Here is a 1,149,796-nt window from a genome sequence, read left to right as displayed (position 1 = left end):
GGAGTCTTCGAAGCGTGATGTCATTTAAGTTTATTAATATTCCCGGTTCGGGAATAGTTTCAGGAGGCCGTCGTGCCACGTATGCCGGGAAAATACAAATCGATGTCTTACGCTTTTTAGGTAACTACTAAAAATACCCCCAATCTTAAAGCCGCTGTCTAGAAGTGCCTATTGCAACGATAGGCTATCATATGCATCATAACCCACAACTCTTCTTGGTGGTACGACCTCTTGTCAGCAGTGAAGCAGTAGTGCGTTTCGGTTTGAAGGGCGGGGCAGCTGTTGTAGCTATACTGAGACCTTAGAACTGATATCTCAAGGTGGGTGGCGGCATTTACGTTGTAGATGTCTATGGGCTCCGGTAACCATTTAACACCAGGTGGGCTGTGAGCTCGTCCACCCACCTATGCAATAGAAAAAATAAAATAAAATAAAAACTGTCGGACTCATAGTATACAGAACACAAACATAAAAAAAATACGTATAACTAGTCTATTATTTTCTGCTCTAAGTTGTTCTGAAGCAGTCCTTATATATCTAAATATATAATTGGGCGAAGACAAAATTAATATATTAGGTACATTTAGGTATCATCCACTCTACTGTTTGTCAATGAATTTATTATCGTCTACCTACTAAAGAGCTTTCATGTTATTAATGAAATATTTGGAATCAATTTTATTTTACATAAAGTTAATGAGAAGAGAATAAATAAATTTTGTTTTTCACTACCTATTTGCTGGTAGCCTAATAGGCTACTCTACTTTCTCGTGGATGGGTTGAGCTCACAGGCTCAACCTGAGACAATTTGCTTTCACTAGTCCTAGCCAAAGCAGTGCTTCGCAGAATCTACCACCGGGTCGGAAACGTCACCCACCGAGATGATCTGGCGAGAATATATAGGTAGACATACAATCAATCTAAATTAGGTGTAAGAACCTTTGCTTCGCGGACAGTAGAGGTGGTATAGCGCCTATTTGTGGTAGGACGTCTTCTGCCCCGAAGCCGCCATGCATTCCAGTTTGAAGGGTGGGGCAGCTGTTTTATTTTAGAACTGCGATATAGAACTGATGTCTCGAGACAACAACTACAAGGTAGCAACTTAACAGCAGCAACCGACAGTTCCCGTCTAAGCAAAACGTAAAGCAGCTTAAATAAATGTATTTTTATTAAGAGACTAGCTGACCCGGCAGACTTCATAGTGCCTCAATCGGTAAATAAAATACCTAAACTTTTGTATAAAATAAACTTAAAACAAACAAAAGGAATCCGTCCGACGGGGGGGGACATCAAAGGATAAACAAAATTGTTATTTATATTTCATCCCGAGCATTTATTTATCTACCTTTTAAACCTTCTCTGGATTTCCACAAATAATTCAAGACTAAAATTAGCCAAATCGGTCCAGACGTTCTCGAGTTTTAGTGAGACTAACGAACAGTAGATACTCGTATATAATAGATTTAATCATTCTTTTCACTGTTAATCTGCAGCCTTATTTCACTTTGTTTGCTTAATTCATTTGTCATAATCTTATATTCTTATACAATCTAACAGAGTCCCGCTTGTTACATAGCACGCAGTCGGCACAAGTAATTTTGTTAGCATTTTAATTACCTAAAATTAATTTAAATTTTTCATCAACTGTTACTCTGCTAAATATTATAAAAGCATACGAATTTTCTTATTATTACATAAAAAATATACAGTTGTATTAATTAATTATAATTGTTTTCAAATGAAAAATAATAATTATAAAATAATTCGCGGAAAGATAACTCAATTAATTTTCTTGTTTTCACTTGAACTTCAGGGATGCTACGCATTTATATAGTTCACAAGTGTCTATGTAGACAGCCACTAATAATTTTACTTTGAAACTATATCCGACTTGTGGTTAGATCGAGCCCACACACCCACACACTCACACACCCACACGTACACACGTAAATACAAACTACACAATGTGTTCGTAACAATGTATCGTGCCAGACAATGTTATCGATCGGTCGGGCCGCACACCACTCTCGTATAAATACCACTGTGTATCGTTTTAACCGACTTACGGATTACTGCGCGACTGTCGGCCAACATTGATACAAGCTACATAGATTAGTATCTTCTTTATACATAATTGAGACGTACTTACTTCTCAATGTTGTTGTTTCTGTCGATTTTCGTGACCAACCTTGAGTTTTGGGGTCGATATCTGAATCAACTCCCCTCCACGGTGTTTTCCGAGCGCTATGAAATTTTTTTTTTTTTTTTATGATTGAAGGATTACTAGTGGCCCGGAGTCCTTTCCAGTTTCACCAGGACAGGTGGGCGAGCAAAAGCTCAGCCAGAAGCGGTGGGAATTCGCTATGACATGTTCTTCTTCAAACGAGGCTTGCGGAGAGTACTTAATGGTAGGCAGCGGTGACCACTTACCATCAGGTGGGCCGTATGCTCGTCTGCCTACAAAGGCAACAAAAGAATTATATTTTAGCTAATGTATTTTAGTAGTGTAGATTGGAGTGTGGTACCCAGATATGGATGGATGTAAAGCTCTTTTTTAAGCGACACTTCGCTTGATACGCTAAATTTATCTTTGTAATTAAAGGTCCGCTTTATTTGGTATTAGCATCAACAATTATTTTAAGTTTACTCCACTGATATAGCTGAAGACGTTTCTTAGTTACATTTTTTCCAAATTTTCAAGTTTGTAAGGCTCTCCTGTAAAATTGCCTAGTTATATGTTCCGGTACCCATTTAATATCAGGTAGGCCGTCAGCACGTTAAGCCTTTTAAGCAATAAAATAATTATAGTTTTACTATAAATTTTATTATTGATAGCTGAGTCCCGCGATGTTACCCGCGGTTATTGTCGTACCGTGGGTGACGCCGCGGGGTGAAGTTAATCTAAAAAAGTAGTGTAACTTACCCCTTATGTCATCAGCTACCTATCAGTGAAAGTCTCGTCAAAATCGGTCCAGCCGTTCCAGAGATCAGCCGGAACAAACAAACAGACAGACAAAAATTGAAAAAATAATATTTTGGTATATTATGTAGGTACTGTGTTATACATACTTACGGATTTAGTAAAAAGTGGTTTTTTTATTATTACAAACAGACACTCCAATTTTATTTATTTGTATAGATTAAATGTACGTATGCTTTAGTTGTCTCGAGCTATTGTATTATTCCTAAAATCAACTGGTGGTAAGCCCGTGACAAGCTCACAGAGCTTTTCTATTAGAAGAGTACGACAGTTTTGATAGAGAGTTTAATTTCAAGTTTTTAATAGATTCCGAGGTAGGAACTCTTGTGAGTTCACATGGGTAGATACCACCACCCAGCCTATTTCTGCAATGAAGCAGTAGTGCATTTCGGTTTGAAGGGTGGGGCAGCCGTTGTACTGTTAAAAGTGAGACCTTATAACTTATGTCTCAAGGTGGGCGGCGCATTTACGTTGTAGATGTCTATGGGCTCCAGTAACCACTGAACACCAGGTGGGCTGTGAACTCATCCACACATCTAAGCAATAAAAAAAGGTACGCTTCATAGCAGAAGTGTCGCGATTACACGGGCAACGCGTTCCCAATGGATCTTAACAGCTTAGTTCTAAACAAGTAGGTGTAGGTACGTGAATCACGACAAGTTAATTTTACAAGACAGTGTGTGCAACAAACAACAAAATCCAAACACAATGCTCTGTGTGCATTTTGTACAGTCGCGCACAGAATCGACCAGCCGATATATTTAAACTTAACAAAGCTTCGTATCAAGTTACGTAACCACATACAACAACCGGTCGCACCCACACACGCGAAGGACCTATAAAAACATCTGCTCGATAAAATCCGAAGCAATTGAAGCTTTATCCGATAAACTATAAAGGTTAAGTTTGTGTGGATGCTTATACGTAACGATGACTGTTTGATTTTTTTTTCGCCGACATTCCTTCGAACGGCGGGTGGTCAAGTAGCCGCGTGTGGTTTTCGACCAATCGAAAACGTCTTGCAGGCGATGAAACAATGCCGATTTTGTTGTGGGCGGAGCTTCCTTTGTGCGGGACAATGGGATGACGGCGGCTCCCTTTGTGTCTATTGTTCGGCCTATTGTGCCGCTCCGACGTGTATGTAAGCGAGTGCTGGTAGCGAATTGCCGTTCGGAGGTGTGGCTGTGTAAGAAGCGCGCTGAAACAAAAATCGGTTTTTAGCTCAAATTTAACATTGTTCGCTTTGTTCACGTTAGAGAGAGAGAGAGAGAGACAGAGAAGAGAGAATACACTTTATCGCACACCAAAACACAATTTACATTCAAAAAACAATCAAAAAAGCAGATATCCATTGTACAATATGTGGTATTATCGCTAAAAAAGATATCTACAAGATAGCCGTTTAATTTACAGAAATTCTGGAAAATATAAAAATATAACTTGACGTTAGGTACTTAATATTTTACGAGCAACAAAAGTACTTTAAGTACTAAAAGCTTTTTACTGGTGGTAGGACCTCTTGTGAGACCGCGCGGGTAGGTACCATAATCTTGCCTATTTCTGCCGTGAAGCAGTAATGCGTTTCGGTTTGGAGGGTGGGGCAGCCGTTGTAACTATACTTGAGACCTTAGAACTTATATCTCAAGGTGAGTGGCGCATTTACGTCCTGGATTTCTATGGGCTCCAGTAACCACTTAACACCAGGTGGGCTGTAAGCTCATCCACCCATTCAAGCAATAAAAAAAAGGTTATAACGAAATTATACGTAACAATTAAAATATATAGAAGGTTATAATTGAGAAGATCTCCCACCGAAATACTTTATCGAATGACTTTAGCGCTTTCAAGTTTTTCAAAGCTTTCGAAGCAAATTTCACACAAAGACTTTGTTAATTGGATTAATACATAAGATATACTTTATTGCAACAAACAACATGACCCAGACGACGTCGGGTATGTCTGCTGTACCTACATATATATAATAATAATAAAAAAACAAAATGTGTGCAATTCACACGTGATAGAAGTGAAACCTTTCAAAATTAAAATACAATTATCCTAAACGTCTTAAGTATATGTAAAATTTTGTCATTAGTAAATAATTGTAAGGTAGCGCCCTCTGTGAATTGATATTTTAATTTCACGTATAATCCTAAATTAAAATTCACTACAAGAGCTTTCATACACACGTTAGTATTAAAAAATCTCACAGATGGCGCTGTATTAAATAGTATGTATATTTCTGTCTCATTCTTTGCTGGCTTCATCCTACACATTTTCGTATTTGTGTCTCTTACCTGTCGTTTTTTTCGTTGCATCCGGTTTGAAATCACAACGATTCTAAAGAAGTTTTCACTTCAACAAAATATATCTACCGTTTTTGTGCTTATCTGAAAACAATTAAATGTCGCTCCTTCTTATAAAACGTTGGATTGAACAGTATGGTTTTTCATGACTACCACTAAAACGCCTTTTTTATTTATTTTAAGACTTAGGTATCCTAGTGGCCTATACTTAAACTAGGTTCGCCCTCTTTGGTTTTTAATGTATGTTTTTGTGTTATAGGTCTTTTAGATTCAAGGTGTGTTTCGCATTTACGTTGTGGATGTCTATGGGCTCCAGTAACCACTTAACACCAGGTGGGCTGTGAGCTCGTCCACACATCTAAGCAATAAAAAAAATAAAAAAAAATATATACTAGATTCAAGCTCAGTAATTTAAGATTCGTCTATTCCAAAGTCTACTAGATATTACGGTGCCTTAAAAACAGAAATCGACATAATGTCTGGTGACTTACATGACAGCAAAGCGTAAATGGTAGCCGCTACTGGTAATGGTCACAACGTTTTGTGACCTGAGATCTTAGTTTCAATGGTATACTAATATAGATTGTTCCAAGAACAGGCTTCATTTTGAACAGCCCGCCATTTTAACAGCTCTCATGAGTCAATCACCACTGACCACTTCACAGATGACAAGTGAAAATTACGTCATTAATAAAAGCAAAACGATATAGCTACCCACACTTCAAGACCTTATTGCAAATTAGCGAAAATCACTTCACAAATGAAATGGTGTAAAAATTTCGCGTTCGCAGTAGGTACTACATACGCAAAAATCAAGAATTTTTGGGTAAAGCTCAAGCATTTTTGGTTTCATCGAAAAGTGCTTTCTAGGCCAGAAATTATAGAGCTGGAGGTAAATTTTTAGCTGTCGGAACAAGTTGGTGACGTGAAGAAAAGAACTGGTCGATACCTATCGCTCAAGGGCATCTTAAAATGTTGCTTTTGTAGCCTATATTGTTGAGGAAAACCCAGTTTTGTCCATATCTCGTCGATCTTTTGGGCATTCCACAACGTATTTTGCGTAAAGACCCTAAAGAGGTTAGGTACTCATAATTGGTTTACAATAAGAATCACAATCAGCTAAACAGTTTTTGAACTTAGCTCGGGATTTGACAAAGCAAGAAGATATTTCTTCTTGTAAGCTACGTGCTTAAATGCACTAATCAAGTCACTAATTACGTCCATGACATAGTTTCAATTGATTCCAAATCGACTGAAATTAGCCTTCCCTAACTCCGTAAAGATGTTTAGGACGAATTCTTCTAAGGAAATAAACACACTAGAGCGATAGGGCAGTACTCGAGATTGGCAAGTTGTCAGCAGTAAGAGGCAAACAGGCCAAGTGTTTCCCGGTTAGGGCAAATTGCCACTCAAAACGGTCCGGGTTCGACTCACGACGCTGTGAAATTGCCTTATGATTTTCGAGTCTCAAGTGGCTACACGTTCTACTATTAGGTATTAGGATTTGAAGATTGTTTCAGGAGAAATAATTATTTCAGAGGAATCATAATGTTGAAGGGAAAACTTCTTTAGCATCGTTGTGACTCGAAAGTCGATGAAACAAAAAAGCGACAGTAAAAAGAGATAGACACATAAATTCAAAAGATTTAACGTAGGAGAAAATGAGATAGAAAGAAATGAGTATATCAGAGGAATGGTGAAATTAGCCCCGGTAATTAACAAATTAAAGAGCTGACGGTTAGCGTGGTATGGAGATGCGATGCGTAGAGAGAAGATGCATGTGACTAGGAGATGTATGGAAATGGTAGTGTAAGGTAGAGGGGGAAGAGGTCGACCGAAGCAGACATGGATGGAGTGTGTGAATGACGATATGAAAGAGAGATAGGAGTGAGTGTTGAGATGATGGCCGATAGAAGAGAATCGTATAGAAAAATTCGCTGTGCTGAACCCACGTAGTGGGATAAGGTAGAGGAAAAGAAGAAAATGAGATAGGAAGCATTATACAGTGTTTCTTATATTCCTGGTTCTCTTTGTGTTCTGCTTCGTACCTAATATTCGTGCTTAATACGTTCTGAATAAATTTATGTACCTAATAGATAGGTACGCATAAAATGTAAAATAATTATCAAACTTTGTATCACTATGATCATTACTAAAACATACAATTATCCTCTTCCCGAAAATTTACATTCGTCTCATTATCTTAAAGCCAAATTTTTTTAAGGTTTCACTTTCACACATGATTTTTTTAGTGCACGCTGATGTGCGTAACATAAATAAATTCATGGTGGAAGGCCATTCAGACGTGAGCGCATTGAGATGTGTTACGGTTTGAAGTGAGAAAGAAAGGTAAGAATGAAGACTTCGACCTAGTATCTTGGTAGATAGCGTCATCACTCGGTAATTTTCGTAAGTTTTGTTAAGTATTTATTTAGTAATAAGAATTGATAAGAATTTGATAGATTGTTTGCCTAACTATAGCCACATTGTAAACTCTGTATCGAGTTTCATATTAGTGGTTCGTGAGATTACTACCTTCAGTTATGAGTACTAAAGTCTCAGTTTTTACAGTACAACGGCTGCCCCAGCCTTCAAGCCGAAACACATTACTGTTTCACGGCAGAAATAAGCAGGGTGGTGGAACCTACCCGTGCGGACTCACAAGACGTCCTACCACCAGTAATTACGCAAATTATAATTTCGTCAGCATTAATTTTATACGAAAAATTGAAAATAAGTAAATTTGAAAAATGACCTCACGTTTGGCCTGATGTCAAGCAGCCATCGGCGTCTATGCCTATAAAATCAATGAAGTGGGTAAATGCCATCGCCCACATCATGTCATTTTTAAGGCGAGCATCGAGGAAACAATTTGAGACGAGAACTAGGCGGTACGTTGGTACAAACCAAGAAGCTGGTTTTGGTTGGGATGTCCATAACGCATCCTAAAAGTTAAAGACTAAGGTAGCTTTAAAACAGAACAGGGAATATCTACATATTTGTGAAGTACGTACTGAGTTTTGATGAGGAAGTAGTAGCATTAGCAGCCTGGGATGACAAAATGGTCACATACTTCTCCAGATAAATTGTCGGATAGCCTATTGATCCAAGACTTGAATAAAATTTAAAACCGATTTGGGCGAAAACCTCAAACGCGCGCCATCTATTGATGTATTTGATAACCATGCAGCGCCATCTATTGATAAATTTGAGAACTACGCAGCGTCATCTAACGCCAACATTCATTGACTAGTTTTATTCGTTAAAGTCTTCAAAAACTTGTAGAGGTGGCGCTGATAGCAAAAATGTTTATTTAATGTTTATCAGAGTAAGTAAACATTAGATTTCGCAGATTTTTCACTAAATACTACACCTTTTTCGGTAAGTAATACAGGCTTTTATTGGTCTATTTAAATATTATATTTCTGGACTATCGATGTAGACTTTGTTGTGTTCTTAGAATATATGTTAGAGTTTTGGTGGTATAAAAATTAATAAACGAATTTTTACGATTATTTTATTTGTGTGACGAAAAACTTCAAGTCAGTTAAAATTAGATTCTCATTCTTTTATTAATCTATAAATAATATTGTGGATCGATAAAATTTAGGTACTAAACAATAAATTCATTATACTTACTAAGGACCGTGTGGCCTAATGGATAAGGCGTCGGACTTCGGATCCGAAGATTGCAGGTTCGAGTCCTGTCACGGTCGATTAATCTCTTTTGTTTTGAATGAAGAACTTTTAATTTTTTTAAGTACTTATAAATTGTAAATAGAAAAAACACAGCACACTAGAAGAATTTCAGGACAACGTTTTTTTTATTAGTTTGATGGGGATGGACGAGCTCACAGAACACCTGCACTAGCACGCGTGCGAAGTCGCAAGAGGTTTTACTTTTATTGCCCTTGTAGGCAGACGAGCATACGGCCTACCTGATCATGAGTGGTTACCGTCACCCATGGACTTCAGCAGCAATGCCAGGGGCAGAGCCAAGCCGCTGCCTACTGCCACCAGTAAAAAACTCGTCCTACCGTCACTAAAAAAAGATTTCTCGAATTCCTTTTTTCTGTTGATCGGTTTTATATTATTTTTGTTTAGTAACCATGGACGAACTTTAGGGTTATCGTTAAATCAGTTTTAGTTATGGAAATAGGTATTTATTTAGTTCCAAAATAATTGTATCTAACGCGAATATACCTCTTTTCATTTTCTTTCTTTTTTTCCTGCCTAATCTGATGGTCTAGAAAGACCATTTCAACATTACAGGACTAGAAGGAGAGCTCACGGTGCTCAAACCTCACGATGTTGCTAACACGAACCCTAGCAAGAGCCGTGCTTCGCAGAATCTACCGCCGGCTCAGGAACGCGACCCCAGTCACAGTGGGTAGAAGTAGTCAGTAGAAGATCCGGCGAGAAACTCAGTGGGCTGTGTCTGGGGGTTAATTTACTCGTCAAGCTCTTCGTCGCAAGCGACGGGTTCGACGAGACGGATGACCGGTGCTTGAGGTACCTAAAAGCACCGTTGATGGATCGGGAGGATCCGAAATGACGTGTTTTGTGCGACGTCGACTGCTCACCATTCGGTCCGCAGGATCGGGAATTTAGTTACCGGCGGACACGATGAGAGGGTTCTCGTGTCGTGCCGCTTTATCGAAATGAACTTTTTTGTGATAGCGTCGACGGTTATGCCAGCTTCACAGAACGAGTAGGAGAGCTCACGGGGCTCTGGCCTGACGAGTTGCTAACACTAGACCCAGCAAGAGCATGGAATCTATGCTTCCATGCTCTTGCTAGGTCATATGCAGCTCGTGCTTCATGGAATCTACTGCCGTATTGGAAACGGACGCATTGAGAAAATCCGGCGAGAAACTGGGATCTGTCTGAGGGTTCGCGAATGTACAAAGTGAATCTAAGCCTGCAGAAAATATTGTTGAGTTTCGACCACCACAAGAAGTCTATAGCCTTAAAATTATTTGAATATGAGAATTTATAAAATTGGGGAACAGAATAGACTCGTATCGTACTTAATGATAGTTAAAATTTAAATAAACATTAATATAAAATACATATTTGAATTTTATACAAATTCTATTACAGTGCCATCTATCAATATTAGTGTAAACTACATACCCGTCAATTTAAAATATAGTCCGAGTTTTATCAGACTTTCTTTTACTTACTATTACTTTTATGAGATGGCACTGTATTCAACTTTTTTATTTGAATTTGAATGAAGAATTTCTGAATGAATTCAATGAATTGTCAAAAAACATTTAGAAATAAATATTTATAAGGCAGTGCTAAAAATAGCCTTATATCTAAATTTCAAATACGTATTAAAAAAAGCTCTTGGAGGACGATTTTTCATTATGTATATACTCTAGTCTACGACAAGGAAGCATTTTGAACAATATAATTATTGTATTATGTATTTTCAAACCAAATTAAAACTGACTTTGACGTTTGAATTTATAACTTTCCCAATAAACAAACGATTGGTTGTAAAATGTGGTCATGAAGACTCGCGAGCCTATTATTATCGAATTATAAGATCTTTACAGACCAAAAAATAATTCACAATAATTAATTAATTCTAAATTCTGTTAGGTACGAAAAAAAAATTTACAGCTTTAGTACCAAAAAGGTGTTGCGACCTACGCGTAGTGTCTACGTTCTCCGATTACCACTTAACACGAGGTGAGTCGTGGGCTCGTTCACCCATCCCGGCGTAGCTGGAACAGTCTCTTAGGCTACCAGCGAATAAGTAGGTGTAAAAAAAAGGTGTGTGGTGTCGTGAGAGACCGGATCGGAACGAAGTTCCTTATTATAAAAATATTAATGTTAAGTTCTATTCAAGGTATAAAGAAAATAAAACTGGAGGTTTCGCAACAACCCACGGTCATTCGGTAACGTGCAAACTTATTGTGGTACACTTCATTCACGGTTGTTTGCATAAGAGTTAGTGTATCTATTGCGCAAACGAACGCTCTGAGATCGTGGTCAATGAATGATAAAGAAATATGTTATTTTTTGCACGTTATTACAAAGTGAAGTTGTACACTGTGTGCATTACCTACTAATAAAAATCTTACGTTACGGAGGTTTTTCCCGGTTAGGGTACCCCTCCGCATCGTCCCCTAAGGAACTTTGTTCCAAAAAAACCGCCCATACAAGGCCAACATTTTTTTTATGAATATGTTAGTGGAAATGTATGTAATCCGTCATTGTATACAATTCCTAGGAAATGTATGTAATTCCTAAAATCGCACGGAAATGTGTGAAATAAATTATATTATACTTACACATTACACATTTCCTAGGAAATCTATACATTTCCTAAATAGCAATCGGAAATGTAAAACATTTAAGATATTGGTGGGTACGCGGGGACAGCGGGACGAGTCTTGCACTACGGTCAGTTGCCAACTTGCAATCCACTGGAACCGGCCAGGGATTTAAGAAGTGCCTTTGCAAGAAAAACTGTGCTACATCAAGATGTCTGTGTTTTAAAAATAAACTATTATGTACTTCCAAATGCCATTCGAGCTTACCCTGCAAAAATAAATAGCTATATGGACTGACAAAGTATTATAATATAAAGATTTACTTTTGTACTTTGACATTTATAATTACTTAATTATCAGACTGATTACTTGCCAAATGAAAATTTGATTTTATAAGAATAAATATAAGTTGATTTTGTGATACGTTAAAAGTTAATAGATAGTTGATTTTAGAAGTTTTAATTAGTAAGATAATATGAATATATTATTATTATTTTACAGTATGACTGTTACCCGATTGTCTCAATAAGTGTTATAATAATAAAATATTATTAATAACGTGTTTTATTACAGAAAGCATTTACTTTATACATTTCCTAATACGATATTGGAATTATATACAATTCCGAGGAAATTTATACATTTCCTAGGATATCTATGCATTAAATAGTTTTTCAAACAATATTTTATACATTTCCTAAATAGTATCGGAATTGTACACATTTCCTAGGATTTGTATACAATTCCTTGATTTCATACATTTCCGGTAACAAATACACCAAATTTATAAACGATTTTTAGATTACAAAATTATTCTTTATTCTTTTATCTGCGAACACAATCTGACCGGTTCTGACAGGAGGCGGCCGTCTGACCGGATAACCGGTTTCGCCGCCTATTCCGGTTGTTCAGTCGATTTGTTACAGGAATCACGATACGGACACACGAGCCCGAATGAATATGACTCCCGAATGAGCTTTTCACTGACTTTTCATGATTCACTAAGCTTTTTTTTGTGTATTTACACGAAACATATTTGGTGCTTTGTGTAATGGTTTAATTCTTAAATCGGTGAATTTACGTAATGTGGATGTGTTTTTTAAAAATCATTTTTGTAGAATTGGGATCCTGGCGTATGTATAAAATAAAATAAATCTATTCCACCGTTGCAATATAATTGTTCTCTTGAAAAATCTACTCTGGTATTCTAATAAAAAAATTAATTGACCCTTTTTTAAGCCTTGTTCATTCAATCGTCTGCGCCATCTTGCTTTTCTCTGTCCTTCTCTTTTCCCGTTCTTACAGTTTTCTCTCACTCACATCTTAGCGTTACCACTCTCTTTTCATACGTTCTGTTCTTACCAACCCTGCATACAGACCCCTTTCCCTCCCAGATAGTCCTTGTTCAATAGTAAGTTTATTTATTTATTAATCACGTATTTTATTTAATAACCATATTTGTTAATACACATAACAAAATTAAACGTATAATATTCTAAGTTATATAAATTAGATTATGAGTAATCTATACATATAAATAAAATTGAAGTGTCTGTTTGTAATATTAAAATAACCGCTTTTTACAACATGCATATTATGAATTTATATACGTTACATATACCAAAATAACTTTTATTACAATTTTTGTCTGTCTGTCTGTCTGTTTGTTCCGGCTATTCTCTGAAACGGCTGGACCGATTTTGACGGGACTTTCACTGGGAGATAGCTAATGTAATAAGGAGTAAGTTAAGCTAAGTACTTATATCTTAGAAAAAGATCTGAAATTATTTTCAAATAGAATAATGCTTTCTTAAATCCCACGCGGACAAAGTGGCGGGCACAGCTAGTATATAATATATTTAATAAAAATTTATATCTAATAATTAGCAGCAAACGAGACGTTTTGAAGATAGTGTCTTTTTTTTTTTTTTTTGCTACCTAAGCTGATAGCCTTGAGAGGCTATGTCAGCGTAACCCTAACTTTAGTAGGTGAGCTCACGGGGCTCAACCTGACGATGTTGCTAACACGAACCCTAGCAAGAGCCGTGCTTCGCAGAATCTACCACCGGATCGGAAACGCGACCCACTGAGAAGATCCGGCGAGAAACTCAGTGGGCTGTGTCTGAGAGTTAGTTTACTCGTCGAGCCCTTCGTCGCAAGCGACGGGTTCGACGAGAACGGTGACCGGTGCTTGAAGTACCTAAAAGCACCGTTAGTGGATCGGGAGGATCCGAGATGACGTGTTTTGAGCGACGTCGACTGCTTTCCATTCTGTCTGCAGGATCGGGAATGTAGTTACCGGCGGCCACGATGAGAGGGTTCTCGTGTCGTGCCGCTTTATCGAAGTGGAGATAGTGTCGTTGGACGAGGATGGTATGAAGACCAAAAGAAGATACTAGTTCAAAAAATTCCCAAAATACCAAGAGCACTGTCCATGGACAAATGTTAACATCGTAGTTTCTCCTTAGTCCGACGATGTGCCCCGTCGCGTAATTTTCCTCACAGTAGCTCTATTCGTAGCTTCTATGATAGTCATGACGTAGTTTTATCCAAAGCATATACGATATGGTCATTCCATCCCCTCGTTCACAAATGAACGAGACTGCATCTGTAAAATAATAATAATAATTAAAAATATTTACAATTTTTATTTTTTCCTACCTAAGCTGATGATAGCCTTAAAAGGCTATTTCAGCGGAACCTTAACTAGTAGGTGAGCTCACGGGGCTCAAACCTGAGGACGTTGCTAACACGAACCCTAGCAAGAGCCGTGCTTCGCAGAATCTACCGCCGGATCGAAAACGCGACCTACTGAGAAGATCCGGCGAGAAACTCAGTGGGCTGTGTTTGAGAGTTAATTTACTCGTCGAGCCCTTGGTCGCAAGCGACGGGTTCGACAAGAACGGTGACCGGTGCTTTAGTTACCTAAAAGCACCGTTAGTGGATCGGGAGGACTAACGATCACGTCACGCTAACTGGTCCCGTGTTAAGTTCGTAAAGAACTTGTGTTACAGGTACCAGATAACGGAAATAAATATAGGATTTTTATTATACACATACATATATTTAATATACATCCATAGCCCTGGAAAAGACATTTCATATTTATCATACAAATATCTCTCCTTGGCTGGATTCGAACCCGCGATCCCCTTGTGTAGTGACCATGTCAATTACCACTACACCAGACGGCCGTTAATATGTATGAAACGTGTGAAACTTCCTCACAAAGTCCATAAATCAAGGTGAGAAGACTATAACTATAACGTGTAGTCATTTGGAAGACGACGTATCATCACGCAGCTTCCCCTGGGGGTGATCAGGGACAACTCAAGATTTGCATGCAAATGTGTTACTCTGTCCCCTACTATGAGTCGTTGTTAGCGCGATGACTGTAGTTACTAGTTTCATTGGGGACAATTTACTTCCTGAATGGCCTTGCCTTTATCAAAGTAGAATAAGATGCAAATTTTAAATGATTTCGTATTAAATCATCAGCATTTGAAAATTTCGATTTTGAAAGCGAAACTCTTATAACATCGTCTCAATCTTTTTTGTCTGTGTGTCGCATGTCGCGTGACGGTCGGCCGCGGAGTAGGGATAAAGTGAAAGGCGCTCGTCAGAGCAGGCAAGGCCAATATGGCGGGGCCTATAGTTCGCAGCAGCTGACCGTGTAGTGTATAGACTATTACTCATTTGTGCCAGTGCTCTACGCTATTTTGTTTGTTTTTGTCAGTATTTAATGTAAGTGTTATTTGTCAGAGTTAAATGTCTATAATGTGAAAAAAAGTTTAACTTTTACCGTGGTTTCATAAAACCACACAATCTTTTTTTATTGTCCTCATAGGCAGACGAGTATAGTTACTGCCGCGTCAGTACCACGGGCAGATCCAAGCTGCTACCCACCCCTAGAAGTCTAAGCAAGCCTCCTTTGAAGGACATGTCATAGCGCTCTACAATTAATCCTGATGATTAATTAGCTCTTTTAACGCAGCAAACTTTGAGGATTATCGATTCTAGTATAATTTCGTAACGTAACAACGTGAATTTAACGTTATTTATACGTATTTGCGGCTGTCTCAAAGCTTAGCCCATACCCTTTTAATGTTTATAGTCGAATCGATGACTGCTTGTAAGCATTATGACTGTCGGTACTTGAACCATGTACCATGGCTCACTTGCGGACTAAATAATAATAATAATAATGGTTGGTTCGAAGTAAGTATCAGTTGAATGGAATATTTGAAATGTATTCAACTGATAATTACTTTTAATAAATGTATCTTTTTTATTTGATTGGTTTTGTTAATTTTGAGTATGTTTCAATGATACTATGTACACATATGGACTTATTGTTGTCTGAAAAAAAAATAAAAAAAAAATCATTCATTAACATCGAATTGAACATCTGTTTTTAAGTGTAACCTCACCTGTTGCAATTATATAAAGTTGTCACAAAAAAAAACTTCATTGTTTCAGTAAAGAAATATGACTATAGTAATGCCGGAGCTTACCTGTCTTCAATCCCGGGATGTCATGCATAAAATTATGGTATTTTTGAATAGCATATGCGTAATCACCCACAGTTGGCTTCACTCGAAAGAAACAAAAGTTATAACTTCTTTGACATAAGTTTCTTATGCAAATTACATTATTACGCATGCATGAAGTTAACATACTTTTTGAGAATTTGAGGACATGTTTTTTAAATCAAAGCTTATTAGGTAGTACGTTGAATTATTCATACAGAAAAGGTTACTGGTGGTAGGACCTCTTGTGAGTCCGCGCGAGAGGGTACCACCACCCTGCCTATTTCTGCCGTGAAACAGTAATGCGTTTCGGTTTGAAAGGCGGGGCAACCGTTGTAACTATACTTGAGACCTTAGAATTTATATCTCAAGGTGGGTGGCGCATTAACGTTGTAGATGTCTATGGGCTCCAGTGACCACTTAACACCAGGTGGGCTGTGAGCTCGTCCTCCTATCTAAGAAATAAAAAAAATAAAAAATGGTTAATTACTTCGAATAAGACTAGAATTTTGAAGACATTGAGATTTGTGTAGTATTGTTTTTTTTTGTCAAAACTATTCTGGCGGTCGCATTTTGAATTTTATTGCTATTGACATATAATACTTTACTGTTTGTAGGGCATCTTATGAGCCCCCACTGGTATATACCACCACGCTACCTATATGTGCCGTGAAGCAGTAATGCGTTTCGGTTTGAAGGCTGGGGCAGTCATTTTACTATAAGAACTAACATTTAGAACTCATGTCTCAAAATGAGACGTGGGATTGACTTTGTTAATGTCTATATTCTCCGGTAACCACTTAACATCCCATAGACATATTGAGGGTCTCACCGGATCTTCTCAGGGGGTAGGGATTTCTATCTGCTGCTAGATTCAGCGAAGCACTGCTCTTGCTAGGGCTAGTGTTAGTAAGTTGTTAGTGTTTTGAAGTCGTCGTGGCCTAAAGGATAAGACGTCCGGTGCATTCGTATATAGCGATGCACCGGTGTTCGAATCCCGCAGGCGGGTACCAATTTTTCTAATGAAATACGTACTTAACAAATGCTCACGATTGACTTCCACGGTGAAGGAATAACATCGTGTAATAAAAATCAAACCCGCAAAATTATAATTTGCGTAATTACTGGTGGTAGGACCTCTTGTGAGTCCGCACGGGTAGGTACCACCGCCCCGCTTATTTCTGCCGTGAAGCAGTAATGCGTTTCGGTTTGAAGGGTGGGGCAGCCGTTGTGACTATACTGAGACCTTAGAACTTATATCTCAAGGTGTGTGGCGCATTTACGTAGTAGATGTGTATGAGCTCCAGTAACCACTTAACACCAGGTGGGCTGTGAGTTCGTCCACACGTATAAGCAATAAAAAAAAAAAAAAAAAAATTCCTCCCAGTTTGAGTTCCGTGAATTCACCTACTAAGCCATGTGCGATTGCAATGGGACGAGGCTACTAATATTTATGTAGGGAAAATAAACTAAACGCTAAACCAGGGGTTTCTCAAACTTATTGTGTCTACTGCCCACTTTGACAATAAATTATTTTTTAGCGTGCCCATTTTTTCGCGTACTTAAAAACCACTATAGCAAGAGCTCAGTTGGTATCTAAGAGCCTCCTAGATGAAATTACAAATCGCCTCCCAATCCTCTACACAACGCCCCCTTTTTTTTTGGGTCTGTTACCGTCTCCTTTTAGGCCTGCAGCACCCATAAGGGGGCGTTATCGCCCACTTTGGGAAAGGCTGCACTAAACTAAACTAAGCACTGTGACATTTTCTGTTGAAGCTAAACAATGTCCTGAACGATGTTCCTTAATACATCGTGATTAATTCAAATAGGTGAAAGTGTGTTCTGTTTGTATAAAAGCAAAGATGGCTTTGTTATTAAAATAATGAACATAATGTTTTCTTTAGATTTCGACCGTCACAGGCCAGGCATAAATACAAAATACTTATAAGGTTTAATCTTGTTATTATTACGTTCTAGTATTTCCAAAACTTCGAGCGCTTTACAGTTTTCATGGACGACTAAATTTAATGTATTATTTGTCGTCATTCGAATGAGTTATATATATAATATATTCTAATTAAAATAATAATAGATAACTGCATAGCTCAAATGCTTAGATACGGGTTCAATCGTTTACTTTGAATATAATGTTAGAGCTTAAGTTGAAATTAAATTAGCATAGCTTTTGATTTAAAACCAATGAAGTCGTTGTTTTCCTTTGAAGTTTCATTACTAGTCGATTTTCTGAATGGCGTAAGAAATTAAAATGGTTTTTGTTTTATTCCATGTTCGGTTAATTGAGCACATGGTTTAACTTGTTATATGTGGTTGCCTATGGACATCACATCACTGGCCGTACAAATTTAATATAACGTGACCCTGAGTCGTATGTCTAACCAAAAAAAAAAAAAGAAAAAAACATATGACATCTCAAATTCAACTGACAGAGAGAAAATCCTAAACAAATATCGATGACAAGAGAATACCTCCGAGATATCGGCAATATTACCTATATATCGCGTTAACAATAGGCGGTGTCGGTAACAAAACGCGGTAACCCCGAATATTACTGAATTCGGGCACGTTCCGCCCGAAAATTCGGCTTCCTCGGATCAACAAGAGATCTGCGCGAAAATCATCGAAGCGAAAAAACACACTGGATTCCGTGGTTTTAGTTTGGTCCGATTTATAAGAGTAGCGATTAGCAATTAACAGATTTTTGAAGTGAAACTTCTTTAGAATCATTGTGATTTCAAACTCGATGAAACGAAATGAAACGAAACGAAAAAATAAGTGTGCCGCGATTGGCTTGCCGAAGCGGCTCCGAGCGGCGCCGACAAATCACGAAGCGCTCCACACGGTCTCGCGTCCCCGACTTGTTCAGTGTCTTTTTGACGTTCGTGCACGCTGTCGTGGCTCTCGGAGCGCCCTGAGATACTTTTATTTCTATTTAGTTTGTTATCAACAGATGTCACTGCACGTAAATTCAACAATTCCTGAATCGCGGTGACGAGATGTTACACAGTTGATAGACGTTCTCGTATTTCTCTTGCTTAATAATACTTATCTGGCGGAGGGACGCCGTGATCATGCAGGCGGTTTCCTAAGTTTCTTTAAGGTGAGGCTGCTCAGTTGCACCGCGGAGTGCGGAGTGGTTGACCCTTGCTATTATTTTTATTCTTTATAGGTTTCACTTTTACAGTGTGTGACTTGCACGCACGCACGCGCACACACACACACACACACATGATTTTTAATTCCACCTGGCATTAAATTAGCTGTGCCGTAGACATTAAAATGAGAATACCGTCACTCATCTTAAGATTTGATGTAAAAGTATGTATTTCAAAGACCAGCAAAGGATGTAGCCCTTATTTCTTCTTTATACATCATAAAACAAGTTTTTTTTTTTTTTTTTATTGCTTAGCTGTGTGGACGAGCTCACAGCCCACCTGATGTTAAGTGGTTACTGGAGCCCATAGACATCTACAACGTAAATGCGCCACACACCTTGAGATATAGTTCTAAGGTCTCAGTATAGTCACAACGGCTGCCCCACCCTTCAAACCGAAACGCATTACTGCTTCACGGCAGAAATAGGCGGGGCGGTGGTACCTACCCGTGTGGACTCACAAGAGGTCCTACCACCAGTAATTACGCAAATTATAATTTTGCGGGTTTCATTTTTATTACACGATGTTATTCCTTCACCGTGGAAGTCAATCGTGAACATTTGTTGAGTACGTATTTCATTAGAAAAATTGGTACCCGCCTGCGGGATTCGAACACCGGTGCATCGCTTCAACACGAATGCACCGGACGTCTTATCCGTTAGGCCACGACGACCACAATTAATGATGTATGCAGTATAAGGCTATTTAATTAGATTGTATCTTATAGCAAATAGTGGTAGCATCAATTAGAACCAAAGATACACAATTTAAATCAGCAGCTGGTTCTATATTAGAATAATAATCGATACTTTAGATCTGAATTACTTCGTTTTTTTTGCTGGTAGTCTAAGGGGCTATTCCAGCTTCGCGAGGACGGGTAGCCCAACCTGAGAGAATTCCTAACACTAGCCCTAGCAAGAGCAGTGCTTTGCAGAATCTACCACCGGATCGTAATCGCGATATGTAATTTTGTATAGGACTTAGCGTACAAACATAAAACACTTAATTTTGTAAATAATAATTTTTCATATCAGTGTTTTCGTAACGATAGCGAAAGTACCTACAGTTGGCATCATTGCGCCACTTTGAGAAGGCGGCACGACATGAGAACCCTCTTGTCGTGGCCGCTGGAAACTACATACCCGATACTGTAGACCGAATGGTAAACAGTAGACGTCGCCCAAAACACGCCATTACGGATCCTCCCGATCCATTAACGGTGCTTTTAGGTACCACAATCACCGGTCACCGTCCTCGTCGAGCCCATCGCTTGCGACGAGGGGCTCCACGAGAGAATTAACACATAGACACAGCCCACTGAGTTTCTCGCCGGATCTTCTCAGTGGGTCGCGTTTCCGATCCGGTGGTAGATTCTGCGAAGCACGGCTCTTGCTAAGGTACGTGTTAGCAACGTCATCAGGTTTGAGCCCGTGAGCTCACCTACACGTTAGGGTGAAGCTGAAATAGCCTCTCAAGGCTATCAGCGTAGGTAGGAAGAAAAAACATTTATAACTAATAGACTCAGAATGGAGAATACATCGCTCTGATTGCTCGAAGCAATTATATCTGGCTGGCCAATATTCATGTTACACTTATATAAATTGAGACATTTTTGCAAGGCGTGAATACGGAATAACAAAGTTACAACTCTAGAATCTTTTTCTCCGATCCTTAGAGTATCTTTGCAGCACAGTATATATTTGTTGTATACACAATACGAATAAACGAAGCTTACGACTTGCACCGTAAAGTTTCATTCGCGTCACGTCTGCAAAGGTATCCCGGTCAAAAAGTTAACTCGTGCGTTCGGCTGGCTTGACAAACATCCCTCTGAGAAATCATAGGCTTTTTTTACTTATGCTCCTCGTGTGCCTGCCGCCCTGCGATGTTCTGTTTGCACGCTAAATTGTGGATAGGCTTTAGAATTGTAATTTTCGCGCGCGCGCGCGTGTGTGCGTGTGTGCGTGTGCGTGTGTGCGTGTGCGTGTGTGCGTGTGTGCGTGTGTGCGTGTGTGCGTGTGTGCGTGTGCAAAAATAGGTTTTTTTCTTGTTACAAAAATACGGTTTTACCTAAAAAATCTATTCTGATATATAAATCTACAGTGGTTTTTACGGATGTTCCGTTATAACTACTGAACCATGCATCCGATTAACTTGAAACTTGGTATCCATATAGAAAATACATGTACTTAATGGATAGGCTAATATTTATATGACTATTGGAATCCCTACACCAGTTGCGGTGGCGTTAATGATGATAATCTTTGTGAGGATGAGAAATAATAATGTTAATTTTAAATGCCCAACGAAACGGGCGGGTACAGCTAGTAATTTATAAAACCAATACGTCAGTCTGACGTACATGCATAGTGACTACTGGATGAAGAGGTCGGCGTAGGCTCCATCACGTATTTTGTCATTTTTTAGACATGGTGGGCATTCGATCGATCGCCTGGCGGTACAATTAGACTATGGATGGTGGACTAACCAGATAAGAGCTGCAACAGATTGCCTCCTGCAATGGAGGTGTGGAGCTTGTAAAACTCGTCACTAAAAACATGACGGCCACAACCACTCTGTTAACAGTGCCGTCGCGCAGACGAAAAAAATGCGCAGAAATGTTCATGACCCAATCACTGCATATGTACCTATCAAAATTTTCAATCCCAACAGTTTATATTTAAACATGTAATGACAAAACAGTTGAGTATCACTGCCTTCACTGTTTGCCAACCGTTTTTTTTTTTTATTCCGCTTCGCTTTCGCGAGTTTTAGTTGTCATCAATAATTTGATTTTGGAAATAGTTTTGTTTTTTTGAAACTGACAATAACATAGCAATAGAGGAAATGTTATAGATAAAGTTAATTCAAAATCGCGCGTATTAGCATTTTAAAGCTTAAGTAGTATTCATAGAAACTATTTTTTTATCAGTGTTAGCAGTAGTAGAAGTAGTAGTAGTATTAACAGTAGTACCTGGTATTCGAGGCATAATTTAAACTGTTCAAATGGTAGCTTCTTAAAGGTTTAGAACCATACAAATAGAACTAAAGTACTGAGTCTAAGCACAAAAACAAATATAGTTGACACCGACAAAATTACGTGCACCAGAAACTCACTTACCAGGCGTGATCGCGAACTAATCTGACTTAAAGTGGCTACTTACTTCGGGCCGCAGTAGATCAGCGGTGAGAACTTATTGTGGCAAATATATCCGGTACGAAACTAAGCCTACACTCACTAATGAATCTTTGCGCCACGTCGGCCGCCAAGTAAAAACATAATTTAAACTTAAAATTCCATCATATTTTAATCAAAACTTTATCATGAACTCGGCTCGTGTAAATTTTAATTAAATTATAAGAGAAATTCGTTACTCGTCTCCCTTAATTCGGGATGCCGGGTAGGTAGGTAGGTACGTGTCTGAAGGTTATCGCTGACTAAGCAAATGTTAAAGATTGGGCTTGGATTTCATGATTTAATTCACAGTTTTCAAGGGTGTGTATTTTGATTGACTCGGCCGTACATTAGTTAGCGCTTTTGACTGCTAGACTAGACCCGAGGGTCATGGGTTCGATTCTCATATCGGGCAAACATTCACCGTGTGTACATACCTATTAAATTTTTGTTTGCTCTTTGTCTGGATTTTTTTTTTTGAACTGTAGGCAGCTGCTTGGCTCTGCTCCTGGCGTTGCTGACGTCCATGGGCGACGTTAACCACTCACCATCAATAAGGTAGGCTGTATGCTCCTTTGCCTAAAAAAAATATGTTATTTTTATTTAAATATCTTTTCATTCAGAGTTGTCCCCGATTAGTATTATTATATCATACAAATTTATTTATATAAATGATATAATATATTCGTAGACGTACAAACGATTTTCTTCTCCACCATTAGATTGTTGCCGTCGGCGAGAGTCGACGATTGATCTAACTTAAACATCAGCATGCTGAGTTTCTCGCCGGGTCTTCTCAGCGGGTCGCGATTCCGATCCGGTAGTAGATTCATTCGCGAAGCAGTTACTCTTGAGTTGTTAGGTCTCCTTTGGAGGCGCTCGGGTAGCTGTTAGCCAATCCCACCCTTCCTGGCTGAGCCCTTGCTCTACCCGCCGTGGTAAAACTGGAAAGGCCATCAGTAATCTCTCACACATAAAAAAAAACGATCGACGACTCTACGTCGGCAGTCTCGGTACGGTAAGTGACGGTAACCCATCAGGCCGCCCCAGACGGTGACCTTGGTGTCCCGTAATACCACGCTGGATCAGAACCATCTTGCCGGGTGACAACGTCGAATTTCTGTCACTGTCAGAGTGACAAAGACCGCGCCTGTTATGACAAAGACCTGATCAATACTTGTACTTAATTCGTCTGTAAATAAAAAGTGTTCATATGAATATGTATTGATATTCAGCATAGAAATCTGTAGTCTTTAAATTTACTTGCTGTAGTATTGTATCTTCTGAGAAGCTTCGAATAGAGTCCCTTCTTTATTTCACGTGAAAGTCGTGTTTTTCGATCAACTTTTAATTAGCACCACAATCGAAGTAATAGCAGCTTTATTTTTGTAACAGCTTACACGGATAAAGTTCTTTTCATTTCTTTGTTTTTTTATCGGTAATTATAATAATGTCACAGACTATCTCCCTACCAACATGTCGTGCGTTCCGGAACACGCATCATAAAGATGTGCGTACTTAAACGCCACACTTTAATTAATATTCTTACAGAAACATACTATTACTTACGAAAAACAAAATAAATTTAAAACGTGCAACCCAACAAATGAGGGTAGTCGACATAACTAAGCAGGCGGTCGGTAACGCGGCCGAAACCCATCAGTCTCCGTTCGACCGCCAAAGCGAACGGACCTACGGGCTGCGGAGAATTTAAAATTAACACCCGTGAGCCGTTCCACCTAAGAATTTATAGGTGGCCGCGTTGTTTATGTTCGTCGGATGCTTTTAGGTGATTAGTACAGTTTTAAAGTATGCGAAGGTTTCGCATTCTAACGATAGGAAACGAAAAGTGAGTCTCGAGCTTGGAGTAAAATATTTTATATCTACTTTGCAATGTATGATAAACAAGGAGATTTTTGTTAATCAACAAGTTTTCTTTATGAACAATATCTGTCTTGACCTATTCGTTTAATAACATAGGCAAGGAGATAGAAAACCAGTCTTTTACGTTATGTAGGCAGTCCATTAGCAAAGTCCATGAAAATCTTAAATATATTATTATACTAGGAAACTTCCGACTGCGATACACTTTACGATTTGTAGGTATACCTAATTCATTCATTTTTCACTTGTGACGATAAAAGGAGTCCATAGACATCACAACGTGACTACCACAGCCCGTATTGTATAATAGATTGAAGACACAATTTGAATGAAATAACGATTACCCAAGGCTTCAAGCCTAAACGGAGTTTGACGAAATTAACGGTAATTTGCATTTTTTGGTTACCGCCCACTAGTTGGTGAGTAGATATCGTCAGTTAAGGTCATCAGCAATGCCAAATTTACAGCCGAAACACCAGCTAATGATTTCCTTCAACCTCGTTTGAGGAAAGATGGCAAAGTATTCGGAATATACCGTGGCAGTGATTTCATTTCAAAGCTAAATGGAACTTTTCTGTAAATGTATTGTGACTGAACATGACCGCATACCTTATAATTAATAATCGGTTAACGATTAGTCTATTTATCTTAAAAGAGCTATAGATCTCGTACGTAGAGTCTTGCCACTTTTTGCGAGAGACAATTGAACCGTACTCTTGCGAAAGGTTCAATGGAAAAAAAATCCGCATCAAGCAAATAAAAACTAGTTTTCATTTATCATTGTCACCTCTTAGCCTAAGGTCGGGCGGCCGCGCGGCGCAATATCCGGCCGTTGAACGACTCGGGCCCATATTCGGCCGGAAATTTCATCAAATCTGTCCAAACGCGCTATTTGATAACTTATCTAGGTAATATGTTGGATCGATGTGATGCATTCGATGAATTAATGTAAGCGCATTTAATTGTACAACACATATGGGATCTTTTTGCTGAATAGAGAAAAGTAGGACACGTTGCTTTGTTATTTTTTTATTAGTAACCCGTAACTGTTTGTTTTATTGCCCTTGTAGGCAGACGATCATAAGACGCACGTTTTTTGAAGTGAAACTTCTTTAGAATCGTTGTGATTTAAAACTAGATGAAACGAAAAAATAAGTCCATAGAGACACAAACACATAAATGTATAGGATTCAGCCGGCGAGAGAATGAGATAGAACACATTAGACGTTCTCGGTCTCCTCTTTGTGCGACTCTTCGTAGCATCCTCACTGTCGTCTATTAAATGTTGTCCATATGTATGCTCCTGTGTAGTGGGATAATCAGTATATCTATATCTTATTTATAAGTTTCACTTCTACCGTGTGTGACTTACACACCCACTTTTTTATTACTGGTGGTAGGACCTCTTGTGAGTCCGCACGGGTAGGTACCATCACCCTGGCCATTTCTGTAGTGAAGCAGTAATGCGTTTTGGTCTGAAGGGTGGGGAAGCCGTTGAAACTATACTGAGACATTAGAACTCGTATCTCAAGGTGGGTGGTGCCATTTACGTTGCAGATATCTATGGGCTCCAGTCACCACTTAACACCAGGTGGGCTGTGAGTTCCTCCACTGACTTAGCAATAAAAAAAACCGTAACCTTGAGTGGTTATTGTCATGGACATCAGCAATGCCAAAAGCAGAGCCAACCTGCTGCCTACCGTTAATTATAAATAACCAAGTGAAAATTAGCTATGCGTCGCTGTCCTCCGTGGTCCCTGTGGTCATAAGATTCAATTACTTATTCATACTCACCGTGTGCCAGTTACCCAAAACTCAAATTAGTCATTAGAAACTGACTATCGCGGAAACCAAAACAGCTATTTCGCTTTTCAGATCGAATCAAATTTTTAATGATTACATATTCTTATTTGGCAAGTTGTGAGTTAAAAAAAAATGTAATTCTCAAGTGTATTAAACACTTATCCAAGCGACTATGCTTCAGCTCGCATAGTTACGTCTTTATTTAATGATAAAGGTAAACGAAGCATTACTACCTCTTGTCGCCTTCAAGACTTATGTATCCGTAATAACATTTAATACCACTACTGCGTACACCCTATAATCAAATTTCGATGTTAATCACAGAAATTTTTGAATTTAGTTTCATTTTAGCTACGATTTATATTTCGTACGAAATCGGACTATTTAAAAAAACTAAGAGGGAGAAAAGGAAATCGTTTGATAAACACAGGAGAAAATGCTACCTACGTAAGCGATTTAAAAAAAACCGAACCATTTTCTTCAAAATATTCAACAAAAGTTTTTATAAAGATAAACAATTATGGAGTTATACTTAACAGTGTATATATGAATTTATAAGATACTAGATTACGTGATCATTTTTTTCAAACCGAGCATTTTACTTCGTTTAGTACTGAGTTTATTTACATATTTTGCAGAAATTCCCAAAGAACTGTTGAGATAAAGCACCTTATAAAAACTTTAACACGTCCGGACAGGTCGATACCTAATATCTTTAATGAAACTGCTCAATAGTCGGTATTCCGACGCTCCACGCTTTATGCGCATTAACAGAGAGTCGATCTATCGACGGCTCACGTCCTAAGGGTAAACTGTAAATGAGTAAACAAAAAACAAAGAACAAATTATGGAATCACTAAACGAAAATTCACGCACTAAGAAGAATACCTAAAAATGTAACCAAAGTCTAATTCACGAGTGAACACGACAAAGCCATTTCGTTCGAGACTTTACGTTCTGACGTGTCAATATTGATTCTTTGGGCCCTTAAAGGTACAGAACGAAGGCTTTCGCCGGCAGCGTAACATAAAACGTGGATAGGCGTTTTGTAGGCGTAAAAAAAAACGTGAACCAATTTCACTCGCCCGTCCGCGTCGCGCCATGAATATTTACCAATTTGGGGCACAACCATCGAATAGATGGACTAGAAAACTCATTATTGGGTCATCGTAAATTAAATCAATTAATCGTAAATTAAATCAATTAAACACGCTATATATTTTATAAACATTAACAAAATCAAATCATTAACTGTCCCCTTCAATTATTATACGTTGATCGCGCTGTCATTGTGAGTAGTCTACCCGGTTGTGGCATACCAGCTGGCGTCGAAATATCCGCTTCTGATTATAAGAAAAATATGGCTTTTTTTCAGAATTTTCCGAGATGAAAACGGTTGCCTGAAAACGTTCTATTTTTTAGAGATAAGATCTCCTATCGTATAATTATAACCAGTCTGTTGACTGCTTATAGTGTTCAATTTTAATAGTGTTTTGGTGAGCTCTTTCTTTCTCTACCTATCTCTCTCTCTCTTTTTCTCTTGAAAATTTTCTTGTCAATATGTTTCATCAAGAACAATGCTAAATCTATGAAAACGACTTTGTTTAGTTTTGAACATAAAAGTAATCAAGTTCATTTCACGTCGTACTTCGCAACGCAGGATATTTCAATCAGTCGAATGGAACGAGTGTCCTCTGCACGTAGGGTGACAATGATGTGTTTGCATTACAACGTCACAATAGAAAAAAAAATGCATTGATTTTTACAAAGTAATTAGTAAAAGCTTTAATTTGTTTAAATTATTACGTCTGCCAGTTTTAGAGAGGAGGTATTATGCAAACTCATATGACTACTACTATTATCGTTCGGTAATGCGACTGGTGCTTGATGTGGGAATCGAACCCATGAACCTCGAAGCAATAATCACTGCTAACTGCAGGGGCTAACTACTGCACCATCGAGTTAATGTCATAACTGGACGGGTGGTTTTGTTTTAGAAAACTTTAAATTAGATTAGTATGCGTTATTCCTAAATTTTAAAAGCCATAGTCACATTAATTGATACCAATTCACATATGCAAATTGTTCATCAGCTATTCAGTGTTTGGACATTCGTTATGCGAGTCCGGCGTGAGGCCTGTTACGCGGTGCCTGCGTGCGTGTGTGCCCTAATACGTAAAATGTAGAGGTTATTAAATAATTTTTAATACGCTTTTATTAGCTTCAGACGTATGTATGTAACAGAATCTTTGAACATGATTTAGACCCCCTTTAAAACGTCGGAATTTGGTATACTTATTAAGGACCGATGACAATTCAATATTAAAATATAAAATTGAAAAAAAATATTGAAAGAATTGAAATTCACCTAAAAAATAAAAATAAATAATAGTTTAAAAGAACTAATAAAATACATTTTTATGGAAAATCGAATTAAAAAATAGAAAATAAATTTAAAAAAAATATAATTAAAAAAGTGTAAGAAAAAATTATTTTATTGTAAAAAAACCGTGGGGTGCTTTTCAGGATATTATTAAAATAACCCTTCTGCTCATATCTATTCATCCAATATTTATAACTACTGATTCCATGCACCCCACGCTTTTTTTACAATAAAATCATTTTTTCTTACACTTTTTAATTCAAATTTATTAAGATTTATTTTCTGAATTTTAGTTGGATTTTCTATAAAAGCGTATTTTGTTAGTTTTTTTAAACTATTATTTATTTAATTAGAAAAGGCAATAGCAGATGGCACGAATGACTGGTGGCAAGGTCAAGCCGTAAAATTGGCGTCGTTTTGTGCCTGGCGACAGCCTAACAATACCACAGCAATGTATTCACAATCAATGTATTCACTTACTCTGCTCAGAGAAACGCTCTGAGTAGTCCTGTTGTTGTTGTGTGTAATATTATACATGAAAAGACATTGAGATGTTAAAAACAGGTTCAATTCTGATTTCTGATTTGATTTATTGGTGGTAGGACGTCTTGTGAGTCCGCACGGGTAGATACCACCACCCTCCCTATTTCTGCCGTGAAGCAGTAATGCGTTTGGGCTTGAAGGGTGGGCAGCCGTTGTACTATAGTGCGACTTTAGAACTCATATCTCAAGGTGGTTGGCGGCATTTTCGTTGTAGATGTCTATGGGCTCTGGTAATAACTTAACATCTTTAACCTTACTTAACCTTTAACGTTAACACCTTACCTCACGTGTCCACCATCTAAGCGATAAATAAAAAAAGATAAATCACTGGCCAATGGTTATGATGATCCAGGCGCTTTTGTTACTATTTCTATTAGAAACATTGGTACAGTAAGCTGGTACAAAAGAGGTCAGTTCAGTTTTTTAGGATACGACGAGATACCTCCGAATGCTTCATATCCACAAGCTCGCGTTTCACTATATTTCTTTTATTTTTATTATTCTGAAAAACTTCCAAATCGCTGCAACTCAACATTTGCACCAAACAATACGTTCTAAATCGGAATGTTCTATATCGTGCGCTTCAAACAAGCCACGGTCTGCGATTGGCAGATTTTGTTTAGATTTATTGACTTTTTTGTATGTAAAATGCTAATCTAAACCAACGGCGAATGTGAAGAATTCGGAGACTACAATAATCTAAATTTCACGTACATTTGACAGATTTTTTTATTAGGTTATATTTTTTATGACATACATTATTTATTTATTTATTAGAGTTAGCTTTCTCGATATTAGCGTGGGGTGCTTTTCAGGATATTATCAAAATAATCCTTCAACTCATATCTGTTCATAAAATATTTATAACTACTGATACCATGCACCCCACGCTTTTTTTACAATAAAATATTTTTTTCTTACACTATTTTTAATTCAATTTTTTTTAGTAGGATTTTCTATAAATGCGCATTTTGTTAGTTTTTTTTTAAACTATTTTTTTTCATTTTTTAGTTGAATTTCAATTTTTTATAATTTTTTTTTTAAGTATTGAGTTGTCAGCGTTCCTGAATAAGTAAACCAAATTTCGAGTTAATCTGACGTTTTGAAGGGGGTCAAAATGATGTTCAAAGATTTCGTTACATACTAAAATACATAATAAACTAACATACATACGTCTGAAGCTAAAAAACGCATATTAATAAATTAATAGCCTAGAATACCTAGATCGTGGCATCTACCTATCTGAACTCGTTGAGTTCGATGTAGAAGAGTTCGACGAGCGAACTAACCCATAGACACAGCCCACTGAGTTTCTCTCCGGATCTTCTCAGTGGGTCGCGCTTCTGATCTGCTGGTAGATTCTGCGAAACACTGCTCTTGCTAGGGCAAGTGTTAGCAACGTCCCAGGTTAGAGCCCTGTGAGCTCACTTACTAGTTCGGTGAATCTAGCAGAATTTGCTACCCGAAGGTTCTTGGTTACTTTGGTCATATTGCTCGGCGGCCACCAGAAAACCTTGAAAGATTGATTGTGGTGGGCAAGGTAGAAGGGAAAAGACCCGCCGGCCGGCCACCAAGCCGTTGGTCGGATCAGATAACTGCGCTCACTGGACTCTGTGTTGCGAACGCCCTGAGAGAAGCCGAAATCCGAAGCAAATGGAAGCTGAGGGTACAAAGAGCCACGAAGGGCTTTCAAGGACACGACCTTCAGCAATGAAGTATTCGACTAAGAAGAAGAAGAATCTAGCATGACCCTTCGAGGTCGCTAGTATAGGTAGGAAAATAAAAACGGTGATTCTAAGATTGTTTTACTTTCAGATAACAAAGAAAAGTGTTGTTATCTATCTTCTATCTATATATATAAAAATGAATTGCCGTTCGTTAGTTTCGCTAAAACTCGAGAACGGCTGGATCGATTTGGCTAATTTAGGTCTTGAATTATTTGTGGAAGTCCAGAGAAGGTTTAAAAGATAGATAAATATGAAAATACTAGGAATTAAATAAAAATAAAAATTTTGTTTTTCCTTAGATGTGTCCCCCGTCGGACAAGGATTCCTTTTGTTTGTTTTAAGTTTATTTTATACAAAAATGTAGGTCTTTTATTTATTGACTGAGGCACTACGAAGTCTGCCGGGTCAGTTAGTTATAAAGAAAAACACTTTTCATTTATATTAAAATTATATCATGCTCTATGCAAGCCGTTAAATATATAAACCCCTGACAATATTATTACGAGTGTTTCAGAGGAACTCTTTAAAAATCTTCAAATTATTTGTGGACGTTTCACCAGATGTCGTCACACCGTGTCGTCGTCACGTGCGACACTCGCTTCACTGATCCAGAATCTCGCGCGTTTATCTGAAATTTGCGCGAAATTCTGGATTAGAATTTTTATCTCGATCTCTTCCGTTTTTTGTTGTTGTTGAAGTTGAGTTGTTTTTTTTTTTTTATTTTTATTTTTAAAAATTTTAGTTATTGTGATTTTCCGAAAGAATTTCAAAGATCTTCTTGTTTTAAAGCTATTTTTGCGTGCACAATTGTTGTACATATACCTATAGCTTATGTAGAGTAAAGTTATACAAAAATCAAATTATCTGAATATAGCGCACTGAATGAAAAATCTTGAAAAGTATATTCATTCATATCATGGTATGGGGTTTGAATATTTGCCATGAAGAGCGACGGGGCTGAATATTCGTTTCTCATAGCCTCAATTTTTTTTTTATTAGTGGGTGGACGAGCTCACGGCCGACCTGATGTTAAGTGGTTACTGGAGCCCATAGACATCTACAACGTAAATGCGCCATCCATCTTGAGGTTCTAAGGTCTCTGTATAGTTACAACAGCTACCCCACCCTTCAAACCGAAACGCAATACTGCTTCACGGCAGAAATAGGCAGGATGGTGGTACCTACCCGTGCGAACTCACAAGACGTTCTACCACCATTAAACATGTGGGGCGAAGAATCGGCGATTCATTCCCCAGCATATAAAGAAACCTTATCACTTTTTTAAATTCATTGAAATTTTTTAATTGGTATCATCATACATAGGCATAATATATGTAATGCAATTACTAAGAAACGGTCCTTAATGAATTTGTTTTACCTGCTCCTTTCAAGTTTTTTATCTGTGGTTAAAACTGATTCTAAAGAGAGCCGAAATCGACAAAAAATCAGCGAGTTTTATCTTCACTATCATTATAGATTTAGCGCCAATTAACATCTGTTCAGGGTAAAAGTATCTAATTTTAATACAATGAAACGGTCTGGTGCGGATGTTTTGTTTCGCGCCGTGGGATAATTTATTTAACAATGGATGTAATTTGTTTGAAATCAACAACAAAAAACAAGACAGGCACATTATTATTACAATTTTTTTGTTGAGCTGTACTTATCATTTAGTCTCAGTCGCGTCGGTAAGAGGCACATTTTTCTGTCAGATAACAGCGGGGTAAAGACAAAATAATGACGTACGAAGCCAACATTTTGAAAGTTAGGAATTGTCTCTGGGAAGTCATCAACGGTTGCTTCTACCGCGATGCCCGACTTTTTAGGCAAAATTTGCTTTATCACCCCGTGTACATGTATTTATACCGCATCCGGGTTGTCTTCTCACCGTGATATCTTCAATGTTGACGGCATTGGCGATTAATCATGACTTGCTTCTCATAAAGAAGAGTTAATCGTGTAAACTTACCACCTGGGTCATGTGTGGGGACATATATGACGGTCGAATGTAATATGTGTTGTAAAATAACTATAATATCAAATTTAGCATTATAAAATTAAAACAATTTATTGATTGCTATATGGCAACACTGTTTGTGGGAGAAAGGGCAGTAGTAAGGACGAGGCATATTAAAAAGGGCGGAGAACGAAGTAAAGTGGGTACGCCCCTCTGCGGTCATCTCGAGGATGCAGAGGTTATTGGACTTGCTGCCCCAGTGGCTGGACCGATGGAGGGTCGCAGTCAACGTGGGGAAGACCGCGGCAATCCTCTTCAGTCCGGTCCGTACAAAAGTCGTCCCGGGACAGCTCAGTCTCTGTGGCGTCAATGTTGAGTTTGGATCCAGCGTCCGGTACCTGGGTGTTGATATCGACCGGAGTTTGAGGATGACCGCCCACGCCACGTCGGCATTAGCAGCCGCTCGCTACGTGAGGTTTTTCCTACGGCCGGTGTTGTCCTCCAGGTTGCCGGTCAGGACCAAGCTCACCATTTATAAGACGTATGTCGGTTCCCGTATTACGTACACAGCTGCGGCCTGGTATCACCTCATCCCGTAGCGTATGCGGGAGAGGTTGCAGGACCAGCAAAATCTGGCTCTTCACGCGATAACAGGAGCAGGGCGTTACGTCAGAAATGACGTAATCGCGACGTCGCTCGCGACGGGATCTAGATGTGGAGTCGCTCGAGGAGTTCATCCGGAGGCTAGCTCGTAATCTTTACGAGCGGGCCGACGGTGGACCACACGAGCATCTCCGCAATACAGCTCCTTGCACGCCAGACCACCTTATGGTCAGGCGCTACCAAGGGAGCTACTGGAATCCCCTGCTATGGCAAGATAGTCTGCTTAACCGGAGAGATATGGGAGTGGTCATATGGGAGTAGTCATAGCTGTTCACATTCAACGTTCCCCCCACTTGTTGGGGTGCCCCCTTATGGGGACCCATTGCACCACCCCCGTGGGTGGACCACTCCCCCGTCAGGGGAGTGTTTTAAGTCGGTTTCTCCCGGCTTCGATCTTCCCCTTCTGGGGAGCCCAGAGCGGGTGAGCGCCTAAATTAGTACACGGCTCCCCCTCTATTTTGTAGAGGTGGGGCGCGGCATGGGCCCGGTGGCGGGCCCCGGTCTTTTTGGTGACTGTTGTCCATCTGCCTTGTAAATAGTAGTTTGTAGTTCGGTTTAATTAGTTGTAAGGCAGACCTGTGTGGCAGGGAGCTTCTCGGGTAGTGGGGTCCTCCCCAAGGTACGTTACGTGCCCCCGTAAGGGGGTACGACGACCCCAGTAAGTAAGTAAGTAAAGTGGGTTCATACCCAATCCTGTGGACCGAATAGTAAACAGTCGAAGTCGCCCTAAACACGTCATTACGGATCCTACCGATCCATGAACGGTGTTTATAGGTACCTCAAGCACCGGCCCCCATCCTCACTGAAAGACGAAACGCTCGGCGAGTATATTAACCCATAGACACAGCCCACTGAGTTTCTCGCCGGATCTTCTCAGTGAGTTGCGTTTCCGATCCGATGGTAGATTCTGCGACGCACTGTTCTTGCTAGGGCCAGTATTAGCAACACCTCTGGTTTGAGCTCCGACAGCTCACCTACGTTAGGGTAACGCTGATATAGCCTCTCAAGGCTATAAACATAGGTAGGGAAAAAAATAAAAAGAAAAAACGTGGAACGAGAATGAAACGTGTACTGTGTAGTGAGCACGCATCTAAATATGTATTTGTAAAAGTGGAATTGCGAATAAAGCGGTACAGAATTAAGTAAACTACTACAGTCCATGTACATATTATTTCCTGTCTGGTGGAAGCGAAGTTTACAATTGCGTTTAATAATAAAAATATTTCATTTTTTTCATTTGTCTTTAATTTTTTTACGGTTTATTTTTCGTGACTCTCTGAAAGCTATTTTGTGTTTAGTTGGCTATTTATCAACTTAAGTCTCGTTAGACGTGGTCATTCGGGCCGCTGTTCATTGTCCTTTATGTGCTATAAATACCGCGATTTATTACGGCAAATATCCAAGAACACGTACCAACAATTATTTGGAACTAAAGAGTCATGTTTTGTGCCCGGATCGTAGAAACGAGACTATGATCTGCAAAATATGGACAGTATGAGCACGTTCTGAAACTTTGCTGTTCGCGCGCTCCTGCTTAGCTATGTACAGGACAAAGAATAAGTAGACATTACAGATAAAAATAATTAAACTATTGTGGAATTTTGTTTTGTTTTTAAGCTATTTATTGCATAGCTTTTATCGCGGGCATGAGCACGGCCACCGAATCATGAAATTCCGTAACGAAAAAACCTTCCACCCCTCACTCCGCCTACCATGTAGCTCGCGTTCAACACATTCACACGTTGCGCTTATGTAGTGTTTGTGAATAAGCGCGTGGCGTGACGTCACACTGCATGCGAATCATGAAAAGTCTGCCCATCCCTCTCTCGCGCGGTCTAGCTTATGAGTGTGAAGGGGACAGTTAAGGTTTTGCTTTTATTAATGTTTAATATAGTGTGGTCTTGTTTTACTATTGTTTTAATATTAAATTCTTATTGTCTAATTATAATTGCATAAGTTGATAAAAAATGCTATGCAATAGCTTTACCGCGGCAGTTCCCGAGCGCCACACGTTTTTTTTTATATTGTGTAGGACGACCCAGAGGAAGATCTAAGACAAGGTGGAAATATTTAGTGCTAAAGGACAAGATGGAATGCAATATTACCGGCGAGAATGTCGAAAACAGAACGAAGTGGAGTAGTAGAATAAGGAAAGTTGATCCCACCACCATATGGTAGCTACGAAGAGAAAGAGAGAGAGAGAGAGAGAGAGAGAAAAGAGATCTCTCTCTCTTTTCTCAAACTATTGTGGAATATAATTTTTAATGTAATACTTGTCACTCGAAAACTCTTTAAATTATTTTCGCATGTGAATACGTACTAGAACGCCGCGTTACTTCTGTGTTTAGTTGTCTAATTGAGAATGGAAATCATAGTTAGTGCCTCTTTATTTTAATATGGCTTTCAGGTATTACATTACCGTTACAAATGATGTATGAAAAATGTATTGAAGAAACTTTTTCCATAATTATTGATCACGTCTCATATAATGTTCAAACGAAGTTCCTTTCCTGATATTTCCTCAACACAGAACAAATGCGGCTTCAGAACATTTCCTAGAGATCAACTCGACAGCGTTCGCGAAATTACAGATGATCGTAATCTGGTATCGGTTTTCTTTTCGACGAATCTATACGATTGCCAAGTCTATATGGCCTCCGAATGAGACAAGCCAGTAACTGCGACACACACATATCTCTGTGTAAAAATCCGAAGGCACAGACTAAAGGCCTTTGTAAAGTTAAAGTACAATGTTGCAGGCGTGTCAATTTACTGCCTTTGTTGGAATACGATACATCGTTGATTCGACGGTATAATTTAGAAGGGAATTTAAGTTCTGTTTGTTGGATTGAAATGTTTTATCCTATTGTATTTTGTTTTCAGGAGCGTTGTATTGTATGGCTATGTGAGACACATGGCTTCGCGAAGATTCTTCTACGATCTTCGATCTACGATTCTTTCTACGATCAATCGACAGGGTATAATTTCGAGAATCGCGGTTTTATAATTTGTTGAACATAAATGATCACTAATGCACCGGTCGTGACCTATGAAAGTGTAGTTTTGAGCACTCTCCAAATTATTCAATTCCGCTTTTGCAGGATAGCCGTCGGAGTACCGTGGTACTAGACAAACGTAGGTCTCCACGGCGATTTCGAATTGGAACCGATATGTAAGTGTCTCAAACTAGCGTCGGAACGCTGCTTCGACAAAATGGCGCCGCACGATAATGTAATGGCCACCGGCAACCACATACCTGAGGACCAAATGGTAAGCAGTAGCCGTCGCCCAAAATACGTCACTTCCGACCCTCCCGATCTACTATCAGTGCTTTTAGGCATTCCAAGCACCGGTCACTGGTCTTGTCGAACACGTCAAATGTGACAACGGGTTCGGTGTGGAAACTAACCCACAGACACAGCCCGCTGGGTTTCTCGCCGGATCTTTTCAGTGGGTCATGATTGCGATCCGGCGGGAGATTCGGTGAACTACTGCCATTGCTAGGGCTAGTGTTAGCAAATTCGTCAAACTGAGCCCCGTGAGCTCACCTATACGTTCGTTGAAGCTAGTATAACCTCTCAAAGTGACTAATATAATTATATTGTACATACACAAAGTAATGATTATATAAAAAAAACAAAATTATTCATCACCTTTAAGTCCGGCTTGCAGACGAGCAATTCTTACTTCCAACGGAAATCAGCGGCGACGACATGAGCACAATGTCGTGTAGAATTCGGTGTAATTATAGATTGGTTGAACTAATTCTTTAATTGGGTCAAGTAAAGGAAATGATGACTTTTCAATAATTTATGCATTTTCTGCTCTCTTGATCCAATTTCTTACTGACCACCCTTCGATTGGCATTGGCAGACCTATATCCTATAGACCTATAGCAATGGACGAGTGCGGGCTGATGATAATGCTGGTGATGTGATAATCCTTTGGAGCTTCTCAAATTACTTTGATTTGAATTCATACTTTCTGAACTTAAAGGATCAAAAAGAATCTTCTTCTTTTATTTATTGAGAAAACATTTTAAAACAAACTCAACGGGCAGCCGTCTCCAATGACTCTGAAAACTCGTGAAGAAATTCCAACTCGCGTTAAAAGCACAGTATAATTTCATTCCAGCAGGCTAACTCTATATTTTTAGCTTAGGTTAAATCGCATCTAATGATATTATAATTATGTGAAATCTGATTGCACTTCTTAATGAGGGGTGAATTCCGCAAAAGCATATCATTACAAATAAAAATTAATGTCTGTTTATTTATCCTATCGGCGTTTGTTCAGCTACAATAACAGTGATGTGTGACCGGCTTAATTTTTTTTTTAATAATAATAATAATTTATTCTAAGCAATAACTAGGAAAAATCAAACAAATCGAAGTAACAAAATATAAAATAAAAAAGGAAACTAGTACTTAGAAAAGGTTACCGGCTCAGCAATGTATAACGGAAGCAACTCAATCGCCACTGCGATGCTGATCTTTCGCCGGGACCTGCCAAATAAAGTCGAATTTATGCCCATATATGCCACTGCCAAAGGTACTTTTCATGACGTGCCAGCAACAACTTGGAGGTAGGGGGTCTGGTGAGCCGGCCCGGATAGATTCCACTACCCTTCCATTTCTGCGGCGAAGTTAATTCAGCTGTTTAAGCAACAAAAAATGTGTATGATAAAAAGTTTCAAAGAATTTTACAGGTGGCATTCTATAAATATACGCCTTACGAAACGTGGCTTCATTACGACTCTGGGTGATGAGAGACGGTCGGGCACTAGAACTGACATGCAGTAAGGCGTTCTCTTTGCTTTAATGGAAAGGTACAGCTATAAGGAGATCCTACGCAGAAGTGAATATACGGATTTGTGCAAGGAGATCGTGTCGATAATAACGAAAAGGCAACGTTTGGGTCGACGTATCTGTCCAGGTGTTTACTGGTGGTAGGACCTCTTGAGTCCGCACGGGTAGGTACCACCGCCCTCCATATTTCTGCCGTGAAGCTGTCATGCGTTTCGGTTTGAAGGGTGGAGCAGCCGTTGTAACTATACTGAGACCTTAGAACTTATATCTCAAAGTGGGAGGCACATTTACGTTGTAGATGTCTATGGGCTCCAGTGACCACTTAAAACCAGGTCGGCTGTGAGCTCGTTCACCCAACTAAGCAATAAAAAAAAACATGTATCTCAAGGTGGGTGACGCATCTTCGTTGTAGATGTCTATAGGCTCCAGTAACCACTTAGCGCCAGGTGGGCTGTGAGCTCGTCCACCCATCTAAGCAATAAATAAAAATAATCTAGTATTTGCAGTTGAGCAAGTGTACCGTGTCTTTATTGCGCTGTGTCCGAAGGCCGAAAAAAGTAATTCAAGTGGTAACACTTAGGCGGGTGGAATGAAAAAACTTCATTCATCCGGGAGCCAGGCTGTTTGCCGAGAACTCCAGGGCAGGGCGAGGCGAGCCGGCTCTTACGACGCCTCATTATGTATTTCGTGGGATGCCGAGTGTTTATTTGCGACGCAATACAAAAAGAATAGCGTGTGAGGACGGCTCAGAATTTCTCCTTTTATCCTTACAGCGTTTTTACGTTTAGCGTCGATAAGAAAAAAAAAATTAGCAGTTTAATTTAATACGCAAGAAAAACAATGTTTTTATATTAATCATTATCATATATCATAATCATTGTGTTAAATACAAAATTAAATGATTTTCAAGTGAAATTTTCAACTCGACATTAAAACGTTGTAATTAATTTAAAGTTGATTGTAACACTTACGGGTTGTTATTTTTTATTCGCCCTAGAAACTACACATACGCATGCATACTGTTTTCTTACTATTAAACTTTTCTTATTGCTTATAGTCTGTGGTCAAATTGAGAATAGATTAAATATTGTTTGTCTTTATTAATTTGTCTAATGTATAGCCTTAGCTCTTAGCGAAATCTGTGATTATAGAAGTATGTATAGTCTTTGACAATAGAACCAATAGTAAATCTAAATACAGAATGTTGTGAGGCCGCTCCGGCGCCGAATGAAAGACTACGTTAACCTGACTGAAATACAATATAAATTTGCTTAGCATTGATGTAGCTTAGCATAAACACTCGTAGTTTATTGGTAGCTAGCAATCGTAAGCATTCGTAAAACATCATTTATGTTATAATAAAACAACGGTGTCTGCCTAGTATCGAACCTGCGACCTCTCGCATGATTGAAAGAAGAAAGAAAGAAAGTGCAAGCAGTGCAAGATATTATGATATTATATAATTTACCATTCATTCATACATAATTCAAATAATAATTAAGAAATCCATTTATTTTCAATGTCGTCCCTAAGAAAATCATTTATGTGATAATAATTTACAATAATAAGATTATCTTTTAGTTTTTTCTTAAAATGAAAATCGTCTAGGTCTCTTAGTTTCTTGGGTAGTTTATTAAATATATTAACGCTCATACCTAGTATACTATTAGTCTTTAATGTAGTTTTGGATCTCGGAAAACATAGTTTATCGTCGCGTCGATTGTGTGTGTGAGTGTGAATGCGATACCACTGAACCAAGAGAGCTAAATGTGGATTTAATTTTCGAAGTCAGTAACCGAAGCTGTTCATTAGTTATTAATTAAGGCTAACTGTAAGAGAGCGATCCCAGCTCATTAATTCAGCGCACCGTCTGTGGCCAACCTTAACAAGACGTAGTGTACATAGGGTTAATGGATTCTATCTCGAAAAATTATCCACATTATTGCTTTTAAACGGATCATACGTATATGTTTAAGATTCTGAATATATGTGTAGATAGTATACCTCATATAACATTTACATTTTAACAACTAACCCGCAACGAATAATACATAATATATATTTCAAAAAAATATCGAAACTTTGAAGAAACTAATACAAAGAAGAATGAGATAATAAGTAAGTTTCTTTTTATTGCTGAGATGGGTGGACGAGCTCACAGCCCACCTGGTGTTAAGTGGTTAATGGAGCCCACAGACATCTACAACGTTAATGCCCCACCCACCTTGAGATATAAGTTCTAAGGTCTCAGTATAGTTACAACGGCTGCCTCACCCTTCAAACCGAAACGCATTACTGCTTCACGGCAGAAATAGGCAGGGCGGTGGTACCTATCCGCGCGGACTCACAAGAGGTCCTACCACCAGTAATGACGCAAATTATAATTTTACGAATTTGATTTTTAATACACGATGTTATTCCTACACCGTGGAAGTCAATCGTGAACATTTGGTGAGTACGTATTTCATTAGAGAAATTGGTACCCGCCTGAAATTCGAACACCGGTGCATCGCTCAACACGAATGCACCGGGAGTCTTATCCTTTAGGCCACGACTACTTGAAAATATAATTATAACTTTTTAGTCTCTTGTCAAAAAAATTCTTCAAATCTACGCCTCGGACTACAGTTATTTTCAACACGACAAAAAAGGTTATCAACTATCGTCCCCCTGAATTTTTCGTTTCGTATTAAATCTTTTAAGTTCAGAAGCGAGAGAAAACTTTTCGACGATGTGCGGCGGCCTTAGAAAATAAAGCGGGTCTCTCACTTAATCTTAAGATTTCATGATCCGTTCTCTACGAAAAGCTTGGCTTACACAAAGCTCGGCTTTGGGAGCTGTTTTTAAACTGAGGTTACAAAGAAAAATAGTCGTATAAATTACGTGATTCCCCGATTTAAGTGGTGGGGTGGCGTAATGTGTGTAGATTTCCCCGTTTATTTTCCACCTACGAATGTATTTGGTGAAGATGACAAAAATTGGCTGGTTAATTAATAATGAATACTGGATAGTTATGGTTAGTAAATAATACTTTAAATTAAATTAAATTAATATTAATTTATTGACTTTAATGAAATTAAAACCAAATTACGGTTTGATCTCGCCTTTTTATAGTCGTATCCTTGATATCTACGCTTCTTTTCACATATCATTTTGTTTAATTATCTTCTATAACCACCGTAGCATTCAATGACATGCAACTTATCCAAAGGTAATAATATCTGCTCTGTGAATCATGGAAATCGTCATTGCTAGGGGCACAGCCAAAACTGCTAAAAGCTCTCTTCAAATCCCGTTTTTTTTATTGCTTGGATGGATGGACACACCTGGTGTTAAGTGGTTACTGGAGCCCATAGACATCTACAACGTAAATGCGCCACCCACCTTGAGATATAAGTCCTTAGGTCTAAGTATAGTTACAACGGCTGCCCCACCCTTCAAACCGAAACGCATTACTGCTTCACGGCAGAAATAGGCAGAGTGGTGGAACATACCTGTGCAGATATATAAGACGTCCTACCAGTAATTACGCAAACTATAATTTTGCGGGTTTGATTTACAATGAGCGTCATAGTGCTCGGGTATCACTGAGGAAGGAAATTCATTCCAAGATCGAATGGTATAGGCCATTCTATTTTGTCCAAAAATCTACCGCAATCACTTCATTTGCAGCAAAGATAGAATATCCGCTTGAAGGTATGCCGGATAAGTCAGCAAAGAATATTTCTTGAATTAAAACCATCTTGTGTTTAAGAATAGGTGATGTGACCTAAAAATTCCGAGACACTTTTCGAGACGAAGCCACGTAGATTCAAATTTGACCCTGAAGGCCACTAACCCTTTTTCTCACGTCTGCTAAAACTTTTACAACCTAAAAGACTTATTCGTAAAAAAATTAGGTCTCGAAAAAACTTCTGACAAAGTAACGTTCCTTGAACTATGTTTAAAGGAGTAGCCATTTCGAACTAACTTAGGGTTAGTTTGTTTAAATAAAATATACATAAAAACATATAATGGAAAAAAGCTTTTTAAATTAGATTTTTTTTTGGGATAGAAATGAAATTGATTTTTTTTTATTATCCTTATAGGCAGAGGAGCATACGGCCCAGATTTTGAATGATTACCGTCACTAAGTGACTTCAAACAATCTCTGCTGTGAAGCAGTATGGCGTTTCGGCTTGAAGGCTGGGGCAGACATTGTATTGTAAGAATTAAGACTTAGAACTCATGCCTCAAGGAGGGTGACGGCATTTACTTTATTTATATTTATTGGTTCCGGTAACCACTTAATACAAGGTGGGCCGTGAACTTGTTCATGCATCCGAGCAGTAAAAAAATGTTTATTGTTCATGCATCCGAGCAGTAAAATTATGTTAATTACCGGCCGTCTGGTGTTGTGGTAGGCAGCTGCTTGGCTTTGCCCTTGGCATTGCTGAAGTCCATGGGCGACATAAATATTTTGTATTTTGGGGAGATATATACGACAAAGGGAAGATCTTCCACCGAGCGGTGACATTGCTCGGTAGACCGACGGTCCAAATGTTGTTGTTCGGAACTTGTATATATGCGCTTTATCTTGAAAATGTCGTAAGCGAGATTCAGGCATCTGTCAATTATCTTGCGTTGTATGATGGCTACCCGCCACATCACTCCCCTCCGAGACTGGAGGTCGTGTCATTTTTAGATATCGTTGTCCGTGCTGAGATTAGCTTGCAAGTGCCAGTGCTGCTCGAAGTTTGCGGTGAGTCGAAACTGAGCTTGAATGCTGCGTGATTGTCGCCAGTGCTGCTCGAAGTCTGCGGTGAGTCGAGACTGAGCTTGAATGCTGCGTGCGTGTCGCCAGTAGTCCATGTGTGCCGAGCTGCCACGCCGGAGATGTGTGACCCCAAGCGTTGATGATCCGGTCGTGGGCTGCGATGCGACAAAGGGAAGATCTTCCACCGAGCGGTGACATTGCTCGGTAGACCGACGGTCCAAATGTTGTTGTTCGGAACTTGTATATATGCGCTTTATCTTGAAAATGTCGTAAGCGAGATTCAGGCATCTGTCAATTATCTTGCGTTGTATGATGGCTACCCGCCACAGTATGATAAATATAAAAAATGTCTTTTCTAGGGTTATGGATGTATATTAAATATAATATGTATAATAAAAAAGTTACATTTATTTCCGTTATTTGGTACCTGTAACACAAGTTCTTTACGAAGTTATCACGGGATCAGTTAACGTGGCTTGATTGTTAGTAAATATTTATTTATTTATTTATTTATTTATTATGGCAGCGTCTTAAAATAATGAAGAACAGCTTAAATAAATGTGATGTGATTTATGTCGTTATGTTGTGTAGCGAGGCTTTGATAAGTTCGATAATGATGTGAATGGGATATTAAATTATGAAGAAGTAAAAGAAAAAATGACAGCTACCTAAAATTAAAATATTTTAAATTTAAGGAAGATTTGAACCTTCATGGAAATTTTAATAGTTCCCACAGAGATGACGTTACAAGAGAATATGCTATAAATTTCAGCTATGTTTGAAATAGAGCACATTAACAGTAAAATACTCAAAGCTGAGCTTTATCATGAAATTCAGTAATATTCTATAGCATTAATTCGTCAATTAATAGCGGGTTTATTTATAAATCAAGATATGTACGTACGGAGCGAACGCGATTTTTGCTAAAAGCCCGCAGCTCGGCTAAAAGCTGCAACGTTACGTATTAGCCTGCGGTCGCGTTGCTTAACGGCAAAAGCTTCTCCACGCCGAATGAGGAGTTTTATAAATTTATTCGTGTTAACAACTACATTTTTCGGTATGATTATAAATGATAATGGATTCTGAGCTTTCGTATTAATAAATTTTTCTAAATATGTATTTAGTTTTATTAATGTACAGTTCCCGTCATTCTATATTCGGTTACTGTAAAATAGATTTTTACTTATCACCAAAACTAAGAATCGGGTTTTTTTTTTTAAATAAATAAATATTTACTTACAATCACGCCACGTTAACCGGGCCCGTGATAAGTTCGTAAAGAACTTGTGTTACAGGTAGGTACCAGATAACGGAAATAAATGTAAGATTTTTATTATACACATACATATATTTAATATACATCTATAACCCTGGAAAAGACATTTATATTTGTCATACAAATATCTTCCCTTGGCGGGATTCGAACCCGCGACCCCCTTGTGTAGTGACCATGTCGCTTACCACTACACCAGACGGCCGTTAAATTATCCCATAGTGGATATTTGTAGCGTATTCATTTTTTCAATACATGGCTATCTATATGCCATATTAATGCCAAACAAAAAGTCATAAATACAAATTGTTGATTTGTCAGTACACATTGAATTTTTGTAAAGCAATAAATTATTTTCAATCGACTTCAAAAAAGGAGGAGGTTCTCGATTCGACTGTATGTTTTTTTATTTTCGTTGCCTCATAATTTTTGACTATGTGAATCGATTTTGATGATTCTTTATTTATTAGAAAGCGATGCTTTCCGTGTGATCCCATTTCAATTTATTCCAGTTCTAATAATGGTATCCACGAGAAAAGCATATAAGACTTAACTTTGCATTAAGTCACGCCACCCGATTTTCGATGATTGTTTTAAGTGTATATTCATTTGTTTTGAAATTATTATTTTTCTATTTGAAGTTGGTTTTTGTTAAAGCATGTCTATTTACAATTATACCTGTGTCCAATAATACTTAAAATCGTATACCACACATTATACTTCGCGTAAAGACGAAGTCACTGCGAGACCGACCAGAACACAGAGATCCATCAGTGAACGCGTAATGAATGACAGTGGAGTGGGAGAACCAAATTGCAGACTCATTCTTCGCTCACAAAGCGAAACTTAAGCAGTCATCCATTTTAAAATCTCTGCGGATCACTAAAACTACCGTGTGTATGAACTTGGACATTCACTTTCAAGAAAAACGTTTTTCTAATATTGAACTGACATTGGCTATGATGAAATAAAATTGCCGTCTCTCTCTTCTTAGTCGCATAGTTCATTACTGAAGGTAGTGTCCCTGAAAGCCTTTCGTGGCTCTTTGTACCATCAGGTTCCATTTCCTTCGGTTTTCGGGTTCTCTCAGGGCGGTCGCAACAGAGAGTCCAGTGAGCGCAGTTATCTGATCTGACCAACGGTTTAGTGGCCGGCCAGCGGGTCTTTTCCCTTCTACCTTGCCCACCACAGACAAATTTTCAAGGTTGTCTGGTGGCTGCCGAGCATTGTGACCAAAGCAATCAAGAAAAAGTTAAAGAAATTGCGGTCTAATTATCGTATTTTATGTAGAGCGAAGTTGCTTATGAATCATGTCACACATTAGAGATTATGTCAGATAAATTTATTTATAGTATTATAACACAACTTCGGCGACAGGTTGAATTTACAAAAAAATCCTCATTTAGCTCCTGATTAAGACGAATTATTCTTGAGCCTGAATACTTTAGCCGTATAGTTCTTTGTTACAGATACGTATAACATTTACTGGTGGTAGGACCTCGTGTGAGTCCGCGCGGGTAGGTACCACCACCCTGCCTATTTCTGCCGTGAAGCAGTAATGCGTTTCGGTTTGAAGGGTAGGGCAGCCGTTGTAACTATACTTGAGACCTCAGAGCTTATATCTCAAGGTGGGTGGGGCATTTACGTTGTAGATGTCTATGGGCTCCAGTAACCACTTAACACCAGGTGGGCTGTGAGCTCGACCACCCATCTAAGCAATAAAAAAAAACATCGATGTAACATGAATATACGATATTTTATATTCACAATTCGTTTGATCTTGAGAGTTTCCTCTTAAAGTACATCTTTTGTCGATTCTTTTTGAATATCAGAATAATGGTTTGTGTGAGCGTCCGTCTCTTAAATTACTTGTCACAAGTTTATTAATCTCACAATTTTTTTGTATCTGGTTGATAGCACAAAACTCTGTAGCTATAAGACTAAGTATTATGCGGATGGATGACATATAATTAAAAGAATGATCTTCTCGTAGAAAGTTTCTTCAAATAATGTTCTGCCAAAATCAAAAAATGTTTTTTTTTGTTTAGGTGGGTGGACGAACTTACGGCCCCTGTTGCTAAGTGGTTATGGAGCCCATAAACATCTACAACGTAAATGCGCCATCCACTTTGAGACTTAAGTTGTAAGGTCTCAAGTATAGTTACAACGGCTGCCCTTCCCTTCAAACCGAAACGCATTACTGCTTCACTGCAGAAATAGGCAGAGCAGTGGAACATACCCGTGCAGATATATAAGACGTCCTACCAGTAATTACGCAAATTATAATTTTGCGGGTTCGATTTTTATTACACGATGTTATTCTTTCACCTTGGAAGTCAATCGTGAGCATTTGTTAAGTACGTATTTTATTAGAAAAATTGGTACTTACCTGCAGGATTCGAACACGGCGCATTGCTAGATACGAATGCACCGGACGACTTATCCTTTAGGCCACGACGACTTATCAAAATATAATATGCAATATTATGTCTTATGTTCAAGCATAACGTAGTCCCGTTTGGACTTGACTATGATTTGTGGAACCGTGCAAATGGGTTACGGTGACAGCTTCCATGCAATTGTGTCAACGCTATTATACATAATGCACCAGCCCTTGAACTTAAAGCTCAAAGACGAGCTTTATCGACAAATATATGTAACCTCTATATGATTTATGACATAAATCTGAAAAGAGGTTAATAGGTTATAAAGGTGACATAATTGATAATTTGAATATTGAAACATTAGAAGAAGGAACATTAGAAATATAAAAACATTTCTGAATATTGAAATATAAAAAACATAAAAACTGGCGAAGCAATAGCTTTAAATGTTGTTTCTCTTTATAGAACAACTCAGTTTGTCCTATAGTTTTACTAGGCTAAACTTTATTTTGATGTGAATAAAGTAATACATTATATATACGTTATATGTAATAGTATTTGCGATCCCTAACAGTATTGAAGAGAACATTATAATACTATTAAGAACTACTATATATTTTTGACTACGAAAACTCTAAGCCATTGCAGCTATTCACATTCCAAAGGTTTCGAGCTAGTATGAAATATTATAAAGGTGAAGAAACGTACCATAGTCTGAATGACTCCGACCGCCAATTGAATACAGAGCCCCTCTAGTGGTCAAACTGTTTCGCAAATAAAATGTGTAAGCCGCTTCTTTTTAGGATAGCCATTTTCTTAATGATGTGACCGAAACTCGTGCTGACTATTTTTATGATATTGAAGCAAAAACTTTATAAACATTTTTACGAAAATCACGCGGACCGAGAAATATGAAATTTCCCACACTTATAGAGAATATAGAGGAGTGTAGAATGCTAATATTTAAAAAAAATGCTGTGAAAATAAATTAAATCAATAAAAAAAAAACATTACACACACTACCATGTATTTTACACACACATAATAGCATATATTTTATTGTCAAACTTTTGTTATTACTTAAAGTCTGTGGTCAAATTGAGAATAGATTAATATTGCTAATTTTTAATATTGTTTGTCTATAGTGTAGTCTTGGCGAAATCTGTAATTATAGAAGTATTAAGTCTTTGACAATAGAACCTTATTAATGTTCAAATATAATTTCAATTAATTTTAGTCGTATTTCGACTACTGCGGTACCGCTAATTAACTTAAATGCATGAAAAAGGGTTGAATATAAATATTTAAACTCAAAGTTGTAAAATGTACCCGCAAATTGAACAAAATCTTCAAACAGCCACACATGAGCGGCAGACATCAAAGGACTCTATGCAGAGTGGTGGTCGGTACGTATTTATGTGTCGTGCCGGGTGCGAATTGACTTGTGCATGATATAACAGCTCTGGGCGTCGCGACGGTCTGATTCGACAGGGGTAAATAACTTTTGAATTACGTTATAAGTTTAATTTATATATTATTTTTTGTATTATTCAGTTTGAAAGAAAAATATCGAAGATTCAAATGTTGTGAATTGAAATTTTTTTAAGCCCTACTACGGATTCAATTTGTTATTTCTAAGGCGAAATAAATCTATGTATGATATATAATTTATGATCTTGGGCTCTTTGGTTAATGTTTTATTCATAACGATTGAAGCTTTTACTCATCATATTTTATGGCAATAATATATGTGACGTTTTTCTAACTTAGTTACTCCAACATGTCTTTTTTTATAAACTAGCACGCTTTTTTGTTGCTTAGATGGGTGGACGAGGTCACAGTCCACCTGGTATTAAGTGGTTACTGAGGCCCATAGACATCTAAAACCTAAATGCGCCACCCACCTTAAGATATAAGTTCTAAGTTCTCAGTATAGTTACAATACCCTTCAAACCGAAACGCATTATCCGCACCGGACGTTTTATCCGTTAGGCCATGACGACCTACAATATTTGATTCATTGTCAGATACTTTTAAATTAATTCATTATCAACTAGTTATGGAAAGTGATTTTGAGAAATACATTGTAGATGCATTTTAGTAATTACAATTAACAGTTAAAAAAAATATCCAAAATACAATCGACACATAAAACGCGTAAATTTTAAAGGATTTGTATTTAGAGAAGTGATACGTCAAATTATTCAATAGAATTTAAAAAAAAAAGTATTATAAATTTTAACAAACTAATCATAATTAAATTAAAAAATGTTCGCAGCCCCTGCCTCGTGTCCGAGTCCACTTGACCATTCAAATTTATGTGTTGTCGTCGCCCTACGTAAGCCTGCACAAACCGGCTTAAATCTTGTTGTTTATTGAAATAGATAGATCAGCTCAGTTACGTCAATTCAATGTTTGCTAGCTTTCGAATATTTCAATGTATAAAATTATTTGAAATTAAATGAAAACATTTTTATATGTAAACTTTTGTCTATATCTATACTAATATTATAAAGAGGAAAGATTTGTTTGTTTGTTTGTTTCGAATAGGCTCCGAAACTACTGGACCGATTTGAAAAATTCTTTTTCCATTAGAAGCCGACATTGTCCCTGATGAACATAGGCTACTTTTTTATTATAATTTTTTTTTTGTTTCATGTGTGTTTTAATGTTTCCGAAGCGAAGCGAGGGCGGGTCGCTAGTCTGTAAATAAAAACAGGGTTGTTATGTCTAAATAGCTACCGGACTCCTATAGTTCATAGCTTGAATTGCTTTATCTACCTCGAAGATCTAAAATAGGAAACATTAACGTAAATGATAACTTCATTTCCTTCTTTTTTGAAATGTTTGTATAAAATAAAAAAACAAATTTTCTATGGAACTTAAATAACGTAGCATTCGTCTACGTCGTAGTACTTAACACAGATACGCCTACGCCGTAGATCCATCCAGCTTTCTTTAAATAAATCCACAATTGAAATGATGTAAGTACACCAATTGATTTGCATAGGTAAGGCAATATTTACTTATATTTCCATGAATGACGTCCAAAATAATAATTTTCGATTGTTAATTGGCTTTAAATTCCATAGTTTAATTTTAGTCCTTTGACTGCATTCCATTGTGTTGATATATACAGCTTAATGCAAGGAAATAGCTCAATAAAATGATTAAATACAATCGCTGTGACTTCACTCGTTAACTAAAAAAATTCTTATTGAGAATATAATCACAAAAGTGACTTTGCTTGTCGCGATTTCACTTCTTAACAACTCAACTGATTGATCATCTTGGCATTTCGCGTACAAGTTGAAAGGGGTTAAAAATAAGAACACACTTTTCATTTAAACAAGAGGTAGCTAGTCTATGGAATATAGTTTATAAGTCGACTAGCAAAGCCGCGCGTGAAAGCTATTAATAAAATTAGAGCTTATACCAATTTAAACTATTTACAGCAAGCACAATGTTTAAATTCGAATAACAACTTAATCATCCATCATTTTTTTAGTTGGGCCGTTGGCCGAACGTCATACGAGGTCCCTGCGCCTAGGAGGCACGCGGGGTATAAGGGACTTTACGATCTGCAGGTGTTGGGCCCAAGGAGTTTTAGGGGCCTACCGCACTAAACGACTCCCCTGCACTCTTACACCCGACGTCCGATCTCCGTCCGGGGTCAGAACCCGGTCAGAGTAGGGGAGTTCCCGGGGTCAACACTACAACCAGACTCGCGGCACCACCAACCGTCACCACGAAAACTGTTAAGTACTCGAAACGTCCATAATAATAAAATTAAAATAATAAATGTGTGATTAAACTGTAAAAGCAGTTTCCATTATATTCAAGACTCAACAGAAATTTGAAAATAATAAATAATAATAATAAATAAATATTTACTAATAATCACGCCACGTTAACTGGTCCCGTGATAAGTTCGTAAAGAACTTGTGTTACAGGTACCAGATAACGGAAATAAATGTAAGATTTTTATTATACACATACATATATTTTAATATACATCCATAACCTTGGAAAAGACATTTATGTTTATCATATAAATATCTTCCCTTGGCGGGATTCGAACCCGCGACCCCCTTGTGTAGTGACCATGTCACTTACCACTACACCAGACGGCCGTTAATAACTACATAGTATAAAACAAAGTCGTTTTCTCTGTCCCTATATCTGTCAGTCCCTATGTATGCTTAAATCTTTAAATACGCAACGGATTTTGATGCGTTTTTCTTTAATATATAGAGTGATTGAAGAGGAAGGTTTATATGTATAATTAAATCCATTAAATAGTGGAGAAATCAATAATAAATTACAGTTTCCGAAGCGAAGCGAGGACGGGTCGCTAGTACTATTATAAAAGCTAATAATTTAATCTTTTATCTAGTCGTTGTTATCATTAATAAGAATTAAATTTGAAAGTCCATAGTGAATAAATATTTTAAAACTCCTGGCAGGATGAGGCTTAAAAATGAAAGCTGTTAAGCTAATGGCGCTCCCATTTAAAGTGTGAGATGAGCTTAAAGATAACACGGTGCATGCATATTTTTTTGCGTGAATTTCAGTGTAAAATACTACTTTGTGTTTATGATAAAATTTCTAACGTGCTCACGGTCTAATAGCATCTCATTTTTGTCACGTTTAGGCATAATATTATCCATATTAAGCCTAAAACTTAACATTGCTAACAGTCTCTTTTATTTATTTATATGTATATTTTTTATTATATTATATTATAAATTTAATTTAATTGTAATTAAAATCTTAATTAGGACATGAATTAGAGAAGCTCATAACTTTGGGTCGCATAGAAGGCAGGCGCGCCGTGGGTCCACCAGCCAAATGGTCATATCTGGTCAAGAAGGAGGTTGGTGGTGGTCTATACTACGCGGTCCACGCCACCCATGAAAGAACCCTGGAGGCAAATCACATGTGGTCACGATCCTCAGCGGCGAGGGAGCGATGAAGAAGAATCTTAATTATTTCTAAGCATTCAATTTGTCAAATACGACTTGACGTAACTTAAAAAATGGAAAGGGATGTATTATCTCAACATTTTAAAGGGATATAACCAATGCTGGTGTTGCGGTAGAGTTTTGAAGGTGAAATTCATTAGTTAACGACTAAAAACCGCCAGAACCCACAAGTACCTTTTTCCAACAGGGAAGATCAGCAGGGTTGTGGGATCAATGACCGCCGGCACAGCGTCCTGTATAGATTGGGTGATGAGCTTAAACTCTCCGCGTTAAAACTGCTACGTTGTCGGGCGAGGACTACTTCGGTATAATTTTAATTCGAAGCTCAGACGGTAGTAGTTAAGCGAAAGGGAGATTCAGTCTATTTGACTCCAACATCGCTCGCCTACTTATCATCAGTCAGACCAGACTAGACAAATCTTCTGTCTTTCACTGACATTGGATTTTAAGCCACGAAAATATTTAATACATTCCAACTTTTCACACTTTTATGTTATTAAAATATTTCCTCTCATATTCGCAGCTCGAGAACACAATGTACACAGTACAGTGGCGTACATATGCACTTAAGTTTATTAAAAATTCAAAAGGAAAAGCCTTTATAGCCGCAAGACCGAGGTGAAGCCTCGACTGTGTTTTCGCTTTATAGAAACTTGTACAGAAAAATTGTGGAAGGATGTAAGAGCATTATTAAAAATTTGTTCCAATCTTGTACAGTCGCCGACACAATTGATTCACTTGAGCGTCGTTTTGGTAGTCGAAGTTATTTTCAGAATTTATTTTCATTCGATTCACATTTTTGGGGTGCATATTCTCATTGTAATATTTAAATAATGAATCCGGAAATTTCAGGTGAGCAAGGCAAGTTTAGCATAGATAGAGATAAAGGCAAATTACGTGAATTGTCTAAAGTCTCAAATCTATTGTTTCTTTGAGATCGAAACGCAAGATTTTTCGCGGCAGAATTAGGCAAAATCATCTTTTTTATCTGTCTACATTGCGTTTTATGATCAGAATTACTTTTGAAATCAAGACATTTGATAAATTTGTTGATAACCCTAAACAAAGACGAGTAATTTTGCATAATATCGCATTTAAGTTTCCACGTTAGATGACGTACTGCCTGTGCAAACCTTGCCTTAGCAGATAGCTGGGACTTACGAACTCTGAGCAAACAAGCAGATCAGACTCTGAGCTTGGCATACACATTACAGATTTCAATTTGGCTTGTATTTTTTTACTAGTCTCTTGCCAAAGATAGAATGTATTAAACAGCACATTAAAAGACGAGCTTATTTACTTCACTAAAATAATTCTTCCAAGACGCGGTTGAACCAAAGCTGAATAAAAAATCAGTTTTAGAAAAAAAAAATGTGAATTTTCTTTCAATTGAGAAACAGAGCGCACTTATTGTACGATGACGTCAAAGCTCAAGAGCCCGATGCAATTTCTATCCCAACCCCATACCCGATCCTGTAGACCGAATGGTCGACAGTCGACGTCGCCCATAACACGTCATTATAGATCCTCCAGATCCATTAACGGTGCTTTTAGGTACCTCGAGCACCAGTCCCTGTTCTTCAAGGGTTCGGCGAGTAAGCTAACTTATAGGCACAGTCCACTGAGTTTCTCGTCGGATCTTCTCAGTGGGTTGCGTTTCCATCCAGTGGTAGATTCTGCGAGGTACTGCTCTTGCTAGGGCCAGTGTTAGCAACACTCCGGTTTGAGCCCCGAGAACTCACCTACACGTTAGGGTAACGCTGATATAGCCTCTCAAGGCTATCAGCTTAGTAGAAAATAAAATCCCAAAACTCTTATTAGGGAAAGGAACGACTGCTCTCAATTCTCATGAAAATCGACAAACGCTTATATATTTAATTATGTAATTTTTTCGATTATTCACGTATTCAATTAAAATATTTTTGATATTCCTGAGTAAGTCTTTTAATTAAACACGACTACATTCGATCAGTCATTTCATGTATATCTATTTCGATATTTGAAATTTTGATACCTTGTTTTTGGAAGGAAGTTCCTTATGGGACGATGCGGAGGGGTACCCTAACTGGGAAAAAACGTCCGTAACGTAAGATTTTTCTATTTAGTTTTGTTATCAAGAGATGTCGCTGCACGTATTATAAATTCAACAATTCCTGAATCGCGGTGACGAGATGTTACACAGTTGATAGTCGTTCTCGTATTTCCCTTGCTAAACCATACTTACCTGGCGTAGAGGAATACCGTGATCATGCAGGTGGTTCCCCCAGGGCGAGGCTGCTCCATTGCACTGCGGAGTGGTTGACCCTTGCGATTATTTTTATTTTAATCAATAAAAAAATCATAATAAAAAATGTATACCCGAATAATTATTTTCTTTATACCTCGAATAGAACTTAAAATTAATATTTTTATAATATGGAACTTCGTTCCTATCCGGTGTCCCACGTTACTACACATCTTTTTTTTATTTTAATTCAGTTTGTTATTTTAATTTAATTCATTCGCCCTTTCGGACGATAAAAAAGAAGATTTACTCAAAATCGCTCTAATGGATTTGACAGGGTGTTTGCTTAAAGCTTCAATTAATACGTTCAATCTACACTACACATCAAGTGAAGCCATTAACGCCGCGTATACAGTACGTTAAGTACACAGTAATAATATGTCAGTACTATCAAAACGGATAACAAGCAAACTATTCACTAACGGAATACGTAACGAGATGCTGTAAATTTTTCGGTTTCTTTTACATTAATAAACGAAACGCGATTTAAATATTTTAAGAGACGCTTTCGGTGGCAGAAAAAGATAAGTATAAATAAATTGTAACTTCATATTAAATACTGCCTTGAAAAATATGTAAAATAAATATATCTAGGTTCAGGTTTCCATGAAACTCCGTTTTATTGTAAGCTATAAAGGTACCTGCAAGGGCTTACAAAGGCTTTCATTAAAATTAGTCAAATCGCTTAGAAAAAAATTCATGACCTGAAAGTCATGTTCCGCTGCGACTATCGTTAAGCGTATGAAAATTTTTGTCTAAATTTTACAATCCGTTGTTGTCTTTGACACAATACCTTTTCCTGACGATTGCTACACATACATGTTGGTATTGCATTAGTATTATTAGATGTTTATAGACGTACAAAGCTCATAACATAGCTACCTTAACTTGAATATTCGTGGCCATCGTGAAATAAGAAACTAATGTACTTTTTATCGTATATCGAAGGCAGATGAACATAACATAAGCTTAAAGTTTACTTTCAAACTTAGATTGAAAACCGATTTTTTCAGTCTTTACTTTTTTTGGTCGTATGCCGAACTTCCTAGGAGGTCCCCGTACCTTGCTGGCGCGTGGGGTATGTGGAACTGGACGATCCGCAGACGTTAGGAGCGAACCACGGGCCCGAGGATGACCTTTAGGGCCCAACCCACTAAACGACTCTCTTGCATTGTCCATTTGTCCATTGCTTCATATGTTTTTTCTTTCGTATATTGCTAATTTTTTTTTATTGCTTAGATGGGTGGAGGAGTCCACCTGGTGTTAGGTGGTTACTGGAGCCCATAGACATCTACAACGTAAATGCGCCACCCACCTTGAGAGATAAGTTCTAAGATCTCAGTATAGTTACAACGGCTGCCCCATCCTTCAAACCGAAACGCATTACTGCTTCACGGCAGAAATAGGCGGGGTGGTGATACCTACCCGTGCGGACTCACAAGAGGTCCTACCACCAGTAAGCTATTGGCAGTACATTGTTTGTTGGAAATGTTGGTGATTTCTGCAATCGCTCCCGCTTCCTCTCATCACAGAGCTAGAGCAGACAGAATGGAGCGACGATGGTGCGCGATAAACGGAAATCGAGCAATCGCTCTGATACGTTTATTGAGATTGAATGCTGCCGCGGAATCGTTACATTAGACCGTCATCTAAAATTTGGATCGAAAGCCTTCAATTTTCCAGACAAACAGACGAGTATGGGAGTGAATGAAGCTTAAATAAAATCACGCCCTGCACTGGTTTGAGCCGACTACAGGAGTCTACAGAGACAAAAACACGAACACCGCTATCTACTTCAGGAAACGATTGAGTCGTAATGACATTAGTACAATAATGACTGTCTAATTCTTTAAAGCTGATAGCGGAATTAAATTTCGTCAAAAAAAAAAAAAAACTGTCGCTACTATCCATAGGGTATAGCGCAAAAGTTTTTCATTTTGTTAAATTATCAGGGCGATCGTGATTACCAGTTTGGTTCGTTTGTATTTAAAAAAAATTGTATCTACTGCCATACGAGTATTTACATTAGTGAGAGTTAACAAAGTATAGATGCATTTAAATTTCTCATTAGGTTAAGATTGGTACTTAGTATTTTTTGTTTAACTGTTGAAATCACCACATAAAAGTGTCTAGCATCCGCAAATCAAATATGGAGTAAATTTAGATTAAAAAAGCTAAACAACGCTAAGAATGAACATTATCTTTTTATTTAACCGAAAGATTGTTCAGGGTACTGAGCCAGATAATAAAATTATAAAAATCATCATTGATCCTATTATATGACACGTGTGTATATTATTATTTTCAAGTTAATCAGACGTCTTTAAACAAATCTTGGTCATAAGCATGAACGTTTACCTCTGATTTTGGGAGTCCTTGACCTAACTAAAACTACCTTTACGTCTTCATCGATGAGTCCATTCGTCCGTGACCACAACAAATGCAAAGCAATCGAAACTTCGAAAACAATATAACGGCCGTCTGGTGTAGTGGTAAGTGACATGGTCACTACACAAGGGAGTCGCGGGTTCGAATCCCGCCAAGGAAAGATGTTTGTATGATAAATATATAATGTATTTTCCAGTGTTATGGATGTGTATTATATATATATATATTTAAATCGATGAAGACTTCTTGCGTCTTTTCATAGTCGAACCCTGTTGCATCCACCTTTTCCAATGGGTTTTAAACTATTATTCGTGCGAATATAGTTACATTGGTGTCGTGTGAATTCTATTACCGACAATAAATTTTATTTAAATTCGAAAATAAGATATTCAATTTGAAATAATTTTCGCTGGTTTTTTGCATCCGTTCATGATGGAAATCATGGGTCACATTGTATATTTCTGTATTTGTTCCATACATTTCATCAGTTTTTCGAAATCCATCCAAATGTATGGATATATCGGTTCCGTATATTGTCCTGTATTTATTCTATGCATTCCACTAATTACATGACTACTTTCTATATTTGAGATTATATTGGTACCGAATATTTTTTCTGTATGTACTCCATAAATTGTTTTGAGGTTGCTGCTTCCTCCTAAACTTATAGTAATATCGATACCGTATACTTTTTGGAGTGCTGCCGTCTTCGATTAATGTAATAAATAATAGATCCCAATGAACCAATCCCAAGAACCAGCTCCTTTTATGAAGTCAATTAAAATAAAATTTATGTAGCTTTGGGTTTGGATGCCGGCTTTTTTTCCTATTCGCCGGTAGCTTAGGAGACTATTTCAGTTACGACCTTACGGGTAGGTGAGCTCATGGCTTCAACCTGAGAGAATTTGCTAACACCAGCCCTAACAAGAGCTGTGCCTCGCTGAATCTATCACCGAAACGGAATTGCGACCCACTGAGAGGGCAATGGTTTATTGATAGCGAACACACTCTTCAAACAACATCCACGCAGGCTTTACACTTGAACTTCACCTCAATACCGAAATCAAATTGACTATATACTTATAAAATCAAGGTGGAGTGGTGGAGCCGACTACGGATCCGATCCTCGTCTCTAAATTCCAACTTAAACTTCAGGTTGCAAGGAAAATTAATGAATGCGAAATAATTGCTCCTCATGACACCCAAAATTTTTTTGTATCTTTCGAAAGTTGAAAAGAAATGCAAATTGAACGGCATGATCAACTGACGGCTGAAGAATTTTGGAATAGAACAAAAGCAATGATTTGAGAAGCAGTGAAAATATCTAAACCTGCCAAATCTGAAACCAAAAAACATCAGCACTGGATGAGTGCTGAAGCTTTACCGTTGGTGGAAGAGAGACGACACAAAAAAGCACAGGGAGTTGAAGTGCAAAACTGAACAAACTGGTGCTAACATTCAAAGAGCCTGTAGGAGGGATAAAAATAACTTTCTGAGAGAGATCTGCTCGAAAGTTGAAGCGCATGTTGAAAAACACGAAGCAAGAGATTTGTACCGGAAAATTAGTGTAATCACCAAGACTTTAAGTGTTAGACCTGGGCTGTTGAGAAATCGGATGGAGGTGTAGTAGTAACAGAGTTAGAAGACTTTCAGACCGATGAAAAGAATATTGCCAAGCTCTCTTCTTTGACCCCGACTGCAAAATTTTCCCCCCAACGACATCAGATATCCAAGAACGCGAACCAGAAATACTGAAAGAAGAAGTTCGTCATGCCATCAAACACCTTAAAACTGGAAAAGCAGTAGGAAGTGATAACATCCCAATCTAGACAGTTAAAGATTTTGGCCAGAGTGGTGTCGAAATCTTCCATGCAATTTGTAACAAGATATGGAAATCTGGCACCTGGCTTACAGAATGGACACACTCCCTTTTTATTTCTTTGCATAAGAAAGGTTCGACAAGGAAGTGTAGCAATTATCGTCTTATTGCCCTGATATCAATCACACTGTAGCAAAATTCTACATATTCTTAATGAACGTTTAAAAAGCTGTTTAGCAACACAAATAGCCCCAGAGCAAGCTGGCTTTGTAAAGGGGAAGGGAACAAGAGAACCGATCTTGATTGTGCGACAAATAATAGAGAAGCCGAGAGAGTTCAACATGCAAACGTTCATTTGCTTTGTTGACTTTCAAACAGCATTTGACTCTTAAATGGCCACATTTATGGAAAACCCTCGAAAATATTGGAGTGCCAAAACATTATACATTCAGTAAAGCTGGACAACGTTGCCTCATAACCTCTGCGTCCTAGCGCTGGAGTCCAGCAAGGGTGTATCTTGTCACCTCTCTTGTTTAACATTTACACTGAGGCAATTATGAGAATCGCTCTAGATGACTGGACTGATGGTGTGCCCATTGGTGGCAAAAACATATGCAGTTTTCGTGATGCTGACGATACTAATCTGCTGGCTTGTAACCAATTGGCAATCAGATCTTTGCTACAAGCAAAAGAATTGCTAAATCGCGTCGAAACAGTTGCCTTGGTCTCCGAATCAACAGGCACAAAACCAAAATTATTATAGTGGACAAGCAATAACAATACCCCGGAGATTACCGAGATTGCAAGCTGTGAGGTCGTTTCATCTTATACCTACCTAGGTTCACTAGTGACTAACAGTGGTGGTTCGGAGGAAGAAATTAAGCGGCGCATAATCATAACGCGATCGGCCTTATATAAACTCGGCTTGTAAGGACCGGAATATCACCAAGACCATCAATTTCCGATTGGTAAGGGCACTGGTGTTCCCCATCTTTTTATATGAGGTTGAGACCTGGACTGTGAAAGAAAGAAGGATCGATGCATTCGCTAGCGACCGGGTTTTATCGTTAATTGACACGCTAAAAAGAAGCGGGGAGAGAGCGGAGCCTTGCGGAACTCCGGCCGAGATATCGAGTTCCCTCGACCCGATACGGAAACGAATGGCTCCACAAGAAGTCTCGTATGATGAGCACGAGACTGTCTGGCACGCCTATTTTATACAGTCTGTAAATTAAACCGTTGCGCCAGACTTTGTCGAATGCCTTCGCGATTTCGAAGAAGAGGGCCCTCGTGGAGAGGGGTCTACGCTATTTATCCCTACTAAGATGTGGTCTGTGAGGCAGTACGTTTGCTGAATACTAGGCTGCACTAAAAGTATCGGGAATGGAATATTTCCACTGTTCCTGTCATATTAAAATCTTTTTAATTGAAAACTCCTTGGTTTTAAAAATCGAATACCATTTATTTATTTAAAAAAAGATTCTCGGTCTTGTCACGAGGTTTTGTCAAACTTGTTTAGTCGTTGAGAAAATGGAATTGACTCGAGAAAATTCAAGAGCGATGATTTATTATGACTTTCGAAGTGGTTTAACACAAAAACAGTGTGTTGACCGGATGATTTCTGCATTTGGTGATGAAGCCCCATCCAAAACCACAATTTATCGCTGGTTTGCTGAGTTTCAACGTGAACGTGTCAAGCTCAGTGATGATCCCCGTCAAGGTCATCCAAAAACTGCAGTCACCCAAGAAAACGTTGATGCTGTGCGTAAGCTGATTGAGGAAGATCGACATGTGACATACCGCGAAATTCAGGCAACTTTAGACATTGGCATAAGTCAAATACAAATAATCTTGCATGAACAATTAGGTGTAAAAAAGTTGTTTTCCCGATGGATACCGCATTCGCTCTGTGAAGAGCAAAAAGCGACTCGCGTTACTTGGTGCGTCAGAACTCTCGAAAGATTCCACGCAGGATCCTCAAATGCTGTATACAACATTGTATTAGGTGACGAATCCTGGATATACGCTTACGAACCCGAAACAAAAAACCAGTCACGAGTTTGGGTGTTCGAAAATGAGTTAAAGCCAACAAAAATTGTTTGTTCACGGAGTGTTGCAAAAAAAAATGGTGGCTACGTTTGTCTCCAAAACCGGCCATGTTACGACTATTCCTCTTGAGGGACAAAGAACGGTTAATGCAGAATGGTATGCTAGCATTTGTTTGCCACAGGTCGTTTCTGAACTCCGTAAAGAGAACTGCAACCGCCGCATCATCCTCCATCACGACAATGCGAGTTCTCACACCGCGCACAGAACAAAAGAGTTTTTAGAGCAAGAAAACATAGAATTATTAGACCATCCGCCGTACAGCCCCGACCTAAGCCCTAATGATTTCTATACTTTCCCTAAAATAAAGAATAAATTGCGTTGACAGAGATTTTCATCACCTGAAGAAGCTGTGGACGCCTACAAAACGGCCAGACCCCAACTTCCGAATGGAATGGTTGCTTCAATGATTGGTTCCATCGTATGGAAAAATGTGTCAAATTTCGCGGAGAATACTTCGAAAAGCAATAAATACATTTTCAAATAATAATGTTGTGTCACTTCGTTAATTCCTGAAATTTTCAGTGCCGCCCTCGTACACGAGCCCTTTGCGTGGAATCCGAACTTTTCGTCGATCAGGATGCCTTTCTAGGAGATGAAGTCCCAGAGGCGTTTGCGTAATAGTCGCACGTATAATTTGCCTAACACTGGGAGGATGCTGATCGGGTTGTACCTCGCGGATTCGTTTTTAGGTTTTCCAGGTTTGTGTATGCCGATAACGTTCTTTCTACACCCCGGGAAAGATGCAGTTCATTATAGCGGCATTTAAAATAGAAACTAACATGATTATTAGTTGGGGGGGGGGGGGGGGATACATTTTTTAAAACGCGGCATTTGTTTCTGGTGGAGCCGGGGGCTTTCCTTTGTTGGAAGTTCGCGATTTTTTCTTTTACTCCGTTAATGGTAATGTGGGGTAACGCGTCTGAGGGTTTTTGGGAAGCTCTGGGTTCGACCTCCCTAGCAATTAACTCGGTTTGTTCGGGGTCCACGGCTTGAGCACTGACGGTGCACTGCTCCTGCAGAGCATCGGCTAATAACACTACCTTTTCATCGTTATCGAAAGCCGAGGGTTGGCCTGAGAGGCTTACGAAGGAATGTATATTGGCGATAGTTTCCAGTTTGAGGGTCCTAGCTAGTTGCCAGTACGCTTGGTGAGAGGGCGCGAATCCTTCTAAATAACTTATCCACCTTCGGGTTTTCTTTAGGCGAGATTAGACATCTTTCTCTCATCTTTCTCAGCTTTCTTCCAATTAGGTTTATGTGTTAGTACATTATTTATATGAGTGTCATTTTCTCGACAGTACTATCAAGTTTTATTACACGCTTTATATTAGCTTCACTTGTATGTATGTTTGTAACTGACTCCTTGAGACGCGATTTTGATCCACTTTAAACGGCCAGATTTCATTCAAAGTTTGTAGATTTATCGAGGACCGATGACAATTCAATATTGGAAAAAAATATGAAAAAATTGAAATTCAACTAAAAAATGAATGAATGAATGAAAAAAAAATTTTTTTAAAAAAAAATGCGTGGTGTGCTTTTTAACATATTATTCAAATAACAATTCTTCATATCTGTCAGAAAAATATTTATAACTAATAACACCATGCACCCTACGCTTTTTTTACAATAAAATATATATTTACACTATTTTCAATTAAAATTTATTAAAATTTATTTTATATTTTTTAGTTGAATTTTATATAAAGCGAGTTTTTTAGTTTTTTTAAACTATTATTTATTTTTACAAATTAAGTGCATTTAAAACCATAATTATATAATTAAATAACAAGTGTCGACAAAAAAGAACAAAAAACATTGCGAAAATTGAACATGAAAGGAGATTGCCATAGCAATTAAGATTAAGAATAAGAATTATTTAAAAACGACTAGTTAGAGTAGTTTATTTTATCATTGGCTATAACTGAATAAACTTATGTAATGCGTATGTAAGCAACACTAGTTTGCATCCGCGGCTCCGCTCACGTGATTCGTTGATAAAAAGTATTATTATACATTCTCTAAAATACTGATATTCACACTATAGGCGTCGTTGCGTCCGCGCCGGCCGGAAAAGAATTGCAAACAAAATCACGGCGCTTGCATGGCGCATGCTAACTCCGCCCCCTCACCCCTGTTGTTCCCGCGTTTCTCTTGGAACGGTGTCATTTTGTGTGACGTAATTAAATCACAAATTGGAATTGATAAAAACTTTTTTTATATACAGAAGCCAAATTATCGGTGCAATATACGTAAACAAAATATCCAATATACGCTACCGATATACATCGCGGAGAAGCGACCTCCAAAATTCGCGTGCCAAACAGCGGAACTAAGAAATACGCTGAGAATCAATCCGGTGACAAAATAACGTCCATGCCAATATTTTACCCACGCATTGTACGGATCTTTCGGCTACCTCTGGCTGAATTTGAGAAATGGACAATCTTGCGTCCATATACAGGACGCAATAAGTCGGTCGGATGCAATATCATCGGTAAAAACCGCCATATAGGACGTAACATGAACTCTCGGATGGAAATATATATATATATATATATATAATAAAAATCTTACATTTATTTCCGTTATCTGGTACCTGTACCACAAGTTCTTTACGAACTTAGCACTGGACCAGTTAACGTTGCGTGATAATTAGTAAATAATTATAAAAAAAAAAAATATGATGCTTTTTATATGCTCAGAGCCTTAATCAGTCAATCCTAACGCATTTCGATGTGAGCAGACACATTTCATGCCTAGTGAATGAAACAAAAAACAAATACGACCCTAAACCGTCAAAGCAGTTTCAATTATAATAAGAGAGCGAGCTAATAACTCACGCAATTCCACAAGAATCATGACCGACACAAAACAATATGAAAACCAACGTCTACAATTAACGTGAATTAACATATCCGCTAACAAAATTATCCAATTAGGAAACAAAGTGTAAGCGAGGAGGGTGTTAGGGACAAAACGCGCGTGATCACCGCGAACTAGCTGGAATGACAAGCGTAATGATAACAAATGAAGGGAGTGCGGCCCTTAAGAGTCCCTAGAAGCGAACAGCCCTCAGGTAAGCCGGTACGTACGGGAGCCCAGTATGTCTAGCTTCATTTTAATATTGTTACGCGCTGGGGCTCGATTAAAAGGTTTTACCGAAGTACAAATTAAAACTATATAATATTAACGGCCGTCTGGTGTAGTGGTAAGTGACATGGTCACTACACAAGGGGGTCGCGGGTTCGAATCCCGCCAAGGGAAGATATTTGTATGATAAATATAAATGTCTTTTCCAGGGTTATGGATGTATGTTAAATATATGTATGTGTATAATAAATATCTTACATTTATTTCCTATATCTGGTACCTGTAACACAAGTTCTTTACGAACTTATCACGGGACCAGTTAACGTGGCGTGATTGTTAGTAAGGTATTTATTATTATATTATTATTATTATTATATTTACAACTGAGAACACTTAAGGAGCACATTTCAAATTGCAATTCACTTCTTCCGCTTCGCTTCGGGTGATCCGTTCGCTGTTTCGCTTCGAGTAGAACCGATTACTAACTGCCTTCATGTCGTCTCTGGACCGTTTTTACAGTCTATACGAGATCTCTACAATTATCGAGAACATTCCCGGCAAAACCAGTCGTTTCGATTTGTATTTCTGCTATTTGATAATAGATGGTGTTGCACTTCTCGAGAGTTCTTGGTTTTAGTAGTTCTTTTGACATTGGTTTCTGCTATTTGACGACAGATGGCGTTACTCTTAGCCGCGTAACAATACTATACAATTAAAATATAGAGATCAAGGCTCAAGATGGATCACATTGTGTCGCTACACCACACGAAAAGTTTACAATTATCGAGAGTATTCCCGGTAGGATTAGTCGTTTCGATATGTGCTTCCCTTATTTAACAATAGATGGCGTTGCACTTTTCGATCGTTCTCGATTTTACTAGTTCTTTTGATATTCGTTTCTGCTGTTCGATCACAGATGGCGTTACTCTTACCGGCGTAACAATATCGTTGCCATAACTAAGAAGGACGGTAAGAAATGAATGATGGAGATGAAGTACAAGCACTTTTACTTTGGAGACTCGACTTCTATACCAGGTATAACTTATAGATCAATTATTAGAATCTGTGCCAGTAGATATTATGACATAGAAGAAATCCGACAAAAGACACATACGGCATTTTGAAGATTATCTCACATGTTTCATTATGAAAATAAAAGTTTCGAACGGTAACAATTGGATCGCCGGTCTACTTATCAATTAATCCGATTCTCAATTTATCGTTACCGATATGTCTAATTAAATAGTCGTATTTTAATTATATTTTGAAGAAGCATTATAAGCTTGCGACTTTAGGTATCTACTGTTGATTGTTATGCTTTACTTTATGGTATTTTTCAACAATGAGAACCGAAACATTGGCAATTAATTACCTTCCTTAAAGTCGTTCGCAGAATTGTGAAGCGGTGTGTCACGCATTAAGATAAATTGGCGGTTTCTACATAATAATCGGCATAAGTCAGCCCCGGGGCAACGCCGTCAGATCGGCTCTATTGTAATTTTACGGACTTAGTTGTAAGGGCTCAGTGTCTTCTAGAAAACAATGATAGTTATCGCTGAGGGTTTATGGACCGTGCCTTCGGTTAGAGATAAATAGGAACGTGGCATCACTTTATTACTTTATCAGTTGTTATGTTTTCATGAAACTTTATATGATTTGTATTCCCTTCAATCCCCCTGGGACTCTCTGAAAATACTTATATCAATAAAATTATTTCATTGCATCCTAAGGCACATAAGGAACTTACGGCCTTTTTAGATGGTTTGACGAGCTTATAGTCTAGCTGATCTTCAGTGGCTTGGAGTCCATAGACATCACAATCTGAACGCTTCCATTCATCTTGAGACTTGTAGTCTATATTTTAATTGTATAGTACTACTAGTCGTCGTCGTCGTCGTGAAGTCGTCGTGGCCTAAAGGATAAGACGTGCATTCGTATCGAGCGATGCACCGGTGTTCGAATCACGCTGGCGGGTACCAATTTTTCTAATGAAATACGTACTCAGCAAATGTTCACGATTGACTTCCACGGTGAAGGAATAACATCGTGCAATAAAAATCAAACCCGCAAAATTATAATTCGCGTAATTACTGGTGGTAGAACCTCTTGTGAGTCCGCACGGGTAGGTACCACCGCCCCACCTATTTCTGCCGTGAAGCAGTAATGCGTTTCGGTTTGAAGGGTGGGGCAGCCGTTGTGACTATACTGAGACCTTAGAACTATATCTCAAGGTGTGTGGCGCATTTACGTTGTAGATGTCTATGGGCTCCAGTAACTACTTAACACCAGGTGGGCTGTGAGCTCGTCCACACACGTAAGCAATAAAAAAAAAAAATACTGGATTACTTCTGAGGATTCTTTTCAAACCTAGTTTCAAGGTGGACTGGTCATAGCGTTAATAAAACCACCGTAGAGGGTTAAAACCACTGCTATTTAAGATCTGGGCGATGCGTGACAAAAATGTGCCTGGAAAAGCACTGTGGATATATTTTTTTTTTTCCTACCTATGCTGATAGCCTTGAGAGGCTATTTCAGCTTACCCTAGCTTGTGTAGGTGAGCTCACGGGGCTCAAACCGGAGAATTGCTAACATGCTTCGCAGAATCTACCACCGGGTCGGAAGCGTGACCCACTGAGAAGATCCGGCGAGAAACTCAGTGCGCTGTGTCTGTGGGTTAATTCGCTCGTCGAGCCCTTCGTCGGGTTCGACGAGGACGGTGACCGGTGCTTGTATTGCCTAAAAGCACCGTTAATGGATCAGGAGGATCCGTGATGACGTGCTTTGGGTGAGTCGACGGTTTACCATTCGGTCTACAGGATCGGGTATGTAGTTTCCAGCGGCCACGACAAGAGGGTTCTCATGTCGTGCCGTCTTCCCAAAGTGGCGCAGCGATGCCGACTGTAGATACTTACTGACGGGGTCGAGCTCCAGGTCATCGTGGAGGTCCACGTTCCTCTGGAACCATGGTGCTCCGACGGCTATCCTGCAGAATCGGGATTGTATAACCTGAAGGGGTCTCAAGTTGGTGCGGGCCGCGTGAGCGAACACTACGCTTGCATACGTCATGACGGGGCGTATGCAAGTTTTGTAGAGGGTTACCTTGTTACGGAGGGACAGTTTGCTTCGTCTACAAAGCATCAGGTAGAGTCGTCCTAGTATAAACGCGGCGCGATCGCGTACCGTTTTTACGTGGGGACGGAATGTCATCCCTCTGTCGAGGGTGACGCCTAGGTATTTGACCTTCGAGGCCCACGGTATGGGCTGGTCAAAGAGACTGATGGGGCTAACGGCGGAGGTGTTTGCGCGCCTATTGGGGAGTGGGATGCTCGAAGTGGTATTCGGAGGGCGACCCCTTTTGAATAGCACCGCTGTGCTTTTCGTGGGGTTGATGTCTATTCGCCACTTCCGGAACCACTGTCCCATGGTGGTTACTGCGATCTGGAGTCACCGATGAAGCAATGACATCTTCCTACACGAGTAGTAGATAGCCGTGTCATCGGCGAAGAGCGCTAGATGGGTCTCCGGAGACTGGGGTATATCGTTGATATACAAACTAAATAGTAACGGGGAGAGTGCGGAGCCTTGCGGGACTCCGGCAGTCAGATGACGGGGACGAGAACGAGTTCCCTATACTCGATATCGAAACGAACGGTTCGACAAGAAGTCTCGTATGATGAGCACGAGTCTGTCTGGCACTCCCATGTTGTACAGTTTGTAAATCAAACCGTTGTGCCAGACTTTGTCGAACGCCTTCGCTACATCGAAGAAGAGGGCGCCGGTCGGGATTTGTTTACGCCTATTTAGCCCTATTAAGATGTGCTCCGTGAGGCGGTGCACTTGTTGTACGCACGAGTGTTTGGCGCGGAATCCAAACTGCTCGTCTATTAGAATTTTATTCGCGGTAACGAAGTCCCAGAGGCGTTTCCGAAGGAGCCGTTCGTAAATTTTGCCTATCGCTGGGAGGAGACTAATCGGACGGTAACTAGTGGTTTCATTATTCGGTTTGCCCGGCTTGTGTATACCGATAACGTCCGCTTCTTTCCATACCGCCGGAAAGATGCAGTGCGTCATAGCGGCATTTAAGATGGTAGCCAACATTGTTATCAGCTGGACTGGTAAGAGTTTTAACGCGCGGTTGCGGATGCCGTCGGAGCCGGGTGCCTTTTTAGGTTGAAGGTTATCTATCGCTTCTCTAACTTCGTCAGAGGTAATGGGGGGTAACGCGTCCGAGGGTGCCAGGGAAGCTCTGCGCTCGACCTCCCTGTCGACTGCCTCGGTGTGTTCGGGGTCCGCGTATTGAGTGCTGGTGGTGCACTGCTCTTGCAGTGCATCGGCCAGCAGCTCTGTCTTGTCATCGTCATCGAAAGCCGGTGGTTGGCCTGAAGGGCGTACGAGAGGAGGCATAGTAGCGGTAGTTTCGGATTTGAGAGTCCTTGCTAGTCGCCAGTATGCTTGATGAGAGGGCGCGAGTTCTTCTAAATAACTATCCCAATTCTCATTTCGGGCGTCGCTTAGGCGAGATTTTACATCCCGCTGTAGACGACGCATCCGAATCCGGTTTGAGTGTGTGGGAAGTTGATCGTAGGCCCGAATTGCCACGTTTCTAACTCTTAGGAGGTTCCTAAGTTCGGGGGACAGTCTGATGCGGTAAAAGCTATCCTCCACATCGACTTCTTTTGAGGATCTTATGATTGCGGAAGAGATGTGATCCGTGATGATGCTTATGGACTGTGGATACGCGCACCAGTTCCAAGTATGACTCTGCTCTAGTGGCCTTGTAACCGATGGCAAAAAAAGTACAGAGAATCATCTCAAATATTTCCTTAGCTTTTAATCTAATTATATGAAAGCACTCACGCCCCTTTTATTCCCATATGGCGGAATTGTACTCAGAACTTAAGGTAGTGCTAAGCTAAGTGGAATTTAAGATGATTACAGATTATAATAATACGCAAATTTCATATTGAAAAGTGTCTGGCGTCTGGATGCTTTAATACGCCTCAAGTGGAACCACAGATATTTATGGCGTTTTGACCGCTGGGTGTTATATATATTGCTTAGATGGGTGGATGAGCTCACAGCCTACCTGGTGTTAAGTGGTTACTGGAGCACTGGACATTTACAACGTAAATGCGCCACCCACCTTGAGATATAAGTTCTAAGGTCCCAGTATATTTACAACGGCTGCCCTACCCTTCAAACCGAAACGCATTACTGCTTCACAGTAGAAATAGGCAGGGTGGTTGTACCTACCCGCGCGGACTCACAAGTGGTCCTACCACCAGTAATTACGCAAATTATAATTTTGCGAGTTTGATTTTTATTACACGATGTTATTCCTTCACCGTGGAAGTCAATCGTGAACGTTTGTTGAGTACGTATTTCATTAGAAAAATTGGTATCAGCCAGCATACATCAAAGAGCAGATTTGCGTTATATCGAAATTTGCCTATATACGATCTCTCCTCTAAGCTTTGGGATCACTTATTTAAATAGTCCGAAACCTAAAATAAAAAAAAAATCAAATAGCACTTAACATACATTTAAATATACAGGTTCATCGCGTTTTTAAAACTATTCTGCATTCTCCTTAGCCCCAAACGACGGTGGCCACACTGTGATACGTGTTTCAGTATGAAATATGTTGGAGGGTCGCGTGGTTACACGAAAGTTTCATCATAAAATGAAATTTTAAACAGAGATACGCCATTAGCGTCATGGTAACGCGGCGAGTACCCTCTCCGGCATTTTGCGTGAATAACGTCAACATTACAACAGTTGATGTTGTTGAATCTTAATTTAGAATTAAAAATCTTTTTAAATTCCGAATTTTGAAATAAATTAAGCACGTTTTCTAACAGAATCAAATTAGTGTTTCTTTTACTGGTACTTTAGAGAGAGGCCCATACAAAACACCTGATGGTGAGTATCACTGTTGCTAATGTATATTAGTAATACCCAGTGCATAGCCAAACCGCTACTTTCGCTACGCTATTACGTTTACATTAGTAAAGTTATATAGTTGGAAAAATGAAGTTAAAGTTATATAGTAGGAAAAATAAAGGAAAATTTAGCCTCGAAGCTGCAATTGCAATTAATGAAAAACACGCATGAAACCGTTAATGTCAGAATAAGAACCAAATTATAATTCATTAAAGTATATGAATAAATAAATAAATAAAGATTTACTAATAATCACGCCACGTTAACCGGCCCCGTGATAAGTTCGTAAAGAACTTGTGTTACAGGTACCAGATAACGGATATAAATGTAAGATTTTTATTATACACATACATATATTTAATAGACATCCATAACCCTGGAAAATACATTTATATTTATCATACAAATATCTTCCCTTGGCGGGATTCGAACCCGCGACCCCCCTGTGTAGTGACCATGTCACTTACCACTACACCAGACGGCCGTTAAATGGTTCTTCTATTCTGCTATAACTCCCGCGTTTGATGTGATTTGATTTATAAAGCTATTTTTCTATTCAATTTTTATTGACTTCGATTATACTTGTCAAATATTAAAAAAAACAAGATTATTGAATAAAAAAAAAATTGAATTTCGTGCAACCGTAAAACGATATCTTACTTTCTTTAGAATGCTTCTAGAATAAATACCCGAAAACCAACATCAAACTCTTCTTTACTAAACCTTAAGCCCTCGACGTAAAGTCTCTATTCGTACACACAAAAATAAAATGAAATATGTCAAATACACTGGCGTGCAATCGAAAGTGCCGACTTTACGACCGTTCGGCGTAATCGATCGTATACGTGACGAGTTTACGAAGTGCACACAGGGCTCCAAGTGTAAATTTTATGGCCATTTTAAAATTCCATCAGCGCGTAATAAAAATAAAACTATCATACAGTCAACGTAGAACGGGGTTTAACAGATAACGTGTTGAAGACTATGCATTTATGATAAAATATCACCTTTTTTTTCTGAAATTTAATCTGACTAAGATATTTTCGTAAATTCGATTAAAGGCATTTTCGACCCATTCTTTTTATGTTAATTTATTTACTTAAAAACTGGGTGTAAGTGAACAGACTCTTGAAAAGGAGAACAAAAGTCGAAGAACTAGTCCGTGGCCTTATTTTACTTTTCCCCCTACTCTAAACGTCAACATCTAGACTTTTTTACTGGTGGTAGAACCTCTTGTGAGTCCGCGCGGATAGGTACCACCACCCTGCCTATTTCTGCCGTAAAGCAGTAATGCTTTTCGGTTTGAAGGGTGGGGCAGCCGTTGTAACTATACTGAGACCTTAGAACTAGTATCTCAAGGTGGGTCGCGCATCAGTAGTAGGAAGAACTACATTGAGGATATAATATCATTATGTTATATAAATCGGATCTGTGAAATGTATTAAGCGCAATGATTGGGTTATTGTGAATACACAGGTAAGAATTAATATCCTGTTTATTGCTTTCGCAAAGCATTCTACCGTTCTGAAAAGTGGTAGATTCATTTTACAAAAAATAGACATTTTGACCCCAGGCTTAGAGGCAGTTTTATACGCAGCGGCTCAGCTCTGCCCTCGGTATTGCTGATGTCCGTGAGTGACGGTAATCACTCACCATGAGGTGGGCCGTATGCTCGTTTGTCTACAAGGGCAATAAAAAAGGCGGCACATAGATTTGTGACATCTATGGGCTTATTACCTCTTAAAAGCTGTGTAGAGCGTGGACTGTATTTTGTACTGGTCGCTTCCATAAAGCTATATTCAGAGTGAAGGTTATTTTTATTTTGTTTTAAGGTACATACGTGCACGTACGACTAGAATTTTTTATTGTCTTACACTGACTGTGTGGCCACACTTATTAGTGTGTTCCCACATTCAAAAACAGTCATACAAAACTTCATGTTTAGGATTGCCCTAAACAGTGCACCGTTTGCTCATCTAACTATCCAGTCTCATAAAAATAACGAGTCAATTTTGACACGAAAAGTGAAAGAATAATAACAAGAATTTATTATATTATTATAACTCCAGTCCCATGCCTTCGGTTACTTCAAACAACTTAATACTCTAGAGCAATACGTGACGCACAAACAAACTTGCTGATCTAATTAATGTATTGCTCGTATATTTACGTAATCTTAAGTTTGTATTAATTCATTTATTATTTTATTAGTGCAGTGTGTGCAAATGTACCTTATACTTGACTTTAACTGGCTGCGCTTAGAGACATCACAGCATGAAGATCGAATAGCTTAGTCTATTGCGCGGCAGAATATCTGGGTACCTGGTATGGTACCTGGTACCATCTGGATGGGTGACGAATGGTACCTTATGATATGTTGTTGAGAGCCTTTTTATTTTTAACACGCTGTTAATAATTGTTGTTGGTTATGTATGTTTGTTTCTATGTAAGTAATTGAATCTTTGGACGTAATCTTCATTGACTTGAGGATTAACATAGAAACCTGCTCACGTATTATGGCTCGATGATAATACATTAATTTTATAATATCGCGTTAATATTTCGACCGGTATCAACAAGATAGAAAGAATTGTTGTGAAATATATTGTTAGTTCGGTTTGTTGTTTAAGTGTGTTTTTTTAGTTTTTCTCCTACATAAGTTTTTAATATAAACACAGCCATTTGGACTCATAATATTACCTTACTAATAAGTACACCATTTTTTTTGCTTATAAACAGCCAATGACCGAGCTAAGTTATTATGGTAACTTTTTTTTTTCTTTCCTACCTATGCTGATAGCCTTGAGAGGCTATTTCAGCTTCACCCTAACGTTTGTAGGTGAGGTCACGGGGCTCAAACCCGAGATTATGGTAACTAAGTAAGCTATAAAACAAACAACTTCAAAACTAAACTGACAAAAGAAAACATAAATATATCATCCCGAAGCGTTCGTCTATACTAATATTATAAAGAGGAAAGATTTGTTTGTTTGTTTGTTTCGAATAGGCTCCGAAACTACTGGACCGATTTGAAAAATTCTTTTTCCATTAGAAGCCGACATTGTCCCTCATGAACATAGCCTACTTTTTTTAAATTTTTTATTTATTTATTTATTTTGGTTTCATGTGTGTTTTAATGTTTCCGTAGCGAAGCGAGGGCGGGTCGCTATATTACATAAACCAGTTTGCAATTCAGATGGCTTTCGCTGCAATGCAAATACTAATAGATGCACGCCATTGTACGCGTACACTGGCGAGCAAAAACACTGCCGGCCATTGCAAATTGAATTTTCATAGATCCGGCACTGCCGACGGCTTGCTCGACAATGGCTTTATAATATGTGCCCAATTATCTACATATAGTGCGAACTTCTTTTCGTAAACGGCAAGCATACAGACGACAAGAAAAAGGTTAAGGTATGAATATCACAAAGTCAATGCTACTGCACTTGAATTTTTTAACTATCGAAGCCTATTTCGTCTGGGGTAAACTTTTTTTTAATTTTCTTTATTGCTTATTTGTGTGGACGAGCTCACAGCCCACCTGGTGTTAAGTGGTTACTGGAGCCCATAGACATCTACAACGTAAATGCGCCACCCACCTTGAGATTTAAGTGCTATAGTCTCAGTATAGTTACAACGGCTGCCCCGCCCTTCGAACCGAAACGCATTACTGCTTCACGGCAGAAATAGGCAGGGTGGTGGTACCTACCCGTGCGGACTCAGACGAGGTCCTACCACCAGTAATACGTCGATTTTTAGAAGAATTTTTAACTATCGAAGCCTATTTCTTCTGGGGTATACTTAACGGCCTCCTTAAAAGTGAACTGAAAAACTCGAATTAATCTTTCGGTCGTAATTACATCTAAAAGTAGAACATGAACAAACATTACATTGCATTGAAAGGACGATTTTGTTCAAACAAATATAAATTTGTTAGTTCCAAAATAATTAGGGCTAAACAAGCATTTATATGTTTTAATATAAGCCATTAATTTTAATAATTCTAGGGAGAGGTCGTTAAGGTCATAAAAGTATTGTAACGATATTGATTACTCTGCAAACTAATGTTTATAGAAGTGAAACTTCTTTAGGCGCGTCGAGAGTAAATTTTAACTTGTGACTGAATTGTTACGGCTAGAGCGATAAGATACAACGTAAGACGAGCGAGAGTGAGAAAATAGACAGAGCGACTCGCGAATCACTCGACTTTGGAGAGAGGGAGAAAGCGAGCTAGGTTGTTTCATTTATACATATTTTCTTTATGGGCGTCGGCCACTAGATGCATTGTTATTAGTTTCTCATTGCTCCTGATGGCAGTAACATATTAACTATTTTTATGTTATTATTATTTAAAAAAAAATATTTTTCTATATCTCATTTATAATTATAATGGTCAAGGGGTCAATAAATGGTCAAGAGGTCGTTTCTCTTATACACAGCGTTTCCTATTGCAAGAAAAATTTGCTTCAAGGATGAAAAACAAAGAAAACCACAATGCTGCACACCAATGCTGCACACTGAATTTTTTTTCCTACCTAAGCTGATGGCCTTGAAAGTTCATTTCGGCGTAGCCCTAACAACCAGGTGAGCTCGCGGGGCTTAAACCTGACGACGTTGCTAACACTAACCCTAGCAAGAGCAGTACTTTGCAGAATTTACCACCGGATCGGAAACGCGACCCACTGAGAAGATCCGGTGAGAAACTCAGTGGGCTGTGTCTGTGGGTTAACTTACTCGCCGAGCTCTTTGTCGCAAGCGACGGGTTCGGCGAGAACGATGACCAATGCTTGAGGTATCTAAAAGCACCGTGAGTGGATTGGGAGGATCAAAAATGACGTGTTTTGGGTGACGGCGACTGTTTACCATTCGGTCCGCAGGATCGGGAAAGTAGTTTCCGGCGACTACGATGATAGGGTTCTCGTGTCGTGCCAAGAAAAAAATAAAAAAGCTTTCTCGAAATCGTATTTAGATAGTCCTGACCTTCTAAAGATACGTGTATAAATTTGACAGCTGTCGTATAATTAATTTAGACCTCATGCGTTCTAGACGTTACACAATTGATACTTCGACGTCATGTCTCAAAGTGTGTGACGGCATTCGCGTTGTTATCTAGGAGCTCCAGTGAGCACATAGCATCAGGTGGTCCATGAAATCGTTCACCTATCCATGCAAAAATATATTTAGCCATACAAACAACACACTAATATTACCTCTACTTAGTAATATTAATGGCGTTAATTACTGCTTCATTTTAATGTTCAATCCATTCGCTTTTGCTACTCACTGTACACAAAATCCCGTATACAGGATAAGTTATCACACAACAATAACTTACAAGCTTGGACGTGGAGGTGACAATTGTATTGATTATTCTGTCCTTCAAATCATAACGCCAGATTGGGACTGGTATTGGAACGAGATGTGAAATCAACCCTTGCAGATCTGCATAATGTCATACTAACTAAAAGCGCGATAGAACAAAAGCATTGCTTATTTAACACGTCACGTTCCGTTGACCGTGTGGCCTAATGGATAAGGCGTCGGACTTCGGATCCGAAGATTGCAGGTTCGAGTCCTGTCACGGTCGTTTCCTTCACATTTTGCATAATACGATTTGTCTTTGAAATTTTTCGGACAAAGTTTTAATATGGTATTAATATTATTTCAAAAATAATCACCCCTTTAATTATTTTTTTATTGCTTAGATGAGTGGATGAGCTCACGGCCCACCTGGTGTTAAATGGTTACCGGAGCCCATACATATACAACGTAAATGCCGCCATCCGCCTTGAGATATGAGTTCTAGGTCTCAGTATAGTTACAACGGCTGCCCCGCCCTTCAAACCGAAACGCATTACTACAAATGGCTGTAGAGGTGCTTATCTTTATAACAATTAAAACTCGTACATTTTTAAGAGTTCATTCTCATTCTCACAAGATAGAGGAGGAATAGATCGACCGAAGAAGATATGGACGGAGTGTGTGAATGACGATATGAGAAAAAGAGAAGTGAGTGTTGACGGCTGATAGAAGAGAATGGAATCGAAAAATTTGCTATGGGACCCCACCTAGTGGGATAAGGTAGAGACAAAGAAGAAGAAAACTCGTAAATTCTTTGATATTTTTACGCAAAAAATAAAGCACAGCTTTATACCCGTGTGCAGGAATCCATACTCAATGCCAGTGTTCAAAATCAAATTGTATCCACTGCATTTCCATCATATATCCGCACTAATAATTTCTCATGTATCTTCCTATTTAACTCCCTAATCCTTCCTCGGATTTAGCGAGTCGTAGACAATAATCAGAGCAACTTTCACGGTTTATTCTCGCGCTGAATCCTTATCTATATGAAATAATTACAGTTTGCGGAGAGTGTGACTAGACTGAATGCAACAGTCATCCTATCTCTACTATTTCTGCAGTGAAATTATCAAGAGCTCTCTTTTAAGGAGTACGTCAACTCCAATTGAAATTTAATTTTTATTTTTCAAGGAGGAACGCGATGGATATGGCTTTTTGAGTTCCAGCACCTAACTAACGTATGCAGCTTTTTCTTTCCTACCTATGCTGATAGCTTTAAGATGCTATATTAGCGTGTAGGTGAGCTCTCGAGATTCAAGCCAGGAGGCGTTGCTAGCACTGGCCCTAGCAAGAGCAGTGCTTCGCGGAATCTACCACCGGATCGGAAACGCGACACACTGAGATGATCCAGCGAGAAACTCAGTGGGCTGTGTCTATGGGTTAGTTAACTCGCCAAACCAGGTGAGGCGAGCACGGTAACCGGTGCTTGAGGTACCTAAAAGCACCGTTAGTGGATCGGGAGGATCCGAAATTACATGCGCTACTTTGTAGATTTATGTTTAGGCATCTTAGAATGTTTTTTTTTTTTATTTTCGGGCCTACTATACGCCACTGATAAAAACCAAAAACAATTCTCATTTGTTTTACTCGACAGCAAGATTTTCTTTCGTATGCAATAAAAAACATTCTTTAATAGAATACGTCATGTAACCACTACACACTCGATTGTTCCCACATCCAGGAGCTCCCCTGTTTAATTTAATATAAATAACGTCTCATTCCTTCCCTTCTCTTACAAAACAGGTCGGTATGTGAAACGGGGGCCTGCAAATTCTAACATATCACATGGAGATGATGCTACGAAACATTTAAATAATAGCAGAAATGAATAATTATTTGTTTCGTTTCTGACTAACAAATTAAAATTGTTACGACATAGTTTGTGAAACAAGATATCAAAGCTCAGTAAGTAATTTGGCTGAAGTTTTCACGTCACTCTTTTGGGTTTTTTTTTTGTTGTTTTTGCATATATTTTTTGCTTCATGCTCATATATACCTAGGCGGCACTGAAAATTTCGGGAATTAACGAAGTGACACAACATAACTATTTAAAAATGTATTTATTGCTTTTCGAAGTATTCTCCGCGAAATTTGACACATTTTTCCATACGATGGAACCAATAATTAAAGCAACCATTCCATTCGGAAGTTGGGGTCTCCAAAATGGCCGTTTTGTAGGCGTCCACAGCTTCTTCAGGTGATGAAAATCTCTGTCCCCGCAATTTATTCTTTATTTTAGGGAAAGTATAGAAATCATTAGGTCTTAGGTCGGGGCTGTACGGCGGATAGTCTAATAATTCTATGTTTTCTTGCTCTAAAAACTCTTTTGTTCTGTGCGCGGTGTGAGAACTCGCATTGTCGTGATGGAGGATGGTGCGGCGGTTGCAGTTCTCTTTACGGAGTTCAGAAACGACCTGTGGCAAACAAATGCTAGCATACCATTCTGCATTAACCGTTCTTTGTCCCTCAAGAGCAATAGTCGTAACATGGCCGGTTTTGGAGACAAACGTGGCCACCATTTTTTTTGCAACACTTTTTTTTTTTTTTTTTTCCTACCTATGCTGATAGCCTTGAGAGGCTATTTCAGCTTCGCCCTAACGTTAGTAGGTGAGCTCGCGGGGCTCAACCGGAGAGTTGCTAACACTGACCCTAGCAAGAGCAGTGCTTCGCAGAATCTACCACCGGATCGGAAACGCGACCCACTGAGAAGATCCGGCGAGAAACTCAGTGGGCTGTGTCTATGGGTTAGTTCGCTCGTCGAACCCTTCGTCGCAAGCGACGGGTTCGACGAGGACGGTGACCGGTGCTTGTGGTGCCTAAAAGCACCGTTAATGGATCAGGAGGATCCGTAATGACGTGCTTTGGGCGACGTCGACGGTTTACCATTCGGTCTACTGGGTCGGGTATGTAATTTCCAGCGGTTACGATGAGAGGGTTCTCATGTCGTGCCGCCTTCTCAAAATGGCGCAGCGATGCCGACTGTAGATACTTACTAAGGGAGTCGAGCTCCAGGTCGTCGTGGAGATCCACATTCCTAAGGAACCAAGGCGCTCCGACGGCTATCCTGCAGAATCGTGATTGAATAACCTGAAGGGATTTCAAGTTGGTGCGGGCTGCGTGAGCGAACACTACGCTTGCATACGTCATGACGGGGCGTATACAAGTTTTGTAGAGAGTTACCTTATTACGGAGGGACAGTTTGCTTCGACTACAAAGCATTGGATAGAGTCGTCCTAGAATAAACGCGGCGCGGTCGCGTACTGTTTTTATATGGGGACGGAATGTCATCCCTCTGTCGAGGATGACGCCTAGATATTTGACCTTCGAGACCCACGGAATGGGCTGGCCAAAGAGAGTGATGGGACTAACGGCGGAGGTGTTTGCGCGCCTACTACGGAGTGGGATGCTCGAAGTGATGTTCGGAGGGCGACCCCTTTTGAAGAGCACCGCTGCGCTTTTCGTGGGATTGATGTCTATTCGCCACTTCCGGAACCACTGTCCCAGGGTGGCTACTGCGATCTGGAGTCGCCGATGAAGCAGCGACATCTTCCTACACGAGTAGTAGATAGCCGTGTCATCGGCGAAGAGCGCTAGATGGGTCTCCGGAGACCGGGGTATATCATTGATATACAAACTAAATAATAACGGGGAGAGCGCGGAGCCTTGCGGGACTCCGGCGGTCAGTTGACGGGGACGAGAACGAGTTCCCTCTACTCGATATCGAAACGAACGGTTCGACAAGAAGTCTCGTATGATGAGCACGAGTCTGTCTGGCACTCCCATGTTGTACAGTTTATAAATTAAACCGTTGTGCCAGACTTTGTCGAACGCCTTCGCGATGTCGAAGAAGAGGGCGCCGGTCGGGATTTGTTTACGCCTATTTAGTCCTATCAGAATGTGCTCCGTGAGGCGGTGCACTTGTTGTACGCACGAGTGTTTTGAGCGGAATCCGAACTGTTCGTCAATGAGAATTTTGTTCGCGGTAACAAAATCCCAGAGGCGTTTCCTAAGGAGCCGTTCGTAAATTTTTCCTATCGTCGAGAGGAGACTAATCGGACGGTAACTAGAAGTTTCGTTTGTCGGTTTGCCCGGCTTATGTATACCGATAACGTCCGCTTCTTTCCACACCGCGGGAAAGATGCAGTGCGTCATAGCGGCATTTAAAATTGTAGCTAACATTGCTATCAGTTGGACTGGCAAAAATTTTAGCGCGCGGTTGTGGATGCCATCGGAGCCGGGTGCCTTCCTAGGTTGGAGGTTGTGGATCGCGTCTCTAACTTCGTCAGTGGTAATGGGGGGTAACGCGTCCGAGGGCGGCAGGGAAGCTCTGCGCTCGACCTCCCTGTCGACTAACTCGGTGTGTTCGGGGTCCGCGTGTTGAGTGCTGGTGGTGCACTGCTCTTGCAGTGCATCGGCCAGCAGCTCAGCCTTGTCATCGTCATCGAATGCCGGTGGTTGGCCTGAAGGGCGTATGAGGGGAGGCATAGTAGCGGTAGTTTCGGATTTGAAAGTCCTAGCTAGTCGCCAGTATGCTTGGTGGGAGGGCGCGAGTTGTTCTAGATAAATATGCCAATTATCGTTACGCGCGTCGCTTAAGCGGGAGTGGACTTCGCGTTGTAGACGACGCATCCGAATCCGGTTTGAATGCGTGGGAAGACGATCGTAGGCCCGGATTGCCGCGTTCCTAACTCTTAAGAGATTCCTAAGATCGGGGGACAGTCTGATGCGGTGGAAGCTGTCCTCCACATCGACTTCTTTTGAAGATCTAATGATCGCGGAAGAGATGTGATCGGTAATGATGTTTATGGATTCGACGGTGTCCTCGGGGGATGGATTCGAATCCGGGCCGCAAGGGAGGATTGGCGGAGCGGCGTCGGCTAGGCACGTGCCCAGCTTATTCCAATCCACCATGGTCCTCGTAACAGTGACTGGGTTGTGAGGGTGACCGAGCTGCATAACGACAGGTCGGTGGTCTGAGTCGAGCTCTGACATTGCTTCGATGGAACGTAAGCGCAGAGTTACGTTCCTAAGCAATGCCAGGTCTATAGTGCTCGGACGGAGCGCGATGTTATACGGATAACATGTTGGAGTTGGGGGACCGACTATTTCAAAGGTGAGGTCGTCTATAAACGCGTCGAGACGCCTACCGTTGACGTTTGTACGATGACAGTTCCACCTAGTGTGGTGGCAATTTAGATCGCCTGCCAGGATGACAGAGTCTCCCATGCCGAACAGTGACTCGATGTCACTGCTCAGAAGGGGCTTGTCCGGGGGGAGATAAACGGATGCGATGACGATCGGCTGGTGTCCCGTCAGCGAGATACGGCACACTGACGCCTCGATATGTAAGAGCGAGGGAGTATCGAGAGGGACAACGTGCAGGGCCCGTCTATAGTAAATGGCAGTCCCGCCTTTGGAGGCGGTGAGTCTGTCATTCCTAACCATGACGTAGTTCGCGACTTTCGGGTCGCGACGCGAGGGCTTCAGACAGGTTTCCTGCACTAATAGAATATCTACAAGATTATCGCGGAGGAATTCAAAAATTTGATCGCGTTGCCGCGCGAGTCCGTTAGCATTATAGAATGCTAACGTAAGGGAATACGGTTTTTCTCTACCTTTTTGCGCCATTGATTATCGGTAAAGATTTTATAACGTACGCGACACGGACTCGTAGACGTCCATGTGATCGAAAGCGGCCGCGAGCCGCTGTTCGGGGGTTACCGACCTACGTATCGCGTCTGCGAACGATCGCAGACGGTCGAAGTTGACTGCGGTGACGAAGTCACGCACGAGCGCGAAGTCGTTGACGGCAGAGGGTTGCGGGGGACGGAACGCGGGCGCGGGGCGAGGTGCGAGCAGGGGCTGGGGCGCGGGGCGTGTCACGAGCGGGGGCGGGGGTGCGGTTTCCGTTCCCGCCTTCGTATACGGCAGCGGTTTTTTCCACGCCGACACCGTGGGTTCCGCAGCCGGCACGAAGGCGGGTTTCGGCACTGAAGGCGCCGAAGTCTTTGGGCCGACGGTTCGGGGGGCTGGGTGGGTCGGACGTTTTCGCGGAGCCCTAGGACATCCACGGTAGTTCGCGGGGTGCCCTTGCTTAAGGCATAGGACACAGCTTGGAGGTTCGGTCGCGGTTTCCCTAACACGCGAGCAATCTAGTGTGGCGTGGTCGCCGAGGCACTTTACGCAGCGGGGGCGCGCGTGGCAATTACGAGCCGAGTGGCCGTAAAGCTGGCATCTGTAGCACTGCCCGGGAGTGCCACGTCTATGGGGGGCTTCAATTGAGATCCCGGATAGGCCGCAAATTGTCGTGAGACATGCGATCTTCTTTTTGGCCTCCGGGGTGGGTTCTAGCGCTACTAGAATCATGTTGTAGGGCTGTTTGCCCCGCCCACTGTGCATCCGGTGCACACTAACTAGCGGGAGGGACTGAGCGGTCAGATCATCCTTAATGTACTCGATATCTAGCTCTTTTGGGACTCCGCGTATTACTACGCGGAGCTCGCGGTCCTCCTGAAGAGCATAGGTGTGAAAACCTATGTTCTCCTTTCGGAGGTATGAAGAGAGGGCCCTATGGTCGCCCGGCGTTGCGACCTTTATCTGAATCCCATGCGCGACGTTACGCGCATGGGTATAATTAATTTTATTTGCCTGAAGGGCCTGGGAAACGCGGTTCCACGCAGTTTTTTCCTGGAGAATCAGCGGGGGCGGGGCAGCTACTTTAGGAGCGGGCGCGGGTTTGGGATGCGGCGGTGGGGTTACACGGCGAGCGGAGTCCGACTCCGGTGTCACGACTACCTGCGGGCGGGAGGCGGTCGCGGATTTAGTCTGCTTCGTCGTGGAGCTCCGGGACTCCACGGCGCGAGTACGCTTTTTACCGCGCGTTACGGTTTGGAACCCATCCGAAGTTCCAGGCTGAGGGCTTGACGCGGATTCGAAATCCATCTCCGATTCGGTATCGGAGCCTGAACTCGAAACGATCGAGGTCGCGACGGACGAGACGCGCGATGACGTAGTCGACGCGGGCGCGGGGGTGGGGGTAGCGCTAGGCGCTTCTTGAGTCGCATCGTCGGAACGTGCGCTCGAACTTAACGCGGCGGCGGAGGGCGCGCGGCGTGCCTCCGAGGCACGTTTGAAATACGTTGCAACACTCCGTGAACGAACAATTTTTGTTGGCTTTAACTCATTTTCGAACACCCAAACTCGTGACTGGTTTTTTGTTTCGGGTTCGTACGCGTATATCCAGGATTCGTCACCTGATACAATGTTGTACACAGCATTTGAGGATCCTGCGTGGAATCTTTCGAGAGTTCTGACGCACCAAGTAACGCGAGCCGCTTTTTGCTCTTCACAGAGCGAATGTGGTATCCATCGGGAAAACAATTTTTTTACACCTAATTGTTCATGCAAGATTATTTGTATTTGACTCATGCCAATGTCTAAAGTTGCCTGAATTTCGCGGTATGTCACATGTCGATCTTCCTCAATCAGCTTACGCACAGCATCAACGTTTTCTTGGGTGACTGCAGTTTGTGGACGACCTTGACGGGGATCATCACTGAGCATCACACGTCCACGTTGAAACTCAGCAAACCAGCGATAAATTGTGGTTTTGGATGGGGCTTCATCACCAAATGCAGAAATCATCCGGTCAACACACTGTTTTTGTGTTAAACCACTTCGAAAGTCATAAGAAATCATCGCTCTTGAATTTTCTCGAGTCAATTCTATTTTCTCAATGACTAATCAAGTTTGACAAAACCTCGTGACAAGACCGAGAATCTTTTTTTAAATAAATAAATGGTATTCGATTTTTAAAACCAAGGAGTTTTCAATTAAAAAGATTTTAATATGACAGGAACAGTGGAAATATTCCATTCCCGATACTTTTAGTGCAGCCCTCGTAATCATAACGTTGTAAGACAAAAATAATATTCCACTAGTTTTATAAACAGAAAAGCATTAGACGAATTAAACTACAGTAGTAGTAATATTACAAAATTAGATGTCTCGCTGGTGACAAATCCAACGCTAGAAATTTGTGATTTCATTATTATCTGAGCGTACCTATATACTATCATATCATCAATCCAAAGTCATTAGATACACAAATACACAAAATATAGTGAACCGATTTTTAAAAAAACATTTGAGTTGAATTCAACATTTAAATGCCATACTATTTTATCTAACTATAATAACGGGAGGTGGTGACTGTTTTTAAATATTTTTTTAATGCTTTTATGGGTGGACGATCTCACAGCCCACCTGGTGCTAAGTGGTTACTGGAGCCTATAGATATCTACAACGCAAATGCGCCGTCCACCTTGAGATATAAGTTCTAAGGTCTTAGTATAGTTACATCGGCTGTCCCACCCTTCAAACCGAAACGCATTACTGCTTCACGGCAGAAATAGGCGGACTCACAAGAGGTCCAACCACCAGTAATTATGCATATTATAATTTTTGCGGGTTTCATTTTTATTACATTACAAACTACATTACTATTACAATGTAATTATTAACAACATTGGAATCTCAATCTGATGTCTCAAGGTACTTACGATGTGATAGCTTTGCTCTTACAAAATCTCACTAAAACGATAACATGTGACACCCGAACCTCTCATAGTGATATGCAACTTTTTCGTAGAACCAACCCTCATGGTGCCCCGCTCGAGGGTTGACAAACATCATATCTCCTTCCGACCGTTCGGTGCAGACACGTTAAACACAGAAAGCTATAAAAATTGCGCAAAAACGATAAATTTTCCTGTAATATTCAATTAAGGTGACATTTCTGTGGGGCTACCGCTCACCATAGAAGCGTTGTCGCTATTATTGAGCTCAGTTTTGGACATGTGACATTAATATGTGGAAAATTTTTCATTTCACGTTCGTTGAATATATTTTATTAAATTTTACCCACAGACACAGCCCACTGAGTTTCTCGCCGGATCTTCTCAGTGGGTCGCGTTTCCGATCCGGTGGTTGATTCTGCGAAGCACGGCTTTCGTTAGGGTTCGCGTTTGCAACGTCGTCAGGAGCCCTGTGAGCTCACCTACTAATGAAGGTTACGCTGAAACAGCCTCTCAAGGCTATCAGGTTAAGTAGGAAAAAAAAATCTAATAGATTTTGGATCATATAGCTATGCAGTTAATGAGCTAATATCTTCTTCCTTGTCGAATCACTCTTGTCAGAGAGGTCGTGGTCGTCATTCAGTATCATTGCTGTGGGCAAGATGTTATGCGTATCACGAGCAATCACCACTTCCTCCGGTTTGTGGTGAGCCTGGTACACTCGTGCAGCAACCGCCAACTACCGACTTGACTTGGTCGCTTCATCGCATTGTGTTTTAAAAGCGTTGAGTTATTTTCAAATGAAGATCAGTGAACGAGTCCAGGATGAAATTCATTCAAGAAGATCATCTTAAATCGTGACAGGATGATTTAAAATATCACTACAGTTAATTATTAGTATCGGAAGCATAGGTGGTAGGACCTCTTGTATTTTATATTTATTTATATTTATATATTTTTTTATATTTTATATTTTATATTTCTACCGCCCCTATTTCTGCCCTGAAGCAGTAATGCGCTTCGGTTTGTAGGGCGGGGCAGCCGTTGTAACTATACTGAAACCTTAGAACTTATATCTCAAGGTGGGTGGCGCATTTACGTTGTGAATGTCTATGGGCTCCAATAACCACTTAATACCAGGTGGGCTGTGAGCTAACCATCACCCACCTAAGCAATAAAAAATAAAAAAAACTTATATGATCTGTCTGGAGGGCGACGAATATTATATGCAAATGATGTTTCACTGTTTCGATGAGATCGTAATCAACATACTTCAGATATGAAATTGCAGTGTACAAACTTATAATTTCAATCAATTATAGCCGAATTTCGACTACTGAGGGATCACTAGTTACTACAATTTCACATGGGCTTCGCTTTATTTAAAGTAGATACGTAAAATGCTTTGTCCGGTGCACCTCTACTGGCGGTAGGACCTCTCGTGACTCCGCGCTGGTAAGTACCACTACCTTGCCTATTTCTGCCGTGAAGCAGTCGGTTTGAAGCGTGGGGCAGCTGTTGTAATTATACTTGAGACCTTAGAACTTATGTCTCAAGGTGGGTGGCGCATTTACGTTGTAGATGTCTATGGGCTCCAGTAACCACTCAACACCACGCGGGCTGTGAGCTCCTCCAATACAAAAACTAAGCAATAAAAAAAAAATACTTCGAGAAAACGTCCTGTTTCTGCCCTCTCTCAATCAGTAATGACCATATTTACGTGCGTAGCGTTTTTGTCTGAACGGAAGCGAACAAAAGCTTACGATAGTCATGAAACTAGTATAATATTTAAGTCATGAAATATTCTACAAAGCAATGATCTGACTATTTTTTTTAATATTTATAATAATACTTATTATACAAGGAACATCAACTCTAAATAAAAATATATTAATCACACTTTAAAAAAAAAGTTCTTATTAATTTTACGTATGTATTTACAGTATTACAGTTTAAATAAAATGATGCTTACAGTTTCATGGTTGTGGTGTAGGAATGAAATCAGCAACTTATTTACAATAATGTTTTAGCTCTATATATTTAAATTACGTTAATAAAATTAATGTTTTTAACATAATTCCCACATTCCCCGTGTAACACATGCAAGCCGTGAGCCATGTATTAACTATACGAATTGATCTCAATATGAGAATCAATCAATCTCAATTGAATCAAAATAGCATGTGATGATCTTCTGTAAGGCTTTTGTGTTTGTTAGTCCTAAGACAGAGCGGTTTTGTATACAAGATTTAATTTAGCTTAGAGTAAATCCTTATTTTTATATATTTATAAATAAATAATTGGTATAAAGACGGTATTTGTATGTATAAAAATAGATAAATAAATGGTACACGTTGTGCTATATTTTTGTAAGAGCCATTCTTTCGTAATGTATAGTTATCTGTGATTCGATACGTAATTTAATGTTGAGTTACTAATCATTTGTCGACAATGGCGGAAACGTGACGTCATCATTCATGGGAATTCCTCTGCGGTGTATTTGTCACGCAGCTCAGCCGCACTTGCCGTCCATACGTCATTGCTCTAGTAGTGGACAAGGTGTCATAGAGTAGACACACAAACCTTATACCTTTAAACGAGCAATTCTTGTATATATTTATAATCTGAATCTCAGAAACGGCTCCAACGATTTTCATAAAATTTAGTATACAGGGGATTTCGGGGGCGATAAATCGATCTAGCTACGATTTATTTTCAGAAAATGTTGTTTTATTCGTGTTTTCAATAATCAATTTTATCGATAATCAACTTTGTGACTCTTCCCGACATCTATTGGCGAATAATAATACTATTTTCTGCTTTAAAGACACAACAAGCGATATAAAAAAAAACAGAGCAAAGCTCGCTCATCGTCTAGTAATATTAAAAGAGGAAATTTTGTTTCTGAAACTGAGTTTCTCGACGGATCTTCTCAGTGGGTTGCGCTTCCGATCCGGTGGTAGATTCTGCGAAGCACTGCCCTTGTTAGGGTCAGTGTTAGCATCACTCCGGTTTGAGCCCCGTGAGCTCACCTACTTAGTTAAGGTTACGCTGAAATAGCCTCTCAAGGCTATCAGCTTAGCTAGGAAAAAAAGTTAGTAAATAATAATTGTAAATTTCATGGAATTACGCGTTCGGTGGATCTAGCATAAGCCTAGCAAGTTCTAGGCAGGCAGAAGAAAAGAAATAAAATTGTACTGAAAACTGTAAAAAGCATTACAGTTGGTGAATTAAAAAGTATATGAATCCAAAATGTTATCTGAAGAGTAAGATCTTTAGTCTCATTAATTTTGTCTCGACTTTACTATACTTACTTTGATTTCGTAAATTAAATCAGTTTCATTAAAAAATAACTAACTGTATGAAAATTTGAATAGGTATTTTTGTTAAGTAAATAATTTTCTACCTCAGTACTACACTTTAAATAACGTGTTCGGAGATATGTGCTCAGCCGTGGGATAAAATTATCCTAAGCATTATTTTCTCATAGCGGATTTCGTAAAAATCAATTCAATAATAGCTTTTGCGTAAAAAGTTAACCAAGAGACATACTTAATTTCGTATATTAATAAAATGTAACTATGTAACTTCTATCATATAGTATAACATAACAAAAGTATAAACGTTAATTATAAGTTTTATAATTTTTGAGGGTTTTTCATTTTTTGCAACGTTACATTAAAATTAAATTATATTAAAATTTAAATTTAAAAAAATGCTAAAATACAACAAATCCTATTTTCTGGATTGAGGAAGTTGGAATCGAATCAGCGCAACGGTCAGGGTAGCTAACTTCATCATCAACAACAGTCAATCATAAATCAGCAAAATATCAGTAAATCAGTAAATCAATCAGCATGAAATTCAATAAGTCTCTTTAAGCGCAATTCACGAAAACCTCAGAAACTGTCACATAATAGATTATCCGTTCTAGAGCTATTATTCTTTGTCAATTCTCAAGCATCTGTTAGGTATCCGATTATTGGTCTGGCACCGGCGTCGTACCGCCTTAAAATATTACCACGCATTACCGGACGCGTGTCGAATATTACTCGTTATTACGGGTTATTACTCGCGTAATATTCGAGTGTGCAGTACAATCGCCGTGTTTAATGTCGGCACTTGTTACTGTGGTGATAGTATTGTTTGGTTGAAAGAATGTAATATTGAATAGCGGCTAAAGTTAGTGAAGAATAAAGTTAAAATACTGTTAGCTATATTAATGCTGGTTTGTCTGAAGCTTATGAAGAAATGATTGGTCTAGAACAGATTAAAACGCATGTATAATATCGCATCTTCTTTTTGTAATCAAGTTCATATTGAATTTGAGGAACTTTAGATAGACGCATAGAGGCATTTGAGATATGGTGCTGGCGGCGCATGTCGCGCATACCTTGGACGGCTTTCCGGACGAACGCTTCCATCCTCGACGAGCCAAAATTTGACCACAGGCTATCCACGATATGCCTATATAGAGTGCTCTAATATTATGGTCATATAGCAAGAAAACCCTCTAACAACCTGGAGAAACTCATAGTGATGGATAAAGTGGATGAAAGACGATCCAGAGGTTGGAGCCAAAAAAGATGGTGTGACCAAGTGTCCGAGTGTTTGGACACGACACTGTCCCTCGCACTTCACTGCGCCACTGACCGATATAAGTGGCTACAAATTACAAAAAAAGGAAGAGATGTTTTCGGTAAATCATGAATATATTCTAGTATATTCTTATATTATATTAAATAAGTACAAATATTTCTCGGTGGTGCAGTAGTTAGCGGTCCTGACAATAGTCAGGGTCGAGGGACGCCGAGGGTCGTGGGTTCGATTCCCGCAGCGGACAAACATTCGTGGGATGAACAGGTTTGTTTGCTCTTTGTCTGGGTGCTTATTCTCTGTATATGCATATAATATTTAAAAGTATAAGTATATCCATGTGTATGCCAGTCTCTGGTACCCACAACACAGGAAACCGGGGCTGGATGACCATGCGTGATTTTTTTCCAGTTATTTATTATCTAGTATGATATGTTGGAAGCGAAAAAATATGCCTTTGATGGTAAATAGTTGATCGAATGAACAAAATATGTCCTTTTTTTCCCTACCTATGCTTATAGTCTGGAGAGGCTATTTCAGCTTCGCCCTAACATGTTGTGTCTATGGGTTAATTCGCTAACGGTGGATAAGGACGGTGACCGGTGCTTGTGGTACCTAAAAGCACCGTTAATGGATCCGCAGGATCCGTAATGACGTGTTTTGGGCAAATATGTACGTAATTTGGTCCTTAGAGCCGGATAAGATAACCTAAGCAAATGACGTACAAAAATTCCCATCTGATTTATATTTGATGGCAGTTCTAAACAGCTAAAGGGCTTTGGAAATAACATTAATATTTACACAACAAGAAACAGACGGCTCCAGAGGCATTAAACCTCACAACTACAAAAGTATAATTTTATCGCAATCGACATTCTGAAGTCGAATCGTCTCTTTAAGTGACCAAGTTTCGACAAGTTTTCGCATAAATTACGAGAGATAAGAGAACAACATTGTCTTTTGTCGATGGGAGGGATTTAGAGATGGTGGGGACTTGAAGTTCAAAATAAAATATTGTTTTCAATATTCGAAAAAAAAAATCAGATTTCGCCTTCTAGTGCGAAATTATTTTCAACTCACCACGGAAGTCACTCGTGAGGACGTGTAAGCTATGTACTAATTTTTTTTTTACTATTTATATATGTACACATAAAAATGAAGACATAGTACAGAGTAATAGGAAAATTATGTACAAGGGCACTGCTTATTTCTTTAAGAAATCTCTTCCAGCAGACCTGCGAGAGGATTATGAGAATAATAATTAAAAGTGATGAGTGTGTGTAGAACAGCTAAAATAACAAATACAACATTGTATTTAGCTTATTATTGTATTAACTTAGCATTTATTGTATTTAGCTCAAAATTTTCAGATATGCTTACTATTTATAACTAATATAAGTTTATCCCAAGTCCATGTCTGAGCGGCGGCATATTTTCAAAGTATCTTCACCACGAGATAATAACTTTTGGCAAGTTCAGTCCGTGTAGGTCGATTACGGACGATTCTACCAATATGTCAGTACGTGTGATTTTATGGGCTTACCTAATACAGCATCGGTGCTCTTATTACTTGTCTGGTCGATAAAGTAATAGGACAATTGAAGTGATTCTATTAGATTTTTAAAATTGTGTACGATTTGGAACGCTGGCATTTTCTAGTCCAGTGAAGTATTCAAGAATATAAACTGAGCCAAATAGAGTCCGTTACATCACTAAATGGGTTAATAATGCAAGCGATGTAACTAATACGAGTGCCGTTACTTTTACGATTAGCCCGGAGAATGGACCCACTCGAATCGTCAAATGGTATCCTACCGAATAAATGCCAGTTAGCGATTGTAATGCGCTGATATAAAACTCAAAGTACGTTACTGCCTATTCGCCGTTGAATCGATGGCCCATAAGAATACTCACAGAAAGACATAGGCGATGTTATTCCAGACCGATACCATCCAGCCAAAATACTGTGAAATAAAATGTATGCTGTATACCCAAATTATATTTTCATTATCGGTAAGAGCCTACTTTAGTTCACTTTTGAACATAGGCCTCTCTCAAGGCATGATGGGCGACCTGATTTGGGGCCTCTCGACTCCATCGCTCCACCTTGGCGCCTTGCACTACGTTTACTGGTACGCGGTCTCCACTCCAAAACTCGTCTACCCCAACGGATGAAGGTTCTTCAACAAATAGGACCAGCCCCTTGCCATGTTGTCTTGCTTATATTGAGTTATGTCGTTAACTCTGGTTCTCTGATGCATAACTTGATTCCTGATATGATTCCTTACAGAGGCATCGAGCATAGCTCGTTCCATAAGTGACTTTTGAGCTTTTGAACCGGCACTGCCTTAGTGCCCACGTCTCGTCTTCTTAGATCATTACTTGTAGGACATACTGGTTGTAGGCTTTTATCTTTAGGATTTTAGGCTTTGCGGAATGAAGGACTAGAAAACTCGACGAAGCTTACCAAAGTCTGCCCAGCCCAGCTGAATTCTTCTAGCAGCTTCACTCTCAAAGCTGTTTTTACGCAGACCTATTGTCTGTCCTAGGTGAACATATTATTTGAAAACTTCGAAAAAGAAATCATTTAGTATTTAAATTTAAATTATCAAGTCAGACAAATAAGCCTTGGAGCATATATGAGGTACTGTCTCTTAAAGTCTAGTTAAAAGAAGGTCTGTTCACAACATTGTAATATGTTTATGAATGATATCCCAATAAAATAGGCAAACATTTTTTTGTTTGGTACAAGCGAAGCGCGGTAATGCATTAAACTCCGTATAATGCAAGTGACAGAACACAATGCGCCGCGCGCGACTCTATTTCACGCACAAACGGATTGCGAGCACACTGTGTGCTCGTTCGTGCCCATACCCAAAACGATCTGTATGTGATAGAGAGCTTGGAAAATATCGAAGCTTTAGTTTAAACTTTATTTTTGTTTGCCGCTTACCCCGCCTATTGGATGTAGAGTACATACATGGTTATCATAACACGCACTACCACCGCTATCGAAGATTAGAGATAGAGAACTAGTTTTTTATTGCCCATTTGATGGCAAGTAAGTATCGTCACTCCTGGGCAGAGCCAGTGGCCCAGTCAAACCACTGTTAACGCAAAGTAGTAATAGCAGGATGAGCAAAAGTGGAATACCTTTCTACCTTCTAATAAAAAGCCGAAAAGATTATTACCGTGACTATAATAATGCTAAGGCATAAATAAAAATATTAAATATCTATTAAACTTCTTCGAGACTTTTATTTTAATTTATGATTTATTTCACTATTTAACAGTTTTTTATATTTAATAAATTTTTTAATTATCTAAAATGAATATGAATTATAAATAATCTATTCACATTCGTCGTTTATTTGTTTATTTACAAATACAATGATAACAACCTATTGATGATTTATGTTGTTATTAAGTTAATGAATACACATTTAGTCATACATTTAAAAATAATTTTGTTCTAACAATAAAATAGAAAAGATATTGAATAGAATCGCTTTATATGAAAAACTACATGATTTCCCTTGCCCAAGCCGATCATATTTCAGTCCGACTTGCATTTCCGCAGCCCAAGCTACGCTCCACAATTTATACAACGTTTTAGGAAATTGACTGGGTTTCTCTTCTATAAGTCCTTGATTCCCGAAGCGGATTGATTGGTTCAAATATTTTGCCTTTTCTATACTTATATATAAATCTACAGTAGTTTTTACGGATGTTCCGTTATAACTACTGAACCATGCATCCGATTGACTTGGTATCCATGTAGAAAATACATGTACTTGATGGATAGGCTAATATTTGTATGAGTGTTGGAGTCACTACACCAGTTACGGGGACGTTGATGATGAGAGTTTTGTAGGGGTGAGAAATAATGATGTTAATTTTATATGCTCAGCGAAGCGGACGGGTACAGCTAGTATATTATATTTATGTTAGTAATCAGTTAAAGTTAGTACATAAAAATGTTTTTGATTAGACAAGCCAATTATAATTAGATAACATTGTGTTGTGGATGCACTTGCAAATAAATACGTTAATTTTAAGTGACTAAATGTCTGTGTGCCAGCCAATATACTCGAATAGCAAACAAATAGTAATAATGAAGATCTATGTTAACAATATATGTCTTAGCGAAGATCTATTTTCTGATAAATAAAACACGTGACCATGAGGACTACACAATCCAAGCGTGTAGTTTTGTCAAGGATTGTAAAATAAATGAAATAAACGCAAAGTTACCATGAACCACATAAAGTTCAATTTCCACATTGGAAAAAGACAAAAACAAATCACTTAACGGTGAAAAGTAGGAGTATTTATACATGACTAGAGGTCCCGCAGTAGTCGAAATTCGACTATAATTAATTGGAATTGTAAGTTTGTACACTATTATGATTGTATTTTATACTTTTAGAATCACAAATTTCACCAAGACAACACTATAAAAAATATTAACAAAGACAAACAACATTTAATCTATTCTCAATTTGACAACAGACGTCAAGAACAAAAGTTTGGCAATAAATAGTATGCATGCGTGTGTGCGTCAAATACATGGTACGTAGTGTGTGTAACGTTTTCTTTACTGATTTAATGTAATTTTGATGAATTATTTAAAAAAAATATTAGCATTGTGCACTTCTTCTCTATATTCTTTATAAATGTGGAAAATTTCATACTCCTCCGTTCGCACGTTTTTCGTAAAAAGGGATACAAAGTTTTTGCTTCACGTTTTAATATACAGATAAATTGACATAAGGAACACAACTGTATTGAAATCTGACCTTATATGGGTATTCGCGACTAACAACAATAATAAATTTTGCTAAAATAGAGTTTCCTCTCTGAGCTATCCCTAAAATAATCCATCGAAAATTCCAGAAACTCGGTTCATATAAAATGACCCTCATTACGAAGGAATCGCCTTTCGACTTTGACAAACAGCTTCCGATGAAAAAGATGTATTTTTTCTACGATAAAATTGGAGGTGACAGCTTACTATAAATTTCATCGCAAGCGCTCCAATTCAAGCTGATTGACGTGAAAAGTTTGGGAACGTGAATCTTGTTTTTAAATTTCGATTAGAAGTTTTATTTGGTAATGATCATGATATTAAATATTATTTGGTTAGATGCTTAGGTGCATCGGAGCCTTGAAGAGTAGGTAATGTTTTATTGCATAAAGGTGATAAATAATAAACAAAATGCTAAGAAAACAACAAAATACCTACAGCAGTCAGTCTTATCATATATATTTTTACGGTATATATGACTAGTCCATTGTCACTTTTATTTGCTAACTCTATATGTACACCGTGTATATTTGTTAGTGAAGAAACAGTTTCAATATATTAGCTAAGTCCATTTATATCTTACAAAATGGAGGATCTCAGACTAGATATATTTTTATGCAAATGATGCAACCTGTATAATCCTGTGATAACACCTACATAATCTTTTATGATCTTCAACGCTCGAATCTAACTGTAATATAGTATATTAATTCAGGGATTTTTTCCAAAACAGCTTAGAATAAATATGGTTACATATTATATATACATATATTTGATAAAAAAGGAATCATAACACTCAATTTGGAAATTTTTGCTGCTGTAATGTCGAGCCATAAATGTCTGAAACTGTAAAATGTAGACACCATAGGTCTAGCAGAGCATTACATTCCCCCGACGTTGACCGTGATTGGTATTGACCAACGTAAATTGAGACTCCGATATTCTGTCTTCGTGGGCATTAATAAAACCGAAATCGTTCAACAAAGCTTAATATTTTTATTCGACAAATAAAATAGAATTTAATCTTGTAGAATGCTCCTCAGAAATTGTTTCTAAGATATTATTTCTTATTGCACATTGGCGAGTATGCGATCAATTTCAATTTACTGTTGTCATCGCTATAAAATTCGCACGTGATCACATCTAGACAAATAAATAAACCGCTTGCTTACCAATTTTATTGACGTAACTGGACTTAAGTGTGTGTGTGTGTCACGCCTGTTGGATATAGTATCCTCATTTTCTGCAATCGCTTTCGTGATTTCAGAGTACAAAACACTGTCGATACTGTTCATATCAGAATGAGTATCAGATATACGGTCAAAGTGAAATTCTTATTTAATAAGATTTAAATGACTTTATTTTCTGACACATCAGTTACTGATACTTAACAAATCACCTTCTTTGAGAACTAATTAGAATCGAGAACTGGTAATTTCACCCATAATACAAATTAAACAATGTTCAAAATTCACTTTACATAGTTTTTGAAGCTTTAAAACAAAAGCAACCTTGACTGAAATTGCAATTTCGCGACCCCACATAATCCATAATTTAAGGGTAAGAGCCTCAAGCCCCCATATTCCTTGAACAATGAGCAAATTGCGTTTTCAATAGTTTTACTATAATTCACTTTCTATTTGCGCACTTCTCGTCTAATCAAAGAATATTGAGTTTTTAGATGTGATTTTTTTAGATGTGACAGCACGTCGCACCAACGTGTCGGTCCTCCAAGAGCTCCAGATAAGACGAGGCTTTCTGCTTTCGTAGAGTTCTGGATTACTTTAGCCACATTGCAAGAAAGGATAACGACAGTTAGGAGAAGCTAATGGTGACTGGCAAGGTGGACGGAAGAAGACCACGAGGTAGAGGCCCGACACGTTGGACTGATCAGATCCGCACTACCCTTGACACCACAGTTCACGATGCTCTACACTCGACGTGGAATGATCCGGAATAGACTCTTGTTTCGAGGAGGCGGTCACGACCCTCAGTATTGAGGAAACTGAAGCGAGAAAAAGATGTGATTTAGAATTAAAGTATTTGTTAAAATGACAGACAATTGTAAATTTTATTCTCAGCAGTCTACAGGCTATTATTATTCATTCAATATGGTATTTTATTGGTTCACACTCTCGCAGTCCCTGTGCGCTGGTAAACAGGATACAGTGGCTTAGAGATCAGCTGAAGTGTCCGTGGAAATACTATTAAATTTAAATCCCAGACTCTGACCTTATAAAAGGCTCGTAATCTTTAATTGAGCTCAGTCTTTTATTCGAATTTAAAGGAGTTACAAAAGAAATTATCTAAAAAAAATCCTGAAAATCTACGATTTTTTGTTACTGATTTTATTTATTATCCTAATGAATCAATGAATACGAAATACGATGGTAGCATCTATGGCATAATAGGTAAGATGCCTGGTTAACAACAAACGATATTAGCACTCATCTTAACCGTAAATAAGTCATGTGCTAATTTGATATTGAATTTGATATAGTTGAAATTGATCATATCACGAAGATCAGTTTTTAAACCTAGCTGGAAATTTTATTCGATATTTGTGCTACCAACGCTTGTGAACTTTTCCACGAAATATGTTTCTCAATAAACAAATTACATTCCTTTTAAACAATTATTGAACGAAATAAGAAGTGAGAGGACCAAAATAATTCAATTTGATTGTTATCCTTTCATAATCTTTGAAACATCGATTCTCATATCCCTTCACGTCCACGACCTTGGGCAGTCAAAGGGCGCTGGTGCGAAATCAACAGATGCTGTTAACGCAATTTAGATAATCGTTTCCGTAAATAAATAGTTGTCGAAACTCAATTAGGGCGGCACTATTCGCCTATTCGAGCCTTTAATGGCCTTTGGCCTCTGGGAAGCGGCATTTGTAAGCCATCTGTCGCAAATTATTGTATTATTTTCTAAACACGTTGTGCAATGTATCGCAGTTAATTGTATGTTTATGTTCGTGTTTTGAGTGTTATATTGATTCAGCCCTATGCCTATTCTAGTATAGATGATTAATTGATTCGCGTAATCAAGATTTTAGTGGTTACCATTTCTTTGCATTACTTTATTCATTCAAAAATAGGCAAGGCGCACGCCGTACGTATACTGGGCTGCACTAAAAGTATCGGGAATGGAATATTTCCACTGTTCCTGTCATATTAAAATCTTTTTAATTGAAAACTCCTTGGTTTTAACAATCGACCAAAATACCATTTATTTATTTAAGAAAAGATTCTCGGTCTTGTCACGAGGTTTTGTCAAACTTGTTTAGTCTTTGAGAAAATGGAATTGACTCGAGAAAATTCAAGAGCGATGATTTATTATGACTTTCGAAGTGGTTTAACACAAAAACCGTGTGTAGACCGGATGATTTCTGCATTTGGTGATGAAGCCCCATCCAAAACCACAATTTATCGCTGGTTTGCTGAGTTTCAACGTGGACGTGTCAAGCTCAGTGATGATCCCCGTCAAGGTCGTCCAAAAACTGCAGTCACCAAGAAAACGTTGATGCTGTGCGTAAGCTGATTGAGGAAGATCGACATGTGACATACCGCGAAATTCAGGCAACTTTAGACATTGGCATGAGTCAAATACAAATAATCCTGCATGAACAATTAGGTGTAAAAAAGTTGTTTTACCGATGGATACTGCATTCGCTCTGTGAAGAGCAAAAAGCGGCTCGCGTTACTTGGTGCGTCAGAACTCTCGAAAGATTCCACGCAGGATCCTCAAATGCTGTATACAACATTGATTCAGGTGACGAATCCTGGATATACGCGTACGAACCCGAAATATAAAACCAGTCACGAGTTTGGGTGTTCGAAAATGAGTTAAAGCCAACAAAAATTGTTCGCTCACGGAGTGTTGCAAAAAAAATGGTGGCCACATTTGTCTCCAAAACCGGCCATGTTACGACTATTCCTCTTGAGGGACAAAGAACGGTTAATGCAGAATGGTATGCTAGCATTTGTTTGCCACAGGTCGTTTCTAATCTCCGTAAAGAGAACTGCAACCGCCGCATCATCCTCCATCACGACAATGCGAGTTCTCACACCGCGCACAGAACTAAAAAGAGTTTTTAGAGCAAGAAAACATAGAATTATTAGACCATCCGCCGTACAGCCCCAACCTAAGCCCTAATGATTTCTATACTTTCCCTAAAATAAAGAATAAATTGCGTGGACAGAGATTTTCATCACCTGAAGAAGCTGTGAACGCCTACAAAACGGCGATTTTGGAGACCCCAACTTCCGAATGGAATGGTTGCTTCAATGATTGGTTCCATCGTATGGAAAAATGTGTCAAATTTCGCGGAGAATACTTCGAAAAGCAATAAATACATTTTTAAATAGTAATGTTGTGTCACTTCGTTAATTCCCGAAATTTTCAGTGCCACCCTCGTTACTACACCCTAACCTAGTTATTACGTAAAAATAAATGTTTTGCAGGTTTGATTTTTATTGTTATATATACAAAATGTTTCCGTATTTGTGGAAATCATTGTGAAAAAGTTTTAATTAGGCAAGTATTTCCCTAAGTTTTATTTACATGTTGCGGGCTTGGTATGAGTAATCAGACGTCCTATCTATTAGGCCAAAAACACTTTAAAGTTCTGAGCCTCTTAAAAATAATATGGTTACAAATTTTGTGTTCCGGAAATGGAAATAAAAAATAAATTTGAATGTTTGAATGAACTCAAAACCTAGAATTGGCGTATACCAAAGTTGCGCCGCGTTACATTTGATGTCAATAATCAGTAATAAAAATTTACTGCGAAATCAACTTGTATTGGTTACTTACTCACTTGATTCTAACTATGTAATAATATCGCACGTTTTTTTTTAATAATGAGCAGTATTACTGTCAATACGATTGATCTTAACTAAGAAATTGGTGACGATCAATTGACATTGTGAATTCCTTTTAGTATAATAATATTTAAAGTAGATAATAAAACTCATGAAACTATAAGATTTAAACAAGTAAGATAAGAGTGGATGACAGAGTGCTCTTAATTTGTCGTGCGTAGCAATCTTCGCTTATCACCGACGGGTGAGGTTTGGGAGTGGGAAAAATCCGATTTTATTCTAACAAAAAAAAAAGAACAGTTTCATCTGATAATTTCGAACAAGAACTCCATCGTTATCGTAAAAAACTCAGCCACACAATCAGGTTATCGTGGTTCCTTTAAAGTCGAGAAAAAGTTACTTAGTGGAGGAAAACTTCGGTTCCGTTCATTTATTTTTGTGAAACAGCAATCTATTAAGGGTGCGATAAACGCGGCTCGCGTTAAAATAAATTGATTTTATTCAAATTTCTATTAAGGCACCGTTCGCTGTGTTTCTTGAGATTGCTACGGGACCAGATAACGTGGAGTAACGAAGTGTTTTGGAAGGGGCAGAGAAGTGTTTGGTGGCGACAGGCAGAGGAGATATCAAGACTTGTTTTTTATATTCACCAAGTGGAAAATGTGATGTTTTGAGATACGCAAAATCAAGTTCTCTGACATAGTGTAGAGTAAAATAAGTAAGGTGGACATTACTGCCACTATAGATATACTGCTATAACTATAGGCGTTGGATGCTAGAATTGATACCTGCGGATCAAAGAACTCAATGAACTCTAATATTTAAAATTTTGGGAAGTATTTACGGTAACAATCAAACCTGATCTCAAAGATAGGTCACAAAATTTATGCTATGTATATAGCAATTTGTTGTAGACAGATGAATATAGGTAGGTCGTTGTTGCCCACGGACATACACATTGCCAAGGGCGTAGCCAAGTCGCCGCCTACTGCTGAGATCACTACTAAATCTTAGTATATATGTAGAGAAGGATATGTCATAGTGCTCGGGTAATACCGTTGAGGGGAATTCATCTCACAGTCTGATGATATATAGCAGAAAAGATCTCTGCAGTTGTTCCAGATAGCGCTAAAGACTTTTGCTCCAATTTCCCTTAAAAAAATAAGTAAAATATCATCATTGTTTTCAAGAGTAAATGCCATGTCCGAAAATTCGTACGTTTGAGCCGATTCCCCATTCCAAGTTTGTAATTGAAAAGTTTGCTAGCGAAGAGATGTAAAGTGATTTATAAGACAGACGGACTGACGGACCGACGACCCTTTTTATACGGCTAAATCTGATTACAATGGATCGTGAGCCGGTTGAAAAGGACATTGTGTAATTTCAATTTAATCGCATTGCATTCTGAGTGGTCTTTTGTGCACGTCCAAAAAGTTTTTCGTGGCTTTGTGGCGTGACGAGTTTGAGTGAGTTTCAATACTGTTTGAATGTTATGTTTGATGTTTGAAATCGTTGTTCTTTATGTGGTTTGCTACATCGAAGAAGATCGTTTGATGATTTCAAAAAATAAATTGTTTACAATTTGCCTTTATTTTATATTTTTATTCTTCGTAACTATGATGTGCACCTAAGCTCACTGTCTAGTTGATATTAAGAGTTAGATACCATATTGTGATTTGTTTACTGGTGGTAGGACCTCTTGTGAGTCCGCGCGGGTAGGTACCACCGCCCTGCCTATTTCTGCCGCGAAGCAGTAATGCGTTTCGGTTTGAAGGGTGGGGCAACCGTTGTAACTATACTGAGACCTTAGAACTTATATCTCAAGTTGGGTGGCGCATTTACGTCCTAGATGTCTATGGGCTCCAGAAACCACTTAACACCAGGTGGGCTATGAGCTCGTTCTGTTCACCCTGTTTTTTCCAACTCCTAAAACCGTCACTAGAGAGCGCTGTAATACGCAAATCCGTTGTCATGATACCCTTGTCAAAAGTGACACTGAATCCGTAGATTATTGATTTTTTATTGAATATACAAGTTTTTCTAATCCAAGTTTATTTTCATAATCACCCCTCGGAAAGTCGAACATGGTCCTTCGAGCCGGATAAGAAAACAACTAATGATAAACAACAATTTTAAGTGCAAAAGAACGTTACAAACCGTAATTAACACAAAACTATTTCGTTGCTAAGTACTAGTGAATGTGAAGAATGGGCCCGGAAAGTTATATTAAATTACAAACCGATGTTCAAAATAAGATATTTAAGGCACAGGTTAATTTCAAAAAGTCACCTGCGTCTAGAATAACAAGGGAATATATCGAAACGAGATTGCAATTATCGGAACAACATTGGTTAAAGTTTGAAGAAAATCACCAGAATGTTATATTGCGATGCGAAAGTAACGATTATAGCTATTAAACAAAAGGTACAATAACAAACGTTACATCGCGAACTGCATTCTGGCCAGGCTGGTTGGGCAAAAGGGCTTTATCTTCAGAGTCATCCAACGGTGTCAAACAAATATTCGATACGACAAATGATTGCTTGCACGCTTTATCTAACCTTGGTATACCTGTATCGACATGGGACATCTTGATTATATATCTCATCACAATAAAATTGGATAATGAATCCCAGAAACAATGGGAACAAAAACTAAGCGAACAGGCTGATCGATTGCCTACACTAAGCGAGTTCCAATCATTCCTGGAATCAAGATATCGAGCACTCGAGTTTTTAGAACCAAACCAAAGAAGAGAGTCTAGAGGCAAAGATGCAGTGGATAAACCGAAGGTGTTCAGCGTGACGACGTCTGTATCCTGCCCATTCTGTTCGGAAGATCACTTGCTTTATCAATGCAAGAAATTTGTACAAGAAGCAATCGAGAATCGCCGGGAGTTCATCCAGAAGGGAAAACTGTGTTTCAATTGCTTCGGAGCTAACCATTCGGTAACACAGTGCAAACGACGCACGGCTTGTCGGCGCTGTGGCCGACGTCATCACTCGCTGCTGCACCAGGAAGGCGGCACACACAATCCGGCCCTGGCGGGCCCTAGTCAGCCCGCTAATTAACAGCGGGAGCCAGCACAAGAACCGCAGGCGGCGGATCACGTGGAGCGTGTTGTCAGCCATTTTTCTAACAGTGAAATGAGATCAAGTAGTCAAGTAATGTTAGCTACCGCATTAGTTAATGTATCCAGCAAGGGTATGTATCACACACTTAGGACATTGTTGGATCAGGGCTCTCAAGCCTCGTTTATTAGTGAACACGCAGTTCAACTTTTGCAGCTTTGAAGGTTGCCAGTTCGAAGTACCATATCTGGTTTAGGAGGAGAAAAATCTAGTATTTCAGTAAAACATATGGTTCAATTTAAAGTACAGTCCACATATAACTCTTTTAGCTATCCCGTTCAAGCCTATGTTTTAAACTGCCTAACATCCACTCTTCCTTCACAGCAAATTCAATTACAGGATTGACCGGAATTGTTGCAATTGCAGATGGCTGATCCAGGATATGGTACACCAAGCAATATAGATCTTCTACTGGGCGCTGATGTGTATGGTCAGGTTTTGTCAGAAGGCATATTGAGAAATCCATCTGGAATCTTGACAGCTCAAAATACACAGCTGGGATGGATCCTGTCGGGACGAGTTTAAGTTAGTGGGGATACTCCTTACATTATTAGCGCACATACCCATGACAACTCAATCAATGATTTGCTGCGTCAGTTCTGGGAGATTGAAACTGACTATCATCATCCACTTTTATCCAAGGAAAAAGAATCCTGTGAAAGATACTTTGAATCCACTACAACTAGGGACAGTTTGGGTCGTTATGTTGTAGGTCTTCCTTTTCGCGACAACAATCCACTTGCTCAAGAAGAAACTTGAAAATAATCCAGTCTTGAAGCAAGAATAATCCAAGGTAATAAATGTAGCCACCTGGCTATGAATCATATAGAAGTAATTAATGACAAACAAGAAGCTGCTAAGCCAGGATGCGTTTATCTACCTCATCATGCAGTTGGTTGTTCGCGAGGACAAAAGTACAACGAAGGTCGGCGTTGTTTTCGACGCTTCGTGTAAGGGTACCAGCGGCAAGTCATTGAACAATGATTTATTGGTAGGTCCAAGACTTCAACCAGAGTTACGACACATAATTATGAAATGGCGTACTTATCCTATATGTTTCGCAGCGGACATAGTTAAGATGTATCGAATGGTCAAGGTCGTACCAGAGCATACTGACTTCCAGATAATGTCACAAGGGTACTATCAAATGTAAGAAATCTAAAATTGTAAGACCAGTCTCCAAACTTTGCATTTTGCCTATCGCTTTTTAACATTACTTACCTGAATAACTGTAGATATTTCATGCAATGTATACTTAAATGTATCTTTGGATGCATCAGCTATTAAGTATTTTGTTATTGTTTAGTTGTAAGTAAGTACGAACTGTTTAAAAGCAACCCTTGACTGAACTTTGTCGTTATTATGGTTTCTTTAATGTGTAAGTTTATATTTAGTTCATGTTGAGCAGTTCTTTATTGATTACTATTAGGTTAAAATGTTACGGTTTCATGGAGATGTTAATTGTACATGTAAAATTTGATGGCCTCATTGTTGGCTATGTACTTTTGTATTTCATGGTGGGCGGAATGTTCACCCTGTTTTTTCCAACTCCTAAAACCGTCACTAGAGAGCGCTGTAATACGCAAATCCGTTGTCATGATACCCTTGTCAAAAGTGACACTGAATCCGTAGATTATTGATTTTTTATTGAATATACAAGTTTTTCTAATCCAAGTTTATTTTCATAATCATCCCTCGGAAAGTCGAACACGTTCACTCATCTAAGCAATAAAAAATAAATTCTAGACGGTGGCAGAATTTTGTGCGTGTTAATTGTTAAATGTGTTAATAGTTAGTTGTAGTATTGTGTTATTTCTATCTCATCTTTTTCTGAGACCTTATTCCACTTGGTGGGGTCGGTACAGCAATTTTTTCTATGCCTTTATTTTATTTCGATCTCATTGTGCATTATAATGTTTGTAGCTTTCGATAATCACTCGACAACTCGTCTGTCCGATAAGTTTAAATGTTAATAAAAAAAAAACAGTTTGTAAACTAAAGTTGAAACAGCGTAAAATCGCATCCGCATTGCAAACAACCCGGCAGCTATTAATGAAACGATAATAAATTGACATAATGAAATCAAAACTCCGCGAGCGGACGGGATGCGTTTAAAAGTTCCTATCGTAAATCATTCGAGAATTTTATTAAAGCCGTTTACTTAATAAATCATATTAAGCGAAAATTTCACGGGATTTCGTGAAACGGGTCATGGAGGTAAATTTAAAATTTGCACGATCAATAACACTTTTATGACTTAATCTCGTGTCGATTTTCCTATAATTAAATCTGGCATTAAAGTAATTATTCAACAAGTAACATTATTTTAGTTTACATTACTGTAACAAAGGCTATACAAACAAAAACGGATGGTTCAAATGCGATTTAGGCCTAAAAGTGAAATATACGGTAGGCTTTACTGGTGGTAGGACCACTTGTGAGTCCGCGCGCGTAGGTATCACCACCCCGCCTATTTCTGCTGTGGAGCAATAATGCGTTTCGGTTTGAAGGGGGGCAGCCGTTGTAACTATACTAAGACCTTAGAACTATATCTCAAGGTGTGTGGCACATTTACGTTGTAGATGTCTATGGAGTCCGGTAACTACTTAACCTGCCCACCTGAGTAGGCTGTGAGCTCGCCCACCCATAAGTACACCATAAGCAATAAAAAAAAAAAAGCAGCTACTTGGCTCTGCCCCTGGCATTGCTGAAGTCTATGGACGACGGTAACTCACCATCGGGTGGGCCGTATGCTCGTCTGCCTACAAGGGCTAAAGCAGCGTGTAGCTTAAAACTAATAAAACACACCTAAATAGTAAATCGAACCAATAATAATTATTTTTTTACTCTTGTTAAGTATTAGAACGAAGTCATATTTTAATTGTATTCTCATCAATCAATCCTTGATGTGTATGCAAATTTTCAAATTAGCCATACGTGTTGAAGTCAGTCCGTTACGTACAAATAAACACACAAGAAACTAATAAAAACTATTTAAAGTGGGTATGTGTGTTTTCAAAACGTCCTGAAAAAGCTGTGAATACCGTAAGATCTATTGTCGGAGCGACTTATCGAGTTTCACTGGTAATACAAATTAAAAAGTTAGGTTTAAATCAACTTGATGAGTGAACGAGCTCACTGCGAATTCAGTTTTAAGTGTTTATCGGATGAGGTAATACCTAAAAAAATTATAGCCAACGTATAATGACAGAAATTGTTGCGAATTAATAATGATCTTTTTTTTTTAAATAAACAAAAAATATTTCATCACTTTTGTGCTATGATTTAAAGAAACATTTCGTTTAGTTAATTAAGCAAGTAATTAACTTTTCCATTAGAACGACAAAATTAGGGGCTTAAGGGCGTGATATGATTATGGTTTTTCCTCAACTTATCTGATCACAAGTTAATTTTCCTTAAAATAAAGATAAATTATTTATGAGATTGCTTCGTACAATTGTTTACGAGGTGACTGAGGAAATGGTGCAAAGTAATTAGTTTTTTACGATAAAAAAAAAACAAACAACAACAAAAAACAGTAACAATAAACAGACTGTCAAAATAAAACAGGAAATCGAAAAGAAGTGAGATCGTCCCGACACGTTCTCCGAATACAAACATACGAATTTATAAAACGTATTCCGTTTGTATTGTTAACCTTGAACGAGATTTGCTTTGTAGCTATTGATCCTGGGATAATGATATACTCGTGATAAGGGTAAGATGTGGTATTAAGGAAAGATGATTCAATTTTATTGATACAGGATTGAGTGAAAACCCAAAATTGGGTTAATAAAATGTAAAAGAATATTTTGGTTTTACGGGCAAAGGTGGACAGAAAGGGTACACGGGCCTTTCGTGTGAGAGATGAGAGCTGTGTATTGCCGTCTGTGTTGCGACATGAGGATGAGTTCTCGATTTTATTAAAAGTTTATTATTATATGTAATGTATATAGAATATTATTCTTTCCTTCTTTTTTTAGGATTAAGGGATTATTGGTGGCCTGGAGGTCTTTCCAGTTTCACCAGGACAGGTGGGCGAGCAAAGGCTCAGCCAGGAGGGGTGGGATTTGCTAACCGCTGCCCGAGCACCTCCGAAGGAAACTCAGCAACTCAATAGCAGCTGCTTCGCGAATGAATCTACTAGCGGGCCATAATTGCGACCCGCTGAGAAGATCCGGCGAAAAAATCAGCGGGCTGATGCATGGGTTACGATGTTCTTTCAACATACCAATTAAATTTCCCGTGATCATGACGCTTCTAAAGTAATATTACTAAATAATGCTTAAAGTGTGTTATACACGGTTGTTTAGGCTTATAACATTTTTTTATTTTGGTACTTTATCTTTTGTCTTTATCATTATTGTACTTTTTTATGTAAATTTCGATTCTTATTAGGAAGCCGTTCCAGCCAGCAATCAGAAGAGCTTTTACGGCCTAATCTCGCCTCTATGATTTTCATTTCATTGGCTCACGATTAAGGTGCTATTTGTCGGCATTCGAATATTGCGCAAACTACTGCTATTTTTTAGTGAAAATGAAAAGTTCAATGGCTAAGCCGTAGAAGTTGTTACAATTATATCTGCAACTAGCGACAATTCAATGAAATATTAGGAGGCAGCGTCTATAGTATAACAATAATCGTAAGTACCAAAGTAATCTTTATTACTGGTGGTAGGACCACGACTTGTGAGTCACTAATGCGTTTCGGCTTGAAGGGTGGGGTAGCCGTTGTAACTATACTTAGAACTAGTATTTTTTTTTATTGCCCTTGTAGACAGACGAGCATACCGTCCACCTGATGGTGAGTGGTTACCGTCGCCCATGGACTCCAGCAATGCCAGGGGCAGAGTCAAGCCGCTGCCTACCGCACTAGGTGGGTGGCGCATTTACATTGTAGATGTCTATGAGCTCCAGTAACCACTCAACACCAGGTGGGCTGTGAGCTCGTCCACCCATCACACAATAAAAAAAAAGAAAAAAAGCCACCCGTCCCACGTGGATTCTTTTGTAACGACTCTAAGATATTTCCTTAACACGATAAACATAATAATATATCATGTTCGTTCTTCACGGAAAAGCGTGTTGCTTATTTGTGTAGGTTTCAGTAAGTGTACTACGGGCTTTATCACCTGAGCCACTTTCACGTTCGCGAAAAATGTTGCTGTGCATCCATCATTTTAGTGAGAGTTTTTTTGCGTATTTTTTTTTTTGTTATCCTCAATGTTACTCACGTAATCTTTTTTCGTAAGGAATAACAGTTGGGTGAGTTACTTTTAAGTTTAGATTGCAGAATGCTCTGAGGAATTGTTCGAGATGATACCATCGCACCGACCGCCACCGGAGTAGATTTTCATACATACTACCTGGAGCCACTACGTTTATCCATAGTGGGTGTAGGGACACGTAAGCGCTTGCGCATGCAGTTATTGCATTACACTGCACCAGTTGCCCGGCGCCGGTCTTTATGTAAACACATGTACCATCTCTTGGTTGCTCTGTCCAAAATTCTGGTATACGTGTCGATAGCGAGATCGCCATAATGTCCGCTGAAGTTTGCGACAATGCTAGTTGAGTTGCCGGAACTGCTGGTGTCGTCATTATTAATTACAATTTTCGTTTCATATAAATCACGTCGGGGTCACCAGTTTTGGATCACTACTGTAGATGTTGTTACCAATTGTGACTTCAGTAATAAAGAACTAATACACAGTAATGAAAACACCGTTTATTCCGTAAGATGGTACATGTGTTTACATAAAGACCGGCGCCGGGCAACTGGTGCAGTGTAATGCAATAACTGCAAGCGCAAGCGCTTACGTGACCCTACAGTGAGCTTACAGAGATCTTTTTTACCACGTACCGTCCGGCTTTGGAATGAGCTCCCCTCCACGCTGTTTCCCGAGCGCTATGGACATGTCCTTCTTCAGACGAGGCTTGTGGAGAGTATTAAGTGGTAGGCAGCGGCTTGGCTCTGCCCCTGGCGTTACTGTCGTCCTTGAGCGACGGTAACCACTTACCATCAGATGGGCCGTATGCTCGTCTGCCTATACAGTATTAAAAAAAGAATTGGAATAGTTATACTTTAACCCCACTCTTTGGCTCCGTAGCGAAGAGGCAACAGAATTGAAACAGTGTTGGTTTTAAATTTTTCTAGTTTTCGAGGTGTTATTATAAAAGAAAAGTGCGCTCTGCCACAAAAATATCCCATTGAATCTAAATTATTGTCAAAAATTCAATTGCAGTTACCTAAATGTTTACGATTGACTTCCACGGTGAAGGAATAACATCGTGTATTAAGAAACAAACCCGCAAAATTATAATTTGCGTAATTACTGGTGGTAGGACCTCTTGTGAGTCCGCACGGGTAGGTAACACCACCCTGCCTATCTCTGCCGTGAAGCAGTAATGCATTTCGGTTTGAAGAGCGAGGCAGTCGTTGTAACTATACTGAGACCTTAGAACTCGGTGGGTGGCGCATTTACGTTGTAGATGTCTATGGGTTCCAGTAACCACTTAACATCAGGTGGACTGTGAGCTCGTCCACCCATCTAAGCAATAAAAAAAAGCCAAAATTCGTTTAATTCATTAAAATTTCTATGTCTAAAATTCTTTTCAGTTCAAGCAACAAATTGTGTATCGTTTACCAGCTGTAGTTGGTAAACGAATTATGCTCTAAGTATAGTTTAGACTCTGAGCTTAATTTATTTGAGCCGCATCAACCCAGTATCTATATATTAATACGTGAAGCAAAAACTTTGTATCCCTTTTTACGAAAATTGCGCGGACGGAGGAGTATAAATTTTCCACACTTATAGAGAATATAGAGAAGAAGTGCACAATGCTAATATTTTTTTAAAATAATGGATAAAAGATACATTAAATCAATAAAGAAAACATTACACACACTACATACCATGTAGTTGACGCACACACGCATGTATACTATTTATTGTCAAACTTTTGTTCTTGACGTCTGTTGTCAAATTGAGAATAGATTAAATATTGTTTGTCTTTGTTAATATTTTTTATAGTGTAGTCTTGGCGAAATTTGTGATCATAGAAGTATAAAATACAATCATAATAGTGTACAAACTTACAATTCCAATTAATTATAGTCGATTTTCGACTACTGCGGGATCTCTAGTATATTATAACATGCAAAACTAATGACCCACAAACTAAGAGCGGATTGCATTTATATTCACAAATTATAGCCTCTGAATGAAGCTGAAAGGATGGTCGGTAGCTTCCTCTAAAAATAGCGCAAACATTAACAAGTGCTCGAACTAAAACATATGCAGCTCATACATCCTTATACCTGCAGCTTAAGGTTAAGTTTCCTGTGATATCTATGTTGTTTTAAATAGTGTTATGTCGAAGGAGGCTCCGAGTTTTACAAAAGAACATATTCATAGAGCCCGTATGAAAAAGTTGGTACAATGCTACTCGTCGTTAGAATACGACGGGAGGAACCCTTTCAAAACTTGTGCTATATTCCTTTCAATGGTATAATTTGTAGATAAATACATAGTTACGGGTTGAGGCTTAGACGGGAAACGTAGGAAAAACAGTAGGTCAGGTTAGAATGTAGGATGTGTTGATTCAAACATGATTCGGCAACTAGGATTATAGCAAGATGAGCATTTGTCGAATAACTTCTCTAAATTAAAAATAAGGAAATGAATGTACGAATTTAAGCCTGATGAAATTAAACAAAAGAGAGTTTTAAGTTTGTGTTTCTTTTTTTTATTTCCTGATATCAAACTTTCACATTAATGCTAAAGTATAATTTCTAAGAGACCGTTCTAATTTATCAGTATGTATATTCAATCGTCAATTTCATTTTTTAATGTAAATATCGGAGAAGACAGACAGACGGAGTCTAAAACAACCGGATAAAAAAAATGCAAGTTATAATGTATCAATGTTATTTGATGGGATACAAATTGTGTAGTTATCCTCCTCCTTCTCGCGTCGTTTCCTCACTGCTGAGGGTCGTGACCATTATAATTCGACATGATTTTACTCCTTGTAATGTTCCGCCAGCGCTTCCGATCATTGGCCACATGAAGGGCGTCGTGGAATGGGATATCTAGTGTGGTGCGGATTTGGTCGAACCACCTTGTCGGACTGCGCCCGCGCGGTCTCTTTCCCTCGATCTTCCCTGTCACGAATAGTCTTTCTAAGCTATCCGGTGTTTTCCGAGCAATATGACGTTGTATGTGTAGTTGTATAATGTACTAAATACTGTTACTAATAAATAGGCAACATTTTTTTTTTACCTAAGCTGATGATCTAGAGAGACCATATCGGCGTAACCTTAACTAGTAGGTGAGCTCACGGGGTTCAAGCCTGACGATGTTGCTAACACGAACTGTAGCAAGAACCGTGCTTCGCAGAATCTACCACAGGATGGAAAACGCGACCAACTGAGAAGATCCGGCGAGAAACTCAGTGGGTTGTGTCTGTGGGTTAATTTACTCGTCGAGCCCTTCGTCGATGAGAACGATAACCGGTGCTTGGTACCTAAAAGCACCGTTAGTGGATATGGAGGATCCGAAATGACGTGTTTTGGGCAACGTCGACTGTTTACCATTTGGTCCGCAGGATCGGCTATGTAGTTTCCGGCGGCCACGATGAGCTGTTCTCGTGTCGTGCCCCTTTATCGAAGTGGTGGGTGGATAGCGCCACTATTTCATTACCTAAGATTAAAATTTGTTGCAGTATAAATCAAATAATAAGCCATTTCATAAACAAACTTTATCGCAGACAATTTTGAAACGCAGCGCAGTTTTATTTACAGAAAATACGCAGTCGACTTTCGAGTGGTCCTGATTAAAACCATCTTCAGGAAATATTGGAGCGAAACGAAATGAACTTAGTTTTTGAAATTTCACGTATCGGAGTACACGTGAGTCAGTGGAATTTATTGGAGTGGCCGTACTTGATTTTGCGTTGAGAGAAATGGACTGATTTTACCCATAGAGGCGCTTTATAATTGTAGTCAACGTTAGGGCTAGTCTGGGAATCTTTGACAGTTTCGGAATAGAAGATACGTTTTAAGAACTTCTGGATGTAGATGTAGATGTAGATATGGATATAGATATATATATAGATATAGATATAGAGATATAGATATAGATATAGATATAGATATAGATATAGATATAGATATAGATATAGATATATATCTCTCTCTCTCTCTCTTCGATCGGTTCCTCACTGCTGAGGATCGTGACTCCGTCCGATTTCGTCAACCAACTGTCTCCATCGATCCCGCCCTGCAGCCCGATGGAGTGCGTCGCTGATAGGTATCCCCAGTTCCTTCGCTATTTGGTCCGACCATCGTTTGGGACCTCTACTCCTAGGCTTTTTATATATACAGATATAGATACAGATATAGATAGCGAACAAAGGCTACAGTTGCCCGAGCACCACCAAAGAAAAAATAAGATCTAACAACTCAAGACCAGCTGCTTCGCGAATGAATCTAATACCGGATCGGAATCGCAACCCGCTGAGAAAATCCGGCCAGAAACTCAGCGGGCTGATGCATGGGTTAGGTTGCACGACAAACCCCTTGCCGAGCTCGACGAGTATGGTCACCAGGGTCCCTAAGTCAGCTCCTAATCCGGCCGGATCTGATAGATTCGTAAGGACATGTCTAGGGCGTCGACGGTGACTTCACGCGACCTCTCTCTTTAATACACACTTATTTCTCACGAACATTATAGACAGGGGAGGTAGTTAAATTTGATTTGCTTGGAACGACAAAAAACTTTTCTCAAAACTGAAAACCCCTAATGGTGTTCGCCATTAAGCATTCATCGATTCCTAATCTATCTTCCCCATTTAATTGCTCTTTTCTTTTCGTTGTTTTTTCTGTAAAAAAAATCGAGAGTTCGTTTTTCTCCAGATTTATTTAATCGATTATAACGAATCGTAAATCTTATAGATAGTCGTGGCTTGAATGTGATTTATTTGAAAGTGATAGTGAATTTTCAAAGTTTCGTTCCAAAATTTAAAATATTATAAATGAAAAAAAAAGCCGTTTTGCTGTTTCTTGTTTAATGTCTTAAGACTTTCAGTTCAGGGGGAGGGCTTGAACATTATTTCGTTATCGCAATCGGTATTGAGCTGCGGGTCTAGCTTCGGTCCAGGTCTCGGTCAGTTGTTTCTATCTTTGCTGCCACACGCAGCTAGGTCTGCTTGAGATGACCCACTTTTCGTTTGTCCTAGGGGTTTAAAAGTCCATTTTAGGTCAGAAATACAAAAGCAAGAAATACAATTAGTACTATGTACTTACCAGATTATTATATTGCAATTAAGGATCTTCTATATATCTACTTATAAGTGTATGTGAGTAACAAATGCAGTATTCACATCTCTTTCAGACAATTTGTGTTATAAAATTGTTCAAAAAGTTCTTAACCACGTAATGAAGTGTCATTTTGACGTTATTTTCGGAAATATTTCGAAATTTGACAGTGAGGCCTCTTATATAAAAAAATACAAATTTCAAATTAATGGATGGATATGCGTATCCTTATCCCGGGTCGTTTCCACCCATGCCACCCATGGAGGGCAACTATCCCGACCATGGGGATGGAATGGGGGTATACTATGACAATATGAATGATGGAGCTGAAAGGAGGTTAGTTTATATATTGCTCTAGTATCATATCGTATTTGCCATCACCAAGCTTAAGACATTTTAATTTCCACTTTTGGAAAAACTTAAACTATTTGAAATGTAAAAACACAATCAGTAATCAACCGAATATTTCAAGTTTGCATCAAATTTTTAAACAGAATAAGTAGTTTTTTTAAGGCCAGTATTGGCGTACCTAAATCTAATTTCTCCAAATAAAGTACAACAACAAACAAACATAACAATTATGCTTTACAATTCTAAGCGTTAAAACTGCAATAAAAATTATTAAATAGTAGCATTATACATATAAGCCTATTGAAAACTAAACTAATTGTTTCCAGAGATAATGAGATATTCAAAGAATCAGTGTATTCTCAGTCACAATTGAATTAAATTGAATTAAACGATTACTTTTTCGAGTTGAAAATGGGAGGTAGATCACAATTATCCAAGCTACTAGATAAATATTTCTAAAAACTAGTAAAACCTCTACAGGCGCAGTCGTTCAAAGCATCGGTCACGCAAACGCCAGACGGATAGATCTAGAAGCAGCCAGAGATCGAAATGTCGTTCCAAATCACGATCCCAATCGAACTCTAGGTCTCGGTCGTTATCGCGAACGAGAACGGTCAGCAGGAGTGCATCGGGAAGCAAGAAGGATTTGAAACTGAACCAACCTGGATTCTGGGATGCGTTCAAAGTTTTGTATTTAACACGTGAGTTTTTTTTAATACTCTTTTATTAGCTTCAGACGTATGTACATATATGTTTGTAACGGAATCTTTGAACATGATTCTGACCCCCTTCAAAACGTCGGATTAACTCAAAATTTGGTATGCTTATTAAGGGACAATGCAATATATAAATATTTATATATATATATATTTATATTTATAAATACTGATACCATGCACTCCACGGTTTTTTACAATAAAAACATTTTTTTCTTACACTATTTATAATTCAAATTTATTAAAATTTATTTTAAATTTTTTAGTTGGATTTTCTTTAAAGGCGTATTTTGTAAGTTTTTTTAAACTACTGTTTATATTTGGTTTATTTATTTATTGCTTAAATGGGCGGAGCTATGAACCAATAATGCGTTTCAGTTTGAAGGGTGGGGCAGCCGTTTTAATAACTGAAACTTAGAACTCACATATCAAGGTTGGTGAGAACATTTACGTTGTTGATGTCTACGGGCTCCAATAACCACCTAGCATCAACCGGGCCGTGTGAGTTCGTCCAAGCAATTATGCAAAACAAAAAATGTACTTTCGAAATCAGCCCATGGATTCAAGTGGATTTTGGAGACTTAAATAAACCACGATGTGAACAATTCTGATGGTAGAGGCGTTGACGTGACAGAATAACTCATTATGCTGGTATAAAAAATACTAGGAACATTCAAACTTGAACGAACCGATATAATAGTGGCGAGATCTTGAATTCAATAAATTCAGATATATGTTCATTCTTCCCAAAAAATCTCTTAATACGATTTTACTTTTGCGATATCATTGTAGCGAGCAAGCACAAAAACAACACGCCGAAATACTTGGCAACGAAGAAACGCCAGGACCGCATCAAGGAGCTGATGAAGAAGGACGGACTGGGCTCAAAGCGATGGTTACTGTACCCTCGGAACGCGATTCGCAGCGAGCAGGACGTGGTCTGCCGCGAAAACTGCGACCAGAGAATCAAAGTTGACGGTGATTACTTGAGGAAATGCAAGAAGAAGAAGAAAATCGATCGCGACGCGCCAATAGCGAAGCTGAAAAGATGGGAACTGCTGTTTTATGAGAAATTGGGATTCATTCAAGCAGTTTAACGTTCGTAAATGCTTTGTATGTTTGTAAGTTGTTAATTATATATTTGTAGTAAATGTATTCTTCTTGTTTTCGTAACAAACGTTTTACCGGAAGTGTGTTTTAATTGATTTGAAAACAGCTCATCGCTGTTTTGGTTGTAAAACTGAAGGCCATAAATGAAAAACAATATGCTGACATCTATTCTGGAAGCCCTTCCGTTACGTAATTAGTCAGCTGATGTTGAGAATATGTGATTAATACTTCAAAATAATTCGTCAGCACTACTGGTGTGCTCACCCAACATAATACAAACTAAAGGCAATATTGCACATAAAACTTACTCTATTTGAGGGTCCTGAGTGAATGAGGGTGAGCTCTGAGAATGTAGTGAGTTAAGTGAACCCCAAAGTAAAGATCTAGGTATAATAAAAATAAAGAGCGTGCAATGTAACCCAATTAACACGTTGTTTCTTAACCAAGTCTCACAGCGCCAAAACAACTAGCTTTCCCTAAAAAATAACAATAACACAACGAGTCGTTGATAACCAATAAACAAACAAAAAAAGAATATCGGATGGCAAGCATTGGTGGAAGAGCTTACTGAATTATTTTTTCTCTACCTCTAAACACGTGTACAGAGGAATATTTTTCGCTTGTGTTAAGGCGAATTCTTTCGAAGCCGGAGACAATTTTGAGCCCTGTTTACCTAAATACGTGTCTGTTTTCTTTCGCGTCGCCGTCGATTTTCCGCGCGATAACGCCACAATTCGGTGCTAATTTAAAAGTTTTTCCCTCGAATGTTTAGAACGCACCATTTGATCGGTTCTCTTACACTCTACTTTCTAACGGTTGGTTCGATTTCAGATTTATTACTTTCGGTATTATTTTGTGATTGTAAGATAAAGGATATTGTATTTATCAAAATGTAAGAAACAAAAAAATTCTCAAAATGTAATGTGGTAGGAGCTCTTGTGAGTCCGCACGGGTAGGCACCACCACCCTGCTTATTTCTGCCGTGAAGCAATAATGCGTTTCGATTTGAAGGGCGGGGCAGCCGTTGTAACTATACTGAGAACTTAGAGCTTATATCTTAAGGTGGGTGGCGCATGTACGTTGTAGATGTCTATGGGCTCCAGTAACTACTTAACATAAGGTGAGCTCGTTAAAAAAATATGGGAAATCCAGGGCATGTTATTATGGCGAATCTTGCAGGAGGCCTATATGTGATCTATCGGTCTCATGATGAGGATGATGAAAGGGTTTTTGGTGGAGTTGTTACATTTGTTATATTAGAGAATACATTGCAGCAACTGAGAGTCTTTTCACGGACTATGACAGCGTGAATACCGCCAATCACCTTTTTGTTTTGGAATGAAAGGGTAGCTGTTGGGTCGAAGGCTTTTGGAACGAAGTACCTTATGGGACGATACAAATTAGTACAGTGTACGACTTAACTTTGTAATGACGTACGTTTTTTTATCATTCATTGACCACGATCTCAGAGCGTTCGTTTGCGCAATACACTAACTCTTATGCAAACAACCGTGAATGAAGTGTACCACAATAAGTTCACACGCTACCGAATGCGCGTGGGTTGTTGCGAAACCTCCAGTTTTATTTTATTCATACCTCGAATAGAACTTAAAATTAATATTTTTATAATATGGAACTTCGTTCCTATCCGGTGTCCCAGGACACTACACATCTTTTCTTCAGAATCGCTAGATCAGGTGGGCGAGCACGGGCTCAATCAGGAGGAGTGGGAATCCGAATAAGGTCTAGTAACTAAAGTGCAGCTGCTTCGCGAGCATGTCCATCGGTGGCTTGAACCCGTGGCCAGCTGAGAAGATCTGGCGGGAGGCTTATGTGGCTAATGTTAAGTGAGATCTCCATTCATCTTGAGACATGCGGGCGGAAGACTTATTTAAGCCGTTTAAAAACTGTTCTTTAATTACATTTCAGTTTTTAATTATGATCTACAAATTATGACGTCACTTATGACGTCACTCTTCCAACGTGTACACAATACGTACAAACTTATAATGCATTTTTAAAAATCAAAACACGACCGTCCCCGTTTTATACTTAACAAAACTAACAACCAATAAAACATTTTGTTTTAGGCTGACTATATCTGTTAGCACAAAAAATTGCGTGCGAGTAGAAAAAAAATGAATTAAGCCAACAATAACTCATTATTAAAGAGGATACATTAACGAATATAGCTTTATCCAAATTATCGGGGCGCGAAATGATTCAATGGGCAAACAAAAAGTAAATGTAATTGGGGTGTGGCTGAATACATATATTTTTCTTACACTTTGCTGGAGAATTAGGTTTTGCATTGAGTTTTATTTTTATTTTATTACACTAGGCAGTTGTATGGGCTAACAACCTAAGTTACGTAAAATTTTACAATATACATTACACATTTAATACCTGTCAACCACCTTGAGATATGAGGTTTATGGGTCCCACCTTTGAATGTATATTATCCTCTTGCCTATCTGTTTCTCTATTCTATCGTACATACCAGGATACGACAGCTAGTTTACCAACACACCGAGGTCTCATGTCTTTATGTGGGTAGCGGCATTTGTGCTGTTACATCCATGGGCTTGAAACCATATACCTTCAGGCGGACAGTCATCTTCTTCCATCCATTTTAGTCGCTGAGAAATAAAGTTGCAGTTTTGATTGTTCATTATGAATTAACTAACTTAAAGGTAAACTCTATGCGATATCAAGAACATGTCTTGTATGTCTCTAAGTATGTTCACAGATCAACTGTTGAATTTTTTTTTTTTTTGCACACAGATTTTGTTATCTTTGTGAAGGCTATTTTGTATTCTCTGCGACTCGACCGTACTCTACGGGAAAAGAACAAGATGGCGACTGTTTTAAAAACATTTTCTTACGTCGCCAGTGGAATTGATGCTGAATAGATTCGTCTGACGCATTACGTTTGTAATAATTTTAATTCAACCCCCCCGCTCTCATTCCCAGCGGGGCAGTGCCTTTATGTTTGTACTCTGCTCCGACGTGCTGGGGGTCGAGTTTTTAAGTAATTGCTTGCATTTTATTATTTTTGTTTGGTTTATACTCCATGTCTTTAAATTTTTAATGTATTGTATGTATATGGTACACATTCGTTGTTATATTGTGCGTTCGTTTTTCGTTCACAATGGGCCTTATTGGATGGTTCCAAACACCTAAAGCAATACCCGTGTTCGGAGTTTTCCTGTGCAATCGAATCAGGAATGAGGAGATTAACAGGAAAAGCATGGTAGCCGACGTAGCTCGAATGATTGTGAGGTCACTTACAGTGCGAAGGCCGTATTGCTCGAAAGGGAATGTCCGCTGTGGTTAAGCAGTGGCAATAGCGCACCGAAAGGCGTGGCATGGGGAGCCTCCCAGGAAATGACGAACCTTGGGACAGGCCTTTATCCCGGGATGTCCCCGGATGGCCCGGATGTCTATTTATATAATGCCCTGACGTGACCTTAGAAGAAGCTGCGCCGACGCCTTGATCGTGTTATCCCTGAAATCTCTTTAAGTACGTAGTTGGAAAGAGATAGAAAGAGTATACCTTATCCATAACACTAAACTAGACAACAGGAATGTTTGATTCATACAATAAGAGGTACAATCGGTATTCTGAAAAAGATGCGTCTTTGTCTTGTTGTCTTGTTATTACCAATCATAATAATGTAAAATTTTGAATCTCATAACACTGATGTAGTGTTAGATGTAGTGCTGAAGGATAAGATGAATTGGAATGGTGTTGACGATGATATCGAAGACAGAGCGAAGTGGATGAGAAAAATAAAAAAGCTGACCCCACCATGTCGGAAGAAAGAGAGAGATAGAGAACACTATGCCGTAGATTTTATCCGCAATCAATTGTCAAAGACTTTTTTTTGTTTTGGAGTTAAAATTATCCAGTGTTACTCTCTGGTATTATTGCAGAATCATGGCTGTAGCGGGTAGCCATCATTCAACGCAAGATAATTGACAGATGCCTGAATCTCGCTTACGACATTTTCAAGATAAAACGCATATATACAAGTTCCGAACAATAACATTCGGACCGTCGGTCTACCGAGCAATATCGTCCGCTCGGTGGAAGATCTTCCTTTCGTCGTTAAACATTCCAAACTGGTGACCTGCGACGAGATGTGAACACGCAACCTTCTGATTCATCTTCAGCGCATCAAGAACTCCGGCTACCAAAATCCCCGCATTCTCGCAGATAAAAGCACGTCATTGACAGTCGTCTCACAGCAAGCCAGCATCGCAGCCTCAACAGGACCATCGCAGCCGACTCACCGCGCTTCCTGGTCCTACGGCACGCAACTTCACTGCCTCATCACGCCGCTACAGTTCATCGCAGCCCACGACCGGATCATCAACGCTTGGGGTCACACATCTCCGGCGTGGCAGCTCTGCATCACATGGACTACGCATGACACGCACGCAACATTCAAGCTCAGTCTCGACTCACTGCAAACTTCGAGCAACACTGGCGACACGAACGCAGCATTCAAGCTCAGCCTCGACTCACCGCAGGTTTCGAGCAGCACTGGCCCTTGCAAGCTAATCTCAGCACGGACAACGCTAACTAAAAATGACACGACCTCCAGTCTCGGAGGGGAGTGATGTAGCGGGTAGCCATCATTCAACGCAAGATAATTGACAGATGCCTGAATCTCGCTTACGACATTTTCAAGATAAAACGCATATATACAAGTTCCGAACAATAACATTCGGACCGTCGGTCTACCGAGCAATATCGTCCGCTCGGTGGAAGATCTTCCTTTCGTCGTTAAACATCCCAAAATGGCAATCCGTTGTTTTTGATTAAAATATAGATAGTATTACAAATACACATTTTTTACATTTATGACACTGTATCGTTGTTACCTATAGCTAGGTATTTATAATTAGTGGATTAAAAATCACCCTTCGACTTATTTAGCAATAGAAAAGAAGTCATTTCATGTGAGTGCGTGGTCCTTGAGGCACCCTTTTGCTGATGCGTTGAATTTAAGGAGCCATAAAATCGCATTGGATACGTAAAAAAAGTATTAGGATATTTTGAAATCATAGCCGTGTGAGTTGTGTAATTTTAATTTTTTTTTATTGCTTAGATGGGTGGACGGGCTCACAGCCCACCTGGTGTTAAGTGGTTATTGGAGCCCATAGACATCTACAACGTAAGCGCGCCACCTACCTTGAGATATAAGTTTTAAGGTCTCAAGGTGGCTGCCCCACCCTTCAAACCGAAACGCATTACTGCTTCCTGGTCCTACCACCAGTAAACTCCGCCTCCTATACTTGATGTGAAAGTCTCAATAGTATTGTTGAAGACTATCATCTTATTTAATCCGGAATGTGTGTCTCTGTGGCGGGTAGCTATCATAGAAGACAAGATATTTGACTAATGCAAGCATCTCGCTAACGATATTTTCAAAGTAAGCTAGCCGACAAGTTCCGATTCTGACTGTCGTCGGTCTACCGAGCAATATCACCCCATCGTTGGAAGATATTCTCTTTGTCTCTAGATTCAAAAGTTTTTTGCGGCCAAAATACGTGGGACGGTGGAATCTACTCGTGCGGGCACACAATACGTCCTACAACCAGTAAGAGAATAATCACTACTCCATTGCAGCAGATTCTACCTCCAAGTTTTAAGTACAGCGACAGAATTCAATTCGTGGTGTGAGATTGAAAGATAAATCTTTTCCAAAAAAAAACTGAAGCAAGTTCATTCGCATAGCACCTATCAATTTTTGAATAGCAAACTCCTTTGTATAGCGTTGCTTCAAACAAAATTGCATTTCTTTAGATTCGTACTTATACATATTCTTTTAGATTAAAACGAAAAGCATTTATTAGCATTATACGCTGTAATAAATTTAGCGCTGTTTGCTAGATTAACACAGGATTCTGACTCGGCGAATAAATGAAGGAATGACGTTCGTTTTTTATCTTCAATTTATTTAGCAATTTCTCGAGAATTTTTTAACTGGGGGCGTGGGGTTTGCAAACTAAATAGGCTCTTAACGTGATTATGATGATCGATAGACTGTGACAGGACCCGAATTTAATTGATAGACTTGTAATAATTGTAGATGCTTAATGTTATTTACATGTAATTGTGAATTAAGCAGAAATTATCTCAATCGAACAGGGGCTTCGGTAGAAAAATTATTGTTTTATTATACAGCGTATAGTTAGGCAGCGGTTTGGCTGTGCCTTTGGCATTGCTGACGTTCATGAGCAACCACTTAACATCAAGTAGATCGTATGCTCGCCCGAAAACTAGAGCAATAATAAAAAATAGTATTACTGATGGTAGGATCTCTTGTGAGTCCGCACGGGTAGGTACCACTACCCCGCCTATTTCTGCCGTGAAGCAGTAATGCGTTGTAACTATACTTGAGACCTCAGAACTTATATCTCAAGGTGGGTGGCGCATTTACGTCATAGATGTCTATGGGCTCCAGTAACCACTTAACACCAGGTGGCCTGTAGCTCGTCCACCCATCTAAGCAATAAAAAAAAATAAAAAAAAGTAGATAAGTCATCAATTATCGACGTGATGGTAAATGTTTATCAAGGACCATTCGAGGGTCGAATGACGGTGGAACCTAGCCGAACATACCTCAACACTACTTCCTCAAACATATGAAAGCAATTATTAAACGTTCAACTCCAATAACCCTCGTGCAATCTATCATGCCCCCACTAATTTCAAATACCTTACTATTACAACAATTCTGTACAATATAACGTATTTCACCCCGAAGCAACGAGGGGAGTGATATATGTCTAAGATTAGTATAATTTTGAGTAGTTATCGAAATATTTATACGCCCCATTATTCATGTTTGTGGGGGGAAATTAAAAAATATTGTTGGGTATTTTTAGGGTTAAACAGGCAAGGTTTACTTGTCGGTGAGAACAGTTAACAATTAGCAGAAGGCGTGTATAATCTTCAGCCATTTGTGCGATTGCTCTTTATTTGTTTTGGTGATAGTATTTGCTAATCGTACATAATAAAGATCACAACACGTAATGTGTCATTCATCTTGAATTCAAAATATGCATGTAGAGAGAAGAGGTGGTTTATGACCCATCTGATGGTGAATAGTCCTCGTCGCTTACGTCAGCGTCGCGAGGGTTATAAGAAAACCGCTGCCTAATGTTGAAAGCTCTCGTCCATCTTTAATTGAAGAAGAACATGCCGTAGCACTAGTAAATACCACGGAAAGAAGATGGTTTTAATGTATGGTGGTAATACATCTTTAGTGAGATCCCTGGAACGCACTGTGAATGCAAGCATTTAAAAAAATACGATCTGGAATGACATTTTTTGATTGTCAATATACCTAATAAGAAGATATAAAAACTCATAAAACAAGAAACACATAAAGAAGATATAAAAACTTTTCTTTTTTCTTTTTTTTTATTGCTTAGTTGGGTGGACTCCCAGCCTACCTGGTGTTAAGTGCTTACTGGAGCCCATGGACATCTGCAACGTAAACGCGCCACCTACCTTGAGATACAAGTTCTAAGGTCTCAGTATAGTTACAACGGCTACCCCACCCTTCAAGCCGAAACGCGTTACTGCTTCACGGAAGAAATAGGCGCGGTTAATTGAAGACAGAAAAAACCTTAAAAATAATATGTACAACAACATTTAGAATAATATTAGTTTGAAAGAATATTCACGAATAAAACCAAACTATCTTTGTTCATTCAAATTTAGAATTCGACAAACGATCGCACCATATTTTTGAACATGGAACGTCATCAATTAAATTACCTCGTTCTCTGTTCGTCTTTTTGTAAAACGATTATTATAATGTGCTTTATTGCTTCGACTTAAAGACTGTTTTCTCTATATTTTTTGCCCGTAGGGGGAATCGCGGTAGCACGTATATTCCCTCGTTCGGCTCGTTCTTGACGAAGGGAAATGTACTACAAGATAAAGATAACAGTAACACATTTAAATCTATTCATCTAAACTTATACGAGTATGTTGTATATCAGTCTCTGCTTCCCATAGTCCATAGAGGGAGTGTATGTTAATCTGAAGTCAGATGGCAATGTGTGTTCTGCCCTTAATTATATTTCTAACATTTGGCAAAATTATTTACTAATATTTCTATTATGCGCTCGAGATAGGCTTGAAAAAGGTAACTTTGATTTCGTTTGCGTATAACGAGATTGAAAAGATTTAAAATGTAAAACTTTAGTCACCCGTAAAACTTGCGCAGATTTGAAAATGATCGGTGAGAATCATAAAAATAACTGTGTTAGGATGTGTAAGTTTGTATAACATAGGATCGTTTCATGGTCGCTTGGTTGTCTTCAGATGTTGTTCCGAAGCATCGCTCCATTATAATTAAGCCATACTCTCTACACACCGAATTATTTCCGTGTCTATACACTTTAATAGGTCAATGTGTTTATTCGAGTTTTTTAACGTTCTCGAAAGCGTAAAACTTAACTCAAATTTGTATGCAGTTAGAATAGCGCTCCTAGCGTCCAACGTAGGCAAGCGTTCCAATTCCATAGAAATTTGAGCTAACTTTTACGCTATCGAGAACGTTACAAAACTCGCACTAAACACACAGACGATGTTTGGCGTAACATAGAAGCAAACAAGTTTACAAACGCTGATGAATTTTAATTTTCAACTGAACCGAACAGTTTCCCTACTGTTTTCTCTGCATTGTGTCGCCAAGTAGGTCCCGCGGGAGCAGTTCTTGCAATCGTGCCTCTTGCGTCCCGTCTGCTTGTTCACAACTCTAAGGGGAGACTAGTATTGACCGTGTAGCTACTGCAGACGACTATTTGAATAATACAACGATCTTTATTGGTATACGATCGATATAAGAGAATGTTCATGCATTTTTAAACGACCTCGTGGCGTGGTGTTTTATGGTGATACCACTTTTTTTTTTAAGTCAATGGATCAACTCGTATGGTATAATCAAAAACTGCCACGCTTAGGAAGGTGTGAATATTACACTTGAAGCCAGATTTAAAGCGTTATTAAAATAGTTTTGATGAAAAAAATAAAACGAATTTAAGTAGGCATAGTTTAATAATATCGTTTTCATAGAATTCATTATGATATTTGTGATAGTAAATATGCCCATTTTTTTTTTCCTACTTAAGCTGATAGCCTTGAGAGGCTATTTCAGCGTAACCGTAGCTAGTAGGTGAGCTCATGAGGCTCAAACCGGAGTGATGCTAACACTGACTCTAGCAAGAGCAGTGGTTCGCAGAATTTACCATCGGATCGGAAACGCGACCCATTGAGAAGATCCGGCGAGAAACTGAGTGGGCTCTGTCTATGGGTTAATTCTCTCGTCGAGCCCTTCGTCGTAAGAGATGGTGCTTGTGGTACCTAATAGCACCGTTAATGGATCAGGAGGATCCGTAATGACGTGTTTTGGGCTATGCCCGTCTATTATTATTTTTTTTTCTACCTAAGCTGATATCCTTGAGAGGCTATTTCAGCGGTACCTTAACTAGTAGGTGAGCTCACGGGGCTCAAACCTGATGACGTTGCTAACACGAACCCTAGCAAGAGCCGTGCTTCGCAGAATCGACCCACTGAGAAGATCCGGTTCGAGAACGGTGACCGGTGCTTGAGGTTGCCCATCTCAGGAAAATTACATAAAATATATATGGAGTGCACGCTCTAGAGTTAAGTATAGTAGTAAAGGTAAGCACATACTCTTCGTATGAAACAGTGTTTGTCGAAAAGTGACTAATTAGGGTGGCGCCACTGTAGCTAGTAGTGACATTTCAAAGATAGCGCGAAAAATTACGTTAATTTTTTAAACTTGGTACAGTGCATTCCGTTTACAAATGCTACATTCATATCACACGATAGGCAAAGCTAGCGCGATTCAGGATTTTTGAGTTGTAATTTTCTCTTCACAGCCAGACGCTTTTTCAACTGGTCCCCTTTTTGACAGTTCCCTTTAACTCTACCCTCCGCAACGTCAAAATATAAGATTCCATACAGATTATCATTACACGTACAGTACCAGAACAATCTTCTAACACTGTGTTTTATTTTTCCCTCGGGAGCACGCAATGTGCGCCCCAGTAAAAGTGACGTCACCGCACGCAAGATGGCGCACGCGATCGTTTTACGGCGCCTTGTAAAACGCGTGAGTCATCGGAAAATTAACTTATTCTAACGAGTACTGTGCTTACGTCACTCTAACAAATTGTTCTGGTATGTTCTAAGGTAACAAGGCTGCAGATTAACATGATGCTCTTGACAAAGAAACCGATGTGAGTTGTTACCACGAATCGGGGCCTTGCGCTTTGTAAGTTATGACAAAATTAACACGCATTAAACTTGAAGAATAACGTGAGGTGTTTTCGTAAATTTTTGGATATTAGCCTCTTCAGGGAAATTATGTGAATGAATGAATACATATGTGTATTTTTTTTAAAGCTATTTATGTATTATTAATTAGTATTTAATTCTACGCTTAATTGTTCAGATATGTGGACTGTTTAATGTATTATAAGTCAGTATTTTTTATTTTATTTCACTTTCACTTATTGCTTAGATGGGCGGACGAGCTCACAGCCCCCCCTTTCAAAGCAAAACTCAGTACTGCTTCACGGCAGAAATAGGCGGGTTGGTGGTACCTACCCGTGCGGGTCCTAGGGTGGGGTAGCCGTTGTAACTATACTGAGACCTTAGAACTTATATCTCAAATCTAAAGTTTAAGTTGTATGGACAAGTACTCTAGCGCTCCTCCGCATTTACAAAAGCCCCCAAAAGATCCTTTGAAACGAGTTATTCCAATTATAAGCAAACAAATATGAAATATGTCTCTAGTAATTCGTACTAAAAGTTCACTAGCCTGGGGGCTTGCCAAAGTTTCTCTCGTAAAACGATCAATCACAATCCGATGAACAATTCGAGGCGAGATAATACCGGCCGGCATTACAATGACGAAAAACTGGCGGACTGTGTATACAAATTTAGGAGCGGTGTGTACTCAGAGTTATTTTACGAGGGGCTACTCTATTAGATTTGTAGTTCTATGGCCGATGTGCGCAAATCTTGTGTTTAGCCTTATATTTGGATTCCAAGAATGAAAACCGACATCGACAACATAAAATGAGAATATCAGTATGTAGTGTAGTCGAAGTCCACTAAATATTTGAAATTATTAGCATATACTCGTACAATATGCATTATTATTAATATATGCAAGGATAATTAAAAAACTACTGGACAGATTTTGAATCTAAATGGGAACATATGAGAAGTATCCGCTTTCAGAAATAAAAAGTATCTTCAAATATCGGATCACTTCGAAAAAGCTCTGAGGTAAGACACATAACAAATAAAAACCTTCTCTTTTATTTAAGTCGGTTAAAAATGAGAGATTTTGTTACTTTAAGAAAATCATAGAGCAGCAATGATATTTTCATTTGATAAAAAATCTTAATTTCCTCGAGTACTCTTCAAGCTCTGTTCGAAGAAGGAAGTAGAGATTGATTGGGAGTTAGTAAGTAGGTGGCAAAAATTCTCTCTGGAAATTAACTGTTGATACCTCTTCTCTAGGACTAGGTTGTGAGGATAGACTTTGTTCCAGTGAACAGTGGTGGGATGTCACCTCAGAGAGTTTGTGAGAGCAAAATAATAGTTGTGTAGTAGTTGACGCACACACGCATGTATACTATTTATTGTCGAACCTTTGTTCTTGACGTCTGTGGTCAAATTGGGAATAGATTAAATATTGTTTGTCTTTATTAATATTTTTTTTATAGAGTAGCCTTGGCGAAATTTGTGATTGTAGAAGTATAAAATACAATCATAATAGTGTACAAACTTACAATTCCAATTAATTATAGTCGAATTTCGACTACTGCGGGACCTATAGTTTTTTTTTTTTTTTTTTTTTTTCCTACCTATGCTGATAGCCTTGAGAGGCTATTTCAGCTTCACCCTAACGTTTGTAGGTGAGCTCGCGGGGCTCAACCGGAGAGTTGCTAACACTGACCCTAGCAAGAGCAGTGCTTCGCAGAATCTACCACCGGATCGGAAACGCGACCCACTGAGAAGATCCGGCGAGAAACTCAGTGGGCTGTGTCTATGGGCTAGTTCGCTCGTCGAGCCCTTCGTCGCAAGCGACGGGTTCGACGAGGACGGTGACCGGTGCTTGTGGTGCCTAAAAGCACCGTTAATGGATCAGGAGGATCCGTAATGACGTGCTTTGGGCGACGTCGACGGTTTACCATTCGGTCTACTGGGTCGGGTATGTAATTTCCAGCGGCTACGATGAGAGGGTTCTCATGTCGTGCCGCCTTCTCAAAATGGCGCAGCGATGCCGACTGTAGATACTTATTAAATGAGTCGAGCTCCAGGTCATCGTGGAGATCCACATTCCTAAGGAACCATGGCGCTCCGACGGCTATCCTGCAGAATCGTGATTGAATAACCTGAAGGGATTTCAAGTGGGTGCGGGCTGAGTGAGCGAACACTACGCTTGCATACGTCATGACGGGGCGTATACAAGTTTTGTAGAGAGTTACCTTATTACGGAGGGACAGTTTGCTTCGACTACAAAGCATTGGATAGAGTCGTCCTAGAATAAACGCGGCGCGGTCGCGTACCGTTTTTATATGGGGACGGAATGTCATCCCTCTGTCGAGGGTGACGCCTAGATATTTGACCTTCGAGACCCACGGTATGGGCTGGCCAAAGAGAGTGGGGACCTCTAGTTCATAAAAAAACCCCAAGTTATACCACGAGTACGGTCCGTGTCGAATTCCAAACACGTCATTTGTCATTCGCTCAGTTGCCGTCGCATTTACAAAAGGGTTAAAAAATCACTTGCCATTAATCTGTGAGTTATCAGCTTAAATGACCCACGGCGTTCTGCGGGTTAAGCGTTGTTTGTCAAACGCTGTTCTTCAATGTCACCGGTAGATGGAGTCACTGGACGTTAGTTAGCTTGATAGCAGTCTTGAAACATTAAAGAGTGCACATAGATGCACTAGATCATACATAATTGTTGTATTCCAAGTTCCAAGTATTTAATGTACGTTGGGACGACTCTATTTTTTTAATTACGACTTATTTGTTGATAAGTGTTTATTGACACCACGACCTGAATTACGCCACCCCCCTGAGATTTGAGGAACCACTTGACAGCTTCATTAGTTGGTCTATAATGACAATAGATTGAAGTAAAAAGAAGGTAGCATTGACATTTTCAATGTTAAACTTCATTCGTCTTAAATAAATCAGTCAAGTTATCAGTGCGCCTGATCTTAATCGCCATTACTTCATACACTGATGAAGGAAACACACAGAAAAAATAAATTTTATAGATTAATTAAAACACGAAAGATAAATTTATAAAGGTCTTCGAAGTCAATCGGTCTGACTAATGCGAGAGAACAATCTGGAATCGAACGAAGCGATTTCTTATTCTACAGCGCGATGGGAAATGCTTGCGACTTTAATTTCCGATCTTTAAGGGGGATGCTGCCGGTCGATGTTGCACTAACTATCCAAGAATATTCTTTAACATTGATTAAGATTTTCTTTGAAATGGTTTTGGTATTTATAAAAGTATCACTTAATGATGAGTGCTCGCATTCGCTCATGACCATTATCTAATGCGACAAGTTCTATTAAACTGCTCATGTAAGACATGTCAAAGTGGAAATACCGTCGCCATTCTAGAGCCCGATGGTATGTAACAAGAAATATCTCTGGAAGCGCACTATAGATGGACAACAAAATTATTTATAATGACAATAGGGTTATAGCCTCTTAATAATATCCATCATTATTCAAATACCACGACCAATCACCATCAAGGAGGACTGAGAGGCTTCTTGTTGCTGTAAAAATCACAAACGATAGCTAATGGCTTATTCTATCCGATGATTTGCATGCGCAGTAAATTGTCCCTTCGTAATAAGGTGACACTCTACAAAGCTTGCAAACTCCCGGTCATGACCTATGCAAGTGTAATGTTTACTCACGCGGGCCGCACAAACTTGAAACCCCTTCATCATTCAATCCAGCTTTTGCAGGACAGCCGTGGTTCATGAGGAACCTGGATCTCCATGATGATCTGGAGCTCGATTTCATCAGTAAATATCTTCAGTCAGCATCAGTACGCCACCTCGAGACGGCGGCACGACACGAAAACTCTCTTGTCGTGGCCGCGGAAACTACATACCCGATCCTGCGGACCGAATGGTAAACAGTCGACGTCGCCCTAAGCAAGTCGTTTTGGATCCTACCGATCCACTAACGGGGCTTTTAGATACCTCAAACACCGGTTACCATTCTCGTCGAACCAGCTGGCGAGTAAACTAACCCATAGACACAGCCCACTGAGTTTCTCGCCGGATCTTCTTAGTGAGTCGCGATTCCGATCCGGTGGTAGATTCTGCAAAGCACTGCCCTTACTAGGGCTATTATTAGCAACGTCCTCAGGTTAGAGCCCCTTGAGCTCACCTACTCGCCCGAGGAATCTAATATAACCCCTCGAGGTTACAAGAATAGATAGGGAAAAAAAAGTCTTACTGAAAACATCCTATTCTGATTATTTTTAAAGATTTTCTCGATTGGAAAGTTATTCTTAATGATACGTAACGTTTACGCTTTGTTCAAAAGTATTCAAGGCTCGAAGATTCAATGATCTGTTCACTTCACATCAGTAAGCATATTTTAATAGTTAAATAGATAGTTTTTTTTGTTTGTTTTTTTGCTTAAATAATTATAAAAAAGAATGTCTTATTTTTATAATAGCTATTTACAAATACTTTATTGAGAATTCGATTTTCCATTTACGATTTCTCCTCTTCTTAAGTCATTGTCTAGAAAACGAGCGTTTAATATAATTGTGCTTTCTGATTGATCGGGAGCGAACAGTCTTCGATTAAATTATCGGTTACCATTTTTTCATATCAGTTTTTGTGTTTTTTTAATTAGTTTGAGGGATTTTGTTGCTCAAAAGGGGTTTGTGCACGCTTCATTTTGAGTGGTTACAGTGTGCTTAGTGAGAGTTTTTTAATTTGTATGGAATTGGAACGTTTGCCTACGTTTGCCGCTAGGGGCGCTGTTCCAACTGCATACAAATTTGAGTTAACTTTTACGCTATCGAGAACGTTAAGAAACTCGCACTAAGCACATAGGAGTTCGTGAACATTGCAATCTGAACTCCACTACCAACCTCAAGGCACAAATTCGATATTTTAACTGTAATTTAGAAGGGCTTTTCTCTAAGCATTCAATGAGGAACGCATTAATATTACGCAAATACCCGCAGCTATTCACAGTAACCCTATCACTAGTACCACTCGACTGTAAAGTATTTGAAATGTTGATAATCTTAAGATGAAAAATAGCAAAACACCTGAAACAATCGTATAATTAAAAATATCAATGATTATTGTTAAAATTTAATTAAATAGTTTCTTACTTGCTATGAGACTCTTACTTTAATGATTTGTACTCTTTTAATAAATATTATAATAGTGTCCTAAGTAATCAAGTTAGTTGAACTGGCCGAGTGGTAGAAATCCGCGAAATAGCCATACTCCTATTTTGAGTATGGACTAGCTGCTACTGCTGTCTAAATGAAAAGTCGATCTCTCCTTCAAGTCTGGCATCGGAATTCACACCTTAATACTTTAAAATACCAACTTGATACCTTAGCCTGTGTGTGTTAAATGAAGACTTAAGGCTTCGGGCATATCGATTGAAGGCCTGTATTCAAAATCACGGAGGTCATTTCGAATAAACTTTAGTGTCATAAGAATCTATGTTTTTTTAAGTTCATTTTGGTATATGAATGGTTATATAATGAATAAACTTGTTTCAATTATTTTACATTAAGCATGTGACAGAATTTATGACCTGACTAGGTATATAAATAAATGAGTGCACCAAATTTTATGTAACGTTAGAACATTTTTATGTTCCTCAAAACGCGGTAAAAATAAGAAGGACGCTTCCTGACAGACGACTGTTTGACCGTTAACGTTAAGATCCATTTCCAGCGCGTTCATTATAATAACACAGTATATGGATAATATAGAACAGACAAGGCTGTATGGGTTTAGATCCCTTTGCTTTTCCTAATAAGGAAAAACTGTACCAAAAAAAAGTCTATGGATAAAGAAATATTCATTTGCCCTCCAATGACGCTCCTAATTTGGTAACGTACCACTGACTTCTCGTCTGCTACTGTTATTCTAGGCCAAAATGGAAAATACCCTCATTCGGTCGAATTGCCAGTTTCGTTCGGATTGAGCTAGGTGTATGTATGCGCGCACATTCCTCGTGTTGGTAGAACGATAAAAATTTTGCCGAGCCATTGGTTATTCCTAATTTCGTGCGTGCTATGGTTCAAATTACAAGAGAAAGCTTGTTGAATTCGGTTTTTATTTAGTTCGTTACCACAGTGTTTCCTGCGTTTATCTTCAAGCAACGATCGAACAGAATTATTTACACTAGCCAAGGTTTATTAGTGTCTCTGGAATTGCTTAAAGCCATTAAAGGGTACGAACTACGATTAATGTAAGTCAGGTTTGTCTCACCGCTCCGCCAAGCTGCCACATCCTCCTAACGCCAGTTTAAAGAGAAGACTCAAAACACAGCTAGCGATGGCTTATTTGCACTATCTGGGTATTTTTCCACTCTTCAAACTGAAACGACTGTTTCGCGGTAGAATGGTGGTAGCTACCAGTGCGCCTTACAATACATCCTACTATGGTTGTGAGTAGTAGTACCTGAATGATTATTTTCGTCTACGCGACCCGCATGCACATAAACTTTCTCCAGGTGATCCGATCCCATTTCTGCAGGTTAGCCGTCGCAGCACCATGGTACATGAGGAATGTCGACCTTCACGACGATCTAAATTTAGAACCAATAGGTAAGTATTTTAAGGTAGCGTCAGAACGCTACTTCGACAAAGCAGCCCGACACGATAACACTCTAACTAGCTCATAGACACAGCCCACTGAGTTTCTCTCTGGGTCTTCTCAGTAGTACTTAGTAGATTATGTGAAGATCTGCTTTTGCTAGGGCTATTGTTAGCATATTCTCGTAAGTTGAGCCCGTGAGGTTACCTACCCGTGGGGGCGTAGCTGAAATAGCCCTTACCTTAGGCTATATCAGGCTACCAGCGAATAGGTAGAGAAAACAAAACAAATAAGTGAAGTCGTCGTGGCCTAACGGATAAGACGTCCGATGTATTCGTGTTGAGCGATGCACCGGTGTTCGAATCTCAGGCGGGTACCAATTTTTCTAATGAAATACGTACTCAAAAAATGTTCACGATAGACTTCCACGGTGAAGGAATAACTTCGTGTAATAAAAATGAAACCCGCAAAATTATAATTTGCATAATTACTGGTGGTAGGACCTCTTGTGAGTCCGCGCGGGTGGGTGCCACCACCCTACCTATTTCTGCCGTGAAGCAGTGATGTGTTTCGGTTAGAAGGGTGGGGCAGCCGTTGTAACTATACTTGAGACCTTGGAACTTATATTTCAAGGTGGGTGTCGCGTATTTACGTTGTGGATGTCTGTGGGCTCCAGTAACCACTTGACACCTGGTGGGCTGTGAGCTCGTCCACCCATCTAAGCACTGGGGTTCGGGATAAATAAATGTTCCACCAAAGTACAACTTAAAACTCTATTGATCACTTAGAACACTCAAAACACTTCACAAATACCTTAAAATTCTCAATTCGCTTCTTCCGCTTTGCTTCAGGTGATCTGTTCGCTGTTTTACTTCGAGTAGTTCCGATTACTAACTGACTGCGTGCCATCTCTGCAACGCTTTTATAGTCGATACGACATCCCTAGAATTATCGAGAATATTCCACAAAGTCTAGTATTGTGTGTTTCCGCTATCTGACAATAGATGGCGTTGTACTTATCGAGCGTTCTAGGTGCTATTAAATCCTTCGATATTCGTTCGACTATTTGGCGATAGATGGCGTTACTCTTACAGGCGTAACAATACTAAAGCGTGTGGCTTGTGCCTAATCCTAGTCATTCCAACGGTAACTCAGCGTTCCGAACGATTAACCAAACTCAAATGTAGTGAGAGAGGGTTAATGAAGTAGGCCCGATAACCGAACGCGACCGTCAGTTGGACGCCTGTTGTTTTCACATCGATATTAGTACAGCGTCATAACAACATATTCGATTTGGAAATCATTTGTGTTATTGATGAATAAATTTCAAATAAACATGCTCCTTTCGTGGACTTTCTCTTGTATTGTTGGTACGGACACGTTTACCACGGGAAAAACATTTATACCTAGAACCGAAATCCTAGTTGGTTTGTATGTAATGCGGTAGAGTCTCGTATGTCTGTGTATTGAACAATATCAATCAAAAATAGAATGAGAGTAACTAAAGAGAATAATATATTTTATATACCTAATTAATTATAGAACAGAAACCAGCGATTTCTAGAATTATTATCTCCGCAGCTAAGTTCAGTGGTAGACTAAATCACGCCAATAAAATTTTAAATAAACGGATTCCGACATTTGGACCAAACGCAGAAAAAAACGTTGGGTGGAATCTCTTTCCTACCTTTAAAACAACATAGAATCTGTTGATTGATAATAATATGGTGATTTCGAAATTCGAGACTTAAGACGATGTTTTGCTTCTAATATTTGCGTTCAATTGCGACGGAAGTCTTTTTTGGGATAGAGGGGGATGCCAGATTGTCAAAAAAAAAGAGACGTAATTATTGTAGTGATCTAAAATACTAGTGAAAGTGATTCAACAGATACCACAAAAGTCAATTAACCTCTCAGGAATCCGCACAATAAACACCGTCACGTTTCCATTGATATCACGAATGGGATAATCCCGATAATCTTCGCTCGCTGAACCGGGGTACAAAAACAGAATCGTTCCAATTAAAAGTACACAGAACACGCGGTAACATCGTTCATTCGCCGGGATCCGACGGCCAAGCGTTCACCCGATTAGCCCTCCCAATAAACAATGGAACGGTATACGGTATTAATTTTCGATTCGTTCTAGAATTTTTCGAATGTTTGAACAATCGAAAATTCGTGAATGCTCGTGAAAATGACGTTTCGATTAACCGTTTTTGTGTCATGGAATTATTATTTTTTTGGTGTTGAATTAACTTTACTTGTCTATGATTATCATTGTAGGATTTTTTATTTTTATTGCTTAGTTGGGTGGACGAGCTCACAGCCCACCAGTTAAGTGGTTACTGGAGCCCATACACATCTACAACGTAAATGCGCCACCCACCTTGAGATATAAGTTCTAAGGGTCTCAGTATAGTTACAACGGCTGCCCCACCCTTCAAACCGGAACGCATTGCTACTTCACGGCAGAAATAGGCGAAGTGGTGGTACCTACCCGTGCGGACTCACAAGAGGTACCACCAGTTAAAATAGTCAGATCAAAATAAGATTATAGGATCGAAAAAAAAACTTAGAATACTATTAGAAAAAAAGGAGTAATAAATAATAGTTTATAAATTTATTGTCAATAAACAGATTTTGACACAGATCTTTTTACACTTTAATAGTAGCATCGGTTTTCCGTGTTTTTTATCAATGTTTCCTTCGTTTCATAGACCTTTCCAACTGTTTCCTTTCTCTTCTATTATTTACCCAGCCTTGTGCAGATTGCGGCTGTTGCTCTTGCATTTTTCCAATTGACGCTGCCACTTTGTTAAATTTTTTATCGGTTTAGTTCGCTATATGTTGTCATGTCACGGTTTATTTATCGTCACCTCAATTGTTTAATTTTAACCTTGGTTTCAAATCTTATTTCCCTGACTCCTTTACCTTTTTTTCTTCCTTTTTAGCCTGAGAAAAAACTTTTCATACTTCTGTCCATTCTTCTGCAAGAATACAATCAACTTTAAGTCATAATGAAAAAATTTCGGGCTTTTTGAAAATTATTTTTTTATTCATTGTATTTTTTTATTCATTGTATTTTTTTTTTTTTTTTTCTAGATGTGTGGACGAGCTCACAGCCCACCTGGTGTTAAGTGGTTACTGGAGCCCATAGACATCTACGATGTAAATGCGCCACCCACCTTGAGATATAAGTTCTAAGGTCTCGAGTATAGTTACAACGGCTGCCCCACCTTTCAAACCGAAACGCATTACTGCTTCACGGCAGAAATAGGCAGGGCAGTGGTACCTACCCGCGCGGACTCACAAGAGGTCCTACCACCAGTAAAATGTGTCAGTCAGTATGGGTGGGTACCACACTTTTTTCTAATTCTACAAAGAATCAATCACGTGTTTTAACTTGAAGGGAAAAACAGCTGTTAATTTATAATAAAACTAAAATTTCAATCCATATTACGTTCTTAAAATGATAGTAGTCATTTACAATGGATTTTCAGAACTCACTTTTCCCGGCCTTAAAAGATCTTAACAAGGTTCCCGGATAAGTATTGATTTAGTTGTGTCGATGGAGTTACTGAAAAATCTACAGGTAACGGTAACAAACGTGACACACTGCGATTCACTAATTCGCAAATTTGAACCATTCATTTTTCGACTTGGGTCCGATTTTAACTATTTCAATTTCTAGAAAACGTATAACCGATTTACTGTTATTTCATAAATTATTTGACATTTCGAAACTTTAGAATTACGGGGAGATTTCAGTGCATGACTTCCTTCTAACACTTCCTGGTTAAAAATTACCGTATACAGTTCAGTATTCAGTTAAAGGTGATACACTGAAGAAAGGTTTGAATAGCATTACTACGGTGGTATGGGATATGGGGACAAGTAGGTACTTTAATAGTAGTGAATAGGTACGTCAATATTGGTCATGCTTAAAGTGGAGACTTCGTCAATGTGAAAATCGTCACCCAATTTGAAAGACGAGAACGAATTGAATCTAATTGTATTGTAGACTATATCACCATTCAAAATAGACGGGTTATTGATACGTAGCAGAAACAGGCAGAACGATTCCAATCTATATAGGCTAACATTATGCTGTACAACCAAAAATTATGTCAATTATTATTTTTTCGTTTTTGTTTTTTATTACACAGTAATATTCATAATTAAAACTATTTACTGTTTTCGTAAACACGTTTCAAAACTTCAGAAATAATTTAATGATTATAACAAATACGAGATTCAATCGTGCAAGTAGTACATATTTATTATGTCTATTACTTGCGAAGGACTGAAGAAAATACGACATTATGCCTTTATCGCTGGTGAGCACATATGCTGCTGCTAACGATCTGCGAACTCGTATGAGAGTACATACAACGGGTGTTTTGTCCACTAGGAAATGGACGCTTGTAATTCAGCTTTTATTAAATTAGCCATTGCCGCAACTGTGAGTTGATTATTATCCGAGAATATCATGGGAACAATAGAGCGATTGAAATGGTGACTAAAAGGTCACAATGATAATGGTGGTAGGACCTCTTGTGAATCCGCACGGGTAGGTACCACTACCCTACCTATTTCTGCCGTGAAGCAGTAATGCGTTCGGTTTGAAGGGTGGGGCAGCCGCTATAACTATACATGAGACTTTAGAACTTATATCTCAAGGTGGTTGGCGCATTTACGTCGTAGATTTCTATGGGCTCCAGTAACTAGTAGCAGTAATATCCTCCCCAAAATTAATACTTACTTCTGTTGTCCAGCTCCCTGCTTCCGTGAAAAACCGTAAAAGTATGTGGCAAGCTCGTATGGATCAATAATACCACCGAAAATTATTCAAACGCAAAGGAATCCCAGCTTCCAGATTTAAGGGAAGCTCAATCGTGGACTACAGCAATTTGGACGAATCTGATAAATTTCTTCTTGGCATAACGCCATCTTCATCAAGAATTAAGCGGATTTGGATTATCTGATTAGGCTGCGGCCTCGTGGTCTTCGTCGATTGATCTTCTCAGTAAACATCAGGCTTGCTTGAGGCTGTGTCCGTTTTTTTTGGGTGATGTGATCAAAAAACGTCAAAATCCTGCGGAGGCATGTATTGAAGATGTCTTTTAGCTTGAGTTCTCTTTGAATACACAAGTTCGTCCGTATCTCTTGTAGATGGAGCACGTAAATTGAATTAATTGTGAGGTCAAATATATGAAACGATATATGGCTTGTAAAATTACATTCACAGCGCGTTTCACAGAAAATGCTTATCAAGTGTAGCTGTATCATGGTTCCCGGAGGAAAAATCTTTGTACAGGACCGTAGTCAGCAGTTTTTGTTAACTGCTGTAAATATAATTTTGCACGTTAGCCTTTTTTATATAAGTCGAATATTTGTCATAAAAATCAATAAGCGTTAAATTGACCTATAATTTTTCTGAAATTAAGCTTTTTGAACATTTCTAAATGGTTATAGCTTTTATGATTCTGTCGAGCTATCTACTAGCATATCTATCAGAACTTCTTCTTCATATCTTCCTTGTACCTGGTAGCAATCTCAGTACACTATCGCTTAGTCAAATTGCTCAATCATGTGGCATTAGTAGAAGTAAGGGCCCACGATGGAACAACAGAATCCGGTAGTACATATAGACTATGTGAATTTAGTAATTTAACAAAAAAAAATTAATATAATAATTTAATTTAATTTAGTCTGGTAATTTTGTAAGTCAAATCTAGAAACTTATCCACCGCCATTTAGCTCTAGTCGATTGTTTTTGTGTAACGTTTCCCTGATGACGTGCATCATTATAAACCCCTAAAATAAAAACCAAGAAATCCTCGTAAAGTACGGACCAGCGCAGCATTTTGATTGGCCGCATCTAACAAACAACCCGGAGCCATTTCATCTGCACCACACTTCTCTCTCTAGAATGTTATTATTTTAAACCAACAAACCATGCATGCAGTGTATGTTGCGATCGCTTAAATATTTAAATCAAACTATACTGGGTGTTAGGAGACAGCTTCCGGAAACGAAGACAGACGATAGTACTAATGACACCTTTGATTAGGGACGGAATAAAAAAATCGATCCTTATTTTAGTAAAGTAACGTATTTTTTATAAAACTATCGTTTCATTTAGGTGTACTAGACTGAGATTGCTAAAAGAATATATTTAATAGAAAGTATTGCACGGTTAATTATAAAGTAAATAAATCGAGTGTCTAATTATTAATCACTTCACAAAAGGGTACGGAGTTAATTTTAAACACATCTATTTGAGAGTTCACCAAGAGCTCTGTCTTCAGTCTATACGTGTGTGTAAATAAATCACAATGTAAATCAGTCCACAAGACAATATTTAACCCAAAACTTGAAGGAGGACTTCGGACGAATGTAAAACATGGTTACTCTCGTATAGGCTCGTATTTATGTGAAGGAAAGGTAGTTATTATGTTTTGCTAAAGCGATTGTGATCGCAATTCTACTTTCACGATAGAAATTACTTTACTTGAATAATAAAAGCTCATTTATGAAATGTTCGTATTAAAAATGTAATTACTGATACTGATAAAATTTTAAATTTCGTTCATAATTGAAGCATGACAGGAAACTATTGTAAAAAAAGACAAGATTTTTAGAAGAGGAAAGATTCTTATGCCTACTTTTTGCATTAACGATACATAATAATGATACATAATAAAAGTACCGAGAGGAATTAGTTAAAAATATTCTGTCATCACCGTTAAACCACACACCGTCAAAATAGATTTCTACCCTATTAATCACTGACCCTGCGGCAGAGTAGTACTAGCAGGATTCGGTTTTACTTTAGACTGACTTTTGTGTGGAGAACAGGTTTATTGGCTTTTTATCTAGGTGTTTTATAATATGTAAATATATAAAACGTCTAAAAGTATGTGTGTTACTCTTTGTTCTCCATAGTACAGGGAATCCTAGTTTCGGACCAAGTAGCCGCATGTAGGACCAAGTAGCCGATTTATCCATGACTATTTATTAATTTACTACTTGGAATCGTAACGTAATCCGTATTTCTATTCCAGAGTTCATTTTTGCTCTGTACCATTTTCCTCTGTCTAGTTGTGTCTGTTGTTTTTTGCAGCGATAGCTAGTTCTCCCCTCTAATTTAGTGATGTCTTAATCGAGTGCCACGAAAACCTCCATTGTCAACTCTATTGTCATTAAATGCTGGGAAGGCGGAGGATCTTTAATAGTGGCGGACTATGGGAGAGGCCATCCAGCAGTGGAGAGATGCAGGCTGATGATGAATAATTTAAAGAATATATTGTCAAGAAAAACGGTGTATATATGAATGTAATTTATTTTTCAATTCATAATCAAGATAATATATTATCATTCAAAATTATCTCACTCCACAATCTCAAGATTACCTTCACGATTGTCATGGGCCATCGTCATCGCGTCACGTAATATGCCGTGCGTTAGCGTACGTTCGTTAGCAGATACAACTGTGAACTCGAAGCTTTTAATTCGGTTAAGCAGGAAGTTGTTCCACGACCGGAACTGACGCCTTCGTTATTTATTCGCTGAAGTTGGCACCACTGAGTCACCTTGTCGTGTTCTAAACTTTCAAAATTTAATTATCAACGTTTGCTCGGGCTCTTAGTTTTTTTTTTGTTGATTTAAACTTATAATTTTTAAAACCAGACCTGTTCCTATTGGTCAGCAGACAGTCAAAGATTCAATAGTACTATCATTATTGAAGCTTGAAGATTTTCTTCTTATTTTTTTGTCACTTAGATCTTGAAATTATTCAGTATCCTTCCATGGCTATTTTGCTTTTGAAACAGTTGTAAAGTGAATTGTGCGGCTGAAGAAACGGGCAATACCATCCAGCCTATTTCTATCGCAAAGTAGTACATTCCTCTATTGTGGGTAGATTACTCGATAAACATAATATAATATATATCTACTTCAACTTTCAAAGTGGCAGCGTTGTATTGTCTATAAATTCTATGAACGTATGGCCACGGGTTTCTCTTGCCATCGACACTTGAAGTATAAAAGTTAAAAAAAACAAGAAAATTTTTCATCGATTGCCTTTCTGCCAAATCACAACTGTCTATCCAAAAAGCGCTCATATAAAAGAGTATTAGGCAACTTTCGTCCATTCATCATGGCTCCGGGATCAGCCGAGTCAAGGTCGCTAAACTTTTCCTATCTAGATGAAATATGACCCGAAATATTAACATTAGATGACGCATATCGTCTTGAGTAAGAGAAACAAATACACGTCCAAGATTAGAGCGATTATATTTGCTTGGTGATTTATCCCAAAGTAACAGTGACATAATTCAAAGCTACATCATAAAATATAATTCGTAATTAAATATTTGTTTATGTCCACGCTCGGGACAAGTAGTAAGTCGGTCTTGTGGCAGTGATGTTATATATTTTTAGTCCGACAACAATAATTAGATAAAGTATTTGCAAATTTATAAAAAGGCACCAAGGTCGTGATTGAGTGAAAAATGAACAGATAATATAAAAAATGAGGATATGCGTTTCGTTTCACGCTATGAAGATCTTGAACAGCTTACATAACTTACATATGTATCACAATTTTACAGAAAAAAGGCAATCTCGTCGTTTCTACAAAATTAACATTTTATAAAAATAATTGCCTTACCAATCAATACTCCCTTGGGATTCATAAATATCTTCTTTACATCACTACCACTTCTACTAATTAGTAAATAAGTGATAAACATATTGGATATAGATGAATACGATAAACATCCATTTGAGGTTCAAATTCGAACGAAAATTGAATTCAAACCCATATAACCTACATAGCAATTAGAACGACTAGATATTCAATCGACGAGTCAACGTGTTTTGAAATGCAACAAAAGCGGCCTTTATCAGCTCTCGTCATTGGAAAATTAAGTCGTGAGGATTACTTTGAAACACAAGCATCGAGCTAAGTATTTGCTAAACACTGAATTTCTTTCATCGATATCTGTGACTGAGGTCTTTTTAGCGATCTGACTACCGATACCAATGTTCTTGTTTAATTTGTTACCAGTAGGTATAATACCTCAAAAATCAAATATTCTCAGCAAACTTCTATTCGATATTTCATTCCGTCGAATATAACATCTGTAGTGAGTCATAAAAGATAAAGTATTGGCGATCCATCTGTTTCCATTACTGCTTCCATCCACCATGTAATAATTTAACAAATGGTCAGGATCCGTCGAAGCGTGCACTGGCACCAGTAGGCGTGTGATTACCGATTTCCTTAGCTCAGCCACCTGACGCTCTGCTACGCACCATTTCTCTTGCAAGACACATCTTATTTCTCACTAGTTTAAATATGATGTCATACTTTTAATTTTTTTTTATTGCTTAGATGGGTGGACGAGCTCACAGCCCACCTAGTGTTAAGTGGTTACTGGAGCCCATAGATATTTAAAACGTAAATGCGCCACCCACCTTGAGATATAAGTTCTGAGGTCTCAGTTTAGTTACAACGGCTGCCCCGCCCTTCAAACCGAAACGCATTACTGCTTCACGACAGAAAGAGGCGGGGTGGTGGTACCTACCCGTGCGGACTCATAAGAGGTCCTACCACCAATAACGAGTAATTACGCAAATTATAATTTTTCGAGTTTGATTTTTATTACACGATGTTATTCCTTCACCGTGGAAGTCAATTGTGAACATTTGTTAAGCACCTACATTTTTTATTAAAAAAAATGGTAGTTGCCTGCGGGATTCGAACACCGTTGCATCGCTACAATACGACTGCACCGGACGTCTTATTCTTTAGGCCACGACGACTTCGAATGTGCGAATGTATCGGCCGAGGGGAATAATAAAGTTATATAAAATCTAAAACAAAATTTAAAAAATCCTCTTGAGATTTATAATATATACCTAACAGTAATAAAATGTGAGAAACTTGAATTTCAATTAACCAATGATCCACGGGTTATACTATCCACTAAAAACATTTGTCCTCCTTGCATCGTGTTCCTCAATACTGAGGGTCGTGACCTTTATGGAGCAGTTTTGTTTCTTACTGTCCTCAGCGTAGTGGATAGCGACATGGATGTTGAAGTCTAATGCCATCTTAATTTGATTGGACCAGCGCACGACATAGCACATTACAAAGACTAAGAGTAACCACCCTTCCATAGATCTTTGTTAGAGCCATATTCAAGTTCAATACAAATGCCCTCATATTGTAATTCACACATTGCATCAATTTTTGGCCTTCCTCCTTAAGTTTTATAATATTTTAAAAAAAATATCGTATCCATACATAATATTTCCTCCCTACTTTAATAAAACAAGACTTTTGTTTTTAACGAAAGACTAATGTTACATTATGACTACAGCTGAATGTCGCCGTTATGTCATAAGTCCCGAATTTATCTTGTGACGAGCTCTCCGTACAATGTCTGGCACCATTGAGGTAATATCACAAATGAGATATTTATATAATGTGTGTGTGTGTGTGTGGAACACAGAGCTTGCCTAACAAAACAAGACAAACTGGGAAATTTCTGGAAAGCTTCAAAATTCCTTTTTTAAATTCGTAATTTTATCATATTACGCGTCAGAGTTGTAAAAAATGTAAGAATATATTTAATTACCAAATTGAAATAGAAAAAACCAAACTTAATTTATTTTTATCAAAAAAAGTTTTTTTTTATTGCTTAGATGAGCTCACAGCCCACCTGGTGTTAAGTGGTTACCGAAGCCCATAGACAATCACAAGCGTAAATGTCGCCACCCAGCTTGAGACAATATTACTAAAGTCTCAGTTATAAGAGTACGACGGCTGCCCCACCCTTCAAGCCAAAACGCATTGTGGGTGACTCACATGTATTTATTTATATTATAATATTTTATTATAATTACACTACACAACAACACATACATACTTTATTTTATTTCAACACATTCATTTATCACACAATCATACAAAACATTATTTACACTAAACAAAATAAAATTCACAAGCAAAGTCAGGCGATAACTGAAGTATAGCGGCGGCGATATATTTCGCTAGTACATCGGTCGCATTTTTACCGACCACCGCCACCAGTCGAAATCTGACTTGCGAGCGCGCATCCCGTATTATCTTTTCTGTTCTACGCCTTTTATAATTTTTGCTTTTTGTTTCGTGTACTGCTTGTGTTGCTTGGACTATCTGTTTCTTGTTACTTTCTCCTTCTTTCTTTATATTTGTGTTCGTCTTAAATAAAAACTTTCTTTGTGTACTTTTGTGTTTGCAAAGACATTATATTACAACCCAAGACGACTAAACTGGTGACCCCGACGTGATCGTATCGCTGCCGCCCCGTCGTCTCGCCCCAGATAAACTGAGAATCGCCAAACAGGAGTTCGATGCCATGCTACGTAACGGCACGGCACGCCCTTCCTGCAGCCCATGGGCATCACCACTTCATCTGGTGTCAAAAAAAAAAGACGACGGCTGGCGTCCATGTGGTGACTACAGATCATTAAATGCACGAACCATACCCGACAAATATCCTATTCGTCATATACATGACTTTTCACATTGTTTGTCCGGATGCACACTTTTCTCTGTTGTCGATTTATAAAAAGCTTATAATCAGATACCAGTAGCTAAGGACGACATTTTAAAGACAGCGATCACAACACCTTTTGGATTGTTCGAATTTCCGTATATGACGTTCGGGCTGCGCAATGCGGCGCAAACTTTTCAAAGATTCGCTGACGAGATGACGCGAGGATTGGACTTTACCTTTCCTTATATCGATGATTTTTTAATTTTTAGCAGGTCAGCCCAGGAGCACGAAGACCACCTGCACCAACTCTTCACACGCATGAAAGAGTATGGCGTTTTGGTTAATACTACCAAATGTGTCTTCGGCCTCCCAGAAGTCACGTTTTTGGGTTACCAAATCTCCGAAAAGGGTACTAAGCCTCTGGTAAGCAAGGTCGAAGCAATCGCAAATTTTCCTGTCCCGAAAACCGTCAGAGAACTCCGGCGATTTTTGGGCATGATTAATTTTTATCGCCGATTCCTACCCAATGCTGCCCAGATACAAGCGCCTCTCAACGCATTGCTGGTTGGTTCCGTAAAAGGTGCACAACCCGTAGTTATCGAGGGAAAGTCATTGCAAGCCTTCCAAGACTGCAAAACCAGCCTATGCAATGCAGCTCTCCTAGCCCATCCCGATACTCAAGCAAAGTTGAGTCTCGTGACAGACACTTCGGACTCTGCAATAGGTGGAGTACTCCAGCAGCTTAAAGGTGGAGATTGGCAGCCGTTAGCATTTTTCTCTCGAAAATTGAGCCCTTCGCAGTCAAAATACTCGCCGTACGACCGAGAGCTTCTCGCCATATATGAGAGCATAAAATACTTCCGGCATATGCTTGAAGCAACAAACTTTACTGTGTATACTGACCACAAACCTTTATGTTATGCATTTCAGCAGCCGAAGCATAACTGTTCGCCGCGTCAGTACAGACATCTGGACTTTATCTCCCAGTTCACCACGGACATAAGGTTTGTTTCGGGCAAAGACAACCTTGTCGCTGACACCTTGTCTCGCATCTGTGAACTGCAGATGCCTGTTGACTTGGAAGAAATGGCCAAGTTACAAACCACAGATCCGGAGCTGGCAGAACATTTATCGGGTGGAACATCTTTACGCCTGACTAAGATGAGCGTCCCTGGAAGTCAAGCTGTTTTGTACTGCGACGTCAGTACGTAGATGCCCAGGCCGTTCGTCCCACGAGAGATGCGTCAGAAGGTATTTCAGTGCCTTCATTCACTCAGCCACCCCGGTCCCAACGCTTCAGCCAAACTCGTTGCACAACGATTCGTTTGGCCACTAATGCGGAAAAATTGCCGTGAATGGTCTAAGGCATGTTTGAATTGCCAGCGCTCGAAGGTCACAAGACACGTCACCGCCCCTGTGGGCAGGCATGACCTACCTTCAGCACGATTCAAACATGTCCACCTAGACTTGATCGGACCCCTACCGCCAGCAGGTGATTATCGGTACTGCCTTACAGCCGTCGATCGCTTTACGCGATGGGCAGAAGCTGTACCTCTAACCGACATCACCGCCAAAACAGTGGCCACAGCATTCATTTCTTGTTGGGTGTCCCGATACGGTTGTCCTGTCGAGGTTGTCACCGACCGCGGCAGACAATTCGAGTCGGATCTATTTCAACGGTTGTCCAAGTCCATCGGCTTTGATCACCGTAGAACAACAGCATATCACCCACAGTGCAACGGTTTGGTTGAACGTTTTCACCGGCAGCTGAAAGCTGCGATAACTTGCCACGCAGACGCAAACTGGACTGAGACCTTGCCACTCGTCCTTCTCGGTATAAGGACTGCTTTCAAGGAAGACCTCCAAACGTCATCGGCAGAGCTGGTATACGGTGAACCTCTTCGCCTACCTGGTGAATTCTTCGGTCACAATGTCACTCATCACACTACCGACGTCACCGACTTCTTGGCACGTATGAGGTCCTTTGCAGAGAAGATACGCCCAGTCCCTCCTCAACACCATTCGACACAAAAAACATTCGTTTTTAAAGACCTCGCCACTTGTAGTCATGTATTCCTCCGAGAAGACTTGTTACGTGGCTCACTTCAACCTACATATACAGGGCCGCATGAAGTGCTTAAAAGAGGCGATAAATATTTTTCTATTCTTGTCAAAAACAAAGCTGTGACGGTAAGTATAGATCGCCTTAAGCCGGCATATATACTGTGCAATGATACTGGCACGACCTCAAACCACACATCTCCACCAAATACACCACCCACTGTACCAGATACACCACCCACTCCACCACACCAACACCTCCCAGTAAGAACAACACGTTCAGGCAGGAGAGTACACTTTCCTGATTATTATCGCCCGTAGGCACGGTCTCCGGAGGGGAGTGATGTGGGTGACTCACATGTATTTATTTATATTATAATATTTTATTATAATTACACTACACAACAACACATACATACTTTATTTTATTTCAACACATTCATTTATCACACAATCATACAAAACATTATTTACACTAAACAAAATAAAATTCACAAGCAAAGTCAGGCGATAACTGAAGTATAGCGGCGGCGATATATTTCGCTAGTACATCGGTCGCATTTTTACCGACCACCGCCACCAGTCGAAATCTGACTTGCGAGCGCGCATCCCGTATTATCTTTTCTGTTCTACGCCTTTTATAATTTTTGCTTTTTGTTTCGTGTACTGCTTGTGTTGCTTGGACTATCTGTTTCTTGTTACTTTCTCCTTCTTTCTTTATATTTGTGTTCGTCTTAAATAAAAACTTTCTTTGTGTACTTTTGTGTTTGCAAAGACATTATATTACAACCCAAGACGACTAAACGCATTACTGCTTCACGGCAGAAATAAGCAGGGTGGTGGTGCCTGCCCGTGCGAACTCACAAGACGCCCTACCACCAGTAATTATGCAAATTATAATTTTGCAAGTTTGATTTTTATTACACGATGTTATTCCTTCTCCGTAGAAGTCAGTCGTAGACATTTCTTAAGTACGTATTTAATTAGCCATACTAGTCTATAAGGACTGAAAACATTTCGAGATGAGAAGATAAATAAGAGAATACTACCCCTATACAGGAAATTAGAATTTAGTAGTACTGTTGCAATAAAAGTAGTGAGACTCGCGTATTCGTGACCTCTGATGAATGGCCAGACAGATTTTTATAAGTACAGGATGTTCAGACGTCAATGGTATACAAAATTCCTATCTCTTAGACGTATATTGCATCCATGTAAGCGAAATAAGTTGATTACGGGCCCGTCTCGACGGCTACGTCTCGTTATTTGCACTCAGACGAATTCCTCCTAATTACTTGCAAGAATAATAATTTGCTGAACACTCCTTGCTACTGGTTTGAATGCATTGTATGTTGAAAATGCTATGTTTCTGTTGATACCCGATTTGAATAGAGATGTTTCTCAACTGTTTTTATTTTTATTTACTATAGATGGGCAAACGATCTACCTTGTTTTTTTTTTCTTTATTAATCAGGGATTACTGTTTGCCTAGAGGCCTTTCCAGTTTCACCAGGATAGGTGGGTGAGCAAAGGCTCAGCCAGGAGTAGTGGGATTTGCTGACAGCTGCTCGAGCGCCTTCAAAGAAGACCTAACAACTCAAGAGCAGCTGCTTCGCGAATGAATCTACTACCGGATCGCAATCGCGACCCGCTGAGAAGAGCCGGCGAGAAACTCAGCGGGCTGATGCATGGGTTAGGTTGCACGTCGACTTCTTTGCCTAGTTCGACGAGTAGGGTTACCAGGGCTTATAAGTCTGCTGATCTACCTAGTATTGAGTCTTTACGCTCTTATAACCCGTTTGCCAAATGAGATAGAAGACTTTATTTATTTCAAAGTAACATCTGTCTTTACACTTTAAAATGTATTTCACGTACTTCTTCTCTGAAGTAAGCTACATATAAGTTGGCTATAGTACCAACCAACTTACCGCCGGTGACTTTATTTTTTATTGTCTAGCCACATTTGATTGCACAGCTATTGGTGGTCTGTGACCAGAATTAGTACTACTAGAATCTGTTAATCAGAAGAGAGAAGAGAGAAAGGTCTCATTAAGCCATTTCTTTAAATCCCGGAATAAAGTTTTTATGAATTTTCGTGCCCACGCTTGGAATCCTGAAACCTTGTCTTATCCTTTAACCTTTATCTATAATGTTATTGATTGTAGGGCACGCTGTTAATATGCATAGGTTCCGGTTTCAAGGAGACATCTATTGTACCAATTTGAAACTAGATTTAAAACCAGTTTGAAATTAGGTTGTTCATTAGTTCGTCTACGCGTGTTAACAATTTTTTCTAAATATTTGCCCAAAATAGATATATGATCGAATGCATAACATCTAAACAAAATTTAGACAGACTCAAAATCCAAGGTCCGAGAAGATCAGTCTAATTTCATTCGCAATTATTTTATGTGTTCATTTTTCTGTACTTATCCGCGAAAAATATACAAATTTCCATGATCAATGATCAATTTTCAGTCAACTCTGATTTCAAGCTAAATAAAATAGGTACCGTGCTATTATGAAAATTCAAATTATAAATTCCGTTTTCGCAATTAAGTAATTCCCGAAGTAATCAGTCTTCATCATCAACTAATTAGCGTAACTCATAAAGTACAGTCGGCGAATACCAAAGCGTACAGACAAACATTCTCCGAGTTTATGAAGGATCGTCCAAAACAGTTTTCAGTCAATTTAATTAGAGCAGAAACTTAGCATTCGCCGCGTCAATATCAATCATTTTCCATTTTCAAGAAGATTCCACGTTTTTTTTTTTTTTTTTTTTTTTCCTACCTATGCTGATAGCCTTGAGAGGCTATTTCAGCTTCGCCCTAACGTTAGTAGGTGAGCTCGCGGGGCTCAACCGGACAGTTGCTAACACTGACCCTAGCAAGAGCAGTGCTTCGCAGAATCTACCACCGGATCGGAAACGCGACCCACTGAGAAGATCCGGCGAGAAACTCAGTGGGCTGTGTCTATGGGTTAGTTCACTCGTCGAACCCTTCGTCGCAAGCGACGGGTTCGACGAGGACGGTGACCGGTGCTTGTGGTGCCTAAAAGCACCGTTAATGGATCAGGAGGATCCGTAATGACGTGCTTTGGGCGACGTCGACGGTTTACCATTCGGTCTACTGGGTCGGGTATGTAATTTCCAGCGGCTACGATGAGAGGGTTCTCATGTCGTGCCGCCTTCTCAAAATGGCGCAGCGATGCCGACTGTAGATACTTACTAAGGGAGTCGAGCTCCAGGTCGTCGTGGAGATCCACATTCCTAAGGAACCAAGGCGCTCCGACGGCTATCCTGCAGAATCGTGATTGAATAACCTGAAGGGATTTCAAGTTGGTGCGGGCTGCGTGAGCGAACACTACGCTTGCATACGTCATGACGGGGCGTATACAAGTTTTGTAGAGAGTTACCTTATTACGGAGGGACAGTTTGCTTCGACTACAAAGCATTGGATAGAGTCGTCCTAGAATAAACGCGGCGCGGTCGCGTACCGTTTTTATATGGGGACGGAATGTCATCCCTCTGTCGAGGGTGACGCCTAGATATTTGACCTTCGAGACCCACGGAATGGGCTGGCCAAAGAGAGTGATGGGACTAACGGCGGAGGTGTTTGCGCGCCTACTACGGAGTGGGATGCTCGAAGTGATGTTCGGAGGGCGACCCCTTTTGAAGAGCACCGCTGCGCTTTTCGTGGGGTTGATGTCTATTCGCCACTTCCGGAACCACTGTCCCAGGGTGGCTACTGCGATCTGGAGTCGCCGATGAAGCAGCGACATCTTCCTACACGAGTAGTAGATAGCCGTGTCATCGGCGAAGAGCGCTAGATGGGTCTCCGGAGACCGGGGTATATCATTGATATACAAACTAAATAATAACGGGGAGAGCGCGGAGCCTTGCGGGACTCCGGCGGTCAGTTGACGGGGACGAGAACGAGTTCCCTCTACTCGATATCGAAACGAACGGTTCGACAAGAAGTCTCGTATGATGAGCACGAGTCTGTCTGGCACTCCCATGTTGTACAGTTTATAAATTAAACCGTTGTGCCAGACTTTGTCGAACGCCTTCGCGATGTCGAAGAAGAGGGCGCCGGTCGGGATTTGTTTACGCCTATTTAGTCCTATCAGAATGTGCTCCGTGAGGCGGTGCACTTGTTGTACGCACGAGTGTTTTGAGCGGAATCCGAACTGTTCGTCAATGAGAATTTTGTTCGCGGTAACAAAATCCCAGAGGCGTTTCCTAAGGAGCCGTTCGTAAATTTTTCCTATCGTCGAGAGGAGACTAATCGGACGGTAACTAGAAGTTTCGTTTGTCGGTTTGCCCGGCTTATGTATACCGATAACGTCCGCTTCTTTCCACACCGCGGGAAAGATGCAGTGCGTCATAGCGGCATTTAAAATTGTAGCCAACATTGCTATCAGTTGGACTGGCAAAAATTTTAGCGCGCGGTTGTGGATGCCGTCGGAGCCGGGTGCCTTCCTAGGTTGTAGGTTGTGGATCGCGTCTCTAACTTCGTCAGTGGTAATGGGGGGTAACGCGTCCGAGGGCGGCAGGGAAGCTCTGCGCTCGACCTCCCTGTCGACTAACTCGGTGTGTTCGGGGTCCGCGTGTTGAGTGCTGGTGGTGCACTGCTCTTGCAGTGCATCGGCCAGCAGCTCAGCCTTGTCATCGTCATCGAATGCCGGTGGTTGGCCTGAAGGGCGTACGAGGGGAGGCATAGTAGCGATAGTTTCGGATTTGAGAGTCCTAGCTAGTCGCCAGTATGCTTGGTGGGAGGGCGCGAGTTGTTCTAAATAACTATGCCAATTATCGTTACGCGCGTCGCTTAAGCGGGAGTGGACTTCGCGTTGTAGACGACGCATCCGAATCCGGTTTGAATGCGTGGGAAGACGATCGTAGGCCCGGATTGCCGCGTTCCTAACTCTTAAGAGATTCCTAAGATCGGGGGACAGTCTGATGCGGTGGAAGCTGTCCTCCACATCGACTTCTTTAGAAGATCTAATAATCGCGGAAGATATGTGATCGGTAATGATGTTTATGGATTCGACGGTGTCCTCGGGGGATAGATTCGAATCCGGGCCGTAAGGGAGGATTGGCGGAGCGGTGTCGGCTAGGCACGTGCCCAGCTTATTCCAATCCACCATGGTCCTCGTAACAGTGACTGGGTTGTGGGGGCGACCGAGCTGCATAACGACAGGTCGGTGGTCTGAGTCGAGCTCTGACATTGCTTCGATGGAACGCAAGCGCAGAGTTACGTTCCTAAGCAATGCCAGGTCTATAGTGCTCGGACGGAGCGCGATGTTATACGGATAACATGTTGGAGTTGGGGGACCGACTATTTCAAAGGTGAGGTCGTCTATAAACGCGTCGAGACGCCTACCGTTGACGTTTGTACGATGGCAGTTCCACCTAGTGTGGTGGCAATTTAGATCGCCTGCCAGGATGACAGAGTCTCCCATGCCGAACAGTGACTCGATGTCACTGCTCAGAAGGGGCTTGTCCGGGGGGAGATAAGCGGATGCGATGACGATCGGCTGGTGTCCCGTCAGCGAGATACGGCACACTGACGCCTCGATATGTAAGAGCGAGGGAGTATCGAGAGGGACAACGTGCAGGGCCCGTCTATAGTAAATGGCAGTCCCGCCTTTGGAGGCGGTGAGTCTGTCATTCCTAACCATGACGTAGTTCGCGACTTTCGGGTCGCGACGCGAGGGCTTCAGACAGGTTTCCTGCACTAGTAGAATATCTACAAGATTATCGCGGAGGAATTCGAAAATTTGATCGCGTTGCCGCGCGAGTCCGTTAGCATTGTAGAATGCTAACGTAAGGGAATACGGTTTTTCTCTACCTTTTTGCGCCATTGATTACCGGTAAAGATTTTTATAAAGTGCGGGACACGGACTCGTATACGTCCATGTGATCGAACGCGGCGGCGAGTCTCTGTTCGGGGGTTACCGACCTACGTATCGCGTCTGCGAACGATCGCAGACGGTCGAAGTTAACAGCGGTGACGAAGTCGCGCACGAGCGCGAAGTCGTTGACGGCAGAGGGTTGCGGGGGGCGGAACGCGGGCGCGGGGCGAGGTGCGAGCAGGGGCTGGGGCGCGGGGCGTGTCGCGAGCGGGGGCGGGGGTGCGGTTTGCGTTCCCGCCTTCGTATACGGCAGCGGCTTTTTCCACGCTGAAACCGTGGGAACTGCAGCCGGCACGAAGGCAGGTTTCGGCACTGAGGGTGCCGAAGTCTTTGGGCCGACGGTTCGCGGAGCTGGGAGGGTTGAACGCTTGCGCGGAGCCCTAGGACATCCACGGTAGTTCGCGGGGTGCCCTTGCTTAAGGCATAGGACACAGCTTGGAGGTTCGGTCGCGGTTTCCCTAACTCGCGAACAATCTAATGTGGCGTGATCGCCGAGGCACTTTACGCAGCGGGGGCGCGCGTGGCAATTACGAGCCGAGTGGCCGTAAAGCTGGCATCTGTAGCACTGCCCGGGAGTGCCACGTTTATGGGGGGCTTCGATGGAGACCCCGGATAGGCCGCAAACTGTCGAGAGGCATGAGATTTTCTTTTTTGCCTCCGGGGTTGGCTCCAACGCGACGAGAATCATATTATAGGGCTGCTTGCCCCGCCCACTGTGCATCCGATGCACACTAACTATAGGGAGTGACTGAGCGGTCAGATCCTCCTTTATGTAGTCAATGTCTAACTCCTTGGGGACTCCGCGTATCACTACGCGGAGCTCGCGGTCCTCCTGAAGAGCATAGGTGTGAAAACCTATGTTCTCCTTTCGGAGGTATGAAGAGAGGGCCCTATGGTCGCCCGGCGTTGCGACCTTTATCTGAATCCCATGCGCGACGTTACGCGCATGGGTGTAATTAATTTTGTTGGCCTGAAGGGCCTGGGACACGCGATTCCACGCTGTCTTCTCTTGAAGTATCAGCGGGGGCGGGGCAGCTACTTTAGGAGCGGGCGCGGGCTTGGGACGCGGCGGTGGAGTTACGCGGCGAGCGGAGTCCGACTCCGGTGTTACGACTACCTGCGGGCGGGAGGCGGTCGCGGATTTAGTCTGCTTCGTCGTGGAGCTCCGGGACTCCACGGCGCGAGAACGCTTTTTACCGCGCGTTACGGTTTGGAACCCATCCGAGGTTCCAGGCTGAGGGCTTGACGCGGATTCGAAATCCATCTCCGATTCGGTATCGGAGCCTGGACTCGAAACGATCGAGGTCGCGACGGACGAAGCGCGCGATGACGTAAACGACGCGGGCGCGGGGGTGGGGGTAGCGTTAGGCGCTATGTGAGCCGCATCGTCGGAACGTGCGCTCGAACTTAACGCGGCGGCGGGGGGCGCGCGGCGTGCCTCCGAGGCACGGTTGAGAAACGCGGCGACGGACGCGGGGGGGGAGGGATTGCCACGAGAGGCCCTATACCTAAGATACTCGGCCCTAATTGTCGGGTACCTTTCCCGGAGGAACCCGACAAAATCACTGTCACTAACACTTTCACTATTGTCTTCCATGCTTCGGTCTTCTTGCCCGGGGGGGGCGGCCCCGGGACTTTTGTTGAACTCGCCGAAAGGCGAGGCCCCGGATAGGATTTGTAACCCCCCTGTGCTGCAGGACAGCAAGGAGCAGGGGGGGGGAATGCCTATGCCGTGAAAACGGCAATCGGCGGGGAAAAGGAAAGGAACCCGCTCGGGCTGTATAGTGCTACAGCAGGCAGAATCGCGAGCGGGGGTCTAGTCTTGAAAAAGACTGTTGTTTTTGGGAAGGGTTAGGAAATCGCTAGCCTGTGAGTGCCACAGGAAGCTGAACGTAGCGATTGGTTTTGCCTTGAAAAAGGCAGTTGGTAAGGGTGGGTTCGCGGTTACAAAACTTTAGCGCACAAAAATGGACCTCGATACGCAGATCGCAAGCGACCAACGGATCGGCACGTCCGCACTACTGAATTGTACGCACGATGTATTCACGGTCACTACACTGTCGAGCACAACTGTGAGTTCAGAGACGCAGCTCGCAAGCGGGCCACGGATCGGAAAGCACGTCCGCGCACGACCGAGTCGTGAGCGAGAATGCTTTTGATTCCACGTTAACAAAAGTACTGGAATATCTTCATGTTTCAAATAGGGTGTTTGAGCGTAGAAAAAAATATTTAAGCAGTAGGTAGATATTAAATTTCTAGTAAATCATTATATTTTAAAATGTTTGTAATTGCATCGATCATCGATTGCAATATCAAATCGAATTAACAGCTAAGTTAATAATTTATATTCTTGTTGTTACTTGTCAGGAAATCGAAACCACCTTATAAAAATATTGTATTTTCATCGAACCTTGATGCGTGTGCAAATTTTCAAAGAAGTCTGGATGTCGGTGATAATTACGTTAAAAAATTCCACTACGTACTTACCAAAAGGTATTAAAAGAGCACCATTGTTTGTTCTTGAAATTTATTTAATAATACAAATAAAACAAAACCAGCTGGAGTTTTCTTTGTTTTACAATTTACATATTTAAAATAATTTTCCATTTCGCAACAGACACGCATTACATTATATTGTGTTGACATGACAACGCTTCTAGACGCTCCGGAGAATCGGCCTGTATTACGATTTCGTTTATTTAAGTTAAGTTTTTTTTTTTTATTGCTTAGATGTGTGGCCGAGCTCACAGCCCACCTGGTGTTAAGTGGTTACTGGAGCCCATAGACATCTACAACGTAAATGCGCCACCCACCTTGAGATATAAGTTGTAAGGTCTCAGTATAGTTACAACAGCTGTCCCGCCCTTCAAGCCGAAACGCATTACTGCTTCACGGCAGAAATAGGCAGGGCGGTGGTACCTATCCGCGCGGACTCACAAGAGGTCCTGCCACCAGTAATTACGCAAAGTATAATTTTGCGGGTTTAAATTTTATTAAACGATGTTATTCCTTCACCGTGGAAGTCAATCGTGAACATTTGTTGAGTACGTAATTCATTAGAAAAAGATTCGAACACTGGCGCATCGCTCAACACGAATGCACCGGACGTCTTATCTCTAAGGCCACGACGACTATCTGAAATGTACTTTGGTGTGCAATAAAGTATATTCTCACTCTCTCTCTCTCTCTCTCTTTCTCTCTATTTTAAGCACCTCGTTTCATAAAACACTATCTCTCCGAATTCAAAAACAAGACATCGACAATCGCATACGATCCGATTACATTCGTAACAACGTATAACAACAACACAAAAAGCATTCCCATTCAATATTTATGTGACAAATACAGCACATTCAAACAAATAAACGTAAAGCCAAACATGAAATATCCATAACGGTTATAACAGAATCGTGATAACTTTTTATGACGTTTGACATTCCAAAATATAATGAAGCTTTTACAGAATGAGATCATTGTTACAGTTCAAATACAAACAGAAGTTTCAACAAAATGCATACAATATCAAAAAAGATACGAATTTGATTTTTGATTAAACTTCGAATTTGAATTTCGTTCGTCGAGAATAAACTGTTTGAATTTAAAGAGGCCAAAACACAAATATAAAATTCCGATATTTTTTTTAAATAAAATATGGTTTTCATTCTATTCTTTAATTTTAAATAGTAATTCTATTTAAATACGCGATACATGACAATTGTTTTTATCTTTGACATTTCAATATCACATCAATGTTAAAATAATCTCGATTCTGTGATAAATTATAATTTGGATTATCCCAAGTAATTGTCTTTTTTTTTACTTCATTAAAATCACTTTAGCTCAGCCTTTCCCAAAGTGGGCGACAGCGCCCTCTTGTGGGCGCTGAAGGCCTAAAGAGACTCAGAAAAAAATGGGGGCAATGTATAGAGGCTTAGGAGGTAATTTGTCATTTCATCTAGGAGGACTCGTAAAAATCGAGTGAGCTATAGTGGTTTTTAAGTAGGTGAAAAAACGGGAATGCTCCAAATTATTTATTCTCAAAGTGGGCAGTAGACAAAATAAATTTGGGAACCTCTGCTTTAGCTTTTGACTAACAATTAAATACCTAACTTTTTTGCTTCATTCTTTTCTTAAAATCTTTATAATATCAAGTTGAATCGCTGCAACGTCCAGGAACTGAACCAATATGATGCAGACGTTAGAAATATTTATGATAATAATCTTATACAACACGTTACTATTATTATGTTTTTTTTTTAACAAAAACCTGTTATTTTAATGAAACATTTAAGCATCTCTTTAATAATTTTATAGTTTTGTCGTTTAATAAGACCACTTCACTTCTTATCGTCTTAACGACATTCGAATTATGTGTGTAGTGACTGGATTAAAAGTGGTCGAAATATCATTATTTTACGATTATTTATGGTGATTATTGATATGTAAACTATATTTTATCTAGTTGTTGGTGGAAAAATATGGAGATTGAAAGCGACTTTATTTGAATTGAATATAATAGCGAATGTAACAGTAGGTATGTTCTAAATTTACACTAAGGGTAGGAGCCCTTTTTATTTTTAAATAGCTGACCCGGCAGACTTCGTAGTGCCTCAATCGATAAATAAAAGACCTAAACTTTGGTATAAAATAACCTTAAAACAAAAAAAAGGAATCCGTCCGACAGGGGACACAGCAAAGGAAAAACAAAATTATTTGTTTTTATATAATTCCGAGCATTTTCATATACTTAGTCTGGCCATGAATACTGTTACAATCAAAAATAAACAAAATATTACATTTGAATTTGGAATCTGTCATTTTTATATGATTGCTCATTGAGTTTTCTCATTTTGGCGCCAATACATTGTACAATATTTTGCGATATTAAAATGAAGAGGGGTGATAAAGAGAACCGAATCGCTGTGATTGCATTACACAAAGTAGGTATGGAGCCAAATGCAATTTGTAAAACTCTCCATACGCTTGGTATTAGTAAAATGTTTGTGTACCGGGCTATTAATAGGTGCAATGAGACCTCCTCTGTTTGTGACAGAAAAAGATCTGACCGTCCACGTAGTGTTCATATGAAAAAGGTGGTCAAAGCAGTAAGGGGAAGAAATCCTGTACAAAACAAAAGATTTTGTCTCGGGAGATGAAGATAGCACATAGAACCATGCCGCGTATTTTAAAAGATGACTTAGGACTTGCAGCCTATACTTAAGAGACGTACTGGTCATTTTTTAACTGATAATTTAAAAGAGAATAGGGTGGTGAAATCGAAACAACTACTGAAGCGGTACGCAAAGGGAGGTCATAGAAAAATTTTGTTTACGGATGAGAAAATTTTTACAATTGAGCAACATTTTAACAAACAAAATGACCGTATTTATGCTCAAAACTCTAAGGAAGCAATCCCAATTAGTCTACAGAGTGCAACGTGGGCATTATCCGACTTCAGTGATGGTTTTGTAGGGTATTAGCTATGAAGGAGTGACTGGGCCATACTTTTGTGAAAAAGGTATCAAAACATCGGCACAAGTGTATTAAGATACCATTCTTGAGAAGGGGGTGAAGCCCCTTAACAACACTATTTTCAATAATCAAGAATGGTCCTTCCAGCAAGACTCGGCGCCAGGTCATAAAGCTCGGTCTACGCAGTCTTGGTTGGAAACGAACGTTTCGGACTTCATCAGAGCTGAAGACTGGGCGTCGTCTAGTCCCGATCTTAATCCGCTGGATTATGATTTATGGTCAGTTTTAGAGAGTACGGCTTGCTCTAAACGCCAACAGAATTTCATCAAAATCAGTTCACCGATTTGAATGTGAACCGTAACAGACTATTTCGTATTTCGTGTTACGAAAATTATTTGTTGCGTAATTTCTAACATAAATCTTCAAATGAAGATAACTTGTTTGCAACATGCGATTTTAATGACACAAATTCTATTTTCTGCTCCGAAATTAAAATATGCCTATCTGTGGAAATTACATGAAAACTCTTTCAGTGCTCAGTGGAGATATGCGCAAACAAAAAGAAATGTTACAGACCGACAATAACGCTGGAATTAGTTTGTGGAATTAGTGTGTTCAATTAATCTTATCATATTTCTAATTTTTAATTACTTGAATGTACAGAAACACTTTATTCCACCTTTTTATGAAATGTATCATTAATATTGATGGAACTTGAAAGAAATGTATGCCTTTGACTGTGTTGTAGGTCACCGGTTCCCTACGCGGCGCTCTGAACTAATTATGTCGTCTTCTGTTACCAAGGCATCTGGTTTGCCTAATTTTTTTACTGGTGGTAGGACCTCTTGTGATTCCGCACGGGTAGGTACCACCACCCCGCCTATTTCTGCCGTGAAGCAGTAATGCGTTTCGGCTTGAAGGGTGGGGCAGCCGTTGTAACTATACTGAGAACTTATAACTTACATCTCAAGGTGGATGGCGCATTCACGTTGTAAATGTCTATGGGCTCCAGTAACTACTTAACACCAGATGGGTTGTGAGCCCGTCCACCCATCTAAGGAATAAAAAAAAATTTTGCCTTCTTTTATTTTTTAATGTATGTTTTAGTCTTTTAGGTCTCTTAGATATAGATTCATTCTCGGTATCGTCGGATTCGTCTGTCCCAGTCTACTAGAGATTCTGGCGCCTTAGTAAGAAGTTCGAAGACATATCTTGACATAATTAGTTCAGTGCGCCGCGTAGGGCACCGGTGACCTACATGTCAATCAAAGGAATATCTATACTATATATTAAGTATACAGTGGTTTTTACGATCCGGTTGACTTGAAACTTGGTATCTATCTAGAAAATACATGTACTTAATTGATAGGCTAATATATGAGTGTTGGACTCCCTAACAATAATGACAATAATAATAATGTTAATTTCAAACGCCCAGTGAAGCGGGCGAGTACGGCTAGTACATAATATATTCACGCGACAGATTGCAATGGCATTCTCGCTCACGACTCGGTCGTGCGCGGACGTGCTTTCCGTTCCGTGGCCCGCTTGCGAGCTGCGTCTCTGAACTCACAGCTGTGCTCGACAGTGTAGTGACCGTGAATATATCGTGCTTACAATTCGGTAGTGCGGACGTTCCGATCCGTTGGTTGCTTGCGATCTGCGTCTCGGAGTCCATTTTTGTGCGCTAAACTGTTGTAACCGCGAACCCACCCTTTACCAACTGCCTTTTTCAAGGCAAAACCAATCACTACGATCAGGCTTCCTGTGGCACTCACAGGCTAGCGATTTCCTAACCCTTCCCAAAACAACAGTCTTTTTCAAGACTAGACCCCCGCTCGCGATTCTGCCTGCTGTAGCATTATACAGCCCGAGCGGGTTCCTTTCCTTTTCCCCGCCGATTGCCGTTTTCACGGCATAGGCATTCCCCCCCCCCCTGCTCCTTGCTGTCCTGCAGCACAGGGGGGTTACAAATCCTATCCGGGGCCTCGCCTTTTGGCGAGTTCAACAAAAGTCCCGGGGCCGCCTCCCCCGGGCAAGAAGACCGAAGAATGGAGCAAGAAGATGTTAGGGATATTGTCGGGTTCCTCCGGGATAGGTACCCATCAATTAGGGCCGAGTACTTAGAGTACAGGGCCGCCCGTGGCAATCCCTCCCCCCCCGCGTCCGTCGCCGCGTATTTCAAACGTGCCCCGGGGGCACGCCGCGCGCCCCCCGCCGCCGCGTCAAGTTCGAGCGCACGTTCCGACGTAGCGACTCACGAAGCGCCTAGCGCTACCCCCACCCCCGCGCCCGCGTCGTTTACGTCATCGCGCGCTTCGTCCGTCGCGACCTCGATCGTTTCGAGTTCAGGCTCCGATACCGAATCGGAGATGGATTTCGAATCCGCGTCAAGCCCTCAGCCTGGAACTTCGGATGGGTTCCAAACCGTAACGCGCGGTAAAAAGCGTACTCGCGCCGTGGAGTCCCGGAGCTCCACGACGAAGCAGACAAAATCCGCGACCGCCTCCCGCCCGCAGGTAGTCGTGACACCGGAGTCGGACTCCGCTCGCCGCGTAACCCCGCCGCCGCGTCCCAAGCCCGCGCCCGCTCCTAAAGTAGCTGCCCCGCCCCCGCTGATACTTCAAGAGAAGACAGCGTGGAATCGAGTATCCCAGGCCCTTCAGGCAAACAAAATTAACTACACCCATGCGCGTAACGTCGCGCATGGGATTCAGATAAAGGTCGCAACGCCGGGCGACCATAGGGCCCTCTCTTCATACCTCCGAAAGGAGAACATAGGTTTCCACACCTATGCTCTTCAGGAGGACCGCGAGCTCCACGTAGTAATACGCGGAGTCCCCAAGGAGTTGGACATAGACTACGTTAAGGAGGACCTGATCGCTCAGTCACTCCCTATAGTTAGTGTGCATCGGATGCACAGTGGGCGGGGCAAGCAGCCCTACAACATGATACTCGTCGCGTTGGAGCCAACCCCGGAGGCCAAAAAGAAAATCTCATGCCTCTCGAAAGTTTGCGGCTTATCCGGGGTCTCCATCGAAGCCCCCCATAAACGTGGCACTCCCGGGCAGTGCTACAGATGCCAGCTATATGGCCACTCGGCGCGTAATTGCCACGCGCGTCCCCGCTGCGTGAAGTGCCTCGGCGATCACGCTACGTTAGATTGCGTTAGAGATAGGGAAACCGCGACCGAACCCCCAAGTTGTGTCCTATGCCTTAAGCAAGGGCACCCCGCGAACTACCGTGGATGTCCTAGGGCTTCGCGCAAGCGTTCAACCCTCCCAGCTCCGCGAACCGTCGGCCCAAAGACTTCGGCACCCTCAGTGCCGAAACCTGCCTTCGTGCCGGCTGCAGTTCCCACGGTTTCAGCGTGGAAAAAGCCGCTGCCGTATACGAAGGCGGGAACGCAAACCGCACCCCCGCCCCCGCTCGCGACACGCCCCGCGCCCCAGCCCCTGCTCGCACCTCGCCCCGCGCCCGCGTTCCGTTCCCCGCAACCCTCTGCCGCCAACGACTTCGCGCTCGTGCGCGACTTCGTCACCGCGGTGAACTTCGACCGTCTGCGATCGTTCGCTGACGCTATCCGTAGGTCGGTAACCCCCGAACAGCGGCTCGCGGCCGCTTTCGATCACATGGACGTTTACGAGTCCGTGTCGCGTACGTTATAAAATCTTTACCGGTAATCAATGGCGCAAAAAGGTAGAGAAAAACCGTATTCCCTTACGTTAGCATTCTACAATGCTAACGGACTCGCGCGGCGACGCGATCACATTTTCGAATTCCTCCGCGACAATCTTATAGATATCTTGTTAGTGCAGGAGACCTGTCTGAAGCCCTCGCGTCGCGACCCGAAAGTCGCGAACTACGTCATGGTTAGGAATGACAGACTCACCGCCTCCAAAGGCGGGACTGCCATTTACTATAGACGGGCCCTGCACGTTGTCCCTCTCGATACTCCCTCGCTCTTACATATCGAGGCGTCAGTGTGCCGTATCTCGCTGACGGGACACCAGCCGATCGTCATCGCATCCGTTTATCTCCCCCCGGACAAGCCTCTCCTGAGCAGTGACATCGAGTCACTGTTCGGCATGGGAGACTCCGTCATCCTGGCAGGCGATTTAAATTGCCACCACACTAGGTGGAACTGCCATCCTACAAACGTTAACGGTAGGCGTCTCGACGCGTTTATAGACGACCTCACCTTCGAAATAGTCGGTCCCCCAACTCCAACATGTTATCCGTATAACATCGCGCTCCGTCCGAGCACTATAGACCTGGCATTGCTTAGGAACGTAACTCAGCGCTTGCGTTCCATCGAAGCAATGTCAGAGCTCGACTCCGACCACCGACCTGTCGTTATGCAGCTCGGTCGCCCTCACAACCCAGTCACTGTTACGAGGACCATGGTGGATTGGAATAAGCTGGGACGTGCCTAGCCGACGCCGCTCCGCCAATCCTCCCTTACGGCCCGGATTCGAATCTATCCCCCGAGGACACCGTCGAATCCATAAACATCATTACCGAACACATCTCTTCCGCAATCATTAAATCTTCAAAAGAAGTCGATGTGGAGGACAGCTTCCACCGCATCAGACTGTCCCCCGATCTTAGGAATCTCTTAAGAGTTAGGAACGCGGCAATCCGGGCCTACGATCGTCTTCCCACGCATTCAAACCGGATTCGGATGCGTCGTCTACAACGCGAAGTCCACTCCCGCTTAAGCGACGCGCGTAACGATAATTGGCACAGTTATTTAGAACAACTCGCGCCCTCCCACCAAGCATACTGGCGACTAGCTAGGACTCTCAAATCCGAAACTACCGCTACTATGCCTCCCCTCGTACGCCCTTCAGGCCAACCACCGGCATTCGATGACGATGACAAGGCTGAGCTGCTGGCCGATGCACTGCAAGAGCAGTGCACCACCAGCACTCAACACGCGGACCCCGAACACACCGAGTTAGTCGACAGGGAGGTCGAGCGCAGAGCTTCCCTGCCGCCCTCGGACGCGTTACCCCCCATTACCACTGACGAAGTTAGAGACGCGATCCACAACCTCCAACCTAGGAAGGCACCCGGCTCCGACGGCATCCGCAACCGCGCGCTAAAACTCTTGCCAGTCCAACTGATAGCAATGTTGGCTACAATTTTAAATGCCGCTATGACGCACTGCATCTTTCCCGCGGTGTGGAAAGAAGCGGACGTTATCGGTATACATAAGCCGGGCAAACCGACAAACGAAACTTCTAGTTACCGTCCGATTAGTCTCCTCCCGACGATAGGAAAAATTTACGAACGGCTCCTTAGGAAACGCCTCTGGGATTTTGTTACCGCGAACAAAATTCTCATAGACGAACAGTTCGGATTCCGCTCTAAACACTCGTGCGTACAAGAAGTGCACCGCCTCACGGAGCACATTCTGATAGGACTAAATAGGCGTAAACAAATCCCGACCGGCGCCCTCTTCTTCGACATCGCGAAGGCGTTCGACAAATTCTGGCACAACGGTTTAATTTACAAACTGTACAACATGGGAGTGCCAGACAGACTCGTGCTCATCATACGAGACTTCTTGTCGAACCGTTCGTTTCGATATCGAGTAGAGGGAACTCGTTCTCGTCCCCGTCAACTGACTGCCGGAGTCCCGCAAGGCTCCGCGCTCTCCCCGTTATTATTTAGTTTGTATATCAATGATATACCCCGGTCTCCGGAGACCCATCTAGCGCTCTTCGCCGATGACACGGCTATCTACTACTCGTGTAGGAAGATGTCGCTGCTTCATCGGCGACTCCAGATCGCAGTAGCCACCATGGGACAGTGGTTCCGGAAGTGGCGAATTGACATCAACCCCACGAAAAGCGCAGCGGTGCTCTTCAAAAGGGGTCGCCCTCCGAACATCACTTCGAGCATCCCACTCCGTAGTAGGCGCGCAAAAACCTCCGCCGTTAGTCCCATCACTCTCTTTGGCCAGCCCATACCGTGGGTCTCGAAGGTCAAATATCTAGGCGTCACCCTCGACAGAGGGATGACATTCCGTCCCCATATAAAAACGGTACGCGACCGCGCCGCGTTTATTCTAGGATGACTCTATCCAATGCTTTGTAGTCGAAGCAAACTGTCCCTCCGTAATAAGGTAACTCTCTACAAAACTTGTATACGCCCCGTCATGACGTATGCAAGCGTAGTGTTCGCTCACTCAGCCCGCACCCACTTGAAATCCCTTCAGGTTATTCAATCACGATTCTGCAGGATAGCCGTCGGAGCGCCTTGGTTCCTTAGGAATGTGGATCTCCACGACGACCTGGAGCTCGACTCTTTTAGTAAGTATCTACAGTCGGCATCGCTGCGCCATTTTGAGAAGGCGGCACGGCATGAGAACCCTCTCATCGTAGCCGCTGGAAATTACATACCCGACCCAGTAGACCGAATGGTAAACCGTCGACGTCGCCCAAAGCACGTCATTACGGATCCTCCTGATCCATGAACGGTGCTTTTAGGCACCACAAGTACCGGTCACCGTCCTCGTCGAACCCGTCGCTTGCGACGAAGGGCTCGACGAGCGAACTAACCCATAGACACAGCCCACTGAGTTTCTCGCCGGATCTTCTCAGTGGGTCGCGTTTCCGATCCGGTGGTAGATTCTGCGAAGCACTGCTCTTGCTAGGGTCAGTGTTAGCAACTCTCCGGTTGAGCCCCGCGAGCTCACCTACTAACGTTAGGGCGAAGCTGAAATAGCCTCTCAAGGCTATTAGCATAGGTAGGGAAAAAAAAAAAAAAAAAAAAAAAAAAAAAAAAAAAAAAAAAAAAAAAAAAAAAAAAAAAAAAAAATTATCTTAATCTCTAGCAAGATAAATCGTATAGCATTATATAAATATCACAAATGTGGAAAAATGAAACAAAGCCACTGGACGCAGCTTCCCGGGATCCAATCTAGTCTCAATAAATAATCACCATATTAATGAGCATTTATATCATCACATCTCTATCACCTTTCATTTCATTTCATTCCAACTGATTAAAGTCTCAAATTGATCGACTTCACATCATTTTTATTTATTTATATAACAGAATATAAGAAGAAAATATAAGACTTGGCTTATACATCTCGTTACCAGGCAATAATATTTTTCAAAAAAAAAAAAAAACGAAGAAAAATCTAAATTTCAAATCTGCAGTTAGCAAAAATCCAACTATTTCAATTATAGCTTCGGCGTTCCGCTTTCAAAAGTTGCTCTGGAACGTTCTTGAAGTCGTTTCGCTGGTGTTCCATGGCATTTTCCGCTTTGGCTACACGGTCCCAACACGTTTCGAGCTTTTATCGAGTATTACCGAACACGCTACGGTAATACAGTAATAGCTTATTATCGTAATATCGCGGTAATAGAATGCTGGTTTCTTATTGCGGGGTATTTGGAAAGATAATCGGCATGTTTATTTTTGTCCGCGCATAGCTTTATAGGTAGAAATAACGTGTAAACTACCGACTAAGTCAAAGCATAACATCTGCAATCCTATCCTATCCTATCATATCTTAAAAAACAAATTAGACGATTGCTATGCGTTCGAAAAAGAAGTCTATAAATCGTAATAACTGGTAAGTAAGGCGTACTGTGAACTCGAAACATTAAGTACCTACTATCGTTTTGTTTATATTTACCGCAAAGCCGTAATGCTTTCCACTTTGAAGGGCGCGACATCCCTTAAACACCAGGAGGGCCGTGATCTCTGTTATCCTTTTTTTATCCTGTGTCTTTTGTAAAAAAATAGTATATATTACATGTGATTTAAATAATAATTGAACAATTTTGATTTTGTTAATTTAGTGTTTTTTCGGGTTTAAACGCATAATGGCTTCAAAATCAATTTCATCTCATTTCACAAACATATTATTGTATGTAACGTGTATTTAAATATAATTTTAATATGTTTATAAAATCGACACTGGCAGCAATGGAATCGCAAGAAACCAATTGACATACTTAAAAAAAGGAAGAACATGATAACGGAATAAATTTCAATGAAATAGAGTGGAATTAAACACGTCAAGATAAAAGAACACCTTTGGCATTGGATGAGTTGATATGTAATAAATAACCTATCAGTAAAATGGGTATTCTATAAAACTCCAATGGATGTTTCCTATGAACCCAAAAAGCTACGTCGAGCAATTTTGTTACAATATAGGTAATCACAAAGAATAAATAAAAAGAGCTACTTTTTTTACTTTCGGTAAAGAGTTCTCTCTCTACTCAACAACATTGTAGGTGCCGTACTGTTTCACGTAGAAGTTTCTCGAAAGAAATATGAAACAAGTTTCAGCATAAAATATAACTTTTAGCGGAACCTGTCGGCTCTCTAAAAAAGTACGTGTTTATTAAGAACACGAAAACGTGCGTGCGTACGTTACTTTTTATTAGTATTAATGGTGAAAACAGACTTGAAATGTTTTCTGTTCAAAACTGGAGATCGTAAAAGAAATATCAAACTTACTTTTGGGATATTCGTAAAGTGCGAATTGTCGTTGGTACCGGTATGCGCAGCGTTGGGGATCCCCCTGCCTGGCACACCGATGGGACATGACAGGCTATCGCGTGGGAAGAGATTCATTCATTAGGAAGAGGTTCACTATGGCGGAATATGGGAGAGGCCTACATCTAACAGTGGAGAGATACAGGCTGATGATGAATTGTTGCTGTAATAGACAGCAACATTGCTTTTCATCAGCCATCACTAACATCCTCTGTCCTCTGAGATGATGAACTTGAAACAATAACAGCGATGTATCAGCAAGATTCTCGGATATAATGAAACAGCAACCTCCTGTAATTAGCAACATATATTTAGTAACATTAGGTCGGGTTCTTCAATAAAATACTGATGATATATTAGGCATTTATTGCACACCTTGCTTAGCTGGCGGTAGGCGAACGACTGCCCTCGCAGGAGGGTCGCCCGACATCGCGTCATATTGCAATATGCAACATTGCATATTATCTACACTACATAAATATATTATTATTATTTTATTGCTTCGACGGGTGGACGAGCTCACAGCCCACCTGGTGTTAAGTGGTTACTGGAGCCAATAGACATCTATAGCGTAAATGCGCCACCCACCTTGAGATATAAGTTCTAAGGTCTCAAGTATAGTTACAACGGCTGCCCCACCCTTCAAACTGAAACGCATTCCTGCTTCACGACAGAAATAGGTAGGGTGGTGGTACCTACCCGAGTGGACTCATAAGAGGTCCTCTACCACCAGTAAATGCTACCACTAGTATATGCTACACCCGTGATTTTGGATATCTACTATATATTTATCAATAACAATGCATCCAATTACACAATAAATAAATAAATAAATAAATATTTACTAACAATCACGCCACGTTAACTGGTCCTGTGATAAGTTCGTAAAGAACTTGTGTTACAGGTACCAGATAACGGAAATAAATATAATATTTTTATTATACACATACATATATTTAATATAAACCCATAACCCTGGAAAGACATTTATATTTATCATACAAATATCTTCCCTTGGCGGGATTCGAACCCGCGACCCCCTTGTGCAGTGACCATGTCACTTACCACTACACCAGACGGCCGTTTATGCTTAGTATAAGTTTATATAGTAATAGTACTTAATGTGTTTCTGACTCACTCATTATTAAGCTGAAGAACGAATAAGGGTGAGATGTAACTTAGAAAATGGATTATGAATATATTTTCTATTGATGATATAAAATTGCTCTTCTTAACCAGATAATTACCTTGTCTATGTTTATATCGTCAATGACTGGTATTGTAAGCCCGCTCTAGAAGGTAAGCACAGTCTCACCTATTTTAGGCGCGAAGCAGTGTATTTTAAATTTCGTAAATATTGTCCATAAGCGTACAATAAACTTAATATTTTTTTTAAAGAATTGGTATTACGTGTCTTCCTCCTACACTTCCTGATTAATAAAAAAAAAAACATTTATAACCAAATACGTAATAAACATAACTTCGAAGCAAACATTATTTTACAAAATGAAAAAGAAACAAATATAAAAATATATATTTACGAGGCACTTAAGTTGCTTTCGAAGGCGAGAATCAAAACTATTGGTTTGGGTATTAATAACTTTAATTTGAATGTATAATGTAATTTAATGACTATTCAACGAATTGAATTACGCTGCAGTGACAGACTCAAGTAATTGTAAGTACGTTTATAGGCTACTTTAAAAATGACTCTTATCTCTAATAAATATAGAAGCTGTTTCAGCTTTCATCGTGTGACAACGTTCACTGTTTAAGCCTCAGGACTAAATATGAAATTATTTAGAAATTACGAGAATTAGAAATGTATGTAAATGGATATTACGGTATGCTTAAGTTATGATATGTTTCGCGTGTCACGTTAATGTGAAACATAAGAGTTCACAGGTTACAAAGACAGTACTGAATGCTATTAGTGATGATAATTGGTCGCCGACCTCTCGTAGACATTTGACTTGAAATCTGATTGCTGTTATTGGTATAGCTGATAGAAACTTTTTAGAATATCATTGCTTAGCTGATCTACTGTTATTAAGAGAGAAGAATAAGAAGAAGAGAGTAGTAGGTATTAAAATTAGTACTGTTCTAAAATATTAAAAAATTTAAAAAAAATTGCTGTTTTCTTGTGCTTACTGTCAGTTTCTAAGCATTTCTGTGACGTTGAGGGTTTTTTTTTTGGTCAGGAGGAAATCGCCGGGCTCCCACCCTCGACTGGGGATGGCGGGCGGGGTATGACGGAGTCGAACCGACTATAACCTCCTGTCGCTCAACACCCCACGTCCGAGCCTCGCATGAGACATAACTCATGAAAAGGCAAAGGGGGAAGAGTGAAGCGCTTAGTGCGGAGCACATCTCTCCCATCACCCTCCCCCTACGTTGAGGGTAGATCATTTAAGTTTTTTTTTATACAATTTCAGTGATCTAAGCTCCACAATGGCCATGAAAGCATTAGCTATCACTTCCTAAGAGCATTGCGGAGGAATTTTCGACTCCAATAGGTACTAATTCAGTTTATGTCTGGTTCGTGCAGATGACGGCGAATAGTTTCAAAAGATGTCATGTAATGTTAAAACAAGTTTGTCTTTCAAAGTACACTTTAAGCACTAGACACAGAAAATTAAATAACAGCCTTAAATTACATCAGAATTGTTTCAGAATTGTTCACTGAAACATGAAATCAACACAATATTTTTTGAAATATTAATTGAAATGTAAATGAACGTCTCCTTCAAAGGACATAAAAATATTTCTATTAGAGATACCTAACAAATAAATATTTTTTTGTATTCGTAAAATTGGATACTTTTCACGCAATTTCAGGCATTTTAACACAATCTGTGTATTTTTTATGACCTCTGTTTTCAGATGTGAATATGATGGAGAATGCTTGCCATTACTCATGGGCAACAGCAATGCCAGGGGCACAGCCAAATCACTCTTTGCCGCTGAGTACGTAAGCTCCGTTTGAAGAAGGATATGTCAGGATTCCAGTCAGATGGTAGGTACGTGGCAAAAATTACCGTTTGATATTCAAACTGTATAACATGGGAGTGCCAGACAGACTCGTGCTCATCATACGAGACTACTTGTCGAACCGTTCGTTCCGATATCGAGTCGAGGGAACGCGTTCCCGGCCCCGTCACGTCACAGCCGGAGTCCCGCAAGGCTCCGCCCTCTCCCCGTTACTATTCAGTTTGTATATCAACGATATACCCCGGTCTCCGGAGACCCATCTGGCGCTCTTCGCCGATGACACCGCCATCTACTACTCGTGTAGGAAGAAGGCGTTGCTCCATCGACGACTTCAGACCGCAGCTACCACCATGGGACAGTGGTTCCGGAAGTGGCGCATCGACATTAACCCCACGAAAAGCACAGCGGTGCTCTTCAAAAGGGGTCGCCCTCCGAACACCACGCTGAGCATCCCCCTCCCGACTAGGCGCGTCAATACCCCCGCCCCCGCCGTTCGCCCGATCACGTTGTTCGACCAGCCCATACCGTGGGCCCCGAAGGTCAAATATTTAGGCGTCACCCTCGACAGTAGGATGACATTCCGCCCCCACATCAAGACGGTACGCGATCGTGCCGCCTTCATTCTAGGACGTCTCTACCCGATGATATGTAGGCGAAGTAAAATGTCCCTTAGAAATAAGGTGACACTCTACAAAACTTGCATACGCCCCGTCATGACCTATGCAAGTGTAGTGTTCGCTCACGCGGCCCGCATACACCTAAAAACATTTCAAATTATTCAATCCCGTTTTTGCAGGATAGCCGTCGGAGCCCCGTGGTTCGTCAGGAACGTCGACCTCCATGACGACCTGGACTTAGAGTCCATCAGTAAGTATCTTCAGTCGGCGTCCATGCGCCACTTCGATAAAGCGGCACGACACGAGAACCCTCTCATCGTGGCCGCCGGTAACTACATTCCCGATCCTGCGGACAGAATGGAAAGCAGTCGACGTCGCCCAAAACACGTTATCTCGGATCCTCCCGATCCACTAACGGTGCTTTTAGGTACTTCAAGCACCGGTCACCGTTCTCGTCGAACCCGTCGCTTGCGACGAAGGGCTCGACGAGTAAATTAACTCTCAGACACAGCCCACTGAGTTTCTCGCCGGATCTTCTCAGTGGGTCGCGTTTCCGATCCGGTGGTAGATTCTGCGAAGCACGACTCTTGCTAGGGTTCGTGTTAGCAACATCGTCAGGTTTGAGCCCCGTGAGCTCACCTACTAAAGTTAGGGTTACGCTGACATAGCCTCTCAAGGCTCTCAGCTTAGGTAGGAAAAAAAAAAAAAAAAAAGGCAAAAATTACCTCTGGATTTGCACTGTCGATAAACGCAGTGGTTTCAAATAGGGAGGCGCGATAGTAAAAACGAGATGGAGGGATCATCTGGAACAATCTCGCAAAGTACTCTCCATGAAACATACGGTCAAAGCACTTTTTTTTTATTCCTTAGATGGGTGGACGAGCGATGCAACGTAAATGCGCCACTTACCTTCAGATATAATTTCTGAGGTCTCAGTATAGTTACAATGGCTGCCCCACCCTTCAAACCGAAACGCATTACTGCTTCACGGCAAAAATAGGCAGATTGGTGGTACCTATCCGTGCGGACTCACAAGAGGTACGCCAGTAAATACATCACACCACAATGAGAACCGAAGTCTCTCTTCATAAGCCCAAAAGATCCAAGCCGAGTTATTTCAAAACATCATTTGAAAGCACGAGCTGTCCGCTAATGTACCAGGCGCGCAGAAACTAAAGAAGTTCTCACGAAAGAGATGAATTTAAAATTCGAAGGCGTTATTAAGAGCGCGGTCTCGGCAAGGCTTTTACGTCGCCGGTACATAAGGGCGGCAAAGCAAGTGTCTAATTTAAGTGAGACGCTCTAAGTTTGTTCATTAACTTTAACAAGATTTCGTTGCGTTCACCCTTTGAGACCGGGTGCGCTACATCGCTGAAATATTAAGAGCAATTTATGTTAGGAGATACAGTTTTTTTTTTTGTTTTGTTGTTGAAATTGATTCCGAAAATTTGGAGACATCGATGAGTTCCTTTGATGTTCTTATTATAAAACGCGATCCTTTATTTATTTTTATTACTGTAATAAAATGTTTGAAACGTATCGTAGTCCTAATAACTAAATAGTAATTGCCTGTTACAAAGCGAAAGGTTTACAATCTTAAAGAGGCTAATGTCGCGCATGGACTTTGGCAATGTCTAGGGCATAGTCAACTCATCATTGCCCGAAGGCCTAAACAGAGCATGTTATGGTACTTAGATATCAGGATAGTTAACTCCAAAGCTGTTTGGTACGTGGCAAAAATGATTAAGAATTAGAACGTCGTGGTAAAGTGATTTTTTATGAAGTTTAAAAATGGTCTTTAAAAAAACGTTATTAAAGCACCAATTAGTTATTAACGAAACGAATTCCACATTGAAAAACTCAAAGGGACATTTTAACGAACATCCTTTGGAACTATCGGTCGGTGGTATCAGAAGAAGTTCTTTAGGAATATCGAGAGCGGAAATATTTAATTGCATTATTTTACAAGACGCTTCCAAGTCGAGTCCCTATTTTAAATTATCAAAGTGAAATTATCTATACTAATATTATAAAGAGGAAAGATTTGTTTGTTTGTTTGTATTGAATAGGCTCCGAAACTACTGAACAGATTTGGAAAATTCTTTCACTATTTAGAAGCTACACTATTCCCGAGTGACATATGCTATAATCTTTTTTGAAAAAAATTAGGGATTCTTACTAAAACCCCAATAATGTAATCCAAGGTGTAAAAAAAAAATTACCTAAAATATTATTTACATCGCGTGCCCTGCGAAAATTATTCATGATAGAATAAAATAATGTACTACGACTTTGTAGAACACATTATTAATTACAAAAAGTGTCGTGACAGCATATGTCTAACTGTTATAGTTATGCCGCAATAAGTTTTATTTTATTTAAAAAAATAAAACAACGTCAAATATCGGTGAAATTTTTATTAAAGACCCGAGCGGAGCCGGAGCTAGCCGCTAGTGTATTAATATTTGTTGTAAAGTTTTTCCTTTGTAGAATGGATTGCGTCCAGGCGAGTTTGAAACGACCGTTAGTTTTAATGTAAACATACATAATTTATGTATACATCCGTACAAATAAATTGAAGTTGAATTGTGTGTCTGTGACTCCGAAACAGATAAATCAAAATCATATGGGCATTTGTACGTGATTAGAACTGTGAGGGTCGTATTTTTTCGTCTCATCTGATTGTTTGCTTGACCGTACGGATCTCCTTAAGTTAGGTTAATTTTCAGTTTGCATTATGAATTTCAAATTAAAACTTGATATACCATCTGACTAACGCATAATACTTAATTCACACCCAAACCAAAATACACTTGTTGCCAAAAAACTTGTAAAATTTAAATTCAATTACCGCTAGCCCGCATCGTGTTTATGATCTCGAACAACTACGAAAAATCCTTAACACTGCCAAGAATCGATTCCAAAATATAGATATTGAAATATTCGGTAATCCCCTTAAGCCCTACACAGTCGTCCGTGATATATTGGCAGCGAGTAATTGTACTGACGCATAAAATTCATGGGATTGTCGCCTCTATTCAGTTTGGTTTCGGTCTATTCTGGCATGTTGAGATCAAACCAAAAATTGTACAGTCGGACAATGTACATCGGAGTCGAGAATTGTTCGAATATTAAAAATCATTCGAGCATTATTCAATTGCTCTTTGCTATTAATTTAGGGTATGGTCGCATTGCAAACGATAAATATTTTAAACGCGTGAAAGCATTGGCGAAAAAAAAATCTTCAAATCTGTTCTCTTCGAAAAGAGTTCTGAGCTAACGAATGTAGAAAAAAAACGTAACGATTTAGCATATCTTTCTTTTTTGAAGTTTGTTAATAATAGTAAAAGTTTTCTCACAGTATTAGTATAGAATGTGAATTCGTAAGGGAGTCCAAAGCTTAAAAGTTTCTTAACTTACAGTCAATTTTTAGAATTCCCATTCTTTCATTTACGAACTCGTTTTGAAAACGCCATCGCTAGTACTCCAACTTTAGCCGTAGCTGCGAAGTTTCCATAAAGTGGCTCCGCTTCAAACGATAATGGCTTAAAAGTACCCTCGCCTTGCATTTCGGCTATACGCGCAGCCCTACAATGGCTCGTATTAATGAAAAAAAAAACCTCCTTTGTAATCTGTAATAATCGAGGGCTCATTCAATAACATCTGTCTTGACGTTTGAGTGATCGATTTTCGGAATTTAAATCGATATAAAAACAATTGATCCATTCTCATTGTTTGCTTACGTATTAATATTGATTGTTATAATCGATTATATCAAATTATAAATTCATAATAATAAAAGGTGTAGAAATAGGCAAAGGCAAAACAGTCAAGTCCCATGTCCTCTGCATCTCCACCGATATTTTTTGGTACTTTTCACTATTGTCCTATCCAAATTGTCTTATACGAGGTCTCAAGAAAGTACTCAGTAATAGGAGTTGTTGCCGTCCATGAGGGACCTTGGCCACTCACCACCAGATAGATAGTAGGCTCGTCTGCCTTAAAATGCAAAAAAATATGTTGTTAGCAAAGCCTACCTCTCCTGGGTGAGCCCGTATTCACCCAACCGTCTGTTCCCCGCTGGGAAAGCTTCCTGGCCACGAACAACAAATAAATATTCTGTCTCAAAAAAATTACGTTTTTTTTGTCTAGCACAGGTAACATAATAAGGCCGGCGTCAATAAATTCCAATATTTAATTTACCAAATTACGGAGTCTCTGTATGACAACCGATGGATGTTTCATTATAGTGTTACTACAAATTGTTATTCTTTCCCTTTTTTTCCTACCTAAGCTGAGAGCCTTGAGAGGCTATTTCAGCCTAACCTTAACTAGTAGGTAAACTCGCGGGGCTCAAACCTGACGACGTTGCTAACACGAACCCTAGCAACAGCCGTGCTTCGCAGAATCTACCACCGGATCGGAAACGCGACCCACTGAGAAGATCCGGCGAGAAACTCCGTGGGCTGTGTCTGTGGGTTAATTTACTCGTCAAGCCCTTCGTCGCAAGCGACGGGTTCGACAAGAACGATGAGGTATCATTCCCGTTGCTCTCACTTTCAACTGGTTAGGCGGCAGATTGGTATAGATTCGTCCACAGATCTAGGCCAAAGTTAACATATTGCTATCATTTTATATGCAGTTTTAACCGACTTCAAAAAATGAGGAGGTTCTCAATTCGACTGTATGTTTTTTTATGTTTGTTACCTCATAGCTGTCGACTGGGACAATCGATTTTGGTGATTCTTTCCTTCCCATGTGGTCCCATTTCAATTTAGTCCAGTTCTGACAATGGTATCCATGAGAAAACCATATAAGTCTTAAATTTGCATTAAGTACATGCGCAACAAATATATGAATAACTTAATATCACGCCAACCGATTTCGATGATTATTGTTTTTAGTGTATATTAATTTGTTTTGGAATATCTTTTTTTTTCTATCTGAAGTCGGTTTTTGTTAAAGCATGTCTGTTTATAACGGTCACGTCCATTCTAATAGTCAAGTGTCATGTGGGTGATTCAAAAATCGTCTCGAATTCACACGGAAAGAATAAAAAAGAGTAAATAGAAAAGGAACAGGAAACGACCCCATAAACATATTCAACGGTGTTCGTAATATTACCGCGGAAAGTAGTATTCGACGTGAAAAAAAAAATATTGTTCCTGAAAATTCTAGAAGACGAGATTGAAGGCGCATCTGGAACACCTAAAGTGTGTCTTCTTAGACAAACTCGTGAACTAGTTCGTATCAAATACAGCAACATTGACTGTTGTCGATATGCTAACTTTTTCATTCTTAAATTTTTCATTCTTCATTCTTCATTTTTCATTCCTAAATTTTTCACTCTTCTTAGAATGAAAAAGGAATATTTTCTAATTAAAGGAATATTTTCTAGTTTTCTAATTAAAATTAAAATCTAAATATTAATTAAAATCAAATTTTTCATCCTTCTTAGAATGAAAAATTTAGCATATCGACAACAGTCAATGTCAGAATGTATTTGATTCGGACGAGTTCACGAATTATGTAGTAAAAGGGCATCATGCTGAATTGTGTCGTTGTTCAATGCAAGATACAGACATCAACATTACATCAAATGGTAGGACCTCTTGTGAGTCCGCACGGGTAGGTACCTACCACCGCCCTGCTTATTTCTGCCGTGAAGCAGTAATGCGTTTTGGTTTAAAGGATGGGGAGGCCGTTGTAGCTATACTGAGACCTTAGAACTCATATCACAAGGTGGATGGCGGCATTTACGTTGTAGATGTCTATGGGCTCCGGTAACCCCTTAACACCAGATGGGCTGTGAGTTCGTGCAAACATACGACATAACAGTACATAAACATTTGTTTTTTTATATATACAATATTAGGGCCACGAAAAGATTGATTTTGCGAGCATATTGTTGCCGTGTTCCATGTTTCACCATGGCACGCTCTGACTTGCGTTGGTCGATTAGTAACTATTATCCAGTAGTATTGCTACAAAATGCACCTGCCCTGTTAGGCAGAGGGGTTTGGTTTGGATGGAGGGAAGATCCTGTACCCCCTGTAAAGGAACACGACGACTAAACGGATCTGGATCGGTGGTAGTTTGATTTGAAGCAGTGGTTGGCTCAGTCTTCACATAATACGACCTTTTGCTCCAGTCTCCAATTGTGACATGAACCTCTAGAGTCCTACGACAATATCGGCTTCACTTTACATCCACAGAACGCTCCTGCGGCTTTTGTTATTTCGCGAATATATCGCCGCAGTAAACATTTTATAGCGTTTAAAAGCACCGAGGGATGCCTTAATAATAACAACGGTGATCTATAAACTGTTACGTGTTTCGGGGCGTCCATTCATCCGATTTACGACAAAGGTGGTAAAAGTATGTGTTCTCCAAAAAAAATCTAGATATTCCTTAGTTGTTTTTGTATGATAAATGAACGTAGGGTAGTAAATAAGTGAGTAAAACATGTAAACATGAATCTTAATATTATGTATTCTTTTCTTTTTTGTTTGATTAGGTTGGTGGATGAGGTCACAGCCCACCTGGTGTTAAGTGGTTACCGGAGCCCATAGACATCTACAACGTAAATATCGCCACCCAACTTGGGATATCAGTTCTAAGGTCTCAGTATAGTTACAACGGCGGCCCCATCCTTCAAGCCGAATTATTGCTTCACGGTAGTAATAAGCAGGGTGGTGGTACCTACCCGTGCGCACTCACAATAGGTCCTACCACCAGTAAAAAGTAAAGAAGTTTAATTTTTAAAGAAAACTAATCTAGAAGTATGTGTTTAATATCGGACACATCAGCTATTATTCTACATGATCAGCAATCGTTCTACAAGACGTGCCGATACTCTACGACAGATCAACAACATGATGCATCCTACGTAACATATTCCGCATTACTGCCCCGCATTAAAACATTCGAATAACAAACGCAGTTAGTGTAATCCTCGGAGTCGCAACATGCAGCTTAATTACGACAACGCAATATTAACTTTGGGCAAAAGCGCAGGTTAGGAGATTTTAATTATAATTTACATTGCACACGGGATTGCGCATTTTTGACTTTATTATAATTAATGCGCAACATACATTTCGTTTTGTTAGTAAATATAAATAGAAATACATAATATTATTATGTGGGTACATACGCATGAATGTTTGTGGATATTTTTGTTTCGTAAGACAAAAAAATAAAATTTGAGTATCATTTGAAACTTTTTTGTTTGACGTTTTGCTGTAGACGAGCTTTCTAAAGCAGTTTTTTAATGGGTAATGAGGAGCCATTACTCATATAGACAGTTGTGCTTTCACCTCGCGGTAAGTAATTGCATAGCTAAATCATTTTTGCGTGAATAAATAGAGTAATGTGACATGCGTGTTTTATATTAAATTAGTTAATTATATTTTTACTGGTGGTAGGACCTCTTGCGAGTTCGCACGGGTGGTACCACCACCCCGCCTATATCTGCCGTGAAGCAGTAATGCGTTTCGGTTTGAAGGGTGGGGTAGCCGTTGTAACTACACTGAGACCTTAGAACTTGTAGATGTCTATGGGCTTCAGTAACCACTTAACACCGGGAGGGCTGCGAGCTCGTCCAACCATCCTAGAAAAAAAACTCATTACATATCTCAAAACATCTCGAAACGTTTGATTCGAATACAGATCTTCGATCTCATATGCTGGTGGTAGGGCATCCACTGGTGGTTCTTCGTCTTATCAGCCCGTACAGGTAGGCAACACAACCCTGTCTATTTCTGCCGTGAAGCAGTAATGCGTTCCCGGTTGTAGGGTGGGGCAGCTGTAGTACCATAGAACTGAGACTTGGAACTCATGTCTCATAGGTGATGGTGTTTACATTTACGTTGTTAAGTCATAAGCTAGTTCGCCTGTCTAAGCAATAAAAAAAATATCTCCAGATAGACTATAGCATTCTCATACTCACAGGATCTGGCAACAACCAATTATAAGATGTACGATAAATTTTAGACTTCGTATCAACAAATTCACCGAACAAAAACAATTTACTTTTACTACAATCTAACGTTCCCATCAGGACGCAAAAAAATATGGTTTGTCGTGTTGAATTATCTCCACTAAAGCCATTTTATAGTAGTCGATGCACGACGGCACATGTCATACATAAATTCTTGAAATGCGCACACATTAATATTGAGTGAAACTATAAAACCGGAGGCCCGCTGGTTACAACCACCGTGACTCCATCCGCTGGGACACATTTATCTCTAAGATGATCGAATTTTAAACGTAAACGTCTTGTATTCTGATCGTATATTTAATTTTATATTTTAATTTTCTATGACTCACTGAATGTAGGAATGAAAGAAAGTCAAAGTGGGTATATTTAAAGTAGACTTTTTTTTTATTGCCATACTGGCTGACCCGGCAGCCTTCTTAGTGCCTCAATCGATAAATAAAATACCTAAACTCGTGTATAAAATAAATTTAAAAACTTGGTTACTTTGGTCATATTGCTCGGCGGCCACCAGAAAACCTTGAAATATTGATTGTGGTGGGCAAGGTAGAAGGGAAAAGACCCGCCGGCCGGCCACCAAACCGTTGGTCGGATCAGATAACTGCGCTCACTGGACTCTCTGTTAGGAACGCCCTGACAGAAGCCGAAAACCGAAGCAAATGGAAGCTGAGGGTACAAAGAGCCACGAAGGGCTTTCAAGGACAAGACCTTCAGCAATAAAGTATTCGACTAAGAAGAAGAAAAACAAAATTGTTATTTTTATTAAATTCCAAGCATTTTCATATTTATCTACCTTTTAAACCTTCTCTGGACTTCCACAAGTAATTCAAGACCAAAATTAGCCAAATCGGTCCAGCCGTTCTCGAGTTTTAGCGAGACTAACGAACAGCAATTCATTTTTATATATATAAGATAGGCAGACGAGCAGTCGGTCTGATGGTGAGTGGTTACCGTCGCTCGCAGACGTCAGCAATGTCAGGAGCAGAGCCAAGCCGCTGCTTACCGTTAAGTACTCTCCACAAGCCTCGTTTGAAGAAGGACATGTCATAGCGCTCGGGAAACACCGTGGAGGGGAGTTCAATCCAAAGCCGGATGGTACGTGGCAAAAAAAGATCTCTGGAAATGCACTGTGGCTAAACGTAGTGGCTTCAGGTAGTATGGATGAACTCTACTCCGATGGCGTGCGGTGCGATGGTAAAAACGAGACGATGATATCGTCTCAAAAAATTCCTCAGAGCACTCCCCATGGAACATACATTCCACCAGAGCTTCTCCTTCGTAGGCTACACTTGTTCAGGCGTAAGGTCACATTCAGAAAAAGGATGAAATGGCCTATATTCTTTTCAATTTTCGAAGCTAATTTGAGATGTTGGGTTTTGATTGAACTTGATTGATTCTTCATGGAGCATCCTTGTCAGCGTTTGGGATCTTTCTACATTGGATATTCTCTTTTACGTGCTTTAAGTAACTATAACACAGAACAGAAATACAGTAAGTAGTATGTAATAGGAAAGAGATACTCCGGTATCCGCAAGACTCCGGATACGCATTGTGGATTAATGAAGTGATTCTAGTATGGGTGAACTCTATTCCGGTACCTAAGAGTGCTTCAAGGCAAATTAATGACTCCATCACCGATCCAAAATGTAGTTTCAATTATTTTGAAAAGCACCTTTATTTCTTAGATGGGTGGACGAGTTCACAGCACACCTGGTGTTAAGTAGTTACTGAAGCCCATATATATCTACAATGTAAATGCGCCACCCACCTTGAGATGTAACTATTAGTTACAACGGCTGCCCCACCCTTCAAATCGAAACGCATTACTTCTTCGCGGCAGAAATAGGCGGGGTGGTGGTGGACCCACATGAGGTCCTACCACCAGTAATCTACATAAAATATTATATGTGAGTTCCAATACCAGGTAAAATCTCTCAGGGATCTTCAATACCGCGTTTCAAACATGTGGCAGACTACCTATTTATATTCACAATCAAATGAATTTCAACATCTCTGTCGCACGGAACATAAAAATTTAACGAGCATTACACGTCTTAGTAAATTTTGCTCGGTCCCATTGTATTAACGAAACATAATGATTTTCATATTAATACGGAACCATAAAATGTACCCCGTTGTTTTATTGAATTTCACTGGCTACCTATTACCAAACAACAACATTGGTCAATTTTTAAATGCATAAACGTCGCTTCAGATAATAAATTTTGAAATCTAGAGTACCTTTATAACGCATGTATATTACAAGTACAGTACAGTCTAATCTTACTTACTGTAATACCGGTCACTCACATTCGCACGAATACGCAAACCCGCAAGTGTAGGACGACATTTGCAAATGATTATGCAAAGTCTTCGCTGCATTCGTGGTTTTCAAAGCTGTGTCGCTTTTTTAACAGATACATCAAAGCACGCGTGCCGCGGTCCTTCGCGTAGTCTCCCACACATTCGTGTGACCAGTTGCGCCCAGGATTGCGAAGGTAACGGACGTTTCGCTATTTTCATAGATCGTGACGTCTACTGTGTAGCGTATCTTCATCAAAAGAAATCCCATAAAAACAGCATGGCTGTTAATGATGTCTGGGAAAGAATTCAAAACTCTTTTTCTCTTCAATGTTAACAGTTCTATTGACGAATTAAAAAGGAGGAGAATTTCGTGAGACATTCGTAAACAAGTGTAGGAGGAAGCGCAAACGGGTTCGCAAATTGAGTACCGAACCCATTTGCACAGCCGCTAAGTTTGCGAATGAATGTTTGACGGCCCTTCACACTGTACGAATATTTGCGCGCATGGGAGTGGCCGGCATAATACTAAGTCGCAAGTGTCCGTATTCTAATATGTAATAGAGGTATAGGTAGGATACTGAGGCTAGTTTTTATTTCAAATTATTTTTTTCACTAAGTGTTATATTCGCAATTCAGCGCAAAAAATTGAATGCCGATGGTCAAACCAGACACATCAATTACACAAAACCTAATTTCTTCAAGCCACTGGGCATAATTGTTTAGTGGAAGAAATTAGTAGAATACTGAACATGTACCGACTCTCGACACGTATGATTACCGATATTTAAGGCAGGACAAGTCAGGATTTTAAAAGATTAAGAGTTATAGATTTAAACAGAAACATTTGCATAGAAATTGTCACAACGAGTGGATGAAAAGACATATTGATATCTGTCACTTCCACAAAAAGCCCTGGGTATAAAAGCATATTAAAGAAAGACGGTAATGAGAGGACAGGGAGTCCTAAAAAGAGACTTGGCTGGACTGTGTGAAAGAGGATATGCCAGAGAAGGATCTGAGTGCAGAAATTACGTATAATAGCACAAAGATGACATTCTGCATTGAACTCACATAGTTGGGTTCTTATTATTATTTTTAGTGCTTAGTTAATAAGGAAAGATAATATTGATATGATAAGAGCAAGTAGAAGAAGAAGATTTGTCAGCTCCACGCTGGCGATCTCAAATTGAGCGACGCATGATCCTTTAAAGATCACCTAAAACCCAGATATTGAGAACAAACATTTTTTGAAACCCTGAATTTTAAGGCTACTAATTTAATAATTATTTTCAAAAAGAGATCTAAAGACTTATTAGTTCAGTAAGTAAGCTACTATAGTGTTTATTTAATGCATTGTTTTTAATGATTGCAATGATTTCAAGTGGTCGGTGTTCAATGCCAAATTTAATAGCAAATTTCTAAAAAAGCCTAATAAATAAATTTAAACGTTCATCTATATTTTTTAAGATGTGAAAAGCCTACGCTATTTTCTACATATAATTACGACGGAGCTTGATTCTTTTTAACTGTTATTTAAGTTTTTTTTTTATTGCCCTTGTAGGCAAACGAGCATACGGCCCACCTGATGGTGAGTGGTTACCGTCGCCCATGGATTTCAGCAATGCCAGGGGCAGAGCCAAGCCGCTGCCTACCGCTTAATACTCTCCACAAGCCTCGTTTGAAGAAGGACATGTCATAGCGTACTAAGCATGAACAGTCAAACTATAACCCTCACTCAGATCAGTTCACACTTTGGTTATTTCGAACAATATGACACTGTATCTTCTCCATCGGTGATTTAAAAAACAAAAAAAAAAACAACAAACCTTGAACAAAACAGAAGCGCATACAAAAAATATGATGACACTGTAGGTATTCAATAAAAAATTACAAAAACAAACGCCGCTATGACGGGTCCATCGAAATTTAATTAAACACTTAACAATTCGTTAACATAACGCGTAGTTAAATATTGTTGTTTGTTTAAACTGTTGACTTCGAATGTCGAACTACACAATAAATGCGTTCTATTTGTTTTCTGAATTCGTAAATTTTGTTTTTGTCGACTGATTGGCGTTATTGTGTTTTAACCGGCGACATTCGGAATGTTTAATAGAAGACTTGTTTGTGTTCACTGCCGTTATGACGTAGAATCTGTGGTTACTATGTATAAGCGAAACTACTGACAGTGCACGCAAGAGCTATGAAGTCATTTAGAAATTTACTAGTTGCTTTTTTCTTCCTACCTAAGCTGAGAGCCTTGAGAGGCTATATTAGCGTAATCTTAACCAGTAGGTGAGCTCATGAAGCTCAAACGTTGCTAAAGCGAACCCTAGCAGGAGCCGTGCTTCGTAGAATCTACCACCGGATCGGAAACGCGACCCACTGAAAAGATCCGGCGAGAAACTCAGTGGGCTGTGTCTGACGGTTAATTTACTCGTCGGGCCCTTCGTCGCAAGCGACGTGTTCGACGAGAACGATGACCGGTGCTTGAGGTACCTAGAAGCACCGTTAGTGGATCCGAAATGACGTGGAGATCCTAGTTGCAAAACCTACTTCCAATATGACGTAGTGTAAGGGAACGATTGCTCAAAAGTATGAACACAGGAAGAAGTCGTCGTGGCCTAAAGGATAAGACGTCCGGTGCATTCGTATCTAGCTAGCGATGCAACGGTGTTCGAATCCCGCAGGCGGGTACCAATTTTTCTAATGAAATACATACTCAACAAATGTTCACGATTGACTTCCACGGTGAAGGAATATAATCGTGTAATAAAAATCAAACCCGCAAAAATTATAATTTGCATAATTACTGGTGGTAGGACCTCTTGTGAGTCCGCACGGGTAGGTACCACCACCCTGCCTATTTCTGCCGTGAAGCAGTAATGCGTTTCGGTTTGAAGGGTGGGGCAGCCGCTGTAACTATACTTGAGACCTTAGAATTTATATCTCAAGATGGGTGGCGCATTTACGTTGTAGATGTCAATGGGCTCCAGTAACCACTTAACACCAGGTGGGCTGTGAGCTCGTCCAACCATCTAAGCAATAAAAAAAGAAGGAATCGTGATACTCTTGTTAAAGTATTTACGAGAGTATCACGATTTATTATTATACTATTGAAATACGGTTATCATTTTGAGCGAATTGAAGGCCATGATTGACATTTGTTCTATGCGATATATGTAGGTACATACACACCTATTAGTCAAATATGTTATTTTACGAAAATCTATATAACATAATCCGAATGAGTACTACTACCATAAACAATAAATGAAAAGGGGAAAGCCATAAATTGCTTTGTTTTTTTTAAATTAATTTCTCATCTACTAAACTTAGTGATTTTAATCTACAATTAAGTGAATTAATCTTTTCGAAATGACAGAATAATTAAAGACTAATTAGTGACTATATTCGTCTTTGCATCTCTTTTTAAACTATAGACTAAGATAGAGACAATTACCTGTTTTAAAGGAACGTATTATCAACATGCCTGGGATGTGAAACTACATATAATAATGTTATTGTGGGCTTAACTTGTTAATTACTGCTGTCTCCCTTTCCTGTTAGCTGTGTTAGACAGAGATAAAAATCTTCCCTAGTGTTTTAGTATCGGTAGCAGCTAGAAGAGCCCCGCATTAATTAATTCAATGTTCCGTTAATAGTTGTGTTTGAAAAACACTTCGTATATAAAACTAACTAACTAATAAAATATAACTCTATTAAGGTATTTTCGACCGCTATTTCTTTATTAATTATGACAAGTCGATTCGATCATTTGCCCTTATCGACATTACGGTTCTTTTGCGTAATTGTGACAAAATCATATTGCATAAAAAATATATATTAAAAAAAATGTAGTAATAGCAAATTTGTGAATTGTTTTTTTCTCTAAGCGCCAAGTACAAAGCAAAAGACAAAAAAAAGATTAATTACGAAAAAGAAACTAAGACGGTAGTTGAATTTCGATCGTTGTGTGAGTAAAAATAATCGAAAAAAATTGTAAATTTATTATAAAAAAAGTAGACAAAAAACGCGCCCCCGGGTGGGCTCGAACCACCAACCTTTCGGTTAACAGCCGAACGCGCTAACCAATTGCGCCACGGAGGCGATGGTGCAGAGTCTGAAATTAGCGTACGGTTTATTATAGAAGAAATTAAATACATTTTGTCACTGATAAGAGAGTTTTGATAATAGCCGATTGAAGTAAAAAATACTGTGATCAAATAGAAAAATCAAATAAATGTATAATCAATGGACATTCTATTCAAGTCTTTTACAGAAACGTTTTGATGCCAAAATAAATTTAATCTCAAAGTAGTTAAGAGCTCCACATTGAATCTGTCTTTATTGGAAAAGTTGTAGCTTGTACCGAGCGTCCGAAGCACTAGAATCCGGACTTCTTAGTCAGTAGTACAACTTTCATTAATGTTAATTGTTTTCAGTTAAGTTGTACCGATTTCTAGACTCACTTTGATGCTCTCTCGGTCTGTCTTATCATGTTAAATACGGACAGCATGGATTTAAGAGCTTAGGGTTTCATTTATTTATTTTTTATTGCTTAGATGGGTGGACGAGCTCACGGTCCACCTGGTGTTAAGTGGTTACTGGAACCAATAGACATCTACAACGTAAATGCGCCACCCACCTTCAGATATAAGTTCTAACGTCTCAGTATAGTTACAACGGCTGCTTCACCCTTCAAACCGAAACGCGTTACTGCTTCACGGCAGAAATAGGCAGGGTCGTGGTACCTACCCGTGCGGACTCACAAGAGGTCCTACCACCAGTAAAAGAGGGCACCTATGGTATGAATGTGGATTCATTTTGATCTCAATTTGAAACGCCTCTTAGATTCGAAAAATGGGACACAATAACATCGCATAGAAAAATCTTGCATCCGAATTATTTAAATTATAGACTTACTGACGGTGATGATTTTAACTATGAATGTGGAAGGTTTTTGAGTTCTACTATGGATGTCGAAGGCTTTAGAGGAAGATGTAGACCTAAGAAAAAATGGATGGATTACGTGATAGGCGATATTTGTAAGAGGGGAGTGAGCAAAAAAATGATATATGAAAGAGGAGTATGGAAGGAGAAAACACGTTGCGCCGACCCCAAGTGACTAGGAGAAGGGCAGGACAATGATGACTCACTGATGGCGCAACACGTATGTAGCTGCTTAGAGATCTGATCGGCCCTAATATAGCAATGGCAGAGATAAAAAACGTAATTACTGGCGGTAGGGCGTCTTGTGAACCCGCACGTTAAGGTTCCACCATCCTGCCTATTTCTGCTGTGAAGCAGTAATGCGTTTCGCTTTGAAGAGTGGGGCAGCTGTTCTACTATTGCAATAACACTTAGAAGTCATGTCTCAAGATGGGTGGTGGCATTTACGCTGTCGATGTCTATGGGATCTGGTAATCACTTAGCACCGTTGAGACATCTTGACAATACAGAAGGCAGTCGTAGACATAGTTACTATTACGGTTTAATCACGCACTTATTTTAATCATTAAATTATCTACGGCGTTTAGAATTCCTGACAGTTTTGATGGATGGACGAGTCGTCCGTAATGATAAAACGAAGACACCAAACACAAATTAAATCGTAAAATTAGTTTTAAATGACGACATTAAACATTCACATCGCAATGCCTCTCTAAAGGTGATAAAAAATCTACAATTTAAAGTCGTACAATTTTGATAGCCGACCTGCAGTCTATAACTCAGGTGCTGGGTCAAAGCCAAAGCTGAAACGATTTTTGATTGCGACAGCTACAGTTGGCAGACACGGAGATTATTCTAGAACCCATCGACTTTGAGTTATTTTGAAAGTAATGTGAATAAATACAATGATGTCTCATTAGTAAATTTATTTGAAAATCTACATCATTTTGTTTTGTTTTTATGTTTATCACGCGCGATGCTCTTTTATAAGTAAGTTAATAATATACTCGAGATTAAGCCGAAAAATTAATTTTATCTATAATATATTAATACGTGAAGGTAAACTTTGTATCCCTTTTTACGAAAATTGCGCGCCCGGAGGGGTATGAAATTTCCCACACTTATAGAGAATATTATTATAGAGAAGGAGTGCAGAATGTTAATATTTTTTTTAATTATGTCTAAAAAATACGTTAAATCAATAAATAAAAACATTACACACACTACCATGCATTTGACGCACACACGCATGTATACTATTTATTTATTGTCAAACTTTTGTCCTTGACGTCTGTGGTCAAATTGAGAATAGAGTAAATATTGTTTGTCTTTATTAATATTTTTCTATAGTGTAGTCTTGGTGAAATTTGTAATTATAGAAGTAATGGTATTTGAAAATAGAATAATAATATTGTACAAACTTACAATTTCAATTAATTATAGTCGAATTTCGACTACTGCGGGACCGCTTGTATATATTATTTTCTATCAGTCATTGTTGATATGACGGCTGATAGAAGAGAATGGAATAGAAAAATTCGCTGTACTGAACCCACTTAGTGGGGTAAGGTGGAGACAAAGAAGAAGAAGTCATTATTATTGTTCCAAACGACAACTTGCGTGGTACAAGCAATGGCCTAGCCTAGATGGTTTTCTCCTTGGATATTGAGTAATGAAACCTAAGTCACAATTCTCTCAAACATTAATAGTATATCGGCTGTCTCTTCCACTCACGAATTACAGCATTGCGGCAAAACTGTCAGGCGGCAGTACTTCCTCGTACCAGCTGACAAGCATGGGTTATTTATAGCATAAATTAATTTTTTTCACACATTTTTATCAGCCGATATTATGGCTCCGTCGTGGGAGTCATCAACGAATCTGCGTCGAATGCGTATTTGATTAGAGGAATAAGTTTTTTTTTATGATTGAAGGATTATTAAGGCCCGCAGGCCTTTCCAGTTTCACCAGGACAGGTGGGTGAGCAAAGGCTCAGCCAGAAGGGGTGGGATTTGCTAACAGCTGATCGAGCGCCTCCAAAGGAGACCTAACAACTCAAGAGCAACTGTTTCGCGAATGATCTACTACCGGACCGGATTCGCGACCCGCTGAGAAGATCCGGCGAGAAAATCAGCGAGATGATGCATGGGTCAGGTTGCACGTCGACCTCTTTGTCGAGTTCGACGAGTACAGATAACGGGGCTTCTACGCCTGCTCCTAGTGTTAGAGCTGAAGGCGTCTAATGCAAAGGTTAAAAGGTTATTGAATTTAAAGAGAAATATTCAAGTTAATCCACTCCGCCTGCGGGAAGATTAAAACATAAAAAAAAAAACTCGAATTTGTAAAATAGTTATTATTATAATCTCAGTCTGTCTTAATTACCTATGGAACCCCAAATTCTCCTAGGAGCACATAAAAGAAATGAAGTTGGCATGTCCATTGATGCTTTTGTTGTGTTTTTAATTAAATTCAGTCCCAGCATAATTATTTATTTTTCACAATAAAAGTGAACGAAGCTTTCCGTTTAAAACTTCTAAAACACAATTAACTCGTACACCATAAACTCATCCCGAATTACCCGGCGCTTTAATTAATTTTGTAACTTCTTAAAAGAAATCCGATTTCATTTTGCTACCAAAATTTTGTACAAAGTCATCGCAGCCAGCCCCTTACAATGCAGCTTCGTTTATAAACGAGCTACTGCTGTAAAGGAGTGGTTTATTTTAACAACCCTCTTTCTTTCGAAGGTGTAAATAAGGTGCCATAATGAGTTTCATAAGTCTGAGCATAATAAGGCAAAAATTGTTATCTGAAGCTTAGTCTTTGAACTCATATTGTAATTTATTAGATTTATTTATTTATTTAAATCTTATGTTAAGTTCATTTTACTCATTATTACCATATTATTATGGTTTAGTATTTTCTGAGCTGTACGAGTACTTTAGGAAATAAATGGCTTATTTGTGATCAGAATAATCTAAAGAGCAATATTTAGTTATTATTTTTGTTTTCGCGTCTCAGATATTTTGCACAGCCACTTTTCAAATGTACCGCCTTAGTGATAATTAGAAGTCCAACAAATGTTGGTCCATCTAGTGTCCATTGGTAATCGGACTGCATTGAAACATCACAATTTGAATGGCGCTACACATCGTTAGAGAACCATAAACACTATTCATGCGATGACGTCACAAATGGTACTTACTCGCTGCCTCAGACTAAGTTCAACCACGTATAAGTTAAACTTCTTACTGGTGTTAGGACCTCTTGTGAGTCCGCGCAGGTAGGTACCACCATCCCGCCTAATTTCTGCCGTGAAGCAGTAATGCGTTCCGGTTTGTAGGGCGAGACAGCCGTTGTAACTATACTGAGACCTCAGAACTGATATCTTGTCATGGTGGGTGGCGCATTTACGTCGTAGATGTCTATGGGCTCCAGTAACCACCTAACAGTAGGTAGGCTGTGAGTTCCTCCAAACATCTAAGCAATAAATAAAAACTAACACATCAATAAAATCGACGCACTCACGGTAAAGTACAATCTTCGCTTTCGCTAAATCATCAAGGCCCGTCACGCGACAAAGACTTTCCATCCAAAGAATAGTTTTTATAAGGTCCAATAACGTTCTTGATCCGACATTCGAGTCGGCCGATAATCATTTGGCGATGACTCGCCGATCGTGAAGCTTTTGATCGCCCCGTCACCTGTCATAACGGCCGGCCCCAATGAGCCCTTAATATTTCCCTTTTTTATTTATTTATTGTTGCCTTATTTATTTTGGAAGAACGACCTTAATCGAGTGAGGCTATGGATCTGCGGTCATTGTGTATTTTTTCTTTGATTCTATTAGGGGGTATTGTTGGAAAGTTTCTTGGTAACGGGAAAGTGATAAAGGTGGCGAGCTAATATTGGTGGGGAGAATTTTAACGGATCAATTTATTTGATAAGTTGGCTTGTGGATTGGAATTTTTAATAGTGATATTGGTTCGGTATACATAAAAAGATATTTTGGGGACTGACTGACTAAAAAAATCAAAGGAGTATTTTGAGGCTTGTAATATGTAAAACAATGGTGATTATCTCTGACGGCTTAAGAGAATTATGTCTTTAAGCATCCGAATGCAGTATCTTTTTTATGTATATCTTGTGTATTCTGTATCTTTAGTAAAACCTTGTCATTGAAAAACAATAAGTTATAACGCAAAATGTTAGCAGGGACGTTTAGTATCTGTCCTTCAAAAGTATATGGGCGAGACGAAAATTAATATTGTTTGGCTAATGAGGAAATCTACACACTTTTGCCCACCTAAGTTTTACCTACCTAAATTTCTCTAACTGAAATAAGTTTTATTTTTTGTTTTAAAATTTTGTATGTCTGAAATTAGAAATAAATTGGCTTATAACTATATATATCTAAACTGTTTCTGTTATTCATCAAATCGCCTATGTACTTGGAAAAGCATTGTTTAGAATTGGTTAGAAATTGGTGTACCTACATCTATAAGTACATATTAGTGTTTATATTTATATTCTAATATATATTTATAAGGAATTATGATACTATTAGTTTGTAGCATTCTTATATAAGTGGCCACAGTTACTTCTTCTTTTACTTTCGTATTCATAATTATTTGGCTTTATTTTTTGTTTCTCCTATAATTTAACTTGTTTTATTGATGAGAATCTTTAATTGGCTTTCTATTTCTTATTTGTTTCTATCCTAATACTTATAAGGATCCTAATCTAAGAATTGGTCTTTCTTGAAATAAATGTAACCCCAATTGACTATTCTTTCCATTAAACTAGTATCAAAATAATACGCATAAAAAAAGTTCAAAGTAAAGGGCTGCACAAGATAGGGCTCTATTTAATGTTTTCTGCTTCATCATTACGTTTTCATTTAAGGACACGAACTGACATGTAATCTGGGATTAATGATGTACTGAAATTGATTACGGTTCGCCGATAAACTTTTTATCAATCCAACAAAATAATTAGTGCATTCAAGATTTTTAAATTATATGTCAGAGAAGACAAATGGCGTATATAGTTTTAAACTAACTGGAGCCCATGGACATCAATAAAGCTGATGACATCACCCACCTTAAGATATGAGGATGTAATCTCAACTGTCTTGTTTCACATTTCAAATCACGGCTGTCCCATCCTTGAACTTTGTCCGCACGTGTAGGTACCACCGCCCTGCCTATTTCGGTCGTGAAGCAGTAATGTGTTTCGGTTTGAAGGGAGGGGCAGCCGTTGTAACTATACTGAGACCTTAGAACTCAAATCCCAAGGTGGGTGGCGCATTTACGTTGTAGATCTCTATGGGCTCCAGTAACCACTTAACAGCAGGTGGGCTGTGAGCTCGTACTACCCGCTAAGCAATAAAAAAATTAAAAAAGCCGAACATGATCGATTATTTGCTGACGCGCTAAATATATATTTTTTTAATCTATCACGCTCATCTCGTGCTCACAATGCCAGTAATTCGGCAAAGCAATAGATCTACATCGGCGATCTTACTCAATAGACCATGATCTTTCAAAACTAAATTATTTTTGTTGACCCACTACGACTTTACCCGAGCTTTTAAATACCAAAGCCCCATTTAAAGGAGTTCGTCCGTTGTTCACTCTATGATCTTTCACATATTGAGTTGTTTCAACATCTCATATCTGTAAGATAAATCTTGAGATAGCAGTCCCCGTACTGGGGTCTCGTTCACAAATTGCCTGCGTGACTAATCGGATTCCGACAATAGCTGTCTGATGGGGAGTGTTTGTTTTTTCGGAGAGCAATTTAAGTTGTCCATTTTTTTTTTGCTTCTGGACCTTAGCGTGCCTCAATGTACTGATCACATCTTCCTGCTTTTGGAAGCGGGACTACTGACCATCTACTGTTTTAATACATCCCTGCTTCAACTGCTGCTAAATACAACTAATACACATCTACTGATGTAAGTTAGTAGTCTGTGATTAATTTTTATTGTAGATTATTAACACACATGCATTTTCTAAAAATTCGAACTTCTTGTATTACTTTAAAAGAATTAAAATAAATTAGCTATTGTACCCCATTCTATGAGTTCAAGGTAGAATTTTCATACATTTTAAAAGCATTAGAACACACAAGCTAAGAACCAATATATCGAGATCTCAAATTACAAATTCCAGGTTTAATTTAAATCTGGAATCACTATTAAACCTACCAATCACTAAATATGTATCTTAAGGCTAAATGAGGGTAGTTAAATGAGGTAGGTTAAGGTATGGTCTTTCAAAATTTAATTCAAATTTCAAACAATAAGAGCCCATTATAAATTAATAAACAAACAAACATAAGCGGAAATGAAAGCCAATGAAAACGTTTTCAATTAACGCGCCCCCAACCTCCGGGGGTAGACAGGGCAACGACAGATGACGTGGGTACACTGTATTCTTACTGTAATACGCAACAATAAATCAAAACTTTCACGAATTGCGTTGTATCTACATAAATTTCTCGTTTCTTGTTACGTTTCGTGTAAATTAAGTAATTTTTTTACTGGTGGTAGGACCTCTTGTGAGTCCGCGCGGATAGGTACCACCGCCCTGCTTATTTCTGCCGTGAAGCAATAATGCGTTTCGGTTTGAAGGGTGGGGTAGCCGTTGTAACTATACTGAGATTTTAGAACTTGTATCTCAAGGTGGGTGGCGCGTCTACGTTGTAGATGTCTATGGGCTCCAGTAACCACTTAACATCAGGTGGGCTGTGAGCTCGTCCACCCATCTACGCAATAAAAAAAAAAAAAAAACGCGTACGGATTTCGTCAAGCCAATTCTGAATCGATAAAAAGGTGATTTTCATTGATCGAAGCTATAATTTTAATTTTATTTATTCAAATAAATCCGAGATTTATTTTATTATAGATATATTTTAGTTTTATTTTTATTTTTATTATTTTTATTGTTATTGTGTATGGTATCAATAAGTAAATTGATTAAATTGTACTCATCTACCCACTCATGTAAAGCTTTCCTTCTTTACGTACGGTCAACTGGTAGATAACTCAATTGTTGAGTTAAGCTCGCCATTTTTCATATCTTATCGCAATTATCGTATTATATTAACTGTCTGTACAAATAAATAATAATAATAATAATAATTTATTTATCGAGAACCTAATTACTAATTAGCGTCCGACTGTACTACAAAGATGTCAGGCTTCTATTAAGGCAACAATAAATGTTCTAAGTTTCATGACAATTGGACCGGTGGCTTAGTAACGCGAATCGGAGTTTCGTGTTCCAAAGACTCAGTTCTTCAGACTAAATCCAACTAGGTTTCCTTTTATGAGATTACATATTAACATACACTACTCTAGAATATCACGTTCCTTTTGTAACTAATTAGAAAACTTGTTTAAAATTCATAATGAACTTTTGATTTTGAAGACCTTAATACAGTTTCGCATTTACAATGTCTTTTTCGGCATAAGCTGTTAATACAGAAATTTAATTTAGGATAATATATGTCGCCGCAACGATTTTTAGAAACTTGATTCTAAGTTTATTCGTTATAAAATCATTGTTTAAATTATTTAATGACGATTTGTTGATTTGTGAACAATGTCGCAATGTCAATGTCGTTAATAATTAGGCGTTGTTTTACTACGAGGCTGAATTCCTAACTACTTCCATTTTTGTTGAAATGGTGGTAGTCACATTTATTGTGACTGGTCAATTCTAGACATGAATTACTTTCGCTGATAGATTATTCTAGTGCTAATATTTTAAAATCAATTGTAATAAAATCAAATCAATTTAACAAAGTAAAACTCCATCGATTACCTTACTAATTATTTTTGTAAAAATATTGTAGGTAACTTAAAATGTTATGGTGTCGAACAAATGGTATAAAAAGGGAGTGACCTGCGTCACACCTACAACACGTCATTTCGGATCCTCCCGATCCACTAACGGTGCTTCTAGGTACTTCAAACACCGGTCACCGTTCTCATCGAACCCGTCGCTTTCGACGAAGGGCTCGACGAGTAAATTAACTCCCAGACACAGCCCACTGAGTTTCTCGCCGGATCTTCTCAGTGGGTCGCGTTTCCGATCCGGTGGTAGATTCTGGGAAGCACGGCTTTTGCTAGGGTTCGTGTTAGCAACGTCATCAGGTTTGAGCCCCGTGAGCTCACAAACGTTAGGGTTACGCTGGAATAGCCTCTCAAGGCTACCAGCTTAGGTTTAAAAAAAAAAAAAAACACACCGACACTTTTGCTCCAGCTCTCGGAAAGGAAACATTGTGAGTACAATCTATGTCAGTTTGCATTTAAAATGTTCAACTAGCTAATTCTAGTGTGTTCATAATTATAAGTTGTGAAATAATTGAGTTATTTCTCATTAATAAGATTCATTTGCATACTTTCCTTCCAAGCCACAATTTACTCGTTTGTATTTCATGTAAATTACATACACTGAAGTCACGCTTCCCCTTTTATTTACACCCATAACCTCACTTTTTCGACATATATATCTTAAAAGCGTGATACAGTATTGTTTGCAGTTTAACCATTACCTTAGAGATGGTTTTTGTTTTTTTATTTCGAATTCATGTTTTATGTTATATTAATCTTGGCATGTAACACAAAACATTCATTGTATGTAACGGAAGCTTCGCACCTCATTTTACCGACTCCAAGACTGATTAACATGAAAATTTGTACACTAGTCAAGGACTTATGACAAAACATTAAATATACGGAGCCAGCGGCATGGCTCTGCCCCTGGCATTGCTGAAGTCCATGGGCGACGGTAACCACTCACCATCAGGTGGGCCATATGCTCGTCTGCCTACAAGGGCAATAAAAAAAAATATATATAATTTCTCTCTGATTTCACAAATATTAACAGAAAAAAAACGATTGAATCAACAGTTAGTTCACTTTGCTATTTGAATGTGCTGTGTTGATTTTTTAAACTATTTATTTAATTATTTGCGGCTTGGCTTGTACTGCCTTCTCTAGGTTACCATAGAGTTTGGTTCGACTTTTAGTACCGCTGATGTTCCTTCATCCTGCTCTTTGTAGCGGTCTCGATAATTCAATGACGCAGTATTTCACCGAATATTAATGTATTTTATCGAGTGTATTAGCTTGATCAAATATAATGCAGTAACTACACAATGTTATTGAACGAATGCTTAGCACAAACACGTTTCCCTTATTCCGCAAGGCGACAAGGCTACTATCGCCACGAACCGCCGTTAATATTGGAAATATGTGTAATGATTTATAATGGTTGTTTGTTGCGGACCTTACAACGATGCAACCGACTTGTGGTGTATTGGCCTGTTGTTTTTTTTGATTTTTCTAAATTGAAATTTAAAATAGGAACTGTCAATCATCAGCGTATCGCACATTCGGTTAATGCGGAAAAAAATGCGTGTGGCACTCGAGGACTGCCGCGCTAAAGCTATTGCATACCATTTTTTATCAACTTATGTAATTATAATTAGACAATAATAATTTAATATTAAAACAATAATAAAATAAGACCACGCTATATTTATAAATATTAACAAAAGTAAGACATTAACTTTCCCCATCAAACTCATAAGCTAGACCGCGCGAGAGAGAGATGGGAACCCTTTTTATGATGCGCGCGCAGTGCGACGTCACGTCGCGCGCTTATTCACAAACACACACAAGCACAACGTGTGAATGTGTTGAACGCAAGCTATATGGCAGGCGGATAGGGGGGTGTTAGGTTTTATTTTCGTGACGGAATTTCTTGATTCGGTCGCCCCGCTCAAAGCCCGCGGAAAAAGTTATGGAATAGCTTAAAAGAATACGCTAATACATTGTTTTAAGCGGTAGATTGTTTTGTACGTTAAAAGAAAGGGAGATAGAGTATTCCTAGACTTGAATACATTTTTTTACATAAAGAAATATTAACTCAGACAACAGTAATTAACGCGCTATAGCACTATTATTATTTATTTCCGAAAGCATTACACGTGTGCACTGTCAAATGTTCACGTCTGCTATTGAAAATTTATTTGCGTTGCTTATATTAACACATCCTTGAAGCTAAGTTTAAAAAGCCTACTTCGAAGTAGGCAGCGTTGATAACCTTCACATTAATCAAGTTTTTATTGACATAAAATGCTCTTGGCAATACTCATTAAGCCGATAATACTGAAACGCAAATAATGTGAAATAAAATAAAGGGCTGTGCAGACGGAAAGCGCGCGGCTTTCAGCGGAGATTAGGTTGTATCAAGTTCTTACTGTCGGGACGTTTGTGTACGGGGGACGTCGCATTGTTTGTGTACTTACCCTTATATTACATTGTATATAGTTTGATTCTTTGAGCTCCTGCGTTATGAATGTGGAATTAAAAGAGATTTTCTGACGGTGTTGACTGCCGCGGAGCTTTGTGGAGGGCGTGATACATTATTTTAGGGCGATTGTGTGAATTCCATGTCTTCAAGGTCGATGCTATTCGCAGCCCTTTCTGGCTGACCTCTTATTCATTGACACATCCTAACTAATGAATAATGAAACTAGAAAGGCTTTCGGGCTACCAGTAACATATCCTTCCAAGAAAAAAGCTAATCACAATATTAGTCATTGAATTTAAAGACGTAAAATATGTATCTCCGCTATCACGTTTTGTCATCAATAATAATAACCATAGTGACATAGACATAACCATAGACATAATCATAGACATAACCATAGACATAATCATAGACATAACCATATACATAAACATAGATATAAAGGTATTATTAGGTACTCCAAGTGCCTGGACAAGTGAATTCTAAATTACAAATCCCTTTACTGTTTTGATTGATGAGATGACGAGGGTGTAGTTTCTCTGGTCTCAAGTAGTTACTCTTATTGGTGCTAGTAAAATGGTTATCCAAACCCTCAAATCGTTTGATTTAACAAATGGGGTTGAATTATGGCAACTTGGAGCTCAAAAAATATCATCATCATCATCATCGGCCCACGGTCGCCCATAGCTGGACATAAGACTCCCAATCCATATGAACCACTGAGCCCGGTCTTCGGCTTGCCTCACCCACTTCTTGCCAGTCACCTGTACCAGTAAATACTTTATTTATTACACCACGGATGGATCAAACTCATTCGTACATATTACATCCAGATCGAAAGCATGTAAAAAGATTTACCGACAGCAGGCGGTCCGATTACGGCATCAATCGAATTCATAAAAAAATGCTTTAATTTTTTTATAAAGCCTTCAAAAATTTTGGAACCTATAAAATACCTCGCTTTTTATGCCCAATAAAACGCCGTGTACTATTCAATAACAACGTTTCTTGACATCGCTTCAATAGATGAATTTGCCTATTGTTGTCGTGGGATGTTCGCCTCTGTCGATGTTCGTCAAAGTCTAGAACACAGAGCTTTGGAAAACGACCTTTATTCTGGACACATCGATAGTAGCGAAACCGGTTGATATCGACACTCGGAATAGGTAGTAAATAAAAAAAAAAGTCTGTTGTATTCTTTTTATAAATTTTGTCGTAGTTTGAAGCTAGCTCGGAATTTTTGTGAGTAATTAAGAAGATGAAAGATTAGGTACCTATGTTATTAATAATATTGGGTAGTAAGATCAAGCCTGTCAGTTAGTATTTAAAGTACGTGAACCAAGCGAACTGGCGAGGCTGGATAATCATAGCCATTAACAATCGGAATAACGTTCAAAGTGTAGTGGATTTTTGTTTTTATTAATCTCTATTTCGATATCGTTTCTTGATACTTGATAACACACAAAGTAGGTGCGTAAACTAATTAAGAGTACCGCCACGTATTCAAGTATCAAGTGGTCAATGAAGTAAAATTATAAAAAAAAAAACACGTGTGGCACTCAGGGACTGCCGCGGTAAAGCATTTTTTGTCAACTTATGCAATTATAATTAGACAATAATTTAATATTAAAACAGTAATAAAATAAGACCACGCTATACGAGTATTTATAAACATTAACAAAAGCAAAACATTTTTCATGATGCGCATGCAGTGCGACGTCACGTCGCGCGCTTATTCACAGACACTACACAAGCGCAACGTGTGAATGTGTTGAACGCGAGCTACATGGTAGGCAGAGTGGGAAGTGTTAGGTTTTATTTTCGTTACGGAATTTCTTGATTCAGTCGCCGCGTTCAAAGCCCGTGATAAATGCTATGCAATAGCAAGAATTTTTTTTTGTGATATGTGTTAAAAGGCTTCAGTGTTGATGAAGGTACTTACCAGAGTTGATTTATGTTACAACGTATGTACGAGTACCTAGGACTGCGTGACGGTAGTCTCAATAGGACTGAAATAACTGCTTATCTATCCTTAAAATCGAAATACACACTTCGCGATACGCAGCGGATTAGCTATGCCCCTGGCATTGCTAACGTCTATGGGCGACGGTAACCACTCACCATCAAGTAAGCCATATGTATAAAGGCAATAAACAAAAAGAAACCGACCGAAATTTTATTTAAAGCGTGTTTAAAATGGTATTCTCTATAGCATTTGAGAATAGGTCACCAAGTTCGTGTTTAGTGGCGGCCCGTGTTCGACTTGTCTGCCCGGGGCGCGTTTAGCTGACAACATCTCTATCGAGAAATATATTACAATAAAAGTTAGATCCTGTAAAGCCTTTGAACTCTATTATCAAGAGTATAAAAGCGAAAATCAGCTACTACCTGAAATTATACTGATGTCTAGCTTTTCATCAGGGGATACGGGCAGGCGATCTAGAACGTTTCTAGCCTTTGTTTTTGCGATTACTTCATATATCCGCAGTAGCTGTATCCTTTCCTCATTTCACATCACACTACATTGAGTAAAATTTTTTAAAAAATTATTCTGGAACAACTTTTGAACCACTTCAATTCCAATAACCTGCTTCATAACAAACAATATGGATTCACTAGAGGTCGGTCAACTATTGATGCAGGTGTAGATCTCATTAAAAATATTTTTCAGGCTTGGGAAGAGTCGCATAATGCCCTTGGAGTTTTCTGCGACTTATCTAAAGCTTTTGATTGTGTTGAGCATAATACATTGTTGAGGAAATTACACCATTATGGTATTAGGGGCGTTTCATTAGAGCTTATTAAATCTTATTTATCCGGAAGAATCCAAAAGGTAGACGTTAAAGGAACGAGATCTTCCGGTGTCTTACTTAATATGGGTGTTCCTCAGGGTTCCATATTGGGCCCCTTCCTATTTCTTGTATATATCAATGATTTACCTAAGTTTATTGAAACCCGTCACGGGGTCGTATTATTCGCTGATGATACATCATTATTGTTTAAAATTAAACGACATTTGGAAGATTATGACGATGTGAATGATGCTATCTCGCGCGTGGTACATTGGTTTAGTGTTAATAATCTGTTATTAAATAACAAAAAAACAAAATGTATAAAATTTACCACACCTAATGTTAGACAAGTTGACACTAATATTACTGTAAGTGGAGAGACACTGGAGCTTGTGGATTCGACAGTTTTTCTTGGTATAACAGTTGATTCCAAGCTGCAGTGGGGTCCTCACATATGCAAGTTAGCGAGTAGGCGTAGTTCTGCAGCGTTTGCGGTAAAAAAAATACGAATGTATATTAATGAAGATACGGCACGCCTGGTTTATTTTAGTTATTTTCATAGTGTTATGTCCTATGGCATTTTGCTATGGGGCAATGCTGCCGATGTCGAAATGATTTTCATCCTGCAGAAGAGGGCTATTCGTGCTATTTATAATATGCACCCGAGGGAATCCTTGAGGGACAAGTTTAAGGAAATCAAAATTCTAACTTTAGCGTCCCAATACCTTTTTGAAAATTTATTGTACGTGCGTAAAAACATTGAAGAAAACCCCAGAGTCTGCGATTTGCACAATGTGAACACTAGGAACAAACATAGGCTTGCATTGCCGGCGGCTCGAATTAAGAAAATAAGTAACTCTTTTAGGGGGCTGGGTGTACAGCTTTTCAACAAGATCCCACTAAACGTTCAACTACTACCTGTTCATAGATTTAAGAAAACTGTTAAGGAACGTTTGTGCAACAAGGCATATTATAAAGTTAAGGATTATTTACTAGATGGCACTACATGGTAATGAGGCGCTCGCTCCTGGCCTTTTCATTTTTCATTAATATTATTATTATTTTAATTGTATTTTTTTGACTTGTTTTTTCTTTTATTGTGAATATTTCTATTTATTTAAAAAAAAGAAAATATTTCAGAAAAAACAAAAAAAAAAAGAGCCCGCTGAGTTTGTTTCGCCGGTTCTTCTCAGGACTGTGGCTTTTTTTGGAACCGGTGGTAGAGTTAACATTGTTATTTGTATTTTGACATTCAACAAGTGTGTCATACTGACATCTAAGTTGAAATAAATGATTTTGAATTTGAACTGAATTTGAATTTACCCTACCCAGCCCAACTTCTTCATGCGCCTGACTATTAAGTGTATTTCTGCGTTCAAGCAGTCATACATTCTAATTTGGTCTTATAAAGGAATATTACAATAATTTACATAGATATCCACTATACGTCTTAGCTACATCATACGAGATTAGTCTACTTAACTAAATAAAACTGAACATACATTGTATTAATGTTCACAGAAACATCACCGTCTATATTACCATCAACAACACGTCTATATTATTCGGTATTGACAACGATTACACAATTAATAAAAAAAAAAATAGAAAATTCCATAATTAAGCAAACAACAAACAAACACTCATTCTTGTGTGTAACTAAATAAAAGGCTCACAATGTTTCAGAGCGGTGCATTTAAATTATTTTCTTCTCTTAGTATTTTGTTTGTCCGTCTGTGTGTGTAGGAAAAACAGATTAAAATGGCCTCGAGCTGAAAGGAGTCGAGTTGTGAAGGCATGCAGATTAAAAACAGCGGAAAACTTCCCGGTTTTTTTTTCTGCAACAACGAACAAAAGTACACAATCACTGCGCTCTGCCTTTCGCAGTGATTTTAAAATAAATTAATTATTAACAATTATAATTCGTTAAATTCGAACAATTATAATCGGTAATGAGAAACGTCTGTCTTCGAGTACGTTAACACTGGATGGTGGTGATTCACTGGTGGTAGGTTCTCTTGTGAGTCCGCACGGGTAGGTACCACCACGTTTCGGTTTGAAGGGTGGGGTAGCCATTGTAACTATACTGAGATCTCAGAACGTATGTCTCAAGGTGGGTGGCGCATTTACGTTGTAGATCATTTACGTTGTAGATGTCTATGGGCTCCAGTAACCATTGAACACCAGATAGACTGTGAATTCATCCACCCATCTAAGCAATAAAAAATATTATACTTTAATCAAATTACCAAAACCATAAGCACGCGAAAAGCGGATTCTAAGACTAGGCAAATTAAAAAGACTAGAACCTTACAACTACGCGCATTTGGTGTTGAAAAATTAACAATTGTAATGATAATAATAATAATAATAACAAAATCACTTTTTATCAAATACCAAACTTTGAATAACGTTACATAGCAGTTCATTCGTAATGAGAGCTCATTGGAACGTTTAGTGGTTCAAGGAAGAGTAGACGGTCAACGTTCTCGCGGCCGATCATCCACAAGGTGGACAGACTTGATTAAGTTATCTACGAAGTGTTCCCTTACTGAATGTACACGTACCGCCACAAATAGAGAGAGATGGAGAAGTCTCCAGAAAGAAAGTCTCCAAAAGCCGCAACCAAACATTAAGACACGTAACCACGACCACTCCGCCAGGAGTGTACGACTGAGAAGAAGAACATAGCAGCTGTAATGAAAATTTTTAATAGACTATCTAATTCGTATTATATATTTTAAGTACGTATCAACCGCTGAATTTCTAAACAGTATTAGTATTGAGTGCGGGCACTACATATTTGGTATTTAGAATTTGACTGTGCATTGATTTCCCTAAAATATTTTTGCAAACATAAAAAAAATGGGTGTCATTAAAAACACATACTTTGTAAATTCAAAGAATACGAAATTTATTCAAGTGGAATATAAAAACGGAACCGATTTATGAGCATCGAAATCAATTACCTAATTGTCCACAGTGAGGTCGAATAGGTCCAGCGTTGTTTTCACGCCATCGCAGGGTTAACTCGGGGTGAAATAGAACGCTACGTGAGAATAAGTAGGACGATGTAGAGAGAACAGTACTGTTAACATGAAAGCTATTATTGCTCTACATGTCTAGAGATGCTGCCATTTTTTTTATTGCTTAAGAGGGTGGAGGGGCTCACAGCCCACCTGTGTTAAGTGGTTACTGAAGCTCATAGTTTTTGTTATTACCCTTGTAGGCAGACGAGCATATGGCCCACCTGATGGTGAGTGGTTACCGTCACCCATGGACTTCAGCAATGCCAGGGGCAGAGCCAAGCCGCTGCGTACCGATTATTATGCTGCTATTAACAACGAAAATGCACCATCCACCTTGAGATATAACTTTTAAGGTCTCAGTATAGTTACAACGGCTGCCCCACCCTTCAAACCGAAACGCATTACTTCTTCACGGCAGAAATAGGCAGGGTGGTGGTATCCACCCCTGCGGACCCACAAGATGTCCTACCACCAGTAATTACGCAAATTATAGTATTGCGGGTTGATTTTGATTACACGATGTTATTCCTTCACCGTGAAAGTCACTCGTGAACATTTGTTAAGTACGTATTTCATTAGAAAAATTAGTACCTACCCGCCTGCGGGATTCGAACACCGTTGCATCTCTAGATACCATTTGCTTTGGACCACACGGTAAATTTTTCGATTGTATTTACTGCGTAGCAGTTGTCATATTTTCGACCATGCCAAATTGCTTTGTCGCAGAAATACGGTGGTGATTCTTAAGCCAGTTGCGGGTTTTGGTTTTATTACATGATTTTATACTTCACAATGGGAGTCGATAATGTGTTAGCCTGTTTTCTTAACCCATCGTCGCGTACAGACACATAACAGTGTGGGCATTCACAGTTCTGTCTATATATTTTCGTAATCGCTTACCATCCAATGAGCTCATCTAGCATTACAGCTATAAAATAGTTAGATAATACCCCAGATTCTTCAAAAAAGCTCCAATGTATAGTAAATTCATTTAAACAATTACCATGCAACCATATTTGCAGTTAATCATCGAAGTTATCGTATTGTTTTCCTTTACAACACAAACCGATCTCATTCTCACGACACAGCAGCACGAAATTCATTTGCATTCGACAGAACAATAATATCGAACGATCTTCAACGGCTCCCGGGTAATATAATGTCAAGGGAATCCGAAACGCATTTAAATTAGGGAACGAAACGCTTTAGTTCTGTAAGGGCATTTCTATGGAAAATAAATAGCTGTGGATGCTATTTAATAATTTTACGATAGGTCATGCCATTCGACCATGGAAGGTAGTAACCAAACTCCATCAGATGGGACGAATGATTTAAAGATTACTGGTGGCCCGAATGCCTTTCCAGTTTCACCAGGACAGGTGGGCGAGCAAAGGCTCAGCCAGGAGGGGTGGGATTTGTTAACAACTGCCCGAGCGCCTCCGAAGGAGACCTAAAAACACAAGTGCAATTGCTTCGCGAATGAATCTACTGCCAGATCGGAATCGCGACCCGCTGAGAAGATCCGGCGAGAAACTCAGCGGATTGATGCATGGGTTAGATTGCACGTCGATCTCTTTGTCGAGTACGGTTACCGGGGTCCCTAAGCCTGCTCCTAGTGCTGAAGGCGCTATGACGAAAGCTCGGCTGCTATTGATAGCAATTGTGGAACCTCCAAAATCATTATCTTTCTATCTCGTTCTCTCGCAGACAAAATCCTATACATGTGTATAGTATGTTTGGTTTTGTTTCCAATAAGTGTTTTTTTTTCCCTAGCTATTCGCTGGTAACCTAAGGGGCTATTCCAGCTAAGCGCGGATGAGTGGGTGAGCTCACGGGCTCAACCTGAGAGAATTTGCTAACACTAGCCCTAGCAAGAGCAGTGCTTCGCAGAATCTACCACCGGATCGGAATCGCGACCCACTGAGAAGATCCGCCGAGAAACTCAGTGCGCTGTGTCTGTGGGTTACTTCGCTCATCGAACTCTTCGTCGAATAAGTGTCACTTCGAGAGTTTCATATCAGTGCTAAATAAGTTTTCACTTCAACAAATGTTTTTTGGTTTCAGAAAAAGGTTTCTTTTTTATATTGCCTTTATCGGCAGACCAACATTCGGCCCACCTAATGATGAGTGGTTACCGTCGGCTATGGAAACTAACAATACCAGGAGCACAGCCAACCCGCTGCTTACCGCGATTTTGTGGTTAAAAAAGTACGTGTGCTGTTTAGGTCCTATTAGATGTTAAGCTTTTGCAAGAGTCTTATCAATAGATAGATATAAAACTGAAAGTTTTGCTGCTTAACTATGGATGCTTCACCCATGGATTTATTTTTCATTGCTTAGATGGGTGGACGAGCTTACGGCCCACCTAGTGGTAAATTGTTACTGTAGCCCATAGACATCAACAGCGTAAATCCCGCCCCCCATCTTGAAACATTAGTTCTAGTCTCAGTTTTCAACGGCTGCTTCATCCTTTAACTCGAAACATATTACTACTTCACAGCAAAAATAGACGGATTGTCGGTACCTACCCGTGTAGGCTCAGAAGACGTCCTACAACACGCAATTTCATTGTACCATTCCTCTAACATTGCCGATGTACATGCCGCTGCCACTGACGCTCAGACGATTCTATGGGTCGTCTTCCAGCTTGGATAACCAGCAAAATATCTAGTACCTGCACAAACGACACGAAAAACATACGTGTTTTTCAGTTTAGTATTTAAATAACAAAGGTTTCGCATATTATCGGCCATGACCGATCCTGTAGACCGAATGGTAAACAGCCGACGCCCAAAACACGTCGGATCCTCTCGATTCATTAACGGTGCTTTTAGGTACCACAAGCACCGGTCACCGTCCTCGCCGAACCCGTCGCTTGCGACGAAGGGCTCGAAGAGCGAATTAACCCACAGACACAGCCCACTGAGTTTCTCGCCGGATCTTCTCAGTGGGTCGCGTTTCCGATCCGGTGGTAGATTCTGCGAAGCACTGCTCTTGCTAGGGCCAGTGTTAGCACCACTCCGGCATGAACCCCGTGAGCTCACCTACATGTTAGGGCGAAGCTGAACTAGCCTCTCAAAGCATAGGTAGAAAGAAAAAAATATCATCGGCTGGCGATCACAAAATATAAATTTGAACATTATTCAGTTTTCCACGTAATCCACCGATTCATCAGATAAGCTGAAACCGTAGATAAGGACCGAGAAAAATCTCGAATGTGCGTATAAAGTTACAGAGCGTACGTGTTGTTTTACGTTATGAGTGGATATGTCATACGTGACCACGTCTGGGTGCCGCCATTTTACGGAGAATGAATAAAAAATTGACTCCGACAACGATTTATGTACATACGCGTTTATATTTTACGACTGCGTTACAATAATTTCGAAGCTTTTTCTTGAAGCTAGAGTTAAAAGCTGCTCAAAAAAGGACCTAAAGTTTAGTTCAAGCTTTCAAAGAACAGTGATGTACTTGACTGTAAAGGTACTGCCACTCGATCAAGAAGACAATTCGTAATGCAAGTGATTCTGTATTTGTACCCTTTCTAAAAACGCTATTAAAAAACTATTTCTATACTAATATTATAAAGAGGAAAGATTTGTTTGTTTGTTTGTTTCGAATAGGCTCCGAAACTACTGGACCGATTTGAAAAATTATTTTGCCATTAGAAGCCGACATTGTCCCTGATGAACATAGGCTACTTTATCTTATTTTTTTTAAATTTTATTTTTTTGGTTTCATGTGTGTTTTAATGTTTCCGAAGCGAAGCGAGGGCGGGTCGCTAGTTATTAATAAAGTGCTTATACTTTATACAAAACAAGAAAACAAAAAAAAACTCTCGCTTATAAGTTAATTATGGGATTGCTGTAGTGCTATTGTGCTGGTCGATTCAAGCATTCAAAATTTCCTTGACCTTATAGCTCAAAACAGCTGGCCACATGGTCATCGAAAAGTGTGGAGTGTAGAGTAACGAGAATGGATAGAATACGGAATGAATATCTTTGAGGAAGTCTGAAAGTGGCATCTGTGACAGAGAAGTTGAAAGGTGCGCGTTTGGAAGGGTTTGGACATGTGATGAGACGAAATGAAAATGAGGTCTGTAAGAGAGTTTTAACTGTGAATTTGGAAGGCTTTAGAGTAGTTTAGAGGAAGAGGTAGACCTAATAAGAAATGGAAGGATTGCGCGAAAGACGACATGTGTAAGAAGGGAGCGAGCGAAGAAATGGTATATGATAGAGGAGTATGGAAGCAGAAAACATGTTCCGCCGGCCCCGGGTGACTGGGAGAAGGGCAGGAGAATGACGATGATGACGGTCATTGAAAACAACGTAACACTTTGGGTACCTAAAAAAAGTCGTGACACGCTTCTTTGATTTCACTCATTCAACTAAAACTAAAATACCAACAGTGAAACATCAATAAAAATATTAGAAGTAATTCCTACGCACTTTCCAAGAAACTATTACGTTAATTAACATTCAAATTGCTATACGGGATTAATGTACTTTAAAAAAAATAAAAAACAACACGAAACGTGGTGTATCTTTTGATACAATCAGCCGTTACACTCTAAATAAGCACGGTAACGAATTCATTATGGATCCAAACACGAATCCAATTTGATTCACAGCTTGTTCATAACAATCTTATTTACGTATACAGGTAAGTAACGGATATGAGCGCTCGGCCGAGAGACCGCCGGGCACCCTGCTAAGCTTCCCTGTTTTAATATAAAACACGAACTAATGACACATAGTAAAATTCCTTTTACACGGAGCGAGCATCAATTTTATAAATTGAGTCCAACAAAGAACATTCCACTGTTTTCGTTTGCAACAATATTTTGTTATATCTCTTATCCGTCTTTCTTTTTAGCGTGAATCAATAAATTTTGTGTTTTTATTTTATTTTTCATTGCATACTAGCCGTACTCGCCTGCTTCGCTGGGCATTTAAAATTAACATTATTATTTATTGTCATTATTATTAGTGAGTCCAACACTCATATAAATATTAGCCTATCCATTAAGTACATGTATTTTCTACATGGATATCAAGTTTCAAGTCAATCGGATGCTTGGTTCGGTAGTTATAACAGAGCATCCGTAAAACCACTGTAGATTTATATATTAGTATAGATATGGATGGACGAGCTCACAGCCTACCTGGTGTTAAGTGGTTATCGGAGCCCATAGACATCTACAACGTTAATACCGCCACTCACCTTGAGATATGAGTTCTAAGGTCTCAGTGGTTAGGTTCAAAGTTCATTAGCTTCGTTTATATTTCAGACTAGCTGATCCGGCAGACTTCGTAGTGCCTCAATGGATAAATAAAAGACCTAAACTTTTGTATAAAATAAACTTAATACAAACCAAAGGAATCCGTCCGACGGGGGACACGTCAAAGGGTAAACAAAATTGTTATTTTTATTTAGTTCCGAGAAATTTCATATCTATCTACCTTTTAAACCTTCTCTGGACTTCCAGACCAAAATTAGCCAAATCGGTTCAGCCGTTCTCAAGTTTTAGCGAGACTAACGAACAGCAATTCATTTTTATATATAGAGATTGCGTCTCCGGTCACCGCTTAACATCGTATAGGCGTAGATTCGAAAGCTTCCTGCGTAATTAACTAAAATAACCGTTAATTCATCATCTTCGTGATACAGGGAAGTCGTTACTCATTTTTTATCATCTATGGAAGGGGTGAAATACTTCTTCATCGTTTTGTTTTGGTTTACAATCAATCAATCATCGTTCAGTGAAGCAAAAACTGTTAACAAGACCATTTGAAGATATGCGCTTGTCTATTTATGTGTGTAATCAGTTTTTTTTTTGGGTTCTGTATTAGAATGAAGAGACTTAGGTCACTACAACAAGATGGATAAAGTTTATAGTAAGTTTATGTCTTGACTAAAAGAGTATGATAACCAATTATTCGTGAATGAATCAGATAAAGATTGTAATTTAGTTACAGGCTATCTTATTCTTTAAGCCGCATCAATACCATATAACAAGCTAATAGGTACGTGAATAGCCAAGTTTTGCGGTTTTAATTTAAAGGATGCTATTCCTATGTCATAGTACTTGTTTTTGACCACTTCATATTTAAGTGTTTGGATGCCGCCTTGGGTTCTGGAAGCGGAGACGCTCGCCGCTGACTATCAGTGGCGGGCTGACCTTCGTGCCCGGGGCGTGGCGCGTCCCAGCCCCAGTGTGGTCAGAGCGCGGAGGGCTCAATCTCGGCGGTCCGTGCTGGAGTCATGGTCCAGACGGCTGGCTGATCCTTCGGCCGGTCGTAGCACCGTCGAGGCGATTCGCCCGGTCCTTGTGGATTGGGTGAATCGTGACAGAAGACGCCTCACTTTCTGGCTCACGCAGGTGCTCACTGGGCATGGTTGCTTCGGTGAGTTCCTGCACCGGATCGGAGCCGTGCTGACGGCGGAGCGCCACCATTGTGGTTGCGACTTGGACACGGCGGAGCACACGCTCGTTGCCTGCCCCGCATGGGAGGGGTGGCGCTGTGTCCTCGTCGCAAAAATAGGAAACGACTTGTCGTTGTCGAGTGTTGTGGCATCGATTCTCAGCGACAACGAGTCGTGGAAGGCGATGCTCGACTTCTGCGAGTGCACCATCTCGCAGAAGGAGGCGGCGGGGCACGTGAGAGACGAACAATCCCGCCGCCGTCGAGCGGGGGCCAGGGAGGCGGATCTCGCCCAAGCCCTGGCCCTCTAAGTGTTTCGGGTCCCCCTCACCTTGGTTTAATCTCGCATTTTTTATCGTCACTATATTGTTTCCGAAACGTAGAACCGAAAGCGAAAACCGAAAAAAATTATTTTAAATAAAATCCATCATAATATCGTCTCAGAAGTATGTTAATTTTTGACAACGACACGAATAGAAATGAAATTATGAATGGTTACCCTCCTTTACCGTGTATTTGTCGACACGTGGTGTTAATTAGAGAATGTTAAAAAAATATTTTCTAACACGCCACGAAAAGTTTGAACTTGTATTTTTTACTCATAAAAACCTTTGTTATAATTTTAGTAGTTCATTGTAGATGACTATTGAATATGTAACTATTTTGGCGATCGAATGTAATATGTTTAAGGTAAGTTTTTGGCACCCCGAAATATATTTTAATTTATTGACCTAAAAACGACGAAGGATTCTGTGTCAGTTTTGTATGAAGATATATCGTTTATTTAGGATATAATACTGCTTTTTTTTCTTTTACTTAATGGCTCCTAGCTTCACGGGGCTAATTCCAGCAACGCCCGATTTAAGAGCTGAGCTCACGGGGGTAAGTCAAGGAAAAAATTCTAACACTAACCTTAGCTAACGCAGTACTTCGCTAAATCTACCACCGGATCGGAATCGCGACCCACTGAGAAGACCCGGCGAGAAACACAGTGGGTTGTGTCTGTGGGTTAAATTTAAGTTGCCCTTTGAACCTTTCGTTGCATTCGATGAGTTCGATATGACTAAAAGCACCGGGAATGGATCGGGAGGATCCGAAATTATATGTTCAGGGCATTCGCTTTTGAGGGTGGAAGAACCTTCACCATTATAATAAGCTCTTTAACCTCATGTCTAATGGTGGCCACAGTCAAATTGTGATTCTCAGGTAACCACGGAATACTGATGGGAAAAAAATTATTAGAATCTATAATATATCCAGAAAGGGATACTAATAACATTAAATCAGCCCGTGTACAATTTCATTTATATTTATAATTCAACTAGCGACCCGCCCTCGCTTCGCTTCGGAAACATTAAATTTTATTATTGATAGCTGAGTCCCGCGATGTAACCCGCGGTTATTGTCGTATCGCGGGTGACGCCGCGAGGTGAAGCTAGTCTAAAAAGTAGCCTAAGCTACTACTTATATCATCAGCAACCTCTATCAGTGAGTCTCGTCAAAATCGGTCCAGCCGTTCTAGAGATTAGCCGGAACAAACAGACACACAGACAAAAATTGTAAAAAATATTATTTTGGTGTGTGTACCGTATATAATTATATTCATATGCATTTAGTAAAAAGCGGTTATTTCAATGTTACAAGCAGACGCTCCAATTTTATTTATATGTACAGATGAATTAAAATGTAGTTACATAATTAGATTCACTAACAGCTTCATTAACATTCTAACGTAAACTCAAGTTACAGAAGTAATTCTAAGAATGAATTTAAGCTTCGAACTATTAACACAACGAATCCAATGCACAGTACCCTGAAAGCCGAAGGTTCAAAGTGATCGTGTCCCTACAGACTGCCAGTTGTCACCAGTTTAAATTAGTTACAGACAAACAGTGGATGGAGTAGAGCTATCCTGTTCCGCTAATTAACGGTACTTACATGTACCTATATTCCACACTAGCGGCCCGCTCCGGCTCCGCTCGGGTCTTTAACAAAAAATTCACCGATATTTGACGTTGTTTTATTTTTAAAAATCTTTTCTCGCCGGATCTTCTCAGTGGGTCGCGTTTCCGATCCGGTGGTAGATTCTGCGAAGCACTGCTCTTGCTAGGGTCAGTGTTAGCAACTCTCCGGTTTGAGCCCCGTGAGCTCACCTACACACGTTAGGGTGAAGCTGAAATAGCCTCGCAAGGCTATCAGCATAGGCAGGGAAAAAAAAAAAAAAAAAATTTAAAAATAAAAGAACACTTAGTGTGGTTTAACTCTATAATAGTTAGACAAATGCTGTCGCGATACTTTTTGTAAATAATAATGTGCTCTACAAAGTCGCATTACATTATTTTATTCTATCATCAATACTTTTCGCAGGGCACGCGATGTAAATAATATTTTAGGTAATTTTTTTACTTCTTTGGTTACATTATTGGAGTTTTAGTAAGGATCCCTAATTTTTTAGTGTAGCTTCCAAGCAGTGAAAGAACTTTTCAATTCGATTCAGTAGTTTCGGTGTGTATGCAATACAAACAAACAAACGAATCTTTCCTCTTTATAATATTAGTATAGATAACTTTATCTCACAGTTACTGACGTCATTGAATTTGTACCCTTATATTGTATCGGCGTCGATATTTCGAAGTATATTGTATTGCATACCAAGCAAATAATATAATATAATAATAACACTCGGAGATAGTCACACAATGTCATTTAATTTTGGTCCTAAATATGGAATCCCGGGACCTGAAACCAGATACATACATATTATACATATACATATTTATGTACGTTTGAAAGAGATACGTATGTCTGTACAAATAAATAAAATTGGAGTGTCTGTTTGTTATAATAAAATAACCACTTTTTACTAAATGCGTAAGTATTTATACATAGTACATAATAATATACCAAAATAACTTTTTTTTGTCTGTCTGTCTGTCTGTTTGTTCCGGCTAATCTCTGGAATGACTGGAGCGATTTTGACGGGACTTTCATGATAGGTAGCTGATGATATAAGGAGTAACTTAGGCTACTTTTTTTTAGATTCGCTTCGACAATAACAACGGGTAATATCGCGGGACTTAGCTAGTGGTTAATAAACACTCAAACAACAAGCATATAAAAATATGTAGGTGAAGGAATAACATCGTGTAATAAAATTCAAGCCGGCAAAATTATAATTTACATAATTACTGGTGGTAGGACCTCTTGTGAGTCCGCGCGGTTAGGTACCACCACCCCGCTTATTTCTGCTGTGAAGCAGTAATGCGTTTCGGTCTGAAGGGTAGGGCAGCCGTTGTAACTATATGGGACCTTAGAACTTATATCTCAAGGTGGGTGCGTTTACGTTGTAGATGTCTATGGGCTTTAATAACCACTCAACACCATGTGGGCTGTGAGCTTGTCCACCCATCTAAGCAATAAGTAAATAATTCACACGCACATTCACAGTTTATTTAAATATATATAACATAAAAGCTCTCCTAAACAATTCAAAAGTAGCTAAATAATGAAGCTACTTTCTAACACCAATGTGAAAACACTTTAAAATATCATTCCCTATAAATCATAGACCGTGGACGGGAGGAACTCGTGTCTCGAACAGATAGTATACACCTTATAATTTTAATTACCACTCAAACGATTTATTATCAGTCGAATGACATTTCAACTTCCACGGGGCGTATTATAATTTTGATAAAACATTCCAGTTTCTTTTGATACTTGTCTGCAATAAAATAGGCTGCATTTAGGGGTCAGGAAACGTTGAGTTGCCTTTATTTAAGTTTTGTTTATAAATTTTAATTAGATTGTTAGTTTGTGGAGTTTTTAATCCGCTGATGTTGTATGTGAGGAAAATGTTTACGTACTACTGTGACTTATCACTATCAATTTAATTTTTACGACGCTTTATTAGCTTGTAGCTGACGATATTTATTATATCTTTGGATTTGGTTTACATTGGTTTTGATTTTAAAGTATCTAAATTGAAAATTGTAACACTGAAGGAAGATGGAGTAGTGTGCAAATTTCTGTTTATTCTCATTTAAAAATTTGTTGCACTCTTCTTAGTCGAATACTACATTGCTGAAGGTCGTTTCCTTGAAAGCCCTTCGTGGCTCTTTGTACCCTCAGCTTCCATTTGCATCGGTTTTCGGCTTCTCTCAGGGCGTTCCTAACAGAGAGTCCAGTGAGCGCAGTTATCTGATCCGACCAACGGCTTGGTGGCCGGCCGGCGGGTCTTTTCCCTTCTACCTTGCCCACCACAATCAATCTTTCAAGGTTGTCTGGTGGCCGCCGAGAAATATGACCAAAGTAACCAAGAACCTTCTGGCGGAACCTTCTTTTGTTGCACATTTCTATTTAATACGTGGCAAAAAAAAGTTATTTAAATGATTGGAAGCTAGTGAAATAAATTCCTAATAATGATGTATTATGTGTATGTAAGTATATTAGTATGTATTGTATGTAAGTATGTATATTGGTATGTAAATATTGGTATATATTTCATATTATATGTAAAGGGTATATATTTTGTTTATTGTATGTATATATTTTCTATAATAATGTATTGTCTATAGCAACATACCTGCTATATTTTTACATTTCCTAGAATTACTGTAAATTAAACAGTTGTCTGGAAGAGGTCGCTTTTAGCGATAAGACTGCCTATTGTACAAATGTATCTGCTTTTTTTGATTGTTTTTTGAATGTAAATTGTTTTTTTTTTTTTTTTTTTTTTTATGATTGAAAGTTTACTGGTGGCCCGAAGGCCTTTCCAGTTTCACCAGGACAGGTGGGCGAGCAAAGGCTCAGCCAGGAGGGGTGGGATTTGCTAACAGCTACCCGAGCGCCTCCGAAGGAGACCTAACAACTCAAGAGCAATTGTTTCGCGAATGAATCTACTACCGGATCGGAATCGCGACCCGCTGAGAAGATCCGGCGAGAAACTCAGCGGGCTGATGCATGGGTTAGGTTGCACGTCGACCTCTTTGTCGAGTTCGACGAGTACGGTTACCGGGGTCCCTAAGCCTGCCCCTAGTATTAGAGCTGAAGGCATCTAATGCAAAGGTTATTGGATCTGATGGATCCGTAAGGACGTGTCTAGGGCGTCGACGGTGACTGGCTCCTGCATGATCAGGATTCGGGGAGTAGTCAGCGGCGGCAACGATAAGGCGATTATCATGACGCATAGCCTTATCGAAGTATCGTTCCGACGCTGACTTCATGTATTTCCGAATTGATTCGAGGCCCAGGTCGTCGTGTAGGTCAACGTTCCTCACGAACCACGGAGCCCCGACAGCTAACCTGCAAAAGCGGGATTGTAGGGATTGGAGGGTGTCTATGTGTGTGCGGGCCGCGTGAGCGAACACCACACTCGCGTAAGTCATGACGGGCCTTATGCAAGTTTTGTAAAGTGTCACCTTGTTCCGAAGGGACATTTTACTCCGCTTACAGATCATGGGGTAGAGTCTACCGAGAATAAACGCGGCACGGTCACGGACTGATTTTATATGCGGGCGGAATGTCATCGATGCATCCAGGGTAACGCCCAGGTACTTGACCTTCCTGGCCCAGGGTATGGGTTGTCTAAAGAGAGTAATCGGGGGTGTGAGATTCCTCCTCCTAATCCGGGAGGAAATCCGTGTGGAGCTTCCCCTCTGAAATAGCACCGCAGTACTTTTCGCTGGGTTGATGTCTATGCGCCATTTTCGGAACCACTGTCCTAGGGCTAGGGCTGCGCTCTGAAGCTTCTTCGCGATTAGGGACTTATTTCTACTAGAATAGTAAACAGTCGTGTCGTCGGCGAATAAAGCTAAATGGGTCGGCGGCGACCGGGGAATATCGTTGACGAATAAGCTAAATAGGAGGGGTGAGAGGACAGAGCCTTGCGGGACTCCAGCTGTGAGAGGTCGTGGGGAGGAGCGGGTTCCCTCGACTCGATATCGAAAAGAGCGGTTCGACAAGAAGTCCCGTATGATGAGCACGAGACTATCCGGCACGCCCATGTTGAATAGTTTGAAAATCAAACCATTGTGCCAGACTTTGTCGAACGCTTTTGCGACGTCGAAGAAGAGAGCTCCCGTGTATAACGGTTTTGGTCGATTAAGCCCCACAAGAATGTGCTCCGTGAGGCGGTGCACCTGTTGAACGCATGAGTGATTTGTACGGAATCCGAATTGTTCATCGATAAGAATGCCCTTGGATGAGACGAAGTCTCTGAGGCGTTTGTAGAGCAGACGCTCATACAGTTTGCCTAGAGACATGAGGAGGCTAATCGGGCGGTAGCTCGTCGGATGATTTTTTGGTTTACCGGGTTTATGTATGCCGATAACGTCCGCTTCTTTCCACACCGCGGGAAAGATACAGTTCGCCATAGCGGCATTGAAAATAGATGCCAACATCACGATGAGTTGGACGGGTAGAAGTTTAATAACGCGGTTAGATATACAGTCGGAACCGGGAGCCTTGCGAGAACGTAGGTCTTTGATCAAGTCTTTAACTTCTATCGGGGTGACGGGTGGTAACGCATCCGATGGTGGCAAGGAGGCTCTGCGTTCTACCTCACTGTCTACTAATTCTACATGAACAGGGTCCACGGATTGAGTGCTGGGCGTGCACTGGGTTTGCAATGTATCGGCCAGCAGCTCTGCTTTTTCGTCATCATCGAACGCCGCGAGTCGGCCTGAGGGGCCTACGAGGGGGGCATAGTTACTACCGTATCCGATTTGAGAGTACGAGCTAAGCGGTAGTAAGACCTTTGGGAGGGCGCGAGTCCTTCTAAGAAATCAGACCATCTGGCATCTCGGACTTCGGCGATGCGAGACTTTACGTCGCGTTGTAGGGCACGCATTCGAATACGATTTTCCGCGGTAGGATACCTGTCGTAGGCGCGTATCGAGGCGTTCTTAGCTCTAAGGAGTTCCCTAATATCGTCGGACAATTTGAAGCGGTGAAGGAAGTCCTCCGCTACAACTTGTTTCGATGACCTATCTAATGTCGAGGTGATGTGTGACGTTAAGATGTCTATGGCTTCAGCGGTATCCTGAGGAGACGGGATAGAGTCCGGGTTAAACGGGAGCGATGGTGGATCAGATTCAGCCAGGCTGATGCCCAGCGTGTGCCAATCCACCACAGTCCTCGTGACGGGAACGGAATCGGGAGCGCGACCGAGCTTCATAACGACGGGACGGTGGTCTGAATCTAACTCTGAAACTACTTCGATCGAGTGTAAGCGCAGAGTTACGTTTTTTAATAACGCTATGTCGAGTATATCCGGGCGATGCGCGATATTTAGCGGGTAGTGAGTCGGGGTTAGCGGAGCGACGATATCGAAGGCGAGATCATCGACTAACGCGTCAAGCCGCCTGCCATTCGGGGTTGTGGTGTGTGAGTTCCACCTGATGTGTTTACAATTTAGGTCGCCCGCCAGAATGACAGAGCTCCCCATACCGAGCAGCGCCTCGATATCACTGCTTAGAACGATCTTATCCGGTGGAAGATAAACGGACGCGATAACGATCGGCGCGTGTCCCGTCAGTGAGATTCGGCACACTGATGCTTCGATATTAGCGAGCGCGGGAGGATCGAGCGGGACGCAATGCAGGGCTCTTCTATAGTAAATGACGGTACCACCACCACGGGCAGAGAGCCTGTCGTTCCTGACCATGTTATAGTTCGCGATTTTAGGGTCACGGCGCGTGGGCTTAAGTAGGGTCTCCTGCACTAAAAAGATATCAATTTGGTGGTCACGCAAAAAGTCAGAAACCTGATCACGTTGATTTGCGAGACCGTAAGCGTTAAAAAATCCTATCGTTACGGATAGGGGCTTTATTCTACTTATATACGCCATTGATTACCGGCGGAGTGAGGGGAGGACGTACGTATTTAATGACGCGTATACGTCGGCGTATTCCTGCACAACGGCGATAAAGTGTTGTGCAGTGGAGGCAGCGCGAATGGCGTCGCCCAAAGCGTTAACGCGCTCAAAGTTGATCGACTGAAAGAAGTCGATCGCTAAAGCGAGATTATCGGACGCGGTCGGAGGGCAAGTCGCGGGAGAGGGACGAGTCGCGGGGGCGGGACGAATCGCGGAGGAGGGAGTTGTAGCCGTGTTCGTGTACGGCAGCGGTTTTGCCCAGGCCGAGACACTGGGCACCGCCGCCGGAACGAACGCTGGCTTAGCCTGCGACGCAGAGGGTGCCGAGGCTTTGATGTCTGGGCCGGAAGCTCGGAGGCGGTTTTGGCGGGCGACGCGGCGATTTATTTTAGGGGCTCGGGGGCAACCACGGTAATTCGCGGGGTGACCCTGTGTTCGACACAGGACGCAGCTAGGCGGTTCCGTCGCGGTTTTTTGGTCGCGAGCGCAGAGGGCCGTGGCGTGATCGCCCAAACACTTAACACATCGGGGGCGCGCGTGACAGTTACGGGAAGAGTGCCCGTACAATTGACAGTTATGGCACTGGCTAGGAGTGCCTTTTTTATGGGGGGCTTCGACAGCGATACCAGAGAGCCTACAGACGGTCTGTGTGTTAAAGATTTTCTTACCCTCGGGGGTAGGCTGGAGAGCGACTAGAACCATATTATATGGCTCCCTACCGCGACCGGTGTGCATACGGTGCACAGAATTCACTGGTAGGCCTTGTTCTAACAGGTCGGCTTTTACGAGCTCTACATCTAACTCTTTAGGGATTCCGCGTATTACAACGCGGAGTTCGCGCTCCTCCTGGAGCGTATACGTATGGAAACTTATACGCTCCTTACGGAGGTAAGAAGAGAGGGCCCTATGGTCGTCGGGTGTTTGAACCTTAATTTGAATGCCGTTCGCGAGGTTACGGGCATTCGTGAAATTTATATTTTTGGCCTTAAGGGCCAGGCAAACTCGATCCCAAGCTGCCTTCTCCTGAAGGATAACCGGGGGAGGGGTCTGGGTTTTATTTTGTGCCACCGGACGCGGCGACGGAGTGGCACGGGCTGGGGGCGCAACGGGAGTCTGAGGGCGGGGGCGCGACGCGTTCACGGCTTTGCTAATTTTAGCAGCCGCGGGAGCTCGAGACTCCGCGGCACGCTTCTTACCCTTCTGTACCAGGGTGAATCCATCCGTCGATGAGGCGGGGGCGAGGTCGACCTCCATGTCCGAGTCAGAGTCGGAGCACGAGGAGGCGGGTGCAGGCGACCTACGAGCAAGTGTAGGTGTTTTAGAGGGCGCGACGGAGGCCGCGGATGATCGCTCAGCTGAAACGATGGTCACGGCGGACGACGCAGCAGCTTTTCTCGCCAGTATAGGCGACACGGGAGCGGCAGGCACGACAGAGGCTGCGGTGCTCAATGCAGAAGCTCTGCACGCAGGTACAGGCGACGCAGGAGCAGCGAGCGCGGCGGAGTCCTCGAGAGGGCTCGCAGTGTGATTGGCCTTGAAGGCCAAAAACTCCGAGGCGAGCTGTGGGTGGCGAAGTCGGAGGAATTCCGCGAATACAGCGTCCATGATCGCTGAGTACCCAGGTGGGGCGGCCCCGGGTCTTGAAAACACTCGCCTTGCGGCGAGGCCCCAACTTCTCGGACCTGAGCGGTTCTATTGAACACAGGTGGCAATGCGGCGCGATTACTACAGGACAAAGAAAAAGCACAACAATACAGAAATTACGAAAAGAAACAAAACAAATAAATACTTGCAGGAAACCACTTTGTCGGCAGATGTACCACGAACACAGAAACAACAAAAGGAAACAAAACAAATAAAAACTTCCAGAAAGAGCACTTAGTCGGCAGATGTACCACGAACACAGGCCGCGCGAACAATGGCCGGGCTAACAAAAGCCGGGCGAACAAAGACCGGGCGATCGAGTGGACGATGAGCACGTCCGCACGTGACGGGTGCCTCTATCGGAATGCTTCCGAATACAAAGATGTAAATTGTGTTTTGGTGTGCAATAAAGTGTATTCTCTCTCTCTCTCTCTCTCTCGCTCTCTCTCTCGCTCTCTCTCTCGCTCTCCCTCTCTCCCTTCCTTACATTGATTCACAGCGTCATAGAATACATGCGAACCCAATTATTTTTATAAACATGTTTAAAACCCCACAACTTCTACTTTGACTATGAACAGAATATAGATCAGAATGTTGTCTCTATATATTCTGATTGGAACAAAACAGTTGACGTTTCGTTAATTTATGAAGCCGTACTCGGAAACCGAGATGCGTATCTCTTTATGAGTGGCTCGTTCGATTAGATTTTAGAGCATGTTCGATTCCTGGAGATATTCCGAGAGATGATACAAGCAATTCTTTTTTAAATGAAAAAGCAATATCATTATCACTGATGTGATTTAAAATTCGATTAAATGAAAACATATGACATATCCTCATTGATATAGAACGCGCCCAAACAGGAAAGGTAATGAGTTGTATGTTAGTATTAATTACCTAGCCCTGGATTTTCTTGACGGTTTGCTTATTATATTCACTATCCTATTATTGTTAAGCGTATATATCTTTCTACCTAACCCACCTGGTGTTAAGTGATTACTGGAGCCCATAGACGTCTACAACGTAAATGCACCACCCACCTCGAGATATAAGTTTTAAGATCTCAGTATAGTTACAACGGCTACCCCACCCTTCGAACCGAAACGCATTACTGCTTCACGGCGGAAATAGGCGGGGTGGTGGTACCTACCTGTGTGGACTCCCAAGAGGTCCTACCACCAGTGATTACGCAAATTATAATTTTGCGGGTTTGATTTTTATTACACGATGTTATTCCTTCACCGTGGAAGTCAATCGTGAACATTTGTTGAGTACGTATTTTATTAGAAAAATTGGTACCCGCCTGCAGGATTATCTTACGTCTTATCCTTTAGGCCACAACGACTTAAACATTTTGAGATATGCTTCACTGATTAAATGAGAAATGGAAACTTATAGTATAAGAGAATCTGAACTGAAAACATAAGTACGTTCATGTTATATGATTACTTTACTTGTCGAACTTATCGAATAGTTTAAAATTAATCTTAAGCCGTAATATTGGTCTGATGTCTTTCTCGTCAATTGTCCTCAGAGGGCCTCGATTGTGATCCGATGGTAGACGCATTCGCGAAGCAGCTGCCCTTAAGCTGTTAGAACTTTCTTTGGGTAGCTGTAAACAGCTTCTCCTCCTGGCTGAAAGAGCTGAGCTATGCCCATGGTTCCTGACTATGTGTCAAGTGCATTAGGGAATCCGCGATTCTTCCATTAAAAAAAGGTATAAGTCTACGCACACAATCTATTAAAATTAATCAGCAGTTGTTTCATTTAACATTGTCTTCTACAGAACCGATTTTCTTCACAGAAATTCCACATCGTATGCATCCATACGAGGGCGGCACTGAAAATTTCGGGAATTAACGAAGTGACACAACATTACTATTTAAAAATGTATTTATTGCTTTTCGAAGTATTCTCCGCGAAATTTGACACATTTTTCCATACGATGGAACCAATCATTGAAGCAACCATTCCATTCGGAAGTTGGGGTCTCCAAAATGGCCGTTTTGTAATCGTCCACAGCTTCTTCAGGTAATGAAAATCTCTGTCCACGCAATTTATTCTTTATTTTAGGGAAAGTTTAGAAATCATTAGGGCTTAGGTCGGGGCTGTACGGCAGATGGTCTAATAATTCTATGTTTTCTTGCTCTAAAAACTCTTTTATTCTGTGCGCGGTGTGAGAACTCGCATTGTCGTGATGGAGGATGATGCGGCGGTTGCAGTTCTCTTTACGGAGTTCAGAAACGACCTGTGGCAAACAAATGCTAGCATACCATTCTGCATTAACCGTTCTTTGTCCCTCAAAAGGAATAGTCGTAACATGACCGGTTTTGGAGACAAACGTGGCCACCATTTTTTTTGCAACACTCCGTGAACGAATATTTTTTGTTGGCTTTAACTCATTTTCGAACACCCAAACTCGTGACTGGTTTTTTGTTTCGGGTTCGTACTGTTATGAGCCACAGGATATTTAGCTTTTTAAAAAAAAATACTTTATATGATTTTGGACGACCGTCTTGGATGAGGAGATCAAGGAGACTGACTCACTGACGTGAGCCCGATATTGGTGTATTATGAAGAGTGTTGAGGTAGCGGGACAGAGTGCATAGTTAGCAAGAAGGAGTGCAACGGGAAGGATATAACACCTCCCGGGGGTAGACTAAACATCGGGGTTACTTCCGCGATGTTTGGGAAAGAAAGTTATACATTTGTTCTGATAGTGGGAGCCGGAGTGTTTTCCGGTTGAGGGTTGTGCGTCCGGATTTTCAGTGGAGTAACGGGTTCAGTGGTTTCAGTTTGATTCGTGGTAGGAGGGTTTGAGGTTGGACGGTGGAATGTGGGAAAACGATGGATAAGACGGTTGTGCGATTTAATTATAGAAACACACTTAATAATACAGAATAGAAAAACAATAATAGAAATTAAACTAATTACGATAGAGTAAGGAGTCTCGTATTTTATGATAGGATGGTCTGCCAGGATTTCGTCAGCTTTGACTGACATTGAATTTAATTTGGACCGAGTTTCAGCGGTAAAGAAGTCTAAATCAACGTTTTGCAGTTTTAACGGAGGCTCGTTACTCATTACATTTGTAAACTTATCTAAATTACAGCAAGAGTCATTAATTATATTAAAATCTGAGTGGCTTACAGAAACATTTATCTTTACTGGGGTAGACTTAGGTATTAGTTTTGTGCCTTTACAGAAGGCTATACAATTTTCTGGGATTCTCAGGATACCCGTACCAATTATGTTCAGGTCTATTATTTTCTGATCACGACACTCGACGTAGAGTTTATTGGTTTTGGATTGTACAAAAATCCAAGCGTTATTTTTAAGTGATTTCCATAGGTCTAATTGTCCATGGATAAAGTCTGTTTTACACTGCACTGGTAAAGTATTTACTATATTTGACAATAGTTCACTTTCGCAACTTGGGTTTGCACTAGTCGGGAACACTGTTGTAATATCACAAATGTATTCATGCGAGTTGATTGCGATGCATTCCTTCGGTGAGTCTAAATTACAGTATTCTGTTTTGTCCATGGTCATTGCTATATATTTGTTTGAAGGTATAATATAACTGAACGAGTTAGGTTTAATACTGTTGTGTGGAGTAGGTAGTGCTATAACGTGATACAAATTGTATTCTGTAGGGGATACGAGGGGTAATCTTAATATAAAATTAACTTTATTACTAGAACTATAACATATTAAACTAGATGAATTCATTAAACTATACATATTGCTTAAAGTTAAATGTGTAGGTAGCCTAAGGTTGGCAGGTATATGTCTAAAGTTATTGACAATTTCTTGGTATAGTTGTTCGGGCGACAATACGGCTGGATGTAGGATGTTTTGACTGCAAAACATTATCGCGTTGGTTAAGTCTTCTAATCGGAATGATAAAACTAATAGGGATGCCTCTAAACTATTTCGTATCGAATTGATATCTGATTTTATTGAAAGTTCGTGTGAGATAGCTGAGATGTTTTTTAGTTGTGCGGAGAAATTGTCAATAGCTTGGTTAAGGTTAGCTTCATTAATTTTTATTTTGTAAATTGTTTCATTGAATTTTGACAGAGTGGTCGAAGTGATTAAAATATTTTCTTTCATTAATGTAGCTAGCCTTTTTTCATTATTTTGCATATTTTGTATAGCCTCATTATATCTAATACCATCATTTTCGTCCAGAGTGCCGAAAATAGTTTTGGAGAGAGAGCCAATGCCACTTATCCACGCCCCTCGTTTAAATCGCTTTTCTGTTAAGTGAGCTGTGGCTGAATACTCTGAGACGATGTCGTTGTATCTTACTGTTAGTGGTTCTAGTAAATTGTAACATTCTAGATTACTTTGCATTTTAATTTGCATTTGATTACATATAAATCTAAGGGTGCCCATGACTGAATTTAAATTCTGGATATGCGGCTTAATATAAGAGATATCTATAAATGTAACTATATCTAAGTGGCTTGTACGAATTCTGAGTTCGCCGATTGGATCAAAATATATACCGGAACTCTTGTTAATTTGTTCAACAAATTCCGCGTTACCCGTAGCCGATATGCTGCAAGAGAGAGACTTGTGTAAATTCTTTGTCGTAAATTAATAATATATAGGATATGTAAAGATGTAAATATGGATTTTGTAAATATGTTTTGTATAATAAAAAGATTTTGTATAATAATAATACCTATAACTAGTTTCCTTAACTAATAAAATAATGATTATAATAATGGTAGAAATAACTTGTTAGGAGGTTATATTCTCTCGCACATCAGCGAGTTTAATTTCATCGAAATGATGTTTCACGTGGCGCCTATTGATGAGTAGTGTTACCGTATGGTTTCCATGTACTTTAATTACTTTATAAGGCCCTTTCCACATGGGCGATAGTGCTTTGCGTAAGCGGAGATGATTTTTTAGGAAAACTTGGTCGCCGACTTTGTAAGTCACAGGGCGAGTACGTGTGTCATAGTAATTTTTTGAATTGATTTTGGATTTGTGAATATACTCAATTGCTATATCTCGTGCGTGTTTCAAGCGGTGTTGGAGTAGTTTGACATAGTCTGGGTAAGTGGTATCGGAATTATCGTCATATACAGAGTCTGGTATACGAGGTTTGTGTCCGAACAGTAATTCGAATGGTGAGTAGTGTGTTGTAGAATGGACTGCTGTGTTATATGCTAGCATTGACGTGTATACGTATTTCGGCCAATTGTTTTGGTTTTCGTTCACGTAAGATTTTAGATACTCTTTGAGAGTGGAGTGTGACCTTTCTAAGGCACCTTGGGTCTGCGGATGGTATGGCGATGACCATAACTGCTTGATTTTTAAAAATTCACATGTCTTTTTAAAGAGCTCGGCTGTGAAGTTCGTCCCTTGATCGGTCAGGATATGTTTAGGGATGCCGAACAACGAGATGAAGTGTAGGAGACATTCACTCGTTTCTTCCGCAGTGTTACTGCGAAGAGGATATGCTAGAGAGAATTTAGTAAGGTCGTCCTGCATGGTTAGTATGTATTTAAGTTTAGCAGTGCCGGATTCGGGTAAGGGACCTACTATATCGAGAGCTAGTCGCTCGAACGGAGATGTGGATGTGGAAGTTATTACCATGGGAGCTCGATTTATTTGTCGTAGTGCTTTGTTGGTTTGACAAGATGGGCATTGCTTAATATAGTTCTCAATGTCACTACGCATGTTTTTCCATGAGAATCTTTCTTTGATGCGGCTAAACATTCTTGCGGATCCTAAATGTCCAGCAATAGGGATATCATGGTTTTCTTTGAGTATTTTGGGTATTTCGCTAAGAGATGGGTATATTATGTTACTGTGGTATATGTGTATTTTGATATTAGTACCATCGAAGAGATAAGCTAGCATATTATAAATTTTGATAAAGGAATGTCTATCGAATGGATTCCTAAAGTCGGATATTCTAATTTCGTAGATTGTAGAATAGGACATCATTATTTCGTCGCGGGCATACTTTAGACTTTTGAATATGTCAGGATAAGAATTATCATCGAAGTGATGTACTTTAGTGAACAGGAAGAGGTAGGTTTTATTTTCAATAGTAAGAGGGGAAACAGTATGTAGGGATCTTTCTTTCTTTAGGAATTCGTCGCGTTGTGGGTTAGGACAGTTGTTAATGATGTCTTGGATATAGGGTAAGGATTCGTCCATATCTATAGACGTAGGTATTATTATTAATTTTTGAGAACATTTTAGTAAGTCTTCGTTGTGTTCTAGGATAATTGTATCATGCGTCTTAGTAGGGGATTTTAGGAATTTATTGTAATTGTCGTCGGGTAATGGTGATGTATCGGGGACGACAGGACAATTAGCATTGTCGGAAATGGGAGACAACGGAGTTTTAGGATTTGGTTTTGATACGAGTGGGACAGGATCGACGCGATCGGGTGACTTTTCAGGAATCGGAGGTGCTGGATTTATGGGTGCTGGAGTGGATTCTTGTATAGGATCTTGATGATTTGGAGATTCTGGGAAGGTTAGAGGTTCTGATTCATTCATGGGATCTAGGAAACTAAAGTCGAAGTCTACATCATTCAATGGGCTAAAGTCAGTTCTAATAAGTTCGTCAAGTGTTGCTTGAGGAATTTCGAGCGGTGATGAGTTAGGTGAGGATATATTAGTAGGGTTTTGATTGGATTCGGCGTTATGACTTTGATTACTTTCAGCAATGGGGTCTTCGTTAGATTCTACAATAGGATTTGGATTTAGATCATCTTTATTCGTAGGATATACGGGATTTACAGGATACCTTGAGAGTGCATCTGCTGCGGAGTTTAATTTTCCTTTACGATATACGATTTCGTATTCGTACTCTTCTAATTTTAGCCTCCAGCGTTGGAGTTTACTGCCGGGGTCTTTGTGGTTAAACAGCCATTTTAATGGTCTGTGATCGGTTACGATTTGGAATTTATTTCCGTAGAGATAAGGACGGAAGGTTTTACATCCATAGAGTATGGCTAATAATTCTTTCTCTGTTGTACTATAGTTGCATTCGCTTTTGTTTAAGGTGCGAGACGCAAAAGCTACTGGTTGGTCTTTGCCGATTTGTCCCTGAGAGAGGACAGCACCCACAGCATAATTCGAAGCATCACAAGTGAGGATGAACGGTTTTGTGAAGTCAGGGTAGATTAGTAGTGGAGCGGATGTTAATTTTCTTTTTAAGATTTCGAAGGCAAGCTGATGTTGGTTTTCCCAAATGAACGCAGTGTCTTTCTTCAAGAGGTTAGTAAGAGGTTTAGCAGTTTGGGAAAATTCTGGGATAAATCGTCTGTAGTACGAAACTAGACCGAGAAAGGATTTTATGTCTTTTGGTGATTTAGGAACTGGATATTCTGTAACGGCTTTTATTTTGTCTGGGTTCGGCTTTACTCCTTGTTCGGTTATATATATCGGTTATAACATGGCCTAGGTAACCCACTTCACGTCTAAGGAATTCGCACTTATCTGGCTGCAACTTTAGGTTGAATTGACGGATTCTTTGGAAAATAGAAGTTAGATTGAGGATATGGGATTTGATGTCATAGGAATAGCAGACAATGTCATCTAAGTATACAAAGCATCTTGTACCTTGGAGTCCCGATAGGGCGGAGTTCATGAGCCTCTGGAATGTGCTCGGCGCGTTCTTTAATCCAAATGGCATTCTTAAGAATTGGAAATGTCCTTCGGGCACATTGAAGGCTGTTTTGACTTTGTCGGCTTCGTTTAACTTGATTTGATGAAATCCTGAGGCTAAGTCCAAAGTGGAAAAGTATTTACTATTTCCAAGTTGATCGAGAATTTCTGTTATTTGTGGAATAGGATATGTGTCGCCTATGGTTACGTCATTGAGCCTGCGATAGTCGATAACCACTCGCCATTTTTGGGTGTTGGATGCATCAAGTTTCTTTGGGACGACCCAAATAGGCGATGACCAGAGGGACTCGGAAGGCTCTATTATGTTTTGTTCCAGCATTTTATCGATTTGATTTTTGACTTCTGCTTTATGCACTTCTGGAAATCTATAAGTTTTGGTGTGTATTGGTATGTCGGATGTTGTTTTGATTTCATGTTTAAGGGCATTAGTGCAGGAAAGATGTTCACCAGGAAGATGGAAAATGTCGGAGAAATCAGAACATAATTGTAAAAGAGCTTGAGCTTCTTCAGCATTAAGATGAGAGATACGTAATTGTTTAAATACTTCCTCAGTACGTTTAAGGCTGTTGGTTGAGATGTTCGTATGAATTACAGGATGATTTTGGAATTCTAAAGGATCTATAGGTTGTAATTTTAAACTTAGATTCGAGTTCACGACAATAGGTTCTTCGGAAGTGTTTACGACGGATAAATTGACTCTGTTATTTTGTTTAACTCGTACTATACAATTTGCAATTATCAAGCTGTCTGAGAGTTTTTGGTCTAGAATCATTCCTTCTTTTAAATTAGGATTGGTAATGGAGCATTCAATTACAGTTTCGGTTCTTGCTGGAATTATATACGCTGGATCATTAAAATGTAATTTGAGAGATAGCTTCCCAATATGGAGTAAGTCGTTGGTATAATTTATATTACAGCTATACGCATTAAGTAAATCGGACCCTATAATGCCGTCGTAAGGTAGATGTATTTTATCGACGACGTGGAACTTATGTGTTATTTTTTTTTGCTTATCGACGTATATTTTTAATTGGAAGTGACCCTTTGTGTTAATGGGTTCATCTTCAGAATCTATTCCTTTTAATTTAATCATTTCTGATTCTAATTTAGGATGCTTTTCGATGCACGAGTATTTAATTAGGCTGACAGACGATCCTGAGTCGACTAATAAAGAAAGTGGAATGTTCGATACAGAGGATTCGACTAGGACATGAGGTAGAAGGGTTTTGGCTGGGTTACTCGTTATTTCAAATACATTGGGCTTAGGAGGGTTAGGATTAGTATTCTTAGATAAATTGGATTTTGTATTTGTGTTTTTATTAGTGCTTAAGGATTCAGTGGATTTAGGCGACCTCGTTTCTCTGAATGGTCGCTCGGATACAGTGGATACAGTATTTTTTGGCAATCCTACTTCTTTGAGTGGTTGCATGGATACAGTGGATTTGGATGGACAATCATGTAGCGATGTCCTTTCGATGTTTAGATTCTTTTTTAAAATTGAGGCGTAACTTCCATGTAGCGGTGTTGCCTTGGATATAGGATTAGATCTGATGCCGGTTTTTATTCTACTTTGTCCCGTACGACATCGGGGCGAGACGATTACTCGTTTTTTGGATGATCGTTGTCGACCGTATCATAGCCTTCAGCTTGATCGGCTTGTTCTACGTAATTTACCCTTTGGGCGACACCGGTTTGGTTTTGGTTAAATTTGAACTTGTTGTTGTTGAACTCGCGTTTGCGGCATTGTTCCAAGGTGTGCCCTGGTGTTTTGCAATATCTACAAAATATGGTATTAGAATCATAGCTATTCGCGGGTCTAGTTGGATAATTGTTTGGTCTAGGATAATAGTTGTTAGTAGGGAATTGGCGGTTCACATCTCTACGAAAGGGTTGGGCAAAAGCTGGTCTTGCGATGTTTGGTCTGGAAGTTGGCCGACTCTCTTGACGATAACCGGAGGGGTTTTGTTTAAATAGGAATTGTTGGATTTTTTCCTCAGATATAGCTATGTTCACCGCTTCATTCAGGGTTTTAGGAGATTTACAACGAATGATGTTAGAGATGCGAGGAATAAGTCCCATTTGGAACTGATGGAGGGCTAATTCTTCCATGGCGGCTGTCCGCCCTACCATTTCCTTACTTTTGTGACCATGAGAGATAGATATCTCGGTTAATAGCTGGGACAAACACGTCTCTATCCTAAGAGCATATTGGCTAACGTTTTCGTTTGTTTGTTGTTTACATTCTTGTAGATCTGTCAATAGGTGAGCATAATGCTTCCTCTCGCTGAACTGGACCTTAAGAAAGTCTTTGAGTTGATGCCAATTAGAGAACTCTTTAATGGAACAAGCGGTTTCCGCTTTGTCCTGTAATTGGCAAAGTATGTACTTAAACAGTATATCTTTTTGTACGTCAGACGCTAGCTCGTAAGCGTTGTTACAGTTCACAAGAAATGAGTTTAGCGTTTCTCTACAGCCATTGTATGGTTTTATAAATTTCAGCAAAGTTGAGAGATCGATTTCGGGCTTTTGAATCATCACAGCTCTCTTTTTCGCGACAGACCGCGTTTGTGGGGGAAGAAGATGGCCTTGGCCCTCCTCCTCGGTGTCTGTTACCGCGAAATCGGTTTTTTCGTATTTTGGGCTCTGAGACCTTTCCGCCATTTTCTTATACGATACAATTACAAATTCTTATAAAATTAACTGGTGAACACGGTTATTAAACGAAAATAGAATACAAAAGTTTGAACTGGTGTCTAATATAGCAATGACCAAAACAATTTAATAAATTGATAAAGAGCTCACAGGAATGCAGACAGCACGATAAGGGCGTTCATTCTCGGAACTCGGCGATGAGGCGATCCGTGAGTTGCGTTTCTGTGTTTCGTCGGATACCGGTCGCGGCACGCAGGAGCAGTTATCCGTGACAGTGGGTATGATACTGTGATGCCGGCTACAGCATTCAAGTAGAATGCGCAGCAGTGGGCTTTCAGCGGTCGACGAGCACAACACAAATGCACAAATTATTAGTAAAAACGGTGGAATTCACGATCACAAGTATTAATTCTATGATTCACTGAATTTTAGAGTTCACTGGATATTGAGACGTACCAGGGACTTTTCAAAATCCCTTTACGCTGCCACCAAAATGTTATGAGCCACAGGATATTTAGCTTTTTAAAAAAAAATACTTTATATGATTTTGGACGACCGTCTTGGATGAGGAGATCAAGGAGACTGACTCACTGACGTGAGCCCGATATTGGTGTATTATGAAGAGTGTTGAGGTAGCGGGACAGAGTGCATAGTTAGCAAGAAGGAGTGCAACGGGAAGGATATAACAGTACGCGTATATCCAGGATTCGTCACCTGATACAATGTCGTATACAGCTGTTGAGGATCCTGCGTGGAATCTTTCGAGAGTTCTGACGCACCAAGTAACGCGAGCCGCTTTTTGCTCTTCACAGAGCGAATGCGGTATCCATCGGGAAAACAACTTTTTTACACCTAATTGTTCATGCAAGATTATTTGTATTTGACTCATGCCAATGTCTAAAGTTGCCTGAATTTCGCGGTATGTCACATGTCGATCTTCCTCAATCAGATTACGCACAGCATCAACATTTTCTTGGGTGACTGCAGTTTTTGGACGACCTTGACGGGGATCATCACTGAGTTTGACACGTCCACGTTGAAACTCAGTAAACCAGCGATAAATTGTGGTTTTGGATGGGGCTTCATCACCAAATGCAGAAATCATCCGGTCAACACACTGTTTTTGTGTTAAACCACTTCGAAAGTCATAATAAATCATCGCTCTTGAATTTTCTCGAGTCAATTCCATTTTCTCAACGACTAAACAAGTTTGTCAAAACCTCGTGACAAGACCGAGAATCTTTTTTTAAATAAATAAATGGTATTCGATTTTTAAAACCAAGGAGTTTTCAATTAAAAAGATTTTAATATGACAGGAACAGTGGAAATATTCCATTCCCGATACTTTTAGTGCAGCCTAGTATCCATACTAATGATATAAATGTGTGTTTTTTTTTGTTTCTGCATCGCTTTGACTTCTGAACGAAACAATGGATTGACCTGTTTTAATCTCATTACCAACTGACATTGACACTTTTCCATAAACACGTGAGCGAAACCTCGAGTAGTAGCTAGTATATTATGTTATAAGATTTTTAAGTATTTATTACGTTTTCAAAACATTATAACATTCAAATATTCTGCTTATGAACAAAATGAATAATTTTAAAGTTGCAACAGCTCCATACTGATCCGATGCACATGTTACACCTTGCTCACCGTGTCACACGCAATCAGTACAATGTTAAAACCGTAAAGCCATCACGGCTTATATTAACAACCCATACAATTTGTACGACAGACGTATTAATAACTTTAGGATCATTCGAATCCGTAGACAAAATAATACGATCAGATTTTAATAATCATTTTTCATTTTGTTTTTATTAGCTGAACTTGCTTAAGCCCGTTAAGCTACATGTAAACGGATCTCATAGATATTAAAGCGCCACTACTTAGTGTTTTGAGACAGTATTTTATTTGCGTTAGTGTCACAGCTACTTTTGGTGAATACGCCGCAGAATTGGACTGGATAGCAGTACCCAGGCGTGTGATAAATAAGGACATTCCTTTTTTACTTTTTTGAAATATTTACCAGCATTAACGGTAGACAGCGACTTGGCTCTGCTCTTGGCATTGCTAGTGCCCAACAATAGTAATAGCAATAGTATATTTTATATAACCGCATTAAAACTAAGGAATGGTTAACAGTTTATATGTAAATGTGGAGATACTTATATTATTTATTCAACTTGTTATTTGATTACTTCTTTGTATCGTCTTAAAATATTACACTCTATATATGGTACTAGCGACCCGCCCTCGCTTCGCTTCGGAAACATTAAAACACACATGAAACCAAAAAAAAAAAAAAAAAAAAAAAAGTAGCCTATGTTCATCAGGGACAATGTCGGCTTCTAATGGAAAAAGAATTTTTCAAATCGGTCCAGTAGTTTCGGAGCCTATTCGAAACAAACAAACAAACAAATCTTTCCTCTTTATAATATTATAGTATAGATGAATGTGATACTATCATTGACGCCCTGTATACACAATGTAAGCACACTACACCAATAAATGTTTAACTGCAAAACTCTTATGACGATCAGCAGTTTGCAATGCTATTAACCGCCCAAATTAGATGCTACACTGACCCGGAGTACATTGTAACACAAAATAAAGCATTGTTACATGACAATGTAATGTTACAATGCAGTTCGCGGACTGTAAAGTTGTCGTAAGCCTTTATAGATGTCGTAAAGACTGTAATGAGATACTTGAAAAGCTGAATATGCTGGCCAGGGCTCGGCCGTGTTTGCTTATGAAAATTATGGAAACTGGTTTGAAATTTTTTACGGTATATTGAAGTCGTTGTGGCCTAAAGGATAAAACATCCGGTGCGTTTGTATTGAGCGATGCGATGCACCGGTGTTCGAATATCAGGCGGGTACCAATTTTTCTAATGAAATACATACTCAACAAATTTAATGTTCATGATTCACTTCCACGGTGAAGGAATAACGCCGTGTAATAAAAATGAAACCCGCAAAATTATAATTTGCGTAATTACTGGTGGTAGGAGCTCTTGTGAGTTCGCGCGGGTAGGTACCACCACCCTGCCTATTTCTCCCGTGAACAGTCATGCGTTTCAGTTTGAAGGGTGGCGCATTTACGTTGTAGATGGGCTCCAGTAACACCACGAGGGCTGTGAGCTCGTCCACAAATTTAAGCTAAAAAAAAAAGTATAATTATGTTAATTCTTCTTTTTTTATTGCCTTTGTAGGCATACGAGCATACGGCCTATCTGATGGTAAGTGGTTACTGTCGCTCATAGACGTGTCAGCAGTGCCAGGGTACAGTAAAGCCGCTGCCTAAATATGTATATTTGTGATTAACTATTTAATGCTAATTTTTCAAATACATATTAAACAACGATTTGAGAATTATTAACAAAAATCAATTCTTCAAAATCTCAGTATCAGTTCGAATGAATGTGAGTATATCCCGTGGGTTGCATAAAAAGCGACTATTATATTTGCCCAGATCTGCCGCGTTGTCTTCAAACATTCCAGTCGTTATACAATGCAAGTGAGACCTTGAGCTCATGCGCCAAGATGGGGGGCGAATTCCACTTTGTCATGTCCATCCTCTAAATGAACCGTGAGCTTACTCATCCATCTACGAAATAAATAAATAAAGCTGTTGTAAACTGATTTTAAAAGCAAAATTTCAAGACGAATTCGAAGTCTCTAAGATAGTTTACTTCTATTTACGTTTCACTTCAAAACCAGATGTCATTGATCGAATCTCCATCGACCTCATCCGTCTTTGATCTCAGTAAACTTGTGTAAGTTTAACTTGTGGCTTTTCAGTATTCGAGAAATGCCTAAGATGAAATTTTGCTATAAACAACTTCTCAGTATAGTGACAACCCTACTTACTTAGCTTACGGAAGTAAGTTTCATTGATGCGAATGTTGTAGAGATTTTATTATTTAACCGGTTTGAGAACCGGTTTTATTGTTGTGTGAAAATATAATACGTTTGATCGCTGCAGCTGTTTTTGCGATTTAGTCGGTTTCATAAATAAATCCTTTGCACTGTTATTTAACAAAAGCATCAAAGGATAAATTTAGAAGATGGCATTTGAAAAGTTGTTGATGATTAAGGATCGTTATGTTTTGCATTTTGCTCTTAAATATTTCTAGGTACACTTGGACTCAAGTCGTGGTCGAGGCGGTTGGCCAACTCCACGTGGGGTCTACGTACCGTCGAGGCGGTTTATCCGATCTTTGATGACTGGGTGAATCGTGGCGGAGGACGCCTCATCTTTCGTCTGGTGCAAGAATGCTTCGGAAAGTAGCTGAGCCGATGACGAGGTGCCACCATTGTGGTCACGACCTGGACACGGCGGAGCATACGCTCGTTATCTGCCCCGCTTAGGAGGTGCAGCGCCGTGTCCTAGTCGCAAAGATAGGACCGGACTTGTCGCTGCCTGATGTCGTGACGTCGATGCTTGGGGGCGACGAGTCCTGGAGACTATGCCGACTTCTGAAAGTGTACCATCTCGTGGAAGGAGGCGGCGGGGCCAGTGAGGCAAAACTCTCCTCACTACGCAGAAATCCGCTGCCGCCGAGCAGGGGGGGTCGGGACCGGGGTCACATCGCTGTCCCAGCCCCCTAAGAGCTTCGGGCTTTTGGTGACATTCAACTCTCACATACGAGGATACGGAGATTTTCTCCTGTACAAAAAAAAGGTACACTTGGAAGATCTAGGTTGAAATGATCGAATTTTTTTGCAATTCTCACAATATACAACGATCAAAGCTTGACGACCCTTCACTAAGCGACATAAAAACGGTCATTCCAATCCGCGCTCAGTATTCACACATGAAAACTCATGAACGAATATTGGCATACGTTTCACTGAACAATCTTGATAGCAATTAAACATTTTTTAGTTCGCCCGCGCGGCGCTCCAATTTGTACCGTTCCGCGGACAACATATAAAATCGTTCGAATGAATCGTTTTTTTTTCCAGAAAATTCTATCGTTACTTTTCGATTAAAACATTTTAACCGGGTTTCGGGTTACTATGTTTTTTTTTTGTCAAGACTGTCGTTTCGCTGCGGTTTTGTTTTTGTATAATATTTGGTCGTCAACCTGCGAATGGATACTATAATCTATTACATATTGATTGGTATGTCAAATATTTAATTTGAGGCCATAAATAACTATAAGTAACTTTTTTTTTATTGCTTTGATGGTTGGACGAGCTCACAGCCCACCTGGTGTTAAGTGGTTACTTAAGAGCCCATAGACATCCACAACGTAAATGCCCCACCCACCTTGAGATATAAGTTCTAAGGTCTCAAGTATAGTTACAACGGCTGCCCCACCCTTCAAACCGAAATGCATTACTGCTTCACGGCAGAAATAGGCAGGGCGGTGGTACCCACCCGCGCGGACTCACAAGAGATCCTACCACCAGTAATTAAACAGAGAGTTAAAAAAAACCAAACAGCTTACTGGTGGTAAGACGTCTTGTGAATCCGCACTGTTTCGGCTTGAATGGTGGGGCAGCCGTTGTACTCTTAAAATTGAGACTTAGAACTCATGTCTCAGGTGGGTGGCTGCATTTACGTTGTAGATGTCTATGGGCTTCGAAAACCACATGACCCCATGGGCCGTGAGCTCGTCCACCCATCGAAGCAATAAAATAAAAAAAGCTCCCAAGCCAGTGCTATTACAGACTAAAAAAAACGACAACTACAAATTCAAATGCTGTTCTAAATTCAAAAGCCATTAATAAATGTGAGCTCGTACCGAGTCAATTAAGGAGGGGGACGTTGCTAGTGTCCTAACCGCCGCCATTTGTATGTAACGTATTGGTCCCTTGGGCCCCGCTCTATTTGTGTCGCTCCGGCCCACGCGACCTATAGTTTAGGATCGGTAAATAAATGCCGCCTGAGTATTTAAAATCTTTCGTTTTATCTAACAACAAATATTGAGTTCGGCGTGGTGGCTTAGCGCGATCAAACGATCTAACAGGTCTCGTGTTTGTTGTAGATGCTTCGAGACTTGTTGTTGTTGTTGTTGAGACTCTTTCGATTGTTTCGTGAAGATGTTGTTCGCGTTTGTAGTTTTTTTATTTTTTATGTCTTAAGTGGGTGGACGAGCTCAACTGGTGTTGAGTGGTTACTGGAGCCTATAGGCATCTATAACGTAAATGCCACCACCCACCCTGAGATTTAAGTTCTAAGGTCTCAGTATAGTTACAACGGCTGCCCCACCCTTCAAACCGAAACGTATTTCTGCTTCACGCCAGAAATAGGCGGGGTAGTGGTACCTCTCTCGTGAATCTATCACTATCTATCTATTGAAAGTCGTCGTGGCCTAAAGGATAAGACGTCGGATGCATTGGTGGTATCTAGCGATGGAACCGTGTTTGAATCCCGCAGGCGGGTATCAATTTTTCTAATGAAATACGTACTTAACAAATGTTCACGATTGATTTCCACGGTGAAGGAATAATATCGTGTAATAAAAATCAAACCCGCAAAATTATAATTTGCGTAATTACTCGTGGTAAGAGGTCTTGTGAATAGAATAGGGTAGGTACAATCAGTGGTCAGGGTCCTGAAAACATCCTTGGGCCCGCGGTCTTGCAGTCGCGGACCAGTCCCACACACACCGCGCGCCCTCTAGGCGCGGCCACCTCGCAGGAGGTTCAGCCCCGGCCTGAAAAAACAGGCGCGGCATCAAGCCTAAATCTATCACTGGTCGTATAGATTGTATCTGTACAATATTATGTTCTGTGTTATTGTATGTATTTATGTTCTTATTGGTATTCCATGGTAGGTGGTCTTAATAAATTAGCAGAAATTTAAAGGTAAGTAATTTCTCTTTGGATTTATTACACTATATTCTATCAATTTTAGATATATTTATAGCACATAAAATCCGAATTGAGGGATTACGTAATATAATTTTACGAATGTGAGATAATAATTAATTAAATGAATAACTTGGTCACTACAATAAAATCGTGCAAATCATTAACGCGTGTTCGAACAATGCGAGCTCGGGAATTTGTGCGTTCAATTAAATTTTCGGATGTACATATTAAAAGGGTTTTTATGTTTAATGCGATTAATACACTCATCTGAACTATTAGCAGTACATAGAGATTACCTACTCTGCTTCGGAAATTATTAATGCTAGAACTGTTATTTCAAATGATAAAAATATGTAGAAAAAATTATTAAAATTTAGTATTCATTTGATATAAAAGACGATTGTTAGTGAGTCCACTGAGTTTCTCGCCGGATCTTCTCAGCGGGTCACGATTCCAATCCGGTAGTAGATTCATTCACGAAGCAGCTGCTCTTGAGTTGTCAGGTCTCCTTCGGAGGCGCTCAGACAGCTATTAGTAAATCCCACTCCTCTTGGCTGAGCCTTTGCTTGCCCACCTGTCTTGGTGAAACTGGAAAGGCCGCCGGGCCAACAGTAATCCTTCAATCCTAAAAAAACTTGCGAGGCACCGGTGTTCGAATCCCGCAGGCAAGTAGCAAGTTTTGTAATGAAATACTTACGTGCTTAACAAAATATGTTCACAATTGACTTCCAAGGTAAAAGAATAACATTGTGTGATAAAAATCAAACCCCCAAATTATAATTCGCGGGTGGTACCACCACCCTGCCTATTTCTGCCGTGAAGCAGAAATACGTTTTGGTATGAAGGTTGGGGCAGCCGTTGTAGCTATACTGAGACCTTAGAACTTATTAGAACTTATATCTCAAGGTAGGTGGTGGCATTTATGTTGTAGATGTCTATGGGTTCCGGTAGCCACTTAAAATCAGGTGGGCCGTAAGCTCGTTCACTCCATGAAGCTATAAAAAAAATATAAAAAATCAACTTGCAAAAATAAACGAGGACTAATTTTTTTTTATCACGTAAGAATTATAATTTTATATTCACGAATAATTTATGAAGAATTACCATCCGCGGGTATTCCCGCGCGGTCGGTGTGAGAGATTACTTATCTTTGCGCACGTTTGCCGAATTTTAAGCACACATTTTATGATACGTTGTGAATTTCTAGAGTTCGAATCGATTTATGCGGAATTGAAGACCTTAATTTATCGTATCCTATTCTAATGAAATGTAATTTATTTTAGTACTTTTCTGTCTCACAAATATATATATATATAAATTTATTTATTTTATTGCTTACATGTGTGGACGAGCTCACAGCCCACCTGATGTTAAGCGGTTACTGGAGCCCATAGACATCTACAACGCAAATGCGCCACCCACTTTGAAATATAAGTTCTAAGGTCTCAGTATAGTTACAACGACTGTCTCGCTTTGACTTTGACTTGTAACAAACATCCCACAATCTTCGAACGCATTTTACACTGGTGCTAGGACCTCTTGTGAGTCCGCACGGGTAGGTACCACCACCCCGCCTATTTCTGCCGTGAAGCAATGCGTTGCGAGTTGAAGGGTGGGGTAGCCGTTGTAACTATACTTGAGACCTTAGAACTTATATCTCAAGGTGGGTGGCGCATTTACGTTGTAGATGTCTATGGGCCAGTAACCACTTAACACCAGGTGGGCTGTGAGCTTACAGCCTTCGCAAAACTGGTTATTATGGCCATCTTTATGACAAGCCAATCTATATTCAGTAGTATATGTCCTTAGCCTGAAAAGAAAGTCCGTTCCGAATTTCCAGTTCACCACGAATTTATTTATTAATTTTAAATCAACTGATGAAAATCCACGCAAATAGAGATTATGGTAAGAGAAATACATTGCTAATCTTGTGGCACACTGGAATTACTATAACGTCCGCCTTCCAGCTTTAATATATCAATGGAAACAAGTAGAAAGAGAGAGAGAGAGAGAGAGAGAGAGAGAGAGAGAGAGAGAGAGAGAGAGAGAGAGAGAGAGAGAGAGTATTCTTTATTGTACACCAAAAAAACAAATAAACAGTGCGATACATTAAACACAAAAAAGTCCAATTGGCAGTCTTATCGCTAAGAGCGATCTCTTCCAGACAACCATCAGGTGGACAAGAATCATTTGGAAATGAACTAGAAACAGATACTGTAGCGGTAATTTCAAGATCAAGTCCACTCCCCACAAATAAATTCTATGTACCCAAAAAACAAACGCAGCATAGAATAATTAAGGGTGATCCGACCCTTGAATTTAAATTTTACATTAGCAGTTCCACCCCTCTATTGTGTGTCGCATCGCAACGGTATAATCGAGCGTATAATATTAATAACTCTATTAATATTGTCACATACTAAGCCGCCACTTAATTGGAATGAGTATGATCTGCTAAAGCCCGGGCGGAAGGTACGTAAGCGAATTTTGGACTTTGTTGAGTTGACAATTCAGACTTGTGGTAGGAAGCAAGCAAGCAAACAAGCTTTCTTTAAAAGAGGCTTGCGGATAGTACTAAGCGGTAGGCAGCGGCTTGGCTCTGCCCCTGGCATTGCTGAAGTCCATGGGCGACGGTAACCACTCACCATCAGGTGGGCCGTATGCTCGTCTGCCTTCAAGGGCAATAAAAAAAAGCCGACACGAAAGTACCATTTTCTTATCAATTTCCATTGAGAAACAGCCATTTTAGGGCTGAAGTGTTTTTTTAGCTGTGAAACCCACTTAAAAATTATACAAATATAGTCAGCTAAAATATCTCACCAGATTTCCAGAGCATTTGCCTATCTCGGATTTTAATTTGGCCTATAGTTTACGACCTGACGCCTCACTTCGAACTTCTTTTGGAGCTGGTGAGTGAATTAAAGGAGTTTTTCATGAGTAGGTTAAAGTTCTGACTATGGTACTACTATAGAATGGAAATGGGGAAGCATCACGTATCTTCGGTATAATTTATAGAAAAATTGTAACAGTCGCTCGCTAGAGTAGCATGCCTGTACTTCTTGATGCTTGAACAGGTTATTGGAATGTTAATCTTTTTTCTGACAGCTCTTATTTATGCATACACTCACATAAAGAAGAGTTACTTGTTTTTTTTATTTATTGCTTAGATGGATGGACGAGCTCACAGCCCACTTGGTGCTAAGTGGTTACTGGAGCCCATAGACATCTACAACGTAAATGCGCCACCCACCTTGAGATATAAGTTCTAAGATCTCAGTATAATTACAACGGCTGCCCTACCCTTCAGACCGAAACGCATTACTGCTTCGCGGCAGAAATAGGCTGGGCGGTGGTACCTACCCGTGCGGACTCTCAAGAGGTCCTACCACCTGTGATAAAATAAACGGTAAAAGATTGAGTGCATTTTAAAACATCTGCTGTGTGGTCATTGTATCCTGAACATGTAAAGAGCGTGTAACTGTTGTAAGGAGCCCTATACAGAAATATCTTTTACAAACAAAAACCGCTCAAAGGAGTAACAATTTGAAATGTTCACAAGCCTTTACCAGCTAAGCGGAAGCAGTAGAAAAACTAATTGTCTTATCCACACGAGGGTACAATTAAACTTTTTGCGGGTTCCCCTTGGCGCTACCGTTTTTCAGCTCTTTCAAAGAATTGAAACGATTAAAAGTTTTCAGGAAAAACCGAAACACAATTGAGGGAACGAGATTAAAATACAAGCTAAAATATCATTTGAAACTTCAAACAAGACAAAATCGAGTTATTAAGTCGTCGTGGTCTAAAGGATAAGACGTCCTGTGCATTCGTATCCAGCGATGCACCGGTGTTCGAATCCCGCAGGCGGATACCAATTTTTCTAATGAAATAAGTACTTAACAAATGTTCACGATTGACTTCCACGGTTAAGGAATAACATTGTGTAATAAAAATCAAACCTGTAAAATTATAATTTGCGTAATTACTGGTGGTAGGACCTCTTGTGAGTCCGCACGGGTAGGTACCACCGCCCTGCCTATTTACGCCGTGAAGCAGTAATGCGCTTCGATTTGAAGGGCGGGGCAGCCGTTATAACTATACTAAGACCTTAGAACTTATATCTCAAGGTGGGTGGCGCATTTACGTTGTAGATGTCTATGGGCTCCAGTAACCACTTAACACCAGGTGGGCTGTGAGCTCGTCCACCCATCTGACCAATAAAAAGAACAATTTTATCTTTAGGGAAGGAAGGCTGTGTAGAAACGGGTAGAAATAGGTAGGGTTGTCTTGCATACTCGGGTGAACTCATAATACGTCAGCTGATCTAAAAGTTGAACGCGTTCAGTTTCTAAGCATGACAAGCAACATTATCTACCAGTAATGGATATTAAAAACATATTCAACTGTGGCACAAAATAAGTTCAGAGGAGTACATTTTTAAAATTATTTTTAAAATACAATTCGTGAAAACATGTAAATTAAGGGTCCCTCCAAGCCCACCGTATCCATGAGACCGAAACGTTTCGTTATAATATCCAGCGTTTCTAACCAAAGCCATTGTTTTGAAATAATATTTTTTTTATAAAATTGCTGTTTTCTCGAATAATACGGGAGGGAATATAACCGTATAAAAAAGCTACTCAATAATTGTAGAATAAATCTTGATATTTAAATACATTTGTTTCTTAACAGTACATATTATTTTTAAATTTTATTTTTCACTAGCGACCCGCCCTCGCTTCGCTTCGGAAACATTAAATTTTATTAATGATAGCTGAGTCCCGCGATGTATCCTGCGGTTATTGTCGTACCGCGGGTGACGCCGCGAGGCGAAGGTAGTCTTAAAAAAAGTAGCCTAAGTTACTCCTTATACCATCAGCTACCTATCAGTGAAAGTCCCGTCAAAATCGGTCCAGCCGTTCCAGAGATTAGCCGGAACAAACAGACAGACAGACAAAAATTGTAAAATATGCATGTAGTAAAAAGCGGCTATTTTAATATTACAAACAGACATACCAATGTTATTTATATGTATAGATTTATATTCTAACTTCGATTTATGGTAATGAGCGCTGTAGTTCGCGCAATTACAATTTTAGTGAAAAATAATTAAATGAATGAAATCCACTTTTGCTCAGTGAAAGAGGCAGACTTGAATTTCGTTTTTATACATGGTTACCGTGTGTTACGAAAACTGTATTCCAACACACCATCACCCTACCTATTTCTGTCGTGAAGCAATAATTTTGGTTGGATAGGTAGGACAGCAATTGCACTGTCAAAACGGAGACATAAAAACTCATATCTCAAGATAAGTGGCATGTACGCAGTCAATGGCTATGGGCTCCAGTAACCACTTAATACCAGGTGGGCCGTGAGTTTATCTAAACAATAAAAAAATTAAAATTTAACCTTCAATTAGTCCGCCTAAGACTTATCAATCATACAACTCTTTGTGTTGAGGCTATAAAAATTTAGCCTTCAAATAGTCCGCCTGAGACTTATCAATCATACAACTCTTTGTGTTGAGGCTATAAAAATTTAACCTTCAAATAGTCCGCCTAAGACTTATCAATCATACAACTCTTTGTGTTAAGGCTATAAAAATTTAACCTTCAAATAGTCCGCCTAAGACTTATCAATCATACAACTCTTTGTGTTGAGGCTATAAAAATTTAACCTTCAAATAGTCCGCCTAAGGCTTATCAATCATACAACTCTTTGTGTTGAAGCTATAAAAATTTTACCTTCAAATAGTCTGCCTAAGACTTATCAATCATACAACTCTCTGTGTTGAAACTCTCCAACTCCCCTTCTGAGCTGTATGCATAATAATTCTCGTTTCCCTTTAATCGTCATTGTATGCAGAAACATTTAATTAAAACGGCAAACATTAAAATCCGTTGACTAGCAAATAAACATTAAAGTCCAACCCCCCACTGCGGTCGGGATCGAAATCACCCTTCCAATTAAATGAAATTACGTCTTAAAAACAAGAAAAGGACACGCGTCGGAGATCTTTTGACTTCGTTCATTTAATTAATAGTGTTGTGTTATTTTATGTGAGAGCCTCGGGGTGGACGTATTCAGTTGTAAAGAAAATTTAAAAAGTAGTTAAAAGAAAATTTAAAGAGTACGGTTAAATAATTTAAAATACGTAATGTATTGAGAGTTTCGTTATGAATTACTGGCGGTAGGACGTCTTGTGAGTCCACACGGGTAGGTGCCATCATCCTGCCTATTTCTACCGTGAAGTAAGATCGGTTCCAGTAATCGCTTGATACCAAATCATAATTTGTGTACTTAATGGTGGTAGGGTATCTTGTAAGCCTGCAAGTGTAGGTACCCTGCGTGCCCCAGGTAGGTAGGCTGTGATCTCTTCAACCAATCTAAAAACTAAAAAAAGATGTGTGGTGTCGTGGGACACCGGATAGGAACGAAGTTCCTTATTATAAAAATATTAATTTTAAGTTCTATTCGAGGTATCAAGAAAATAAAACTGGAGATTTCGCAACAACCCACGGTCATTCGGTAACATGCGAACTTATTGTGGTACACTAAACTTCATTCACGGTTGTTTGCATAAGAGTTAGTGTATTGCGCAAACGAACGCTCTGAAATCGTGGTCAATTAAAGATAAAAAAATATGTTATTTTTTGTACGTTATTACAAAGTTAAGTCGTACACTGTGTGCTTTACTAATAAAAATCTTACGTTACGGACGTTTTTTCCCGGTTAGGGTACCCCTCCGCATCGTCCCATAAGGAACTTCGTTCCAAAAAAAATAAACAAATTTGAATCCTCATTTTTTGGATTTAGAGTTCTTATTAAATGACAAAAAAAAATTTAAATCCGGAACCAATACAGAGAAGTATCGTTATAAAGACATTTTCACAAAGCGTGCAAATGTTGCGAGACTGCCGACCGATTTAATTTCACTTAGTCGCGCTAACCAGCTGTTTCACTTGTAAAAAGTTAGCGAAGTGGGATTTTTAGGAGCAATGTGGGTTCAGTATTCGTCGGCCATTATTGAGACTGAAAGGTTTTCTCATTGAATCACAGTATCGAAAACAGACTTTTTTTTGTGTGTTGACTGAACAAGCTCGCTGTCCACTTGGTTCTATGTGGTTAGCATAGCCACCATTGAGATTTGGACTCGGGATCCAAGGCTTAAAAGATTAAAATTATATTTTGTACCTTTTACTTATCAAACTTTTTTATTAAGTTCCAAGCGTTCCACCTCCTGAGATTAAACTAACTAATATTGGGAAGTATTGTGTAAACATTTCACAATAATTATGTGATTAGTTGGACATTGCGAACAGTTTAAGTAATCTACACTTTAAAAAACTACTTTATTTCCGCCTATGAACATTTCACTTATGCGAAATCGTGTGATTCCATTGTTGCTGCAATTATAGGACATATTTGCGTTTATAAACAATTTTCATTTTATTTTGTTGATCCTGATGTTCTTAGGAAACCGTGTTACAAATGTTACTACATATTGAATTTTTTACCATCTAACTACACGGCATTTTCAAAGATTACACAACCTTTTGTCAAATCCACAGCAGCAATACTAACTCAATTGCCATGTTGAACATAAAAATCTAAAATTATCTCGTCATTTTGAACAAACAAAAAAAGCCTAAACAATCCAAAAACGGCCAAACTCGACAGCACAATAAAGCATTATACCATACCATTTAAATCTTATTCACGCCCTAAATCCCAAAGCCCTTGCTCGTTGTACCCTAAAAAATAAAGTCGCCAAATGTCGTGGTTTTCGGATCGCGCCAGCTAATTTGCATTAATATCGGGTTCTTTTGTAAATGTCCCTTTTCCTCTTGAATGAGTTATTTTTGGTTGCACGAACGGACCTAAAGGGATCTTATTGCCTTCATTGTTTGAATTGGTCGAAAAGGAATGTGGGTAATTAAAAAAATCTGCAACCATTATTTAATTATACTTAAGATAAAAATAGTGATATTCATTGTCTGGTAAAGTCTAGCTTAATTGCAAATATAAAAAAAACAATAATACAAAAAATATATAAATAGACAAATAATCAATCTATCAACGAATGTACCTGACAATGATGGGTTTGTCTTCCACATTTTTTAAAGAAACACATGTAATACGGTTACTATGTCATTGATAAGAGATACTGAAAAAGAAAAAAAGAATGAATCGGTTTCCTATTTCAGTTGATGATTTATTATTATGTGAATATTTTTAGTTTTTAGTGTACCTGGCCATGCTTACTGTAGCTATCATTGATTAAAAAAAGTTGTTGATATTATATTGATATTAAGATAGGGGTAATGCGACTTCAGCTTTTTGATCTACTGCAACTAATTTCCTATAAAACACTTATACAGATCAAACTGTACCAATCGGTATTGGTACCAATCAGACCATTTCTACGGCGAACCAATCATTTACGACTTTATTTCATATCATATTGAATGTTAAAATAACTAAAGGATCCGCTGCTGTCAACATAAACTCAAAAAACCTGTCTCTTTATAAATTATCTTATTTATTTTTACTTAAATTGCCAGACGGATCTGAAATATTTCCACTAGAATTTTAAAGATGCGACACTTTTAATCACAACAGCACGTATTTCACAAACTAAAGAAAATTTCCTGCGGATCCCGTACTACGTTTTATTCAAGCTAACGGTCCCTCTGAGGACAATAGATCCGTTCCTCTAAGGTTAAGATGATCACCCTCAGAGGGCTTGGCAGCACATAAACAATGCCACTTCGGAAGCTGTTAGTTAAACGTATTGAAGGAACGCCTTTTGTTTACCGTTTTCATTCATGTTCTCAATTGTACGTATTAAATTTGAAATTGTCTCGTGGTAACTTTGTAACGTACTATGCGAACTAGATTTTAATTAGTTAAAATATTTCAAAGTTTGTCTAGTTTTTGGCGTTTGGAATAAGAACGGGAATCATGTATGAGATTTTTTTTTTTATCACTATAGTTGTCACTGTATTTAATGTCAAAAATTCTGCAGTCACACTGAAATGCGAGATCGATAGCTCAGTTGCACGGCGAGAAATGGGTCGAACGTTGGTACCGATCCGTGTGTGCTCAGAAGCTTAAGCCAATACTAATGATAGATATAGAGATAAACTAATAGACTAACTAAATAGAGGCTCCTCCCACCTGGAGCTAATTGGTTACCGGAACCTTCAGATATTACATAGTGAATAATAATATTGCTATTTTGGGGCATGAAGTGGGAGACTTGGCTATACAAATACTGATATACTGCACTTCAGAACTGAACGTATAACTAATTAGCGTTTGAAATCCAGACGTCCCATACTTGTACCAACCGACCGACCGTTTTCATTTGGTTACAGCAATATGATCGCACAATACTCAAAGAACGTTGCTACTGATTTTCCTGTGAATCTCTCAGTCACTACATCCGCTTTACCACGACAATTGTTGGGATGACACCATTCTCTCAAGTCTCGTCTTGGTAATCTACATTTATATAAACATAAATTTTGTTTTAAAGATCGTTTCAAAATTTAACAACATTTATCACCTCAAAAATCATTTGGACACAAATTGTCCAAATGTTTTGGTATTTCTAATTGAATTATACTATAGTTTCGGTGCCAAGTACTGAAGCTATCGATCGATCAATAAAACTGACCATAAACATTAGATAGGCCGTCATTTAGACAATATAAGCATTAAACGATAAATTAAACTGATCGCTACACAGGCCAGTCGTTAAGTTGTAAACCACACTCGTCGGTTGTAAAAGAGTTTTGTATTTAAACTATAGACATTACGGCTTTCAGTTTACTTTTTTCTTGAAAGATTTATCTGTTGAATAATGTATAATTCTTCTTCTTGTTTCGCTTTTCTCAAAACTGAGGGTCGTGACGACCTCCTCGCAACAAGAGTTTATTCCGGATCATTTCACGCCATTTGCTTCTATCTGCCGGCGAGTGTAGAGCATCGTGAACTGTCGAGGGTAGTGCGGATCTGGTCAGTAATATGTATAATTAAACATTACATTACTGCATGTCGCTATGTGATTTTACATTTTATTACCTACGTCTGTTGGGATTATCATGTTCAGTTTGATAAAAAATGAGTGTAACATAATATATTCAACAGTATAAAACTATAATTGTCTTCGGTGTTATGAGTAAAGGGTATGTCCCAAATAGTATATAATAATCACAATGATACTAACTCCAATTAGAAATCGAATCATTTCAAGCCACGCTTTATCTCAAATTATGGAACAAATAGAAATATTTCAGAACTTCCAACAAGTACCAGTGGAAAAGTATACTTTATAATAGCGCAGATAATTTTCAACCATACAGTTGATGCTATGGCCTTTTTTCCTACCTAAGCTGATAGCCTTGAGAGGCTTTCTCAGCGTAACTCTAACGTGTAGGTGAGCTCTCGGGGCTCAAACCTGGACGCTTTGCTAACACTAGCTCTAGCAAGAGCAATGCTTCGCAGAATCTACCACCGGATCAGAAAAGGAACCCACTGAGAAGATCCGGCGAGAAACTCAGTAGGCTGCGTATGGGTTAGTTTTCGACGAGAACAGTGACCGGTGCTTGAGATATGCTATGGCCACATGTTTTAAGGTGATATATAGAGTGAGTCAAGGTATGATGTGTAGGAAGAATCTCTATCCATCTATTACAAAAAAGCTGGTTTGTATCCAAGTGAGTTTGGAATCAGTTTCGCCCATCACTCAAAAGGGATACAGCGTATCTAATACGTACACCATCAGTAAACATAATCACTAAGCAGTGTCGAAGTAACCTTTGTATTTTGAATGCATTAATTATATTAGATTATTATAAGCTTTTGTATGGATGAGATATTACAATAAATCACCTGTTTGAATTTGTGTTCAGCTTAGTGTGCATCCGACCACAAATATTAAACACAATCTTGGTTGTAACATTTATTAATCAATCACCAATCACAATCCAATATCAATAAATACTAATTTAAATTGAATGAAAATTTGTTTAAATAAAATAAAAACAACAATGCCAGCTTAATTGTACTGACGCTCAATTTTTCTTTCATATTTTTAAATTACTTCACAATTTGTATTGCTGCAACTGTTCAGGCCACTAATTAATAGTGTTTGTTGCAATACAACATTACCGAGACACGCCTTTACGTCCTGCCTTAAGGGCTCGCTAGGGGGACTTAAGGGCAAGCTGGTTTATATTTAATCGTAGCTATTTTTAGTTCTGAGTAAGTAAACTATATCTGCCTACATAGGCCAGCTAAAAATACCCGCGCTATAATTTATATTGGATAAATCTGATACAAAAACGAATGATTCGCAATACCTTTTTTTGGGTCAGAAGGAAATCGTCCAGCTTCCACGTATGCTTTCTGGTCTAAGGCCATCTGGCTCTATGCATCAGCGTTGAATTGTACAAAGCCCCACGTCGCTGAAAAATACATGGCTGAGCCTGGATATAGCTGAAGTCATCCGTGGCAGACTGGGGGCTAGGCGAAACATTTCACGCAGAGCATGTCTCCATGACACCTTGCTCCCACTTTATGTCAAATTAGCAATTTTCGGCGCCAAGATCACTGGACCTCTCGGCGCACTATCCTCCCAAATGGCACCGCTAATTCGTACCTTCTGAATATCTCGTTGACAAACAACCAACGTGGAACGGAGAACACGGTTGTCCGTCAGTCAGCTGCTCTTTTGCAAGAGCTTAGCTCCAGTCCCCAGATTGGCATACTGAAAGGAGACCCAGAATTGGGTTGAGATGCCAATACCCGGCCTGATTGGCCCTTTTGCTCGACTTCGATGCGTTGGTGCGCAATGAGAAAAGCTGTCTTTGTTAAGTGCCACTGCCAAAACAAATATTATTTGGAGTTTGTGCTAAGTTGATATAATTAAGCAGTCCGGATTTGAAAATGGTGTTCTTCCTTAATAATCTTCTGGGTAGCATACTTCAACTGTGAATGCGACATGTAGAGGTATTAGGTTAATTAGTCAAAAAATAAGGAGGATTTTTCAAGAGACGGTCGAACGTAACATTCCATTAAATTAAGATATGTTCTTATTACCAGTAATTTACAAGAGATAACAGAAAGGAGAGAGCTTCGCTATCTTTTATGAATAAAAACAAATCCAAACTATTCACACAGCAACGGAACAACTTTTTTGAAATCTTAATAAAGCATTATATTAGCCTTAACTAAAGGAATAGTTTTTTTAATCGATCATTCAAAGCCACATATTAGTAAAATAACAAGTTACTGCACATAAACGTTTTCCATGGGAAACTGCACTTTATTTTACTTCTTTCTTTTGTACAATGTCTCTGAATCGAGTATGCAATTGTTTTAATGATTAATTGTTCGATACGACCAACTAGATGATTACAGACCTCAAGTCTCCAAGCTGGAAAGAAGTGACAGTAGAAAAAACAGCGATGATGGCATTGCAAATAAATCGTTTTTTTGTTTGTTGCTTAGATGGGTGGACGAGCTCACAGCCCAAGGTGTTAAGTGGTTATTGGAGCCCATAGACATGAATACGCCACCCACTTTGAGATATAAGTTCTAAGGTCTCAAGTATAGTTACATGTTCGTTACACAGTCGGATGTTTGCATACTAACATATTAGGGTACAAAAACTAATCATTACGATATATTTTAAGAAGAAATAAACGAATTAAAATCGATCGATGAAGATCTTTGGCGTTGAAATAAATCGTCAGTCTGCCCGCATCCGGAGTCCGGACCAAATTGTTATAAATTGCATACCACACTCCCCCTTCACGAACAGAAATAGTTCGTTTAATAGTTTTGCTGCTAAATAGTCTGGTTGAAAGATATATTTGCTAAGGAATCAATATCTAAAGTAATTTAGAATAACTAAGTCCATTTCAAGATGATAATTAGGATAATTACATGCACAATTATTACGTTTAATCAACACAAACATGTCATATAAATTTCAAATTAACGGCCGTCTGGTGTAGTGGTAAGTGACATGGTCACTACACTAGAGGGTCGCGGGTTCGAATCCCGCCAAGGGAAGATATTTGTATAATAAATATAAATGTCTTTTCCAGGGTTATGGATGTATATTAAATATATGTATGTGTATAATAAAAATCTTACATTTATTTCCGATATCTGGTACCTGTAACACAAGTTCTTTACGAAGATTATCACGGGACTAGTTAACGTGGCGTGATTGTTAGTAAAATATTTATTTATTTATTATATTAATTATTACTGTCTGGTCCAATATTATGATAGTGCATATTTCGATAGTGACGTCATTACGACCCCACGCAACTTATATATATAAAGTTGACCAAAAATACTTAATCATCGATTCAAAATAAGAAAAAAAGGTTGACCGTAAAGACGAATGGGCATTCATAATTCGTATTTCGAACGTTGATAAAAACCAAAATGGCTGCCTTCCGTGGTACAGGCATTTATTAACCCTCTGTAATCCCGTGATAAATACAGGACTCCCTTAACTTTCGAGGTTCGTTCAAACCTAAAGATTAAATATTGTCTATTTTAATTGAAACGGAGTCATACGATTTGCTATCAAGTGCTGCAGACACAAATAAACCAAAAATATTAAATAATTAAATGGAATCGTAATAAACTGATATACTTTCTTAGTTTTTATTTAAATATTATAATGGTGGTATGACCTCTTGTGAGTTCGCACGGGTAGGTACCACCACCCCGCCTATTTCTGCCGTGAAGCAGTAATACGTTTCGGTTTGAAGAGTGGGGCAGCCGTTGTAAATTGTAACTATACTGAGACCCTAAAACTTATATTATCTTAAGGTGGGTGACGCATTTGCGTTTTAGATGTCTATGGACTCCAGTAACTACTTAACACTAGGTAGGTTGTGAGCTCGTCCACCCATTTAAGCAATAAAAAAAAAGTTGATATGTTTGGTCTTGGTGGGTCCTTTACAGACGCCAATTATATGAACAATCTTAAACAGGTCATTGTTTTTTTAAATAGTTTAATTTACGAGTATGGCTTTCAGATACGATTTGTAATTACAAATAGGCATATATAATTAAAAAAAATGTAATCTATTTCAACTATAATATTATAATGGGGTTACGATTTTAAAAAATCGTCACTGAAACGCCTCGGGCCCATTTAAATTCCCTTTAACCCGTACGTCATTATGGCATTTAAATAATTCGGGACCGGGTTGTGATTTATGATAGCAACCGTGACGGGGGTTTAATTCGTCTAAGTATGATAGGATGATAGGAGCGTGACGAGATATCAGACGGTTATGAATATCCCTCGAAAAACTGCAATTTATAATATGAAAATTAACTGATTTTTTTTTAACGACCTTACAATTCGGCTGTTCTAAAGCGAATACTCAATCTATGTATAATCTAATTGAGGCTTTGGCTACAAGTCTTATGATGGGTAATTGAATTCATGTTGTCTATGGGCTGCAGTAACAAAAACAACATGAAGCCAAGCCTGTTGCTTTTGCGCAGAGTACTAAGCAGTCGACCGTGGCTTGGCTCTGCCTATGGTATTGCTGACATCCTTGAGCAATGGTAACCACTCACCATCAGGAACTCGTCTGCTTACAAGGCCAATAAAAAATAGTTACGCAAATTATCTGAAATCTCACAGATTCATTAGTTTCAAATGAAAATATTTCCCCGGGCTACGGCGACAGTTCGATGGGTAGTATAGAACTTGATACGTGGGTATCAAGTGGTGGGCGTGAAGGTACGGTGTACGAAAAACACGACATTTCATAATTAAAAATTATAATAATCTTTATCTAGCGTGCGTTAGCGTGGTATGGACGTAGAGAAGATGTGTGTGACTAGGAGATGTATAGAAATGTTAGTGCAAGGTAGACCAAAGAAGACATGGATGGAGTGTGTGAATGACGATATGAGAGAGAGAGGAGTGATTGTTGAGATGACGGCTGATAGAAGAGAATGGAAGAGAAAAAATAGCTGTGCCGACCCCACCCAGTGGGATAAGGTGGAGAAAAAGAAAGAATAATCTTTGTCTAATATGTGTTAAAGGAAACATTTAATAGCTGGCACTTAGATAACAATCGCCACTCATGGCGTGGGTAGGTGTACGGAGTCCCCGTATCCTGCAAGAAAATTGGCATTGGGCAGACTGGATATAATAATAGTATGCTGAGTCAGGTCCGATACATAAGGAGAATGGATACCAAGCGTAGCAAAAAGGAACAAAAATGTAATATCCGCAGATTTGCTACGACGGTTTTCGCTAAAAAAAGAGAAAAAAAACTTGTTATAGTTGATGATGTTCAAGAAATAAATACTCAAGCCTTCGATCTATTAATTTTATTGCAAAAATTACGTTTTAGCAAAATAAATATTTCTTCTTCTCAGTCGCACACTCCTGGCAGAGTGATCGTGGTTATGTAAGTTTTAATGCTTGGTTGCGGCTTTTGAGAGATTTCTCCATCTCTCTCTATTTGTGGCGGTAGGTGTACATTTAATAAGAGTACATTTAGTAGATGACTTAATCGAGTAAATATATATAGTTAATAAATGTAAATTAATAAATGAATAATAAATAAAATGCCGTAATTAAAACTCCTTTTATTTCATGAACCACGAAAGCTGCAAGCTGCTGCTGTCGTTATATCTACCAATCCGGTAAATCTAAGAAAATACTTTAAAGCAACGCCATTTATAAATAGTGTATAGCTATAAAAGCATTGAAGCTAAAGGCAAAAGTGCAACAAATTTTAAACGAACAAGTAACTTGTAATCCCGTCACGTAAAGAAAAATAACTGTCTGCGGATTCTTGCACCTTGCAGAAGATGTTTAGTATCTTGAATATACATTTTGTTGTGATGTTATTTTTGTATTTTAGATTTTGTCTCATTCGATAAATGATAGTTGTTTGTGGACATTGACGTTGAGTTACAGCCGAGAGATCTGAGGGTTGCGGCAAGGAGTCATGTGGGTCACAGTTCGGCGAAATTTCCGGTGGTGCTCTCATCAAACCTCGCTTGAAGGCGTATTGCGTACCACTAAGGATTACGAAAATCCCATCAATTCTTCTTCCTAGTCATACACTCTTGACAGAGTGGTCGTGGTCATGTATCAATCGAATCCTGCGACGCTCTCGCGATGCGACGCCATGTGGCACGATTATTTATGATGGAATGAGTCACAGATTTCATGAGGTCGCTTCAACGTGTTGGAGATCGTCCGCGAGAGCTTTTGCCCTCGACTCTCCTTTGCACCACCAACCGCTCAATGAAGTCCTCATTACGAGTGATGTGCCCGAAGAACTTGAGGATTCGTATTTGGACCGTTGGATATCCTATCAACAGTCACATCATAATAAGTCTTTATTATGTAGGTATAAAAGTAGCAAATATATAAACTAACCTAAGCGATACATCAAACATTTTACTCTACAGATCACAAATTACTTAGACTAAAAAAAAATCCTAGAGAAAACAAGCATGTACTTGTTTCTTCCAATAAACATTTCTTCACCAGGACACTTTTAAACTATTGTCTTCTTCAAATACTCTAATAAAGTTTATATCTTCCTGAGACCGATTTATAACTAAAGAAAAAATTGTAAATAAATTAATAAATCAAACCAGACCCTAACGAGAATGTCCCCAAAAAAAATAAACTAACAAAAACTAGTTGACGTTGGTTTTGTTTGTTCATTGTTTGGATATTTCATTTTATTCGCCGTACTTTAGAAAAGCCAGTAGTAGCTTTAAAGGACTATGGCATGAATCATATATTATTACGCTAACGATGACTTCAAATACTTGAATACTAATGCTAACACTTAAATGTAAATTCTGTAACAAATGAATGGTCTGGTTCCGTGACTGAAGACTGGTAGCCAAAATCAAGATTATCTTCTAAAACCTAAATGATAGATTTAAAAGTATTGAAGAAAGAAGTCACAACAACCGCGTGTTATTAGTGAAATTCAATAAATTCTTCTACAAAAAATGCGAAGGGCGGTAAAAAACCGGTGTATAGCCAAACAAGGGTTTATTGAGATATCAAACGAAAGGGTTTGATTTCTGCAGCTATTAAAGGTTCCGTACCTATTGTTTGTAACAATAATTTTTATGAGCAATTTTTTTGAAGAATTATCGCTGCAATTTTAGAAATCACTGTTTTTGGGATTGAGACGTTTTAGTCATCATCATCATCATCTCAGCCTGTCCATTGTCCACTGCTGAACATAGGCCTGTCCAAGTGATCTCCAGTGCGGCCGGTCCGTTGCCACCTGCATCCAACGTGACCCAGCGGTTCTTACCAGGTCGTCGGTCCATCTCGTAGGTGGCCGTCCCACACTGCGCTTGCCAGTAACGTGGTCTCCACTCGAGGATCTTTATTTTGTTATATTATTATTTTTTATTATCTTGTTTTAGTAAAACAACGCAATTATAATGCGTGTTATATTTATCGTCAAATATCAATATTTATACAGCATTTACATTTAGAATATTAAGAGTGTAATTTTACATGTTGACGTTTTGGCGGGTTTTCTGTATCTCTACCACAGACTATATCAATGCGCGTCGAGAACGCTGCCAGTTGCTGTAGGTACAATACATTTACAATCCGCGCTAATCATAATGAAACTCAAAACCAACAGATTAATAAACTTTGAAGATGCAAAATAATAATTTTTGTCAAAGGAGGTGACCTCATGCCGTACTTCGATAAAAAAACGGCACAAATTACTCACGGTCTAGCAATACACGGTATATGAACACTGTTCTTCACTTATTCCCGATTTCGTTAGTAAATCTAAGCACTGTTCCTATCGGAGTCATCGTCTTCATCAAATATCCAGCTATCAGAGGCCGTTTTCCAATTACAGCACAAGAGCGCATTATGCGGCATAATGCTCAACTAAGCTTCAGCACAATTCGGCATTGTGCGTCACTGAGTCGCATTATGCTCTGTAATTAACCATTACTTAATGGTACTTTTCCAATTAAAGAGCATAATGCGACTCAGTGACGCACAATGCCGAATTATGCTGAAGCTTAGTTGAGCAATATGCCACATAATGCGCTCTTGTGTTGTAATTGGAAAACGGCCAGAGTATCATTGTATTTCTCAAATTATAGATACCAGAAACGCAAATTACGCAATTACCTATGTACCTTCTCAAGAACACCAGTAAAAACGTGTTTCAATATTATAATGAAATACAAACATGGTTGATCAAAATAATTTAATTAAAAATTTTGTGTACATAATATATTCTAGATTTTTAGATATCTATGGTACCCTAAAAATCAGCGGTGTACGGAACAGCTAACAAGCCCTCAACAATACTCCTCGATTTACCTCAGGTTTATTGTACAATGTTATTTATACGTCACTGTACCCTAGACGATACAATCCGATTTTAGGTCGCATCCAAAAACGACGTAAGGCCGTAACCAGGTAAGAAATTTTCAACTTTATTTATACGTGCAGGAAATATCAAAATTATTTAAACAATCTCGATACGTACGTCAAAATTGCTATCGCAATACAGTTCTATTTCTCATTCGCAAACGTTATACCAACCAATATTTGACGAGTCAGTTATACTTTGACATTTAAAGCATAAAGTTTAGTTTACATTGATTTGTTTTTGGAGCTGAAGTCAAAAGACTCCCGCTAAAGAATTTTACGAAAGCATTTTATTAAGAATTGTGAGCGTATCTCGATTCTTGTGCTATTTGATTGGGAATATGCTTATGGCTACATTGGCTGTATTGGATTAACTTCTGCAACGGTTGATTGGTGCAAGGGCTCTGTGTCTATACGCCTCGGGTTATAAAACAAACAGTAAAATTTTGTATATTTCGTTTGAGTCAATGAAATTATCTGTTGCCTTGACTGAAAATTCGATATCTTGTTATTATGTACTTATGTGATAATATGTATAACAAGAATCGAAACCTTATAAGGCTATAGACAATTCCCATAAGATTTAAGATTTTACGACTTACATATCAGGGAAGTTTATTAAATCTAGCACATTTTTTTGTTTTCCACTGTATGCGTTATTAAAATTTCAGGATGAAGACCACTATGAAGCATTTTTGTACCTTAATTTCGCAATTGAATAAAAACTGTACTTGCTTCGGTTGATTAAATAAACTAGTGGTCCCGCAGTAGTCGAAATTCGACTATAATTAATTGGAATTGTAAGTTTGTACACTAATAAGATTCTATTTTCAAAGACTATTTATTATACTTCTATAATCACAAATTTCGCCAAGACTACACTATAAAAATATTAATAAAGACAAACAGTATTTAATCTATTCTCAATTTGACCACAGACGTCAAGAACAAAAGTTTGATAATAAATAAATAGTGTGCATGCGTGAGTGCGTCAAATACATGGTAGTGTGTGTAATGTTTTTTTTATTGATTTAAAAAAATATTAACATTGTGCACTCCTTCTCTATATTTTCTATAAGTGTGGGAAATTTCATACTCCTACGTCCACGTAATTTTCGTAAAAAGGGATACAAAGTTTTTGCTTCACGTATTAATATATAGATAAATACATTCTAAGCAACGGCATGTAGAGATCACTAGTTTATAGGGGACGGCAAAGGTTTGAAGAAGTTTTTAGTAGGCTATTGCTCAGTAGACCGATGGCAGGAAGCTTCTTTAGTACTTGTAAAAAATCTTGTAAAAAATGATAGCGCGATGCAGGTCTTTGCTGTTTTTTTTTAAATTCGACAATAGCTACCGCATGTATAAAACGTATTCAATAACATTTTTCACAAAGACGAAATAAGTTACTGTAATAAAAGTCAATCCCGTAAATTGTAACATACGATTATGGACTCTACCACCTGCGTCTCAAGGTCGGTGTTGGCATTAGTGTAGGCATTACACTTGTGGGTTCCGGTAACGTCGTCCCATAGAGGTGGAGGGCTAAAAAAAAATTACCACACCATTTCATTAAAATTTCATTCATTTCATTCACTGCTAGCTAAAGTCAAATTCAATTAAAAGTGATACTACGTTTTCCACAATAATAAGTCCTGCCGGTGACAAATAAAAGTCTTTGTTTTTAAAGTAATGAAAAGGTAAAGGCGAGTTCATAAGCAAAATAAATCAATTACGCTTTTTTTTAAATGCGATTTGAATATTTTATTAAACGTGCATTGATTAGGTTTTTTTTTATAATACTTAAACAAGTTCACAGACCACGTCACAAACCGTGTGACGTACCCACAGTCCAAGAAAACCTCAAACGCGAATGAGCACACATTCGGCCTAAATTTTGAGATATTACTCTGATTTCTCTTGCATAGCGACTGTCCTAGCCTTCAACCAAAAGGCACAATTGTTTCGCGACAGAAATTCACGGAAAGGTATTTCTAACTACGCATGCGAATGTAATATGCTTTAAAGCCAACTGTAGCGCCACTTACCTTGAAACACGAGGTCATAGTGTCAATGGTCTTCGAATGACATCAGTTTTACCTGCATAACCCATGACTGTTCTACGGAAAAAAAAGCAGGATTATCCGGGTCCATATCATGCCCGGTCATTGACTGGTTAATTGAACCAATAAGAAGAGTTTCAACACAATAATTTAAATATTATAGAGTTTCAATTTTTGTTTTGATGCTAAGTGGTTACCGGAGCCTATAGACATCTACAACGCAAATGTCGCCACTCACCTTGAAACATGAGTTCTAAAGTATCGCTTTTAACAGTACGACGGCTGCCCCACCCTTGAAACCGAAATACATTATTGCTTCACGGCAGAAATAGGCAGGGCGGTGGTATCTACCTGTGCGGACTTACAAGACGTCCTACCCCCAGTAATAAATAAAAAATAATCGCAATTTATTCAATGGAAACACAGATACGAGATTTTTTTAAACACCACCTGTAAATCAAGCACCCTGTATCTTCTTCCTCAAAGATTGTGACAGAGCTATGATATTTACCTTTTAAAGATAAAGAGTCCGATCAGTAATCGAATGCGGCCTAGGTTATCCATTATTTAACCAACTGTTTACGCATCAACTCCTCTTTCGCAAAGTCGGGAAAGACGCAGGCAGCGCAGCGAGGGAGGGGGCGGCAAACCGACGGAACGGCGAGCTCCGCGACGCGTAGAAAACACACAACCAACTTCACTTCTGAACGGGACTCAACAGCTACAATACTTGCAATATTATGTACAATATTATCTTCACATTAAAACCTAAAATAATTAAGAGTATTTCGTAATTTAACGGCATAAGTCACAAACCTCCTAAGAAATCACAAAGGAAATACAGTCTGAAATTCACAATCAAGAACACCAACAAAGCGATCAACGGCAGTATGTAGTATCTGCTATGTTAAGGCAATAATTCAAAATATGAAGGTAGATAAAAACCTCCGCATCGCATCCTTGTAAAAGCACCTTTAGTTCGCTCATTCGAAAATCGCATCAAAGGAGTAATCCGAACGCAATCGGCAAATCAATTTGTGCACGCGCTTGCTGCACAAATTTAATTTTACCTCATAATTAAAACTACTTTTACCGTTTAATCTTTCAATCGCGAGTTCACGATTGAACAAATGCTCACGATTGATTTCCACGGTGAAGGAATAACATCGTGTAATAAAAATGAAACCCGCAAAATTATAATTTGCGTAATTACTGGTGGTAGGACCTCTTGTGAGTCCGCACGGGTAGGTACCACCACCCTGCCTATTTCTGCCGTGAAGCAGTAATGCGTTTCGGTTTGAAAGGTGGGGCAGCCGTTGTAACTATATCTGAGACCTTAGAACTTATATCTCAAGGTGGGTGGCGCATTTACGTTGTGGATGTCTATGGGCTCCAGTAACCACTTAACACCAGGTGGGCTGTGAGCTCGTCAACCCACCTAAGCAATATAAAAAAAAAAAAAAAAAAAGAGTTCGTTCGCGACCACGAAATATCGTAAAGTGTATAAAAATAGTGACATTAAAAATGCGAGTCTAAACCGTAAAAGTAGCTTTAATTATGTTTAAGACTCGCAAAAATCGAATAAACTAACCGTAATGACATCGCCACATTTTTTTTTATTGCCCGTGTAGGCAGACGAGCATACGGCCCACCTGATGGTGAGTTATTACAGCTGCCCATGGACTTCAGGAATGCCAGGGGCAGAGCCAAGTCGCTGCCTGCCTATGCCTATTTTAATGTTTACTTCAACTAATTGCTTTAATATTAAGGATTATTTTATTTCAATAGGACGTAACAACGTGTGATAATTTAGTGGTAGTTTAGAAGCAACTGGTAACAACTAACTGGTAAGCAAAGTATACGGAAGAAGGCCCAAAGGCAGAAGTCCAATGCCCTGGTCGGACCAGATACGCTCCTCTTCCAACATTTCAGTCCACGTTGCTATCCACACAGCCACATAGGAAGGAATGGCGCAGGACAATCCAGGATAATGTTTTAGAGAAGGCCAAGACCATCAGCATTGAGGATTATCGACCCAAAGAGGAGGACGTATCAGAAGTAGTTATTTTAACAAAACATCGAAATGCTTACTGCATAAACATATCAGTATGCATAGAATATTCTCGATACCACAATACGATTTCAGCTTCGATACAGAATCGCATTCCATAAAATGTTATAGTAAATCTATTTAAAATAATGCATTTGGTACACATAATAATAATCGAGATAAATCTTTGAAATCCATGAATATAGAATGTTTGTTTAAAAACGCAATCATCTTTTACTTGTTAGCTGAGATCAGAACAAGGCGCATTTCCACTCCTGTACATAAGCGAAGCTTTCTTTTTATGCCAATAAATATCTTGGCTCGGCAAACTCGGCTCTTCTTTCATAGTACTAGTTTGTATGAATCATATTCTTCTTCTGAGTCGGTCTCTTCATTACTGAAGGTCGTGTCTAATCTAAAATGTGGACCACTCGATGCACAATGCTTCCCCACGTCTTCCTGTCCTCGGCGGTCTTTATAGCCTCGGTTATTGGCAGGCCGGTGAGCGTCTTAACCAGATCAGACCAGCGGATAGGTGAGCGTCCGCGTGATCTTCTCCCGTCAACCTGACCAACTACCATCAGCTTCGCTAAGTTATCGGGGCCTCTACGAGCGAATCCTATTAAAAAGGTTAATTCAAACAGAAAAGGAAGTGAAAATTAACACTCAACTCACTCACAAAACGCCCTAACACAAGTAAATGCAAAAATGATTTTTGGTTTATATACTATAATAGAGTATTTACTTTGACAGTACAATTTTTTTTCTTTGCTCTCTATTTCCACATTTCGATTAGGGAGGTCGGATCTAGTGGGCTGATGAAAAAAAAATTTACCAGAAATGTTAATTATGGAAGTTCAGCTGCAACCGTTAACATTCGCGATCAACTTTCTATAACTTGTTCAAATTTCAATTAGAACTTCAGTGGATCTGCACGGTAATGTTTAAAGTTCACGGGGTAAAAGGAATTATTGAAAATTTACTTGCAAACTGTTTCTAAGTTGATGTAAGCGCCGTGTAGTTCTGATTGAATTTTTGTTATTTTAATTGAAAATGTTTTTTTTCTTAAACTTTCATTCGCTATTGTTAATTTATGAAATAGTTTTACGTGGTCATGAACGACTCGTATATTGTTTGTCGGAAATTGAACAACTGAGGGGTAATTTATAAAAGGATTTTTTTATTGCTTAGATGGGTGGACGAGCTCACAGCCCACCTGGTGTTTAGTGGTTACTGGGGCCCATAGACATCCACAATGTTAATGCCGCCACCCACTTTGAGATATGAGTTCTAAGGTCCCAGTATAAATAGAACGACTGCCCCACCCTTCGAACCGAAACGCATTACTGCTTCACGGCAGAAATAGGGGTGGTGGTACCTACCCGTGTGAACTCACAAGAGGTCCTACCACCAGTAAAAGCAAAGCCAGTCATCGTTGTAACTAACATAAAATTGTGTTCAAAAGAGATTAGACTGAAACTCGTTTGTATTGAAGAAGAATAGTTATGGTATCAGCTTCTCCCTCCATGCACTTAACGCCTACACGTAATCAAATGGACCGTCAAAGGCAATCGTCTTATTTTGATGACAATTTTTTAGCGCATTTTTATTTTCATAAATAACTCACGATCCGCCCGTTTCCAGATATTAAATTAAAGTTTCAATTCAATTTAATTTATGGTATAATGTGTGACTGCTTCATGGCAAAAACAGGTAACGTTGGACTCACCTGATAAACCTAAACTAGAGGCGGAACCTCTAGTAGTCGAAATTCGACAATAATTAATTGGAATTGTAAGTTTGTACACTACTATGATTGTATTTTATACTTCTATAATCACAAATTTAGCCACTACACTATCAAAAATATTAACAAATGCAAACAATATTTAATTTTAATCTATTCTCAATTTGACAACAGACGTCAAGAACAAAAGTTTGACAATAAATATTATGCGTGCGTGTGTGCGTCAAATACATGGAATGTAGTGTGGGTAATGTTTTCTTTATTGATTCAATGTATATTTTATGCATTATTTTAAATAAATATTAGCATTCTGCACTTCTTCTCTATATTCTCTATAAGTGTGGAAAATTTCATACTCCTCCGTCCGCGCAATTTTCTTAAAAAGGGATAAAAAGTTTTTGCTCCACGTATTAATATATCCTCTCCCGTGTTGAACGAGATAAACCCAAAATCACTTATGAACTCGCTTTCCTAATGATTTTTTTTTATTACTTAATATTCAGTACGCTAATTCCGAAACATCAACTTTCGCGTATTTTCAACTCCTCGTTGCAAGCCGCACAAGTTTTGGTGAAGTTGCAATTGTAAGCTGTTCAAGTTAAACCAACGTAATTAGCGTTTAGTCGGATTCGATTTTGTTTTATTCTTTGAAAATTCCATGCCCTAGCTACCTTAAGAGTTTCCTTCGTTATATTTCAAAGTTTTACGCTTTTCAATGAGATTTTTTCCTGACGGCTTTTTAGTTTTTCTCGGGTACATTCATAAACATTTATATGCTAATTCTAAAACAAAACGGACATGGCATAATGATCCTCAGATAACAGGACGTGAGGCTAGGCGTAGCTACAGCTAGTTCATGACGGGATAACAAAATCTATATATTAATACGTGAAGCAAAAATTTGTACCCCTTTTTACGAAAATTGCGCGGACGGAGGAGTATGAAATTTTCCACACTTATAGAGAATATAGAGACGGAGTGCAGAATGTTAATTTTATTTTAAAATTACACACAAAAAATACACTAAACAAATGAAGAAAAAATTACACACACTAACATGTATTTGACACACTTACGCATATAAAATATACAATTTTGTTTATTGTTAAAGTCTGTGGTCAAGTTGAGCATAGATTCAATATTATTTGTCTTTATTAATATTATTCTAAAGTTGGCGAAATCTGTCATTATAGAAGTATAATGGTCTTGGACAATATAATCATAATAGTGTACAAACTTATAATTTCAATTAACTGTGGTCGAATTTCGACTACTGGGAGACCAATAGTTTAATTTTCAATGTTATTGTTTTATCGTGAAGTCGATAGTGAACACTTGTAAGAAATGCATTTTATCATATTATCAATCAGCACTGGAATAGCCGCACTATTCCATATGAGAACTCCAAACATTTTTCTTTCACACTATGAAAAATGTTACTTTCAATTAAACTAGTGGTCCCGCAGTAGTCGAAATACGACCATAATTAATTCGAATTGTAAGTTTGTACACTATTATGATTGTCTTTTATACTTCTATAATCACAAATTTCGCCAAGACTACACTATGAAAAATATTAACAAAGACAAACAATATTTAATCTATTCTCAATTTGACAACAGACGTCAAGAACAAAAGTTTGTCAATAAATAGTATGCATGCGTGTGTGCGTCAAATGCATGGTATGTAGTGTGTGTAATGTTTTCTTTATTGATTTAATGTATTTTTTATGCATTATTTAAAAAAAATATTAGCATTGTGCACTTCTTCTCTATATTCTATATGAGTGTGGAAAATTTCATACTCCTCCGTCCACGCAATTTTCGTAAAAAGAGATACGAAATTTTTGCCACACGTATTAATATATAGATTAACTAATAGATTAAATACGTTTGACGTAACCGTAGCAAATGAAATTTATATGCAGTACGCTATCGCCCTGATTATTTTCACTGAAAATTTAAAAATTACTATCTAAAAAAACCAGAATTTTCAATAAAAATACATTATCCATTACAATTTTAGATACAACTGAATTAATTGTGCATGTCCGTAAAATAATTTAAGTCGAAGATGAGACTATAAATTACTCGTGAACGAAGAGCTTATGTATTAGAGGTTATATAGGGCCCTGAAAATGTTTCATGTGCCTGAAAACGAACCACGTTCCGGCAAACTGCGACCACATGATCTGCTGTGTTCCATTTGAAACCGTTGTGTTAGGTGCATTTATTTTAAAATATTTTTTATAAAAATGATCTACCCTTTGATTGATGATTACTCGCGGTAGGACGTCTTGCGAGTCTGCACCGGTAGGTATCTAGGGAGAATAGGTAGATATTATAGGTAGTAGCCTATTTATGCCGTGAAGCAGTAATGCGTTTCGGATTGAAGACCGATGTACTGTAAAAAATGAGACCTTAGAATTCATGTCTCAAAATGGGTGGCGGCGTTTAAGTTGTAGGTTGTAGATGACTATGGGCTCCGAAAATCAATTCACGCTAAGTGGGCCGTGAGCTCGTCCACCCATCTAAGTAATAAAAAAAAACATTTTCTAGTTTTGTTTAAATAAGGAATGCTTGACACCGTAGGCCGGTCACCGTCCTCGTGGAACCCGTCGCTTGCGACGAAGGGCTCGACGAGCGAATTAACCCATAGACACATCCCACTGAGTTTCTCGCCGGATCTTCTCAGTGAGTCGCGTTTCCGATCCGGTGGTAGATTCTGCGAAGCACTGCTCTTGCTAGGGTCAGTGTTAGCAACTCTCCGGTTTGAGCCCGTGAACTCACCTACAAACGTTAGGGTGAAGCTGAAATAGCCTCTAGAAATAAGCTATCAGCATAATATGTAGGGAAAAAAAAGACTCCGTAGGAATGGTACATATCAGAATCGTATAAACATATTTTCGATAAATCCGTGGTCGAATTAGCAAGACGTCCTGTACTTATGTTCAAAAAATTATGTGGTTATACGATCCAGATGAAAATTGAGTTATATAATTTAAATCCTCACACTCGTTCTCTATTAATTTTAACGGTTTAGAAACATTGTGCCACAGATTTGAATGATATATATTATAATTTGACCTAATTTGATGGTAATCATATGTGCTTATAGATTTGGACCATATGCCTAACATATCATCATCATCATCAGCCTGCGACAGTCCACTGCTGGCCATAGACCTCTCCCAATCTACACCACTGAGCTCGGTCTACGGCTCTCCTCATCTACTTCTTGCCGGCCACATATACTTAGTCTGGCCATAAATACTGTTACAATTAAAAATAAACAAAATATTACATTTGAATTCGGAATCTGTCATTTTTATATCATTGCTCATTGAGTTTTCTCATTTTGGCGCCAATACATTGTACAAGATTTTGCGATATTAAAATGGAGTGGGGTGATAAAGAGAACCGAATCGCTGTGATTGCATTACACAAAATAGGTATGGAGCCAAATGCAGCCAATCGAGACCACTTCGAATAAGCTTTTTATACTTTTTTTTTTTTTTTTTCCTACCTATGCTGATAGCCTTGAGAGGCTATTTCAGCTTCGCCCTAACGTTTGTAGGTGAGCTCGCGGGGCTCAACCGGAGTGTTGCTAACACTGACCCTAGCAAGAGCAGTGCTTCGCAGAATCTACCACCGGATCGGAAACGCGACCCACTGAGAAGATCCGGCGAGAAACTCAGTGGGCTGTGTCTATGGGTTAGTTCGCTCGTCGAGCCCTTCGTCGCAAGCGACGGGTTCGACGAGGACGGTGACCGGTGCTTGTGGTGCCTAAAAGCACCGTTAATGAATCAGGAGGATCCGTAATGGCGTGCTTTGGGCGACGTCGACGGTTTACCATTCGGTCTACTGGGTCGGGTATGTAATTTCCAGCGGCTACGATGAGAGGGTTCTCATGTCGTACCGCCTTCTCAAAATGGCGCAGCGATGCCGACTGTAGATACTTACTAAATGAGTCGAGCTCCAGGTCATCGTGGAGATCCACATTCCTAAGGAACCATGGCGCTCCGACGGCTATCCTGCAGAATCGTGATTGAATAACCTGAAGGGATTTCAAGTGGGTGCGGGCTGCGTGAGCGAACACTACGCTTGCATACGTCATGACGGGGCGTATACAAGTTTTGTAGAGAGTTACCTTATTGCGGAGGGACAGTTTGCTTCGACTACAAAGCATTGGATAGAGTCGTCCTAGAATAAACGCGGCGCGGTCGCGTACCGTTTTTATATGGGGACGGAATGTCATCCCTCTGTCGAGGGTGACGCCTAGATATTTGACCTTCGAGACCCACGGTATGGGCTGGCCAAAGAGAGTTATGGGACTAACGGTGGAGGTGTTTGCGCGCCTACTACGGAGTGGGATGCTCGAAGTGATGTTCGGAGGGCGACCCCTTTTGAAGAGCACCGCTGCGCTTTTCGTGGGGTTGATGTCTATTCGCCACTTCCGGAACCACTGTCCCATGGTGGCTACTGCGATCTGGAGTCGCCGACGAAGCAGCGACATCTTCCTACACGAGTAGTAGATAGCCGTGTCATCGGCGAAGAGCGCTAGATGGGTCTCCGGAGACCGGGGTATATCATTGATATACAAACTAAATAATAACGGGGAGAGCGCGGAGCCTTGCGGGACTCCGGCAGTCAGTTGACGGGGACGAGAACGAGTTCCCTCTACTCGATATCGAAACGAACGGTTCGACAAGAAGTCTCGTATGATGAGCACGAGTCTGTCTGGCACTCCCATGTTGTACAGTTTGTAAATTAAACCGTTGTGCCAGACTTTGTCGAACGCCTTCGCGATGTCGAAGAAGAGGGCGCCGGTCGGGATTTGTTTACGCCTATTTAGTCCTATCAGAATGTGCTCCGTGAGGCGGTGCACTCGTTGTACGCACGAGTGTTTAGAGCGGAATCCGAACTGTTCGTCTATGAGAATTTTGTTCGCGGTAACAAAATCCCAGAGGCGTTTCCTAAGGAGCCGTTCGTAAATTTTTCCTATCGTCGGGAGGAGACTAATCGGACGGTAACTAGAAGTTTCGTTTGTCGGTTTGCCCGGCTTATGTATACCGATAACGTCCGCTTCTTTCCACACCGCGGGAAAGATGCAGTGCGTCATAGCGGCATTTAAAATCGTAGCCAACATTGCTATCAGTTGGACTGGCAAGAGTTTTAGCGCGCGGTTGCGGATGCCGTCGGAGCCGGGTGCCTTCCTAGGTTGGAGGTTGTGGATCGCGTCTCTAACTTCGTCAGTGGTAATGGGGGGTAACGCGTCCGAGGGCGGCAGGGAAGCTCTGCGCTCGACCTCCCTGTCGACTAACTCGGTGTGTTCGGGGTCCGCGTGTTGAGTGCTGGTGGTGCACTGCTCTTGCAGTGCATCGGCCAGCAGCTCAGCCTTGTCATCGTCATCGAATGCCGGTGGTTGGCCTGAGGGGCGTACGAGGGGAGGCATAGTAGCGGTAGTTTCGGATTTGAGAGTCCTAGCTAGTCGCCAGTATGCTTGGTGGGAGGGCGCGAGTTGTTCTAAATAACTATGCCAATTATCGTTACGCGCGTCGCTTAAGCGGGAGTGGACTTCGCGTTGTAGACGACGCATCCGAATCCGGTTTGAATGCGTGGGAAGACGATCGTAGGCCCGGATTGCCGCGTTCCTAACTCTTAAGAGATTCCTAAGATCGGGGGACAGTCTGATGCGATGGAAGCTGTCCTCCACATCGACTTCTTTTGAAGATCTAATGATCGCGGAAGAGATGTGATCGGTAATGATGTTTATGGATTCGACGGTGTCCTCGGGGGATAGATTCGAATCCGGGCCGTAAGGGAGGATTGGCGGAGCGGCTTCGGCTAGGCACGTGCCCAGCTTATTCCAATCCACCATGGTCCTCGTAACAGTGACTGGGTTGTGAGGGCGACCGAGCTGCATAACGACAGGTCGGTGGTCTGAGTCGAGCTCTGACAGTGCTTCGATGGAACGCAAGCGCAGAGTTACGTTCCTAAGCAATGCCAGGTCTATAGTGCTCGGACGGAGCGCGATGTTATACGGATAACATGTTGGAGTTGAGGGACCGACTACTTCAAAGGTGAGGTCGTCTATAAACGCGTCGAGACGCCTACCGTTAACGTTCGTACGATGGCAGTTCCACCTAGTGTGGTGGCAATTTAAATCGCCTGCCAGGATGACAGAGTCTCCCATGCCGAACAGTGACTCGATGTCACTGCTCAGAAGGGGCTTGTCCGGGGGGAGATAAACGGATGCGATGACGATCGGCTGGTGTCCCGTCAGCGAGATACGGCACACTGACGCCTCGATATGTGAGAGCGAGGGAGTATCGAGAGGGACAACGTGCAGGGCCCGCCTATAGTAAATGGCAGTCCCGCCTTTGGAGGCGGTGAGTCTGTCATTCCTAACCATGACGTAATTCGCGACTTTCGGGTCACGACGCGAGGGCTTCAGACAGGTTTCCTGCACTAATAGAATATCTACAAGATTGTCGCGGAGGAATTCAAAAATTTGATCGCGTTGCCGCGCGAGTCCGTTAGCATTATAGAATGCTAACGTAAGGGAATACGGTTTTTCTCTACCTTTTTGCGCCATTGGTTACCGGTAAAGATTTTTATAACGTGCGGGACACGGACTCGTAGACGTCCATGTGGTCGAAAGCGGCCGCGAGCCGCTGTTCGGGGGTTACCGACCTACGTATCGCGTCTGCGAACGATCGCAGACGGTCGAAGTTGACCGCGGTGACGAAGTCGCGCACGAGCGCGAAGTCGTTGGCGGCAGAGGGTTGCGGGGGACGGAACGCGGGCGCGGGGCGAGGTGCGAGCAGGGGCTGGGGCGCGGGGTGTGTCACGAGCGGGGGCGGGGGTGCGGTTTCCGTTCCCGCCTTCGTATACGGCAGCGGCTTTTTCCACGCCGAGACCGTGGGAACTGCAGCCGGCACGAAGGCGGGTTTCGGCACTGAAGGTGCCGAAGTCTTTGGGCCGACGGTTCGCGGAGCCGGGTGGGTTGGACGTTTTCGCGGAGCCCTAGGACATCCACGGTAGTTCGCGGGGTGCCCTTGCTTAAGGCATAGGACACAACTTGGAGGTTCGGTCGCGGTTTCCCTAACTCGCGAACAATCTAATGTGGCGTGATCGCCGAGGCACTTTACGCAGCGGGGGCGCGCGTGGCAATTACGAGCCGAGTGGCCGTAAAGCTGGCATCTGTAGCACTGCCCGGGAGTGCCACGTTTATGGGGGGCTTCGATGGAGACCCCGGATAGGCCGCAAACTGTCGAGAGGCATGAGATTTTCTTTTTTGCCTCCGGGGTTGGCTCCAACGCGACGAGGATCATATTATAGGGCTGCTTGCCCCGCCCACTGTGCATCCGGTGCACGCTAACTAACGGGAGGGACTGAGCGGTCAGATCCTCCTTTATGTAATCAATATCTAACTCCTTGGGGACTCCGCGTATCACTACGCGGAGCTCGCGGTCCTCCTGAAGAGCATAGGTGTGAAAACCTATGTTCTCCTTTCGGAGGTATGAAGAGAGGGCCCTATGGTCGCCCGGCGTTGCGACCTTTATCTGGATCCCATGCGCGACGTTACGCGCATGGGTGTAATTAATTTTGTTGGCCTGAAGGGCCTGGGACACGCGATTCCACGCTGTCTTCTCTTGAAGTATCAGCGGGGGCGGGGCAGCTACTTTAGGAGCGGGCGCGGGCTTGGGACGCGGCGGCGGGGTTACGCGGCGAGCGGAGTCCGACTCCGGTGTCACGACTACCTGCGGGCGGGAGGCGGTCGCGGATTTAGTCTGTTTCATCGTGGAGCTCCGGGACTCCACGGCGCGAGTACGCTTTTTGCCGCGCGTTACGGTTTGGAACCCATCCGAAGTTCCAGGCTGAGGGCTTGACGCGGATTCGAAATCCATCTCCGATTCGGTATCGGAGCCTGAACTCGAAACGATCGAGGTCGCGACGGACGAAGCGCGCGATGACGTAAACGACGCGGGCGCGGGGGTGGGGGTAGCGCTAGGCGCTTCGTGAGTCGCATCGTGGGAACGTGCGCTCGAACTTAACGCGGCGGCGGGGGGCGCGCGGCGTGCCTCCGAGGCACGGTTGAGAAACGCGGCGACGGACGCGGGGGGGAGGGATTGCCACGAGCGGCCCTATAGCTGAGATACTCGGCCCTAATTGACGGGTACCTATCCCGGAGGAACCCGACAATGTCCCTAGCACTTTCACTGTCACACACAAAATCTTCGCTCATCTTCGGTCTTCTTGCCCGGGGGGGGCGGCCCCGGGACTTTTGTTGAATTCGCCGAAAGGCGAGGCCCCGGATAGGATTTGTAACCCCCCTGTGCTGCAGGACAGCAAGGAGCAGGGGGGGGGGGAATGCCTATGCCGTGAAAACGGCAATCGGCGGGGAAAAGGAAAGGAACCCGATCGGGCTGTATAATGCTACAGCAGGCAGAATGGCGAGCGGGGGTCTAGTCTTGAAAAAGACTGTTGTTTTGGGAAGGGTTAGGAAATCGCTAGCCTGTGAGTGCCACAGGAAGCCTGATCGTAGCGATTGGTTTTGCCTTGAAAAAGACAGTTGGTGAAGGGTGGGTTCGCGGTTACAACACTTTAGCGCACAAAAATGGACTCCGAGACGCAGATCGCAAGCGACCAACGGATCGGAACGTCCGCACTACCGAATTGTAAGCACGATGTATTCACAGTCACTACACTGTCGAGCACAACTGTGAGTTCAGAGACGCGGCTCGCAAGCGGGCCACGGATCGGAAAGCACGTCCGCGCACGACCGAGTCGTGAGCGAGAATATTTATACTTTAAATTGTTTTTATATTTATGTATTAAACTAACACACTGTAAAAGTAATAAATGTTTTTTGCAATAGAATTTTTTTTATTTTTTATTCTAACAGTATTTATGGCCAGACTAAGTATATATCGATACACCTAGCATATAACTAAATTATAAAATATGATGCGTCTTTTAAAAAAAAAGAATATTTAAATGGGAATCTGCTACTGAACTAACCATCTAATTAAAAGATAAAAACTAATAATATTGTTTTAGTCTATCTAATTTAACAGAACCGTAATATTTCTTATCAACATATAAAAAACACTATTAATTGCCATTGCAAGCTTAAATACGGAGCTAATGAGCTTTAATTTTAACTAGGGAAAATACCTGAGAATTATTAACCAAGTTTTTTTAATTCTGGGAAACCTTAAAATAATAATCTGGGTTCAATACGGATAACGCCAAGGAATCTTGGTGCGGCAAGCTTTTAAATATTTCCCCGCCCTTGATTTATTGTTCGCCTTATAAAAGCCTCCCGCTGGGCCGTACAGCCTTCCACTGAGCGCTTTCCGGCATATTTTTTTTTTGCTTTAATAAAAATCGCGTTCAGTTCTCTTCGGGGAAATTTTAATTTTTCACGTCAGTCCAATATTCTTGTAACGAACGTCGGGATCGGTCACTGTGAAATTAACATTTTCGGTTGTATTAAATCGTTGTAAGTGGAATATACTTGTGTCCTAAATTCATCTATATATTAATTAATACGCGAAGTATTTTTTCACTGGTGGTAGGACCTCTTGTGGGTTCGCTCGGGTAGGTACTACCACCCCGCCTATTTCTGCCGTGAAGCAGTAATGCGTTTCGGTTTGAAGGGTGGGGCAGCCGTTGTAACTAAACTTGAGACCTCAGAACTTATATCTCATGGTGGGTGGCGTAAACGTGTATGGGCTCCAGTAACCAATTAACAACAGGTGGGTTGCGAGCTCGTCCATCCATCTAAGCAATAAAAAAAATAAAAATAAACTTTGCACCCCTTTTTACGAAAATGACGCGGACGGAGGAGTATGAAATTTTTCACACTTATAGAGAATATAGAGACGGAGTGCAGAATGTTAATTTTATTTGCGTAAAATGTACATTAAATCAATAAATAAATAAAACGTTATTCAACCTCCATGTATTCGACATACATACACGACATACACACACACAATTTGTTTATTGTCAAACTTTTCTTATTGCTTAAAGTCTGTGGTCAAATTGAGAATAGATTAATAATGTTTGTCTTTGATATTATTTGTCTAAAAAGTGTAGTCTTGGCGAAATCTGTGATTATAGAAGTATAATAGTTTTTGACAATAGAAGTAGTTGAGTGAAGTTTGATAGTAGTGTACAAACTTATAATTTCAATTAATTATAGTCGAATTTCGACTACCTAGTTTATATAATTTTTCTGTGAAGATTATAATGGCCCCTTAGGGATTAGTTATTGGCATAATATTTTCAATGAATCAATAGAATGTCTACATAATGTTATTAGTCACGGGACTCAGTGGCAGTCTTTTATAAGCTATGGTATAACATAAATCGGATGTGCTTGTCCTTAGAAACTTCGTCTCATAATAAAGTTGGTACAATGAATCATTAATCGAAAACAATATGAACTAGCTCTAGGAAGGGCACAAACAAAAGAGTCCGCACAATACAGACGTCACGTAACCGTAACGTCACCGGCTCGGTCCCGACCCTTGTCTCATAGAACACTATTAATCACAGACAGTATTAAGAGTACATCGAATAATAAAACAATAAATTTTGTTTGATGTGGTATCGAAGTTTTTGCATAATAAAGAAGGTCGTTTTCGTCGTACTTAAGAAATCTATTACTTTGTTTTTTATTTGTATGATAACAAATTTAGATGACTTTTTTGTTGTTCTAAATGGGGCGAGCTCAAGGTTCACGTGGTGGTCAGCAGTTAACGGAGACATCTCAACGTGAGTACTGCCACCCGTCTTGGTATTGCTTTTCATCGGATGCTGGCTTCGTGACAAAAATAGGTAATATCAAGTAGTAGAATCAGATTTGCTAGCTCAGAATACGCCCTACCTCTTAAATTTATAACGATAAAAACGTATCTGAAGATTAGTTTTAATTCACTATTGAACTGTACAATTACAATTTTTTTTAATTGCCCTTGTAGCCAAACGAGCATACGGCCCACCTGATAATGAGTGGTTACCAAAGCCCATGGACCTGTAAATGCTACCGCCCCCTTGAGCCGTCATGTAGAAATCTCATTTTGATTAAAATAACATTCACAACAGAATACACTCATGTGGTGGTTATACCAACACATGCGAGCTCATTACATATTCTACCAAAAACTGTTATAATCTGCCGAAAATCTGCCGAAGGATTATACCACATCCAAAACCTAATGAATCCGTGTACAATACAAACTTAAAGGCTCTCGAACACTTATTTAAGTAAGTCAGAGCGCACTGAGCTACGATCTGTGTACACATTTATAGAATAGGACCTGTACGCATCGTACTTAATCCCATCGTGGCGGCGTTTGCTTAAACATTACAAAACTTTTAGCCTTCTTGATTTATGTCTAGAGCGATTTGATTTCGGTTTGTTGCTTTGAGCTTAGTCTTCTAATACTTGTGAGATACCTAGTGCTGTTCCAAGCCTCTGGTATATTTTCATGGTTATTTTTATTAGTGTAATGGGGAAAAAAATTTACCATCCCTAAAAAAATCCAAATTATTCTGCGTTCACGTTTCTCTTTTCTTCTTCTTTTTTAGCCTACCTATTCGCTGGTAGCCTAAGGGGCTAATTCAGTAACTCCCGGACGGGTAGGTGAGCTCACGGACTCAACTTGAAAGAATTTGATAACACTAGCCCTAGCAAGAGCATTGCTCCGTAGAGTTTACTACCGGATCGAAATCGCAACCCTCTGAGAAGATCCGGCAAGAAACTCAGTGGGATCAATTTCTCTTTATTATGACAGTAGACACATTCTGCTGCAGAATAAAAGGAAAACAGTAGTTCAAATAAATAATCTATACATATAAATAAAATTGGAGTGTCTGTTTGTAATATTGAAATAGCCTCTTTTTACTACATGCATATGTATATATATACGGTACATACACCAAAATAACATTTTTTACAATTTTTGTCTGTCTGTCTGTTTGTTCCGGCTAATCTCTGGAACGGCTGGACCGATTTTGACGGAACTTTCACTGATAGGTAACTGATTATATACGGAGTAACTTAGGCTGCTTTTTTAGACTAGCTAAACCCCGCGACTTCACCCGCGGTACGACAATAACCGCGGGTAACATTGCGGGACTCAGCTATCAATAATAAAATTTAATGTATTCGAAGCGGAGCGAGGGCAGGTCGCTAGTATTAAAATAAAACATAGATGTGCACATTAATAACATACCAATTAAAATAGCCGAACACATTTCACTGACGTAATTTCAAAGGTTTCAGGCAGCTAGAAACGAAGCGAACGTAATGAAAAAGGAAAAAAAAAGAACTTCGAAGCGGTGTATAAATTCAGCTGTATTGAATGATCTATGAAGTAATTAGCGGACGGTAGATTATTTATGTCGCCCTTTGAAAGACCGGGCGACGGGAGCCAAGTGCTTTCGTGTCGCTTACTCGCGCGAAATGTGGCCATGCTTTGAGAATTTAATTGGAATTTTCATCATCATAATAGTTACGTGAATACTAGCAATATAAACTAAAACGGTATAGCCAAGCAGTCGTATATCGGTAAGGACATTTCTAGATTAATTTAAAAATAGTATATTATAGTGTGAAGTGGAGACTCCAATAAATATAAAAATTAGTCATTATCTGTGGCACAATGTCTCTTGTTCATGCAAAATGTCTATTGTATCGATTGCGGATACAAAATAATATAAAGAACGAGATTTTTTTCTCTACCGAGTTTTATTAACTTTCATCATCACAAACATTCTACAAGCCCATAAATCATCACATATAGCACTCTGAAAATTTAGGATAGCAAAATTAAAATATCCTCAAGCAATTCCTTAGAACATGGAATTTACTATTACTGAACATAAGCATCTCTTATTTCCGAATAAATGATGATATCACCTGATTAATTGCCTACATGCGGTTTCGAAGGGTTCGGTTTTCAACGAAAAATGTCTGTTATTCTGTACAGTACACCAGAATATGTTAATAGTATATATAATCGGACTGATTGTCTAAATTAGAAAATGATCAATGCATACGAATTATCGTTTTCCAGCTTATTAGACTAATAAAAGTAGCGTGACGCGTTCACAAAATAATTTAAACAGAAATTGTCACTATTTTGAAATTGATAATCGCGAGGCTAAGCAGTTATATTATTAAAATTAGTAGGTTAGAATAATTCGAAAATTATAATGTTTTATTTTATTTTATATGTTCTTCGTAAATTCTACCATATTCACTAGCCACACTAAAATGTTATTTTTGAAAGTTTCAGTTTGTTATCAAATTCGGTAACCCTACACAATTGGACAGAGATAAATGGATGTCAAAACAGTGTGATGGAGCGAGAGAGATGAAGGCGGTTCGTCGCGTGTTTATCGTTAGTATGACGCTGCCATAGATTAGGCCACAATAGCGCAGGAGGTCGAAACTTTATTGGCTGTAGTATTAAATTTCATTAAAATTCAGAGATATAGTCCGAAATCGGAAACTAGACAGATGAGACATGTTTGACGATGCGGAGGGGTACCCTAATCGGGAAAAAACGTCCGTAACGTAAGATTTTTATTAGTAATGCACACAGTGTACGACTTAACTTTGTAATAACGTACATATTAGTAATGCACACAGTGTATGACTAAACTTTGTAATAACGTACAAAAAATATCATTTTTTTACATTCATTGACCACGATCTCAGAGCGTTCGCTTGCGCAATACACTAACTCTTATGCACACAACCGTGAATGAAGTGTACCACAATAAGTTCCCACGTTACCGAATGACCGTGGGTTGTTTCGAAACCTCCAGTTTTATTTTCTTTATACCTCGAATAGAACTTAAAATTAATATTTTTATAATAAGGAACTTCGTTCATATCCGGTGCTCCACGACACCACACATCTTTTTTCTACCTCCTAGCCTACTTTATCAGTGACAACACGCTTCAGGCCCACTCTCCCCATCAAAACTGATGGAAAGCGTTTCCCCAGCTAAGTTCTTCGCCATAAAAGTTAATAGTTAATACTCTACTTTAACGAAGTCGTCGTGGCCTAAAAGATAAGACGTCCGGTGCAACAGTGTTGAAGCGATGCACCGGTGTTCGAATCCCGCAGGCGGGTACCAATTTTTCTAATGAAATACGTACTCAACAAATGTTCACGATTGACTTCCACGGTGAAGGAATAACATCGTGTAATAAAAGTGAAACCCGCAAAATTATAATTTGCGTAATTACTGGTGGTAGGACCTGTTGTGAGTCCGCGCGGGGGTAGGTACCACCGCCCTGCCTATTTCTGCCGTGAAGCAGTAATGCGTTTCGGTTTGACGGGTGGGGCAGCCGTTGTAACTATACTGAGACCTTACAACTTATATCTCAAGGTGGGTGGCGCATTTACGTTGTAGATGTCTATGGGCTCCAGTAACCACTTAACATCAGGTGGGCTGTGAGCTCGTCCACCCATATAAGCAATAAAATAAAAAAAACATCATACATTACCTATTTTTGCTTCATTACCGTGTTTGTTCACAGCTTTAAGATTGCAACACAAACATATTGTATACGAATAGATAACAACATAGATACATACAGATAGCACAGATATAACAATTTAAAAAATGAGCAATGAGTATTAAATACGAATTGTTACGATTGGCGAGGCCTAAAGGTATATTTCTACACATCGAGGGGTAAAAGGATATTTGTTTTAAGCGATTATTATTACTACGGATTTCTTTTTTATTGCTTAGATGGGTGGACGAGCTCGCAGCCCACCTGGTGTTAAGTGGTTACTGGAGCCCATGGGCATCTACAACGTAAATGCGCCACCCACCTTGAGATATAAGTTCTAAGATCTCAGTATAGTTACAACGGCTGCTCCACCCTTCAAGCCGAAACGCATTACTGCTTCACGGCAGAAATAGGCAGGGCGGTGGTACCTACCCGCGCGGACTCACAAGAGGTCCTACCACCAGTAAATGTGTAGTCGCTTTCTTTCCTAAATAATATTAAAATCGTACCACTACACATGTACTAAAATTCTTTAATATAATTGACAGCTAGAACTTCCCACCTGGAATAGCTTAAGTCTTCACGGTACCCAAGACTGATAGAATAACAATATCAATTGCGAATGTTTTAGGTAATTTACCAAAATTTTTATTTAATTTAAATCATTATTTGCTGTATTTTATGTTTGGGTTGCTTGTTACTGGTGCTTTGATAAGATCTGTGATGTTCCTTGACAAATGAGTGACGTATCTTCAGAACAGCCTCTGGCTGTAGCGCTACACACGGACATAAAGGTTATTTCCAACTAGAAATAGTTTAATATTATTATATCTTACTTTTTCACGCAAAAACTACCGACTGGATTTTGATCAAAATTTACAATAATATAACTTATATAGCAGATTGACACGCAGGCTATAATTTATAAAGATGTATTGTGAATCACCCAAAACATAACAATAAGCGTCAATTAAGTAGGTAAAAAATCTGCCATCCTATTTTTTTTTTTTTTATTGCCCTTGTAGGCAGACGAGCATACGGCCCACCTGATGGTGAGTGGTTACCGTCGCCCATGGACTTCAGCAATGTCAGGGGCAGAGCCAAGGCGCTGCCTACCGCTTTCGTAATCAATAATAAATTAAATGTTCCCAAAGCGAAGCGAGGGCAGGTCACTAGTAATTAATTATTCGATATAACATAACGTAGATTCTATTCTTTTAAATGGTTCTATTCTTATTACTATGATTTCCGTAATCTTCTTCTGCTTCTTTTCCTTATCCCACATTGTCTGAGATTGGCGCAGGAAATCCTCTTATCATACTACATAGGGATTTGGTATGAGTTTTACGACCAGCTCCCTGGCTGATGTTAACCATCATTTGATAATATCTCTATACATCCATACCTGTGTTCCACAGGGAAGGGTTTTTCTGTTTCCTCGTTTGGTGTTTCTTTTACTTCATTCATATTTTTTTTACTATAAATATTGAAATTGAAATTTAGAATTCCAAACACCAAAATACAAAAATATAAAATTTTATTTGTTTAACTTTATTTAGATGTTCCTTTTGATCTTATAGCCTTCTGTTATTCCTATTCTCTTCTACCCTTCAGACTCATTGTGTTATTAGCCGATGTGCTGGTTGCATAAGAGTTACAGTATTGAAATCTAGCTTAAGTATTTCCTTGTCAGTATCGTTTAATTAAAATACAAAAGTAGATTTGACGTTTAAGACTAGACATAGAAATTTCATTAAATTGTACAACCAAAAAACCTTTTTTGTTGCTTTCACTAAAGGCCTGTCACATTGTAAATCCTCTTTAAAGAATTACATCTAGCGCTGCTCTCGTTTCTTTTTCTCCACAATTATTATCAGCACCGTGCTCTCAAACCATAATATGCTCACAACAAACTTACAATACGTCAAGCGATTTAAATTTGTAAGTGTATTAGAGATTAAGAAAGAAAACTTTTTGTTGAAATGCTGCAATGGGACTGGATTAATTTAAGTATAAGGAGACTCATGGCGTTTGTTATTTTTTTAAATTAATAAGAAACCAAAAATAAACATTAACACCAAAGATTTTTTCAATGGAATTCATAAACAAGGCAAATCTTATCTCATACGTTCGAGAATAAAAAAATATTGTATTCTATTTTAATTATCAACGAACATCAAATAAGCTTTCTTAAAGGACTGTAAACTCGTCACTTACCTACTATTGAACATAAGTTTTTAAGAATTTTTGTTTATAAAATTTTCGACTCTCCTCTTTAGTTTCTAACACAATAAATCACTAAGTCTAGTACTGCATAAGCCAAGTAGTAGAACGTATTTGCAATTTTAAGGTAAGTAGTATAGGGTTACGATCTTTGAAAATAAGAGAACGGTCGATGACATAATATTGTTAATTGCAAAAATTTTTACGTTACTATCCTGTTGCTGTAATTTATTTTTATTTTTTTATTGCTTATGTGGGTGGACGAGCTACCAGCCCACCTGGTGTTAAGTGGTTACTGGAACCCATAGAAATTTACAACGTAAATGCGCCACCCACCTTGAGATATAAGTTCTAAGGTCTCAGTATAGTTACAACGGCTGCCCCACCCTTCAAACCGAAATGCATTACTGCTTCACGGCAGAAATAGGCAGGGTGGTGGTACCTACCCGCGCGGACTTACAAGAGGTCCTATTACCAGTAATACACCAGTAATACCACCAGTAATACCACCAGTACTACTCCATTTGCGGTCTAAAGCTCTCTTAGATATCCTGTTCAAACTATAACCAAGCGAAAGCATCGCGGCATGACGTATGCTTAAATTACCTCGATCCACAAGGCAAATCCTACTTCGATGTGAAAGTAATAAATCGCTGGTTATATTTTATTCGGGCCTACTTAACGTGGCCATAAATTCTTGCCCGAAATGGTGATTGGGAACATCTAGGTGCATTAACTGAACCAGAAGCCGGGACATTTGTTTGGCACCCTAATCTGCAATTGAGTTTGATGCCTCATTAATATGGATGGGCGATTCACGATGTTTAAGTGGATTAATTCTTCGTATTTAGACGAAAACCGTTTTGTTCTGGCTGAAGTAGTTTGGTACGCCGGTGCTCCTTGGGTGATAAGAATTCATTTGGAATTTCTGGTTGTTTGTAGTATGGTATTGACCATTTTCTTTAGAATTATCAAGTTCTCAATAATATGCACAAGCTTAGATAGCCATAACTCACTGCTGCACTGCATTGCTGCTTCAATTATCAAGCTGAGAATCTAATCTAATAACGTAATCTTCAATAATATCATAGACTATAAAGTATATTATGTAGAGTTTACAATAGTATACCACAGATTATTCAAAGTATAGGAGAGAGCGGGAGAAGTAGGTTCCCTCGCGTACCTTTAAATATTTAATGAAAAGTATATCGCAAGTAGCATCAAATGATTATGAAAAGAACAATTTACTTAACTCATAACAAAGTGTACGGTGTCCAGGATGAAAGATTCGTGATATCAAAAATTGAGCAATTTTCGTTAACACAAGTTAATAACAATTTTAATTTGCATATTATTATCTCTGTAAATAACTTTTAAGTTGGTTCATATTTCGTGAATTGAACTCAGCTGATGGATCCACCCCGGGATCGAACCATAGGCTTGCATGTTAGCTGTTATAATGGCAACAATTTTGATCCTAAAATGTTTAAGCTAAATGTTTTTATCGGCTACAACAAAGATAATGTAAAGTACGTTGTCTAAAAATGTATATTATTTTAAATTGAGATAAGTTTTTTTTTATTCCTTAGATTGATGGACGAGCTCACAGCCCACGTGGTGTTAAGTGGTTACTGGAGGCCATAGACATCTACTTAAATAAGATAAATATAAATGTTGCGAAATACAAATAATGTTAGACTAATAAACTATCTGAACAGACAATAAGTCTTGTCTCAGCAACGAATACTGAGTACTATTAATACACTATGTACCTATTGTTTACATTGTAGCTTTTCTAAAACCGCAAAAGTTTCGAGCGAAACTTTTAACAATGGGTTAGGTTACATGAAATTTAGTTTGACCACAAAACCCTTTTGAAAATGAGACCCTTTAAATACTTTACGAGAGAAAACGATTGTTTTCAGCTACAAGACAACTTAATAAAGTGCCTGAGTATGAAAGCAATACGACAAAGCGTACCGAATGCGACTGTACTTGACCTAAGCTCGCAAACAATAACGAAAGCTTCGTCAAGAAAAACGCGAAACGGACAACGATTCTCTTGATGTGTATCTGAAGATAAAGTTTTCTTTTTTTCTTTCTTTCGTTCTTTTTTTTCTTTTCTTCCCTTTGAAAGAGAGGCGGTGACAGGCCGCTAATGGAACGTTACAGGGTAACGATTCGCTTTCCTGCATTGCGATACTGTTGTAGTGGATGCGTGATGCTATAAATATTTTTACTTTTAGTATTTTTTTAATTTTTTTTATTGCTTAGATGGTTGGACGAGCTCACAGCCCACCTGGTTTAAAGTGGTTACTGGAGCCCATAGACATCTACAACGTAAATGCGCCACCCATCTTGAGATGTAAGTTCTAAGGTCTCAGTATAGCTACAACGGCTGGCCCACGCTTCAAGCCGAAACGCATTACTGCTTCACGGCAGAAATAGGCAGGGTGGTGGTACCTACCCGCGCGACACACAAGAGGTCCTACCACCAGTAGTAATGTAGTATGCGATTTACGTTGCGATTGCGTATGTAAAAATGCTATCATAAAACTAAAGATATTTTGACAGATGCCTGAATCACGCTAATGTCATTTTCAAGATTTTCATGTACAAGTTTCGAATATCAACATTTCAATCGTCGGCCGTTGTTAAAATGATCATAAGTATGCATTTTTTTTATAAATTTTGTGTTCATATACTTTTGTAATAATTTGCAAAATGTTCGCTTTTTATGTGTATCACCTTTTAACTGCTTTGGCGATATTCTTGTTGCTATAAATAGATAGCAATCGAAGTCATCGCCTCCAATTTGTACTGATGCTAAGTTGTATATTATTTATAATTAAATTTTGTAACCATAGCTTCGTTTAGGACAGTTCCTTAATATTGAGAAATGAAATGTAGTTGTTCTTTTATTGCTCGTGCTTTCCTACAATTGTTGTTATTTGGTGCGATTTGTTCTGGTTTTCCAGAAATTTGATTATAATACATTCTAATATTGATCTTTAGCGATTTTTGGAAACTATATCATAAACTAACTTAAATATTATTAATACGATCCCACGATTAGCTGACAAGTTGCAACTGTAGAAATAATTGATCATACATCACTGATTTAATAGATCAAACTTATCGTGGAATTCGTTCGTGAGCTCTTCTTAACTACGTATTAAAATTTCATTAGATGTCCTTCTTCAAACGAGGCTTGTGGAGAGTACTCAACGATAGGCAGCGGCTTGGCTCTGCCCCTGGCATTGCTGAAGTCCATGGGCGATGGTAACCACTCACCATCAGGTAGGCAGTATGCTCGTTTGCCTACAAGACTATTATAAGAAAAGAATAGATCTGCCAGTGGGATTCGAACACTGATGTCGCATCGCCTGATACGAATCCCTTGCATTTAATGCTATAGACCGCTATTAATTCTTTAACTAATACATTACTAATCTACACAAACAGTTGTCTAATCTCATATCAAACTCTCATATCAAGTTGAAAAAAAAATCTACGACCATGAAATTAATATATCTAGCAATAAATTTGCGTAAAAACAAGCTGAGCTCCCACATTTGCATGCTGCAATTGTAAAGCACTGAAAACATTCAGTCCCATTCCGCCCGCCTCACTGAGCGCACGTTGGGCGGAAAAGCCTCCTTTATCCAACTAATACACGTAACAAAATATCTAAATAAACACTATAAACCTACTATTTCAAATCTTTAACAATAAACATAGCTTCCGAATCGAAAATAAAAGAAACTAAACTTTGTTGTTGTTCTTCTAAATTAAGTTTGAATTTTTCATGAACTTTTGAATTCTTCTGTGTGTGTGTGTGTGTGTTTTGTAAAACTGTATAGGTTTATTTTGGCTGATTTCGAGGTACGTATCCGTAATTTGTATTTAGAAATCGATTCCTTTTTTTTATTGCCTTTGTAGGCAGACGAGCGTACGGTCCACCTGATGGTGAGTGGTTACCGTCGCCCATGGACTTCAACAATGCCAGGGCAGACCTAAGCCGCTGCCTACCGTAAATCGGGCTACATTTAAGAGGTAATTATGATCAAATTCGCACTACTAATACATTTGATGCGTGAAAGATGAATAGTGGTATTCACGTAGTGATGTCTATGGGCTCCAATGAGCACTTCAAATAGGCAGGGAGCTTGTTCACCCGTCTACATATAAAAACATACAAGACTAACTACTTATTCATCTACATATAAATAAGTTTTGAAGTAACGTGGATACAATCATAAAAGGAAAACCTATCAAATTCACACTATCGAATTATTCAAGAGCTTCTGGTAGTAAACGATGACTGGAGGTCATAGACATTACGAAGTAAGCACCGGCGCCCACTTTGAGACACGGCGTCAAAATCGCACTTGCGTCCCATCCTTCAAGTCGGAACGCACGACTGCTTCCCGACAAAAATAGCTTCGGCTCTCAATAAGCTCTACCTTCAGTAAATCAAGTACATCCGAATAAAATGTATGCTGCGTTCTAATCAAACGAACTACTATCGATCAGACATTTTTGATGTGAAACATCTATAGCCGCACGTAAAACCAATTTCTGGCGTGGCGACGCATGCCGTGGCGACGCGTTGCCACGCTATATATGCAGTAGTGTGTACGGTGTGGCGACGCGTCGCCATGCGCAATCGACTGTGCGATTCTCTCCCACTCGATCCGGCGTTAAGCCATCTCTCTCGCTCGGACACTGAGCTCGGATACCTATAGTGTATACTCCGTACTCCGTAGTGTATACAGTGTTGTTTACTACAGTACACATAACCTGTGTTTTACTTGAAAACAAATTATTTTTTCGTAATATTTTATTTCATCATTATGACATATTTAGTTCCTATCACAATCTGTTCTTTTCTGCATACTACTTTTACAAAATAATGTCCATGTTTCACATCTGCCAGGGGCCCCTGACGGCTCACTTTTTTTTTTCTTTGGAAATCTAATTTTCTTTGGAAATTCCAATCTGCGTACACGAATTACAAGAACAATGTTTATGATTTAACGAGATTACGTCACTGCTGTTTGAAGTCAAACAATTCGTAAAATTTAATGAAAATTTAATATGACTGGCTCCGACTCGATTCTGTGTTATGATTAAAATTTTGACTATAGCTTCATTAACGTGTAATTAATTTCTTGATTGTTAGACGAAATAAGCGATCGGCAGATTTCCTTTGGATTATTAACAATCAATATGTTTTATTGATAAAGAATCACGGGGGAACTGAACGCACTTCTAATATGTTTATTCGTGTTTTTGGTGGATTGCTAGGACTTCTATAAAAGAACATTATTTTTTAATAAATGCTATAAATCTGAGTAACTAGTATTACTGGCCTGATAGATTATTGGCGATTTTTAAATATTGTAAAATTAAGATTTATTGCATTAAAATGGTTGGTGGTGTTCACACTTTCGTCATTCTTCGGTACCAACTTTACTTAGGGTAGACCATGAACTCCCACTCTTCAAATAACACTATAGGCTAGAATGACATCTCAATGTTATCTGGGTAATAACTCGGGCAAGAATTTTGGATTCATTTCACTTTAATTGACGATTTTGACGACTGATTGGTCTTGAAGGGGACCGCTCCTGTTGGGTATCTTCATTTATTGTCAATTGTTTTTATTAAATCGTTTCATTTTCTTAAGTTCAAATTAGGGTCTACTGTCTTTTGGGCGCAAAACATACGTAACGCGTAAAAAAACAGGTCAGACAGGTCCCGATACTGACGGGCACTTACTGAAAATCAAAACCGGACTATCGGAATAATGAGTTACTAATTCTCTCAATCTTATAGCTTGTGCCCAGTTAAAGGGATAATCTCGTTTATAAACAGAAATTCCAAAATATAACAATGAAAAGATTTAGTCCCATTTAATTCCAATTCGGACCAATTAAATTGACGACGTAAATATTATCTGAAAACTGAGGATCACGGAAAGTATCTCGTTACATCATTATTGCTGAAAATAATATTTTCCTATTGACCCAAATACAACCTTTATTGCCCAGCTTTCGGGTAACAACTAATCGAAAAGACCTCCGTTTGTACACTTCGTAAACATCAGAGGGGGCTCTACAGAAATTGGATTGTTTTGGTAAGATAAAGTTTTAAGTCCAAATATAAATAAAAACAAGTATAGACTGAATTGCTTTAAAAATATTAGAACCACTAAAATTCGTTTAGAATTCAAAATTTTGATTTTACTTCATAATAATATTTTCTTCGTGCTTACCTTACCTGATGGTTAATACTCTTCGCCTATACACTTCAACAAGGCCAGGAGCCTAGTCAAGTCAAAGACAACTGACTATACGTCATAGCTGAATTGTAAATGGTAATATGATATATTATGTTTATGGTTTACTAGAGGTCCCGCAGTAGTTGAAATTCGACTCTAATTAATTGGAATTGTAAGTTTGTACACTATTATGATTGTATTTTATACTTCTATAATCACAAATTTTGCCAAGGCTTCACTATAAAAAAATATTAATAAAGACAAACAATATTTAATCTATTCTCAATTTGACCACAGAGCCACAGACGTCAAGAACAAAAGTTTGACAATATGTATGCATGCGTGTGTGCGTCAAATACATGATATGTAGTGTGTGTAATGTTTTCTTTATTGATTTAATGTATCTTTTATGCATTATTTTTAAAAAATATCAGCATTGAGCACTTCTTCTCTATATTCTCTATAAGTCTGGAAAATTTCATACTCCTCCATCCGCGCAATTTTCGTAAAAAGGGATACAAAATTTTTGCTTCACGTATTAATACCTATATAGATAACATTGAATTTCTAGCTTTAATTTTATGTAATATAATCAATAAAAAATGTGTTAGGGCTGTTTGCTTGTAAGTAAATATAAAAAAAATTGATATTAGAGATAAAATAATTTATTTAATTTTAAATTAACTACGCGCGTACAACATTAATTTTATTAACACTACACTATTCTTCAAACTGGATCTTTTTTATAGTTAGTTGAATAGTTGATTTAATACGTTAGGATTCCTGAGCTCCAAAAACAGTAAACCAACAACCCTGAGGACATGAGGTCAGAGTCTCAATTATATTGTAATAGCAGCTGTTTTATTGTTCGTATAAAACGCATTTTCTTCGTGGCAGAAATACACAGCATAGCGGTTGAATACCAAATATCTGCATTAATTTAATTAATTCGTAAAAAAAAATCAGCCCAATGGTAATTTGCTCTACATCATAAAATAATTGTATTGAATCGGTACATGAAAAGCTTCGTGAAAAGCCCAACATAATATTGTATTCAAAATTTATTGTTAAACTTCAAACATTAACCCGACTACTAACCCGAATATCGACGTTCACTTGTCATGTGGGATTGCCCGTGCTCCCAGCTGGCATGTTGGTTGTCACCTGTCAATTGTGACTAGCTACGCGAGCGAAATATCGATGGGTGCGTTTAGGAAAGCGCTGACGCTACTAATAGGTATTTCATCATAAATTTTACACTCCTGACATTTTATTGCGTAAATGGACGAACGTGCAGACGGCTCAACTGATGTAAAGTGATTATAGGAGTAAAAAATCATAACGTGGCATAGACAAAGACATAAAAATGCTGCTACTCTACATTGGAGGTCGGTATCTCAATTGTATTTTTTTAATAATTGCCTTCTCTTATAAATTGACTATTAAACAGCCTACTTGATGGTAAACAGGAAAAAAACCTTGTCAACAAAAAAATTAACACACCATAATATTCCCACACTAAAATCGAATTAGAAAATTAAAATTTATTAATCGTCACATTTTTGGAATCTCATTGTCAAATGGTCATATACGATATACGACACTATATGAAAAAGGCTATACGATCGTATTTCAGCCACAGTTCCCGGAATACTCTCGGATTCCGGAAAATTTTCATTTCGAATCTCTGCTGGAATTCTGCGTAAACCAAAACCACCATGAATGCTTGCTTCATTATAAAAAAAAATTACGACTTTAGTTTACTATATATATTATATAATACATTATTATACATACATACATACATACTTACATATTATACATAGATATTGTACATACATAATAATAATATATATTACATTATATAATACGATTTTAATTTCCATTAATCCCGTCTCTATGCACGGCATATAGTGAACTGCAGGCGGAGTCCTTTTAATTGCAGTTATAAAAATGTTACCTGCATATTTACTGCGCGTTTTACGCTCTTTCATGACAACGAAAACAATTACTCTGGACCATCTTGAGCATTAATTGCGCGGCCGTAAAAATAATTTAAGTAACATTAATTTATTAATTTTAGTCTTCAAATTCATTTAACTAGTTATTTATTATGATAATAGCTTGACGATAATTTGGTTTCTTCAACAAATTAAAGTGTTGTCGGTGCTTGAAAAAAGCACTTAAAATGATTCTGAAGCTTTAGATCGACAAGTGGATTTTGACACAGAAACGATAAGTTTAGTTACAACATTACTGATGAAATATTAAATTATGATCCTCATGTCAGTTTTATATTGTCAGGTCTTGTATTAATACCTACAGGTATATTACGAGAACTATAATGAGATGCATATCGTGCAATGTGCAGCGCATTCCATCGCTGATGTCTATAAGCGGCAATCACCACTTAATAACGAGCAAGCTACCTGCTCCTTTGTCTTCGCTAAAAGAAAGGGAACCACAAGCATTCACGATTTTTTTAATTAATCATCACTACAAAGTATAAAACAAAGTCGCTTTCTCTGTCCCTATATCCTTATGTATGCTTAAATCTTTAAAACTACGCAACAGATTTTGATGCGGTTTTTTTAATAAATAGAGTGGTTAAAGAGGAAGGTTTTTATGTATCATAACATCCATTAAATAGTGGAGAAATCAATAATAAACTACAGTTTCCGAAGCGAACGAGGGCGGGTCGCTAGTGAAATATAAATTGCATAATATTGCCCAATGAAACACAAATCAACTTTTTTCGTATAATAAACCTTACCAGTCACAAGTAATCATTAATACACTTAATTATAAATGACCAACAAGTTCTTTCAGCAATGAATTGCATAAAATTCAAAAAAAAACCTGTCTTAATATCAAACATCGAACCTTGTTTACTACTGACTCAAGTAACAAACATGTTTCATACAATTACCGCACATACTACTCAGGAGATTAGTCTTTTAATTCCTTGACTTACGTCGAATGCTAACGCTTGGTGATTTGCTTTAGTTTCAAATTATTGCGACAGGGCACGAGCAGCCCCTTTTGTTTTAAAAATGAACGAAATTTTGATTGGATTTTTGCTTAATTAACCGGGAAGTAGAGAATATTTACACTGCGTACGGTGTCCTATATCAACGACAGACTTAACAGGGCTTATAAATTATTATATGCTGAGCTTGGGCTACTTTTGACATTACACCTTTGGCTATTTATAATTCTACATTATAGAAGCAGTTCCCAAGAAGTTTTGTTTTCTAGGCTGAAAGCTTATTTTGGGTAAGCTTGGGAATCTAATAGCGGACGGGGTATTCTTATGCATTTAAAAAAAAGCTGATACTTAATATCAAAATACCAAATTTTAAATTACGAATACACAACAAAATGAAGTCCACAACCCAACAAAGCAATATTTGTCTTTTAAAAATAATAATTCCAACACATCCACCAAAAGTTGTCGATTTAAACCCGAATCCGCAAATCGGTAGACAAAACAAAGGGCATCAAAGAGAATTAGAAAGGAAAAGGCCCATTTCCGATTAGCGAGGGCCGAGAGTGCGCAAGACACAGGTGTATATAATCACAGAATAACAGAGTTTGGCTATTATGAAATAACTCTTGTTGATAGCAAATCTTTTTTTTTCCAATTTTTTTTTCCATTATTTTAGCGTATAGAAATTTGGAGATAGAAACAAAACCAAAAAAAAGCACTATTATTATTAAAAAGAATATAAATGCAACACAAAACGCAGAGAGAGAGATAGCTTGGCGTTAATTTTTATGGTCAACCTAGTATTACTATGGAATAACTATAATATAACAATGTGAGTTCCATCACTCCATATTAGGTTTACCACAAGGTGAGTCCAGGACCTGCTAAAAGTCGTGAAAATCTGCTGAATGCAGGCTGCAGGGCCGATCATTGTATTCAACCTTGAAGAGGTACATGTCCAGTAGTGGACGACTGTGGGCTGATGATGTTGATGTAGTACCTAATATCTTATCGTCAAAGTCTATATTTTATTGGTGTTATTGTGAACCTGTACATATTAGTAGATCCTCCATCCTGCTTATTTCTCCCTCGTGCATTCCAGATTGAAGATGCTATTGAGAGTTCAACCTTATGCCTAGCTGTGGGTGGGGGCATTTATGTTGTAGCATCTATGAGATCTATTAATTGCTTAAGATCACATGAGAACTAATTATATTGTCGTGGAACAGGCCACGAAAGTGTATCTGAATTAGCTTGCTTCAAGAAAGCCCGGTCTCTAACAGATATATCACCTCGCGTGTCCAGACCCGCGGAATTGTTGGATAGACCAATTTGCATGTTAACACAGGAGTTAGACAATCCGGTAATTGAATGCGAAGGCTTCGGATGTAATCTATTCCGGTTTGTCAATCCCTTTGAGGGTTCGTTATTAATCCGGTCAGGTACATTTTAAAATACTGGCTTTGTTTTCGAACTGAATTTGTAGTAGAAAATTTTGTATTAAAAGGTTGTACAACGACACAAATATTTTTTTAAATTAAAAACAAAACGAAGAAGACAGTCGTACAGAGCAGTCAAAGGAATATTAAATAAAATATATAGTGTATAAAACAGTCACTGATTCTAGGACATAACAAAGAAGAGATCTTCCATTGAATGAGCGGTAATGCTCGGTAGACTGGCGGTCCAAGCGTTACCTGGAACTTGTATACTTACAAACTTATCTTGGAAATGCAATCCAGGCCTTTTGTACAGTATCTATCTCTAAATAACGAAAGCTTTAAAGTATTCGCAATGTCGGAAAATTTAATTTATTTGAGGAGAGTTTTTGGGCTTTTGGGATTTGGCTATATCCCTGGCATTACCTACGACCATGATGAACGGTGACAATACACTATTGCAACTAATTTAATCTACAAACGCGGTAAAATAATCTAAATAAAGTCAAAACAATGATCATGATATAACATTCTAAAAGTAGCTTTAACTGATCTCAGATCTTAGATCTCAGGTCCACAGCCGTGTTCACGATCACCAGCTCCGATACACACTCAACAATAGGTGTGCAGTGAACTTGTTGCCCTTCTCAAAAATAATAAAGAGAAAATAAAATAAATAATATTAATCTCTAAAACTAAATTAAATGTGCAGATCTCCCAATAGTCCTCATATCATTAGTATTATAGAAAAACCTACAACGAAACCTCCATAAACCAATAAAAATAAACTCAAATGACCCCAATAAATAAACCGTACAGTCCATAATTAATCCAGTAATTACATCGAGGTATATCCTGTCGCTTCTATGAAATTCAATTAATACTAAAGCGAGTCTTTTGTAACGTCCCTACTGTTGGTAACATAATTAATCAGCTCAACCCTATACAAAGGTTTTTCTGTTGCAATGTTTTTTATATTTAACTAAATTGATGGCCGAGATCGCGGGTCACTTAATGTTAGTATGTACCAGTGTCCATAGACATCTTGAATGCCACTCACTTCGAGGTATGAATTTATTCTGTACAACGGCTGCCGTCCCACTATTCAAAACTTTATCAAATCTAAATCCATTCCAAATTTCACTTGGTTCACATATTATGGCTCATAAGCTCATCGTCCCAGCGACAAAAACAAACACTTAACAGCATCTAATGAAGATTATCGGAAACCATTCTAACAGCTAAACAATGGTATGAAAGCCAAGTTGTAATATACTGGTTAAAGTTTGGACGTGGCGAGTGCTCGCAAGCTGTGCCTTGATTTACGGCTTATTTCAAAGGCTGTGAGGTGTGAAGATTGAAATGAACACTAAAGAGAATTTGTTCTTTTTCCTTCTTTTTAGTCGCTCTCTCATGGTTGATGATCGTGATTCTTCTTCTCACTGTTTCTCTCCACCTATTTTTATTGGACTTCAACCTCTGGGCCTTTTGCCTTCTATTTTATCGGTAACAATGAGCCTTCCCAGGCTATCGCTTTTTTCTAATAAGTTTGTATTATTTATACCTCACTCTCTTTTGCCCTTTGATCAATAGATGCTTCTAAATTTGTTATGCCCTAAGTTACGTTAGAAAACTGACCTTCTAACCTCCTTTGTGACCAAATTACGTGACTGTTTTGAGGAAAACATAATAAAAACCATGGCATTTATAGCCATAACACTTCTGTATAGTATTAAAAGTCTCTGTTACATAGTTTTACATTTAATGGGTCTGTGTATTCATGTTTATTTTCTATAACTGATTCCTTACGTTTAGCGTGCTTTCTCTAACAACCGCGTATGCACTCGACATACTGAAAATATTTCGAGATCAGCGCTCTCAAGAAACTCTCGGCTCGGGTCGCAATGACCTAAGAATTTTAATAAGGACCCGCGCGGGTCACTAAGTTGCGATAGTACATTGCTAAGCCATGCCACTGATCCACTTTACAGATACTGTCAGAAGGACCAAGAAACTGTCAAACGCTTCGAAAAGTTCTAGAATATCTGAAGAAGGAAATCTGTTCAGTTCATGTTAGATTTTGGTCTGGGTTAACATATTTATACTTAGAGGTAAAAAACTATAAAAATCTGAAAAAAAAACATTTTTTTAATTGTAACTAGATTGTTCTTGTTCAAATTTGTAATTGCTCTTGAGTGACGACATTTCAGAATAATCTTTATGTCTAGCGAGGAAATAAAATCCACTTAAACTGCTAATTCTTGGAATTATTTCTATTTCGTTTTCAACAACCAGCTGCATTTCTACTTAGCATTATTATAGAAACAATAAAACAGATATCACCAACGCGCAGTTTATTGTTCGCAATTCAATTAAAGTAAATTGTCTTTCATGACTTGGGCATTAGACAAGATACTCTCTCCTGCATCTATTAATAGAATAATTCTATTAATATATAATATTTTTAGCAACGGCTTAATAATTTAAATAAATAAAAAAAAATACAAAAGTGGGTAGGAACGATCGACACATAATATTAAATCTAATACAAGTGAACGCTGCGCACGCTGCTAGCAAAAAAGTGATCCGAGGTGGCGTGATGTCCCCGCTGGTCGGTCGGTTGCCCCTCCAGATGACGTCACGAGTCCACGTGAGTGCTCGTCATCAATGGCTCCGCCCATCGACTTTGACTTAAGAGGAAGTCGCCTCTAATACGGCCTCTCCTGACTGGTGGACGTCCACGTTCACCTCGATGTCATGACCGTCTTCAATCTCTGACTATGCAGGACTCACTGCGTGCACAGCGTTTCTATCTGGGTGTTCTATGATATCGTCATAGAAATAGATTGTTTGCATTACCATCATGATTTCTGTACCATGAACCATTAGTAAAAGTTAGTAGTTTTTGTGAGCATTTTACATCACATTTCAGTGTGTTCATGTATAGTAAGTAGGCTCTTGTTGAGTTACGTTAGATGTACTGACGACATGGCACTGTTACCATATCGGGTGTATAATATACTGTGAGAGTAAAGTCTGGTTGACATGGCCAAGTTAACATGTCAAGCCAATACACTCGTAACGTGAACTGCGTTACCACGTCACACCTTTACGTGAACTTTGTTACCACGTCACAACATATACGTGAACTATGTTACCACGTTACAACATCTACGTGAACTATGTTACCACGTTACAACATCTACGTGAACTATGTTACCACGTAATTCTCTGCGTGAACTATGTTACCACGGTACAACATCTACGTGAACAATGTTACCACGTAAATCTCTGCGTGAACTATGTTACCACGTAAATCTCTGCGTGAACTATGTTACCACGGTACAACATCTACGTGAACTATGTTACCACGTAAATCTCTGGAAGCATGCAGTCAACCCCAAGAATGTTTGACATTACGCGTCACTGGTGACTCAACTAGTGCCTGAACCCTACGAGGACTCGGCCTTACCTGACCTCCACCAAAAATTAAATCAAATCGTGAATCTGTAGACTAGCGTTCGCGAGTCAACCAGAGGGCCCATTATGCCCCGTATCATTATTAAAGTTCCGAGTTTGTCAGTCAGACCTCTGACCATCTTAAGACAGAGCAACGATCTCCTGGCCCACTCGACGTATGATGCAAAGCAATCTGATGCTAATTGCATAGCATTATAAAGAATATTGGCATAGTCTAACTTTTGCGGACCCAACGGCTTAAAGTCTTTTACGAAATTACCCCACGTCCGGTCACTAGACAATCACACGTGTAACCAAGTACGCTCATCATTCTTAAGACAGCCCAAAACTCGTGACAAATACTCGGTGCCTTCCCAGTTAAGGATCTAGCCCGTTCTACTTCCTTACACAATGTGTCTATGTATTGCACGGCAGGGTAAAACTTAGAAATAAGGTAACCATGAGTTCGATCTGAATTTACGAATCTAATGGATTCGGTTAACATCCGTGCTGATGTGGTAGTTGCCTCTTTATTGTCACAACGCGTGGTGGAACTATTTTACATCTATTCTCAAACGCGGGTACAATCGACACGGCGATGGAACAAGACGGCATCCCGTTTACATGATCACCGACTTGGACAGTCGGACTGTTGTCTAATTGACGTATTGATGGAGTGTGTTGCCGACTAGTAACATTTTGAACCCTTCGAATGTTATTTCCACCCATCGAAACTGAGCATTCAGTCTCGAGCATGTTCTATCGCGTCAATAAAAATAGACCGTAAGGTCGGTTGTGATAAAGTCGTTGACCTAGTTACTTGGTGATTTATTACATTTGATAAGAGGGTATCCGACAAAAATCTACTTCGCACCAAGAATCGATATCATGGGATCAAAATTAGAAATATAAAAATGTTTCGACCTTACTTTGGACAGTGCACTTAATGCTCCGATGATCCTGTCTGTAGCGTCGTACGCGCGGGACTCTGACGGCGGCGGTGATGTGATTCCCAACGCCACCACGGGTCCGGCGCCACCACCGTCCGCGGTCGAGGGACGTGCGTCTTCTATCTGCGACCCTAGCGGGCTCGACTCACGCGCAACGTTCACATTTGAGTTTTAAGCAATTAAACGAGCCAATATTATTCCTAATTGGTCTCGAACTTTCGGCGAATGCGAGCGTCCTCCTACCCTGCTTCCAGTTACACGTATATCGGTCATTACGTTGTTAATTTAATGCAAATTTTAAAAACAAACTGTACGCCAGGATAACCCAAAAGCGGATAGGGCACAAGCCCTATCCCACTTCTGATTTTAGCAACGGCTTAATAATTTAAAAAAATAAAAAAAAATACAAAAGTGGGTAGGAACGATCGACACAGAATATTAAATCTAATACAAGTGAACGCTGCGCACGCTGCTAGCAAAAAAGTGATCCGAGGTGGCGTGATGTCCCCGCTGGTCGGTCGGTTGCCCCTCCAGATGACGTCACGAGTCCACGTGAGTGCTCGTCATCAATGGCTCCGCCCATCGACTTTGACTTAAGAGGAAGTCGCCTCTAATAATATAATATAAAAAATATGTTAGGATTAATTATTAATCCTAACATATTTTTTCTGTGCATTAACATCTCTGTAGAAAAAATCTGAAAGAGATACCTCTTTGCGATAAATTGGCTAATTATTAGACATAAATATTTCAAAGATTTGCAGCAAATTTTTAAACACTTAAAAAAGAGTTTTCTATCAATTTAAAATTTATAACAGCCTTACAGGTTAATAAACATGAGCTAACCTAAACAATGTGTGCTTATTACGAAAGAGCGACACACGTGAACCGAGACTCCTAACTCGATACAACTTCCGCGCAGGTTTCGTAATTAATTGAATTACAACCGAGTATCGAAGTTCCGGGATCTGCGCTCGTCACTGTACGCTGTAAATAACTTCAGTTGGTTTTATATATTCAACGAGATTGCAGTTGAGTTCTAGGTACGTTCATTTGTAAGTGGATGGAATTAAATTTAATCGTCGGATAGGATTTTAATAAAATATTAACTAAACTGTTTAAATTGCCGTTACAGTTATAATAACGTTACGTTATAATAACAGTTGCCCGTACACAAAAATTTGTTTTTCAATTTTGTGTACTTGGCAACTGTTGTTATTTCGTTACTTTTTTTCCTACCTATGCTGATAGCCTTGAGAGGCTATATCAGCTTCTCATTGATGTGTAGGTGAGTTTACGGGGCTCAAACTGGAGTGATGCTAACACTGACCCTAGCAAAAGCAGTGCTTCGCAGAATCTACCACCGGATCGGAAACGCGACCCACTGAGAAGATCCCTCGAGAAACTCAGTGGGCTAGTTCGTTACAACCACAACACGTAGTCATTAAAACAGCCGCTCAACTTGATTTCTACCTCAAATTAGCTGATGCACTGGAATTGTCTTTTGAATTCATCATCAGCTTATAGCAGTCCACGGCTGGACATAGACTGCACACCACTGAGCACTAATTATTATTAACAATAACCAAATACCACCAATTAACACTATCTTATACTCGTATTACGTATTCAATCTTTGGGCGGTCCTGATGCGTGTAGTAAAAATCAAACCCGCAAAATTATAATTTGCATAATTACTGGTGGTAGGACCTCTTGTGAGTCCGCGTGGATAATAGATTAATATGGTGTGTCTTTAATATTATTTGTCTATAATGTAGTTTTGGCGAAATCTGTGAGTACAGAATTATAATAATCTTTGACAATAGAATCATAATCATGTTCAAAATTATAATTTCAATAATTTTAGTCGAATTTCGGCTACTGCGGGACCACTAGTTTATTTAATTTTGTTAATTACTCTGTGTCGCATCTTATACATTTTAGCAATGTTTGTAGGTTTTGAACTTCTTTCCAGTGGAACGAAAGAACGAGTAGTCAAACAAATTTTTATAAAAAAATTCATAAGAATGTCATATAAATTATTCCGTATCTTCTTCTTAAAATTTAATTACTATCTTATTTATCTTATTATTCAAAAACATAGTAACATTAACATAGTTAAACAAAAAATCAACAAAATTACATCCTATTCTAATTTATTGCTCAATTATGAATGAATGAATGAATGATTTATTTTATTTCAGACAACAATAAGTCCATATGTGTACATAGTATCATTGAAATATACTTAATGTATTATGTGTGTTCGTGTATGTATGTGTGTGTGTGTACGGGCCGAGCTTACATTTTGTTCTTAATTATAATCTGATTCTCATTTTAATAAGAGATAATAGGTAATTTCAGTAGAATCCGCTCAATTATTGAAAAAAAAAAGAACTTTATGTATCTCGTTTCGGTTTGAGGGCAAAAACAGAAGCGTATTAAGGCTACATCAAAAATATAATTTATTTAATAATAAATTATTATCAGTGTAAATAATATACTATTCGATATTGTTATAATGGGGTACCATTATGTACAAAATCTGCGTCGATTTATTACAATATGATGAATCCCCACTTTTATAATGATTCTAATTAAAATCTGTTAATTGTAACTAAATTACCAAATCATTCCGGCCTTCGAAACCTGAACAAGTAGGTACCTTTTTGCTTAACTCAATTTACGTACGTAATTTTAATGTACCTACGTAAGGAATAACAATATTATATAAAGTATAATAAAAATGAAACTCTCATAAAATTTAAATTTTATGTAACGTTAAAAACGTTTAAGCCTAAAGGACCAAGGTACTCATTACAAGCGTTGCAATCAAATACCCGTGTTCAAATCCCGCAAGCAGGTACTATATTTCTCTAAAACCATACATACTTAACACATGTTCACAAATGACTTCCACTATGAAAGAATACAAGAATACTATCAAGTAATTCCTGGATTTGGACCACCATCTTAAGTAATTATGTTGCAAAGCGCCTTCCAATTGTAGTGGTTTAACAGCGAGTCTACAATACGATTGAGACTGCAAAACGACAGCTGTTGTCGTGCTGTCGCTGACCTAAAGCAATAAGAAAAACCGTGACCTCAAAACGCCTACTAGAATACCTCCCTACGAACATGCTAATACCATAACAGAGATAGCCAAAGTTTTACTTATAAACGAAATAAAATGTACGTTTTGTTAGGAATAAAGTTACGCAGATAAGAAATACGAACAAAGTTTTATGTTTTTAATTTTAATAAACGTCGGCCGGAGATAACCGTAATCTGAGAGCAAAATTTAATTCGCTTACGATTATTTTCGAACGAATTTCAATAAATTTCGTTCAAAATCAATTTTCATTTCATTAATGAAATATCGTTCGAAAATAACAAAGAGCCTTTTGAATATACTAGTGGTCCCGCAGTAGTCGAAATTCGACTATAATTAATTGGAATTGTAAGTTTGTACACTATTATGATTGTCTTTTATACTTCTATAATCACAAATTTCGCCAAGACTACACTATAAAAAATATTAACAAAGACAGACAATAGTTACTCTATTCTCAATTTGACCACAGAAGTCAAGAACAAAAGTTTGACAATAAACAGTATGCATGCGTGTGTGCGTCAAATACATATTGATTTAATGTATCTTTTATGCATTATTTAAAAAAAAAATTAGCATTGTGCACTTCTTCTCTATATTCTCTATAAGTGTGGAAATTTTCATACTCCTCCGTCCGCGCAATTATCGTAAAAAGGGATACAAAGTTTTTGCTTCACGTATTAATATATAGATATAATAGTATTATTCTTAGTATTGCGCTAGACATTTGGACGAGGTCACGCTTCATCTCGTGTTATACGGTTACCCAAATATGAACCTTAACCCTAATATTCGCATTACTAGATTTGAATACACCGTGCTTTGTACAATATAATTGAGACGTTGACCTCAAGCCTAAAGACGAGTGGCGTCATACACGGTGAGACGTGCTGTGAGCTCATCCTCCGATGTAGATAATAAATAAAACACGTCTGTCATAGGAACACTGTATTATGGCTTAGAAGATATGATGGCCGTTGACATAACGCTTTATTAGTGCCAGTACCTTTTGCCTATTTCGATAAGCGACCATAACAATAATTAAGATTACACCTTACATCTGTAACTTTTTCGCCTCATCTCACCACGAGCAACATTTTTTTCTCTATCCTTTAGCTGTTTAGAGCTTACGCCTACTTTTAGAGATTCCCGGATCCTATAGGCAACATGAAAGTCCTCAGCGTGATATGAGCTTTTATTCGATATTGTTACTGGTGGTAGGACCTTGGAGTTCGGACGGGTAGCTACCACCACCCTGCCTATTTCTGCCGTGAAGCAGTAATGCGTTTCGGTTTGAAGTGTGAGGCAGCCATTGTAACTATACTGAGACGTTAGAATTTATATTTCAAGGTGTGTGGCGCATTTACGTTGTAGATGTGTATGGGCTCCAGTAACCACTTAACACCAGGTGGATTGTGAGCTCATCCACCCATCTAAGCAACAAAAAAAAAAAAACAAAAAAAAAAACAGTTGCGAGATTGCTGAAATACGAAAAATAATTTAGTCGTCCATTCGTCAGCCTTACCTTTGACTTTATTTGACTTGAAAAACCTAACTGATAATAAGAATTCTTTCACTTCGAGAACAAAAAGTGTATCTAAATTCGTGGTACGAATTCAATTAGATAAAACTTATACAAAACAATTCAACTGATAAGGTCGAAGTAACGAAGCCAGATAACATCTCGGAATATGCATACAAAAGGCACTGGGTTTGGATTGTACTGTGGAACAGAATAGAGAAAATATAGACTGAGAGATTAAGATGCTTTGTTTTACGTCTTATCGTGAAAACAGTTTCGGGGACATTTTAAAATCAATTTGAATGTATTATTAAACTAGTCAGTTAATTAACATAAGAAACAAAAAACATTTTTTTTTATTGCTTATATGAGTGGACGAGTTCACAGCCCACTTGGTGTTAAGCGGTTACTGGAGCCCATAGACATCTCCAACGAAAATGCGCCACCCACCTTGAGATATAAGTTCTAAGGTCTCAGTATAGTTACAACGGCTGCCCCACCCGTCAAACCGAAACGAAATATTGCTTCACGGCAGAAATAGAAATATTTTTATTAAAACAATTGCATTTTTTGTGCACGTAATTTACTGAAATAAAATCAACCATTGCACTGAGTATTCCGGCCAGAAGGTCGCTTATTGCTTGTCTAGGTGCAATTTAAAAAAATAGGAATGTGTAAAAACGACTTTATTATGCTTAGAGTTTGGCTTTTATATTTATCTTGTTATTACTATGGATGGTAGATGAGCTTACGGCCCTAGTTAGCGTAGACCATGGACATTAACAAAAATGGCATGAATGTCACCTACCCACCAACTTGAGCCAATTGGCATAGTGGCTAAGTGTCAATAGATTTTTTTTAAATAATGACTGATTCCGTGTTTTTGATTGCATTAATTCAACCCACCATCACTTTTGTTAGCCTTTAGGTAGTTTTTAGCTACATTTAAAGATGTTTAAAATCTATTTAAAAAATTAAATATAATTTTTCATAATAATTCTGAAAACAATGAATTATTAAATTTAACAATCCTTCATCAAAAATTCCATCACTCCCTCTCAGACACAGTTTAACATACACTGCTGATTTTGTAACCGCATTTAAAACGCCAAACACAATATAAACGACAATGAACAGGCAATACGTGCAAAATTTTAAAATAAACGCGCGATAATTGCGATCGTCGATGTTAATGTGCAAAATAAATTTTAAATAATTGGACGCTCGCTGCGAAATTGTTTTCGCCAACAATGGCGATGATTGGGACACTGAAGTGTATTCTGTTTAAATGCGATTTGGTTGTTTTGTGCTGAATTGCGGTGCTTTCAGCACTGGAAAAGGCTGGGTCAGCTACGACACTACTTCTCGGCTAAATAAATAACGTAATTAAAATTATAAAGACAAGAAATAATAATTTCAATCTGGAATAAAAATTCAATAACATAAAATTATTTCTAATTAGCCATAATTAAACATACTTCGCAATTGCCGGATCTACCAAATCATAATTTAATGAATTTAGCAAAGTAATACATATCAAAGATGCGTTCGCAACGAATCTTAGACCAATGAGTTTCTCGCCGGATCTTCTCAGTGGGTCGTGTAGGGCAGGGTTAGCAAATTTGAGTCCCGTGAGCTCACCTACTAGCTCGGTGAATCTAGAATAAGCCCTCGAGGTTACTAAAATAGGTAGACAAAAAAACGAATTAGTTATTTGAATATTTTTTATTAATCCATTTTGAGAAGATGAAAACGGTGTATAAGGAATATCTTTTTAACTTCTTAACATACCAAGTCCTAGGGTCAGTTTTTCCATTTAGTCGTTCTATTCAGAAAAGTTGCTTAAGAACGGAGACCTATTCTTCATAAATCTCGGCACTCGCGTTTCCATTTATGCCCATCCTTTGTTAACTTCTACCCAAGAATATCGATAACACTTTCAAATTAAACAAATTCAAACCACAAATTCGGTGCCAATAAACTATCGAAATATCCCGACTTCACTGAACTGAAGGAAACGTCTCAAACAAATTGAACTTTAACCGAGTTCGATTCTTTCTGCGCTCATAAATAACTCGGTTGAGATTAATGTCGAAATCCGATATTTCGGTCGTTCGATCGTTATCGATAATAAATCGAGTAACCTTTAATCGATTGGTGTTGTCGCGAGGTCGTGAAGCGATCTGAAGCACGATTTTTAAAATTCAAAGGAAATAATGAATTCGCTCCGTGGCATTGTGGATTTCCAGTTACGTATGATTATTTTTGTTCTATTTAAGTGCTCTAGTAATAACGATCATCCAAGTTGATTTTGCTACGGCGACTGGCTTCTGTCTTTGAATCAGAAAAGCTTTAATAGCGTCTCTTGTGTGACTTAAAAAGTTTATTTTTGCGATAAAAAATCACAGCTGACACAGCTGAGCTTCTTCTCATTTCTCAGTTGAGTAGTTCTCCGTTGAATAGTATGTTATCGTTATATGATGTCCTGCATTAAATCTCTTTCTTTTATTACTCTCGTAGGCAGACGAGTATACTGCCCACCTGATGGTGAGTGGTTACTGTCGCCCATGGACTTCAGCAATGCCAGGAGCAGAGCCAAGCCGCTACCTACCGCTTAATACTCTCCACAAGCCTCGTTTGAAGAAGGACCTGTCATAGCGCTCGGGAAACACCGAGGAGGGGAGTTCATTCCATAGCCGGATGGTACGTGGCAAAAAAGATCTCTGGAAACGCACTGTCGATGAACGCAGCGGTTCCAGATAATATGGTCTCTGCTCTAGTAATCAAAGTAATATGCACTTAAATGTTTGTTGTTACTTATCTAACTTCTATCTATCTTATCTAATGTAACCTTAGGTAATGAGTAAGAGTTTAAGTCTCAACCCTCACCAATAACATCCCAGTGTCAATAGATATTGCAATACTGTATACAGATTAGTTCAAATTGTAATTCATGTCAACACCACCCTAACAAAGTTATCACGGGCTCCGATATGACAAATAGGATAGCTATTTGTTCTACGCTACTGAGATTACGAACTGGTGTATCAAAGGAGACATTCGCGATGTAGACTTTATGTTCTGAAGTAAATGATTATCATCTTAATGTTGCACAAGGAACAGTTGAAACACCTGTACTATACGGTTTTTCTTCTCCTTGTCAACTTCTACTAATTGATTATGCTGTTATTATCCCGCTTTGAAAGATGGTGCACCATTACATGTATTCACATTGTGTTGTCTAGGTACTCTTATAAGTTGTATAGTCCGCCTGTCACTTTCAAATTACAGCAAGAAGTTTTCGTCTCTATTTCTTTATACTCTGTCATTTAAGTGACTTCACAGACGTTGGTAGATTCTAGAATTTATTTATGTCATTAGAAAGAAGTTTAAATTATTCTAATATATCTCTCGGAAATACTGATTTCAACAATATATATGTGCATCCAAAAATCGAGTTCATATTAACGATTATCTCTCATTTGTAAATCAAACCCAGAGTAAAATAAGCAGGGTCACTAACCTCGTTGAGTTTTTAGATGAGCGAACATTATTAACTCGTAAAATCATAAATCTACGTAACGTTATAGGTACCTGCGTACTTTTTCTCGCGTGTAAATTAAAAAGTATCTAAACAGCGACCGTTTCGCTCCCTCCTCACGTTCGGGGTGTATGTAAAAACGTGAATTATACCACGGAGTCGACGCTAGAGTACTTGCGTGCGAGTTGCGCAGGGCTGTCTGTTATTATGTTTATTTTTAACGTCTTCAATAAAGGAGAGAGTCTCTCGATTTAGCTGGTTTTTTATTATCCACTTTCCTTCACAAGTTTTTTTTTGCATCTAGACTATATTAACGACTAGCTGACCCGGCAGACTTCGTAGTACCTCAATCGATAAATAAAAGACTTAAGCTTTTGTATAAAATAAACTGAAAACAAACAAAAGGAATCCGTCCGACGGAGGGGACATCGAAGGAAAAACAAAATTGTTTATTTAATTTAATTTTGAGCATTTTCATATTTATTTACCTTTTAAACCTTCTCTGGAATTCCACAAATAATTCAAGACAAAAATTCAAGAGCAGCAATTCATTTTTATATATATAGATAGTCTAACTATTGATCAGAAGCCTTAGAAATATAATCCTGACTGCATCGAGCTAGTTCTGTTTTAGTAATTGTCTTGACACTATTCTTTAACCTAATTTTTCTCTTGATACATATAGTAACTGAAGGCATGTTTTATGTTGTTTGTTCGTTTTGGCGATCAGCAAAATGCCAAATTTACTTGAAAATAAATTAGATACAGGTCACTGAGTTTATTTTTCTGATTATTCTCAAGATTGTCTTTTTATTTCGGGATCCATTACAGATATTAATTTAATGCCTCTGCATTACATCCAACTCGAAATTTTTTTTTTTGTATTTTACATTTGAATCGCAATCGGAAAGCAATGAGTATTTCTTATAGGAAGTAATTTGTATAAGCATTTTAATAGTGATATAAGACTTTTTTTTTTTTTAATGTAATTCAGTACGAAAATTGCACTGTATATTGTTTATATATTTGAAGTCGAAAAAAAGCTTAACAGGAAAGTGAAAACACCTTAATTTATTTAAAATTTAGTGCGATTTAATATTTTTAATAATTATTCGTATATTGTCGGTGACAATTCTAATAATAATAAAATAAACGAGCTATTCATTTATTATTATTGATTTTCATCATGACTGGGAAAACAAAAAACAATCTTAGTTTTAAATAATTACTGTTTTTCATTCTATCGATAAATCAAAAAAAATCAACGTTAAAGTATATGAAAATTTTGAAACTTTAATTAGAATTAAATATATCTCTATGCGAGTATTTTTAGAATAAAACAATTTTAAGCAATTGATCTGAAATCACACGTCGACCCCAAAAATCTAATTACATGATTTTATAAGATAAGTAAATAAACTAGCAGAATTCATAAACCATAATACCGTCACTGATCTTTATAAAAAAGGTCAAAATCCCTGTAGTGTTGTATCAAAAACCACACACAAATTAAAATCTTTGTTATAAATAGAAGATACGTCTCTTTTTTTTTATTGCTTAGTTGGGTGGACGAGCTCACAGCCCACCTGATGTTAAGTGGTTACTGGAGCCCATGGACATCTACGACATAAATGCGCCACCCACCTTGAGATATAAGTTCTAAGATCTCAGTATAGTTACAACGGCTGCCCCACCCTTCAAACCGAAACGCATTACTGCTTCACGGCAGAAATAGGCAGGGCGGTGGTACCTACCCGCGCGGACTCACAAGAGGTCCTACCACCAGTAAAAACAAATTTAACAAAATTAGTAAGTTTTCATTGTGACACACACAGCCCTATCCATAAGTATATAGAACTAGGTCAATTGACTTCACGTTGTGCTGTTGCGTTGCATAAAATTGGGCTCGGTTTTTTTTTATGGCATAACCAAAATCTACAGAAGCACGTGATTCAAAAGTACATCTGGAATGTTTACGTTCAATTCAAATCATATCAAATCAAATCCAAAAAAATTTATTCAACATAAATGAAAGTACATACTTGTTGAACGTCAAAAGAACAACCGCCAATTTACAAGAACTAGCCTCCGTCCTGACAAGAATTGGCAAGAAACTCAGCGGGCATGTTTTTTTTTTTTTAAATATTAGATTTTTTTTAAATATTCATTTTTACAATGAGTATTATAACGTAACAATTATTACAATATTGAAATGCCCCGAGCGAGCAACTCATTCCCACTTTGTGCAATCTTCTAGATAATCCATTGACTTTAAAGTACGCTTTTTTGCACAGATGTTCTTTAATAGTTTTCTTAAACCTATGCATATGTAGGTTCTGAACATCTTGTGGGATTTTGTTGTAATTGAAGAATGAGTACCATTATTTACTGAAATTTCACATATGCTAGATTTCGAAACAAAAGACATATGTGGAGAGGAGAAATGGATGTGCAACGGATAGTGACTGACTAGGTGGTTCAGTAATTAGCGGCTTTGACTATTGCGCTGGGGGTCATTGGTTCGATGCCCATATTGGGAAAACTTTGTATGAAAAGCAGATGTGTTTGCTCTTTGTCTGGGTGCTTATATATATATGTATTTAAATGTATATGTGTTTGTCACTCTCGTATACCCATAACACATGGAATCCTAAATTTCGTCCAAATGACCATGCAAAATTCGTTTCCAATTCTTATTATTATAGTGAGAGAACAGTCTTTAAACAAGACAAGATCTTTAGAAGAAGAAGTTCCTGAAATAAGTTGTTAAAGTTTGAATACAGTACGTTTTAGACTTCGAATTGATTACGAGATTGAACATTGGTGAAACTGTTTTGATAGTTGAAGCGCTGGGTGTCGAGTGATACAATCCGGTAGACGATTCAAATTCTTAGCCAGATGAAACTTTTTAGGGTAATCACAGTTCAGAAACGACGTGCAGCAAAAATGAATAACGTCCTATTAAAGAAATGAAATAGGTAAAATAATAAATAGGCGAAATTGCTAGTGGTTTATAATAGGTACCGTCGCTATATTTGTTTCTGCATCAAATGGAGTCTGGCTTGAGGAACAAGTTAGCCACTGGGCACCACAATTTAGACTGAGACCTCGTGGTTTAAGACGAATGGCAGATTGCAGCATTCACGATGCTGACTCACACTCAGGTGCACTCACACTCAGGTCCAATAAAACTATAAGTTAGACTTGAGTCAACACAAAATAAGAGATATTTTTCTCCTTTTGTATTGCTGGTGAAAGCAGACTACCCCTGATGCTAAAGCAGAAATACTTGTTTTATAGCCTGCTACCTGATGGTGAGATGGCTGACTACCTGATGGTGAGTAGATACCGTCACTCATAGACATCAGCAATGCCAGGGGCACAGACAAATCGCTGCCCAGTATCATCGCTATTATCGGTATCATATTTTTTTTATTGCTTAGTTCGGTGAACGAGCTCACAGCCCACCTGGTGTTAAGTGATTACTGGAGCCCATAGACATCTACAACGTAAATGCGCCACTTACCTTGAGATACAAGCTATAAGGTCTCAATATAGTTACAACGGCTACCCTACCCTTCAAACCGAAACGAATTACTGCTTCACGGCAGAAATAGGCAGAGCGGTTGTACTTACCCGTGCGGACTCAAGAGGTCCTAACACCAGTAAAATCATACTCCCTATCATCGGTAAAAAACTAAAACAAGTTATGTGACTTGATTTTTCAAGTTTCCCTAAAAGCCTTATAAGTCTTTATTGCACAATTTGTACACAAGATTAAAATAAGTGTTTTCTAAAATAGCATACTCTACTTCGAATTGCAATTTAAAATCCAGTACTAAAGCACCGCAAGCTTAGTTGAATACAAACCGAATTCGCCAGCGTAAGCTTCAAGAGATAGTTGGCGTGCTTTCTTTGACAGTTCGAAAATAAGCTTTCGCGTAGTTTAAGCTCTGTTTAAGATGTATTCGAGTCAGTTAACTGTTCACGAATCGAGCTTGCACAAGTTAATAGTTGTGAATACTCTTGTGTTCCTCGAGATACTGTATCAGTAATGCAGTTAGTAATACAACAATAATTACTGGTACAGTTTGTTGTGATTAATAATAAATAGCTTTTCCGGTGTTCCAAGTCATCTTTTTTATAGTTCTGGGGACCCTGAGATATGTACCAGTAGGTCAGGGTTGGATTAAATTAGGCAGTATCAATATCTTTATAAATCTATACATATAAAAATGAATTGTTGTTCGTTAGTCTCGTCAAAACTCGAGAACGGCTGAACCGATTTGGCTAATTTTGGTCTTGAATTATTTGCAGAAGTCCAGAGAAGGTTTAAAAGGTAGACAAATATGAAAATGCTCGGAATTAAATAAAACAAATTAAATAAAAATAACAATTTTGTTCTTCATTTAACGTGTTCCCCGTCGGACATATTCCTTTTGTTTGTTTTAAGTTTATTTAATACAAAAGTTTAGGTATTTTATTTATCGATTGAGGCACTACGAAGTCTGCCGGGTCAGCTAGTATAGTTATAATTCTACTGTGCGTGTGTATGGCACTGAACTCTTCCTAAGCGGCTGGATCGAATTGAGTGAATTTTTGTGTTTGCATTTATTCATTCATTTCATTCATTTTGTGTATGCAGGACAACGTTTGTCGGGTCCGCTAGTTTATACATAAATAGGAAAAAAATAAAACAATTTAGTACATTTTTTACTTCTGTTTATCAAAAGATTTCATTATTTTTGTATAGTAGCTATTTAAGATCTTTAACTATTATTAACCAAACATTTTTAGATCAGTTTACATATTTCCACCAATTCAAGAAAAAACTAAATTTCAAAAACAAAATACAGAATGTATTATATAAAATGAATATCAAACTTTAAGTGTCAGTGATTACGGTCGACTTTCGAGCACTGGTGCTTATTAGATACATTTGTTGTTTACTAAACAGTAAGACTTCGAAATCCAGTATTCGATTTCAGATAAAGCATTTTTTGGATAGCAGAAAAAAATATGCTACTAATAGGGACGCTACAAATATACTCTATCACTAGTCAGTTATTCAGCTGATATTTATCAACTACCTGTTATTATGTTTTTTGAAGTTTTCGTTGCGTAATCATTAAATTCCGTGAATTTCTAATATGCTGTTGAATCAAATAAAAATATAGAGGTTTTGCTTTACAAAACGTAGTTTTATTGGAGGGAGTTCTGTCATTGACCAGGAATCACAGACTTACTTATTTACTACAGACTTATTATATCACTGGTGGTAGGACCTCTTGTGAGTCCGCGCTGGTAGGTACTCTGCCTATTTCTGCCGTGAAGCAGAAATGCGTTTCGGTTTGAAGGATGGGGCTGCCGTTGTAACTATACTGAGACCTTAGAACTTATATTATCTCAAGGTGGGTGACGCATTTACGTTGAAAATGTCTATGGGCTCCAGTAACCACTTAACGCCAGGTGGGCTGTGAGCTCGTCCATTCATCTAAGTAATAAAAATTACTGAGACCTTAGAACTTATATCTCAAAGTAGGTGACGCATTTATGTTGTAAATGTCTATTGGCTCCAGTAGCCACTTAACACCAGGTGGGCTGTGAGCTCGTCCACCCGTTTAAGCAATAAAAAAAAACTTACATAGATTATATTAAAGTACTAGCGACCCGCCCTCGCTTCACTTCGGAAACATTAAAACACACATGAAACCAAAAAAAAAAAAAAAAGTAGCCTATTCATCAGGGACAATGTCGGCTTCTAATGGAAAAAGAATTTTTCAAATCGGTCCAGTAGTTTCGGAGCCTATTCGAAACAAACAAACAAACAAATCTTTTCTCTTTATAATATTAGTATAGATATAGATAAAATAGAGATGTACTCATTACAACATGAGTCTAAAAAGTGGGGTTCAATTTTCTAATTTCAACATATGCCTTGTTTTAAAGAAAGAAGCATTCAAACATTTTGTAAGTATATTCAGCGATTTCATCGTTATTTGTGGAGCGTTTTTTTGTAGTCGTACTATTGCACTGGTCTCATTGTAAATATTAATTTATGTATACTTTAAAAGGGGTTTCCATTATTTTCAAATCGTTTAACTGGCCTTAATTAGCTTAACCTGTATCTGTCTATCTTTGTAACGGAATCTTTCACAGGTATTTTTCTCAGCTTCAAGATGATCAAATATCTGATGATCTGATGATCTGATCAAATAATATGCATATGACCAACCGATGACATTACAATAATAATTACTTTGGCCTAAATGTGACCAAAATCCCATCGCGCAAGACATTGCTCATCGGAAATGGCGTTGGATAGGACACACTCTACGGCGCAGCGGAGTCAACGCAGCATCAATCGCATTTGAGTGGCAACCGCTTGGCAGGAGAAGACCTGATCGCCCTGTACACACACTTGGCGACGCGCCGTAGAGAATGAGATGAGGACTGTCAACGTGACCTGGAGTGATTTCAAGGAGCAAGCGCAAGACAGGGTAAAGTGGAGACAACTTGTGAGGGCCCTATGTATCAGCGGGGTACCCTAGGACTACAACAACAACAAAAAAAAATTACTTATTAAAATGTTATTTTACGTTTTAGCCAATCTAGGTTAATTTTTTGTTGAACATTTTCTGCACGCATACTCAATATTTAATAAAAAAGACACCACTTTATCTCCATCTTCTCTAATATAAATCTATTAATCGTATAATATTATATAAAGCCGTAAAACAAAATCTATTGTCGAGCTATAACAAGAGAAGCAGTTCAAAGCGTTTCTGTTTATAGTTAAACACAAAAGCTTAGAACCTCTGAGAATTGCAGTCATAAAGCTTAACAATAAGCTTTTCTGAATTGTTCATATTAAAAAATCACTTCAAGTGCCTTAATAAAAGTTATATTCGCTTATACGAATGCTAGCACGAAAAATCCTTGGATGAAATCACTTTCATGCACTAGCCTGACAGGCAATCGGCCAACCTAATGTTAATTGGTCACCGAAGCTCATAAATATCATTCACTCACCTAGAGCAGATATGAAGATTGTTTCCAATTTAAATAGATGCCTTTTTACTTGGGGTCTTAATATTGAACTTGAATTGAATTTGAATTTAATTAAATCTAAACTGGGGCCGTTAAATATTGAAACTTTTTTGGAATATGTTTGATTATCTATATCTATACTAATATTATAAAGAGGAAAGATTTGTTTGTTTGTTTGTTTCGAATAGGCTCCGAAACTACTGGACCGATTTGAAAAATTCTTTTTCCATTAGAAGCCGACATTGTCCCTGATGAACATAGGCTACTTTTTTTTTTTTTTTTTTCATATATGTTTTAATGTTTCCATAGCGAAGCGAGGGCGGGTCGCTAGTATGTATATAAAAATGAATTGCTGTTCGTTAGTCTCGCTAAAACTCTAGAACGGCTGGACCGATTTGACTAATTTTAGTCTTGAATTATTTTTGGAAGTCCAAAGAAGGTTTAAAAGATACATAAATACGAAAATGCTCGGAATTAAATAAAAATAACAATTTTGGTTTCCCTTTGATGTGTGTTGGATTCCTTTTGTTTGTTTTATGTTTAGTTTACACAAAAGTTTAGGTCTTTTATTTATCGATTGAGGCACTACAAAGTCTGCCGGGTCAGCTAGTATTTACTTAGTATTTATTGGGTAAATCAGAAGCTCAACCATTACACGCCAAAAAGCTCTTTAAAAGTACGCAATCAATAACCGACGCAGTCCGGAATAGCTTGACATCACATCGACTAAATATAAATCACAAAGAAGACATAACATATTCTCACACGCCGACCGCGTCTCATCATATTACACGGACGATTTCCAAAACAAGCGTTAAGATGAGAGATTACCAAGCGGTGTTGAGTTACGTTAGCTCGTTTTGATTGCGTTGAATCGGATGATGTAGGCCTAATGTGTTTCGGTTTGAGCTCGGTGTCAATTTCTTTATTTCTACACGAGTGAACGAGTTCATGATCCACCAGATATTAATTGACTGTATCCTGTAGATGTCATAAAGTCGTCACCTATCATATGAATTGGATAACGACTGTTTCACTCTTGAACTTAGCCGTGTGGTCTCAGAATACGCTCTGCGACTAAAATTATGAAATATTTCCGAATTCTGCGGGCATCTTCATATTTTAAATGTTAATTGTGTTTTGATGAGCAGTAAAGTGCATTATCTCTCTCTCTCTCGTCCTTTACTACGTGATAATATTCCTTCATCGTATTAAATTAGATTTTTTTAGCTGTTTACGGAATTAAATCACCGACACAGTCGTATAACCTAATACGAGGACACAGGTCGTCTTATTCTTCGGATCATCTCGATTTTTATAAATCTTAGTTTTATTTAAATAACTATCGATTTGTTTATTCTGGCGTTGGGCAAAAAAAAAACTAAATCGCAATTATAAATCGAGCATGTTAAAACATGCTTCATCATCATCATCATCATTTCAGCCTATCGCCGTCCACTGCTGAACATAGGCCTCTCCAATAGATTTCCAGTGCGACCGGTCCATTGCCACCTGCATCCAACGAGACCCAGCGCTTTTTACTAGGTCGTCATAAACATGCTTAATAATAAATTATTAGCAAAAAATGAATTTCAAAATATACACTGCAAATATTTCTTCAATATTCATTTATGTATTGCCACTTTAATTTCGTTCCTTCCGTCTCTTCCTATAGCAGTTTCTACAGCACTAGAGATAAGGTATATGTTGGGAGGTACATGTTAAAAATTAATCATATAATTTGGTTTAAAGAATAAAATAGGTATTTTAAAAACAAATGAAAGTCGTGAAAGTTTGTAAACAAATCAAGTTAACATCACTGGTGGTAGGACCTCTTGAGAGTTTGCACGGGTAGGTACCACCACCCCGCCTATTTCCGCCGTGAAGCAGTAATGCGTTTCGGTTCGAAGGGTGGGGTAGCCGTCGTAACTATACTGAGACCTTAGAACTTATATCTCGAGGTGGGTGGCGCATTTACGTTGTAGATGTCTATGGGCTCCAGTAACCACTTAACATCATGTGGGCTGTGAGCTCGTCCATCCATTTAAGCAATAAATAAAAAAAAAATCTACAGCGGTCTTGTTCATAATTTTTCGTTTAAAATACACACCAAGCCTTCGAGAATTCATAAATAATTAAATCAAACAATTCGTTTCAATAGTTATTTCATGACATCTTATTAATTACAATGGACGCTACGATGAAAATTCTCCGAAGCGCCGTATCGAATAGAGTTATTCTGCTTTGAAAATGTAAGCAAAAATTTTGATTATTACGAATGTAAAGGTAAATTAAGAGCGACCGGCCGTGTTGACTCGGATTCCAATTTAATTTGTACATTTTGTCTGAAGAATACCAAATAGATTTTTGTTGGATAAGAAATTTACTGGAACAGCTACTAGCTACTTTTTTATTTTTTTTCATTGGACGACCTCACAGTTCACATCAGGCTGAGCTCGTACACATCACGATGTATTGGCAAATATAATTACATTACAATAATGCCTTTGCTTAAAATCAAATGTATGTATAGAGTGCCCTTCGTGGAATATACTACTATAATCGACGCTTGAAAGGCAAACGTGAATAAGCTACAATGAGTGATATTTACAGTAGACTAATTTAAAGTTGAAATACCTGAAAAAAATTATATTTTAACGAGTCTAGCTGTAGTATTGAAATGATTTTAATAGACCTAGAAATATATTTTTTTTGCGCGTCGAATACGGTTATTGCCTATCATTTATGTACAAAGCAGTTATTGTCGCTTAGTCACGTTTGCCTTTCAAGCTTCGATATATTTACAAATGCCTACAGGATTTCTGGCTCTACCACATAGTATGCACGTTTTAATTGTCATTTATCATTAGACATCGCCTAATTTTTTTATAATTTTCGACAAAGGCCAGAAAAAAGTCTGTTAATATTATAAATATATATAATAAGTAATTGTATGCAGATACATGATTTAATATTTTTAATTAAATAAATTTCAATCCAAATGGACTATCCGTGTATCATAGCCTCAAATCAGTTACATTAATAAAGATATTTAAATCGAACATGTCTTATCTAGATCGCGAACGATGATCTACATCTCAGAATTCGAATATTTAAGGGAACTCTTGAGTAAATTTAATTTGCTGATTAAGTTTGCACTTTAATTCCTACGATGGATAGATCTTAATCGTCTGTACCTTGAATTACGAATTGACTGAAGTAATTCTTTGTATCAATGTTAATCTTTCTTACAATTACGTCAAGTCAAAGGAAGGCCATAAATTATATACTTTTACTATTATGAATTTTCTAGAAAGAATTTAATTATGTTTTTTTACTAACTTGAAAATCAGATTATTTTTTTCAATACGTGTTAGAAATAATACTTACATGCTTATATATTTATATACTGTATATATTTATGAAATTTATAATTAAATTGAAAATTATAATTTGCGTAATTACTGGTGGTAGGACCTCTTGTGAGTCCGCACGGGTAGGTACCACCGCCCCGCCTATTTCTGCCGTGAAGCAGTAATGCGTTTCGGTTTGAAAGGTAGGGCAGCCGTTGTAGCTATACTGAGACCTTAGAACTTATATCTCAAGGTGTGTCGCGCATTTACGTTGCAGATGTCTATGGGCTCCACCTATGGGTAACCACTTAACACCAGGTGGGCTGTGAAAAAAATACTTGATTCCACCGTGATTTTCTTTTCAGTACATAATAATATAGTATAATAATAAACTTCTTTAAATTAATTACTGACTTAATTCAAATACGATATTTTTCTAATAACATCGTATTTGTGCTTAATGCAATAAACTCTTATTTTATTTTTAATGTTAATAGTAGTTAAGACATACTTCGATGTATTCAATAGTTTAGTAAAATCTATATATTATATAAAAATGAATTGCTGTTCGTTAGTCTCGCTAAAACTCGAGAACGGCTGGACCGATTTAAAAGGTACATGAATATGAAAATGCTGGGAATTAAATAAAAATAACAATATTGTTTTTTCTTTGATGTGTATGATTTAAGTTTATTTTATAGAAAAGTTTAGGTCTTTTATTTATCGATTGAGGCACTACGAAGTCTGCCGGGTCAGCTAGTAAAACATAAAGTTTGATTATGTATTAGAGTTTTGTATTAACTGAGACTGGTAGACAAAATTGTGGCCCACCTACCAGAGTCTATGCCACTTTACGCTTTGAAACACATGATCATTTTCTCTCTGTTAGTATGTACAGCCTCTACCTCACCCTATAAAATGGAACGAATAGCTTCCCGACAGAAACGGGAAAATACAGGTGATTCTCGCGCGGACTTTCCACGTACTACTTGAAAAAATAACAGACTACCGTCAGCTTAGCTTACTACATCATTTTCTACTCAACTCTATGTTCGACTTTGTGTATATTCAAGTTTTATTTATTTGTTGCTTATATGGGTGGAGGAGATCAAGGCCCACCTGATGTTATGTGGTTACCGGAGCCCATTACAACGTAAATTAAACAAGGCAAAACTTACCTTGAGATTTGAGTTCTAAGGTCTCACTTTTAACTGCGATTGCCCTACCCGTCAAGCCGAAACGCTTTTTTATGATTAAAGGATTACTGGTGGCCCGGAGGCCTTTCCAGTTTCACCAGGACAAGTAGGCGAGCAAAGGCTCAGCCAGGAGGGGTGGGATTTACTAACAGCTGTCCGAGCGCCTCCGAAAGAGACCTAACAACTCAAGAGCAACTGCTTCGCGAATGAATCTACTACCGGATCGGAATCGCAACCCGCTGAGAAGATCCGGCGACAAACTCAGCGGGCTGATGCATAGGTTAGGTTGCATGTCGACCTCTTTGTCGAGTTCAACGAGTACGGCTACCGGGGTCCCTAATCTTGCTCCTAGTGTTAGAGCTGAAGGCGTCTAATTCAAAGGTTATTGATTCTGATGGATCTATAAGTGCCTAGGGTGTCGATGGCGACTGGCTCCTGCGAACCGAAACGCATTTCTGCTTCACGGCAGACAGACATACAGACAGAATAGGCAAAGTGGTGGTACCTACCCGTGCGGACTCACAAGACGTCCTACCACCAGTAATAACCTACCTAACGTACACATTTATTGATGCCGTATACAGTCCGATCGACTACTGCACTTATTAACCAGAACATAATTCGGTGTACGCATTTTGTCCCTTCGTAGAATGTGGTAATTATACGGTCTTGTCCCAAAACGGCGACTTGTTCGTTTGGTCAAATCATCAAACGTTTGAAGTCACGAAATGCGTTCCTTTTTTCATCACATTATACAAAGGGGATTTTCTCAATAAATTAGAAAAATTTAAGGATTTGTTTTCTAATTAAATTAAAGTAGATAATAAAGGTATTATAAGTTTACAAAGAGTAGATTCCAAGGAATTTTGAAAATGGTAAAATTTTGGATTTCGTCACTAGTCTTTAATATAACTCCTACAATAACAAGAACGAAATAATTGCGACATAAGCTACCAAATCCATTTTTACCACCTTGTTTTTACCGTTTCTCAATTTGTACGAACATTACACATAGTCTGTTAAATTGATTTTGTTGAATCATTATAAAGCCTTTAAAAGTTTTTATTTTTAAACTGATAATTATTCATTCATAGTCGCTACAATGACGGGAATAAGATATATATAACCACAGAGCTTTGAGTCATAATAATGCTATTTATTCCAAAAATAACAAGAGAGGAATCGCGTGGATAACCTAGTATAGCTCATTTTTTTCCCTACCTATTCGCCGATAGTTTAAGGGCTTATTCGAGCTTAGCGCGGAAGGATAGGTGAGCTAACGAACTCAACTTAAGATAATTTGCTAACACTAGCCCTACCATGAATAGTGCTTCGCACAATCTTCCGCTGGATCGGAATCGCGACCCACTGAGAGAATTCAGCAATAAACTCTGTGGGGTTATACTTAATCTATGCAATACTAAGTCACATTTAGATGTGAAGTTAAAAATTTTAAATATATCCACAGAATAACAAAACATAATATACTTATATATTACTATAAAACACGTTTTTTTTTTTTTTTTTTTTTTTTTTCCTACCTAAGCTGAGAGCCTTGAGAGGCTATGTCAGCGTAACCCTAACTTTAGTAGGTGAGCTCACGGGGCTCAAACCTGACGATGTTGCTAACACGAACCCTAGCAAGAGTCGTGCTTCGCAGAATCTACCACCGGATCGGAAACGCGACCCACTGAGAAGATCCGGCGAGAAACTCAGTGGGCTGTGTCTGAGAGTTAATTTACTCGTCGAGCCCTTCGTCGCAAGCGACGGGTTCGACGAGAACGGTGACCGGTGCTTGAAGTACCTAGAAGCACCGTTAGTGGATCGGGCGGATCCGAGATGACGTGTTTTGGGCGACGTCGACTGCTTTCCATTCTGTCCGCAGGATCGGGAATGTAGTTACCGGCGGCCACGATGAGAGGGTTCTCGTGTCGTGCCGCTTTATCGAAGTGGCGCATGGACGCCGACTGCAGATACTTACTGATGGACTCTAAGTCCAGGTCGTCATGGAGGTCGACGTTCCTGACGAACCACGGGGCTCCGACGGCTATCCTGCAAAAACGGGATTGAATAATTTGGAATGATTTCAAGTGTATAAACACGCGTATTTATACGTTATAATAATGTGTATTATGTTTATAAGCAGCATAATACACATTACCAAACGCATTGTTCTCGAATGGGGATCGAACCCCGATAAGGCGGCACGCATGACCGCCAACTCCGTTGGTAATACTCGTATCTTAGTTAACATCACCCCTCTTAATAAAATTCTGTCGCGTGTCATGATTCATTGCTGTACCTAATTTATTACGAAGTTCCGTTTCACTTTCTATTTGGACTTTATTCTGTTGTGGACACGAAAAGCGCTTTAAATTCGATCTAATCTACAATTCGATCACAGAGATCTTAATCGTAGTGCTCCAAGCATTTCTTCGGAAAAGCAATCATACGGTCCTGTAGAAAAAAGAAGGGATTGAATTCAATACGAACCTGATGAGTTCATATAGTTAGGATCTTGAAACCGAAGGAATATGTATTTTATTAAAAAAGGGCGATTTTTAAATTTCATAGCCTGTTTCAAAACTGTTTTTTTTTATTACATTAAGGATTTTTTTTAAGCAAAAACGTTTTATTATTCTTATTTATTTATTTATTTATTTATTATTTACTTTTTAATATTACGAGTTAAAGGAGCATTAACAATTACCGTGTGGTATATTGGTTACTGGAACATAGTACGGTAAATCATATTTCAAAAAATCGTCTAAACAAACCTATGCACTAAAATTGTAACAAAAGAGTTCCAATTTGAATAGCAATGATACGATCAAACAGAACACGTACGTTATATACAGGCTTTTCAGGCCACAAACATAGTTTCATTGTCGTAATTCCTAGACAATTTGCTTAAGACAACAGTGTCAGTATCGGAGAGTGTTTTCAATGTTATACGGATACACATGCACGGTTTATATGCATTGAAATTTATCTACATAAAGCTTCTCTCTTCTATATCGTTCCCACACTACTGAGGATCGCGACCACATGCGATGTACTTCCAATGCGCCCGATCATGGGTGGCATGGACTGCATGGTACCACCGAGTGCTTCTCTTGCTAGATCTGACCATCTGGCTGGTGTTCTGCCCACGGCGCGCTTGCCTTCTATTCGACCCGTAATTATGAGCTTCACTAATTCATGTCTGGGAGACCGCATGATGTGTCCGAAGAAGCTCATAACACGTTCCCGGCAGATGGAAGAGAGCCTTTTTCGGATGTCTAGCTGCCTTAGAATGGACTCGTTTGTTCGCATGGCAGTCCACGGTATTCGCAGCATCCTCCGCCACACCCACATTTCACACCTACATAAAGCAACTTATCTATAAACTTGCTATATTATGTTGAAGTATCAGTTTTAAGATGTATTTGTGGCAAAACTTGGCAAAACTCTACAAACAGTTTGTTGGGTTATCGTAGAAAAACGGTTCGTAATTTTTAGAATGGTAAATAGTTTGAGAGTTCCTTGCGACTTCAAGCGCTTCACACTTAAAGTGTAACAGTTTTTGACGAAATTATAATTTTGATGATTATTCCTTTAAATGATCCTTTGTGAGCATGTCTCTTATATACGTCATCTATTTAGAAACTCAGCTTGCAAAAAGGCTATTTACTGGAGCCCATAGATATCTACAATGTAAATGCCCCCACCCACCATGAGATAATAATATGAGTTATAATGTCTCAGAATAGTTACAACGGCTGCCCCAGCCAAAGCCAAACCAAAATGCATTACTGCTTCACGGCAGAACTAGGCAGGGTGTTGTACCTACTCGTGCGGACCACAAGAGGTCCTGCCAACAGTAATTACGCAAATTAAAATATTGCGGGTTTGATTTTTTATTACACGATGCTATTCCTTTACCGTGGAAGACAATCGTGAACATTTGTTAAGTACGTATTTCATTCGAAAAATTGGTATCCGCCTGCCAGATTCGAACTCTGGTGCATCGCTACATACGAATGCATCGGACGTCTTATTCTTTAGGCCACGGAGACTTCACTTAATCTTAAAATAAATAATTATTTCTAAGGTCACAAGTTGCAGCTTTACAGTTTTTGTAGTCACTGACGACTTTGATGGTAAAAGAATAGATTCTCGTGTCGTAGAAAGCAATGGAAACGAACATTAAAAACACAGATCGGTGTGCGCTGCGTGTTTACTGAAGGTTTCTCGGTTGCACCAAAATTCTAACCGCATCGTCTATATTGTTACTGCAAACGTTTATTTAAGAAACTGAATAAATAGAAGAAATTATTGATTACAAATATACTCGTAATGTTGCAAGTTAATTTGTTGTAGAAACAACTGAAGGCTCTGTGTGAGTAAAACTAATAAAATATAAGTATAATCCGTATAGGCCCAGTCAAAGCTTACTTCAGTTTTTTTTATTGCTTATGTTTGTGGACGAGCTCACGGCCAACCTGGTGTTAAGCGGCTACCGGAGTTTTTTTATTGCTTAGATGGGTGAACGAGCTCACAGCCCACCTGGTGTTAAGTGGTTACTGGAGCACATAGACATCTACGACGTAAATGCGCCACCCACCTTGAGATATAAGTTCTAAGGTCTCAAGTATAGTTTCAACGGCTGCCCCACCCTTCAAACCGAAACTCATTACTGCTTCACGACAGAAATAGGCAGGGTGGTGGTACCCACCCGCGCAGACTCACAAGAGGTCCTACCAGTAATTACGCAAATTATAATTTTGCGGGTTTCATTTTTACTACACGATGTTATTCCTTCACCGTGGAAGTCAATCGTGAACAAGTACGTATTTCATTAGAAAAATTGGTACCCGCCGGCGGGATTCGAAACCTACCTTTACATCGTTACACACGAATGCACCGGACGTCTTAAGCTTTAGGCCACGACGACGTATATATATCAGTTACTTTAAAAAAGCGTCACGTTGTACAAGCTACGCTTAGAAGAATTTATATATGGTAAGAGTCAGTATTATAATTAGTTGCTTGTTGGTGCAGTAGTTAGCGCTTCTGTTGCGCGGAGGTTCGTGGGTTTGAATCTAGCATCGTGCAAATATTTGTTTGAAGGACACGTATGTTTTGCTCTTTGTTTGGACGTTTATTATTTATATATGTAGGTACTTAAATGTATATAGGAATGTAATTCAGTCTCTGGTGTCCATAACACAGGGAATCCTATTTTGGGGCCGAATCACCATGCGTGATTTGTTCTCTGTTATTTATTGTTTAGTTGTTATTTTAAAAATAAAACCTTTAAATTCTTAGTTCTTCTTCCTCTTAAAATACTTTTTTTTCTACCTATTCTAGTAACCTTGAGGGGTTATTCTAGATTCACCGAACTCAAACCGGAAGTGTTGCTAAAACTGGCCCTAGGAAGAGCAGTGCTTCGCAGAATCTACCACCGGATCGGAAACGGGACCCACTAAGAAGATCCGGCGAAAAACTCAGTAGGCTGTGTCTGTGGGTTTATTTACTCGTCGAGCCCTTTGTCGCAAGCAACGGGTTCGGCAAGGACGGTGTTTGAGATACCTAAAAGCACCGTTAATGGATCAGGAGGCGTCCGTCATTATTAAAATACTAAAGAACAATCGAAACTATAAAGAACCCCGTCAACAACGAAAACGAGCGAACAATATTTCGTTCAGTAAAATATCCAAACCAATTTCTTTACAAATATATGTGAAATAGTTTCAGCATCACACCGCATTTATGACCGCCGGATACCTTATACGATATATGGATAATAGGGTAGTGTAACCGCAGTGATCGACCACCTGCCGAGGTCCTGTCACCGTCAGACCAGCCCCGGCACTGACTAGCTTTTGTACTCCATATATCGGGTAAAAATAATATTTGTATGTTGGTTATTTTGTAGTGACAATTCCGTTTCAAAATTTTATTTCATGTAAAAATAGGTAGGAATAACGCCGCGCATAAAATATAGTCGTAATTAAAAAGCACAGGCATGTGAACCAGCTCACGGATCTGCTTGTATTAAGTGGCTACTGAAGTCTATCGATTTCGATATTCGATAGGCAGCGGCTTGGCTCTGCTCCTGGCATTGCTGAAGTCCATGGGCGACGGTAACCACTTAAGTGGGCCGTACGCTCGTCTGCCTACAAAGGCAATAAAAAAAAGTCATAAATTAAATACTGTCGTGACATTTGACATTTGCGTCAATTGTATAAGAATTACGCAAATTATAATGTGTTGCTGGTACTTTTATTATTCCTTCAGTCTTTGAAACTATTTTTCGTAAGATACATAATATGTATAATCTTAATTGTCGAGTTTTTTAGGCTTAGGCATGTAAACCAGCTCACGACCCAGCTAGTATTAAGTGGCTATTAAATCCCATAGAGATCACAAATTAAATACCGCCGTGACATTTGACATTTGCGTCAATTGTATAAGAATTACACAAATTATAATGTGTTGCTGGTACTATTATTATTCCTTCAGTCTTCGAAACTATTTTTCGTAAGATACATATGTATAATCGTAACTGTCGAGTTTTTTATGCTTAGTGCTTGTGAACCAGCTCACGGCTCAGCTTTAATTGAGTGGCTATTGAATTCCATAGAGATTACAAATTAAATACCGCCGTGACACTTGACATCTGCGTCAATTGTATAAGAATTACGCAAATTATAATGTTTTGCTAGTTCGATTGTTATTCATTCAGTCTTCGAAACTATTTTTCGTGAGTTCAAGCCGAGGTGACTTATAGTGCTTACAATCTTCTAATAATTCATGGAATAAATCGGATTTAAGATGAAACCGTAAAAATTCAACTGTGTGTGTGTTATGATAGTCTTCAACTTTAATTGAATAAAATACTTTATATATGCTCCTTTTCTCGTAAAACCCTGTATCGTTCGCTGGCGACATGCTCATTTTATTTTTATGTCGAGAATAGCGTGATACACTGTGTAGTGAGACTGACATGCTTTATGATGCTTCAGACTCTGTGGGTGTAGCATGAGACATTGGAAAAATATAGTTTTTTTGCACAAAAGGGCATCGTATTTTTGTCTCAAACTAAAATATTGACTAGACGCTCAACTTCTATGAGAACACGATATCGAAAAAAAATAGTTGTTTTCTCAGCCCACGCTGAACTTTTCCACTGTCCGTTTAGTTGTTGTTTTTGGAATATTCTTAAAAGAATTGGAATCACTTTAGCCTTGATAAGTAATGAAATCGAAAATTAAATAAAAAGCGTTTGGTTTTTCGTTAAAAAAAATAATAGACTCATCTCATGGCACTTAATTTCAAAGTATTTTGTATCCGAATGTCACGCCCTACGCAGGTGCTTAGTAAAATGTCTATTTCACGTTATTGTTTATTTCGCGATTCCGATCCAATGGTAGATTCAGCAAAGCACTGCTCTTGTTAGGGCAGTTTTTAGCAAAATTTCCCGGGTAGATTTCGTCAGCTCACCTAGACTTTCAGTGCAGCTGGCAACCGAGATTACTAGCAATAGGTAGGCAAAAGGGTTCACCACATATTACTATTTATATCGTACGTGTGTCAATATTTAGTAAAGGTTCATTATACTGCATGAATAATTAGCAGCGTTAAAAATACTCCTTTCATTCATTCGGTTAATGTTAACGCTAAATAGAATACCTCAAATTTAAATAACTTTTTGTGACACATTATTACAAGAATAACCTGACGACGAATAACACATGTTTTATATTTGATTCTCGTGATTGAAGTAAAATATCAAATATATAATTAATATTCTAAATATGAATAGTAGTATCCACTTACTTTCAGTATAATGAGTACCGTCTTTATTTATTCCTTCAGTTTACTATATATTTAATGACATCTCACTTTACTCATAAAAGCTTGTAAATAAATAGGTATAATAAATGTAAATCTTGTTTGACAAGAGCTACAGTAACAACTTGGTTCTATCTCGGGCATTATCGATTTCTCTGAGCCCCATCCGAAAGTTTTTGTTATAAAAGAAACATATGGACATACAAAAAAGCTCTTAAACAAATCTAATTTCAGTGCTATTTCGACGTAACATTTTTGTTCGCAACTGTCCAGACCTCGTGTTTTCATCGGATTAGCGCGCTCCATTTTCCTGCACCATTGTACTTCCAGAGAATGATTTATGGTCTGGAATTGCTGAAAACGTATTTCATAGAATCAACAACGTGTATCTGTTATAATTTTTGTATTGTTCTTTCACTTAATTTTCTTTTCTTGTGCGCTATATTTTCGAAATACATTTTACTATCTCTTTCGATTATGGGGTGTAGTCTGAATGGACACACTCACAACTCAGGTTAGCTCAAGATACCGTTGGAAATGTTCAGAAATGTTGTTATCACCCTGTAAACTTTAGTTCCAAGTCAACCCATATAAGCAGCAAGCATTTCATTTATTTCCACGTAAAAGTCTTCTGCACTAACAATAATTTCCATTGAGACATTATTGTTTCACAAAAGACTCATTTCCCTTAACTACCATTCAAGAGGGTTTGTATGGTTTTGTTGGACAATTTGTTAATAAATTAATGTCCCAAGCTCAGCCGTCAAGTCTGTTTAAGACGTAATTCATAACGAGTTAATTTTTTAAGCGAAAAATTGTAAGTATATTTAAATGGAGAATGTAATTTAAATTAGGAAATCCGTTCTTTCGTTTCCTATTTCGTAACACTTTTTAAAATACTGATATTAGGATAACGAGTGTGCTTAGTTTTAATTTCTGGAACCACTTAGCGTGATGAACATAATAAATTCTATAAATACACTTTGAATACTTTTTTTATTGCCCTTGTAGGCAAATGTGCATATGGTCCACCTGATGGTGAGTGGTTACCGTCGCCCATGGATGTCAGCAATGCCAGGGGCACAGCCAAGCCGCTGCCTACCATGATGTACTCTCCACAGGCCTCGTTTGAAGAAGGACATGTCATAGCGCTCGGGAAACACCGTGGAGGGGAGCTTATTCCAAAGCCGGATGGTACGTGGCAAAAAAGATCTCTGGAAACGCACTGTGAATGAACGCAGTGGCTCCAGGTAGTATGGATGAACTCTGCTATTTGTTAGCTTATAAACTCATACATTTCTACTAGTATTGCTTAAATAGCTGAACGAACTCACGGAACCTCTAATAAAAAGTCGTTACAGGAGCCCATGGACATCATAAAATGAATTAATGAAAAGCTCGACCCACATTGAGATCATATCGGGGGGTGAAAAGCTGCTTAGTTTAATCGAAATTTCGCTTAATACGCGAGATTTATCTTCATAATTAAAGGCGCGCTTTATTTCGATGCCTCCAATGATCACCACACTAACTCCAAATTCGTAGGGTTTACAGGAGGAGCGTTTAAACGAAAAACGTTGATAAAATCTTTGTTATTGCAGATATATTTATGGTTTTTTTTTTGTGTAACTAGCTGATTTACTTTTGCTTCGAACCCCATCAATAATGATTTGTAATACTTTTAAAATAGTGAAACGATTTGCGTGAAAAACGAAAATTTCAAGCTTTTGAGTTAGAGTAGTGTTCATTGGAGGCATCGATTTGATATTAGCATTAACAGCTCGATGATTTTAACTGAACTTCAATAAAGTTTAATCCATTCAAGTAGCTGATGAAGTTTTTTTTGTTATGATATGCATTCCATTCTTACTGGTGGTAGGACCTCTTGTGAGTCCGCGCGGGTAGGTACCACCATCCTGCCTATTTCTAGCGTGAAGCAGTAATGCGTTTCGGTTTGAAGGGTGGGGCAGCCGTTGTAACCATACTTGAGACCTTAGAACTTATATCTCAAGGTGGGTGGCGCATTTACGTTGTAGATGACTATGGGCTCCAGTAACCACTTAACACCAGGTCGGCTGTGAGCTCATCCACCCATCTAAGCAATAAAATATATTCTGTAAAATTACAAAAATGTCACTTAAACTAATAAACCTTTCCACCTTCGATATGGCCACAGTCTCGAAATCCCAACACATTATTCTGTAAATCTGATCATAGAATAACGACAGACAGCAAGTCAAACTAGCTAACTAGCTAAACTTTGCCCTCGACTCTTTCACAACAACCTTAATCGCAGTTTGACTGCAACCAGTACAACTTCGAACAAGCCACGTTACGAGATAAACATATTTATCATACTTTCGAGTTCGTTGTATTTCAACAACGACCGCGTTACCAAACTTATCTTTAAAGCTCGGTGTGACTTTCAAGTTTCATGAATAAAAGCTAGTTGAATTCATCCTTTCTCTGTGTGAAAGGTCTCAAACGATCCTCCTGTTTCTCTGTGAACTAGATTGCATCGAAACTGTTTATTTTTCTGTTAACAGACTGACTGTTTTCATAGCTGTGTATAAAAATGACTCAACGATATAGTACATCTGGTATTAAGAGGACTTCCTTGTGTGAAATCGAATTGTCAAAAGTATTGTGTAATATTTGTGTCTTCAGAGTGAGGTCTTTGACGACTTGGCGAACTTACAATACCTACTCTCTATCAGCAATTACGCCTGCGTTTTTGTTGCTTATTCATTCACTTTATGATCATATTCCTCTTGTTTTATACACACGCGTGTTTGGTAAAGTATTTTAATTTTAGGTACTCTCTTAAATATCTTCTAATATGTTGTAGTGTAAAGATATTATTATATTTGGAAGAAAATGTGAGCCGTCACGGGACGCCTGGCAGATGTGAAACATCGACATTATTTTGTAAAAGTAATATGCAGAAAAGAACAGAATATTGTGATAGGAACTAAATATGTCATAATGATAAAATAAAATATTACGAAAAAATAATTTGTTTTCAAGCAAAACACAGGTTATGTGTACTGTAGTAAACAACACTGTATACACTACGGAGTATACACTATAGGTATCTGAGCTCAGTGTACAGAGAGACGGCTTAATGCCGGATCGAGTGGGAGAGAATCGCACAGTCGATTGCACATGGCGACGCGTCGCCACACCGTACACACTACTGCACATAGACTGTATATTTATACCATCATATAGCGAGGCGTCGCCTCGCCACGGCATGCGTCGCCACGCCAGAAATCGGTTTTACGTGCGGCTATAGATGTTTCACATCAAAAAAACTAAAAATTTCTTGCATATTCTTTTCATGCACAGAACTGTATCTGAATGAGCAATTCAGTCAAGATAAATTGAAATCGACTTTGAAGACGCACTTGAATGAGTTTTTCATTTCTTTTCTTTTGATTCGGTGCTAAACGTTGATCATAGTCTAGTATAGCTTCGACAGATGAGGGTACTTCATACATTTTCTAATAGCCACAGTAAGGTATCAATGGATTTAATAGGTAAACAAACAAGATAGAATCACATTCGCCAGGCACCGATATGAATCATAAGTCGTATATCCTATTTATCATGACAAAATTCAAATTCAACAAATTGACTGTCACCGATAAAAGAGGTAAGATTAAACATTGACGGAGAACAAAAATATACTTCCCACGTACTCGAGCAAGTATCGGTAGCGTTCTACTGTATATGCGACGATAAATCATACGACGGCTAAGGTATAAGGCACGGGCATGGGAATAGAGCAAAAGCGTTTTGTGAAAAGATTAACTATGCTACTTGTTTTTTTCCTTCTATGATATGTTTTTTTAAATTATAGATGTACCGAGGAGCTTAAAGTTTGTTTGAAATTGTAAATCGAACCTATAAAAATAACAGCGTAAACATCGCAACCCACCTCGACTTGTGGTTGAAGTGTCAATTATATAGGTAGTATACGTGCATAGGTGATTAATTTTATTTTTTGTGTATAACTATATATACTAATAATATTTTTGAGCTATTGCATAGCTTTTATCGCGGCGACCGAATCAAGAAATTCCGTAACAAAAATAAAACCTAACACCCCCACTCCGCCTACCATATAGCTCGCGTTCAACACATTCACACGTTGCGCTTGTGTAGTGTTTGTGAATAAGCGCGCGACGTGACGTCGCAGTGCATGCGCATCATAAAAAGACTGCCCATCTCTCTCTCGCGCGGTCTAGTTTATGAATGTGAAGAGGACAGTTAATGTTTTGCTTTTGTTAATGTTTATAAATATAGCGTGGTCTTATTTTATTATTGTCTAATTATAATTACATAAGTTGATAAAAAATGCTATGCAAAAGCTTTACGGCGGCAGTCCCCGAGTGCCACACGTGTTTTTTTAATTTGCATCTTCCTTATTTCAACATTCCATTATGTACGCTTAAATTTGACAATTCATTTCCACATATTAAAATAATAATTTATCATTTATGAACATGCACACTATTTTTGTCAATCGATTGGCTTTTACTTTATTTAAGAACTAGACAAATTTAATGAATTTTAGGGTTTGTAATGATGTCTTTTTGTACAATCTGTTTTGGTTTTTTAAATTTACATTAACAATCACAACTAAAAAAAGGTAATACATAAAATAAATCTAAATGTGTCAGTCAGTCAGATTATTTTACACTTATGATACAAATTAATGGATCTCTGGACCCACGGCACCGATTCAGAACTTGTATTAAATGTGTTTAAATTTACTTCAATTTAAATAAAATTGCGGTTTCGAATTTTTTCATCTTAACGCTTAAAAACTTAACAAGCTATTAGATAAAATCAACCAACTGTTTTGTAACCATCCACATAGTCGCTGGAAAAAATATCATGTGTTTCGTTTTTTCTATCTTAATAAAACCGCAGCCTTAAAGCATAGCTCCCCGCGTCTGATATAAGGACATTTTTCATACACCAACCGGTGTTTACAGTACGATACATTGTTTTATAACGGTACGTGCACTACAGGGCTTATATTAATGGATATTGAACGGGTTGCTATTAACTGCAAACAGATTTAACTATAAATTCACATAGAGGGACTATTGAGGTACAAGGGACCAATAACTCGTGGTTAAGTGGCTACCAAGCGTCAGGTGGTAGGCAGCGGCTTGGCTCTGCCCCTGGCATTGCTGAAGTCCATGGGCGACCGTAACCACTCACCATCAAGTGGGCCGAATGCCCGTCTGCGTACAAAGGCAACAAAAAAAAAAGGTGACTACCAGAAGCCATAGACATGGTAAGGGAAGTACAAATCTGAGGAGTTATTTGAGAAAATCCCGCCATCTCTCCACCTTCTACTGGAGAAATAGTTTTAGACAGAACTTGGGCGTTTATCCACATTGTGTTTGAAGAGATAATTTGTTTACATACCGTCTGGCTTTGAGACGAGCTACCATAGCATATTTCATTTTATGACTAAGTTTTATCTAAGCGCAACGGATCTAGAAATTATCCGGTGTGATTTACGTTAGCAATATACCAATAATAATTCAGCAATTATCCGAAATACCCGGGCTCTTTGTCTGGCCAGAGCAATTTTTCACCGGAGCCCCATAGTTCGCACTCCTCATACGTATAAATCTCACCAGGCTGCGACCGAAGCCTCGAAACTAAATTAATCCATCCAATACACAATGCACGATGTACTGCAAACATATTTCACAAGCTTCCAGAGTTCTCGACTACGAATAAGAACAGAGATAAAAAGCTGTTTTTTTTTTTTATTGCTTAGATGGGTGGACGAGCTCACCTCCCACCTGGTGTTAAGTAGTTACTGGAGCCCATAGACATCTACAACGTTAATGCGCCACCCACCTTGAGATACAAGTTCTAAGGTCTCAAGTATAGTTACAACGGCTGCCCCGCCCTTCAAACCGAGACGCATTACTGCTTCACGCCAGAAATAGGCAGGCTGGTGGTACCTACCCGCGCGGACTCACAAGAGGTCCTACCACTAGTAATTATCAAGGTTTCCTAGTACTTTATATTATTCTGAGACTGTATCTAACTGGTTAATGGTCTAATTTTAGTGGTGACAGGAAGTATTATGAGGACGCTCGGATATGTACTTCAATTATCTTTATTTAAATATTATGAATGGATATTCATTAAACATAGAATCTAAAGGATCGACCTCACTACTGACAGTGCGTAGTGCGTCAGCCATTCGCGTTTTTGTGTCTATGGGATCCGATAACCGCTTAACAATAAAATTGAGTTGTGGTATTATTCACCAATCATTTTTTTTTTAATTATCTCGCACAATTTCTTTTAAAACAAACGAAATAGAATTGGAAATGCGAATTCAATGTTTATGTGCGTAGTGATTTCAACAGAATAAACAAAATACTAAAATAATTAGAATTAATAGTACGTTTGAATAGAATCATACTAACAATTCTGACATATACCTTTATAGATAACACAATAAACAATTAAAATTTTTATCATGTTACAATCAGTACAATTTAAATTATCATCTAAATTTGAATACTGAAAACATTTTTCAACGTAAGAAACATTCGACCGATATATTATTACGGGTTTTTCTAAAAGAAAATCTGTTCTTATTTCTCAGTCGTTAATAATAGATTCAGAAAAAATATTGCCAATTCGAATTCGGTTAGTGAAAATGAATTTTGTAAATTCAATTTGTTTTGTTAGACGCAGCTTCTACGACGGTGGCTATAGTTGTCGCTGAGTCCGCATTAGTTGCATTCATCGCTTCTCGGGCACTCGTCGCATTACCTTGAGATTCGCTCACTGTTGCATTCCCTTCATCTGTTCCTGCAACAGTCGTCTCTTGAAGACCAGACTCCGTAACAGCGGTAGTTTCTTTGAACTGCTCTAGACCCATGATATTTGCTTCATTAAGATTCAGTTCCTGATGATAGGCGTGGGCCATGGCTCGTACACTGAAGATGCAGCTGGTAATGCATTCGTGTTCATCTTGAAACATGTTCGGGTTCGGGAAGCAGCCCCGCCACATTCCGACCTCACACCTGGATCCAGGCTTCCAATAGTACATGACCGGCACTGGAGGTTTACCGCAGTCATCCCATCGAAACTCCGCAAAACAGGCTTCTGGTGGAACTGTTGGATATTAATTACAATAGATCTTTAAGCCATTTTTATTTTATTTTAATGAAAGTTTTTACGTATGTACATGACTCATGTTCAAAAATGACATTCAAGATAAAGAAATAACAAAAATGAAATACACAAAAAATATGATTTGCGTAATCACTAAGCAAATATAGGTCCCAAGTTTCAAGGCAGGTGACATTATTCACGTCTATGAGTAGGAATAATCACTTAAAACCTGGTGGGCCGTGACCTCGTTCACCCATTTACGCAATAATTAAATAAAAATATTAGATATGAAAGCAAACATACCCGCTTTAACGATCTCTAGAATACAGATTATAAAAACAAAACCATATATCGCGGCGACCATCCTGGAGTATTGAACGAAAACCAATCAATTAATTATCTTTATGGGAACATAATCGGTTTCATTAATTAAGATAAGTGAAAATTGTTTTCGCGCGAACGACAAAGTAAATGTGAATTTTTATTTGCAGTGTAGATCTTGTATGAGAATGATATGATACGTTAGTTCGCATAATCCGTAGGACCGACGACCCTCGCTCAACATAATTCAGATTTTTCGACATATTCGTACCTTTATTCAAGGTGGTTTTTTTTTAAGTACTCTCTATAAGCCTCGTTTGAAGTAAGATATGTCATAGCGCTCAGGAAACACCATGGAGGGGAGCTCATTCCAAAGCCGGATGGTACGTGGCAAAAAAGATCTCTGGAAACGCACTGTGGATGAACGCAGTGGTTCCAGGTACTATGGATGAACTCTACTGCGGTGGCGGGCGGTGCGATGATGAAAACGAGATGATGGTATCATCTCAAACAATTCCTCAGAGCACTCCCCATGGAACATACAGTGCCAAATACAGAGGGAACCGCAGACCCAGAGGTTCCAAAGGATCCGCGAGAGTGGGATTATCGACAATCCAAACGGTCCCCTTCTGCATGGAGTCAAATGGAAGAAGCTGGTATTTAGGAGCCACGGCCACAGATGGGAGCAGTATTCCACGCGAGGCCGGACTTGTGCTTTATAAAGCAAAACGTGTTTATAAAGCAAAACGCGCTGGGTCTCTCACGAATGGTGTATAATAAATATACCCGAATTTAAAATAGGATAATGCACAACCACTGCTTTAAGAATAAAACGCCCGAGGCACTTTATTAAGCAATGCGATGCCAGTGTCTAAATTCGGCATATACTGATTTTACTATGGAAACTCATATGTGACATTTCCTAATGATGGTAGGACATCTTGAGTCCGCAAGGGTAGGTACCAACCATCACCCGCCTATTTCTACCGTGAAGCAGTAATCCGTTTTGGTTTGAAGGGTAAGGCAGCCGTTAAAACGTTAACTGTTAAAACTGAGACTTAGAACTTATGTCTCGAGGCGGGTGGTGGCATTTGGGTGGTAGGTGTCTATGGGCTCCGGTAACCACTTAACACCAGGTGGGCCGTGAGTTTGCGCACCCACCCAAACAATCAAGAAATAAAAAAATGTGAACTCAAAAAAAATAATGAACGGTAATCTATATAATATATATAAAAATGAATTGCTGTTCGTTAGTCTCGCTAAAACTCGAGAACGGCTGGACCGATTTGGCTAATTTTGGTCTTGAATTATTTGTGGAAGTCCAGAGAAGGTTTAAAAGAAAATATAAAAAAAAACTCGGAATTATATAAAAACAAACAATTTTGTTTTTCCTTTGATGTGTCCCCTTGATGTGTCTTTTATATATCGAATGAGGCACTACGAAGACTGCCGGGTCAGCTAATTAGTATGAAAGATTATTCAAATTTAATCTATGCACTCAAATTTCAATGGAAAGCTACTGCTAGTGCTCTTTCTCCTTTATGTTACATTATGTGTTGTACAATCATAAAATATAAAATTTCCGAAAAAGCAATTAGATATAGTCTTGAAAATATCAATAGCACTGCGCAACTATGTCATTTTTAGGAACGTTTTAAAACCACTCTGTATAACAAACCTTCACGTCCCTATTGTTCGGGCTGGGTAAATGATTAAAAAAAGAATCTGTATCTTATAACATAGAGTTGTTATTAGCGAAAAAAAAAAATGGCACATCCGTCTTTTGGTTCTGTATTACGGTAATTAATCTCGAATCGTTCTGTGTTCGGATTATTTTGGGATACCTATTTGTCTACGGTTTCCCTTATTTCCGTTCGGATTTCGGTTCGACTAACTAAATTACATCGGCAATCGGAAATGATTTTTTGATTGGTTTACTTTAGTAATTGAAGCCGTAGTTTTATTTCCGCTTAAATTTATTCGTGTGGTTTTTGTTTTGTAACAGTTAGGGCACGCGTTAAGTATAGCGAGGGTAGATTTAATTTTATTAATATAAGTTTTCAATGAGCTGATAATTTAGTGTAATAGGATTATTTCTACTTTTTTTAAGGAATTTTATGACCTGGTTACTAAGACCTTTATGTCATGTCATATTTTAATTAATATTCTTATTTTTATGAAAAATGATATTAAGGAGTAAAATGAAATGAAGATGATTAATTTGAGACATTAATCAACTGGGATGAAATTAAATGAAATGAGATGATATGGGATGAAATATAATCTTAGTAAAATGGTGGTCATTTACAGAGATTTTTTCAGTGGACTTTTTGGAGAATCCCGAGAAGTTACGTCCAGTGGCTTTGTTTCATTTTGCCACATTTGTGTACTTTCACAGATATAAAATAGTTAATAAACCACCGTTAATACACATTTAAACCTGAAGAAACACTAAATAGACAAAATAAAACAAGTCACACAACTTCACTCCTCACGTTCCCGCCACAAAGTCCGATTATTTCTACTACTACTAAAGTATGACCAATCTAGCATTATTATATTATGGCAGATCTCAAATGTCATACTAGAGAATTGACTTGCGTTCGTAGCACAGTTATTACGTTATATGGCTATATCGTTTCAAAGTAGATTATCACGATGCTAATTATTATACTTTACCACTGCAATTTATTTGCGTAATCACAGGATATCTCGAAGTTGTCGGTGACGCATCTCAATCGTTCTTAGTGACATATAAATTCTATTACATGTAGATTTTGATGTCTTTAATTTTGTGATGAATGTTACCCTTTTTCAAATTGAAGTAGATGAATAGATAACGATTCATCTCAAAGTTCATCTGCTATGCCCAATCGCCATCCGAATTTGCAATGGAAACTCCTATATTTTGATTTAGCTTCACAGTGGAACGATATAGAAACTTTTAATTCTATACCCTTTCCTTAATGCGTATCAACCAGGAATAACTATTGATGATGATCTACACAGTGAACTGAACTACTTAATATAGATTGCTTTGGAACCTGGAGAAAATGTTTTTGGAAAAGAAAAAAAACGAAAAAAAATTAAGCACGAAAAATCCAGATATGTCTTATAATCCAAATTAGACTTCACAAAAATAATTCGAATTAATGGAACGTAACAATTATTGAATTATCTAAATAATGGTTAAGTTAATGAATTTAATAAAACTAATGTAACTGAAGTTAGAGCGATAGTCAAAGTTATCAAACAGAAGTAATCCACTTTGAAAACTTCTGAAGTTATACAAATGTTAACAATCGTGTACTTCTGTCAAAAAAACATAAGTATTATGAATTTTATTCAATATTTTCTACTAATTGGACTCTCAAGAACTATTTTTATTGGAGTCGATGCAGACGCGACTAATGTTCACAAAGAACTTAAAGATTTAGTAGTTTAACTTTTTCTATTTTTTTTAATTGCCACCAGAACGTGAATAATTATAAAAAACTTAAAATTTAACATTACAGTAAAGCCAACTAAAAGTTTCCACAGACAAGTTTCAAAAAGGTCTCAAATGAGTGTTTTTACTTAATGGAAAGTATATGGAGTGGTAGTTATAACACTCAACATTTTCTTAAATTTTACATTTCGTTCTTCCCAAGTCATGACATTTCCTTGATTAATTAATGCAGAGTTTCCTAAGTCGTTGGGCTAAAAGTGTATACGGAATCAAACTGTAACATGAAAATGATTTATAGTACCGAACCTAATCAGAACAAGAAAAGGAAGACGAAGTCAAAATTAAAAAGAAACATCGTTGACCTTGATATCTATAGAGATTTAAATATTTGCCTTCTAGATCTACATCTTCTAGATCTTCTACTTCTAGATCTTCTAGGTCTAATAGGCATGCAAAACTCAAATCGTTTTGTGCGTTTTCGTTAAAAATTGAGGCAGTATATGGTTTATATTTAGTAAGCCCATCATCTGATGGCTTTAATTAAAAATATCCGACTTTATTTTGTTACATTGAAACTTTCAAATGTAAATTTGTCAGCGAACATAAATAATTCACGAGGGTGATTTTACAAGAAGATTATTTGTGACAACTACAAGTATTTTAGCTTTGCTCGATGTCTGAAACTTTAATTAGTGGAATAACTTTTGCGGATAGTCATTGTCATAAGAAAACTCATTAAAGTTTGCATTAATTTAAATTAAAGTTGTTCTCAGTTTCGAAAGAAGCGTCAAGCTGTTTTAATCAAACGAGTTAGAGTGGAGTTAATAATAATAGATCAGTACCGCATGATGGTTCGTCCCCGGAATCAAGTAGCGTAAGATTTTGGTATGTAATTTTTAACTGTTTATCTTTTGCGGTAGGTAGCGGCTTGGCTCTGCCCCTGGCGTTGCTGAAGTCCATGGGCGACGGTAACCACTCATCACCTGGTGGGCCGTATGCTCGTCTGCCTACAAGGGCATTAAAAAAAATGTGTTCTATTAGGTATATAGTTACTAGAGCCGATATACCTATACATCACAGTTCAAATAATGCCACCCACCTTTAGACTTGAGGTTGATGTCTCAACCTCAAATCGAAACTTACGGCCGAAGTGGTGTTAAGTATTCACTGGAAGACAAAGTCATCAAAAACGTAATCATCGACCTTAAGACATCAGTTCTAATATCTCAGTTTTATGTCGACGACTGTCCCAACCAACAAATGTAAACGCATCCTTCCATACATCCCTTATAACCGCCAGAACGAGATAATTCCTCCCGTGTGACAGTTTTCATAAAATCTGGAGTTTTCCGACAAATGCTCACAGTGGAATGTCAACCTATTTTCTTTTATACTCAACGTAATATAATTGTAGGCAGCCGCTTGGCTCTGCCCCTGGCATTACTGAAGTCCATGGGCGACGGTAACCACTCACCATTAGGTGGGCCGTATGCTCGTCTGCCTACAAGGGCATTAAAAAAAAATGTGTTCTATTAGGTATATAGTTACTAGAGCCGATACTAGAGTCAAATACCGTCACCCACCTTGATACATGAGGTTGATGTCTCAACCTTCAAATCGAAACTTACGGCCGAAGTGATGTTAAGTATTCACTGGAAGACATAGTCATCAAAAACGTAATCATCGCCCTTAAGACATTAGTTCTAATATCTCAGTTTTATGTCGACGACTGTCCCAACCAACAAATGTAAACGCATCCTTCCATACATCCCTTATAACCGCCAGAACGAGATAATTCCTCCCGTGTGACAGTTTTCATAAAATCTGGAGTTTTCCGACAAATGCTCACAGCGGAATGTCAACCTATTTTCTTTTATACTCAACGCATTATAAATGTTCAAACAGTTTAAAATTATTGTTAACGGATTTTATAGAATTTAACAAGGCTTTGGCTTTTTCCGTACCGATGATAAATATTATTCTGATATTCAATAAGCTGTTACGTGATATTCGAGTCACAATAAAAGACTTTGAATTTATTCATTGACTCGGCATAAGTAGTTATTGTTCGTGGTAGTTCACAATAGTTAGTGAACTTTAAAAACTTAATCGAATACAATAGAGAAGCTTCCCCCTACGTGATCTGAGAGTTGTGATTGTCTGTGTTTTTAAGTAAACAGCGCGCATTCTAAAACATTAACATCATCAACTCAATCAATAACAACAAGCAAAATATAAAAATAAATAAATAAATGGATATAAATAAATAAAACATCTAAGATAGCGTACATCATGACAATATAGCACGCAACATTGCAGTGCCTCTTATCGAATCTGATTCGATATCGAAAGATAAATAATAAACACTAATAAATTCATCAGAATAATTTGCTAAGTCTAGTTGTTTAAAAGGAGCTTAATGACAAACACCTCAGAGGCTTATTAAAGGCCTACTATAAAATGATTATTTTGTATAATTGTTATAGAAAGAAAATTTCGGTTTCTAGAAAAGTGATGCCCCTACACGTAGATGCAAACAACAAGGCTAGGGGAAGAAAAATATGGATTCATTGTATATAATATCGTTATAAATGTAACCGAAGTAAATATGATTAAGCATAGAGATGAATGGAAAAGTAAGATATATTAAGGCAACCCTTGAAAAAGGGAAAGAGTAAGAAAATAAATAAATAATGATCAATTAAAAAAAAATTATCACTCGTACCTCAATCATACAATATAGAAATTGATTCGATACAACATAAATATAATTATTTACAGATTCGAAATTTGTTGTTCGAAAGAAATTAAATTTCGTAATTTATAACTTTAGAAAATTTTACATATTCATGAACTTTAATACTGATTTGAAAAAGCTCACGGCGGGGTACGTCTGTGTGCTCAACCAATATGAGGATAATTGATTTTTAATCTGCTTCGGTAGGGGTTGGTCACTACGTTGAATTTTATAAAGACTGGGAGGCTTGTTTATTTTTGTAGCACTTAAACATATTTCCGACAACCGTGTCGCTAAGAAAATTTTAGGTCTTGACTGTTGAGCGTGGAACGTTGACTAATCAATATAAACGTGGTACAACTCCAATCCTAGATTACGCTCTTTATTCGCACTTGTTTGAAGCTGAAAACAAGTCGTATTTTTAACCCATGCATATAGTCATCAGTATCTTCGCAGCTATGCGTTTCGCCTTAAAGTGTGTGACAGTTGTTATAGACAAACAATTGGCAAATCCGTGAGTTCGTTCTACGCAATAAAGATTAAAAAAAAGCGTGTGGCACTCGGGGACTACCGCGGTAAAGCTGCTGCAGCTATTGCATGGCATTTTTTATCAACTTATGCAATTATAATTAAACAATAATAATTTTATATTAAAACAACAATAATAAAATAAGACCACGCTATATTTATAAACATTAACAAAAGCAAAACATTAACTGTCCCCTTCACACTCATAAGCTAGACCGAGCGAGAGAGAGATGGGCAGTCTTTTTAAGATGCGCATGCAGTGCGACGTCACGCCGCGCGCTTATTCACAAACACTACACAAGCGCAACGTGTGAATCTGCTGAACGTGAGCTACATGGTAGGCGGAGTGGGGGTGTTAGGTTTTATTTTTGTTACGGAATTTCTTGATTCAGTCGAAGCGTAAAACCTATGCAATAGTTTAAAAAATTATCGAACATTACCTTTGTTAATGAGACCAAATTAAGCAAAAATTGAAACTCTCATTATCTATATATTAATACGTGAAGCAAAAACTTTGTATCCCTGTTTACGAAAATTGCGCGGACGGAGTAATATGAAATTTCCCACACTTATAGAGAATACAGAGAAGGAGTGCACAAAATTTGTGATTATAGAAGTATAAAATACAATCGTAATAGTGTACAAACTTACAATTCCAATTAATTATAGACGAATTTCGACTACTGCGGGACTTCTAGTACTAATTTACTTCTTCAAAAACAATTTAACGAAGCTTTCGTAGCTAAGCGAAACAAAAGATTTCGAAATTAATTCGGAAGTGCATTTTTATCGAGCACCCAAAGGGTTGTACTACTTGTTTGGCTTACGAACCGATGAAATTCAATCGGAATTTAAATTTTCCAAGTGATTTTAAGGGGTGCTTTATTCGATTTTAATAGAATCGCGTCTGGTCTGGCCTTTATTCGATTATATTCAACGAAATCGAATCATATGCAAATTTCTCTCTAAGTGCTACGGTTTTGTCAGCCGTTATTAGAAAATCTTTTGATTATAAATGTTACAAGATATTCAAATAGAAATACAAATTAGATTTTAGATTACATTTTCAATCTAAGTTTTCGTCTCTAGGTCGCATGTACGTAAGTACGTACGTACGTACTAATAACCAATTTGTGTGTGTGTGTGTGTTTTTTTTTAATGTCTATATTAGGGTGGTCTTTATTTAGGGTTTGTTCGAGATTATCAAACATTGATTAATAATAATTTTCATCTGATGACATGATGGCATGTTTGCTTCCTTACCTATTGACAACATTATCTTTTATTCACACAAGTGCTTTTGAGCCTTATAGTACCATAAGGTACATCCATATTAAATATAAGTATGCAATTTTTTCTTTAGCTATTTTGATAAAATTTATAATTTAGCATAATAAAATGTTAACATTATCAGATAAACACAGTTAATAGGGTGTACAGTTTTTTTGTTAAGGCGAATCATTCCCATTTCAAACTCATCTCAATCGAAAATCGAAATTATCCACAATATCCCTGGTAGGTACTTAGAACTATAATTTAACTACAGTTAATTCGGAATCGCAGTCTCGCTTATTAGTCGGCCGGTGAAGTTTTCATTGTTCACACGCGCCGCCACCAAGTTCCGCCGTCGCCGCGTCGCCGCCGAAGACGAACTTCGCATCAATGGCGACCACCGGGAATCGTGGAAGTCGACGCGATTCTGTACTACTGAGAAGTGATGGAGAATTATGTTGTGCATAGGGCATGAATCTTGTATGAGTATAAAAAGATTCTCCATCGAGCGTCTTTGTAAGAAGTGTCACTCGATCGACTCTAAGCTTGTTGCAGGATTTTGATCCTTAACGCCAACGTGAAACTGAAGAAAAATAGCCAAAATAACTATTGGGAAGCAAAAGAGCACATGGACCATTTCGTCAGCTATCACAGTCCTCTCCACTAACTGCCAGTGGCGTCGAGGAGTTTCTCGCTTCACCTTGGTTGATTGGTGAGCCCACGGGACTCAGCCTGAAATCATTGCTAACATTTGGATACCATAGAAGTCATCACCACGTAGTACTTGCATTAAGTTCGAAGGGCTAAACCTTAGGTCTTAAAGTGAATTGGAACATTCAACAACAACTGTAGTCTATAGGTTACAGTATCTACACCAATTCTCTGGTACTATAATTACAAAAATAATCGGACACACAGCTTAAGTATCCTACCTAGCTCGGACTTAGCAGATCCTATGTGGGGACTAGCTTTTCACCCGCAGATTCGCCAGCGTGGAACATTATTTATTTCCTGTAGATGAAGACACGTGCGCAGTGAGACGAACCTCGCCAGTATTTTGTGTGCAAAAACGTAAGAGTCTGTCAACGTCGCATTTATAATTCTAGCATACATTTGCATAATCAAAATATAAAAAATTCTATATATTTAAGATTTCGTTATTAATATGTCAACATATCTCATTATCATCGAATACGCTGTAATAATCGTTAACATTGTTTATCTCAGCGAGCATGTAAATTATCAAGCTCATGAAATGTAGTACAGTAACCTTTTCGGCCCAGTAATTGTACCGGATTTCACTTGACATTTTAAAATTGCCATACTTTATCGATCTTAATCGTGTCTTTAAATAAATGTAAATTGTATGGTCCGTTAATTAAATTGTGAAACTTTAAGATGTTAAATTAAAGGAATGCTCGTTAAATGATGATCGAGATTTACAATTTACTAGCGGCTCGCTCCGGCTCCGCTCGGGTCTTTAACAAAAAATTCAATGATATTTGACGTTGTATTATTTTTTTAAATAAAAGAACACTTATTGCGGCGTAACTATAATAGTGAGACATAAGCTGTTGCGACACTTTTTGTAAATAATAAAGTGTTCTACAAAGTCGTAGTACATTAATTTATTCTATCATCAATAGTTTTCGCAGGCACGCGATGTAAAGAATATTTTAGGTAATTTTTTTACACCTTGGGTTACATTATTGGAGTTTTAATAAGGATCCCTAATTTTTGTTCAAAAAAGATTATACCCTATGTCACCGAGAATAGCTTCCAAACAGTGAAAGAATTTTTCAAATTGGTTCGTAGTTTCGGAGCCAATACAAACAAACAAACAAATCTTTCCTCTTTAAAATATTAGTATAGATTAATCTACAGTATTTTAACTGTAAAGTTAGTTGTGGCCTAAATGACAAGATGCGATTTATTCGTGTAGGTTAATATCCTGTTAATAAAGTCCAATTCCCGCAGAAAAATACTAATTTTTGTAAAGAATTACGTACATAGCACCTTTCTACGCTAAAAGTATAAATAAGGTAGAATTCAAACCAAATACGCATTTTTGTTTATTTACGTATATTTGCTAGCATTAGAAAACAGCGAAAAATAATTGTGTACGTGCGTTTTAGTTTTTACGATCGAATGGTCGTTTTCAATTTGCAATTCAATTTAAGACCTCATGTATCAAAGTCGGTGGCGCATCGTGTTGTCTATAAACTGTAACAATTTTTTTCCCTACCTATGCTAATAGCCTTGAGAGGCTATTTCAGCTTCCCTTTGGTGAGGTGAGCTCACGGGGCTCAAACCGGGAGTGTTGCTAACACTGGCTCTAGCAAGAGCAGTGCTTCGCAGAATCTACCACCGGATCGGAAACGCGACCCACTGAGCAGATCCGGCGAGAAACTTAGTGGGCTGTGTCTATGGGTTAATTTGCTCGTCGAGCCCTTCGTCGCAAGCGACGGGTTCGGCGAGGACAGTGATCGGTGCTTGAGGTACCTGTAACTACTAAACGCTAGCTCATCGTGAGCACGTTCACTGTTTAAAAACAAGACTAACTGCAGATCATGATAACGTTTTTTTGCCTCTATTTGGCAAGTCTCAATCTGAGCAGGTAACAAGATCACTTTTTTTGAGTTTCGCTAAAACTGAGCAGAAGATTAGCCGCTATCTGCAATATATACTCGTAGAATAGAATAAATAAATCATTTTACTTTTGTAACGGTTATGGTAAATAGTTCCTGAGTATGAAAGAAATAAAACTGTCATAACTGGTACGCAACGTATTTTTCAGCAACAATTAGTCAACATTCACATTAGCTTTACTGTGACAAGTTCGGTTTACAATATTATGGTTATCCAGATCTATTTTGGGTATGGAAATTCAGACATGCTTCAAGAATCAGCTTAAATTTGTTAGAGATTTTTTTTTTTTTAAAACAATATCTCTCATCTGTCGACTTTCAAAACTTCATCAAGTAAAAAACGTCGAGAACAGTTCACGTAAGCATAAAATTCAAAAGATATTTCTCCATTACCCGTCAAACTAGTGAAGCCGTAACGCGGGAATGCACTCCGGAATCGCGAATTTTCCGCATTGACCTGATAAATGGATATGGACCTAGAAGTGGCCGTAACCGGAATCTTCGTTCGGGGGGATTTTAGAGCATTTACGTCTAATTAAAATTAGTTCTACTTTTTAACGGACAACAGCCATATTATAATTTAAGTATTTTCAACATATTATTTCAAATTATATCCAAACCAGCCTTTAGGTTAAGGTAGTTTTGATGTAAATTTTCAGTTATGTTTTATTATTATTATTATTTTATTTTTTGTTTTAATTAATATTATTATTGATTTTGTTTTAGGCCGAGATTGTAGTTATTATTTTTATTTAATTCTAGTATAAATGAAATGTTAATGAGTGTAATATGGATGCAAAATCTGATGTAAATGAAATAAATAAAAAAAAAGAATATATTGAAAATATTGAGTGCGAGATTTATCCGGCAAAGTAGTTTTAATTTAGCTACGATTCCGGAAACCGAAGAAAATGCAAAATATAAAAAACGTTAAAAGAACAAAGAAGTAACTACTACGCTATAATAGAAACCCAAACTAAAATTACCAAATGAAATTAAAATGTTAATTTCAATTACGACAGCCAAATCTCCAAAATATTATGGGAAAGTACTAACGTCCATATCGTTGTATCGTCATCGGTCTTTGACACCTGTCAATATTTTTTCCAATGTGGCAAAAATTATGTATAAAGATTCTGTTAAACAAGCTAATAAAAATGCATTAAAAATACATTAATTCCCATCGAAAACCAAACCTGGATTCGTGTTGCACTAATAACAGATCGGTGGTCGAAGATCGTCGAACTAAGGCTCAAGTTAATCGGATTAACGTCTATCCTTTCAAAGTAGTCTATAGCAATCGAACTTGTACGTCTTGGTACAAAATACAGGCCTACTAGTCCAATCCCAATCAAATTATTAAAACTCTACAAACTAAATATTACACATATAGAGTTACGCCTACTTGCTCGCATTTCGTAAACTTTGCTCTATAAATTCAAGTACACACTCCGGACCCCCACAGCCTTGTTCACCTCCCTCTCTGCGTCCGTTACACGGGCCAGCTGTTTACAAGATGAAAAAAATTGCTATTCCTCTCGATACGAACTCAGAACGCGATGTTAAGTGCCCTTCGTCTGAGATTAATGAAGATTCGGATCGCTTTAATGTGAGTTTTCAGGGTCGCACGTTTTGTTGCCCGTTTTTTTTATAGCGCCCGAAGAGACTTTAATTTTCACTGACATCCTTACGGAAAGTCCTTAAAAGAGTCAGGATTGCATTAATAGAATCCTTAGTATATAGAATTCATTCAATATATTAAAAACGGTCGTCTGGTGTAGTGGTAAGTGACATGGTCATTACACAAGGGGGTGGCGGGTTCGAATCCCGCCAAGGGAAGATATTTGTATGATAAATATAAATGTCTTTTCCAGGGTTATGGCTGTATATTAAATTTAAGTATGTGTATAATAAAAATTTTACATTTATTTCCGTTATCTGGTACCTGTAACACAAGTTCTTTACGAACTTATCACGGGACCAGTTGATGTGGTGTGATTGTTAGTAAGTATTTATTTATTTATTTTATTCATCTTCAATACGCATCAAGAAATAATTTTTACCACATAGATTTTTGAATGAGATTTTCCTCACGCTTTGTTCCGACGCTATAGATTCTCTGAAAAAGAACTTTATAGTTGCCGCTTACGTTCTCGTGACTACTACTAGTATTTCTAATAAACCTTCACCTGTAAATATAATATAATGGGGTTCTAATATAAAAATATTACATCTCACTAAAACTAAGTTATGTACTTTCTGAATGTTGTAAGTCTCACAAGGAAAATAAAATTTTTTGGGTTTTTTTTATGATCCGCAAGTTCACCTGCTACAAACTCGTTACCAATAGCTACTTACTACTAGCATTTTAAGACTAGAGGTCTGAACCTCAATCGTATTGTATAACAGATATTCCACTCTTCAAATTGGAATTACTGTTTTGCAGCAGAATTAGGTAGGATAGTGGATTCTACCTGTGGGGGTTTACAATATCCTTTAACACCAGTGCCATTTAGCAATATAGTGATTAATTGCTGGTTATCAGTTACGTGTCTACCTTGCTTTGTATGTTATTAACGCTAAAAGTTGTGATGTCTGTGGAGTATTTTCTAATGGGCAATATCAAGCCATGTTGTTCTGTTCTCGGTGGCACGAATTTGGAGCAAAAACTTTTTCTTACACTATTTTCAATTCAAATTTATTAAAATTTATTTTCTATTTTTTAGTTGAATTTTCTGTAAAAGCGTATTTTGTCAGTTTTTTTTTAAATTACTATTTATGTTTCATTGCTTAGTTGAGATTCAATATTTTTAATCTTTTTTTTTTTTTATATTGTATTGCCATCGGTCCATAATAAGTATACCAAATTTCGAGTTAATCCGACTTCTTGAAGGGGATCAAAATCTTGTTCAAAGATTCCGTTACATACTAAAATACATATATCCGAAGTAAATAATAAAAGCGTATTAATAACCAATTCAAATATTCAAATGTTCAAAATCGATTATAGGTTCGATTTAAAACATTCAGTCGCAACATGAGAACCCACAGAATGAGCACATTTAATATTCCTCATGTAAATCGATTAAACAAATGTTCGCGAATAGCCACGTCCTTCGCTCTTTGTTAGTTTACAATTAAAAGTTTAATTTAGTTCTACCCGTCCTGACACTATTGCCGTGACGGAAATTGAATTAAAACGTAACATTTCTTAAGGAACAAAAGCAGCTGTCCATTTACGTCGAGCGAGCTATATAAATAATGTTCATTATTTTGTACAGAAAAACTGGTACTAAGGTTTTATGTCTTCCCACCATAAATGTCTATTGGTTTTGTCTCATATTTTCATAATTGTATAAATGTTATTATTAAACTGAAATCAGAAACAGAACGAGATTATCTTTGTTCATAACACTTACAATATCACAATTGAAAAACCGTGCATACAGAGAAGTTATACACAGACATTAACTTCGAAATAAATTGAATACGACTTTGTATTGCTTGGATAGATTGATGAATTCACACCCACCTAAAAACATGCAGTCGATGTCATTGGAACTAATTGCAGAGCGGCAATCTCAATAATTCGTATCTAAGTTCCACGAATAGAAATAGACTGAATAATACAATACTAGTGGTCCCCCGGTGGTCGAAATTCGACTATAATTCACTGAAATTATAAGTTTGTTCACTATTATGATTCTATTGTCAAAGACTATTTATTATACTTATATAATCACAGATTTCGCTAAGACTACACTCTAGATAGACAAATATTATTAAAAAGACAAACAATATTTATCTATTCCCAATTTGACTACAGTCTATAAGCAATAAGAAAAGTTTAACAATAAACCAATAGTATGCATGCATATGTATGTCAAATACATAGTAGTGTGTTTAATGTTTTTTATTTATTGATTTTATGCATAAATTAAAAAAGTATTAACGTTCTGCACTCCTTCTCTATATTCTCTATAGGTGCGGGAAATTTCATACTCCTCCGTCCGCGCAATTTTCTTAAAAAGGGGTACAAAGTTTTTGCTTCACGTATTAATATATTATAACTGTACTAGAGGTCCCGCAGTAGTCGAAATTAGACTATAATTAATTGGAAATAATTTATTAGAAAAATAAATTGTAAGTTTGTACACTATTATGATTGTATTTTATACTTCTATTATCACAAATTTCGCCGAGACTATACTATAAAAAAATATTAACAAACAAAAACAATATTTAATCTCAATTTGACAACAGACGTCAAGAACAAAAGTTTGACAATACATAGTATGCATGCGTGTGTGCGTCAAATACATGGTATGTAGTGTGTGTAATGTTCTCTTTATTGATTTAATGTATCTTTTTTGCATTATTTTAAAAAAAATATTATCATTGTGCACTTCTTCTCTATATTCTCTATAAGTGTTGAAAATTTCATACTCCTCCGTCCGCGCAATTTTCGTAAAAAGGGATACAAAGTTTTTGCTTCACGTATTAATAAATAGATAAGTAGATAATATCTACCCGTGCGGATTGACAATACGCATCTAAATCAACTGCTTTTTGTATTTTTCACGACAAGTTCTTGTGGCTTACGTCACACCAGCGAAATAGGAGGAGGTGCCGAGAATGCACGTAAATCTTCTAGAGCAGTATATCTTTATAAACAAGCATCTATAACCATTTGTCACGCGTGTACAGATGCTCGCATTGATAATGAAGATAGGGATGAAGTAACGGCGTGATACCAGAATATTTGGTTCGATTTGAATTTGTGACTCATATTTTAACCAGTTATTTAGATCCGGAATCAAATTTGTTTATTTTATTATATTAGGTTGATTATAATTATTACTGGGATGATTATTTTTGTACTCCAGCCCAACGCTTTGAGTAGGTACGAAACGTATCATAGGCCTTAGGCGTGTCGGTTTGAACGGTGGGGGAACCGTTGTATTGTAAAACTGAGACTTAGAACTCATGTTTCAAGAGGGGTTTTTGATGTCTACGGGCTCAGGTAAACAATGAACATCAGGTGGGCCGTAAGTTCATTCATCCACCTAAGACTAAAAAGATATATCCAAGTGCTATTGATGCTACTCTCTCTACTTATTGTCGAGTGGCTAGACTAATTCTTATCCCGATTTTTCAATACAAAACTTCAGCAAAGGTTTTTTTTTTTTCAATACTTACCATACCTTTCATTAGTATTACTTATAGTCTATATTAATAACTTAAAAACCTAATTTATCTGATTATTCATTTCTTTTTTTTGCATTTCAACTACAATTTTGATATGTTTGATTTAATAGCGTCTATTTCAGGATACCGCAGGTATATAAAAGTATCATGTCTGTTTATGCCGTGATGTCGTCATGCTTTTGAAGAATACGACAGATATTCAATTGACTCGAATAACACTTAATGACAGGGGGCCGTAAACTCGCGTACTTACTTACTAACAATACAATATAAACGACGCACAATTATCCAATAAACAAAAAATACCATAAATAGTGATCCGAATACGAATAAAATAATAAGAAAACGATAAACAAGATCCTTATTTTTCTTAACGCACGTGCTCTGAATATTTGTAACTCACAAAAATGTCTAGCACGTATTTTACGGAATACGCAGCCCCCGAGAGCTTTCACTAAAATTTGTGTTTCATATGAAAATATTATTACTCGCAAATTAAAAAAAAATCTATTAAGATTTGGTCAAGGAACTGAAGATGGCTTAATTTTTTAATGTACAAAGAATGATACACATCTGTGGAGATCAATGGTCATGTCACCGACTACCGTTTTTCCGGTATCCCATGGCATGGCGACGATGTTTTACGCAAGGTAGCAATCCCGCCCTTACTGCCCATTTTTAATCGCTGGGGTACCCATTTAAGGTTACCCGGCCGAGGGAGGGTAATAGATCGAGTTATGCCAGATTCCAGCACCTCCAGAGAAGAAGAGGGAGAAGAGGAAGACCGAGGTCTTCCTCCTTTACTTCCAATTCCTCCCAAGAGACTACGCTTTGAGAATGGTACCGCAAAAAGCGTGTTGAAAGTCCGCCTTCGCCGGTACCTGTCCTTCCTAGTTACCAATAAGGATTCCTTATTGATCCTTATTGGTTCCAACTATTAGATATTTCGTTTCAAACATCAATATTTAACTTTAAATCGATTGATATTTATCATGGTGGACGAAACTTTTTACTTGTGTTTTAAAAGAATGCCTTGAAACTGAAACAATACGTTCCAACCTAATATACTTATATATTCATTTATGATATATCTTTGTTACAGGTGATCAATAAAAACATGAACTTTATTTTATAAAAGGTAAAGTATAGAATTGTTGTAATTATTATTAACTTCTGCCGTGAACCAGTTAGGAAAGGTGGGACAGCCGTTCTATAATAGGATTGAAGCTTTGACCTCATGTCTGAAGATGGTTTGCGGGGTGATGGACTATTGGTAGCTAGTTAACACTGATTAGGTTAAGAGATCCTTCACCGATCTTTGCAAAAAATATTCGCTTTCAAAAATATTCTATATCGTCAAGTATATTTTCTTTTCCAAAGGGACTAGTAGATTAAAATATCCAGGTGTGTTTCATAACGTTACGGTCGGACCGCTGCTGACGAGGGTACGCGAGTCACATGCTGACTGATCACACCTGACTTCATTTTATTACTAAATCACAATATGGTTTGTTGTATTTACGACATTTTCCTCTTTCCTATTCAGTTTGAATTGAGCTGTACAAATATTTTATATTATGAAGCATACTGCTATCTCGTATTATTATTATATATTGTTTAATTGAATAATATAATATAACATATAATATAATTGACGCTATTATTTGGACGGACAAGATGAAAAAATACTGAAAAGTAAGATAATTGATAAATTATATTATATATCCACCAATCAACGAATTGCTCTCATTTAGCAAATTTTGGTTAACAAAATGAATTCATAAATTAGTTAGTTAATCAATAATAAAAGTTTAATTAATAAATAAACTATTTTCATAGCAGAAGCTTGTTATTAAAAAAAAAAAGAGCAAGTTCCGATCTAAACAAGCAATTACAATTTGGTACTGCTAAAATATTGAAGGTCGTCAGTGCGGCATTTGTGGGATGCTTGAATTTTATTGTTACAATTTAATAGTCATCATCATCACCGACCTGTTTGATCATAATAATGATAACTAACAACAACATCCTTCTATGGTCTCTGTCTATACAATTACAATAGGAAATGAGCAACAAAGTCAGTATTCTTAAGACTTGATTCACATCAATTGCCAATACAAAAAGTAAACCGCTCTCAACGGATCTGAAGTGTATTTCCCAATAAATCCAGAAGAACATTTATCACTCATATTTAATTTCCCCTGTTGAGTAGCTGTACAGAGCCCGACGTTTCACAAGAATCATAACTCATAGTTAGGGTTTGACGCAAAATCCCTTGTCAACAGAGCGTCTAGTCACCGAAAAATTAAACGTGTGGACTTTGGGTATTGAGTATTTGTTTTGCCTATAAAAGGGGAGAAACAAGTTGGAACACGAAATTTTTTTACAAACTTTTATGCTTGAATAAAAAGACACCGTCTGGCTTTTCCGATGCCGGTGCAATCAAAATGCCTTTGCTATCTGCACGTATTCTTATGATTTCATGGTACTCTCCAAGGTTGATGACTTTAACGTCGTAGTGTCAAACACTATTGTTTTGATCGTGGTTGGCTCCATAGGTTATTTTGTCTGAGTTAAAAAAAACACTTCAAAATACATCATTACCACATCAAGACCATTTGTTTACCAATACACAGAGTCTTTAATATCCCGCAAAATAATTGTTAAACTTGGTACTCATTCGCTATTTCTTGAAAATTTGTATGAAAAATATAAAGATAGCTTTTTTAGATTCGAATATGCTTAATTAAGTTATATGAGTTCGTCAATTGCGATACAATGGTGAGAATACAACTCTTTCACAGCAGAGGAGGGGCAGAAAAGATTTAGTCGGCCGGTTACCACTTTCAAAAGATCGTACAGTCCTAAGAGTAGCATGCAATAACAGAGAACAGAGAGTAATAGCAGTTGATAATATCAGATATCAAATCTTTTAAGGTTACCGAACCACTATAATATTGAAGTAATTCATGTGGCGTGCTTTATATTCTGAGTTTTAGATATCAAAAACGGATATATCAATCCCACATTTGATCCATAAGACGACGACATTCACTTATTTGCCCTTTGGTCCTTAATAACCGCTCAAGATCAGTTTGGTCATGCGCTAATCTGCGCATCTAAGACAGCAGAAATACTAAAAACAAATCTAATTTTGGCTAAATTTATTTAATTTATCATGCACGTTCAAAATCCTCTCGTAGTACTCATATTCCGAAAATATTTTGAGATTGTTCTTTGCATGTTGTTAACTTTGAATACAGCATTCCTTTCAGCGGTGCACAATTACGGTAATAAGCCAAAATTATGGTTCTGCCTTAAAAGGGTCGGAAATGTTAGCAAAACCTTCGTTGTGGGCCGAACATTAAATAACCCTTCCATTAGCCATGTAGTAGTAATTTGAAGGTCCTCTGAAAAATTATAGTTTCTTTGTTTCTAAAAATATGCGTTAGGGTTTTAATGAAAAAGCCTATTTTTTATTTAATTTAAAGGCACGTGATTAAGTTTTCGATGGTCACGATTGTCGGCAATATCAAGAACATAGCGACGCCACTAAGAGCTATTTTCGAAACTTTTAACGGAAGACTGCCTATTTCTACCGTGAAGCAGTAATGCGTTTCGGTTTGAAGGATGGGGCAGCCGTTGTAACTATACTGAGACCTTAGAACTTATATCTCAAGGTGGGTGGCGCATTTACGTTGTAAATGTCTACAGTCTCCAGTAACCACACCGGGTGGGGTGTGAGCTCGTCCACCCAGCTAAGCAATAAAAAAAGGATATTTCCTAAAGCTACGAGAATAGTTCATACAATTCACGGCAAAAATAAATTGTTGAAACGCATTATGAATAAACAGAGCGGTTCCATGGAGCAGGAGTCTGATCCAGTGGCGTGACAGTTCTTAGAATCACCTCAAATAACAACTTTGTGTTATCCTTGCTGTTCCTCTCAAAAGCATTTTCTTCAAAGTGTCAATACGTAATCAACGAACCAAATATTCATTTCAAATATGTACTAGGTTTGAGGAAAATTAATGTTTGTATCACAATTTGTTCGTGTCATTACGGATATATGGGTTGACAACCAATATCCACCCATCAGTTAGTTCGACTAACCTAGTCATATTCGTGACGTCACGCTCACAAATCTCTTCTCAAATGATCAGCGACGCGCCTAATCTCATTGTCTGTTAGTGTTATCCAATCCGAACTCTCCGATTGATTTACATTCATTGACTTCGACCAGTGAACGACTTAAGCCAATGTCAGATTAATGGCGAATGCTGCCTATTGTTGGGTACAATACGCAGTCAACGGAGCGAAGGTTCGTGTAACAAGCCACAGGCTGTAGCGATTTTATATAAAGGGTATATATCTATGTTAAAGGAAGGAGGTCTATTCTTAAACCTCAACTATACATTTAAAGCAATCCTAAGTTCAGCGCTACGGGAGTTTCTTTTAGCACTATATGCGGTCTAGAAACAATAAAAGCTACATTGCTAAAGAGTCAAGTGACCTTAATATATGCCGCCGATAAGAGATTGGGAAGTCACGATCACAGCCAATTTCGGTCGATAATAGGTGCACTGGATTAAATGCTATCAAAAGCTAGACTTGTTGTATATCAGAATATTCAAAGAGCTTTACAGTACAGTAGCCTTCATCTACAAAACAGAACTTGAAGAGCACTGGAAGATTTTGGTAGGCATGCACGTCTTCAGTAGGGAGTCATTTCTTATCTTTTATGATCCGGTTGGGAAGTAGGTATTACTTGCGTTTTTTTCTAAACACCCACAGTGACCGGCTAACTGCAGCTTATAATATATTCTATACCTACAACATACAGCTCAACATATAGTTTGCAATAACAAACATTTTTCCTTGCTTCGATGGTAGATATGAACTAAATACTAATGAATTTGGTATGGCTTTAGTGCGTCACTTAACCATCAAACGACACAACACCAATAAAACAATTCTGAACAGGCTTTAATTATTACGTAAATGTTTTTGTATATTCCCGCTGAATCCCACAACTTCGGCCATTATTTAATGGTTATGCACCACTCTGATGGTGCATTTAGTGAACACAGTCTCTCAATTCTAATTATTAACACTCACCACATGAGAAGAAATAGACTTGATTTTGAGATGTACGAAATTTAAATCCCTGTAAATTTAACGGAGTAAATTAAATTAAAAAAAGAATATAGACATCAAAATGAAGACTTTTTGCTTTATATCATATTTCCTTTGGTTCTTATACTACCTAATTTTTTTCAGCTTTACCCGAATAATTTCTATATTCCATATTCCTCCACTTGTTGAAGAACATATCGCTGATGTTAAGATAGTTTCTTCAAGACCTCACCTCACTGGTGACTCCCATTAAGACTTCCAAAAACATGAAATCTTTCAAAGCCGTTAGCTCTAACTTACTGATTCGAGAATGTTCCAGAGTGCTATGACATCTTTATCGTCAGAAGTTTTAAATGATCCGTAGCAATGTGCAGCTTGCTCTAGATAATATCCAGCTATGGTGACTACTTCCAATCTTGTGGATGGTCTGTCTTAGATGGTAGTATACAAATTCTGATTGTTTTAAATATTTTTATTCCATAACCGAGTCAACGAGCTCAAGATCTTTCTGGCGTGTAGTGGTTATCGGAATCACAAGGCATCGCATTGTGACTGTCGCCATTTACTTTTATTTTATTTTTTTAAGATCTTTCTGGCGTGAAATGGTTATCGGAGTCATGAGACATCGCAATGTGACTGCCACCATTTACCTTTATTTTTTTCCTACCTATGCTGATAGCCTTGAGAGGCTATTTCAGTTTCACCCTAACGTGTAGGTGAGCTCACGGGTACAAACCGGAGTGTTGCTAACGCTGGCCCTAGCAAGAGCAGTGCTTCGCAGAATCTACCACCGGATTGGAAACGCGGCCCACTGAGAAAATCCGGCGAGAAACTTAGTGGGCTCATTTACCTTGAGAAGTACTTGTAATTTAAATAACATGGTGTAACGGCTGCTCCACTCTTCCAACAGGCACGTGCGATTGCTTTACGGCGGAAACTGGCAAGATTGTGGTACGATTCGCCTAACTACCAGCAACTATGAAAACTTAAAGATTTTGTAGCTCATATTTCAGTACTAAATAATTTTAATCCTTCATTATTAAAGTCATTCATAAGCACATGTTAGTTGATATTTCCTTAGTAGAACATTTCGCTACACCACAACAAATTCAAAACTCTAATAAACATAGCATGACGGTATTCTTTTATTAGACAGTAAAGAATCCCTTAAATTATTACTATAAAAATTACGTATTTATAATTTGGGTCGCCTTTTGCCACCGACTTTATTGTTATATTCAAATTGTGTTAAAAGAGAACAGTCGACAATGGAGCGACGGGTGGTCGTCTGAATGACGTTTCGCTTTTTGGGGTTCGATTTCAAACATAAAATCCAGATGCTTTATGCATTATTATAATACCTAAATTGCCAAAGGGATCGAGGACTGAAATTAAAAACACTCTTCTTTCTTTCTATAGTATAATTTGGAACTGGTAAATTTAATATTTTTTTTATTTCTTTGTTTTGTTTGCCGTCGGAGGCAGACGTACATATGGTCCACCTCATGGTGAGTGGTTACCATCGCTCAAGGACGTCAGCAATGCCAGGGACAGAACCAAGCCGCTGCCTACCGTTAAGTACTTTCTACAAGCCTCGTTTGAAAAAGGACATGTCATAGCGCTCAGGAAACACCGTAGAAGAGAGCTCATTCCAAAGCCGGATGGTACGTGGCAAAGAAGGTCTCTGGAAACGCTTTGTGGATGAGCGCAGTGGTTCTGGGTAGTATGGATGGTCTCTACTCCGGTTTCGGGCCTTGCGATGGTAAAAACGAGATGATGGGATCACCTCAAGCAATTCCTCAATGGAACATACGGTAAACACAGAGAGAACTAAAGTCCCTCCGCAGAACCAGAGGTTGTGAGAATGGGACATATCGACAATCCGAACGGCCCTCTCCTGTATGGAGTCAAATGGAAGTACCTGGTATTTGGGAGCCTCTGCCCAGAGGCGGGAGCAGTACTCCACGTGAGGCCGTATCTATATATTCGATTTGATGACTGACGACTGGTGACGACTAGTGGTAGGGCGTATTGTGAACCCGCAGGGACAGGTACCACCACTTTGCCTAATTGTTTATCTACTCTACTTCCGCCTTCAACTTTATATGAACTAAATTATTTTATAAACAAGCAAAACCAAAAACCAAAAAATCTGCTAATTGTTTTGAAATATTATCTTTTAATTCATATGTAAATACGAAATTACTTTCAACACGTTCATGTTTACAATCGCGTTGTTCAGAAACAGCTCTAGGGTATACAGTCCCTATATTCCTAAACATTTCATCTCTTTCCCTCTAACCTACATTCTACTTAAAAATAAAACATCTGTCCCCTTTTAGCACGCAGCCGTTTAAGATAAAATGGATAGTGTTAACATGAAACGCTACTTATCTTCCCACTCCCCAAGGTCGAAAACTCTGAACCTACGTCGTCTAACATCGTGATAGGATTCATTTGTTTTTATTACTAAATTGTTATTTCTCTATTTTAATTAGTCTAACGAGTATTTGTAAATCGTTCTAAAGAAGATTTGTCTGACTTAGAGTAGAGCTTACTTTATAGCACATCAATACAAACCTAATGAATAATGCAAAAGTATAACAGACTGTCTTTTAGCTCAAAGAGATTTTTTCTAGAGAGGCAGTGAGCAAAATAAGAATCATTATAAATGAAAAGCTTGCATGGCAACAAAATATACTATATATTTATAATCGTAAAGCCACTTATTAGTATAATTGTATCTAAAATAATTTGGTAAATTAATTAATAAATTAAGTATGTCGTACTGACTCGCTGAGTGTATAAACCTTTTTTCTCACTAAATGTTTCAAGCAATCATGATTTCGCGTCACGAATTTGAGCTGTCCTCATACTGCTAGAAGCTATTAAAATAAATTTCTCTAGTTTTTCTGTAGTATTTTCACTGTTTCTCCACATATTCCTATCTCGTACCTGATGGAGAGTTTAATTGACCGGCATTTTTAGCTGCTGAGGTACGTGGTCATATTATCTTCAGCTTCGGCCTTCGGGTCTTTTGCCTCCTATTTTTCTAGTAACGATGAGCCTTTCCAGATTATCACGGATCCCGCGGGCTATGTGACCAAAATATTGCCGAACACGATGGCAATATATGGTTGACAGCCTGTGTTTCTATAATCTATGTTGACAGCGTCTATCATTGGAACTCTTTAGATCTTTTAATATTGAGACATTTGTTTGAAACGCTGCCCAAGAAATTCTTAATATTCGGCGCCGACATCACGTTTCAAAAGCTTCATTCGATGCCTGTAAGTAGCTTTCAGGGTTAAAGGTTTCTGAGTCATAAAGCAGGACAGGAAAGACAAATGTTCGAACTCGACAAATGTACGTTAGTTCGTCTTTTTATGTTGCTCTCTTTCCCCCCTTTATTCAACTGAACCATTACCGTTTTTACCATTCCAATGGCTCGATAAATTTGGCAAGGTTTGCAATCATCCAATAGACCAATCTAGTTATTATTAAAATTAAAATGTAGGAAATATAAAATGGAAATTTCATCAAAGTGTTGTTATTTTTCTTTATGAAATTATCTCTACATTCCGTTTTATTATTAGTTTAAGTAAATTATGAAATACATTACCAACTTTTAGTTTTCTCCCGACACTCCTAAATAGAAAGGATGTTACCTTAACGGATATTCTCCGTGTCAAAAAAAGGATTACCTGCTTGTTCAACTCCTTATTTTTGGCTAAGGAAGGTTGCCTCGTAAGCATCTGCTATCTCTTTCTTTTCTTAGTTTGTAGCGTAACCAAGTTCTCAACTTGAATAGTCAAAGCAAAAGATTTAAAACAATAATCTAAAATTAGAGACAACAGAAATTCAGAAACTAAAAAAAGAGAAAAGTTAAAGAACAAAAGTTCACGGCAAAAGGTGTACTAAACTACGGCCACAGCGAACCGCCCCGGAAAGTAACAAGTTTTCCAATAAATAATATTACTGTATAAAGAAAGGGTACATGAAGTCATTTAGATCATACGATGCGATGTTGTTGTATCATAAAACGTAAGGATGTTGATATATTTAGATCACTGTTTTCTGCACAATTTGTTTACAGATAACATGTTACTGGTGGTAGGACCTCTTGTGAGTTCGTGCGGGTGGGTACCACCACTCTGCCCATTTCTGCCGTGAAGCAGTAATGCGTTTCTGTTTGAAGGGTGGGGCAGCCGTTGTAACTATACTTGAGACCTTAGAACTTATTCTCAAGGTGGGTGGCGCATTTACGTTGTGGATGTCTATGGGCTCCAGTAACCACTTAACACCAGGTGGGCTGTGAGCTCGTCCACCCATCTAAGCAATAAAAAAATAAAAATATGCGATTTGCAAATTGCTAAGAATTTTTCTCCCAGGTTAAGCCCCAGGAGCTCACCTACTAACGATTTCTTACCAACAAACATTCATTGTTCAATATGTTAGTATAAAATGATACATACACCGATTAACTTTCGATATTCAAAATAAAAAATAGGAATAGTTCTTTTCGCTGCCAATTTTCTTTCAAATCTGTCAGATCAAGCAACACTATCTTTGTTACTGTATTCTTTATTAATCGTATCAGTAAATCGTGTCCGTGATCGTACAGTCCACGATACCGTAGGCAAAGTGTTTTACGAAGTTATGATATTTTTTTAGGGATGTCAAAAAAAATCGTAGCTCCTCTAACTGATTTTTTTTTAATAAAAATATCCTGTCTACTTTTCTAGTTTAGAATTCCAACTCACGGCTAACCCGATGCTATATGACGAATATAATCGGAATCTAGTGACATTACACTCCTAATATAGCTTGGGACGTAAGATCGTCTCAAATTGGAAAAACCTGGATCTTTCAAACTAGAAAGTATGATTGCGTTTTGCGGAAATCAATTATTGTATATTAAAACATAACTAGTATCCGCTCACAACATCCTCACGGTTTTTTTATTTATTGCTTAGATGGGTGGACGAGCTCACAGCTGCTCACCTGGTGCTAAGTGGTTACTGGAGCCCATATACATTTACAACGTAAATACGCCACCCACCTTGAGATGTAAGTTCTAAGGTCTTAGTATAGTTACAACGGCTGCAATATAGTTCAAGCCGAAGCGCATTACTGCTTCACGGCAGAAATAGGCGGGGTGGTGGTATTTACCCGCGTGGACCACCTACCAGTAAATACGCAAATTATAATTAAATAAAAATCAATTATAATTAAATAATAAAATTATTTTCACGGCGCAGAAATATCACCGTGTAATAAAAATTATTTCCAAAAATGTGGAAATCCGCAGTAACTGCTCGTGGCTGGGCCTGTTGTCAGCTTATTTCCGTCGCGCGCCAGCTATGCGATCCTGTTTAAGAGATGCCAAAATATTATGATACCTATCGTCTCCGAAGCCCACTCAAAACACGGATGAGCCAAGAGCTCACCCACTTACCAAGAACAATATAAATAAATAATTTGTAAGGTGAATTGGGTCTTTTGCAGTGGTAGTAATTTTTGTTCTTTTATCATATTTATTCACTTTTTATAAAATTTAACTCATTAATATCAGATACTTTAGTTTACTGCTGATAATTCTCCATAGAGATTTCTTAAATTGTAAGTTAGCAATTATTACCTCATGATAAGAGGTTGCAATTTCGCGACGTTGAGTTAACCAAGATTATATTGTCTCATTCGCAAGCTCGCCCTAGATAATTCTCCACTTCAGACACCTGTATCAAGGTTTTTAAACAGGTTATAAGCATTTCTAATAAAAAGTGAATAAATATGATAAAACAAAAACAATAGAATAAAAATTAGCAAATAGAACCTAATTCACCTTAAAAATTATTTTTATTATTTATTTTAATAAGGCAGGAAATATATATAATCCTTAGAGGGCTATGTCAGCGTCACCGAGCGAGTAGGTGAGCTCACAACGCTCTAACCTGAGGACGTTGCTAACGTTAGCCCTAGCAAGAGCAGTGCTTCGCAGAATCTACCACCGGATCGGAAATGCGACCCACTGAGAAGATCCGGCGAGAAACTCAGTGCGCTGTATCTGTGAGTTAATTTACTTGCCGAACCCTTCGACGGGTTCGACGAGAAAGTATACAGATCTCGTCGAAGAATAGCACGCTAAAAGTTCTTAAATATCATCATGGTTACACCGCAGCCACTTTTGCTTTTTCAATAAGCCTTATAATTAAAATTGGTGAAATAAAATATTTTCTTTAGGCAACCAGCCCTACCTACTTGTTCGATAAATGTTTATGCTAATTCTCGTATAGTTTATGGATTACGCGTACGGTATTTATCGGTCGATGTAAAAATATCAATATTAAGTACATCCATCCGACCTCGGCTTTATGCGATATTCATATTATTTATGTATTCGGAATTTCTTTCTGTTTTAACCGGAAAAAAAGACTGGCTGTAAACAATATTACTACGATTGACAGAAAGAAATTCAAGATATCAATCTGAGCCTCTTTATAATAAATATGTTCTATTTCTTCTAAGTTATTGTTATTACATTAACACTTGATGTATCAACGAGTTTTTTTTTTTGTTTTGTTGCTTAAATGAATTAGATGGTGATAACGGAGCCCATAGACATCTACAATGTAAATGTTGCCACACACACAAGTACAATGGCTGCCCTATCCTTCGAACCGAAATGCATTATTACTTCACGGCAGAAATAGGCAGGCACAACCACCCGTGCGGTTTCACAAGACGTCCTACCACCAGTAATCAGTTTACTGTCCTCTTGGTGTTAACTGATTAACGAAGCTAAAAATATCGCATTCACGATTTTTTACAGCGATACTCACTCTGCTAAGAACGCATGTCTGCTTTATGCCATTCATAGGCCTCCTAGCTCCTAGCTCTCTCTCTCTCCTACGCGGCCCACCAGGTCCATGGCCATCAACAACGTAATAATATAATACCACGGTAACCTACCCGAGCGGACTCGCAAAACTGTCTTTTTAGGGTTGGAGGCTTTACCTCGTACGAGATCCCCGCGCTTGCGTTGGGTGCGGATCGTGGGCCCAAGGGTGGTATTTGGATCCTACCCACTAAACGACTCTCCTGCACTCTCGCCCAAACGTGGACTACCGCGGTCAGCCCAGCCAACGTTCGCGATACTCCCTATTACCACTTTTTTCTAAAACAGTGTTATCATTCCGATCAATATATTTTTCTAAACTATTATATATTTTACTTTTATACTATCGGGCTATAATTTACTTGATAGATAACTCTTTCTGATGATTACAACCCATAAAGGAATGCGGCTATTAAGTATACTAGTCAAAAACACAACACTAAAAGCCAATAAATTCTACTCAAAAAAAAGAGTTCGAATTATTTTTAAGGAACCATTCTTATTATTCAAGGCACAGCATCCGCCACTCAGAAGTCGGATTGCGTTAAGATGCGGCCACGTGTAGCCGATTTTGATTAACTGAAGCTCGGGGTTTAATTAACGTTGTCTTATCTCGGATGCTGCAGCGAGACGTAATGGAACAATATCTTGTGCTCGGTTGTGTGCCGTTTGATTTGCGAGCAGAGAGACGGGTAGCATCAGAATGAGTTATGAGCTGTGAGATGATTGTGTGCAATTGAGTTGTATTGTCAGTTGTAGTGTAGACTGACAAAATATGTTTCTTGGGTCTACGGACTGCTCCCAATATCTGCAGACCGTCATGACCCATATAAGCCACGTGCTCCCTAAGCGCGGACACCTCGTAAGAGGTAGGCCTACCCGCAACAAAGACAAAAAAAAAAAAATGTGACGAGTCAATTTGGCAGAAGCCTAATCCAGCAATGGACGTCTATATTTGGATGTCGATGTTTAAAAACTGCAATGGCTAAATGATTTGCATAATATTAGAGCATTAACAATGTTTAAAATAATTTCGCAAGTTGAGTTTATTATTCACCTTTTAAGATGATTCACAGGGTTTTGAAATAGTGTTGTTCTGTTTTGAACCAAAGAATGAATAAAATTTTACTAATTTGGTATTAACGATTGCAAAAATAGTTTTTTTTTCGTTTCACATCTCAAAAGTCTTTCTTGGAAGGATATAAAGTTTTAAATACAGTTACTCATCCTTGCTGAAAGTGATTTATTTGTGCAATTTACGATTCCCGACAAACATTGGACATAGTCAACCGATGACTGTAGTGGGAATCGTAAGCCGCGGTTTGAAGATTTATTTCGTTCTCATTTATGTTTTATGAGAACGATTATCATGGAAACCAAGATTGACCGAACCAGTCCTGTTTTTGAATTAACTCACAAAGATAAATATGTCTTAGGCATGTAACTCCAGAGTTCATTTTTATTGTTTCGTACGGTGATAGCTACGACTTTTTGTAGTAGATCAAATATAATGTCATGAGCTATGTAGATTACATTAAAAGCTTAGGAATCATTTTTGATTTTATTGGTTCACAATCTAAGTCCTAACTCGGTGCCAATGTCTAAGTAGATAGGATCGGGAAAGCATGTCAAACGACTAAGGTCAGCTAGTCGGGACTGGAATCAGTGGTAAGGTACACAATCGGATTTTTGACAAGTCATAAAAAAAATGACGTTTATGCTACGAAGTTATTTGTTCTCACTGTGTTTTATATAGAGAATACTCTGAAGAATAATGGATGATCCGGTCATTTTAGTTTCATCGGCGTACCACCTGCTACCATAGCAAGTATTGCTACTGAAAGCGCTGCATTTATCAGCAGTGCTTTTCCAGATTTTTTTTTATCACTTATCAATTGGCTATGGGATAAACGCCCCTCCCCAGTTCCCTAGCATCATCATCATCATTAATTCCTATTACCCTCTGCTGGGGTGCAGGGCTTGCATCAAATCCTTCCATTTACAACGATCTTGGGCAATCTGCTCTAGCTTCCAGTTTCCCTAACACCGTAAAAAAATATTTTTTCAAACCAGACGCGATAAAATTAGTTAGCTGTAGGCAGCGGTTTGGTGCTTATGATGAATGTCGGTGACCATTTAACAAGAACTGTCTCTATAGATCCACTTAAATGCGAAATTTAGAGGCAACACACGCACAGTTTTTCTCAAATTTAAAGTAAACATTTATTCTTAATTTAATAATATCCTGAATTCTTAAACTACTTTTCACTATTTTTCGGTCGTAGTAATTTGGTGTTGACTATTTTAAGTGTTACTTAATTATTCTTTTTTAATATTGCTCAGTTGGGTGGACGAGCTCACAGCCCACCTGGTGTTAAGTGGTTGCTAGAGCCCATAGACATCTACAACGTAAATGCGCCACCCACCTTTAGATGTAAGTTCTAAGGTCTCAGTATAGCTACAACGGTTGCCCCACTCTTCAAGCCGAAGCGCATTACTGCTTTACGGCTGAAATAGGCAGGGAGGTGGTACCTACCCGTGCGGACTCACAAGAGGTCCTGCCACCAGTAAATCTTTCTAATTCCATGTAAAACTTAGTGATTCTACGGTATAACAAATCATTAAAAGTCGGACAACGGAAATATTTGTGTCAAGTGATCAATATTGTTAAACGAAATTTACTCTTTAACCTAATTTACAAACTCCTCGACTTTAATCAATTGCTTTGCAGCAAATCAGCTAAATGTTCATTCATAAACACAATTTAACTTTCAAAGGTCGCTAAATGATGCTTAAATACCTGTCAAAATGAAAGAGGTCTAATCTAGTTTAAGGATTATTTGAATGTTGAAGAGGCAAAATGGATCGTATTGGAATCAGCTAGTCGTCTTGTCAGATCACTATAGGGGTGGGTCAATTTGTTCACCGCTAGTGAAAAAGCAATACCTCATTTCCTCACTAACACTCAATGAACTGTAAAACCTTACCCAAATAACTTTTTTATTTTTATTTTCTTAATTATATGACCCGGGCAACGTTGGATATAATATAATCCTTCGAAGAGATCCACTTTTTTCTAAGTCTCAGCAAATTTGGCATTCGCGCTATTGTATGTTAAGCGACATCTTATAAGATATTAGGAAAAGAAAACGTGGCAGTAACGCTAATTTGTAATGACAACAGGATATACAAAGACAGTTCGTTGCTGAGATATTGTTGTAAATTCTCTGTGGCGTTTTATGACGCCCTTGATTTCTTTGAAATTTACAATAGAAAATACAATATGTCAAACGAGAACTGTATGCAACTAGAACGAAGAAAACAAACATTAAACCATTAAATACGTCACGTCACATCATCTTGTAATAAATTCTTAATTATATCTAAAATTCATTCATTACAAATTGAATCTCACATTACATACCTGTTGACTGTTAAAACTAATTCTACTAGCGGTAACAAAGCTTAGTGTTAAAATAATAAAATCGAGATGGCCAAGAGCGAACACATCATGCCCACGAATCTATTTACTTAAAAGAGATTTCTTAAATTTATGTACAACAACTTTGACTATTGATGGGGTCTTGTTGAAAAGATACACGTAGATTAATTACTTCTACACATCGGAAGGCAAAATCACGGTAGAAATATGACAGATGGAGAAACGGGCTTACAATTTAAGCTATCACCAGCAACGAACCTAGCAATTTCGACTAATAATTAGAATCAAGCAGGGAACTCAGGGAAATTTCAACTTAATTAGAGAAGCAAGACTGAAGAGACGAAGATTAGGATTATTCGGTCACTTATCAATATTCGAATTTGAAAGAATCTGTTGCCGAAAAGAAACAAAGAATTAGAGCTAAAAACTCAGCAAAACAACATCCAGTTAAACAGGGACAACAGTTTTAAAGACTGAATACAAAATACTAAATTATAGTCTTAACGGGAGCTTCATGTCAGTAATTATAGGTTGAATTCTGTTATGATGTCCAACTTTTTATTCCTGGAATCCAATATATAATTTTATAAGGACTTCTCTATAGGGTAGCTTTTATTATTGTTGGCGCATCGTTGCCATGGGCGGTTTAAATAGCTACGTTACTTGATATTATCTGCCTGTTTTATCCTAAAAGTAATTATAAATCAATAAGGCAATTATTTTTTGCTATAATGTTGAGACGTATATCTCGAATATGTGCTTGCCGTGTTAAGCTTGCTATGTTAAAAGTCCTTGTAAGTATATTAATTATCCTTAGTTCAAGAAACGCATCATCATCATCATCATCTCAGCCTGTCCACTGTCCACTGCTGAACATAGGCCTCTCCAAGTGATCTCCAGTGCAGCCGATCCAGTGCCACCTGCATCCAATAATCCAATCCAATCCAGAAACGCATAAAACCGCATTTTCTTGTTTATTGTTTCGAGTTAATCTGATAGAATTATTGTATTGTCGGTTATCGGTCCTTGATAATTGTGTAAATTTTCAAGTTCAGCCTCAATTCGGACGACGGGGCTCATGTTGAGATATCCTGGGCTGCGGTAAGTCTTTTACACCAGATAGGCTGTACGCGTTCATAGGTTATAGTTTAAAGGGCGAACTGTTAGGTAATTATAATGAAACTGAGACCTAATCTTCTTCTTCACTATATATAAAAATGAATTGCTGTTCGTTAGTCTCGCTACAACTCAAGAACGGCTGGACCGATTTGGCTAATTTTGGTCTTGAATTATTTGCGGAAGTCCAGGGAAGGTTTAAAAGGTAGATAAATATGAAAGTGCTCGGATTTGAATAAAAATAACAATTTTGTTTTTCCATTACTGTGTCCTCCGTCGGACGGATTCCTTTTGTTTGTTTTAAGTTTATTTTATACAAAAGTTTAGGTCTTTTATTTATCGATTAAGGTACTACAAAGTCTGCCGGGTCAGCTAGTCTCTCATAAATAAAGCGCTCGCGTTGTCGTCTATTGAGTCGGGTAACCGCATATTTTCGCTAGTACGTAACGTGTACACACGACTTTACAATTGTGTCGTGTCACTTAAAACTAGTCTACGATTAACTTGTCAAACATGACAGATTAGTAAATCGGTCTCCATTCGATATTTTAATTTGAGAATCTATCAAGTAGATAGACAGATAAGTACGGTCAATCCTGTTTTCCTTTGAGGCGTTTAGGTTGAAGTTTAAAATGTCTTGGATTACTTAGGGCTTCGAGCGTTGTTCAACAATTCGAGTAGTAAGGAAGGAAGGACAGCAATTATCGTCAGAAAGATAGTCACGGCCCACCTAGAATTAAGAGGTTACCGGAGACCACATAACTCAAAACGTGGATGCTACCCATACCAAAACAAGAGGTCTGAAGTCTCAATGTTAATATATAACGGCTAAGCTATCCTTCAAACCGAAACTAAGTGCATCAATCAGGATGACGGTACCGATCTGTCCAAGCTCACAATATGCCTCTAGCAAAAATGAGAAGAGCTCGACGTGATACTCATAAAGGCTACCAGTTATTCTCCAATGGAATTCTTAATCGTATTTTCCAAAGCCTTCGGAAAATATTGGCTTTACTATTCAAGATCACATAGTTAATTATATCCTTACAATGTAAGAAAATGACAGACATATTTTCTTTAGATGTTTTTTTGAAAACAGACATCGAGACTCTTTGTTGAAAGATTATTGCCAATGTATTCTAGTTCGGCATGATTAAAACCGGTTTTACAATATAACTTCGCGTTTTTATTGTTATTATTATATCATTTTCAACGCTTCGAATGCTTTTATAGCTTACTAGCGACCCGCCCTCGCTTCGCTTCGGAAACATTAAAACTCACAAAAACCAAAAAAAAATTAATAAAAATAAAATAAAAAAAGTAGCCTATGTTCATCAGGGACAATGTCGGCTTCTAATGGAAAAATAATTTTTCAAATCGGTCCAGTAGTTTCGGAGCCTATTCGAAACAAACAAACAAACAAATCTTTCCTCTTTATAATATTAGTATAGACGTGGGTTTTCTGTAAAATTGACGGTAGTTAGAATAATATTAAAATGTCGACGTATTTCGCCTTAGTCGTCCATATCCTATCAAATATTATTTTTATAACCAAGCGGCAGTTAATATAAAATAGACAGACAATAAAAGGCTCGAGAATAAACAGTAAAAGTAGTTTTAATTTTGTTTACAACTCGCGAAAACCGACGAAAATACAGTTAGCTGTTTATTTATTTTTTTATTTTATTTTTTAGATTATTTTATATTATAGCTGTATAGTTGTGTAGGGATATACGACAAAGGGAAGATCTTCCACCGAGCGGGTGATATTGCTCGGTAGACCGACGGTCCAAATGTTGTTGTTCGGAACTTGTATATATGCGCTTTATCTTGAAAATGTCGTAAGCGAGATTCAGGCATCTGTCAATTATCTTGCGTTGTATGATGGCTACCCGCCATAGTTGTTTTATTTATTTGTGTGTAAAAAGATTGTACTGCTGAATCATGACGCCGCCTATTGAGACTCTGGTGTATATAGTAACGCTTGTGACAAAAGCCGCTCATAATAAAAACTCGCTGTAAAGCATAGGACGTGAGATCAAGCAATACAATTACAGATATTTTTCAACATTTACGTCACAATTTAAATTTTCTACAAAATTATAGTTATCCAAACCTTTAATACACGAAAAACTTCGCGAATATAACAGTTGGGTGCCCGCAGAAACTACCCGCTAACCGCTGGCATCTGTCGGTGCCATTGCATTCGTGTTCTGCAACGCAATTATTAATATTTGAGTTTTCATCCTTTCAATTTAGCCCATCAAATGCCGCAAGCTGACATTGCTCCACAATATGTTTGTAGGTATATGTGATATTTTACATTATTTGTTGTTGTGGTACAAGTTCAATTTATAAATTTAGTCTTTTAAATTTAAATAATTAATAAAAACATTATTTCTTATCATATATAACATATTATGAGAGATTTATTATTAGTATATTTTATGGAAGTATTTACATAGGTCAATGACCTCTTCGAAATACGCGTGCTACAACGTGCGTTAAACAAAATCAGTGGGTATTCTTAAATATTTTGGTGTGCGGCCAGACAAAATAATATTATCATATCTCCCCTTTATTTACTTTATGATTCCAATACCCACATTTTTATTCACATTATTATAACAATGTTAACATAACAGTAACTAATTAATATACATAGATCAATGTCTCGAAAATCTTAGAGGTAACAAGTTTGATACTGAATACACTTCGATATACATACAGAATGAATGTTAACAGACGTTATGATTTAGATGATTAGGATAGGGCGCATTTTGTCTTTCGTCTATCTGATCTCAAAACCGTCGGATCCTCGCGTTCCCTTACGGGGGCGTGGATCGGGCCTTGGGGCAATCCCCTTTGCCCGGGTGCAGGCTCCCTACCTGACGAGGCAGGATGATGAAATTGCTGGGATGCGTCCTATGCTCTGGAATGAGTTTAGTTGTTCCTCCTTATTCAATTCTTCTTTCTTCCTTCTTCTCTCTTCTTTCTTCTCAAATTCCGCAGGCGGCCGCTTCTCTCCTCAATTTTTTTTTTGATCGCAAAAAACATTAATATTCATTTCATGCATCAATGTATACATTATGTCCACTACAATATATTCCCAACACTAAAATCGCTAACCGTCTATCCACAACTCGATTGGCCAAACTAATTGAAAACATTCATACGAACCAGACATTAGTTCGTTGGTCAAATGGAATGAAAATATCATTGAATAACTTAAACAGCGATTTGTGGTCGGAAATGCAGGCTACCTGTTAGCTAAAATTTAGAGTATTTATGTTGATTATCATTGAATATTCTTTTATTTGAACGAGTTGTTGGATGTTAACTTTTGTGATTTTATCAAACAACTGGTGGTAGGACCTCTTGTGAGTCCGCACGGGTAGGTACCACCACCCTGCCTATTTCTGCCGTGAAGCAGTAATGCGTTTCGGTTTGAAGGGCGGGGCAGCCGTTGTAAATATACTGAAACCTTAGAACTTATATCTCAAGGTGGCTGGCGCATTTACGTTGTAGACGACACTTAACACCAGGTGGGCTGTGAGCTCGTCCACTCATCTCAGCAAATATATATATATATATATATATAGTAGCCTCTCGGCCTCCTTGTGGTAATATGCTTTCTTTGATGTTACTCTGCCTTGACCTCTTTGACTCTGCCTTTAATTTCTAGCTAATCTGGTGATAGGATTAGTTTTAGGCGCTCCGGTTGGTACCATCGCCCTCCTGCACTACCATTTCATTCCTTGAAATGTATTGGCATATTCACTAATACAATTGCGACATTCACGTCTCCTAGCTGCCAATAGGACTAACCTTAAAGTGCCTTTAGATTCAATTTGAGGCTGACAGAACACGATTAGACACCACAGTAGGATTAGCTGAAGTGGCACTGGGCAGGCCCCAGCGCGAAGATCGGATGCCCGGTGAGGCAGAAAGATTATTGAGTGGAGACCACGTACTGTCAAGCGCAGTGTGGGACCTACCAGATGGACCAACGAACTAGTGAAAATTGCTGGGTCACTTTTTTTTCTACCTATTCTAATAACTTCTAGGGGCTATTCTAGATTCACCGAACTAGTAAGTAAGCTCACGGTGCTCAAACCAGGAGTGTTACTAGCACTGGCCCTAGCAAGAGCAGTGCTTCGCAGAATCTACCACTGAATCGGAAATGCGACGCACCGAGAAGATCCGGCGAGAAATTCAGTGGGCTAGGTCATGTTGATCGTTGATTGCAACTGACCGGCCGCACTAGAGATCGATTGGACAGACCTATGTTGAGCAGTGGACAGCTATAAGCTGAGATAATGGTGCTAATGAAAATACGTATAATGTATTATTTGATTCACATCAAAATACAGTTTAGTGTAGTAAAACTATAGCACAAACTGAGTTGTTCTATAAAGAGAAACAACATTTAAAGCTATTGCTTCACCAGTTTTTATGTTTTTTTTATTATTTTATTAATCAAGAAATGTTTTAATATTTCTAATGTTCCTTCTTATAATGTTTCAATATTCAAATAAACACTTATATCACCTGTATAACATATTAACCTCTTTTAAAATTTATGTCAGATCGTATATATTGGCTATTTATGGTATTTATTAACTAATACTTACCATCGCGTACAGTTCGTACAATGTTTTACGTTTTCACCAATTTAATCTTGTTATTGTAATCTATAAATTTGTCAGAGATGTCAAATATGTAAATTTATTATGCTTGTTAACATCGTGTACGATTAATATGTACAAACGGATGGATATACACGCTCTTGACTTTGCAAAAGTGATTCTTGCGTTAAAATTGATCATAGCCTCTTCTAGACTTGTTTTTTATATTAATTATCGACTTGTATTTTAGAAAACAATAATTATAATTACTTGTTACCGTCACTTTAACTTAAGCTTACAATACGATTATCTAACAAATTTACATCGATGATTTAAGCAGAACTAAAGTCGATATTAGTTTCGATTAATAATTTCATCATAAAATTACCCACATCATTTTTGTCACCACAGTTGCCTTTTAAAAATTCTTTATAACCACCTATTTTCACTGTATAAAATCGGATATCAAAAACATTTATTTACACTAAAATTCACATGTTATTTGTCGGTACACATTATGTAGAAACTGTCGAACGTGTACTAACGAAGAGTTACTTCAACATTATGATGTAAGAAACAAAGAACTTACCTCCAACAACCCCAAACTCGCAATAAATGGTATTTCCATTTATTACGAGTTTGGGGTTACGTAATTGTTTTTCAAATTTAATTTTTATCTATTATAAAAATAAAAATAAAACTTTTAATTAAAATTAATTCATATTATGGATCCAAAATGTTTTTTTTTTTCTTTCGAAAACCTAATTTTACCATAACGCTCTTTTAAAACAGCCGCCTAAATAAATATGACAAAGAAGTTAAGAAAGTACAATACCGTAAAATAAAATAAACATTTTGCTTTCGTTATCAGACTCCACGATCTGAAATCCCGTTTAAGAACAACTCTTATTTCCGGAGGAAATTAAAATCTGACCTAGGGTCTTTCAATTTTGCTGATCTAGCTTTTATGGTGCAGCAGAAAATATGAAATTAGAATTTTAAATTTATAACATATGACGTAGTGACATTTTGATTTAGTCTCTTTTTATACAATGCATTTACGTAGTATTATTTTCCGATATATATGATTTTAAAGTAGATATATATAATATCTGTAGCGTGACTCTCGGTAAGAACTATGCGGTTGTATATTCGTACGTGACCTATGACTACAATTATCGACGTAACCCTCATACTAGCATTGACGACCAGATAATGCCACACATAATGAAATTTGCATTCTTCTAACGAGTTTTTTGCAACTTAATTTGCAATTTAAAATCTGACTACCCTATCTACTCGCAATATGTGATCGACCTTAAATTTATCATTTCTAAAGCATTAGGCCGTACTGTCATAGTTTTATCGATAATTTTTGGATTTTCTTCATTCATAATTTAAAGTTTAATCAAGTAACATGTTTTAACATTCAACAAGTACCTATATTTAATTTATATTTAAGTTGGAATACCACACTTTTCCTCATTAATATATTCTTAACCAATAACAAGAATTAACAATAATATTGAAGTGAGTACTGTTCCACAACGTCGATCGGTATGTGGAATTTCAGTAGTCATCCACTCCTCTCTCACTCCTCTACACTCTGTTTCGAGCGTCAGATACTTGCCCGAGAGAGAACCCGGGAGAGATAGGAAGAGCGATCACTGCGATCGGACCTCCTATGAGGTCCCCGCGCTTAGGGGGGCGTGGGGTATATGGGACTAGTCCGCGATTGCGAGCCGCGGGCCCAAGGGTATTTTAAGGGCCCTACCGCACTAAACGACTCCCCTGCACTCTTACACCCGACATCCGATCTCCGTCCGAGGTCAGAACCCGGTCAGAGTGAGGGGTTTCCTGCGATTAACACTACAACCAGACTTGAGGCCCCAACCCTAGGATGCCAACGGCGGCGACCAACGATGCCGATCTCCGCGGTACGGCGGCCTTATCAGGCGGGCCGGGCGATGCTGCTGGTGTTTCAGGTTACCCCGCAGGTTCGGAACCAGTCTGCCGAGTTGGAACGCCATACACCGCCAACCAGGTTGCTCTTCCACAATATGTTCGGCGACGACAACGATGACGGCAATGCGAACCGCATCGCGAACGGCAGCTGACGACCATCCTCCACCCACTCTTCTCTATAGAGAACTCTAGGGAGCTAATAGTAGCACGCTTTGCTGGGGCTCGACCCTTCCCGAAACTATTGCCTGGAAGGCCGCCTGTTACAATTGAGTGCTAAATATTATATCTAAAGCTTATTTATACTTCTCTACTATTAAAGTCTACATGTCAGCTAATATTTCCCAAAAATTAGTTGGAAGCTAACCGCAAGCGCACTAAACAACTTTTATATCCTAGATGATATTTGTACATAGATACGGTACATCGGGTAAGCGTGCAAGTTTAAAAATTTCGTCTATAAAATTCCCGGGGAAAATGGCGCCGTCGGTGTATTAAGCCGTGACATACGGCGCTGTGAAACTGAGCTCCTACCACGAGTTTTGCAGGATAAATATAATCATTTATTCAAGAATAACTGTTACGCCGAAGCCGTGAGCTCGTTCACCCTCTTATCCCCGGACTGTCTTCTTCATCACTGAGGGTCACGATTTCACCGATAAGAGATTAATTTCTCACCTGGGTCTATCTTGGCGTCATGGGGAGCACATCACATAGCTTAATATTTAGAGTAGTATATTTATTTCTATTTATATAGAGAGTATATTTATTTTGAGTAGATTTGATGTGACCTGATTGGGATTGATGAATTCATAATATTGGGCTGCGACATCTTCGTCGACGTCTTCTTCCATCGATCTTCCAATTTCGTAGTTCAATGCAACAAAAAAAAATGTGAAAAAGTTTTAATTTTTTTATTATTATTATAAAAAATACGAGTGTCTTATAAATATCAAATAATAGAAGCGATAATAACAGTTCAAACAATTATTTTTAAAAAACACATCTTATTTAAACTACTTACAATAGCTGCAAGATTAAACCGTAAAAGATATTTTCATATTAATTTATCGATTCGCGAAAATCGAAGAAAATAGTAATTACGACTATATTTTCCCATGCTTTTCCCTATTTTTCTGTAGCATGCAACCGCATCGGAATTCTGCATGATATATTACAAGAGTTATACCTTGGAAAGCACCGAAAATGTGTATTTCGTTCTAGAACGAATTCGATAACAAATAGTAAGGCCTCGCAATACGTTAGAAATATCATCATTCCGTCTCCGAACTAGCTGTTAAGAGCTTTCCTGCACCTGCAATACTACAGAGGAGTGAGAACGAAACTTGTACAACTAAATTTAAGAACTCTTCATAAAACCACCTCTTATTATAAATAAGTTTGCAGCGAATTTCGAAATTTTGCGTTGATGAAATACGAATGCTTTGAAACGGACTTATTATATTAAATCCTAGTTTTGCGACAGGAAAGCTTGGGCTGCTTGACTATGGGATATTAAACTTAGTAATATTCTTCATTTTTTTCAAAAAAGTAAGTTAACTGTGTTCTTTTAGCTATTTAATACAGTTGATATAATTATTTTGATGGGTCCAATCGTCACACGCTATCTTAAAGTTCAAAGATGTGATTTTCATTGGCCAACTAGTCAAATCAGCATTAATTATGTTTGAACTGTATTAATCACTTCTATTTGATGACTTGTACGAAATTAGAAATAATTAGAATATAGTAAAAATGATGGTCAACAAAGCAGCTTACATTCGAAAATTTTAAATCTGAAATATACTAACGGCAAACAACTAAACTTCTGTTAAATAAAACTCATCAACGAAACCGGTTTTCCGTGACCGCCGTTCAGATCTAGATTATAATCAAAGCTCCGTGCGTCTAAGTATGAAACCTGCAGATCCGCTTAGCAAGCCATCCCTCGTCCGCACCGCAATGCCCAGTCATTAAACACTAAATTCCTTCGTAAATACGGTGACCATGATTTTTTTTAAATTAAAATATGATCCTATTAATTGTGGTTTCATTTCTGGTCATCCACAAATTGATTTAACTTGATCTTAAACAATAAAAATTTGACAAATCAAGTATATTTTTATGTTTAACGAAATATTTTCTAGCGCTTTTTATAGAAGGTTTGGCAACTGATATTCGACTAAGGATTACTTCTACTTAATTTATAACCTCACGATTTTTAAAGTCGAAATAATTGTGTTTTATCCTTTAATAGCGACCCGCCCTCGCTTCGCTTCGAAAAGTGTAATTTATTATTGATTTCTCCACTATTTAATGGATTTTATAATACATATAAACCTTCCTCTTCAATCACTCTATTTAAAAAAAACCGCGTCAAAATCCGTTGCGTAGTTTTAAAGATTTAAGCATACATAGGGATATAGGGACAGAGAATGCGACTTTGTTTTATACTGTGTAGTAATACGAAACGATAAACTATTACTGAATTGCTGTGCGTATCGCTGAAATTCCCGGCAACAATCGTCACGGCATGGTCACATTATTAAAGGCTGACTGAGTATGCCCCGAGCGGACCCTTTGAGTCGACCGCACGAATGCACTGAATACCTACCTCTAGACTCCTTAAAATGCTCTCATTTCAGGGTTCAAGTCGTAAAATTTAAATGGACGGAGAATTTCTCAAATTGCTGTGTTCTCAAACTCTTTAACGTGCATTTTACAGAGTATATGCATATATTTTACCGATTAGAGTTTTAATCGTTTTATAGTTGGTGCTACAATGGTAAGGTGAAACGAGAATAGATAGAATGCGGAATGAATATGTTAGACGAAGTCTGAAAGTGGCACTTGTGACATAGAAGCTGAGAAGTGCGCGTTTGGGATGGTATGGACATGTGATGAGACGAAATGAAAATGAGGTTGGTAAGAGAGTGTTAACTATGAATGTGGAAGGATATAGAGGAAGAGGTAGACCTAAGAAGAAATGGATGGATTGCGTGAAAGACATTTTTTACTGGTGATAGGACCTCTTGTGAGTCCGTGCGGGTAGGTACCACCGCCCTGCCTATTTTTGCCGTGACGCAATAATGCGTTTCGGTCTGAAGGGTAGGATAGCCGTTGTAACTATACTGAGATCTTAGAACTTATATCTCAAGGTGGGTGGCGCATTTACGTTGTAGATGTCTATGGGCTTCCGTAACCACTTAACACCGGGTGGGCTGTGAGCTCGTCCATCCATCTAAGCAATAAAAAAAAAGACGTAATGGGTAAGAGGGGAGTGAGCGAAGAAATGGTATACGATAGAAGAGTATGGAAGGAGAAAACATGTTGCGCCGACCCCAGGTGACTGGGAGAAGGGCAGGATAATGATGATGATGACAATGGTAAGGTGGAAGTCAATTTTGAACGTACACAAAAGAATCTAATTAAAGATACACTATACTCGCAGGAGGAGTACCATAACTTCTTGACAGGGATAAGGTGCGGCATTGTGGAAGCTTTATAGGCTACAATTATTTTTATTTCTTAGATGGATGGGATATCTAAATGGGAAACTGATGGCCCACGGTGGTTAACTATGCTCATAGAAATCATCAATACGCGAACTCCACTCAACCCGAGATATTTATTTATTTATTTAGTACAGTCTACTTATAGACTAACATGAAGACTGTCCAAGTTTTTGGGACAGAAACAGATGACTGCTTTATAGCAGAAATTGGCAGGATAACGGTACCCACCAGTTTTGGGCCAATAATATCCTTTAGTTAAAATAAATGCCAGTGTGGGATCCCAATACCCCGGTATATACGGACGGTTCTTGGGTGAATCTCTCGCCATTTATGATTCCTAAGGCAGAGACATTGATGATGTTTTCTATGCCGACACCTAACAGAAATGTACGCTAATAAGGCCCAAATAACCTTTAAAAACAATAACCAGCAATATATAAGTCACGCCTTAAGTGCCTTCGTAGAAATATAAATTAAAAAACTGCGTATTCACTAGACTCATGCGTTAGTTATTAAACACACCGCGACCCCCATAAACCAGAAAACGTACACGTATGAAAGACGTGAAAACGTGTAAATTTCGCCACATCCACCTCAAAGGCTACATGAATAAGTTGAGCAAAACGAGACATTGTCCAAGTTCTTTTTTTCTTTCCCGGCCACTTGTTCGTCGTCTATAAATTAACAAGTTTAGTGTCCGTCCCTTTGTCTGGAAGGGTTGTGTCGTTTGCATTTATTCGCAAAAACTTTCGTTGCCTTGCTCTCAGTTATTTATGTGTGAAGCGGTGTTTTATCTTCGGGCCTTTGTTTAAATTGCTGTAGCCCGTGATGGTGAAACTTTATCAATGGCTGGTTGTATGAGGAGTTATGGTTCGAGTTTTAATTGGCTTTAAAATTGTAACGATTCCGGTCGTGGATAATGGACGCCGGAAGTGGAGTTAACTTGGATGTTACACTAGATGTCTTTTTACGAAAGAAAGTTGCGCCAGAAAAGCCTACTGTCTACTAATGCTAGGTTCATTCAATGATACCTCTTTATCTACAGTAGTATCGCTATCGCTATTTGTTAAGGTAGGTAGGTAGGTAAAATTCATCATATTTTTGCGAGTTCATCATATCGCAGAAAGATGCAGCAGAATGAAAGTGGCTGGTTTTAATCCAGTGGGGTATTCCGGGACAACAGCGGCACTGCCTTGGGCGGTCTGACGAGCTATCATCCGAGACGGCCGACGTAGAGACGTCGATTATCGACTCAACGACCCTTCGGTCGGGCGTCCTAAGAATGGCGCTGCGGTCTAGTTCTAGTGTTGACCGCGGAACCCCCCTACCCTGACCGAGTTCTGACTCTGGGCAGAGATCGGACGTCGGGTGAGAGAGTACAAGGGGAGTCGTAACTAAAAACGTTTAAGGTAGTCATCGGCATAGCTCTGTCCTTAGCACTGCAGATTTCCATGGGCGAACCACTCACCATCAGGTGGGCCGTATGCTTATCTTCCTATAAGGGCAATAAAAATGACATCTTTTGGCCAGCGGTTTGCTCCCTACATCTGCAGACTATCAAGTCCCACATACTCTGCGTATCTCATACTGTTGAAGGCATGATTTCTAAGCCTTCATTGACTTAATTACCTTGCTGTGGAAGATAAGCAATTGTAATATGGTCAACTCTTGATAGAATCCACAAAAACTAATCCTAATGACATTGCTCGTAATCGATAAATATTTACCCATATCAATGTTAATTGTCGTTCAGATTAATGTACCTAGTTGTTTTTTATTAAGGAACAGTCTCATTAGATCGCCTAGAAGTTTAAAATCTATTCATAGAACAATCTCCTTCCTTAATTAAACATCATTTAATTAATACTGACCTGATCCTACACGTTTAGATTTAAAAAAAAAAAAACTTTAATTCCCTCAATTTATTACAAAGATAACCTCGTATTATTTATGTCCAACGGCAGTTGACTCCCTAATTTTTTGATACAACAAAACAAAACAAAATTACGAACGGTATCTTTTTTGTGAGGCCGATAGGGCTACCTGGACGGCAGGTAAGCGGTAAAGTTAAAAGCTCAAAATGTTTATCATTGGATCCGGCAATGGAATACGTAAAAGATTATTGTTTTTAATGCAGCTTTACAAATTGCTGTTTTTATTTTAAATACATTTACACAATTTATGTCTAGAGTTGGATTTATTTTTATAACACATCGTTGTAAGTGTGTGCGATTGAATATCACTGGTGTGTTATTCATACATCTCTACATAAATGCTTTATTGCGTAAACCGTTGTGCTTACGATCCAACTGGTCTAAAGTGGTTACCGAAGCCTACATATATCAGAATGCCACACCTTCCAAAAGAAATGAAATGACCAGAACAGGAGTTCAGCTTAAATAAATATATAAGTAAATATATTAAAAAAAACTTTTTTAAATTTAGGAATAGCCGACGCATTGGGTCGAGATTCAAAGCGCTTAGCTTACCTCGTATGCCATAACAAAACAACGTTTCAAATGGAAATAGCCTGACTGTAAACTATGAAAATAAAACCATTAGTTTAGTGTTACTGCTAATAGAGTCGGGATTACAGGGGATCGCATTAAATAGTCATCTGATATCTCTAAATGTACAGTATCGTACTAATTTAGCATTCAAACTCGAAAATTTTAATGGGGGATTAGCTTGACTTGTTCTTACTACGTCATATTATAGAAGTAAATAATAAAAAATAATAAAAAAAATCTTTGTTTTTTTAAATGTAATGAAAGCTTTTTTTGTATCTAAATATTAGACGATCTTAATGACATTACAACTTAGATGCTGCCACCCATATTCGGAGATGAGGTCAATATCGCAAGATTTCCGTACAAAGAAATATTCTCTTCCACCACTAATACAATTATACATACCTATTTACGAATGAAGTAATGTAAAATTTCAATTTTATTTATTTACTAGCTGACCCGGGAGACTTCGTAGTGCCTCAATCTTCTATAAATAAAAGACATAAACTTTTGTATAAAATAAACTTAAAACAAACAAAAGGAATCCGTCCAACGGGGGGGACACATCAAATGGGAAAAAAATGTTTATTTAATCCCGAGCATTTTAATATTTATCTACTTTTTAAACCTTTTCTGGACTTCCACAAATAATTCAAGACCAAAATTTGCCAAATCGGTTCAGCCGTTCTCGTGTTTTAGCGAGACTAATGAACAGCAATTAATTTTTATATATATAGATTTCCCTTGTAGGCAAAAGAGAATACAACCAACTTTCTTTAATTCGCTCGAATTCGTTTCGTATAGGATCGAATGACATCAAACAACGTCCTTTTTCAAACAATATTTGGAGACTGTCTTCGACAGATGAAGCCACGGCCTACCTGATCCGCTTCTGCAACCCATAAACACTACGACGGAAATCCCGCTGCTTTAACTAATACAAAAAAGTTGAAGTTCGACACAGTGGCATAACATAATACGAAAACATCAGTCGTTTCGCTCATTAACCCGCAAACCCTGACATCACCTACGCAATCGTTAATCAAAATAATCAGGACAGTATCGACACGTACAGACAAAAAGTACATCTAATAACAATATTGTTTTTCTTTAAACTCAAAAACATTATATATAAAACTCATTAAGCTAGCTAGTCTCAGCCGTTTTTGAAATAAAGTTTATCCTACCCTCCGAACTAGCAGATTTTTTTTTCCTACCTAAGCTGAGAGCCTTGAGAGGTTATTTCAGCGTAACCTTAACTAGTAGTTGAGCTCACGGGGCTCAAACCTGACGATGTTGCTAACACGAACCCTAGCAAGAGCCGTGCTTCGCAGAGTAGATTCGGCCGTGCTGCCACCGGATCGGAAACGCGACCCACTGAAAAGATCCGGCGAGAAACTCAGTGGGCTGTGTCTGAGGGTTCTATCAGATATAACTATCTCTAGATATATATAGACAGGGTAATTTGAGCGCACTGACTATTTCGCGCTCACATGTTAAAGCATTTGGCTAACTAAAATAAGTCATAATTTGCCACACCCACCTGTTTAACAATTATCCGAACTACACTCAGCTCCCCACAACTGTTTTCCCGTCATTTGTATCAATTAAAGTCGGCCACAATAAACATATAGTGTCGACACAAATTAATGACATTATTCTACTAATTTACTTGCCTCGCCAACAAAATTACTTCACTAAATATTCACCCGTGTGTTTAAAAACTGTTTTCAATAGATATGACGTTACGACAAGTCAAAAATTTGAAATTTTATTACGTCAAGTAACCATTTATTTTTTTGTGGATAAATATTTTATTGTCAATAGACAAACAAGCTCACAGCCTATCTGGTGCTCTGTATAATTATCAATCCTTATGAAAACTTGGGTCGGGGACCTAGCCTCCAACGAGATCCCGCGCCTAGGGGGCGCGCGGAGTAAGTCTCCGTATCTAGCACAACCAAGAGTTACCCGACGCTTGCTAAATTTAAAGTAAAATTTTTTTCGTATTTCGCGAGTTGTACACTTTTTTATTGCCCTTGTAGGCAGACGAGCACACGACCCACCTGATGGCGTGTGGTTATCTTCACATAATTACCTATATATTCGCATTCGCATTCATTTCATATAATTTTATTGGAATATTAGTGAAAAAAATAATCACTGTTTTATTATTTATTATAAATATATAAAATATTTTATAACCCGCAAACAAAACGTACGATAAGGAACTCCGTTCCAAATACAATGGAAACCAAAAATTAAAGTGGCGAAGGTCAGAAGTACTCTTTGCTGGGCTGCTAATAATTACAAGGGAATTATCTTTAAATCGTTCCCTCTTAGTTAAAGCGTTATCTTAACTGAATCGGTGAATTTACAGACACAGATAAATATTGATGATTTGTTTATTGCTGTCAATGACAGACAATCTTACTGTGAAGACGCCTTGTTCGAAGGAAAACAAAAAAATGTATTGTATCTTTTTTATTTATTATTTAGAGGAATAAACAATCTCACGGCCCATCTCCTGTTAAGTAATTACCGCAGTACACATAGGTAACCATGCCAACTCCGCTATCCACCATGTCTAATGTAGCTCTAATGGCTCTAGCTATCGGTGTTATTGGTAGCTGTAGCCGTAGTAGGCTATTGCCCATCAAAGCAAATAACCATCCTTTAGCCAGGTTTCAGTTCAGCTCCAAACCCTTTATTCTCCACTATATTTTGAACTTGTAACCAATAAAATTGAGTTTTATTAGCCACGTCTCCATCATGGACTCCGATCAATATCATTTTCGAAGTATAACGGTAATGGTATAATTTTACATGGTCATTAAATACATAAAAGAAAACTGAATTCGTCAAAATAAATTAATAAGAAAATATCATCAATGTAGCTGAAGTAAATTATTATTAAGGCCTGGTCAGATCTTGATAAAATTTCAATGAGACCATAAATGACCGGTGGTAGGACCTCTTGTGAGTCCGCACGGGTAGGTACCACCGCTCTGCCTATTTCTGCCGTGACGCAGTAATGCGTTTCGGTTTGAAGGGTGGGTCAGTCATTGTAACTATACTGAGACCTTAGAACTTATATCTCAAGGTGGGTGGCGCATTTACGTTGTAGATGTCCATGGGCTCCAGTAACCACTTAACACCAGGTGGGCTGTGAGCTCATCCACCCATTAACGCAATAAAATAAAAGACAAACACCCCTTTTCCAAACAATACAATAATCAAAATCAGTTAAACCAGAAGGATAACAAAACACACACAACTTTCACTCCTTTTTGAAGTCGTGTAAAAAAGAAAAACTATTTAATTTCGAAAATGACCAATAGTCATTCTCCCAATTCATATGACCGACGATTACGACAATGGTTTAATTGGGCCCCAATAAATTTCATAATTAGTTCGGCAGTTATGGGATGGTTAATGTCGGGCTAGGGACAAACGATTCTTTGCGTACCGAAATTATTTTAAGGCTTCGTCAAACAGAACGCGTACTTGGCGCGCGTCAGAGCGCTAAACTAACGCCGCGCTATGACGCGCGCTAATTACGCGTTCGTTTTGACGAAGGCTTTAAGTTGCATACGCGTATCGTTGCATGTAACGGGTTCGTGCGTATTTTCTATCTCTGTTGTGTCTGCAGACGAAACTGAAATAAACATAATCGTAGTACTTAACTATATGGTCTTGTGGATGATAGTGTGGTTAATGGGGTATGCTATTTGTATTTGTTTATGTGAGACCTTGAGACAAGGGTGGAAATCTCTTTGTTCTTATTTTTTTCCACCTTATCCCACTAGGTGGGGTCGGCACAGCTAATTTTTCTTTTCCATTCTCTGCTATCAACCGTCATCTCAACACTCACTCCTCTCTCTCTCATATCTGCGGAGGGACTTCGGTTCCCTCTGTATTTTGTACCGTATGTTCCATGGGGAGTGCTCTGAGGAATTGTTCGAGATGATACCGGCATCTCGTTTTTACCATCGCACCGCCCGCCACCGGAGTAGAGTTCATCCATACTACCTGGAGCCTCTGCGGTCATCCACAGTGCGTTTCCAGAGATCTTTTTTGCCACGTACCATCCGGCTATGGAATGAGCTCCCCTCCACGGTGTTTCCTGAGCGCTATGACATGTCCTTCTTCAAACGAGGCTTGTGGAGAGTATTAAGCAGTAGGCAGCGGCTTGGCTCTGCCCCTGGCATTGCTGAAGTCCATGGGCGACGGTAACCACTCACCATCAGGTGGGCCGTATGCTCGTCTGCCTACAAGGGCAATAAAAAAAAAAAAAAAAAAAAAAATTTCGTTTCACACACATTATCCATGTCTTCTTCGATCGACTTCTTCCCTCTCTACCTTGCACTACCATTTCCATAAATCCAAGGGTGAAAATCTTTCTATTTAAATTTGTTTGCCAGGGCGGTTAAGGAATACACGATCCATGATATGATAAGTCATTACCGGGGTCCATAAATAGCACAACGTAAGTGTTGTTATCCACCTCGAAACATGCATCTAAGTCTCAAATAACTATATCTAATAGTTTAACGGCTGCTTCACCCTTTAAGCTGGAACACATTACTCCCTTGAGGCAGAAATAAGCAGAACGGTAGTAGCAATTCATGCGAGCTCATAAGACGATCTACTGCCGGGAATAGTCACAATTATATAGCGGCAGAAGTAGGCAGAACTTGATTTGGGCTATTGCCGCCTTCCAATATGTTCTATTACAAAAGCTCATACAATTTTTTTGGAGTGTAATTTTATTACACAAAGCTATTCTTTCATGGTGAAAATCTTTTAGGTGCGGCTTTCTTAAGTTCCGTTTCACGGGGATTTTGTGCACGATTTGAATATATATGACATATAGTGTGGTGGTTGGATTAGTTTCTGGATTTAAAAAACACACTTCAAACAGCTATGATTTTTTTCTACACGCTAAAATTGTCACGTAATACGAACCGGGCAAAAATTGCAAACTGTTTCTACCGCAACCCTAAGAATTTATACAAAAAGGTATAGTAGGTATCTTTAAAAACATTTATGGCGTGTGTGTACACTATTCGCAAGCTTTCTCGACTACTCTAACCTTAAAATACGCGCCAATTCATCCCAAATATAACCGTTACAAGCTCAGTGATGGGTATAAACGACCCGTGTCGTATGAGGCATTTCATTTATCTTACGTTAGGGAGTAACAAAGGTTAAGGGTTTATAGAAATAATGAAGAGATAGTGGATGGTTTAAGTCGTCAAAATTTTTTTTTTAGAAGCATTGCGGAGTGCGATGCAACGTAATGCTTGTTCAATGGTGGTGAATGGCAATGTACCTTAAATCAAACTGATCGTTTTAATTCTCGGAATATTTTAGGTTAAACCTATATATTAATACGTGAAGCAAAAACTTTGTATCCCTTTTTACGAAAATTGAGCGGACGGAGGAGTACGAAATTTTCAACACTTATAGAGAATATAGAGAAGAAGTGCACGATGCTAATATTTTTTTTTAAATAATGCATAAAAGATACATTAAATCAATAAAGAAAACATTACACACACTACATATCATGTATTTGACGCACACACGCATGCATACTATTTATTGTCAAACTTTTGTTCTTGACGTCTGTTGTCGAATTGAGAATAGATTAAATATTGTTTATCTTTGTTAATATATTTTATAGTGTAGTCTTGGCGAAATTTGTGATTATAGAAGTATAAAATACAATCATAATAGTGTACAAACTTACAATTACAATTAATTATAGTCGAATTTCGACTACTGCGGGACCACTAGTTTTAGGTTAAATTCCGTTTTCAACCTTATAATTCTTCTAAGCATGCTGTCGACGTTTGACGCGATCAGTGACCAGTGATCAGTGATTCCAAAGAAAAAATAAATAAGTTAAAGTATTTTGCGTATGAAACGATTCACATTTTTGATTGCACTATTTATTTCTCTGGAGGCTTCTTAGCGCGGCTTGCGGTAGGAGTTGACCCGTAAAAATCATCCTGTAAGGAAAAGCGGTTGGTTAGTTAATTGTCTTTGACTAAGAAAACTGTCCAATAGTCGAAACGTCGCGAAAAATATAATAACAATAAAAAACGTGCGTTTTTTTTTTTTTTTTGCCTTTGTAGGCAGACGGGCATATGGCAAACCTGATGGTGAGTGGTTACCGTCGCCCATGGACTTCAGCAATGCCAGGGACAGAGCCAAGCCGCTGCCTACAAAGTTTACAAGTGGTTTTCATTATGATCATATATTTATTTAGTTTTTAATTAATTTCTTAACTATTTTTATACCTTTATGATAGTAAAGAAGTATTGTTATTGTTGGGAATGCCACAAGCGTATGCCGTTTTGTTTGTTATGGCCAAATTAATGACCAAATTACTATAAGTATTTTTAAGGGCGTTATAACCGTGGTTCGTTCTAAAGAAATCCTATAACTGTCTCGTAAATGTCCTAAGATGTGGTATCAGGCGGGCTTCGGATAGCCTGCCGACCGAGAGGGCTGGTAGTCGTGGCGCTGACGACCGCCAGTCCGGCGTCCCGAGGGGGAGGGTGATGGGAGAGATGTGCTCCGCACTAAACGCTTCACTTTCCCCCCTTTGCCTTGTCATGAGTTTTGTCTCATGCGAGGTTTGGACGTTGGTTGTTGAGAGACAGGAGGTTTTAGTCGGTTCGACTCCGATATGTCCCGCCCTCCATCCCCAGTGAAGGGCGGAAGTCCGGCGATTGCCTCCTGAAAAAAAAAAAAAAAAAAAAAAAAAAAAAAAAAAAAAAAAAATTTATTTGCATAGTCTATGTTCTGTCTATAAAAATATAAACTATTGCACCAATTAGTCCTATTCTGATCATATTCGGCATGAGGCACTAGAACTACAAGTGAGGAAAGAATTTAAGCGGAATTCCGAAAGAGTGATGTTCGTAAAAAATTAGTAAGATTAGCAACTAGCAAACTAGCAAACTTGTTTGGTATCGCGGGTCTGCCCGTACCATTGTGAAGAAAAGCTTCAAGATATGGTTTTGGAATTGTAAGCTGTATTATTCTTCTTGTATATGATTACTATGCTACTTCTCCAGTTGTGCTCTTCAGGTCAGAGGGTCATGATCATCCCCATACATAACTTTTGCCCTCACGACGTTATGCTATCTCTTCCTGTCTTCGGCTAAGTAGCCGCTTTCTAAGTGGAAAGCGTTGCAGCTGGAAAAATCAAAGCATTGAGCTGTGGCGCCGCGATCTTTATCTTCTACTTTGCCATTAATCACATATAAAATATGATTTATATAGTAAAATATAAATGGTATAATGGAGGCATCAATTAAATATGTGAATAGTTTGGCGCCGTTTAAATCAAATGTTTTTTGCCTTCGAAGGCACATGAGCGTACGATCCGTCTGAAGGTCACTCAAGGGCACAGCGAAGCCTCTATCTGTCTAACTGTGTCCCCATTAGTCCAAACTTACTTAAGATTTACTTATATATCAGACATTATCTGTCTACTTCAGTACAATAGGCATGACATCATACATGCGACAGTAAATTAAGAACTCCAAATATTTCCCAGTCAAGGCCATCGATTGTCTAGCTTCCTTTTCTATACGAAAAAAAATGAATTAGCATTTGGTTTTGTAACGTACGCGTTTTTTGTTTGCCGAAATGAATAATAATATGACGTAATGTATACTTATATATAGAACATTTTGGCTATAAGTACACAGTAAGAAATTGAACTGCTATCTCATAGTTATTTTGCTTTTAAGTGTATACGCAGGTGTCAAGGACTTGTAATGGCTATTTTTTTTTATTTATTGCTTAAACGGGTGAACATTCTCGTGATGAAATTTATCATAGCGAATAATGTCCGCGATTAACTGACATTAAATACATAGTGTATGGTTTTGTTTCCGGAATTATGTATTAGAACGTCAATATCAACGCATCTTTAATTAATTTTAAAAATGTATTGATAATTCGTTTATTGCTTTGGCAGAGAGACGAGCTTACTTGCTAATGAGTGATCTAAGTCGTTCTTGGACATCATCAGGGTCACAGCGAAGCGGTTGCGTATTTTTTTCTTTTATTGCTTAGATGGATGTACGAGCTCACAGCCCACCTGGTGTTAAGTGGTTACTGGACCTCATAGACATCTACTACGTAAATGCGCCACCCATCTTGAGATGTAAGTTTTAAGGTCTCAGTAGAGTTACAACGGCTGCCCCACCCTTCAAACCGAAACGCATTACCGCATCACGGCAGAAATAGGCGGGGTGGTGGTACCTACCCGCGCGGACTTACAAGAGGTCCTACCACCAGTAACCAGTAAACCAGTTGAAAATTAGAAAGGTAGACGGGTAGAGACCATCATTCTGTCAAACACTGTATTACTCACTCTATTACTGTTAAACAGCAATGAGTCCCGGTGTGAAGGGTGGGGCAGCCTTTGAACTAGAGAACTTAGAACTCATGCTAAATAGTGGGTGGCTGTATTTGCGTTGCTAATTACTGTGAGCTCCTGTGAGTATTTAACAGCAGGTGGGCCGTGAGCTTCTGCACCCATCAAAGCAATAAATAAAAAATAAAAAATTCGCTTATAGTCTCCTCCAAGTTTCTTTATAAATCAGAATGAAAAAGATAGAATACGACGAAAACAAAAGAAAAAAAAATCCTATTCAAGGTAACACACGTACCGTATCAATAGACATTTAAGAAAAACGTGCCTGAGAATAACCATGACTTACAAGCGAAATACATTTTTATTCAGAGTTGTTGTTTTTCCACAGCCTATTCAGCCAATTATTCACACTCTTGATGTTTTTACCTCATTATCTATATATTAATACGTGAAGCAAAAACTTTGTATCCCTTTTTACGAAAATTGAGCGGACGGAGGAGTACGAAATTTTCCACACTTATAGAGAATATAGAGAATAAGTGCGCAATGCTAATATTTTTTTTAAATAATGCATAAAAGATACATTAAATCAATAAAAAAAACATTACACACACTACATACCATGTATTTGACGCACACACGCATGCATACTATTTCTTGTCAAACTTTTGTTCTTGACGTCTGTTGTCAAATTGAGAATAGATTAAATATTGTTTGTTTTTGTTAATATTTTTTATAGTGTGGTCTTGGCGAAATTTGTGATTATAGAAGTATAAAATACAATCATAATAGTGTACAAACTTACAATTACAATTAATTATAGTCGAATTTCGACTACTGCGGGACCTCTAGTATTTTTAATAGGCAAATATTTAGATAGCATTTGCGTAATTGTACGGCAATATACCTAATAAAATTTAGACATCTCTTCACTCATCTTTAATTTATTAATATTTTATTAGCTCAGTTGTAGAGCTATAAGCTCCACGAAAATAGCGCCACCTTAAGACCGGGCTAGTCAAGCTGGCCCTTCAACATTACATCATCCTTTATATTCTAATTACAAGCATCAAATTTAAAGTAGGGCTTATCCATATTTTTTGGCCCAGAACTATCTCTCGAGAACGTAACAACATTGAACCTATTTACAACAAATGTAAATATGAGACTACACGACAATAATACATCTCGAAATTATCTCAACTTCACGAATCAAGATCCAAAATATAGTACGAACACGTATTTCCCGGGGCATTCAAGATTCATCACAACGTTATTCCACAGCTCAGCATTTCAGCGTTCCGCTCATTTCCATTTCTAAGCAGTCCGGTTTCCTCCCGGGAACATAAACCGGACTGGACCGGCCCCCGAACGTTATACGTCATTTGACGGGTTAAAGGATCGCCGAATGGCCGATGTACACGATATCACGGAATCCTTTTTTCTCGCCCCCTATTTTTCGGAGATAAACTCGGAAATTATTGTCGCTTTTACGGGCACCGTTCGACAAGGAAAATCCTTTTGAATTAAGACGTTTAATTTTTTTCTTTTTCTTTGGAACTTTTCGGCCAGTTTATTTCGGTTTTAAGCCACTAAATATTGTTTCCGGATAGTGTTTACTATTGCGATGAAAGCATTTGATAAAAAGTCTACCAAAAATGTTATTCTTTTTTTTATTACTTTGATGGGTAAACGAGCTCACCTCCTATCTGGTGTTAAGGGGTTACCAGAGTCCATAGACATCAATAACTTTAATGACGTCACCAACTTGAAATATGAGTTATAAGTCTCGGTTTTATAGTACAAGAGCTGCCAAGACCTTCAAACGGAAACGCATTACTACTTCACGGAAGAAATAGACGGAATTAGGATATCTACCCGTGCAGACACACCATACCACCAACATTTACGCAAATTATACATTTTCGGGTTTGGTTTTTATTTTAGCTTATTATTTTAGTAGAAAAATTGGCACCTGTCTGCAGGATTCGAACACCAACACATTCGCGTTGGTCGATAAGAATGTACCGGCCACCTTATCCCTTTTCTTTTTCCTACCTAAGCTGAGAGCCTTGAGAGGCTATATCAGCGTAACCCTAACTTTAGTAGGTGAGCTCACGGGGCTCAAACCTGACGATGTTGCTAACACGAACCCTAGCAAGAGTCGTGCTTCGCAGAATCTACCACCGGATCGGAAACGCGACCCACTGAGAAGATCCGGCGAGAAACTCAGTGGGCTGTGTCTGAGAGTTAATTTACTCGTCGAGCCCTTCGTCGCAAGCGACGGGTTCGACGAGAACGGTGACCGGTGCTTGAAGTACCTAAAAGCACCGTTAGTGGATCGGGAGGATCCGAGATAACGTGTTTTGGGCGACGTCGACTGCTTTCCATTCTGTCCGCAGGATCGGGAATGTAGTTACCGGCGGCCACGATGAGAGGGTTCTCGTGTCGTGCCGCTTTATCGAAGTGGCGCATGGACGCCGACTGAAGATACTTACTGATGGACTCTAAGTCCAGGTCGTCATGGAGGTCGACGTTCCTGACGAACCACGGGGCTCCGACGGCTATCCTGCAAAAACGGGATTGAATAATTTGAAATGTTTTTAGGTGTATGCGGGCCGCGTGAGCGAACACTACACTTGCATAGGTCATGACGGGGCGTATGCAAGTTTTGTAGAGTGTCACCTTATTTCTAAGGGACATTTTACTTCGCCTACATATCATCGGGTAGAGACGTCCTAGAATGAAGGCGGCACGGTCGCGTACCGTCTTAATGTGGGGGCGGAATGTCATCCTACTGTCGAGGGTGACGCCTAAATATTTGACCTTCGGGGCCCACGGTATGGGCTGGTCGAACATCGTGATCGGCACCTTATCCCGCAAGCCACGACGACTTATATCGTGTGACCACTTGGTTGAGTAGTCACCGTTCTCGTTGAACCCGTCGCTTGCGACGAAGGGCTCGATGAGTAAATTAACTCTCAGACACAGCCCACTGAGTTTCTCGCCGGATCTTCTCAGTGGGTCGCGTTTCCGATCCAGTGGTAGATTCTGCGAAGCACGGCTCTTGCTAGGGTTCGTGTTAGCAACGTCATCAGGTTTGAGCCCCGTGAGCTCACCTACTAGCCACGTTTACGCTGAAATAGCCTCTAAGGCTATCAGCTTAGGTAGGAAAAAAAAAGGTTGAGTACCACTGTACCACGAAGATATTAAATAATACAAATGTGATATCTATGGACTCTTTAACATTAAGATTACGGCTCACAAAACAAGTAAGCCATATTTTCAAGAATGATCTTGTTGGATTACAACTTATAATTATTTAACAAGATATTCTAACATTTTTTGGATTCACCTCGAGTAAGGTAGCAAGCACGCTCGGGGACCAATGCACTATCAAAACTGTACGTGCCCGTTCCGACTCAAGGCGAATGGTTAGTTTGCGCAATGAATGGCTAGATTGTGACGTCATGGAAGCGTCTTGAAATATGAATACTGCGGGTTGAGAATTTGTGATAAATCTTTCGAGTTGCAGAATGAAGGTGTTGAGTCTTTTAGGTTTTAATTCGGTTGAGGGTATAACGAATTTTTTTTGCATGCAAAGCAGCTGTTCTGAAAATTTATGGTCTCAAAATACAATATTTTATTTATAGACTTATAAGTTATTATTAACTTGTTATAAGACTATATTGTTCTACTTAATCAAATGCGTGATTTGTTCAGTACACAATAACGTCTGATTTTGTAATGCGTAGCTATTGTAGTCGAGAAGAATATAGAAGATAAGAAGAACATTTTAGTTCAGACAGCTATTAAAGTACTGAATCATATTTACAAGACAAGTTTGCATGAAATCAAGTTCTGAAAACAACAACATATTGGTTTATTTTTTTAATTTTTTTATTTACTAGCGTTCCGTTCCGGCTCCGCTCGGGTCTTTAACAAAAATTTCAACGATATTTGACGTTGTTTTATTTTTTTAAATAAAAGAACACTTATTGCGGCATAACTATAATAGTTAGACATATGCTGTCGCGACACTTTTTGTAAATAATAATGTGTTCTAAAAAGTCGTACTACATTATTTTATTCTATCATCAATAGTTTTCGCTGGGCACGCGATGTAAATAATATTTTAGGTAATTTTTTTACACCTTGGTTTACATTGTTGAAGTTTTAGTAAGGATTCCTAATTTTTTTCAGAAAATGTTTTGGCCTGCTTTAGCTTTAGCCACACGGGAATAGTGTAGCTTCCAAACGGTGAAAGATTTTTTTAAATCGGTTCAGTAGTTTCGAAGCCTTTTCAATACAAACAAACAAACAAATATTTCCTCTTTATAATATTAGTATAGATTGCATTGATGTGTATGCAAGCTTGTGACCCCATTGGTGTTAAGAATTTACCGGAGCCTACAGATGTCACAACACGAATGCCTCCACATATATTTAGATTGAAGATCGAAGTCGCAATTCCATTATTTAGCGAACGTCCCATGCTTCAAACAGGAACGCAAGACTGCTTTGTGGCATAAATAAGTTGGATGTAATTTACTCCCGTGCCGGCCTAAGCTGCAATACTATTCCTGACAAGTAATACTACATTATGTTATTACATTTTAATTTAATTACACAAAAAACGTTTACTAATTTATATTTGATGAGTGCGAAAGTGTACATGGAATTAACACAGTTACTAAACTAGAAGAAGGTGGCCAAGAATGAGTAAGTGAGAGAAAGAAATCGAATTTACTAATGCTATGCTCCACGTTATTAATTGATGATGTGAGATGAGAGATAGCAGTAAGGTTTTTTTATTGACGTAAATGAGAAGAAGACCTTATCAGCCTTATGTTAGGGAGTTTTCAAATCCAGTCTACTGCTCTTGATACACGACGTCTCACTCTCAAATACATTTGCTTTGGATTAACATTTATTATTCAAAGTTTTTGTACTAAATATTCAAGCGGCCGCATGGCTAACAAGTTTCCAATCAGCAATAAGAAACATAAGTAGGTAGATTTAGCATGAACGAAAAATGTGGTTCATAGCGAATTATTTTAATTCGGTTGGTTCGGTCCGATGAGATTTGGGATAGGAAATATTATTTCACTGTATTGGTTAATCATAAGGGTTTTTCATTAAATATCGAAATACAAGTTTGTACTCGCCTCTGAACTAAAATGAAGAGGCCGGAAATTGGTATCATATTAATGAAATTTTCTAAATGGCTGCCATCTTATTAATTTCAATATAGGTAATCATATGCGTAGCATGGCTAATAATTGGGAATTTGAAAAAAAACATTAAAAATTATCGATTTTTTAATTGTATTTTAAAACTTTATTATTAATAATATGGATATTTAATACAAAAAAACTAAAAAAAATCAATTATTTATAACGAATTAAAAATTGATAGAATTAAAAAAAAACACGTGACTTATAAACGCGCCATGATTGGTCACCATAGTTGTGACGTCATAATGTTATAGCTATTTAATAACAGTACAGCGTTTACGGCTAATACACGTGACTAGACAATAATATTGAAAATTTATTGCTAAAAAACGAGTTGTTAGTTGGTTACGATTTGCCATGTGTGATAAAGGATTTATTAAGGCAAAGTCTGAAGTTTTAGGATTATCACGGTGCACAGCTTGAAACCATTTAATTCGACGTTTGTCATCTTGGGAAACATTTAAAAACATTTTTTCAGGAGTTGTTTTTGTAGATTCATGAATAATGGTACAAAACAAGAACGATAACTTTTCAGGTTCGACATTTTCGAATATAAATATTTGAATATTTAACAATGACAACAAAATTAAATAGATCAAAACACTGTACTTATTATTTCTATATGAACTGCAATGAGGGAAAACTAACATGATGACGTCACACGCGCTCGGGTTTGATCGGCAGCTGTCGGCGTGTCTTCGGTGCTGGATTCGAAAATTAATTTTTATTTTGAAATGACTTTTGAATTATTGAGAAAAAAATAAAAAAAATTGTTTTGTTATAAAATTAAAATATTATGACCTTTTCATTTATCACAAAAAAATTTTTTTTTTCAAAACCCAATTGCGTTAATGCCCTCTTTTGTTGCACTGTAAGCACCAAATTTCAAATCCATTTGGCTAGGTGGTTCCTGAAACCCACATAATAATATCGGAACGATAGTGCAGCAACCCGTCTTGCAACGTAACTTAAAAGTCACAGTTATCGTCTATCCTACCCACCTAAGCACTTTGGAATAGAAATAGGTGTAGCGGTAATGTGGGTACAGACTGAAAATACGCCCTACGGGTCTAGCAATTATCAGAACACATTTGGATCTATGAATATTACAGTGAAATTCCAAATAAAAATATTAGTATTTATTGTATTTTAAAAATTTTTCTTCAAGCAAAGCTTTATAGATAAAATCTTTCAAAATTTGAACATAATTAAACCAAGAAGAATTATGTACTATGAACCCTTGTCAAATATAGTAGTTGAAGGGTAGCAAATGTTTCCTTAATAAAACGAAAGTCAATTAGTTTGAACTTGTAATTGGGTTAAAGTATTTCATTGCTCCCACGGCACCTTAAAGTTCTCATGATTTTGGGATAAATTTCTCTAAAGATACAAATAGAGTGGGCACAACTTTAATATAATACAATATTGGGCTTTCCAAGCAATTAAGAAGTGATACAGTGGGCGTAGATGTTATTAGTATCCCTATTGATTTCTAAACCGCAATACAAAATAATCACAAATATTTTTTTGCATGACAAGTTTCAAGAAAAAAGACAATACATCCACAATAATTGAATTAAAAAAAAACATTAACTTCTACATGAAAACTGTAGAAGGAAAAGTTAATGATAAACAAGAACATTATAAGATTGCAAGAGACATAGGGATAAAAAGAATTCGAAAATTGTAATAATTGATATAATATAACTGAATACTAAACAAATTTTCTTTGAAAGAGGTGAGCACTGAGGTGACATAAAAGAAAATTGTATAATGCTTAAATGTTTCCAGGTCCTATACGAATATAACAACCCATCCTGAGATATGATGTGATCCAATTTTGTCAATGATATTGCTGCCCAAATCTAAATATTGTAGCTATTACCTGATCCAATCATAAATCAGCTATACAATTTATCTAATTTATAAAACGTGTTTTGTAAGCAATGATTAAATTTTCAATAATTAAAAGCCAATCTTTATTTTAACCTATAATAATTCTTAACATACCTATTTGACTTGTAAATTGTCACAGCTATAAAATTTCCCCTATTCAAGGTCACGTAACTCATCAATCGTATTGTCTCTCAATTCAGTGTAGTTCTATCGTAATATCTTAAGAAAACGGGAAGAAACGTCCTCCCGAACGTACGGTTGTATAGGCAGCTAATTTCCCGGCCCAATAGATAATTTAGTCCAGGGATAATCGTATTATTTTCGCTTATTCGCCAGGGCAAATCCGAAATCCGCCCTGTTCCTGGGATCACATCACGTACGAAGATGAATTATATTGTTTCAGATAAAGAAAACAGTTTTACGAGGTTTCTAGTAGACTGTTTTACCTGGAAAAATAGAAGATTTATATTAAGCTCATTTTAGTATTTATAGTATAGTATTTATAGTATATCATTAAGTTGTATTTTTAAATACCCTTATTTTGGTCTGCTTTTATACAATAGATTAAATAGCAGATTTCATATTCCTATGTCTCTATGATCCGGTAAATAATAGAAACCTTGTGGACCGCTTAAAAACTTAGGGTTCGAGCTATTTTCAACCATAATATACTTTTTAGAGGTTTGAAAACGATTCAATCTAAGCCTATTATTGATATACAGTTGTGCTGCACCAAATCTTTTTAAATCTGTAATTCTTTGAATGCTTTTCCAAATAAATGAGCCATAGAATGTTGCATTTCTCTTTTTTAAAAGATCGAAAGCGTAGGTTTAGCGCATTCAGCGTCATCGCATAGAACTCCAATTGTATATAAGTTTTATAATTTTGTTTTAAGCGTTCTCGGCTTACACGTACTACGGCTTTAGAAACACTAATATTTAACGGGTTTTTAGGGAGTTACTGATATTTAGGCGCTAAAGCAAGCAAACGCAATAATGACAGCTACATCGATGACATCATATTTATTATTTCTTCAGTGATTATTTCGAAAGCACGGGGAGCCAAATGCCAAATTCGTCAAATGTCAATTTCGTTTCACGAAAATTTCACGAATACAAAAAAGTCGTCGTGGCCTAAAGGATAAGACGTCCGATGCATTCGTATCGAGCGATGCACCGGTGTTCGAATCACGCAGGCGGGTACCAATTTTTCTAATGAAATACGTACTTAACAAATGTTCACGATTGACTTCCACGGTGAAGGAATAACATCGTGCAATAAAAATCAAACCCGCAAATTTATAATTTACGTAATTACTGGTGGTAGGACCTCTTGTGAGTCCGCACGGGTGGGTACCACCGCCCCGCCTATTTCTGCCGTGAAGCAGTAATGCGTTTCGGTTTGAAGGGTGGGGTAGCCGTTGTGACTATACTGAGACCTTAGAACTATATCTCAAGGTGTGCGGCGCATTTACGTTGTAGATGTCTATGGGCTCCAGTAACCACTTAACACCAGGTGGCTGTGAGCTCGTCCACACATCTAACCAATAAAAAATATGTAAAATGTGGTGTCGTGGGACATCAGGTAGGAACGAAGTTCCTTCGGCTAATGTAGAATCGACAAAATTTGCAAAAAAAAAATCGTACTCAATTTTATGTTGGTTTTCTTGATTTTTCTCTTAAATTTTGCTGATTAGTTTTTATTTAAGTACAGGAAAGTATTTAGGAAATTCAGTATTTTAGGAAATAATAAATTACGTAAAATAAAAATAAAATCGTAATTCAAATTATCAATTAAAATAACAAAATATGTATTTTTATTTTTGTTTGACAACATAAAATTACATAGAAATAGAAATAATTACAAAATAGAGAGAGAAGGGATGAGAGAACGAAAAGAAAGAGGGAGAAAGAGAAAGGTATTATACACTACTCGCTTGTGTATACGACTGACGCGCCTGCGCACGTCTCATTTAACGGTTTTATTCCCCGCACCTTTTTCCACGGATTTTTTCTTACGGTTTTACTATCACATTTTTTTCAGTTCGGTCGCGCAGCAAAATCCCTATCCCCTCCAAGCCTGCCGTAAGGAACTTCGTTCCAAAAAAAAATTTGCAAATTGAAATGCTGCCTAATTTTCGGTAATAAGCAAAAACAAAAAACTACAAACTAAAAAAAAACAAGTCTCCCATAATATTCCAATACACAGACCTTGAAGTCTGCAATTCATCGAAAGACTATTTTCCAGCAGAACAAACAACTACTGCGCTATTAAATTCCTAGATACATATATGAGTTTCAATCATCGTCTAACGTGCAACCATCGGAGAAGTTTAAAAATGTTTGAAATATTGCGTATGTATTGTAGATGTATATAGTGCATCCCCAGTCAGAAGCGGTAGCTGGGATAGTTTAGTTTCATCAATATTAAGAGTCAGCCTTGATTAATTAACTTATGTTATTAAAATTAAAAAAAAAATAACAAAATAATAGGAAAACTCAGTGCGAAATACTACTCGTAAAGTGATTCAATTTTTATATGATAAATTAATTTTCAGTGATAACTAACAAAATGCAACACGTCTGTTTTTTTTTGGTGAAAAGGCGTATTGTGGATCCGCATAGATAAATATTACAATCTTATTTTTATTTTATTTTTATTGCTTAGATGGGTGGACGAGCTCACAGCCCACCTGGTGTTAAGTGGTTACTGGAGCCCATAGACATCTACAACGTAAATGCGCCACCCACCTTGAGATATAAGTTCTAAGGTCTCAGTAGTTACAACGGCTGCCCCACCCTTCAAACCGAAACGCATTACTGCTTCACGGCAGAAATAGGCAGGGCGGTGGTACCTACCCGTGCGGACTCACTATAGGTCCTACCACCAATCCAATACATATTACCAATATGTCTGCCACAAAATAGTCATGCATTGGCTTAGATGAGTGGACGAGCTCACAGCCCACCTGGTCTTAAGTGGTTACTGGAGCCCATAGACATCTACAACGTAAGTGCGCCACCCACCTTGATAATAATATATAAGTTCTAAGGTCTCAAGTATAGTTACAACGGCTGCCCCGCCCTTCAAATCGAAAGGCATTACTGCTTCACGGCAGAAATAGGCCTGGTGGTGGTACCTATCCGTGCGGACTCACAAGAGGTCCTACCACCAGTGTTAAATTATGTAAATTATGTTAATTTCTATAGGAAGATGGCAAAAGTCGAGTTATGATTCTTTTTGGGTTCCTCTAACCACTTATTATCCGGTTAGCCTTAAGCCCTTCTGCCCATTTGGTACAAAAACATGATTTATTAGTGATGTACTATGTGCCTGGTACTAATTAATTGTCAGTTACTATACAAACCATATTCTAAATGCAAATTCTATTATTTTCATTTTGTGATGAACATAAGTGACAAGCACCGTGCAATAGGAAGTGATTTAAGTTTTAAATCAACTCGCTATCAGCTTATAGCTTATAAAGCAAGTATGAAAGCCGAAACTGGGAATCTCTCATATCGGCGCCGGGCATCGATGGGCTAGGATCATCCCGATTTTTACGAGCGTCCAACCGGGATATAGAACGAAAAAACCCTGAAAATATACGTGAATATCAGGAAATACGACCTACAGGCTATGAATTGAGTTCTGTTTTATAATTTTACTGGTACACTTCATGATTATTCTAGGATTTTAACTTTGAAAGCGTTTTTAAGCGTCATTTTTATCACGTGTGGTACGCTCACCCGGTTATGGGACAAACTCTACATGTCTACATACATACCACCTCTTTTAACATGTATTTTTGCTAACGGCACTAGAAAGGATACTGTGGTAATCTCTTGTACATATATATATTTGCTTATTTTCCACGAGCTGTAGATATATAATTAAAGCTACTTTTACCGCCTAATATATTACAGTTTTGGTGTTCGATCTCTAATCAAAATCTTTTAAATAAGTTAAAAAATACAAATGTTGAAAATTTTAAATGTTTCAATGTCACTTTTGCAATCTGAATATATGTAAATGATCAATATGTAAATCATGACCATAATCTGAGATATATTTCGTTGCTTAGTGGTACTTTGATTATAATGTTTAACATATTTGCAAATAATAAATACATTGTTTTAATAATAATTATCTTTTTGTATTCATAGGTAAGCATCAGTACAGTATATCACTGCAGCTTTGTAATTGGGAGCAAAGGTTGGATGGAGGTGAGTATTTTTAGATATATCATAAAAGCTTTCAATTCAGGAGTCTTAAAATAAGATAAAAAGTAACCAGTTTTCTCAAATTTTTACAAATATACCGTAAGGCTAGAATAGTGTAGGCCAAAACTATTGACAAAAACTTTTTTTTTATTGCTTTTTTATTGCTTAGATGGGTGGACGAGCTCACAGCCCACCTGGTGTTAAGTTGTTACCTGAGCCCATAGACATCTACAATGTTAATACGCCACCCACCTTGAGATATAAGTTCTAAGGTCTCAGTACAGTTACAACGGCTGCCTCACCCTTCAAACCGAAACGCATTACTGCTTTACGGCAGAAATAGACAGGGTGGTGGTAACTACCCGTGCGGACTCACAAGAGGTCCTACCACAATGTTATTCCTTCACCGTGGAAGTCAGTTGTGAACATTGGTTAAGTACGTATTTCATTAGATAAATTGGTACCCACCTGCGAGATTCGAACATCGTTGCATCGCTCCACACAAATGCACCGGACGTCTTATCCTTTAGGCCACGACGACTGTTAATATCCAATGGTGGTCGAATTAAAGTAATTAAATCAATCAATCAATACAGTGGGCTTCACTCGGCGTGCATCAGCTGTGCCCGTTCACAGGCGGTTGCGTAGAACCTTTTTAGCTACGTTCAATCATAGTCTAGAATGAAGTACTGTCAATATTCCTGTAGACACGAGCTGACTTATTTCAAAATGTATCTATAACTTGAAGTGTATCTATAGGAACTAGTCGTGGCCTAATAGTCAAAATTCGACCATAATTACTAATTTAAATATTAAGTTTGAACATTATTGTGGCTCTATTGTCAACGAATATAATCACAGATATCGCCAAGACTACACTATGGATAAATAATAATAAAGACAAACAATATTAATCTATTTTCAATTTGACGAGAGACTTTTGAAATAAAATAAAGAGTATATTATGTATAATAAATAATATACGTGTGTGTCAAATACATGGTAGTGTGTGTAATGTTTTTTTTATTGGTTTAATGTTTTTCTTTGCATAATTAAAAAAAATTAGCATTTTGCACTCCTTCTCTATATTCTGTATAAATGTGGAAAATTTCATACTCCTCCGACCGCGCAGTTTTCGTAAAAATGGGTACAAAGTTTTTGCTTTACGTATTAATATATAGACAATAGATAAACATGATATTAGTGAAGTTTTTTCATTACTTTATAGTTATATGGACATTATAAATGTTTAAGTGGCACTACGGAGACATGTGAATGCAATCTCGATTATAATGGTTATCACACCCTTAAACGAGAACACATGACTGCTTCGTGACAAACAAACAGGATTCTTCTCGCCGGATCTTCTCAGCGGGTCGCTGATCAAGTAGCAGATTCATTCGCGAAGCAGTTACTCTTGAGTTTTAGGTCTCCTTTGGAGGCGCTCGGGCAGCTGTTAGCAAATCCCACACCTGACGTCCTTGCTCATCCACCTGTCCTGTTGAAACAGAAAGGCTTCCGGACCACAAGTAATCCCTCAATAAAAAATAAAAACAGAATTGCGATCTATTCGTGCGGGTTGGTAACACGATTTATATACAATCAATACATGATTGCTAATTTTATCAATTTAATTTATGATAAATGAACTTATTACTTCATTATGGAAACCTGTTATAAGTGTATTTTTGATACGTACTTCTTTAGACAACTTCTTGCCTGTCTGCGGAGTTGAGTCCCGCATTACATAAAACTTATCTAAAATACCGGTATTTTGTTGTCTATATCTCGTATTGGAGAACAAAAATAGTAACTTTCCATTAAAACCACACCCAACACTATTTGGTCACACATCTAAATTTATAACATTCAATATGTATTTTGAATAACTGCGTACATACGATCTATTTAGAAGCTTATACCTGAAAACAGAAAGGTGATTTTTATTCAGTGTATGATAATAAAATTTTATTAGCGGTCAGCTCTAGGATGTGTCAATTCTTTTTTATTATCGATAGTTTTATATTGTTCACAAAGAAGGCATGTGAGGGAAAAATATATTATTTATTTGTTTATCGCATTAGTCGCTGAATAAGCTCTCGGCTCATCTGGCGTTAGGCGTTTACCGGAATCCATAGACGTCACAACCAGAATGTCACTACCCACCTTGACACATGAGGTCGAGGTCTGAATTGTAGCATTATAATAATTATTATTATTAGTTTTATTAGTAATTAGTAGATTAGTAATTAAATGTAACTTAGAGAAGCCAATGATAGTTGGTCAGGGTGACGGGAGAAGATCACGCGGACGCTCACCTACCCGCTGGTCAGATCTGGTAAAAATGCTCACCGGCCTGCCAATAAGCGAGGCTATAAAGACCGCCGTGGATAGGAAGACGTAAGAAAGCATAGTGCATCGAGTCATCAACATTCCAAGCTAGACACGACCTTCAGCAATGAAGAGACCGACTCTGAAGAAGAAGAAGAAAGACTTGTAGTAATACAAGTAATAACATTTTTATAAGAGGACGCAATTCTTTCACCGTAGAAATCGTTCGTGAGCACGTGTAATATAGGAATTAAATTAGAAAAATTGTTGCCTACAACTGTTGTTGGATTTTAAACTACGCCGGCATGATCGCATCGCTCGATACGAGGAAAAGGGAGCTTAAAGCAGAGCTCATTGACGCAAAACTAACTGAAACTTCAACTTCTATTCAAATAAGGCATTAGCTAAAGCTATCAACTTAAAAATATCAATATAAAAATGAATTGCTGTTCGTTAGCCTCGCTAAAACTCGAGAACGGCTGGACCGATTTGGCTAATTTTGTTCTTGAATTATTTGCGGAAATCCAGAGAAGGTTTAAAAGGTAGATAAATATGAAAATGCTCAGATTTTAATAAAAATAACAATTTTGTTTTTCCTTTGCTGTGTCCTCCGTCGGACGGTTTCCTTTTGTTTTTTTTTTGTTTTTTTTATACAAAAGCTTAGGTCTTTTATTTATCGATTGAGGCACTACGAAGTTTGCCAAGTCAGCTAGTAATCGATAAGAATTTTATCGCTATCCGCTTAGTCTCATACCCGCGAGCCCTTAACACAGTACATCTATTTCAATAGTACTATAATAAGAGTTTGTTACTCCGGCAAATACTTGAACTGAGTAAATGCTTTGAAAAAACACATACCCATCTTTATGATGACTGCCCATCCCGTTAAAGAAACAGCTTGATGATAGGAAACATCATGGGAACATAAACAAGACGCATCGCATTTTGTAACATCGCTAACAACTCTTCAACTCGACCACAAAGACAGTTACTGTTTGATCTCACGCCGAAACGGTTTGAGCGGTAAAAAACCTTAATCTTTTAAGATAAAGCTCAAAATCACACGAACGCCACAAGTAACTTTGTAAATCTATTGACACCTTACTTGCGAGGTTTAGCCGAGCACCCTACAAAAATAAGTTTGCGGCTGGTTTATTTGGTTTTTCTTTGAGATTCGTGTACGATGACAGCACATATGAATTTGTAGGTATTTGCTTGACTGTACAGTGACAAGTTAAGGCTCTTACTTGCGAGGGTTTGACCTACATAGAGGAATGCCGGTGGGAAATTTTGGTGTCGTAAAATGGTTTACGTGGATCACACTAATTCCTGAGACGCAGTGTCTTGTGGGTTTTCCTTAACAATTTAACTACGCGCGTAAGCAGTTGTGTTCTGATAATATAATTATCGAGTATATTTTTCGATTTGACGATCTACTGATCCACCTAATGTTAAATTATTAGCTACCGGTATTCGTAGACATGATCAATTAGCTACATAAGATCAGTCTTAATTGTCTCATTGAAATAGGCAAAATAATGGCTACCACCATTAAGACTGCGTCAATATGTCGCACATATCAGTGCTACATAGAAAACCAGAACATTTTTAACAATTTTTTTGTTACTTGGTTTAAAGACCAAAACTTTCCTTCATTATCGTAGATGCTCTGAAGATAGCTATTGTCTTCGGATATCGTGAATGTTTCCACGATGCCCGGAAAATAAGGTTAAATCTTAATGTGCCTCTTCCAAAATGTACTACATAAATATTTTTAGACAGAAATTGACTGGACTGTTTACGGTCATAGAATTCAGACGAGCTTATAGCCCACTTAATCTTCAATGTTTGCTGTTGTTGTTAATTAAAATCGACGAATAGTCAAGCGCCTGAAAACAGCCGACGCAGATGATATCTACCATGGAACGTAGACATTCTGATGGATCAGGACCTCTAAATTATGTTCCAATCTTCCCCGCATCGTCAACAACATTGAATTTATGGTTTCTGAATTTTATTTCGATACCTCAGCTCCAAACAATTCAGAAGAATGTGATTTTGTGATTCTAAAGAAATTATATTGCACCATTTGGAACCTCTGGGTCTGCGGAGGGACTTCAGTTCCCTCTGTATTTTGTACCGTATGTTCCATGGGGAGTGCTCTGAGGAATTGTTCGAGATGATACCGGCATCTCGTTTTTACCATCGCACCGCTCACCACTGGAGTAGAGTTCATCCAAACTACCTGGAGCCACTACGGTCATCCACAGTGCGTTTCCAGAGATCTTTTTTGCCACGTACCATCCGGCTATGGAATGAGCTCCCCTCCACGGTGTTTCCCGAGCGAATGTCCTTCTTCAAACGAGACTTGTGGAGAGTATTAAGCGGTAAGCAGCGGCTTGGCTCTGCCCCTGGCATTGCTGAAGTCCATGGGCGACGGTAACCACTCACCATCAGGTGGGCCGTATGCCCGTCTGCCTACAAAGGCAATAAAAAAAAAAATCCAATCCATTCCATTTTTGGGGGTAGATGACGAACGACATTAGACAGGTGCTAAGTAATAAAAGTGAGACTTCTAGCTAATACTTGATGATTACTGACGGCCTGAACCTTGCGATTTAAATGAGCATAGGTAACTAAGCTGTCGTGTGGAAATATTGGATCGATTTTTCAATCCACTGAGTTTCTCGCCGGATCTTCTCAGTGTGTCGCGTTTCCGATCCGATGGTAGATTCTGCGAAGCACTGCTCTTGCTACGGCTAGTGTTAGCAACGTCCTCAGGTTAGAACCCCGTGAGCTCACTTACTCGCCCGGTTACGATAAGACGTAACGGGTATTACCGGAACACTCATCAGTGCTATCGAAGCTTAGCTAAAATATAAAAACTGTTAACGTCCATAATCAGTGCGACAATAAACAGTTTTAATTAAACGTATCATCTCAAAACAATGCGGTCGATTGTTAAATACCGGCCGGATTCATAACCAGTGTATTACGAACGTCGAATCAATTATAATTCGATAGAAATCGATTAATCGGACCGCGGTACGAACGATACGAATTTCATATTTCATTAAATCGAAATATCATTCGATTGTTGCATCAAATTCAGTTTCGATTCGGAGTAATGACGGTGTGTTTGTTTGTGCGTAAGCATAAAATTTCGTATAGATTATAATTTGTATTGAAATCGAACTAACTTCAAACCCAAAGTTGTCTCTGAATTTTTCTGTGAAATTAGGTAACCCTGAATTGTACTAATAGGGTTTATTGGAATAAAGGATATTTGTTTGAATTCGGAACGTCAAAAGTGTCAATGATCTTTTTGCCACGTACCATCCGGCTATGGAATGAGCTCCCCTCCACGGTGTTTCCCGAGCGCTATGACATGTGCTTCTTCAAACGAGGCTTGTGGAGAGTATTAAGCGGTAGGCAGCGGCTCGGCTCTGCCCCTGGCATTGCTGAAGTCCATGGGCGACGGTAACCACTCACCATCAGGTGGGCCGTATGCTCGTCTGCCGAAAAAGGCAAAAAGGCAATAAAAAAAATTAAAAAAAACGAGCGACTTCCGCTATGACGCTTTATCCCTTTTCATTTCCAGCCGCCAAGGGCGACACATCTGTTTCATATTTCTTATATTCATATATCTTTAATTTATCACTTATGGACTAATAAAGATATCTAAACCAATAAATACAGTCCACTTTCATTCACCATAACGCAACAATATTTCATAGACATAAAGTAAGGGCCGCATTTCTTATCTACTAACTCTACGTTTATTTCTTAGGGTATGTTTTATTTCGCACAGATTGGAATGACAAATCTTCCTGTTTCGCTTCCAACCATGTATTAAGTCAGCAATTAAGCTTTCGATCTGCCGTCCCAAGGAAGGATGTTCACGTACATCTGTTACCACTTAACGCCAGATATGCCGTGACCACATCTGCATATCTGCATACTAAATAAGAGCAAGAACAATAACCTAAAAATGTGCATCCCTAAATCCGATCGAACGTAACAGTTTAAACCGGTCCAAAGATAAAAGCAACTAACAGGCAATTTAAGTTTTTCTCGAAACTTTCAGGAAGCTCTATTAGGTACATACGAAGTAAAACTTTTCCTTGGTATGCAGTAAACTATGCGGATGAGCTTTAACGTACTTTTAGCATGTGGAACTTACGCAACCGATTTTTTTCTTTTTTCGATTTAGATCAGCGAACAAGCTGACACAGCACCTGATGTGAAGTGGTTACCAGACCGCAAAGACGATACAAAATAATTACTTTCAGCCCCTTTGAATGTCAAAAGGATTGACTTAGTGTGTTGATACAATAGCTTTAACTAGAGGTCCCGTAGTAGTCGAAATTCGACTATAATTATTTGGAATTGTAAGTTTGTACACTATTATGATTGTATTTCAGACTTCTATAATCACAAATTTCGCCAAGACTACACTATAAAAAATGTTAACAAAGACAAACAATATTTAAGCTATTCTCAATTTGACAACAGACGTCAAGAACAGAAGCTTGACAATAAATAGTATGCATGCGTGTGTGCGTCAAATACATGGTACGTAGTGTGTGTAATGTTTTCTTTATTGATTTAATGTATCTTTTATGCATTATTTTAAAAAAATATTAGCGTTGTGCACTTCTTCTCTATATTCTCTATAAGTGTGGAAAATTTCATACTCCTCCGTCCGCACAATTTTCGTAAAAAGGGATACAAAGTTTTTGCTTCACGTATTAATATATAGATAACAATGACAGTGAAATGAAAATTACAGTTTCAATTATGCCATGCAAAATCGGGGTTCTTACCGAAGCGAGCTCAATTGATTGCCAGCTATTTTATTGCAAGGGAACCGTCTTCACCGATACACTATTCCGTGAATATAATTGTTATATTAATGTTATGACCTGAACGATCGGTTCGTTCTTTTTCGTCTATTTCATGTATGTCTTTTAGGAAGGCCATAGAAAAATCACAACTCGTCTTCTCGCATTAAAACTGTATAACCTCAAAACTTACAAAATTTTACAGGAGAGTGTTTTAAATGATATTTTTAATATTAATCATCTTTGAAACATTTATTTTTTAGTTTTTACCAGTTACATTATCTGTCTTTTAAAGTAAGATAAAATTTTGCATGATTTTTTTAGTTTTTACATTGTCTGTCTTTTGAAGTAAGATAAAATTATGTATTATAATTTTGTTAATAGTAGTCAAAAAATAGGTAGACTAAAAAAAAAATCAAATCAAATCAAATCAAAATCAAATCAAAAAATTTTTATTCAACATAAATGAAAGTACATACTTGTTGAACGTCAAAAGAACTACCGCCAATTCACAATAATTAGCCTCCGTCCTGAGAAGAATTGGCAAGAAACTCAGCCGGCATTTTTTTTTTTAAATATTAGATATTTTTTTTAATATTAGATTTTTTTTAAATATTCATTTTTACATGAGTATTATAACAAAAAAAAAAACTAAAACTAAACTACGCTCTTTTGACAGTATTTATGAGAAAAATACTGGTGATACCAAATGATTCTATACATTAACTCAATTTCGAATATTTTTGGAAATTGTACATTTTTAATGCGAAAAGACGAACTGCCCGTGAACGGTCGTTTTGGTGCCATTGGATTTTTTCTTCTTTTTTTTAAGGGATTTTATGACCTGGCTGACTTTAGGTCAAGTCTTATTTTAATTTTAATGAAAACTGCAGCATTTTAATATTAAATTGTTTTTATACTGTTTTTAATATATGTATATATTGGTTTGTAAGTGTTTATGTATTTATATATTATACGTAAAGCAAAAACTTTGTATCCCTTTTTACGAAATTTGCGCGGACGGAGGAGTATGAAATTTTCCACACTTACAGAGAATATAGAGAAGAAGTGCACAATGCTAATATTTTTTTTAAATAATGCATAAAACATACATAAATCAATAAAGAAAACATTACACACACTACATACACACGCATGCATACTATTTATTGTCAAACTTTTGTTCTTGACGTCTGTTGTCAAATTGAGATTAAATATTGTTTGTCTTTGATAATATTTTTTATAGTGTAGCCTTGGCGAAATTTGTTATTATAGAAGTATAAAATACAATCATAATAGTGTACAAACTTACAATTCCAATTAATTATAGTCGAATTTCGACTACTGCAGGACCTCTAGTTTTAATAACTAAGCCACATTGACAAATCTGTCATAAAAAACTTTACGAAGACAAAACTTATCTATCAATCGTCATACAAAAATCATGTTTATTTTCGGATCACACTTGTCAAGTCTCTCTCTTTGTCTAGTCATTGTACGTCGTATGTCCTGTCAAAAAGGTTGCACGCTAAGACAATGTCATACATCCAACCACGCCTTACCACAAACACACCCCCTTGTGTATTTCAGGATGCCCTTAAAGCCTCAAACTAAATCGAATTTATCGGAGCCAAGAACTGCAATTGCATACGTGGTATTCTCGCCTCGCCTCTCACGAAAATGAAAACCAAACATTCACCCTCATTATCACCTAATCCACGAGACCTAGAGCGCACCGGTAAAATATTCATTTATACGTCGTGGCTGCACTTGCCAAAGAATAAGTCGGACTAGAGCTGCCCTTTATATTTCTCTTCATTATAAAGATATTATAACTGATTTATTTTGCTTAAGATAAGATGCACCCAGCATGGTTTCATTGTTCCTTTTGCGTAATGTTGTATGAAAAATAAACAAGTTTATTGAAACCACTTGCGCTCCACCTACCTTCAGTTAATGGTACTATGACAAGACCCTTTCCTAAAGTGCACGATAAAATGGTATAAATTTGCTACTGGATCAGATAAATGACGCGCGAAAACATAAAACACGAAACATAAAGAAATCTTTAAGTTTTCATTTTTTGTTGGACTACCTACGAAAGTCTATGCTTGTGACACGCATGTTTCAGTTATATAAAATTTACTTGACTTTGTAATAATATTTTATATAAGGAACAAATATCCTTATGTAACAAATAATACTTGTAAACGCATACCAATTTCATTCTTATGGTTTGAAAACATCTAAGAAATTTCTGATAATTCTATAAATTTTTAACTATCATAACAATCAATAGAGTACAGCTGTTATCCACTGCGGGATACTGTGCCTAATTACTATTAATAGAATTCTCAATAAATACAAGAAATATCGTAATTCTCAAAAAAAAAAAACCAATTGCCTCCTTTTTAGACTCTATTTATTAGCTCTAATAGCAGATCACTGAAATAAGAAACAAAAAACTCATTCAAGCAAAAGAAGAATACAAATCAAATATTCACGAAAAAGTTAAGATGGCATTTTAAATGCCTATTTCTGCCGTGAAGCAGTAATGCGTTTCGGCTTGAAGGGTGGGGCAGCCGTTGTAGCTATACTGAGACCTTAGAACTTATATCTCAAGTTGGGTGGCGCATTTACGTTGTAGATGTCTATGGGCTCCAGTAACCACTTAACATCAGGTGGGCTATGAGGTCGGCCATCCATCTAAGCAATAAAAAAAAATTCACGACAACATAATATTCGTTCACAGACAATTGAACGCCACAAAGCAAAGATCCCTCTGCGCCAATCTAATCTATAGCACTTCGATCGAAGTTCTTGAGCTAAATCGGAAGTTTCCGAACTCGATTGTATTACTAATGAAGATCTGATTCTAAAGGATTTTATGCAGAAATTGAAAATGTTCTGGAATTGCTTAGAGGAGCAGCATTCCTTCATTCAGATTAATTGAACTGACTGTTTGAACTGTCTGGACATTATTTGATCTGCATTTAATTTTAATATTGATTGGGAGAATGAAATAATTTATGCAGCGAAATACATTTCTTTCCTCAAATGGAAGTCTTTGGAAGAATTTGAAGTCGTCGTGGCCTAACGGATAAGACGTCCGGTGCATTCGTGTTGAAGCGATGCACCGGTGTTCGAATCCCGCAGGCGGGTACCAATTTTTCTAATGAAATACGTACTCAACAAATGTTCACGATTGACTTCCACGGTGAAGGAATAACATCGTGTAATAAAAATGAAACCCGCAAAATTATAATTTGCGTAATTACTGGTGGTAGGACCTCTTGTGAGTCCGCACGGGTAGGTACCACCGCCCCGCCTATTTCTGCCGTGAAGCAGTAATGCGTTTCGGTTTGAAGGGTGGGGCAGCCGTTGTGACTATACTGAGACCTTAGAACTATATGTCAAGGTGTGTGGCGTATTTACGTTGTAGATGTCTATGGGCTCCAGTAACCACTTAACATCAGGTGGGCTGTGAGCTCGTCCACACAGCTAAGCAATAAAAAAAAAAAAAAAGTCGACGGAATGTATCCATCAAAAAGTATAGGTAATAGTGCCACTAAAATATTGCAGTTTTGGAACTCAATCACGTTTGATAGGCGAATTAAATGCTGCCGGATTATTAGATAAGGAGATAAACTGATTATTATTAATTTTCTTTTGAACGATTGCCGTAGTCAACAGATATTTTAATATCAATTCCACTTACCTATTCAGCTTAAGACATCGAAGATGATCCATGAAATTTGAAATCAATCGATCAGGTTCAAATCGAGTCGATAAGAATGTACAAACATCGCTGCGTTCATTCAAGGTGGGTTTCCAGGGATTTTTTTTCACGGCCTCGTCCGGCATTTCTGGTGATATTTAGTGTGCACAAAGCACGTGCTCTTTCAAACTATATTTGAATATGATCATATACGCTGACGTTCATAATCAACAAAAACAAAGAAAAACAAATTCCCCACAGAATGGTCGTGTTTTAAATGATCGTCCTAAAAATAGCAGCCCAAGAAATTACTCACCAATTGTCTAAGCAGCAACGATGTCGAGTTGCGAAATAGAATTAAAACGACTAGTTTCCCACATTAATTGTAAAAGTTTTTATTAACAAAAAAAAAAGGAAAATAGAAGAACGAAATCTCGATCGATATCTTATTATCGGACACTGAATACAAAGTGGAAGTCAGGGTTGAGTGGTACGGCACATCTTCAACCCTTCGAATTCGAAAGAATGAGGCTTCACGTGATAACGTGAGATATTACGTAAAAGTTACAATGGTACTGCAATCTTTGCTATCACTTACACTGAAATCAGGAATGCTACGTAACAAAAACAACTATAGTGCCCATAGATCGTACAGACAACACAATACACACTATAATTTGTAAAATTAAAATTTATAAGCAGACACATCTGAAAAAAAACTGCGTAAAGCAGTAATGTTTTTGGTTTGAAGGGTGGGGCAGCTGTTGTAACTATACTGAGACATTAGAACTTATATCTCAACGTGGGTGGCGCATTTACGTTGTGAATGTCTATGGGCTCCAGTAACCACTTAACACCAGATGAGCTGTGAGCTAGTCCACCCATCTAAGCAATAAAAAAAAAGAACATTTATATAGATCTTACAATTAAAATTCAGTTTTAATTCTCTTAGCTGCTACTAATTATGCGATGTTATGTTAATTACTACTGGCATCGTTCTGCCTATTTCTGCCGCGTCTTCATCATCAGTCATCACGTTAAGATGGGCGACGGAATTCACATTGTGAGTTCTATAGATTTTGATTAATATTTTACAGCAGATGACTTCTAAACTCATTCCAAGCAACCCATAAAACTTTAATTTTGAGCAATAGCCTATTTTATGCCTGTATTATAAAGATTTATCCGAAATTTTAATTTTTACGAGATCAATAAATTATTATACGACAATTTAATATTGAATCGCTTCAAAGATATTTACCAGCTCTCACCAAGTACATGAGGGTAGAGAATCCCGAGTTCTGATATATGATAATGATGATAATTACAATGGCATCAATTTTCGGAAGATATTCCGTTTGGTGAAAACTAATTTAATAATATCAACAACAGATAGACAACCTTTTGATACACTAATTAGAGCTATAAGTATAGTTACCTTGTTGGTGTAGTGATTAATGACCGTGTTTTTTTTATTTCTATTTTTTTTTATTGCGTAGATGGGTGGACGAGCTCACAGCCCACCTGGTGATAAGTGGTTACTGGAGCCCATAGACATCCACAATGTAAATGCGCCACCCACCTTGAGATATAAGCTCTAAGGTCTCAAGTACAGTTACAACAGCTGCCCCACCCTTCATACCGAAACGCATTACTGCTTCACGACAGAAATAGGCGAGGTGGTGGTACCTACCCGTGCGGACTCACAAGAGGTCCTACCACCAGTAAAACTACTGCAGTCTAATTTACTACCGTTTTCAGGTTCGAATACCTCTCGGAAACTTTTTCTTGTGTCATGTTTCCGATTTTGTACTACACAGCAGCCAATCTTCAACTACAGCGAGTGAATGTGGGGCGTTCGTAAAAGAGACATTACCGAAAAATTTGGCTCGCACTAAACACACGGACCATTCTACAAATTTTTCCCCGTGTTTGTCCACAACTTTTTTGGGCCTATCTCGAGGAACATCTCTAAGGGCTCCATCAATTCAGAGGTCGCGTATTTGCATAAGGGCAGTCGTGATCGCTCGGCCGGGACGATCAGACGAGTTGCCGCCGGCGATGCGCAGTGTTCGCTACCCTATAAGGCAGGCAGACTGTGTCCAATATCACAATAAAATTCAAACATTACCAGAATATTATTAAGAATGAAAACTGAAAACCAATTTAATTTGATTGGTCAATAGAATGTTTAACTTTATCGTTTTACCCAACGATATTTTAACTGGTCGTAAGACGTAAACAATTGGTACATCATATTTTTATAAAAAACCTTGGTTTTTTCATCTTTTAGCAATTAATCGTTTAGTAAGATAGCTCCAGTAAACACTAATGATTATAAAATGAATAAGTCGGAATGTTTTTTTTTTTCATATCACAAGACAGAAAAATATAAAATTAGTGTCATTGAAAACAAAGTTTAATTTGCTTTGACAATGGCACCTACCAGTAATAAATACCTAATACGCAGAAAGTAAATTTTGAGTACTAGTTATGTTTGGCAATAGACCAATTACAGGCAAACAAAATGAGTACATTCATCAGAATTAAAAACTCCGAAGTCTGTGTTCCGATAGTGGTGGAAAGGCGTCTTGTGAGCCCGCATGAGTATATACCACCAACCTTCTTATAATTGCCGTGAAGCAGTAATGGGTTTCAGTTTGATGGCGGGGTATCCGCTGTACCTACTATAGAATCGAGACTTACAACTCTTGTTTCAAGGTGAATAGCGCTGTTTATTTGGCGATGCGTATGGGCTCCGGTTACCATTTAACAGCAAGTGGATCGTAAGCTTTTCACCCGTCTAAGCAATAAAAAAATAGGAAAGTATCAATTTAATTTGAGATTAATGCAAATCGTGTCAGATCATATGAAAATCCGATTGCCGAGCATTTCGAAATCACGATTCTTCAATCAGATTAGACAATGGAAACAGGCGATTCCTCAGTCCAGCCGGGGGCCATCGTGCAGTACTAATAACGCCTCCAAATCATTCGCATCATACCATCATTTCACGAGCGATAAACTATTATTTATCATATGCGATCAAAATTTCCTACATGAATAAACAATATATTCTTTATCATACAAATGTGTGTTTTTTGATGTGAAACATCTATAGCCGCACGTAAAACCGATTTCTGGGGTGGCGACGCATGCCGTGGCGACGCGTCGCCATGCGCAATCGACTGTGCGATTCTCTCCCACTCGAACCGGCGTTAAGCCATCTCTCTCGCTACACTGAGCTCGGATACCTATAGTGTATACTCCGTACTCCGTAGTGTATACACTGTTGTTTACTACAGTACACATAACCTGTTTTACTTGAAAACAAATTATTTTTTCGTAATATTTTATTTTATCATTATGACATATTTAGTTCCTATCACAATCTGTTTGTAATGTCATTGTTTCACATGTGCCAGGCGTCCCGTGACGGCTCACACTTTTTTATTTTTTTTATTGCTTATATGGTTGGACGAGCTCACGGCTTACCTGGTGTTAAGTGGTTACCGGAGCCCATAGACATCTACAACGTAAATACCGCCAACCACCTTGAGATATGAGTTCTAAGGTCTTAGTGTAGTTACAACGACTGCCCCACCCTTCAAACCGAAACGCATTACTGCTTCACGACTGAAATAGGCAGGGTGATGATACCTACCGTGCGGACTCACACGACCTCCCACCAGTCTTCACGGCAGAAATAGGCAGTATGCTATGTGTGGAAATTGACTGTTAAATGTAATACAGATGATAATTATAATTTAGACTATGACTGTAGCTAAATGTATGAACAGATATATTTGGGTATGCGTTTTGGTTTTAAGGGTCGGATAACCGTTAAACATCAAGTTACGGCTTTAACTTCATATCTTTATGTGGGTGGCGACATTATCTTTGTTGTGCCAATGAGCTCCACTTAACACCAGGTAATCTCTGAACTTATCTATGCAATAACAATTGTACATATGAAGAATTTATTAAGTCGTCGTGGCCTAACGGATAAGACGTCCGGTGCGTTCGTGTTGAGCGATGCACCAGTGTTCGAATCTCAGGCGGGAACCAATTTTTCTAATGAAATACGTATTCCACAAATCTTCACGATTGACTTCCACGGTGAAGGAATAACATCGTGTAATAAAAATCAAACCCGCAAAATTATAATTTGCGTATTTACTGGTCTTCTTGTGAGTCCGTACGGGTTGCTACCATCACCCTGCCTATATCTGTCGTGAAGCAGTAATGCGTTTCGGTTTGAAGGGTAGGGCAGCCGTTGTAAAAAAAAGTAGACAGGAATAAGTATGCTCAGATTCCGAAAATTTTTACAAGGACACGAACTGGAGTTTGATCAGAAATGAAATCCAAATCTTGAGCCACAGCAGACAGATCCACCGATAAACAGATCGAGGAAGCGATCAAATTATTAGCTTATTTTGGAGTGGGTTTCGACTTCTTTACTGGTGTTAGGACTTCTTGTGAGTCCACACGGGTAGGTACCGTCACCCTGCCTATTCCTGCCGTGAAGCAGTAATGCGTTTCGGTTTGAAGGGTGGGGTAGCCGTTGTAACTATACTGAGACTCATATCTAAAGGTGGGTGGTGGCGTTTACGTTGTAGATGTCTATTGGCTTCTGTAACCATTTAACACCAGGTGGGCTGTGAGCTCGTCCACCCATATATGCAATTTAAAAAAGCGTTAACATAAACTATTATTAGGCAACAAGTCTCAGAAATACTACCCGATATTTAGTTTCACGACCAAGCAAATACTAAGTACGACAAATCAAGTCCATTGTGATCCCTGCTTAGTGCTTCACGGTAAATAAATATCTGCATAATATTCATATCCGAACAAATAAATAGACGTAGCCCGCAAAGATGATATCAAGAGCCTTCAGGCACTCACGATGGATCCGAGTTATGACTGCGAGACTCTCGCGAGACCGTGAAGCATGAACCGTACGTACCAAATGGAACGGTTAGGAAGCCCGATTGAACGATGTTTTCGTTCGGCTTAGAAATACGATATCAGATTGGATTCGTTCTTTAAGATGATTTGAATGTCGACAGATAATCGTAAAAGTTTATGTCGTATGCTCCGGGCTGCTTAGGCGATTTGTTTGATCGTATTCTGAAACAGCGTCCGTTGTCTAATAGGAAGACGGCGTATTCATATCAAATGATACAACTATGCCGTGGTTTGATTTAGAAGCTTTGGGAAGCTTAAACGACAAAGGGAAGATCTTCCACCGAGCGGGTGATATTTGCTCGGTAGACCGACGGTCCAAATGTTGTTGTTCGGAGCTTGTATATATGCGAGCTTATCTTGAAATTGTCGTAGGCGAGAATTAGGCATCTCTGAAATATCTTGCGTTGTATGATGGCTACCCGCCATAAAAGCTAGCACTCAATGTACGAAAAACAGTGTAATTAAAATCGAACCCGTATTTTTTTTTCAATTAACTAATCTCTGGAGGCATTATGATTACATCTACATACATTTTTTTGCATAGATGGATAAACTAGCCGGACTGATGTTAAGTGGTTACCGAAGCTGATCACAACATAAATGTCGCCACCCGTAATTATAATAACTAGTGGTCCCGCAGTAGTCGAAATTCGACTATAATTAATTGGAATTGTAAGTTTGTACACTAGTATGATTGTCTATATCTATATCAATATTATAAAGAGGAAAGATTTGTTTGTTTGTTTGTTTCGAATAGGCTCCGAAACTACTGGACCGATTTGAAAAATTCTTTTTCCATTAGAAGCCGACATTGTCCCTGATGAACATAGGCTACTTTTTTAAAAATTTTTTTATTTTATTTTTTTGGTTTCGTGTGTGTTTTAATGTTTCCGAAGCGAAGCGAGGGCGGGTCGCTAGTATTTTATACTTCTATAATCACAAATTTCGCCAAGACTACACTATAAAAATATTAACAAAGACAAACAATATTTAATATATTCTCAATTTGACAACAGACGTCAAGAACAAAAGTTTGACAATAAATAGTATGCATGCGTGTGTGCGTCAAATACATGGTATGTAGTGTGTGTAATGTTTTCTTTATTGATTTAATGTATCATTTATGCATTATTTAAAAAAAATATTAGCATTGTGCACATCTTCTCTATATTCTCTATAAGTGTGGAAAATGTCATACTCCTCCGTCCGCGCAATTTTCGTAAAAAGGGATACAAAGTTTTGCTTCACGTATTAATATATAGATAAACTAATACACTGCCTATTTGTGTTACAAAGCAAGCTCGCGTTCTTTACAGGATGGGTCACTTGTTAAACATACTATGTAATAAAAAGAAATAAAATCAGATTGAGTCATAATGACGTCACTGAGGTTATCTTCAACTCCGCCAACGAATGTTAATATCAGGCACATCAGAATAAATTTATTACCATACAAAAAATTTATTTAATTGGACAGTGACTTGTAAGTGAATAATTGTTGACTTTTTATTTAGTGGCATAATTATAATCTTATAACCAGCCACCGAAAAAAATCAGTCGTGCTAATAATTATTATTATCATAGCAATGGAATGCCACGGTCTTCGTGTTGTCCTTATCACACTATGTGGATTCAGAGCAGTATGTCCTTTTTTCCCCATCAAACTTATCACACGTCATCTCTGCCATGAAACCGTTCTATCGCATATCCTCTTGTGCATCCATCCAAGTCATTTTAGAACGCTCCCCACTCATATTACCGTCTAATTTTAGACCAACTAAATTCCATTCTGAGGATAAATATTTTAAGTACCTTAGAACAACGACAACCAATAAAGACGGAAAAACGAATTTTCTATCTCAGAAACGAATCTAGTACAAGAAAAACAAAACAATAATTCTTTAAAACGACATAAAAATGAAGACAAAGAAGGCTTCGAACTTGTGAAATCCTTTCTCTGAGTTAGTGGACTGAGTGAAACGTGCCATTGAAATAAATTTTCGCGAGGGAACCGACTGCGGAATGAAATTGTACGAGTAGTTTTTTTTAAAGAACAAAACGTCTCGCTGCTCTTTTGGCGCGACACATTGCTGTGACGAATGGTAAGCACAAGTAATACATCAATAATAATTGACTATAGATAGTATATAATATGTATGACGGAGAGGCTGGTTCCCTGGTGTTTTTAAAATTTTGACGTCAGCGTCGTTGACACCATTCTCTTCTTCATCATTATCATTGCCTTCCATAGTCAGGCCCCTTGAAAATGTGATACTTTAAGACAAATATTTTTTTTGTATAGAAACTAGCGACATCTTGTAGCGGAGGCCCCTAAGCTTATATGTTGTGAAAGTTAAGGCATTTAATTAGTGTATAACTAAAGTCTTTATTTATTATAGACAAACTGATTAAATTTTATCAATTTGTCGTTTCCGAAAATTTACAAAATCCTTCATTAACAATAAAATATAGGATAGGTAGGAGTAACTTCCATCTGCAGGAGCAATGAGAAACTAATCGAAGCGAAGCCATCTAGTGGCCGACGCCCGTAAACATTTTAGTTGAGTGCTTGAGTTGCTGATCTATAACTAATTTATGTGTATTATCTATATCCATAGTGATAGTAATTAAGACTCACTTTTCCAATGAATTCCATTTATTGCATTTCAAGTGTACAACGATAAAATAGAGCTCCGCCAAGGTCAGGTGCTCGAGGGCTGGTATATGGTATCTATAGTCAGGTAACTTTACTTACCTGCCCTTAATTCTATTAAAAAGACCATTTTTTTCATTTCTTACTATATTTTCATACAAATCTAGTTAACGTACTTCCCGTTTCGAAGAAAAGCGTCTAAATGTGTTCATCATCGTTTACCATCCTACAAGTCCATGAAGTCCATTTCAGAAACATCTAAAATTGTAAAATTGTTATCATGATATCATTTAAGACGAAACTCAATCAGGGAGTATCGAATACTCAGTACTTTTATGGTTTTTTGGCAAAACTGTTTTCTCTCTAGAATATCAGTAATTTCTTAATCATCTTACGCATAATTTTTATACATATCATACATACATTATTGACCTACTCCAGTATTCGTTAGCTTAACGCTGTGTAGATTCAACAAATTACAGCATTTATCTAAACGGGTCACATTTATATTTTGTTCTACCTATATGATTTTTTATCGCAACCCATTTTTCTTCTTTTTTGTTTAATTTATATACTCTCTTTAATTTCCCATGATCAGTGTTTATGTTTGGTTAAGCTCTGATAATTCGAATTTCAAAATGTTACTTAAACTCTGAGAAATTTTGGGAGATGATTCCGTCATCTAGTTTTTGCCATAGCAGTTTATTAATACTACCAACATTACTGCATTCATCTACGGTTCGTTTTCAGAGATCTTTTTTGTCACGTATCACTCGACTTTGGTGTGAAATTCCCTCTAGTTTCTTATATATCATGTTTTTCTTCAAATATGGCTTACGAAGAGTTCTCAGCACTTTTTTAACTTTAATTTTTTGATTGAAAGATTACTAGTGGCCCGGAGGCCTTTCCAGTTTCACCAGGACAGGTGGGCGAGCAAAGGCTCAGCAAAGAGGGGTGGGAATTGCTTACAGGTGCTCAAGCGCCTTCGAAGGAGACCTAACAACTCAAGAGCAATTGCTTCACGAATTAATTTACTACCGGATCGGAATCGCGACCCACTGAGAAGATCCGGCAAGAAACTCAGAGGGCTGATGCACGGGTTAGGTTGCACGTCGACCTCTTTATCGAGTTCGACGAGTACGGTTACCGGGGTCCCTAAGTCCCTACTCCTAGTATTAGAGCTGAACACGTCACTCAGCACTAGGCAGCAGCTTGGCTGGACCCCTGGCATTACTGAAATCCTTGAGCGACGCTAAACTGCACACTCTTAAGTGTGCCACATGCTCGTTAAATATATCAAATTAATTTTTTTTTTCACTTTAATATCACAACTATTATTAGTGTATGACGGCGCCAGGAATGGCTGAGCGGCAATTCCGTCATCACTCTTATTCCGTTGAACCCAGTGTATTGCAATAATTGCAATAAAAGTCAATAAAACACTCTGAACACTCCCATATCAGAACCGTGTCCGCTAAATATTAAACAGGGCAGAATAACAGTTTCATCTTGCTAACAATAAGTAAATAAACTAAACTATATATTTATTATGTTATTTATTGCCAATAGTAGACCTAAGAAAAAATGGATGGATTGTGTGAAAGACGATATGGGTAGGAGGGGAGTGAGCGAAGAAATGGTATATGATAGAAGAGTATGGAAGGAGAAAACATGTTGCGCCGACCCCAGGTGACTGGGAGAAGGGCAGGATAATGATGATTGCCAATAGTGGCGTTTACGCCCACATGTACCATTGCCAATACTTTAAGTGGACACACAAAAGACGTTGTATTGTTCCAAAGATAAATTGTACAGTATGCTTGCAGGCTATTCTTAATCTAAGAAAATCATTCGAGGATTCGTATTTGTGAGAGCCTCATGACTTTTTTCCAAGACTACTGTGGTATTAATTTTACGATCTTTTGTGAATTTTTATGCTTGCTGTTATAACTGGCAGCCGTCAGCTGCTTGCATAGTGAGTGTTAATTACTACCAAGCAAACTATACGTTACTTGTTAAGTTTAGTTTAAGTGTTTTTTTTTTGTTATATTTTTTATGTCATATTTGCCTAATAGACTAAATATATTGATACTGTACGTTTTGAAAACTAATCCTATTTTATATATTCCTATCCGTCCAGAAGAGATGACTCTAAGCGCTTGTTTAATTATAGCACTTATTGATTTTATTTAAAAACTTACTGCTTACATTTTTCACTAGTGGTGTCAATGAAGAATTATCTGTCTGTACACGTAAATACTTTTAATATTTTGCTTCGTATTCTTCTTGTTCGTGTGTCAGGTGCATAATAGCGGTTTCTCATCCCGATATTCATCTGCCTCCCTTTTATATCGGCCTGTTTCGATTTACGAGATCCGACTGCCGCGTCAATGAGCGAAATTTACAAGCATCCACGAAAAATACGATGACATGCAATTATCGACTTTATTGTAAGCAGACAAGGTCCTCAAGAATTAAACGGCAAGTAAAGCGATCGCTTAACAATTCGTCTTGTTTGGTAATAATCAGAGGTCTTTAAATTTCGACTCTATCTCTTAAGGAATAAGTTCTGAAAATTAATTTTGACTAGGAATCAATGCTTACAATTCTTGTTTTGGTATTAAGCCGCGGGTTTGAGTCAAAAGGGCTAGTGAATGGCATTGTCCCTTTGATTCCGACATCCGGTGCACGTGAACGGACGATTATTATTATTATTATTACACCACCGAAATAACGACAAAAATATTGAATTTTCTGCAAAACGAAACCTTAATGCAATTGCTGCTTTATTTAAAGACGCACAAGGCGCAAAATCACTTGCGCGTCGCGTATGTGTATTTTCCCACGTTACGTGTGATAATTTGTAAACATAGGGTAATGTGGCAATCGATAACACATTACGTTTACTTTGACAACATTAAATTGACTACAATAACAGATGATGTTTATTTAATATCGAGACCTTTGGTCAAGAGTTTGAAGTGATTTGCTGTCTGAGGATAGATAGTTCATGAGTGATCTACTGAATGGAGAGATATTAAGGTGCTATGACTTGAATAAATGAACTGACTGGAGACTAAGCATTCTCTTTTGTTCCAATAAACATGCTATTGCCAACCGTGTCACTTTATGTTTCTTTTGAGGCGTAATTCAGAAAAAATATAGCCGAAACTGGAGGTCAGTCGTGCATCGCAAAAAAGCTGATTTCAAAAGAAAAATCGTAATCATTCTTTTAGAATTTTATGAAATTTAAATTTTGAATGTCAAATTATTGTCTAACAACGGCCTCATTAAGAGCTAATTGCTTTTAAAAAAATTGATTTTGTAAGAATTATTCAATAGAGGATTTGAAAAAAAAACACGACTTTAAAAAAAAAACTTGATAAAAAAATTCCATCGAAGAACTACAAAAAAGTACATAACTAAGATGCATAAGATCATCATGATCAGAATTAGAGGTGGAACACCGAAGAAAATAAGATAAAGATAGGTAGAAATAAAAGAAGAAATGAAATAGACGAATTCGAATTCCAGTATAAACTATACAATGTATGCATAGTTGCAAAGTATAATTTGCTATGGCTTGTACAGCATGGTGCAACCAAACGTGAAAAAGAAATAACAGTGAATTGACAAAGTCATCATCCATCATCCCAGTCACCTGGGGTCGGCGCAACATGTTTTCTCCTTCCATACTCTTCTATCATATACCATTTCTTCGCCCACTCCCCTCTTACCCATATCGTCTTTCACGCAATCCATCCATTTCTTCTTAGGTCTACCTCTTCCTCTATATCCTTCCACATTCATAGTTAACACTCTCTTACCAAGCTCTTTTTCATTTCGTATAAAAATATTTCGTATAAAGTATACACTATAATTGTAGAACAGATCAAGGTCAAATCTACACTAAATTAGCAACGAAACCTTGATTAGTTTTTTTCTGTACAAAAACATAACAATGCCAGTATTGCCAGTGAAAGTTCGCAAAGCACTTTTTTATCTTGTTGCAAAGTTTAAAGAACAAGTCAAATGAACAATTCAGTTCCAACGGTAAGTTTATTAAGGCATAAAGCTCAGACTAAGAAAGAGTATCCGAAACATTTATTTTGAAGCTTAAATACGTAAAAACTTATTCAAAACATTTTAATTTTTTACTTTATAACTTGCAGTTAGATTTTTCTTAATGACTTTATTACATTAATGTTTTTTAAACAATATATTAGAACTTTATAATTATCTTTGTTCTTCTTCTTCGCTGTTCTCTCATTACTGAGAATCGCGAACACACGTATGTAAGTCTTTCCATGAGGATCATTCCGCTGCGTGGTGGACCGCCTATTGAATGCTGCCTCCAAGTCTCCTTTTTATAGTATGTTACCATCTTGTTGATGCCCTGCCTCTAACTCGTTTCCCCTCCACTTGCCTCGGAGGGTGCATTATATGTCCCAAAAGCCGAGTGCTCGATCTTGGCAAATGGTGAAAAGCCGCCTTATGATGTAATTCACAATTATAGCTTGATCAGATACCCCTCAAGCCCCGGTCACCGTCCTCGTCTAACTCGTCGATTACGACGAAGAGTTCAACGAGCGAACTAACCCATAGACACAGTCCACTGAGTTTCTCACCGGATCTCCGGATTCCGATGCAGCGGTAGATTCAGCGAAGCACTGCTCTTGCTAGGGCTGGGGTTAGCAAAATTTTCTCAAGTTGAACACGTCAGCTCACCTAACCGTCGTGGTTGGAATAGCCTCTTAGGCTACCAACGAATAGGTAGCGAAAAATTTATAAAAAATATATAAATCGACTTTTTGTTATTGCCCTTGTAGGCAGACGAGCATACGGCCCACCTGATGGTGAGTGATTACCGTTGCCCAAGGACTTCAGCAATGCCAGGGATAGAGCCAAGCCGCTGCCTACCTTTTGTTTTTTATTATAGTTTCTATATATTTAAATATGGTAATAATAATACGCAGAGCCGTAGCACTTAATTGTTAAGAATTGCAGAAAAAAATTAAAGATATTCTTTTTTATTGATATTTGACTACAGAGTTGTTAAATGGTCTAAGTATTATATGAAATGGACAAAACAAAATACCTTTCTTAGCCCGGCGCAAACTTAAAAGCAATCTTTGAAACTGTAACAGAGAAAGTAAAATATGAGAAATAACGTTTATTGCAGAATACTTTTGCGTCCGTGACCCACGAGCGTTGAATGAATTAAACGATGAATTAACTAATTTGAGCCATGTATCAATCAATCATGAATCATCTTGAATGTTTTAGAAGCTATGTATACACATATAGGTATGTATGTACGTCACAAGTGATGATTACTGAAAATCTGCACAATGAAGTTATCACTTTTTAACAAATCTAAAATTGCCTATTCTAGATTGTGGAAATCAAAAATATTTAGATTTTTTTATTGCCCTTGTAGGCAGACGAGCATATCTGATGGTGACTGGTTACTGTCGCCCATGGACTTCAGCAATGCCAAGGAAAAAGCGAAGCCGCTGCCTACCGTTAAGTACTCTCCACAAGCCTCGTTTGAAGAAAGACATGTCATAGCACTCGGGAAACACCGTGAGGGAGCTCATTCCAAAGCTAGATGGTACGTGGCAAAAAATATACCTGGAAACGAACTGTGGATAACCGCATTGGCTTCAGGTAGTATGGATGAACTCTACTCCGGTGGTGGGCGGTGCGATGGTAAAAACGAGATGATGGAATCATCTCAAAAACTTCCTCAGAACACATATTGCATCTAATACATAATATATTAAGAAACGTATTCAAATTTCTAATTCAAGCCATTAAAATTATCAATTTAACTATTCATAAGGAACCATAACATCACCCTCGAAGAGTCAATAATCAGGAAATAACATGCTTTATCATATATAATAACACCCGTATCGACAAAATTATTTTCAATAATGGGGACACAAATTGAGATCAACAGATAAGAATGATACACGCACGCACGGCACTCTAGTACGATTTCAATAAATGAACTCCTACATAGATCTATAATTCACGTTCTTCCACACCGTGATAAATATTGATAATGATGTTTATGATTTGAAACAAGAAAAGCCTTTTCTAGTACGCTTTTATTAGATTATCCTGTATTAGAGATATTTTTATTAGTTATACGCCTAAATAATGACTAATAAACTCACGTCCTGCTCGCTGATAAGTGGTTAGCGGAGTCCTTGAACCTTGAGCTACGTATATGCAGCCACCCACCTTGACACTCTCTCTCTCTCTCTCTCTCTCTCTCTTCCCAGCTATTTATCCCACATGGTGGTGGGGTCAGCTTTCTTTATTTTACTTCTCCACTTCGCTCTGTCTTGGACATCCTCGTCAGCAACATTCCATTCCCTTTTGTCCATCAGCACCCACCTTGAGACATAAGTTCTAGTTAGTTATATAGTAAAACAGCTGCCCCACCCTTCAAACCGGAACGCGTTACTGTTTCGAAGCAGATATTGGCGAATGATTGTTTTTCTTCTTTTTTTTTCTTGCCTATACTGATAGCCTTGAGAGGCTATTTCAGCTTCTCCTTGACGTGTAGGTGAGCTCACAGGGCTCAAACCGGAAGTGTTGTCAACACTGGCCCTAACAAGAGCTCAGCAGTGCTTCGCAGAATCTACCACCGGATCGGAAACGCGACCCACTGAGAAGATCCGGCGAGAAACTCAGTAGGCTGTGTCTGTGGGTTAATTTACTCGTCGAGCCCTTTGTCGCCAGCGACTGTTTCAGCGAGGACAGTGACAGTGCTTGAGGTACCTAAAAGCACCGTTAATGGATCGGGAGGATCCATAATGACGTGTTTAGGGCATGTTTGTTACTACATGTGCGGATTCACAAAATAACGGGATACTTTAACTTACTTTTTATAAACTTCAAGACGCCTAATTAGCTTCATATTAGCAGATTTACGAAAGGATTATGACAGCACGATAAATTTATTAGGTTCGCTTAATATGATATCTTGACAAGGATCAATAGCAGCAGCTGTTACACCTCCATCTCGCTAGGTGGTCGGTGTTACAACCTCCATGATCCTCTCCTCCTCCATAATCACTTACCATCAGTTGAGACGCGAGATCGTTCACCCGTCTGGTACAATAATAAAAAACTTGTGAATTTTAACTGATTCAGTGGTACAGTAATTAGCGCCTCCGACTGTTGCGACGAGGGTCGTGGGTTCGATTCCCACCTCGGACAAACATTCGTGTGATAAACAGGTTTGTTTGCCTTTCTCTGGGTGCTTATTATCTGTATATGTATATATTTAAACATATATAGTTGTGCATGTCAGTGTCTGGTACCCATAATTGAAACTCTATTTTGGGGTCGGATCATCGTGCGTGATTTGTTCCTAATATTTATTGTACAGTAGAACTATATCTCTACCAGAAATTAGTATTTGACAACTTTAGCGTCTAATCTTCATTAAAGCGATACATTTTAGCAATTTGCTTCTCTTAGAACGGGGAGCCAAGTTCTTTTGTTCCAAAACTGACATTCAAGCCTTGAAGGAGTTTAAGGTGACTCGCTCCTTTTCAATTAGATCGAAATACAATCTCTCGCGGAAGTCGAAGCAAACTCTCTACAGTAGACAAATGCATTTAATAATAATAATAATAATAATAATAATAGTTGTGATTATTATTAATGTATTGTTTCACCTCTCCACGATACTTTCTACGATTTTTTTTTTATTGCCCTTTAAGACAGACGAATACACGGCCCACCTGATGGAGAGTGGTTACCTTCACCCATAGATTTTAGCAATGCCAGGGGCAGAGCCAAGACGCTGCCTATCAACATATAGCGATATACACAATATATATTTGATATGTTATTATAAATTTTAACAGCATTAAAGCGGAACTGTTCCGGAACGCGTGCTTTGCATAATAATTCGTGTGAACGATGACCCAGGGAACGTTCTCGTCGCCGAGATGAACATTTTATTGCTACCGAATTAACTCGATTCGAAAACTCAGCTACAGTTACGTTTTGTTAAGCTCGTTACATTGTTGCTGTTTGAAAATTGAGTGGAACTGAAAGCAATGTTTTTATTTATGTACACATAAAGCGTTTACACAATAAAAAACCGTTGTTTTCATATTTTTTAATCTTATTTACAAAGTCGAGCTTTCATTCAAAACAGAGTGACATGATATATTTTGTTTAACTTAAATATTTTTACTGAGTATTCATTCGCCCACTGGGTTTCTCGCCGGATCTTCTCAGTGGGTTGCGATTCGTATTCGGTGGTAGGTTCTGCGAAGCATTGTTCTTGCTAGGGCTAATATTAGCAAATTCTCTTAGGTCGATCCCGTGAGCTTACTCCTACACGTCCGATCGTAGCTGGAATACCCCCTAGACTTATCGGCGAATAGGTAAGGAAAAAAATTGTATTTGCAATCATTTAGAACAACAATATATATTTTAAAAAGGTTATATTGAAAATAAACTTCTTTAAAACAGCCGAGAAGTGGAATGTACCTAGCTTTATTGCAGAAAATCAAACAGAGCAACTTTAGAACAGGTTTTCGTTACACCGATTTTATCTCGTAGTCAATCTGATCGCAAAATCTGAAGGTATCCAGAATTAATCATTATTAAAAAAATTCATCTTTATTTTTGAATAAATTAATATTTCAACATTACCACCATTCAAAATAGCCAACAATAACAAAATACAGTGCGTATGACGTTTACACGGACTAACAGAACAAATAAATGAAATTATTAAGGTTTTTATAATTACACTACAGAACCCAAACAAAAGAAGAGATAAAGAGTTAAAATTATTGAGTGGAATAAAGGCATTTTTTATATTTTAATCTTGCTTGATGTTTCGAGAAATAAATATATTCTTATTGGCGATTACAACCTGTTTTATACGACCTTTATTGTAATAGTAGAGCCATTAGTAGCTTGAACAGCTTGTTAGTATAGTGTTCTATTTTACATTATGATTTGAAACATCCAATTGGTATTCACATCCACTATCTCAAAATTGACAGGTAACATTTTTATTGGTCTGCGAGCTTAATATAAGTAAGTACATTTCTAGTTTTTTATTAAGTTATTAAAGATATTAGAATTGTATGATTTATTTATTTATTAAGTTGCACAAACAAAGTGATAATCAATACAAGACATTGAACAATTAACAAAAGTTCATGGCAGATGTCACCTCAATTATAGGTGCAATCGACAGTGCATTAACAACAACAAAAAAATAATTATATAACTAAGATTTGATTACATTTGATTCATTGCTTAAGATGATTAGAGGAAAATATTAATAATCATTAAACTATAATTTAATCTAATCATCGACCTATTGGCAGGCGATATTGATCAGCCAATATTACTACTACATAATACTACGCTAATTTCATTCATAATAACAAGATTCATTCCGTACAGACGGGTTCTAGTATCTGATCAATTTTAGCCAGGACGGATTCGTGTTCCGATGTGAACCCAAAAAATACTTGATCTTAATATACATATATATATATTTTAATGCTTAGATAGGTGGACGAGCTCACAGCCCACCTGGTGTTAAGTGGTTACTGGAGCCCATAGACATCTACGACGTAAATGCGCCACCCACCTTGAGATACAAGCTCTAAGGTCTCAAGTATAGTTACAATGGCTGCCCCACCCTTCAAACCGAAACGCATTACTGCTTCACGGCAGAAATAGGCAGGGTGAAGGTTCCTACCAGCGCGGACTCACAAGAGGTCCTCCCACCAGTAAATAAATTAAATAATGTACATCACAACGATAATTACAATTCCAAAGCACAACCTACATACGAGTTTTTTAGATTTCTAGATTTCATTCTGGTTCGCATTCTGAAGTAAATTCGTGAACATAAGAAACAAATATATCAATAGCAACAAGCCGTAACATGATCGAGAAAAATTTACGGATATGAGTTGGAGTCGATACAAAGACATGTGATAAATCATTCACAATTCCAAACGGTCGCGTTTGATACCGGAACTTGCACGTGGAATTTGAGAAGCAAGCCTTTGGCTATGGTTGTCGACAGTCATAAGGGCGAATTTAAATAGGCTAGTTACTTTCTCAAGTGTTTTTTATGATTAATATTAGTACTGCTTACTGAAGCTTAAAGATCAGATATGACTGATGATGCAAAAGGACTGGATTTAGTTTTATTTGGATATAAGGATAAAAATAAGATAGATAGGTGATGGAGAGAAGAAAAAAAGCCGTTTGTGTATTATGTATGTGCATCACTACATAGTATAAAACAAAGTCGCTTTCTCTGTCCCTATATCCCTATGTATGCTTAAATCTTTAAAACTACGCAACGGGTTTTGATGCGATTTTTTTTTAATAGATAGAGTGATTGAAGAGGAAGGTTTATATGTATAATAACATCCATTAAATAATGGAAAAATCAATAATAAATTACACTTTCCGAAGCGAAGCGAGGGCGGGTTGCTAGTATCCATATATGTATAAAAAGTTGTACTTCTTTTTTCCCTAACTATTCACTGGTAGTCTAAAAGCCTATTACAGCTTCGCACGAACGGGCTATTTCTTTAGCATATCTGAAAAATGTTATATGCTATTTATGGTTTTCATATGTTGCAGTATGTAATGTTAAATTTTACACTTCCATTACTATTGTACAACGACAATGAAATAGATTATGTGTCATACAGTACTCCTTGATCTGCTTTCCCAAATTCGTAAAAAGACATATAGCTTTAAACACCAAAGCATGAAAGATAAACGTATAACATTAACGACCGTCTGGTGTAGTGGTAAATGACATTATAGTCTAGAAATTGGTAGTCAAATTCAAATTCAAAATTCAAATTCAAAATCATTTATTTCAACTTAGATGTCAGTATGACACACTTGTTGAATGTCAAAATACAAATAACAATGTTAACTCTACCACCGGTTCCAAAAAAAGCCACAGTCCTGAGAAGAACCGGCGAAACAAACTCAGCGGGCTTTTTTTTTTTCTTTTTGTTTTTTCTCAAATATTTTCTTTTTTTTAAATAAATAGAAATATTCACAATAAAAGAAAAAACAAGTCTAAAAAAATAATAATAATAATGAAAAATGAAAAGGCCAGGAGCGAGCGCCTCATTCCCACGTAGTGCCATCTAGTAAATAATCCTTAACTTTATAATATGCCTTGTTGCACAAACGTTCCTTAACAGTTTTCTTAAATCTATGAACAGGTAGTAGTTGAACGTTTAGTGGGATCTTGTTGAAAAGCTGTACACCCAGCCCCCTAAAAGAGTTGCTTATTTTCTTAATTCGAGCCGCCGGCAACGCAAGCCTATGTTTGTTCCTAGTGTTCACATTGTGCAAATCGCAGACTCTGGGGAATTCTTCAATGTTTTTACGCACGTACAATAAATTTTCAAAAATGTATTGGGACGCTAAAGTTAGAATTTTGATTTCCTTAAACTTGTCCCTCAAGGATTCCCTCGGGTGCATATTATAAATAGCACGAATAGCCCTCTTCTGCAGGATGAAAATCGTTTCGACATCGGCAGCATTGCCCCATAGCAAAATGCCATAGGACATAACACTATGAAAATAACTAAAATAAACCAAGCGTGCCGTATCTTCATTAATATACATTCGTATTTTTTTTACCGCAAACGCTGCAGAACTAAGCCTACTCGCTAACTTGCATATGTGAGGACCCCACTGCAGCTTAGAATCAACTGTTATACCAAGAAAAACTGTCGAATCCACAAGCTCCAGTGTCTCTCCACTTACAGTAATATTAGTGTCAACTTGTCTAACATTAGGTGTGGTAAATTTTATACATTTTGTTTTTTTGTTATTTAATAACAGATTATTAACACTAAACCAATGTACCACGCGCGAGATAGCATCATTCACATCGTCATAATCTTCCAAATGTCGTTTAATTTTAAACAATAATGATGTATCATCAGCGAATAATACGACCTCGTGACGGGTTTCAATAAACTTAGGTAAATCATTGATATATACAAGAAACAGGAAGGGACCCAATATGGAACCCTGAGGAACACCCATATTAAGTAAGACACCGGAAGATCTCGTTCCTTTAACGTCTACCTTTTGGATTCTTCCGGATAAATAAGATTTAATAAGTTCTAATGAAACGCCCCTAATACCATAATGGTGTAATTTCCTCAACAATGTATTATGCTCAACACAATCAAAAGCTTTAGATAAGTCGCAGAAAACCCCAAGGGCATTATGCGACTCTTCCCAAGCCTGAAAAATATTTTTAATGAGATCTACACCTGAATCAATAGTTGAACGACCTCTAGTGAATCCATATTGTTTGTTATGAAGCAGGTTATTGGAATTGAAGTGGTTCAAAAGTTGTTCCAGAATAATTTTTTCAAAAATTTTACTCAATGTAGGTAGTACTGAAATGGGCCTAAAGTTAGAGGGGTCAAAAGTACTACCAGATTTAAATAACGGTATTATTTTACTATATTTCATTAGATCAGGAAACACACCACCATCAATACAGTCATTAAATATTGTAGCAAGGTAAGGTGCAATTATATCAATAATGGATTTTATAACATTAATTGAAATTCCCCATAAATCACCAGTTTTCTTAATATTAATGAGCTTGAAATTATCAATTATGTCCTTTATATCAATATTTGTGAACTTAAAGTTAACACTGCATTTATCAACATGATTTTGCAGTAATGATTCGGCGACGGTAGGAGATGAAATTAAAGATTTTGTGGTAGAAGCTGGGATATCAGCAAAGTAGTGCTCAAAGGCACTGGCCACTTCTTGATGAGAAGTTATTATTCGATTATTGATTTTTAAAGTTAATTCAGCATTGCTGTTTCTGACATTCCTAGTCTCCCTATTAATGATATTCCAAGTCAACGTAACAATTCCAAGTAACAATTATAGTCTAGAAATTAGACTATAATTAATTGAAATTACAAGTTTGAACATTATTGTGGCTCTATTGTACCTCTATAATCACAGGTTTCGCCAAGACTACACTATGGACAAATAATATTAAAGACAAACAATATTAATCTGTTCTCAGTTTGACGGGCTTGACCAGACTAAACAATAACAAAGGTTTTTTTTTTTTATTGCCCTTGTAGGCAGACGAGCATACGGTCCACCTGATGGTGAGTGGTTACCGTCGCCCATGGACTCCAGCAATGCCAGGGGCAGAGCCAAGCCGCTGCCTACCGCTTAATACTCTCCACAAGCCTCTGACAATAAACAAAGAGTATTATGTGTGTTGTGTCAAATACACACGGTAGTGAGATTTTTTATTTTTTTTATAGAGATAATGTATTTTTTATGCATAATTAACAAAAACATTAACATTCTGTATTTCTTCTCAATATCTATACTAATATTATAAAGAAGAAAGATTTGTTTGTTTGTTTGTATTGAATAGGCTCCGAAACTACTGAACCGATTTGAAAAATTATTTTACTGTTTGGAAGCTACACTATTCCCGAGTGACATAGGCTATAATCTTTTATGAAAAAAATTAGGGATCCTTACTAAAACTCCAATAATGTAACCCAAGGTGTAAAAAAATTACCTAAAATATACTTCACATCGCGTGTCCTGCGAAAACTATTAATGATAGGATAAAATAATGTACTACGACTTTGTAGAACACATTATTGTTTACAAAAAGTGTCGTGACAGCATATGTCTAACTATTATAGTTATGCCGCAATAAGTGTTATTTTATTTAAAAAAATAAAACAACGTCAAATATCGGTGAAATTTGTTGCTGTTAAAGACCCGAGCGGAGCCGGAGCGGGCCGCTTGTTCTCTATAAGTGTGGGACATTTCATACTCCTCCGTCCGCGCAATTTTCGTAAAACAGGGTACAAAATATTTGCTTCACTTTGCTTTGTATTAATATTTTAAAACTAGTAAAAATTAATCAAATATGCGCGCTATAAAACGTAGTACATAGCAGCCCTATTACCTTCTATTGTGTTTTGATCAGATATAAAGCGAAAACAGTTGAGCTAATATCGAATGTGTGAATGAATTATATGCTTATTAAATTTATTTGATAGTAATGTTTCGTTATGTAACTCACCACACTGCGACAATGAAACGATATTATTCATGTTATATGATATTTCTTGAATTATTCGAACTTAGTTTTATGATGTGAAGTCGTCGTGGCCTAACGGATAAGACGTCCGGTGCATTCGTGTTGAGCGATGCACCGGTGTTCGAATCCCGCTGGCGAGTACCAATTTTTCTAATGAAATACGTACTCAACAAATTGTTCACGATTGGCTTCCACGGTGAAGGAATAACATCGTGTAATAAAAATTAAACCCGCAAAACGTAATTACTGGTGGTAGGACCTCTTGTGAGTCCGCGCGGGTGAGTACCACCACCCTGCCTATTTCTGCCGTGAAGCAGTAATGCGTTTCGGTTTGAAGGGTGGGGAAGCCGTTGTAACTATACTTGAGACCTTAGAACTTATGGTGAGTGGCACATTTACGTTGTGGATATCTATGGGCTCCAGTAATCACTTAACACCAGGTGGGCTGTGAGCTCGTTCACCCATCTAAACAATAAAAAAGAATCATCCACAGAGCTGTTGCAGAAATCATTTTGTGACTTAACATCTACCACTCAAATAATCTTCCTTTACTGGTGTGTTTCTTGAGGTCTATAAGCATACTCTTTCTAAAACAAGCTTAGAGGAGATTCTTCAGTGGTAGGTAGCGATTTAGCTTTACTTAATGTAATTACGTCAATGAATGACAGTGTCATTAAAGGCATAAAATTTTTGTCCTTTCTTATGTTGCTTTTTGAGTCTGATAAAGATTTGCGATTCATCTAGTTTTAAATTGGAACATTACTAAAGAAGCTTTTACTCCAAAAAAAATATCATAAGTTGATTGTAAAATTCCAAAAATCTTCCTTAAATTACCCACAACTACCAAAATGCAACTCAATCAGAAATACGAGTCACAAACACGTAAACGCGAAAATTTTGTAAATTTAACATTAAAATGCATTCACCAAATGTAACGACATCCGACGTGTATTGGAATTTTCAATATACAATTTGAAGGGCTCTGGTCTGGAAAGAATTCAGAGGGGAATGACGAAACTTCACAATGTAGAGTTGTAGAGCTTGCAACATTTCTAATATATTCTATGGAGCGCAAGAAACTCTCTTCAATTCCTTTTTTTTAGTATGGGATTGTAACTGTTAAATACTAGCCACATTGTCGCTTATCTACAGAAAGGCTCCGAAAAAATGAATTATATAGGTAAAATATTAATAAAATTTTGAACGAGTAAATACCTAGTTTTATCTATATTCTTTTATTCTGGCACGGCAGCTTTATTTAGATATATAATACATATATGTATATCTACAAACAAAGTATACATACCACTACATAGATTTTCAATTACAGTATTTGATACATATAAAAACACCTAAAACATACATTGTTGTCGTCGTGGCCTAAAGGATAAGACGTCCGGTGCATTCGTGTGTAGCGATGCACCGGTGTTCGAATCTCGCAGGCGGGTACCAATTTTTCTAATGAAATACGTACTCAACAAATGTTCACGATTGACTTCCACGGTGAAGGAATAACATCGTGTAATAAAAATCAAACCCGCAAAAATTATAATTTGCGTAATCACTGGTGGTAGGACCTCTTGGGAGTCCGCACGGGTAGGTACCACCACCCCGCCTATTTCTGCCGTGAAGCAGTAATGCGTTTCGGTTCGAAGGGTGGGGTAGCCGTTGTAACTATACTTGATGACCTTAGAAACTTATATCTCATGGTGGGTGGCGCATTTACGTTGTAGATGTCTATGAGCTCCAGTAACCACTTAATACAAGGTGGGCTGTGAGCTCGTCCAACCATCTAAGCAATAAAAAATAAAAAAATAAAATAACATAATATCTACGCAACACTAATAAAATATTGTTTGCCCGCGTTGAAAGCATCTGCTGTCATTTTAACACCAACTTTTTTACCTTGCTATTGTGCGCTAACACAATCCTTACCTCTATTATATTCCGTTTCAATTCTACCTCAGAAAGGTAGAGCAGGTAGAGTCCGCAAAACCAAACGGTCTGTTAATTGTTCTGAATAATCTTGTGGAACGTTGAATGAATGCAACGAGCTCCTTTAATTTATGATATATTTATATGTTTTATTGTTGCCTTCAAACATTTATAATAACGTCGTCTCTACATGAATGTAGAGTTCAGTCACCGTCCTCGCCAAGCCCGTCGCTCGCAAGAGCTCGGCGAGTAAATTAACCCATAGACAGAGACACTAGTTTTTCGCCGGATCTTCTCAGTGGGTCGCGTTTCCAATCCGGTGGTAGATTCTGCGAAGCACTGCTCTTCCTAGGACCAGTATTAGCAACATTCCTGGTTTGAGCCCCGTGAGCTCACCTACACGTCAAGGAGAATCTGAAATAACCTTTCAATTATATCAGCATAGGTAGGAAAAAAATGTAGAGTAATACAAATACATTATTAAATGACACATTACAAGTGCTCTATCTGCGGTTTTGATCGCGCAACGTCTACAAAATGCGAATGTTTAATTTCAATAAAAACTTTAAAGGAAGATTCAGCAAGAATTACTCAAGAGTATGACTGTATGAATGGTCTAACCGCGTTGCATTTGCTTCACACGTCCGTGGTCCCCGAACAGCGGTCCCCTCAGTCGGTCGGCTGCCGTGATCGCGTGCGGACGTGTCAGCCAATACGAAAACGCCTCGCTCGTAGGAAAACGAAGACGACGAACTGAAAATTTGTCTAAATAAACTGTGCCCCGTTTCGTGCTAAGCATTTTCACAGAGATATATCCGGCTTCAGAAACCGTGACCGATACGGTTTCGCGGACGTTACATTGTTTATACCTCGGCTATATAGTGCAAAATGTGATGTTTGTAATATGTGTGCTCGACGACTGTTCCATTCCGTGTAACATTAAAGTGACGTAGTGTGCTTATAAATTGGAAACTAAAACTATTTCAACGCATACGGATTACATTTCAATCAGGTATGTACACTATATATCGCACATCGCTACTGAGATAAGATAATGTAGGTGTTTAATGTGAGAATGAGTAATTCTCAAGGAGAACTTTGCGTGCGTATTCCGCTGTGATGTTTAATGTAAATTCAGCTAATAATCCGACTACGTAAGCGCTTACTAATAATTGAACTAAATAATGTAATGCGATTGAAGCATTACTTGGAATCTAACAGAGCTCTGAAACAATGTTTACGTTAGCACATATTATGAATCAACAAAGACTCTATTAGAAATTATTATAAATATTTACTTTAAGTCTTCTTAAAGGCACCGTCACATACAAAACGAATTGTAAACATCATCATCATCATAGTCGGTTGCTCTTGGCAGAGCAGTCGTGGTCATGTGGAACTCTTGTTTAATAAAGCCTTGATAGATGTTTTCCATAGTTTGCGAACTGATGTGTGGCCCACGCACTCGTTTAGTGGAGTTTCAGTAAGGTCTTTCACCTGGTCAGTCCAGCGCATGGGGATTCGTCCACAAGATCTCTTACCATTTACCCTACCCTGAACCACAAGTTTCTCGATAGTCTGCTGGCCGTCGCGTTGCGATATAAGCGTTCGTAAAACGTGAATCCACTCGACATTAATGAATATAGACAATTGAAAATATCCCCACTACCAAATTAAACATTGAATTGACCTATCGCAAAACAAAATTGAACAGCAACAAATCAAATATTGCACTGATATATTAATGGCGATGAATTATAGCTGAAATAAAATTATTTAAATCGTATTCGAATTGGCTTCAAGAATCTTAGTAGACTGAAATGTCTAGAGAAGTACCCTTAAGGGACACTTAAGTTGCGAAAAACATGTCCTAAGTAGGCCGTAGATAGCTGATCCAGTCTACAAGTAGTGTGAGGACGAGAAAGAATGACTCTACATAATATATCATATGCCTATGCCATCGACAGCAAAATATTTTTAGTGGAGACCACTCTTTGGCCCCATGAAGGAGTTTTTATTTTTATTGTTTAGATGCGTGGACGACCTCGCAGCCCATCTGGTGTTAAGTGGTTACTGAAGCCCATAGACATCTACGACGTAAATGCGCCACCCACCTTGAGATATAAGTTCTAAGGTCTCAGTATAGTTACAACGGCTGCCTCGCCCTTCAAACCTAAGCGCATTACTGCTTCACGGCAGAAACAGGCAGGGTGGTGGTACCTACCCGTGCGGACTCACAAGCGGTCCTATCACCAGTAATTACGCAAATTATAATTTTGCGGGTTTGATTTCCAATAAAAGTACGAAAGTCCAGTTTTTTGCTAGATTTGCACCTCGACAAATATATACTCAAGTCGCAAAAGATCCATATGGATCGCCCTTTGCGAGAAATAACAATAACTAGCCATATTCAAAGCCAATCGAATTTCACCTGAATTTAAATATGATAATCACTAGCCACAATAGTAAACTAGATATTTTCAGTTACTTAATTATTTTGGCGTCTCTCCAAAGTTAGCGGACGACCGCAGCATCCTTAGACGAAGCCAAACTTGATGGCATCTCAAGCAATATTCCACTATGTTTTATTGCGTCTTAAAAATAATATTATGTAACTTTGGCCGACGGTTATCTTTGAGGGAATATAAAATGTATACAGTGTTGGTTTGAGGTGACCAATGACAGAAGAAATTTTGAAATTAAATTATGTATTAAGCAGGGCTACTCTACATTTACACTAGCGTAATTTAACGTAATATAAACAACTATTAATTTTGTTTTTTGTAAAAAAAAAACGTACATAGAGTCACTATACTCCTCATAGATTGTCTCTTTTTAGAAATCACATCCGTTGTTATTTTTTTACTTAAAATTGTATGTGGAAATAAATAAAAAAGCTCGCGATTTATTTGGTGCTACCAGAGCCCATAGACATCAAAACCCCTGCCGGCGTTATTAACGTTATTAGCATTTCCAATAACGGTCTCCCGAAAAAAATATAAAGAAAAATCTTTTAAATTAAAACCCTTTAAAACTCGTTAGTTTAAAAGAAAGATTTTCCTTAGACGGAATCACTCAGCTGTCTTTCTTTCAGAAAAGAGAGTAGTTCAGTTTTACATAGTATAATAAATAGTACGGTTAAAATATTAATTTTGATAAAAGATTAAGGGTTGTTTTCTTATTAAATAGCAGCAAACGCAATTAAGTCTTTTATTGTTAATTCATTCTGGAGTATTCTTTATCATTATATTATTATATAAATATACATATATATCGGTACCAAAGTTCCAAACTGTAATAAGTGAATAAAATAATACACTATAATAACACACCCAATCACTGTCTTCGTAAATAAAAAATCTACTCGATATACAATAGTAAAGAGAAACTGGACTACTTTTCTTTCTCATTCGGGAGACACGTGCTTGGCTCTGCAACTGCCATTGCTGACGTCCATGAGCTCATGAGCGGCGGTAACCGCTCACCTTCAGATGGGACGTACGCTTGTCTGCCTACAAGGAAAATAATAAATTAGTGGTCGTCGTGGCCTAACGGATAAGACGTCCGGTGCATTCGTGTTGAAGCGATGCACCGGTGTTCGAATCCCGCAGGCGGGTACCAATTTTTCTAATGAAATACGTACTCAGCAAATGTTCACGATTGACTTCCACGGTGAAGGAATAACATCGTGTAATAAAAATGAAACCCGCAAAATTATAATTTGCGTAATTACTGGTGGTAGGACCTCTTGTGAGTCCGCACGGGTAGGTACCACCGCCCCGCCTATTTCTGCCGTGAAGCAGTAATGCGTTTCAGTTTGAAGGGTGGGGCAGCCGTTGTGACTATACTGAGACCTTAGAACTATATCTCAAGGTGTGTGGCGCATTTACGTTGTAGATGTCTATGGGCTCCAGTAACCACTTAACATCAGGTGGGCTGTGAGCTCGTCCACACAGCTAAGCAATAAAAAAAAGAAAAAAAAAAAAAAAATATATAATAAATCAAAAAAATCTTGGCATTAAGTGATGCGAAAACCATTCATAATTTATGTAACATTTCAAAAGATCATAAAATATACTTAATAAGAAGCGAGTCTGTAAAAAAAAACATGAGTCATTTGAGCTCTTAATAATCATATTATCATAATCAAATAACATAATTTTATATTTTTGCGCTTTTAAACTAAAGCATCGTATTTTCATCGTATTTCTAAAACAATAAATATTTATTTGTAGCCTGATTTATTATTTAAATAACTTTTACGATTTAGTATCGGGCTATATTTTTTTGTTTTATATTATTTCGTCCTGTGCTCAGGAGCACAATATTCGTATTCTTAGTCATGTGTGACCACAAAAACTGTAAAGTATTTAAAACGTCGAAACTACTATAACGAAAGTAAAAAACCCAAGACAAACCCGTAAGAATTGTTTTAATGACGTCTACGGCTCGAGAAAACTGAAAAAAATACTAATATAATGTTGTTAATTTATCTTCTTTTTCTCAACCTTATCCCACTAGGTGAGGTCGGTACAGCTATTTTTTCTCTTCCAATTTCTTCTATCAGCCGTCATCTCAACACTCACTCCTCTCTCTCTTATATCGTCATTCACACACTCCATCCATGTCTTCTTCGGTCGACCTCTTCCCTCTCTACCTTGCACTACCATTTTCATACATCTCCTAGTCACATGCATCTTCTCGCTAAGCATCACATGTCCATACCACGCTTAATTTATATTCGTTTATTTTATAATAGAGCATTTCGTTCCCGTCTTGACTTCGGGTTAAGCTGCTATATTCATTTTATATTGCCACGACGAGCTTATGTAGCAATTTAGCTGTCACATTGTCTGATGTTAATATACCTATCCTTCATCAGCGCGAACCCAATAAAATCTACACGCAACAATAATTCCCTAATACACGATTATTAACTTTATAAGACTTAAAATAAGCTGATGATTATTAATATCCTTGATTACGCTTCGTTATATTTCATTTTAAACGTAATCCAAATTTTTATTTGATGATAATTTGGTTTTTGCGTAAAAGCTCAACAAGCTAAAGACGCAATAGTTTTCAAAAGACCTCTAGTGTTCTTAGGAACCAAAATCGCGCAGCCTTTTAAACGTAAGCAACAAATCATTGGATTTTTTACAAAATAACTATGTATTTAGGTTTATTTTCTTACCACTACTACCATCATCCCGCCTACCAATGCCGTGTAGCAGTCAGTTCAGATTCAAAAGGCGAGACAGCTATTTTACAACACAGAAATGTTGTCGACATACTTCAGAATGCGTAACCAGGGGGGTGCAACTCCCATACAAAGGAAAAGAACATTCAACTAGCGTCATCTTTAGGAACCGGCGAGGTCATTTTTGAAACGTTTTGGCCTTAATGAACTAATAAACTCACTAGATGGCAGATACGAGTTCTGACCCAATAAAAAAGGTTAGCGTACTTTGAAGCAGTGCTTCCATTTTTAGGGAATTCTCCCTTTTTTAGGGAAAAATAGCTGATATTTTGGATGATAAAGACAATTTAAAAAATATAAAAAGCAAAGCCTATACTAGTAACTGTTGTGAATTTTAAAATAAACGGTTTTTAAAGTAAAACAATGAACATTTTATTTTATGGAGAGAGAATGACATTAAGTCGAGTTGACAAGTAAAAGAATAAAACAGAGTTGTGTATAAAAACTATTAAGAAGGTTTGATTCAACAGTAACCCTCTAGTAAAGTAAATCATAGATTAAGCCACTGCTTTTTTCTTAGGGATTCCCCAGAATCCCAATAAGTATAATCCGCCAAACTTTTATTTACCTATTTTCGTTGATGTCACCAGAACTTACTTGTATTGTAATATACAGGTACTTCATGTACCATGAAAGATTATCATGGTAATTTCATTTACGAAAACCTTGTAATTGTCATTTCACTTTTGCTAGCAGTTCCTTCTTCAAAGACTGAGGTGGAAAGATTATTCAGTGTTCTCAAATGTAAAAACTGACAAAAGAAACAGGCTTTCTAATGAAACCCTGAACGGCTTGCTTCATAGAAAGTTCCCAACTTTGCCAGCAAACAATTGCTCAATTTTAGAACCGAACAGTGTTAGGTTGCGTGCAGCAAAAGAATATAAAAGAAATGCGTCGACTTCCTTGAAAATTCTAATCCTATAGATCTATGATCTTCTGGGGGCGTTTATATTATATATACCTACATTAAATAATATGCTGTGGTTTATTTTCTGTATTTTATTTATGCTTTCTATATAAAGGATTTATGAAAGTTGTCTAGGAAATTTTAGGGATAAATTCAAAAGAAACTAGGGTAAAATGTGTTAAAAAAAACTTAAGTGGAAACACTGCTTTGAAGTTTTCAAAATTCCAGGGCCGTAAAACAATCTCAAAAAAAAAAAAAAAAAGTTTTCAAAATGTCGTAACGATTTAATTTTTTAAATCGTTTTTTTTTGGTCTTGGTGTGAGTTATTTTACGTTGTAGTATTAATTTAGAGCATCTTTTAGCTTTATGAGAATATTAGACGATTAGACATTGAGAAACTCTGTTTTGAATTCTCTTTAGACATAACTTGGTTCCAATACTTTTTTCTTCGTTAGCGTTTCGTAAGCCTGTGTAACTATTTTCGTTTCTTACAGAAAGTTTATTATTAAAAATCAGCATGCCTCGAAGATCGAAAATGAAATGCTATTTCGGATGCCTTGATAACGGTGAGTTTACACTATTTTCCCGGTATATTATTTGCTAACAGAATTATTATTCATAATATAATTAAATGAATTAGCACCAACTAATGGTCCTTCCTATTTCTGCTGCCTAGCTATCATATAATTAAAATAAAGCTATATTAAGTTTGATTAAAACAGTCGGTGTTAAGTCTCGTACTATCACACACACACCTCAGATAATAAAATTGTCTCGAGTGGGTGGAAGTATTTATGTTTTGCAACTCAGCGTATTATATGCTTATTGTCAAGTGGGCCCGAACTAGTTTTTTGGAATGATCAATCAGTCATGCTTTCCTGTTTAAATAAAATACAGCACAATTGATCTCACATCCAAAGTTAGATGATGGCATTCACATTTTGTTTCCTGGTGTTTGATAACCAAGTTACACCAAGTGGCCTGTGACCACGTTCATCCTTCTACCCAATATAAAATAATGTTTTTATTTTTGTAGACAAAGGTTTGATAATGACAAAATTTTATGGAAAAATTATAAGGAGCACTAAAATGTCTGAAACATGAAAAGATTGATGCACTATATTTGAACCAGAACGTGTTATGTAATATATTAATTTGTAAGTATGATTACATTAACACTAAATTTTTCATGGTCGTATTTTTTCAATATTTGTTACATACTTAAGATACTTTGTTTCTCCGTTTCAGAAGAGAAACTGATTCAGCAAGGAATGTGAACTCACAAGGGATCTTAATTTTTTTTAAATATGTTTATAATTTATAAATTAAAAGATGAAATAGATCATAAGAACTAAATTGATGCCAATTTTGTTTTAAAATAGGTTGTTTAGTTCTTATAGTTATACTATTACGTTTGAATAGTTGTAATTAGTAAGTTAGTAATATATGAAAATACTGATATAAATTTTTGTAAATGAGCTTTTGTAAATTCTACGAGAAGATGATTTTAATTAATGATCAAAAGTCAACGATCTTCAAAAGCATTATTTGCAATTATTTAGATTAACTGTGGAATATATTTGCTAACTTGTGTTTTCTGTATGAGCAGATATAAATGAAAATGCCCAAACATGATTATGTTTCTTACATTTTCATTATGTGAAATCAATATGCTTGTGACTGAGTATATTAATAATTTATTAAAACTTAAGTGATAGACAGCAACCCCTATGACACTGCTGAAGTTTATAAGCACTGGTGACCACTTATCATGAGCCGGGTTGTGTGCTCGTCTGCTGTTGAGAGCAATAAAAATTTTCGAGACCCTTTCTATTATTTAGATGTAATATTAATGTACATTTAATTTGGATTAAAAGATAAATTTACATTTTATGTTTGCATGTGTATGTTTATAATTCATTTGCATGTAACGAACATCAGTTTCTTTTGTAACAAAATGCAAACTAATGGTTTGTAATGAATGTAATTAACTTTAAGATGATTTTCTTTCAATCTGCTGTTTGTTTCATCTAGTATTACCAAAGCTAAAGCATCAGAAACGTCAGAATAGAAATAATTTAGTTAAAGAATAAAAGTATAACTATTGTAATCATGTCTAAGATTACTATAAGTGTCATTAAGTACAAACTATCAATATTTAAGAGTACTTTAAATCATCATTACATTTTTTAAACATTTTTTGTTTTTTTTTTGTTTTTCAAATCATGTAACAAAACGTTTGTGCAGAACAAAATGTCACATGTTATGAACATGATTGTGGGTTAATCGTTTCTTAAATTTCTAAATGTTTATAAGAATGCTAAGAATAATTTAGTATTCACTTTAGTGTGTGTATTATCTCTACAATGCTAGTTTAAATGACAATTATTGTATGACGAAGCATAGGTAGTATTTATAGATGTAATATTTTCATACAAGGTCATGATCTGTCACGATCAACTTTAAGCAAGAACTGCTATCATTAAGAAACAAATTTATTAAATTTAATTCAAATTGTCTACTATGTTTATAATGGAAAGCTGACATGTTTATATTTCGCACAAATGACTTAATTGACATTGAATGATTTGATTATCTAGACTTAATTAACTTTTAGATAACTTTCGATTTAATGTTAATAAGTACGCTAGTAGGATTAATCTAGAGGAGTTATTGTTATTCGAAGTTTTATACAATTGTACGTTCATACAATCTTTTAACCGAAAATTGTTTGTAATATAGGGAAATTAAATAGCTTACAGAGAATTACAGCTTTTTATTTTAAAAAACTGTTTTCTCTCTGTATGAAAAGATCTTATCGATTAGAATGCTGAACACAATCAAACATTCCTTAATATCTCATAAGTACTACCGGGAATTCCAGCGATTCTAAACGATAAGATTTTTTCATAAAGAGAGTTATTAAAAATATTAAAATTACTAAAAAAGCCACCTGGTGGGGGGTAGGGAGACTAATAATCGACCGTAGCGACGCCTGCTGGACCGGGCTTTAACTAAAGCAAAAATAAAAATGAGAGTTGCGCATCTATCTCTAATATATTAAGTGTATAATCTATGCACATAGATTATGCGTAACTAAATTCGCGTTGTAACGTCTATGATCTCAGATGATAACTCAATAAATTGTCTCTATTAAAAATCTATCTATCAAAGAAAAAACCGATCCGATAAGTTTTATCTCGTAAAACGAACTGGCATCGTCTTGTCAATATTAACATAATTTGTTCTACAAATGTTATCGGTGTTCGTTGCAACATATCCTATACAACACACTTTTTCTTTGTATGTTTCCTCAAAGGGTTTATCAGTACAGACCTTTCGTTTCGGACGCGTTCTTATAAACACGTGTAAAAGTACACTACTACAGTCTCGATAGCTGGATGTTTATGAAACTATAGCTTTTAGACCGGACATACTTCGTGATCGCCGCTCCGATCTTGCATTAACTCTGATACGATAATTGTAAACACAACTGAGCACACAGCTATGCTTCTTTATTTGAAGAACAGATTCTAAAGTCAACGGTAATACAAGGACCTTTCTTAAAATATTGACTCGGACTACATCCAAGACAGTGCTCCAAATAAAAACGGGCTGATGGTATTTCGGTGTCGAATATCGTAGATATGATTTTTGTTCTTTTAAGTATGTTCATATTTTTGGAACGAAGTTCCTTATGGGACGGTGCGGAGGGGGAAGCTAGGCAGGTGAGACATGCTTGCAGTTTTGAGTGTCTCAAGCAATTACTGTTAATTTCCGATCACCTTACTTTTACAGAATTCTCACTCGAAATCGTACACTTCGTATTCTTTTGACGTTTTATACCTAACATTCATTCCATTGTTTACATTTTTGGAACGAAGTTCCTTATGGGACGATGCGGAGGGGTACCCTAACCGGGAAAAAACGTCCCTAACGTAAGATTTTTATTAGTAATGCACACTGTGTACGACTTAACTTTGAAATAACGTATAAAAAATAACATATTCTTTTATCATTCATTGACCACGATCTCAGAGCGTTCGTTTGCGCAATACACTCTCGTGCAAACAACCGTGCATGAAGTGTACCACAATAAGTTCGCGCGTTACCGAATGACCGTGGGTTGTTGCGAAACCTCCAGTTTTATTTTCTTTATACCTCGAATAGAACTTAAAATTAATATTTTTATAATAAAGAACTTCGTTCCTATCCAGTGTCCCACGACACCACACATCTTTTTTTACTATATACGTTACAAACAATAGAATCTTAATCCCACTGTAGTTTCCAGTATGTAGTTTTAAAGGTTTCGGGGTATGGGTTCAAATAAAAGGTAAATTTAGAAAATCGCTGTGTGTAAGGAGCAAGATGCTGTCACCGGTCGCCGTCCTGGTCGAGCCCGTCGCTTGCGACGAAGGGCTCGACGAGCGAATTAACCCACAGATACAGCACACTGAGTTTCTCGCCGGATCCTCACAGTGAGTCGCGATTCCGATCCGGTGGTAGATTCTGCGAAGCATTGCTCTTGCTAGGGCCAGTGCTAGCAACACTCCGGTTTGAGCCCCGTGAGCTCACCTACACGTTAGGGCGAAGCTAAAATAGCTTCTCAAGGCTATCAGTATAGGTAGGAAAAAAAGCAGTTGCTCGCTTCGAGCCCCTGTCAGGGAGTGACTGTCCAAGATGCGAATCATGCTTTATACCATGCACTTAAGACCAGATTATAATGGCGGAGAAGAACTCCCAGTTTAGCTAACATTTATTTAATACGTCAAATCCATGCTATTAAATTATCATTATTGGTTTCATTACGAACTTACCACTAATGCCGGAAACATTATTCCAGTGCTTTTACCTGGAACTTCGAATGGAAGTCGCAAACAAAAGGAGATTGAGTGCGTCACCCATTTTCCAAAGAAACAAACTTTATGTAACTTCGATAATAAATTGAAGAAAACACGTTACTCGACCGTCGTAAAAAGTTAAGCCGATTCTTAAAAAGCTAATCAGAAAGTGGTGTTGTTTCGGGAATTTGATAGACTGGATGTTTATTTACTGTTTCATATTGTTCAGAGTTATTGAGGCTACTGTATCTATGAAGGACCTCTCGCAAATTCGCGGCGCAGTTTGATGCTTTTGTGATATACTCATTTGGGATCTATGAGACATAAGAGGAGGATACATGAATCTATGAGTAATGAGTTCTAAGTTTCAGTTCTACTGGTACCTACCTACATGGTAAAAATAGCCAGAACGGCACTATCAACTTTACTAGCTCACAATGCGTTCTGAAACCAGTTATTACGTAATTGTATAAATTTTGCGAGGTTGATCTGTATTACACGCTGTTTTTCCTGGGAAAATTTGGTACCTCGATACGAATGGTGAGTTATCTTATTCTTTAAGCGATAACAACTCAAAATGTGACATTTAGTTGGTTTGAATAAACTTTTCAAGTATTTGTTCATTGTTTTGTGTTGTTAGCTGTTTTTGTTAAGCTGCAAATGAAGGCCAGCTGAATATTAAATATGTAACGAAAAATTGCTGTTAAATTTTGTTTTCTTTAAAATACAATTCAAGTTCCGATCGCATTATAAGTTTTCTTTTTGTATTATTGAAATTCTAGTACAAAACGTAGCAAACCATTTCAAATGTTTGCTTTCCTAAATTTAAATAAATAAATTAATGAAAAATACAAAAGATGTGTGGTGTCGTGGGACACCGGATAGGAACGAAGTTCCATATAAAAAATAAAAAAAGAATTACGAGAAAAAATCGCTCGGTGAAATATCGCTGTGCGGAAAACAAGGCCTTATTCCACGGACTTTTTCTTACGGTTTTTACTATCACATTTTTTTCAGTTCGGTTACACAGCAAAATCCAAGCATGCCGTAAGGAACTTCGTTCCAATTATTACAATAAGTAATTGAATAGAACGAAAAATAACAGAATATTCCTAAGTGATTTGCATTAAAAAAACAAAAAACAGACTTACAAGCAACGCTTATATTAAATCATTGTACGCCATATCATCTTCAGTATTAATTACATTTAGAGTGTAGTAAGCAAGATGGAGACTACATTGTGTTCTAAACAAACAATCCAAGAGTTAATTGATGAACTGCATAGGGCAACCTAGATTGCTTGGACGACTCCAGTGACCCGAATGCAATTAGATACATATCTCGAGTCAACCCCTAAAACCATTCTGAACAATTCGTTTACTCTTCCAAATAATAGAGACCATTTAACGTTATACAAATTAAAGATACTGCTATTTGAAAATAATAGCTACTTTAAGAGTTGTTATTTATACGTTTTAATGCTTCTCAGACATCAAAATAATTACACGAAATTAGGCTCGAGTTATTTAATATCTAAATTCGAGCATACAGTGAAATGTTTTTTCGTCTCAGAAATGAGTTGGTTGTTATTCACCTTAACGATGTAGAGGAAGCCTGTTGTAAGAATTTTCTTTGGAACATTTTTAAGCTGAATTTAATCTTGATGCCCTTTTTAATTTGTAAGACATCAAGCGCCCTGATGTCCTTAGGGATTTTACGTTGGAACACAATTTTTATGGTTAATCCTTTTCACGGAGCTACCGAAGCATAAATCATGACTGCCTATTTTAAGGGACTTCAATAGGATTTTTATTTTACTTGAAGTAAATTTGTTGTGTATTTTCATAAATTTGATATAACTCGATAGGCGTCGAAATATGCTCGCTGCGTGTGTCTGCTGATAGACCTTTTCATATTTTCTCGTCTTTCTTTTGCAGTTAAAACTATTAGACTATTTTTTGCTGCACCAATGTCGATTTGAGCAATACTGATTGGCTTTATAAAATATGTGCTCGAATGATAATTTGATAACAATAGTAATTCGAGGACAAAATAAAGAATGAGTATATCAGAGGAAGTGTGAAGGTAGCCCTGGTAATTAACAAATTAAAGAGCGGACGATTAGCGTGGTATGGACATGTGATGCGTAGAGAGAAGATGCATGTGATTAGGAGATGTATGGAAATGGTAGTGCAAGGTAGAGGGGGAAGATATCGACCGAAGAAGACATGGATGGAGTGTGTGAATGACGATAACAGAGAGAGAGAGGAGTGAGTGTAAAGCTGACAGAAGAGAAGGAATGGAAGGGACGAGGAAAAATTAGATGTGCCGACCCCACCTAGTGGGATAAGGTGAAGAAAAACTAGACTAGTAAGTAATTCGATGCATTGGCCGCGCGTTAAAATACATAAATCTATATATGGGACTCTCAATGTTTCGGATTCAATTTGAAAATTTAAATAAGATGTCTTGTCGGTGGATGCGATTTAAGTCTTTTGAATTTCAAAATGAACTATTTCATGACAAGTTTCTCTGTGTTAACGAGAAAATTAATTTACAAAATTTCAGGAAGAAATTTTTATTATAACAATTTCGCTATGATGTCGTAGAGCAGTTAAGATTAGAAAACCTTTGTGATGTTTGATCGTCTTAAATACGACAGTAATTTTCTATGATTGACAGGCTGATATGAAAACAAATAATTAAGTTTTTAATAACGGGTGCCAAGGGATTACTGATTAAGTAGTATATTAAATATGGATGAGTATGAGTTGAATATTTTTATTCGGTGTATATATATAAGAGCAAAATTATAATTTAAAATGTTGTACTTTTAATACTGAACTCATGTTCTATTTTTTTTATTGCTTAGATGGGTAGACGAGCTCACAGCCCACCTGATGCTAAGTGGTTACCGGAGCCCATAGACGTCTGCAACATAAATGCCGCCACCCACCTTGAGATATCAGTTCTAAGTTCTCAGTATAGTTACAACGGCTGCCCCACCCTTCAAACCGAAACGCATTACTGCTTCACATCAGAAATAGGCGGGGCGGTGCTACCTACCCGTGCGGACTCACAAGAGGTCCTACCACCAGTAATTACGCAAATTATAATTTTGCGGGTTTCATTTTTATTGCACGATGTTATTCCTTCACCGTGGAAGTCAATCGTGAACATTTGTTAAGTACGTATTTCATTAGAAAAAATGACACCCGCCTGCGGGACTCGAACACCGGTGCATCGCTCGATACGAATGCACCGGACTTATCCTTTAGGCCACGACGACTTCAAAATTACGTGATTGAAAAATAAACGTAAAAAAATTCACATTTCAACTATCAATATAAAGTATATAGTAAATATATATTCACCCTTAATATTTAGTGTATATTATGTAAATGAACCCAATCGCTTATCAGAGGCTAAGCAATTACCAGATTACGTAAAAAACACCTCGCAAACGTTTGAATGCTTGCAAAAAGAAGACAGGAGTACCAACTGTTTTGAGCTCATAAATGATCAATCAATAGTACTGGAGATAAAAAATTGGCCAGAAAAACAGGAGAATGTCAATAATTAGCTGACATATATGTAAAGAAAAATTTTATTATTTAAAACCCTTTAGTTTTTAAAAAGGTATTTTCTTTAGTGTCATGGAGTGAAATCTGCCATTGAGTAAAAAGAGACTTGAGTTTTGTTTAATTAATACTGTTTAATGCGTTTTAAATAAGAAAGTGCATGGACCTGCGCCACATTGTGATGTCATAGCTGTCAAATCGAAAAAGTGATAAAGTCAGTAAAAAAGGTAGGAATTTTTAAATATTAATTTTTATAATCCAAATCTTCGAATTTGCCGATTCCACTCATCCCAATGCTTGGGTAGTCATCATTATGGTCGCCCATCCATAGATTATAGGGCCCGACTGTGTTACAGCCTTGATTTTTAAATAGGTGGATTTTTTTATAAAATTTAAACTCATATTTAATTTACCTCGACCAGTACTCAACATATCAAAAAAATTATATATTCTTCATAATTAGACAAAAAATTCAGTAAAAAATAGAAGATATATAAATTTTTTTTTATTTATTTATTGCTGTCCATACTTTTTTATCGAACTTTGACAGATCAAGGTCATTGACGTGTTGTACATTTTTCTTTGAAACGCACTATACTGTTTAATTTTTAATATTAATTTTAAACAATTTAGTATTTTATTGTTGTAATGAATGATTGAATGTCAATCTGTCATATGACAATTGATAGTTGTTTAAATATTTTTTCGGTTAATGGACGTTGTGAAATGTGTGATAAAGAATTATTGAAGAAAGGGCATTAAATGTTGTTTCTTGTTGTTGTATATTGTTTTAAATTAATACCAGACGATGATCGAGCTTTGCTCGGTTTTTTTTTGATAACGCCATCTTGTTGTGTCTTTAAAGCGGTTAATTGCCCTTAATTAAGAAAAATAGTATTATTATTCGCCAATATATGTCGGGAAGAGTTGATTATTGAAAACACGAATAAAACAACATTTTCTGAAAATAAATCGTAGCTAGATCGATTTATCGCCCCCGAAATCCCCTGTATACTAAAGGAGAAACCCCATTTTGGGCCTAAGCGTTACACGAATGGGATATGTACCAAAAAATTCGTCTATTTTGCTTGATTAACCTATTGAAATCTTAGCTTCATTGACAATGGCCAAGTGTAGAAAATAAGTTATATTCAATTTTTTGTTTTAAACAATCTTTGTAAACATCTACAATACTTATTTCAATATACGTAACTAGCTCCACAAACGCGCGGATTAGAATTAGAGCATCCATAAAATATGATCGATTTAGTGGAAATCGGGTGTAAAAAATAATTAATACTCTTTTGCTTTAGGATAAATGACTGTTCTTATAGGTATTTTAATCAATGTAAATAGAGTATGGCCATCGAATCGTGACACAACTACTTACAATGGCGGCAATTCAAAATATCTACAACTGACAACATCAAATATAGCATGAAAGGGTAGTTTTGCATTTTTATATTAATGTGACTATGCCATAGAAAAACACAAATGTATCAAATCGTGTTATGTTATCTTTAATGTTGCCAACTGAAGATATTTTGGATTGCCGCTATTTAGTTGTGCCATGATTCGCTGGCCAGACTATAAACTTAATCTCATTGAATAACGTAACGTAAAGCACCAAAATCTACTAACAAAAATAATTAAAAGAAATAAATAACTGTGCCATTTAGTTATGACACGAAATCATGTCGGCAACTGCGGCAATTCAAAATATTTTCAACTGGCAATCTTAAATATAACATGAAAAGGTCGATTTGGTACTTTGAGTTTTTCTATGGTGTAGTCATATTAATAATTTTACTGGTGGTAGGATCTCTTGTGAGTCCGCGCCTCCCACCCGCCTATTTTTGCCGTAAAGCAGTAATGCGTTTCAGTTTGAAGGGCGGGGCAGCCGTTGTAACTATACTGAGACCTTAGAACTTATATCTCAAGGTGGGTGGCGCATTTACGTCGTAGATGTCTATGAGCTCCAGTAACCACTTAACATCAGGTGGGCTTTGAGCTCGTCGAAGGGTATCTAAGCAATAAAAAATTAAAATAAAAAAGGCATGAAATAAAATGAAATGAAATGTGATGAGATAATATGGGAGCACGTAATGATTTATATTTTATATAAAAAAGTTATCATATAAATATAGTTTTTCATATAAAAAAGTTTTCATTAAAATTAAAATAAGACTGACCTAAAGGTCTTAGTTACCAGGTCATAAAATCCCTTAAAAAAATCATTTCGTGCGCAGCGCGTTTCGCAATACGTTGTTTTTAATTTTTGGCTTTGGTTCGTTTTCGTAAACAACCTAACGCGCGATTTCTCGTAACAGGTTCCATTTTTATTTTAAAGCAACCTATTGCTGCAACAGGTTTCGTAAAAAATTACTTATCTTTAGTAGGAAATAGCCTCAAAAATATCGTTTTTATTAAAATATCTCGAACAATAAACATAACCTAAAATGTAAACATTGTCTGATTTTACCAATTTGGCCATTGCTGGGAGACCTGAAAATTGGGCTCATGAAACCTTCTTAGGTATTGTAACTTATGCCCAAATTCTAGCACTGTAACGCCAGGCCCAAGTTTGTATGGATTTCGGGTTTGTCCTTTTATGAAAATCGTTGGAGCCGTTTCCGATATATATATTAATATACAAGAATTGCTCGTTTAAAGGTATAAGTATAAAAATCTGAAGTACATACTCCATATCATTATTATTATCATATGAAAACTTCTAAGAATCTAGCTCAAGGACAATACTCATAAAAGAATTCACGACTTGGTGAAACGTTTGTGAAGTCATGCGACAATGCCGGCGCTGTATTAATTATTACTTAATACGAATCTCTAAAAGTATTTTCATCTTTTTTTTTTACAAGAGCCCGCTACGATCTTGACCGATAAGTTAAAGTTCGATTTCCACTTCGGGCTAACATTCGTTTGACCGACAGGCTTGTTTGCTCTTTATCTGAATGTTAAATAACTTTATATATATATACTAGCGACCCGCCCTCGCTTCGCTTCGGAAAAATTAAATTTATTGTCGTACCGCGAGTGACGCCGTGGGGCGAAGCTAGTCTAAAAAAGTCTCGTCAAAATCGGTACAGCCGTTCCAGAGATTAGCCGGGACAAACAGACAGACAGACGGACAAAAATTGTAAAAAATGTTATTTTGGTGTATGCACCGTATATATAGGTATATCCATATGCATGTAGTAAAAAGCGGTTATTTCAATATTACAAACAGACTCTCCAATTTTATTTATATGTATGGATTAAATATAAATATATATGTAGGTATTACTAATCTCTGGCTTCCGTCTTCCGTTTCTTTCTAGTTTCATGTTCATTTTGTTCTCAGTTTTATTGTCATTTGCTTTGTAAAGAAATTACTTTGTAAAACCTCTTTGGTTTTCTCAAGGTCTCTAGAGACTCTTGACATAACTTAAGCTACCTTTACGAAACTTAAACGAACCACGATTTTATTTTCCTTCTCTTATTACATCCGATAGCTTAGTATTATTCGAATTTGAAAGTTGAATTTATCGTTTGGAACCTCTGGGTCTGCGGAGGGACTTCGGTTCCCTCTGTATTTTGTACCGTATGTTCCATGGGGAGTGCTCTGAGGAATTGTTCGAGATGATACCGGCATCTCGTTTTTACCATCGCACCTCCCGCCACCGGAGTAGAGTTCATCCATACTACCTGGAGCCACTGCGGTCATCCACAGTGCGTTTCCAGAGGTCTTTTTTGCCACGTACCATCCGGCTATGGAATGAGCTCCCCTCCACGGTGTTTCCCGAGCGCTATGACATGTCCTTCTTCAAACGAGGCTTGTGGAGAGTATTAAGCGGTAGGCAGCGGCTTGGCTCTGCCCCTGGCATTGCTGAAGTCCATGGGCGACGGTAACCACTCACCATCAGGTGGGCCGTATGCTCGTCTGCCTACAAGGGCAATAAAAAAAAAAAAAAAAAAAAAAAAAAAAAAAAAAAAAAAAAAAAAAAAAAAAAAAAAAAAAAAAAAAAAAAAACTATTCGAAAAGTGTCTGTTGTCGGGAAATAATGTGACCGATGACTGATTTAATGTGTTTTTAAGGAAAATCTTCTAGAGCCGTTTTACGATTACTCATTAGCATAAATTTTTAATTAGTGTTCGCAGACGCGCTCTAAAGCTGACGTTGTGATGGCTATTTATTGAAGTGAAAACTTCTTTAGAATCGTTGTGATTTCAAACCGGATGCAACGGAAAAAAACGACAGGTAAGAGACACAAATACAAAAATGTGTAGGATGAAGCCAGCAAAGAATGAGACAGAAATATACATACATATACATACTATTTAATACAGCGCCATCTCTGAGATTCTTTAATACTAACGTGTGTATGAAAGCTCTTGTAGTGAATTTTAATTTAGGATTATACGTGAAATTTAAATATCAATTCACAGAGAGCGCTACCTTACAATTATTTACTAATGACAAAATTTTACATATACTTAAGACGTTTAGGATAATTGTATTTTAATTTTGGAAAGTTTCACTTCTACCACGTGTGAATTGCACACATTTTATATTTTTTAGATGAAGTATACCTACGCAGAATTGGTAGTAGCTTTCCTCAGCCTATTGCCTTCGCTGACCTGTATTTACTGGAGAGCTTAACGATTCCGATCTGGTGGTAGATTCAGTGAAACACTGCTCTTATTAGGGCTAGTGTTAGAAATTTCTCGCAGATTCTCTGAGTCCGTGAGCTCTCGCGATCGATCGTATCCGAAATAACCCTTAGACTACCAGCGATCAGGTATAAAAAAAATTAAAGCTTTAAATTTCAATTGGCAAATTTCAATTCAAATTCAATTCAATTTCATTTGGTGCTACTGCTCGATCTCCCCGGTAGGAGACCTAGAGGTAGACCCAAGACAAGGTGGAGGGACGTAGTGCTGAAGGACAAGAGAGAATGCAATATTGCTGACGAGGATGTCGAAGACAGCTGACCCCACCACCATGTGCGATAAATAGCTGGGAAGAGAGAGAGAAAGCTTTAAATTTCAAGCCTTTACAACTAGGCTATAATTTGGCCTATTTCCATCACGAAGTAATCATGCGTTTAGGTTATACAACTGTTATACAATACAATTAAGATTCCGACCTCACGTGTAAATGTGAACTGGGGCATACCGAGGGGTCCATCTACGCAAACAAAAATGTTAATAAAAATACTATATTGCAAATGCAGCCTAAGCCACCTTAAATAAGGTTCATATTCCCTATATATTAAATTAAAAAACGATCTCCCCTTCAACCGATGGGCATTATTTATTTTTTGCCCTACCTATTCGCTGGTAGCGTAAGAGGCGATTCTAGCTACGCGCGGATGGGTAGGTGAGCTCACGGGCTCAACTTGAGAGAATTTGCTAACGCTAGCCCAAGCAGGATCAGTGCTTCGCAGAATCTACCACCGGATCGGAATCGCGACCCACTGAGTAGACCCGGTGAGAAGCTCAGTACGCTGTGTCTATGGGTTAGTTCGCTCGTCTAACTCTTCGTCATAGTCGACGTGTTCGATGAGGACGGTGACCGGTGCTTGAGGATCCTAAAAGCACCAAGAGTGAATCCGGGGATCCACTAGACATGTGGCTTTGCGTTACGTCGCGGTTGGATAAGGGGCATATCCTTTGACTTAAAATATGGTGGAACCAATAGCGAATGGTCAGCATTACTCATAGGTATCACTAACTTCTGAGGTACAAAATAAATCTACCACTAACATTAAATTATTGTTTGACAAAGTAAATTCATAGCGATCAGGAACATACTAAGGAGGTGAGTTTGTTTCAAATTCAGGCAGCAAATATCTCTCGAAGCGAAAATAATATGACAAAGGTCAAAAGGCTAAAACAAAGCACCATCCTTCAGACTACTGACTTTCTCGTCGGATCTTCTCAGTGGGTTTCCGATCCGGTGGTAGATTCTACGAAGCACTGCTCTTGCCAGGGCCAGTGTTAGCAACACTCCGGTTTGAGCCCCGTGAGCTCACCTACATGTTAGGGCGAAGCTGAAATAGCTTCTCAAGGGTATCAGCATAGGTAGGGAAAAAAAACACCCTCCATAACGATCAATAACACAACGAACACCGAAAATTTTGTCTAGAATCCAGATTTAATGAACATCTGAGCCGCTTAAAAATTTGTCTTTAATTTTATTAATATGTTTATTTCCACACATTAGTAAACAGCTTTCCTATTTAAATGTTAATAATAAATTAATATTTTACGAGTGTATCGGTGTCTCGGTTTTGTTCTTACGAAAATACAGCGTGTTCGAGAATTTGACACCTTTTTTTTATGGTATTCTTACAAATATCCAAGTTATGAAATTGTGTATATTAATGATCTAGCTGTATAGCGCGTGAATCTCTTATGCGCAAGGTAGCAGTTTCGAAACCTTATTTTTTCCTACCTATGCTGATGGCCTTGAGAGGCTATTTCAGCTCCTTGACTTGTAGGTAAGCTCAAGGGGCTCAAACCGGGAGTGTTGCTAACACTGGCCCTAGCAAGAGCAGTGCTTCGCAGAATCTACCACAGGATCGGAAACACGACCCACTGAGAAGATCCGGCGAGAAACTCAGTGGGCTCTGTCTATGGGTTAATTTACTTGTCAAGCCCTTCGTCGCAAGCGAGGCGACGGGCTCGGCGAGGACGGTGACCGGGGTAAAACCGATCTTCTATGCAACGTTGAACTGAAAACTTAAAATGTATTCAATAAGTGATATAGTTTCACGAATGGTCAGCATTGGTAGTGTAATTAGTAATTATTATTAATGCTATAGACGATGTTTTGACATCGACTACTGGTTAGCTAGCTTATGATACTAAAACATTTATTTGTGCTATTCTTAATCTATTTTGGAGCAAGAAAATTGCGATAGTTCTAAAGCCGTCGCGCCCCTATCATCCATTTACAAACATCTGATAAATGTGATTTTGTATTTTTCAACTTTACTCGTATACTACACGAAATGTGATACTAATTAGTATTCACGATGAAATAGAAATATCATGCTGTTACGAATATCATATTTTCGCGTAATTTAGGCAGTATTCATATCTTATACCTTTAAACGAGCAATTCTTGTATATTAATATATATATATATATATATATATATATATATATATATATATATATATATATATATGTCGTGGATAACGACTTTTAGTTGTCGTGGATAACGACTTTTAGTAATATTAAGACGGTGGTTTTGATTATTATTTTAAATGAGGAAATGTTGTTTTGATAAATATCACAAAATGAAGGGTAGACTCCGTAACGCCACAGTATAAAATGGCGGTACGTGGACAGAGTCGTGGCATTCGTGTCAGACAGTGATTCCGTCCGTCTCAGCAGCGAGTCTCAGACAGTCAGTCAGTCGGTCTGTCGGTATGTGCAACGAAACTGTCGGTTTACCCTGTCATTGTGAAAGTTGTGTGTGTTGAGTTTCAATAGTTATTATTGAAAAGTTTTATTGACTAAACTGAGTTCAATCGAATACGAGTGATGACGGGAACTACCGCTCAGCCATCCCTGACGTGTGCCCACATATATATATAATCTGAATCTCGGAAACGGCTCCAACGATTTTTTAGTGTACAGGGGATTTCGGGGCCGATAAATCGATCTAGCCACGATTTATTTTCAGAAAATGTTGTTTTAATCGTGTTTTCAATAATCCTCTTCCAGACATCTATTGGCGAATAATAATACGATTTTTAAAGACGCAATAACACTAAAGGTATTTCAGCAGATGGCGTTGTTAAGACAACCGAAAAACACAATTTATCAATAAAAAAAATTTGCAAAGCTCGGTCATCGTCTAGTTATTATTAAGAACCCTTTATTACTCTTTTGATAGAGTCTGCATCGTGTACCCTTATTAGAAAAACGAGACAGACAAATAAACATATGTAAATTTCAAAACATAACTCAAACGTTCAAGGAAAAGTGCAATTATACATAATAGTTACGTAATATGAAGGTCAAATACTGTGTTTATATGTTAATATATTCTTTACTTTTAGAAACCAGAATGAATGTCTTCAAATACAATTGAGAATTATATGTCATGTATCGAGGTTTTAGCTGCGGTACTTAAGAGCTTCAGTACTTCGTGAATTTCTAGGTTTGAGACTTTAAACAGGGGACGTTAAACTGCGATACTTTAAAACAAATATTTTTTGTATGGAAACTAGCGACATCTTGTAGCGGATGCCCCTAAACTTATATGCTGTTAAAGTTAAGGCATTTAATTATTGTATAAGTAACTCGAAAATGTCGTTAGCGAGATTCAGCCATCTGCTAAATATCTTGGGTTCTGTGATCGCTACCGCCACAGCTATACCGGAAAATAACTTAATTTGATCTTTTGGTAAAAATATTTATACTCAATTTGCGTGGAAGGGCGTGTTTTGAGTCAATTACTATCTGCCTTGCTTTTTTGGCGGTGCTTTTTAGTTTAAGGGGTACAGCTAGGGAACATCTGTACATCTGTGATATATTGCCACTTAATATGCCATGTGATGCCATTAAACCTGCTCTTAAATGCCAACAACTATGTAATTCAAACTAAAAAAATTACGATTACAACACTCGCAAACAAAGCCACATAATTTATATCTAATTTTAAATGCTAGATCACTTAAGAACGTGACCTTCAGTAATTATGAATACAAGAGACGATGATGTAATCAGAGACATATAATAAAGACGAGATAATAAAATAGCCGATACCAATCTCTGTAACTTGTATCTTTGAATTTTATGTTTTTTGTGTTTCGTTATCAATTTAACATTTTTGTGATCTTGATGCGACTTTTTTTCGAATCGAGAGAAGCGTTTTTCGGGAGGTCGGGAAATCTAATAAATGATAAAAAAGTATGCCCATCCTTCACTATTCAACCATTTGTTACTCACTGGTGGTAAGGCGCCTTGTTAGCCAATTCGTGTAGGTACCACCACCCTACCTATTTCTACCGCGAAGCAGTAATTCTTTTCAGTATGACGGGTAGGGCAGCCGCTGTCTCATATAAATCATGGCGTGGGTCGGCATATGCGTTGTTGATGTCTATGGGCTCCGGTAACTACTTAACAGCAGGTGGGCTGTGAGCTTGCTTATCTATCTAAGTAATAAAATAAAATCCTCAAATAATTTTCCTTATTAAGGTTGACGTAAGCATATGAGACAAGAACCAATATATCCAGGCCTCGAATACCAAACAACTTGCGTAACGAAACTGACTCCCAATTACGGTGGTACAGCGCTGGCAGTTTTGGTCACCAGCCATTAGTCAAGTGTGACGATCAAACTAAGATCTCCACTAAGGCCAAGATAAAACAATATGAGAATTGATTTCTCTTAGAACCGAATAAGCCGTATCTCCTTTAACAATCAAAACTAATTAAAGAGCAATGGATATCCAATTCTCGTTTCTTTACGAATGATAAAATCTTGGTATAAAGTTAAGCTACTAATCTTGGATCGTTTAATTTTATATTAACTTCAATTCGATTCAAAGCCCCAATTAATGTTTACGACTCAATTACCATCGAAAAAATTAAGCAAGTCATGGAACTATTTTTATGAACTGTTGCCAGCTATAAAAATTAAAGAAAAAAAAAACAACCGCCGAACTTATTATTACCTCAAACACCATGTGGGAATTCATTAAATATGACGCCGGTCCCGCATTTCAGCTCTTTAAATTGCTACTTTATTTTTTTATGTCGGCAGTAATGGGTTTTTACTTAAACTGAACGTTTTACGGTCGTTTTATCGATTTGATACATCATTTCGAGCCAGGTGCCTTAAAAAAATGTTTCAAAAACCTTTAGGGTGATATCGAAGTCCCTAGATTTTTTTATCGACTTTAACACGTGCTACTCGTGCCGTGTAAACAAACTGTGAGCAAACGAAACAACGACTGTACAGCCGCGTCACGCTCGATTTTACTCACCAAAGTCGAATTCGAACGAGTATCGAAAAAAATTAACCGACCATAACAAAATACATGAAGCATAATAATAATCGTTGCTTTGAGTTTGTTAAAAACACGATTTCTGTTATTTTTATGGTTCATTTGCTTTTACGCGCGCTTTTCGAACTAATAATGGCCGACTGACAGCTGTCATGGCGTCGGTAGCTCCGAATTAAAAATAGACATTCATTTTATTACTGGTGCGGTTGTTAGCTTAGGTTAGTTCTGTAATGTTTCGTGGAAAACTTGTTTCCATTAATTTTGTATTATTTTAAGGCCCCTTAATTATTTAAAAGAAATTTCATCGTAATCCATTTGCTTAGATGTGTCTGATATGACTAGTTCACAATGAGGCACATATGAATAATGTAAATTGTGTTCTCAGATTGTAAGTGTTTCAAATTTGCGTTAGCAGTATGCTAAAATTATATTAACAATTTCCCAATTTTGTTAGGTCCAATGACATTATTTAGTTATCACGTACATGGCATGTCAAGAATAAAGACGCAAAAAACATGACCATTAAAAGACAAACATTAGTAATGTGTCTAGTGGCAAAGATTTTTTTGTTAAGGATTACTGGTGGCCCGGAGGCCTTCCCAGTTTCACCAGGACGGGTGGGCGAGCAAAGGCTCAGCCAGGAGGGGTGGTATTTGCTAACAGCTGCCCGAGCGCTTCCGAAGGAGACTTAACAAATCAAGAGCAGCTGCTTCACGAATGAGATAGAGATACAAGTCATAGGGTGTATAAAACAGTAGGTAAATCTTCTGCTATATTGACTTCAGTGCTCAGACTTTTTGACACAAGTTAATTGCTGAATATTGACTGGTTACTGGTGGTAGGACCTCTTGTGGGTCCGCACGGGTGGGTACCACCACCCCGCCTATTTCTGCCGTGAAACAGTAATGCGTTTCGGTTTGAAGGGTGGGGCAGCCGTTGTAACTATACTGAGACCTTAGAACTTATATCTCAAGGCGGTTGGCGCATTTACGTTTAGATTTCTATGGACTTAACATCAGGTGGGCTGTGAGCTCGTCCACCCATCTAAGCAATAAAAAATATTTCCCAATAGTTGCGACCATCTTTGGCCGTCTATCACATAAACCTTTTCTTACTGAGCCCTGATACATATTTATATCTCGAACAACTAATAATGAAACCCTTCACACTGTACCGTAAGATATCGCACTTCAATAATCACGCCACTTCAAACACACCTGCAGTTTAAAACTGTCTCTTTCCTTCAACTGTTTTTAGTAAGGGACGTAATATCGCCTAACCAGTACCCGGTAATGTACACAATATCGCACTAAGGCGCTAACTCGAGGAAGTTTAGTAAAATGTGATCACTGTCGAAAATTACAGGAATTATCACAAACATAGACATGCAAGAACCGTGTGGTCGCATTAGGCGCCCATTCTTATAAGAAAGTTGAAATTTGGTAGGTATTAAATTTCCAAGAAAATCTACCATTATTTTAAAATTTTCTATTGCATACGGATTCGCGATAGAAATATAAGAAGCGACGTCTCGTCCGAAGTATACACTATATATATATACACTTCTGAAGTGAATACTTGAGATGCTCCCATTATCACCTTTTTACCAGCACCCGCCACTGGAAAAGAGTTGATTCATGCTATTTGAAACGATGGCCACAAAAATAGACATTTATTTTGGGTGTAGGAAACCAAGACATTCCAGAAATGGAGTGTGAAGGATAACTCTTGCCCTTCATCTCTTATTAATCCATTCAACCCGCGCATCAGCACTTGAGTACGCTAATGATGTATGAAATGGTAGCTTTAAATTCTACATACTATGATTAATTTTTCATGCACCTGATCGCTTTAGAAAATTTGTATGTAATTGTGAAAACGTCTGTGCAGCAGTAGATTAGATCTTTACTGGTGGTAGAGTCCGGTAGAGTTTCCGCCGTGAAGCAGTAATGCGTTTCGGTTCGAAGGGTGGGGCAGACGTTGTCACTATACTGAAATTCTTAGAACTCGTATCTCAAGGGTGGGTGGCGACATTTACGTTGTAAGTGTCTATGGGCTCCGGTAACCACTTAACACCAGGTATAAAAAAAATAAAAATAAAGATTTCATGCGAAAATGTGATCTTGTCAAAACACAACTTTTCCTTTTATAATTAATTACATTTAAATACATATTATCATCTTACATATCTTCGAACAATTTAATTGCTTCAGAAGATTTATTTTCAACTTGCAGATTTATAACAAGAATATGTAGTGAATAAACTGAACACTAATTAGCATACGAATATTTACGGCTTACGAGTTATTTACCTTCGATATCGCAATACTGGTTGCATCGTGAGCTCGCATGACTATGCACTACAATCCTATTTCTACGGAGCAGTAATCGTACATTTAAAGGGAGAGACAGGCGTTAAGCAAGACAATTTTTTTTTTAATGCTTAGATGGGTGGATGAGCTCACAGGCCACCTGATGTTAAGTGGTTACTGGAACCCATAGACATCTACAACGTTAATGCGCCACCCACTTTGAGATATAAGTTCTCAGTATAGTTACAACGGCTGCCCCACCCTACAAACCGAAACGAATTAATGCTTCACGGCAGAAATAGGCAGGGCGGTGGTACCTACCCGCGCGGACTCACAAGAGGTCCTACCACCAGTAAATTCAACGTCACGACTCAAGGTAAATGCTGAAATTCAGGGTCTATGGGTCCAATAACCGCTTAACATCAGTTGATTTTATAGCAATCAAAAGAGCATACCACAATATCCTCAGTCTACACGACGCCTTACGCGGAACCCATCCCATGATCACTGCCACAAATACATATCTTATCATCAAAAACATTAATGTGACGTCATAGGTACACTTATTGTAATTTCGTCCCAGTTCCAGCGGTTTCTTTAATACAGAACATAAAATAAACTTCATGAGCTATCATTTGAACGCTACTGATACACTTTTACTGCGAGTTTTATAGAGGACATGTTTTTAAGTATCTATTTCTGGGAAATTCTTGCGAGTGTGGCAATAAAGAGGTATTTTGTGGTAGAAGTTCTTACATGACAAGTGTATTTTGGACTTATTCAGGATATATATATTTTTTTTTTATTGCTTAGCTGTGTGGACGAGCTCACAGCCCACCTGATGTTAAGTGGTTACTGGAGCCCATAGACATCTACAACGTAAATGCGCCACACACCTTGAGATATAGTTCTAGGGTCTCAGTATAGTCACAACGGCTGCCCCACCCTTCAAACCGAAACGCATTACTGCTTCACGGCAGAAATAGGCAGGGTGGCGGTACCTACCCGTGCGGACTCACAAGAGGTCCTACCACCAGTAATTACGCAAATTATAATTTTGCGGGTTTCATTTTTATTACACGATGTTATTCCTTCACCGTGGAAGTCAATCGTGAACATTTGTTGAGTACGTATTTCATTAGAAAAATTGGTACCCGCCTGCGGGATTCGAACACCGGTGCATCGCTTCAACACGAATGCACTGGACGTCTTATCCGTTAGGCCACGACGACCACAATGCCGGAGCCTATAGAAAATACAAAATTACGCTGCCCATAATGAGATAAAGAGCTCGGAAATAACTACTAATCTTTTTTGTACTCATCATTTGTACTTGTGTTACGTATTCTGCCACCACCATTGTCATTCAGCCTATTTTTGTCGCAAAAGGCTTGTTTTGTTTGCATGTTGAAACAACTGGTAGTCCAGATTCTTTTTTTTTCATACCTAAGCCTTGATAGGCTATTTCAGCGTAACCTTAACTAGTAGGTAAACTCACGGGGCTCGAACCTGACGACGTTACTAACACGAACCCTAGCAAGAGTCGTGCTTCGCAGAATCTACCACCGGATCGGAAACGTGACCCACTGAGATGATCCGGCGAGGAATTCAGTGGGCTGTGTCTATGGGTTAATTTACTCGTCGAGCCCTTCTTCGCAAGGGACGGGTTCGGCGAGAGCGATGACCGGTGCTTGAGGTACCTAAAAGCACCGTTAGTGGATCGGGAGGATCCGAAATGACGTGTTTTGGGCGACGTCGACTGCTTTCCATTCTGTCCGCAGGATCGGGAATGAAAGCTTCGATTTCATATTTCAGCGCGGATTGCTGCATTCGACTGGTAGTACTTACAGGTTCTAATAACCACAGTCTACCCACATGGTGCAATAAAAAAAATACCTTTAAAATCAACGATAATCTATAATCCCAGTAATAATAAAAAATAATTCAAAGAACCAACGTGAGTAAGACCCGTCAATTCATAACTGGTTTTTAGTAGTCGAAATACTCATTACTTAGATTACGGGTATCATCCAGCCTTGGTGTAGAGCTCATTAAAACGTGGTCGTTGCGTAACACTGGTGCCGGTTCATTTCAGAATGTAAGTTTTAAATCTTAGTCAAATAAACGTTTTGTCATCTATAACTGGGTCTGTCGTTGCTCACAAAACTATGTACTATTCTTGTTCTGTAAAAACGTGGACAAATCGTTTTTCATTGAACTATTTTCCAATAAGATCAGAATCTTATTAAATCTATAAGAAACCAAAACTGATAAATGTAATAAAGTTCACCCCTTTCATCCTGAGCAATTTGCTGAGATATTTTCTACGTCTTTTATTAGTGTGAAGCGGTTATCGGAACTCATAGGCATCTCAATCTTCTGCCTCTCCTCTGAATCAAACTTGCGATTTTTTTAATTGCTTCAACTGATGAGCCCTCGTTTTAGCCGGTGTTAAGCGGTTATCAGAACACACAAACATCAGCAACGTAGATGCCACCACCCACCTTGAGACATGAGTTTTAGGTCACGGTTTTACAGTACAAAGGCTGTCTCACCCTTTAAACACGTCTTACTGCTTTACGGCAGAAATAGGTGGGTTAGTGGTACCTACCCGCCCGGAATCATAAGACACCCTACCACCAGTAAATTGTCACAATCCTGGGTATAGCTGGGGAGGCTCGCCAGTAAAAGGTCAGTGGTGGCAGTCACGTCTATGGGTTTCGGTAAGCCGCTTCGAACCAGATCGATCGTGAGCTCGTTCTATAACATCTAGTTAAATTTTAAAAAAACAAGTATACCAAAAAAACTCGATACCTAAAATTGTTATTGTAACAAAAAAATTAACCACAGACACAGCCCACTGAGTTTCTCGCCGGATCTTCTCAGTGGGTCGCGTTTCCGATCCGGTGGTAGATTCTGCGAAGCACTTCTCTGGCTAGGGTTCATGTTAGCAACATCGTCAGGTTTGAGCCGTGAGCTCACTATTAGTTAAGGTTACGCTGATATGGTCTCTCTAGACCATCAGCTTAGGAAAGAGAAAAAAAAAGTAACAAACATATTTGTTATTATCCGTGATCAAATCATCACTCCGATCAGAAGAGAATACCTGACAGAGGCGGCATTCACTCCATGGACCCATAAGCTTTTTCAAGTCAATAAAAAGCCTCAGAATTTAGATTACACAAAATACTCCTAAAACAACTAACGTCTCCAATAGAGATTGTATTAAATTATTCTCTCCACATCTAAACGTAGGCGATAAGGGAACGTATTAAGATAGGAACCGCGATATTATTCAATTAAGATAAAAACAAAAACCTTTTTTCTGAAATGTTATTACGTTTTGGTAACGGATCCATTACTGGGCTGTGTTATTTCTGGGAAAAAAAAAGGTTTTATTTTAAGATGAAGTTCAAATGCCTATGGATTTTGCGCAATGGCTTAGAGTACGGAAGACTCATATTCTGATTAACGAACGTATCATTTTTTTATTATTATTATTGCTTAGATGGGTGGACGAGCTCACAGCCCACCTGGTGGTAAGTGGTTACTGGAGCCCATAGACATCTACAACGTAAATGCAGCACCCACCTTGAGATATAAGTTCTAAGGTCTCAAGTATAGTTACAACGGCTGCCCCACCCTTCAAACCGAAACGCATTACTGCTTCACGGCAGAAATAGGCAGGGTGGTGGTACCCATCCGCGCGGACTCACAAGAGGTCCTACCACCAGTAATTACGCAAATTATAATTTTGCGGGTTTCATTTTTATTACACGATGTTATTCCTTCACCGTGGAAGTCAATCGTGAAAATCAAGTCTCAAAAGTAGAAGAAAGTTGTTCGATGCTGCATGGAATTGCCTTTTGCCATAAATATATTGCGGTTGAAATTGAATAAAACCGCATTCCGTTGGCCCTTTTACATATTTTTGCATCTATATGAGAAATTATTAAAATTATATGAAAGTTAAAAAATGCATTGTTAAAAAAAACCGTTTAAAACATTAAACAAAGGAGAGATTAACAAAACGCGTTATTTCGTTACAACACGTTCCGAATACAAATGCTGTTATTAACATAGATAAACAAACAAAACAAAAAACCAAAAAAAAAACCATTAAAATTAACACGAACATTCGACCGGATTCCAAACGTAACAGAATGGAACATCCGAAATCCGTTACAAAAACAAAACATTCTTTTTTTAAATTCAATTCGAACATAGAACAGTGCCTGTCAGATGTAGACCTGCCACGCCCACTAAAGACTGCAATCACACAATGATCTTGCCGTTCGTAATTACTCGCACTCCGGGCGACGTGGGTAATAACAGGGTACCTTTGACGATGGACTACGTAGAAGACGATCAAAGATTAAGCAATTGACATCACGAGAGGTTAAGGTTTTGAAGCGAACAATAAATAATTCAAGATTCGTATTTCGATCTAGTTACCTCTTGAAAGCCTTGATTAATGGAGTCAACTTTGAACGATTAAATTCACCTCACTCCATCAATCAAAATCAAAAGACGTTACAGCGAGAATCTGAAAATTAGTTTGGGAACTTTTGTTAAGATATTCTTGTCGAATATTTTCACTATTATTTTTTAACTAGCTTGACGTTCTACTTATTATTCTTTGACGTGACAAGGCAAGGTAGCTTCCAATATAATTTGTAGGTACAAAATACAAGTGATTCGATTTTAATCGTGGATCCAGTACAATGCATACCGCAGCGGGACGCATCGCGTCGCACTTGGGTCTTTAATTGAAATATAGAGAGAGTATTTGAAGAGTAGGAGAATAGAGACGTCTACGAATAGACCGATGCTTGAATCAATGCTATCGAATATTCCATAAAGATTAATTGAAAAATTCTTTGGCTAATTATTTTTTTATTCTTTGGTGAGTTTTCAAATTGTGCACCTTTTAAAGTTATAAATCATATTTTGTACAGAAAATTATACTCGTTACCAAACTAATTTGATTGAAAGTAAAATCGATGATGTTGAGTGTAAAATCAGTTTTAACGAAGCACTTGTTGATGTGAAAATAGAGTTTGTACAACTCATCATCATTCATTACAGACGTTCAATGCTGGTCGTGGGTTCCTCTAGGGCTTTAAATAAATTGGTTCACATGAGACAACGCTCCCTAACCCGATGGTTCTACCCAACCCGCTATCGAATGGGTTGAAGAAAGATTCACCCACCAGCGTCCCGCATGACCAGATTGAAGAAAGCAGCACTGAAACGACACCGCGATAAATCGTTTCTCTTTCCCTGTTTAGCATCTGTGGTGCAAGGAACGAGATTAGGATAGTGAGATACGAGTTTAGTGTTAGAAAAAAAAACTATTTGAAACAATCCCACGGATTTCTTTCACGTTTATACTTTAGTTACCAATTCGACATCTGCATTAAAATGGCGACAATCATTAAACCCCTTAACAATTCACGCTCCACGTCGACTTCCAATGTTGACTCTGCTTCCCCTTATATATTATTTTTTACGGTTTAACAAGCTCGTATTTTTATTTATCTCGTTGTGTTTAATGTTATTGTGCATTTCGTTGGGGTGACAAAGCGACATTCGTTACTTTTTTGGGGGTTGCCGATGATCGCGGTCGCGATTTCGTAATTCGGCACTTCATCGGTTATTAATAAATTTCACGATTTTGTTTTGAGTACGCTCATGATAATTCTTTGGGTTTAATACATAAATAATATTCATTTTTGCTTCTTTACAGGTAAGCTGGTGATGCCAAAATATGAACTGCATAGAAAGATCGGATCGGGTTAAACCCAATGATATTTTATATGTAAAAAGAAGCAGAGATGTTTCAAGCGCACATCAAGTGAAGACTCGAAGACAGGCCAATTGGGACGTTTCATCTTTAGTCGCGTCTAAACAAATGCAATAATAATATAACAAGTGCAATCGTTCCAATTATAGCTATCTTTTTTACTCACGCGCTGATCCCATCTTTTGTACTTTTCATTAATGCTACTTGTCAACATTTGTGTGTGCACTATATCGGTAGGTATGTAGATATGGCGCGATCAGATTTGAAGATTCAGTTACTATGAAGATAACATATCTGTTGTATAAAAAATCATTGGTTAAACCTAATTAATGACTGTCGTGTATTCAAAGTCTGAGGTGAAAATGTATGCTGCATTATGGACGTCAATCATCTTTAAGTATGTCTATTACTATGGCTTACACGTGGTTTGAAGTTGAGCCATTGTTAATGTATAGATCGAGCCCCAGCTTAGAGCCCAACTGGTATTAAGTGGTTATCGGAGCCCATAAACATCTACAACGTAAATGTCCCATCCTTAAAACCGAGACGCATTACTGCTTCACGACAGAAACAGTCAGGGTGGTGGTACCTACCCGTGCGAACTCACAAGACGTCCTGCCACCAGTAAATTACGCAAATTATAATTATGCGGGCTTGATTTTTATTACACGATGTTTGATTTTTATCGTGGAAGTCAATGGTGCACATTTATTAACTATGTATTTCATTAGAAAAATTAGTGCTTGCCTGCGGGATTTGAACACCGGTGCATCGCTCGACACGAACGCACCCGACATCTTATCCTTTAGGTCACGACGACTTCAAACGATTCTCAATTGTCTCAATATCTCAATTGCCTTAACACAATGACGTTTCTGTCCATAAAACGCATGACTCCTTCGCGGCAGAAATAGGCACGACGATAGTACTTACACGTGTGGATTAACAACAAACCCAATCACTTGTAATTGAGCAAATTATATTATTGGGGGTTTAATTATTATCTCTTCATCGTAGAAATTTGCCATGAAATAGTTTCAAGTGTGTATCTCCTTAGATAAATCGGTACTTGCTTGCTTGGAATAGCAATATTTTTTTACTTTCTTATTCTAAAAAAAGTGGTTATTCGTTTTTTTATGTCATTCACGCGTCTTTGTACAGATTGAGTTTTTTTTGTTGGTTTAGGATTAACTTTTGTTGTATTTGCTTTGATGAATCTTTTGAAGTCTAGATGAAGATATTTTCACGCTTACGGGCCATATCTGTTAGCAGTATCTTGAAGTTAAACTATTAGTAGAGCGAAACTAATTGCAATATCCTCATGTAACATAAACAAATCGATCGTAAACACATTACGTCATAAAAATAAATAGAACATCCATTCTTAAAATCATTACGTAACAGTAAATCGATTAATCGTCTCTGCGTGAAACTCATTTCGAATGCAATCTAAAACGTAGCAAGCAACAATGAAACAATCAGTAACAATGTCTGACCTTTAATATCGATCTTTATTATCGATATGGGCAGCGCGGAATCAATTATGTTACGTTGCGTATATAGATGACCAGTACGTATGGTAACATTAATAATAAATGCAATATAATTGAAATCAGTATAGTTCTTGCGTCTTATACACTTACTAGAGGTCCCGCAGTAGTCGAAATTCGACTATAATTAATTGGAATTGTAAGTTTGTACACTATTATGATTGTATTTTATACTTCTATAATCACAAATTTTGCCAAGACTACACTATAAAATATATTAACAAAGATAAACAATATTTAATCTATTCTCTCTATATAAGTTATATTTCATAGATAATAAACTACTATTACCACAACAATTCATGAGCTGAGCCCGTTGTGAAATATCTAAGAGACTTTACAAGAAAAAAACTTTCTTTTCTTTCAAATAACATCGATCAAAATTTCTTACAAAGCATCGTCAATAATAAACAAATCAAAAACCAATAATACACACAGCCCATCATTCACATTAATTAACATCTCTACATGACATCAATTTGTTTATTTACGAGATTGTGTTACCCAATAACCACTTTTCTTTGCGAAGAAATAAACCACATACTTCTATAACTAAAATTAGCGTATATGACGTTTTACTTTTGTATTGTACATTGTAATTCATTCAATACATATTACAAACTGTCAATACGTAACAAGTGACACATATTCCACGGCCTCAGAGTTCCTATCGGGAATTTGTCGTAAATAACTGATTGTTACTGAGGAAACGAAATGTTTGGTACATAAACACGTGAAGCAAATGAGTCGAACACCTCACGACTTTTTAGTTATCAATTAATCAGTACCTTAAGCAGAAATGAATTAAAAATACAAGTTCAATGAACTTCTTTTAAACTAGCTTTCGTCAAGGGTAGGCAACGCACTGGCGTCGCTGGTGACCTTGGGCGGCGGTGAATCACTTACCATCCGGTGACCCGTCTAGCTCGTTTGCACTTAGCTGCTATAAAAAAAAAAAAAACTGCACGAAATAGAGGGCATAGGTCTGTTAGGTTTGGGCTAAGTTGTCGGGTCCAGAAACCTTTTGGTCCCTTCTAAGGACAAGTATTAGCAGAGGATGAAAAACTCATCAAGCATTCTAGAGTAGAACAAAATTGATGTAGCGAATACCTTGGCATTGGTATAGAATATGACGTGTCAATGAAAACCAGCGGTGGTTGTTTGCACGTAAATAGCATTATCATGACTTGGGATTAGATTCATGCAGAAAAACTAACTTACTTAGTGAATTTTGTTATCATTCAATATTTTATATCCACCAACCAACCAACTTAAAACCAAATAATAATAATAAAATAAATATTTACTAACAATCACGCCACGTTAACTGGTCCCGTGATAAGTTCGTAAAGAACTTGTGTTACAGGTACCAGATAACGGAAATAAATATAAGATTTTTATTATACACATACATATATTTAATATGCATCCATAACCCTGGAAAAGACATTTATATTTATCATACAAATATCTTCCCTTGGCGGGATTCGAACCCGCGGCCCCCTTGTGTAGTGACCATGTCACTTACCACTACACCAGACGGCCGTTAAAATAACAAGCTAGAAACTCCAAATTGCCGGAAATAAAATAAAAAAAACAGTTTTTAAATATAATTGCAATATAACTGAGCCATCTATTTTAGCGCAATATCGAAAAATAAGGTTGATATTCCGAAGAAACCGCACCGCATAACTGTTTCGCGACAAAAATGAACAGGAACGCGATCCTAATCCAATCCAACAACTTTGAGACTGGTAGTAGGACCTTGTAAGTCCGCACGGGTAGGTAGGTACCACCGCCCTGCCTATTTCAGCCGTGAAGCAGTAATGCGTTTCGATTTGAAGGGTGGGGCAGCCGTTGTAACTATACTGAGACCTTAGAACTTTATCTCAAGGTGGGTGGTGCATTTACGTCATAGATGTCTATGGGCTCCAGTAACTACTTAACACCAGGTGGGCTGTGAGCTCGTCCACACATCTAAGCAATAAAAAAAAAACTAAAGACGAATATATTTTTGGTATTTTTAAAACATAATACTCGTGTATTTATTTACCAATTTTTATTTGTAAATCAAGCACCGTGCCATCTGCCGTGTGACTCATCCACCGCTTAGGGTCTCGTCTGATTAGTGATGTAGTATTGTTCGATTTTCATTTTTGTGTGGGGTGATAAATAGTACGATTCTCGCGAGGGATATCCAATGTGATCTGAACAGATGTACAATATTAATTATAGAGTAAAGCAGTAATTTGAGTTCAGTTAAAAATAGTATTTGACTTAATTATATATATTTTATGAAATGTTTTCGTTGTCTTGTCACGGTAAACGATACCTCACCTGTTACGTTTTAAGAAATAAATAAAAAGTTATACTTCTACACATATATGTTCCATCACATATAGTCAATAGAATTATCTATAATACGTGAAGCAAAAACTTTGTATCCCGTTTTACGAAAATTACGCGGACAGAGAAATATGAAATTTTCCACACTTATAGAGAATATAGAGAAGAAGTGCACAATACTAATATTTTTTTAAAATAATGCATAAAAGATACATTAAATCAATAAAGAAAAAATTACACACACTACCATGTATTTGACAGAATACATATTATTATATATAAATATACTCTTTGTTTATTGTCAATTGTCAAACTTTTGTTAGTGTTTAAAGTCTGTGGTCAAATTGAGAATAGATGAATATTGTTTGTCTTTATTATTATTTATGTATAGTTTAGTTTTGGCGAAATCTGTGATTATATTATATAAGTACAATAGTATTTGATAATAGAACCATAATAATAATTAAACATAAAATTTCAATTGATTAAAGTCGAATTTCGACTTCTACGGGACCACTGGTACGAAATAGACAGGCAACGACTAGATTTAGAACTAATAAAAAAAATCGATAGCATTTACGATTCTATACAAGCGCAATAATCCGGTCATAACCAGTTATATCCGGTTATTCGGGGACTGGCTCGTAAATTTCGCCCTGTACCAATAACCGCGCCGCGTGTTCTGCGAAGATGCAACACGCTGTATGTTTGCCGTGTTCAGTTAAATTGAACACGCTTTATGTGAGCCCGGTTTGTTTGAACAAAATATTGAATGTACGTCTTGAGTGCGCCCTCTCTGGCAATCGGTTGAAATCCATTTTCTATATCGCATCTAATTCTGCGAAGTCGAAGAATTTATTGTGCTATGCAAATGTGTTCTGTATAAGTTATATATGTACAGAAAATTTATCTTTAGTGTTCTAGATGCACCGGTAGAGCCATGTTTGTAGTACGAGTATAAACAAGTAGTTTTGAGTTACATGTCGAACAAATTATTGAAGTAGTTTGCACATGCTTCGCTGTAGCAATGGCTAAATTCATAACGTTTGTGCGTAACAATTACATAAGGGAATATCGTCCGCTAAAGCCAGCGTGATGTTGTTTTTCCGTATTTGTGCGCATGTAAGCTTTCTTGAAATGGACTAAAATTATAACAGAATGGCAGCCACGTGATGACAAAGGAAAAAGAGGTAGACAAGCTAGAACATGGATAGATGATATCAAGATGATTCGAAAGACAATCTGGTCCAGAAAATCTAACAATAGAGAAGAATGGAAGCAGCTGGAAGAGGCCTATATGTCACAGGACACGCTGATCACTGAACCGGGAAACCCGATCTATTGGATTTAAATTAAAACAATTTGCTACTATATGTAAAATCACTGTTTAGTATCAGCAATAAAGGCTATACAAAAAAAGCTTTCTTGAAAATTTCATTAGCGTGAGCCTCTCCTCGCGTCGTTTCCTCACCGCTAAGGGTCGTGACCATCCTATTTCGACAGGATTTCACTCCTTATGAATGAATGAATGAAATGCGTTTATTTCAGGCAACTTAAGCCCATAAAATGTCAAATACAATTACGTAACATCTAAATCAAAATACAATAAAATTAAAATTCCAGCGCCTCCGATCATTGGCCGCATGCAGGGCTTCGTGGAATGGGATCTCTAGTGTGATGCGGATTTGATCAAACCACCTTGTCGGAGTGCGCCCAAAAGACCCAATTGCCGCGTCTATATCTATTGTCACTACCGCAAAATATTTCATAAGTTTTCCCTAAATCGTTTTGGTAGGCAGCGGCTTGGCTCTGCCCCTGGCATTGCTGAAGTCCATGGGTGACGATAACCACTCACCATCAGGTGGGCCGTATGCTCGTCTGCCTACAAGGGCAAAAAAAAAACGAACACTCAATTAAATATTTTGCTTTAAACTTAAACTTAAATGTACTCTAGAACAAAACATCCCAAATTGAACGTTTTTGTTCGAAGCACTAGAATAACATAAACCCACTTAAGTAGGTGTTTTGAAATAGTTATAGCCACGTGTTAGATGACACACGAAATGTAACAGTCGATGACTGATAGGAGTTGATAGTGCATCGATACACACGATAAGGATGCTTACACAAATACGTTGCGAAACTTTAGTTCAACGGGCGATTGACTCCAATTGTTGATTTAAGTTTTATTTTATTGCTTAGATGGGTGCAAGAGCTCACAACCCACCTATTATTAAGTGGTTACTGGAGCTCATAGACATCTACAACGTAAATGCGCCACCCTCCCTGAGATATAAGTTCTAAGGTCTCAGTATAGTTACAACGGCTGCCCCACCCTTCAAACCGAAACGCGTTACTGCTTCACGGCAGAAATATGCAGGGTAGTGGTAACTACCCGTGCGAACTCACAAGAGGTTCTACCACCAGTAAATGTTTTTACAATACAACGACCGCTCCACATGGTAGAAATAGGCAGCGTTGTGGTACCTACATTCTAAAAAGACAGGGGATGTTTTAGGTGAAGGGTCTTCTCATTTGAAGGAACGGCAGTTTATTTTTTCGATTTTTTATTTTTATTTTTTCTTCAACTATTGGAAAATCGCTATTCTATAATCAGATGTTTAATTTTAAATAGTAACAATGTTTGACATAAAAAGTATATTTACCGTGCGCATATTTTTCTCAATGTATCTTTTTTTTATCCTACCTATGATGATAGCCTTGAGAAGCTATTTCAGCTTCTCCTTGACGTGGAGGTGAGCTCATGGGGCTCTAACCGGGAGTGTCGCGAACACTGGCCCTAGCAAGAGCAATGCTTCGCAGAATTTACCACCGAATCGAAAACGCGACACCCTGAGAAATGTATCCCTATGTAACTTGTATGTATGCAAGGCTTATTTATAATTCTCACTAACGCGATTCAGGTAATTTTTTTTAATTCCTTCTAAACGCTAATAACCGTCACTTTAATTTCAGCATACATATCGTGGTGCTACATTCAAAATTCTAAGTTTGATTCTAATGTCTATATGTGTATGCTCGTGTACGCATGATTTTCAGAACGATTAAAATCTCAGTAAAAACACAAGCAAAAATCAAAGTATTTTCAACAACCCAAAAAAATACAAATCCAACAAAATACCTGATACACCTGTTGAGTATCTAATTCCTGTTACGTAAATGGCATACCAATATATTAATGCATCGATTACTATTGGACCCCAAACATATCAATAGTAATACAAAAATCGAAAAAGCGTTCCATTATTAAATTTCACAACCAAAATGGCCGGCTTAGGTTAACGTCTAATAAATTGTAGGGTTATTACCGATAATTCGTTTTATAAGTTACGGTGCGTAAAGATTAAATGGTGCCGAAGGTGAAGCTGTATGTTAAGCCAGTCAAAATTTCTCCAATTAGTTGGTTTTCTATCAAATTAATAGCTGTCCGGTTGCGACAATGGTACACGGATAATGTATCCGGTTTTAGGCGTAGACACAGTTTGAAATATGTCCCGTTTTATTGCTGGATGTATCTTTAAGTGGTTGTAACTTTAAATGATCGTTAAGTTTACGTTACTTTATCGATATGAAAGAGATTTTTTAATTTAATTATTAAATTGATAGACTTAGCGGTTACCGGACTGTAAATATCACAGCTCATCCCTAAAGGCGTTTCCAGAGACCTTTTCTGTCATGTTTCTGTCGTGATTCTAGTTTTTTTTTTTTTTTTTACCTACCTAAGCTGATAGCCCTAGTGGCTATTTCAGCGTAACCTTAACTTTAGTAGGTGAGCTCACGGGGCTCAACCTGATGACGTTGCTAACACGAACCCTAGCAAGAGCCGTGCTTCGCAGAATCTACTACCGGATCGGAAACGCGACCCACTGAGAAGATCCGGCGAGAAACTCAGTGGGCTGTGTCTGAGAGTTAATTTACTCGTCGAGCCCTTCGTCGCAAGCGACGGGTTCGACGAGAACGGTGACCGGTGCTTGGAGTACCTAAAAGCACCGTTAGGGGATCGGGAGGATCCGAGATGACGTGTTTTGGGCGACGTCGACTGCTTTCCATTCGGTCCGCAGGATCGGGAATGAGATTCTAATATGAATTCCTCTCCACATTGTTTTCTAATGTCTAATATTTCCTTCCTCTTAAACGTTATTTGAAAAGAGTCCTAAACAGGAGACGGCAACAGATTCCGTGCAATGGCCAAATTATTTCCATAATCTACTTTTAAACCGTGTAGTATAATAATACTTGAATTTAGTTTTCATACTGAAGTTAAATTGTGAATAAAAGTGTATCCTCAAAAAATATTAATTTAAGCAACTTTCATTGCCATCGATAATTTTAATGGTAGTTTTTGCAATAAATGCAGTCTGAATACAGAGAACAAAAATTTGTGGAAAATAATATCTTTGTAAATATCATGTTTCGGTTTAAATTTTGAACTTCGATATTTACTTTCATTGTTGATTAAAAATAAGTAATTTAAATGCAGTTACGAATAACTGTTCTGAATATTAACTAATTTTCAATGTTTTTCGACTTCAAAAGAGAAAAAATGCACCATTTACTCAACAATAAAATTACCTATAATTATAGTTGAGAAACGAATAATTGAATAAAGTATATTTAATTAAAATCTAAATTGAATCGAGCTAACACCATTTTGAAGATACGTTTGCATTTATTTTAAAATACAAGTCCCGAAATACGACATTCTAATCGTCAGTCTACCCGCTGGGTAAAAAATATTTGAACACTTTCCTTATTATTTATTCATCCAATAGCTATGGTATAACTAAGTTAACATAATGTATGTACCTCTTCTATCGATGCGATCATATCTGATGTCCATAGGCAGAGTGCAAATGCTTCTCTGCAAATTGAGGTAAAATATGATAAAGGTACGTTTGCAGTAAATTAAAAAAATATATATAGCGATTTCTAACCTTGAATTAATTCTATATTTTTTTAATTAGCGCTTGGTTGCTGAGCGGATTTTGCCGAAAATGCTCTTATGACAAGATTGGAAGGTCTCGCGTGGGTGACACAAATGATTGGAGCTAGTCCGTTGTCCATACATATATTCGATCATTTGGTATAAATCTATATAAAAACTAAACGATTTGACTAATACGCTAAACCAACGCGTAATGATTTCAAAGCGCAGTGATCTTAAATATGCCTAACCGTTGTTTTGATTAAATAAATTTTAAGGTTTTTAAAGTTTATTCCATTAGAAAAATTGGTACCAGTTCACGGGGTTCGAATACCGGCATAGTCGCATCAATCGATACGAATACACCAGACATTGTCCTTTAGGCCATGACGGCGCGGTCATTTCTAAGCGGTTTAGTGTTTTTAAACGTTGAATAGCATAGCCATTCGACTTAAAAAATAGCCTCTAATCTATGCTGGCGTTCGTAGTTTAATTATCTGATTTAATTTTTGCCCAAGCAAACGAGTACATAATAGCTAACGTATTTTTAGGAGTGGGTATTCTAACCAAGTAAATTTTACGTCCGAAGAAAGTGAATTTAGTGGATATTTGGAAAAAGAGTTACTCCCCTTCTCGACGCGGAGTCGATTGCATTCAAGGCTACATTCATTTCCAGTAATCACTGTGTTTGAAATATTCCCATTCACGATTTTAGATTTTTTTAGTTTTAGCAATATTTTTGTCATGCACCATTCAGCTGTGAAATAAGCACTGTGACATATTCTTCTTCAAACGTGGTTAAAAAGGTCTGGAGTCTTGATAACTGATCTTCAGATCGACCGTAATGGCGAGCCATCCGGTTTTAGAATGAGCTTCCCTCCACGGTATTTCCCAAGTTCTATGACATGTCTTTCTTCAAACGAGGCTTATGGAGAGTATTAAACGGTAGGCAGCGGCTTAGCTCTGCCCCTGGAATTGCTGACGTTCATGGGCGACGGTAGCCACTCACCATCAGATGGGCCGTATGCTCGTCTGCCTATACGGCAATAAAAAAAAGCTGTCTTCGAAAGCAAAAAAGGCAATGAAATTACTTTAGAAGATTGAAACGAACTACGTAATAAAAATGATAGGCAAACGCATCTATATTTGTAGCAGCTACAAAATCAAAATATGAATAATAATAAATGAATTTATTTCACAATACTGCTCAATAAAATAACAGAACATAATGCAACGACCATAATCTACCGGTAGGAACTTGCAGATGCAAGCAGTTTACGATGATTGCTCCACAGAACAATAGCTATTTATTGTTTATTGAGAATGGATAGAGAATAACTGGGGGCTTTGTTCTAGTTCTAAACTATTATACTGTATTTCAAAATATGTTTCGCTGGTAAATGTGCATATTTTTAAATTGACCTCATTTTTCCAGATCCGAAAAAAAGATTTCTTTTGATGAGATGACAAAGAAATAATTTAGATTTTTTGAAGAGTTTCTTTTGTGGAAGATTCATGCATTCCAGATTAAAAAAAGGATTCCTATAAAATTGAAACTTCGTTTATTAGTTTTATAGCATTGTCTAAAGTACAGCTGACACCAGCTTGGTTAAATTATTACCAGCCAGCCAGTGAGTAACTGGAATAGCCTATTAGGCTACCCGCGAATATGTGGGGTAAAAAAAATATTTGTTGAATTTCTTTTTTTTTATATAAAATGAATTGTAAATGGAGCACAGCCCGTCATTAGAATAATATCTTGCAGAACTCGATATTACATACGTGTTCAGCACGCTGATCACGTGCGCACTCTTCGACTAACTACGGCTTATTAGGCCAAGAGACGCACTCAAAAAGACACGTTCGTAAATTATTAATTTCATGGTCAATAGTGCAGTCTGGAAAATTGTCCTCAAACTATTGTATATGTCGTTACTGATTGTAAATTAATATACTAAACATATCTTCTTGACTTCTTGTAGTCGTCGTGGCCTAATGGATAAGACGTCTGGTGCATAAGTGTTGAGGCGATGCACCGATGTTCGAATCTCAGGCGGGTACCAATTTTTCTAATGAAATACGTACTCAACAATTGTTCACGATTGACTTCCACGGTGAAGGAATAACATCGTGTAATAAAAATCAAACCCGCAAAATTATAATTTGCGTAATTACTGGTGGTAGGACCTCTTGTGAGTCCACACGGGTAGGTGCCACCGCCCTGCCTGTTTCTGCCGTGAAGCAGTAATGCGTTTCGGTTTGAAGGGTGGGGCAGCCGTTGTAACTATGCTTGAGATCTTACAACTTATGTCTCAAGGTGGGTGGCGCATTTTCGTTGTAGGTGTCTATGGGCTCCAGTAACCACTTAACATCAGGTGGGCTGTGAGCTCGTCCAATCATCTAAGCAATAAAAAAAAAATTCAAAAAAAACTTCTTGTTACCTTTGTTCGTGGGTCGAAATGATTAGTAAGGATGTTCGTAAATCGTATTGTTCATAGATATTATTTGTGCTCGTTAGAAGGGCCTTTTTTTATTTTATCGATACTAATATTATAAAGCTGAAGAGTTTGTTTATTTGAACGCGCTAATCTCAGGGACTATTGGTCCGATTTGAATAATTCTTTCAGTGTTAGATAGCCCTTTTTTTCCTACCTATGCTGATAGCCTTGAGAGGCTATTTCAGCTTCGCCCTGGCGTTTGTAGGTGAGCTCACGGGGCTCAAACCGGAGAGTTGCTAACACTGACCCCAGCAAGAGCAGTGCTTCGCAGAATCTACGACCGGATCGGAAACACGAACCACTGAGAAGATCCGGCGAGAAACTCAGTGGGCTTAACCCATTTATTGAGGAAGGCTATAAGCTATATAACATCACGCTAAAACCAATACAAGCAGAGCACCAATAAAGAATGTTTAAAAATCGGGTTTTTTGTCCCTTTTGAGAGCTTTCGCTGCGTGTGCTGCAGAAACGATTAAAGTTTCGCTAAAATAATGTATGACAGAATTGTTCCCTATATGTGAAGCCTAGCTCACTATAGCGTTTTTTATGCTAACCAAATTTGTTTTCAAACAAAGCATTATTTGTGAACTATTCCACGCGGACGAAGTCGCGGGCAAAAGCTAGTTTTCGATAAACGGTTTTCGAGCCTTGGGGCCTATAAGATACACCGATTTTTCTAAAGAAATATGTACATATATTTACCACGTCTTCATGACCGACTTTCGCAATGAACAAGTGACTGGTTATAGGGAGTAGTGTAAGTACACACGGGTAAGTACCACCACGTATTTATGAACAACTTTCGCAATGAACGAATCACTGGTTCTAGGGAACAGTGTAAGTAAGTATACAATGGGTAGGTACCACGATCCTACTGCGAAGAGACACGCGTTCTGGTTTGAAGTATAAGAGAGCAGTTTACACAATACAATTCAAGCTCATATTTCAAGGCAGCATTCATGTTGCGATCTAATACTTTTTTTTTATTGCTTAGATGGGTGGACGAGCTCACAGCCCACCAGGTGTTAAGTGGTTACTGGAGCCCATAGACATCTACGACGTAAGTGCGCCATCCACCTTGAGATAAAAGTTCTAAGGTCTCAGTACAATTACTAATATAATATTGTAACCACTTAAAACCGGATGGGCCGTGACCTCGTTCATCCAGTAGCGAATGTTATAGTCAATCCTGCTAGCTTATTTAAGTGTTTCATAATAAAAAACTACATAAATAAAAATAGTAACAAATAATAACAGTTCGCCGACCTTGCAACCTTCTTGTAAAATTGGTTGTAAAATATTTGTAACGGGACTCTATTTTCGTAACTCAACCCGTCCTCGGGGACGTGTCTATTGACTAGGCTTGTAACCCAACGCCGCGCGTCTCCGCGAATCTGCGTCGAGCGCATAAAATCTGCGGTCGGTATGTAACCTTATACTTTGTCATAGATCAAAGAATACAGAAGTAACACATAAAACTAACGTGTACAGTTTATTTTTCAAATGCTTTAACTAGTGTAAGGCAGGCTTAATCAACAATACTTTGAAACATTACCTTGAACTTACCTGAAAGAGGTTTGGTACTGAAATAAGGTATTTAAAAAAAATACAGATTGTTCAACGAAATAAACATTTAATGATAAATTATTCACAATTATAATGACAAAATAATTCTCCACAAACAACCGCTAAATAAATTGATAAGTACGTCATTTGCTGACGTTTCTTTTTAATACTAGAGATCCCGCAGTAGTCGAAATTCGACTATAATTAATTGGAATTGTAAATTTGGACACTATTATGATTGTATTTTCACAATAATCACAAATTTCGCCAAGAGTACACTATAAAAAATATTAACAAAGACAAACAATATTTAATCTATTCTCAATTTGACAACAGACGTCAAGAACAAAAGTTTGACAATAAATAGTATGCATGCGTGTGTGCGTCAAATACATGGTATGTAGTCTGTGTAATGTTTTCTTTATTGATTTAATGTATCTTTTATGCATTATTTTAAAAAATATTAGCATTGTCCACTTCTTCTCTATATTCTCTATAAGTGTGGAAAATTTCATACTCCTCCGTCCGCGCAATTTTCGTAAAAAGGGATACAAAGTTTTTGCTTCACGTATTAATATATAGATAATAAAGGTATTTCCACTGACTCCCTCACCAAATTTTTCGAAACTTTGTACTGCTCATCGTGTTTATAGCCGGCTTTATCAGACCTCTTAAATTCCGCTCCTGGTCCTTTAAATTAAACTATTATCAATATTACTTTAATAACATAAAAAAGAATTAATTCACGTACATAGTCAATACTATACACGTGAGTATTGACTATGTAACATGTAACGTATGTACACATTTGTAAAATTACACGAAAATTATAGAAAATTACTTTGTAATCTGATAAATTTATAATCTTTGCCGAACACAGCCCGCATCTAAGTGGAATATGGCGCCTCCCAGTCGTCCAAGCTGAGCGGGTTTCGCACTATCGCCACAATAACAACACTCGATACAATATTATTTCACTTATTAATAAAAAATACTCCGAAAGTTATGCACTAAATAAAAAAACTATAAACGTTTGTGTACTCTATTTCGTATACCTAAATTTACATATTTTATTATAAATTTTATAATTAAGATTAATTTATAAATGATATACCGATATATAATGAGATTAATTTATATATGATACTTAATACCACAAAGATATATAGTAAACCAGAAAGTGAGATAGCTTTACCACTGATGATGTTTAAACTCTAGCTTCCCGCTTGCAGTGGCGCCTTCGAAATCTTAAAGTCGCATTGGCAGAGGTCAAACTATGCAGTTTCACACTGAATTTCTACAATACTGTCAGTATGATTAGGCTGTGAAAAATAAAAATAAAAGTTGTTGATGACTTTTATATAAATATTACATTATTTGCTACAAAACTTCTAAAACATTTTTTTTATAAATGATGACAACTTTTTTTGCAACATCGACATGGATACGTACAATGATTTCGGTACATACAAACGAACATACATACATACAAAGCTAACAAAAGCATTTTAAAAATTGTTGGTTCTGTCTATTTTATTACTATTCTTGAATGTACAGACACGCGGGACTTTTTTATTTTCTTATATATTCTAATAATGTCGGATTATTCGTCATCATGAGGCGATAGTGCGAATCTGCACATGGCACTTTATTGTTCACAGCAATGTGTCATAATCCGATAGCGAATGTGTCCGCGCAAAATTTAATAGTAATGATTTTGAAGTAGGTACATTTATCAATCATGTAATTGATGGTTAAGAGAGAGCTAGAACTAGTTATTATGATTGTCAAAGGATTTATAATAAATTTGTTTGAATGAATCAAAAGTGAACGCTATATGCTCCACACTGATCTCTATGGGCTTAGGTAACCACTTAAAACCAGGTGTGCCTTTAGCTCATACACCCCTTTATTCCGTTACAAAACATACTTGGCATCAGAACATGTTATTTACTGGTAGTAGGACCTCTTGTGAGTCCGCACGGGTTGGTACCACCGCCCTGCCTATATCTGCCGTGAAGCGTTTCGGTTTGAAGGGTGGGGCAGCCGTTGTAACTATATCTCAAGGTGGGTGGCGCATTTACGTTGTAGACGTCTATGGGCTCTTTTTTAATCGCACCTTAACCACTTAACACCAGGTGGGCTGTGAGTTTGTTCACCCATCGAAGCAAAAAAAAAAGTTCACAATTTATCAAATACTCTTTGTATATGCAATGCTTAAGAAAGATCATAAATTTACGGTGTACATGCAAGGTCTATGTATATATTAGAATTAGTAACGATAATTACGATGGTAGAGACGTTGTAATATTGCCCGGTTAGTAAATAACCCTCAACTTTCATATGCAAAATCTCAGCAGGCCCCAAAATAGCTCTATAGAGCCCTAAATTAAACTTTGCAACTGGGTGAAGCCCTCAAATCTGTCAGAAACTAAGCCCTTAGTTGGACGGCAAACCTGAATAACCACGACTACACATTTCATAACTTAGACCTCACTAGCTGGAGAGTCTTTCAGGTAAACGGGCGTCTATTTTTAGGTGCAGCCTAGTTTCGCAGGGATGGGTGGAAGTCGTGAAAGATGAACAGGTTTCTATAGAAATATGATGGGTTTTTTTTTAACAATAAATATTAATGGAATAAATAAACGATTTTTATTCGTAAGATTTAATATATAAATATTGGTACAATAACCCGCGTGATAACTCATTTCATTATTGTCACTACATAGTATAAAACAAAGTCGCTTTCTCTGTCCCTATATCCCTATGTATGCTTAAATCTTCAAAACTACGCAACGGATTTTGACGCGGTTTTTTTTAATAGATAGAGTGATTGAAGAGGAAGGTTTATATGTATAATAACATCCATTAAATAGTGGAGAAATCAATAATAAATTACAGATTCCGAAGCGAAGCGAGGGCGGGGCGCTAGTTATAGATGATAGGACTTCTTGTGAGTCCGCGCGGGTAGGTACCATCACCACCTGCGTATTTTTGCCGTGAAGCAGTAATACGTTTCGGTTTGAAGTGTGGGGCAGCCGCTGTAACTATACTGAGACCTTAGAACTTATATCTCAAGGTGGGTGGCGCATTTACGTTGTAGATGTCTATGGGCTCCAGTAGCCGCCTAACACCAGGTGGACTGTAAGCTCGTCCACCCATCTAAACAATATAAAAAAACACATCCTTCTTCAAACGAGGCTTGTAGAGAGTACTTAACGGTAGGCGGCTTGGCTCTGCCCCTGGCATTGCTGAAGTCCATGGGCGACGGTAACCACTCGTCATCAAGTGGGCCGTATGCTCGTCTGCCTACACGGGCAAAACAAAATAACTGTAATAATCCTGTAAGAAAAACTATTATAAAATACTATTATAAAATATTTAACTTGGACCACACTGGGTGTACAGAGTACACACCGGTTCTTGAAAGCTCCGCTTTTTGCATGGATGAGAAGAGGTTTACAACTTTTTTTTTTCTGATATAAAGAAATGTATGAATGGCCCCCACTCACAGTTTGTCGACATGTTTGTATTCGTACTAATGGATCCTTTTCCTTTGCAGGTAAAGTTGCTGGTCGCGACAGATTTGCGGCTTACACTTAAAGAGGCCTTGCGTGAGGTCTGATAATTTCAATTTACGGAAAAGCGTTTTCTTTTTATTAAGCTTATATACGATTTGTATTTGCTTGTAGATTCTTTGAGCTATTTTTTTTGCAATGCCCGATGAATGAGTAGTGTTAACGCCTACGAAATTTTACTGAGCAATATTGAAATTTTATTTATGTTCACCGACACTATTTTTAAAACACTTCAATTAATGGCCGTGCCAAGCTAACTTGTTCGCAACGCATTAAATTATCAAAAACCTGTATTAAGGAAATAGAAGAACAAAATCGATTGTGGAAGTTTTATTAAATAAACCTAAGCATCCAACAAGTAGTAATTAATGCTACTCTTCATTGCATATAGCTGAACGAGCTAACGGCCCATCTGCTTTTAAGTGGTCGGAGTTTATAGATATGACAACGTGAACTCTGAAACCCATTTTGCGGCATAAAATTTAAGTCTCAATTGTATGGTATAGCGGCTGTCACACCCAGCAAACGAAAACACATTACTACTACACCGAAGATGGTGATGTCTCTCAGTGCGGACTACCCGCATTCCACTATACCGTTTATAACTACTCTATACTAAGTTTCTACTGTAGGTACCACCGCCCTGCCTATATCTGCCGTGAAGCATAATGCGTTTCGGTTCGAAGGGTGAGGCAGCCGTTGTAACTACACTCAGACCTTAGAACTTATATCTAAAGGTGGGTGGCGCATTTACGTTGTAGACGTCTATGGGATCCAGTAACCACTTAACATCAGGTGGCCTGTGAGATCGTCCACACATTTAAGCAATAACAAAAAAAAAAAAACTATCTATAACTACTCTCTAAATTAATTATCTATCGTCTATATACGAGTAATTATTACTTTCTTCGAGAGGCCAATTCTAATTGCCCGTCCCTGACACACAATAAAGTTAAGTTCCCATCTGTTCTCAGCAAATACAAACAAAAACCGATCCTGTTACAGTAATGCCTTAATATGAACAATATATAATATGCCAAGACAATATCTACGTACTTATTTCAAGCAGAGTACTTCTTAATTTAGTAATACGATAATTGGCGAACCTGCAATGTAAGCTGTACAAACACAAGGCTTGTCGTGTCATTGACCTCGTTGATCAAGTGATCAGTGAGCATTGCTTCTTTACCATCGAGATCGATTGCCGGGAGTCAATGTCTTTGTTATCGGATTCGATTGCCGGGAGTCAATGTCTTTGTTAAAGAAATGGAATATTTAAGACTAACTGTACCTTTAATGTCGCGTGTGCGCGATTTGGGGGCCCGTGACACATTAGAAAATGTTACCTTATGGCCCCTTTGGAAACTTTAGTGTATCTGTTATCATGAGAAAGCCCTTGTATAACTATATAAATCTTCGATAAAGCGGCACTACACGATAACCCTCTCATCGTGGGCGCCGGTAACTACATTCCCGATCCTGCGGACAAAATGGAAAGCAGTCGACGTCGCCCCAAACAAGTCGTTTCGGATCCTCCCGATCCACTATTGGTGCTTTTAGGTTCCTCAAGCACCGGTCACCGTCCTCGTCGAACCCGTCGCTTGCCACGAAGAGCTCGACGAGCGAATTAACCCATAAACACAACCCACTGAGTTTCTCGCCGGATCTTCGAGGCGATCTGGGTCGCGTTTCCGATCCGGTGGTAGATTCTGCGAAGCACGGCTCTTGCTAGGGTTCGTCTTAGCAACGTCGTCAGGCTTGAGCTCTGTGGGCTCACCTACTAGTTAAGGTTACGCTGAAATAGCCTCTCAAGGCTCTCAGCTAGGTAGGAAAAAAAAAGCTGTTACCTAACCGAAAACATTCAACTTATAATTGAGTTCTCCAAAATGACTCAAATATCAATCATCGAAGAATACGATACCTTGACCATTTAATTTCCCGATATTCCGATCGCTTTACATTCGCATTTTGATAAATATCTTTCCGGGAACTGTTTGAAAGTAGGAGTCGAGTGGTAGGAATTGCCCTAAATCTTAAATGGAGTCACGCAATCCGTTCAATTTTGAATACGACCGGCCTTAGCTCGCGTCGTTACCCGTCATAGATTAAGTTTCAGTCGAAGGAAAGGTTCTAACTTAACGTTGTACAAAAGTATGACGTTTGATGTCAGTAGAAAAATACAAAAAATTTCATGATCACAATTGATGAATGTAAAATTGGAATCAGCTATGGTGACACATTGACACCTTATGTGCAGGCACCACTGCAACGATGTAACCTTGTATTCCACCGTTATTACAACACAAACGAAATTTAAATCAAATTATTCAAAGCAGTGGTGGTATTTAGGTTATAATGTCTATGAATTTTGCACGTTGAACCATAAATAATACACTTAATATTTAAAAATGAGTGCGAGCTTAGTCATGTCAACAATTAATCAAAAGTGTTACAAATATGTTGATTTGTGCATTATTTATATAGACAAAAATCTAAATATCAATATTAAAGCGGACTTTTTTTTTATTTATTTCCGACTATTTTTTCAGTGGTTATGTTTCAAATTAAACATGAATTTACGTTTTTGTTAAAATATAACGGCACAAAATTTCAAATGTCACAATTTTATGTCCCCTCTATCTATAAGTTAATCTGTGGCCCCAAAAAGCTCTCTCAATACGTAAGTTTTTGAGCACCGCCATCAGTCACCATCCATCATCTGAGGGGAAATTATACTGAAGATTAATAATAATGCTATTATGTAGGGGGGACGTTTCATATTGTCGCGTTAACCTTTAACCTATTCAGTTTTGATTGGCACTTGACTGTTTTAACGGAGAAACAGGCTCAGATACGAAAGCGAGATAATAAATGAAATAGGCTATATTGATGAATGAATAACAGGCAAATTTTTATTTATTGCTATAGATGGGATGGCGGATATCGCCCAATACCTGGAGACATGAATATGAGTTAAAACTATACTTTTCATTGCGTCCAAACACGAACCTGTCACTGCAACTGTTCTTTGTAATTGATCAGCAAACTGCGATCATCGCGCTCAGGAATTTTCTTTGAACGATAGTGGCTATTTGATAGATTACACTCCTCGACCTCAACCTCAAGGCGGGCGGCTATACTCTCGTTACGACATTCTTAAAACCCGGAAACATATTCAACAGTAAAATGTTAAAATGCGTGTAAAATTCTATACACTCTTTACACTAGAAAAGAATAAGTATTGTGAGATTAAATGGATACGATTCAAACATGTACTTTAGCAACGAATCAAGATTAGTTAAGAATCCCTTTTTGTTTGCCATTAGCAAAAGCAAACAATACATGAAATCTGCGTTAATTTTACCTAAAGATCATGCCTATACGTGACGTTTATAAAAATAAAAAAAAAACAGCTAAAGAGTTTTCAACTTTATTTCTATAATCCACAAAGCCGCTAATATAGCTGAATTCACAATTTCATTTCATTCCGTTCCTTTGTTTTGACAATTCATTATCCGCGCTCTCCTAATTGAAGCTCCGCTTTAGGGTTGGAGCTTTGGATTTTACTCGCTTATAATGTTTAAAATACTTTTCACCGGCAAAAAAGGCCACAGTCCCGAGAAAAGACGGCATATTTATCTGAAAGAGCTGTTTTTTTATTCTTATAAACTATTTGTACTTGTACTAGAATACGCTTATAAAAAGCTAAGATAAAAGAGTATCTTTAACGAAAAAAGAAATCAATTAACTTTTTTTTATTGCTTAGATGGGTGGACGAACTCACAGCCCACCTAGTGTTAAGTGGTCATTGGAGCCCATATATAAATGCACCACCCACCTTGAGATATAAGTTCTAAAATCTCAAGTATAGTTACAACGGCTGCCCCACCATTCAAACCGAAATACATTACTGCTTCACGGCAGAAATAGGCAGCGTGGTGGTACCTACCCGCGCGGACTCACAAGAGATCCTACCACTAGTAAATATTGCTATTGCTCTAGCATAAACAAATTTCCGAAACTATTCTATACATGACTAAAAATTCATTACGTTGTATTTGTACAAACACATTCCGTTACATAATATTAAATGATTTGTCATGAATATTTTAATGAAATTCATTCGCGTGCTTGAATCGAATCCAACGATGTTCGAACCATTACCGAATGTTTGTTTGTTAAATAAATTTTTGGGTTTGTGCAGCTGATTGCGATGAGCTCATCCCAGAGTCGCTTACGATAAAAATATTGTTTTTCTTAAATTATTAAACGTGTTTATAAGATCGCAAACTAAAGTAACAAATATCAGAAACGAGCTTAAAGTTCCTATCTTCTTTTTTTCCTTAGAGCATTTATGATATTATATCAAAAACATATCATAGCCTCTCCTGTACCCCTGATTGTAACTGCTTACTAGTAGTAGGGTGTCTCGTAAGAAGTTACGGGTAGGTACACCAATTCTGCTTATTTCTGCAGTGAAGCAGTAATGCGTTTCGGTTTGAAGGGTGTGACAGTCATTGTACTGTAAAAATTAAAATTTAGAACGTATGTCTGAAGGTTGCGGCTTTTACATTGTCACCGTCTATGGTCTCCACTAAGTGGTTACCACGGCTTATGGGTGTCGTCATCAAATTCCACTGCCTACCGTGAGACATGAGACATGAGACATGAGGCATGAGGTCGACGACTCAATTGAATTTTATAACGGCTGACCTACCGCCTCAAACTAATATTGGTCTGTGTGGGTCACAATATATTTGCAGTATGTTTTTTATTAGTCAAGTCATTAATTATTACTAGAGGTTACCCGGTAGTGTAAATTCAACCATAATTAATTTAAATTCTTTTTTTTTACATTATTATCGTTTCATTGACAGAGACTATACTTCTACAATCACAGATTTCGCCAAGGCTTTACTATCGACAAATAATAATAAAGATAAACAATATTAATTTATTCTCAATTTGACGAAAGACTAGCAATAAACAAAAGAGTATGACTGTATTTAAGCGTGTGTGCGTCAAATACATGGTAGTGTGTGTAATGTATTATTGATTTCATGTATTTAATATCCATAGTTAAAAAAAGATATTAGCATTTTGCACTCCTTCTCTATATTTTCTATAAGTGTGGGAAATTTCATACCCCTCCGTCTGCGCAATATTCGTAAAAAGCGGTACAAAGCTTTTGCTTCACATATTAATATATAGATTAAGTATTAATTATTTGTTTGTAATTTTAGCGAACGGACGGGCCGGGCCAACTTAATTTATATTAAACGGTGCCGCAGCCTGTAACAGATCATACAGCACTTGCGTGCGTACGTGTAAAATTGTACATAGACAATTAGTTAAATTCATTGGACTTCACTATCGTATGATTAAAGAAAAAAATATCGCGCGTACGAGTAGGAAAAAAAACGCACGTAATACACAATTTAATGCCAACCCTAATTACTAGGTACAAAAGTTTCCACGACTTACAAATCGTTTGTAAACATCCAGCTCTCGTCAACGATTGGTCTCGATCATTCGATTTGTCGCAATCAGCGGGAACGAACGAGTAAACATACAGATTGAATCATTCGTGAATCGCAACCGGAGAGTACATTATACACTGTGAACGCAATGAGAATCGAATGATTGTTCCAATACCAAGGTTTGATTTATCACAGGAATGTTTTTTTAAGCGAATTTCTTTTATTGTTGCAAACCAAACGTAATTTTTATTAATCGATTTCTTGAATTATCGATCTTTTAATTGGAAATAAACTAGGGAAGTTTCGTTATTTTTTTTTTGTTTATATAAAATAATTTTACAAGAATGAAAAAAATTAACTAAAAAGATATCGGTTTGTAAAAACAAGAGATGAACTTGATGAATTATTGTACATTCATATTGTTTTTAATATTTGGAAGATGACTCACTTCCAAACGATCTCATCTGACCTTTTATAATAAAATTTTGTTTTAAATAAAACATCATAAAATAATAACAGAATTAAATTGTACAAATGAAACAATAAACATGAAACGAAATAGATCGTATCGGTTGCTGTAAAAGCCTTCATCAATATCAACAACACCAAACAACGTAAGCCTTTATTACGAACATTTCAAACACTAACAAAATACACATTACCGGCATACAACACTCATTCAAAACATCATAAGAGCTTTTATAACAGCCTAACATAACTAAGCATGTACCTATCGTACATAGTAAAACAACTTCTACCGTACGAATCCCGGGCGACTCGTAAAATGACTCCGCCCGATCCCACCGAGAACACTAACTCAACGTTCTTTTATGACACTATAGAATATTTTAAGTGCATTAAACCGCCCAAAGCAGTATCTTCAAGGCTATTCCAAGATAGGGTACAATTTTTAGGCTTTTAAACCTCCGTCTAACGTGCTCCGATAAAAAAATGGCCAGCGACAGACTCAAGCCACTAGTTATGTCTAAGGACTCATTTCCTATTTCACTGCTGCGCTATATCAGGTCCCAGCGCAACCCTCAGACACAGCCCACTGAGTTTCTGCCGAAATAAGCTTTTGAATTAATTGGTATCCCATCTTCGTTCGAACGCTGGGACTTTTTTTTTCCTACTTAAGCTAAGAGCCTGAGAGGCTATATCAGCGTAGGCTAAACTAGTAGGTAATCTCACGGGGCTCAAACCTGATGACGTTGCTAACACGAACCCTAGCAAGAGCCGTGCTTCGCAGAATCTACCACCGTTTCGGAAACGCTACTTTCACTGGTGGTAGGACCTCTTGTGAGTCCACACGGGTAGGTACCACCACCCCGCCTATTTCTGCCGTGAAGCAGTAATACGTTTCGGTTTGAATGGTAGGGCAGCCGTTGTAACTATACTGAGACCTTAGAACTTATATCTCGAGGTGGGTGGCGCATTTACGTTGTAGATGTCTATGGGCTCCAGTAACCACTTAACATCAGGTGGGCTCTGAGCTCGTCCACCCATCTAAGCAATAAATAAATAAATAAATAAATAAAACCTAATGTCTGATGTGCGATGAAGGCTTTCATGTTATGATGTCAATAAGCTCCTTGAATTACCGACTACTAGATGATGATGCGGCAGATCACCGTCACGATAAACCGACAAAAGGCCGCTCTAAATGGTCTTGTCAACGAGAGCACAAGAAGGGTCGACGTCTTCTAAAGCACTGATACCCACGACTGATACCAAACTGATAACCACGACCACTCTACCCACCGTACAAACGACTGAAAAGACTGCCCATTTAGAAAAAAAAACACATGCACACACACCTAATAAAATAATACGATCTAAATAAAAATCTGTTGAAATTATAATTAAATCGTTGATTTGAATGTAAACCCAAAATTCAGTTTTAATTCTCGACGTGAATTTAGTCAAAGGATTTCGCGTTTGGTACAGTTTTTTGAAAACGTATGTTTATTGGAAAAGTTTAAGCGGATTTCAGTAAAAATCTCGGGTTTGATTTAAAACAAAAGCCTACTGATTAAATTGAGCAATTCACGGACCACTCATTTCAAACTAGAATTTAAATGGCGTCAGACAGAAGATACATTTGTTTAAAATATTCCTCTAGGTTAACTTCTGCAGTGTTTTAAAACTTTTTTATATTGGTCCTAGATAAAAAACGTTATAATTAATTAGTAAGTATAGTGTATTTTGGCATCTTTGCTAAGTCTTAAAAAACATTGAAATATAAAGCGAATCGCGTGTTTTTTGGTCCACTAAAGTAATGTAAGAATTCACGGCACTCTCTTGAGACACTACATGACGGAGCTAGCTTTATCATTGTTTGTCCACTTTGGTTCAAATAGTTAAGAATTATGAAGTAAAGATTTTGTTACATGATAGCAGTCTCATTTTTTTGTCTATTTAAATTTCAACCAATGCCATAACAAAACTGATTGATTTATTATTGCGATATACAGCCATCAGATCAGACAGACGTGTACAAGGCCGCAGGGAAGAACTGGCTAGGTGTACCCGAAGGCTGTAAAAACTAGGTATGCTTATTTTGGATTCAGTGTCTCCCTTGTGTATTTATTCTATGAAACTATGTACGTACATACATTGAGTTACATGCTCTATAAAATTAACATGTAAATCTAGGCATGGAGTGTGTATGAATAATGGAATATTTGAATTAGTAATTACAGCCTCAGTCGATTTTTATCGAATTCCATTCAACGACATAACGAGTTATTTTTCAAATTAAACTGTTTTTTAATGGGCACGTAACTTAAAGGCGTAATACAGCTTCTACGAAATTGTGTAAGAAATCACAAAATGTACCCTTCGTTCACCTCAACTGATCAGAAATAAGAAATAATTTTCTAAAACTTGATGAAATTTCTTATTCAAAGACACAATTATCATTTCATCTTTTCATCCGTGAACATTGTTCGAGACGTCTTTAGTGATGCTTATTTTTCTGTCTGGCCTGAATCTGGGTCAGACTTTGCTTTTACTTTTGCCGTTTCGTTACTAGAACGTTCCATTATTATGTATCTCTAAGTACTTTAATGTACTCACTTTATAATAATTTGTGATTGTAAGCACGCACGGGTAAACAGGAGAATGCTGCCTTTTTTTCCTACCTAAGCTGATAGCCTTGAGAGGCTATTTCAGCGTAACCTTAGCTAGTAGCTAGATGATGTTAACCTAGCAAGAGCAGTGCTTCACAGAATCTTTGGGAGTCTTAACAACAAAGGGAAGATCTTCCGCCGAGCGGGTGATATTGCTCGGTAGACCCACGGTCCAAATGTTGTTGTTCGGAACTTGTATATATGCGCTTTATCTTGAAAATGTCGTAAGCGAGATTCAGGCATCTGTCAATTATCTTGCGTTGTATGATGGCTACCGCCACAAATCTACCACCGGATCGGAAACGCGACCCACTGAGAAGATCCGGCGAGAAACTCAGTGGGCTGTGTCTATGGGTTAAAGCTGCCTATTTCTCTTGCGAAGTACTGATACGGTCCGATGTGCAGGATGATATAGCCGTTATACGATACAATTGAGCCTTTGACCTCATGTCTCAAGGTGGTGGCACCATTTAAATTGTGCGGCTTATGGGCTCCGTTAGCCATTTACCCATCTGACCAATGAAAAAAAAAATCATTAGATTTTTTTTTTCTTTTTTTTTATTGTTTATATGGGTGGACGAGCTCACAGCCCACCTGGTGTTTAGTGGCTACTGGAGCCCATAGACATCTACAACGTAAATGCGCCACCCATCTTGAGATATAAGTTCTAAGGCCTCAAGTATAGTTACAACGGCTGCCCCGCCCTTCAAACCGAAACGCATTACTGCTTCACGGCAGAAATAGGCAGGGTGATGGTAGCAACCCGCACGGACTCACAAGAAGACCAGTAAATACGCAAATTATAATTTTGCGGATTTGATTTTTATTACACGATGTTATTCCTTCACCGTGTAAGTCACATGCGATATTTAATTCAGTCTCATCTCAAAGATGGTATATGATATGTATATGGATTTACTGGGGATAAGGTAGGTCTTCTAAGCCCGCAGGAGTAGCTGCCACCACCCTGCCTATTTCTACCATGAAGTAGCAATGCGTTTTGGCTTGGGGATTCGGTTTAAAAGGGGGGAACAGTTGTACTCCAAAATTGAGACATATAACTGATGTTTCAAGGTAGCATTTACTTAATTGATCTCTTTTTTTATTGCCTTTGTAGTTAGAGGAGAATACGACCCACCTGATGGTGAGTGGTTACCGTAGCTCATGAACGTCAGCAATGCCAGGGGCAGACCCAACCTGCTGCTTACTCTCCACAAGTCTCTTTTGAAGAAGTACATGTCGTAGTGCTCGGAACACCGTGGAGGGGAGTTCATTCTAAAGCCGGATTGTGCGTGGCAAAAAAGATCTTTGGAAACGCATTGTCGATGAACGCAGCGGTTCCAGATAATATGGATGGACTCTGCTCCGATGGCGGGACGTGCTGTGATAAAAAGGAGATGAAGGGATCCTCTCGAATAATTCCTCAGAGCATTCCCCATGGAACATACGGTATAAAACTAGGTCTATGGCTTCCGATAACCACTTAACACCAGTTGGGCTGTGAGGTCGTCCACTCATATAAGCAAAAAAATGAGTCAGAATATAAGGATAACATCATAATTAATATGCCCTATTGTGTTGCAAACAGCGGATGTAACTCATGATCCTCCAGAACGAATTAACGCTACATACAAAGCCATTTTAATAGGATAATATCAGAGATTAACCAATTTAACTTGGTTTATTGTCTGACGGAAGATATTAATTGCATTCTGCTTATGTCGTGCCTCTATGGAATTAGATCCAGCTAATTAGAATTGCAGAAATTCAAGTGTTCTCTTTGTTACCCAACGACTGTGAATAGAGGGAAACATTTATGTTTGTTTAATCTGTAACCTCATATACTGATTGTCGTATTTAAAACCGGCTCTTCAATCTATATAAATAAAAATGAATTGCTGTTCGTTAGTCTCGCTAAAACTCGAGAACGGCTGGTCCGATTTGGCTAATTTTGGTCTTGAATTATTTACGGAAGTCCAGAGAAGGTTTAAAAGGTAGGTAATTATAAAAATGCTCGGAATTAAATAAAAATAACAATTTTGGTTTCCCTTTGTCCCCCGTCGGACGAATTCCTTTTGTTTGTTTAAAGTTTATTTTATACAAAAGTTTAGGTCTTTTATTTATCGATTGAGGCACTACGAAGTCTGCCGGGTCAGCTAGTTTAGATATAAAAGTTTACTATTGAATCAAAAGAAGATTAATCAACATATCAGAGAAGTTATTTAACTACGTTATGCATAATATTTATTAAATTCACGTAAAACCGATTTCTATAATATTTATATAAGGCGAATAATTTAAGACGAGTTACAGTTAATTACTCTTACTACATTGTCTCTCTGCTTTGAAGAAGCAAAATAGTCGGAAAACTGAATTTTCGAAATAACACAGTCTACTCCTAATACAAAGTCTATTAAAAAAGGATACTCTAAACAATGAAGCTGTGAGAGGATATTTTCTCGTCAATGCAATATTTGCATAGCTCGTTCCACGGAGACATTCAACGGAGACATCTTGAATAGCTCAGAATGACATTCATACCGATTTTATTTGAGCAGTCGAGGTAATTTTAATAAAAGTTCTTTTCAAATCGTTTAATATACTTTTGCAATTTGAATTCAGTTAGAAATTTGACTCTCATCTTCCACTCTACTGGTTCTTTAAGTGTGATTGGATTAAGAATATTACAGTGGAAGATACAGGCTATAAAAGTGCTCTTTTTAATTTCGCCTGCTTGAATTTATTTTAATATTGTTTTATAAACTTCTTTCTAAATTTGATTCAAAATATATTCACTAGTAAAATTTAAAACTAAAACGGCGCGGTCTATTAAGAATTCTTTTATTAGCCATCAATCCCCTACTAGAACTGAAATTCAATTGACCTCAATCACTAGTCATTCATTCATCAGGAAACCATTGAAATTCCCCGAGCATCGATCAACACTACGTCTATTTTCAAGTCTGTTAGGGAGCTTTCACGATCTTCAATTCATTTCGTGAAATATGTACTATTTGTTATTGATATAATTTGCTGCTTAAATAGCGAACTTTGGATAGGCAGGGCTTATTTCTGCCGTGAAATGCTGCATGGTGTCTGGCAAGAGCTGGATGACTGAAGCCAAGGATCGTGCTGAGTGGCGTGCAATTGGAGGGCCGTATGTCCAGCAATGGACCACTATATGCCGATGAGAATGATGATAGAGCTTAAACAGTAACTATAGCTCATCACCGTCACTGTGCTCCCAGCAGTTTCATACGTTTTCTTGAAGAAGTATTTTCTGGGCACCGTTAATCGCTTACCTGCTTGGACTACGGGCTCGACCTTCGACTATACGAAGCTCTCGATCCACCCGTTACTTTAATTTTAATACGATGCAATCTTAATTTAGTTCAAATGACAAGAATCTTATCTTTCAAAGAGAAGCTCTATCATTGCTATGCAACTTTAGACCTTCTGCTAGTACTAATACTACCTTTCTGGGTGCATACTCGTCATCGGTACTGGCGCTAATTATCCAAATATTTTCCTGCTTAAATTTCTATGTAAAAAAAAGGATAACGGCAGCTTGGAGAAGCTAATGGTGACTGGCAAGGTGTATGGAAGAAAACCACGAGGTAGAAGTCCGACACGTTGGACTGACCAGATCCGCACTACCCTCGATACCACAGTTCAGGATGCTCTACACTCGGCGACAGATAGAGGCAAATGGCGTGGAATGATCCGGAATAAACTCTTGTTGCGAGGAGGTGGTCATTACCTTCAGTATTGAGGAAACCGAAGCAAGAAGAAGAAGAAGAAGAATATTTCTATGTTGTTCTTTTATGGTGTTCGAGGCATGATCAATTGGATAGGAAATTGTCTGAGATACGATCTACTAAATCTTCCTATAGTTATTCGTGGACGCCAACAATGCCGATATGCAATTAATCATAAGAATTGACTCGGTCTACCCTGTTGTTACGTGATTTACATACGTGATCATAATACTAAGTTGTGGTAAGCTAAGTTTTGAGAACAAACCAAATTTGTTTCAAAGTGTTCGATACTTTATGAGTTACGCAAAAACTTTTAGAATAAATTGCGCTCTGAAATGTTAGATGAATTTCAATGAACGTTTAAAACTATAATGATGAATTTAACTTTGACGGTTAAGAAAGAGAGGGTACTTTAATAAATAATAGTTTAAAAAAACTAACAAAATACGCTTTTATAGAAAATCCAACTAAAAAATAGAAAATTTGAATTAAAAATAGTGTAAGAAAAAATGATTCTATTGTAAAAAAAGCGTGGTGTGCATACAAATAAGTAGTTATTCTTATACCATGTACCTTATAACAATTTTTTTTTTATATTGAATTGTCATCGGTCCTTAATAAGTATACCAAATTTCGAGTTAATCCAACATTTTGAAGGGGGTCAAAGTCATGTTCAAAGATTCCGTTACAAACATACATACCTACATACATACGTCTGAAGTTAAGAAAAGCGCATTAAAAAGAAAGACGTGAAATAAATATAAGAGAAGGTATTTACTATCTATGAAGCAATTATTTTCTTATTGTGGATAATTAAACAGTGACAAATGATATCAAATTGACATTATGGATTTTATTTTCAATCTCAATAACAAAACAGAAGAGCAAATATAATACATACAGTGAATTTAGATCTTTAGATGTTAGCGATTATTAATGAATTTCGATTGATGATTTTGTAACGAAAAATATTGCACTGTTTTAGACTTTGTCCTCACCTCCTCGGGTTAGTGACGACATACAAGTTGTGATGTCCACTATGTTCCCCGGAGAAGACTAACACTGATCGTGACCCTCTACCGACATATAATTTATAGAACTAGAGGTCCCGCAGTAGTCGAAATTCGACTATAATTAATTGGAATTGTAAGTTTGTACACTATTATGATTGTATTTTATACTTCTATAATCACAAATTCCACTAAGGCTTATACTATAAAAAAATATTAATAAAGACAAACAATATTTAATCTATTCTCAATTTGACCACAGACGTCAAGAACAAAAGTTTGACAATAAATAGTATGCATGCGTGTGTGCGTCAACTACATGGTATGTAGTGTATGTATTCCGGACGGCCACCGCTCAGGTTTCGGCCACCACGTGTGATTTTTAGACTTCTTACTCGTTGAAACGTGGTGGCTCGAGTATTGCCGCAGTGGCTGTCGCGGAACGGGTGCTGGGATTGGTTCGAGGAAAATAACGAAGGCTTCAAGTATGGCGTTCACACGGTCCTCGTGGCTTGACCGGCGCGGGGCGTTGGAGCGAGTCTTTTCTTGTTCGGTTGGCGCTCTCCTCTTCTTCCGGAGAGGTCTTGACTCGTCGGCTCGCTGTCTCGAACTGAATTTGCAGCGAGGTAGGCCCCTTATTTATGGTCGCCCACACGCACTCGGCCAGCGCTATTATGAGTCCGAGCACGGTGGGCGTCTATTGTTCTCTCGGCCGCCTCGCTCGCCTATTGTTTTGCCTAGTCGCTCTATTAGTTGCCCGTATTGTGACTCGCTCCTGCGTTCCCACGCCAAATCAAAGACCACGAGGGCCAATCTTTATTTTCAAACAAATATTTACAAATTTACTTATATCTATTTTCCTATTTTTAACTATCTCTATTCACATTTATTTTTTCACAACATATCCGTTTATTTGGATGTCTATTTATTTTCGCTGTTCTTGGCGAACATATCTCTATTTAACTATTTACGGACATTTCCCTATTATAACTATTTATTCTTCAACTTATTTTAACATACTATTCATTTATTTGTTACGGACATTTTTCTATTATTTTACAGCCAACCTATAACTATATTTTCTATCTACTTTTAAAACTATCTATGTCCGTCGTGAACAATATCTATTTAACTGCATTTATTTATGTCCGTCGCGAACATCCTCCCGCCGTGCAGCGTCGTTCACGTCGCTGCATCCTCCTTGGTGAGCGGCGGTCATCGTGGGCAGCACGATAATCTTCTTCGCCGGGCGTCGCAGGATACCGCCGGCGGTGCGCACGTCGACCACTCGAGTGATGCCGTCGGCCCCCGGGTAAACCTCCTGGATGATCCCACGTGGCCAGGTGTTCCGTGGGAGCGTTCCGTCTGCTATTATCACGACGTCGCCTATCTTCAGAGCGGGCCCGCGGCTGTGGGGCTCCCGCCGGTTCTGCAGGTCGGGCAGGTACTCCCGGAGCCAGCGACTCCAGAACACATCTGCCAGACGTTGAGCTGCGCGCCAGTGTGCGCGCCCTATGAGGTCGGCGTCGTCAAACTTGCCCGGCACGGGGACTCGCGCCGGGCCTCCCAGCAGGAAGTGGTTCGGTGTCAGAGGGTCGGGATCGTCGGCGCTCACCGATACGTGAGTGAGAGGTCGGCTGTTCACGGTGAATTCTGCTTCAGCTAGCAGAGTATGAAATGTTTCGGGCGTCGGGTGCCTCGGCTGTTCCGTGGCCGAGAGCGCGGCCTTTACCGCTCGCACCATTCTCTCCCAGGCGCCGCCCATGAAAGGCGCGCCCGGTGGGATGAAGCGCCATTGTATAAGCCTTAAGCTTGCTTCATGCTCAGCCGCCTTGTCCATAGCTTGGCGCAGCTCCTTGTCGGCACCTCGTAAGTTGGTGCCGTTGTCGCTCCATATTTCCGTCGGGGCTCCCCGGCGCGCGATCATGCGTCGGAGTGCCATCACTGCTGAGTCCGTGCTGAGGCTCGCTGCCGGTTCTAAATGCACCGCACGCGTAGTGAGACATGTGAAGATGGCCACGTAGTGCTTCTGGGTGCTTCTGCCGGTGGTAACTTGATAGGGCCCGAAGTAATCGAGGCCCACGTATGTAAATGGTCGCCGATGGTGTGCCAGTCTGCTCGGTGGGTGGTCGCCTGTGGCTGGACGCGGTGGTGTGTCCTTGCGGATACGACACGGAAGACAGTTGTGGATTACGCTCCGTGTCACTGGGCGTAGGCGTAAGACCCAGTACGACTGTCGGCACTCGGCGATCGTAGCTTCGGTTCCGGCGTGGTGCATCTTTCTATGGATGAAGTCTATCATCAGTCTCGTTTCGCGTCGGGATCCATCTAGCACGAGAGGCGAGGTGATGACGTCAGCTCCCTCAATATTGCCGATGCGTCCGTTTATTCTTAATATCCCGTCCGTGTAAGTTACGGACAAGTTTCGCAGTCGGCTCGCTGGGGATACTTGTTTCCCTCGTTGGAGCGTCAAAATCTCTTCCTCGAAGGCCGCCCGCTGGCTCTGTTGCCAAATGAGCGTCTCGGCGCGTCGAAGCGTGTCGGCGTCTAAAGTCTTCCATTGAATGACTGCTTGCTCTGGCGTCCGCGGTGTGTTCAGCGGGGTCTTCGAAGTCGTCTTCTTTCTATTCTTCTCCCACGTCGGATCCGAACGCGGGTTCCGTCTGGTCCTCTTGTAATGAGTGCGCTCGCGACTTCTGCGGCATAGGTCGACGAATTGCAGTATTCGCCCCGTTGCACGCAGGTACTTTTCCCATTTCGAAAAGCGTCTTGGGTCCGGGATCGCTTCGCCGAGGCTCTCTCTGCTCACGGCGAGCGTTGCGCACTTCTCTTCACCCGTCTCTTCTGCCCTTCTTGCAGTCCGTTGTACGGGCCAATCATCCGGATGCCGTCTTAGGTATTCCGGGCCTATGAACCAGCGGTGGTTTCCTTCAAAGCCGACGGGTAGTTCTCTAGTGGCGTCGTCGGCGACATTTTCCTTCGTGGGGACCCAGCGCCATTCCTCCACAGTGCTGTTCTCTTCTATCGCTGCAATGCGGTGAGCGACGAACGGTCGATACGACCTCGACCCCGTTCGTAGCCAAGTCAATACGGTGGCGCTGTCTGTCCAGAACACTCTCGCGTCTGGTTTTCTATCGGGTTCCTCTGTGACAGCCGCGGCCATGCGGCTGCCCATCACGGCAGCTTGTAGCTCGAGGCGCGGTATCGAGGTGAGTTTCAGGGGCGCGACTCGGGCTTTGGCGAGTACGAGGGAGGTCCTGATCTCCCCGTCGGGCATTTCGGCGCGCCAGTATAACGCGGCGGCGTAGGCGGACTCACTGGCGTCTACGTATGTGTGGAGCTGGAGGTTGGCGGCGTCTGAGTAGCCGGGATAGCAGCGCGGCACTGAGACGTCGCGCAGGCGTCTTAAGTGGTCGATCCACTCTCTCCACATCGCGCAGAGGTCTTCATCGAGGGGGGAGTCCCACGCCGTCCCTCGGCGCCACGTTTCTTGCAGGATCTTCTTCGCTCCGACAGTGACTGGTGATGCGATGCCTTGGGGGTCGTAGACGGACATCATTATTCGCAGAGCCTGTCTCTTCGTAGGCGCGCTGCTCTCCAAGACTTCTTTTGGGATTCGCGCCATGTCCAGATTGAAGGCGAGGACGTCTTCAGCAGGTCTCCACACCAGGCCTAGTACTCGTTCTATTTCCGTTCCATCGGACAGCGTCACACTTGTAGGTGGGGCCTCGTCGGTCATGTGGCACCGTACCTCCTCGTTGTTCGAGGTCCATTTGCGTAACTCGAAATGGCCTTGCCGGTGTACTGCCCTCACCTCATTTGCGATCCTGATCGCGTCTTCGCTTGTCCGGTAACTTCCCAGGTAATCGTCCATATAGTGGTTGCGTATGATTGCGTCGGCGGCGTCCGGGTACTGCAGTCGGTACTTCTCCGCGTTGGCGTTCTTCACGTAGATGGCGGTCGCGGGTGAGCTTGTCGCGCCAAAGATTATAGATTTCATCCGGTACTCTGTAGGCTCCTGTGAAGGGTCCTCCCTCCACAAGTACCGGAGCGCGTCGCGGTCCTCGCTTCGGACGCCTATTTGCATGAACATCTCTGTGATGTCCGCTGAGACTGCGACGGCGTGCTGCCTGAAGCGCATCATCACTCCGGGCAGCGACTGCAGCAGGTCCGGGCCGGTGAGCAGGAAGTCGTTAAGGCTCTTCCCTCTAGTCTTCGCAGCGGCGTCGTGCACGATGCGAATCTTGTCCGGCTTCATCGGATGTGTTACGCCGAAGTGTGGCAGGTACCAGGTTCGGTCCTTCGTCCCCGTTGACGGAGCTACTTCGGCGTATCCTTTCGCTACCAGTGCGTCCATTTGTTGCTTGTAGCGCTCTTTCAAATTTGGATCCTTCTCCAGTTTCTTCTCTACGGACGTCAGGCGATTCAGCGCGGCTTCGAAATTGTTGGGCATCTTCAGGCCCTCCTCACGCCACAGCAGTGCGGTCTCGTAGCGGCCGTCGGGTTGCTGTTGAGTGGTCTCTCGCAGGATCTTCAGCGCGCGCTCGTCTGGGTCATTCTTCGGCGTCTTGGCGGCGACGGTGAGTCCCTCGATCGCGAAGTAGTGCCTGAGGGCTTCGTCCATGTTCGCGTCGGCCGTCGTCGCGTGTGCCACGAAGTTGACGCGCTGTCTCTTGCCTCCCGGGTGTGCTCCGTGCACGACCCACCCGAGCGGAGTACGAGACGCCACTGGTTGATCGCGTCGTCCCGTCCGCATCTCCTCCGTCACCAGCAGGTGCCAGTTGTCTTGGCCGATCAGGATCTTCGGCGAGGCGTAGCTCGTTTTGAAGTGATGGCGGAGGTCGGTGAGGTGATGGCACGACGCGAGGACTTCGATGTTCAGTCGCTGTGGTGTTAATTTTAAGCCGTTGACTGTCCGTAGGTTCAGGTCTTGCGGTTCCCCCGTGCGTCCGCATAGCTTCAGCGGGACGCGTCGTGAGCGTGTTGCGTCTATCTTATTGTCGCCGATGGCAGTGATGAAGAGGGGTTCGATCGGTCCTTTGGCGCCCACTCGTCTCGCGAAGTCTTCGTCGATCAGCGAGATCGTTGACCCGTCGTCCAGCAGAGCCCATGTATCTGCCTCTCCCGCCGGTCCGATGACAGTAATTGGCGCCATCTTTAGGTAGGCTGTCGCTCTGCTTGCGGCCCACGTCGAGGTGACCGCCTCTTCTTTCTCTGCTGGTTTCTGCCATGCTGACTTCTTATGCAACAGCTCGTGGTGCGTGCGTTCACAGCTGTCGACGCCGCACTTCTTCTTTTTGCATACGTGTCCCCGGGACCGGAACCGTAGGCACCGGAAACACAAATTTTCGCGCTTCGCCGTATCCCAGCGCTCGCTGACGGCTGCTCTCTTGAATTCGGGACAATCTTGTGGGATGTGCCCCGGCTTCTGACATGCTGCGCATTTCCTCTCTTCCTTTGCTTGCGTGGTGTGCGTCCTCTGAGGCGTATTCACCATCTTCCGCCGACCGCTGGTGTTCTCCACTCTCGTCTCTGGCTCCGGCTGTGCGTATGGGCTGCACAGGTCCGCCTCGCGTTGCAGGAAGCGCGACAGCTTGACGAGGTCCGGTTCTCCCGCCGGTTGAGTCGCTGAGAATTCGAACCAGCGGTGGCGTAGAGTGGACGGCAGCTTCTCTGATGTGATGTTGGTGAGCTCCGGGTTGTACATATAATGTACGCGGTCGAGGGCCCTCAGAGCGGCGACGACGTTGTTCACCTTATTCGCGAATACGCAGATGTCCCTCGGTGTGTCCGTGCAGCGTGGCAGCGCGCGCAGTCGTTCCAGCTCCGTTGCGGCGATTGCTTCTGGACGTCCGAAGCGCGATTCTAGAGTCCGCATGATCTCGGCGGGCTCGGTGTAATGCAGCAACAAGTTTTCGACCGCTTCTCTTGCTCTTCCTCTTAACGTACGCCGAAGTCTCGCAGTGTTCTCTGCGGCGCTGAAGCTGTCCGCTGATTCGGCGTAGGCGACCTTGAAGGAGAGCCATTCTTGGTGCGATCCACTGTACACTGGAAGCTCCCCGTAGTACCGATGCGATGGTCCGGGCCTGGCTTGGCGGGCGGCCGTCGCGATGGCAGCTGCTAGTTCGGCGATGTCGCTCTTCGGTGCGACAGGTACGGCAATCGGTGCCGCGGCAGGGGCCGGTAGCTTCAGCTGTTCTATTGGTGCGGGAAGTTCCAGTTGCGGTTGCTCGATGGTGGCTGGTGATCCGTGTGTTGGCTGCATTACTCTTTCTTCGACTCCCTGTAGCGCGATCGATCGTTGTTGACTGAGCCATGTATCGATGCGCTGTGATTGCTCGTTCTCGTCCTCCGTGAGTGTTGTGCGCGCATCTTCCTCCTCTTCAACGAGCGCTTCGGCTTCTAATGTTGAGATGCGGGCGGCGGCGAGCTCTGCTTGGAGTCGGGCTTGTTCTTCTTTGGCGCGAAGATGCTCTTCCTTGAGGCGCGCCATAAGCAACAGCCGTTGTGACTGTTGACTCGACTTTCTTGAAGATCCTCGTACTGGTGGCGCCATCCCGTCGCGGAGTGTGGAGCCTTCTTCTGTCGTCGAGATTTTGGCAGCGGCGTCCGTGATGTGGGACCCGTGTACAATTGGATTGGCCGTGAGCGCTGACTCTTTTCTGTTCTGGCTCGCGGATACGACGCTCTCCGTTGCTGCGTCGCCTGAAGTTGTTGCCGGTGTCGCGGTGCTGGGAGGTCTGACCACTCGACGACAGACCCCGCTGTTCGGTCCCGTTGGCGACGCCGGCGAGTATTGCGTAGGCAATATATGGCGGGAGGGGGGCATCGCTTGTCAGCCCCGCGGCACTCCCGGACACTTTTCCACTTGGGAGGAGGGTGCCGCCATCGGTGGCGGTCCCTGCGTCACTCCCGAACGCGGCGCGGTTGACTGGGAGGAGGTTGCCGCCATCGGTGGCGGTCCCTGCGTCACTCCCGAACGCGGCGCGGCCGACACAGCTCGTTGCTGTGCGTCTTGTGAAGTTGAGCCCGAGACAGCTTCGTCGCCGGGCCGGTCAAGGCGTGACGACTTCATCTTCTCGGACCGTGTGAGCACCATTTCTTCAATCTTCAATCTTCAATTTTCTTCGATCTTCCTCAAATGAATCCGGCTCTCGAAGGACCAATATTCCGGACGGCCACCGCTCAGGTTTCGGCCACCACGTGTGATTTTTAGACTTCTTACTCGTTGAAACGTGGTGGCTCGAGTATTGCCGCAGTGGCTGTCGCGGAACGGGTGCTGGGATTGGTTCGAGGAAAATAACGAAGGCTTCAAGTATGGCGTTCACACGGTCCTCGTGGCTTGACCGGCGCGGGGCGTAGGAGCGAGTCTTTTCTTGTTCGGTTGGCGCTCTCCTCTTCTTCCGGAGAGGTCTTGACTCGTCGGCTCGCTGTCTCGAACTGAATTTGCAGCGAGGTAGGCCCCTTATTTATGGTCGCCCACACGCACTCGGCCAGCGCTATTATGAGTCCGAGCACGGTGGGCGTCTATTGTTCTCTCGGCCGCCTCGCTCGCCTATTGTTTTGCCTAGTCGCTCTATTAGTTGCCCGTATTGTGACTCGCTCCTGCGTTCCCACGCCAAATCAAAGACCACGAGGGCCAATCTTTATTTTCAAACAAATATTTACAAATTTACTTATATCTATTTTCCTATTTTTAACTATCTCTATTCACATTTATTTTTTCACAACATATCCGTTTATTTGGATGTCTATTTATTTTCGCTGTTCTTGGCGAACATATCTCTATTTAACTATTTACGGACATTTCCCTATTATAACTATTTATTCTTCAACTTATTTTAACATACTATTCATTTATTTGTTACGGACATTTTTCTATTATTTTACAGCCAACCTATAACTATATTTTCTATCTACTTTTAAAACTATCTATGTCCGTCGTGAACAATATCTATTTAACTGCATTTATTTATGTCCGTCGCGAACAGTATGTAATGTTTTCTTTATTGATTTAATGTATCTTTTATGCATTATTTAAAAAAAATATTAGTATTGTGAACTTCTTTTCTATATTCTCTATAAGTGTGGAAAATTTCGTACTCCTCCGTCCGCGCAATTTTCGTAGAAAGGGAAACAAAGTTTTTGCTTCACGTATTAATATATAGATATTATTACTATGAAATTCTTTGTCTCCCGAAACGAATCCAAACATATTTTCGAATATTAAAGTCCAATTTAGACGGTATTTATATAATTTTGACAAGTTTACACGGAACGATGCTTTAAGCATCGACGGTCACTCAAAACTGTTAAGGTCACGTTTTACCAAAGTACACAACGTAAACTTCTCTGATGGGAGACTAGTAAGTAAATAGTTACTATCACCATTGTAGTGATTAGAGAGGTTACAGTGAATCTAGAAGGAATCTAGAAGGAAGGAATAAATCTTGGAGGTTACTTGAGTAGGTAAAGGAAACAGTGGCGATGTTACCACTATCTGTGGATAGCGTTCCGATTTCCGAAGGCTGGGAGAGTAGCTACCTATCGTATATCCTTACTTATATACTATACACTATTAAGTGGTTAGCAGCGGTTTGGGTGTGCCCCTGGTATTGCTCACGTCCATGAGTAGCGGTAGCTATTCATCATCATGAGTGCCTTATGGTCGTCGACCAGCAATGAACAAAAAAATTTGTCATACATCTTATTCTCCGCTTTCTCCACTATCACTTTTAATTCAGAATATTTGTTCTGCACTTCATATGACTTTTTTAATCCTTTTCAATTTTACTTTAAATCATTTTTGAGATAAAAACCAGTCGGCTAATCTAAAGCAAAAAAATAGTAATGTACTTGAAATAGGAGCTGAGCTATTGTTGTCTGCACTTAGTTGTCGAAAAGCGTGGTTTTATGTTACCGTTTTCCGATTCGCTTTATTGTACGAGTTTTGATTTTAAATACCAATTTCTGTGTCAGATAACATTTACCGTAAGGTTATCAACACCAAAATTGAATCGTGGAAATATGTACTGTGTACGTCATACTCAAACAAACGACAAGTTATCTCGTTTTTATGTTTAAAAATCATAATTTGATGGCAGGCACACACACAGATACATTTCTATTGCGATTTTCAATAGTAACAGACAGGTTATCTAACCAGGTGTCCTTGATAGCTCTACAATGGATATTGTATACTAGTTTATATATATCGGAGGTAATACAGAAAAAATACCATTGCTATTGTCACGATTATGGGCTCATACAACCATTAAATAACTGGAGAAACACTGATGATCGATTGCCTATTTACAACGTTAAAACACGCTTCGTATAAATAATTGTTCTTAAAGGTTCAAATTAACGAAACTCTTCTAGAAACTCTAGAAATATTGCCGACCCCAAAAACTCAAGCTTCGCTTTAAGACTTCACATTAGCCTCTAATGTCGGAACAGAGCGATCAAAAACTCCATTTACCTCATTATGACACTCGCAGCCGCTAATACAAGATCAACGAACTATGAATGAATAAAAAATGTCCAGAGATTGTCGCACATGTGTCACGCACTTCCAACGAGATCAGATCCGTCAAGTTTTATTGGCCTTGATGCTGGGTTTTTGTGGGGAGCTATTATTAAAAACACATTTAGGGAATGTTTGTACTATATCAATAGCGTTGTAGTTAAATTAAACTGGTTTCTGACCTCCCAAGTATTATTCGTCGTGGACTTTTTAAGTTTTTGTTATTAAAATTAAAATAAAATGTGAAAGATGTGTAAAATAAAGAAAAAGTGAAAGAGAGAATATAATTTATTTCACACCAAAATACAGTTAACATTAAACAGTCAACAAGTAGATACATTTGCACAATTACATTTACAGAAATTCTGGAAAAGATAAAGATACAGCAGGTATGTTGCGGTGTAGTATTAATATTACATTATTAAAGAAAATAAATACATACAATAAATAGATATATACCATTTACATATAATGTGATATACATATTATAATATAATGCCTTAATATAATATTTCGTACTTGTAAAGCACTAGTAACTGTTTCAGCTAGCTAGATTAGCCACTAATATCACTATTTTAATTCAGTGATCATCAATAAAGTTTTCATTAAATTTTACGTTCACAACAATTTCAAAAATTATAACACGGCCATAAACTACATAATGATTAAAGTGTCGGTTTTCGATCACAGTGCGATTTATTTAACACTCATTAACCACCGGTACTCATTCGTCGGTAAATCTCTTAGTCACCTTTGACGACACCCACGATAAGAAATATGTTCATGCTATTTTAGGGCGGCACTATATAGCTAAATTAACATAAAAAATTTCAATAAGTACAACGAGGCTTAAAAATAATGTATAGTACTAGTATAGTAGTAGTAATGTTTAGTAGAAGTAGTAGTAGAATTATTACTGGTAAATAGAAAAAAAAAAAACATCAATACTCATGGGTCGTCGATAGTACACTAAAACCATGCCTTTTCGTGTAAGAATCTTGAAAAATAAGAAAGTATCAAATTAAATTATCCAACAACATAGAATACAACTCCAATTCTGTAAACATTGACATTTATAATGTAACGTTTGATAAAAATATTAATAAAATACAAAAATTTCTATTACTATGTAAAGTCGTATGTAAAAATACCCGAAGAATTGTGTCAGAGTCCTATTAAATCTTTCGTTAGTTAATGCATACACACTTAGTCCAAAACTTCGTGTATTTACAAACAATTTATTTCCATTTCGTGTATTTGATAAACCTGTTTGTTTAGCGCAAACAATTCCATCATATTTCTTATTCACGGTGATTCATAGCAATTTGTGTCTCTTCTGAGTAAACAAGTTTCATAAACGCGATACAAACTTTACACACGATTTGCAATTGAAATTATAAGTGTCGTTCGTGATTGTACAAGAGATTTCTTCAAATATTGAAACGTTTTCGAATTTACGAGCCGCTATTTTAGTATACAAATAGTTGAAAAAGTCATGATCATTATTATCCTGTCCTTCTCCCAGTCACCTGGGGTCGGCGCAACATATTTTCTCCTTCCATACTCTTCTATCATATACCATTTCTTTGCTAACTCTCTTCTTACCCTCATATCGTCTTTCACGCAATCCATCCATTTCTTCTTAGGTCTACCTCTTCCTCTATATCCTTCCACATTCATAGTTAACATTCTCTTACCAACCTCATTTTCATTTCGTCTCATCACATGTCGATACCATCCCAAACGCGCACTTCTCAGCTTCTCTGCCACAGGTTCCACTTTCAGACTTCCTCTAGCATATTCATTCTGTATTCTATCTATTCTTGTTACTCCACACATCCATCGCAACATTCGCATCTCTTCTGCATGCAATTGCAAATCGTTGAAAAAGTGCTTTAAAAAAAAACAGTGTTCGGAATCGAAAATAGTTTCGAAGGGAAATTCGCAGTGAAACGACGAGATATCCCCCCGATAAACCGACCGAAAATCTGTCCGAAAATCCAAAATACACTGTAAATTCTTTTAAAGGTTTTAATTACACTAAATGGACGACCCCGCCGAGGTTTCCCGACATCAATCTGCTTAATGCGAAAACGCAATACCACCTGCTCCGTGAAAACAAAATATCCTTTTGCCTTCACAATAATTACAAGGGTGACTATTCATTCGGCTAAGAGTCTTTTTATCACTTTTATTAGATTTCTATAGAAAATTTTGATAACATAAAAATTTTCATGGAAATCTTTTCCCCAAAATACCAACTTGTTGACAAACAATGCTTTCTATCGAATAAATTCTATAAACAGCTACAACCCTGAGCAATTGTTTGAAATGATTCTATCACCTCGTTTTTACCATCGCACCGCCCATCAACGGAGCAAAGTTCATCCATACTACTTGGAGCCACTGCGTTCATTCACAGTGCTTTTCCAGATATCTTTTTTGCCACGTACCATCCGGCTTTGGAATGAGCCCCCTCCACGGTGTTTCCCGAGCTCTATGACTTATCCTTCTTCAAACGAGGCTGTGGAGTGTACTTAACGATAGGCAGCGGTTTGGCTCTACCCCTGGCACTGCTGAAGTCCATGGGCGACTGTAACCACTCACTATCACGTGGGCCATATACTCGTCTACCTACAAGGGCAATAAAAAAAAACTCTTAAACCATCTACAATGGAAATAAAGAGGATTATAGGATACTTAGATTGACAAAGTAATTATTTAAAACGATAATCATAGAACTCATTGACTGAACAGAAATGGACTCTTTTAGATGAAATACATCTTTTAACTTATAAGGAGTAAAGATAAACGAGAAACGTCGGATAGTCTGTACCGAGGTAAGTACTGCTGACATTGTACTAGCGCATATAACTTTGCTAGTTAGCATTACGAAGCAATAGATCTTGAACCATATATAAAATTATTGACGTAAGCAAATCGATTTGGTATGTTCACGAGAAAACCCAAAGTCACCTGTGTTGTTGGCTGTTGGTAAACAACTTGGCTGGCTATGTACCCTTCATACAAAAGGTCGTATTTAAGAATTGTTTTAAAACAAAGTCCATCTTATTCTTCAAAACGCACACAATGCCTACGACAGCTAATTCATACACTGTATAAGATAGTGTTACGAGAATAAATTTTATTAGTACCCTAATCTGAACGGAAAACAGCATATATTTACTTATCTAAGCAAAGTTACGTTTAGGAAAGTTCAAAATTCGTAAGTTTGGGAATTTAAGTTAACCGATTTTTAATTGTAATAACGTGTAATAACTGAAATATTAACTTACTGAGTTCCTCACCGGATCTTGTATATGGGTCACGATTCTGATACGATGATAAATTCAACGAAGCACTGGTCTTGCTAAGGCTAGTATTAGCAATTCTCTCAAGTTGAGCCCGTGAGCTCACTTACCCGAGCGTTGCTGGAATAGTCCCTTAGGCTACCGGTGATTAGGTAACGATTAACAAAAACATTATATTAATTTTCGAATGCTATCTTCACTAGCTTCGTTTTAAGGAAAAAAATCGGTTGTCTGTAAAGTCGGTTTACTGACGATAGTTGAACGTGACACCTCATAAGAAAATACTGATGTTACTGTATACTGAAAATACGGTTTCATTTTTCAAAAGAAAATCTTAATTTTATTTGTTTGATAAATATTTTGTATCGATATAGGAGATAAATGGAAATCACTATTGAATTGATCATGACGCTTCAATGTCTCTCATGACGTTTTCAATGTTGAAATTAGACTCGAATTGACTACGGCGTTCCATGATCGCGTCTTTGTTGTCGTCAAATAATTGAAGAAATTTATTGCCAGTTTAGCCACGTGATCGTGGAACGCCTCAGAGCGAGGTAACGCCGCATGAGTCATATTTTTTCATGCGCGCAGCCGACTCCATCGAATTGTAAGACGTTGTCACGTCAAAAATCGCTTTATTGATGTGCCATGAAACTAGCCAGAACAACACCACAAAAATGGCTTCACGATTATACTCCTCCAAAGAAAACATCTACATTCATTCTAATATACTCACAAGACTACTCGTTAAATTTAGTTCGAGATTCGGTCGCCGGCGACCTACGATTTTCGGTAACGAATTTGGCTCAGACTAAACCGAATGTGCCAACTCAATGTGCCAATAGTTGGACATTGCCGACCTACGAATGTGCCAAGTTTAAAAGTACATTCGATTTTGGAATAAAAGTTAGAACGCGATAGTTTATTGTTCGTTCGTTTGAAATTAATCCTCTTTGTTTTGAATGTAATTCTCTAGTTGCCTTTATGTAAACATTTTGTGCAACAATTTATTTTAATTTAATCAAAATAAACGTTTGCGTGTGTATTTCTTGGAATAGGTCAATGCGTTCACGCATATTTTATGGTGGTAGGACGCATTGTGAGTCCGTATTGGTAAGTACGATTTTGTTTATTACAACCTCGATGCAACGGCCGTCTGGTGTAGTGGTAGGTGACATGGTCACTAAATAAGGGGGTCGCGGGTTCGAATCCCGCCAAGGGAAGATATTTGTATGATAAATATAAATGTCTTTTCCAGGGTTATGGATTTATATTAAATATATGTATGTGTATAATAAAAATCTTACATTTATTTCCGTTATCTGGTACCTGTAACACAAGTTCTTTACGAACTTATCACGAGACCAGTTAACGTGGCGTGATTGTTAGTAAATATTTATTTATTTATTTATTTATTTATTATACATTTCGATATTTTTTTTTACTTTCATCCTATTGTCGCATTAGTCGACCTTGAATAAAAATGGTATGTATCGTAAATAATTGGCGCTGGTGGAATAAAATCCTGGTATAGTCGCACCATAATAATACATGGGTCGTCGTACTGAATAGGCCATGGAGGCTCCAACGATAATTTTAATTGCTATAAATATCAGCAGACAGCTCAATTGAGTTGAGAAAAACAGTGAATGAGAACTAATAAAAACACAAAACTTTTGAATACGCTACAAAACTAAAACCAGTCTAACAGATTTGTTGTGCTGTTCCTAAAAATCAAATATTGATGTATGGAAAAACTGATCAAATTTATTTGTATTTAGATTTTTCTTTCTCTAAGTACCGGTAATTTTTGCTTATACTGTGACACTGAGTAAATCAATGCCTAATGCGTTGGAGCCATTTATAAAAAAAAGGCTATTATAATTCACAACATTTAATCCAAAATATATATGCATATTTACTCAATGCAAAGAAGTTTGTCGACAAGATTCAATGTTAACAAACGTGATCTCAACGGTTCGTCCTAAATAGGACAGGGTATTCCACCTCACGCTTCCAAGCAGAGCCTGACTCTTTCCAGTGGCAGCTATCTCAGAGTCCCGGCATCGAATTAAGCACACTTTTAACTTGGCCGTATAATTTTTAAATTGGATTAAGCCTGTGGCGGATCGTGACGGCGCAAGTGTATGAATGATGACGTGTATAAACGTATACGGAGTATCGTCCGACTTAACGGGACCTATTCTTCAATGGAACTGCTTTAGTTCGTAGGTCTAAAAACTTGGTCGTGTTAATACAATCATCGTGAAATTGAAGCAATCTCTGTTTTCCGGTTGTGTTATAATTGTGTAGTGCATTGTACCGTTGGAGCGTTGGAACGGTACGCGGTCTACGAACGGATTTCCTGGTTTGAGCACTTGAGTCAGTTGAGACGGTAATTTAAGCGATGTTTTGGTTTTTTTGCTGATCGATGATACCGCTAATTATTATTATCATTTTAATATACCTCTGTTTAAATAAGCTCCACTCTATGTAATATATTTTTATTTACATATTATTTTAATTCTTGGGTGAGACGAGTGAAATAATAGAAAACAAATAAGATTTAAAACTTAAATGCTCTTATAGTTGAGAATGTCTTCCTCTCTTGTTAGTTTGAAGTTTTTTTAATAAACAAATCTCTTATAAATGGTAAGTAACTTATATAAATAAAGGGAATAAAAAAAAAAGTACATATATATAATCAAATTATCAAATTTATTATCTCATTTCGTTGTTAAATACATATAAAACTTTGAATTGTTCTCAATAACTGTTTAAACATTCCCAGTTTTGATAGATCGATACCAGCCAATCCTTGCAACTAATACAACCAGAATTGGAGCACGCTCTCTTTGAACATTACAAAGGTTTCTAAGTGGCTTAAATTGCCTTCGTACTATAACGTTAATATCCTGATTCGAATTGAAATTTACTATAAATAACGCATTTGTAAATGCTTAAAAAATTACCGTCTCAAAAATCTTTAGTATCAGCGATGAACAGTTCAATATTGTAAAACAAGAGAACCTCAATACTACAGATAAAACTGTTTTGCGCTTTAAAAAAGTTGTATATCAATGACTAACAAAAAAATTACGGAATAATACTAAACTTTTATAATAAACTTCTCTAAAAGAACATAGATATATATTTCTCATGAAGCACCAAAAAACCTATTATTTCTAGTTACGAATGAGAAACAATATGAAATGGTATTCTAGTGAAAGATAAAAATTCGCCTTCCTACTGGTTTGGACGCGATCCAAATTGAGTGACAATAACGATGTTAAAGCCATTGTCAAAAAAGGATATGTCACTAACAAAACGTCAAGCTACTGGATGCTGGATGATTTTTGTTTTTTATTTGTAGAATACGATTTCTTTTTCAAGTTTTCATGTTACCTTTTTCATATTATAATGTTCGGTATTTACTATTACATATTTAATGTTACTAAGCCCCTTAAGTCCCAAAATATACCGTTGCTTATCTAACAACAAATGGTCGTAGTTTCAATAGAATAAAGGTTTAGCAGAAAAAAATTGTTTATTAAGAAATAAATTTTTATGACGACCATAAATTAACAAAAACATTTTATTTCATCGACGCTATCAAGATAAATTTGCATGCTAACAAGTTCTAGTCATGACTTTACCGAACATAAACACTCACTCGGTGAACGATATTCTCTTTATAGTTTTCCTCAAAATCTCCATGTGTGCGACACGCAACATTGTATCAATTTAATAATAAAATTTGTATCAATTTCACTGCATGTCTTAATAATTCTACTCATAAAATGCCCGTATCTCAGATTACTTACATCCGTGCCGTGGTTCTGTTGAGTCATCCGCATCACAAAGTATTTTTAAGGTTCGTGAGCTTGCGGAGCTTTAATATAGAAAGTTATTAAGTTTCAGAAAAGCGAGTGCTTTTCAAAAAGCGCTTGAGCTGTAAACAAGACGTACTATATAGATTTTCAAATAAATACTTGAATTACGTGTGAAAGGAAATTTCTCCACATTGGAAGAATACGGGTGATCCAATCTGTAAAAATAGCTCTATACAGATGGGCGTTTAGTGTAAATCTCAATTAAACTATGTACGTTACGAAAATTATGACATTTGTAACGGACGTGACGTCAGCTGCCATGCCCTACCGCCAGCCATGCCGCCAAGCCATGTTAGCACGCCCCCTTCCGCCACTGCCACTAGCCAAAGCCAACGAAGGGGGGATAGTGTTAATAAAACAAGCCATGCCAACCATTTCTACCTGCTTTCTGCTTTCTCGCACAAATAAAAGAACTTGTAGTTACGCTGCTAGTTTTTTTTTGTCACATCATTTGCAACACATTGACAGAAATTTTATCTGGCAATTTGAAAAACGCTTTCAAAAATCATGCCGAGATTTGTTTTCGCGAGTCTTGGTTAAATATCCTTAAACCCATTAAAAAATAACTGACTGACGCTTCAATCTCATATCGCAGCTGGTTTCAATAATAAAAAAGTCAGTATAACTAGCAAGTATCTACAGAGAAAGCTACCATTGCAGTGCCTCTGTCCCCTCAGGGCATCCCGAAATTAACCAAAACCTAATTTAGTATCTAAACTCGATCCAGCTGAGCTGTCCTTATGAGCAGAAAACCGAAGGCCTCAGGGAACTTGCTCAGATTAATTTCACGACGCAGTATGATGTGATTGGTAAATGAAATTCAGCGGTTACTGACAAGATGCATGCAGATGACGCCAAGCTAAAAGGCTTACAAGGGTTGTCGCATTATAGAATATCATGATACAGTTTTTAGCTGGTTGTAGGACCTCTTGTGAGTCCGCGTGGGTAGGTACCACCGCCCTGCCTATTTCTGCCGTGAAGCAGTTATGCGTTTCGGTTTGAAGGGTGGGACATCCGTTGTAACTATACTGAGAACTTAGAACTTATATCTCAAGGTGGATGGCGGCATTTATGCTATAGATGTCCATGGGCTCCGGTAACCACTTAACACCAGGTGGACCATGAACTCGTCCACCCAAATAAGCAATAAAATATATGTAATTTTATTTTATTTTTTCTCTTCCTAAGCTGGTAAGCCTTATAGGGCTATGCCAGCGTAGTCGAACGAGATATTCAGCATAATTAAGGTATAAATCCGAAATATGGTTTTAGAATTAGCATTTTAGGCTCTAAATCTTTTTTTCAGAAGCTATACATTTTTATTCTTATGACACTATGTTGTTCCTCAATTGTGGAAGTCTTTCGTGAACACGTTTGAGGTGCTTAGTTCTTTAGAAAAGTTGATACGTACCCATGGGATTAGAACTCCAGCATCGATCAATACTAACAGACCGGGTATGTTATCCTTTAACGATTTATGACAAATAAACATTTTGCTAAGTTTTTGGGCACTGTCCAATATAAATCCAAGTACATATAACCAAAAAATAATATTTTGTAAACTTTATAGATTAAAACTATCTTAATTATATCACGTACACAGTAAAAGCTCAAAAATCAACAAGACATGTTACTAACAAACCACCGAAGCCAATCTAGCGAAAGTACCAGGGGTGCATACCAAAACAAGAGGTTCAGTTAATCAAGGCACCCCGTTAATCCAACGGACTATTTGTCCGGCGCCCGCGACATTAGTCCCGCGTCCGGGATACAGCTGGATTTGTCCCGGGATCATGAAGTTTCAGATTTGACGCCTAATTTAGGATAGTCGTGTATGTAATTAGGGTTTTTTTAAAGTATGCTTGATTAAAAGAATTGTGCAGATTTAGGTCATAGGTTTTGATGGATAATATTCACGTAAATAATTTCAGGGGATATTTCAAGATAATCTGCCTATATTTAAAGTTGACCATTGTGATACAAATTATTTTTTACTCAAATACACCATGAAAGGCCTAAGAATTGGCAAGAAAGGCTTATTGAAATAAAATATTCATATCGATCATTTCTACTAAACAATGAAAGCACCTCTCTTTTGAATTGAGTCAAACAAGTTTCAAACACGATAGAAAGAGACAGAGAACGAAGTAAACTAGACTTTGTTGTCGTTAGATGTTTTTTGAACGACTAATGTTTCTCAACAAAAACAAAAAGAATTCGAATGACAACGATAGATTAGATTGTACATCACATTACTCAAGCATCATTAAAAATACACATTTGAACTCTAACATTAAACAACTTTCGTTAATTGCAAAATAAAGCAGACGATCTTGCAAGTACATTATCAAAACCATACTTGGTAGTGCATTGACCTCATTCTAACACCGCAATCCAGTCACTTAATGGAGACACCATATAAATACATCGGTGCATTGCAAGCTTAAAACATACGACACGGATTCATTTTAAATGTGTATATAGCAAAATAAAATTTAAATACTCATGAATACCCATTTTTGATTACCATCGAAGAAGGTAGACTTTATGACCACTGAAAGGTAAGTGGTCAAAGTTATGATCCCATTCGCTGCCTTCTGCTAAGGACTCTTTTCAAACGTCATCTCAAAATGGACACATGAATTCAGTCATCACACTGTAATTGTTGTTAATTACGAGTATATGTAGGTATAATTCATTGAAAAAAATTGATTTTCATGGCTTACATGATTTATTTAAGCAATGAAATATAAAATAATCTCTCATTTAGACAAATTAAACTATTTACTACTAGCAGATGACCGAGCTTTGCCCGGTTTTTTTTTTTGATAAAATGTATATTTTAGAAACTATATTTATATACAAATTACATATTGATAAAATTATGAAATATGAATAATATTTTTCGATCTTACCGACAGAATATTAAAAAAATATGAACTGGTTATTTAAAGAAAAAATCAAAATTATCGATAAACTTGATTATCGAAAACACGAATAACACAACATTTTTGAAAATAAATCGTAGCTAGATCGATTTATCGCCCTCGAAATCCCTTGTATACTAAATTTTATGAAAATCGTTGGAGCCGTTTCCGAGATTCAGGTTATTTATATATTTATATTTAAGAATTACTCGTTTAAAGATATAAGACTTTCAGATGAGGATTTAAGAGATCGCAGCTACGGGCAGTATGACTTGGCATAGCTTATGTCCATGGCCATCATATACTATTAAACCAACCGTAAGAAGTCTGCCAAAAAAGTAATAAAGAAATTCAGAAGTATTTTTCTAGCACTTAATAAGGTGTCTCTCCTATCTGTGTCACACGAGCGTCAGGAATCTCATAACTGTCTCAAAGACGACCTTAAGGAAACTTATCAGTGCCACTAACGGAGATGTGACACGTTTTTCCGATATTCGGGTGCTTTCAAAGTAACTATGCAGACAGTTTTGTGATAACGCGAAACAAGGTGTGAATTTGAGTGCGTGCCGAAATCAGATATTTTATTTTATTTATATTACATTGTTCTTGGTCGGGCTAGAGTTAGCAAGTAGTGTAGAGTTCATCCATACTAACTGGAGCCACTCCAGATATATTTTTTGCCACGTACCATCCGGCTTTGGAATGAGCTCCCCTACACGATGTTTCCCGAGCGCTATGACATATCCTTCTTCAAACGAGGCTTGTGGAGAGTACTTCACGGTAGGCAGCGACTTGAATCTGCCCCTGGCATTGCTGAAGTCCATAGGCGACGGTAACCACTCACCATCAGGTGGGCCATGTGTTCGTCTGCCTACAAGGGCAATAAAAACAAAACTCTCAACTTGAACCCGTTAGCACACCTACCCGTCTGTGCGTAGAATAATAACAAGATAAATGAATAATAAATAAGAAAAAATAATCGAAGTCTAATATAAGTTTCGCAAACTTTTACCATATTTAAAAAGTTTGACAGTAAATTTTAATGCAAATAAATGTGTTTTATTCTTTACTAGCTGACCCGGCAGACTTCGTAGTGCCTCAATCGATAAATAAAAGACCTAAACCTTTGTATAAAATAAACTTAAAACAAATAAAAGGAATCCGTCCGACAGGGGACACATCAAAGGAAAAAAAATGTGTTGTTTTTATTTATTTCCGAGTATTTTCAAATTTATTTACCTTTCAAGCCTTCTCTGGACTTCCACAAATAATTCAAGACCAAAATTAGCCAAAGCGGTCCAGCTGTTCTCAAGTTTTAGAGAGACTAACGAACAAAAATTAGTTTTTATATATGTAGGTATATAGATTTTTGTTTTAATACAACCTACTGTAGTAAACGTGATCACGTACGAAGCTTCATCGTAGCCGCGCTAATGCAAATCAAGTTGGCGGCAAAATCTGAATGGCATTATGCGAAATCACACGCGTAGCTCCAGAAACACTCATTAGGAACTAAGAGTATTCCACTTTGGCACTGCAATCTATTTGAAATTTATATTTGATTTACTAGCTGTTTATTATAATAGTATGCAGTTTGAGTAAGTTTGCTGACATTTTGAGTGACTTAGTGGGGTACTAGTTAGCGACTCGGACTAATAGGCTAAGGGTTCAATTCCCACAGTTTTCTTTTGCAAACTTGTGTAAGTATTTTTATAGATATCAGTGTCTAATCCAAGGAATCCTAGGGTTTGATTTAAAAAAATAAAATATTATTTTATGTTAACTGTGGGATTTGTGACCCAAGCATATTATTATGATCCCAGACAAAATCTGAACAAAACCAGACAGCAATAGCTAAGAGTCGTCCCGGACAAAATTCGATTACAAACCAGACAGTTCTAGCTAAGGATCATCCCGGACAAAATCCGAATCGAACCGGGCAGCATTACCTAAGAATCATTACAGTCCATTATCTCAAGGACGACGATTTAGTTTAAGCCGCTGACTACCAGAACACCCAGAGCTAACTATTCGTCTTTATTCAAAACAAAAAAAAAAAAAGGTCACATTTAGTATGAGTCCCAAGTTTTTCCAAAAGATATGTTTCTTTATTAAATAGGCAAAACAAAATAATTTAAAATTTCTCACCCTTCAAAGCAATTAAATCACTAGCCAATTCTTGAAAACATCCATTTAAAATAAACCTCAAAATACTTAAATAATTAAAATGATCAAGACGTTAAGATAAATTATATTCAAACAGGTTACATTTAATAAAAAGAAATTGACTCGAATAGTTCGTAATTACTGTGTACAAACTTCATTAATATTCATTTGTACTTCCCTACTGTTACTTAATTAATATAAATCTTTTGTTGTCCTAACGCGTCGGCAGGAATTCTTTTAGAAATGTTTGTTAGATTGTGGTGTTAATGTTGGAATATGATGTTTTTTTGTTAAAAATATTTTGGGGAGCATCATGTTTCTTTATTATTATTATTCTTAAATTCGTTTAAGTAAATTTTGAAATGAATTGAATAATGTGATTTAAAGGCTTTGTCTCAAAATTTTCTGAATTTAATTATGTAAAGAATACAATTCATTCATTAAAAAATCGGAATTAATAGGTAACAATTATCCAGGGATAGATCTAAAGATGCATGTGTGTCTTTGAGTATTTTTCGCTGAGCTGTGCAGACAAGTCATTTAATTTGATGAATGGTGGTCAGTCATTAAACAGTACAAGTGGAACTTCGACCTCATGTCTCAAAATGGAAGGCGCCTTCATATCGTGATGTCTATGGGTGATCACTAGAATTCGCTCATCATTCATTCAGTGGTAATATCCTCAGCCTGTGTATTTGCTTAGCTAGTTCTACTCCTTTCCACTATATTTCTATATTGATTTAGGGCATATCGTGAACTCCACAGCCTATCTCTATGAATATAAAAATCAGAAATTTAATTATGAATTAATTATTCATGTCCTATAACAGAGAGCTCAAACCTGACCGAAAAAAAACCCATAAATCAATATCAATATTCACGCTGTCACATTCAACGTGAGACGCTCTATCCATTCATATTAAAAAAATAACATTTCCATTATTACAGAAGCAGCGGGGATGACAGTTCGACGTTACGGACAGTTTTCCTGGTGAGTTGCAAAAATAAAATTTTAATATCCCACTAAAAACTCGGTACCCACAGCAAGGGGGTAATAGGGGCGAGGTCGCAAAACGCTACGAACGTTTCTAGGATGTAAGAGTGGATAATGTTATAGAGTAGATAATTCGCGTGCTAAATTTTTATGGAATGATTAGAGATAAGTAGCTTGCGCCGTGAAGAATGAAATCTACCTCCATTGAGCAGTGATAAAGCACCGTCTACTTTCTTTACCCAGTGAATGAAAATACCGCTGATTTTTTGGCGTGTTCTGTCACCAGTCGACATTATTCTTTTAGAAATAGACTTAATTTTGACAAATATACTTTTTCATATCCCACTCTCTTAAGCTTTCTTTAATGCCTCAGCCTGTGAGTAATTTGATTTGGTCTGTCCCGTACGTGGACGAAGGACCAATTGGCTTTTTTCGCATCGAGCTTAGTCACTACTATAAGCTTTTCGAGGTTATTAGAATTCCAACAAGCAACGTATCATCGTCACTGCCCACGTCGTCTTTTTCTGCTTCAATGACATTATTATATTTATTTCAGTAAGTTGAGTAGAATATCTTTTAGTTTAATGCAACTAGAACTAGTTCGGCTTCGTTCATGTTGCTATCGCATCCAATAAATATATTCGCAACTCTACAAGAATGTTTACTCCGACGAAATGTTCGCTACGCCCCTACGATGCACATAAAGCGATAGTCGCGACATTTCTCGTTATCTGCGGCGTTCGGCGCAAACGATTCGGAAAATCGAACAGGGCCCGCGTCTCCTTCCATTACCGGTATTAGAGTATTGAACGCCCGATATCGGAGGCTTCAAGCTCCATCACGATTTAATCGCATGCCATATTTTGATGAGGACGCGTAAGGTGTGAACTCATTCACTTCAGTAGTACATTCCTCACGATTTCTTTAAAATAATCATCAAATTGCCAATAAATCTACCGGTTGTAGGACCACTTGTGAGTCCGCGCGGATAGGTACCACCGCCCTGCCTATTTCTGCCGTGAAGCAGTAATGCGTTTCGGCTTGAAGGGTGGGGCAGCCGTTGTAACTATACTGAGACTTTAGAACTTGTATCTCAAGGTGGGTGGCGCGTCTACGTGGTAGATGTCTATGGGCTCCAGTAACCAGTTAACACCAGGTGGGCTGTGAGCTCGTCCATCCAGCTAAGCAATAAAAAAAAATAAAAAAAATTGCCAATAATAATCCGAAGTTACCAACTCCCTTTACAATGCATTATAAAGAACAGATTGAAGCTAGTCTAAAAGTAAATGCTGTTGGATGTAGCTAAACCACCATTACGGTAGATACTATCAGGTTTTAGATTTTACAATAACATGACAATGAATTTTTGCAGGACAACGTCTGTCGGGTCCGCTAGTATTAACTATATATTACAAACGTACGAAATAATATAACGGCATTAAGAAAAGCGATATTAGGCCGTAAAAGTGTTTTAATTATAAAACCACATGTGATTCAAAATTGTTGTTCAAGTTGAATCATGATTATTACACGTAGATCTTGCTCCTTACCGTCTATGATTCAATTTTAAAATCTAATCTTTCCGTTGAACATGACTCAACTACATCTGTTTTGTGTGAATTATAATGAATGGTAACATTGATGTGTACGAAGTCACAAAACAAAAAAAAACTGTTTAAAAATCTCTCAAACAAATTTATAGAATGCTCAGTTGGGAAATCGTAGGGCATAATAAGCTAAGAAGCTTAGAAAATATAGATGACAATTACCCCAAAGCTCGATAAAAGATTGATGCTTCGTACTAAATAAAAAAATGAGACAAAAGATGTACTTACTCTTACGACATCCTCAATTATTGATATATCGGTCACGTGACGTCAGGCCCCCCACATAGAACGTTCGTATCCCTAATACGATTGCGAAGAGAAAAACTTCCGTCGGAAGGGAATCGGTGCGAGGGGTTCTGTGATATCCGAACTAGAAATAAAACGGTCAAACTTACTCAGGAAGAGAATTGAAAGGTTCCGTTTATAAGTTATATGCGCTTCTCTTTTGTGTTTCAGTTTTCGTTTCATTACGTATGATGAGCGACGATTCTTGATGTTTCGTTTGAGGAAATTGTTCTTGTTTTAACCGATCCGAAAAGAAGGAGGTTCTGCGTTCAATTGTTTATAAATAATTGTTTGTGTGTGCTCACTGATGTCTCCATCATTTGGGGAGTGATTATGAAAAAAAAAAGCGTGTGACACTCGGGGACTACCGCGGTAAAGCTATTGCATAGCATTTTTTATCAACTTCAATTATAATTAGACAGTAATAATTTAATATTAAAACAATAATAAAATAAGAACAGGCTATATTTATAAACATTAACAAAAGCAAAACATTAACAGCTGTCCCCTTCACACTCATTAGCTAGACCGCGCGAGAGAGAGATGGGCAGACTTTTCATCATGCGCATGCAGTGCGACGTCACGCCGCGCACTTTTTAACAAATACTACCCAAGCGCAACGTGTGAATGTGTTGAACACGAGTCACATGGTAGGCGGGGGGGGGGGGGTATTAGGTTTTATCTTCGTTACGGAATTTCTTGATTCGGTTGCTGCACTCAAGGCCTGCGATAAAAGCTATGCAATAGCTTAAAAATATTTCTTATGCTCTCGTGTCGGACACAATTTTTAATTAATCTATTTCACTCTTCAAGTCTGCTTTCATTTGGGCTGTGAGGTAATTTCAGTTTATAGATTTAGAAACGCTTCCCGCGTTCGCTACATAATAATGAAAGAAAATATAGGAAAAAATAGATCTTACAAGACGAATAAACAACACACACAAACCCACAAACAACACACAGATAATGGAATCTGAAGAGCCATCAACTGCAGAAACTGCGCATTGTCTTGTCAGGGATATCCACAATATCCAATCTACCGGACACCATTTTTTATTAATCTATTTCACTCTTAAAGTCGTTTTCGTTTGGGATGTGGGATAGGTAATTTCAGTTTATAGATTTAGAAATACTTCCCACGTTCTCTACATAATAATGAAAGAAAATATAGGAAAAAAATAGATCTTACAAGACGAATAAGCAACACACATAAACCCACACACAAACACAGATAATGGAATCTGAACAGCCGTCAAGTGCAGAAACGGCGCATTGTCTTGTCAGGGATATCCACAATATCCAATCTACATCGCCTTTGTTCGATGATGGCGTATTTCTATCATACAGCAGACATTTTGCCCGAACTGCAATAGTCAAGGAAATAGTGCGCTAACAACTTCACACAAGATAGAACCGTGTGCACCAGTAGAAATAAATATTGAATGATATTAAGTCGATTTTATAAATACATCCGTAATACGTCTCTACGTTCCTAAGTTTACAGACTATTATCCTAAGTCAACGGTAACGTTATACGCTCTTACGTCTTTAACGTGATTGCATTCGATTACGTAATATTGCTTGCTGAATTGCATACCGTCTCGTAAACACCTGCAGCTTGTTTACATACAAAGCAGTGTGATTCTTAACAGGTTTGTTTTAACATTCATTATAGCCTGCGTTGAATACAGAGTATATGAACCTTGATGTTTTTTTTCTGTGCCTGGGGCTGAACCCCCTACGAGGAGTATATGGGATTATCTGAATACCTAACAGTAGATTATCTGATTTTAATAATATTTTAGTCGTTATAGTAGAGGATAGGTTATTTTTTATTCGATTGGAACTTCGACTTCATGTCGTGATGTCCATGAACTTCTTTAACCATTCAACGTCAGGTGAGTTATTTCTAAAGTTTTCAACTATTACTAGACCAACAACTAATCGCTGCGTTGCAAAGCAATGTGATAAATAACCCATTGACATGCAAGACAAACACACACATAAATTATTACGCATAGAAAAGTCACTAGTTTAAACGAACGTTCTGAGTGCTCAAGGTTGGTAGATTGTTGACAATTTATCTTACAAAACGATTGCGCTTAAAATACAACAGCAGCTTGAAAGAAGAAAAAAAACAAACCGAACTTGGGGCGGTAGTTACCATAGAACACAAGATATTGATTAATTTCTGAATCGCGCTAACGACATTTTCCAGATAAGTTAACATTTAAACAAGTTCCGAACAATAACAATCACCGGTCACCGTCCCCGTCGAAGCCGTCGCTTGCGACAAAGGGCTCGACGAGCAAATTAACCCATAGACACAGCCCACTGAGTTTCTCGCCGGATCTTCTCAGTGGGTCGCGTTTCCGTTCCGGTAGTAGATTCTGCGAAGCACTGCTCTTGCTAGGGTCAGTGTTAGCAAAACTCCGGTTCGATCCCCGTGAGTTCACCTACACACTTTAGGGCGAACCTGAAATAGCCTCTCAACGCTATCAGCATAGGTAGGAAAAAAAATAACATTCGGGCGGCATTCGCGAAGCAGCTGCTCTTGAGTTGTTAGGTCTCTTCCGGAGACGCTAGGGCTCGCTCATCTATCTTCTTGAAACTGGATAGGCCAGAAGCTATTGTTCCTACCTATAAAAAAAACTCGCAACAAACAACCCAATATTTAAAATTCGATCAAAAATCACATCCTAATGAGTAACATTGTTCCCATTGTTAGATTGTATTGACAAACCGCGCTTGTTGAATGAAACATGCTGTCTATTACAGTATCTATTTAATATTGATGTATATTCTCAATACGTGTCAGCACGACATAGGTACACGCCATTCCATAATATGAAATTTACGATCCATTGTCAAAATGCTCTTAGATTAAAAGTGATTTTCATTAAAACACTGCTTTGAGCAGATTTTCAATTATCAATTTATTAATAAAATTTCTTTTAATTATTTCTTTTAATTAAAATTCCCTTTCAATTTGAAATTTTCTTAACATTCTTAAAAAAAATAAAACTTACATCATTGATACATTCAATTACTTAAAATACGTCAGAAACATTTCGTTACGTTCCCCTTTGTTCGCAGCCAGCCTCAACAATCTTTTAGCTATTTGTTCATTCTACTACAGATTCGCGAATTTAACTCGAAAACGTTGGTAATCATATTAACCTCCTACTCCTACTAAATATATTAATAAAATTTAGTTTGTTGTAACACACACTAATACGTTATTTGTATAATAAATGAAAATATAAAAAGCATCGCCATGTTGTAAATAATGGTTTCGGGGCGTGTTCGTAAGCCTCGTTGATTGATACCAGGATTTCGTTGCTAGTAAACGGTAACTATAGGACCTCCGGCCTTAGAATCTATGCAATAGAAATTTGACCTCAGGCGCTAGGAATAGCTAGCTAGATGACCTCCCCGATAACGTTGTGGTCTACGATTTTCATAAGGAATGATATTCAATCATTTTGATTTTTAATGACATTTCAATGATTTTCATGATTTTCAATTGCAGAATATCAGTACATTTACATAAATAACCTGATGACCTCTGACGACCGATTTTCTGTAACATTTTGAAGCTTTGTTCCAAAAATCTCTATAATCATAAAAATTTCGTCACCAATCGAGTGCAAATAGTAATTTTTCGTGTTATATTCGGTTCACGTGTTGCCAACTTCTTCAGTTCGTTTCACCCTTCGCTAAAGTTGCTGGAGGATCGTTTCTCGACAATAGGTGCCCAATCGATACATAATCGAATCAATTTGTAAAAAATACCGATGAAGTTTTGACAGTCGGGAAAAATTCGACTTGAAACATTTGTGACCTATCAAACGAGTTATTCGGTAAAGTTCTAAATTCTCCGAATAAGTTGCAAGGTACAAAAATCGAGGATTCCTGAAAATAATCAAGTAAACACTACATCTATTTGATCCTTAGGCTTCTGTCAGATTTTATGCAGAGCGTATATGAGGAAAGCTATTGAGCCTATGTTTTGGATGCGTTCATTGCGAAATTACAAAATTCCACTTCAGTCGTCTACATATATTTTATTGCTCATATGGGTGAACGAGCTTACTTTCCTGCACAGCTTTCATATTGTAGTCTACTCACGTGTTAGCAACTTCTTTCTCTTGTATCACCCCTCGCGAAGCTATCTCCCTGACGGTACTTCGTCCAATCGATACGCGTCTTTAACATGGAACATTCGCTTTGCTGGTTTTAAAGTAACGTCGTTCTAGCTGTGATGTGGAACAGATCTTTTTGGTTCTGGAACTTTCAATACAAATTTTCTATTTTTATTGGATAGATTACAGCTGACCTAGTAGCTTTGGTTAGGGATAACTTATTTGACTTTAACTATGTGACTTTAACTGCTTGGCTTCATACATAGGATTTCTGTAACAATAATAATAATAATAATCATTTCTTTATTTGTATAGAATGCAGGTACAAGTATGGTCTTAGTATAAAATATATTCAATCCCAGTATTTTCTGCTTATTGGCATACAAAATTACAGCTAATTTAAACTAGGTACTACGATAAATTTAAGAATGTGATTACAAAAAGTTTATTATAGAAATTGAGATCTTTAATAAGCAGTTGTTACAATTGGAGTGTTACAATTCATCATTTAAGAAATCGGTAACAGACTAATAACACTTCTTTAATAAGAGCGAAGACAGGAGTTGTTTAAATTTCCTTAAGGGCTAATCCTTTATACTATTCGGAAATTTGTTGAATATAATAGGAGCCATACCAATAATGTTTTCTTCAACAATGCGGTGTTAAATTGACCTGTATATAATAAATTCTTATATTATTAACCAAAATTGTTGTTTTTTTTTTTAAATAGCAGAGGGAGCCAATGCCTTATCAGCTCTTCAAACATCAAACTTCATTCAATTCAGTTCTTCAAACATCAAACAAAAACAATAAATACTTCTCAAAAGATATTAGCAGAATAATAGTGATAACAACTTATACGCAACATGCAATGTGTTCATGGTTGGTTGCCAATTAATTTATATGACTGATGAAATATGCAACATTTTTGCGATTTATTTATCATCGATGAGGGCTACTAAATAAATAATTCAACGAATAAGTCCAAAATCAAAACATGTAAACATTTTAAGAAAGCTCACTCCATTCTTACGGCCCACATTGTTATTCCATTCAGAATAAAGGGCATTAGAGCATCCAAGGAAAATACTCTTGTTTGAATTGGGAATCAGGTCAAACTAGTAGCACTGCATATCTTTTCAGGTTAGATAAATTATCTATGTAGGCCTCTCGGATAAATGAATCATGTTAATGCTAAGTAATAATAAGCAGTGCAAGCGACAGTGTGATAAGAATTATGTCGCATTTTGATATGTTTTTAGTGCATACATAAGGAAGAAAGTTTTGTGGCAGGATTAGGCAAGATGATTGTATGTATTTATATTGCTACACATAATTTTCGAAAATTTATATTTTTTTTTTATTACCCTTGTAGGCAGACGAGCCTACAGCCCACCTGATGGTGAGTGGTTACCGTCGCCCATGGACTTCAGCAATGCCAGGGGCAGAGCCAAGCCGCTGCCTACCGTACAATTTGTGCATGTGTTATCTGAATAGTTTTTACTTTATTGGTCTGCTACTTAATATGTGTTCTACGCTACAGTTCTTTGTTCTTACCATTCAGATATCGGTCATAGTAAATACTGCGCTAATCCCTTTTTAAAAGCCATATTTTTGAAAAACTCAATTCGAAGACAGCTCAAATTCAACACTTAAGACTATTCGAAAATTCATCGAAACACAAAAGCTAAAACACAAGTACATGAACAAGTGAATCTCCGAAAACGCCTTGAACATTCTCATTTCTAGCTCCAAACTCGTTTGAATAATCTGTACTGTAGGATTCCTGCAATTGTTGAATTTAAACACTTCACGGCTGGAACTAAGCCAACAGGAATATTTACGATCGGCACAGACCAAACATTTAAGCCATATAAACGCAGTTCAACAATGCTAGAGGTCCAACACAACTTTTCCTTCGCCGAAATTAGATGCCAATTTACATATTCGCGTTACTGTTTGTCGTAAGCTTTATAATCCTTGTTAGTGGGATGCTAAAAGTTTGGCAACAGGGCATCAAAACATAGAGCGCTTCAAAAGTTAGAGGTCATTTTAGTTTATCATGTTGAAATGATACCAGGAGGGCTTTTTGAAAGGCGTTCGAGCAAGTACCTCTATGCTAGTATTTTCTATTGCATAAATCGGTGTACGAGTTCACAGCAAATCTGGCGCTATGGAATTCTATTGAGTTAAAAAGTCCCAATCGTATAGTAAAACGGCTGTCGCATTCTTCAATAGGTCTTCAATAGGTCTTCAATAGGTCTTCAATAGGCCTTCAATAGGCCTTCAATAGGTCTTCAATAGGTCTCTGCAAAAAATAAAATCCAGATGGCCGTGACCTCGTGCCCCCAAAAAACATAATAACCTTTGCTTTACCTACGTACACAAGTGAGTACGTAGATAAAGCAAAGGCTATTTTCGTGTATTTGCTTTACCTACGTACCTACGTACACATTTGAGAAAACAACCGAAAACGAAGTGAAACTGTCTCAGACCATCACCCCTCCCTTAAAAGGCATGCTCTGATACCGATGGGACACGATCGCGATCAGGAAGAGAAAGTCACGAGCTATTTAAACATCAGATGAAAGATCTTCAAATCAATCTTTTAATACATAATCCAATTACCCGAAACGTCTTTACCAATCTAACTTGAAACTAATGAAGCATTTTAATTACAAATTTAGTTAAATCTCTCATTTCGGATTCTATCAATCAAATCGTTTCGGACGCTACGTTTAGATGGTTTGAGATTTATCTCCGCAGGCACAATAACATCAGGCTAATTGGCATTGACAATAAGCCGATGGATTTCGTTAACCGAAAAACGATCGTACAATTGTTTCTTTAAGTTTCATAGTAAATTTCATCTGTCGTATTGAACATTTTGTAGTATTTTGTTCGCGATATTCTTTGATATTATATAAATTGTAGATTTAATATTTTTACAATGCTTGTCGTCGCTCAGCGGTTTCATATAGGCTTCTGAATCAAGAATATACAAATTCGAGTTGTTTAATCGGTAATTTAAAGATAACTAGTATTTATGTACATGCGTGCTCGCTGTTGGAACTCTCAGTTTGAATACCGAGCATGTAATGAATGTTATTAATTTAAAAAAAGATGTGTGGAGTCGTGGGGCACCGGATAGGAACAAAGTTCCTTATTATAAAAATATTAATTTTAAGTTCTGTTCGAGGTATAAAGAAAATAAAACTGGAGGTTTCGCAACAAACCACGGTAATTCGGTAACGTGTGCACTTATTGTGGTACACTTCATTCACGGTTGCTTGCATAAGAGTCAGTGTATTGCGCAAACGAACGGTCTAAGATCGCGTTCAATGAATGATAAAAAAATATGTTATTTTTTGTACGTTATTACAAAGTTAAGTCGTACACTGTGTACATTACTAATTTGTACGTTATTACAAAGTAAAGTCGTACACTGTGTGCATTACTAATAAAAATCTTACGTTACAGACGTTTTTTTCCGGTTAGGGTACCCCTCCGCATCGTCCCATAAGGAACTTCGTTCCAAAAAGTTATCATTTAAAAGGACCATCATATGAATCAGTAGATTTAGGACTAATGGCAGTCGACAATAAGATTAATTCTAATATTTTTATGAAAACATCATATGACAGATGTCCGTTATATCACGTGAACAAGCTTTGTAAATAATTTCATCACATCAGCCGCAATGATAAATGCCTACGCGTCTTATGATGAATAGCATCTGAAGGACCATCATTAAGGAAACTACATGTAGAAAACGACAAGAGTAATAAGGCAGGCGACCCGTTATGATTAATATGTTGGTGTTGACGTGAGCTCTGCGCGGCTCACTAATGAAGAATGCCCGAGCCCACACGGTCGCGTGCTTATATAACCCCTCCCACTGCCCCGTGATTGATGACGCGGTTACTGCGTCACTTCTGTCCCGCGGTCGCTCAACTGATGTGGGTGCAGTATTTAATCTTATTCGGGTCTGCTCGTTTATCGTATTTGCTTATTTACTTCAATCCCGTAAAATTTACGTTCAGAATTATTCATTCAGTACCTACGAGAAATAATTCCGTTGTCTAAAATTAAAATTGTGTTTTTCTCTTTCGAATGAATTAAAAACGTCACTTCGACTTTAGGTTTCATGTCCGAAACGTTAATTAAATAAACAAATCTACACAATGGAAGCCCATTTTCTAGAACAAACAGAAACGATCGTCCCAGTTTCGGCTAACTCACGAACCGTCAGTCGGAATCGGCGCACATTAGCCCGCTGAACGGGCAACCCCCTTTTGATTAATAAGTGCTGTTGACATTTTAATTAACCCGGGTAAAAGTCGCGCCGAAGCCTCTTTGTTTCCAAGCTTTATGGGGATGCTCAAATGCCAGTGTGTCGCTTTTGTATCACACCCTGTATACAGTGTACATCGTGTTATATTTTTGAATGGGCCAGATATTTTACGCGACCGCAGTCGTGATATTGTCGACGGTATTAATATACTAAAATGGTCATCCAAGTAAGTTATATATTTGGATATGGTCGAAAAATTCAAAATTAAAGACTTCGAAAATAAAATAATTTAATTAAGAAAGATGCTAGTTGTAAGTTATCCCAGGATAAATGTAATAATTAGAACGTTATAACGCTCTAGGAGCCACTTAACACTAAGTGCGCCAGCTCAACCAATGTGACCACATGGAAATACCATATAAAATACCCGCAGAACTTTGAAAATAGTGGTACTACTCATCCATTTTAATTACACTTATGGGATTTTTCTACGTTTGGCCACATTAATATCACACTTAATTAAAATAACGAAACCAGAACGTGGAAATTAACGTAAATCTAACACAACATAACGAAGCAGAATTTTAATTACTGGCAACACAAAGAATCTCGTAACCCGCGGGAAAAAATTATTAAAACACGTAAAGTCGTTAGCCGAGAACGACACGTGGTTTAACATTTGCATCTTTTTATTAAGAAGAACACAGGGTATATACTCGCGTCTTTATCCTATTTATTTTATAATCACTTATTACTGATGTTTCTAGTTTCATCCGTGAAGTTTTCAAACGTGTATACAAAATCGCGTTTACAACTATGTATTAACAACTTTAAAAATAATATTCTAATTTTAATTTTCCTTCACTAAAATAACAATCAAAAAGGTTGTATTAGTAATTTTCAGCCTTATTCGCTCAATCGCAAGAGCGTAGGTGTCTGCACCAATGCCTAGGTCACACATTAATATGGTGCCCATACTAATTAGTGTTCTAAATACAAAAGCGACTTTAGTTGTTTGGTGATTTTGTTTGTTACGCTTTACGTCTTAAGCAATCGATCGAATGATCATCACTAACAATTTTACTTCTACGTTTTTAGGGGTATAGAAAAGAACATAAAGTACTTTTCATCCTGAGCTCGTGTCAGAGTTTAGATAAAAAATTCAGAGCTGAGTACTTATAGCAAGATGGTTTTTTTTTATTAAATAAGTCATACAAACAAAAGATATCAAAATTATATTAGGACTATTCTATAGTTTTTATATATTCTATATAGTGTTTTTTGTATTAATTAATTTAGGCTTAAACAAGCTATTCAAAGCCAATTCTTTTAACTCCTTTTTTATCAATTAAATTAAATATTTCATTACATATTCCGAAAGCAATAATATTTTTTAATAATATAACATACATACAATATTCACAACGCATCGCTATACAATTTTATTAATATCGGAAGTTAATATAAAAAATTCAAATATATAAACGTTACCGTTTTATTTCCAAATTGAACTAAAAAAATAATTCAATAGAGTCTTTCAAACGAAACCCCATATCGACCATGAATTTCTATATTAGATTTATCATGACTTGATAATAGCCGGTGCGTATCATTTATTTCTTACTCCTTTAAGAATAAAGTTGAAATTTGCATATCACAACGGAGGAATTCCGCAGAATTGCAATTCCATCAGACAGACGACAAAAAATGGTCGCGACAGCGATGACGTCACATTAAATTAATAACAGGAAATCAATGTGGGAAGGTGTCGGGCTTCTTATTATGTTATTTTTTTTCTTTCCTTATTATGACATTTTAAATTTGGAACACTCACTATCGGGCTGGGCGGGAGACAGCCATTAATGCAATACTGCATTAATTGATGGGACCTAAGGCGTCCCAATTTGAAAATCGAACACGAGCTATTTGAAAATATTAACAAAGGCTTCAACCTAATATGACAATTAAAGTGAGGTGGGAAGTGAGTTACTTACTAAAAATTTTAAGATCTTTAAATGGATGTTGGCTGTCTCAAAATCGCTTTCCCGTTTGTTAGTGTATTCTAATAAAACACGCCTAGAACAGAATCCACAAAAGAAAATCTCATATTTCTCGGCTCCAACAATAAGAATGCAAAGGTGCTTCGTAACACCATCAATAAACCACAATGGCGGCAATCATTGCTGTCGTAATAGATAGTGTTTATGGGCGCAAACGCCACTGTTGGCAATAATTAACATAATAATATATAGTTTAGTTTATTATATGTTAATATTTATTTATTATTAGCAACAAAACTGTTATTCTACCATATTTAATAATTAGCAGACACTGTTTTGATGTGAAAATGTTCAGAATATGTTTAATGTTTATATTATTGTTTAAAAACACAAATGACTGTATAAATGATTAAATATGAATAAAGCATAAATATTAATAATAATTTATATGATAATTAACAGTACTAATAATTTAATTAAGTATTGTAATTGTTATGCAATGATGTTGTTGGCGCCATCTATTATTAGGCTGGATAATAACAATGTTAGTTAATATTACTTAAAAGTAATTCATGTAAATTAAATTAAATGTGAGTCATGTAAAATCACTAAAATATGTATTTTGAATATTAAGCTATGTTTTGTGAATTGTTTCGCAGTAATTACATTTGTTTGTATAAAAGAAGTTGTAGTTGTTATAACCAACACAAAATGGCTAATTGTGTAAGAACCACTGAATAACTCAGGCGTGGCTTTTTGTTGTAAACAAGTAATGTTAAAGTTTTATAGAATTGTATTGTATTTTCATTGTAAAAGAACTTATGTGTGTAAATCCTGACTTAACGCCGACATCAGAAGTGGGATCACAGCCCCAAAATGAATCGTAAGCCTCCGAATGAAGCAACCCACTGTTGAACAAGTGATGGGTCTCTCAACCTGTATTAAAAAGGCGAAAAGTGATGTTATCTGCAAATGCTGTACCCTTGTGGCTTGTGGTGGCATTATAACTTTTATTTGCCGCCGTTCAGTTCCGATGAGGGCGTGACATCAAGACCGATGCGGAAATGTGGACGAAACTATCATGATGCTAATTGTTTCATCGCATGAACATCGAGTTCAAAAGAGCAAGCAAGACAAGCCGATATCTGGTCTTTGTATTGGACCACATTGGAGCAAGTGAGGGACGAACTGATCCATGCATTCAGTAAGGATTTGGATGTTTAAAATGAGTTCTCGACCGTGGATGTTTTAGAAAAGCTACCGACGCTGAGATGGTAAAAATACTGATTTCAGGTATTTAACTTAAATTTATTCGATCCAAGTTATTGAGAAATACGCGGTGGTATGTATTTCGCTTCCTAAATAATATCGATTCTATAAACGTTCCGAAAGCGTCAAATTGAAAATAGACAGTAAATATAATGTTAATAATCTAAATATAACTCAGTTTTATCACAATCACATAATGATTCCCTCAGTTTTCGTGGCACTTTTAGTAACACTAAGGTTTTAAATGTGGTTACTGCGTCACTTGCGTCATTTCGAGAAAACTTGTTACCGCCGTCAAGATGACAAACCTATCACCACAAATAAGACTTAAATTATTGCAGATCTAGTTTAGTAAGCTAAACAACTTCATGTAAAGTTTTTGAGCATAAGGGGTCAACTGATTTCAAAACAAAGCATTGTGACTTTTAATGGAGAGAAATATTAGAACTATTATAGAATTTCATATGGTAATCATAATCATATGGTAATACTGACAGTCTTGCTGACATCCTAATAGGTTTTAATCTTTTAAAAATAACTGTTCTCAGTGTTGCACTCTTTGAAGAGAACTTATCTATTTTTATAAGTTTCTATCCAGTGAATGCTCAAGTTTGGAGTAATTATTCAATCATCATGTAACTTTTGCAAATCATGTCTCATAGATGGTGATCAGGCAGATAAAAGTTGGATTTGAAATAATTAATTTGGATAGCATAGTATAACGCTGTACATACTGTATGTCTCCTGTTTATTGTGAGGAGTTCAAGCATATTACAATAAAAATAAAAATAAACTTGTAATAAAATGCCATAATAAGAGACAGCTCATCCTTGTTCAGCAGCTCCATATTATTACTTTTCCTTTCATAATTATTTATTTTTGGATGAGTGATTAACTCTCTGCACCCTAGGTTTCTAGTGGGGATGCCACTTCATTATTAGTCAAGAAAAAGGATTGCACAGATATTTATGTATTGATTTCTGTTTTCAAAATCTTAGTTACATTTTTGGAACTCTGTCACTTTTAAAAATTCACCAAGACAAAAGATAATTCAGGAGTTTCAAAAACTTGTGAACTGTATGAAATTCAGTACTACATTATTTCCAAAGAGAGTGAGTATGGCCAACAGGCATGCTGAACGATTGATGGGTCATAAATGTAACATGTTTGTAATATCAATTAATAAGATCTGACAGGCAGCTTTAAGAATTAGTTGATTAAAAGCTGCAGCACAACAATAAAACAAAAATGCAGAGGCATTAGAAGGATGATGTTCCCTACCAGTCATTAAAATAAAGCAAATTGAAAATGGTCCGCTGAATGATGAATTAGGGGAAGTTGAATCAGCTGGTAAAAAATGGATGGACGAGCGGTCTCTGTCATCTAATGTGTTTTGGTAAAGGTAAAGGTTTGGTAATGGTAACGGTTTGATATAGGTAAATCTATCCTCTTAATGTCAGAGGATTCTGATAACTGACAAATTGACCGTATGGGCAGAGAGATTTGTTCTGCTGTAAAATGATTTATAATTTGTTATGGTATCTACTTTTATTTTCCTATCCAATTATCCTTCCTAAAACGCTGGCGGGCCACCATGCGAATCCTTAAACCTGGTCTTGTTGGCTAGATCCCGTATGGGTGATGCCTTATGAGTTGGCTAGATCCCGTATGGGTGATGCCTTATGAGTTGGCTAGATCCCGTATGGGTGATGCCTTATGAGTTGGCTAGATCCCGTATGGGTGATGCCTTATGAGTTGGCTAGATCCCGAATGGGTGATGCCTTATGAGTTGGCTAGATCCCGAATGGGTGATGCCTTGTGGGTTGGCTAGATCCCGAGAGGGTGATGCCTTGTGGGTTGGCTAGATCCCAAGTGGGTGATGCCTTGTGAGTTGGCTAGATCCCGAATGGGTGATGCCGAGTGTGTTGGCTAGATCCCGTAAGGGTGATGCCTGGTAAGTTGGTTAGATCCTGTAAGGGTGATGGCTTGCGAGTTAACTAGACCCGTATGGGTGATGCTTTGTGTGTTTGGTAAATCCCGTTGGGTAATCCTCTTGTGTGTTAGCTAGATCTCGTAAGGGTGAATGGTGCTTTGTGTGTTGGGTAGATCCCAGTAGGGGATATGCCTTGTTTACTGTTATGTGAAATGCTAAAACAGCGCAAGGGACGCGCTGGAATCAGTATGGCCGTATGGGCGCAAACGCCACTGTTGGCAATAATTAACATAATAATATATAGTTTAGTTTATTATATGTTAATATTTATTTATTATTAGCAACAAAACTGTTATTCTACCATATTTAATAATTAGCAGACACTGTTTTGATGTGAAAATGTTCAGAATATGTTTAATGTTTATATTATTGTTTAAAAACACAAATGACTGTATAAATGATTAAATATGAATAAAGCATAAATATTAATAATAATTTATATGATAATTAACAGTACTAATAATTTAATTAAGTATTGTAATTGTTATGCAATGATGTTGTTGGCGCCATCTATTATTAGGCTGGATAATAACAATGTTAGTTAATATTACTTAAAAGTAATTCATGTAAATTAAATTAAATGTGAGTCATGTAAAATCACTAAAATATGTATTTTGAATATTAAGCTATGTTTTGTGAATTGTTTCGCAGTAATTACATTTGTTTGTATAAAAGAAGTTGTAGTTGTTATAACCAACACAAAATGGCTAATTGTGTAAGAACCACTGAATAACTCAGGCGTGGCTTTTTGTTGTAAACAAGTAATGTTAAAGTTTTATAGAATTGTATTGTATTTTCATTGTAAAAGAACTTATGTGTGTAAATCCTGACTTAACGCCGACATGTTCGTTTCCGTTTCGTTCTATTATAACACGAACGCCAATAAACAAACTTAAACGAGACGAAGTCACATAACTCAAATTGAATTGTGATTGTTTAGCACGCAAGCAAACATACACCGGTTATGAAACTCAAGATTTCAATGAACAAAAAAATTAAGTTTTTGATTTATCCGAAAATGAAGAGAAATTTAATTTTTCCTTTAAAATAAATAGTTTCAGCTTAAAATATTTGAATAATATAAAGTTTCGAAGTCAGCGATAAAAATTAAATTCTACAAGCATTTGGCTGTATGCGCTATGTCTCCTTAGGCTACATAGGAACACAAAATTACAAAAAAAGTACAGTTCCAAATTTGAAACTTCTTTAGTCGCGACATCCATAATTTTCAGTATCGATATCCATAATAATAATATTATTTTTACCGCTTTAAAGACACAACAAGATGGCGTTGTAAAAAAAAAAAGCCGAGCAAAGCTCGGTCATCATCTAATTTATTGGTACGAGCAATTTTATGAAATAGTTATTATTTATAACTAGCATTTTGTTCTTTGTTTATGAATATGTGATGACCATCTGACAATTTTTTTAATGTACAAGTGTTTTCAAAAAACTCTCCTTGTGTAAATATCGCTAATTTCAAAGCAAATTTTTTCGCACCCCAATAAAAGAAAAGACTTACTTTTCATTTTACTAAACATCTTTCGGTATCGAAGTTTCTACAATGTTCACGGATTGACCCTCGGTCGTGGATCCATGGTTGATACAGTAATATTTTTTTATATTTTTATTGCTTTGATGGGTGGAGGAGCTCACAGCCCACCTGGTGTTAAGTGGTTACTGGAGCCCATAGTTCTAAGGTCTCAGTATAGTTACAACGGCTGCCCCACCCTTCAAGCCGAAACGCATTACTGCTTCACGGCAGAAATAGGCGGGGTGGTGGTACCTACCCGTGCGGACTCATAAGAGGTCCTACCACCAGTGATTACGCAAATTATAATTTTGCGGGTTTGATTTTTATTCCACCACGATGTTATTCCTTCACCGTGGAAGTCAATAGTGAACATTTCTTGAGTACTTAATTCATTAGAAAAATTAGTACTCGCCTGGGATTCGAACACCGTTGCATCGCTCAACACGAATGCACCGAACGTCTCATCCCTTACGACGGACGGACGACTTAAGAAATGTTAAGAAATATATTTGAATTGCTTTAAATAAAATGTTATCGTAATTTTTATTTACAGGTAAGACAGCCTCAGGATTTTCTCATCAAAGAAAACACAAACACAACGATACAACAAAGGTTAATTCAATGCATTTATCTAAAATAAATCTAAACATTTATATGTTTCTAGGTTGGAAAAAAAAACGAATCATATTTGAATCAAAATAATAATATTGTCAACAATATTATATTTTAATCAAGAACAGATTGCAGGCCTTTCACTACTGTATATTATATACTGGTGTACAAGATGAACTGATCACAATATATCATTTAGTCATTAGCCACTCACCTTGATATATAAGTTCAACTTATTAATTAAGTTGTGTCACGAATATCCCAATGAACATAACTCACAATTTTCTTACAGGCAGTAGGCTTTTTGTGAGCCCAAACGGCTAGGTACCACCACTCCGCTTTCGTACCAAATCAGTAGATCCATCAAACGCGAACCACCTTATAAACAAATGATTCATACAACAAGTTGCGTGTAATGAAACAACCCAGAGAGTCCCGAAATAATGCGATTAAGCGAATGAAAGGCCGAAGCGAACAAAGCAAATGTGATTACCGCTTTGTCGGTACAAAGAAATAAGTAATAATTTCTTTTACGGATTCCCTCTTCGGTACCATTATTATGTTTTTTAATCTGTTCTCGGCCTATCCATTTCTTTTGGGCGGCCTATCGTGAAACATCATAATTTAAGTGTAACGAACTGGCTGGTATGTAATTTTTTTTTCTTAAAATCCCAGATCTATGGCATATCTTCTTTTTAACGAAATAAAAACACGGTACATAGTCTCTGAAACTAGCCATCCCGTGACAACTTTGCATCGTGTTGACTAAATGCTTATCTGATTTTGTTTGACCACATTGCGACCCACCACTAGTAAAATATGTCCAGCTATCTTCAGAATAAGTAATCGATAGTGCTCACACAATAAGTAGACGATTTGTCGACTATAAGCTTATGTTTCCTTTGCCGATATTAAGATATTGCTAGTATTGCTAAACACAACAGATGTATTACTAAAGTATAGATTTCGTCTATTAGCAAATAGACGTGACGTGAGTCCCGTGTTGATAAAGAAATACTTTATTAACATGAGACCTACATATTTTTATTTACGTTACATTTGGGTATGTTATAAATAAACCCACATGAATTGGAACCACCGTAGTGCCTGTGTCGTTACGAAGACATGGGATCTGGTCTGAAGACAAATGGCGATACTCGAACTGGTAACCAATGAACTCCAAGTCATCCATTTTTGCCCATAAAAGTTTTATTCTTATTCTATTAAATTAGAAATTGGGGGTAGAAATTGAAAGATAAAAAGCAGAAATTATACCATAGATGAATTAATCGAATGTGGTAAAAGTAACTAGAAGTGGCCTGTGTCGCGTACCCGCATCTTGTGATAAGCAACCAGATAGATCTTAAATTTAATTTGAGTCTTTTGTATATCTTTTGCTGTGCACGCGAAGAAAGTTTATATTTAATCTACGTGGAGTCGGAGAGGACGTAGAGCAATACAGTAACAGGCGGTCCCCTGCGACTGTTAAGCCCACATCTTTTGTTCCTCAGTTTTGTGCGAAACTTTTGATTTGGCAGACATACGTTGGAGTAGGTACTTGTGACGTATTATTTATTGTGTGAACAACGCAAGTTTGAGACACGAAAACAGAGATTTTATTGGGAACCACAAACTTGACAACTGATCATAACAAAACTCAGCGGTTTAGCTGTGTGTGATTTTGGAGTAAAATCTTCACCACTCTTCTTTTAAATGTCTTAAAAATCAACTGAGGGCTTCGAAATATTTGTGGTGTTCGAAATTATTCGACTACACTATTTGCCTGTCCAATTATCCTTATCCAATTACAAACAACATTCAAATTGAAATGAAAGATTTTGAATTTGAATTTCACTTCTTGTACCGGCATTGTGCGCTTACCAACCTGTAGTTACTAAATGGTAGCTAGCCCACACTAGTCAGTAATGCTATAAATTTTTGCAGTGAAGCTACATGTGCTCTGTATTAAACAGTAATTATAAAATACAATTGAGACTTCAGCTCTGTGCTTCCGAATACCTAACTTCTCACACACACAACTCTCACGGAACTTAATGATAAAATACAGTCATACTTTCCTACCATTGTGGTGAATTATTAAATCAAAATATAGAAACAATATACCCCGAAAACAAAGGGAACTTCAAAAACAATTGTCAGTTCACCTGTGGTAGAAGCTAAAATTTCTGAACAGATTTCGATGTTTTTTTTTATTGCTTAGATGAGTGGACGAGCTCACAGCCCACCTGGTTTTAAGTGATTACTGGAGCTTATACAGATCTACTACGTAAATGCGCTACCCACCTTGAGACATAAGTTCTAAGATCTCAAGTATAGACATACAGTCTCATAGTTTCATTTCGTTATTTTTAAATAACTCAGTTTTAACTCAGAATAAAATATAAAAATGAATGTATCTCGCTCTAATCATTATGACGATATGGATATAATATTGTAAAATTGACTATCATAAATTCATATGATTTACATAAAGTTAAACGGCCGCGGAACCATGATTCCATAAAATCTAAAATAAAATACTTGATAGCTAAAAGACCAAGACAATTTACTCATTAATATCACGGCCCTTATCTCCACCGAAGGGAACATAAAATTATGCAAAACTTCAAATTTTCTCACAGAGGCTGCGGAAACAAGACGATGAGCTTGTAAAACTGCGTCCCACGAACCAAATCCGCTTTTAAAGTGCTAATTATTTTTAATCGTTGCAGCTTAGCTCTATCCGGAGAAATGTTTCGTTAAGGATGTACTGTATTTGAATTATTTGAAAATTTAATGAACATAAATATTTTTGCGAGCGGTCCAACGGTCTTGTTGGAAATATCATCATCATCATTCTGCTGCCCTTCTCTCAGTCACCTGGAATCGGCGCAACATGCTTTCTCCTTCCATACTCTTCTATTATATACCATTTCTTCGCTCACTCTCCTTTTTTTATTGCCATTGTAGGCAGACGAGCATACGGCCCACCTGATGGTAAGTGGTCGCTGTCGCTCATGGACGTCAGCAATGCCAGGGGCAGAGCCAAGCCGCTGCCTTCCATTTTTTCTTCATAATATCTATATTAATACGTGAAGCAAAAACTTTGTATCCCTTTTTACGAAATTTGTGCGGACGGAGGAGTATGAAATTTGCCATACTTATAGAGAATATAGAGAAGAAGTGCACAATGCTAATATTTTTTTTAAATAATGCATAAAAGATACATTAAATCAATAAAGAAAACATTACACACACTACATACAATGTAGTTGACGCACACACGCATGCATACTATTTATTGTCAAACTTTTGTTCTTGACATCTGTGGTCAAATTAAGAATAGATTAAATATTGTTTGTCTTTATTAATATTTTTTTATAGTGTAGTCTTGACGAAATTTGTGATTATAGAAGTATAAAATACAATCATAATAGTGTACAAACTTACAATTCCAATTAATTATAGTCGACTACTGCGGGACCTCTAGTATATTATATTATTTAAAAACTAAAACAGCACACTCGAATATTAAACCGAACAAATAATGAATAACATATGTTTTTAGCTTGTTGATACCGGTCAGCACAATAAAGCGATGTTATGCAATTATTATATTATCATCGCCATTAATTGTGTACAAATTTTAAAATTTTATTTTGTTCTTTATTTCCCAACAATCCATAATTTTCATGGGCCTATATCGACATACAGCTAACCCAGAGCATTTGGAAAACATTTATTAATATCGAAAAACTGGCAATTACTAATATCTAGGACTTTATAATACAGCTTCTCTTGTAAAGGAAAATTCTAATTTCTTGAACAAAAATAATCTTAACCGTGGTAACCCTAGCCTGGACGGCAAGGGTACGAAGCAATGCCATGTCCAGTCATTATCGCGTCTAACTAATGACGTTCTAAGGAGCGAAACGACAGCGCTGCAGAACAGAGCGATAGTGCGGGTCGTGCTTTAGACACTCCAACAATCATTTCCGAAGCTTAGGGTTTTGTCTAATTTTTTTTTTTTTTCACTCACTTATTTTTCCAGTATTTCTAAGAAATGATTTTATGAAACTATGTTTCGCATAAAATGTGCATTGTGCATTTTGTGTTCTTTGTAATAGCGATGTTGCACTGGAACGGAGTCATTTTATTTAATCGATGACTGTGATTTAGAAGACATTAATGATAAGACCTCAATTAAGATGACACTTTTATTAAAATAAATTGTCAGACCTCAAAATCTTCATTATTTCTGTGTGCAAAGAATTTTTTTCATCTATCTGCATTCGTTAATTAATATGGAATTAAGATATTTAAATATTAGGTATGTGATTATTCGTAAAAAAAAACAGCTAAATAAAATATCTTTCCACGTAAATGGCAACCCTAAATCCGCGTCACGGCAGCACAGAGTCCGTACTATGGTCACGCAACGTAACTGATGGTCTGTTGATAAAAAGGCCCTTTGTGCTCTTTATATGCGTTCAGCCCTTTACAAATGGTGTTATACCGAAACATTTTATCTTCATGAATAGATATTGAACACAATTAATGGTAATTCTTTGGATTTCACATTAATTTTATTTGTTTTTACATTTTAATCAAAAACAGGAGAGAGAAAGAAAGAGAGAGAGAGAGAGAGAGATAAACATATTTCTGTTTTCTATATGAAATCTCACTCAAAATAACTACCAAAACCGAACGGGAATGATATTCTGTTGTACAAGGTCTACTGCATAATAAATTTTAATTAAAAAATATTTTAAAAAGTATTATTAACATAAGCTACGATATTCTTATATAGCTAGTATTATTGCACTCCGAATGCAAAATAGAATAGAGAATTGCACATTTTATGATGATGAGTGGCCTAAAGGATAAGACGTCCGGTGCATTCGTATCTAACGATGCAACGGTGTTCGAATCCCGCAGGCGGGTACCAATTTTTCTAATGATATACGTACCTATTTAACAAATGTTCACGATTGACTTCCACGGTGATGGAACAGCATCGTGTTATAAAAACAAAAACCCACAAAATTATAATTTACGTAACTAGTGGTGGTAGGACCTCTTGTGACTCCGCACGGGTAGGTACCACCCTGCCTATTTCTGCCGTGAAGCATGGTTTGAAGGGTGGGGCAGCCGCTGTAACTATACTTGAAACCTTAGAGCTTATATCTCAAGGTGGGTGGCGCATTTACGATGTAGATGTCTATGGGCTCCAGTAACCACTTAAAAAAATCCGAGCCTTTGATAATACTAAGGACTCACCTACATTAATAGATGAAGGAGCAATTCTGAATGTAATCAAAACTCGATAACAATTAATTATTAGACTGCTGATGTGGTGTTGATGTAGTGACACAAACGTTAAGTATTTTTCAAACAATAACCTAAACATTATTTTCTGCTTCATCAATTTACCTCAAAACGATAATTTGATGTTATATTAAGTAAAATTTCCCAAACAGTTCTCATGATATTCCTAGACTAAACCATTCAATAAAAATCGAAAACACTACCCATTTTATCGTTGTAAACCAAAAATATATTAGGATTCTGACCTTCGGTAATCGTGGAATAATGGCGTCCGAGATTTATCGAGCCTAAGTTTCGACTAGGGATGATTGATGTCGATGCCGGATATCGATAAGAACTAACGTAGTAATTAATCTCTAGATTTATCTTGTTTTAGAAAACGACTAGTACACGGATTGGGTGTTCTATTGTATTGATGTTATAAACAAATGAATAAAATATTTTAAATAATAAATTAAATATGTAGATTATGAAGATTTTCAAAGAGACGATATGAAATTGAAACTGTAAGATTTTTTTGTCTTCAATAGAACACTTTACATCTTTTGTCTATGATAAAACAAACTAATTTGTTAACTAACTCGTAAAAGTCCAATCGTAAATTGTTAGTTTAATTAGGGCGTTCGTTTACTTGTTTAAAATATATCTATACTTATATATATACCTAGTCAGGTCATAAATTCTGTCACATGTTTAATGTAAAATAATTGAAACAAGTTTATTCATTATGTAACCATTCATATACCAAAATGAACATAACAAAACATAGATTCTTATGACACTAAAGTTTATTCAAAATGACCTCCGTGATTTTGAATACAGGCCTTCAATCTGCGCGGCCAGTCGTCTATCGCAGCACGAACGAGGTCCATGTCAATATCGGCGGCTGCCTTAATCAAGGATGTCTTGAGTGACTCCAAATTGGGATGAGGCTTTGAGCACGCCTTTTCCTCCAAGTGTTGCCATATCTTGTAATCTAACGGATTCAAATCTGGACTGGAGGAGGGCCAGTCTTCGTGCCGGATGAAGTCGATTTCACGCGCCGCCAGCCAGTCTTGTGTGCTCTTCGCTCTATGAGCTGGCGCCGAATCTTGTTGGAATACCCAGTGTCTGTTATTGAACATGGTATGAGAAACAGGTTCCACAAGGTTCGTCAGGACTGTATTTTGATACACAACTGCATTCGTTTTTACACCTTTCTCACAAAAATGTACCTCTGTTAAGCCCCAATAAGAAACTCCCAACCATACCATGAGCGAGGATGGAAAATGACCTCGTTGGACACGCGGAATACGGTTGCTCGCTTCTTCACTACTGTGTGCGTACACCTTATCATTTTGTTTGTTGTAGCTCTTTTCTACGGTAAAAATGTTTTCATCCGAAAAAAGAATTTCCCGATATTTTTTTCCCGCTTACCGCTTCAACTAAGCGCGGCATCTCTTCAGTCTCAAGTCCATTAGACGAGCATTCAAACGATGTCCTGTTTTTCTTCGATATGCCCGAAGCCCTAAGTCTTCATTTAACTCCCTTTTCACTGTGGTTCTGCTTAACCCCATCTGAAGGGCCAACAGTTTCTGCTTACGTTTGGGATTTCTTTGAATTCGCGCCTTCACAGCTTTTATCACTGCTGGAGTCCTAACAGGACGAGGGCGACCACTTCTTGACCTGTCATCTACACTAGAGTCTTCATTGTATCGTTTGATGGTACGATAAACGAATCTTTTGGTTATATTCAAAATTTTCAGTATGTTAAAAATTTGAATTGGCGCGTAACCGCAACGATGCAACGCAATAACTGCAACACGGTCTTCTTTAAGCGTCCACTCCATATTTAAAAATGAGTAAAATTCTAAAAGTATACATTTTTATTTTCATGAACAATTCGAAATTCGAATTCAATAAACTTTTTTGTGGCCAGCATTCTAAAAGAAAAGTTTTTACTGTGTGACAATACTTATGACCTGACTAGGTAATATTATAAAGAGGAAAGATTTGTTTGTTTGTTTGTATTGAATAGGCTTCGAAACTACTGAACCGATTTGAAAAATTCTTTTACTTTTTGGAAGCTTACATAATTATTACAAAAACTGATACGACGGCATATGTCTAACTATTATAGTTATGCCGCAATAAGTGTTCTTTTGTTTAAAAAAAAAACAACGTCAAATATCGTTGAAATTTTTGTCAAAGACCCGAGCGAAGCTGAAGTGGGCCGCTAGTATTATATGAAATTATCTACATCGACATCATTAAAAACATTAAGTCGCTACACTAATCTCTGATCCCGAAATCGGAATGAAAAAGTAACGTGATTGAATGACGTCAGAGCTCGAGTGCGAGTAATTAAAAGTTGGCGCGAACCAGTAGCGAAAGGAGACCGTGGCGCGAATGCATAAACTTACACTAATTAAGGGATTCTTTCGTAGCAAGATTCGGAAGTTTGGACGAACTTCGACGGCTCTGTCGCAGATTTTAATTGGAAACTCCCGGAATTTAGTACGGAACATTCCAGAGACAGGTGTTTGAGAAAAATATTTTGTTTATGTGCTTGTCAAAGCACAGTTTTATCTGCAGTTTTGAAGACGACATCAAAAAGTTGCGGTAATGATTCGGAGCTATCAATTGACGTGTAAATGATAAAAGTAATTTTTATTGAATTGGTGATAAATAAAAACACGTGTGGAACTCGAAGACTGCCGCGGTAAAGCTATTGCATAGCATTTTTTATTAACTTCTGCAATTATAATTAGACAATAATAATTTAATATTAAAACAATAATAAAATAAGACCACGCTATATTTATAAACATTAACAAAAGCAAAACGTTAACTGTCCCCTTCACACTCATAAGCTAGACTGCGCGAGAAATAGATGGGCAGACTTTTCAATTTTCATGATGCGCATGCCACAAGCGCAACATGTGAATATGTTGAACGCGAGCTGCATGGTAGGTGGAGGAGGGGTGTTAGGTTTTATTTTCGTTACGGAATTTCTTGATTTGGTCGACGCACTCAAAACCCGATATACAAGCTATGCTTAAAATCCGTAGATGGATGAACAAATACGCGGATCTGGTTTAAGTGGTTAAATATGGCCATAGATATTTGTCTAATATACTATTCATTATTATTTATATAGTGTGTGTTGGTTTTATGAACATAAATACTTAGTTATATTTATAATACTTATTACATTATTTTATCTAAGTAATCGCCACCCACCTTGACATTAGCTTTGTTTCATTATATAACAGTTTTCCCACCATTCAAACCGGGATGCATGATTGCTTCGCCCCAAAAATAGGTAGGATGCTGTCACCTACAGAGACAGCAAGGTACAACTGTACTTTTTTTTTTTTTTTTAACGCTGGGTAATCCATTTACGGATACCCGGTCCGGGGGGGGTAACGAACCGGGTTATGTCGGACTCCGGCGCCTCCTGAGAGGAAGAGGGGGACGAGGAGGGCCAAGGTACTCCACCTCCCCGAATTCCTCGCAAGAGACTACGCCTTGAAAAAGGCGCGCGAAGCACTTGCCCCGCAGAACGACTACCGTCTAAACCCCATCGAGCTCCACCACACCGGCTACACCAGACCTACGGTACCGCAGTGCGCGCCGAAAGTCCGCCTTCGCCGGTACCCGTCCTGATGATAAGACGGGATTTCATCTCCGGGAAAATCCCGAAGGACGTCATTTCGGGAGATACACCGTGGGCGGCACACAGGAGCCACCTTGCACCGCCCCACCACCGGACCGACAGTCGAGTACCGGGCGCCCCCGCACCCGCCACTTGATAGTCCCTACGGGGGCTGAGCGGGAGCTTCACGCCCGCGCCGGCCATCCCGCCTTCTGCGCTGAGGTGCTGAAGAGGGATCCCACTCCCTTTCACGCTCCTCAGCCTCATGGGACGCCATTACCAGGTCACAAAACCTGGCCATGGCCTCCCACGAGCCCTGATCCTCTAACATGCGGGCGACGACAGCCCGCAGGGAGAGGTTTCTCCCCAGCACCGCGACGAGATCTCGCCGCGAGTGCTCCCAACGCGGGCACTGGTGGCAGCCCGGATGTGGCTCTCTCCTGCAGACCTTCCACAGGTACCTCCCGAAACAGCCATGTCCCGAGAGGACCTGCGCAAGGTGAAAGGAGAGTACGCCGTGACGCCGATCCGACCATGCCTCCAGCACGGGCACCAGGGCCTCGAGGGTGCGCCGGCGGGTGGCCGAAGTTTGGCCAAGTTCCTTCAGCAATCGCTCTCTCCACTTAGCGTATGACGCGCAGCACGCTTCCACCGACCGACAGCCGACGGGCCGGGCGACCGTCCCCGACTCAAGGCCTGCCAAGATTTCGGCCTCGAGGTCCCAGGGTAGGGATCCGGCGAGAGCGCAGGCCACATCTTGAGAGATGGTGCGGTACCCCCTGATGACCCTCACCGCGAGCGCCCGCTGAGCTCTGAGCAGCAGAGCCGCGTTTCTCGCGGAGAGTGCGGGCGACCACACGGGAGCACCGTACAGGGCCATACTGCGCACCACCCCAAGGTACAGTCGCCGAGTACCGGTACCTAGTTGGGGCTTTTGATTTTATGTATTATCAACGCGATTTCCACTTCCAGCCACACGTCATGAGAGGTTATCAAAAAAAAAAACATCTAATTACCATCAAGATTATTTACAAGCACGAACCGCAAATACGAAAGTCAGAATACTCGTAATGTAGAATATGCATACATAATTTCTTTTGAAATTGCAAACGTAATGGGACCCACCGGCGAAAAAGCGAACAGTAAAAGTCAACTTTCTGTTTCTTCTAAAGTAACATAATGGTTTAAGCCGGATGGAGACGGAGAGATTATGCGAGACCACAAAGCCATTAGTGGTCGCGAGAATGAATTCGCGTAAAGAATATGTCACGATAAAAGAAAGCTTTTTTTTCCGCATTTTTCTTAAAGTAGCATGTTGTGTTATACATCTTCGTGCTTACGTACCTGCATATTATTGTTCACCAAATGCGTCAATAAGCAATCGATTTCTAAATAAAATAGATAAACGTATTAGTAGTTAGTAGTTGTTTTGCGGTAGGCAGCGGCTTGGCTCTGCCCCTGGCATTGCTGAAGTCCATGGCCGACGGTAACCACTCACCATCAGGTGGGCCGTATGCTCGTCTGCCTACAAGGGCAACAAAAAAAAAGTTTCGATATCTAACTAGAATTTTGCAAAAGTTCGTAGCTTAAAAGTCTTGTTATCAGGTCAGAAAAAATAAATAATAAATAATCAACTGTACTATGGTAATTATTGAACAAAAGCTGTAACCGGTGATTTAACACGCAATTTCAAACTTAACATGTTTAATATAATACCTATATAATTTATATACTGACTAGACGTGCCTGACAGCTCCAACCGCGTTTAATTTTTAATTAAAAATTACCTAATTAAACTTGTTGCATTTTTCCGAGACAAAGACTTTTGGTTTTGTCTCTGTCTAGTTCATGGATCACAATTATATTTGTATATTTGTCGATACGTTAAACTATGAACCAGCAAACATACTGTCAATTTTCTTATACATGTCTTATACATACATACATGAAGTCGTCGTGGCCTAAAGGATAAGACGTCCGGTGCATTCGTATCTAGCGATGCACCGGTGTTCGAATCCCGCAGGCGGGTACCAATTTTTCTAATGAAATACGTACTTAACAAATGTTCACGATTGATTTCCACGGTGAAGGAATAACATCGTGTAATAAAAATGAAACCCGCAAAATTATAATTTGCGTAATTACTGGTGGTAGGACCTCTTGGGAGTCCGCACGGAATGGTACCACCGCCCCGCCTATTTCTGCCGTGAAGCCGTAATGCGTTTCGGTTGGAAGGGTGGGGCAGCCGTTGTAACTATACTGAGACCTTAGAACTTATATCTCAAGGTGTGTGGCGCATTTACGCTGTATATGTCTATGGGCTCCAGTAACCACTTAACACCAGGTGGGCTGTGAGCTCGTCCACACATCTAAGCAACAAAAAAAAAAAAAAAAAAAAAACATATTTACATTCCCGGTGTAGCCTGAGTCATATCGTATAAATCATCCTATATGTGAATTCAGGCTATAAACTACCCCAGAATGAAGTTTCGTCAAATACAGTCCAGTAGTTCTCAACAAACATTCATCCTCACAAACTGTCGCATTTATAATATTGAGGTTTTAACCTAAGTAGTGGGCACTTTCACAGATATTAAACAGTTATTACGCATTTAAACCTGAAGAAACACTAAATAGACAAAATTTAACAAACCATAAACAAATAATATATTTATTGTATGTGTTGTGTCAAATACATGGTAGTGTGTGTAATATTTTTTTAATTGATTTAATGTATTTTTATGTATATTTAAAAAAAATTAACATCCTGCACTTCTTCTCTATATTCTCTATAAGTGTGGGAAATTTCATACTCCTCCGTCCGCGCAATTTTCGTAAAAAGGGATACAAAGTTTTTACTTCACGTATTAATTTAAAGACAAGTATGTAATATATAATAATTTAATATTAATTCGAACTTATCACAATATTTCCATATAAATTACTTTAAAATCGATTGACATTGTGTAGACAATAATATAAATTATTTTAGTACCGTTGCTTGTACACTACAACTTTTGACTACATGGTATTAGGATGTATACAGAGTGATGAGATTTGAATCGGCTTATAGTCTTCAAACAATTGGCCATACGAGTTCAGGTCTGGGTTGCCAATCAGGAAATGTATTAGTGAGAGGATTAAAATGGTGAATTAGGCAAACGTACTATTACAGACAAATTCTGAGGGAATAGTAACAACAGTTATTGAGAGTCGTATATTTTCACCTTTTTTAAATCTATTAGAAGATCAGCCTGCTCACGCGCGGTATTGATGTAATGCAATATAATGTATGTATTACGAACTCACAAAACATGAACTTAACAAAACAGTTTATGCTGAAATATATAAATTAACATTCATTTTCTTTCGCGTTTCTACTAATATCATAAAACAAATAACCGAAAACAAGATTATACGAAGGAAACAGTCTCGAGCCTCATCCTTGTAATTATGTTTGACTTGAAAATAACCAACTATCTCCAACTGTGACGGTATCATACGCGTGTTCACACACACACACACACCCACACAAACACACATACGTTAATTAAGCAGGAATCCTCGATGTATTCAAACTGTGAAGTTTAAGTTTGTAGCCACGAAACTTTGGAACGCGAAATTTGTTTCTATACGAGACGAATCGAGTCGTTCTTCGCTAACGAATGAGAACTTGCTTGTTAAGCAGTAGATTTTGTGTGTGACTTCACTTGTTTTCGTATGAATGTAGAATAATTAATACGCTTTTGTAAATCGAAGCTACAGTTGAGAGAGAGAGAGTCTTTATTGTACACCAAAAAAACAAATAAACAGTGCGATACATTAAATACAAAAAAGTACAATTGGCGGTCTTATCGCTAAGATCGATCTCTTCCAGACAACCATCAGGTGGACAAGAATCATTTGGAAACGAACTACGCGCGGTGTACCAATCCAGTAAAATAAAATAAAATACATATACACATACATACATACATATATCCGTAAATATACATACAATTAATACACAATGTATTATAATATAAATTATTAAAAAAAATTGCTTCTTTACACATTAATAAGAATAGGCAATTCACAAATAAAAGATTGATATTATATAGGAGGATTTTTTTTACAAGTGACTGAGTTGATGACGCTTTAGTGACGGTACATAGTCGTGGGTTCGTTTCGTATATCGGGCAAATATTTGTAAATAAATATATGTTATAAGTCATAAACCCAATATCAAGGTCACTCGTGAGAACATTGAGCCTGTCAGTTGTCAAACTTAGAAAACGTCAATGTCAATGCAGGCTGCTTGTCTATGGTGAGGGGACAACGTCGACAAAGCCAGTTCTCTCAAATATTAAGTGTATAATCTATAGCCCTTATTGAAATTTTTATTTCAGGAAGAAATTATAAAGAACTTGGCTTCGGCCTTAATGAAATTTTTATTTCAGGATATAATACATATAAATCATATAAGACCTGGCTTCGGCGTTTTTGAAAATTTATTTCAGAAATTATTTAGAACAGACAAGGCTGTATGGTCTTAGATCCCCTTGCCTTTCCTAATAAGGAAAAATTGTACCAAAAAAAATATCTATGGCCAGTTCAGTTAGTACGTGCAAGTGGAGTTATCACAAAAGGCATTCGTTCTGATCCGATTCATCTGATTGTTTGTGACTTATAAAGTCATAACATCATTAAAGAAGATATTAATAAATGATGGTTTATGGTTTCCTGTCATATCCTCAATATCACGGACCAATATAACAGAACCAGCAGACCGCTTTAATTAGTCGCTTCGGTTCTATAGAAGAGCTGTATGTCAACAATAGACTTCATAATCACGCGGTGAATTTAAGAACCTATTCAATATAGAACAATAATGTGTGCAATAAAGATATTCTCTCTTTCTTTCTCCCTCTCTCTCTCGCTGTCTCTCTAATAAAGTGAATTTCGGAAAACACAATGCAGATAATAATACCATTTAAAAAAATATCGATTTAGTTACAAACCGATTTCTCTGCTTACGTCAATGTCAAGACACAAAAAGTCTTCAAATTGCTAAGCACGTAAGGCCTGATTCCACTAAATAACTAAGGCTTCCTATAAACGAATTCCAGTCGAGTAGACTAGCAAACGAGCCGCGTCGTCGCAAGCAGCTTTGCCGGCAATATAATTTATTACAACTCCTCAAACTCGCTCAGATATAACCTCAAGTCTTCAAAGTTGATTACTTACATTTTAGCTTAGTGTACGATATTAAGTTTTACATAGACAAGTTTAGTATTAATATTAGGCATCTTTCAACTGAAAGTTTACAATGCATCAACTTTATCTAGCATGCCGCTACATACGTAGATATATTTTTTTGTCTCTTTTTAGTGTTTCTTTCCGAGTATCATTTCCAGTTCATCAATTTTCCAATCACAACAGAGTTATAGAAGTTTTGACTTTGAGTAGATAAAAATCCATGGACGATCCATCAAAAGAGTCGTAAAAAGATTGACGCCCTTGAAATGTCGTGCTGGAGACGCTTGCTGAGGATAAAATGGACTGCTCACCACACCAATGTTTCCATCCTGAAAGAGCTCAAACAAAAGCTTTCGTCGAAAGCTTTGTGCAATTGCGAATTCTTAATATGTTTGGACATATAATCAATAATGAAAGCGCATTGGAACGAATAATGGTTCAAGGAAGAGTAGACGGTCAATGCTCTCGCGGCCGATCACCCACAAGGTTGACAGACTTGATTAAGTCAACTACTAAGTGTTCCCTTATTGAATGTACACGTAACACCACAAATAGAGAGAGATGGAGAAGCTTCGCAAAAGCCGCAACCAAGCTATAAGACATACATAACCTCCACCACTTCGCCGGGATTGTACGACTGAGAAGAAGAAGTTAAAAATGTGTATCTTCATGAATTCAATTCAATCTTTTTATGCCATATAGTAGCTGACTTGTTCCTTATTCCTTTTCCAGAACATTCAATACTGCTTAGATGCAGAATAAAAGATCACTACATTTCTGCATCTGCTATTAATTAAGTCGTCGTGATCTAAAGGGTAAGACGCCCGGTGCATTCGTATTGAGCGATGCGACCGTATTGGTGTTCAAATCCCGCCGAGAAGTACCAATTTTTATAATGAAATACGTACTTGACAAAACTAATGACTTCCACGGTGAAGGAATAACACCGAGTAATAAATAAAAAACGAACTTTAAAAAATTATAATTTTTGTAAAATGACTACAGGACCTTGTGAGCCCGCACGGATAGGTACCACTACCCCGCCTGTTTCTGCCATGAAGCAGTAATACGTTTCGATTTGAAGGGTGGCTGTGCCGTTATTCTATAAAGAACTTAAGGTGGGTGGCGGTATTAACATGGTTGATGGGCTCCGGTAACGTTTAATAGCATGTGGTCCGTGAGCTCCCATCTAAGGAAAACCAAAGGCTAAATAACAACAAAATCACCGATATGAGTATCAAACATCCAGCGATCTTTGCACGTAATTCTTAAATTCGAACATTTACTTCTACGACAGGCCGTTCCTCGTTTTCATTTCTTCAGCTATCGACTTCGAAAGCCAATTAAGGGTTTCCAAATTGAATCACCTCTCATTCGATGGCGGACGGCTCTATTTACACTGGATTTGATCGTCTCTTTGACATTTCACAGCCGAAATCAATTGTCCATTGTTCCCATTTTATAATCCATAAATGTTATTGTCGTTAGTATGTTGTTGAAGTATTTTACTCCTTATTATTTGTATTATTTAGGTTTATTAAATGATTTCTCTTAATTATAGTTATATAAATATAATTTTTAGTCTTTGCGGAACCTGGTTCCAAACCGTATTCTCACATCAATAATACCATAAAACCAAAGATAGCCACAAAATTAATAAAATTAATTCCCATTAAGTTGGTTTAAGCCGTGTAATATTTATTTATTATAAAAAATTATCAAAACAGACGAGCCGAGATGTGGACACTCACAGTACGGTTGGTCCGTCAGCTCAAGGTCGCTCAGCGAGCCATGGAAAAAGCCTTGCTCGGAGTTTCTCTGAAGGATAAAATCCGGAATGAGGTTATTCGACAGAGACCTAAAGTCATCGACATACCTCTAAGAGTCAGCAAGCTGAAGTGGCAGTGGGCTGGCCAAATATGCCTTAGAACTGACGATCGCTGGAGCAGACGGGTTCTCGAGTGGAGACAGCGCAGCAGAAGAGGTAACGAGGGACACCCCCTGGCTGTCCCTCGTTACCCCCTGGCTGTGGCTGGGTCAGCCGTTGTAACTATACTGAGACCTTACAACTTATATCTCAAGGTGGGTGGCGCATTTACGTTGTAGATGTCTATGGGCTCCAGTAACCACTTAACACCAGGTGGGCTGTGAGCTCGTCCAACCATCTAAGCAATAAAAAAAAAACGAGTACCTAGTAGTACCAGGCTAGGTGGTTCGATGACCTCCGAACGGTGGCCGGCAAGAAGTGTATGAGGAGAACCGCAGACCGGGCTCAGTGGTGTGGATTGGGAGAGGCCTATGCCCAGCAGTAGACGACTGTGGGCTGTTGATGATCAAAACAGAAATCTGACAAAAAAGAACGCTTTAATTATTTTTTTGGATTAATTTTGTTACAACATTCCTTACGCGAGCATCAATTTTCAGGTGACTTTACATCACTCAGTATTCTTAAAGTAATCTATTTTTTATTTCTTCTGAGTAGGTTCATTTTATATTTTAAAGCTTTTTCATTAAACGAGAAATAGAATTGAATTTCAAAAGAAAGGCTCTCTCTCTCTTGAAGATTGTTAATTCATTTTTTTTATTGTTTCTTGTTTGTTTTATGGAGATTTATTACAAAAAGCTCTTTCTGAAACGTTTGTAGGTTGAATACGCTTTCCTTGATTTCTTAATGAAACATCGCTCGACCTGGTAACGACGCATACAATTTTTTCTCTTCCAATAGGAGGTTAGTTTTATAAAAAAACATTAATTATTTATTTTAATGGATGGCTTGAGAGATGACTTCAAAAACAACAACTTAACGGTACTTAACTAAACGGTAGGCAGCGACTTGGCTCTGCCCCTGGCATTGCTGAAGTCCGTGGGCCACGGTAACCACTCACCGTCAGGTGGGCCGTATGTTCGTCTGCCTACAGGGAAAAAAAACGTGGAATTGAAACAACGACTATTTCAATCTTCTAACTATTGCTTCGGCAGAAATAAGTAGCGGTATCGACCCGCGCGAAAATACTCTGTAAACAAGTAAACCTATTTGATGCCAGTCAGTCTCTATTCTCGCAGCAGTATTGTTGCCGATAGAAGACGTACCATCCGGCTATGGAATGAGCTCCCCTCCACGGTGTTTCCCTAGCGCTATGACATGTCCTTCTTCATACGAGGCTTGTGGAGAGTATTAAGCGGTAGGCAGCGGCTTGGCTCTGCCCCTGGCATTGCTGAAGTCCATGGGCGACGGTAACCACTCACCATCAGATGGGCCGTATGTTCGTCTGCCTACAACCGCAATACAAAAAAAAATAAATAAAAAAAATTTAAACAATTGATTTCGGGCTGTTAATATCATCACACACGATTCCCGTTAATCTGATTTAATACACTTCAACTAATACATAAATACACAATTTAATACACTCACACACAACTTTAGCATCAAATTGCAAAATATTTTTTTTCATATTGAGCCATGTGGAAGATCCATGTACTGCGCTGAGTAAAATTATTGCCCATTTGGTGCGTATAAATTTAATACTAATATGAAATACTAATATAATTTTTTTCTACTTTTTTTAAGATTCTTTCAGTAGTATCAACAGATTTGCGATTTAACCGTATTTTGTTAAGATTTTAACTACAAAACAACTACACACTTCAACATCTATAAATCTGAAAATGATTCAATGTACCTCACTGTGCTTGTCGTCAAAGAGTAGTTGTGTTAAACAATGTCTTGTGCCGCACTGAAAGCAATCCTGAAAGCGTTATGATAAAGGCAGCAGGCATGCTAATCATCTAAAATTTACAAAACGTCTCGTCGTAGTAATCAATTAATCACAAGAGACCGTTTGTCCGCGTGCTCCCACCGATACGGTCCGAACCCCTTACTAAGGGTGATTTATGTGAAAATAATGGTCCCCTAAGAACTTTACTTCCAACTTGGAACTCCATGTAAAATTTCCGTTAATATGTACAAGATATATAAGTTGGGGCAACGTCCTAAATACACATACAATAGTTGGATTTCATTACGTGTGTGGTTACTTTATTTTTCATTTGAAAGTCTTGGGAGTTTGTAGTAGAATGATGTGTGCAATGAATCTTTTGCTTGCGTTTATAATTATATATGGTCAATTCCTCTCATAGTCGTCTGATTATTACTAGTTTTCAGAGTTTATAGACATCACAATACCGGATACCGTCACTTCTTCTATGTCGTATCACTCTTTTCAGAGTGGTCATGGTCGTGGTCGTCATTAAGTATCATTACTGTGGCAGATGCTATGTGCCTCACGAGCATTTGCCACTTCTCTCGGTTTGTGGTGGGCCTGGTACACACACTCATGTAAACTTTTGTAATGTATGTGTGTATAAATTTAACAAAATAATTTGAATATCGTCTCTACGAGGCCTTAAGGTCTTATATATAGTAATAGGTAGTATATAGTAACTGGTGGCAGGACCTCTTGTGAGTCCGCATGGGTAGGTACCCCCGCCCTGCCTATTTCTGTCGTGAAGCAGTAATGCGTTTCGGTTTGAAGGGTGGGGCAGCCGTTGTAACTATACTTGAGACTTTAGAACTTATAATTCAAGGTGGGTGGCGCATTTATTTTGTAGATGTCTATGGGCTCCAGTAACCACTTAACACCAGGTGGGCTGTGAGCTCGTCCACCCATCTAAGCAATAAAAAAAATGTGTCGTAATGATCATGTATCAGTAGCAATCAAGTATTTTTTTATTGGTGCTCGCCCTCTGTACTTAAGCCAACACAAGATCGTATCAAACGATTTAAGTACTTAAGTACACCTGACATCTTACCCATTAGGCAACGGTTTCTGACGCTAGTACCGTAAATGGACCTTAGAACACGCGATTTCATTTGGATTGCAGTTGTTTTATGTCATGTCTATGACTTTTGTACTTTGGCTTGGAAAATTGAGATAGAGAATTGAGGGTTTGCCAAAAGTATCGCATGATTGCAATAGGCTGGTATAATAGTCTGAGAACGCTACTGCGAGTCTTTTATTACGCCCGTCTGCAGAGATAGGGTTGTGCTATCCTAGATCACACAACAAAAAGAAACTATCGATGACTAACCAAATAAACACATTTCTGAGGAATTGTTCGAATCCTCATCACCTATTTTAATACCGTACCAATTGCAACCGGCGCAGAGGTCACTCCTACTGTCTAGGGCCGCTATGTTTGTTCACTTTTCAATTCCAGATATCGATTTTACAATCGACATTCTCCTGGAATAAACTCCTCTTCACGGTCCTTCAAGCTTGTAATAATTTGTCTCAATCATCGCTTGAAAAGAATCATCAACGGAAAACAACAACTTAACTGTGCTACTATTACCACATGTCTATGAGTGATGACCACTCATTTTAAGATGGGCCAGATCGTCTGCCTCTTTTTTTATTGCTTAGATGGGTGGACGAGCTCACAACCCACCTGGTGTTAAGTGGTTATTGGAGCCCATAGACATCTACAACGTAAATGCGCCACCCACCTTGAGATCGAATCGTTCTATGGTCTCAGTATAGTTACAACGACCGCAACGAAACGCATTACTGCTTCACGGCAGAAATAGGCGGGGTGGTGGTACCTACCCTTGCGGACTCACAAGAGGTCCTACTACCAGTAAAAAAGTGCTACCTTCGGAAGCATTAAAAGAATATTCACCAATACAAAAATATGTATTCCATATCTACATAAACACACAAAATATATACGCATACAAAGTCTGTACATTCCATAATTCATCAACAAATAGCTTGTATCACGGACGTTCGTGATTTCACTGAGTATCGCGTATATAAACAGTTAACCCAGTTTCTGTTATGTGGGTCGTATAACTACTTCAACATATTCCATAATTTCTTGGATATTGGATATACCTATATATTCTTAGAAACAAAACCAAATATTGATAAACTAAACATTAATATCATATACGGAAAATCAGTTAAACATTTACGCCCAGAAGGTGGATATCGGTGGAAGGTGGATACATTCGTTTGGAGCACATTAATGCCAAGTGCGTAGAAAGTAAAACCAATTAAAATCACTTATAAAACACAGACAGCCACAATTGTAGAAAGATATAAAATACAGAAATATGGTGTTGAATACCACAACCAAAGTTTTGATGTGAAACATCTATAGCCGCACGTAAAACCGATTTCTAGCGTGGCGACGCATGCCGTGGCGACGCGTTGCCATGCGCAATCGACTGTGCGATTCTCTCCCACTCGATCCGGCGTTAAGTCATCTCTCTCGCTACACTGAGCTCGGATACCTATAGTGTATACTCCGTACTCCGTAGTGTATACAGTGTTGTTTACTACAGTACACATAACCTGTTTTACTTGAAAACAAATTATTTTTTCGTATTATTTTATTTTATCATTATGACATATTCAGTTCCTATCACAATCTGTTCTTTTCTGCATATTACTTTTACAAAATAATGTCGATGTTTCACATCTGCCAGGCGTCCCGTGACGGCTCACTTTTTTTTTAATTAGAAATATCAAAAGTAATGCACCACTCATGTAATCTTTTCTACAGATTAAAGTAGGGTACTTCTAAATTAAGATCTTCACCACAAATTACAAATTATTCGACCATTTTCCATGCACAGCGATGACCTCATCTTCAGCTTGTGTTTTCAAGTTAAGAATAAAACCTAACCTCATAAAGCCCGAAGATAGATTGTAATTCGAGAAAGCACCGACTCCTAAACAATACTCTCATATTTCCTCCATATATAATAACACAATAATTTACGAAGCTTTTTTGTTCGTCCTACGTATTTCCTTATTGTCCGTGTTTATTGTGGGCCCGATAGCAAAATTACCCGTGACGTCACACCTCGAACGAGATTATCCCCATGGTGTACCATTTCACCCTTTATTCGCTTAAATATATTTTATTTAGCTTTATTATAAGCTCGGGCTTTGGTGCGATTCCGTTTTCTCATACACACAAAAAAACGGATACCATTTCTCCGTTTATTTTCGCAATTGACCAATATATTTGTGTATTTTTATTGATCGTATTGACTTGTGTTTTTAGCGATAAATTATGCGCTAGCTTAAGGACTGATTTCACTATAATGCTAAGTTTAAAACGGTAGTAGTAAAGTTTAGAAGAAGTATAGTAAAGTTTAAATAGTAGTAGTGGTAGTACTAGTGGTAAAAAGATTAGAACTATAATATTAGATAGCTGGACAACAATACAGTTATTAGATAATTATAATAACAATTCTGGATAAATGGGTAACTCTTTCATCATTCTTAAAATGAAAAAATTGATTTTGATTTTGTCAGTGTTTGAATTACAATTGTCGGATTTATCACTTAAAGAGTTTTCCACCTTAAGCTCTAAGTTAATATTCATGTAGTATTAATTTTAAGTTAAATAGAAATACAAGAAGTCTAATTTTTTAATATAATCAGTTCTGACATCTGCGATCTCACCAACACACGAAAATCTGGGTGCAAACAATTATAATCTGATAACACGAAACACGAAATATGCTTTTCCAAAAGATTAACATCAACACCGATTAAATAATGTAAGAGAATCCTGAAATACGGGTATTAAAACGTCAGCCAGCTGTCAAGTGATATTTATTTATGACGGGTCCCGGAGACGGGCCACCTGTGTATTGTGACCAAACTAATCCGTACTGCAGGGACCAAGTCGTACTGATACCCGGATAATGTTTTTCGGAAATTACCCAAAAAAATAAAAGAGAAACAACAATTTTCGTTTGCTTATGTTTTGTTCGTGATAAAGGTAAAAATTTTTGGGATAGAAATTGTTTGCGATTTTTTTATTATTTCGGGTCCTTAAATCCTCCAGGAGTAAAAGTCTATTTAGTTAGTAAATTCGATTTATAGACTTAATCCGAAGCTTTCATTCATTAAGAACCTTTTTTGTAACACTAAGCTCACATACTCAAAGGAAACTTTCAAATTAGCGACAATATAGAAAACATTTCGTATCTAATTTGATTTTTATTGAAAGCATCTTCGGAAGTATAAGTCTTGTGGCGTTGGGCGTTTCTGTAGCTAAGTCTAATGAATTCAGCCTACAAACTGGCTATAGTTTTCACTGGTGCTGACGTGTGTTGAATTCGTTTAGACAAATGCTACCGTTCGTTCTCTCTGTCTTTTGATAATGCCACGTTAACTAGCAGTCCACGTTCTAGTGGTCACGCTAGAGTCACACTCTAGTCTAGTAGTTCACATTCTAGTCTAGTAATCCACGTTAACAAATGAAGATGATTTCAGAGATAGGGAAGGAGAGAGTGAGAGACAGAGAAAGAGAGAGAGAGTAAGAGAGAGAGAGACAAAGAGAGAGAGAAAGTATTCTTTATTGAACACAAAAAAAGTGTTTTTAAAATATTGAATTATATAGATTTCAAGCTTAAACGATTGCTTCAAACAAATTTTCCAGAATTTTCATACAAGCAGGGCTACCGCACAAATATATTTGGCATGGAAAACAAACACTTTTCGAATCATTTACATTTTATAAAATCCCAAAAAAAATATGTTTATATGACATAGTAAAATTGTAACAAATCCTGAGCAGGCTGTTCTGTAAATATACCGGTTTGTTGAAACATTTGTTAGCTGAAAAAATTGTGACTCTACACTGGAAATATTCGGTCAAACTTTTGATTCTGAAAAGTCATCGGTGGTTTATATATTTATATTTTTTGTTGTTGTGGCTGTTATATATTTTCACACAGAAGATTAGCTTCTAGTTTTACCTTTTAACTAGCGACCCGCCCCCGCTTCGCTTCGGAAACTGAAATGTATTATTGATTTCTTTACTATTTAATGGGTGTTATTATTTATACATATAAACCTTCCTCTTCAATCACTCTATCTATTAAAAAAACCGCATCAAAATCCGTTGCGTAGTTTTAAAGATTTAAGCATACATAGGGATATAGGGACAATGAAAGCGACTTTGTTTTATACTATGTAGTAATAACAATCCCTTCCTAGCATTTTACTGTAAAATATGAGTTCAGTTTATGTTAAATTACTAAAGCTATGTACAATATAAATTGTGTAGGTAATTTATAGTCAAACGACATTATTTTTTTGAGAAATTAAATATAGAATTCTATCATATTTATACATAATTGTATACAAAAAATTACCACTACCTCGACCATTTCTGCTGCGAAGCAATAATGTGTTCCGATTCGTAGGCTCTGGGACAGAAGCTACCCAATATAATCGAAATTCAGACCTGCTAGTTTTAGGTGGGGAGCGACAATCACGGACTTGAGTTCAAAGTTACTGGGCTATAAGCACGTTTCAGCTAAGTCATAACTCATAATTTTAAAAAAAAACAACAATTTGTTCTTCAAAATTTCTTGACTTCTCGTATCAAAAAAAAAAGCTCTACTCCATCAGTAAATGCCTACAAATAAAATAAAAACTGCTTAAAATTCATCCGCATCAAATAAATTTAAGAGCATTGCTAACTTGTTGCCTTCGAGTACTATCTCTAACAACAGACAACCATTATTGTCACCCGTCGTCGCTGGTACCGGAATAATCCGCTTAACACCGCTTGCCTCAAGAACGGTATTATACGGTATAATTATAAGTGGCCACTCTGATGCCGCCAGTGGACCGTTGAGATTTTATGCTGTTATTTATCTATATATTAATACGTGAAGCAAAAACTTTGTATCCCTTTTTACGAAAATTGCGCGGACGGAGGAGTACGAAATTTTCCACACTTATAGAGAATATAGAGAAGGAGTGCACAATGCTAATTTTTTTTTTTAAATAACGCATAAAACATACATGAAATCAATAAAGAAATAGTTACACACACTACATACCATGTATTTGACGCACACACGCATGCATACTATTTATTGTCAAACTTTTGTTCTTGATGTCTGTTGTCAAATTGAGATTAAATATTGTTTGTCTTTGTTAATATTTTTTATAGGGTAGTCTTGGTGAAATTTGTGATTATAGAAATATAAAATACAATCATAATAGTGTACAAACTTACAATTCCAATTAATTATAGTCGAATTTCTACCGACTACTACGGGACCACTAGTTTATATAAATTTTTAAGTTCATTGAAATATAAATGAAGCACAAAAATATACACAAAAATACATACATAAGTCTATATACGAGTGTGTATATTATATATGATGAGACGAAATGAAAATGAGGTTGATAAGAGAGTGTTAACTATGAATGTGGAAGGATATAGAGGAAGAGGTTAGGCCTAAGAAGAAATGGATGGATTGCGTTTTTTTTTCCTACCTACCTACCTGCTGATAGCCTTGAGAGACTATTTCAGCGTAACCCTAACTAGTAGGTGAGCTCACGGGGCTCAAACCTGATAACGTTGCTAACACGAACCCTAGCAAGAGCCGTGCTTCGCAGAATCTACCACCGGATCGGAAACGCGACCCACTGAGAAGATCCGGCGAGAAACTCAGTGGGCTGTGTCTTTGGGTTAATTTACTCGTCGAGCCCTTCATCGCAAGTGAAGAGTTCGACGAGAACGATGCCTGATACTTGAGGTGCCTAAAAGTACCGTAAGTATATCGGGAGGATCCGAAATGATGTGTTTTGGGCGACGTCGACTGCTTCCCATTCTGTCCGCAGGATCGGGAATGTAGTTACCGGCGGCCACGATGAGAGAGTTCTCGCGTCGTGCCGCTTTGTCGAAATGGTGGATTGCGTGAAAAACGATATGTGTAAGAGGGGAGTGAGCGAAGAAATTGTTTATGATAGAGGAGTATGGAAGGAGATAGCTTGTTGCGCCGACCCCAGGTAACTGGGAGAAGGACAGGAGAATGATGATATGTATATTTATATTATAACGAGTGGTGAAAGGCTATTTGGTTTAAGTGACATTTTTCCGAAATCACAGGAGAACCATTTAAAGTTTATAATTTCGAAAAAAATCCCTAACAAAAAATCTTCTTCTAGCTATTAGACGGCTATTAACTTAATTGTAAAATAAATTGAAGTTCAATTAAAAACATCGAATTATTGCTTCTAATATACCAAATAAAAAGGACATTTAATTACAAAGATAAATGTCGTGTATTAAACGAGATGTCTCTTAAGCTATGTGTATATTGTTTTTAAAATATTCAAAGGAATATATTCACACCAATCTTTATAAATATGAAATATTGATTGAGCTGTTTTTGAATAAAAGATATGAAGAATGTTTCTGTCGCGAAGTAGACTTGATCAGTGGGACAGCCGATGTACAATGCAGTACGGACTCAGACCTCATATCTTGAGGCTGGCTGGATTTAGGTTATGGTGTCCCGCACCGCGAGCTACATGATCTAAATAATAACGAACATAGGATATAAATGTTACTAACGCTTTTGACCGATTAAATAATAATAACTTCAATCTCAATGATTCATCGTAATATCTCTATATTGGATCAGATATCAGGCTAAAACAACTTTGAAGTTTATGAACGTAAATACGTAAATTATATCTACTATTCCAATAGAAAGGAATTTTCTATGAAACGATTTGACGTTACTAGCTACTTCTTAATGTTACTGTATTGTTGAAAGCCGAAACTCAAAATGAACGCAATTTAAATCCAAGGACCGGGATGCCTTAACAAATATCACTACTATACTTGAGATCTTAGAACTTATATCTCAAGGTGGGTGGCGCATTTACGTGGTAAACTTCTATGGGCTCCAGTAACCACTTAACACCAGTGTGAGATCGTCCAAAAATATAGCAAAAAAAAAAAACAAAAAAAAAAACAATATCACTGCGTTTCAAATGTTTAATTTAATATCAGTTGTCTCTTCGAATGCTATTACGTTCCGATTTAAAATCAAATAACGCACTGTTCCCACATGTGACGATTTAATGAAACAGGATACGAACAAAAATCCTACCGAAATTCCCCGTCAGGCTCGGTGACGTGCGTCGGCAGAGATTAGATCCCGGACATTAACTTCGCTGCCCCCGCTGCGATATTCTTTCTTCGTTTTTCTTAAACATTTTAGTATAATACGTACATTTTCTTTCTTTATGACAAATTCATTTTTAATTTTCCTCTCTCATACATACATCGAATCTTTATTTTTATTTATTGTTTTAAGAAAAAACTATTTTTTAGGCATAGTTATAAACGTATGAAATTCACAAGACTGCGTGTAGACGAGGAAATTTGCGTTGTAAATTAAGTGGACTAGATTGAAACGACATCAGATGTCGATGTCAGATGTTTTGAGTCCGTACTGGTAGGTACCACCACCCCGCCTATTTCTGCCGTGAAGCAGTAATGCGTTTCGGTTTGAAGGGTGGGGCAGACTTTTGTAACTATACTGAGACCTTAGAACTTTACTCGAGGTGGATGGCGCATTTACGATATAGCTGTCTATGGGCTCCAGTAACCACTTAACACCAGGTTGGCTGTGAGCTTGTCCACCAATCTAAGCAATAAAAAAAAATATATGAGGTTTTGAGATGGAAAGAAAATTAAGATAAAAGCTAAGCTAAACGTTCGTGCACATAGAGGAGAGGTGAGCTTACCATTATAACAGTTGTAAGAGATAGCACAAGGCGTGCATGCTTTCAGTTCATTGCGTCAATCATCTGTTTCAGAGCAGCGTTTCTTCTCAAAGTTTTTTACTCTGGTTTTCTCCAGAAACTTCCATTCCGGTCGTCAAGCGGCTGTTTGCTCCCACTCATAAGGCTCAATTTCGCACTTCCTCGTGTGACTCTTAAGCATAGCTTTGTACCTGAGGAGTTGTTCGCCATGCTTACGCTTGCTCTTCTCCAGTTCGGAGAAAAAGATGTCTTTGCCCCACGTTGATCAGATATTCGCGATGAGTGTCCACACTAACGGAGTTTCCGCCGCATGAGATAGGCCTCAATGCCCATGATATTGGCTCTCCGCAGCACTTCTGCATTCCAAATACGTCAGACCAGCATATGTTGAGAATTTTGCGCCGACTTTTCAGGTGGAAACGATCCAGAGTTCATATATGGCGGCGGTATAATGCCCATGAATAAATTTAAAGAAAGACCCAAGGTGTATCTATCAGGCAACAGAAAAATTGATAATCGCCGGATTTGAACATCGCTCGATACGAGCACACATAAGCAACGAAGACATCCCATTTAATATAAATTGAAATTGAAATTTAGATTTTTTTAATTTCTAAACTTGTAATTTACTAAGTAGTCAAGAAAATATGTATAATAATATGATTTTTTTGAATCATGATGCATGAATACACTTATTGTTAATTTTGTTTGCGAATAAACTCTTAAATTAGAAAACCACTTTAACTATTAACACAAAACATAAATCGTTTTTATAAATGAACAAACGAAATTACAAATGATATAAACTGTAAGTAATATAACTTCAAAAGATCCGTCGAAAAAATAAAGCGGCAAGGGCAATGTTCAATAGAACACTTCAACTGTTTTCTTTCTACTAAAAGTCGATTCGCTTTGTTACAAATTATATTATACTAGCGGCCCGCTCCGGCTCCGCTCGGGTCTTTACCAAAAATACCAACGATATTTGAAGTTTTTTTTTTTTTTTTAAATAAAATAACACTTATTGCAGCATAACTATAATAGTTAGACATATGCTGTTGCGACACTTTTTGTAAATAATAATGTGTTCAACAAAGTCGTAGTACATTATTTTATTCTATCATCAATAGTTTTCGCAGGGCACGCGATGTAAGCAATATTTTAGATTATTTTTTTACACCTTGGTTTACATTATTGGAGTTTTAGTAAGGATCCCTAATTTAGCTTATGTCACTCGGGAATAGTGTAGCTTCCAAGCAGTGAAAGAATTGTTTAAATCGGTTCAGTAGTTTCGGAGCCTATTCAATACAAACAAACAAATCTTTCCTCTTTATAATATTAGTGTTAGTATTACATATATTTCCACGGTCGCGTTTCAACGTCTCATGTATTACATTCTTCATGGAGAATCCAGGAGCGGCCCCTGGGAACTCTCGGTAGCGTATAAAAACTCAATTCCCCCACGGGAACCGATCTCGAGTCAGAAGCGAAGATGTATACTCGACTTGTTTGTTCTCAGTTTTTAAATACGTACGTACGGATTTTGTGTTTCTTGTGTACACAGCTATAATTTTAAAATTAAAACAAAATAGAAAAATCCGTTCACACTATTTTGTGTTACACACACAGTTTTTAAATACGTACGTACGGATTTTGTGTTTCTTGTGTACACAGCTATAATTTTAAAATTAAAACAAAATAGAAAAATCCGTTCACACTATTTTGTGTTACACACACAGTTTTTAAATACGTACGTACGGATTTTGTGTTTCTTGTGTACACAGCTATAATTTTAAAATTAAAACAAAATAGAAAAATCCGTTCACACTATTTTGTGTTACACACACAGTTTTTAAATACGTACGTACGGATTTTGTGTTTCTTGTGTACACAGCTATAATTTTAAAATTAAAACAAAATAGAAAAATCCGTTCACACTATTTTGTGTTACACACACAGTTTTTAAATACGTACGTACGGATTTTGTGTTTCTTGTGTACACAGCTATAATTTTAAAATTAAAACAAAATAGAAAAATCCGTTCACACTATTTTGTGTTACACACACAGTTTTTAAATACGTACGTACGGATTTTGTGTTTCTTGTGTACACAGCTATAATTTTAAAATTAAAACAAAATAGAAAAATCCGTTCACACTATTTTGTGTTACACACACAGTTTTTAAATACGTACGTACGGATTTTGTGTTTCTTGTGTACACAGCTATAATTTTAAAATTAAAACAAAATAGAAAAATCCGTTCACACTATTTTGTGTTACACACACAGTTTTTAAATACGTACGTACGGATTTTGTGTTTCTTGTGTACACAGCTATAATTTTAAAATTAAAACAAAATAGAAAAATCCGTTCACACTATTTTGTGTTACACACACAGTTTTTAAATACGTACGTACGGATTTTGTGTTTCTTGTGTACACAGCTATAATTTTAAAATTAAAACAAAATAGAAAAATCCGTTCACACTATTTTGTGTTACACACACAGTTTTTAAATACGTACGTACGGATTTTGTGTTTCTTGTGTACACAGCTATAATTTTAAAATTAAAACAAAATAGAAAAATCCGTTCACACTATTTTGTGTTACACACACAGTTTTTAAATACGTACGTACGGATTTTGTGTTTCTTGTGTACACAGCTATAATTTTAAAATTAAAACAAAATAGAAAAATCCGTTCACACTATTTTGTGTTACACACACAGTTTTTAAATACGTACGTACGGATTTTGTGTTTCTTGTGTACACAGCTATAATTTTAAAATTAAAACAAAATAGTGTTTTAATTTTAAAATTATAGCTGTGTATAAGTATTGAATGGTTTTTTGATTAAATTTCGTTGTTTGGAATTTTCTTGGAAACAGACCTTTATAGGTCCGGTGAGCTTATTAGCCATAACGGATCAATTGACCCATTTTAAAATTTAACATTGAAAATGCACGTACGATCTTATTGCTTTTGCCCATTTGACTTCATTCGTTTTATTCTAACCAATTAATCGACAGTTATTTCGACTATTGTTTTATGTTTTGTTTATTTTGAGTATAAGTATTACTCACACTCAGTATCATCATACTAGTCTATCTACCCGCTATGGTAGAAATAGGTACCAGTAGTAAGTAGACTAATTTAAAGTTGAAATACCTGAAAAAAATTCTATTTTAACGAATCTAGCTATAGGACTGAAATTATTTTGATAGACCTAGAAATATATTTTTTTGGGCATCGAATACGGTTATTGCCTATCATTTTGTACAAACCAGTTATTGTCGCTTAGTCACGTTTGCCTTTCAAGCGTCGATATAGTGACATTCACATTGTTATATTTGCAAATTCCGATAAGCGCTTAAGAAAAAAAAACAAAAAAAATTTGCAGCCAATGTAGGTAGTATTTTCTTAGGTTTTCGCGATTCCGAGACATAATTTGCAGTTTTGAAGTCATTGCGGCCTAAAGGATAAGACGCCCGGTACATTCGTATCGAGCAATGCTACTGTGCCGGTGTTCCAATCCCGCAGGCAGGTACCAGTTTTTGTAATGAAATACGTATTTAACAAATGCTCACGAGCGACTTCCACGGTGAAGAAATAATATCGTGTAAGAAAATACAAACCCGAAAAAATTATAATTTGCGTAATTACTGGTGGTAGGACCTCTGGCGTCTTACGAGTCTATGAGGCGTAGATTATAAAACTGAGACTTGGAACTCATGTCTCGAGGGTTAAGGCATTTACGTAATTTACGTTGTTGCTTTCTATGAGCTCCAGTAACCACTTAACATCAGGTGGGCTATGAGATCGTCCACATATTTAAGCATCTAATGCATCTAAACAAGTAAAAATCGTGGATATGTACACGGACAATAAACACTCGAGCTTAAACAGTATAAGCTGTTAAAATTGAGGCTGTTAAAATTTACGTAAAAAGAATATGTTGTAGGGTTGCGGTAATTAATGTGTTTTATATTTGGAATCTAACGTTGTGCGAGTTCGTTATAATAATTTATTTCTATTGTTAATTTAACAAATAGGACAGATATTTATACGTAATGCAGTTTATAAAGCCTATCTGGTATAAAGTTTATCTATATATTAACACGTGAAGCAAAAACTTTGTATCCTTATTTACGAAAATTGCGCGGACGGAGGAGTATGAAATTTTCCATACTTATAGAGAATATAGAGAAGAAGTGCGCAATGCTAATATTTTTTTTAAATAATGCATAAAAGATACATTAAATCAATAAAGAAAACATTACACACACTACATACCGTGTATTTGACGCACACACGCATGCATACTATTTAATGTCAAACTTTTGTTCTTGACGTCTGTTATAAAATTGAGAATAGATTAAATATTGTTTGTCTTTGTTAATATTTTTATAGTGTAGTCTTGGCGAAATTTGTGATTAGAAGTATAAAATACAATCACAATAGTGTTACAATTCCAATTAATTATAGTCGAATTTCGACTACTGCGGGACCTCTAGTTTATTTTAAATCTGTTTATTTATCAAGACGTAGAAAAATGTTCACGTATCAAACGTAACTGAACTCCGCCAACAGTTCGAAGTATACAAAGCTCGTCAACTTTATGTTTCCGGCAAGTTTGTATGTAACATTACAGATGCAATCTCCGCGGTTTGTCGCTTCGAAGAAACGCGAATAACTTGTGTTTCTTATCGTTTTCTACGGAATACGAAGCCTCGTATTCCCAACTCAATGGCAGACGTTATAAAGTTTATTTTAATACGAAAGCTTAAGGGAAAGTTTTGATATTATCGCTTCACGTTAATTTTTGTTTACTTTTACAAAGTTTCATGCAAATTTAACAAGCACTTCTTAAAAGTTATTCAACAAATAGAAAATATTAGCTCACTTTATTAACATATATTATTATTATAGCGGCCTGCTCCGGCTCCGCTCGGGTCTTTAACAAAAATTTCACCGATATTTGACGTGGTTTTTTAAATAAAAGAACACTTATTGCGGCATAACTATAATAGGTAGACATATGCTGTCGCGACACTTTTTGTAAATAATAATGTGTTCTACAAAGACGTTGTACGTTATTTTATTCTATCATCAATAGTTTTCGCAGGGCACGCGATGTAAAGAATATTTTAGGTAATTTTTTTACACCTTGAGTTACATTACTAGAGTTTTAGTAAGGATCCCTAATTTTTTCAAAAAAGATTATAGTCTATGTCACTCAGGAATAGTGTAGCTTCCAAACAGTGAAAGAATTTTTCAAATCGGCTCAGTAGTTTCGGAGCCTATTCAATACAAACAAACAAACAAATCTTTCCTCTTTATAATATTAGTATAGATTAGATTACGTTCGAGAATTTATGATAACAATAGCTGATTCTGAGAACAATGTTAATTGAAGCAGTTGATTAAACTAAAGGATATTAAGCGGTAGGTAATAAATTTACTCGCCTACCGGTAAACTCTGCGCCCCCGGTAGTTACTTAAAATCAGATGTGCAATGCTCAAGTTCACATGCAATAACAATACGCATTAAATTTTACTAGTATATTAGTAATAAAAACGTCATTGAAATAATATAATTTTAACCTATTCATTTTCATTACGAACAAAATAATTATTGATATTCACTCTCAGATTACTTTAAAAAATTCGTCACTATTTTTGTATATCTACTTTTTTCTTTTCTTTTTTTATTGCTTAGATGTGTGGACGAGATCACAGTCCACCTCACTGGAGCCCATGGACATCTATAACGTAAATGCGCCACCTACCTTGAGATATAAGATCTCAGTATAGTTAGTACCTCTATAATTAGCAACCCTAGGCCCATATGTAAGTATCGTAATTTGGTAGCTCATAATATTTGGAATTACATAAAACATGAACTTGAAATTACGATCGAATCATTGCTTCAACGGAAACGCAAATTTTAAGAAACCTTCAACATTTTCAATGAAGGGCGGATATAAGGGTCGCTTTCGCTTATGTATATACACAATCCTAAGAGTAAAGACGAGGATTCTTTAAAACTCGTTTTAAGCAACACAGGTCATAGCGCGTTAGGAAACCCCGCGGAGAGAAACGTAGGTATCATAGAAATGAATAGTTTATGGAACAATTATTGCAGCAAACACATTACATGAACGGCAGTTTCCAGAAGCAATCATTCTAAACAACACCAAGGAACCTCCCACGAGAAACATATAAAAAGGAAATGCTCTAACACTAGGAGCAGGCTAAGGGATCCCGGTAACCGTACTCATCGAACTCGGCAAAGAGTTCGACGTGCAACCTAACCTAAACATCAGCCCGCTGAGTTTCTCGCCGGATCTTCTCAGCGGGTCGCGATTCCGATCCGGTAGTAAATTCAGTCGAGAAGCAGCTACTCTTGAGTAGATAGGCCTCCCTTGGAGGCGCTCGGGTAGCTGTTAGCAAATCCCGCCCCTTCTGGCTGAGTCCTTACTGGCCCACCTGTTCTTGTGAAACTGGTAAGGCCTCGGGGCCACCAGTAAACCCTCAATCATAAAAAAAGAAATATAACACATTAAAGCTTTAGTTGAAAATCGATCAGATTAGGACGAAACGCTAAAAACAAAATATATAAAACATACCGGAATTAACATTCATAAAACCGTAAACTTTATACCAGATAGGCTTTATCAACTGCATTACATATAAAATTCTGTCCTATTTGTCAAATTAACAATACAAACAAATTTTATAACAAACTCACACAACGTTAGATTCCAAATATAAAACACATTAAATACCGCAACCCTACAGCATATTCTTTTTACGTAAGAGACACCTTAAACGTTTATTACGAAATAAACTTACACCGAAATAGACATCAAGAAACTACAGAAAACTAGTGGTCCCGCAGTAGTCGAAATTCGACTATAATTAATTGAAATTGTAAGTTTGTACACTATTATGATTGTATTTTATACTTCTATAATCACAAATTTCGCTAAGGCTACACTATAAAAAAATATTAATAAAGACAAACAATATTTAATCTATTCTCAATTTGACCACAGACGTCAAGAACAAAAGTTTGACAATAAATAGTATGCATGCGTGTGTGTGTCAAATACATGGCATGTAGTGTGTGTAATGTAACGGCCGTCTGGTGTAGTGGTAAGTGACATGGTCACTACACAAGGGGGTCGCAGGTTCGAATCCCGCCAAGGCAAGATATTTGTATGATAAATATAAATGTCTTTTCCAGGGTTATGGATGTATATTAAATATATGTATGTGTATAATAAAAATCTTACATTTATATCCGTTATCTGGTACCTGTAACACAAGTTCTTTACGAACTTATCACGGGACCAGTTAACGTGGCGTGATTGTTAGTAAATATTTATTTATTTATATTTATTTATATTTATATTTAATGTTTTCTTTATTGATTCAATGTATCTTTTATGCATTATTTAAAAAAAATATTAGCATTGTGCACTTCTTCTCTATATTCTCTATAAGTGTGGAAAATTTCATACTCCTCCGTCCGCGCAATTTTCGTAAAAAGGGATACAAAGTTTTTGCTTCACGTATTAATATATAAGCAGTGACTATAATTAGCGGCAGACGCACGCGCAGTTCGACTAACGGTATATTATACACAGTACTACCCGCAATTCCTTGCTTCTAAACTAGGGTGGTACAATTAATATTCGTCGCGCACTTCTCTAGTACTGTAATAGAGGGACCTAGTTTCAATGTTGATAGAGACGCTAACATTTACCGCAGATAATTGACAGTTCGTTAGAAGCATTATTATAAACATTGACAGCATAGAATAGAAAAAGGATAGATGCTGGGTAAACAAAATTTAATTGAAACAAGATAAATTGATGCTTTGTATTTCGTTCTTAAAGGGTGAAAGAATAAGACCTGATCTCACTTGCGATCCAGCGGTAATCTCTACCTTAATGCCTATTTTACTGTCTATTTAAATAATTTGACTGAACAAAACGCAAAAAATTGTACATAATTTCAACTTGAATGAATTTATAATTTAATTCGTTAATTTTAATCAGACAGTTTTGATAGGGAATTCTGTCGTAACGTCGTATCAAGAACTGCAATGACTGAGACCAAAAACTAACTTCCCACAGAAGATCCTACTGATATAATATAATACATTAAGATGTGAATATTTATTTTACCATTACAGTACAGTCCTAATATGTACGTGACGATATGAGGATGAATGAGCTAATTAGATTAGATTGAGTACCGCTATTTATAAATACACACACCTAGAGTATTCCGGCGCACAGATCGAAATGATCAAAGGAACTTGCCGACCGATTTGTTCCGATGCGTTAAAGGAAATAGCTGTGGTAAGTGCCGAGGCTAAAGACGTCTGTCACCGGTATTCTTCTTTTTTACAGATAGGAAATGTAAATAAGAATGGCTTAAAAGTTACATACCTACCTACCTACCTACCCTACCTTAAATTCTGAATGGCTAAAAACAAAACGTAGGTACTAATTACTTAATTCTGTTTAACTTCCAACTTATCGGTTCACAACTGGCAGGTTCACCTTTGATTGGTAGCACTAAAAGATATCGTAAATCAAATAATTTGGTAAGGCTTATACCGTGGAAGTAGTTTTTCCTTGGCCCGAAGCTTTGCTCAAATACCCAAAGCCGTAAACCAAATATCATCTGTCAACAATGACGAATGTCAACAAACTCGTTAATTTACAGAAACATTAGACGCTGCGCCGCGGCCGTAACGACGGGAGAGCGGATAAACCACAAATCATCTCGGTTTTATCTTGATCTATGACCAATGACGAGTGTACTCAAAGTTGTGGTGCAAATCAAAGACGATTAAAATAAAAACAAATGCTGATCGAACTTGAAAATTGAACTCAGTGAAAGTCAAATGTAATGATTTTTTCCAAAGCTTCAGCTGATGCTAGCCAGTCACTATTGCTCATGGACAAGTACAATACCAGGGCACGTCCTTACGGATCCATCAGATCCAATAACCTTTGCATTAGACGCCTTCAGCTCTAACACTAGGAGCAGGCTTAGGGACCCCGGTAACCGTACTCGTCGAACTCGACAAAGAGTTCGCCGTGCAACCTAACCCATGAATCAGCTCGCTGAGTTTATCGCCGGATCTTCTCAGCGGGTCGCGATTCCGATCAGGTAGTAGATTCATTCGCGAAGCAGCTGCTCTTGAGTTGTTAGGTCTCCTTCGGAGGCGCTCGAGTGGCTGTTAGCAAATCCCACCCCTTCTGGCTGAGCCTTTGCTCGCCCACCTGTCCTGGTGAAACTGGAAAAGCCTCCGATCCACCAGTAATCATTCAATCATAAAAAAAACAATACCAGGGCCATAGCTAAGTCGTTTATTGCTAGTATAGCTTAGTGTAGTTAGTGTAGCTGAAGCAAATCGCTGCAATTAACACATTGCGCCACACACAAACTGGTTTCGCCTCCTTAGCCCACCTGTGTGATTCACGTACTAAATTATGTCGTCTTACTTCAAGTTTTTTACCCTTTCTACGCAACAAATAGCCGATTACACATCCATTCAGGTGTACGAATGCAGCAAGACCAGTTTTTACGCGTACAGATAACGTTTCAATTTCCCCAACGATGTACTTACACCGATTTAATTAGCACTTTCGTTATTGTAAATGCATTTTTCGGAAGAGTTCCCTCGCTTTTTTTTGGCGCTTCATAAAATATATTAACAACCATAAACCTTTGCTTTAATGCAATGAAATTTTAATTTATCTTTTTACGGCATCGAAGTGTCGGCAACCTTTTAATTTAATTACGTTAAGCTACAAAATAATTGGTTTAATGCGTTGACTTTTAGCTCAATCACATCTCAGACGCGAAATCCAAGCAATTAATTGGAGTGCTCAGACCTCGATGACATGATTTCATTTGCCAATCACATATTATGTCGGAGTTTCGATGAGACAGATTAATTACCCAGCAGAGATGATGTCATTTCCTATAATATTCACTGGACAGGTGACAATTGGTTAAGCAAATTAGATTTTTTGGGTTTTCGAGCTGGAACGCGGTAAATTATAAATTTATATCTACGATCTAATAGATGTTTTTTTTTGTTTTTTTTTTAATTGCTAACATGTGTGGACGAGCTCACAGCCCACCTGGTGTTAAGTGGTTACTGGAGCCCATAGACATCTACAACGTAAAATGCGCCACAAATCTTGAGATATAGTTCTAAGGTCTCAATATAGTCACAACGGCTGCCCCACCCTTCAAACCGAAACGCATTACTGCTTCACGGCAGAAATGGGCGGAGTGGTGGTACCTACCCGTGCGGACACACAAGAGGTCCTACCACCAGTAATGTTTACATCCATCAGTCCTTGTCATTTAGAATACATTGCTAACAGATGCTGTGAATACAAAATTGACTTTCGTTGAGCGCTTCATCTGATACAAAGTGATGTATTATGTCAATTTGAGAAAACAAATCAAACAGTGGCATTTAAAGCCTGCGATTATCAACGCTGAAACTGCGAAACACCTAATTTCATTAGGAAAATATTTCTTTCATTCGAAGACTCAAAATTCTCTTTTAAATGATATTAAAAATGACCATAAAACGCCGTGAACTCATACCAAGCTATGTGATTAATGTTGAAATCGAGCAAGCTGAGACCAAGTTCCCAAGGAAATACTTACTTCAACGATGAATAACATCGCGTATTAAAATGAAACTCGCATTTTCATTTAATTTGCAACAATTATTAAGAGCCAGGCGTGCTATAAACCCTCAACCCATGCGTGGGTACTACAATCCTGACTATTTCTAAAGCTAAGCAGTCATGCGTTCTGATTTGAAGCTGTGACAGACGTTATACAATTGTATCTTCGAACTGAAGGCTCTGATATCTATGTACTTCGGTAACAATTTAACTCTTGATGAGATGTGAGTTAATTCAATTAATAAATGAAATATTTAGAAGTCTTCTCTTGAAAACGTTTGTTCCAGTCCAACAGCTCAAGAGTATTTGATGCTATTTCGAACATCAAAATCTTATAGACGTCTACACTGCCGTCTATAAGACACTGGGCCCACTCACGTGTATCTAATATGATATTAAGATAAGTTCACTTCACAATTCTTGACTAGTCAAAGACGATTAAACTCTAGGAACAGGATAACGGCACACTTGGTGTATTAAGTGGTTTTCGTGGCCCATAGTCAAAGTAAATGCCCCTACATACACTGAGACCTCTATACTAACAAAACGCAGGACTGCTTAGAAATACTTAATTTTATTTATTGGGTACCAACATGTTATACATCAGCACAGAACATTACAAGTGACATATATGGTGGAGTGAGCGGTGACATCAGAGACTGATGGCGTCAGCTTAGTTAACTCTTACTCAATCTCAAACTCAATCTTATTTAACTAAATAGCCGATATATAAATTGATCTCACACTTAATGCTAGCACAGGTTACAGGTTACACGTTACAGGTTAACAACAACAATAATAGATAGAATGGTGGTAATATAGTGGTAATGGTTAATACCAGTCAAAACCTGTTGGTGTACCACCACCCCACCTATTTCTGCCGTGAAGCAGTAATGCGTTTCGGTTTGAAGGGTGGGGCAGCCGTTGTAACTATAATTGAGACCTTAGAACTTATATCTCAAGCTGGGTGGCGCATTTACGTTGTAGATGTCTATGGGCTCCAGTAACCACTTAACACCAGGTGGGCTGTGAGCTCGTCCACTCATCTAAGCAATAAAAAAAAATAAAAAAACGCAGTACACTTCTACTAATTCTCAGATTAATTCCTTAGTAGCCTTTTCCAACACCTATGAGAAGAGATGGGGTGGTACTATTTTACACGGCAAAGCCAAGTTATCCGGTTATTAGTTTAAGTGAAAGCGGGTGAATGTTCATAAGTACTAATGATGAGGATTAAAAGTAAATATTTCATCTCAATAAATAACGATATAACACTTCTAGCTAATTATATTTTGCAAATTATTTTTGTCGTCTTGTGTTTTGGGATTTTCGCATATGAACACAAAACAATTGGAAATGATATAAGTATGTGAAAAAATTTTTTTTTGTTACAAAACCTGTTATCCACTTGAAAGTTGTCAAAGGAACAATACGATGTCCATACTACATTAACCCAAAATGAGATCTCAAAAGTTTCACTGTAAACATTTCTTCAAGGTATCCCGGTTACCAGAAACCACATTGAAGTCACTTTGAAAACCCTCCAAGGGTAATGGCAACGGCCCATTCAAAAGGGAACAACAGAGTTAAAGAACATTAGACGGACGAAGGCTTCACCACACATTCTTGGCAACTGTATTATGTTTCGTTTCGCACGCAAAGAGCTGTTCCTTACCCTTTGATACGTGCCCGTAATTAGGGACGTAAATGATTAGCCCAATTTATTTATGTCACTAAAAGTAGCTTAGTAAATATTATTAATGCTTATTTATGTGCAAGATTGAAATTTATTACTCTATACAGGAATGTAGATCTCCAATTAGAACCAACACTAACCTATCTAAAGAAAGCGTCAGAACGCTACTTTGAATATGCGGCGCGCCACAATAGCCCTCTTATTTTGGGTGCCGCTAACTACATTTCGCGTCATTAGAGTAATAATGAATTAATTCTACGCGGAGAAATACCGGATCGCTTCCGCTACTACCCTCAACTTAATACCGTAAACAGTAATCTTGATCATATTTTAAGTACTTCTGCTGACATAGTGACACAGTATCGTTGCCAAATGCTCTCTTCATAAAACTTATTTAGGAACTCCTAATCATCATGATTACTTTTTATCGTGACGCAACGACTCAAGGGTTCTGAAATCAGACACGAGGATTCTCCGTTTCTCTTTGTTTTCCCATAGTACAGACCTACTTCATTTCGAGAGCACTTTTCATAGACTTTTTTTTGTTACCAGGGTTCGATCAGAAGTTCTCTGAACATATCAAATCACACGTGATAATAACAGTTAGTTGGTAATTATTATAATACTTTACACCACATTGTACTTGCAGCCAAAGTGGGGGTCGACAGTCTAACCAGAGAAACCCAAGTTCGGCCCTTTTCTCGAATGTTTAGTAGATTTTGACGCGCAAGAGAACGATGCTGAGAATAATGCGTATTTAATGAGTCTTAAGACTCGTTTGTCGGAAGCGCTTTGGAAAGTCAGTGTTAATATTCTCTAAATAATTTCATTTCACATCAAGACATTTTCGTTGTCAGAACCCATTATTGGTGGAAACAAATTAGTTACTTTATTAAGCTTCAACAGAGTCAATAACTTTCTGTGTACACTGCGTGCATCGTGTATCTATTGAACTTTCACCGAATTGTTGTTCGTATCTCTGTTACAATAAGTTCAATAGGCACAAAATATAGTATAAAATACCTCCGTCCGCAGGATATAAGTAATGTGTTTCGTCATTATACTAAAACATCTATTGTAAAAAACCAAGTAGATGAATAGAGTATAATACTAGTTAGCATAATCTAACGTTATGGCTTTTCTCACATCAGTGCGTCTTAAGCAAAGAAATGTATTTTAAAAATAAAATAAAAACATGGCTTCATACATAGTGAATCGAACTAAAGTTAACATAAAAATTAATGCATTTTTACCCTGTCTTTTTTTTGTTAGGATATTACGGAAGAGTCGACAAGTGCAAAGGATAACAATGTAACTCAGTTTTAGTTAAATATGATTTACAATGATATATATACTTACATGTCCTTGCATGCGTCAAAGTAATAAAATTATTACACTGTCATCGGTGTCAATATAAATTTTCAAGTTATTCCAATCTCTTGAAGTTGGTTGAAACTGAGGGATTACATTACAGGTACTAATAAAAACATATCTAAAACGAGCTCTTGTAATCACTAATCGTAATACACATACCGCTCAATGGCACTATATGCCAATCTTCACCAATAAAATTTGATTCTGTAACATCGTTAAATATAGCCCGCGGCATATTTTGTAGGCGTCTAAATGACTCGCTCAGTCGAAGGGTTCGCCATTACGGCTAGCTCATTAGCGAAACCAAAATAAAGGTTGCAATAGAAAAGGGTGAGTCGACAGTTTGAATGGTCGCTGATTTCAGGACTATTTATCAAGCGTAAACGAAACGCAGGGCTGTACGGAGAACTTTATTACGTGTAATTGGATAATACGGCTTATTTTTTTATTTATTTTATCTACACATATATAAATATGTAGAGACTCAATAGCTAAGTGCCCTTTCATCACTGTCAGCCAGCTGATTTTTTTTTCATTTTTGTTTTGGAACGAAGTTCCTCATTGGACGATGCGGAGGGGTACCCTAACCGGGAAAAACGTCCGTAACGTAAGATTTTTATTAGTTATGCACACAGTGTACAACTTAACTTTGTAATAATGTACAAATTAGTAATGCACACAGTGTACGACTTAAGTTTGTAATAACGTAAAAAAAATAACATATTTTTTTATCATTCATTGACCACGATCTCAGAGCGTTCGTTTGCGCAATACACTAACTCTTATGCAAACAACCGTGAATGAAGTGTACCACAATAAGTTCGCACGTTACCAAATGACCGTGGGTTGTTGCGAAACCTCCAGTTTTATTTCCTTTATACCTCGAATAGAACTTAAAATTTATATTTTTATAATAAGGAACTTCGTTCCTATCCGGTGTCCCATGACACCACACATCTTTTTTGTTTAGTAGTAGATTAGATGAGCGTGTTGTCAATGACTGTAATACATAAATGAATGTACATCTTAATATGTCTTGATAGTCGCATTTCAAAAAATTGGCCAAATACTAGTTTCCATAAATAATTTTAGTACACATGAATAATAAATAAATAAATTTTCAACGGCTCCAAACTTTTCTTTTACTATGTGTACAGGAAATACATACGAGATTATGACATTCAGGCCTCAAATACCAAATACCTATGACAAACGGAAACTTCGATTTTACGATACAAATAATTTACGATTACAATACGATTTTGAATTTAAGTTTATTTACATTGAAAAAAGAAAGTCAAACTCATTATGTATAATACTCAAGTTAAGAATTAATATGTCATTGAAAAAGCTCTATACTTAATATCTTAAATGAAAAAGTTTGCTTCTTACTCAATCCCGCAAAAAATCGACAATTGATTTCAATAAAATTTTGTAATGGTAAATGATATAACCCCAGCAACGCTGGATATAATATTATTATTTTCTATAATGAATACAACAGCGCGTTTGCTACTTCGTGATTTTACGTTCCAATGGAAGTATAATAGTTATTAATATAAGCAACTGCTATACCAGAAAAAGTCACCTATTTTATATTCTGAATTACAAATATGTTATTACTAGCTTTTGCCCGCGACTCCGTCCGCGTGGAATAGTTACTTTAGTACAACACTAAATTTTACCCTCACTTCATTTACATAGAAAGTGAAAATATTTTTGAATTATAGAATGTTAAGGAGCTATTTAAGCCCATATTTTGAAAGATTATTTATTGGTGCTCCACTTGTTTTGGCATTACCGTGATGTTATATAGCCTTCCTCAATAAATGGATTCACTATAAGATTTTTTCAAATCGGACCAGCAGTTCCTGAGATTAGGGCGTTCAAACAAACAAACTCTTCAGCTTTATAATAATAAGTATAAATTATGATTAAAACCACGAAGCACGTCTAAATTTATTTTAATAGAAACGATTAACAAAAAGATTTAAGAACAAAATGATAACTAATTAATTCACTTCAAAATCATATTCCAATCGCCGTTCGGTTTTAAATGGCAGCCCTATGAGATAAGCAAAGAGAAAGGTATAAATTGAAATGCGTTATCGTAAGCACTACGACTAACATCCACTAATGGAATCTCATTAGTACTATATAATAGTTTTTTATAGCTCCAGGCAGACGGGTCCGCGGCCCATCTGATGTTTAGCGGTAAAGAAAAAAAATACTACTACACACTACTAAAACTACCCAAACACGGAATTTCAATATGCCTTCCCAATAATAATAATAATAATATTTATTTATTTCTCTCATAAAGGTACAGTACGAAAATAGAGATTAACCTTATAATTCCTCTGTATTAGGTTCAAAGACCTGTATTACTTACTGATCTTCAGGTTTAATAACATAATTGGCATCGGCATTGCTGGAGTCCAGGAGCGACGGTAACCACTCACCATCAGGTGGGCCGTATGCTCGTATGCCTGCATGGGCAATAAACTCAAAACAAAATAAAACATACAAAATAAATTTAAAACATTTATTCGTAAATCCTATAGACCTTAGAACTCTTATTATATATCCAGGTGGGTGGCGGCATTTACATTGTACACGTCTACAGGTTCCGGTAACCACTTAACACTAGGTGGGACGTGAGCTCACCCACCCATCAATGCATTAAAAAAATAAGAAAAAGGTCAAATGGCTAATATGCAATTATTAAAATGTATCAATAAGTAAAACGTGGTCGCATTACAGAGATTTTTTTTATTTTTCATTATTTTAAATAAAAAAATAAGTTTACTAATAAAAAATCGTTGTTTGTCCACAGATTACAAACCTAGACTGGTTTAAATATGCAAACGGAATCAAACCGCAGGACATGTGAGGTGAGAACGACCTATATTCAAATGACAAATATCTTAAGTCGTCGTGGCCTAAAGGATAAGACTCCCGGTGCATTCGTAGGTAACGATGCACCGATGTTCGAATCCCGCAGGCGGGTACCAATTTTTCTAATGAAATACGTACTTAACAAATGTTCACGATTGACTTCCACGGTGAAGGAATAACATCGTGTAATAAAAACCAAACCCGCAAAATTATAATTTGCGTAATCACTGGTGGTAGGACCTCTTGGGAGTCCGCACGGGTAGGTACCACCACCCCGCCTATTTCCGCCGTGAAGCAGTAATGCGTTTCGGTTCGAAGGGTGGGGTAGCCGTTGTAACTATACTGAGACCTTGGAACTTATATCTCGAGGTGGGTGGCACATTTACGTTGTAGATGTCTATGGGCTCCAGTAACCACTTAACACCAGGTGGGCTGTGAGCTCGTCCATCCATCTAAGCAATAAAAAAAAAAAAAGAAAAAAAATATCTGTGTATGACAAATGTATCTCGCTCTTTCACTCACTAATTTAAATATCAATGAAAATGTAATAATCTTAGTGAATATAGCGTAAACTATTTTTATTTATTTATTAATAATATTATAACTGGGAACAAATCACGCACGTTCATCCCTGTGTTAAGGGTACCAGTGACTGATAAACATATTTATATATGTTTAAATATATACATACATATGTTTGAGATGATACCATCATCTCGTTTTTATCACTGCATCGCCCGCTACCAGAGTAGAGTTAGATGAACTACTACCTGGAGCCACTGCGTTCATCCACATTGCGTTTCCAGATATCTTTTTTGCCACGAACGATCCAGTTTTGGAATAAGCTCCCCTCCATAGTTTTTCCGAGCACTATGACATGTCCTTCTTCAAACGAGGCTTGTGGAGAGTATTAAACGGTAGGTAGCAGATTGGCTCTGCCCCTGGCATTGCTGTCGTCCATGGGCGACGGAAACCACTAACCATCAGGTGGGGCGTATACCCGTCTGACTACAAGAGCAAAAAAAAATATGACCTCATTAATTTTATGTATGCTTAGTGACCTTATCACTGAACTTCGTCGACGTCGTTCAAAACACGTCGTTACGGATCCTCCCGATCCATTAACGGTGCTTTTATGTACCCCAAGCACCGATCACCGTCCTCGTCGAACCGGTCGCTTGCGACGAAGGGCTCGTCGAGTAAATTAACCCACAGACACAGCACTGAGTTTCTCGCCGGATCTTCTCAGTGGGTCGTGTTTCCGATCCGGTGATAGATTCTGTGAAGCACTGCTCTTGCTAGGACCAGTGTTAGCAACACTTTCGGCTTGAGCCCCGTGAGCTCATCCACATGTTAGGGTGTAGCTGAAATAGCCTTTCAAGGTTATCAGCATAGATAGGAAAAAAACTGAACTTCGAGGTTCAGTTCGATTCTCTTATGTGCGATTTTTTTTTCTGTGTATGATTCCCATCCTCGAAACACAGGACTAAATCCTACTTCGTAGTCACTGAATCTGAAACATTTCATATGTCTATTTTTCACGCTCGAGTAAAGACTAAGATATCCTAAAATCAATGAAGCGTACATCTCAAAAAAATATATAAAAAAACTAAAGAGGCTAAACGAAAAATAGCCATCGAAAATAAACATCAAAGAGAATTTCGTGAGGATCCAAAATTAAACGCGAACTTTCCGATTTCCTCCTACCCGGCACGGCGGCACACCTTCATTTCAACTTGAACAAATTATCAATTTTAGGACAAAGTCCAAAAATTCTTCAAATAAATCACAAAGGGGCTTCAACTTTGAACTATTAACGTTGTTCGATTTAATTAGACGTAACCTTGACCCTAAAACTTTTCAATCACGAGTCTTAACCCGAAATATTTTATTCAAACTGTTTAGTCGTAAATTGCTTCTCGGATTTTGCTTTCTGTTTTAAAGGGGCCGTAATTTAACTTGATTCAAATAAATTATGCTCATAATTGGAGCGCATTACAAGTAATAACGGTGGTGTGCTATCTATTCAAACTAGGGCGGAAACTGCTATGAGATTTCACAGGTATTCGCGAACGTAGCTTGGCTACTTTGGTAGGTTTATAAATTGTAATGGACTATTTCAGACCAACAAAAATTCGCCATTTAACAATTAAGAATGTGGTAATGTAAGATGCGCCCATCACCACGATAACTGTAAAGTAATCGAAACGTCAGAAAAAATATAATGACAATAATAAAGACGAAATTAAACCATAGAAACAGTTTTACGACGACTCGTAAAAACCGAATAAAATACTATAAGAATGTTTTTAGAACCAAAATTAAGATGCAAAAATGTACAGATTCCCGGAGCTTCTAAGGCGCTTCTTTGTTGCGCCTGTTTGTAAGGTAATTTCCACATTCGACAATGATATCCACCCATCGACGACATTCAAAATGTAATCACAGGCTCTATACCCATATTTTCAACCATGCTATACCAAATAATGGCACACCTTCTCGAGAAGCATAGGAACATTCTCGAAAAACCTCATTCAAAACGCATCCACGTACACAAGCTTCGTTGCTTCGTAAAAGTGTCTACATTTCCCTGAGAACATCTATATTTTCTTAATGGAGGTCACCTGAAGCACATTCCGTACTGTATGGTAATAATATTCAATGTACGCCTCAAAACAGAATAAATTTTGAATAACATTACCCAGAGTGTAGCCAGAAAGGATTCTGAATCAATGAACAGAGGTTTACTTGAATAAAGAATTTCTTGTGAGCACGTATTACTTGTATGAATGCAGTTTCCGTATGAAGAGAATTCAGCTCTTCTAGATCTACTTAACTTGGCTCTGTCAAATAAATGAATATCAGCTAAACCTATGAGACCGTACTTAAGCGATATAAAATGAAAAGGGCTCTGATGAAGTGATCTGTACTAACTGCTTCAACTATGTTCTATGCTTCAAGTCATGATGTGCTTAGTCGAAGAGACACGTTGGAAGAAGCGGTCCTGGATATGGAGCATAAGGTTTTTTTAATTGTTTAAATGGGTACATGAACTTGTGGCTCGTTTGTTATAGCCAATAACAGTGGTCAAGGCTTGCTGGTATCGAGCAGCTGCAGCTCGATGAGAGAGAAAGAAAATAGATGATTAAACTCTAGCAGAGAAGAGAGAAATACCTTAAGCAGAAAAAGAAACCAATGTGACTGAAATCCAGAAACTGTCGGAAGAAGTTTCTTAAGAAGGAAGGAAGGATTTTCAAAAAAATTATTCCCTAATAAATAATTTTAGAATAACGTGGATATATTTTTCTTGGATCTTTCTTACTTTTTTCTATATTTTTCTTTTTTTATTTCTATATTCTTCTTTCTCTTTGTTTGTCTCTTTCATTTATATTCATTCACGTGTAACGAATTCCTTAAGTCGTCGTCAGTCTCAACCCTACCAGACTCATATTACTCGTAGATTCTCCAAGTTATTACGATATTCACAGCTTAAAGCGGATGCTTAAACTATTAATAAAGTTTACTTTTCATGCCAAGATGACTTAATTTAAGAATACTTAACGCTTTAATAAAATTCCATATTTGTTGCGTATTTATTCCATCTCTCATTTACTTACAGCAGACATTTATATTGTAATATTTTAAGGTATGCACAATAAAAATCTGAATTATACCTTTTTTTTTATTGCTTAGATGGGTGGACGAGCTCACAGCCCACCTGGTGGTAAGTGGTTACTGGAGCCCATAGACATCTACAACGCAGACGCGCCACCCACCTTGAGATACAAGTTCTAAAGTCTCAGTATAGTATCGCGGACTCACAAGTGGTCCTACCACCATTAATAAATATTATACTAATTATAATTCAGATTTTTATTGTGCTTGTCTTGTCTAATATATAAAAATAGCAACCCTTTCAATCCCCACGGTAGTATTTACCCTATTGCCCTACCATCTAATCTTTTGTCCACCTAATTTATCCAATATTGCAAGCTTCATTCATAAACTGCTTTTTAAACCATTTATATGATAGGTACAGTTGTTTTTTTTTTGATCTGCTATAGGTTCACAGTTAAAGAAAAATATCAATTACAAGCATTTTCTAAAAAAGAAATTAACCAAACCAATTCGTTAACACAACAACTACGCACGGTATCTTTTGATTAAATTATCTGTGTATTTCAAATTACTCATTCACAGTAAATTAATGCATCATTCGATTAGAACGAATGAATGAGAATGAAAAAGCATTTCTTCGTTGCCGCTGTATCGTTATATTGTTAATTATTGTTACTATGAATACATGTATCTGCTTTAAATTTTAATTAACTCGTAATTACCTATGAAGATAATTTAGATGTTAATTTTGATGCATTATTATCGTCACTATTTCTTACGAGGTCGGGCATACATTAGTTGAATTAAACAAATTATTAAAAAAAAAAAAACCTGTTTATTCACGTATAGTGTAATCAGTTCTCTTGACGTACTCCACGTCTGTTGTCAGCGTTAATTGGCCCAGCTAACGACTCACCTGGTGTTAAGTGGTTACCGGAGTCCATTGATAATTACAACGTAAATGCCGCCACCCACCTTGAGATATGAGTTCTAAGGTCTCAGTATAGTTACAACGGCTGCCCCACCCTTCAAACCGAAACGCATTACTGTTTCACGGCAAAAAGAGGCGGGGTGGTGATACCTACCCGTGCGGACTCACAAGACGTTCTACTACCAGCTAGCGCTAAATGTATGCGAAACACGATAAATATGGAATTATTTTTATAACATACATAATATAATTTATAATACATTCTAAGGAATTCTGTATGACAACAATGGCGCGTGCGCAGCTGCTACAAAGTATTCCCGGCACCGTTGCTAATGCTTTATAACAATAATATGCGAATCGCGTAGCCAACATGACTAGAATGAGTGACGATGAGACTAGCGCCAGATCTATAGTCGAGTATTATATATAAAAAAAAATTGACCTTGTCACGAAATGAAACTCAATCAAGAAAATTATAGTCAGTAATTAAATGCGCTGTTGTGCGGCCATACGAGTATTAGAAACGAGATTTGCCGGCACTTGGTACTTACGCACTTCAAAAGAAATGTTTTGAAATTCGGACAATCCAACACTTCTTCTCTTCACTCGCGACATTTCCTCACTGCTGAGGGTCGTAACCATCATATTTTGACAGGATATTACTTCTTGCAATATCCCTCCAGCGCCTCCGATCATTGGCCGTATGAAGGGCTTCATGGAATGGAATCTCTAGTGTGGTGCGGATTTGATCGAACCACCTTGTTGGACTGCGTCCGCGCGGTTTCTTTCCCTCAATCTTCCCTGTCACGAATAGTCTCTAAACTATTGGGTGTTTTCCGAGCAATATGATCGAAATACTTAAGTGCGCGGTGAAGTGTAGACAGTCTTGTCTTGATCTGCAGTTGTTCCAAGATAGACACATTGGTTCTCTTCGCTGTCCAAGGTATCCGGAGCATTCTTCTCCAGCACCACATCTCAAAAGCATTCACGCGTTTGCGATCAGCCGCTTTAAGGGTCTTCTTCTTCTAATCTCCCAATATAATTAATTACAGACCAGCATGTTTTGCAAACAGAAGCAAACCCGGATCACCAAAAATTCTTAGTAAAACCTTTGATTTACTACTACTTACTATCTGGAAACATTACGCTAATAGAAATTTCGTTTCCAGATTTTTATCTAGGCACCGTTCTGGATCTCAGAAGAAATCAGTCTCTCGATGATGGCCTTCTCTAAACTAAGTTCAGTAACAGTTTTATGCGGTAAGCAGCGACTCAGCTATGCCCCCAACATTGGTAAATATCCATAGACATCGAAAACCACTGAGCATTAAGTGCGCAATATAATCAAAAAAATAACTGAACTTCTCAACAAAATATGACGTAGCACACTATAGATTCGATTTTTAAAACTCAATGGATATATGTATGTACGTGATTCGAAATAGTAAGAATGATTTAATAATTTGACACTTTGTTTTTAATTGATGGCATTTAAGGAATGTCGATTAACGAACTTCCTCCATAAGACACACGGATCTATGAATTGGTAAATAGTTAGTGTATCGATATTGTGAGATCCCTATAGAATTATAGCTCCCTGTAATTATTCCCTTCATCTACCGGAGAATAGGAGGCTGCATTCTCTAAGTAATACCTGCGTACTGTGATCAACAACAAGCATTCAGTAGTGATAGGTGTATTGTACGCGTGTTATTAAGAACGACCCAACTTAACCCATAGACAGCCCACTGAGTTTCTCGCCGGATCTTCTCAGTGGGTCGCGTTTCCGATCCGGTGGTAGATTCTGCGAAGCACTGCTCTTGCGAGGGCCGGTGTTAGCAACACTCCCGGTTTGAGTCCCGTGAGCTCACATACACACGTTAGGGTGAAGCTGAAATAGCCTCTCAAGGCCATCAGCATAGGTAAGAAAAGAAAAAAAAAACGGCCAACTTGTCAATTTCTACCGAGAAGCAGTCATGCGGTCATCCTTCAAAGATGGAGCTACCATTATACAAAATAATAGAAATCTCAATCTGATGTCTCAAGGTGAGTAATGGCATTCGCGTTGTAGTATCTCTGGGCTCCAGTAATCGCTCTACTTCAGATGGGCTGTGAACTCGTTAATTCATCTAACCAACAAAAAAATATGCTTATTCATTATTAAATTAATGGGAGGCTGAACGCTAGTAATTTTATCGGAAAAACCAGCCAATTCATTAATAAAGATAAATGTTATTAGCAAAGGAGGATACATGAAAAAATCAATGTCTCTTTCAAATATGAATGCCTCTATATTTGAAAAGTGAGATAATATTATCACGTAAGACGACCTCAGCGGACCGCAGCAATTTCAAAAAATAGACCACCAAAACAGAACAGCCTTTCCGCATAACATGAATAGAAGTATCTAATAATAATAGGATGCAGTGTCCATCCGCGCACGTACATAAACAACGACCCATTCGATCCGATACACCTGTGTGTAAATTGCATTTATTTATGCGGCACGATGCGTCCATTCTTGTAACAAAAGAACCGTGCAAGTCACGAGCGAAAGTTGTATTGAAAATTTATCAAAAAAATACGATAATTTTTGTTCTATGTTTTCGATATTATTATGATAATATTCGCTACAATAAGAAAAACGTGCTTGAATCGCCCGTTAGAAAACTAACTACTAATAGAAAATAATAAAGTAAGCGGGTGGTATTTTTTATGAAACATACTTTCTCGTTACGTATTTATTGTCAAACAGAATACAGAGTACTTGAGTAGATACCACAACCTAGTCTCATTTCCATTGGCAACGTCTATGTTTCAAACAAGAACGTAATTGCTTCCTGACAAAAATAAACAGCATACATACACAAAGTGCTCTAACAAAACTAAACCTTGAATTATAAAATTGCAATAATTATACCTCGATGTTAGTGACTATTGATTTAAGTTGAATAACCTTCTGAATATTTTCTCCCAATATAGTTCTCTTTAGAAAAATAAAAACGGAGCAACGATTCGCTCCCTCTTATAACTTGGGCCATACCATTTAAAGTACAAAGTCAGTATCTCGGCATAGTCAAGGCGACACAGGGCGCACTGCGACCTCTGTCTGAGAACTATCGGCGCCGGCGCATCCCATTTGAATATTTGCACGCTAGCCGTATCAACGACTTTGTATTGTTAATATTTCATGAACCAGGAATTTCAGATTAGAATTTTCTAAACTCGAGTACGCCTCGAAGTAGCCTGGAGGTTTACTCACTGTTTATTTTGTGTATTAATCGCAGAAAAAGACTTTCATAGCCTACGAAAGTCTTTTTCCAAAGTATTTTTTCCCCTACCTAATTGTTTGTAGCCTAAGGAGGTATTCCAACTTCGCGAGGACCGGTGGTAGGTGAGCTCACGGCCTCAACCTGAGAAAATTACTAACACTGGCCTTAGAAAGAGCATTGCTTCGCTGATTTTTTATTATTTTTTATTGCTTTGATAGGTGGACGATCTCACAGCCCACCTGGTGTTAGCATCTACAACGTAAATGCGCCACCCGCCTTGAGATATAAGTTCTAAGGTCTCAAGTATAGTTACAACGGCTGTCCCACCCTTCAAACCGAAACGCATTACTGCTTCACGGCCGAAACAGGCAGGGTGGGATCTACTACTAGATTGGAATCGCGGCCCACTGATAACCACCGACGAGAAACTCAGTGGATTGTATCTATGGGTTAATTCGCACGTCCAACTCTTCCTAAAAGTTTGTTAAAATTCTAAGAATTAATTACACTTTACCTAGGTATATGCCGTCTTTCGTAACAAATAAAATTGTAAAGTATTTATAAATATCCTAAGCTGTGAAAATAAAAACAATATGTATACAAATTCAAAAGATTACAAACCGTTTATAACGCGTGAATATCCTTGATTATTTAAAAGTAATGTGTTATATTGAAATATTTTCTGAAAACTTTTTAATTTGTAATTTAATTAGTATGTATGCTATTAAATAATAAGCCTTCAAATATTTTTGATTTGAATCATTGATTGCACCAATATGATTGCGATATTGTGTCTTCGATACACAATGAAAATAAATCCGAATTATAGAAAACGTGATTATATTTTTCAAATAATACATACGAAGTATTATCGTGTTAATGCCGTTCAAACTTATTCGTATATAAAATAAAGGCCGATGTATCAGCACATCATAAAGTTTGATGAAAATATTGAGTTAATTCGGTCTCTTCCTCGTAACTTGATCTCTTTTCAATTCTATTCCACCATACGAATTCGCTTCGTAATTCCGAATGTTAAAAGCGCAAAAAGTCCATCGTTACCGATGTAGCACGAAATTGGCATGTCCGGTTTTTTTAATTTACGATCCCGAACTGAACGGTCGCCATAATAGAATCGATTATTCGTATCGAATTGAAATTTCCCACGGAACGCGAATCGATTTTACAAATACATCGAGAGCTTGATTAATCGTATCAATGTTTAGGCGGTCAATGATTACACGTGTTTGTTTAGTGAGGATGGGAAGCATCGAGCTATTATCGATATTTTAATTTTAGTTGTCGTGGCCTAAAGGACAAGACGTCCGGTGCATTCGTATCTAACGATGCAACGGTGTTCGGATCCCACAGGCGGGTACCAATTTTTTAAATGAAATACGTATTTAAGAAATGTTCACGATTGACTTCCACGGTGAAGGAATAACATCGTGTAATTAAAATCAAACTCGCAAAATTATAATTTGCGTAATTACTGGTAGTAGGACCTCTTGTGAGCCCCACGGGTAGGTACCACCGCCTTGCCTATTTCTGGCGTGAAGCAGTAATGCGTTTCGGTTTAAAAGGTGGGGCAGCCGTTATAATTATATTGAGACCTTAGAACTCATATCTCAAGGTGGGTGGCGGCATTTACATTGTAGATGTCTATGGGCTCCAGTAACCACTTAATACCAGGTGGGCTGTGATCACATACAAGGTGGTCTATGCAATAAAAAAATACATGCAAAAAAATTAAGTATTAATAAATTAAAATAAATTTTATCGATAGGTCGGGATGGTTATTGTAACAGCTCAGTATCAAGTGGACTATAAACTGTATAGCCCAATTATTGTGTAACATAGCGAACTTAAGCTAAATCATTTTTCACACATAATAATAATCTACTTCAGTAATATCATATCAGGTTAGTTACTCTTAACTAAAATTTAATATCTCCATATTTGAAACGTATCATTTTGAAGGCACTGATTCTATAATAACAAACAAAACGTACTTTATATCAAAAAAGCATTTTCAGAATTACATGTTACGCGCGAACGAACAAAGATTTGGAAAATACTTTACAAATAAATTCTTAACATTCCTTTGTTGGAAAGTTCGTATTCAATAACAAAAAATAAGTTTGATATAAGTATAATAACAGCTTTAATTTATAATCACATGATTACTTCATCTATACTAATATTATAAAGCTGAAGAGTTTGTTTGTTTGAACGCGCTAATCTCAGGAACTACTGGTCCGATCTGAAAAATTCTTTCAGTGTTAGATAACCCTTTTATTGAGAAAGGCTATGGATTAAATAACATTACGGTAAAACTAATACCTACAAGTGGAGCGCCAATATTGAATGTTTCAAAATATTTTCACTTTCTATGTAAATGAAGTGGGGGGGTAAAATTTAGCGTTATGCCAAAGTAACTATTCCACGCGGACGGAGTCGCGGGCAAAAGCTAGTTCATAATAAAGTTTCAGTCGTTTTGAAAATACTTTACAGCTAACGCGATCACCAATTTTATGTCACATTACGTATAAAATAACTCATGGCGAGCGCGTATTTCATTTATTTCAAGATATTTACTGTCGTATCGATATGCATTTACAAAGATATGAACATAAACATTGGAGACGCGAGCTGCATACAAATTGTGTTTGACAAACGGAATTGGTTCTCTCCGGGACGAACGTTTGTTTCCAATGAATATTGATGCTAAGAAACGCGTTTTCTCGAAAAAAAAAAAAATTTATTCGAGAGAACAAAAAAAATGACGTCTTACAAATATAGACTTCTGTCTCGTTTTGTTTGGATAGCACGTTTAATATATTCAAAATACTGATGATATTCCAGAAGGTTGATACTAGAATATTCCCAGCAATAATGACTTAATGCAGACTATAATAATATCAGACTCAATTCTAGTTCATTACGGATTAAAATCTTATGATACAGACTAAATGAACATAGTCATGTATTCCCTAATAGCTATTAAACTATTTATCGAATTTAAGTATATATTATATATAACTAGCTGACCCGGCAGACTTCGTAGTGCCTCAATCGATAAATAAAAGACCTAAACTTTTGTATAATAAAATAAACTTAAAACAAACAAAAGGAATCCGTCCGACGGGGGACACATCAAAGGGAAAACAAAATCATTATTTTTATTTAATTCCGAGAATTTTCATATTTACCTACCTTTTAAACCTTCTCTGGATCTCCACGAATAATTCAAGACCAAACTTAGCCAAATCGGTTCAGCCGTTCTCGAGTTTTAGCGAGACTAACGAACAGCAATTCATTTTTATATATAGAGATAATATAATGCGTCTTGGTAAAGCCCTTAACAGTACGAACGTCTTGATATTTGAACATTGACATGACATTTAGGTAATGGGGTTTAAGTCTCAATAGTATTTAATATTAGGGATGGTTCATCATCCAAATCGGAACTGCGCGTGACAAAAACAGACAGGGTTTTAAAGTAAGTAAAGATGCTCTCTTAATACATAAATCTTTCATTTTATTATTTATTCTTTCTAAATATTAGAAATAACGAATCAAATCTATTATTTTGCAAAAACAGCTTTTGACTTTTCGATCGAGTCTATTTTATCTTTATCTTGGAGAGTTGATTTCTTAGACTCTAGTAGATTAACAATTAACACTTATCTCAAAATTTATTATTAAAAATATCTTTAACATTCTTGAACCTGAAATTCGAAAAGTTTGAAAGTTATGGAAAGTATTAAAAATACAAAACGACAGTAAAAAACTAGAGATGAAACCGTAATTATAAGTATTAATTTAAGTTTGAAAACTTGAAAACCGTCCTTATGCTTCCAACATCAATATTAGTGTGCGAGCAACGTCGGCCACTTAACGTCAGTATCAATAACAGCCATTAACCTAAAAGCCGCAGACATCGATAAAATATCCGCTGCAAACAATCGTTAAAAGCTCGATTTAAATCACGGATAACATTAAAAACAATTTCACGATTTCCGATGTTTTCAATACTTTAGTTTTCATAGCCGACAACAACTCCAATGAACGCGATATTGAACCTTAAAAGTATAGCTGATATAATCCAATTCACATTCTTGTTGATAATTTATTAACAATGCATAGGTAAAAATCAAAGTCGTCGTGGCCTAAAGAAAAATACGTCTCGAGTACTCGTCTCGAGCGATGCTCAAATCCCGCAATCAACAACATATTACACACTACATACTTCATATACATACAAATGACTTTCACGATATCATCCTATATCGTGTCATAAAATCAAACCTGCAAAAATGTTAGTTAGCGTAATTACTATGCAACTGAGACATGCATATACATATAATCTCAAAGTAGGTAGGCATATTCTCGTTGTGATGTCTATGAACTCTGGTAATCATTTCATACCAACTGAATCGTGAAATCGTTTAGCCGAAGTAATAATAAAAATAAAACAGTAGATAGGTTAGCTGCACGAGACCAACGGTGACAGATTATGAGGCGTGCCAACTGTGAACAATCACCTTATAAATGTTATAACGATAATGAATTATATGTTGGCGCTCAGATAGGTCGATCATTTTGCTAAGCTTGAAAAATAAATCTTCTGTAAGATAGGGCACATTGTGAGCCCGTACTGACTTAGGCCATAGTATGACTCGTCGATAAACCAATAGGACATTTTGATTTCGCGGAAAAATCGTAACCAGTCCATCCTTCATCGCTGCAAGGAGTAGAAAGACTTGTAGGACTTGTAAAGTGCAAAGTACAAGTATTCTGACCGCGACGGGGCAACGCAAAGCCACATGTCTTGCCAACAATATGTCTTGTCGGATCCCCTGAATCCACTCTCTTTGTTTTTAGGCCTCTCAACCACTGGTCGCAAGAGTTCGACGAGCAAACTAACCCATAGACACAGCCCACTAAGTTTCTCGCCGAATCTTCTCAGTGGATCGCGATTCCGATCCTGTGGCAGATTCTGCAAAGCACTACTCTTGCTTGGGCACTGCTCTTGTTAGCAATTTCTCTCAGGGTGAGCCGGTAAGCTCACCTACTCCGGGCGTAGCTGGAATAGCCTCTTAGGCTACCAGCGAACAGGTAGGAAGAAAAGTACAAGTACATCGGACTCCGAAACGGTTCACTAACCTTGAACCTAGCCTAGTATTGACACTTCGTTGCTGCTGAAGTCGTCGTGGCCTAAGGGATAAGACGTCCGATGCATTCGTGAGCGATGCACCGGTGTTCGAATCTCAGGCGAGTACCAATTTTTCTAATGAAATACGTACTCAACAAATGTTCACGATTGACTTCCAAGTTACAATTTGCGTAATTACTGGTGATAGGACCTCTTGTGAGTCCGCGCGGGTGGGTACCACCGCCCTGCCTATTTCTGCCGTGAAGCAGTAATGCGTTTCGGTTTGAAGGGTGGGGCAGCCGTTGTAACTATACTTGAGACCTTAGAACTTATATCTCAAGGTGGGTGGCGCATTTACGTCGTAGATGTCTATGGGCTCCAGTAACCAATTAACACCAGGTGGGCTGTGAGCTCGTCCACCTATCTAACAATAAAAAAAGGTGTGGTTATATTGGTAGGTAAGTTATCAACGTGTCGTAGCAACCGCCATCGATCTTCCGCACCGACAGAGTGGATCGGGTGTCAACAACGACTTGACCTTTCGTACCGGAGCTATGGCAGATTACAATAGCTTCTCCCCTAAGTAAAACTGTAGGATGTCAGGGCTGTCGGACTTCAGACGCTTTGATGACCCAACCTTTACTATGGCTTCAGCAATTGCGCTACGTGTGTTATAAATATGCTGAATTAAATGATGTAGGATGTCTTAGAAGAGCCTGTTGTAGATTAATAAGATGTAGTAAGCTCGACTCGCTTTCCTGGTCGATCTTTGATTTGGCTTTGTACCCGTAGCTACCATACTGTACAGGATCACAAGCTAGACCAATCTGAAAATACATAATAATATGTTGAATGAATGAATGAAATGTCATTGAAAATGGTCCAGCCATTTCTGATTCTATTTAAAGCATGTAGACATAATACATAATATTATATTATACTCACAAACTTTCAGGCATTCAACTTTAAAAAAAAAATCATAAAAGGAATGAATAAAAAATAATTAAATATAGTATATAGTGATGTACTAAATGTTTTTATCTAATTACTTTTGTTAGAAGGTCTATCTAGAAAGTCTAGAAGAAAAAAATCTATTAAAGAGCTAGGAGCAAGATTTTTGTTAAAATGACCTGTATCCCCTAACTTGTTTTTAACATTAAAACTTGTTTCCCCATTTACTTTAAAGTAAATACTAGTAAACGTTGTCGCTGTTGGTCATAGATCTCATCAAAGGCTCGCTATGTGTCGCAATATGGTCTAATATTTTTTGTTTGATTAAATATTTTATCTGCGTTAATATAAATAAATAATATCTGACTCCTGCATTAAAATGGGTGGCAGCATTGACATTACGATTTATATGAGGTCCAGTAAATCTTCGGCAGTTGACTTATCTTATTTATAACGCATATATATATAAAAATCAAATATCATGCTTGTGGTCATATGTAAAAAAACGAATATGCCACTGAAAATCTACAAAATCAAAAAGCTCTATTTTATCGTGCTTAGTGGAAGATAGGAGCACATCCCTACAATGAACCGAACATGCCACTAAAAATCTACAAAATCAAAAATCGCCATTTTATCATGCATCGTGCAACATAGGAGCACATCTCTAAAACGAACTAAATATACCATTCAAAATCTACAAAATCAAAAATCGGTATTTATCGTACATCGTGCAACATAGGAGCACATCCTTACAACCAACCGAATATGCCACTAAAAATCTACAAAATCGAAAATCGCTATTTTATCATGCATCGTGCAACATAGGAGCACATCTCTAAAACGAACTAAATATACCATTCAAAATCTGCGAAATCAAAAATCGCTATTTTATCGTACATCGCACAAGGTATCGGCACATCCCTACAACGAACCAATAACGTTGATAACACAAATTGCGTCCCGTCCACATTAATCGCGCCGCCGCGCCGTGTAAGAATTCACTACGCTCCCAATTGGAATTCAACTACAACGCTAAACTGTAACATATCTATGCATTTCAAATAAACGTTCAATGTTTCACGGTTGTTTTGATTAATTATGAGAATGAATAATATGTTAAAGCTTTGTTGACGTATTTTATAAGAAATAAATAGAACATTGTTAAATGTAATTATAATGTAGAAAGTATGAGTAAGAAGCATCTAATTAGAATGTAGAAAGGTAAAAGCCTTATTATTTTCATAAAAATATTAATCCCTTTGAGTTTGTTTCGGTCCTTCTTGAAGTAATTGACCGCGTTTCGCTTTCAATGCTACGTGCTAAATGAGATCCAAAATATAGTTTCAATTTTATTCGTGCGTGTTGTATTTTTAACTTATTTACTTTACAGGTCAGCACAAAAAATTGTATCTTTTTTTATTGCTTAGATGGATGGACGAGCTCACAGCCCACCTGGTGTTAAGTGGTTACTGGAGCCCATGGACATCTACAACGTAAATGCGCCACCCACCTTGAGATATAATTTCTAAGATCTCAGTATAGTTACAACGGCTGCCCCACCCTTCAAACCGAAACGCATTACTGCTTCACGGCAGAAATAGGCAGGGCGGTGGTACCTACCCGCGCGGACTCACAAGAGGTCCTACCACCAGTAATATCTATAAATATTAGTTCTCTGAATGAGATTTTTGAAGAAAAAAATTATCGAAATAAAGAGTAGTCACATCACTGGTCGCAGGGGCTAGAATTATGCGAAGGCTTGCCTCGACCAAGTGATATAACCGATCTTCATTCTTGCATAATGCAATCAAGTAATGTGCGGGGCGCTGCCGTAAGACCTTCTGCACACCTGGGACCCAGACATTGAACAATGGAATTTAATTAGTGAACTCATTAATAATTGATATCAAATTTAAAAACTATTAGAAATTGTCATACATTATACGGTACCCTTGTCTGGATTATACTATTAATTCCTTTTTATAGTTTCTGTGGTGTATTTATTTAAAATAAATTGTTTTGGCTCATAATTAGCATATTATAAGTGGCTTAAATTTTTGCTACTTCATACTTTAGCGCAAAATTATATTTTATATTCCTACCTAACCTAAACATCAGCCCGCTGAGTTTCTCGCCGGATCTTCTAAGCGGATCGCGATTCCGATCCGGTAGTAGATTCGCTCAGCTTCCCTTGATTTGTTAGGTATCCTTTGGAGGCGCTCGAGCAGCTGTTAGCAAATCCCACCCCTCCTGGGTGAGTCTCTGCTCGCCCAACTGTCCTGGTGAAACTGGAGAAGCCTCCGGTCCACCAGTAATCCTTCATTCATAAAAAAAATCATTTCCTCACATACATATTAAGGTTGTTTTAATTTAGAAAATTTGTTTCTACTCTGTATTTTTAAACTTCAACATAGTAGCACCCCTCGATACCAGGCGTCTTTGCCACTGGACAGCAGTCGCCTCAAATTAAAGCAACTTGACTTCTGAAGAATCTACGTAACTGAAATTATTGATTATCTAAAGCTACATCAAAACACGGACAAAAACGAAATTATATCAAAGAACCTGTATTAATAAAAACGAATTACACTGAATCATTCAAGTAACCTCAATAAAATTACATATACAATTTTACAAGCATGAAAATCAAATAGCCCAATTACTTCGAAAACTGGGTTATTCTGCAATTGCAACTCTCGTAATTACCGTCGTATTAACTCGAACTCACGCGACCTATTTCCCCCGAATCGATAATCCCGATTAGGCGTAATCAAATCGCTACGAAATCACCGGTTGCCTATTTCCTATAGAACCGGGTCGCCTTTTAATTCTTAAGTCGCAATGATTCTCTGCTGTATGTAAACGAGCGAAGTTACGAGTGACAACATTGCGGCTACATGCATTAATGTCGTCGTAAATTGTTTGTTCACAGAATAAGGACGTTTGGTTTTGATTTAAACAATTGGGTTGCTTATTTAAATATAGTACTAGTAGTGATTTTTTTATTGTTTAGATGGCTGGACGAGCTCATAGCCCACCTGGTTTTAAGTGGTTACTGGAGCCCATAGACATCTACAACGTAAATGCGCCACCCACCTTGAGATATAAGTTCTAAAGTCTCAAGTATAGTTACAACGGCTGCCCCGCCGTTCAAACCGAAACGCATTACTGCTTCACGGCAGAAATAGGCAGGGTAGTGGTACCTACCCGTGCGGACTCACAAGAAGTCCTACCACCAGTGATTACGCAAATTATAATTTTGCGTACTTGATTTTTATTACACGATATTATTCCTTCACCGCGGAAATCAATCGTGAGCATTTGTTAAGTACATATTTCATTACATTGTTCAATCGTTAGCTATTAGACACTCGATTTTTTTTAAGTACATATATTTTACGGTCTTCTCTATTGCAGCTCAATGTTCGAATATGATCTTAGTCGTAGGTGAAAATCGTAAAGTATTCAAAACGTAGAGAATAATAAAAATACGTGATTAATTAAGTTAATAATGAAACAAATCAATAGTTAAAAATATTTTTTTTCCAGTTTAACCCAACCATTATTAACAGCGGTTAACATAAACGACAGTTAGATAACGCTGGAAACAAAAGCTCAAAAAAAGCCGTTGAGTTCCTTGCGCGCTCGGAACAGGAATTCGAACTTCAAAAACAAATTCGTTAGAAAGCTAAAACAGCTAGTAACCGGTGCTAGACAACGTTGAGAGATATACATACCGTAAAATGTCCGGGGTGGTTTTGTACCCTTTTGTACTAGGGGGGTAGCTGTGAAGTCGTCGTGGCCTAAAGGATAAGTCGCCTAAGGTGCATTCGTATCAAGCGATGCAACTGTGTGGGTTTGAATCCTGCAGGTAAGTACCAATCTGTCTAATGAAATACGGACTTAACAAATGTTCACGATTGACTTCGACGGTAATGGAATAACATCGTGCAATAAAAATCCTCCTTGATAAGTGTCAAAATTTTCAAGTTAATCGTACGTTGTGAAGTGTCCTTTGAAACACGTGTGACTGCTGCGTGTCAGAAAATAGGCAGTATGGTTGTACCTATTCATAGAACTTTATGTTACGCCCTACCTCAGAATACCGAAAAATTCTGAGCGCCCTACAACCAGTTAAAAAAAAAATATTTCAATGTTAAACAATGAATAGGAACAATAAATTTAGATTTGATAATCGTGCGCACGTGCGTTCAATACGAATTCGATTTAAAAGGTGTTCTACGTTGAGCTTACATTATGTGTGTACTTAGTGCGAGTTTTTTAACGTTCTCGACAACGTAAAAGTTAACTCAAATTTGTATGGAGCTGGAGCATTTTCCTACGTTTGCCGCTAGGGGCGCTGTTCTAACTCCATACAAATTTGTGTTAACTTTTACGCTATCGAGAACATTAAAAAAATTCGCTACTAAGCACACTGATACGGAATTACTGCGGCTCCAACGACGCGTTCGATTATTCGCTCGCGTGCTATCAGCGCCATTGTAATTTTAAACATTTTGCTCTGATTAATGTAAGATTCGTGGTTTTAGAGTTGTTTTAGTAGTATTTTCTAGATTTATCAATGTAACGCGCTACACTATTCATAGAAGCAATTTTATTTACCATAGCAGAACTGACGAACGCACGACCAATGTAGTATTAAGCGGCTAAAGAGGATAGATACGACAAAGTAAAGGCCGGCCGGCATCCAATTGACATTTACTGGTGGTAGGACCTCTTGTGAGCCCGCGCGGGTAGGTACCACCGCCCTGCCTCTTTCTGCCGTGAAGCAGTAATGCGTTTCGGTCTAAAGGGTAGGGCAGCCGTTGTAACTATACTGAGATCTTAGAACGTATATCTCAAGGTGGGTAGCGCATTTACGTTGTAGATGTCTATGGGCTCCAGTAACCACTTAACACCAAGTGGGCTGTGAGCTCGTCTACCCACATAAGCAATAAATAAAAAAATTACACGCGAAGTCAAGTCTTGATCATAATATGTGACAGCTGTGGCTAAAATAGGCTGATACTCACTCCTGGGTTAGCACACATGCGGTCACCAGTAAAAATAAATATTATTGAACAGTTAGAACCGTTGAAAAGCAATTTAAAGTTTGTACCACACTAGTTATGTTATGTTAAAACAGAATTAGCGCAACACAACAATGTTTTTCAAAACAAAACACACGATGTTTAGCTTGTGTAACACGTTCGAAGGTGCTTCGAATGAACACGGTGAAAGTTAGAATGGGAAGTCACAGCAATCTACATTCTTACACGGTCTAATGACGTCATCCGCTACTACCGTCCACATATATCAATTACGTATTTCCTGGCAGGTACGCGCCTACCTCTTCCTATTCAAAGGATGCGGGAGCCATATCACTGTGGCAACGATAGTATTGATAGTTTGACTTTAAGAGTCACTATGAATGACGGACTTGAGTGGCCTTAGAAGAAGGACTCGGTCAAAAGCGTTACATAAATAATAATTACTGGTGGTAGGACCTCTTGTGAGTTCGCATGGGTAGGTACCACCGCCCTGCCTATTCCTGCCGTGAAGCAGTAATGTGTTTCGGTTTTAAGGGTGGGGCAACCGTTGTAACTATACTGAGACCTTAGACCTGATATCTCAAGGTGGGTGGCGGCATTTACGTTGTAGATGTATATGGGCTCCGGTAGCCGCTTAACATCAGTTGGGCCGTGAGCTCGTCCATCCATCTAAGCAATAAAAAATAAATAAATAAATCTACTATTATAATAAAGGGTGGAAGGGTGGAAGTCAATATACCAATAAATAGACTAAAAATAAACCATGCGTTCACGCCTCGAAGGGAAAAGTAACACGTTTAAAAACATACCATGCGTATTAATTATCTGTACTTAATATGTCTTTGTACAATAATTTAGATCACTAGAAACCTTTAAGAGAACTGCTTATTCGAAAAGTGATTTTTATATGTGAACATAAATAAATCTTATGAATTATGACAGTCTGAATTTAGGAGAGTAATATGTATCTGGCCAATTTACAAAGAGATTTGTTTTCGTATTTATAAAGTACTAGCTGACCCGGCAGACTTCGTAGTGCCTCAATCGATAAATAAAAGACCTAGGCTTTTGTATAAAATAAACTTAAAACAAACAAAAGAAATCCGTCCGACGGGGGACACATCAAGCGGATAACAAAATTGTTATTTTTATTTAATTCCGAACATTTTCATATTTATGTACCTTTTAAACCTTCTCTGGACTTCCACAAATAATTCAAGACTAAAATTAGCCAAATCGGTCCAGCCGTTCTCGAGTTTTAGCGAGACTAACGAACAGCAATTCATTTTTATATATAAAGTATTATTGTCGGTTCGTACAGCTCCTAGTATTAAATTACTTGAAGGGGTGTAGCGCTTGATAAAAACCATAAAAGACTGTTCGCATGCCATACATTGAGTCTGTGTCTCGGGACGGAGCGGGTTGGATGCTGGCCAACCTTTTTTTTAGGATTCCGTTCGCGTCCACACAATGGAATCTTTTGTATATTTTTGTTGTTGTAAACGTGACTCTGATGGGATACTTTATATAAGCACCATCATTCAGATCTAAATTTTTTTTTGATAATATAAGTTACACATTATTATCGTTTCAGGTATATCATCAGAACATACCGCGTTGATCTGAATAAACACCAAAAGGTACATTGTGAAACTTTAGACATAATTAATGTGCTGAGTACTTAAATTGGACTCTAATTCGAAGTCACAAAACCACTAACTTTGCACAAAGTTAGTGGTTTAGTAAAATTGTGGATCCAATATAATATAATATAAATATTTTACTAACAATCACGCCACGTTAACTGGTCCCGTGATAAGTTCGTAAAGAACTTGTGTTACAGGTACCAGATATCGGAAATAAATGTAAGATTTTTATTATACACATACATATATTTAATATACATCCATAACCCTGGAAAAGACATTTATATTTATCATACAAATATCTTCCCTTGGCAGGATTCGAACCCGCGAGCCCCTAGTGTAGTGACCATGTCACTTTCCACTACACCAGACGGACGTTAAAACGCACGCTATGAAAATAAGTTTAATTTTATTAAGGCTACGGAACTAAGTCTATTTTTGCGAGATTCGTGCGCTGAAATGTTTTTAATATTCCCGGCACGACGACACGGAAACAACTAGTTTTATTGGTACATCTTGTAGCGGGCACGAGCGCTTGTTTATGTATGAGGGTATCGCACGTTTTTGTAAACGTTTCTAGCCTTTTTGGTGTAAAAATTGTTACGGTTTTAAACGCTTTAAATTATTTGCTTTTATTTGGAAAATTTAATTTTTTTTTAACGAAAGTGAATTTTAAATGACAAAAAATAATGTTCGAGATTCAAATGCTTAAAATATAAATAGTAGAATTTTGTAGCACTTAAAATTATTAAAAGGCTTTTAATGTTATCTTAAGATTAAATGGGCAAACTTACGGCCAGACCAGAACAGACCAGACAACGATGGTGCTTGTCCACCTTTAGACCCTGGTTGAAGTCTGAGATAATAAATACTCAATTTTCCAGAATAAAACGTTTTAAGGATTTGGTACAGAAATTGACATGACGGTAGTATCAACCTATGCAACTACACAAGAGAATCTACACAAGGGCATTCTCTAGCTTCAATGCGGTACATATATTACGATGTTTTTAGTCGCTTGAACCCTCAACACGTAGGCGAAAGACGGCCGATTCCCTCATGACCCACACTAACCTTATACAGAAAGTTGTCGCAAAGTCCTAGCGGTTGTCATTGGTTGCTGAATTTTCTGATAACTAATTAACAAGAATTAATCACCAAGATCAATCAAATCAAATCAAGATTATTAGAAATTGTGGAAATTTTGATATTCCTAAAAATTAAATCTTCATCCTCTAAAAGTTTAGATGACTTCTAAAAGCGGTTTCGAAATTTGAATTTCATTAACTATTCTTTCCTACTAAGAACTAACATGAATTAGATTTTTTTTTAAAGATATTTAATTTTTTGTAAAAAAAAACACCGTTACATAATCAAAAATCGATTCAAATCAAAAACCATTTCGGTAAATCAGTTTCAATTGAACAGACTAAAATCATATTTCACGATATTTGGCACGATTCCATTCGTTTCAGTGACCGGCTCGAACAAGTAGACTTCGCGTACAAAATCGCGATTTATTATCTGCAAAATTTTATGTGCTCACCGCGATTCCTTTAGAGAACTACTATGAGGCCTCCGTGGTGAGTATCTAATGGTCAAGACGCCCGCTGCATCGTATCGTATGAAGCCGCTATGTCGAAGTTACAATGCAACTTTTAAACAAAACAACATGGCACTTGTTCACGAACGTATGAACGAGCAATGTCGTAATAATAATTGTAGCGATAGAATTTTATAAGTAGACCAGCTGACCCGGCAGTCTTCGTAGTATCTCAATCGATAAATAAAAGATCAAACTTTTGTATAAAATAAACTTAAAACAAACATAAGGAATCTGTCCAACGGGGGACACATCAAAGGAAAAATAAAATTGTTATTTTTATTTAGTTCCTAGCATTTTCTGATCTCCTTCTCTGGACTTCCACAAATAATTTAGGACCAAAATTATCCAAATCGGTCCAGCCGTTTTTGAGTTTTAGTGAGACTAACGAACAGTAATTCATTTTTATATATATAGATACTACAAGTAAGGTATATTTTATAGATTATTGATAGCGTGGTATGGACATGTGATGCTTAGAGTGGAGATGATTGTGGCGAGGTAGGAAATGCTAATGCAAGGTAGAGGGGGAAGATGTCCACCGAAGAAGACATGGATGGGTTGTGTGAATGACGTTATGAGAGAAAGAGGAGTGAGTGTTGAAATGATATCTGATAGAGGAGAAGGGAAAAGAAAAACTCGCCGACCCTACCTAGTGGGATAAGAAGGGGAAAAAGAAGAAGAAGACTACACAAGTGAGGAATATTTATTTCGAGAACCACAAAACTATACAATCTTTAGGAACGATTAAAGTCCAAAACCATGAATAATAAATAGAGCAGTAATGTTTATTGAATTGTCAATGGCTTGAGCTATTTTCCCAGATGACTCGCAGTCCAACTTCTGGTGTCTGCTCCCAGTTTTATCGGACCTCTTTGTCGCGTTGTTTTATTTGTCTTTATGGCACAGCAATTTTTGGGAGCTATTACATTCGCCTAGTTTTATAAATTTTACATTAATTTTATCTCACGAGAAAATCCTTAAATAAATATTTGTCATGAGCAAAAACCATTAGGATTATGGCGGTAATTCAGTTTTATCTGTGTCGCTAAAAATCGAATTTCTTTTATCTCGTAAAAACAGATACGGTGTATCATAGCTATAGGAGGAGTAGGTACATAGCTAATTGGAATATTGGAACAAAAAGTAAGTGTTCAAAATGAAAATTTGGTAGATGAAAATCTTATATATTTACAAGTACCTTTAATCTGTCAATACAGATATTTTTTTTAAGTTATAGTTCTTTTAAGGTTCTTTAAATTATTTAGTGTAGGGCACCGATGACCTACACAGCCATTAAGGGATAACATATTATAAATGTAAAATTTCATTAAAAGAAAAAATGATTCCAACTATGGTCGTCAATACCTCTAAACAATACTAAGTATAAGCCAATTCAAATAGCCTCAACAAGAGGAAACTGTGCACAATTTTATCTAATTTCCATCGTGGATTCGCAGTAGGTTCCATGGAACTTTGTGAAATACTCGACTACGTAGACTAGCCACTGAACGTAGGCAAGGCTATCTGACAAGTTCCCAGTGATTTATAGTTGCATACTATAAGTACTTGGAATTATTCCATTATATAGAACTTTATAAAGAAGATCTATTTTCAATGCCAAAAAGGAGGAATACTACTGGCCAATTTTTGGCTACCTACCTACATTAAGAATTTCGTTCTATCAGGTGTACACATCAATGAGGCGTAGAGAGGAGATGCATGTGACTAGGAGATGTATGGAAATGATAGTGCAAGATAGAGGGGAAAGAGGTCGACCGAAGAAGACTTGGGCGGAGTGTGTGAAAGAGGAGTGAGTGTTGAGACGATGGCTGATAGCAGAGAACGGAATAGAAAAATTCGCTGGGCCGACCCCAACTAGTGGGATAAGGTGGATACAAAAAAGAAGAAGGTGTATGTACATATCATTATTTATTATTTTGTTAATTGCATGGATGAGTGAACGAGCTCTTAGCCTACTAGACATAAAGTGGTTACTGAACGTAATAAATAAATGCCACTTTTCACCTTTAAACCAATGTTTAAGTCTCAACTCTAGGGTATAATGGCTGTCGCACACTCATACCAATCTCAAACTAAAACTCACGACTATTTCGCGGCAGAAATAGACAAGCTGTCGTTGGTACCTATTTAGGTACCATGCATAAGACACTATCACTCGGGTGCGGGAGCTTATTATAGTATTCCCGGCAAAAACATTACTGGGCAAACGGTTTTAATCTTATGCCATATCAAATTTAAATTTCAACAGCTAAGACAATCGAATAAACAATTAAACTTGTGTTCTAACTCGCAAAGTTTGTAATCAAAATTGGAATCTAGGAAATTCGCGCAGCGGCCGCAGAACGTGGGCATCACTATCTACTAAGGTCTCGGTGATTTATAGTGACGTGCAACGTGAATTATCGATACTCAGTCGATTATTACGAGAAAGGTTCGCCGAGACATTTTGCTTGACATAACCGAAGATAATTCGATAAATTACGCCGCCGGACTTGGGGTATTTTTGGATGGAATACGGGAATTCTAATGGATATAGGTACGTGTGAGAGCTTAGTAATTTCAAGGTGCATTTAATGTATTGTTTATTACCAATTTATTTTAGTATAATAAAAATAGATGATAAAAAGCCATTTTTGCATCATAAACTAGTGCGTTATTTTTTTAACTTTTGTCTTAAAAAGTCGTTGGTAAATAATACCATCCAAAATATTCCCTTAATACCGATTTCACGATTGGCTGAAGTTGTATTGTTTTTATTACCTTCATAAAGAGAATATATATCCACCCATCTAATCTACCGTAATGAGCTGAAAGAAATTTGAACAGTTTTACAGCTAAAAATGACATCACTAGTAATATCTTTTAGTATATGCATAGGTAAGAGAAGCTTTGGAATAGTAATGTCAAAAATTTTAAACAGCCGTTGTGGAATTCACTCAGCTCGATGTGCGTGTAGTGTTTTTGCTCCGGACCGTTTCATTATACCATCCCTTTTATGCTTAATATTCTTTATGTAAAAAAATACACACGAAAAATAACAGAAAGACTAGCACGCGGAGTTTGTTTCGGCGGTTTTACTCAAGACTCCCGTCGTTTTTTTTTAGTCCTTTCTAGAATCTTCTTGCTTTAACATTCAATAAGCATACTTTAGTATTCACGAGTATTATTCCAAATTATTATTTCGCGGGTGGATAATTAAATCCGCTTTTAAGACAGACTGTTACAGTCCTCCGCAACAACGAAGACGTTCGGAAATAATATACATAATTTTAAAAAGACGGATTAAACCGTACAATTATTATAGTTTTTATAAAGTATATTTTAGTCCGCGCTGGTGGGTACTACCACCCTGCCTATTTTCGCCGTGAAGCAGTAATGCGTTTCGGTTTGAAGGGTGGGGCAGCCGTTGTAACTATACTTGAGACCTTAGAACTTATATCTCAAAGTGGGTGGCGCATTTACGTTTTAGATGTCTATGGGCTCTAGTAACCACTTAAAACCAGGTGTGCTGTGAGCTCATCCACACACCTAAGCAATAAAAAATAAATAAAAAAGAAAGTGGTCTGATATATACAATTCATTTTCAAGTACTTTTTCTCCTGACAAATTCTAGATTTAATACTTCTTAGTGACGTGATATTTAGTAGTTTATGATGCCTATCGTTCTACACACAGCCTGACGACAGGCAGCGATCACCTTGCGCCGTCACATAGCCCATTTACTCATTAGTTTGTTTTTACAAGCAATATTAGTCAAATAAAATGTGCACATTCAAAACAAGGCGACAACATTAATAGAGCCTTCACAACAAAACCGTATCGAGTCCACCCACACGTCCCTAATGAATTCTGAACAACAAACAAAACAATTGTAATTTATTCTGGCTATGAATTATTAATTTGTAGTTTAAAATAATTACCTCGCGAGGACGACGGGCGGTATCTTAATAAGTGTTAGAATTTATTTCCGTTCGAAGTGAGATTCGTGTGAATTAGGCCGTTATCTGAACGATATTTTACGTTTCTGTTGACTAATTAAGTGATTGAAATTCTACCTTCTTTTTTTTCCTACCTAGCTGAGAGCCTTGAGAGGCTATATCAGCGTAACCTTAACTAGTAGGTGAGCTCACGGAGCTTAAACCTGACAACGTTGCGGTCATGAACCCTAGCAAGAGCCGTGCTACGCAGAATCTACCGCCGGATCGGAAACGCGACCCACTGAGAAGATCCGGCGAGAAACTCAGTGGGCTGTGTCTGAGGGTTAATTTACTCGTCGAGCCCTTCGTCGCAAACAACGGCTTCGACTAGAACGATGACCGGTGCTTGAGGTACCTAAAAGCACCGTTAATGGATCGGGAGGTTCCGTAATGACGTGTTTGGGGCGACGTCGACTGCTTTCCATTCTGTCCGCAGGATCGGGAATGTAATTCTACCGGTCGCTATTCTGTTAAACAGAAAAAAGTTCAAAACTCTCTCTCTCTCTCTCTCTCTCTCTCTCTCTCGCTCTCTCTCTCTCTCTCTCTCTCTCTCTCTCTCTCTCTCTCTCTCTCTCTATTCTCGTCTCACGCATAGCGCTCGGTTCAATAGTATTAGCATTTATTTATTAGTACGAGTACTTAGCATAACATATTCTACGACGCCTATCAAAAACTTCAGTTGTCAAACTAATTGTAATGAACAAATAGACTTAGGGTAATAATCCAAAAGTAAACAAGAATTAATCAATAGAAGTATATATAATATGTATCCACCAATATTATAATCGGTCTCAATTCAAACTCTCGATTCGTGCTCCTTTCGCTTTCATTAACTGAGCCAAAGGAAAAATACGAAGAAAAATAAATGTATATTTTCGCAACAATAAAACAAGCTCAGTGAGTAAAGAATCGTACCCAAAAAACACATTACGAATCCATTCTAACGATTCAATAGATCAATAAACCGGGACACGACCAAAGAGTATGCAAAAGGGAGGGGAAAAATCGGGAAATTCTCGTAAAGTGAAGTGGGCCGCTGAAATATCTTCGATTCGGCAACGTACTTTGATTCGGTCTCGCGATATCAGATCGGGAACCCTCTCACCTGGCGTGACAATTTTAATAAAATAATATTTTCCTTAAGATGTTACTGCCGCTTATTAAAGTAAGGGTTCGAACCGCGAGATTTTTTTTTATCGCAAATTATGGGGAGTGAAATTGAGTGGCCACAAATAAATTGTTTCCCGAAAAGTTATTTTTTTGTGTGTGTTTAAAATGTAGGGATTAATATCTCGTGTACTCAATACATTTTTTTATTTATAGCTTAGATGGGTGGACGAGCTCACAGCCCACCTGATGTTAAGTGGTAACTGGAGCCCATAGACACCACCTTGAGATATAAGTTCGAAGGTCTCAGTATAGTTACAACAGCTGCCCCACCCTTCAAACCGAAACGCATTACTGCTTCACGGTAGCAATAGGCAGGGCGGTGGTACCTACCCGTGCGGACTCACAAGAGATCCTACCACCAGTAAAAATTATGATGAATCAAAGAACGTAAGAAGAGATTTTTGTTTCCATTGTAGACAGACCACAATACCGCTTAGACTGTGGTGATTGGCCATTATCGCCCATGGACATCAGCAACACCTAAAGAACAAAAAAAAAGGTATTCCCTACATTTTATATAAATGTTATATTTGCAAGTTTAATAATGGATCTAATTAATTTAATATTAAGTTTAATGATGCATTGTGAGTGAAAATGACAACTATTAGGTATTATTTGTGGTAAATTCTATACAATTTTGTCTTTTAAATAAAGAACAAAAGTGGACAAAAGTAGATAAAAACAATACTTAAATCTCGATAGTAAGAAAAAGAAGTCTATGCGGTGAGTTCAGACGTGATATAGAGATAGAATTTAAACATGAATATTCTGTGAACCAAAAAACACAAACCAAACAGTAATACCACATAAAAGCGTTTTGTAGGATTTTAACAGAAACATTTCAAGGCATCTTTATTAAAAACAAACCAATTATTATTATTAAACCAATTATTATTAACCAATCGTTCCCCCCTTTTACAAACAAAGTATTCCATCAAATCGTTTTATAGAGGAGAAATCTCATATATAAATATAAATAAATAAATAAATATATAATATATACCTATATAAACCTATATAAACAAAAGAATACAGGAATAAGCATGTGAACTATCCAATCTATTATTTTAGTTGGCCGTGATATAGAGATAGAATTGGAAATGAATATTCTGTGAACTAAAAAAACACAAACCAAACAATAATGTCACATAATAACGTTTTATAGGATTTTAACAGAAAAATTTCAATGCATCTTTATTAAAAACAAAATATTAGTACTATCAAGAACCAATCGCACCTCCCTTTTACAAACAAACTATTCCATCAAATCGTTTTATAGAAAAGAAATCTCACATATATAAACAAAGAATACAGGAATAAGCATGTGAACTATCCAATCTATTATTTTAGTTGGCCGTGATATAGAGATAGAATTTGAAAATGAATATTCTGTGAATTAAAAAAACACAAACCAAACAGTAATGCCACATAATAACGTTTTATAGGATTTTAACAGAAAAATTTCAATGCATCTTTATTAAAAACAAAATATTAGTACTATCAAGAACCAACCGCACCTCCCTTTTACAAACAAACTATTCCATCAAATCGTTTTATAGAAAAGAAATCTCACATATATAAACAAAAGAATACAGGAATAAGCATGTGAACTATCCAATCTATTATTTTAGTTGGCCGTGATATAGAGATAGAATTGGAAATGAATATTCTGTGAACTAAAAAAACACAAACCAAACAATAATGTCACATAATAACGTTTTATAGGATTTTAACAGAAAAATTTCAATGCATCTTTATTAAAAACAAAATATTAGTACTATCAAGAACCAATCGCACCTCCCTTTTACAAACAAACTATTCCATCAAATCGTTTTATAGAAAAGAAATCTCACATATATAAACAAAAGAATACAGGAATAAGCATGTGAACTATCCAATCTATTATTTTAGTTGGCCGTGATATAGAGATAGAATTTGAAAATGAATATTCTGTGAATTAAAAAAACACAAACCAAACAGTAATGCCACATAATAACGTTTTATAGGATTTTAACAGAAAAATTTCAATGCATCTTTATTAAAAACAAAATATTAGTACTATCAAGAACCAACCGCACCTCCCTTTTACAAACAAACTATTCCATCAAATCGTTTTATAGAAAAGAAATCTCACATATATAAACAAAAGAATACAGGAATAAGCATGTGAACTATCCAATCTATTCTTTTAGTTGGCCGTGATATAGAGATAGAATTTGAAAATGAATATTCTGTGAACTAAAAAAACACAAACTAAACAGTAATACCACATAATAACGTTTTGTAGCATGTTAACAGAAAAACACGAGGCATCTTTATTAAAAAAAAATTGCTATCAAGAACCAATCGCACCTCCCTTTTACAAACAAACTATTCCATCAAATCGTTTTATAGAAAAGAAATCTCACATATATAAACAAAAGAATACAGGAATAAGCATGTGAACTATCCAATCTATTATTTTAGTTGGCCGTGATATAGAGATAGAATTTGAAAATGAATATTCTGTGAATTAAAAAAACACAAACCAAACAGTAATGCCACATAATAACGTTTTATAGGATTTTAACAGAAAAATTTCAATGCATCTTTATTAAAAACAAAATATTAGTACTATCAAGAACCAATCGCACCTCCCTTTTACAAACAAACTATTCCATCAAATCGTTTTATAGAAGAGAAATCTCATTGAAAAATACAATACAAAAAAAAAGAATACAGGAATAAGCATGTGAAATATCCAATCTATTATTTTAGTTGGCCGTTTCAGATACTGCTTTTTTCTGGAATTTTTAATTTGCGCTCCGATACGCTGCCCAATATCCGGCGCTGAGCAGCCGTGTGTATCTCAAAACAAACTCGCAGTGTTTTAATAAAACAATCACGAGTCCGTTCACGGGCGCACTCAATGCTGCTTCCTTAGTGCAGTTGATTAAAACTGCATTATTTCTTTCAATTTTAAAATTTTTCTCTGCATATTTAATAACTCTTCTACTGAGCTGTAACTGTTCTTCTAAAATATCTATCTACCCTCACATGTTGTTGTTTAATTATCTAAAGTATTACAGTATTAATTTTTAAGAAGTCGTCGTGGCCTAAAGGATAAATACGTCCGGTGCATTCGTATCTAGCGTTGCAACGGTGTTCGAAACTCGCTGGCAGGTAGTAATTTTTCTAATGAAATACGTATTTGACAAATGATCACGATTGACATCCACGGTGAAGGAATAACATCGTGTAATAAAAATCTAACCTACATTATATCTAATCTAAATTATAATTTGCGTAATTACTGGTGGTAGGACCTCTTGTCAGTCCGCGCAGGTAGGTACCACCGCCCTACCTATTTCTGCCGTGAAGCAGTAATGCGTTTCTGTTTGGAGGACGGGGCAGCCGCTGTAACTATACTTGAGACCTTAGAACTTATACCTCAAGGTGGGTGGCGCATTTACGTTGTGGATGTCTATGGGCTCCGGTAACCACTTAATATCAGGTGGGCTGTGAGCTCGTCCACCTATCTAAGCAATTAAAAAAAGAAAAGTATTAACCGCGATTACTTTACTTTTACTTTGCGTAAAATGTATAAGTGAATATGACACCTTGCACATAGAAAAGTGCCCTACATACGTAACAAAGTGTGACTGTATGACTAGCAATACAAAAATAGAATACTCGTAATCACACTCAAAGTCCGACGTCCAAAGAATGTTATGCGAGGGAAGACGTCAAATCATTTGAAATGAAAATTGCGTGTACTGACGTAGTATTACCCTGGATGTCTGGCGCAGACGAAACCTGTCAAATTCGTTATGCATTCAGCGGGCTGTCACGAGCGACGCCGCGCTCCATACCGACCGACGACATGCAAGTTTCATAACACTGCATTCTGTGTCCAATGTTGTTGAGGAAATTAAAATTATACGTTTTATTTTTATTTATTTTTATTGCTTAGATAGGTGGACGAGCTTGCAGTCCACCTGGTGTTAAGTGGTTGCTGGAGCCCATAGACATCTACAACGTAAACGCGCCACTCACCTTGAGATATGAGTTCTAAGGTCCCAGTATAGTTACAACGGCTGCCCCACCCTTCAAACCGAAACGCACTACTGCTTCACAGCAGAAATAGGCAGGGTGGTGGTACCTACCCGAGCAGACTCACAATAGGTCCTACCACCAGTAAAAACTAGAACGCTAAAACGTAGATCTAATAATCTATTTCCGTCACAAAAAGACACGCTTTCCTAACTTTACCCAGTTTATCATCCATACAACTAATACTATTATAGAAAGAGATAGAAAAGAAAAACTCTGAATAAAAATTTATAATAGCAAAACCACATGTCCTCTATCTCTATGACCTGAAGTCCCCAAACCGAAATGGACGATTCATGCAACAACGCCACCATAATAAAGAGATGAGTCACTATTGCATAATCTATTTTCGCGCAGGCTACGCTGCGTCAAGTTTGTCGTCCAGTAATAACCCGGGCTTGCTCGTAAATCAAAACGCGAGTAGTGTTCGGTGTCGAGACAGCCTGTTAGCGCTCTGCTGAAATAGGGATGAAGAAAGATAGAATATTTAATGCAAGCCTCTCAATCTTTGTGAATCTGCTGTAAATAAGACCGAGAGAGTAAACACCGCTTACTGCTTTAGTTAGCCTTTTTCTTTAACAAAATTACTGGAGCTCTTTAATACTATGCCATAGCAAATCCTTCTGTCTTTTGCTGGTCAATAAATAGTAAATTACTTTTCAATGACAAAAAAAATACGTCTTGAACTTTTAACTATCCAACTTTTTCACGTTAACAGCCAACCCTGAAGTTGACAGCCCAGAAATCTTAGCGTACGAAAATGCAGATATATCCGGTGTACGTCAATGGCATTAGTATGGCCCGCATGTGCATTTATAGCCGGATCTCCAATCCGATCTAATCCGGAACGAACCGGATCGCGATGAAACGCACTGGTTGACGTACCAATGCGACGGAATCGATTCGTATCGCGTATATTTTATTCGAGTCCGTAATTTAAAATGGTCTTAAAATTTCATCAAACAATGCCTAAGCCAGATATATTTGAATGATTTGAATATATCTTTATTGTATTATACATACGTTCAAGTAATTACAATGAAATGTACAGTGAAAGATTAACATTTTAAATTTAACGAATGTGTTTTTGGAACGATGTCCTTATGGGATAATGCGGAGGGGTACCCTAACCGAGAAAAAACGTACGTAACGTAAGATTTTTATTAGTAATAAACACAGCTAACGACTTAACTTTGTAATAACGTCCAAAAAAGAACATAGTTTTATCATTAATTGACCACGATCTCAGAGCTTTCGTTTGCTCAATACACTAACTCTTATGCAAACAACCGTGAATGAAGTGTACCACAATAAGTTCGCACGTTACCGACTGACCACGGTTGTTGCGAAACCTCCAGGTTTATTTTCTTTATACCTAGAATAGAACTTAAAATTAATATTTTTATAATAAGGAACTTCGTTCCTATCCGGTGTCCCACGACACCACACACCTATTTCTTTTTTTTCTGAAACCTGACACTATTTTAGACAATTCACGACATTGAGCAAAAAAATGTGAAATTATTTTTTTTCTTATTAAAGTAGTTCGTACTTGTAAACAAACAAACGATCTACCAAGTCCACAGTGATTCAGTGATGCAGCAATAGTCGGAGCCACATCCCAATACATTACTAGCGTATTGACATTCGACAAATACATTCCACTTCAATTTATTTACCAAATCTCGACAGCATAAGGTCCAATCTACTTTTTACGAAAATCACTTATTAGGGATTGCAATGGAATTATTTTATATTACCTTTGGAGCCTATCTGTTGGATCTTTACTGCAATCTGTAACTCAGTTATGTAAAATCCTACCCTTAAGATGGTTGTATAGATATCTTAAGTACATTAAGCATTCAAATATCAAATTTAAGAATCGCAATATTAATACCAGAAAAATTCAAATAAATGAACTATATTTAAGATAACGAAATTATTAAGTATATTTTGAGATCCAGAACTAACTTTTGTGCGAATCTCAAAATTTCAACTTCGCGTTTAGGAAAATCTGCGTCATCCGCACAATCAGAAACACGGAAGGATTAAACAACCATTTAATTCAGTAAATTTCCCACTTTTTTAATCATAAATGGTCCAAATTAAACTGAATAATGTCAATGGTGCAATTTTCGAGAACTTCTATGTGCGGCTTTATAGTTGTTATTGATTCCAATCTTTCCGTTGAATCCAATTCATTTTACAGGATAGTACAGCCTTCATAGAAGAGACATGAATCTTGAACCTAATGTCGTGGTATGGTATCGGTGAACGATAACCACGTAGCGCCAGGAAAACCATGCTTTCAAGGCGCAAAGCCCCTTATCATCACGCACGTATAAATGCGCACAAAATAACAACAGATTACCTGTAAACGCTTATTTCAACTCTCAACTCTTGTGCTCAAACGAAAAGAGCCAAGTTATTATCCAGCTCATTTCCGTTGTCTGACTTCGAAAGTCCTGTCGAACCTTTAGACAGCGGCATCCCTCACAAAGATGCTGCGGCCATTAGTCGGTCGTTTCCGGCTTTCCCGCCCGCCTTTGTTCATCTCCAATTAGAGCTAAGTTAGCACCTACCTTAAACCGACTGTTAAGGCCTAACCTACCCTAGTGGATTGCGATTAGTATTCTCTCTGTTCCGATGATGACAGGGTCGGTAGTGTGATCACGTTTCAATAGGGCAGGAAAAAAAAAATCTATTCACAGCGTAGTTCTACAAATATAAGGCCCATTTAAATAGTAATTACACTAAGTTTTTTAATTATTATAAATATCACAAATCCAAATATTTACCATACCGGTAGAAGCGGCAATAAATGGCTCTTCATATGAACGCATCAGGGAAGAGTGGCGGCGTGTTGTGAAGCTTACCACAAACACCTGAAGTAAAGACTACGTCATTCCGTCAAGAGTTATATCGACAAAGAAGAAGACCTTTGATCTTCTTTCAAGAACAATTTTGGATTTATTTGTGTCGCACATAAAAAGCGTAAATCAATATAGTTTAACATTGTGGCCATTTTGTGTAGACGACACATAGCTCACTTAATATCCAGTTACCACAATCAACTACAACAGCTATGCTATCCACTTTGAGATGTAAAATTGAAGAATCGCTTTCTTTGATCCTTATTTTCTTCACACATGTGTATTTCTGGTGCATAATTCATTCCTGATGAATAGTTGTAGTTGTTAAAGACCTGCAACACGCCCGACCACATTGTACAGTTTGTAACCATTATTACATTAAATGAGCTTAGGGGGCCATAAATATACATATTTACGCAAGACCCGAGTTCGTCACCCTTCGAACCGATGTGGCTATTTACTTTCCCGGCTCACTGTAACTAGCGACTCGGCTTGAGGCTATTCTCCTGGGACTTCCTAATACCTGTTTCTCCGGTATAAATAAGTTTAGCGGTCTCCGCGACGCCGCGACGTGTCTGGACATACGGCAATGTTGCCACGCTAAATAGATTTAAGGACAATCGTAAAAATAATGTTATTAGAGATACAAGTTATTAGAGTTACTGGTGGTAGGACCTCTTGTGAGTCCGCGCGGGTGGGTACCACCACCCTGCCTATTTCTGCCGTGAAGCAGTAATGCGTTTCGGTTTGAAGGGTGGGGCAGCCGTCGTAACTATACTTGAGACCTTAGAACTTGTATCTCGGGGTGGGTGGCGCATTTGCGTTGTGGATGTCTGTGGGCTCCAGTAGCCGCTTGGCACCGGGTGGGCTGTGAGTTCGTCCACCCATCTGAGCAATAAAAAAAAAAAAAAACAATGTAGGTAGGATATTCAAGGTTTTTCACCGCGACGAGGAAGACACAGCGGAACACACATTGGCGCGTTGCTCTGGATTTGACGAGCAACGCGCCGCCCTCGTCGCGGTCATTGGAGAGGACCTCTCGCTGCCGCGCGTCGTGGCTACGATGCTCGGCAGCGACGAGTCCTGGAAGGCGATGCTCGACTTCTGCGAGTCCACCATATCGCAGAAGGAGGCGGCGGAGCGAGAGAGGGAGAGCTCTTCCCTTTCCGCACCGATCCGTCGCCGTCGAGCCGGGGGCCGGAGGCGGGAATACGCCCGTACGTCCCGGCCCCTGTAGGTGGCGGCCTCCCCCCGGTGAAGGTCAAGGGGCGACCTGAGGGGGTGAGGCCGCGCGGCGCGCTACCAGCACTCTAGCGCGCTGCCGTGGAGTGAATAGAGCGACCGGTCGACGGTGTATCGCGTCCCGACCCGGCAGGCTGGTTCTGGTCCAGCGGGGTATTCCGGGACACCAGCGGCACCGTCTGGGCGGCCCGACGGGCTGCCGTACCGAGACGGCCGACGTTTCAGAGCCTTCGATTCGCCTCGAAGGCTCCGTCGGCCGGGCGTCCTTGGGGTGAGCCGCGCTGTCTGGTTGTAGTGTTGACCGCGGTAGCCCCCCTACCTCATCCGGGTTCTGACCTCGGAGGGGATCGGACGTCGGGTGTAAGAGTGCAGGGGAGTCGTTTAGTGGGTGGGCTCTAAAATCCTTGGGCCCGCGGTCTGCTCACAACACCATGCAGATCGTTGAGTCTCACATACCCCGCGCGCCCCTTTTGCGCGGGGACCTCGTAGGAGGTTCGGCCCTCTACCCGAAAAAAAAAAAAAAAAGGATATTCAAGGTTTGAATGTGACTGAGCCTGAAATACGGCTGTGGTTAGAAAAAGCTTGTGTTGGTTACATCTATCATGTCGCGTTACTATGTGGGTTATTCTCATTGCTTATTCGGTAATAGGGTGAAGACCGTAACAACGCGCGGGAAACGAGAAATTGAAGATCTTCCACCGAGCGGATGAAATTGCTCGGTAGACCGACAGCCCGATTGTTGTTATTGAGAACTTGTATATATGTAAGCTCATCTTAGAAATGTTGTTAGCGACATTCAGGTATCGGTCAAATATCTTGTACTCTATAATGACTATCCACTAAATAAACTCTAAAACATTGACTAATGAGCTTAGAGACCACAGTGAAATTATCTTAAACTTAAGAAGACTGAAATCGTCTTCGACTCTTCATTTTTTATTATAAATATATTCAGATAAATTATTAAGGTATAAGTCCCTCTGACAACATGGTAATAGTACCAGGATAATTCTTAAAAAAAACAAATTTTTTGCTACCCTACCTACACAAAGGTATTTTTCACACGCAACTCACCGTACGCATTTGTACAGACAGCAACGAAATATAAATCAAAAATGAAATATCGTTACACGAAGCATTTTGTATTTGCGGCATTTTAATAACTGCCTCCTTAGGTTATTTTGGTCGTTCACTCCAGTGAAGAACCAGTATTCGACAATATATCGAAGGGAGCGCACGTTCAAAAAACGTTTTTAAGTGAGTACAGTTGGAATATTCACTTTGAACAATCTTTTAGCAAAAGAGATCGCCTAAAATTATTACTAAATATTGTACGAAAAGGTTAAGTATTTATTTTATCGTAAAATTTCATTCGACGGCTGTTTTTTATTAATTAACAACAAATAGCCCATAAATGGTAACACCGCTTTTCAAATCCACTCATAATTGTTTTTCAGAAACCATCTATCCAAGCGTTAATTTCTGTGATTCACCAAAAACTAAAAAAAAAACATTAACATTTCCTTACAGACACCAGCCTTAAATCTATCAAAAATAATAACACTCAACACACATTTAAATTGCTAAAAGTACAATGCATCGTTGACGCATTAAAAAAGAAATAAAACCACAGAGCACACACGCGACTCGCTGCTAACCGCCTAGCCCAGAGCGGCCGCAAAAAAAAAGAAAAAAAATACATGTCATCACGTCCCGGCTTCTCTCGTGATATATGGACAGAAGTCTCTCGGTATTATATTATTGTTTTATATGCAGTAAGCGGTGAATAAGAGATTAAACAGAAATAATATATCTTTTTAGTTATGAGAAATTGCGTTTGTTACTGGTAAAGTAATTTTATTTCGGTACATACAATATCAGAATGTTAAAAAATGTGCCTGTCATAGATAGTATTAGACTACAATTTCCTTCTTAAATAGATAAATATAAATTTAATTGATATAAATACAACTTTACTTACTTTACTGGTGGTAGGACCTCTTGTGAGTCCGCACGGGTAGGTACCACCGCCCTGCCCATTTCTGCCGTGAAGCAGTAATGCGTTTCGGTTTGAAGGGTAGGGCAGCCGTTGTGACTATACTGAGACCTTAGAACTTATATCTCAAGGTGTGTGGCGCATTTAAGTTGTAGTTGTCTATGGGCTCCAGTAACCACCTAACACCAGGTGGGCTGTGAGCTCGTCCACACATCTAAGCAATAAAAATAAAAAAACCTGATACATTCGTGCTATTAAAAAATCACAGGCCACTGTTAATTGTGTCTTTCAATAGTGTTTGAAGTTTATTGTCAATAAATAAGAGGGTTTAATATAATAATTTTCGTAGCCTAAAGGATTCAACAACATACTCATACTGAGTAACGCAACTATGCCGATGTCCAAAATCGGTAATGAGGTTTCCAATAATTGATAGAAAATACGTTCCTGGCGCGTATTTAAGAACAATTTCGACGACCAAAGTGAAGAAATGCCAAAATGTTAATGATTACATACTATTGATAAGGTGAATAGTCTACATAGGTAGTATAAGTATAAGTGTAAGTTCTAATGATTCATCAATTTCGTGTCATTTAGTCTATAATAATATGTCCTTTGAGACCTCATGATCGTCGACAGCACTCTACATATAATTTCTATGTCGGCTAGTTTTTATTTTTTTATTGCTTAGATGGGTGGACGAGCTCACAGCCCACCTGGTGTTAAGTGGTTACTGGAGCCCATAGACATGCACGACGTAAATGCGCCACCCACCTTGAGATATAAGTTCTAATGTCTCAAGTATAGTTACAACGGCTGCCCCACCCTTCAAACCGAAACGCATTACTGCTTCACGGCAGAAATAGGCAGGGTGGTGGTACCTACCCGCGCGACTCACTAGAGGTCCTACCACCAGTAAATAAAAAGAATGGAATAAAAAACACTCAGGAAATAAACAAAGAAATAAGTCAATAAAAATCCATCGACCTTGAATGAAGACTTAGTCGATACGTCGAGATGAAAGGTTCGCTTTGTCGCCCGAACAGCCTTCTGAAACACCTGGGCGCCGTAGCATCTGAACATCATTTATTAACCTAACGCTCCTGCTAAACATAATGTGAACGGAAAATAGAAAAAGGCGCTTTACCTTCGATATTTCTCTGCCTAAATCTCGTGAGCAGGTGTCTCTGAAATTACTTCAAATGCTTCTTAGGTTAGAACTGTTTCGTAACGTCAACATTGTTGGTACAACAGTTTGAAGTTTTATCCAAAAATAAATGTGTACATAGGGAAGCGTGTTTGCACATCGGATTAAATAAAAAACAATAGAATTAAAATAAAATTCAATGTAATTTAAATAGTGGCAAGAAATCTATCTAACGGCCGTCTGGTGTAGTGGTAAGTGACATGGTCACTACACAAGGGGATTACGGGTTCGAATCCCGCCAAGGGAGGATATTTGTATGATAAATATAAAATGTCTTTTCCAGGGTTATGGATGTATATTAAATATATGTATGTGTTTAATAAAAATCTTACATTTATTTCCGTTATCTGGTACCTGTAACACAAGTTCTTTACGTACTTACCACGGGACCAGTTAACGTGGCGTGATTGTTAGTAAATATTTATTATTATTATTTATTATTTATTTATTATTATTGAGAGTTAATACAGAAATAGCTGTCGCACGAAAAAATCAAACACGTTTCATTTTTTAGGTGAAATATTTTTTTATTATTAACCAAAAATTACAATATTGTTTTATGAAAATTTATTGGAAACCTTTATTATGATGTGCCCTTCTAAAGTCTTTTTGCGATTGACAGCAGATTAGGTAACGTTATTCGCATTGCTTTCAATCTCATTTGATCTCGCCTTTATTATTGTCATTTAAATATTTCTGACGTTTCGGTTTTTGTGGACACGGAATATGATTTTTTTTTTATTGCTTAGATGGGTGGACGAGCTCACAGCCCATCTGATATTAAGTGGTTACTGGAGCCCATAGACATCCACAACGTAAATGCGCCACCCACCTTGAGATATAAGTTCTAAGGTCTCAGTATAGTTACAACGGCTGCCCCATCCTTCAAACCGAAACGCATTACTGCTTCACGGCACAAATAGGCGGGGCGGTGGTACCTACCCGTGCGGACTCACAAGAGGTCCTACCACCAGTAAAAATGTAAATGAATGAATGTTAGTCCTTTGAATTTAGTTAAAAAAATGTCAACTAAACGTATTATTTTCTTCTTTTCAGACAACCGACACAGTGAATGTAACTAACAGCCTAGAAGCGTACATCATGCGAGCGGTAAGTACTTCAGTGGGAGCCTCGTAAAATGCACAATATCCTTCGTTCTGCTTATTCGTCTTAAATTTAAACCTAACATCATGTTCAAAGGCGCAGGGACGTAACGAGAATAAAATGTTGACTCAACCATCTCGCGAATAGATGGGTCCTGAATTTTTTCTTGTCAATGCTCAATCATTCTATAGTGAACTAAATTCATTTTAAATAACTAATTTGAAGTCAATACAAAATTAAATATTTTACTAATTTAACAGCACTTTTAAGTTTAAAATGTATATAGTGTTTAAATAAATTATTCTTTATCAATCGATTTGTATATATCCAAAGCCGTATCTGTCTTAGTTTTTGACAATAGCCTTTTTCTTTACGACTCTCGAGAAGGTCCGCATTTTCTGCAGGGCCCCACGCATAAAACTAAAACGTCCAATATCGCGCCATCTGCCGCCCGATCACGCCCGAATCACTCAAAGAGCACAAATTACGGCGACTCCTTGCTTTATTCCCTTCGAACGAGAGGGGGACAGTTTTCATAAAACGAATAGTCTCTCGCTCTCGGAATTCTCTAGTATAAAATTCCGACTTTACGTCGAGACAAGGAATGTATCGGATGCCGTCTTCAAATCCAACAACGCTAATTACGTTTCGGCCCCCGCTCCCTCCGCGTCCAAGAAAAGAAATAAGTGAACCTTATACTATTTGTATTTGTACGAATTTGTCAATTACTCTCTCGGAGAGGGTCCGTTTCCTTATAGGGAAAAACGTAAATTAGACTTTTGTTCTTTTTTTTCTTTAAATTAAAATTATTCGAAAACTTTTTAAAAACCTCATTCGGGATCGTTCGTTATGTTTCGCGGAATCGTTTCCGGTCAGTGCGTATTGTTCGAGGGCTGTTTCGTGTGTTAATGTCGTTTTGAGTTCCTAGGAAACGCGAATCGAGCTGAGAGAGCGCACCTCGGCCGCCAAATAATAAAAGGTCTAAAACAAAAGAATAAAAGGACAGGCCCGAATAATATTTACGCGGGCGTCCCTCGGCCGGCGGAAACAGAATGTTGGCCTTAAATTTTCGGGTTTTTCCCGGTTTTTCGGACAAACTTTGGGGACTTTTCCTTCCTGACTTTGTAACGGAGTTTCGGACCTCGATTTTAAGTTTCGGTCGCGGTTTCCTCTTGTCTTTTGTTACAATTTATGTATTAAAATAACCCGGGAAGGATATTATGAGCAAGGTAAACTGATTCGAAGACATTCTCTTTTGTTTTTCCGTTTCGTGTTATTGTTTTCGTAAATGAGAACAATATTTTGTTTGGCTCATTAAATATTATTACGATCACAATTGTTTTGGAGACAAAATAATGTGTTGTTTCTTTCGCGGAATGAAAATTGGCTTTTTAAAATTAAATTGCATTTTCTGTTCAACAACGTGCTTTGCCGATACAAAACAATGACCGCCAAAGTTGTAGTTAGCTTACTAACAAATGTGTTCAGAAAATGACGAGTTCAGCTAATGATGGAATAATTTTGACAGAGGTCGGATAATTATCATTAATATAAAAAATATGTATTTTCTAAAGCGAAAAACTGTCGACTAAAACTTTCATATTCTGTTAGTATTGTTGGAAAATTCTGTCCACCATACGGTGATCGTGATTACGTCATGTCTTAGCGAGAAATTTGAAAAATCTTTTGAATTTGATCAATTGTAAAATGTATTAATTAAAAATTATGTATCAAAATGTTTTTGGCCTTGAAAAACAAGTATATTATTTTAATATTTTAATTAAAAACATTTGAATTTTTTTGTAACTGTTTAATTCGGTCCCAATTCAAAACTGCAATAATTTCCTTATAGTATAATAAATACAGGCATAAAACGAAAATTTTTACTTAATTCTATTCTGCTCGAACAACTGAAAAGAAAGAAAGAAAATAAACATAGCCAGACAATATTATAAAAAAAAAAAAAAAACAATTTCGAATACAGATCTGCGCAGTTTTCCAAACACATTTTATCTGTATTGAATCCTATTTGGATTTCGTTTCGGGACTTAACACACATAGCGCGGAGTGCTTTTAAAAAATCCTCCTCCTGTACGCGAGACCGGGAGTAAATGAACAAAAAACTACTAAAATGTGTGCTGTGAACAACAAAATATCTCCGGCAGTGTGTGTTCGCACTTTGCACATCTGAGCTCGGGCACTTATCGCCGAAATAAATGAGCATCGTTCCCAGAGCAGACGCCGAACGCTGCTCGTATGTTCAGGAGAGTGGCTGGAACGATTGTGGGATTAGGTGATGGATAAAACGTGCATCTTGGTTGGCTATTGGTCGCATTTATAAACGCGACTTAATAAAACCACCCATTGGGACCAGAATATTACCATCGCATCTGTTTTCTCTCTCTTAGGTGTAGGGCAGTAACATTGTCTCAGTATTCAATCACATTTACCATTAGGTACCTTTACTGGTGGTAGGGTGCATCGTAAAATCGCATATATTGGTCCCTCGTGCCTCTTCTGCCCGAAGCAATAGCGTGTTCAAACTCAATTAGTGAATGAATCAGCTGTTACATAAAACGGCTCATTCTTCGAGCTCTCATGTCTTCAGATAGGTGGCCGCGTAACGATGTTTATTGGGACTGAACTCTCTGACAACCTAACCTATTGAACCGTTGGTTTTTCTGATAGTGAAGTTTTGCTTTTGTCTATCTGTACGTGACCACTGGTACTTATAGTACCGGAGGCAGTTAGGTAGGCTTGAAGATTTTTGTGATCCAAACTTTCAATTACACTCAAGAGATTATGGTTCCGGAAATTGTAAAGTAATCGAAATTTCTTAAAAAAAATAACGACGAGGTGAAACTGTAAATTATATAATACAACAGAGTTCGTCTATTCCTTTTTTGAAAAATAAAGCTATGGAGTGTCTTGAAAAATTTTAAATTAGTTTATCAAAATATTCTAAAATAGACTTACAAAATATATATTCGTTAGCAATTTTAGGCTAGCATAACCAAAATGCTGTAGCGAACAGCAGAGTAGGTCAACTGCAGGAAACGCTAAAAGCTATTTGTACAGCCTCGTTCAAACAATAGGCTATTCCGCATAGCTTAATGCGCTATCTGGGCCCCTAACTAGACTCTGTTTGCTGACTTACTATTGACTCGATACACGTCTCTCTTTAGATTCTTGTCAAATTTAAAATTTAAAAATAGAATTGTAGAAGGAACTAGATTTAAACTGTCACAAAGTTTTTTTTTTTTGGAACAATGTTCCTTATGGGACGGTGCAGAGGGGTACCCTAACCGGGAAAAAACGTCCATAACGTAAGATTTTTTTAATTAAATGTACCACAATAAGTTTGCACGTTACCGAATGACCGCGGGTTGTTGCAAAACCTCCAGTTTTATTTTCTTTACACCTCGTATAAAACTTAAAATTAATATTTTTATAACAAGGAACTTCATTCCTATACAGTGTCCCACGACACCACTCATCTTTTTTTAAAAATCAAATGTCTGTTTAAGAAGTTATATGTAGTATCCAAGAGTTCACCTGTCGATCGATGCCAAAAAAATAAACCAAAGATCATATTACTACCACGGACGGACATTGGGAAAGTAGCACTCATATTTATAAACAGACAGCTTCGTTTCGCTATCACATATACATTTATATCGACGCTTGAAAGGCAAAAATTAATAAGTATTACGAATTTCGAGTTAATCCGACGTTTTGAAGGGGGTCAAAATCATGTTCAAAGATTCCGTTACATACTAACACACTAACACATACATACGTCTGAAGCTAATAAAAGCGTATCGACGCTTGAAAGGCAAACGTGACTAAGCGACAATAACTGCTTTGTACATAAATGATAGGCAATAACTATATTCGATGCGCAAAAAAAATATATTTCTAGGTCTATTGAAGTCGTTTCAATCCTACTAGCTACTAGTTAGATTCTACTACAGCTAGATTCGTTAAAATAAATTTTGTTTTCAGGTATTTCAACTTTAAATTAGTCTACTGTAAAGTTCACGCATTGTCGCTTAGTCACGTTTGCCTTTCAAGCGTCGATATGTATCTAAAAAACTAACAACGTTCGCATATGACCTCGATGATGTTCCAGATAACACATACACTTAGCGCCCATCACTCAAGTGGCTTTCTACAGATAGCTTTAATTAGGGACCGATCGTATACAGAGCGGACAAATCGCCGGCGCCCGGATATTGTTATCTCAACGTTTTAGTTAACCTCCGACACCAATACATCAAAGATAATGTGTGGTCTACCCCTATTTTGTTAACTAAACAAAAAGAATGTTAATTTGAAATAGTATACGAAATCATCGTTTTGTACGGAGTCGCTCTGTTTTGATATGTAAACAATCTAAAGTTTTATCTAAAAGCCGTAGGATATTTTAGTGAGCAGTGTCTAGCTTGAGAACTTGCAACCTCTTGTATGAATGAGTTCTATAAAAATACTAGGCCAGTAATTTCTCGTTAAATATCTCGTTAAATCGGTTACAGGAACCTACCCAACGATGACCTTGAGATTCGGAGTCGAAGTCTTTGTCGTCGGACACTTGACCGTGCTCTGTGGCATAAATAAGCTATATGATACCCAACGACTCACAATGCAACTTAGTATCACTAAATTCGTACGACTTTAAAATATTGTTAGTAAGGTTTGAACCTCAGCACAGCAACATCGCGTGTTCTCCTTGCCCTTATCCCGCTATATGGGCTTCGCGCAGCTTATCCTCTTTTTTCTGTTCAGGCCTATCATACGTCATCTCTCCACTCATACCCTTCTCTTGCCTATACTTTTTCACGCAGTCCATCCTATCTTTTTTGGAACATGTTTTAAGGTACAGCAACATCACTATTACATGTATTTTATAATAGTTGAAAGTTTACCTTATGTTTCAAGATGGCAGCATTCATGCTGTGATTTCCATGGGCACAGATAATCAAATATACACGAGGTGATCATCACACGGTTACGCAAAAAACTGAATCTATTCACAAGACTACACTAAAATATAGATTCAAATAGACAAGCATTAGTTCAACAGCTAAAACTGTTTAAAACGATAAAAAAGTTACTTAAGTAACGAATAAAGATTACAATAAGAAGAACAGAAACAATCATTGAACAAAAGAATTTTAATTCCAATAATGAATTTGATGTAACAGGATCGAGTATAACATTTTGTAATTCAATTTAGTTTCGAGATTACGATCGGATCACGTTACGGGTGACGCGAAAGTTTAAAAATAAAAAAGAAAGGGAAACCAAGTGATTGTAAAAGTTCGATCAATAAAATTCCAAAAGTCCTCCCGATCGGGACCTTAATTGTAAAAACTTGTTTGCGACCCGTCTCATTACTGAAACTCGACCGAAGTTTCTTTGTTGGAAGTGGAAAGTAAAATTGTCCCTGCCGTACCGTCTTTAAAAACGGATTCCTTTGCGCAAATTATCCATAAAAGCCATGTCCGTCCCGGCGTGCTGCCGCCCCTCAATTGTCCCCTTCGCTCCCGTAACTAACGTCAAACGGATCGAGTTCAAATGAGACCTAAGACACCGCGACCCGTGCGCTGGGGACGTCCCATCTGTCAAGTGTGGCGCACCCCTACTAAATACCAGATTGTTTAATGGAACTCCTGAGGCCGCTGTGAGCCTGGTACTTCAAGTCGAATCCGTTGCCACGTTTTTCTTTTCAGCTTATTTCCTCACAACTACAGAGATATTGGCACTTATTTTCTATTTATACATATTATCCTTTTCCAAGCTATTGTTTTTCAAGTAAACACTATTTTATTTGATATTACCTTCAATTTTATTATGAGAGATAAATTGAAATTGTATTCTTGTTTTATCTTGATATAAAAGTTCGACAACAAATCCTTTTCCTAGTGTATCCTTCACCTCATTCATTCCCGGCTTACGAAGGAAGTCTAGTTTGCGAGAAATCGAGTCCTTTCTAAATGGCTTCATAAAATATGTGGTACCTATGAATAGATAAACTTATTTATTGAGTTTAGTTCTAGCAATTTTGTGCCTTTGTGTTCTCTCCGACATGTTAAATTGTTCGAAATGTGAATTCGGAAAGTTAATTCTATCGAATTAATCTGAATTTTATTTGTAGTTTATAAAGTATTTTTTACACGAAACTACTTTTACGATTTTACCTCGCGTTTTTAAATGTCTTTTTTGTTATTTCCAACGTTTAGTATATTTTACAGTTTTCGTGGTCATGGATGATTTAATAATGATTTTAAAGAATCATTATTAGCCCACAATTCACTTATATGAGTGATTTTTTTCTTCATACACTAGGCTCACATTTAGCCACGTACCAGCAACGGTTCTTTTAATCATTGAAGAATGAAAAACTAACATTTTTTGGCAATATAAAAAAAAACGGTAATATTACCCACAGAATTTCCCGTCAATTTTGATACTCACAACCTTTATAACATGTGCAATTCTCAAAGGGAACACAAGGGGTACTTACTCCCCTGTGTAGCGAGCGCCCCCTGACTACCAGCATCCCTTATTTAGACTCCCGTATTAGTTTAAATACTTCGAACTTAAAGAAAGGGTTTCGTAAATAATCGAAATGTGGGTATTTGCAGAAAAAGTTTACGGGGCTTTTGGCCGAAAATCGTAAATTTAATAACAGTCAAAATCTCAGAATGATCATAGTAAAAGTTTATACTTACTATTTTCGTAAGAATATTGAAAGGCTATCAACACAAAGAGACGAAATCGGGCTTCTAGGTATGTAGTAATTCCTGGAACCGATTGAGACTATAACGTCAATGTCACCGAACAGTCATGAGGTTGAAGTGTCAATTGTATTTTGCTAACGGCTATCCCACTTTACTACAACCAATAGACAGAAATAGAAATATACAGAATGATGGTAATAGCTTCGCAATACATTCTGCGACCAATCAATGCCGATAGTGATATCAATATGCTGGTATACTCAGAGAATATTGCTGTTTGTTCTTCGATGGAACATTAAGTCATATTTACGACACTCTCGAGAATGGAGTGGCAGTATTCTAGGCTACATCTCAAGCTATTATGCAGTACCTTGATTAAAATAATTGTTATTGGGGCTGGGGACATAAGCAGAACTAGTGAACGATCACCGATTCCTGCAATCATGGACAATTCAAACAGTCTAGCTATAAAGTTTTCCCGAAATTTTCAAAATAAAATGGATTATACTTAAACTAATTGCTAGTATAGTATAGCCGTTGGTGTGATCAAATAACCGCCCTAACTGGACTGCCAGTCGAGCTCACGAGACAGGCCACGGTCAAGTTTCAGGGACACGACCTTCAGCAATAAAGAAAGCGACGAAGAAGAAGAATTGCTAGTATACATCACGTCATTTCGGATTCTCCCGATCCACTATCGGTGCTTTTAGGTACTTCCAGCACAGGTCACCGTTCCCGTCACTCGCGTTGAAGGGTTCGGTGAGTACATTAACCTACAGACACAGCCCACTAAGTTTCTCGCTGAATCTTCTCAGTGGGTCGCGTTTCCGATGCGGTGGTAGATTCTGCGAAGCACTGCTCTGTCTAGGGCTAGTGTTAGCAACGTCCACAGGTTAGAGCCCCGTGAGCTCACGTACTCGCTCGGTGACGCTTACATAAGACTACCTTAGCTAGTTAGCTAGCTAAGTTAGCTAGCTAAGGTAGGAAAAAAGCAAAATGAAAACTGCTATTAAACTAACCAAAACATTAACCACGCAATAGTTACGGAAGAGTGAACAATCTCTCTCAAACCAAGGTCTTTGATCGTAATGTTATTGTAACACGTGCTGTGAAACCGACACGTGCACTGGAACAGACACGTGCACTACGAGAAACAGATATAAACAATGTAATTATAAATATTGTGGGCATCTTCCTGATTATATTCTATTTTTAATTGGCGTAATGGGAGACCAAAGGACCTTTAACAACGGGATTAAAATTTTAAGAGTAGATAATTATGGCTATCTAACTTCATATCAAAATGTTCACTTAAACTTAGTTAAAAAATTGGAAAAATATGTCGGACAAGAAAACTGACCTAACTCTCCAAAAATACGTATTATGCAAACTAATTCATCTTAAGGACCTCAGAAAAATGAAATTTAGTTATGTAGTTTCAAGATGTCATTGATGAAAATTCAAACATTTGACGTTGCGGCTACTATCAAAAAAATTGTGTAGATGTTCTATTTTTCCAACTGGAAAGGCAAAGGGATCCTACCATACATCCTAATCTTTTGTAAATTCTTGGACTAAATGAAATGATGTTGATTTATTTGAAACATTAATCAATTGGCATGAAATTAAATGAAAAAGATGTTATGGGATGAATATCTCAGTAAAATTGTGGTTATTGACTGAGACTTTTTCGGTGGACATTTTGGATGATCCCGAGAGGCGAGCGGCTTTCTTTCAATTTTTCACATTTTTGCACTTTTACAGATAATAATCAGTTAATAAACCACCGTTATTACACGTTTAAGCGTGAAGAAACACTAAATTAACAATTCAAACAAAATAAAATCAAACAATTCACACAAATTCGCTACGCGCGTTCGCCACAAAATAAAAAAAAAATAAAGATTGTGCATCTGCTACTCTTGTGCCTTTTTGAACGACATTTTAAAGATTGGGTGGGTACACAATAAAATTATTTTTGGTAATTTTTTTTATTATAATTGTAAGAATGACGAATAAAAATTCTAACAAACACTTATGAGACAAATTGTGTAAGTAAATTTGTCAAAAAATAACAGTCCAGAATTCGCCGTCATGGGGATTTCAACCTAATATACTAAAGGTCACCGAAACGATTAATAAGCGTTCCATTACTTAGCTTTAAGACCGTTTTTTGCTGGGCAAACGATTTTCGGAATGGTTTTATTGAGGTCGTAACTCTTACCGTAAAAGCTTTAATAGAAATCATTCGAATATTCAGCTAGTTACATTCTAATTGTTGAACTCAGGTCATCGCTTAAGGACGAAACTAACAAAAGTCTCAAAAAAACGAATTCTTATATATATATTTTTTTTATTGCTTAGATGGGTGGACGAGCTCAAAGCCCACCTGGTGTTAAGTGGTTACTGGAGCCCATGGACATCCACAACGTAAACGCGCCACCCACCTTAAGATATAAGTTCTAAGGTCTCAAGTTTAGTTACAACGGCTGCCCCACCCTTCAAGCCGAAACGCAATACTGTTTACGGCAGAAATAGGCAGGGTGGTGGTACCCACCCGCGCGGACTCACAAGAAGTCCTACCACCAGTAATTACGCAAATTATAATTTTGCGGGTTTCATTTTTATTACACGATGTTATTCCTTCACCGCGGAAGTCAATCGTGAACATTTGTTTAGTACGGATTTCATTAGAAAAATCTTCTATACTTTTTTTAAATCTGTAATTACGATAAATTTTACTTTTTTTATTACTACCTTGACTTTAAGATTATTTTAACCAAAATTCGTGCATTCGTCTTAAAATCTAGAAGGTAGAATTATGATTATTTTTTTAAATCTACTCAGATAGTCTATTCTTTCAATTGGAGCACAGATAATGTCAAAGGCAAAATGGAGGTTAAAACAAATTGGATCGTGCTTTACGAACAAAATCAAACAAATTGATCACGTTTTATCGTGAACTAAACAAAATGCAAACGACTTCATTCTTTTTTAAATTTAGGTTGAACTGTAAATCTATTAGACATTATACAGATTTGACAATGTAATTTAAATAATATTATACATTTATATTTTTAATTGCCACATGTAAATAATATCGTATCGTTATCGCTTATGCTCAATGCAATCTGCATCATATACTCGTAGATTTTTTTTATTGCCCTTGTAGGCATACGAGCATACGGCCCACCTGATGGTGAATAGTTACCGTCACCCATAGACTTCAGCAATGTCAGGGGCAGAGCCAAGACGCTGCCTACCGTACGTCAATAGTAGTATACGAAAAACTCGGTAATACTGTCAAAGTCTTAGGTCGCATGAGAGGGATCTGTGTTACAGCCCCGTCGGAACGCATTGTGAGTCAAACAAGATATCCGTTCTGTAGTTTATAAGAGGACTTTAAAATCGTAAAAGTGACGTGGTAAGTTTATTTCTTACCTAGTAGGTGAGCTATATAGACTCTCATAGCTCACCTGGTTACCAGAGGCCACAGATATCAAAACGCTAAAAGCTACCACCCACTTCAAGACATGAGCTCCAAATTTAAAATCATAACCCAACTACCTCGTGGCAAAAATAGGCATAGAACATAGCATATAACACGGCACACCTACTGATGCGAGCTTACAACAAGCCATTTCATTATATCATTTAAGATATTACGCTTCGCCAAATTTAAAATGGCCGCAAATATTATTCGATCAATAAAGAACTTATCGTTAATAGACAATTCCAGCGCGCTTCCTTTAAAAAATTTAGACCAAGTACCTAGTATTGATTAAATAAATAAAATGCGCACTGCAATCAACTAAATAGCAAAAGTATTGTAAAATCATCACAATAATTAAATTAATAAACGGCTACAAATCACACACGCTCATCTGATTCAAATCTAAGATTCCCTTGTACTATAGAATACAGAGATTAGACAAAACACTCAGAGAGAGTAAGCAATTTACGCGAATGTGTTCATACGACTCAATTATATAAACAGTTAACTCAATAAAAATAGTCTACATGACATATGTATATTAATACGTGAAGCAAAAACTTTGTATCCCTATTTACGAAAATTGCGAGGACGGAAGAGTATGAAATTTTCCACACTTATAGAGAATATAAGGAAGAAATGCACAATGCTAATATTTTTTTAAAATAATGCATAAAAGATACATTAAATCAATAAAGAAAACATTACACACACTACATACCATGTATTTGACGCACACACGCATGCATACTATTTATTGTCAAACTTTTGGTCTTGACGTCTGTTGTCAAATTGAGAATAGATTAAATATTGTTTGTCTTTACTAATATTTTTTATAGTGTAGCCTTGGCGAAATTTGTGATCATAGAAGTATAAAATACAATCATAATAGTGTACAAACTTACAATTCCAATTAATTATTATAGTCGAATTTCGACTACTGGGGGACCTCTAGTTAAAATGAATTGTGTGTTGCAGTAGACTGTCTAGAGCTAGACAGACGTTTTTAAATTTGGAATCCTTCGCTCGCACGCAATTCCACAGATTAAACTGTCAATAGTGGCCTTGTATTTTTCCTTTTTTTTTTTTTCGTCGACTAAGGGAACCCTTCGTTACGGCTAAACGAGCCGTAATTTAGGGCTCCGCAGCTGCCACGCGTGTAATGTTGATTGTATTGCGAACAGAAACGTAATCGAACGCCCTTTTCATAAATTGTACGAGCAAAAGAAACCCAAAATATCTATCTAGTATTTATGACAAAAAAAAAAGTGTACGCCTTGATTATAATAAGCCGCGTCTCTCTCCATAATAGACAATATTGTCTAAATGAATGATAAATGTGTCTGCCGTTTTTGTGAGTATAAGCAAGTATCTCAAACATACCCTCATATACGTATGAAACGGGAATTTCTGCAGATAAATATAAATCTTGGAATTGTTAGTCCACATTTTTGTTTGTTACAATGAGGCTTTGGATACTATTGTTTCTTTTATATCTTTGATTTTATAAGATATTTTTTTTCGGTTTGCTTAATGATTTTGATACAAATTCACGTTCTTTTGTTAAATCTTACACAGGGTTTATAGGTCATGTTTGTCATTTACGAGTATAATCAAGCAGTTTCTATGATAGTTTTATAAAGAAGATATTTAAATGAGTTATAGTTTTTAAATTAAATAGAAATTACAAAAAAAAAGGTCTGGAAACGTCTGGGGAATGAAAATTTTATATTTCTTAAAACGGGGCACGTACTTTTCCTGAAAGTGACTTAAAGTTGTCAGTGCATACATGACGTAAACCTTTTGCCGAAGTGCTTTAAAAGGATTTAGTGAGTGATAGCAAAGAAAGCGACAAAATCAATTTCGGTAGCAAATAACAACTATTAACCGCCAACCGCTGCTATAACGTATCAGCCGATATATCTGTCTAAATACATAACAAATATAAACATAATTAAAATTATCTTGAAATGAATGAAAATTGAAAACTATAGTATTCGAAACTTCGCAAATACACAATATTATAATAACAATAGTAAAAGAGTGATTAAACCGTAAATTGTAATATTCTTCTTCTTCTTAGTTGCATACTTCATTGCTGAAGGTCGTGTCCCTGAAAGCCCTTCCGTGGCTCTTTGTACCATCAGCTTCCATTTCCTTCGGTTTTCGGCTTCTCTCAGGGCGGTCGCAACAGAGAGTCCAGTGAGCGCAGTTATCTGATCTGACCAACGGCTTGGTGGCCGGCCGGCGGGTCTCTTCCCTTCTAGCTTGCCCACCACATTCAATTTTTCAAGGTTGTCTGGTGGCTTCCGACCAATGTGACCAAAGTAACCAAGAAACTTCTGGTAGCAAATAGTCGACAGTCTCGTTTCTATGCGAAGTTGCTCGAGTGAACAAGCTCACCTGATGTTAAATGGCTACCGGAGTCCATAGACATCTACAGCGTACATGACGTCACCCACCTTGAGACAAAAGTTCTAAGGTCTCAGTTTTAACAGTACAACGGCTACTCCACCATTCAAACCGAAACGCTGCTTCACGGCAGAAATAAGCAGGATGGTGGTACCTACCCGTGCGGACTGATAAGACGTCCTACCAGCAGTAAGCGCTTAGTTTTAATAATAAAAGACGTAAGCGAACGTTGCTTTAGCAGGAAAGGTCGTAACGAAAATTAGCAGCTCTGAGAAAGTAAATATCCCGCGGTGTCACCCCAGTTAAATTTGGATTAAATGATTTAATAAACGTTATATTCCACCACCTTCGACTCTTAATCATCGTATTGACACAGTACATATATGATATAATTATATGTAGTCACAGGAGTTTCAACACAAATTTCCCAAAACCAACCCAGCGACTTACATGTCTGCTTACGTCTATAAAATAAACAAATCTTTCTGATATAACGTCAGCATGAATAAAACTTCTATATGCGAATACATTTACACTTTTATTTTTATATTACTCGTAGTATAAGCTGAAATACATAAAAACGTATTTCCTCTATTGGGCACTTTGTATTTATATCGAAATTCTCGAATCTACTATATCGTTATGAAAAGAAAAGAATCACATCGGTGAGCGCTTTCCGGCTCAGAGGGCATTTTAACTTTTGGCATGCCATCAAGCTTAAAGCCCTTTATTTTTGTTTAGACAATCGAGAACGACAATTAGCAACGAAAGCTGCCTCGAGGGACTTTCATTACATTAATCCTGAACGTAAATTGTGGCCGGAAATAAATTAAGTACCGCCTTAAACCGAGCACTTAGCGAACGAATTAACTGCTGCCTAATTGAAACTAAACTACTGTAAAAAGCCGGGCTGTTTATGCTGACATGAACTTTTGCTTTGACAGTCCAAACCTAGCATATGCATATACATAGTGATGCTTATACGAAAGTGTACGAACTAACAATCCAATGCATGAAAGATTAGACTAGAGTCTGATTATAATAAATAATTAATAAATAAATTACGCCTTTGCTAAGTATTTAAGAGCCTAGTCCACTGGATGTGACGTTCTCGATAGCGTAAAAGTTAACTCAAATTTGTATGCAGTTGGAACAGCGCCCCTAGCGGCAAACGTAGGCAAACGTGCTTACGAGCGCGTATTGTAAAGAAATCTATCACTCTGAAGCCCTAACAACCGAGGTCGGACTAAACAATGCCGCTCTATCTTAAAAGTGTTTTTAAAATAATATTTTTCATTAGCACATAAGAAGTTTGGGTTTTGAGCAAGAAGAAATGAAACTAAGAAGTATCCGGGATCGCATAGAATCTTTTGATAAATAGATCATTATAAACTCCGTCTGGTAGCGCAAATATAAATTAGTATCTGAAAGAGGCGACTGTCCCACTGTGACCGTTCGAGCATTTATCTGTACAAGGTCTCCCTTACTGCATTCCCGCAGGACGGAGACCCTGGCTAAATATATAGAGCGATCGATACGACACGAAGCTAAAGCGTGCAGAATTAACGCCATTTTGCAATACAATTTCATTGTATATGATATAGATTATCAAAGAGCATAGACAGAAACTGTGTTGCTAGGATTAAAATGAATCAATTATATTAAATTATTGTTTATTCAAATCATAACATGAACACTAGTGAAATTGTAGAATAAATACTAAATTCTTATTAGAAACTGTTATCTTTGGAATGATAGGCCATAGATCGAACCAATCTGTTTTAGGTACCCTTAGAGGTTATGTTAGCTCAAGAGCATTCGATTACTCAAAGCATAAAATAGTCAACAATGCTTAGCTTCCGTGAGCGGTCACGAATAGTTCTCTGAGAACCCACATTGTTCCAATAAACAAAAGCAAAATCATGAACCACCAGTGAAACCCGGCCACGCTCCATTATGTGTGTCACTAATGGTATGAAAACGTCTTAAAACTACTCAGGCGCTAACGATAGTATATTTATCGTACTATATAATATAGTATATCGTGTGTATTGTTTTGATTTATAAGCTATTATTTGGGTAGTCTCATCAGAATAAATTCTTTGCGTGGAAGACTAATAAACATTCGTGCACCCTCATAAAGTTGCGCTTTTACTTACAAAGCATACTTCTTGTGTTGTATTTACACAACTAGTGTAGACTAGTTTCTTATTCAGCAATTCCCTTTTAATTATCGCACGAACGAATGTGATTCTTTGTTTAAATAAAAAAATGACAGTTATTCAGATTATAATGTTGCCGTATTCAAAAACAATTATGTGTTGCCACAAAACAAAACGGGAATCACATAATGTTAGTCTATGAAAACGTGCCGACAGTCCACTACCGGTAATACCACGGACGGTCTGCGGGCAGCGGCCGGCTGTGTAATTAATATAAAATTATATAATTCCGTTTAAATGGACTGGAAATTACAACATGTTTCACATAATAACTAGAGCTTGAACTAACTACGCGCGGTCGACGATGCGTGCTCAGAGTTCCCGACTCACGCAAAGCTACGCTATGACTTATTTTTGTTGAATAATATTTTTAAGGGTCATTATTATTTACAATATGCTTCTGACTTAATCATACACGCAATAGCAACTATAGAGTATCTGGATTCGTATTCAAATAACTTACTTTTTTTAACAAACGGGAACTTTGTTTTTCTTTTCTACTCACCTATTGTTAATTGGTCACTGAAGCCCATAGTCATATTGATTCATTTCAAACCGAAACACACCTCTACCACGTAGAAGAAATAGGAAGGGTATCGGTTTTACGTGTACGGACATATCACTAATAAAACAATGTGCATTATTCGCTTGTATATCATATCATTTCGCTGAAATGTGTAATAACACAACGCATACACTACTTTTAATACCATTTATTTATTTATTTTTTTCGGATAGGGGGCCGAACCTCCTACGAGGTCCCCGCTTAAAAGGGGCGCGCGGGGTATATGAGACTCAACGATCTGCATGGTGTTGTGAGCAGACCGCGGGCCCAAGCACCCACTTTTTTTAGTATTATCCTTTATATCCGATCGAATAATACAACGCATACACTACTTTTAATACTCAATACCCACTTTTTTTTAGTATTATCCGTATATCCGATCGAATAACACAACGCATACACTACTTTTAGTACCAAGTACCCACTTTTTTTTTGTATTGTCCTAAATTCAACAGTCTAACGTTTAAAGTTCAATAACACCACTAAAACCGGCTTATAGTATATCTTCAACTGGACTTAAGAGTAGGGTAGAAGGGGGCGGGTCGGACGGCGCCACTATATTTATTATCCGATTATTGCCGCGAACGCGTCCACATCACAATGCCGATCTCCCCTCGTACGCTAAGAGCACCATGCGTCTTGCTTTTACACGGGATAGTCTATTACATAATTAAAATGTAGATCAAATACAAAAACTATAACACAATATCTCCTTTTTCTTAGAAATTATGTTTCAATAAATTTTTTCATTCATTTTTTTTTGTACAAAACATGTATTGTGCATTAATAAGTACGAACGCCAACTCGAGACTTATGATACAAAAACAATAATAATTGTCAAAAGTCATGTGATATTTAGTGAACCTTTTGAGTCCTAAGTTTGAGCAGATTCATTGACAACCTGCCGCACTTCATAATATATTGTTATTAAATGTTAAACTTGGAACACAACAAATCACGTCATATATTATTCAATAGGTATAAAGTGTTTTGAAATAATAATTATCGAATGTCACTGTTGTTTTAGTAGGAAATAGGACGGTATACTTACTCTATTGGCTACACCAATTTCAGCAGTTTTAGTGAGAATTTATAGTTCGTAGATATTTGGCGGGACATTACAAGGAGTAAAATCATGTCGAATTATAATGGTCACGACCCTCAGCAGTGAGGAAACGACGCGAGGTGGAGGAGGAGAGATATTTGACCTACACTCTCAAATATAAAATAAAGTTTACTTGTATGTCCCAATTCAAATAAAGCTCTTAATACAAGATACAAAGACATTATTGTATTTTAAGAGTCACGATTAAAATCTTAATTTTATTTTGGTATGACGGAAATTACCTATTAAATTCTATTTCACAACCCTGTCCCGCTTTATCATAAAAACCATGGTCACCTGACTCGCACGTGTAGCTACGCGGACCCGATACATAGGGTTCTTACTGCAAAAACTTTATTGTTATTCAATTTCTGTTACGTGTTTTACGTAATAGAATGACTTATACTTTACCGGTGGCAGGACCTCTTGTGAGTCCGCACGGGTAGGTACCACCGCCCCGCCTATTTCTGCCTTGAAGCAGTAATGCGTTTCGGTTTGAAGGGTGGGGCAGCCGTTGTCACTATATTGAGACCTTAGAACTATATCTCAAGGTGTGTGGCGCATTTACGTTGTAGATGTCTATGGGCTCCAGTAACCACTTAACACCAGGTGGGCTGTGAGCTCGTCCACACATCTAAGCAATAAAAAAAAAATAAAAAAAAAATATAAACATTATAGAAAGAATGTAATGTAACAAAGCCAAATCAGAATTATAGCTAAGGGTAGCGTTAACTTTTTTATAAAAAGTAATTATTTTCTTTCTTTCATTATTCTTTATTGTACACACAGTTAATACAATACAATAATTGCGAAAAGTTATAAAATGGCGAGCTTAACTCAACAATTGAGTTATCTACCAGCTAACCGTTCTTAAACAGGGTGAGCTTTACATAGGTGGGTAGAAGAGTACAAACTAATCAATTTACTTATTGATACAATACACAATAACAATAATAGTAACAATAATAAATAAAAACACTAATACATAATATAATCAGACTATATACCTAGTCAGGTCATAAGTATTGTCACACAGTAAAAACTTTTCTTTTAGAATGCTGGCCACAAAAAAGTTTATTGAATTCGAATTTCGAATTGTTCATGAAAATAAAAATGTATTACTTTTAGAATTTTACTCATTTTTAAATATGGAGTAGACGCTTAAAGAAGACCGTGTTGCAGTTATTGCGTTGCATCGTTGCGGTTACGCGCCAATTCAAATATTTAACATTCTGAAAAATTTGAATATAACCAAAATATTCGTTTATCGTACCATCAAACGATACAATGAAGACTCTAGTGTAGATGACAGGTCAATAAGTGGTCGTCCTCGGTCTGTTAGGACTCCAGCAGTGATAAAAGCTGTGAAGGCGCGAATTCAAAGAAATCCCAAACGTAAGCAGAAACTGTTGGCCCTTCAGATGGGGTTAAGTAGAACCACGGTGAAAAGGGTGTTAAATGAAGACTTAGGGCTTCGGGCATATCGAAGAAAAACAGGACATCGTTTGAATGCTCGTCTAATGGACCTGAGGCTGAAGAGATGCCGCGCTTTGTTGAAGCGGTACGCGGGAAAATTCTTTTTTCGGATGAAAAAATTTTTACCGTAGAAGAGAGCTACAACAAACAAAATGATAAGGTGTACGCACACAGTAGTGAAGAAGCGAGCAACCGTATTCCGCGTGTCCAACGAGGTCATTTTCCATCCTGGCTCATGGTATGGTTGGGAGTTTCTTATTGGGGCTTAACAGAGGTACATTTTTGTGAGAAAGGTGTAAAAACGAATGCAGTTGTGTATCAAAATACAGTCCTGACGAACCTTGTGGAACCTGTTTCTCATACCATGTTCAACAGGCACTGGGTATTCCAACAAGATTCGGCGCCAGCTCATAGAGCGAAGAGCACACAAGACTGGCTGGCGGCGCGTGAAATCGACTTCATCCGGCACGAAGACTGGCCCTCCTCCAGTCCAGATTTGAATTCGTTAGATTACAAGATATAGCAACACTTGGAGGAAAAGGCGTGCTCAAAGCCTCATCCCAATTTGGAGTCACTCAAGACATCCTTGATTAAGGCAGCCGCCGATATTGACATGGACCTCGTTCGTGCTGCGATAGACGACTGGCCGCGCAGATTGAAGGCCTGTATTCAAAATCACGGAGGTCATTTTGAATAAACTTTAGTGTCATAAGAATCTATGTTTGTTAAGTTCATTTTGGTATATGAATGGTTACATAATGAATAAACTTGTTTCAATTATTTTACATTAAACATGTGACAGAATTTATGACCTGACTAGGTACATACACAATTATACACATAAATAACATAAACATATATATACACGTACATAAATAATGAAATACATAAAATAAATACATATAAGTAAAAACTAAATCGATAGATAGTTTTTTTTTATTGCTTAGATGGGTGGACGAGCTCACAGCCCACCTGATGTTAAGTGGTTACTGGAGCCCTTAGACATCCACAACGTAAATGCGCCACCCACCTTGAGATACAAGCTCTAAGGTCTCAAGTATAGTTACAACGGCTGCCCCACCCTTCTAACCGAAACGCTTTACTGCTTCACGGCAGAAATAGGCAGGGTGGTGGTACCCACCCGCGCGGACTCACAAGAGGTCCTACCACCAGTAATTACGCAAATTATAATTTTGCGGGTTTCATTTTGATTACACGATGTTATTCCTTCACCGTGGAAGTCAATCGTGAACATTTGTTGAGTACGTATTTCATTTTAAAAATTGGTACCCGCCTGCGGGATTCGAACACCGGTGCATCGCTTCAACACGAATGCATCGGACGTCTTATCCGTTAGGCCACGACGACTACGAAATATACGATAGTGCTCCTTTAATGCCTTAAATAATAATTTTACTTATTGGCTGGTAGGTAGGGGGCTATTCCAGGGGGCTGAGAGAATTAGCTAACACTAGCCCTAGCAAGAGCAGGGTTTGGCAGAATCTACCACCTATTCAGAATGGCGACCCACTGAGAAGATCTGGCGAGAAACTCACTGGCTTTTAAAAGTGTTTCTGTTTGTTTCTGCCACGATGCAGTCGCGGGTTCCGTTTTGAAGGATGACCGTTATTTAAACATTATAAAGACTTCGGTCCCCTGTCTTAAGATGGATGAGGACGTTATTGTTTTTTCAATGCCCTTAAACTCTGATAATCTCCTATACACTGTTTGTTAGCTGCCCCTAAAAAAATAACAATAGTGTTTTTTTTTAAATCAACTATGAACTGTAAATATTAAATATTCAAACTATACCATTTATCTTAATTTTTTAGACTTGTCAAACTGCGTCCAGTATTATGATGATATTAGCCCGTACAGGGCTGTTCAAACTTCGAAAGACTCTTACATAAATGAAATGTGTTTTCTTTGTGTTAGAACAAAATGTTGCTCAAACATTTTCCTACTGTAAGTACATTTTAAGTACCAATATCGTAACAATTTTTTCGTGTCTACGCGAAAAGCTATTCTAGGAGCAAAAAGGCAAACACGTTTAGAAACATCTAGAAAGAACGTTTTGTTTTTTGTATCCTAAACGTGTAGATCCACTTAGCTTATAGTGATAATATATTTTAAGACACGCAAATCGCCACAATACGAGAACAGCGAAATAAAATATTAACTGATAAACTGGTGGTAGGACCACTTGTGAGTCCGCGCGGGTAGGTACCACCACTCCACCTATTTCTGCCGTAAAGCAGTAATGCGTTTCGGTTTGAAGTGTGGGGCAGCCGCTGTAACTATACTGAGACCTTAGAATTTATATCTCAAGGTGGATCGCGCATCTACGTTGTAGATGTCTATGGGCTCCAGTAATCACCTAACACCAGGTGGACTGTGAGATCGCCCACCCATCTAAGCAATAAATAAAAAAATCGTATAGATCCACTTTCCTTATAGAATCTTTTAAGACACGCAAATTGCCACAATACAAGAACATCAAAATAAAATATTAACTGATAAACTGTATGTTTCTCTTTTCTTTTTTACAAAATTAGAGTCCTTCACGGTGCCTTGGAGCCGTCAGCCGCAGTCCCATTACTGAGGTCGGTTCAGAGGACTCCCGATCGTGGAATGTTTTACAATTAGCCAAAAAACTTAGGCTGATGGGCGAAACGTGTGCGACGAATAACAACATTATGTCCTTATTCTTGAAAATTTCATGGTTTTATTGGTTCCGTATAAAAAAATAACAAAGATTTTTTTTGGTAATTCACGTCATCCTTTTGGACTCTAGATGATACTGGTCTGTGGAATACCGCTGGATCTACGCGAAGATGCCTGTGCGCTTTGTATTATGTACCATATATTCCAGAAGATGTGCACGTAATTAAGACTGGATTATTGTCTTTCCACTATATGCCTTCGTAGGGTGCTGGAATTCTTCGGATATATTGCTCGTAAAGAGGGTCACAATATAGAACAGCTGATGGTGACAGGAAAGGTAGATGGCAAACGTCCCAGAGGACGCAGTCCCACGAGATGGTCGGACCAAATACGATCTTCTCTGAACATCAACCTCCACAATGCCCTTCATGAAGCTAAGGATCGCCGCAGATGGAGAGAAACTGATGCAATGAGGGAGTCACGACCCTCAGTAATGAGGAAAACGACGCGAGGAGAGGAATGTCTTCTGATTATTATCGCAACACCCCCTCGACTTCGGAATATAATATCGAAAAAATTTCTACCAACTAAAACTAATTTTACGATTTCATCTCGCATGTTTTATTCATTGTCATTAATTATATATAGATACTTAATACTAATACAAATACATAATTACTATAGAAACGGCTTTCGTAGTCACGGGAGACCTCTTAAAGAAACTATCTAACGAAATGTAAGGATGTATCTTCACCCGTAACATATCACTAAGGTCTTATAAATTGAATACCGATATTGTTGATGTATAAATGAAGTACACAGCCCAGAATAAGTCTGTTGTCCGCGCGAGTTGGCACGTTCATTAAAGGCCGGGGTCTTCAACATCTTAAGGGTGATAGGTAGTCGACCGAGAAATGCTGAATTTGACATTCTTATTTTTTTTTTTTCATTCTCCTAAATGTAGATTCTGTATTAAGTGTTTGCCGTTATCTTAAATGATCTATGTGGCTTTTTTTTTATTGCTTAGATGTGCTGACGAGCTCACAGCCCACCTGGTGTTAAGTGGTTACTGGAGCCCAGAGACATCCACAACGTAAATGCGCCACCCACCTTGAGAAATGAGTTCTAAGGTCTCAATATAGTTACAGCGGCTGCCTCACCCTTCAAACCGAAACGCATTACTGTTTCATGGCAGAAATCGGCAGGGTGGTGGTACCCACCCGCGCGGACTCACAAGAGGTCCTTACCACCTGTAAATCATTTTTTGACTGATAAGCAAAGATAAACTTTCTATGAGTTTTTATTAGTTTCCAAAACGGAATCTTCTTCGCTTAATAATGACGTATTACTAAGCCTTCGTCAAACAGAACGCGTAATTAGCGCGCGTCAGAGCGCTACGCTATAACGCCGAGATGTGTTGTATTACTATGGTAACATACCGTTGTAGTACAACACATCTCGGCGTCAGTTTAGCGCCCTGACGCGCGCTAATTACGCGTTCTGTTTGACGAAGCCTTTACGTAATCTATAAGTTAAAAGTTTCGCGTGCTTTCTATTATTTTATCGCCATTACGTCTAAGAGGACACAGTCTCGTGAGATGGCCGGACCAAAATCTATCTTGTTTGTACATCAAGTTCCATGATAGCCTGTACGAAGCCAAAGATCGCAGCAGGTTGAGGGAAATCGTACGTGAGAGAATGATGCAGGGGAGGAGTCACGATCCTCAGTAACGAGGAAAGCAACGCCGGGAAGAGGAGGAGGAGAAGGAGATTTCCATTATTAAAACTACTCTTGAAGCATAGGCTTAGAATAGCACTACCCTATCTCTTCCTGTGTGTAAGGACGACTAAGAAATTAAAAGAAAAACAGCTAGCAGTTTTAATAAGAGTATTACCAGCCTACTGCGATGACAAAACTGCATTTCCTAGTGATAGGGTGACCCCACACTGGTACCACGCACCATGACCACAAGTCCCAAGACGGGTGGCGGCATTCACGGTATGATGTCTATGAGCTGTTGTAAGATAATTAATATTTAGGGACATGTTTGAAAATCGTAAGTTTTTTTATTGCCCTTGTAGACAGACGAACATACGGCCCACAGGGTGATGTGTAGTTACCATCACCCATGGGCGTCTGCAATGCCATGGGCAGAGCTAAGCCATTGCCTACCGTTAAGTACTCTCCACAAGCCTCGTTTAAAGAAGTACATGTGATAGCGCCGTAGGCTAATTCCAAAGTCGGATGGCCATTTTCAATAAATAAAAATAAAAAAAGCCGTCAGCTACATACATACTTTCTGCGATTCAAATGGAAACTGCATACCGCGCAATAACGTACGTAAGCTTCGAAATTCGAATTGCAAAGGTGCGTTCAGAGTTTACATCAAAAGTCCATTTCGGTAGCGTTCAGAACGATACGTCTTCGCGGCGTCCAACTATCGGGATTCCTTCGTCTCGACTTTTTGAAATTCAACGATATTTTAATGGCCACTATCGGGCTGCGATTGATTTCCTCTTTTTTTTTGTTCCCCCGAGTTCCGCTCTGGAGCTCTGACAGAGCCCCCGATATTGCTTCGCTCCGACTTTTTATTTACAGTCTGAATGGTAAATAGAGTTCAGTGTTTAACCCAAATGAGACTGCGGTTTTGAATCTGTTTCCTTCAAATTTTGCTTCGCTTGATTTCAGTTTAACACCTACTGTGATTTTGATGGATTCGTTTTAAATAGTCTTGTTATCGTTGAGCTAATTTATGTAAATAAAAAAGGTAGAAATATGAAAGAAAAAAACGAAAATGAAATTCTAAAATATATTTAAGAAAAATCCCGAGCGGAAAGCAATAGTCCAAGAGCATCAGTAACTTCTTCTTCTTCTTAGTCGCATACTTCATTGCTGAAGGTCGTGTCCCCGAAAACCCTTCGTGGCTCTTTGTACCATCGGCTTCCATTTCCTTCGGTTTTCGGCTTCTCTCAGGGCGGTCGCAACAGAGTCCAGTGAGTGCAGTTATCTGATCTGACCAACGGTATGGTGGCCGGCCGGCGGGTCTTTTCCCTTTTACCTTGCCCACCACAGTCAATCTTTCAAGGTTGTCTGGTGGCCGCCGAGCAATGTGACCAAAGTAACCAAGAACCCTCTGGTAGCAAATCGTCGACAGTCATATTTCTACGCGAAGTTGCTCGAGGACAGATTTGTTTGTTCTCTTGGCGGTCCACGGTATGCGGAGCATTCTTCGCCAACACCACATCATCGGTAACTACTCACTGTCAAATAGATCGAATGATCTTCTGCCAATGACGGCAATAAAATATTGGCATAATCTAAAGTGCTTATTTAAACACGCTTCAACAGTATGACTTCTGTGAATTTAAACATCCAAACTAAATAGAAACTAAAGACGTAAAATGGATTTAGTCATAACTGAAATATTATTCTTAGTTCGAATTTGAACAACTTATATAGGTCAATAGCCTCATTCATTGATAATATTACAAAAACCCTTTTGATATTGAAATAGAATTCCATTTTAATTTGATCCGCGCTGTGAATAGGTCGTTAAAATGCTCTCATGTCAATTTAAATTGGTCATACGTTTTCAAAATTAAATATGGAACACCATAGAATATTAGCTGTCACCAGCACACTGTACCTGGCTGTACTTAATTGAACTGACAATTCAAACACAATATGTACTCTTATTCTATTTTCAAATTTAAATTAATTCGTTTGTGGTGTAGGCTGGAAATAAATTTGAAAAACAAATTGTTTTTGCCGAGTGACAAACGTGTGGCTATTAAAACAAGTTCTATTTAATTAAACTGGGAACAAACTTTTAGTTGACAAATTCTATTTAAATTCACAAAATTCTATGGGATATTCTTTATTTGAGATAAAATAATTGAGATAAAATAATAATATGTACATTAAGTGCGGTTCACAAGCGGTAAAAGTGAAGCCTTCAGAAGTATTCTGCGGCATACTCTCGAAGTTTTAATCCTTTAAATTTATATGCATATTTAATTTCTTTTTCATTTCGCATTTCCGTTTCAATTGCTTCAAATATAATGGAAGCTGTCACTTCAATAACAGACATATTATTTTAGTTATGAAACGAGGCCACCAGAACAAATAGCACTAAGCGATACGTACTCTCTGAACCACGTTGTTGTTTGTCGAGACAACATTTACATCATCGCGCGGTGTAAATATTTTCAAACGCACAAGAGCCATTGTCGTTGTGTTTACACAGATTTAAATTAACTTTACTTTAATGACGTCGCCGCTTTGTGGGATTGCTTTATTTCCGAAGCGCTCGTAAAGGGAAATGCTCCTGGCGGTTTGCTTTTACGGGATTGGTACAAAATGAAACACATAAATACGAATTAATAGATATTAAAAAGAAAAATCAACATTTACCCGTAATTTCAAATTGATCTCGTGTCCAGCTATCGAACGAATCGTTAAACAAACAACATAACTGCTCGCTTCTTTCAAAGAACGAACGGTAACAAAAAAAATACTAATAAACAAAAACAAAAAAAACAACAGAACGCAACTCAATAAACGCAGTTAGCTCATTGATCATTTCGAATTTCGAACGCGATACGGATACGGCCAAGTTTCGAGTTTCGTTAACGACTCGCCGAAGAGACCCTCCGGCCAGTTCATTATTTTCGAAATTGGAACGCCGCCGCGAGGTTTTCGTTTTCGGCTCGCACTTTCGCCATAACGCTTTGATGTACGACTGTATTACACGTCGGAGTTTCGCGCGAACGATTATATTTTTATAAGCTTAGTTCATTGTTCCGTGTTGTATTGCTGCGTTCATCCGGGGTCCGTAGTTAAGGATCGTATTACGAAATTTAGGTGCCTGTTTTTTTTTTTTAATAACCATTGTTGCCAACCTAACGGAACAATATAATACTAGAACTTTAATAATCGAAAACGTTTCTAATTAAACGAGATTCTACATTACCTTCTGTAGATAATCAAATGTAATAAGTTCCCGTCTATATCATTATTAAATATTGAAGGGACGGGCATGATACGATATAATAGAGGCACTTAATTGAAACCTTTAAGTAAATTGCCGTTTGTTTCGGAATCGTAAGTGAGTTATGAATATTCTCAGTCGGATTACGTCTAAAAAGATAATCTACAGAGATACTTCTTGAATTATTCAGTTGATGTTTTCGTCTTGTTTCTTCTTTGAAGATTATTCTGAATTTGAATGTTACTTGCGTTAGTTAATAAAATAAAAATAAAAAAACTTGTAAATAATTTGCTACAACATCATTCTATTTGATAAATGAATATCCATGCGCTCGTATAGTCATAACAAAGGAATAGGATGTTTCTTAAATGATAGGGAATAAATGGGACACATTGCTTAGAACTGGACCGAAAGTGTGGCCATCTTCAATTTCCAACGAACGTATGGAAAGAAACTAGGAATTATTGGATTATAGGACTTTGAAGTGACACATACTTATTTATCTTTAAACATATTCATTTATGGACAGTATATTAAAATATCCAGATTTTTTTCCTACTTTCTCGCTGGTAGCCTAAGAGGCTATTTCAGCTACGCCTGGTCGGATAGGTGAGCTCACGGGCTCACCCTGAAAGAATTTGCTAACACTAGCCCTTTTTATTTTTTTTTAACGCTGGGGAACCCATTTACGGATACCCGGTTCGGGGGGGGGGGGGGGGTTAACAAACCGGGTTATGTCGGACTCCGGTGCCTCCTGAGAGGAAGAGGGGGACGAGAAGGTCCTCCACCTCCCCGAATTCCTCGCAAGAGACTACGCCTTGAAAAAGGCGCGCGAAGCACTTGCCCCGCAGAACGACTACCGACTAAACCCCATCGAGCTCCACCACACCGGCTACACCAGACCTACGGTACCGCAGTGCGCGCCGAAAGTCCGCCTTCGCCGGTACCCGTCCTGATGATAAGACGGGATTTCATCTCCGGGAAAATCCCGAAGGACGTCATTTCGGGAGATACACCGTGGGCGGCGCACAGGAGCCACCTTGCACCGCCCCACCACCGGACTGACAGTCGAGTACCGGGCGCCCCCGCACCCGCCACCTGATAGTCCCTACGGGGGCTGAGCAGGAGCTTCACGCCCGCGCCGGCCATCCCGCCTTCTGCGCTGAGGTGCTGAAGAGGGATCCCACTCCCTTTCACGCTCCTCAGCCTCACGGGACGCCATTACCAGGTCACAAAACCTGGCCATGGCCTCCCACGAGCCCTGATCCTCTAACATGCGGGCGACGACAGCCCGCAGGGAGAGGTTTCTCCCCAACACCGCGACGAGATCTCGCCGCGACTAACACTAGCCCTAGCAAGTACAGCGCTTCGCAAAATCTACCACCGGATTAGAATCGCAACCCACTGAGAAGTACCGGCGAGAAACTCAGTGGGCTGTGTCTACGGGCTATTTCGCTCGTCGAACTCTTTGTCGTAATCAATGAGTTCGACGAGGACAGTGACCGGTGCTTGAGGGTCCTAAAAGCACCGAGAGTGATTCCTTGGGATCCGAAAAGACATGTTTCGGGCTACGGCGGCTTTGCGTTACCCCACCGCGGTCCTTTAAGGGTATCCAGACAAAGAGGAAACAAAGCTAATCGTCACGCGAATCTTTGCTCAATGTGGGAATCGATGGCCTAAGACTCTCAGCCGGCAATCAGGAGCACTGCACTACTGACCTGGTCAAAATTAGGAAAGAATTCATTTTCTTGTTCTTCTGAGTCGATCTCTTCTAAAAGTTGTGTCTAGCTTGAAGTGTTGATGATCACTTGATGCAATCTTCTCTTCTAATCTCCAGGCAAGAATGAATGTTTGTTAATTATTATTATATTTCGAATTAATGTTTCTTTAATCTAACCTTCTCGGCTATGGTTCAGCACTATTTAGTTTTATATGCCTACCCTACACTATACTTAGTACTATATTATTATTACTAGCGACCTAGCGACCTATTACTAGCGCTTCGCTTCGGAAACATTAAAACACACATGAAACCAAAAAAAAAAAATTAAAAAAAGTAGCCTATGTTCATCAGGGACAATGTCGGCTTCTAATGGAAAAAGAATTTTTCAAATCGGTCCAGTAGTTTCGGAGCCTATTCGAAACAAACAAACAAACAAATCTTTCCTCTTTATAATATTATTAGTATTAGTATTAGTATTAGTATTAGTATTAGTATTAGTATTAGTATTATTATTAGTATAGATATAGATATAGATAGTATAGACTATATTAATCACCACACCTCTGTGACTTTTGCAGCAGACGTCAAACAATAATGGCCGAGATTACATACTAAGATCAACCGTTGCCACGCACGATACATTAAAAAAAAAGTCGTCTTATTAGTTGGAATGAATTTACAAAATTTCACGGAATTCAAAGAAACTAGCGTCTGTCTGCTGTAGAGAATTTGTTTCGACTTCCGCGAGAGATTGTATTTCGATCTAAATGAAAAGGAGCGAGTCAGTTTAAGCTCATTCAAGGATTGAATGTCAGTTTTGGTACAAAAGAACTTAGCTCGCCGTTTTAAGAGAAGCTAAAACGATACATTTGCTAAAATGTATAGTTTTAATGAAGATTAGACGTAAAATATTGTCAAATATTAGTTAGCTGATAGAGATTTAGTTCTACTGTGCAATAAATAACTGGGAACAAATCACGCACGGTCATCCGGTCCCAAATTAGGATTCCTTGGGTTAGGCTTACCAGTTTTTTTTTCTACCTATCCTAATAGCCTTGAGAAGCTATTTCAGCTTTATCCTAGCTTGTTGGTGAGCTCTCGGGGCTCAAGTCGAAAGTGCTGTTAACACTGGCCTTAGCAAGGGCAGTGCTTTACAGAATCTACCACCGGACAGAAAACGCGACCCACTGAGAAGGTCTAGCGTGAAACTCAGTGGGCTGTGTCTATGGGTTAATTTACTCGTCGAGCCCTTCATCGCAAGCGACAGGTTCGGCGAGGACGATAACCGGTGCTGGAGGTACCTAAAAGCACCGTTAATGGATCGGGAGGATCCGTAATGACGTGTTTAGGGTGACGTCGATTGTTTACCATTCGGTCCACAGGATCGGGTATGTAATTATCGGCGGCCACGACAAGAGGGTCTTCGTGTCGTGGCCTTGTAAAAGTGGCGCAATGATGCCGACTGTATATACTTTCTGATTGAGTCAAGCTACAGGTCATCATGGAGATCCACAATTCTTAAGTACCAGAGCCTGACATACATATTTATATACTTTTAAATATCTACAAATACAGATAATAAACAACCAGATAAAGAGCAAAGAAACGTGTTCATCACACGAATGTTTGCCCAATGTGGGAATCCAACCCGCGACCCTTGGCATAACAATCAGTGGCGCTAACTATTGCATCAGCGAGTAATATACCTCAAAATAATAACAATAACGTCTTAGTTACTGCAACAAAATTTTCTGATAGCGGCAGTAGCAGTAACCCAATGGGTATCGTTTCATATTATTACGACCCCCATAATCGAGGTCTGTCATAAGGTTGATTTCGGACAGGCAGTGTATCGTTAAGCTGATAGGCGACAGACCGCCTACCGTAAAGCTATTAACTAAATCAAATTTATTTCATAATGATATCACGGTGTAAGAAGACAAAACAAAAGCCAGTTTCAAACTTCAATTGAAACTAAAGACATAGCCCATTGCGTTTCTCGCCGGATCTTCTCAGTGGGTCGCGATTCCGATCCGGTGGTATATTCTGCGAAGCGCTGCTGTTGCTAAAGCTAGTTTTTTTTTTATTGCCTTTGTAGGCATACGAGCATACGGCCCACCTGATGGAAAGTGGTCACCGTCGCTCATGGACGTCAGCAATGCCAGGGGCAGAGCCAAGCCACTGCCTACCAAAAAAAATCTCAAATTCTCTTAGGTTGAGCCCGTGAACTCACCTACCTTTCAGGGCGTATCTGAAATAGCCTCATAGACTACCAGCGAATAGGTAAAGAAAAAAGCTTTTGTTCTTCGAGTTTCGCTACATAGTCGTGGACATAATTAGAAGAATTAAAAGAACGGATATTAATAATAATAAAACATTTATTTCAGAAAAAATCCATAAAATAATAATAATACAATAGTCAGCACACAAACAGTTCAACAATACAAATAGAAAATGAACAATATACTAATTCAATTAATTAAATATACAAAGGAAATGAATTAGAAACACACTATCACATAGAAACACACTGAATCCTATAGATTTATTATCTTAGAAACGAATCTCAACGATGGTTCCTTTAAATCTAAATAAAAATTTGTCACTCAAAGAAGGTCTTTATTGTTAATAAAACTTATTATATACCTTATGAAACGCAACTAGCAAAATATTATATTATAATTAAAAATAAAAATAAGCTACAATATACTATAATTTGAATACACAGAAACAATAATCGACAGTAACCAAAAAAAATATTCTAGGTTTTTCCGGAATTTCAAAAATCGAATGCCCGTCAAACGCATCGAAATGACGTAAGAGCGCCGATGCGAACGCTCTCAATCAGTGAAGAGTAATATTGCAGAAGGCTTTTTTCAATCAACACCGCGTCGTGTCCTCTGGCGGTCGTCTCATGAAATATTTATGTGATGTAGGGTAAGGATAGTGAGGGTATGTATAGCCCGAACATGCGTCCAGAGAATAATATTATGGCGTCCGTTGTCGGCCTGAGGCTGTAATACCGAAATGGATTTAGATGACCTTTATACCCTGCTATGCGAAGACAATCGTGTGGTGTCGCGTGACACTTCCTTATTAATTACGATGGTAATATTTCTACATCCAGCCGAAGGCGAGGTTTCAATTTACCTCATTTATTATCAAAACTCCATTGTACTTGTATACAATATAAGCTTTTTTTTACTGACTTTTGCATTTTCATTTGTTACAGGTAAGTTAAACAAACAAACGGGAAAAGAAAAACAAGGCAGCATCTCAACGAATTTAGCTAGAGACAGACGACTGACACTGACCCGAATGTATCCAGAGTACCAATTAAGGGTAGGCCCAAAAACGGCACAAACTAACGCGTGCCGCCAACATTTGCATTCCAACTGATTGATTATTCAATTGGACGTTCTGGGAATGTTACCGTTTCGTTCTGTTATTCAAATTCTATGTTATGTTCTTTCCACTCGATTGAGAATAATTTTGAAAATGGAATTTTGGTTGTTTTCATTTTTTATTTTGTTTTCATCTAAATGTTGGCGTTCGTGAAAAATTTAGTATCTGTTTTTAATTTTATAAAAAAATTGTGGTTCAAAAGTGAAGTGGAAAAAACTTCAAAACTAAATTATTTATTTTTGACATGGAAGTTGCACTAACTTGTTTTTTTTTTGTTGTTGCTTAGTTGAGTGGACGAGCTCACGACCTACCTGGTGTTAAGCGATAACCGGACGCCATAGACATCAGCAAACGTAAATGCCGCTACCCACCTTGAGACTTGAGTTCTAAGCCTCAGTTTTACAGTACAACGGCTGCCCCACCCATCAAACCAAAACGCATTATTGCTTCACGACAGAAATAGGCAGGGTGGTGGAATCATTCGAGCGCGGCTTCATAATGTACCTTACCACTACTAATTACGCAAAATATATAATTTTTGCGGATCTTTTTGCACGCATCATTTGTGTACATTTGTTAGATGTGTACTTAAATCATCAGGCAAATTAGTACCTATCTGCGAGATTCATAAATCAGCACCGGTCACTGCTCTCGTCGAACTCGTGGCTTGCGACGAAGGGTTTGGCGAGTAAACTAGTCCATAGACACAGCCCACTGAGTTTCTCGCCGGATCTTCTCAGTGGGTCGCGTTTTGATCCGCGGGGTAGATTCTGCGAAGCACTGCTCTTGCTAGGGCCAGTGTTAGCAACGCCTCCAGGTTTGAGCCCCGTGAGCTCACTTACACATTAGGGTTACGCTGCATAGCCTCTCAATGCTATCAGCTTAAGTAGCAAAAGAAATCCTTTATACCACGACGGCTTCTACCGTTAGCCGTACACTTTCCGTAAATTTTCTTCGACGGTATGAAAAACTACGTTTAAAATTACTATATTTCATATACTTACACGTAAGAAGACAGATGCAGTATTTAGCGGCTTTATTTTGCCAATGGATTTTATGGTATCCATGATCGCAGGGGGCCACACTCCATCAGGCGTTACTGTCTGTCTTCGTCGGTAAAAAATCTAAAAACTATTACTAAGTTCGTGATTCTCATCAACATTATAAATCTGCTTTGGACCGCATCAAACCAGTTCGAACAGGAATTAACTCTCCTAAACTGGATTAGCTCGCAAAGAAGAGATTACTGGTGTACAAGTATTCGACTGTCTATTGTTCTCAGGACCAAAACGAAGATTTTAGCTCCAGCTTATTACGTCTGTCTGAAACATTAAGTTGAACAGCCAATAAACAGATACGATCCATTTGAGGAAAGTAATACGTTTCTCTATACTGATGTAATACCCTGATCTAATCATACTATGATGTTAAATTGGTAATCTTGATTTTAAATGAAAGCCAAAGATTGTGATTCCTTCAAGATAAGGTGGATGTATACACAGAAACACGTACCTCAGAAATGCCATTCCACCAGTACCTAAGATTCTTTCTTCTTCTTCTTTGTCGTTTCCTCATTACTGAGGGTCGTGACCACCTTGGTCCAGTTTTTGCACCAGCTTCCTCCAATGCTGCCTGCATTCGGCCTGCTTAATGGCTTTATATTTACCTAAGATAGGAACTGTAAAATTACTAATTAGGAAGTCGAGGTCCATGATCACTGAGGGAAATACCAGCTCTGTAAGAGTGATATTTCCCACGTGGTATTATTAACATTCTATGACCATTTTTCTTGCTCTAGTTGGGTAAGAAAACCTCTAGGTCCTTATGCTACCAGACACGTCATAACTTCATCAAACCAGCATCAAAGAATACAAATCCAGTGTATCTGACGGTCGCCTTCGGATATTTGATTTTAAATTTACCTATTTTACAACTAAGCTAATTCATAGTCAAATGCACATTTTAAAGTCAGTCAAGTGGTTTTCAAAATCGAATGCTGTCTGTACCGTCGGGTTCGTGTCGACGTTCAATCTTAATCTCGACTCTTCTTTGTGCCTGCAGCGATTATTTGATGCTTTCATCCCGTGTTTAATGTACCGAGAACAAAGGGGCGAATCTATAGTTGCGTTTTGCTCTTGAACATCGCAGTATTCCTAAGAGCGAACGAGAGATGAAAGAGGGAACCACAACGTATCCAAAGAGAAAGAGCTGGCCGCTTGTCTTTTTGTTCGTTTGATGCGTGATTACTTCTTAAGGTATTTTGTGATTTCTCATCCAGCTTGGGATTTCTTAGAAGACTTGATCTACTTTTGTGGATTCCGTAAAACATTTCGCATATGATTATTGTACATACATAAATGAACTAACTATATTTATTTATGTAAGAAGCTGGCATGCATTTAATTTAGTAGAGACTCGTGGTCTGTGATCATTCGGCGTACAACTACGCGTGACAGCACCAATAGTTCGGATTCACGCTTCATCATCATCATCCTCATCATCATCAACCCACAGTCGTCCACTTCTGGACGTAGACCTCTCCTAATCGATACCTTAAAGCTTAAGATATCATTATTTTGCACAATTGGTCAGTTAATATGAGGTAGATTAATAAGCCTTTCTGGAAGGTCCTAATGACTTTTGGTATCATGTCATAGGGGAAAGTGACGCCGGCTTCTTCCTACAATCGTTCTGGGTATCTGTAGCATATCCGACATACCAAGCCAATTGAGGCTATAAGTGATTATAGAGGTTGTAAAAGTTTAGCACTAAGGATATGGGCCGTCTGGACTCTGGTCCCAAATAAACAGGGAGGAAGTCTAAGTTAGTTAGTTGGTTAGTCTAAACTTAGGTCATAAAAAGTGCTGTGGAACCCCGTCGGAAATGATTTAATGTCTGCTTATTGTCTTCGATTGGTGTACCTTTATCACAAATGTCAAAGAAAAATTCCATTGGGAAGTTAAAAAGCGCCATTCGCGCCATAAGATCATGATTTATAGAATACAACGTTACAGTACATAGTTTATCGAAGTTTAGTCTTTACACGGTCATTTTATCATATCTATTTTTTTGAAATTTTAGTGAAAAAGGCTTTTTTTTTTTTTTTTTTATTGCTTAGATGGGTGGACGAGCTCACAGCCCACCTGGTGTTAAGTGGTTACTGGAGCCCATAGACATCCACAACGTAAATGCGCCACCCACCTTGAGATATAAGTTCTAAGGTCTCAGTATAGTTACAACGGCTGCCCCACCCTTCAAACCGAAACGTATTACTGCTTCACGGCAGAAATAGGCAGGGCGGTGGTACCCACCCGCGCGGACTCACAAGAGGTCCTAGCACCAGTAAAAGGCTTCGTGTTACGTTACGTTATTTCGTTACGTGACGACCACAATCAACTTTTTATTGATTTCGAAAGCCGCCTTAAAAAATCCTTCCAATAAATCGTAGCTCTTGCATACACTATCTAAAGATATCTTCACAAGAAAAAGGCCACATCCGAAAACGTTAAGGTACGTAAAAATATCATAAATAATAAAACGGTACACAGCCTACTCCTGTAGTGGAGTCATAATTCAGTGTAGTAAATCGTCGACCGGAAACTATGTAACCGTCCTTTTCCGTTACGTTCGGTTGAGCTCGAGGTTTTTTTTGGGTTCGTTTTGCTTCAGTCTCCTTTCATCGAAAATATCTGACGGATTCACCTGAATATGGCCAATAGGATTCTCTGAGTACTATTCCGGCGTAATGTAGTCGCCAACCGGCATTTACTGGACTTAGAGCCTATTGTTGGCCTGCATAGGTGGTTATTTTCATCCTGCCTATTGTTGGCTTTAAGGGGGAGACCATAGATTATACACTTAATATATGGGGAGACAACCGATTTACAATCCATTAGATACTTGAACCTCATATCTCAAGGTGGATAGCGAAATTTACCTTGTTATATGTATATAAATAACAAATAAAAAGTAATAGTTGGCGAAGTTTCCAACTCAGTTCTTGTCCATTTTCGATACTATCTGTATCTATGTTGTAATGTAATTTATCCTAAAGCTATACGACTGATCTCCGGTACGAATGAGAGTGAATCCAGCGATATAGTATTTACTTCGTTATAACGAACGTACAGTAGGCCTCTAATAATAATAATAAAACAATTGTTTCTTACACTCAATCTTATAAATACTTACGTTATTTGGGGTGACATAAAATTACTTAATCATTATAAATTTAACCTCATTTTAATTGACACAAATTAGAAGTTCATGAGTATAAGTCCATTTTCAGTAACATATATACCTGTTGTAAATTACTTCAAGTGTCTGCATAGATTGAACTCTAGACATCTAGCGTATGCCCTCAGCAGCTATGATATCATATCGTTACTTGGACTGTCAGTTCGTCTCTGGCCGCTTCGTCCAATCCAGCTTATAGTTTCAAATGCCCATATCTTGTATGGGCATCACTCTTCTGGTCCAGCAGTGGAGTTCATCATCATAATCGGTTGCTCTTGGCAGAGCAGTCGTGGTCATCTGGAATTCTTGCTTATTAAAGCCTTGACAGATGTTTTCCATAGTTTGCGAACTGAGGCCCGGCGCACACACTCGTTAAGTGGGGTTTCAGTAAGGTCTTCCACCTGATCAGTCCAGCGCATGGGGATTCGTCCACGAGATCTCTTACCATTGACCCTACCCTGAACAACAGGTTTCTCGATAAACTCTGCTGGCCGTCGCGATTCGTGTCCAAAATATCGAAGAATCTTGGATTGCACTGTTGACGACAACCTGTGAGAGATATTTACTTCTTTTAGGATCAGTGGAGTTAAATACAACTAATTAATCGTTCACATAATTTAACCGACTCATTTTATTATACGGAACCCACATATATATTTTCGAGTCACGTTCTCGCCTACATCCCATATTTATTTTTAAGATGGCCGCTCGCGAAGTCCCAAGTGAATGCCTCGACAACGTACAGGCGTACATCCGGTTTTGATATATAACATATAGTCAGTAGAGTGCCTTAGATCATATTGTAGATTTATTTTTCTTTTTTGACGTCGAAAAATACTGGTAACAGCCTGAAAGATTAATATTAAAAAATATTAAGTAGGAGAGAAATTTACGGTTCATCTGTTATTAAACAGTTACCATGTGGATCAATGAGCTCATGCTACATCGAGTGTTAAGTAGATACCAGACTCTATTCCTTAGACCACAACGACTTAAATAGGAGTTCACTTTGCATAGCAGATGATATTTTTCGTGTTCGTGTCAGTTTTTCGTGACACTCGGTCTCGTAGTGTCCGTGACACCGTTATTAACTGCCCGTTTCTGTGTCGCCGAGAGCTGTAGTGTCCTCTCAGAGTCGAGTGTCGCTTTAGTTTTCCTCGTAACTGTTATTGTGTGTAACACGGTGAATTTGGTAAAGCTTCTGATATTCTTTTAATAGCTTCAACACGCGCACAGCCAAGCTGACGCCTGTTGTTATGGACACTTGTCAAAACGCCTTTGAAGAAGGATATGAGTCGTGCTCACGAAACTATGGAGAGGATTTGAAAACAAAAAAATCATGGAGAAAATAAATAAAAATAACACAGAAGACAAACCTCCAGATTCCATATAAGAACAAAGGAGTTGAGATGAACACCGCGATTAGGTTGGAAAGAAATATTATTATGTACACTACTATTGAATGTAAAGTCCAATAAGAAAAAGAACCGAATTTTTCTCAAAAATCCAGACGACACAATTTTTGCAACTGTGAGTACATCGGCAGCGAACCTTGAATATTCATCTAGAATAGTCACTGATCCCGGCTGAGCACATTGAAATAAATGCCTATCCTATACAAGGAAAAAATCATGACAAACGCCTTTAACCTCACATACTCAACGAATTCGTATAATATAAAATTTCGTCGAACAAGTGAACAACACATAAGAGTTATGAAAATCTATATATTAATACGTGAAGCAAAAACTTTGTATCCCTTTTTACGAAAATTACGCGGCCGGAGGAGTATGAAATTTTTCACACTTATAGAGAATATAGAGAAGAAGTGCACAATGCTAACATTTTTTTTAAATAATGCATAAAATATACATTAAATCAATAAAGAAAACGTTACACACACTACATATCATGTATTTGACGCACACACGCATGCATACTATTTATTGTCAAACTTTTGTTCTTGACGTCTGTGGTCAAATTGAGAGTAGATTAAATATTGTTTGTCTTTATTAATATTTTTATAGGGTAGTTTTGGCGAAATTTGTGATTAGAAGTATAAAATACAATCATAACAGTGTACAAACTTACAATTCCAATTAATTATAGTCTAATTTCGACTACTGCGGGACCTCTAGTACACATTAAAATGAAAACAACCCGTTAACGCAAACAAGAACGAGCCATGAGTATATTATCATATAATTCCAAAATATTATTAGGATTTTTTTCATATTATTATTTCTAATATTTCACTAAAATAATACACGTATTCCTCTGCTCTTAATATATGCTAATTAACCAATACTACTGTGTGTTACATTAAATGGGCCATAAACTTTAAAAGCTATCACGATCATCCGTTGTTGTAGGTAAAAAGGCCATTCAAACAAACTTTCACAATTATAATATCGTCATATTATTTTTCTTATAATTTTCATTTTTCTCGTAAATCAAATATATATACCAAAGAACAAAGAAACTTGGATCAGAGCGAATATATTTTTTGATCTTTCAATTAGATGAAAACATGAGTTACGTTGTTTTACGAATACGGATCCCACTATGTTATTTTCGTACTAATTTAGGTATTAAAAAAAAAACACAGCATGAAAGCCGCCCATTTTTAATTTATTCGGATGGTGTACCGTAAAACTAACATTAATCATTTACAGTTCTAACGAGATGCTAGGCATGCAGTCATCTCATTAACGCGGCAAACATGATAATGTTATTCACACATGCTAATTCAGTTTACAACATCGTCAATAAGGCGGTCGGCCATTAGCCAAACCAGCGTATTGTAATCACAATTAATTTAATTTCACCACGGCACAATCCATACATATGCATAAGATTGCACTTTACATTGCTTGTAATGGCTCCATCTTAGTAATAGTGGATAGCGTCTGTGTTCTAAGAGTTAAGCGGTCACCGTCCTCGCCGAACTCGTCACTTGCGACGAAGGGCTCGACGAGTAAATTAGCCCTCAGACATAGCCCACTGAGTTTCTCGCCGGATCTTCTCAGTGGGTCGGGTTTCCGATCCGGCGGTAGATTCTGCGAAGCACTGCTCTCGCTAGGGCCAGTGTTGGCAAGATTCCCGGCTTGAGCCCCGTGAGCTCACCTACTAGCTCGGTGAATCTAGAATAACCCCTCGAGCTTACTAGAATAGGTAGGGAAAAAAAAGACTGAATCGAAATGTCCGCAAGCAGGTAGGTACCAACTTTTTAAGGGAAATACCAAAGACAGCAACGTCGGGGATGAAGTAAATAACATCGTTTAGTTAAAATGAATGCACAGAATTTATAATTTGCGTAATTGCTGCTAGGGCATTTCGTAAGTACGCGGCTGCAACCATCTTACTTATTTCTGCCGCATAGAGATATAGCTTAGCGCTTGGAAGGTTGGAAGTACCGTTTCAAAATACAATTAAGACTTTAATATCATATGTCGCAACGTATGTACAGCAGCATTTATCATGTCTATGAGCTATAAATTTATCATTCGGTTGGCCTTCAAATCGTCTACCTAACTAGTGCAATATAAACTTAATATTTCAGTATTACAATATATTATATTTCGGATATATAGACTCATATTCTGTTTATCGAAGATACTTTGTACACTAAATAAACTGGCCGATTTTATGTTGTATTTATGATATACAGGTGACTTGTTTCTGGCGTCGTAAATAATAATTAAAGACAAGTTTACTGAGTACATAAAAGTGTGTGCAAATCGTGAAGCGGGGTGTAATTTATTCTAGAGCTCTGTCGTGTAGCGTGCGCTTAGTACGCCAGGCGTCTTACCGATGGGCGTATTTACCCTAGAGCCAAAAGTGACATAGCCCGGGGTGACCAGCGGCTGCGAGCGTGTGTGGCACTCGGGGACTGTCGCGGTATAGCCAATAGCATAGCATTGTTTATCAACTTCTGCCATTATAATTAGACAATAATAATTTAATATTAAAACAATAATAAAATAAGACCACGCTATATTTGTAAACATTAACAAAAGCAAAACATTAACTTTCCCCTTCACGTTCATAAGCTAGACCGCGCGAGAGAGAGATAGGCAGACTTTTCATGATGCGCATGCAGTGTGACGTCACGCCGCGCGCTTATTCACAAACACTACATAAGCGCAACGTGTGAATGTGTTGAACGCGAGCGACATGATAGGCGGAGTGGGGGGGGTTATGTTTTATTTTCGTTACGGAATTTCTTGATTCGGTCGCCGCGCTCGAAGCCCGCGATGAAAGCTATGCAATAGCTTAAAAAAACTACCTATAACAAAACTCGTTTAGTTGTAAGATTGATTGACTAATATTTTAGTAATACAGGATTATATTTTCTAATTAAGGGTTTCAGTATTTTTTTTCATTAATATATAATATGTGCCATTAATTTAAGAGCCCGTGGCGAATGCGCCACTGCTCTTACCTGTTAAAGGTAAAAAAAGGGACCGCACCTAGTTTAAAACAATGGTTTCTGAGTACAAATTCTACGACTGACTTTCAAGGAATAGCTTCGTAATTTAATTAAAATGTAAAGTTTTATTTGCGTACACTCACTCACTAATGGTAAATCTTGATTGTCTTATTTTGTTCGTCGTAATCTCTGCAAAGGATACAATTACAGTTACATTTTAATGAAAATTGAACCTTATGGGTGGATGCAAAATCATTCAGTCTTAATCTTAATAGGCTGAAATAATCACAATAGTTTGTGTACCTAAAACTTCATGCACAAAACTAGCACTTAAAGATGCAAGTGATGTTTTCTAAGCAACCATCGAATAAATACCATCTGTTTTAGCTCTAACAGTAGGAGCAAGCTCAGGGACTCCGGTAACCATACTCGTCGAAATCGGCAAAGGGTTTAACATTCAACCTAGCCTAAACATCAGCCCGCTGACTTTCTCGCCGGATCTTCTCAGCGAGTCGCGATTCCGATCCGCTAGTAGATTAATTCAAATAAATTACTCTTGAGTTGTTAGGTCTCCTTTGGAGGTGCCCGGGTAGCTGTTAGCAAATCGCAACCCTCCTGCCTGAGCTCTTGCTCGCCCACCTGTCCTGATGAAACCGGAAAGGCTTCCGGGCCACCAGCAATTCCTCAATCATAAAAAAATCTTACGTTACGGACGTTTTTTCCCGGTTAGGGTACTCCTCTGCATCGTCCCATAAGGAACTTCATTCCAAAAAAAACGTCCGTCAGATAGACTGCAGATCCGTCTGCCTTAACGGGTAATAAAAAAACGTTGCTCGCACAGTTATATAGTAACTATGTAACACAAAGCCCAACACAAGCATGTCGGTCGCGCCCGCACGCCGAGCGTCGCAAATATTTGACCTCCTATTATTGACCTCACACCTTGTGTTGACGACGCCTTGCATATCCCGTGACCTAACTCAAAAGAGAAAAGCGTTTTTTTTATCACGCATGACTTAAAGAAATAAATAAAATTAATAATGAATGGTTTGCATAGTATTCTTATTTTTGTATAGATACGCAAATGAGCTCAGAGCACATCTGATTTTAAATGGTTACTAAAGCTCACAGTTATCACAACATGAATGACACCACCTACATTAAGACATGGGACTGAAGTCTCAACTGAATTGTATAACGGCTGTCTCGTTCTTCAAACTGCAAAAAATTTTTAATTCACAGCAGATATAGGCAGGTTGGTGGTAGGCAGGTGTGCCTGTAGCAGGTTTGTACTGTAAGCCCTCTCGTGTGCCTGTCACAAATCCCCAATAAAAGTTCCGAGTAAAAGTTGGCAGACGCGGAATGCCGATATAAAACATCACTACCCATTCTCCGGTAAATCATTTTAGTTTAGTTCTGAAATAGAGAGGGGATGCTATTTTAACCGACATCACATAGCCAATAAATTCTGCCGAACTCGCAAGTATAGCCTCGTACACATCTTTTACACATGTTTTAAAGATTTTAATAATTTAATTTCAATATTTGCGATGTTATATAGATAGACACTTGTGTGCCTTAATGTGTAAAATAAAACAAGCTATTTACTCAATTCAGTGCGTCAAATATGGTGAGCGTTGAGTGCAAAAATCGCTTGAGCTCATGTTTTGGAGTACGACCACACATAAATATCCAAGCTAAGCTCTTCGGGTTGGAGTCAGAGTTACAAGTTGTCCTACTTTGATGATTTAGGACGTGTCCCGAGCCCCGTTTGCAACATGTTGGGTTTTACCTTCCGTATATAATACATGGAAAATTGTAAATAGAAAAGTCTACAAACAAAAATGGCGTCAAAAAATTTAACTACTTATTTAAGTAGACAAATAGACGGAACAAACCGAAATATTTAAAATGGTGGTGTCTACCGGCGCGCACTAACATTACGCTCTACCATTAGAAAAAAATTTGTATGAACGAAATATGTTTTTTATGTGTCAAGTTTATTGAAGATTGGGTGGAATCACTGTCGGGCATGATAATAGAGATTTATTTTTGAGGAGCATTTTTTTTCTTTTTTGTTGTTGCTTAAATGGGTGCTTAGATGGACCAGATCAGGGCCCACCTGGTGTTAAGTGACTACCGAAGCCTATAGACATGCTGCCTCTGTAAATGCCGATACCCAGCTTGAGACATGTTTATTGCTTAGATGTGTGGACGAGCTCACAGCCCACCTGGTGTTAAGTGGTTACTGGAGCCCATAGACATCTACAACGTAAATGCGCCACACACCTTGAGATATAGTTCTATGATCTCAGTATAGTCACAACGGCTGCCCCACCCTTCAAACCATTACACGTTCACATTCAAATTATTACACGATGTTATTCCTTCACCGTGGAAGTCAATCGTGAACATTTCCCAACACTTAGCAGTTTTTCGTTTAAATTTTAACAAGATTCCTCGTAGTGCACTTTCAGAAATGTGTTAAAAGGACTCAACCAGAAGAAATCCATGAATGGCAATGATAACATATGCTGCGAACTTTTTACTCGAATAGGTGGATAGTGATCGTAAACCTAACATTGCATACTCAGAAATGTTGTATCGAAGTCTTGATTGCCAAGGGATACCGGATATGTTGTCCTTCAAATCGCAATTCATGATTGCTTCACAGCAGAATTAAGTAGGAAAGTCGAATGGTCGAGATCATAGCTCAATATGGAAATGAGGTGCAATAATAGAGGAAGTGAAATAGGATAATGGTTGAAAAAAGTGTAGAAACGGATAATAGGGAGGGAAGTGTAGAATTATCTTCTCATTAATAACCATACAAACTATTTATATTCAGATTTCCTGACGACTAATTCAATTGGATACAATAAAAAGATCTACTATCTTGTAGAGTAATATTTAACTCAAACAAAAAAGGTTCGTACAGAAATCTTGCGACCAAAATCACTAAAGAAACTTACTAAAGTTATCAAAGGATCAGTTCGAAATCCCGGCTTCTATTCCAGCTATTAAGTTAAAAATGCCATTACATTTAGACAATTCCTATCCACCGGATCCCCCTTATAATTTATTTTTGATGCTTCTACGAAATCCTTATTTGGCGACTTGAATTACGTGTGGCGAAACCGGGTATCAGGACCCGTATCGAGCCGGTTATAAATCGAGTATGTCAGCCATTTTGGATTACTGGAAAAGTATTCTCTTAAGTTTCATTAAACGATCGTTCTGATATCGTGCGGATGCGGGCTATTGCGCGGAAGGAAGTTCGGGATTTGTGGGGCATTTGTCTGAGGCTAGATTTCGTTTAGGAGTTTTGCCCGTGAGTCGTTGCTATCGTTTCGATCTAATAGAGATTGTCTGATTGTCCTCCGCGTTTATTGTGATTGAGATTACACAGTTTGGATGTTTACTAGAAAAAGAAAAAGTGGACTGCTTAGCTTTAGTATTTTATCACAGTTGCGACCTACTTTGATAGAATAAATAATAATATTATTTTGTTTAGTGCTCGTCCAATGATTGGAATTCGAACAATCCTAAGGTTTAAATTAATTTTATGTATAACATATTGCCATTGACTTTAAAGAAAAACAAAAAAGGTAATCGGCTCACAAAAAGGAGGATAAAATAGTAGTGAACGGATTTTTTATATCCTTGTTTATCTGTTTATTTCAAATTTCACTCCCAAAGGAGGAAAAATTAACCCTACAACCAGTCTCACAGCACCATCCCTAGGAACCGACGGGTCGTCGACGACTGAAGACGCCCTACCAACAATAAAATAACAGTAGAAATAATAGAACCGTTTCATTTTTATTACACGATGCTATTCCTTCACAGTGGAAGTCATTCTTTTTTTTTATGATTGAAAGATTACTGGTGGCCCGGAGGCCTTTCCAGTTTCACCAGGACAGGTGGGCGAGCAAAGGCTCAGCCAGGAGGGTTGGGATTTGTTAAACAGCTACCCGAGCACCTCCGAAGGAGACCTAACAGCTCAAGAGCAGCTGCTTCGCGAATGAATCTACTACCGGATCGGAATCGCGACCCGCTGAGAAGATCCGACGAGAAACTCAGCGAGCTGATTCATGGGCTAGGTTTCACGGCAAACTCTTTGTCGAGTTCGACGAGTACGGTTACCGGGCTCCCTAAGCCTGCTCCTAGTGTTAGAGCTGAAGGCGTCTAATGCAAAGGTTATCGGATCTGATGGATCCGTAAGGACGTGTCTAGGGCGTCGACGGTGACTGACTCCTGCATGATCAGGATTCGGGGAGTAGTCAGCGGCGGCTACGATAAGGCGACTATCATGACGCATAGCCTTATCGAAGTACCGTTCCAACGCTGACTTCATGTATTTCTGGATAGATTCGAGGCCTAAGTCGTCGTGTAGGTCAACGTTCCTCACGAACCACGGAGCTCCGACGGCTAACCTGCAAAAGCGGGATTGTAGAGATTGGAGGGTGTCTATATGATTGGTGGGAGTCTATATGATTGGAGGGTGTCTATATGGGAAGTCATTCGTGAACATTGGTTAAGTACGTATTTCATAAAGACAACTTTTATACCTGCCTGCGAGAGTCGAACGCACGGGCGCATCGCTCGATACAAATGCACGAGGCATTTATTTTATTCCGAAAGCCACGATGACTTTAAATCAGTGACATACTTTTGGTTCCCCTTGATTAAATAATCAATGTGGCAATCGTCGTCGAAGCCTAACTCCAACAGTGGAATATTCGAGGACTGATAAATCATTGCCGCCAACCACCAGAGAATACGAAGTTCAATTTAAAATAAGCGGCTATGAATAGAAATCAGAAAATCCCATTACTAAATAATCTCCACAAAATTAATTCGCAAATCTCATAAATAACTCGACCGGCCTTAGTCGTTGCTCCACGGCGAGTGTCGGGGAGATCGTCACGCGATACTGTCAAGGGACCGAAGGGTTGCCCTTAATGAAGGCTCTCCTCGCGCCAAAGCAGATTCTGTTAGTACTTACTAGTTAAGGGAGTTGTGGCGAATATTGTATATGTACGTAAATCGTTGTTCTAAGTTTGGATTGCTGTTCAATGTTGTTGTGCTTAGTGTGGTAATACATATAAACTGCGTTTGTGCCTGATATTGGTGATGGCTATTCTAAGCGGTAGGTGTCTGTTTTGCGGTAGGCAGCGGCTTGACTCTGCCCCTGGCATTGCTGAAGTCCATGGGCGACGGTAACTACTCACCATCAGGTGGGCCGTATACTCATCTGCCTACAAAGGCAATAAAAAAAAAGCTCTTATGAGGTTTACACGCTGAGGGGGATTGCTTTTTCTTTTTTTTCCTACCTATGCTGATAGCCTAAGCTATTTCAGCTTCACCCTATCGTGAGTTCACGGGGCCGGAAGTGTTGCTAACACTGCCCCTAGCAAAAGCAGTGCTTCACAGAATCTACCACTGGATCGGAAACTCGACCCACTGAGAAGATCCGGTGAGAGACTCAGTGGGCTGTGTCTATGGGTTAACTCGTCAAGCAGAGGGGAGATTGCTGCCTCCTACCTTGACACATATGATCCAAACCTCAATAATACTGCTTCATCGTAGAAATAAACTGTACGGTGGACCTACCCGTATAAGCTTACTACGCTCTCTCCGTTGAATCCTTTAGACTAATTTTACGACACCCACACGAAGAGATGAAGTGGTGAAATTCTATGCCAACATAACGCAGCCAAACACTTATACAAAACCGTAGCAGATTAGCGGTAATCCTGATCACATTAATCGTTTGATACCTCTGCATCTCCAAAGTGGCTTTGGTGCTGTACCGTCTTTTAATGGAGGTAAAACAAAAACACCTTTCTTTTAGGTTTCATTCAGAAATGCAGTCTTAATTTTGGCAATCATATAAATTTCATCGGGCCAACAACATAAATCCGGCATTATTGCGTTGCGTTACCGCAGCTCTACAGTTACGGCTGCTGCAACTGAATTTACGCTCTACCGTCGAAATGATTATTGTCTTTATGTAGAGCAATTTAATAGCCATTGTACATTAAATAGCTGCATAGGAAATTAATGTTTTAGAACTCTCTAATATTAATGTGTACATAGGTTTGGTGTTTATCGATAATTTATGTAACGTATGTATTTATGTCTGCGAAACAATCATACTTTCCGATTTGAAAGGTTAAAAAAAACGTTATTCTACACAATTGTAACTTAGATCTCATGAGCTGTGGCTACATTTACACTGTAACGCCAATGTGTTTCGGTAACCACATAATACCAAACTATCTATCTATATATATATATATATATATATAAAAATGAATTGCTGTTCGTTAGTCTCGCTAAAACTCGAGAACGGCTGGACCGATTTGGCTAATTTCTGTCTTGAATTATTCGTGGAAATCCAGGGAAGGTTTAAAAGGTAGATAAATATGAAAATGCTCAGAATTAAATGAAAATAACAATTTTGTTTTTCCTTTGATGTGTCCCCCGTCGGACGGATTCCGTTTGTTTGTTTTAAGTTTATTTTATTCAAAAGTTTAGGACTTTTATTTATCGATTGAGGCACTACGAAGTCTGTCGGGTCAGCTAGTATCAAATAAACTACGACTGCGTACACTCGACAATGCAACAAAAAATATACTGTTTTATATATTTTCATTACGCTTACCTAATAGCAATATTTTATTTTAAGCATCATGTCAGCCAGGTGAATGTCCGCGGATTCACTAATTACTTTTCAAGTAAATGAAAACTTTGCCTCGAGTGCGAACAGACAATTTGTCTTGGCCGCATCGCTTGAGCGTGTGTGAAGCCTCGATTTGTTTCCCCGAAGAAAGTTTGAAGATGAAAAACAATTTGTTCTGTGTAATTACACCTGGTTAAAAGCGGCTATCGAAGTATTTAAAGACGGCGTTGTGTATTCAGCGTATAATGAAACTTTTGGGATTATAGTATTTTCTACGGTTTTTGCTAGGCGTAAACACAATTAAAAGGTACATTGCGGTAAAGAGCTCACGGCTCATCTTATGGTAGGTTGTTAGCGAAGTAGTAGGCAGCGGCTTGGCTCTGTCCCTGGCATTGCTAAAATCCATGAGCGACGGTAACCACTCACCATCAGGTGGGCCGTATTTTCGTCTGCCTAAAAGGGCAATAAAAAAAAATTTAAAAAGTTTCGAAAGATCAGATCGTAATCTCCGTGGCAATTAAATGTACATACATACAAACTAGAAAATGTTATTCCTTAAAGACGCAAATTTTAGGATAGTGGTAAACACGCAGACTTATGCGGCATCACCAGTATTTCAGATAAGGACTAAGTCATTGGGTATCAAACAGGTTCGGAAATGTTGAGTGAATGGAAATGCGTCTTTAAATAAATAATTCGACACTCGTAATTAATTGTATAAGTGAACAATAATTTGTAATTGCTGCAATATCTGTTTGCGTGTGGAAGACAAAAAAAATCAAAGGGAAAACAAGCGAATCAGAAAACCCATTTCATCGGAGCAACGAAAGGCAATTTTCTATATTATTTGTGTCGAAATTCCCGAATTATCTGCAATCAATCGGACAAAAGAACAGAACGAACGTAGTTATTCGTCGTACATTCGTTTCATTTATCACGGAAATCGTTTGTTTCGGACAACAGACGCGGCCGTCTTGTTTACTTAGACACAGGACTACAAGTCTAACTATCATCAACGAAAACATTGATATGGCATTTGAAAATTTAATGGATTATTATTTAAAAAAAATGTGTGTGTGTGTGCAAGTTACACACAGTAGAATTGAAACTTATAAAATATAAAAATAATCGCAAGGGTCAACTACTCCGCAGTTCAATGGAGCAGCCGGACCCCGGGGGAACCGCCTGCATGGTCACGGTATCCCGACGTTAGGTATGATATAGCAAGAGTAATACGAGAACGTCTATCAACTGGGTAACATCTCGTCACCGCGATTCAGGAATTGTTGAATTTACGTGCAGCGACATTTGTTGATAACAAACTAAATATAAATAAAATAAACATGGCGCGTAACCGAAAAACGTTACATACGTTTTTTCCTCCCTACGTCGATAAAGAAGTTTCACTTCAAAAAGTACTAAAATTTTGATCTTACTGACATCAAAGCATATGTGGATGTCTAATGACTTTCTCGTGAAACAAATATCAGGTATCGTACAATATTGTTGGAAACGAGAAAGACAAATGTTCTCAGCTAGTTCTGTCATTGCACACGGCTAAGTTCCTGCCGAATTATCACGTAGCCTAAAGTTAGATGATAGCTTCAAGCTTTTCAAACAGTAACTAGTATAATAATGCTATTTGCTAAAATAATATTTTACAATCCATTTGAATTACATACATTTAAATTGTTATTACCAAATAATTGCAGAAAAAAGTTGAGACCATCTTTTCTAATTGCATATTGTTATAAATTTAAGAAAAATAAAAAAAAAAGGCTTTTGTCGAACAGCGATCAGCTTTGCTCATGGACATATGCAATGTATGTCCCAACACAAGAATTGCACAGCCATACCGCTGTTTACGAAAATGATAAAATTGTAAGTTTTGTTTTGCTAGATGTGGGATTGCTTTTCATGGGATTCTTCATCTTCGTGGGAATGGTAATTCTCTTCATTCATTCTATCCTGCAGCGATGATGCATTTCCAATTATCACTTTTCGCACGTACGATGGGGCTCTGGAATAAACTCCCTCCGTTGTATTTCACTGGCATGCACTCCTTGTAAGGAATTTAAAAAAAGTCCTACTCGTTAGTGGCCATGGGTTATAATGGCCAATTAATACACTATCCTGTTGCAGGAATGGAAGCAGTAATGCGTTTCGGTTTGAAGGGTAGGACAGCCGTTGTAACTATACTGAAATTTTAGAATACTTATATCTCAAGATGGGTGCGCATTAACGTTGTAGATGTCTATGGGCTCCAATAACCACTTAACACCAGGTGGGCTGTGAGCTCGTCCACCCATCTAAGCAATAGAAAAAAAAAGGAAGCAATTAAAAAAAATCGTCTCAAAACTGCGCTGATGTTTATATCAGTCACATTTTGAAATGCACAAAACCGCTCCTCGAGACTATCCATTGAGTGTATTCGTTTGTGCACGGAGGGCCGGGGGGTCGCAGGAGTGGCTGTTTGCGAGGGTCGGGACTCTAATGGTTCTCTAGAGCTCGTACACTCGACACACGAGTTCTTGCGATCGCTGCGTTGCTTTGTCTCTTCGTGCTTCCCTGTAAATCTTTAGTGTTATAAGTGGTAGTGTAATTAGTGTATATTTTTTTTTATTTCACACACGAGAGATGAACCCAACGGCTGAGACGGTTACCTAAACCAGTAGATACGAGAATCTGAATTCGGCTAGCCATCTTGAAACATGAGTTTGAAGTCTCAGTTCTACAACGGCTGCCACATTCTTCAAACCGGAACATGTGACTACTTAGCGCCATAAATAAGGAAAGCGCTAATGCCGTGACGTGTAGGATTACGCGTGTGACTTATTACATAATGACAATTAATACTTTATTTGACACATGTAATTGTGTTTTGCTTAGATGTGTGGACGAGCTCACAGCCCACCTGGTATTAAATGGTTACTGGAGCCCATAGACACCTATAACGTAAATGCCGCCACCCACCTTGAGATATGAGTTCTAAGGTCTCAGTATGGTTACAACGACTGCCCCGCCCTTCAAACCGAAACACATTACTGCTTCACGGCCGAAATAGGCGGGGTGATGGTATCTACCCGTTTGGACTCACAAGAGGTCCTACCACCAGTAATTACGCAAATTATAATTTACTTACCTATATAACTACGCCATATTTACGTGACGACGAATACGTCTTATCTATTAGATCAACAAATATGTAAGACATAATAGGCATGTGATTCCACATCCACAAGTCATGGACTGTGAAACTTAACAAAGAACCAACTTATCCGCAAGCCATTCAGAATACTACACTCCATAAATTTGAACCAACTTATATTTCTAACTTAATAGTGAAGTTCAGGCACGAATACGAATCGGTGCTTAATTCGACTGTTAACGTAACTTAACCTTAACTTAACCGATCCAGTTAAGTGCAACGATCGTTTTAACCATTACAGTTAATTAGTTTCGACCCTTCGGCTTCGTTTGGGCCAGCTGTCTGTTAAAATGGACGCGTAGAACATTTTCTATGTAGTGACGAATAAAGAGAATCCTTACATCAAATCTAGTAGCAACTTGAAAAATGTATTTTTTACTCTTGGTAGGACCTCTTGTCCGCGCGGGTAGGTACCGCTGCCTTGCCTATTTTTGCCGTGAAGCAGCAATGCGTTTCGGTTTGAAGGGTGGCGCAGCCGTTGTAAATATACTGAGATCTTAGAACTTATATCTCAAGGTGGGTGGCGCATTTACGTTGTAGATGTCTATGGGTTCTAGTAACCACTTAACACCAGGTGGGCTGTTAGCTTGTCTACCCAGCTAAGTAATAAAAAAATGTATGATAACTTTTTTTAATTCCTTCCTCAAGTCGACAACCATTAAAATATGATGAGATTAAGACCTCGTCTTAAGTTGCAAAATTATAATAGGGGCCTAAACTGTGGAAACCACTTAATACTTGATATGTCATGCGCTCGTATGCTTATCTACACCAAGGAAAAGCTACTAATTAAGTTCAGTGTAAAAAAAGTTTTCTTTCACAATCAAATTATCGATACTGCACATAAACGCGACTGAATAAAACATAGTTATGTATTTATCGTTTTCTCTTAACTAAAAACGCAAGTCATTTATATTCGCTAAATGAATTCAGACAAAATACCTACGTAATGGTAATAAACGCCTACGAAAGCGTACTAAACTCGCTAATATCATTGCTATTCTATAGCGGCCGCAAATATATTTATGAGACAGCTCTCGTTATTATCCGGGCACTAATACTGTTAGCGGGACCGATGTAAGCAATACATTTACTTCAGCAAAACATTCCCTCTTCTGCAGAAACGTATTTATTTCTATCCCATTCCGCTTAACATGATCCGTAAACTAAACAAGTTTCGTGAATTATCTAAAACGTACCTTAAACTGTAAGAGATAAGTTCGAGATTGCGTTGACGCGTTCGATGCGCGCATTTACAAAGGCTGATAGAGTGGTTCGTACTTTTTGCTCGCCAACACGACACCGGTAACGACTTCCCTTGTAAACGCAAGCGAAAATGCAACGATTCCTAAATACGCACGAATAAGTTCCGACGCGGGCCGATCTTTGATCCGGCACCGACACGAGCAAAACGCACCTCGATTGTTCGAATACAAACGGAAATATTGGAGGTTCGTGTGAAAAATGTATATATTTTTTCAACTGCACACGTATTCGTGACTTCTGACGTTCGGCATTCGTGATTTATAGCCGAACCGAAAACAATAGGGGGTCGATAGCGAATCGATTTTTTTTTCGCAGCCATGTTAGTAAACTCGTTTAGAACGACGTTCTGTTAGGCGTCGGGCGACGGGACAGTTTCCGTGAAAAATTACGGTGGGGTCGGCTGAGCGACGCCCGTAGCCCAGTTTCGGGACGAGCCGAGTCGCGGCACGACCCGCCGATTTTCCTAGACCGCTTCGTGCAATTTACCCGAACGCATCTACCGACTAAATTAGGAAGGAACGTGTGCTACAAATCAAATAAATAGGCACTCGAAAAGCTGATGAAATTACGTGTCCGTTAGTTACGTAAGTGTAGACATAGCATCGTGTTTCTGTAAAGCCATAGAATGACAGTAGGTTATAAGGTTTTTCGAGTCGTAAATGTAGACCTTGTAAAGTCGATAATTACCATGAAAACTTTATTTATGATTGAGCGTTTACTGATGGCCCTGACGCCTTTCCAGTTTCACAAGAACAGATGGGCGGGATTTACTAACAGCTACTTTGAGCGCCTCCAGGGGAGACCTAACAACTCAAGAGTAGCTGCTTCGCGAATTAATCTACTACCGGATCGGAATCGTAGCCCGCTGAGAAGATCCGGCGAAAAACTCAACGTGCTGATGCTTAGGTTAGGTTGCACGTCGAACTCTTTGCCGAGTTCGACGAGTACGGTTACCGGGGTCTCTACTCCTAGTAAACCACGAAAACTACGGAGCGAAAGGAATTATCAGAAATTGCAAAACATTCAGTACAAGTGCAAGCTTGAACCGTAAAACTGTAAAAAATGTTTTCAAAAATTCAACTCAAATAATTTCGTCTGGTTTTGATAAATTCCGAAGCTACGATGCTCCGTTCGGTCAGTGAGTACTAATAGTAGAGAGGGCACTACAATTGAAGTGGTTTTATTGCCCGTGAGGCGAACGGAAGGCGAGCGAGCAATTTGGCGGGGCGACCGCAAGAGCCGCGCATGTTTATTAGACACAAAGAGCCCACCGCGTCGGCACCCGATTTGCATAACGGTCTGTGTCGTAATTAGAAACCATCTCGGACGTACCTCCTTTGTCCTGTCTAGTCTGGAGGGGACTGCATCAAACGCCTTATCTCTAGTCGGAATAAGCTGTAACATAACAATCCTGTTAGCATTTTTTACTGGTGGTAGGACCTCTTGTGAGTCCGCACGGTTAGGTACCACCACCCTGCCTATATCTGCCGTGAAGCAGTAATGCGTTTCGGTTTGAAGGGTGGGACAGCCGTTGTAACTAAACTTGGGACCTTAGAACTTATATCTCAAGGTGGGTGGCGCATTTGCGTTGTAGATGTCTATGGGCTCCAGTAACCACTTAACACCAGGTGGTGTGTGAGCTTGTCCACCCATCCAAGCAATAAAAAAACGCTTTTTTTCTCTCTACCTATTCGTTGGTAGCCCAAAAAGCTATTCCAGCTACGCCCGGACGGGTAGGTGAGCCCACGGACTCAACTGGAAAGAATTTGCTAACACTAGCCCTAGCAGTGCTTCGTAGAATCTACGACCGGATCGGAGTCGCGGCCCACTGAGAAGATCCGGCGAGAAACTCAGTGGGCTGTGTCTATCGCTCTTCGAACTCTTCGTCGTAATCGACGAGTACTTGAGAGATCTCAAAGCACCGAGAGTGAATCCGGGAGATCGGACAAGGCATGTTTCGGACGATGACGGCTTTGCGTTGCCCCATTGCGGTGGGATAAGATACCTTCTCGTAATCTAAAACAACAACTATATAGGCGCTTAAAGAAAATTTAGAACTCTGTATCGTAATTATTCTTGGTCCGGGAATATTAGATCAGAAACTGAACCATTGAATCATGTTGCTAAACTGTTCCTTGTTGGAACTATGTAGTGATAACGCCCACTATAAATCGTTCTCTAGGAATGCCACAGAACACTTACACGACAGAGGTGACCGGGGTGTAACTCATTAACTGTAGGCCCGTTTACGAGGCCTGTTGTATCGCAGGATAATGATGCTAACCTATATCCTTATTTACTGCAAATTGTGTCGGCTCTTCTGTGAGACCCTATTACACTGTACAAATGTAGGTACTTGCAATGATTAGTTGCCTATGTTGTATCTTATGTTCGGCGTATCCCATTTGATGAAAAATGTCGTATGCTTCAGAGAACAGGATAATATTAGTGGTGTGTGTAATCTTACTAGTGTGACGTCATTAGCTCGTCATCTCTGGGGTTGTTGATCTGATATACTCATCTCTTCTTCTTAGTCGAATACTCCATTGCTGAAAGTCGTGTCCCTGAAAGCCCTTCGTGGCTCTTTGTACCATCAGCTTCCATTTGCTTCGGTTTTCGGCTTCTTTACTCATAGTACAATGAAAACAAAAATCGAATATCCAATTAGTTCTTTCGTAGTACATTCTTAGATTGGAACAGTCACGTCGACTCAAGCTAAAGTGGTTTTGTGCATTGGAAGCTTGCTGTGTTTCTTACAAAACTTGATCTCCCAACAATTAAGTGATTGCTAATACTCACTAAGGATTCAAGTAATCATTTGAACAGTTACTTATAAGTTTCGTATTTTAATGGAAGATCGAAAGCACCCGCCCACCTTGATGAGATTGTGAGTAGTACTACTAGACTAGTTAGTACTTTTAGTACACCGCAATACGGTCTATATTCATAATAGTTTTTCAATTATGGGTTAGTTCTTTTAGACTTTTAAAGAAATATATTCGGCACTCTGTTTATAGTAAAAAATATTTCAAACATATTCAATATGAATCAAATTAACTGACACGGATATTTTTATAAAGACCCATAATACAATACATCTCGTTAACAAACAAAAAAGGCTTTCCGCGTTCGACAGCGCACACAAGATCACGATTAACCGGCAAAATTACTTACGTCGAATGAAATTAGTTCTTAACGCGCACGATTTAAGGTGCACGCATTCCATCGCCAAGGTCGTATCGCATTAGGGCCGAGCAAATCGTGTGTGAAGTGAGTTCGTTGGGGCACGCGTCCATTCCCAGCCGGTCTGTGAACGCACGGACGGCGCCCGTCAAACGCACAGTTCGCATTGTTGTTAACATTACACACTCCGCTGAAATGTAATCAAATTATAAATACTTATTGGCGGTAGGACCTCTTGTGAGTCCGCACGGGTAGGTACCACCACCCTGCCTATTTCTGCCGTGAGGCAGTAATGCGTTTCGGTTTGAAGGGTGGGGCAACCGTTGTAACTAACTATATATTTGAGACCTTAGAACTTATATCTCAAGGTGGGTAGCGCATTTACATTGGAGAAGTCTATGGGCTCCAGTAACCATTTAACACCAGGTGGGCTGTGAGCTCGTCCACCCATCTAAGCAATAAAAAAAAAAGAACACTAACATTTCCTCGCGATACCACTCGCATTAAATTCGGAACAAACAACTACAAACTCACTTTGAAATGTTAATTTTTCGTTTTATTCTTCTTACGTCCGTGGAAAACAAAGTTGTTACGAGATGTGTAAATTTCTTTAAAGCTATTTAAAAGCTATAAACGCAGCCGTTATTTTTATGACATACAAAGACGTGCATGAGACTTTCCTGATCATCTTCGTCTACGGACCGCAATATGTATCGAGCCACTGTCGATTATCGAAAACCACTAAGTATAGTCAGCTGACTGCTGGTACAGCGTACCTATACCAAGCCGATCAGGATGTGAACCAATCATGTACTATGTGCTATAGGATGGAACGATCGTTATACAATAAAACAGTGGCTTCGCCCTCGGGTCTTGAGGTGAATAGCGGCAGTCATATTGTCTTGCATACAAAATTCAAAAAGTTCCCTAAATAAAATTATTTCAATTTCTAATCATAATTAATTGTTCACAGAAAACATCTCAGAAAACGAACAGTGATATAATGAGAAGGACAGCGGTAAGTTTTACATATATTGTATTATTTCGTTGATCTTTCAAGAAGACAAGATATCAGATAATATTATTTATTCATAAGATACAATCCCTATCATGCGCTACTATACGGCATGCGTCTCAAATAATACATTGTTATATTCTGCTTACTTTTCTGTCTATGTCTGATACGAAGATTTATCTATTCCTGTTCAACGTGTGAACTATTGACCTTTATTCCAATGTAGTTAAGATCGATTTCATAAGCCAAATATTGGCATTCTAAGAGCTATGATGACGACTTAACACTATGCGAATCGTCTACAGATCTATAATACGGAATATAAACGGCCGCCTGGTGTAGTGGTAAGTGACATGGTCACTACACAAGGGGGTCGCGGGTTCGAATCCCGCCAAGGGAAGATATTTGTATGATAAATATAAATGTCTTTCCAGGGTTATGGGTGTATATTAAATATATGTATGTGTATAATAAAAATATTATATTTATTTCCGTTATCTGGTACTTGTAACACAAGTTCTTTACGAACTTAGCACGGGACCAGTTAACGTGGCGTGATTGTTAGTAAATATTTATATTTATACTAGCTGAACCGGCAGACTTCGTAGTGCCTCAATCGATAAATAAAAGACCTAAACTTTTATATAGAATAAACTTAAAACAAACAAAAGGAATCCGTCCGACGGGGAACACGTCAAAGGGAAAACAAAATTGTTATTTTTATTTAATTCCGAGAATTTTCATATTTTAAACCTTCTCTGGACTTCCACAAATAATTCAAGACCAAAATTTGCCAAATCGGCCAAGCCGTTTTCATGTTATGTCGTGACAACGGAAAACGGTTTTCATTTTTATATATATAGATTATTTATATAATTATTAATTTGAAGCTAAGTTGCAAAACGATTCTCTTCCGTGTTCTGGAATATTAAACTCGAAGCCTTGAAATCGATAAATATATATGTAAATGAGCATAATTTGTAATGTTCCAATAGACAATATCGAATGTTCTTAGAAGCCACCACGACCGTACGTACGTACAGCCACTCGACGACACTCGATATTAAACCGCTAGGAATTCTCAATAATTACAACTCCAGCGTAACGGATATCTTTCAATTAATATAATTAATATCGTCTTCATTTTCAACGTAATTAATTTGTGTAATACGGATTTATAATGTAAGGTATTATCATGATTAATAAATACACTTGAGATCGTGAAACATCTTTACGGGGAGTGCACGAAATGATCAGGATACAATAATTCTCAACGTTAGAAGCACGAGGTGGTAAGATTTCAAATTGCTGTTGTTTAGCCAGTGGCTTGGCTTTTTTTTATTGGTTAGATGGGTGGACGAGCTCACAGCCCACCTGATGTTAAGTGGTTACTGGAGCCCATAGACATCTACAACGTAAATGCGCCACCCACCATGAGATATAAGTTCTAAGGTCTCAATATAGTTACAACGGCTACCCCACCTTTCGAACCGAAATGCATTTATTACTGCTTCACAGCGGAAATAGGCGGGGTAGTAGTACCTACCCGTGCGGACTCCCAAGAGGTCCTACCACCAGTGATTACGCAAATTATAATTTTGCGGGTTTCCCTTTTATTACACGATGTTATTCCTTCACCGTGGAAGTCAATCGTGAACATTTGTTGAGTACGTATTTCATTAGAAAAATTGGTACCGGCCTGCGGGATTCGAACACCGGTGCATCGCTACACACGAATGCACCGGACGTCTTATCCTTTAGGCCACGACGACTTTGGCTGCGGTATTGCTCAAGTCCAGAGGCGTCAGTAAATACTACCGTCAAGTAAAATGTATGCTCGTCTGCATACATCGACAATAATAAAAAAAGTAGCCACGTTTCTCATCATATGAATTCCAATCCTGTGTTGAATTCCATGAAGACTTAACATTGACCTATAAGGAACTAAATAACAAATTTTCAACTTACAAATTCTATAATAGTATTTTTAAAGAATGACTTCACATCATAAAACCTTTACGAAGGGTACTATCATAAGTTTAAACGAATTCCTTGGAATGCATAAAGTTTTAAATCTTATTGTTCTGTAATAATTATTATATTTAAGCAAAGCAATCAAACCTAAAATAACATATATATGAAGCTATAAAAACGTGTTTAAAACATTGTGATGCCCTCCTGGTCTAATGTATAAAACACGCCGTGTATTATTTTAAATAGAAAAACCGTGAAAAACCACAAGGCTTACATAATAAAACAAAAACAATGCCTAACAAAAACATTTAATATAGAAGAGTGGAGAGCGAAGAGGTCATTACTCATAATTAGCTCCTGTAAACTTCATTACCCGAGGCATACCTACCTACTGGTGGACTTGTATTATTTTTCGCCATTCTCTTTAATTACCACAGTAAAATTCTGCCGTAAATATTTATGTCGACTGGAACAAGGCACTAACAAAATTACCTTTTTTCAATAGGTTTTTTTTTAAAACTATCTTTCACGATACAGTCTCTAAAAGGAGACGTGTTTCAAATATTTTTTTGGAAAAATTAGTTATTCAAATTTTAAAATTATCTTACTTTCTAACTATGAACAATAGTGTTCTTTTTAGTGCGCTCTTTTAGTGAGCTCACGGGCTCAACCTGAGAGAATTTGCTAACACTAGCCCTAGCAAGAGCAGTGCTTCTCAGAATCTACCACCGGATCGGAATCGCGACCCACTGAGAAGATCCGGCGAGAAACTCAGCGGGCTGTGTCTATGGGTTAGTTCGCTCGTCGAACTCTTCAACGTAGTCGACGAGTTCAATGTGGACGGTGGCCGGTGCTTCAGGGTCCTAAAAGCACCAAGAGTGAATCCGAGGGATCCGACAAGACATGTTTCGGATAAAAATTTTAGTGCTTATTTCATCAAAATTTATATGAATTATATGAAATATTTTATTTATACATATTTATATTATATGAATTATTGATTAGTATGAATGGTTGGCATATTCTCACTTTGCCGATTCAAAGAACAAATTTATATCTCTATCTGTAATATAAATAGCCAAAGACGAAACGGTTAAGTACCGGTACCTTTATTCGTTAATCGATATTCTTTACTTTTATTATTGTCGATTTTTTTTTTTTTTTTTTTAGTTTAAATCAATAACAAACCTATAGAAACAATTCAGTACATAAAAGGAATCTAACTATTGGGCTATCAATAATTATAATAGAATTTAGATAATTATTCTGTAAACGGCTGGACCAATTTTGATGGTATCGATGCGAGTGTTACAATGGATTTCAGGATTAATTTACAACTCAAATCGGTAGATGGCGCTGTGATTATGTTTTAAGTTTATATATTTTACTTTTTTTTTTTCAAAGTAGAACAAGTACTGCCGGACCCATACTTAAAATTAATACAGATAACATACAATATTTTTACGAATTGTAACCTCTATACAAATTAAAAAAAACGAGAAATAGTTAATTGATATCCTAAAAATATTTAGCACCAAAGGTTTTTTCATACCATTTATACCAATGGAAGAAACACATCGTTTAGAATAAAATAATATAAAGCAAACTTTCATTAAGTAAAAAACAACTAACATCAGACCGGTTAATTATATCGCAGAGTCCGCTATGTACTGTACTGCACATACACAATATAGTAAAATAATCACTTTCGTAAACAGTGCCGGATTAAGCAAGCGCGGGCCCTGTAGCTTTTAGTAACCATATACCAAAAAGTATATGGTTACTAAATAATAACTTGGCGTCGCTCGGTGGAGCAGGAGCTAGGGGTCTTGGGCATGACGTGGGAGGAGTTAGAACAGACTGCCCAAGACCGATATAAATGGAAAAAATTGATTCGAGCCCTACACCCCAGCAGAGGGTAAAAGGAAAGAATGATGATGATTATGATGAAATAATACTAATAATAATGTAGACTGTTAATCTTACAAATAAATATATAATTTTTACAACTTAAATCGAGCCATCTCAATTCTCCTACACATCCACACTGTGTCGGGTAAGAGTGCTTGCATACGTCAGACTTTTTGTAGAGCTGATTATCAGGCTGATTGAAATTCTACACGTTTATACAAACAACTTTTTCTTAATAAGTCGCTCAAAAAATTAAGCTCGGGCAGAGATGAGTGGGTTTAAATATGCGGGTCCCCCGTTCGCGCGGGGCCCGTAGCAATTGCTACATGGTTAATCCGCCACTGTTCGTAAAGCTTACCATAACACTATCGTCCGAGTCTAATAAATTTGCCCCAAATCTCAAAAGTCACACAATCACAAAACACAAGAAAGATTCCTGTAAATTTTCGGTCCAGGGTTATAACAATTATAATTTATAATAATAGGCAATTATAAAAGTTTACAAAATAATTATCTCTATATATAAAAATGAATTGCTGTTCGTTACACCCGTATCTTTAGTCGTTTACACGAGCTTAACTCGACTCGACTCAACCTCCAACGCGCGTTTTGGTATGATTAGTCGTAAAAATAAACTCCACTCAAACGTCCTTGGAAAATTTTCCTAACCGGAGTGAAGTAAGCGAACTGTCAAGTCAAGGTACGTCGCGACGTACCTTGAACGTTCCTCAAGGCTGGTTTTCTATCAATGTCCAAATAGTATGTGGACCGCAAATGGAAATATATGATATTGTTGTGCAATGGCCTGGATCTGTGCATGATTCCCGCATATTTTGATAATTTAAGTATGATAATATTTATTAATAAAGTAAATAGTTCGAGGTTAGACATTTGAAACTATTTATTTTATTTACCTACATAAGAGACATATTTTGCTTACTACCTGATAAATAAAGTCAATGCGATTATAAGTTTTATTTATATAATAATAAACTGGTGGTTGTGGAAAAGCACTTCAACAACACGATGCAACCAAATTCACACAAAAGCGGCGAATAAAAATACAAAGCCGGATCCGAAATCTAAAATAATAATAGGTTAGAAAATAAATAATACACTTTCAGATTTACCGCACGCACACATATTTACGAATAACTCAGCAACCAAAACATCAAACAAGTTCATCTAGTGTCAAACAGACAGCGGCAGCTTGACTTTGACATTAAACAATGACCATAGACTACAGAACTCTATGGGTTTGATGCTAGCTTGATCAAATTTTCATCATTATTACCTCACTCGAGGACAGTTGAGGAATATTGTAATGGTCGACTAAAAATACCAAACTCGAGTAAGTTTGGAGGGAATTCTCGAGCATCATCGGATGAGTTAAGAGTGGAGGACTATTTTACGAAACGTCTAAAGATACGGGCATTAGTCTCGCTAAAACTCGAGAACGGCTGAACCGATTTGGCTAATTGTGGTCTTGAATTATTTGTGGAAGTCCAGAGAAGGTTTAAAAGGTAGATAAATATGAAAATGCTCGGAATTAAATAAAAATAACAATTTTGTTTTTCCTTTTATGTGTGTGTCCCCCGTCGGTCTTTTATTTATCGATTGAGGCACTACGAAGTCTGCCGGGAGCTACAATAAAAAAAAACAACAAATAAAGCAGAGATGAAAACACAATTTAATAATAGTTTATATTATAAAGGCTATTTTGCTATTCGCCGTAAAGTTATGAAAGATAACACCAAGTCATAAGTTTTGTGCGGGTTAAGGTTATTTAGAAAGTAAACGGTTATTTAGACCGGCAGAGCTTACGAAAATTTCTCAGAAATTTTAGCTTACTGGTGTGTTCATAGCATGGGTTTCTTATTATTACTGGATAGACAGGTCAATGAACTCACCTGTGTGCTTTGTGCGAGTTTTTTAACGTTCTCGATAGCGTAAAAGTTAGCCCAATTTTGTATGCAGTTGGAACAGCGACCCTAGCGGCAAAAGTAGGCAAATGATCCCATAATTTGATCCCATAAGGATAATTTGCGTAATTACCAGCGGTAGGACCTCTTGTGAGTCCGCGCGGGTGGATACCACCCGCCTATTTCTGCCGTGAAGCAGTAATGCGTTTCGGTTTGAAGGGTGGGGCAGCCTTTGTAACTATACTGAGACCTTAGAACTTATATCTCAAGGTGGGTGGCGCATTTACACTGTAGATGTCTATGGGCTCTAGTAACCAATTAACACCAGGTGGGCTGTGAGGTCGTCCACACATCTAAGCAAAACACAATTACATATTGTGTCAAATAAAGTATTAATTGTCATTATGTAATACCTCACACGCGCCCCAACTACCTAGGCAATAAAAAAAAAGCGCAATGAAAATTAAAAAGGCAAAAATTAAACGTAAAAATAATTTTGTTTATGTAATAAAACTATCGAGAATTACTTCACGATTTATTATTGAGGATTTTCTTCAGAACCCACAAATAATAGCCAAGTAATTCCATTCAGAGTGTGTTATTGCCTCATTACCGATTCGGGTCACGGCGGCGCTCCCTCCTGCAAACCCGGGCTGCACTCATCAAGCCCGAAAACTTACAAATTAATACGTGCTTAGAGTTTCATTGTAAGCGATCTCTATTCGTAAAACGATTGGACCGGTAGATACACATTCAAGTAAGTAATAGTCCCAATTACGTTTCTACTATAGAACTCAATGGACGCGTGCCCACACTTTGCAGATCTTTGAAGTCGTCGCGGTGTAAAGGTTAAGACGTCCGGTGCATTCGTATCTAGCGATGCAACGGTGTTCGAATCCCGCAGCCGGGTACCAATACCAATTTTTCTAATGAAATATGTACTTAAGAAATCTTCACGATTGACTTCCAGTGAAAGGAATAACATTTGCGTCCACCAATCTGAGCAATAAAAAGAAAAAAAAAAGAATAGTAAACCAAAATTTTACTTGTCCGTTTGTTTGTGTATTTGTTCATTTGAGCATACTACAAAAATTGACAGCTAAAGCTAAAAGGTGAGACATTAAGAACGGTACAATTTTATTTAAGTTTGACAGAACCGCTAAAACCAGCAGTAGAAAATGCTGTGTCCCCAGCCTTGGTCCATGAGTATCGGTGAGCGTTCACTAAGAGCTCTCGTCCGGTAACGCTGATACAGCCTCTCAAGGCTATCAGCATAGGTAAAAAAAAAAACAAAGAAAAAAAACTAAGAACCTAACCGAAAAATTATATGTCTCAAAAGCACTAAATATGAGGTTTTAAATTTTAGGTTATTTATTCTATAATCATGAATATTTAAGATATCAACACACATATACAAGATAAATTTATACATACTATATTTCAAAAATATTCATTTCAGAATCAACACTTTTGTTTTACTCTAAGCCATGTCTACAATATTACTACATCCTTTCTACGTTTATCTAACGAAGTTATCACTAAATATCTATCTCTCCTTTACGAAACCCTAGCAAAATATCGACCGACGTTCTGACCTATCCAATTAATTACCGATAGTAGATCATTCACCAATACTCGACCACAAATCCTTTAACACAAAGCAATCTACAACGCAGTACTCAACTATTGTGGAGTGCCTTGGAGATCGGTTAGTGACACTTACCGGTGCCCGACGGACTCTACACCCGGTGTACCGGGGATCTAACACCGAGCAATGAATGTGATTCGAAATAGAACGGTCGACTAATCGATGGCGGAATCCGGCGGTACCGCAAAATCGGATGCCATAACTTCTCAATCTCCGAGAATTCTATTGTAAATAAAGTTACGTGAATCGTATTGGTTTGTTGGATGCTGTCGACGGGAAACAGGTCCTCGCTTAATTACGACATAAATGACTGACTCGGTGGCGTAATAGTTAACGCCCCAGACTATTGTGCCGAAGGTTGCGGGTTCGATTCCCACATCGAACAAACATTCGTGTGATGACCCGATATCCTGCACTCATATCGTCATTTACACACTCCATCGATGTCTTCTTCGGTCGACCTCTTCCCCCTCTACCTTGCACTACCATTTCCATGCATCTCCTAGTCACTTGCATCTTCTCTCTACGCATCACATTTCCATACCACGCTAACCGTCCGCTCTTTAATTTGTTGTCTTTCACACTTCCTCTGATATACTTTTGAAGTTAGATACATATATTTAAAAAAAATAGTTTTCAATGCAGAGCACAATGAATGGACAGCACAGATTCCCTGAAACTCTCATGAATACTCTTGAAGCCCATTACATTGAAGCCCTTAGTTGCCGATACTAACTTTTCAGTGTAACAAAGGCAGGGATGTAAATTCAACTCGGAACTTCGCTCGTCTAACTCGGCGCTCCCGCTGTAGATCAACTTCCGAACCATTTATTCGAAAATCAAGTTATTGTACCTCCACGCCTCTCGTAGGTCATTCGGAGGAATTACATCGCAACTTTTTTGATTAAGTCCGAGATTAATGTCGGTTGCAGGTGCAAAATATATTAATTTTTGTACCGATATGATTAATGCATAGTTTCCGTGTGAGCGTGCTCGGTTCTCTTAATTTCCTCCTCCATAATTGTGCAGGCGCCATAATTTACGACCCGGAAAGCAGGAAAATATCTTAGAGCCTATCACACGGTGTTTCAAGAGCAACTTCGTTACAAATGACAGGTTGACTAAAAGGTAGAGTCGTTTTAAAATTTCAATTAGCTTAGACCGACGAGCATTTGTCTACTATATCTTCAAAAGTAAACGAACGATAATAATATCGACGCTTGAAAGGCAAACGCGACTAAGCGACAATGCGTGAACTTTACAGTAGACTAATTTAAAGTTGAAATACCTGAAAACAAAATTTATTTTAACGAATCCAGCTGTAGTAGAATCTAGCTAGTAGCTGTAGGATTGATATGATTTTAATAGAACTAGAATTAATTTTTTTTTGCGCATCGAATATGATTTTTGCATATGGTATATATCATTTATAGAATATGGTATATATCATTTATGTACAAATCAGTTATTGTCGCTTAGTCACGTTTGCCTTTCAAGCGTCGATATAATATGACATTTTCACATAAACAAATTTCTAAATTGTATTAATTTCTTTTACTTTTTAAACATCCTTCATTATTTAATACAATGAATTACTGTTGCATTTCCAAGTTGGAATGAAACATTGTAATTTGTTATGAATTTAAACTCTCCGTCCATTAGGAGCGACGTTTACTGAATTTCACAAAGACAAATCTAGTTATAAGTGTAACGCGGAGCGTCCAAACAGTGTTATCCGTTTATTTTGGTACGTTCTGTTGCCGCATATCGCAAATTAAATAACGTGTTTCGACTATGAATAACAACCCGCAGCGGCTCAGCACGCGCACGCCGCCCATTTTACAATTTAGTTTTTGAAATTTTTTCTTTTTTTTTTCAAAATGAGAATAATCTCATTGTTGACGCTTGAGGATTGTTTGCGGTTTTAAATTATTATGCACGTTCCGTTTCTTTCATTTTCAACTGACAGCTGCGAGCTGTTTTCAATTAGCCAGCCTTTTGTTCGACTAATAGTTTGTAACTAATTAAAACGTTTCACTTAACCAACAATCTTGGACATTTATTTAAATTAGATACTGTTGTAATTCTATTTAAATTTATATTAACTTCTTCTTCATTAAACCGCGGTGAGGAGCCCATTTCATTAACGTTAAGACGGCCAGTATTTTGAGTCTAATTTACCGCTCCAATACTTGAATATTTGTTCACCTGAGGCCCGTTAGCCATTTCATAAGCTTTATTAAAATTCCCCGTGACGCAAAGGGCGGGGTCCTTATTCCGGAATAACGTGAGGTCGCTTTATTATATCGGATCTCGCAACGCACGCGACTGTTTGACGTTCTAATTGCAGGCGCGGCTGCTAGATACGAGTCACGGCATTATGTCGAGCGAAGCTTATTACAACGCTCGCTCGGTTTCGGTGGTGCTAAAAGTTTCCCTTAATAGAACAGAAATTTATTGCCAACATAACTCGCCGTCGACGAATATCTCGGTACATTGTTGCGTAATTTGGAATGTAAGTGATGTGTGTAACGTCTCGCGAGAGGCCCCGGCAGTCGGGACGACGCCGTTTTATGACGAAATTCAATCTAATGTTTTACACGATCCCTGAAATTGTATTGCTCAATTTGAAAAGCTGTTCTCTTAGCCAATCATACGGACACGATGTAGTGTTGACAAAAGAGAATGAAAAATATGCATTCAGTTCTGCCCGTTGGCTCGTGCAGTGCACCTTTCGTTACAAACAAACTGCATACATAACACGAAGACGAGTGACATTGTCTGCGCTATGTAATCTGTGGACCAAACAGCGCACAGATTAGACAAAAGGCGGCGCGCGACGACTCGAGAATACTTCCCTTGTAGCGCCCGTGTGCGTCGGAGCTTGAATAAAATGGCTGCTTAGTGCGCTTTGCTTATTCACTGTGTTTGCTGTACTGGCTTTGGGCTTCGGTAAACGCAGGGGCCCTGATAAGACAGAAGGCGGTTTTTACAAAAATTCATTGTTTTCATTAAAAATGAGAGACGCCGTTAAACATCTGAAAGAATATGAAAAAAAATTCATTTTAGAACCTTTGGGAACGTGTTCAGATGTGGTCCTATTTATAAAGATCAGTAGTTTTTGAGCTATCCATAAATAATGCATATTTGATTGAATTCGTATACATTGATTCCCATATTATCTCATTTCATTTAATTTCATCCCAGTTGATTAATGTCCCAAATTAATCATTTTCATTTCATTTCATTTCAATCCATATTCATCCATATCATTTTTCATAAAATTAAGAATATCAATTAAAATAAGACATGACTTAAAGGTCTTAGTTACCAGGTCATAAAATTCCTTAAAAAAAAAAGAATACATTGATGATATCTCATTATAATATATATGTATACGAAGTCGATTTTCTTTTTTGTTAAAATTTTAAATAACTAAAATTAATATTAAAATGCTACAAATATTTTGTTGAAGGTTTCTTTTTTTTTTCGTTTTAATGTGACAGTCGTGATCACGGCTCATGTCGACTATTGTTTTTTTTTGTAATATCCATAAACAAAAGGGTGAGTGTCTGTCCTACTTCAGCACGCAAAGGGAATAACTTCCGAACCTTTCATGTGACCTTACCATGTTCCGTTACTACTCGCAGTTAAGGTAAACGCATATAAAGGGTGTTGTTATCTCTACATTTTATTTGACACAATTAAATCTTTCACTGATGTAAATTAGCAACATCTATTTCTTGACTCAAAAGCTACACAAATTTTTAATATAAAGTATTTCTTTCATATCGAGTAGTGAAAGACTATATATTTTTGCAAATGTACAGGAGAGCCATTTAAAGTTTAAAATTTTGGTAAAAATATTATAGTAAAAAATTCTTCGTTTATTAAAATGCCCTATTAAAATAATGTAATAGGGCAAACTTAATTGAAGTTCAACCCTTCACCCGTGGATATGATTTATTTAAATTTTAAACTAAAAAAACGTTAAATCCGGAAACATTAAAGATGTTGTGAATAGTAATAAGTTTATACTTCACAAGTACAGAGCAGTAATTACTCAAACGCATTGCACAAGATGTATTGACCCAGAAAAACAAATTGATCTCGGTCATCAATCAATAAAACAGACACAAGGTAAGAAGGGATTCCGTTATGAGCCTTGTATATTGCGATAATCAAGTGCTTGACTTAAATGAACTTTTGATCGTGTAATCTCGCAACTCAGTTTTTTTCCCTACCGGATCGTTTGTAGTATCAGAGTTACCCTTACTCCTTACACAGGTGAGCTCACAGACTCAACTGGAGATTTGTTAAGACTAGCCCTTTTTTTTGGTCAGGAGTAAATCGCCGGACTTCCACACTTCACTAGGGATAGAGGGCGGGGCGTGTCGGAGTCGAGCTGACTAAAACCTCCTGTCGCTCAACAACCCACGTCCGAGCCTCGCATGAGTCAGAACTCATGTAAAGGCAAAGGGGGTAAAGTAAAGTGTTTAGTGCGGAGCACATCTCTCCCATCACCCTCCCCCTCGGGACGCCGGACCGGCAGTCGTCGGCGCCACAACCACCGGTCCTCTGTGTTGACAGGCTATCCGAAGCCCGCCTAGATGGTGCCGGCTAGAGTGGTTTATCCTACGGAATACCCCACTGGGTCAGAACCAGCGTGGGTCGAGGATAGCCGGCCTTCCATCACCCGGATGCTCTTGCGTAAAACGAGTGCAGAGCAGCTTGCACGTCGTCTTCTTAGGCCCCCTCGCCGGTCCCCAGACCGACATGTGAGGGGGGCCCGAAACACTTAGAGGGCCAGGGCTTGGGCGAGATCCACCTCTCTGGCCCCCGCTCGACGGTGGCGGGCTTGTGCGTCGCTCACGCGCCCCGCCACCTCCTTCTGCGAAATGGTGCACTCGCAGAAGTCCAGGATCGCCTTCGTAAGACTAGCCCTAGTAAAAGCAGTGATTTGTTAAATCTACTACCGGATCGGAATCGCGACCCACAGAGAAGATCCGGCGAGAAACTCAGTGGGTTCAACTCGGTGTTCAGATGTTACTAGTGACCATCGGGCACCAGGCTTGCAATCTCAATTTTGAGTAGAGTAATTGTTTCTCTACTCTCGAAATAGGAACGCAAAATTGCTTTGGTATTACCAATAAGCAGAGAGATTGTAGTTTTTTCAGTGTACTCATAAATCCTCCTAGATGTAAATTTGTTGAGTGATAAAATGAAGGGTTAGAAAAACGTTATGTTTTTCATTCAAATACAATAATGAACTTTAACGGTAACACTTATAAATCATAATTTATTGTATTCGATCGTCAAGTCCCATTTAGTTTAATAGCCTTAAATACTCAGACCTCTATTATAAAAAACCTACCTAAGTATAAAATAATGTAAGAATTGTCTTACTGTCATTATATTAACTTACCGATTATATACCGCTATATGACACAATTAGGAATAGTTCGAAATACAATATACATAGTTAAATAATCTTCCAGAAACTCAAGTACAGTCTAAACATAATACGTGAGTTGTGACAGTAAATAACAAAATGATGTTAGATTGATCGACTTCTAAAAGGCTCATTGTGTAATAAGCTTCGAATACGCCATAAAGCCCGTGTAAAGCCCCTGATTTCAAGTAAGCTGACGTAATGAGGTCGTATGACGGCCATTGATAGATCGACTTCGGGGACACTAGACGAATCTTATATTTATATATTGAATGTTTTATGGCTTTTTTTTATATTACCGTGTTCTATTTTAATACAATAAATATTCATTAATGAAAACGTTTCCTAAATATTAGAACGCGGGCTGATTAGTAAGAATTTACTACAAATCTAGTAAATACACATTAATGACTTTGTAGATTTTTTTTTGGAATGTCACTTATAATGAGTATACATAAGTTTTTGTGTTAAATATATTAAGTTGTCACGGAACACTATCAAAACAAAAGTGCCACCAAATATCTTGAGACGTCAGATCGAGATCTCAATTAATAAAAGAGTTACAGTAATAGCGATTTTAAAACGGAATACGCGAATAATTCACAATACGATTGATGATGCCAACACTAGTCCGTGCGTTTTAATAATATGCATACCAAAGTGATTATAACAAAAAAAATATATTTGGAAATACCTAATTTGGAAAACATTATTTGGTTTCAAATTAAAATGAAAGCTATTAATGTACTTAATTGCACATTAATAAAAACTTAAGGTTTAGATATTGTAAAATATCAAATTCATATTGGTGGCAACATTATCACAGGTGCCTCAAAGATCGTATATAATACGTAACAAAGTTCCACAACGTTTTCTGTTTTTCTCTGCATATATTGTACATACTTTATACACCCAAATCATGTGCTGTTTTCATTATAACTCAACTCAACTCACAATAGATGCTCCAGCAACAAATTGCTACTGGAAAGCATATTAATAAGTAATACCAGTCATCGTTCTCGTCGAACCCGTTGCTTGCGACGAAGGGCTCGACGGGTAAATTAACCCACAGACACAGCACACTGAGTTTCGGGCTCTTGCTAGGGTTCGTGGTAGCAATGTCGTCAGGTTTGAGCCCCGTGAGCTCACCTACTAGTTAAGGTTACGCTGAAAGCTATCAGCATAGGTAGGCAAAAAAAAGTAATTGAATTTGAAAAAAAAAGAACGCCGAACAAATCATAATTCATATTAAAAAAATAACAAAGATTTTTTGAATTCAAATTCCCTCGTTCTGTTCTAACCCGGTGCGTACACAAATGAGAAACGAACGAATACTACACGAAAAAGATTTTATTGCGTCAATATATCAAACTAATGACCTCTGTCGTCGGATGACCGAGGCTTTCCTTATATTGCGATTTAGGCGCGCTTGTAATTGATGTTGCCAGATAACGTGTCAAATTTAATTTTATTATTTTGTATAAGAAAAAAAATTTCTTTTTTTTTAACTTCGTTCCAATCCTAATTATTTGTAATGCTTTAATTACCATACACGAAAAATACATGAAAGCCTACCGCGGTATCGGAATACAGTAACTATGCAACTACACTGATGTTCAAATCCCGCATACAGATACCGGTTTTTTTAAAGGAATTTAATGAAATACATACTTAATTTAATTTAACACGTGTTCATGAACGACTTCCACGATGAAGAAATAACATGATGCTTAATAGGTTGGGTTCACGGTTTTGGTTTAATTACACAACCCGTAATCAAACCCGTAAAGTTTTTAAATTTACGTAGCTACTGGCGGTATTGTTAATGTTATTTTTATTGTCAGCCGACACAGATCGTTGCCACTATTATGCCTTCCAGTTCGAAGAGCAGGATAATTGAGATTTCGACCTCATATCTCGAGATGGGTGACGGAATTCACGTCTATGCGCTCCGGTATACCTTTAAGTGGCTTCACCAATCTAATACAATAAAATAAAAATCTATTCTATATACATATATAAAAATGAATTGCTGTTCATTAGTCTCGCTAAAACTCGCGAACGGCTGGACCGATTTGGCTAATTTTGGTGTTGAAGTATTTGTGGAAGTCCAGAGAAGGCTTAGAATGCTCGGAATTAAATAAAAAATACCAATTTTGTTTTTCCTTTGTTGTGTCCCCCGTCGGACGGATTCCTTTTGTTTGTTTTAAGTTTATTTTAGACAAAAGTTTAGGTCTTTTATTTATCGATTGAGGCACTACGTAGTTTTCCGGGTCAGCCAGTAAAATATAATATAAAAAGCTAGTCTCTAAATTCCCACACTTGGCAACATTACACCGAGCCAATGGCACAGATAATAAATGCAAGTTTTATAAGCCGCCTTATCGTTGTGTCGAGACCTGGATTTATGGATCTGTGCGACACACGAACGCTCCCACGGTGATGCTTCGTCGGATGCATTCTTAATTTGTCTTCGAAGAATTTCATATCGATAGATTTCGTTAATCATTATTTATGTTATGTTGATACCTTTAACTGGTCGTTGTATAACTAACTATGCGGTTTCAAACGAGCATGGTTTCAAACAGATTTTTTTTCGATTAACAAATTAAAAATGGTATATAGAGGCTGTATAAAATTAACATCTAAATTTCATCAATTCATATTCATTGTGTTTTTTTTATATATATTTTTATTGCTTAGATGGGTGGACGAGCTCACAGCCTACCTGGTTACTGGAGCCCATAGACGTCTACAACGTAAACGCACCACCCACTTTGAGATATAAGTTCTAAGATCTCAAGTATAGTTACAACGGCTGCCCCACCCTTCAAACCGAAACGCATTACTGCTTCACGGCAGAAAAAGGCAGGTTGGTGGTAGGTACATTCCCGCGCGGACTCACAAGAGGTCCTACCAGCAGTAAATATAAGATAATTTTATATAATATAATGTTGTAAGATAATTTTCATTTAAATTTGTTCATACTATACGTGTCGAGTATTTCACATGCAGTTGTCATAAACAACGCTGAAACACATTAAAAGCGTGCAAACGTTACAGAACTAGTGCCCGGAAGCGGACACTGCATTTGGCTGTTGTGGACGAAGTTATCCCGAGTGACGGTCACTCGCATTGTACGCAGACCACATAAAGAACCTCGTTTATCGCTCAGCCTTTCGCCTTAGTGCATTCGTGATTTACGTATGCTAAACACTAAAATTATATATTCGGGTAACGAAACTAGAAACCAACATTCGCTAGCTGCACAGTGTAAAACAAAACAGTACAATATCAGTTAATGTTTTTGAAAAACGTTAAGAAAATACAAATGTCATTCCGTCCGCCATCTTGTGCGATACGTCAATCGCGACAAAAGCGCGGGTCGCATTGGCAAAAACGTCATCACTACATAGTATAAAACAAAGTCGCTTGCTCTGTCCCTATATCCCTATGTATGCTTAAATCTTTAAAACTACGCAACGGAATTTGATGCAGTTTTTTTTAATAGATCAAGTGATTGAAGAGGAATGTTTATATGTATAATAACTACCATTTAATAGTGGAGAAATACTGTTATTTTTGAGGTTTCTAATGTGACGTCGTAAATAATCTATATACCTATATATAAAAATGAATTGCTGTTCGTTAGTCTCGCTAAAATTCGAGAACGACTGGACCGATTTGGCTAATTTTGGTCTTGAATTATTCGTGGAAGTCCAGAAAAGGTTTAAATGTAGATAAATATGAAAATGCTTGGAATTCAATAAAAATAACAATTTTGTTTTTCCTATGATGTGCCCCTCGTCGGACGTATTCCTTTTGTTTGTTTTAAGTTTGTTTTATACAAAAGTTTAGGTCTTTTATTTATCGATTGAGGCACTACGAAGTCTGTCGGGTCAGCTAATCAATAATAAAATGTCATGTTTCCGAAGCGAAGCGAGGGCGGGTCGCTAGTAAATTCATAAAGCATGTTCCCTTCAGTTGCGGCAACATAAAAACCTTTAATTGTTCTCGTAAAACACACGAGGTTTTTCCTTATAACTCGTTACACGTATATTCACTAGCTTTGCGTTGTGCCAAACGTAATTCGGTCGGTAATAATTTCATTTCTAGTAATTGTGTTCCTTTCATTCCCTGTAATCGTGTTTAGGGCTTTCTTTGATATGTTCTGAATCGACCTCTTGATATTTGCTTGTCGACTGTTAATGTTATATAGTAATTGCGAATTACAAAAAATTGTACGTGTTTGATTTTGGATGATAAGGCTTTGGATGATTTTGGATGTTTGGATGTTTACAAAAATAAAGTGAGTACAACTAACTTGCCTATTCGTCCTATTCCTGTCGCGAAGCAGTTATGAGCTCTAATTTGAAGAGTAGGGCAGTCTTTATACAATACATATGAGTTTTCGACCTCAAGTATATATTGAATGGTGACATTTGGTTTGTGATTATAACTATATATAAGGGAGTATTAGCTCATCCATCTGCGTAATAAATAAACAAATGAAATTTAAAAAGTGATTATAATTAGGGACATCGAATACATTGATTATGAAATTAATACCAAAACAAAATGATATTTATTTCATTTATTTAATGTACACACAGAGAAATGTAGCTATAGATAATAATAAAGGTAGATATAGATAACATAATTCTGTATCTTATTTTCATTGTATACAATTTTTGTGATCACGGATGACTACTGATTACTCGCTGATATTTGACTAATGTACAACTACCGTCAATATTTTTTTTACGTTTTATTTCATGCAGAAAGAACTATTAGTAACTCAAGGTCCGGCAATTCGTTTGACTTAGGTTTTCATATTCACGACAAGAGGTATGTCAAAAAGTTAAATAAAAAAAAGTAATACTCCTGATTTTTTCTCCTGATTGACACTGATTTTATAGTTCTTTCGAACTAGTACGAATCAAATGCTTAATACTAAAATTATCCTAAGATAATCACGCTATTTTCCAATCTAGATAAAAACTGGAATAGAATTTTTAAGAGTACAATATTTCAATTCGATAGAGGCAATAGACAAGGTTTTAAAGCGAATGACTAATATTATAATACGTTGTCAGGTTTCCGGTTTCCGGAGACCGGTCAGCATCAGGCGAGGACCGTAAATTCCTCTACTCACGTAAGAACGCAATCCACACCTCATGTAAATAATCTCAAATAAGGACTATGTCGTTAAACGTTACAAATACATTTATAATTGAAATAGCCGAGCCCCCGCTAATTAATAACCAGAATGGTATTAATCAGGCTTTCCATTAATTAATCTCGCTTCGACATAGCAAGATAAAACCTAATTAAAAAGCGTGAGGGATTATTATCTTGTACGATTAATCGTGGCTTGTAGGGTGCCGTGGAACAAACACAATAAATTAGGTGACTCTTCATATGGACGTATAAGTGTATTCCGAGCGATACATTTTACTACGGATTCCAATTGTTTTCAAACTAATGCCAGCTTCCAACAGCCAACTTATCAAGTGGTCAAGTGTAAACCGGCAATCGATTGTTAATCATTTGGGAGCGGTCGTTTGATTTCCACGAATGGGTAGGTATCATGGTTACGAGAATCACGCAGCAATGTAAATGTCGTCGCTTACCCTGGGATACAAAGTCGAACTCGAATTCTACTCGAACAGCGATTATACTTCATGCCAGTACAGTGCTTAGGATCGATATAGCGAATTACCAACTATCTCGTAGCTGCGTCTATATAACTAATCGTAGTGCTGTCGAGAAAACACACTTGACCCGTCCCGTTGATGGAATCCAAGTGTGAGTCTTGGTAGAGGTCAGTTTTCGTTTTCAGGAACTTAGTAAAATTTCGAATACTTAAATGAATTTATTTATTGAAAAAATCACGACCCTCCTGATGTTTGTTTATTGGAACCCATAGAGATAAATCACAACATGAACGCCGCCACTTTGCCTCATAAAGTCGGAGTCAATATATTAAATATGTAGCATCTGCCCCACCCTTCAGACCGGAACACCTGAGAAAGAGGCAGATATTCCGCATAGCGTAGTACCTATTCGTAAGTGTTTACGATATGGGTATACACCATCAGTAATTACACAAATTTATCTGGTTTTGCCGGTTTGATTTTTATTACATGACATTACAAATTCTTTCGTCGTGGAAGTCCTTCGCGAACTACGTATATACTTTAAAAGTGATCGCACCTGCGTCGGATATGAACCACTGAAGAGGTCTATGACATGAACACGCACATTTTATCGCTTGATAGGTGGACATGAGATGTCATATGTTTAGACTTTCCATTTATTCTTTATCTTTTCACCAGCAGCTTCGTTTGCGTGGAATCCTAACTCAGCAAGAGCATACATTGTAGACTATATTATTTTCCAGGGTTCATCAAAGGATTTCCATAGAACAACATTGTCTATGCTGGTTAAGCAATTGGTTTATCGGTTTAGGTGTTTAAACGCGTAATACAAATACAAAACATGTCACTGGTGGTAGGACCTCTTATGAGTCCGCACGGGTAGGTACCACCACTCTGCCTATTTTTACCGTGAAGTAACAATGCGTTTCGGTTTGAAGTGTGGGGTAGCCGTTGTAACTATACTCATCATCATCATAAGCCTTTATCTGCCCACTGCTGGACATAGGCCTTCCCCAATGCCTTCCACAGAATGCGGTCCTCTGCCTTCCGCATCCAACCTTTGAATTATATCTCAAGATTTACGTTTAGATGTCGCATTAGGCGCATTTACGTTGTAGATGTCTATGGGCTCCAGTGACCACTTAACACCAGATAGGCTGTCCAACCATCTAGGCAATAAAAAAAATGTATTTGTACATTTCAGTATGTATTTATCAACTAAAGTTCCTTTAAGCATTGCGTAATTTAATATCAGTACGGTAAAATCCCTAATAGCTCTACTAAATTCTGAATGTGTCATTAAAATTTAATATTAAGTCCATATAAATTAGTCGAACGTGTAGGAATCGATCGTACAGCTCTCGATGTTGACTTTTCAATTAAGTCGGGGCGCCGATCCCGCGCCGACAGCGCTACGATTAATCAATCGTCTAACGCAGGATACACGAACTCTACCACCAGTTGTTCAACTCGAAAATGGAATTAATTAAAAAAATAAAAGTGCGTGCGTACAAAGTACACATGTCAGAAGTGAAACTTTTTTGGCGAACTAATTTATAAGTCTTGCTTATATTTATAAAAATCTAAAACTTTAAATTTCCGAGACTTAGAGGAAGGGAAAAAGGAAGATATGTTCCCGCCAAAAGTCTGTCAAATGTCAATCTCAAACCTCAGTGTTGACAGTCACATTATGTTTAGATTTCTAAATTGTAAATGACTAAAATTTGGCCAATTGAATTGACTAATTTAATTTCATGCTATTTGATTAATATTCCAAATTCTTTTCATTTCATTTCAATACCTATTAACATTTTTCACAAAAAAAAATATAAAATATTAGGCAGTATGGTATGATACATTTGCCTTTCCAGTTGGAAAAATTCAACAACTACTACTAGGTACTGACATTTGACAAGTACTTCATTTCAATAGCAGTTTGATGTCACTTCCGTTGTATACCTGCGTGACGTTCTGTAAATATTTTACCCTCATGCGCCTAAAGAAGTTTCACTTCAAAAAGAAAAACGAAACTTTTAATACCTACAAAATTTGAGTATTTGTTTCGTTAAAGACAAAATAGAATTTGCGTTTTGAAACTAATTCACGCGAAATTCAGTTATAACTTTACGAATAAATCAAAAGCAAAAATAAATAACAACAAAAAAAGACTGTCGTTCGTAATCTAGACTTACATTTGAATTTCCAATTTCAAGTCCTCGCCCAGTGTTTCCATTATAATTCCAAAACTTCGGTTTTAATGGAATATTTCAAATAAAATTTACTCAATTCGAAAAATGACATGATATACTTTATGGAACAAAAAGCGATATCAAACTTTTTTTTCATTTATTTATGTCTAAAACTCGTTTAGGGTAAATAATAGATAAGAACAATATCTATATATTAATACGTGAAGCAAAAACTTTTTACGAAAATTATGCGGACGAAGGAGTATGAAACTTCCCACACTTATAGAGAATACAGAGAAGCAGTGCAGAATGCTTTATTTTTTTTAAATTGCGCGTTAATAATACATTAAATCAATAAAAAAACATTACATACACTAGCATGTATTTGACACACACACACACACACATATATATGTATATATATATTCTTTATTTACTGTCAAACTTTTGTTATTGCTTAAAGTCTGTGGTCAAATTGAGAATAGCTTAACATTGTTTATCTCATATTAATCTTATATTAATATTATTTATTTATATATAATGTAGTCTTGGCAAAATATGTGATTATCGAAGTCTTTGACAATAGAATCATAATAATGTTCAGACTTATAAATTCAATTAATTATAGTCGAATTTCGACGAATGCGGGACCACTAGTGTATATAAATAGAGAAGTAAAGAAATTCTAGATCCAGCGGTACGGGCTCTAGATACAGTATCGAACGGGACATTTGGCTTAATACTCAACGTGGAGCGAATACGGAGACTAATCAGTTTTAACATCAATCTAGTGGACATCACTACGGTAATCGAAGTAAGCTGGACACAGTAAGCAGGACATCTTAAATAGAATAATAATATATCAACAGAATTTTCAAAATTACTTTTATCATCATCATCGTCATCAGCCCACAGACGTCCACTGCTTTACATAGGCTTCCTACAAGTCTCGGTGTAATAAAGCTAAAGCTGAAGCCTTAACAGTCAAGACAACTAAGACAAGTAAAATGACTAATAATTATTTATTGTTGAAATGTTAATCACTACATAGTATAAAAACAAAGTCGCTTTCTCTGTCCCTATATCCCTATGTATGCTTAAATCTTTAAAACTACGCAACGGATTTTGATGCGGTTTTTTTTAATAGATAGAGTGATTGAAGAGGAAGGTTTATATGTATAATAACATCCATTAAATAGTGGAGAAATCAATAATTAATTACAGTTTCCGGAGCGAAGCGAGGGCGGGACGCTAGTAATATATTATTATAATCATGTGAAAAATTGCTTACAGAATAATTTAAAGTTAAGGTCTAGTGGAATGTATTATTATGAAAATAACAAACTAACCATTCAACCTTTATTATCTCAATACAACTTCACGTCTGCTCAGGTCCAACTTCACCACGAAACTTCTCGTACAGATTATTATTAAATCGGCACTAATATATGTAGGGTTGTCAGTTAAAAAGAAAGGCAAAAAAAATTATTAAAAAAATCTATGATATTAACATAATAGTCATGATGAGCTATATTTTGTAATAATGACATTAGGTCTTAACCAACAAAAAAGAACCATGATTTCAATAGAATCAGAATGCATGTCTTTCCTAAGATGTGCATACGTGGTAAATTATTCTTTATTTATATTATTTCTTAATGATTAATTTGCACTAACAATTATAATTTCAAATAAGAACGGTATTACTACTACTCATTATTTATTTTGTCAATTCGTGTAGTATCATCAATATATATATATACACACGGGTGTACTAGTATTTTAACGCGAAAGAATCGTTTTTATTCCTACATTACTAGGAATGAAGCCGAAGGTAAAACGTAGTATTTTGCGACATGTTTAACTAAGTATCCATTGAAAATGATCCCATTGGCTGACTTTTTTAATTGTGAAAACAAAATACATATGTAGTTTTAGAAAAAACCACTGTGTTTTTACTTTTTACAATACAATCAAATAGAGTGCGATAAAAAAGTTTGCAGCACCTTTCATTAGTATAAATATAAGGTGTGTTAATATTGCAAATTTTAACTGATTGTCATAATCAGATAGCACTTAATACTTCGATTGAATGACACACAACAACATAATACTAGCATTTTTTATACACAATTCTTCACTAAACATGAAACTAAATCATAAAATTCCAATTTCAAATAGAGTTTTCTAATAATAATTAACAAGAAACAATTTTAATACTACACATCCGAATAGACACCCCTCACTACACCGATGCAATGCCGGCTCACTTTGATAGTTGCGGGCCTCGGATTGTCGAGTGCAGTGGCTTGCGGCTCTACACGCCTTGGAACGGATTAAACTACATCTAGATATTGCTAGTTTAGCTTCCTTTAGGTATTTAGTACTCTTTCCCTTTGAGCTGAAAACCTTTCGTTTCATTAAAATTTGAGCTTACCCTTGGTAAAATAGGGTTTAGTTTTTAAAGCAATTTTCCTTTAAGTAACATTGTAATTTTGTAACATGTCATGAAAGCATTTAGTAATAGTATTTCTGTAATTAACAAATCGTTGATAATTGTTGATTTCGATAGCATTTTTAACACACATTTGTTAGCTGGATATGTATGTACAGGTGACTGCATAATTGCCTGGACACCTTAACTATTGCTGTATTAATGTATTTTGCATGTAATGGAAATATTTGAATGTTATTTTCTAAACGTCCGCTAAACATGAAAAACCAATGACAAATAAACAATTACGTCTTGATTTTGAGAAATTGAAAATAACAATTGGTATTGCTAAAGACACGCGTCTTTTAACTTATTAACTAATTGGAAACTGAAAACAAATTGGATAGTGTAAGATAAAAAAAGTAATTAAAATACCTTGTGACGCTTTGGTTAGATATAACTTTTTTTTTTTATTTCCCTTGTAGGCAGACGAGCATACGGCCCACCTGATGGTGAGTGGTTACCGTCGCCCATGGACTTCAGCAATGCCAGGGGCAGAGCCAAGCCGCTGCCTACAAATAAACTTAGAAATATATCACAAATTCTGAATTTTGTTGTTGAGAAATGATAAAAATCTCATAAATATTAAATCTCCTGCATATTTGAGTACAATCTAACTTGTCAAGTTTACATATTAAAGTTAGTAATAAGATGTATCGAATGAGATTATTGATGTTTTGCTCAAAATAGCCTGAAGATCGAAAATTTGATGGCGCAATTTAAAATTTAACACATTCCCTAAATTAATGATCATTCTGACAGATCATAACATTATTTAGCATTAAAATGAAAAGAATGTTGGATAAATGTAATTGGATGTTGTAATCAACACGCACTGAAATATTAAAAAGTTAAGTTAAAGTTGCCAGATTACAAAAATATATCGGATTGTAGAAGTTTACTATGTAGGTATATTACAAAGGTATACATATTACTAAAGGAAAGTATATTACAAAGGACTTAAATAAAAGCTTCATTACTGAAAGCATGTTATTATTTTTGTAATTCATGTTTTTTTTATTTATTTGAGAATGAAAACAAGTTTCCACCATCAACAAGAACATGAGCAGATAGTGAACAAAATTAATAAGCGAATGTAAAATTTTATGACATTGGCTCGATAAAGTATTGTAAACATGTATACAAGTAGATACTACCGTATATTACCAGGTACTGTGTTACGAAGCTTTTTTTTAATTATAAATAAGAACAATGATGATTTATGACTTAATTGCATAGATGTGTGAACGACTAGTGTTAAATGGTTATCGGAGACCATAGAGGTCAACGGTATATTTTGACGTTTAAGTTTTTTTTTCATTGCCTTAGTAGACAGACGAGCATACGGCCCACCTGATGTTGAGTAGTTGCCGTCACTCATGGACATCAGCAATACCAGAAGGAGAGCCAAGTCACTACCTACCATTTAGTACTCAATGTCATGCGATAAAGTCAGTTATTATACATATTTGAAAGAAAAGCAAAGCTGATTCTTGATGCTCGATTTTACTACCAAAGCAAATTTTGTACCGTCGGCTGTAAAAGATATTGATTCATAAACAGTCAACTCCCAATAAACTTTAAAAATAAGGAAGCAAAAATTTAAACGGGATTCAAAATAAAGAACATTTTGTAGGTCGTTGCATAACAATCACACTGCTATCTATACTAATATATAAATCTACAGTGGTTTTTACGGATGTTCCGTTATAACTAGTAAACCATTCATCCGATTGACTTGAAAATTGGTATCCATGTAGAAAATACATGTACTTAATGGATATGCTAATATTTATATGAGTGTTGGACTCCCTACACCAGTTGCGGGGGCGTTAATGATGAGAATCTTTGTGAGGGTGAGAAATAATAATGTTAATTTTAAATGGCCAACGAAGCGGACGGGTACAGCTAGTAATATATAACAGTGTAATTATGATTCCAATATGACGCACACACACACACACACACACACACATACAAGTAATTTGATACAGTCAATAAATTCATTGAACGAATCTCTCGAATCTGTTCACACGATAAACTTATCTTAATCTTAAATATAAAAAAACATATCAATGAAATAATAAATTTACGTGCTATATTTCATATAATTTACTCGTTGTCAAATGTGATAGTAAATTTTGGACAAGATACCTACTGATGGTATTTAACGTTTTGTTCATGATCGTCATGTTGGTATTTCTTATCTCGATCTTTTATTTTAATGTTGGTTAAACACGAGAATTGCTTGATGGTCGTTAAATCATTTTGTTTGTCCAATAAATTTCTTTGTGTTTAAGAAATTACTGTTTCATTTCGTAAGACCGTCGATTGTGGTTACTGGCTTGTAAATAATCGTTTGTAACATCTGTATTTGTCGAACGTAATGATTTCGATGACTAAAATAACGTTTCGTGCTGCCTATTTCTGCCGTGAAGCAGTAATGTGTTTCGGTTTGAAGGGTGGGGCAGCCATTGTAACTATACTGAGACCTTAGAACTTATATCTCAAGGTGGGTGGCGCATTTACGTTGTGGATGTCTATGGGCTCCAGTAACCACTTAACACCAGGTGGGCTGTGAGCTCGTCCAACCATCTAAGCAATAAAAAAAAATTTAAAAAAAATATAGTTGTGGCCGAACTATAAAGCAGATTTGTCTACACTACCCAATACTGTACTACTACTACTTTACTATATTACACACGGATCCCGTAAAAATAAAAAAACACATGTGGCACTCGGGGACTGCCGCGGTAAAGCTATTGCATAGCATTTTTTATCAACTTAGGCAATTATAATTAGACAATAATAATTTAATATTAAAACAATAATAAAATAAGACCCCGCTATATTTATAAACATTAACAAAAGCAAAACATTAACTGTCCCCTTCACGCTCATAAGCTAGACCGCGCGAGAGAAATACGGGCTGACTTTTCATGATGAGCATGCAGTGAGACGTCACGCCGCGTTTTTATTTACAAACACTACACAAGCGCAACGTGTGAATGTGTTGAACGCGAGCTACATGGTAGGCGGAGTGGGGATGTTAGGTTTTATTTTCGTTACAGAACTTCTTGATTCGGTCGCTGCGCTCAAAGCCCGCGATAAAAGCTATGCAATAGTTTAATAGTTTTCAGTACATATTATGCTTCCGTACGTGTAATGAAAAGTTAACAAAAAAAAACAGTAGCCTTATTTTTATACGTAATTTGATATTCAGATATTAAAAAACAAAAAAAAACATTAAAAAAACGAATGATTATTTTGAAAATTTATGTATGTTAAGTCATTGAAAAGTCTCATGATCAACGATCATCCTAAAATAACATTGAATATAATCAGTTACACAGAATTTCTATAAAAAAAAAACATTCAAATTATCCCTAGCACTGAAAAGATCCGAAGAATTCCCGTAAAGCGTTTTCATACGATAACAGGGCGCCGTCAAGTGCGCAATGAATTACGCAAACTGCGTACATTTATCAGTCGTTCTCATCACAGAGCACCTCGAGCCTTCGTCAGGGACACCTGAGTTATGTACCGCGCCCGAATATCCGGAGACAGTACGGGAAGGGACGGCATAAATCCGACATTCAAACGAGTCCTTTTCGATATGAAATGGTTTAAAAAGCCCTAACTTACGAGACAGCTTGAAATTGTGAATACAGTAAATTGTTCACGTATTCATGTTTTAATATATCGTCGTTGTCAAACCAAAATCTGCTATGTGCACTTTTTGAGATTTTTACTTATTGACCTTTTCGTATAGTTCACAGCCCTATCTACCGTATAAAAAAAACTGTTATGTGTCTAAAGCTCTAATACTTATCTATAGCTTTCATTTGATATAGTTCTTAAAAATTCACCTTCATATAAAATTTTAGACGAAAATGTTTTTACTCGTTAATTCTTAATAGAGTTTTTGCGCATAGCTGATTTTGGTTTGACAGCGACGATATGTATATTGTTAAACCCTTTTCGATATCTGTAGATAATCTCTCTAGGATATTTAAAAAAATTAATAGCTTAGTGAAAATTATGCTCATATTTAATAAAATTTAATAAATAAATATAATTATTGACCAAATTAGGTGCCATATTTGAATGTTTAACACTAAAATAGCCAAATTCGAAAATTTATACTTAACACGGTAACATTAAAACTCCCATTTTTTTTTCCATTTTTAGAACATTTTTCTTTTCTTCCATTGCACGAAATCCATATCTAACATCAAGCTAGCTACGTGCACTGCTTAAAATTTATATAGTCAAAATGTCGATATCTCAAAAAAGTGGGCTTAGCATATTCTGTAAAAAATACCGATTCGATGGTGCAATATTTAGCGGGCCTGGCTGTTTCGACGAGAATCGTGGGTCCGATAATAATCTTACCAAAAAAAAAAGCAAATGTCTATGTTTCAATCATTAAATAAATAATGTTTGTTTTGTTAATAGTTTTTTTTTACTTTACTATTTACTCTGGTTAACTAATTCGGATTTATTTCCTTAAATGTATTATTATTTTCAGTTGTTTTTGTTTAGTTTTCAATCCACGAATATCGGAAATAGATATATAAGTCCTCAATAAGCCTCTTGGGAATATATGTAATATACGAAATATGCTGTATCTATTAAATCTCATTTAACCGAGACCCTCCGAGTACTTAGTTACGCTATATAATATGTATTGACCGCAGTATATCTAACGCTGTGCTATTAAGATAATATCAGTAATTGGCAAACACAGTAACTGCTCCCACAATCTTAGGGATACCAAGTTATATCTTAAATAATATAAAGGAAAACGTTGTTTAATTATATCAGTTTATTATTAACGTTAACGTCCGTCTGGTGTAGTGGTAAGTGACATGGTCACTACACTAGGGGGTCGTGGGTTCGAATCCCGCCAAGGGAAGATATTTTTATGATAAATAAAAATGTCTTTTCCAGGGGTATGGATGTATGTTAAATATATGTATGTGTATAATAAAAATCTTACATTTATATCCGTTATCTGGTACCTGTAACACAAGCTCTTTACGAACTTATCACGGGACCAGTTAACGTGGCGTGATTGTTAGTAAAATATTTATTTATTATTTATTATTATTATTAATTCGACATGAGACTGGGTTTTCCAAGGGTTTTTTTAAGGAAATAAACTAATGGATCTACAACATGTAGGTACGTTTAACAAAGCTATGCCCGTTTCATCTCTTCAGTCGACAGCAAAATTAATTGAACGATGTGATTGAGGTAAACGATATTAAATCGCAGCGCAGGGCAGAGGTAATTTAACGGTAACCATCATAGTTCTTGATATATTCGAACGGTGATCGTTAATACAGATAACATTAATCTAGTTCACGGTAAAGTCGTGTAAGTGCTACTTGTGTGGAATCATATTCGCGTCATTTTTCAATTTTGTAAATCTTTTGTGGTTTTCAGTTTGTATCACTGGTGGTAGGACCTCTTGTGAGTCCGCACGGGTAGGTAACCACCCCGCCTATTTCTATCGTGAAGCAGTAATGCGTTTCGGTTTGAAGGGTGGGGTAGCCGTTGTAACTATACAGAGACCTTAGAACTTATATCTCAAGGTGGGTGGCGCATTTACATTGTAGATGTCTATGGGCTCCAGTCACTACTTAACACCAGGTGGGCTGTGAGCTCGTCCACCCATCTAAGCAATAAAAAAAATAGTATTCAGAAAATTGTTCGTGATCTTTTTTTTATTGCCCTTGTAGGCAGACGAGCAAATATCCTACCTGATGGTCAGTGGTTACCATCGCCCGTGGACTTCAGCAATACAAGGGGCAGAGCCAAGCCTATAAACTCTGCTGACCTAGAACAATGGCTTTCAAACTTTTTTATTCATCGACGCGCTAACGCACTCTTCACAAATTTGCGACATACATACTCACATACTTACGTGCAACATTATTAATAGTTGAAAACGCAGTTAACCCAGAGATGCTATTCCCCACGGCGCTTTAGATGAAAATATGGTATTTGTAAATCTCGTGACTCATTCAATAGGGGCTTACGACACGATATTTGAAAACTGTTGATCTAGAGCACATTTCTATTCAATAGGTTGTTGATTCAAAACTATGCATTCCACTCTTATCGTTTCTATTTAAAAATGAAATAGAAAAGCCAAATGTGTTCACATTTTTTTGTATGAACCAGTTCGGGAATCGATAAATATAGCTACATTATGGAGTGGTTGTCTTAATGGTATTGAATAACGTACGCAGCACGGTGATATCGATATTCTCTACTCTCCATGCTTACCATCGTATGCCAGAGCGTATTAAGAGCTCATAGAGACCAGTCTATAGAGCAAGGATGGCCAATTTGATTAGAACCAAGATCTACGGTCTACTGACGAAACACTCTGCGTTCTACCAAATGACATTTCTTAAAATTTAATAAAACAATGTAGTTCAGTATACAAATAAATAGTATATTGTCTTTTATTAAAAAGATTAAAATAAGCCTGCGATTATATAATAAAAGAGAATTATTGTGTGGAAGAGAAGATAAATAATGTGACGTAATGGTCACAAATGCAAATGATACAAGATGAAGATGATGCGTGCAGAAATTGGTGATTACGTTGCGCAGTATGTTCTATGTATTTATATTTTTGTCTTGCCACGATCGACTGAACTAATAGCCACGTTCGACCGGTCGATCGCGATCTACTGGTTGGCCATCCCTACTATAGAGACTGGTAGAGTAGAGAAGGGAGAATAGAGACTATCTAGATGGGAAAATAGTTAAAAATGAAGCCTACGCGTTATGGGAATACTCTATTAGCACAATAAGAAAGCTGTCCGTTTAACTTATAAAATAGGTTTTGTGTTAGATAGGTTTTATAAGGTCGAGAAGTAACTCAATGACCGATGAGTCTTGCTTGCTTGTCTCATTTAGTAGCTTATCTACCGATCGAATAGGACATATGCAGATGGCATTATGACGTTAGGGAACGTTACATTTAATTTATTTTGTTAATGTATAGCGCCACGCAGCAGCTTAGTATTTGTGACTTGAAAACGTACGTATAAAGAGTTAGTAAAGAGAGAGAGAGAGAGAGAGAGAGAGGGTGAGGGAGATCAGTAACGCAGAAACACCGAACAGCTAAGAAGCTCAGGCAGTCATATAAAAACAGAGCGAGTACGTGTGTAAGAAACAGTAGCGGCAGCATTGTCATTGACAATAACAATGTTTTTGAAGTGCCAACCTGCGTTGATGTAAAATCTCCTATCCAACAATGACCGTAACGTATACTTTGCGATTCCGCCATGGGAAAAATAACTTAAAAAATTCCAAACCTGAATCTGATTACAGCCGAGCGAATACATTTCAGCACGAAGCTATACATTCCCGGTGATATAGAACGAGTGCCCCGGGACAGTACTTGGGGCGTGACGCGAATCACAACCGCCGACGAGCCCCGGGTATACCCGGTTCTGATTAACTACCAACTTTACACACTTGATACTATTCCTTGGGGCGCGCTTCCGAGTTTTGTGGCCCGTTGAAGGACGAAATTATTTGCTTAGAAACATTTAATATCCGCTTTATGGTTAGTTTTTATTGCTGAAACCAGACGGGCTGATGCTAAGGCAGTCCACAGTCCCATAAATTTTGCCCCAAAATAAGAATGTACTCTTTTTTTTTTTTTTTTTATTGCCTTTGTAGGCAGACGGGCATACGGCCCACCTGATGGTGAGTGGTTACCGTCGCCCATGGACTTCAGCAATGCCAGGGGCAGAGCCAAGCCGCTGCCTACCGCTTAATACTCTCCACAAGCCTCGTTTGAAGAAGGGCATGTCATAGCGCTCGGGAAACACCGTGGAGGGGAGCTCATTCCATAGCCGGATGGTACGTGGCAAAAAAGATCTCTGGAAACGCACTGTGGATGACCGCAGTGGCTCCAGGTAGTATGGATGAACTCTACTCCGGTGGCGGGCGGTGCGATGGTAAAAACGAGATGCTGGTATCATCTCGAACAATTCCTCAGAGCACTCCCCATGGAACATACGGTACAAAATACAGAGGGAACCGAAGTCCCTCCGCAGACCTCCTGTTTGAAGTACCGTGGTCCGATGTCCGTGAACAATATGATTCAAAGTGAATATTCTAGAAAATTCTATAGTTAACAATTAGAACGTTGGTTCGCTTGTGCAAATACAAAATTGTAAAAATTATTTATTTCAAAATCTGAACAATATTTTAGATAGAATTAAATCTAATTACTTAAAATAACTTTAGTGGTTAATTTGCGATCTTTACATTATAATAAAAATGTCGGAAACCGTTGTTTTCGATAAGCAAAATTCGAATATATAGGCGTTACTGATTACATAAATGGTTCTTTACCCTTATTTAAATTAATTTTGTTATAAAATGCTTGATTGAACCTTACATTACAAAAACGAAAATGTAAAAACTGATTTTTGGTTATTACAAGCACTAAAATATTATATCGACCTTACCGCCCGCCACCGGAGTAGAGTTCATTCAAACTACCTGGAGCCACTGCAGTCATCCACAGTGCGTTTCCAGAGATCTTTTTTGCAACGTACCATCCGGCTATGGAATGAGCTCCCCTCCACGGTGTTTCCCGAGTGCTATGACATGTCCTTCTTCAAACGAGTCTTGTGGAGACTATTAAGCAGTAGGCAGCGGCTTGGCTCTGCCCCTGGCATTGCTGAAGTCCATGGGCGACGGTAACCACTCACCATCAGGTGGGCCGTATGCCCGTCTGCCTACAAAGGCAATAAAAAAAAAAATTCGCAGCCACGTGAACTCTATTATACCAACCAGTTCTTGTTGCAAAACGCAAAAGCTATATTGATTTATTAATCACAATTGGAATAACCAAGCGACGCTTTATGCCCGAGATTATTAAAGAACTCCATATTAAAACTAGCACCATTCAAAATTCATACACAAAAATATTACATTAAACACAATTTCTTCTTGGAAATAGAATTTTGTTATAGAACAGTGGCTCTAATCCGGGCTGCACGTTGGCTTGCGATCACCTAAACTCTTCAACGCTTATTTATTCCTCATATTCCGTGGAACGTTCAGGGATTATTGCCGTTATCGGAAGTGGATAAATTACTTTATTACTAGCTCCCGGGAACCCTTCTATCGTATCTCCAACGGTATTTTCACTAGAAAATGGATTCTCTTTTCGGCTTATACGTAAATTGTCTTTTTTTTTTTTTAAATCTATAAAAAACGTTATTCCGCTCTGCACGAGGTACACGCGATAATAATACGATGAACGTATAAAAATTTGTTTCGTTACAAATTATTTACGTTATATTTGTGTTCCGGAATGGAAAATTAGTTTTGGGAATTCGTGGTTGATGAGCAGGCGATGAAAGGTTTCGAGACAATTTCGCAGATTTGGTTTTTTTTTCTCGTGCTTTTGTAGCAATTTCTTATTTATGATGGCTTGGATACTCAACCTCTGAATATTTATGCTCTGGAAGCGGAATTGCGATTCCTTTCATGCAATTTTGTGAATGGAAATTAATTAGTTGCAAGCGCAAACTGTCTTACGGTTTAGACATTCATAAAAACTGAAAATTTATATAATTTCTTCAACTGTTACTGAATGCGAAATTGCAGGGTAGGTACAAAATGAATCACAAAAATATTAGTTGAGTTGAGACCATATACCTATTGGAATTACGAAAGCTTAGCTTAAGAGTATTTCAAATAAAACAAACTTTCCCATTAAATACGTAACGATACCGTAAAAAGGATATCTTAACATCTACAAACAGACGTTTCTAACCCTTTCACATTTGTTTACCAAAAACGCAATCATGCTAATTTTCAAAATGGACTACACCTCAATTAATTATTACCGAAAACGAAACCCTTTTAACCCGGTTTCGGGCACAAAACACAGCAGCGGAGCGAGGCAATTTATCTTTATAAGTGTACGAGCATTAGTGGGGGGTGGTGGGGCCTTCATTAGACGGGTTAATCCACTATTCGATGGAAGTGGTGGTGTCACGCCGGGAGCAGGAGTCAACTTTACGGCCCTTTCAGTCGGGCCACTCATAACGATGACATTCGGGTCGGCACAAAAGGCTACCTAGTGCAAATTGGGCACTATTATGGCCATTATTATGATCATACCTCAGTACTTTCGATATGCTAGAATAACAATTCTTGAGCTGTTGCCTATTTATTAGTATTCAATGACAAAAAAGAAAATCTAAGGAGCTTAAGTTTATTCAATAACGACAGTGTAAACTTAAGTACGACTTAAAAAATATTAATAATACATACAAATTCGATATTAGATGAGATAAATATTATGGCATTATTTTTTATTTAACATTTTCTGACATCTTCATTTTCTGTGATTACTCCTACGAATAAATAGACTTATTATTTATTCGTAGGATTACTCGCATAATTATTTATTAGCTTAGTACTCTCGATATACTGGAATAACAAGATTTGAGCTGTTGCTTATTTATTGGTATTCAATAACAAAAAAGAAAATCTGGTGAATTTAAGTTTTATCAATAACAAAAAAACGACAGCGCAAACTTAAGTACGACTTAAAAAATATTAACAATACATACAAATTCAATATTAGATGGGGTAAATATTATGGCATTATTTTTTTATTTACCATTTTCTGACATCTTCATTTTCTGTGATTACTCGCATAATGATTACCTTAGTACTCTCGATATGCTGGAATAACAAGACTTGAGTTGGTATATTTATTGGTATTCAATAACAAAAAAACGATAGCATGAACTTAAGTTCGAGTTTTAAAAAAATTAACAATACATACAAATTCGATATTAGATGGGATAAATATTAAGGCCTTATTTTATTTTTTATTAAACATATTCTGACATTCTATCTCTGTGATTACTCGCATAATATTAATCCCGTTGTATTCGACTACGCTATTGTCACTTGTGTAACTATAGCATAGTTGCATCTAATTTTGTAAAGTATACAGGTATCGAATATAAAGATATACTAGATGATGACTGAGCTTTGCTCGGTTTTTTTTTTATAACGCCATCTTGTTGTGTCTTTAAAGCGGTTAGTTGCCCTCAATTAAGAAAAATAGTATTATTAATCGCCAATAGATGTCGGGAAGAGTTGATTATTCAAAACACGAATAAAACAACCTTTTCTGAAAATAAATCGTAGCTAGATCGATTTATCGCCCCCGAAATCCCCTGTATACTAAATTTTATGAAAATCGTTGGAGCCGTTTCCGAGATTCAGATTATATACATAATTATATTAATATACAAGAATTGCTCGTTTAAAGGTATAAGATTCGATCCGCTGCGTTCATCGCCAGTGCGTTTACAAAGATATTTTTTGCCACGTACCATCCGGCTTTGGAATGAACTGCCCTCCACGGTGTTTTCCGAGCGCTATGACATGTCCTTCTTCAAACGAGGCTTGCGGAGATTACTTTATGGTAGACAGCAGCTTGGCTCTCCCCCTGGCATTGCTGACGTCCATCAGCGACGGTGACCACTTACCATCAGGCGGGCCGTATGCTCGTCTGCCTACAAAGGCCATAAAAAAAATACGTGTATATATCGCACGATAGAAAATTAAAATTAAAGCAACGTAATTTACGAAATTACATAATTACTGTTTGGAGTTTACACGCAAAAGGCAAAGTACTTAAAGGCAAAATAATTGCTTTTTTCAGATTTCAAAAGTAGAAAGCATTTAAATTTATGAAAGCATTTCCAATCAAAAGCAATTTCAAATGTTTTTCTACAAAAAACTATCAGTTAAAGCCATTAAAATGCGAACGCGTTTAAGTATTCAACAAGCGTCCAATGTCTGGTGTATTCTTAATCCAGCCGGATTATCCCGCTCACCTGGAGTTTGATCAATTTAAATGCCTCCGTTGAAGCCCTAAAGTAATCCCTTTGTTTACGTTTAATTACAAACAAGGATTGTAATCCTAATGTGAGTCATAACGAGATTTAAGCGTTCCGAAATTGTTATTATAAATTTATTGTTACAATGTAGCTGATTCTCGAGTTTTCAAGATGGCGGCTTCGTTATAGAACGCATTTTTTTTGCAGAAGCTATTACCTGCTTTTATGTTATGAAGTTTTTTAAGTTATGTTTAGGTTATGAAATTTAAGTGGCCAAATTAAACAATTATTTTCAACTTTGTTCATAGACGTGGTGTTTAGTATCCTAGTAAGTCTACATTATTGTGCAAGCTCTTTCAAGATCCTAAAATAAAATCATTTTTTTACATACAATCCAAATTTATTTTCTATTTAGAATGTTTTTAAATCAATAATTTAATCAACAAAAACGTAACTAACTAAGGAGGTTCAGCTTTTATCCCGACCTTAAATTAGGTAGGTGCTTTTAGCGTTTTTCCGCGCCGTCGGGTGCAGAGTAGCGTCTAGCGAATATAGTTGTTTGTTTAAATTTTCATACGCACTAGAGCTAACAAAACGCGGCGTTCGTTACACTTATCATAATTTTTATTATTATTATAGCAAATATTATTAAATCCAATGCACTAGCTGAGTGAGTTAACACATATGCTAACTGCTGTTAATGCCTTCACGCAGCTTGAGGTTCAAATCTAAATTATCTATGTTTGACGGTTGTCCCAGCTTCCAAACTATGACGTCACTCTGAGTAAAGCAAAACGTTGAAATGTAAACTTTAAAAGTATTCTCATTCTTTTGGTAGGTTAAATCTTATAGATCTGTTTGTCTTTTTTTTCAGTGTCATTTTTTTTTCATTACTTTTCGAATCACTACGGTACTAAAGAAGGTTTAATTTCAAAAATATGGCTCGTATTTAAAATGTCCGTTAAAATATTAAGCGATTATTGAGTAGTAATAAAGAAAAAAAAAACAAGAAGTGGATTCGTTTGTAACAAAAAAAAAACGCGACATGAGAAACGCTGTTTTAACGCGCTTTTATGGCGCTTGTATTAAAACAGAATTGAACAAAATATAGCTGTTAGCGAAACGCTTTGTGCTGTTTAATTACGTTACAACACGGAAGCCGAAGCCGTTACGTGCTTATCTGGAACTTAACGCAACTTTACCAGCCATTATAATTAACGTTCAGCTATTTTTTATAAGTGTTTTTTTTCTCACAGCACACTCGACTCTAGTGTACTTTAAAAATTGCAGTGCTAACTGACGGCTTAGGGTTGTAAAACTATATCAATTAAGATTATATTTCAAACCAATATATTTTATATATTAAATATATTAGTGGAATGTTTACATTATATACGAAACGACGAAATAATGCGAAGCTGTAACGTTTTACGCTAGGAAGGATCCGTGTATTATAAAATTTAATTATAAAAATGTTTTTTTTTTTTTTGCTTAAATGGGTGGACGATCTCACAGCCCATCTGGTGTTAAGTGGTTACTGGAGCCTATAAACATCTACAACTTCGATCAATAATACTACTAGATTCGCGATTAGCGCTTCAAAAACGGCCCGAAAAATAAGACCACAAATAAATTTGTGGTCTTATTTCAAATTAGTATGGTCCAATCATAGCCAACACTAAGACGTCAAAACGCTGCACTGCGCGTTCAAAAACTGAGTAAAAAACCACCGTAACACCAAGGTTTTGGAAGGAATATCTTTTTTTGGTAAATTTATATTATTAAGTGTTTTTCATAAAATAATAAACACAATTATATTGTAAATAAAACACAATTTACGAATATTGTAATTGTTTGGCCAATGTTTGCAACAAGGCACCAACTATTGTAACAAACATCACCAATTCTTGAACAGGGAATGCATAGAGTAGTTTTGTTATTTTATAATGTTATTTTTGTTTGTAGATTTCCTAGTAGCCCCTTGTCGCTGTGCACAATGGATATATATTGTCGCGAAAGAAAGAGGAGAAGAAATATAGAACCCTTATAAAAATTCTAGAATTGTTCAATGGTGGTGGCAAATCAATGCAAAAAAGTATTAAAAAAACTTTATATGTATGTAAATATTTTAAGCGTATATGCTGAAAAGGATTTGTTTTCTGGGGGAAACGAACACAGCCATAAAATAAGCCTAAATTAAACTGATTATAGAAAAATTCATTGATATAAGATTACATTATATTTGTAAAAAAGAAACCGCTCATATAAAAATGACTTCCAAAAGACAGCTTTATAACAAACTGAATCTGTTTAAAGGTAATTAAACCTACATTATTGTTTTAATTACTTCTGTATAAAGAATACGTGGAAAACATGTATCGTGTTTCCTTTCATTTTTTTTTTACTTTATTCAATTTTATTTTTTATCACCTATTTGTTGTAATAGCGGCAATGTAAAATATTATCTACTACTTTTTTGAATCGGTCAAAAATAATTGCGACCATACAAAACAAACCTTAAACAAATATGTATATTCTGCAACTCTATGTCTTTCAATACTTACTGTGTTCTGAGCATTGAAATGTAATACCAAGAACTACATCTAGTTCCACAATACAATAAGCACGAAATTTTAAACAAATATTTTTAACCTTATAAATTAGGCTTTAAGTATCATTTTAGAATAAATATTTTTGTACTGATGTCTTTTTATGTTCAAGTGACATTTTAAATTTATTCCATAATATTCTTTTTCTGACGAAAGGACCTAAATACATATATTTTGCAATGGTAATTAAACTTTATGTTTAAGTGTTAAGGTTTAGAATAAACTGAAGTCGTTAACATTATTAAACTTTTTTCTAAGAAATGAAGATGTTTTCGTGTCTGCAAACGTGGCCACTGGAGCGTCTTATTTTTGTTCCTGATCTTTAATCTAGTCTTCGATCAATAATACTACTAGATTCGCGATTAGCGCTTCAAAAACGGCCCGAAAAATAAGACCACAAATAAATTTGTGGTCTTATTTCAAATTAGTATGGTCCAATCATAGCCAACACTAAGACGTCAAAACGCTGCAATGCGCGTTCAAAAACTGAGTAAAAAACCACCGTAACACCAAGGTTTTGGAAGGAATATCTTTTTTTGGTAAATTTATATTATTAAGTGTTTTTCATAAAATAATAAACACAATTATATTGTAAATAAAACACAATTTACGAATATTGTAATTGTTTGGCCAATGTTTGCAACAAGGCACCAACTATTGTAACAAACATCACCAATTCTTGAACAGGGAATGCATAGAGTAGTTTTGTTATTTTATAATGTTATTTTTGTTTGTAGATTTCCTAGTAGCCCCTTGTCGCTGTGCACAATGGATATATATTGTCGCGAAAGAAAGAGGAGAAGAAATATAGAACCCTTATAAAAATTCTAGAATTGTTCAATGGTGGTGGCAAATCAATGCAAAAAAGTATTAAAAAAACTTTATATGTATGTAAATATTTTAAGCGTATATGCTGAAAAGGATTTGTTTTCTGGGGGAAACGAACACAGCCATAAAATAAGCCTAAATTAAACTGATTATAGAAAAATTCATTGATATAAGATTACATTATATTTGTAAAAAAGAAACCGCTCATATAAAAATGACTTCCAAAAGACAGCTTTATAACAAACTGAATCTGTTTAAAGGTAATTAAACCTACATTATTGTTTTAATTACTTCTGTATAAAGAATACGTGGAAAACATGTATCGTGTTTCCTTTCATTTTTTTTTTACTTTATTCAATTTTATTTTTTATCACCTATTTGTTGTAATAGCGGCAATGTAAAATATTATCTACTACTTTTTTGAATCGGTCAAAAATAATTGCGACCATACAAAACAAACCTTAAACAAATATGTATATTCTGCAACTCTATGTCTTTCAATACTTACTGTGTTCTGAGCATTGAAATGTAATACCAAGAACTACATCTAGTTCCACAATACAATAAGCACGAAATTTTAAACAAATATTTTTAACCTTATAAATTAGGCTTTAAGTATCATTTTAGAATAAATATTTTTGTACTGATGTCTTTTTATGTTCAAGTGACATTTTAAATTTATTCCATAATATTCTTTTTCTGACGAAAGGACCTAAATACATATATTTTGCAATGGTAATTAAACTTTATGTTTAAGTGTTAAGGTTTAGAATAAACTGAAGTCGTTAACATTATTAAACTTTTTTCTAAGAAATGAAGATGTTTTCGTGTCTGCAAACGTGGCCACTGGAGCGTCTTATTTTTGTTCCTGATCTTTAATCTAGTCTTCGATCAATAATACTACTAGATTCGCGATTAGCGCTTCAAAAACGGCCCGAAAAATAAGACCACAAATAAATTTGTGGTCTTATTTCAAATTAGTATGGTCCAATCATAGCCAACACTAAGACGTCAAAACGCTGCAATGCGCGTTCAAAAACTGAGTAAAAAACCACCGTAACACCAAGGTTTTGGAAGGAATATCTTTTTTTGGTAAATTTATATTATTAAGTGTTTTTCATAAAATAATAAACACAATTATATTGTAAATAAAACACAATTTACGAATATTGTAATTGTTTGGCCAATGTTTGCAACAAGGCACCAACTATTGTAACAAACATCACCAATTCTTGAACAGGGAATGCATAGAGTAGTTTTGTTATTTTATAATGTTATTTTTGTTTGTAGATTTCCTAGTAGCCCCTTGTCGCTGTGCACAATGGATATATATTGTCGCGAAAGAAAGAGGAGAAGAAATATAGAACCCTTATAAAAATTCTAGAATTGTTCAATGGTGGTGGCAAATCAATGCAAAAAAGTATTAAAAAAACTTTATATGTATGTAAATATTTTAAGCGTATATGCTGAAAAGGATTTGTTTTCTGGGGGAAACGAACACAGCCATAAAATAAGCCTAAATTAAACTGATTATAGAAAAATTCATTGATATAAGATTACATTATATTTGTAAAAAAGAAACCGCTCATATAAAAATGACTTCCAAAAGACAGCTTTATAACAAACTGAATCTGTTTAAAGGTAATTAAACCTACATTATTGTTTTAATTACTTCTGTATAAAGAATACGTGGAAAACATGTATCGTGTTTCCTTTCATTTTTTTTTTACTTTATTCAATTTTATTTTTTATCACCTATTTGTTGTAATAGCGGCAATGTAAAATATTATCTACTACTTTTTTGAATCGGTCAAAAATAATTGCGACCATACAAAACAAACCTTAAACAAATATGTATATTCTGCAACTCTATGTCTTTCAATACTTACTGTGTTCTGAGCATTGAAATGTAATACCAAGAACTACATCTAGTTCCACAATACAATAAGCACGAAATTTTAAACAAATATTTTTAACCTTATAAATTAGGCTTTAAGTATCATTTTAGAATAAATATTTTTGTACTGATGTCTTTTTATGTTCAAGTGACATTTTAAATTTATTCCATAATATTCTTTTTCTGACGAAAGGACCTAAATACATATATTTTGCAATGGTAATTAAACTTTATGTTTAAGTGTTAAGGTTTAGAATAAACTGAAGTCGTTAACATTATTAAACTTTTTTCTAAGAAATGAAGATGTTTTCGTGTCTGCAAACGTGGCCACTGGAGCGTCTTATTTTTGTTCCTGATCTTTAATCTAGTCTTCGATCAATAATACTACTAGATTCGCGATTAGCGCTTCAAAAACGGCCCGAAAAATAAGACCACAAATAAATTTGTGGTCTTATTTCAAATTAGTATGGTCCAATCATAGCCAACACTAAGACGTCAAAACGCTGCACTGCGCGTTCAAAAACTGAGTAAAAAACCACCGTAACACCAAGGTTTTGGAAGGAATATCTTTTTTTGGTAAATTTATATTATTAAGTGTTTTTCATAATATAATAAACACAATTATATTGTAAATAAAACACAATTTACGAATATTGTATTTGTTTGGCCAATGTTTGCAACAAGGCACCAACTATTGTAACAAACATCACCTATTCTTGAACAGGGAATGCATAGAGCAGTTTTGTTATTTTATAGTGTTATTTTTGTTTGTAGATTTCCTAGTAGCCCCTTGTCGCTGTGCACAATGGATATGTATTGTCGCGAAAGAAAGAGGAGAAGAAATATAGAACCCTTATAAAATTCTAGAATTGTTCAATGGTGGTGGCAAATCAATGCAAAAAAGTATTAAAAAAACTTTATATGTATGTGTAAATATTTTAAGCGTATATGCTGAAAAGGATTTGTTTTCTGGGGGAAACGAACACAGCCATAAAATAAGCCTAAATTAAACTGATTATAGAAAAATTCATTGATATAAGATTACATTATATTTGTAAAAAAGAAACCGCTCATATAAAAATGACTTCCAAAAGACAGCTTTATAACAAACTGAATCTGTTTAAAGGTAATTAAACCTACATTATTGTTTTAATTACTTCTGTATAAAGAATACGTGGAAAACATGTATCGTGTTTCCTTTCATTTTTTTTTTACTTTATTCAATTTTATTTTTTATCACCTATTTGTTGTAATAGCGGCAATGTAAAATATTATCTACTACTTTTTTGAATCGGTCAAAAATAATTGCGACCATACAAAACAAACCTTAAACAAATATGTATATTCTGCAACTCTATGTCTTTCAATACTTACTGTGTTCTGAGCATTGAAATGTAATACCAAGAACTACATCTAGTTCCACAATACAATAAGCACGAAATTTTAAACAAATATTTTTAACCTTATAAATTAGGCTTTAAGTATCATTTTAGAATAAATATTTTTGTACTGATGTCTTTTTATGTTCAAGTGACATTTTAAATTTATTCCATAATATTCTTTTTCTGACGAAAGGACCTAAATACATATATTTTGCAATGGTAATTAAACTTTATGTTTAAGTGTTAAGGTTTAGAATAAACTGAAGTCGTTAACATTATTAAACTTTTTTCTAAGAAATGAAGATGTTTTCGTGTCTGCAAACGTGGCCACTGGAGCGTCTTATTTTTGTTCCTGATCTTTAATCTAGTCTTCGATCAATAATACTACTAGATTCGCGATTAGCGCTTCAAAAACGGCCCGAAAAATAAGACCACAAATAAATTTGTGGTCTTATTTCAAATTAGTATGGTCCAATCATAGCCAACACTAAGACGTCAAAACGCTGCAATGCGCGTTCAAAAACTGAGTAAAAAACCACCGTAACACCAAGGTTTTGGAAGGAATATCTTTTTTTGGTAAATTTATATTATTAAGTGTTTTTCATAAAATAATAAACACAATTATATTGTAAATAAAACACAATTTACGAATATTGTAATTGTTTGGCCAATGTTTGCAACAAGGCACCAACTATTGTAACAAACATCACCAATTCTTGAACAGGGAATGCATAGAGTAGTTTTGTTATTTTATAATGTTATTTTTGTTTGTAGATTTCCTAGTAGCCCCTTGTCGCTGTGCACAATGGATATATATTGTCGCGAAAGAAAGAGGAGAAGAAATATAGAACCCTTATAAAAATTCTAGAATTGTTCAATGGTGGTGGCAAATCAATGCAAAAAAGTATTAAAAAAACTTTATATGTATGTAAATATTTTAAGCGTATATGCTGAAAAGGATTTGTTTTCAGGGGGAAACGAACACAGCCATAAAATAAGCCTAAATTAAACTGATTATAGAAAAATTCATTGATATAAGATTACATTATATTTGTAAAAAAGAAACCGCTCATATAAAAATGACTTCCAAAAGACAGCTTTATAACAAACTGAATCTGTTTAAAGGTAATTAAACCTACATTATTGTTTTAATTACTTCTGTATAAAGAATACGTGGAAAACATGTATCGTGTTTCCTTTCATTTTTTTTTTACTTTATTCAATTTTATTTTTTATCACCTATTTGTTGTAATAGCGGCAATGTAAAATATTATCTACTACTTTTTTGAATCGGTCAAAAATAATTGCGACCATACAAAACAAACCTTAAACAAATATGTATATTCTGCAACTCTATGTCTTTCAATACTTACTGTGTTCTGAGCATTGAAATGTAATACCAAGAACTACATCTAGTTCCACAATACAATAAGCACGAAATTTTAAACAAATATTTTTAACCTTATAAATTAGGCTTTAAGTATCATTTTAGAATAAATATTTTTGTACTGATGTCTTTTTATGTTCAAGTGACATTTTAAATTTATTCCATAATATTCTTTTTCTGACGAAAGGACCTAAATACATATATTTTGCAATGGTAATTAAACTTTATGTTTAAGTGTTAAGGTTTAGAATAAACTGAAGTCGTTAACATTATTAAACTTTTTTCTAAGAAATGAAGATGTTTTCGTGTCTGCAAACGTGGCCACTGGAGCGTCTTATTTTTGTTCCTGATCTTTAATCTAGTCTTCGATCAATAATACTACTAGATTCGCGATTAGCGCTTCAAAAACGGCCCGAAAAATAAGACCACAAATAAATTTGTGGTCTTATTTCAAATTAGTATGGTCCAATCATAGCCAACACTAAGACGTCAAAACGCTGCACTGCGCGTTCAAAAACTGAGTAAAAAACCACCGTAACACCAAGGTTTTGGAAGGAATATCTTTTTTTGGTAAATTTATATTATTAAGTGTTTTTCATAATATAATAAACACAATTATATTGTAAATAAAACACAATTTACGAATATTGTATTTGTTTGGCCAATGTTTGCAACAAGGCACCAACTATTGTAACAAACATCACCTATTCTTGAACAGGGAATGCATAGAGCAGTTTTGTTATTTTATAGTGTTATTTTTGTTTGTAGATTTCCTAGTAGCCCCTTGTCGCTGTGCACAATGGATATGTATTGTCGCGAAAGAAAGAGGAGAAGAAATATAGAACCCTTATAAAATTCTAGAATTGTTCAATGGTGGTGGCAAATCAATGCAAAAAAGTATTAAAAAAACTTTATATGTATGTGTAAATATTTTAAGCGTATATGCTGAAAAGGATTTGTTTTCTGGGGGAAACGAACACAGCCATAAAATAAGCCTAAATTAAACTGATTATAGAAAAATTCATTGATATAAGATTACATTATATTTGTAAAAAAGAAACCGCTCATATAAAAATGACTTCTAAAAGACAGCTTTATAACAAACTGAATCTGTTTAAAGGTAATTAAACCTACATTATTGTTTTAATTACTTCTGTATAAAGAATACGTGGAAAACATGTTTCGTGTTTCCTTTCATATTTTTTTTACTTTATTCAATTTTATTTTTTATCACCTATTTGTTGTAATAGCGGCAATGTAAAATATTATCTAGTACTATTATTGATCGAAGAATCTAGTACTATTATTGATCGAAGATCTACAACGTAAATGCGCCACCCACCTTGAGATATTTATGTTCTAAGGTCTCAGTATAGTTACAACGGCTGCCCCGCCCTTCAAACCGAAACCCATTACTGCTTCACGGCAGAAATAGGCGGGGCGGTGGTACCTACCCGTGCGGACTCACAAGAAGTCCTACCACCAGTAAAGAATACCAGTAAGAAATATCACGGTCATCCGGGCCCAATTTAGGATTCACTCTGTTACCGGTACCAGATACTGATAAACATACTTATATATATTTAAATATATACATATGTATATAGGTAATACACACCCAGACAAAGTGCAAACACGCAATGTTTGCCCCGTGTAGGAATCGAACCCACGACCCTCGGCACAACAGTCAGGCCCGCTAACTACCGAGTCAATTATCATAATCTATATATTAATACGTGAAAAAAAAAAACTTTGTACCCCTTTTTACGAAATCTCGCGCAGACTGAGGAGTATGAAATTTCCCAGTTGCGTGTAAAAACTACGGTTGTATGTTCGTGTATATCCCATGACGATATCGGATATTGATTAAATGCATTATTTTAAAATATAAATATGCAACCAAGTAATACATAAATAATCTCAGTTCGATGAACCTTTGTCACGAATCGTACGGGTAACAAATGACTGTCAGTAGTAACGCATCGATGTCCCATTGTGAGCTTAACTTGAATGTTATATAAATTACTCAATGCTTTTAGTAATAATGAAAATTAAATTGTCGTAATTAAATACTATTTGTTTTTTTTTTATTTAAACTTTTTTTATGCTTATTAAGAAAAACGTTTTGTTTTATTTATTTAAATAAGCACTGCCACATCACAAACATCTAACATTGAAAATAAATTTAAACTATTTAATTTATGGCCTGATGCATGTGACAACAATGGCGTACATAGCATTGGCAATTCATCGGCTCGAAAATGGAATACAATAATAATAATAAAAAAACAGTACTATTTGTTGAAAATTAAATATTAAAAAAACTAAAAATGTTATGTCATATCAAAAAGAAGAAAAGAAGAAATGTTAATACAATTTTAATAATTTGTTATTGGGGATGTATTTAAAAAAAAATTAAGCTTGAAGAGTGAGTTTTATTTTATGCATTTCAAATTCTACCTCTTATATATTTCAGTGACGTTTGCGGTTCCTGGACGCTATTTAATAGAGCAATGCAATTTATTATTTTTATTTATAAAAAAAAAACTTTATGGATCTCTTCCTCGTTATAATACTTATTATTATTTCAATACTAAAATAAATTCCTATTCTGTAATACGGTACGCAGTTTTTTTTTACATTAATAGAGATTTTGTAAAAAAAAAATTGCTGTTATATTATTAAGTACAATCAACGACAAAAAACAGACAATTTAATGATAGTCATTTTAATTACATATTTTATTTGAATGAACAATAAGGGAAAACCTCTTAAATACAAGCAGATTAAAAATTCGTATTTTTTTATTAATTATACATGCGAAAATACAACAATTGTTATCAAGCACTCGCGAACACATTACACTCTTAATAGGTACATACATACGTTTTTTTTTCTTCTTTCCTACCTATTCTACTGACCTCGGAGGGTCATGCTAGATTCCCCGAGCATATAGGTGAGCTCACGGGTTTCTAGCCTATGGAAGTTGCTACACTGGCCCTAGCAAGAACAGTGCTTCGCAGACCTACATACGCACACGTATTAAACAAGATAAATGGACGAGGTTATATGTTAAATAAGTTTTTATTACGTCCATTCCTTGTGAGAATGTAGGCCAATACTATAATATCATAAAGCCTGAAAATCTGCCTATCGTGCCCAGGCTCAAACCAGCGCTAACGCGTCTACTTACAAGTCCTAAATAAAATCTCCTCTGTATCGCAGGAAACGTGGACATGTTTACCGAAGCAAACTGTACTTAAACACGGATAAAATCTCATTACATTAACATAAACATAGCTTTGTTGGACTCCTTAACGGTACAGATTTACGTCTCGGCGTATATCTATTAGACTTGTCTATGCGCGCTTCGAATTTAAATACACAAGTAAATAATGTCGACCTAGTGTTCATTGCCAATTAAAGCTTTCGCGGGAATCATTTTCTAATGCTCCATTCGCTTTCCGACCGAAAGGACTTAAAAGTCAGAACGAATTATACAAGATACGTATTTAGGTTATTACTAGAGGTCCCGCAGTAGTCGAAATTCGACTATAATTAATTGGAATTGTTTAATAAGTTTGTACACCATTATGATTGTATTTTATACTTCTATAACCACAAATTTCACCAAGACCACTTTATAAAAAATATTAATAAAGACAAACAATATTTAATCTATTCTTTATTTGACAACAGACGTCAAGAACAAAAGTTTGACAATATTTATTGTCAAACTTATTAGTATTAACTTATTTAGTATGCATGCCTGTGTGTGTCAAATACATGGTATGTAGTGTGTGTAATGTTTTCTTTATTGATTTAATGTACTATTTATGCATAATAAAAAAAATATATTAACATTATGCACTCCTTCTCTATATTTTCCATAAGTGTGGAAAATTTCATACTCCTCCGTCTGCGAAATTTTCGTAAAAAGGGGTACAAAGTTTTTGCTACACGTATTAATAGGTATATAGATGAACATAGGACTCTTAATGCTTTAATCGCGGAAGCCGCAAATGGGTTTTAACTAAAACGAGAACGATTCGAAAATCGATTATAAAAAAAATAATCAATACAAAACGCAGGGAATTATTCTTTGACGTCATCAAATCGTTGTGACGTACGATGAAGCACGAGGCTCTCGGAGGCTGCCTTAATGCGCGCTAATCCATCCACGTCGCACGCAACCTACTAGCCTATTACCGCGGAATTGAAAACGGAAATGTTCCGAGAAAAACACGTATTTGTCATTACGCTATTTTGGGTTACGACGACCGGCTGGCCAGCTCGATCTCCTACTAACAGCACGGTTAACTCACTCACAGCTTGAGTTAGTAAGTAATAGTATTAGTTTAATGTAGACTGGTGGTAGGACTTTACTGGTGGTAGGAGCTCTTGTGAGTCCGCACGGATAGGTACCACCATCCCGCCTATTTCTGCCGTGAAGCAGTTAATGCGTTTCGGATTGTAGGGTGAGACAGCCATTGAAACTATACTGATACCTTAGAACTTATATCTCAAGGTGAGTGGCGCGTATACGTTGTAGATGTCTATGGGCTCCAGTAACCACTTAACACCAGGTGGGCTGTGAGCTCGTCCACACGCCTAGGCGATAGAAAATAAAAAAATCTGGAGCATCTTTCGCTTTTAATCTCGCGTCTATTTTAGGTATTTTATTATTATCACTGATGACCTTTAACCAAGTCAAGTGAATTATCTTTTTTTCCCTACCTATTTGCTGGTAATCTAAGGGGCTATACTAGCTACGCCTAGACGGGTAGGTAGGCTAACGAGTTCAACCTGAGAGAATTTGCTAACACTAGCTATAGCAAGAGCAGTGCTTCGCAGAATCTACCACCGGATCGGAATCGCGACCCACTGAGAAGATCCGGCGGAATAGGAAACTGAGATAGGAAACCCAGTGGGATGTACCTATGGGTAGTGAATTATCATATCGCACCTATGATCCACCAAAGCACAGAAAATACTAAGAGACCAGTAGTATAACAATATTGTTAAATTTCCATTTCATATTAAAATTAAATGTGTAGAATTTAAATCGCCTTCCTTAATACATCGTCACAGATTTTATTCAGTTAAACCACACACATACCCAAAAACATAATTTTTGGGAACAATTATTAAGAAAATGTTCTCGTGTTTCTCGCTTCTGAATCTCGGATTTCATCTCATACGCTAAAAAAATTAAATCTCATCATAACAAATCATCATTTCTAATAATTCTTTGGAAATATTAATTTTTTGTTTGGTCTTAACACGCTTCCAAACGAATAAAGTAAGCAAACATTAAATTGTAATGAACATAACGATCCGTGTAATATCTTCCGCACACATCGAAACAAAAACAATTCGAAATTCAAACGCCGCGTGATTACGTTCCGTTTTACGTATGCCGTCGGTCTCATTCAAGATCACTCGGTTTAATTAACGGTATCCATTGAGTTATTTACAAGCCCACATATGTCAACGGTACTACCTTGTGATATATCGTCGGCTTAAATCCCACAATATTTACATAAAAGTTGTCTCTATATATTATTCTGACGTATTTCTACTAAATCATGTTACTACATACATATTATTATGTAACTACTATATTCCCGTCACACTAAGAGTAACAGGATTATAATCACACCTAAGATTTGTACTAACCTCAAATGGTATACCACTTCAACTTAGCGGCTTGATAGCTATTTCAAAAAACGATATTCAGATTTATGAAGCTAAGGCCGACATTATAATCGCCGTAATTTGTATTAGTTACATATTTCTTTTTATACTACAATACAAGAATCCTTAGTAACATGGACTGCTTAATGCGGTTTAAAAATCAAAATGAACTTTATACGCCAAGCAACATTTTACGCGTATTTATGAAAACAAAGAAACAAAAAAAAAAAACTAATTATTTCTGTTTTTAAATACCAATAAAAACCAGAACGCGCTATACAATTTCATTCCTCACAGCTCAGTCGCCGCCATATTTATTTTCTTATTTATGGATTTAATCAAGTGACGTTTCCGTGACCGCGTCACTTACCGACATGCCGCGATGCACGGAAGCCCGCCTTCGGTTCATTTCATTAATATTTTAGCATAATATCTGAATAGTTTAACTTTATTTTCATTTTCCACGAACCGCACAGAAAATAATAGCGGTAAACGTATTTTACGTGACGTTTGATTTTTCAGGCAAAGGGAATCAAAAACAGACAAAATGCGAAATGAAAATATTAATTATTTTCGGTTTCGCGTATCGTATACATAATTAAAACTACTTTTACAGTGTAGGTAGTCTCGCGTATTTTTATATATAATATAATTATATTTATATTATTTCCAGCGTAAAGATTAAATGATTACGTAATGAAATGATGATAATAGTCATAATAATAATAAAACACACAAGACTAGACTGTCAAAATAGTTAGAATTATGAAAATATCAAATATCGTTAAGATCAACATAGGTATTCTCTTGAAGTTGCAAAACCCGATAAATAACATAAAAAGTTTAACTTCAGAATTTCTTGTGTTCAAATCCGGAGCTTAAACGTACTTACTACGCGTGATCGATCACCGCCGACGCCATTAAACCGGGTCTAATTGATCGTGCTGCGAATTGAAAACTGCAAAAAGTGCCGCCTTCGCTTAGTGGATTGAGCTGAGTATTTACTCGGAGATTGGCTGACTGAAGTGAAATAAAGATTAAGAAGCCTATATCATGTTTTACGTGAAGCAAAGTAAAAACGCGTGACGTCATTTATTTAATCAGTATTTACGTTCGAGTATTATTTGGAATGTCATACTTCTAGGCTGTTTATGAAGTATTGTATCATTTACGTATAGGTAGGTCCTTCTTTCGAATTTAATACTCTTGTATGACTTTTTTTTCGTTTCAATTAAGAATCAAAATTGGTTAGCCGACTGCCGATATCAAAAGTATGAACCCAAAACAATCAATTAAAATCTAACCAAACTTTTTCAATAACCGAGCAAAAATATTAAACCTTGAATAAGAGATATATATTTAATAGTGCTGGGCAACGAGTTCATTGGCTTTAGATAAATGGAATCTGTTAGATACCATGCAACACTAATCCTTTATGAAGACTAAGAATTCTTTTAAAAGAAATAATTACCTCGAAAGATGATAAAATCACAACACAAGACATAAGAAGCATCTTAAGATTAGATATTAAAATTTCAATTGGTTCTACTTTTTAATAGATGCCTAAATGATAGATACGATTTAATAAGAACAAAAACACTCCCTATTTTGACGTTAATCTGAATGGTGATGATGTACAAAGATCTAATTTCGAGAAAACTGCAATATATTGAACAAAACCAAACTCAAGTACAAAGGGTCAATCTTCTAGTCCGCAAATTGCAGGTGAGAGGCAATCACGTTCTATTGTGCAACCGTGGAATCTGTATATGCCAAAGAATTTGAATATCAATCAGTGCATTGATTGCTAAGTAGTTTTGGGTTTAGTTTCTTTCAGAGATCTATTGGATAAACCTGATTCGCCATTTCAAATGTACATGTGGCGGGTAGCCATCATACAACGCAAGATAATTGACAGATGCCTGAATCTCGCTTACGACATTTTCAAGATAAAACGCATATATACAAGTTCCGAACGAACAACATTCGGATCGGCGGTCTACCGAGCAAATATCATCCGCTCGGTGGAAGATCTTTCCTTTCGTCGTAAACTCCCCAAACTGGTGACCTGCGACGAGATGTGAACACGCAACCTTCTGATTCATCATCAACGCATCAAGAACTTCGGCTACCACAATCCCCGCATTCACGCAGATAAAAGCACGTCATTGACAGTCGTCCCACAGCAAGCCAGCATCGCAGCCTCAACAGGACCATCGCAGCCGACTCACCGCGCTTCCTGGTCCTACGGCACGCAACTTCACTGCCTCATCACGCCGCTACAGTTCATCGCAGCCCACAACCGAATCATCAACGCTTGGGGTCACACATCTCCGGCGTGGCAGCTCTGCATCACATGAACTACGCACGACACGCACGCAACATTTAAGCTCAGTCTCGACTCACCGCAGACTTCGAGCAGCACTGGCGACAATCACGCAGCATTCAGCTCAGTTTTGACTCACCGCAAAACTTCGAGCAACACTGGCGACACGCACGCAGCATTCAAGCTCAGCCTCGATTCACCGCAGGCTTCGAGCAGCACTGGCCCTTGCAAGCTAATCTCAGCACGGACAACGCTAACTAAAAAATGACACGACCTCCAGTCTCGGAAGGGAGTGATGTGACGGGTAGCCATCATACAACGCAAGATAATTGACAGATGTCTGATCTGAATCTCGCTTACGACATTTTCAAGATAAAACGCATATATACAAGTTCCGAACAACAACATTCGGACCGTCGGTCTACCGAGCACATATCACCCGCTCGGTGGAAGATCTTCCCTTTGTCGTTCAGCATTCCCCAAATACACATAGACGTAATTCATTTTATATGCAATGTAAAATTGTTTTTAATAAAGAATAAACAAACCTCATTTTTAATTACGAATATTTTTGCAAAGACGCCCTAACTTTTAAGTAAATCTTCCAAATAACATGTCAGCTTGAGAAATATAATATGTATTTAGCAGCAACCATGAATAAATAGACTTCACGTAATAATAAATTTGACGTTAACAAATGTTAAAAAGCCGTAGATTCGTCGCCATTCTCGTATTTATAGAATTTTTTTTATTGCGTAGTTGAGTAGAAGAGCTCACAGCCCACTTGGTGTTAAGTGGTTACTGGAGCCCATAGACATCTACAACGTAAATGCGCCACCCACCTTGAGATATAAGTTCTAAGGTCTCAGTATAGTTACAACGGCTGCCCCACCCTTCAAACCGAAACGCATTACTGCTTCGCGGCAGAAATAAAAGGGGGGTGGTGGTAACTACCCGTGCGAACTCACAAGAGGTCCTACCACCAGTAAATATAGTGCGAATAATCCAACAGTTTTACTTGGACGATTCTGAATTCAATGATTTTTAAATTAATACCTGAATCTATTCAGTTCGATTTCGAATTCTTTTACAACACAGTCGAAAGATCTAGCTAGTAGCGCGCAACAAACCTGTTAATTGCCAACATAATATACCACTATTACATAAACGACGTAACGGTACATGTATGATAAACACCCGGCACTCGGAATATGGAAGCCCATTGCGGGAACTCGGTAGGACGCAACATACCATAATAATCGGTATGCAGGTCCCAGACGTCGCGGTATTCCGCTGCATCCTCGAAATCTGGCCACACATGCATGCGGCGAGCCCAGCAAAGACTCTCTAGTATTGTACACACAAGGCTTATTGAAATTTGTGATACATTACGCTCAATGTATCACAAATGTGTATTGGAAGCGCGCGCGATCGACGTTCAGTCTGCTTAGTGTAAGTTTTTGAACGTTCTCGATAGCGTAAAAGTTAACTCAAATTTGTATGAAGTTGGAACGTTTGCCTACGTTTGCCGCTAAGGGCGCTGTTCCAACTGCATAAAAATTTGAGTTAACTTTCAACGCGCGCGATCTACTTTCAGTGTACTAAGTGCGAGTTTTTTAACGTTCTCGATAGCGTAAAAGTTAACTCAAATTTGTATGAAGCAAACTGGTGTAAAGTAGGCAGTAACTACCGTTCGCTTTCCATTGCAGATTCACGAGATTCTAACGTAGATTAATTTGTTTTTCGTTTACATCACGTTAGTTTAATACAATTTTGTTTTCTGAGATTTTCGTGTTTTTTATTGCTTTTAACTAAGAGTACTTACGCTATTAAGTACTATTACTAAGCCTATAACCGAAAGTGTTTTGGATTACCCAATATCCAATAATAATGATATTCCAGTTCAGAGAGTCACTACTATTTCAGCTAATTTCCAAATAAATTTAAATGAATTAAGATTATTGTAATAGAAAATACTAAACAACGAATTTTTTTTAAATGCAAGTAAAGATGTGTAAAGATTAGATACATTTTAAAGATTACATATAATTTGAAATAAATATCGATACCTTTAAATTAACGCATTAGTAGTAAGGAGATTTAAAATATTTTTAATATACAAAATTAAACTGAAATATAAATGTACGTATATGGAAATTGATCAATTTTAATTAACAGTTGTTCCAAAAAAGATTACACGTGGAATATAAATAATCATCTGATTTATTATTTAATATATTGAATGCTAAGTGGATTAAGACTAAAATGAAAACTACTAAGAGAGTAATTGCCAGTAGAATCTCGATTCTACGTACGTTTGATTTCTTAATATCGTATTACCATCAAGGGATCTTATTCAATAACAACTCGACCAGTTTTCGATAATACATCCGGACATAACTCTAAATTATGAAATAGCTTATAGTTCCAAACTGAAACAACTTACAATTTTAAACCAGTTCTGAGGCGTGATAATCGACTCGTTAAGCGCGTTCGGAACTCGATTACGGAACAATAAAAATTCGAAGGAACATCGAATTGCTCTCCTAGCGCTGGACATGTCCAAGTCTATTGTCTCCAAACTGTAAACATACTAATGCCCGCTTAATTTAGGTTACGATCGCCTTAAAACTGTGTCGACGGTGTTGCGTAAGCACGCGGGTGGTCCGGCCACCCAACATTCTCACAAGTTATCGATAACGCACCGCACTAGCGATACCGAATGTGCGTTACATGTCGATTTTATCGTATCGACATTGGCTTTAAATATAATAGGTGGCCGCGGCGTCTATTTATCGATCAAATCACAGGAATATGAGATAGAGCGACAAGGAAGCTTAATGTTCGACTCTGATAACTGCACTAGATTTATTTCGAAGGTTTACTATTTAATTTATTATCTGTTCGACGATAAATTCCTATTGTTGATAACCAGTTCCTTGAGCCGTAACTTACGACGAAGCTGTCCGATACTAATCCGATTGTGATTTTTCTAAGTAGCTGGCGTTAAACGCTTAAAACGAACCTCATGAAGATGAACAGTTTATATTGTGATAGGATTTTACGATTTTTGTATAACATACTAAAAAATACTGTAAATACTTTCAAAAATAAATAAAAAATATGTTGGAATTTTTACTATGGCATATGACGAGATAAGCCTGCTATTACAGGGGCCCATATATTGTGAATGTCATTGCCGACTTCGGAATATCGGCAATGCATAAGTGCGGAGTTAATCAAGATATTATTTCGGTTGCCCTTGAATCTCTCCCAGCAGAACGGGGCAAAATAATGTTGGATACATTTTGTGGGCTCAAACTGTCCACCACCTACGAAAGACCTCAAGACCTTCTAATTCCTATCTTAGGAAGTGAAATAGGAAAATAAAATGATAATACTACTACCACAGTGGGCTGATGGTGATAGGATGGATGGAATAGGAGTAGCTCTAGGAAAACAGTTATGAACCCGTTGCTTTTGTACATAAAAAACTTAGCAGAAATAGAATTATAGAAAGCAGATCATTACTATTGATTGGTTTAGTTTTAATGGCCCTAACGTTGAACGTGGATTGTTCGAGATGATCTATCTCTTCATCTTATTTTTGCCACCGTTCATCCATAATGCGTTTCCAGAGACATTTTTTACCACGCACCATCTGGCTCTGGAATGAACTTCCATCCACGATACTTCCCGAGCGTTATGACATGTTTTTTGTCAAACGAGTCTTGGGGAGTACACAGCGGAAGACAACGATTTGGCGGTGACCCTGTACACAGCGGAAGACAACGATTTGGCGGTGACCCTGGCATTGCTGACTTCCATAGGCAACGGTAAACCACTCACGACCAGGTGGGCTGTAAGATCTTCTGCCTGCGAAGGCAAAAAAAAATTACCTGGTTTAAGTCCTAGTTGGACTGAATCACTATTCAAAAGAACTTATAGATGACATTCGGAGTCTTTGTATACTCATTTTTGTCTGAAATGTGTATGTTTATAAAGTCGTCGTAGCCTAAAGGATAAGGCGTTCGGTGCCTTCGTATCTTGCGATGCATCGGTGTTCGGATCCCGCTGGTGGGTACCAATTTTTCTAGTGAAGTACGTACTTAACAAATGTTCACGATTGGCTTCCACCGTGAAGGAATAACATCGTGTAATAAACATTATAAATATTGCTTTATCAAAAATTTATGACGTACTTGTTCATATGACCGTAACAAGCTTAATTTCGGATATTAATTGGGAGATAACAATCAAGCGAAAAGGGCGGCTACATCGTTCATTCCGTTCAATCCCGATATAATGGATGGCGTGGGAACCGCTCGTAATATTCGCGTAATCGGCTTTTAATTACGAGCACAAACAAATCCGCTCCTCAACGTTTCGAAACAGAGTCGGTATTCGACGTGGTTGCGATTTAGAAACGATTCAGCCGCCATCGATTCCCGCCCAAGAATCCCGGAGGCATTTCCTTACGAAGTATCTTAATTGCGGCTAATTGCGAGAAAAGCCCTCCCATTAGAGCCCTCCTCGGAAAGAGTAAACGAATTAACAGACACGTAGCTCGCTAACAAAGAGGCGGTAAATTCGTTTTAAAACACCCCCAGGTTCAGGTGCGAAAAAGCCAGCTTTTAAGTAGAATAGATTAAAATATGCAAAGGCGAAGACCGGGAGATTTTGCCGCGTAAAATCGTAATTTCATTTTACGTAACAAAACAATGACGCAAAACATCATACCTTTTAACGTAACAGGGAACGTTGCAGTTTCATTTGCCGTTTTCTAGATGACTTTTTATAGCGCTGCGTCGCAATGCAGATTTCTGGTATCAGTTAATTGACAAACTCATTAGCAACGGACACAAGATAGCAAAACAACTAAGATACCACCAAATGTACTGAATTCAGTAAGCAACAGGTTCATTCTAGTATTTCAAAGCTGTACGAGCCGCGTTAGGTTTTCGCTATGGCCGGTTCAATGTCTCCTTTACTAGTTGGGAGCAGGTGTGGTATTGCCTTTAAGACGGTCGGCTTTAAGCCATTCAGACGTTTATCAGGCCTATAGTTATTAAGCGTTGGTTAATCGAAAAGCTCATATTTGTCGTACATACCTAATTAAACGGGCTTTACAATAATCAGGTAATATACACGTTTGTGTGCAGCAATTCCAACTGCATTTTGCTAATACACCGCATTGACTAACTAGATAAGCTGTTATACACTGGAATTATAAATGCTCACTGCTTAATTACTATTTACAATCTGTGGTGTGTTAAAATTGAATCTAGACATTAATTTAGCTTTATCAACATTTCATTTGTAATGAATATTTCGTCGAACTCACGAAACAATTTGAAGCAAATCAACATTTATTAAAGGTTAATAAACAAACTTAGGAACCGACTACCCTTTAGATAAGCAAGCAATTTACTTTTCACGTTTTCCAATACCAAAGTTTGTGACGACCTCGACAAATCATTTTCACTCCGAGCAAGTACTTAACGACGTTGAAAAGACGATCAAAGTTGGTGTTGATTCGCGGAAAGGAAGAGTTTCGCTCCGTTGACATGTGTCAGAAGTTATTAACCGAGCTGCAAGACATTAGGGCGAAAACGCGTGAACACAATGTTATGACGATGTCTCGAAGCTAATATATTTAACACCTTTGAATTACTTAGAGACGACACATGAAGACGAATTGTCTGGAAACGATATGAATATTCAATCTGTTTCGAGATGTCAGTACAAGAAATGTGGGTTAAGGTTTTTAAATCGAAATTGTAAAAGTTGCGGAATTTAAAAATAAATGAAAAATCTGTATTTAAATCCTTTTTTTTTTATTACCCTTGTAGGCAGACGAGCATACGGCCCGGCCCACCTGATGGTGAGTGGTTACCGTCGCCCATGGACTTTAGCAATGCCAGGGGCAGAGCCAAGCTGCCTACCGAATTTAAATCCTAAATAAAGGGTTCCTCACACATCCAGTTTCTATAAATCTTTCGCCTTCAAAACTGAATTAAAGGTACGAGAGCGACGGAGTCGTGCCGTTGATGAATTGCCGGTAATGTGTGCTCGGGAGTGTGACACGGGCTCGTTAAAACTTTCATGCGCTTCGTAAATGACATTCTGTTTACATTGATGACATAATTTTATTCTCCTCTGCTTTCACGCACAGAGTATTCTTGAAATCTAAATTAATTGAAACAATGTTTTAATTTGCAGCTAAGTGAATTTTATATTTATTATTTTTCAAACAAGAAAAGTCTTTCAACCCAACTCACCATCCTAAGCATCACACAAAAATTTCATTTGATTACAAAACTAAAATTTTCTCAAATTTACTTGAGTAGGCGTACCCTACCCTTAAAACTGGAATTATGTGGTAAAACACACAAAGCCAGCCACATTGACTACCTGTAACAGACATTGGTAAATAAACTAAAACTAATGCGTACAAAAATTGAACAAATAAGTAATTAAATATGACTATTTTGATTATTTGTTACATAAGCTATTGACAAATAAAAATTAAAGGCCAAAAATTAAAATACTTCAGTATTGTTTTACTAATGAAAATAATAATTTCGTTCGTAGCCCGCTATTTCAGATATCTCACCTGAACGTTTCCCCAGCGAAATATAAAAATTAAAACTAATCAAGATTGGCGCTAATTGGCTGTAGACGTTTAAGCTAATTGGTCTTAAAATCTTGAGTTCAGACTAAATTAACTTGATATAATATTGTAGCTTGAATGAAAACGAATTCAGAAGGAATTCGTTATTGTTCTCAAAACATGTGTTCCTTTTTGTATAATGGTAGTAGGACGTATTTTAAGTCCGCGTGGATAGGTGTCTATCATTCTACCAAATTTTTTTTATTGCTTAGTTGGGTGGACGAGCTCACAGCCCACCTGGTATTAAATGGTTACTTGAGCCCATAGACATCTACAACTTAAATGCGCCACCCACTTTGAGATATAAGTTCTAAGATCTCAATATACATAGTTACAACGGCTGCCCTACAGATCGAAACGCATTACTGCTTCACGGCAGAAATAGGCGGGGTGGTAGTACCTACCCGTGCGGACTCACAAGAGGTCTTACCACCAGTAAAAAGTTTTTGCTGTTGTTTTTGCCAGTTTTGCCGCGAAGCCATCAAACGTTCCTAGTTGAAGGTTGAGTTGATACAATTGAGCGAGTTGATAGATTCACCTTGTGACGATACCGTATCGGTACGCCGGTACGGAATGGTAATGACGGTAATCCATGGACCCTGTTGTCGATCACCAATCTAAACAATAAAAAATAAAAAAATAAAAAACACACAAACAAGTGAGACTTCAATTTCATTTTTAAGTAAGGAACGGCATCATGTGGTTCATAAAAATAGATTCGTTATTATGTATCAGATTTACCTAAAATAAAATGCCGAGGCAAACTAGATAAGGGCGTTACCACAACAACAGAATTCAGCAAAACATAGGCGCGTAGGGAATCTAAATTAATTCTATATTCCACAAGGGATATGCGCTTGCATCGTATACATGAATATTAAATCGGCTAAGAGATAAAATGCTAATTCCTGCAATATGCATACATATTTATACGTTCAACTGAATTAAAGGGAAGATAACGCGTCTGCTGATAGTCAAATTAGATTGGACTCATTTTAATATCATGTCTGCATTATTAATTTTGATCTTGTAACGTGGAATAATCGTCGATGTAAATTAATAAATCATATTTTAGACTTAATTCGTTTTAAATCTGCGATATTAATACGTGAAGCAAAAACTTTGTATCCCTTTTTACGAAAATTGCGCGGACGAAGGAGTATGAAGTTTTCCACACTTATAGAGAATTATATTTTTTTTTATTTTATATATTATAAAGAGGAAAGATTTGTTTGTTTGTTTGTTTCGAATAGACTCCGAAACTACTGGACCGATTTGAAAAATTATTTTTCCATTAGAAGCCGACATTGTCCCTGATGAACATAGGCTACTTTTTTTTATTTTTTTTTTATTTATTTTTTTTAGTTTCATGTGTGTTTTAATGTTTCCGAAGCGAAGCGAGGGCGGGTCGCTAGTAGAGAATATAAAGAAGAAGTGCACAATGCTAATATTTTTTTTTTAAATAATGCGTAAAAGATACATTAAATCAATAAAGAAAACATTACACACACTACATACCATGTATTTGACGCACACACGCATGCATACTATTTATTGTCAAACTTTTGTTCTTGACGTCTGTTGTCAAATTGAGATTAAATATTGTTTGTCTTTGTTAATATTTTTTATAGTATAGTCTTGGCGAAATTTGTGATTATAGAAATATAAAATACAATCACAATAGTGTACAAACTTACAATTCCAACTAATTATAGTCGAATTTCGACTACTGCGGGACCTCTAGTTGGTTTTAAATCTGTGACTGAAGAGAAAGCTTCAAATAATCATCATACACACAAAAACCGAAAAACCAACGGAATGCATAATTAAATTAAAAATGTTTTCGAACTCCGTCGTACGAATTCGTCAAAACATCGAAATTCAAATTCCAACTCAATTATCTCAATCAGAAAACCGATTACCCGGTTCAAAACAAACCGCACGCTTCAAACTCTGCCCGGTTCACATTTAAAATCGTATATTTGTACCTAATCGCGCAGCATCGTATTGAATTTAGCCGGCTATATCCGCGATAACCGGCAAATATCCGCAATAAGCGGCATTGTCTTTGCGGCGTTAGGTCATTAATAACATTAACAATGCGGTCCCGGATAATTGAAGCCGACCATGCTTTATCCCGGTCTATACTAATGAAATTGTCTGCAATTATTTATTCATGGATTTAGTCTAGTTCACGGTATTTTCTACGAATTCTTGCAAGACCTAATGCTTGCGGCAGATCATGACGAAAGTATAAGTTAGAGGCTTCTTTTAATAATTTATTTCTATCTGTGATCGAGTGAACTTCTTAAAATATTATTATAGTATTAACTTTGAGATTTATATCTTTCAGAATAAAAAAAATGATCCAGAATTATTATTGGCATATAATCCTTTCTCGCGTGTCACAAAAGTAAAGTGATACAACGAAATCGGTTTTTCAACGTCGAGATACAAAATTGTGATTGTAACAAATATAATATTATTGATATACGGAGTACTAAATAGTGTGTCTGTCAACAAAAACTGACAAGCATTTAAAAAAATATAATACCTTAAGTAAGTTAAAATTGAAATACAAAATTGCTCCTTAATCGGGCTTACCAGAATGCTGATTAATAAGATCGTATTAAAACAGCTGACGGACAGGGTCAATGGTATTGCGTGTTGCGAGGAGATTTTTGGTCACCAGCTGCATTGTGGGTACAATAAATATGAACTTGCCAAAATAATTCGACTTCAATTCAGTAAATTACTATTGTTTTCCGTTTATGGGCAGTACTTACAATATTACCGCTTCGAGTTCTGTTTGATATACATAAAAACATCTTATTAATGTTCTTTTATTTCGTCATTCTTATATCGCAAATGATTTAGTGAACTTCCATCTTTTAATTCAGTCCTAGCTTCTACACGCGGTTTCGCTCGCATTACCGACAAAAAAAACTATATTAAAGCTACCTTATATCCTCTTCTGTATCGTACATAAATCGGGAAATAGGATAGTTACGTCTTCGATCTTAAAAAAATCTATGACATTTTTAAGACTTACAAGACGCATCAACATCTACGAGCTCGTTATTCATTGTTCTTTACCCTCGAACAAAAAAACAAACAGTACGTTAACCTAATTACATCAGACCATAACCCATCGGTCCATTTAATAAAGCCTCAAACAGAAAAAAAAAGAAGAAGAAAGAAAGCGCCGTGTCCCCTTCTCCGTACCTACACGCGTACGTAAGAAAACGTTATTTTGCACATTCCCCTCAAATTCTCGACGCTGAGTGTAATCCCCAGGATTGGGGTACGTATTCACAACAATACATTTGGTAAATTGTCTCCTTGAAGACGCAATAATTTAAAAAGGAGACGCCTAGAGCCCCGTTCAGGAAACTTTCAGATATTTCATTTTGATTTCGCTTCTCATTGTTGTTTCGTGTTACGTTGCTGCAAGAATTCTGTGTATTGGACGTCTGATTAATTTCTGCTTGATACTATTATCTATATATTAATACCTGAAGCAAAAACTTTGTATCCCTTTTTACGAAAATTGCGCGGGCGGAGGAGTATGAAATTTTCTACACTTATAGAGAATATCGAGAAGAAGTGCACAATGCTAATATATTTTTAAAATAATGCATAAAAGATACATTACATCAATAAAGAAAACATTACACACACTACATACCATGTATTTGACGCACACACGCATGCATACTATTTATTGTCAAACTTTTGTTCTTGACGTCTGTGGTCTAATTGAGAATAGATTAAGTATTGTTTGTCTTTATTAATATTTTTTATAGTATAGTCTTGGCGAAATTTGTGATTATAGAAGTATAAAATACAATCATAATAGTGTACAAACTTACCATTCCAATTAATTATAGTCGAATTTCGGCTACTGCGGGACCTCTAGTAATATTTATTCCGTGATTCCTTATGAATATTTCAAGAACGTTGTTTCTTCTACGAAATCTTCTAGTTAAATTTAAATATTTGTCTGACCGTGAAACTACCGTGCAACTTTATAATGAATCTTAATTCTCAACTCGAAAGATGGAACCTCAGCTAATTGGTTTACATGTTTTTATTATTTTATTGCTAAGACTGGTGAACTAGCCCACAGGCCACCCGGTGTTAAGGGATAACCGGAGGCCATAGACATCAACCACATCAATGCCGCCGCCATGAAACATGAGTTCTAAGTATCAGTTTATACAGTATAACGGCTGCCCCGTCCTTCAAACCGATACGCATTACTGCTTCACGGCTCAAACAAGCAGGGTGGTGGTACCTACCCATGTGGGCTTCACGTAACGCCCTACCACCAGTTATTATGCCATAATTGTAATTATGTTAAAGTAACTTAGATTATGATGTTATTTGCGGATATTACTTAAACGATGGGATATCAGTAACTTTGAACCGTTACTTGATCATCATTTAACAGAGGCGATTGGACAATGATCTCGCATTGGTTGCTCCTGCCTATAGGCCACATGTCACTAGTATAACAATTTAACATATAGTCAGCTTCGAGCCTCCCTACCCAACTAAACTATAGAAATAAGCAAATAAGCAGCGCACGATTCATTAGCATCATTTTTTTTAGCTTTTGATACCGCGAACGTAACAAACCCCATTCTATTTTCCGTTCACGTAACACACGCCGAGAATCTTTGATAGCTTTATTTACTACTGTTATTGTGGACCGTTCGAACCTTGCAGACGGCGCGATGCGAGTAGACGGTAAATAAAGTACGGATAAACAACGTTCAGCTTCTTTGCGAGCCGTTCATGGCATTTGTGTGCACAGCGCTGCAGCTTGAAAGCTCTCCGAAAACCCCTTTCGGACAACATCTGATTTTGTTACGCGTAAAGAATAAAGAAAACACGAAAACATTTCAGAACTCCGAATAGACGAACGAACAAAAATGCTACTCTACCACTTCCCAAATTAATTGTTTACTCGGAAGTACGTAAACAAAATTTCAAGAAGATTGCACCCGGAAAATGGAAACAGCAACTTTCGTCTACAGAGCCAGCCCACCCATTTGAAATAAACTTGCAAAAATATAGCTTACATCTCGTGAACTCTTATTGCTGACCGTGCAAAGATTAAATTGCTTTGTTCTAACAACGTTTGCACCGTTTTCCGGGGCCACTGGCTCTGATTTCCCAGAGGCCTGTATTTTTAAAATCCACCTCAAAGTTAAAAGGTAAAATATTGTACTTGCGAATTTTGGATTGCCCAGTCTCTTGTTTGAGTTTTTTTTTTTTTTTCTTGGACTTTTTTGTTTTCCGACGGCTGCGGCATCATTAGGGAGGACCCTCATCGCCCTTCAAAGCCCTAGAAACTCTAACTAAAGCCCGGGGATAGTTTTGAGGCTGCAGCACCTAATCAGACAGAGAAGGGTGGGAATGTTGACACTTGACAAGGGAGACCCTCATTAAAATGGGCTAAATGGGCGATTTTATACATGTTACATAATTTATCTACAGTTAAAATAACTTGAATATATTTTTTTTTTTCACATTTGTAATTGTTCTAATCACTTGTAACAGTATTTATGTGCTTCTGAGGTCACTCATAATCACTTAGACTCGGACATCAATCACTCGGGCCTTAGATTTGTGCTGAAGAACGGGAAAGAGCGAAAAATATATCAGTATATCAAAGTTAAACTCAAAATCATTGCATGCCAATACGACCACAGTATTTGATCAACTGGTTGTGTGCACACTAAAATTGATATTCGATGATACGTGTGTTTTCATTGTTTTCAATCGATCTAATATTTCGTTATGTAAACTAATTGTCTTTGGAAACAAACAAGGGATTGTTCGCGGTTTTCTCTATTTTTTCAGGAACAATTGCCCACATTAAAACACATTCAAATAAACGTATCGATTACATTAGATGATTGGAATAACGGATACTGTACTTTTGGTAGAATTAAAAGGACATTAACATCATAATATTCGCAATAAAACATCGGAATTTATTTATTACTAACTGACCCGGCAGACTTTGTAGTGCCTCAATCGATAAATAAAAGACCTAAACTTTTGTATTAAATAAACTTAAAACAAACAAAAGGAATCCGTCAAAAGGAGGACACATCAAAGGCAAAACAAAATAATTATTTTTATTTAATTCCGAGCATTTTCATATTTATCTACCTTTTAAACCTTCTCTGGACTTCCACAAATAATTCAAGACCAAAATTAGCCAAATCGGTCCAGCCGTTCTCGAGTTTCAGCGAAACTAACGAACAGTAATTCATTTTTATATATATAGACTAGCTTTGCCCGTTAATTCGTTTGCGTGAACTTAAGGAATAGCTTTATTAATAAAAAATAATTAAACCATAGACAAGCGTAGCGGGATTCAGAAAACCAATAACGCCATCTATCTATCGAGTAGTTGTACTAAACGAGTGTAGTTTCTTACACCAGTAATAACTTTATATTAAATGAAAATATAGATATACATATATATTACTTGAGACCTTAGAACTCATATCTCAAGATGGGTGGCGCATTTACGTTATAGATGTCTATGGGCTCCAGTAACCACTTAACACCAGGTGGGCTGTGAGCTCGTCCACCCATTTAAGCAATAAAAAAATATTTAAAAAAAAAGCTCTCATCGGTATAATTTGGAATACAAACATTTCTATCTGATTTTGAGAATTTACCACCCTCCAATGGTCTTCAAAAATGACTTCATTGATATATTCGTATTGATATTCTGTTAATTTTTTCGATGCACTAAAAACACGAGGCCGTACATAAATTTATTTAAAATGTAACTTATTCACACGAAAACGTATAAATATTATTAACTAATTAATTAACTCACAATAGACCACTATTCGAGATCGCCTCTTAAAACACATTTTATGAACATCCCTGCCGGTTAATGGAATGAAAATTCAGTTTAATAAACCCAAGCTCGTGGATTGCTTTAACAAGATTAATCTGCACTTAATTGGTCTAGAGAATACGCTTTTCTTTATCATCTTCTACTCTCACAATAGTCTTCATTGTGTTATTAGGCTTAAAATGAATCTGTACTGGGAATTTTGTTGTGACTTATAGAATAAAACGCCCAGTGAATGTACTCGTTTCGTTAGGTTTAAGAAAACTATTAAAGAACATCTGTGCATAAAGCTTACTATAAAGTCAATGATTATCTAGAAGATTGCGCAAAGGGGGAATGAGTCGCTCGCTCCGGGCATTTCAATATTGCAATAATTGTTACGTTATAATACATCATGTAAAAATTAATATTTAAAAAAATCGATGATATAAAAAAGACATGCCCGCAGAGTTTCTTGCCAGTTCTTCTCGGGACGGAGGCTAGTTCTTGTGAATTGGCGGTAGTTCTTTTAGACGTTCAACAAGTGTGTACTTTCATTTATGTTTAATAAAAAAAAATGATTTGATTGATTTGAACAATGTGTTCAATGCCTACTACAAAAACACACACAGCATGTGTATCCACGAACGACTTCATAATGAAGGAATAACTTCGTGTAATAATAATTACTAGTTGTCCCCCGGTAGTCGAAATTCGACTATAATTAATTGAAATTATTACTTTGTACACTATTCTATTATACTTCTATAATCACAGATTTCGCCAAGACTACACTTTAGACAAATGTTAATAAAGACAGACAATATTTAATCTAATTTCAATTTGAAAACAGACTATAAGCAATAAGAAAAGCTTATCAATAAACAAATAGTATGCATGCGTTTGTGTGTTGTGTCAAATACATGATAGTGTGTGTAAAGTTTTGTATGTATTTTTTAAGAATCATTTAAAAAAATATTGACATTCTGCACTCCTTCTCTATATTCTCTTTAAGTGTGGGTAATTTCATACTCCTCCGTCCGTGCAATTTTCGTAAAAAGGGGTACAACGCTTTTGCTTCACGTATTAATATATAGGTGTTCGATTTTTTTCTAATTTTAATAATTGCCCACGATGTGGTAGAACATTCTTTTTTTTTTTATAGCCTTTGTAGACAGACGAGGATACGGCCCACCTGATGGTGAGTGGTTACCGTCGCCCATGGACTTCAGCAATGCCAAGGGCAGAGCCAAGCCGCTGCCTACCGCTTATTCTACCTATTTCTGTCTTCAAATAGTCACACCTTCTTGCTTGGAGAATGGGATAGCTAAAATAAGACAGTTTGTTGTTCATGTTTCATTGTACGTACATAATATATTATTTCTGTATGTACTACGCGAATGATACTCTTACAAAAACATAATCTGTATTAAATGTAGAAAAACACGCTTTAGCTCTATTATGAAACATTTCATATGAATCAAGGAACAAACTTAGAAGTAATACGTTCTTTTAAGTAATGTTCTGTAAATACATGGCGACGTAGCTACCTAATAAAGTACCTACGCCGACTTTTTCAATAGAAGGTGAATGTAGTTTATTCTGGTATTATGCTCAATAAATATGATAACTTTGGAGACGGGCGTATGGCGTGAGGGTAGGTATTATCGTCTATTTGTGGATACGACTGATGCGGAACAAAATAACTATAGACACCAATATCGGGTCACAAGATTCGTAATTTTTTTTTTAAATTTAATGCCCTAGTAGGCAGTCGAGCATACGGCCTACCAAATTTCGCGTTAAGATTCCTTTGAGCTCGCGTTCTCGCTTGTGATCGCCACTCTGTGATGAAATGGTTAACAACCCTAACGAAGGTACCACGGGCTTCGAGTTCGGTTGCCGGTCGGAGATTATGTCATTGCTAAAGATATTTGTAATTCAGAGTCTGGATATGTTTTTTTTTTTTCTTATTGCCCTTGTAGGCAAACGAGCGTGCGGCCAACTTCGTGGGGTCATGATTTTCATAAAATTATCGTTTTGTTGTTTATTCATTGTTGGGAGTGACAGTGACAGACCTTGCGTAGTAAGACGACTGCTTGCATCTCAATCGGTGGTGGTGTAATTTCCAAATGTGTGTAACATCGCTCTGATATGGTATGGTTTGATATGTGTATAACAAGTAATATCGTTTTGGTTTATACAACTTGAAGTCGTCGTGGCCTAAGGGATAAAACGTCCGGTCCATTCGTGTGTAGTGATGCGTCAGTGTTCGAATCCCGCAGGCGGATACCAATTTTCCTAATTAAACTGTGAAGGAATAACATCGTTTAATAAAAATCAAACCCGCAAAATTATAATTTGCGTAATTACCGGTGGTAGTCTCTTGCGAATCCGCAAAGGTAGGTACCACCATCCTGCCTATTTCTGCCGTGAAGCAGTAATGCGTTTTGGTTTGAAGGGTGGGGCAGCCGTTGTAACTATGAGCCCTTTGAACTCATATCTCAAGGTGGGTGGCGGCATTTATATTGTCTATGGGCTCTTAACCGTAACCACTTAACACCAGGTGGGCTGTGAGCTTGTCCACCTCCTCCTCGAGTCGCGTTCCTCATGTCTGAGGGTCGTGACCACCATCACCCATGAGCTTCAATTTTAGGATCTTTTTCCACTTTCCCCTGTCCACGGCGTCATGCAGCGCGCTGTACACTGTACTGTCCAAAGCGGTGCGGATCTGATCGGACCAACGAGTATGGCTGCGGCCTCTAGATCTGTTGCCTTCAACTTTCCCTGTGATCATAAGTTTTTCCAGGTTATCGCCGTCTTTCCTCGCAATGTGACCAAAATATTCGAGGATCCGCTTCAGACATACAGTAGACAGTCTGATTTTGATGCCCAGTTGCTTCAATATCGACACGTTAGTCCGGAAGGCTGTCCACGGAATTCTTAGCATTCGTCTCCAACACCACATTTCGAAAGCATCGATGCGCATTCGGTCTGCTGCTTTCAACGTCCATGTCTCAGCTCCATACAAGAAGATAGAGAAAACAAGAGTCCGCACCAGTCTGGTTTTAGTTTTCAGGCCTATGCCTCTATTCTTCCAGATCTTCTGTAGCTGAGACATCGCACTTTTAGTTGTTAATTAATTTTACTTTTTTAATTGTCCACCTACGTATGCAATAAATAAATAAACATTATACAACTGTACTATACTAATTAATTATATAAATGTATCTCTTGCATTCTCATCCTTCATTTTACTTAACATTTCCATTGAACCCTTTTCTGGGTTGCCAAAGAGCGTTGACGACATCCAGACGGCTGGTCGTAAAACAATAAGCCAGGTCATACTGTCTTGACAGAGTATTCCATTACCAAATAGCGGATAATAATTCTGGCTAAGGCTGTTTATGTGTGAAAATAAGCAATTCCAAGAATAATCTTAAATTATATACATAATTATTGTACTAATCATACAGCTAATCTTTCTAGGAACCCTTACTTTGAACAAAGTAGCAATATTATTCATGCAACAATATGTGAGAGTAACTTGAAATACAAGTCACAAACTTATGTAAGAAAACTGTCAAATAATAATCCTTACATGATCGCGTATTAAAGAGATGAGGAATAATTACTGTACAAGAATATATAAAATAATAATTACTTCAATACAACCACTATATACTCTTTTTAATACGCTTTTATTAGCTTCAGACGCATGTATGTTTGTAACGGAATCTTTGAACATGATTTTGACCCCCTTCAAAATTTAGGATACTTATTAAGGACCGATGACAATTCAATATTACAAAAAATTAAAAAAAAATGAAAATTGAAAAATTTGAAATTCAACTAAAAAATTAGAAATAAATAATAGTTTAAAAAACTAACAAAAATACGCTTTTATACAAAATCCAACTAAAAAATAGATATTTTTTTTATAAATTTGAATTAAAAATAGTGTAAGAAAAAATGATTTTATTGTAAAAAAGCGTGGGGTGCTTTTCAGGATATTATCAAAATAACCTTTCTACTCATATCTGTTCATAAAATATTTATAACTACTGATACCATGCACACCACGCTTTTTTTAAAAGCGTATTTTTTTAGTTTTTTTAAACTATTATTTATTAATAAATAAAACAGTTCTTACTAACAACTGAACAGGTGATACATAGTTAAGATAACATTCATACTAATAATATAATTTTAGCAAAACAATTTGTTGGCTATTAATTTCGGGTAACAGTAAAGAAACAACGGATCAACACTATAACTATACTGAGACCTTAGAACTCATATCTCAAGGCAGATGTCTTACCACTTAACACCAAGTGGGCTGTGAGCTCGTCCAACCAACTAGGCAATAAAAAACACATAAGAAATCACAAATCAATTCATGGTGTTCGCTAATCGCGTATAAGTTGCGCCGATCTCGAAGGAGCTCTGTTGAGAGCAATTTCACTCGGCTCCTTATCTCTGGGTGGCCCGGCTGCGCTGTGACGCGAGGTTATTTACGCGCCCGGCGCCGCCCCTAATCCCCTATTTATTCCGCGAGATGTATCTGAAAATTAGGGATCACGTCTGAGCGGTATCCCGGGTGGCTGGTTAATTTGTGGGATCCTAGGGTGTTTCGTTACTCCGTACAATGTCGGGCTTCGGCGTGTTAGAACGCGCTAAACAAGGCTATATTTAATGAAATGTAAACTGTGATTTATGAACGAAATTACTTAATTTTGTTTACTCGATTCGTTTTAGAGACGCTTCTCTAACGTAAGAATAAATACGGAGGCTATACGAGATGAAGGGATCTAAAACGTAAAATTCATTGATATATCCAATCAAGTACGGATTGATCTTAACGAGGGGAATTGTTGCTATCGGACCTAATAACAGGAGATCTGCTTCGCAATCGTCGTTCGTTTCCCGAGGGTGATTCTCGATTGTTTTTTATCCCATTCACCGTCACTTAACTCAGGCCCATGTCCCCATTTTTCCCGGTCCTTACACACTAACGGGTGATTGGGCTCATATAGGGTTGTCGAAGAATTGAACACAAACTATCCCGTGTCTTGTTTTTGTCAAAGTATTATATACATAGTCCTACAGCAAATAACTACTATTGGCATTGTTGCTAATAACAGGATGACTGTCCGCATGAATTAAAGATTATTTTAAAACAAAGAAGTTCATAAGTCAGGGACTAAAAGTTATTTGGCAGCCCTGTCGGGGTCTAAGCATAGGAAGTGTTTTAAAGCGACCATCGAACGGAATGGGTATGTTAGTGTGTATCGGAAAACGAAAGGGAACTCTGAAACGGCGATTACAAACGTAATGTCGCTTTATACTGGGGACGACATGTGGGGAGACGGTAATGCTATTTCAACAGGCCATAGTATTACTGCCAGTATTTTTCAACACACTTAACCTAGAATAAATAGAACGAAACGTGGCGCATTTTCTTTATTTGCCAATGTAGATTATTCTTTCAGGGGACACCGCAAAAATTCCACTAAAAGAATTCATCCGGGATTCACTCAGTAAGAGTTGCAACAAACCGAGAGCACTAGCAAGAGTCCTAATGGGGCACTGTGCATTACGAAGGCACAAGCTAGGCCGTACTGCTACTCCAGTCTGCAGATATTGTGAGGAAAAGGAAAAGAAGCCTTTTGGCCATACTGTGTGATTGTTGTGCCTTAAGCAGCAAAAGATGCTCACTTACACTTTAGAGACCATACTCTTTAGGTGAAGAATATGTGTCCACGGAAAGTTGTCGTGCTTATTCCGAATTTGGGCCTTCTTCTTCTCTCTGAGGGTCGTGACCACCTCCTCCAAATTTGGGCCTAAAATCTCTAACACTCAGAGGGTTACAGTGATAGGTTTTATAATGCCCCCACACTTTGCGAACATCAATAAATCCCGTATACCAAAAAAGTTTAACAAAGATATTATCCGCACAAGACGGATGAAGCGTGAATTTGAAATTTACATTATGCGTCTTCTTCGTGCTCTAAAGGATAAGACGCCCGGCGCTTTCGCATCGAGCCATACCACTGAGCCAATTCGTTTTCTCGAATGAAATATGTACTAAACGTAACTCCACCAAGCCTTTTACTATGAAGGAATAACATCATGTAATATAAATCAAACCCAAATCTACTAGTCGATTCTGATTTGCGTAATTACTGGTCGTAGGGCTGTGTAATTTCTGAGTCTAAAATATTTAGATTACATAAATAATTATAATAAACATTTCATGTGGAGAGGCATTGCTGAAGTCCATGGGCGACGGTAACCACTCACCATCAGGTGGGCCGTATGCTCGTCTGCCTACAAGGGCAATAAATATATATATTTATATATATCGGAAGACGAGCGCGATTGTAGTTAGAGAACAAAATGCCTGTCTGAAAAGTCACACTGCAAATAGGGTATCTTTTACCGCCTCGCAGTTTTTAATTGCGCCGTTTACAACCTCAAATGGTTTTATTAGTCCGCACGTATAGGTACCACCACCCCGTTTATTTCTGCCACGAAACGTGTGGAATGCGTAATGTGTTTCGGTTCGAAAAGTAGGGTAGCCGTTGTACCATAGAAATGTGTCTTAGAACTCACGTCTCAAGTTGGGTAACGGTGCGTTGTTGATGTCCGTGGGCTCCAGTAACCAATTAACACGAGGTGGACCGTGAGCTCATTCACCAACTAAACAAAAAAAAATTAATATTTCCCAGGAACATTATCCTGCCGACCCTAAACGGCGTCAGAAGGCGCGAATACACTCAAGTTTCCCGATTACAAGACCACGAAACGTGAGGTGAAATATTTGTAGTCACAAAGACTGCGAATGAAACCCAAAGTAGGTACCTACTGGACCCTAAATGTACTGTGAATTTTAACTAGTACGGGAACGTGTCCAAGTCGCGTAAACGATATTAGAGTATTTATTTAGGTATTCCATGACAGGGCATTTCATTATCGATTATTTAACGTGCATCTTCTGAGTTCATTCTGAGTTGCTATTGCTCTTTGTATCGTCCTCTTTCTCCTCCTCGCGTCGTATTCCTCAATTCCAAGGCTCGTGACCACCCTTCTGTATCACTTTCTCTTGCACGATTTTTCTCCATATGTTTCTGTCTCTGGCGGTGTGGAGGGCGTTGTGAAATGTTGAATCCCATCCACTTAACCGGTCACGATGAGTCTCGAAGTTGTTTCCATCCTTCCTTGAAATGTAACCGAAGTATTCGGATGACGGCCGCAAGGAAATTTTGCTACGTCCTAATATTGCATAATTCCTATTTTATATCTAAATGGACTGAAATCGGAAAATAGAAAAACCGGGAAATAAAAACATCAAAACAGCATCACAGCAGCGCGTTAAATTCGTAAATGGATTAAAAAACAAACGTGTGGCACTCGGGAACTGCCGCAGTAAAGCTATTGCATAGCATTTTTTATCAACTTATGCAATTATAATTAGACAATGATAATTTAATATAAAAAAAATAATAAAACAAGACCACGCTATATTAAACATTAATAAAAGCAAAACATTAACTGTCCCCTCCACACTCATAAGCTAGACCGCGCGAGAGAGAAATGGGCAGACTTTTCATGATGCGCATGCAGTGTGACGTCACGCCACGCGCTTATTCACAAACACTACACAAGCGCAACGTGTGAATGTGTTGAACGCGAGCTACATAGTAGGCGTACTAGGGGTGTCAGGTTATTTTCGTTACGGAATTCGGCGGATTCAGTCACCGCGCTCAAAGCCCGCGATAAAATCTATGCAATAGCTTAAAAAAAAAAAACTTCACCCTTCTCCAGTAATTTCTAAAGTCCGTATTAGGTGTACAATAACATTTTTAGGCAAGTGACCCTCTCGCTACCGTCCTGCGTTGCGTATTCGAACGTTTTCAAGCGAACCGTCGAACGAATGGTGACAAAGCAGAATTACTTTTAAGCGGAAATTTCGCGTGCTCACCGTAATAATGACCGAAATGAAAAGCTCCGTCGTCGGCCGCAAACAAACCGAAACCAACTAAAAGTTTTAAGTTGCGAAGTTCGACTCTCGTCGGAATTGCGTGAAGCGACGAGTCCTCGTTTACGGAGCGAACGGCTCGTCCGATTTGACTAATGACAGACCGAATTCTTCTTGTGCTGAATGATTGGGACGATAACTAATTGTTCCCTAGGCGGCTTCCGGCCGAATTGTTTTAGTTACGACGAGTTAGTTTACTAATATTTACCGATCTGTCTTTATGCCTGAAACTAAGCCACAACGGACCACGTTGCTCATAACAAATTTTACTATAAAAAATTTACTGGTGGTAGCCTCTTGAAAGTCGGCACGGGTAGGTACCACCATGCCGCCTATTTCTGCCGTGAAGGAGTAATGCGTTTCGGTTTGAAGAGTGGGACAACCGTTGTAACTATACTGAGACCTTAGAACTTATATCTCAAGGTGGGTGGCGCGTTTACCTTGTAGATGTTTATGGGCTTCGGTAACCACTTAACCATTGTGGTGGGCTGTAAGCACGTACACCCATCTAAGCAATAAAAAAAAAACTTCAAACCCAAACTCTATACAAGAGTATTCGACTTAAAATTTGAATTTAAAGAAAAAGCTTTTTATACAAACGCGCTTATAAATAAGCAAATTCACGATCAAAAAAATTTTAGCCACACTTATTTATTTACAAAGCAGTATATTATATAATCAGGATAAGTAAATAACAGGACTGACCTCGCCTCTACGGTCCACACTCCAACTCTAATGAGACCGTATTTCTCCATTGTGGTAGTCTGGTAGTCTGTAGGCATTGAGAATTTAAATTGTCGGCCTCACAAAGCCGGTTTCGGGATAATTCAATCTGCCAGGAAACTGAGGCATTGTCCAGTCCTTGTTCTATACAATACAACTTCAGTTACGATAAATAACTATTCTTACGTGGTTACGATGGTATATCAAGACAATTAATATTTTAACATAATTTTAAGCGTGTATCAACTGTCCCATAAAATTGTCACAAATTACTTTTAAGATTCATCCACCATATAGGTATCATCAATATTTTTTGCGAAAAGAACATTGGAGTCACTTTTCGAAAAATTTTTCAATTCATAAAAATGTTTTCATAAAATATTAAAAAAATATTGTGAATTTAATTTAAAAAATACCTTTACGATGCAATCTCGTTGTCTCGGTAAACGTTTAAAATACCTTACAGTTTCCGTGGTCGCGTGAAAATAATAGAATGACAACAAAAAATATAAGATTAAACTGTAAGAAAATATAATTATCGCGGAAACCGCGGAAAATATGATATTTCTTAATTGTTTCAAAAGCTTGCGCTAATGCAAACCATGTCAATAAAAGCACGTATATTATTATTGGGTACCTACATAATATGTCTAACAATCAGTTGTTTAATAAAATATATAAACTAAATAAAATAAAACTTATACAATTATAAAAACTGTAAAATTTTATTAAAAATTCTCGAACAATGACTATGCGACTGACTAAGACTTGTAATTATTTATATTATTCTTTTATATCTATCCGTACACTTTATTCGCTAACAATACCTTTAAACACAAAGTAAACATTAAGCGTCATTTTAAAATTACCATGAAACTCCCGCCATGAGAAAGGACGGGGCTCAAAAACGAATGCTTCCCGACCGTTTGAACCTATTCAAAGTAATCACCATGAATTGTGATTGCGTTTAATAAAATTGTTTAAAAACACCGGCTAACGGCTTAATGACGGCCCTGGAAATATGCCATGGGAATTTTACCATGTGAGACTGCATGCAATCAGCCTTTTTACTTTAGCAAAACTGCCCATGTGTGCAACTACCAATTATGGATCATTCTAGCATTTATATTTTACGTTTAATGCACACAAGACAGTTATTATTTATTTAAAAAAAACAATACTTATATAATTGAAATTTAATAATATTTCATGACATTTAGGAATCCCTAACCTCATGATTTATTGTACACAAAACATTTTGAGCAAAAATTGATTTAAAGAATGTTTTAATGCAACTATTAAAATGTCCAACCCAATCACTAATTCTGTTTTTCTTTATCCACAGATGGCGCCATTGCGATATGCCCACGTGATTTTTGCCTTCCTTGCCGCTAATTATATCATGGTACGTATATCTTACATGAATAAGAACTTAACTCTATACAAGGAAGTGCATGAAAATAACGCATGGTCTACTAATATGGTCATTTTAAACAACAGTTCGTGCCATCCGTATCTCACTAGCCACTAGAGCAGTGAGATATCGATTCGATTATCGATGTTGATAGAAGATCTTGGATGCCAGAGCCGCTTCGTGTAGTTTAAATGTGCCAATAATTATTTAATTTTTTACTTAAATTTAAGTTTTAATAAAAAATTTAGGCGTAAACTATTATTGAGCATATATTATTGACCAAATTGTTTAATTGTAATAACTGTTTAGTAAGAATGTAGCTCAAAACGAAAATATACATTAAAGAGACGAATTTACGGAATGTATTCAGTGTTCCGCAGCAATTAGTGGCGGGCGCCAATAAATCGCGATGGAAATATCGATAACGTGATCTAGTGTCGTGCTCGACGTGCCGTGAACAAATCGATTTTAATGAATGGTTATCGATAACGTAATAAGCTTTTTTCAAATGGAAATACAAGTCCACTGTGAATCTACGTCGTATTTACGGGTAACTCGACTGTTTCCATCAATACGCACCAATGAATCGTGTGAACAATTATCGCGGCCCACGCGAAACTGAACGCAAAATACAAACACATTCTTGTTCTCGGATGCGTTCCATTCTCCAATCTGCATAATGCGCAGCACTCATTTACCGAACGTTTGTGAACGACAAATGAAGCGGTGGAACAAAACGTTTTAAAATCGCCAGTTTCGAATGACCTTTGTCTTTGAGGCCGCTGTTTACCTGAACAGATCTACGCCAGATGGTCTTCCGGTTTGCAAACGCAAATATTCGCGAGAGCCCACGTCTTTAATGGCGCGTAAACAGTGAACACTGATTGTACGCTTCGGGTAATGTCCGTTTAGTTATTTCCTGTTTCCGCGCAATCATTCAGATCATTTATCATATTTTTAAAGAGATAAAATTCAGTTTCTATTAAAAAGCTTATATCAGAATTCCAACGCTACTACTGTCTTGCGTATGTAGGTACGTTTATACCACCTACTCCAAAATTAATTAATAGATGATTGGTTTCGATATCTCAGCGGCGAACGCTACTACATACCTGCCACAGGCTATGTACTCCTGGTAATTCAATAGACATTTTCACTTAATCATTCAGTTGATTAGTGTTTAATTATGATTTAATGGTGACGTACATACACATAAATTGTGAGGTAATTAACAAAGACGCACCCAGAACAATTTATGTGTATAAATTTACAGTTATTGATGATTTATGTATTATGATATCACATAGCTTCATTATAAGGTGTACATTATTATTTTTTATTGTTTATAGTCTAAGTCTTAGACTATTGAGCGTAAATTCCGTCACCCACCTAACATGACAGTTCTAGTTTTATTGTACAAAGACTACCCCATCCTTTAATCCTAGACGCATAACTGTTTCGCGGCAAATATAGGCAGAGTAGTGATACCTACCACTATTTCGGCCCATCCACCCACCCGTACGGTTTCATAAGACACCCTAACACCAGTGTTAAAAATATCGTTATTCTTTAATTAGATTTAAAAATAATGAATCACGTTTTATTCCTTTTCAAGTGCTATTAAGATAATTCTAAAGAAATCTTCACCAACGCTTAGAGGTGGAATTTCCAATAACTCCAATAGTCATGCAACTTTTCTTTAAGTGCTTCTACTTTTGTCAGTTTTTCTGGAGCATTATTATGCACGAATTTCACTGGTATGTACTGAGCTCGTACCACCACCAAATAAGGCACCACTAAGATATCTCTACCGCATAGCAGTCAAGCACTAAGGTTTGAAAGATAAAACAGCTCTTACAACACAATCGAATAACCTCAACTCGCCATCTTTACAGGCTGCAGACACGTATGCCTTCGAAGGCAATGAATCATAACTCAACGGGGTTGACGGCATTCAGGGCGTGGCAACTGCGGAAAACCATTAGCATCAGGCAAACGAGCAAAATCTTCAAACAATTTGTATTTTGTAAACAATAACGGCATTGTCGGGTGTCAGCCATCTTGAAACATTTTACCTAAAACAATAACTACTATTGCCCGCAACACTTAAAATAGTTAAATATTAAATCTCAACAACCCAACCTCAAATTATTTACCCTTTCAAAGCCCGGAGGCGACGCCACTTGACAGCCAAAGTCAACCAACGTAATATCCGGAACGATTTGTAACGCAGCCTCCTCGTCTTCGTATCTCGAATTTTTAATCAAGTAACCGTCGGATAGCGCTAATTTGAATAACGGCCCGCCGGTGGCCAGCGAAAGGGTTGTTTTAGGGTTCCGCACTAACAATGCTTCGCTAAGAACGGTCCTCTAATGGCCTAGAACTTAATGGTACGGGTAAACTTAGGAATTTGCATTTTAAATGACATCTGTTATTGTGCCAGGGAAATCGTATTTCTGCCCGTGGAATTAGGATGTGGACGTTTTGACCCGTGCCGGTTCCGGACGGGTCGAATTGCGTGACCCATTCCATTACGGCGCTAATAAGGATTAAGCGAACGGGATTAGTTTTAAGAGCACAAACTCGTTTCTGTCTGTGCCCATTGTAAGGTTTAGAGGTCAAAGCCATTCAAAAGTACCTACATTTATTGTAAATAATTAATTCGTATGAATAGAAATTTTCGTTTAATTAAAACTTCTTTGCATTCTAACATTCAATTGGTGGGACTGATATCAAACTCGGGAAATCTCAACTGCTACACTTAACTAATCAATTGTGAAAGTTTTCACTGCTTAAGGAAAATCTAAAGCTAGAATCAAGTACTCTAGAAGCACTACAGTTAAAACGGAGAAAACGAAAGTGATTTACATTAATTACATTATTAAATTTCTATTATTATTTTTGTTAACAAAATCTACCAGTGCTTTTTTCTTCCAAATAGAAATGGTGCAGGTCTATTGAATCTTGACACGTCACGTGACATCATTGGCTGAATAAGTTGTGTATCGATCACAAGTACTAAACAAATTAGGTTCCGTCGTAAACTTGTAGCAGTATCAGTATCATAGAATAGACAATATATAACTAGAACTCAAATCGCGGTAACGACATTTTAAAGTTACGTTTGCTTACATGTATGTATAACAGTTCCGAACAACATTTGGACCGTCGCGTCGGTCTATTGGGCAACGGCTCCGACTCCGGTGGATGATCCTTCCTTAGTGTTTTCTACAAAAGCTAAAAACATCTTGCAGTATTCCAAAATGAAGTTAAAAATATCCTTTATTTATCTTAGAGAACCTTACTTCAAGCTACATGTACCGATGTTCGTGTATTTTTCTAACATTAAACTGGCGAATCTCAATTATGTAATTTGCATACCTATTAAGCGCCGTATACACTTCGCCATTTTTGTTCGCGGCCCGCCTCCCCGAACCAGTTACCGCCTTTTTTATGTACAAATTATGGTCGTTCGAAAAATAGTTCATCGTGGAAATTACTTAATGATACAGCTACTTTCACGATGAAAATTTTGTTAGCATTTCTTGGCGGTGCTTCGTAAAATTACGAAAACTAAAGTAAAATTCGCATGTCACCTGAAGTTAGGCTAAATCGCATTATAGAAAACATTCTTGTTATCGTTTGATAGCACAAAGCACAAATGTTCACAATTGACTTCCACTATGAAGGAATAACATCGTGTAATAAAAATCAAACCCGCAAAATTATAATTTGCGTAATTACTGGTGGTAGGACCTCTTGTGAGTACCATCACCCTGCCGTGAAGCAGTAATGCGTTTAGTTTGAAGGGTGAGGCAACCGTTGTAACTATACTTGAAACCTTAAAACTTATATCTCAAGGTGGGTGGCGCATTTACGTTATAGATGTCTATGGGCTCCAGTAACCATTTAACACCAGGTGGGCTGTGAGCTCGTCCATCCACCTAAGCAATAAAAAAAACAAAGGAATGGAATAATGAATGAATGAATGATTCATTTTATTTCAGACAACAACAAGTCCATATCTGTACATAGTATCATTGAAACATACTTAAAATTATCAAAACTAATCAAAGAAAAAAAATACATTTATTAAAAATAATTATCAGTTCAATACATTTAAAATAATCCATTCAACTGATACTCATTTCGAATGTCTTAATCAACGGATGTCTGCGTAGACCGACATGACGGTCAGAATTTTGTTCAGTATTTGTAGATAAATTTACAAGCTTTTACGAAACTACTATGAACGTAATACGGTTGTTTGCTAAATTTCTTTTATTAGTCAAAAGATAACATTATATGAGTTCCAATAATGACATCGGCTCCAGAAAGCTAAGTTCCTCTCCCTAGTTGTAAATCCTGTTGCCGTTGTTCTTAAAAGCACAATCTGGCCATTGATGTGAAGTGAACTAATACTAGCGTTCCTCCCTGATGCGAGAAACGCGAAAACACCAAGTACTTCAAACGCCATTTTGCGATTAAAAAAATCTCAATAATAATCTTAACAAAATCATTGTACAGTTTTTTATATCTCCGAACATATACCAGACGAGCTGAGCCACTTAATTTCGCCTACCTTAAAAAATATTTGTCTTTTTTTTTTGCAAAATAATTCCCTAGATCACAAAGAAATAAAAATAAGAAAAGAATCACAAAGAACATTTTAATTTAAATCAATCGAACTGTTGCTTTATTACAAAAACGATTACTTTAATGCTGTTACGGTTAGAGAAAATTAAATAGACTAGAGGTCCCGCAGTAGTCGAAATTCGACTATAATTAATTGGAATTGTAAGTTTGTATACTATTATGATTGTATTTTATACTTCTATAATCACAAATTTCGCCAAGACTACACTATAAAAAATATTAACAAAGACAAACAATATTTAATCTCAATTTGACAACAGACGTCAAGAACAAAAGTTTGACAATAAATATTGTGCATGCGTGTGTGCGTCAAATACATGGTATGTAGTGTGTGTAATGTTTTCTTTATTGATTTAATGTATTTTTAATGCATAATTTAAAAAAAATATTAACATTCTGCACTCCTTCCCTATATTCTCTATCAGTGTGGAAAATTTCATACTCCTCCGTCCGCGTAATTTTCGTAAAAAGGGGTACAAAGTTTTTGCTTCACGTATCAATATTATAGATAATAATACAGAATTTACTTTTTCTGTTTCGCTGCAATCAGCACTTTTAGAGAGAAACAGTAAAACTAGATTTCATTCCATCAACAACTACATACAAACACGACAGGTTCCCGTGTAACGTACATTGTTGTTTATTGCTTGCTCACGGAATACATTATCAGACTGTAGTACATACAAGATGCATTCACAAATTTTTAGATTCGCTCGTAAAGCATTCGTTTAGCTTTTATGTCTTGTTACAATGTTGGCTGTGTTAAAATAATTTCTAAAGGAGGGCAGACATTATTTACTGCGCACCTCAGTAAATAACTAAATTAATTATCGATCGAATTTTAAGGAGGCTTTGAGAACCGTTATTTCAAAGCTGTCAATGATTCGAACGATTCCAACTCCCGACTCAAGAGGTGAGAGATTAATATTGTTGTATAATTATATAGCATATGGTATATAACAGTATACTATAGTTATCCAGAATTAAATAATGAGTAGCTACACACAATATACGTATAGTATAGTATCATTGAAAATAAATAACGAAGAATCAACTCAGTTCGTAGAAGAAAAAAATTGCTAACAGAACATTAACACGTTTCTTTTAGCTGCAATCAAATTCTATTAAATTAAAGTTTTTTATTTTTATTGGTTAGATGGGTGGACGAGCTCACAGCCCACCTGGTGTTAATTGGTTACTGGAGCCCATAGACATCTATAACGTCACCCACCTTGAGATATAAGTTCTAAGGTCTCAGTATAGTTACAACGGCTGTCCCACCCTTCGAGCCGAAACGCATTAACTGCTTCGCGGTAGAAATAGACAGGGCGATGGTACCTACCCGTGCGGACTCACAAGAGGTCCTACCACCAGTTTGTGACTCCATCATATCAAATTTATCGGTCCAACGAATAGATATTCGTGAGCGTGAAACTTATCTGAACATATACGTGAAATCAATGTTATTCTCCTATTCAGTTACAAACGAGATGGTTTATTGGATTTTAGAGGGAATACTGCCGAGGCCGCCGACGATATACGCGAAGCCGAATGAATGTTTGCCGCCGTCCCGTGCATCCCATAACGAATTCTGAATTGTATGAACGCTGTGTTGCCAGACCGCAAATATGAAAATATTAATAATTTTATATTATGTACTGTAAATTATATGTACATTTTTAAATAAACTTTATTTCAGTATCTCGATTGTAGACTCGAGTTTTATAATTGCAAAAATACTCAACAAATGTTCTTCGTTATCGTAAATTACAAAACGAGAAAAGTTTTCAAAGAAATAAGGACACACAAATCTATTAAGATACCTTTCATGATACACTATAAAACTACACGCTAAATAATACAACCTCCAAAAATTTTTTCTAATCATTCATTATTAATACAAACATTAAACGAGAACATTCAATATTAAGGTATAATGTATGTACGGTTTTAATGTTTTATTTTAGTATCTTAAAGAGCCTTTGAGAAAGTTAACCTAAATATCACATCCTCGCTATTGAAACAAAAAAGTAAACATTTTAGTTATTGCAACACTAACAATGTCATCGGCAGCCCTGCGTACGCCGGAGCAGATACGTGCAAAATGGAATGCTAAACGTTGCGGATGCGGTGGAATATCGCGCACGACTGTACTTTTCAATTTATCATGCTGACTCTTGACTGAAACATTTTGGTTTACATTACATATTTCGTAAGGAATTTAATGTTATTTGTTTTGTTTTTTGTAAGCGTAATCAAACGTAAAAATAATTTTAATTGGCCATTACGAAAAGCTAGACTGTTAACATTTTCTTGTTACCTATTACTTATATGCGGATATCATGAACTAGCTTGCGTTGAACTGCGAAAGTCTTGGAGCTGCGGTAGTCGACTTTGATGACGCCCTGACGGTGTGCTGCTCCGGGCATTTCAATATTGTAATAATTGTTATGTTATAATACTCATTGTAAAAATAAATATTGAAAAAAAATCTAATATTAAAAAAAACTAATTTAAAAAAAAAAAGACATGCCCGCTGAGTTTCTTGCCAATTCTTCTCAGGACGGAGGCTAGTTCTTGTGAATTGGCGGTAGTTCTTTTGACGTTCAACAAGTATGTACTTTCATTTATGTTGAATAAAACTTTTGATTTTGATTTGATTTGATTTGATTTGTGGTGTAAAAGCTACAGTTGATACATCGCAGACCTCCATTTTTGGGGAGCCGACAAAGGAACTCTTCCACCGAGCGGGTTCTCTGCTCGTTGGACAGACGTTTCAAATGTTAAAGTTCGAAACTGGATTATGAGGGAACAGTAATATGTACGTATGCAAAAATGTACGGTAATTCAATGTGGAGAACACAGGAGAAAATACTGGCTGAAGAGACTTTTGTGTGAAAAAATATTATGTATAATGTACTACTTCTAGTTGACTTCAAAGTTAAGATCGAACAAAAACGAATTACGAATCGCACAGAAAAGCGAGTTAACATTGAAAACTTGGGTTCTGCTCTTGATGTTCAATCCAATTACCATCCAAGAGCGAGTCTAAAAGACGACTAATAAACAAAGTTATCCGACAAACTACAGTCAGCTTTGTCTTTTAAAACGAGAAATTGTCGGGCTTGCATCCATCAGCCATCTCAAAGTAATACGATTTAACTACACTTTGTAATTGTAGACTCGGATCCCGCTCGCTCCGATCTCCTTGCTAATTGTCGAAGAGTGGAAACGTAATAAAAGTGTTGCTCTTTGAAGCGAAGACGCCGGCCCAGGCCAGCTTCGAGGAGAGCACATTTTAATAAATTAAAACTGTGCGAAATTCCCATTCCGATATTATTTTTCTCTCTACCCTCCTTTCAGTGGAAGCGTACGCCCGTCTCACAGCGCTCCCATTTGCTAAGAACGGCAATCTACCTAAACGAAATTCGTATTAAAAACGTTTCGAGTATTTTCAGATAGGTAAACGTGTGTACTCGCGTGATTGGAATGAACGTAAACATTTCCCGAGTACCAATCCCGACGTTTGCGGTCCAGTCCGCGCTTAACAAGATGGGCCTAGTGGCATCGAGATAGCTTTCAAGATCACGAGTGCCATTCAACTATGCTTTTAACGGAATTCATGTATTCATACGTGAAGAACGAGTTGTAACCCTACTCTGTTTACGGGTCACCTCGTACTGCGTTTCGTTATCAAATCTTTTTTTTTATGATTGAAAGATAACTGATGGCCCGGAGGCCTTTCCAGTTTCACCAGGACAGGTGGGCGAGCAAAGGCTCAGCCAAGAGGGGTAGGATTTGCTAAAAACTGCCCGAGCGCCTCCGCAGCAGACCTAACAACTCAAGAGCAATTGCTTCGCGAATTATCAAATCTAACCTAAGCTACAAAATCATTTACTTGCAACAGTATCAATACACGTATTTATTTAAGTATACAGTACAATCGTAAATGACCATTTCAATAAGCCTTGACTTTTCTTAATATTAGATTTGTTTCAAAAAAAAAAAGGCTACAGTATTTTTCATTCAGTTTCCAGAGGAGTTTTATTTACTAAACGTCAATAATTTGTCACCTGAACGAAATGAATACTACTAAACAAGGTTAAATGATTAAACCAGTCCCTATTCAAGGCCTTGTAGGAAGATCCACATTTTGGCAGTATGCAATAGAAAAGGAAAACAAACAATGGATGTTGAAACTTTTCGACTTCTGTCTAATTCAGTTATTTCCACAACTTTTTTTTTAATTGCTTATATCGATGGATGAGCTCACAGCCCACCTGGTGTTAAGTGGTTACCGGAGCCCATAGACATCTGCAAAGTAAATGCCGATACCCACCTTGAGACTTGAGTTCTGAGTTTTTCTGAGTTTTTACAGTACAACGATCCCTTAAGCCGAAAGGCATTACTGCTTCACGGTAGAAATAAGCAGAGTAAAAGCACCTTAATAAGGAAGTCTTGCGAGTATTATACAGTAGCCACAACAATGACGAAAGCGCATGGGTTTGAATTTGTGCTCAACACCACAGCACCATTTGGCCAATACTCTGTGATACAGATTTTATCAAAGTCATCCTTATTTAATAACATTTTATATTTTTTTGTCAATGTACACATATATTTAAAAAAAGAACTAGGTTTGAGTTTCTTGCCTATTCTTCTCAGTAGTGAAACTGTATTCGTGGTAAAGTAATGGCAATTAAAAGCGCCTATGAAGATAATTATCAAAAATTGTTTTTGATTTCGTTTTTTTCGTATGTTTCTTTATTCTTTATTGTACACACAGTTAATACAATACAATAATTGCGAAAAGTTATAGAATGGCGAGCTTAACTCAGCAATTGAGTTATCTACCAGCTAACCATTCTTAAAGAGGGACAGCTTTATATAAGTGGGTAGAAGAGTGCAATCTAAACAATTTATTTATTGATACAATATGTTATCCTTTTTATTTCGTTTTTTTTTAAATATTTTAGTGATACTATTTTTTTTTTATTGCTTAGATGGTTGGACGAGCTCTCAGCCCGCCTGGTGTTAAGTGGTTACTGGAGCCCATAGACATCTACAACATAAATGCGCCACCCAGCTTGAGATATAAGTTCTAAGGTCTCAGTATAGTTACAGCGGCTGCCCCACCCTTCAAGCCGAAACGCATTACTGATTCACGGCAGAAATAGGCGGGGTGGTGGTACCTACCCGTGTGGACTCACATGAGGTCCTACCACCAGTAACATGTAACTAATGGTAATATTCTCTGATTCCAGGTGCTGTTGATGTTGCTACAACTACTCGCGTGGTGCAGTGGTGCGGCCGCCCTAGCGAACTGCCCAATAGGCTGCAACTGCAACGACGACACGCTCGTAGTGGTGTGCGAGGAGAGCCGACTCGACGTACTACCCATAGCACTCAACCCATCCATCCAACGTTTAATTATCCGCAACAACAAAATCAAAACTATCGACAGCTCAATGCAGTTCTACACGGAACTCCAACACTTAGATCTCTCTCAGAATCACCTCGTGAATATACCAGTTAAAAGTTTTTCATATCAACGGAAATTGCAAGAATTGCATTTAAACCACAACAAAATATCGTCCGTGACGAACGCAACATTCCAAGGCTTGAACTCTTTGACCGTGCTGAATTTAAAACGCAACTTCTTACAAGAACTAACGAACGGCGTTTTCGCAACGTTGCCTAGACTAGAGGAGCTAAACTTGGGACAGAACAGCATTTCCAAAATCGATTCACGAGCCTTTGCGGGTCTTACGGCGCTTAGAATACTTTACTTGGATGATAACGCACTAAGTTCCGTCCCGACAGCATCATTCAGCCTCTTAGGCAGTCTAGCCGAACTCCACGTTGGTCTCAATGCGTTCTCATTCTTGCCCGATGATGCATTTGCTGGTTTGAACCGATTAACCGTACTAGACTTAAATGGAGCTGGGCTCTTTAACATTAGCGACAATGCGTTCAGAGGTCTTCCTGGACTTAGAAGTTTAAATCTCGTTGGAAACAGATTAAGTGTTGTACCGACACAACAATTAGGCGGTCTTACTAGATTGGAAGAACTATATATCGGTCAAAACGATTTTTTGACACTCGAAAGTCACTCTTTTAAGGGTCTAAAGAATTTGAAGTTAATCGATATAACAGGCGCAACCCAACTAGAAAGAGTAGAACGTGGAGCATTTGAAGACAACGTCAATTTGGAATCCGTGATTGTTGTAAATAATAAAAAGCTATCTGTGGTTGAAGAATCTGCACTCATTGGACTTTCTAAGCTCAGGCACGTTTCTTTGAGAGATAACGCAATAACAACACTAAGCGAATCTGTATTCGTTGGAAAAGAACTCAAACAGCTTGACATAACAGACAATCCTATATTCTGTGACTGTCAATTGTTGTGGCTACAAAGCCTTATGAATGACAAAAGCAACTTTACCCAAATCCAGTGCGCTAGTCCTGAACATTTAAAACACAAGTATTTGAGAACATTAAGCGCCGATGATCTGGGATGTGTACTCCACGATTCACGACAGCAGACTATCATTTGTATCGTGGTAGTAGCTTGCGTCGCCATATTAGCAACACTTGTACTGATACTCTATAGATATCGAAAAAGTATGCAAGAAAAGCTAAAAGATTATAAATGGAATAAGGGACGTAAAAACTTAGACTACCACAAACCAATATCAACCGAAGAAGACTGCATCGTGCGTGGCATCCATCCTTCTCAATACCCCGCTCCCCCACCGCACACCCCCGGCCTGAGGCCAATTCCGGTGACGGAACTGTAGCTAGAGCTTTACGCCTCTCCGAGCGTGTTCTTCATGTCGGGCGGCCAGGGCTCCGCGCGCCGGCCGCACCGCTCGGGAGGCGGCGGTACGCTGCCCGCCAACGGCTTCACGTACATCGGTGGCGAGGGCCGGCCGCATCAACCACTCACCCTGAACAATGGCGCACCAGCCCATCATCTAAACAATGGCTCCTTGCGCTCCTTGCCCGATAAAAAGAACAACCGGAACGGCGTCGTTTGTCATCCAGAAAACTTCCAACGAAACCTGGACACTCGCTACTGTAGAAAACAAGAGAACGGGTACATACGCAATTCCGAAACGATAATCGGATTCCCGCGGAACGACCGGGAATACGAACGCGACCACGTGGAGTACAGTGAGCCAGAGTACTCTATCATCCCGGAGGCGTACGGCCGCGAGGAATACCCGCGCTCCTGCTCGCACTCCAATACCTTCAACTGTTGAAGGCGCGCCTTGTTCTATAACAATCATTTGTGATCTTGCAATCCTAGCAATAATTCTTCATTCCATTATGTTTTCGTATTCGGAGTGGCAACAGTGTCGAGACGTAGTGCTCTAGAGCGGTTAGTGACATTAGTGTAACGGGTGTGGTGTATGTACTATGACCAGTGAGGACTATCCTATATCGTATTCGGTTTAAAGAATTCTTATTTGTATTTTGTAAGTTTAAGTAGTGATGCATCTATTTTTCAACAAGGACGATGAAGAGAAGCTTGAAAGTGAAACTTTCATTCGATTTATATGGTACAATGTACAGACTAGTCGGTGGGGGGGTGAGGGGAGAGGGGCTCCCATTATCATGTACATCATGAAATGTTGTGATTTGTAATTATTTCTACCAGTGCGGTGGATTTTGTATTTCATTTTGTACAAAAAACCATTCCATAAATCTTTTTAATGTTTAAATAATTATAATTTATGTAAAATTTAGTGTGCATTAAAATAAGACACCAATATGAAGAAAAAAAATTAGTACTAATGAATGTAAATATATTTATACTATATTGAGATATTTATAAAATGTAATATGATCTTGTTCTTCTAAATTTAATGTGAAATTGTTTCGGTATTTCGTATTGTTTGCTGTGTCAACTGATGGTATCCTAGAGGTTGTCTTTATGTCAGACATTTCTTGACAAAATAAACACTTCATACTAAGTAGATATTAAGCACCTCCTGTTTCAAATATCCTCACTCTTATAAACTTCCTTATGCTCAATCTTAATTATAATATTTCATAAGTTTGATGTAAAAAATCTAAATGACTAAATAATACTATCATGTTTGACGCAAAACTACTCTTGTCTTGAGCTACTTGTCTTTTACAATGACATTTGATTTGGTTACAAAATAACAAGAAAACTTCATGATAAACGGAAGAATGTAAAATATTTTATTGTATTAATAGTATTTTTTATCTCACAACAATTGCACATTTAGGTAATGAATTAAATTTTATTAATCGATGGTGGTCCCTGCTATGAAACTACAAAAATACCTCAGAAGATTGTTGAATTTTAAATAAAATAGTTACATTAAACTATCGGAATCAGGAGGCAGAGCGTTGTCCTACTCTCAACCTTTAAAAAACTTAGCACAGTAAAAGACAAAATACTACCATATATTCTGTTTTGAAGAAGTACTAATCTGAGAAGGTACTAATTCCAACGGCAACGTGACCGAAAACAGAGTAGGGATAGGTAGACATTAGTTGTCTCTGGATTGATAATTATGTTTTTTGTGCAGTCGTAGCATCATACACAGCTATGACTATTTGAATGAAGGTTAATGTTTTAAATTTCTTTTTACCCTTTACATTACATAGCACATTTATACTTTATTCAAACTTTTTAAGAGCACTCATTACAAGTAAATCTCTTTTAATTATTCCTGCTCTTAGTCCAAAAATTTAGGGGGCTCAACCAGGGAATGTCCCTATATAATATATTATTATATGAAAAATAGTTACATTGTAATCTGTTTATAAAGTAAAATTAATACTACGACTATTTAGACAGTATTATTTTATTCACGAAAACAAACTGTGACAGTTAAATTCGACTAGTAGAATTTACCTAGTCAAAATTAAATGCGAGCTCCAAAAATATGGTATGGGAATTTAGTATTGCTATTCACTCAGTAAACCTTTTAATTTTATTTCATAAAACATTATCATTAATTAATCGCAGTTACCCAACTAACAACAAAAGAGACTCACAAAAATATTATTCGATCTCTCATTTCAAGTAAATGCCGAAATGGTAAATCAAAGTAAACTTGACATATCGTGGTTGTCAAGCAGCTTCTGCTATGTGCAAATACCTATATAGTACCTATACTTTGAGATTTTGATTGTGTGTGAAATATATGAAACAGATTTTAATAATCTATTGCTTAGTCATATAGAAGTCTATACGAAAATGTTATTAGTAAACTAGTCGTAAAAGTCAAATTTTCAAAATCTCTAAAAAGTGCACAGCAGATATTGTTTTGACAACAACCTTATTTCGAATTAAAGGATTGTGTAGGTTTCAATATTTTTTCCTAACGTCATAAAATGAGAATACTTTAATAAATCGTGTGCACTTACTAATAAGATAAAGATATTGTGTAGATACTTTACCGTATTGGATGGAGACGTCTTTCACTCTTATGGTTTCTTAAATCTTTATACTTTTCATATAATTTAAAATGTATATAAGATTCAAAGACTAAGCAATATTGGCATTATGCCTGGTGAATGCCTAAACGATGTATACAAGGGATATGAATACATATGATGAAAATGTGATTAGAGTTATTCAATACGATGTAATAGAGAAAAATAAATAATGTCTGTTCTTTATTGTAGTTATTACCTTCATACAAACTCGATAATATAACATACCTCAAATTGAATTGTTTTTCATTTATTGAAATTCTCGATTCTTTTCCCGTCCTAATCCTTTTAAGAAGTCTTATAGTATATATAACTACCTAACTACCCTATACCCTACGTATATATAACTACTACCAGCTAAAGTAGGAAAAAAAAGGTGCATTTTTTTCCTTTTTATTGCTTTGGGTGTTTTTTTATTGCTATGGGTGGACGAGCTCGCGGCCCACCTGGTGTTAAGTGGTTACCAGAGCCCATAGACATCTACAACGTAAATGGCACCACCCAACTTGAGATATAAGATCTAAGGTCTCCGTTTTTACTGTACAACGGCTGACCCACCCTTCCAACCGAAAAACAAAACTACTTCACGGCAGAAATGGGCAGGGTGGAAGTACCCATGCGGACTTACAAGACATCCAACCACCAGTAATTACGCAAATTATAATTTTGCGAGTTTGGTTTTTTATTACACGATATTATTCCTTCACCGTGGAAATCAATCGTCAACATTTGTCAAGTACGTTTTTCATTAGAAAAACTGGTAATTGTTTTTTTTTTCAATTCCTACCTAAGCTGATAGCCTTGAGAGGCTATTTCAGCGTAACCTATCTAGTAGGTGAGTTCAGGGGGCTCAAACCGGAGTGATGCTAACACTGACCCCAGCAAGAGCAGTGCTTCGCAGAATCTACCACCGAATTGGAAACGCGACCCACTGAATAGATCCGCCTTAACCTTTAGGCCACCACGACTTAAAGTATTGTGGATTTCTTCATTTTTCATTCTTAAATCAAACTTCTCTTGTAATAGTGAATGCTGTGTATAAGGAAAACGACTTAACTCAGTTTGCCCTTTCCCACTCTCCACGGTCAAGTGGTTCCCGAGACGGTCTATTTTCTCACTCTCGCTTTTCCTAAATTGTATCTTTTCTCTCTAACCGTCACAAATCTGTCGCGAGTTGAAATTTACTCTCAACGCGCCTAAAGAAGTTTAACTAAAAAAAAAAAAGAGGAGAAATTCGTTCAGTTAAGGACTGACAGTATACAATCCTAGGGAAATATATGGCATCATAAATCCTCCCCATTTTCCTACTGTGAAAACTGGTGTTTTCGAAGTTAGGTGCTCTCAGTACTTCGAACACGTTATCACATTAACGGTATCCCTATTTTAATAACCGAGTTATTAAGTTAAGTTATTGTGCATTAAATTGTTTGAAAACAATATTTTCTTTTACTATAAAATAACTATTTTTATAAAGCGATGAATTAAACTGATAATAACTTGAATATTCAATTCTTAAATATAACTAAATTTAAACCTTAATTTTCTGTTCAAGTAAAAACAACGCTAAAAACCGTCAAGTGTATTAAGAATACAGACGAAGTGTGGTAATTGATGTTGTTTTTTAAATCTTTCCACTTGCTACTATGGCGACACCTTAATTAGCTCCCTTTTTATATAAGTACTAAGATAACACCTACCTAGTTCTACCCTCGATAAATCATTGGCTACCCAGCCCTGTAATATATGACAAGTCCACCAATATAATTTTTAATGTTATTACTTAAATGATGAATTTCTAGTATTTTTGATGAACATACGGCCCACCTGATGGTGAGTGGTTACCGTCGCCCATGGACTTCAACAATGCCAGGGGCAGAGCCGAGCCGCTGCCTACCGCTTAATACTCTCCACAAGCCTCTTTTAAAGAAGGACACGTCATAGCGCTCAGGAAACACCGTGGAGGGGAGCTCATTCCATAGCCGGATGGTACGTGGCAAAAAAGACCTCTGGAAACGCACTGTCGATGAACGCAGCGGTTCTAGGTGATATGGAAGAACTCTGCTCCGATGGCGGTAGGTGCGATGATAAAAAGGAGATGAGGGGATCATCTCAAGCAATTCCTCAGAGCACTCCCAATGGAACACACGGTACAAAATACAGAGGGACCCGAAGTCCCTCCGCAGACCCAGAGGTTCCAAACGATCCATGAGAATGGGATTATCGACGATTCGAAATTCGATGAAATGTATGGAGAGCACTGAAACTTGTGGAACGCCAGCATTAATGGTCATGGTATCAGAACTGTCACTTAGTAGTACTTTCTCAACTGCTCGAAAAACAAGGCCAAACCACAAACATGCATTGTCTCATGTCATGCCCACCTGGTATAAAATATAACAGAAGCGATAAGGTAGTAAAACATAATATTATATGTGACATTTATGTTCACCAAGCTAGGGAAGGAAGCTAGAGGAGCGAAGAGAAGGCGAGCTTACCAAGAAAAGGATGACATAAGATCACCTGAGCACCTGGGAGGCCTATCTAACCAGAAGTAGATGAAGAAAAATATTCATATATTCCAGCATAATTATGTTTGATACAACAAACAAAAAACAAATTGATATGATGTTAATTATTTTATTGTTGTATGCAGTATATTTTTTTAAATACAAAATTGTTCAGCCTTGTGATGAGAGAAGCCAGTTCCTGCCAGGATGCGGACATGATTGATAAATAAATAAAAAAACAAAAGTATCAAGGCGCCAGTTTGGAATTATTGAGTTATTTCTTATCTAACATTTAGAATTTCTCTTCTTCTAGACCATGTTTGAAAAACATCATGATTGGTATTTGCGTACCATCAAAGTCTCTATATTCCATCATGGCAACCATGCCATCACAATCCATGGACTCCCCAGTAAAGAACTGAAGTTCCTTAAACCTGCCGAGGATGTCTTTCATTACTTTGTTCATGTTTGTTTTAAATACTTCAACTTGGTCAGGTGCCTTCTCTTCCAATTTTGCTACTAATCTGAAATAATAAAAAAATTACATCATTAAGTTGTAAAAATAGAATCTAAAAATATTGACACCAGTAAATAGTTATTTGTCATCTCTATTTCATGAACAAACATTATAAAAATGAATGTTTTTTCATTAGGGTTCTATTACTTTTGCATCAAAAGCTCCATAAGTGAACATTGAAAATTTCACTTTTGGTATTAGATGATGCTATTACATTATGCATGCACATCAAATAATCCAATCTTTGTATCTGCCTGCCTGGCATCAACCAACCTTTAGCTTTTGGACAGACTTAAAAGATAAATGTGGGGATATACTATTACTGCCTTTAAGCATTTTTTCACCATAATGAATTTCAAAATAAATTTTGTACTAAAATAATGTCTTGTGAAAATAAAAAAACTTATATTTGCAAATATATGTAATACAAAACTACTGTTTATATAAGGCAGTTAACATTTCTTCCATTCTTTTTCAAATACTCAAAAGGAAACAGACAAGATCCCGTATTATAGAACTTAGCCTTATATATAAGCTGCAATAAATAATTATATAGTAATAACTATTTTTAATTTAGTATCTAAATAGTTAGTATTTTTTTAATTATCAACAATCATAAAAAATAAACTCACAAAAATTTACTTTCACGATTTTCTTAGACCTACCTATACTTAGTGACTTACTGTAGGGGTAAAATAGTAACATAAATAAATTGAATAATAAAAAATTTATGAATATTGAAATACATTTCTCATGATCTAAAAATCCAGAACTAATGACCTTTGTTGTGTTTTTCAAAGTTCAAGTATCAAAGTTTTAAAACCCTTTAATATTATTTTATAACCAAGCCATTTGAATGAACTATACTTAATCACAATGGTTTGAATGATTTTCAAACGTCAGTGTAAAATATAATCACCTTGTTCATTTACAATCACCACTAGGCTTTTTGCAAACATAACCATAAACTAAACCAAAATGTGCTATAAGCTACAAATTGAAAATCCGTAAACAAAAGCAAACATCAGCCTCATAAGTATCTAATCTTCAATGATAAGTTGATTTCAATGTCATTGTCATGTATATTACACATTCAATTATTTTCATTACCACAATGAATAATTTGTAAGCTGTTATGTAGGATGTTAATTGTATTGTCATCAAGCATTATTGATGATGAGCTGAGTCATAACCATGCAGTAACTTTGAGAAGTCGTAAGCCAGGCGTCGTCTGCGTGACCTTAAATTCATTGAATCTTTACAAGGTTTTCACTCCTTATAAACTCTTTTTACATGAAACGCAGTGTGCACAACGATTTTAATACGTTTTTAAGTATAAAATATACACAGCACTCACTTTTTCATATAGTCTTTGAGGTACAATGTGTAGGATTTCTTGTCACCGAAGGCGTATGTTTCGACTAGCCTGTGGTTCAGGACTATGTCAACTCCGCTCTCGACGGCCGAGTCCGTGCCCTCGTCAGCCTCTTCAGCCGAAGGATTAAAACCCTCGATCTGGATATCACCCTGTGCTCTCGTCACCAACCTACCGGTCACTTCGTAAATAACTTCATCGACCAATTTCATTTTGTAGGTGTCAGAGAACATCTCATCACCTGAAATGAAAAAACCGTACTTTTAATTTTCACTTTTGATAATTTAGAGGATCTCATGTCGATGTGGCAAATTAGTTAGGTTTCTGAAATTAATAAGTCTAGTCAAATGTCAAAATCATCAGTTATCAATATTATTTATTTTAAACACGAAATCACAAAATATTACCAAAATTAAAAGCAGCATTTCGTAGAAAATATGATTACCAGTGATAATGTCCTTATAGATCTTCATTTTGATGGATTGGAGGCGATTAAAAATAATAAAAACCGAAAGAACGGCTTCTCGCCTCAACAACTAAACCGGAAAGGACATTTGACATGTGAAAGAAAGCAATGAAACAAGACTGTCGAATATTGTTTGTAATCTATGGTTGTGTAACATAGTAATCTATCGACAAAGCTCACAGTAAACTAAAAAGTTAAATTAAGTACCATTCTAAAGTCCGCTGAAATAGCCTCTCAAGGCTATCAGCTTAGGTAGGAAAAAAAAAGTCTATGGGCTCCTAAATAGACTGAAAAATCCTACTTACAAAAGTTGTTAAAATTTGATGCACAATCTGGACAATTTAAATATTACCTACTGATTTAGGTTTATTGGTAGTTTTCCAATTACAGAGCATAATGCATAATGCGACTCAGTGGCACACAATGCCGAAATATGCTGAAGCTTAATTGGAACGTGAATTAGTTTTCAAATGCATCAGCAGAGTGCGCTAAGTTCATGATTCGATCAAGCCATTGCATTGTTTACAAAAGTGTATTCTTGTAAAATAAATTTGTTTACAGATTCGAATTCTAAAATGAAATTGTATTCACATTTTAAATGTGGAATATAAAAAAAAGTAATTATTTGTACCTGCATCCATACTTATATTTATTTTTTTAGCACAGTTTGAATTAACTTTGATTATTTCCAAGAAACTACAACGAAACGAAAGCCTTACAAATATTTTCAGCAATAAAGGTTTACACTTTACTGAGGTCTGTTACTGAGTTGGTATCGATTGCGAGTATCACGCGAGAACAGTACTTTTGAAAGTGCTCGATTGTGCGAAGCGTTGCTGTAATTGGAACATTCAACGTTGAGCATTATGCCGCATAATGCGCTCTAGTGCTGTAATTATTATCAAAATGAAACGCGAGACAAGGTTATTTTTTTGTGGTAAAAATTAAATCTTTATTTGGAACTTAAATGAAAGTGATTAATTAACTAAAAGCGAGTTAAATTTGTTAAAATTTGTGTTAATTACAAAAAGGTCATTACAGCTCTATGTTTAAAAAATCTTTTGATTTTTTTTTTACAAAATTAAGGTATGTTACTTAAAATTAATAACGGTTATTTCCACCTCTGGCCCTGATAACCGCCTGCATACGATCAGGCATGCTATGGATAATGTTTACTGGGGTATTTCTTCCCAGGCAGCCACTAGGGCGGTTTTCAACTGATTGATGGTCTCTGGAGGGTTGGGACTGGATCGAATTCGCCTTTTAAGTATATCCCAGACATGTTCTATGGGATTCATGTCTGGACTTCGTGCTGGCCACTCAAATTTTCTGATGCTCACCTCCGACAGGTAATCATCGACGCAACGTGCTGTGTGAGGTCGGGCATTATCTTGCATGCGGATGAAATCTTCGCCCCCGATGAATCCCACGAATGGTATAACATGTTCCTAAAGGATCTCTTCAATGTATCGCACTGCTGTTAGACGACCTTCAACAACTACCAACTCTGTGCGTGTGTCTGAAGAGATACCTCCCCAAACCATAACGGACCCACCGTAGAAACTGACGGTTTGCCTGGTAGTGATTGGCAGAAACCTCTCCCCATGACTTCTCCACACACGTTCGCGTCCGTCTGGAGCTCTTAAGGCTACTCGGCATTCGTCAGTCCACTGAACTTTACTCCACTGCTCGTGAGACCACTGCGCGTGTTCACGAGCGAACCGTAGTCGAGCTACGCGATGGTGTCGGAGCAATTCTGGACCACGAGCTGGTCTTCGAACACGTAGATTTCGTTCCTCCATTCTCCTTCTTATTGTTCGCTCACTTATGTTGATCCCTCTTGAAATTTGTAGCCGCTGCCGAATTTCGACTGCAGTAAGGAACCGATTTCACAAAATTGCGAGAGTGATAAATCGGTCATCTCGCACTGATGTATACCTAATACCACCACTACCTGGTCTCCTTGTGTATAGACCGGTCTGGTCGTACCTTGTTACGGCGTACCTGAGAGTTGTACGCGGTACATTTAAAGTTTCAGCAATTTCTCGCTGCGTTCGCCCCTGATTTCGAAGTAACACAGCCTGAACAACTTGAGCAGGTGTTAGGGGCATTGTTTTCCAATTCTAGAAGCATAAATTACTACCGAATAAGAAAAAAATTAAACATTAAAGATTAAATGCAAGACTATTGGAATATCGAATTTTAACTGACCCGTCTTTTGTGCCTTTCACTAACGAACTAACGTCAAGTGTCACAGAAATGAAACAAATGGACATTTTTAAGTGCTTACTCTCAAAATTAACAAAAAAAATGGTTATGATAAAGTGCCACTTGAAATTCTCATACGCGATACAAAATCGCCTGTTATCGGTCTGCTTAGGTTTGGGCCATATTCCGTGCCGCTGACTGTTTATGAAGACAGCGTCAGAACGCTTCGAGAAAGCGGCGCAATACGAAAACTATCAAATCGTGGTTGCTTGAAATTATATACCCGAACCAGACGACAGGGAAATACTAACGATAAGCTCGGCAATACTTGGCATTTTGGAACCATTCTCAGTACCTACTTTTAAGCATTCTAAGTATCAGTCGCGGTTCTTGTCGAACTCGTTGAATGCGAAAGAGTTCGACTTGCTATTTAACCCACAGCTTCAACCTTAATATACTAACGCATGTTAGCAAGTTTTCTCAGGCTCAGACCCGTAAAATTGCCACGTATCATATCAAGACGCAGAATAACCCTCGAGGTTACCGTACCGGTAATTAAGTAGACAAATTCACCAAAAACGCTAAATTGTGTTTTCCACAATCTGTTATTTATTTGACTTATTCGTCTTATTCAACGAGTTCTCAGATTAAGCACTGATGGCGTTGTAGACAATATGTTAGTACGTGGTAAATATAAAAAATATATTTTAGCATTAGGTAGGTACATCAAAAGATTCCTAGATGGATATACTATTTTCAAAGGCATTATTGCTAAAAAATATTTGATCGCGCAATTCACTGACTTTGACATAGGCCAACTTCTAACTTGACACTCGAAAATTATTGGTAGGTAAATGGAAAGTTGAAATCGCTTGAAGTTGATGGATCGGATATAGATGGCGCAGTTCCACCCATTCCAAAGGAAACTATGGAAGTTTTTCTTTATAATTCGACTGTTTGTAGATTATGTGGTGAAGAAAATGATAACGGCACCGTGTTATATGTACTTGAAGATAATAATACAAGCTTGAGTGAAATTGTTAACACGTATTTACCGATAAAGGTAATTGCATTTACTCTTAAATTGTATTGACCTAGTGTCAAAGTAAAATAGCTGACCTTCGATTTAGCTACTATAATAAAAGTGTACAAAAATTTATGAACATTTTAAACTCGAAAGTATTTTTAAAAAACTTTAACATTTATTCGATTTAATTTGCAAATAGTTTTCATCCATTGACGGCGAATGATCATCTTGATGAATGTTATGGCGAACAACAACTAATCCACATTGTCTCACAAAATGAAGTCGCGCCAGATTTAATTTAAGTGAAAATCGAAAATAAAATGTATTTTGTTGTTTTAATATAGGTGTCCGATGATGGTCAACTACCACGTACAATTTGTCCTGGATGCACTATACAGCTGGAAGCCACCGTAGAATTCTTGAATCTGATTATAAAAGGACAGGTAATAAAATGAAATAAAAAATTTACACTGAAAACTAAAAAAAACTTTAACAATTAACAATAATATGGGCAGTTCTTTAACATTCTTATGTTCTGCGTGTATGGGAGAGGAACCTGTTTTCGACAAGAAGGGGTTTGTTGCTCAAATAACTAATCTCAACAGTTTTTATTCCCTTTGAACTGCAAAAATTTAGATCTTGTTAATCATTTAAATCACATTTTATGTTTGAATGCACTCAGAAAATGTTTTCCAATGTCAACTAGGTTATTATAATTTCAGAAAACACTTCGAGAACTGCATCAAAGAGAGATTGAATATAAGAAATCAACTCTCAAGTCTACAGAAGAAGTTATAACTGAGGATATTGTGTATGAAGGTAATTTACTTCACTTTTAATTCCATCCAATTTCATATTTCTTCTTTTTACTTTATTAAACTAGGTGCTATCAATCCAGTATTGGTCAAGCTTACAATTTCATATCTGAATACTATTGTATCTATGATGATGTTTGTTTTGTTTTATTTATTCTATGGACAGGTGAATGAGCTCAAAGTCTACCTAGTATTAAGTGATTACTGAACCCTATAGAATAGACGTTCACATCATATGTGAATGCCACTACCCACATGTGACTTATGCCCTGAAAAAACAATAGTCATGGTAGTATGAGTCTTAGTTGTTATCTTTTGTTTTCCTTGTCAAATACATATTATTGAAACATTTTTCTATTCAAGGAGTAAGTGAATTTGGTAGATAGTGTTAAATTATTACATTATTTATGAATGCTGCCTAACATTGTTGAATCTTTATGAGATTGATATGTTTAGTGATTTTTAAGGCTGTAATCGATCAAAAAAAACAAAGGGAAAATTCCAAAAAAAGCAAAGCTTCAGAATATCATTGTCAGTGAAAAATTTTTTTGATTATATTTTAGAATGTCAATAACAAATACAAATTACTTCTCATCATAATGATATAATCCAATTCTTCACGAAGCATTTCATACGATTTAGGTAAATCAACTACTAAAATTAGTCAACCACCAAATCATTAGTATGATAACTTGAGGACACTAATATTTTTTTATAAATATTTAATAAACATATATTATATTTATCATAGTAGTACGAACTTATAGGTGTCAAATATATTTGTACTGTTCTATCTTAATTACTTCATGGGTGTAGTGGTTAGTGATCTTGACTACTATAGGTAGGTTCAGGTATAGGTAGGATTTACTGGTTGTAGGACGTCTTGTGAGTCCGCACAGAAGGCTACCATCACCCTGCCTATTTCCGCAATGAAGCAGTAATGTGTTGCGGTTTGAAGGGTGGGGCAGCTGTTGTACTGTAAAACGGAGACATTAAAACTGTTATCTCAAGGTAGTAGTGACATTTACATTGTACATGTCTATGGGCTCGGGTAACCACTTAACATCAAGTGGGCCATGAGCTCGTCCACCCACCTAAGCAAAACAAATAAAAAAGGGTAAGGGTCTTTGTTAAAACTATTTAACCTTAAGGGTTAGAGTGTAATTTTTCCTGTTTTCTATACTTGTGAAATAAAGCTTAAAGGAGAAACTTACCTAGCTTGAATGAAATATAATCGGTATCATATTAAGTGGTAGGCAGCGGCTTGGCTCTGCTCCTGGCATTGCTGAAGTCCATGGGCGACGGTAACCACTCACCATCAGGTGGGCCGTGTGCTCGTCTGCCTACAAAGGCAATAAAAAAAAATATATATATATAATCCTAGTGTTAATCTTCATAATTTAAGACGCATATATTTTTCATTACTTAGTAAACACAACAGATGGGGTCTACCAAGATGATCACATAGTAGCTCTTCAAGTGGCAGGCCTGGAGAAGCCAAAGCGTAAACGTGGCCGTCCACCGAAAAAGCAGAAAACACCTGAAGAATTGATCCAAGAAGCTGCAGCAAGAGAAGAGCAACTGAAAGCTAAGAAGCGAAATGAAAAGGAGGAGGAACTTAATGGTAAAAGAAGGAGAAAGACCCCCACTCGTTTTAAGGAAGTTGTGCAGGTACGTTGTATTATTTATTGTTGTTTGAAGTCATGATTCACACTGGTTTTATGGTGTGTTGTGAATATGGCTAAGTATCTTACTGTCCCCATAAAGCAGCCATTTATCGGGTTTGAATTGATATTACAAACACGAACTGTTCCCATAACTAGTGGTCCCCCAGTAGTCGATATTCGACTATAATTATTAATTTAAATTATAAGTTTGAACATTATTATGGTTCTATTGTCAAAAACCTTACATACTTCTATAACCACATATCGCCAAGGCTACACTATAGACAAATAATATTAAAGACAAACAATATTAATCTTATCTCAATTTGACCACAGACTTTAACAATAAACAAAAGAGTATATATGAGTGTGTGTATGTGTCAAATACACCCACTACTGCAATGTTTTATTTATTGATTTTAATGTATTTTTATGCATAATTTTAAAAAGATATTAACATTCTGCACTCCTCTATATTTTCTATAAGTTTGGGAAATTTCATACTCCTCTGTCCGCGCACTTTTCGTAAAAAGGGGTACGAAAGTTTTTGCTTCACGTATTAATATATAGATACTAGACTGTTATATTCCACCTTTTTGGTAGTTCATGACATTAATTTACTTTTTTAAAAACAAATTTTGTTTTAATTTGAATAGGGTAAGGAACTAGAAAAAATTTTCAAAGAGGAAGGTGTCATAGATGATGAATTGGATGGAGATATAAAGAGTGAAGTAGTCATGGACTCTAAGACTACTTCTCAAGAAGAAGAAGTGATCGGACATAGAGAGGACTCCGGTGAACTAGTTGTCGTTGTGAAAGGCAAGGGACGTGGTAGACCTAAAGGTGAGAATCATTCCTTAGAATAACTAGCTGACCCGATAGACTTCGTAGTGCCTCAATCGATAAATAAAAGACTTAAACTTTTGTATTAAATAAACTTAAAACAAACAAAAGGAATCCGTCCAAAGGAGGACACATCAAACGAAAACCAAAAATGTTATTTTTATTTAATTCTGAGCATTTTCATATTTATCTACCTTTTAAACCTTCTCTGGTCTTCCACAAATAATTCAAGACCGAAATTAGCCAAATCGGTCCAGCCGTTCTCGTGTTTTAGCGAGACTAATGAACAGCAATTCATTTTTATAGATACAATACTGAAAAATATGTAGATTTTTCTTATTCATCCAGTTTAGTGAATTTAAGGATATTTATTACACAGAATATATGAGTCGTCTATTATCAAAGGTGGCAATCTGTGCATTTGGACAAAAAAATGTTATTGATATGTCAATACAGATTGATTTGAATATAATCGTCTCCTTCAAAGAATGCGGTTCAAAACCTGCATTAAATAAAGGTTAATAGTTAACCTGTTATTTATCTAAGATGTCGTTCCGAAGAGTTTTGTGACTGCCAATGGAATACAAAGTCATTAATTCGTTTTTCTGATTTACCAATATTGTTCAAAAGTCAGATTGCCGGCTTTGATAATAGACGACTCATATAAAGAAGCAAAAAAATAGGGGTGTGGCTGTGTTATACGGCCGTTTGTTGTACGTGAATACGTCTCGTAACGGGTAATACAGCCCGATGTCGATACAGAAGCGATTTCATCATCCATCTGCGTAATTTCAACCCTCCCAGCTGCAGATGTACTGGCACCGTCGTTGATCCGCTCGGCCGCGTTCATTACTTTACGTTGCCGGCACTGCTTGACTCGATCATATGGTGTTTTATTGGTACCATTCGATTGCTGTTGAGATGCCCTTTACAACCGTATACGATCTCTGTATTTCGATTTGGCTTTTAGACGCGTATAGGCCGACATTATATTTTATTTATTTATTTTAACACCTTATTATATTCACAGTTACAATTTTACACTAATGTTATATATATAATCGATAGATTTTGACGAGAGCTGACGATTGAAACTTGAATGAACGTCGTAACTTCACCGAGTCGAAAGTTATACTAAATGGAAATCTCTATACGCAGCAAAATGACCTTCAAAATGGCGGGGCTGCCCCCTCCCCCGCGCGCGATGTGTTACAGTCCTTACTTAGCGTAATAAATTCTTTGATTCTTTAGCTATCCAGTGGTGTAACTGAAATTTGGATGGAGATGATAGATATGTAGCTACAACACTAAACTGTATCCCCCGATTTAGTTATCATTCGTTTTTTTGGATTGCATCCCTATGGAAGTAATTTTAAAGACGTATTCACGTCAAAAATACTTTGTGTGTAATGCTTATTACATTAGAGAAACTTATACCAAATGAGTGTATAGATTGTACATTTTCACAAGGAATCATATTTCCATATTACTAAAATCACACGAATTTACAATGCATAATAACATTGTAGAAGTTATTTCAAAAATACTACTAATTTTATTATTATAGCTGTGAAGCAGTGACTTTATGGTTTAACAGTAAAGCTGCTATGCTATACAATCCAATTCGCTCTGAAGTATAAGATAGCCCTATTATCATCATTTGTAAAATAAAATGTCTTCACTAATCAATCATCAAGTAGGTAAAAGATTTTTTTTTGTTGCTTAGATGGGTGGACGATCTCACAGCCCACCTGGTGTTACGTGGTTACTGGAGCCCATAGACATCTACAACGTGAATGCGCCACCTGTCTTGAGATATAAGTTCTAAGATCCCAGTATAGTTACAACGGCTGCCCCATCCTTCAGACCGAAACGCATTACTGCTTCACGGCAGAAATAGGCAGGGCGGTGGCACCTACCCGTGCGGACCTCACAAGTAGTCCTACCACCGGTGATTACGCAAATTATAGTTTTGCGGATTTGATTTTGATTACACGATGTTATTCCTTCACCGTGGAAGTCAATCGTGAAGTAAGCTCATGTGGTGACGTGTCGGTTTGGTCGCGCCAGGTCGGCTCCGGCCCAAGCAGGAGCAGTGCGCCATCTGCGGCGCGTCGTACTCGTGCGTGGGGCGCTACATGTCGCACGTGGCGGCGCACGGGCCCGTGCTGTACCAGTGCGCCGCCTGCCTGCTGGCGCTGCCCAACCGCCTCACCTTCACGCAGCACCAGCGCGACCACGCGCACGCCGGACAGCGCGTCATCCCCTGCACCGCGCGACAACTGGTAACTGCCTCCCACCGGCCGCCTCTGGGCCTGCGAACTTAACCTTGCTGTGATGATGTGAATCATAGAGGGCGTAAGGGAACTGTTTTCAAAATGGAACGAGAGCAGTAAAGTACTGTAACCAAACGATTTTGCCTATGTTACGCAATATATTTTTAAACGTAAAGGGGAATGCCCACTCTCCATATTATGCTGGGCCCAAAAATGGACTGCTTCAAATTCTTAAATGTATTGGATATCTAAAAAATATATTGAAATTGACGCCACTATTATAAAAATAAAATAAAAAATCGTTTTGAGGTTAATTTTCTATATAAATAAGTGAAACGTTATTGATCGGTATCCATAATCGAATGTAGCTGTGATCCTCAACTCCTGAGCCAAAGTCGTCGTTGAAGGGAGGATAAAATCCATAAAAAAAGGCAGTAAAATAAATCGAAGAAAAATGAAAACATTTTGAACGTAAGCACAAGCGGCAAGCGAAGTGTCAGTCAGTCAAATTAAATTCAGTGTTATCAGTATATTATAATATAATTACATTAAATCGATTTATTGATAATTTTTTTAGAATAACCGATAATTGATTTATTTTTCTTAATCTTTTTTTTTTACGAGTTCACAATATATTTTATTTTTTGGTTTTTGTTGTATTCAAATAACAACAATAAAATAACAAAGTAACCAAACAACCACTAAAGTCCAACGAGTATGGCTTTGATGTTATTTTATGTGCTTATAATCGATTAAAATCTATTGATTAAAGATAATACTTAAAATGTTTTGTTTATTTAATAAATAAAATATATACTTAATACATTAAAGGCTTTGATGCTGGCAATATTTTTCCCGCAAAAATCAAAAAACTTGTTTTTTCAATAGAGTTACTTTTTTTTAACCACTTATGGTAAACTGTAGTGGCGCTCATGTGGAAGAAAGTAAATGCATATTTATTTATTCCAAAATTAATGCACTGAGTATTTTTTCTCTAATCTATTGTCCACTTTGGGCCTGAAATGGGCATTCCCCTTTCACATTTATAATTTTTGTCAGTTTGTCAATGTTTTGTATTGATGATCACTTTATTGGTGCAACTTAATAAATAAATAAATAAATAACTTTCAGGCCGAAGCTCAAGAAAAATTGGAGTCTTCAAATCAAATGGGAATCGTATCGATTGAAAACATCGCGAAAGACACTGCAGCATCTGCTGATGCGCTGCCGGACCTCGACCCGCAGCCACCGGGCACCACCACGGGGCAGGCAGAGATTGTGAATGACAACGTACCGAAAACGGAACCGGTCGATCCGCTCGGCGCCGATGCCACTGAGGACCAAGACACTAATGGTTCTTTTTTATTTTTTTTATTGCTTAGATGTGTGGACGAGCTCACAGCCCACCTGATGTTAAGTGGTTACTGGAGCCCATAGACATCTACAACGTAAAGGCGCCACCCACCTTGAGATATAAGTTTTAAGGTCTCAGTATAGTTACAACGGCTGCCAAACTCTTCAAACCGAAACGCATTAGTCTTCACGGTAGAAATAGGCGGGGCGGTGGTACCTACCCGTGCGGACTCACAAGAGGTCCTACCACCACCAGTACCACCAGTAATATTATTATAATTTTTTTATATTATTATAAAAGTATTCAATCTATTTTCGAAATTTAAATAGAAGAATGATTTGGTCAGCTGGTTACAATATAATTTTTTTAATAACTCTGTAAATTTTTTCGCTTCGTTGCTATCAATTTATGACGAGAGTATTCCTAACGTGGAACATAAACGTTGGCACAAATTATTTATATAACCAGAGATTTTGGATAAAATCTTAGTGGTCAGCCGACTTAACCTAATAGGTGTATGGCTCTAATAAAGAAATGAAAAAAAAAATCTTAGTGGTCTGTATCCACACAAAATTTTTCAATAAAACTACAAACAAACTTCTACTAGATTCTAGATTCAACTCCTATCCCAAAAATAAAGACATTTCTCTAGGAACTCATACTAGAATAACTCAGTGTGAGACATGCTATTTTCTGAACCAGACATGGCTAGCGTCATATAGAATGTAACCAATTTTTTATTTCTTCAGAAAACAAAGAGACAGTGCTCAAGACTGATGAAGATGAAAGCACTGACATGGTACAGTTCAATTCAAAAGGGAAACCGAAACTCAAGTGTAACCACTGCGACAAGCTTTTCAGTAGCAAACAAAGCAAGTCAGTTCATATAAAGGTGAATAAAATTACAGTAATTTAATTATCTTAAACTTACGAGGGTTTTGTTCGGAATACTTTGTTTATTATTCAAAACACCTGTTTATGTTTTGTCCATTGTAATATCCCCATCATTCTTACAAACTCCCTTAATTACCCTTTAGTTCAATTTTAGTGTCCTAGATAGGTACGTTAGACATTCACAAAGTCCAAGGAATATTTCGATCTTAATTTAAGCTGAACATAATATTTAGCAATATTCAATTTAATTTAGTCAATAAACAAATTAAGTATTTATAGAATAGAGGGAATATAGAAGGGAGGTTATTGATAAAAAAATACCAGCTTTTTTTTTATTGGTTAGATGGGTAGACGAGCTCACAGCCCACCTGGTGTTAAGTGGTTACTGGAGCCCATAGACATCTACAACGTAAATGCGCCACCCACCTTGAAATATAAGTTCTAAGGTCTCAGTATAGTTACAACGGTTGCCCTACCCTTCAAACCGAAACGCATTACTGCTTCGCGGCAGAAATAGGCGGGGTGGTGGTACCTACCCGTGCGGACTCACAAGAGGTCCTACTACCAATAATTACGCAAATTATAGTTTTGCGAGTAATGTACAAACTTATAATTTTAATTAATTATAGTCGAATTTCGACTACCAAGGAACCACTAGTCATTCATAATAACCCAGTCTATGTGCACCGCTCTACAAATGCTTTATATCTGGCAGCAATGTATGGCTGTGACGGGTGTGTGTGACGCAGGCGGTGCACCGCGGCGAGCGCGCGCACGCGTGCGGCGAGTGCGGCGCGCGGTTCGCCTACCCGCGCTCGCTGGCGCTGCACGCCGCCACGCACCGCCGACACTCCGCCGCGCGGTACGCCTGCGACCTCTGCGGGAAGGTACCTCTAACTATACGACTGCTTAAACATTACCGCGTATCGTAACGCAAAATCTAGATCTCGACTAGATACTGAGATATCTATATATTCATTATTACGTGAAGCAAAAACTTTGTACCCCTTTTTACGAAAATTGCGCGGACGGAGGAGTATGAAATTACCCACACTTATAAAGAATATAGAGTAGGAGTGCAGAATGTTCATATTTTTTTAAAATAATGCATAAAAGATACATTAAATAAATAAAGAAAACATTACACACATTGCCATGTATTTGACACACACACACATGTTTATGTATACTCTTTGTTTATTGTCTTTAAACTTTAGTTTATCAAAAACTGTGGTCAAATTGAAAATAGGTTAATATTGTTTATCTTTAATATTATTTGTCTATAGTGTAGTCTTAGCGAAATCTGTGATTATAGGGGTATAATAGTCTTTAACAATATATCCATACCATATAACATAATATTCAAACTTATAATTTCAATTAATTATAGTCGAATTTCGACTATTGCAGGACTACTAGTTTGTATAATTATTATGTTACGGTAAAAGTACATATTGCGGCAAAAGTACACATTTTCCGGTAAATGTGCACATTTGCCTCCTCGTTTGGGGCAATTTGCATTCAACTAACATTTACAATTTCATAGAAGGGAAATGTACATTGAGTTCACAATGACCGTGTCGTTTTGGTAAATGTGAGCATGGCAGACAAAATACACGAAATCGCAAGTGCTAGTAATGCGCGCCACTACAGCCTAACATAACCTAACCTACGACATATTATAGTCCAAGAACTTAGGGGATGATTGGCCCCTTGGATCGGTCTGTCTTTTTGTAAGATGTTTTAAAATAGTTGTCTGGTGGACATGTATAAAAATCAGCTTTCAGAATTGACGTGTTTTATGTACCTTGAGTACCTGATTCCTGAAAATTGGCCGTCTAAGCAAAGTAGGAGGTAGGCATGCGTTCTTAGTACATACTACCACTACGCAATCGGCCACAATTCGTTCGTCATAAAATACGTGACGTCTGGGGGGCCTGGGATCTTACTCTATTATATAATATGCAAAGAAAAGTATGTTTTGTTTGTCATTTACATTTTTTAATTGAAATAATTTTCGTTATTAAAGCCTTTTGTATTATTTTTATTTATAATAAATAAATATTTTTTTACTGCAACAACATTATTAATTTATTTGTATTGCAACTTTTCTTAAAACATGAAGTTAAGAGTATACATTTACCAAAACGTGAAGGCAAGAGTACACATTTGCCGGGAAATGTACATATATATTATATTCAGTTCACATACACCTCACTTTTTAGCAAATATCCACATTTACCGGTAAAAGTGCACATTTCCCAAGACTGTACATTTACTGTAACATATATAAAGTCAACAAATGTGCTATTAGGTTCTGAACCATCCGTCGTCGGTGGTGTACCACAAGGAGTCGGAACACGCCGGTCAACGCTACGTCTGCAGCAAGTGTGGGAAGAATTTCAAACATAAACAATTGCTTCAGAGACACCAGCTCGTCCATACGCAAAACAGACCGTTTATTTGTAAGGTCAGTCGTCTTTATGTCATTATTATATTAATTTACACCTACGTCCATTCAAAATTTATACCATTACTGAGTAAACAACAATATTGGTAAACAAAAAATAAGATCCACATTGTTATTCATATTTTTAAGATATAAACTCTTTAAGTACGAAAAGCAAAAATAACAAAATCAAATTAGTCATGACTTTATTAATACCATGTTTTATAATATGTTTTTGAAACCTAAATAATAGTAGTATGTATAATGGCATAATTACGAATTTAATATTTAAATATTCTTGTCATATTGAGTTAATATTGAGGACACAGAAATGTTGCTCCAGACTTTTATTCAATTTATTTAAGATATACATAGGTAATGAGATGGTTTTTTTCATGCGTTTGTAATGAATAAAAAAATAAGACTGGAAATATTAAATTTAATTAATTAATACAATATTGAATGACATATTATATTTCAGGTTTGCAACACTGCGTTCAAAACGAAAGCCAACCTAGTCAACCATCAGATACTTCACACCGGCGTCAAGAAATATGCCTGCGAGATTTGTAAACAGAAATTTGCTCACAAGACGAGTCTTACGCTGCATCTCAGGCGACACACTGGTGCGTTGCTTATGGGTTTAGATAGATATTTCAAGGACTCTCCCCTGTCAACATCTAACAGCAGACATTCAGAGAATAGTAATGTGACACAGAGAGGTCATGGCCTTCCTCACTGCCTGACTATAGAATTTAACATCATGGTCATTTTGTGAATTATTTGGATCTTAATTTAATATCTATTTGATAAAGTAATAACGTCAAGATAGTGTTGTTAGGTCGTAAACTTCCCCAATAGCTAACAATGTTGCAAGAATACATACATCAGTAACTGATTTAATTCAACACCCACGATACGAAAGCACTTTAGCAAAGTTCTCACAGACTAACCTTGACTTTACATTTAAATGTAGTCAATTATATATATATATCGTTATGGTCTTGTACTCTAGGCTGACCTATGCCCCAAATCATAACACATGAGTACTCCAATGAAGAAATATATCGGTACAGTAGCATAAACCTAAGATTGCACTACAGCCTAACTTTAATTTATTTTACAAGTGTAACTTTATTAAATGATGAAAAAATATGTCCTATTGATATGTCATATATGAGTCGACTATTATCAAAGCCGGCAATGTAACTTTTGGACAATTATTGGTAAATGAGAAAAACGAATTATTGACTTTGTATTCCATTGGCAGTCACAAAACTCTTCTGAACGACATCTTAGATAAATAACAGGTTAAGTATTAACCTTTATTTAATGCAGGTTTTGAACTGTATTCTTTGAAGAAGACGATTATATTCAAATCAATCTGTATTGACATATCAATAACATTTTTTTTGTCCAAATGCACAGATTGCCACCTTTGATAATAGATTCATATGTTCTAAGGTATAATCGTATTATTTTGATACAAGTACACAAGAGGTCTTATTTATGAGTCCTCAGACACTTCTGTTTATCCTATTCATGATGCGTTTTTTATTTTGAACCTAACCTAATAATTATTTTGAATAATATTGCACTATCAGGTCTGAAACCGTTCACTTGCAACACATGCGGCAAAAGTTTCACCCAGAAGGGCAACCTGTCGGAACACGAGCGCATCCACACCGGAGAGAAGCCCTTCAAGTGCGCCCTCTGCCCGAGGAGGTTCACCACGTCCTCACAGCACAGACTCCACGTCCAGAGACATAACGCAGGGACGCCATTTGCTTGTTCTTCATGTCCTAAACGGTATTTTTTTTAAATTAATTTAATTTAAAATTTTCGGAATATTTTAAGACAATTGTCAGTACTCCCACATTCACCAGAGCTTATGTTGTTGAAACTTTAATATTATTCTCAATGCATCACGACGCGCGTGGGCGCGGCCGGCACTGTACCCGCGTGTGTGCTCACTGCTAGGTTCGTGTCGGGCGCGAGCCGGGCGGCGCACGAGCGTCGCATGGCGGGCGGCGCGGCGCACTCGTGCCCGCACTGCGAGCGCACGTTCTGCGAGCGGTGGGCGCTCACCAAGCACATGCGGCGGCACACCGGGGAGCGACCCTTCCGCTGCCACCACTGTCCCAGGGCCTTCGCCGACGCCTCCAACCTCAACAAGCACAGAAAGGTAATTCATTACGTATGAAACATTTTTCGTATCGTATCGTATGTAGTAGTGTTGTGTGTATGTGGTATTGTCTAACCTCCCTGACTTTTAAGTCATTGCTAAATTTATATCGAAAATATATATTTAAAAACTGATTTTGTTTACATTGACATATATTTAAGTATATAAAAACAATACAATTAAAATTCCATCAATTTTAAATGCGCTTAAATGATTGAATCGTTTACAAGCCGGAACAATTATCAAAGATTGCTGCTACATATCAAATTTGAGAAAAGTAGTTCCGAAAAGAATATAATAATTATTATAATTGAAATATTTTCCAGCACGTGCACAAGCAAATAAGTTTGCTGACGAGCGCGAACCAGCCCGTAGAGGTACAGCAGCGCGAGGAGCAGGAGCGCGTGGTGTACGTGGCCTACGACGTGGACGACGCCGACTCGCCCTCCTTCCACATACTGGACCCAGAGCAGGTAGTTGTCTTCTAATCTAATTAAAATTTAGCTAATGTACCGAGAATTACTTATTTTTTACTGGTAATAGGACCTCTTGTGAGTCCGCACGGGTAGGTACCACCACCTCCTGCCATGAAGCAGTAATGCGTTTCGGTTTGAAGGGTGGGGCAGCCGTTGTAACTACTGAGACCTTAAAACTTATACCTTGAGGTGGGTGGCGCATTTACGTCGTAGATGTCTATGGGCTCCAGTAACCACTTAACACCAGGTGGGCTGTGAGCTGGTCCACCCATCTAAGCAATAAAATAAAAAAGATGCAGGACACGACAATAACTATTGCACATCGATCTTTGGAAAGAGACAATCGGCTAATTTCGGCTTTATAGAGCGCTATCTCTTTCGCACGTTGAAACCGTTGTTACGTGACAGGACTGATCAAAACAATTTTATTGTTTTTTTTAATTATTATTTATTTATGATTGTGTGCAGGCAGAGAGTCTGGACGAGAGCAAAGTGGTGTCGACGCTGTACTCCGAGGAGTCGCTGCTGACGTCACGCGCCGACCCCGTGCCGGTCTGTGCCTCCTACTGTCGCTTTCTTACTACTCGGATACTGTAATGATCCTTTGCTCTGACGGCTCTAGGAAAGACCGATGATGTCTTCTTCTTCTATCTTCTATCTTTTTCTTCTAAATATATAAAAATGAATTGCTGTTCGTTAGTCTCGCTAAAACTCGACAACGGCTGGACCGATGTGGCTAATTTTGGTCTTGAATTATTTGTGGAAGTCCAGAGAAGGTTCAAAAGGTAGATAAATATGAAAATGTTCAGAATAAAATAAAAATATTTTTTTTTCTTTCCTCTGATATGTCCCCCGTCGGACGGATTCCTTTTGTTTGTTTTAAGTTTATTTTATACAAAAGTTTAGGTATTTTATTTATCAATTGAGGCACTACGAAGTCTGCCGGGTCAACTAGTATAAAATAAAAGAGTGGACTGTAACACGATAGATATAATATTTGTTTAATTTAATAAAAGGAGTAAGTAAAAAGCGACGCAGCGCACGGTGTAGAACCGCGACTCCGCGTCGCGCGATCTTCAATGTCCGTGCATCGACGCATTTCATTTATATACCAACAAAATTTAATTACTTTTTAGAGAAGGTATTCATTATAGGTGTCAGATATTCAAGGTGGGTAGCGCATTTACGTTGTCTATGGGCTCCAGTAACCACTTAACACCAGGTGGGCTGTGAGCTCGTCCACCCATCTAAACAATAAGAAGAAAAAAATCCTATTTATATAGAGGTGTCACACAAAATTAAAAATTATGTGACACTAGGGTTCAACGGTTGTAGTCGCGCAATGTGAGTTGGTTGACCCTATATGCTTTGTATGGCTTAAAATATACTTCTATAAGTATAGTAACCGGCAAACATCTTGAGCAAATGACCTTGACTGCGCAGAACCGAATTTTAGATCACTTTGGTGGTGAGGGTGAGGCGCGACGGCAGGGGACATCGTATCGAGCGCGTTATTGGTAGATCAGTGGAACCTTGCGTCCCGCACCGCGCCCTCGTTCCGCTTGCTCCTAAAAGTACGCTTGCGTACAGTGAAAAGTCTATCGTTATTAATCGTTATTATTTGTTATAATTGCTTGTTGACTTTGTTGCCATTGCTATTTGTTGAGTGTTTGTTGATTTTTTATAAAACATACACTATGCCGCGACAAACTGGTGTAGTATTCAAAAGAAAGGGTAGAAAAATTGTGTACGACGTATATTGCTTCATTATAAAACAGGGGAAGAATGACATGGAAAAATTAAAACAGACTTCGGAAGTAACAAAACCATCCGTGAGTACTGTTAGATGCATTATTAAGGAAGCTAAAGGCTCTGGCTTGCTCGCCGTGTTTCGGACTCCGGGTAAGAAAAGATCAGGGAAGAAGAAAGTTACCGGAATGGATAGTTTCGTTCAATCTGTAATAAAAAGATGTAATCATAATAACTACATAACAAGCAGCGAAACTCCGTACCGTAGAAAGGCTTCGAAAATTTTAAAGAAGATATAAATTTTAATGGCTCGGAATGAAGCTTACGACGTATTATGAAAGAGCTAGGCTTTAGATGGAAAAAAAGAACAGAAAATAATCGGAAGCTGGTAATTGAAAAAAGTAACATTCGATTACTGCGAATCGAATATCTTCAAAAAATAATTAATTATAGACAAAAAAGAAGACCGAATCGACCGAGTTGTAAACTACACCGATGAGCCCTATGTCGACTAATCACGATGATAGCGACTCGGGTGATGAAAACAGTGATGATGATGATGGTCAAGATTATGATAACGAAAAAAAATATACAAATACCAGCTTCGCTTCAACTGAACCAAGACCTGGCAACAGCTCTAGTTTTGACTTAATAGAAGGAATATCTATTTTACCGCAAGATTAAATTATTACAATTATTAACCTACATTTTTTGTTGATGTTCTAATAAATAAAAAAATACATATGTTGATTTTAATAATTTAATTGCATTATGACGCAGAGTAAATAATGTTTTTGCACGTGAGTGTACCATGCGCGAACTTACCCCCACTACGTCAACAAATGCTCAAGAAGTTTGCCGGCTATTATACCAAAGTTTGATTTGGAAATTAATGTTAATTAAGCGAGTAAGAAATCTTTGAACTACAGTCACTAATTGGTTGTAGTCGATTTGAGTAATAAGTGCGTACCTAAACTGTGCTAAAGTACTGATACTCCTGAACTAGCACGGGTGCCAACATAATTATATAGTAATATTCATCTTTATCCCGTTTGTAATAAAGCTCATTATGAAATGTAACCGATAATTAGCGACAGTGACCAGTGTGCTTAATGCAAGTTTTTTAACGTTCTCGATAGCGCAATAGTTAACTCATATTTGTATGGAATGGGATCGTTTGCGTACGTTTGCCGCTAGGGGCGCTGTTCCAACTGCATACAAAATTGGCTTAACTTTTTTTTTCCCTACCTGTGCTGATAGCCTTGAGAGGCTATTTCAGCTTCACCCTAACGTTTGTAGGTGGTGAGCTCACGGGGCTCAAACCGGAGAGTTGCTAACACTGACCCTAGCAAGAGCAGTGCTTCGCAGAATCTACCACCGGATCGGAAACGCGACCCACTAAGAAGATCCGGCGAGAAACTCAGTGGGCTGTGTCTATGGGTTAATTCGCTCGTCGAGAAACTTAACTTTTACGCTATCGAGAACGTTAAGAAAGCCGCACTAAGCACACTGATCGGCTGTGCCCTACACCGTTAGTTCTTCGATAGCAATAACAAAGTAACAGTAGAGAAGCTGAGGCGGGCTCGTCGCCCACAACCAGGGCTACGCTGTGGCGAGAACTTATTGGGAATGTTTTGTTTTGCAGGTCACAGACGAGCAAGGCAACCCTCTACATTTCACCATGCAGGACGGCACGCGACTCGCCATCACCTCGTCTGACGGCAAAACTTTGCAGGTCAGTTAGTAAACTAGTTAATTAGTAACCGCAAGACTTTGAAAGTATGCTCGTCAAAAATTACAATATAAGCCAATAAACCACACATTTATCACCATATCTCCGAAATAATCGTGGCGACTTTAATTTTTACATGACTGAACAAACCTCGTCGTCAACGCTCTCTAAGTATAGGTTTTATGTAAACCTATCCAGAAATAATTTGTCATCTATCGTCGCATAGATAATACCGACGCATCAAATAAACACGGTTGTCATGGTAACTTTTGCTTTATAACGTTACTAGAGGTCCCCCAGTAGTCGAAATTCGACAATAATTACTTGGAATTGGAAGTTTGTACACTATTATGATTGTATTTTATACCTCTATAATCACAAATTTCGCCAAGACTACACTATAAAAAATATTAACAAAGACAAACGATATTAAATCTATTCTCAATTTGACAACAGACGCCAAGAACAAAAGTTTGACAATAAATAGTATGCATGCGTGTGTGCGTCAAATACATGGTATGTAGTGTGTGTAATGTTTTCTTTATTGATTTAATATATCTTTTATGCATTATTTTAAATAAATATTACCATTGTGCACTTCTTCTCTACATTCTCTATAAGTGTGGAAAATTTCATACTCCTCCGTCCGCGCAATTTTCGTAAAAAGGGATACAAAGTTTGTGCTTCACGTATTAATATATAGATATATTCCCGGTAGTAAACTATAAGGTTGCTACCGGAAATATATAACGCTTCATTCGTTCTGAAGAAAAGTCTCCTTTCACGTCGAAACAAAGCAAAATATCGACATGAACATTTTATCCCTAAAAAATTTACTCTCACGGAGACTACACCGACACTTTTCTTGAACACAGACACGGCTGAATATATTATTAAGAATATTTTATTACACAATCTTACCATTTGTTTATCTTAATTATATCTATGTGCCTATTTTAACATTATTCTTATTGTAATTATACCAGGTCGTCACCGAGGATGGCCAGACGATCCCAGTTGAGATTAACGGCTTTGCGGAAGATGAGGTATTGTAATAATCATCACTCAACATTACAATATCAAATGTGAAGTCGATATTTATATGAGCTTGTGATCGAGATACTAGTTTCGACACTATCGGTGATATTATATTGGACATTACTGGTGATACTATATTGAGCAATATTAGTGATATTATATTGGATAGACGCCACTACTCTGCCTATTTCTACTGTGCCAATAATGCGTTTAGGTTGGAAGGGGAGCAACCGTTGAACTGTAAAAATTGAGATTTAGAACTTGTGTCTCGAGATAGGCGGCGGCATGGATTTATTGATGTCTGAGCTCCGGTGACCATTCAGACCCCCCGCTCCACACGTCCACCGGGGATGGACTCGTTCACCAATGCAAACAATAATAATAAAAACTATGTTATGTTCCAGTTTAAATTTTTTTTATAGCCTTGATGGGTGTACGAACTCACGGCCCATCTGATGTTAAGTGGTAACCGCAGCCGCAGCGTAAGGTCTCAGTTTTAACAGTGCAACGGTTAATAATATAATCATCATTCATCATCATTCTCCTGCCCTTCTCCCAGTCACCTGGGGTCGGCGCAACATGTTTGCTCCTTCCATACTTTTCTATCATATACCATTCTTTCGCTCACTCCCCTCTTATACATATCGTCTTTCACGCAAATGGATGCATTTCTCCTTAGGTCTACCTCTTCCTCTATATCCTTCCACATTTATAATTAACACTCCCTTACCAACCTCGTTTTCATATCGTCTCATTACATGTCCATACCATTTCAAACGCGCACTTCTCAACATCTCTGTCACAGGTGCCACTTTCAGACTTCCTCTAACACATTCATTTCGTATTCTATCCATTCTCGTTACTCCGCACATCCAACGGAACATTCGCATCTCTGCTGCGTGCAATCGCCTTTCATCCGCCATCTTAGTGGCCCAACGGCTAATTATTATAATATAATATATTCCGTTGCGTGTCGGCAGGAGCTGCAGAGTCAGGACACGATCGTGCACCAGCTCGACCTGCACAAGTCGGTGGCCGCGGCCGAGCCCGTCACGCACTTCTTCACGATCGTCTAGCTTCGAACCACCGTGCGATTGTCGACGCTCCTTTAATAAATGCTCAGATCTCTTTATGATTAATAATATTATTTGTAACAAATTTAAAATATACGTTTATCGAAGTGATTGTTATCGAAAGATTTAAATGATTTAATTTTATCACAATGGGGGGTAGTTTCTAATTATTGAAAGTAAAATGTTCTCAAAGCTTAAAATTATTATAATAATAATAAGCCAGTATTACTGTGATTTTAAAAGAAATATACAATAATGTTTAAAATTGTGTTATTTTAATTATCGGAAAATTAGTGTTTCTTGTTTATGTTCATATGAAAGGCCATTCAGTCATCCTGTCGCTTAGTGTTGCGAAGCAGTAATGCATTCCGGTTTTGGTTTTGAAGCAGCCATAATGATTCTTCAATGCAGACTCAGGTCTAAGTCTTAGACCACATATTTCAGGTTGAATGACGACAATCACGTGCTGTTCATGTACTTCGATAACCACTTAATACCAGTTAAGCCATGAGCTCGCTCGAGTGCCCTTCGAATTCTCGATAAACCTATTCTCACGGATCGCACATAGCTAAGTAGGTCTACGGAGGAAATTCGGTTCTGTGTTGCGTATCAAGCATTCTATGGGGGCTTCGGAAGAATGTTCGAGATGATCCCGATGTATCTATTTTACCACCGAAGCAGACCGTTCATCAGGTAGTATGACTGAAAAAAATGTGTAATGGCAGCACAGTTTTGTTTTTATTGCTTAGATGGGTGGACGAGCTCACAGCCTACCTGGTGTTAAGTGGTTACTGGAGCCCATAGACATCTACGACGTAAATGCGCCACCCACCTTGAAATATGAGTTCTAAAGTCTCATAGGTCTCATAGAAATAGGCGGGATGGTGCCTTGAGATATGAGTTCTAAAGTCTCTGGTCTCATAGAAATAGGCGGGGTGGTGATACCTGCCCGTGCGGACTCACAAGAGGTCCTAACACCAGTATGTACTGAAATTCTCATTTTTTCCCAAGCTATTCGTTGGTAGCCTAAGAGGTTGTTCCAGCTACAAGCGGACGGGACGCGGGGTGGGCTCACGGGCTCAACCTGAGAGAATTTGCTAACACTAGCTATAGCAAGAGCAATGCTTCACAGAATCTATCAGCGGATTGGCATCGCAGCCCACTGAGAAGATCCGGCGAGAAATTCAGTGGGCTGTGTCTATCGCTCTTCGAACTCTTCGTCGTAATCGACGAGTTGACCGGGGCTTGAGGGACCTCAAAGCACCAAAAGTGAATTCGGGATATCCGACAAGACATTATTCGGGCGAGGGCTTTGCGTTGCCCCGTCGCGGTTGCATAAGTTTCTCATTCAATTAACTTATTCGTATGAGTCATCATCGATAGCGGGTGTCAGTCATACAGACTCACGTTTATCGGACTGCAGATCTCCATTAAAGACAAAGGGAAATAAAACCACAGAATAATATGAAATTCAATATTATTTCGTTACGCTTTTTAATAATACAATATATTTGCATACGATATACTATCGGTAGTATATTATTGATGACCAATCATTATTGAACAATGAAAAATGACATTAAATCATTTCTCGTTTAACATTCTTTTAATAAATAGCTGTATACAAAAACAATTATTTACAGAATAAGGCAGTACAATTACCAGGTAAAATGTGCCTCGTCTTATTTTTAGCTATACAAGCGGTAAAAAATGGGAAATACAAATAATTAACGTTAAACGAAGGTCAGTTAAACAAAATCAATAATCACCTTAATCTTACATCCAGTCAAATTCAAATAATCACTAACGAGTTAAATATTACAACAAAATAAGCGATAATGATTAGTTTGTGAACGTTTCACTGTGAACGAATAAGTTTTTTTTTGTTTGTTTGTTTGTTAATCAATTCAATTATCTCGAATGCACCCGACATTTTGGCAGATAACATAATATCTGTGGGAATTAAAAAAAAAATTAAAAAAAAAACATATTTTGGAACGTATCGACCATCTCACTAACACATATGGCAAACGTAGCGTTCTTACAGACAGCACTGCTGGTCCGGGCGGCGGCGGACTCTACTAACAACATCCATCACAAATGCAATAACACAATGTGACACAGCACGTTAAACATGATCAAATTATTGAAGCTAAAAGTTTTTTTTTTTAATCGCGATTCGAATTCGAGTTACCGCTTCGAATGTGCACTCGTATCATCAGCCTCTCGTTGTAATGGTGGTTCTCGATCGAACACATCCCGCTCACATTTAAAATCGAAATCACAAGAGCCTTTCTTTTTAAAGATACGCGAATTTACCGTAAAATGGGGGGAATCGGGACACTTTTTGAGTTCAACATTGATTTTTATCGTTTTTTTTTTTTTTAATTAATAAAACTGAGATCATAATGGTTCCGGTAGTTGAAATTTTCATTTATAATGCATTATGATATAGTTTATTAAACAATAATCATGAAAAGTTACAAAAACTCACTTGTACGTATTCACCCAGGCGTTGGAGTGAATTGGGTTGCATATTGGGACAATAGAGTTTTTCGATAGGGCTGGCACTGTTTAGTTGCTAATTAGGTAATAAACTTTTGACATCTTTAATGAGTTACAAAACTTTGATGACTAAATTAAACTATTTAATATTCTTAAGCCCTAAATAAAACTCATTTTCAGTTCAACAAAGTTAAAACTCTAACAGCCCCACAAAAGTATTGTGACATCCCAGATTTGTTCCTATCCTACCTCTAGTCCCCTATCCCCCCCCAATCTACTGCACTTGATTAATTTGTTACCATCGGCACGGTGCGGACTACCGCTGGCCCTACTGCCGGTCCGCCGCCGGCGACTAGATATAGCGTTTGCTCTCACAAAGCGACTCGTCCCGTTTATATGACTAAGGCCATGTCCTTCTTGCTGGGTAGCTGCACCTTCTTGCCCTGCCACAGCGAGTTGTGTATCGTGAAGGCGTCGATGGTGACCGTCAGATGCTTCGTGTGGACCTGCGAGAAGCACTTGCTGCCGGAGTTGTACCTGCAAGTTGTAGGCGCGGGTCAGTGCGAGGGGGGGGGGGGGTGTCGTCACGGAATCGCGGACGACTTTATTTGACAACTTTCTAGTAATTTCGAGGGGCTATTCTAGATTCACCAAGCTAGTAGGTGAGCTCACGGGGCTCAAGCCGGAGGTGCTGCTAACACTGGCCCTAGTAAGAGCCGTGCTTAGCAGAATCTACCACCGGATCGGAAATGCGACCCTATGAGAAGATCCGACAAGAAACTTAGTGGGCGTCTGTGGGTTACTTTACTCGTCGAGCCCTTCATCGCAAGTGACCGGTTTGGCGAGGACGGTGACCGGAGGTTTGATAACAGTAAGTACTGTAAGTACCGATGGTAAGAGTTAAGTCTCCGTTAACTGGTTAGTGGAGTTTGAAGTGCAAGGAAGTCCTTATATTATGATACACACAAACAAGACAAGTAGACTCGAAGCCCGAATATCCAATTTATACAAAGCTATTATATTGTATTAATGTTATGGAGATGGCTACGCTGAAAAAGGGGGGTACAGGAAAATATCTCTATCTCTTTCTAAAAAGCCCCCCATTGAAACTTCGATTCTTTATTAAAGTTGCGGGTGTATTAGTATCAATTGTGTCCAGAGCTGCCCAACTAAGCGAATAGGTAACGAAGGTTGAATTACTTGAAGAACTTGTCGAACATCCTGTCATTGACGACTTTCGGGCCGGTGCCGTAGAGCTTGGCGATGAGGTCCGTTTCGGGGCAGTAGGAGTAGAGCGCGCGGAACTGGCAGCCCGCGTCCCGGAACAGCACGAGGAAGTGCTTGGACTCGGAGCGCGCCACCTCGTCCAGCACGCGCCGCTTGGCCTCCGCGTTCACGGCGCCCGGGAACACGCAGTACTCCACCGCGTTCAGCATTATGCCGCGGTTCGACTTGGTCGTCGGCTGCTTATACAGCCGGGGACCTGCACGCGACGCGACCACTTTTACTATTCAAACTTACGATTTCATTATATACGGTATTTTCAAACTTCCAAAATGTTTTTTTTTTAATTCTTTATTTGAGCCATACACCTATTAAGTCGGCTACCTTCCAAAATTAAAATCATCGATTTTGAGAACTACCCGAACCAAACAAAGCGCTATGTTTACATTGTCATCGTTAAGTTACTTTTAGTATAATTCTTATATGACCGTCAACGAAAAATCGTAATACCTTATATTGGTGTTTTTTACAAATGTTCAGTTTGACATTTTTATTTTATTTTGCAATTTCAAAATTCAACCTTCTTTTTTTTTGTAGTTTATAAATAAAGTTTGATGATTTTCAAATGTTTCATTAAGTGCAATAAATAAAGTTTACTGGTGGTAGGACCTCTTGTGAGTCCGCGCGGGTAGATACCATCGTCCTGTCTATTTCTGCCGTGAAGCAGTAATGCGCTTCGGTTTGAAGGGTGGGGCAGCCCTTGTAACTGTATTGAGATCTTAGAACTCATATCTCAAGGTGGGTGGCGCATTTACGTTGTAAATGTCTATGAGCTCCGGTAACCACTCAACATCAGGTGGGCTGTGAGTTCGTCCCCCCATCTAAGCAATAAAAAAAATCAATAGCATTACTTATGAGAGAAAAAAAAACAACTAAAAATGAGATTATATATCATATAGAAACCGACTCTGGCCATTACTAACTCTATGAATGCTGTTTGCAATAAAATCATCAGTGAACTTGGTGTGTCGATTATGTGGTACTAATTTACTTGAAGGAATCAGCAGATATCGTTTGCATAATCGTGTTCAATGAAATAAATAAAACAGTCTCAAGAAATATGTACTGATTTACGGAAAGTATTATTTACAACAAACAGAACACAAACTCCAACGGATCGTACATTACATTCGTTATGATATCGCATTAGTTGATGATTTTGTGAGCTCCGTGTTAGTCCAGACCGTGAGGAAGCTCATGTTTAAGCTGTTAGACCAAAATGCACTCGACAAATCTGCAAAACCATGCCTTACGCATATATTTACTTAGGTTTATTTTTGTGTAATGTTGGCATGACATCGCTCAGTTACTCAGTGTTCGTTACGGACATACGTGGGTAGTACAATATGTGTACAGAGCGCAAAGGGACAATCCTTGAACTTGGGATACGACAATCATATTATAGAATAAATTAGAAATAATAATAATTTCACGAATTAGTAAGTAACTCGATAGCCTGTGATGGCACGCCGCAATGGATTATAAATTGTTTTGCTGTACATTGCGTGCAGCTCAAATGTTTTGTATACAATAAAAAAATGAATTAGTCTTCGAGAACGTTCCCAGTGCTCCCTGTACGTACGGGTGCGTGACTAGCTGCTACCTACAGTTATGTAAATTAGTGGACCTTTAACTGAACGTCGGACGCGACTGGATCTCGCTGGAGAGACAAACATTTTTGATTAAGATCTGATACATACATACATACGTTTCTTTAATGGTGTACTTAAAATATACGTGACATATTTCACATATTATCTCAGCGGCATAATTGTCAAAGTGAAAAATTCGTTCGGTGTTCAATAGGCAATAGTACATTGTGCACCAAGGGAGAAAAGTTGGACATTTCCCGCGGTGCACATACTTTTTTTTCTCCTACCAGGCCGAAAGTTCGTGGAGTACCGAGCCGGGGTCCAGGGGCGAATCCCTGGCGGGGGTAGGGGGAGCGGAGCCCCTCCACACTCATAAAAAAGCACTTTAACTTTTTTTAATTTTTAAATAAACTACTACTAATTAAATAAGAACTGTCTGAAGAACTCATCTTTGTTTAATACTTCACTATTAAATTTTATTGCCTTTTGTTTATTTCACTTTTACACTAAACACAATATTGCAAATTACCCGAGCACAACAATGGCGGAGAATTTTAGGTGCGTGAGAGCAGACGTAGACACTAACGCGCATGCGCACTTGTCAGTACCCAGGGAGGAAAAGTTACACTTTCTTCCCTGTACAGCGGGACGAAAACTGAACTTTCGGCGTCGGTAGGAGAAAAATTAACTTTCTTTTAAAAAACTAATCAAGGATATAGTTATATTTTTTTCATTCTGAAATGAGTATGTCTTTTTCCATATTGCATACAAGTCGGAAAAAACGTCAAAAATTACGTGTGACGTATAAATTTTGTACTAATGGATTGTGGCAGGAAAGAGATAGATAAAGAAACGTGTCTCGATCATCAACAATATTTTAAAATCTATATTCCAGAATTTTATCGAAATTGGTCCTTAAATTAGCTTGGAGTAGAGCGATATTCCGGATTTATTCTAAAATTGGTTTCGATGTGTTTAATAAATAAATAAATATATTTTCTTCGTTTAAAAACTGCGCCCTAGTTCAATAGTATTTTTAGGGATAAATAAAGTATGCTTATAATTAAAATTGATATTCAAGAAGTGAAACTTCATTTTCTACTATCATAGGCACAGTATAAAAAAATTGTAAATGTTCGTTTTTTTTCTGTGTATTTGTGTGTTATTCTTCAGTATACGTTAATAAGTGTAGTACCCTGCATCACTGTCCCTCCACCGCGGCGTGGTGTGTGTGCGTGCGCGTGTGCGTGTGCGTGTGCGTACTCACCGGAGTAGTCCATGATGGAGGAGTGCGTGGAGGAGACGTCGGAGTTGTCGTCGTGCTGCCTGCGCTTGCCGATGGCGCCGGGCAGCGCGCCGGGCAGCGAGCCGGGCCCGGAGGCGGCGGTGCGGTGCGCGGGGGAGGCGGCTCGGCGCGGCGGCGTGGCCCGTCCGAGACCCGAGTCTACAACCCGCCCCCACATGTAACGACACGACGACCCGCACGTGCCACACGACAACGACACTACTGTTCACTTACAGACAATACTACCGCAATCCTAATTTCTAACTATCGCAATATTTTGTCAGGTATTATTATGCTTGCTAGTAAATTTATTTTAAAGTTTTTTTTTTTAATTTAAAAATATCAATAATATCCCTGTAGAGTAACGACTGAATTCCCTTTTACTGTCTTTAAACAATATCTAGCGAAGACAGAGCGACAACATACTTTAATGAAATTAAAATCTCCTCAAAGTTAATTATTATTAGTTTTCCTCTCCCATTTCGTTCTGTTAATTTCAAAGTTAACATTTTACCCGCACTATCGACTAGCATACAACTAAAATTAGTATAGAAAATTAATTTTAACTTTTACCTAAACACTTTGTCACCTGTATTATTAGAGAAATAAATCATGTTATTTACTTCGTACGAAGCGTAAAATACTAAATGTACTATTAAATATTATTAATACTATACGTTCAATATTATAAATAATACGGACACGTCTACTGCGTTAAAGCGAATTAAGAATGCACAACAAAAAAATAATAACAAGCTCAAGTATTTATCGAAGACGTAACATTTTGTACTTTACGCCTAAAACGTCATAATATATTTTTATTTACCAGTTAAACAATTACAACCGATATATTCACTATCAAAATAAACGAAAAAATCCAGTTCTTAATTTGGAATTACGAGATCTAGGTTTGGAATTTTTTTTTAAAGTGGAACAATCCTTATTGTTTTTTCTTTTGTTTTTTTTTATTTGAATTATAAATTTATCACTAGTAACTATAATTAATTATCATAATATGTTCAAAATTATATTTTAATGTATTTAATCGTTGCTTTTCGAGAAATTTAAAATTTTCTATTTGTCTCTTTTCAATTTTCTTAATGAACATGTTCGCGAACACTTAATTATTTTTAATGACTGAGGTATCAAACCTTTTATTTATTGTTTACACATTTGAATAGTGTTTTTTTTTTAAAACAACCGATGTCACACCAACACCCATCATAAATACTAAATATATATTAAATATTTTTTTATCGATAATAATACATGCACTAACGATGAAACTGTTAGAAAAATAAAAACCTTACAAACCAACCTGTAACCATAATATTATGCAAGTATATGATATACATACATACTGATGACCCAAAATAAGGAATTGTGCACAAGACTGATAGAACTAGATGTCGACAGGTTTACCGCTATCGATAAATTCTTAATACATCCCCCAGCACTAGCTTCATTCTCAGGTTTAGTATTATAAAACCTTTTGCTCAGTATTTATCATCTTTTTAATTAATAAAATGCTTGTAATAAATAACTTGTTTTTACAAGCTAGAATGCGAGTTTAATGTAAAACTATAGACACTATATAGTGGTAATGTATATAAAATAACTAAGGATTTTTTTCTTCTTTATATTTACGATATTTAGTTATAAAGCAATGAAAGTACAGATACACGTTATTCCTATCGACATCGAGCGAGCAACAGAAAGTAACCCAAGGCACCAGAAGCGACCGCTGTGCGACCAACGTGAGTCAAGCGATATCCGTGTGAACTCAAACTCTTACCGCACAAGTTCATTAGAGAGCTTGACTTGCGCCCCGCCTTAAAGTTACTCTGGTAACTCGTATATTTAGACCTTCCACGTGACGACTGCGGTTCCTCATTCACACGCTCTGAAATGTTCGATGGCGTCACGCAACTCTCATGCAACAATCCGGCACACGCAAACTAAAGGAACGCGACGCGCCCGACGGTCGCTTATTTACGAATCGGGAACAACCAATTAGTAAATGCGCGGAAGGTCTAGTGGGCGAATCCGAAAGTTGAAAAAAAAAAAAAAAATCAAAAAAAAAAACACCAAGCGAAAACCTCTCGATCGCAGTGAAGTATAATGCGACTACTCGAAACAATATAATGCCCAAAGAATAATTCTATAAGCGTAATTATGTATTATTATTATTATTTGCATGACCGTGTGTAGTTCTAAAGATCTATGCGATGCTGAAATCATACATAATATTATCATAAATATATTAGCCTGATAAATAATATTTAAAGCGTCTACTGAACCAATAATTCAAGAAGCGACTCTCCTGCTGGATGCTGCCGTTTTGCCACTCACATCAACTTGGTGTATACACTTCAACACACTAAACTAGGTCAATCGTTTCGACAACTTATTTCAAACAGTTTAGTTTTCAGATGATTTTAGTATTTTAAATCAACGCCAAATGTTTAGATAAAGCCTTCGTCTCCAATTTTTTGTTTCACTGATGAAACTCAAAACGTTGGGAGACATCATTCATTAATTATAAATTCATTCAAAATAAGTTACGCTTAGAGCAAAATTATATTTACGAATAAAACGATTTTAATAAAAAAAATTTCTTCTTCACAGACAAGTACAAGTACAAGATGTTTGACTGTTTTACAGAAACGACAACAAATCGTCGACAACATTTCATTAGCGTACAACACGGTTTTGTATAACTCATTAAAAATACACTTAGATAATTTTGTAGACTACAAATATTGGCAAATTGCTTGAAATTCTATCCAGAAATATTAATATAAAAACTTCATTGATCTCGCCTCAGAACGATTTCAAACCGAATCAACGTTGATCAGTCAAATGGCCTTTTTAATCGACAAATATGAATCGATTATTCGTACATACAATTGGCATCGGTATGCAAAAGCATCGGGTTAGTCGGTGTCGAGCGAGCTGGGGGGAGACACTCGTGGTGCGCGGCAAGACGCGGCAAGCGGCGAGGGGGAGGGACGTACCTCTGGAAGTCTTGCAGGAGCCCCTCCGGCCGAGGGGGCCGCTCGAGGCGCTGCTCGGGGACATGCCTCCGCGGTCGTCTACTGGAGAATCTGTAATATTAACATAATTAAATATTTATTAGGACTTTTTGGCGGGAACGTGGGGAGTGAAGTTGTATGATTTGTTTTATTTTGTCTATTTAGTGTTTCTTCAGGTTTAAATCTGTAATAACGGTGGTTTATTAACTGTTTAATATCTGTGTAAGTGCACAAAAGTGGGAATATGAAACAAAGCCGCTGGACGCAACTTCTCGGGATCCTCCAAAAAGTAAATTGAAAAAATCTCAGTTAATAACCACCATTTTACTGAGATTATATATATTTCATCCCATATCATCTCATCTCATCTTCATTTCATTTCATTTTACACCATATTATCATTTTTCATAAAAATAAGAATATAAATAATAATAAGACATGACTTAAAGGTCTTAGTTACCAGGTCATAAAATCCCTTAATTTTTTTTTATTATATCGCTGTTCTTGCACATTGCAGTAGTGTGAGATTTTCTAAAAAAATAATCTGTGAAGTGATTGAAATGTAGTTGAATTAAAAAAAAGTGCAACAATAACTCGACATATTTACAACATGCTCTCTGTGCTGTAACATTTTAAGCGGCAAAAAAAAGTTTAGCTCAGTGAGTTCTCTCGACTATTTAGGCAAAGGAGATATTTTCATATGAATTCAGTACTGTAACCGAAGGGCCATTTTACTGGAAAGTGGTTTTTTTTTCATTTATAATTTAGTTTTTTGTTGTAATCAGATATTTTTTTAACCAGTATGGCTAAATGGCTTTCAATTCAGTAGTAATCAAACTGCAGGTCACGGCGCAACCAATGGCTTAGGTTCATGTGACATCTTCATTAAATATTAAATTGCCAAGCAGTACAATATCGATGGTGTTTTCAGTTTTCTGAATCGCGCTACGATTGCTTACTGATTTAATTTCGAAAGCGAACAAAATCATAGTTGAATTTTTTTTTATTGCTTAGATGGGTGGACGAGCTCACAGGCTACCTGGTGTTAAGTGGTTACTGGAGCCCATAGATATCTACGATGTAAATGCGCCACTCACCTCGAGATATGAGTTCTAATACGTAATTACGTTTGAATACGAAAAAGATATTTATTAGTGCACAATATTCGGCCTCTGGTTGGTCCGCGACCGGCAGCGGCGGGGGACGAGGGCGGGGGTGTTGGGGGGGACGAACAAAGGGTGCAGTCTTACCGCGGTAGAGGCCAGCGCGCTCGGCGAGCGAGTCCTGCGAGCCGCGATAGTAGTCGCGCCGCACGGAGCCGCCGCCCGCTGTCGCACCACACACGTCACTCACACGACCCACCGGGATATTCGACTTGCGCGCTTTTACATACGCTTCTATGCTTTATATACAGTAAAAGCTCCTTCAATCGCGTTTTCATTAGTCGCGAATTAAAAAAAATGCGACCCAATTCCTATATTCGCGGTTAATGATTTCTATATTAGCAAATGTAATCGGTACATCGGTATATACATAAATATACATTGATAAAAATAATTCCAATACTACCAATTTTTTTGAATCTCGAACTGAAAATTATTTATAAGCGTGTCGTCAAAAGGACTAATAAAGAAATAAAATGGACATTATCACAACTATGCCTTGTTAAATGATATCGCCGCTGTATTTGTTTTGAGAATATAAACATACAAAATGAAATCAACCTTATTACATAAAGTACATTTTTAAATGTGGCCGCATGAAACGTTCCGTCCTTTGGCAAGAGACGCATTACCATTCTATTATTGACAATTTCTGTATTCGCAGCACATTTATGGAACATATACCCCGCGAATAAAGAGCTTTTACTGCATTACACTAAGCATCTGGTTTATACACGCGTGAAATTATGTCTCATTTTACACCAGAAAGATTCAGATTTAATACTATAATTACAATTGAAAATTTTGAAACTCAAAGTTTAGTTTCAAAATTATATAGTAATAGAACATACGAAGTCAAATATCCCGATTATTTCGTGAGGTGCTAGTTTACTTTACTTGACGCATTTGTACAAGTATTCTTGTTATTCGTCTAAAGCTAAGTCAACAATGACACACAAATGCCGCTAATATCTTATGTTTATATATATGTATATACATAACAGTCATATGCATTTTGTTTTGGCTTTCACATTTACAAAAAAAAGATTGTATTTATCAAAAGTGAAAATGTTACACATAAAATGAATCTGAATCGATTAAGCTCGAATTTCAATAAATCAGAAAACACTAGTTTGTAGAAATACGTCAAGTGAAGTATAGCAACAACAAAAATAGCACGGTACAAAAAAGTGTTGCCATGCAATTTAGCAAAAAATCAGATCAGTGTAATTAAAGGTTACTAGTAGCTAACATTTAGTGAGGCTTTAATGGTAATAAATAATAGGTTTAAATCACAGATATTTTTTGGGGAAATAATATTTGAATTAACTTCTGATATAGCACTAATTTTATGATTTCCACCTAAAAGCAGAAAATAAAAAAAATATGATTATATTAAAACAGCTTTTAACAAGCCAGTGTATTTTTATGTACAGGTGTATTTTCAATAAATTAAAATATATGGTTGGATTTGTGTACAATGAAAATTTAAGAATCAATTTTGAAACAGTAGTTCAATTAGCGAGCCATATATCTATATGTATTTATAAAAGTGAATATATGTGTGGATATATTACGTTCACTTAAAACTCGACAACCGTTAGCCCAATAAATATGAAACTTTTCGAACATATATGGGGCGACATGAGCACTGCGACCAGTATAGTTACGTTAATGCCAGATAGGTGGGCGCTGTGATTTTTATCTTTTCAACCATAGGTCGAATTGATATGAAAATTTGTACATATATGAGTATGTCGTCAATGTAGATTTTTTTAGGTGATGCGAAGCGCACCGGGCATAAGCTAGTTATCAATAAAAATACGTCATCATGTAAAACAATTGGATACCAAATTTTTTATCGTATTCGACGGGTGTACTTTATTGATTTTAAATTGTGTAATTTTGTTTAGGTGTTAACTTTGAGTGATTGGCTTTAGAATGCGGTTGTGCGTAGGTACCTGCGAGGTTGGTGGCGGACGGTTGCTTGGCGAGCATCCCCTCGGCGGCGTGCAGTGCGCCCGTGTCTACGTGTATGGTCTTGGGCCGGGCGCGCGTGGTGGCGCCCCGGGACCGCAGCCGAGGGTTACTGCTCGCTGGACTGCTGCCGTGTTTCATACTCTCCAATAATTCTGACTTATCTATCACTTTACCCTGAAATAATAAACAGTTTGTATATAAATACGGTTATAATGAAAAAAATATATATTTGAGTTTAAAACCATTTGAGTATTCATTAAATTTTCACATTTTCAAAAATAACCTGCCACGGAAAATTGCATCTATCGACATACTTACTGTAGTTACTATACGCCCTGCTAGCAAACACGCAAGTTAGAAAATATTTAGGATTTAATTTTAGTAAGCGTTTTTCTGTAATCTATCATTATGAAAATCGTTCATGAACAGATTTAGTACGTACGTTACTTAAAAAAATAATAATACCCGACTGTGAGATTTAATCAACGACATGTTTTAAAGAGGCGCACCGCTCATCACTTAACCGATAATTTAAAATGAATAGCGTGGTTAAATCAAAATAATTAATTAAGCGGTGCGCCAAGTTTAAGAGAGAATCTACCGACAACATATATTTTTACTATTAGTACAAATCTTAAGTATGAGTATTCTGCTTATTATAAATTATTGATGTTCGAAGCCGTACAGAAGCTTCTCAATTGGTCTGCATCGACCGTGGACTTAGCTGGTTTCAGATGGTTAGGTGATCTGTTACTTGGCTAGGAGTGGAGCTATATTTTTATGAAAAAAGTATCAATATATCATCTCATTTGAAACCACTTTTTTTTAATAACGTTAAAAATGTAATTTCCTTTCAAATTTAACTTGGAAGGAATTTGAATATATAGTATACTAGCACTAGCTGTACCCGTCCGCTTCGCTGGGCATTTAAAATTATCATTGTGAATGATGTAATTAAGGTTCAATTTGGTTTGCGTACTATCCGTAAAGAAAAACTGTGTGTGGTTGCAACGACATTTATTGTGCGACTGACTTAAACTTTGACAAGTAAAAATATCGTAATTAGCAAAGAGTATAAGGTTAGTAACAACATACCGCCCACCAAAGGACTACTAAGTACTTTCTAAAACTATTGCACTAATTACAACGTCAAGGTGACTTCAAAACAATATTCTACAAAACGAAATAAAGGTTGCTTAAATACTAGACATCATAATACAATATGCTTAACTTGAGACTTAGTATTAATTTAATAATAATATTGCTACATATTGACATTGGTAGAGAATCTTGAAAATTACAAGATGACATTTCACCGAGTGGAATCCACCGGCAAACGACATAATTTTGTTATTGATCTTGCCCTTAAGATCCAATATTTTGATCTGAGATAACATAGCATTAACTGAATCCCTCCATGTAGTGTCTTGATATGGGCGTCAGCAACGATCAAGTGTACTAGGGTGTTGTTATTTCCAAGAATAATTAGGTGTTTTCGGTCATCAGGTAAGTTAGTATGTTTAAGGCGACCGCCCACCCTGAGGATATGATTCTCATCCAGGTATGGGTTTAGCGATCGTAATTTACCTTTTCTTCTAACTTGTTTCTTATCTCTTAGCCGATCTATTTCTTCTTTGAATTCTTGTTGTACTAACTTAATGCATGTGATAAGTGCCTCTTCTAATTCTTGTGTAGTTATTTCCTTACTCGTACTTAAATTCCTTTTGTATCTTAAAAATCTTTTACAGTAAATAATAGTTTTTAGTAATTCTGGTAACATATCAAAATCTTCAAACTGAGCGGTTAAAGGTTTTAATTCTTCTGCATTGTGGTAAGTATATAATTTTATTGGTTTCATTTCTAATTCTGTTTCCATTATTCCTGGCTTACTGTATATTATTTCTTTTTTGCATAACCACTTGGGCCCTGTCCACCACAACTCTTTCTGTTTCAAGTCCGCCAGCAGCATGCCTCGCGACCCGATGTCTGCAGGATTCTCTTCCGAAGCTACATGGAACCATCGATGTGTGTTTAAATTCTCTACAATTTCTACGACCCGGTTCGCCACGAATGTCTTCCATCTATGAGGATCACCAGATAGCCATGTAAGAACAATTGATGAATCTGTCCATGCATAGATGTTAGAAGTAGGTATGCGCATTGCATTTTCTATTTGCTTAAGTAACCTTGCTAATAACAGCGCCCCACATAACTCCAGGCGTGGTAGACACACGGTACGGAGTGGTGCCACTCTAGTACGGGCAGCTAATAGATTGGTGAATACTGAACCATCTTCCCTTTTCACACGAATGTAAGCTACCGCAGCATAGGCTTTCATGGAAGCATCGCTGAAACCATGAACCTGGATGTTTTCCATCTGTGTGCTTACTGTGTTTAGCCATCTTGGAATACCTATCTCTTTTACATGTTCAAAGTCTTCTCTTATTGTCAGCCAATCGTGTAACAGCGATTGGTTAATCTCGTCATCCCAGTCAATCGGTTCTAGCCATAGCCTTTGTATGAGTATCTTAGCCAAAATTAAGCTAGGGGCGATCCATCCCAGTGGGTCAAAAAGTCTTTGAATATCAGATAGTATGCCTCTCTTTGTAATACTGCTTGACCTTGCTGGTAAGTTAACCTTGTATTGAAATTGATCCGTGCCCAGGTTCCATATCAAACCTAGGGCTTGTACTTTTCCATCCAATTTAAAATCCAACTGTGCTCGAGATGTACGTTTGTTTGGTTCTATAGATTTCAAAAATTCAGCAGAATTGGATGACCGTTTTGATAATACAAATCCACCTTTCTGTAGAATATTATCTACTTCTTGTGCTCTCTTTATGGCTTCAGGAGCACTGCTCTCCCCCGACATTAGATCGTCCATGTAAAAATCTTCTTTAATAATTCGAACAGCCATTGGATGATTTCGACCCTCATCGTCAGCCACCTGGTGAAGCGTTCTTACAGCCAGGTGAGGGGCCGCCGCTGTACCAAATGTAACACGAAGCATACGATATTCTTTAATCGGGTCTGAATCATTCTCTCTCCACAAAAGGCGTTGATATCTTGCACTTGCACTTGCACTTGCATAGCAAACACGATGTAATCTCGATCTCATAAGTATGTTCCTTAAGTCCTCTTGCAGTTGCGGACTTACAAGCAATTCATCGTTTAGAGAAACGCAGTTGGAGCCCTTCGCTGAAGCATCAAATACTACGCGTGTCTTAGAAGTTTCTCTGTCTGCGTGTACCACGGCGTGATGAGGTAAGTATACTGATTTTTTCTCATTTATTTCATTCTTGGGTATTTCTTCCATGTAGTTAGCTTTTATGTATTCTTGCATGACCTTTGTATAATCTTCTTTCAGTTTAGTTTCTTTCTTAAATCTTCTTTCTAGCTGAAGTAACCTCTTTCTAGCTATTTCTTTCGTATTTCCATCAATCGAAATTAGATTCTTTGTATTAAATGGCAGCCTTACTAGATATCTTCCTTCACTATTTCTCGTATGTGTACTTTCATATATTGTTTCACATAGCTTTTCTTCCTTTGTTAATATTCTCTTTTTATCATTGTCTATTTCCCAGAGAGATTTCAACATATGATCTATATGGACTTGATGATGAAGGACCAGAAATGATTCATTTTCACGGTTATTATCGATTTCTCCGAAGAGAATCCACCCCAGGTTGGTTTCTTGGGCACATGGAGAACCTGGAGGGCCCTTAATAAGTGTTGGTTGCACAATCTGTGCATACTCTTTAACACCAAGAAGTAAGTCTATAGAACCTGGTTGGAAGTAGTCTGGATCTGCCAGGTTGAGTCCTTCTAGATGTGGCCAATGTGTGACAGTTACAGCTTTGGAGGGGATCTTCGTGGTCAACTGTTTACTCATAACATATGCTTGTATGTTGATTTCGAAGCTTGGATTCCAGCGGGAGCCAATCTTAAGTTGAACCACGTGATCAACATTAGTCCTAGTAGATCCCACCCCGATAATACTTCCTCTCGCTGATTGCCTGGTAAGTTTGAGCATTTGAGCCGCCTTCTCGCTTAAAAATGAAGCCTGCGAACCTTGGTCTACTAGCGCACGAAGAACAACGGTTTGGTTATGCTCGTTCCTCGTTAAAACCATCGCTGTGGCTAGTAGTGCTGTGCTTTGTTTAGTATTGTGATGTGACGCCACCATGCTATTAATAACCTCTTCTTTCTCTTCTACCCCGTGGTGAGATGCACTCGGTTGATTCCTTTCCTCAGTTTGTGCCGAGTCTTGATGGCGGTGGAGAAGAGTGTGATGCCGTCTTCTACATAAGCGACAGGACATTTGTAACTTACACTGGTAAGCAGAATGCCCAGGCACCAAACAGTTAAAACACAGATTGTTGGTCTTGACATAATCGGCTCTTTCTTTAGGTTGCAGTTTGGTAAAATTCTTACAATGACATAATGTATGTTTTTCTTTACAGAGCACGCAAGTTCTTTCATTTGGCTGTGACGTGGTGGCTGTGGCAGTTAGTAAGTGTGAACGTTCTCTTACAGGTTTGTCACGGCTGCTACAAGTCCCTGACACGGACAATACAAGTTCTAAGGTACGGTATGTTGACTGCAGGAAATCTTTTAAATTCTCCCAAGTTGGTAGTTCGTCCTCTGATTTTGAATAAGCTGTCTGCTCCCATTCTTTGTGAGACTCGGGGTCCATCTTCTGTATCACAAGGAATATAATTATAGGATCCCAGGAGGTCGTAGGTATATTTAAATTTTCTAAATTATTCAAACAATCTGTCGTGACGTCTAATAAATTTTTTAATTGATTTGCAGACTGAGAACTAATTTTCTTCTGATTAAATAATTTCTTCAAAACTGAGTTAATTATTAATCTTTTATTTCCATACCTTGACTTCAAAATATTCCATGCTTTTTTATAATTATTTTCCGTGACTTGAACAGGTTTTAATAATGTTTCTGCCTCGCAGCTGACTGTACTCTTAAGGTAATGTAACTTTTGTACGTCACTTAAAGCCGGGTTCTTATCCACTAAGGAGGTAAATAGGTCTTGAAACGTAGGCCAATCTTCATAGTTTCCAGTGAATTTAGGTAATTCGATTCTCGGTAACCGAACAAGGTTTTCGGTATCCGCAATAATCTTAGAATTATTTGGTGAGGACGTTAAAGTACTCGGCGCGGCTGCTTGTGTGAAAGATTGCAAAAGATCTTTTAAATCGGCTAACAAGACGAGATACAAATCTTCTAACACGAAGTAATCTTCATTTTGAAAATATGGTAACTCTTGTCTTTGTTCTTTCGGTGTTATTTTTACCAATTGTAGATGCGTTTGCTTAAACGTAGTGCAATATTCTTCGATACATTTGATTCTTGCTTCTACATAACCTCTTGTCAATCTGGCTTTTGAACATTTCTTTAAATTAATTTGAGTTTTGTTTAAGAGCGCAGCGGTATCTTCTAAAATAATCTAAAACGTTCAAAAGTTCATCCATAGTACCGTCCAACCAGAAAACGGAATAAAATTGTAATATTTATAAATTATGTATAAATTATTTGTCTTTAAATCACTGGAATGTGGATTACGGCTTACTGGAAAACAATATTTTCACTGGCCGGCGTCCATCTTCGATAGCTTGTATGTTCAAAAAAATCCGCTCGAATTTGACCAATATGAATGATGTAATTAAGGTTCAATTTGGTTTGCGTACTATCCGTAAAGAAAAACTGTGTGTGGTTGCAACGACATTTATTGTGCGACTGACTTAAATTTTGACAAGTAAAAATATCGTAATTAGCAAAGAGTATAAGGTTAGTAACAATAATCATTAATATTTCTCACCCCCACAAAGATTCTCATCATTAACGTCCCCGCAATTGGTGTAGGGAGTCCAACACTCATATAAATATTAGCCTATCCATTAATTACATGTATTTTCTACATGGATACCAAGCTTCAAGTCAATCGGACGCATGGTTCAGTAGTTATAACGGAACATCCGTAAAAACCAATTTAAATGTATATATTAGTATAGATAGAAAGTACCTCTCGTTCGGCTTCCTCGATGGCCTTCTTGAGCTTGTACTGCTGCAGGATAGCCTCCCGGCGCCGCGCCTGCTCCTCCTTCCGCGCCTGCTTGAGTTCCTGCGCGGCGTCCTCTCGCGCCCGCCGCGCCGCCGCCGCCGCCTCCGCACGCGCGCGCGCCTCGTCCGCGCGCTGGCGCCGTTGTAGCGACAACAACATTATGCGCTCCTTCTTGCGTTCCATTTCCTCCGCAGAGTTCTACAATTACAAAATTATCACTAAGCCTTTTTTATTTTTTTATTGTTTAAATGGGCGGACGAGCTCACAGCCCACCTGGTGTTAAGTAGTTACTAGAGCCCATAGACATTTACAACGTAAATGCGCCACTCACCTTGAGACATAAGTTCTAAGGTCTCAGTATAGTTACAACGCCTCCGCCCGTGGAAGTCAATCGTGAACATATTTGTTAAGTACGAATTTCATTAGAAAAATTGGTACCCGCCTGCAGGATTCGAACACCGGTGCATCTCTAGATACGAATGCACCGGAGGTCTTATCCTTTGAGCCACGGCGACTTCAAAATGATGTCAAAATGTTGGTTTGTTGTTTGCAATCATGTTCGGTCGAGTTTTTTTTTATTTTTATTGAAGTATTACTGGAAGTAGTATTGGTGGCCCGGAGGCCTTTCCAGTTTCACCAGGACAGGTGGGCGAGCAAGGCTCTGTCAAGAGGGGTGGGATTTGCTAACAGCTGCCCGAGCGCCTCCGAAGAAGACCTAACAACTCAAGAGTAGCTGGGTCGAGTTTTACTATTTGATTTGAAGTTAAACTTTCAATATAAAGAGTAACTATTCGAAATAATTCACGTTTACAAAAATGTAGCGGGGCACTCACGGGATCCGGGTTCATCTCTCCGATGAGCAGGGCGGCCGCGGGCTGCGGCGAGCTGGGCCGCGCTCGCTCGGGGGAGGGGGAGGGGGCGCGGCGCGGGACGCAGGGCTCCTCGTGCGCGGGCACGCGGTCGCCCCACGCCGCGCCGGGACCGCGCTCGGGGCTCGGCGCTTCGCTCGACCTCTCCTTCTTCGGGGACATTCGCTTCGGCCGGAGCGGGGGCTTCGCACGCTTCGGCTGTTCGTTATCGAACGATATGTAAAAGCCTTTCTCGTTCTCGGGGAGCTCCTCCTGCTGGAACGAGTTCCTGGCGAGCGTGGGTCGCGTGGGGGAGGGGATGCGGTAGGTGCGGGTGCCCGACGAGATGTTGAGGCGCGCGATGCCGTGCCGCAGTGCGTCGTCTTCCGCGTTCCCAATGAACGAAATGTTCTGCGGCTGCATGTCGTCGGGCGGCGGCGGCGCTGGGGAGGCTTGCCGCTGATGTAGTTGTTGCGGTTTAAGCGGCTGTTGTTGCTGGTGGGAGTGTTGCTGATGGGTGTGATGTTGGTGTTGCTGTTCGCTGACCACGTAGCTGAGGTGATTTTGTGTGTCGTTGCCGTTCTGTTGGGAATAGTGGACATGGAAGGGTTGCGTAAACCCTTGCGGAGTCCAGCTCCGTTCCACGGGGGGCTGCGGAGAGGCGGAGGGGGAAGGAGAGCGCCAGGTGCGGGGCTCCGGCTCTCTCTGGTACTGCGGCTGACTTTGTTGATGTAACTGGAAAACACCAAATTTAAAATTAAATTACTTAATATTATTTTCCACTCCCTGTTGTTCTGACTTACGCATGCTAAGATTATCTTACCTCCACCACAACGTGTGTTTATGTGCAGTGACAAGCTTCAAAAGCTGTTTGATGTTTGAGTTATAAAAATGTATCAGCAGTTAAGAACAAAAACCTTGAGGTATATTTTTGATTGTATTGTGGATGGTAGATTACCTTAATAAAGTCTATATTGTATTGTGTGTGGGTAGAGCGAGTGCGCGGAGTACGGACCTGCCAGCCGCGGTGCTCCTGCTCGTGCTGGTGCTGCGCGTGCTGCGCCCACGTGCGTCGCTGCGGCGGGGGCGGACTGTCGTGCAGGTAGAACTGTTGCCGACTGTACTCGTCCATGTCGCGGTACTGCGCCGGATAGTACTGATCTCGCACGTCCCGCAGATCCCGTTGATCTCGCACGTCCCGCAGATCTCGTTGATCTCGCTGGTCCCACATTTCCCGCTGGTCCCGCAGGTCGCGCGGCAAGTGCGGCGTGGATCCGAAGCCGGAGAGGGGGGAGCGAGCGACGTTGTGCTGTGAGCTGAACTGGCTGTGCTGCAAGTGCGACGCGACGGTCAGCGTGCGAGCGCTCACCCGACGACGCAAGCGCGAGTCGCTCCCGGTGCGTGTTAAGTGTAACGTGCGGTGAACCGTTTATATACAGTGCGATCGTGTCGAAACATACGATACAGTAATTTTATTTTGTGAATGACGCCGTTCTTGTTCGTACACATTCTCGATTTATTTAGTAATCTTTGAACTGCTGCTCCGAGTGCGTTATGTGCAATCGTTGTTTAACAATGAAAATTAATAATTCGGAAATAACAAAAAAAAACATTTCACACTCTCCATCCCAAATTTTAGTGTGGGTTAGATTCGACAAACATTACAAAACGATTGTATTAAAACGTAAAAATCTTGATGACTAAAAGTAAGTAATTACAACATGGACAAAACTAGATATTTTTTAAACAAATTAAAAATTAATTCCATGTAATATATAGGTTATACATATATATATATATATATATATATTTATATTAGTAAAGCACAATCTTTTCTTGTACGTGGTAGTGTTTAAATTCTATTGAATTATTCCGAAAAGGCATGCACGCACGCAACATCCGCGCACGCATTATCGGCGTACGCACACGCACTATACAATGTTCGGTACGTACCAGCTGTGGAATGTTTGGTTGGTAGTGTTGCTGGTAGGGCGCCGGCGACGGCGGCGGCTGCGACTGCGGTACAAGCTGTGGTTGCGGTTGTTGCTGGAACAACTGCTTCGCCTGAAACAAAACGGAATCATTGCCAACACATTCTAAATACGGTTTTAAAATGTACAACAATAATTTTAAAACGTACTCAATTTGGAATTTGATTGTTTTTTTTCGATCCTGACTCAAAAAGTATGAGATATAACATGGAAATATATTTTTATAAAAATTTAAATCAACAATAAAAAAAAAATCAGATCAGTTTTTGAAACTATATATCGAGGGGTGAAAGGCTATTTGATTTAAGCGACATTTTTGCAACATTACAGGGGAGCCATTTAAATTTTATAATTTGGAAAAAATATCATAAAAAAAAACTGCTTCAGCTATATACTGTATTTAAATAAGATAAACTTAATTCAAGTTCATTTAAAAATACCCAATAAAATGGAACTTCAATTACAAAAATGAATGCCGCGTATTAAGCGAAATGTCGCTTAAACCAAACTTTCACACCTAGATATATTTTATGCTCTAAAAGGACAACCAAATAACGTTATTTTTATTCAACATTTGTGACATAAAAGTCAACTTAACAGTCGTATGTCTTTAATCTTTTGCGACATATTAATAAAGAAATCTCAAATACCCTTCAAACCAAACGACACAAATAAACGGACCGTTATCTGCGTTCAGTTTTGACTTCAGCGTTTACCTGTTGATGCTGGTGTTGCTGATGTTGCTGATGCTGCAACTGATTCTGTTGGTTCGCTAACCTCGCTATATCGCTTTGTATATCTTGCAGGCTCGAGTTCATTCTGTAGGCATTGACATTGTCAATATGTTTAGCCATTTATTAATGTTTAAAAAATAATAATTTAATACTAGCATAGCATTTAACGACTTGTCTAAGTCAAAATAATGACGAAAATAGTGCGCATTGTCTTCATCAAATAAAACAGAATTTTATGGTAACAATGTGGTAACTTTACAGTACTTTAAATAAGCTGTTGAGTACCAATGTCGAGATTTTTTCAACGCGTTCATATTATCGTTATAATTACAGAGAACAAAATTTTAATCAAAATTAATTAGATTTTTATTAACTACATTTGTAAAACTGAAATGTTTAAAAATTTTCCAGCTTATTAGTTACGCAATGTATTTCTTTTTATACTAAAAACACAGCACTTGCCAACCCTGCCCCTTTTTAGCTTTCAATGTAATTATAGCACAATTCCTGTGAAAAATCATTCAAAAACTCTCTAGCTCTCTCCTAAATCTATAAGTGTGACGTCATATGAGCGTATGATGCAGTAGTACAGTCCGACATGTCGTGCGACAAGCGCGAAGCCGATACATCCAAGCAATACATGATTCTAACCTTAAACTAGGACACATGGTACACAACCAGGTTCTCAAGTCCGGCATCCGTGCCCGGAGCGCCGCGTCACTTCAACGACCAAACCAAAAACGTTTATTTAGTTTCAGTATTTAACTTCAGAACGTTAATCAATCTGACAATACAGAGTGCTTTAGTTTTTAACGTTCTAGATAGCGTAAAAGTTAACTCAGATTTGTATGGCGTAGCCTCGACGACCCATCGGTCGGGCGTCCTCGGGGTGGCGCCGCGTGTCTGGTTGTAGTGTTGACCGCGGGAACCCCCCTACTCTGAGCGGGTTTTGACCCCGGCCGGAGATCGGACGTCGGGTGTAAGAGTGCAGGGTAGGGCCCTAAAATTCTTTGGGCCCGTGGTCTGCTCCCAACAGCTTTCAGATCGTCAAGTCCCACATACCCCGCGCGCCCCCTAGGCGCTGAGACCTCGTAGGAGATTCGGCACCAGGCCAAAAAAAAAAAGATTTGTATGGCGTTGAAACGTTCGCCTACGTTTGCCGCTAGGGGCGCTGTTCCAACTGCATACGAATTTGAGTTAACTTTTACGCTATCGAGAGCGTTAAAAAACTCGCACTAAGAACAATGCTCATAAGTCGAGTTTAAACAGATTAAATTTGTATCAAACAAAATTGACTACATAAGAAATGTATATTTTATTATCAGTTGTATTATCTATACACAAATCGAATAGTCATGTGCCTATATAGAACCTCACGATCATCTTTAAGCTTCACCAATGCTGTTTGTCCTACGTTTCAATACCATAGTTATCTATTCAGAACAACAACCATGCAGCTATCACTAAGCGAACATTATCAGTAGTACAATACTTACTTGGCTATCGACTGCTGGTATTGCTCTAAGACCACGTTATCGACAGATTGACTCGGCGGTTCAACAACCATGTCCTGAGGGATCGCACACAGAGCATTAAGGATAAGCAGTAAAAGAAATTTAACAAAAAAAAATAGACATAACATCCATGAAATATATACTTAAAACTATTTGGTACATTTGGTACGCGTAACTCAACTTAAAAAGTAACTTGAAAGTTTCAAATTAGAACTTGTGTTAACATTAACAAGGGTCGAATTTTTAGTGCTCATCGACCTCAAAAATCAGTTTTCCTTTGAGGCGATCTCTGAAGAAACTTTGCGAATACCTGCTATAGATAAACAGAATATATATTGGCTACTACTAATATATAATAATCGTATGACACCTCTTAATATCCGACATTCATCTTTGTAATGAAAGGTGCATTTTATTGGGTATTAGCATCAACAGTTCGATTAATTGAACTTCAATTACTCATTTACTCTATTCAAATAGCTGAAGAAGTTATTTTGTTATGATATTTTTTTTAAATCTTAAACATTTAATAGCGCTCTTGTAAAGTTGCAAAAATGTCACTTAAACAAAACAGCCTTTCAACTTTCGTAATCTTCTAGAATTCATTATTTCATCCAGTTTAAATCACGCTTCATCTTTCAAATGATAAAAGATTCGATGAAGGTATTATGTAAAAAGTACGCTAATGACCGTTACAGCGACACGCGCACGTGAAGCTGTACCGTAAGTTATTTTCTTAATTTCAACCGACATCCAGACTGATGACGCATGCGTTATTATTGAAAACATGCCTCATTTATTTCAAACAAAACGTTTACGACCCGTAAGCAATTCGCATACAATATGTAAACGATGTGTTATAAATATTCACGCACACAAAACAAACGATTATAAATCCAACACCGCTACATGATCGTAAAACACAAACACAAATAACACACAATAAAAAAAAACTGCTGTCACGTCTGGCAACACTGTGAAACGTTAATGATTTTTCTTGGCAACACATTGTGCTATTTGACAGGAATACTTGTTCGAATGGACTTTTTGGCGGGAACGCGAAGAGCGAAGTTGTGTGAATTGTTTTATTTTATCTATTTAGTGTTTCCTCAGGTTTAAATGTATAATAACGGTGGTTTATTAACTGTTTAATAACTGTGAAAGTACACAAATGTGGGAAAATGAAACTAAATCGCTGAACGTAGCTTCTCGGGATCCTTCCAAAAAGTCCACTGAAAAATTCTCAGTAAATAACCACCATTTTACTGAGATTATATTTCACCACATATCATCTTATTTCATTTAATTTCATGTCACTTGATTAATTGGAGTTTCTTTCGTTTTTTATTATTCATAAACTGTAAATAATTAAAACGGCGAATTATAAAAATCTTATTACTTGACGCTGGCTAATGCACAAACCGTGCCGGAGCCAAAAAATAGAAGAATAGAGAAGTATTGTTAGAATGGCGAAAGCTAACCTCGCGAGCTTATTTATGGGACCCCCTGCCGCCGATAAGTACGCAAATTTATAAATATTACGGGTTTTAAGGCTTCGTCAAAAATAACGCGTACTTAGCGCTGCGTTTTAACGTCGCGCTCTTTTCATGTCACACAAATTGACTAGATGAGCCCAACGCTCTCTCTCATAGTGCCTTTCTATAGCACTCTGAAAATTTAAAGTATTAAGATGTCGAGTGATTCAGATGTGGCATTGTACAATTACTATTTTAATACACATTCACTCGGACGCTAAAATAAAATTTGTAAAAAATTACAAGGCCTGACGTCAAAGCGTTCTAACGCCGCGATAGAGCGTTGCGTACTTACAGCGCTGGCGCTCTGTTTGAGAATATTACCATAGTAGTATTGTATTATTATAGATAGTATATTACCATTTGCCTACGTAGGATTTTAGAGTTTTTCGGTCACGTTGCGAGGAAAAAGGGTGACAATCTCGAAAAACTTTTCATCACCGGCAAAGTGAAAGGAAAGAGGCCTAGGTGGCGTAGTCCCATGCGCTGGTCCAATCAGATTAAGACGACTTTGGATTCCAGCATCAATGTCGCTATCCACTGCGCGGAGGACAGGAGTGAATGGAGGAACATAGTTCTAACAAAAGTGCTCAGTAAAGGTCACGATCCTCAGAACTGAGGAATACGACACACGGAGGGAGGAGGAGGACCATAGTACAACACAACTCGGCGTCATAACGCGCTGTTAGTTTAGCGTTCTGACGCGCGATAAGTACGCGTTCTGTTTGACGAAGCCTTTAGTTTTATTACACGGCGTTATTCCTTGAGGGTGTGGGGTCAGCCCTTAGTGGGGCGGGTGCGAGACTGACCTGCGTTAGTGCGGGTTCCTGCTTGGGCTCGTCCTCCGGCGGAGTGCGGGCGCCCTTGCCCTGCAACACGCGCGTGCACCCGACACCGTAACACAGAACATTCAACACGCGCACACGCCGTGACGTCACATCGGTATACAAAACGCCAGATCGCAAACTTACAAATACATAAACCAAACTAATCACAACTCTACTAAGAAAATTTCGTTCTTTGTCCTAACGTTTATACTAGGTTTTTCCGGTTAATTATTCACAAAAACGAAAATAAAATACCTTTTTTTTGTATAAAGTTTGCTTTTGTGATAGTTATAGTAATAATACTCATTTTTATTTATTTATAAATTTTAATACTTTCAAAAAAACCGCGCTATAAGAGTGGGGTGTTTACACTAGATGGCACTCGAGTCATAAACAACGATCAGGTGTTTTGTACAGGCCCAGAAAAACTTAAAATGTCACGAAAGTGTAAATACGATGCTGATGCATTTTGTTTCATAATATGTGGTCAATTTATTAAAGTTCAAAAGCAAACTGTTTCATGCCATGTATTTTTTTTTTCCGTCTAATATCGAAATTTTATACTTTGCAATCAAAGTCAAATTTGGTGTTGACCAGTGTTATTTTTAATCATGATAATTTTGAGATACCTATTTAATGAAAAATATATAGATAAATAAATAGTTATTGATTTAAACGCAAAAAAATTCTTGCCTTTCTCGTCAAACGTTTTGTATACCAATGAAACAAAACATGCCATCAGATACAATAGTACATATTTATAATTCGATAAATCCGTAGATGTGCTCTCTGATCACTAGGGAGATGCGGGGGTGAGGAGATCTGGAGTGGGACTGATACGTTTTGAAACTATTGCGGAATGTACATCGTTGTGAAATTCTGAACGTTGTTTAATTGCGCGATAAAATTGTCTAGTGATTGCCGAGAACTTTTAGGCAATGTTTTCGTAATTTACAATGATTCAAAGCTGCTTATCTGTAGAAAAGGCAACGCTAACTGCATCGTGTGATGGTAATGAATTAAATTTCATATAAAATGTAAGCGAGTGTAAGCGTGTGTAAAATATAACAAATTAATACAGAATATTTGAAACTTGGATTGGTCTTTAGTAGATATGTTTCGTAGGCGGTTTTCGAAGTGAAACTTCTTTAAGCGCGTTGAGAGTAAAACTTAACTCGCGACAGATCAATTACGGCTAGAGAAAATTGATACAATTTAGGAAGAGCGAAAATAGACAAAGAAGAAGAAGAAGAATTAAAAAAAGAAATCTATACAATTTAAAATTTATATGAAAGGTGATGAGATCGTTTCTCTTATACACAGCATTCCCTATTACAAGAGAAATTTTATGTAAGGATGAAAAATAAAGAAAACCACAGTACTACACACCGCAAAAGAAGTTTCACTTCTTTCACGTGCAGCAAGTTGCACGCGCACCGTTTAAAATAGATTTTGTTTAAGACAACATCAAATCAACATCATTAGTTATTTTTCAATACCTAATCCAAGACGATATTCAGTACAAATTTGAAAACAATATACTATTCGTAAATAATCGATTTGTGAAACTCTTTGATTCGATAATAGATGAACGTAAACTGTAAACAAAGGGTCTAATCTAATTAATTATATTCATTGTATTACAACCGGCCACTCACCAAAGAGGCCAACTGGTATTTCAAATATGCATCCTAATGGAATAAAAAAATATTATCACATATCGATTGTATTCAATTGACCATTGTTCGGAGTTACGGACGTGTTACTCATATTTGGTTGACTACAGTTGAATTATCGCGTGAAGTTATGTCATCTGTTTTCATATTAAAACAACTTTCTTTCATTCGTTAGCACAGAGTACAGTAGGTTAAAATGGTCGCAGAAGGTATTTGTTAATACTCGGTGAAATAGACAGTTAGTGGTACAAGATTGTTGAACTTAACTCTCAACTTTTAAAATATAAAGATCACAATCGTCTACGAAAACTTTTGCACACCAACTCCCTAAGTGTTATAATATGGGAAAATTAATTACCAAATGCATTCCTTAAAATATGGACACTAATATTAAACTAGGAGATATAAACAATTTTTCTTTCTTTGAAAAAAAAAAGAAGTTATTCAAAACTACCAGACGTTCTATTTGGAATTTGAATAGAGGAAGGTAATGAGCTCGCTGCGAGTGTGCAGGAGGCGCGCGTACCCTGGTGACGGCCTGCAGGAAGGCCTGGTGGCCGAGCTGCTGGCGCTGGCGGGAGAGCGCCTGCTCCGCGCGCCGCTTGTCCAGCTCGATGCGCCGCCGCTTCTCCTCCAGCTTGAGGCGGATGTTGTTGAGCTGCGCGGCCATGGCGCCGCCCCCTCCCGCGCCGCCCTCGCCCGCGCCCTCCTCGCCGTCTGCGCATACGCATCCAGATATACTACATTCTCATCTTTATATTTCAGAATAGTTAGAAATGAAAATTAAAAAATTTACAAGCCCATATATTTTTTTTATTTCATTTTTTATCGCCCGAGCAGGAAGACGATCATAAGGGCCACCTGATGGTAAGTGATTACCGTCACTCTTTTTTTTATGATTGAAGGATTACTGGTGGCCCGGATGCCTTTCCAGTTTCACCAGGACAGGTGGGCGAGCAAAGGCTCAGCCAGGAGGGGTGGGATTTGCTAGCAGCTGTCCGAGCGCCTCCAAGGAGACCTAACAACTCAAGAGCAACTGCTTCGCGAATGAATCTACTACCGGATCGGAATCGCGACCCGCTGAGAAGATCCGGCGAGAAACTCGCGGGCTGATGCACGGTCTAGGTTGCACGTCGACCTGTTTGTCGAGTTCGATGCGTACGGTTACCGGGGTAACCGTCGCTCATGGACGTCAGCAATGTCAGGGCCAGAGCCAAGCCGCTGCCTACCGCTAAAAAATACAAGTATTATAAAAAATACAAATTCGACATATTATTATATCAGTGTAGTTCGACATACTGAGTTGGTTCTCCTGCTGCAAGAACTGTTGCTGCCACGTCGTCGTGTTCAGCGGCGGCGTTGAAAACGTCGTGGTCTTCCGCCGGTCCGTCTGCTCCGACTCCACCGGACCGAACTGTGACGCGGCGCCTGGAAGCGGCCCACGCCCACACACGTTACTCGAGTTACAACATAAATTAGCATTGAAAATTCGAGGATATTTACAGATAATGGGAATATGTGGTCTGACAAAGCGTTATATTTAAAAAAAAAAACATATTTAGTAAAATGACAATATAAAATGCTAGTTTTGGTAATGGAAACAGTAATGCGTGATTAAGGAGGCACACGCTTACATTGCATACATTGAAAGCGACGAGCTAACGTGCAGTGAGGCCGACACCAGGGGGCTCTGGCGTCGACCAGTTGTTTGAAAACGTGACATCTCACGTTTTCAAACGATTCTCTAACCTGTCTGGTCACCGTTAGTCCTGATCTTGTTGAGATCGGCGAAGCTAGTCTTGATCGCTTCGCCGTCGGTGGCGTCCCTGTTATCGCTGAGGTAGAAGCCGCCGCCGCCGCCGCCGCCGTCCCCGCCGCCCTTGTACGTGAAGTAGTTGGCTGCGGGCGAGTTGACGGCGTCCGTGCTGCGCTGGCGGCGGAGCGGCGCGGGGGGGTCGCTGACCTGCGGCGGAGGCCGCTCCACCTTGAATCGTTCGTCGGGAGCGCCGTTGTAGTCGTCGAACAGTTGGAATGAGCCTCGGATGTCTTGTCGCGATGATCGCAGGGGTGGGTTGTAGCTGTCTAAGGGTCCTGCGAACGTTTTCAAAAATATTATAGTGACATTCAATTTGCTTTTAGTCGATTATTAATAACAAAAACTGTGAGATATCAAACCAATTCCTAAACGCATTCGATACCTGTCATTCTAAAATGTAGCTATCTCGCTCTTTACTCAACTTCCTTCTTGTCTTTTTCCTAAGTGTTCGGTTAAGTGTGCGCTCATATTAAATGATACTTATTAATTAATTAAGTTTTTAATCCATATACGAAAAAAACAATGTTAGTATACAATATATGACTGTATTCACCTCTCACTCACACACTTGTGAGTGCAAACATGAAATATCGTATATTTCACAATTATCGCTATAAGCTATGCGTGAATTTAATTATTAAATACATAATGTGATGTGACAAACAATATGTTCTAATTTCAACGTTCGTTCGCGCAAAATTAAGTTATATAAGTTTCGCCCTTTGTAGGACCACAACTCCGTTGCCATTAATGTAGTTTCAGAAATTTCGGTGTCATAATGAAGTGTTTATCTTTTACTAGCGACCCGCCCTCGCTTCCCTTCGGAAACTGTAATTTATTATTGATTTCTCCACTATTTAATGGATGTTATTATACATATATATAAAGCTTCCTCTTCAATCACTCTATCTATTAAAAAAAAAACGGTGGTCTGTAAAGTCGGTTTACTGACGATAGTTGAACGTGACAACGTCATAAAAAAATACTGACGGAATGGTTTCATTTTTCAGAAAAAAAAATAATTTTATTTGTCTGATAGATATTTTTTATGGATATAGAGTAGGAGGTAAATGGACATTATTAATAAATAAATATTGGACGAAAACATGTAAATGTGTTATTGTATAGCAGCTGTCCACGCGGATGCATCGCTCACTCAAGTAGGAGAGAGACAGATGTCGAAAGCTGCCGAACGCGAAGGCCGATTGTGCCTCTTTGTCGCTCGTTGCGCGCTCTCGCTTGCACTTCAAGCCTTAAATAGAACGCCTCAGAGCGAGGTAACGCCGCATGAGTCATGTTTTTTCGTGCGTGCAGCCGACTCCATCGAATTATAAGACGTTGTCACGTCAAAAAACCGCATTAAAATCCGTTGCGTAATTTTAAAGATTTAAGCATACATAGGGATAGAGAAAGCGACTTTGTTTTATACTATGTAGTGATAGTAAGAAATCAGTTAACTCGGCAACCTGCGGGCGCAGATATCTTCCTGACGTTGGTGACGATGGCCAGCTCCTTCTCGGGGTTCCGTCCGGCGAAGTGCAGCGTGTCCTGCGAGCCGCCGAAGTTCTCGACCGTGAGCTGGCTGTCGTCGGACACGGAGCCGCGCCGCGACCGCCGCCCCGCAAAGCTGTCCCGGCCCTCGCCGCGGGTGGGCCGCCCCGCCGGCACTATCGGACCCGCCTCGTATCCTGCGCCGATATCGATACTATTTGTTATATTCAACCTTTAGATTTCATGATAGACGGTATTTTCAAGTTTCAAAAATTAAATTTTTTAAGGGATTTTATGACCTGGTAACTGACACCTTTAAGTCAAATCTTATTTTAATTTATATTCATATTTTAAGAAAAATGATATTCTGAAGTGAAATGAAATGAAGATGATTAATTTGAGACATTAATCAACTGGGATGAAATGAAATGAGATGACATGTGAAATATAATCTCAGGAAAATGGTGGTCATTTACTAAGATTTTTTCAGTGGACTTTTTGGAGGATCCCGAGATGTGACGTCCAGCGGCTTTGTTTCATTTTCCCACATTTGTGCACTTTCACAGATATTAAACAGTTAATAAACCACCGTTATTACACATTTAAACCCGAAGAAACACTAAATAGACAAAATAAAACAAATCACACAACTTCACTCCTCGCGTTCCCGCCAAAAGTTCCCAAAATTAAAATCATCGATTTTGAGAACTACCCGAAACAAACAAAGCACTAATATTTGCATTCTCATCGTTAAGTTATATAATTAACTCTTAAATGACAGTCAACGAAAATGTTCAGTACGACATTTTTATTTTATTTTGCAATTTCAAAATTGAACCTTTTTTTTGTAGATTAAAAATAAAGTTTCATGACTTTCAAATGTTTCATTAAGTACAATAAATAAAGTTAACTGGTGGTAGGAACTCATGTGAGTCCGCACGGGCAGGTACCACCACTCCGCCTATTCTTGCCGTGAAGCAGTAATGCGTTTCGGTTTGAAGGGTGGGGCAGCCGTTGTAACTATACTGAGACCTTAGAACCTATATCTCAAGGTGGGTGGCGCATTTACATTGTAAATGTCTATGGGCTCCAGTAACTACTTAACACCAGGTGGGCTGTGAGCTCGTTCATCCATCTAAGCAATAAAAAAAACTGGTAATTTTTTTCAATAACCTCCCTTCTATATTTCCTGTATTTCACAAATACTTAATTTGTTTGTTTCCTAAATTAAATTCCACTTTTTTTCGGTCGGAACTATATAGCAGCCATATATGTAGCTTTGTATTGCTAAATATTATGTTCAACTTAAAAGTTAAGCAGTTCGTTACCATTGTCGTCGTCCCTCCTGGCTAGGGAGGCGAGCGTGGTGACCGCCTTGCCGCGGTGCACAACGAACTGATCGCGTTGCGGGCTACAGCTGCGCCGCTCGGGCGTCGAGCTGGCCGAGCGGCGGGGCGCGGGCCGCCCGCTGCACGCCGACGGCGAACGGGGCACTGCGTTACGTCACCACCATTACAATGCCGTACACATACAATAACACTAGTCTATCTGTTGATATTCGAAATTAGAAATTCGAAATTAGAAATTCGAAATTTAAATTAATTATCTATTTGATTTTAAATCGTTTACCTAATCGTCTTTCCGGAGCACTGCGTTACGTCACCAGCATTACAATGACATACACATACAATAACACTAGTCTATCTGTTGATATTCGAAATTCGAAATTTAAATTAATTATCTACCTACCTATTTGATTTTAAATCATTTAATCCTCTTTCAAATTCAGTAAGAGAACATAATATTGTATTTCTTCAAGGATTCTATAATTATTTTAATGAATTTTTCCACATTTCTAAATTTTACTATACAAACGTTTTTATATTGACATGCCAAAATAAAAACACTGTGGATTTATTTTTAAAAGCGTCATTAAAATGACTGGGTAGTTACTCTATTTTAAGGGTTATTGAGGTAGGTTAAGAAAATCTTTACAATTACTTAAAATCTAACGTTGGTGATAAATATGATGATAATCTAAGAAATATAAAACAAACATTAACGAAAATCTACAAAAAAAATACAGAACTACATGGTAGCGAAAACACGTAAACGACAACAAATACAGTTCTTTCAAAAACCGAAATAAAAAACCTTAAGAATAGATGTAGATTTTAGCGGTAGGCAGCGGCTTGGCTCTGCCCTTGGCATTGCTGAAGTCCATGGGCGACGGTAACCACTCACCATCAGGTGGGCCGTATGCTCGTCTGCCTACAAAGGCAATAAAAAAAAAAAAAAAAAACATTTTGCTAAAATTGCTCGCCACTGAGTAAAAAAAATATTTGGCTCTCGACCGCTAGTTTCATATTTTAGAGCAAAAAAACTTCAAGAAGTCATACTCTGCAATAATCTTTGTTTATCTGTAGTAATATGGTCGCATTTAATACATTAGAAATAGTTAAGATATGAAACGTTCTATTTAACAAATATATTTTGCCTCTAATGTAAATGAAAAGCTATCGTATATGTACCACTTAAGCGATTTGTCAACCTTTTACCTCTAATGTCGAGAAATTAAAAACAAAGCAATTTGTCACAACTTTAATAAAATTATTGTAATATTACTTCTCTACTTTGTTTTAGGTTACGTATTAAATTTATTATTACTTCGCTTTGGAAAACTAAAACAATTTTAATGCGGTAATTTTTTTACGTGTTTTTTTTCCGGTTACGCTATTCTGATTTACTTCTGTGTTTTTTTTTTAAACTGATTTTAATGGCATTACTATGCGTGACATATTATAATTAAAAACTAGTGATGTGCTCACGCGTTGCGATCGAAAGGATTGGGTAATTATTATTGTTCACAAAAAAGATATTTATAATACTACGGCGAGCAATACCATATTAAGCAATGAAAAATGCAGAACAGCATTTATCAACTGTTATATTAATCGTGTGACAACACTACCGTAACTACGAAATAATATCGATGAATATACTTTAAAAAAAAGTCTTGGGAGTCATATGGACATAACGTCAACGACTCCTACTGTATAGACTCGTTAATGAGAAAGTGCGTCCAAAAAAAGCTTATCCATGCAAACCCAGTTTATAAGCAAAATAAAAGCGTATCAGGTTAACATATATTATTATAATTAAGAATATCTATACAAAAGTAAACAGACGACAAAGGTACAGAAAGCAGAGCATAGAAAAAACAGAGGTGGTATATAAAAATTAAATGTGTTTAGAGACACGCAGAACAAAAAACACGTTCACACACAGACACACACAGCAATAAAACAAAACTGCAAACAGCCACTACTCGTCTTCGTCGTGAATAAGCCAGAAATCAGTGTATCTAAGTAAATAACTGAACTGAATTGAAGGGTTTGATACTAGTTTAGACGTCATTTAAAATATAGTGAGAATCGAGAGTCAAGGGATTTTTTTTAGAAATACATAGTTATTTTAACTGTACAACTGATTAAGTAAAAGAAAATGAATGTCCTTTTTTTATAGCTTAAATGGTTGGACGAGCTCACAGCCCACCTGGTGTTAAGTGGTTACGGCGACCCATAGACATCTACAACGTAAATGCCGCCACCCACTCTGAGGTTTGAGTTCTAAGGTCTCAGTAGAGTTACAACGGCTGCCCCGCCCTTCAAACCGAAACGCATTACTGCTTCACGGCAGAAACATAATTGCGCAAATTATAGTTTTGCAGGTTTGATTTTTACCACACGATGTTATTCCTTCACCGTGGAAGTCAATCGTGAACATTTGTTAAGTACGTATTTCATTAGAAAAATTGATACCCGCCTGCGGGATTCGAACATTGGTACTTCGCTAGATACGAATGCACCGGACGTCTTAACCTTTAGGCCACGACGACTTCGCCGTGTGCGGCGAGTCCATATAAAATGTGTAAAATTTACAGGAAATATGGCGGTGGCGGCGTCTTATGGTTGTGGCCGGTGGCGCGTGTGCGGCGACTCTAAGGGAAAATGAACGTTCACTAGAGTAGTAGTGTATGTGTGTAGTGTCGGTGTATGTGTGTAGTGTCGGTGTGCGTGTGTAGTGTGTAGTGTCGGTGTTGTGTGTAGTGTTGGTGTATGTGTGCAGTGGCGGTCGGCGCGTGTACCTGCGAAGGGCACGGCGTGGTGCAGGTCGTGCGGCGGGCGGTCGGGGCGCAGGTCGGGGATGGGCGAGGGCGCGGGGGCGGGCAGGGCGCGGCGCGGCCGCACGCCGTGCTCGTTGCACGCCTCGCGCTCTGCGCACACCGCACCGTCACTACCGCCACGCGCTACCCACGCGCGACCCGCATCGCACACATTTGTACACCAAGCAATACCATCCATCACCGTCTCGATGCAACCGACACACATACCTACTCATAATCACCAATCACTCTTCGATGCAACCAGCACACTGTTGAGTCTCTATATCGGGCAAGGATTAATAAGACACGTGTTCAGTTAAGTGACGTATATTGGGATTACAACCTAACGTGCTATCGACAGCCCGACAATCCCGAGACTGACGTAGCATCATTGCAATATAATTACCCCTAACACATACATATAATTATTGGTTGCTATGGGGACATTTGTGGTCCCTACAACACATACAAACCAACACAATCATTCTTCATCAACAGAAACGATAAATAAAAACTCTCACACAAAACATGTTCGAAAGACATGTCTGTCTCGCGTTTGTTTAGCCCAACTAAATAAAACTTCACATATTTATCTCGAATTTGGCACGCCCAACAAATTTCACAATCGCCAAAACACAATCCCAACACAATCAAAAAAAGCACACCATGATTCTCTTATACCAAATCCTTGTTACGCGTACAGACATAAAACTTAATTCAATGTTTGTACAATTTACAGGATGCGTAAAACGGAACGTGATAATTGAATTGTTCGACATAATTCACAAACACGTGAATGTTTTCGATCACCCTGTCTTGACTCGGCGTGTTCGATGCGAAAAAAAAACGAAACTGTCCAATAACGTTTATCGAGTATAAGTAGTAGTAGTGAAGCGAACAGCCTTCACTGAACATAGTGTTGTTGTCACTTTCTGTGAGTGTTCTTAGTGCGAGTTTTTTGACGTTCTCGATCGCGTAAAAGTTAACTCAAACTCGTATGGAGTTGGAACAGCGCCCCTAGCGGTAAAACTTGGAGTTAAAAAACTCGCACTAAGCGAACAGAACTGTTTAATGTTGGTCAGCAACTCTATACACGATATAATGAAGCTCGTTAATAACGTTAATATAAATCGTTGTAAACTCGCGCAATAAAAGCGTCAAGCATCATACGGCGCAAGCAAGACAGGGCGACAAGAAACCAAACTGCAGCTTCGCCAATCTGAGCCGCTTCCTAACTTAACTTACCGTCGAAGACCTCATTAGCGCAATGCCAGACTTCAAAAAAAAATACACGGATAACAAAAAAAAATCATTCAACAGCCGAAAATTTTTATTACATATTTTTTTTTAATAGAAAGGAAACGTAAGCATTACTTATTACCGCGTCCATAAATATTATACTTTTTTTTTTTAATACTAATATTAGTATGCGTTTTTGATATTATGACCACATACTCCCATCGAGTCTAGCATGCAAGAGCCGGGACGAGGATCACGGACTGGACTGTTTAGATCAGACAATTATCTCGTGTACTCACCGCTTCCCGGGCACTTTACTGATTTGACCGGATGAACTTCTAGCACGTTGAACAGGTCGGCGAGCATCGCTACTAAATTTTGTTTCATTGACCTGAAATATTTTAAAAACACATTTTAATATATTAATTTATTTGTACTAAAATTCTCAAGCATGAATCATTCCAGTTCTGAAATTGAAACAATATATTTAGGTGGTAGGACCTCTTGAGAGTCCGTTCGGGTAGGTACCACCACCCTGCCTATTTCTGCCGTGAAGCAGTATTGCGTTTCGGTTTGAAGGGTAGGGCAGCCGTTGTAACTATATTTGAGACCTTAGAACTTATATCTTAAGGTGGGTGGCGCATTTACGTTGTAGATGTCTATGGGCTCCAGTAACCACTTAACACCAGGTGGGCTGTGACCCCGTCCACCAATCTAAGCAATAAAAAAAAAGTTTTTGTCTTCAATTATAATTTAAAAGTCATCGTGTCCTAAAGGATAAGACGCCCAGTCTAGCTACGCATGTCGAGCGATGCAACTGTGCCGGTGTTCGAATCCGGCTGGCGGATACCAATTTTTTAAATTAAATATTTTATTGACACGCGTTCACGTTAAGCTTCCACGACGAAGGAATAACATCGTATGATAAAAAGACATAATGCGCTGGTAGTAATCCCACACGGGTGAGCGCCCACCATCTGACTTGGTTCTACTGTGAAGAAGTTGTTCGTTCCAGTTTGTAGGCTTAAAGGTAGATGACGTCATTCATATTATGACGTCTACTGACCCTAGTAAACCCACCACAATAATATTTTAAAAATATATTTTCTTGTTGAGCAACCTACGCAGTTGTACTCGGTGTAATGTGCCATACGGGCGGAATACGCACCCTCTCATGTAAGTGACGTCTTCGGGCATCATGTGGAATATGTTATGAGGCAGGTAGTTGGCGCAGAAGTCGTGCACCAGCATCAGGTTGTGCAGACAATCCTGTATCGAAGCGACGCGGCCCACCCGCAGCGCAGAGCGAGGCAACGCTTCGGGACAGTAGAACGACACTAACGCCGCCAGGGATGTGCCTTCGCACAGATCTTGGAGACTGGACACCGTCGGCACGGGCGGTGTTGATTCCTGTATTTAAAACAAACACCAATCAGATACCGCCCCAACAAATGCTCTGTAGAAAAAGGCAACGAGTGCGTAGTCATGGCCTAAAGGATAAGACGCCCGGTGCACTCGTGTGTAGCGATGCATCGGTGTTCGAATCCCGCAGGCGGGTACCAATTTTTGTAATGGAATACGTAGTACTCGACAAATGTTCACGATTTACTTCCACGGTGAAGGAATAACATCGCGTAATAAAAATCAAACCCGCAAAATTATAATTTACGTAAATACTGGTGTATTACCACCACTCTGTCTGTGTCTGCCATGAAGCAGTAATGCGTTTCACTTTGAAGGGTGGGGCAGCCGTTGTAACTATACTAAGACCTTAGAATTCATATCTCAAGGTGGGTGGCGGCATTTACGTTATAGATGTCTATGTGCTACGGTAACCACTTAACACCAGGTGGGCTGTGAGCTCGTCCCATCTATGCAATCTAAAAATAAAGTGTACTGATTCACTGTCCATGTCCTTGTAATTACTTTAAGTATCTTCTCAGTGGTATTCTGATTTGGTTACCTCAGCTTTGTTGAACGCAGCGCAGGCCGCGTTGACCCAACACAGGATACCCGCCTCGTGGGTGGAGGCCGAGTTGATGGGCGGCAGCGTAGCCCCGAAACGCTGCGCCGCCGCCCACACGCGGTCCGCGGTCACAACCTCTCGAGCGTACAGCTTCATCAGAGCTTCGATTACGACCATGTGCGCGCCCTGAAACCCGAAAAGCAACTTTATAAACGGACGTAATTTATGTTTAGTAGGGTTCGCAAAAAAATACTTAGTGTTTCCAGTGTGCTTAGTGCGAGTTTTTTAACGTTCTCGATAGCGTAAAAGTTACCGCAATTTGTATGGAGTTGGAACGTTTGCTTACGTTTGCCGCTAGGGGCGCTGTTCCAACTGCATACAAATTTGCGGTAACTTTTACGCTATCGAGAACGTTAAAAAACTCGCACTAAGCACACAGGAAATTGATTGCGAGTGTATAATAGAGAAACTTACTAATTAAGAGTCTGCCCTATCTTTCATCAAAATCTTCTGATCTTCGGTTTTCGCGAGTTGAAAACATAATTTAATATCACTTTTACGGTTTAATACTGTGTTTATTATTATTTTAATTTTGTTTTAATCTTTCGCGCCTATCTGCTTAACTGTATACACTATTATTTAACGGGTTCTTACAAGAATTTCGTGTTGGCAGTTACTATTACTACATAGTGTAGAACCCGTTATATTAGTACGTACATGCCATTACTGTTTTAGTGTTCAAAGAGGAAATTCGGAATGAATTTCGTGTTAACTTTTTAACGACTTTTATTGATCTTTCTGATTCTGCGCTCACAAAAATATTTTTACGAAATAAAAAACGTTAAGACAATTATCAAATATCCTTTCATTTAAAGTAAAAACAAATTTGTTTATAATGAAACATAATTCTGCGATATCAAACATCAAAAATACAACAATAATAATATTGAAAATCTTAAAAACTGTAAATTAGTCATAGTATACATTTAAAGATGTTACAAATATTAAACACAATGCCTCCCAAACCTCTTATTTTATTTTATTCCCAATAATTAAACCATTAAGATAAGTAGTATGTTATTACTTTGCTGATAAACAGAGAACACATTTTTATGAAGAATCTAATACAGAACCACAAAGATGCGTGCAGAATATAAACGATATATGAAAATATACCATATCTAAAACACTTCCTTATACCAATTAATAAAAAGACGATTATACCTTGCACATCGAATCAAATATATGTCTTTATTTTCGTTTCTGATGAAAACGGAATTATAATCCGTATAACAAAGAATGTTCTTACGTGTGTATAAATAAACAAAGAGAGCATACATATATTATGTACGTGATACAGTGATGTAACGCCAAATCTAGATAGGCAATTTATCATTGTCGAAAAACGAATCGATATCGACCGAATCAATATAGTAAACTTAAAACAAAAATCCATATTAATATTAGAAATTTGAATGTGTGTATGTTTGGACGTTTTGTTATTCCATCACGCAAGAATCGCCAAGGGGATTAGGATGAAAATTCCGCTACGGACACTTTATAACCTGGATTAACGCATAGGTTACTTTTAATGGTGAACGACATGACCCAGGTAACACCGAGTATACGAGCTATAAAAAAACCCGACAGTTTATTCGCTGACTGGATTTTATTTACGAATGGACTTATAAATCGATCGATTTGGGCAGAATGTGACGTAATTTGTTAGAAATGGATATCAAAATTAGGTTACGGTAACTGTCTATGCTTTAATGTTTGTCTTTATGTTATTAAATAAATGACTAAGTTATTATCCGCCATCCGCCAACCAATGTTTCTTTTTAATAAGCAATTCTTTGTTCTCGTAAAATGCAACGCGTTATATTAATTCTAAATTATCAATTTAATGCGAGCGATTACTAGATGTTCGTCTAGTATATTTATAAAATTAACGTAGGGCCGTCCGAGGATTTTACATGATAAACACTTTACTCAAATATTCTAAGATATGTGAACGATCTTCAGAACTGCATTGAGCTACTGTCACGAATTCCTCATCGACGCTATCATTATCATAGTTAACGACTCCTCCAACTAATACCTATTATGCCTTCAGTTTCCAAGAAACCCGGGCGACCGGAGAAATATCACACACTCCACTTCATTAAGATCAAGGCAAGGAAATAGAACGCACTTTTATATCACGTGACAAAACTTTACACATATATCGTGACGACATAATTCATTAAACATTATTATTACTTACATATTTCTAAATTTTTTTTATACAATAGTTTTTTGTGGTTGCCACAATACGGGCACCACCTTAATCTAGTTAGTTTTTCGTATAGTTTTGCCACTACTAAATAAATTTATCACTATTTGTACCAGACCTTTTTCTTTTATAACTTCTAAATATATTAATACGTGAAGCAAAAACTTTGTACAGATTTTTACGAAAATTGCGCGGACGGAGGATGAAATTTCGCACCTTTATAGAGAATATAGAGAAGGAGTGCAGAATGTTAATATTTTTTTTATATTATGCATAAAAAATGCATAAAATCAATAAAAAAACATTAGCAAACTACCATGTATTTGACACACACACGCATGCATACTACTTGGTTACTGTCAAACCTTTCTTATTGCTTATAATCTGTAGTCAAATTGAGAATAGAATAATATTGTTTGTCTTTATTAATATTTGTCTAAAGTGTAGCCTTGGCGAAATCTGTGATTATCTAATATATAAAATTCTCGTGTCACAATGTTCGTTCCCATACTCCTCCGAAACCGCTTGACCGATTCTCATGACATTTTTTATGCATATTCAGTAAGCCTGAGAATCGGCTACTATCTATTTTTCATACCCCTAAGTGATTAGGGTTGTCCACCCCTAACATATTTTTTTTATTTGGACATTTTTTTTTGTTATAATAAGGTATTTTGTGGTTGAATGAGGTTTTGTTATTTTTATTATATATTCCCTCATCGTTCACAGCACTACATACCTCTTTCACTCATTTACCACATCCTTACACACTTACAATAAGTTAGTTTTTTTTTTCTACACTAGAAATTCCCTAGGAATCTTATATATGGCAAAACAATGTTTGCCGGGTCAGCTAGTAGAAGTATAATAGTCTTTGACAATAGAATCATAATAGTGTACAAACTTATAATTTCAATTAATTATAGATGAATTTCGACTACCAAGGGACAACTAGTTAATTATAATTAAATCTGAATTCCAATTCTCACCATTTTTAGCGGATTCGTTTGAATTAAAACTGTTTCGGTGAGCGCGCAGTCGGGTGGGTCGGGAACGTCGATTCCCTTCCTGACTAGGGTCTGCAGGATGTTCCAATGGTTGAGGCTATGGTAGTTCGGATCCGAGTACATGTTGGCCAGCGCCAGGCAGTACAGCTCCGCGTTGGCCAAACCGCCGCATATAGGTGGCTTCAAGTGTTCCAAATCCTGAAACATCAAATCAAAAAACATTAACGCAAATTTTATTTTATTATTCGCATAGATCAGCCTTTCCCAAAGTGGCATGATTATGGGCGCTGCAAGCCTAAAGGGGGACAGTAAGAGACCCAGAAAAAAAATGGGGGTGGTGTGTAGAGGCTTGAGAGGCGATTTGTAATTTTATCTAGCATTCTTAGACACCGACTAGGCTCTGGCTATAGTGATTTTTAAGTACCTGAAAAAATAGGGGCGCTAAGAAATAATTTATTCTCAAACTGGGCAGCAGACAAAATAAGTTTGGGAACCCCTGGTATAGATGAACTTCGCTCGCGGATTGTCCGGTTTTAAATGTTTACCAGAGCCAGTAGACATAGCAAAGTGAATACGTCATCCACCGTGAAACATGAGATTGAAGTCTCAGTTGTATTGCTAGCGGTTGTCCTTCCTTCAAACAGTGTTCCCCCTGACTGCTTTGTAAGAGGAATAGACAGGATGACTGTACCACCAGTAAAACTACATCTTTGTCTAACTATAATAGTATAAAGGGTATATAATAGTATAAGTATGCATAAAATAATCATCTGATGAAATTGCAAATAAACGTTATTATATTTCGTAATTTCTCCACAGTATCATTGTTCTATCAGGTAAAAACAAAATTTCCGATTTCTCTTCAGCATGACAAACCTAAATATGCAAACAATAAACGAACGAAATCTTTATGCGGATCTTTGTGGATCAATGTCAGGTCGCGTCCTATATCCGTAGATACCTAACTCTTCAAGACACTTCTTGATCCAGTTTTTATTGGGATTTACGATACTGAGACAATTCCTTGTGTTGTATTAATTTAAATTGTGACGTCAAGCGAACACTTACGGTCTATTTAAGTTTAAAATTGTGTTAGCTTATTACATTTTTGTCGGTTACAATTTAATTATTTGAATCTCCTAAAAGCCATCGGTCAAGTTTTGTAGAAAAGCAAAGGACAGCGGACATTGGCACCTGGAGCATGATTGGATAAGGCCGAAAAGATCGATAGTTGATTTTAAGGCTTGTAAAGTAGTGATTCAAATTGTTGGATGTCAGAATGGCGTGGCGTATTATAGGTGCCACCATCAAAGCTATTGATCTAAACCTCAAAAACATAAAATCATTTATGCGTTCGGCTTTGAAGGGCGGGGCAACCGTTAATAAAAAAACGATTTGAGACTACAGCCGCGATCGGTGACAGAATCAGTAATAGGTCATACAAAAGCGTAAAAAATAAGACTACGATAACCTTTTTTTTTTAAATATAAACAAAAACGTTATTATTCGACACACATTACTTGTATAAAACGTAACTCTGCATCAAAAGCGGCCAAAGTTGAATCGAATTCCGATATTTTTAAACGACCGTTGCATTAACTACACTTACACAATCACATGCCTATATTTATAAATTTTCAGAGCTATATTAATTAAGCAACAGAATAAAATTCGCTGTTAAACTTTAAATGCACGCCCATAACGCGTGCAATAATATTAGTACCATGTAATATTTCGATTACGTCAAACATCGACTTCACGAGATCGCCTGCCGCCAGGTGAAGCCACTTGACCATCTACACCAGTAAAAATGGGTATATTCGGGTCATAAGCTATAAAGCAGTTAGTGCCTAATCGTATGCACTAACTCTATATGTCAGCAATCAACTAAATTAATAAACTCAAATTCATTGGGGAGACCTTAAGAGAAAAGGCGGATTTCTCAATGGCTCTTCACATAGCGATTAAGCTTAACCGAAATAATATCCAGAATTGAACCTAAATACATTTGAAGATTATATTAAACATCCAAAGAAAGTTAAGTTCATTCTGCGTATAAAAGGAATCGAAGCGTCTTCAACAACTTAATATAGGGGTAAAGTGGTTGGCCTCGTCGAAACGGGTGTAGTTCGCCAGACGGAATTCGTTTAAATGGCGTCATTCGCCACTGGACAACGCGCACCCTTAATATAATAACGACCTAATCTCACAATAGCATAAGTTTGAATTTAATAAAACATCTGCTAAAGAATTCGAATCTCATTCAGTGAATTCAATTAAGAACAAAAACAAAAAATCTTTTTGCTTAGTGTCTTTCAGACAGCGTATCGGTGATACAGCGAAGGTAGGTACAATATACGGTACAATAAACACCAGATATTAAAAATAAGCAACCTCGGAATTTCATTATAACTCTAACACATTCATATATACTTCTATACATAAAATTATAGGCCGAGGATATGAGATTCCAATGGTTGTATAATCGGAAGATAAACGATCGTTCGTAGCAAACGTGCCCAACTAGTGGTACTCGCGGATCGAGTCTAAACAACCGGTTTTCACGGTACAAAATCAAGCATTACGACATTAAAAAAATTATCATCCCATTGACCGTGCGGCTTTAAATGACGTTAATAGTTGTAATGTAACATACGACCTCGCCAACTCTCACTTTCAGTCTGTACGACTAATAATTTTTTTCGATTAACGTAATCGGATATCGTGCATATAAACAGTTACATGAAAATGTGACTGACTGCATTCTCGATACAAAACTCTTGCATTTGATTTAGAAAGATATAAATGAATGACCAATCGGTTTCGTCGATGTTTGAGACAATTCATTTGGAGCCGAAACGCTTTTCATAAATTCAATTGATTTGATAGATTTTTTATTAACTTTCACGATCGAAAAAGGAAATTTTATGAGTTCGGGCAAAACTTAATAATGTTGTACTTAAATATGAAAAGAACATTGTTCGAAATCACGAGTTCAGAAATCAAATGATAAGGACATGAAATTTTACTTCTAACCTAAAATTGTATTATAATGAAGGAAGTTAGATAATTTACCCTTCATAAAGACCAACAGAACCACATAAATCTCATAGCTTTGCAAGCGTAACCGCAATGATATAATTGTTTTAGCGAAACTAACATAGATTGAACAATTAACACAAATCTAAGAAATATTCGAAGGTGCGATATTTTTAAATTGTACTTAAATTATTGTCATTTGAAAACCACAACCGGCATTAAGCAATCAATCCTATGTTCCAATGCTTCAAATAATTCCATACCTATTAAAATGTCATTATGAATTAATTCCAATTTTAACTCGATAGTCCAAAAATGTATTAAAAATCGATTTTGAATCAGTCATGAACGTTATAGTCAAAACTAGTATTTTAATCGATTTTACAGTCTGTCATTTTCATATTAATTCCAATAACTGTACGATTGTACCGTTAGTTGAAACGTTGAACTTTATGAAGAATATTCGCTGAAAGCGAATAGGTATATTCGATTCAGCTCCGAATCGGCCTATAATTGAATTCCTATAATTAAAGAAAAATATGAGTTGAAAATGGTAATTATATTGTACTAACAGGTGCACAGAATGACACATTGAAAGATAAGATCGACATTTTAACCTGAGACAAACATAAGTTGTTCCTCAAATAGCACGATTAAAATAGAATTAGACAGACAGAGCCGCTGTAAGAATGTAGCCAATTAAAGTCGCTCTCTATATATTAATACGTGAAGCAAAAACTTTGTATCCCTTTTTACGAAAAGTGCACGGACGGAGGAGTATGAAATTTCTCACACTTATAGAGAATATAGAGAAGAAGTGCACAATGCTAATGTTTTTTTTAAAATAATGCATAAAAGATACATTAAATCAATAAAGAAAACATTACACACACTACATACCATGTATTTGACGCACACACGCATGCATACTGTTTATTGTCAAACTTTTGTTCTTGACGTCTGTTGTCAAATTGAGAATAGATTAAATATTGTTTGTCTTTGCTAATACTTTTTATAGTGTAGTATTTTCGAAATTTGTGATTATAGAAGTATAAAATACAATCATAATTAATTATAGTCGAATTTCAACTACTGCGGTACCTCTAGTTAAATTAAACAGACAAAATGAATACACCTTGCGGTACACGAGTGTAATTAAGGCGAGCGGTCGGCTTGACAAAACGACATGAGGAACATGAGAACACAAAGCGACATGTCGCGCGACGTCTGAGACCGGGGAGGGTCAAGGAGGAAAGCGCCGGCGGCGGCAACATTCTCTCAGATCCTTTATTTTTCCACCGGATACATGTAGACTTGCTTTGTGTACATTTCAATTGTAATTGGTAATAATATAAGGAATTTTCACAACGATTTTAATGAATTCAGAACTGTGGACATATGCGAGAAAAAAAGAAGTAAATTTACATTGTCTAACATTATAATAAAGAGTATACGAATAAAATAATGGTTTTTACGAGTTACGAGAACATTAAATGATACACACAAAAATTCCTTTGCACAGTTATAATTAAAATAGTATTGAACTCTCGAATCAAATCGAAAACGATTTGAGTCACTTTATTTTCGTGAAATCCAACTCGCTTTTAATATTATCTACTATTGAATGGGTGAATCACAGGATTCATTGATGCGAAACTATATAATAATATAAGATATTCATAGACATCCAAAATTCAAAGCATTAGAGCTGAAATTATGCATTTTAGTGTGTAAATTACAACAAACCTCCGGGGTTGTTTTGAATTTAAAATTTATAATTCAAGTTATATATTTTAATAGCAACTATGTGATAGAGACGCACGAATTGAATTGAATTTCAATTTGATCTCCACAGAGGAATAGTACGAATATCTTTGACCAATACGAAATAAATTCCTAATAAATTCTGAAACGTCGTGTTGCCTGAAACATACTTATGGCAATAACGACATTTTAATGTAAATTTTTCATACACATAAACGCCTCGAATATAATTTTCAATTAAAAGATATACTTATTACATCTATTGATTTAGTAATATTGTGTAAATTTGGGTAGTATATATATGGATAAATATATAGTTATAGATTGGAAAATAACGACCAATTAACCACTTCGAATCGGTGGTAAAACATGACGATTTACAATTCCCCTCAAAGGCCTATTTGAAACAAAAAGTTTTCAGTTTTGATTTTAGCATCAAATGGACCTCTCAAAATAATATCCAAATTCAATAGCAAAAAATGATATTCGACGTGTTTAACTATTTCTTATTTGGTTTTTTACTCTACACAAGACGAATGCATGTGTTAGGTCGTTGACTTCCACATGTATTAATACCGCTAACTCAGGTTTGTTGTGTTCATCAATGCCAATCATAATCACGGCATAGTCATTAACAGCTGCTGAATTAAGTACCGCGAATTGAACCGTAAATAAAACTAGGAAAAGCTCCCCTATCACACGTTACAACATCAGCTGAGTCATCGGACTACGGATGCGAACAAAAGAGCACAGTTTCCCGAAGGCGGAAACGACGTCGACTATTTTTAACGACGCGACAAATTTAAAAACACTACTTTAAACGGAATGCCAATTGATTTTGAGCCTTATGTTGATGGCGAGGCGGATCGTCGAACTCGGAGTATTTAATTCAAACATGGCAAATTAATTTTGTTTTTGTGGGTGAATTGTGGCGCGTTCATTAGTGACTATTTTCATCGTGGAAAACTATCCATGATGAGATCGACAGGACAGAAACAACCGCAGTTTATGTTGTTCCGCCAGTGTTAGAACCACAATCCTGACTATTTCTACTAAGCGTTCCAATTCGTTATACAGGGTAGATAGGTTATTCCGGTTTTTCAAATTGACAGCTGTAGTTACGTTTGTGTTAACTATGGACTCCGATAAGCGCTAAACAGTGTCTACAGTATAGCTCAGACACAATTTGCAAAAAAAAGTGCAATACAATTGCATCACCAATTATATCACAGAAATATGGACAATATGGAAAAATAAAAAATATGGACCTAATGCATAAACCAACACGCTTTATGTGCGCTTTTTTTTTGAACTAAAATGATAACATAAAGAGGATTGAGAAACAAAGCAAGTACAAATGGGAGTTCATCCAACTTGTACATTGCAAACTAATCCGCCAGACAGACATAACTGGCTTTTATAAAGCCTCCATTAATATCGTAGTCGCAATGGGAATATATTAGCAAACAATAGTTAATTTTGATAAAAGGTAAATTGAATTATTGCCATGACCTATAGCGGTAACGACGCATAACGAATGGCAAGATGTCAGGAGACGACATTTGAATGATTATCATCAACTACAAATTTATTATTTTCCCAAAGTCGATGACATTCGATAAATCTGGAAGATATCTCTGATCAGGTTACTCTTACCATAACAATGAGGCTAAGTAACGTAAGATGCGATGCTGGTGTAATATAACTGAATAGCCGATAATCGATACAGGATACAGGCGACGTTTCAAGATGGACCTTCACGTTGCGGTATGAGCAGGATGCGTTAGATATCAAATATCACGTAAGACGAACCAGCAAACGACTTTATATAAATAATTTTGAATAGCAACAAGGGATCGAAGTTGTAAGCAAATAGGTCCTTGAACTCTTTGGCAGCTCAACAACGTAAATGAATATCCGCACTAAATACTGATGTTGATAAACATTCTCGCTTCTGAGAACTCAACCAATCATCAACGCAACGACAAACGACGACAAACTTGGCTTGCATTAATCGAAATTCGCCTTTACATTAAAACAATAGACCTTTTTTTCACCTACCTATTCTAGTAAACTCGAGACGTTATTCTAGATTCGCCGAATTGGTAGGTGAGCTCGCGGGGCTCAAACCTGATGACGTTGCTAACACTAACCCTAGCAAGAGCCGTGCTTCGCAGAATCTACCACCGGATCGGAAACGTGACCCACCCAGAAGAACCGGCGATAAACTCAGTGGGCTGTGTCTGTGGATTAATTTACTCGCCGAGCCCTTCGTTGCAAGCGACGGGTTCGACAAGAACGATGACCGGTGCCTAAAAGCACCGATAGTGGATCGGGAGGATCCGAGATGACGTGTTTTGGGCAATAGACCCTTAACTATATTGAGCATTGGAGTGATATTACTCAAAATATTACATCTTGGGCATGAGCTAATTAAATATCCGATTCAAAGCAAAATACAGATAATGTAAAATTTAATAGTTCTAACTGAAATTTTGCTTGCCAATTGTTCATCTTTGTGTCTCGTCAATATAAAACGTAGGAGTATAAAATTAAAATGGGTTTATGAATAAGGAAGCAATAAGATAATTTAATTTTATGACACACGGAGAACGAACTGCCTTAAATAACGTTAACGTTCACATGTGCAATCCAATTTTTATACCAACACTCAATTTGCTGAAAAAAGCCTAGAAATCCTTTTTTAATAATGATCAATAGTTTTAAATGTGCGTGTCAGAGTTCTTATATTTTAATTATATCTTCCAGATACGTTATAATATATTCAATCACATTTCTTTACGGAGACTTCTAGCTTTAGTTAACTATCCAATTGCTGCTTTATCTGACCTATTCCGCTGTACCTTCAGATGTTAACTCTTTTACTTAAACTTTGACACGTGCTTGATAATTAGATTATGGCGCAGACTTGACGCAGCGATCACCAATGCTGGTAACGATCTATATAAACATTCCTTGCAGGTTGCTGCTAGCCGAATACACTCGATGATTGTTATCCCATGAATAAGTTATGTATGCACGTTTCCTATATTACTCCCACCAATAAGATATAATTCCAAAACAAGGGTTATTGACATTTTATTTACATCCATAATCTGTTTGGCAATAAAATAACATTTTAACTTTATTATGAAAAATGTGATATTTTTTATATTTTAGTATTTGAAAATCTAAAATTTTAGTACAAGTGATAATATACAATTTATTGAATAAAAAACGAATGTAGTAAAAGAAATACCAAAGAAAGAAAGTTAGTCCGTGTGGCACGTTGCAATGGATATACTACTGAAGATACAATCCAAGGAGGGTTAACATCAAACAGGCGCCCAGTCATAAAACTCATGACAAACTCCTATGAAGCATGATGAGAGAGTATGATGCGCCGACTCCAAATTATGTGCGATAAGGACATGAAGAAGAAGATTTTTTTAAGCGCATTTTTACTGGCTTTGTATTCAGCTATGTATTCCTTAACGTAGTTTTCATCAAGTTAAAGATGTTCAATTAAATACTTTGTCTTGTTACAACAAGGGGTATTAAAGCATCTTTTTTTTCTCATATAAATTTAATACCTACATATCGTTTGTTTTTTCGCTTTCGTTCACGCTTAGTGACAGCCATGACATTTCACACCCTGACCGCATTTAAAAGTTATTTGATTAGCACACCCGCGAACACGTAATGAGTCGGCACTCCCAAAAGCACGGTTCTTCGGCACTGAACGTAGCCTCGCGTGACTTCAGCTGTACCGACTCCGGGCAGCCGTGGTACGGATCAATATTCGACTGAACATGGGAGACTCAAGGGCGATACCAAAATTAAAGACAAAACGGGTAATGAAATCTACGACGCCCTATCTATACTAATACATAAATCTACAGTGATTTTTACGGATGTTCCATTATAACTACTGAACCGTGCATCCGATTGAATTGAAACTTGGTATCCATGTAAAAAATACATGTACTTAAATACTGAAGGACAATCTTATAATAAGCAACATAATTTTTAACCTTTACTTTCTCCATTGCAAGTGATCATTTCTTTTTTTTAGTCGGTAGATGCGCCACACACGCCCACGGATGACCTGGTGTTAGATGGTTTCCGCAGCTTATAATCACTGCAATGTGAATTCCGTAACCTATCTTACGAGTTACGACACAAGGCTGAAGTCACATTTGTATTTTATAACGGCTTTTACGCCCTTAAAACAGGAATGAGCAGTTGCTTCATCATACGAAAACGCAAGATTGTAGTATCTATCCTCAATCACCTCGAATCATTGCATCATCGATGCAAGCACACCGAATTTCGTACCATTTTGCCACGGGAGCTTCAAATTGCGGACGTTTCCAACACAACAATCCGGCACACAATAAAGATGTTGTTAAAAAGGATGCTATACACAATTGACAAGTAAACGATACAATGAACTGCGTAGATTGATGTAGCTTTCAAATAACTGAAAGCACAGTAGTATTGATTTATAAAGGACCTCTTGTTTCACGGTATTCTAATGTACACCATACAATTTCCTTATTACTCGCGAGCTTTACAGTCACTGGCGATCTCATTGTATTAATCTTCGTTATGAGTTACCAATTTAAAAAAAAACGATATAAGCATTAACAATTATTTAATGGTAAATAGAAACTGATCTAAGAATCGATCCAAAAAGTAATTCAGGTCAACAATCCATTAGAGTCGGAAGAACGTTTATCAGTTATGACGAATGAAATAATATTCAAAGATTTTACAATATTATTATACAAGGTGTGGTCCACGGTTATCCTCGCAATTAATTATTAAAAATAAATAATACTTAAAAAAAAACTAACGAAATTCACTTTTATAGAAAATCCAACTAAAAAATAGAAAATAAAATTTAATAAATTTGAATTCAAAATAGTGTAAGCAAAAATGATTTTATTGTAAAAAAGCGTGGGGTGCTTTTCAGGATATTATCAGAATAACCCTTCAAGTCATATCTGTTCATAAAATATTTATAACTAATGATACCATGCGGCATGCAGTATGCACCCTATATATTTTTAGTTGGATTTTCTATAAAAGCGTTTTTTATTAGTTTTTTTAAACCATTTTTCATTTTTTAATTGAATTTTAATTTTTTCCAATTTTTGTTTAATATTGAATTGTCATCGGTCCTTAATAAGTATACCAAATTTCGAGTTAATCCGACGTTTTGAAGGGGTCAAAATCGTGTTCAAAGATTCCGTTACATACTAACATACATACCGTCTGAAGCTAACAAAAGCGTATTAATAACGAAATAATGGTTACGTGTTGCTTATGAAAAGTATTATGTATTTAAAATGTGGCATGAACACGACTCAAAAAATCGAAAATATTTTCCATCCTTTAGGGGGAGGAGGTAGAATAAAAGTGTATATCTTCCTAAAATCTCCAGGCTCTTTGCCTGTCAGTCAGGATAGAGTTGTTGACTGTCACCAATTCGAACATTTCTAGAAATTCATTGTTAACAAACTATCAATCTTACGAACTAAATGTTCAGGAACATAGAAAGTCGTAGTTACAAATTATTATTTTAAGATGATTGTCTAAAGTCGTAGTCACGACTGTGTATCAGCGACACGATTAGACTTGTTTTTAATAATAGCCTAATACCTACTTAGGCAAATTAAAAAAGAGCTAACAAGATCTAAGGCGGCATTACGTCGCAACATACAAATGAGACGGTTACGAAAACCTTAATCCGTATCAAATTAATTTAAAAATCGTTCCAGTATTGCCGTTTTCCGTTATTTTGGCTTGTTATTATTTTACATTTTCAATCTCCTTTGACCTTTTCGATTTCAAAAGACGTCCCTAAATCTCTTAGTTACTGCTGATTTATAAATTCACTAATCTTTAAATGATTTGTAAATAATTTCAAACTTTCATTTGAAGCCCAGCTCTTAAGGTGAGTTTCAAAGTGATCCAAAACAAAGTACCTACTAAAAATTGTCAGTTTCATTCGCTCATATGCACACACATGGTCAAGTGAATTATATTTATCAGTGCTCACGGTGTGCAGTATATTAACACGATTACTTTTTATACGAAAATAAGGTTAACGATAAGGAACTAAATGAGGATCTCGTAATATAAATACGTACAAAATAATGTATTCCTCACCTCGTGATCTCTGTAGAACGGCTCCTGTAGATTTTCCGGAACCCTGTTATTGAAGGCCTTCGATAACAACCATTTTATTGAAGCCCGCTGTTTCGACTGCAACAAAAATGAGAAAAATATCACTTATCATTCTGAAATATAGGATATTTATACTATTATCTATACTTATATTATAAAGAGGAAAGATTTATTTGTTTGTATTAAATAGGCTCCGAAACTATTGAACCGATTTGAAAAATTCTTTCACTGGTTGGAAGCTACACTATTCCCGAGTGACATAGGCTATAATATGTTTCGAAAAAAATTAGGGATCCTTACTAAAACTCAGATAATGTAAACCAAGGTGTAAAAAAATTACCTAAAATATACTTTACATCGCGTGCTCTGCGAAAACTATTGATGATAGAATAAAATGATGTACTACAACTTTGTAGAACACATTATTATTTACGAAAAGTGTTGCGACAGCATATGTCTAACTATTATAGTTATGCCGCAATAAGTGTTCTTTTATTTTAAAAAATAAAACCACGTCGTTGAAATTTTTATTAAAGACCTGAGCGGAGTCGGAGCGGGCCACTAGTCTAATATATAAAATTCTCGTGTCACAGTTTTCGTTGCCATACTCCTCCGAAACGGCTTGACCAATTTTGATGAAATTTTTTGTGCTTATCCGGTATCTATGAGAATCGGCCAACATCTATTTTTCATCCCCCTAAATGTTAGGGGTAGTCCACCCCTAAATTTATTTATTTATTTTTTAGACAAAATTTTTAATTTCTATTTTTTTATGATACAACATACAAAAATACATACAATCCTCAATTTTCACCCTTCTACGATCAACCCTTATTTTTTATTTGGTAATTAAAAACTTTAATTTTTTTGCGAGAATTTTGTTTTTATTTTGTCATGACGTAGAATAAAAAAAATCATATTACTCTGAAATTGTCACCCCTCTACGATCAGCCCCTATTTTTTATTTGTTAATTATAAACTTTAATTTTTTTGGCAAAATTTTCATTTTTTTTTTATTTTGTCATGAATTAAAATAAAAAATCTGATGTTACTCTCAATTTTTCATCCCTCTATGATCAACCCCTATTTTTTGTTAATTATAAACTTTAATTTTTTTGGCAAGTTTTTTATTTAGTTTTATCATGACTTAAAATAAAAAAAATCATATTACTCTCAATTTTCACTCTTATACGATCAACCCCTATTTTTCCATCCGCAATAAGGTTGCAAGATGGCAATCAAATATTATAATTGTAGTACGATAAATTCTTATTCAGAGTTTATAATTTCAAGTTCCTTTAATTATGATTTTTTTAAAATTGAATTTGTTCTCCCGCCCTCGCCGGTCGACTACTGATCAACTATCAATCGATCAGCTATCCCCACCAGGTGTCACCACTGATCCAGCAAACATCACGTAGTAGGGATGGGGACGAAGCCGGTCTCCTGTCTTACTTACTCACTATACATCATAGATTATACACTTAATATATTTGAGAGCTATACAATACTATACATTTTTCAGCCATGTTTTGTTGGTTTTATTTGTGTATCAATAGTATGTTCAGTAGGTCTGAGAATCGGCTACTATCTATTTTTCATTCCCCTAAGTGAAAAGGGTTGTCCACCCCAAACATTTATTTTTTATTTTAATTTTTTGGATATATTTTTTTGTTTATAATGAGGTATTATGTGGTTAAATGAAGTTTTTATTTCTACAGTAGAATTTCCCTAGAAATCTTATTTAAGGCAACACAACGTTTGCCGGGTCAGCTAGTAATATATAAATCTACAGTGATTTTTAAGGATGTTTCGCTATAACTACTGAACCTTGCATCCGACTGACTTGAGACTTGGTATCCACGTAGAAAATACATGTACTTAATGGATAGGCTAATATTTATATGAGTGTTGGACTCCCTAATAATAATCTTGGTTATGAATAATGACAATAAATAATAATGTTAATTTTAAATGCCCAGCGAAGCGGACGAGTACGGCTAGTCACATTTGACATTTGGTGTAATGGTCGCTCGGACTGTGGACCCTGAAGGTAGAGGAGTTCGTTGCTTATTAACAGTAGCGAGCCTAACACAGAGCAGCAGATATAGGGATCGTGATAACCGTACACGTCGAACTCGTGGAAGAGTATAGTTAACTAGTCTAACGCATAACATCAGCCAGCTGAGTTTCTCGCCGGATCTTCTCAGCAGGTCACAATTACAATCCGGTACTAGAAGTATTCGCGATACAGCTGCGTTTGAGCTATTTGGTCTAAGACGGAGGCGCTCGGGCAGCTGTTAATAAATCACACCCCACGTGCCCCGTCAACGTCTCCTCAACGTCTAGGTAAAAATCCAAACACTACCTTTGGACCTACAATTTTAAAAAGCTTGGAGGCATTGAACCCGCCCCCTTTATGTAAATAGATATATCACGAAATATGAATACACTTAAAGATCATTACTGTAATCATAGAACACCCATTTAACCTGTTAATGTCCATTACAATTCGACCGTGTTATGCAGAAAAGAACCAAGCATAGTTTTATTATTTTCGAGTAAACAGCAGTAGTACATTTAGGAAGTAAATTACGTTTGGGCACTAAAAAACTGCACAACTGGTTTGGCAGTAGAATGAATGATACGACTTCAAATTAATAGTAAAATATATGTCGGCGCAAATATGACTATTTACCTACCTATTATAAAAATAATAATGATTCAATGTGATAATCGGATAATCTGGTCATCAAATAATCACTCTGTGTTTGTTAAGATGAGAAATTGATGTAAAAACAGTCCTGTCAAAACTTGTAAACACGCTGACGTGTACCAAGCCCTATAAATACGGCCGTGCGTCTAGCGCAGAATTAACTCCCAGACACAGCCCACTGAGTTTCTCGCCGGATCTTCTCAGTGGGTCGCGTTTCCGATCCGGTGGTAGATTCTGCGAAGCACGGCTCTTGCTAGGGTTCGTGTTAGCAACGTCATCAGGTTTGAGCCCCGTGAGCTCACCTACAAAAGTTAGGGTTACGCTGACATAGCCTTTCAAGGCTCTCAGCTTAGGTAGGAAAAAAAAAAAAAAAAAAAAAAAAAAAAAAAAAAAGCGCAGAATCATTCGTGTCCGAGCCGTAGTACAGTAAGGATCTCTCTGAACGTTGTCACGCTTCTCGTGAAATATACGCAGTTATTGTGAAGTTCTGGTGAAGTTTTGCTTCGGAAGCCCAAACATGAGTTATCGTCAACAAAGCAATAACCGTGACGTCATCAATGCTGACGTCACACTTTTTAAAAAACGTTCCTTCAGTATCTCCCCCGACATATATTTATAATATTCGCGCATCGCCCTGTCTTTAATAGACTCTGAGGGACTAATCTGAATCACGTTATGCCCATTTTCGCGTAACGTCTAACTGGAATTTATGAAATTGTTGATTGGATATGTTCTGCATAACAGGGTCGAATTATTGTCTGTAGCACCGTCGTCCAATACATTATGGCAACGTCCGCTTATTGTCAACACATTGATCAGTAGCTGGAACTGATACGAAGCCTTGTCCTAATTTGCCCATAACACAAATTGACGTCAGTCAAATACATTCTAATTTAGTTCTATTTAACGACATATAAAATGAGATTTATATTGATAAACTGATTATAGATAATGTTGTACCTTTTTGAGATATGAATTCGAAGTTTCAATAGCAAGAAAGAACACAATATGCTCTTATACCTAATTATTATAAATAATTTAGTCTCCCAAAATTTAGTTTCAATCTTTATTTTTTCACGTTCGTGCATTGTTTATCCTATCGAATTGATTCTCTGTACAATTGTTGAAATTTCGGAAAAGTTTTTGTCGAATCGCTACCAACTAGATTTTTACATACATTTTGCGAAACTTATAGCGTGTGTAAATCAGAAAAAAATCTTGTATAAATCAACCAACTTGTAGGGTTCCGTTGTCAAATGGCAAGAAGCGGAACCCGTGTAAGTCGTCCTCTCTGGCGGAGTATCTAATGCATTCTATTATAGAACCTCATGGCAATGCATAGTTTTGTGAGCTCACATAGATGGGCAGTACGTACGAACGGTGCTACCTATTAATGCCGCTACCCAATTTGTAAGGACTCGCATTTTATGGGAGATTGATTACAGCATCTAGGTTGTGGTATCTACAGGTACCAGTATAAGCCGGGTGATTAGCGATAAGCTCGCGTATCTAAACTAATTTAAAAAAAAAGTTGTTCCACAACTTTCAGAAAACCCTACTACAATAATACCGTTCATATTGGAGAAGCTAATCTATATATATAAAAATGATTTGCTGTTCGTTAGTCTCGCTAAAACTCGAGAACGGCTGGACCGATTTGGCTAATTTTGGTCTTCAATTATTTGTGAAAGTCCAGAGAAGGTTTAAAAGATAAATATGAAAACACTCGGAATTCCGGATTCCTTTTGTTTGTTTTAAGTTTATTTTATACAAAAGTTTAGGTCTTTTATTTATAGATTGAGGCACTACGAAGTCTGCCGGGTCAGCTAGTTATAAAATAAATAAGAAGTAATGTCAATACCGAAATTTCGAATAAACGAAAGCATTCAATTACGATGATAAAGCAAAACCAGTTGCGGTGTATAGGATTACCGTAACAGAAAACGCATCGCACGCGTGTGTTCATAATACATACATACATACGCACACGCAATTGAATCACTTTTAATCAAATTATCATACTACACACATACATGCATAGCGAAGATGAGAAGAAATCTGTTTTTTACAGACTACTATATTACATTGTATTGCCTTTAAACATACATTTTTAAGTTGAGATTGAAGCTTTTATTGTTATTCATTTGATTATTTTGTGATTGGAAAATCTTACAATGAAAAATAGATGTCGAGATATGATGCAATAGAAACTATATATCGTTACATAGTGGAAATAATATACAGCATTATTTTGCCCTTCTCCCAGTCACCTGGGGTCGGCGCAACATGTTTTCTCCTTCCATACTCCTCTATCATATACCATTTCTTCGCTCACTCCTCTCCTACCCATATCGTCTTTCACGCAATTTTAATACGTAGTAATAAAAATGATAATAAATACGATATCGTTACTAAATGTTATTTATTGTACATATCCAGGTGTGAAAGACTATTTGGTTTAAGCGACAATTTTCAAATTTAAAATTTGGAAAAAATTATGATATTTTTTATTTATTAAAAAACTTCTTCAGCTATTTGAATGAGGAAAACGTAATTGAAGTTCAATTAAAAACATCGAATTGTTGATACTGATACTAAAAATAGCACGGACCTTTAATTACCAAGATTAATGCCGCGTATTAAGCAAAATCTCGCTTAAAGCAAATAGCCTTTTTTACTCCGATGTAATAAGCGTACACTTTAATATCTAAAAAAATATACACGTACTCTCTCTTATTCTATTTTCTTTTTATATTATATTAGATTCTATTTATATCCTATTTTGGTGTATTCTTGAAGTTAAACTAAGTTTGGCTAGTTTTTATTTGGGACCTACTCTAAAATGTGCGATCGATATACATTTATACCTATAGAGATATCCGCCTAACACGAGTATTGTGCTTTCTTTATATTTTGTTCGGTAATAATTGTGTTTTCCTAAGTTAATGTGCCCATTTACTACTTCTGATTTAAGTGAACCGTAAACTATTTAAATTATAATATAAACAAGCTATTAACTACTGTATAACGAAATTCGTCAATATTATGTTAATTATCATACATAATTAAATTATTTATGGTAATTTCGTCGTCAAGTTTAATTTGTCTAGACTTTTCTCTGCAAAATCAAATAAAAATAAAATATACAAACATGAGTCTTCATTTTACGTGTATATTTAAGAATACTTGAAAGCTGAAGATCGTTTAAATGTTTACATACCTTTATCGTTTTTTATTTACTTTTTATCATTATTTCCATCAAAGATTTAGACAAAGGAGCGGTTGCTGCCAATGGACATCAACACAACCAGCCGAGAACCTTCTATTGACAGCCTTTACTTTCTAAGCAAACATTTTTTCCCCTGTCTACAAGGATGACACCAACGCCATCAATACAGACCGCCTAAGGCATTAGGATCATTAAGATAAATGCGAGCAGACGCATGCCGGTGCCAAATTAAAAATAGATTAACGAGACACTCAGATAGGAAACTCCTTGTACAACCGAGAGCGTCGTTTAAAAAAAAAAAACTTTGTATTGTAATAAACTAAACGCTACAGATTACTATACAAGGTTAATGAAAAACAATAAACAAAAACGTTTTTTTTTCTTTCAGAATTACATTTTAGTGATTTTCTATTATTGATGGTGTTTTTTTTATTTATTTTTTATTGTCCTTGTAGGCCGACGAGCGTACGGCCCGGCTCACCTGATGGTGAGTGGTTACCGTCGCCCATGGACTTCAGCAATGTCAGGGGCAGAGCCAAGCCGCTACCTACCAAATTATGATTTTCTAGTAATAAGTTTACGACTATAGAGCTGTAGATGATTTTAATGTAATGTTCATTATTAATACACATATTATGAATAATATACATAATATATTTGATATTTAATTATATCGGTAAATATATGGACGTTGTTGGATTTTTTTTTATATATAGATATGGAATTTTTTCAATGGATTTTATCGAACACGCTAGTTCGTGCCATTTGCCATCTTAAATATAAATAACATTCTGAAACTTGAAAATTATTTTCAAACTTCGTACCAACCTGTAGCGGTTCCATTCGGAAAAATCTTTCACCAATAAATTCAGCTACAACAGTCACCAGTGATAATAAAAAAGTACTTTATTATTAATATTTGTCGTAATCTTTCCACAAAAATCTAGTTCTTATAGATGATCGGATACGGTGGGATTTGCGACTAGAGAATAATAATAATCAACATTAATGAAATTACCTCGACTGATTCGTTTGTAATGTAATCTACATCCATAATTTCCACATTTTGCCATAACGACTAATACCCTTCATTTTATAATAATTCCCATTCAATTATTTACATTAGACTCTCGGTTAGTAGTTAAAAACGATCTTTATAATTTTGTTCCAGTTACAAGGGATTTACTATGTGCATTAATATTCATTTATCAGAAAGCTCCAAACGCTTGAAGGAAGCTAGCTACACGTCATGCTAAGGCTGGCTGGCACTTTGCAAAGAGAGTGAGTCTGGATGTCCAACTAGGTAACGCAGTCAGTATCTTGGGAACTGTGCCTCTTTCAAGCGCATTGGAAGATTAGTTCTACTGTATGAATTGATTTGTGTTAAATTATTTTGATTTGTTAAGTTTATTGACATATTTATGTGCTTTAATCCTTTTTTTTTCACAACTTCAATTCGTTATTATTACTTACGTTAAGTACAACCAAGACTTAAGTACCACCACTTCTGTCGAATCGTGCATGATTAGTTTTAGTAGATGATGGTCTATGCCGGCTTTGGGGTCATAATAATACGTTTTCATTCCTCTACTCGGGTGATAGATAGATGCAGACTTGCACGATTTTTCCTCGTGTGAAAAAAAACATCATGTAATATAAGACATTTTTAGACGCAATCATATGATTGAAATCTCTGTAGAAAATTATACTAAGCCATCTAAATAAACCAGCGCATACGAACACGATACCACAATTAAAATTAATTAAGAAGAAAACAAATTAAGAATACTTAATTGGACTCAAGACGCTACTGCACGCCTCAACGAGACAATAAAAAACCTACATTCGGAAAAATGGACGGCGTTACGACGAGGAATATTTTAAATCAAATAAATAAAAGTATTTTAGGCTTATTTAAGTTCCAAGTATATTCTTTAAATAGATTTTATCAAGAATTATTTAAAATGCTTGAATATTGTGGTTTCAGAGTCGATGAACAAGAAATATTCGCGGTGACCGCAACTTGCCAGGTGCGTGTTTAAATCGAATGATGGAAGACATTTGTGAATGCAGAAACATAAATTTTATGACTAATTTTTGGTACACGGAAACTTGATCAGGATTTTTCCGTGTTGGAGCATCGACATTCAGCATAGCTTATTGTAAAGTAGCACAAAAATAAAACCAGTGTCTTAAGTTAATACCCACATTTCGTCAGCAATAGACCCGACTATTAGGTACTTTCATGTACCACGTTATAACATATAACAAGTGGAGCGGGTAGGCCACTCTCTACACTCGATTCGTACTAGTTAATTGCCGAGCAATTAGTGGAGTCGCCACCGCATTTCACTCTCTCTCATGACTCCCCGGTGTCAACTTATTAATACAACAGGTTTAGACAACGATATTATTTTAATAAATTCATCAGCTATTTTATAAAGAAATTTCATCAAAGTATTTCTATTAAAACATTTCTTTGACTCCGTAACGTCTAAAAAGTTTCGTATTTTTCGTAAATTAATTGGCTAAGAGGGTGCATTGACCATTAGAACAAAGAGTGTGGTGTACTATTTATCCTGTTCACTATCCGAGTTAGCATACAAAGTTGCTGAACTATCCGATTTTAATATGATTCAAACACGCAATGTGATTTTACAAGATTGTAGGGATTTAGCGCTTCCTTTTATCGTTATAAATTTTTAGTTTATAGGGTTGATTTCACGAAGAAACGGTTAATAAGGAGAGCTTGAGAATTTGGAGCACTGAAACTGGAAAGGTACGTTAGCACCTGCAGCCTACGCGAACTTGTGAGGTCACGCGCCTACGCATCCACCTCCGCAGACTTGCTTCAGCCAATTCTTAGCTGCACATTGGCTAACAATAACGACCGTCCTTTTCAATATGCTCAATTTCGAGCAAGACAGCAATAAAATCTATATTTTGACATTTATGACTTAAATGTACAAATAAATTGATCAATGAGCTTCAGAATAACATTGCAGATAGCGCTCGATTAATTTAGGAAGCTATAAAAAATTAAACCGCACGAATAGTTGATGAACACGCAGCATGGTGGGTATGTGGATAAATATTGAGGCAGATGTTCAAGTTTTTGCTAGTATCGAACCATCATAATTATCTATCACCTGTCACTATTCAGCCTAGTGCTAGCGGATGTTATCCCCATATTCGTTGTAATGGTTAATCAGCGCCTCAAAGCACAGGAAGAGGAAACTGACATTGAAATGGCACGATTATATTATGCCAGTTATAACGAAGTGAGGTCAAAGGTATTTAATGTTCGATCTTCAGTTAAAATCGTACAATGGCAAACGCACAAAAGTGTATGAAACAAGTTCGACCAGACATGATTCACGATTCTCCAAATTTGGTACAAAGAAAAGAACGAAATGAATTAATTTGCAATGCGATACATATTCATCGGTGCTATATTGTATTAACGCACAATAGAGAGAACCTTCGAGAATAAAAAATAATCTAGTAAGGTATACTATAATCAGACAGACATAAACCTTATTTGGTGAATAGGAAACAAATAACGTATAAGGAATAGCAGTACGCATGATCTGTTTGAAAAGGACTTACCTGTTGGAGGATGCTACATACAATTTATACGTGACTCGCATGATTATAAGTCCGTTTAATGTTATGAATGTTTTTGAACTTATAAGAATTTCATTTATGTTTAAACTCTACAGAAAATGTTTTATTTCATATTTATATGCTCGTTGAACCAAAAGTAATCATCAATATCGAAGCGGATCGCAATGGTAAGCTTTCGCGGCTGGTGGAACTAATGGAACATATAATTAGCTTGCGGTACAGGAAACGAGAAATGACTGGCCTTCCACTGGCTCATTACGAGATTAAACATCTACCCTATCAATGATTACTAAGACAAATTCCACTAAAGTCTAACGATATTGACAAAAAAAACATTTTGGATTCTTCGAATTATTGTTGAAATTATAAATTATATTTTTATATTTTTCAACATTGCGACAATATTTCTTTACTCTTTGACTTAAGGCGTATTGGCCATCATGGTAATGTTTGTTAGCCTTAGAAACTATTATATTTAACTCTTTGGACTTGTATGTACTGTCACTTGCGAGTGAGGGCTTAATGTAGTAATATGTACACAAATGACGTTATAAACGCAAAATAATAATACACCAGACCGAATATCATTCCGTAATGATAAAGTTCTATAAATAACTTAAACCCACACCGCTTCGAGTTAACCTTTGTTTATCTCCAACCAACACTAGTTAAATTGCCTGTTTCTATCAAATCTGAATGAATTAAGGTACTGCCAATTATGACTTTGATTTAAAAAAAAAAGAATGTATTTGAAAAGTCTTTAATCAAGGTTATAATCACGGCGGCCATGGATACAATTCGATAACGCAGATGACTTTGTTTGGTTGGAATTCGTGTGATGAGCGGCACGCTACGATTATCTATGAAAATTGTTATGGCCTCAAAAACCTACGCGGGTACGATCGAGGCATTGTCAAGGCCCGTTGACATTAACTAACGTAGGAAGCGACAGGAAATCGCGTTTGTGGTCATTAATGTAACACAATACATTTGTAATGACAGAGGGAAACACGACGACCGGCAACCGACCGGCTTCGTTCGAGATAAGGAGTGCGAAATAGTCACAAAAGATAACTTATCGCTTCCAGTACGTTCTCATTCTTATTCTTGGGTGTTTTTTGCATTCGGTTGGATTACGTGAGATCTAACAGCTCACCAATATCGCACGACAAAAACAGCCTAAGCCATGTTCGAAACGCCGGTGTATTAAGATGTAGGTACAAAGCAATTGCTTTTCCAACGGTTATTCACAAACGGTTTCCATAATGAAGGAGATATTATTAATCGTTTATTAAGAATTAAACCCAGAAAATTTATAGATTAACGTACGGGGTAATTGTAAGCCTGCTCGGGTAGGTATTACTGTTTGTACTGCGAAGTTCTTCATTCATTCCAGTTTTAATGGTGGCACAACTGTTATAAAAGACAAGTAAGTATTTGACCTTAACGATAGTAGGACCAACACAACGCATTACTGTTTCACGGCACAAATAGGCAGAGTGGTGGTACCTACCCGTGCGGACTCTCAAGAGGTCCTACCACCAGTAATTACGCAAATTTTTATTTTGCGGATTTGATTTTTACTACACGATGTTATTCCTTTACCGTGGATGTCAATCGTGAACATTTGTTAAGTACATATTTCATTAGAAAAATTGGTACCTACCCGCCTGCGGGATTCGAACACCGTTGCATCGCTAGATACGAATGCACCGGACGTCTTATCCTTTAGGCCACGACGACTTCAAACTGTATTCACTTAACATTACAAGGACCCTAGGCTCGTTCATCTATCACTGACGGAAGCTGAATTTAAATACGTTTATTTCGTTTCTATATATTACGCCAGTTGTTAAGCTGAAGCTGTGATTGGCGAAAATGAGATGAGACAGTTTTTAAGGGAGCGACCGAACATCAATGTGTTTAAACATTTCGTAACCGCTATTACGGGCATTAGGCAGCCAACGAACGATCGATATCGACGGAGCCACATTCGTTTATTTGACGGACATTACATAGTCGATTACGTCATTGTATACATACTCTAAAAGTATACGGCAATAAGTTATTAGGTGAAATCTTCTGAAAGTTTGTGAACAGGAAACATTAACGTCAACAAATCAAAGGTAAATGACATACGCTGACGGATTTAATACATATTGTTTTTTATTAGCGTAAAAGGAATAGTATGTAGTATAGAGAGCTTACAATATACCTGTATAATTTATGTATTTGTCGGGTTTAATTATGTACTAGACGATATTTTCCTTCTTTATAAGTCCTTCATCGACTTACGTTAGGTGTACATACAATAATACATAGATATTATGTATTCTTTCCAGGGTGAGCGTTGCTTTTTTGAAAAACTTTTGACTATGTAATGACATTGTTAATAACACGGATAAGTATTCGTCTGCTGTATTGTATGATTTTTTTAATAGTAATAAGAGGCAGAAAAAATTCAATATCATTTAAACGCCTTATACACACCTTAATATATTATGCTATCGGTCATCGGATAAGCAAACCAAACACACTAACTTAACTCAATGATAAGTCAACAAAATGAATGTCAAATGCTGTACAATACATAAATATAGTTAAATAGGCGTAAATAATTCCTTTAAACGTGTTTTTGTGAAATTAAAATACAATTCAAGGCTAAACGGTTGAATTATTAGTGTATTTTAATATTATATAAAAAAAAGTACGTCTGTTGGTTTGTTCGTCTTTAATGTAGGGGACCAGAAAGTTCAAAGGAATAATTTATGACTAGTTAGTTTGCACTGTATCGATCATGAGTCGAGATGAACTGAAGGCCAATTGACCACTTCGAGCCAGGCGCAACACAAAGCTGCCGTCGCCTATAATATGTCTTATCGGATCCCCCAGATCCACTCCCTGTGCTTTTAAGTTCTTCAAGCACCGATCACCGTCGTCGTCGATTACGACGAAGATTTCGACGAGCAAACTAATCTTTTTTTTTCGGGCAGGGGGCCGAACCCCCTACTAGGTATCCGCGCCTAGGGGCACACGAATATGAGGGACTAGATGATCTGCAGGTGTTGAGAGTAGACCTCAGGCCCAAGGGTATTTTTAAGGTCCTACCGCACCAAATGACTCCACTTGCACTCTCTCACCCGACATCAGTTCTCCGGCCGAGGTCAGAAGCCGATCAGAGCAGGGGTGTTCTCGCGGTCAACACTACAACGCGGTGAAAGTACCGGCTGAAATATCCACAGCCAGTAAGCACTTGCGTCAACCAGAAGGTGAGACGTCCTCCAGTCCGTGAGACCCGGGAGCACCGCCTCGACTGTCCGAAGACCGGCCTACGATTTCGCCAAACTAACTATAGGTTAGTTACACAAAATCCACTGAATTTCTCGTCGGATCTTAATGGGTCGCGATTCCGATGTGATGGTAGAGTCTGCGAAGGACTGCTCTTGCTAAGGTCAGTGTTAGTAAACTCTCTCAGGTTGAGCCCATGAGCTTATCTACCAGCCATAGGGTATCTGGAATAGTTCCTTAGGCTACCAGTGAAGGCCAATTGAATCAGAATATTCGATATATTTTGTTATAATATGAAAGTGCCAACCACTGGTGGTAGGACCTCTTGTGAGTCCGCGCGGGTAGGTACCACCGCCCTGCCTATTTCTGCCGTGAAGCAGTAATGCGTTTCGGTATGAAGGGTGGGGCAGCCGTTGTAACTATACTGAGATCTTAGAACTTATATCTCAAGGTGGGTGGCGCATTTACGTTGTAGATGTCCATGGGCTCCAGTAACCACTTAACATCCGGTGGGCTGTGAGCTCGACCACCCACCTAAGCAATAAAAAAAAAAAAAAAAAACCACAATGAGCTCCTCGGATCTACAAAGAAGTGTCTTGTGAATTTAAAATTATGCTGCGATTTTCGGTAGCGCATATTCAAATTTCAATTACGTGAATTTCCTATCAAATGGTATATTATATGGACGCTGATTCTATGTTCAAACCAAACACGACTGCCCTTTCCCGAGGTCATGTGAAAGCTCGAATCAAAAACGCTTATTGAATCTTCTGCTCTCCCAGTACGCATATCACCGCAATCAATATTCTTAAAGTACTTAAAATTGCAATCTCATAAGCAAAAAACAGAAGATATGTTCGCGTTTCGGGAATGTCAGTGTTTCACTTTCTTCAAGAGTTCATTGAACTTTACTCTCGCATTCACTAAGAAGATAGTGTATAATAAATTTTTTGTTTTATTTAATTTACGTATCTTATGCACATTTTATTTTAACTCTAGAACAAAAAATGTGTTTTATATATTGTACGAGCTCGTGTATCACTTAATTAGCATTTGTTTTCAGTTTTTTTTATTTTATTTTTTCAAATAAGCACCTGGCAGGGATTTTTTTACGTTATAAATCATCATTATAAATGGGCGACCTGTTAGAAATAAGCAATTGTTAGTTAATGACCTAGGCCTCAAAGCCTCACAACAAATCGGAGTGCGTAAAATATGATAGTATGATACTACACATAGTATTACGCGTATTGTATTATTTTACGTTATGAATGTAAATTTTATGTAAACCTTCTCAAAATGTATCATTTGTGGTCATAGAAAGAAGTTCGAATACGGGTTATTGGGTTCAATCTTTCGAACAAGAATAATTCCTCAGATCGTCAGAAAATTTAAATCTCTTGATAAAACGTGACCTATTGAAATAAATAAAAAACATGAATGCAGTCATAAATAATAAACATAGAAACAATAAAAGCGAACAGTGAAAGTTTCGAAAAATAGGCATATCAAACAAACAAAAAAAACTATCTTCAAAATTCAAGAGCTCAAACAATTGACAGTCACGGCGACCCCGAATCGAGAGTCAATGTTTGCTCAGACGGATGATTAAGAAAAAAAAAAAAAAAAAAACATACATTTCTGGCAAACAATTTCACTTTTCACAACTGTTATGCGAGAGTCGCTCACAATGTTGGTCAATTTTCGTTACAACCGATCGAATATGGATATGAGATGTGCTATTCAAAAATAACGTTTACAATCAAACAACATATGAAAGAGTTTGTTCGTTTATCGTGGTAGGTAGGTACTTATTTTTATGAAATAGCTGTGATTACGTTGGCAGAAGTGACCTACTTCAATATATTGCACCTTATCGTTCACTGTCGCACAGCCTTTTTTTTGCTATTTGGTATTACCAATTCTGACTCTGTATTAATTTATTTTAATCGCACTACAGACCCTCGTTTTGTTGAGCTACATGAAGAGAATCACGTTGACATCATCACAGCACAAACTGTAGCGTGAACTATTCTTCTACTTTATCTCCACCTTATCCCACTAGATGGGATCGGCACAGCGAATTCTTCTATTCCATTCTCTTCTATCAGCCGTCGTCTCAACACTCACTCTTCTCTCTCTCTCATATCGTCAGTGAATTGAAATTAAATGACAAAAAAACTTCTTCCGTTATTTGAATGGTGTCAACTTAACTGTAGTTCAATTAAAAAAACATCAAACTGTTGATGCAAAGACAAAACGCATCTTCAATTACAAGAATAAATTTTTATGTCGCGTATTATTAGAAATGTCGCTTAAACCAAATAGCCTTTTACCACCCGATATTACTTAAATAAACTCAATCAACAAGTCTAATAATTCACAGTTGTTATTGTAATTTTTTGTGCCGTACAAAACGACAATTCTTCATTCATGGCGTCGAAAAACATAATCCTCGAGGTTTATTTACTAAACACTCAGTATTGTGAACGATAAAGGCGTCATCGGTTTTGTATAAACGATTCCTTGATTATTTCACATTCGCGACTTGCGATGCCAAGTCATCATCATTATCCTGCCATTCTCCCAGTTATCTCGGGTCGGCGCAACACGTTTTCTCCTTCCATACTCTTCTATCATATACCATTCCTTCGCTCACTCCCCTCTTACCCATATCGTCTTTCACGCAATCCATCCATTTATTCTTAGGTCTACATCTTTCTCTACATCCTTCCACATTCATAGTTAACATTCTCTTACCAACCTCATTTTCAGTTCGTCTCATCACATGTCCATACCATCCCAAACGCGCACTTCTCAGCTTCTCTGTCACAGGTGCCACTTTCAGACTTCCTCTAACATATTCATTCCGTATTCTATCCATTCTCGTTACTCCACAAATCCATCGCAACATTCGCATCTCTGCTGCATGCAATCTCCTTTCATCCAAGAATGGCGATGGCCAAGTATGGTAGTAAAAGTTCTTTGATCATAATAATCACTGCATTGTATCGAAAACTAATATTTAATTAACGATTACAACATCAAAGAGAAACAAATCGAACGCGTAACACTTGTAAATCAACAAGATGCATTAAGCGGATATAATATGATTTGAACAGCCAATTTCAACGTTGCGAGTTGGTAACCTAAAAGCTCGACCGCACGAAAGTAGCCGTACGAAGCATTCCGTTTTTAACTTTCACTGATGCTGTATTACATTCTGTATTCTTACTGGTGGTAGGACCTCTTGTAAGTCCGCACGGGTAGGTACCACCACCGCCCCGCCTATTTCTGCCGTGAAGCAGTAGTGCGTTTCTGTTTGAAGGGTGGGGCAGCCGTTGTAACTATACTTGAGACAGAATTTATATCTCAAGGTGGGTGACCTATTTACGTTGTAGATGTCTGTGGGCTCCAGTAATCACTTAACACCAGGTGGGCTGTGAGCTCGTCCACCTATGTAAACAATAAAAACAAATAAATAAAACATGCACATTAAAGTATTGAGGTCCGATGTAAAGTGTGAGGTACCAACACCTGCCTGTCTATTTCCGCTGCTAAGAAAACACACGCTCCTATTCAAAATACATAATTATTCATTATATTCATCTATATATTAATACGTGAAGCAAAAACTTTCTACCCCTTTTTACGAAAATTGCGGGGACGGAGGAGTATGAATTCCCCACCCTTATAGAGAATATAGAGAAGGAGTGCAGAATGTTAATATGTTTTTAAATTATGCATAAAAAATATGTACATTAAATCAATAAAAAAACTTATCATACACTACCATGTATTTGACACACACACGCATGCATACTATTTGTTTATTGCCAAACTTTTTCTATTGCTTAATGTCTGTGGTCAAATTGAGAATAGGTTAAATATGTATTGTTTATCTTTATTAATATTTATCTATAGTGTAGTCTTGAAATCTGTGATTCTAAAAGTATAATAGTCTTCGACAATAGAATCATAATAGTGTATAAACTTATAATTTAAATTAATTATAGTCGAATTTTGACTACCGGGGGACCACTAGTACGTAGTTAAAACTTGAAGCAAATCTGTTAGCGGATCTTGACGTTAAAGAATTCAGATTATTCTGTACTACCCGCGCTGGTGGTAGAGTTCCGCCCATAGATAATAACACATAAATTAGTTATAGATAAGCAACTCAAGCACTCAACAAACATTTTTAGGGGCGTCGGCCACTAGATGGCTTCGCTTCGATTAGTTTCTCACTGCCCCTGTACATAGCAGTAACATATATTTTATTTTTAATGAAGGACTTTGTAAATTTTCAGAAACCATAAGTTGATATAATTTAATCAATTTTTCTAACAAATAAAGATTTGTATGAATTATTATTTCGTTGTTTTCCGTGTTTAGTTATACCATAATTAAATGCCTTAACTTGAACAACGTATAGGTTTAGGGACATCCGCTACAAGATGTCGCTAGTTTCCATACAGGAAAATATTTGTCTTAAATTATCGCCGTTTCAGTGCCCTGGTTCCGCCCGAATGGATCTACAACAATTTTCGGTCAACAATATTTATCTACAGCAAGACTTTCCTTGTGTAGCGGTTTTCTAATGGGGAAAATGGAAGTAATCTGGAAACAGCCGAATCGTGCGAACATTCATTTGAAAAATCCTTAAATGGAAAGGACGACGACAACCGGCCTATCGATCTACGGACTACAAACACCCGAATGGTGGAGGATATTCCTTGTGTAGTCGTGTCTTATACTGGTAATATGGTAAGGTTGGCCATAATTCTACTGATGCTAAAAATACAGTCTCGACATTAGTGACAGGTTTATTAAATATTTTTCTATTTAAAGAAGTATTATTGTAAAATGGTCGCATGCGTATCGGAAATATATACGTGAAAAGTACAGTGGAACAAATTACAATTTTAAATGTTCAATGTTGAAAGTCGGGTCCAACTCATAGCTCTAACGTCGAGAATTGATCATATCAGCTAAGTTCGCACCCATATGACGAAAGAGTTGTGAAGGTTAAAAGATTACAACCAGTTATTTATTGACAAATATTTATATTATGTTATTCTTGGCGATAAAGCCTTTTAACCAGTTTCGTGTTGTAAAACTAACCGGGTACTATTTATTTTTATTCAATATCTATCATTAAATCATCAGTGCCAATCAACTTTTCTAGATATCTGTCGTTTCTACAACTCCAGTCTCGGCCGATAATGCAAATCAGTGATGTTATTAAGAATTAAAAAGCTTCACTTTAAGAACTAGACTGTTAAATATTCTAAGATGCGAAGAAAACATCAATGAACGCACTTTAGAAAACGCGGTATTATTCATTTGTCATTGTTCGATGTCGATGCATGTAATTACAAAGAAACAACATAGTAGACATTAATCTGGGAACAAATCTTCGCACTATCTGTGTACTAGATTCGAGAAGTTTCTCTAATCTTTGATGGACGGCGCCTTCGAACGCGGACTACTTATGATTTATTGTATCATTTCAATTAGCTTTGATCAATTTTGAAAGTTTTTACATTTAAAGTAGGCAGTGAGTAATCTGTTTTATTTTTGGAACGCCAACATTGCGCAACTTTCGTTATGGTGACCGACTAACTGACTATGGTTGCGCTCGACACGTAGAATGAACATTTATTAGTGAACTAGACGCTTCTTACAAAACTGTTCATTGTTCTATTTAAACGGCAGCCAAGGATCAACACATCAAATTCGCATCAAACAATCAAGACAGTTGGAGAGGCGGTGAATTTAATAAGAGTGACTTATGGACAAGGTGATACTGTATTATTGCAAAATCTAGTTGGTTGTGCCTTCGTATAGCAGTCCTAACAAGGTCTCCTCTCCTTATAAGTGGACTGTGGGCGGAAGCACACATCGTCAACATAGGTGGCATAGTATGCAATGGCACAACTTGGTGGGCCACTTAATTATGTCAGCTTTTGAACAAATTCTAATCGATTTGCAAATTTACAAGTTATCGAAATTCATATTTAGGTACTTAATACTAGTTCCTATATCATTCGCTCATTCGCGAATTATCATACTTGACGACATTTTGACCTTTTTATTTCCCTTTATCGTCCTGTAACTACATCAACCACTCAAAATACCTTATTTACTACGATGACGATATTAAAAAAGAATATTAGTCATGAAAATAAGATCATACATTTATTTTGGTGTATTGGTATTGGTATTCGGTATATTGACCAGGTTTACTTTTGCTAACATTTTTGGTAAGATAAGTTAAAAATTTAATATTAGAAAACTTGAAACTATAGTTGGCAACCGAGTTATATAATTTTTTTTAATTCTAAAAGACAATACAAGTAACTCTCCTATAACATGGTGTCAGCCCACTGAGTTTCTCGGCAGATCTTCTCAGTGGGTCGCGTTTCCAAACCGGTGGTAGATTCTGCGAAGCACTACTCTTGCTAGGGCCAGTGTTAGCACCACTCCGGCTTGAGCCCCGTGAGCTCACCTACACGTTAGGGCGAAGCTGAAATAGCCTCTCAAGGCTATCAGAATAGGTAGGGGAAAAAAACACGGTGTTTTACAACACGGTTCCACTTTAACTCGAAAAAAAAAGAAATTACCCAAAACCGTCTTATAACACGGTACTTCTACAACACGATAACGAGATTTTTGTTTAAAATTATTTAGAAAAATTACATTATCTATTATGAACACACAATATATGGCAATAAGCGAAATTATACTGCTTGTTTTTTATTTCAAAATAGGTAAAAAAATATAGGCATACTTGAAATGTTTCATTCAGAAAATTACTCACATTTTTGTACTGACTTCTAGTCTCATATAACACGGTTTCGCACATTACGGGACTTTGTAGGAACATATCTACCGTGTTATAATAGGAGAGTTACCTTTATAATATTGCTATTTTTTAACTGAAATCAGGCACTTTATTCGAATTTCGTAACTTTATTATAGGTGTATTTCTCTTCTATTATTACAAAAATTATCATTGGTATTTAATAATATACAGGACGTCGGATGACGGAGCTCATGGGACCTTCACTGTGTTGTGACGACTTGTCATATTTTTGGAAAAACCCCTATTTTAGGATCAAGCCGTTCTTACTTTAATCAATATTTTTGTTACAATTCAGTTGTTATTATATTTAATTACGTTTGATTACCCAAACATACACTATGCGTGCAGATTGCATAAATCCTAGTTCACTTTTATCGATCGGTTCTGAGTTCTATGGCTTCTTTACCTTTTACAAACACACATTCCTATGTTGCAAGCAAGTAATGTACAGTTACATTATCCACATAGGTTTAGTGCGCAACCAATAAAGTATTATTTTATTACATCACACTTTCATTCATCAAATAAGTAAATTTCAAAACGTAAACAATTCCAGTATAGAACTTAGAGCATATTACGAGACCACAATTACAATAATACTTTCGTGATTTTCCCCACATATATTTAGAAAGGGTTATTACATGTTGCGAGAATTTGATCTTTGACTACCAAATCGTGATTATTAGTAAAAAAAAAAATCCGGTTACAAAAGTTCTCTTGTTGATGGCTTATAATTGTCCATTCAAATAGTTGTATTAAAACATTTTTACTTATGTTTTTAAATTTATTAGATACATGATTTCCCTTGTTGTTGCAGAGTGAAGAATTGGACCGTGCCGTTTCAATTATCCACATCAAGAATCTACGGAAGTCTTATTAATTTGGCAAGGTAAAAAGCGAGTAAGCGAAGTTATCTGGGTCGGTAAGCACAACCAGTACAGAGAGTGATGCACTCCTTTCGCGGACGGTGACCAACGAGCCGTAGTTCTCGAGATACAGCCACGGTCTGTTGGCTTAGCCTTGAACGATCATCCCGCATATTCCCGACTAAGTGACATCATCGGCAAAAACAATAATCTAATGCTCCGCGATAGGCCAAGGCCGGAATTTTGATTCGATAATGTAACACATCGGAATATTAAAAAGGAAAGTAAGTTCGATGAACTCTCACTGGACGGTTACAGCCAGACTGATGGATTTGTCCGGAATCTTTTTTTAGCCGTTCAACTTTTTTTTGTATTTCGAATAAATAGAGAACGATTTGACAACTTAATATTCGATATGGGAAACTGACTGCTACGAACAACGGTCCGGTTAAATTACATATTTCGCCAACCACTCACGCATGCGTATGCAAAACAGTGCTTTTTCGTTTTTCGCAAAATATAATACGCACGTAGACATTCTAATGAACTTGTGTAGTGCAACTTTCTAGCTTTTGTATTAGGAACTTAGTTCAGTCACGTTTTTTTGATAAATTTCAAAACACAATGCGTGTTTAAGAATCAATCTTATATTTTGTACTTCACGATCAACATTATATTACACCGCAGAATATCGATATATAATGAATATGTCGAGGCAATTATTAAATCATCGACGCACGTGTGTCACACCTTACGATAAACTGCATCATTATCATGCACATTCCAAAGGTTATCGCTAGTAATTCGTCGAGATAGCTGTTCTCGTTAACTTACCGAGACGGCTACGGAGGCGCTGGACGCGACGCCTGCTTCATTGGCGCCGTGCTGGCCCTCGGGGGCGCTTAGAAAACGGCGTAGCGTGCCGTATCCAGACGCTACCATTGCTACCATATTAGACGCACAATCACAGGACACTACAACACTAGTACTCGAGGTGACATCACTCGCGCGAGAATGTTTTTATTGGCCGCTGAGGCGCACGGCGTGCAGTGCGCCCGACTCCGTTCCAACTGCGCGTCGAACTCAGAGATGGATCTGCGTCCGCGCCCCCTACCAAGATGCTTTAGGAGCGGTTACATGCCAAACTAAAGATAAGAACTATTAGTTTTTTTGTACTTCCGTCGTGACTTCCCTCTGAGCTTTCAGGAAGTTGAACGTGGATGAACGAAAAATTTTCAAGAGGAAAGATATTACATTCTTAATGAGCATGATTCATATTACATAGAATGACCATTATTATAGGTGATTTTATAAATACTTTAGTACCTTGCCTATAAATTACTTACTTAATTACTCATAAATACCTATAATTAATTCAGATGGCTTACAAATTATCTATCTTAAGCTAGTGATCAAAAACAACCTAGGGTTGCTTAAGCACCATGTTCTCACTTGTAAATTTTAACATATTCAACCTATTCATTTAAAATTTATGGCCTCAAAATTAAATATACTAATATACCAATATTAAAGATAATGAATGTAATGTAAAGTCCCTCTGTAAAAAGCAGAACACCTATCTCAAAATAAGAAGTAGGTATGTTTTTTTTTGCTAGATGGAAATTCCAGATATTAAGTGGTTATTGAAGTTATTGGAGGTCACAATATGAAAGCCGCAACAAGCACAAAAAAGTGGGAGGGTTTCCATTATAATGTTTAATAATATACTCATTGGTATTTTGCAGCAGGAATAGATGGAATGAATGGTGGTATTTACATATGTGAGCATTTAATGTTCACGAATTGCTTCCATGTTGAAGAAATAACATTTTATAACAAAAATAAAACTTAGAGAAAATAACCAAAAAAAAATTATATTTAAATAATAGAACTGATAGTATGATAGCGAAAATGCATTTCAGTTTGAAGGGGATGCAGATGTTTTACAGTAAGCCTATAACTTAGACCTCATGTCTTAAGATAGAAGGCAACATTTACGTTGTTGATCTTTATGGGCTTCAGGAAACACTTTACACCAGATGGGATGTGAGTTCGTCCAGCCATCTATGCAATAATTTTTTATACCATTTTGAAAAATATATATTTTAATAAAATTTTAATAAACTTTAAAGATAACAAGTTTTTAATAAGGTCTTTCTGAGCTTTATCAATGGTAACCTCTCATCATCAGTTGTACCACGTGCTTGTAAACGCAGCAAAAACCCTTAACTTTGTAAGATGAAGTGTATTGTAAATGTGAAAATTTTATTTGTATTGACAAGATAAATTACTAATGGCATCATTAAAAAACAATGGAAATAAAATAATGACCATTAAAAAGTCCTGAGATTAAACTAAAAATAGTTTTAATTATTTCATCAAAGAAGTTCACACCAGAAAAGTGATGAATGCAAAGCTCTGTCGAATTGAAGTCACTCTTAATCTCACAGAAAACAAATGAATTTCTTGTGACTCTATTATCAAACATTTACATAAGAATGTGTGTTATCACTTTGATAGCCAAATTTAGAACAGTTAAGAATGTTTTCAGTATCGTTGTGATTTAATTTTGGTTTTTATTAAACAATTTTCTTAAGTTTATAAGGCATTAAACAAGTAGATAAAACTCTTTTGTTTGCTTTAATCCCGCAGCCAATGCAACTGTGAGCAGACTAAGTTAATAGTTATGTTAATAGTTTCTTTTGAATAAGCAATTTTACTAATTATCCTAGTCCTTTTACTAACATCTTTATACTTTACTTGATTTTCAGATGAATGGTATCAGATATTTCGCCTATTTCATTATGATCTGGTTGGAATCTTTTTGCATACATATTGTGCTTTAATAATGAGTATGATATTATACAGTGTGATTATTGATACAGATATTGTTTGACTGTTTTATAGAAATTAGATTATTTTTTTCAATATTACACAAGTGGATTACATGTGACAATCATTTTAGTGTAGTATTGGACATGACTAATAAAGTTCATGACAGCATTATACCAATAATTTATTCAGTGTGGGTTGAGACTATTTCGCCCACTTCTTACCTTGCATAGCTTTAGTTTTTTTTTTTTTTTTTTTATATTAAAAGGTGATACTTAAACGCACAACTATTAGATTTCCTATATTTGTTTTTTTTTTCTTTCAAAATTACAAACTCGAAAACTTTTTGAAATAGTGTAAATGTTGGATTTTGTGAAGGTTTTATACATATTGTGACAAAACTGTCACAACCATCAAGGCAACGTAAACGAGTCGGGGATGAAATTATTGAAAGACCGGCAGTTGGCCAAACAGTTCTCACCTGTTTTGTGTCTACAAAGTCTGTAGCCTCCATGTTGGCATTCGTTATATCCAGTTTCTCCATAACTTCAGCAACATCAGGATCTCTTAAGCCATATGCAAGGTGTCAAAGAAGCGCACAGGACCAGTATAAACATATCAATCTCGATGGACTCAAAGATTTTTAACGAAACAATGTCAACGATTGCACCTACAAGCTATTCACTCTTGAGTTCACTATACTTATTTTAAATTTCGGATGGTGTGAGATCACTCTTTAACACATTTTTTAATAAAATTAAAGCACTACTTTTAATTGCAATAGCCAAAATACAAAATACAGTTGATCACCATCTTATAATTTTCACACATTCCGTCATCGAGGCTGACTGACGGTCGCTACCATAGATTATACACTTAATATATTTGAGTCGCTACCCCACGCGACGTTCCGATTTTCTTTCGTTTGCCAACGATGACAGTTATAAATCTTAAAAACTTGAACTTGTCTGTCTGTGATGACTGCCGTAAATATTGTAGGTTTTCTAATTTTTAAGATAAATTTACTATGTTTGTCGTCATTATCCTTTTCATAATGTGGAACATAAATGTAACAATATATAGGATGAAGTAATGGGATACGCATAGAAGGTATCTTCACTATCTATATGTTTATAAAAAAAGACGACTTACGGCAATGTCTATACTTTATGAGAAAATTGGACAAAATCCGCTTTTAGAAAAAAACTAATAGAAATAATTCAAAGTTGGCTATTCCTTTGCCTGTCCAATAGAAAAATATGATATTTTTTTAAAGGATTTTATGACCTGGTGACTAAGACCTAAGTCCTAAGTCATGTATTTAATTTACATTCTTATTTTTATGAAAAATGATAATAGGGAGTGAAATGAAATGAAATGAAGATGATTAATTTGAGACATTAATCAACTAGGATGAAATTAAATGAAATGAGATGATATGGGATGAAATATAATCTCAGTAAAATGGTGGTCATTTAACGAGATTTTTTCAGTAGACTTTTTGGAGGATCCCGAGAAGTTACACTCAGCGGCTTTGTATTATTTTCCCACATTTGTGTACTTTCACAGATATTAAACAGTTAATAAACCACCGTTATTACATATTTAAACCTGAAGAAAAACCAAATAGACAAAATAAAACAAATCATACAACTTCACTCTTCGCGTTCCCGCCAAAAAGTCCAGAAAAACATGCAATAACTCCATGTTATTTCCTGACAATTCAATTGCATCTAATCTAACAGCCACGAGATTTCTCTGCGGGAGCATGATTGGCAAAGTTCTAAAATATTTGTTTTGTTTTAAAAATTTACTTTTTTTTCGAAATACTACTTGTAAAATTGTCAGTTCATAAAATAGTTGGATCTGTGCTAGCACTTTAGTATCTAAGGATATTGTCCATGTAGCTTCAGTAAATTCCTACAATTTTACTAAAAGTTACTTCGTAATAACTCATTCAACGCCTACAGTGGTTTTAATCTCTCCACATTTTATTTTTAGTTAATTTATCCTATTCAGTCTGGGTGTCGACCTAGAAGAGAACCACCCTACTTCTTCACATGGATGTCATGAAAACTGAACTGGGTATATGGGAGAACTGGCAAGTGCATTTTCTAAGTGAAACACCGTCCTTCTACAATCGACAATAGGAAGTTTCTTTTGGTAGGGTGTGTTTTAATCCCGCAAGGGTAGATACATCTTGCATATTTTTGCCATAAAGCATTCGTGTCTTCCTGTTTGAAAGGGGGACAGACTACAATTGAGACTTCGACCTCATACCTCAACACGGGTTTATGGATTTTTCAGCATTTATGTTGGAATATATTTAGGCTTCGGTAACCATTGTATATCAAGTCGGGCCTGAGATATTTTACACATGTAAACAATAAAAAATCCATCATTAATTTAATTTCTTCTGTTTTATTTCACTTTTTAAACAATAGCCATGTCTCATAGTGAAACTGTTGGACGGTTACATTTGAGGGGATTGGGTTCTGTACGTGATGAGGGGCTATTTAAAAACACAACTGCTTCATTATAATTATATTGCAGATAGCTTGAACACTTTTACACCATTATACAATTATTATCTTTATATTTTTTATAAAACTATTACATGTTTCTCTTGCCGTGTCATAGATTATACACTTAATATATTGTCGTGTCTAGATGAGAAGTTCTTGACTTTTTCTTAGGTGAATTTATTCATCTGTTTTTTTAAACATTTAAAAATAATTCTAATATTCGAAATCTGTATACATGTGTCAAGTGTTGCCTGCCATTACATTTATATTCAAACTCCAACAGGAACTTTTTTTCAAAAGATTATATTGTGTGGTTCTTGTTTCGTTTAACCTATTATGATTAAAACGCTGTGTATATACGAAAATATAAAAATATAATGACACAATTGGCATTTGACATAAATGACAAATCAATGCCAGTTGCCATACGTATTAAAACAAGAATCAAGAAATAACTTTAAAACATTGAGTGGAGGATAATGTACGGTAATTTATTATAAAATTGGTAGGTACCGTACGAGATAACCTATAGCTCAATTAAAAGACAAGGAAAATGCCCCGCGAGAAAAGTAAATATCGTGAGAGAAAACTATCTTCAAGCAGTTCGGATGCGTCGTATGATCGAAGAAAAAAGAGTAAACACAAGCGTAGATCGAGATCTCGAGAGCGTTCAGAGTCAAGCCACAAATCAAAACACTCAAGTTCACGCTCAAAGCACAAACGAAGAAGCCATTCTCGAAGTGTATCTAGAGACAGATATGAATCGAAATCTAGGAGACGATCAAGTTCACGTTCACGCTCCAAAAGGGATAGTTCCAGGTCAAACTCACAATATAGATCCAAATATAAAAGTAAGAAATCAAAAAGATCACGCTCCAGGAGTCGATCAAGTTCATTTGACATAGGTATGTATTAAATAGCTTTTTAATTTTTACAGGTGTTAACGAAATAAATGCTTTGACTCGACTCATGTTAGATCTGGATATATATCAATTTGCAGGCTTTAGGAGTGAGTTACATTCACGATATTTTTTAAAAATTTTAAAGATGTGGATGGTATAAAAAATCTTCATACTAAAATAATGTTTTCTGCACAGAATCTATAAGCTCACGAAGAATACATATTGAAGACACTGAAACAGAAGTGGAAAAGGCCATCAAAGCTGCAAATGCTGCAGGCCTCACATTAACAAAGATCCCCACATATGAATACAAGCAAAAAGAGATCAAAGAAGACATGCCAACCATACATGACAGGAATTTATTGCTAGAATTAGACAGTGATTCATTTGTACAGAAAACATTCACTTCATCAAAGAGTAAAAAACAGAATATAGTGATAGATTTGAACTCAGAGACTGTTATGGTTCCAGAAACGGATGTAAAGATTAAAAAAGAAGATTCTGTAATTGATTTAAATGTGAGTTTTTAATTTAAATATGTTCAAAACATATATTTAGAAAAGCTGATCATAACAATGTGTGCCAATCTAATGTTACTTTTTTTTATATCTCTACACTGTTATATATATTGTAAAATCTATGTATATTTAATACACATTATAATATATATAATACCTGGTAATATTATTGTAATTGTGATCAAATATAATTTTGAATTTTTTGTTAACAGGAAATTCCAAATGAAGAAGATTTAAAGGAAATGTGGATAAAAAAATTATTTCAGTACAGGAAGAGAATGCTGAAAGGTGAAATATAAGTAATAAAGTAATAATGCGTAAGAAAATGTATTGTCAATTAAATCAACATCAAATCTTCATCAGTATTAAAATTATATATTCACATCAATAATGAACCCAGAACTTTTCTACCACAACTGCTTTGATATTTGGCCCATAATCTAACTCGGTTAATGGGTATTAGTGTACAGAAAGCATATTAGTTAAAAATTATGTAATTTCAAGCACTTTGTGATTTTTTTTTTATTAAACTACAATGTTACTAGAATAGAAAAATCTTTAAAAAAAGAATAGCAAAAATTAATAAATGAGTACATAATGAATAGGTTGAAAGTATACAGTATATAGGCTCTGTGAATCCTGTTTTTATTCAGCTAACTTGCTTATGAGCAATCAGGACAAGATTTTAAGTAAAATAAAATACAGCTTAAACTTTGTGTTAAGAGCATGAACTCTAAGTATTTAGTTGTGGTAGTGTCTTGTGAGTGTTGTATCAACACTTGAAAATTCACTAATTTGTGGGAAAATTAAATGTAAATCCAGAGCGAATTTCAGGCTTGGATAAAGACTTATGATTTACAAACCACAGGTTGTTCCTTTGGGGAGTACTAGTCCTATTTCTGCCGCTCCCAAATACTACCAATACTGATAGCATTGGTAGTATATATTTATATTTCATTCTCACGTACCATTTAGAACCTCTGCATCAACAAAGGATCAATTTCTTCTTTTTCTTATTGTATGCTATCATGGGGATTGCTCTGAAGAGTGTTTAAGATTATCCCATCATCTCCTTTTTCCATCGCGTGCATCCACGATCAGAACAGAGACCTTCCGAAATTTATGCTTAGGACTACAGCTTTGTTCCACGGTGCCCATACATCTCTTTTTCGCGTACCAAGCGTCTTTAGAATAAACTTCCTTGCAGTGTGTTCTGAGCGTTGTGACATGACCATGAGAGGTAACTACGCAACATTAGTCAGGGCGTCTGTGTTGAATTTTCATCATTCAACTCTTGTGGGAATCAAAGTAGTGTCCCATTAATTTCTACATTGTGGTACTACAGAATTAGTATCTGTAGAAATCTGTTAGTAAACTAATTCAGAAATCATGGTTCCTGCACATACTATCATACTGATAGCTGTCGCTACCCTAGCTTCTTCGGTTGGTTTTATCATCATACTATTCTCCAGGGAGGCCAAGTAGTCACATAGTCGATCACCTCCAGATTACACAAAACTTATTAAAAGGAGGTGCATAGTGGGGGTGTTGCTTTATGCATAGCTCAAGTCTCTTGACAGAGTGGTCATGCACTGTGTCAAGAGTGAACAACTAAGGAAGAAATAAGGATGTTTGTCTACCTTCAAAAATAATAAAAAATGACACTGTGCTTTAAAGGATTATAAAGATTTTCCTTCGCATACATATTTAGATTCCGTAATTCTCAGTACTGTTGTTGTTGTTGTTGTTGTTGTTGTAGTCCTAGGGTACCCTGCTGGTACATAAGGCCCTCACAAGTTGTCTCCACTTTATCCTGTCTTGTGCTTGCTCCTTGACATCACTCCAGGTCACGTTGACAGTCTTAAGTATCTAAGTCTTAGTACTTTTTTTTTTTTTTTTTCCGGGCCGAGGGCCGAACCTCCTACGAGGTCCCCGCGCCTAGGGGGCGCGCGGGGTATGTGAGACTCTACGATCTGCAGGTGTTGAGAGCAGACCGCGGGCCCAAGGAATTTAGGGCCCACCCACTAAACGACTCCCCTGCACTCTTACACCCGGCGTCCGATCTCCGTCCGGGGTCAAAACCCGGTCAGAGTAGGGGGGTTCCCGCGGTCAACACTACAACCAGACACGCGGCGCCACCCCGAGGACGCCCGACCGACGGGTCGTCGAGGCGATAGTCGACGACCGACGACGTCAGTCTCCGCGGTACGGCGGCCCTTCAGGCCGCCCGGGCGATGCCGCTGGTGTTCCGGGATACCCCGCTGGGCCAGAACCAGCCTGCCGGGTCGGAACGCGATACACCGCCGACCGGGTTGCTCTTCCACAGTATGTTCGGCGACGACAGCGACGACGAAAATGCGGACCGCATCGCAGTCCGCAGCCGCCGACGCGTCGTCCCGTCCTCCTGATGCCAGCGCGCTAGAGTGACGGTAGCGTGCGGCGCAGTCTCAGCCCCCTTAGGTCGCCCCGTGACCATCACCGGGAGGAGACTGCCTCCTCATAGGATCTAAGTCTTAGTACTAAGCCATCCCTAAACTAATTTGATTACACAATTTTTATTTACTACTTTAACATAAAAATTCATTTTCCCATTCTAGTAGCCACATTAATACTTTATACTTAATTTGTAAATCAGAATTATTATGGTAATTTCACTCAAATGCCATTTCTGTACATCATGTGTATAGTTTTCAAACTTACTTCGCCATAAGCCTTCTATTGATGAATTTTTTTGTTTATTCATTTTGATGATATTGAACCCAGTACTGTACCACACGGTCCAAGTTTAACTAATTGTCTGAGTCAGTGCCTAAGATATTTGATTTTATGGACCAGTTTTTACTTGTTGGGTTTTAAATTAAGGCTAATTTTTTTTTACTATTTTCTACTATTACAAATATATGCGTATTTTCATAACAGTGCTAATTTTTTTATTTTTTTTTATTTATAAGGTGTTTTAGTGTTCCAAATTTGACCTCACTAAAAAATCTAAACTGACTTATCATTGTATTGACAGTTGAAAACTGTTGAGTAAAACAGAAGTTTGCTATTTTTACCCTAGTAGGATTGATAAGCTGATTGCTCTCCTAATGTTAGTGCCAACCAAAGCTTATGGACATATTCATAATATGTATATCACCACTAAGCTTAAGATGAGATTACAATTTTATTTGTATTTTTATCAGGCACACAAAATCCCCAAACAATTTAAACAGACTTGATTTTATGAGTTTTACTGTGCATTATTCCTTCCAAATGAGTGACTTGTGATTATGGAAAACTTTAGGTCAGCCTGTATGATTTGAACATCCTTAGAGTTAGTTACATCACTCTACACGAATATACCGGGCGTCGCAAACATTTGACCGTAGACGATTCGCTAGTGCTAAAGAGTACAAAAAAGAAAAGGTTAACAACTTAAAATCCTTTTATTTTCACATTAACAAAACCAGCGGCATCGACAAAAGTTTATGAAACTACTACAGTCTATATTTACATTAAAGTTTTTACTCCCGAAGTAGTGTGTACAGCCTTACATGTTGTTTCTCTCGCGTTGAATTCGACTGCTGTATGTCCTCGATACGAGATTCCATGAATCCATATACCTATCCATACACATAGCTATGCACTTCTGTTCGGAGCTATCCAAAGAAGTACCTGGCTTATTGATGCACTTTTTGAAACATTTTTCAGTCATTTTTGTTAAGAGTTCTTGAGCGTTCGCTATGGCGATCTGTTGTTTTACTTGATCCATCAATTCTTCTTTTTGCGCGCCACTGAGCGTACCAGTTGATAATGCATCCATTATATTGATATTTTTATTTACTGCAACAATTCTAAGATTGTGTGTTTTTATTTTATTTTTAATTAAAGATAGAATGTAGAATAACTAAATGCATTAGATAACCTCAAAATGGCCTAAATTTAAAAGTGAGTGACAGTAAGTCGAAAACTATGTTTGACTAGCAAGGGGAAGGTAATCCATAAACCCTAATTATTGAATCTAAGGTATTTTTAATGTTCAACCGTGGTTTTTTTTTACACGAAACAACTGCCTGAGACTTTATTCATTCTGAAGTTTCCTTTAATTTCATAAGGAATGTTATTTTTCTGTGTTTAGTAGATAAAACAAATCATAATTAGATGTTTTGATTCAAATTATTATAAGTAAAAGACCATTTTAAGCTGAGTTTGTACTTGATAAGAATAATTATTTATTTTTGTTAACTAAGTATCTACCAGGTTCCAATATGTAGGTAACGATAATTACTTTCTAATGATTTGTTCTTTTATAATTCACAAATGTAAAGAAATGGAACAAAATCGCTGGAAACGTCCTTTCATGATTTTCTGAAATAGTTTGCTTTATTATTAATTAAGTAATTTGGAGGTATTTATGTACTGAGTTCATGTTTAATTAAGCAACGAAATTATATACGTTGTATATTATATAATGTTGGTTGAAAATATAAAATACTAGCGGCCGCTCCGCCATCGCTCGGGTCTTAAAAAAATATTTGAAAACAAAAAATTATAATACCCACACATCAACCCTTCTATTTGCGTCAGGTTAAAAAAATTAAATTATAAAGATAGATTGAATATTATTATTTTAATGAACTTTTATTTTCATTTAAATGATACACTTTTTTAAATTTTTTATTAAAATGTATATTATTATTTTTCACACACAAAACAAAGGCCATTGAGTATATTGAGTCAGAGCTTCCCTATAAGCAATATTTGACGTTGTTTAATTTTTTAAAATAAAATAACACTTATTGTGGTATAACTATACAAAGTCATAGTACATTATTTTATTCTATCATCAATAGTTTTCGCCGCGCACGCGATGTAAAGAATATTTTAGATAATTTTTTCACACCTTGGGTCACATTATTGGGATTTTAGGAAGGATCCATATTTAAAAAAAAAAGAATATAGTCCACGTCACTCGGGGATAGTGTAGCTTTCAAACAGTGAGAGAATACTTCAAATCGGTTAAGCTACGAAGCTACTTAATCAAAACAAACAGACAAATCTTTCCTCTTTATAATATTAGTATAGACAATATTTCACGATTAACATTTGAAGAATGCAAATTTTACAGGTTTCGGTTTTGGCGTACTTTTTGTCTACTACGCCCATAACAATGTGTAGAGAACGCTGCCAGTGGCTGTATTTACAATACATTTTTTTTTACCAATTTTACCAAGTTTACCAATTTCATATCGTTGTATTCTATTCAATTTTTAAAGAGAAACTTCTTTAGGCACGTTTATAGTAAAATTTAAGTCGCAACAGATTCGTTACGGCTAGAGAGAAAAAATACGATTTAGCAAGAGCGAGAGTGAGAAAATAGACACAGCATCTCGCGAACCACTCGATCATGGAGAGAGGGAAAAGACAAAGCGAGCTAGCTCGTTTAACACAGCATTCCCTATTACAAGATAAAGGGGATGGCCCATTTTCGGCCCAAAGCGGACAATAGATTAAAGAAAAAATACTTAGTGCATTAATTTTGTCATAAATAAATATGCATTTACTTTCTTGCAAATAAGCGCCACTATAGTTTACAATAAGTAGTTTAAAAAAAGTAACTCTATTGAAAAAACAAGGATTTTTATTTTTGCGGGAAAAATATTGCCAGCTTCAAATCCTTTTACGTATGAAGTAAATATTTTGAGTATATAAATAAAACATATAAATAAATCATTTTAAGTATTATCATTAATCAAACGATTTTAATGGATTTTATGCACATAAAATAACATCGAAGACATACCCATTGGACTTTAACTTGTAACTATACTTGAGACCTTAGAACTTATATCTCAAGGTGGGTGGCGCATTTACGTTGTAGATGTATGTGGGCTCGAGTAACCACTTAGCAACACCAGGGTGGCTGTGAGCTCGCCCACCCATCTAAGCAATAAAAAAAACTTTACTAGTATTGTTATTTAAATATGTACAACTAAAACAAAAACATAAAAAATAATGTGTACTCGTAAAAAAGATTAAGATATAAATCAATTATCGGTTATTTAAAAAAATAATCGATATATGAATTTCATGTAATTATTTTTCTTTATACTGACAACACTGAATTTAATCTGACTGACTGACACTTCGCTTGCTGCTTGTGGTGTTGTGCTTGCGTACAAAATGGATGTGTTTTGATTTTTCTTCGATTTATTTTACTTTTATCAATAACGTTTCATATTACGACTAAAAAACATTGTGTGAATTGTGGTTTTACCCTGACCGAGATTTAAAACCGTGTATATGCTCTCCTTTGCTATTTTTAGATGATACTAATTGTGTATGAAGATGAAGAAAATATAGATATTTAAAGAATTAAGTGTGTTTTTATACCCTATTGGATAAAAATAAATTAGGAACATCTTAAACATTAAGAAAAGAAAAGTTCTTGAAGTATCTCACAATCCGACACTTATTTATATAGAAAATTAACCTCAAAACGAGTTTTTATTTTTATTATATTTTTTATAATAGTGGCGTCAATTTCAATATATTTTTTAGATATCCAATACATTTAAGAATTTGAATCAGTACATTTTTATAGTAATATTTGATGTCCATCTTGGGCCTAGCACACTATCGAGAGTGGGCAATCCCCTTTGATTTAAGGATGAATAATTAAGAAAACCACAATACTGCACACCGCAAAAGAAGTTTTACTTCTTTCACGTGCACCAAGCTGCACGCGCACAATTTTTATCAATTATTTTAATTGAAAAAACATGGATTCGGTTTTTGAAAATAAAATATTAGCTGTTCCCATTGTTCCCTTTGCTTACCCTAGTCGTCGATAAAATAAACAATGATAAACTTCTCTCTTAAACATAAGTGTATTATCTATGGTAGGACAAATTATAATGGACTTGGCTTCGGCCTTAATGAAATTTTTATTTTAGAAATTATATATAACAGACAAGGTTGTCTGGGCTTAGATCCCTTTGCCTTTCCTAATAATGAAAAATTGTACCAAAAAAAATATCTATGGTAGGGTGACTTTTTGGCGGGAACGCGAGGAGTGAAATTGTGTGATTTATTTTAGTTTGTCTATTTAGTGTTCCTTCAGGTTTAAATGTGTAATAACGGTGGTTTATTAACTGCTTAGTATCTGTGAAAGCGCACAAATGTGGGAAAATGAAACAAAGACGCTGAACGTAACTTCTTGAGATCCTCCAAAAATTCGACTGAAAAAGTCTCAGAATAGCCACCATTTTACTGAGATTATAGTTCATTCCATATCATCTCATTTCATAATATCATTTTTCATATAAAAAAATGTTTAAAAGATAAGGCATTATGGTACGATACGTTTGCCTTTCCAGTTGGAAAAATAAAACTACTACTTTCTATTAGTTTCTATGGTAGGTAATTTATAGAAACCAAAAGAAACTAATTGGAAAATGTTTAGAGCCAAGTGATAACCATGTGAAACTAACTAGTATCTCTCGATGTAATAATTATAATAGTTCCTTACCAGCTAAAAGATGGACATCGATAATTTAAGCAACCTTAGTCATGATGATCTTATAGAATCAACTCAATTAACCCTTGGAACGCTACTTAGTACTGATCCTCTGCTTAGTGATCTTCCACAAGATATTATTATAGAAGAAATTGTATCTCAGGTAAAACGGGGAAAAGTAAATTACAATTTGAACATTGAAAGATCGTTTTTGTTAAATTTAAAAATCATCACTAATTTTACACTTTAAAGGTTTGTTTAAAATGTATTTTTCGAAACCCTCTATTTTATACCATAGTATGTAAACAACCATTTAAAAAAGTTTGAGTTTATTCTCATTGGTCATATCAGGATATCACTGCAATTAAAAATCTCCAAAATCTGTTGTATCTTCAAATCAAAAAATCTTACAATGAAGTAATTGATTTAGAAGAACTCTAATTGTATTAGAATCCTAACGTTACTACACATGCTTTTTAGAGAGCCTCAGTATAATTATCAGTGATAATTTACTATACTCTGAATCTCAGTATGATTCTGTCCAGGGTTTGTATCTTTGTACAAATATTACATTTATTATTAAATATTATGTATGTACATTAATGTTTCATAAATAAGTCTATAACAATAGTAACAGGAAACAATTTCGCTCAAGCTCTTTTATTAACTATAATTATTACCATGAAAATGAAGGAAAACAGGTGCCATTTTATATTATAATATGAAATTGATAAATCAGAATATTTCTGAGTTTATTCCAGATTGCTGTGGAAAATGGACAGTCAATAACAATATTTATATCTAGAGACCCAGAACCTACTCTTAAAGTAATTGTATGTATCTACATTTTGAAAACTACTTAGGGACCTGTATGTATAATACTAAAGTATTATGACTGAATTTTGGTAGGTACCACAAAATGCAACAGTTCGTGATCTGAAAAAAGCAACGGCAAGACATTTTGAACTCCAACAAAAGAGAACAGGGCTCAAAGTGAAGATATCTTGGAAATACATTTGGAAGACTTACCATTTGGCATATGATAGTTTAATTTTAGATAATGATGACCAGTGCATCGAAGACTATGGTGTATGTAATAAAGTGGTTTTAACATTTAAAAAAAAGAAAAAAATAAAACAATAAGTATATTCCAATCGCTTTATTAATTTAATTTTTTTTATGATAAGAAAAAGGTTTGGTGACACTAAGTCCATATCCTAGACCTAACAAAGCTTATAGCCATACAGTAAAATTGCAAGCAAAATGAAAAAAAAAAACATTTAAAGTTTTATATATGATAGACTTTTTGTCACAATGTGTTTTCATGGAATTTAGATCTAAATTAGAAAAGCTGTAAATATATATTTTTGCATAAATTACATTATGCAAAGCATATCATAATATGAGAATTATTTTCCACACCTTAAATAAACATTTTATAATTGCTCAAAGTCTGGTTGTGGGGGTGGTTCCTGTGGAAGAGGTTCAAAATCTCCAAGACTGTAATGAGGGTCTTCGTGTCGTGGGGTAGCCAGGGGTCGATCATATGCATCCTTCAACAATTCCTGATCATGCTGTGGAAATGGATTAAAATTACGAAACTTACTTTTTGTAAATTATTGAATTATTAGTGTGCCTAAACCCTAGCCTGCTTTTCCAAAAATGTTGTCATTTAAATTACAAAAAAGCAATAAAATACACAAGAAATACCAAGAGGCACATTTTGATTGGGGTTCAGGATATCAGGGGTCAAAACAAGTCTGCAATTTGTCCACATACTCAAGGCAATGGTGTCAATAATTTTACAAGATTTGACAAAACCCAAATACTAAAGAAAACAAGTCATTTCTACAAATGGGGTACAAGCGAAACCATTGAAATTAAATACATTTACAAATGAGACATCACTGGGGCTTATCAGACCTAGAATTTTCTCATAGAATATGAAAGGCCAAGTAAAATTAATTGTCAGATTCTGTTACTGTTCGTTATAATAGATGTAATAAAAAGCACACATTAAGATGTAATAAAAAAAAAAACGTACAGAAATAATTTCTCCTCAAAGTTTAGCAATAGTTAGCACGTAAATTAAATGTTGATGAGTAAAATTTTACTCTACCACAAAAAAAACTATAGACTATTTGAAACATCAGAAATAATAGGAGCACAATTAAGTATTCGAAAATTAAATGCATACAGTAGTTTTAACTGTAACTAAATTTTTATAAAGGCTTACCTGGTCAGTTTGTAGTACAGAGGGCGGAGCCAAGTCGTCGAGGGACAACTGAGTGTTCAGCACTGATGGTGGAGCATAATCAGCTATAGTGGGGACATTTTCTACAACAGGCTGAAAGAAAAATTTATGAATATTTCAATTTAATTTGATCACATAATATGTCATGGTTTAATAAAAGAAAAAGCAAAAACCTTGAAAGAAAAAATTACCTAATACATACTAAACTTTAATTACAAAGACCTTTACGCCAATAGCTTTTTGTTTTGACATAATATTGTTCTTTACTTAAATTTTATTTTATCAATTGTTTTCCTTAATTATTATTTACATTTTATTATATAAATTTATATGCTAAATTATTGTATCACATAACCAGTGGCAATCGTAACGTGAGATTGACAACTACTACTTAAACTTATATAGTAGCTACTATCTAACTTGACATCATCAAGATTGGGTCAGATTGCTGCACAAACTACGAAGGATTCTCAACAGTGACGCAATTTAGCCGCCAACTTTGAGACATTAAAATAAGCTGTCAATTCGTGAGATAAAATAAAATAGAAAAAGGCTTGCAAATTTACAGTTTCCTGTGTCGGTTGAGGCTGGGGCTGCGGCTGCGGTTCTTCAGGGGGCTTGGGTTCATCGGCTCGTACGATGTTAGCACGAGCTTCCTCCTCAGAACTGTAGGCAGTCTTGTGTTCGCACGCCAGCAAGTGTGTCAGCATATCTGTACCTGTTTGTAATTATAAAGTTTACACATTCAGTATGGAAGACCCTGTGTTGGTAATTATAAATATTTTAAAACGAATTCGCGCTTAAATCGAAGTTGTAGGTACAGACACTTATTTTGGCAGCATAAAAATTAGGATAATATAGGTATTGGGGTTGTCCTTTTTTTAATACAGTCGTGACTCATTTGCGGTTTGTAAAGCAGGCTGTATGCGTCTTATATCTGAGATCACATTACTTTGGGTGCTCACGGAATATAAATTTATCAAAAAGACAAATATTTATTGTTAGTTCAGTAAATAATGCAATTAGTATATTGTTATAATGACGAGCTAGGTCCATGATTTAATAAAATTATGAACAGGTTCTAATGAAAGACACATTAACCGTTCTGTGTGAAGTGACACTCACGAGTGTTGTACCACTAATGACCCCTTTATTTCAACTATATTTAACTTTTTATAATGCGTTTAAAAAAAAAAAAAACTATAAAACGTATTTAAAAGATATGTACGTATTTTACATCTAGTATTTCAGATGTCGTTCTAGAATCTGATATCTGAAATACTTCATTTAAAAGTATATTGCATTTTGTATTCCAGGGTGATTAGTGCGAGTTTTTTAACGTTCTCGATAGCGTAAAAGTTAGCTCATATTTATATGGAATGGGATCGTTTGCGTATGTTTGAGGCTAGGGACGCTGTTCCAATTGCATAAAAAAATTGGCTTAACTTTTACGCTATCGAAAACGTTAAGAAACTCGCACTAAGCACACTGATAGCTAGTTCATTTAAGGTATTATGTTTAATTAAGTATTTCGTAGGCAAGGTAGTGGTTGCGCGGTACTGACTGACGGCGGTGCGGTAGGAGCACACGCAGTGAGCGGGCGGGCCGGCGCGCGGCGCGTCCTCCAGGCAGTGCGGGCCGGCGCACACGGCCGCGTGCTGCAGCTGCGCGCGGTAGCACGACGTCGAGAACGAACACTTCGAGCACGTTGTCTTCCCTCTGTAATTTACACACGTTACTGTAACGAATCGGACTCAATATACCTTTTCTCGATCAACGCCATTTATCGGCTCTGTGAAAATCTACAACACGCCTCCTAGCGGACAAAGGAGACGAATTGAGCCGACGCTCGTCTTTTCGAATTAAAAGTGTACAATTTCCAAAAATATTCGAAAGAACAATGGCAATTTTTTACCTGAATGTTTTAAAAGGCGTCTTAGATTAAGACATAAACGAAACTTCATCATTTTATTTGCTCGTTTTTTATACGATGTTAGATTTACGTGGCAAAGCCACGAAAAAATGTTAATTTAATAAGCTTTTAATTCGATTTTTGTGTACTTCCGGTTTAATACATTTGTAAAGGATGGCATTTATACTATTGGGACAAAAAGCAATATTTTTTGATAATGAATAATATTCATAAAGTATTTAAAATGAAAATAATAATATTAATTATCCTTTCTTACAATTAGTACTTAAATAACTAAACATATAATAGTAATGCCAGCACTTCAGATGACAATGATTTGAACAGTATAACAACTGACATAATGCGCATGACTATGCCCGTCCATAAGGCTCGTGAGTGGAAGAGAGAGCGAAATACTTGCTTCACCGCTCCGATTTTTTATGACCCAAACTGCACGGACAAAATAATTCTACTATACTAAAATAGCTTTGCAAGCCTTCGTTTGTCGCAAATATGTGACTAATTCGTTCAAAAGGTTAAAAGTACCTATCTCTGACACACATTTTTACACATTTACAAAGAAGAAAGAACAAACTATATAATATGTATATTTACCGAGGTAGCTCTGCAATTGCTAAGGGTACCTACTCGAGTACTATTAGAAGTGTATCCTTGGTTCATCTATGATAATGAAACTAAAATGTTATTTAAACATATCATTTACTTATTTTTTCAATTTGTTATAGTCCGTGCCTACAAAAATCAGAGAAATCTATTTATTGATAGATAACCTCAAATTATAAAGTAAACACGTTGATATCTTTTTTTTGTGACTTTCTAATACCAAAAATATTTCTGATTAAGCTTAAGCTATGTTATTCCTATCGTTTTAGTATTTTTTTGTTTCAAGACGCCTCAAATAGATATCAGGTAAAATGTTGTATAGAAAGCTGCCATTGTTCTTTGTTAATATGCGGAATCATTTGGTATCACCAGTATTTTTCTAATAAATACTGTCGAAAGAGCGTAGTTTAGTTTTAATTTTTTTAGTTTACCTATGTGGAACTACTATTAACAAAATTAATACACAATTTTATCTTACTTTAAAAGACAGATAATGTAACTGGTAAAAAATAAAAAATAAACGTTGTAAAGATGATTACTATATAAAATATCACATGTTAAACCACTACAAAGACTCTCTTGTAAAATTAGTAAGTTTTGAGATTAAACAGTTTTACTGCGAGAAGACGATATGCCGTATTTATGTTGAAAGTACAACGGCAAGATACCGCGGGACGACTCACAGGAAGTGTTTGTTGCTGTCGAGCGGCGCGTCGCACTCGCGGCAGAGCATGCCCTCGGGCAGCACCAGCGTCATCTGCTCGTACGTCTCCACGATGTTGTGGTTGGCGCAGTCCTTCACCGGAGGACGAGCCTTGGTCTAGAAAATATATACGAAACGTTTCCATTGGATGAAACTGTGACATCAAAGAATTGCACTTCTCCCAACTGTACTGAGAGAGTAAGATTTGAAAGTGATCATAAGTCAAAGAACTTTTTCTTTTTGCTCTTATCTCACATCATGTGGGGTCAGTGCAAGATATCTTCTTTTTCCATTGAGGCCTATCATGTCACCTCTCTACTCACACACTTCACTAACATATCCTCTTTTACACATTCCATCCAAGTGTTTTTACAATGTGCCCTCTTTACATTATCGTTTATGTTAAGATAAAGGGCAGCAGTAATTAATACAAAGATAATTCGCCCCACCTTAGGTTTGGTGATGAGATGTTCTTCAGTGCAGAGCGGGACAGCATCCGGGACGGTGGTGTGATGACGTACTTGGTGGTCTTTTAGGTGACCTAATGAAATTAACGTTCGCATTTAACACACTTTTACAAATGAAACCGTACTGTTGTAGAACAAAACACAATTCTGTGTTAGAAACTCACCAAGATTTAAAAATCTGAGCACGCACCGGGAACATTTGACGTCGAGCTTCTTTTGATGCTGCTTCAAATGCTCCATGAACAACTTCAAGTTGGCCGTCAGTTCGTAGCCGTCCGCGTACACCGTTATTGTCTTATGAAAACGAATTGATGAAAGCAAGTTAGTTTTGTAATAGAACATTAATGATCAACTCAACGTTTTTTTTTATTGCTTAGCTGGGTGGACGAGCTCACAGGCCACCTGGTGTTAAGTGGTTACTGGAGCCCATAGACATCCACAACGTAAATGTGCCACCCACCCTGAGATACAAGTTCTAAGGTCTCAAGTACAGTAACGACGGCTGCCCCACCCTTCAAACCGAAACGCATTACTGCTTCATGGCAGAAATAGGCAGGGTGGTGGTATCCACCCGCGCGGACTCATAAGAGGTTCTACCACCAGTAAGTACAACGTAAATGCGCCACCCACCTTGAGATATAAGTTCTAAGGTCTCAGTACAGTTACAGCGGCTACCCCACCCTTCAAACCAAAACGCATTACTGGTTCACGGCAGATATAGGCGGGGTGGTGGTACCCACCCGCGCGGACTCACAACAGGTCCTACCACCAGTAAAACGTAGGGGAACTTTAATGTCAACATTGGACCGCATCACTGAATGTCGCACCGTGAGGCAGTAGGGGCACAGCAGCGTGGCGTCGTGCGCGTGCGCGGCGCGGTAGTGCAGTGCGGCGGCGCGGTGCGAGGACGTGCGGTGCGGGCAGCGGGCGCACGCGTACGGCAGCTCCAGCGGGCAGTGCGAGCGCTGCATGTGCGACGCCAGGGTCAGCACCGCCGCGAAACGAGTCTGCACACAACCAACTACTTATTAATATTACTCTTTATTAAATTGTGGCAAAACAAGCCCAATTTTTGTTAAAGGATTTTATGACCTGGTAACTAAGACCTTTAGGTCAGGTTTTATTTTAATTTATGCATATTCTTATTTTTATAAAAAATTATAATATGGAATGAAATGAAATGAAGATGATTAATTTGAGACATTAATCAAATGGGATGAAATTAAATTAAATGAGATGTTATGGGATGAAATATAATCTCAGTAAAATGGTGGTCATTTACTGAAATTTTTTCAGTTGAGTTTTTGGAGGATCCCGAGAAGTTACGTCCAGCGGCTTTGTTTCAGTTTCCCACATTTCTGCACTTTCATAGATATTCAACAATTAATAAACTACCGTTATTACACATTTAAACCTGAAGAAACACTAAATAGACAAAATAAAGCAGATCACATATCTTCACTCCTCGCGTTCCCGCCAAAAAGTCTAAACAAGCCTAATAACACAATTTGGTACAGATAAACAATAACGAAGTCACTTATGAGATACCTGCCGACACTGCGTTTCACTATTTATTTAATAATTTTATTGTGATTGATTTAGTTGATTTGAAAAGTGGAGGGCTATTTAAGAGTGGATTGCCTATAAGCAGGTTTTAAATAAAAAGCACAGGATTAAAATTGTTGTATAAAGGATCACGTGCACATGAAACAGTTCGACAATTTACCTCTGTAATATTTACCTCTCGTTTGATTTCCTCAATCAATTAATATTGTAAGCATTATATCAGTGAACTGCTAACTAATCTTTTAGTCTCACAGCGACTGTAAATTTCGTAAACAACCTCATACATACTTCACAAATCAAGCAGGCGTAGGTGAAGAGCTCCGGCGACTTAGTATCGGAGGGGTGCGTGTGCTTCAAGTGCGTGTCCAGCTCTTGTTCGGTGGCGAAGCGCAGCAGGCAGTAGCAGCACTGCGGCGCCGAGGGCGAGGCCCCGGCCGGCGGCTCCACCACGTGGCTATAGATGTGGGTCATCAGGGTTATATTGTTGTGGAACTCCTCGTGACAGACCGGGCACTGGAACAAAAATTTGGATAAACTTATTTATATATATATTTATTGTAATACTCTTAAAATCAAAGTTTTTATTATGTTAATAGCAAAATACAAACTATTGGAGCACAAATTATAAATAAAAGAATAGCAGGTTTGGATGTGAAAATCTAAGCATATTAAAAACACCATATTACAAAGTTATTCTAAAAATGTAATATTATAAATATATATATATAAATAATTAATATGGTAGGTATATTAACCCTTGTCGGTTACAGGAGCAATTGCAATACACCACATGCCTGATTGTAATTTTTATAGCCAAATAAAGTTTTATTTTTATTAAAAATTTGTTTATATATTTATGCACTAGTTTTAGATCTTTAGTGTTTCACCACAACAATAGCCGCTCCTAATTGCTTGTATGTTGCTTGCCTTGCTGTAGATAACTTAAGGCTTTTTGTGACACCATTATATAAGTTGGAAGACACTGTAATGTGTTCTCACTGCAGAAATCACAGAATCTTTTTATAATTCACCCTAGACTAAGTAAGTTCGAATTAGTATAATATGTCATCACTACATTATACTTATAATATTTGTATGACCCCTTTATTCCAGACAAGAGCAAACATTAAGAGCTACACGCTACACGTACTTGTACTGCAATGGCCACCCTGGGTCCGGGCTCGTCGCTGCCGAGCTTCCCGAAGTAGTACTTCTCCATCGATACAGTCTCTTCCGGTTGAATCTCCTTCTTGATGTTCTTCAGCGGTATATCATCCAGGTCGTCGTCCACGTACGTCTTGGGTTGCTTGCGGCTCCTCCTGCTGGGAGTCTCCTCCTTCTCCTTCTTCTCTTTAGTCTTGTCCTGTTCTTGTTTTATCTTAGCACGTCGTTGCGCCAGAGGTATCTGAAATAATAAGTGCGTATTATAGTGTTAGGCTTCACAAAGGAGTTTTACATAATTTTAATTCTCGGGAGGACCGATTGTGATTGTGTCGTATTACGTTTGTTGTTAGAAATTCCAAAGAGCAGATGTCTCTATTCTTTGGACCGATGGTCGATTGTTATTGTTAAGAGCTTAATTGGACAATTTATTTAAAATATCGTTAACGCAATTTAGGTTTTCTTCTTCTTCTTCTTCTTTGTCGTTTCCACATTACTGAGGGTCGTGACCACCTTGGTCCAGTTTTTGCACCAGCTTCCTCCAATGCTTTAGGTTTTGTGAATGAATAAATTTATGTGTGATGGTGTTCAAATCCCACGTACAGGCACCATTTCATCTAAGGAAGTACGTACTTAACACTTGTTCGCGAGTGATTTCCACGACTAAAGAAAAACGTTGTGTGACGAAATAAACAAGCGGCAAAGTTTTCCTATCCAATTGTGGCAGTTCTTATTGTAAGTCCCCACCGCGAAGCAGTCGGGCCTCGGCTTGAAGAGTGAGACAGCCGTTACAACGAAGACTCATGTCTATTGGGTGATGACATTCATATCCACTTAACAGCATAGGCCGTACGCTCGTCCACCCATCCATACAAAAACCAAACCCTGAGACCCTCGCGGCAGAGCAGCGCTCACCTCTTCCTCCTCGTCGTCGTCCACGTAGGTGGTCTTCTCCCTGCGCTTCCTCTTGGGCGGCGGAGCGGGCGAGGGCTCCTTCTTCTTGCGGCCGCGCTTGCCGCGACCCATTTCCTGATCAGCAAGAGCTTCTTCGGCTTTATCTTTGTCTTTATCTTTCTTCTAAAATGTAGAAAAGCATATTCATAAAGGTTTCGTGCTCTATACATACATATATTTTTTTACTGGTGGTAGGACCTCTTGTGTAGGTACCACCACCCTGCCAATTACAACCGGGAATCAGTAATGCGTTTCGGTTTGAAGGGTGGGGCAGCCGTTGTAACTATATTTGAGACTTTAAAACTTATATCTCAACGTGGGTGGCGCACTTACGTTGTAGATGTCCATGGGCTCCAGTAACCACTTGACACCAGGTGGGCTGTGAGCTCGTCCACCCATCTAAGCAGCGGTAGCAGTTCGTAAGCAGTTCAGTAGGCAGCGGGTTGGCTCTGCCCCTGTCATTGCTGAAGTCTATGGGCTACGATAACCACTCACCATCAGGTGGGCCGTATGCTCGTTTGTCTAAAAGGGCAATAAAAAAAAAAGCAAAAAAAACTACAAGATCGTCTATCGATACGGGCGCCGGTTGTGTGGTGGTGATGAAGCTATTCACTACACGCGGAGTAGTTACCTTGTTGCTGGGATACTTCCAGTTCTTGAATGGGTTCGCCGCGATCTTGTTGAGGCGCACTGTGATGACGTCCTTACACTCCATGGTGGTCTGCTCGGAGATGTGGGTCACGATGTTGTCGAAGGCCTGGCCCGGGGAGACGCCGTACCTGCATTTAATGTAATGTATGTCACTCGCTGCACGTGCTTTTTTTTAATGTATGGTATGTAATAATTAAATCATATGATTTTGCTTGCAGCAAACTCCAACTTAGTAGCAGATGATGCTTTTATTATATCTTAAACTAGCTGACTCGGCAGACTTCGTAGTGCCTCAATCGATAAATAAAAGACCTAAACTATTGTATAAAATCGACTTAAAACAAACAAAAGAAATCCGTCCGACGGGGGACATATCAAAGGAAAAACAAAATTGTTATTTTTATTTAATTCCGAACATTTTCATATTTATCTACCTTTTAAACCTTCTCTGGACTTCCACAAATAATTCAAGACCAAAATTAACCAAATTGGTCCCGTAGTTCTCGAATTTAGCGAGACTAACGAACAGCAATTCATTTTTATATATATAGATAGATTATAATACTTAATGTTGCTTTATTATGATGCTTTTATTACCTAAGTTGCAAAATTATATCAGTGACAAAATGAAAAAAATTAAACTAATTACGACAGAACTGCGAAGATATACGGAGTATTTTAAAAGAATTAAAAATAAGCTTACCTCTCTCTCCAAACCAGCTCATCTAGGAATTGCTGTATTATCTGTCTTGAGAGTAACGACAGAGTGTTCTGAAACATTCTAGGCACGATGCGCCGCAAATACTCCATAATGTTGGCATTGCTGTTCTTGGTGCTGGTGTCCGAGTGGGCCGACGACTGGTGGACGCTCTTGAAGCCCATAGACACCAGGGTGCCCCTGTCCACCGTCAGGTCCGTGAGGATTGTGGACGTCAGATGCACCCAGCCAGTCAGCGGCTCTAGGATCTTCTGAAAGCGCTTCTTGTAATTCTTCTCGTGTTCTGCTAATGGTTCAACAGCTCGCAGACGAATCTGTTTCAAGAGAGAATATTTAGATTTCAAATGAATTAAAAAATATGAAGAAAGAACAGTAATGCGTTTCGGTTTAAAGGGTGGGGCAGCCGTTGTAACTATACTTGAGACCTTAGAACTTATCTCAAGGTGGGTGGTGCATTTATGTCATAGATGTCTATGAGCTCCAGTAACCACTTAACACCAGGTGGGCTGTGAGCTCGTCTACCCATCAAAGCAATAATAAAAAAAAAGTCTACACAAGAGTAAATATAATGGCACAGCTGACTGAGGTGCAGATAATTCATACATGGTGGTGAGAGAGAGAGAGAGAGAGAGTATTCTTTATTGTACACCAAAAAACAAATAAACAGTGCGATACATTAAAAACAAAAAAGTACAATTGGCGGTCTTATCGCTAAGAGCGATCTCTTCCAGACAACCATCAGGTGGACAAGAATCATTTGGAAACGAACTACGCGCGGTGTACCATTCCAGTGAAATACATATACATATATGTACACATACATATACACATACATATCTCCGTAAATATACATACAATTAATACAAAGTATTATAATATAATAATAATTATTAAAAATAAAAATAAATAAATAAAAATTTAATTTAAATTTTGCTTCTTTACACATGGTGGTGGATGCGTATTAAAAGATTGGGCATATTAGGTCAACCTCATTGGATATATGATTATGTTCAATCTTTTTAAATATTGACTCACCAGTTTCTCGACAGGATCCAATACTCCCAGAACTTCGACCTTGACCTGTCGCTGGGTTCCATCGTGACTCGTAGTGCCCAGTGAAATGACTCCAACTTCGACTTTCTTCCCTGGTCCGCCCAGTAGGCTCATATGCTGGTGTATCGCTGAAGTGCAAACCGCTCTTAACCACGTGAAGAGACCTTTCACATATAGATTATCGACCTTGACCCATTGCACGACGTTCTGTACGTTCGTCTGACAAGCCCAGTGGTAGATGAGCTTGAGCAGCACGCTCGGAGGGAAGGTCGCCCCTTCGAATATCGAGCTGCAGTACACTGACACGAAACGTGTGGGACAGCACTCCGATATCCACACGTAGCCACCAGAGTATGGAAACTTCATCACATCGGAGTACATTCCTGTGGGAACAATAGTTGCAGGTTAACCATACATTCTATTACCTATTATTTAACCATAAAATCAACAACATGTTCACAGCATGGGAATTCAATTTCAAAGTAAGGTACCTAATATCTATAGACACATTATGTTTAGTTATTTTTGTTAATAATTTAATTAAAAATAATATTATAGTTTATAACGCGCACATCCATATTAGTTACTCTTATAGTAGAGTTATTTTTGTCGCTGCAGTTTGGGTCATTAAACACAGCCGGGCTAATGGCGGTGAGCATGTTGTGCGGGCGCAACGCCATTATCGATAGAAACAAATGAGTCATCGAAGGCAGTCATAGTCGAAGAGAAATTTGTTTTTGTGCATTCGTTCTCTGAATTTCTTTAGTGACACAATGGCTACTCCTTTGTTTTGTACCAAAACGGCACAATTTATTCAAAATAATATTTTGCCTGTTGGCATCAATATACCAGCACAAGCACGTGTTGTTATCAACAATGTCTTAAATTTTTTTACAGAAATGAAAATAGATCCTAAAAAGTTACAAAGTGTTAATTTCTGCCGTTCTCGTGAACAAAATTAAATACACTATCGATAACGCTTATCGACAACAATAATACGCATCACTATGCCCGTCCATAAGGCTCGTGAGTGGAAGAGAGAGCGAAATATTCGCTTCACCGCTCCGACTTTTTATGACCCAAACTGCAGTGACAAAATAACTCTACTATAGTCAGTCTTTGGGGGGCATGCATGCGGGCGGGGCGGCAGAGACGTCGCCGGCCGCCCACCGGACCACCAAGCTTCCAGAAAAGTCAATCCTTCAGTCGATTCAGCGTTTAATTGAGTTTATCTCAATTACTTATCTTCAAGTTCATGTACATTTTTCACACATAAATAAACTATGAAATAGTTTTAATTTGTTATAAGTTATATTTGTTAATAATTAAATTAAAAGTAATATTAACCAAGTTTCAGTTTGTTCCCGGGATGGACAGCGCACCACTGTTCGAACTTAACGAGTCCCTGCTGTATGAGCCACTCGGTGAACTTCATAGGGGTGTGCATGAGGACCGCTTTGACCTTGCTGTCTAGCGCCGCGCGATCCGAAGGAGGGGACTGGTCCTTCGAACGCAGGTATGGCCTGGCCACTACCACCAATGAGGGGAATGTTTTACCTGGAAACATGATTCGCTTTTTAAATTGATAACAATTTCAACAACATGGAATGTTGCAAAAGACAAGTTTTAATTATAACAAGCTGACCCGGCAGATTTCGTAAAAGACCTAAACTTTTGTATAACATCAACTTAAAACAAACAAAAGGAATCCGTCCGACGGGGGACACATCAAAGGAAAAACAAAATTGTTATTTTTATTTAATTACGAGCATTTTCATATTTATTTAACTTTTAAACCTTTTCTGGACTTCCACAAATAATTCAAGACCAAAATTAGCTAAATCGGTCCACCCGTTCTAGAGTTTTGGCGAGACTAACGAACAGAAATTCATTTTTATATATATAGATAGAAGATAGATATAAAAAATTGCTTATCTTATATGCTATATCTTTCCTACATACCTTGTAATTTATTGAACGAAACTTCACGTGAATCAGCAACATGTTTGTTGCTCTCTTCTTTAGTGAGGTCTACGATCGCTGTTGTTTTAGTGGTGTTGCCAGTTAGCAGGCCACCAATAGCTGTCGACTCAGATGGTCGAACATTTGTCACAACACTGTGTACATCTGAAATGTAGGCAGAGGGGGATTACTTCATCTGACTTGAAAGACATTGTAAATGGACCAGTTCAATGTCGTAACTGTTTGGAGTAGCTACTAGCCCATTCTTCCATATATCTGCTAGGGCTAGGGATAGTTGTTATATGATACAAACAATAATTTAATACAAGGTGAATGATAGGTGAAAGTGATTAGAGGAGGCCACGACCCTCAGCACTGAAGATTATCGACGCAAGGAGGAGGAGGAATAATAGGTTACACATTATGATGTCCGTTGCCTCCAATAACCACTTAAGACTTAAGGTACCAATACACAGTAATAAAAAGGCTGAGTGTACTTATGTACGCGCGTAAGAAGCTATACTTCTTTGGCATTATTAAAAAATAGTTTTTGATTGCATGCAAATAATTAATTACAATAAAATAATCAAAGACTGGAAAAGGAGTAATTATAGTCAATAAAGTCCAGTTTATATTTTAAAAATTAGATAAATAAATATTTATTATTATTCTCTCACATTAAGTGTAACATAAATTCTATTATTATTCGAATGTTGTTTTTAAATTATGTCCAATGCCGTAGCATCTTCCGGTAATGTCTGAATTGGAACTTTAGTTATCAGTGGCCTATGATAACTAAAGTACGATATGAAAATGTTTGTATTAACGGCGTTTAGATATCGTGAAAATACAGCATCTATGGTAGTGCCGTGTCGTGTTGTCGAAATCAGAGGATTATTATTCATGGCTAGATTCAAGTCATTTTGGAGGAAATCAATAAGTGGACGAGCATCTTCACGGGAAAAATTGACGTTGAAGTCTCCATTTAAAATTATCGATAATTTATCTTCTCCTCTACTAAGATAATATTCTCCTCCAGCTTTTGTATATGGCCATAATATTCTTTTCAGGAAATGTATGATGTCGTCCATTTTTTGATTTGGAGTAATGTAAATTAAAAATAAAACATTTTTGTTGCCATCTTCCATTTTGCATTCAGCTACACAAAACTCACCAACTGATGTCACTGTTGAACTTGTCAATTCCGCCTATCTTACTTACAGTCATATCAATATTTGGAGTAATAATATTGCTAGTGTCGTGCATATTCTGATAAATGGCAACTCCTCCGGCTCGAACGTTCGATCGCTTATATTGTACTATGCAATTGAAATTCGGTATACTAATCGACTCTTCATTGGCTTACCAGGTCTCATTTAAAAGTAAAACATTCGATTGTTGCATAATTTGATCAAGGAGATCAGTGTAATGAGCCCGGAGACTTTGACAGTTAAAAGTATATATTATTAACCCGCTCTTTTGATTAATAAAATCTAACAGAGCATTGCTGATAGTTTGTAAGCGATTAAGCGAGAGTCTACGGAATTCTTCTTCAAGACTATTTATAGCTATGGATGCCCTCCGGCCATGATAGAAAGCTTTATCATTGTTTTTTGTTGTAATGTATAAACCTTGGAGGCTAGTCAACTGTGTCAATGCAACATACACTAATGATAGTTGATGATTTTTATCATATTCATAAACAATTTCAGGGTACGTACTACACTGAGATTTGTGAATCGTAGTTGCGCAAGCGCAAACTAAAGGTAGATGCGATCGTTTAACATTTATCGTTTTGTTGTTATTAAGTGGAATAGTTGCAGATCTTCTTCCTATCGGTACAGCAGTTGTACTAATTTTTCTTTATTTTTTGACCAATTTTTGGTGAGTCTGGGAAATCAAGCCATACAACATTCACCTCTCCTTCATCATTAAATTCAAGATGAACTAATTTTCCAACAGCTCCATTTGCTATGCCATCTGATACATCGATGTTTGTTGTAATCATGTAGAAAACATTCGGCACAAATACGGTTTCATAAGGCAACACTCCAGTATCAATGAGCGACATTTTATATAATTTTTGACGGACAAAAGCTGTTTGTTCTGCTGAAGTACAGCCAACAAATACGTCTTTAGCAATTGAAGTAGTTTTATTTGGAGCAGTACTTAAAATTCGGTTATTATATTTTGTATTAAATAGTCTGATTCCATGTGGACATTTTTCTTCGGCTTCCTGCAATGTTACAAATCGCGATTCCAATAAAATTAATTCCTGATCGTTGAGCTGTTGACCATTCCCAATTTTTGTCAATATTGCAGAAAACTCTTGGTTTGCCTGCCGCATAACTTGATCTAATTCATAAAATCTGAATCCACGCCAAAATAGGTCCAACAATTTTCTGCTTCTGCTGTTTGTAAATTGGAGTAGCTCGAACTGGTGGTAACTGGAGTAGATCTCCAATCAAAATAACGTCTAAGCCACCAAAGTTAGTTTTAAAATCTCCAGTAATCTGCTTCAACCTAGAGTCAATCTGAGAAAGTAATTCAGCACCAATCATACTTATTTCATCAATGATTAACACTTTGACGTATTTAAATAGTGCTCTATATTGATGTGCTACTTCAGTGCTTAGTGGAAGTAATCTCGACAAATATATTTTTAGGGCAGTATGTACGGTAGTTCCATCAATGGCAACAGCAGCTTTGCCTGTTGAAGCACAGGCGATGTACGAGTTACATCATCCACCATTCTCATTATATCGGTTATAAATTTCCATGATAAGCTTTATGACGAAAGTCTTACCACATCCAGCTGGACCCGTGAAAAATATTTGAAATGGACTACGGTTCGGATTTAATAGATTCGAAATGAAATGTAACAAAAGCTCTTTTTGCTTATCATTTGCCATTCTCATCAATTCATAAAATTCTGTATTTGGCATCAAATCTTCTCGTTTTTTAGCAATAGATCCAAGCTTATTAAGTACTGCTAGACAAGATCACTATTCATTTCAGAAAGAGGATTGTTATATAAATTTTAATGTCACTATCCACTGCGCGGAGGACAGGAGTGAATGGAGGAACATAGTCCTAACAAAAGTGCTCCGTAAAGGTCACGACCTTCAGCACTGAGGAATACGACGCACGGAGGGAGGAGGGGGATATAAATTTTGGAATGGATTTGGTTCAGATGAAGTACTACAGACTACTAGACAAGATTACTGGTGGTAGGACCTCTTGTGAGTCCGCACGGGTAGGTACCACCGCCCCGCCTATTTCTGCCGTGAAGCAGTAATGCGTTTCGGTTTGAAGGGTGGGGCAGCCGTTGTGACTATATTGAGACCTTAGAACTATATCTCAAGGTGTGTGGCGTATTTACGTTGTAGATGTCTATGGGCTCCAGTAACCACTTAACACCAGGTGGGCTGTGAGCTCGTCCACACATCTAAGCAATAAAAAATAAAAAAAACACTATTCATTTCAGAAAGAGGATTGTTATATAAATGTTGGAATGGATTCGGTTCAGATGCGATGTTAGCAACATCTTGTACTTCAGTTTCATCATTCAAACCATCTTCTCGGCATAAATTTTGAGAAATTTCAATTACTTTCTGAATGTCCAAACTAGATTCAAATTCTTTTCGTTTATTTAAAATTTCATTTTCATTCCTGTTATAAGTATCGATAAGCTTCATTTCAGCGAGTATTTCTGCATCTTCATTCCGAAAAGGAATATGTAAAGTAACCATTTCACGTTTATATTCATTAAAATATTGTCCCATATCAAAATTTCGGTATCGGAAACACGCGGCACTTTTCTTTTGGTGTAAGTACCGTCTGCATTAATGGTGTAATTAGCAACAAACTGGGCAAAAGTAATATTTTCCCAATCTTCGTGTCGGCGTTCATATTTATCAAACCAATTTTCTTTCCAAATATTAGTTGAATCTTCTCCTATGCCTATCGCGTCTAATTCTTTTTGTGTTTTTTATACGTTGACGATCACATGGCCACATAGTGGGAATAATAGTGACTACAGTAGAACACTTCGACATCGGTTCTCGTAAGAGATACCAAGCTGCCTCCTGACTTGTTATCTCAACACTATTGAGCATATTTACACCAATTTTCCTAGTAATTTCAACGACATCAAACTCTGGACATTCATTCATAGTTTCAATAATCAATCGCTGAAGATGACTAATGCCTCTGTTAGTTTTATTGACATACTCTTCGACATAATTAGCACATGAATATTCTTCGGTAATGAATTGAATATCCATATTGGATTTAACAATATTAAATATAAAGGGGTTAGTTAAATGGTACATAGTATACAATGGTGACGGAATTAAAAAGGGTGCGCCTACTTATGTACGCGCGTAAGAAGTTATACTTTATTTTTATTAAATTTATTTCTTTCTTTTTTTATTAAAATTTTAATCAATTTGAAAAAAAAAACGATTAAACAACATCCTCAAACACGCATATTGGACATCCCTTTTCTTGACATCGTATAAATTCGGTAATTCTCGGTACGGTTCGGAAAGTTCACCTGCGGCTATATTCAGACTCGCCAAGCTACGTCGGTCGTATTGTAATGAGCGATTTAGTGGGCGACTTCATTTCTGTTAATTTTGTGTCACGGTGCGCGCGCTTCGTAAAATTTCACTCTCATCAATTTTTCATAACGCGCCTAAAGAAGTATAACTTCAAAAATTGAGCCAACTTTTAATAGTACGTTTATTAACAGTACTTTGTAAGTAGCTCGACCGATGAATTTTCTTTCGTTTGATATGTACATTTATACAATAGTCATCATCAATATTCCTTAGAATAGATTTCACCATATTATTAACTGAAACAGGAACATTAATTATTTGATCGAAAATACCGTACTGACCATTAACATGCCTCAGTCGTCTGATTTGCATGAAGGGAATACGAGGTGAAATTAGTCTTCCGGAAACAAGATCTAAAGGTGGCAGATTTTTTTATTTATTGCATAGATGGTGGACGAGCTCACAGCCCACTTGGTGTTAAGTGGTTACTGGAGCCCATAGACATCTACAACGTAAATGCGCCACCCACCTTGAGATATAAGTTGTAAGGTCTCAGTATAGTTACAACGGCTGCCCCACCCTTCAAACCGAAACGCATTACTGCTTCACGGCAGAAATAGGCAGGGCGGTAGTACCTATCCGCGCGGACTCACAAAAGGTCCTACCACCAGTAATTACGCAAGTTATAATTTTGCGGGTATCACTTTTATTACACGATGTTATTCTTTCACCGTGGAAGTCAATCGTGAACATTTGTTGAGTACGTATTTCATTAGAAAAATTGGTACCCCCCTGCTGGATTCGAACACCGGAGCATTGCTTCAACACGAATGCACCGGACGTCTTATCTTTTAGGCCACGACGACTTCAATGCTAAGGTATATCTGGATATTTAAAACCATTGAATGTGGACATTGAAGGAATATTCTTCTTGTTTAACGCTTGTATGCATGTGTTGCAAAGCTTCGTATTTTTCGCTGGTATATTAGGTATAATTTGTGTTAAAATTTCTTTATGTTCAGGAGACGGACTTTTCAAGTCATCTTGAAACCACAACCTGTCACATACTGAACATGGATGATATCCAAAAGGATTATCTAGAAACTTTTTTTGAATTCCTGATGAGCTCTTTTTAGTCGTGGAAAATTACTATACGGTAAAGAAGTATCTACGTCCATATCAATTTGTTCATCAATAGAAGTATTAATAAACTGTTCCGAAGAATTGGAAGGAACGGCTTCTCCGTCTTGTGGAGGTAATTCCTGGTCCATAATCGTGTCTTGATTTAATCTATCACGCTCCTGATCATGTACAATGTCTTGAGTAGATAAAATATGTACATTCGAGGCACCAGCTAATTACTGAATAGTTTCTTGGGCATGAAGCAGTCGGTTTTGCCCCATGTCTGCTAATAAAGCATTTTCTGATGTACGTTGATTATACGGCACAGGAGAATTAGTCATATGCATCTCAGCTTGTACAACTATAAAGTTGGGATTGTCGTGTGTTGAAGCAGATAAAAATGAATCGTTTAAATTACCGCCATCATGATCAGCGATACCAGTACTGGACAGCGTTGAGACATCTGGTTGATTTGTACTAGCACTGATGGTAGCTAGCTGAAATGATGGCGCAAAAGTCCTTATTGGTGAACTTGAAGTTGACGGTGTGGATAACATCTCAGCACTGGATGATTCGTCTACTTGTGAAAGCATTTTTTTTCGCAGCCTATAGGCACGATTACGTTCTGCTCCTGTTTTTCTTATTGGCTTGTTTACTGACAAGCCTTGACGAGCTTTTTCAGCTTCCATGGCAGCTTTTTTTCGATTGTAATAGTTTTTACAATGTTCCGCATTTGTTTTAGCCATCTTGAAATCTGAAATAGAAATTGAATAGTACCATTAATAGTCATCAAATGTAAGCGAAAAACTCTTAGATTGATAAATAAGAATGATAGTAAAAAATTAGATATAAAAATTAATAGTAAATATAAAAAAATTACATTTAATAATTCAGTTATATATATATATATATATATATATATTATATCATTTGTACTACATATTAAAGGATTCTTAATTTAAAATATTTATTTTTTAATAATTAATTCATATTTCAAGAGTCAATGAATGAACTTATTGATAAATTTGAAAATAGTATTTGAATTTATTCATTTTTTTAATATTTATTATTTATTCAATTTATTTCTTTTTTTTTAAATACTAAATAATTAATAATAAATATTTAACATTTATAATTTAATAATATTTAATATTTAGTATATTATTCAATTATTAATTAATGATAATAATAATAATTATTATTATTATTGTTAATTATTTTATTATATTATTCATTCAATTTAATAATAAATATTAGAAATTAATATTTAAATTTGATGTTCAATTTTAATTTTTTATCACAAATTTATCGCTTAATGTTTTATTAAATTTATTTCTTTTTTTTTAAATATTAAGTAACCAATAATAAATATTTAACATTAATAATTTAATAATATTTAATATTTAGTATATTATTCAATTATTAATTAATATTAACAATAATAGTTATTATTAATTATTATATTATATTATTCATTCAATTTAATAATAAATATTAAAAGTTAATATTTAAATTTGTTGTTCGATTTTACTTTTTTTAATATTAAATAATTAATAATAAATATTCAGCATTAATAATTGAATAATATTTAGTATGAATTATATTAAATAATAATTTTGTCATTTGTATTACTAAATAATACATACGGATAGTTAACCTCAATTGTATTGGAGCACTTAGGAAGGTTGATGAGCACAGTTTTTTCACAAATATTTTCTAATACTAATTAGTATTGATTTAAATATTCAATTTAAATCACTTCTGATTATAATTCAGACGCACATATAAAATTCGCACTTATATAATGAAAACAAACTGAAAACAGGTGTTTTAAATGTAGAAACTCAAAGCATGTGGACAGATATTATGAATATAAATACACAGTAAACAGAGGCGGCGTGCGTGCCAACATGCACCACTAACAGAGGTTCCATTTCTGTTCTGTTGGTAGCATTTTTTCCTCAACTTACAATACGACCGATGTATATTGGCGAGTCCGAACTTCGCGCAGAAGGCTGCGCACAACCGTTTTTAGGTCATCAAAAGGAGGTTTAAAATATTCACAAATAGTCCCTATTGTAGTAGTTGTTTATAAATAGCTGATATTCAACTATCTCATGTCTTTCAACCAAGAAAATAAAGTGTTATTAGTTTTTTTTTATATTAAAGATGAAGTCTCGTTTACTAACGACAACATTCAATAAGTTTGTAAATCTATTTCGTTCAGTATCTCATAAAAACAAAAATCAATAAATTCTAAATCGATAAAAATCGATTGCGATATTTGATTGAATAAAGGGACGATTGTGCGCGCACGTCCGTCATGCCACCATTTGGTTCCTAAAAACGTTTGTGCGCAGCCTTCTGCGCGAAGTTCGGACTCGCCAAGATACATCGGTCGTATTGTAAGTTGAGGGAAAAATGCTACCAACAAAACAGAAATGGAACCTCTGTTAGTGCCGCATGTTGGTACGCACGCCGCCTCTGTTCACTATGTATTTATATTTATAATATTTATCCACATGCTTTGAGTTTCTACATTTAAAACACCTGTTTTCATTTTGTTTCATTATATAAGTGCGAATTTTATATGTGCGTCTGAATTATAATCAGAAGTGATTTAAATTGAATATTTAAATCAATACTAATTAGTATTAGAAAATATTTGTGAAAAAACTGTGCTCATCAACCTTCCTAAGTGCTCCAATACAATTGAGGTTAACTATCCGTATGTATTATTTAGTAATACAAATGACAAAATTATTATTTAATATAATTCATACTAAATATTATTAAATTATTAACGCTGAATATTTATTATTAATTATTTAATATTAAAAAAGTAAAATCGAACAACAAATTTAAATATTAACTTTTAATATTTATTATTAAATTGAATGAATAATATAATATAATAATTAATAATAATTACTATTGTTAATATTAATTAATAATTGAATAATATACTAAATATTAAACATCATTAATTATTAATGTTAAATATTTATTACTAGTTACTTAATATTTAAAAAAAAAAGAAATAAATTTAATAAAACATTAAGCGATAAATTTGTGATAAAAAATTAAAATTGAACATCAAATTTAAATATTAATTTCTAATATTTATTATTAAATTGAATGAATAATATAATAAATTAATTAACAATAATAATAATAATTATTATTATTATTATCATTAATTAATAATTGAATAATATACTAAATATTAATATTATTAAATTATAAATGTTAAATATTTATTATTAATTATTTAGTATTTAAAAAAAAGAAATAAATTGAATAAATAATAAATATTAAAAAATGAATAAATTCAAACACTATTTTCAAATTTATCAATAAGTTCATTCATTGACTCTTGAAATATGAATTAATTATTAAAAAATAAATATTTTAAATTAAGAATCCTGTAATATGTAGTACAAATGATATAATATATATATAACTGAATTATTAAATGTAATTTTTTATATTTACTATTAATTTTTATATCTAATTTTTACTATCATTCTTATTTATCAATCTAAGAGTTTTTCGCTTACATTTGATGACTATTAATGTTACTATTCAATTTCTATTTCAGATTTCAAGATGGCTAAAACAAATGCGGAACATTGTAAAAACTATTACAATCGAAAAAAGCTGCCATGGAAGCTGAAAAAGCTCGTCAAGGCTTGTTAGTAAACAAGCCAATAAGAAAAACAGGAGCAGAAAGTAATCGTGCCTATAGGCTGTGAAAAAAAATGCTTTCACAAGTAGACGAATCATCCAGGGCTGAGATGTTATCCACACCGTCAACTTCAAGTTCACCAATAAGGACTTTTGCGCCATCATTTCAGCTAGCTACCATCAGTGCTAGTACAAATCAATCAGATGTCTCAACGCTGTCCAGTACTGGTATCGCTGATCATGATGGCGGTAATTTAAACGATTCATTTTATCTGCTTCAACACACGACAATCCCAACTTTATAGTTGTACAAGCTGAGATGCATATGACTAATTCTCCTGTGCCGTATAATCAACGTACATCAGAAAATACTTTATTAGCAGACATGGGGCAAAACCGACTGCTTCATGCCCAAGAAACATTCAGCAATTAGCTGGTGCCTCGAATGTACATATTTTATCTACTCAAGACATTGTACATGATCAGGAGCGTGATAGATTAAATCAAGACACGATTATGGACCAGGAATTACCTCCACAAGACGGAGAAGCCGTTCCTTCCAATTCTCCGGAACAGTTTATTAATACTTCTATTGATGAACAAATTGATATGGACGTAGATACTTCTTTACCGTATAGTAATTTTCCACGACTAAAAAGAGCTCATCAGGAATTCAAAAAAGTTTCTAGATAATCCTTTTGGATATCATCCATGTTCAGCATGTGACAGGTTGTGGTTTCAAGATGACTTGAAAAGTCCGTCTCTTGAACATAAAGAATTTTAACACAATTATACCTAATATTCCAGCGAAAATACGAAGCTTTGCAACACATGCATACAAGCGTTAAACAAGAAGAATATTCCTTCAATGTCCACATTCATGGTTTTAAATATAGATATACCAGATATACCTCAACATCTGCCACCTTTAGATCTTATTTCCGAAAGACTAATTCACCTCGTATTCCCTTCATGCAAATCAGAAGACTGAGGCATGTTATTGGTCAGTACGGTATTTCGGTCAAATAATTAATGTTCCTGTTTCAGTTAATAATATGGTGAAATCTATTCCAAGGAATATTGATGATGACTATTGTATAAATGTACATATCAAACGAAAGAAATTCATCGGTCGAGCTACTTACAAAGTACTGATAATAAGCGTACTATTAAAAGTTGGCTTATTTTGAGTTATACTTCTTTAGGCGCGTTATGAAAAATTGATGAAAGTGAATTTACGATGCGCGCGCACCGTGACACAACATTAACAGAAATGAAGTTGCCCACTAAATCGCTCGTTACAATACGACCGAAATAGTACCGAATAGTCTGAATATAGCCGCAGGTGAACTTTCCGAACCGTACCGAGAATTACCGAATTTATACGATGTCAAGAAAAGGGATATCCAATATGCGTGATTGAGGATGTTGATTAATCGACTTTTTTTCAAATTGATTAAAATTAAATAAAAAAAGAAATAACTTAATAAAAATAAAGTATAGCTTCTTACGCGCATACATAAATACACGCACTCTTTTAATTCCGTCACCATTGTATACTATGTACGATATTAAGTTGATGAGTAATTTTTTAATGATAATCAAATTCACGATGAATCCGCAAGATGATATCAGCAAACATCTACGGCTCATACAGACATTATTGTGGAATGAAGAACAATACTTACGTATTGCACCTGTGAAGACAATGTACCTCAAAGCTTATTATTTGATGAACATGAGAGGAACTTCTTTTCCCGCAATTTACTTGAGTCAATTCCGTTATTTTAGGGATGGTGTAAAGTAACCTCTCATATGGCTTCTAGCGAGCTAAGACGATCTAATCGTCGTGCAGTTACGCCGTATCATTATTATACATGGCGATGAGATTATGAGGATGCGAGTTCGGGATTCCTCACAGTTCGTTCAAACACGTTGGTAAAGATACAAAATTATCGGAACAAATAGAAATAATCAGTACATCCATAATGTATGAAACCAATCTTGCTTTTCTAAGAGCAATTCTGAATTCAACATGGTATTGGATGTCGCAAAAAAGATCTTTTTGCTATGATCAGACAGTTTGGTAAACCGACTGTATCATACCGTCATGCTAATGAAATTGGATGGAACGATCTGCTCCAACGCTCTACAAATTCAACACAACGGTGAAACATTTCAGAAGAAATGGCCGAGCTTCTCCATGAAAAAACAACTCTTATTAATGAGGATGCAGTTACTTGTGCTAATATTTTAATAAATTGGTTAACGTATATGAATCTTTATAATCGTCAAAATTTTCCGTTGGAAAATATTATGTTGTTCATTATTTTAAACGCATTAAGTTCAGCATCGTGGTAGTCCCACATGCGCATATGCTATGGCTAGCTAATGCTCCAATGGATGCACTTGAAAAAATAGGTTGAATGCTATTGCATTAATTGATAACTTTATATTTTCATCTCGAGAAGTATCAGGTAACATAAATTACAAAGACATAAACATAGATTCACGTGCTTTAAAAATAGTGGCAAATCAACCTCAGCATTGCAATTCGAAGCACCTTTATGCCTTGCCGATCTACTACAATTTATTACCTATGCAGAAGAGAACCTGGTTCAAGGATTATGCTAAACGTTACAAAGATATCCGGTTCATTTAGATAATCATGATTATCATGATATGATTCTTTATTCGAGTAACAATATTAATTCAGAGAAGATTATCATAATATACTTCGAGCTGGAATTAAGAGGCCACGATTTTGTCAAGCGTCAACCATGTGAAAAATGGCATAATCCATTAACCCCTTTATATTTAATATGTTAAATCCAATATGGATATTCAATTCATTACCGAAGAATATTCATGTGCTAATTATGTCGCAGAATGTCAATAAAACTAACAGAGGCATTAATCATCTTCAGCGATTGATTATTGAAATATGAATGAATGTCCAGAGTTGATGCGTTGAAATTACTAGAAAATTGGTGTAAATATGCTCAATAGTGTGGAGATAACAATCAGGAGGCAGCTTGGTATCTCTTACGAGAACCGATGTCGAAGTGTCTACTGTAGTCACTATTATCCCACTATGTGGCCATGTGATCGTCAACGTATAAAAAAACACAAAAGAATTAGACGCGATAGGCATAGGAGAAGATTCAACTAATATTGGAAAGAAAATTGGTTTGATAAATATGAACGCCGACAGGAAGATTGGAAAATATTACTCTTGCCCAGTTTGTTGCTAATTACACCATTAATGCAGACGTACTTACACCAAAAGAAAAGTGCCGCGTGTTATCCGATACCGAAACTTTGATATGGACAAGATCTTATGAATATAAACGTGAAATGGTACTTTACATATTCCTTTCTGGAATGAAGATGCAGAAATACTCGCTGAAATTAAGCTATCGATACTTATAACAGAATGAAAATAAAATTTTAAATAAACGAAAAGAATTTGAATCTAGTTTGGACATCCAGAATGTAATTGAAATTTCTCGAAATTTATGCCATGAAGATGGTTAATCATGAAACTGAGTACAAGATTGCTAACACGCATCTTTTATTATTTATTGCTTAGATGGTGGACGAGCCACAGCCCACCTGGTGTAAGTGTTACTGGAGCCCATAGACATCTACAACGTAAATGCGCCACCCACCTTAGATATAAGTTCTAAGGTCTCAAGTATAGTTACAACGCTGCCCACCCTTCAAACCGAAACGCATTACTGCTTCACGGCAGAAAAGGCAGGGTGGTGGTACCTACCCGTGCGGACTCACAACAGTCCTACCACCAGTACCAGCATCTAAACCAAATCCATTCCAAATTTATACAACAATCTCTTTCTAAAATGAATAGTGATCTTCGTCTAGCATACTTAATAAAGCTTGGATCTATGCTAAAAAACGAAGAAAATTTGATGCCAAATACAGAATTTATGAATGATGAGAATGGTAGCGCAGTAAACCAGAGTTTTCTTCAATATTGACAAAAAATGGGAATGTCAACAGCTCAACGATCAGGAATTAATTTTATTGGATCGCGATTTGTAACAATGCAGGAGCCGAAGAAAAATGTCCACATGGAATCAGACCATTAATACAAACGAGCTGTTACAAATAAATACCGAATTTAAGTACTGCTCCAAATAAAACTACTTCAATTGCTAAAGACGTATTTGTTGGCTGTACTTCAGCAGAACAAACAGCTTTTGTCCGTCAAAAATTATATAAAATGTCGCTCATTGATACTGGAGGGTTGCCTTATGAAACCGTATTTGTGCGAATGTTTCTACGTGATACAACAAACATCGATGTATCAGATGGCCTAGCAAATGGAGCTGTTGAAAATTAGTTCATCTTGAATTTAATGATGAAAGAGAGGTGAATGTTGTATGCTGATTTCCCAGACTCACCAAAAATTGTCAAAAAATAAAAAAAAGTGCTGGACATGTAACTTCTCAACAATATTACAACTGCTGTACCGATAGGAAGAAGATCTGCAATATTCCACTTAATAACAACAAAACGATAAATGTTAAACGATCGCATCTACCTTTAGTTTGCGATTGCGCACTACGATTCACAAATCTCAGGTATACGTACCACGAATTGTTTATGAATATGAAAAATCATCAACTATCATTAGTGTATGTTGCATTGACACGGGTGACTAGCCTCCAAGGTTTAACATTACAACAAAAAACAATGATAAAACTTTCTATCATGGCCGGAGAGCATCCATAGCTATAGATAGTCCTTCAAGAAGAATTCCGTAGACTCTCGCTTAATCGCTTACAAACTATCAGCAATGATCTGTTAGATTTTATTAATCAAAAGAGCGGGTTAATAATATATACTTTTAACTGTCAAAGTCTCCGGGCTCATTACACTGATTTCCTTGATCAAATTATGCAACAATCGAATGTTTTACTTTAAAATGAGACTGGTAAGCCAATGAAGAGTCGATTAGTATACCAAATTCAATTGCATAGTACAATATAAGCGATCGAACGTTCGAGCTGGAGGAGTTGCCATTTATCAAATAAGCACGACACTAGCAATATTATACTCAAATATGATATGACTGTAAGAAAGGCGGATTGACAAGTTCAACATTGACATCAGTTGATGAGTAGCTGAATGCAAATGGAACATGGCAATAAAAATGTTTTAATGGTAATTGCATTACTCCAAATCAAAAAATGGACGACATCATACATTCCTGAAAAGAATATTATGGCCATATACAAAAGCTGGAGAGAATATCTTAGTAGAGGAGAAGAAATTACCGATAATTTAAGTGGAGACTTCAACGTCAAATTTTTCCGTGAAGATGCTCGTCCACTTATTGCTTCCCTCCAAGAATCTAGCCATGAATAATAATTCTCTGATTTCGACAACACGACACGACACTACCATAGATGCTGTATTTTCACGATATCTAAACGCCGTTAATACAAAAAATTTCATATCGTCTTTAGTTATCATAGGCCACTGATAACTAAAGTTCCAATTCAGACATTACGGAAGATGCTACGGCATTGGACATAATTTAAAAACAACATTCGAATAATAATAGAATTATGTTACACTTAATGTAAAGAATAATAATAAATATTTATTTATTTAAATTTTCAATGTAAACTGAACTTTATTGACTATAATTACTCCTTTTCCATTTTGATTATTTATTGTAATAATATTGTATGCAATCAAAACTATTTTTTAATAATGCCAAAGAAGTATAACTTCTACGCGCGTACATAAGTACACGCACCCTTTTTATTCCTCAACTTACAATACGACCGATGCATCATGCCGATCCGAACTTCGCGCAGAAGGCTGCCACAAACGTTTTAAGAACCAAATGGTGGCATGACAACGTGCGCGGGGCGGAGGTCTAGGCTAGGGATTGACTCTGTGCAAACACAATCGTCCCTTTATTCAATCAAATATCGCAATCGATTTTTATCGATTTAGAATTTATTAATTTTTGTTTTTATGAGATACTGAACGAAATAGATTTACAAACTTATTGAATGTTGTCGTTAGTAACGAGACTTCATCTTTAATAAAAAACTAATAACACTTTTTTGCTTGGTTGAAAGACATGATTTAGTTGAATATCAGTGATTTATAAACAACCTTACAATAAGGACTGTTTGTGAATATTTAAACCTCCTACAAAATGGAATATAAATATACTTTTTATTTAAATTTAATAATTGAAAAAAAATCGATTAAACAACATCCTCAAACACGCATATTGGATACCCTTTTCTTGACATCGTATAAATTCGGTAATTTCGGTACGTGGTAATGTGTCTCACTCACACGCTAGCATTAGTGTCGTGTCGTGTCGCTATCTCTGTCTTGAGTACGGGCGGCTACAAAAGTTTTCATTGATTTGTTATTATATATTGTTTTTGTTTAGTGCTCAGTTTTTTGTTTAGTTTTAAGATTGTTCGTGTTAAATTTGTTTTAGTATTAAGTGTCCCTTGGCATTTATACTATTCGTTAACAAGAGCCACCAAAGCATAATAGTGTTTAAATCGTCGGCCGACAAACATAATTTTTGATTTTTTTTTTAAAAAGAAAAAGAGAAAGCGTAAAAGATGTTGACAGTTTCATTTAGAGTTGCTAACGCAACTGGTGTATCGCAACTCACAGTACAGCGGATCGCAACTGAAGGCAGTGTTCGGGCTTACTTTCGAATTAATTAATTAGTTAATTACGTTACGTTATTTAATAGCTTTCTGTTCATAGTGTTTTGATATTCATTTTATTTGTACTTGGTCCCTATATATGGAAAGGACAAACCCGAAATCCATACAACTTGGGCCTGGCGTTACAGTGCTAGAATTGGGCATAAGTTACAATACCTAAAAGGTTTCATGACCCAATTTTCAGGTCTCCCAGCAATGGCCAACTTGGTAAAATCAGACAATGTTTACATTTTAGGTTATGTTTATTGTTGGAGATATTTAATAAAAACGATATTTTGAGGCTATTTCCTACTAAAGATAAGTATTTTTTACGAAACCTGTTGCAGCAACAGGTTCTTAAAATAAAATGGAACCTGTTACGAGAAATCGCGCGTTAGGTTGTTTACGAAAACGAACGAAAGCCAAAAATAAAAACAACGTAATGCGAAACGCGCTGCGCACGAAATGATTTTTTAAGGGATTTTATGACCTGGTAACTAAGACTTTAGGTCAGTCTTATTTTAATTTTAATGAAAACTTTTTTATATGAAAACTATATTTATATGATAACTTTTTTATTTAAAATATAAATCATTACGTGCTCCCATATTATCTCATCACATTTCATTTCATTTTATTTCATGCCTTTTTATTTTAATTTTTTATTGCTTAGATACCCTTCGACGAGCTCACAGCCCACCTGATGTTAAGTGGTTACTGGAGCTCATAGACATCTACGACGTAAATGCGCCACCCACCTTGAGATATAAGTTCTAAGGTCTCAGTATAGTACAACGGCTGCCCGCCCTTCAACTGAAATGCATTACTGCTTTACGGCAAAATCCAAATATCTTCAGTTGGCACATTAAAGATAACATAACACGATTTGATACATTTGTTTTTCTATGGCATAGTCACATTAATATAAAAATGCAAAACTACCTTTCATGCTATATTTAATGTGTCAGTTATTTGAATTGCCGCCATTGTAAGTAGTTGTGTCACGATTCGATGGCCATACTCTATTTACATTGATAAAACCTATAAACAGTCATTTATCCTAAAGCCAAAAGAGTATTAATTATTTTTTACTGTAATGAGCGATTTAGTGGGCAACTTCATTTCTGTTAATTTGTGTCACAGTGCGCGCGCAACGTAAATTCACTCTCATCAATTTTTCATAACGCGCCTAAAGAAGTATAACTTAAAAAATACGTAGGATGATTTCCTTAAAAATCGTCCTTTTTTTCATACCTAAGTTGATGGTCTACAGAGACCATGTCAGCGTCGCCGAGTTAATAATGAGCTCAAACCTGACGATGTTGCTAACACGAACACTAGCAAGAACCGTGCTTCGCAGAATCTACCACCAGATTGGAAACCGGACCCACTGAGAAAATCCGGTGAGAAAACAGTGGGCTGTGTCTGTGGGTTAATTTACTCGCCGAGCCCTTCGTTGCAAAGAACGGGTTCGACGAGAACGATGACCCGGAAAGCGTCCTAAATACGTCCTTCAATCAATTAATTCTCTTGAAACTTACTGGAAGGTGCAAGTTCTTGTCTTTAGTCTTTGTGTTTTCTTTCTCTTTTCCTTGTCCTTTTCTTGTTCTTTCTCTTATCTTTCTTCTTTTCTTGTGTTTCGGTTCAGGAGATTTGGTTTTTTCTGGTGAAGGAGAATGGTATTTTCTTCACCACGAGTCCTCTTCTGACGCCCTAGAATGAAAGTTTACAAACATTCACAGTTTATAATCTTGAAGATGAATTCTTCAATATGTAAGGTAGTGGCAAATGAAACTAACTTTAAGTTACTTCAACTTAAACTAACGTTAAGCTAACTACATTTAAACTTTAACTTTAAAGCTTCGGTATTTAGGAATAGTATATCAGCAGCAGTTTAGCTGTGTTGGCTGCTTTAAGGCAATTAGTACGGCTGCCCCTTAATTTATGTCAATTTAGTCATGTAGTAATGTAATGGTGGGTACAATAGGGTCTATGAAATGTAGGGTACATTTGCTGGCCATGACAGCTTTAACCATATTTTTTTACCATTTTAACCATTTTTATTTAAATACATTAAAATTAAGAATTTCTTGATAATTACAAAGTAAAGATAATTTTATTTCTTTAAGATTTGAAGTGCCAGACGATTTTATAATTCTTGAAGTGACAGTTAATACTCTAAGTAATCATTTTACTGTTTGGTTCTTCAGTGCATTCGGTTGAGCGATTCGCCGGTGTTCGAATCCCAGGCGAGTACCAATTTTTCTAATGTATAGTCATCGTGGCCTAAGGGATAAGACGTCCGGTGCATTCGTGTTGAGCGATGCACCGGTGTTCGAATCCCAGGCGAGTACCAATTTTTCTAATGAAATACGTACTCAACAAATGTTCACGAATGACTTCCACGGTGAAGGAATAACATCGTGTAATAAAAATCAAACCCGCAAAATTATAATTTGCGTAATTACTGGTGGTAGGACCTGTTGTAAGTCCGCGCGGGTAGGTACCACCACCCTGCCTATTTCTGCCGTGAAGCAGTAATGCGTTTCGGTTTAAAGGGTGGGGCAGCCGTTGTAACTATACTTGAGACCTTAGAACTTATATCTCAAGGTGGGTGGCGCATTTATGTCGTGGATGTCTATGGGCTCCAGTAACCACTTAACATCAGGTGGGCTGCGAGCTCGTCCACCCATCTAAGCAATAAAAAAAAAAGTTAAGTAATGTATGTATTGTTAGTTCACAAATATTACCAAGATGATTGAACATCAGCACAATTTAATAAAATGGAACTCCACAAAATTTGTATAATTACTCTGAATAACATTAGCATACATATTGAGCACACCTGGATTGGTACAAACATTCCCTGCATTTATCCAAGAAGCAACGGCAATTCCTATATACTAACTTGAAATGTAAGGTGGTTTTTCAATAAGTTTTCCAATTCAGAATTCCATTTACAGGATTTTTTTGCAGAATTGCATTTAAGTGATTGGTGGTAGTTTCAAAGACAATGCACAACCATAGCTGTTTTACACCAAATGAGCCTTCTATTAAGTTTTACGTAGAAATCAAAATGGAATATCAAAATTACCTCTACGTGTTGTGGGTCTGTCCTTTGAGATAGACATAGAACGTGATCTAGATCTTATTATGTCCGCACTTTGACGCTCCAAGTCTTTCAATGCTGGTTGTCTAAACACAAAAAAAATATTTATGAAATATATATTACCTTTAGACCTTTGTGGAATAGTATGTTCGTTTACTAAATATTACAGATACATAATATACTTGTGAATTTGAATTTATAAGCCGTCTGCTACAATCTGTGACGCAAGGACAATGGCTTCATTCATTTTATAAATAATATCTCACAGAAATCAGTTCAATTCAATAAATTTCATCTAGATTAGATGGAATTGGTTTAATTTAATCTATATTGTTAGATAAGAATATAATAAAGAAATAGCTAAAATCTAATTGTATTATTTCTAAAATCTCTTTAATATATTTTAATGCAGGGTTTTGAAATACTTTCATTATGCATTTAATTTGGAATCAAAATTTACCAATTTATATTTTAATAATTATAACTATGTATATTAATAATTTATCAATTAATCCACCAACTATGTTCTCACCATTGCTTGACTGATGGACAATACCATCTACATTCATGTTTATGAAGTGTAATAAGCAATAAATTAAAAAAATGGGTTTGTATTCAGACACCTTATCTCTGGAGGAAGATAGAAATAAATGATTCATAAAAATCTAGTATTTACTTACTTTCCAAGCAACTGATACGCGGTGAATTGATCGCCGTTGTAAACAATCTGGCCGCCAGTGCTCTTAACTATATCGTCCAGTTTGTTTTGGATACTTTTGTACTCATCGTCGGCATTTTTGTAAGCTTGTAGTTGGACTTCTGATAGTTCTTCTTCCCAGCATTCTAGCTCTAATGTTGGTATGTCCGGACCGAAATACGATCTCTTGTAGAGATCGGCTTCAATGATTTCGGCTTGAGGTGGAATGACTTCCTAAAAAGTACTTTAGATGGTTATGGATATTGGCATTTGAAGGAAACATCGGTAATTATCTCACTTACCTCGGTATCTGACTTAGCTTTCTTTAGTTTCATAATGTAAGTTTGTTCAAATCATATTAAAGTAAAAATTCACTAGCATCTGATGCACCTACATTATTAGATGCTCATTATCTAATATATTAAGTGTATAATCTATGCTCATTATTGTGATTAAGTTAAGTGTATAATCTATGATTATGTGTATTATCTATGAGGTGAATGAAGTTAGCCCCTCAAAAAAATTTATTTTTCCTATTTTATACTTATTTTCTATTAATTCGTTTGTTCCTCATTTGTTCATGATTCACTGTTAATAATTGTTTGTTCTGCATTTATTTATTTAAAAAAAATTTTAAAAATATACCTACAAGTTAGCCCCTCTAATGCAATTTTTAATATTTTTTCATCCTCAATGACTCGTAAATATTCATTTTCGATTGTTCTTATACAAACACGTTTGTTCTCTTTCGAAATTACTCGTTTTTGTTTAATTTACTATTTTTATTAGTTGAATAAATGTATGCAAAATATGTGTACTGCGCATGCGTCAACTATAATGCCTAAACTTTATACGCGGTTTTAATCGTGAAAAAAAAAAACAAATATAAATCCTGAAGGAGCAATTAATTGGTATATTTAATTAAAAAAAAAAAAAAAAAAAATTAAAAATAAATAAATATAATAAATTAAAAATAAATAAATGAAATAATGTGCATTGGCGTTAAGTTAGACCAAATACATTTTTCCATCCTCTTACCTATCGTATTAAAATGTTATTTTACTAATGTTAGGAATATAATTTCGACTGTGTAAAAAAGTTATATAATGTATACCTATATTATCTCTTGAAAGATAAATAATGAACATATTTACTTATTTGATTATATTACCTATGTGAACTCCCTATCTTTTTTATACCTTCATAACGATAAGTAGGAGGATGGAAAAATGTATTTGGTCTAACTTAACGCCAATGCACATTATTTCATTTATTTATTTTTTAATTTTTTTAATTAAACAGTATACCAATTAAATGCTCCTACAGGATTTATATTTGTTTTTTTTTCACGATTAAAACCGCGTAGAAAGTTTAGGCATTATAGTTGACGCATGCGCAGTACACATATTTTGCATACATTTATTCAAATAATAAAAATAGTAAATAAACAAAAAACGAGTAATTTCGAAAGAGAACAAACGTGTTTTATATAAGAACAATCGAAAATGAATATTTACGAGTCATTAAGGATGAAAAAATAAAAAATTGCATTAGAGGGCTAACTTGTAGGTATATTTTAAATTTTTTTTAAAATAAATATATGCAGAACAAACAATTATTAACAGTGAACAATCATGAACAAATGATGAACAAACGAATTAATAGAAAATAAGTATAAAAAGGGAAAATAAAATTTTTGAGGGCTAACTTCATTCACCTTTATCTATGTCTGACGCTTTCACATTGATCTGTGCTTTCACAGAGTACATAGATGTTTTGTTCGATTTCAATATTATCGGCAAAATGATTTTACATTATACAGCCAACATTTCTGGAAATTAAGGCCGAAGCGATTTTTTATTTTACAATTTGTGTTTTAAATCTCGCTTTTTATACCTTTTTAATTATAAATATTAAAATGACTTGTAACAAATTATTTTTCTTTGTAAAGTATTTTAATATTACGAAACAAAGGTTTGTTGATTTTTTGGGCACTATTATTCCTCCATAAATTTTGCCAAATGGTACTGAAGCCAAAGCCATTATAATTTAAAAAAGAAAGTAAATAATCTCCGCAACTGACACCCGTATCTTTAGTCGTTTACACGAGCTTAACTCGACTCGACTCAACCTCCAACGCGCGTTTTGGTATGATTAGTCGTAAAAATAAACTCCATTCAAACGTCCTTGGAAAAATTTCCTAACCGGAGTGAAGTGACCGAACTGTCAAGTTAAGGTACGTCGCGACGTACCTTGAACGTTCCTCAAGGCTGGTTTTCTATCGATGTCCAAATAGTATGTGGACCGCAAATGGAAATATATGATATTGTTGTGCAATGGCCTGGATCTGTGCATGATTCCCGCATATTTTGATAATTTAAGTTTGATAATATTTATTAATAAAGTAAATAGTTCGAGGTTAGACATTTGAAACTCTTTATTTTATTTACCTACATAAGAGACATATTTTGCTTACTACCTGATAAATAAAGTCAATGCGATTATAAGTTTTATTTATATAATAATAAACTGGTGGTTGAGGAAAAGCACTTCAACAACACGATGCAACCAAAATCACACAAAAGCGGCGAATAAAAATACAAAGCCGGATCCGAAATCTAAAATAATAATAGGTTAGAAAAAGTAATATACTTTCAGATTTACCGCACGCACACATATTTACGAATAACTCAGCAACCAAAACATCAAACAAGTTCATCTAGTGTCAAACAGACAGCGGCAGCCTGAGTTTGACATTAAACAATGACCATAGACTACAGAACTCTATGGGTTTGATGCTAGCTTGATCAAATTTTCATCATTATTACCTCACTCGAGGACAGTTGAGGAATATTGTAATGGTCGACTAAAAATACCAAACTCGAGTAAGTTTGGAGGGAATTCTCGAGCATCATCGGATGAGTTAAGAGTGGAGGACTATTTTACGAAACGTCTAAAGATACGGGCATGATAGTTTGATAAAATTGTTTGTGATGAAATTGTCGTTCAAGTGAAATTTCCAACTACGTTTCTAATCGAAGTTAGCTTCCATTAATTATGGAAGCGGTACCGAAGATACCCCTTATCAGTTTCGAATTAAAAGTATCAACAGAGAATACAAAATTTGGAACAAAACTTAAACAGGTAAATAGGTCTTTAATCTGTCTACGGCTAAGATTTGTTTGTTGTTTCTTTGTCCACTTTTTTCTTTGGAATTTTCTAGTACATTGCCGAAGTTTATAAAGAAGATCCAGAAAGCTACAGTAATGAGATTCATTCGCTCGAAGGGCTACGATCGGCCGCCGTGAGGCCTACAATGGATACGGCAGGCTTGAAATCTTTAATTAGATATTTTTGCCAACTTCGTGCCATGCAAAGCCGATTCCCAATGAGCAAAGGCCAGCCGGCGGCTTGCAATTTCACTTGGTAGGTAATCTAATTAGCTTAAGTTGACTTGATTAGTTAAAAATGTATGAATCATTGATTCACCTAAAGAAGATTATTATCTATAAGCATTGTTCAATATTCTTGATTCTTTACCATTTTATATTATCCTACCTTTTAGTAAAATAATTTTCTTGTTGATCTATTTATTTCTTAACAGGAAGGATCTCTACGCAAGCATGAATTGTACCTCAGCATCTGCTAGGTTTGAATTAGGATGTATTCTTTACAATATTGGTGCCCTAAATACAGAACTTGGCGCAATGGAGCCTCGTACCACAGCTGAAAGCCTGAAGGCCACTGCACTCACTTCCAGCATGCTGCATACTCATTTCAGCTCTTGAGAGAGCAATTTACTCAACCTCCAGGTGTTGATATTTCCTCAGAAATAATGAGACTTCTCCAGGAAATTTGCTTGGGTCAAGCCCAGCAATGTATTCTAGAGAAGAGTATACAAGATACAAGAAAGCCCCGTGTTATTGGTAATTATTGTAATTTTATAGAAGACCAGTTGTTTGAGGAATATTGTGAACTCAAAATAAGAATACATTAAAGTTGAAATCCACTTGTTAAGTATACACTACAAAACATATCTTAAACATGTATAGTAAAAGTATTGTTGTAGATAACATATTATTATGTTGATGAATCATCACCATGTTTTGATTATAAACAATGATGTTTTTTTACTCGAATCACTGCTTCAGGTTATTATCTGTGAATTGAAAGTAAGGTTTGATTTTGTTGGTGTGTGTACACTTTCAAATTTATAGCAGCCTGTCTTATACTAGTTATTTGAAATCATGAATTTAAATTTCAGGAGCAGTAGCAATACAAGTTGTTTTATTCTGCAAAAATGCTCTGGCTTTACTTGGACCGTCCACTGGTTCAGAAATGTTTACGAAGTTGTTTGGTATAACCCTGTACAACTATTGGTATCGGTCCCTTTCTTTTAAAATGTCCTTTGTTGGATCTATTGCCTGTCTGTATCAAGGTAAGAATAATTATTAGAAAATTTGTACTTTTATAGGCTTAATGGTGTACAATACAATCTGTTATAGTATAAATAGGAGATGCATAAATAACTGTCAAAAAATATTTGGAAATTTCATAACTATGCATCAATATTTGTTTTTGTAATTCAATATGTACAATTTTTGTAATATTGTAACTAGAAACTAATTAGATAAGAGATTGTTTATACTAAAGGACTGGAGTGTCTTGAAGTGTATATGTACACTGATAGGAATATTATAGTAGCGCAAATGCTTTTGAAATTCATATTACACATAAAAAAAGAAGAAAAAAGAAAACAAAAAAAATATTAAAAAAAACAACTATAGGGCTTAATCTATAAACAGAGTCTAAGCTATAATAATGTAAAATAAAGAATTACAGAACAAGCATAGCATAATGTTGATTAGTCATCCCGGCATGATTAATTTTATTGTACTTTGAAGAAATTCTTGTGCTTTTTCATGCTCTCTCAGAGGGCATACACTTCCAAATGAAATCAAATATGTGAATATGATATTATTTAAAAAAATAATTTAATTATAAAGTAAAATTTAATGTAGTGACCACTTCTAGACTATTATAAGTACCAACAGCTCAAGTTATTTTAATTTGATTCAGGAATGCATGCTGAAGAGCACAGAAAATGGGTGAGAGAGTTGCCTTTTATCAACTGGCAGCTGAAAAACTGGCAGAAGCCAGGAAAATTGCCAAAAACATGGACTCCAACAAGGTAATTTGTATTTATTTATTGGTGACATTGTTGTAATCAGACTGAACAGAAAAAGTGTTGACATTGATAGTTAATAGAACACACACTTTAAAAATTTATTTATCATTTTCGGTGTCAGAATATCATCGGCTCAAACTTTAGATTTCTAATAAAACTGAAAAGTTGATATTACTAATTGTCCCTTAACAAACTGTTAGTAACACATGAAAACATACATTTAAAAAAACTATACTGCACTGTACGTCATCAGACCAAAGAATATTCGAATTTTCGTAGTTTATTAGTACTACATATGACTATTTACGAGGAAAATAATTTTAATTTTCGTTTCTTTGGATTCTCATTAGCGGGGTCGATAGTAAGTGCCAATATCAAGTATAAGATAGTTTTATTCTTGTTCTTCACCTAAAACATGAAAATCGGCTTTGCGATTGCATATCATTGATGATATGATAATAATACCGTCACTAATACACTACTGTGTGTGTTTTCTTAATATACCTTAAATTGTTAGGTGATTTTGGAAGCTTTGAACTTTATGAACGACGTTATCGAAGGCAAAAAGAAAGCAGCCAAGAACGAAAATGAATTTATTTATCACGAGGAGGTACCTGACAAGGACATGTTAACGGAACTGAAACCTGTGTGTTTGGTGAAACCATTGCCAATTAACTTTAATGATCCTGAGGTAATTATTCGTGAATATTTTTTCTACCAGTTAATGCTGAGTTACACAGAGCAGCTTAACATCCTTTTGATGATAAGCTGTTACTACTGCAGAGACATGGCTCATAGAGACGAGAAATGCTTGGCTGCTACTATTCAAGCTTCATCTAAAGAACATATTACATTATAGTGCTGCAGAAGCTTTGGATTTTTTTGTTTAAATTTGAATACAATGTTAAAAAACAACTAATCTAATATTAAACTATCAATGTGATAATGCTTGCTTTACGTTTAAAACTATTTGTAATATCTGGAAATCATTTTTTATTTATTGACTTTGTAGGCAGAAGAGCATACTGCCTAACTTGATGGTGGCTGGTAGTGAGTGGGCTTTTAAACATATCTAAAGCGTTGAATATGTACAATTTCTTGATTGATAGTTTTCGATGTACCCTCATGTAACCCACAAGTCCTCGCAACAAACTTCATGTATCTATACTAATATATAAATCTAAAGTGGTTTTTACGAATGTTCCGTTATAATTACTGAACCATGCATCCGATTGACTTGAAACTTGGTATCCATGTAGAAAATACATTTAATGGATAGGCTAATATTTATATGAGTGTTGGACTTTCTACACCAGTAACTGGGGCGTCAATGATGAGAATCTTTGTGGGGGTGAGAATAATAATGTTAATTTTAAATGCCCAGCGAAGTGGACGACTACAGCTAGTTAATCAATATTGACAGAGAAGCGTTACCGTGATTTAATAGCTGTATCATAAACATATTTATTTGTCAGTTGTCAGGTTCGGACCTATTCGCTCGCCTAGTGCCGATCGCGGCACACGAGGTGTCCTCGGTGTACTCCGAGCAGAAGGCGAAGCTGCTGCGGCACGTGATGACCCAGATCGACGCCAAGAACACCGAGCTAACGGAGTTTATGTCGTCACTGCAGCTCGATCAGCTCGATGTGCTCGATTCGGAACAAAAGTAAGAAGACTCACTACCGAAAATATGTAGGTAGGCCAGATCGCGACTCATCTGAGTCACGCTACAGACCCTGCAACCGTAGAGATGAGGCTTATGTTGGAAGCCAGAAATATGCAGGGCGAGAGTACGACCTGTTATGGCTCATACTTTATGATCAACGCTCTACAAATAGTACTCAAGATTGGAATGCTTAAAGGTCGTTGTGTCGTAATGGATAAGATGCCTGCTGTAATGCCGGCTTCGATGATCACCTAATACCATATGGGCTGTGAGCTCTTCATCCTTACATTATGTACTGGCCTGCTTCTCCTCAGAAATAACTGTGGTACCTGTGTGGTAGTGTGATACCAGCGCCGTCTTACCTTTTAAGCCACAATGGCTTATAGTATATAGATAGATATAAAAAATCCTTATTAACTTTAGGGTGCCTCAAGATATAGTCGACCGGTGTGCGGCGATGAATGCCAAGTCGGAAATAATACAGTCACTAGTTGATTCGATGAACAGTCTGGCCGAAACTATCAGCGACGTGGAACACTCGTTGGGAGAAATTAAAAATCTCATACAGGTGAGGGAAAGTTGACGATCTTATTGTTCACTCATTGCATTCTTTAGAAGCAGCAAATGCAGTACTTTGTTAGTAGATTTTTTTTTTAATTAGTTGCTTTTAAACAAATTTTATTTGTATTTAGTGATGTAGTGAAATTGGTTACTAATTATTGTGTATATACATAAACCAAAAAAAAAACATAACTGTAAAAACCAAAGGAGTGGTTGAACTTTACTAATGCATAAACTAATTCGTCGCGGTAGGGACTGCTACTTGTTGATTTGCAAATATTGGTTTATGATATGATGCAAATTCTATTCATTTGAAAATACACCCTGTTAATTGCGAATGAAGGTTACGAATACATTATTATGAGCTTTTGTTTCTTAAACACGTTTTTTTTTTTCGTAACAGGAGGAAACAATGAAAGAGAAAGAATTCCAAAAGTTAATGGGTCCACGACCGCCGTCTATCGTTCAAACAGAGCTGTCCCGGGAATACCACAAGTACCAAGAAGCACACACAAGGACCAACGAGAGCAACCAAGTGTTGCACAAGGCCATGACGCTACACATCGCCAACCTCAAACTGTTGGCCCAACCTTTGGATGTGCTGCAAGACAAGATACCAAGCATTGACAATATTGGTCAGTTGAAAAATTCAGAATTTAGTTTTTTATTTTGAGGTTTCATTTTATTTATTGCATGTTTTCTTTTGTTTCGCTATAGACATCTAAAAAACCTCATATCCCCTAAATTTTTTTTATTAAGAAATAGTAATCTAATAGAACATAATAATGAGCATCAATAAATATGACTTCATGAACAGTTCAACAAAAAAAATTGAGAAAAAGCAACTTAATTTTTTCTCTTGGTTTATTTATAATAGATTATTACCGAAGTGCTTTTAAAAATGACGTTGATAAACCATATTTCTTATAAAAAAATCTTAAAAAATAGTAATCTTATAGAAAATAATAACGAGCATCAATAAATACAACTAATGAAGTGTTCGACAAAAAATATATGAGAAAAAGCAACTTAATTTTTTGTATTAGATTTGTATAGATAGATTATTACCGAGGTGGTTTTAAAAATGACGTTGAACAAGTTTTAGGATATGATAGTGTGGTGTAGATTTTCTTGGGCATTTACTGGTGGTAGGACCTCTTGTGAGTCCGGACGTGTAGGTAGCAACGTCTTGCCTATTTCTGCCGTGAAGCAGTAATGCGTTTCGGATTGAAGGGTGGGGCAGCCGTTGTAACTATACTGAGACCTTAGAACTTATATCTCAAGGTGGGTGGCGCACTTATGTTGTGGATGTCTATGGGCTTCAGTAACCACTTAACATCAGGTGGGCTGTGCGCTCGTCCACCCATCTAAGCAATAAAAAAAAACAGACTGCTACCATGTAAGATAGCAGCTGTAGTGATGGCCTGGCTATATCAGAAGGTCTGGACCGCGAGACGATGTCGGAGATGCGTCGCGTGGTGGGCAAGGCGCGCGAGATGCAGGCGCAGCGGGACGCGCTGGTGCAGCAGCTGCGGGACGCCGTGGCCGCCGACGACGTCACCGCCCTGCTGCTCGTCACCAACGAGCCGCCCGAGGACCTCTTCAAGCGAGAAATCGAAAAACACGCGCCCACGGTTCGATACCTACTTATTCATAAATCTATAACTATACTGAGATCTTAGATATCTCAAGGTGGGTGGCGCATTTACGTTATAGATGTCTATGGGCTCCGGTAACCACTCAACATCAGGTGGGCTGTGAGCTCGTCCACCCATCTAAGCAATAGAAATAAAATCTTCTTGAAGCGATAACGCCTTATAAATCGACTAGCTGCACCCCTCCCCTTTCTCTGGGCATTTAAAATTAACATTATTATTTCTCACCCCCACAAAGATTCTCATCATTAACGCCCCGCAACTGGTGTAGGGATTCTAACACTCATATAATATTAGCTTATCAATTAAGTACATGTATTTTCTACATGGATACCAAGTTTCAAGTCAATCGGATGCATGGTTCAGTAGTTATAACAGAATATCCGTAAAAACCACTGTAGAGTTATATATTAGTATAGATGAACAACAGCTGCACGCACGAAATAGTGTCACGTTCTGGTTGAGCCTGAGCGGCAGAGCGTAGGACAGGCGATAGAGAGACACGATTGGCCCAAGTTTTGGTTTGTGACACATTTATCTCTTCTCGCGTGACGTCAGGGCTTTAGTTCTGCTAGTGACGTTATCACGTAAAACTATCGACTTTACAGAAAACCAAAATTTTTTTTTTCTATTTAATTAGGTAAAGATCCTCGAACAGAATTTGGGAGCTCAAGAGAATATTATAAACAAGCTAACATCGCTGTACGCGTCGTACGGTGACTCGCGGCGTCTGCTGTCCGAAGTGCTGAGGAAACGAGATGGCCTCATCAACGGTCCGTATACACCCTACTGATGTAACATATTCACTGCTGGTAGGACCTCTTGTGAGTCCGCACGGGTAGGTACCACCACCCCGCCTATTTCCGCCGTGAAGCAGTAATGCGTTTCGGTTTGAAGGGTGAGACAGCGGTTGTAACTATACTGAGACTTTAGAACTCGTATATCGAGGTGGGTGGTGGCATTTACGTCGTGGATGTCTGTGAGTTCCGATGACCACTCAACACCAGGTGGACCGTGAGCTCGTCCACCCATCTAAGCATTAAAAATAAAGGTGCCGGGCGGCAGTAGCGTTTGCTGTTCATTGCGGGTTCACGAATTAAATAATAATAATAATACGAGACATTTTCTCGGCGTTACATAATGCATAGTGTAATGTTATATAGCATTAGTGACGTCATACGACACGTACGAGGAGTTGCTGGGCAAGTCCCAGAAAGGCCAGGAGTTCTACAAGAAGCTATCGCACAACGTGAACCAGCTGCTGTCCAGACTGAAGAGCACGTGTCAGGTGCAGGAGGAGGAGCGCGCGCAGCTGCTCTCCAAACAGAACACTAAAGGTATCTTTGCATTGTATAGTCAACACTTTTGATTGTGTCCTGTCAATAACAGTACAGCCTTTTTGTTTTTTTTTCTACCTAAGCTGATAGCCTTGAGAGGCTATTTTAGCGTAACCTTAACTAGTAGGTGAGCTCACGGGGCTCAAACCTGACGACGTTGTAGTCGTCGTGGCCTAACGGATAAGACGTCCGGTGCATTCGTGTTGAGCGATGCACCGGTGTTCGAATCCCGCAGGCGGGTACCAATTTTTCAAATGAAATACGTACTCAACAAATGTTCACGATTGACTTCCACGGTGAAGGAATAACATCGTGTAATAAAAATGAAACCCGCAAAATTATAATTTGCGTAATTACTGGTGGTAGGACCTCTTGTGAGTCCGCGCGGGTGGGTACCACCACCCTGCCTATTTCTGCCGTGAAGCAGTAATGCGTTTCGGTTTGAAGGGTGGGGCAGCCGTCGTTACTATACTTGAGACCTTAGAACTTGTATCTCAAGGTGGGTGGCGCATTTACGTTGTGGATGTCTATGGGCTCCAGTAACCACTTAACATCAGGTGGGCTGTGAGCTCGTCCACCCATCTAAGCAATAAAAAAAAAAAAAAAAAAAAAAAACGTTGCTTACACGAACCCTAGCGGCGACAAACTCAGTGGGCTGTGTCTGTGGGAGTACCACTCATGCCTGTGTGCTTAGTGCGAGTTTTTTAACATTCTCGATCGCGTAAAAGTTAACCTAAATTTGTATGCAGTTGGAACAGCGCCCCTAGCGGAAAACGTAGATAAACGCACTAAATCCATACAAATTTAAGTTAACTTTTACGCTGTCGAGAACGTTATAAAACTCGCACTAATCACACTGGACTCCACAGTCCCCCGGCCTATCGCCCCGTGAGGTAAGGTCGTGTGAGAATTATTTTCAGTGTGTCTGATATTGTAAGAGTTGGGGTAGCCATCACAGTCACAAGATATTTGATAGATGCCTGAATCTCGATTACGACATTTTCAAGATAAGCTTGCTTACATACAAGTTCCGAATGACAACATTCGGACCGTCGCGTCGGTCTACCGAGCAATATCACCCGCTCGGTGGAAGTTCTTCCCTTTGTCGTTGAGTATTCCACATAAGCCGCCATAATTCGCTTGCAGCTGTGACGTCAGCGCCCGCCCCGGCCGCGCCCGCCGCGGCGGCGCCCAAAGTCCCAGACGTGGCCGGCCTGCCGCCCACCGGAGCGCCCCGGAAGCTGAAGGACTACCTGCCTTATATGAAGAACAGGAGCAATCCTAGAAACACAGCCCCTGCAGGTAATATCAATTGGATGCAAATCTGAACTTCTCAAGACGTGACGTCATTACTGGTGGTAAGACGTCTTGTGAGTCCGCACGAGTAAGTACTACCACCCTGCCTATTTCGGCCGTGAAGCAGTAATGTGTTTCGGTTTGAAGGGTGGGGCAGCCGTTGTAACTATACTGAGACCTTAGAACTTATATCTCAAGGTGGGTGGCGCATTTACGTTGTAGATGTCTATGGGCTCCAGTAACCACTTAACACCAGGTGGCTATGACCTCGTCCACCCATCAAAGCAATATAAAAACAAAAGTTCCATAACTGTTGTTAGGATTTGTATCAGAGCATTTTGTCTTATTTTTATCTATTCGTCTCGGTAAACATTTGGCTAGTAGAGTCGTCTGCAGACGGAATAATGAAAATAGCAATAGTATTATTAACATTGCTTTTTATATTAGCTCACCCATCCTTACTGAACGAAATCAAAAGAGTTGTGAGACGATTGAAAAAAAAAATCGACACAATTGAAATACGTAAAATTAATTGTTTCAGTTCAAATGGAAGCCTTCCCGCCAGACACGTACTATCCGGAAACGATGTACCTCCCCTCCGTAAGACCGGCACCGGTTGGCTCTGAGGGTGAGTTTGTGTAACTATTGTACGTCCACGTGGGTAGTGGGTAGTGTTTTGTCCCTTTTCTAGCAGTTCCACTTTTAGACAGTAATTATAAATTAGTTGCCTTACCAATTTCATTTTTCGATATTCCGTTTTAGCACTCAGAAGAACATTATTTTACTTTCTATTATAGGGTTGGCACTCAATGAGCATTATAGGAATTTTGTCGAATTTCTCGTTGTTAGAGCAACTCTAGATCTTTAGTACCCAAAGTGGTATATGGACTTGGTCTATGGTCTTTGGTTCAGGGTTCAATTGGAGTCTCGATTGTTGTAAAAATGTTATGATTATGAAAAAATCGAAATATGTAAAGGCAATTGAATGAGCAACAAACAAAAAAAAAGGTTGTTCCATAAGACGCTATTTGATGGTTTCTTTAATGTTTCTTCCAGCTACAGACGTGGCACAGATGCAGCTCCCCGACGGAGTTCTGATGTCCCAAGCTCAGAACACTTCATTTACCGACCGTTACAACCCTAACGTCATGCCCGAAACCTCTTATGCCCAGAACTATGCCTATCCGGCCGCCGAGAAACCCTACGACAAGGATAACTCCGCGTACAATCCGCATACGCAACAATATCCGCCTCAGATACCAGACCCGCAGCAAGTGTATACCGGCCCTTATTACAGCACGCCCCAGAACAGCGCCGCGTCCGTGTCGGAGCCGCAATCCGTGCAATATAGCAACCAACCACCCAACATGAACACGAATCCAAATATTCAATATCCAGTCTACAATGACCCTTACGCGCAGAATGTTCAGTCTGTGGCCTCGAGTCACGGCTCCAATACTTACGCTTCTGCTAATCAGGCGTACGCAAATAACCAGACAGATTTGAATGTGAATTTTGCACAAATGCATATAAACGCTCCAAAGTCTGAACCGTCTGTTGATCCTTCGCACGGTTACTACGTGCAGTACCCGCAATCGTCCACGCCCAGTGTTGCGTATAACGCCGGTTTGAATACGGGCGTGCCCGCTCCGGGGTCACAGGTCCCGATAGATTACAGCTCCCTTAGTTACCAATACAGCACCGAGTCGGTTCAGTACAGCGTCAGCGCACCCTACAGTGTGCCGGAACAACCGTATAGTTACGTCACGAGCTCGCTCGACAGCGCGTCCCAACACTACGCGACGCAAACGATCGCGACCGGTGCGAACACGTCGACGACAAACGTCACTAGCACAGTGACGTCACTGCCTTACACGTACCCACCCGAGGCTGAGGTATACAACCCTGCTTTAGCGCAGATGGACGCGTTCGATAAACCGATCAAATCGCACGTGACGGGCGAAGCTCTCTCGTCTAGTTTCCAGTCGAACTATAACACACAGAATTACAGCAATATTCAGAATTACCAAAATCCAAACATGCAAAGCTACCAGCCGACGAGCACCTACGAGGACCAAAGCAAAGTTAATTACGGCCAGACCTACCAAAATCATCCGGGATATACACTCAACCAGGCTACCGGTAATTACGAATACAATTACGGTTCGCAAAACTCGTACGCAAACCACCAAGGGAATGTGGACCCTCAGACCGTGCACAACGACTCGAATTGGGCCGGACAGCGCTACACCAGCGCCGGTGGATGCCACACCGTGCAGTCCCCCTCTGAAACGCAAGTCCCCCAAGCTCCGACCCAAGAACAGAACAGCAATCAGTATTACAACGCACCGTACGGGTACATAACGACCACTAACCAGTCGAATGAAATGGTCGCCACTCCGCAAACGATCGGGACCAACTATGGCGCCAACGTCAATCAGTCGACTTACATGCAGTCCGGCCAAGGCCACGATACCAGCGTTACATTTACCAGTAATCAAGGTAAGGACTTGTTGCTTTGAATTAAAATAACAATGTATAAATATATTATTTATGAATAAACATATTGTAAATATGACGGTTTTTTTATTTTAATTATTTCCGTTTCAGTGTTTTCGCAAAAAGAGAATGATGTTCAGTCGAATGAACAAAATGGAGTGTCGACTGAATCGCGTGATACAATGGAGGCGCTGCAGGCTCCGCAGAGTAACGACGTCTCGGTCCAAGAAACTGTTCCAACACCGGTACAGACTACAGAACAAGTTGCGGAGAATCCGATCGAGGAAATCGAGCCAAAGCCGGAAATTTCCGTATTCGATCTTCTATCGGACATAGATTTTACGGTTGAACAAAAACCGTTGATGCCCGAGATAAAAGTGCCACAAATATCCGAAAGTGCCATACGGAAACAGGTGCTTTCTAAACCAGAGCCAGCGAAGGCTCCCAAAGAAGAGGCGCTTGTCCGACCGGCCAAGAGAGATATCTTCTCGGACCCCAGTCTACTCAACCAGTTCACGCAGGAAGTGAAGAACTTGCAGAGACTGGTGGATTCGCTAACCAACAGAACTCCCAGTGGACTGACGCTGTTGGATTCGAAATGGAAAATGTATCAAGACGTACAAGTAAGTTATTTTAATAAATTATAGCCCTTCAAAGGGTAAGGCATATGAGGCTAAAACATGTCTAGGGACTTGGTAACCGATTCGCACCAGGTGTCCCGTTAACCCTAATTGGGATGCATGGCAGCGTTTATTGTTTGAGGCCAAGACTCAACTTCGGGGTCATAGCGCCAGCGCAATAGAAGTAGTAAAAAGGGAGGGGGGAAGAGTGGACACTTGATGCTTGTCTGCGTGATATAATTGCCCACGGATCGAAAAGTGTTCATAGCAACAGAGAGAATAACGAAAAGAGAATTAGAATATACATACATATGTAGATATTTTAGCCTTTTACAAGCGAACAAAAGGGCTCACAAGTAGCCTGCTACTAATTGGGGTGTCGGTGCTGTGAGACGGGAACATCACCCGTCGGCATATTTATTATAAGGTCGAAATCTGAATGTACTATTGTACTAATGCGCTGCCCTGCTAACCGCAAAGTTTCACTGCAGAAATTACCAAGACGATGGTACACTTCAGACCAAAAACTATACACACCAAAAATTAGTCAATAAGTATATCTCACCTTTAGAATTGAAGTAGCTTAATGCATTTTTTTTGTTATTTAGTAATCTCTAAAAACGTAATTGAAGAATTATTATATATTTTTTTAGTTTTAAGATATGCGCTTGATTTAAAAGAGACTGAAAGAGTATGTTTGTCTTTTTTAGGAATAAAAGAGACTGCATAATTTTATAAACCGATATAATACGTCAGTCTTTCCCAAAGTGGGCGATCACGCCCCCTTGTGGGCGTTGCACGCCTAAAGGGGAGCGGTAAGAGACCCACTAAAAAATGGGGGCGTTGTGTAGAGGCTTGGGAAGCGATGTGTAATTTCATCTAAGAGGACCCTTAGACGCCGACTTTGCGCTGGCTATAGCGGTTTCTTAAGTAGGTGAAAAAATGGGGGCGCAAAAAATTTATTCTCAAAGTGGGCAGTAGATAAAATAAGTTTGGGTAAATACCTCTTTATAAGTTCCTCGAAGTATAAGGCACATTTTCTTAAATTTTTTATTTAAGCCACTTCAATTCTAAAGGTACGATAATATGTTAAGATTTTAACATATTTTTAAAGAATTTGTTAGTATGATTTAATTTGGATCGCATTTCAGCTGAAGGAAAACATGACTAGGTCTAAAACGATAGCGATGAAACACAGCCGCGGGAACATTGTGACGGAGGTGGTGCCCTTCGACGACTCGCGCCTGACGCTCAAGTCCGACCCCGACGCTTACATAAACGCCTCTCATTACAAGGTATCAACGTATTCATTGTACTACGTAGTATTATACTACACTAGTGGGCACCCATTGGTCGAAATTCGACCACAATTAATCTATACATATAAATAAAATTGGAGTATCTGTTTGTAATATTGATATAACCGCTTTTTACTACATGCATATGAATATATCAATATCAATCAATATATCAATATTTTACTAACAATCACGCCACGTTAACTGGTCCCGTGATAAGTTCGTAAAGAACTTGTGTTACAGGTACCAGATATCGGAAATAATTGTAAGATTTTTATTATACACATACATATATTTAATATACATCCATAACCCTGGAAAAGACATTTATATTTATCATACAAATATCTTCCCTTGGCGGGATTCGAACCCGCGACCCCCTAGGGTAGTGACCATGTCACTTACCACTAGATATGTGTCGTTCGCGAACGAACGAATCAAACGACCCGGGTCTCAAAATCCGCGCGAACGATAGGGTCACTTCAAAAAATATGAGTCGTTCACTAGATCGACTCGTTTAACAAAACCTACGAATCAGAAGAAAAGAACCATACGACAGTCATTCGGGTCATATCGGGTTGCCGGGTCTCGCACCGCGCCCGTCGCGCTTAGTCGTTCGTTGTCACATAATGAGGCATAACGCATTTGAATTGTTTTGATCTGACGTAAACAATCGAATTAAAACAGTTCCTTTAAACTGAACGTTCGACTGAACGGGTCGTAAGAACCGGATCATTTTGTCAACAGGTCAGTATTGATCTGAATCTCTAAAATTGAACGAACGACACATATCTACTTACCACTACACCAGACGGACGTTAATATATAATATATACGGTACATACACCAAAATTTTTTTTTTAATTTTTGTCTGTTTGTCTTTCTGTTTGTTCGTTCCGGTTAATCTCTGGAACGGCTGGATCGATTTTGATGGGACTTTCACTGATATGTAGCTGATTATATAAGGAGTTACTTAGGCTTTTTTTAGACTAGCTTCGGCCCTTGGCGTCACACGCGGTACGACAATAACAGTTGGTAACATCGTGGGACTCAGCTAGTTCGAAATATAAATTTGAAATTTATTACGGTTCTATTGTCAAAGATTCTACAAAAGTCGTCGTGGCCTAAAGGATAAGGCGTCTGGTGTATTCGTATCTAGCGATGTACCGGTGTTCGAATCCCGCAGGCGGGTATCAATTTTTCTAATGAAATACGTACTTAACAAATCTTCACGACTGACTTCCACGGTGAAGGAATAGCATCGTGTAATAAAAATCAAACCCGCAAAATCATAATCTGCGTAATTACTGGTGGTAGGACCTCTTGTGAGTCCGCACGGGTAGGTACCACCACCCTGCCTATTTCTGCCATGAAGCAATAATGCGTTTCGGTTTGAAGGGTGGGGCAGCCGTTGTAACTATACTGAGACCTTAGAACTCATATCTCAAGGTGGGTGGTGGCTTTTACGTAGTAGATGTCTGTAAGCTCCAGTAACCACTTAACACTAGCTGGGCTGTGAGCTCGTCCACCTATTTAAGCAATAAAAGAAAGACTATATAGACGTCTACACTCTTAGATTTCGTCAAGGCTACACTATGGACAAACAATCTATTCTCAATTAGACAACTGGTTTTAGCAATAAACAAAAGAGTATATACGCGCGTGTGTGTCAAATACTTGGTATAGTAATCGGCAAACTTCGTGAGCAAATGACCTTGACTGCGCAGAACCGAATTTTAGATCACTTTGGTGGTGAGGGTGAGGCGCGACGGCAGGGGAAATCGTATCGAGCGCGTTATTGGTAGATCAGTCGAACCCTGCGTCCCGCACTGCGCCCTCATTCCGCTTGCTCCCAAAAGTACGCTTGCGTACAGTGGAAAGTCTATCGTTATTAATCGTTAAGTTATTTGTTATAATTGCTTGTGGACTTTGTTGCCATTGCTATTTGTTGAGTGTTTGTTGATTTTTTATAAAACATACACTATGCCGTGACAAACTGGTGTAGTACTTAAAAGAAAGGGTAGAAAATTTGTGTACGACGTATATTGCTTCTTTATAAAACATGGGAAGAATGATATGGAAAAATTAAAACAGACTTCGGAAGCAACAAAAACATCAGTGAGTACTGTTAGGTGCATTATTAACGAAGCTAAAGGCTCTGGCTTGCTCGCCGTGTTTCGGACTCCGGGTAAGAAAAGATCAGGGAAGAAGAAAGTTACCGGAATGGATAGTTTCGTTCAATCTGTAATAAAAAGATGTAATCATAATAACTACATAACAAGCAGCGAAACTCCGTACCGTAGAAAGGCTTCGAAAATTTTAAAGAAGATATAAATTTTAATGGCTCGGAATTAAGCTTACGACGGATTATGAAAGAGCTAGGCTTCAGATGGAAAAAAAGAACAGAAAATAATCGGAAGCTGGTAAATGAAAAAAGTAACATTCGATTACTACGAATCGAATATCTTCAAAAAATAATTAATTATAGACAAAAAAGAAGACCGAATCGACCGAGTTGTAAACTACGCCGATGAGCCCTATGTCGACTCATCACGATGATAGCGACTCGGGTGATGAAAACAGTGATGATGATGATGGTCAAGATTATGATAACGAAAAAAAAATTACAAATACCAGCTTCGCTTCAACTGAACCAAGACCTGGCAACAGCTCTAGTTTTGACTTAATAGAAGGAATATCTATTTTACCCCAAGATTAAATTATTACAATTATTAACCTATATGTTTTGTTGATGTTCTAATAAATATATAAATAAATACATATGTTGATTTTAATAATTTAATAGCATTATGACGCAGAGTAAGTAATGTTTTTGCACGTGAGTGTACCATGCGCAAACTTACCCCCACTACGTCGACAAATGCTCAAGAAGTTTGCCGGTTATTATAGTGTGTATAAAGCTTTTTTACTGATTTAAAGAATTGTTTTTGCATAATTAAAAAAAAAATTATTAGCATTCTGCACTCCTTCTCTTTACTCTCTGTAAGTGTGTGAAATTTTTTACTTCTCCGTCCGCGCAATTTTCGTAAAAAGGGGTACACAATTTTAGCTTTACGTATTAATGTAAATTCAAATTCAAATTCAAAATCATTTATTTTATATTTTATAAAGATCTGCGCTGAGATCCGAAGATCCATTGTCCCTTGACACGTTTCATGGGAGTTTGCTTAGAAAATAATTGCTTTTTTGTGTTCTTACAGCAATTAGCCTCATGGTGTATACCCTTAGTAATCTCTAAAAATCCAAGTGAAGATGAATATGGAATCTTCTGGAAGTCAGTATTAGAAAATAAAATCAGTTGCATCGTGTGTTTACTGAGTGAGATTGAGGTGAGCTTTTAAATTAGTTTAACGTCGGTCAGATTTTATTTTAAGTTTGCAAAATATAAAATCTTATCAACTACTATACATGCATTATATATTTACTTAAGACGATTAACCAAGAGCTACATTTCAAGGTGGTAGCATGATGCGAACTTATTATATATCAAATTAAACTTCATGGTTGGTCCCGGGAGAGCCACAGATGAAGTGTGCAGTCTTGTGAAATCAAAAAGAAAGAAACTTCTGATAATTGTTTTATATAAATTTTTCAAAACCAATTACTACAACTTAAGTTTATACATCTCTATTCCTATATCTAAACCTATCCAAGAGAGCACTGACCTGGAAAGTGTCTGGCAAAAGGAAGAGAGACCGCTCCAGAACAACTTGACGTCGCTCGGTGGAGCAGGAGCTGGTCGTCTTGGGCATGCCGTGGGAGTACCTAAAACAGACTGCCCCAGACCGATGTAAATGCGAGGATTTGATTCGAGCCTTACACCCCAGCAGATGGTATATTATAAGAAAGGAAGAAGAAGATATCCAAAATGTTTGCAAATTTGAAAATTGTTTTTTTTTCAACAGCTGCAAGGAAAGTCGTACTGGCCGACGGCCAAGGGACAGTCTCTGGAGCTGTACGGCCTGAAGGTGCTGCTGGAGGAGGTGAGCTGCACCGTGCACTGGACCGAGCGGAGGCTGCGCGTCGGCGGCGGCGGCAGCGTGCACACCGTCATGCACTACCAGATCAACGTGTTCCCTGCCAAGTGAGTTGCATCTGTAGTGGTGACCGCGGGAACCTTATCTGCTTCGGGGCTTCGGATAAGGTCAGTCTCGAGGGTGTTTTTTTTTTCCTACCTAAGCTGACCGTCTACAAAGACCATGTCAGCGTCATCAGCCTAGTAGGTGAGCTCACGGAGCTCAAACCGTCGTTGTTAACACGAACCCTAGCAAGAGCCGTGCTTCACAGAATCTACCACCGGATCGGAAACGCGACTCACTAAGAAGATCCGGCGAGAAACTCAGTGGACTGTGTCTGTGGGTTAATTTACTCGCCGAGCCCTTCGTCGCAAGCGACGGGTTTGACGAAAACGATGACTGGTGCTTGAGGTATCTAAAAGCACCGTTAGTGGATCGGGAGGATCCGAGATGACGTGTTTTGAGAGACGTCGACTGTTTACCATTTGGTCCGCAGGATCTCCGCAGGCTATGTAATTACCGGCGGCCACGATGAAAGGGTTCTCGTGTCGTGCCGCTTTATCAAAATGGCTCTTTGTGCGACAATAGATAATATGCTTATAAACACCGTCTTAAACAATTGTTGTTGCGTTGGACTTACAATAGTCAACAAACTATGTTAATATTAAGGTTAAGTTTAACTAATGTTAGTTAACTAAATAGAAATGTTACGTCGATATATATATATATGTAGGAACGGAACGGAGCGATATGTATGAATGACAGATAAGGAGCATGACTGAGTGAGAGAGATAGGAGATGTCGTATTAGGAAGTAAGAAAGGTGGCGAATGAATGCGGAACATCTAGTTTTTTTTCATAAGCAACAGGAGAGTAGTTGCCGGACGCGACGACGCTCAGACGGAGTGTAACCCAGAAGGCGAAAGACGTTTGTATTGGAGTTACTTATAATAAGACGAAATAAAGCATCAAGTTTTTGTGGAGTAATCGAGCGTTTCACTGGCCCACCCTGAATTTAAAATCCCACACATATATATATATATATTGTTTATTTTTGTTGCAGAATTGTTTGCTCACCCCTAGTGCTTCTGGTAGATAAAATTCTGAGTCAAACCTATGAAAATCGTCTGTGCAATCAACTGTGCGGCGCGTGGATACAGTGCGGCGCGGGAGCGGGACGCAGCGCCGTCGTCGCCGTTCTCGTTATGGTCATGTGCCAGGTGCGAGCGGGACAACTAGATTTGTGCGGTAAGCGCTTCAAATGTCTTAATGTGTAATTGTGGTACGTAATGACAACATATTTTACAATACTCGTCAATTTCAGTAATTTAGTTTTATATTCTTTCATCTTAGAACGTTGATATGCTTAGTGATAATTTAAATGTATTGTAATACTCTACAGATATGCTAGACGCCGGCTGTGTCAACTTGTACAAAGGTCGCGCGAACATTCTGGAAGACACGAAATATCTAGCCGACGCGTACAGAACCGCGCTGTTTTACGTACAAGGCGTACTTTGTTCTGGTTAGTCTAAAAGAGAAATATAATCAGGAATAAATATATTACATTTTCTAGTGCATTTCGCAGAATAAATCCCCAGGCTAATTCTGTTATAAATATGTCGGAGAGACCACAATTATTAACACCATCGTCAGACATCGTAGGGGCGAATAGGGTGATTGAGCCAAGAGAGATATTGCGTACGCCAATCATGTTTGCTGTCTTAGAACAATTTAGAAATCTTCTCTTGACGTTAACAAATGAAAACGAGTGATAGTTCTTAGGACGTAGGCACCGCTCTTCAAGAAGGCTGGTTGGTAAGTGTGATGTGGCATCTATGCGCCTCCCTCGGCTAGGCTCTGTCTTAACACGAAGTTAGCCGAGTTCCGACGATACCGCGATCGTGCTGCGATTCGTTTAGCTACCAAACTAATGACCGTCTCTGACAAATAAATATCATCTACAGAATCCAAAACGCATCGATTGTAAATGACCCCAAATGACGTCACGCCAGTTCTCTATTGTTACAATTCGAAACGTTACATTACCTTCTATCGATTATTACTTACTGTACTTAATGCGTTTCGGTTTGAAGGGCGGGGCAGCCGTTGTAACCATACTGAGACCTTAGAACTCACATCTCAAGGTGGGTGGCGGCATTTGCGTTGGAGATGGTAGGACCGCGTAGGTACGATGCGTTTACTGGTGGTAGGACCTCTTGTGAGTCCGCGCGGGTAGGTACCACCACCCTGCCTATTTCTGCCGTGAAGCAGTAATCCGTTTCGGCTTGAAGGGTGGGGCAGCCATGTAACTATACTGAGTCCTTGGAACTGATATCTCAAGGTGGGTGGCGCATTTACGTTGTAGATGTCTATGGGCTACAGTAACCACTTAACACCAGGTGGGCTGTGAGCTCGTCCACCCATCCAAACAATAAAAAAAAAATTATAATACATAATGACTATATAAACACAGGGACAACGAATTTCAACGGTGAAGCAGTTTCCGGACCAACAGGAGCCTCCATCCTTCCCCCGGTCACTCCCACCCCTAACAACTCCAACTCCGCCACGCCGCAGAAGAAATTCTCTCGGGAATCGTTCGAGGAGATGAAGCAGGCTCCCGGCCTCAAGAGCGGAGACATGAAAGACCCCCTCAACTTTTTGGATCCGCTGTGGAGCTTGAAGAAGAAATAAGACTGTTTCTATATAGATTTTACTAAATTGTATATTAACTATTGGTAGCTTTGTACGTGTCTCGAGCGACGCGTCCGCGCCAATTGTACGATTCCAGATTAAAGTTAAATAAAGTTTAAAGTAATGAAAACGGTTTTGAGACTAGAATCGAAATATTTCAGTGATCAGATATTCATATTTACTGTTTTTCTCATATACAAGCAAAGTATATTTATTTTAGATGTAATCATTATTATGGTCAATATACAGAAGCTTAAAGTAGACTGTGATTGAATATTAATAACAAATAATTACAAATTAACAACTAACGGATTAGTGAAATTCGTTTTTTGAGTATTTGGTTCTGATTACAAGAAATAATGTAATAATAAAACTTAGGTTAGTCGACGTTATCTAAGAATCACTACGGCCATTTTTCAAATAGTGTAGAATATGCACTCGTTGAGCTAAAATGAACAAGCCGATGTTTTCTCTCTCCGACAAAGTCACCTCGTTTCCATATGACGAAATATTCACCAATGTTGCCAACAATAAAAAAAGAATGGATGATGAAAATGAAATACTATCACGAAATAAAAAAGTGATATATGTACATATATATACATATAAATAACGAACAACTTTACTGAATATGTGAAAATGTTATTTAATTTCTTTGATCAGTATTAATAGGTCACAGAAGTATAGAAAAGTTAATAATAAAATGACGATGTTGCATTGAATAAAAAAATTCGACTGATAATAAAATTAAAACGATAAAAAGTAAATGTAAAATTAGATAGAACTTTAGATATTATGAAAAATAAATGATATTATTTTTTCCAAGGGAATTATATTTAATCTATACGTAAATATTACTAAAGACATGTACGCAAAATGTGTAAATCATAAAATTACTTTTAAATTTGATAAAAACATATTATTCTATTATAAAATAATACATATTAAACTATTGAAGGATTGGAATTAAAAACAAAGTTTAAATCTAACCCATAATTTTTTTAAATTGCAAATCAGTTTTTATCCTTTTTAATAATTTAGTAACGATTCAGCTGTCAATTATGACAAGTTTGACAACTGTCAAGTATATAGAGGACGTCTATTAAAAAATAATACATATTAAACTATTGAAATATTTAAATTAAAGCATTTGTAAACAAAGAGTTTATCCAATAATTTTATTTTCAATTGCAAATCAGTTTTTATTTTTAATATTTTAGTAATGATTCAGCTGTCAACCATGACAAGTTTGACAGCTGTCAAGTCTATAGAGGATGTATGCGACCGTCCCCGAGGCCAAAACATTTGATGCTTAGTCTACAGTTCAGTATATGTATGTGTAATAGGGACTTTTCGACCATCGCATACATAGGAAGTTCGCCCCGGGAGTCAAGCTCGCTAGGCTGTGACGGGTAGCACGTGATTACCGTGTTGTGAATACATTCTTAGGGTATAATTCGTGGATACAGTTACTGACGGTAGGACCTTTTGTGAGTCCGCACGGGTAGGTACCATACTCTGCCTATTTCTGCCGTGAAGCAGTAATCCAGTTTCGGTTTGAAGGATGGGGCAGCCGTTGTAACTATACTGAGACCTTAGAACTCATATCTCAAGGTGGGCGGAGGCGTGCCTGATGTTTGGGCTCAGGTGACCACTTAAAACCAGGTGGGCTGTGAGCTCGTCCACCCATCTATGCAATGAAAAAAAAAGGTTGGAATTCAGATATGATTTGTTACAAATCGGTGAAAAACGTTGGGGCCAATAAATCTGCTGTTTGTCACGAGTTCATAGTCTTGGTAGTGATTTTTATTTGTTTAATGGAGGAGGGGGTGTACAATGGGTTCAAAGCCCTTCGTTCTCATGTCAGAGCGAGTCTTGTCGCTTAATCCGCTGAATGTTATTCGTCCTGGCTGAGCCCTCACTCGCCCCACCTGTCCTGGTGAAACTGGGAAGACCTCCGGGCCACCAGTAATCTCTCAAACTTAATAAAAAAAGGTTATTGGTTATTACATTAGTGTCTTGTTATTCGTGGATGATAAACACTAACCTTTTTTTTATTGCCTTTGTAGGCCGACGAGGGTACGGTACGACTGATGGTAAGTGGTTACCGTCGCTCATGGAGGCCAGCAATGCCAAGGGCACAGGCAAGTCGCTACCTACCGTAAGGTACTCTTCGCAAGCCTCGTTGGAAGAAGGACATGTCAGCGCTTAGGAAACACCGTTGAGCTCATTCTAAAGACTAAGGTTAATGGAAACCTGTATTCACACACTGAATATGAATACTTGCAGGCTCATGTGAGTTTCTGTTTTTCTTCAATCGGTCCCTCATTGCTGAGGATCGTGACTCAGTTTGATTCCGTCAACTAGCTGTCTCCATTGATCCCGTTCTGTAGCTTGGTGGAGTGCGTCTCTGAGAAGTATTTTTAGTTCCTCCGCTGTTTGGTTCGACCATCGTTTGGGACCTCTACCCTTAGGTCTTGTTCCTTCGATTTTACCGGTCACCACAAGGCGTTCCAAATTGCTGATATCCCTGCGTGCGACATGACCAAAATACCGCAATATTCTTTGTAGGCAGGTTGTGGATAGACGTTAAGTCTTTTCTATGTTTAAATGCTTGAGAATAGAGATGTAAGGCTATGTCGTGATTTTTTTTTTTTTAAAACGTGTGTCCGTAATGAAATGAGAAATCAGCTAACCATCGCATCGGTGCGTATCAGAGTCCCGCTAGTCTGTCAGCTTTTGTTTGCTTTACATCGCGCGCTATGAAAAAAAACATGATTTTCCAATTGAGACTCGAACTATCCTTTGAATTTATGAATTTACTTTACTAAGAATTTTCCTGTCCCGGAACCGTTCCAATACACCCTGTGTAATCCCTGTGTAAATCATATGATCTTTTGTCACAATCGTGTTGATTTTTAAATTATAATAGAAGGAAACTATTTAGGTATTGTCATATATTTGTTCGATAAGATAATACATTTTCTTCGAATTAAAATATAAATAAATGACTACACTTCTTTTAATGCAAAACAATTTTTTGATTTGTACTCATCAACTAAACACACTTTGTATTTCATCTTTGATTTGAATTGTCTGTGTAATTTATTTTAGGTATTGACATTCCATTTATCTTTTAGTATTATAATAGAAAACTCAATTTTTCACTATTTTCAACAAAATTTTGAGTTTTGCAAAAACCTATCTAAAAGTTGCAAGTAATATTACGAGTGTAACGATGATCCTTAAAGATTTTCCTTTTTTTTTAAAACTAATTGGTAAACCATTACGTCATCTAAAGAATGTTTAATGGATTGATTAGTGATGTTTACATGTACTGAAATAAAATAAAATAAAAATGTTCGAATTATCATTGTATTATTGTGAAACGCACCTATCTCGTATCTTATCTCCGCCAAACGAAATGGGAGCTAGTCGATCGGGAAATCGAAGTACCAATAGTCGTGCGTAATATGAAGTTTCTCGTGCTTGGTCGAGGAAAATAGGAAGTAAGGGGTAGGGCGCATCTCGGTCCCCGAGCTTGGAGGCTGGGAGCCGAGCGCGGACCGCGGAGTGTCGCTCGCCGCCGCATGCCTGCCAGTCTGCCACACACGTCCGCAGCGTTCGTACGTACTGATCGTTTGACTGACGCGGCTCGCGCATGCGCTGAACGATCGCGAGCACAACAACACAATATTTCAAACCACCCCCTTGTCAACCGGTGACAGTGACGTTTCGGGGGAGGCACGGTGACAATAAAAACACGTTTTACTATATTTTTGTGAGAAATTTTTATGTGAATAAAAGTGCGGCACGATCGGTGTTGTGTTGTGAACGTTGTATGTAAGGATGGATGGTCGCTGGCCGGCCGGCTGAGCGCGATGATGCGCAAGGGTATTGCCGGAGCGACCGGCGGGACGGAGTTCACGCTGAACGCTTCGAACTGCATCAGCCTCCAGCAGATCCTGGAGGCGTTCAACTCGTCCATAAGCGAGGAGCACGCCTGGGCACTGTGCTATCAGTCGGCGCGATGCTTCCAGAGATGCATTGCGGACGGAAACACCTGTTACTTGGTGACCGAGCCTAAGCATATCTTGCTACATAAAGATGGGAATATACATCCCAGCACCTTGCTGCATCCAGGAGGTACGTAAATTAAAAACAAAATTTATGACCAACATGTATTTTATAAATAATTGCTCTTATCAACGCTACACACGCAGACTGATCGAGAAACACGTAATTACCAAAAATCATGGAACGATTGCAACGATGATTTAATATTCAAAACATTTTTTACTATCGAGCTTCATCCTGCGATATGTTCAGCTAACGTCTACCATAATGTGATATTGTAAATTATATTAGTAGGCTTATTAAAAAATACGTCTAGAATTTATGTTAATTTTTAGGGGCTGGGAAAATAATTATCCGCCACTTCAAACCTCCTGAGATGTTTTGTGTCTAAATTACGTACAAAAGCTACGTTTTTGGAATTACTTATACACCTATAAAATCTTACGATTATTGAAATTTCTATAGACCTATATTAATATCAATTCTCATCTCGAAGTGGTTACTAATAATAATTATTCTAAACAGTTTAATTATGTATGTATGTATAATAATATGCTCAGGATCAACAGGAAGACGGTAGCAGTAGCTTGGTTGTGCCTCTGGCATTGCTGTTGTCCATGTGGTTTCGATTTGAAGGGTACGTTTCTTATATCTCAAATGCAATTTCGACCTCATGTATTAAGGTGGACGACGTTACGATAACTGTAACTCCAATTACCGCCTAACAATAATTAAGTCGAAATTTCGAACCATAACATCATTAAATAATACAAAAAGAATTACTTAAGTACCTAAATACAATCGTCAATTGTTATAATTGTACCAACATGAACATTTTTGATAAATACCTAAGTATTATATATCTATATGTCTGATCAAATGTCTCTTTGAGGACCATCCGATTTTTTCGTAGCCAGCATCAATTAAATCTATATTTTATGGCTGTGGTTCGATAATTCAGAACATAACACATATGATTACATTTGACTACAGCTTAAGGCGTTGTTATCAAACTAATGTTGGCTGGTAAACGACCTTGCAAAGAATTTTCTATACCTAAACGTGTGATTACACGAATATCACAATAAAAAGAGTGATAATATGTGTAATGAAATAAATTTCGATTACGGCTTATTTTTGCAAACATTGTAAAATTTAAGTATTTTGCGTTACAATTAAACTTACTTAAAACACTTAAGATGACGTAAATTAATGACGAGAAATGAAATTTAAATTTAAAAAGTTGTAATCATTGGTTGTCGCGTCTAAGGCGCGTGATCGCACGCAATGCAGTTACGGAAACAATGCGACAACGGGATATCGTACCTCAATTCAAAAATCACATGAAAGACAGGCCGCCACCCGTCTATTTCTGCCGCGAAGGAGTAATACGTTCCTGTTAGTAGGGTGGGACAGCCGTTGTACTATAGAACCTTATACAGAGATCTCATGTCTGAAGTGAGTGGCAACACTTGGTGGGCTGTGAGCTCGTCCATCTACTTATACAATAAAAAATAATAATAAAAAAGCTTTACAATTAAAGAGTTAGTTATACATACATTTGTAAAGAACTTCCTTAGAAATGCTTAATGCCTTTAATACTGCACAATAACTTAATAAGCCCGCTAGTCTCTTATTGTGCATTTCCCCTAAAACAAGGACTGAATCTTTGTTTTTGTGGTAGTATTAGCGCTGAATATTCCCGATTTCGTCTTAAGTTATTAGTAAAAATGCAGTAAGTAATAGTAAATTAATTTCACTTACCACCACTAATAAAATTTGTTATTACTAATATACTATAATGATACTATCACCAATTAAATCACTAATAATGAGTAAAATTCTATATTGAATAGAAGCATGTACCAATCATTATGAAACTATTTTCTTTCAATGCCCCTCCGCCTCCATCATTTCGATTCATTTCACTAAGTCAATGATTAAAATAATACCCATAGACACAGTCCACTGAGTTTCTCACCTGATCTTCTCAGTGGGTCGCGATTTCGATGCGGTGGTAGATTCTGCGAAGCACTGCTGTTCTTAGGGCTGGTCTTGCAAATTCTGTCAGGTCGAGAGCCCTTGGGTACACCTACTCGTCCGGGCGAAGCTGTAAAAGCCTATTAAGCTACCAGCGAATAGGTAGGGACAAAAAATATTCCAGTGTTTAATGAAGTTTATTTAGCCTCAAAGAATAAATTACATAAGCGATTAACGACGTTACACAAATCGATTACCGCAGGTATGACATCAAAAGTTATGAAGCCGTAATTCCGGCAGGGTCCGCGAGCCCAGCTCCATTCGTGAATAGCCTTACGCGTCACACACGTCACGTAGGCGGAGTGGCGCCGGTAGCGCATTCACGTTGTCGTTACGAACGTGACGGGTGACTTTTAATGGGAATGTTTTTTTTTTGTTTTTGTGTTCACAAAACACTGGCATTATTATGCGCAGTACATTCTTTTATTTTTGTTGTGAAATTTTCCATTGAAGCAGCTCAGAATGGAAACGGTAGACTAGGCTTTCAAGGTATTATGAAAATCTGGGATTGTCATCAAAATTACGCTGTGAGCTCGTTTGTCCAAATAGAACATTAGAATTATTGAAAAATCATTAAAATCTTACTTTTCATTTTAAGACGAAAGACGGATTAATTCGCGTCAAATTATAAACGAATATTTATTGTCGACACCGGGACTTAAAAAACTATCTTTTATTAATAGAAACATTGATTTATCAAATAACAATTGCGTTATGAAAGACATAACTACTTAGGCACACAATTTAAGGGGCTTATTTTCGTAAGAGTTTGTGTCATTAATCTTATCGTGAAACGACCTTCACCCCGTGTCAGACAAAGCAGAATTTGTACACACACACGGCACCTATTAAATTGTCGTTACGTCGAACAAATTTAATATGACACTGAATCTTCCTGTCGTATTATTTTGATTTAATTATATCAATCAATATATCAATCAATTCAAGAATATTCTTGAATTGATTGCAAACGAATGCAATGTTTGAGTTTTATCACCTTAAAGAAAAATAAAAGTTCAATCGTTAGTAATTACTAAAGATTCTCTTTATACTAATTAAATACTCGTCTTACCTTCACGAAATTCAATAACGAACGGTTTCATTGTTTGGGATCTATTTAAACATCACGTTTTCTAAACGACAAAATAGATAATTTCTTTTGAACGAATATATAAATATCGATTCTTCAATTTTAAATGGAGATATTGTTTTTTACATTAATAAATATCATCGAGTCTTACACGTTCAGAATCTAGGTTAGACAAGTGTCGGACACCAATCATTAACTGACACCTCGTTTGGGTCTATTGTCTTGCAATTCACAAATTTGCATGCGCACTCAATCAATTGGGTTATTTATTGCCGACCTATTTCAAGTTTTATACGTCCTATATGCTATATTAATCAGACTAATAATGAATCCTTAAGGCGTGTACTCTCAAGGGCGGATCCAGCTTTGGCGCCAGGAGGGGGTCACATAGTCGTGGGCAAGTTAAGAACTTATAATTTAATTTTGATAACAATAGATAATAAATAAAACATGATGTTCTTCAATTAGTCCAAGTTAGTTCAAGTCCTGGAACTAGCTCAGGGGGGGGGTCATGACCCCCATGAGCCCCCCCTGGATCCGCCGTTGTGTACTCTACGTAATATGATTCGGATATTTTACTTACTTTGCTTTTCAGAAGACATTGAATTCCTGTGACGGAAATACCATGACAAACTAACAAGAAAAAACACTCTAATAAACATAACATCTGTTGAAGGTAACTTCAAATTGTTGCGTGACATTCAAATGTCAATTCTAAAATAGGACTAAAGGAAAAAAGTAGTAACTGAATAAATTAGACTACGGGTAACGTAATTCTGTATAATAAAAAAATTTCCAATATTTTTTCGAAATACCGTAAAAGTATTGTAAATATGGGTTTAATATAAAATAATATGAATAATATGATGAATGTCCAACAAGTTTAACGATAAAATAGAGGATACAAATCGTGGACATGTGTGAGAAAAACAATGCGGATTTATTTATATTGCATTTTGAATGAAAGCTATTAGTTAGATACAAAATTCTTTCGAGGAATTTCTGCTCTAAAATCGAAACATGGTAATTTTAAAAAAAATTATATTTTTTTATTAGGCACACAATACACATCAAAAGCTAAAAAGATACATAAAGAACACAAGTAAAAAGAAACAAAATCTGGCTTGCAACATAAGCAATAAGTATAATCGCAAGATCACGGGCAACTCCGTCGTCTTTTCAAATAGACTACGAACTGCTTGTGTTACCTGTATTAACTAGTTTTTGGTCTTTTACAAATTTAAAGGATAGGATAGGTCCGATGTCTGTAAGTAGCTTCTTTAACCGGATGGCTTCTGTTTACACCGCGACCGGGATAAAAGACGTATCTCTAATCGTTGTCAAAATATGTACAGCGATCGTGACCGTGTGAACTAAACGGCCGCGACTCATGCTTGCGCTAAGGACGGTTTATCGTGTAAGTGCTAACTGATACATTGAGTGAGTCGCTTAAATTGTTTCATTGTCGTTTCCGATGTCGTTGCTTACCGATATTATCTCATTTATGTTTACTTTATGAATATGATTGGAATACTCTACTCGTATCTCTCGAGTATAAACAAAACTTAGTCAGCTGTTGACATTTGAATACATACAACAAAGTACTTCGATATTATTTTAGTCGTAAGGTTACGCAAGTTATAGATTTTTTTTCCTACCTGACTACTAGTAGCCTCGTGGCGATTATGGCGTGGTGATATTCTGGCTTCATCATGGTTGACGGGCGAGCTCACGGCATGATAGAATTTTGCTAATATCTGCCCAAGAAAGAGCGGTGCTTCACTGAATCTACTACTGGATCTGACTCACCGTGCTCACGATCCACTGAGAAGATCCGTTGAGAAAGTGAGTGGTTTGTTGGTTTGACTCAGTTGGTTGCAAGTCATAGCATAGCATAACGAAACAAGAAGGGATTCATTAATTTTCACCAATTATTATATTACGAGTATATAATATACCTTGGTCGGCTCTTAAATGTCTTAGGACAATAAATGCGAGATGCATTTTTCATCAATCAAAAAAGCATCTTCTTACTCGGAAGATTTTTGCAATTGTTTTTTTTTGCACAACTAGTTCTTCGACAGAACGTGTCTCTATTATGAGTTGATCTTAATTTCCTCTAACCGGCATCTCGTTCAGGTGTCTGCCATTTATAAAAGTAAATAAAAAAGTTAATTAATGACGTGGCGTTTAAATTACAGCACGATCGCTATGTCGACTATCCAGTACCGAGTGCTCTTGTAATTCCTATACTTTTTGCTCGTACCGGCAATATTTATGCGGGCTTGTATTGTTCTGTCACTAAGCCATCCGACGTCTCTGAGCTCCGTTGCGATGGCGTGGGAAACGGGTCTCGGTCCCGGGAGGTTTGAATCGTATTTTTTTTTAGATCGAGTTCAATGTGAAACCAAGTATACTCCGTTGGTTTGTGAAAAAAAAAGTTTAAATTAATGGTGTGCTGCTACTGTTGTGTTCTCAAGTTCAATCGGAGAAAGTTGCGTTTCTAATGAAGAAGTAGTCACTTGTACACAGCGTGAAATGAAACAAGGCTTTGATAATGGAACGAACTGATGAGCGAAGAAGGAATGCAATGAAGCTACTTTAATATAATATGTTTTTGTTAGCACACAAGTAGCGTCAACTCACTGATGGATTAGAAAAACAATTACGTCAATATCTCAGAGGAGGGGAGGTTTTTTTTAAAGTTACACAAACGAGGTTAATTGGAGTAGACAGTGGCTGCGCTGTGCCCCTAGCTAGTATCCTTTTTTTAGGATTGAAGAATACTGGTGGCCGGGAGGCCTTTCCAGTTTCACCAGGACAGGTGAGCGAGCAAAGGCTCAGTCAGGGGTGGGATTTTCTAGGCTAGTATCCGTGAGCGACGCAACTACTTAGTATCAGGTGACTGGTAAACTCGACGGCCAGTAATGGCAATTAAAAATAGTAATTATATGTGATATAATAATAATAATATTTGCTCACACACCATAGTGTTTGTGAGATTACATAAAAACATTAATATAGCTTTGGAATTCCAAAAGTAAATCATGCAATGTCGATATTGTTCACGTTGCGACCTACATTTAAATACCCCGTCATAAATTTTAAAACATCCAATGAATTAAAGGATCTATCAAATAAAAGTCTAGTATCGGCTCCTTTGGCGTGGGCGAATAAAAACCGATTTACATAGGAATCCTTTTCGAAAAAGTCAATAAAAAATCCGGATTCCACAGAATGGCTTCCGATAGCAAAAAACCTTCCCTATTTCACAACAATAGTATCGATTTTATGTTTAATAAGTTCATCAATTTGAACTTTATATCATTGGCATAAAGTTCAGTCTTGTTTTTGCTTGTCTCCGATTTTCTTGGAAGGAGCAATGTTTCTCTGTTAATTTTTTATCGCTCTGTCCAGTGAATGACACCTTCATATTTACCTTTTCACTTGGGACTACCAGTAACTGTTAGGGTTCACATTTAAACTTCAACTATGACTTGAAAATGTTGCAGTAACATGCAAGGCTTACCTTTTACGAGATCAATAAGAATAACGTTATGTATTTTTTTGAATTCTAGTAAATACGTCTGTAATTTTTGAAAATATTTTAAGTTTGATGAATATTTCATGCTTGTTTTGGGTAAGGAGAAAATACTTTCGTATTGGGGTTGGTAGGTGAGGTAGGTGATGTCGGTTGGTGTTAGACTAATTAATTAACCTAATTTTGCCTACATGTTTCCGAACCTCTGATGAGGCAGAACTCAACTGAGTGAGCCGAAAAGCAAGGTAAAACGTATTGCGCGGAATGCATTGCTTATCGCCATCCTATCGCCATGGGACACCAAATAGGCGGTTGTCGGCTCCACGACCGCCGGGTCTCTCGGCCGGTGGGCTATCCAAAGCTCGCCTAGATGGCGTCGCCAGCCCGTACCGTTCGAGCAATTTACCTTTCGACTTTTTGGATCCCCCTTGCAGTCCACAAACCAGCAGACCCAAAACACTTAGGGTACCTCAGACTGGAAGAGAAAAGCATTCTCTCTCTCTCTCTCTCACATAGTCTGTTCAAGCATTGTCCACCAGAGCTCGTGCCTGCTAAGTATCGCAGTCCCGATGCTCGGCAGCGAGATATTCGTGGCTATTTATACGCCGAGATCCCGCCCAATTTGATAAATAAAGTTGAAGTCCTAACTGTCGCATTACGATATCTTCTAATTGTTAGTTAGACAGGCTATTAATAGCATCTTTTTCAGTTTCGATTTATTCGTACTGATATAATTTTGATTTCACAAATATTTGTACCAGCCCTATACGTCAATGGCTATGTCAATGGACTGAAATTGCTACAGCAAAATAAATACGCACACGACAACTGTGCGTTCAATATACACAGAACCACGGCAGAAGAAATGTTTATTTTATACCTTAGTAGGTATTCACAAGTATTCTAGTGTGTTACACTATAATTGTGTTATGTAATAATCTGCTAGAAATAGACTGCTTGCATTACGCGGTGCTTCACTACTGTCTATTATGTACCGTAGAAATTTATTTGTGAAGATCCGTGACGTGTCTCTTCTTTTGATGTAAAGTTTGTCACTAGGTAACTATTGGGCAAACAAGTGCACGCTCCGATTAAGATTCATATGTTTTTAAAGCTCATACACATCCTATAAACATCTTAAGATCTGACCTCGAAGCTACACATTGCATTGGACCTATCAGTACCAGTAATAAGGTAGAGGAGGGTAGGAGTTTTGTAGAAGCAGAGCTAGCTGTGAAGAATTTAACAAGCTGTAGATTACTTGCCATTCTTACGATGTTAAGTTCAAGACCATTGAACTCAACAAGAACTAGCTTAAGTTATGTTAAAACTTAAAAAGCTTATCGAGATCCATGCAAGAATGTAAACACGCGGCGTATCAAAGCTTCTTTTGTGATCGTACTAAAGCCGCTTCTTGATAATATTATGTACACAAAGTTTCATCTTCATAATATAATGTTTTTTTTTATTGCTTTGATGGGTGGACGTGCTGTGAGCCCACCTGGTGTTAAGTGATTACTGGAGCCCATAGACATCTAGAACGTAAATGCGCCACCCACCTTGAGATATAAGTTCTAAGGTCTCAAGTATAGTTACAACGGCTGCCCCACCCTTCAAACCGAAACGCATTACTGCTTCACGGCAGAAATAGGCGGGGTGATGGTACCCATCCGCGCGGACTCACAAGAGGTCCTACCACCAGTAATTACGCAAATGATAATTTTGCGGGTTTGATTTTTATTACACGATGTTATTCCTTCACCGTGGAAGTCAATCGTGAACATTTGTTGAGTACGTATTTCATTAGAAAAATTGGTACCCACCTGCGGGATTCGAAAACCAGTGCATCGCTTCAACACGAATGCACCGGACGGCTTATCCTTTAGGCCACGACGACTCTAACTGTCTCTGACTATTTCAAAAAAAACACACCTAAACATGAAACCGAACAAACAATTCGTTTCTGTATTTCTATCTCTTGTCATATCATCAGTATCAAATTATGATACTGGTCAGCAAATTAGAGCGAGGTTATAATATATTACATGTATTGTCCATGCGTGTGTAAAAAAATTCTAGTCAATCGGACTTTTGAAGTCGGTGAATATGACGTTCAAAGATTCTGTTACATATAAACAAACATACGTATTGTAAGTATGATCGTACTAAGATAATAAAAACGTGCTCAAACGGAGAATCACTTTTAAGGAGGATTGGTATTCGAAGCCTATTCGTATACTATTTATTATCAAATGTTTTAAAAGCTACACGCGTATAATCTTGTGTCGGAAATCTCGATATTTTCGAGTTGGATGGAAAAAGAATGACTGAATCACGCGCAACGATGCTTTTAGATACCTCAACCACCGGTCACCGTTCCGCGAAGCACTGCTCTTGTTAGGGCCAGTGTTAGTAACGCCTCCTGGTTTGAGCCCCGAGAGTTCACCTACACGCTAGGAAAAAAAATCACGCACTTGTCCCAAGTAGTACAACAAATATTTTATTTAAGAGTTTGCAAATTCTGGTCATGTACCTGTTTGATATACCCCACTGTTCAAAACTGTTTGTTTGATCTTAATAATTCGTTCACATGCGTTTCTTAATCGCTCATGAAGCGTACTGCCATAACAGAAGACGTAACGCAGCGCGAATATTGCTATGTTACACGGCATTATGTTTTTGCCGTTGTAAACAGACAAGCATACGGTCCACCTGGTGGTGGATGGTTACCGTCACTCATGGACGTCAGCAATATCAGTGCCACAGCGAAGCCGTTACCTAATGGATACAAATAAACTGTATCTTAGATATAGAAAATCATTGAGTTATGTTCGTTCATTCATCTCCGCTGTTCCAAACCACCAACCACCATGTCATAGAAAGTGGGCAGGTACATGAAGTCAATTGTTATAAAACAATTATTCATGTTTGTCAGCGGTTCGGACTCGAATCGGGACTCACGTTTTTCGTGACCCGACACGACCGTCCCCTCGCAATAATACCATTGAATTAACATTTTTGTCTTTCGAGAAATTGATCTCTGCGCATTATTGACTGCCAAGTGAAATTTTATGTAGATAACTTTCTAATCGGTTTATTATTAGATTAGATTAGATCTAGATATTAGATTAGACCGAAGATCGGGTTCAGTGGCGAGCTTTGGGGGAGGCCTATGTCCAGCAGTGGACTGCCGCAGGCTGATGATGATGATGATGAACTTTCTAATACTTTGTTTTACAGGAGGCGGGCATACGATCTCAAATAACCTGTTGTTGCTCCTATTCGCTTGAGAATTGCGGCGTTGAGACATTTCATAGCGCTGAGCCGTCGGTCACGACGATGTTTGGAGAAAGGAGGTGTTTAGTATTAACACGGGTTTCTTACCTGAAAGTATATTCTGCACCTACCTTAATTAGTATTGTGTTATTGACTGTCTTTTAAGGCAGTTCATTCATGTTTTGTAAACACGTTTATCTCATTCTAGACTAATGGCCAGTCAGCCGGTGTTAAATTGTGTTTCATTGCGGGGAGTGTAAAAAAAAAAATTTTTTTTAATAATTTAAGGTATTAATTTTTGTTTTTTTTGGAACGTAAATACCTTATAGACAACATACTATTAATACAATTTAGTAGGCACTACTACTATATCCCAGTAAAGGAAGAAAAAAATTCTTTTGTTAGGTAATAAAAAAAACAGAAAGCGTTTTTGAAAGGGTCACTTTTCGATTTAAGTTCTTGCTTTGTTTTCACTGGAAATAAATGAGTCAATGAATTATATCGGTATTCCAAACCCTCCGTTTCAATGCCACAAAGGGTGCTTATTTCAAGGTCTGTTAGCCAAGGGCGCGATCGGTCGATATTCTCTACGCGTCATGACGTCATCATGGCAGTATATTTTTAGTTGGTTGTGCAGGAATAACATTTAGTAGGGGTTTGTCCTATTTATAAGACGGTGACTATTAATAATACGGTTAGTTCACTTTAAAGTGTGGGAATTGTTGTGTCATTACAACGTTTCCAATGTTTGAAATGTTCTATCCTCTTTTGGTTGGGCTGAATTCTTTTTTTTTCGTACTCAATCATTGGTAGCCTAAAGAGCTATTAACATGGGAGAATTACTCACACTGGCCCTAACAAGAGCAGTCCTTTGCTGAATCTACCAACGGATTGGAATCGCGAGCCACTGAAAAGATCCGGCGAGAAACTCAGTGAGCTGAATACATTAAGTCGTGTTGTGGAAATGTTATCAATAGAGAGAAAATGGAGCGAACGGTAAAATGATTTTGAATAGTCTAACTATTGCAACTTCCTTCATCGAATTAACTTTCTCATAAAAACTATCTCAAGCGACTATTGTTCTACGTTTTACCTCTATTTGTTTTCGTAACGTACTTAACAATATTTCCGTCATTGTTAAAGCTTACGAGAACGGTACCAAGTGAATAATTGAACGTAGTTAAGGCGTCAACAGTCCGTCAAATGGGATTCGAACGTATGTAATGCAGACTTAAACGATGCACGTGAACTCGCGTATGCAATGTAAATTGCATTACTGTAAAGGCTACTTCGACTGTTATAAGCACGTATGCAACTTTTTTTCTGAGTCCGCACGGGTAGGTACCACCACCCCGCCTATTTCTGCCGTGAAGCAGTAATGCGTTTCGGTTTGAAGGGTGGGGTAGCCGTTGTAACTATACTGAGACCTTAGAACTTATATCTCAAGGTGGGTGGCGCATCTACGTTGTAGATGTCTATGGGCTCCAGTAACGACTTAACACCAGGTGGACTGTGAGCTCCTCCACCCATCTAAGTAATAAAAAAGTAAATCATACTATTGCGATGTACCGTTTCCAAAATAATTATTCTGAGACGTCTTCAAGTATTATTAATAAGGGCCTATAATTTTTTTTTTTTAAAAACAAATGGTTATTTTTTAATATGCTCCAGAATCTTATTTATGAAATAACATCTACTACCTGTACGGGATGTATATTTTGTTATTGAATTTTTTTGATTTTATCTTCTTCTTGTTTTTAATGTTCAGAGGGTATGTACACTGTTCGTTCTTGATTACTTGAATGTTCTCTTTTTAACTATAATTTCTGACTCACGGACGACTAATGCCAAAATAATGAACCTTTAAGTATATCCATTTATACTTTATAATTCTCGGATTAATTATTGCGGGACTGTCGATGGCGTAATAAGTTATACAATACATAATTATATATCTGGGATGTGTTTTTGCGAACAGTTTCACGATTTAGAAAAAAAGTGTAATAAAACAGAAAAACATGTGTGTATGTCAGCTTAGACATCTTGGGTCGTTAGTCTCCTATTTCAATCAAGTCTTACGTTCCAATTTGAAGAGTAGCTGGTATCGCAATGCGATTAATACTTTGACTTCAAGTGTCAAGGTAGGCGTCGGCCATTCATGAGTTCTGTATGCTTAGTGCGAGTTCTTTAACGTTCGCGATAGCGTAAAAGTTAACTCAAATTGGTATGGCGTTGGAACGTTTGCCTACGTTTGCCACTAGGGGCGCTGTTCCAACTGCATACAAATTTGAGTTAACTTTTACGCTATCGAGAACGTCAGAAAACTCGCACTAAGCACAATGGCGGCTCGTTAAGCTCATTAAGTAGACATTCGCTTCGTCTAACCTGTCTACGGAAATATTAAAAATAAATGCAATATAACATGACATTTACTTCTGAAGCCGTCTACTAATTTTCGCGCCTTGTGTACAAGCCTTTATCGGCGTGTTTGCACGCGGCAAGTGACGTGTCAGTGCCGTCGTGTGCTCTCTGTACTTATGTCCACTGCGATCGATTAGACTTCCTCCTACGTTCCCAATTACGTGCCTCATATAAGCACTGCAGTCGCTTTCGACTTTTTTCTATTGAAACCTTAAGGTTACTTTATTGAGGAGAAAGCTTACTTATCTTCTTTTTTTTACATAATGTAACCAGCCCATCAGTATAATGGAAGTCTATGTTAACTATAATTATGTCGCGATAAAAAAATCTATTTAAGAAATGGGTTAATAATTGATTCTTTATGTTGGCTGTTATCCCGTGGACAGCTATGAGAAAAAGGTTTTTCATTAATGTTTTTTTTTATGTCCTCGATATATTGTTATTATATACGATTTTTAATTCCATTAAAAGTAAACAAAATATTTTTGGGGCAGGAACACAAGCAGCGAAGATGTGTGAGTTCATTTATTTCGTTAGTTTGGTATTTCTTTAGGTTTTGAACACGACCAATTTAGGTTTTACAGTATTATGGGAACTTTTATATGGGATCTTTATTAACTTTTTAATTGATACATGTTATACCTTTTTTCTTTTTTAACGCTGGCGAATCCATTTACGGATACCCGGTCGAGGGGGGTAACAGGGCGTGTTATGTCGGACTCCGGCGTCTCTAGAGAAAAGAGGGAGAAGAGGAAGTCGGAGGTTCTCCTCATCACCCAATTCCTCTCGAGAGACTACGCCTTAAAAAAGGCGCGCTGGACATCCGTCCCGCACCCCACTAAGCCCCATCGATCTTCCGTTAGACGAATCCCACGGTACGGCAGTGCGAAAATGCATGTTATACCTGAGATATTAAACAATCCAGACAAAGAGCAAGCTGTCCTATTCGTAACCCAAATGTTTGCTCGAAGTGGGAAACGAACTTCTAACCTTTGGCCCTGCAATTGGGAAATTTAATACTGCGCCACTAGGTTAGTCTTCTTGTTTTTTCATTAATAAATAATAAAATTAAACAAAATAAAAAGCCTTTTATTTCCTGCTAAAATACAAAGTAAATAGGTATTTAATAATTTTATTTTTCTTCACTTATGTTTGGCAGGAACCCATTAAACATGGTGAAGGCCTCCTCCAAGTCCTTCCATTTGGTTCTATTTTGGGCTACCTGTATCCAACAAGTTTTTGTTTTTTCATTAACGGTGCCTAATTAAGCGTTTAGCATCTGTGAAAGTTTACTTGTCTGGGAAAATAAAACAAAGTCACTGGACGTGGCTTCTTGGGTTCTTTCTTCTTCTGGGTTCTTCTATTACGCCGCCTAGCTAGCCGCGTTGAGATCCGCGTCCGAAAAATACATCTCTTGGCCTAAAATCGCGACTCACTAGTGACTTGTAATATGCGTCTTATTAATATGAATAATACCGATTTATATTTATCGGTTATCTAAATCAAAGGTCGTTTGTTGTGTAAGATACGCGTAGGTATTCACTTGTTTTACACAAAAAAATTATACGTACCGCTAGATACTCTTATCTCAAAAGTCGTTTAAAGAAAATGCTTTGATTACGACAAATCGTACATCTAACTTATAACTTTAAACTCATATTTTTGTTTAGGAAATTATTTATTGTGTTCTTGATAGAGTAATTCACTTTATATTATTTGAATTAACAAAAAAATTGAATTCCCACGTTTTTGGGTGTGCTTAGGAATTTTATATGGTGAAAAACTTGTGACCCTTTTTTAAACGAAAGTATTTAAATAAGACGTTATTGTTGAAGTTATACTTCTTTAGGCGCGTTATAAAAAATTGATGAGAGTGAAATTTTACGATGCGCGCGCACCGTGACACAAAATTAACAGAATGAAGTTGCCCACTAAATCGCTCATTACAATACGACCGACGTAACTTGGCGAGTCTGAATATAGCCGCAGGTGAACTTTCGCGCATGTACACTCGTAAAAAAAAGTGTTATTAGCATTCATTTTTTAGTAATATAAATGACAAAATTATTATTTAATATATGTAATTCATACTAAATATTATTAAATTATTAACGTTAAATATCTATTATTAGGTAATTATTTAATATTAAAAAGAAATAAATTTAATAAAAGTAAAGTATAACTTCTTACGCACGTACATAAGTACACGCACCCTTTTTTTTGGTTCTTTCTGTGTTTTTCGGTAGCACTTGGAAGTGCTCAGTGTACGCTCGAATTCGTTTGAAGGGAAAAAATAATATTTTATTTATAACAATTTCCGTGTTCTATCTTATCGGTCAATCGTTTACGTAAAACATAAGCTCCCTTGACATTTGTGTTTGTCTAATCGATGTAGGTACACATGATAAATTTCTGTATCATTTTCGCGTTTTAATTGTCGTGTGAATGACATTGTCACTGGAATAAAAGTTTATGCGTCTGTATTATTTATTCGTAGGTCTGTATCCTAATGGGTACATACGGGCGTCTGAACTCGTAGTAAGCGACAGCGTGACTGGATTGTGACAGATATAAAAGCATCGTCTAATAAAAAAGAATTTAACATTAGAATAAAAATCGACCTCATGTCCGAAGATTGGTGACATTCACGTTGAGCTGGAAGTTTTTTTTATTATTTTTTTATTGCTTAGACGTTTGGACGAGCTCACAGCCCACCCGTTGCCAAGTGGCTACTGGAGCCTATAGACATCTACAACGTAAATGCACCACTCACCATAAGATATAATTCTAAGGTCTCAGCATAGTTACAACAGCTTCCCCACCTTTCAAACTGAAACGCATTACTGCTTCACGGCAGAAATAGGCACGGTGGTGGTGGTACCTACCCGTGCGGACTCACAAGTGGACCTGGCACCAGTAGTTACGCAAATTATAATTTTGCGGGTTTGATTTTTATTAAACGATGTTATTAATTCACTGTGGAAGTCAATCGCGAACATTTGTTAAGTACTTATCCTTTAGGCCACGACGACTACTCATTTCTGAGTGTTATGTAATGTCATTTTTCAAACATGTTCAAGAAGAGTCCACACTCCACAGCACTAGGCAGCGACGTAGTTTTGCCTCTGGCATCGGTGACGTCTATGAGCGACATTGATCACTCACCCCCGTCTGGTCGTATGCTCATCTGCCATTAAAAAAAAAAAAACTAGATTTAAAAAAATGGTGGGAATAAAATCGAAATTAACATTTGCAGATACACTTCCTGTGTTTTTGTTTTGTTTAAAGGAAGCATTTCGAAACGTTTCCCCGCTGCCGCTGCTATTATGTATGTGAACATGTGCAATAACTATTCATTTGGCAAAATTTCCGTTCACTACGTGACTTTCTAGTTAAAGACTTGGCTTAAAATATTTGACTCTTTGAGATTATTACTTGAGCTTATGAAATGTCCCATATTACTTACAGACGTGATGTAAATATGTCGGTATTTTCCGGGGATAGATATTCTATGCATAGATGTTCTATGTAGTATTCGAATTTCGTCTGTAGGCGTGGTACGGAGTTTTATATTATTTTATTACGCTTTAGAATTTATTTATGCTTTAAGCAATAGATAAAAGGACTCATAAGTCTGCAGAGAATCATCAACACTGTATTGTTGAACAGTGAACCATGGCTTAATATGTAAGTTTGCCCAATAGTTGATCGATATCTTGAATTTTAAAAAAGTACAAGGATTATCCCGCAGAGTTACTCGCGTTAATATGGTGCGTTAGTATTTTTATGAATAACACTTTTTTTCTGCGATTAAAGTGGTCTACAACACTACCCAGTCCGGCGATTACTTGTAGTAGGGCGTTGTGAGCTCACACGGGTAGGTAACACCAGCGTGCATATTTCTACCGCGAAGTAGTAAGGCGTTTCTTTTGGAAGGGTAGCTTTAGGATACCTATAGAACTGAGACCGTTGATGTCTATGAGTTATGGTAATCACTTAACACCGGATGGACCGTGAGAGCATTCACCCGTTTAAACTATAAAAATATTAATTGCAAGAATCATGTTGATCCACTAATTTGTTGCTTCATGGTACAAAATAAATAAATGCATGCTCGTATTAAATTATCAAAATAGTAATTAGCGTAATTTCTATTTATTTTGAATTCTTCAATAGAAAGGGCGCTTAGATTAATTTAATAGCATACGGATTGATGTGTTAGGAGCTGTCGGAAAAGTCGTTATCAACGCTATGAAAATTACACCAGGTGCTCATATGGATTAGGAAACAGAGCACTGAACCGGAATAAAATCTTGCGTGAGGTAATATTTAATTGTTTTTATTTTTATTTAATACGGCCGCTTTTGTATGTCGATGTGAAATGTTAGTATAGTATCAATTTGATACCTAAATTGGTGATTAACGAAATGATTGCTTCCTTATGTGGAATGAACTAATTTAAATAAAAAAAAATATGCTTGCGTCTATATTATTGGCCGAATGTGGTGGAAGTGATTAATTTCATATCAACACAGCACTACGGCAGTTAACAGATTTTTTGGACGGAAAAGTCAGTAAGGAAAGTTACGATTTTTAATTTCTAAAACGAAAATCTACTATAGAAACGTAATATTTGATAGAAGATTTTGATCTTACTGCTTAAATCTAAATAAAATACACAATTATTTTTCTGATTTCAAATTTAAAAAAAAAACAATTTAAATGAAATTCACACTTATTTATTTGATTTCAAATCTAAAAAAAAACAATTATTATAATAAAAAAATATTGAAATGCTATTTGATACATAAACTATCTTCAAAAACAAAATCTGACTTTTATTAAATGAATAGGTACTTGATTTTTTAAAATCTCAACGTATAGTCCCTGTTCAATCAAAAGAGGCTTATCCGCTTGTAATAAGAGATTTTCGAAATTAAAACGCCCTTGCTCGATAGGACAGACGCTATTTCACAATACGAACACGAATTACACTGAATGATTGACAGTAATGATAAAAATGATGTTTTTATGAAGTCGGTCCTCGAACGAAAATCGAATGAATGTGTAATGATTATCTCACGTGGTTTATGATGCTATAATTTGTCGTAACTTGAACACATTATGTGTTTATTTTCAAGTGTTAGAGATTAAGTTTCGTAATGTTTTTACGCTTAGAAATGAGTTTTTGATCATAAAAAATACAAAATCTTTGTTTTATTTTCTTGCAATATTTTTGCCTTATCAATCGGTATTCGATCTAATGTCTCTCATAAGGCGTACATTAAGTGACCGTTTGCTCATGTAAAGTACAAGAAACATTTTAAAACCATTCACACTTTCATTTATAATACGTATGTCAGAAGTCATGATCGTGTTTAATACCCTGTTGATTTCAAAAAAGTACATTTCACAACATTTCACAATAGTTAGGTACAGCTTCAATCTTTTTGTAATGACGTCGTGGAACATATTTCGAATAGGGCCCTGGGTGTCGTCAGTTGATGGAAAAACTAGTTTAGAATGATCAGTGAGATCATTCATTTGAAATTTGTTTGTTTCGTAATGAGTGAGTAGTAATTTTCCGTGGAATCGATCGATAGTGTTTTTTTTTAATTATTTTTTTTTAATAGTTTTTATTTACCGTATGTTAATTGATAACGTTTTAAATTTAACCGTTTTTGGATAACGATAAAGTTCAGTTGTGGTAAACGTGTGATGAAAGTTTTTTAGAATAATTAGTAAAGTTTACATTTATGTCTAAAAGTAGTCTATTGTTGTTTTTTATCTTGAGGTATTTTATAAAATCTTAAACTGAAAAAGTCTACGAGACATCAATTTAGGAATATAAATATAAATCTTAATACTTATTCCGTACTAGCCATACTCGCCCACTTCGCTGGGCATTTAAAATTAACATTATCATTTATTGTCATTATTATTAGGGAGTCCAACACTCATATAAATATTAGCCTATCCATGAAGTACATGTATTTTCTACATGAATACTAAGTTTCAAGTCAATCAGATGCATGGTTCAGTAGCTATAACGGAACATCCGTAAAAACCACTGTAGATTTATATATTTGTATATATTGTTTCTGAGTGACCTAAAACGGAACTCAACGTCCAAAATTATTTTTCTTCAAGTGCCCGAAACTGCTTGATAAATTTAAGTAAAAGAGGTTTTAATAAATTTAATGTTTTTTAGGATTCCAACCTACCATACTGACAAATCTAAAAAAGATAAATATTCATTCATTCTAAGCAAACCAAACGACCAAAGAGCTTAGTTAACTTTAGTTACGGCCACAGATCCTAATTAGAATCGATTTTATATTCGATACGAATATTATTGGTTTAGTCGATTATAAATGACCGTGTAAAATATCCCAACGTTGATTCGGTCGCGGTTTTACAACTTTTTTTTATGTTTTATTACTTCTATAGTATCTAGTTTTGGCTAGAAGAATGAGGTAAATGTACTGTTTGAAAAGCGAAGTATTTAACATTGAAAATGTGGCAATTGCACGGATATATACTTTGTTATTAATATACAAAAAAAATTTATTGAAAGTATTTTTCTAAACTATAATATTACCATTTTATCTGTGTTATTTATCACTACTGAAGCAATTAAGCATGTAAGGAATAAATGATTAAACGACACAACATTTTTAGCGAATCATTTTAATTTTTTATTTAATTTATTTAGTGAAAATTAAGAACAACAATTAATAATAATTTTAAATAATATTTGATAGGTTCTTCCCATCATTTTAATTTAATGAGTTTCTGATATTTCATCTCATTAAAAACCATGCCGAGAACCAGTCAAATTATAGTGTATAATAATGTAGCCACGAAAGTCTAAAGCAATTTGTAAGTAATCACCTCCTTTTGGTTTGGCGGTTGGCTACCCAAGATATTGTATCACGTGGCACATGGGGCAATTCATGCTCGGTGTCACACATTTTTATTAAGAAACTAGCTTTTGTCCGCGACTTCGTCCGTGTGGAATAGTTACTTTGGCATAACGCTAAATTTTACCTGCGACTTCATTTACGTAGCAAGAAAAAAAAAACCAATTTTGAAACATTCTTTATTTGTGCTCCGTTTGTATTGGTCTTAGCGTGATGTTACATAGCCTTTGAGCCTTCCTCAATAAATGGGCTATCTAACACTGAAAGAATTTTTGAAATCGGACCAGTAGTTCCTGAGATTAGCGCGTTCAAAGAAACAAACTCTTCAGCTTTATAATATTAGTCTATTATTAGTATAGATAATACTTCTTACCAAGTTTTTTTTCGATACTAATAACACAAGGCAGAATCATAGCTTCGCACTGTTTTAATGTGTTAAGTTACTATTTATTTATTGATAATGTAGCTTGAAATAATGAGTGCTTTTGTAAAATAGAGGGATTATATTTGTTGAAGGGGGACTAAAGAAAATCGTCATTAATGTTATTCAAACATGAATTGACAGATTGAGAATGGTTTTGTACGAATTAAAATTGCCATAGTCCAATAGCTTTCTTCTTTTATAAATTATGCCCTAGCTATCTCGGTACCCTGAGGTATCTGTATTGTTTAAAATCAGTGGTTTCACATTCGTGGGAAAGCTTGGGTGCGAATTTGAACTGAGACGAATTACTGCGATCGTAGATAAAAAATAAAGCCCGATTAACTATGGTGATTAAGTCTTGTTAGTTTTTTTTTAAAGCATAACTAGAATAAGCCGCGTTTATTTCTTCTGTAGGTATAACGACTAAAGGAAGTTGTTCCACTGAGCTACAGCTACACTTCCTTTCTTTTAGATTATACAAATTTACTCATAGCAAGGTTAGGTAACCGAAATCGCAAGCTGCCTAGACAAAATGTTAATTATCTAAAAAAATAGCTATACTAATCTGTTCAGTATCAAAGAAGATGGTGGTAAATACGGTATAAGGTAAGATAAGGCATTTTCATTATCATCAGAAAAACAGTTTTCATCCTATTTATTATTGCTAACTTATGTTCGAATGCCATTGTTGACATGTTCCATTTTTTTTTTGCAGTTTTATCTTTTTTTTTTTTTTTTATTGTCGTCGTATACAGATCATTCTGCCAACTGATGGTGAGTGTTTACTGTAGCTCATGTCGCTAGAGATGCTTTGGGCACAGCCAATTTGCAAATATTATTGTTAAGACTTTGACTAAATAAATTATGTAGCAGGAACGATTCTTGGGAATGCGGCCATTCCGACAGGAGCCCTCTTCTTCGATATAGCGAAGGCGTTCGACAAAGTCTGGCACAACGGTTTGATATACAAACTGTATAACATGGGAGTGCCAGACAGACTCGTGCTCATCATACGAGACTACTTGTCGAACCGTTCGTTCCGATATCGAGTCGAGGGAACGCGTTCCCGGCCCCGTCACGTCACAGCCGGAGTCCCGCAAGGCTCCGCCCTCTCCCCGTTACTATTCAGTTTGTATATCAACGATATACCCCGGTCTCCGGAGACCCATCTGGCGCTCTTCGCCGATGACACCGCCATCTACTACTCGTGTAGGAAGAAGGCGTTGCTTCATCGACGACTCCAGACCGCAGCTACCACCATGGGACAGTGGTTCCGGAAGTGGCGCATCGACATTAACCCCACGAAAAGCACAGCGGTGCTCTTCAAAAGGGGTCGCCCTCCGAACACCACGCTGAGCATCCCTCTCCCGACTAGGCGCGTCAACACCCCCGCCCCCGCCGTTCGCCCGATCACGATGTTCGACCAGCCCATACCGTGGGCCCCGAAGGTCAAATATTTAGGCGTCACCCTCGACAGTAGGATGACATTCCGCCCCCACATCAAGACGGTACGCGATCGTGCCGCCTTCATCCTAGGACGTCTCTACCCGATGATATGTAGGCGAAGTAAAATGTCCCTTAGAAATAAGGTGACACTCTACAAAACTTGCATACGCCCCGTCATGACCTATGCAAGTGTAGTGTTCGCTCACGCGGCCCGCACTCACTTAAAGTCATTCCAAATTATTCAATCCCGTTTTTGCAGGATAGCCGTCGGAGCCCCGTGGTTCGTCAGGAACGTCGACCTCCATGACGACCTGGACTTAGAGTCCATCAGTAAGTATCTGCAGTCGGCGTCCATGCGCCACTTCGATAAAGCGGCACGACACGAGAACCCTCTCATCGTGGCCGCCGGTAACTACATTCCCGATCCTGCGGACAGAATGGAAAGCAGTCGACGTCGCCCAAAACACGTCATCTCGGATCCGCCCGATCCACTAACGGTGCTTTTAGGTAATTCAAGCACCGGTCACCGTTCTCGTCGAACCCGTCGCTTGCGACGAAGGGCTCGACGAGTAAATTAACTCTCAGACACAGCCCACTGAGTTTCTCGCCGGATCTTCTCAGTGGGTCGCGTTTCCGATCCGGTGGTAGATTCTGCGAAGCACGACTCTTGCTAGGGTTCGTGTTAGCAACGTCATCAGGTTTGAGCCCCGTGAGCTCACCTACAAAAGTTAGGGTTACGCTGACATAGCCTCTCAAGGCTCTCAGCTTAGGTAGGAAAAAAAAAAAAAAAAAAAGGGAATGCGGTAAATTATAAGCTTCACAAGATAAAGGATTATGATGCACATTTATCTCTTCGAGTACTAACCTATGTTGTGATTAAAACAGTAAGCAGAAGTGATATGACAAAATTTATTATAAGAGACACTGCAAATGCAAGCACATTAGAATTGAATAACAGTAGGCACATGCATGTGTAGGCGGTACGAGTTCTTCGCTTCAAGGCCGCTGTCAAACGTCATTGATTTTGACATAAGCATTTGTGTCAAGGACACTACTTTTTTGCATCAGGCTTGAAGGAGGCAGTAAGGGGAAAGCGAACAGTTCGGGCATACGCTTTTTCACATATCTTTTTATTTATTGCTTAAGATGGGTGGACGAGCTCACAGCCCACCTGGTGTTAAGTGGTTACTGGAGCCCATAGACATAAACAACGTCAATGCGCCACCCACCTTGAGATATAAGTTCTAAGGTCTCAAGTATAGTTACAATGGCTGCCCCACCCTTCAAACCGAAACGCATTACTACTTCACGGCAGAAATAGGCAGGGTGGTGGTACCCACCCGCGCGGACTCACAAGAGGTCCTACCACCAGTAATTACGCAAATTATAATTTTTCGGGTTTCATTTTTATTACACGATGTTATTCCTTCACCGTGGAAATCAATCGTGTACATTTGTTGAGTACGTATTTCATTAGAAAAATTGGTACCCGCCTGTGATTCGAATACCGGTACATCGCTCAACACGAATGCACCGGACGTCTTATCCGTTAGGCCACGACGACTTCATATCTTCTTATCGACTTCTCATTTTTGTCAAAATCAATAATTCTCAGTTAATAAAAGGACGCATTATCAACTTTTAAAATGTATGTTCGTAATTATATATAATCATTCGTTTACACATGAATAGGACATGATGGTTTTATCGCACAAAAGCAACGTGTGGGCTGTAATGGTTCTTTAGCAGGTTACATAATCATTTAAACGTCGCAATCTCGATCAGTATTCCCGGGAATTAGTTCCATTAGTATTTTTAAATGTAACAATGCTGACAATTTAAATCGCATGCAATAATGGCCCCTAATGGCACTCGAGATACGTTGCAAGCGACAATGGACTCCTTTCTCCGAATCAAATGTGGGCGTGCAATTGTACATATGCTGATAATCAGGGTTGAATTTTTGGGAAAAATCAGTTGAGGCCAGTATGAACATGTAGTCTAGCTGTAATATGCAATGAACATTATACACCATCTGTCTTCAAGTGTATTTCGATACTTCCCAACGGACGTAAGGATCTTACCTTAAGATTTTCATTGAAATCGAATGCTAAAAGAGCGTTATATATGTCGGCATACGATTCGTATTTATCAGAGATTGTGATTATACAGCTTTTAGTGTATATTGATAAGGAAGCTTAACAATTCTCGACGATGTTATTATGCATCAACATTGCAGTTCGTAAATGAAGCGGATTTGCTGTATTCCACCGGTCGGTGCTCTAGTCCATCTAACAACTTTGACTAATCGGTTCATTCTCGGGACTTAGACCGATTCTTGCGTAACTTAGATTAAATAGCGGCGGCCTAATCCAAATAACGCCTAACCTAATCTGACATTAGTTAAACAATAATCAGCCACAGTTAAGCTTACAATAGAATCTTCTTCTTTTTCTCTTCCTTATCCCACTGGGTGGGGTCGGCGCAGTTAATTTTTCTCTTCCATTCTCTTCTATCAGCCGTCATTTCAACACTCATCGGGTCACCGTCCTTGTCGAGCCCTTGGTTGCAACCAAGGGCTTGACGAGTGAATTAACCCATAGACACAGTCCACTAAGTTTCTCGCCGGATCTTCTCAGTGTGTAGCGTTTCCGGTCCGGCGGTAGATTCTGCGAAGCACTGCTCTTGCTAGGGCCAGTATTAGCAACACTTCCAGTTTGAGCCACGTGAGCTCACCTACGCGTCAAGGAGAAGCTGAAATAGCCTCTCAAGGCTATCAGCATAGGTAGGTAGGAAAAAAAAACACTCTCCTCTCTCTCATATCGTCATTCACACACTCCATCATAGTTTTCTTCGGTCGAACTCTTCCTCCTCTAGTTTACAATAGAACCTTGTTACGAATATGTCAGTTTTAAAGCACGTGTAAAATGATGCTCTTTTAAATTTTCGAATATGATTTCTGGACTAAATTACAGTCAGCCCTGATGTTTGGCCTTGAATGCCCCGCGGTGGGCGGATGGTTGACATTTCACCGTCACAGCACACGCGTAACATTTGTAACGAGGCATCGTAATGTACATGTAAATTAAACACTAAACAGTAATTTTTTTAGATTAAGTGAATTTTTTACGTTTGGTTTTTAGAGCTATATTATAGCATAGCTCATTCGATATCTTTGTTATAAAATCACGCTGGTAAGAAGCGTTTAGATGTAGGACGTTTATTGTTTATTTTAATTTGGAATGCTCGAAAATTATAAGTTATATAAATTGCTTTTTAATTGATTTGAAAACTAGGGATATTTTAATTTGGTTTGTTCCTCACCTATGCTCGCTTATGCTGCGTTGATTATGCATCTATAACAGATGAATTATGTGTCGTAAAATAAAGAAATATCAAAATTAAGAAATGTCAAATGATTCTGTTCATTTAGATTTGCCTTTGCTGATACATACGTATGTATAAGTACCAAAAGTAACAAGAGAGCTGGTGGTTCGTTCAGCGCCTTTGAGGCCATCGTAAAAAATAATAGAAATATGTCAGAAAATAATCGTAACCGCATTGAATTTGACGATTATTGAATGTTTCGCTTCAATAAATATGATAAGAGAGGCCCTTGCTAGTTGTTCGTAATAAAATTGGTCGTGAATTTACGAATCATCGTTATTTTTATCTCATTTCTGATAAATCGTTTTGTAACATGAACTTTAGGGGTAAACTCTTAATTGGCATCATTGTGAAATTTGTGATTGTTATATTGTTTGCTATTTTCATATGGAAGTAATTAAATGAAACTGACGTATAGCTTAAACTGTACTAAAAATAATAGGAACTCTGAGCATAATACGTTATGATTGATTACTCAAAATATTTCATCGCTTTCTTCATCACACGGGAAATAAGAAATCAGTTGCCTCGTGTGATTAACTAATATGGAAAGGAGAGTTTAATTTTATGTGATCTTTCTTAATTTTCTAATTTAATGTTTTGCTTTAAAATATTTAACAAAAGTAGTGTAGTAAACTAAAAACATTTTTCTGTTAAATCTTATAATAATGTGGTATTTTTTTAATAATTGATCCGGGTAATTTTATTTTAGTACGGTTTAGTCAGGCCCTTTGAAGATATTTATGTCGAAGGTTCCGTTACTTGAACATCACACCTATACTACACTTCAACCCCATCCGCGTGAGGCTGGAATAGTCTTTTAGGCTACTAGCAAATAGGGAGAGGTAGGGAAAAAACATCCTTCAAAGCGAAGGCCGTGTTGTCTAATTTTTAGTAAGTACAGGATAATTACATACAAGTTTTACGAAAAATACCTCTATCTAATATATATCTAAAACTGCGAATCATACGCGAATTGGGTATTCATGAAAGTAAATACGAGATTAAAATTGATCATTCAGTAAGCACATTGACGATTTGCGAAATTGTCAAAACAAAAACAAGAGTATATAAGAGGATAATTTCCATTACAATAATATAGTCCAGTGCTCACGGAACACGCGTCCTTGCGGTCGGCTCGGTCGTCTGTAAGTGTGGTCTGGGTGTCGCGTGTCGCTCGTCGACCGGTTGTTCGCCTCATTAGTGTCGGTTACAGAGTTGCGGTGCCCCATCACGTTTACAATGTTAGATCTAGATTTAATCACACCATATTGTGTGTTGATTTGAAATTATTTATAAAATATATATAATATAGAATCATCGCCTATTCCATGAAGGACTTCAAACACGATTTGATTTTGATCACTACGAAATTCGGACTTGCTTAGTAGGTACCACGAAAACTGCGAACTTCATAAAAAAAGCTCACAGTCCACCTGGTGTTAAGTGTTTACTGGAGCCCATAGACATCTATAACGTAAATGCGCCACCCACCTTCAGATAAAGTTCTAAGGTCTCAAGTATAGTTACAACGGCTGCCCTGCCTTTCAAACCGAAACGCATTACTGCTTCACGACAGAAATAGGCAGGGTGGTGATACCTACTCGCGCGGACTCACAAGAGGTCGTACCACCAGTAAACCGAACCTGAGAACCTTTGTAAACCGTAAAATGAATGAAATAAACGTAAGGTTTGGAATTGCTTAACTTGCTTAAATTACTTCAAACACAGCTCTTAGCTACAGTCCCATGGAAGTTAATTTAGTAATACGCTCGAAATATTTAACAAACATTTTGGCGCTAAATGGCTGCTGATAGTGAAAAATTTAGTCACAACTAGGGTTGTCGGGTTTTTTTCAACCTATAAGGGGCAAATGCTTAAATAGGCAATAAAATACGGGAATTTACTTTTTTACCCGGGACAAATAAAAAACAATAAAGTGATATAGTGATGACATTCTTAATTTTGATATTTCTCCGAGGAGCAAGTCATTTTTAACATATTTTTACGGGTTACAACATATTTATAAAAATCAATACGATTACAATCGTATGGTTCGAATATGGGACAGAGTCAGTCCCGTCGGGATATTTTAAACTAAGCCTAAAATACAGGACGTCCCGGGAAATACGAGACGTCTGGCAACCCTAGTTACAACTCCCCTTCGATTATGCAAAATGTCAAGTTGATAGTGTGGTTATCGGGCTCTTTTTTATGTATGTATATTTAATGCGTGTTTGGTGGAACATAAATTGTTGCGTACCGCCTTTATATCGATCTGTCTTTACAAAGTTTTATTAGATCGTTTTCTTATTTTTTTATTGCTGCGATGTTTTGTTATTGGTATTAAACTAACTTCCTCTTGCATAGACTAGAGTTAAAATTTCGATGGTTCAGAATTGGATCGATAACCGATACAAATTCTTACTGGTGGTAGGACCTCTTGTGAGTCCACGCGGGTGGGTACCACCACCCTGCCTATTTTTGCCGTGAAGCAGTTATGCGTTTCGGTTTGAAGGGTGGGGCAGCCGTTGTAACTATACTAAGACCTTAGAACTTATCTCAAAGAGTGGGTGGCGCATTTACGTTGTAGATGTCTATGGGCTACAGTAACCACTTAACACCAGGTGGGCTGTGAGCTCGTCCACCCATCTAAGCAATAAATAAACAAAAATGAAGAACTTTTTAGACGCTTAATTTATTTTTACTACATATTTATTAGTCTTCAATTTTCGACACCGTCATTAGGTAGTAAGTAGTACTGTTGTTTCTGTACCAATAGTAAAGATTCTACTACATTAATTAGTTCTTAGATCTTCGCAAGTCGCAGATATCATTAACATATTAAATGTAAACTGTAGATTTCTTTCTGTATATTTATATTTTCTCTAATGATGTGCCTAATGGCTTGGTGTATCTTGATAGGCCACTCTAGGTATTGTTAATAGTACACTGCAACATGCGTGCTGGGTTTTTTTTCAGAATTTCTGTAGATAAAATGGTTGTTTGGAAGAGATCCCTTTTATCGATAAGACCGCTTATCATACAATTATACCTGCCTGTTGACTGTTTTTGAATGTTACTTACTGTGTTATGGTGAGCAATAAAGTATATTCTCTATATTCTTCTTCATATTCATATTCGGTTTCCGGTGGGCAGCGGCTTGGCTCTGCCCCTGGCATTGCTGAAGTCCATGGGCGACGGTAACCACTCACCATGAGGTGGGCCGTATGCTCGTCTGCCTACAAGGGCAATAAAAATAAAATAAAAAAAATCTCTGTTTCTCTCTCTCTTTAATTAATATAATTTTACAATAAATTTTATTATTATTATTATTGGGAAAACTTTCCATCCTATAATTATTATGTAAAGGAACCGAAAGACTATTAAGTTTGTTTTGTTTAAAGTTCTCTCTTCTTTAGTAGTGTAGATGAAGACAAGCCACCTGTTGTTAAAGTTGTGCCGGTTGCTCTAAATATTTTCAGATTTTTGGTAGGCAGCGACTCGGCTCTGCTCCTGGCATTGCTGAAGTCCACGGGTGACGGTAACCACTCACCATCAGGTGGGCATGCTCGTCTGCCTACAAGGGATATAAAAAAATCTTATGAAATTTAGGCTTTTTTATTTGATGTACTGCAGAAACTCGAATTAGACAATGAAAATGAAATAAATAAGGGCGATCTTCAGTGGTTATTGTTTTATAATAACATCATCGTTCTATTTCCGAAATCGGTTTACATAATTTCAAAGGATTATTTTTTATCTCCTTTATCTATTTATTTATTATACATATTTTTTTTGCCAACATTTTAACCTTCATGTTAGAGAAACAAAATATTCATGTCTATTGTCGTAACAAATTTTCCGCCTTTGTCCAGAGTTTAATGCGAGTAAAAATAATCGTAGTGACGCAGCGTCTGTTATCAGAGCGGTTTCTTCCGTTATCTTCACTTGTTTGCCTAAAATGCATCTTTGTTTTTTGACACCTTTCACATCGTGATTCTAGATAACGTGTGATTTTGGCACATCTTAAGATACGTGTATTTTATTATCATTATAACCAAAGCACTTTATTTCGCGTGATTCCTTAGTTGATGATTACGTGAGGAGCCAAAGATTTTTTTGTTACAATTCGCCTAAATCACTCAACGGTTAAAATGTGGTTTCCCCTAATGAATGTTCTCGACCAAGCGTCACCGTATCGAGTCGTCAACTAATCGTTCTTCCACGTAATTCCAAGTTCAAAATTCAAAATCAATGTCAATTGTTTTTCTTTTTTTATGTTTCGGTCGTTGTTTTGTCAACCTTTACGTCACTGAAGCGAAGGTAAGTAACTCGCCGAGCGTTGTCCGTGTCGCCCGCATTGTTCCCTCTACCGTGACGTTTGTTTTGCTTCCCCAGCGCTCAGTACCCAACGATGCTCTGATGGACAAGCCTTTCGGCTGCAACGAATGGGACGCGCTTCGAATTTAACGGCTCATTTAATTCAGACATCGTATTTCAAATTAAAAAAAAACGGTGCTTTTTATAGACTGGGTAATTGCGATGTTTTGCCCGTTAATTATAATTTTATGAATCTTAACTTGTTTCACTGCATTTGCGGTGTTCAGTTTGTAATCAATCTAACTGGACTAAAAAGGATTCGTTACGGATTTTTGTTATTTTTAAACCGAAATATTTAAATGTTTAAAACGTGATAACGAAACGTGGTAAATTGACCGTTATAACGATGTTATTAAATGTTTGCTGTAATTCGAATTTAACGTCCTTGGTAGGAGCTGACGCTAGACGGTCACATCAATCGCTCGCCGCCACCGCTTTTTGTCTTATCTCAAATCGCCCGTGAAATTCTAATGGAATCGTGTTTTGGTCTCGTCAATAACTTTAATAATATAGTCGGTATTACTTTAATGTAGACCAAAAATATACCTACAAGATAATCAAACAAAGGTATAGATTAGCAAAATCTCACTAGTATCTCTTTAATCTGTGCAAAAAATCTTTCAAGATAACCGCCGAGCGTGTTAGGTATACGTAGTATGCGATTTTCAATAATATTTAATTTCTTATTAAATAGGTTCATTTCGCGAAATGTTACATCAATGATGTAGTTTAATTTTATGAGACAAGCGTAAATGAATATCTCCCGCGGCTCATGTTTTGTCTAGTGTTTCCCAAAGTTCGGACTGATACAAGTCAGCACAGCATGAATTTAGCCATCTATCCCGGGATGCGTGATCAGCATCAAACACTAAGTTAGTTTAAAAAAAAAACTTAATTTTCACTTCTTCATACAGATTTCGATTTTGATCGATTGTTTTCAGTGATAATGCAAAGTTTTCGTGAATTCTTGATTAGAAGTTGATAATTTTGATATGAATGACAGAGATATTCGAAAATCTGACACCAAGGCTGATTCGGTTTTTTCCCTGATTGTGATATGTGTAAATAGCGTGTATTTTTTGAAAGAAAAGTGCGTAATTTCACTCTTATTTGTGATTGTACCTCGGCATTGTAAAATAATGGGGAAGAAAGGAAGCGAGTAAGGACCATCTACACTAAGATCTTGGTGAATGCTGCCACCCACCTTAAGGTTTGGATTTAAAGTCCAAGTTTCAACTGTACGGTTTAAAGCTGTCGCAACGTCCAGCCTGGCACGCATAGCTGCATGGCAGTGAAAATTGATGGGACATAGCTTATAGGCACTTCGAAAGAAATGAGATTTATTAGTTAGAAATAATAAATATAACAATTAGTTTTAGGAGAAATTATAAATTAGAATTTTGATTTGGAATGCTCCTATTGGGAAACTTGTAATTGTACACGTCATTAACAATGCCAACACAGATTGCAATTGGTCGAGTATGAGCACCTATTTCGCTTTAAGTCACGTACATACATGTTGCTTAATATAAATTATATTAAAAATGAATAAAAAAAGCTCTTGATGTACATAGAACAAATCCGCAATCGGGTACACCGTTTCTATGAAAGTTTCGCATGATTTGCGCGAACATATTTATGGATTTTACCTACAAATACATCGGTCGAAGCACTATCCATTTATTGCTGTGTGAAACTTGAAGCGTTATCACCGGAGGACCGGTCATGTTGGCTCCGTTTCATTAGCTATTTAATTACCTAACGTTCCGATATTCTAAATGAAGAGCATCGATAATTCTCGTTCCACTTGTGTTGCTTTCCATCGGCGATCTAACGGTGTCCTCTTTGTCTCAAACGTAACTTTGTGCATCGGCCCTTAGAAGCCGCATCTAAATAGTAACGGTCCAATGTATTTATGGATTGGTTTTTTATTGTTATTATTTTGTGCTTGTATTTCCGGTTACCCGCGGCGGTAATACTCGTATGTGCGCCGACATACAACGGGTTCGAGGGATTTGTTGATGAAAAATGAAAAAATGAGTTTTCGATGCCTTATTAAAAAGATGTGTGTTGTCGTGGGACATCGGATAGGAACGAAGTTCTTTATTATAAAAATATGAATTGTAAGTTCTATTCGAGCTATAAAGAAAATAATTATTCGAGTATACATTTTTTATTATGATTTTTTTATTGATAAAAAAATTGATATTCCGAAACAAATTAATATACACTAAAAACAATAATCATCAAAATCGGTTGGCGTGATATGGAGTTATTGAATTATATATCTGTTTGTCGCGAACGTGCTTAATGCAAATTTAAGGTTTATATGGTTTTCTCATGGATACCATTATCAGAAATGGACTAAGTTGAAATGAGACTACACGAAAAGCGTCACCTTTCTAATAAAAAAAGAATCATCAAAATCGATTTACCTAGTCAAAAGCTATGAGGTAACAAACATAAAATCTTACGTTACGGACGTTTTTTCCCGGTTATGGTACCCCTCCGCATCGTCCTATAAGGCACTTCGTTCCAAAAATTCTAGGCAATATAATTCCGATAATCATAAAAATTATTCACAGCTTATCTCTTAACCGAATCTTGATCTTCACAGATAGTTTAAATGTTAAAAGGGCAATTCTTTTTGGTCACAAATGTGCAATAGTATTCATAGGTTAGTGACTTACGTTCGTAACATAAAACCTTTATCCATTTGACCCATTAACTTCGACTGTCAAAGCGAGACATTACGAACGAAATGTCTATTTAGAATGTGAATGGAAAACATCTTGTTTCCATTATTTCGCTTAAGTCAATTAGTTTTATCTCTGCCTTTTTATACGAGTCTACTCGTAGATGTTCCGAAATTGAGTCCAAACGTTGACAGGCAGTAATTATGGACGCGCCGGTTTTTAAATTATACAACTTATTTTCAATGTCTATGTTAAGATTTGAAATTTGATGGATGGATTGTATTTGTGTTGGGAATTTTGTTAGGTGAATGCTGTTGATTGTACGTAAACAAATGACAGTCGCGGCATATAATTTTTCTGACGTAAAGTGCTGCGTTTTGAGTTGAAGGGTAATTAATATAGTTGATAGCTGGTGGTAGGACGTCCCGTGAGGCACTACGGGCCGGTACCATAACCCTCACTATATCTGCCGCGAAACAGTTACTCGTTCCAGCTGGGAGAGTGAGATAATCCTTTAACTTTACATTTGAGGCTCAGACCTGGTTTACTGGTGGTAGGACGTCTTGTGAGTCCGCACGGGTAGGTACCACCGCCCCGCCTATTTCTGCCGTGAAGCAGTGATGCGTTTCGGTTTGAAAGGTGGGGCAGCCGCTGTAACTATTCTTCTTCTCAGTCGTATGCACTCTTGGCAGAGTGGTCGTGGTCATCACTTCGGTTGGTGGTGCGCTTCACCAGACGTCGCCATTCCTCGCGTACCGCGGCCCTTCTTGTGCACTCGGGGTGACGACTCAGTTGAGCGCCTTGTGGTGCAGGACATGATAGAGGGTACAAGACCGCGCGGCAGATCACCGTTACGATGGACCGACCAAATAAAGGCAGCTCTAAACGGTCCCGTTAGCGAGTAACTATACTGAGCTCTTAAAACTTATATCTCAAGGTGGGTGGCATTTACGTTGTAGATGTCTATGCGCTCCAGTAACCACTCAACACCAGGTGGGCTGTGAGCTCGTCCACTCATCTAAGCAATAAAAAAAAACAAATTTATTCAAATTTATTTTGATAGAATAGTTTTGTTCTTACATATTTGCTTCTTTCCCAACGCTTTCCTTCGAGAATTAATCAGCAGGTGTCAAATATGTCAAGTCTAGTCTGCAAACTGTCCTGAATCGAGAATAAACTAGATTTGCTAAACAACAAAAAAAAGTTTCACTTTCTTACATTCACGTTCTGGCTGGTACTCGCTAAACGATTTCAATAAATAAAACTTTATTTATCTAATTAGAACGTTTGTTTAGTCGTCTGCGCGTCTGTTGCCTATTACTACCACTGATTTTGCGCCAGCCACTTTTTTTTTTATTGCTTAGATGGGTGGACGAGCTCACGGCCCACCTGGTATTAAGTGGTTACTGGAGCCCATAGACATCCAGTTAACGTGACGTGATTGTTAGTAAATATTTAATATTTATTTAAAAAGAAACATCAGAGAAATATTTAATTGAAAAATGGATAGAATTTTAATTAATTGATATTTTACTAATTCGGTAACATCGGTATAATCTTTCTTTTTTAAATATTCTATTTGCTTGAAATAATTTCTTCAGCAATTAGAGCAAATTGAGTATCTAGCCAAAAATCATCGCTAGCTCTCAGACTATTAGCATTGAAAAGGGTAGACTGTCAATTCCCGGTATTGCAACGCAGCACTATCATTTAGCACTTGTCTCTTGCGTGGGGCCTTTACAATTGAAATATGTTCCTATTAACACTTATCAATAGAATATGCAGTTTTCGCTTCCATATCTCAATATCATTTGTTGTATTTTATGTGAACATATATTCATAGATCTAATCTTGGATATTTTAAATAGTTTTGACATAAAGGCGGTATGCTAGCCTGTCTGTCTATACTATTCTATCAGCCCACAGATGCCCACTGCTGGACATAGGCATCCCCCAAGCTTCGCCACAAATATCAGTCCTGCGCTGCTTGCAACCAGCGGATTCCCGCGAACCACAATATGTGGTCGCTCCATCTTATGGGAGGCCTACCCACGCTACGTCTTTCGGTACGCGGTCACCAATCAAGAACTTTTCGGCCTCGTCTATAGTAATAATAAAATTAATATTTTAGTTTACAGAATTGTATCTTGTTTTACTTTGTTGCCTCATTACGGGTGCTTAATAGCAACGTATGTATGTAGTACCCACGGTAGCTCTCAGCGCGGAACGCCCTAACTCTGCGAATGTTCCCATGCAAGGGCAGGTGCCATTGTGGAGTCACTCTTGAATTATTTATGTTTATTGTAATCCAGCCATGGATCGGTGAATTTGTTAAATAATTTTGAGGGGTCTCATGGTATTCTTTGAATAATGTGTTGTTTGGAAATTATTCGGGTTTGTTAATTTACTGAACGATCTTTCAAGTTTTCATCAGGCAATTCGGATATAATTCGACCTAATTTATTCATAAGATCGAATCAATACGTAGTAATAATTTTAAGTGGATCCAAATACGAGCGACAATGTTAAATTAAATGAAATTCCTTATACCGCTGACGCGGAACTTTCAGTTAATGCCGCCATACACATACTTGGTGATTGCATATTTAAAGTTAATGTTCAGTTTTACGTTGAGGTATTTTGAATATTAGGATTCCAAAAAGCTCAAACATCATTAACACGAATTTGGTAACAAGGCCATTCCTTGCTCCTATACATCACAATAAGACTGCCGCCACTTCGTTTGGAACATGATGTTGAACTGCCAATTGTAGTGTGGTAATAACGGCACGGCGTTCCTATTTTCTAAGTCATAACGTATGACTGATTCGTATTAGAAATACGACTGTAGTACTTATCAGCATCTGTATTAACAGTTGTATTCTTTGTTAGCATGGTATGGACATGTGATGCGTAGAGAGAACATGCATGTGACCAGGAGATGTATGGAAATGGTATGGCAAGGGGGAAAAAGTCGACCGAAGAAGACATGGATGGAGTGTGTGAATGACGATATGAGGGAGAGAGGAGTGAGTGTTGAGATGACGGCTGATAGAAGAGAATTAAGAGAAAAATTAGCTGTGCGGACCTAGTGGGATAAGGTGGAGAAAAAGAAGAAGATTCTTTATTTTACTGCTCGTGCCAAATTTATAGTTGAATTATCCGTTTGAAATTGTTTGCATCAAAGTAAGAACGGAAACTAGACATATAGCAAACGGCCTGTGGTATTTACGAGCTGAAGTCTCTGTGTTAAAGAGACTCATTAGTTTTATCAGCTAACTCGTGATTGCATGTAACCGTTTTATTTGTATTCCGCTTAACGTTTAACAAATTGGCGAAATTACTCTCGAGATGCACTCACCATTGGACGTTTAAAGATACGTCTGCGGTTCGGAATGGCGGATAGATAATTATTTAATCACTGATTAAATTTAATTTATAACGTTATTTGTAACGATTTAAATTATAAAATATTGAAAGCATCGGCATGTAATATTTACGTAATAAACGAAATGTTTTTGAGCATGTTTTATATGTTATTGTTCACTTTGAACTATTTTATGTTGGAATCAATTTGATGGTGAAAACTATGTTTAGTTTATTTAAAACGCTTTTCTTTAAACTATGTTCTAAAAGAGGTTATATACGCAAGGAGCTGTTTTACATTCGTCTTTAAAAAAAATTTAAAATGTTATTAAGATTCAAGAACTTAAAACTTATTTCATCAAAACCAAACGTAGTATTTAATTCACAGCGATAGTTTTTTAATTGGGTTATTTTTTTTTAGGATCGTTCTAGTAGTTCAACGCTTTCTCCCTAGATACAGCTAAAAATTATTTTTCTATTAATTTGGTGTATACGTGCAGTTAACTCACTGTTACACAAGATTTTAAAATCGTCATCAATTCCAAATGAATTATCATGATTGCGTAATCATGGCATCAAATATGCGTTCTCTAATTGTACAATAGATCTACTTTTAATTGAGTCTCTAATGTAAAAGTCTTGTTTTATTTTAATTTCCATTCAAACGGTCAAATGTTAAAGTTTATAATAGGCTCAGACGAAACGAGCTTCAACTTGTGCTCTGAGTGAAATCTTCCTTAATGTTTCTGTGAGTTTGTTTACGTTTGGAAACGCATTCTTTCGCTGTTACGTATTAAGGTACTCATTTAATTATTGAATTAATAATATTGTATTCCTTATCTTTATAGTTCTTTAAGTGATTGAAAGTTAGAATTTTCATTGCACAAATGCGTTGGTGATTCCATTCTGGCTTTCTATTCTTATCTAAAACATTCTCTGCGTTGTTTCTCAGCGTGATTTTTATTGTAATTTCTTCATATATCTTGTTATTGTTAGTGTTACGACTTTGCTCACGATTATATCGAATGCAATGGGACTATTAGTATAATAACATATATAACAATATTTGGACTCCGTTGGTACTGTGGTCTACGATTACAGCGCCTGCCTCATCCTTCAAACCGAAGCACATTACTGCTTTACGGCACTAATAGGCAGGGTAGTGGTCGTACTTACCCGTGCGGACTTACAAGAGGTTTTACCTACTACCAGTAATTACGCAAATTATAATTCTTGCGGGTTTGATTTTTATTACACGATACTATTCCTTCACCGTGGAAGTCAATCGTGAACATTTGTTAAGGACGTATTTCATTAGAAAAATTCAATTGTGTTGTATCATGGACCAGAATTAATTACTGTTAGGAGCAGAAAATGGCACGGTGATACCTACTCGTGTGGGCTTTACAATACGTCGTATTGCCCATAAAAGCCAGTACTGCGGTATAATCCTTAGAAAATGCCTATTTTTGCCTATTTTCCAATGATTCCTTAGGCGTCTTTTCCGGCACCTTATGGAATAGATGAGTTGGTGCTATTCCAGGCGGACTTCACATGGCCCTATCGTTCTATTAGGCTTCTAGCTCTTAAAGAGCATCAGAACAACTCTAGCTTTCTTAAGGCTGTATGAATCAAAAACCATCAGATTCTTCGTTATTTAATGGCCAAATAGACCATTATTATCTACTACCATTCACGCCACTCTAAAGTGATAGTAACTAATTCAACGTTGTTAGGTACTTATCGCTCATCGAAATAACACAGCGCCGAGATCTATCTCGGTCTATTGTTCATAATATTTTCTTACATGAAATTTGAATTTATCGCATCATAAAACTATGAACTCGGGAGGGATAGTTTCGATTTAATCGGTGAAATTTTGTTATGTCTCGAGTAATATTGTTTCGCTTCTTCGCTATGATTAAGTATAATTTTACTTTCGATGCCGTAATCAGCTGTAATGCATGCTTATTGCTCGCGTTTCGAAGTGGCCGGGTCGAAGGAAACCGCACGGGTTCTTGGTTCTTGTGCGACTCACCTTTGTCTCGAGCGGATGTTTCAAGGCAATTCTCGGTATAGTTTGGTCAAAGTTTTATTTATCTGAATATGTAGTTCATTAGCTCTTAGGGGAGTTGGATTTTACGATTTATCAAAGAGAGTAAAAATGGCGGTTAACTTGCTGTTAGTTGGTCAAAATAATGGCTTGACTGGTGGTAGGACCACTTGTGAGTCCGCACGGGTAGGTACCACCGCCCTGCCTATTTCTGCCCTTAAGCAGTAATGAGTTTCGGTTTGAAGGGTGAGGCAGCCGTTGTAACTATACTGAGACCTTAAAACTTATATCTCAAGGTGGGTGGAGCAAAAAAACAAATTTTTTTTGGGCAGTGGCCGAACCTCCTTTATGGTATCCGCGTCTAGGGGGCACGTGGGGTTTGTGGGACTTGACGGTCTGCAGATGCTGGGAACAGACTGCGGACTCAAGGATATTTTTAAGGCCCGACCGCACCATACGACTCCACTTTGTACTCTCTCACCCGACGTCCGATCTCCGCCTAAGGGCAGAACCTGGTCAGAGTAGGGGGGTTCCCGCGATCAACACTACAATCAGACTCGCGGTGCTTCCCCGAGAACGCCCGACCGACGGGTCGTCGAGGCGATTGTCGACGAACAACGATTCCGGTCTTCGCGGTACAGCGGCCTGATAGGCCGCCCGGGCGATATCGCCGGTGTTCCCGGGGTCCCCCTGGGTCAGAAACAGCTAGCCGGGTCGGAACGCGATACACCGCCGACTGAGCTGCGCTTCCACAGTACGTCCGGCGACAACAGCGACGACAGCAATGAGGACCAAACCGCGGACCGCAGCCTTCAGTCAAAATCACAGCCTAACCTTTTAGTTTTATTTTACTCTTTTATTCAGTCATTTCTCCTAAAAGCGTACAAATTGTATCTCAGGTAAATTTTCTACTAAAATCTCTTAAGTTATTTACTGTCCCAAAATTTAGGAAGTTGGTATCAGTGGTCACCACTTTCCATAAACAGAAACGCGCTAAAAGGATATGTTAATTAATATAACGGGTATTACATACGAAATATATAAAAATAATAATAGCCCAGTGACATGGATTAGCCCCAGGTAAATTTAACGCACCCTCTATGCTGCCATATGCTGGAATACACTGCGTTATAGTCGAAATGGGTAGTGCGATTGTACCAAAGATGCTTTTTTTTTAATGATGTGTTACTGGTGGCCCGGAGGCCTTTTCACTTTCACCAGGACAGGTGGGAGCAAAGGCCCAGCTAAGAACCACCCAGACGGACGCGTTTTTTTTATTGCCCTTGTAGGCATACGAGCATACGGCCCACCTGATGGTGAGTGGTTACCGTCGCCCATGGACTTCAGCAATGCCAGGGGCAGAGCCAAGCCACTGCCTACCGCTTAATACTCTCCATAAGCCTCGTTTGAAGAAGGACATGTCATAGCGCTCGGGAAACATGGTGGAGGGGAGCTCATTCCATAGCCAGATGGTACGTGGTAAAAAAGACCTCTGGAAACGGACTGTGGATGACCGCAGTGGCTCCAGGTAGTATGGATGAACTCTACTCCGGTGGCGGGCGTTCTCACTCCCTGCCAATAGTCAATTTATAAATCGACCTTTGCGTAACAGAACAGAAACGTAATGTACTGTTAATTTTCGGTAACAGTTCTCGTTCGGTTCGCGTGTAAGAAGTCGCTAGTTGTTCATAATGGCCGCCGAGCACGGAAGCAGGAGCCTCACGTATTCGTATGAGTGAACTTTGACATCGACAATGTGAAAATATTGTTTTTAAACATTCGAAATGTGACTTTCTAATGATTGTTACGTTGTGAACGCCCTCGGGATAGTCCAGTAATCGAATTCAACTGTTGCGTTGTGTGATGTCAATTTTTGATGATTATGTTACCCGTTATGATAATGATTTTACATTCATTTCTCTATATTGTAGGATATGTAATTTTTTCGATTCTAAATTAGTGGACGAGTTTATGGATTACCTAGTTTTTAGTTGTCATCGGAGTCCATAGATATCACAATGTAAATGCCGCCACTCGGTTTGACACGAGGACAACATATGGTGTATGGTGTTGTTTGGTGTATGGCTCAATAATGTTGTATGGTGACTATCCAACTCTCAACAGCAGGAATCTTGACGCATAGTTTCTTACTCTGGCAGAAATAGACAAAACGAAGAGGAATATTATATAACCTCCCAAAAAATATATATTAAGTGGTCCCCGAGCCTAACTCATCTAATAAACGTGATCGAACTAATCTCGTTCAACTCTATATGTATTCTAAACTCTGAAACAAGAATGTAGGTGTTAATTGTATGGTCGCGTTGAGAAGCCATTACATTATTCACTTTCGCGCCATGTCCTTATTGCACGGATAATGACCGCTTTTCGTTTTCGTTTGAACACACAGGTTGTTGACTTTTTTTTATTTTTGCAATTGATTATTTGGACGAATTGGATAAAATATGAGGAATAAACGCAGCAGACATAGTCTGACATGGATAAAAGGCCTTTTTTTGGCTTTGAAGGTAGGTAATATGTCCCACACGATCATTACGACAAATTCGTTCACGGGCATCAATTAGGATCATAGCGAAGCCGTAAAAACAATGACAATTTTTTATCGATACAAATTTATATCTAAATAATTCAGATGTCAAATATGCACAAGAATATTGTCAATAACGTACATAATACAGAAGGAAATCGCTATATTTATAAAATTGACCGTTAAAAGTTATTATTTGATGTACAAGTTATGATTTCTTTTTAAAACGAAAACAAAGTCCTATTTTGTGTGGTGTGCCTATTCAGACTTTTATTTATTATAAATTACGATACCGATAGTAATATTCAAATATTACGTTTGATAAAACCCTTTATTATTGTAGTAAAATATGAATAAACTATAAAAAAAATGATCACACACCGAGAGATAACTTTCTTCTAGACGTATAGAAAGCTTGCGCTCTGGTGGCTTATTTTCCGCGGACGATTATATTACAAATTAACTTTCATATAAAACTTTTTTACATTAAATCGTTTTTCGCTGAAGAGGAAATTGTTTAGTTTCTAATTTCCTCCTTGGAAATAAAAAAAAAAGTGTAATAAGTGATATCGAACTAGGCCATGATGCAAAAAGGTATGCATTAGCCAGAGCGAAATGGAAATAAATGAAATTTTAATAGTATTATAATTTTAATTCTATAAATATTTATCTACTCGGATTTCATGTGCCTACTACAATAATGATAATGAAAATGCATTAAACACATCAAAATCGTGTAAAGATACAATGTATTTGAAACATAAATAACTATTTTTTGTCTTTCCAAAGATTTCGTTTGACATTCTATCGAATCGTGGACCTGTGCATTATGAAGAAGTGATGTGAGAGTTTCACCTTTGCTACATGCGCTGCAACGAGGTCAATTTTTATTGAGACTGTCGTTGAAAAAGTCACAAAACCTTTTGATGTTATCTTTTCGGCTTCAAAGGAGCACTTTCATTACAATAAAACTATAATGTCAATCTATATTTCATACGTCTATCATTTTTAGTAGATCTATATCTAATCTGGGACCCATTATCTTTATTGAATGTACCATTAAATTGGAGTATTAAAACTTTATAACCCTAATTACTTTTGTACGGGTAGTTCAGTAATTAGCTATAGTTAATGCCGTCTGATGGTGGCCGGTAACTAACTACTGGTCAAGTAGCCAAGATAATAACAATCTTTTGATTACGCCTTTTATTTTCTGTTGTGTGGTTTTTGGGAATATAAAAATATAACGTGTGCTTACATATTTTCTAAATCGTGGTAACTATGCTTTAGTAAATCATAATTTTTAAACATAACTTGTTTTTTTTTTGTTAATTTTTGATGGACGTGGCTACCAGAGTCTATGGACATCAAATACAATGAATGTAGCTACCCACATACAGCAGAGTGATGAGTTCTGAGATTCAGTTTTATATAACCCACCCTTAAAAACGAATCGCATTACTGCTTCAAGGCAGAAATAGGCAGGGTAGTGGTACTTACCCGTGCAGACTCATAAGACGTCCTACCACCAGTAATTACGCAAATTAGAATTTTTGTGGATTATTTTTTATTATCTTCATCATAGAAGTCATTGGTGAATATGTGTAAAGCTCGTATTGCATTAGATAAATTGGTACCTGTTTACGGGGTTCAAACACTGTCATAATTGCGCTCAATAAGAATGCATCGGGCGTCTTATCATTTGAGCCACGATGATTTCAGATATTGAAATCAAATAAGGTTCACATTCAAATATTGATTGAAGAAGAGATTAATTGTTTGGAGACTTTTCTGGAAAATCTCAGATTTAAGATGGGACATACCGTTAAAAATTGTTCAATTTTCCAGTACGAATTTGGGATTAACAAATTGCAATTCTGGATTTTTTATACAAAAACTAATCAGGAAATCTGATGAGTCAACTATTTGAACGAAGATGGCAATTTTAAGCAATTATTATTTTAGAATACTTTTTAAACCAATCTATTATGTTCGTCTTATACGACTTGCAGTAGTGCAGTGATTTCCCGTTGTCTTCTGCACCAGCATTTTTAGGCGGCATTTGATACCGAAGGAAACTTTGCGAAACATCGTGCCACATGGCGTCGTATCGCGAGAGCATCGGTATTCGACTCTGTCAAGAGTGTACGTTTAGAAAGAAGAAAAGAATTATGTTTTTAGTTTGTAGAATTATGATTATTGTGGTTGTTCTTTCATGGAAAATTTTCCTAGTCTCTATACTAAAAATACGCAAACAAAATGGTTTCTATAATGAAAGCTGCCAAAGATCTCCGAGTACTAAACGACAGACATTTGTGCTTACAAATTCTATTTGGGCTTGTTTGAAGATCTTTATGTAAATTAAGACTGTTTTACTATTTTATATCTTGATTTAAATATGAAAAGACGCTCCATTTGACTTTATTTTTTCTATTTCATACACCAAAAAAACAAATTGTTGAAACAAAACAGGTGAGTCAATGTAATAGTTGCTATCGAAATAATATAAGGTGCGCTCTCTTCAGCCAAGCCCTTTGAATTAGTTCAGTGAATGCTGTTAGCACGCGAACTCAAATTGTTTATCGATTAAGGCATTTCATTCGTGTAGGTAATGTTATAAGGGCTAGTTAATGCAAAATTGTAGGTAAGTTTTTTCGTACAACCTACGAGATAGGTATAAAAAGTTTCCTATAGTCACTGCCGCTTTTGAACGCACCAATTGATCATATAATTACTGGCAAAAGTATTGAAATGATGTTGGAACAAAAGCAAAATATACCGTTTTGAATTGCTTTTACGTAATATAATGTGTCTATCTCTGTCTATGTTTTTAGTCACCTTTAAGGTAATCACTGTCACATTTTACTGTTCACCTATCTTAAAGGAAGACAAAATACAAAATTACTGATTGATATATTTCCTTCCTCTATTTACCTTCGATTCTTTGATATTTCTTGAGTTAAATGTTCATTTAACTATAATACGATTCACGAAAACATATACGTCAGGAAAAACATTAGCCAAAAGAGTGAAAAATCGATAGAGCTGCAGCGTTTGCGTCCTTGATCTACTTTACCAAGAGCGACCGTTAATTCTCTCATTGAAATGATGTTTCTTTACAAGAAAGCAGTAGAATTTACATAACCGAATAATTTAAAAAAAAAAAAAAAAATTCATTTTAATCGGTATTCTTTCAAAAGAATGTATATTAATTAACAGATTTAGCAGATGGTTGTTTGGTAGATAAAATTTCAGTGCAGTCTATTGAAACCACAACATTATATATTTACTTAGAGACTTTACCTGACCATAATGCATTATGAATTTGACACTGGGGCATCCTATATTTCCACTCTCCAGTTGACGCAGTTGACGACCAGAAGATCCACCGTTACTTCTGTCGCAATCTCGATGGGATGTGGAAGGAATTTACACCAACCTTTTGGATAATTTTTTAAGGTTTCCCTAAATTAAGTCATGAACAGTCTGTTGGTACATTCTGATAAATATTAATTTTGTTTAGCTTAACTTACAATCGATTATCTCTGTTTGTTTAAATTTCGTAGCTACGAGTATTTACAGAGTTTTACTGTTCCGTCAATATAAAAAAAGAACATAATATTCCTAACCTAAAAGTACATGCTATTATCCGCAGCATGCTTCGTCAGTGCTATCGTTTCTGATAAATTGACATTTGATGACAGTTTCTGTGCCTTACGTACCCGACTAATCATCTCATCACTGAAAGTTTGATCAGGGATCCCAACAGCGTCCTTGATACTGTCATTATCAAAGCAAACATGTTTACGTGCGTTATCTAATCAGAATCGGCCCGTGCCCACATTTGGGTCAGATGAGGAAACGGTTAATACGATCATAGTTTACGAAATTATTGGTTTAGGTACCGACTTGGCTGTGCTCCTGGCATTGCTGACGTCTATTAGCGACAGTTACCACCTACCATCAGGTGAGCCGTATGCTCGTCTGCCTAGAAATGCAATAAAAATAATAATAACAAATCCCAAATTAGGTTGATTTGATTGTACAGTAACTATAACTTGATTGTCACGATTGCTTGTTTTAGTGGCGAACCAATATAGCTGTCACCCAATGCAACTAAGATTTGGACCTCATGTATTTGTGCGATCTTTAACTTCCTGTAACTTTGATTGATTTGGTCGCAGCGCATTAAAAAAAATCATTACTAACTTTAATTCTGAAATATGATGTGATGATAACACGCTTATTTTGATCGATAAATAGAATACATATATGAACTAGACTGGTTTTAAAATAAAATCTGAATTTTTTGAATTTTGTTTCGCTATATTCTTTATTGTGACGTAAATGCGCCACCCATCTTGAGATATAAGTTCTAAAGTCTCAAGGATAGTTACATCTGCTGCCCCACCCTTCAAACCGAAACGCATTACTTGCTTCACGGCAGAAATAGGCAGGGTGGTGGTACCTACCCGCGCGGACTCCGAGAGGTCCTACCACCAGTAAAGGTGACGCGGCATAGTTCAAACCGCATACCGAGTTCATTGACGTGGTAGATGCCTATGGGCTTACTACTTAACAGCAGGTGGGTCGTGAGCTCGTCCATCCATCTAGGCAATAAAAAAAAATTGATATTGGTGGTCCAGCAGCATATTTGCTGCTCAGTCAAGAATACGTAGGGCGCTTTCGGTGTTTTTAGACACTCCGGTCACCAATACAAACAAACAATATAAACTTCAAGGAATTTTCTCTGTTTAGTATTGAATTTATAGAACTCGCAATGATTTTTTTGCCGATCATTCTAGAATGATAATTCAAGATTTAGAACCGTTTTACACCAGTCTCGTCGTCTGACACATTGTCCCAGTTCTAAGATCATAGTCAAACTAAGACGTGCTCCTAATAGTGTCTCCGTTGTCATCCTCGCACACAGATTGCCGTTCCAATTACGCGGTGCACGCGGTGTGTTTTAGATACGGTTATCATTTTATCTCGTGTTTTGTTTGCTCGACGTAAGACGGCTCTAGATGAAGTTCATGTGTTAAATTTTAATTGAATTATGTCTGATGTACCTATTTGTTTTTATGTAGATTTTTATTTGGACACCACAACATTTTTAGGCTTCAAATGATTTACGAGTTGCCAAGGCTATAATAAGTTGTTGTTTTATTTTGTTTTTTTTTATTGCCTAACCCATTGTCCACCTAAGTGCGTAGACGAGCTCACAGCCCACCTGGTTTTAAGTGGTTACTGGAGCCCATAGACATCTATAACGTAAATGCTTGTATGTATGTAACTAACTTGTTACATACATAAAAGCATTGTATGTATGTAATGTAACTAACTTGAGACCTTAGAACTTATATCTCAAGGTGGGTGGCGCATTTACGTTGTGGATGTCTATGGGCTCCAGTAACCACTTAACACCAGGTGGGCTGTGAGCTCGTCCACCCATCTTAGCAATAAAAAAAAATAAAAAAAACAAAATAAAAATGCGCTACCACCTTGAAATATAAGTTCTAAGGTCTCAGTATAGTTACAACGGCTGCCCCACCCTTCAAACCAAAACGCATTACTGCTTACGGCAGTAGGCGGAAATAGGCAGGGTGGTGGTACCTACCCGTGCGTACTCACAAGAGGTCCTGCCACCAGTAAAATTGTTGCAATGCTTTACGATTTGAAGCGTGAGGCAGCTCCTAAAACAACTTGAGGCATATTTGAGATTTAAATTTTATGTCACAAGGTGATAGCTAAGTGTTTTCGATAAGCAGTTAACACAAGGTGAGCGACCAATATATGTATACCTATCGTTCACTAATAGGTATATGCAATGGTAATATTAAAAAAAAAACGTTTTTTTCACTTTCGGCATTTGCCCAAAATCATAAGTCTACTCTAAAATTGCATACAGATAGTTATTGCGTGAGCTAACATCATATTTAATACAGTACATATAGTCTGCGATATTCGTATAACGTGTACGTAAATAAAGCATTTTTACAGCTTATTATAACGCAATAGACTTTATTGAAATAAAGACTTGTATAATTCTCTTCCAATGTTTTTTTTTTTTTATTGCTTAGATGGATGGACGAGCTCACAGCCCACCTGATGTTAAGTGGTTACTGGAGCCCATAGACATCTACAACGTAAATGCGCCACCCACCTTGAGATATAAGTTCTAAGGTCTCATGTACAGTTACAACGGCTGCCCCACCCTTCAAACCGAAACGCATTACTGCTTCACGGCAGAAATGGCCGGGCAGTGGTACCTACCCGCGCGGACTCACAAGAGGTCCTACCACCAGTAATTACGCAAATTATAATTTTGCGGGTTTCATTTTTATTACACGATGTTATTCCTTCACCGTGGCAGTCAATCGTGAACATTTGTCGAGTACGTATTTCATTAGAAAAATTGGTACCCGCCTGAGATTCGAACACCGGTGCATCGCTCAACACAAATGCACCGGACGTCTTATCCCTTAGGCCACGACGACTCGAAACACATCATGAGTACACAAAACCTCATGAAAATATTATTTATAGATTAGAATCCGACAGAACAAGCATTGAAATGATTGAAATTGAAATTATTTCGTCGTCACACAATAATAAAACCAACAGAACATACCTGCGAAACTACATCATACTACATAGTTTCAAAAACAAAAACATTTTTGTGTGTGAACTGTTTAGGCCGGCATCGGGCCTTAGTTTACAAAAACAAACATTTCGCGCATTCTAAACATTAAAACGGAGGCATTGTTTGGTTGTTTTGACGTTTGGCCGGCTCGTGTTCTGGATGTGAATAATTGTAATTTGCATACATACACAGTTCTGTCGATGCGATATAGTTTGTTTCGTATTACACGTTGCTACATTGTAGTCTTCGATCGACGTTTTTTTTTATTGCTTAGATGGGTGGACGAGCTCACAGCCCACCTGGTGTTAAGTGGTTACTGGAGCCCGTAGATATCTACAACGTAAATGCGCCACCCACCTTGAGATATACGTTGTAAGGTCTCAGTATGGTTACAACGGCTGCCCCACCCTTCAAACCGAAACGCATTACTGGTTAACGGCAGAAATAGGCAAGGTGGTGGTACCTACCCGTGCGGACTCACAAGAGGTCCTACCACCAGTAAAAAATCGTTAATGCTATCGTATGAAAGAGAAGCTTTCGGTATTGAAATGTAAAAATGTGTAAGTTTTTTCGATTACGCTAAACGCGCATATTAGATCATGGTCTATCCGAAAAAACCGTGAAGTCGTCGTGGCCTAAAGGATAAAACGCCCGGTGCGTTCGTAATTAGAGATGCTACTATGCCGGTGTTCAAATCCCTCAGACAGCTACCAATTTTTCTGATGAAATATGCTTTTGACAAATATTCACGAATAACTTCCACGGTGAAGGAATAACATCGTGTAATAAGAATCAAACCTAAAAAAAATTTAATTTGCGTGTTCCGACGTCTTATGAGTCCGCACGGGTAGTTACCACCACCCTGCCTATTTCTGCCGTGAAGCAGAAGGTGCCGAAATGCGATTTGGATAGTGAGGCAGTCGTTATGCTGTAAAAACGGAGGTTTAGAGCTCGTGTCTCAAGGCGGTTGGCGGAATTTACTTTGTAGATGTAAATGAGCTCCGGTAACCGCTCAATACCAAGTGAGCCGTGAGCTCGTTCACCAAACTTAGCATTAAAAAATTAAAATAAAACCACCTCCTCCTCCCTGAGTCGCATTCCCCATGTCTGAGGGTCGTGACCGTCTCCTCCCATTATCCTTCTCTGGATGATGTTTCGCCATCTTCCTCTGTTCTCGGCGGTGTGTATGGCATCGTAGGCTGTGGTATCCAGAGTGGTGTGGATATGGATAAAACCACTTATGTAAGACTATTCTAATGACGCATTTAAAACAACTAAATAATACGAGCTCTTTGCGAGCGAACAAGACACATATTTAAGCGCCGCCTAAGAAGGATGCATGATATTCAAGATAAAATCTAAATTGTTCTACTTACGGTTCGGGTAGGATAATGGTGGATAAAAATACAAACATTAATAGTGGACCGCATTAGTCATACACTAATTTAGTTAAAAGTATATTTTTTTTGTAATTTGATGACGATGAAAATTAACGTACCGAACTGTTATTTTTGAAGTCGTCCTGGCCTAAAAGATAAGACTTCCGGTGCATTCGTGTTGAAGTGATGCACTGGTGTTCGAATCCCGCAGGCGGGTACCAATTTTTCTAATGAAATACGCACTCAGCAAATGTTCAAGATTGACTTCCACGGTGAAGGAATAACATCGTGTCATAAAAATCAAACCCGCAAAATTATAATTTGCATAATTACTGGTGGTAGGACCTCTTGTGAGTCCGCGCGGGTAGGTACCACCACCCTGCCTATTTCTGCCGTGAAGCAGTAATGCGTTTCGGTTTGAAGGGTAGGGCAGCCGTTGTAACTATACTTTAGACCTTAGAACTTATATATCAAGGTGGGTGGCGCATTTACGTTCTAGATGTTTATGGGCTCCAGTAACCACTTAACACCAGGTGGGCTGCGAGCTGGTCCACCCATCTAAGAAATTAAAAAAAAATTTTTTTTTAATACAGTTTTTTTTTTTAAGCTGACATAAGGCTTGTGGCATTAAGACATCAATACACTGGAGAGCTTTTGTGATCAGTTGCCGCGAATACTCTTTGAACTCGTATATAATTGTTTAATGCTCTAGATGGAAAAATGAAACTCGTCAAAAAAATTAAAATTATACGTGTAAATTATTATTATTATCATTAAATATACTAAAAACGCATTCTCGAATGGTGTGCAGTTGACCCTCTCAAAATTTTCATTAAACTGATAATATTATTATATTTATCTAATCTCAGTACTAAAATAAACATTTGAATGTATTTCGAAACACGTGTATAATACACGTGTGAGGCAACCGTGTTTTAATTGCACTGGTGACGCGTTAAAACATAAGACAACACACACTGAAGTTCATTGCCCGTCATCTAATTTATTTACCGTTTGATTTGAACACAAATAATTATACTGTAATGAGTGTTGGCAAATTAATTGCCTAGGTCAGTTAGAAAACGGAAGATATTCATTATGTAACGTGTGAACTTTTTGGTGAAATGTAAATCAAATTTGACGAAAACAAGCGTATAATTAGTTTCAACCGAACTACAGTATTATTATACTTGAAGTGAAGTTGAATTTGGGACTGGAAATCGAATGTCAGAATTTGAGTGCTAGAGACGCCACTTATGAAATTTAGATTACGAAAATGAGACGAAGTTTCTGGTATTAATGTTAAAAAGAATAGATGTAGTTAAACCTTTTTTTTTCGGGCACGATATGTACCTATTTATTTATTTATTTATTTAAATAAGTACTGCCACATCAAAAACATCTAACATTGAAAATAAATTTAAACTATTTAATTTATGGCCTGATGCATGTGACAACAATGGCGTACATAGGCATTGGCAATTCATCGGCTCGAAAATGGAATACAATAATAATAATAATAATAATAAAAAAAAACAGTACTATTTGTTGAAATATTAATAAAAATGTCTAAAAATGTCATGTCATATCGAAAAGAAGAAAATAAGAAATGTTAATATAATGTCAAGTAACAACAAGTCAGTTATAGAACAAGAAATGATCAACGATTAAACCTATTGCGTAAGGTTTCTACGCCTAGAGGGCCCGCGGGGTCTGTGCGTCTGACAGTCCGTAGATATTGGAAGCGAATCCCGGGCCCAAGGTGCTACCTGCCAAAGGACTTCTCTTGCAATTTCTCACCCGACGTCCGATCTCCGCCCGGGGTCAGAACCCGGGCACGGTAGGGGGATAGTTAAGGCTTCAGTTAAGTAGATTTGTTAAAAATTTAGCGCTTATCATTAATTATATAATATTTATAATTAATATGAAGTCCATTATGTATTTCATTTATTGCTTTTTGTAATAATATGTTAAATGGTATATCTTGAGCTTATTAAAAAATCTGAAAACTTGAATTCTTCCAAACCTAAATGTGTAATAACCGCGGGGAACATGACGGTGTACATGGCTTTGCTTGTTTCTAAGCAATACAGATAACCCCATTTTAGGTAAACTTGTATTAAAGATTCCGAAAAAGGAGTCACTGACTCAATCGTTTTTGTTAAGGAAGTGGTAAATTAAAAAAAAAAGCAAAATAAACCTATCATTGTAATTCGACACCCACATTTACCTCTGAAATGATGACATCATTAATAAATGTGTTTGTATGTGGGCTGAAAAATCAACGCAACTCAAATAAACATTTCTGTGAACAGATAACTTATTGTAGATAAATAATATGTAAGCTGATATTTTTGTGTATTGCAAAGTTACTTTGTTTATCTATGACGGTAAATGTTTTTTTTTTACAAATACTATTGCATTGTTATATACTGGCTTTAATAAGGTAGGATTGAGGAAAAAGTGTTCAGGGCTGTTTTTGTTGAATATGACGTCAGCACAATATTTCTGCTATGAAGCATATGCGTTTCGATTTGTAGGGTGGAACATAATCTGTATCGATAATTTAAGTTTGATTCTGGAGACAGGCAGTCACGTATACAAAACAATTGAGATTTTAACTTTTTTAAATGTCGATGCGTTGCCATGGAATAAGGTTTCGCAAGGTAGACCGTGAGCTCGCTGCCTATAGAAAAAAGATGCAATAAATAATAAGAATAATAATAAATAAATAGTTGCCACTTTTCTTTTTATACTATTTATATATGTAGGATGAGTATATATACTTTATGCCAAAATTCGTGATGTATATGAAACAGCCATATGGAATAGTCATATGGATATTTAAAGCCTGGAGGTTTTACGTGATCCTATGTGCGAATGATATGTGCGAATGTTAATCACTGGTGATAGGACCTTTTGTGAGTCTGCGCGGGTGGGTACCACCACCCTGCCTATTTCGGCCGTGAAGTAGTAATGCGTTTCGGTTTCAAGGGTGGGGCAGCCGTTGTAACTATACTTGAGACCTTGGAACTTATATCTCAAGGTGAGTGGCGTATTTACGTTGTAAATGTCTATGGGCTCCAGTAACCGCTTAACACCAGGTGGGCTGTGAGTTCGTCCACCCATCTTAGCAATAAAAAAAAATGTTAATCAGAAGTCAGAAGATACCCTAAGCAAACAGTCCAGAGTAGTAGCGTCCTCATTTAAGTTTCTTACCTAAAATTCATTATGCACTAATCTTTAATTCTTACCTTTAGCGATTCACCTGTTATGCTGGAATAGATATAATCATAAAACCTTTCAGCTTAAAATACCGAAGCCGAAATGATATGAGGAATTTCGTTTGTTGACAATAAGAATCTACACAGAATCTAAGAAAAATCGTGACTTTTCATAAAAAATAAAAAGAATGATAGGTGTATGTTGCTTTCTAAATCCACGTATTTGATTTGAAGAGCCGAAAGTTTCATGACCATAAACAATGGAGACCGGATCGGCAAAGACTCCGACATCCAAACCATTCACAGAAAAAAAAAAAAACAGAATTTATCGGTGAAAGTACACGTGACGGCATTGACCCCGAAACAAGAAATAATTACGTAAAATGACCATAAACATATTTATTGATAGATAGTTAATTATGCGAATTAAAATTAAAAACCTTTGTCGTAAACGTCGCCATAACCGCGAAATTGAATTATAGAGACGTTGAACCGTGTGTGAAACGGTAACTCACACATAACGCGTAGGTTTCGACTTGTTTTTTTTTGTTTTTTTTTAGACAATCATCATAATCAGATTGTGGAACGAGACTGGATGAAGTAGTCAACGTCTTTAGAGCATTCGTCCACAGTTTACCATCATGAAAACGCACGGGAAAAAAGTCCTTATTGTGTACACTTAAATGCGATTTACGTTTGTTTCTAGCCTGTTTATTATATCATACGTGCCTTAATGTCATACCAGGATGGGTTTGTCACGATTGCATACTGTAAGGGGTGAACGTACTCCACAAACAGCGATACCGTTAAAATATCTGCTCCCGTAATTAGATTTTGGTACGCGAAAAATCTTCGGTTTAGAATATGAATTGTGATTAACTAATATGAGATTTTTAGTAATTGTGATTAAAAAGTAGCAGGGAATTGTTCTGGAAACCGAAACGGCAATCACATCATTGCTGCCACTGATTACTCCCCGACTCCTGATCACGCAGGAGTCAGTCACCGTCGAAGCCCTAGACACTTCCTTACGGATCCATCAGATCTAATGACTGTTGCATTAGACGCCTTCAGCTCTAACACTAGGAGCAGGTTTGGGATTTCGGCTAACCATACTCGTCGAACTCGGCAAGGAGTTCGATGTGCAACCTAACCCATGTGTCAGCCTGATGAGTTTCTCGCCTTCTTCTTCTTTTCTTAGCGGGTCGCGATTCCGATCCGGCAGTAGATTCATTCGCGAATCAGCTGCTCTTGAGGTGTTAGGTCTCCTTTGGAGGCGCTCGGGCAGTTGTTGGCAAAGTCCATTCCTCCTGGCTGAGTCTTTGCTCGCCCACCTCTTCTGGTAAACTGGAAAGGCCACTAGTAATCCTTCCTTCCTAAAACAAAAGTAATTTTTGTAAACCAAGCTGACTTCTTAGCGGGATTTAACACGCTTTTATTAGATTAATTTGTATGTAAGTTCGTATGTGACGGAATTTCTGAACATCGTTCTCTTCGATTTCAAGACGTTCGGTCAACTTTAAAAGTTGCAAATACATCAAGAGCTAAACTATTATCCCATTTCATCATATTCATATATTCTCTATAGTCGTAAATAAATTAACTTAATCTCATATAACAGTTAAGTATTTAAAAAAACATTGGATACAATAATCTGTTTAGTCTTCAGACGCTAATCTGAAACCGACTTTCTTTTTCATCCAAAAATTTTTTTCATGTTTTTTTCCCCCCCCACAAAATATAGACAAATATTATACAAAATACTATACAATTCTATGTATTCATTTCAGGGCATTGGTTTGTTCTTTATTATGACGTACAATAAAGCTCCACCTTATCTTAATTATTTTTGCGAAGCATACGTGACTAAGCGCGGAGCACGGACGTGACATTTTCTGAAGTTCCAGAAGAGATTTTTAAATGAGATTTCCCTCCATTTGGTGTTAACTTCAATTGGGCGACGATCGCGCTAGTGCACTGGGAACCCTACCTATCCAACAGCTTAGATAAGATTAATTCCGTACTTGACTTTACCCAATTATCTTTTGAATTATTTATAACGCTGCGTTGGTAAAAGCCTTTCTTAATTAGACGTTCGGTTGCTCTGTGTCGTGTGAATACGAATTACGCACGCGGTCGAGACTCTGTCGTTTCTGTAATTTGTTCTAATTGGTACCTTCTCGACTTTACATTTAAAAATAAATCAGTTTAACATAATCGTATTACAAATACTTGCATACATATTTTATTAACTCTAACGATATAAGGCTGTCGTATTACTAAAAGAACAAAAAAGTTATCACATGTTTTCTAAATATTATTTCGCGGTAGTTTACTTTACTGGTGGTAGGACCTTTTGAGAGTCCGCACGGGTACTCACGGTCCGTTGTAACTATACTTGAGACCTTAGAACTCATATCTCAAGGTGGGTGGTGCATTTACGTTGTAGATGTTTATGGGCTCCAGTAACCACTTAGCACTAGGTGTGAGCTCGTCCACCCATACAAGCAATAAACATTTTTTTTTAATTCTATTTTTGGATACCTTCACCGCGTGGATCTGACAGAGTGTACTTAAAATACACAAATACCAAGGCTAAAAAGCTAATTTCAATATTTATTAATTTAAAACATAATTAAATTGTTTTGGTACATTAACTTTATTTGTAGTGAAATTGTAATAAAAATTCTTGAGTAATTAGCGTGGGTTCTGTTCTTGTAATAAAATAAAAACATATAGTTTTGCAATTAGAATGTAATGAAACATTGGTGAGATGATAGTCATAAAGACGGTTCGCGTATTGTGATGGCATATTCTGAGCGCGCACCATTGGGTAGCTATTGCTCTCCAATCTATTTCTATCGCGAAGCAGTCGTTGTTTGAAGCATAAGGCAATTTTTAGTTTTTACAATATAATTGAGGCTTCATTTCAGACATACTCATCGCTTAAGAAGTATTAATGTTCCGTAATTCCCGTTACAATATAACAACTGATATAAACAGAGAGATACCTACATGAGTTATTAGAAAAACAAATCGGTATTGCCACGGAATTTCTAAGTCATCATGCCATTGATGAAAAGCCAGATATGGATAGTTGTCGAATGAAAAATATCATAATGTAACAGTTAGAGAGAGAGAGAGAGAGAGAGAATACACTATTTGCACACCAAAACACAATTTAAATTCATAAAACAGTCAAAAAGCAGATACGTTTGTACAATAGGCGGTCTTATCGCTAAAAGCGATCTCTTCCAGACAACCGTTTAATTTACAGAAATTCTGGAAAATATACAAATATAGCAGGTATGTTGCGGTGTGCTTAAGATAATTATACATTATTATAGAAAATATATACATACAATAAACAGATATATACCGTTTACATAATAATATAATATGAAATATATAGCTAACTGATTTATATACCAATGTTATATGTGTTGTAGCAGAAACAGAGGCGTTACGTTTATTGATTTAAAAAAATAATCATTACCTTAGAAATATTCCAAAAAATTTCGGCGAATGTTAAACGCGTGACCGTTCGCAATAAAAATAACAGGTCAACAGCATTCATTGCAGATATATTTATTAGCGTGGCGAAATGCGAAAGCAACACTTTTTAAGTAAGCAATGATTTATTCATGTACTTAATTGTCTTTTAAATGCGCTGTAATAGAGTATGAGCTTAAATGACACTATAGATTTTAGACATTCGCGATTCAATCGCGTCGTTTTGAAACTTAAGATATTTTATGACTTAGGACTACTGAATATATTGAATGGTTCATTAAAAAATGATGGCATTGTTTCGTAGAGTTTCTTGCGATGTTGTCTAATTTTGGATAATATTAATATTTCGATCGGAAGTATTTATATTATATATACAAAATAAATTTAACAATTTATAAAATTGCCCAATTCGATACAACAATTTTAGATTTTAATTGCGTTTGAAGCATCTATCTATCTAGCATCTATCTTACAATCCAAACATGCACTAGAAGTTAGGAAGAAGATTTTGCCTATTAACGAAATTAAAAGTACGTAAGTCATCAGTATAATTATAGTTCACCATCAATTAACTGTAATTTTAAATCTCCAAAGCTTCATTCTTTAAATAGCCATGAAAGCTATCGGTAATCTTAACATGAACACACAAACTATTCACAGGTAATAAAACCTGCGAAATTTAGCAAAATATTAATTAGCATCTTCACAAACACATGACAAACAAATTTACAAAAGAACCTTCATTGTATTAGTAAGATAAATGACATAATGCAGTCTGGCGTGTCCTTTGGCAGTACCGGAGAATACTCGAAACAACTTTGATTTGGCACTAAAGCAATTGCTGACCGTCAAATACTGGTATTACATCAGAAATGTAGTTTTCAAAGATATTAAATGTTTCGATGTGCAGTTGAGAAGTTGTTAAAGTTGTTTTGCTGTATTAATATTTAAGTGTTTATGTTAAACTAGAGGTCCCGCAGTAGTCGAACTTCGACTATAATTAATTGGGATTGTAAGTTTATACACTATTATGATTGTATTTTATACTTCTATAATCACAAATTTCGCCAAGGCTACACTATAAAAAAATATTAATAAAGACAAACAATATTTAATCTATTCTCAATTTGACCACAGACGTCAAGAACAAAAGATGACAATAAATAGTATGCATGCGTGTGTGCGTCAAATACATGGTATGTAGTGTGTGTAATGTTTTCTTTATTGATTTAATGTATCTTTTATTCATTATTTAAAAAAAATATTAGCATTGTGCACTTCTTCTCTATATTCTCTATAAGTGTAGAAAATTTCATACTCCCCCGTCCGCGCAATTTTCGTAAAAAGAGATACAAAGTTTTTGCTTCACGTATTAATATATAGATAATGAATAAATGTTTTCTTGGTGGTTTCGTTTTCAATGCCTTTGAATTATTTCGTTTTTCATTTTGTTCGTAACCCAGATTCGAGGTAGCAAGGATTTAGGATTGTTTGCCAGAAACATGTGAAAACTAATTGTTTTTGTTAATTTTTTCTTCTTCGGTAATATAGTATTTCCTTAGATTTCATTCATCACCTGTAATATTGGCTACTTTATAAATCTTCAGTACTTATGAAATTGAAAAAGTGCGAGTAAATGGAATAAATTCACCAGACATTAGTTTACTGGTGGTAGGTTGTCCTGTGAGTCTGCACAGGAAGGTACCACAACCCGGCCTATTTTTGCCGTGAAGCACTAATACGTTTCGGCTTAAAGGGTAGGGTTGCCACTTTAAAAAATTCAGACTTATAACTCACGTGACGGTGACAGTATTTACGTTGTTGATGTCTATGCGCTCCGTTGACCACTGAACATCCGGTGAGCTGGGAGCTCGTTCACCCATCTAAGCAAAAATTCAAAAAAAGACATATCAGGTTCCAAAGAGTCTGTTAAATCAAATCAAAAAAGTTTTATTCAACATAAATGAAAGTACATACTTGTTGAACGTCAAAAGAACTACCGCCAATTCACAAGAATCAGCCTCCGTCCTGAGAAGAATTGGCAAGAAACTCAGCGGGCATGTCTTTTTTTTTTTTTTTAATATTAGATTTTTTTTAATATTCATTTTTACAATAAGTAATTATAACATAACAATTATTACAATATTGAAATGCCCGGAGCGAGCAACTCATTCCCACTTTGTGCAATCTTCTAGATAATCATTGACTTTATAGTAAGCTTTATTGCACAGATGTTCTTTAATAGTTTTCTTAAACCTAAAAGTTTAAACCTTAAAGTTTCTTAACATTTTGTTGTAAGGCTATTTCATATAATTTAACTTTTTGCTTAAGAACAATGTGACAGAATTAACTCTGTTTCGGCTCCGTCTGATTAGTCTGCAAAAACTGGGACGAAATTTAAAGTACTACCTATTGTTAATCCACTTTTGGGTACGGTTCTAGACTAGTTTTTTTTAGCTAGTCCACAAATCTTTTTTTTTTTTTTTTTTTTTCCACAGGCGAAAATCGCCGGATCCCCACCCGCGCGGCAGGTAGGGTATGTGGGAGTTGAACCCACTAAAAACTCCTGCCGCTCACAACCGGCGCCCTACCTCGGACCGGGCCGGAGCCCAGTCGGGGCTATTGAAACGGCGGGACAGGGTTGACGTAGAGCATATTACATCCATCCCACCGTCCCACGGACGCCGGACCGGTGGCCGCCAGCGACACGACCACCGGTTCCCTCGTTCAGCGGGCCAAGAGCCCGCTTTGATGGCGCCGCGTTACACCTTCCCCCAGAGCGGTCGGGGGAACGCGGTCTACCATCACCCGGCTTCCTATTGCGGGTGAGCGTGCCAAGCACGCCAACCCACGTCTGGGTCTCTCCCCGCACAAAACGGGTGGGACCCCTAGCTCTTAGGGGGCCGGGTCACGGATACGACCCCGGTCCCGACCCCCTGCTCGGCGGCGGCGGGTTTCTGCGTAGTGAGGAGAGCTTTCCCTCACTCGCCCCGCCGCCTCCTTCTGCGAGATGGTGCACTCGCAGAAGTCGAGCATAGCCTTCCATGACTCATCGCTGCCAAGCATCGACGCCACGACGCCAGGCAGCGACAAGTCAGGTCCTATCTTTGCGACCAGGACACGGCGCTGCACCTCCCACGCGGGGCAGACAGCGAGCGTATGCTCCGCCGTGTCCAGGTCGTGTCCACAATGGTGACACCTCGTCGTCGGCTCAGCCCCTATCCGGCGCAGGTACTTCCCGAAGCATCCGTGCCCGGTCAGCACCTGCACCAGACGAAAGGTGAGACGTCCTTCGCCACGGTTCACCCAGTCATCAAAGACCGGGTAAACCGCCTCGACGGTCCGTAGCCCCCACGTGGGGTTGGCCAATCGCCTCGACCACGACTCGAGCACGGACCGCCGAGAATGGGCCTTCCGCGCCCGCAGCTCACTTTCGGGGAGACGCGCCACGCCCCGAGCACGAAGCTCGCTGCGCCACCGATAGTCGGCAGCGAGCGACTCCGTCTCCAGCTCCCATGGCGGCGTCCCCGCCAAAACACACGCCGCCTCGAAGGAGACGGTGCGATATCCGCGGATGACCCTGATGGCAACGGTGCGCTGCGGCCGGCGCAGGAACCGAGCCATAGTGGCCCGGTTGCGCGGCTCAGCCCACACAGGTGCACCGTACAGGGCCATCGATCGCACCACCCCCGCGTAGAGGCGGCGCACAACCTGATCCGGTCCCCCAATATTCGGGAGCAGCCGGCTCAAAGAACCGGCCATCCTCATCAATCGGGGGACCAGCTCCGCAAAGTGAGCACGAAAAGCCCACCGGCTGTCCAACACGAGGCCGAGGTACTTCAACTGCACCCCGACCCCTATCCGGACGCCTCCAACCACGATGTGGGTGTCAACGGGTGGCGCCCTCCGCGGCCCGTGAAACCACAGAGCCTCGGATTTACTGAGCGCCACGTCGAGACCCAGCCTCCTTATCCTTCCGACGACGAGGGCCACTCCCGCTGTGGCGAGACGGGCAGACTCCCTATAATCATCCCCCCGGGCCACGACCAACGTGTCGTCCGCGTAACAAATAACGCGGAGGCCCGGGAGGAGGGCGCCCCTCAGCACCCAGTCGTACCCGATATTCCATAAGAGGGGGCCGAGAACCGACCCCTGTGGAACACCACGCACGACCGGAAAACGATGAAGGGTCCCACCGTACCCGGTACATACGACCGACCTGGCCCCCAAATAGGACCCAACCAGCCGGCGGAGGTAGAGGGGCACTCCATGCCTCTCCAGTGCCCCCCCTATCACGGTCCAGGGCAGAGTGTTAAATGCGTTGGCGATGTCAAGAGACACCGCCAGCGCCACCCCACCCCGAGTCCACAAATCTTAGCAAATCTTAGCAATAAAAAAAATACTAATCAGGTTCTTCCAAAGAGTCCGTTAAAGTTTCTTATCGTTTTGCTGTGAGGCCATTTAATTTAATTTAACTTTTTGCTTTAAACTTATATAAAAGACTGAAGACTGTTTGGGCCCCGGCTGATTAGTTTGGAAAAAACCGGGACGAAATTTCAATTACTTCTGTTTCGTTCTTGAACTTAACTTTGGGTACGACTCTAGACTATTTTCTTTTTTGTTAATGGACAGTTTTTAGTATTTCCAGTAGCCGCATTGATCTTAATTATAATTAATAGGTTGGACAAAAGCTGTTGTAGAATTTGCCTTATATTTTAAGCTAAGCTCCAGTTTCACCAAATGCTAACATTCGTTTCGCATCCATAAACGTCAGATATCAAATGTCATCGACCTCGAATGGTGACATGATGGCATCTCCAAAGACCTGTCTCCGCAGTTAGTAGACTGTGGCGTTTGTGCATCGACTTAGATCGCAGCAATTGAGCTTCTCAGTTTCCAGTTGGAGAAATCGTTTTGTTCTGTGCCTGTGATAACAAATAATAATGGAGAGCTAATATACCACTTAGGTGAAATTTCAGTTTTGATTTTAGTTTTGTACAATTTGGATATAAACACTGGATTTTATTCATGATAATAAAATCTGTATCTGTATCTATAATCGGGAGTATTCTGTAAATTTGATTTTGACATCTAGAGTGTGATTCCACTTCTATAGCCTATGAATGGTTGATTGAAATTTAAATTCCATATTTATTTTGTATTTTTTCTTGTTTACAGATGACAGCAGTCGCGTAGAGGTTACGTCTGAACAAACGGTAAGTTTTGAATTTATAATTAGAGACTTCATATCAAAATCAGTCTAGATACATCCATTGATGCACATGATTCTTTTCTGAATCTTTTCACTCGTAGCACTAGTGATAGAGAAAATAAAGAGTCGAAGGTTATCGTGGTATGGGCAAATTACGGGGAGAATTAATGATCAATCAATCTTTAGGTATAAAAGTAGACGGTATTATGGGAATGGGGCATTCTAAAATTGTTTGGATGTACTCTGTGGAAGAAGGTATACCCGAAAAGGATGTGAGTGTAGAGACTGGAGAATGAGAGAGAGAGAGAGAGACTAGAGAACGGAAAAAGAAGACATGCTGCGCTGCTCTTATATAATGTGGGATAGGGGCCAGAAGAAGAAGAGAACGTACCAACAATACGCCCTGACACCAATAAAGACGTAAAATAAAGTTTACAATCTTGATTTTTAAGACACGTTAGTGGGTATCGTGGAAGTTGTTCAGGTGTTAAGTATGTGTTTCCTTGGTAAATTCCTTATGTAATTGTTAAAACTGAGTGTAATTGGGTCATTATTTACAGGTGTAGCTAATGTCGCCTGTGATTAGATTATGAGTATTGAATGCGATAAACATCACGTAACAAATTTTAAACATTTAACTGTACAATCTTTTGGAATCAATATTCCAATACATTTAGTCTGTAGTAATGTGTACTGTGTACTAATTTCGTGACACTTGAATTAATCTTTTCTTAAATAACCTGAACAATTGTTGTATTGTATGATTACATCAACCCAATTTTCATTTAATGTTCATGATTAGGCAACTTTTAAAACGACACCTTAATTAGTGGTTTTTACATAATATTTAGTACTGAAAATTTGATTAACATATAATAATTGACGCTTATATCAGGGCCGCCGTTTTTTGTGTCTGTTTTATGAAATTGGGAGAAAATAAATAATTTTAAAATATATTGTAAAATTACAAAAACTTAGGTTCCTTTTTTATTTGCTATATTTAGCTATTTTAGAGTTTTCTAAATATTACTATTCTAGCAATGTTTATACAAAACTACTGATGTAATGGAACAAATACGATTGTAACTGTGAAAGCGTATAGCTGAACATCGATCAAAACAGACGTGGATAGAAGCCTTCAGGAAAATATCACAAAGTTAGAAATGTATTCAGAATCTTTAGTAAAACACATAGTTATCTGTGTCCTGTTCAACTTGGTGCTCTCATTCAGTAAGCCTGGCTTTGTCAGTTAACGTCTCGCGGCAGACGGCGCGGAGTCCACAAACAAAACCTTCTGACAAAGACGTAAGGTCCTATGATTCGCTTGGAATACAGGAAAATAACTTTTCAACGTAAGACGCTAAAGATCATTTTGGTCTTTTTGTAGGTTTGCTGTACTACGCACGGGTTGTGTGTTATAAGAATTTACGATTGTTCAGTAGTTTCATCGGGGCTTTTCACCGGTTTTTAGGATATTGATACACACTTGATCCTAAGATTTGTTATACTATATGTTTTATATGCTTTAAACTTCTAATCTTAGATTGTTGAACTATTATTCTTTCCCTTTATAAAGGACAAGTGTCCATACAACTTGATACTAACTAATTTCATTTTGAACAGTAAAAATACCAGTATATCTGCTAAATATTTGCTAGATACTAGCGCCACATTGTAGCGAAGAGATTGGGCCGTAAGTGTGTCTGTCTGTCTGTCTTTTATTAACAAAAAACAACTTAATAATATCGTAAACATAATGCTGACACACTATCCCATATCAGGAGTCGAGAAGCGGGTCAAGGGTCAACAATTTCGACAATTTTTTTTGTCTCCTCGTTAGTGTTTGTATTAAGATGAATCTTGACAGTGGACGCGTCCGAATTTTGTGAATACAAATTAATTTGATAACGATGATTCATTCGTGCGGTATTCAGAACTTGGCTCGGAAATATAAATATTGAAGAAATCGTGTGTTCAGTGTATATGTAGTTTTTAGTATTATCGGTTAGTGGGTCAGGATTATAATGTTTGTCTTTTAAATTTTTTTATGTCCTAATGTTTATAGGAGGTTTATACGTGGGATGAGTTAGAACAGACTGCCCAAGACCGATATAAATGGAAAAATTTGATTCGAGCCCTACACCCCAGCAGAGGGTAATAGGAAAGAATGATGATGATGAATGTTTATAGGCTTTTGACATGGTTTTTTTTTAGAAACAGACAAGTGAAACACGACGACGACTTTCCGCTCTGTGTCTCTTGCTAAATTTATGAAATGCACAAATTGTTTTGAAATAATCGCGCACCACCTGACTTGTATTAATGGTATTTGTAATTAAAACCATTTTATGAAATGGCAACAATAACGAAGGTATATATCACGTACAAACGAACACACTAGGATTAATTTTATATATAGATTATTACGACGAACCGACTGCTTATTTTGGTGATACTCAACCGCTGCCGACTTATACAGTACTTACACAATAGTAGGTACGTCTCTAGCTCTTATGATACGACTGTGATGAGTTATTCTTAAAATAATAGATAGGGAAATAATGTGAAGAATGTTCTCTCTACTTAGCAAGATGTTAATGGCGTGTAATATGGCATTTAGTTCAATTGCTATTGAGCTAGCCTTATTTCATTATAAAAGAAATATCACAAATAAAAAACCGCCACACAATATGGGCCATCCATCAATCGGCAAAAATTTGTAGAATAGGTTCCTATTCTTAAGACATTTGCGGTAGGCAGCGGCTTGGTTCTGCCCCTGGCATTGCTGTAGTCCATGGGTCAGTCTTAAAGTGGACAGTATCTTCGCTATCATTGTGATCTCTATTGGCTTCGAATTGCTTCGCGCTAAGAGGAGCCTTTATCCATATTGGCAAATAAAAAAGTATATGATTCTTCTGTTGGATACCGCCGGGAAGTAGGAAGGCAGCATCCCGAAACGAACCAGTCGTTTCAACGGTACAGTCGAATGTGAGTTAGTGTAGTCCGTTATCGACGCACCGACATCGATCAACTTGATCAATGTGCCTCGTAACGCGGAACGAGGGGCCCGACCGGTTGTGGCCGCTTCCATAACTATATAGATCTGTACCTTTATGAAATATACGACTTTAACACAAAAAACACAAGACAGAAAATACGCTATAGCCGTTAGACAAGCAAGTCTCAATTTGGACTCAGTAATTGTTGATCAAGTAAAAGTATCATTTTTTTATTTATTGCTCATAATACTGGTGTTTCGTCCATAGACTTAATAGACGTCATATTCGGACATTGAGCCCGAAATCTCGTATGAAATAAGTTAAAAATAAAAAAGGTCATTAGATCTTAAATATTAGTAGTATCTGGTAGGTCATGTCATGATTGACTACATTTTATCCCACGATGCGAATGATACTTTAATACGTTGTCTGCGATGTCAGATGATATGAACTGCAATAATACTTTTATCCATTGCGTTGAACAAGCAGTGTAATCTTATTAAGTTTATTGAAATCCTTAAATGAAGGAGTGGTTAGTGAGTAACAGTCCAGTTTTAGTTGTCGAAAGCAGAAAGAGGGGAGAAGTGAACCGATAGGAAAAAAGAAGAAAAAAAAGACCTGCCAAAATCGGTGATGGAAAGATCGAAGAATCACTAACTGCATGGGCGCTCCGTGATTCAGCGCAGAAGCTCCCACATCACAAGTTGAACTCCCACTTACTGTTTCATTACAAATACCAACCAGCATAGATAACCTCGCCCAAAACATGTCATTCACAAGCACCGGTCACCGTCCTCGTCGAACCCGTCGCTTGCGACGAAGGGCTCGACGGGCGAATTAACCCACAGACACTGAGTTTCTCGCCGGATCTTCTCAGTGGGTCGTGTTAGGGCCAGTGTTAGCATCATTCCGGCTTGAGCCCCGTGAGCTCACCTACACGTTAGGGCGAAGCTGAAATAGCGTCTCAAGGCTATCAGGATAGGTAGGAAAAAGAAAAAAAATTTGATAACCTGTCTTTTATACTCTTTGCATTGAACGACAAATATAATCTATGTTCAACCGCATCTCTCGTGGACAATGAAATATAAACCGGTGAAATTAGAAAGGGCAACATTATGTAGACATATTTAAGCTCGTATGGCGTTCGGGTTCTCGGCGTTATGACGCTGATTAGAGACGTGACGTCACTAAGGAACCCCACCGTCGGGTACTCGCTCGGTCGGTTCACAAGATAACAATCAAACGGGCGAAAGTGAATATATGTTTGGTATCGGTTTCGTGTTATTGGCCGTCGTTGGGTTTCCATTTTCCAGAAATAGTTAATACCGATGCAAATATATTTATTTAAATATGTAGTTGGATAATAAAATAGGTGCCATTTCCGTGAATGTAAGTGTATAAATAGGGATGTTTCCTAAGTTTGATTGCGTAAACTATTTCATGAGACGACTGCAAGTATTTTTAATGATTACTGACATTAGTTGTAAAGTGTATGATTGCACACTTATTTTTAAGGACAGGTGGATGTGTGTGATATAAAGTAGATAGGTGGGTGGCGCATTTACGTTGTAGATGTCTATAGGCTCCAGTAACCACTTAAAACAAGGTGGGCTGTGAGCTCGTCTACCCATCTAAGCAATAAATAAATGAAAAGTAGTTTTTGCGGGATAGAGTACCAAACATCTAACCGTCTATTCTCATAAACATTCGCATTGATAATATTAATTAGGATTAACGTCATTCAATCATAAAGGCATCTTCTCATGAGTATTTTGTAAGATCCATAACGTTATTTATTACATTAGCTATACGTAAACATGTCAATGAGATATGAGTTAAGCGGCCTTCATAATTGAAGCTATACATCTTTAAGTAATTGAGTTCATTAGTTGATCGGCAGGGATGCGTAATCATAGGCATTCACGAATCATGTTTTTCTTGTTTATTTTTCTTATTCGTTTAACGAAAATGAGGCTCAGTAGATTTTTTGTTGTCTTGTATCCATTACAATAGTAATTTTTAAAATCATTATGTTGAGAATATCTGTATATTAATACGTAAAGAAAAATCTTTATACCCCTTTGTACGTAAATTGCGCGGACGGAGGAGTATGAAATTTCCCACACTTATAGAGAATTTAGAGAAGGAGTGCAGATTGCTAATATTTTTTTTAAATTATACATACAAAAAACATTAATCCAATAAAATAAAAAACATTACTCACCAAACCATGTATTTGACACACAAACACATGCATACTATTTATTTATGGTTAAACTTTTCTATTGCTGATAGTCTGTGGTCAAATTGAGAATAGATTAAATATTGTTTGTCTTTATTAACATTTGTCTAAATTGTAATCTTGGCGAAATCTGTGACTATAGAAGTATAATATATCTTTGACAATAGAATCATAATAGTGTCTTCATCTGTATCTCGTGTCATAATGAAATCTTTAAAGTCGTGTTAATTCTATTTATCATTATTGCACTATCATTATCGTGTGTATTTCTGATAATATTACGGAGTTATGTTACCGCCGAGTTTGTCTTGTGATGATTGAATGGAATCTTAGTTTTTACCGTCAAGAAGCGAACCACGGTATTATTAATTACCTTTATGACAATAATGTTTGTGCTAAACTATGTCAATGTTTTTTGTTTTTAATTTTTACTTTTATTTGTATGAATGATATTTTGATCTGTTAACTAGTTAGTCGAGTTATTAACGATTGGCACGGCGGGATGGATGTAATATGCTCTGCGTCAACCCTGTCTCGCCGTCTCAATAGCTCCGACTGGGTTCTGGCCCGGTCCGGGGTAGGGCGCCGGCTGTGAGCGGCAGGAGTTTTTAGTGAGGTTCAACTCCCACATAACTCACCTGTCGCGCGGGTGGGGAACCGGCGATTTTTTCCTGTGATTTTTTTTTATTAACGATGGTGATTATTGAAGTACGGAATCGAATAGCGGTCGAAGTCAGCATTTTCTTTACAGATGTTCGGGGTAATTTGTATTAGTTTTTTTCAGTCTCCGTAACACAGAAGAAATTTCTGGATTCGTGATCGTGCAGCTTGTGACCTTTGCTTGGTTATTCATACGTTTTATCGTCCTTATAGGCAGAAGAGTACACGGCCTACCTGACGGTGAGTGGTTACCGTCGCCCATAGACTTCAGCAATATCAGGGGCAGAGTCAAGCCGCTGTCTACTATTAAGTGCTTTCCACAAGCCTCGTTTGAAGAAGATATGTCATAGCGCTTGGGACACACCGTGAAGAGGAGCTCATTCAAAAGCCGGATGGTACATGGCAAAAAAGAACTCTGGAAACGTAGTGTGGATGAACGCAGTGGCTCCAGGTAGTATGGATGAACTCTACTCCGGTGGCGGGCGGTGCGATGGTAAAAACGAGATGACGGTATCATCTCAAGCAATTTCTCAGAGCACTACTACCTACCTAACCTACCCTACCTAAGCTGGTAGAAGTCGTCGTGGCCTAAAGGATAAGACGTCCGGTGCATTCGTATGTAGCGATGCACCGGTGTTCGAATCCCGCAGGCGGGTACCAATTTTTCTGATGAAACACGCACTTAAAAATGTTCACGGTTGACTTCTACGGTGAAGGAATAACATCGTGTAATAAAAATCAAACCCGCAAAATTATAATTTGCGTAATCACTGGCTGTAGGATCTCTTGTGAGTCCGCACGGGTAGGTACCACCACCCCGCCTATTTCTGCCGTGAAGCAGTAATGCGTTTCGGTTTGAAGGGTGGGGCAGCCTTTGTAACTTAGACCTTAGAACTTATATCTCAAGGTGGGTGGTGCAATGCCAGCGTAAGCGAGCGAGAAAGGTGAGTGCACATGTAGCTGTCCTAATTTGTTTCACAATGAAGTAGGTATGCGACGACTGCTAAAAACACTTTAGCGGCTCGTTATAACCAGTAATCGTGTCATTCCGGACCAGAATGCACAGTTACCTCAAGTGTTACGGAGACAGAACGAGTTTACCGGTCAACATTGGATTGTCGTTTCGAGAAATCGAAAAAAAATTAAGAGGTATCCGACGACCGTAACTCATTAGCATAAAAACGTTATTTTTGAAATTGTACGATTCAATGAGGATGTAAAGTAATTTTATATTAATGACTAGCTGACTTCGTAGTGCCTCAATCGATAAATAAAAGACCTAAATAAAACTTTTGTATAAAATAAACTTAAAACAAACAAAAGGAATCCGTCCGACGGGGGACACATCAAAGGAAAAACAAAATTGTTATTTTTATTTAATGCCGAGCATGTTCATATTTAGCTACCTTTTAAACCTTCTCTGGACCTCCACTAATAATTCAAGACCAAAATTAGCCAAATCGGTCCAGCCGTTCTCGAGTCTTAGCGAGACTAACGAACAGCAATTCATTTTTATATATATAGATAGATAATAATAGGGAATTCACGTACCTACGGTCATCCGGTCCCAATTTAGGATTCCGTGTGTTATGGGTACCAGAGATATACATGTATGCTTTTATAAGTTTAAATACATTGTAACTGTAATGAGACCTTAGAACTCATATCTCAAGGCACCATTTACGTTGTAGATTTAATGGTGGTAGGACTCTTGTGAGTCCGCGCGGGTAGGTACCACCACGAGTGGTGTTAAGTGGTACTGGAGCCCATATATATCTATAACGTAAATGCGCTACCCACCTTGAGATATAAGTTCTAAGGTCTCAAGTATAGTTACAACGGCTGCCCCACCCTTCAAACCGAAACGCATTACTGCTTTACGTCAGAAATAGGCAAAGGTGGTGGTAATTACGCAAGTAATAATTTTGCGGTTTTGATTTTTATTGTCACGATGTCCTTCATTTTTATTACACGATATTATTTCTTCACCGTGGAAATCAATCGTGAACATTTGTTGAGTACGTATTTCATTAGAAAAATTGGTAACCGCCTGGGATTCGATCACCGGTGCATCGCTCAACCCGAATGCACCGGACGTATTATCCTTTAGGCCACGACGACTTCGACTTCTAGGCTGTGCGTTCATCATTAAGTACTTACGTGCGATTAACTACTTGCCTGCCTCCTCTTTATTGCTGATTTTAATTGGCGACTGTGACAACTCATCATCAGAAGGAATAAGTAAATATTTGTAACGTATATGCTCATTGTCGTCTACCTGGAGAAGTGAGATTAAACATCAAATGAAAAAAAACGTTTTTACTTTCCAATCCAGAGCCTAAGCGATAATGAGTAAAGTGCTCAATGCCCTAGTCTCAAGTGTTGCGACTTGTAGTTACCAACTATATGGGTGCCATTATTACGCGTTTTCACGTTGAACTTTCCCGATGTAATAACATCGTGTAATTAAAGTATTATATAACTTATAACGGCTGTTTCTTAGGCTTATTATTATTATTTTAAGCTTATTATTTCCAACAGTTTTCGTGGTCACAGTGAAAGTAGTTTCATTTTTCTGTTGGTTCGACTCGTGAAAATCGAAGAACCTACTATTGCATCTACGTATATTGACCTTTTAATTGTAGGTACGTATCGGATCTTTGGTTTAAGCGACATTCTCTGTTTTGTAGAGGTAATTAGTACTTGTAGTTAGTTTGTAGTTATTTTTAGTTAGATGTAACCAAAAAAAAAACAACAGAGGACACGACGTCGCCTGGGGGTCCTGCCGCCGGCCTGGAGCCATTCAAGCCCATCGTATTATGTTTATGTATATATATATGTAAATTGCGGCCGTACGCTGCGAACAGCCCCCTTCAAATTCCCCCCAGCAGTATACCCACTCCCATTTTTTTTAACGCTGGGAAATCCATTTACGATATGCCCACCCCTACCCTGTGTGGCAGGCAGCTTCCGCCTGGGTAGTTGAGTTCGCCCCGACCCGCCAACAAAAACATAGCGGCTATTTTTACTTTCAAAATGGACAGAAACAGGTGAGACGGTGGTGATCACCCGTGGGGCACACAATGCGGTCCACTATAAGTAACAATCATGAACTAATTTCATAATTAAAAAAAAATCATTAGCTTTATAAAACTGGTGAATGAAAGCCAATGGCTCTGAACCAGTTACAATGTAAACGGGCTTGTTTATTTATTACTTCTGTGAATTTCTCGCTAAAAGGCAACTCGATGAAATAATAACGGCGTCGATACAGCTTCGGCGGCTGCGTCTAGTGCTTTTCTATGAAGCTTTCCTGCGCTTACATTATGTAAATATTCTTGAAGCACCTGCCGTATAGTTAAAGGGGCGTGCTAAATAATATGAGCGACGAAATTCACATTTCTGATGGTGGAAGAAAACAACGGTAACAAATGAGTGCCTTTACGTTAAAGAAACTGCTTTTCGGCTACAATGCTGAGGAAAACAGCCGAGAAGCAATCCGGTTTGACCTGTTAAATTTTGAATTTGAAGATTCGATTTGATTTTACATTATCTTGTTTTTTTATTGCCCTTTTAGACAGACGAGCATGCGGCCCACCTGATGTTGAAAGGTTACCGTCGTCCATGGACTTCAGCAATGCCAGGGGCAGAGCCAAGCCGCTGCCTACTGCTTAATACTCTCTACAAGCCTCTTTTAAAGAAGGACATGTCATAGCGCTCGAGAAACATCGTGGAGGGCAGCTCATTCCGTAGCCGGATGGTACGTGGCAAAAAAGGCCTCTGGAAACGCTCTGTCGATGAACGCAGCGATTCCAGATAATATGGATGAACTCTACTTCGATGGTGGGAGGTGCGATGATAAAAAGGAGATAAGGGATCAGGTAGCAACCATGTTGTGATATGTATAGGCTTAGGGTAACTCAATAACACGTGGGCTGTGTGACGGCCTCCAATAGAAGAAACAAAAAAGAACTCTTCACGCACATCCTAGTTTAGCTTCAACGGTCATAGCAATCATCGTGACTGTAATTGTGTATTTTTTGTTGCTGTTTTTTTGTTTTTGTTTTAAATCATTGACATTGCGATTAATGGGCGTCGTAGATGAGGTAACATTATCAACGGTCGCATCCGTTTGTCCGACCGTTTCCTGGTTTCAATGGTTTCCCAGTAAACAATGTGATCATTAAAAATGATTTTCTTTATTTTTAACCGACTTTAAAAAAAACAGGAGGTGGTTATCGATTCGAGTGTATTTTTTTACATGTCAGAACTCAGAACGTTCTTCTAGATGAATTGATTTTGATGATTACATAATATTATTTACGATTTAATAAACGAACTAGAGGTCCCGTAGTAGTCGAAATTCGACTATAATTAATTGGAATTGTAAGTTTGTACACTTTTATGATTGTATTTTATACTTCTTTAATAACAAATTTCTTCAAAACTACACTATAAAAAATATTAACAAAGACAAACAATATTTAATCTATTCTCAATTTGACAACAGACGTCAAGAACAAAAGTTTGACAATAAATAGTATGCATGCGTGTGTGCGTGAAATACATGGTATGTAGTGTGTGTAATGTTTTATTTATTGATTTAATGTATCTTTTATGCATTATTAAAAAAAAACTAGCATTGTGCACTTCTTCTCTATATTCTCTATAAGTGTAGAAAATTTCATTATCCTCCGTCCGCGCAATTTTCTTAAAAAGGGATACAAAGTTTTTGCTTCACGTATTAATATATAGATAATGTTATCCGTCTATTTTAGGTAAGAAGTCTAGTTCAGTTTTAGTTTCGGCAATGTACTAATCAACACCCTCTATATTTGCACCTGTCCCCTTGTAGCATTCGTATACAAATTTCCTAACCTTATAAAATTAAATGTTAACTGGATTAGTGACTTCAACGTTCTTTTTGTTGTTACGTCTAAAATCTATACTAATAATATAAAGCTGAAGAGTTTGTTTGTTTGAACGCGCTAATCTCAGGAACTACTGCGCCGAATTTCTTTCAGTGTTAGATAGCCCATTTATCGAGGAAGGCTATAGGCTATATAACATCACGCTAAGACCAATACAAGCAAACACCAATAAAGAATGCTCCAAAATCGGGGTTTTTTTCCCTTTTGAGATCTTCCGATGCGTGCGCTGCAGAAACGGTTAAAGTTTCGCTAAAATAACGTATGACAGAATTGTTCCCCTTTAAAAGATCTTAAAAAAAAGTCCGGGACAGCATATGTCTGTCTATATGTTAAGGTTGGCTTACTATAATGTTTTTTATGCTGATCAAATTTGTTCTAAAATAAAGCATTATTTGTGAACTATTCCACGGGGACGATGTCGCGGGTAAAATCTAGTCATTTTATATGAGGCCCCTGGCGTTTTATTGGTAAATGTGTATAATTATGCTCGCACAGTGCGGCTCTGGTTTGTGGCAGCTGTTCTAGTGCTCAGAACGCTTCGGGGCCTTGTTTAACGACGTTGCGCCCATCGATTACCACCAAACTGATTTCTTCACTTGATAAAACACAGAAACAATGTTTTCGTTTCGTTTTTATTGTAACCGGAGATGTGATCTCGACTTTGAAAACGTCATTGCGGATCCTCCCGATCCACTAATGATACTTTTAGGTACCTCAAGCACCGGTCATCGTTCTCGTCAAACCCGTCGCTTGCGACGAAGGACTCGACGAGTAAATTAACCCTCAGACACAGCCCACTGAGTTTCTCGCTGGATCTTTTCAGTAGGTCGCGTTTCCAGTCCAGTGGTAGATTTTGCGAAGCACGGCTCTTGCTAGGATTCGTGTTAGCAACGTTGTCAGGCTTGAGCCCCGTGAGCTCACCTACTAGTTAAGGTTACGCTGAAATAGCCTCTCAAGGCTATCAGCATAAGAAAGAAAAAAAAAAGACTGAAACGTTTTCAATGGTGTCTGTAATATTTTATAGCGAACCAAACTTTGTAAATTTTGATATATTAGAATATCACTATCGGTTTTACGTGAAATGTTTTGTAGGTTGCCGATTTGAAGGGTGGGGCAATCTTTGCACTATATATAGAACTGAGACTTATAATTCATGTGTCAAGGTGGGTGACGCGGCATTTGCGCTGATGATGCCTCTGGGTTCAGATAACGACTTAGTACCAGGTGGATCGTGAGTTCGCTTACCGCGAGTATAAAGGCGTTGCCATAATCAACTGTCATAGGTGTTGGTGATGACAGTGACTGTTATAATAATCAGAAAAAGCAGCCGCCCGATCTCTGGAAAATCCCTCAGCCGCTTTTTACGATAGGAAGGAAAGAGACGGAAGGTGTTAATTTTAGTAATCAGTCATATGGTCATGTCATTATAGACATTGTCTTAACTAAATCACTAGACGATGACCGATTTTTTTTGATAAATTGTGTTTTTTAGAAATTGTATTTAAATACGAATTACATATTGATAAAATGATGAAATATTCCAAGATCGTTTAGGCATTTTAAAGTGAACACGTGAGTTAAAAAGACACAAATAATATAAATAAACAATTCATTTTCTTGGTCTAACCTTAAGCCAAACACTCATTGGCTTCGGGTGGCTTAACAACGCCATCTGCGTAAATAGCTTTAGTGTCATTGTGTCTTTAAAGCAGTTAGTTGCTCTCAAATTTGAAAAATAGTATTATTTATTCGCCAATAGATGTCTGGAAGAGTCATAAACTTGATTATCGATAAAGTTGATTATTGAAAACACGAATAAAACAACATTTTCTGAAAATAAATCGTAGCTAGATCGATTTATCGCCCCCGAAATCCTCTGTATACTAAATTTTATAAAAATCGTTTTAGCCGTTTCAGATTAGATCAGATTCGGATTATATATACATATATTTATTACTTTATTACAAGGATTGCTTGCTTAAAAGATAAGTAAGAGCATATATACCGCCAGCTCGTATATGTTTAATAAGATGATAATTATTGAACTCCACATTTATATGATTGCAATCAGTCATATTTGATGTGCTCTCAATTGTCTCAATTAGAACTGCATTGAGACAATACATGACCTCAGTCATGATCGTATTACCAATGATTACCTTGTACTGCTTACTTTAATCCTAATTATACGATTGATGTGATTGCGAGTATTGAAATATTACAAATATGTCCGTAATATGTTAATGTCGCGTATTGGACGGTAGCAAAAATAACCCGACATCTCTTTGGCCTCTGAAACCTTTTGATTTGAAATTGTCATTGTCGCATTTATTTCAAATACGCAGAGCATCCTATCACGTAGAGTACGACGATACTCATTAGTAGACCCACAACCCAACTTGATAATCAACGATTCCCAGAATTACAGGTAAATGCATACGCTATCTGAATATTTAGAAGCTGCAAAACATTTCGCTGTAAGTAATATGTTTATCGCTCAGCACTAGATACCGCGAGTTCAGAATACAATATGAATCTCCGTGATTTATGCTATTGGCTTTTAAATACTTAATAATTTGTGCTATTGAACGACCGTAGTGCGTGCTGATAATACCAATCAATATGTACGCGCTGTGAATGTGAAAATGTTTGGAATACCCCACAATGCGTCAAGATGTGTTTTAAGGTGGTAATAATATATTAAAAGTGTTTTTTGTATGCGTTCTCATAGCTGAAGTCGTGCTGTGTGATTAAGCGGATTCTACACTGTTTTCTGTTAAAATTATAATACTAAATCGCATAACAGTTATACTATTAATAGCCATAGTATTGAATGATACCGGTTATGCAGTCAAAAGCCATAATCCACAAGGGGGTCACAAACTACGCTAATGTTAAAGATAATAAAGAGAACTACGTAGTTTTACTTCCTTCAGTTGTTTTTAAGGTTAAATTTCTGTATAAAACTGTGTCATTCCAATGAGGTTTGCCGAAAGGTTGGCATTCGTGGCCAACACGCGTTATCTCCTCGCAGGAATTCAAAACATAAAATTTTCGATCAATGTAGTTATTTAATTTGGTGAGTTTAAGCTTCTGTATTCTAAAAAAAGATATAAGTTTTCAGATTGAAAGTATCACATGCTATATGTAAACGTGTTCCCGATACCAATTTGTTGAGACTCTCTGAAGACTAGAGGTTAAGGATAAAAGGACTACTTTTTTAAATCATTATTTACTTTTAAGATTACAAACCTTCGTCCTGATTGTTGGAATTAGATTATTCGTTTTGAATGATAGACTAGGAACGATAGTGCGTTTCCTGATAAGCAGGTTCTATTGCGAAAAGCAATAGCGTCGGCACCGTTACCGGCTGATAGAAAACTAATAGTTTGCGGAGTTCTGATCATATTGACAGTTAGGTCGTTATTACGAGACGCTCATGAACTAGCGCCAAGGTCGACCAATGATGATAGATCTCTGGCAGATGATGTCGTAACAAATGATTGTTATTTCCTTATGTGTTTTATTTTAGTTTAGAAAAACAAAGCTATGATTATTAAGAATGCACTTCCTGATGGTAGAAGTTGTGGTTTTAAACAAGTGATGGTGCTTGTAACTCGTGATCCGTTAAAAATATAAAATAACCGACTTTAAAAAATAAAATGAGATTATCATCAATGAAGTCGATTAAACATGCATCATTAAGGATAGCTCGATAACTAATGGTGGATCGTGATGAAATTTAAACGGAACACGAGGAGTACAGCCGTTAAAAAAGTCATAAAAATCGGTTCACCCAGAATTTTTTTTGGGTAAGAGATATAAAAAATATAGTTGAATTGAGTATCTCCTGATTTTTCGACGCTGGCTAAAGGTACTGAGCACTTTCACCTGATTCTATGCTTATGTGTAACAACGATCAGAAGTAACTAACTCAGTTGTAAGAATAACTAAAATTTAGTTATTCCCGTTTGTTCTAATTAATAATCAAAAGGCCAATTATATTATGTAAGGCCAGAACGAACAGTGAGCCATTGTTATAGAAATTAAACAATCGAATTATATTATCTGTACTATTTTTAATATGCACAGTTTGTACATCAAACAAATAGTCACAAAACACGCCAAACTTTATATGTACTTCAATAATGGCTAACGGATATCTTCGCACTCACGAATTACACATTGTTTCCATTTGTCATAGACATTCACTTATACTAAACGTACAACGTGAATTCTGTTTATGGTTTAAATCGAACTGTGATACAAATTTAAAGTTACCATCGTCTTCAAAGCAAACTTCTTTGAATAAGACATTTTTAGGTGCATCCGTATATTTGTAGTTATTTAGTTTATTACTACTATTGTTGAGTTTCATCTAGATTCCCACAGATAGGTCACACGCTGTTTGTGAATATGGCTTTGTCCATTCCAACGTGCCCTGAGACTATTCTTGACCTTGTTCTAAATTTTGATAGTATTCGGTGATATCACGGATAATGGATAGTTTGTTTATTCTAATAGAATTGAGTTGTTAAGTGCATGGTTAATTTGCTTTTTGTGTACTAATTTTATTGTCTCATACGGTTTTGATAACAACTAAAATTGTAATTTAATTTCGTTTTTTTTTAAATGTTGTCTGTATTTTTATTTCCTTAATTAAATTTAAACTTTGCATTAGAAACACGAAAGTTGAATTACAGTTGGTGACACTGCGGGGTACGTCTAGAGATAGGTAAGCATGAAAAAAGCTTAACTCGCAGGACTGATATGCAAAATCTTCTTGGTTTTCATTTGTGATATGTCATTGACGTTACGTGACGTTGAAGTCACGTCATTCATCTTCGGCCTACGTAACGTTTCCAAGGCCACGTTTGGTGGCGTCTTCTGCGAGATCGCTGAACTTTCGCGAGCCTCGATAAAAAGCGAACAGCCAGCCTTGACCGCGCGGACACGTCACAGATGGACGACTCGGTTCGTACTCTTTTAGCTTACTAATGATTTCTGCTACCAGCTTGTACATTAAAGCGAAAGTAATTATGTAACTTAGGAATGTTAGGGACTTACGGAACGCTTTCTGTTAAAAGCTTTTCAAAGTCCATAGAAATCAGAGCATTTTCAGTTTTATTTATAATGTTTTAAATTGGTAGTATTTACCGATTCGAATCGAATTAATTATAAAACTGTTAATTTCATAAGATTTATAACAACACCTTTATAAACTGTTATCAATAATATGTTAGTTAATTTGTTAATTCACAAGAACGTATTAATATTCAGAGATTAGAATTATCATAATTTTAACACGAAATTGCCGTAACGGAAACTCGTCTGATCGTAACCTATGCATATTTATATCCGATTTAGATTTTAATTGAGTCGGGACGGTTAGTGTCATCGCTACTGCCGCCATATCTGTTCATCATATCTTATTCTTAGGCCCAGGAATAGGCAATTGATACTTAATCAAAAGCCTCGAGGTAAGTCATAATTAACTTCACGATGCGTATAATAATAGTTTCTTGTCTCTAGGCACGACTAGTTAATGCTCATGTGAAGAAAGAGTCACGTTTTTCGGCCTCTTGAAATACACATTATGACAACTGAGTCTTTCCACTCATATCCCATTTGATTTCTACAGATAAAAATAATAATACGAATTTTTGTTTTGTTTATACTTAGGTTTGTTTGAATTGTCAATGAACAGGTTTATTTTGTGTCTTAACGAAATTCGATGAAGCGTTGAAACGAGAACGTGATACACATAGTTCTAATAATAAATGTTTGTTTTAAAATACTGGTCATTTGAAACTTATTTTGTATATGGCTGACAAGAAACTCTAAATTTAAATGAATATTTATTTAATTTCTGATATTCTATTAACAAATCCATGCGTTTATTTATTGATTAGTGTTTTGTTTTTACGACATTTGAATCTTATTCACCAATACGATTAAAAATACGAGTATTTATGGAACATAAGTTCCGTTGTGATAGCATTGCCCCACAAATAGCTCACAATATTAAAGAAGTGTACGGAGTGTATGTACCCTAGAAACGGACGTATATATGTCGCAGGCAATTTGTATGATTCCGCCGTTTACAAACGGCGTCGTCATTATAAAAACGCTCGCCGTTATGTAAAATGCCGAAGGCAAAATGATAACTCGTTCAATTGTTACAATTTCGACATTGGTTGTAGTTTTAGGGTGACCATAATAAAATGTAGTTTATAATAATCAGACTTTATTTCCGCAATCAAGTACTAATGAAGATTTCAAGTAAGACTAAATTATGTGCTTTGATTCTCTTGAAGTACTTGCCTAGTTTTTTTTTTTTTTTTTTTAAATAACAAAATCTTGCCTAGTTAAAATATTTAAATAACAAAACAAAATTTAAATGACAATAATAAAACTTCTAAGGATAATATGACACTTTCAAATAAAAACAAACAGGTCATTTATGTAAAATCATATTTTGTAGTCTGAAGTATTCATCATTCTTAGAAGACATTTCCCTAAATTAGTAAATGAAGATTATTTAAAAAATAAACGTTTCTTGATTTATTTTTAAATAAAAAGTAACAAAAGTAACAATAAAAATGTATATTACTTGTCCCATTTCATGACTAAAAACACCAAGGCATTATAATATTTAAGTTACAAAGCAAATAAATTGACATAACGATACGAATAAATCGATCGCTTTTCTCTCAATAGTAAATCTATCCTTCATTTGATACAGAATTTTGTCTCGACCACCATGTCTGTAACCTCTATGAATCTCTAACAATACATCGTAATATTCTTCTAACGGTATTACACGAACGGTTGGACTGCCAAGGCTATTCCTTATTAAATAAGGTAGTCCAATTCACTGATGCTCATAACCTCGTATTTTTTTGACCTGCAGGAGTCCTCCGGGAACCAGATTCTGTGGCCACCTTAGCATTTTTTAGGTGCCGGATAACCTCAAAAATTTTACTATTTGTCCAAAGCTTTTTTAAAGCTTCCGTTTGAGAATTGTATAATTTTTTTAATTCACTATAATATAAAGCTTCAAAATCAGAAATATTTTCTAAAATGTCTTCTCCACACGAAATATTTGTAGTTTTCAGTTATTTTTTGAGACACAAAATGACGCCATTGTTATTGTTTTGATCAACAGTGGCGCGCGTGGTAAAAAAAATGAACTAAATACTTCAATTTGCCGCGGCATTATGAAAACGGCGTTTGAATTGTCGATGTTATGTTGTGGCATATTATAAAGTGACACGGCAATATACATTTTGCCTTCGGCATTTTACATAACGGCGAGCGTTTTTATAATGACGACGCCGTTTGTAAACGGCGGAATCATACAAATTGCCTGCGACATATATACGCCTTGTTATTGGTTTGAATGCTTACGATTTGGAAATTTTGGTTTAAAAATTTAACTTCCAGTTTGCTCGAATAGTGATTGTGTGGAAATTGATGATACTCGACTGAAATAAGATGTTGTCAGATTTTTTATTGGAGCGCGAATTTATGAAAGGAAGTTTTGTCTTTTTGGATTGTCTTTAGTGTCTTGTTACACTTCTAGATTAATTCTTTAGCTTACTTTTTTGGCTGTATGATGTATTCTTCTTTTCGTGACTGTCACAAAAGGCGACTAAGGGATTCGCCGGATAAACTACGACCGTAATTACAAGTGTTAGGGAGAATAGCGCCCTTTTACAAACACGTATCACTATCAACCACGTTAATGCTGCCGCCCATATTGAAATATGAGTTCAGAGTCTCAGTTTCTATAGCACAACGGCTGCGCCAACTTTTAAAAGCGCATTACTGCTTCCCAGTAGAAATAAGCAGGATGGTGGTACCTACCTACTACCATTATAATTTATAAATTAGGTACAATTCTGCCGCAAAGCCACTACGCGTTCTGTTTTGAAGGTTGGGGGCAACATTAAAAAACACAATTGAAACTTCAACCATGGTCACGGTGATTCAGTTTTCCGAATATCATGTGGATACATGCATTAAGTTAGAATAATTTGTTCATGAAAAAATTACGTGATCCATTAAAAAGCAAGTCGTTTTGTATATAACAAGAAATGATGTCATTAATATTGTCAAATGTGCGTGATTTGTGAAAAACCAACGCTTTGAACTTTCACATTGATTGTATTGAAGGTTATCACGTCAACGAGCCATTTGCGTTATCGTGAAAAATAAAAATAAACATCACGTTTAATACTATGTTATTTTATATTCCATGCTGCTGTTTGATTTTGATTTCGCCCGTATTTTTTCCGTTATCTATACTAATATTATAAAGCTGAAGAGTTTGTTTGTTTGAACGCGCTAATCTCAGGAACTACTGGTCCGATTTGAATTCTTACAGTATTAGATAGCCCATTTATTGAGGAAGGCTATAGGCTATATAACATCACGGTAAGACCAATACAAGTGGAGCACCAATAAAGAATGTTTCATAATAGGGGTTTCAATAGCTCCTTAACATTCTACAATTCAAAAATATCTTTACTTTCTACGTAAATGAAGTGGGGGGTAAAATTTAGCGTTATGCCAAAGTAACTATTCCCCGCGAACGGAGTCGCGGGCAAAAGCTAGTTAAGTATATCATAATAAAATCACAAATATTAATACTGCAAAAGCGATTTAATAAATTGTATGATAGAACATTCCCGAAGCCCGATTTCGGAAATTCATCGTCACATTTACATAGTCTGTTATAGAGAGTATGTTTGTGAGTATTGGGCAAGTAATTAATTTGATTTTTTAAAAATCGATATTTTAGTTTTTATCGGTTAAGATAGCGAAACGTTGCTACAACGAAAACTGTGCTTTAAGATAAAACAGGCTTTAGTCACGTCGTCAAACTGACTGTAATACCCAACTATTACAGATTACGAAGTAGGAGGCGTGTGGGAGATACGCTCTGAATCTCTTATCAGGCCTTTGCTTGGCCATCATATTATTTGTAGCTATGCTTCGCTTATAGTTTATAGATATTTGGTGGAATGGCAATGTTTTACCTGGTGGTAGGACCTCTTGTGAGTCCGCACGGGTAGATACCACCACCCTGTCTATTTATGCCGTGAAGAGTAATGCCTTTCGGTTTGAAGGGGGGCAGCCGTTGTAACTATACTAAGACCTTTAGAACTCATATCTCGAGGTGGGTGGCGGCATTTTAGTTGTAGATATATATGGGCTCCAGTAACCACTTAACACCAGGTGGGCTGTGAGCTCGTTCACACAGCTAAACAATGAAAAAAAAAGTTTTAGGTATTTTTTCTTCTCAAAAACCCAATATATGTACAACTGACATTTGATTACTTTTTTATAAACGGTTCCTTTTAGACAAGCGATATCGGTGAGCCCTGTGTAATGAATGACCATGCTCTGATGGAAATCGTGATTCGAATACACCAGAATACACATTTTGAAATAAAAACAGGATTTAATATTATTACAATCAGATTAAAATTCTTCGAATTATGAGCATTAACTGTTGATTTTCGAATTATATTTTTGGTTGAAATTTTAGAGAGTTTTGTCTCTAATTCTATCATCGACAATTATCAGTCAGTGGTAGTTTCATCTATTCGTATCTTCTTGGGCATTCGTACACGAAATCTATATATTTAAAAATGAATTGCTGTTCGTTAGTCTCGCTAAAACTTGAGAACGGCTGGACCGATTTAGTCTGGTAATTTCGGTCTTGAATTATTTGTGGAAGTCCAGACAAGTTTTAAAAGGTAGATAAATACGTAAATGCTCGGAATATAAATAAAAATAACAATTTTGTTTTCCCTTTGATGTGTCCCCCGTTCGAACTGATTCCTTTTGGGACGAAGTTCCTTATCGCGCGTTGTGAAAGGGGGCTAGACGGAAAAAATTCTTACGAAAAGTTGTCACGACACTTTTTGCTATAAATTCTTACGAAAAGTTGTCACGACAATTTTTGTTATAGTAAGCTATTGTAAGCTGTGCGGCGTCGCATGTTTCTCTGTCTGTCTGTCTCTCTCTCTGTCTCTCTCTCTCTTTCTTCATACCTCGAATAGAACTTTAAATTAATATTTTTATAATTGGGAACTTCGTTCCTATCCGGTGTCCCACGACACCACACATCTTTTTATTTGTTTTAAGTTTATTTTACACAAAAGTTTAGGTCGTTTTTATAAATCGATTGAGGCACAACGAATTCTGCCGGGTCAGTTAGTTTTTAATAATTTTATGAATATCGTGATCGAAATTTTCATTCCATTAACACATACGGTAATATTGAGTGAATCAAAAGATTTGTATAATATGCTGCGGCTGACCTGTTGAGTGCGAGCGTGACAAATGCCCCGATGCGCTACTGACACATTGAACCGCGACCGGTTAAGCGTTAAAATCTATAGTAATATTATAAAGCTGAAGAGTTTGTTTGTTTGAACGCGCTAATCTCAAGAACTACTGAAAAATTGAAAAACTATTGAAAAATTCTTTCAGTGTTAGATAGCCCATTTATAGAGAAAGGCTATAGGTTATATAACATTACGATAAGACCAATACAAGCGGTGCACCAATAAATAATGTTTCAAAATCTTGGTTATTTTTACCTTTTGAGAGCTTCCGCTGCGTGCGCTGCAAAAGCGATCTAAAAGATTTTAAAAAAAGTTCGCTACAGAATATTTATGTTAAGGTTGGCTCACTATAACGTTTTTTATGCTTACTATTTTTTTTCTAAAAAAAAAAGCGTTTTTTGTGAATTATTCCACGCGGACGAAGTCGCGGGCAAAAGCTTGTATATTTAATATCACGAAAAAACTTTGTATTTCAGTGGATTTCGGAGGCATTTCGTTAGTAATTTAAAGAGGCTGTTTATGGTTCTAGTGAGTAGCGTAAGAAAGGGAGCTAAAGGAAATTGCCGTCTAACAATTAATTTTAATTAGCCGCTATAGAAGTCCAACAGACAGAAACAACGAATAGTGGGTCGTTTCGAACCTGCATTCACTAAGTTGCGATCGATATCAGTTATGATTCTTAGTTATTTCCAATGAAGCGTTTTTAAATTGTTGATGATGTTTTAAAAATATAAAACTTCATTATGACAGTCACAGGGACAGGATTAGAGACGTAATTGAATGCTTAAAAAATGTTATATTGACTTGAAATTTAAAAGATACATTAGGGAATATTGTGTTGCAAGTATAATTGGGTATGGCTGAAGCAATATCCTATTGGAATGATAAACATGGCGCTGTCAACACATCATGAATAAGATCAATCTCTATTGATCTAATTTAGGATATGTTCATCTCCGTAATTTTTAATTATAACATGTTAGTCTTATAGAATAAAAAATACAAATTATATTACGTAATCAAAGGACACATTAATCACGTTTCCAGAAGTGTGAATTCTCATCTCGTTAAAACCGCTAGTAACATATCAGTAGTAAGATGATCTGATGTCTCGTCATCTGCAGTACTGCGGTCGCTTCCATTACCGACAACGTCGTCATCACGATAAAATAGCCGAGCTCTTTCGACCACAGTATTTAGTTCCTGTAAAAGCTAGTTTTACTGTGGTAGTCTTTGTCACGCTACGCTGGTTTTCAATACGCTGAGCATTTTATTTGACAATCATAGTTGTTCAAGACATTAATAGGTCAATGTGAAATATGTTCTCGAACGAAATTAATAGGCAGATTGCATTGAATATCTTACATGACGTGTTTAAGGTATGTTTTTTTTAATTAATTTTTTTGTCAATTTTAACTGTTTTATGACCTTATTGGTCAAGTATTTAGCGATACTGATTATTGTACTATCGGATAACCGGTCGAAGCCGCAAGCTTAGTTGAAGATATTTGGGATCTGGTTGTCTTATTTGGGGGGACGTTGCTTTAAATATTTATTAAGCTAAAAACTTCTATAGAACCACTGTGATATGGAACTGAATAAAACCAAATGCCACAATTAAAAGAGACAAAAATGTATATCTATAGGATTTAAACTGCGTGAGAATGAGATAGAATACTTCTAAATTTTTCGCTTTTGCAGCATATGAATTACAGACACGTTTTTAATTATTTTATCGATATGTCACGCAAGTTCAACGTTGAATTCTATTAAGTTTCTAGATGTGAGAACATTAGGGCGATAAATGGTGGCTTTAATCGTCTAAATAACAAAAAGTATTCAAGTAATATAATTAGTGATTTATAATTAGGTCGTTCTGGCAGAAAGGTTGAGAATCACTGTCCGACTAATACCTACGGCAATTTGACAAGATTTGTTTATTGCCTGTAAGCAAGTCGAGGTGGCCATGGCCAACTTGTTTATGTCAACAATTCTGCACACTGAGCGAACAGATTGCTGCTTTATGGTGAAAATAGGCCGAATGGTGGCAATTATCATTATAAACTCCCGATACGAAAGAATAAATTGTCATCATTGAAAATCTGCATACGACTTAATTATTAATAAGAAATAATTAAGTCGTAAGTCGGATCTCATTCCAGAACCAAGCTTCAGCATAATCGCGTGACTATCGATCTATGTTTGCCTATTTTTTCTATTGAAGTGCCTATAATTTAAATATCGAATGCACCCGTGCTCAGCCGGATATCATCAATTAACAACATTAACGCCTCGCGTCATTCAAATTGATGTTTTAACATTCTAACCGACTTTTGTATCGTCTTTATCATAATCGATTGTGACCTCATGTTCCACATACTTGAGGCAACAACCTGTCCGTTGGCTACTTCTAAATCGCGTTAAATCTTAGATTGGTGCGCGGTTTTGTTGCAGTGCTGCCAACTTCGACGTGTTTCCTTAAATTTAGGCGAAATTTTAAAAACAGTTAACATCACATTTTTAGATGTTACTGATTAAAAAAAAGACAGCAATCCCCTAAGAATATTTTCCGTGTTTACTCACAACTGTTTGCAATACAACAATCATACTTTCCAGTTACAATTCCCGTGAAACTAAGATATGCCAAGCCCATAATTAAAATTTACAAATTAGGGTTATACGTTTGACAATGTAATATGCAGATTAGAAGGGAGTATCTGTTATAGGCTATAATTACCTGCTTAGGGCCGTGAAATTAATCTTCATCTGAATATTCATGTTGGATGGGCGAAAAAACACGTCCTTTCATAAATGGTCATTTTGTACAACATAATCTTCTAAAGCGTTAAAGTTAATTCAAACATTCGATATATATAGTGGCCCTTGGCTGGGATTTTCATCTGGATTATTCGATAAGTGGTTATTGATTCTCGTGGACCTTTGACCAACGAGCGTGATGTCAAAATATTACAACCGATAAAAAACAGGTTTTTCACTCTTTTTCTGTCAACACGAGCAGGAGGACTTATTATATCTCAACTGTTTGGTGATGTTTAGCCATTAACGAGAGTCCATAAAACAGCACGATGTAAACGTGGTTTATCATATTATCATATATTATGAAAGTTATTTTGAATACCCATACTCAGCAAAAACTCCCATGTGAATATCTCAATATTTCACTTTATTACGCGTCAATCTTAAAAAATCCCAAGTGTCGGTTTGCGTATTATTATAGATCAAAGTATCCTATGTGCTATAAAATATTTGCATATTTTTTTCAGGAGGCAGTTTTATTATATTTTCTCGAAAACTATATTTCTACACATAGGAGATTTCAAATTTGCAACGACGATATGTACTATATAGAATTGGGATCTTGGCACATAAAATAAAAATTATTCCACTGTTAGCTACACTTTTATTCTTCTTTTCTTAAATCTTCTACAATATAGTAATTAAAAATAAACGGACACCTTTTACGCCTTGCTCATTCAACCGTCTTTGCCATTTTCCTTTTCTCTATAATTCTGTCTGTCATTCTCTTTTCCCTTTCTTACCGTTTTCTCTCACTCATATCTTAACGCTCCGTTCTACAATCTCTTCATAAGTTCCGTTCTTACCAATCCTACATCTATAGGAATCACACCTCTTTCCCCGATATAGGAAACATTAACCAATTATTAAGGATTTTCTCCCAAACGAGCAAAAAATGGAAGATTCGTAACAATGCTAGGGGATATATACTCTGTGGTAGTTGGCAACAGTGTTAAGTCGTAAAGTGTCATTAACCGGTTCCAATCATCGATGTGTTTGTCGATCCTAAGACCGCGTAAAGAATAAATCGGTGTGGTAGTTTATTGAGTCAGTAATTAAGCTGTTAGAAACACGAAGTTTCACTGCGCTATCGACGAATTTATGAAAAGTAATATTAGTGGAACGCTGCTATAGTAGTAATTGAGGCTTAGATAATGAAAAGGACTTATCGCGATGCCTTAGATGTGGTTATGCTTTCCGAATTAAGTTAATAGAATTTATTTTGATTAATGTATTATTACAGTATTTTTAAGTTATATAGCCCTGCGGTGATACGCGGTATCCCATTAGAATGTTTTGTGACCTTGTTAATTTTTTTATTTTATTTAACGCTCTGTTTTAATTAAAATAAGTACTATTTTAATTGAATTAGTTGCTCCAGAGATTATTAAATTCAGAATTCTAATAATAGGAATCAAAATTAATTAAAAAATTAGGAATGGAAATCTTAAAATCCTATCCAATATATAATTTAATATTTTAAATACTCGACATTTTCTGTCGGCTCCAACTTTACGGTTGCTCATCATACAGTGACTTTGTAAACTACGTTATTGTTTATGACTAACGTTAGCATAGCTTTTGGCCTAATTTTTTTTGTTGTTTCCATAGATGTGTCCGAATCTCAATTATATTATTTAACTGCTGTTTCACTCTTTAAACCTAAGCGCATGCCTACTACGCGGCAGAAACAAGCACCATGGTAATGCTTACCAGTGCGGTTTGATAATACGTCCTAAGAAACATACAAAAGATACAAGTATCTGAAGATGTATTCTCAGATAAAAGCATTTTTTCGCCTTCGTTTATTGTTAGTGTGGAACGTTGTTATTCAGTCTTCCGAACCTGTTCCAGATGTGACCCAGTGGACCAGGCTCGGTGGTCGGTCCAGTCCGAGACCGGGACGGATGTGATGTCATTCAAAATTTACGAAAATAATTGTAAAGTATGCTCTTTAGCCTATCACGCTGACGCTGACGGCGAGTATTTGTTACAAATTGCCGAAACTGGAGAAGCAAAAAACGAATCAAATTATAATGATTATTCACGGAAACCTGTTATGTTGACGACCGTTAAAATCCGTTTAAATTCTTTTTTAACGTTTGCACTGATGATTACGAATTTATATACGTTTTCGCACCTGTACGTTAATCAATGTAAATTTACAAAGGAAGACGTTCAATAACCGTTGTTTGATTTGAGGTGTGCTTATGTTTTTTAATGTAATTAATCATTGTTAAGTGCGAAAACTATTAACGGTGCTTCGATTGTATTCGGTAAACATCGCCTATAATGTTGATTCTATAATGCTTATTAGCACCACTCATTTCTACACGTAGTAGGTTATACCTTCTAAGGGTTTTACCGGATGGCGGGATGGATGTGATATGCTCTGCGTCAACCCTGTCCCGCCGTCTCATTGGCCACGACTGGGCGCCGGATTGGTCCGGAGTAGGGCGCCCATTCCAATTCAAGCACCCGTCACGTGCGGACGTGCTCGTAGATCGCCCGATCTCAGTTCGTGGCACATCTGGCGTCCAAGTTTTTTATCGGGAGTGACTACCTGTGATAATAGCTCATTGTTCGTGGCACATCTGTGGCCCAAATGTTTCTAGGAATTTCTACCTGCGCCTAATTGCAAGGCATTGCCGCCCGGGATCAATAGAACCATTCATAAAATTCCTAGAATCGTTTCGGCCAATTTAGTGTCACCGACGCAGGGGCCTCGCGTGTTTAAGTCCCGGGGCAGCCCCCCCCTGGGCAGTCAGAAGAAATGGAGTTCTTTTCAGCCTATACTCTGCTCGCGGAATTCTTACGTGAGAAATACCCGGTCCTCGAATCAGAATTTTTAGCATACAAAGCTAAACGTGCCGTGAACGCCGCGTTCTAGTAGGCCTCGCGTTGTAGTAGGTCACGCGTTGTTGTAAGCTTCGCGTTGTAGTAGGCATTGCGTTGTAGAAGGTCTCGTGTTGTAGTAGGTCCCGCGTTGTAGTAGGTCTCGCGTTGTAATAGCTCCCGTGTCGTAGTAGGCTTCGCGTTGTAGTCGGTCGCTTGTTATAGGAGGTCGCGTGTTATAGGAGGTAGCGTGTCATAGGAGGTCGCGTGTTGTGGTAGGTACTACTCCCCGAATCCTGATCACGCAGGAGCCAGTCACCGTCGTCGCCCTAGATACGTCCTTACGGATCCATAAGATCCAATAACTCTTGCTTCAGCTCTAACACTAGCAGCAGGCTAAGGGACCCCGGTAACCGTACTCGTCGAACTCGGCAAAGAGTTCGACGTGCAACCTTAACCCATCCGTCAGCCCGCTGAGTTTCTCGCCGGATCTTCTCAGCGGGTCGCGCTTCCGATCCGGTAGTAGATTCATTCGCGAAGCAGCTGCTCTTGAGTTGTTAGGTCTCCTTCGAAGGCGCTCAAGCAGCTGTTAGCTAATCCCACCCCTCCTGGCTGAGCCTTTGCTCGCCCACCTGTCCTGGTGAAACTGGAAAGACCCCCGGGACACCAGTACCTCCTTCAATCATAAAAAAGGTAGGGCGCCGGCTGTAAGTGGCAGGAGTTTTCAGTGAGGTTGAACTCCCCATGCCACTCGCCGCGTGGGAGGCGATCGGGTGATTTTCATGTTTAAAAAAAAACGTTCTACCAGAGAACGGGCAGCAGCGTTTTATGAGTTATTATATTGACATATATGATCGAGTAACATTTACCGGTGGTAGGGGCATTCTAAGGTCACCTGTTACTATAATGCTGATTGCTTTCGAGAAACAGTAATGAGTTTTTTGTTAGGGCGAAGGAAACGCCGGTTGTACAATACAATCAAGAATTCGAGTTAATGTTTCACTTTGTGATGCTTTTGAGCTTTGGTAATCACTTTACATCAGAACGTTGGGGTTTTTTGGGGCTAATTTAGAGCCATACAAATAATATTGAGTTGCTATATTAATATATCGTTAAAATTGAGGCTAAAGTCGGAAAATATTTGAGGAGCTCGATCGGTTTCGGACAGTCTTCTCATCTGAAAATAAATTAAAAACTTTAAAACCGATTAGAGCATCTGGACCTAATTCTTAGTCCAAAACCATCTCAATCGAATACACAAATCTCTTACAGAAAAAAACACTCTTACAGCTAAAATAATATAATATCTATTTGGTGATTAACGTTTATTCCCAAAGATTCAGTTGAAAGGTGAATTTAAATATTTTCCTCTCAAACGAAGATTACTGAAGGTAAAAAAAAACTTAATTGCAAAAGCATTTTCGAAGACTTTCCAATAGATCTTTTGTACCGTGATTGCTGTTTTTATTATCTGTCTTCTGTCGAATGATCGTATGGCTTCGACTTTTTTTTCTTTTAATTCCACTTAAAATGCTTTATCATCAAGGTAGCGTGAGAAATATTCCTACCCACTTAAACCTTTCATATTATTCTGACGGTATTTACTAATTAATATGTGGTAAATTGCGGTTCTTATGATATTTGGGCGGCACTATGGCTATTTGTAGCCAGAGGTTTACACCACTTATCGAAACATCGCTCGCGCACCTTGGTCATATAAAAACTATTTAATCGGATAGAAGATGATGTTTCGAAAAATTATTTCTGTCGTTGTCCTTATTAAAGAAAATGAAAAACTATATCATCACATCTAATACAGATACTGGTTTCGTTTGGTCTCTAATACACAATTTTCTATTAAGTGTTAAATTTGGGACAAAGCCTAAATTTTATTGTAGCTGAGGCGTATTTAATCCCTCACGTTAAGAACTGCCTGCTTATTAGTGCAGCCGCGAGTCATGCGTTTGGGTTTGAAGGGAGGAACAATCATTATACAATTGACACTTCAACCTCATGTCTGAATGGATGGGGGAGTTCATAATGTTATATCTACTGGCTCCGGTTCCTAACCACCACGAAGGCATTGGGCTCATTCATTGCAATAAAGTGATGAAATAAAAACAAACTAATAAAGACCGCTCACATTACGCTATGACTATGGCTAATAAGGCAAATGTATGTGTTTGCTGAAACGACCAGCGCGCCATCTATAGCATCTTAATAGTACATTGCGAAAATCTTTTGCTAAAGTACAAAGAGTAAATATCGAAAGTTTCAAGTCGATTGGATAAATGGAAAAGCGAACGGATTTGCTCTTGCTAAGGCCAGTGTTAGCAACACTCCTGGCTTGAGCCCAGTGGCTCACCTACACTTCAGGGCGAAGTTGAAATAACCTCTCCAGGCCATCAGCATAGGTAGAAAAAAAAAGAACGGATCGAAACAGACGCAGAGAAAGTATGACATAAAACAATTATTTTTATTTCAATAATTAGATGTTTACCCTGGAATAGGTGAAATATGATAGGGTTATGAATATTTCGTACTTGTTATAAATTGAACAGCCAGAGGTACCACAACTCGACAAATATTTGCCGCAAATTACGCACAATGCTATGCATCAAAAAGGGCAGCGATATTCATGCTGTGATACCCCTAGGCTCTGGCACCGCTGAACATTCGGTTCACAATCAAACTCAGCTCATTTAAAATATCATCAACATTATAAAGACAGGTGGATAGGATAAATTAACCGAAGGGAATTATAAAATTCTATCCAGAGTAATTATATTATTTTTTTCTATACGATTTGAAGGCAGCTTGTGAACAGGTGACATCAAAGGAATGTATGTGCTGTGTTTCACCTGCTGCTGTATGTATGAACTTTAGGTAATGTATTTATGTCTTTTTTCTCGTTTCATGATAGAAATAAGTAGAATAGTGCAACATACTAACTGACAGACTGACTCGGTGGTGCAATAGTTAGCGCCATTGACTGTTGCGCCGAGGGTCGTGAGTTTGATTCCCACATCGAGCAAATATTCGTGTGATGAACGGGTTTGTGTACGCTTCATCTGAGTGTTTATTATCTATATAATATGTATTTACTTAAATAAACATAAGTATGTCGGAGCCGGTTATTAATTTGGTAGCTAAACGAAACGCAACACGATTCCCGAGAGATGGTAGCACGATTGCGGTATCGTCGGAACTCGACTAACTTGGATGGAGGCGCATGGACGCCATCACACTTACCAACCAGCCTTCTTGAAGAGCGATGCCTCCGTCCTAAGAATACTGTCATTCGTTTTCGTTTGCTAACGCCAAGAGAAGATTTCTAAATTGTTCTTAGACAACAAACGTGATTGGTGTACTCCATATTTCTCTTAGCTCGATCACCCTATTCGCCCCTATTGTGTCTGACGATGGTGTTAGTAATTGTGGCTTCTCAGACATGTATATCTGTCAGCTTCTGATATCTATAATAAAGGGAATTCTAATTTGGGGTCGGATGACCCAGCTTGATTTGTTCCCAGAAATTATTAGTTATTATTATATTATACAGTGTCATCAAACAAGCATAGATAACTTCTAGATGCCAGAACTCTAGCATTTGAGTTTATGCATTAAAATTTTTGAATACTTTTCTTTCGAGGTTGCGATTTCGTAAATGTAAAAATAAAACGGTGATTTAGGTACCTCAAGCACCGGTTATCATCGGATCGATGAGTAAATTAACCCATAGACCATAGCCCACTGAGTTTCTCGTCCGATCTTCTCAGTGGGTCGCGTTTCCGATCCGGTGGTAGCTTCTGCGAAGCACTGCTCTTTCTAGGGCCAGTGTTAGCCATTCTCTCAGTTTGAGCCCCGTGAGTTCACCTACACGTCAAGGCGAAATTGAAATAGCCTCTCAAGGCTATCAGCATAGGTAGGAAAAAAAAGAAAAAAATAGTAAAAAAATATATATTAAATTGTAATCACTCACAAATCACTCACACATGAGTGTAAATCACTCACAGAAAACAGTTTACGTAACACTTTCTCCGTTAATTTTCGCACATCTCGAATGTAATTCTAAAACATTTCTAGAATGTTTTGCGCGTAATCGTAAACGCTAAGAATCCAATTAGCTCTCGTAGTGTTATCCGTCTCATTTGACTTTCCTTCCGAGTCGCGTCTAGAGAATGCGAATTAACAATTACCGCAGAGTCGCTTTTGTGTTAACTGGTACTTGATTAAGGTTAGTTTGCACTGCGTTTTGTGTCTTTAACGTTTCGAATGAAATACTAACAGTTTCTGTTTAGCGAAATAAAAGGTGTTTACCAGTTGCGTGGTCGTGCGTGCTTAATAGCCGTGTTTGTTTATTTGATATCGTGAATGTTAGGTTTCAAAATTTGCTATGTTTATGGTTTTAAAGTTTGATTAGAAGTTTGCCTAAAATAGTACCACCTCCTATCTTCCGTGGGTATGGTAAAATGCGATTAAGGGATTCATCGGACTATGGGTCAAGCAGCATTGAGTATTTTACCAGTCAACTGTGATTGTCAATCTCTTTTTGTCCTTGTTCTTGTGTTTATTAATACGGTGATCCGAATTTTTGCCAATTTTTTTAAGCAGTCTATTGCTACAAATTTAATCCTATTAAGCCCACTATTTCCCCAGAACAGATATGATATTATTATGTTGTACATCAATCCCAAAATACAGAGTAATATTTCAAACGTCTTCTGCAGATACTTTTGGTTTCTCGTATCGATGATTGATGCATTTTATGCAGATTTAAAAGTAATTGTATTAATTCAAATAAACGTTTAGAAAAACGTATAGAGTACATAGTTTGTAATTACTCTTAATAAATAAGGTTTAAAATTGCTTACTGTATTCTGTGTGAGATTAGTACTGACGATAGCTCATAAGCACACATCGAGCATTTTTGTCTATTTAGATATATGATTGTTTTATTGTAATAAGGTACGTAATTGGTTAATTGTTGTGTTACTAGAAATTCCCCGCGGTTTTACCTGCGTTAGTTTGTGATACTTAGAGCTGCTTGTCATTCTTTGGACCATAAGCTTTGACTTGTATATCCGTTGAAATATAAAATCATGAACTAGCAAATACGCTGTCATATTTAGTATGTCAGATATACCTACACAGTACTATTGTTCAGGTTATGTTGTTTAGAGTGATAAGAATTGTTTAATAATCCAGGTTATAAAATATCGTTGTGCGAAATTCTAGCCAAACCCATTTCAAGCCTAAAGGACTGATAAAAATAAAAACTTTTAAATGTATAGTTTACGTTCAGTATAAGTATCGAACATTAAAACGAATCTATGCTAAAAAAATGAATATACGAATATAATATTCAAACAGTAGTTGAAACGCAAGTTTTGGCTGATACCTTTTGTTATTGCTTAGATGGGTGGACGAGCTCACAACCCACCTGGTGTAAGTGGTTACTGGAATCCATAGACATCTACAATGTAAATGCGCCACCCACCTTGAGATATAAGTTCTAACGTCTCAAGTATAGTTACAACGGCTGCCCCACCCTTCAAACCGAAACACATTACTGCTTCACGGCAGAAATAGGCAGGGTGGTGGTACCCATCCGCGCGGACTCACAAGAGGTCCTACCACCAGTAAAACTATTCATTTCTTCACTTCATTACACCGTGCATATAAACGCCTCCCCGGTCACCGTCCTCGTCGATCCCGTCGCTTGCGACGAAGGGCTCGACGAGCGAACTAACCCATAGACACAGCCCACTGAGTTTCTCGCCGGATCTTCTCAGTGGGTCGCGTTTCCGATCCGGTGGTAGATTCTGCGAAGCACTGCTCTTGCTAGGGTCAGTGTTAGCAACTCTCCGGTTGAGCCCCGCGAGCTCACCTACAAACGTTAGGGTGAAGCTGAAATAGCCTCTCAAGGCTATCAGCATAGGTAGGAAAAAAAAAAAAAAAAGAGCACGCCTAGAGTTGCATTAATGAATTACCTACTGTCGCAGGTCGATGTAAGGAAATTGAAGTCATATGTTCTTGTGCATGCACCTGCTCCACCAACACGAAGTATAATTTATGCGTTGCCGAAGCATATCGATATTCGGGAAAACGGTAAACGCTGTGCCGATAATAACCGGTTCCGGCCCCCTACCACGAGCGAAATCTTTATGAGAATTGAACTTGAAATTAGGAATTTTGTTGTTTAATTTCGACTTATTTACGAAGTTTATTTATTTATTTATTTATCACTACATCGCTTTCTCTGTCCCTATATCTCTATGTATGCTTAAATCTTTAAAACTACGCAACGGATTTTTTTTAATAGATAGAGTGATTGAAGAGGAATGTTTTCTATACATTAATACGTGAAGCAAAAACTTTGTATCCCTTTTTACGAAAATTGCGCGGACGGAGGAGTATGAAATTTTCCACACTTATACAGAATATAGAGAAGAAGTGCATAATGCTAAAATTTTTTTTAAAATAATGCATAAAAGATACATTAAATCAATAAACAAAACATTACACACACTACATACCATGTATTTGACGCACACACGCATGCATAGTATTTATTGTCAAACTTTTGTTCTTGACGTCTGTTGTCAAATTGAGAATAGATTGTTTGTCTTTATTAATATACTAGCGACCCGCCCTCGCTTCGCTTCGGAAACATTAAAACACACATGAAACAAAAAAAATTAAATAAAAAAATAAATAAAAAAAAGTAGCCTATGTTCATCAGGGACAATGTCGGCTTCTAATGGAATAAGAATTTTTCAAATCGGTCCAGTAGTTTCGGAGCCTATTCGAAACAAACAAACAAACAAATCTTTCCTCTTTATAGTATTAGTATAGATTTTTATAGTGTAGCCTTGGCGAAATTTGTGATTATAGAAGTATAAAATACAATCATAATAGTGTACAAACATACAATTCCAATTAATTATAGTCGAATTTCGACTACTGCGGGACCTCTAGTATGTATAATAACATCCATTAAATAGTGGAGAAATCAATAATAAATTACAGTTTCCGAAGCGAAGCGAGGGCGGGTGGCTAGTAAATTTATATACTAGACAGTATAAAGGCGGACTTAATGCCATGGGCATTCTTTGACAGTCTACCTTAGGGGGTGCAGAGATGAATCTTGGTAGGTGTAGTGTGATAGTGATATTACTTAAACATATGTGTATATATATAAATACATAATATTTATAGATACAAATACTCGTACTTGAATAAATACATATACATAAATATATACATATAAAAATATATATATAAATAAATATTATTAAATATTAGTTAAATATTATCAAGTTTACGGGCACAGTTGGCAAGATGTACATACAGACTTATTGTCTTGCAATCTTCATTGGTCACCCAAGTTAAAGAGAATGTGGAGTTTTGCGTTGCATAAAAAAAATTGCACTAGCTTGTTTTTTTATTAATCTAAATAATATGGATGTATGGAAATGGTAGTGCAAGGTAGAGGGGGAAGAGTTCGACCGAAGAAAACATTGATGGAGTGTGTTAGTGACGATATGAGAGAGAGAGAGAGAGGAGTGAGTTTTTTTTTTTTATTGCCCATGTAGGCAGACGAGTATACGGCCCACCTGATGGTGAGTGGTTACCGTCGCCCATGGACTTCAGCAATGCCAGGGGCAGAGTCAAGCCGCTGCCTACCGTTAAAATGTTGGGATGACGGCTAATAGAAGAGAACGGAATAGAAAAACTCGCTGGTCCGGCCCCATCTAGTGGGATAAGGTGGAGAAAAAGAAGAAGAATATGGATAGTAGTGTGGTAGTCGTTTTCTGATACTCTAGGATTTAGGTAACTAAATTAAGAACTAGTCGTAGTAGTGGTCATGTTTTAAACTCATGTGGTTACATCGTTTTATTGAATCGAGAAGTTATGGCGTAATTATGTGGCAATAAGTGTGTCACTGGGCTTTTGTGTGGCTCCAAGTCAAACGATAATGGGACACGGTTATAGTGTTTTTTAAATCGTACGACACGAATTGTTAAGCAGTTAAATTAGTTAAGAATTCTCGTAAGAAACAATTTTAATGGAGCTGCTCTTCTCTCTTATTGGAATTAAGGGATTTTCTTATTTTAGTTATACATTTTATTATTTGATTATACAACTAATATTACAACTATACATTGATTTAAAACAACCACTTTACAATATTTATTAGGAAAAAACATCTCGTAAGTCGTCGTGACCTAAAGGATAAGGTTTCCGGTGCATTCGTATCTTGCGATGCACCGGTGTTCGAATCCCGCAGGCGGGTACCAATTTTTCTAATGAAATACGTACTTAACAAATGTTCTCGATTGACTTCCACGGTGAAGGAATAAGATCGTGTAATAAAAATCAAACCCGCAAAATTATAATTTGCGTAATTACTGATGGTAGGTCGTCTTGTGAGTCCGCACGGGTAGGTACCACCGCCCTGTCTATTTCTGCCGTGAAACTGTAATGCGTTTCGTTTTAAAGGGTGGGGCAGCCGTTGTAATGTTAAAAGTGAGACCTTAGAACTCATGTCTCAAGGTGGCGGCATTTACGTCGTAGACATCTATTGGCTCCGGTTACCACTTAACACCAGGCGGCCATGAGGTCGTCCACTCATCTAAGCTATAAAAAAAGAACTAAAACGCTTTATTTCCCTGGATATGATAAAAGCCTTAGCAAAGCACCATTATAAAATTGTATTACCAACAAACAGAAATTCAAATCTAAAAATCTAATCCTATAAAAAGTTTATCCATTAAGTAATAAACATAAATTAGTCACTGACGCCGCAATTAGTAATTGATTAGATCAAATATTACATTAATTTATATGTTTAATTAGAAATTAACGATCAACTGGATACCATGACTTGTTTTGTACGTTGGTTAATGTATCTTAATGAAACATTTATTTGAGATAATTTCTCTTCGTTTACATCCTTATTATTTTATTGGAATGTAAATTAGAAAGTCTATAAACAGATGTAATATTTCAAGTGTATTATCTAAATGTAGGAATCTATGGGAACGAAATGTTCATCTATATATTAATACGTGAAGTAAAAACTTTGTATCCCTTTTCACGAAAATTGCGCGGCTGGAGGAGTATGAAATTTCCCACACTTGTAGAGAATATAGAGAAGGAGTGCAGAATGTTAATTTTTTTTTTAATTATGCACAAAGTACATTAAATCAATAAATAAAAACATTAAACACACTACTATGTATTTGACACACACACGCATGCATACTATTTGTTTATTGTCAAACTTTTCTTAATGCTTATAGTCTGTGGTCAAATTGAGAATAGATTAAATATTGTTTCTTTATATATAATATGTGTCTGAAGTGTAGTTTTGGCGAAATCTATGATTATAGAAGTATAATAGTCTTTGACAACAGAACCATAATAGTGTACAAACTTATAATTTCAATTAATTATAGTCGAATTTTGACAACCGGGCGACCACTAGTTTATTTAAAAACAAACGTTTACTTGCTTGTACGGTTTTAGCGTTCTTTCAACAAAGTTGAGTATTTTTTAAGGAAGGTTTCTAGGGATGTGAGGATCAGCTTTGACTGAATAGAAGACTTCTGCAGTAGACAGCGTGTTGTATATCCCCATGGCATTGCAGATGTCTTTAACTAAGGGGGCCACTCATCATCGCATCGGCCGTATGGTCGTCTGCCATCAAAGGCAATTAATAAGAAAAAAGCAAAGAAAAATTAGCGTTTGGCTGAGCGGTGGCTTTTACAAATGTATGTACATATTTCAAATAAATGAACTTTAATGGTGACTGTAGAATGAATTTTCATTAATAGGCAGTTTTGCAATCATTCAGTTGACTGGGATGCAGTACTTGTACAAGCGTATTTTCTCCAAAACTATTAATTGGTATTAGGACGTTTCATAATGGTACAATCCGTACCTTTATTTCTTTATTTTTTATGATATAATTATGTTTACCAAGCATTTTCTCAGTTGTATACTGTATTGTAGTGTATTTAAATTATTTTTTTAATAAATAATATATTGATACTTTCGAACACATACTGGTGGTAGGACCTCTTGTGAGTCCGCGCGGGTAGGTACCACCACCCTGCCTATTTCTGCCGTGAAGCAGTAATGCGTTTCGGTTTGAAGGGTGGGGCAGCCGTTGTAATTATACTGAGATCTTAGAACTTATATCTCAAAGTGGGTGGCGCATTTACCTTGTAGATGTCCATGGGCTCCAGTAACCACTTAAGTGGGCTGTGAGCTCGTCCACCCATAAAATCAATAAAAAAAAAACTTATTTCCTACTTTTCGTTTCGACTGCTCTGTAATAAATAACTTTATTCTCGTCGTACTCGTCGTGTTACTGGAAGAGTTTGACGTGAAACCTAATCCATAGACATAACCCATAGAGCTTCTCGCCGGATCTTCTCAGCGGGTCGCGATTCCGATCCGGTAGTAGAGGCACTGCTTTTATTGCCCTTGTAGGCAGACGAGCATACGGCCCACCTAATGGTGAGTGGTTACCGTCGCCCATGGACTTCAGCAATGACAGGGGCAGAGCCAAGCCGCTGCCTACCGTTAGGGCTAGTGTTGGTAAATTCTCTCAAGTTGATCTCTTAGCTCACTTACCATTCCGGGAGTAGCTGGAATAGTCTCTTAGGTTATCAACGATTAGGTAGAGGAAAAACTTCATAAAACACTGTACTGCACAAAAGTTCCTCGATAGTCTCTTTATTAATTTATAAAAAAAAAATATAAAAACGTGAATGCCCATTACAGAAAAATTTTATAACAGCAACAAAAACTATATGAAACTTAAAATCCTCGTGCCTTCCCACGTCGAATTAAATTATACCTCTATCGTATGAATTAGGGCGTGGGAACATTTTTTTTCTTCACAAACATAACTTTTTTTTAGATTTATATAAAAAGAAAAATAAGTTTAAGAAAAGTAAGTTTATGTATTTCTTTTTCAGCTAGACTAAGAAACAGTCTATTTAGTATTAAATTTGTTTGTGTTGTTGTGAATATTTGGTTGAAATTAAATTACTGTTGCTCTGGGTGTAAAAACTATGCCAAATTCTGCGTAAAACTACAAGTACCTTGTGTTGTCTTAAAATATGATCTTTAAAGTTCTTACCACACAAGTACTTAAATTCGATGTCACAAAAAAGTCTTTTATTTAAAACTAGCAGACCCGTCAGACTGCGTAGTGCCTCAATCGATATATAAAATACCTAAACTTTTGTATAAAATAAACTTAAAACAAACAAAAGGAATCCGTTCGACGGGGGATACATCAAAGGAAAAACAAAATTGTTATTTTTATTTAATACCGAGCATTTTCATATTTATCTACCTTTTAAACCTTCTCTGGACTTCCACAAATAATTCAAGACCAAAATTAGCCATATCGGTCCAGCCGTTCTCGAGTTTTAGCGAGACTAACGAAGAGCAATTCATTTTTATATATATAGATTCGATTTTATATGAATAATCAAGTGACAAGTCTGCGTTACATATTCAATATTTAATAAAAAACTAATATAAATAGTGTTCAACGTTCGTAACGCTTCGAATATCTCGTGATTGACATTAGTAGTATAATTATATTCTACGTTGGATTGATTCCCCCGCTCGTCAAACTCGCAATTACAGTTTTTAACGCGGTCCGAGATTAAGAAAGCGGTTATTTAGATTAATACATTCATCGCTAATAATATCATGTCGAACAAATTGCCCGGTCTATGATTACTATATTTTTTTACTTCAGGTCTTCTTATTACACGCTTTATATTAGCTTCACTTGTATGTATGTTTGTATCTTTGTAACTGACTCCTTTAGACGCGATTTTGACCCATTTTAAACGGCCAGATTTCATTCAAACTGTGTAGATTTATCGAAGACAGACGACATATCAAAATTAAAAAAAAATTGAAAAAATTGAAATTCAACTAAAAAATGAAAAAAAAAATTGATTAAAAAAAACTAAAAAACACGCTTTATTTAAAATTCAACTAAAAATAGAAAATAAATTTTAATAAATTTAAATTGAAAATATAGTGTAAAAAAAATATATTTTATTTTAAATAAAGCGTGGGGTGCATGGTTTCAATTTAAATTAAATTTACTTTCTATTTTTTTTAATCTTATATATGGCAAAACAATGTTTGCCGGGTCAGCTAGTAATATATAAAGTTTAAACGATGTTTTATTGAATGATTTTTCACTTCTAACTTGCGCCAAACAGAATTCGGTGGCCAAGTGGCCAAATATTACAGATGGCAGGGCTGCCTCTTAAAACTCGCCAAGTGACTTGTTTCGTCGTGAACCGCGCTCACTTATTGTGTGTCAATTCGTGTGGGCTTGACATATTCATTTATTGCCGATGCCGAAGTTTGAAACTTGTTCAAATTACCTACTCTTTTGTATCGCTTTAATTATTATAATATAAATTGTATTACTAAAAATATAATTAAATTGTGTATGTATATTTTTTATCAAGTTTTTAATTAATTATTTTTAATAAAGTATTTTGTTCGGTTTTCGATATTCGTAATTAAAATCTCTTTTACGGCGTTATAGTCATCCGTGTACCATGAAAATTATTACAATATTCGGAAGGTTGGATGTATGGTATTGGTATTATAATGACAATGAAAAACGCGAGATTACACCACGCGAGAGTTAAAAATAGATTTTATTATATTTGCAATAGTTTTAACACTTTTTTAAAACATAAATGGTGTTTATATTACATGTATAATATATTATTAAAGCAAATATAATATTACAATATATATTTTTCTCGTTTTAAAATTTCCTAAAAGTTACCTAATTACACGAGCTCATCTAAGAATTAATACTAGAGGTCCCGCAGTAGTCGAAATTGTAAGTTTGTATACTATTATGATTGTATTTTATACTTCTATAATCACAAATTTCGCCAAGGCTACACTATAAAAAAATATTAATAAAGACAAACAGTATTTAATCTATTCTCAATTTGACAACAGACGTCAAGAACAAAAGTTTGACAATAAATAGTATGCATGCGTGTGTGCGTCAAATACATGGTATGTAGTGTGTGTAATGTTTTCTTTATTGATTTAATGTATATTTTACGAATTATTAAAAAAAAAATATTTAGCTTTGTGCACTTCTTCTCTGTATTCTCAATAAGTGTGGAAAATTTCACACTCCTCCGTCCGCGCAATTTTCGTAAAAAGGGATACAAAGTTTTTGCTTCACCTATTAATATATAGATAACAACTGTTGAATTTTGCACCGAATTAATTAACACCGTAATCAAGAATACGCGTAACACAAAAGTACCTGTTTCATTATGGACGCATTACCGTTTAAGTACGTCGATTGATTGCTTATTAAATTTCAAGCCGGCTGCTTTCCAAGTTCATGTCCGTTTTCGCGTGTTGCTCTCGCCTCGTGGAATCCGTTCAACGTTCTGAACTGGGTCAGGAGGCCGGCCGAGCTTCTGTTTTGTGAATTCGCTAATCGCGCATCTCAGTGTGGTTCGAAAGTGCAAGCGCTCTTTTTTTACGGACGCATTCACTGGACACAAAGACAACTGAGCTTTGATTTTTTTTATTGCCGTAAATGGGTAGACAAGCTAACGAGCTCACAGCATGAAGTTGAGCGATTCGGACAGTCTATAAACTTATAACCTGGGAAGTCAACGCTCACTTTGAGACGTTTTGAATCTGGGATATAAGTTCTAAGGTCTCAGTATAGTTACAACGGTTGCCCCACCCTTCAAACCGAAACGCGTTACTGCTTCACGGCAGAAATAGGCAGGATGGTGGTACCTACCAGTGCGGACTCACAAGAGTTCCTACCACAAGTAATTGTGTTCCGTAAACAAATTAATTTGTCCTTTGGCTGAGAGTTTAATATTTATATGTATACAAAAGAATCTAGAATTGTCATAATTAAGGTCAGATGACCGTGTGTGACATGTCCCTGTTAGTTTATTAATTTCAGAAATTGTCCTTGTCTAATGTAATCCTGATACTGTGAGGTAATAGGTTTTGTTTTATATTTCCAGGTTTCAATACCCAGCTAGTTAATAGGAGCGTGTTTATTCCATAAGGCGATCAAAAATCAAATAATATGCATTTCACACGAGGTAGATGATAAAACATTTAGAATTAACGTATAATATCGATTTATTTTTTATTGTAGTTATTCGTTCGAAGGATAGGGCTTATTAATGTATGCGTGTGCTTACCTACGTTGCTATGCCTTCTTTTTTACCAAATCTACAATAAAACTATAGTGAGATTCAAACAACGATTAACTGGTAAGCTTTTCGGGGTTTGTTTACTGGTAAACATGGAAGGTCGAGACCACCGGAACGTGGTTATCCGACCACATAGACATCACAAAATGCATGCCGGTGCAAGTGTAGGTATTACCTGTACTAAAGTTTCTAAAGCGGAATGCACAACTGTTTTATGGCAAAAACACGACAGAACATGGGTACCAATATATGCCAGGTGAGAAATAAAGCCTATCACGACGAATCAAGCCAATTATATCTGTCAGATTACGCATATTTAATATTAAGCTGATGTTAGAAATTGTTACATTTTTAGGGAAGCGTTTCTCAAATGGTGAATTTAATGCGTCCGTAAAGGACCCGTTTACCACGGAGCCACAATTCCAAGGTATAAGGGATATGTAGATTGTAAACGACGGTAGCATTCTGAATCGTGCCTACCTAGGAATAACAAGACAGCTGTTCCCGCATTCCCAACTTCAAACGTAACTGTGAGATAACTGGGCTTACACCAATTTTTTGTTGGTAATAATATAATAATAATAGTAATAACCGGGAACAAATCTCGCACGGTCGTCCGGCCTCAAATTAGGATTCCCTGTGTTATGGGTACCAGAGACTAACATGCATACTTATGTAGGCAGCGGCTAGTGGTAGGCAGCGGCTTGGCTCTGCCCCTGCATTGCTGACGTCCATGAGCGACGGTAACCACTTACCATCAGGTGGGCCGTATGCTCGTCTGCCTGCTCGGGCAATAAAATAATATAAAGTATATACGTAACATTCGTGTTGCTCGATGTGGGAATTGAACCTTCGACCCTCGGCGCCACAACCTGGAGCGCTAACTACTACACCATCGATTCAGTCAAATGTTTAGTACCAAGGTACTCATCTCAGTGATAACTATAGAATTTTTTCGAACTCGCTCCAAAAAAAAAGAGTTTCGTTCGAGTGAAAATCGAATCGAGTTTCATTAGTAAAGCATAGTCATGGTCCGTCGAGATCAAACCTTGCACACTTCCTTTGTGTGACCACAGAGTGCGACAGAATAATGCCATTTTTGCATCCCAATTAAAATTATACCTTCGATTGTTTTTACAAATAATTTTCATCTTATTTTTAAAAACGTATTATATGCATCTGAACGTGTATCCTGTATGGATACTGTTGAAATAACATTTTTTTTAAATGCGGACCTAAATTATATGTTTATGTATATGTTCTATTACTATCTTTAATAGATATAAGAAATCATAATAACAAAAATGAATTTGAAAAATAATCAATATAATATTTTATGTGTTTTAAATTCAAAATCGACTTTCGTAGTGGTTACTTTTTTGTATTATAAATAATGGAATAGAAAAATACACTGTGCCGACCCCACCTAGTGGGATAAGGTGGAGAAGAAAAAGAAGAAGTATTATTCAAAAATGATATATTCGTTGTCAAATTAAGCGGGAAAGGTGAAAGACGAGTGAAATACTCTAATGTATGTTTAGCTGATTCCAGATTTAAAATTGATTCTACAACAAAACTGTAATTTGACTTAAGTGTTAAGTTAATTGTTAAGTCAAAATTAAATAACTCTAGGAATTAGCTACAAATCGCTCGCATGCCAATATTTGGATACCGCATTGTTCTACAATACCATTCATCATTACAGTACAGACTTCGATTTTATAAAGTGCAAGTTGTCTGGACGAGATCGCTCTTAACGATAAGACCGTCCATTTTACTTTTATTGTATTTAATGTTCTACGTTTTTATTTATTTTTGTGTACAATAAAGCATATTGTCCCACCCTTCAAACCGAAACGCATTACTATTTCACGGCAGAAATAGGCAGTAAGGTGCGGACTCAAAAGAGGTCCTACCACCGGTAAATCACGCTGGGTCGACGAGTTGATGGCTCATTTGACGCTAAGCGGTTACGAAAGCGCATTGACGTCACACCGCAATTGCCGCGTTTCAAAATAGCAACAAGAACCCATAATAAACAAGTATTATACCTACTTTAATTGTGAAAGTCGAAAACAATTCAAAATAAAAATAACAGGAAAAATAATAATCGATACTTTTAATATTCCAAAAACAAATATAGTATAACGTGATCTGTCAGCAGAATGACGAGGCAAGGCTTCGAACCTGACATTGAAACAAGTGAAATGCTAAAGCTCTTCACGAAGTGTCAAAAACTCAGTGCCCACCACACTGTACGAACATAGTTCATTTATCTTACAGAAACCTTATTATTGTTTTTGCTTTATTTTAGTTAAGGTTACTTCATTAATAAATGAGAGTTCTGATAGTATTGAGAACTATCCTCCTCCTCCTCCTCCATGCGTCGATAATCCTCAGTGCTGAGGGTCGTGGCCTCCTCTAATCACTTTCTCCTGCATCATCTTGCGCCATTCCTGCCTGTCCTCGGCTGTGTGGATAGCAACGTGGACTGAGGTATTGAGAGTGGAGCGTATTTGGTCCGACCAGCGCATTGGATTTCTGCCACTGTGCCTTCTCCCGCATACCTTGCCTGTCACCAGCAGCTTCTATATATATTGAGAACTATAGAAATGAATAAAATCAAAATGTTTGCAATTATTACTTACATAGACAAGAGGGACAAGGGACATGATAAGGAATGAGTATATCAGAGGAAGTCTGAAAGTAGCCTCGGTAATTAACAAATTAAGGAGCGGACCGTTAGCGTGGTATGGACATGTGATGCGTAGAGAGAAGATGCATGTGACTAGGAGATGTATGGAAATGGTAGTGTAAGGTAGAGCGGGAAGAGGTCGACCGAAGAAGACATGAATGGAGTGTGTGAATGACGATATGAGAGAGAGGGGAGTGAGTGTTGAGATGACGTCTGATAGAAGAGAATGGAAGAGAGAAATTAGCTGTGCCGACCCCACCTAGTGGGATAAGGTGGAGAAAAGAAGAAGATATATGTTATGACTACTATATTACGAGCGGGCTTAGTTACGGATCTTTTTTTTCTCTCTAAGCAATTAGTTTGCACATGCAGGGCTTGGATTTGTTTTATAAGTGCACCTGAGGAAAATTTGGCACATCGTAACAAATGAAACACAAACCTTTGCTATTTATTATTCATCACACTTTCTATATAGATTCAGAGGTGTATTTGAATTAAACCTACTGTCATAATTTTAAACTATAGCGCACCGATAAAGCATGAAAGCGAACTCAATCACTTTCATCTCATCATTATTTTTTTTTATATTCATATCACAGGTAATGAACAACACAAAAAGATATTTGCATCTATGTGGCACATCGTTTTTTTGCTGTCGGTTTTTTTGGACACCTTGATTTTACTTTTATGAGTGTAGCATAGTTAAAGCGTAGCTATGTCGTAGCGACGTTACGTAGACTTGCTACGACTTAGAGTTGAAAAAAAGTAAGTTTTTTTTTATCTTTGAGAGATTACTGGTGGCCCGGAGGTCTTTCCAGTTTTACCAGGGCAGATGGGCGAGCAAAGGCTCAGCCAGGAAGGGTGGGATTTGCTAACAGCTACCCGAGCGCCTCCAAAGGAGACCTATAAACTAAGGAGTAGCTGCTTCGCGAATGAATCTACTACCGGATCGGAATCGCGACCCGCTGAGAAGATCCGGCGAGAAACTCAGCGGGCTGATGTTTAGGTTAGTTTGCACGTCGAACTCTTTGCCGAGTTCGACGAGTACGGTTACCGGTAAGAAGTATTCATGAGTCGTTGAAACGTATGTAATAACGGACAGGGTTTTTTTAAATTTCGTTATAATATAAACATCATATTTTAAATTTCCTGTGGAAGAATGCTTAGATAACTCGAACCATTAACATCAAGTGGTTTATCGTGAAGTATATAATAATAAATTCACAGGCATATTAACAGTGCACTGATATTTTTATCATTAAGATATGTAGTTCTGTAAATAACTTTTTTATAGCTTAAGTCATTACAGATTTTTTATCATCGCAAGCGATAAATTTCGATGCAGTGGTTAATGGTCACAATATGTGACCGGTTTCAATCGACCACCATCAATCAACTATCAAACAAAACGTGTGCCTTTATAGTCCATTCATGTACAATTTTAAATAAGTACCGAAACTATTTATGGGAGATCTTAAATCTCTTAAACAAAAATATTGAAAAAATTTAAATTCAACTAAAAAATGAAAAATATTCTAAAATCAATTTTTCTTACACTATTTTTAATTCAAATTTATTAAAATTTATATTCTATTTTTTAGTTGGATTTTCTATATAAGCGTATTTTTTAGATTTTTTTAAAACTATTATTTATTTAATTCCGGCTGCATGATCATGCGGGCTACAACGCGATTTCTATACGCACACTCAAAAATCGTTCTTTGTCACTTCTAAATCTGGATAGGCTATTTGAAATTGTGAACCGAAGCCATAGAACATACTAGAACAAATCCATAGAAACGTTTTCGAACCGTTAGGAACTTGAACCTAAAACTTTCCCACATTAAAGTAACAAATTATATAATCTCACACGTGTTATCTCTCATTACGATAACGATCCAAAACGAAAGGCCACAATAGCCGGCCGTCGTACTGACTGTGACTCGCTGTTTCGGCAGGTACAATGAGGGCATCTATAGTTTGATTCTTGTTTCTTTTGCAGTATTTGTACACATTTGTATTTGTAAGCCCGCAGCCATCTAGTGTTAAATAGTTGCTGAATACACTGATTCTGCCCATATTCCTGCCAAGATAATTCGTCTTCTCGCATTAAAACTGTTTAATCTCAAAACCTACTAATTTTAAGGGAGAGTGTTTTAAAGGCTTAACATGTAATATTTTTAATATTAATCATATGTGCAACATTTATTTTTTATATTTTGCCAGTTACATTATCTGTCTTTTCAAGTAAGAAAAAATTATGTATTAATTTTGTTAATAGTAGTAAAAATATAGGTGAACTAAAAAAAAAAACTACAACTAATTTACGTTCTTTTGACAGTATTGATGAAAAAAATACTGGTGATACCAAATGATTCCGCATATTAACTCAATTTCGAATATTTTAGAAAATTGTACACTTTTAATGCGAAAAGGCGATATGAAAAGCTCTTGTTTTAATTGTTTTTAAACATAATGCCGGAATAATTGCTAATGTCCATGAGCGAAATACTGAATTGAACATTTCGAATGTATAAGTAAAACGTCTTTTGTGCTGTCAATAATATCTTTTTTTTGGTTCCAATTCAATTGAATTTTTAGACGAACTTATATATTCGAAATTTCGACTATAGATACTGCACTCGCTGTTGATAGAACGATAAAAAACTATTGTACGCTGGTTCTTAATACGGACACTCGAAAGTTTTAATTATAACCGCCAATCTATGTATCGCCAAATTATATTCTAAAGACATTCATTCTTAGCCCAAAAGTAATAAGGTTGAGTATTGAAACCGGTTTTTAATATAAAGACTAGGTGTAAGGGAACTTTCTTCGGTATTGTGATTAAATATGAGATAATTAATATGGTAACGCCTTAGGGGAGTGAATATAAGGGTGAATTCAGAATGAAGATAAATCTTAATTTTGTGAAATGAAAGAAATTTATTTTGGCATTTAATAATTAATATCAATCGTGTGATTTTGTCACTTTTGATTGTGTTGCGTTTACTACTGTTTTGTCTTTCTGGTGATGGCCTAGAATAACACGATCCTATCTCTTACCATGGGTGTCGTAAAAGAAGACTTGACTAATGGACTGAATGGACAATGGGCAGCAGCCTTCACTGAGTATTATACCAGCATACTGCGACCAAAATGTAGTAGTGGTAGGACATATCGTAAGCCCAGGTTTCTCTGAAGCGATTGGTGGTAGCGGTCTGGTGGTAGGATGTCTTGTGAGTCCGCACGGGTAGGTACCACCACCCCGCCTATTTCTGCCGTGAAGCAGTAATGCGTTTCGGTTTGAAGGGAGGGGCAGCTAGTGTACTGTTAAAACTGAGACCTTAGAACTCATCTCAAGGTGGGTGGTGGCATTTATGTTGTTGATGTCTATGGGTTCTGGCGACCACTTAACATTAGGTGGGCAGTGATTTTCGTCCACCCAACAAAGCAACAAAATAAATATCGATGAAGCAATAAAAATCGATTTTATATGCCGTGATAATGAAAATCAACCGCTCTGTACTGCCCTTAACACGAGTTTAACACCTAATTAAAAACGAGAGTTTATTATCGATTAACCGATAGTGAAAGGTCACGTAACATCGATTTTATTGTTGCAAAGTTCGTTGAACCGTATGCTTTGTAATTATTACATGTTCCAATAATAACATGACCCCGAGGCGTATGTATTAAAATAACATAAGTATTTAACAAATCAAATGAAAGTTGCGATGGTTTGCTGTCTTTCAAAGATCTGATTTAATCAGTTTCTTGGAATTGTATATGAATTTTTGTTGTTGTATATATTCAATTTGCATATTGTTTTGTTTATTTTAATATATCTATATATATTTTACATGATACGTAGAAGACTAATAGTTAAGACTAAAATGAAAGCAAGTATCGGTGGTTCGCAAATGGAGATAAAATATAGACAGTATAACAATGTTTTTAAAACTGTACCGTAATAGTTTAAATTAGCGCAAGTGCTATTCGTCTGATGGCATGGTTCGAAGAAAGGTATTGAAGTTTTTCATCATAAAGATAAATTTGGTCATTTTAAAATAAAATGTTGATAATTTTGCCTATACATCAGTTTTCTGACTTTGCTTTGACAAAGCTTAAACCACTAAAATATTTTTTAGATTTGCGTTTGAGACGACAGATAGCTAAACCAACAAAAATCGTTGGCAGCTTCTTGCTTACGTCTTTATTAGTAATAAAAGTTAAATCTTCAATGAATCTTAAACAATAATCGGACCGTGAAAGGATTATGGCTTTGACCAAACACAGAACGAACGTAGGATGCTTATATCTCAAACGTTCTTCGTCACGATATTCCCGCCTACACATTTAAATGAAAGTTAATCGAATTTCGCAAAATACGTTGTAGATTTCCGTGTTTAGTTCGATAAATAAGTGGGCGATCTTCGAGGACAAAATATGACGAACTTATTTTGTACTATGCGTGTTTGGTCACATCGATATATTTATCTAGATGTTTTTTGTTTCATGTCTTTCTGTTCGTTAATTTCATCGGAAAAGTATACAAAGATAAAAAAAGGAAAACATTAAACATCGGAACGTGTTTTTTGCGAGCGAGAAATGCGACATAGTATTGTGGTAAATGAAAATTGTCGAGGTTCATCACACACGCTTTTCCAGCGGATCGTTAATGAGCGCACACACAAAACTATGAATTTTATCGATAACTTTAAAATGTTAAATAAACGTATTCTTAAACTCTTGGTAACGTCACGATCGCAAATCTATATCTCATCTGACAATACATTTTAGGTTTGAAAACGAAAGTCACTTTCCCTCTCAACGTTATTTGGCGAAGTATTAGTTTTCTATCGTTAATTATCCCAGATTAACAATGTTTAATGCTTCTATTTTTTTCTGCGGCAGATCTGGTCGTGCCTCTTTGCGTAATCAAAGGCTATCGGCGCCCATAGACAGAGGGTTCGTTCGTCTATCAACGGTCCTAAAACCCATCCAAATTGAGCCACAAATTGCCGTGTCAGTTCTTACGACTGAAAGTGGAATTAATTGGTTTTCTTCAAAAACTTTACTTATTGACCGCTGTTGAAATAATGGCGATACACTATAGATGTTTAATGTCTCAATAATTCACTTTCTTCATGATCAATTCAACGAATAAAATAACAATACGGATGTGCCATTTTTTTTAGTTATTAAAATTACTCTTTGAGAAAATACTTTGCAAAATGACTTGAGTGTAATTAAAATAGATTGCAGTGCATTCATTAACAGTTATTGATGAATATGAATTTTGACTTTAATTAATTAAATATTTGTGTGATTTTTTTTCATTTTTTTATATTCCACAATGGTGTGAAAGTTTTTTTTTTGCAAAACAACATGGCAGATTAGTATCCAGCCTACCTGAGATCACCAATACTCAGACAAAAGCAATACCAGGGGCAAAGCCGAGCCCTGCCTGGGACTCAAAATTCATTTCAAGAAAAAAATGTTATAATATGTTCGTACGTGTCAATAACATAATGGTCCCAATTAACAAGATTGAAATTTGCTTCCGTTGCTAATTGTGCAATGGTGGAATGGAGTTCAAATTTGCTCAGACCAATTTTTAGCACATGTGAACGCTTTTTGCGATCCGTACAATGTTTAGTAAATTTCAAAATATATCACCGATTATACTCTTGACTCCTTGTTTTCGGTATGCATCCTGATATTCTTCATAGCGATGAATGACCACGAAAACTGTAATGTATTTCAAATGTCCGAAATAATATAAGAATAATAAAAAAATTTAGATTAAACCGTAAAAACAGTTTTCACAAATTTAAAGGTAAACCTAAGTTGTTTAAAAATATCCATAATTATATTTCAAGTTAGTCATAGTTTATTTATATTAACCTCATCGTATTTTTCTTTCAATCTTGAGAAAGATTGAAAAAAAAGAGACTAAATCATAAGAATTAACATATAACAAAAACAAGTATCACTGTTTTAAAAAAAAAAACAATACTATATACATGTACATGACTAATTAAAAAAATATATATAGTTTTAATTAATGACTACGACACCCGAAAACTGAAGAAAATTCCATCCTGATATTGTTTATTACAAAGCACTCTAACTGTGTGAAGGCATCAAAATTCATTAAAACGGTGAAACTTAATTCTCATCACACAGCGATCTGTATTTACGTTACGTTTTTAATACAAATTTAAATCTTACACAATAATTGAATTAAGTACACGAAAAAAGGAATCTTGTTAATGAAATCTTTTTTTATTTTGTTTGAAATAGTTTACTTGCTTTGTTTTTCATTTTGCATTTGATAATGCGTAATTAGTAGCTATGAGAAATTAGCTTTTAATGTGCGAATACAGAACAGTTACGGTACAAATTACTGTAATGTGAAGTTAAAAGTTTTTAAGCAAAGTTATTTTGTTGCTCTTTGATTGCCATGTTTTTCCAAAATATCTCTTGTGGAACATGCCACAGGGAATTCAATTTTAATAAGTCTAAAGTGGTAATTATGACGAATGGTAAAATCGACGATGCGCGTTTGGAATGGTATGGACATGTGATGGAACGAAATGAAAATGAGGTTGGTAAGAAAATGTTAACTATGAATGTGGAAGGATATAGAGGAAGAGGTAGACCTAAGAAGAAATGGATGGATTGCGTGAAAGACGATATGGGTAAGAGGGGAGTGAGCGAAGAAATGGTATATGATAGAAGAGTATGGAAGGAGAAAATATGTTGCGGCGACCCCAGGTAACTGGGAGAAGGGCAGGATAATGATAATGATGGTAAAATCGACGAAAATTAACAAAAGGGAAACAGATCAACGCTGAGTTCCTATAATTTCCTATCCTTTATTCGTTTTATTGATAGCGCTCTATATTTAATTAAAAAACCCATTAAAAATTCACCAACCGAAATCACATATGAAACAAAAGGTTATTGAACTTTTTGCACCAGTAATGATAATTCCCGCTAACTTATGTCTTAGCGGATACTTTTTTTTGTCAAAAGTTTCTTGAACTATATTTTGATGGAGCAATGATAAAACGTTAAAGCTGTGACGGCCTACAGTTAAAAGTAAATTAGATAATATTATATGAAAACGAGTAAAGACAAAAGGCGTTGTAGCGTGTAATTATCTTAACAGTATCACTTATCTATTTGAGGTGCTTCGCGTTTTATTTTAACGAAATTGCAATAAAGCTCTGCTTAGAAAATATATTCAAGGTATTCGATTTGATACACCAATCTATATTTCTAGAAATCTGAAGCACAAGGAGAACTAGATCTGAAGTTCTTGGAAGAATGGCTTAGTTGCTTTTTGGGTACGTTTTTTGTTTTGTATGGCGTATTTCTAAACTTTACTGATCAGATCGATTAAGAGACTCTTTGCTACATCGGATCAAGGGTCTGAAAAAAATATTGTAATCCTTAGATGCCTCTTTTAGCTTCCGAGAGCATACATATATTTTGTGACATGATCTAACCAGTAGTATCTTGGCCGCCCGACCGGATGTTTTCCAAATGGAGGAGATGTACTTACCATCTTCAGACTGAAATTTTAAGTTAATTAAAAAAGTAAATCTTCTTCTTATTATATCTTATTATATATTACATATTATTGTAATATCTTATTCTCAATCGTTAATCATCTTATTAAATAATTTAAGGATCAGAATAATGTTTTTTTTTTTATATGAAGAAATAATTACGACGCAATTAAAATAAAATACGCTGAAAATAAAAACGAGCGAATACTCGCTGTATCAATTCCAGTTTGTCTTACGACATGACGACTACAGTTTATTTATATATTTAGTAAGTCTATTTATCCATAGGGAAGTAATAGTTATGTAAATAAACCTGAAACAAGCACACGGATGTTTTCGCACATAATTGATTATATAACGAGAGGCATAACAGTTCGCGGTAACGGCTCAATGGAGTCTGTGACGAATAATTCACGCACCGATACAGTACGATGTCATTTAAAACTATTGTCTGTATACTAACGGTTATTTACTCTGTGTTAGTCTACGGAGTACCGATTCTCAACTGTCCTATCCTCTATTTGCTTTTCTCTTCATTAATTTGCTGACATTTCTTCTGTAACGGTGTGCGTAATGTGTTTATTTAATGCATCAGATGGTTAAATGACTTGACGTCCACTGCGCGGAAATCATCCTTGTAGCCAGGATGGATCATCGTATTGTATTGATTGATTTGACCGCTTGGACTTGTACTAAGCCTACAAAATAATGTGTTAAAAACTAAAAGGTTTGATGTGTTTATATACAAATCGTGTTTCTTATTAAATGAATCACTGTTATAGATATGGAAGTAAGCTGAAAAACTTAATCCGGCTGTTAGCGTCAGTGAACAGGTGGTGAGCATATATGAAGGGCCATGCCTTCCACCTCAACGCCTTCGATAAAGGTGTCAATCTTTTAATACGCTTTTATTAGCTTCAGACGTATGTATGTTTGTAACGGAATCTTTGAACATGATTTTGACCCCCTTCAAAACGTCGGATTAACTCGAAATTTGGTATACTTATTAAGGACAGATGACAATTCAATATTTAAAAAAAAAAATTAAAATAAAAAATGAAAAATAATAATAAAAACGATTTTTTACAATAAAATCACTTTTTCTTACACTATTTTTAATTCAAATTTATTAAAATTTATTTTCTATTTTTTAGTTGAATTTTCTATATAAGCGTATTTTGTTAGTTTTTTTAAACTATTATTTATTTATTATAGGTTTAGTTAGTATTGAGATCACGATAGCTTTTTGGGGAATAAACATTATGGTGTAAGTCCGATCGATTAATGACCGAAGGATTCAAAGTTCCGTATCAGGAAGCGACATCAACAGTTATTCGACTTTCGTCCACTCCATCACATTAGCATACGGCTTTCTATTTCCGCGAGGTGGCGCTGAACTCGTTGTTGCGCAATGCCACCCGCTGTCGTGGAAACTTGCTGTCGGGAATTACCTTTTCTGCGCTTCTATCTAATGCCCATTGTTCTGGGCAATCATCGTGTCATGTTACAGTACACGGGAAATTAAATTTGTATGGCGCGCGGCATTGAAAAGTAAACCGTTTTGTTGAGTAACAAAATTGTAAATCGGTATAGCGGGGTTTTTGAATTATATATTTTATGCGAGTATTAATGTATATGGTACAACGTAATGAATAAATCAGTGCTTTAATTTTTTTTTTTATATAACGAACCATGACTGTACTAATACAATTTTCCATGCAGATTTTTCCTTTTTTTTATTAATACTTATCCAATATTCACTCTATCGCTTTCGTCTCATAGAACTTGAGCGATAAAGGAAAATAACTAAAGAGTAAAATAGTTTATATAGCTCGGTTCTACATTACAGAGCCGTCAAACACAGGGACAGATTTTACAGCAAGACCAGCTGTTTCCCGCAACATAAATTGTAATGTAATGGAGGTATGTAACTTTTTAAAATTTTACTTCGGTATTACCGGCTTCCCTACTGCCTTCGTTTTCGGCAAGAACTAACACCCTGTATATGCAGTCGTTTCTTGCGTGACAATTTAAAGCTTTCAAGCCAGCCTTGGACCCTTACGTTTCATAGAATTTTGCTGGCTGGGTCTAGTGCTCAAAAAAATATGCAGTCTACGATACTAAGCAAATCGTTATGATCATCATCAGCCCACAGAGGTCCACTACTGGGCATAGGCCTTCCCCAAGGTCCGTCACAATTACCGGTCCAGCTCAATTCGTATCTAGCGGATGTTTACTAATGTTTACCGGAGTTAGTATTTGCGAGCTCATAGACAGTAATATTGTCAATGTTCATGTGTTGGAATGTTGCCCAATCGGACGCATCATATGTTACTCGACACTTGTTTACGAATTTTATTGCCTTTAAATTGATTAGATTGCTTGTTGTATTAAATATGACTGTTGTTTAGTATACAGGATGTTGTGAAATAATTCGAATTCACTAGATGTCCACTGAGCACTTAATATCAGATGGGAGGTGTGGTCATCATCATTATTATCATTCTCTTGCCCTTCTCCCAGTCATCTGGGGTCGGCGCAACATGTTTTCTCCTTCCATACTCCTCTATCATATACCATTTCTTCGCTCACTCCCCTCTTACACATAATATCGTCTTTCACGCAATCCATCCATTTCTTCTTAGGTCTACTTCTTTCTCTATCATCAACCAGAGTGTTAAGTATCACATTCATGAGCTCAAAAAAAAAACAACTATAAAATATTTCATACGTCCTGTACACAGAGTACCAGGCAATCATAATATTGGGGAGGCGACAAATCAATTCAATTAGCCAACGATGTCCTACTGCGGTCGTTTGACGCAGACCGTGAACGCAATTGCATTAGCCGAATTGAGAACGACTGGGATTCTCATCAATTATATTATAACGGGACTAGAAATGTTTGCTTCCATTTCGTCTGATTCCTGGTCGTACAATTTGCTGGTTTTGTCATGTATATATATTTTATAGGAACAATTAGTTTATTGTACTTGACTTGAGTTAGAGCCACATTTATTCATCGAGATTTCTTCTATAGGCTGGATACTTTCCTAATTTCTATCACGGACATTTTAATTTTAAATTTTAACTTTAGTTAAGTTTAACTCCAACTGCTTAAAGAATAACAACATGTAGGTATGTGTAGTATAAATAAAATAATACAATACGTGTTTTAAAGTTTAGGTAATCATAAAACGGAACTGTATCTTTGACGATACTGGTTGCGCTTATCGGTTGTATTAGCATGTTGGAAAGATAAAAGCGGATTCCTTCAGTTTAGAAACAGGATCAGAAGATGGCAAACAAACCATTTCCTGAACAATATTTGAACAAACGTATCTAACCTTTGACGTTGTTACTATTGTTGAATTAGGATGCAGCAATTTAATATTGTTACTCCGGTAAGAGTAACGCCATCTATCGCCGAATAGTCGAACGAATATCGATGATCTAGTAACAACACCTAGAACAGACATAAGACGCCCGGTGCATTCGTGTTGAGCAATGCACCGGTGTTCGAATCCCGCAGGCGGGTACCAATTTTTCTAATGAAATATGTACTTAACAAATGTTCACGATTGACTTCCACGGTGAAGGAATAATATCGTGTAATAAAATTAAACCCGCAAAATTATAATTTGCGTAATTACTGGTGGTAGGACCTCTTGTGAGTCCGCGCGGGTAGGTACCACCGCCCTGCTTATTTCTGCCGTGAGGCAGTGGTGCGTTTCGGTTTGAGGGGTGGGGCAGCCGTTGTAGCTATACTTGAGACCTTAGAACTTGTATCTCATGGTGGGTGGCGCATTTACGTTGTGGGTGTCTATGGGCTCTAGTAACCTAAACACCAGGTGGGCTGTGAGCTCGCAATGAAACGTAATGAAAAAAAAAGAACGTCTTAATCGACAATGACCACGAAAACTCATTTCTTTGACTATGTATTTAAAACAACGAAAATTATAAAATAAATACAATAAGCTCGAGATTAAATCGTAAGGGTGGTATTGATTATAATATTATAAAGTGCTAGCTGTACCCGTCCACTTTACTGGGCATTTAAAATTAACATTATTATTTCTCACCCCCACAAAGATTCTCATCATTAACGCCCCCGCAACTGGTGTAGGGAGTCCAACACTCATATAAATATTAGCCTATCCATTAAGTGCATGTATTTTCTACATGGATACCAAGTTTCAAGTCAATCGGACGCATGATTCAGTAGTTATAGCGGAACATCCGCAAAAACCACTGTAGATTTATGTATTAGTATAGATTAAGATTTACGAAAACCGAAGAATAAATAATTTAGCTATGTAGTTAATTTCGAATTCGTTATTTACGTTCAAACGTTTATTTGTATTCTGATATATTAACCCCGGTTGATATTGGAACTTTCTCCGCTCCGTATAAGGGTCACTCAGACCCGATGTTTCCTTGTATGACGGTGCCCGATTGAACTCAGCTTAACGAGAGCAAAGGTTTATCACGGCGGTCATCGTTTCGTTTCGCTGAATTAGATTTTACATTCTTGTATCGACTTCCACACCCTCTTGTTTGAGTATTATTTTTATCATCGCATTACTTGCTTCGGCAGTACCTATACTGAAATTGGAACGATACAGAGAAGTTTAACATGGCCCCTGCGCAAGGATGACACGCAAAATCGTGAAGCGTTCCACATTTTTATTAAGCGGTAGGCAGCGGCTTGGCTCTGCCCCTGGCATTGCTGAAGTCCATGGACGACGGTAACCACTCATCATCAGGTGGGCCGTATGCTCGTCTGCCTACAAGGGCAATAAAAACATAAATTAAAATTACAATGCAGTCGGAAATATAATTAATATAAAGATGATACAATAATTTTGTGTGTCCAAAATATATTCAAGCTTGCCGGGACTTTTTATAGTCAATGAAGGTAGACGCTTTCTACGGTTGTTTCACTATAAGAATTACTTTGATGCCCCGTTTGAATTAATTGTGCATGGGTAAAACGTATTCAGGAATTCGATACCACAGTTTTATGGAATGAGTAAAAAATACCGTACTCAACAGATGAAAAATGCAGTGTTCAACAGAATACACTACGGACTAATTCAGCCATGTCATATGTAGTTATTCCATGTAATGTTATCGCTCTAAATGGTCAAAGAATATTTGGCTAGCAAATGTATAGATATAAAAAGCATTTATGTTGTTACTCGTTTTGAGACCTTAGGTCAAGTCTAGTCTAGGTAAAGTCTCAATTGTTTTGCGTAATCCAAATTTCTAAATCGGTAAAATACCTACCCACACGGGTTGATTATAGTCCTAATAACAGCGGCAAAAGATTACAAGAGTTTAGAACTCCGAGGTTTGGTGCAATAATTTCTCAGGAGACTGACTCGAATTTGTAACATCTACATTTATTACCTATAAAGAATCAATAACATATGATTCTACATTGGAAACAAAGATGAAGAAATGGCAAACGCATGAATACTAATCTGTTCTCGTATAAACGGCTGTAGTAAAATCACAATTAATTCAGCGGCACGCGTCAATTAAGTGGACCAAAACAAAACATGTGCATTGTTGAACACGCACGGCTCTTTCGGTATCAATAGCGAAGAGTTGACTGGGATGGTGTTCACGAAGATAGGTTCAAGACGAAAACGGAAATTTTTATTTTACTTGGCTACGACAAAATGAACGATTTTATCGGTGTATACCTATTCGTGAATAAGGCCATATGATTACCATAGCTACCTTTATTTAGTTTTAAATATTAGATATTTTGGATGTGATTTTGAACCACCGTGACATTTCAACCGATACAACATAAAATTATACCTGCTTTGAGGGGTGAGAGGCCATCTGGTTTTTAATTTTGGTTTTAAAACTCCCTCGATTTAATAAAACAATATATGGAGGTGAGTATTACAGTTAGACATATACATATTAACAATATTTTTCGCTTGTGGACCACGGGAATATTAGCTCAGAAGCCTCTATTCCTAGCCTATTCCTAGCCTATTTTCCTGATAATGTGTAAGCAAACTTCCATGACACTCCGTTAATTAGTTAAAATTAGAAATTGTCATGGGCCATAACTCTGCGAAATTACCGATTAATGGATCTTAAAATATTATTAGAATTTATTAAAAAAGAAATATTCCTGTATGTGAAAATTGGTTAGTTTTTGAATAATACAGTCCAATTCATAGTTGAATGGAGAATGCGTGCGTTGCGTTCACCCGGTGCCCTCGTTGTCCATCGCATTGTCACCGACTCTTATTGAATTGTTAGAATATTATGTACGTGAATACTATGAACGAGTGAGTTTTTTTTCTCCGACATCTATCATATTGGAAATGAAAGCGGTTTCTTTCCGATAGGTTGATTGAGCTGTGGCCTCAATAAAATGATAAACATGTCAGCAAAGTTGTTGTGCTGCAGAGTTTGTCTTCTAAATATTCTTGATATCACACAAATCAACGAAATCGAAGGTATTAAAAAATACGTCATAAAAATACTTTTACGGGTTAATATATCACGTTTATTATTTACTATTAACTTTTTCGAATTTCGAATAATTTGCAGTTTTCGTGGTCATGAACGAATAAGCCGTAAAACTAGTTCTGATCAAGAATACGACTCGTGAAAACTGAAAAAAAATACAAAAATACGTCCAGTATAATTGCAGTGTAGACACGTAAATACAACGTCTAATAATGATGCTTGACATTACGTGGTGGCACATACATATTATGTAAAATAAATACTATTTAACCTTTGGTCATTTGACGATTAATATTTCAATTAATTAGGTGCATACATCCTGCAACCCGTAGTTACTATATCGATTTATCTGTTTTTATGTACAATAAAGCTAAATTTAAATAACAGAGTGTGAATGAGTGTGAATGTACTGGTGGTAGGACCTCTTGTGAGTCCGCACGGGTGGTACCACCACTCTGCCTATTGAAGCAGTAATGCGTTTCGGTTTGAAGGGTGGGGCAGCCGTTGAAACTATACTGAGACCTAAGAACTTATATCTCAAGGTGGGTGGCACATTTACGTTGTAGATGTCTATGGGCTCCAGTAACCACTTAACACCAGGTGGGCTGTGAGCTCGTCCACCCATATAAGCAATAAATATAAAAAATAATAATTTTGACTTGTCCAAATCTACGTTAAGCATGGACCCAAGCCATGAATGTGACATTGACATTTCCTTTAAATACATCAATTTTAATAGAAATCAATGTTTAAAATTGTTATGAACTTTCCTCTTATGATAATTTATATCTCGCTTCACACGAGTCGACATAATAGCCTTCACTTCCCGGTCGGTTTCTTCGTGAGCAGCATCCGGCCTGATAATTGATTCTCTAATTGAATTAGTCACACATAATTAAATCATTCGCGCACAATTTTCACTATTACCTTATCTTGTTGTATGCGGAATTCGCTTCAATTCGATTTTGTCATCGAGATAGTCTAGGCATGTTTCTATTGTTAGTTCTTTATGGGGTGAGCTGCGCCATCTGGTTGTAGTGTTGACCGCGGAAACCCCCTTACCTTATTCGGGTTCTGACCTTGGAGTGGATCGGACGCTTGGGCGAAGAATGTAGGGCAGTCGTTTAGTAGGTAGGGTCCTGAAAAATTTTTTGGGCCCGGGCGGACCAGTCCCACATACACCGCGCACCCCCTAGGCGCAGGGACCTCGTAGGAGGTTCGACCGCCGGCCCGAAAAAAAAAAGTACAGAATATCGAAATGTTCGAAATATATAATATCGTATTATCCAAACACAGATCGGATGTAACTTTCGTAGGGTTGCGTCTTGTTGCGCAATTTCACGCAACCGCCGCGCATATTTGCATACAATGCCACCGATAAGGCTCTATGCATACGGACGTTTTGATTGAAGACAATTGTATGGTTCTGTTTGTATTGCAAGATTGACGTTCGCCGATTCGAAATCTAAATGTCTGGCGTAAAAGTTTATGTGAGTCTTAAATGCGGAACGCGTTTTCGAATAAGGCTAAATTTAGACCGGAATTGTTTAAGAGAGTGACATTAGTGTTTATGCTCGTATCGATCTTGTACGAGCTCATGAACCATGAATAACGCTCCAACTCACTTCCTGAGGCTATTCTCTGAGCATGAAATTATAGACAAGATTTGTAATTTTGTTTTTTGAAAATTTTACTAAACTGTTGTACAATAGAACAAGACTTAGAACTCGTGTCTCAAGGTTATTGATGTATAAGGACTTCGCTAGCCGGTCATCGTTTTCGTCGAATCCGTCGCATGCGACGAAGGGCTCCACGAGAAAATTAACCCACAGATACAGCCCACTGAGCTTCTCGCCGGATCTTCTCGGTGGGTCGTGTTTCCGATCCGGCGGTAGATTCTGCGAAGCACGGCTTTTGCTAGGGTTCGTGTTAGCAGCGTCGTCAGGTTTGAGCCCCGTGAGCTCACCTACTAGCTCGGCGAATCTAGAATAACCCCTCGAGGTGACTAGAATAGGTGGGCCGTGAACTCGTTCACCGGGACAAAAAATGAAAATAAAAATGAGAATCTACTACCTAAACGGCAGTTTCAAATTTTAATTATGTTGTATTGTTACGTTAAATCGTAACAAAGGACTGCAACATGTTAATTTACGTAACCTCGGCGCTAGGGCCTTTGTTACGATTAAGCGTTTACCGCCCGAAGAATCGGACGGAATCATCGGCGGCAATTAACCCATTGTACTACTGGCTCGTTAGGGTTGGCAAATTGGAATACACATTTTTTTTATTGCCCTTGTAGGCAGACGAGCACACGGCCCACCTGATGGTGAGTGGTTACCGTCGCCCATGGACTTCAGCAATGCCAGGGGCAGAGCCAAGCCGCTGCCTACCGCAAGCCGCTGTGTACCGATTAACCACGATATGTTCTTAATGAACATTATATTATTAGGTTTTCATGAATCGTAGATATAACTAAAACTACTATTACCTCTTGAATATTTTACAGTTTTCATGGTCACGGCATTATTCGTCGGTATTCGAATATTGTATTAACTGTCGACAATTTTCTTATACGCGTGCTCATACTGCGATAGATGTTTCTATTATAACTAGTGAATGTGTACAAATCAGCCACGAAGACAGCTCCAATGATGCCATAAAGTAAGCTTCGTAATGTTATCCAGGAATACGGTTTTAAAGTTACTGACAGTTGTCCTAATGCGTAAAAACGTATTCAATGTAACAAGAGAATCAATAAATTAAGAGAATCGAGGTTATTATTATTTTTACTGGTGGTAGGACGTCTTGTGAGTACGCACGGATAGGTACCACAACCCCGCCTTTTTGTGCCGTGAAGCAGTAATGCGTTTCGGTCGGAAGGGTAAGGTAGCCGTTGTAACTATTCTGAGACCTTAGAACTTATATCTCAAGGTGTGTGGCGCACTTATGCTGTAGATGTCTATAGGCTCCAGTAACTACTTAACACCAGGTGGGCTGTGAGTTCGTCCACCCATCAAGGCAAAAAAAAAATAATAATAATCTATCGTCACAAAATCAGTCATAAAGGTAATTCATAAAATAATTAAGGGCTTCAAAACTAAAAGAAAACATGCTTAAATAGCAAAACGAACTAGCATTTTTATCTTTTTTGTTTATCCTGTTGATACTGGTAAGAATATTGAAACGAAGTTATAAAAATATTGTATTGTCCAATCTTGGAGGTCGATGAAAATGATGTTCAAAGGATTCCCTTACATACAAATGAACATACAAAGCTAAAAAGCGTATTAATAAATAAAAATAATGGATATAACTAAAGTATATATATTTTTAGCAACGGCTTAATAATTTAAATAAATAAAAAAAATACAAAAGTGGGTAGGAACGATCGACACAGAATATTAAATCTAAGACAAGTGAACGAAGCGCGCGCTTCCAGCAAAAGTGATCCGAGGTGGCGTGATGTCCCCGCTGGTCGGTCGGTTGCCCCTCCAGATGACGTCACGAGTCCACGTGAGTGCTCCTCGTCAATGGCTCCGCCCATCGATTTTGACTTAAGAGGGAGTCGCCTCTAATACGGCCTCTCCTGACTGGTGGACGTCCACGTTCACCTCGATGTCATGACCGTCTTCAATCTCTGACGATGCAGGACTCACTCTGTGCACAGCGTTGCTATCGGGGTGTTCTATGATATCGTCATAGAAATAGATTGTTTGCATTACAATCATGATTTTGGTACCATGAACCATTAGTAAAAGTTAGTAGTTTTTGTGAGCATTTTACATCACATTTCAGTGTGTTCATGTATAGTAGGCTCTTGTTGAGTTACGTTAGATGTACTGACGACACGGCACTGTTACCATATCGGGTGTATAATATACTGTGAGAGTAAAGTCTGGTTGACATGGCCAAGTTAACATGTCAAGCTAATATACTCGTAACGTGAACTGCGTTACCACGTCACACCTTTACGTGAACTTTGTTACCACGTCACAACATATACGTGAACTATGTTACCACGGTACAACATCTACGTGAACTATGTTACCACGTAAATCTCTGCGTGAACTATGTTACCACGTTACAACATCTACGTGAACTATGTTACCACGTAAATCTCTGCGTGAACTATGTTACCACGTTACAACATCTACGTGAACTATGTTACCACGTAAATCTCTGCGTGAACTATGTTACCACGTTACAACATCTACGTGAACTATGTTACCACGTAAATCTCTGCGTGAACTATGTTACCACGTTACAACATCTACGTGAACTATGTTACCACGTAAATCTCTGCGTGAACTATGTTACCACGTTACAACATCTACGTGAACTATGTTACCACGTAAATCTCTGCGTGAACTATGTTACCACGTTACAACATCTACATGAACTATGTTACCACGTAAATCTCTGGAAGCATGCAGTCAACCCCAAGAATGTTTGACATTACGCGTCACTGGTGACTCAACTAGTGCCTGAACCCTACGAGGACTCGGCCTAACCTGACCTCCACCAAAAATTAAATCAAATCGTGAATCTGTAGACTAGCGTTCGCGAGTCAACCAGAGGGCCCATTATGCCCCGTATCATTATTAAAGTTCCGAGTTTGTCAGTCAGAACTCTGACCATCTTAAGACAGAGCAACGATCTCCTGGCGCACTCGACGTATGAGGCAAAGCAATCTGATGCTAATTGCATAGCATTATAAAGAATATTGGCATACTCTAACTTTCGCGGACACAACGGCTTAAAGTCTTTTACGAAGTTACCCCACGTCCGGTCACTAGACAATCACACGTGTAACCAAGTACGCTCATCACTCTTAAGACAGCTCAAAACTCGTGACAAATACTCAGTGCCTTCCCAGTTAAGGATCTAGCCCATTCTACTTCCTTACACATTGTGTCTATGTATTGCACGGCAGGGTAAAACTTAGAAATAAGGTAACCATGAGCTCGATCTGAATTTACGAATCTAATGGATTCGGTTAACTTCCGTGCTGATGTGGTAGTTGCCTTTTTATTGTCACAATGCGTGGTGAAACTATTTTACATCTATTCTCAAACGCGGGTACAATCGACACGGCGATGGAACAACACGGCGTCCCGTTTGCATGATCACCGACCGACCTGGACAGTCGGACTGTTGTCTAATTGACGTATTGACGGAGTTTGCCGACATTTTGAACCCTTCGAATGCTATTTCCACCCACCGAAACTGAGCATTCAGTCTCGAGCATGTTCTATCGCGTCAATAAAAATAGACCGTAAGGTCGGTTGTGATAAAGTCGTTAAGCTAGTTACTTGGTGATTTATTACATTTCATAAGAGGGTATCCGACAAAAAAAATCTACTTCGCACCAAGGATCGATATCATTAACGCTGGGGTCAAAATTAGAAATATAAAAATGGTTCGACCTTACTTTGGACAGTGCACTTAATGCTCCGATGATCCTGTCTGTAGCGTCGTACGCGCGGGACTCTGACGGCGGCGGTGATGTGATTCCCAACGCCACCACGGGTCCGGCGCCACCACCGTCCGCGGTCGAGGGACGTGCGTCTTCTATCTGCGACCCTAGCGGGCTCGACTCACGCGCAACGTTCACATTTGAGTTTTAAGCAATTAAACGCGCCAATATTATTCTCCAATATTGGTCTCGAACATTCGGCGAATGCGAGCGTCCTCCTACCCTGCTTCCAGTTACACGTATATCGGTCATTACTTTGTTAATTTAATGCAAATTTTAAAAATAAACTGTACGCCAGGATAACCCAAAAGCGGATAGGGCACAAGCCCTATCCCACTTCTGATTTTAGCAACGGCTTAATAATTTAAATAAATAAAAAAAATACAAAAGTGGGTAGGAACGATCGACACAGAATATTAAATCTAAGACAAGTGAACGAAGCGCGCGCTTCCAGCAAAAGTGATCCGAGGTGGCGTGATGTCCCCGCTGGTCGGTCGGTTGCCCCTCCAGATGACGTCACGAGTCCACGTGAGTGCTCCTCGTCAATGGCTCCGCCCATCGATTTTGACTTAAGAGGGAGTCGCCTCTAATAATATATATATATTTTTTTTTTATTGCTTAGATGGGTGGACGAGCTCACAGCCCACCTGGTGTTAAGTGGTTACTGGAGCCCATAGACATCTACAACGTAAATGCGCCACCCACCTTGAGATATAAGTTCTAAGGGTCTCAGTATAGTTACAACGGCTGCCCCACCCTTCAAACCGAAACGCATTACTGCTTCACGGCAGAAATAGGCGGGGTGGTGGTACCTACCCGTGCGGACTCACAAGAGGTCCTACCACCAGTATACTTTGTATGATTATTATTTGGACTGCATGCCAACAGGTATGCAAAAAAAAATATGTGGTGTGGGACACCGGATACGAACGAAGTTCCTTATTATAAAAATATTAATTTTAAGTTCTATTCGAGGTATAAAGAAAATAATTATTATAATAATATACAAAGAAACAGCTATTTATATGAATAATAATAATAACCGTCATCACGTAGACTGTACATTAGACACTGTATAGCCATCATACTAAGACTATACATAAATAATAAAATCTTACGTTACGGACGTTTTTTCCCGGTTAGGGTACCCCACCGCATCGTCCCATAAAAAAATAACTCTGAATTTCCAAATCCAAGTCTGAACTAAGATCTACTCTTTGTATATATTCCTTGGATATAATTAATTAGGTTTATAATTGGAGTCAGCTTGTGACGGCAGCCCTACGCGCGGACCTAGCATTGAACGAAACTGGCCTGTCATTAATCTTGTTTCCAAACATCCGTTTAATGGAGTGTGCAGCGCAGGACGCACGGGCGCGGCTGCATTCACATAGATCGTACCTGATTTAAATAGTCCTATGCGACAGCTTACACGCGTGATTTGATGTTCATATTGTATTCATTGAGAATTCGAAATTGTTGAATTGCAAAATCTTAAAATGTAAAGTTTTTCTATGTAAGCTACGGCATGTTCAACTAAAAGTAGGTAGGCAGCGGCTTGGCTCTGCTCCTGGCATTGCTGAAGTCGATGGGCGACGGTAACCACTCACCATCAGGTGGGCCGTATGCTCGTCTGCTTACAAGGGCAATAAAAAAATAATAATAATATTCTACTCAAATTGATTTAATACAATTTATGCACTACAAATAGAATTTTCTTCGGTTTTCCCGAGTCGAGTGGCTAATAAATAAATTAAAAAGAAATAACTGGGAACTAATCAAGCACGGTCATCCGGCTCCCAATCAAGATTCTGTGTTATGGGTATCAGAGACTGAAAGAAATACTTATATAGGTAATAAACATATACATACATAATAATATATCAAATAAACACCCAGTAAAAGAGAATAAACGTAATGGATCTGTTTTTCTAAGCAAATCAGACGGTAGTGAACACCGTATATACAAATGTCGATGAATGACATCTTAGTCGTCTGTGTCCGTGACCAAAAAAACTGGAAGGTATTCGAAATGTCGGATTTGATGAGATGAAAATAATAAACAGCAGATAAAACCTTAAAGGTAGTTTTAATAATGTCATAAAAACTTTAAAAAAGAATCTTTAATTTGATAATAATGGTAATTAAACTTTTTTCGCTTTTATTGCAATACATAATCTACAAGTTCGGCACTGTCAATCAAATTTTACAAGCTTAGAAACGAATTTACTGCACTGTAATGGAAAACTGTTGACATTATGACGGCACCTTCTCTTTTCATGATCATCAATCGCCTGTCTTCTGTAACACGGCACTGATTGCAGTTACCGTCGCCTTGTAAACTATAGCATTCATACTTTTATATACTACTAGCTGATCCGGCAGACTTCGTAGTCCCTCAATCGATAAAAAAGACGTAAGCTTTTGTATAAAATAAACTTAAAAAAAACAAAAAGAATCCGTCCGACCGGGACACATCAAAAGAAAAACAAAATTGTTTGTTTTTATATAATTCCGATCATTTTCATATTTTTTCACCTTTTGAACCCTCTCTGGACCTCCGCGAATAATTCAAGACCAGAATTAGCCAAATCGGTCCAGCCGTTCGCGAGTTTTAGCGAGACTAACGAACAGCAATTCATTTTTTATTTATATAGATAGATAGATATAGATTTAAGTAGATTGTTCATAGACAGGGGGTCTGAGTGACAAATAATAGAACAGACTACCTTCTAGGGTTTTTGGATCTCAAAAACATGTCCCTTACGTCGTTTCGTCGATCATACTATTCACAGGTTAAGCAACATGGCGTTCCGCATCATGCCTCAGATAGTCACGGCGGGCGCATCACCTATTCGAATTGTTGCATCCATTTCTTATGAATGTGTATGCTAATTTAGTGAATGCCGTGGTCTAGTTGTGATATGATATAGTCGAGATGATGTTGAAATTAATTTGGTTATTTCTTCATTCTTCATTTTTTGTACTATTCTGTAATTGTTCAGATAAATATTATTGTAGGCCAGAGAAGACTTCAATAATGGTTTATTCGAATCAATAAGAATCTATCATGTAGATGGTTTGTTGTAACAGAAGATTGTTGTTTTGTTTCTTGTTAGAATTTGATTTACAGTTTTGTGCTTGTAAATTCAAAGGGTGTTAATTAATTACCGAATCTTATTCTTCTACCGGCCTTTATTTCACATTATGTGGGACCGGCGCGGTATTGACTCTGACTATACTACGTATGAATTTGGCATGAGATTTACGATTGGCCGCCAGCCTGACGTGAACCTTCCTTGTATTGTTTCTCTATATTATTTTATACATGGCAACGTGCCTGCCATAGGGAGGGACCTTTTCTCTTACTTTTATTTCATCCGTTTTTTGTTCACTGATTTGCATTTTATTGTTTGCATTATATGTATGAAGTGTTTCGAAACGCGAATTGAAATTAACTTTTACCGATGATGTTTTCGTCCTTAATCATTTCCAATAGTAATAACTTCACTTGTAAAAGCGATTATAGAAATATGAAGAGTGTGATTAAGGTATGTGTTTCCGTTGTTACAGCTGGTGGTGAACCTGGCCCTCGTAATATACCATGCGCTGGACTACACACACGCGGAGGACGAGGAGAGGCTCATCTCGCCCGACCTCGAGGGGCTCATCACCGAGATGACGTCATGTGATCTAGTTGGTGAGTTGGAAATTTTGCTATCGACGTTGGAGCCAAGATGTACTTTTTTTTTACATATTGCGTTGATGGTTGAACGAGCTCACGGTCCTCGTGGTGTTAAGTGACCGGAGCTTATAGATGTCATATATAATCGGAATGTTAATTGTATTATATAATAGCTGTCGATTTAGAACGCTTAATTTCTTCACGTCAGAAACGGATATGATGGTTAGAAACTGTATAAACTAAAAATAACATTCCCTTATTTTTTGGAGGGGTAATTTTCTAATAGAAACGTTACTTAAATCAAGTGAATAATACGAAGTTGTGTATCGATTTAATAAACATACACAGATAAGTAGGTAGGTCAACAAACATCTAATTAAAAAACCGATATAAATTAATGTAAAAATACGATATATATATTTAATAATAATTTAAACATACATTTCCCACATATACAAATATTACTTAACATACAAATATGTGATAACTCGCCCACTTGTGCTGTTAAAATTGGAAATGCTTCCGGGCCCCCAGTAATCTTCGTTCGAAAAATAAAAAAGGTAATTTATTTTAGTAAGAATTTAATAATTTTGTATTTTTGTTGTTTCTCTCTGTGTTCTATACCTTATGTTCCATGGAGTGCTCTAGTTAATAATGGTTTGATATGATTTCGTTCGCCCCCGGAGTTAGAGTTCATCCATAGCACAAGGTAAGACTGCGCTCATCCAGAATGCGTTTTCCAATTAATTTTTTTTTGCCACATACTATCTGGCTATCGAATGGCCTCTCGTAAACCATATTTCTCGGGCGCTATGTCCTAACTAAGCGATAGGCAGAGTCTCAGCTTTGTCGCAGGTAATACTGGTATCAAAGAGCATCGATAACGAATCACCGACAGGCACGTCGTACTCTAATATGGCCTCGAAAGTAAATTAAAAAAAAAACATCTACAATTAATAGTAGTCATCTTCATATAGATGAAGATGAACTTTTCTTTTTGTATATTTTGATTTGTTTTCATCAATTAAAATTACATAACGTTTATGATGCACTGACTGCTTGGAGAGATACCTTGCTTAATAAACGAGGAGTTATGCGTAATTTTTATGTTATAACTGACTATTAATTTATTTCATTGAACTTTTGCATTGATTGGTCGATTGCGTTTATTCACCAGCATGTCGTTTCTAATGCTAATTGGTTATTAAAGTCGACATAAATAATAATTACTCAAGCAATATTCAACTTTAATACTACAGGTATAAATATTTTATTATTATTGTTGTCTGCAAAAAAAATATGTTTGCTATGTTTTATTTGAGTCACGCTCACTCAATTCGAGTCAATTGAGTTATTTCTTGGAGTGCAATTCAGTTCTCTCCAGTAGCCGAACTTTCACCCTGTTGACCTTTCCCAGGGTCACGATGTACCGATACAGCAAGAACCGCTCTAAGGGAAATTGTCGTAAGCACTGTTCGATTTGTTGGGGACTAATAGATTTGAAATTCAGATGCACGACTGTATTTCTTTTGAGAATGGATACCATAAAACGAGATGTACTACTCATTCTTGCTATAAATATTGTCGCAACGAAAATATTGTGTTTTTTTTCTTACAAAATATATTTAGCACTAGCTGAGTCCCGCGATCTTACCCGCGGTTATTGTCGTACCGCAGGGTGAAGATAGTCTAAAAAAAGTAACCTAAGTTACTCTTTATATTATCAGCTACATATCAGTGAAAGTCCCGTCAAAATCGGTCAAGCCATTTCAGAGATTAGCCGGAACAAACAGACAGACAGACAGATTATTTTCTTTTCTTAAACGTTACATGACTTAATTTTTAAATGTGTTTAAATTTGCCGCTGCGTGTGTGTCATGGTGATTAAGTTGCTTATGAATAATTTGATAGCTACAGCAGTGTACTATTATTATTGTATTCAAACGCAACCCACACACACGGATACAACTCACTGAGTTTTGTCGCCGGATCTTCTCAGCGTGTGGCGATTCCGGTCCGGTGGTAGATTCAGCGAAGTATTTACTGCTCTTGCCAAGGCAGATGTTGGCAAAGACTCTTTTGGACTGAGCCTCGTCAGCTCCCCTACACACCTGGTGGATCCAGAACGGTTCCGACCAACCGTAATATTATTTGTAACCCAAATAGTACCTTTAATTTATCTCAACCCTTTTCTTGTAGTAGGAGTATTGCCATTTTTAGTAAATCTCCTCTTTCACGAGATGATTTCTCACAAGAAACCCAAAAGCAATTCCATCGAACCGAAATGTTATTTAAACTGAATAAAGCACGCATGAATTTCTATTACTGACAATTTGTTTTGGATAAACGTAGAATGTTCGTGAGGAGATTGAAATTTGTCGTTCGGTGTCGATCTCTTGCTGAGAGTGGTATTGCCAACTAAGTTTTTTAATTTGCTTAAAAGTTTTGCCTCATTTTCTAAATTTTGCGGTGGGTTTTTTTTATTTTTTGCCATAATAAGTGTAGCCGTATAAGAATAGTATAAGTAGTCCGCATTTATCCATGTTGAGCTTTGATTAGCACAAGTTTATGATGTTCTCTTCTCTTCTTTTACAATCTGCAAGCTCCGACTGATCAAGTTGCTGCGTAAGCTTACTTAAATCCCCCTAAATAGCTCTGTGACGTGTGATGTCATTAGGGGCCAAAGTAAACTGCAAGTGAGTTATTGATTTACTTTTAATGCGACCAATTCTTGTAAATATAGACTTAATAAACTTCGAGTATTTAGCAAACGATCAGATTTTGTACGTAGATTAGATATTTTTTTTAAGTATTATATCTAGTTAAGAATTTTCCCCTAAAAAAGATCGTGATCATAATGTGATTACATACTACTCTATAAAAAACGGTTTACCTGCTTTTAACAACTGAGACTTTACTTGTACACGGCCAACTAAAACCACAAAATTGTTTTGAATAATACTAATATTTTTATAGTCGCAGAAGCATTTAACGTCTTTTGAGTCCTTTGAGTGATCTTCATTCTTCATTCACAAAATTCGTATTCCATGTGGGAATGGCACTATTACAAATTACCCGAAATTTAAGGAAATTCTCTACAATCAATCCAACTTGGAGTTTGATGGTGGTCGTGCGTGCGAACGCTCTCTGTGTACACTAAGTTCACCGTTAGGAATCATGTGACGAAACTGAACGGTCATCGTTCACTGTCCGCAGGTCGTGTTGTGATTTTAACGAATCTTTCCTCACTAGATCGCGTTTTGATCTTATAGTAAGTAAATAATTGTATAAGACATATACTCAAACTCGATTCATACAATTCTACTTTTTTATGATTGATGCTTTACTGGTGGCCCGGTGGCCTTTCCAGGTTCACCAGGACAGGTGGACGAGCAAAGGCTCAGCCAAGAGGGGTGGGATTAGCTAACAGCTGCCCGAGCGCCTCCAAATGAGACTTAAACAACTCGAGAGCAGCTGCTTCACGGAGGAATCTACTACCGAATCGGAACCGCGACCCGCTGAGAAGATTCGGCGAGAAACTCTGCAAGCTGATGCATGGGTTAGGCTGCACGTCGAACTCTTTGTCGAATTCGACGAGTGTGGTTACTGGCAATTCTACTACAGAAGAGTCACAGATACCAAAAGGCTCCTAACCAAACGCTAGGCGCTCCTAACCTAAGCCTAGACGTTCATTTCAAACACTAAGCTGTATTGTAAGTTATAAGTTATGACTGTATTTCGGTATCAAGTTGGTTGCTATTCAATGTAATTTTTTCGCCTCGAACATTATGGTAATCTTAATGTCCTTTATGTGCTCTTGTTTCGAAACTATTAAATGAGGGCTTACGTGAAACTGTTTTGCATAGAATTTGGAACATTTGAAAACATTACAAAACCATTTTGAGCTGATATGGGATACGGACGTGGGTAAAGCAATATTTTAGTTCTTCTAGAAATTCCTGTCCGTTGTTGTTAAAATTATTTAAATTTCATTGATATGGTGAAGATTAAATTTAGGACTATTAATTTGTTTGTCGCTTTGGCTAAATTAAAACGGCAGAGGTTATATACATATTAATTTTAATATTTTTTTGTAAGTTATTAAAATTATTTCATGTAGAATAAGTTCCAAATCTTATAATTATTTTTAGGCCGCGCATGCAATTACTTAATCTGAATGCAATCCAGTTTTTCCGTAATTGTTAATATTAATAATTTTCTGAGAAACAGTCCAAATTTTGTAATTACGTTCTGGTCGTGTATGTAATCAGTTGTACAAATGAGATCCAGTTACACCGTTATTAAATTGGGCAGTAAAAAAAGGAATGTCATTTTGATGTAGTACGTAACAATCATCAAAATCGAATGGTTGCATCGAATGGCAACTTGTTTTCACCAAATATGCATTATACTGCATTCACTTTATGCACAAGACACGTTGTTTGTTGTATATGTGGATGTCCTTATAGTTTTTTTTAATATTTTTTCAAAAGTAATGAAAACATTCTAAAAACAATATTGTGATACAAAATAATCCGTGCTTCCATCTCTTTCATCAACCTTCGGAAGTCTCATGAGGACACTCAATCTAAATTATCTTGTCACTTTCCATAGTTTTACTGTTGCAAGTGTTTCATTCGACCCGATGTCTCGATTCATAATCGAATCATAATTTCTTCGTCTCAACAATTACAGCTTCCGAGAGCTCACGACGGTGAACGTGCAGATTTATTACGTTTTAATAGTTGTGTGCACCGGAAAACGCGCCGTTTCGTATTCAATCTCGTTTTATGCCAATCAAAATATACACCTGCATTCGCCTGTTGCTCAAGCAGGTTTGTAAGGGAGCAGCCGTGTACGGAAACTGGAACGCGTCGAGTGCCGTGATCGACGTAAACCCGATTGTGACTATCGAATCATGAATCGATTTAAAATCGATTCTATCGACGGGTGAATCGGGAGTTTTTCGGACGTTTCCCATCACGATGTTCATGGGCATTCCGTGACCTGTAACTGTTGATTTAGTTTCAAGTGGGCGATCGAGTATAATATCGAGAGTATTGATTGGATCGAGAGAGGTTAATATCGGTCAGTCGGTCGCGCTCGACAGGTGAACGCGTGGTGTACACAATGAACGACGTGCCGGGTGCGATTGTTCTCGTTTTACGTTCGTTATTGTCGATACATTCCGCCGATGACAATATCGATTAAAGGATCTGACGGTTTTTCATCGATTGGGTTTTTATCAAATCGTCCGAACTTTCTGGAAAGATTTTCGACATATAATCGATTTAGTAACGATTATCCTAAATTAAGCACATTATTTCGAAAAAATATTAATATATTAAATTCTCTTGTAGTCGTGTCGACCTCTCTACTTAGTCTAGTCCGTCTAATTACAGCTCACAAACCGTGAAGGCGGGAATGAAATTCTACTATCGCCTCTCATTGAAGAAAGCTTATATTTATGACATACATATACGCACGTTTGTTTTGTCAGTAAATTCTTCCCACGGCATGAATAGTTTAGTTCATTGTGAATAAAATTTTAATGGTTTTGATTTAACTACAAATTGGATATTTGTTTCGGCATCAAAATGTCATTCGTCTATCGTTTTATTTTTAGTTAAATTGTAATAGCCCAAACGCCTTATTATAGAACTTATATTTTCATTAATAACTTACATCAGATAAATTGCTAATATATTACTTAACCCAATGATAAAGATGCAATTGTAAATTCCCTAATTTTATCCTTTATTCCGCACTTGAAGTTTGATATCGTGTCTCTTAGAAACCACATGTAACACTTTTTGCTGTTCACATTCAAATATTACGTCGTCGGTCAATGTTCTTTCATTCAACAGGTAATGTTTATGTAAAAGCAAATGTTTAATTCATTCGGTTTGTCTCAATGGAATTGATATACAGCTCTCTTGTTTGTTTGGGATTAAATTATTGAAAGTAACATAGGATAGATGCGTATTTTATTTAATTAAATCTAGTTTATTTAAATTATTCACATAACACCTTAAATTTATTTAAAGAAAGGTTTAAATTGTCCAAAATATTCATGTCGGTGGGCATGGGTGGGGTTATATTTTATTTAAAAAATCACACACATTACTAGTGGTAGTCTGCGTTCTAACAATTCACTACCGTCCAAAAATTCATCAAATACGCTAGTAACTTAATTATAAAACACTAAATTGTAACGGCTACTGTTTAATTCGAATTCTCATGAATAATGCACACCTAGTAAATATCTATGCCTAATTACGTAATATGAATAATATCTTATTCATCATTGCAATTGTGAAAGATTTGTTTGTTAGCAATGCAACAGCAACAGTTCATTATTTTATGCTATGCTAATTGAGTAGTCTGTTGATTTCCAATTTACGATCAGTACCCGGTTATATTACGAGTAAATAAATTTTGTAATGTTGAACTTGTGGAGTTTTATCAGTAGTCGCTTGGATGTGCCTCTGCTCCTGCCGATATCTTCTGTCTGTCTTCACAAAAACTTCTATTCCTGAGCTCTACCGAGCAAGTCAAACTCTATGGTACTTCGGCGTTATTCTGATCATCATCGTCATTTTCATCGTCATCGATCATCATCGTTATTTTGATTTTCGAAATGAAGATATTACTCCGATAAATCCTATCGTAACGGACTGAAGTTTATCTGAAGTTATTTTGTTCAAAATTTAAGAAGTTTTTTTGGTGCATGAATCACGATGCTAATTTTTTTTTGCATAATACAATAAAAACATGTCAATAACATTTGTAGAAAGTTTTCACATTTCATGACTTTCCGGGATATTTTGGTGAAGCTGCAAGTTAAACGAATAGAATGATCATGAAACGTGCGAAGCTTAATAATAATCCTTTAAATAATACCTACTGTGTATGGGTATTAATTATAATAATGCAGATACCCCTGATTAATAATAAGATACTCTAGACAGTTTTCAATAATTCGTAAATATGAAAATACGTTATAAAAGAAACACAAGTCGACCGTCGCATTTACACGATAATAGCTTAATTTTTTTTTATTTATCATAATGGAAAACGAGCTTATTACTTACTCATTTGATATTAAATATGTACAAAAGCCCATATGTACCACATTGTAAACACAATTGTACATGCTGACACATATAGTACTAACAAAATTTGAAAGCGAAAGTGAGTTTGTGTTTATAAGCTAATATATTGGATATTTCATCCTCAAAACCGGAAAACATGAGTGTTTCTACAGGCAGGCTCATAACCAACAAACGAATAACAATTTTCGCAACATAATATTTACATAATGGACGTACATATTCTGATTATTGTCCAAGGTACTTAGTTCTCCGCCTATGCGATGTTCAGTGCTTGTCCAGACGACGCCTCCTTGAGAAATAATGAGGTTAACTTTCTCAGATGTTACGTTGATAGAACCTAACAATAATAATTGCATTCTTTTTTTTTTATTGCTTACATGGTTGGACGAGCTCACAGCTCACCTGATGTTAAGTGGTTACTGGAGCTCATAGACATCTACAACGTAATTGCGCCACCCACCTTGAGATATAAGTTCTAAGGTCTCAGTATAGTTACAACGGCTGCTCCACCCTTCAAACGCATTACTGCTTCACGGCAGAAATAGGCGGGATTGTGGTACCTACCCGTGTGGACTCACAAGAGGTCCTACCACCAGTAAATTTCTATCATAATATAATACTAGCATAATAAGTCTTTCAGAATTGTATTGTTGTATTTCAAAGTGTTTTTTTTACTGACGTTTATAGACCATTGACCATCATATATTGAAGGTGGTTCCTGAAATTCATAGACATTATAAAATGAATACAGCAAGATGATTGACCCACTTTCCAAACAGGAACACATGATTCCCTAGCGACAGAATGCCGGTTAATTCCCGCGCTGCCGCTGCAACGTCATAACACTGAACACACGCTAACAGACGGTGCATGTAACAAACATTCACTATACATCTAAACTTGAATTAAGCACTGCATTTCAATCGACAGTCATCAATCTAACTTCTTAGTCACCGTTCGTGGCGCATTCTTGCATAACCTTAAACTCCAGACCGTAGTTGTAGACGAATTATAATGAGTGTATTACGCTGTGATGTAAATGTCAATGATCCGTACACCTATACACGTAAAAGCTTGATATCAGAACTATCATTGAATTGATTTGAACATGTAAATTGTAATGTATGTAATGTAACTGTATTTAAACTGTAACTGTATTATGAGGTCTCGGAGCCGATATGATGATTAATCATAATTATAATCTAAACGCTGTCCGTAAATGGTGTTGCCCACTACAAATCTATTTTTTTTTATTGCTAGATGAGTGGACGAACTCACAGCCCACCCACCTGGTGTTAAGTGGTTACTGGAGCCCATAGACATCTACGACGTAAATGCGCCACCCACCTTGAGATATAAGTTCTAAGGTCTCAGTATAGTTACAAAGGCTGCCCCACCCTTCAAACCGAAACGCATTACTGCTTCACGGCAGAAATAGGCGGGGTGGTGGTACCCTACCCGCGCGGACTCACAAGAGGTCCTACCACCAGTTCACAAGAGGTCCTACCCACTTTTCAGCTGAATCCTCGCACCATTGCATAAAATGCTATCCTAGCCTTTAGATCCGAAGGAACGAGTTTTTCGCGGCCGAAATAAATGAAAATTTAGCACACAGCAAGAGGGAATCCAATATGTCTTACTCCTATTTATTCCGGGAATAACACGACATAAACAGTGAATATCCTGATTAAAATAAGCCTTCCGTATGTGTTTTGTCTCGTCGAAAATAGCAATCAAACGCGGTTAATTATCGATTCACGAACGTTTTCCCGAGAGAAGTCGACAAACAAAATAGAATTATCTGAACAATAACACTGTTTATTAACCTTTAACACATTCTGGCAATTAAAATGCACTGTTATACGTTCCCGTTTGCCTCCGTAGAACTTTCTGGAACGAAGCGACGACTAACCGATTTAGCCGGCGCGGTGGAATTACTATACGTGAAATATTCGTTGTGTCAAATTGTTATAGGTCGTAAATGTTTTATGGTCATTAAAAAACTAGGTAGTCAGAATTCTATGTGTGCGCTTACGTAGGTTTTGTTCCGTTTTTCCCATGTTAAGTGTTTAACCTTAAAGTATGTAAAGTTTCTTAGTGTGTGATTTTTTTTTTATTCATCCTTGACGGACCCTGTATAGGAGGTTTTTGCGAAATATTAACTTTAGTATCGTACATTGGCAAACGAAATATACGTCTGTTGACTTAGCTTCCAAAGCCAGGAAATAAATACACAGATTGCAATAGTTCACTTAATTCTGTACTACTTTATTTTTAACTTCACTTGTACAATCTTTAGATGTGTGCTCGCTACAGAATACATCGCTTTTTCTGACGTTTTTACCGCCCATCGATAATACACATAAATTAGTTACTACCGCCTTTTTTATTATGTCACGTCCCCACTACTACTGTTGCTCCCACCAACAGTGTTGCTATTTGGCAATTCCAATATTGTCTCAATTTTAATAAGTTTTGTTTTAATTATTTTACAACAAACCTTACACGTCTAACTTGATATTGAGGGGTAAATTGCCAACAATAGCAGACCAGTTTATGACCACAACGGTTGCAAGTGGTTATCGTCATCAATACAGAAAAAAATTCCAAACTTCTTGTGAAAATTACTGACGGACAGCTTGACTTTGAATGATAACTTCAGTGATGGGGTCGGATGCCTTGATACTACAATGTAAATACAATCTTTCAGGCCGAAGTCTCAACTGTTGTTTTTTATGTATATAATGTATTATTTTATTCACATCAAAATAAAGTTTAGCCCAATAAAACTATAACACAAACTGAGTTGCTCTATAAAGAGAAACAACATTTAAAACTATTGCTTCACCAGTTTTTATGTTGTTTATATTTCAATATTCAAAAATGTTTTTAATATTTCTAATGTTCCTTCTTCTAATGTTTCAATATTCAAATTACCATTTATGTCACCTGTATAACATATTTACCTCTTTTTAAGATTTATGTCATAAATCATATGAGTCGTCTATTATCAAAGGTGGCAATCTGTGCGTTTGGACAAAAAAATGTTATTGATATGTCAATACAGATTTATTTGAATATAATCGTCTCCTTCAAAGAATACGGTTCAAAACCTGCATTAAATAAAGGTTAATAGTTAACCTGTTATTTATCTAAGATGTCGTTCAGAAGAGTTTTGTGACTGCCAATGGAATACAAAGTCAATAATTCGTTTTTCTGATTTACCAATAATTGTCCAAAAGTCACATTGCCGGCTTTGATAATAGTCGACTCATATAGAGGTTACAAGTATTAAAAGCTTTTCTACTATTCAAACTGAACTACACGAATAGTTCACGGTAGATATGTGGAGAACAATCAAACTGTTGTAGGATCACAATCCTATCTATTGTAATTATTGTTAGATACATATTTATTATATTATATTATTCCGTATTGAAAATTCTAAATCGTACATTTAATATAAACAAAATACGATAATTATAATTAGGCGAAATAAGCTTACACTTTTATTAGTCATTTTATTAAATGTTGTTTAGCTTGTATGATTTCGTTTCCTGATGGAAATTGCTTTAATAAATCAAGCAAAGTGCTTCCGGAATACGAATGAAATTATGAATTGCGGGATCAATGTACATTAGAATGGATATTTTAAAACGAAATCGAGTTGTCCCGAACAAACTTATAAAGTGAGTAAGAATGAGCTCCCCTCCACGGTGTTTCCCGAGCGCTATGACATGTCCTTCTTCAAACGAGTCTTGTGGAGAGTTTTAAGCGGTAGGCAGCGGCTTGGCTCTGCCCCTGGTATTGTGAAGTCCATGGGCGACAGTAACCACTCACCATCAGGTGGGCCGTATGCTCGTCTGCCTACAAGGGCAATAAAAAAAAAAGAGTTATAAGTCTCAGTTCTATAGTACTACGGCTGCTCCACCCTTCCAACCAGAAAGAGTACAACTTCTTTGCGGAAGAAATAAGAATAATAAGAGTGGTGGTACTTACCCATACGACAAAAGACGTTATACTACAAGTAAATATGGAAACAAAAAAATTTACAGGTTTGGTTTTTAATACCCCATGATATTCCTTCACCGTGAAAGTCATTCGTGAACATTCCTTAAACATGTATTTCTTTACAAAAAATTAAAGATTTCTGTGGGTTTCATACTACGGCACAATCGCATCGTTCGATACGAATGCATCGGGCGTCTTATCCTTTAGGCTTTCACATTGACATAGTTTTAAGACGTTATAATGTTCACTTACAAAATAAAATGTACCTTTAGAATGTCTGGGTCTGGGCCTTTGATTATCTCTGTGTTTACTATTTGAACGGAACTGAGCCGTTCTAACTGTACAAATTTTAGACATAGATATCGCGTCTCAAAATGGGTGGCGGTATCCACGTGGGCTTCTTTGAAAAAACGGCTAGCCACGATAGCCCTTTTTGTTGCCGCTGCTAACTCCATATCCGGCCTAGGCGACGATGCAACGCAATGCCGCCATTGCCCAAAATATGTATAGATGTTTTACATAAAAAAAAGCTTAACTGCTATTTTCAAATTACTTGGAAAAAAAAAGAACTTTTTTTATTAGGTAAATTGCGTTTCTTAATTTATTACATTACTAGCACGTTATCAAGACGAAACCGCGTCCGAATTCTTAAACGTATTCCCGTTGGATGCATTTGAAATTCTCATTCAAAATGTATGGCCGTACAAAGTAAATTGAACAGATATTCACCTTTTACGAGGTGAGTGTACAATCAGATATCACTGATGTTACAACGTTTTATCGCTTCTTCTCCAATCACAGTTACGTTTTTGTAATCATTTCTATAGTCTTAGTAACGTTTCGATATGAAAATGTCAATGACTTTTTTATATTAAACTTTGAATGAATTAATTATGTGTATTGATTTTTTATACAGCTATAAACATTTTTTTGTGATTCAGTCCTAATAGATTGAAAAAAAAAAATATTGACTGACTTACTGTAGATTTTCTTCAATTTGAATATAGATGTAAGTTTTCAGACATACGTATATCCGAAATATTTTTGTGATACGACTTATTTTTACAAAGATTTGCAAGCACTTAACTAAAATGAAAGTGAAATATTATACTGATATTTCATGTAGGTATGCTTCATGTATGAAAGCGATTAATAGTCTCAATAACCATTATTCAGTTCTATTGTAATAAGTATTCCATAGATTGATATGAAGACAAAGGGTCAAAGTATCAGGGGTTTATGTCGCGACTGAGTCACAGAAGTTGGCAGTGAGGGCTCATAAATATTATGTTTCCCAATCATAGATTATACGGTCACAACTGACAGCCTGCAATGTTGCCAACTTTACCAAAGCGAAAGTTGGCTCTAATGTTATTGAACGAATGGGTTTTTTTTTAAAACCTTTGCACTTTTTCCATTTAGAATTCCAAATTTAAAATATGTGTTAAAATCATTTTATTATTACAAATAGTTTACTATATTTAAAGCATCTAAATTTCGCTAGGGATGATCTTCCTGCAGTTGCTCGTGGCTAAAAGTTTTAAAAGTAGTTAATTTATTGATTTTTTTTAAGTTCTAATGTCTCAAGTATAGTTGCAACGGCTGCCCCACCCTTCAAACCGAAACGCATTACTGCTTCACGGCAGAAATAGGCAGGGTGGTGGTACCTAGCGGACTCACAAGAGGTTCTACCACCATTGCCATTTAATTCTTAAATGTAAATCCTAATTCTTCTGTTAATACTGATTTCGGCTACTAATAGTAGATCCTATTGTGTGGGTGGATTGCTTATTTCTGTCGGAATGTAATCATGCATACAAGTAAATCTGACTGACTGATTTTTCACTAGTTTCTTTATGTCTCTCTAAAAACTCTTGTAATTTTCCCGTCACTCGTACTGCAATAGTAACACTGGCAACATCATGTCGGCGCCCAGCTGTCGTGTGAAGCGATTTGTGGTCAGAGATTTATTTGCCAACAGATTTTGGCGCCGGTCGCGATGTAACAATCGCCATATTTTAATTTATAATCTATGATTAATTGTATCAATACAAATATAAGCTTCAAAAATCTTTGTTGTTGCTTATATTATTTTAATTAGTGAAAAACATAATTAATCTATCTCCTTATTAAAGTCGATCATAAACTTCTGCATTGATACTATGTACCTACACAATCGTTACTATTTTAAGTATGAAAGTTCAATAGCTTTGTAGATTTTGCGTAACAAAAGATTCTTTTCAAATTTAATAGTTAAATTATACGAAGCAATACCTTTTACTACGGGCTATAACCTTGTTTAACAATATTACATATTAACATTACGTATTCATTTTACTGCAGTTGTTTTTGCGTAATATTCATTATTTAGGTCGGCCAAAAATGTTTTTTTGTTTAGTGGCAAAAAACTTGTGCTAAATAAAAAATATTAAGTTTTTGCGTACATTTTTGGCATTATATTTATTATGACGTTTCAAATACCTTAGAGTATTCGTAGTCACGGATGATAAGACGCTTAAAACCTTGTTACCACGTTGACTGCCATGTGGGATTTCTCTCTTCGATCTTCTTATTAAAAGGCCGAAATATCTAGTAGACTCTGAGAAAGACGAATCGGTAGGTGCTGAGAATGAATCTATTTCTAAGAGACATAAAATACTAAAACATTCATTAAAACAAAAGAACGTAAAATTGGGCAATCCAGGCGCTTAGTAACAGAAATAGACATCATTACTTCAGTGCGAAACCTAGAACATAGGTGACTTACGTGGCAGTCAAAGTGTTAATGAGTAGTTGAATCTTTCATTCATTCATCAATTCATTCATTCATTGGCGGATAATCTTTATATATATATACCTATTCTTGCCATAAATACTGAGACAAAGGATAAAAGAAAATTTCTATTGCCAATAACATTTATTACTTTTACAGTGTGTTAGTTTAATACATAAATATAAAACAATTTAAAGTATAAAAACCTTATTCGAAGTGGTCTCCATTGGCAGCAATACAGTCCTTTAAACGTTGAGGCCAGTTATCAATAGAAGCACGCACTCTTTCCATGGGAAAAATTTTCACTGCCAATCGTACGGATTGTTTTAGGGACTCCAAATTATCACGGCGTTTAGAGCAAGCTGTACTCTCTAAAACTGACCATAAATCATAATCCAGCGGATTAAGATCGGGACTAGACGACGGCCAACGTTCAACGACTTATTACTGCCGCGACGCAGCATACGTTTTGGTTTGAAGTTAGACAACCCAATTGCGATATTGACCTCATGTACATTCTAGTGTAAAAAAAATCATGCCGATATTTTGTGTTGTGAGCACGTGCACTCTGCTGTTTGACAGCTAGCAACGAACGATCTGATACGCAACGCTTATTGTCTATTGACACTGTTCGCCCCGTGACGAATATTGCGCAAGCCCACTAGATCGTACAATGATTGCACAACACACTTATGATACAGTAACGCGATTTTTTTAAGGTAGCATATTGAAGTTACGTCGTCTGGTGAATTCTTAAAGAATCTTATGACAATTCGCTCAAATTGCAGAAACAATTTTTTGATACATTTGTTTCTTAATTAATACAAAACTTGAATGAGGATAATTAGGATGATGATTATTTATGTAAATATTTTCAAAATATCTTCATTTGAAGTGGTTTCAAAATAACTAAACTTTAAAACGGTTTTAATTTCTCTTAAGAATCTGATTATTGCAAACATAATTAATGCCCAAAGTCAACTACAGAAAGACTAGTTAAAAACAATCGGATATTTATTGAAGATACAACAGATTAGCTCTAACAGAAGACAGGCTTGCAACTTTAACTATACTTTGTCTAAGAATTTATTCTATAAAATGTCGTGATTCTAAAACCATCGTTAAAGTTGTACGTTCTCTGTGATTCACTGTTTTGTAATTTAAATAGGCTGAGAAATAATAGTATTTGTATTGCAAAATTTTATTATACCTTAATGTTATTCAAAATTTTAATAAGTCATATTTCATTTCATATTTAACTAATAATGTTTACAGCTCCCACAATGCGCAGAACGTATTGCTTTTCCCGTCTCGGCTTATCTCAATAAAATAGTATACTTTTGGATCAATCCGAAGATATGCATGCGATCTCATCCGCCGTGAACTATTATAAGGAATAGTATATTAGTATTTTATATGTTCACTTACCAGTTTCCGAATTTCAGTATATTATGCTTCAGTATATGGTGTGTTGTGTACTGACACTATTGGTTTGTCTAATTATGCTGCAAAACAATAAATAATTGTTGAAGACATATTATGTATCATTTCGATGAAGTTGAGATTTAAACCTCATATCTCAATTTGGGTAAATTATATTGTGGTTTCATTGGACCATACTAATCACTTTAGATAAAAAAAATGGTGTCTGTTTTTTGGATATAAGTTGCCTTACTGTTGTACTTCATAGCGCTGCGTAACACCGCGGGCGGCTTAACTTCAATCGCAATCGTTGAAAGCTTCAATCTTGACATTGGTCACGTATTACGAGTAGTAAGTCAATGTACTATTGTATCACAGCTGTTACTGTACATGTCATGCACGTATCGTTAATATTTCACTTATTTCATTAACACGATCTCAGTAATTGATCGGGAATTGTTGTAATATGACGTATATTTGGAGTATAGAAAAATATTTTTATTGGTGTAGCAAACAATTTCTAATGTATTGTATTCTAATGTATGTGTAATGTATGACTTCTAATATGTATTCTAATTTGAAGTCGTCGTGGCCTAAAAGATAAGACGTCCGGTGCATTCGTTTTGAGCGTTGCACCGGTGTTCGAATCCCAGGCGGGTATAAATTTTTCTAATGAAATACGTACTCACGTTCACGATTGACTTCCACGGTGAAGGAATGGCATCATGTAATAAAAATCGAACCCGCAAAATTATAATTTGCGTAATTACTGGTGGTAGGACCTCTTGTGAGTTCGCACAGGTAGGTACCACCGCCCTGCGTATTTCTGCCGTGAAGCAGTAATGCGTTTCGGTTTGAAGGGTGGGGCAGCCGTTGCAACTATACTTGAGACCTTATATCTCAAGGTGGGTGGCGCATTTACGGTGTAGATGTCCTATGGGCTCCAGTAACCACTTAACATCAGGTGGGCTGTGAGCTCGTCCACCCATCTAAACAAAAAACAAAAAATACGACCACGACCGCTCTGACAAGAGTGATACGGCATACGATTACTATATAGATATTTTGTTTGCAGATGACGATGAAGAATGCGGCGCGCTGTCCGAAGGCTCGGAGACGTCTGAAGGTGGACGCGCCGACACCGACGACGAGGGTATAGAACGGGACTCGGAGCCGGCTCCCAGGAGACGCAGACGACGAAGACGGTTCATGCTCAAAGATGTTATAGAGGTAAAGCACTAAGGAATTTTAGATCGGCTATTGCAGCGGCCGGGGAACCGGGGTAAATTACCCCAAATGGGGTAAAATGAAATTTTGGGCGGTAAAAATGAAACTTTTGTGAGTAAAAAGTATATATTGAAGTGAAACTTCTTTAGAATCTTTGTGAATTCCAATTTTTTTATTTCCCGAAAAAAAAACATTTAAATTAAAAAACCTTTTTTATGGGGGGCTATATATAAAATTTAAACTAGTTTTTTCGTCTAATAATACAAGAAAAATATCATATGAATTATAAAATAACAAGAATAATAATTATCAACTTACACAAAAATATTTAGAGGTAATAATTAAAAAAGTTCCGTGACCGCTGGGCAATACCGTCTTTACCATAAGGGCACACGGGGTCCGTGCCCAGGGCCCCCATTCTCAGGGGGCCCCGAAGAACCGACAATTTGGTAACCAATTGAAGTCGAGAGCGGTCATTTTCGTAGCTTAAGAGAATAAAAAATGAATTGCGAACAACAATGTTACAAGAACGGCTGAGTAATTTGTTAATTATGGCCATAGAAAGTGATATCCTTCAAAAAATTGACTTTAAAGATATAATGGAATATTTTACTTAACAGAAATCCCGAAAGAAACCACTATCGTAATCGTAACCAAAAAACCAGCAGCATTCTAATATAATTAATATTATTATATCATACTGTATTTGATTACCTATAATAAATGGTCATACTCAGTAAAAAAATGTTATTATAATTCGCTTTTTTTACTTTCCAAAAGGGCATCAAATTCTTGTGTGCCCAAAGGCCCCAGCCTCGTTTAAGACGTCCGTACCGCTGGGCTATTGTAAAGGGCTCTTAAAAATAAAGGTTAAAGATCAGTTAACTTCTAGACGTTTGAGTGGGTAATAGAAGTCGCGCAATGGACCTGTAACGCATACTTATTCTGATTCTCAACTGCTCTCTCTCTCTGCTCGTGGCATTGCTGAAGTCCACCGGCGACGGTAATTACTCACCATCAGGTGGGCCGTATGCTCGTCATCAGGTGGTATTGGTGGTAGGACCTCCTGTGAAACCGCGCGTGTAGGTACCACCATCCTGCCTATTTCTGCCGTGAAACAGTAGTGCGTTTCGGTTTGAAGGGTGGGACAGCCTTGGTAACTATAGTGAGATCATAGAACTTATATTTATCAAGGTGGGTGGCGCATTTACGTTGTAGATGTTTATGGGCTTCCAGTAACCACTTAACACCAGGTGGGCTGTGAGCTCGTCCACCCATCAAAGCAATAAAATGAAAATAAAAAAGGTTCGGGTTCATTCTGGTTTACCGTTTTATACTTTGTACAAATTATTTATTCTACTTAAGGCAACTAAAAAATCATGTTTTGGTTATTTTAATAAACGCGTCAATAATTCCACTAAATTTAATTTTAATAAGCCACTTAGTATACAAATACAGTTTATTATCAAATCGAATGTGTATTAAATTTAAGCACCGTAAATTACATAGTAATAGACTTATCAATGGAGCCACGTCGTTGAGCTTGTTCTATACTCGGATATGTTCCCGATTATCTTCCGATCGCCACCTGCTTCGGTCAGTAAAGGGTTTTACGTTCATTTCATAACCACACTTCAGGGTCACCACGCATTTTGTAATTAAACTTTCGTTCGCTGTAAGTGATTTTCGCCTTCGAAATGAGAGCGTGGAATGTAATTGCTGGCTTGTGTAGGAATAGCATGGTTTGTAGACAACACAATGTTGCCAATATCTATGATTCATTTCAAAGTGAATGCTTTCACCTTAACAGAAATATCGAAGGCTCTAGTAACATCTAAAACGCTCGAGAAGTAAAACGCCATCTATTGTCAGATAGCGGAAACACACATCGTAAATACTCGACTTGTGAAGAATGTTCTCGATAATGCTAGAGATGTCGTATCGACTATAATAGCGTTGCAGAAATGGCACGCAGTCAGTTAGTAATCGGAAATACTCGAAGCGAAACAGCGAACGGATCACCTGTAGCGAAGCGGAAGAAGTGAATTAAGAGTTTTAAAGTGTTCTGTGAGTGTTCTAAGTGATAAATACAGTTTTAAGTTGTACTTTGGTGGAAAATTTATTTAGTCCGAACCCCAGCACGTAACACTATATATGAAAATCAGCAATTTAGCTAAGCTAAGATTTAATATGCAGGAATCTCGTACAAGTAAACAGAAATATGTCGGTGTTCCAATGAAGCTCGACGTAAAACGAAAGCAATTATGAGGTGGTAGCCCTGAACGTACGTGTAGTGGTCTATTTAAAATATGTACAACTTTCACTCGAGAACGCATCACGTTTCATGATCCTTATCGGTCTCGGATATTTACATTACGCCTATATTTATTTATGGATGAATGCTTTTCAAATTATTTAGATGATGTTAAGTTTGGGATACACACACCGGATTTTCATCAAAAAATTTTGTTTGATTTATTTATTTTTATTTACTGAAAATCAGCGCTGTTCGATTCATGTACTTTGAACAGCATTAGCTGAGCCAACTTTTTTTTCGGGCTGGGGGCCTAACCTCCTGCGAGGTCCCCGCGCCTCAGGGGCGCGCGGGGTATGTAGGACTGGTCCGCGATTGCGAGACCGCGGGCCCAAGCATGTTTTCAGGGCCCTACCCACTAAACGACTCCCCTGCACTCTTCACCCAAGCGTGCGATCCTCTCCGAGGTCAGAACCCGGATGAGGTAAGGGGGCTACCGCGGTCAACACTACAACCAGACGGGCGCAGGTCACCCCAAGGACGCCCGGCGACGGAGTCTTCGAGGCGAATCGAAGGCTCTGAAGAGGTTAGGCAGCTATCCGAACCTTCGTTTTTTTTTCGGGCAATGGGCCGAACCTTATACGAGATGTCCGCGCCTAAAGGGCACGCGGTATATGTGGAACTTGTCGCTTTGCCGAAGTTGAAAGAAGACCGCAAGGCCAAGTATGTTTTTAGGGCTTTACACACCAACCAACTACAGGCAGCTGTCCGAACCTGAATTAAGGCACACTACCAAAGCTTGCGGTGACGTACAGCCTTTTCTGCCATTCAAACCGGAAATCAATGAGTGTAGCAATACACCCGTCGTCACATAAATTCAAACCCTATAAAAACAAACAGGACAAATGGTTTGAACGGCCATTTTCTTCTGTGTTTTATGAATTCATCAGACCCGATGCTCTAAGCATCAATAACAAAGATATCACACCGAGAATTATCGTCACTAACCAAACAACTAGACCAACGATTCCATCGAATGAAAATCAACCTAAAAAAAGCAGATATTGAGAAATACCGTGATAAATGATATATATAGTAGTCCGGCCCTTGAAAGGTATGACACGTGTTGCGTCATACGAATGCTTTCACTTCAGTTTTTAAGGGTTATTAGTGTGTAATGCTAAGTGAATATTATGGTAGTTGTACATAATAACCATAAACTATTGGTTTTTTCGGATTTATGTTTATGGAGAGAGCTTGTTTGATATATGTTTTATGATTAAAGTTTGGTTTAGTGAATAACAGAGGTAAAGATCTAATAGCGACAGCGACAGGCGGAATATTGCTGTTGGGAATTTATTGTAAATACAAGCTTGTACTGTAAATGATTCAGCTTTTTGGCGGATTTCTTCCATTCTCTTATAGCTGAAGGTGCATTTGCTGTTTTTGTAGGGTTTGAATTTATATGACGACGGGTGTATATTGCTGCACTCACTGATTTCCGGTTTGCTATGGTAGAAAAGTCTTGGCGTCACTGCAAATTTTGGTAGCGTTCCTTAATTCAGGTTCGAATAACTGCCTGTAGTTTTTTGGCGTGTAAAGCCCTAAAACATACTTGGCCCTGCGGTCTTCTCTCAACTTCGGCAAAGCGTCAAGTTCCACATATACCGCGTGCCCCTTAGACGCGGACATCTCGTAAGAGGTTCGGCTCATTGCCCGAAAAAAAAACGATGGTTCGGATAGCTGCCTAACCTCATCAGGGCCTTCGATTCGCCTCAAAGGTTCCGTTGGCCGGGCGTCCTTGGGGTGAGCTGCGCCGTCTGGTTGTAGTGTTGACCGCGTTAACCCCCTTACCTCGTCCGGGTTCTGACCTCGGAGGGGATCGGACGCTTGGGCGAAAAGTGCAAGGGAGTCGTTTAGTGGGTAGGGCCCTGAAAACATCCTTGCGCCCGCGGTCTCACAGTCACGGACCAGTGCCATACCCCGTGCGCCCCCTAGGCGCGTGGATCTCGTGGGAGGTTCGGCTACCGCCGGTTCGTAATAAAAACACGCTATCTAACCTCAGGTAGGGAATTAGCTTGTCTACATCTTAGTAAATTTTTTTAAGTAATTTTTTTTAATGCTCTGATGGGTGGACGAGCTCACAGCCCACCTGGGGTTAAGTGGTTACTGGAGCCCATATACATCTACGATGTAAATGCGCCACCCACCTTGAGATATAAGTTCTAAGCTCTCAACTATAGTTACAACGGCTGCCCCACCCTTCAAACCGAAACGCATTACTGCTTCACGGCAGAAATAGCAACGGTGGTGGTACCCACCCGCTCACAAGAGGTTCTACCACCAGTAAAATTATGTATGTATCATATTTCCACTTATAAATTTATTCAGTGTATGCAAGTTCATTCCATTATATTATTATTTGAGTTAAAATTTTATCGTTATTAACTTGATCGGTGGGTACACGTAAAGCGTGCTAAAATAACACTCAAGCTTATTTAAGTATGCAAATTGTAAAAGCTCGCTGGTATTAAGTTTAATATGACATTTTACGTTAAATTTAAGGTTTAAAATCGAGTCCCGAAATTGTTATGGTTTGATTTTTAATTATATTTTTTTATGTTTTTGTAATGGTCGACACGTAACTTTATGTAGGTTTTCTTTTTGACACAGCTGTTGTAATTAATTTCCCGTCTTACATAGCTATGCCGGTGTTATAATTTCATTATTTAAACGCGACTTCGCTTCGAGTTAATGTAAACAAAAATATATTCCCGCAAAAGTCCTCATTTTCCGGATGAAACGTACTCTATATACTGTATCTAAACTCTTAACAACGCGTATACATACATATCTGCCGCGTCGTTAAGACGTGAAAGCGTAAGGACACAAGTTCACTTTCACGTTTATAACCTTTTTAATTATCAATTTTTACGGTACACAGAAGTGTTCTACCAAAGTTACAAGTTAATTGTATGTATAATATTTTCAGGGATGTTTTTGTAAACCTATGCAACACCCACGCCTTTCGACTTAATCGACGAGACAACCGCTACAAAATACATCTGACACTTCGATCTCATGTCTCAAGGTGGTAGTAGTGATGTCCACGGATTTCAGTAACAGTTTAACAGTACATGGCTCGCGAAATCGTCGTCGCGTCTAGTGAAATAAAAATGAAATCTAAAGTTACGTTTTAAAAATAAGGGGACTTAGTGAATTGTTGAAATTAGTAGGTCGATTGGCTAAGCCGTTTTCTAGACTTTTCTTTCAAGGGTTTAATCAAAGAAAATCTCGTGTTTCTAGGTCAGTAGAGCGAGTGAGTCGTCAATACATGTCGGATCTCCGCAAAAAAATATTTTGCATTTCATTCCTATCTCGTTGACTTGTGTCTACCTATACTAAATTTTATGAGGGCGAAGGAACATGATGACGTTGGGATGTAGTCAAAAAACCTTTAAGAACGACTTTAACCCCTTGTCTCCTGTGTAGGTCACCGGTGCCCTACGCGCCGCACTGAAGTAATTATGTCGATTTCTGTTACTAAGGTGCCAGAATATAGAGTTTTTGAAAAGGCGAATCCGATGATACTGTAGAACTCCGCTTCCAACAGTCAGGAAATAATACACAGATTGCAATAGTTCACTACATTTTGCATTGCTTTATTTGTAACTCCACTTATACAATCTTTTGATATGTGCTCACTACTGAATACACCGCTTTTTCTTCCGTTTTTTTCAGACTACCGTCTTTTTTATTATGTCACGTCCCCACTGCTGCCATTGCTTCCACCAACAGTGTTGCTATTTGGCAATCCGATAATTGCCTTAATTTTAACAAGATACATGTTATTTTAATTATTTTACAACAAACCTTACAATACTGAGAATGAATATATTCCTAAGAAACCTAAAAGACTAAAAACTACATTAACAAACAAAAGAAGGCAGTTATTCAATCCGGGCGCTTCTATTCCATTTCTACTACTACTATTTCCATTTCTTTATTTTCTCGATGACAGTTCTAATTTGACAGTTGTAGTGTTGTGAATAAATAAAGTAACAGAAATCGACATAATCGATGTAGTTCAATAATTAAAAGCTCACGGACTCGAACCAAAAAGCCACGTACCTTATTTCGCGGCTAGTAAAAAACATTTAAATATAATAAACCTTTTTACTGGTGGTAGGACCTCTTGTGAGTCTGCGCGGGTGGGTACCACCACCCTGCCTATTTCTGCCGTGAAGCAGTAATGCGTTTCGGTTTGAAGGGTGGGGCAGCCGTTGTAACTATACTTGAGACCTTAGAACTTGTATCTCAAGGTGGGTGGCGCATTTACGTTGTGGATGTGTATGCGTTTCAGTAACCACTTAACACCAGGTGGGCTGTGAGCTCGTCCACCCATCTAAGCTATAAAAAAAAAAAATTAAATTATCATATGAATTATTATTAGTGTTGTCACACAAGGAAAATACTTGAAACGATATTGATAAATATCAAATAAGTGAATTTCATTAAAACTACATACGATTAATTAAATTTGGATACGTTTATCGGAATGTATTGATAATTAATATTATCTACGTCAGTACGCGGTGATGAATCGTTATGAGAAATGGAGAAAATATAGTACTTTGACGTCATAATGCGGTGAGGGTATTGTGTGAAATTGATAAATCGTAATCCAATAGTAGATAAGCTAAAGCTACAACCAAAATATTATTCTTATGGTGAGGTTGAAATTTTAATTGTATTGTAAAACGGCTGACCCATTCTTCAAATGAGAAAGAATGACGTCCCCGAAATAGGGGGTGGTACCTAATGCTGAGGAGTTAAGATTCACCCTGCCATCAGCATACCGTAAATTTATAAACTTTTTGCAGGCTTTTATTACACGATGTTATTCATTCGCAATGGAAGTCGTTTATCAGCATGTATTTTTTTTAAGCCGGTACTTCCCCGGATTTTGATCCCCTTCGAAACGTCGGATTAACTCGAAATAGTATACCAAACCAGTAAAGTATACCAAACTTATTAAGGACCGATGACAATTCGATATTAAAAAAAATATAAAAAATTTAAATTCAACTAAAAAATGAAAAATAAATAATAGTTTAAAAAAGCTGACAAAATACGCTCTTATAGAAAATCCAATTAAAAATATAAAATATTTTTTAATACATTTGAATTAAAAATAGTGTAAGAAAAATTGATTTATTGTAAAATAAAAGCGTATTAATAAGCGTGGGGTGCATGGTATCAGTTATAAATATTTTATGAACAGATATGAGTAGAAGGGTTATTTTGATAATATCCTGAAAAGCACCCCACGCTTTTTTACAATAAAATCATTTTTTCTTACACTATTTTTAATTTAAATTTATTAAAATTTATATTGCTATTTTTTAGTTAGATTTTCTATAAAAGCGTATTTTGTTAGTTTTTTTTTAAACTATTATTTTTCAGATATTGTTTGATCTTAGAAAAAAGTGTTCATATGCATGAACTGTCAATTGAATACGTGTTTTTTTTTCTTCTGCAGAGATGCGTTTGGCATTGCGGAGGCGGCGGTCGTTGCGCCCGGGACGCGGCGGCGGCTCACTACCGCGCCGTGTGCCGGGCTCTGGTCGCGGAGGCCCTCGAACTGGCCTCGTTCCTTGCCAGGGTCAGGGTCGGAGGCGCGAGAGACATGGGCGCCGCCGAAGACTCCGCCACGCATCTCGACACGCTGCAATTCTCTGATTGGGTACGTTTGACTGTTTAATTAGTAATCTAGGCTTAGTTTTCATGAGGCAGTGATGAAGTTTTGTGCTCACAGTTAAATTGCTTGGAATACCGTTTCTTAAGGCCATTACTCGAAAAGTAGGCTTAAAGGGCGTCACACACGGCGAAGATACTATAATATTTTATCTTAACATACAACGTCGCTCGCTATACATTTTGTATGAAGGTTTTTTTTATTGCTTAGATATTTGGACGAGCTCACAGCCCACCTGGTGTTAAGTGGTTACTGGAGCCCATAGACATCTACAACGTAAATGCGCCACCCACCTTGAGATATAAGTTCTAAGGTCTCAAGTATAGTTACAACGGCTGCCCCACCCTTCAAACCGAAACGCATTACTGCTTCACGGCAGGAATAGGCAGGATGGTGGTACCCACCCGCGCGGACTCACAAGAGGTCCTACCACCAGTAAAAGGCATTTCATGAGGCAGTGCTAAGTTTTGTGTTTACAGTTAAATTGCTTGGAATACTGTTTCTTAAGGCCATTGGTTTCTTAAAACATATATAGGTACTTAAATGATAAATACATTAACGTATTATTTCAACTTCATTTTTTTCACAAGTTTGGTAATTAGGACTTCTATTGAATAAGACGTGTATATTGTTTTAGCCAAAAAGTAGGTAGATTTCTGGGAAGATTGACACTAGGGCTTCCTACTCGAAAAGTAGGCTTAAAGGGCGTCACACACGGCGAAGATACTATAACATGAAAATATATATTATCTTAACCATGTGTGATAGTTCATCTGTGATAGTGTGATAGTTCACCGTGTGTGACGTCCTTAACACTTTTGATAATATTGTTCATCAAAAAGTAAAATAAAATAGCCAATAACGAATAGAAGCTCGTTTCTCGTAATCCAGGTCGTCATTTAGTTTTAAAGACAAATCATATGCGTCAAATCAGATGCGTTAAATCATATGCGTCAAATCATATTATGCGTCTATGCTTCTAGTATAAAGGTGAGTTTACAAATGTATAGAGTAAGCACGGAGGCAACACAATTCGAAATACCACGTTGTTTTTAAAATGGTAATATTTTGTTATAGTCAAACCGAAGGATATGGAGAGCTTTGCAAGTACGTGAGCTAAACCTGAATAGTTTTGTGTACTGTGTACATTATTGTTTTGTGTAGTTTTTATGGCTTTATTATGCGTATTGCAAGTTGAGAATAATATTAATGTAAATATATTATGTACATAGCATACATTATTTTCTATTATTGTAAGAAAAAAAATATTGAATTTTTTAATGAATAAATAGTAAAATGTTTAATTGATAGATAGGTTGTGGATTTTGTTTTTTTGATCAGAAATTAAAGATCCTTTGTGTTATTTAAATGTGAGCATACATACTAATAGTATGGGTAATATGCGTTCAAAATTTTAGCATTAAAATTATTATACTCAAAGTAAACAGATCACGATTGAGAAAGAATACAGAATAGCGCAATATTTTAACGTGTCTTATTACATATTTCTTTTATAATAATTATGTAATTATGATAATAATAAGATTTTCGGTATGCATACACTTCTCAAATCTAAAAATAGCAATTTTGTTTCATTAATTTGCTATTTATATTTTTAAGGCGTAATCTTTTAGTAACGGGCAAGTACTATTCTAAATTTATTGTAATTCATACTTAATTTTCTTTTAGCATGTCCAAATAAAAAAAACTATGCATCCATTGTAGTTTAGGTTTTATAATTTTTATTTTTTACCATCTACTGTAAAAATCCTGATAAATATTAATAGCAATCATGTTTTACTTTGAGTTTGATGTAACTTAGCTCCTGAGAAATATGAATGGCAATCGTGTAAAATATTTTTTGTGTGTTTGTTAAATCAGGCAAGATTTTGGATGCAAGTTATCGGCGAACTCCGGATGGGCGTGAAATTAAAGAAAGTGAATTATTCAAGAACGCCAATTGAATATGAATTGACACCGTACGAGATCCTTATGGACGACATCAGATCGAGAAGATATACGTTGAGGAAAGTCGATGGAGCGATACCACAGAGGTGAGGGAGACAAGACAAATTTTTTTTACTGCTTATATGGGTGGACGAGCTCACAGTCAACCTGATGTTCAGTGGTTACTGGAGCCCATAGACGTCTACAACGTAAATGCGCCACCCACCTTGAGATATAAATTCTAAGGTCTCAGTATAGTTACAACGGCTGCCCCTCCATTCAAACCGAAACGCATTACTGCTTCACAGCAGAAATAGTCAGGGCGGTGGTACCTACCCGTGCGGACTCACAAGAGGTCCTAGCACCAGTATTTGGATATAATAAAACTGTTTTCTGATGGGTATTGAAGTGAAACTTCTTTGAGTGCGTTGAGAGTAATATTTAATCCGCGGCAGATTCGTTACGGCTAGAGAGAAAACATACAATTTCGGAAGAGCGAGAGTGAGAAAATAGACAGAGCGTCTCGCGAACCACTCGACTGTAGAGAGAGGGAAAGGACAAAGCGAGCGGTAACGCTAGGCAGCGGCTTGGCTCTGCCCCTGGCATTGCTAAAGTCCATGGGCGACGGTAACCACTCACCATCAGGTGGCCCGTATGCTCGTCTGCCTACAAGGGCAATAAAAAAAAAAGCTAGGTCGATTCTCTTATACACAGCATTCCCTGTTACAAGAGAAATTTGATTTAAGGATGAAAAATGAAGAAAACCACAATACTGAACACCGCCAAAGAAGTTTCACTTCTTTCAGTTGTACCAAGTTGCAGGCGGTCCATTTTTTAATTTACTTCGATTTTTAATCTCACTAATGCGGATTACTAGTTTTCATGTGACATGCTCTATGATGTTGTATTTTAAAGTCGAGTACTTTAGGTCTAACTTTGGTTGAAATAGTTCGAAAGACATGTTTTCTTTTGTAGCTGTATCCGTATACATACAAGCCACAGCTTGAGTTGTAACTTGAACCCATAGAAATAACAACTTCTGCGTTAATCACGCATAGCGTACAAGTAAGTAGTAAGTTAAATTTGTTTTGCATTGCAGTGTGAAGAAGGACGCCCACGCTATGATTCTCGAATTCATTAGAAGTAGACCTCCGCTGAAAAAGGTAAGTGAAGTATTTCGTTATGAATTTTAGAATTGACTAACTATAGATTACCTTAAGTACTAATATTGACAGACCGACAGACATTGTTTCGTACACAACACGTCTTCAATTCAAAAGTTAAACTTTTATGAATAAACTAGCTGACCCGGCAGACTTCGTAGTGCCTTAATCGATAAATAAAAGAAACATCAAGGGGACACATCAAAGGAAAATCAAAATTGTTTGTTTTTAAATAATTCCGAGCTTTTTTATATTTTCTCACTTTTTAAACCTTCCCTGGATTTCCACAAATAATTCAAGACCAAAATTAGCCAAATCGGTCCAGCCGTTCTCGAGTTGTTTTAGCGAGACTAACGAACAGCAATTCATTTTTATATATATATAGATAGATTGTGTAGATCCAGGAAACATACAAACGTCATTGACGCCATTAATAAGTGTTAACCGGAGTATAAGTTAAAATAATGACGATTTCAAGAAAAAGTAAAATTTCATTGACTTGAATAGTTGAAGATTTTAAAATTCAAACCGCTTCTTCAGGCGTCAGAACGTACATTACCCCCACCGAAACGAGAGGCAACGCCAAGGGAGAAACTCCTAGCTTCCATCCAGGTCGGCAGGCGACTGAGACCGACACCATACTCCAACAGGCTATGTGAGTATTGTTATTTTATTTTATCTGAAATTCATGAAGAATCTTCAGCACTATCATTAAGTTGTTGTTTAAAGGGATTGTGGGTCAAATGGTACGACGTCTGGTATATTTATTTATTTATCAAAAAAAAAAGAACATCATAAATGAAAGTAGTACATACTTGTTGAACGTCAAAGAGAACTGCCACCAATTCACAAAAACACGTAATATACACGTGTCGACCGATGCGATTATATCCGTGTTCGAATTCCGCAAACATGTACCAATTTTTTGTTCGTGTTACTTATCAATAGATGGCGTTAGTATGTGAAATAGCAGTTTTCTTTCGTAAATTATCAACGCGTATTAACTAATTTTGCGTAAAAATTGTAAGTTTTTTATTTTGAATTGTGTTTTGTTATATGTTACTGTAATTTCAAAGGAATTTATGACAACTTAAGTATGTTTTATGAAGCTGTGTCATTACCGTGTCGAGGAGGATATCTAACAAGTTCCTAATTGTATTTCACAGATCCCACTCTACCCTAACTGGAAAGTCCTCCCCCGAACCATATCCTTATCTAAAAGTTGGTATATGTGAAATAAATTATATGGAAACTGATTCTGCCTTTATTTCAGTAGAAATTGAGACTAGCTTTCTATCTTATTGTTTTTGTTTAAATTCCTTTAGGAGAAAAAAAGTATGGTAGTTTTCAGATATGTTGTTTTTTCTTTAAATATATTAAATTGCTTTCAATCTTTGTATTGTCAAAAAAACAAATGCCTTTAAAGTAGTCTTGAATACATCATACATATTTAAATGCTTCTCTCTCTCTAACCTGAAATTCTATGAATTAAAAAAAACATAATAAATACATAAGTATAATATTTTGACAACTAGGAACGAAAACATAACATTTAAAAAAATGTAAGTTACACTTTAAAAAAAATGTGTGGTGTCGTGGGACACCAGATAGGAACGAAGTTCCTTATTCTAAATATTAATTTTAAGTTCTATTTGAGGTATAAAGAAAATAATTATTCAGGTATACATTTTTTAAAGGTTTTTTTATTGATAAAAATAAAAATAAAACTACTTTACAAAGCTATCAACTTCACATTCACAATGATTTATAAAAAATATATAATAATAATATACAAAGAAACAGCTATTTATGTGAATAATATTTTTTATTTATTTATTTTTATTGCCTCTGTAGGCAGACGAGCATACGGCCCACATGATGGTGAGTGGTTACCGTCACCCATGCACTTGAGCAACACCAGGGGCAGAGCCAAGCCGCTGCCTACCGCTTAATACTCTCCACAAGCCTCTTTTTAAGCCTAATTATGTTCTATCATAGAAAATCGTCATCACGTAGACTATACATTAGACACTGTATAGCCATCATACTAAGACTATACATAAATAATAAAAATCTTACGTTACGGACGTTTTTTCCCGGTTAGGGTACCCCGCCGCATCGTCCTATAAGGAACTTCATTCCAAAAAACGTAGTAAATAGGGAAAGGAATAAGAAATGCTAATACGCTTTTAGTATAGGTTATGTATTCTTATTTTATGTTTAATTATTGTATCGTTTAACGGCGACCCCTCCAACCGAAACGAAAGATTGATTTACGTCAGAAAGGCGTTCATGTCTAGTGACTAAGTAAGTTCACGATATGTTCGGATTGAACGGATGCATTGCTGGCTTGAGTGGAATTTGATAAACGTTGCCCGAGCACCTCCAAAGTAAAAACCTAACAACTCAAGGGCAGCTGCTTCGCGAATGCATCTACTACCGGATCTTTGTCTAATAAAACTGTTAGTGGATCGGGTGGATCCGTAAAGACGTTTTTAGGGTACCTTTCCACCAATACATGCGACCGCAGTACGCTGTATAGTAAAGAGAACCCTTATGAGTCGTCTTCTACTAAATGCCCTAGCATAATTACAAACACGGAGTGACCCTATTTCTTCTAGCTTTTATTAGTAAACCATTTTCAAAATATGAAATTAACTAAGTTACTCTAACAGCACGAATCGCAAAAATACTATTCCACCAAGGAGGTTAAACGCCTAATATTATTACATAAGAACCCGGTCGATACCCGAATTGCCCGGTGACCTAGACACCCATTTATATTTTGCCAGACGAGCTGACGCCTTTTACGTCTTAGCCGTATATTTTATCTTCAGAATTTTGCGAACAAATCTGTTTTATTTGTAGGGCACAGAGAAAAACGTTCCTTAGTAGTCAATAAAGTAAGTTGATTTTCATGTATTAAGTGCTTAAATGAGGTTCCGGCTCCTTCACACAAATTGTATGTATGATTATTCCATTTGATGTTTCTTAAGAGAGTTATTAATTATCTAGGAGACGAAAATCATTAGTTTATGAAACATTTCTTTTGGAGTATATCTGTGATGCGAAACTGGAAATTGTTTTTTTTATATTTTTACCATTTTCTGTTCATATCACGCGACGTTCTGTAAATTTATGCTAAATTGAACAATAGTACTTGGTCGATTGTTAGTGAAACTATCTTATATCTCTATCTACTTATTCGCTATCTAAGGGGCTATTTCAGCTACGGGTCGAGGGGTAGGTGAGCTTACGGGCTTAATATGAGGTAATTTGCTAACACTAGCCCAAGCAAGAGCAGTGCTTCGTAGAATCTACCACCGTATCGGAATCGCGACCCACCGAGAAGATCTAGCGAGAAACTCAGTGGGTTACGGCGCAGTCTGATTCCTGAGCTGAATGGGTGGGTTCGAATCCCACTTTGGGGAAATGGGTGTGATTGATCCCTGGTTATTTATTTCTCTATTTCTCTTTGATCGTCCCAAATTACGATGACACAAAACAGGTACTTCGGATATAAAGAATTTGGCATTGAATTTATTTATTTCTTAAGAAAAAGTGACTAATTTGAATTCGATATTCGTTTGCGGAAAATCCAGAACCTTCTGACGTCACGAAGTCCTCCTACTGAGGTAATTGGAGGCTATAAATTAGTAAGCCGTAAAACTTGTGTGAGCCCATGTACTCTCTATCTTTCGAACTATTTTTAAAATGGTGCAGTAATGCGTTTCGATTTGAGGGTTGAGCAGCCACTATATGTACTATGCCACTGAGATTTGGACCTTGTGTCTCAAGGTGGAAGGTAGCTTTCACGTTATAACACGTATCGCCTATGATAATACTTAGCATAGGAATGTGAGGTTCAGCCAATGTTATATTATGTCTACGTTAATATTTTTTTTGGAAAATTAACATCAAAATTTTTTACAAAAAATTTTTGACGTTATAAATTGATGAACACCGGTTGCACGTACGAAAAAGTGTCACGTTCCGCCTGAGCCTGAGCGTGCAAGCGAGAGCGCGGAACAAGTGATAGAGATGCACGATCGGCCCAAGCGTTGGCTTGTGACACATTTATCTCCCTTATCGCGTGACGTCAATGCTAGCAGCTGGAATAGTTCAGCTACTGACGTTATCACGTAAAACTATGGTCCGTAAAGCGACTTTACAGGCAATGTTTTTTTTTGTAAATAAATTTACACAATCTTTCTGTTTATTTTCATTAGCAAAAGAAGAAAGAACAAAGCAATGCGTTTACAAATATTCTGTAAGTACGAACGAAGCACTTATGTTGAATCTTTACTGATATATAAATCTACAGTGGTTTTTACGGAAGTTCCGTTATAAATATTGAACCATGCATCCGATTGACTTGAAACTTGGTATCCATGTAGAAAATACATGTACTTAATGGATACGCTAATATTTATATGAGTGTGGGACTCCCTAATAATAATAACAATAAATAATAATGTTAATTTTAAATGCCCAGCGAAGCGGGCGAGTACTTACGTGTACATTTGTAAGACCTATTTCGCATAACAAATAAAACACAATGACAGACCCGATAACAATATTATCACTAGAAAATAGAATTCCTTTACGTAACTGTTCGTCACGATCGTCGCGTGGAACTGTAATTGCTCGCGATTGATATACATATGTACTTACTCTGTGTGCCTACACACAGCTCGTATGTTGTTGTTAAAATGACTACTAAAACAAAACAAACAAAAACCATTTATAAACTTAGAAAAGAATATGGTACTTAACTACTTTTTAATTGCCTTTTTATGGATAAATGCGAGATTTCACCACGTTCGTTGATAACGCATCTGAGTTTTGGTCAAATGTCAAAAACAACTGTCAAAGTCCCATAAGTTTTAAGTTTATTTAATGTTCGTATTTTAATGGGAAATTTATTAGCGAAACTAGGCACGCCAAGACTTTCTACATAAAATTGCATTTAAAAAACCAATTGAATATTGAAATATTTCGGCTTTTTAATTATTATTTATTACTCTCTTAATTTTTTGTATTGCATTCGTCTAGGGCGAACGAATTCACGACCTACCTGGTGTCAGGTGGCTAGTGAAGTCCATGGACATCACGGCGTTTTAATAAGGTATTTAGTAAAGAAAGCGAAGCGTAGGTAGGCCTCCCACATGGCTAAAGCACGTGGCACGATACAGGCTGCGCAAAACCGGTTGTTATGATAAGCCTTGGGGGAATCCTATGGCCAGCATTGGACGTCCGTGGGCTGGAAAAAGGTACATACATATATCATAAATTTCTGGATGGTGGTAGGGCGTCTTGTGAGCCCGCACGGGTATTTTTTTTTTTTTTTATTGCTTAGATGTGTGGACGAGCTCACAGCCCACCTGGCGTTAAGGTTACTGGAGCCCATAGACATCCACAACGTAAATGCGCCACACACCTTGAGATATAGTTCAGTATAGGTCTCAGTATAGTCACAACGGCTGCCCCACCCTTCAAACCGAAAAGCACAACTGCTTCACGGCAGAAATAGGCGGGGCGGTGGTACCTACCCGTGCGGACTCACGAGAGGTCCTAACACCCTGCCTATATCTGTCTCGAATCATTAATATGTCCTATTTTGAAAAATGGGTAACCCATTGTACTTTAATAGTACAATGGGTGACACTAATACGTAGAACTTATGTCTCAAAGGGGTGGTAGCATTTATTTTGTTGGTGTCTATGGAGGGCCGTGAAGTCGTTTCCCGTTTAAGCAATAAAACCAGAGCTAGGAGTTTAAGGAAATCTTAAAAAAAATTACCAATTTAATGGTGACCTCAGACTTCACTTACCTTTATTTTTTATATTCTGACTGTCAATATGTATATCTTATACGATTGGCTAAAACGTGGAGGTGTATATGATAATTTTTTTTTTTTTTTTATACCTATAATTAAAAAAAAGACCTGGAACATCCCAGAATTTATTTCATTAACCTTTAATTCATACCATATCGGTCGGTATATGGTTGAATTGAAAATTCCCGCACAGCTGATTCAAATGACTTCAAACTAGCAGGTCATTGTCGCATTGTTTGATAGGAATTCGTGTACACCGGCCGCTCTACACATACCTGTACCTATTAGGCCATAGATTGTTTGAAGGTTTTTAGTTTCGAGTTATCAAACTTCAACCTTATGCGGCGTGGACATCGACATGTAGATAACACTGCAAAAATTTAAAACGAATAGGTTACATAAATCGATTTCAATTTTTCTTTTTAAAAATACCAACGTTTTTAAATCTTATTTTCCAAACCGAAAGGATTGTTGCACAGAATATATACTGCTCTGTAAAAAGAAAAGACAAAAAGCACGAACACAATGGCCGGTACTGGTTGAAAAAGGTTGGTTGCATAAAACGAGTCTATTGATCTGGTCGGACCTATTCATGATTACCTTGACTTTTTATTGGAATTTTACAATTTCTGTATCTAATTACTTAAAAAACTCTTTTTAATAGCAGTCTTGAAGATAAAAATAATTAATATATAATCGATTTTGTAAAATTTTCTATGTTAAATCAATAAGTGAAGTAATTAAAATAGAATTAATCAACTATATTAACAGGCTTATACATACACGAGTGCAATGGTTAGTTATTAAAATAAGCAGAAGAAATTAAACAATGAAATGAATTTAAGAGACCGCTTACTGGCCTCTCAGTACAGCAGCGCGTACAATCTCCAAGAATTGCTGCAGTCCGTCTTAGGATGTAACGGCGAACGCCCGTCTGTGACTCTTAATTTAAAAAAAAATTTGACATGGATTATGGCGCGTAGATTTTGAATATGCGAATGGAAAGAATAAAACATTTGTAAATAAGATTAATCATTCCCTATTGTGTGGCTTCCAATTCAACGCGCCACTGCCAGTTAGTTCTAATAGGATTTTCTGTTACGAACGGATCCGACTTCGCGGAAAATCATTAGTGGCGGTTGCAGTTATCTTAGTGCTGAAGTGACCTTTATTGTATCGTGCTAAAATTGAATTTTGTATTTGTGTTTAATTCGTTAAAATTTCACAAAATATGGGAGTTTTTATTACCAACACTTTGGCGATGGAAATAAGCCGTGAGTACTCTTATATAAGTTTTCTTTTTAACGGAATAGAGAGACAGAAAATAATATCTAATGTTTTCATATATTTTTTCTGTAACGAAAAGTTTTTACGAAAAATAGTAAAAATAAAGTGCCATTTAATTTTAGATTATAAATATAGATCTTATCAATGATTACGAATTATGCTAATGCAAATTGAATTTGATATCACAAATTGAAATTTAGAATTAGTATGCGGTAAATAATGGCTTAGCTGTTTCCTTGGCATGGCTGATATCTAAGAGCGATGGTGATCATTGACCATCATTTTGACCGGTGGGTTGGGCTTAACTTAGCCTTCGGTGACTGTAAAATCTCATTAATCCTTTGTCTTACAAAGAAACCGTTCCTGTTTGAGTGACGTAACATTGTATGAAACGGGTTTTTCATATTAAAACTTCCGATGGTAGATTCTAGGAAGCACTACTCTTGCTAGAGCTAGTATTAGCAAATTTTCTCAGGTTAAGCCCGTGAGCTCACCTATTTGACGGCGCTTAGTTGGAATAGCCAAATAAGCTACCTACCAGTGATTAGGTAGAGGAAAAAATAACCAAACTCGGATTAATTAAGCTGAAACAATGTAAGGAAATGAAAAGGAATGAAGTTTATCAACAAGGATTCGATAGAGATAATTCATATTTTAAGATATCAGGGGAATCCGTGAACTCCCCTTCCCGTCTGGGCGTAGCTGAAATAGCCATTTAGGCTACCAGCCAATAAGTAGGGAAAAAGGAGTGCTCTGAAGAGCTGAGGATCATCTCGTACAGTTCATCTTTGGCCATCACAACGCTCGGCACCGGAGAGTAGTTCTCCATACTGATATGCATAAGAGATGGCGACTGTTTACCGTTAGAAGGGTCCTGCGCTAGTCTAAGCCAAATGGCAACAAAAAAAAAAGCATCTTTGATTTTAATTTTAGTTTTTCAATGAGCCCTCCAATGTTTGTTTCATCAGTTACGTGAATAGTATCATTTAATATTATAATTAATCCTTGTTTACAAGTTGATAGTGTATTCCTCGAGGTAATAACATATTTAGAGAAGGGGATTGGTACTAAATATTTAAATAAACTGTTGTTACTATGGTCTCAGTATTATTTGGTCCACTAGACTAGTTGTCGGAGTAAAAACCGCTTCAAATTTTTTATTTTATTTTTTTTTATTTTTTTTTTATTTTGTTATATAGTAAATTATCCAACTACTGGCTGTACGTATTATCGCGATTAAGTATTTATTGTCTTAATTTAACTACCACCTATCAGTAAAATTACCGTCTCAATTTTAATATAGTAGGTAGATTTGTAACTAGTCTCAAAATTAATCTATGATGATAAATCTGAAGAAAGTCAATAAGTAATTTGTTGTAATTTGTTAAATTTGCGGAATAATTAGACTAATAAGAGACAGAGAGAAATTAAAATGAAATGAAATTTTATCTTGTGAAATTAAATTTTCATTTTAGTTAAGTATAAATAACCGTATGACTTAGAAAAACCTTTTATTCGAAATAATGGTCACAGACAGACAATTAAATTGCAATTATTCGTGTTCACGTCTAAATTGCCGGAACCCATAGATAATATAATTTTTAGTAGCACAATTAAAAAGCAGTATTGCGAATTGTGTCTGAACATACGACTGGTGATAATTGCCGTTTTGAACTACTGATTTCTCTTTAAAATCTTCTTCTTCTTCATAATTAAAATCATCTTAATCTAAATTCTTTTTCTAAATTGCGTTTTCACCTTGGCGACATGGTGTTCTAAATGAGTCACAGTATCATAATGTTTACTGGATCAACCTATCTGAGACCGAAGGTCGTTTGATTAAGATAAGAGCAAAACATTATAGTTACGAAGGATAGAACCATATAAACATTTGATTGAAAATGTATTTATACTATGTTGAAAACGCGCAGAGGAATATCGATTTTTTTTTTTTTTTGGTCAGGAGGAAATCGCCGGACTTCCGCCCCTTTCTGGGGATACTGGGCGGGGTATGTCAGAGTCGAACTGACTAAAACCTCCTGTCGCTCAACAACCAACGTCCAAACCTCGCATGAGACAGAACTCATGACAAGGCAAAGGGGGGAAAGTGAAGCGTTTAGTGCGGAGCACATCTCTCCCATCACCCTCCCCCTCGGGACGCCGGACTGGCGGTCGTCGGCGCCACGACCACCAGCCCTCTCGGTCGGCAGACTGTCCGAAGCCCGCCTAGATGGCGCCGGTTAGAGTGGGTTACCCTACGGAATACCCCGCTGGGCCAGAACCAGCGTGGGTCGAGGATAGCCGGCCTTCCATCACCCGGATGCTCTTACGTAAAACGCGTGCAGAGCAGCTTGCACGTCGTCTTCTTAGGCCCCCCTCGCCGGTCCCCAGACCGACATGTGAGGGGGACCCGAAACACTTAGAGGGCCAGGGCTTGGGCGAAATCCGCCTCCCTGGCCCCCGCTCGACGGCGGCGGGATTGTGCGTCTCTCACGCGCCCCGCCGCCTCCTTCTGCGAGATGGTGCACTCGCAGAAGTCGAGCATCGCCTTCCACGACTCGTCGTCGCCGAGCATCGATGCCACAACACTCGGCAACGACAAGTCGGTTCCTATTTTTGCGACGAGGACACGGCGCCACCCCTCCCATGCGGGGCAGGCGACGAGCGTATGCTCTGCCGTGTCCAAGTCGCAACCACAATGGTGGCACTCTGCCGTCGGCTCGGCTGTGATCCGGTGCAGGAACTCACCGAAACAACCATGCCCAGTGAGCACCTGCGTAAGCCGGAAAGTGAGGCGTCCTCTGTCACGATTCACCCAATCCACAAGGACCGGGCGAATCGCCTCGACGGTCCTACGACCAGCCGAAGGATCAGCCAGCCGTCTGGACCACGACTCCAGCACGGACCGCCGAGATTGGGCCCTCCGTGCTCTGACCACACTGGGTCTGGGACGCGCCACGCCCCGGGCACGAAGTTCAGCCCGCCACCTATAGTCAGCGGCGAGCGCCTCCGCTTCCAGAACCCAAGGCGGCGTCCCAGCCAGTACACAAGCCGCCTCAAAGGAGATGGTGCGATAACCACGGATGACCCTGACCGCGATGGTGCGTTGCGGCCGTTGCAGCAGCTTCGCCACCCCCACGGCCAGGGACTGGCCCCACACGGGCGCCCCGTATAGGGCCATTGATCGCACCACCCCCGTATAGAGACGGCGCGTCACCTGGTCAGGCCCCCCGACGTTGGGCAGAAGCCGGCTTAGCGCGCCGGCCACCCCCAACAAACGAGGGACCAGGTTCTGAAAGTGAGCACGGAAGGTCCAACGACTGTCCAGAATGAGGCCGAGGTACTTCAACTGCACCCCGACCCCGATACGGACGCCTCCAACCACGATATGGGCATCGACAGGTGGCACTCTCCGGGGCCTGTGGAACCACATGGCCTCGGATTTACTGAGCGCCACGTCGAGGCCCAATCTCCTAATTTTGCCGACGACATGCGCCACCCCAGCCGTAGCAAGACGGGCAGACTCAGCAAAACTCCCCCCCCGGGCCACGACCAACGTGTCGTCCGCGTAACATATTACGCTCAGGCCCGGGAGGAGGGCACCTCTCAGCACCCAGTCATACCCGATATTCCACAAAAGGGGGCCGAGCACCGACCCCTGTGGAACACCGCGCACGACCGGGAACCGGTGCAGGATCCCACCATGTCCGGTACACGTGACCGATCTGTCCTCTAAGTAGGAACCCACCAGCCGGCGAAGGTAGGGGGGCACTCTATGTCGTTCCAGCGCCCCCCCTATCACGGACCAGGGCAGGGTGTTAAACGCATTGGCGATATCGAGCGACACCGCCAAAGCCACCCCACCCCTGGAGACGGCCTCCTCCGAGAGGGAGAGGAATATCGATAGATATAGTTGGAGTGAGAATAATAGCTGCTATACAAGGTATTGATTTAAAAACTTAATGAATTATATCAATCAAATCCTTCATTTAAACCGGAGAATATGATTCGATCATACCGGAGCAACTTCTTATCTGCCATCGTTCAATGTAAATCGTCCTTTATATGGATCTATGATCATATGCTATAACGTAAAATATACCTAAATATATATAGCTATATACTAGTATTATTTTGTTATGTATATAATATTCTATCTTTTAGATCTAGTTCTAAAATCGTTAAAAAAATTAATCGATTTAAGTTTCAAATCGAGGTTTTTTTTTTTAGTGCTTAGTTGTGTGCACGACCTCACAGCCCACCTGGTGTTAAGTGGTTACTGGAGCCCATAGACATCTACAACGTAAATGCGCCACACACCTTGAGATATAGTTCTAAGGTCTCAGTATAGTCACAACGGCTGCCCCACCCTTCCAACCGAAACGCATTACTGCTTCACGGTAGAAATAGGCGGGGCGGTGGTACCTACCCGTGCGGACTCACAAGAGGTCCTACCACCAGTAATAATAGTAGGTTCATACGGCGGGAATACCGCAACTATTTAGAACTGTGCTACGTTAATAATAAATAAGCTATAGTGAGTTTTAAACAAACGAGAACTGTGAGGTGTGTTGTTGACTTGGGTAATACATGCTCGTAGGCTAATTTGAAATCGGTTACGCTAGAATACGTTGCAGAATTTCTCACGATTGGCGAAACGAGATCGGAGCGCTCTTGAATTTAGATTAGATAATCACCTGATAGTGTTTAGGCCTTTGAATTTATGGCAGAGATCGTCTTCATTTTAAAAATGTTTACTAGCAAAAGAGCTCGTGCCACCTGTAAGAATCTATACTAATTATACTAATAATACTAATTATAAAGCTGAAGAGTTTTTTTGTTTGTTTGTTTGAACGCGTTAATCTCAGGATTCGATTTGAAAAATTATTTCAGTGTTAGATAGCCCATTTATTGAGGAAGGCTATATCACGGTAAGAGCAATACAAGTGGAACACCAATAAAGAATGTTTCAAAATAAGGGTTTAAATAGCTCCCTTTACCATTCAAAATATGTATTTTCACTTTCTACTTAATTGAAGTGGGGGGTAAAATTTAGCGTTATGCCAAAGTAACGATTCCACGCGGACGGAGTCGCGGGCAAAAGCTAGTAAATCTATATATTAATACGTGAAGCAAAAACTTTGTACCCCTTTATACGAAAATTGCGCAGATGGACGAGTATGAAATTTCCCACACTTATAGAGAATATATTATGCAGAATGCTATTTTTTTTTAGCCTAAATATACTTTAAATCAATAAAAGTAACATGACACATACTGTATTTGAGACACACACACACACACACACTCTTCGTTTATTGTCAAACTTTTGTATTGTTTAAAGGTTGTGGTCAAATTGAGAATACATTAATATTGTTTATCTATACTAATATTATAAAGAGGAAAGATTTGTTTGTTTGTTTGTTTCGAATAGGCTCCGAAACTACTGGACCGATTTGAAAAATTCTTTTTCTATTAGAAGCCGACATTGTCCCTGATGAACATAGGCTACTTTTTTAATTTATTTTTTGGTTTCATTTGTGTTTTAATGTTTCCGAAGCGAAGCGAGGGCGGGTCGCTAGTATTTAATATTATTTGTCAGTAATGTAGTCTTGGCGAAATTTGTGAATATAGGAAAGAAAATAATAGTTTTTGACAATAGAACCATTTTTTTTGTCCTATCTAGCTGATAGCCTTGAGAGGCAATTTCAGCTTCTTGACGCGTAGGTGAGCTCACGGGGCTCAAACCGAGAGTAGAACTATAATAATGTTCAATCTTATAATTAACTACTTTATGTGTATTATCTATGCTTATAATTTCAATTAATTATACCGGGGAACTACTATAGTTTCTAATTACGCCTTTCGCGCTCCTACGTGGTTATAATATGATACAGTTTTAGTATTCAGATTGCGATTTCAATTTTATATTAGATGACTAGCTGACCCGGCAGACTTCGTAGTGCCTCAATCGATAAATAAAAGACCTAAACTTTTGTATAAAATAAAAGAAATAAAAGGAATCCGTCCAACGGGGGACACATCAAAGGAAAAAAAAAAATGTTATTTTTATTTAATTCCGAGCATTTTCATATTTATTGACCTTTTAAACCTTCTCTGGGCTTCCACAAATAGTTCAAGACCAAAATTAGCCAAATCGGTCCAGCCGTTCTCGAGTTTTAGCGAGACTAACGAACAGCAATTCATTTTTATATAGTAGATGATTACTTGCCTTCGTTTTTTAGAACGGTTCAAATACACCGCGTACGTTGTTCAATTGCGTCGCTTGGCTCGCTTTCGCGTTATAAGCATTGAAATAGTGCACACATGAGATTCATTTACTCAATGAATAATTTATGTATAATATCCTAAAATTTCTCTATTTTTTTTCACGATAATCTTAGTTTTATAATGAGCTGTGACGTATTTTACAATAACAGAATAGTCCATTAGTCTGTTTACAAAATAAGCCGTGATCACGCTTGTATTGTATTAAAAAATGTAGCACCATTAAAAGTAATATGGTTCTGTTAAGAATCGGCAAGAATAGCAAAAGTGAACTCTATCAACTTCTATAGAAAGGCTATGTTGGATCATTTTAAACGTTAAAAAACTGATCATATTGCTTGATTCCAAGTTATCTCACGGTAATCAAAACGAGTGTTAAGTTTGCCTTAACAGTTTTCTGTGTACTGCAGTACTAGGATTAGATATAGATATTAAATCTGTGATGGAGTTTACGTAATATTAAAGTGATGAAATATTGAAAGGATTTGCGAAACTAGATTGAAACGTGGGAGTTGAGATTAGATAAGTTATGGCAACTCCAGCTCGATGTTGGTAGGAATAAGACCCATATTTATAACACGCCTTAAGAGTTACATCAATCAGCGAGCAGTGATTCTCAGCCTTTTTTTTCTTGCGGCACACATTTAACAATTTCAGAATTTGACGGACCACAAAGAAGAATATTGAAGTTTAAAAGTTGCTCATAATGAATGCACTATGTAAAATAATTTTGAATTGAATGCAGAATTTGGTAACGCACCTTAAGAATTTGGCGGCCCAAAATAGTGCCGGGGTACATTAGTTGAGAATCACTGAAATAGAGCATCTATTCCAATGAGCTTATTGTTTGCTTTAATCTTATATATTAATATAATTTGCAGTTATTATTGCTTTAATCTCGATAATGTCTTCCTCGAGATCTCAACTGAGTTCACACAATGGCTTTACCTATTCAAACGATCGTATTATTGTTTCGCGGAGAAATAGTCGGAGTTGTGCTACTCATAACTGCAGATTTACGTCATACTCTACCAATACTAGTTTAAAAGACGTAAAAAATTTGATATTTAGATAGATATATAAGAAGATTGATGCTAGAAACGGTTTATAAGAAAAGAGAATAGGTTTTGTAACCTTTCACCTCAAGCAAAATAAAGGGTCTTTCATTGTTGGTTTCCTATCTTTAAATTTAAATGAAACAAAGTAGGTATGTGTGAGATATCATCGAAAATGACATAGTTTAAATGTCCGCCACGGCTGCTCTGGGTGGAGCGCATGCGAAATGTCCAATTTTCCATGACGATGACGCATAAATCAGGCTTACTTAAAAAATAATAATGTTTGAACATAGTCTACAGGTTTATGGACTTTTAACACGCATGTACTAGTTGATCCATATCTTTTCCACTCAAAATAACTATTTTGTTATATTTTTTTATTGCTTACAGGTGTGGACGAGCTCAGGGCCCACCTGGTGTTAATTGGTTACAAGAGTTCATAGACATTAAAAACGTAAATGCCGCCATCTATTTTGAGATATGAGGTCTAAGTCTCAGATTTTACAGTACAACGGCTACTCCACTCTTCAAACCTAAACGCTTTACTGCTGCAGGGCGGTGGTACCTACCCGTACGAGATTACAATGCGCCCTACCACCAGTAAAATAAAGACTAAAAATGACACGCAAAAAAAATATCTGTACAATTGATTTTCATATTCAGTCTCACTGTTGTTGGTTCGTTTTTAACAATATTGTGGATCGTTAATATAAGTTTCAATTCATTTCCCAAATAAAAAAAACAGTAGGTTAATGCTCACAAAGTGTGCCTTGAACATTATAACCAATTGTTAATCTGGAAACAACGATCAGGTAATAAAGAAAGTATGAAATCGATTAGCCGACCTCTGCTTGAGGTGTAAACAGACAGTATTCCTATTGTCCGTTCAAGAATTTGTATCTTTGACCACTGAATTGATTCGATTCGGATATCTTCCGCTGTGGAAGAGTTCCGTCAGCGAAGCGAGACTAGCTTTCGTAAGATTAGAGAACTAAATTGGTTGTGATTTGTTTTAGCCGCAATCGGCAATTGGCTTCGTCTTGTTAGTGGTGAAACCATGTTTGAAGGGGCGTATTTTTATGATTTTAGAATATTGAAATCTTTTAAAATAATATAATATAGATTTAATGTATAATTTATTGTTTAGATCATCTTTTAAGGCACAAAATAAATTGTTACTATGTAGCTAATATTTTTCTACTGCGATATATTTCGTGACGACATATTCTTCTTCTAACGAGATTTAAGGAAAGTCTTCAGTAGGTGGCAACGGCTTGACTATGCCCCTGGCATTGTCGATGTCCATGAGCAATGGTGACTACTTACTATCTGGTAGATCGTATGCTCAACTGCCTATATAAACAAAATGGTTAAATTGTGAAAAAATTTGCTACAGAAATGATATAAGTGAGGTTCTTAGAAAAGCTAATCACAAACTTTCAGATACAGAACTAAACAAAAGTAGTAATATTGGTTCAAGTAAGTTACACGCATGCAATAATATAAAGAAGTTATTCGAAAGACACGGTCTTTGACAAGGACAAAGCAAAGGACATTTCCTTTAATTAAAAATCCTACGATTCTAATTTAAAATAGCTGCTTAATAATAGGCGTAGTAAAAGTACCGAAAGTTAGTAAAAGTCATTAAATTCTATTCGTTCTTTTACTTCCAACAAAAACGAATAAGTTTTATGAAACACCCGCCACTTGAATATATCAAACGAAAAAAATTATAATCGAATGTTGTGAATCAATGATCGCCCAATTAAATTTAATACAGCTAGCTACAAGCCGTTCACTTTGATTGACTATAACAAGTTCGATTGAAAACATAAACATATTTTATAACATTGACCTCGTAAATTTGAAAAGCAGACAAACGTCCACAGTTTTGTTCAATTAGCAGATTTCTGCGATTTCTTTGTCATGTAAATTGTTAACTGAGATTTAGCGCTTAGAATTTGATGAAAATTATTAAATAACAAAAAAAACACGATTGCACTGAAAATACGTTTTTAAGTCGTCGTGGCCTAAAGGTTAAGACGTTCGGTGCATTCGTACGTAGCGATGCACCGGTGTTCGAATTCCGCCGGCTGGTACCAATTTTTTTAATGAAATACGTACTTAACAAATGTTCACGATTGACTTCTACGGTGAAGGAATAACATCGTGTAATAAAAATCAAATCAGAAAATTTTAAAGTTGCGTAATTACTGGTGGTAGGACCTCTTGTGAGTCCGCACGGGTAGGCACCACTACCTTGCCTATTTCTGCCGTGAAGCAGTAATGCTTTTCGGTTTGAAGGATGAGCCAGCCGTTGTAACTATACTGAGGCCTTAGAACTTATATCTCAAGGTGGGCGGCGGCATTTACGTTATATATGTTTATGGGTTCCAGTAACCACCTAACCCCAGGCTGTAAGATCGTTAACAAATCTGAGCAAAAAAAAACAAAAAAAACCGAATAGTTAAAAAACAAGTTATGTTAGTAAAGGTATTACAGACGGGGATAAGTAAAGGAATAAGCAGAAAATAAGCAGGTAATAAATGAAATAAAAATATGTAGGTATTTATGTGCAATATTTATGGGCCGTGTGTTCAAAACTTACTTCTGGTCTCTCACGTATTTTCTGTCCTGGATAGTTTTTGTGCATCTTAAAGTCTGGGTCGTGACCGCGGTCCGCCTTTCCCGCGTCTTCTTACGAAACCTAACATACATTATTTAGGGTCCGAGTGTTAAGTTTACAGCGGTTTATGTTAAACACAAATCATTTTTCAATGTTTCATAAAAGAAATTAAATTAAATAATGTTACATGGACAAACGTAAAAATGTTTTTTGTGTCATCTTTCTTGTCTTGTGGTCAGCTTTCTTTCTGCTTGCACTGTGAAACGCTAAAACTTTTTTTCTAATAGGTCGCACACTAACCACAGTGAGATCAAAAGGTGTATTTTTTTATCATCCGGGTGGTACAAATTTAAATGGTACAAATATTATCCTGAGCTCAAAAACAATGATATTTTGAAACGATTAATTTCATTAATAACATCCTATTTAACTAGAACCTCAAACGCTTTCACTTATATTTTGTACCTTGTGGTGAATGCAGCTTAGAATGCAGAGTAGTATCTGCATGTAAATTTAAAAAAAAGAGACATTCAATTCTGGAAGGTTCGGAACCGAAACGGTTTTTGATAGAAACTGGGCTATTTGCTTATTTATTCAAAAGGCACATAGTACATGTATATATGTATATACATCTAAGTTCGGAGTATGTACGAGAACAGTCACGTCACGGAATTAGCGGAATTAGCATGGAATTAACATAGCTTCATATAACAATAATGTAATGTGCATTTGAACTAAAACATCTATACTTCTATACTCTATACTAATAATATAAAGAGGAAAGATTTGTTTGTTTGTTTGTATTGAATAGGCTCCGAAACTACTGAACCGATTTGAAAAATTCTTTCACTGTTTGGAAGCTACACTATTCCCGAGTGCATAGGCTATAATAAAATCCTTTATTGAAAAAAACTCCAATAATGTAACCCAAGGTGTAAAAAAATTACCTAAAATATTCTTTACATCGCGTGCCCTGCGAAAACTATTGATGATAGAATAAAATAATGTACTATAACTTTGTAGAACGCATTATTATTTACAAAAAGTGTCGCGACAGCAAATGTCTAACTATTATAGTTATGCCGCAGTAAGTGTTCTTTTATTTAAAAAAATAAAACGTCATATATGGTTGAAATTTTTGTTAAGGACCCGAGCGGAGCCGGAGCGGGCCGCTATTTTATAATAAATTCCGGACGGAATTAAGTATTAAATTTACACATTTGCGAGTCCTTTTAATTTTTCTACTCGTACTGTGAAATAGAATAAAATATTGGTTGGGTTATTGGTATTCGCCATTAACAAAATGAAAATGATAATGATTTAATTATGATTTTTCTATCGATAAATACACACAGACTATTAAATAATAAAACAATTACATCACTACGTCACATGATTCTTTAATCTATATGAACGCTTCGGATTACATTGAATTATAGGAAAATTGAAATTCATTTCTGATTTTTCTATAGGACAAAGTACAAAATTGTCAGCAAATAACTTTTAAAACATCTGATAGTGCTTAGACAGTTTTATAATTGTCATGTACACGCAAACAAGCCGCTAGCCGACATTTATAGAATGCGTTTATTAAATAGTTATATGGATAATATTTATGATTGGATACGTCACAAAACAAAATAAGCGACAGGTAAAAAAAATATACTGGAATATGCTACAGAATACTTTCAAAATACTAATACAACTTATTATAGAGATCATTCAAAAAAACAGTTCTAAATATCATGTGGATACGATCGTCTATCGAAGGTCTCTCGTGTATATTTTTGAAAGGCAAAATGACCTTTCGGTCCATTTATCAGCGGTCTATCATATTTTGAAGAGTCCTTTCATCACATTTTATAAATATTTTATCTTTACTTATTTTTTTTTTTATTGCTTTGGTGGGTGGACTAGCTCACGGCCTATCTGGTGTTAAGCGGTTACCGGAGCCCATAGATATTTACAAACGTAAATGCCGCCACCTACCTTGAGATATAAGTTATAAGGTCTAAGTAAAAGTACAACGGCTACCCCACCCTTCACACCGAAACGTATTACTGCTTTACGGCAGAAATAGACAGGGTGCTGGTACCTACCCGTGCGGACTCACAAGAGGTCCTATCACCAGATCTCTCAAGATGTGATTTTATAACAAGAAATAGAATATAAGTTTATTCGTCTTCTAATATTTTTGTAGGTTGGTATTGGAGCATCATTACATCCATAATTTTTTTTTTATAATATGATAATACCACTATTCTATGACTATAAAAATAATATTATGAACACTGATAGCATATTAATACGTGCAGTATCTCGAAGTAGCGACACCATTATAGTATAAACGGCAAAAATGCAACCGGGCGCATGATATACAGATTTTTTTCAATGCTTTTTATGTCGAAGGTTGTCAGTTGAAAACGAGGTTCTTTTGAAAGCTTGTCTGGTCAAGGAAATGTCCCTTGGCATTCTGCCATAATCATGTTAAGCTTTATTGTAAAATCGCGAGATAGGGTTTGGTCTGTCGATGATTTGAATTCTTTGGGCTTTGTTTGGAGTTGATCTATCTCTAAGTATGTACAATTGGATTTAGTAGTTAGATAAAATAAAATATACACTATATCTGTTTATTACCAGTAGGCATAATAAGTACTAGGATAAATAATAAATAAGACTATACCTATTTCTTTATGTCTGATATAACAAACAAACAAACAGATGACGTTATTATTAAAATAGTTCAAAGAGATTTCATTGGATATGTGTGCCATTTAAGTTAATTGTTTAGTGATAATGGTATCTCGAAAAATGTATCGTTTCAATTCATTTTGTTAGCAAAATAACGATAACTAGAATTTGAATTACGCTTAGAAGACTCGTGTGAACTCTTGTTATAACATTCAATGTTGCTGTTCAAAAAATAAATATAACTAGTGGACCCGTAGTAGTCGAAATTCGACTATAATTAATTGAAATTATAAGTTTGAACATTATTAGGGTTCTAAATTATCAAAGTCTATTTATTATACTTTTATAGTCACAGATTTCGCCAATACTACTTATAGACAAATATTAATCAAGACAAACAATATTTAATCTATTCTCAATTTGACCACAGACTATATGCAATAAGAAAAGTTTGACAATAAACAAATAGTATGCATGCGTGTGTGTGTCAAATACATGATAGTGTGTGTAATGTTTTCTTTATTGATTTAATGTATCTATTATGCATTATTTAAAAAAAATATACGCATTGTGCACTTCTTCTCTGTATTCTCTATAAGTATGGAAAATTTCATACTCCTCCGTCCGCGCAATTTTCGTAAAAAGAGATACAAAGTTTTTGCTTCACGTATTAATATATAGATAATATATTGGAATTCATAATTATGTCAACAATCTATTTTCGTTTCGATTCCGAATTGGTGAATAAAATTTTGAAGCAAATAAAAACAATTCCAAATAGAAATATAGAGTTAAATAACGGACTTGTGTTGAGTTAATTAAAATTTACATTATTACTAGCTAGGAACAATTTTATTACATGACTAGCGACCCGCCCTCGCTTCGCTTCGGAAACATTAAAACACACATGAAACCAAAAAATAAAATAAAAAAAAAATTAAAAAAAGTAGCCTATGTTCATCAGGGACAATGTCGGCTTCTAATGGAAAAATAATTTTTCAAATCAGTCCAGTAGTTTCGGAGCCTATTCGAAACAAACAAACAAACAAATCTTTCCTCTTTATAATATTAGTATAGATAATATTAGTATAGATATAGATTTACTATATAAGTTCAGAAAGTATCGCTATAGTAGAATGTTAGTTTTGAAAATAAAAACGTATAATAAAATCGTTCAGAAAATTATTTTAAAATATAAATTTATAAGTATCCAAGAAAAACATGCAATAACATAAGCTTATTTCGTATTATTCATTTTAAGTAAAGAAAACGTATTGCATGATGTCTACTATTAATTCTGTGAAGGTTGTCTTGCTGTAATGAGGTATAAAAGCTCTCGTTAAGAACACGTTTCATAATCTCATTCGCAGCTTTTAGACTTAATTTAGTTTGAGCAACAATGAATTCTCGGTAAACGCCACGAACTTTTCAAGCTTAAGCAATTATGTTTAATGAGAGACCTTCTGATGTTTTTAAAAATAATAATAACATGATGTTTCAAAAATAAACATAATTACTAATTTAACTATATGATTATGTTTTGATGTCTTAGTAGGAAATTTAATGTAAAACAAAATAGTTTGCATATTTTTATGTTTAATTACCTAGTAATTTATACGGGGACTTAAAACATAATTATAGTTACTGCGGACGGCCTACTGCTGTTATTATAATTGATATTATGTCGATGTGTGTTAAATTTTATTTCCGTACATAAGAACATGTTAACTGGCGCCTTTAAAACGTGAATGCCCGACCTTGGTCGTACCGTAAGGACGTCTCAACATTTTTTTCATTGCAATTTAATTTACGACTATCATGATGATCAGCCCACTGAGTTTCTTGCCGGATCTTCTCAGTGGGTTGCGTTTCCGATCCGGTGGTAGATTCTGCGAAGCACTGCTCTTGCTAGGCCAAGTGTTAGCAACACACCCGGCTTGAGCCTCGTGAGCTCATCTACAAGCATAGGTAGGAAAGAAAAAGAAAAGAAAAAAAGATGATCATGATCACTATGCATTATTTATTTAAGACAGAAACAAGAAAGATCCGCTTCATCTCACTAAGCATCCTAGTAGCTTCATGTCGAGACGCATGCGGTTAAAATCTAAAAAGCCCAATAAATAATAACCAATAATCCCTTTAGAATCAAGACTTTGTATATCTATTATTTTAACATTTCTATTTGTAATAGGTTCTGATCTATCTACTATGGAAATCGATGCGATCAATGCTATTATAATAACTTGGAATACATAATTAATTCATAGAAAATGACAGCCACAAGAAAAGAAAAAATAACTAATTAAGAATCCACATGAAATGATTTTTGCACCAAAAAGATACGACCTTGTGCTTCGAATGTGGATATATTGGACATATTATAAGTTTGAACCTTAAAACGTCATCGAAGTATCATTAACATATAAGTCATATATGTAGTTTTATCAAGTCTTATGTACATTTTTATCTAGATTGAGATGAGAATTTTTTTTTAGATCATAGTATTGATTTTCTCTTATCATTATTTATTATATTTGAATTAAATATTCTCATATTAATTAAGCTTGAATATGAGTGTATGAAGTGCTTTTTAATAAAATATGTATGGTTTAGATAAGTGACAGGTTTGATATATTGATCGTGAGCTAATTTAGATTCTCTGTATTTAAAAAGTATATATATTGATTCAAATATTCTCGATATAAGTGTTTGACATTATATTATATTCTTTGATATTGAAGATCGTATTGATTGATTTGTTCGATGTATCAAAAATGTGTATATTTCAGGAAAATTACTATTACATATTGCATTAACCTATGTAATCTTAATGCGCGAATGTCAATAAAATGGTTAATACAGTGGTTTCTTTGATAGTTTTAATTCACCTTGCTAGTTTTCTGACATCTGCTTCTCCACTGTAATAGATTCAAGCCAGAATATTAGCCAAATAATATAAATATATAAAAATGATTTGCTGCTCGTTAGTCTCGCTAAGACTCGAGAACGGCCGATTTGGCAAATTTTAGTCTTGAATTATTCGTGGAAGTCCAGAGATGGTTTAAAAGGTGAATAAATATGAAAATGCTCGGAATTATATAAAAACAAACTGTTTTGTTTTTCCTTTGATGTGTCCCCTGTCGGACGGATTACTTTTGTTTTTTTAAAGTTTATTTTATACAAAGTTTAGGCCTTTTATTTATCGATTGAGGCACTACGAAGTCTGCCGGGTCAGCTAGTTTATTAATAAATTTCATAAAACAATATTTTTAAGGCGTGAAAGATCCGTGGAAAGTATACAAAATGGCGAAATGTCGAAATGTGAAATAAACCAAGTAAAATGATAAATTGTCTTGACTAAATATTTTGAAAGGTGACTAATCAAGCCTCACAAAAGGTTCATTCTTTGCGAATTATCGCTTCGTAACGGCTTCTTTCATGTTAGCACGTTTCCGGGACGAATTTTTACCGTTATGTTATCAAGAGAATACTTAAGTTGCGTCACTACTGGCTGGATGGTCAATGAATCACCGGTCACGATATTCAGTTGCAGATTTCGTTCGTCATTGACCGATATTTTTATGCGAAATGTTAAATGTGAGTGTAGACATTGAACTCGATGTAAGCCAAGCAGTTTTCGTAGAGGTTAATGGGTCAGAAATCTAACATATACATACCTCGTTGTTAAAGATTACCGAAGCACATACATACCTAGACGACGTCGCCTATATTGAGATTTAAATGAGCGAGATTAAAGTAGCTATTGGACAGATAAATAACGTAAGAATCGATGGTGAAGAAGTTGGTTGATGGTATTAATCAATAGCTCATAGTATGGCTGTCATTCGCGAAGCAGCTGCTCTTGAGTTGTTAGATCTCCTTCAGAGGCACTCGGCAACTGTTTGCAAATCCCATCCCTCCTGGCTGAGCCTTTGCTCGCCCACCTGTCCTGGTGAAACTGGAAAGGCCTCCGGGCTACCAGTAATCCTTCAATCCTAAAAAAAAAATATGGCTCATACTTTGGCTTACTAGTGCCTACCTAATACAGGAATTAGGGAGGGAGTTAGACAAGAAATTAATATGAGAATAATCAACTGATGAATGATATGGATATCGTAGAACTGGCTCAAAGAGGTTGAGGTCTTATGCGTGCTTGTGATAGACTTTTGTTATAAATCCTCTGGTTTTTTGCATTTAAACATCGCTCATGACAACTAATAAATTCAAGTGACGTTTGATCGATTTCTTAATGTTTCGGAAGAGTCAAATTGAATAATTACAAAACATAATCGTCATATTCATTCAGAGCTGGCATAAATTGCTTTCTGTTTTCAAAGGATTTTGAATCTCGGTTTTATCAACAAGGCATAGGGCTTATTTTGCAATACATTCATTCATAAATAGACCGCGGACAAGTTTCTAAATATTCATTGGGTTCTAAATACCAAGTGTTTTTGACAAGGCTAGCTGCTGTTGTCGGGAAAATATTCTCTTTAATGCACCAATGGACCAATTATGTTAGGGGGACTTGAAAACAACTAGATATTTTCTATTTAATTTTCCTTTGTTTTCTCATATTTCATTTTCCTTTACATTACTACAAATCTATATATTAATACGTGAAGCAAAAACTTTGTACCCCTTTTTACGGAAATTGGGCCGATGGACGAGTATTTCGACGGAATACTACGACGGAAATTTCCCACACTTATAGAGAATATAGAGAGGGAGTGCAGAACGCTATTTTTTTTAAATTATGCATTCTCTTCTTAGTCGAATACTTCATTGCTGAAGGTCGTGTCCTTGAAAGCCCTTCGTGGCTCTTTGTACCCTCAGCTTTCATTTGCTTCGGTTTTCGGCTTCTCTCAGGGCGTTCGTAACAGAGAGTCCAGTGAGCGCAGTTATCTGATCTGACCAACGGTTTGGTGGTTTTAATTATGCATAAAAGTGCTTTAAATCATTAAAAAAAAAAATATTACAAAGCTACCATGTAGTTGACACACAAACACGTAATATACTGTTTCGTTATTGTTTTAAAGTCTGTGGTCAAACTGAGAATAGATTAATGTTGTTTGTCAATATTTTAGCTTGTATTGTAGCGTAGTTGTTATCTGTTATAAAAATATAGTCCTCGACAATACACCACTTCGATAAAGCGGCACGACACGAGAACCCTCTCATCGTGGCCGCCGGTAACTACATTCCCGATCCTGCGGACAGAATGGAAAGCAGTCGTCGTCGCCCCAAATACGTCATTTCGGATCCTCCCGATCCACTAACGGTGCTTCTAGGTACCTCAAGCACCGGTCATCGTTCTCGTCGAACCCGTCCCTTGGGACGAAAGGCTCGACGAGTAAGTTAACCCTCAGACACAGCCCACTGAGTTTCTCGCCGGATCTTCTCAGTGGGTCGCGTTTCCAATCCGGTGGTAGATTTTGCGAAGCACGGCTCTTGCTAGGGTTCGTGTTAGCAACGTCATCAGGTTTGAGCCCCGTGAGCTTACCTACTAGTTAAGGCGACGCTGATATAGCCTCTCAAGGCTATCAGCTTATGTAGGAAAAAAAAAAGACAATAGAACCATAATAATGCTCAAACTTATAATTTAAATTGTATGTGTAAAAAAGTTAGTCTCGAATAGTGGTATGCTTATTATATGCCGATTCCGCAACACTGATGATTAATAGGAATTCTTCAAACGCAGGCAAGCAAACGCAATAACGTCATTGTTTCCCTTGCCTTTTGATCGTACACAAAACAGATAGTAAGCTCTGTTATATTCTTACAATGAAACGAGTCACAATGAACGTTACAACAATGCGTTCAGAACAAGTTATAAGTGAAAAGCGATTTTATTTGCTTATGTGTTTTCGAACGTGATTTAAATTCAAATAAATGTTGCCCAATTAAAAAAAAATATAATATCAAATAAGTACGATATTTTTTTTAAATGACACCAATACACATATCGTCTTCTCGCATTAAAACTGTATAATCTCAAAACTTACTAATTTTACCGGAGGATGTTTTAAAGGCTTAACATGTGTTATTTTTATTTATTATATTAATTATCTTTGCAACATTTTTTTTTACCAGTTACATTCTGTTTTTTAAAGTAAGATAAAACTATGTATTCATTTTGTTAATAGTAGTCAAAATATAGATAAACTAAAACTAAACTACGCTTTTTTGACAGTATTTATGAGAAAAATACTGGTGATACCAAATGATTCCGCATATTAACTCAGTTTCAAATATTTTTGGAAATTTTACACTTTTAATGCGAAAAGACGATATGGCTTTGCGCCAAATCCATTAACTAATTAAATTTTATTATTGGATTTCGTGCTACTATGCTCATACCGTGACTTGTCATCAATTGATGTTCTTATGAATTTTACCATAGATTGTGAGTCGAACTTAAATATCGATCCATACATTATGTTAAATTCGATGCATTTGTAGAAAATTTAAACTATAACGAAGTTTCTGTGACTTTCTGCACAAGACGCCTGTTGTACTCGTAGGTACATAAGAGTGCCTTTATGTTATGATTAAGTGGCTGTGGGACGGATTTTAAAAAATACCTAATTGTATGTATATTTACGGAGACATGTATGTGTATATGTATGTGTACATATATGTATATGTATTTCACTGGAATGGTACACCGCGCGTAGTTCGTTTCCAAATGATTCTTGTCCACCTGATGGTTGTCTGGAAGAGATCGCTCTTAGCGATAAGACCGCCAATTGTACTTTTTTGTTTTTAATGTATTGCACTGTTTATTTGTTTTTTGGTGTACAATAAAGAATACTCTCTCTCTCTCTCTCTAATGAGCTAGTCGCTCCATCTATAGCAATTACAGAACCATTAAAAGCAGTTTTGTCATTTTTTTATTTTAGTTTTTCGTCTCTCTCCACCGCGCGATGTCCATGTTTGTACCAAGGTTTATATTGATATATATTTATGACTCATAACATATTTTGTTTCTATAATATCTGTATCTTAATTATACACACAATTGACTTAACAATGTTTAATATGGTAATATTGCACTCAAAATCACACAATATTTATTGGTTTGCCGATGACTTGGACCACAACTTTTTACAATGGCATTTTGGAGTACAGTATCAATCATGTTTTGCCGTGCCAGTTCAAAAGGTTGCCGGTAATGTTATTAGCAAATCTTCGCTAGATTTTCCCATGTTGTTATGAGCCAAAATTGGTAGCTTTTAGTTACAGTTCATTTCAAAATTACAAACAATTTGTTACATTTTTTGTATATTTGAATCATAAATTTGTTTATTATGCAAAATTGCATTTTTATGCACCTTTATTTATTTGCGTTATAATTAATTTCAGTTGTGTATTGAGCACGAATGGGACATGCTATTGAATTCGTATATATAAAATTTCATTCGTACTTTATAAATTGCAATAAACAATCCGTAAAGTGTCGGCTGCCCAGCTACTTTGCATATATGTTGGATGTGCCGTGTATTGGCTGTTGGAAAGAACCTTTGCCCTTTAGTTTCACGTCAGAGATCAATCAGAGTAAAACTATTTATAAAAAGTAAAAGGTTTATAAAGAGGACAGACAAAAAATAAGAGTCATATTTAATGCAAAATCATTATCAAAACAGTTCATGTTGAAATAGCACTTGTCACATCACCGATGGAACATAAAAAGGAAGAAGTTTTTCATATCGAAATCTTTTTATACATTCTCAGCTCAATGCCTTACATTCACGAGTGGTCAAGGTCTTCCTTCGTCCTAACAACCGCCACTTATCTAAGAATCTGTTGCTGATCTAACACGAGTACCATGTTGTAATAATAATTCGTGTTTTTCGAACTAATCCGCTTTGATCTTAGTTATTTAAGAAGTTTATTTTGTAAAATTTCTGTTTCTCTATAATCATAGACATGCACGCGAGCGTAGAGCTTACCTGGTGATAAGTATAATTAAAGCCTATAGAAGTTATGACGTGAATGTGGCCTTAAACGAGATATGATGTGGAAGTTTTAAAATGTATTGTACATAATTCGTCCTACCCTTAAAACTGGAACGCACACTTTAAAAAACGCTCAGCAGTAGGTATATGAGATTAAGATTGAATACGAAAAAAATATATTTGGTAAAATGCTAACTTTAGGGGTTTGGCGAATCTTTCACGACACATGGTCCTTTGAAGTCCTTTATCAGAGATTCCTAAGATATTGTTGGGTAATAACCAAATATCTTACTGACAATCAATATAATTATTGTTAATGTCGCTATTATCCAGAAGATCTGCGACTTTGATTAGGAGGCATGGAGAACTGGCTACTATTTTCTATTCGTCGTTTAGATTAATTAATGTTACTTCCTCAATTTCCGAGCTCCAGTTTATAGCGCTGACGGATATTGCGAGACCTCAATCTAATGTCTCAAGGTCAGGCTTTCAAATTGTCTGTAGGATCCAATTACGGCTTTACATTAGAGTTTGGTGGCTATTTAAATTAATAAAAAATAAATATATATCACCACGTGCCCAAATTCGAAATCGTTATTTAGTCTTCAAATATTTTGAAGCTTTAAGCCAGTTAAAGTCTTAAATCTGCCGAGCTTGATCCAGTTAATTAGTACTCGCAAATAATTATCGCTCCCGGCTTTGACCTAAATCGATTTTACTAGCTCACCGTTCGCATATGCAGATAATATACAACCGATATGCACGTCAAAATTGAACAACACATTTCTTCAAATTAATTCGTAAATCTATCGTATTATTAAGTTAATAAAGAAATAGACGTAAAGCATTGAAAATCATAGGTTGTTTTAATATTATTTTATGTATAGTGAATAACTAGTAAACGTGTAATATTGATGAAAGTTGAAAGGTTGAAGGGTCGTGATGTTCAGAAATAAATCGAGCGTCTACGGAGTGTTGCTATAAAAATTTGCTCACAGACTATCGAAGTTTTCGTTTGATGCCGTCCTACGTTTACTCTAAGTCATAACGCAATGGTTACTGTGAAAATTATGTGCTGTGGCGGTAAAAACGGGGTGGTCGTTTGGAATGAAGAGCCGATTTAAGGGTGCGGCGCATGCGTCAAGCCAACCCTCGGGACACAATATGGCGGTGACCGCCAAGAACTGAACACGTGTTTACAGTGCAGCAAACAAAATTATATATCATTTTTTTTTTCTTTAAAATTGTGAAGTGAACGTTGTCTTTATACATTTGTGTTGCTTTTTTTGTTAAACATCAACTTCTAAAGCTTCAAAGTTTAATTGTGTATCTGATTGAATTATGAATTGTTGAAGCATTTCCAATCGATCTGTTTAGTGATATACTATTTCATATCAATAAAGCATTAAATATATTGGACTAATCATAAATACAAAACAGTGTATCGCCGATTTAATATCGAAATATTTTGAGAAGTTTCGCGCGTTCTTTTGTGGTTCGTAAAACGTCCGTCAAACTGCGTCGCTCACGAGTATCGCCGGCAGCGTTGCTGCTGGGCACCCGACCCATCTCCGGGCTGATAGAACCAGCGAGGAGTCCAGAGGAGCCGGCGTTGGACGTCGCCCAAGATAAGGCTTACTGGGGCAGCGTCGCCATGGCAATGAGCAGTAACTAATATAATCATATTTCTTTAGGGTTGTTAATGACTGATTATAAAATTATGGTAATGTAGGGTAGGCAGCGGCTTGACTCTGCCCCTGGCATTGCTGAAGTCCATGGGCGGCGGTAGCCACTCACCATCAGGTGGGCTGTATGCTCGTCTGCCTACAAGGGCTATAAAAAAAAATAGTTTATTTGAAACATCAAAAAGGGAGTTTATATAAATGATATCAGAAATGTACTTTATATCACGTAGCAATGCAACTACCGATGAATTAATTGTACTATGATTGAATTCCTTGAGGAAATGTGAAAGTTATTTTGCGGGTTCATCAAACGACTTTATTCTTTTTTTCTCTTGCCTATGCTGATAGCCTTGAGAGGCTATTTCAGCTTCTCCTTGACGTGTAGGTGAACTCACGGGGCTCAAACCGGGAGTGTTGCTAACACTGGCTCTAGCAAAAACAGTGCTTCGCAGAACCTACCACCGGATCGGAAACGTGACCCACTGAGAAGATTCGGTGAGAAACTCAGTGGGCTAAAGCGACGATTGATTAAAACGTAACAGATAATCTTAAAAAATACTATTCTACTAGAACTCTAATACACTTTTGAGCTCAATAACAAGCAGATCTTGCATTGAATATACCGTCGATACTCAACATAAAATTTATTAATTATATTGAAACTAGCGACCCGCCCTCGCTTCGCTTCGGAAACTTTAATTTATTATTGATTTCTCCACTATTTAATTAATGTTATTATACATATAAATCTTCCTCTTCAATCACTTTATCTTTTATCCTTAAAACTTATATGAATTTTTATTTTTCTCTGTAAACAAAACTTCACATTAGAACTCAACCATTATTAGTTTAAAATGCGATTCACTCTACGGTATTACTATTTCGTGGCCGCTCTCCCAGATTTTAGGCAGTGAAAGGCGAATAGTGTAGACTGAATACTAATATATTCAAACCGTAACATAATAATATGTTTAGCTGAAAGGAAAAGGGCGCGGTGCTCCCAACAAACCAACACGACTTCTTGATACTGACCAGTTTAAAATATTACTAGCGACCCGCCCTCGCTTCGCTTCGGAAACTGTAATTTGTTATCGATTTCTCGACTATTCAATGGATGTTATTATACATAATATAAACCTTTCTCTTCAATTACTCTATCTATTAAAAAAACCGCATCAAAATCCGTTGCGTAGTTTTAAAGATTTAAGCATACATAGGGACAGATATAGGGACAGTTAAAGCGACTTTGTTTTATATTATCTAGTAATACATAACTGTTATCGTTTTGAAGTTATTCACAAAATTCCTTCGTGTATGTAGATTCCAGGAGGTTATTTAACCCAAAACCCTATTTGAATTACAAAGCGAAACTTATTTACCTGGTCTACTCATAAATTTTTGTATTGGATTGAGATACTGGATATTTGAAGATCTATGATATTATAAATTTGATGTCTGCATTTAAAACTGTTATATGTACAAGGAGTATTCATTTATTGAAATTGAACTTTTTTATTCCGAATTTTTCCAATTTGGGACTAACTGTTACAAAGAGCGCCAATTAGTATAGGTATTATATTGTACACAAGGTTAAATTCAATTTAACGTAAATTTAAGAAATAATATATAAGTATACAATACGGTTGATGACAATTAATATCAGTGCCGTAATTGTGTAAGGCTTAATAACTCACTTCCGCGATGTGAACATTGATACATAATAATAATATGTTTTCTCAAAAAATATTGACGTGTTTTTGATTTCTTCGTCAAAGAAAGTGCTTCAAAGAAGAGTCCATTGTACTCTCATTTTAAGCTAAGCCATTGACATACAATTACAAATCGAGGTTTTATGGTAGAAAAACAAGAAAACTTAAAATAAATATCTATATCCATAATAAAATTATAAAACCAATAAAAATAAATGTAAATATATGTACTCCACAATGAATCATGCGTTTCCTAGTAACAGCAATAAAAAACTGTATTTAGTTATTGCTTGTACGTGTTACAATGCATTTTCGGAATTCAAAATGTATATATTTCGCTTTTTGCTTTCACTGTTGACATGCCGCGTGAAATTATAGTGCTGACGAAAGCCAATGTACATTTATATGTTTGATTAATAAAAATGTGTTGCTTAGAACAACTAAAGATGAGCACCTAACTATACCAACTTTGGACCTTGTACCCTAGATAATGTCCGATAGTTCTAGACTAGTATATAAAAATGCATTTCGGTTTGAAGGGTGGGGCAGCCGTTGTAAATATACTGAGACCTTAGAACTTATATCTTAAGGTGGGTGGCGCATTTACGTTTTAGATGTCTATGGGCTCCAGTGACCACTTAACACCAGGTGGGCTATGAGCTCGTCCACCCATCTAAGCAATAAAAAAAATGTGTTTTTAATTTTCTCGTAAATTGAATTTATCTTAAAGAAAATCTCACAATTGACCGTGTATTGTCACATGCTTATGCATGTTCAATAACTAAGCTTAGAGTTAGATGGAGTTAGCTTTAAGATTTACCTGTAAAGCTATTTTAATTTCTCGGTATGAATAGACAAGCTCACTATATTAAGTATTTAAATACATATATTCATTTATTTAGGTACATAATAAAGTGACCATTGTCATTTTTTTATATGCAAGTGATTACAAATATGCATCGCCAAAAAGGATATCGGGGTTTTAATCGTTAGAAATATGAGCTCTACAAAAACGAAATAAGCTGAAGTGGCAGTGGGCTGGTCACATATGTCTCAGAACCGATAACCGTTGGGGTAGACGTGTTCTGGAGTGAAGACCGCGAACCGGCAAACGTAGTGTAGGACGCCCTCCTGCTAGATGGAGCGACGACCTGCGCAAGGCAGCTGGCAGTAACTGGATGCGTAGAACCGAAGATCGGGTTCAGTGGCGAGCTTTGGGGGAGGCCTATGTCCAGCAGTGGACTGCCGCAGGCTGATGATGATGAAAAACGAAATAACAGTATTAAAAAGGAGCCTTTCGAAAAAAAAATCTCTATATTACTTATAAATAAATTATGATACACATTAATTTTTGACATTAGAATTTCTTTATTAATTGAATTCGAAAAAGAATTTCTATTAATTAATTTATTGATCAAGAAAAAATACTCGTTTCAACAATAGAGATTTCAGCAACTGCGCAGAAAAATATTTTTTTTATTGTACAAGATGAGTAGACATGACCTCATGGCCCGTATAGTGTTAAGTTCGATTATTATTTTTCTTATAGAACAATACTATATCATTTTATTTGTGTTGCGATCTCTGCAGTCGTGTAAATATTGGATATTCATTTCTTCAAGCACCACCGGTTGCTAATAGCCGTCATCTCACTTAAATATTTATGTTATAAAATAACTGCTATATCCACTTTATTTTTTTGTTAACGCACCATTAATAATCGTCATGAATAGTATTTCAAACAAAAGGTAGTTAATCATAGCGAGTCACGCACGTTGCAGTGATTTAATTGTAATTACGAAACTGTTTGTGCACGATATAGTCTATTAAAGAATTGTGTTGAATGAGGATTCAAACATTTAGCGAATATATTGATACTTTGTGATAGTAGCTCACTATGGCTATTTTTTGTATAAATCCTATTTTTTTTATAATAAGATAAAAATGAAGTGTAGTAAAGAACAGTACGGAAGAAGTAATTTTTAAAATCGCCGCGATGTGATCGCTAAAAACTTTTCATAAATACAGTACCATGTCTAAACGTCGCAAGAATAAGTACCTATTCCGATGAAGATGAAAGTTAAAATAAACCTGAAGTCCGTACGGTAAGGTTAAATGATTCTGATGAAATCACGTATAAATTCAATTTGGACCTCTGTAACGAATATCTCGGGGCACTTAAATAATATACCCCGAGATTGCGGGTCTAAGGAATGAGGTTTATCATTTTTCGCGAACACTCAACATGGCTGCAAAATCGTTTTAAGGTATAGGTTAAAAGCGAGTTGTTACTCTGTAATAATCGTCACAATGTGTTTGTTATTTTTTTTACTAAATCGATTAAGGCTTTGTTTGACAGTATTACTGTCGATAAGTAGTCATATTCAATCATGTGTAACTCTTCGATTGAATACTTATAGAATTTTTTGTTGTTGTATAGAATTCTATCGAAAATTGTTTTAGACTTGAGACCATTTGATTGAAGGACGAATTTGCTTTCAATCGCAACATATTGTTCAAAATGCAAATCACGTTATTCAAATTCAAAGATCAAATTTATATAATGTGTTCTAATTTTTGACCTTGTCTATCAAATTAGCATAGCATTATTGGCATTTTGTATTAAAAAAAACATAGTCTGCACCGATTTGCATTAATTTCGTGCTATAGTTTCGCCACCTAAAATGTGGCTTTAACGTAGCGAAATGGCAAATAAAAATACTTCTTTTTGAAGTTATACTTCTTTAGGCGCGTTATGAAAAATTGATGAGAGTGAAATTTTACGATGCGCGCGCACCGTGACATAAAATTAACAGAATGAAGTTGCCCACTAAATCGCTCATTACAATACGACCGACGTAACTTGGCGAGTCTGAACACAGCCGCAGGTGAACTTTCGCGCATATACACTCGTAAAAAAAATGTTATTAGCATTCATTTTTAGTAATATTATTAAATTATTAACGTTAAATATTTATTATTAATTAACTAATATTAAAAAAAAAAAAAAAAAGTATAACTTCTTACGCGCGTACATAAGTACACGCACCCTTTTTTAATCATTATTTTAAAATTCAATAATGTCCATCCGTAACTCCTAAAGTCATTAAAAAAGATAAAAGAGTGTCCTGAACAATTTAGTCAAAACCTAGAACTTATTATGACAACCAAATAAATTTACCGCTTTAATAACATTGTCTATTTCTAGAAATCGCTGCTTTAATTAACTTTGGGCCATCTGAAAATGTCAAGGTTCAGTCGAGCTTGCGTCAGTCATCTGCCCTTCTCAATTACAGAACAAAATGGAACCTATTCCGTAGCCATGTAGTTTGGAGATAAAAGGTTTCGTCAAATGTTTGAGTCGATTAGTTTCTAGTAGGTAAATTAGAAAAATATAGGCATAATTAAATGGAATCGTGACTAGATTTCTAGAAATTAAATGACTCAACTTGGTTAGTCGTGAATACGTTGAATGTGTCACATATATATTATTTTAAATGCAGTTAGTTATGAAATGTATTCATTTAAACAATAATGGGAAAGGATAATAGCCAATTTAAAGACCCTTATTTGTGAAAATAGCATTTAATTCAGTAATTATAAAAATGAACTCTCGGTATGTAGGGGAACATTTACTAGCGCTTTCAAATGTCAAACAGCAGAAGACTTCAAGGTCTACCCGTTGTGCCGTAGTGACTGGAGCCACTATGCGTCATAAAAAAATATACAAAATAAAACGTTTTATTCAACAAATTGAAATACAGCCTGAATATTAATTGTTTCGTAAACAAACTGTTACAGCGTAGACACTCAATTAAAATTCATTAGTCAATAGACCTTGAAAGGAAATCGCGACTGTAACATCAAAAAGGAGTATCAATTACGTGAGCGAAAATGTTTTCGTTATAATTAATTTTTATTAGTATTATTTCTACATTTTTAGCGGGTCGCAATTCAGTGACCCATGCATTGACTCTGATATGCAACCATTGAAAATATTTCCTATATTTCAAAATGCGTTTTTACAAATATTACATATATGGCGAAATTTATTTTAAATGTTAAAAATCTATTTAAATTACACGAATTAAACTATTTCCTAGGAATTGCACAAAGCCTTCTTTATCATTACATCATGACTTGGTTTCATTATCCAGCTACAGTTATCGCACGAGTTTGTATTAATGTTTAGTATATTTCTTGGGTAAATCACGATCATTTATAACTCTGTCATTTTAAGCACTAATGTCCTCGAGAATTTTTGTTTTCGATTTGTAGGCTGCCGTGGCCCAAGTATTTGAAATATATTCGGAAGATAGAAAAATAATTCTGATACTACAACTACGGCCGAATGATAAGGAAGCAATGGCCGTAGCTCGCTTCAGTGGTTTATGAGTACACATGAATTTGTATCTTGTGTATTTTTTCCACGAAGAAGTCGTGTGTTCAGGTTTCCCCGTCCGGATGTAGCTGAAATGGCGCGTTAGGCTACTAACGAAAGGATAGGGGAAAAAAAGAGAAAAAAAACTAATTCGGTTTGAAAGGTAGCCGTATATACAATTGACTCGGTAGGCAGCGGCTTGGCTCTGCCCCTGGCATTGCTGAAGTCCATGGGCGACGGTAACCACTCACCATCAGATGGGCCGTATGCTCGTCTGCCTACAAGGGCAATAAAAAAAAAATGACTGTACTATTTTATGTCTGATGGTAGGCGGAGACATTCGAGCTACGACGTATATGGGTTTTGGAAACCACTAATACCCGCTCGGTGATGAGCTCATCTATTCTATTATCTAAAAACAGGTTGTGTGGGGTCCACATAGCAACAGCAGGGTATATAGAGCTCGCAAGGAAGAATGAAAACGCGTCTGCCCACTTAAGCTTAGTAAAATAATAATAAGATAATCATGTCTAATTCTTAAGTGTCGTGCGACTGAATAAAAGTCCTGCTATTGTGAATGGATTACTGCATTAAGCATGGTCTGCGGTCTCAGCGGCGCCAAATTTGTAATTCTGTAATATTTGAAATACCAATTTATAAGTTACAAGTAGATTTCTAGATTCGTAACAAAAATCAGAAAACTAATTATCATATTTAATATAAAAGATACAAATATAGACAAATATTGCCCATGTTAATGGAATTATAGAAAATGCCACGATAAATAGTATAATAGTATGAAATTACTTTCATTCAATTTATAAATATATTTTTAATACGAAATTTTGTATAAATCGTTCAATCGTTTTGTCGTGATTGAGTAACATACATACAAACTTTACATTAAAATATTAGTATAGATAATCTCAAGGCCGGTGAAAGTAAAACACTTTTGCAACATAGACAGACAGACACGTGCTTGCAATACGCGGAAATATTTCTATTAAGGTTGGTTTTCGGGTCATGGAATTATCAGCGTCTATAACTACAACTATGTCTATTAGTATAATTCTACTCCTAATTTTTATTTTTATTTTTAATTTTTTCTTTATTGGTTAGATGGGTGGACGAACTCACAGCCCACCTGTCTTTATAGTGAATTGAACGACTGACTCGATGGTGCAATAGTTTGCACCCCTGAGTGTTGCACGTTAAGGGTAGTCGGTTGGATTCCTACATACATCGGATAAACATTGTTTGATAAACAGGTTTGTTTGCTCTTTCTCTGGGTGTTTAGTGTATGTATATATTTAAACGTATATAAGTACGTTGATTAGTTTCTAGTACCTAAAACACAATGAATCTTCAATTGGGGCCCGATGACTGTGCGTGATTTGTTCCCATTATTTTTTATATATTTTTTTACTTTAATGAAATAAAATTCAGTAAAAAAACATATAGGTCAAATTTTTATTGCCCTTGTAGGCAGACGAACATACGGCCCACCTGATGGTGAGTGGTTACCATCGCCCATGGACTTCAGTAATGCCAGGGGCAGAGCCATTCTACGCAAGAATAAAATAACGCTTAGACTACACATTAAAAACTAATATCACGGGCTCATTTGGAGTAATACATGTTATATGTCACTTAATTTCATTGTAAATTGTTCAGAAATATAGAAAATGAAGAAAAGTTGGAGCACTAATAAATTAATAATAAACGTCTGCCTGGCCTTGTATTTTTTTTCTATCGTAAAAAACCGTATCGTATCTGCAAAAATATTGCAGGCGAATCAAACAGAGTCATTACATATGGCATATCACGCAGGCTTCAACAGAGTTCTGTATTGGCGCATATGCAATTATTATGTACACAATATTGTGCACTAAAAACATCAAACAATTTGTGTTTGTTTAGATGTGTCTATCATCAAAAATACCATTGTTTGGTAAGATGAAACAATTCCCATTCATATCATTTTGTATCATAAACAAAAATAGCAATAAAGTTAATTTAGGTGTCAGTCTGAAATGAGTTTTAGGTGCAATAGCCTAAAGATAAAAATACCTGAACGTAGTGTATTTATTTCTTAATAATAAGTGGCAAATAGACAACTTTGTAGGATATTTGTTGTTATAAAAAAATAACAAATTGGATGAAGCAATTAATATACTTGTTATAGGTTACGAGTTTCTTTTCCGTGAACAACAAAATTGTTGTTGAAATCTGAGGACTTGTTTAATGTTACAAAATTACAAACGAAGATAACATTACAGAAATATGTCATTTCCTACATTACATAAATGTTTTTTTGGGTCACTCATCGCAGTACACAGCTTTCTGTCGAAGTTATCAAGTTCACCTAATCACGTTTTGAACTCAGCCGTTACGCAATTCAAAAGCTCATGTTTATTATAAATGATATACTTCTTGGCGTTCATAATATTTTCGAATCAATCATTAAATATTGACGTATAAGTCTGAATTAATAATTTTAATTTCAAAATCGCCGTATATATTTCATAACATTCTAGAAATATGAGTATTTTTCATACATATTCAGACGATGCCAAGCTAATTTGAATGTCGCTCACCTTATGAAGTAAGGTTGAGTTAATCACACCATGTCAACAGTTCTGTTATTCTTAAGTAATCATGTTTCTCATAAAATGTACTATCATCTCTAATCATGTTTTCAAACATAAATGATTCTTGGCGTCAAGTTGTTAAATTTGTTGTCAATAAAACTTTAGTTGAAAGGTAATTTTTACGAGTCGCCCTTTGTCTATCCATAAATTTGACAGACATTAACTTTCATATTATAATTCCCATATTGAATCATCAACACTAATTAAGTGTAACTATACTGACATCTTAGAACTTATATCTCAAGGTGGGTGGCGCATTTACGTTGTAGATGTCTATGAGCTTCAGTAACCACTTAACACCAGGTGGACTGTGAGCACGTATACCCATCAAAGCAATAAAAAAAAAAGAAACGTGAAAGGTCAACCTAATATCTGAATTCAAAAAAATATTTGGAACACTTTCAACGCAATAAGCCACTCTTGCGTATCTTTCTTGTATTATAATCAAACACTCCCGTAGAATCCAATTTACATAAACCTTTGTCCAAAGGTCAGAGCTTCACCATTTGCTATACATAGACCCTCGTATACATCTTTAAACACAGCTGGGAGTGTAGGCAATTTAACGGTATCAAATCTAAAATTATTTTAGTATAAGATGCAAAAAAAGCTTACCTTTTGACCTTTTCTAGTTGACCTTTGGCTTTTGACATTACGGTAGAGCTTACTGATTGATTACTTGACTTGTTATTTGGATCACTGAGCATTTAAAGCTCTTAGAAAATACTTCTAAAAGTATGTAGTTACTTGATAGAGTTTTACAATAATGTGTTGGATAAGTCTAAATATCTAAAAGCGTATGTATTAGATTCAATTTTAAAACGTAATTAATTTCTGTTATCTAATTTGGGTTGCATACATCTCCAATTAAGTTACGTCAGTCACGTCATCTATGGTATTGGGATTCGTAAGTGTAAATAATATAAAATTATACGTATCTAATTACCGTCTTATTATCAGATCTTAAGTTGTATAAACTAGAACAAATTGCTACCGCTTTAGAATTCTATGAATCTAAACACAAATGTATATACATAACTTAAAAAATATGTACTAAGCAATTATGTTTTTGTTTCTTTAACGTCTTTATAATAGAAAATAAAAAACCCATATATACCTGTTTATTTTTTAAATAGTTTCATCAATCATCCGAAGCAAAACAATCCTCCATTTATTCGTTGATCAAATATTAATTCCATTATACCCAAAGAGATGGAAAAACGAAAATAAAACCTTCATATTTCACATTTGAAAGGTTCTTGTAATCTGTATTCCAATTTTGGGCGGAGGTATACTGAAATCGAATAGAAAATACATGGAATTTTTCTGAAACAACGACTGATATTCTCTCTCTGTCTCTCTCTCTCTGTCTCTCTCTCTCTGTCTCTCTCTCTCTGTCTCTCTCTCTCTGTCTCTCTCTCTCTGTCTCTCTCTCTCTGTCTCTCTCTCTCTTTCTCTCTTTGTGTCTCTCTCTCTGTCTCTCTTTGTATTTTTAATTATTAATCGATAAGTTGAATAATTATCCATTAAAAAAAACGTTTCTTTGTGTTTGCCATAATAATGAATTATGTACATTTTGAACATTTCGAAAGTGATGATGATACGGGTGTGACAGTTCAGAATCTAATTTCTTGCACACGTTCGAAACAACCTTGCTGAAAAGGTCAGCTATTTTTAATGTATAATCTAATTTTTTTCTTTTGTCTCGTAGGCGATTCTTATTTTCTTATAATATACACAAGAATGGGCAACCTTTAAATGGGTTCTTTATATATCTTTTTTTAGAAAGTTGTTTATCGTTTTCTGTTTTATTTAATTCATTATATACGTATTTGCCTATATTTACTTACGTTCCAATAAGTATCTTTTTGTGTTGTTTTGTTTTCTTTCTGTTTTGTTTAGTAGCTCAACAGCACGTTGTTATTTAAGTGAAAGTTTCGTTCGTCTTAATATTCTGTGAAGTTGCCAAAGTATACAAGTTAGAAGATGAACAATCGTCTCATTGGATTTATAGTAAATACCTCATCCGTATCGTTAATACACTTTGTTAACTTCTTTTTTTTTATGGAACTACCTAAGCTGATGGTCCTAAGAGACCATTTCAGCGTAATCTTTACTAGTAAGTGAGCTCAAGGGGCTCAAACCTGATGTCGTTGCTAACACTAACCCTAGTAAGAGCAGTGCTTCGCAGAATCTACCAGCGGATCGGAAACGCGACCCACTGAGAAGATCCGGCGAGAAACTCAATGGGCTGTGTCTGTTAATTTTTAAGGGTTAATTTACTCGCCGAGCCCTTCGGGCTCGAGGAGAACGACGACCAGTGCTTAGGGTACTTAAAAGCACCTTTAGTGGATCGTAACTTCTTAAATATGTTCAGATTCATACCAGTAACGTCATTTAATGAATCACTTACTTTTTACATTCATTATATCAATATATACATAGATAGGTACGTTCAAATGGCACTAATGATCGATATTTTTGTTGCAGCGACAAATGGATCTGGCAGCGGCCCAGGCGGGGGTGAAATGCGGCGCGGGGGTGACGTCACACCGCACACACAACCCCAGCGGAGGCTCATCAAAGTCGACTTTGAAAATCTAGAGGTTAGAACGCGACTGATCTATGTATTTTAGGAGAGGCGTAACGTCGCTTTCATGAAGTCAGATATCGGACGCGTTAGGCAACCGATAAATGAGGGGCTTAGTGATATGTATTACATTTGGGGAATTCCAAAGACAGACAGTACTAATAGTTTTGCAAACGAAATCGAGCTTCCAAGAAAACGAAATGGTGTTATTTTTTTATTGATTGCTGATTGATAGGTGAACGGTCTTATGGCTCAACTGATATTAAGTAATTTAGTGGCCCATATATTATTATATAACCAAATTAATACCCTCACGTATAATGAGTCATGAGGTCGGGTAGTACTGCATAATCTGTTTTCCAACCTGCAAACCGGAGCGTAAGGCTGCTTCGCGGCATAATTATCTAGGATGGTAATACCGGTCATACAATATGCCCTAACACCAGTAATTGAGCAAACTACGGGCTTCCTTAGAAAATATGGTATCTGTCGCCGGGATTTGAACACCGTAATAGTCGCATCGCTTGATGCGAATATACAACAGGCGTCAATATCATTTAGGCCATGGTATCTTCTAGCTGCTTAGAAGTTCTGATTTGTTTCTTTTGATGATTTTCGGATTTTAGGGAACAAATATACCTAGTCAGGTCATAAATTCTGTCACATGTTTAATGTAAAATAATTGAAACAAGTTTATTCATTATGTAACCATTCATATACCAAAATGAACTTAACAAAACATAAATTCTTATGACACTAAAGTTTATTCAAAATGACCTCCGTGATTTTGAATACAGGCCTTCAATCTGCGCGGCCAGTCATCTATCGCAGCACGAACGAGGTCCATGTCAATATCGGCGGCTGCCTTAATCAAGGATGTCTTGAGTGACTCCAAATTGGGATGAGGCTTTGAGCACGCCTTTTCCTCCAAGTGTTGCCATATCTTGTAATCTAACGGATTCAAATCTGGACTGGAGGAGGGCCAGTCTTCGTGCCGGATGAAGTCGATTTCACGCGCCGCCAGCCAGTCTTGTGTGCTCTTCGCTCTATGAGCTGGCGCCGAATCTTGTTGGAATACCCAGTGCCTGTTATTCAACATGGTATGAGAAACAGGTTCCACAAAGTTCGTCAGGACTGTATTTTGATACACAACGGCATTCGTTTTTACACCTTTCTCACAAAAATGTACATCTGTTAAGCCCCAATAAGAAACTCCCAACCATACCATGAGCGAGGATGGAAAATGACCTCGTTGGACACGCGGAATACGGTTGCTCGCTTCTTCACTACTGTGTGCATACACCTTATCATTTTGTTTGTTGCAGCTCTCTTCTACGGTAAAAATTTTTTCATCCGAAAAAAGAATTTCCCGATATTTTTTTCCCGAGTACCGCTTCAACAAAGCGCGGCATCTCTTCTGTCTCAGGTCCATTAGACGAGCATTCAAACGATGTCCTGTTTTTCTTCGATATGCCCGAAGCCCTAAGTCTTCATTTAACACCCTTTTCACCGTGGTTCTTCTTAACCCCATCTGAAGGGCCAACAGTTTCTGCTTACGTTTGGGATTTCTTTGAATTCGCGCCTTCACAGCTTTTATCACTGCTGGAGTCCTAACAGACCGAGGGCGACCACTTCGTGACCTGTCATCTACACTAGAGTCTTCATTGTATCATTGGATGGTACGATAAACGAATCTTTTGGTTATATTAAAATTTTTCAGTATGTTAAAAATTTGGATTGGCGCGCAACCGCAACGATGCAACGCAATAACTGCAACACGGTCTTCTTTAAGCGTCCACTCCATATTTAAAAATGAGTAAAATTCTAAAAGTATACATTTTTATTTTCATGAACAATTCGAAATTCGAATTCAATAAACTTTTTTGTGGCCAGCATTCTAAAAGAAAAGTTTTTACTGTGTGACAATACTTATGACCTGACTAGGTATGTATATGACTTTCTTGTTCTCAAAAAGAAACAGATATTCGTAATCAACATTAAATTGCCGTGTAGATTTTTAAATAACTTTGTTCGACCACTTATCATTTTTGTTTTTTTTATTGCAATCACACGTAAAAAACTCACGTATTTGCAAGTTATTCATGCGTGTAATGACTTGTGCAACTCGGCAGATGTTACCTACCACTGAAAAGTATGTTAGGAAAGTTTTTTAAAATATAAGTTTGAATGCAAGGAAACTTCTTTTAAATATTTGAAATTGGGGGTCTCGATATTAGTTTTCTACATGCGACGATGATATTGCTCCCACGCTTCCTTCACTTTAACAACGCAATGAAGTTCTACCAGATCCAACGGACTTTTATAAAAATACTAGCCGTACTCGCCCACTTCGCTGGACATTTAAAATTAACATTATTATTTATTGTCATTATTATTAGGGAGTCCAACACTCATATAAATATTAGCGTATCCATTAAGTATATGTATTTTCTACATGTATACCAAGTTTCAAGTCAATCGGATGCATGGTGTACTAGTTATAACGGAACATCCGTAAAAACCACAGTAGATTTATATGTTAGTATCTAATAGACGAATCTGCCGAAAGCAAAAGATAATTTACTATACGGTCTTCAATATTTTCTTGTCTTTAAATACATACGCTATCAGTTAAATAAGCTCTCGAGTCTCCAAAAGGAGTTTTAACAGAATGCGTAAACATACATAATGTACACAAGTCAAATTTTTCTTCATGTACTCAGTAAACATTTTACATTATAATTTTTTGTGGCATGATCTCAATTCCAGATTTTTTTCTATTTTAAAAAGACACACCTAACTTGAAAAACTTTGGAGGAAAAAGGCTGATGTTCCATGCCTGTCACTCTTAGCGTGACTTGCATAACTAACTAAATGAATCAAACCTTTTTTGGTGTCTTACCTAAAAATTATCACCGCATCAAACTGGTCCGAAGTAAAAATAGCTTTGCATAGTGTACAAAATTATATCCAAGCACTTGTCCTAACATATTTCCCAAGGCTTCGCTGCCCCAGATACTTGAGGGTACGTGACTCTCACCGTTACTACATCAGGAATAAGATCGCAAGTTGTTTGTATATTTCATGGACGGAACTATAGCATACATTGGAATGGTGGTAAATAACCAGACTATATAAAGGTCAATACTCTCAAATATGATTATGAAGGTGTGGTTTTATTCTTATTAAACGAATACGTAGTATATTTCTAATTATGTTGTTGATACTTAACTTTATATTAGCAGTCTTGATAGTAGCTTAAAGGCAAGTATCACTCATTATAAATCTGGACATTAGAATTTGACTTTTTGAAATTGATAAATTTAAATGGAAATCATTTAGAACCATAGAGGCTATTTTTTGTCTAGATCAGGGGTTCCCAAACTTATTTTGTCTACTGCCCACTTTGAAAATAAATTATTTTTTAGCGCCTCCATTTTTTCACCTACTTATAAACCACTATAGCGAGAGCTTTGTCGTTGTCTAAGAGTCCTCTTAGATGAAATTACAAATCGCCTCCGAAGCCTCCACACAACGCCCCCTTTTTTGGTTCTCTTACCGCCCCCCATTAGACATGCAGCGCCCAAAAGGGGGCATTATCGCCCACTTTGGGAAATGCTGGTCTAGATACTAATGGTCGGGTCAGAACACTCGAACTAATATGCATAAAATGGGTTTTACACAAATTACCAATTACGTTATTTTTCAATATGGAGATTTTTTTTATTGCTTTGATGGGGAGACGAGTTCACAGCCCACCTGATGTTAAGTGGTTACCGGAGCCCATAGACATCTACAACGTAAATGCCGCCATCCACTTTGAGATAATAGATCTAAGGTCTCAAGCCGAAACGCATTACTGCGTCACGGCAGAAGTAGGCAGGTGGTGGTACCTACCCGTGCGGACTCACAAGAGGTCCTACCACCAGTCAAATGTTAATGAAGGTTGTCGGCGATGAGATGAGAACGAGTTTTAAGTATGGAGTTCCAGTTGCATTGATTCCAAGCTAAGACCAGTGTACGGCTATGTTATAAAGATTCAATTATCGCATTAAGCATTTGAAACCTTCGTTACCTAACTGGTAAAACGCACGCATCAGACGTAGCTAGCACGTGCTCTCAGTCAACTTTATTGTCATGGAAGGTAGGCCAAGAGCTCATTTTCCCGTCCGAGCGTAACTAGAATAGCCCCCTAGGCTACCAGCGAATAGTTAGGGAAAAAGAAGGAAAGAAAGAAAAAAAAAAAGCTCATAATATGGTCATACAGAGAAATAAAAAAAAACTCCGAGGAGTAACTCCGAGTAAAAGAAGCTCATTAATGTTACCGAATTGTGGAATTCGTGAATGTTCTCATTATTTTGTATGTTAATCGATTTTGAACTCGCGTTGACATTGATTTGATTACGTTCGTTTCGTGAGTGAAATTCATTCGAGACATTTCTGGAAGTTTGTGGAATTTCATATAAAAAAAAGAAAAAATGTTATTTATCACAAGTTAAAGCGCTGTCGGTTCGCAGTTATCATTTGGTACCTGCCTTGGGTCACAATATCCCATCGTCTATTTTGCTTAATGTTGATCCAATTAATACAGAAACTAGCTAAGTATTCGTTTTATACAACAAAACAGGTATATTATATAACGTTACTTAATTGTATTGATATTATAACATGGTGTTGCATGAAATATCGCATGTAACGTGTTATACAGTAAAAATGAATTATTAAAAAGTATTATTCAGTTTTAAATTCATGTGGCTCTCTAAAAAAATTTAGAGGTTTGATTACGCAAGTGACTTTTACTCTAGTCGAACGTGAATTGGACCGTGAAACGACGGAACCATCTATTTCGTGAGAGTTTTCGGGAAATCTAATATTATTAATACTAAAATAGTAATACTAATTAGACGTAGTTTGACAAACTGAAATTTAATAAACAGCACATGCACTTACGTAATCTTCAATATTGTTTGTTAAATAGTAATTAGAGACAGTTACTGTTCAAACTCGCCATTCCTCTTAGGTTCAGCATTCAAATTAAGTGTGAGAAAATTCTATCTTCTTCTTCTTCTTCTTTTTCTTCACCTATCCCACTAGGTGAGGTCGGTACAGAAATTTTTTCTATTCCATTCTCTTCTATCAGCCATCAGCTCAACACTCACTCAAAGGAGTGAGAGAGAAAGCTCTCTCATATCGCGATTCACACGCTACATTCATGTCTTCTTCGGTCGACCTCTTCCCCCCTCTACATTGCACTACCATTTCCATACATATCCTACTCACATGCATCTTCTCTCTACGCATCACATGTCCATACCACGCTATCCGTGAGAAAACATCTATGATACAATCAAATTGTTACGAAGGTGATGCTAATTCGATGGAAAAGTGAGCTCTCAAGAAAAGAAATAAAAACAAAAAATCCACTCTAAAGTGTATTTAAATAGACTTTTGTTTAGAAATCGGGTTCTGAACTTATCATGCTCAATCCGAGTCCAACCGTATGTCTTCGAAACGTAAGTATGATATTATGATATTATACTTACGTCTACGTACGTATGCGTCTAATATATAATATTATTATATAGTATAATATTAGACGTCTAGTATAATATCATTATAATTCATAATTTGCAAAATTACCTTAAGTTACAATAAACCAAATTGGCAGCTGTTGAAATTGAAATCGGTAATTATTATCGACATTACCTTAATTAATTAGGTCACAGCACTACCGCATTCCTTAGGATGGACATGAACTCGCACGCCTACTATAGTTGAAATCCATTTTTTTCCTTAACGCATTAGCGAGGGTGCGGCGTTTTGTGACGCTGACTAATTGGGTAGCTCAAGTGATGAAGAAATTATGTAAAAGCAAGGTCTATAATTATGTATAGTGTATCTCACCCGTGTAAAATTTTGTAAATATTATGTAAATATAATGGCATCGTACGTACGAGTAGCAACGGTTTTCACTTTGATAATTATAGCTATCTTACCTATGTAATAATATATAAAAATGAATTGCTGTTCTTATAGCTATCTTACCTATATATATAAAAATGAATTGCTGTTCGTTAGTCTCGCTAAAACTCGAGAACGGCTGGACCGATTTGGCTAATTTTGATCTTGAATTATTTGTGGAAGCCCAGAGAAGGTTTAAAAGGTAGATAATATATGAAATATGTAGATATGAAAATGCTCGGAATTAAATAAAAATAATAATTTTGTTTTCCCTTTGATGTGTCCCCGGTCGGACGGATTCCTTTTGTATGTTTTAAGTTTATTTTATACAATAGTTAGGTTTTTTATTTTTCGATTGAGGCACTACGAAGTCTGCCGGGTCAGCTAGTATGATATATAAATATCTACCTCAATAGGAACAGAAAGTAGAATTTGTTTAAATTGGTTTAGTTTTTGAAATTGCATTCGATATAATCCCCGTCCTGCGTTTCAAATTGGAGGTTTTACGAATGTTTCGCAAGAGAAATAGGCAGGGTAGTAGATACACTACCCTGCCATGAAAACAGTTGGTTGTATCCTAGTATTTATCAGAACTAAGTAACCTAAAGAGAAGAATAAAAAGGACACAATTTTATTTAGCTAAGCCTAAACACATCATTTTAACAAGTTCGTATTTCGTGAATCAACAATCCAAAGCGAGGGCAGTTGGGAGCCACCCCTCCGCGTCTTAACAGAACGTTGACCTCGCGCGGCAGCTGATTTTAATAGTACAGTTATTGCGTTTCGTGCAGTGCAATAAACATTATTTTAATGCACTGAATACTTATTACGTTTAAGTCACAAGTGCATAGTACAATGGCTGTTCCAACTTCGAAACAGTGTGCTTAGCGCGAGTGTTTTATCGTTCTAGATAGCCTAAAAGTTAACTCAGATTAGTATGTAAGGATGTAGGTACACTAGGGCGTTATATCATTTAGGTCACGACGACTTTCGATGACAATGAATTATTTATTGAACCGCAAACTACAAAATGTAGAATTTTTTACTGCCGCCCTGACTGCTGTGACTTGTTAATTTTGTTTATCGTAAATGCACTAAAACCGATAAACAAATATTTTAAATCATACAATATAAAAACATATTATTTATCCAGCTTAATTTTAACATTAAGTAATTTTTTCGAGTTAACGAATACTGACGAATACTTTTTACTGGTGGTAGGACCTTTTGTGAGTCCGCACGGGTAGGTACCACAACCCTGCCTATTTCTGCCGTGAAGCAGTAATGCGTTCCGGTTGAAGGGTGGGGCAGCCGTTGTAACTATACTGAGACCTTAGAACTTATATCTCAAGGTGGGTGGCGCATTTACGTTGTTGATGTCTATGGGCTCCGATAACCACTTAACATCAGGTGGGCCATGAGCTCTTCCACCCGTCTAAGCAATAAAAAAAAAAACTGAATATAAATATCCATCAAATACATTCTCACAATTTAGCACAAAGGGCGGAAAGATACGAAATAAATACCATAAATATGTTGGAGAATTTTGCTTTTTGCTTTAAACGCAAATGGGATTTGTAGATCTAATATCGTTGATATATTCAAATATAGGATAATATACATTTGGTTATATTTCGATAAGACAACGTCACATGTCTGTCATTAATATTCTATTGTATTGATTCTAATATGAACGTAATGTCTTAGATAAATTGTAATGGTTGAATGTATTTAAGTAAAACAACAATATTATCTTACGGATCATTTTAATTCATATCATTATTAGATTTTTTAACACAAGAAATGGAACAAATGAAAATCAGATGTCCTGCGAGATCCCTGTCTGGCTTCCGGCCATCTAAGGAAGTTTCCGAAATAAATTCTAATAATTTTAATTAACTACAATATTACAATTTTACTTATTACAAAACAAAGTGTAATGTCACACATGTTTAAGAACACGAAATACAATTGTAAACATCATCAGGAAAACTTTTTATAGATTTGATACTTCTTCGTTTATTGTAATCTATACTAATATAATTATAAATCCACAGTGGTTTTTACGGATGTTCCGTGATAACTACTGAACTATGCATCCGATTGACTTGAAACTTGGTATCCACGTAGAAAAGACACGTACTTAATGGATAGGCTAATATTTATATGAGCGTTGGACTCCCTAATAATAATGACAATAAATAATAGTGTTAATTTTAAATGCCCAGCGAAGCGGGCGATTACGGCTAGTATTTTTATATAGATATGCGGTGATACAACAAGAAAAGACGCAGTGCAGATTTTTTTCGAAATTGATATGTAAATGACGTCCTGTGGTACTTACGTTTATTTAGAATAAATCGTTTTTCAATATTCAATTTATAAACGATAATTACATTTCGTGAAACCTTACTCATTTTCAGTTATCAAAACCACAAGCACAATAAAAGAAATATTGACAATTGCACTGCATTCTTTCAAACCATTTGGTCGAACGGTTTTCAACAGATTTTTACATTTTCTTGACGCTATTATCTAATTCTTTAATTTAACTCATCCATCCGAAACATACGGCGTAATGACTTGCAATGAAAGATTAAGCGACAGAAAATTTGTTCCGGATTCAATTTTATTATTATTTTTATGAATTTAATTTTATGAAAATAAACTTAATTTTATTCATTGTTGCTCATGACCGAAGAATTAACAGTCAGTCCGTAAAACGATTAGTAGATTTCTTTTGTTCGGCAAAACACGAAACTAAACCTAAAACAAAGATTGCAAAAGTTTTAGTCATTTCTGAGTGTGACGTTTCTTATTTTAAGTAATAAAAATACAATAAACATTACATCGAAGTATACCGTCTTCTAGTCATATCGAATAAAAGCGGTCGTTGACCTTCACATACAATGATCCAACCCTTCAGGGTGGGAAAACTCATCGAATTAATAACCCAATAATCGAATTTTGATGATACATTGGCCTGAATTGGCTTTATCTATAATCAATTACATGTTTCATGGGATTAACTTCTTAATAGATTTGTATTATTTTTGTACTTATCTTGGGCCAGTGCTTAATAGTGCGTGCATACATAAATATCTGTTACAGACCTGTACTGATTTAAAATATCTAGTGATATAGATAGTATGTTAATAAATTTTGCAGTATTTCCTTTGCCCATTGATTGTGACAGAGAATATTTTTCAACTTCACTTCTTTTTTCAAACTGTTCTCACAGAAGGTCGCATATTTTGGAACATGAGTACGGTAACATTCCTCGTATTCCTCATAAACAAATATATAGATTAAATCACGTCTGTGGAGTGTTTTCCGTGCAGTTATTCCTTCTGTCTACTTAAGTTGCATAGGCAAATATGAGAAGGTACTGCTGCCTGCTTGTACAATATCGTATATTTTCTGGTGAATAATCAATCACTCTTCTCATGATGCCCTGACTAGTTCTTGGAACGAAGTTCCTTATGGGACGATGCGAAGGGGCACCCTAACCGGGAAAAAACATCCGTAACGTAAGATTTTTATTGATTATGCACACAGTGTACGACTTAACTTTGTAATAACGTACAAAAAATAACATATTTTTTTATCATTCATTGACCACCATCTCACCAGTGTTATTTTCTTTATACCTCGAATAGAAGTTAAAATTAATATTTTTATAATAAGGAACTTCGTTCCTATCCGGTGTCCCACGACAACACACTTCTTTTTTTAATACTTTTATTGTACATATAACTACTTATACTTTTTATTAACAATATTGGTCAACGTCAAGCTTATTTGTGATCGTATTGTCACCGAAACGACGTATTTCAGTAATAATAATAATTGTCATTGCGCTCAAACTCAACCGTAAGTGGCCTCCATGAGTCAGACGAGGTGGCTGCTCTATTTTTTTTTGTTTCTATTCAATATTAAAATTGGTTGGTTATAAACGAGAAAATATCCAACTAATAAACCTACATAGGTATCGATTTTGAAATGAAAAATATGTATATATAGGTAATTATGTAGACCGTGAGTTTAGTCTTTTGACACCACAAAATGCCTATTGCCACCCATCTCCTGACGCGAAGTCAAAGTTTGATTTGGATTGGATTCAAGGCTAATTATCTTATACTTCTTTATAGTTACTAGACTTGACTGCGGTTCGAGAATTTCGAATCACGGTACCAAAATCGATTGCATTCGAACGATGAAGATACTAATAAGAATTTTTATTTTATTTTAAAATAGGATGATGAGGATGAGGAAGACACTGAAACCTGCGCGAGTCCAGAGACGTGTGCTCCCCAGCCCTTCCCGAGGCACACTGCACCGACCACACAACAAACGCCGAAGCCTTGGAAGAGAACCGGTGAGTCCCACTTTTTAAAGCTTATTCAATTATGATTTAGTTTAAAACAATGAATTGTTAAGCTAAAAGTAAAAACAAATGATTCAGTTTAAGTAATCGATATTTGTTTACTCCGTATGCCTGATGATGTAACAAGTACCCTAGCAGCAGCAAAGAACCACAACAGGGCGATTTCAATAAAGTCATTTGTTTTCTGCCCTCATTTTTAAATAATCATAATCACTTCTTCAGATAATGTTGAAGTCTGTGACTGAAATATATTCACAATGTCACAGGCAACTAATGCACTATTGATTTAAAATGTTTTTACGAAGCATCTTATCTGACCGCGACGGGGCAACGAAAAACCGCCGTCGTCTGAAAAATGTCGGATCCCCTACATTCAATCTCGAATGCTTTTAGGCCTCTCAAGCACCGGTTACCGTTCTTGTCGAACTCGTCGATTACGACGTAGAGTTCGACGAACGAACTAACCCATAGACACAGCCCACTGAGTTTCTCGCCGGATCTTCTCAGTGGATTCTGATCCGGCGGTAGATTCTGCGAAGCACTTCTATTGCTAGGGTTAGTGTTAGCAAATTCTCTCAGGCTTAGCCCGTGAGCTCACCTACACGTCCGGTCGTAGCTGGAATAGCCTCTTAGGCCACCGGCGAATAGTTAGGGAAAAAACCACTCCAGAATTCTCGGTACAATTAAGTAAGATATATATAGGTAGATCCCATCTGTTACAAGACTTAGCAGACATTGTGAATTAGTGTATTTTTCGGATTTAAAGCACAAAATTGAAAGTTGACTTTTGGCATGTGAGGGGACTTATAAATGGCATTTTTGAGTTCGATATGACCACTACTGAAATGATTGGTGTTGTGCAGAGGAAGTTCCTCGTGCTCCACCGCGCACGCGCATCACCCACGACGAGTACCACCACTTCTGCGACCAGACCCTTGAATGTATGGAAGCATGCAATCACGCAGAGTTCTATAGTTATCAAGCTTTGTATGTTGCAGACTAAATGGCTTTGCTGTTTCATTTTAGAAAGGCGTTTACGTTTCAGTGATGTGGATATTATATTTGGTTCTAATCAATTTTTAATTACATATTTCTTTCAACCTTTCAACATGAACACTTCCTTATTGTGATATGTTTTAGATCAAAACTGCGTTGTCCCTCATATTCTCTTTTTATCTTTATTATTATTCATCATCATCTATTATAGTTTTAGTTCTTTTAATTGTGAATGTGTTTTCGTAGATATTTTTAGTTATCTTTATCAATAGGTACAACGTAAAGTTAAAATTATCGTTTTTTTCTATTTAATGACTGTTCGATTTGATCTTAAAGAATTAATTATTATATAAAAACAATATGTTATATTCTAACAGCTAAACAAAGAAGAGTATAAGAATTTGGTACAAATGCTCTCCTCATTCTTTTCCATAAATAAACAAAACGGTTCTTTTAAGGGAGACTAGATGTTATTTAATATAATTTGCAACCGGATACATTGGGAAGATCGGTGGAATTTTTATAATCTGAATCTCGGAAACGGCTCCAACGATTTTCATAAAATTTAGTATACAGGGGATTTCGAGGGCGATAAATCGATCTAGCTACGATTTATTTTCAGAAAATGTTGTTTTATTCGTGTTTTCAATAATCAACTTTATCGATGATCAGCTTAAATATAAACTATTTTTTTTTATTGAAAGAAAGTAACAAATCATATAATATCAATATGTAATTCGTAATTAAATGTAATTTCAAAAAAAAAAACACATTTTATCAGAAAAAAAACCGTACAATGCTCGGTCATCCTCTAGTTATATTTAATTGCAATAAATGTTATGTTTATAGCATACGACCTGGCGACGCAGTGTCCGTCGCGACGCGCCTCCATGCGACGCCACACGCTGACGCATCCGGCCTGTCCACCCACCGATGGCGCGCAATCCTTGCCGCACTCCAGGTTGGTGTATATCTTCATGTTTAAATTAATACGTAAAATAAAAACTTTGTACCCTTTTTACGAAAATTGCGTGGACGGAGAAGTATGAAATTTCCCACACTTATAGATAATATAGAGAAGGAGTGTAGAATGCTAATGTTTTTAAATTATGCATAAAAATACATTAAATAAATAAAAAATTATTACAGACGCCACACACCATGTATTTAACACAACACATACATAGAAATATACGGACTCTTTGTTTATTGTAAATTGTCAAATTTTGTTATTTTTTAAAGTCTGTGGTCAAATTTAGAATATTGTTCGCCTTTAATATTATTTATCTATAATTTAATTTTGACGAAATCTGTCATTATATTATATTAAACTAGAAGTATAATAGTGTTTGACAATAGAATAATAATAATGTTTAATCTTATAATTATATTTAACTATAGTCAAATTTTGACTACTGCGGGACCACAAGTCAATCAAAATATACGACGATGCATTAGAAATACAAGAAGCTTCCTTGTGAGACGCTTGCTAGCGGCAGCTTACAAACATGACTTGGTGCTCAGAATCATTTTCGAAAACGAAGATATTGTTTTTTTTTTATGACGCAATGCAATAGAATAAAAACACAGTTCAAGTACTTGGTTGAGGGTGAATTCCAGTGGTTGCGGTTATTAACCCCATAATTTTGTTCGTATTCATTGCGCGTTATAAAAAAATAACGTTTCTAATTTTTTCCGTTAATCACAATGAAAGTATGATATGATATTCTGATAATTATTAAAGTTATTGTATTTGATTTTCCTAGACCAGGTTCTCGCGCATCGTGCGCTGGTGCGGCTTCGATCGCGAGTAGTGACGCTGACGTCCAGCTCGGGGAGCTCTCCTGGTCGCGGTCCTCGCTTCAGGATGAACTGATCAAGTCGGTTAGTGGAAGCCCCAATCATGGATCGCATGTGAGTTACACGTAGTCCTTAGTTTAAAGGTCCCGCTAAAAACGATGCTACGCTAACTAAAACTATGCTATATATTTTTTTCCAAATGTACGGTAGTAAGACAAAAATCATTAGAAATAAAATTTGAATAGAATTGAATTGAAGAATTTAGGAGCACGTAATATGTATGACGTAGTATATAGAGCATGTGCTTACTCCAATGGAAAAAATCGTTTTAATATCAAATGGAAGAATTCGAATGAATGAAATTTTATGCTTGGATCGATAGTAGTCTTTGAAGTCGTCGTGGCCTAAAGGATAAGACGTTCGGTGCATTCGTATCTAATGATGCAACGGTGTTCGAATCCCGCAGGCGGGTACCAATTTTTCTAATGAAATACGTACTCAACAAATGTTCACTATTGACTTCCACGGTGAAGGAATAACATCGTGTAACAAAAATCAAACCCGCAATATTATAATTTTCGTAATTACTGGTGGTAGGACCTCTTGTGAGTCCGCACGGGTAGGTACCACCACCCTGCCCATTTCTGCCGTGAAGCAGTAATACGGTTCGGCTAGAGGGGTGGGGCAGCCGTTATAACTATACTGAGACAATAAGCAAAAAAAAGTAGTCGTATATTTATGTATTTTTTGTATAACTAGTAATACTTTGATGTTTTCAGAAGCAATGGCAAGACGCAATCATGTCTGACGATCGGCTGTCGCTGACCTTGGAGGAGATCGTGCACATCAGGTCCGTGCTGACGAAAGCCGAGCTCGAGGTCTTACCTGTTGAAGGCAGAGTCAAGGAAGACGTTGAGAAGAGAAGGGTAAGAACATTGAAGTTACCTCCCGACAGCGATTTGTTAGTCAATCAACATGTGATCGCATATAAAAATGCAAATAGACTTATCTTGATGTTTTAATTATTTATTTTAAAAATTGTTTCCAGGTATGCTTCTTGTGTTTGAAGACAAGATTCGGTATTTTTGGTCCCTGGGGCCAGAAATGCAAACTATGCAAAAAGACTGTCTGTCAGAAGTGTTGTTCGAAGGTACGGCCACTTTATATACTTATATATATTAATATAGCGTTGAATAATAATTTTACACTTGACTTAAAAATAGCTTGTAATTTATTTGGTCCTTGATTGTATTGGGCGTAAATGTTGCATTTTAAGCAGGTTTCATTATGAACATTAGATAAATCGCACCTTTAGAATAAATATAGAAGCCCATTTCGAAATATTTGGATTTCGAATTTAATTCAAAAATGGACCTAGAACGATCATTTTGGATTGGGTGTCTAAAATTGTAAGGGTGCGAAATACCCTGTCTCCAAATGAGGTCGGTTCTAAGTTATAGTAGGTATAAAAGCCATAAATGAGAGATTTCACATTGGCGAAAAGAATACTTTGTTTAATAAAGTATTTTACTGCGGTCGTTCACCCCTGTAATATGTACCTTTTACATTGCGGGCTCATGCAATTACCATTAAAGTTATACTTAGAACAAATTTTTGTTTGCTATTATATTAAATTAATGCACGTATACTAAGACGAGGCTAATTTGCAACACAGTCCATTTTGACTCAATATTTAAGTACGCGGTAAATAAAAATAGCTTTTTTTAATTAAATTTCATATGTGTTCATGATCAGATGCGTATACCAACGGAGCATTTCGCTCACGTGCCAGTTGTCCTGCTGAGTCCATCGCTGCTGCCGTCGCCGGAGGACGAGGCTCACTCCTCCTTCCCGAGGAGCCTCATGTCGAGACTGGTCTCGCCTGAGTACACGGTAATTTAAAATTATACTAATTATACGATTAATGTGACTCCTTCATGGCGGAGTCTGGAGAGTCCGCCGAACAGTGGTCGGCCAGGCCGTAGCTAGTACGCCAGGTGGTGGGAACAGCTTGCCCCCCACATGCCGCGGATGGTTTTAGTTTCGATTGGGATTTGGACGTAGGTTGTCGAGTTGTTTAATACATGTCCGTCCATTGCCTCTAGCTTGCAGACTGAGGAAAACCATGACATTATCCTTAATTTTTTTTTAAAGTAAATAATCAATTACGGTAAATATCCATTGTTAAGCATTCACGGTGTTTTTGATAATATCCGTGAGCACTATACCCAATATTGCCTTGGCAACCTAAACGAATACCAGACGTCAGAGACCGTACAATATTGATTAAGTTAATAGCATAAGTTTTAAATTTCGAATTCGTTCAATGGCGTCCACAGAGCATGGTGGAGAACAGCGTGGGCAGCGCGCCGAGCAGCCCGGCGGGGGCGCGGCGGGCGGCGGCGAGCAGCGCGCCCCCCTCGCGCGGCCCCACCCCGCTGTCCCTGCCGCCCGCGCCGCTCATGTCGCGCAGTGTGGACGCGCCCGCAGACACGCTGTACCGCAGGTATGTGCCTCTGGACACGACATCTTGGACTTTTAAGTCACCTATCCTACTCTTCAAACTGGAACGTTTTGCGTCAGAAACCTCCACCCAACTGTGTGAGTTTACAATGACCGATATGAAGAAAAATAAATCTGGCTTAGTCTTTATAACACGATGTTATTTCTTCATCGTGGAAGTCTTTTGTAAACACGTGTAAAGAACGTATATCGCATTACAAAAATTGTTACCTACCTGCCGGATTCGGAACATCACTCGATACGAGTACGCTATGAGTTACTCGTTCATTTCACCGGCTCGAACTGACCGGCCTTCATGAAACCTATCATCTCAGAAGCGGTCGATATGCCTGTGTCTTTAGTTGGAACTGAATAAATAAGTCGTCCATATACAGGCCAGCATCAGTCTGTTTCTTTAACCTATGATGACTTAAAAAAATAACTGCACAATGCTCTCTTTCAAGCATCTCTTTTTATATTGCGGTTGCCTACATCCAACACTAGTACATTCGGGTAATTAATATAGGTATTAATCTGTGGTCCCTTCTTCACCGATAAGAAAATAAACCCCACTGAGTTTCTTGCCGGATCTTCTCAGTGGGTCGCGTTTCCGATCCGGTAGTAGATTCTACGAAGCATAGGTAGGGAAAAAACCTTTCCGTCCCTGCTCGTTTGCTTGTGTGTACACGCTCGCCCCTGATCCGGCAGGTCCCGCTACAGCCGCAGCCCGACCGGCGCGGCCGAGCGTCTCCGCGGCGTGCAGATGGCGGTGTGCCACGACTGCAAGGCGATGGTGCTGCAGATCATCAAGTCGTCTCGGGCGTCGCGCTCGGCGTCCCGCGATCGAGCCCTGCGGCACCTCACCCTCGACCTGGCACCAGTCTACACGCCGAACTGCTAAACTTATACCAGATAAATATCGAGAATCGAGGAACCGCTTTTGGAAACATCAATATATTTTTTTGCACTTGCAATAAAACACCAATGGAACATTTATAGTGTCATGCAAAATAAATATCAACAGAGTTGAACGTGGCCGAATGTTGGTAACGAAAAACTACCCGCTTAAAGTCATTAGGATTATTGACCCTCGAGTTATGAGCGCTTTATCCTACAGGCCCATAAAGTGTTAAAAAAAATTTAATTCCATTTATGTTTTTAAGCTTCGAGAGCGGTTTCCTCTTGCTTAACCCTTTCAATCTCAATTATAACTATTTGATCAAAATAAAAATTAGCTTGCCGACAATGTCTGTTGAATATGAAAAAATCTACCCGATAAGAATATTTGGGTTAAACTACAGCCGTAATGTACTATTTTTATTCTTGTATCAATTAGTCGACATATTCTATCCCTAGTAATATTTGACAGCTCGAGGTTGTTGGCAACCCTGTTCTTATTTTGATCGCATAGTCGGTATTTTGTCGTAATTGTATTGGATTTTATCCACTTATTTGGTAAGATTAAGTACGTTATAATTATATCGAATAACAATTTTCTGTCAATGAAATGATAAATATTCAATTTTGTGAAATAAAAATTTTATTATGGTTTTAACGCCGTTGCTCAAAAGAAAAGAATTTGCTTTCAGCACACAAAACAAAAAAATATAATTCGAATGTTTAATTATTAAATCGTGTTTTTAATGAAATTCGATTTTTTCTTTAAACTTAACTTTAATTATTTTTAAGGCTATTGTAAACTACAAGTACTTATGATACGGAAAATACAATACAATTACGGCCATTTTATTTCTTGTAGTAATGTGATCACAAAATTTATCGATGCTGGAAATAATCGAGTAGGGTAGGGAAGTTTCGATATATTTAAACTGGCAATAATGAAATATCAAAGACAAAAAATTACAAATAACATTTTTGTACATCTTGCTTCATTACCCCAAAAGCAAAAGGTTTTCCTCATCGATAAAATTTGGAGATGTACTTTCGTCAAGTAGTAATTGTTGACTAGTTATACACGAGACTTCATGATGTTTTAATTTCTATAAATTATGATTTGTTATATTTGGTTTTTAAAATTTATTATTATTCTTATTATCATGTGACATTAATTTTATTTTTGACATAAATTCATTATCAATTTTGTTATCTAAAGTGAGAAACAAGCATATTTTTAAAATCCTAATCTTGTAAAACTAGTTAATAATTATTGATATAAAAACCATAGTTCTCATTTATTTAGTAAACCAATACTGTGCAGTAATTTTACTAAATTAAAAATTTTGAAAATCTAACTTGAAACTTGCTAATCAATATCGCTACATTGGTAAAAACACGTTATATAGATTAGTCGACAGTAATTTGACTGATTCATACAACGTTTCCTAATCGATAAATAAAAATAAAGTCGAACATTGGTTTCAATTCAATATTCTCATTTTAATATCGATTAAAATATACATTGACTGCTAATGTTTTAGTATATCTGTTAAATCGATAAACTAAAACATGCGATGTCTAAAATCAATGTGTCGATATCGATTTAATTTAATTTAAATACGGATCTAATTTCCATTGAATAATTGTTTGTTGAGTGTAGAATATGATAAATTTATTAATGTGTGTAATGAAAAAAATAATCGTATTAACCGTACAAATGCATTTTATCATTACTTGTTATTCTACGTACCTATGTATGTGTGCACTTTCAAAAGAACCACAGTGACGTGCAATTAACCAATAAAAATTAGCAGTACTTTAGTACTTTTAGATTTATTTTTCCAAAATATATTTCATGAAAAATAGTCCATTATTGTTGTTAAATATCTAAGAATTATTCTTGAATATTCTTAAGTATTCTTGTTCATGCACTAAACATTTTAGTATGCACTGATGATTGAATTGTTACTATGTACTGCACGTTGCCGGTCGGTTCAATGACTTACATTCCAGTGGAAATTACGATCTAAGTGTCAAAAGTATGATTAGATTTATCTCGAGCTTCCTCGGTTGTGTAGACATTGAGCGTGTTCCATGAACGGACCACTAGTAACACGAATTTTTTTATAATAGACAGAAACAATATTTGACAATACTTGATGACCTACGACAGATGCTTTTTTTTATTTATCGCACAAACAATATTTTCGTTATAAATTACAATAAATAAATACATTTAAGAAATCCTTAAAGTAATGTTGCAAAAATTTTAAATTATTATATGAAATTATAAAAATGTAAAAATTTAAGTCATATATTTTGTCGCGTTTGTATTGTAAATTTAAATAAATAGGTGAATCAGAATATTATTAATGTATTTTTCCGAGAATTAGATGTTTTCTATATCTACATAAATGAATTGTTTGATTACTGTGTTCAGAGAATATTTAATGTGTAGTTTGAATGTTGTGTAAAGAGAAAAAAATATGTATTGAAAATGTAGTGAAATTAATTTACATACTGTATTCATTGAAGCTGTGTCTCTTAACAAAGAGCTTACCCTTTAAACTTGTTTACGACTAAAAGTTGAGTTCACGCGGTATCGATGCGGAGGTTTTGGATAATATTATTGGCACGGAGCCAAATTGATTGGCATTCTGAATCAAAGTCAGAAAATAAGTTGATTCAATTATTATATTATTTTTTTATTTAATAGACGGTTTTGTTTTATAATTGGCAACACGGACTTGTGTGTTGTTACATACCTACTCGTTGATTGATGTAAAATTTGTGCTGATGAAATAGCATTATGGAGAAGTCACAGATTATATAAACAAAAAGAAATTCGGAACAAAAATTATTCATTTAATTGTGTTGTTATAAAAGGAACGATGTTTATGGGTGTAGACATCGAACGAGTACTTATGAAATTGCTGAGTATCGCGCAGTGCAAAAATAATTTACAGTGTTCGTGCTTCAGTGCCAATAGAAAAACTTAAGTTACAGTCCAAAGCCAAAAGTTCCGTAATTTGGAGTTTTAGAACGAGATCTTCATAATTGTTTTTTTTTAAATCTTCGCAAAACCTTAGAGTACTTGTCTTATGAGAGACGATACTCTTCGAGTCCAAAATTATCGGGTTATCATATTATTCTTTACTGCTCCAATATTTCGTATTCAGTTTTAGTCATTTACGTTTTAATGATAGTTTGTACCGAATGAAGCCAACTTATGTTTGATTTGGTTATGCGGACGACAAATTTGAGCCATTTATCCGATTAAATTGTGCCATAAGTAATTATATTTTATTGGTGACTAGCTTGCGACTAGTTTGGACGTCAATAGTCGTTCGTTGCGTCACGACAATGCTATAATTATAATGTGTCTTAACCTTAGACGTGCCTGAGAAACTGAGAACAAAACCTTATGTTACAAATAAGCTGAGTTTTCATTATTTTGAAGCTACTTTTTTGTCATGTTAGATAAAAATATAAAAAAAAAAAATGAACTTTGTTATGTTACATTGATCTAATCATCGTCAGAGCCATAAAGTTGGATGTCCAACTCAGAAGAGAATAGACTTTATTACTAGAAACTAGTTTCATATATTATCTAAATATTAAATCCGACCTTATGGATCTGAATTCTTCAAGCCTGTGTGTTGATTGATAATGTGTATTAATTTTGTTTGTGTAACTAAATTATTTTACCAAATATTCTGTAGCCTTCAATATTTTATTGTAAATAAGTCGTTTCATATTTACTACAAATCCTATTTAGTACTAGTTTTTGAATTTAAAATCATTGTTAACATTGTATATGCCTTTTGTAACTGGGTTCTCCTTTCTTTTACAATCCCTCCGCTGTTTTATTTTAGTTTAAGTACTAAATGTTTGAAATATATTATAACGGATAAGGCCTAATTTTGTTAAAAATCGAATTAATTCTTCATTTTCTTTTAGCTTCAAATGTTAATGTCTTTTCAAAATGTGTATATCAATTGGATTCCCAGTTAAGAATTCTTGTAAATGTTTGTAAATTCTGTAGTCTATATTAGATGTTATGTAGATTGTAATTGTCTAAAACTTATTAAGTAAAAAGAATTGAGAAAAATATTAATAACGATAAATTAAAAATAATTACAAATCGTTCAAAATTTGCGTTTTATTTCTAGTTTCAAACAACAATTCTACTGATTAATATCAATCAAAATCTTTCTATGAAAACTTCTATGAATGATACATGGTATAGTTATGGGTGTATTTACGATCAGAGAAATATTTATTTATTGTTACAAATAAACAATGATGAACATCAATGTAATACATTTATTGTTTCACTATTGATGTACATTTCTGCTTAAAATAAATAAATTGTACTAAAAATTAACATTTAACCGACAACTAGCAAGCCTTCGTCCATGAACGTGTGGGGGGGCACTTCTAGGTTGAGGGGGGCGGGGCCTTTGCGGATTCGTCCGGAAGCATCGTAGTGGGAGCCGTGGCAGGGACAGTAGTAACCCCCGAATTCACCAGCATTGGCTACGGGCACGCATCCCAAGTGGGTACATACGCCGATCACGACCAACCACTTGGGGTTTTGGGTGCGTTGATCGTCGTGCTGAGGGTCACGGAGCGTGTCGACAGGCACAGCCTTCTCGGTCGAGATTTCGTCTGCTGTCCTGAAAGTTATGGTTTTTGCATTAGTATTAATTTATTTTAATTTTCTAGTTACAGACAAAATGTCAACAACAACTATAGGGTTTTTTTAATAGGGACGCTCCAACTTTGACAGCTCGTAGAGGCCATCTTGGTAAAGCGATGGTTGTCAAATTTGGCATGAACACATATTTGGTCGTGACATTACACCATGGAACTCTACACGCTTTTGTCCGGCGATATTAACGGTCCTATCTCTTCGAAGATGCGCAAGGGGCCGCGCTCACTCAATGGCGACCGATATCGGAAGATGATAACAAACTTTTTGTGGCCTAGGATAGATGATGTGGATCTCACAAACATGTGGTTCCAATAGGACGGCTCCACTTTCCATACAGCACGAAAAACATTTAATTTATAGGATGAGAAATTCGAAGGCTCCATCATCTCGCGCGATGGCGGCATCAACTAGCCACCGAGATCGTGTGACTTAACACCGCTCGACTACTTTCTGTAGGCCTACGTGAAATCTCTAGTCTATACACACAAACTAGCATATTGCCGCCTTGAAAGCTAACACATAACTCGCGCTTTTCGTAAAATTGAGCCCCATTTATACGAAGATGTCATACAAAATTGGTTCACTAGGATACATCACCTACAGCGGAGTCGCGGCGGCCGTTTGGCTGAAATTATATTCCATACATAATGTCATTGAATTACCTTTAAATAAAATAATATTTGTGGCAAAATCATTAAACGGGCTTTTTTATTTTATTTTTAAGTTCAAGCGCTCTTAATGAAAAAGCTTTTATTTAAGGATAACATGACGAAATAATATACATAATATATAAATAATTTTTTATCAAATTGGCAATTTTTGTAGTTTTACCTAATATGATTTAAGTCAATGTCTTTTAATACAGTAAATAAATAAAATAAATATCTGAGTGAATAAATTAGGTATTAGTATTAAACTTAATTCCATATTCTGTTTCATTATTGTAATAATATAATGACAATAAAAAACGAAACTAGTCTCTGCATGTCGTATCCGACAAATCATTGTCACCATAAATCTTTTAAAAAAAAATTATTGCTTAGATGGGTAGACGAGCTCACAGCCCACCTGGTGTTAGGTGGTGGTACCTGGTATTGAAGAAATAGCAAGAACTTATTTAAGGTTCTAATATATATTTTTATGTATTGGTGAAGAAGCTCAGAGCCACCCAGTGTTAAGTGCTTACCAGTACCCATAAGCATTACAATGTGAATGTCACAAAGCTTGAGATGAAGTATCTCAATTGTATTGTTACACTCTTCAATTAAATGTATGACTGATTCTTATATTTTAGGATGGTGCTACTTATCCAGGACAATGAGTCAGTCATGACAAAAAATGTAGTTTTTTTTTTTAGATTAGTGGACGAGCTGACAGCCCACCTGATGTTAAGTGGTTACTGGAGCCCATAGACATTTACAACGTAAATGAGCCACCCAGCTTGAGATATAAATTCTAAGGTATAGTTGAGATATAAGTCTCAGTATAGTTACAAAGGCTGCCACGCCCTTCAAATCGAAACACATTTACTGCTTCACGGCAGAAATAGGCGGGGTGGTGGTACCTACCCGTGCGGACTTACAAGAGGTACTTCTACTACCAGTATTCTTTTTGCATTATATTATGAGTTAATTGTGAAAGTCATTTGCAAATATATCATGCTATCTATGCTCATATACTCTTATAAGTACTTAAGTAATACTGTTTTTTTTTGTTCACAAACACATGCTTTACCTGTGACGGATAAACAATGGTTTTCCTCTCCACTTGAAGGTCACAGACTTTCCTTCTGGAATTTCAGCCAGCTTGATTTCAATCTTGGCTAAAGCCAAAACATCAGCAGCCGCTGCCATTGATGACACAAAGTGGGTGACCACAGATTTGGCAGCATAGGCACCAGCTACACTTCCAGCTGGAAATTTATTTATAGAATTACTAATTACAATACTATATTAAACAAAACAAAATATTCAAATATATTGGGCAGATGAGTTTATGGTCCCGCTTGTGAGAAGATTTCCGAGCCCACATACATTGTAGGTTTACCCCCAGTATATATACTCTACCCAGTAATATAGTGTCCAAAATGCAACAAGGGATATTGTAATACACAGTTTTCATATTAATGTGATAGCATTATAGATTAATTTCACAATTATATTTAATGTGTTCCTAGCGTGGCTTTCACAGAAAAACAATCTGCCTTTATACCTAAATGGTACCTAATGTTTGTCTGGAAGAGATTGTTTTTAGTCATAAGACCGCCTATTGTATAAATATACCTGAATGTTTACTGTTTTTTAAAGTTAGATGTGTTTTTGTTAAAAAAATCCTTCTCTACCTTTAATCCTGGAGATTGCATAAATCTCAAAATATAGGGAACTCCTGACATGTGAAGCTCATTATATTAGCTCATTAAATAATAGTATGGTAGATGTATGTAGCCACAAAACTATTACAGATTTTACAGATTGTTTTCTTTAATTGGGTTTCAACAAACATATTATTACAAGCATTTGAGCCGTGTTGATTTGGATAGTGGTTACCATAATTTGAACAATGTTAGGATTGCATTCAAATCATTGCCTGCTGTTGATTAGTTTTATGTCAATATTGTTGGAATGATGTCAACTACAGTACTAGAGGTATGGAATCTTTTTTTGAGATAAAATATAAACTAATAAGATGCGTAATATTTTTGGAAGATTTATGAAGAAATCTTAACCAAAATTAAGTCAAAATATACTAACCACCAGCAATAAGGTACGTAAAAGATTGCCTTTCATCAATAGTTTCATTGGCCTTCGAAGTCGGGTCCTGAGTCTCTTTGCGACGGTAAGCCGAGAAATCCGGGTATGAAATGTCAGTATGAGCGAAACGTACTTGGGCAGGTACTGCAAATGACAAGTTATGTAACAATATCAATCAAACCTAAACAAATTCTATTTCATCGTATTTATACCTCGTAAGTAACTTACCTCTAGTTCCTGCTTTGACCTTCAAACCCTGAATCGGCAGGGATCCATGCAAAGTTTCCACAGTTGAAGTTTTTGGCAAGGGCAGGACAACCGTTTTCTCGGAGGGTGTTGGTACGACCACCACAGGTTTCAGGCTGTTAGCTACGACTTGTGTAGAAGACTTAAAATAAGGGGCCAAATGCCCAGCTCTTACCACAGAATTCATTTTGTTTCGATAGATTATAGGCAAATAATGATTTTTTCACTACTTTTCGTAGTGCAGGTGTTCGATCCAGAAATGAAACGTCAATTTTGTTGTCAATGTCAGAAAAGAAGATTGCAAGATTGCAAAAATCAATTGTCAAAAGTTTTTTTCGTATCATTATCGTAATAATTTGCATTGCATATAAGAATAAAATAAATGGAACACTAGCAATGCAAATTTCCATTAAATCATAAATCTTGTTAACTTTCTTGACATTCTTCACCAAAACATAAAATATCGTTTGTCAATTTTGTCTTATTAAGTAGAACAATTTTTAATCATGGCAGCACTAAAATCGTTCAAAAATTTTGTTGGATGAAATATTCGTGTTTGTTAAGACAAATTAACAAAAACAAGCAGAAAAAAATGCTAATGTTTACAGAATATAGCAAATAAAGATATAGTAAGAGATAATAGCAATTAATAGTATTAAATTTATTAAAATAATTAGAGTGAAAAATAAAACTTATGTTGTGTAATAGGTACGTGGAACAGCTATCATCGAGATGACGGGAATAGTGTATAATTTTTTTATAAATTAAAAAATGTCTTTTTAACGTTGACTCAAGATGACTCAAATAAATTTCGCTGTTGGCAGTGGTAAAGCAGGTTCAACAATCGAGCTCATTACTACCTTGAAGTAGTCAAGCGTTTCGTTTTGAAGGGATTGAGATACCTAACTGCAATTTTACACTTTGACCTTCTGTATCAACGTAGTTGACGTTGTGGTGTCTATGAACTCTGATATCAATGCGCCGGCCGGGAGCAGTGTGCTTAGTGCGCGTTTTTCAACGTTCTCGATAGCCTAAAAGCTACCACAAATTTGTATGGATTTGAAACGTTTGCCTGCGTTTGGCGCTAAGGGCGCTGTTCCAACTGCATAAAAATTTGAGCTAACTTTTATACTATCCAGAACGTTAAAAACTCGAACTAAGCACACTACTTCACCCGATACAATAAAAATACAAAAAAATGGCTGAAATTCTACATCCATATTCTTTTACATTCAACAACAACTTTACTGTTATTAGATAACCGAGAGCGCTATATTTTAGAATGGTGTCATTTGTGGGGTTTTCAGCTTCACCAGAACGGCTGAGCGAACTCGAGGGCTCTGCAGGGTGGGTTAAAGTTTGTCACCAAACATCCGAGAGCTCCTGAAGGAGGCCTAAACTAGCCGATATTCTTCACATGCCTTTATTAGAGCTCATTAAATTGATATTATCGGGAACACTAATATTTTATATAAAAAATTTGAATAATATAACTATTTTGAAGGCAGCGGATTCATTCAATACGTGATTTGCTCAACTCTAATGTCGGATCGCCTTATTTTAAGCCATTTCTATTCAGGCAGCGGTCTCGCTTTGATTTGTTATCTGAAACTGCTAACGTTGTTTATTATTTCCTTTCTGTATTCCTTAATGTATCACATTTTTATCATAATACTGTTTTATAATATATTTTTAAACTAGAAATCCCATGAAGAAACTTAAGAGTACGCATAAGGATATTTTTACGTTACATTTTGTGGGCCCGCGGTCTACTCCCAACATCAGTTCTGCAGATCGTCAAGGACCTCGTAGGAGGTTCGACTCTCGGCCTGAAAAAACAAAACAAAAAAAGAAAAAAGGTTTCACGGGTCTTCACATGACATAGATGTTTATAAAACCGTTTTTGAATATCGGTAGTTCTATTTGAGGTTTCGGGCTACACGAATTTTTGATTAATAATAAAAATACTGATTGATCCCCAACAGATTATGAAAGAAATCATGGAATTGTTAAACGGCTTCTTCTTCTAAGTTACTGAATGATCATAATGCTTAATCTTCCAAGCTACGGTTGAGAATATGCGAAGATCTTGAGCTTTTGCGACAGGTTTATTTTCTCTTCCTTAATATCCGTCTAAAATAGTTATAAGTGT

At 37.5% G+C, this 1,149,796-nt stretch overlaps 16 protein-coding genes and 4 non-coding genes across 62 annotated transcripts; 11 read left to right on the top strand and 9 right to left on the bottom strand.

The window, feature by feature from the left end:
* Nucleotides 1-8,929: 8,929 nt before the first annotated feature.
* TRNAR-UCG (transfer RNA arginine (anticodon UCG)) lies at nt 8,930-9,002 on the top strand. The gene has a single exon. It is a non-coding gene; the product is annotated as a tRNA-Arg (tRNA).
* Nucleotides 9,003-74,772: 65,770 nt separating this feature from the next.
* TRNAR-UCG (transfer RNA arginine (anticodon UCG)) lies at nt 74,773-74,845 on the top strand. The gene has a single exon. It is a non-coding gene; the product is annotated as a tRNA-Arg (tRNA).
* A 36,245-nt stretch (nt 74,846-111,090) lies between these two features.
* Nucleotides 111,091-113,046, top strand: LOC114247318 (uncharacterized). The gene is given in 4 exon segments (XM_089740419.1): nt 111,091-111,218; nt 111,560-111,584; nt 111,679-111,934; nt 112,742-113,046. Coding segments are annotated over 4 exon segments (714 nt in total).
* A 68,413-nt stretch (nt 113,047-181,459) lies between these two features.
* TRNAN-GUU (transfer RNA asparagine (anticodon GUU)) lies at nt 181,460-181,533 on the bottom strand. The gene has a single exon. It is a non-coding gene; the product is annotated as a tRNA-Asn (tRNA).
* A 40,902-nt stretch (nt 181,534-222,435) lies between these two features.
* LOC149503199 (uncharacterized) lies at nt 222,436-225,443 on the bottom strand. Its single transcript, XM_089727155.1, has one exon. The coding sequence runs from the start codon at nt 224,800-224,802 to the stop codon at nt 223,741-223,743; it is 1,062 nt and encodes a 353-aa protein (XP_089583281.1). The 5' UTR covers nt 224,803-225,443; the 3' UTR covers nt 222,436-223,740.
* A 50,916-nt stretch (nt 225,444-276,359) lies between these two features.
* Nucleotides 276,360-753,177, top strand: caps (capricious). 5 transcript variants are annotated; one of them, XM_089727184.1, is made up of 8 exons: nt 276,360-276,604; nt 339,887-339,922; nt 507,742-507,784; nt 568,983-569,040; nt 608,915-608,968; nt 663,748-663,792; nt 738,734-738,793; nt 748,723-753,177. In XM_089727184.1, the coding sequence occupies exons 4-8, from the start codon at nt 569,008-569,010 to the stop codon at nt 750,256-750,258; spliced, it is 1,728 nt and encodes a 575-aa protein (XP_089583310.1). In that variant the 5' UTR covers nt 276,360-276,604; nt 339,887-339,922; nt 507,742-507,784; nt 568,983-569,007; the 3' UTR covers nt 750,259-753,177. The 5 variants fall into 5 exon arrangements, with proteins under 5 accessions (XP_089583310.1, XP_089583312.1, XP_089583311.1 ...); XM_089727186.1 differs by lacking the exons at nt 276,360-276,604; nt 339,887-339,922 and adding exons at nt 423,019-423,379; nt 589,623-589,668; XM_089727185.1 differs by lacking the exons at nt 276,360-276,604; nt 339,887-339,922 and adding exons at nt 423,019-423,379; nt 525,468-525,526.
* On the bottom strand, nt 321,935-325,439 carry LOC149503198 (uncharacterized). Of its 2 annotated transcripts, none has more exons than XM_089740395.1 (2): nt 322,926-323,070; nt 321,935-322,622 (listed from the first exon to the last, which is right to left on the bottom strand). In XM_089740395.1, exons 1-2 carry the CDS (start codon nt 322,984-322,986, stop codon nt 322,177-322,179), a joined length of 507 nt encoding a protein of 168 aa, XP_089596521.1. In that variant the 5' UTR covers nt 322,987-323,070; the 3' UTR covers nt 321,935-322,176. The 2 variants fall into 2 exon arrangements, 1 of the variants encoding a protein (XP_089596521.1); XR_016325818.1 differs by lacking the exon at nt 322,926-323,070 and adding an exon at nt 325,252-325,439 and having other exon boundaries at nt 322,547-322,622.
* LOC114252281 (uncharacterized) lies at nt 486,106-491,796 on the bottom strand. Its single transcript, XM_089740418.1, has one exon. It carries the CDS (start codon nt 491,794-491,796, stop codon nt 486,106-486,108), a length of 5,691 nt encoding a protein of 1,896 aa, XP_089596544.1.
* Nucleotides 750,292-753,177, top strand: LOC149503197 (uncharacterized). Its single transcript, XM_089727188.1, has one exon. It carries the CDS (start codon nt 750,292-750,294, stop codon nt 750,721-750,723), a length of 432 nt encoding a protein of 143 aa, XP_089583314.1. The 3' UTR covers nt 750,724-753,177.
* A 2,382-nt stretch (nt 753,178-755,559) lies between these two features.
* On the bottom strand, nt 755,560-757,939 carry Tctp (translationally controlled tumor protein). Of its 2 annotated transcripts, none has more exons than XM_028180270.2 (3): nt 757,783-757,939; nt 757,320-757,578; nt 755,560-755,969 (listed from the first exon to the last, which is right to left on the bottom strand). In XM_028180270.2, the coding sequence occupies exons 1-3, from the start codon at nt 757,808-757,810 to the stop codon at nt 755,738-755,740; spliced, it is 519 nt and encodes a 172-aa protein (XP_028036071.1). In that variant the 5' UTR covers nt 757,811-757,939; the 3' UTR covers nt 755,560-755,737. The 2 variants fall into 2 exon arrangements, with proteins under 2 accessions (XP_028036071.1, XP_089583313.1); XM_089727187.1 differs by having other exon boundaries at nt 757,745-757,883.
* A 2,931-nt stretch (nt 757,940-760,870) lies between these two features.
* Nucleotides 760,871-779,854, top strand: LOC114247340 (uncharacterized). The gene is made up of 18 exons (XM_028180275.2): nt 760,871-761,074; nt 761,383-761,481; nt 761,761-761,857; nt 763,283-763,524; nt 764,177-764,363; nt 766,434-766,648; nt 767,771-767,993; nt 768,743-768,885; nt 769,637-769,774; nt 771,202-771,357; nt 771,818-771,962; nt 772,941-773,145; nt 773,317-773,521; nt 773,848-773,994; nt 774,466-774,549; nt 777,392-777,481; nt 778,465-778,524; nt 779,497-779,854. Exons 1-18 carry the CDS (start codon nt 760,940-760,942, stop codon nt 779,590-779,592), a joined length of 2,667 nt encoding a protein of 888 aa, XP_028036076.2. The 5' UTR covers nt 760,871-760,939; the 3' UTR covers nt 779,593-779,854.
* Nucleotides 779,855-781,049: 1,195 nt separating this feature from the next.
* Nucleotides 781,050-856,883, bottom strand: Patronin (calmodulin-regulated spectrin-associated protein patronin). Of its 27 annotated transcripts, none has more exons than XM_089727164.1 (29): nt 856,505-856,882; nt 832,580-832,675; nt 821,582-821,797; nt 818,315-818,503; nt 817,520-817,761; nt 816,651-816,742; nt 815,095-815,223; nt 812,276-812,440; nt 810,923-811,144; nt 809,390-809,731; nt 808,940-809,068; nt 808,167-808,357; nt 807,623-807,655; nt 805,947-806,006; nt 803,585-803,658; nt 802,740-802,808; nt 802,071-802,173; nt 801,317-801,427; nt 800,379-800,693; nt 799,349-800,098; nt 798,477-798,713; nt 792,415-792,607; nt 790,541-790,618; nt 789,273-789,362; nt 788,051-788,158; nt 786,238-786,414; nt 785,006-785,038; nt 783,295-783,577; nt 781,050-782,631 (listed from the first exon to the last, which is right to left on the bottom strand). In XM_089727164.1, exons 1-29 carry the CDS (start codon nt 856,565-856,567, stop codon nt 782,487-782,489), a joined length of 4,935 nt encoding a protein of 1,644 aa, XP_089583290.1. In that variant the 5' UTR covers nt 856,568-856,882; the 3' UTR covers nt 781,050-782,486. The 27 variants fall into 27 exon arrangements, with proteins under 27 accessions (XP_089583290.1, XP_089583287.1, XP_089583297.1 ...); XM_089727161.1 differs by lacking the exon at nt 856,505-856,882 and adding an exon at nt 854,026-854,278; XM_089727171.1 differs by lacking the exon at nt 815,095-815,223 and having other exon boundaries at nt 856,505-856,883.
* A 1,514-nt stretch (nt 856,884-858,397) lies between these two features.
* LOC114247334 (uncharacterized) lies at nt 858,398-860,294 on the top strand. Of its 2 annotated transcripts, XM_028180268.2 has the most exons (4): nt 858,677-859,399; nt 859,486-859,557; nt 859,646-859,968; nt 860,181-860,294. In XM_028180268.2, the coding sequence occupies exons 1-4, from the start codon at nt 859,102-859,104 to the stop codon at nt 860,265-860,267; spliced, it is 780 nt and encodes a 259-aa protein (XP_028036069.2). In that variant the 5' UTR covers nt 858,677-859,101; the 3' UTR covers nt 860,268-860,294. The 2 variants fall into 2 exon arrangements, with proteins under 2 accessions (XP_028036068.2, XP_028036069.2); XM_028180267.2 differs by lacking the exon at nt 859,486-859,557 and having other exon boundaries at nt 858,398-859,453.
* A 3,083-nt stretch (nt 860,295-863,377) lies between these two features.
* LOC114247335 (mitochondrial import inner membrane translocase subunit Tim13) lies at nt 863,378-863,920 on the bottom strand. Its single transcript, XM_028180269.2, has one exon. The coding sequence runs from the start codon at nt 863,771-863,773 to the stop codon at nt 863,501-863,503; it is 273 nt and encodes a 90-aa protein (XP_028036070.1). The 5' UTR covers nt 863,774-863,920; the 3' UTR covers nt 863,378-863,500.
* Nucleotides 863,921-867,377: 3,457 nt separating this feature from the next.
* On the top strand, nt 867,378-868,623 carry LOC114247322 (U11/U12 small nuclear ribonucleoprotein 25 kDa protein). The gene is made up of 3 exons (XM_028180251.2): nt 867,378-867,632; nt 868,231-868,302; nt 868,379-868,623. The coding sequence occupies exons 1-3, from the start codon at nt 867,492-867,494 to the stop codon at nt 868,610-868,612; spliced, it is 447 nt and encodes a 148-aa protein (XP_028036052.2). The 5' UTR covers nt 867,378-867,491; the 3' UTR covers nt 868,613-868,623.
* On the bottom strand, nt 868,614-901,853 carry row (relative of woc). Its single transcript, XM_089727159.1, is given in 21 exon segments — nt 868,614-869,043; nt 869,706-869,816; nt 870,290-870,441; nt 871,288-871,442; nt 872,943-873,079; nt 873,412-873,503; nt 873,594-873,723; nt 874,257-874,436; nt 875,284-875,508; nt 876,146-876,400; nt 877,072-877,233; nt 877,742-877,889; nt 878,465-878,793; nt 879,515-879,915; nt 880,880-881,089; nt 881,495-881,659; nt 899,125-899,268; nt 899,271-899,300; nt 900,682-900,782; nt 901,377-901,627; nt 901,696-901,853. Coding segments are annotated over 21 exon segments (3,549 nt in total). The 5' UTR covers nt 901,729-901,853; the 3' UTR covers nt 868,614-868,905.
* Nucleotides 901,854-904,224: 2,371 nt separating this feature from the next.
* mop (tyrosine-protein phosphatase non-receptor type protein myopic) lies at nt 904,225-925,409 on the top strand. Its single transcript, XM_028180253.2, is given in 24 exon segments — nt 904,225-904,537; nt 904,617-904,819; nt 904,998-905,134; nt 905,137-905,319; nt 905,658-905,831; nt 906,473-906,487; nt 906,490-906,584; nt 907,099-907,272; nt 908,057-908,247; nt 908,671-908,815; nt 909,212-909,443; nt 910,246-910,442; nt 911,104-911,236; nt 911,627-911,800; nt 912,947-913,102; nt 913,638-913,724; nt 914,153-915,598; nt 915,707-916,218; nt 917,367-917,510; nt 920,735-920,863; nt 921,440-921,618; nt 922,613-922,797; nt 922,952-923,074; nt 924,026-925,409. Coding segments are annotated over 24 exon segments (5,322 nt in total). The 5' UTR covers nt 904,225-904,450; the 3' UTR covers nt 924,247-925,409.
* Nucleotides 925,410-927,845: 2,436 nt separating this feature from the next.
* Nucleotides 927,846-1,140,683, top strand: spir (spire type actin nucleation factor). 10 transcript variants are annotated; one of them, XM_089727148.1, is made up of 19 exons: nt 927,846-928,392; nt 987,858-987,895; nt 1,054,844-1,054,970; nt 1,071,352-1,071,506; nt 1,079,300-1,079,503; nt 1,080,593-1,080,622; nt 1,081,397-1,081,569; nt 1,082,562-1,082,625; nt 1,083,166-1,083,280; nt 1,123,289-1,123,404; nt 1,133,607-1,133,727; nt 1,134,600-1,134,677; nt 1,135,582-1,135,693; nt 1,136,499-1,136,616; nt 1,137,315-1,137,458; nt 1,137,581-1,137,682; nt 1,138,288-1,138,425; nt 1,138,872-1,139,038; nt 1,139,743-1,140,683. In XM_089727148.1, the coding sequence occupies exons 1-19, from the start codon at nt 928,128-928,130 to the stop codon at nt 1,139,933-1,139,935; spliced, it is 2,460 nt and encodes an 819-aa protein (XP_089583274.1). In that variant the 5' UTR covers nt 927,846-928,127; the 3' UTR covers nt 1,139,936-1,140,683. The 10 variants fall into 10 exon arrangements, with proteins under 10 accessions (XP_089583274.1, XP_089583273.1, XP_089583271.1 ...); XM_089727147.1 differs by having other exon boundaries at nt 1,137,312-1,137,458; XM_089727145.1 differs by having other exon boundaries at nt 1,136,499-1,136,646.
* Nucleotides 1,043,875-1,043,981, top strand: LOC114241844 (U6 spliceosomal RNA). Its single transcript, XR_003624611.2, has one exon. It is a non-coding gene; the product is annotated as a U6 spliceosomal RNA (small nuclear RNA).
* A 3,392-nt stretch (nt 1,140,684-1,144,075) lies between the features above and the next one.
* Nucleotides 1,144,076-1,147,929, bottom strand: LOC114248092 (cytochrome b-c1 complex subunit Rieske, mitochondrial). Its single transcript, XM_028181212.2, has 4 exons — nt 1,147,627-1,147,929; nt 1,147,399-1,147,542; nt 1,146,383-1,146,560; nt 1,144,076-1,144,610 (listed from the first exon to the last, which is right to left on the bottom strand). The coding sequence occupies exons 1-4, from the start codon at nt 1,147,829-1,147,831 to the stop codon at nt 1,144,322-1,144,324; spliced, it is 816 nt and encodes a 271-aa protein (XP_028037013.2). The 5' UTR covers nt 1,147,832-1,147,929; the 3' UTR covers nt 1,144,076-1,144,321.
* Nucleotides 1,147,930-1,149,796: the final 1,867 nt, after the last annotated feature.

This window comes from Bombyx mandarina, chromosome 04, assembly GCF_030267445.1.
Source record: "Bombyx mandarina strain Sakado chromosome 04, ASM3026744v2".
In the NCBI taxonomy this organism is placed as follows: Eukaryota; Metazoa; Arthropoda; class Insecta; order Lepidoptera; family Bombycidae; genus Bombyx; species Bombyx mandarina.
The sequence above is the reverse complement of the archived record's forward strand: the minus strand, read 5'-3'. Positions and strand labels throughout refer to the sequence as shown.

Excerpts from the sequence above, each read along its gene's own strand:
- LOC149503199 (XM_089727155.1), bottom strand. The coding sequence starts at position 224,802 with ATGGCGGAAAGGTCTCAGAGCCCAAAATACGAAAAAACCGATTTCGCG.
- LOC149503198 (XM_089740395.1), bottom strand. The coding sequence starts at position 322,986 with ATGGTCGCCGCGATATATGGTTTTGTTTTTATAATCTGTATTCTAGAG. Across the intron at positions 322,623-322,925 it reads TCTAGAGATCGTTAAAGCGG|TTCCACCAGAAGCCTGTTTT; the intron begins GTATGTTTGCTT and ends AATATCCAACAG.
- LOC114252281 (XM_089740418.1), bottom strand. The coding sequence starts at position 491,796 with ATGCCCCCCTCCCGCCATATATTGCCTACGCAATACTCGCCGGCGTCG.
- caps (XM_089727184.1), top strand. The coding sequence starts at position 569,008 with ATGCAAACGGAATCAAACCGCAGGACATGTGAG. Across the intron at positions 569,041-608,914 it reads CAAACCGCAGGACATGTGAG|ACAACCGACACAGTGAATGT; the intron begins GTGAGAACGACC and ends TCTTCTTTTCAG. Across the intron at positions 738,794-748,722 it reads TTGCCGCTAATTATATCATG|GTGCTGTTGATGTTGCTACA; the intron begins GTACGTATATCT and ends CTCTGATTCCAG.
- LOC149503197 (XM_089727188.1), top strand. The coding sequence starts at position 750,292 with ATGTCGGGCGGCCAGGGCTCCGCGCGCCGGCCGCACCGCTCGGGAGGC.
- Tctp (XM_028180270.2), bottom strand. The coding sequence starts at position 757,810 with ATGAAGATCTATAAGGACATTATCACTG. Across the intron at positions 757,579-757,782 it reads CTATAAGGACATTATCACTG|GTGATGAGATGTTCTCTGAC; the intron begins GTAATCATATTT and ends TTTTCATTTCAG. Across the intron at positions 755,970-757,319 it reads CTCAAAGACTATATGAAAAA|ATTAGTAGCAAAATTGGAAG; the intron begins GTGAGTGCTGTG and ends TTATTATTTCAG.
- LOC114247340 (XM_028180275.2), top strand. The coding sequence starts at position 760,940 with ATGGAAGTTTTTCTTTATAATTCGACTGTTTGTAGATTATGTGGTGAA. Across the intron at positions 761,858-763,282 it reads TGAGGATATTGTGTATGAAG|TAAACACAACAGATGGGGTC; the intron begins GTAATTTACTTC and ends TTCATTACTTAG. Across the intron at positions 771,358-771,817 it reads ACAGACCGTTTATTTGTAAG|GTTTGCAACACTGCGTTCAA; the intron begins GTCAGTCGTCTT and ends ATTATATTTCAG.
- Patronin (XM_089727161.1), bottom strand. The coding sequence starts at position 854,142 with ATGGTAGCAATGGTAGCGTCTGGATACGGCACGCTACGCCGTTTTCTA. Across the intron at positions 807,656-808,166 it reads TCCTGCAGGCCGTCACCAGG|GATGCATATTTGAAATACCA; the intron begins GTACGCGCGCCT and ends TTATTCCATTAG. Across the intron at positions 803,659-805,946 it reads AGGAACCCGCACTAACGCAG|GACATGGTTGTTGAACCGCC; the intron begins GTCAGTCTCGCA and ends GCGATCCCTCAG.
- LOC114247334 (XM_028180268.2), top strand. The coding sequence starts at position 859,102 with ATGCCCCGCGAGAAAAGTAAATATCGTGAGAGAAAACTATCTTCAAGC. Across the intron at positions 859,558-859,645 it reads TCAATTTGCAGGCTTTAGGA|AATCTATAAGCTCACGAAGA; the intron begins GTGAGTTACATT and ends TTTTCTGCACAG. Across the intron at positions 859,969-860,180 it reads ATTCTGTAATTGATTTAAAT|GAAATTCCAAATGAAGAAGA; the intron begins GTGAGTTTTTAA and ends TTTTGTTAACAG.
- LOC114247335 (XM_028180269.2), bottom strand. The coding sequence starts at position 863,773 with ATGGATGCATTATCAACTGGTACGCTCAGTGGCGCGCAAAAAGAAGAA.
- LOC114247322 (XM_028180251.2), top strand. The coding sequence starts at position 867,492 with ATGGACATCGATAATTTAAGCAACCTTAGTCATGATGATCTTATAGAA. Across the intron at positions 867,633-868,230 it reads TAGAAGAAATTGTATCTCAG|ATTGCTGTGGAAAATGGACA; the intron begins GTAAAACGGGGA and ends AGTTTATTCCAG. Across the intron at positions 868,303-868,378 it reads AACCTACTCTTAAAGTAATT|GTACCACAAAATGCAACAGT; the intron begins GTATGTATCTAC and ends GAATTTTGGTAG.
- spir (XM_089727144.1), top strand. The coding sequence starts at position 928,128 with ATGATGCGCAAGGGTATTGCCGGAGCGACCGGCGGGACGGAGTTCACG. Across the intron at positions 1,071,507-1,079,299 it reads TGCTCAAAGATGTTATAGAG|AGATGCGTTTGGCATTGCGG; the intron begins GTAAAGCACTAA and ends TTTCTTCTGCAG. Across the intron at positions 1,133,728-1,134,599 it reads GAAGCCTTGGAAGAGAACCG|AGGAAGTTCCTCGTGCTCCA; the intron begins GTGAGTCCCACT and ends GGTGTTGTGCAG.
- LOC114248092 (XM_028181212.2), bottom strand. The coding sequence starts at position 1,147,831 with ATGAATTCTGTGGTAAGAGCTGGGCATTTGGCCCCTTATTTTAAGTCT. Across the intron at positions 1,147,543-1,147,626 it reads GGTCAAAGCAGGAACTAGAG|TACCTGCCCAAGTACGTTTC; the intron begins GTAAGTTACTTA and ends TGTCATTTGCAG. Across the intron at positions 1,144,611-1,146,382 it reads CCATTGTTTATCCGTCACAG|GACAGCAGACGAAATCTCGA; the intron begins GTAAAGCATGTG and ends CATAACTTTCAG.